The following is a 1149096-nucleotide window of genomic DNA, read 5'->3' on the forward strand; positions in this document are numbered from 1 at the left end:
CGTATAAGACGCAGGACGGCAAGTGATCCCGGTAGGGGCGGAGCAGGCCCGAGGGAAGATTAAAAAATGTACATAAGCCCAAATAGATTCTACGCTGTTGTAGGAAGGGAAGGTTCAGGAAGCGGAGGCGAAAGGGAGGGATAGTCCACGCGAAGAAAAAATTTCTTAAAGAAGAGGGAACGGGTTAATGTACGTTGCACCTTTTCAAGGAGAAAACCATCACAATTACGGGAGGGTGATCCGATCCGGACAAATTGTACCAACTGGTCCTCCAGGTTGGGGGTTGGGTAGGGCTGAAAACCCTACATGGAAAACAACTTGTTACGAAGCCACAACAGGAGCCTCGGACTAGACGGATAATACAACGACGAACCTGGAAACAACGGAATAACGATTTGCGCATTTTCTCATGGAACGGGCGCTCCCCGTACAGAAATGAAGCTGCCAAGCATCTAGCCGATACCCTGCTGATGGGCTGATGTAACATTATTTGGTTTTTCGTCTGCTAGCTCTTATGTCGTTTCCCTGTTCTAAGAACTTTTCCACTTAGGTCACGAATTTTTCCGCGGAAACTTTGCAGTCCTGGTAGTTAGGTATAAACTGCAAATCCATCTAATGAGAAGAAGGAGAAACTTGAGGTTCGGTATGGATAACCGGCGGGAGTCGTCTGACTTGGTAACTGGGTCGGGCTCCCTTAATGGACAGCACGGCGTCGAAACCGCTATTCGTGGGGCGGTTCGAGGTCTAGGCGTCATGAAGACCAGGAGCATTGCTCCGCCTGCTACAGCTGCTTCGCCACAATCTGTGGAGACCACTTCAGCAGGTCCGCGTAGACAGCGGATGAAGTGGACTGAGGAAGTGAACCTCTTCACCATCCGTTCCTACTATGAAATAACGGCGGGGGCGGGTACAACATCTTGCCATCCCTTGTTGCATCAGAGATTCGTCGAGCATTTCCCTCAATTCGCCTACATGACTGTTTAGCGAGTCACAGATCAGTACCACTTTATTACTCGCAGTGACACCATCCCGGCTATTATCAGGGAGCGTATTCGACTTGAGGTCATCGTGGAGACTGGTGACCGAGAGTTGATGGGGGCAGAGGCGGCGGCATCAACAACACCACGCCGCAATGCAGGCAACAGTTTCAGTACTCGCCGAAGCACTCTTCTCCACCTTCCAGCTGAGGTTCGGGACGAATTCCAAAGAGCGTGTATAGAATTCTCAGAAATGGATCCTTTGCATAGACCAAGTAATCCCAGACTATGCGTCTCCAGCAACTCCGAGAATTTTATCTCAAATCAATGACGACAATGCATCTCGACTGTGTGCTGATATGTCGCTGCTGCAACCACGATCACTTGGGTATTGTGGTGCATCTATGGCTGTCAGATTGCACTGTTAGAAGACTCGCTTTCGCGTTATTGGTTTTAGTGACCAAAGAGATCCACCATGGAAAATTCGTCTGGAACGTGGGCGGGACTCACTAAGGCAGAGCATTGCTAGGCTGATTCAAATCAGCACTGGCAATGCCAGCAGACGGGTGAGAGAGGGTTTACAGCAACTACGCCATCCCCAACGAGACACCCGTAGGTGAAATTGTGGACACACTAAAGCAAAAACTTTCTGTCATATGCAGCCGGTTACGACTGTATGGCGAAAGTCACTCCAGACGTATCCAAATGTCAAATGGTTGCAAAGAGCAATTAATTATCGAATCGGTCGTTGTAGGACAAGCAACTAGAAGAAACCTCTTTAGTTGCTATATCAATTATGCCAAGGCTTCGATAGCGTCCCGCATACCTGGCTTATCGATGTCCTACATCTGTATCGCATTGATCCGAAACTAATAAAGTTTTTGGCGATAGTCATGGAAGGGTGGCATACCACCTTGTCAGTGCGTACATCTGAGGGTACTAATACCTCAGAGCCCATCCGTATACGGAGAGGAATCTCCCAGGGGTATTTGCTGAGTCCTCTTTGGTTTTGCATGGCACTGAACCCCTTTTCATGGCTACTGAATGATGCTAGGCGGCATGGTTTTGCAATAAAATATGACCTACGTGCTAAGTGCAAACTGACACATTTGATGGACTTAGATGACACCAAGTTGTATGCTGGTACTGAGTCTGTTGTGAATACTCGAAATGTTCAGCTGTAATATTCGGATGGAGTTTGGATTGGACAAGTGCCATTTGCCAAGGTCATCACGAATAAGATAAGCGCATTGAATGTATACGATATCCCTTCATTGGCTTATGCATTCGGAATATTGCCGTGGACGAAACCCGATTTGGAAAACGTCCAGCGGTGGATACGGACTACTATGTCCAAATTCCGAATGCATCATCCAAGCTCTGCCGTGGAGCGGATGAACCTGCTTCGTGACATCGTAGGTAGAGGTGTGGTTGACGCGGCGGCACAATATCATCGTCAAGTTGACTAGCTGCGCGCTTATTTTTACAGTAAAGAGAAGGCGAGTCCCTTGCATGCGGCTGTCTATAAGGAATACTGCGGACTGACTCCACTTAACTTGAAGGATCGATCTTTCAATTCTTTGAGTGAAGTCAGACCAAGGACGGATCGATGAATGGAAGTCGTAAATTGTCTTTGACAGCCATTTGTCGGACAGATGGCTGTATGCTGGGGAGCTCTTTGCTGAGACGGAGGAGTGGTCGCCACCCGAGCTTATAAAAAGCTCATCATGAAAGAAGGGGTGCAGAACGACCAGTGCAAAATGTGTAGTTCGGCGTTGGAGACGTTGGACCATCTCATTTCTGGATGCACTGTTATGGCACCGGTGTAATACTCCACCAGGCATAATGCTGTATGTAAGATGATCCATCAAAACCTTGCATACAAGCATGGGCTGATCACGGGAACATGTACGGTTTACCGATATGAACCGCAAGCAGTACTTGATAGTTCTGCTAACAGTATGTATTGGCACCGGCAAGTTCTAACTGATCGCCACATTTCGCACAAGCCTGACGTGCTGTTAGTTGATAAGGCGAGTCGCTCCGCGTATATTATTGATGTTGCTATCCCCCATAATATTATAGCAGCATTGAACGGAAATACGTGGAGAAGGAGAAATTTGACGTTTCGGGCCGGTGGTTGTAGTTCCGATAATATTGCCAGCTACAGGTATTGTATCTAAATCCATCACGGCTTCCCTCGATGTCCTGGGACTCTCACAGTCTGGTTCAAACCGGAAGTACACCATTCTGCATACGTGCTCGATGTTGCGGGGAGTTCTCGACGAATTCTCCAATTGGCCTACCACCGGCCACTACCACCAGCGTCCCTTTAGTTTTTAAGTAGCTAGGATCGTCCGAGTCTAAATTCTTGGCACTTAGTGCTAGTATAAGGTGAAATCCGGCACCTGCCGAGATTGTTTTAGAGCACTTCATTCAAGACCGAAACGGTACACTACAGGAATATACGACTCTATAGGGGCCAATGTGGTCAGCATTGCGCCCGCCCGATATTATTACCCTGATTTGACTCAGGTGCTCATTCGTAATTGAGTCGACTGGTATCCGACGTCAAATCACGATACAAATCCCACTGCTACCAGTGAGATTTGAACCGCGACCTTCGGTACGACAGCCTTGTGCTCCAACCACTTAGCTACCCGGACACTAAGTCTTCTTCTCTTTCTTCAACCTTTATCCCATTCACAAGCGGGGCCGGCTCATCGTGATGGGTTTCGCTATTTGGCACTATCGAATGCCTGATCTGGGTGCAATCTCGAGACTTTTAAATCCCCATCCATCGACATTGCGGTAAATTTTAGATTTGAGACGTTCGTTGCTGATTACCCCTTGAAGTGGAATCCACTCTCCCAAGATGGCCCACGAATGCCTCAAGAGCACCTGGCGCAGAATAGTAGAGGATGGGTGCGGGCCATGGACCGTGTACGATGGTGGGTAGAGATAGTTGACGCGTTATGTCCAACTAAGAATAGCAACGATATATACACAACGGCTATCAAATTAACCTATGGGTTAATGATATCATAAATCGGTCGTCTCCAATCGCATTATTCTTCATATTCTACGAAGCAACAACGAAGAATACTAAAGACTTAGTTGTACTTACGGAAATGAAGGTGCTATGATTCACCACTGAATCTCGTGGCCACCAATGGTCCGACTGCAAGCCAATCTCAGGGCGATTGTATTCCACTAGACACTCGACCAGGGCTAGCAGACTGTCCTTCTAATAGAGCCCCCACTGTCTTCACGGAACTAAAACGTAACGTTTTTTTGTTTATTCATTTCATACTTTATTGAATTATTTTCAGTACAATTTTGATAATAGGTTTCTTTTTTATTAAATATATACTAAATAATGCACACAACAATAATAGGTTTTTCTTATTAACATTTATTTTATCATTAAAAAAAGATCTACAAATGATTATAGTTCAATAAACTTTCGAAAAGGGACAAGACACAAGACAGGTATATGGTTCGTCAATAAAAAACTTTTGTAACAAGAAATACTTTGTATATATATAGATATAATAACTTGACAGGGATAAACTTGAAAACAATGAAAACAAAAAAATGAAAATAAAAAATTTGTAAATACGAAAATTATATCATAAACAATAAACATCCACAAATTCCTTATATATTGCTTCTACATTATATGTATCTTTTCGAAGTATGGCAGGAGAACTCAATAGAAAAAGTATTATTTGTACATTTTAGTTTGGAACCCTTAGAGGGCTCGCGTTTTTAATATAACAATTCACATTTTGAAACTTAAGTAATAAATAAGCATTTTGTAATGTAATACGTTGTAAAGTAAAAAAAATGGAAAACATTCAGGAGGAGGGATAATTTTCAATTATCGCAAAGAAGATTATAGTACGTCCTACGTTTATCTATGAAGCAATTAAACTGCTTTCGATTTGCAAAAAGAATGATTAGAAAAAAGTTTCACTTATTCCTCTAAATTAATATGTTATAAAAGAAATCCTTCAAGGGAATCTATAAAATTACCACTATCATGTAGAGATATTTTTCTTTCTGTTCCATATTAGCTAGTGTTTGTTTTTAGATCCTAAATCTAATGATTTTCGTCATCCGTATGCATACGACATGCCCTCTCTCTTCATTTCAGAATGTTGGCAAATTAGAAAAAATGTTTATAAACTACTCATGGAGATGCATTCGATTGTGAGGGATGCGACGTAAGTGTTGATTAGAAATAAAGATTAAGGGGGGTCATCCCGTGTAAAGGCTATTTTTTTCGCTTTTTTTAGAAATTTTTTGTGAAGAACTGGATAAAGATACAACTACAAATTTTTCACCATAGATTTATTAATATCTTGAGCGTGCATAGTAATTTTTCCAGCCCGATCGCATAATTTGTTATTGAAATAGAGACCAAATTAATACACCCATCTCTAAAAAAAGGTGTTTTTCTGCTGCCACGCTAGAGGGCGCTGCAATCATCTTAAAGAAAAAAGTAAACGGCAAACTAGGATTATTAAAAAATATTTAAAGCTACAGTCTGTTACATAAGAGCGTGGTCACTGTTACACGTCGATAAAAAATCAGAGCGTCCTGTTTCTTTTTCTATGACATAGAGGGCACCTCAGTCCTTCATGCTTTTTGTAAAAAGTCAGCTCTCTGTCAAATTTAGTCTTCAATTGAGTGGTTTTTCGAAATGAGTGCTGTTTACGCCTCTCGCTTTGAGGCAATTTTTCTATGTTTGCATGAAAAAGGACCCAAATTAACGCAAACTGGTGCTGCGAAATATATGGGAAAGTCGAAGCAGTTCGTTAGCAAGTGGATAAATCGCTATAAAAAGGTCGGTAACATTGATGATTTTCCTGATCGCGGAAGTGCAAGCAAAGTCTCAAAAAAAGACGAAAAAAAGATTCTCGCATTGCTCTCGGAAGATCCAACTTTGACTTTACGTGGAGCTGCTGTGAAATTGAAAGCAAAAGGTGTTGACATATCTTACGGAACGATTCGCAGGCACTTGCTTGCCAATAAACTGAAATATCGCAGTACTTTGGAAAAACCAATGTTGAGTGCAAAACACGTTGAAAAACGAGTGGAATGGGCGAAGGAAAACTTGGACCGCGATTGGAGCAACTTAATTTTTTCTGATGAATCCTCCTTCTGGGCATTTCCGAGCATCAAACACGCCTGGACAACTTACACCAGTAGGATGCTTCAACGGACTGTTAAACACCCCGTCAACGTCCATGTTTGGGGGTGCTTCTCAAACAAAGGTTTCGGTACTTTGTTCTTATTTACCGAGAATTTAAATGCCGAAAAAATGAATAAAATATATCAAAAGACTTTGTTACCATCTGCTAAGCAATGGTATATCAAGAAAAATGAAAGCTGGTTCCTTCAAGAGGATAACGATCCGAAATATCGGAGTTGAGCGTGTAGCGAGTGGAAGGCGCAAAACGGAGTTGTCACTTTAGATTGGCCATCTCAGTCACCGGATGCAAATCCCATGGAAAATGTGTGGGCTCTGATGAAAATGCAGCTTCACAGATGCAAGCCATGTAATTTAGATCAACTTTCTCGACAAATTTGGAAAATTTGGAGGTCTTTTCCGGTAGAATATGCAGAAAAACTAGCGGAAAGTATGCCCCGACGGTGCCAGGTCATAATTGACAATGCAGGAGATTGGACTTGCTACTGAGGTATTTGCATTGAGTATTGACGACCAAATTATCAATAAATTTGCGAATTTTCGAAAAATCAATTGTTGTTATTATTTAACAGTGACCACGCTCTTATGTAACAGACTGTACATTTTTGGCGCCTTGTTAAATTTTTTTTTGTGAATTATGGCGTTTTTTAAAGGTTTCTTTAATGAATAAAAAAAAAAACTACCGAATGAATCGCAATTATCCTAGTTTACGGAACGTAGAAATATGTTCTGAATAAGTTGTGAAAATTTCAAAGAATTTCGTTGGATAGATTTTGGGCTATGGTGGCAGCCGATTTTCAACGAGCAGTTTCAAGAAAAACGCATTTGAAAAGTAGAATATGATTTTTAGCCATAAAATCTTAACTGGCCATTAATCAGCTATACCTAATCCATAAACCTTAGGTTTCTGCAAGAAACACATGTGCAGCCATGGCTTCAATTCTTTTTCATTTAGCGAAGCCATTCCAACGTCATTCGGACCGATAAATACGCACTTTATTACGGTGATCGACATAAATCTGGCATGTGACTTATCACGTGTTTAACACTATAATTTCCAAACGACTGCGAATATCAAAAAATCACTTTGCCCACTATATCTAGATACAATTGACGTCAGAAAAAAAATTCGATTCCGCGGATCCAACACACGGGATGACCCCCTTAAGTCAAAAATTGAAACAAGACCCATTTTCTAAAGTCGAAATCTTATTTTTTTTTATTTGTAGCTACGACAACAACAGAATTCAATCAAAGTTATCAATGGCTGGTGTTTTATTATAATCGTTCGTGTTAGTGTGTTCTGCCAATTATTTGCTTCTTGAACGGACAAATTTCAATTTCTTGTCAAAGCGGTCTCGGTCTAACTACTTTTCACTTGCGTATCATAACAGGACAAAATACGAACCCCAATCACAAAAGAGGTTAAGTGGAATCTTTTGTCTTGATATAAATAGATACAAATCTTTTACTTCTTTTTTATTACCCTTTCAGTAGTCTGGCAGCTGTTGAAATGATAAGAGAAAAATTTTGATTTTAGATCGATTTGAATATGCGAATCCTGAAATTTTGTCATTTATCTAATTTAGATTTCCGTAGAAATGCTCAAAGATTAATCATCAATCAATTTGGTGGAAACGTTAGGTAGACGATATCGACTTTGTTGTGATTAAACTTGAATTGAGCTTCTGTTAGATGTGGAGCGTGCAAAGACCCATTAAGGCTTGTAGGTGTAAGATAGGACGGATATTGATGGAGTTTAGATTAGTACAAGTTTAGATGCTTTTTTGTTGTTATCTTTTTACGGTGGGTTATTTTGAAAATGATATGTAAACGATAGTGTATATGAATTCGGAATTTTAATGGTTTTTCATCAGATAGATATGTTCAAATTAGGGAATGTTGTTAACTAGAAAAAAATCTGAGCACAAATGCGCAAATCTTCGCAAATCAGTATACTTTCGCTCAGCAGTAAACGTGGGCTTCCACTGAATTTTTAAAGAAGAATAGGGCCGCCAAGAGGCGGTCTTGGTTGGACTATTGTCAGAACATCTCAGAACAGTGAATCCGCGAGGCTCAGTAAGATTCTGTCCAAGTAACAAAAGAACCCATCCTTTCATAAAAAGTCGGAAGGCTCCGGGACGGAATCTTCTAGTGAAACCTTGGAGCTGCTGGTTCCAATGCACTTTCCCGCCAACGAGGACTGCAAGTCAGAACCTTACTTGGAGGCTTTGTGGCCACCCCAGCTGTGCAAGACTATCAAATCGGTAATTACCGAGGATAAGATCGGCTGGGCTGTAAACAGCTTCTCCGCATATAAATCTCAAAACTCAGATGACATAATGCCAGTCATGCTACAGAAGCAGCAGGAAAGAGCTCTGCCGTGGCTTGTTGAGATTTACCGGAGCTGCATCACTTTAGGATACGTACCGCAGTCCTGGAGGCGCGCACGGGTGGTTTTCATACCGAAAGCCGGCAGGCGAGGTCATGAGTCCGCGAAGGACTTTCGACCAATCAGGCTGACCTCTTTCATGCTATCCTGGGCATTCATTTAAGGACGATTATGGAGAGAACACCTTTCTCTAATTCCCAGCATGCCTACCTCAAACGAAAATCCACTGAAACCGCCCTCCACGGGGTAATTGGCACGGTTGAACGGTCGCTGCAGTACAAGCAGTATACCCCAGCTGCAGATATATAGGAAGCTTTTAACAACGTTAGTACCAACGCCATCAAGGAAGACCTGACCGGTATTGAATTGGCGGGATATCTCACGCATTGGATTATATCCATGCTAAGTACCAGGATAATCCAGTCGGATCTGGGACGCAACAACTTGTCCAGAGCTGTGAACAGGGGCACGCCCCAGGGTGGCGCCAGTTAATGGACAAAATTTTACGTACATTGGACAGCAGCGGGGTGAAGGTGCTGGCGTATACCGACGACTTGGTGATATTAGTATCAGGGATGTTTCTGTCCATTATGAGCGACATCATGGAAGGAGCGTTGCGAAAGGTATGCCTGTGGGCCGCAAGATACGGACTCAGCATAAACCCAACCAAAACGCAACTGATGCTATTCACCACCAAGACAAGGATACCTGAATTCCATCTACCACGGCCGAATGAACAAAGATTGGTTCTTTCCCCTAATGTAAATTATCTGGGTGTAATCTTGGATCCAAAGCTAAATTGGACATTAGACATAGAACTGAGGGTTAAGAAGGCCTGTATAGCCTTCTATGCCTGTAAGAGAACCTTTGCGAAGAAATGGAGTCTCCGGCCGAGGATGGTTCTCTGGATGTACACTGCTGTAGTGCGTCCGATCCTCACGTACGGATCTATTGTATGGTGGCAGGCTTTGAAGAAGACATACAATAGAACGAAGCTTAATAGGATTCAGAGAACCGCGTGTGCAGGTGCTACGGGGGCTCTGCAGTCCTGCCCGGCAGATGCTCTCAATGTACTCCTGCATCTCCTCCCCCTAGACCTCCACATCAAATATGTTGCAGCGTGCAGTGCCGTCAGACTACGTGAGTCCGGATGCTGGGCAGCGAAGTCCTACGGCCACAGCAACATTCTAGATGAAATACCTCGAGAAATCTGGGCATCCCCCACGGACTATGTCACACGCAAGCTGAACTTCACGAGAAACTTTTCTGTGGACCTTCCATCCAGGGCAAAGTGGAAAACCGGCGGCGTGTTGCAAGACTATGACACGGTATTCTTTACGGACGGATCAAAGATGGCCAATGGAAGCGGCGCGGGGGTTTTCTCGAATACACACGGTGTATCCAAGTCGTATGGTCTCCCAGGTTTCTCCAGTGTATTCCAGGTGGAAGTACTGGCGATATTGGAAGTCTGTCGATGGCTGGAGCGTGATTCGAGCCCCAAGCGTAACATAGCCATTCTGACCGACAGCCAAGCGGCCATCAAGGCCTTGGACTCAACGACGACATCTTCCCGGTTGGTGGGGCAGTGCAGAGACACGCTCAACCATCTGGGCGGCACGCTCAAGATCACTCTCCTCTGGGTTCCCGGGCATAGGAACATAGAGGGGAATGAGCGGGCTGACGGATTGGCCAGGCAAGGCTCTGCTCTTGGCAGTCCCTCGGGGAATACAGTCGGTGTTCCGCTGGCGGCTGTCGGGGCCCGAGTCTACTCGCACTACCTAACAGCCGCGGGCCTAAGATGGCGAAGGCTTACAAGCTGTGCCAAATCAAGGAGAATTTGGCCCGCTTATAACATAACCCGATCACGAGAGCTCCTGTGCCAGACGCGTGCAAATGCTTTCAAGATTACGGTGGTCTGCACGGGGCACTGGCCCATAGGGGACCATGCCGCTAGGCTCGGCTTATCCTACAACTCGCATTGCCGAAGCTGCGGAGAAGGAAGGGAAACCCTCATGCACTTTCTCTGCGATTGCCCAGCTCTGGCTCGAGTCAGGCTGCGGACACTGGGTAAACCATTCTTCGGGGACCTCAGTGAGATTTCTAGCTGCAGGGTCGGAGAGCTGCTTTCTTTCGTGAATGCTACGGGCTGGCTCTGAAGATCCGAGCCAGCTGGACTCTGCTTCCCTGTTCCTATAACAACAGTCACGGTCTTAGGAGTTTGTGGCATCAAAACGGCGCACCAATGCGCTAATTGGGCTCCTCGGAGCGGCCACTGATACCTACCTACCTACCCCATCCCCAAATTCAAAGGACGAAAGTCCTGGGGGTTTAACGTGAGTACCTGCCGTGAAGGCTTAATCCCACGGTCCTCTTCGGACGCGGATTGATTTTGTGACCACAATCAGAGCCCCGCCATGCAAGCACAGCGGTCCTGGTTTATACTGAGTGCAGGCTCAGCATTCATACCAGTGGATGCGAGGCCTATCTAACACATCTGCCGCAACTAAGGGGTACGGCGCCCGAGTTGTACAGTGCAACTCTACGCTTGAGCCCCGAGGAGCTCTGCCCGCGATGTAGGCATAACCACAACCACCATGAAACTCCCACTAGGGGGCCAACCGCAAATAACCGGGCCGAGAATTCTCCTGGAGCATATGCTCTCAGACCCATCCCGGTTCCCATGGTACCAGATAACCTCCGGTGAAGTTTCGTGGCAGAGCCACTTCAGATGAGTTCCTTGCAGACTCGGGTCTGATCACCCTCCTCGAGTACGTGGGGACGGAACTCCCCAACGGGTTAACTGAAATCAAATTCAAAGGACGAGAAAATTATGAAGATTGGGTGTTCGCGGTCCAAAATTATCTTATTTTGGAGGGAATTGAGGTATGCATCGCAGAAGAAGGAAAGCCCAATGATGCAAAGACGCGAGCGAAGATTATTCTTACAATTGATCCAGGATTATATGTGCATATTAAAGAAAAATCGAGTGCCATGGGATTGTGGAATAAGCTCAAAACAATGTATGCAGATACGGGTTTTACCAGACGAATTGGGCTGCTGCGAAATCTTATTTCAATAAGACGCGAAAATTGCGACTCCATGGCTCAATACATAACATCAATCATTGAAACAAGTCAGCGATTGAATAATACTGGCTTTGAAATCACAGAAGAATGGGTTGGATCGCTACTTTTGACGAGATTACCTGAAAAATTCGCGCCAATGATCATGGCCATTGAACATTCGGGTATAACGATAACGACCGACGCCATTAAAACAAAACTCATAGACATTGATGATCAAAGTGAAATTAGCGCCGGAACACAGCAAAGTGCATTTGCTTCTAAAGATTGGCAGCACGGAAATCACAGTAAACATGACGGTGGCGATAACTCTAATGCCAGTTTGACACAAACGTCAAATACAAGAAGAACAATAAAATGTTACAAGTGCCACAAAACTGGTCATTATAAAAACCAGTGTGATTTACAGAAAAAGAAGCAATCGAATGCATTTTGTGCAATATTTCTCAGTGCAAAGTTCAGTACTACAGATTTCTACATTGACTCCGGTGCCAGTATGCACATAACTGAGAAAAAACAATGGTTGAAACATGTTTCGATGCAGTCTGTTGTCGAAGAGTTTGTTATTGAGGACAAATCAAGAGTTTCTGTGGAATGTTGTGGAGACAGCCAGATTACAACTTTAGTGAACAGTACAGAATATGAGATTCCTATCACTGAAGTATTGTACGTGCCAGGAATTGCTACAAACTTGTTGTCAGTTAGTCAGCTTGTCAAAAAGGGAAACAAAGTAATCTTCAATGATAGTTGCTGTAAGATTTATAATCAGAAGAACGAACTAGTGGCGACGGCAGACTTTGTGGAAGGTGTATATAAACTAAACATCAAGCAGGTGGAGTGTTTGTTTACACCAGTCTCGGAGCGTATTTGGCATCGAAGATTTGCGCATTTAAATAGCACTGATCTTGAAAAAATGGAAGAAGGTGCAGTTAAAAGTATGTCACTCACAGAAAGGTCTCCAGTAAACCAAAAAAACTGTGTAGTTTGTTGTGAGGGGAAGCAGTCACGGTTACCTTTTCCGCATTTAGGTAACAGAAGTGCAGAATTGCTTCACACAGTACATGCCGACATCTGTGGACCCATGAAAGTCAAATCAATTGGTGGGTCAAAGTACTTCTTGTTGCTGATGGATGACTATAGTAGGATGGCTTATGTTTATTTCTTAAAAACAAAAGATCAAGATTGTTTCAAAACATTCTAGACAATGTCGGAGAATCAAACTGGAAAAAGAATCAAGAAAATTAGAACAGACAATGGTCTAGAATTCTGCAACAAACAGTTTGATAAATACTTAGATCAGTATGGCATTATCCATCAAAAGACGAATACATATACACCGCGGCAGAACGGAGGATGTGAAAAGCTCAATCGCACAGTGATTGAAAAAGCCAAGTGTTTGTTGTTCGATGCAGACCTAACCAAAAAGTTTTGGGCAGAAGCAGTTAATACTGCGGTATATCTGAGGAACAGGTCAGTAGCATCAGGATTGAACAATAGTACGCCGTTTGGACAGGACAGAAACCTGATGTCAGTCATCTGCGTATATTCGGAAGTAAAGTGATGGTACACATACCGAAAGAAAGAAGTCTCAAGTGGGACAAGAAAGCGAAGCAGTGCATCTTGGTCGGCTATCCTGATGATGTGAAGGGTTATGGAGTGTACAATCCTAACAACAATTTTATAACAAGTCGCGACATTGTTATGATTGAGGAGGGGACTGAGAAGGAATAAGATGAAGTGGTTTCAGTACTATAAACCAGGAAAGCATCAATTTTGAAGTAAAGAAGGAAATGCCAGAAGCGAGTGCAGAGACATCAGGTGAAATAAAAAAGGGTTCAGTTCGTTCACAGCAACAGTGTGTTATTACAGGAATGTTTTTAACTAGAAAAAAATCTGAGCACAGATGCATAAATCTTTACTCTGTTTACATGATAAGTAGTAATTAATTTTCCTTCGAAAGAAATCAGATTTATGCACAACTTCGCAGTTTTTATCTCAGTATACTTTTGCTCTGCAATAGAAGTGGGCTTCCACCGAATTTTTAAAGAAGAATAAGACAATTTACTATCGAGTTTCATAATAAAAGGGGAAACTTATTCTGATTATGCTTCAGGTTGAAGTTGCATAATTCGGCAAGTCCTCACACGACCTCCTCGTAGTGGCCGCCGGAATAGATCTCACAGGGGATGGACCGAAGCAGCAGCCCGGGAATCGTCCTCCCTGCACTGGAGAAGATGCTAATAGGACCCCAAGCCAAGGTGGAAAAGCATACGCCGAGAGCTGCGAGGCCAATGGGGAGCTTGGTCTTTAGTATGCGAACTCTGAATACCTTGGGCACCTTCAGTTTCAAATAAGACCCTTACCCTGGTGGCCAGGCCAGCCAGAGTGGACATTCTTCCTGGACTACTCGTGGGACCAAGACATGGAATCAATTCTCAAAAAACAAAGGCAAAAACGACGATAGAAGAAGGAGGGGTGATGCTAGGCGCATCAACGGAAGACGAGCTACTGACCAGGAGACAGTAGCCGTCGAGAGCACTATACTCGGTGCCAGCCGTAGCACCGCTGTGCTGAAACCAACCGCAGGGACTTGTTAGCACTGATGAAGGGAACAAGTGGTTCCCGAAATATCGGTTTTTGCAAGAATAAATATCAACACCACCAACAAGTTTTTCATTATTTCAAATAATTAATCGTTGGAAACACCGCATAATTTCACTCAGAGAACCGCAGGGCCCTTCCAAAGCGATGCGGCAGATGAACTAGTGGCTTCCAGCCTGGAATCCACTGCCATCAAGCTGGGTGTAGCGAGTACCAGACATAGTACTTCTAACCCGAAACCCTTAGCGTCGGGGACCCCTCGAAAGTGAAAACCGACAAGAATGTCGGTCGCCGAAAACCGGCTAAAAAGCGAGGTTTAACTGGTGTCCTGCTTAATAGCCAGTACCAGAAGGCCATGCATATTCTCAGCAAGATTGTTGACGAATACAGTAGCAAACGCCTGGCTGACGAGCAGAAGGCCAAGCCCATCGCTCTGAAATGCAATCGATCTCAAGACGAGGTCGAGCAAGATAAGAAGCGGAGCAGAGTGGGCAAGAAGCTCAGACGCAAAGCAACATCCGAAGAAAATTGCGCAGCAATCGTCAGCCGACGGGGCACGAACTGCGAAGCCCTTCAGCGACGTGGCCAGAAGCCACTTACGTGCGGCGCTGGCGGATGGTAATTCTGCCAGCGGCAAACTAGCGCCGGAGGTGTGGACCAGTGTTGAGGCCAGGCTGTCGGATGGTGACGACATTGGACTCACGCAGCATTTTCTCTGGCTTCATAACAATTGTGAGCGTATACTCGATCATTTTGTCGGTTGAATTTTACTTCGATGGTAAAAATTTTGTCATCAGGAAATAGAATTTTGGATATTTTTTACCGGGAAATCGTTGTAGAAAAGCAGCACGCCGAGTTCGCCGTATTTCCTTCAGTTTTGGGGTTAACATATGGCTAACGCACCGCCGGTACGCACCGAGACCGAGATCTTCTCGTAAAATACGACTCATACTTCGAGTTGAAACGCCCATTTCCGGGGACATTCATTTCTGCTTGCGGAGAGGATTGTGACGAACACGGGCGACGTACGGAACGCGGGCGCCCCTCCTGTCGCCTGTCAACAACATGAGCTGTTTCGCGGTATCGAGTTTATGTCCTAAAAACGAATCGTTCGTTTACCGGCAGCTTTTTAACAAACTATGAATGTTTTTCGACGTATGCCCACATTGGTGCAATGCAGTAATCGCGATTTTTTTTCGTAGTTACCGAAATTCATCGCATTGTCGTTCACGAGCTACTGACTTTCGAAATCTAAAACTCTGCCGGAAATGGGGTATAGTTAGGTACTCTCCCTGCGCAGTGTTACCAGTTTTGGCGGTCTAATATTTCTTGCTACACGCTTCGACTGAGAGAATTTATGGCTATACTATGTACAGTACAGATCAGTTACGTGCGCCCTACTTAATCTCGTGTAGGTCCGTTATTTCAATTTGAATTGACAAGTAATTTTTTGTTGTTGTATAAATACAGATGTGAAGAAAGAATTTGCACCATAAGATTGTAGTTTCTTGCAGTGATAAGTTTTTGAAGTGCGTTAATTACAAAAAAAAATGGCAAAAATACGAAATGTAAGTGCCATCGACAAAGGAGAAATAATTCTCCTATTTCATAAAAAATATAGCAGATAGCAAATAGCGGTCGTTGTGGGCGTGACCAGTCCTCTGTAACTGACTTTCAAAAAAATTCCGGGCCATTGGGTCTACTGCCTAGAAACAGGCCCTTCAGGGGTCGTCAGCGACCATTAATAGGTCGCTTACGACACGGGGTGCGACGTCCCCGACGTGCCCAAGTAAGTAATATATCTGCGTCCTAGGTAGTAGCCTCGAGGAAGCTTCTCGAACAGTGAACCGTGAATGACCGGTGTACGTCGGGACACACTGGGAGTCTCCGGAGCCGTCGACAGCACTCTGTCTTTGACGTGTATGGGGTGATGTGAGCATAGCTCTGCCAAGGCGCTAGTTGGGACGTGTATCAGGAGCCACCCCCTTCGGGACCCTGGTCGGGTAGTGTGCATTGAACCGATGTTAGTAGACCGCGTTGCCCTGATTCGTCCGTGAATTCTGGCAGGTCAGATCTCAGGGAACTGGAGTAGGAGCTGTGTCCCCGAGGCCACACCCGTTCCTGACTATTGCGACCCGCACCCCAATGCGTTATTGAGTTTTCCATAGAGAATACACATAAATAAAAAAAATCGACGAAACAACAGGGACGGAGGAAGAGCTGAGTGCGTTTGGGCGCAGCACAAAAATGCGCCGTTCACCGCAGCGATCAACGAAAGAGGCAGCGAGGGCTGACTTGCCCGATGTGACACCGGCGCGCCCAAATAAAAAGAAAGCCTTATCAAGTGGCGCAACTGACCGTGCGGAGATGGCAACTCCAATACCTTGTAGTGCCCCTGTTCCGAAAGAAAGCCCAGTCAGAATTGCAAGTCCTGAACAGACGAATTCGGACACAAACCGAGTGCAAGTGCAGTCGACCGTGGTTGTTAAAGCCGAAGAGGAAAGGCTCATCAGGAAATGCGCAGTAGCGGGGAAGCGTATGAGGTCGGCAACGTTCCTCCAGAGGAACGTTAGCAAAGGCGTCAGAAACGGGTTGATGGAACTATTGGACCGCATCTCCTTGTATAGGCGAACGTGACGAGCAGCGGAAGATGATTGGAGAGCAGAAACAGCCGCACTCCCCGGTGAGAACGCTGCTTGCATCAAACGGACCGCAGATAATCCACTGCAAAACGAACTGGGGAAAAAGCGGAAAGAGGACAACGTGCCTGAAGGAGACTTTATCGGAATAGTTTCCAGGGCTCAAAAAAAGGCGAAGAAGGAAAAAAAAAGAAAAAAACAACTAACTACGCCGCCAGAAACACGTCTGTACAAAGACAAGAAGGCTGCAAACCAAAAGCCAAGAGCAGAAAAGACGGGGAAACAAAGCAGGACTAGATCGCCGACTCTGCTCATTAAGCCGACGGAAGGCAAGACATTTGCGGAAGTCCTTAGTTAAATTCGCTACAGGATGAAACTCGTAGACCACGGGGTAGAAGTGTCTTCCATACGAAAAACGAGGAGTGGCGGAGTTAGTACGTTCTGCGAAGCCATCAAGGGGTTATTGGGGGAGAAGGCTCTTGTTTCCAGCCTAGAGACCATGTGCTCTCTAGAAATCCTGGATCTTGATTGCCTCACAGAAAAGATCGAAGTGGAGGAGGCGATAAAGCGTGAATGTCCAGAGGTAACCAAGCCCCCCCCCCCATAGGTATCACCTCTGTAAATGCTCGAGGCTAAAAACTGGCCGTGCGAATATTTCCCACCAAGTGCAACAGGTGTCTGGACTATGGACACACGTTAGTAGCTTGTAAGGGACCGGACAGGAGGATAGCATGCCAGAGATGCGGCCAAATAGGTCATCAAATGAAGGCCTGCAACGAAAACGAGAGTTGCGTCCTCTGCAGGGATCGTGGTGCGTCGCATACACTGCGGGCTCGGGACGGTGTCCAACGGTGGCATTGGAAAGGGCTAGGATGCGAATGACATGATTCGCATTTTACAAATTAACATGCATTGGAATGCAACCGGTCACCAGTTACTAGCACAGTTCGCTGCGGAAGTAAATGCTGATCTAGTGCTAATTAGCGAGCAATACCGAAAGAAGGACTCGGCCTCATGGCATCTCAACTTATCGGGGACCGCTGCCATTTGGGTTCGGGACGACGTTCGATTTCGTGTTCTTCTCGAAGGCCGAAGGAACAGGGTTGTCTGAGTCCGGTGTTTAGGGGTAACGTTTTTTAGCATTTACCTGACACCGAACGGGCACTTTTGGCGTCGGCTTGATGCTCTGGAGGACGCCGTTTCGAGCACGAAGGGACGAATCCTGATACAATCTCTGAGGCTCGATTTGGGTTGAAGAAGGATATTTGGCCTGCTTGGTCGAGAATTACTTCTCGAGAGGACTGTCCAGCACGGTATGGACGGAGGCTTTACCGAGCATATAGTGAAAGCTCGGCATTGGGGGCTCTGTGTTGGAATGTGATGTACTTACCGCCTCAAAAATGGATACAATTGTTGGTTTTGCGGATGATTTCGCTATGATTGTTACTGCAAAAAACCCAGAATACATGTAGATCTACGCAACGGGAAGAATTAGAGCGGCGGAATCCTAATTGGCACGAGCCAGACAGAATACGATAATTGTTACAGACAAAATCTATCCTGTCTTCAATCTATATTTAACGTTTTTGTATTCCAAGGGATTATCCAAGGTTGACATTTTTCATTCTCATTTTTGCACTCGGAAACATAAAGGAAGAAGCATTTGGAAGGATTTGATTAGAAGGGGAACACAGTTTTCACAAATGAGTGTGTTAGGCTCAAGCTATCGCTCAATTTCGAGACGTCCAACAACATAGAATTCGTAAAAAGACGGGAACTGCTCAAGGTTATACCTAAATGGGTCATGGTTAGAGAATAGAAAAGCCCATCACCTTCTTGGGCGAGGTAATCACGTTTAGCTGACAATCAGATCATATCAACGGAAAGAACATGGATGGACAAGCTTTTATATGGTATAAGCTTGTCACTTGCAGAGTGGAAATAGAGCACGTTTGCATCTTATGGTGGCTAGGCCACAATGAGAATTTCTATAACAATAAAGTCCATGAAGCTACCGTGTCTAACCCCAGCAACATCCAATGCCAAAAATGTCATTCGAACTCACGTTCACAAGGCGGATGAGGAATACAAAAAGACGATTTGCTCCCGTGGGAGATACTTCGATCGAAAGGAGAAGCGCTTCCGATCAGGGAAATGGAAAATGTTTGATGCTACGCGGACGGAAACGTAAGCTATGGCACAAATTTCAGTAAGTTCAGGAAAATTCAAGAAAATTGGAAATTTGGTGTACCCCAAGTCGGAAAAATGGCGAAAAATCGTCGGATTCCTGTGGGAGATACCTGGATCAAAAGGAGAGGCACTTCCGATCAAGGAAATGGAAAATGTTTGATGCTACGCCGACGGAAACGCAAGATCTTACGGAAAATCCAGTGAGTTCGGGCCCAAGGAAAATCCAAGAAAATTGAAAATTTTGCTGGAAAAATGGCGAAAAATCGAAAATCGTCGGATTCCCGTACCTCGATCGGACGCAGATTGTAGATCAATTCTAGGATTTCCTAACTGGAGGACGCGGTCTTTGGATCGATATAGTTGGAGGCGATGCATCCGCGAGGCCAGGGCTCGATTTAGGCTGAAAAAGGATACTTGATCTGTTTGGTCGAGAATTACCTCTCGAGAGGACTGTCCATCACGGGATGGACGGAGGCTTTATGGAGCACATCGTCAAAGCGGGCCTGGTTATGCAATGTGATATACTTACCGCCCCAAAAATGAGTGCAATCGTCAGATGATTTGGCTATGATAGTTACAGCAAAACACCCAGAATATATGCAGATCTACGCGACGGGGAGAGTTAAAGCGGCGAAATCCTACTTGGAACGAGCCAGACTATTATCAAATTTTAACAGGATACGATGATTGTTACAGACAAAATCTATGCCTGTCTTCAATCTATATACAACGTTTTTGTATTTTAAGGTGTTATCCAAGGTTGACATTTTTCATTCTCATTTTTGCAAGGCATACACAGTACAATTAAGCGTGCTAGGCTCAAGCTATCGCTTAATTTCGAAAAGACCATAGAATTTGCAAAAGGACGGGAAATATTCAAGGTTATACGTAAATGGACCACGATTAAAGAATAAAAGAGACCATCAGCTTCTTAGGCGGGGTAATCAAGTTTTAGTTGACAATCAGATCATATCAGGACCAACGGAAAGAACGTGGATATACCATATATTAGGTTGTTGCACATGAAATGGCTGATTTGGCCATCAAGTGAAGTTAGTTGCGATTTTGTTGTATCAAACCAAACCCAAATGGTGCTGTTGGTGTCGGACAATGAAGTGTAAATACTCCTACATTTAATCAAGGAGTCATTTCAGTTTTGACCATCGTTGTGATAACAGTGAATAAAAAGGAAAAAAGGATGGAAAAGAGCCAAGAACGTATACTATATATGAGTTCAAACTCGGTCATAAAGCAGCGGAGGCAGGAGCAGGAACATTAACAGCGCATTTGGAGCTGATATGGTAAACGAACGAACCACACGGCGGTGGCTCGAAAAATTCCGATCAGGCGACGTAAACCTTCAAAGTGAGCCACGTGGACATCCAGGACCATCAATTGACAACGTCGGGCTGCGTTTGCTAGTCGAATCCGACACACGTCAGCCTGTGAGAGACATTGCAGAGAAACTGGGCATACACTATTCGACAGTTTCCCGGCACTTGCAACAACGTAGAAAGGTGAAAAAGCTCGACACTTTGAATGAAAATTTGCAGTTCTTTACTCACCCGCAACAGATGTGATACCTTTTTGCACAGAATATGGTAATGGTGACTGTTTAGTGGTCTACTGCTGGAGTTATCCATTATTCTTTTTTGGCACCTGAACAAACGATGAATACACAGAAATACTGTGCCCAACTCGAGGAAATGCAACAAAAATTGTATATTCAAGGGCTGAGATTTGTCAACAGAGATGGTGTGATGCTCCTTCAAGCAATGCACCACCTCATGTATCCAGAACAATGGTTCAAAAGTTGGACGAATTGCAGTATGAGATTTTGCCTCATCCACCATATTCACCGGACCTTTCGCCAACCGACTATCACTTTTTTAACCATTTGGGTTCATTTTTTGGCGCAAAAACCATTAAGGAATAAAGTGGCCATCGACTGACAACTATTTTGATTAATTAAATAAATTTTTGTAAGCTTTACAGTCGTTTCAAATTTTAGTACCAAATCGGCCAATTCATGTGCAACAACCTAATAAAAGCTTGCCTAGTAGAAAGAGGCTACAATGAGAATTTCTATAATAATAAAGTGCATGAAGCAGCTGTGTCTAGTCCCAGCAACATACAATGTCGAAAATATCATTTGAACTCCAGTTCACGAGGGGGATGAGGAATACAAAAAGACAATTGCTCAGCCGACAACTTCCACATCTTTTATACTTCTACTAAATGCATTTAGGCCAGTACCAGAAGCACGAGATAGCCTATTTCATACATTTGAGTGGGATCTGTCTGTCCCATGATATAGAACAGTTTAAACCAAAAATTATGATAACTGATTGACATATACTCCTGCGAACGAAGCCAATATAACTGAAAGGCCCTTGAAAGTGATTTAAAACGATGAAAAAGCGTTGCTTATAATACCATGATGTCCTTAATGAGTGAGTTGAGTGTAAGTGCATATGTGAATGTGAGAAAGGTAAATGCATAATTTAAAATATATTAACTACATCACTAAGGCAGTGTGAATGCAATTTGTACACCAAAGTTGCGAAAATTAAGTTGTTTTTGTTGATCCTATGCCTTTTTGAACTATAAATAAATCTCAGCGGGGGGGCCAGACAAAGAGAGAGAATTGTCGCAATCAGTTTGCCATGTCGTAATTCACTATCACCATGGATAATCTTACGTAACGCTACATCTTAACAAGATTTCACTTCGTTATATGTATATAATATATGTATATATGGATTTTTTAAATAATTTGTATATATATAAGTATAATTAGTTTCATTTTTTTTGTTACATAAGCGTACAGTTGTAGTATTGAGCATAGCAGATAGACCACTTTGTTGCAAAAGTAATAATTTCCCAATGAAATTGCCACCGTTTTTTTAGAAGCCAATGAGAAATGTCCATTGAGATGGTTTTGTCGCTAACTTTTTGTGTGATTTTAGTATGTTTCCCGTGTGTGTAATAATGTTTTCTATATGCAATAAGTATATGGATTTTGTGTTTTTTATTGAGTAGTACAATAATCCAAGTGGTCTATTTTAAATGCACCCATCAGACTGTACTGCTAGCTTTAAAGTGCACTTTAAAATCTATTTTATATATTTTTCCCTTACACATATACTACTACAAACGACTACTATTTGAGGAGTTTTTCTTTTAAAATAGTTTTAAGTTGTTCTTTTTTTTCAGCGTCGTTTTGATCTAATCAAATACTGTTCTCCTAGTCGTACTAGACGAATTAAGATTGCCGCAACTAATAAGCAGTTGTAAGATAAGCCTTGGACTAGGTTTCTTCTCTTGATATCTTTTCCATTTCAATGTTGAATAGATACTTCTGTTTTTCTACTTTTACCTTCGGCAAGTTCCTTACAGAAATTTTTGGAAGCTGAACTGCCTTTGCCACTTATCTACTTATAGCCCACATTGAAAAAAATGTCCCGACTAGGAAGCCAGTTTTTAAGTAAATCCCAAAAACCCGGCACACGTTTATATTAACATCTTCTACCGCATTTATATCTCTTCCATCTACAAAAAACCCTATGATGTCACTCTACATTGAATATGTGTGTTAATTCGTCCTAAATGTATATGTATGCAGTTGATTGAATGATTTAATCAATATTTTTTCCTCTAATAACTAATTTTCTTTCGCAATTTAAGTGACATCGATTGCTCTGTAGACTTACGAGAACCGCTCGATGATGTTGTCTGCTGGTGTTGATCATGACTACCCAAACTAGTTGAACCTAATTTACGTGATAACGACGAAGTTTTCAGAATTGATGAGGCCGTAGACGATGCTGTCGATGATGAATTTGATGATGTTGTTGTAGTTGCTGTTGTCACAGTAGCAGCACCATTATTATTGTTGTTATTATTGGTATTATTATTAGCAGCCTTACGAAGTAGTTTGGTGTTATACTCATCGCATTTGTCCTTATCTATTCGTGTACTACTAAGCGAACGTTTGCCTCGTTTCACGCTATTGCTATTTACAGGAATACCTGACGGAAGATTACCGTTGTTAGCAGTATTCGAAGGATTTGTTGAGTTCAACTCAAGTGTAATTCCTCCAGTCTTTTCTACTAGTCGATCTTCTATGGCTTTGTTATCATCAATCAGGATCGGGTTGGAATTTGAATCGATTGTGGGAGTTGTTGTGGAAGCTTTATGGTGATAATTTGTTCCCGATGTGGTGGTCGTGTGTGTCGAGGAGCTATCACGGATGGTGGATCGTATGCGCACCTTGGAACGATTTCGTAGTGTCATGTGATGAAGATGGTGTGAAAGACGTGATGATGTTTTTGTATCATCCCCACTGCTGCCTCGAACAATTGGGATTTTACTCTCAGTAATTGATGCCATTACATTGTTATTGTTATTTGCCGAGATCAATGCATTGTTATACATTTTCGTTTGTTTCGATAAACTAGTGGTGATAGCTGTTGAACCGGAGATGTCTTGATTATGTATGGTAGCAGTAGTGCCTGACTGAGATTGGTGTTGGTGCTCAGTCTTACGCAATTGCATTAAACCCATTCTAATCGGTTGTGTATTTTTAAAGAGATCAAGAAATGCATTTGTTATTGTACCATAAAAGTAATTTATGACTAATTGAAAGATATTTAAAATAATGATCAAACCATCAATCAAAAAACATCATGCAATGTCAAAACAAAATCCCAAATTGAAAAAAACTTCTAATAATTTTGTGCATATAAAATAGACCAATTTGAGATTGTAAGGCAAACTATTGAAACTTAATATTAATTTTCTTAAATTGCATATTTACAAATAAACAATGGCGGCTATTGACAAATATGCGTCCGGCAATACATTCCAACGAAAAGTAAAATAAAAGCCTATTTCCGTAGCGAATACCCGGCTAATTGGAATCTCTACTTTCTTTTCTTTTAATATTTTAAAGCGCAATGATGAAAGTTAGCAACTGAAGGAAATGAAAAGGATATAATATTGATGGCAATACTTTACTGAAAGTGGCGAGGAATTTATGATTTCATTGAGATTTGAAATGCATACTTGATTAGTAAACTTTGAATGGAAATGTTTTCCTCTAGATAATGATCGAACAAAGATAACCATACTCTCCTTGTATATTAATAAACGCTAAGAAGGATTCATGCGATATATGAAGTTAATTACAAAAATCGTAGGGCTAAGTTAGCCGTGATAAATAAAAACAAAGCTCGCTGTTGGGAGGCGCTAATCGACAAGTAGGACAGGGATCCGTGGGAACACGAATATAAATTGGTCTTCCGAAAAAACGGATCTTTGCAGAAAACATGTTCACTCAATGAACCGCATTTTACGGACATTGCTTCCTAAGGATCCCATTCAAATTTATGTCAACAGCGTAAATACGTCAAGGATTGCCCACTTTTCACCAAGAAAGTGCTGAAAGAGGCCGTCGTTGGTGCTGGAAGATAGGAAGGTTCGCAGTGAACAACGAAGGCAATCCTAAACTGCCTCCTGTATACCGACCATTCTGTATGATTAACACAGCCGGGAAACTGCTCGGAAAGATGCAAATTTGCTGAGGCGATGCGTACTGTCGGGAATTTAATCCCAAGGCAGTTCAATTTTAGAGCGAGGAGATCCACGGTGGACGCTTATGGAGGTCGTGGGGCCTTGCCTTCAATTCCAAAAAAAATGGCAGATATGCTAGGCATATTAGAAAATTCATCCCATGTATCGGGTTACCTTTTGCGAACAATAATAATAATCGTTCGTGCGACAATGCAATTACTGAAACAATGTGCCGTGATTGGTTTCGTCCCTTTTAAAACAGTAATGTGTCCATGTGAAGGAAGGCCAAACATTTTCAAAGACGTGGAATTGCAGGAATTGCTCGATGAGGATCCGTGCCAAACACAAGGACAGCTTGCTTTGGTATTAAAATTTACTTGCCAAACCACTATCAAGCGATTACAAGCGTTGGGAATGATTCGAAAGGAAGGAACTTGAGTTCCTTATCATTTGACACCGAGGAACCTTGATTGATGTGTGATTTTTTTGCTCGTGAACAACTGCTCTTGCGGAAAAAAGAAAGGGTTTTCTTCATCGCATTGTGTCATTACAGTAACCTAAAGAATAGCAAGTTATGAGGACTGTCCGGTGCTTCTACGTCGTCGGCTCGGCCGAATATAAACGCTGCGAAGGTTGTGCTGTCTATTTGATGGGACTAGTTCGATGTTATTTATTATGAGCGTTGAGATCGAATGAAACCATCACTGGGGAACGATATCGACTTCAATTGATGCGAGTGAACCAAGCACAGCACGAAAAACGAGCACAATACGAACAGCGACACAAAAAAGTGATTCTACTGCATGAGAACGCTCGTCCTCCTGTTGCCAAACCCGATAAAACCTACATAGAGACGCACAAACGGAAGTCCTATCCCACTCGCTAGATTCCCCATGTATTGCGCCATCCGATAGCACATGGTCAGACTGATCAGTAGTTCCGCTCATACGAAAATATCGAAAAATGGTCTGATTCGTGGATAGCCTCAAAAGACTAACACTTTTATCGTAACAATATTCGAGCTTCGCTAGAAAGATGGGAAAACGTTGAAGCTAGCGTTAGGCAATACTTTGAATGATCTGTAATTATTTTTTCGCAATAAAATTAGATTTTTATAAAACTGAGAACTTAGTTGCGCACTTAATAGTTGTCTTGATTAAAAAGAGAATCCCGGCCCTGCTTCCTCATCATCATCAAATCAAAGTAGCAGCGAAGAAGGTTGCAACAGAATTTTCGAGCTTAAGCCAATAATGGCAAACTTTGGGGTGTTATCTTAAGTAGGAGGCGTTTTGTCATGAATGCAACGCAGTTCATTTTACTCTACGGTGCTAATTCGATTGACAGTTGCCACCACCGAAAAAAATTGAATTTAAAAAAAATGAATTAAGAAAAATTAAATTAAGAAAAAAAGATGAGAACACGTGGAAAAATTGCGAGAGAGGCGTCTTCAATGATATAGTCACGCAATTCGTGCTAACGAGAATTCACTTGCCAAGATTGATCTGAACATCGAAGTCGATGGTAAACGATCAAAAGGCGGACCGAAACACCGGTGGCTTGATACGCTGGATGGAGATTTAAAAATCTCGAGATTGCACCCAGATTAGGCATTCGATAGAGCCAAATGGCGAAACTGATCACGACGAGCCGAATCCGCTTGGGAACGGGACAAATGCTGAAGAAAAAGAAGAAGAAAACGGCGGCGAGGATTACTCACTTTTCACCATGAACGCGCTGAAAGGTAGCGAGGATCATGCTGATCAGCAAAGGCTACCCTGAGCTGCGCCCTGGATACTGACCGCTCTGTATGGTTGACACAACTGGGAAACTGCTCAAAAAAGTCATCAGGAGTAGATTTGCTGACGCGATGCGTGCTGCCGGGAATTTAATCCCAAAGCAGTTCGATTTGGGAACGGGAAGTGGATGCTACTGAAGTTACGATTCATCGAGCTGAGGAGCGAAGACATCGATATCTATGAACAGTGATCTCCGTTGCGATTGCGTTCAATTTCGTAAAATTGGCAGATATGCTAGGCACACTAGAAAATTCATTCGATTTCTCGGGACAATCCAATCTGAATTTAGGGTTTGAAGTGTATTAAGTGCTTCATTCAGGATCATAACGGTACCACTAGAAAGCAGTATGATCTGATCTGGCTCAGGTACTCATTCACAGCTGCGTCGACTGGTATTCAACATCCAATCACTATACAAATCTCTCTGCCGCCAATATTCTTCCTTGCTTCATGAGACGCTGGAGGATGGAGATCACGCCCAGTGTAGTACAGGGATCTATCCTAAGTTCGGATCTCTGGAATGCTTTCTACGATAGTCTGCTAAGACTCAACATGAGACACAGCTGCCGTTTCAGCCTTGTGCTGACAAAAAAAAACGAAATAGATATCTTAACTAAAAAGACAATCTCGACCCTGCTTCCTGTGTCGACCAGTGACGTGATTATAGAGTCAAAACGAAAAGTCAAGTACTTTGGATTGACCCTCGACTCGAAGAAATCAATGCAGCAGGAATTTGGGGGATCTTACCTCTAGCATGAGTGAAACGCAGTCCGTTCTACTCTACGGCGCAAAGGTATGAACTCTTGGCAGAAAGGTGAGTCGGAATCGTCCAAGCCGGCGAACTGTGCTTGTGGTCTCCTTTAAAGGCGGCTGCGATTATCCCGGGGGTTACGTCTCTGTGGATTTACGTGGCCCCATGGACTGAATTCCACGATCTTCTTAAGTCACCGATTGATTTTCTGACCCCAATCAGAGCACAAGGGCACCAGTCTATGGCTGCGTTTATTCATCCTGGTGGATGCAAGACCTACCTAAATCTCTACCGAACTTTGGAGTACGGCACCCGGGTTGAAACACAATACCACGTTTAAGGCCCGAAGATTTCTATTCGCTTGAACGTAACCACAACCCCCATGAAACTTCCACTAGGGGTGTCAATCCCAACAACTGAGCTGAATTTACACCCTCCAGGAATCCTCCTGAAACATGTGAATTCAGGGGCTATCCCGCTTTCGCGACCGAAGCCACCTCACATGGGTCTTCGTGCAGCCTCGGGCCTGTTGGCCTTAGAGCATTCGCCTACTGCATCGCGGCCAGCAAACCAAAGTGAGTATAGTGTTTCCTGATGCCACCGCAAAGATATTCTCCTCGGCCACTTGGTTTTGGTTTGGTCGATAGATTTGCTGCCCCGTCTTCCTCACCTAGATATATGACGATCATGGAACCAACTTCGTCGTAGCCAAATATAAAATAGAGGAAGAAATGCAGGAGACAATAATGGCAACATCGAAGAAGATCGCAGCGGTAGCAGCAAAAAGCAACGTTACATGGAAATTTATTCCGGTCGCTATTCTGGCTTTTGGCGGCCTTTGGAAAGCAATAGCTTTGATCTCCGGAGTATTTACCTCACCCGCAGATCAGAACCAAATGGAGTGAGGAAAAGGCAAGTATGAAATATGGTCAGTTGGTCTAATCAGGTAAATGATAACACCCCCTCATTAAAGTGGCCACTGGCACGTATCTGCAATATTAACCCTGGAAATGACGGTGTAGAGTGAGCCTTTACACTTCAGTATCATGGACCCTTCAAGAAGCAAATTGGGACGGTGAAGCTGTGCCCCCTCATCATACTACCCTTCGGTACCATGTCCGCGCAGAAGATAACGACAGACAACTACAGTCTATGAAAACCACAGGTTGGATTCTATGTGAAGGAGCCGGAGCAATCAAGAATTATAGAAAGAAATTTGAGGATAGAGGCTGACCGGTTTGAACAATGATAAAAAAATCGACAGAATAGACAAACGGAACGAATGTGTAAAGAAGCAGCCAAATCTTGTTTACAACTCACAACGATGCTTTCCTGAGGTATCTGCTGCCCAAACATGTGGACATCGTACGAATGATCAATAAAATTCGCAACATCCCGACGGCAAAGATACAAAAGAGGGGGTTCTTGGGCAACGTTTTAACCGCGCTGTAATCGCCCACGCGGTGCGCGTCCCTCCCTTTTTGGCGACATACCGACATAGTCAAGACGGCCTCCTACAGCTTATTAAAAGCAGAGCTGGTTGAGCGCCTGTAAGTGAGTCAGCTAAGCTGGATCACTTGCTGGCAGGTTTGTCGTTGTGCGATCGAACTCTCAGCCAATTGCTTCGCGAAATGAGGCAATTGGGTGGGAGCAAGATCGACGACGACTTGTTAAAATCACTCTGGCTGCGACGACTCCCGGAGGAACTGAAGCGTGAGATAGCCCCTCTTATGGCAAGCATGCCGGAGATGAGAACGACGCTTTACTCTCAGCATTCGGGCGGCAGGTTGCGAGCTCGCTCGCGGACTGCTGCTCGAAAAGGGCGATAGGGTAGAAGGTCGTCAGGAGAGCCTACGGACCGAAGCATTTATTGGTACCATCGTAGATTCAGCGATAAAGCTACCAGATGTACACTCCCGTGTAAATTCGCGCCTGCAACAAAAAACTAGGTGCGCGGGGGGTCCTGGCGACGGCCACCCAGAACACAGCGCCATGTCCCCTAACAATTTATGACCCTCCAGACAGGCGCAGTTATCTGGTTGATACTGGTGCGGAGGTTTTGGTTCTTCCCGTACCCCGGCACCATCGGCTATTCCCGCAACCCTTAAAACTTGCGGCGGCAAATTCCTCGCGCATTAACACCTACGGTTACAGGCAAGTGGACGTGAGTCTTGGCTTGCGTAGAACGTTCCCGTGGCGATTCATCCTGACGGATGTCAGTTTATCCATTTTAGGCGCAGACTTCTTGTGTCACTATGGGTTACTAGTGGACTTGCAGAACAGGTCCCTTATAGACTCCACAACCAATCTTAATTCGTTAGGCCGAATCTCATCTCACGTCAACAACAATCTTTCCGTACCTTTGGAGGACATTACTGACTCTCGTGTTCGAGTACTCCTCCAAAAGTTCAGCCAGATTACTACCGAATGTAGTCTCTCTAAACCAGTGAAGCACAATGTACAGCACCACATTAACACCACTGGTTTCCCTCGTCCTCTCCATCCCCAGAAGCTAGCTATTGCGCGGAAAGAATTCGAGCAACTTATCCAACAGGGTATCTGCAGACCTTCAGACAGCTGTTGGTTTTCCCCACTCCATATGTTCCCTAAGCCAAACGGCGAATGGCGTCCCTGTGGGGATTATAGAAGGCTAAATGCACAGACTGTTCCTGACCGATATCCTATTCCTCTGTCGCATATAGAAAAGTTCAAAGAAAAATTATGAGATTCATAGTTTAATTTTGAAAATGATAGTCATTTCTCGTCAGAGAAGTGGCAAACTGCACATACTTTAGATGAAGTAGTTTTAGTTATTCTTTTGAGATTAATTTTTAATTTTCTTTATATCAATCCGCATTTTATTGATATATATCCGATAAAAATGTAGGTGGCAGGGTTCACTTTTTTTATTTCCAATATTCTTAATAGTGTGAAAGATCAATATTACTGTTAAAAATGAATTAAGTGCAGAATCGCTTGTTCAATATGAACTCATTCATGAAAAAAACCACTAGATGTAAGATGAGTATCGGAATGTACCGTGAGTATGCAAATAAGGGCTATTATCCCTATAGAATTCCGTTATATATGAGTATATTAGGATAAAAATCAAAAATATTTCCGTGCAAACATGTAGATGATCATAATATACAGAAGCAAATTAAGGAGCAGCGGCTATAACAACGAATACTTCATATGCAATATTATTACTCTTGAAATGTTGCTCCATGAGCACAGAAGCAACTTAGGTAAATAACGCAAGCAACTGTACATAACTCACAGCGAGTTCGGACAATAAAGGTAAGTGTGATGCATGTTAGAAATTGAATATTAACAAACTCAAATGAAACTGCAAAATAAACAAGGACATTTTAAAACAAACGCAGGCGGATCGTTTCTGGACATTTTCACTTAACTTCAACATCACTTACCTTTTGTTATAGAGTGCAATACGATTAGCTGTTCTTGTGACGGAATGATTCGATTCAAGAATCGAGTCACCTTTAACAGGCAATGACGTGGCATTTATTGCATTACATATGCTTGTATTATTTCGAAAAGGTTGGGATCTTGCGCGTGTATGTCGTAGGGGACTATCACAATCACTGTAAAAATTTAGTAGATATACATATGTAAGGCATCTTTTTTTATTGTTTTCATCAAAATTAGGATCGTTATTGGGTCTGTTAGAATATGTTTTTATATTGAGCCGCGAATGATTCGATTCGGCGAATCACCAATCAAATGGGTTTCTATATTCAGCGTGAGAATTCTCTGATTGAGACGGACGGAATATGTAATTTACAGGTGGAAAATTAGTGTCTTTTAAATAATTATTGATTTAAGTAAGTATTCAATTGTGTCTTTTGCTTGAAACTGTTCCTTCCAGCTCTTGTGTGGAAACTTAAAAGATTCTGTTCTCGCAAGACAGACAGGGGAAGCTTGGATTTAAATTATGCACTTCGTTCGGATGCACATTTTCATAGCAATGCCTCATTCACGATCACCATCTAAAATATTTTTTTCTATTATGTACCAATACTGTAAGATCGGGTTATGGATGGTATGCCCAGTTTTATCCTACTAAAAGCATCTGTTTAAATTTTTGCACAAAAGTAAAATCCTAGTATTGGTTAAAATTAGTCTTCGTAATATAAAGCGCAAACTAAATTCCCTATCACCTGCGCAGAAATTAGTTACACACGAATTTGTCAAAAGTTTCTAATTGTAAGTGTTCTATGGAAAAATGTGAGAAAACAAAATCACCGCAACCGTGATGAAAACATTATCTAAAAATTGCAATTACATCAGCGATGATATGTATAAAAGCCTCACACAAGGTTGATATTCGCTAAGAAACACTTACATAGTACCAGCTACATTAACCGATCTTGAATGATGATGTCGTCGCATTGCTTTAATTTGATTCAATTTATCGCCTTGTGTTTGTGCACCTTTCCTCTCCGACATTTGTGTCGTTTGTGTATTTTGTGCCGTCCTTAATGCTGCATTCTTAACAACAACTGGAACTGTACTCGTTATTGCTTCAAATAACGTATTCGGCTTAACTTTTATCCGCCTATCAATTTGTAATGATTCAATACTGAGCGGTAATTTTTCAACTATGGCCGAGTCAGGTATTCGTATCACTTGCCTAGTGTCATCTTCATCATCGGTATCATCATTACCATTTTCATTTTCTTCATCATTCAAATTCATTGTGTCCACTTTATGTGAAATGCCTTTGACACGATTTAATATGCCGCCACCGCCACCATCTGGATTATCATTCGATACGTCCTTTTGATTCTTCATTTTACTATAAATTCCAAAGATATGCCTGGTCATGGTGGTGTTTGTGCGCTTCCGATATCGTTCGCCTTCGCTCCACAGCCAGGCTTGTTTGCTAAGATCATTATAAAAAGATTGTAAAATATTATCCATAAAATTAGTACCTGATAGGACAAATAATAATTTCTGAAGACATATATTGAGTTCTTTTCTTCTTACTCTTACAAATATTTGCACTTACTCTTCCATCCATTGTTGTTGGTGTCCAATAACTGATCCTGGACGACATAATCGCAACCACGCAATAGCTTCTAGTGCCGAAAAGTTATAATGTTTCATTATATAGGCACCAATCAAGCTACCAGTTCGGCCAAGACCAGCTGTGGAAATAAAAACAATTAAAGATGAGCTTTCTGAAATTCTAATTTTATGGTAAATGACGTTGAATGAGGTTCTGGAAAATTGTTCAGTTTCCTGCTCAAATTTCCGATTTCTAAAGTAGACGTACTGATCTGATTACATTAAGCTTGGACTTACTAAAGAAATTTGAGTTATCCGAGGGGGATTTCTAAAAAGGACAACGCAATGTATTCATGAAAGTATTGGTAATAGACTGGTAGGAGCCAGGAGGATAGGAGATCTGATCTCAATACAACTTCAAAATGCCATGTGGCGAACATTGCTCAAGAATACTCACTGTAATAGCTTCTGTAGATGTTACAAATATGGGGACGGAATAATCATTGTTATAATCATCCACCGTGCAACAAAAAAGCGTAATAAGAAAAAACGATGGCTTCACTAGCGGAGTGTTTGGTCCGGTTTGGAATTTCAGCCGCAGATTTCAATCTTTTTAAAATTATTAAGCACTTTGTATATCTGCTGTTCAAACACAAGTACCCATGCTGTTGATCGGGATCTTGGAACGGTGGGTAGGAATATACAACGTGCCGTTGATTTGATAGACACACCACAATGGTATTATTCACAAAAAGGAGAAAACCCTTCAACTCTCCGAAGATGTGAAATATCTGGGAGTCACTCTAGATAAAAAACTTCTTTGGAACAAACATGTAGAGGTAAAGATGAAACGAGCTGTCACAGCTTATGGGCTGTGCAGACGGACCTTTGGCTCGACATGGGGGCTCAAGCCTCATGCATGGGGTAATGTGGATATACAATGCCATCATTAGGCCGATGTTCGTATATGCATCCGTAGTGTGGTGGGTTAAGGTGAGACAAAAAGGTTTTCATCGTAGACTAGCCGCACTGCAAAGAACTGTGTATCTGGGTATCACTGGTGCCATGTGCACGACATCCGCATTTTGCAGCCCATGGATATATTTATTCAAAGCACTGCAATAAGAGCAGCTCATAGACTAATTTGATTAGATCTACGAGGAAACAGCGGATGTGGTGCGCAGAGAGCATTGGAAGAGTTACTGGGAGTACTTAATCCAGGTCTTCCGATTCTCCTGTCCCCATAAATCTGTTTGGTAGAAGATATGAAGTTACCCTGAAGTGTAGAAAGAACTGGGAAGTCCCAGAGGAATGCGTGGCGGAATATACGGAAGTCTTCTACACCGATGGCTCAAAAACAAAACAGGATTCTGGAGACGGAGTCTACCTCTCGAATAAAAACGAGAGGTGGGTTTTTCCTTTGGGGTAATATGCAACAGTTTTTCAAGCCGAAGCTTACGCGATTCTAAGGCAAACTGGGTAATTGACGAGCGGTTGAAGGGCAGGCGCACCGCAATCTGCAGTGATACCCAAGATGCATTGAGGGCGTTGAGCAGTCCTTTGATCACCTCGAAAATCCTTCAGGAATGCAGAAACCTTTGAACTCTATCTCTAGATTCAATACGATGGAACTACTCTGAGTACCTGGTCACTGTAGCGTAGAGGGAAATGAAATCTCGGATGCTTTAGCGAAAGAGGGGTGAATCTCACCTATGCCGGGATCGGAACCGACAATTGGGAGTATCAGGAGCATTGCCTAAGTCAGTCTTCAAAGACTGGGAACAAGCTTCCCACAATAACAGGTGGCAGAGGTAAATGCTGCTCGACACACCAAACTTTTCCTGTCAGAACCGAACATGCGTACCCCAAAGTGTATCCTCTCGAAAGTCAGGAAGACTTGCAGGTGTATTGTGGGCATTCTGACAGGCCATACTTCACTAGCTGGGCATATGTTTAGAATAGGAATTAATCAAGATGATATATGTCCCTCCTGTAATGAGGAAGCGGAACCCACGGAGCATTTCCTATATGAATGCCCCGCTTATGGACGTATCAGCTCTTTGGTTCCAATGTTCTTCAGTTGCGACGGATAGCATCACGATACATTAACGAATCCGAAATATTTCGTTAGACGGGGGTGGCGAGTACAATGGGCCAACAGGACCTGAGTGCTCAGAAGCTGTAGCTTCTCCCCAACACATGTTCAGAAACTAGCGCTCAACCATCGCGCTGTCAATTATTATCTGAATTTATAATCATCTATTATGAAATAATCACGAGCTAAATGGAATTCGAAAGCATAATACAATGCCTGTCAAAAAAATGTTCGCACTCAAAACTTTTATGATTCCACCTTTTACGTCAAGACAACAACCTCGCCTAATGATTTATAGTTAAATATTGGTGTTATAAAAGGATTGTCATCTTCAGGTTTAGTTCAGTATCATTGAATCAATGATATGGAGGTGAAACGAGAAACATAGGTCAAATATTTGGGAATTACGCTAGACCAAAAATTACTCTGGAAGACACATGTCGGAAAGCCACGAAGGCTCTGATGACTTGTAGATCCATAGCAGGAAAAAATGGGGTTGCAGCCCGAAGATACTACTTTGGATATTATCTCCAATAGTAAGGCCAATGATTACCTATGCAGCGGTAATCTGGGCAGAAAGAACAGAACTCAGCACACAAGGCAGGGAAATACACAAACTCCAAAGTCTGGCATGCGTGTGTATCAGTGGGGCAATGAGGACATGCCCAACGGCATTCCTGGAATTCCTTCTGGGATTAACCCCTCTCCATCGGCACATACTGATGCAGGCAAGAAGATCAATATTCAGGATGGTCGGTAGTATGAGTGAGGCGAGGAACTGCCTAAATCGAAGGAAGATTGATATTCTTTCTAAGTGGTATCCTGAATTACTGATACCAAGGGATAACATGACAATGATGTTTCACTTGGATAAGAAGTTTGAAGCACGTTGGAGTAACAAGGCAAACTGGGAGAGCGTGGCTGCGACATATGGCTTAAACCAGCAACTGATTACTTGGTACACTGACGGATCCCTCACAGTAGAGGGAGCGGGTGCCGCTGTCATTGTTCCAAGGAAAATGTACTTTGAGCCAATGGGGAGGTACACTACCGTATTCCAGGAAATATAGGCCATATACAAATGTGCTTCCTTTAATCTGGAAACGAACTACAGGGAGCAGAACATAACTATTTTCACCGATAGCCAAGCAGCGATCAAGGCACTTAGGTTTAACCAGGTGAACTCTAAACTGGTGTGGGAATGCCTTGAGAGACCGTACACTGTACACTCGGCTTGTCCAACAAGGTCTGGATACTTTGGGTTCCAAGCCATGCTGGGTTGAAAGGCAACGAGGCAGCCGACGAACTAGCCAAGAAGGGAGCAGGGACGCTTTTACACGGGCCAGAACCCTTCTGGGGAATCGGAAACGGTTTCATGGCTATGACTTTAAGAAATGAAGAGGAACGGTTGAGGGAACTATCCCGGGCGGGCCTACCAGGGATAGAGGAGTCCAGGGTGCGTATTGGGGGATACGAACCCATGCGCACAAAGGATTGCTTAAACCTCGCCAAAAAGAACCTTCGAATCATAGTGGAAATTCTCACTGGTCATTGTCGGCTGAAATATCACCTAGAGAAGCTAGGGATATCTACGGACATTGCCTGCAGGTTTTGTGAGGAGTATGACGAAACCTCCTTACACGTCCTGGGACAGTGTCCGGCACTTGTGCAAAGCAGGTCGAGGCATCTGGGAGAACACTTAATACCAGATGCATAGCTGAAATATCTGGAAGTAGGAAACATACCCAATTTCTTGACGGTTATAGGCCTGCTTGAGATACTATGATCAATAGGTACACTATAACCAGTAAAAGAGGCACACTAGTTCTTTAAGGACACGGTGTGACTTTCCCTTAACAGAATAATAATCAATGAATCAGTGAAACGAGATAGCAATGGTTCGCCAAGCTGTAAAACTAATGAGCGCAACGCTTACGAGGATTTTGAAAAGCTAGTGTCTTGATTGGAGTAGAGGAAGGTGCGTAACACGGAATTATAAGAAGTACCGCAAAAAGTGGAAGGAATCAGAAGGGATGGATACATGGACGCGGCAAAAGCAAGATTTTTGGGATAATAACAGTGAAGACAGCGAAGTGAAAAATTGAGGAGTAAGGAGAATACACGAGTGAGTAACGTGGAGCAATCCAGTAGAGTTTATCGTTTGATTGCTACGGCAGAGAAACAGCTGATTTTCGAGCAAGTATTGCAACGCTCAGGAAAAGTGGTAAAAGTAAAGGAAACAATTAATCCGGAGTAGAACCAAAGAGGAAACTGGGACGATTTAACCGTCAACACTTGCATAGCTAAGGTTTATGCGGCACAACGACAGAATCTTCTGCAAGTGGGAAGAAACGTGTTTAACGATTCGGAAAAGGAAAGCCGTAGAGTCGTACAAATATTGATAATTTTATTACGAGTAACGACGACACGGGGCATCATTTTAGAGCATCATGAAAAAGCAAGCGGTGAAAATTCGGATGTCATCGAAACTATAACGAAGGGCAAACGGCGATTTTATTGGACCAGATGCTTAGGATCAGATTGCATGAGATGATGTGAAATGCATAACTTTGCAAAGAGGCCGAAGAGACGAAGAAGAAAGTACATGCTCCTATGTGAGATTGGAACTGCATTCCGAAGGAGATTTATGTCTAAGGATCAATTGATATTGCTCCAGAGTCTACAGCCCAAGAAGGAAGATAAACGAAAGTCGCAATCGAAATTGGAAGAACTTCGTGGGGAAATTAATGGCGCTGTTAACTAAATTAAGTGAAGTGGATAAATGCCCGACGAAGATGGAATTTGAGTACCTGGAGAAATGACCACGATTCCGAACACCAGGCAAATAGCGATGATTCTTGTTCGGGACGAACAAGTTTAGGCGTTGGGCAGTGTGACGAAAATCACTTTGGAAAATTATGTGTGACGTCAATGTAAATCGTAGTAATGACAATTAGTCACGACACCAAAATTGTATAACAGTAGCGCGAATATTTAGTTACGATAATTGTTAACAGATGATTCTAATGTCGGCAAGAAGATCTTGTCAAAGGCGCAAAATAGTTTTTTAGTAAAATATTTATATGCCTTTCCGGAATGTTTCGCGGGGTATAAAAGGGCCGGAAATGCGCCCACAAAGTCAGACTGGTTCTAGAATTAGAACAGATCGCGTCGGTTATGAATACGCCTCGAATGTACCGATTAAAGGAATTGTTCTATAATTAATTATAAAGTACGGATACGAGCCTACGTAAAGATAGTAACGTAACTAGTGACGAGTGCGAAGAACGTAAGAATTGGTGACAGCGACGGGATTACATAAAGGAAATCGTAACATTTGGTGACAGCGGTAGGATTACGTAAAAGCCAATTCATAACACTATTATCATTAAACTTGAGGGAGTAATTGAAGAGGCATTATATAATGTTACGGTTTTGAAGAAATAATACTTATGACATTCTTCGTTAATAACTTGGAAGGTCACACATTCTGCAGTTTTGTCGAAACTTATAAAAACAATGAAAGGACTAAACATCGACATGATGCCATCGAGTAGGATTTACCAGCTTAAGGACCGCAAATTAAAACGTGAATCCAGTGGGATACATAAAGCGACATGTCTAGATTGTGAGAGAAAAGCAAACTAAAAGAGTGGTCTCGGTACGCTGTGGAGAACACGAGAGAGAAGCGGAACCGGGCAGGAGAAAGAATAAGAAGAGCACAACGCTGAAATTAATAAGAGCAAGGCACATGATTGAAGAGAACATAGAAGTCATCAAGGCATGCGGGAACAGGAGGAAGTTGGATACGCAAGAGTGCTTGGCGATTCTAAGGAAACCAGAAGAGAACAGATTGAATCACGACACGAGTAACGTTCAATCCAAGCTCCTGAAACAGGTGGCAAGTGAGACACCAGGCAAGATTAGTATCACCACGATCTCTAATTTAGTAATCAGTTTGCAATTATAAGATCCCAATACTAAAAGTAATATTTATCAAACAGAATAGGAATTAATATCTTACTTGATCAGGTACTGAAGAAGGGCACAACTTGTGCCCGAAATACTTATATACAAATAAATATTATATCCCGTTTCAGGAAAAAATCAATTTGATTTTATTTTATTTGGATTCTGTTGAGAAATACAGTTATCGTGCGTCTCATTCTTTTGTTTCACATACCGGAGCGCATTGCTTGCGTTCCCAATAATTTTCAGTTTAGTTGATCCGCGACCGTTGCCTACGATAGATGTACATATAAAGAAAAGTCCCTAATAAAGTGCATATATATATAAATCAAAGTGTCCTCTTCTTTTCAATAATCACAACAGGCTATGGGCCCAGGCAAGCAGCCTGCGTAACGTCCGATTATCGAAGTCAGAAAACGATAGAAAGAAAACGGTGGAAAACGTGGTCGCCTCTGTAGTGTACCGGTAAACCCATACGGAAAAATAATCGAACGAAAAATAAAATATGGCGGAATCAACTCTAATAAAGAACATCAAGAAGTTTGATGGCTCGAATTTTCAAGCGTGGAAATTTCGAATGAACTCGATGCCGTCGTGACGGGCGTGCCAGTGATGTCGGCAGACGCAGATTCAGCCAATGGCAAAAAGTGGTGAAAGACAACGCAACGGCCTTGTGCATAGTTTCCTTGTCGATCGAGGATTCCCAGCTCGACTGTATGCTTAATTGCACTACAGCCAAGCAAATGTGGGACAACCTGGTGAGAATTCACGAGCAGAAGCAGTGTCAAACAAGATGCTATTGCTACAAAAGTTTCACGGATATCGCATGGAATCAAATGAGTCTGTAGTACAACATGTCAACCGGGTACAAAACATGGCGTCTCAACTGAAGGATTTGGGAGAAGCGATTTCGGACACGGCCATAATGGCGAAGGTTCTTGGCAGCCTACATAAAAAATACAACGTTCTCCAGACAGTATGGGACCGTGTATCTGAAGAAAGACAAACCCTTGATAATCTATTAGAACGGTTATTGAAGGAAGAAAGAAGACTTGAAAGTGACGATGACATCACTCGAGCGTTAGCCGCCTTTAGTCTGGGCGGGAACAAAAAGAAAAAATTCGCCGCGAATCAAAACAAGAACATGAAGGAAAACCGCGAAAATAGAAATGAGAGTGTCGAGTGTTTCTATTGTAAAAGGAAAGGACACCTTGCTCGCGATTGCCGGAAAAAGAAAAGGGACACAGACAATGCCAATGAAAACCCTCGTAAGTGTACGTTCGTCGCTTCGACAAGAGAACATAAACAGCTGCAAGGGAAATCGGAGACAGTGCCGAATAGTGAGGTCGTAGAAAGACTCATGGCAGTCGACACAAGCGATGTCTGGATTACCGACAGCGGTGCTTCCAGGCATATCACTTACCGATGGGACTGGTACAGTGAGTTCGAATCAAGCAGTGGCGAGTCGATATCGCTCGGGGGCAATGGCGTGTGTGAAGTTACCGGTACTTGCACTGTGCTCATCGATAGACTAGTGAACGGTAAATGGTGTAAAGCTCGAATCGAAAACGTACTCTACGTTCCGAAGATTCGAAAGAACTTGTTTTCAGTTGGCGTGTGCACTGATAAAGGTTTCGATGTCTTGTTCAAAGGAAAACTAGTGACAATTAACCTTGACGGTGAAGCTTTCGATGTCGGTGTGCAACAAGACAATCAGATTTACCGAATGCTATTCAAAGTGAGAAAACCAAGTGTTGCGAGAGAAGCAAATGTGTCAACTGTCAACTTGCGTGTTTGGCACGAACGAATGGGACACGTAAACAATAAAGTTTTGCGCGAAATGGCGCAAAAGGGGTTGATTCGCGGTGTGAAATTAGCGGATATTGACAATTTCTTCTGTGAATCGTGTGCCTTCGGAAAAGCACACAGGCTTTCGTTCAAGAAGAATGAGACAAATCGAAAAACAAAACCTGGACCATTGTGCGGACCATTCTCAACAGAGTCGATCGGTGGTGCAAGATTCTGCATAATCTTCAAGGACGACGCATCAGGATTTCGGTATGTTTATTTCATGAAACACAAATCTGATGTTTTCGACATTTTCCAGAAATACGAAAAGCTTAACAACAACAAATTTGGCAAGCCAATGAAGATTTTACGTACGGACAACGGTCGAGAGTATTGCAACCTTGAAATGAAGCGATATCTCGAGGCTCGTGGTATCGAGATGGTAAACACGGCACCTTACACTCCCCAGCAGAATGGGAAAGCCGAGCATGACAACAGAACAATCATCGAGAGTGCGCGCACGATGATAACGGCAAAGAAACTTCCTCTGTCGCTATGGGCCAAAGCAGTCGGGGCAGCAGTGACCGTGCTCAACCGAGTTCTTGCTACAGGTAAAGCAAAAACACTATACGAGATCTGGTTTGGAAAAACACCAGATGTGTCTCATTTTCGAGTGTTCGGATCGGATGCGTACATGCATATCGACAAACAATTTCGCAAGAAATTAGATCCAAAGGCCACAAAGCTGATCTTAGTTGGATATCAGAACGACTCTATGAATTGCCGTTTGTACAATCCACAGAATAATAAAATATATATATCAAGAGACGTCATATTCAACGAGAAGTCACAACTTGGGTCAGAAATAGGCAAAGAATTCGAATACATCCTTCCAGCGGACGAAAATGAAGATGTGGCAAAACCCGTTGAACAGCAACAGGAGGAAGAGTGCCTGGAAGCTCAAGAAGAATATAAAAATCAACTAGGCAATGACAGACAACTGCGGGACTGTGCAAACATCCATCGACCCATACGGTTTGAGATCGACTTCACTGAATATAATCCGCCAAATACATTCCAGGTGTCCGGATAGCTGAGTGGTTAGAGCGCAAGGCTGTCGTACGGAAGGTCGCGGTTCAAATCTCACTGGTGGCAGTGGAATTTGTATCGTGATTTGACGTCGGATACCAGTCGACTCAGCTGTGAATGAGTACCTGAGTCAAATCAGGGTAATAATCTCGGGCGAGCGCAATGCTGACCACATTGCCTCCTACAGTCTACTGTGGTGTACCGTTACGGTCTTGAATGAAGTGCTCTAACACACTTCAAGGCCCTGATCCAACATGGATTGTTGCGCCAACGATTATTATTATTATTAAATACATTCCAGGAGGCGATGAACAGTGGCGAGGTAGAAAATTGGGCCGAAGCAATTCAGGAAGAGTTAGATGCGCATGAGCAGAACGAGACTTGGTCAACCGTACCAAGGAAAACGGATCGAAAGCCCATAGATTCGAAATGGCTGTTCAAGGTCATACGAGACACGTCAGGCGACGTATACCGATACAAAGCGAGACTTTGTGCACGAGGATTTCAACAAAAACAGGGACTCGACTATACGGAGACTTTCTCGCCAGTCGTGAGATACGACTCGTTGAGAGTTCTATTGGCCATGGTGACTGAACAGGACTTGGAGCTTACACAATTTGATGTGAGAACAGCCTTTCTTCACGGCAAGCTGAAAGAAGAGATCTACAAGAAGAAAAACGTGGTTTCGCGTGTAAACTGAACAAGTCGTTGTACGGCTTAAAACAAGCGCCCAGGTGCTGGAACCAAAAGTTTCGCAAGTTCTTAGATAAATATCAGTTTAGCGAAACGGAAGCCGACAAGTGTATCTTCCGAGGACAAGTAGACGGTGTAGATGTATTTTTTGCGTTTTTTGTAGATGACGGACTCATCGCAGCAAAAACAAGTGAAGCTCTCGAGTCAGCAATAAAATCGTTGAAAAACACGTTCGAAATTACGATCGGAGATGGAAAGGTATTTGTCGGGGTACAAATAGAACGAAATCGAGTAAATAAAACCATGTTCTTGCATCAAGAAGCGTATGTGAAGAAAATTCTCAATGAATTCAAGATGGTTGATGCAAAAGCGGCAAGTATTCGTACTGACCCGCACGCGGGACTAGTTCCAAACGATCGCGACGATGAAAGTCCAAGTACAGTACCGTTTCGAGAAGCAGTGGGCTCATTAATGTTTCTTGCGGTTGTGATGCGGCCAGACATCATATATTCGGTGAATTCAGTTAGTAAATTTCTTAGCAATCACAACGAATCTATCGGTACCTGGTCGGAATAACGAAAGCCGGGATAATGTACAAAAGCGGCGGGAGTAACTCGAAGTTACAGGGGTTTTCAGACTCGGATTTCGCAAGTGACACGGAGACCCGCAGATCTACCACTGGGTATGCGTTTTGTCTATCGAACGGGATTGTGACGTGGTCGTCCCAACGACAAAAGCTAGTCACACTGAACACACTACGGAGGCTGAGTACGTAGCGGCAGCAGCGGATGCTAAAGAGGCAATTTGGCTGAGGAAATTGTTAAACGATCTCGGGTGTCTACCGACAACGTCGACAGTCCTGCGAGTAGACAATCAAAGTGCAATCCGATCAATCAAAAATGCGGAGTTCCACAAGCGAACCAAGCATATAGACATCAATCATCACTACGTTCGCGAAACTGTGGAGAGTAGGGAAATATCGGTAGAATATGTTCCTACTGATCAGCAGCTAGCAGATATATTTACCAAAACACTTCCAAAGACACAGTTCCAACATCTATGTAATGGCTTAGGCATAGGATTCTCGACGCACTCAAACGGCGGGAGTGTTATCGTGCGTCTCATTCTTTTATTTCACGCACCGGAGCGCATTGCTTGCATTCCCAATAATTTTCAGTTTAGTTGATCCGTGACCGTTGCCCACGATAGATGTACATATAAAGAAAAGTTCCTAATAAAGTGCATATATATATACATCAAAGTTTCCTCTTCTTTTCTTTAACTCTATCGCCCCTCTTCTTTTCAATAACCACAACAGATTCTACTAATCAAAGCTAATTGATAAGTATTGTGCCAAACATGGAGCTAGTTTAAAAAAAATAGGCGACGGGATAAGAAATAACCAATGCAACGTAGTTTTTACGTATGTCTGAACTCTTTCTCTCCGTCAAAATTTGTGAAACATCCCTTACACTTTATTACAAGGGGGCGCACCTGATGATTTTCATTTGCTTTTCAGCGCTGCCCCTCCTGTTTGAATAGCTTCCCTAGAATACTCAAATTACCAAGTATATTCACTTCTTACATTTCTAAATTAGAAGGTAGGTCATGTACTCATGTACACTTGTGACACATTAAACTTCAAAACTAAGGGCTCATATTCAACGCCCCCTCATTGTAATATAAATTGAAAATTCTTCGATTATTAACTTACCTTTACAATGCACAGCAATAGCACCATCTGTTGTTTCACATATCATTAGAAATTTCTTTAAAATTATATCACTCGGTGTACTACCATCAATAAAAAATAAATCTTTGTGCTCAAATCCGGCATTCTCAAAACAAGATGCATTATATACTTTGGCATTCAAACGTATTATCGTCGTAACATTATTTTCACGAAAATAATCAAAATATGTTTCAGGCGAATGACATGGATAGCCATTAGCTAATGTTTTAGATTTTTGATGTGGACCACAGAATGCTATAAATTTTTCAGGAACAATCCAATTGAAGTCACCATTCTCGACACGCTTGAAAAATTAATAGATTTCAGTTAGTTGAAGGAAATTGTGAATTAATTGTGGAAAGAGACCGTCCTAAATGAAAAAAAGAAAATGTGATTGAACTACATTGAATCAAAAGTGTCTCATTTTCAACGATTTTCTTTTAAAAACTATTTTTGAGCTATACAACTTCCTTTACCTGAAGTGCTATTAATACTTTTGCGGTCACAACCGATTCCATAGAGAAAGCAATTTTTCTACCTTGAAATTGTGCAACAATTACCTCATAATATTCATATTCCTCAGCGTCGAAATCATCAAAGTTAAAGAACCCGGATTTTAGCGCCTTGTACACTGCATTCAAGCAATCGATCAATGAAATTTTATATACTGATGGTCCATAAGATGCATCACAAAATCGTGTATAGCTTGGAATGTCGCCAGCGACTAAAGGTCTACACGCCTCCTCGGGAGTCTTATTCAAATAGATAATCTGTAAAAGTAATAATATATCTCGTTTTGAAGTTCTATAAGTTTTCAATATTATCTCGACTTACGGCATACGAACCAATCAGATAGGCAGCGTTCAAACGTTTTGCAGGATTCATAGATGTATAATGAACAATTTTCTTATTTGCGTGCCATTTGGAATTTAGTTTACGATTCAATTTTTGACAATACCGATATAACATACAAATATTTAACGGCCCAAAATCATTATAGAAATTTTCATAGACGAAATCATCGTCAATACTGAAGTAATGCGTATTTGCAGTATTTTTTGGTTTGAAGCTCTTCTTAAATGCTACAAAGTATAGGCGATCTGAAATTAATGAGGGAGACAAGTTAGTCGTTTGGTGGTTTATTTAGAAATGTGAATAATAAAGTAAGATAAATGGTAGAAATAATATCTATATCTAAACTAAGATAATTCCATGTAATGCTTATATGTCCGAAAGTTTCTGGAATCTTATAGTGCTTTTAAAACAAGACGACAAGTAACAGAGTCGGAGTTTACCTGGGGCTCATAAGCTACCATATATTTGTCGACAAATTTAACCACTAAAACAGGCTTCGACTTTTCTAATACGACATGTTTAAGGTCTCCTTCCTTGCGCGAGATTTGATAGTGTGAAAATGGAAAAATTTTGATCGCAGCTTTGGTCATCAATGAAATATTGGAAAACGAAACAAAACGAGCTTAAAACGCGTCACATTTGAACCGTGAAGTTGCAGCCCGGCAGAAGCTATTATTATTTCCACAAAAACACACCAAGGCGTAGCTTCATGTGTTTTATTTATTTCCTGAAGCATACCCAAAACTCCCAATACTCAAGATTTACTTTTAAAGTTATACACTCGTGAAACAAGATGCCGGGGCCAAGAGAGTGAAACCCACGATAGATTACATCTTCAACAACATTCTACTTTTGCCTCAGGTATCTATGAGCTCTCGTTTATCCTCGGCACCGCATTTTTGAACGTCGCCTTCAGGCCGAACTTGTCTTAAACGTTGAAAAATACAGATTTCTACATAAGTAGGTGAAATTTCTCGGCCACTTAGTTACCCCTGACGGTAACTTGACTCAGACAAGGTTGTGGCGATTAAGAGTTTTCCACTACCAAGCACGGTATCCAACCTGACCCAGGCAAGGTTGAGGCGATTAAGAGTTTTCCACTACCAACCGCGGTGAAGAACCTGCGAAGGTTCTTGAGCATGTTAAATTTCTATCGTCGTTTGTTGCCCAAGGCCGCTCATCATCAAACGATCCTGATCACCTACTTGTCTGGGCCCAAAACTAAAGACTCCAGCGAGGTTGCGTGGTCTGTTAAAGCAGTCCATTCGTTTGAGCCAGTCAAACAAAAAGCTTGTTGAGGCAACATTGTTGGCATTTCCTCAGCAAGATGCTTCTTTAGCTGTGTTCGTTGATGACTCAGATACTGCAGTAGGCGCCGTTCTGCACCAACGGGTGAATCAAATCTGGCAACCGTTGAGCTTCTTTACAAAACAGCTCAACGCAACTACTACGATCGTGAACTACTCGCCGCGTACCTCGTTATAAAATACTTCCGTTTCTCCCTTAAGGGCAGGCCGTTTACTATGCTCTCGGACCACAAGCCCCTTACATTCGCGCTTAGACAAAATCCCGACAAAACGTCCCCTCGCCAACTTAGGCACTTGAGTTATATCAACCAGTTTACTTCTGATATCCAACATGTGTCTGGTAAAGACAATGTTGTTGCAGACGCTTTGTCTCGAATTTTGGATGTCGCAGTCCCCGCCTCGGTCGATTATACGGTAATCGCCAAGGCAGGAAAAAACGATGCAGAGCTTCAGAGCCTGAAAGTAAATTCCAAATATAAATTCAAGGAGTTTCCTATTTTCGGCTCAAACTCTTACTTACTCTGCGAGACCTCAAATAAGGGATCCAGACCATTCATTACGGCTGATTTTCGTGGGGAAGTATTCCACACGATTCACGATCTTGGGCACCCAGGCATCAGCACGACGAACCGGTGAGTCACCGAAAAATATTTCTGGCCGTTCATGAGCCGTTCAGACAGTGCATCGCGTGCCAGAAGTGCAAGATCAACAAGCACGTTCGAAAAGAAGTATGTGAGTTTCCTCGATCAACCAGACACTTTCACACCATCCGTCTTGACATCATTGGCCCCTCGTGAGATTCGCACGGATTCAAGTATTGCCTCACAATCATCGACAGGTTTACGCGGTGGCCGGAAGCGATACCTTTGTTAGACATTACGGCACAATCATGTGCCGAGGCCCTCTGTCGAGAATGGATTCCGCGCTTTGGTGTTCAAGCCGTCATCATTACGGACCGTGGAATGCATTTCGAATCTACTCTTGTCGCGGAGTTAGGAGTACTGCGGTGAAATTTAAGGAGATGCCCTTTTCATTCCCTACAAAAATTAAGGGAGGTTCGGAAGAAATTCTTGGAAAAAGACAAAATTTATCAGCCCATGTTTGATATAATTTAATTTTAAAAATTATCAAGTTTTAAAAAATTCAAGTGATTTTAAATGCAAACGCAGCCATCATCATTAGTATGAACTCAGTTACAAGACATTGACTTCTAATATGAAGAGGATACACTTCTGTGCGTTGACATTGCTCATGCGGTGCAGCCTCCGTGTTGGGAAGCCGCCGCCCACCTGCAAAGCTCGCTCGTTCTTCTTTCTTGATGAGGTAACTCCTTGTAATGGTACATTACCGAATGACTGTTGCGTGAGAATGGTAAGAATGTTGATAGTCATCATCGCATTGTCCCACAACCGGCTGTGATGGTGACCGCGGGAGTGATCCCCGTTGGTTTCCTTGCTAAGGAGCGTAAAGTTATCTACAGCTGCAGGGTAGAAAACTTAAGAGAGTTAGTCGCTAGTGAAGAACGTCAACGCACCCTTACCGACTGGAAACTCTGTTGGCAAAATAAACCAGGAAACAGATGGACTGCGCGACTCATAGGCAATTCAGATCCGTGGCTGAACCGAACACATGGATAGATCGATTATCCAACTTTTAAGTGGGCATAGAGGTTTTCATTCTTATCTGCACAAAATTGATTGTGTGTTCTGCAATGGAGTGGCAGACGACGCTGAACACACCTTTTTCTCTTGTGAAAGGTGAGACGGTTTTCGTCACAAGCTTTATGCAGACACAGGGGAGCTCTCTCCAAACAACATTATCAGAGAGCTGCCGAGGAGCGCTGGCAGATGGAGTCGTGTAGCGCATTATGTTTGGCCTCTTCTTATTGTGAAGAAGATTGAGCTTGATCGGCGGAGGGACCGGAAGGCAAGGGGTTCCCTCAACTAACAACTCTCTTCCCTCCCGTTGGTGAAAGGAATTCCCTGACTTGAAGGCTCCCACAGCCGGGAGAGCGGGAGAGCTAGCCCGAAGTAATATGTTAAACGATTTCAGGCTAGTTCTCTGATGACATGGAGGTGTTTAGTTGGTAGTCCGACAGCGTTCTGTCGTGGGAGTCCAACACTTTTTTCAGACTGTACAAGTCAAGTGTTTGCTCATCTCTGGTGCGGGACTAATATAGCCATAGGAAGGATACCCAGAACATGAAACCACCATGCAGGACGAGAGAAGAAACAAACTCACGATGCAAAAATTGGTAACCTCAGTACCGGTAGTTTCTGGGAGTGAGGAAGCGTGCCTCGATGGTCGATGACTTGGTTACCGTGGCATTTAATGATACAAATGATTTAGATTTGGAGAAAGAATTGTTCAAATGTAGTACCAGTAAAAAAACCAAGATGAGTAATTCGCAGATCTCCACCAATGCCAAAGACCCTAACAGATAAGATATAGGGAGGTCAATACATGCCAAAGATGAAGAAGCATATAAAAGGGGCAATGCCGCCGGAACTCAGAGAGAAGAGAGCCTCCACTCAGTTTGGGGCAAAAATAGTTGAGCTGTCCAAATGTATTAACGATAAGCACAACGTGCACTAAGCCATAAAAAATATGGTAAGAAGTATGAAGGAGCACTGGAAGTCCCCGTCCCAACCGTGTCACAAGTGGCCGAAGACACCTAACCGTACTTCTATCGAATCACGACTAAATAAAAGAGTACCAGAAAAAGGGAAGTTCTCTAGGGAATCGCCAGCCTTCTCAGAGCAAAAAGGGGATACAGATAATCTCGAAAAGCGGAACTGACAGTTCAGAAGGGAGAAAGCATATGGCCAAAGTGCGAACGTTGGTTAGTGTAGTGAAACCCAAGGGGAAGGAAAACAATTAAAAGAAAAATTCAAGTTGGAGGAAATTGCAGAGTCTATTGTAAGTTTGCGAAAAGCCTATGGGAGTACTCAAGCGCCCACAATACGATTATCAGTGAAGGCAGCGTAGAAGTTATTGGCGGTCAAAAAAAGTTCGGATTGGAGGATAGCTGAGTGGTTAGAGCACAAGGCTGTCGTACGGAAGGTCGCGGTTCAAATCTCGCTGGCGGCAGTGGGATTTGTATCGTGATTTGACGTCGGATACCAGTCGACTCAGCTGTGAATGAGTACCTGAGTCAAATCAGGGTAATAATCTCGGGCGAGCGCAATGCTGACCACATTGCCTCCTAGTGTACCGTTACGGTCTTGAATGAAGTGCTCTAACACACTTCAAGGCCCTGATCCAATATGGATTGTTGTGCCAACGATTATTATTATATTATTATTATTATTGGAGGATTAGTCTGCCATTTAAGAGAACAGTTCTCACTAAAGAGGCACTTTAAATGGCTCATGATAGAACACCTCGGAAAAAATATGCACCATCCGCATTGATCGATATAGAAGGCATGGGAAAAAGGCAATATCGCCAGAAAGTGCATTAGGAAACCTCCTATTGTGCGAACGAAAGGGAGGACAAGATAACCAGCATATTAACAGAAGTGGTAAATACTTAAAATTTAGGAGGGCGGTGACTTCAATGAGAAAATAAGGTTTATTCAAATGAATCTCAATCATTGCAGGGTCGCTCATTGCCACAAAAAGTGAACCTTACAGAAAGTGTTACAGTGACCTATAGGTCACAGATTCGACTGATGGAGCGGCGATATGGGTGTGCGGTCGATAAACCATACAATGTACTGTGAATCAGGCAGTCAGTAGCTTGGTATGGGCGGAAATAGATGGTGTATATTTATACAGCTACTACGCTCCATCAACTAACTGGAGGAAATGCTTGACAATCTTGTTCTCGACCGAAGGGGACGTAGTCAAAAGATGATTGCCAGTGATTTTAACGCTTGGACTTTCGAGTGGGGTAGTAGAGAAATAGATTGCAAAGGCGCAACGAAGGTGATGTAAACCTTTAGGAAACAGGGCTTTGGCTCGATTGTAGATCTGACTTTTGTCAGCCCGGCATTAGGCAAGATTTCAGCGATCGATGCCATAGAAATGGTCGTGGATTTCGCTGTTTATTTCGGCCAACGACAACTGTATTTACGGCACTTGGAATAAACTGAGGTTCCTGATTGCATTCTCTAATACGAGCCGACCGGCGTGGCGAAATAGTACATTGTTTATTAGGACCCCTACTGTATAACCTCATGTACCATGAAATACCTAGCTTTCGCGTACCAGAGGGAACATTGATTTGTTTTGCAGATTTAACGGTTTTCATAGTTAGAAAATATCCCGTGAGGAGCGTTTTCCACCTGGTATCACTTTCGATCACACTCATATTCTGAACAGAAATATACGGAGGTGAAATCATTCCAAAATAAAACATTTAATGTTGGAGGTAATGTCCGACCCCAAGTTGATTTCGAAAGGAATTTGGACTATACACCAAAGAAGACAGTAGAAGCTAATTCATCTCTAGCTCTAAAGTCGCCGGCGTTCTATGTGTGCGAGAGGGGAATTTCAGCATATTGGACAATCGCGATGAGAATGTGCCGTTTCGTATCAAACAACATCTGGTGGGGAAGTGTCTGTCACCGCGGAAATGATCCTCTTGGTCCTACTAATGAATGAAGTGCATTCTATATTTATTCATTTAACGGACAATAAACAGAGTTAACTCCAATTACTTATTGCCCTCAGATGGAGGAGAAAGCATTAATCTTATCGTATGCTAAAAACTACTTAAAGAAAAGAAGTTAAAAGGACCAAGCTGTTGTGCTTGTAACTTCAGCAAACCCTAGGAATTGAGGAATGGAAGTAGATTTCGAGCTCTGCGAAGGGCACGTTGAAAATGTCTGCGTTACGTGTGTTATAAGATGCAGGACGGCACGTGATGTCATTATCTTATCTTATTTCTTATCTTCTTATCTTATTTTCAACAAAAGCCTTGAAGAGAATCATTTTCCCAGCTTGTGGAAAGAGGCTCTCATTATCCCCATTCACAAAAGTGGCGATCGTTCGCTTGCCGAGAATTACCGTCCCATTTCCCTCCTCTCCTCCTGTTCCAAAGTCCTGGAAAGATATGTCAGCGACTGGTTGTCCGCCGACTTTGGTCAACACATAGTGAAAGAACAACACGGCTTCGTTAAACGTAGGTCCACTGCCTCCAACCTGCTTGACTTTACAAACTTTGTCGCCAAATGTCTAAATTCACGGCAAGAAGTGCATACCATTTACACTGACTTCGCGAAAGCCTTCGACACTGTAAATCACAAGATACTTCTATCCAAACTCTCGTCCCTAAACGTTCCCATACCACTTGTTTTATGGCTTGCCTCTTACGTTTCCAACCGATCCTGCCGCGTCTCTTTTGACGGCTGTACTTCCCGCTCCTTCTCCCCCTCTTCTGGCGTCCCACAGGGGTCTATTCTGGGTCCTTTGCTATTTTTATTTTTTATTAACGACCTTCCTCCCCTCCTTACTTGTCCCTGTTTGCTCTATGCAGACGACCTTAAGCTGTTTTCCGCTATATCGTCGCCTATGGACTATGTTTCCCTTCAGAATAACCTGGACACTCTGGTTCGTTGGTGCTCGACTAATGGTTTAGCGTTAAACGTCAGAAAGTGTCACTCTATGTGCTACTCCCTAAAATCCTCACCCACTTCTTTCTCCTACTCGCTTAACGGACATTCCTTATCCTGCTTAAATTCCACTCAAGACCTCGGAGTCACTTTCGACAATAAGCTCCGCTTTGACACCCATTGCCTCGATGTCATCAATCGAGCAGCAAAATTGTCAGGCTTTATTCTTCGCTCCTCCTCTGATTTTGACTCCATCCAACCCTCCTTAGCTCTCTTCAATTCCCTTGTGAGGAATACCCTCGAGTATTGCTCCGTGATCTGGACACCCATTCGTAACTGTGATTGTCTTGCCCTTGAAAATGTACAACGTAAATTCACCCGTTCTCTCTTCTTTAAGAAAAGCTTCCCTCGTGTGGATTACCCCTCCCGCCTCCGCTTTCTAAACCTTCCCTTCCTACAACAGCGTAGATCCTATCTGGATCTATGCACATTCTTTAAACTTTCCTCGGGCCTGATGGACTGCTCCGCCGCTGACGAGATCACCTGCCGTCCTGCGTCTTATAACACACGTAACGCAGATATTTTCAACGTGCCTTTCGCGGAGCTCGAAGTCTATTTTCATTCCCCGATTCCCAGGCTTTGCCGAAATTATAATGCAAAACAGTTTGGTCCTTTTAACTTCCCTACTTTAAATAGTTTTAAACGTAGGATAAGTTTGTTGCTTTCTCCTCCTTCTGAGGACAATAATTAATTGGAATTCTTTCTGTTTGTTGTCCGTTAATTAAATAAATAAATAAATTATAAGCGGAGCAGTCCATTAGTCCATTTTAAAAATGTGCATAAATCCAGATAGTATCTACGCTGTTGTAGGAAGAAGAGGTTGAGAAAGCGGAGGCGGGAGCGGTAATCCACACGAAGGAAGTTTTTCTTAAAGAAGAGGGAACGGGTGAATTTACGTTGCACATACACGCAGTTTTGAAAAAAAACACAGGAAGATCAGGTAAATGGCATAGAACCTGTTGAGTGCTAGGTCACACGTTAATGAAGAGAGGAGGGGAACCCAGTTGATTGCTGCCAGGGCTGAGTTCAGAACTTCGAAGCTCGCCTTACGAAAATTGAACTTGGTAGGGCTTGCGCACGACAGGAGTCGGGATATCTGAGCATCGAACTCGAGAGCAGGACGATGGGCTTCAGGGGCAACGTAAAAGGGGAATGAGGGGATTGGAAAAAGCAACCCACATGAAGGTTCTAGAAAGGTTAAACTGGAGAGCCGCACAAGGGTATATGAAAGTGGCTAAAGGAAGAAAAGGGTGGGTGGAATTATTAGGGAGGGAGAAAAGGCCAAGAGAACGTAGGAAGATTGAAGTCCCCACAGAAGATGAAGGAAGTGAGGGGAACAAAACGATTAGGACTTCTGATAATCTGTCAAAGAAATCCTCGTATAGAAAAGAGGGTTGCGGCAGGGAAAATATACACAGGATTTGATAAAAGGCCATAAGATTGGCAGAATGACTCGTATGGTGACAGAATCGTAGGTGGGGGAGGAGGATAAAAAGATAATTTCGGCACGGAGAGGGAACTGAACAGCTATTATAGAACCTCCGTCGATTGTCTTGCCAAGCGCAGCATAGTCTTTGTCGGGGAGTGTACCTCGGATGAAGGGCGATTTTTAAGTTGGCTTGTGGACGTCTTCGGGCTGGTAAGAGCTTTTATAGATGCACTGGAAGAGTGCGTGACAGATAGAGGCGGAGAATTAGTCGATCCGGGCGTCTCAAAGGCCGAGGTTGCTATGGCGCTCGATGAAGCAGAATTGATGGTGCTTTTAAGGCTGCATGTTGAATCGGCGCTAAAGTCGCGGCCTGAAAACTTGAATTCCAGTTCCTTGCAAATAGCACAGAGTGCCATAAATCGACGAGAAAGTTGAGAGAATAGAATAATCATTTGACCATTCCTTAGAAGACACGGTGGCTATAGGAAGTATTTGCATTGCTTCGGATTGATCGAATCTCACGTGACTTAAACACGCTGGGGTAATCCAGAGCCTTCTCCGTGAAGTGATATTTGACGGTGCTATTCCCCAATTAATGTTTACTAAACAAATATCACACTAATGAAAGAAACAGTTGATGATGACATGATTCAGATAACAACAACTCTATCCTGTTCCTCGAAATGGCTAACATAGTAATAAGCAACTACATTGACGTCACTTGAAGTAAAGTTCCACTAAGGAGCCAGCGGACATGCAAAGCAATTTTTCCGGTTATGCGATTCATCTTTGTTGACTGTTGACTGTCATCCTACCTCAGAAATCTTTTGACCCCCTGAAGCGCTACTATGGAGGGTGAGGGTCTTGGTTGCTTGGCGGATGATGAATCATGCTTTCATGTCTCCTCAATGTCTGACTGTCCAATCAGCAAAGCTATAGTGTTCAAGTTATTTGAAATATTCTACAAAATTTTATCAGATGAAAGCTAATATGATGTAACTCGTCCCCACTGCGTTTAAAACAATTCAAACGGATGATGAAAATTCACGAAAGCCACCTTTATTTATTACGATACGCTCAAAAAAGTCAAAACAAACGAACCTAAATCATTCACAGGGTCTAAACACGAGAAAGCCAATGAAGAGTCGCCATCATGCGATATGCATATTCAAATTTATACACTTTCTGTTATGACATCATTAAAATTCATAATAAAATTCAAATACAGACGCGCATAAAATGCACATCCATTTGTAATACTCACTTCGTTGCATTTCAGAAGCCGAGGCCAATAAATCATTGTTGTCTTCATCCATTTCCTCTGCCGTTTTGAACAATTCTTCTTTATTTATCCGTCGTGAACTGTATTATTGAATAGAAATGGAAAGAATTATTAAATCAAGTACACTTGGCTTTGTACGATGTAATTAGAAACTAATAACAATTGACTAGATGGCAAAATCGTGTAAAAATTATACAAATCAACACACTTTTAACAAGCCAAATGAATAGAGTATAATGAATCTTTACTGATCACATATCGTAGATATTTTCATCTTTTCGCCAATTTGCTAGTGCTACTGCTATTCGCTGTCCATGGTGACATCGTCGCTTAAAGCGTAATGCTATGAAACTTGTTATATTCAACACCTACCACCATTTACCATATTCGATTCGATATTTCACTTCCCAATCATGTAAGCGCTGAGATCAAAATACGTTTTAAGTAACATGGCCATAGTGCTAGCGGGTTGAGTGTATCTAGTTTCAGCTTGAATCAGAGACCACTAGAGGCTTAAAAATTGCGAGCTGCTTGCGATTTGTATAAATTAGTTTGTGACGTTCTGAATTACGAAGCAAGCAATTGACGAATCAACTTAAATGAATCTGATGGGATGCCTTAATCGATGAGCATCATTGATTTCCTACAACTAATACCATATAGTGTCGGCCTTGAATCCAACTGACATTAAATAACGGAAATGCGGACGGCTTTATAGGTCTACTCCCCCAATAACCTTTCTCAATAATGTTCAGCTTTTTCCCTTCTCGAAAAAAGATAAAAAGATATCAACCTAGCCCCCGTTTCTGAACCTCTGACTGAATTGATCTTTTAGAGCTTTTATATTATGCTATATCTTTTTTACGTCGTTTGATGATAGCCAGCCTCTCATTTATAGATAGACGTGTTTCAAGATAGCTTTAAGTTTTCCAGTAAAAGACAGAAACGAGATTAACACGAGCCTCACCGTTTAGGTATTATACAATGTATGTTTATGTTTTGTATGCGGCATCAAACAGGCAAAAGATAGATATGACTAAGTCTAAGTAGGCTTGTATCTAGTGTTTGAAAGAATTAAGTGTAGCAAATTATGTGCATTTGAGCTTCCATTATAAATGTAAAGAATGTAGAATTGAAACGTGATCATTTATAGTCATTTTGCGTTTCTTAAAACGGTTTTTGAAATGAGTTCACTCAACCCACTTGGCTTATGTTTAGTCCTTATTCGGATCAGATATCTTTGTATGTAGGATGACTAAAAGGTATGCAACTTTTTACTGAATTAGTTCTTTAGATGCTTTTGTATATACGATAAATAGCTTGCATATTGGTATCTTCGGATAAGCGAAAATTAGAGATGTCCCCGTAGTATTAAACACTCAACCTACTTGCCTACCTTAGCGCCAAATAAAATTAGAAATAGATAAAATATTCAGATAGTGGCTTTTAAATTTTGTTGAGTGTTTAACTTTGCAATTTTTAATCTTTTCTTATAGAGGAAATCTTAATGGATACCGTGGGAGGCTTCAAGTAATAAGATTCACAGAAACGAGAATGAATAACTGAACGTACTCCGACTAATGTGTAATACTGTTTTGGACAATCAGAAAGTATTTTTATATAAATTTCTGATAATTACTTTAAGTATATGAGAGCTGACTTTTATATTAAAATTTCACCGCAGTGCTAAGTAGTGTTACATTATTCTCGATTTGCTCTCCAGATCGGGCAGCTGGCTTTAAGTATCTTTTGAAACCCACTGGAACAGGCAACTCATCCATTACGAAAAACTGTTTTCAGCAGCTTTCACCATCTATCCCACCTCAGAATAAGCCCCAGTGTTAAATTGGTAACACAGAGATATGTTTAGAAATCCGTGAACACCGGTTACAGGAATTGGACGCGTGGTTGTAATAATTGTTAGCGATCAAAAGTAACTCGTCATGTAACTATACCAAAGGGTAATGCTACAACCTTCCCTCAGAGATCGTCAACGATCCTTCATGGGTCGTTTACGATACGGGGAGTGGCGTCCCCGAGGTGCCCGAGCAAGTAGTTCTGACCCCCTAGCTCCCCGGAGCCGTCGACAACTCCCTGTTGACGTCGATGGGGTGATGTGAGCCTAGCTCTGCCAAGGTGGTAGTTGTGGCGTGTATCAGGAGCCATCCCCTTCGGGACCCTGGTCGGGTAGTGTGTAGACCGCGTTGCCCCGAGCGAGCGCTGATCCGTCCGTGAATTCCGGGATCAGCTAAGCGTAGGTCAAGCCTCAGGGAACTGGGGTAAGGGCTGTATCCCCGAGGGTATACCCGTTCCTGACTATCCTGTGCTCCCTTGCCCACGATGCGCTGGTAAACAACTCAAATGGAGAATAAAAACGAACGAAACGAGGAGATAGTGGAAATGGAGATTGAGCTGGCTACGTTTATTCGCAGCACGAAAATGCGCCGTTCGCCCCAGCGGCCAGCGAAGGACGCAACAAGGGCTGAAATACCCGACGAGACATCGGGACGCGCAGACGGAGAGAAAGACTCGGAAAGTGATGCGGCACCTGCAACACAGATAGGAACCCAGACCATACCGCACAGTGCTGTAATTGGGGAAAGAGGCACAGTGGAAACTGCCGAAACTAATAAAATAGTTTCGAATATAAGCCGAGTGGGAGGACTGTCGATTACTCTGGCGCAAGCGGAAGAGGAAAGACTTATTAAAAAATGCACGGCAGTTGTGAAGCACATGCGATCTTCGACGTTCCTTCAGAAAAACGTCGGTAAAGGCGTGAAAAACGGGCTAATGGAACTGGAAGAGCTCCTGGACAGGATTTCATACTATAGGCGAACATGGAAAGTAAGAGAAAATCCGCAGGAAGCAGAAACAACCGCGCTTCCCGAGGAGAACACCACGAGTACCAAACGGATCGCTGACAGCCTATTGCAGAGCGAACTTGGTAAAAAACGAAAGGAGGAAGGGACATCTGAAGGAGACTTCACTCAGGTACTCTCCAGGGCTGAAAAGAAGAAGGCGAAGAGGATCAAAAGACAACAACACGTCGCGCCATCAGAAAAACCTCTGCCTAAAACTAAGGCGGACACGAAGGACGGAGTGCCAAAAGAAAAGGTGGAGAGACGAAGGAGGACTAGACCGCCAGCTTTGCTTATTAAGCCGACGGAAGACAAGACTTTTGCGGAAGTCCTCAGCGAAATCCGTTACAAAATCAAACCCGAAGACAACGGAGCGGAGATGTCTTCCATACGTAAAACGAAGGGTGGTGGAGTCTTAGTCGAACTAGGCCCGAAGACTATAAATAAAGTCACGTTTTGTGAAGCAGTCAAGGGGCTTCTAGGAGAAAAAGCTTTGGTTTCTTGCCTGGAACCCACGTGTGCTTTAAAAATCCGAGACCTTGACTGTCTCACGGAAAAGAACGAGGCAGAAGAGGCCATCAAACGCGAATGCCCGGAGGTAACCAATGTCCGGATTGGTATCACCTCCGCAAACTCCCGAGGCCAAAAACTCGCTGTGGTGAAAGTTGCCGAGTAATACGCGAGGAAGCTTCTAAACAGCGGGAAAATAAGAATTGGTTGGGTAGTGGGTAGGATACGAATGCGGGCCGCCCCAACCAAATGTTACAGATGTTTGGATTATGGGCACACATCTGCAAACTCTCGGGGACCTGACCCCAGGCCATAAAGCGAACAACTGCAATGAAAAGGAAAGCTGCGTCCTATGCAGGGACCGTGGCGCGACTGATGAGAGCATTGCGCACACTGCGGGATCGGGGCGGTGTCCAGTTTTCAGAGCAGAACTGGAAAGAGCTAGGATACGGTCAACATGATTCGCATCCTACAAATCAATATGCACCGGAGTGCAACCGCTCACGAGTTGCTAGCGCAGTTCGCTGCGGAGACCAAAGCTGATTTAGTACTCATCAGTGAGCAGTACCGAAACAAGGGCCCAGTTTCATGGCACCGCTGCCATCTGGGTTCGGGACGGCACCCTCCTGGGGGTTCTTGCCCAAGGCCGAGGGGACGGCTTTGTCTGGATTCGGTGTTCAGGGATAACGTTTTTTAGTGTCTATCTTACGCCGAATGAGACGATGCCGGACTTTCGTCGGAGGCTTGAGGCTTTGGAGGACGCTATCTTAAGCACGGATGGGCGGATCCTGGTCGGGGGTGACTTCAATGCTAGGGCACTTGAATGGGGCATGCCTCACACAGATTCCAGAGGGAAACGAATTCTGGAAATGGCGGCGAGAACAGGACTGGTAGTTCTTAACACCGGATCCACCCCAATGTTCCGGCGCCCGGACTGCGAAGGAAGCATTCCAGACGTAACCTCCGCATCGGAAACACTGGTGTCGCTGGTGGACGGGTAGCGAGTTCTGGAAAACATTTCGGCAAGTCACCACCAATACATTGCTTTCGAAGTGGTGGACTCAAACTCTCGGTGTGCGTCACCCCAGCGATCTTTCTGTGTATGGAACGTCGCGAAAGTGAACACCGGGAAGTTTGTTGAAACTCTGGGAACAGGTGGGGCCATGCTGAAGGGTACTCCTGGGGGCGGTGGCGCCGCGGCTGACACTGTCGTAAATTCAGTTATGAACCTGATATCGACGGTCTGTGGAGCCTCCATTCCCAGGAAGACATCGAGGCGCGGCAAACCTTCCATGTATTGGTGGACAGTGGAAATCGCAGAGCTCCGGAAGGAGTGTCACAGGCTCCTCCGCTTAACACAACGTCTAGACGACCGGGAGGAGGCATGTACCATAATGATGGAGTACAAATCAGTCAAAAGGAGACTCCGCAGCGCAATAAACAAGAGCAAAGCTCGCTGCTGGCAAGATCTGATCGACGAGGTGAATGGGGATCCGTGGGGACTCGGTTACAAATTTGTAACCCGAAAAATCGGGGCTCAGCGGAAACCCTGTTCACTTAGGGCCGAGCAGATGGACTGCATTGTGAGGGCACTCTTCCCTGCACACCCCGTATGGGATGGTGACGTCGGCGGAGAGCGCAGAGGACTGTCCACTTTTCTCTGTAAAAGAGTTGGAACAGGCAGTCCTCTCTATGAAAAACAAGAAGGCGCCAGGACACGATGGTATTCCAGCAGAGGTGTACAAACTGGTATTCCAACACCGGCCAGACCTACTGCTCGGCGCATTCAACGCTTGCCTGAAAGAGGGCATTTTCCCTGCTTGTTGGAAAGTTGCGAGGCTTGCGCTGATCCCTAAAGGGAAAGGCGATCCCGAACTGCCGTCTTCATACCGCCCACTATGTATGCTTGATACTGCTGGGAAAGTGCTCGAAAAGCTCATCAGAAGTAGACTCGCTGAAGCGATACGCGCTGCCGGAGATTTATCTCCCCGGCAGTTTGGTTTTAGGGCAGGGAGATCGACAATTGATGCTGTCATGCAGGTCGTGGACGCCATTCGACGAGCAGAGGCACATAGCCGCCGAACTCGACGGGTGGTGCTCCTCGTAACGCTTGACGTCAGAAATGCCTTCAATTCCGTAAGATGGAAAGACATTCTAGGCATTACACAATACTTTCAACGTGCCGAACTATCTCTTACGGATTTTGAGGGACTATCTGAGGAACCGCTCCCTGCTCTATGAAACACTAGAGGGTCAAAGGTGGATAGAAGTCACGTCGGGGGTAGCACAGGGATCCATCCTAGGGCCGGACCTCTGGAACGCTACCTATGACAGTCTGCTTAAACTCGACATGCCAGAAGAGTCGCGCCTGGTTGGCTACGCAGATGATGTCGCAGCGTTTGTTGCTGGACGCACTGTCGAACAGGCGCAAAGCAGACTCGGCATATTGATGCGACAGGTAAGCGGATGGATGACTACTCATGGTTTCAACCTTGCACTGGAAAAAACTGAAGTAGTCATCCTGACTAAAAAGAGAATTCCGACCCTGCGTCCCATATCGTTCGGCGAGTCGATAATCGAGTCAAAATCAGCGGGTTGACTCTTGACTCAAAGATGAGTTTTTCTGAGCAAATCCAAGCAGCTGCGAACAAGGCTGCGGCTGGAGTTTCGGCGTTAAGTAGGCTAATGGCAAACATTGGGGGTCCTACGTCTAGTAGGCGACATCTCCTGATGAGCTCAACGCAGTCTGCCCTGCTCTACGGCGCAGAGGTATGGGCTGGCGCTCTTAACAAGGAGGTATATCGTAGACGCTTCGCGTAAGTACAGAGACGGGGAGCTTTACGGGTGGCGTCTGCGTACCGCACAGTCTCTGAACCGGCCGTGATGGTGATCGCGGGAGTTATCCCCGTTGCCCTTCTTGCTAGGGAGCGTCAGGCCATATACAAGCGCAAGGGAGGTGGTTGCTCGCGAAGAACGGCAACACACTCTAGACGAGTGGCAGCTCTCTTGGCAAAATGAAACTAGAGGCAGATGGACTGCGCGGGTCATCGGCAACTTAGGTGCGTGGCTGAATCGGAAGCATGGTGAGACTGACTATTTCCTTACCCAATTTTTAAGTGGGCATGGAAGTTTTCAGTCTTACCTGCACAAGATTGGAAAGGCGCGTTCTCCGGATTGTGTGTTTTGCAATGGAGTTGTGGACGATGTCCACCACACTTTTTTTTCTTGTGGAAGGTGGGATGGGGTTCGTCAGCAGCTCTATTTAAACACAGGGGATCTCTCTCCAGACAACATTGTGGAAGAGATGCTGAGGACTGCTGACAGCTGGAACCGTGTTGCCTATTATTGCCGGTGGAGGAGCCGGATGGCAGGGGGCTCCTTGAACTGACATTTCCCTTCCTCCTCTCCCCTCCCGTTGGTGAAAGGAATTCCCTGATTTGAAGGCTCCGCAAGGCGGGAGAGTTCGGGGGCTGGCCCGAAGTAATGTGACAAACGGTTCCAGGCTAGCTCTCTGACGATGGGGAGGTGTTTAGTTGGACGTACCGAATCGGGAGACCAACACTGTGTGCGTAAACCTACCCTACCCAAAAAAAAAAAAAAATGCTACAACCTGCCCATTGTAGATCGTTTCTCATGTTTCTAGGAGGTACCACCAATCACTGATTAAGAAGCCACAATGGTGGTCAGAGCCTTGCTTGACGTATAGAGCTCCAGATTCGCACCACAACGGGTCACCTCAGATCAAGAAAGAGGGTTTGAATCGAGGTTATTTTAAGATATTAACAACATAACTGGCGCATCCTGCAGTTCATGGTATAGTCGACGGTTTTTGTCGTCAGTTAAAAGTGCAACACGATGTCACAATAGCGGCTGGAGAGAAGCACTACCTGTCGTTCAGACAGTTTGAATTTATAATAAACAGTTTTAGGCAGAGATGTATAGTGTATAGCCAACCACTATGCTTCCCAGGTAAGTTCTTCGACTCACAATCCAACAAGTATACAAGTCTAACTTCGCCAACGAGTTAAGACTGTACTTCTAAACATTATCTATAGGCATTGCAAGTCGACACGATAATAAAAGATTGTATATTCAAGGATCTGGTGACATTGTGGCGCAGCAGGGTTAACAACATTCGAAATTTATTTCGAATGTTGTTAATTCGACTGACAGATGCCACCACTAGTGTTCTCCATTTTGGAGTAGGCCTTGATATCTGATTAGAAAAAAAAAATGGTTCACAACCGTTCACGAGTTTCTAGCGTTTTTCACCATAACTTGCCGCATCCATTTATGCGTAATTTTACAGTTGAATTGTAACAAACCTTATCAATTTGAGAAAACAGAAATATAATTCGAAATACAAGAAAGAAATTTCATTTGTCATTCTTTAGAAGCAAATTCGTGCAGATCTGAAACTCCTTAAATCCAAACTAATTTCGTACATCAGTAGCGAGTATTTGTCAGAAATAAATCAAGTACTCAAGACATTTAAAACATCAAATAATTCATCAACCTGGTGGGGCAAATCCAAGAGAAGTCTGGCAGACTGGTCAAATTTCCTGATCGCTCCTAGGCAGGTCAACAACACCATAGATTCACAGCTGACATCACGATGAGGTCATCTGAATCATCCTGGTTTCCTTGTACTCAATCATTGGCAGGGGCCAGGGGAGTGATGTGGTTGTGCTTATAATCTTCAGCCATTTACTTAGTTTAGGAAGTTGGAATTTCCCTGAAAGTAATTCCGTTTCTGCTGATTGGATCTTGTCCTTAAAAGTTGCTTAATCGCAGGAGCTGTCACTCGGTAGGCAGAGTTCACCCACAACTCTCATATTGTGAACATCACATATCATGAAAAGCAGGCCCGATGTTACTGATACATGGAAATAAATACATTAGGTGAAATATTTGACTTTGAAGATGTTTTCCTTTATTGACTAATAGGATTTCGCGGACCAATTATCCATTTCATCAGTGTTTCATCTTTTTAAAGCTATTCCTGTAATTATGCATATTTCTAGTTTTTCCTAAAAGTTTCACCAGGGTAGAAAAGCTGTTTCCCATGTCCCTGTTTAGTTTTTTTATTGGAGGAAAATTTTCGAAATGTGGAGGAGTCTAGTTTCCTAGCGTCGTTGACTTGCTTCAAACTATTGGTGTTCTCCAACGACAAATGGTATTCTTGCTGTACCGCGGATTTTATGAGTGGGTTATCCCTATTTTTTGGGATTCGAACTCCTTTCCTCCTCCTTTCCTTTTTTCATGCTTGACTGATTGTATGCGAGTTCTTAGTATGTATCGTCTACTGATCGAGGTGACCCGGAATCCACGTTTATGTAGTTGCCTTTTGATGTTCTGCGTCAGACCCGAATAGGTTATTGTTACCCATTGCCTTGGTTCTGTGTTTGGTTCATGGAGGAGTACCAACCATATTAATCACGTCCTCATTGAGAATTGAGCTGCATCTAGCGTCTTTGACGTACACTCATACCACGGTGCAAATTGCGGCAGCGACCTAATGGTCGGTGGAGATAATTCTCGTTAGAGCAAGATATCAATGCCGGATAGCAAATAATGGAAGCAGATATCAAAAAGCTCCAGAATGAAGAAATGGAATCGAAATATGTTACAGCATTAGAAAAACAAATCATGCAAAGGCTGAACCGGTAACAAGATTGCAATAGAATTGAAGGGAACTGGAATCGGCTAGAAGACTTAATCGAGGCGGACAAGAGTACCAGCAGGCAATCAATCAGAAAAATCTTGCATATAAATAATATGAGGAGCGACCAACAATAGGCAAACCAGACAAATACGTAGAACTGACAGATAGACACGCGCTCCGACAAAGTGACAAAATGAATAACTGCAGGATTCTGGCCTAGAACGATATTTTGCAAAAACGTAGCAGGGAATCTTATCCAGGGCATGGAGTCATGTAGTAGGTAAAAGTCAATGAGCACAACATTTCGAGAAACTACTCAGTACTACAACCCAATCCGCACATCGAAGAAGTAAAGGACGTACAAGCACCTATTACACGAAAAAGTCAAGGATGCACTAAGAACGCTGAGAAGGAACAAAGCGCCAGATGTGGATGGAATACCTACAGAGCTACTATAAGCAAGGAGTAGGAGCTTCATGAGCGCATAAATACTATTCGGTCTAAAAAAGCCTGAAACCCTTCTCAAAAAATATTATTGGCGAATACCAAGGAGGATGTCAAGGATGTCAACGTGCCCGAAAAATCAACAGTTGATCAAATATTTTCAGTAAAGCAGATACTGCTGAAGTGCTAGGAATATAACGTTGATCTTCACAAAATTTTCGTTGATATCAAACGGGCATACGACAGTATCGAACGATCGGTGTTGTACGAAATATTGTCTGAATGTTATTTTCCTGCGAAACTAAAGTTACGAAACCAACTAACAAGCTCTTTCGGCACAGACTCCGTATTAAAGCAAGCGATGAGCTGGTCGCAACATTATTCAACATCGCTCTGGAGTAGATAAATCGAAAAAATGCCAGCGGATTTAAATGGTACGCTGCTTTACGAATCATCCCAGATAGTGGTCTATGCGGATGATATAAATATCCTGGTATAATTCTGAGCTTGAAGAAGACTCTGATTACGCTTGACAAATAGCAAAGGAAACAAAAAGAAGACCAAAATCATGACACAAACCAGAAGAAAGGCGCCAATCAGACAAAACGCAACACCAGATATTTACAACTTCAAACAGGTCAACAGTTATATATGTGCACTAAGGCAGACGCCAGACAGCTTTTAGGGATATCGAATTGGTGAACCTCGGCGCAAAACCGGGATGTCTGGAGTTCCTTATTAAGGCAGGCCTGGACCGGATAACGGTTGTTGCGCCGTTGATGATGATGGAGGCACAATTTTCACAAAAGAACAAAATAGACTAAATCAACAGGCGGATCATGTTTGCCAAAAAACCGCTGAAACTTGTACTGATAGTTCTGAAAAATAAAAATGTACCCAGGAAAACAAAGTTCACAATATATGTTATAAAACTTTCATTTGCCCTATTCTGCCCTGTGTAAAAAAATGCTATAAAATCATCATCATAAAAAGATTAGAAATATATTTATTTTTCGCATTTTTTCCGACATCCCAACATCACTGTGACACAGAGGAAAATAAAATCAGAATAGGATTCGATCGTTATCATCATCAATGGCGCAACAACCGGTATCCGGCCTAAGTCTGCCTTAGCAATGAACTCCAGACACCCCGGTTTTGCGCTGAGATTCACCAATTCGACATCCCTAAAAGCGGTCTGGTGTCCTGACTTACGTCATCGTTTCATTTCAGGCAGGGTCTGCCACGTTTTCTTTTTCTACCATAGATATTGCCCTTAAAAGCCTTCCGAGCTGGATTATCCTCATCCATACGGATTAGGTGACCCGCCCACCGCAACTTATTGAGCCGAATTTTATCCACAGCCTGATTCTTCTCTCGAATGCGGCCAAGAGTTCGCAATGTTTCTTGCTTAGAATCTATGTCTCCGAGGAATTCATAAGGACTGGCAAGATCATAGTTTGACACAGTAAGAGCTTTCACCCTTTGATGAGACCTTTCGAGAGCTGAAATAGGCTCTGTTGACAGCCAACAATCGTGTGCGGATTTCATTGTCATAGCTGTTATCGGTTGTGATTTTCAACCTTAGATAGAAGAGTGATCCGGCTGCTTTTATGGGACCTCGAACATTGGTCAGGGTAAACCTAGTCAGTCTTATCAATTTCGTCGGGATGTAGAATTCTCCCATGGCTGTGTACAATTTTACCCTGTCATAGGCGGTCTTACAGTCGATGAAAAGATGGTCCAACTGATGGCCATATTTCAGCAGTTTTTCCATCGCTTGCCGCAGAGAAAATATGATCTGTTGCTCATTTGCGTGGAGTGAAGCCTTTTTGGCAAGGGTCAATGATGTTCTGGGTCTATGGAGCTATCCGACCTAGCAAAATATAGACCTACCAGAACCGGAACCAACAATTGTAATGTCAGTAGCAATGGTTAAGGCTGCCTTCAAAAACATAAATGCAAAGGGGATGTGTAAATTTTTTTTACACCAATTATAGTCATGTGGAATGAAAGGCCTCGATTAGTACTTTTCAATGCCATTCTTAGTTTTGACATTTATTAGAAAGGTGGAGAGTGCGGAGGGTCGAAAGTGATCATTTCTTTAACGGACCCATTCTCAGGAACTACTCAACCGAAAAATTTGAAAAAAAAATCAGGAGACTTCCACTTTGTGGTGCCTAGGCTTCGAAGTACCCTCCAGAGAAGAGACTGCGAACATTAGTGGTATTGATTCTCGCGTCAAAAGCATATGCAAAAGGGTTGCTAAATTTTAGAAAAACTGTTGTATAGTAGGTCAAGAGAAAAAGTGAAAAACAAGCATTAAAACTGATTGGATGTGAGGAAAGTTGTAATTCTGCCTAAATATTCAACAACATCACAGACAGTATCAACAAATGGCGAACTGGTCGACCGCTCGCGAGATCAACCGAAAAAAATATTCTTCCTATGTCATGGCCTGATACTGGATGGCAATGTAAATGCATCCAAATAAAAGGAAATTCTGTGAAATGGTTTGGATCCCACCTTTCAAGTGTTGAGTGGCAAGGTGTAGAATATCATTTTCCAAGACGACTCAGTCCCTATGCATGCGCAGTCTGGAGAATAGTCTCTTCAAAACTGCAGAAGAAAAATCAACAACTTGCAGTATTGAAGCATGTATCATAATGGTATGAAGACTGCATCTGATGCGGTATTTTACGCAATGTCGTCTGTTCAGTCGCTCTCTATGGTTCTGAGTGTTGGCCGACTATGAAAGACAATGAATGGCGTCTTGCGGTAATGGAGACGAAGATGCTACGTTGGACTAGTGGCGTCACACGTTTAGATCACATCCGAAATGAGGATATCCGCGATCGTTATGGGGTTGCACCGATCGTGGAAGTTGCGAGATAGGCGTCTTCGATGGTATGGTCACGCAATTCGTGCAAACGAGCATTCACTTGCGAAGATTGGAAGTCAATGGTAAACGACCAAAAGGCAGACCTAAACAACGGTGGCTTGATACGCTAGATGGGGATTTGGAAGCCTCGAGATTGCACCCAGATCAGGCATTCGATAGAGCCAAATTAAAAAATCGGATCAATTTAGAAACAAATCCTTATTCCTTGGATAAACATTGCTGAAATCCACTTATATTTATTTGTTAAGAAATTATCGGAAATCGCGAATATTCCAATGTTTTTCACTTTCATTTTTCAACCCATTACAAACGTTATTACATAAACCATACACGTTATTAGCAACAAAAAGTGAGTTAACACCCGACATACACTCTGATCATTATTACATGCCAAATATAGCAACACTTTAGGCCTATTAAATAAAACACACACGAGGATATTCTACACTTAGAATAATTGATTTATTGAAAACACCTACGCCAGACATTGTGTCTACTTTTCCTCGCCCTACATGGAAGTTCCCGTACATACTCATACTTGAATGTCAGCATGATAACATGATTTTTATTGGTTTTTAACAATAGACGCTTAAGGTTACCTAATAAATAATGTACGAGACATTTTCCCTTATACTGAAAAGTTTTATCGGAAGCGCTTACCGTACTGAATAGGTTCCATGATAAGATTGGAAGAGTTCCTACCAAAGGGTTCTTATGGAAAGCCCAGCTAGAGAAAATCCATAAACTTGAAATGAGGCTGCATACAAAATACAAACTGTATGGCCTAAAACCTAACGACGTCAATAATAGTATCGATACCAATTGATTCATGTCCCCTTAACTATTCATTGTTTTTCGAATTATAGGTTCATTAGTCGACGTATACTGTCTCGAGTGTGGCTGTATCACTTGTAAAGACCTGAAGGTGGTAAACATGTTTGGCTGGTAAATATTAGATATAATACGATTGATTTCTCTACAAGGCGTAGTTGTATCACTTCTCAACTCTGGGCGAACATAATATCCTTTTATTATCAAGATGTACCCATCCTGTTGGGGAGGATTAAATGACAAGCGCTGAGAGGAAATTGAATGGGAAAAAGAAATCCTCCTTTGTCAATATTATTATTCTATGGTTGTTTGGAAGCAACAATTTCAAATTGAATGAAATGCAAGTTAAGTTTATTTATTACAGCATCTAGTCCCGACCCAGAAATAGCAAGTCTGAATTGAAGAAATGGCTTCATGTCACGAATGAACAATATGCGCGTGGGAACTAGTGAATATATCGTTTGCAATTTTGTAGATGCTAATCGGCAACTACTTAAACTTGTTAGTTTTCAATAGAAACTAGGAGAACAGTCGATATATGTAAAGTGTATTTGCTACTAAATGATAATGAATATGACGGTATTAGGATATAGAAATATATCTTGGAATTTGCTTCTAAATTAAATTCTCCATAGCAAAATTATCTGAGCTTCATTTTTCATAGTGATGCATTATTATGAACACGAGCTCCTCTTGTAATGAGTAGCAACCAATTTCTAGGTACAAGTTCTATAGTTATAAGTCTTCATTTGCAATAAATAATAAATAGAATAAATATGAGATTAAAGCTAACAACCAATTGGCTTTCCTAGATTTACTAATCAAACGTCAAAACGGACAATTTTCTTTTTCTATCTAATCCCGGCCACTTCGTTCCACAGCTACCAGCACAAAGTGGCTGCTTATAGCACTATGATCCACCGCCTCCTAACAATTTCTCTCACAGAGGAAGATACCGGAGCGAAAAATTCTACATCATGGACACAGCAAAGAAGAACGGGTACACCAGCGCCACCATAGACACAATGATTAGGAGACACACACGAAGGTTAGAACGTAGTAATCCCACTACACTATATAGCCAACAATTGCCCTCTACCGCTCAAAAACGATCAAGTGTCATCTTCTCAAATCTGTCCAAACACATGCAAAGGACATTGAAAAGGTTTGAGATACAGCTGGTAGGATCAAGCCGTATCTACCAGCTAAAATCCCAGCTGGCTGGGGAAAAAGACCGAAAAACGGTAGAGGCGATGAGCGGCATTTATAAAATCGCCTGTTCAGATTGTCTGAAGGTGTATATCGGGCAAACAAAAAGATTGGTAACTACCAGATTTAGGGAGCACATGAAGGAGGCAGAGCTGGCTGTCAAGTACTCCCGAAAACCTACTAAATCTATGGTGGAATGCGGCCATAAAATAAGCGCCGAGGATTTGAAGGTTCTAAAGCAGGTAAGGAAAATTAACCAGCTGGATGCCTATGAAAGCTGGTTCATTAGCAAACAACCGGTTGACACTAGGTTGAATTCAGATCTGGGTAATTGCTATTCCCCAACTCTTTAAGAAAACTAAATATACACGAAATAAATCAGTGATTAGTGTTTGTCTTTAGAATTCTTGGCTTGGGGTATATTGATTTAAAAACTTTCGTGTTGATGGATTTATCAAAATTTAGAATAAATCTTTATTATAATGTAATATCGAGACTACACTCTGCTTCCAAACAATGTTTTGATTATGTGACTAAACAAATCGAGAAAGCGGAAGCTTGACGCTTGAGGTATAAAAGGTTTTGTGTTTTCCTTTGTGAGGAGCATACCGCAGTTCTCCATTGACTGATAGCAATGATTCGAGATATTTAAATTGCTCACTGCTGTCAGCTGCAGTAACCTACCCAGAACTGAGCGAATTAAATATCTCGGGTCAATGCTATCAGCCAATGGAGCACTGCGTTATGAAATTATTTCACACATTAATGCGACCTGGATGAAGTGGCATTCCACAACTGGTGTTCTTTGTGATCGACGTATCAGTGAACGTCTCAAATCTAAAATTTACCGCAATGTCGTCCATCTGCCGCTCTCTATAGTTCTGACTGTTGGCCGACTATAAAAGACAATGAACGGCGTCTTGCGGTAATGGAGACGAAGATGTTGCATTGGACTGGTGGCGTGACACGTTTTGGTTACATCCGAAATGAGGATATCCGCGCTCGATATGGGGTTGCATCGATTGTAGAGAAACTCCGAGGAAGGCGTCTTCGATGGTATGGTCACATAACTCGCGTTAACGAGAATTCACTTACTAAGATTGTTCTGAACATCGAATTCAATGGTAAGCGACCAAAAGGCTGGCGGAACAACGGTGGCTTGATACGCTCGATGGGGATTTAAAAGCCTCGCGATTACATCCAGATCAGGCATTTGATAAAATAAAGCCGCAAAACCGATCACGACAAACCGACCCCGCTTGTGAACGGGACAAAGGCTGAAGAAATAGAAGAAGATGTGAGAAGCGATGAGTGCATGACAGCTCCGTGTCGCATAGTTAAAAATTCCATTGCTCTCTAGTTTTTAAAAAGCGATTTAAATAAATCATTTGATTGAAAGCCCTGTATTGATAATAGTCAACCTCATACGTTTCAGACTCTGAGTTAAATATTATTAGCAAATGCAAAGAATTTAACCTACAACAGATACAAACAAGTCGGGAAACCGGAAACTAGACGGTTCAGGTATGAAAGGTTTTGTGTATTTCTTTTATAAAGAGATTTGAGTGTTCATTTATCCCATTAGTATGTAGCACGTAATATATGCATATATTATGTGAAAATATTCACTTTCAAGTGATACTGACATTCAAAGTCTTCAATTTGCACTGAAACGACAGGTTTGATCCATTATAACTTTGTTAGTAATAGTGCGATTTTCACCAAATTTGGTAGGATCATGCTCAATGATGTAAAATTTCGTGATTCTAGGATGAACTTAACCCATTCCATACGGCGAGCGCACTGACGCGTCATGGAGTGCATTTCGAGACACTGAGAGCGCGCTCGTGCGGATCCCCTCCCTTACTCAGCCACGGAGCGCTCATAAACGCGTCCTCCTTTAGTTTCGTTTAAACGTTTGTAGAGTGAACAGGGTTTGACGAAAGCTTTCAGTTTCATCCCAGTGGTTAGAGAAGTTCTTGGGTGACCTTGTGCCGTTGGCCGTTTCGAAATCCGTGCAGCATAATATTTTTTAGAGAAATTTCCGTTTGTGGTAACTTTTAATAGGCTGTTTATTATTTTACTTTTTTCTATAATATTAATTCGTAATTTATATTAATGTAAAATCTTTGCCGTGAATTTTTTAGGCCATGGCTCGGACCAGACGGACGTTTTCTGATGTTAAATTAATTATCAATGATTTTTTAACTATTTTTACTGCTACTAACTTGGCCTAACAATGCCGATCCCGTAGTAAAAAATTTACCGTCGGATAAGAAAGTCCGAACAAAAATGCAGTTCCAGAATGAAGCCACCAAAATGGCTGCCGTGTTGAATGGGTTAAGGGGGTTATCCTGCCAAATACTAAAAATTATAGTAATGTACTATTATTTGAATAGGTATCGGTATGGAAGGTATTTCGGAACCTAGGCATAGTGGCAGCCTCTTGATTTTTTTCAGATTTTTCGGTTGGGTAGTTTCTGAGGATGGGTCCGTTAGAGAAATGATCACTTTTAACCTCCTGCACTCCCCAGCTTTCCAACAAATGTTAAAACTAAAACCGGCTTCGAATAGTACTAACCGAAACCTTTAATTTGAAAACCCACATGACTATATTTGATGGAAAAAAATGTACACCCCCCTTTTGCATGTATGGGGCCTCCCCCCCCCCCCTTAAATTCGACATAAACGTCTGTAACTCACTATATGCGTGAGCGTTGACGGTTCCCACCTTTCCCTTTATGTGTTACACAAAACCTTAAAAACGGCTAGGGAGAAGTAGGTTCTTTATGAATGTAATTTTAATATTTCATTTGAATGTCAATTATGACGTCAGTATCTTATTTGTATGGCTAAGAATGCGGTAAATTCGCTGGAAATTGATAAGTTTGAACTGCTATAACTTTAGTGTCAAAGTTACTAAAGCCTACTATAGTCAAATTTTCGTGAAACTTGACATGTGTATGCAAAAGACTGTTTTCTATGTCGGTGCAAAACTTAAGGGGAGTTTTTCAGTCAAATTCTAAAAGTTGGTACATTATTTAATTTAACGGACAACAGAGTAAACTGCAATTAATTATTGTCCTCAGGAGGAGGAGAAACCAAAAATCTTATCCTACGTTTAAAACTACTTAAAGTAGAGAAGTTAAAAGGATGAAGCTGTTCTGCGTTGTAGTTAATATCGGCAGCCTAGGAATCAGGGAATGAAAGTAGACTTCGAGCTCTGCGAAGGGCACCTTGAAAATGTCTGCGCTACGTGTGTTATAAGACGCAGGACTGCAGGTGATGTCGTCAGCGGAGGAGCAATCCATCAGACCCGAGGAAAGTTTAAAAAATGTGCACACACTGTTGTAGGAAGGGAAGGTTCAGAAAGCGGAGGCGGGAGGTGTAGTCCACACGAGGGAAGCTTTTCTTAAAGAAGAGGGAAAGGGTGAATTTAGGTTGCACATTTTCAAGGGCAAGACAATCACAGTTACGGGAGTGTAACCAGATCACAGAGCAATACTCGAGGGTATTCCTCACGAGGGAATTGAAGAGAGCTAAGGAGGGTTGGATGGATTCAAAATCAGAGGAGGAGTGACATATAAAGCCTGAAAATTTTGCTGCTCGATTGATGACATAGAGGTAATGGGTGTCAAAGCGGAGCTTATTGTCGAAAGTGACACCGAGGTCTTGAGTGGAATTTAAGTAGGATAAGGAATGCCTGTTAAGAGAGTAGGAGAAAGAAGTGGGTGAGGATTTTAGGGAGTAGCAAATAGAGTGACACTTTCTGACGTTTAGCGCTAAACCATTAGTCGAGCACCAACGAACCAGAGTGTCCAGGTTAGATTGAAGGGAAACAGCTTAAGGTCGTCTACATAGAGCAAACAGGGACAAGTAAGGAGGGGAGGAAGGTCGTTAATAAAAAAATAACAGAGGACCCAGAATAGATCCTTGAGAGAGGCCAGAGGAGGGGGAGAAGGACCGGGAAGAACAGCCGTCAAAAGAGACGTGGCAGGATCGGTTGGAAAGGTAAGGGGAGTTTTTCAGTCAATTTCTAAAAGTTGGTAATATACTATTAGTAAGTTTGTATGAACAGATATCGGAATGGGACATATTTGGAGGACTCGATTTCATCTAAGCGCACCACCCTGATTTTTTCGGATTTTTAGGTTTGGTAGTTCCCAAAACTGAGTCCTGTCTTACTTTAATTGCGTACATTTTGACTCCTCACTCGTGCACTTTGCAATTCACGTCAAAACTAATATTCAGATTCAGATTCGAAAAGTACTAATTGAGACCTTTCATTCGATACTCAACTTGACTATATTCGATGAAAAAAATGTTTAAATCCCTCCTTTACATGTATGGGATGCCCCCCTTTGTACTCCATCTAAATTTATGCCACTCGCTCTATGCGTGGGGTTTCAAAGTTCCCATCTGTCCACCAAATTTTGTCCGGATCGCTTTTGCCGTTTTGGAGAAAAGTGCGTGTGACAGACAGACAGACAGACTGTGAATAGATTTTAATAAGGTTTTGGTTTACGCAAAACCTTAAAAAGGATTATCCCCAACAATTAAGTACTTTTTATTTTTGCATGGATTTTTCAAACGACACTCGTAAATTTAAGACCCGACTATCTGGCGACTGTAAAAGGTTGAATCTGCTTGCATTCCACTGCCTCCAAATGGCCAAAGCTCACCAACTGCGCTTAGTCAAGTAGGATCTGTCCCTCTTGCAATAAAATCTGATCACAAGGACTTCTGGGTCTACAAGGGACCGTGCCGTCAGACTTGGCTTACCCTACAATTCACATTGTCAAAGTTGCAAAGAGAAAGGAAAGATGTTCGGACAATTCTTCTCGATTTCCTAGCTCTTAACTAGAGTAAGATTGCGGCACTAGATAAGCAAAGCTTTGGGTACCTAAAAGGGGCTAGCTCTGAAGATCCGAGCCGACTAGATTTTTCTTTGTCCTTCTCCTAGCAGTAACGATCTTAGGAATTTGCGGCCTTAAGGCGCAGCGCAATGCTAGATGGTCTCCTCCAAGTGGTCACTGATACCTACCCGTAAGATCCCAGGACGAGAAAGAGTCGTCGACAGAAATATTCGGAGGGAGCTTACTAGAAATGGAGTAGTCTAAGACGCGCCTATCCAATGAATGTCTCAGGATCATTGTGGGTGCATTCACAGTGTACTGTAGCCTAAACTACCACCTATCAAAACTGAGGATCTCCGAGGACATTACCAGAATGGTATGCAATGTAATCTATTTTCCTAGCGAGGCCATTGTGAGTACCAATTGACACTACATAGCGCAGATTAAGTAGTGGGTGTAGGTTTTCTGGAAGGCCGGGGAAAACTAAAGCACAGTTGCCAGAAACTGCAAAAATCGTTCTCAAATTCGTTAGAATTGGTATTAAGCCAGTCACCATCAACAAACATAACTTTAGATTTATTTCAATTTTTCTTGTGATTTATACATTGGAAATATATCGTACTCAGTGTAGTTTATTAGAATTGTTGCTTAACATGTCAGCTTCCAGCAAATAGAAATTACAATGTATTACGCGCAAACATGCAATCCACGCATATTAATTCGAAACACTTGAAATCCGCCTAATTATGTACATAAAAAAATTCATTCAACTATCTAATAAATAATCATAACCGGATTGATTTGACCATGATCGTGTCAGAATTAGTATCCACTCTGGAGCTTTTTCCTCTGCGTCTCCTCCCACACAATTTCACGGACATTAAAGTGATTATTACATCAACACTTGACTTGCAGCAGCAGCAAACTGTGTAAATTATCATTTGTTAGCGGGCAAATGAGCTATGAATGAAATGCGTCATTGGGTCTAGCAAAACGATAGAGCAATGATTGTACCATTTTCTTGCAGATCCAGACACATTTGATGGCTCTGCTTGGAGTGCATGCCATCAGAATAAAGTTTTCACGAGGGAAATTTATCAGATGCCTCCTCCTAATTTCTAGAGGCACGAAAGCGTATTCTTTCTTCGCTGTTGCGCCATATATAAATATATTAAGGAAAACTCCTCATGGGGTAAACAAAACTATTAAAAGGTCATTTGCAAATGATTTGCAGGTAGTGGGATGACAATAAAGGGCGGAATAGGGCCATAAATTTAGCCTTGGCAATTGCAGATTAATATCCATGCAAAAATAGACACGCAACTTTGAGGAAATATTCTTAGTTTGGTGCTTGGAAATCAGAGGCAAAATAGACTCTCCCAAACGCAAGTTATGTATAACCAGACATCCCGTCCCATCCAATCCAACTTTACGGAACAGGCTGAAGGAAGGGAAGCTAGAGACGTGAACGAAACTGGAGTGATGTCAATTTGTTTGACCGGATCTACACAAATCGGACAGTGCAAACCAGTGACAAGTGGAAAACAGAAGAATGCTTTGCATGATGAGATGAGACCATTTATGAATGAGGATACTGGTACTGCTGCAGCTCCAAATGCGGCAATTCTCTCAGAAATGAAATATGAGGAAATCGGGTCTCCGACGATACTTCTTCTTTTTCTTCAGCCTTTTTCCCGCTCACAAGCGTGGTCGGCTCGTCGTGATCGGTTTCGCCATTTGGCTCTATCGAATGGCTGATCTGGATGCAATCTTGAGGCTTTTAAATCCCCATCCAGCGTATCAAGCCACCGTCCTTTCGGCCTACCTTTTGGTCGTTTACCATCGACTTCGATGTTCAGACCAATCTTGGCAAGTGAATTCTCGTTAGCACGAACTGCGTGACCATACCATCGAAGACGCCTCTCTCGTAATTTTTCCACAATCGGTGCAACCCCATAATGATCGCGGATATCCTCATTTCGGATGTGATCAGAACGTGTCACGCCACTAGTTCAACCCAACATCTTCGTCTCCATTACCGGAAGTCGCCGTTGATGGTCTTTTATAGTCGGCCAACACTCAGAACCATAGAGGGCGACAGGACGGACGACATTGCGGTAAATTTTAGATTTGGGACGTTCGTTGATAAACTGGCTAAAATACGTAAGAACAGGACTTTTACGATACGGCAACGATTCATTAACTTTAGCAATTAAAATTCGGAACAGTTAAAAACTTGTAAACGTTAAGAGGTTAGTTGGGTTTGAAAATTTCAAAAAATAGATTTTTTTGTATCATTGAATAGTAAAATATGTTTAAAATAATCTCCTAAAATTCAAATCGATCCGAGTAAAATTCTAAGAGATAGACCCTTCAGAAATTCCGCCCATCAGGCTGCGTAGTAATTTTTTCGAGCCAATACATGGCGAAAATTTGACCAAAAAAAATGTGTTTTTTGTTCAAAGTCTGTCAAAAATTCAAATTTTACTTTTTTTTCTTCGTAATACTAGCACTAAGTGCCAAGAATTTAGGCTCGGACGATCCTACCTACTTAAAAACTAAAGGGGCGCTGGTGGTAGATCAGTGGGAGAATCCGTAGAGTACTCCCCGCAACATCGAGCACGTATGCAGAATGATGTACTTCTGCATGGTTTGAACTAGACTGTGTGAAAGTCCCAGGACATCAAGGGAAGCCGTGAGGGATTTAGGTACAATACCTGTAGCTGACAATATTATGGGAACTACAACCACCCGCTCGAGATGCCAAATTTCTTTGATTTCCCGAGCCAATTGCTCATAGTTCACCTCCTTCTCCACATATTTCCGTTCAATGTTGCTATTATGGGGGATAGTAACATCAATAATATACGCGGAGCGACCCTTCTTGTCAACTAACAGTACGTCAGGCTTTTTATGTGCACTATGGCGATCAATCAGAACTTGCCGGTACCAATACATGCTGTAAGCAGAACTATCAAATACTGCTTGCGGTTCATATCGGTAAACCGGACATGTTCCCGTGATCAGGTGCTCTGAGGTGGCGGGGAGGAAGACGGGGCGGCAACCCTGTCGGCTGAACCAAAACCAAGTGGCCGAGGAGAACCTCCACGTGGTGGCACCGGGAACCGCTGTATCGCATTGGCTTGCCGGCCGTGATGCAGTAGGCGAATGCTCCAAGGCCTAGCAAGGGCGATCAGACCCGAGTCTGCACGGGGACTCATCTGAAGTGGCTTTGGTCACGAAACCTTACCAGGGGTATACTGGTACCATGGGAACCGAGGTAGCCCCTAGACTCTTATACTTCAGGAGAATTCCTGTCGTATCTGAGTACAGCTCGGTTGGTTGCGGTTGGCCCCCTTGTGGGAGTTTCATGGGGGCTGTGGTTGTGCTCAAGCGAGAAGAGACCTTCGGGCCTCGACGTGGTGTTGCGTATTAACACGGGTGCCGTACTCCATAGTTCGGTAGAGATTTAGGTGATGCTCGCATCGCCGTAGGATCAAGTCTCAAGACAGGTACCTACGTTAAACACCCTGGACTTCACTGTTCCCGTGATCAGCCCATGCTTGTATGCAAGGTTTTGATGGATAACCTTACATACAGCATTATGCCTAGTGATGTATTGCACCGGTGCCATAACAGTACAGCCAGAAATGAGATGGTCCGACGTCTCTAGCGCCGAACCAAACGCTCTGCACTGGTCGTTCTTCACCCTTTTTTTCATGGTGAGCTTTTTATAAGCTCGGGTAGCGACCACGCCGTCCTAAATGGCACACATGATCCCCTCCGACTCAGCAGACAGCTCCCAGCACACAGCCATCGACAAATGGTTGCTAAAGACAATTCACGTGTTTACCGTGTATTGCCTTCGACTTCCATTCATCAATCAGTTCTTGGTCCGACTTTACCCCACTCAGAGGATTGAAAGATCGATCCTTCAAGTTAAGTGGAGTCAGTCCACAGTCTGCCTTACAGACAGTCGCATGCAAGGGACTCGCCTGCTCTTTGCTGTAAAAATAAGCGCGGAGCGAGTCGACTTGGCGATGTTGTTGTGCCGCCACGTCAACCACGCCCCTACCTCCGATGTTACGAAGCAGGTTCATCCGCTCCACGACAGGCTTTGGATGATGCATTCGGAATTTAGACATAGTTGTCCGTATCCGCCACTGGACGTTTTCCAGATCGGTCTTCGTCCACGGCAATATTCCGAATGCATAAGCCAGTGAAGGGATAGCGAATACATTCAACGCGCTTATTTTATTCTTCCCCGAGAGATGCGATTTCAGCACTAGCTTTACACGTCACAAGAATTCGGACAGCAGAGCATCCTTCAGATCACCAACTCGAGTATGGGTTCCTTGCAGAATTCCTAGGGGCTTGTAGAAGTCTGTCTCGGTCATAGTTTCGATGTGGAGGTCACCAATGCTATGTCTGGCATGCGGTTCGTGATGACCTTTGCGGATGGCTTGGATTCGACACTTGTCTAGTCCAAACTCCATCCGAATATCACGGCTGAATATGTCTATTATTCGCAACAGACTTCTAAGATGGTCGTCAGTACCAGCATACAGCTTGATGTCATCTAAGTACATCAAGTGTGTCAGTTCCTAGCTTCATTCGGTTGCCATGAAAGGGGGTTCAGTGCCATACAAAACCCAAGGGGACTCAACGAATCCGCGTATACGGCACCCTCACATGTACGCACTGATGAGGTGGTATGCCACCCTTCCATTACTGTCGCCAAAAACTTTATTAGTTTCGGATCAATGCGATACAGATATAGGGTATCGATTAGCCAGGTATGCGGGACGCTATCAAAAGCCTTGGCATAATCGATATAGCAACTAAAGAGGTTTCTTTGGCCTCTAGTTGCTTGTCCTACAACTACCGAGTCGATAATGAGTTGCTCTTTGTAACCACTTAACCAACTCGGCAGCCCTTCTGCTCCTCGGACAGAATGTTGTTGGTCTCGAGGTGGGCACTAACCCTTCCATTAATAATGGACGCTTTGAATTTGTAGAGGATTGGTAAGCAAGTAATCGGTCTTGTGTCTGCGGGGTCCTTCTTAGGGATAAGGTAGATAATCCCCGCAGTGAGGAAGGGTGGAAATTCCTCCGGCCGACTCATGACCTTATTTATAGTGTGCGCCAACCGACTGTGTACGCTGGTAAATTTCTTATACCAGAAATTCTGCACCCGATCCAGACCTGGGCCCCTCCAGTTCTTCGAGCTGTTTATGGCTCGTCGAATTTCCTTTTCGATAACATCCGCCAAATTCATGCCAGGCGTATTAGCAAGGCGGGTGCCTTTGGCGATGATCCACTCAGCATGCTCTCATTTTTGATGGTGCTGCCAGGTGTTGGGATAGCTTCCTCAGTGAGTAATCTGCAAGACTGCAAAGCTCCTGCACTTTCCTCACTTACCCCCTGAGACGCTACAGTGGCGTACAGTCATTCAGACTGAAGTTATCCATCCCTCCTTTTTTCACAATCGGGTTTGGGACTGGCTTTGGCGGATTGATAATAATTATTATTGCCATACTTGCATTATTTTATGAAGATAACAAAAATGGAAAATTGTTAATTTTGGAAAAAAATGAAAGAACGATACTTCAAAAGATAGAGAATTCTTCCTCTAAGGAAGGGGAAGTTATGTATAACCAGACATCTGGTCCCATTATTTCCCATGAATCAAAATTCTGTTAGATCAGGTAAAATTTCACATGCTGGAAATGCGATCGCAAGCATAATGGACAGGTATAAAGTGCAGCACTAAATAAATACGTCTGGTCATACATAGCAAGGAGTAGTCCCTTTAATTAACTTAAGACGGTCACTATGTCCGCCGGTGTACCGACATTAAGGGGGTAATCCCGTGTGAAGGCCATTTTTTGGCATTTTTTAGAAATTTTTTGTGAAGAACTGGATAGAGATACAAATACGAATTTTTCACCATAGCTTTATTAATATCTTGAACGGGCATGGTAGTTTTTCCAGCCCGATCGCATAGCTCGTTATTAAAATGCAGAGCAATTTATACACCCATCTCCAAAAAAAGATGTTTTTCTGCTCCCACGCTAGACCTAACTACAGTCCGCAAACTAGGATTATTAAAAAATATTAAAAGCTAAATTTTTGGTGGCGTGTTAACTATTTTTTTCCGAATTTTGGTGTTTTTTACCGCTTCTTCAATGAATAAAAAAAAAAACTACTGAATGAATCGCAATCATTCTAGTTTGCGGACCGTATAAATATGTTCTGAACAAGTCGTGAAAATTTCAAAGAATTTCATTGGATAGACTTTTGGCTATGGTGGCAGCCGATTTTCAAAATGCAATTTCGGGAAAAACGCATTTAAAAAGTAGAATGCGATTTTTAGCCATAAAACTTTAACTGACGATTAATCTGCTACACCTGGTCCATAAACTTTAGGTTTCTTGAAGAAACAGATATACAGCCTTGGCTTCAATTCTTGTCCTTTTAGCGAACTGATTCGAACGTCATTCGGACCAATAAATACGAGCGTTATTACGGCGATCGACATAAATCTGGCATGTGACTTATCACGTGTTTAACACTATAATTTCCGAAAGACTCCGAATATCAAAAAATCGCTTTGCCCATATATTTTACACTATATCTAGATACAATCGAGACCAAAAAAAATTCGATTCCGCAAATTCGACACACGGGATGACCCTCTTAAAGTATAAGGCCTACAAATAAGTTCTGTCGGTTTTTTCTTTAAATTTGAAGCTTTATTGTGAACAATTGGTTACACATTCATTGTTCAAAGTATTGCCCATCGCTAGCCACAACCTTCTTCCATCTTTCAGACAATTCATAGATACCATCGCGCCAAAAATTGACCTGCTTGGCCGCTATCCACTCATCGAGCCATTTTTTGAGTTCGTCGTAATTGGAGAAGTGCTGGTCAGCCAAGCCATGCTGCATCGACCGGAACAAATGGTAATCAGAAGGAGCAATGTCTGGAGAGTACAGCGAGTGGGGTAGGACTTCCCATTTCAACGTTTCTAGATATGTTCTAAAGGGCTGTGCAACATGTGGACGAGCATTGTCATGTTGCAAAATAACTTTATCATGCCTTTGCTGGTATTGCGCCCGTTTTTTCTTGAGTTCGCGGCTCAAACGCATCATTTGACGTCGGTAGAGTTTGCCCGTGACCGTTTCGTTCGGTTTTAGCAGCTCCTAGTATGCCACACCCAGCTGGTCCCACCATATACACAGCATGATCTTCTCACCATGAATATTCGCTTTGGCCGTCGATGATGAGGCATGGCCGGGGTATCCCCACGTTGCCCGACGCTTGGGATTATCGTAATGGATCCACTTTTCATCGCCAGTAACTATTCGATGCAGAAAACCCTTCCTTTCTTGTCGTTGGAGCAGATGTTCGCACGTGAAAAAACGGCGTTCGACGTCTCTTGGCTTCAGTTCATACGGAACCCAATTTCCGACCTTTCGGATCATTCCCGCTGCTTTTAAACGGTTGCAAATGGCTTGCTGAGTGACTCCAAGTGTTTTTCCAAGTTCTTCTTCCATTTGCGATGGATCTTGGTCGAGCAATCCCTCTAATTCTTCATCTTCAAAAATTGTTGGCCGTCCGGCGCGCTCTTCGTTTTCCAAGTCAAAATTGCCACTTTTAAACCGTCCAAACCACCTCTGACACGCTCGTTCAGATAGAGCATGGTCACCATAAACTTCCACCAAAATGCGATGACTTTCGGTTGCTTTTTTCTTCATATTGAAATAATGAAATAGAACTCCCCGCAAAAACACATGATTTGGTACAAAATTGGCCATGTTCGTTGATGAAAAAAGTATTGTTGTTTACACTTCAACTAAATAATTTATACTGACGTTTGTGCCTATTGACAGTAGCTTTCCGATGAATGTTTGGAAATGTGGATCAATGGAAGAAAATCTATTGTGAAAACCGACAGAACTTATTTGTAGACCTTATAAGTAAAGTTTTTTTTTATCAAGTTGGAAATTGGTGTACGTTATTTTGTACAGAGTAAAACGCGGAGTTTTCTCTTTTTTTATCCGCTCCGTTACTAAAGTACAAAACTCACACTTCAATTACGGATTGATTCATGATATTCACCCGTGAAACTTATCCCTCATACTTTAAATGAAACGTAACGAGTTATTTCTGTTTACTTTTCATAATAATATGATGATTGAGTCTCTTCCAAGAAGGAAAATGTATTCTTTGTAGTATCCCAAATTTCCATTCTACCGTCTCAAATTTAAATGCATACGCTCCTCCGGGTCTGCAAACGATTCCGAATGGATATCCATACATATATCCTTTGCTAAATATAGTGCTGACATTTGACTAAGAAGACACCCTAGACTCATACTCTCCCTTAGCGCGCAATACCCTTATTTCGGTTTACTACTGGAACTCATTCCGCACCAACTGATGAGGAATATCAACCGTAAAAGTTCCATAGGTGAAGTGTAAAAATCCTCCACCATAACCAACAAGGAATTTGTAGTGAAGTGGGTTACAGCCGCGTCTATTTTTAGTAGTTCCGGTAGACTTCATTGATGTAATGAAGATATGATCAACAACGCGACCTTTGTTCGATTAACACTATGACTTACTCCACACACTCATTCGAATAACAACAGAATATTCGTGGCAGGTAGAAATGATATAATTAACACGCAAAGTATGCAAGGAAAAAAACGACAAGTAGAGTATAATATGTTTATGACTACGCTACACACTACCATCACTACTTCAGGGTTCCATTAGAACAACGTGGAAAGTGTGATTACTGATTACTGGAATGTACACTTCCTTGGTTATTTGTAGCCTCGTTATACTCTGCTTGGCTGTTGTTACGGGTTTCTTATCCTTTTTTACACGAAGCGAACATGCGTGCTTCGGGGCTCAATGTGGAAGAGGAACTTTCCGTTCTATTTTAAACTATTAGGTAACAGTTGAATGGATTGTTATTGTTTTACGCTTGTAGATTCGAAAGCGATATTGTCACATCAGACCCAGAAAGCTAACATATGCAGAGTGAATCATTAGTCGAGCAACTAGTAGGGGTAATTAGCGATTGCGATCAATGGAATCACGTCCACTGCAAGCTCTATAAATAGACATATATTCGGCATTAAGATGTATCTTTCATCGGTACAAAATTGCCACTGCTACATATTTCGTAACCGGTTACTAGGAGGTCTGGGATCTGAAAGAAACTCTTGCTGTAATGTAATAGAAATCCGGTTGCGGTTACAGAAATATTCGTACATAATATAATTTTATTTATAATTATACTCCAAAAAGTTCAAAGCGAACTAATCTTTACAATAACATTTTTTGATGCGTACTCAACAACACAAATCTGCCGAACATTTGAAAACCCAAGGAAAACCTCAAATGTATATTGCAGATCTGATTTGTGATGTTCGAGTACAGTTGATTGCGTTACTGTTTCATTGTAAACTCTTTCATAGGAAATTCTAAAATTCGATTATGTCCAATTTTATTCATGCCTGTAAAATTGGTTCGAATTAAGGAGAAGTAATTCAACTCATTAAACAGAATCGACATGGAAATAATGAGGACATGAGGGCATGAAGCTCACCGATTAGATAATGCAGACATTTGTCACGATCATAAATGCACAGAACTACGTAAAATTATTTTTGCGGACTCTTGACAGTACCCCCCTCAGTATTACGGTCTGTGAAATATGGTCATAGGATAGTATACCAGGTGTACAAGCCTAAATTCGCTGTTTGCCCACAGATGGCGTCAGTGAGCGTATCAAGCTGCTATGAGTACGCCATATTTTTTTCTTAGTAGGACATTTGTCAACAATTATCAGTCCATATCATCAGCAATTTCATACAAAAACATATTTTTCCTCTTCAATAATCATGTCCAGTTTTGTTCCCGGAAAAAAGCATTTGTAGGAAGCTCTACTTTTTTGCTTCAATTTGAAGAAATCAGGCGCATCGAATGCTTGTGGAGGCCCACGGCGACAATGCTCTTTCGGAAACAATGTGCCGAGACTGATTCCGTCGATTCAAAGATGGCGATTTCGCTCTGAGCAACAAGGAGCGTGAAAATCGGCCCAGGAAAGTCAAGGACCACGAATTGGAGGCTCGTTTGAATGAGGATGATACTCAAACGCAGAAAATAATCGCCAAGTAGTTAGGTGTTTCTCAACAAGCTGTTTCCATGCGTCTACATGCAATAGGTAAGATTCAAAAGATCGGAAAATGGGTGCCGCATAAATTGAACGATAGGCAGATGGAGCGGCGCCAAAACACATGCGAAATCTTGCTTGCCAGACACAAAAGAAAGATGTTTTTGTATCGGATTGTGACCGGCGACGAAAAGTGGACTTATTTCGAGAATCCTGAACGAAAAAAAATCGTTGGTTGATACCGACGAAGACGATGCTGTGCGTGTGGTGGGATCAGCGGGGTATTCTCTACTATGAATTGTCGAAACCTGATGGAACTGTCGATGCCCACCGTAGTCACCAACTCATCAAATTGCATCGTGCTCTGAATGAAAAACGGGTGAAATATCAGGAAAGACATGAAAAGCCGATTTTCCTTCAAGATAATGTTCCGTCCCACAAGTCGAAAAAAGTTCAAAACTACTTAGAAAAACTCAACTGGGAGATACTACCCCACCTCGCTTATTCACCAGACCTGGCCCCATCTGACTATCATCTGTTTTCATCAATGGGCCATCCGCTCGCTGAGCAGAACTTCAATTCTTACACCGACTTCCGAAAATGGCTTGTTGATTGGTTTGCCTTGAAAGATCAACAATTTGATTGGGATGGTATCCATAAATTATCCAAGAGATGGAAAAAATGTGTAGATAGCAAGGGCCAGTATTTTGGATTAAGGTTTTTTTTTGGTTGCTATAAAAAAATGTTTTCTTGAAAAAAAAAACAGGATTGATGTTTGTACACCTGGTAGGTTGCAGCAGAAAGTCGCGAATTGGCACTCCCTATGGAGGGCAAAACGGGAAAACGAGTTCTGAACCAACCAATCAACAGTTTTTCTACCGAATCTCCATCTCCTTTTTCACGTGGTGATTGTTGGGAGTTTTTTCAAATAAAAATCTCCAGAAGTAGGATAAAATTGAATCCCCTGCACATAAAAATGTGGCGCGACAGGATCTGCAGCATTCGAAATTTATTTCGAATGTTGCGGATGCGGACGGGTAGATGGCGCGGAACTCTCCACTCGCTTATTTTCGGAACGCACCAGGGGAGTGGAGAATTAGCGGTGGAAAAATGCCGTTGGATGGGACAGTAAGGACCGCATGGAAATAAGCCGGTCTCTTCTGTTTCCAACCGCGGCGGCGTAAACATCACATCATATATAAAGATACATCACCTTGTGAATTTTGAGTATAAAGACTAAAAAGATTATATACATAATTGATTTCATAAGTTAAGTATAATTGTGCTGAAGGAATATATATTCAGGTTAAAGTTTTACATAATTTTGACGTAAAAGCTTAGAAATAAAAGAAAGACTAAAAAAACGTGACAAACTGGAATAATTGATCCTCCAATTGCGGGTTAGTGTTAGGGTGACAACCTTATCAAAAGAAACTGCATCCCATGAGCTCCGCAATGAATTGGACACACAGCGACGGACCTGGCAAAGAAAAATTTTTTTTTGAAATAGTTCTCCGGATAATGAGCAAGTCTCTGCCCTCTCCCACTATAGAGGTAATATTATTGTGCTGAAAGAAATGCGCCGGATAGGGACCGATATCCTGGACAAAAGGACTATATTTTATAGCCGCCATGGGAGTAGGTTTTCTAGTCCATCAAAAAAATGAAATCTGCTGTTATCGATTATGCCTTGCAAGCCAATTTCGAAACATCAGTCGCGAAAACGTTCACACCCCTACAGAGATGACTGCAGCGTCGGCAGTGGGATGAATTCTCGAATTTTTTTCAGGTATTTTTATGTCATACCTGACTTGAAGATTTCAACAACTAAGCTGCGAGGGAGACTTATTTTCAGAGATGATGTCGATCCCTATAGCTTGCTTAAATGTACCAATGACAACGATTTGCTGCCTGTTCAAATAATTCTCAGTATGATGACTCATCGCACTCTTTCTATTGGCATTAATGGGCAGAAAATCGAGGGTGTCGAACAATTTGTATATATTCTGTGGACGATGGCACTGAACTGGATGCCGCAACGTCAAGTCTGCTTCCACTGTTTTGTTCAAAATTTGGAAATGAAATTACTGTATCTCAACACCACCATCAAATTATGGCTCTTCCGAGTCAATATTCTTTCTATGCTGCTATAGGCAGCACATTGAAAATAACCACCGCTGTTAGTGGGAAGCACCAAATAATAACAAATGAAGAATTTCATCGATGTTCAGGGCAGGGCGGAAGCGTTCATCAGAAAGCGGAGATGATAATGGATAGGTTGCACTTTAAGGAATAACGAAAACTCCCTTGTAGGTTATGCTATGAAGTGGAACACCCAAAGGGGGACGCCCTCGAACTGTGTGGCGTAAACAGTGGAGGAGTGTAACCTTCGAATAAAGCGTTTTGCTAACAAACGACAGCGATGGCAGATAGATGAGGTTGACGCGCCATTGCTACCATTGCCTTATTTTTCGATATTTCTTCATGAAAATCTTACACAATATCCTTCGAATGTCATACCTTAATCATCATTGATTTTAATAGATATACTTTAACTGTGTCGTCGATGATGCAAATGCGCAGCATATTTGTTTGCGCAGTAGCAAATGCCATCCTAGAGGTGACAAGTTATTTGATTTTATCACCTCAGCTGGTCTGATGACCGCGAATGTATAGTGCGCCCCTATATTCGTGAGGCCAGGAAGAAGTGAAATAATTGACCTAACAATTCGCACTTCAAAACTGTTAGAGTTGATTAGAGGCTAGATGAAGTCTCACTCTCAGATCACCGTTTCTTACAATTTGGTCTTACTATTGCAGCGGGCTGTAATACAAAGACGGAATCCTAGGAAAACGGATTAGACAAAGTTCAATTCTTGGCGACAAAGTGGGGCTCCCTAGCCGTCTAAGAACTCCTTTGACGATAGAAGATCAACTGGAAACTCTGAATACGCACACTTTCAGAGTGCTTTGAAGAGGCTTGTCCTATTTCCCGAGGCCAACGTGGTAAAACGGTTCCATGGTGGAACCGAGAACTGCAGAGACTCAGGAAATCAACCAGAAGACTTCTAAATTGTGCTTGCAAAAGCAATAAAGATGAAGACTGATTAAATTTCCGGAACTCACAGCGTGAATATAAGAGGCTCGTAAAACGTTCAAAACGAGAGGCTTTTAGAGCATACTATGAGAAACTGGAAGGTGAAAGGGAGACTCCAGGTTGTGCAGAGCCCTTAACAAGGATGAGTCGGGGGTCTGGAGAGACTGGTTGAGCGTCACATTCGCGAGAAGGCGCTAAAGTAACACCCCCTAAATGGAAACCAACATGCTTGCCAACGTGGAAATACCTGTGAGTTTGTTCTTAATACTTTGGTTTCAGGGGGCGCAGGGCATTGGAAGAGTCATTGGGAGAACTGAATCTAGTTTTCGTAATGCCTTCCGATTCTCAGATCCCCATATAATTGCTTGGTAGAAGATATGAGGTTATCTTGAAACGGAAAGAAAACTGGGACGAACCAGAAGAATGCGTGTCAGGATATATTGACGTCTTCTACACCGATGGCTCAAAGGTAGAAAATGGTTATGGACCAGGGGTCTACCTCTCAAATAAAAACGAAAAGTGGGGTTTTCCTTTGGGACAATACACAACGGTCTTTCAGGCTTAAGTATATGCGATCCTAAGGGCGAGAACCTGGATGATTGACGAGTGGTTGAAGGGCAGGCACATCACAATCTGTAGCGATAGTCAAGGTGCATTGAGAGCGTGGAGTAGTACTTTGATCACTTCAAAAATCGTTCAGGAATGTAGAAACCGATTGAATTCCGTTTATGGATTCAATACAGTGGATTTACTCTGGGTAACTGGTCATTGTGGTGTAGAGGGAAATGAAATTTCGGATGCCTTAGCAAAAGAGGCTTCAACTTACCCCATGCCCGGACCGGAACCAGCGATTGGGGTGTCGGTAGCATTAGCTGATGTTGCTATCAAAAACTGGGAACAAGCTTTCCATAATGACAGGTGGCTAAGCCTTAATGCTGCTGGACAGACCAAACTTTTCCTGGCAGAACTAAACAAACGTACGGCAAAGTTTATCCTGTCGAAAAGCAGGAAGACTTGCAGAAATATTGTGGGCATTCTGACTGGCCTTAATTCACTATATGTGTCACAACACACAGCCTAGTTATTACAAAGTGAAGTGATACTTATATACAATGATGTCGTGGGCGTACAGTGAATCCGCACGAAAATGAGTAGGATTAAGTAAGATTTTCATTAAGTGAGATTTTGTCCGGATAGCTAAGTAGCGCACGAGGCTGTCGTACGGAAAGTCGCGGTTCATATCTCGCTGGCGGCAGCGGGATTTGAATCTTGATTTGACGTCGGATACAAGTCGACTCAGCTGTGAATGAGTACCTGTACCAAAGCAGGGTAATAATCTCGGGCGAGCGCATTGCTGGTCAACAGTTGCACCATCTATTCATCGACTTTAAAGCCGCCTATGATAGCATAGGTAAAACTGGTGGCCATGAGAGAACTCGGTATCCCGACGAAACTAATAAGGCTGACTAGGCTGACCCGGACAAATATCCGAGGCCAGATAAAAGCAGCAGGATCACTCTCAAGACCATTCGACATCAACAACGGTCTACGACAAGGGGATACCCTATCATGCATCCTCTTTAACCTGGCCCTCGAAAAAGTGATCCGTGATGCTGATGTAAATGCAAGAGGTGCGATTTTCTTTAAGTCCACCCAACTACTGGCCTATGCTGACGATATCGACATTATGGGAAGAACCACCCTAGACGTACAAACTGCCTTCATCCAGATCGAGCAGGCGGCGCGAGATCTTGGGCTGCACATCAATGAAGGCAAGAGAAAATATATGGTGGCAACATCAGCACCAAGACGAACCAACCAACAACATCAAACTGCACTGGTCAAACAGGAAGAATAAGGATAGGAGAATATAACTTTGAGACCATTGACAATTTCTCCTATCTAGGGTCGAAAATCAAAACCGATAAAAGCTACAATGATGAAATCCGCGCACGGTTGTTGTCAGCCAACAGAGCCTATTTCAGCTTACAAGTCGGGAAACCGGAAGCTTGACGCTTCAGGTAAAAAAAGGTTTTGTGTTTCCCTATGTGAGGAGCATAACGTAGTTCTCCATTGGCTTGTAGCATTGACCCGAGATATTTAAATCGCTCAGTTCTGGGCAGGTTACCACCATTGCCAGAACTCAGCGATTTAAATATCTGGAGGGGCAGATTACTGCCATTGAAAGAACTGAGCGATTTAAATATCTCGAGTCAATGCTACCAGCCAATGGAGAACTGCGTAATAAAATGTTTCAAGCATTAACGCCACCTGGATGAAGTGACATTCCGCAACTGGTGTTCTTTGTGATCGACGTATCAGCGCACGTCCCAAATCTAAAATTTACTGCAATGTCGTCCGTCTGTCGCTCTCTATAGTTTGAGTGTTGACAATAAAGGACAATGAACGGCGTCTTACGGTAATGGGGACGAAAATGTTGCATTGCACTGGTGGCTTGACACTTTTTGATCACATCTGAAATGAGAATATCCGCGATCGATATGGGTTTGCACCGATTGTGGAAAAACTGCAAGAGAGGCGTTTTCGATGGTGTGGTCACGTAATTCACGCTAACGAGAATTCAACAACCAGTATTGATCAGAACATCGAAAGCAATGGTAAGCAACCAAAAACCCGGCCAAAACAATGGTGGCTTGATACGCTGGATGGGGATTTAAAGGTATCGCGATTACATCCTGATCAGGCATTTGATAAAATAAAATGACGAAACCGATCATCACGAGCCACTCCGCTTGTGAACTGAAGGCTGAAGAAAAAGAAAAAGATGTGAGGAGGATTCTATTGGCATCTATTTTTTAGAAAGTAATTTAAATAAATCATTTGATGGAAAGTGTCCGGATAGCTGAGTGGTTAGAGCACAAGGCTGTCGTACGGAAGGTCGCGGTTCAAATCTCGCTGGCGACAGTGGGATTTGTAACGTGATTTGACGTCGGATACCAGTCGACTCAGCTGTGAATGAGTACCTGAGTCAAATCAGGGTAATAATCTCGGGCGAGCGTAATGCTGACCACATTGCCTCCTACAGTGTTCTGTAGTGTACCGTTACGGTCTTGAATGAAGTGCTCTAACACACTTCAAGGCCCTGATCCAATATGGATTGTTGTGCCAGCGATTATTATTATTATTATTATTTGATGGAAAGCACTGTGTTGAAATAGTCAACCTCATACGCTTCACACTCTGAGTTTAATATTATTAGCAAATGCCAACAATTTAACCAACATCAAATATAAACAAGTCGGGAAACCGGAAGCTGGACGCTTCAGGTACGAAAGGTTTTCTGTAATTCTTAGTACGTAGCACGTAATATATCCATATATTATGTGAGAGTATTTACTTTCGGGTGATATTGACATTCATAGCCTTCAATTTTCAAAGAAGCAACAAATTTGAGGTTTTATAACTTTGTTAGTAATAGTGCGATTTCCACCAAACTTGGTAAGATCATGCTCTATATTATAGCCTATATCACTGAAAAATTTCATGGTACTAAGATGAACTTAAGGGGGGTTTCCAACCAATTACAAAAAATTGTAGTAATATACTATTATTAACTTTATTTAAACAGATATCGGCATGGAAGGTATTTCGGAGCCCAGGCACCATAAAGTGGCAGCCTCCTGATTTTTTTCAGATTTTTCGGTTTGGTAGTTTCTGAGAATGGCCCTCTTAAAGAAGTGATCAATTTCAACCCTCCGCGCTCCCCACCTTTCCAACGAATGTCAAAACTAAGATCGGCGTTGAAAAGTACTAATCGGGACCTTTAATTTGATACCCCACATGACTATATTTGATGAAAAAAAATTTTACACCCCCCTTTTGCATGTATGGGGACCCCCCTTAAATTCAACGTAAAAGGATGTAATTCACTGTATGCGTGAGCGTTCACAGTTCCCACCTTTCTACCAAATTTGGTGTCAATCGCTATAACCGTCTCCGAGAAAAATGCGTGTGACGGACAGACAGACAGACAGAACCAACAGGCCAGAAGGAGGAAACCGTACAGCGAATCTAGGAAACTCGACCAGCGTTGCGAAGCCCAAGACCAGCGAAAACGATGGATGGACTAAAGTTACCAACAAAAAAGCGGAACGAAAAGCAAAAGTGCGAACTCGTCCAGATGTAATTGTTATCTCCAGTAAGGGCAATCTGTCCTACGCGGAGATACTCAAAAAGGTCAAAGCGGATTCCGACCTAAAAGATCTGAGCGGAAATGTAAACCGAATCCGAAGAACCCAGAAAGGGGATCTCATGTTCGAGCTGAAAAGATCCAGCTTGGGCAAAACTGATGACTTTCGCACTCAAGTGAAAAACTTACTTGGGGAGAATGCCGCAGTGCGTGCCCAAAAACATGAGATCTTTATATAATGCAAGGATCTCGATGAAGTAACATCGAAAGAAGAAATTTGTACTGCTCTGAAGGAGCAATTCAAGTTGAAAGAACTCACCGAGGAGTCAGTTGTGAGGTTGCGAAAAGCCTATGGTGGTACTCAAACGGCCACAATACGAGTACCAGCGGAGGCAGCACAGATGTTGTTGGCTGCCGGAAAGGTTCGGATTGGATGGGTTGTCTGCCGTTTAAGGGAACAAATTTAACTGAAGAGGTGCTTTAAATGCCTTATGTTTGGGCACTTCGCGAAGGCCTGCACCAGCAGCATTGATCGATCCGATCGATGCAGAAGGTGTGGGAAGAAAGGCCATATTGCCAGAGAGTGCAATAAGGACCCCAAATGCCTATTGTGCGAAGTAAAAGAGGGACAGGATAACCGGCATATTGCCGGAAGTGGTAAATGTCCGGAATTTAAGAAGGCGCTCACTGCAATGAGAAAATGAGGTTTATCCAAATAAACCTCAATCATTGCAGGGTCGCTCAGGATTTACTTGAGCAGGCCACGTTCGAATCTGAGATGGAAATCGCCATCATAAGCGAACCGTATAGACACCGTCACGGTGGCATATGGGTTAAAGATTCGACTGGTGGAGCGGCGATATGGTCTTGCGGTCGACAGGCCATACAATGTACTGCAAGTCAAGCAGGCAGTGGCTTCGTGTGGGCGAAAATAAGTGGTGTATATGTATACAGCTGCTACGCCCCGCCAAGTTTGACACTGTCTTAATTCGAGCAAATGCTTGATAATCTTGTTCTCGACGCGAGGGGACGTAGTCCAAAGGTGATTGCTGGTGATTTCAATGCTTGGGCCCTAGAGTGGAGTAGTAGGGAATCAAATGCTAGGGGGCGCAGTTTATTAGAAGCTTTTGCGCAGATGGACACAGTTTTGGCCAACGAAGGTGCTGTAAACACCTCTACGGAAACAGCCGTCCATCTGGCTCAATGCATTGCCAAAGCGTGTAACGCGTCCATGCCTAGAAGGTGTTCATTCCCCAGTAGAAGACCAAACTACTGGTGGAATGATGAACTGACCGGCCTTCGATCAGCCTGCCACCGAGCCAGAAGAGTGGCTCAGAGGGCGGTAGGTAGAGTCGAACAGGGACAAAAAGAGCGCGCCTATAAGGCAGCCCGCAAAAACCTCAAGGTCGCCATCCAGCGAAGCAAGAAGGAGTGCTTTAAGGAGCTCTGCTCAGAAGCGAACATAAACCCGTGAGGGAATGCCTACAGAATCGTGATGGGACGATTCAGAGGCCGTTCATCTCCGGAGATCACGTGCCCCACCCTCCTGCTAAAAATCATCCAGGGGTTATTCCCCCAGCAAGAGGAGAGCACCGACACATTCCAACCACCTCTGAATGTGACGGCAATTCCGCCAGTCACCAGAGACGAGCTGTTGATATCTGCGGTAGAATAGGAGACAACAAAGCGCCGGGCCTGGACGGAGTACCGAATAAGGCCCTTAAGCTTGCCGTGAAATCCAGACCGGACATGTTCGCTGATTTGTTCGAAGCGTGCATGTCCGAGGGGATATTTCCAATGGCATGGAAGCGGCAGAAGTTGGTACTTCTGCCTAAACCAGGTAAACCTCCAGGTGAACCATCCTCATATCGACCCATATGTCTCCTGGACACGGTGGGGAAAATGCTAGAGTGGGTAATCTATAACAGATTACTCCCGGTTGTCGCGGAGCCAAGGCGGCCTTTCAAATCGGCAGTATGGGTTCCGAAAAGCCAGATCAACCATTGATGCCATCAAATTGGTTACTGGCTTGGCCGAAGATGCAATCCACGGAAAGGGTAGTACCAGCAAATATTGCGTGGTAGTAACCCTGGATGTGAAAAATGCATTCAATTCGGCCAATTGGAATCTAATACGGAAATCTTTAGCGAAGGTTGGTATTCCCGCCTATCTCGCTGCTGTCGTCGATAGTTATTTAACTGAAAGGAGGCTCTGGTATGACATTGATGACGGACACCAGGAGTACGTTGTTTCCGCGGGTGTCCCGCAAGTCTCCGTATTGGACCCACTACTGTGGATCATCATGTACAACGACGTACTTAATCTTCCCTTCCCGAAGGAAACCACAGTGGTGGGTTACGTTGACGACATAGCGCTGGTTGTTGTCGCAAAGCATCTCGAAGATGCTGAGTTATACTCAAGCGAGGCAATCGGTGCTGTTAAAAGTTGGCTAGAGAGCTCTAGTCTGACACTTGCGGAGTAAAAAACGAAAGTGGTCCTTATCACTAAGTGCCGGAAGAGAAATTACGCCTGTATTAGAATCGGGAATCATATCATCACTTCCAAGCCGACCATCAAATACTTGGGGATGGTGATAGAAAGGAAGCTCAGTTATAAGCAACACGTGCAGTATGTTTGCGATAGATTATCCACTGCTAGTATGGCCCTGACGAGGATGATGCTGAACGTGGGAGGGCCACGGCATACCTCTGGGTTGATTATAGCCAAGGTGGTGGCCATAATCATGCTCTATGCGACCCCAGTTTGGAGGAAGGCGTTGCGGATGACAGTTAACACTAACAAAGTGAATGGAGTCTACAGGAGGGCAGCCCTCAGATGATGCAGCATTCGTCATCTCTGGAATGATGCCGATAGACATCTTGTCAGATGAGATGGAGAATATATGCAATACGAAGCTAATCTCTCCCTTATCACAGCCGAAGAAAGCTGAGAGGGAGAGATCCATAAATAGATGGCAAGAGCGGTGGGGACGCTCGGGAAACGGTCGGTGGACTCACAGGCTCATTCCTGTCATCAAAGAGTGGTTGGAGAGACGACACGGTGAGATTAATTATAATCTCACACAGTTTCTCACGGGGCATGGAGGAAATCGCCAATACATGCACAGGTTTAAATTGGAGACCTCACCCGATTGTCAAAATTGCGATGGAGTCCCAGAGGACCCAGAGCATGTATTCTTCCACTGTCCGAGATTTGTGGAAGAAAGGAAGAATCTAGAGGAGACTCTAGGAGAGGGGCTGGTACCAGAAGACCTGGTGCCGAAAATGGTAGCACATCAAGAAAATTGAGATGCGGTCAACTCCATGATCGCATCTATCCAAACCAAACTGCGAAAGGCAGAGAAGAGAAAAGCGCGATCACGTGCGCCGCGCATAGAAGAAAGGTGACTAAGCTAGAATGAGCTGACTCCGCCCCGTGATGTAATACCTTATGGTGGTTCCGCGGGGCAGGGAGGGAGCCGGGGGTGGCTTTAGTGGGTAAAAATCCTACAAGCTGGTGTGTGAAGTTTTCCACCTCCTTAAAAAAAAGACGGACCGTAAACCGATTTTAATAAGTTTTTGTGTTACACAAAACTAGTACTTCACTCGAATGTCACTTATTCTGGTTCATTATGACGTCAGCATCTTATTTGCATGGCCTAATATGCAGCTAATTCGCACAAAGTTGATAAGTTTGAATTGCTATAACTTTGACACTAATAGTCGGATCTCCATGAAACTTGGCATGTGTATGCACGAGGCTGTACTCTATGTTGATGCATAGATGTCGATTTAGTACACCTAGGATGAACTTAAGGGGAGTTTATCAGTCAATTTCTAAAAGTTGGTAATCTATGGGAGGGGGCTGGTGAGGTTCCGAAAATTTCTAAAAGTTGGTAATATACTATTAGTAAGTTTATTTGAGCAGATATCGGAATGGGACATATTTTGAGGCCTAGATTTCATGTAAACGCATCTTCCTGATTTTTTTCGGATTTTTAGGTTGGGTAGTTTCCGAAAATGAATTCTGTCTCACTTTAGGTGCGTACATTTTGACTCCTTACTCGAGACTTTTCATTTGATACAACACGACTATATCCGGCGAACAAAAAATTGAATCCCCCTCTGCATGTATGGGGAGCCCCCCTTTAAACTCCACCTAAGTTTATGCCATTCACTGTATGCGTGGGATTTCATAGTCCTCATCTGTCCACCAAATTTTGTTTGGATCGGTTTAACCGTTTTAGATAAAAGTGCGTGTGATAGACAAAATGAATCGATTTTAATAAGGAAACTTGTTAGCACTGATGAAGGGAACAAGTGGTTCCCGAAATATCGGTATTTGCAAGAATAAATATTCACACCAACGAAAAATAAACACCAAGTTTTTATTATTTCAAGGTTTTGTTTTACGGAAAGCCTTAAAAAAAAGATTTTCTTTTCTAAATTTGACTCCTTAGAATTTCAAAGGGATGCGAACGTATTTGTCAAATCATGCCCCTTTATAGACTTGACATTTTGAAAATATATTGGGATACAAATAGAAAGTTTGGTGCAAAACCTTCTTCTCCTAGCCTAGTTACAGTTTATCGAAATCGTACTCTATTGGAATTCACTGTGATCTAAATATGATATTCAAAATGCAAACGCATTTCCATCTATGATTACTTGCACAGCAAAGTGCTATACACCCTATGCCTGTTTTACATGAAAACCACAAGTCATTCTTACTTAAGGCGCCGGCTTCCGGTTTGTAACTTGTTGCCACCTAATTTTCCTTCATTTCTCTTTTTCGATTGCATTACATTACCAGACAGGAATGCTTGCATATTTCAGTTCTTAATATGCACAATGAAGGTCGACACACAACTAGTGAAAATTCGATTTTGCGGGAAGAGCTTTCCCGTTCCAGCCAAAGTTAAGATGAATAATATTCCATGTGCAAACATAAACTAGTATAAATCCATTTGCAAACAACATCATTGTGCAAATATCGCAGGAATGAGTCTTGTTTACAAAGATCCATTCTCTCCAGCACGAGCTACATTAACGTCACCAAGTCAACATAATTGCATACGTCACATAACACCACCCGCGGCCCGTGTGCGTTTACTATCAAAACTTGAATTTTTTCGGGTGCCACTGTAGTCAACAATTCGCTAGATAAGATATAATCAAAAATTTACCTTTCCACTTCCCGTAGGAGTCAAAGACAACGAGCCTAGAAAAGCTCAAGACACTTTCCCTCACGATCACAGATTGGCGTCTTATTTTCGAATCCTTAACGTGCACTTGTCTGGCTGGCGAACCGATAACGAGCACTCGATGCAAGCGGCAGTGCTAGCAGCAGCAGAAGAGCTTGCAGCGCGTCTCTAATCTTGGCTACGTACTTCGCCGCGGAAATTTTCGCGGCTAATTTGTGCAGGGAGGTCCGCGACTTTCGCAAGAACTCCACCAATGCAAGCAACGCGTAAATGTACAACTGGATCAACTACGTGCAAAGCACCTGAATTACTTCACTACCATCGAGCGGCCAACGAGAAACTCACTGCCAACACCAATTCTTGCAAATCTAATTGAGAATCCCAAAATACCTCCAACACAAAAATCGGTCTCTGTGTTTTGCTACTTTTCTTCTTCTTATATTTGCCGAATCTCGAGCTTTTCCTTATTCGATTTTTTCTTCTGAATGCTCGCGCGTTTTGTTGTTTTCCTATTATTTCTCTTCGATTTTTCACCTTCCCGGACACGATTTTAATCTTTTGAAATTTTTCTCAAATAAACCTTTAAATAAATCACGATGAATTTTTCATTTGAACGTTCCACAATTCAATGTTTTAAATGAGAACGTAAAAAAATACGTAAAATTTTTATGAAAATAATTTATAGAAAATGCCGAGAAGAGATTACGAAAAATCTGACACCCGCGCGCACGGAAAATTTATTTTCTCTGTTGTGGCGTTTTTATTGTATTTGACGGTGACGGATGAAATGAATGGAAATATCGTAGCCGATGGGGCTGCCTGATATTGGGAAAAGTGGTTCGGGTTTGCGGAGGGGAATGTGTGACGAGCGATAAAGGTCTCTGGGCCACTGTTTGATGCGATGCTTGCCACTCGGCACCGAGTGCGAAGTGTCCGCGATGCAGAAGACCGTAGATTTCCCCGCCCATGAAACATCGCATGGGGGTTTGCGCAAAATTCATTGTGGAACTAGTGGAGTGGACGATTTTAAATTTTGCGCAATTGTAAAAAACCGTTAAACTGAAAATAGAAATTATTTTATATTGTTGGGCATTATGTTGCAACGGAACGATTGAATAGAAATTTCTCTTCAATGTTTTGGTTTAATTAGTATTCAAAGTAGGTCTAGTTTCTACTTTAAATGAATAAACTTTGAAAACAACAGATAATCGCAACAATAAAAGACAAAGTTCAGTTGCACTGAAGAAGGGAACAAGTTGTTCCTGAAATATCGATCTATTCCGAATAAAAAACACAAAAAAAAATACTACCAGCGACGGACACGGTGTTGAGTTATAATTTCTAAAAACTTTTTGCTGGAAATACGGCGAACACGCATTGATTATGAAGTTTAGACCCAAAGGTGGCCTGGTCTAACCGGGTTAAAGTTGCATAATTTGGCAAGTTCTCTCGCTAGCGGCTAGAAACCATTTTCGGCCGAGCCAAAAGTGTGTTAGGTCGAGGGTGTCCTCCCTACGCTAGGAAAGATGCTAACAGGTCTCCAAGCCAAGGTGGAGCATCATATAGCTGACCAATGGGGGGTAGGTTTTTAGTATGCGAACTCCGAATACTTTGGGCACCGTCAGTTTCAAATAAGACCCTTACCCTGGTGGCCGAGCTAGCCAGCACAGACATTTTTCCCGGACTACTTCCCTCATTGTGTCTACTATGCTTCCAGGCATTTTATTTTGGAACGTTTGTAGTACCTTCAGGTTTGATTCTTTGACACAGCCCCGGGGTTGGATGCCGTACGTCCATATGGGCCTTAGGATCTGCTTATAAATTAGCAGCTTGTTGTCGATGGTCAGCTGGGAATTCGTCGTCCTCGTCCTTCTTTCTTAGGATGTATCTTTTCCAACGAACGCGGCTAAGAGTTCGCAATTTTTCTTGCTAAGAACCCAAGTTTCCGAGGAATACGTGAGGACTGGCAAGATCATTGTCTTGTACAATAAGAGCTTTGACCCTATGGTGAGACGTTTCGAGCGAAACAGTTTTTGTAAGCTGAAATAGGCTCTGTTGGCTGACAACAACCGTGCGCGGATTTCATCATCGTAGCTGTTATCGGTTTTGATTTTCTACCCTAGATAGGAGAAATTGTCATCGGTCTCAAAGTTGTATTCTCCTATCCTTATTCTTCCTGTTTGACCAGTGCAGTTTGATGTTGTTGGTTTGTTCGTCTTGGTGCTGACGTTACCACCATATATTTTGTCTTGCCTTTATTGATGTGCAGCCCAAGATCTTGCACCGCCTGGTCGATCTGGATGAAGACAGTTTGTGCGTCTTGGATCGTTCTTCCCATGATGTCGATATCGTCAACATAGGCCAGTAGTTGGGTGGACTTAAAGAGGATCGTACCTCTTGCATTTACATCAGCATCACGGATCACTTTCTCGAGGGTCAGGTTAAAGAGGACGCATGATAGGGCATTCCCTTGTCGTAGACCGTTGTTTATGGCCTCGCACATTGGTCAGGGTCAGCCTAGTCAGTCTTATCAATTTCGTCGGAATACCGAATTCTCTCATGACCGTGTGCAGTTTAACCCTGGCTATTCTATCATAGGCGGCTTTAAAGTCGATGAATAGGTGGTGCAACTGGTGTCCATATTCCAACAGTTTTTCCATCGCTTGCCGCAGAGAGAAAATCTGATATGTTGCTGATTTGCGTGGAGTGAAGTCTCTTTGGTATGGGCCAATGATGTTCTGGGCGTATGGGGCTATCCGGCCTAGCAAGATAGCGGAGAATATCTTATAGATGATACTCAAGAACGTGATACCTCTATAATTGCTGCACTGTGTGATATCCCCCCTCGGTTGTCGTTAGCGTCACACGGGGTGTGACATCCCCGAGGTGCCCGAGTAAGTAGTTCTGACCCCCTAGCTGGTAGTATATCTGCGTCCTAGGTAGTAGCCTCGAGAAAACTTCTCGGTGAAGAGCGAACCGCGAATGACCGGTACACGTCAGGAAACACTGAGAGTCTCCGGAGCCGTCGACAACTCTCTGTCGGCGTCGACGGGGTGATGTGAGCGTGCATCAGGAGCCAGTCCCTTCGGGGCCCTGGTCGGGAAGTGTCCATTGAACCAGTGCTAGTAGACCGCGTTGCCCCGATCGAGCGCTGATCCGTCCGTGAATTCCGGGATTAGCTAAGCGTAGGTCAAGCCTCAGGGAAGTACACCCGTTCCTTACTATTGCGGCCCGCTCCCTTGCACACGATGCGCTGGTTACTTTTTAACGGAGAATAAACATACATCAATAAAAAAATCGACGAACCAACAGGAAAGGAGGAAGAGCTGAGTATTTTTGGGCGGAGCACAAAAATGCGTCGTTCACCGCAGCGATCAGCGGAAGAAGCAGCGAAGGCTGACATACCCGATGTGACACCGGGGCGCCCAAATAAAGAGAACGCCTCATCAAGTAGCGCAACTCACCGTGCGAAGATGGCAACTCCAATATCTTATAGTGTCCCTGTTCCGGAAGTAAGCTCAGTCAAAATCGCTAGTCCTGAACAGATTAATTCGGACACAAACTGAGTGGAAGTGCAGGCGACCGTCCTCGCTAGAGCCGAAGAGGAAAGGCTTATAAGGAAAGTGCCCAGCAGTGGTGAAGCGTATGCACTCGGCAACGTTCCTCCAGAAGAACATCAGCAATGGAGTCCAAAACGGGCTGATGGAATTGGAGGAACTATTGAACCGCATCTCCTTCTATAGGTGAACGTGGAGAGCAGCGGAAGATGATTGGAGAACAGAAACAGCCGTACTCCCCGCTGAGAATGCTGCTTCTGTCAAACGGACCGCAGATAGCCCGCTGCAAAGCGAACTGGGGAAGAAGCGGAAAGAGGACGACGTGCCCGAAGGAAACTTTATCGAAGTAGTTTCTAGGGTCCAAAAAAAAGAAGGTGAAGAAGGAAAAAATGAAACAACTGACTCCGCCGCCAGGGACACGTCTGTCCAAAGACAAGGAGGTAGCCAACCAAAAGCCAGGAGCAGAAAACACAAGAATGGTCATCGGCGGATAGTCGCGGAACAAGACAGCTTGCAATGTAGAATGCAAGTTGTTGACCACATAAACCAAAATCTGCGAAACGGTCAAGGGGCTATTGAGGGAGAAGGCTCTTGTTTCCAGCCTAGAGCCCATGTGCTCTCTAGAAATTCGGGATCTTGACTGCCTCACAGAAAAGGTCGAAGTAGAGGAGGCGCTAAAGCGTGAACGTCCAGAGGTAACCAATGTCCGGGTAGGTATCACCTCTGTAAATGCTCGAAGCCAAAAGCTCGCCGTGCTAGAAGTCCCCGAGCAATATGCGAGGAAACTCCTTAGCAGCGGGAGAATCAAAATCGGATGGGTAGTATGCAGGGTGCGAATGCGGATAGTCCCCACCAAGTGCTGCAGGTGTCTGGACTATGGACCCACGTCAGCAGCTTGCAAGGGTCCGGATAGGAGGACAGAATGCCGGAGATGCGGCCAAGTGGGTCATTAAGTGAAGACTTGCAATGAAAGCGAAAGTTGTGTTCTCTGCAGGGATCGTGGCGCGACGGGTAAGAGCGTCGCACACACTGCGGTCTCGGGACGGTGTTAAATTTTCAGGGCGGAATTGGAGAGGGCTAGGGTGCGAGCGGCATGACGTTCGACTTCGTGTTCCGGCCGGGGAACCGGTTTGTCTGGATCCGGTGTTTAGAGATAACGTTTTTTAGAGTTTACCTGACGCTGAACGAGACGATGCCGGACTTTCGGCGCCGGCTTGATGCTATGGAGGACGCCGTTTCGAGCACCGAGGAACGAATCCTGGTAGGTGGTGATTTTAATGCCAGCGCTCTTGAATGGGGCATCCCTCAGTCAGACTCCAGAGGGAAACAGATTCTGCAAATGGCGGCGAGAACCAGGCTCGTAGTTTTAAACACCGGATCCACGTTTCGTTTCGGCTCCCAGGCTGTGAAGATAGCTTTCCTGACATCACTTTTGCGTCAGAATCTCTGGCATCATCGGTGGACGGGTGGCGAGTCCTAGAAGACTTCTCGGCAAGTGATTACCGGTATATCACGTTCGAAGTGGTTCACGCTACTTGCCGACGAGCACCAACGCGACGCTCCCTCTGCCCGTGGAATGTCACGAGGGTGAACATCGGGAAGTTCGTCGAAGCTCTTGGAGCAGGCAGGGCCGCACTGGAGTTCACTCCGGGGAGTGGAAGTGTCGCAGCTGACACCGTCGTTAATTCAGTGATGAACCTGATAACTACGGCGTGTGAGGCCCCAAGCGCGACAAGCCTTCTATTGCCTGGTGGACGGCAGAAATTTTCGACCTACGGAGGGAGTGTCATAAGCTCCGCCGTTTGGCACAACGTTTGCAAGTCAATGAGGCGGCATGCGCTACGAAGGCACAGTATACATTAGCAAAAGGGAGACTCCGCAACGCTATAAATAAAAGCAAAGCTCGCGGCTGGCAGAAGCTTGTCAACGAGGTGAATGAGGACCCGTGGGAACTTGGCTATAAGCTTGTCACCTGGAAAATCGGGGCTTTGCGGAAGCTCTGCAACTGAGCACCGACCAGATGGACACCCTGTACGGGTTGATGTAAATAACGCGGAAACCGTCGAGGATTGCCGAGGATTCTCACTATGAAAAACAAGAAGGCCAGGCCCTGATGGCATCCCGGCGGAAGTTGCTGTTCAACGCTTGCTTGAAGGAGGGCATTTTTCCTTGTTGCTGGAAAGTGGCGAGGCTGGCGTTAATCAGTAAGGGTGAAGGAGACCCCGTCTGCTCGAGAAGCTCATCAGGGGTGGACTCGCTGAAGCGATCCGCGCTGCCGGGGACTTATTCACAAGACAGTTCGGGTTCAGAACAGGGAGCTCTACAGTGGATGCTGTTATAGAGGTCGTAGATGCGGTTCATCGAGCCAAGGCACACGCCCGCTGATCTCATAAGGCTTGATGTCAGAAATGCTCCTTTCATGTGCCAAGCTATCTCTTGCGGATATTGAGGGATTATCTGAAAGACCGCTTCCTGCTCTATGTGACGTTAGAGGGCCAAAGGAGAATGAAAATCACGTCGGGAGTAGTACAGGGATCCATCCTAGGGCCAGACCGCTGGAACGTTTCCTACGATAGTCGCTGAGACTCGATATGCCCGAAGAGTCGCGCCTGGTCGGTTATGCAGATGATGTTGTGGCACTTGTGCCGGACGCACTGTTGAACAGGCGCAAAGCAGACTTGGCATATTGATGTGACGGGTAAGAGGATGGATGATTGTTCATGGTTTCAGCCTTGCGCTGGAAAAAAACCGAAGTAATCATCCTGACCAGAAGGAGAATCCCAGCCCTGCGTCCCATATCGATCGGCGAGTTGACTATAAAGTCTAAACCAGCAGTTAAATACCTTGGTTTAATGCTCGACCGGAAGATGAGCTTCTTCGAGCAAATCAAAGCAGCAGCGGACAGAGCGGCGGCTGGAGTCGCGGCCTTGAGTCGGCTAATCGGGAGGTATGGGCTGATGCCCTTGACAAGGAGGTGCATCGTAAACGCCTTGCTCAAGGGCAGAGGCGGGGAGCTTTGTGAGTGGCGTCTGCTTATCGCACCGTCTCCGAACCGGCTGTGATGGTGATCACGGGAGTGATCCCCGTTGCCCTTCTTGCCAAGGAGCGCCACTCAGCTATCCGGACATGATTTTTATACACATCAATAATCTGGAACTTTCAATTGGAATGTCAAAGAGTTGGCTGGACGACAATAAATAAACGCCCATTTGTCCCCTCAATTGAATCCAATCGAACATCTGTGGGAAATCATTAAAAAAAAACGTTCAGGGAACGTAATTTCACAAAAAAGTGGCCTACACACCGTCAATGAGTAAGAGTGCGTGAGACTTCCAATGGATCTGATTTTTTGGCTTGGCTGGCAAAATAATATGTGACAGACTAACACATCGTTCAATAAGTCCCGGGACTAGCTATGAAAACAGCATTTTATCGGCAAAATTCTTTATTATTCATCAACATAATCTCCTTCAAGCGTTATACAATCATTCCAACGCTTCTCTAACTTTTCAATGCCATGTTTGTAGAACGATTTGTCTTTTGACTCAAAATGAGCCTCAGTAGCAGCGATCACGTCCTCATTTGAGCCAAATCTTTTTCCCTGGAGCATTTTTTTGAGATCCGAAAAGAGCTAGCAGTCGCTGGGGGCCAGATCCGGCGAGTACGGAGGATGAGGAAACAGTTGGAAGCCTAATTCGTTGAATTTGGTCATCGTTTTGATTGACTTCTGGCACGGTGCGTTGTCTTGATGAAAGATGACTTTCTTCTTCTTCATGTGTGGGCGTTTTTTTCGCTATTTCGGCCTTCAAATGATCCAATAACACCATGTAGTAGTCGCTATTGATGGTTTTTCCTTTTTCGAGGTAGTCAATGAAAATTATACCTTTCGCATCCCAGAATACGGACGCCATCACTTCGCCGGCCGACTGTTGTGTTTTTGGACGCTTCGAGCGGCTTTTACCGGTCGTACGCCATTCAGCTGACTGCCGACTTGACTCTGGAGTGAAATGGTGAATCCATGTTTCGTCCACTGTCACATATCGACGCAAAAAATCCTGTTTATTGCGGGTAAACAATGCCAAACAGCTCTCCGAATCATTGATACGTTATTGCTTTTGTTCCATTGTGAGCAAACGCGGCAGTCATTTGGAAAAAACCTTTTTCATAGCCAATTTTTGGTGCAAAATAGTAAATGCATTACCAGTTGATATGTTCACCATCTTAGCTATCTCGCGCACTTTCATTTTGCGGTCACCCATCACGATTTTCAATACTTGCTTGGTGTTTTCGGGAGTTACTTCCTCATTTGGCCGACCCGAACGTTCCGCATCATTTGTATCAGCACGACCGCGTTTCACGTCGAAAACCACCGACAAATGGTTGTTTTCGACGGAGTAGAGTCCGGATAACTTTTTTCAAGCCATTGCTGAGCTTGAACAGTGTTTTTTTCCCATTAGAAAACAATGTTTTATCAACACACGAAACTCGTTTTGGTCCATTTTTTCACGATTGCAAAGGTAGCGTCAGTTTAACCACTATAGCTTTCTTGGTTATGTTTTGAATTACATCAAATTTTGACACATCTTATCTGAAGGTTGGAACTTCTGAACCTTGGTATATAAATGGCATTATTAGCGCCATTTCTACGCTAGTCCCGGGACTTATTGAACGATGTGTTATTGAACTTGTAATTTGCATACTCGTATTTATCCATTTTTCTTCAAGTTGGTATGAAAAAATTCGTATTTTAGCGAGTGAGTAAGCATGTTTTTTTTTCGCTCAAAATATTGACGAAAGCGGCAAGAACGCAAGTGGTTACTTTATGAAAACATTTTCTTCAGAAATTGGTCTTATTCTTGTAGATAAAATATGCTACAAAGTCATATATAAACATATAATATAAAGGTTAAAAAAATATTCGTGTTCAAACGAAAAACACCTCTGAAAACTTTTAGCACGATTATTTTCCGGGCATGGTAACTGCCGACATTTCAGTATTTTCGTTTTATTAAATGTTTGAAATTTAATTAAAAGTTAAAACCAACCCAACGTAACGTACTGTAACGATTCGTTTCGGAACGCAACCATCCAGGACATACTTGCAGCGAACTTCATGCCATTCACGAGAAAGTTTTCGTTCGGGTGTCAAATAGCGTTAAAAAAACAAAACGTCAATGAGAATCTGCGTCCAATGCAGAGAATTCCATTGATTATCATTGAAAAAGTCGTGCTAAAAGCAAGGGCTACTACTTTTCATACACGTTAACCCGTACACCAGAAGTCAAACTCTCGGTTACCCCCGATAAACGCGTAAGGCCGGATAGTGTAGAGGTTAAGTGTCTCACCATTGTCGAAAGCCAAGTGTCACTTTGTGAGTGCCGAAAAAAATTCGCAAAATCTTAAAAAGTAAAGTTTGTGCCGACATTTAAATGCAATGAACGTGCCGCCACAAGTTGGACCTGTTCCAGGCATGGCTGGGATACCACCGCCGTTCGGAATGCCACCCATTGTGCCGCAATTCAATATTCCGCCGCCCGGTTTCGGTGCGCCGCCAGAATTGGCATCCTTTGCCGCCGCCCCGACTTCAGAATGGTCTGAACATAAGGCGCCCGACGGCCGAGTTTACTATTACAATAGTATTACGAAACAGAGTTCCTGGGAGAAACCGGACGAACTGAAAACGCCTGCGGAGAAACTGATGTCGGCATGTCCATGGAAGGAGTATCGCTCGGACACGGGAAAAGTTTATTATCACAATGTAAATACGAAGGAGTCGCGGTGGGAAGCACCGGCGGAGTATTTGGAGATGCAGGCGAAAATCAAGGCGGAAGAGTGAGTTGAAATTGTTAAGTGTGTCGAGATTTTTTGGTAACCTTTTGTGTCTTCCAGGGCAGCGACAGCTGCAAAAGCGGTCGCCGCAATGACATCGTCCTCGATGGCTGGAATGGTGCTGCCTCCATCAATAGCGGCTTCATTGCCTATAATTCCTCCAATGTCTAGTAAATTGAATTCACCGGCGGATTATTCCAATTCACCTGCTCAGAACACGCCAGGAAGTAACGAGAATTCTTCCTCGGCGTTGGACCAAGCGATGGCTGCCACGCTCGCAGCAATAGAAATGCCTGAATCGAAAAATGAAGAGAACGAGAAACGTAAGTCCAGTTGTTTGCAAACTTGCTCAAGGAATGAAGTTTGATTTGTCTTTTCAGCGAAAAAACAGCCGAGCCCCGAGCCCGTTCAAGTGGAGTTCAAGGACAAGAAGGAAGCGATCGAGGCATTTAAGGAGTTTCTCAAAGAAAAAAATATACCGTCGAACTCGACTTGGGACCAGTGCATGAAGATAATTTCCAAGGATCCTCAGTACAACGCATTCAGAAACCTCAACGAGAAGAAACAAGCGTTCAACGCATACAAAACGCAAAAGTTGAAAGACGAACGAGAGGAGTCTCGTCTGCGCGCCAAAAAGGCAAAAGAGGATTTGGAGAAGTTTCTAATGTCGTCCGAGAAAATGAGTTCAACTGTAAAATATTATCGTTGCGAAGAGCTGTTTGGTTCGCTGAAAATATGGTCGTCTGTTCCGGAACAGGATCGTCGCGACATCTACGAGGATTGTGTATTCAACTTGTCGAAACGGGAGAAGGAAGAGGCGCGGCTGCTGAAGAAACGGAACATGAAGGTGTTGGGCGAGCTATTGGAATCGATGACGAGCATCACCCATCAGACGACGTGGTCTGAAGCACAAGTGATGCTGCTCGAGAATTCCTCCTTCAAAAACGACGTAAACCTGCTAGGCATGGACAAAGAGGATGCATTGATTGTTTTCGAGGAGCACATTCGGAGTCTGGAGCGAGAAGACGAGGAGGAAAAGGAACGTGAGAAGAAACGTTTAAAGCGACAGCACAGGAAAAATCGTGATGCATTCTTAGCCTTATTGGATAGTCTGCACGAAGAAGGAAAACTGACATCAATGTCTCTTTGGGTAGAGTTATACCCAGTCATTTCCGCAGATTTAAGGTTTTCAGCGATGCTCGGTCAGTCTGGCTCGACTCCATTAGATTTATTTAAATTTTACGTAGAAGACTTGAAAGCTAGATTCCACGACGAGAAGAAGATCATCAAAGAAATTCTCAAAGAGAAAGGATTCATCGTCACGCCTGGCACAACATTCGAAGATTTCGCCACGGTGGTTTGTGAAGATAAACGATCCGCAACACTCGATGCGGGCAATGTGAAATTAACTTATAATTCCCTTCTCGAAAAAGCCGAAACGGCAGAGAAAGAACGTCTCAAGGAAGAAATGCGACGAGTTCGCAAGTTGGAGAATGAAATCAAATCGGTTTGGTTGGAATCTGGCATAGCAATAACAGAACCGTATGAAACGGCAAAGAAATTAGTAGAACACTTAGAAGCGTATGCAATTTATGAGAAGGATACTCCGGTGGAGAGAATTTGGGAAGATTTTGTTAAGCAAACGGAAGACTCATGCACACATTATCATTCGCGATCGAGAAAATCGAAAAAGAATAAGAAACATAAGAAACGATCACGATCTAGGTCGAAATCGGTAAGTTGGAGAGTTGACATTTTTTCCGGGTAGTGGTGATTAAGTGTATTTTTTTGTAGGACGCTGAGGGAGCATCTGACTTGGAACGCGGAAAAAAGAGAAAATATTCACGATCACGTTCGGTAAGTTGATTTTCTTTCCATTTGGCTTCGCTGTAATTTATCTGGTTGGGAAAGGTAGACGGGATTAAGGCTTTGAGAAGATTTCATTCAGAAAATAATGTACAGAGCATCGATTTCAAAGGGCTACTTCCGAGCGTATCAGGAAAGGAAGTCATGAGTCTGTCTATATGTCTCCTGTTAACTCCTTTGTCGATTATATGGCATGAGTGTGCCGTGATAATACTCCAGCTTCATTATCATCAAACTTATCGCTTCGCAAATGGTACGCTTACAGTAACGGGATAATGCAAACTCAAATATAAATTCCATAGCGAACTTGGAGCAACGAGATCGATAGTTGGCCAACTCTTGGCATGAATATGTTAAGATAAATGCACACGAACAAAGAGAGGGCATCGAACAGAAGAGGAAAAGGGTAGACTTCTTTGAAATTTATTGAAGTTCCATTCCGAGAATTGACAACGATGATGCGCGTCGCGGTGTCGTTGACGCCCTATATATCGCTGCTGTGAGGTAATTACATGCACAGCATTAAGTGTGATGGTAGCTAAACTGAAGTCCCGTTTCACTGAAAAGAAAGAGAGGTCAGAGATTTAGGGCTCTCTGCTGAAATATTCCACAATTGGTAGTCAGGACCATCTGAAGGCCAATCTTTAGTAGCGAAAAAGTCGGGTAAGTTAGCTTCCAACCAAAGTTCTCTTTTTGTGCTGGCGCTGAGTCTTGGCATATCCAGTGCTTTCCTGGTAGCCATCGATTGCCTCTTTTTTCCACTCATTCAGAAAGAATTCGGAATTCTAGGATTTACTGATTTCTGAAGTATGAAGAAAAGTCGAGAATTCCAGGTTGTAACCCAAAAATCTCTACCCGTTTTCGCCGTTCCACCACCGCCGCAAGCAGGGAATATTTTGAATGAATCTACAACCTACAACCAAGTTCACAGAAAATTTACAACCTCAACGGGGTTAATAGTAAATAGAGATTGTGAGGTTAACTCCATCATCGTCTACGGCTGAGTTCACGGACCTTCATTTCAACTTTGTTATTCTAAAGCCAAGTATTCATCATCATCATCAACGGCGCAACAACCGGTATTCGGTCTAGCCCTGCCTTAATAAGGAACTGCAGACATCCCGGTTTTGCGCCGAGGTCCACCAATTCGATATCCCTAAAAGCTGTCTGGCGTCCTGACCTACGCCATCGCTCCATCTTAGGCAGGATCTGCCGCGTCTTCTTTTTCTACCATAGATATTGCCCTTATAGACTTTCCGGGTGGGATCATCCTCCTCCAAAGCCAAGTATTACGGTTGATAAATCGTTCGGGTTTGATGGCCTCGAAAATTTGGTAGACGCTTGGTGGGCTGTGGCAGCCTCGTGAGTAGCATCATTTCACACATTTTTTTTCGCAAAACAGCCACAATTTGATATTCGAGTCGGTGTGTGTGTATCATGCTATATTTTGATGGAATGGTGAATAGACACAACTTTGTTGACAGAGACAGAGAAGGAAAGTGACGAATTCTGATTACAATAGAATGTAGTCGATGTGTCTCTTATTTTTTCTCCTATAAAATAATGAGGGATTGACATTTAATAAGCCAAATAATGACAAGCACAGTTATGAATGCCAATAAAGTCGACGATACGCTCACCACCTCAATTATATGTGCCCTGTAACGTCGGCTACCTTTGATATTTAGCCGTAATAAAAAGACGAGCCTCGCTGAAGAAATTTGATGTTTGAGATGAAATGGTCGTCCAAGATCAGACGGTGACATTCTTAAGGGACATTTTTTAAGGTTTTGTGTAAAATCTGTCTGTCCGTCTGTCATGCGTCCTCTTTAACCTGGCCCTTCGAGAAAGTGATCCGTGATGCTGAGATAAATGCAAAGTCCACCCAACTACTGGCCTATGCTGACGATATCGACATCATTTGAAGAACCACCCGAGACGTACTAATTTCCTTCATCCAGATCGAGCAGACGGCGCGAGATTTTGGGCTGCACATCAATGAAGGCAAGACAAAATATATGGTGGAAACGTCAGCACCGAAGACGAACCAACCAACAACATCAAACCGCACTGGTCAAACAGGAAGAAAAAGAATAGGAGAATATAACTTTGAGACCGTTGATAATTTCTCCTATCTAGGGTCGAAAATCACAACCGATAATAGCTACGATGATGAAATCCGCGCACGGTTTTTGTCAGCCAACAGAGCCTATTTCAGCTTACAAAAACTGTTCCGCTGGAAACGTCTCACCATAGGGTCAAAGCTCTTACTGTCCAAGACAATGATCTTGCCAGTCCTCATGTATTCCTCGGAGACTTGGGTTCTTAGCAAGAAGAATTGCGAACTCTTGGCCACGTTCGAGAGAAGAATCCTCCGAAGAATTTTTGGCCCCCTACATGAAGATGGACGATTCTGTAGCCTACATAACGACAAAATCTATTAGCGATAGCATGACCGTCCGGTTGTGGATAAAATCCGGCTCAATAGGATACGGTCGGCGGGCCATGATCCAGCCTGGAAAGTCTGTAAGGGCAATATCTATGGTAGAAAAAGAAGACGAAGCAGACCCTGCCTAAGATGGAGCGATGGCGTAGGTCAGGACGCCAGACAGCTTTTAGGGATATCGAATTGGTGGACCTCGGCGCAAAACCGGGATGTTTGGAGTTCCTTATTAAGGCAGGCCTAGACCGGATACCGGTTGTTGCGCCGTTGATGATGATGATGATGTCCGTCTGTCACGCGCATTTTTCTCGGAGACGGTTATAGTGATTGACACCAAATTTGATAGAAAGGAGGAAACTGTGAACGCGCACGCATACAATGAGTTGCATCTTTTTACGTCGAATTTAAGGGGGGGCCTCATACGTGTAAAAGGGGGGTGTACATTTTTTCCCACAAAATATAGTCATGTGGGATATCAAATGAAGTACTTTCCGAAGCCGGTCTTAATCTTGACATTTAGTGGAAAGGTGGGCAGTGCGGGGGTGAAAGTGATCATTCTTTAACGGACCCGTTTTCAAAAACTACCCAACCGAAAAATCTGAAAAAAAAATCAACAGGCGGCCACTATATGTTGCCTAGGCTCCGAAATACCCTTGATATCGATATCTATTCAAATGATAATAGTATACTCGTTTTGAGAATGAAGGGGGTCCTAAGTCCGCACCAACTTAATGCAGGACCGGACCAATTGAGGAGCAACTTACTCCTTCTTTTCTGGTCCACGGACCCCTCGCTAGGGCTTGCACCCAAACTTTTTTAAAAAAAGTCAAGCGACGACGGCTTTACGGTTTCTTACGCGCGAGCCGCTACGGTCACGCTGCTCCCAGGGCAGAGGTGAGGCAGCGTCTGACGATTTGCCTCTGCCCTGGTAAGAAACCGTAAAGCCGTCGTCGCTTGATTTTTTTTTATAATAGTATATTTTATTGAAATATTGGCACAGAATCTATTTAAATGAAAGCACAATTGTTCTACTGTTATTAATTTTATTTATTCTTTTCTATTAAGCAAGGAGTGACTAACCAACTTGAAAAAGGTCTATCGAAGACTGTACTTATAGAACGAAAACTAGCAGATATGTAACTATATGTACCACAAGCATTTATCTAACTCATTTTACATGCACACTTGTATAAACAGTAAAAGAATGAGTTCCGGACTTTATCTCTTTTCAAATAAAAAGGTTTATTAGGGTACAGTAATAAAAGTAGAAAAGAATTAGTTTTTGTATGAAATATAAAAGATAATATTTCAACATATTTTACTTAATCTTTAGTAATTGGCTGCAAAACCACTCTTAAGTTCTTCCTAGTACCACTAAATTTGTAGTAATATAGGCTATAACATAAGGCATGATCCTACCAAGTTTGGTGGAAATCGCATTATTACTAACAAATTTATGATAGGTCAAAATTGTCGCTTCTTTGCGATTTTAAAACTTTGAATGTCAATATCACCCGAAAGCGGATATTCTCATAACATATATGCATATATTACGTGCTATGTACTAACGGGGCAAATGCACACTCAGATGTTTTTATGAAAGAAATATATAAAACCTTTTATATCTGACGCCCCCAGCTTCCGGTTTCTCGATTTGTTTAAAATTGAATTTGTATTTTCAATAAAATGAGACACATTTTGTCAATATTGATTATTCTCTGGCCCTATTAATATTTTCGTTCGTAAACAAATCTCAAACTTTAATTGCCTAAACAAATCGTTCTATAAGTTAGTGTACTCGGGCTCTTAGGTCTGTGAAGAAGGGGCTTTCGGCATGTTTGGAACACTGCCTGGCTTTCAAAATAAGATAATTTCTTCCAAATAATATCTATCCCATTTTGAGCCAAGTGCGTACCCCGTAATCCGCCACGTTATTGTGAATGGGAAAACTCCAGTTGAGGTTTCAACAGTCGCGTCATACCTTTTCACCGTCCGTCAAAAGAAGTTAAAACCACAAGTTCGGTCAAAAATGTCATTACGTCCGCGTTTTCATATCATCATAAAGGCATCATTTTGATTGAATATCAACACGGCAAGATACTGTCAGACCCTGCAAAAATTAGAAAGGGCCATTCAGAATAAAAGGAGGGGCGTTCTAACAAAGGAATTCTGCCTGTTGCATGACAATTCCGGGTCTCACTTGGCAAACGCCATCAAGCGACTCCTGGACTCGTTCGGATTGGACCCTTTGGACTCCGCATTACTCTGATTTAGCGCCTTTAGATTAGTTCACTTCACTGAAAGTGGATATGCCTGGAAGAGGACGTCGAATCACGATACAAATCCCACTGCTACCAGACACCCTTGTGCTCTAACCACTCAGCTATCCAGACGCATACTGACATATATTAAATGCGCAGAAAAATTTGTGAACTACTGGGTCCGAAAGTTTGTGCTGTAGAAATGCGAACATTAGTTTACAATTCATTGGTTAACATTTCATCACTCAGTACTCATTGTCTGTAATCTACGCAGATTTAATGGGATCTGGGGGAATTGTGGGAGGTGCGTTTCGATGAATTCATTTGCTAATAAGGGAAAGAATTTCATGAAAATTGTCCGAATGTTTATTAATAGGGCAGATTTATAAAGTCTTCCACAGAAGTGTTTTATTCCTTTTATAGAAATAGTGCAAATTAGTATAAATTCTTGTTTCTAGAATCAGCTCAGAAAAATTCCAGCAACGAAATTATCCGCGAAAAACACTTTACATTATTGAAAGTATTAATTAATTATTAAATTAAGCAAATTTATAGTTTTTCCTGGGATATTCATTATCACCACCACAAGATAAAGTCATTTACATAACTTCCGACCAAAAACTTTCATTGCATATAAAGTAGATCATCCAAAGATCATTTGCAAAAACCACATTGCATTGGTCGTTCTCCACGCGATCTTTTATTATGAGCTTTCTATAAACCCGAATGGCGGTCATGACGTTCTGAATGGCATACATGAAGTTCCGGCAAAGAGCGTCCCGGCACAAAGCTATCTGACAAGTAGAGATCAACAAATAGCTGCCAGATCCAATTCATGTGTTTACCGAGCATTGCCTTCGACTTCCATTTATTGATTTGCTTTTGTTCTGAGTCAAATCCAAGGATTGGAAAATCGATCTTCCAAGTTGAGTGGGGTCAACCGGTAATCTCCCTTACACGGCAGAATTTGGGTCATGCGTTTGGAGTTTGGTCATAATAGTCTGTATCCGGCACTGGACGTTTTCGGTCTTCGTCCTCGGCAATATTTAGATATATATGCCAGTGAAGGGATAGCGAACACATTCAGTGCACTTATTTTCTTCTTCCCCAAGAGATGCGATATCAACACTAGCTTGACACGTCGCAGGAATTCGGATTATATTGTGTTATTATTGTTCAATGGAAGAATATTTATAAGTTTAGAAAGCTTCACGTGATTTTATGTTAAAATGAGAGGAGGGGCACATTTCTGAACTAGCTTGCATAACGTATGCAAATGGGTACCGGAGAGCTTAAACTACACCGAAACCCGGTTATGGGTTCATGTTAATTTGGTGTGGTATATTAGGTGCGTGTTTTTTTCGGCTTTTGAAGAAATTATTAAACTTCTGTGTCTCATTGCCCAGTCCGCTATCTATAAAGCCAATTATTTTTGTTTCCTCTCACGATAATCTAGTAACTAAAACATTCTCTACTTCCAGCGCTCCACCAGTTCCGACAGTATAACCAGCGAAAAACTATCAAAGAAGAAAAAAAAGAAGAAGCATCGACGCACTTCCCGTTCCGCCTCATACGAATCCGAACGACTCTCATCGGCTGATGTTCCACCCAGTCCTGATACCGTATCACAGCACAAGAAAAAGAAAAAAGATAAAAAACGTAAAAATAAAGATGAACATCGAAGACGATCACCATCAGCTAGTCAAGGTAGTGGTGGTTCAGATAAAGCAAATTCAATATCGTCATCGAAAAATGGCGATGATCCGGGTCTAAGTGAAACAGAATTGGAATCCCGTCGAGCTGCACTTTTGGCACAATTGAATGAGCCAATGGAAGATTGACGGTACTATAAGAAACGAAGCGTTAGTTGGAAACGCAGGAGATAATTTTAAGACTTTATTTGTTTTAAATTATAAATAAAGATGAGAAACTATAATGATACGCGAAACCAATATAATAGAATCAAGAAAAAAAGGAATTTTGAAAATTTATCTACTTTTTTCATTAATCCCAACGATATATTCTCCCGGGGAGTGGCAATTTCGCCCGAGCACCGTCTGATCCGTTTGCCTTTCCTTCTATTTGACATGCGGAACGCTCTACCGAGCCGTCCAGTTGTTGCTTTTCTTGTGGTTGCTCCCCAGAGTCCATTTGTTGACTTCCTGGAAGTGGGATTTCGGTGGTAGGTGCTACTTCAGAGCGGGGATCCCGCTTGTAATAGTGGTTGTTAGATAGTTTGGTCGAGGCTAACCCACCTGGCAAGTTTGGGTCCGGTTGTGTCCTTGGGGAAACTGTATCTTCAAATCGATGTCGCTTTATTAGTTCACGACCAGCTAGAAAATTGCGGAAACGTTGCAGGAAGGGGCTTATATCACGATGTGGCATTTTTTGTTTAAACCGTTTTGTTTTAGAATTGCACAATTGTTTATGATAGTTTTTTCATGACATGCTCAACGTCTCACGGCGTAAAATTTTGCGTTCTTATTTGTCGATAGTCTTCTCGGACGCCTGCGTCAGACTTCACTCTTCGGGATATAGGGTTGTTATCTATATATAGTTAAAAAAAGCCCATGGATCCTCTTCCCGCCCAACCGGATTGAGGGGCGACCAACCTAAGGATGGGCTGAAGGCAACATCCAAAGGCCCGCATCATAGCGATGATGCGTTTTAACGCAAAGTGTTTGCGACCATGCGAAAATATATTGCTACATTCCGATTGTCGCAAACACTTCAGGCAATGATGCCGTTGTTCTATACTACAGAGACATGGATCTTAAATGGAAGACAGTACGAATTAAGACTGAGGCAAACTGGGTCAGATTTTTGCTGAGGATGCTGGGAATCCTGAGTCCGCACCAACTTAGTGACGGACCGGACCACTTGGGAATCAACTTACTTCCTCTTTTGTAGTCCACGGACTCCTCTTTTTTTGAGTTAAACCCAAGTTTTCAAAAAAGAATGAATAAGCTGACTGACGGTTTCGTAAAAAAAGAGGAGTCCGTGGACTACAAAAGAGGAAGTAAGTTGCTTCCCAAGTGGTCCGGTCCGTTACAAAGTTGGTGTGGACTCAGGATTCCCAACATCCTCAACAAAAATTTACTTCAGCCTGGTTTAGGTCTGGACTTATGACGGATTTCACTTGAATATAATTCGTACCCATTACATGTTTGCGATTTCCATCTGTCGTTACTCCCAGGGCAGAGGTGGGGCAGTGTCTGATGAGTTGCCTTTGCCCTGGACGAAACCGTCGGTCAGCTTTTTAGGTCAGATTGTTACCGGACAGGACTTTTCGGACTATAGCACATGTTGCAAGGTTAGCCGCTTTTTGCATCTCCATGTATAGCCCCAAGATCGAGCGTTTTCAACGCTTTATGCAAATTTTGCCGGACTAATCCCGTCGCTGAAATTACCAGTGGGATTACTTCGATCTTTTGTAGTCTTCAAATCTGCTTCATATCGTCCGCCGAGGGGCCGTAGTTCCGTATTTTTTCTTGCTGGTTTTCAACAGTGTTCCGGTCCAACGGTGCGGCTAAATCGATTATGAAGCACGCTCGTTCTTCCTTCAGAAGCAGAACTAGATCGGGTCTTTTGTGATTAACACTGTGGTCGGTGGCAATAGTATGATCCCACCAACCGAAGTAGTCATCCTGACTAAAAAGAGAATTCCGACCCTGGGTCCCATATCGTTCGGCGAGTCGATAATCGAGTCAAAATCAGCGGTAAAGTACCTCGGGTTGACTCTTGACTCAAAGATGAGCTTTTCTGAGCAAATCCAAGCAGCAGTGAACAAGGCTGCGGCTGGACTTTCGGCGTTAAGTAGGCTAATGGCAAACATTGGGGTTCCTAAGTCTAGTAGGCGACGTCTCCTGATGAGCTCAACGCAGTCTGTCCTGCTCTACGGCGCTCTTAACAAGGAGATATATCGTAGACGCCTCGCGCAAGTACAGAGACGGGGAGCTTTATGGCGCGCGAACCGGCGTTATCCCCGCTGCCCTTCTTGTTAGGGAGCATCAGGCCATATACAAGCGCAAGGGAGGTGGTTGCTCGCGAAGAACGGCAACACACTCTAGACGAGTGGCAGCTTCCTTGGCAAAAGGAAACTAGAGGCAGATGGACTGCGCGGCTCATCGGCAACTTAGGTGGATGGCTGAATCGGAAGCATGGTGAGACTGACTATTTCCTTACCCAATTTTTAAGTTGGAAGTTTTCAGTCTTACCTGCACAAGATTGGAAAGGCGCGTTCTCCGGATTGTGTGTTTTGCAATGGAGTTGTGGACGATGCCCACCACACTTTTTTTTCTTGTGGAAGGTGGGATGGGGTTCGTCAGCAGCTCTATTTAAACACAGGGGATCTCTCTCCAGACAACATTGTGGAAGAGATGCTGAGGACTGCTGACAGGTGGAACCGTGTTGCCCATTACGTTCGGGCCCTTCTCGTTGCTAAGAAGATAGAACTCGACCGGTGGAGGAGCCGGATGGCAGGGGGCTCCTTGAACTGACAGTTCCCTTCCTCCTCTCCCCTCCCGTTGGTGAAAGGGATTCCCTGATTTAAAGGCTCCGCAAGGCGGGAGAGTTCGGGGGCTGGCCCGAAGTAAGGCTAGCTCTCCGACGATGGGGAGGTGTTTAGTTGGTAGTCCGACGACGTACCGAATCGGGAGTCCAACACTGTGTGCGTAAATGCATTCACCTACCCTACCCCAAAAAAAAAAATAGTATGATCCCACAGCAGTTTGACCCGATCATTTTGCAGAGTATACTTATAATAAGGATGGTAAGTTGCCACTAAATTATACTTCAACGCAAGGTTTTGATGGAGAATCCTGCAGACGGAGCCATGAAAATTAATGTTCTCGGTACTACTCAATATCCTGCATGCAGATGTTATGTGCTGGATGGTCTCCTCTTCACAGTTGCATAACCTACAACTAGATTGAGAAGTCGTGAAGAATGTACCGTTTATAATTTTTTGTTGGGAGCGAAGCATCCTGAATTGAAGTTAGGAATGCTTTGGTCTCATAGAAAAGTACACCCTTAGTCAATCATTTGTTGGAGGCTTCGATGCCAAAGCCTGGCAATAACAAATTTTTAATATGGCCTCCGTGAATGGGTTTCTCTTTCCACATGTCGATCTTCTGTTGACTGAACTAACATTCGGCATGGGATCCCATTCTCTGCTTCTCAAGTTCAAAGGAGATAATTTATTATCTGCCATGACGGTAGCCTGGTGTAATTGGCTAGAGGATTGTTTCTCAAAAAAAAAAAAATCTCAAGAGTGCACTTGATTATAGTGCAATGTTTTCAAATCAAGTACCCTCTTTCCTTCCTGGTGACGTGGGATAGTGATCCACAATTTTTCGGCAGCTCTATTGTGCATGTTGTTGTTTGCAAGAACTACCCTTACCTGTCTATTGACAGATTCTAAATCCGTGTTACTCCACTGTATCACACCGAAAGCATATAGAAGGACGGGAATGGCGAAGATGTTGATCGCCATGATTTTATTTTTTCCGAACAGCTCAGTTGTCAGGACAAGATCCAGACGCCGTTCAAATTCCCCCAGCAACTTTGATTTAATTATTGCCACAGCAGGTGTTATTGCTTACAAATACCGAGGTATTTGTAGATTAACGCTATCAGCCAATGGTGAACTGCGTTATAAAATTGCTTCACGTGTTAGCACAACCTGGCAAGATAGCGTTCTTCGTGATCGACGTATCAACGAACGTCTTAAGTTTACAATGCATCGCAATGTCGTCTGCCCTGTCGATTAGTTTGAACATCGAAGTCAATGGTAAGTGGCCAAAAGACCGACCGAAACAATGGTGCCTTGATACGCTGGATAAGGATTTGAAAGCCTCGCGATTGCATCCACATCAGGCATTTGATAGTCCAAATGGCAAAACCGATCACAACGAGCCGACCCCGCTTGTGAATGGAACGTTATTAATGAGGTCGGTCCATCTGTGAGTTTATCTGACCCTTGAATATTACGATCGCAACGAAGGGCAGTTTAACCATCGAGCAGTTCTCCATTGCCCACTCTAGTTTCGAGCCAAGTTTGAGATATGTGTTGAATATCCCAAACGACGAATGATTCCACCTCTTCGTCATGTGGGTAGATGATTTTGCATGGTGTTCTATTTGCACTAGGATTGTTGTCCTCCGTTAATTTAGTACAAGCAAATAGAGTCGGTGGTTAATCTAGCCTATCTTTAGCAGGATGTTATCAGATGAGGTAACGAAAGCAAGACTCGAGCCATCAGACGTAGACAAAATAGGATAAGCTGCAGCCAACTTTTTCCTTGAAGCCTATTGTACTGTTGACGTAGAGCAAGTCAAAGTTTGATTGATGCAAGGGCTACTGAGACACCACCACATCCAAGCTTAATTAGCATGAAAATATAAGTAAATTTGTCCGCAGTCAACCCTCCACCAGAGTAGGTAAGTAGACATCAGTGGCCGCTCCGAGGAACTCAATTAGCGTAGTGGTGCGCCGTTTTGATGCCTTCTAAGACCGTGACTACTGAGCACCGACCACATGGACCGCATTGTGCGAGCATTGTTCCCCAGACACCCTGTACGGGTTGATGTAAATAGCGCGAAAAGCGTCGTGGATTGCCCCTTTTCACAATGGGAGAACTCGAAGAAGCGGTTCTCACTATGAAAAACAGGGAGGCGCCAGGTCCTGATGGCATCCCGGCGGAAGTTTACAAACTGGTGTTCCGCCAACGGCCAGAATTGCTGCTCGAAGCGTTCAATGCGTGCTTGAAGAAAAGTGGCCAGACTCGCGTTGATCAGTAAGGGTAAAGGAGACCCGGAGTTCCCGACTGCATACCAACCGCTGTGTATGCTTGACATGGCCGGAAAAGTGCTCGAGAAGCTCATCAGGGGTAGACTCGCTGAAGCGATCCGTGCTGCCGGGGACTTATCCGCAAGGCAGTTCGGGTTTAGAACAGGGAAATCTACAGTGGATGCTGTTGTGGAGGTCGTAGATGCGTTTAATCGAGCCGGGGCACACAGCCGCCGATCTCGACGGATAGTGCTCCTTATAACGCTTGATGTCAGAAATGCCTTCAATTCCGTAAGATGGACAGATATGCTAGGCACACTAGAGAACTCCTTTCACGTGCCAAGCTATCTCCTGCGGATATTGAGGGATTATCTGAAAGACCGCTCCCTGTTCTATGAGACGCTAGAGGGCCAAAGGAGGATGGAAATCACGTCGGGAGTAGCACAGGGATCCATCCTAGGACCGGACCTCTGGAACGCTTCCTACGATAGTCTGTTAAGACTCGATATGCCCGAAGAGTCGCGCCTGGTCGGTTATGCAGACGACGTTGCGGCACTTGTTCCCGGACGCACTGTTAAATAGGCGCAAAGCAGACTTGGCATATTGATGCGACGGGTAAGCGGATGGATGACTGCCCACGGTTTCAACCTTGCGCTGGAAAAAACCGAAGTAGTCATCCTGATCAGAAGGAGAATCCCGACCTTGCGTTTCATATCGGTCGGCGAGTTGACTATAGAGTCAAAACCAGCGATTAAATACCTTGGTTTAATGCCCGACTCGAAGATGAGCTTCTTAAAGCAAATCAAAGCAGCCGCGGACAGCGCTGGCAGCTGGAATCGTATTGCGCATAATGTTCGGGCTCTTCTTACTACGAAGAAGATTAAACTCGACCGGCAGAGGGATCGGACGGTAAGGGGTTCCCTGAACTAACAACAACTCTCTTCCTCCCCTCCCCTCCCGTTGGTGAAATGAATTCCCTGACTTGAAGGCTCCCAAAGCTGGGAGAGCGGGAGGGCTAGCCCGAAATAATGTGTCAAACGGTTCCAGGCTAGTTCTCTGATGACAGGGAGGTGTTTAGTTGGTAGTCCGCCAGCGTGCTGTTGCGGGAGTCCAAAACTCTGTGCGTAAACGCATTCACCTACCCTACTCCCAAAAAAAAAAGACCGTGACTGCTCTTATGAGAGCAGGTAGGCAGAGTCCAGCCGGCTCAGATATTCAAAGCCAGCCGTTGCATTCACCAAGGAAAGAAGCTCTCCCATCCTACAGCTAGCAATCTCTCTGAGATCCTCAAAGAATGGTTTACCCAGTGTCCGTAGCCTGGCTCTAGTTAGAGCTGGGCGATCGTGGAGGAAGTGCCTGAGGTTTTCGGCAATGCGAACTGTAGGGTATGCCGAGCCAGGCGACATGGTCCCCTATGGGCCAGTGCCCCGTGCAGACCGCCTTCTCCTCTCACCTCTTGTATGCATTTGCACGCGTCTGGCACAGGAGCTCTCGTGATTGGGTTTTGTTTTAAGCGAGCCAAACCCCCTTGACTTGGCACAGGTGGTAAGTCTTTGCCATCTAAAGCCTGCGACTGCTAAGTAGTGCGAGTAAATTTCTCCCTTGATAGTCGCCAACGAGGTAGCGACTATACCCGCCGAAGGACTGCCAAGAGCGGAGCCTCGCCTGGCCAATCCGTCAACCCGCTCAGTCCCCTGTGTTCCTATGACCGGGAACCCAGAGGAGGGTAACCTTGAGCGTGTCGTCTAGACTGTCCGGCGCGGTTCTGCACTGCCCCACCAGCCTGGAGGACGTCGTCGCTGAGTACAAGGCCTTAATGGCCGCTTGGATGTCGGTCAGAATGACTATGTTACGCTTGGGTTGTTTTTCAATTCCCCCTAACTGAAAAGGTGTAGAAAATCCAGCAGAAGTTTATACCAAGAATCTAAGATATCCCTCAATTCTCAAAAATAAATTATAACACAAATTTTAGCGCGATTTAATATTTTTTTTTTAACTTTATTGTTTCATGAGAATTTCTGTTAAGTTGGTAATAAATAGTACAAGTACGTAGTATTTCAAGGAAAGCGCAATAGCCCTACAAACTCGTCACTTTGAATAAATGCCTTTTTGTTTTGTGTGTGCTGTTTAAATTGCTGCATATCACGTCCGCTGCTTCGAAGCCTCCTTGCTTAGGCCGCCGCCTTTGCCTGTTTCTTCGTTTTCTTCGTGTTCGCCTCAACTTCAATTGGTGCAGGTTTCACAAATGGAATTTCATCACGGTATTTCTCTGGCATGTACATTTTCAAGACTTCAGGTACCTTAACTCCCGTCTCAGTTTGATGTGTTTCAAGGATTGCGCAAATAACTCTGGTCGTTGCACACATAGTGGCGTTAAGCATATGAACATAATCGACATTTGCGTTCATTTTCTTAGTCTGGCCGTACCGGACAAGAAGTCTGCGTGCTTGATAATCTAAACAATTAGAACAGGAAACAAGTTCTCGGAATGCTCCGCTACCAGCAAACCATGCTTCCAGATCAAGTTTTTTGGAAGCGGCGTGGTTTAAGGCCCCAGATACGATATTGACTATTCTGTATGGAATTCCTAATGTTTGGCAGAAATGCTCAGCGTTTGCAATCATCTCGTCCATCATTTCCCAGGATTTGTTGTCATGCGGAGATGTCAGTACGAACTGTTCGACTTTCTCGAATTGATGCACTCGGAAGATACCTCGCGTATCACGACCATGGGATCCGACTTCTTGTCGGAAACACGTAGAGAGACCGGCATATTTGATAGGCAGAGCAGATTCGGCGATCCATTCGTCTCTATGATAGGCGGCGATCGGTTGCTCAGAGGTGGCAATCAAGTATTTCTCATCAACTGTACCATCGTCACCTTTTTCGCTTCCCTTTCCAATCACCTTATACAATTCCTCATCGAACTGGGATAATTGAGCAACTTCTTGCATAACTTCCTTTCGCATAAAGAACGGTGTGTATAGGGGAGTGTAACCTTTTTTGAAAAGCACTTGGAGGGCATATTGAATTAGAGCCTGCTCTAAAAACACAGCTGGCCCTGTTAAGAAATAGCCTCGTCCACCAGAAACGACGGTACCTTTTTCACCGTTCATACCATCAATCATAACTATGAGATCGACATGTGAATACTTCTTGCGAGATTCAATGTCTCCGAATGTTCGTTCGACTTTGTTCTCGTCTTCATCGTTACTAACTGGAACACTGTCGTGGAGGTGATTGCCAACTTCTCGTAAGGCGCTGTTTCGGGATGATTCGGCAATTTGCAGTTTTTTCTCATTCTCGATGATCGCTTCGTCGATTAAGTTGCGGAGTTTCTGTAAGAGATGATTTTGATTAGGTACGGGATTTGATAAGGTTTGAAAAGTTGTTTTTAAGATTTTGTGTAAAACAAAACCTTATTAAAATCGAGGCAATGTCTGTCTGTCTGTCACACGCATTTTTCTCCAAAGCGGCTAAACTGATCCGAATGAAATTTGGTGGACAGATGGGAGCTATGAAATCCCATGCATACAGCGAGTGGCATAAATTTAGGTGGAGTTTAAAGGGGGGCTCCCCATACATGCAAAAGGGGGATTCAAAAAATTTTTCACCGGATATAGTTGTGTAGGGTATCAAATGAAAGGTCTCGATTGGTACTTCCCGAAACTGACATTAGTTTTGGCAACAATTGCAAAGTGCGTGAGTAAGGAGTCGAATTGTATGCATTTGAAGTGAGACAGGACTCATTTTCGGAAACTACCCAACCTAAAAATCCGAAAAAAATCAGGGTGGTGCACCTAGATGAAATCTAGGCCTCAAAATATGTCCCATACCTGCCCTTCGAGATATTTAAATCGCTCAGTTCTGGCAATGGCAGTAACCTGGCCAGAACTGAGCGATTTCAATATCTCGGATCAATGCTTTAAGCCAATGGAGAACTACGTTATGCTCCTCACATAGGGAAACACAAACCCTTTTATACCTGAAGCGTCAAGCTTCCGGTTTCCCGACTTGTTTAACAATTCTTGAAAGATGTGACGACTTTAAGTGTTCACACGTAACCACTTTGTTCAGGAAGTTAGAAATCGCAAAATATTAGGGCAATCTTGTCCATATGGTATGCATCTAAGATGACGCAGATGTTAATCAAATACTAGATTTGCAAAAAAGTGAATGCACTTTTTTTATTCAATGCAAAACGATCCTGGAGTCACGTAGATATCGGATATAACAACTGCAAACATTTCTATCTATTCCTATAAGTCTAAACCCATAATCACAGCAAAGACGATAACACCAAATATAGATATTTTTTATGCAGACCTATCCTAGATAACGGACCAGATTGATCTAATCTTGTTATAAAGAATTCCATCCAGTGATTATGTTACTACCATATCAAATATGTTAGGGCTTAGTGTTCGGAGATTATTGCGAATCAATTTGGACAAGTTTTCATTATTTGCGTGGATGAAAGTGGGCAAAAGCATGAATTTAGGTGGAAATAATATGTATCTAGGCAATAGGAGGATTACTGAATGTAAAAGTGGTTCGTTTACCGTAATGCGCGGATAAGCTGATTAAAGTGTGAGAGGTACGCTTTTTTTCAATTGAATTTATATGTATAACTGCTGACTACTTACAAATGTCTACTTCCTGATGAAGGCATCGAGCTTATAAAAAAAACTGAACATATTCTGTTTGAGGATCCAAGTCCCACTTGATGTCGAACTCGATCAAATGGGGAGCAACTTTCTCCCTATTTTTTTTTGGTCCACGGACCCCCCTTTAGGCTTACTACCCAAACTTAAAAAAAATAGAAAGCGAAGATGTCTCCACGATTTCGTACCAGGGCAGAAGCAACCCGACAGACGCTGTCTCACTTCAACTCTGAGAGCTGCATGACCGAACGGCTCACAGATGTAAAATGCTCCATTATATAATTAGCAAAACATGACATGACTACGAATTATATTGAGCGTAAATTCATCAACACTTTGAGCCACAGCTCGACACAGAGCTGAAATATTTTGTTTTTTTCGGATTGAGTATTTTACATCTGTGGACCGCTTCTGTCACGCTACTCCCAGGGCAGAGATAAGATAGCGTCTGGTGAGTTGCCTTTGTCCTGGTACAAAACCGTGAAGCCGTCCTCGCTTTTTATGTATTGAATATATTCGGATATCATAGCTATCAGTTTACTGTTAGGTTTTAATCGCGAGCGAGCGAAATTTTGGAGTATGTATGTTGCTTGCATGCTTACCAACGTGGAAAGTCCTGTGAGTCTGTTCTTCATTCTTTGTTTTCAAAGATAGAGGATGCAACTCTGAAGTGTGAGTGCGCGATGGGGTTCGGACACTGAAGGGGCTTTTGACTGTGCGCCCTTCCAAAAGTTCTGTGACGCCGCCAGAGAGCATGGTTTTGACGAAAATCTAATAAAGTGGATCTACCCTATGATAACGCAGAGATTGTTGTGTGCTGAAGTGGGTGTCGATCGCTACCTAACAACAGAAGCGACGAAAGGCTGCCCTCAAGGAGGTGTCCGATAGCCACTTCTGTGGAGTATGCTGATCAACTCACTACGATGTTAACTGGAAAATCTGCCAATACACGTTCAAGGTTATGCGGTTGACATGGCTGTTGGTCGATATCTCGGAATGGTGTGTAGAAGTACACAATACGCCGTTGATTTGATTGACAGTTGGTGTCTCAGGCACGGACTTCAAGTAAATCCAAATAAACCCACAATGGTATTATTTACAAAAAGAAGGAAACTGGATGAGTTTTGCCTTCCAGAGATGAGGGGTACAACCCTTCAACTCTCCGAAGAAGTGAAATATCTGGGAGTTATTCTAGGCAAGAAACTTCTTTGGAACAAACATGTAGGGGTAAAGATGATTCGAGCTCTTACAGCTTATGCTGTGTAGGCGGAGCTTTGGCTTGACATGGGGACTTAGGCCTCATCTAGTAATGTGGATATATGTTTCTATCATTAGGCCGATGTTCACTTATGCATCCGTAGTGTGGTGGGTTAAGGTGAAACAACAGAGTTTTCGCTGTAAACTAGCCACACTGCAAAGAACTGTGTGTCTCGGTACCACCGGAGCCATGAGCATTACTCAATTTGCAGCCCTTGAATTTGTTCATTCAGAGCACTGCAATGAGAGCAGCTCATAGTCTAATTCGATTAGATTTATGGAAAAACAATAGTCTATTGGAAGAGTCATTGGGAGAACTGAATCTAGTTTTCCCAATGCCTTCCGATTCTCAGATCCACATACATTTGTTTGGTAGACGATATGATGTTATCTTGAAACGGAGAGAAAACTGGGACGCACCAGAAGAATGCGTGTCAGGATATACTGACATCTTCTACACCGATGACTCAAAGACAGAAATGGTTCTGGAGCAGGAGTCTACCTCTCGAATAAAAACGAGAAGTGGGCTTTTCCTTTGGGACAATGCACAACGGTCTTTCAGGATGAAGTGTATGCGATCCTAAGGGCGGCAACCTGGATAATTGACGACCGGTTGAAGGGCAGACGTATCGCTATCTGTAGCGATAGTCAAGCTGCATTGAGGCCGTTGAGTAGCACTTTGATCACTTAAAAAATTGTTTAGGAATGTAGAAACTGATTGAATTCTGTTTCTAGATTCAATACGGTGGATTTACTCTGGGTACCTGGTCATTGTGGTGTAGAGGGAAATGAAATCTCGGATGCCTTAGCAAAAGAGGCTTTAACTTTCCCCATTCCCGGACCAAAACCAGCATTTTGGGTGTCGGTAGCATGGGCTGATGCTGCTATCAAAAACTGGGAACAAGATTCGCATAATAACAGGTAGTTCGGTGACTCGAGCCTTAATGCTGCTAGACAGACCAAACTTTTCCTGTCAGAACCAAACAAACACTGCAAAGTTTATCCTGTCGAAAAGCAGGAAGACTTGCAGAAGTAATTTGGACATTCTGATTGGCCATATGTTCAGAATACGAATTATCCAAGATTATACGTGTCCATCCTGTAATAAAGAAGTGGAATATACCAAGTGAGTGCCTCGCCTACGGACGCATCGGACATCAGATTTTTGGTGCTGATGTGCTCCAACTTCAGCGGTCTAGTGTGATGAAATGCATTATTATTTCAGTATTCCCGGCGCGGTACCCGACCGGAGAATCACCTAGTCCAGATACAGATATTGTCTGTACTAACAATTGCGTCCAGCTGGGAATTAGATAATATTGTAGTTGGTCACGTTGTTTCTTCGCTCCCAGCCATTACCTAATGTTAGAAATGAATTTATACGTCCTTCCATCTACGTGAACGGGGGTCATGTTTTGCACATTCAATTAATTTTCTTGAATGGTGCAAAACACGCATTTCTTGCGCTACAATGTCGATTGGAGTATGTGCTTGCTACAATAGTTCTTAAAGGGTTGCCGATCGTTAGTACCATTAGGCGGTAAACCGAACCCATAGACTTCCATCTCTGGGGATTTGACACGATTGATGGCTACGGCTGTTGCCTTTTCCACACATTCTGCACTGGTCGTTCTCTACCCGCTTTTTATAAGCTCAGGTGGCGACCACGCCGTCCTGAATGGTACACATGAATCCTTCCGTCTCAGCAAGGAGTTTCCCTGCACACAGCCATCTGTTCGACAAATGGTTGCCAAAGACAATTCACGTGTTCACCGTGCATTGCCTTCGACTTCCATTCATCGATCCGCTCTTGGTCCGACGTCACCCCACTCAGAGGATTAAAAGATCGATCCTTCAAGTCAAGTGGAGTCAGTCCACAGTCTGCCTTACAGACAGCCGCATGCAAGGGACTCGCCTGCTCATTGCTGGAAAAATAAGCACGCAGCGAGTCGACTTGGCGATGATATTGTGCCGCCACTTCAACCACGCCCCTACCTCCGATGTCACGAAGCAGATTCATCCGCTCCACGGCAGAGTTTGGATGATGCATTCGGAATTTGGACATAATTGTCTGTATCCGACGCTGGACGTTTTCCAGATCGGTCTTCGTTCACGCCAATATTCCGAATGCATAAGCCAGTGAAGGGATAGCTTATACATTCAATGCGCTTATCTTATTCTAACCCGAAAGATGCGATTTCAGTACCAGCTTCATACGTCGCAGGAATTCGGACAGCAGAGCATCCTTCAGATCACCAACTCGAGCATGGGTTCCTCGCAGAATTCCTAGGTACTTGTAGCCTGTTTCGGTTATAGCTTGGATGTGGAGGTCATCAATGTTATGTCTGGCATGCGGCTCGGATTCGACAATTGTCTAACTCAAATTCCATTCGAATATCACCGCTGAACATGTCTACTATTCGCAAGATTTCTAAAGTGGTAGTCAGTATCGTCATACAGCTTGATATCATCTAAGTACATCAAGTGTGTTAGTTCGCACTTAGCACGTGGGCCATATTTAATTGCAAAACCATGCCCTCTAGCATCATTCAGTAGGTATGAAAGGGGGTTCAGTGCCATGCAAAACCAAAGGGGACTCAACGAATTCCCCTGGAAGTTGCCCCTCCGTATATGGATAGGTTCTGAGGTATCGGCACCCTCATATGAAGGCACTGATAAGGCAGTATGCCACCCTTCCATGACTGTCGCCAAAAATTTTATTAGTTTCGGATCAATGCGATACAAATGTAGGACATCGATCAGCAAGGTATGCGGGACGCTGTCGAAAGCCATGGCATAATCGATATAGCAACTAAAGAGGTTTCTTTGGCCTCTAGTTGCTTGTCCTACAACTACTCTTTGCAACCCCTTGACCCAACTCGGCAGGCGATCTGCTCCTTGGACAGCATCTTGTTGATCTCGAGGTTCGCAGTGACCTTTTCTCTAATGATGGGCGTTATGAATTCATAGAGGGTTGGTAAGCAAGTAATCGGCCTTGTGTCCCCGGGATCCTGCACTGTGTCCTTCTTAGGGATAAAGTAAGTAATCACCGCAGTGAGGAAGGGTGAAAATTCCTCCGGTCGACTCATGACCTGATTTATGTTGTGTGCCAACCGACCATTTATACTGGTGAACTTTTTGTACCAGAAGTTCTGTACTCGATCTAGACCTGGGCCACTCCAGTTCTTCGAGCTATTTATGGCTTGTCGAACTTCCTCTTTGGTAACATCCGCCAAATTAATGCCAGGCGTAGTGCCACGGCGGGTGCCTTCGACGGTGATCTACTCAGCATGCTGGACGGGTTACCTTCAAAAGTCCACCCCATTACTCTTTCGCTTCCGTCACCGAAAACTGTACTGTCTGGCCGCTCTGCTGGGATTCGTTGAGTGATCTGAAAAAACCCCGCTGGTTCCTCGCGTACGTTACATTCTGGACACGTCTAGAATGATTTTCACCATATAATACGACAGAAAGTTTCTGCTTTAGTGTGTCCAGAATTTCAACTACGGGTGTTTTACTGGGGATGGCATAGTTCCTGTAAGCCCTCTGGACTTTACTCTTCATCCGTCTGTTGGCATTGTCAGTGCTGATTTGGATCAACCTAGCAATGTCCTGCCTTAGTGAGTTCCGCCGATGTTCCAGCCGAATTTTCTATGGTGAATCTCTTCGATCCTTCAAACCAATAACACGAAAGCGAATCTTCTGTCCGTGCAATATGACAGTCGCAATTGCATCATAATACACAAGTGATTGTAGTTGCAGCAGCGATATATCATATCAGAACATAGCCGAGATTCCATTTCATCATTGATTTGAGATAGAATTCTCAGAGTTGCTGGAGATGGTCTATGCAAAGGATCCATTTCCGAGAATTCTATACACGCTCTTTGGAATTCGTCCCGAACCTCAGGAGAGGAGTGCTTCGACGAGGACTGAAAGTGTTGCCTGCAGTGCGGCGTGGTGTTGTTGATGCCACTGCCTCTATCCCCATCGACTCTTGGTCACCAGTTTCCGCGATGACCTCAAATTGAACACACTCTCTGATATGAATTCTCTTTTCTATTTGAAGACTCCCTTTTTCCCTTCTCTTCCTTAGAGACGCAAAACTCTTTTTACAAAGGGACATACTCCAATATCATGGCCTGAGGATATCAACGCAGGGAGGGAACTTCATACATCTGAGGCAGGGGAAATATTGATCAAGGATGTGATCCATCGTGGATCCCCCTTCTCGATGGCGGCACTCAGGTCCGGAGTTTTGTATTTCATTTCCAGATTTAGCTCGTGTGTTGTTCATTTCGATAGATGCACATTTTTTGTGAAATAACATGTGAAGGCTCAAACTGCTCAAAGGATACCGCTCCCCCACATTCCCGAGTCTGGCAAGCACGGTCCACGAATTCAAAATTTGCGGACGGACCTTCACTGTCAATTTCACCACCTATTTTTTTCAGGTTTTTGGAATAGCTCTTCTCTCTTGGTTGTTTGCGATGGATAGTCGACGATGGTCGATAGATCATAGTAATTTCTATTTGTCATTACAAATCGAGGAAGATAAGACAACCAGCTAATGGAGAACTACGTTATGAAGTTGCCTCAGGAAAGCGCAACATGGATGAAGTGGCGTTCCACAACTGGCATTCTTTGTTATCGACATATCAACGAACGTATCAAATCTAAAATTTATCACAACGTCGTCCGCTTTGTCGGTTTCTATGGTTCAGAGTGTTGGCCGACTATAAAGGACAATGCATGGCGCCTTGTGGTAATGGAGACGAAAGTGTTGCATTGGACTAATGGCGTGACATGCCTTGATCGCATCCGAAATGAGGATATTCGCAATCGATATGGGGTTGCATCGGTTGTGGAAAAATGATCATGTGATTCGAGCTAACGAGAATTCACTTGCCAATATTGGTCTAAAAATCGAAGTCGATGGCAAGCGACTAAAAGACCGGCCTTAATTCGTGAACAAGTGGGATCTTTTTTCGGATATGAAACTTAGAGGCTATGGACCGGCTGTCAGGCAGCTTTCTAGGTTTTCAAAAGATAAGGCAGCTGAGGTACATGGCTAGACTGGATATTCGGATCTTAGCTTTGAGGATTGCAACTCTCAACCGTAGCATTTTCTAAATAAAACGTGGAACCCGCCTGGAAGTAATACCATAGCCAAAAAGACAATCGCTTCCATTGGTTTATATTTCCTTAGTTATTTTGCATTTTCGGACGTTGATTTGTAGGTTCCGCTATACATAGCACTCAGTTCAATTCACATAAAAATCAATTCCAAACTGCATATAGCAAAATGTTTAAGCTTTCTCTTTGATTCAATCATTTTTCCTATTGCATCGTCCTCCTTTAAGTGCTAGACTAAAAGCTAGCATCACATTTTCAAGACGCAGCTATTACTTCTGAATTCACGGATTAGGTCAATTCCTTTCACTTCGTTTATAACAACTGCATTCCTGCAAACATTAGCCACTAAGATGAGAGTTGGGAAACACTGAATGTATGATGCAATGTAGACGTAGGTTCGAAAAATGTGAGTCACAAAATCGGATGGCATTTCACCGGGTAATTAAGGTGCCTCGCGGTTTTGTAGACAATTCCTAAGTTGATTTTATATAAGTGCATTTTGCACCACAACTTCATCGGGAAGCTCACTTTCACTTAAATTACTACAAAAAGAAGTTGCCGCTGACCTTAATTTGATTCACAGTAATTCCCTTCAGTGCCTCCGCCGTCAATTTGTCTAAATCTTGTGCCAAAGCTTCGGGAACAGGTTCATCTTCACTTCCCACTGGTTCTTTCTTCTTCATTTTCTCTCCAATTTCCTTGCTGCAGATGTTCTTCAGTTTATTGAAGTTATCAGCGCGATGCCGCCGCTGTCTCCATTCCGTATCCTGAGCAATCACAGCCTCGACGAGTGCCACGTCCTTAAAACGTTTCGTTTGATTTTCGCGAATTTTATCTGGGTCATGCCCTTTATCGCTGCGGAATAGATCCAGATCTAACACCATTTTTAATTCAGTTCTTTGATTAGCACTTGAAACGAATGTTTTAATTCAACGTGGCGATGCACACGCGATGAAGGAAAATGCGGTTAGAAGACGGAGCCACGAACAACCACACGGCACAAATGATATGACAGATTTGTCATTATTGACGGATAGTGCGGCTGATGCAATAAGCGAATTGTGCGTAGAGGGGATGTGGAAAACATAGAATTTTTGAAAGCTAATTGGAATCGGAGGAAGTGTTGTACAGTCATGAAGCGAATTGGAGTGAAGAAATTGCAAAGGGAATTCCCGCGAATACATGGTTTTCTGTACAGAATTTGCAGAAGTATCGTATTTGTTTTGGTTTGTTTTGGTCTTTTCTGACAGATTTCCATAATTTTCTATTACCGCCTATTAACCGCGTTTATCCGAACCTACTTTGGTTTCCTCGACTTTTTTTTTTAACCGGTCTTATTTTCATTAATTAAGGAATTAAGGATTCAATGATGAATTCAATGACTACAACTGTAATTCAGTCAGAAATAATTCGTATTTCTCTATTTAATAAATAACAACCGTTTAAAGCTGAACAAAAATGTTTAATTTTTCTTTCGGGAAAATTCGAACACACTCCAAGGTCTAGATCGAAATGATGCACCAATCATTATTTCCGAGTTATCGCAATCTTGGCAGATGTCGGATTTTAGCCAATACTAGCATTAAGTGCCAAGTACTTCGGCTCGGACGATTCTACCTACTCAAAAGGTAAAGGGGCGTTCCTCCTGGTGGCCGTTGGTAGGTTAGTAGAAGAATCCGTCGAGAACTCCCCGCAACATCGAGCACGTATGCAGAATGGTGTACTTCTGGTTTGAACCAAACTGTGTGAGAGTCCCAGGACATCAAGGGAAGTCGTAAGGGTTTTAGGTACAATACCTGTAGCTGACAATATTATGGGAATTACAACCACTTTCTTGAGACGCCAAATTTCTTTCATTTCCGAAGCCAGTGGTACATAGTTCACCTTTTTTTCCATGTATTTCCGTTCAATGTTGCTATTATGGGGGATAGCAACATCAATAATATACGCGGAGCGACCCGTCTCGTCAACTAACAGCACGTCAGGCTTGTGGTGAGGAAAAACGCGATCTCTATGGTTCTGAGTGTTGGCCAATTATAAAAGACAATGAACGGCGTCTTGCGGTAATGGAAACGAAGATGTTACGTTGGACTAGTGGCGTGACACGTTTTGGTCACATCCGAAATGAGGATATCCGCGATCGGTATGGGGTTGCACCGATCGTAGAAAAGTTACGAGAGAGGCGTCTTCGATGGTATGGTCACGCAATTCGTGCTAACGAGAATTCACTTGCCAAGATTGGTCTGAACATCGAAGTCGATGGTAAACGACCAAAAGGAAGGCCTAAACAACGGTGCCTTGATACGCTGGATGGGGATTTAAATGCTTCGAGATTGGACCCATATCAGGCATTCGCTAGAGCTAAGTAGCGAAACCAATCACGATGAACCGACCCCGCTTGTGAACGGGACAAAGGCTGAAGAAAAAGAAGAAGATACATGCTGAAAGCAGAACTATCAAGTATTGCTTACGGCTCATATCGATAAAGTGGACATGCTTTCATGATCAGCCCATGCTTATATGCAAGGTTTTGATGGGTCCCATTACATACAGCGTTATGCCTGTTCATGTTTTCCACTGGCGCCATAACAGTGCAACCAGAAATGAGATTGCCCAACATCTCTAATGCCGAATCACATCTTCTGCATTGGTGGTCGTTCTCCACCCGCTCTTTCATGATGAACATTTTATAAGCTCGGGTGAGGGCCACGCACTCCTGAATGGCACACATGAATCCCTCCGTCTCATCAAAGAGCCCCAGGCACCCTCACATGAGTGCAGTGATAAGATAGTATGCCACACTTCCATGACTGTCACCAAAAACTTTATAAGTTTGGGATCAATGCGATACAAATGTAGAACATCGACTAGCCAGGTATGCCGGACGCTGTCGAAAGCCTTGGCATGATCGATATAGCAACTAAAGAGGTTTCTTTGGCCTCTAGTTGCTTGTCCTGCAACTACCGAGTCGACAATAACTTGCTCTTTGCAACCCCTTGAACCGACTTATGAATTTGTAGAGGGTTGGTAAGCAAGTAATTGGTCTTGTGTCTGTGATGCCATGCGTCGTGTCCTTTTTAGGGACAAGGTAGGTAATTCTCGCAGTGAGGAAGGGTGGAAATTCCTCCAGCCGACTAATGGCTTGACTTATGTTATGTGCCAACCGACTGTGTATAGTGGCTAATTTTTGATAACAGAAGCTGTTTATGGCTCATCCAACCTCCTCTTCGGTAACATCCGCAAAATTCATGCCAGGCAGTGGCATGGTGGGTGCTTTCGGCGGTGATCCACTCAGTATGCTGGGCGGGTTCCCCCCAAAGTCCACCCCAATATCTTTCCGCTTTCGCTACCGAAAACCGTACTGTACCCTTGTCAGGTATCATATGAAAGGTCTCGGTTAGTACTTTTTCAAGCAATTCAGTTTTGGCGTAAATTGCCAATTTGCGAGTGCCATTTAAAGTGAGACAGGACTCATTTTCGGAAACCACCCAACCCAAAAATTTGAAAAAATTCAGGGCCATACGCCTGTATAAAATCAAGGCCTCAAAATATATCCCATTCCGATATCTGCTCAATATTGCAAAGTTTCGCAAGAATTTGGCTAGTTAATTTTTGTGTAGGGATTGAGGAGTGCTAAGTCCGCATCCACTTGATGTCGGACCGGATCAAATGAAGAGCAATTTACTCCTACTGTTTATGTTCCGCGGACTCCTCTTTTGGGCGGCTACGCTTTTGTACCAGGGCAAAGACAACTCATCAGACGCAGGTGATGTAGGGGGAAGATTGACGTCGGATATATTATAATTCGCACCGTTGCCGTGTTTTGTAAATTATAGAAGGGAGCGTATAAAACCTGGGAGTCGCTTCAGTCACGCTGCTTCCAAGGCAGAGGTGATTCAGCGTCTGATGAGTTGCCTCTGCCCTGGTACGAAACCGTAGCCGTCTTCGTCCCTCTTTTGATTTCTGGCTAGTTAGTTTCAAAGTTATAGCAGTTCACAAGTTATCTTAGGCTATGCAAACAAAATGCTGACGTCATAATTCACAAGAATAATTGTGCAAGTGCAAGTGCAACGAACTCAAAGTTCCTCACATAGGAAAACACAAAACCTTTTATACCTGAAACTTTTTGATTTTGTACACTCTTTCCTTCTTTCTCTCTAACCCCACAAAGTTTACCTTAATTTAGAGGCATTATCCAATTTTAATGGCCTAAGGTACCAAGACAAGGAAGGAACCTCAAAGACCGTGCCCTCGTCGTGGATCTTCCCTCTCGATCGGGGCGCTCGGATCCGGAGTAGTACCACCCCACCCCCGCATTGAGCCGTTATTTTTTTATTTTCAATTTCCAGGTTTAGCTCGCGTGTTGGTCTTTCGGTAGGCTCGAGTGAATTCTCATGTTTCCCATGTGGTCTGGTTAGCATAGAGGCAAGCAAGCGCTTGCTGACGGAACACTTCGGTGGGGCTCTAGTACTTTTAGGATTGACCGTGAAGGGTCAACTTCACCCACACTTTAACTTTTCGGGATAACTCTCCCCTCTCCCTCTTTTTCTCGAGATAATTGCCTCTGGGCGATCATCTGCGGAGATACTAAAAAAAAAGGACAAAGCTTACCATGCTTTAGAAGATCTAGGCCGAAATACCAGGGTGGTTCGAATGAACGAGAAAGGCGACCTCATGTTTGAGCTGACAAATCCGGTGTGGGTAAAAAAAGGGTTAAAAAAGTTCGAATCTGATAGTTTGTCTGCTGTCTGAACAGACCTCACTCAAGAGGTACTTCAAATGCTTCACGCTTGGACACTTCACGAAAGGAGATGTGGGAAGAAAAGGTATATTGCCAAGGAGTGGAGTAGACACCTCAAATTTATATAATGTGAAGAAAAGGAAAGACAGGATAAACAGCATACATTGCCGGGGGCGTCAAATGACCGCAAAATAGAAAAGCTCTCCCACCCTGCAGCTAGAAATCTCTCTTAGGTCCCCAAAGAATGGTTTACCCAGTGTCCGCGGCCTGAATCTAGCCAGAGCTGGACAATCGCAGAGAAAGTGCATGAGGGTTTCCCTTCCTTCTCCGCAGCTTCGGCAATGCGAACTGTAGGGTATGCCGAGCCTAGCGGTATGGCCCCCTATAGGCCAGTGTCATGTGCAGATCGCTGTAATCTTGAATGCATTTGCACGCATCTGTCACAGGAGCTCTTGCGATCGGGCTAGGTTATAAGCGGGCCAAATTCTCCTTGACTTGACACAGCTCGTAAGCCTTCGCCATCTTAGGCTCGCGGCTGCTAGGCAGTGCGAGTAGACTCGGTCCCCGACAGTCACCAGCGGAACACCGAATGTATTCGCCGAAGGACTGCCAAGAGCAGAGCCTTGCCTGGCCAATCCGTCAGCCCGCTCATTCCCCTCTATGTTCCTACGCCCGGGAACCCAGAGGAGAGTGACCTTGAGCGTGCCGGCCAGACGGTTCAGCGCGTCTCTGCACTGCCCCATCAGCCTGGAAGATGTCGTCGTTTAGTACAAGGCCTTGATGGCCGCTTATAACTAAAGTCTACAAAAAACTCGACGGTGGTGTTTGAGCAGATTCGATTCGTGGAGCGACGATTTTGGCGTGCGGACACAGGTATGGACAATGGACTCTGAGTCTGTGGGCCAGCGGGATTGGGCGAAAATAGCCGTGTATAGCTGTTACGCCAGATAAAACATGCTAGACAACCTTATTCTTGACGAAATAGGACGAAGTCTGAAGTTGATTGCTGATGGGTTTAATGCTTGAAATCTCACAGTTAGATATATTATTGGTAAACCTCATATTGGAAAAGGATTGGGTAGACTAACCTAATAAGGCAAGTACCACCTCGTAGAGGACTTTCTCGCATGCTTTGGCAATGCATTGTGTCCATTCCTTAGCAGAAGACCCAACTATTGATGAAATAGTGAATAGGCTACTTTTTGATTGACTCCCCACCAAGCCAGACGTGGGGCTCAGAAGGCGATAGATAGGAATATTCAAACGCCTACAAATAAGGTGGTCAAGGGGTAGTATAGGTCCCAGGGTGAAAGGTGGATTGGTACACACGATAGAGCATAAAACCTGGGAAATGCCTGCTGAACCAACACCAACAGCTCTACTACCAAACCCTATCTCCACCTCCACGTGGTGACCGCTGGCAGCTCTTTTTTACCGAAAAGCTGCAGACGGAGAAGGATGAAGGCGAATTTCCCGCTCCTAAAAACGGGACAAATTGTACCAACTGGTCCTCCAGGTTGTGGGTTGGGTAGGGCTGACAACCCTACATGGAAAAGAACTTGTTACGAAGTCACAACAGGAGCCTTGGACTGGATGGATTCCACAACGATGAAACCGGCAACGACACCAGAATAACGATTTGCACATTTTCTCATGGAACGTGCGCTTCCTGTGCAGAGATGAAGCTGCTGAACAGCTAGCGGATACCCTGTCCCAATATCGGGCTGATGTAACAGCGTTATAGGAGATGCGTTGGACAGGGACCGGTTTCTTGGAGCCGCTACACCATATATTATAGTGGCCATCCAGTAAACCATGTGCTCGAAGTAGGTTTCTTAATCAGCCAAAAAATGAAACCTGCTATGCACTCTGCGCTTGTGAGACAAGTTTAGAAATAAAAGCCTTATTAACGTTCACGTTCACCCTACAGAGGAGACCGCAGAGTCGGAGAAGGATACCTTCTACCAGGCAGTAGAACGAACCCTCGAAACCTGTCCCAGATATGATATCAAAATCATACTGGGGGATTTTAACAGCCAAGTAGGGACGGAGCCCGTATTCAGCCGATACGTTGCCCCCCATAGATTACACCAAAATACAAATGATAATGGACTGCGGATTATTCAATTACCAGAATCACACGAAATGGTTGTTGGAAGTACCTGGTTCGCGCGGAAAGCGGTTCACGAACATACGTGGGCCTCTCCAGACGGGACCACTTTCAACCAAATTGACCACGTGTTGATCAAACGCCGCCACCTCTCAAACTTGATGAATGTTAGAACATATAGGGGGGCCAACATAGACTCGGTTCACTATCTCGTTGGCATGGTGCTCCGAGCTCGAATAACAACACCACCCCGAGTCGCCCCTGATAATCAGGTGAGAGTTAACACTGAAGCCATCCAAAACACAGCCTTCCGCGACATCTATAACAGGGAAATGGATGCCGCATTAACCGCAGTCAACAGAGGATCTGGAGATGAAACATCAACAAATGATCTTCACAACCACCTGAAGAAAGTTATCATTGATACGGCAACAAACATACTTGGCCCCAGCCGCAAAAGGAGTCGGAACGGCTGGTTTGACGATGAATGTAAGCTAGCAACGGAACGGAAGAATGCCGCATACCGAGTAATGTTGCATTCTCAAAGAACGCGGGCACGCGCAGAGACTTATCACGAAATCCGTCGAGCGGAGAAGCGACTTCACAGACGGAAAAAGGAAGCCTGGGAGAACCAACAAGTCTGTGAACTAGAAAAGTACAGGGAGCAACCGCACCAGGCGCGCAAGTTTTACCAACAAGTCAGCAGGATGAAGCCTTATACACCTCGATGCTCATCCTGCCGAGACAAAGAGGGAAATCTGATTTCCGACAGAATGGGCATATTAGAGCGATGAGTTGAGTACTTTGATGAGCTACTGAACAACCAGAACATCGGCGAGTTGGAGGTCCCGCCAACTGAAGACGACGAACAAACATTGCCTCCACCAAGTTTAGGAGAAACAGTCTGTGCAATTCATCGGCTAAAAAATCATAAGTCGCCAGGAGCCGATGGAATTACAGCCGAATTGGTTAAATATGGAGGCGACCAGTGACACCAAGTGGTTCATCAACTTGTGCTCAAAGTATAGGACAGCGAATCAATGCCTGACGACTGGCAAAAAGGCATTATATGTCTTATACATAAAAAGGGAGATATCACACAGCAGCTTATGATAGCATAGCTAGGGCAAAACTGTACACGGCCATGAGAGAATTCGGTATCCCGACGAAATTGCTAAGACTGACTAGGCTGACCCTGAACAATGTGCGGGGCCAGATAAAAGCAGCAGGATCACTCTCAAGACCATTCAACATCAACAACGGTCTACGACAAGGGGATGCCCTATCATGCGTCCTCTTTAACCTGGCCCTCGAGAAAGTGATCCATGATTCCGAGGTAAATGCAAGAGATACGATCCCTTTTAAGTCCACCCAACTACTGGCCTATGCTGACGATATCGACATCATGGGAAGAACCACCCGAGACGTACAAACTGCCTTCATCCAGATCGAGCAGGTGGCAATTGACATGAGTTCTTGTTCTGCACTTCAATGAAGGCAAGACAAAGTATATGGTGGCAACGTTTGCACCGAAAACCAATCAACCAACAACATCAAACCGCACTGGTCAAACAGGAAAAATAAGGATAGGAGAATACAATTTTGAGACCGTTGATAATTCCTCCTATCTAGGGTCGAAAAACACAACCGATAATAGCTACGATGATGAAATCCGCGCACGCAACAGAGCCTATTTCAGCTTACAAAAACTGTTTCACTCGAAACGTCTCACCATAGGGTCAAAACTCTTACTGTACAAGACAATGATTTTGACAGTCCTCATGTATTCCTCAGAAACGCGTTCGAGAGAAGAATCCTCCGAAGAATTTTTGGTCCCCTACATGAGGATGAACGATTCCGTAGCCTACATAACGACGAAATCTACGAGCGATACCGTGACCGTCCGGTTGTGGATAAAATCAGGCTCAATAGGTTACGGTGGGCGGGTCACTTAATTCGTATGGATGAGGATGATCCAGCCCGGAAAGTCTATGAGGGCAGTATCTATGGTAGAAAAAGAAGACGAGGCAGACCCTGCCTAAGATGGAAGCGATGGCGTAGGCCAGGACGCCAGACAGCTTTTAGGGATATCGAATTGGTGGACCTCGGCGCAAAACCGGGATGTCTGGAGTTCCTTATTAAGGCGGGCCTAGATTGGATACAAAGAAGCTAAGCACTGAAGAAAGAAGTTAATAGCTCCCGAAATTAGTACTTATTTGTGAAAATAAAAATTTATTTGTAATCTATGCTTTTAAGATCTAACTTAAGCTGGCTAACCAGCCAAGGAAGGGGCCACTCACCTCAGCAGATTACGTGTTTCACTCTCATGATGAAAATAATCCTGGGGCTACTGTTCAGCAAGAAGGAGGCACCGACACCTTCCAAGGATCTGGATGCAACAACAATTTCGCCAGTCACCAGAGACGAGCTCCTAGAAACTTGCAGTAGAATAAGGGATAACAATGCTCCAGGCCCGGACGGTATACTGAATGAGATCCTTAAGCTCGGCCATTTTGGCTGGTGCTACATTCGCCATCTTAGGAATAATACCCGTTAGCATTTTGGCAAACGAGATGACGAATATATATAATGTAAATTTCATCTCTTCTTTATAGCAGATGGAAAAAGTCAATAAGGAAAGATCTACAGATGGGTAACGGCACTCAAAAAAGGGTCCGTGGACACGCGCGTGATCCTGGCCGTTGAAGAGTCGAGAGATAGCATGGGGAAATCAATTATAATCTCATTCAGTTTCTCGCAGGGCATGGAGGATATCGCTAGCACTTCTGCAGATTTAAATTGGACACTTCCTCTGATCGTACAAATTACGATGGAGGATGTCAATATCTTGTCCTTCGAAGACTCTTCGCTTCGGGCTGATTCCAGTTAACCCGTTGGGGAGTTCCGTCCCCACGTATTCGAGGAGGGCGATCAGACCCGAGTCTGCAATGGACTCATTTGAAGTGGCTTCGGCCATGAAGCCTCACCGGAGGTTATCTGGTACCATGGGAACCGGGACGGCCTTCTGAGAGTATATGCTCCAGGAGAATTCCTGGAGGATGTGTTCTCGACCCGGTTATTTGCGGTTGGCCCCCTAGTGGGGGTTTCATGGTGGTTGCGATTATGTCTACATCGCGGGCAGAGTTCCTCGGAGCTCAAGCGTGGAGTCGCGCTGTACAACTCGGGTGCCGTACCCCTTAGTTGCGGCAGAGGTGTTAGATAGGCCTCACATCCACTGGTATGAATGCTGAGCCTGCACTCAGTATAAACCAGTACCGCTGTGCTTGCATGGCGGGGCTCTGATTGTGGTCCCAAAATCAATCCGTGTCCGAAGAGGACCGTGGGATTATGCCTACATGGCAGGTACTAGCGTTAAACCCCCAGGACTTTCATGTCCTTCGAAGACTATTGCGACGAGTTCTTCTTTGATCTGGACTTAATTTTTTGTCCAAGCCTAGTCGACGTTTACAAGGGTTAGTCTTTGTGAAATTTCTGATTCGATTGACAGGTCCTTGATGTACCTCCCCAGGTAAGTAATTATCCAGACAAATGGTAGAGCGTCAGCTTTGTCTTCAGAGTGGGAATATCAGCGAATGCTTTCGTTCGAAATTTGTCAGGTTTTAGTCCTTTAGTTTTCAGAGACTTTTCAATGGGCCTAGTTTTTTTGACAGAGGTTAAATTAGAGAATAAGAAATTCGTACTATAGTAAAATTATATTTGATCCTTTTTATGAAAAGTGATTTTTTTTTAATTTTTATAAGTTGCACTATTGGATGAGAGCTTATTATTCATCTATATTAGGCTTGTAGTCTGGTAGGAGCTCCCAAATTTTCATTCTCCACCGTTGTCTGCGTTCTTCTGTTTCCTTTTCAATTTTTAAAACCTGAGGTAGTCGACGCCAATGGTCCAATACTTTCCATCTCAAACTCCTTTAAAAAGAATGGAATCATTAGTAGGAGTAGGAGTACTAGAAAAGGTGACTACAAGACAGACTTTCGTCTGAGGACATACGAACCAATTATAGTGTGAAACTGCTTGAATACTCTTTGTAGCTTCGATGAGCTTCTGCAACTTCATCAGTCCCAGCCATTGTTGGAAAATCGCTTCAGTAATCTTCAGTTCATACCAGTCAACCGCCACTAAATATTTGCTTCGCTCCCCATTGTGGTATACCAACCAAGCGCGAAAAGCAAATCGTTTGGTTATTTTCATGTAGAAGTTGTCAGCTAGTTGGATTTTGTGCTCCCAAACCTTACGAACATGAGTTATCCATAGTTGAAAAATTTTCCGTTTGAGTACCGTTCTTCTGTGATTTTCCGCCTTTTTTTGAAATCGCCGTTTCCGCTTGATCAACCGTTTGAAGGCCTCCATGCCTATATTCCGTAAGAGCCAACAGCGTCGATATTCTTGGCACTTTTTATTGTTTTCAATGGCACGAAGACGGGCTCGCTCCTTTTCGAGTTTGGCAAGTTTTTCGAGACGTCGTTTTTCCTTAAGTGCTTCTATGCGTTTTTGTTTGGCTTCTTCGTCTTCAAGGCGCTAGAAATATCGAAAACAAGGATGACCCTCAAATGTTTGCAAAGAGTTTATGAAGAATTACCTTTGCTTCCTCTGCTGCTATTTTTGCCGCCTCCCTCTCTGCTTCTTGCTGTAACCTACGCTGTTTTGCTTGTTCATGTTTAACATTCCTCTCCATTGCTCGTTCCTGCATGTTTACCAGGAATTTAGGCATGATTAGGGCTTTTCCGCGCAATCGAGAAAATTCATCTTCATCCTCTTCATCCCTTAGGTTCGCTACAATTCGCAGGCATTTAGCTTTAGTTCGATTTTTCACTTCGCCTGTTTTTATCACAGTTCTCAGTTCCTGCTTTACTTCTTCCTTCGATTGCTTATGTTCGTCTATGATTTTGTTCAATTTCAGTTCCATGATGAGCCTCTCTTGACGCTCTAACTTTATTTTTTGCAGATCGATGATATCTTGTTGGATTTTAATCCTGCAATGAAAATAGGTATGCCAAAAAGTAGATTCAGAGCTTAAAATAAGTATATCTCTTTGGTGTCGAAGTAGTAAATCATCTGCTTTATTGACATAACCGTTGAAAAAAAAATTAGGAAGGTTGAATTTTCACTGCACCTGGGCAGGTGAAGGGGGGGGGGGGGGGTGGGAGGGGATAAGAAACGCCCAATTCCCCTTATAATTCGGCGAGATAATCGCCTTTCCAATAAGCCTATTAAAGACATTTTTGGGCGCCAATGACTTTATAAGGGGAGAGGGATTGCTACGAGATTTTAGCGCACTTAGAAAAGGAGCATCTCCTCCATGCTTCTGCATACTTTTTTTACACTCTGTTTCTACAAGGGTAGGGCCATTTAAACATTTCAATGATCATATCAAAATACTGTCCTTTCAAAGCATCACAATTTTTAAGGGACGTGACTGCCGTAATTCTTAAAAGGGTTTAAAAGAGTGGTCCTTCTGCTTCCTCTTCCATCCCCTTCCTCCCGCTTCGAGGATGGTGATTAAAACTAAAAAAATCCCGACAACGGAGCTAGAAAGGAGGGATACTCCTCTTCCGGGCAGGGTGGAAAATTCAAAATTCGTCGTGATGATGATAAACCCACTTTGGGGGCCATAAGTTTTTAAGGGTCAGTGGTCGCCACAATTTTTCATCGCGGGAGAAGAGGCGAGAACAGAGAGAACAGAGCACCACTTCAAAGAAACTATTCTACCTTTCCTATAAATGTGGACTTTCCTCGCACAGTGGAAGGTATTAAAAAAAAATTTAAAACAAGGAGAAAAGGATATGTGAAGACCAGGCTGTCGAATCGTAGGACGAGCTATTTACCACGCAGCCAAAATGGGTGAAACCAGTATCAGTTATTGTACGTGTATACCGAAACCATCGTCTTCGTGGACTCCTCAGGAGACCAACATGGAAAAGTGTCCTGGCTGTTGCAGTCCTGCAGTTGAGCGTAACCAACCTCAGGAGGAAATTGATCACACTAGAAAACGGAGAAAGGTTTGCAATATTACGGAAACGAGAAACCTTACCAGAAAGTAAGGCCCTACAGCGAGTTGACAAGGCGTCATGTAAGGATGGTAATTTTACTAGTAGTAAAGTGTGCAGTAAGTATATAGACTAAGGTCCCTGGGACGTTCATCTTATACATCCTCTAAAGTGCAATGAAGTGTTCTAACCTCAGGGGAGACGACATCGACCACGCTCTAATTTACGAGCCCTGGGTTGGAGGAGATAAGACATTAAAAGGGCTCCAGGAAAATAGTAGAAAATATTTAATAGCCAAAAAGATATCGATAATGAGTGGCTGAATCCGTATGGTACCCAGCCACTATCTGCGCTAAATCGAGGAAGATTTGGTTCTCATACGATACAACCTGGGAACTTATGAGCCAACCAGAATGTATGGACTTCGTTTCTTTTTCTTTCCATCCTTAAGAATGTTTTTTCCTTCGATGTGCTGGAGCCTGCTGAGCCAAAACTCAGTCCGACGTTTTTCTGTCCTGGTATATGGTTGCCATAAACCCCTGTGTAGGAGATAACGCGTCAACCATATCTACGAGCCATACCTCGATTTCTAATAATGCGTTTCAACCGTTGTTCTACGTCGCATAGTTTTAGGACGACCCACCCGTCAGCCCCCCGGGATAGTAAATTCCATTGCATGGTGGGACCCCCAATGTTTGCCATTAGTTCGCCTAACGCTGAAACTCCAGCTGCAGCCTTGTTCGCTGCTGCTTTGATTTCCTCAAAAAAGCTTATCTTTGAGTCAAGAGTAAGCCCGAGGTTTTGACTCGATTGACTCTCTAGTGTTTCATAGAGCAGGGAGCGGTTCCTCAGATAGTCCCTCAATATCCGTAAGAGATAGTTCGGCACGTGGAAAGTATTGCCTAGGGTGCCTAGAATGTCTTTCCATCTTACGGAATTAAAGGCTGATGGAGCACCATCCGTCGAGTTCGGTGACTATGCCTCCACTCGTCGAACGGCATCCACGACTTGCATGACAGCATCAACTGTGGACAAACCTCCCAGTGTTCACCTTTGCGACTTCCCATAGAAAGAGCATCGGGGTTGCGCACACCGACAGTTTGTGTCCACCACTTCGAAGGCAATGTATTGATAGTCACTTGCCGAGAAGTCTCGTCCACTAGCGACACCAGTGATTCCGTTGGAATGGATCCGGTGTTTAGAACTACCAGTCCTGTTCTCGCCGCCATTTTCAGAATTCGTTTCCCTCTGGAGTCTGTGTGAGGTATGCCCCTTTCAAGCATTGAAGTCATCCCTGACCAGGATCCTCCCATCTGTGACTAAGATAGCGTCCTCCAAACATCAAGCTTGCATCGAAAGTCCGGCATTGTCTCATTCGGCGTAAGGTAGACACTAAAAAACGTTATCCCTGGGCACCGAATTCAGGCAAAGCCGTCCCCTCCGCCATGGGTAAAAACCCTTAGGAGGGTGCCATGAAACTGAGTCCTTGCTTTGGTACTGCTCATTGATGAGTACTAAATCAACTTTGGTCTCCGCAGTGAACTGCGCCAGCAACTCGTGAGCAGTTGCACTCCGGTGCATATTGATTTGTAGGATGCGGATCATGTTGACCGCGTCCTAGCTCTTTCCAATTCTGATCTGAAGACTGGACACCGCCCCGAGCCCGCAGTGTGCGCAATGTTCTCATCAGTCGCGCCACGATCTCTGCATAGGAGTTCGCAGAGGTGATACCAATCCGGGCATTGGTTAGCTCCCGACATTCGCGTTTGATGGCTTTTTCTATTTCGTTATTTTCTGTGAGGCAGTCAAGGTTTCGGATTTCCAGAGAACACGTGGGTTCCAGGCTGGAAACCAAAGCTTTTTCTCCCAGAAGCCCCTTGACTGCTTCACAGAACGTAACTTTATTTGTTATTGTCTTCGGGCCTAGTTCGACTAGGACTCCACCACCCTTCGTTTTCCGAATGGAAGACACTTCTGCTCCGTGGTGCTCCTTCGTCTCCCCACTTTTTCTTTTGGTGCACCGTCGTTTGTGTCCGCCTTAATCTTAGGCAGAGGTTTTTCTGATGGCGCGACGTGTTGTTGTCGCTTGTTCCTCTTCACCTTCTTCTTTTGAATCCTGGAGAGTACCCGAGTGAAGTCTCCTTCAGATGTTCCTTCCTCCTTTCGTTTTTTCCCCAGTTCGCTCTGCAATGGGCTGTCTGCGATCCGTTTGGTACTCCTAGTGTTCTTGTCGGGAAGCGCTGTTATTTCTGTTTCCTGCGGATTTAGTCTTACTCTTCATGTCCGCCTATAATATGAAATCCTGTCCAGGAGCTCCTCCAGTTCCATTAGCCCGTTTTTCATCCCTTTGCTGACGTTTTTCTGGAGGAATATCGCAGATCGCATACGCTTCACAATTGCCAGGCATTTATTAATAAGCCTTTATTCTTCAGCTTGGCGCCAGTGTAGCCGACAGCCCTCTCACTCTTCTTATATTCGAAACCATTTGGTTAGTTTCGGCAGTTTCCACTGTGCCTCTTTCCACTATTATAGCACTGCGTGATATGGTCTGGGTTCCTGTCTCCTTTGCAGGTGCCGTATCACTTTGCGAGTCCTTTTCTTGGCAGAGCTAGGCTCATATCACTCCATCGACGTCGGCAAAGAGTTGTTGGGGGCTCCGGGGATTCTCAGTGTGTCCCGGCGTGTATCGGTCATTAGCAGTTCGCTCTTCACTGAGAAACTTTCTCGGGGCTACTACCTAGGACGCAGCCTGGGGGTCAGAACTACTTGCTCGGGCACCTCGGGGACGCCACTCCCCGTATTGTAAGCGACCCGTTAAGGATCGTTGACGACCCCTGAGGGTTGTCCTATGAGCAAAGACACGGGGCATCATTTTGACGCATCATGAAGAAGTAAGCAGTGAGAATTTGGATGTCATCGAAACTATAACGAAGGGAAAACAGCAGTTTTATTGGCCTAAATGCTTAGGATGTAATTTGGTAAGATTATGTGAACTACATGGCTTTGAAAAAAAGTTGAACGTACGAAGTCGAAGGAGTGTGCTGATATGTGAGATTAGAACTGCATTCGAACGGGATTTTATGGTTGAAGCAAAGTCGTCCTCATTGAGTGTTCTGTTGGGTCCTTCGAGGATCAAATAATATTAATGCAGGGTTACGGCACAAGAAGAGGAAAACACTAAAGTTGCAATCAAAATTGGAAGTGCCTCGTTGAGGAATTAAGGAATTTAATGAGTTTCTTAATTAAATTAGGCGAAGTTGATAAACGCGGGACGAACATGGAATTGTAGTACCTGGAGAAATGGGGCACGATACAGAAAACCAGGTAGATAGCGATGATTCTTGTTCGGGACGAACAAGTTTAGGCGGTGTGACTGCAATTTAAATCGTAGTAATGACAATTAGCCAGGACACAAAAATTGTATAACAGTGGGACGAATATTTAGATCTTGTCAAAGGCGTGGAGTAGTTTTCTAGCAAAGTCATTGTAGGCCTTTCTGGAATGTTCCGCGGGATATAAAAATGCTGGACGTAGTCTAGTTCTAGAGTTAGAACAGGTTGGTTATGAATATGCCTCGAATTGTACCAGTTGAAAGAATTGTTCTAAAATGCCTAATTTGGTGTAAAATAAACGCTTATATGAAAGTTACAGAACGGGGTTTTGTCTAGTGCTACGCAATCCAGTGATACGAACTACGTAAAGCAACTACGTAAATTAAGAACGTGACAATATTATCCTTGAATCAATGAAAAAAGATGGACTAGAAAGTTCTAAAAAATTACAACTTACTTATTCTGGTATTTCTTGGCCAATATAATCGAGTTTTCCTTAACATCTGGTTTTACAGGGATCGGTTTGTGGGCGGGCCCGAGTTGCTTCTCTCGTCGTATTTTATCCAGGAAAGCGTTGATTTTTTTAAATCGATCATTTTTATTGGTCAGATTTAATTTTTCAATTTTACTAATAGTGGTAGCATGTGTCCACTTCAAGAAGTACTCGCGTAGAATCTTCTCCTTATTTTGCGACTTTGACTGGAATAATTCAGATATTATAGCTTCTTGCTCTTTAGATTCAGTCTCAGAACTTTTTGTTGTAGCTGAATCGTTGCTGTCTAGATTTTCAATCTGAGGATTAAGATTGATTTCCGGTGGGAAGAGTCGTTTTACTTGAAGCAACTCCACGGATGAGGGCAGTTGACTCTCTTGAAGCGGTGCTGATTTTGGTATTTCTTGACTCATCACAGTTGGATCACTCGTTGCATCGGAAGGAGGTTTTTGCAAAGCTTCGAAGGATCTACCAACCATTTCAATTTCTGTTTCCATCCGGACATTCTCGAAGACGCCATCAACAATATCTGATGCAACGGAATCAACGTCGCTGCTAGTATTCGAGGAGCACATCTCAGTCAGTATTTCGTCCCTTGGGGAGTAGTTGATGACTTCCACTGAATCCTCGAAGCGCACGTTTTTCTCATAGACCAGGTGATCCATATGGTCTTCATTTGATACTTGCATTGCTTTCTGGTTCGTTGCAATACTGCCTTCCTCCTCCAATATTTGATTGTTGGTTTTTTGCAAGGCATTTTGAACTGTGGTATAAAAATCGATAGTGTGTTTATTGCACTTTTCTAAGCTCTCCAAGATACTTTCATTGTTCAGATTCACACAGATTTTCGGTCGAGATTCAAACTTTCGTCGGGATCTAGATAGTTCACTTTTGAATTTGTTTAGTTCATTCTCAATATAATGTTCCTCTACTTTTTTGTTATGCGATTTTGTGCTTTGTATAGTGATTTCCTTTGAGGTAATGTTGGTCCTTCGTGTTACATTCGTGCGAACCTGAAAATACAACGTAGCTGAACGTGCATAGAGAAATAAACGGCTAGTTACCATTTCATGTCTTAGGTTCATTACTAAAACTGGATCTAGGACTTTCTTCTTCGAGTTATCTTCACTGAGAGCCTTCAATTGATCCCGTCCAATAAAATCCATCGCAAAGAACTTTTTCACTGTTTCGGTTTTTACACTTAAGGAATTCAAATGCCGCTTTCGTATTCGATCCCATCTTGTATCTTTTGACCGTAATTTGTCGTCGGCATTTGTGTTTTCATTCATGCTTTTCTTTTTTATTGAATTTTACTTTCTAATTATTACTACGACTATTTATGATGTCCTTTCTCTCATTCAAAATGAAATTTGAAAAAACAAATTCCGTTACTATGGTAACTGATATTTGAAAGGACATTTTAATTTCGGAAGTGTGGGGTTGGAGAATATGTCTCTATATTTGTTTCAGTGTCGAAATATAAGTTGTGGTATTTTAAAATTTAGCTAAGAGTAGGTTAACGAAAGCGCCAAATACCACAGTCACCAACAGTAATTGGAAATTGCTCTATTTCTTCACACAGAGAAATTACGTGAAGCATAAAAAGCACCTAATTTGCGAATGTCGATGAACTTATACAAATTTAAGAGATACATTATTATTCTGTTAAGGGAAACCCGCACCGCGTCCTTAAACAATTATTGTGCTCGTTATAGTGTACCTATTAATCATAGTATCTTAAGCAAGCCTATAACTGTCAGGAACTTTAGTATATTCCCTATTTCGGGATCTTTCAACTTTGCATCTGGTATTAAGTGATCTCTCAGATGCCTCGACCTACTTTGCACAAGTGAAGGACGCTGTACCAGGACGTGTATAGAGGTTTCATCACACTCCGCAGAAAACCCTATTTGATATCCTTAGCTTCCTGTGTGGAGTTGCCAAATATCCCATCAGGCGCGCCCCTTCGTGCGGGTAAGGGAATGCTCGGCGAATGTGTCATGGCCATGCACATGCACGCAGCCGGAGATATTATCCGTGGATAAAAATTGGCTATGGGAAGGATACCCAGAAATGAAATCAAACATGGAGGAGCAGAAGAAGAATGAAGTTACGGTGCAGGGCTTCGGAAACCCAGTGCCGGCGGTTTTTGGGAGTGAGCAAGCGGGCTCCCGGCCGTCGATATCCAACGACCGCAGTGCCTCAGTAGTGGGAACCTTGGCTACTGTGGCATCTAATGTTACAAGCGTACGGGAGGCACTTGAACTGGCTCCAGTGATGGACCCGTTCAGAAGGGGCTCGATTTTTCGCAGATCCCCTCCCACACGGGCACAAGCCCCCACGATCGCTACCCCCAGGGGGAAGCGTATAGCGGGAGTCTTCGATGAGGAAGAATCACTGACGCCGATTCACCCGAGCGATGTTTTGGGCAATGATCAGTCTGGAGCTGCCTTTACTGCCCTCGGTAAAAAGATCATGGAGCTGTGTGAGTTTATAAAGGAGCGCAGGAACATTCACCAAAATATAAGGGCCATGATAAGAGGCATCTGTTTGACGTACGGCAAGGCCCAGGATGAACGAGTAGGGAAGTCGCCGATTGGAAAAGTGAACCAGGCAACTGAAGTAACGCCGGTTCAAAACACAAAAGGGGAGAAACCGGGGAAGAGGCCGCGCGAGAAGCTGAATGACTCAACAGGCCAGCAAACCGCGAAAAGAAAAAAGGACTCAACTCCCAAAAAGGCGGAGTTCATGAAAAGTACGTCTGAAGCTACCAGTGAAAATACTGCAGTGGCTACCTCGAGAAAAGGGATCGAACCTTCAAAGGCGGATACGGAAGCTTGGAGGAAGGTTGAACCGCGGAAAAGAAATTATCGGAGGAAGATTAGACCGGAGGTGATTTTCATTTCCAAACGAGGCGAAGGGTCATACGCCGACATTCTCAGGAAAGTGAAGGCAGACCCAAAACTCACCAATTTGGGAGACAACGTCAGCCGTATTAGACGGTCGCAGAAGGGAGATCTTATGTTGGAACTTAAGAAATCCAAGGATGTAACCGCGGACAAATTCTTAAGCCAAATCGGGAAGACTTTAGGGCAGGAAGCCGACATAAGAGCTAGCAGGCCGGAAATCACTATAATCTGCAAAGATATAGATGAAATCACGACGAAGGAGGAGGTTCGCGAAGCGTTGGAGAAACAGTTCGATCTTGCCGGACTACAAGAGTCAGTGGTGAAAACGCTAAGGAAAGCCTATGGGGGAACACAAATCGCCATCATCAGCCTACCAGTGGAAAACGCACTCAAACTGTTAGCAGTAGGGAGAGTGAGAATAGGCTGGGTTATGTGTCGCCTTAGGGAACAGGTGGCGTTAAAACGGTGCTTTAGATGCCTTGGTTTTGGTCACATTGCGAAGTCATGCACTAACCTAAATGACAGGTCAAAGCAATGCAGGAGATGCGGAGTGGAAGGCCACATCAGCAAGGACTGCAGAGCTGACCCAAATTGTCTACTGTGCAAAGGAAAGGAGGGTGTGGACCATCGGCACATTGCGGGCAGCAGCAGGTGCCCGGAATACAGGAGAGCCCTTAGCACAAATCGCAGATGAGGTTGATACAAATCAACCTCAACCACTGCGAGGCGGCACAGGATCTACTCGCGCAAACCATCCGCCAGAAAAACATCGATGTGGCCATACTAAGTGAACCATACCGAAGCCGCGGTGGTAGCGTTTGGGTCAAAGACCAAATGGGCCAAGCAGCGCTGTGGACTTGTGGAGAACAAGCCTTCCAGGAAATAATGGAGTACCCGGAGGAGGGCTTCATCAGAGCGAAGGTGAAGGGCATCCGTATCTACAGCTGCTATGCTCCACCCAGCGCTACACTTGTTTTGGATGCAAGAGGACGTTGGCCGATTATAATAGGAGGCGATTTCAATGCGTTGGCTCTTGAATGGGGCAGCCGGATAACTAATGTGAGGGGACGTGTTCTCCTCGAAGCATTCGCGGAGCTGGACGTGGTACTGGCACTTTCCGGGGAAGGGTCCTGGGGTCTATAGTGGACCTGACATACGTGAGTGCCACTTTAGCCAGTAGAATTGCTTGGCATGTCAGTGAGGACTATACTCACAGCGACCACCAGGCAATCTGCATAGAGATCAAGGGCGGATCGAGCTCGAAAAAGAGTTGGACTTGGCTTGGCTGGACAGTGAAAGCGTTCGAGGGGGACACGTTTTCCGCGGTGCTCAAATCCGACATATCCCTGAATGGTACGGCTGGAGAGAAAGTCACCCAGATCACTCGATGGGTGACGGAAGCATGCGATGCTACTATGCCCAGAAGGCGATTGCTCCCCAGTAAGCAACCCAACTACTGGTGGAACAATGAAATCGCAAGTTTGCGAGCCGCATGTTTTTGGGCAAGGAGGCTTTGCCAGAGGCTCAGGGGAAAACTCGGTGGCGACGGTCGAGAGGATGCACACAAGCAATTGCGTGGCCGCCTAAAGGAAGCCATTCGGAGGAGCAAAAAGAACTGCTTCAAACAGCTGTGCGACCATGCCGACATAAACCCTTGGGGCGAGGCTTACAGAGTGGTGATGAAAAGGCTGCGGAAATTACCCCAGGTGACCTGTCCGCGCCTCCTGAAACAGATTGTTACCACTCTGTTCCCTCACCACGAAAATAGGCAAATTTTTGTCCAGCCAAATGACGGCATAATACCGCCTGTAACTGTGGAGGAGCTGCGGGAAATATGTGGTAGGTTCGGTAACAACAAGGCCCCAGGTTTGGATGGCATCCCCAACCGAGCTTTGAAACTGGCAGTGAAGACTAGGCCCGACCTTTTCGCCAACACCTTCGAGGCGTGCCTAAAGGAAGGAATATTCCCTGCCCAGTGGAAAAAGCAAATGTTGGTGTTGCTTCCGAAGCCTGGCAAGCAACCTGGAAACCCAGCGTCGTATCGTCCTATCTGCATGTTGGATACAATGGGGAAGATGATGGAGAGAGTCATCTACAACAGACTCCTGCCCATCGTCGAAGCCAGCAATGGTTTGTCGGAACGCCAGTTTGGTTTCCGACGCGCTCACTCTACGGTGGACGCAATTGGCATGGTGGTAAACCTGGCAAAATGTGCACTGATTTCTGGCGGCTGCTGTGCCGTGGTGGCGTTGGATGTCAAAAACGCATTCAACTCGGCCAACTGGAATAGAATTAAACGGGCGTTGGCTGACATAGGTGTCCCCGGATACTTAGCGAATTTGGTGGAAAACTACCTCTCAGAGAGGACTCTCTGGTACGGGACGGATGAGGGCCCCAAAGAGTACATTGTCACAGCCGGGGTACCACAGGGATCGGTACTTGGTCCCCTGTTGTGGAATATCATGTATAATGGGGTGCTTGCTCTTCCCGTCCCAGAGGGGACTACGATTGCCGGCTTTGCTGATGACCTAGCTGTGGTTGTTGCAGCAAAACACCCAGAAGATGTGGAGGTTTACGCAACAGAAACAGTGAGAGCGGTAAAGTCCTGGCTAGAAAAGGCCGGGCTGACCTTGGCGGACGCGAAAACGGAAGCGGTCTTAATAACGAAACGCAGGAAAAATAACACTGTAAAAGTGGAGGTCGGTGGACATACGGTCGTATCAAAGCCGGCTATCAAATACCTGGGGGTAATAATTGACACAAAATTGAGTTTTAGGGAGCACCTAGAGTATGCGTGCCAAAAGGCAGCCAGTGGCACTGGCCACGGCACTTGCAAAAATGTTGCCAAATATTGGTGGACCGAAACATTGCCGGAGGTTGGTGCTAGCCGGAGTGGTGCGCTCCATCCTGCTCTACTCGTCGCCTGTGTGGCGGAGGCACTTGCAAACTCTCAGAGACGGAAGCAGGTGAACTCGGTTTACCGGCGGATGGCTTTGAGGGTTTGCAGTGCTTTTAGAACCACATCAGATGAGGCAGTATTAGCGGTGGCAGGCATGATCCCGGTTGACATTCTGGCCAAAGAAATGAGTGTCCTGTACAATGCAAGACATATGGAGGGGCATGCACAGCGTAGAAATGCGGCAAGGTCAGAGTCGCTTGATCTCTGGCAACGCAGACACAGACAATACATGGGAACACATGAGGATTGGCAAGATCATAGTCTTGTACAGTAAGAGCTTTGACCCTATGGTGAGACGTTTCGAGCGGAACAGTCTTTGTAAGCTGAAATAGGCTCTGTTGACTGACAACAACCGTGCGCGGATTTCATCATCGTAGCTGTTATCGGTTATAATTTTCGACCCTAGATAGGAGAAATTATCAACGGTCTCAAAGTTGTATTCTCCTATCCTTATTCTTTCTGTTTGACCAGTGCGGTTTGATGTTGTTTGTTGGTTCGTCTTCGGTGCTGACGTTGCCACCATATATTTTCTCCTGCCTTCATTGACGTGCAACCCCAGATCTCGCGCCGCCTGCTCGATCTGGATAGAGGCAGTTTGTACGTCTCGGGTGGTTCTTCCCATGATGTCAATATCGTCAGCATAGACCAGTAGTTGGGAGGACTTAAAGAGGATCGTACCCCTTGCATTTACCTCAATATCACGGATTACTTTCTGGAGGGCCAGGTTAAAGAGGACGCATGATAGGGCATCCCTTTGTCGTAGACTATTGTTGATGTCAAATGGTCTTGAGAGTGATCCTGCTGCTTTTATCTGGCCTCGCACATTGGTCAGGGTCAACTTAGTCAGTCTTATCAATTTGGTCGGGATACCGAATTCTCCCATAGCCGTGTACAGTTTTACCCTCGAGTCGATGAATAGATGGTGCAACTGGTGTCCATATTCCAACAGTTTTTTCATCGCTTGCCGCAGAGAGAAAATCTGATCCCTTGCTGATTTGCCTGGAGTGAAGCCTCTTTGGTATGGGCCAATGATGTTCTGGGCGTATGGGGCTATCCGGCCTAGCAAGATAGAGGAGAATATCTTATAGATGGTACTCAGCAACGTGATACCTCTATCTCTATCTCCCTTTTTATGTATGAGACAGATAATGCCTCGTTGCCACTCGTCAGGCCTTGATTCCCTGTCCAATACCTTGAGCACAAGGTGGTGTAACTGGTTGCCTCCATATTTAAACAATTTGGCTGTAATTCCATCGGCTCTTGGCGACTTATGATTTTTAAGCCGATGAATTGCACGGACTGTTTCTTCTATACTTGGTGGTGGCAGTATTTGTCCGTCGTCTTCAGTTGGCGGGACCTCCAACTCGCCAATGTTCTGGTTGTTCAGTAGTTCATCAAAGTATTCAACCCATCGCTCCAATATTCCCATTCTGTCGGAAATCAAGTTCCCCTTCTTGCCTGTTTATCTGTTGCAATTATTTAAGCGATGTAACTCGATTGTAGAAACTTCGCGTTACAGTGAAGGAGGAGGAATGTGAAGAAGAAAGAGGAGGTTCTCCTTTGCAACTTCTTAAATAATTTTGGTGCCCTCTCTTAATAGAGCCATGGTGCCTCTAATTGGGACTATTTTCAAAATTTTCAAAATGGGCGAGTTTAATTTTCTATCCCAAGCCGCAGGGGTAAAGGAAAGGTATGACAGGAGTAGAAGGAGATCCTCTCTCTCAAACTCTGCTATAAAATTGCGGCGTTGAAAGATTAAAGCGGAACGATATAAGCCGGATATTCTGAACCGGTCTATGTGAAGTACTCTAACACACTTCAAGGCCTTGATCCAATATGGATTGTTGCGCCAACGATTATTATTATTATTATTCTGAACCTTACCTTATTATTATTCTGAACCAGACCAGTAAGAAGTACCACAGCCTTGTGTTCTAACCACTCAGCTATTCGGACAGTGAATAGGTCACACATTGAAGAGGGGCGAACATTGCATTGCGGACTACACCATGCAGTGAAATTCACTCTTCCAAGATGGCCGCCCCAAGGACATTTGACGTAGAAAAGTCGCGGAGTGCGGGCATCTCGGGAAGACGTGCAGAGATGAAGCGCATTTTAGGTAACCGCGAACAATGAGGCATAGGTGTGGCTGACGCACTATACTGCTCCAAGGGATTATTTTTTTTTACTTTATTGGTTTTGATTATAAGAAATAGGTTGATGGCCAACCTCTCGCTTGCATTATTGCAACTCTTAAGTTTTGTACTAGTCGCATATTATTGAGGCTCCGTCGGTAGTCTTTCTAAAGCTGATACGCAAGTGAAGCTCCAACGGGTGAAGTTAGTATCAGCAAAGTAGTTTCGATTTGTTATGATGCTATATCTACCGGATTCACGATGGACGTGTTGATGATTTCTAACGCGTTAACTTTTTTCATCTGAGATCCTTCCATTTCGCCGATGTGTACTACTAAGCGGTGGTTAACATTAAGCCTAGAGTGGATCAGTTCTTTCTAAGCGGCAGAATTTTTGGCCGATTTATTTGGTTGGCTGCGTAGCCTTTTTATGTAGTTTTTGCTGTATATAGCACATTCTTCCTGGACGGTGCTAATATGGGGTTCACGTTGTATTATTCTATTGTTAACGTAGCGAGATGCCCTAAGTATTGATCTAATTATCTTTGTTTGGATTCGCTGGATTATTGCCAGATTGGACTTTCTGGCTGATCCCCAAAGCTTTATATCATAAGACCAAATTGGCTTCAACAGTGTTTTATATAAAATAATTTTTATGTTTAGGTTCAGTTTAGATCTTCTATTTAATAGCCAATAAAGTTTACTGAATGCAAGTATAGATATAGACTTGGTCCCCTTTCTTGTGGATATGGGTCTTCCAATTTAACTTCCTATTTAGGTCTATTCTTAGGTACCTCATTACTTTCAGTGGTGCTCTTTCAGAGCGGCAATATGGGTTTCGGCGAGCCCGTTCTACGGTCTCATGCAGTAGCAAAGGTCGTGGAATTGGCTCGAAATGCAATGGCCATGTGGGCAAATGCTGTGCTCTGGTAACGCTGGACGTCAAAAATGCTTTTAAATCAGCCAAATGGGGCTGGATTAAGGGCGCTTTGGCCAAACTGGGTGTTCCTAGCTACTTGGCTCGGCTTATTGAGAGTTACTTTTCGGACAGACTTCTCTGGTACGAGACGGATGACGGGCCGAAGGAGTACATTGTGACAGCAGGTGTGCCTCAAGGTTCTGTATTGGACGACCTAGCGGTAGTTGCAATTGCAAAGCATCCCGAGCACGTGAAGCTTTATGCAAATGAAGCCATTCATACCATCAAGTCATGGTTACGAATGGCCAAGCTGGACCTGGCGGACGAAAAGACGGAGGTGGTCCTCATTACCAACCGTAGGAAGAACAACACGTTTACCATCCGGGTTGGTAATCGTGAGGTCGTCTCAAAATCGGTTGTCAAATACCTGGGGGTGATGATCGATGCCAAGCGGAGTTTCAAGGGATTGGATTATGCGCGAGAGAAGGCAGCAAATGCCAGCTAATCCCTTGCAAGGATGATGCCTAACGTGGGAGGGCCGAAGTATAGTCGCAGGCTACTCACCACGGGAGTGGTGAGGTCGATCCTGCTATATGCGGCCCCTGTCTGGGCGGGAGCGTTGAACCACGCTGTCAACCGGAGGAAGATAGGTTCGGCATACCGACCAATTGCGCTAAGGGTGTGCAGCGCATTTAGGACGGCGTCGACGGAGGCAGTGTGTGTCATCGCAGGAATAATCCCTATAGATCTTCTAGCAAGCGAGGCACACTGGCTCTACGAAAAACGAAAGGCAAATCCAGCCGAGGTGAATGCGGATTTCCGAAAAGCCATCAGGAGAGAGTTGTGTGACAAGTGGCAACAACGATGGGATAACTCCGACAAGGGCCGGTGGACCCATACATTGATCCCGTGTATCGAGAAATGGGTCAACCGAAAGCACGGAGAATTGAATTACCACTTGACACAGTTCCTTACGGGACACGGTGGCTATAGGAAGTACTTGCATCGCTTCGAGTTGGACGAGTCTCCCAACTGTCCTGAATGCGGTGCTACACCCGAGGACCCGGAGCACGTTATGTTCATTGTCCCAGATTTCTACAGCAGAAAAGGAGGTCGAACAGCATCTTAGGGGCGAACATCGAGCCCTCGAACCTGGTGGAAGAGATGCTGAAGTCGGAGGAAAACTGGATGGCGGTAAATGAGGCAGTAGCCGTGGTGCAGACAAAACTGCAGGAGTTGGATCGAGCTCGGAAGGCGGTGCGACGGAGATGTGACATGGACGAGCTGGTATAGCGAACCAGAACCCCCCCCCCCCGCGAAGTAATACTTCACGGTGGTCCTGCGGGGTGGTTTTAGTGGGTGCGAATCCTACACGCTGCTGCAACCTGGCGCAGCAGCGTCTTTCTAAGATTTCCACCTCCATCCATAAAAAAAAAGGTACCTCATTACTTTCACCTGCTTTATTGCTGATGCTAATTGGTCTGCAATTGTGCTTCCTTAGAGTAAATGCAATTTGCTTTGTTTTACCCTCGTTGTTCTTGATATTCTGGTGAACCAATCCACATGTTCTTCGAGCTCCCTTACAGTCGTTGTGGGGTTGCAACCAATCCACATGTTCTTGGAGCTCCCTTACAGGCGTTGTGGGGTTGACGTGTGAGTAGAGTAATGCTGTGTCGTCAGCAAAAGTTGTGGTTACAATGTGTTTACTGATGGGTATATCGACGGTGTATAAAAGATAAAGGACCAGTCCTAACACTTTGCTCTGTGATACGGCTGCTGTTATGGGGTGATGCCTACTGACGCTGTCTTTGTACTTAACTTTGAATCGTCTGTTTTCAATGTAGCTATGGGGAATCTGGTGGAAGTTATAAGGAAGGCTTGAGGCTATTTTGCACTTCAGGCCTTGGTGCTTGGTGGCGCTTGAGCTACGTCTAGGAATATACCAAGACATATTTTCTTTTGTTCGAAGGATTTTTTGATTTTGTTTACTATCTTGTATTACATGAGCTGCCAGTGGTCCGTCAGACTGAGCTGCTTGTTTAAGATATCTGGAGCGTTGGCTGATTGAGAAGTAAACCGGACAGACCCTGTAGTTTGCCGTGTGGTTGCCATGGCAGTTGCTCCATTTTTTTTTTTATTTTTTGGATTAATTTTCTCCTTGTTACAAGTGCAGGTTGGGGTTCTCTAATTGCAATAGGTTTTCATGTGTCCGAATTCTTGCTAAATATGGCATTGGAGTGGCGTTGTCCTGCAACCCTTCAGCCGTAATTTTTCAGTGGAGAATATACCGTATTTTGTATATTGGATGAACTTCACACTTAGATGCTTTGCTAGATCTGGGGTCAACTCAACCTTAAACATAGGCAGCGGTACGTTTGCCCTATTGAGAATATTGTGGACTTATTTAATTTCAAAACCTTGTCTTTTCAGATCCTCGGGTATTTCCTGGCGGTCGACGTTATGGTCAATCCCTTTTATTACGTCTCTAATGCAGATATCGATGCACCTCTCTGAAAGACACTGACCAAGAGGAGGAAGTTGTAAGCCTCCTTTTGGTCAGTGGCGGTAAAACAATTAACATTCTCCAATTGGTGTTATACATCACTTCAGTCAGAGTTATTACATTTGCTTGGCAACACAATAAAAAAGTTCAGATTTTCTTATATACTGAATGTGCTCATTCAGGATTTATTTGTGTCTCAAACTTTTACAACTAGTGGTTGTTAAGCAATAAATTAACTAAGTTCCTCTACATGATCGTCGTCTATAATATAATTGATAATAGCTTTTTAAATAAAGCAATAACGTGGTTGTCTTATTCTAAATAATACGATTCCTTTGAAATTTCCATTTCTTTCGGATAAATTACATATTTGTCTGGTTTGCGCTAGGCCATTTAAAGTACAATACGATTCGATTCAACACAGAAAACTCCGCCAATTCATGCAAATTGACTTGCGGTTCCCCGTCTTTCTGCCTTTTTTCCAATCATTGAGTGAAATTCCCTTCGATATGGCGTACACTTGGATGGTGAACTCTGTCGTTGCCAGTGCCGCTATGACTAATGAATAGAGCGATAAAACGAACGATAAACCCATTCTGAAAGTAAATCGGGAAAGAGAAGTAAATCAGTTTTGAGCATAACAAACTCAGAGATAGTGGGTTTTAGCCAAACGATCGCCTGAGAAGATCAGAGATAATTGGACGAAAATAGAACTTTATCACTTACTCGTACTGATCGAAAACCTCGGTGCAATCGTCTGGCAGGAGAACGTGCACTCCAGCTATGCGAAACAGCAAGAACGGGTGGCAAACTGAAGTTAGCGTGAGATTTGACCCCAAGAGCAATGCACAGATTCCAAATAAAAGTCCGAAGAAGTAATACTTATGGTTTGATTTCGAGATGCAGCAGTCAAGCACGAAGCTGTGGTGGTCAAAACCAGTCGTAACCGCCTGACAAACCGCGCAATTGTGCATCTGCCGGTTGGTCAGGCGATCGCTATCGTCTGACTCTTCGTTTTCAATAAGAACTGTAGTCGCTTCCGTGCCATTACTATTCGAGATGTCCTTCTCTGGATCCTGCGGTACGAGAATACTGTCGCGACTCAATCGTTTGACTTTGTAAATGCAATACAGCGATAGAGTCACAAGCAAGAAAAGGAGTCCATTCTCTTCGGGCAATATTTCCAGCAGAGGTACCGTGAACTCGAAAAGGACCAGTAGGTAAACCACTGAAGCCAGGATCCAAACGAAGAACAGCTTTGTGCGTGTGTTCGTCCTGCGAATGCGGACGAAAAAGTATCCGGTCGAGAAGAGGGTGGTCACGTTCAGTATCACCAAAGTATAGAGATTTAGCGCCGACAATCCGAGCACAATGGGGATCGCGAATATCGGCACGATGGCACCCAAGGACACCTGCTTCGCTCCTCCGCGGCATGGAATCCGCAATCGATCTTGAAACGTTAGCAGCATTTCTCGCTTCACGTTATTCGGGACTTGCCGGCAGCAGATGAATCTGAAACAGAACTTGAATGAAAGTAAATCAACAGCTTCAATTCCGTCCCGAGAACTACTTTACACACATCGGCAACAGTGCCCTAGCTGAAGCTATTTAAACAAATTGTTTCGAAATGAGCCAGATTTGCGGCCAGAGAAATGCAATGAGCAGGTGCCGTCCACTTACCTATCACAGGCCTCGTCGAAAGCGACACAATTACAGCAACATCCCAAGATGTGATAACGTTGATTGTGGCGATCGTAGTACTCGCAGCAGCAAAGCGGCGAGAAATCTTCGCTACTCGCATCCAATTGCACCATCCTTGTTTATCGAAATTCGATTTTAATCACATGCAGCAGTGAAAATAAAGAGAGAGAAATTTCCTATTTTAATTGCCGGCTCGGATCGATTCTGAGTCATTTGAACACCATTAGGATGTGATGTGATTTCGCGTTTCCTCTTGATTATTTTCACAATTGGGTTGTGTTTCGTTTTCTAGACAATTTCACGGTTTAATAGATTCTTTCACACATTTAATGATGCGATAATATTCCGGCTGCGGAAGAGCAAAGCTGGGGTGGTGCGAAATGTCACTCCATCACTTTGTTTTGATTCGGCGCGCTGGAGGAATGGCTTTGACAAGTGCTTGGAAGGTGGAAGTGTACAGTAATGTCAACAACTCCGTTTTGTTGTGAAGTAATACATTAGGTGGTGAGTCGCTTCTAAACGTAAATGATATCTGAAAACGCTCCTTTGAACCGAGGCTAACTCAAATTTCTTAGGTTACAATACGTCAGCCTTATAGTTATTCGGATTCATGTGCTATTTTTTTGACCCTAATTGATGTCCGACACTGGCGGTAAGCACTCTTGCTGGTTAGTATACTAGAACATGTGTTCTTGCTCCAACAACAACAATTGTCAAAGAAGAGTTTTGAAATTTATAAACAAAAGTTTTGGATTTTCGCCACATGCTTTTCATCAAGTATCCAGCGTTGTGGCGATTTTATTGTGATAACAAATTCTGTTTTTAGTGGTATGTGATTGTATTCCGTTGCTTGATTGGTGTGGTTTTTATAATAATAATAATAATCGTTGGCGCAACAATCCATGTTGGATCAGGGCCTTGAAGTGTGGTAGAGCACTTCATTCAAGACCGTAACGGTGCACTAGGAGGTAATGTGGACAGCATTGCGCTCGCCCGAGATTATTACCCTGATTTGACTCAGGTAATCATTCACAGCTGAGTCGACTGGTATCCGACGTCAAATCACGATACAAATCCCACTGCCGCCAGCGAGATTTGAACCACGACCTTCCGTACGACAGCCTTGTGCTCTAACCACTCAGCTATCCGGACAGCAATCCTGATCGTCGTGTTGAATTTAACTTTTAAATATCGGTCGTTTTCAGGGAAATGCGTGAGTCTACTTCAATGTGTGTAACATAATATTAACTGCGGTAGACCGTGCCAAATACACAAATTTTGCAAAACCCCAAGTTTCGAGATGTCTGAACTGCGCTGCTGAGAACTGCCGTGGGAACTGTGAGCGCAGAAAGTGGCTACTTTGTGGGGAAAACTCCCACAACGCCAAGGAGAGGGGATGCCCGAAATGGATTGAATATATTAATAATGTAGAGATTTCTTCGATCAAAAACATAACGGTTGAAGAAGCTGCTTGGGAGTCTAACAACTAATATAGCCCTCTGTTCAGCTCAGCTATGGTAGTCTGTTTCCCTCTCTTCCTAGTAAAGGGAGCTCTGGTACCAAGAGCACTACAGTGAATTTCAATAGGGTTTCCAGAGGCTCAGTCAAATTGAGCAATGTCTTCAAAAGTTCGGGCTTTACCCAGGAGAAGCTCCCTGCAATAACACTGCCCAATGTTTTCAAACCAAACACTCTTCTTTTTCTTAAGGCCTTTGTCCCATTCACAAGCGGGGTCGGCTCGTCGTGATCGGCTTCGCCATTTGGCTCTATCGAATGCCTGATCTGGGTGCAATCTCGAGGCTTTCAAATCCCCATCCAGCGTATCAAGCCACCGTTGCTTAGCTCTGCCTTTTGGTCGTTTTCCATCGACTTCGATGTTCAGACCAATCTTGGCAAGTGAATTCTCGTTTGCACGAATTGCGTGACCATACCATCGAAGACGCCTCTCTCGCAACTTTTCCACGATCGGTGCAACCCCATAACGATCGCGGATATCCTCATTTCGGATGTGATCTAAACGTGTGTGACGCCACTAGTCCAACGTAGCATCTTCGTCTCCATTACCGCAAGACGCCGTTCACTGTCTTTTATGGTCGGCCAACACTCAGAACCATAGAGAGCGACTGGACGGACGACATTGCGGTAAATTTTAGATTTGAGACGTTCGTTGATACGTCGATCACAAAGGACACCAGTTGTGGAAGGCCACTTCATCCAGGTTGCGTTAATGCGTGAAGCAATTTCATAACGCAGTTCTCCATTGGCTGATAGCGTTGACCCGAAGTATTTAAATCGCTCAGTTCTGGGCAGATCACTGCCGCTGACAGTGATTGTGCCTGTTTCATGGGGATCGGTCGTCAAAAATTCAGTAGCTTTTTTTACCAACAAATAAAAGGTATCCATCCGTGGTGCCCGTGAGATCCCCTCAACGAAATCAAAATCGAACACGTAAAGAGTTGAACCACTTCATTCTAAATCTATCTAAAGTCAAGCTAAAGAGAACATACACATAGAGGTATCACGTTGCTGAGTACCATCTATAAGATATTCTCCGCTATCTTCCTAGGCCGGATAGCCCCATACGCCCAGAACATCATTGGCCCATACCAAAGAGGCATCACTCCAGGCAAATAAGCAACAGATCAGATTGTCGCGCTCTGCGGCAAGCGATGAAAAATCTGTTGAAATATGGACATCAGTTGCACCATCTCTTCATCGACTTCAAAGTCGCCTATGATAGCATAGCCAGGGTAAAATTGTACACGGCCATGAGAGAATTCTCGGTATCCGGACGAAATTGATAAGACTGATTAGGCTGACCCTGATCAATGTGCAAGGCCAGATAAAAGCAGCAGGATATCTCTCAAGACCATTCGACATCAACAACGGTCTACGACAAGGGGATGCCCTATCATGCGTCCTCTTTAACCTGGCTCTCAAGAAAGTGATCCGTGATGCTGAGGTAATTCCAAGAGGTACGATCCTCTTTAAGTCCACCCAACTACTGGCCTATGCTGACGATATCGACATCATGGGAAGAACGACCCGAGACGTACAAACTGCCTTCATCCAGATCGAGCAGGCGGCGATTGGCGCGAGATCTTGGGCTGCACATAGATGAAGGCAAGACAAAGTATATGGTGGCAACGCCAGCACCGAAAACCAACCAACCAACAACAACAAACCGCACTGCTCAAACGGGAAGAATAAAGATAGGAGACTACAACTTTAAGACCGTTGATAATTTCTCCTATCTAGGGTCGAAAATCATAACCGATAACAGCTACGATGATGAAATCCGCGCACGGTTGTTGTCAGCCAACGGAGCCTATTTCAGCTTACAAAAAGTATTCCGCTCGAAACGTCTCATCATAGGGTCAAAGCTCTTACTGTACAAGACAATGATTTTTTGTAAGGATTACATGAGGACTTGTAATCCTCGGAAACTTGGGTTCTTAGTAAGAAAAATTGCGAACTCTTAGCCACTTTGGGCGGGTTACTTAATCCTTATGGATGAGTATGATCTAGCCCGGAAAGTCTATAAGGGCAATATCTATGGTAGAAAAAGAAGACGAGGCAGACCCTGCCTGAGATGGAGCGATGGTGTAGGTCAGGACGCCAGACAGCTTTTAGGGATATCGAATTGGTGGACCTCGGCACAAAACCGGGATGTCTGCAGTTTTTTATTAAGGCAGCCCTAGACCGGATACCGGTTGTTGCGCCGTTGATGATGATGAAAGGGAACACCGCGAATTAAGTACCAAACTTTCCATTTCGCAAAACAAAACATCACTCATCGATCGTACTTTTTTTCCATTGAACCGGTCTTCACCACCGTAACATTTTTTTGTATAGATAATATTTCGTATTAACCAGCAACAAACGCTAGAAAGGACCGAAGAAATAAACAAATTCTAATTTGCTTTTGTGTCAATGATGTCCAATTTGTTCCGCTTGAACTCTTTCAGAACCGTTACCCTCCCCATTTTATGGTCATGTTTTACAATATGCCGCGTGCGACTGCAGAACTGATATTTGTTTTTCTGCCTCGTTTTATTAGCTCAGATTTTTCTAAATGTTCCTTGACCCGAGTGCTGACTAGCCGTTTAGTTTGCACTACGTATTTACATGGACAATCTTCGCCAGACATCTTGTAGATGCCGCTTTTTTCCTCTCCCTTCTTCGGGTCTTTTTCATCGCCTAATTTGAGTGTGTGGCTCCTGCTTGACTCCTGCTTCGATGCGTTGTTTGGCCAAGATTGGCCGCAAAGCTGGAGACATTTCCGTTGAGTATGTTATGCTGGTTCGTTGTGTGTCCTTCTTCATCTTCTCTTGTTCGAATGAAGTTGTTAGACGATTTCGTTCCTTCGTATCTTGTATCTTTCTAATTAAGCTATGGATTAGAGTTAGCCGAAATCAATTTTTAGTGCCTAACTCTAATCCATAGTTTATGTAACGGTGCTGATGTTGAGCTTCTGTTAAAAACGGCCTTACCAGTTCTATTAATTGATAAAATCTTTTGCTCGGACGGAATTAAGAAAAATTCAAACGATTCATGACTTCAAAGAAGTCAAAAATTGAAAATAATAGTGTATGACCGACCCAAAAAGTAGGTTCCTGATGTTTTCATATAAAAAATTTCAAAGTTTCCGTGCCTAACGAAGAAGAGAAAAATCTAATAAACTTTACCCTATACAATTATGTGCTCCATCATGAAATTGTGGAAAGGACTACCACCAGTTCCACGAAGGACGAAATCCTTATAGCTCCCTGAGCGAACCTATCACTTTCTGAAAGTGAGCTGTGATGTGTGGTTTTCCAGGAGCCAAGCCTCTAGTCTATCAAGATCGTTAATGAGTGGTTATAGCCACACCCTGTACGGTAATAGCCACACGTTGTACGACCGTACTATTAACAAAACGCTACGGATCTAGACTGGGGAATCGAAAAATACCTCCCTCAATCCAAGGTGTCAGCGAACCGTACCTCTTGGATAGTTTGCAGTCGGGGGTAACTGACTATATTCGAAAGGAGCTTCATTGATACTTGACCGCCTCAGTGAATAAGTTTGACCTTACCTTGCTATGGAGGCTAACCCACATACTCGTGGAAATCAAATGGGTACACGTATTGAAATAAAGAAAACTACAACTAAATCGTACACTAACTGGCCAACCAGACGGAGGAACATCTTCGGTGATTACACCCAAAAAGGGAGAAGTTGGGACGGCAAGCAGTGGATGCAAGGTCAACGTTGGTACATTGCGAGGACAACAAAAAACACAGACTACTACTCAAAAAGCAGGGACACGCAAAAGCACGTCTGAGATTAATATATTAGACGTCAGGAAGGAGACAGGCCTCAGTGGCGCAGGTCATAAGAGACCCTTAAGAAGGCCCAGGATAGACCTAACCCATTTTTATTGGAGCCAAGAAAGCAGGGAGCAGTGGATATTAGCCCGCATGAGGGAAATGCTCCTAAAAAATCCAAACTTGAACCCAAAAGGGGAAGAAATCCGCGAAGTGGTAGGGGGATTTGTATCGTGACTGGATATCAGATACCAGTCGACTTAGCTCTGAATGAGTACCTGAGTCAAATCAGAATAATAATCATGGGCGGACCACATTGCCTTCTACAGTGTGCTGTAGACCTGTAGTGTACCGTTACGATGGATTGTCCTGGCAACGATTATTACTTTAACGGGATTTATAATGCGCCATTTGAAATAACTTTATGGCTAAAGATCATCCTAATTTTCCGGAGTTGACCAAGAGCCAAGAACTCTTCGAAAAAAGCTAAAACGTTGGCGAAATTGACCGTAAGGTTTCGTCGACTAAAGTGTCCCATTGATACACGCTTGCATGACTGTGCCAGCCAGACTTGGCAGTGGGCGGTTCTTTTGAACATTTCAGTTCCGCACGTGTCACTACCAAACCGCACTGACAACAAAGGGGCATCCTTCATTTTTGACGGTTTTGGATGCCAAGGGAGGGTGGAAAAGTCCAAGGCCATCTAATGAATATCTGAGGCAGGAGAAGCATCGAGCCGGTATCTTTTCTTATTTTTAGGTTTAGTTTCGCCGGGTTTTGTTGATAGGCTCGCACAAAAGTTGCTTTACTGTATTTCAAATTGCGATGCACTCCCACGCATCGGTGCAAAAGCACTTGAAATTGTGTAAAATGACACGTGAAGAGCTGAAATGTTCAAACTGATGCTTCCAGATTCCCGAGCCTGGCACATAGGCGTTCAAGCGCGTGTGAACGGAACACTTCAATGGAGTGTCAGTATTCATGATGGATTTTTCTAGGCTTGGGTATCTAACAGAATGGATTTGAACAAGATTGTGAGGGGAAACATCCCTTACAGTTGCGGCTAATCGACTCACTCCGCAAAATGGCCCTCGCTTTTAATTACCTAAGCAACCAGATAGTCCCTCACTACCGCAGGTTGCTAAAAACAGCAAACGGTGCAAATCATCTAACATAATATGCAAATTCTACAAAAAACCAAGCATCTCTTGAACATTATGTTAATTACGGTGGTTATCATTGTTTGAACCAAAACTTCAGTATCCGGATTGCATCCTTATATCTTCTCCGTCAACTAATCTTCCTATTTTTCGCACAAAAATCAACAGGAGTCGCAAACGTTGTTTTATTCGGTGATTTCAATCATGGAGTGCCAACCCAAAAGGCTAATGCTAGCAGAGCTCCTTTCTGGAATAGATTTCCAAATCGTAAACAATGGTAAAGCTAAAACCAAAAGACTATTTTTTTTCCTGAAATGTCGAAGTACAAAAAAACATTTTTCTTTTTCTTCCCGAGTATTTATCCCATTCAGAAGCGGGGTCGAGTTATCTTAGTCAGTTTTGCTCGGTCGGCGAGTGAGTTCTCGTCAGCACGAATTACATGCCCATAGCAACGAAGACATTCTCGCAATTCTTCCACGATCGATTGCGGAAGTCCCATTTGTTCCGTTACTGGTCCAAATTGTTTCCATTACGGCGAGGTGCTGGTACGGGATGGTCGTACTTTTTCGCCAGTCAGATGGTGTTCTGCCGTCCTTCATAACTCGTTTGAACAACTCACTGGGTAAGAGTGTAGGGTCTCAGCTCTTCGCTATTCTATGTAAAGGTTGATTTTCACCATCTGAAATCTAAAATGTTGCTCATGCAACTCCTACCGTTCTATTACGTCGTAGGACTTAAAGTTCCTCTCTGATCCTGATTATTGATCATTTCGTTTGGTAAGACTAGGAAATTGTATCGAACTATCTTAACTTTGAACCGAAACCAATCAATTTGTAAATTTCTGCAATAGATTAGCGCTCTCGCGATGGTCGAGTTAGTTGAGGGTCAGCCTCTCGATGTCGCTACTCCGGGTGAATTTGCAATCCAGTTCTCTTGGTAAGTAAGCATTTCTCAAGTTATACTTTCCAGTGTTGGTGTTCTCCTCAATTCTTCTGTAGCCCTTTCGTTTCCTCTGCGAATCTAGGATAATAAGGAAGACATACCTGCTCGGGGTCTTCCGCAATATCATCGCAACTGAGACAATTAAGTGAGCTGTCCAGTTTAAACCTATACAGGTATTTACCCGGTGGGAAACTCCGTAAGATCATAGTTTATTTCGCCATGTATTCTCTGCGACCACATCTTGACCCTGAGAATCAACCTATGCGTCGAATGACCCTTTTTCGCCCGTTTCCATCGTTGTTGCCACTTGCTCAATTATTCCGTTAAGAGGAAGATTCGTGCTGAGGTGGTGCCCCATGCTGATGCGAGCTTTTGTTTCATCACAACGCTTCGAGCTAAGCATCGCCTCTGTTTCTTCTATTGCGAGTGCTGGAGCTACATCTTTCAGCCACCTTTCTTATAGCATTCTAGTTTTGCGAGGCGTTTGGTAAAAAAAATCACCGCTTACCCCTGATATTATAGGTACTGGCTGCCAATCAGCTTCGTGGGACTGCTCTACGTGAACATAGTGGCTCGTCTAGGGACGGGGTGCCCCCATAATTTAAACAAATAGATAAATATTGGTTTGCAAGTGGACCTAATAAAACCTTCGCAGAAGAATGTTCAAGTTTAATTTTAATGTTGATTCCGAAGAGGCAGAGGTTTTGGACGACAAAAAATGTGTTGATCAAGAACCGTAAGTTCACGTCTTTTATTTTGATTTCTAAATTTCTTAAAAATATAACCAACATTTTCGTAGGGAATCCGCCGAATCCGTTGAATGTTACGACTCGGAAATGATCATTGTTGAAGAGAAACACTTCGAAAATTTGGATATTTACAGAGCAACCTGCACAACAGCAGAATATGGGGATTTGGAGATGAGTTATTTATTGGCGGGATGCGTAGGAGAGATTCTTAAAGATAAGGGAACGGACATAAAACAGGCAGAGGAGAAGCACTCAGATTTAATACCAGGAGTATACGAAGGTAAATGAATAAAATCCACTTTTATTTCCGAAGTGTAACGGTATTTACTTCCTCAAATCTTCATACCTACAAAAACAGGAGGCGCGAAAATTTGGGAATGCACGGAAGACTTGCTCCAGTATATGGCAAGAAACCCCGAATCAAACATCTTCCAGGAAAAACGCATTTTAGACATGGGGTGTGGAGCTGGGCTTCTTGGAGTTTACACCCTATTGAAAGGCGGCACAGTTGAATTTCAAGACTATGTACGAAGTCTTTTTATTAATTTTGCATTTTAAATAACAAAACTTTCGCTTATTGCAGAACAAAGACGTCTTGGAAACAATCACAATTCCCAACGTCCTTCTCAATCTTGCTGATTCGAAAGAGGAAATTCAAAGCAATTTAGGGAGGGTTTCATTCTACTCCGGTGATTGGTCCAAGTATGCGGAGCTCACAAAAGACGATGAAAAATTCGACATAATTTTAACATCAGAGACGATCTACAATCCAAATAATTACAAGAAACTTGCGGATGTGTTCAAAAGAAAGTTGAAAAAAGATGGTCAAATATTGTTAGCAGCAAAAATTTATTATTTTGGTGTTGGCGGTGGTTTAAGGACGTTTGAAGAGTATCTTGCGAACGATAAAACCTTCGATTCCAAATCTGTTTCGCAGTCAGCGAGTGATGTTCACAGAGAAATATTGGAAATTAGGTTTAAGGAAAATGTGCAATAATTTTCATATTGACGAGACAATGAATATTATTTTTTTAAGTTTATAATTCGGATTTTTATCTACAAAAACTCCAAACAAGCAAGTAATAAATTGCGAAATATTAGCGATGCTACAACATAAGGTAGGTAGTAGTTATATCAGTGGCCAATTAGTACGGTGTTGTGCCGCTTTGATGCCATAAAACTCCTGCGGGAAAGATAAGGGTAACAGTCCTTTGAGCTCATTGATCCCTCACGCTTCATTACTACAAAATTTATTCTGTTGCGTGGGTCCGCACAGGATTTCAAAATAGACAACACAAAGAATTTGCAACGGCGGACAACCTGAACGCGAGTTAAAATTGAAAAATAAAAAAAATGGCTCGACCGTGGAGCCGTAAGTCTCCGGACCCGAGTGCCGTGATCAAGGGGGGGGGGGCAGGGATGATCCACGACGGATCGCAATCCCGATCATAGTTTCTTCGGCCTCAGATCGTGATTGTGGCGCGGCCCCTGAGGTTCCCTCCCAACCTTGACATCCTCGGGCCATTATTTCAGAGGATGTCCCTAATGAAGTTCTGCGGGGTTAAGGAGTGTGCCTGCGAATGCGGCAAATCATTCCCCTCTGCCAAGATTAATTCGCCCGGATGCATTCAATAATGTGCAATCTGCGGGGAACATTAAGGCAATTGCACATTATGAAATGCATTATTTGAGCAAATTAATTCAGAAAGAGACGAATGAGATTCCGCTTCCGTCGCGAAGCCATATCTTTTGCTCTTGTATGCCGAGAAGGCTATACAGGTCTTCTTAATCCTCAGTTCAATACAATTCAATAATTAATACAATTTAAGGTGCATGATCGCACCCAGAAATTTTAAATTTAGGTGCCGTTGACTTGATAGTAAATAGCATTGCGCGTTTTGGTTGAATTTATGCCAAGTCTGCATCTTGCAACGCGCCTCCGTAATTTCACTGACAACGGAGGAAAACATCCCTGACACCAATATCGCCAAGTCGTCGGCATATACCACCATATTCATCCATTCATCACTGTCGATCAAAGAACCGAAGAGATGGCGTCACCCTGGAGCGTGTCTCAACCAAGTCGCTACCTCCTAGACCAGACGGATACAATCCATTGCTTGAATACACCTCCAATCCTTTCCTGGTTGGAGCTTGATGGCTTTGTTGCTAACGTTGTCGAATGCTCCTTTTATATTAAAAAAGGTAGTTAAGGTAGGCAAGGTATGGCCCATCTGTGTGGATTTGCCTTTAAAATAGGCGTGCTGTGATCTCGAGAGGGACGACTTGGTCCTGGATGCTCAGGACACGTGCTAGAGTTTTCACCACAAAAGAACTGAAGCTGATGAGTTGAAAGTCATTTGCGCACTCATGTAAGGGCCTAGCAGCGGTATGAAATTCGCGGTACAGTTAAGTCCTGGCACTCTTCGGACACGAACTGTGGGATTTCCGTAGGCGACACTAAGATCGAAAGGGGAGCGACCCAGATTTCGGAAATTCAAGAATTTTCACGATACGATGTGGGGAACACGAGATATTGCGAAAAATCGGACGCCGGAGAGGCTGTCTGAATTCTAGGAAAATTGACAATTTTCACGACCCCTGGATCGACAAAATGGTGAATAATGCAAAATTGTCGGATTCCGGTGGCGACACCCCAATCGAAACGGGATGCGAAAAATCAAGCGCCGGAGAGGCTGTCTGAAATTGAATAAATTTTTTTTTCTTGAGGACTTCCTCCCTCTCTTTTCCCCTTTGCTCCCGCAAAACCTTTTTGGGGGCATCCTTTGAAATACTGTTCTGAGGATGTCATGGAGGGGATGGATCTTCAGGGGCCGCGTCTCAATCACGATCTGAGGCAAAAGAAACTATGATCGGGATTGTGATTCGTCGTGGATCATCTCTCTCGATCGCGAGACTCGGGTCCGGAAACTTACGGCTCCACACGCGCGGTAGAGCCTTTTTTTTATTTTTCAGTTTTAGCTCGCGTTTTGTTTTTTTTTTTCGTTAGGCCGTCGCGAATTCCTTCGTTTGTTGTCTATTTTGAAATCCGGTGCGAACCCACGCATCGGTAAAGATACGTTCATTTTGTATTAATGACACGTGAGGGATCAAAGCGCTCAAAGAACCAGCAGCAGAGATGGCAACGAAAAAGCCTAAGCGCTCAACTCTTCGCTTACGTCAATATTGGCGGCGAATAATGCGCAATGATTGATATCGGAGCCACCGTAAGTTACTTGGCCTGCGATGTCGCCCGGAAAATTATTAGCGACGGTCGGTATAAGTGAGAGAGATTACGCATCGATGTCAGGACAGCTGACGGGACTATCCACTCAACAGTAGGCAGAGTGTCGGCTGACATCACGTTTCATGACCGGACGGGATCGATGTCCTTATCCCGTCGTTAACTCAAAATTTTTACCTTGGAGTTGATTTTGCGCGTAAGTTAGGACTCGCACACGACTTATTTGCATCTTCCATATGTTCTATCGAAAATGTCGAGAACGTCAATCAACAGCAGTTGACGACACACCTGCGAGCAAAGCTCGAGGCTGTCATTGGCAGTTTTCCGTCTTTTGAATCGAAGGGCTTAGGACGTACAAGTCTAACGACATACGACGTCGATGTCGGGAATAATAAACCGATGAAACAGAGACACTTCTCAGTCTCTTCCGCCATTGAAAAGCTCATCTACGAAGAGATTGATCGGATGCTGGCTTTGGGAGTCATTGAAATATCGCAAAGCGCCTGGTCTTCGCTAGTCACCCTTGTGATGAAACCTGGAAAAGTGCGACTTTGCCTTGGTGCGCGTTAGGTGAACAGTGTAACCGTGAAGGACGCTTATCCTTTACCTCTCATCGAGGGAATTTTCAGTGGTCTCCCAAAGGCTAGATTCATTACGAGTCTCGATCTGAAGGTTGCGTTCTGGCAAATTCTTCTATATGAGGCGTCCAAGGATATGACTGCCTTCATCGTTCCAGGGCGGCCGCTCAATCAGTTCGTGACCATGCCGTGTGGGCTCTGCAATGCACCTCAAATCATGCAACGACTGATGGACAAGGTCATCCCTGCCCACTTACGTCATCAAGTCTTTGTATATCTTGATGACTTGTTGCTCATTGCAGAGACCTTCGACCAGCACCTGCTGCTTTTAAGCGAAGTGGCTCTCTGTATGAGACGCGCTGGCCTGAGATTGAACATCTGGAAGAGCAAGTTTGTCATGAAGGAAGTTCGATACTTGGGGCACATCATCGGTAATGGGACGGTTTGTACCAATCCCGATAAGGTGCACGCCATCAAAGATTTTTCGCTGTCGAAAACCGTCAAACAACTACGGCGGTTTTTTGGGATGTGGGGGTGGTATCAGCGATTTGTGCCAAATTACGCTTCGCTGACTGCACCGTTGACGGACATGCTTCAGAGGAGGCGTCAGTTTTGCTGGTCTGAGGAAACCAGCTCGGCCTTCGACGCTGTGAAAATGAGTCTCTCTTCGGCTCCAGTCCTGCATAGCCCCGACTTCTCCAAGCCTTTCGCCATACATTGTGACGCAAGCAAACATGGCATAGGAGTCGTGCTGACGCAGAAGACAGGAGGGAGACGAAGTTCCTATAGCATATATGTTGAAGAAGCTGACTCAGCCTCAGCGGAATTACACTGTCACTGAGCAAGAATGTCTGGTAGCGGTGGAAGCAGTGCGCAAATTCCGAGCGTATATTGAAGGCACAATATTCGAAGTGGTAACTGATCACGCTTCGCTCAAATGGCTGATCAACCAGTCCGACCTTCACGGCAGACTGGCCAGATAGGCATTGAAGCTTCAAGGATTCTTTGCTCATCATCAAACACAGGAAGGAATCACAACATCTGGTCCCGGATTCTTTATCTCGAATGTATTCACCAGCGGAGGTGGATGCTTTGGAGAGAAGTAGGAACAACGCAGACGTGGATTTTGATTCACCACATTTTCGGTCTGCGGACTATTTGCAACTGATCGAGCGTATTAGGGAGAATTCCAACAAACTCCCTGATCTGCAGGTATGCGATGGATTGGTATACAAGCGAACTAATCATGCTTCAGGAGATGAGCTGCAGGAACAACAGGCTTGGAAGCTTTGGATTCCGAAGGAGCTGACTACTGAGGAGGTCACCCGTGCCTATGATCATCATTTGAGTGCACATGGGGGGGGGGGGGGGGGGTTGGTAAAACTTTGGGTAGACAGCGGTTGTAGTTTTATTGGCCTAAAACGGTTTTCCAGGTAAAGGACTATATCCGTAATTGTGAAACGTGCAAGATGTCGAAAGCTCCCAAACAAACGCTCCAGCTTCTAATAGGAACAGCGCTCATCTGCGATCGGGTGTTTCAACGCTTGTATATCGATTTGATCGGCCCATACCCCAGATCTTGCCCCGAAAATATAGGAGCAATAGTCGTTCTCGATTCTCTCTAGAAGTTTTCATTTGTGGAGCCGATTAAACGGTTTACCGCGAACGTCCTGACTGAATACTTGGAGAAGAGAAAAATTCATGTGTTTGAAATCCCTGAGTCGATCACGTCTGCTAATGGGGTACAGTTCAAATCCGTGGCTTTCAACGATCTTTTGAACCAGTATTGCATTTACACATTTACACTGCTTTATAATTCCCGCCGACGAACGCCTCGGAGAGAGTAAATCGTTCAGTGTTGGCTGCTATACGCGCTTATATTGATCCTGATCAAAGAGATTGGGATAACAAGCTGTCATCCATCAACTGTGCCTTTCGTTCAGCGAAACACGTGTCGATAGGGATTTCCCCCTATCAGAGCATGATCACTCATGGGACTGCCTACGCCCTTTTAAGACGACTGAACGCCTCGCATGATGCAACCTTGGAGGTCTGTTCTCAGGATAAACTTGTTATTTTGGGACCTTCACGGTCAATTTCGCCAACTTTTTAGGTTTCTGGGGTAGCTCTTGCCTCTAGGTCATTCTCGGTCAACTAGAATGATCGTCTGGTCCTCCTATTTCCCTTAAGTTCATTATAGGAGGTTAGGTGAAGAATGGTCGGCGGACACATAGAGTTATTCCTAATACGAACGATATGAAGTCACAGCAAGGACAACCTGTGATTTGCGGTAATTCTTAAGTGGACATGGTAGGTACAGGAGGCATGTTCATCACCTGGTGTGGTGGTGCAGAACATGGTTCTCTTTCCTGCTCAAGACCGAAAGCTTAAGAAGGAGGTACGGTGTTTCTACCTAAACACAGGCAGGGAGAAAGTCAAGCGAATTTAATATTTAACTAACAAAAATCAGGTACTATCATTTCACTTTCCTTACTATATTATTATTTTGTTAAGGGAAAGTCGAACCGCGTCCTTGAAGAACTATTGTGCCCTTTTTACTGGTTATAGTGTATCTATTAATCATAGTATCTTAAGCAGGCTTATAACCGTTAGAAACTTTAGTATGTTCCCTACTTCCAGATCTTTCAGCTTTGCATCTGGTATTAAGTGTTCTCCCAAACCTACTTTGCACAAGTCCCGGGCGTATATAGATGTTTCGTGATCCTCCTCACAAATCCTGCAGGCAGTGTCCGTAGATATCCCTAGCTTCCCTAGGTGATAGTTCAGCCGACAATGACTAGTGAGAATTCCTACTATGATTCGGAGGTTCTTTTAGTGAAGTTTAAGGTGTCCCGTGTGTCGGATTCGCGGAATCGAATTTTTTTTTTGGCATCTATTGTATCTAGATATAGTGTAGAATATATGGGCAAAGTGATTTTTTGATATTCGGTGTCGTTCGGAAATTATAGTGTTAAACACGTAATAAGTCAGATGCCAGTTTTATGTCGATCCCCGTAACAAAGCTCGTATTTATTGGTCTGAATGATGTTGGAATGACTTCGCTAAAAGGGCAAGAGTTGAAGCCAAGGCTGTACATGTGTTTCTTGAAGAAACCTAAGGTTTGTGGATTAGGTATAGCAGATTAATGGCCAGTTAAGGTATTATGGCAAAAAATCGCATTCTTCATTTTAAATGCGATTTTCTCGAAACTGAATGTTGAAAATCGGCTGCCAACATAGCCCAAAATCTATCCAACGGAATTCTTTGAAATTTTCAGGACTTATTTAGAACATATTTCTACGGTCCGCAAACTAGGATAATTGCGATTCATTCAGTAGTTTTTTTTTTATTCATTGAAGAAAAAACGTCAAAATTGATAAAAAAAAGTTTAATATGGCAGCAAAAATTTAGCTTTTAATATTTTTTAATAATCCTAGTTTGCGGACCGTAGTTAAGTCTGTACGTTAAAATACCGTTTACCTTTTTTCTTAAAGATGATCAGAAATTTTCAAGATCCTTGGGTCGACAAAATGGCGAAAAATGCAAAATCGCCGGATTTCCGTGGGCGATACCTCGATCGAAAGGGTATGCGACCCAGAGTGCGGAAATTCAAGAATTTTCACGATACGATGCGGGGAACGCGAGATATTGCGAAATATGCTGCTTGTACTGCAGCCACCACTCAACCGTGTCAATTACCCCGTGGAGAGCGGTTTCTGTGGATTTTCTTTGAGGTAGGTATGCTGGGACAGACAGCTTTTGGGGATATCGAATTGGGGGACCTCGGCGCAAAACAGAGATGTCTGGAGTTCCTTATTAAGGCAGGCTTAGACCGGTTGTTGCGCCGTTGATGATGATGATGATGACTTATGTATTAAGGATTTGACCGAGGAACGAAGGGATTTGAAAAAAAACTAAGTCAGCAACGTTTCTAGAAGACAGGAACTTCTTTTTCGCAGTCTGTTTTTGACGTAGTTTTTTGTGAATTTCAGTGGTGAACCAGACGGGGTAAGGGAACGTAACAAGGAAGAAGATCAGATAAAATGGTATAGAAAGTGTTGAGTGCTTGGTCACACGTAAATGGAGAGAGCAGGGGGATCCAGTTGATTGACGCCAGGGCTAAGTTCAGACTTCCGAAGTTCGCCTTACGAAAGTTGAACTTGGTAGGCTTGCGAGCGACAGGAGAGTGGAGTTGGGATATCTGAACATCGAACTCGAGAGCAGGATGATGGACGTCAGGGGCATCGTAAGACGGAGCATGAAGGGATTGGGAAAGATAACGTACAGGAAGGTTAGAGAGGACAAGGTCAAGATTGCGATCTAAGTGGTTTCTAGAAAGGTTAAATTGGAGGGCCCCACAGGTGTACATGAAAGTGGATAGAGAAGGCAAGGGTGGGTTGAGTTATTAGGGAGGGAGGGAAGGCCAGGAGAGCATAGGAAGATTAAAGTTACCACAGAGGATGAAAGGAAGTGAGGGAAACAAAACGATTAGGGCCTCTGATAATCTGTCGAAGAAATCCTCGTACAGAGAAGGCGGGCTTAGGCAGGGAAAATATACACACGATATGATAGAGGGACATACGTTTGGCGGAAGGACACGTATGGTAACAGAATCGTAGGAGGAGGAGGAGGAGGAGGAAAAGATGATTTCGGCTCGGAGAGGGGACTTAACAGCTATTAGGGCACCTTCACCAGTTGTCTTGCTAAGCGCAACGCAGTCTCTGCTACACCGAAAGACAGAGTAACCTTCGAGGAGCTCAGAATCTAAAATCATGTCATCCAGCCAGGTTTCAGAAATGCAGATGACATGATGTTGGAATGCTAAGGCAGACAGTTTGAAATCCGACAGCTTACATTTTGATAAAATAGTGTATAGTTATTGGAATCATTCAAGTTCGGCGAGGCAGGCGGGCAGGCCGGAAATTTTCACGAAGCTTAGACCTCTGATAAGGCTTAACGAAGACCCCCTGTGGCCAAAAAGAAGATTGGACGATAGCATCGAAGTCATGGGGATATGTCACTTTGAAGGAAGCTATCACTCGGTCAGGAGAGCCATCTTTCGTCAGCTTCACACAGGAAAGAGGTGACATATTTGAGTTGGTTTTGCTTCTGATATAGGCTAGAATTTCGTCAGGCGTAGTGGGGTACGCTAGCCTTGACACGAACAGCTGTTTCGGTGGCGAGGTGACGTTCAATTGGGGGCCGCTCGGACGATATGGGGTTGGAAAGGCCTGCGGTTTAGCCGTGGCGGGTGTCGATGATACACAGGAGGAAGCGTGCTGTAGTGCTAATGCAGCGACTGTAGGATAAACGCCAGAACTTCGTAGTGCATCCGATGTTGTGTAGGGAACTTGTCCCTCGGATGGAGGATTTTTCAGTAGGTTAGCGGACGTCATCCGGTTGATACCGTCTTTTATGGACACACTGGAATAGTGCGTGACAGATAGAGGCAGAGAATTAGAATAAGTCGCCGGCGAGGTATAAGCAGGGACTTTACCCATTATTCTGTGTCTATTATTGACCAGCAGCTATTGAGTGTTTTTTCCCTGCCATTTCAGTAGTTTATATTATAAGAGGCTCTGCAGTAAGCATTTAGATATTTTACTTTCAAGAGCATCAAATCGTGAGAGGTACCCTTTGAGAGGCTCTTTTCAGTGCTCATTATAACTTAATCAACTGCTCAAGATATTAGAGCAAGAAATCAGATACTTACCTCACTCTCATTTTATTTTTCTCATTATAAAGAAAAACAGCATTTTGATTTTCGTTAAAATAATATATATTTAAACATTTTCGTCTCTCTCTTTATTTCACATTTTTAGAATCATTTTTCAAACAGAAACATATCCTCGAATTATCTATTTAAACTTTTCAAAAGAAAACAAAATAAAATCCAATTTCAATTTGAAGATTGTAATAATCAAAGTTGCCGCAAAAAAAAAAAAATATTTAAAGGATATCTCGAATATACTTTTCTCTAAATAAAAATATTCAAATTTCAAAAATTTTCCATTCCATTTATTGCATTTCTGTCAGAAATTTTCACTTCACTTTCGATGATTCCATACTTCAAATAATTGAGCGAAAAAAAAAAGAAAAAAATTAAATTGAACAGAAATTAGACTTCAAATATTCTCCAAATCAAAAGAAAATAAAAATAGAATAGAAAAACAAAAGAATGTATAACTTTAGAATAAATATCTAAATTTATCTTAGTCTAAGCGTTTAATAATATTGTAGAATGATTTTGGTAATTTCATTGTTTCTTTCTTACTATTTCGTATTTCGCGTATATTCTTGCTTTATTCTGCGTTTAATCTGTAGTTGTGTGTGTACGTTTTGTGGCTCGAATAAATACGAAACAATAAAGAGTGTATGGAGGAAGAATATTAATTTAAATTATAAAACTTTGTAAGGGGGGAGTAGAGCAAATTAATACAGAATAATTCCAATAAAGGCTAATATCAGAGAGGATATAGCTAAAACAAATTAGGCCGAAATTTATCCTAATATTCTTTGGGATAACGAGGCAATATCAAAACCAATTGATCATTTTACTCTCCCTCCATTGAACAATATTCTAAGAACAAGTATTTTGGTATTGGTATTAGCGCAAAAGGGTGATAATATTATGCACATTTGCTCTCCATAACAACATTTAATTGACATTTAAACAAATTCTTTGTTTTTGTAAGCTCCTTAATACGTAGTAATAATAATAGTAATGATAATTACTAGTGGTCAACATTCAGGGTGTATTCCTCCGTTGCATATTAGCATATCAATTTTTTTGCTTAACAAATACTTCTTGTGTGGATCTTTGCATTCTATGTCGTCCTTGAACATTGAAAGTAATTCCCAATGTGGCTGCTCCCGCTTCGGCTTCCTAACTTTTGCATTTCTTAGTTTTCATCTTAGTATGATAATAATTTTATTAATTTTTGGTGTATCTTGAAAGTATCGTGTGTAAGAGTGTCCTTACGTAAGACATTGTTTTAAATTCTACTCGTACATGTGTCGTTATAGTTTTTAATATATATTTTCTCATATTTCAGGTGTGTATGTTTTTGCCTTCTTTTGTATATAAATATTTAAACTACTACAAAGCTAACATGTAAATATATATTTTGTATTTTTGTATTAATATCTTCTATTTACAAAGGATTTTTGATTAGAACTAGTTAATCCTTAAAAACAATAGAATTTAGAAATTGTTTCCTCCTCTTGTCGAGTTCTCCCTTCGTAAAATGGCTCTGGATGCTTTTAGAAAGTTGATGAGTCCTTTCGTTGGGAACATAAAGCATGTGGAGGTGTAATGATGGACAGTGGCGTTGGTTAAAGTGGTTGATGCAAGTGGTGTGGTTGGTGGTGAACTCGTTGCATTTTGCTAATACTACTACAAACACTTAGTGTTACAAGGTTTATGGTATGTAATCCTTAATTAAGTCCCGTAGTCGTAGAATCTCTTTACCGGCTGCAGCCAAGTCACCCTGTAAAGATACCTCACGTTCACGCAATCGTTTGATGTCTCGCTGGCATGTCTGGAAAATTATAGAAAAAAAACCCTAGATTAGTGAAATGCTAAGTAATTTAAATGTTATTTTTTAGTATGAACTCCTTCTCTGAAAACCTTAACTCCTGAGCTTCAGATATGAAAGGTTTGGTGCTTTTTTCGCAAGAAAATTCGAATTGAGCATTTGAGTGTATTTAATGGCAGCAACCTGCCCAGAATTGAGCGATTTAAATATCTCGGATCAATGCTATCAGCCGATGGAGAACTGCGTAATGAAATTTCTTCACGCATTAACGCAACCTGGATGAAGTCTCTATAGTTCTGAGTGTTGGCCGGCTATAAAAGACAATGAACGGCGTCTTGCTGTAATGGGGACTAAGATGTTGTGTTGGACTACTGGCGTGATACGTTTTGTTCACATCCGAAATGAGGATATCCGCGGCCGATATGGGGTTGAACCGATCGTGGAAAAACTGCGAGTGAGGCGTTTTCGATGATGTGGTCACCTAATTCGCGTTAACCAGATTTCACTTACCAATATGGGTCTGAACATCGAAGTCAATGGTAAGCCACCAAAAGGCCGACGGAAAGAACGGTGATTTCATATGCTGGATGGGGATTTAAAAGCCTCGCGATCACATCCAGATCAGGCATTTGATGAAATAAAATGGCGCAATGGCGACCCACCTTTCTACCAAATTTGGTGTCAATCGCTACAACCGCCTCCGAGAAAAATGCGTGTGATGGACAGACAGAAAGACAGTAAACTGATTTTAATAAGGTTTTTGGGAGATATTTTGAGGCCTAGATTTCATCTAAGCGCATCACCCTGATTTTTGCAGATTTTTGGGTTAGGTAGTTTCCTGTCCTGTCTAACTTTAAGTGTGTACATTTTGACTCCTTACTCGCGCACTTTGCAATTCACTTCACTTAATCCGTATGGATGAGGATGATTCAGCCCTTAAAGTGTATAAGGGTAATATCTATGATAGAAAAAGAAGACGAAGCAGACCCTGGCAGAGTTGGAGCGATGGCGTAGGTCAGAACGTCAGACAACTTTTGGTGGAGCTCGGCGCAAAACCGGGATGTCCTTATTAAGACAGGCCTAGACCGGATACCGGTTTTTGCGTCGTTGATGATGTTAGTGATGCTAATGAACTCCATCACACACTAACAGCAGACCTTTTGCGCAGAATTTTGCTCGTACAACTCCCGCGGCTGTCGAAGATATGTGCTCGCCTATGTATAGTCTTCTTGAACAAAAGGGACAACATGTACGAAAGAGTTCCACATATACAGATCTAGCAGCTCTCCTGCGTAGACTCCATTCACAGCTCATCACACGTCTCAACATACACACCAATTTAGTTAAATGCGTTTTGAGTTCGATCAGGTGCGGACGCAAGCACATGTGTTCCGCGATTGTGACTCCCAAGTATGTTACTGTCTTCTGGTATTTGGGAATCACCCAGTTCGCCTTGACAAATGGTGAACGTTGAGACCGCGGCACCGACTTTAAGAGCCCACGCATAAATGATTTGCATGCAGTCAGTACTCAGCTGTACGAGCTCAAGTCGGGTGTTTCTTTCAATAAGAATCAGGAAATATTCTGCCTAAGCAACGTATTCAATCACCGAATTAAACTCATTCAAGAGTTCATCTGGAAATGGACCTGAGATAACCTCCACATGCTTACTGATACCTTGGACGAATGCTTTCCTACAATGAAAGTAGCTCTTCCGTAGAGCTAATTCCTGGATATCCACACTCACGAAGTTTCGAAAACACAGGTGACCAACTTAAGTAATCAAATACGTCTTTGAAATCTAAAAAATTCCACAACAGACAACAAAATTTTTTAACACGCATGAAAGTGTCGTGGGTGGATCTGCTAATTTGGAAACAATACTGCCTGTCCGACACAAAATGGGATGTTTTCACCCGCAGTCACTGAATCGTAATCCTCTACAGGACCTTGCCAAGGGCAAAAGATATGGCCCTGTATGACTGATGATTATTATTATACTTCTTTGGTGACTTCAGGACCACAAAAACCTTGGCAGTTTTCTAAGGGTGGCAGGGGAATATCCCTCCTGAAAACAACAATCATACATTGGACATGATATGGGAAGGACTTTGTACATCGCAAAATAAGCGCGGTCGCTTCTATGTTCCCAAGAAAGTAAACAACCAGCAAAACTTCGTAGTGGTTGACAAATTGGTTAAAATTTAAATTGTCTGAATTTTCGATGGAAAGCTTTAAACGTTGATATCTCCATGATAATAAGGAGTTTGAGTAGAAGGATGTGGATGCATAGGAATATGCACCCGTGCGCATTTGGAGGTGTGCGTGCATGGGCATGTTTAAGCGCAGGTCGGATAAGTGGAAGGAAAACACCCACCCGTGGACAAGAAGAAAGGAGAGAAATATTTACGGTGCAGGGATTCGGAACCCTAGTACCGGCGGCTTTGGGACTGGGCAAGCAGGCTCCCGGCCGTCAATATACCTCGACTGCAGTGCCTTGGTGGGGGGTTACTTGGCCACCATTGCATCGAATACAGCAAGTAGCCAGGAGAAAGATGCATTTAAAAGGAGTACATCAATCCCGAGAAAGCCTGTTTCAAAAACACGGTAAGATACTTTACAAACTGACCATTCAGTGTCTATCCTCCCCACTGGAGTGACTACATCTGGTCGGTAAATGTCGCAGGACTTAGTGTTTGATCCATTTAGGAGAAGCTCGTCGATCCTGCGATCTCCTTCGAAGTCGACGTTGGCGTAGGAAGGAAATCAGGGAAGCCCCCGAAGGGCAAATAAATACGAAAGTACCTTGTGGGATCAAGTAGAGGAGCAGTGCCATAATACCGACGAAACAGCGTTTGCCTTACTCAGAGGAAAAATAATAGAGTTGTCCGAATTCATCAAGGACAAACACAATGTTCATCAGGCCACCAAAAACATGGTCCGCCATTCGTAAACGGTACAATAGTGCTCAGGATTCTTTCGGAAGGCAAACAAAGTGACCAAAATCATGGAAACAGTGGCGAGGCTCTAATCGATTGAAGGGAGGTGAAGCTCTAAAAAGAAACCAAGGAAGCATGGACCAAGGTTGGCTGAAAGAAAAGTGTGACACGTAAAAGAGGATCCCATTCCGAATTGGTTATCATCTCGAAGACAGGCTATATGACATACGACGATATCTTCAGGAAGGTCAAATCTAATCCTGAGCTGATAGACTTTGGAGAAAGCATCAGTCGAACCAGACGCTCCCAAAAAGCAGATTTGATGTGGAACTGGAGAAGTTACCGAGCAAAACGGCGGAATTTCCTCGGCAAGGTGGAGAAGTCCTTAGGGGAAGAAGCACAAGTACGAGCCAGAAAGCTGGAGATTGTAATTCAATGATTGATGGAATCACGACCAAGGAAGATATCCGTAAAGCCTTAGAAAAACAATTCGGGCCACTAGGTTTACAAAATTTCGCAATCAAAGGACTGAGGAAGGCATATGGAGGCACGCAAACGGCAACTATAAGCTTACCAGTTGAAGTAGCGTTCAAACTGTTGGCGGCTGGTAAAGTAAAAATAGGTTGGGTCGTTTGTCGTCTCATTGAGCAGGTGACCCTCAAGTGCTGCTTTGGATTTCTTGAATTTGGCCATATAGCGGCGAACTGCACTGGTGACCGCGATAGGTCAAAAAAATGAAGTGTTCGGATAGCTGAGTCGTTAGAGCTCAAGGCTGTCGTACGGAAGGTGATAATCAAGGTAATAATCTCAGGCGAGCGCAATGCTGACAACATTGCCTCTTACAGTATACTGTAGTATACCGTTACGGTCTTGAATGAAGTGCTCTAACACACTTCAAGGCCCTGATCCAATATGGATTGTTGCGCCAACGATTATTATTATTATAATTGGCAGTCATGTCGTGTTCTGCGAATGATATAAAGGAGCATCTTCAAGTCGTTCCGATCACGCTGCTGGTTATCTGAAGATCAAATTAACTATATGAGATCGACCTAATATGCAAAAAACTTCCGATGAATTTACATCACTACTTACTGAAATCTATTTCCAAATAATGTTGCAGCTTGTCAGTGGAGTCCACGAAGACAGAATCCCTACGCTTTACTGGTGACTGTAGGTTTGAGCCGCGGTGATATCGTTTGATAATCGCGCGAAGATTGCAGTGAAATGTTCGTTTCTATGGTTCGAGTTGTTAGATCTTAACTTTAGCTAACTACCCTTCAGTGGGTTCGGTATGTGCCACGTTTGGCGATAATCGGATACTCAAAAGGGTGTTCGAAAGCAGAACGGACGGACGAAGACTACTAGGCAAATCCAAAAAGGGTGGAGTAGATTCACTCAGAGCGCAACATTACTCAAATTTATTAATCGGAAGATGAGAGTCGGTTGGATGAGTAGCACCCTCAAGGACATAGCTCGAAATGGGCTATGGAGCTTTGATGAAGACCACGAATGAGAGTTTTAGGAGTCTTGTTAACTTGGTAAATAGTTCTGATACAAATTAAATAACGATTTATCTCAGGGAACGTTTTTCAACAGATTTTTCTTTTCTATGTTTTAATAAAAATATTCAAGACGACCCCCCTTAATTTCTAATATCAAAATTCTCCACAAATTAAACAACTTACCACATTCTGTCGCAGCAAATCCAATTTATCGCATTTCAACCTTGTCACTTCTTGCCTTAAATTTTCAATTTGGGCAATTGTCTCACTAGGTGATGTCCCCATTACACTCTGTGAACCATCCAAACATAGGGAGCAGGCTTTTGTTGTTGCCTCGGCCGATGACATTGATTCCAAGCCTGTATCACTATCGATATAAGTAGCGCCGGTATCCAAATGTCCCATTGGATCTAAGTCGACACTATTCAAGCTAGAATCATCGCTAGTTTCCGACATTGTTGCAATTCCATTGTTGTTATTAACATTCTGCATGTTACTTGCAGTGTTATTGTTATTATTGTTGCTGAGCGGACCACGTGATGTGATATCAGGTGATGATGAGGCTGAATCATTAGATGAGGATTTTTTGGATGATGATTTTGACCCGGATCGACTGGCCGTCTAAAAAGTGGGGGAATTAATTAGAAAATGTTTTTTTGGTGGGTGGATAAGATGCAATGAGAAAAGAACCATTTTTCAGGCATATTTTTTTTTAGTTGTTCCCATTCAAGGATTCTGTAAAATGGAATGGAATCTGGGAATCTGGGAAAACTAAACAGCCTACAGTGGAAAAACAGTTCTTATTGCATTGCAAGAGTCAAAATAACATCAATACATACCCCATAAATACTCACATTCACATTAGGAGTTTCAGTGATGCTGGCCTCCTTCTTTTTGCCTGTGGTGATAACATTTAATTTCTCACCGGACCCGCCATTTACCATGCCACTAGTATCGACACTCTGTGACCTCACACGTGCAATCAAAGCCTTCTTGACCGTATCAATGAATCGAGATCCTGCCGTACTGCTTTCGGATTTCGATGTATCTGGGGTGGGGCTTGACGGGCCAGTAGTAGAAATAATATCAGCTCCCAAAAATTCCCGTGTCCTTTCCTTAACTTCCTCTACTAAATTCTGTAGTAGAGACGTTCTGGTTCTAAGTTCTAATTTAGCGAATTTTTCTGCTTTGTAACAAGCATTTTCCGCATTTATCAATTTGGTGAGTATGAACTCCTTGAATTCCGGCCCTTTTCGAAAAACGGCTGGACTAGGGAGTGTTGGACCGAAAAATGGAACATCATCTCGGGCCGTTACGCTAACTTTGTACCTTGTGTTTTCTGTATTTGGTTCTAATGGTTGAACTATGATGAATGCATGCAAAAAGTGGCTCGCAATCATATCCGGCGAGAAGGGAGTGTTCGATTCCTGGAACACAATGGCGACTATATCGTTGCCAATGTGGCGCTTCCTTTGCAATTGTTGCGGGTCGCCTTCTGTGTATGGGAGCATGGTTGATACATGGAACATTATTTCACGCTCCTTGAACACTTCATATATTGCAGTATCGCCAGTGTGTCCGTTTTGGATGTCTAATCCACCTCGGTAGCCTTTGTGGTCTTTGAGTTTAATCCTTTGACCGAGGACATCGAGAAACTCCTCGAAAGCAGGCGATGAGTTATTGTTGCTGAACAGCTCCTCCTCTGCCGTTTGTCCGAATCTTTGGTAAAGTACACCGAATTTGAAATTCGATACAATAACGTGCTCATCGTAGTTTGCAATCAACTGCGATGCTTTGGGGCATAGGACCGGCATGAAATTGTCCACGTTAATCTGTTCGTTTAGAAGTCGCGCCATCCTAATTGGGCTCGGATTTGGTGCTAAGCATGAGACTGGTATGATTTCATGCATTGTTCCTGTTCGTAGCCTCAATAATATCCTATAATGCTCCTGATTTGCTACGTTCTCTGTCTTAATGGACAGGAGGACTGGCCCAAGCTGGTCATCGTAGCCCACCAAATTTGAGTGTTCTCTTCCAACGAAAAATCTCCTGTAACACTTGGCCGTGTCGTCTGTTTCGAACTTAGCTCGCCAAGTGCTTTGTGGTAGGACAGCATTACCTCTGGAATCGAAAGCACATTCATGGTCTGTCCCATCGACCCAATATCCTCCAGTTGTGGGTAAGACAATCATCGGATATGGGGTCGGGTTGGAGAGGACTTCTTGCAGGAGTCTCTGTGATGCAGGTATCGTTGATGCCGTGGATGATTGTGATGAAACAGACGTTTGTGATTGATATTGATGACCATTGGACAGATAGTGATGATGATTGCCACTGCCACCTCCCAAATGGGGTGAATTCGGTGTCGAATTCGATTGCGATTGTGAACTGATTGAATGTCGTAGGGTTGAACGACTGGCCGAATGGTGAAGGGTCCCATTTGGATTCTGTGATGTGATATCATGTGGTGAATGAGGATTTGGTATACGCTCGTCACGGGCATTCTAAAATGAAGAAATTGAGAAAGGATTAGTGATCAGGTGAGTCAGAACCGTGCGAGTAATCAAGTCCATTTGTTGCAAGCATGCAGTTTTGAGTTAAGAACGTGCATCCAAATAGTCGAAATTAGCAAATCAAAGATTGTTGTTAGAATGAAGGCCGCATGGGAAGAATGCTTAATCTAAAGATACTTCAGAAAATCAGATAGGAAAGCAGACAGTTTGTGTGAGAAAAGAAGGGCGGATGGGAGATTCGAATATTCAAATATTCGCGAACTGATTTGCATAAAATTTTTTATTAGTTTTGGTTACTCTAATTTCCCAAAGAACTAAGAACTTTGCCGTTATTTTCTGGATAAAAAAAAACTAGATACCCTTGGGAATCAATGATTTTTCTAGTCTCCTGGGCATAATTTATTCTAGCCGGTGTTTTTGCTACTCAAAGAAAGTGAAAAAAAAAAGATCTTTCCAATCATTAATCACCTCCTATTCCACTTTGTTAGAGTTTATCAACCTATTTAGAAAGAAGGGAAGTTTAGAACCTCAAAAGATGCCGACATCCACAAAAGCATCATATCCGACAGAAGAAATTGTAAAACTTGGAGACGGAAAAATTGTCTATGTGGAAATATCTCTTCCAAATGCTACAAATTAATATCATAATGGAAAAAGAATGTGACTAAACTGGTCATATCTAGGCTTCCGTTTTATCTTTTTGTTCATGTCGTATTTTGAGTAGTATCTTTATGAGACAGAGAATAGATTAAGAAAGACGTGTCATGTTTGTGTCACCGTTTTTTTTTTTTCAATAATGAGACTAAAAGTTGTTTAACGGAGATGAAAATGATTGAGAAAAATCATCCGGGAAAAAAGGGGACCACCGAAGTGAATGGATGAGTCAAAACAGTTTAGTTAGGAGGAATCAAGACGGTGTGTGAACCATTGAGAAGACATAGATTTCCAGGGAGAGACCACCTTGCTTTTGATGGAGACAAGTCTAGTATATCATCAAAGAATACACGGTAATACTTTAATGTGGAGGGACAAATTGATCCCCATGAGCTTATGATTTGAAGTTTTTAGAGGGAGGAAATGATCTGGGCTTTACGGTCAAATTAATAGGTCTTAGGTGGTTAGATAAATAGCGTCAAGTGCCAAAGTCAAAAGAGCCAAAGAGAGCAGGAGAGGGAAGGGGGAAGGGCATTGCGAACCCTTTGGGACCCAGCAGGCTCCCAAGAAGAAAGTTAAGCCGGCGATAATCCCAGGGAAAGTTGGAAATTCCTCGATTGCGGCCTCGGTGTTGGTAAAAGGGGAGGAATCCTATCCTCTGGCGATATCCTTCGATGAGTGAAAGCAGATTTGACAAACTTGGGTAGTAGTGCGAGCCTTGTCAGGGGGACTCAAAAAGGTGATCTGATATTGGAGTCAAATAAATTTAGCATGAGATCAATTGATAGCTTTCGCGGTGTAGTAGAAAATGTGCTGTGTTGGAGATACTAATACGGGTCCATAGGTCGCTTTTATTAGCTTGCCGGTGGAATCAGCGCGGGCAAGGTTAGTATAGGTCGGTTTGTGTGCCGACTTAGGGAGGAAGTATCTCTAAAGAAATGCTCCAGAGGCGTGGATTTTGACTATTGTGCAGGAGCATGCTCCAGTTAGTTCCATGGATCCAGAGGGTGCAAGAAGTTTGGAAAAGGGAGTTACATCATCAAAAATTAGTTTGGGGGAGGGGAGGGGGTGCACATTATATGTTCTACAAGGAGAAAGAGAGAGTGGGCCACCGGTACACAGGTGTCCGGCATATAGGTAAGTAAGATTGGTATGAATCAACATCAGCCACTGACAGGCAACTCAAGATTTGCTCTCAAACCATTCGAATGACGAATGTGGACGTGGCGATAATCTGCGAACCAAAAAGTAACTGCGGTGGTGATACGTGGGTGGAGGCTATGTCTGGACCACCGGGATATGGTCATCGGAAAAACAAACCACACAGGAAACAATAGTATTTTCGAGGACTGGCTCTCTAAGGGCAAAAATCAACGGTATTCATATCTACATCGATGATGTCCCTTCTTGCGGAATAATAGTACAATATGAGGAGTGAATCAATCCCACTTGAAAACTTTGTGGAGCTAAGCATTGAATTGGCCATGCAACCCATCGTCCGAGGCAGCGATTTTGTTCGATCGTCAACATAACATACTTCAGTACCTCGTTGAAGAGAGGGATGGTCTGGCGGTTGAGTTAACATCGCATTCATAGAGCTCCTCTTTCTCAGCATTGAAAACGGAGGCAGCGACTGCCGGAGGTGCAATAGAAGTGGCCAAATTGAAACAGTTGGCTGATCCACTGTTGCTTTTGAGGAGGAGACATTCCTGGAGGGTACGTACCAGTGCCTTAAACTCCTCAGACTATGACTGCTGTGATTGGAACAAGGCGGTAAACTTCAGCCGGCTCAGATCTTTGGGACCAGCTCGTAACATTTAGAAAGGAAAGCAGTTCCTCCACCCTGCAGCTAGAAATCTCCTTGAGGTCCTCGAAGAATGGTTGTGTTCCTGCATCGCTCCACCTGGAGAATATCGCCAGTGAGTACAAAGTGTTAATGGTCGCTTGGCTGTCGTTCAGAATGTTACGCTATCTTATGCGTGGGGCTTGGACTATGACCCAGTCATCGACACAAGCTATCAGTATTGTCAGTACTTCTCTTAGACTGGTGAATCCTATGCGTATCCGAGAAAACCCCCGCACCGACTTCACAGACCATCTTTGATCAGTGAAGAATAATGTATCATAGCCTTGCAATACGTAACCCTAGTTGGAAAGTTCGAATTAAAGTTCTTTGTGAAGTTCAAATTACGTGTTGCGTGGTTTCCGAGGTATTTCATCTGGGATGTTACTATGGTCGAAGAGTTTCGCCGTCCAACATCTGGACTAACGTAATGTGACAGAACTGCAGCATATTTAATATGGAGACTCAGGGGGAAGAGGTGTAAGAGTACATTGAGAGCATCTGTCCGACAGGACTGCAGAGCCTCAGTAGCACCTGCATATGTGGTCCTTTGGATCCTATTAAGCTCCGTGCTGGGATGGGATGAACCACGGCTATGTACCAGTGTATCCAGAGAACCATCCTCAGCCGGAGACCCCATTTTCTTGAAAAAGTCTTCTTGCAGACGTAGAGGGCTATACAGGCCTTCTTAACCCTTAGTTCTATGTTTAACCTTCAATTTTACTTAAACCACAGAAGGAAGGGAGTGGTGCCGGAGAAGCTGTGTCAGTTGAGTTAGAGTGTAACTGAGGCGTGTAACGTACAGTAGAAAATCAAATAACTGGTAGGGTCAACAAATTTCGACGTTAAGACATCTGGTCCGCGAACCAAGAGATTTAGCCAAAGGACAAGGATGAAGTCGGAACATACAATACATCAAGAGCCGGAGAAACAATAGGATGATCTTCGTAGTAGCCTTAAAAAGACCATACTGGGAACCAGAAGTAAATGCGAGAGGGTGTCGTCTCAACTTTCGAGGCTGCCAAGGGGGAACTATGAGAGGTCTGTGGACTTATTGCGGATAGAAGGGTTCCGGGATTGGACGGCATGCCGGACAAAACCCTCAAGTTGGCTGTTTAGATCCAAGGGGCACATTTCAATGTTGCTTGGTAGAAGGAGTGTTTCTCATGAAAGATGTTGGTTCTGTTACCTAAGCTCCAAAAACCATCTAGCGTTCCGCGTTAAGATCGTCCTATTTGTGTTATGAGAAAGATGTTGAAAAGAGTAATATACATACATATAACAGGTTCCTTTCATTCATCTAGCTAGCCGCGGGCCCGTTCGACGATTAGGAATGGTCATGGATTGTGCTCGGGAGGTGTTGGTTTTTGGCATGGTCTGTGCATTGGTGAAGCTAGATATTCAGAATGCCATGGAAAAAAAAATACTGTCGAAATCCTGGTTGGTAATCACGTGGTCGATTATGAGCTACCCGGGGATAATCGTAGATGCCAAGTTGAGCGTCAATGGGCGCTTGGATTATGCACGGGAAAAGGTAACAAAAGTTAGTTCATCTCTGGTAGGGATGGCAAATATCGGAGGCTGCTTATTACAGGAGTGGTGGAAGCCATCTTGTTATATGCGGCTCCTATCGAGGTGGAAGCACTGTGAACCGGAAGAAGGTGAGTTAGGCATACCGGTCAATCGCGCTGAAGGTATCTAATGACAATATGGGATCTGTGATGGTTTAAAGACCATTCTGGGTGGCCAGAAACGTCCAAAAGGTGGTAGGTATCCCAAAAGCCTAAAAAGATGAAGAAATTGACGGTGAAAGTCCGCTCGCACATATAAGGCCAATCGGATTGTTTTGTCTATACACACTTGCTTGCTTCTCTGCTAGCCAGGCTCGGTAATGTAAGGGCTTCCTTTGACTAGTTCGATCCCTCACGTGTTATTTAACAAAACTTCATGTATCCTTTAACCACTGTGTGGGCCGGCACAGGATCTTGAAAAATAAATAAAAACGGAACCTCGCGCGGACCTCCTAGTGAATAAATCAGCACGCGAGCTTAATTGGAAAGCAGAAGTATAAAAAGTGGCGCGATCACACGCGTGGAGCCGTAAAACTCCGGACCCGAGTGTCGCGATCGACAGGGAAAATCCACAACGGATCGTGTTCTCAATCCATGCTTCTCCTGATTCAGATGTGCTATGAGCCCGGCGATTGAGGTTTCCCACCACTAACTCTTACACTAATGAGTGGCATCCTCCAATAGAATGCATGAAAATGCTAAGGGTCTTAAAACCATTACAAATCATATATTGTCTTTACAGGCAGCTTGTGTCATCCCCTTGGATCTTCTTGCCAATGAGGCGAATTGTCCTTATCGGATGGGAAGGGTGAATTCATCCGAAGTGAGCGCGGATTTCTGAAAAGCGACTAGACAGGGGCTGTACAGGAGATGACAGCAACGGTGGTATATTCTGGAAAGGGCTGCTGGACGTATACACTTGACCCGTGTATTGAGAGATGGGTGGAGTCAAAACATGCTCAACTGGATTTATCAACTGGCGCAGTTCCTTACGTGACACGATTGTTGTAGGAATTGCACTTCGAATTGGACGAGTCTCCTGACTATTCCGAGAGCACCGCTAGATCTGAGGATCCAAGAGAGAATTGAAGTTCCAGCACTCAGGCCTTTGTATTATAATACAAATCTGTCCCATTTTAAACAATCAGAAACTTTGTGATGGGGATTTGAGTCTGGGATATGATGTCTTAACTACCTCGGTTATTGCCCTTTTTCAATTGGCAGCTGAAGTCAACGTGGCATACACGCTTGTCTGCTTCTTTATCAACCAAGTTCGGGAATGTGGATGTGATCCTTTAGACAATTCAGGGCCCCAAACGTCATATACGAAGTTAAGTGTCTTACATAGAGCCAGGGTACGTTAGGAGGTAGCACCAGAAGCTGCATACAAGTTTACGGACAGATGCTGCAAATAACGAGGGGAAGGCACCATTATAGATGCCGATATTTTTTCCTGGTAGTGCGTATTCTCGGTTGAAAAAGGATTGATTTTCCCATCAAAGTCTCTTTTTAAGGTCTTGTGTAAAACAAAACCTTATTAAAATCGGTTTACTATCTGCCTGTCTGTCACACGCAATTTTCTCAGAAATTACTGTACTGATTAACACAAAATTTGGTGGGAAGGTGGGAACTGTGAACCCTTACGCATGCGGTGAATTATATTGTGTGTGTATTTTAAGAGAGAGGGGGAGTTCCCATATTCTTAAAAGAGGGACGCAACATTTTTCCCTTCGAATATAGCCATGTGGGGTATCAAATGAAAGGTCTCAATTAGTGCTTTTCGAATCAGTTATCAGGTTTGACGTTGGTTGCAAAGGGGAGGGGGGTGCGCTGGTCCGAAAGGGGACAATTATTTCCAGGACCCATTCTCAGAAACTATCTAAAAGAAAAATCTGAAAAATATTATGGTTGTCGGAGCTACCATATGCTCTAGCAGGATAGGATTTGATAGGAAGCATCATACTGGAAAGTTTGGTGGAAATCGTACTATTATCAACAACGTTATAATAGGCAAAACTAGTTCCATTCGTGTCAAATAATGACTCGCTAAGAGATAAAATGTCAGTACCACGTCAAATTGAAAATTGGGTATATTCAACGTATTTGCACTAACACGAGCTATATATATGGTAAGTGGAATCATCGCGCGTCTTGCAGCCTTGAATCAGTTGAACCATTTGGAGATTTTAAGGATTATTTAGAGTAAGAGGGATTCGATGTTCTTGTTAGTTAATTCTGCCCTTCTTCTGAGCAAATTTAGGAATTCTTCCTTTTGCTTAGGAGGAGTGAATGGTTTAACCGAGGATAGACAGCTTTTTCCCAGACTATAAGGGACTTCTGGTTTGGGGGACGCTTGTATTTGGTCAGTGAACATTGAATTTATTTTTATTATAAAATTTCTTTATTCATTAAAAAAAAATGCAGAATTTAGCCTGTTTTCAGGACCGTATAGAGAACGTCCGAGCCCGGGGGAAAATTATGCCGAAAATTCGGTCACCAAGAGAAAATTATAGGAATCTGGTATTACCTCTCTATTGAATTCTGTATTCTGAGCTGGTGGACCTCGGCGCAAGACCGGGGTGTCTGGAGTTCCTTATTAAGGCAGGCCTAGACCGGATACTGGTTGTTGCGCCATTGATGATGATGATTTCGAGTCTCTGAGAAAACTTAGATCAGAGAGAAATTTCTCTGTTCTTCCGCCTTCCCTCAGGCCTGAATATCTTTTTTGTCACTGTGGGTTATAGAGACTCAGATTAACAGTCTTGTTTAGAGGTTCAGATTATTGAGTAATCTTCTTTAGTTACTAATCCAGACTTCCGAAATGATCATGAAGGCTTAGTACGTTTAGTCTAGATGTTGGATCTTCCAAAGGAGTGGGACCAATTGATTAGCTCGTCACTCCGATTCATAAATCCTATCATTCAATCCCGTAGCTCCAATTCGCATCATATTCGCTATTCAAGATAATCTTGCAGAAGGTGTTTTGAAATCTAAGACCAAATCACTTCAACCATTACACCAATCACGACACATTGTTGTAATCAAGTTCGTGATTTATCTAAAAATAAAATCTGAACCGGTTACATTCATGAATATCGAGTTTTTGCCCAGAGAGACCTGACACTCTTGGGACCATGTTGTAAATGGAAGTACTACGAGTGAATATCCATAATAAAAACTGCCATCTAAGCCCTGCTTATAGCATGAACGTATGTTCGCAATGAACGTGTAATAAATTTCAGATACTTTTTCTTGAATTCTAGCACATATACGTACCAATACCGCCAAACTACCCACACACTCGATGGATATTCAAAATGTAGCTCCAGTTTTCGTCTTACTACAATTTCACGTAGCTGTTGTGCGAGTTTGTAGGAAATACTGTGGGTATGACTCTTAGGGTCGAATATATTCACATATGCTGACTGTTTATTTTTGAAACGGCATTAGCATGCTGGGCAGATTCTGACTACGCGGAATAATGTAGATCAGAAAGAGATCAGTCACTGGCTATTACCTAATCGTGACTCGAAAATCATATTCACGCATGATTTGTATGCTGTGATATGGCTTCGTAAAAGAATCAAGTTTATGGGTTTGACCATTGACATCATCTTGGGTCATAAGGAACTCATTATGGAAATATAGTTCTGATGAGCTGTTATATCTCTGGAGACAAAAAATTGGTATATAAATAAATGATTCGAAATTGATGTGCTGGCTTATGCTAGTTTTTGGTTCACTTGTCGCTTATGCGGATTTCTTAAAATTCCAAACTGTTTTTCGGAATCCTTTGAGACAGGATCACAGAGCTGAGCGGTCTATTTATTATCAATTTATCGCAAACTCCCCCTTAAGTTTATTTTAGAACCTCAAAATTATGTAACAATATAGGTCATGATATGGAAGGTCATACTGGAAAGTTTGGTGGAAATGCTACCGTTATTTACAAAATTATAATGGGTCAAAATTCGCACTTTCGTGTGAAATTACTACACTATAAGTCGTAACATATATTTATATAAAAAATCCACAAAACCTTTCATGACTGTAGCACTAACTACCAACTTGTTCAGCTAAGGCATTTGATTTATTGACTTGGGAATAGTTGCAGTCGGGTTTGACGAGGAAGGCGGGGCAAGAGGGCAAATTCTTCCTAGTTCGGAGGCTCTTTGAGGCTCCATAATAGAGGTTTAAGCTAAGTTAAAACCTTTTTAATAGTATAGAAAAGGACACGAACTAACCGGGTCCGGATGTTCTCTCTACGATCCCGCTCTTGCATGAGTAGTTCGCTAAAGTATTGAAAATAGTATTGGTGGATTGTTCAATGCAGGAGGCTTGAGAATAAAAGGCATATGGCCAAGGAGAAGGTCAGGATCGAAAATGCTACGAAAGAAAGGAGGGAAAGGAGGGTTCACCTAATAGCCACATTGCAGTGAGTGCCAAATATCTGGAACTAAGGTAGGTGTTAATTAGAACGGGAAAAACAAAAATAATTCGACCTCAACTTTTAAAGAGTCGGTCAGGATTGCTTTTTTGAACTACTATCGAAGTGAAGCCTATGGGAACCTTTTAATAATGTATGCATTACAGATTAGACGGAGAAGTAGCAACTTCAGCGTGTGGGGACCAAACCATATGAGATTGCAGTTAAAGTAAACATGTGGATTGATACTAGGCACTTCTAATTCTTACTTTGAACAGTTTAGGAACATAGTTTGGCAACTTACTTTCAAGTGATGATCAGGATTATCCCCACAGACACCACTAGAAAATTTACTTCTAGCTAGAGAGAGCAAGTAGAAAATCTGCATATCCAAAAATAAAGGGAGCGTTAAGTTGGCCAATGAAAGCGATGAACCACCGATGATCTTTTGAAAAGGCGTGTTTAAATAAGGTACGCCACGGCGAAAAAGGAGAGAGAAAGGGGGAGAGGGATAGAGAGGGTGGAGAAGGAAGCAGAGATGGGTGGAGAGAGAGGAGGAGAGGGAGCGAGAGGAGGGTGATAGGGAGGGAGAGAAGGGTGAGAGGGAGAGAGAGACGGAGAAAGGGAGAGAGAGATAGGAGAAATGGGCAGCGAGAGACGGAGAGAGGAGGGAGAGAGAGGTAGGGGAAATGGGTAGAGAGAGGGGGAGTGGGATAGAGAGAGGGGAGTGGAATAGAGAGAGGGGAGTGGGGTAGATAGAGGGAGGAAAGGGCGAGTTTTTTTTTATAGAACCAAACTGCACACTACAACTACACTGAAGTGATGCAGATCCCTCAGTAACACACTTGATTTTGCGGTGGAATAGTGAACTGCATATGCAATGTTTCCTCGGGCCTGTTGCAAGAGTTGAGTAGTAATATCTGTAGTAATTAGAAAAGAGAAGGAAATATGAAGACTTCAGTCGTAGAAGACGAATCTAATAAGGCCTTCGCTGAGTTTTCTGAAGAATTCATTTGGGAATAGTAGAAGCTTATGTTGATGGACGTCTCTCAGCTTCGAAAAATGATCTGCTTTGACCTTTCCAATGTCTCAGATACATCCCACCCTTTAAAATGCTGCTGGGGCTATTCAACTAAAAGAAATTCGGCAAGATGACTGTAACTTAGAATTGTGGTGTGAAAATTAGATTGGAAACAGTTTCCGCTTATGTAGATGGTTGAGATGCCAGAAAGTTGCTGAGGTTCAGGACAGGACGTACTTGACTATTCCGCAAGTCGGGATGAGCCACGCCTCAATCTTTAAAATGTCTTTTTACAAAGATTCGCAATTCTATATGTCAACCTTCATCTTTTAGAAAACGAAGTCTACCCTACAAAGTAGGTACATATTTTTTTCTTCTCAAAACAGTCCAGCTTTCTTATCTTAAAAATGTAAGTGGACAAAAGAATTAATGTCATAGGAGCAGAACAAGCGAGAGAGAGAGAGGGAAAGACAATGATCCCCCCGGTACCGGAACTATCATGGGGCATGGAGAAGAGACTTTACTGAAACAAAGGAACGATAGTTAGACCGGTATAATTTTCAACCCGGGCCCGCATTTCCTTTCGACGCCCCTATCTAATAATCCATCCGGTTGAATCGACCCGAACGAAATTTGATGGATATATGAGAACTATGAAATCCCATGCATACAGTTTAAATTTATGCGGAGTTTAAAGGAGCGCTGCGAAGGGGGGATGTAAATTTTTTTCCACCAAATATAGTCATGTGGGGTATCAAATGAAAAGACTCGATTAGTACTTTTTGAAACTGATATTGGTTTTGTCGTGAATTGTAAATTGCGCGAGTAAGGAGTAAAAATATGCACACTTAAAGATTGACAGAACTCAGGGTAGTGCGCTTATATGAAAATATAGTATCAACTTTTGAATATTTACTGAAAAACTTTCTTAAGTTCATTCCAGAAGTACTAGCAGCATATAAGACAGTATTGCGCATACGTATGTATATCAATTTCGCGCGAATTTACTAGATCTGAAGCCATGCAAATAGCTTTCGGTTTTAGGCTTGTTTTTCCTTTCGTTTGGAATTGAGGGAAGCCTGGGTCCGCCATCCACTTGATGGCAGACTGGACCATTTGGAGAGTGTCTTTCTATCACTTTTCTGGACCATAGACTACTTTTTTTGGAATAAAACCCAAAGTTAAAAAAAATACAGACGACTACGGTTTCAACCAGGTTTAGGCAATGTCTGTTGAGTTGGCTCTAAGCTGGACGAAACCGTAGTCGTCTAGATCATAGTTAAGCAGCATAGAAGAGGATGGTCAGCTAGCGTTTATTTTGTGCTAGTGGTGCACGAAATGTGCTCTGCCGCTGCGATTTACAATCGGACGAGGACGTAGTTCTTGCAACTGTGCGAGACACTCGGACTCGTTACCGTCGTTGCTGTCGCTACTGTCTATGAACCACTCACCAATATCCTCCTTAAAGTTGTTACGTAACCCGAGTAATACCGTGGGAAGCAGGTACACCCAGTTGGTTCTGTCCTTATGACACACTAACGACGCTTTGAAACAACGGTGCTCTATGAGTCCATTAGACTTGGGATTGTACGGCGAGGTGCACGTGCGCTTACATTCAATAAGGTTCACTGATGCTCGGAGAAGCGTGGACTCAGACAGAATTCCCTCCTCAGTGATTATGGTTCCCAGTGTGCCGAAACAAGACAACCACGTTCCGTAGAAAGCTTGTGCTACCGACTCCGTTGACTAGTCCTTGAGTGGGCATACCTCCGGCCAACGTGAAAATCTGTCAGACAATACCGTAAGAAACGGATCAACGAGGTCGACGTGCACCTGCTGAAATCTTTTGCCTTAAAGCGGAAACGGCTAAACATGGTTTCTTGTTCGCCTTCCAATTTTAGGCCGCCGGAGGGCGGTCCCACGAGACAGGTCACCCTGTATCGGCATCCACGATGGTGACTAGCTCGAGGGTTAATGATGATGTACCGTTAATGACCAGCTGCTAAGACCCCGGATCATGGGCTTGTTCGTCCGCTAGGTCCTTCAAACTGAACTCTCCCACCAGTGACACTTTCTCAACCCATGATAAGATGTCCGCTACCGAATTTGCCCGATCGGAACGTGCTTGATTTGCGGTGTAAACTGCGAAATGTAGCTGAGGTGCCCTCGCTTCGATTTGTCTGCTCTACGCGAAAACGAGTTCCTTCCAGCATATGTTAAACATGTTGGATGGCAGACATTGCTAGAAGCTCGCGTTTACTATAGTTACGCTCTGCCTTGGATAATTTCCGCTCCTAGTATGCAAGCAGTAGCCACCCCTCGCCGTGCTTCAGTTTCAAGACTGTTCCAATCACTACATTAGATGCGTCGGCTACTAGGGCTAAGGGCTAGGGCTAGGTTCAAAACAAACCAGCAATGTAGCATTGGCCATGATCTCGCGACAATGGATAGTGTGCTTGTTCTACTAGGTGCAGATTCGCAGCATTCGGGACAAATCTTCGGTAATAGTTGAAAGCCCCCAGGAACCTTCGCAGGTCTTTGAATATGTTGGGTAGGAGGTGATTTCGTAAGATCTGGACACGCGACGTCGATCTTTGTTAATGACGTGCTCCAAGAATTTGACTTTCGGGACTCCAAAAACGCACTTGGTTACGTTACTAATGATCCCGCGGCTGCTAAGTCGCTCAAATAATGCACGCAGGTGCTTTTCGTATTGGTCGGGGTTTTCCGATGAATTATGATTTGACATGCAAAAATCAAGCGTACGAAGCCATCCATGAAACACAGGAAAAATTGCGCGGCATTATGGAGACCAAAATTGGTTACCGTGAATTCATATCGGCCGAACGGGGTAATGACCACCGTCTTAAGATCATCATCTTCGGCAATCGGGATCTGATGTAACGCCTTCATTAGGTCGACTTTGCTAAAACTGCGTTTATCTGTCAAACCTACGGAAATGTCTTCGATTTGTCTCATCGGGTAAAGGTTGAGACGCGGGACTGTCTTGCGGCGACAATAATGAGCACAAGGGCACCATGATTCGTCCTTCTTGCGTACGAGGTGGAGCGAGGTTGCCCATGGGCTGTTGGGCGGTGGACAGTGTCCCATCCTCAAGAGGTATTCAAATTCGGCCTAGCTGCCGCTAGTTTTTCGGACATGAGCCGTCTGGCTCTTTGGACCACTGACGAGTCGAAAGTATCTAAATGGTGCCATACCGGATTGCACCGGGTTGTACATATTGTGCTCAAACAAGTTAGCGTCAGGAACTGCTTGAGAGCAAAAAGCTTCTTTGCCTCTGTATAAAGAATTTTTTTTCCAGCGATTAATCCAATCTTTGGAGAAACCTTGATAGTGAATATTTCTTGTTGATTGATTTTCTCATTCATTTTTATTTTATCTAATTTTAAACTAACAACTTTTATGAAAAAAATCAAAATTCATTTAAATCATGATTTTTATAAAAAATCACTTGGTGTTAATCATTGATTTTAATCATGATTTAAATCAAATGATTTAAATTAATCAACCCTGTCCATCTAAGATTATTGTGCATTTATTCAAAGGTTCTTCTCCTGCTGCTCTGCTTTGCTGATTTTTGACTCTTCCCAGACCAAGAGCTATGACTGAGAGAAGTGGCGAATTCTGTCCAGGTAAGTTGACCCCACAATCGTTCAGAACAAAGGCTGAAGAAAAAGAGGAACGGTTTTTTTCCGAATGAACTATTTTATTATCATAAAATTCATGAATTCTTCATAATAAAATTCTGCCTATTTTTCCAATTTTAAACCAGTTCTTAACAAAATGAAGTAGATTTTCATCAAATTCGGGCCACGTCTATTAACTTGATACCACATCAACTTCTCAAAGAGATGCAATCTTCTGCTCCACATATGTCCATATGTAAAACTCTTCATTTATCTTACCTTCATCTCAACATCAGACGTACTATTAAAAAGGAAATTGAACCATGAAAAGGCAACATCTTCCAGATTACATCCGTACTGATGGTGATGAAGAGAACTCGTTCCGCGACTATTCATAAATCGAACATGTGGTCTGACTAACTTATTACTGGTTTTCGCGTGAGCTATATCGGCTGAATTGGTACTAAATCCACAAACAGCAGTAACCTATTGATTGTAGAATTGTGTCATCAGGTGATGATGAAGATACATATGTTGAATAATAGATACAGGTGAGCGTGTTAAATAGGACTGACATCATTCCAAGTGAGAAATCAATCGCTGATGGTTCATTGTGCAGAGCAAGTCCCAGTGTTCGATTTTGTATTTGATTTGGGGTTGATCGGGGATGGGAGGAGATTTGAAGGGGGTTTACATGTAAAAGGGGTTATGAATAAATTGTTTTCCCATAGCATAGATACTATGACATCAATGCATATGTAATAATGCGCTGGAGTTGGCTTCTACTCTCATATTTATTGCAAATCTCCTCTTTTTTCTATGGCAGAGCGTCAGTACGTTATTATATAATTTGAATTCGAAATGCGACGGTTAGATTCTATCAAATCCATTGGAATAATCACAATTGCAGGCTATTAACTCTGAAACCAGGTCAAGTTCAAAATCAGAGCGCAGAATAGGTAACAATTAGACGAGTGGTGAATGACTCATTGCTTACCTAATAGAACTGGTGCAATCAGATAGTTTCTATGGTTATTATTTCAGCACACAATTCTGAAATCGCCCGCATACAATTAGAGCCAATCAATGAAATTGTTAACTCATTTCCTGATGCTTTTATTATAGCAGTTGAGCTGCGGTCAAATGGCTGGTCCACTCCCACTGAATAGGCCGATTGCATGTAAGAAAATTGCAAAAGTGGAGAGTGAGCTGGCAACGTTTATTCGCAGCATGAAAATGAGCCTCTCGTCCAAGCACTCAGCGAAGGACGCAACAAGGGCTGAAATACCCGACGAGACATCGGGACGCGTAGACGGAGAGAAGGACTCGAAAAGTTATGCGGCACCTGCAACGGAGACGTCCCTCCGGAAAAAAGTCGGCAAAGGGGTCAAAAACGGGCTAATGGAGCTGCAGGAACTCCTGGACAGGATTTCATATTATAGGCGAACATGGAGAGTAAGAGAAAATCTGTGGGAAGCAGAAACAACCTTGTTTCCCGACGAGAACACTAGGAGTACCAAACGGATCGCTGACAGCCTATTGCAGAGCGAACTGGGAAAAAAAAGAAAAGAGGAAGGGACATCTGAAGGAGAGTTCACTCCGGTACTCCCCAGGGCCCAAGAGAAGAAGGCGAAGAGGAACAGGAGACAACAAGACGTCGCGCCATCAGAAAAACCTCTGCTTAAAATTAAGGCGGACACGAGGGACGGAGCACCATAAGAAAAGGTGGGGAGACGAGGGAGGATTTGACCGTCAACTCTGCTTATTAAGCCGACGGAAGGCAAGACGTTTGCGGAAGTCCTCAGTGAAATCCCTTCCAAGATTAAACCCGAAGATAACAGAGTAGAAGTGTCTTCCATTCGTAAAACGAAGGGTGGTGGAGTCCTAGTCGAACTAGGCCCGAAGACAATAAATAAAGTTACGTTCTGTGAATCAGTCAAGGGGCTTCTGGGAGGAAAAGCTTTGGTTTTCAGCTTGGAATCCGTGTGTTCTCTGGAAATCCGACACCTTGACTGCTTCACAGAAAAAAAAAACGAGACAGAAGAGGCCATCAAACGCGAAGATCCGGAGGTAACCTATACTAGGATTGGTGTCACCTCTGTGAACTCTCGAGGCCAAAAACTCGAAGTTGCCGAGCAATCTGCGAGGGGGCTTCTAAACAGCGCGGAAAATAAGAATTGGTTGGGTAGTGGGTAGGATAAGAATCCGGGCCGCTCCAACCAAATACCACAGATGTTTGGGTTATGGGCACACATCTGCAACCTGTCGGGGACCTGACAGAAGGGCAGCATGCCGTAAATGCGGCCAGACATGCCATAAAGTGAACACCTGCAATGAAAAGGAAAGCTGCGTCCTATGCAGGGACCGTGGCGTGACTGATGAGAACGATGCGCACACTGCCGACTCGGGGCGGTGTCCAGTTTTCAGAGCAGAATTAGAAAGAGCTAGGACGCGATCAACATGATTCGCATCCTACAAATGAATATGCACGTTCACGAGTTGCTAGCGCAGTTCGGTGCGGAGACCAAAGTTGATTTAGTACTCATCAGTGAGCAGTACCAAAACAAGGGTCCAGCTTCATGGCACCCTGACATATCAGATACCGCTGACATCTGGGTTCGGGACGGCACCCTCCTTAAGGTTCTTAGCCAAGGCCGAGAGGATAGCTTTGTCTGGATTCAGTGTTCGGGGATAACGTTTTTTAAGTGTCTATCTTACGCCGAATGAGACGATACCGCACTTTCGATAGAGGCTTGATGCTTTGGAGGACGCTATCTTAGGCACAAATCCGCGGATACTGGCCGGGGGCGACTTCAATGCTATGGCACTTGAATGGGGTATGCCTCACACAGGAGCAGCAGTAGGATCACTCTGAAGACCATTCGACATCAACGACCGTCTACGACAAGGGGATGCGCTATCATGCGTCAGCACCGAAAACCAACCAACCAACAACATCAAACCGCACTGGTCAAACGGGAAGAATAAAGATAGGAGACTACAACTTTGAGACCGTTGATAATTTTTCCTATCTAGGGTCGAAAATCACAACCGATAACAGCTACGATGATGAAATCCGCGCACGGTGGTTGGCTGCTAACAGAGCCTATTTCAGCTTATGAAAATTGTTCCGCTCGAAACGACTCACCATAAGGTCAAAGCTCTTACTGTACAAGACAATGATCTTGCCAGTCCTCATGTATTCCTCGGAGACTTGGGTTCTTAGCAAGAAGAATTGCGACCTCTTGGCCGCGTTCGAGAGAAGAATACTCCAAAGAATTTTTGGCTCCCTACTTGAGGATGGACGATTCCGTAGCCTACATAACGACGAAATCAATGAGCGATACCATGATATACCATGATGTGGATAAAATCCGGCTCAAAAGGTTACGGTGGGCGGGTCACTTAATCCGTATGGATGAGGATGATCCAGCCCGGAAAGTCTATAAGGGCAATATCTATGGTAGAAACAGAAGACGAGGCAGACCCTGCCTAAAATGGAGCGATGGCGTAGGTCAGGACGCCAGACAGCTTTTAGGGATATCGAATTGGTGGACCTCGGCGCAAAACCGGGATGTCTGGAGTTCCGGCCTAGACTGGATACCGGTTGTTGCGCCGTTGATGATGATTAGGATGGCTCATACAGACTCCAGAGGGAAATGAATTCTGGATATGACGGGGAGAACAGGACTGGTAGTTCTAAACACCGGATCCATCCCAACGTTTTGGCGCTCGGGCTGCGAGGGAAGCATTCCAGACGCAACCTTCGCGTCGGAATCACTGGTGTCGCTGTTGGATGGGTGGCAAGTTGTGGAAGACTTTTCGGCAAGCGACCATCAATACATTGACTTCGAAGTGATGGACACAAACTGTCGGTGTACGCCACCCTGGCGATCTTTCTGTGCATGGAACCTCGCGAAAGTGAACACCGGCAGGCTTGTCGAAATTCTTGGAACAGGTGGGGCCGCGCTGGAGGAAACTGCTGGGGGCATAGGCGCTGCAGTCGACACAGTTATGAACCTGATAACGACGACCTGCGGAGCCCCCATACCCAGGAGGGAATCGAGACGTGGCAAACTTTCTATGTATTGGTGGACAGTGGAAATTGCAGAGCTCTCGAAGGAGTGTCACAGGCTCCGCTGCTTAACACAAGGTCTAAGCAACCGGGAGGAGGCATGTATCATAACAACGGAGTACAAATCAACCAAAAGGAGACCCCTCAGCGCAATAAACAAGAGCAAATTCCGCTGCTAGCAGGATCTGGTCGGCGAGGTGAATGGTGATCCGTGGGGACTCGGTTACAAACTGGTAACCCGAAAAATCGGTTCTCTGCGGAAACCCTGTTTACTTAAGGCCACTTTTCTCTATAAAAAAGTTGGAACATGCAGTCCTCTCTATGAAAAGCAAGAAGTTGCCAGAACCCGATGGTATTCCAGCAGGGGTATACAAACTGGTATTCCAGCATCGACCAGAACTACTGCTCGGTGCATTCAACGCTTGCCTGAAAGAGGCCACTTTCTCTGCTCGTTGGAAGATTGCGAAGCTTGCGCTGATTGCGGCGATCTTGATATCGCCCACTATGTATGCTTGACACCGCTAGGAAAGTGCTCGGAAAGCTCATCAGAAGTAGACTCGCTGAAGCGATACGCGCGTTTTAGAGAAGGGAGATCCACAGTTGATGCTGTCATGCAAGTCGTGGATGCCGTTCGACGAGCCGTGGCACATGGCCAACGAACTCGACGGGTGGTGTTCATCGTAACGCTTGACGTCAGAAACGCTTTTGATTCCGTACGATGGAAAGACATTCTAGGCACACTAGACAATACTTTCCATGGGCCGAAGTGTCTCTTATGAATATTGAGGGACTATCTGAGGAATCGCTTCCTGCTCTATGAAACACTAAAGGGTCAAAGGAGGATGGAGGTCACGTCGCGATAGCACAGGAATCCATCTTAGGGCCGGACTTCTGGAACGCTACCTATGATAATCTACTTAAACTCGACATGTCAGAAGAAACGTGCCTGGTTGGCTATGCAGATGATATTGCGGTCCTTCTGCTGGACGCACTGTCGAACAGGCGCAAAACAGACTCGGCATATTGATGCGACGAGTAAGCGGATGGACGACTATTCATGGTTTCAACCTTGCATTGGAAAAAACTGAAATAGTCATCTTGACTAAAAAGAGAATTTCGACTCCGCGTCGATAATCGAGTCAAAACCAGCGGTAAAGTACCTTGGGTTGACTCTTTAATTCAAAGATGAGCTTTTTTGAGCAAATCATAGCAGCAGTGAACAAGGCTGCAGCTGGAGTTTCGGCGATAAGTAGGCTAACATTGGGGGCCCTACGTCTAGCAGGCGACGTCTCCTGATGAGCTCAACGCAGTCTGTCCTGCTCTACGGAGCAGAGGTATGGTACTGACGCTTTTGGCAAGGAGGTATATCATAAATGTCTCGCGAAAGTACAGAGACGAGGAGCTTTGCGGGTGGCGTCTGCGTACCTGCCATGATGGTGATCGCGGGAGTGATCCCGTTGCCCTTGTTGCTAAGGAGCGTCAAGCCTCGTGAAGCTCGTGAAGAACGGTAACGCACTCTAGAGGAGTGGCAGCTCTCTTGGCAAAATTAAACTAGAGGCAGATGGACTGCGCTGTTCATCGACAACTTAGGTGCGTGGCTGGTTCGGAAGCATGGGGAAACTGACTATTTCGTTACCCAATTTTTAAGTGGGCATGGATGTTTTCAGTCCTACCTGCACAAGATTGGAAAGGCGCGATCTCTGGATTGTGTGTTTTACAATGGAGTTGTTGATGACGCCCAGCACACGTTTTTTCTTGTGGAAGGTGGGATGGATTTCATCAGCAGCTCTATTTAAACACAGGGGATCCCTCTCCAGACAACATTGTCGAAGAGATGCTGAGGAGTGCTGACAGGTGGAGCCGTGTTGCCCATTACGTTCGGATCCTTCTCGTTGCTAAGAAGGTAGAGCTCGACTGGTGGAGAAACCGGATGGCAGGGGGTTCCTTGAACTGACAGTTCCTTTCTTCCTCTCTTCTCCCGTTGGTGAAAGGAATTCCGTGATTTGAAGGCTCCGCAAGGCGGGAGAGTTCGGGGACTAGCCCGAAGTAATGTGACAAACGGTTCCAGGCTAGCTCTCTGACAATAAGGAGGTGTTTAGTTGGTAGTCCGATTACGTACCGAACCTACCCTACCCAAAAAAATACCTAATGGAACTGGTGCAATCAGATAGTTTCTATGACGTTCGGTATTCGAACCTAATGAATGATTCAATCCATATTGGATTCAAAAGAATCGATGAACTTCTGGGGAAGGATACTCGTTTTACTACTGAAACACTAGAAACATTTTACGACCCAACATAAAGACAATCTATTCCATAAACTATTCAAAAGCACACCCCGAAATAGGTTGTTCCTCACCAGGAATAACCCTTTCAACAACATAAAATTACTGAAATTTTATAGCTTAATAACTTATTACACAACTGCGACAACACAAAAATATCCTTGCATACTTAAGTAGCCACACTTAGCGCAAGGGTAATTTTAAGGGGGACAAGTGGAGCAAGAGAGCAAGCCAACCATCATCAAAAATATGAACTTATTTAGCCAAGGATATTATTTCGAGCTCTTTATGGTCGGGGGAGTTTCATGCTGGAGTCGATTAGAGCCATTTTTTTTTCCAGGTGAAGGTAAACATAAAAAGGGTCACATAGTTGAATGTTTAAGGACTATGAATGGTGTCCGGGAGATGATGGTGAAGGGTTGCGGAAACTTATTGTGAGGAAAGGTAACGAAGCGAACAGTGAGAAGAGCTGGCCTAGTTGGATAGTTCGGACTGGAAGGACATCCTAATTCTGCGTGTTTATGGCTGAGTTGGGGACATTTTTCGGATTATCTGAATGTGTTTCAGTATTAAGAGTAGTTTTATGATGGCAATCGATGTTCTTCAACGATAAGGGCTAATAGATAATCTGTTTTGATATCGGTCATAAAATGGGATTTAGTCTAATATTTTTGCTTTTAAGATTGATCGAAGTCTGTTACTGTTACTTATTATAGATAATTGTATCTTTTCTTCGAAATGACCAGCGCTGTTAAATTTTCATTGGAAACAATCCAATTTTTTATTGAGCTTCAACCTAGGCTTCATAAATCTGGATGCTAACTAAGTAGCCCTAGTGGCCAGTTGGTTTCTAGATAAAAGATTCGAATATGCAAAAATGGCTAATAAAAAATGATTTCTTGGGAATCTTTAAATTTATGCCATTAAACATTCGTTCACTATACCCCGCCTGCGATAAAATATCGAGGAAAGACCATTTCTGGGTCCGCTTCGTATCTCACTACATTCGGATTCTTCGCTAATCAGATTATAACAAGATAGTGATTTTTTGTTATTGTAAAGATACACTTATTCATTCTATAAAGAACTTACCTTCTTAAAAGCGGCTCAAGGCACACACACAATATTTTTTTTTTGTTGTCTTCCATACACTTAGTATCTTTCCCCATTGGAGATACCTTTCTTTGCCACTCAAAGTTTTCCTCTTGCTATTTAACTTTGAAGATTGATGAAAGCCTTCGTGTATAAAGAGACGACTCGAAGGCTCGTTAGGGTCTTTTCTTTAAAGCATGGAAAAAAGAAAATCAGAAAAAGACGAGGTAAAAAGAATATAACAATATTCTCGAGCAGTTCATCAACCTGGGCTTCGAATGGCACTAGCCAAGTGTGTAATGCATGCAGTAACGACAAGTTGGCTACTGTTGCTGTTTTGCATGGGGGTTCCCCCCAAACTTTACGGAAGACTTTACAGAATTGAAAGAAAAAAGATACAACTAAAGTCAGCTTGTGGAAAAAGAGACTTTAATACGCTTTTTATGGCTCTCTGAGTTATGCTGGAGTAATATTGCTTATAAATTACTTGGAAACAAAAAAAGACACAAATGGCAGCATGAGGGCAGGAAAAGCATTAAAATTAGAGCGTACTATGCATAATATCCGGACGTAATAAATTTTTAATTCCATTAGTGTCCGGCGGTGTCGTGTCGTGGCATTAATTAAATGAAAAAAAAACGTTTGAAATGGCATCAACTGAGAGCGAGATAATGTCTGTAAGTCGTCTAAGTAATTTCAGTCATCTTTCATGATGAAAGGCTGGCAACCTAGCGTGTTCTTCAAGCATGCAGCTAAGGTGGTTATGAAGAAGATGGGACCTATGTTAAGGGCTAGAGTTTATTCCCGTCCGTGAAATACAGGATACATATCTCGAGGTATTGCAGTGGAACACCGAGTTTACTGGAACATCCATTGAAAAAGCATCGGAGCTGTCCCAACAGATATACCGAGCATGTGACGCTTCCATACCAAGACGTGCACACTCTCGGAAGCGTAACCCTAACTACTGGTTGAACGCTGAAATAGCGAAGTGTCGTGCGGAATGCTTGATGGCCAGAAGGCGGAGTCAACGCCGAAGAAACATACCAGAGTATGAGCAACTGTACCTCGAATATAAACAGGCACGAAAAAAGTTGCAATGGGCCATCACGAAAAGTAAAAATGATTGCTTCAAGCGACTCTGTGATGGGGCAGACTCAGATCTATGGGGAGGAGCATGCAAGGCCGTTATGTCAGCAATAAAAGGCAAAAGGTCCCCTCCTATTCTGTGCCCTAGATTGTTGTGGGAGATAGTTTCGACATTGTTCCCCCAGCATCCGGAAACAGTCTTCTCAATGAGCGCCGAAAACATACCTCCAGTAATCACAGACGAAGTCTTGGAAGCAGTGACGACGAAGGAAAATACTGAGCACTGGTGACTCATGACATCAAGAACGCGTTCAATTCTGCCAGATGGAACCATATCATCGAAGCGCTCATCGTGGCACAAATACCAAAATACATATTAAATATTATATATATATTATATACGGACGAAGGGTCGAAGATATATGCAATAATGGCAGAAGTTCCGCAGGGGTCTGTTCTCTCTGCTATGGAACTTAATGTATAATGGCGTCTTACGGCTTCCAGTAGCTAAACAAGCCGTTGTCGTCGGATTTGCAGATGACGTTGGAGTGGTCATAACATCCAATCACCCCGACGAAGTACATATATATGTGAACGAGACTATACGGACGATCAAGTCTTGGCTTAAAGACCACGGGCTGGAGTTTGCCGAACACAAAACGGAGTTGGTGCTCTTCACAAAGCGGTGGAAACAGAAAACTGTTGAAATTTGCATCAGGGCGCATGTTGTTAACTCTCAGCCATCGCTGAAGTACCTGGGAGTAATATTCGACTCCAAGCTGAACTTTAAACCCCACCTAAAGGTTACTGGCCAGAAAGCGCCGACAATTAGCTCAACACTGGCAAGGTTGCTTCCAAATGTAGGCGGACCAAAACACAGTCGACGATTACTCTTATCGTGAGTCGTCAGTTCTGTACTTTTATACGCGGCACCAGTATGGTCGTCGGCGATAAAAATCAGAGAAAACCGTAGACAACTTCAAGCTACATATCGACTAAGCGCTTTCCGAACATGTTTCGCCTACCGAACAACACCTTATGAGACAGCATGCGTGATTGCGGGGATGATCCCGGTAGATATTCTAATCGATGAGGCAAGTCGTCTGTATGAAAATCAGGAAGCACGTCTAAACAGGCAAAGTGAGCGTTTGTGATCACTGGCTGCATGGCAAACAGCATGGGACCAGGCGGAGAATGGCCGGTGGACACACAGGCTTATCCCAGACATAAGCATGTGGACTATGCGGAACCACGGTGAGACGAGTTACGATCTGACTCAGCTCTTAACCGGACACGGTGGATACAGGAGTTTTAGGTTTTAGGTTCGGTCTAGATGAATCGCCCGATTGTCCTACGTGTAAAGGTACAGCCGAAAATGCAGAACACATTTTCTTCGCCTGCCCCAGATTTAAAAGTTCAAGGAGAAAGTTTGAAACAGAGCTACATACCCGGTGGGAAATCTGATAAGGTACATGGTGCAATCAAATATAACATAGAACGCGGTAGTTGCAATGGTGAAACGGATCCACCAGCAGGGAAGGGAAGCTACTGCAATTAACACCATGCAAAGCGGTAGCAGCTCGTTTAGAGTGACCAGCTAAGAATTGAATAGTCCCGCGACGCAATACCGAAACGGTGGTCCCGCGGAGAGAGTGTGTAGAAAATATGGGAGGTTTTAGTCGGTAAGAGTTCGGCATGCGTGTCCTAGATTCCAGATGCGTATTATGGATTTCCCCCAGCAAAAAAAAGACAGGCATACAGATAGATAGTAAACCGATTTTAATAAGGTTTTGTGTTTATAGAAAAACCTTGAAAAAGGACGTTGGGCCTTAAAGGTTGCGACCACACTAACAGATCATCGTTATCGGTTCCTAACAATGGGACTCAATTCCCTTCATGATTTTCCGAGAAGCCTGCGCTCCTCCTCTGTTCTAAGGTACATAGTTATCTTCGAATAGTGGATTCCAGTGTATGGCATAACCTTTTCTCAATATGTGACCTATCCACTCGATGCTCTGCAAAATCCTTTCGATCGTTGCAAGCTGGTTGATCGTGGTTTCCGCAACGATATATTGGGATGTCGGCCCATGAAGCTGTAATACTAATCTGTGGTCGCTTTACCAGATTCCGGCCACTGTTCCGGCATCGCACACTTTCTCATATATTCGTAAGCCAAACTTCGCTTCGTTATCTGTAACGGTCTTAAAAGTGCGCTCAGCTGGTGGAAACTGCGCGTTAAACTTCTTCAAATGCCGTGATAAAGTGGAGGGGGCCAAACTCGAATCTAGAATGAAATCGGATGATCACTTTTCACCTAAATTGGCGATTGCTGCCCAAATTGCTTCAGAGTTAACCCGAACAGCAATAACGACCACTGGTGAACACTCAAACTCCATTCCCCGTTGATACAGTTCAGGGCATTCTCGGAACTCTTGAATAGCAAGAGAGATGGCGTGGTGTTAATGTTGCCGGTCCAGAAGGATCCACACTCGAAGTCAGCCATCCTGAATTTTATAGGTCAGTGCCAGGACTATTTCAGCGCAAATACGAAGTGCTATTTTTCAGGATTTTCAAGGTTATCCCCTTCTTACGCTTACTGGAGAAGATCTCAGTACAGTATTTTTACATTTTTTAAGTTAACATCATTTAAGTTCTTTCCTGATGCGCTATCATTTTCATCGTTAATGGCGTAACAACCGGTCTCCAATCTAGGTCTGTCTTAATCAAGAATTCCCAAACATCTCAGTTTGGCATCTGATTTCCGTTATCTCTTTGGAGGAGGGTCTTTTTCTACCATAGATATAGCTCATATAGATGATCCTTGGCAACGAGCAGTTGTGGTACCGCATATAAATTTCTTCATTATGGCCCAAAATTCATTGAAAGTTTTTTTTTTCCAACGCGGCTAAAAGTTCGCAATTCTTCTTGCTAAAAATCCAAGCTTCTGAGGAATAGATGAGGACTGGACTGGATCTGGAGGACTGGCAGGATCATTATTTTATACAGTAGAAGCGTTAACCCCATGGTGAGACATTTCGAGCGGAACAGTGGTGAAATTATTCATAGTTGCGGTAGTTCCTGCTTCTCCGTCCAGCGAAATAAAGAATTCTTTTTCAGTACAGTCAGCCAGTTCTAATAACACCCTTTTGGGACGTGGCTGACAATTTCTTTCGCGCCAGAGATTAAAGCACTTTAGTCAATGATACTAGCAGAAGGGATTACTCCAAATATACTCTGAGGCACTTAGGTGTTAGACGACCATTCATACTAGTTTAATTTTAATTTTGCCTTCCTTTTTCTCCTCTCCTCAAACGAGATTTGTATGAATTTGGAATAAACATTATTGAGGATGTAAGATTTTATTGTGCCTGAATCCATCCATTTTTCTATTCTTCCCAAATGCTCCTGGTCTTCAACACTCATCCGGCCAAAGCGTGCCTTAATAAGGAACGTCAGAAACCCTGATTTTGCGCCGAGGTCCACCAATTCGATATCCTTAAAAGCTTTTTGGCGTCCTGATCTACGCCATCCCTCCATTTCACGCAGGGTCTGCCTCGTTTTCTTTTTCTACCATAGATATTATCGTTAAAGACTTTCCGGGCTAGATCATCCTCATCCATACGGATAAGGTGACTCGCCCACCCCAACCTATTGAGTCGGATTTTATCCACAACCAGACAGGTGTGGTATCACTCATAGATTTCGTCGTTATGTAGGCTACCGAAAAACAGTACATTATCACTTTTAAATCATCGAGACTATTCTCTGTAAAAATTATCCGTTGGTACGGATTTGCCATAGACTTCCACTAGCATTCGATGAGGTTCAACTGTACTTTTGTTCGAATTGAAACAGAAAATCAAAACTTCCCGCAAATGACGTTCATTTGGCATGAGATTCGACATTTTCAACGTAATAAAAGATAAACTTGTCACCCCAAAGGTTTCCAAACAGCATTTAATTGACAGGTGTTAATACTTCACACAGTCAGCTGTCGCCATCAACTATCTACCGCACCTAGAGCCATCCTTTGGGAACGGACTGAATTAAGCTGTACGCTCAATATTTATCGGAAGGATCGGGATCTAGCCTTCGTTGTATTGCAGTTGAAAACAAGTGGCACCTACTGAGAGGGGAATTCAGGAGCTTCAAAATTTCCGCAGAAAAATGACGAAATATTTAACTTATGGAACCCCCCCCCCCCCCCCCCCCCCCCCCCCAAAATACAAACAAAAAATCAAATATTTGTTCAGCTCTAATTTCAATTTGTCTGAATTTGCAGTTAGTTCGCTTTAAATCTGCATATCTTACCCGCTAGTCATTAATTTATTTGACCTAGACAATAAATTTAATAAGCGCCATCAAGAAATGATTTCAGTTCGATTTATTCAGTTTAGTCAACTATCCATTGACCTATTAATTGACGAAAGTCTTTGTTGTGTTAGATATTGCGTTTGTAATATCTAGAAATGATGTAAACGTAGCAGAGGCAGAGTTGAATGTCCTGGTTAAAAGGGGTGATACCATGGCCAAAATTTAAGCTTAAAATGAAGGAGATTTTCAAGGTGGAATTCGTTTAAATATTCTTTGGGTGCTTTGTCTCTCAACAGCGAAGTACTTGTTTCAGATTGTCGGACCAATCAGTGCCTCAGTGCCTATGTGGTTGCGCAAATTTTCCTGGAGTTCCTAGAGACCTCGTTCTGTCAACTGTTGCGGCTTTGCAGCGCTTACAACAAACAAGGGTGGAATTCCTTGAAAACTTCCCAAGGAAAGGAGGTATGATATAATCGACTTTTGGAATAAACATTCAACGTTACTCAAAAATGAGATGGAATAAAGAAAGGAGTCTGGACATTTGTAAAATAGTTACACCGTCCGTCTGTCTGTCTGTCACACCTTATATCTCAAGAACGGTTACTGATAGTGATATGAAATTTGGTAGAAAGATGGGGCTTGTGAATCTCACTACACGTAGTGAGTAACATAGTTACATGTGGAGTTTAAGGGGGGTCCCTAAACATGAAAAACGGGGATGTATATTTTTTTTTCGGGTATCAAATGAAAGGTCTCGATTCTGAAAGCGATATTAGTTTTGACACTAGTTGCAAAGGAGAGGAGTGCTGGGGTCCAAAAAAGGTGAGTTACTTCTAGGACCCATTCTCAGAAAATACTTAATTTAAATATTTGGAATGAAATATGTTGCTCCATGCATATAATATCTGGGCCTCAAAATACTCGCCATACTAAGATATTTATTATAAGTACATTTTTTAGAAGTTGATTAAGAGCCCCCTTAAGTTTATTCTAAAAACAATCAACCGTTGCGATATGAGCTATATTGTACAGCATAATACTACCAAGTTTGGTGGAAATCGCACTGTTACTAGCAAAGTTATAATAGGTCCAAGTCGTCACTTTTGTGCAAATATCTTGCATTCTGAGACTTTGGCCTTCATATCTGAAGCGCTTAGCTTCCGGTTTCTCGACTGGTTTTTTGTGGTCGGGACGTATGACACTAGATGAACCTTTATTTCCGAATATGCGAATATCTGTGGTGAGTGAGTCAATGAGTTTTGGCTTCACTAACTGAAACAACTTCGGCATTGAACCGAAATAAAATAGTTCAGTTGCATCATAGTATTTGGCAAACTTTATTGGTGTAATTTTGAAAGAATATCTTGGCACATGAAGATACCTTGCATGAACGCATCACTAACTTATCATCACTCTTACATCGCAACACCAATCTCTCATCAAAATGCAATAAAATCACGTCGCAACTATGAATCCATTCCTCTATCAAAAAGAATTATGCATTAACTCAAAGGGATGATGTCCAAAGCATTCCAATGTCTTACTCCACTCCCGGGTTCCAATCTTGTTGCCCCACTTTCAAAAATGATTATAAATCACATTTTGAATGTTAAATCGAAAAAGGCAACAAGAGAAAATAGATTCTATGGGATGCATGTGTCCCTAAAGTTTTCATAGTAGTTTCGCTATTTATGCACACTTGAGAAACTTTTCAGACGTACATGCACCCATATGAGATACATTTGCCCAAGAAGATACTTTTTTTGGGGAAAATTGGGGTCAGCTACCGTTGGCTCTTAGGTTGGATCTTTGCACTGTGACTGGACTGAAAGATGAAAAACGTCGAATTTTAGATGGAATTTTCAAGAATGGAAGGATTGCAAATTTGATTAAGTTAGCGTAGGGAAATTTGCCCAGTGGAACTGTGCTGAATTTTTAAAGGGTTGTGTTTATGATATTCTAATTTTAGTGTCTAGAATGAGACAACTACGCCACGCTTGACTGTATCTTGCATTGGAACCCGCTATTCCACCAAAACACAATATTGGACTGACCTGGCCCTACGTGGTCCAGAACAGTCGAGAATGCTCGCGTACTTCTCAAAAATGCATGGTAAGCGTTGAAGAATTTTTACAGAGATCAGAAACGATGACGGGTAGCCCTGGTTGACAGCCCTTATTGGATCTAGAAAATCTTAATAATTATATATCCTTTCAGAGGGTATGACCTCCTTAAAAAAATCTTCAAATGTAGTCGAAACCATCAAATACTGCTATTAGATAAACCTGCTGGTCGATCCTCTGTCGTTCCTTCAGTTAGTACAAGTTGATTTCCGCCTGCCTACAAGCCTCCTCGCCACTGGCATACTCCTGAACTAGTTAGGAAGAGTGCCTGCCGTTCCAGGCGCCTCGTGACTTCCCGTCCTCATCTTGGCCGTCGAGGGACCGTTGTACATACCTCCGTTACTGGGGACCGTACTTGAAGACTGGCCCGATATTTCGCAAGAGTAATTGCCCTACGTCTGGTGCCTACTGGGGCTGACCTACTGCTCCAGGGCACCTTCTTCAACTCGTTTCGTGCCAATTGGGAAGGGGATGATTGTTCATCGTTCGTGCACCTGGACTCCGGAAAGGTTTTTAGGGCTCCCTGCGAGGGGCCAGGTAAATGGTTACCTTTGTAAAAAATACCATGGCAAAGAACGAAGTTATCGTCTTTCAAAGTAGGAGCAAGAGTAAAAAATAATAATGCCGTTTTTCAATTCAGGAGCGCTTTAAAAAAGGCACAACTGTAATTACTAAATAACTACAATTAATGAGCCTTTACATTGGGGACTACACCATCGTGACCCAATATATGCAGGGAGGTATTTCCCTGCAAGGGGCAACCAAAGTATGTCCACGTCTTGGTTTAAGGTTTTACAAAAAAAAAGCTCGAAATAGTCAGAAGTCGATAAGAGAACCCACTATTTCGGATGTAAGTACTTACTCAGGGCAAATACTAACGAAGAAGTTTCCTCAAACAATTCCCTACGCCGCTTAAATGCCAAATTTCTGTTCACATCAAGATTCCGATTTTGGCGGAGTTTTTGACTGCTGTGTGGAACGTAAAGTTCCCACGGAGTCAACAGCCCACTGCCTGTGATGCGGCTAACGTGGCTTTATTTTATTTTTATTTATTTTGATTGTTATACGAAGCAAAATTTGTCGAATTTTTGACATAATGGATGAAATTGGCGGAAAGGAGAAGATATTAAGATTGAGGAGTCAAAGAGATCCGAAGGCGCTTTCCAATATGGTTGGGAGTAGCTCCCCATAGTCAGAATGGATAGCAGCTTCTGAATGGATAACTCAGGATCCTCGAATTATGAAGAAGCCTGGATTTCTTTTTTTGCATTTTTTCCAGGGATGGTCTCTTCTTCAGATAGCTCCTCCCCTGAAAAAACCCCTTCATCAATATCTTGTCAGCAAGAAGCCACATACTCTTTAGGAGCTACAGCGATAGACTTACTGAAAACAACATCGGAAAGTTGGAAAATTCAGTACCAAAACTGTTTGCTATAAACCATCCGAACCAGTCTTTTCTTCAACTTCATCGGATTCGTTATTTTGCGACTCTAATTGACGTTCATCTTCACAGGGTATAGCCCTTTTTGGAATAAAAAAAACAACATATCATAAGTTACACATTTTTCTGATAGATATGCTTTCTCCTTCAACTATTGGCTTGCTTTTCAAAAGGTCGTCTCCTCTTAAGGAGGGCCACCAACCCAGCACGACAAGTTAAAGCATTGCCTTTAATTGAGGTAAAAAAAGTGGTGATCCTTATTACTGTCCGAACTGAAATGATTCTCACTACTATGGCTGAACAAGAGATCCGTGGCAGAAGACCAAAAATCACATATCTGAACAACAGCACCTCAGAACAGAGGGAAGGTAGCAACAGCTGAAGCCCGAATTCACTAGAAAAACCCCGCAATGAAGAAGGCACACTCTTAGGAGACTCACGTCTGATAGGGTAAAATCCCCGCTCTAGGAATACATCTTAAAAAGGGATATGCTTTGAAAAAATACCATGCCAAGCTGCTCCCGAATCAAAGGAGGTCGAGGAAGTCAAAGTTTCTATCTTGATAGCGGAAAATAAACCTAACGAAAAAGAAGTTTAAGCTCCTATTAGAACAAGGAAAGAAAGAGCTGCAAAGCAAGATCAATTCCACAATTAAATGGTCCATAAAAGAGGAACTTAAAGCAAGAAGAAACGTTACCCTCACTTTCGGATGGTTCGGTGGTTAGAGCGAAAAGCTGTGGTAGCGGAAGGTCGCGGTCCAAACCTTACTGGTGGCAGGGTACGGAGTTGAATCGTGACGGGATGTCGAATACCTGACCTTACGATCTTGAATAAAGTGCTCTAATGCGCGGCCTTGATCTAACTAGATTGACGCGCCGACAGTTATTATTAGTATCTGAAAAAGCCAGATCAGAGAGTCAAAACGAAAGAAGGGTCAAGGCTAAAAGCTGAGGACCAAAAGTTAAAGCACTAAAAATAAAATAAAACCAGAGAAAAGGCTCAGTTACGGAGAAGAATTGAAAAGTGTGGATATGAATACATGAAGGCAACGAGAGTGACAAGTCGTAACTGAGGTGGTAGAAGCAGAAGAGCGTAGGGCCGAGCATATGTCAACATGGCTTTTGCAATCCATAAAATTCTCATCAAAACTGAAAGGAGTTAGTTGGAGAATTGAAAGTATACACACCTACGATGATATAAATGCAGTCGATACCTATAAGGACAGTGAGACTCAAAAGGGCCAGATAGGAAAGGCCAACATCTATCCATTCGGTGCGGTAAACTAGAACACAGGAGGAACAGGTATTTCCGTACATCCAAATACTCTCTCTGCATTCAAGTTGGGTAAGTGTAGGACCAGAAAAAAATTCCAGTACAAGATGCAGGCCATGCAAGTCCTGCAAACAAAGGATGCATAGGAGCACAATGGCTGATGGATTTTTGATAGAAGTGGCTGTAGAATGAAAAGCCGACGGAGGAAGATATATGGCCAATTTGACAAAGATACATCAATCACAAAAGTGAGCCACCACATTCTTCCAGTCAAAACGTGGAATTAGGCATTAGATTAGCTAACTGAAAGAGCAGACCTTGATGCGTTAACATTATGATTCCATTAGGTACGGTCACGAGGATATTAGAAGGACCAAATTCTACCAGGACAGAACTTCATGGAGAATTCTGGCAGGAGAGAACTAGATGGTATTTTCCTTCCTAGAATAATCAAAAACAAGGTAATCTTACTATTTAAAGAAATGAGATATGGTTGCCATTGACCCTTTGATGGGGTATACACAACTACGCGTCCTAAGTCCTAAGGTAAAAATATTCTAAGACTAACCCCAGATGTTTCTAGTAGCGTAGAATTTTTGTCCACTTTCCCAAAAAACTATGTTATTGAAAGGTCTAGTCAATTTGGTCCCTGCCGTTTCTACAGGATTATCTCCTTCGTTTCGATGATAGTATCGTTCACAATTATTGCTAATTTATCTTCACTATAAGATGATAGGTCGTTGGTTGACAGGAGATAAAGTTAGGTTCTCAAAATACTGTACTGCAGCAATTCGGCTGTCATTTCTTTTAGATCAGCTTAACCTTTTTCATATTTCACTCCGAAGTTTTCTGGGAGATCACTATAGAATTACTGGCCCTGATGCTAGACTTCATCAAAGGTTTAGTTTATTTGCTCGTAATCTAAAAGCGATAAGATAATCAAAGTGGTTTATTAGGGGTCTAAGTGGTGGACCTATGGTTCCTTCACTATAGAGATATCTAAAATCTACCAAAATTTATTGTGCCATCGCTCACCTCCCCTATTCCAAAAATGTCGCCATTATAATATTATATAATATTAGTCATTTTTATTATTTCCCTTTTCTACCTATTCTTTCGATTCGTTCCCAATAATAAATTCGCCTGCTGGTGCTTTTTCAGGGTAGGTTGCCACTTCTATTATGTTCCTGAGGTCGTTGAGATTTATTCTCAACATTGGGAAATTATCTTCATTTTGGATTGGAATTCGAACGACTTGTAATGATTCACGGCTTGGGCCAACTGCTTGAGATGTCGGGAAAAGATTGGCTTGGTAAATCTCATTTATTTGAGCGTTTTTTGCCCAAGTATTTCCGGAAGAAAAAAAGTGTTCCATGATTTTATTAAAATTTTCATAGTCGCTTGATCGTAAAACTTGTAGTTTTAGTCTTCCCTATCCTTTTGCAGCCTAGTCTTTCACAAAAAGACCCCCTTTTAGTCAAGCCGATATGTTTTCTGAAAGGTGCTCTATGTTTCATTTTTCAGACCTGAATTAGTGCTCTCAGCTCATTGGTTAAGAAATTCAAGGCCCTTTTTGCTTTTAGATTTAAAATTTAGTCAAATTGCTGAAATTTTATTTATTTAGATTTCAGTTCCACCTTAAGATACTTAATGATGCCCATTTTCAATATTTTCCCAAAATAAATACGGAAATTAATGTGAAATCGACCGAGTGGAGTTGGTTGCAATTTTCTGGCCCTCGTCTGCCCGATGAGGGGAATCTATAATTCTAGTTTTCCATAAGTTTAATTACTGTATATCTGCATGGGACTCCGACGAAAGAGAGCATTTCCACAAGGGCCGAATACAATAAAATCCACAGTTTAATGTAATTTTCCTACAAATTTGAAACGTCTGAGAAAATTATTTCCTGTCCTCCGTCTTTTCCGTTCAACAGTGCTATTATGTAGTTTTAATTTTGCATTAGATTCATTCCTCTGAAGTGCAGTTCACCCTAGAATATCTGAAGCAAACGATGATGAAAACTTTATATCTTTCACGTATCCATAGTGTGCTAATGTAATTGCTTCCAGGTCTTCCTGTTAATAGAAAGAAGGAGAGACCAGTGCCTCTATGCGAGCAAGGAGCTAGATATGTGCACAAGCTGGTACGATGGTGCATATTGAATAGAGTGAGCATGATAAATGCAAACATGCTGTACCAGAAAGTGCTGAAAACCGGAAAATTTTCAAGCATAGCAAAGCATATTAGGTTTGGGAGAATCGCGGGCATGTTGCCAATTATTACTAACAAGATTTTTAGGTGAGCTCAACGATGAAAATTCTCCCCTGGGAATGCTATTTGTGCTTGCAATTGACTGGAAGTTGGTAAATATTTTGAAATATGTACGAGTTGGTGTGTAATGTGAACCATAATAGCTTCCGAATTGGAGCAGTAGACGATCTGGCGGTGGATTATGGGTGCAATAAATTTTGATGCTACTCGATTAAATTTAAGGAGCCTTTTATTATCTGCACTGGAGAACGAGGTGATATATCCCTTTGAAATGAACAGAGCCAATTTCCCTTCTTATGAGAATATAGATTCTTAGTATCTAAAACAATATAACTTAAAATTTCTGACCGACAGCACGGAGTCAAATAAGATTCAACTCCACAGAAGTACTCTCTTCCCATCTAAACGACAACCATCCAGAAAAAAATATCTTTACATCGAAATATTCTACTGTGGCACCACATAACACTACAGACCTTCCTTCAGGCTGCGGTCTGATAACCACCAGCGACGAACAGAACTGAAGGCAACCCCAAACAGACGAGAAAAGATACATTTAACCTGCGGCCTCATTTCTAATTAAAACTTCCCTTATCCAAGCTCTACCAGACATAAAACCGCAAAGGGTTCAACTTTCTCTATGTCTTCATCAACTATTCATCTACCCCACATAATTCACGACCTCTTCCCACTTCACTGTACAACTAACATCACTCATAACTATCATCACCACCAAAACAAAAATTTCCAGACTATGATTTCACAAAATGAATCCCATTATGAGGGTTGGGTTGGGAGGACGAAAAAAAGATATACAACAGAGACCTATGGGGTGGCACAATATTTTCCCCATTGGTTTTCATTTGTCAAGGACATTCGTTTGTAGTTTTTTATCCTGAAACTATATAAAACACCAGGAATAAAGGAGGCAAAAATGTAGATACAAATGAGAGCATTCGTCAAGGTTACACACGCAAATGGAACTCATATTTTTCACCATATTTATGTAGGTGCAGATACATCCAATCCCTGTGGTAATATTGCGTGATAATATATTTTTCTACTGATGGGAAAGGATAATGGATATCGCAAAATTATTATCCGACTGAGTAAGTTATTTAATTGATTAATATTGTGATGTAACTTTGCGTTGGACACAAAACTGAATTATATTTAATAGGATATTGGAATTATGCGTTGCGTTTCAATCTATCTTTTTTTTTGAAAGGCGGACAAATTGATATTTGGAAATTTATGAAATAAATTAAGTCACAGGAGGGGATTTATTGTATTATTGGCTAATAAGCAAGGATTGATTCATTATCTGTGGCAATAATTTAATAAGATCTCCAAAATGTATCTATTTTCCCTTAGTAATATCTGTTTACAGAGATAAAGGGAAGTTTTAGTCACAACCCCGCCGTAGCCTGTCCCAAGCCATGGTTGAGAAAGAAGGAGGGAAGAGTAGCTGTAGCCTGAATGACTGAGTTACATCTAAGCGCCTAAGATGGGTTGGGAGTCACGTAATAGTCAGACCTGTACCATAGTTGTATGAACCCTGGCACGTTTCGAACCACCAAGGCCACCCCTAAATAGGGTTCTGCGAGGGGCCGAAAGTCCATCCATATAAAAACTTCTCCATGTCAAGAAACCTGGAACACTTGCCTCAGATTGGATGGATAAACTACAACGACCAAAAAAACTAACAGACTATTCTTTCGGATCCTGGAATGTACGCTCCCTGAGTAAGCCAGGGGCCGTCAAGGTCCACCTTCAACAGGTCGAGATTTACAAATTGAGCATGATTGCAGGCCAGGAAACAAATAGGGTTGGAAGCCAAATAAGTGATATGAATACGCACACAGTTTTCAAAAGTGGGAAACCATCGGGTCATAAGGAGTTTGAAGTTGCCTTTATAGTGAGCAAACAGCTCAAGCTGCCCGTCGTCGACTTCAAACCTATCAACGAAAGGTTGTGTGCGATTTGCATCAGGACTCGTTTTTTTCAACCTCTAGCCCATCAACGTGCACGCCCCGACTGAAGTCAAGGAAGAAGCAATGAAGGACGAGTTTTATGTAGACCTGGGGACTCACTATCACAAGAAACGATGTCCAAATACTGTTTGGGGGGGGGGGGGGATTTTAATGCGAAAATCGGAAACAAAAGCTGGCATCGGGGAACCACTGGAGGAGGTGAGGAATGCAATCATGACGGTCAACGATTAATTGACTTCGTCAGCAGTAGAAATCTTGTAGTAAACTCTACATGCTTCTCGCACCGGAGCATTCACAAACAGACCTGAAAATCACCAGACGCATATATTGTCAACCAAATTGACCACATCCTCATTGGTAAAAGATGGAGGACCAAACTTCAATTGAGACCATCACCTGGTGAAGGCAACATATCGGTGCATGATCTCTTCAGTGCACCAATTGGGAATTAGTCCTACCAAAATCTTCGCGGCTTATAAGCTCCTGAGCGACGCTACGGCACAGGCATATACGGCCGACCTGGAGGGAAAATTATCACCTATGTTTTACAACATCAGCAACACAGATGTTCCCAGGTTCTTGGGAGAATTTAAAGGTACCATCAAGGAACTCGCGGAGATGGTCGTGGGATACAAACTCCGGCGAATGCGAATTGACTGGTTTGACGATGAATGGAAAATATCGCTCGACGTAAACTACGAAGCCTGGAGAAAATTTAACGTGCAACCAGAGCCAAAAAGGAAAAGTATGATGAGCTACGGCAAATTTCATTTCGACGTAAGAAACGGAAATATTTTGACGAGCAGTTCCTGAACATTAATGAAAACCTAGCTAATACAAAAACCAGACGAGCGTATAGACTAGTGAATACAATTAAGAAGGGCTATCAACCCGGGATTACCCTCTGCAAGAACAAAAATGGGCGCCCTATTTTGAAGAGCTTCTGAATCCGACACCTGGACCGTGCGGTCACTGAAATCAAACAAAGCGCCGGTCGCAGGAAGAGATTCCAGTCGAGCTGTTAAAACCAGTGAAACGGATCTACTAAATGCGATACACCAACTACTGCTGCCAATCTGGGAGAACGAGGAGATCCCAGACGATATGCGTAGGAGCATCATCTGCCCCCTCCCCAAAGAGGCAGACAGATTGCGTTACGAAAGCTATAGAGGCATTTCACAAGTCCGTCCGTCCGTCCTATAAACGAAAACTCTGGAGAATAGAATAAGACCAAACGCTGAATGACTCATTGGCGAGTACCAAGGTGATTTCAGGCCGGGTCGATCCACAACCGATCAGCTTTTTACCATTAAGCTAATCCTGCAAAAGTGTAGGGAATATAAAGACCACGTCTACCAAATCTTTGCCGACTTCAAGCAGGCATTCGACAGTATAAATCGTGGAGTATTGCAGGACATAATGCTGCAATTTGGTATACCAGCTAAACTAGAACCGCTGACGAAGATGACTCTCACAGGTCAGGGTCCACAGGCTGACTGATCCTTTTGAAATACGTACTGGTTTGAAATAGGTGACGGACTGGCGTCGACGCTCTTCAACCTAGCACTCGAATACGCTATCCGAACAATCGATACCAACACGCTACCCATTAAGTCGACACAATTGTTAGCGTACGCAGATGACATCAACATCATGTCACGAAAACTGACCGACGTAAAGGAACTTCTGCCTACTTTTGACACTGCTGCCAAAGAAGGACTATGCATCAATGAGGACAAAACAAAGTAATGATGCAATCAAGAAGTAGGATGCCAGTTCATTCGAGCATCAAAGCAGGAGACCTCAACATCGTATTTGCAGACAGCTTTATATATCTGAGTAGCAGCCTGTCAAAGGACGCCAATGAGACTGATGAAGTCAAGCGATGGATGCAGCAGCGAATAAGACTTTCTTCGCGGTCCTTCCCCTAATGATATCGAAGCATGTGCACAGAGACGCGAAGCTCCGCGTATACAAAACCATCATATGACCAATGCTATGTTAGGGATTCGAATCTTGAACCCTAAGCCAAGCCTCCGCAAATTTGCTAGACACATTTGAAAGGAAAGTCCTTTGGGGAATTTTCACAGCAGTTCGCGACCAATGGACGGATGACGCATCCAGTACAACCATGAGTTGTATGAACTGTACGATGACCTATAAGTCTCGAAATTCGTTAAACTACAACGCCTTAAGTGGGCAGGGCATGTCCCATGAATGAATGACGATGGCATGCCTAAAAATGTTATGAACGGACGACGTGTCGATGGAGCGAGACTATGAGGAAGACCAAGAGCACGATATAAATGAACGCTGGGCAACTACTGGGCTTTCAAGATTGGAGGACACAGTCACGTGACCGAGATAACTGAAGGACAACGATTCAGGCGGCCAGGGCCCGACGTCGGGCTGATTATGATGCAGTCACTTTGGCCTTTCCAGAGACGTCCTCACGTTTGGAGGACGCGGTCACATGTCTGAGATAATTGGAGGATAACAATCCAGGAGGCAAGGGCCCGACGTCTGGCTGTAGTGCTACGATGATGACGATGTAGTTACTTTGGTCTTTCCAGAGACGCTCTCACGTTTGAATGGTGTGTCTATTTCACTTGTTACTGGAATTCCGGAAACAGATGGCCTCTAATTTCAGGATGTTGATTTTCAAGCCCAGGAAATCAGCACAACTTTTAATTAATAATTTAAATCTAAGTGATCCTTGTAAGAACTTGAACTTCCTGCAATTATGTAGATTAAAATCGGCAGCGGAAAGGATGTCGCCATAAAAGGATGCCGCAAGAAGATGATAATGGATAAGGAAGGGTAATTGGAACTGATGTCGTGCGTGGGAGACACGCTGACACACGGTTTCGACCCATTTAAAGCTGGAAGGGAGATGCTATGGAGATAGATCTTGAACAATTTTGGACCAAGGATGGAAACTTGAGGTGCGGCTGAATGAACAGGGTAATAGTCAGAGTGCTGGCAACTAATGAACAACGTGCACCTAAAAGGTTGTCCTGAGCAGTAAATATCGATCCGATATTTGAAAGGAAAGAAATGGAATGAAAGCCCTTTGGGTCGCCCAAGAAACTTTCATTGGAAATTGGTATAATGAAAATAGTATCAAGGGAAGTTGCACCACATCCTAAAGAACTCGGTACACTTATTAATTTTAGTAGTCAACCAATTCTACATATAATCGACAATAATTTTAGGATGTGTCCTACTTCTAAGTGTTTTAGTCTTGCGTTTTAAGAGGGGAGAGTACTTGATCCCAGCTGAATCAACCTATTTGCCCCAAAGGCCCAAAGTTGTCCCAGAACATGTATGAAAGTTTAATCTCTTTTGCGACAGGATCTGCTGGCAGCGTCCGCAAAATCCCTAGTTTTCCCAGGTGGTAGTTTAGCTAGCAACGACGCTAGGGATCTTCTTGGTGAGCTTTAAACTACCTTTCTACCGCTTTGGTTCATATTCCTCCACGAGTACCCTGGACTGATCCATTCTGGATAAGTTTGCCCAGTCCTCTTTCTTCCTTACTGTCATAGCCAATCCTCGATTCAACACAAGGGTTCTGGTCCGTTCAGTGACAATTCGGCTTTCTCCCTTCAGCTGTCTTCTAATGCAAGATTACCTGGAGCTCCAAGTATTCTGACCTTATTTTGTGCCCAAAGCGTATTCAGTTGATTAAGGCATTACCAAAGCAGTCTATAGTTCACATGGTTGAATCTAAATGCCGTGAAAGTCGGTTGGCTATCGTTTTGGATCAGAATATTCTGTCTCCCTAGTCTTCCTTTGCAGTTAGTAGTAGGTACCCCTTCTTTTGGCATATATTTCTTCTTCATCTGTTCGAAGTACGCTTTGCTTGAATCATCAATGTACCAAGTAATCAATTGCTGGCTTAATTCGTAGGCGACTACCACGCTCTCCCAATCTGTCCTGCTGCTTCATCGTGTTTCAGATTTCTTATCTTTCTTTATTCCAAGGAAGGCTTAACTCAAGGAGTTCGTCAACTATTATACCTCCCCTTAGCGGGAAAAAAAAGCCTGCCATGTGATCAACTTTGGCTTACCTTCATGACAGTAGAATTGGTACCTGTTGAAACTTTTACTTGCTTGTTTGCTAGCATCCAAAGGGCTAAAGTATCTGCGACTCATTTGCGGATTTGAGAATTCAGTATTTCTACCCGCGATACCTTGTCGAGGGCACTTCTTACCTATTATAACGCGCAATGTATCTCTCATCTGATACAGAGCAATTTCAGTTGATCATCCACAGTTCTTTACAGTTTTCAGTACGATTTACGGTTGAAAAGGTCCTTTCTACCTACTTTGCGAATGGTGACCACTTTGGCCCTCCTTCACACCTTTGGTATCTGTCCAAAGGCTGTACTACAGAATACCGTCCTTACGAGGAAGCCTAGAATGATTTTTAGGTCCTTTTGAGATAGTGGTGAATAGGAATGTATTGCTTCGCAAGCGAGGGAAGTGACGTAAGTGATGACGGAGTGGGCAGAAAAAACAAACAAAGAATGCTCACCACTCGAGTATGGGCGGTCCCAATTGTCGTCCTTTGTTTGTTTTCGGCGTTTTGCCCTCATTAAATACCTTAGAAATAATTGTAAACTCTATCAGGGCCATCTGTATGTTGACTGAGCGTTGGTATTAACTCACGGAAGGAGTCGACAGCACTATCGTCGAAGATCCTGGATTAGAAAGGAGATTGAGATTGAGACCTAGAAGAAAATGCATTTGACCGTTTTATAGATCCTTCTAGGGTGCATAGGGGTGAGCAAGGGTTTTCACAATTTGAATTGATAAAGGCAATGCATGGTGGTCTGACAAGGCTTCTAGAGAAGAAAAATCTGAGAATTCCAATGAATGATTTGAAGAAACTAGAAAATAGTTTAGAAAGGATGCGCTTCTAGGAGACAGCGATATACCTGCATAATTGGCTTGTAAAAAGTGGCTGAAGGAGAATCATTGATATACTATAAGACTTTGTTGTTAGTATTATTGAGGAAGTCATTCCAGCCTCCAAGATTTATGTCAAGTCTAGAATGAAGAAGTTAGTTCCTAAGCCACTGGGTGAATGCTTTCCAGAGACCTCTGGATTTAAGGGTCTTTGCGGCTATAGACTGGAAGGTATTGCCGTCCGAGCTTCTGTCTTCTCCTTCCTGTGTGTTGAGTTGAGCTAAATTGGCTTAAGTGTGAGGTTTGTTTTGCATAGGATAACTGCTGGATTCGGAAGCCATTGAAAAATTATTCGCTGTCAAACAATTAATGTTATTATCCGTCATTTAAACTGCACCATCAGTCGGGACTTTCGGGGTCTCTAGACTAATCTATCCCTGGTCAATTGGCATGGAGTGATGTCCCGGTGAATCTGTGCCTATTTTTGCTTTCCGATTTAAGTATGAGTAGAGATTTACTGCTGACTGTAAGCTCCTCGGGCATCACCATAGCTGACAAATGGGATAGTCCAGGACATCAAAGGAATGAGTTACCCTTGCCTAGCAAATGGTAGTGCGTGGTTTAGCGGTTGAGTAATACGGCGGATTATTTGGTATTTAATCAGGGCATAATTTGAAAATTTTGTGGAACACCGCAAGGTGACCGGCTTGACCGAGAAAGTGGGCCAATCCGTACATTAAGTGCTAAAGACAGACGGGTTCTGGTGCTTTTGCGAGAGTATGGTTTGACCATCATTGCATCGAAATGTATTTTAACCGCAGATTCAGTTGTGTATTTGGGACACCAAATCACCAGGAAAGGATGTAAGCCGATTTTACAAAGAATTAACGCAGCATTAAGGCGCAAGAAGCTTTGTATTGTCAATGGATGAAAATACCTTTTAGGTGTGATTATTTTTTGTCAGTAGTACTTGGAAGACACTCCCCGAGGAGCGAGGCTCCGCTGTATTAACTTCTGGGAATTACCAAGTGAAATACAATTCAATGATAGTGTTTCCAATAAGCTTAATGTGTTTATTATTTATAAGTAACATCAAATATCCTTTTCCAATACAAGAGTTGAGAGCAGACTAACCTTTACTACCGAGTAACTTTTAGAGAGTAACCTTATCTCTTCTCCCGACTCTCTTACTCCAGGTGTGTCTGAAGTGTCCGAAAGTAATCAGCCCCGTCAAAGCACCCTTTCCCAGTGATTGAGTGCAAGGATATTACGGCAATTCATCTGACCATGTCGTGAGCTATGGATTTGTCGCGTTGTTATTATTGGACTACTGGTGGCTTAGAAAATTACTGAAGGCCTGCCTGGCAACCTAACCCCGAAATCTAACCCGCTTGCCGGATTTCATTTGGATTGCCAGTGTAGGCTTTTGACCAGGAGTGTGACTGATTTTTGGGGATGTCTTTCCCGATTCAAGGTGAAGTAACCTCCGATGTCGTAGTCTATAGCGTAAGGAGTCAACCGATATTATTAACAGGCGCGCTGGTTATTGTCGAGGAAGGAATGCTATCAAAATTCAAGATAGCAACGATGATGGTCATTTTGTGCTTGATGCAGTTGATGTTCGAAGCAACACCTCGGTTAAAAGAATGGGTGCAGCGCTTGAGCATTTGCGTAATGGAATTTGGAAACCACTAAGGTTCTTCTCATAAAAATTGCAGCGAGACACAAACTAGATCTAATGCATACGACAGCAAATGCAGGTTGTTTACATAAGCATTGAATTTCTTTAACACTTGATTGATGGTGTCGAAAAAGGTCAAGCACACCGTTTAGATTTTCAACTAGAAATCGAAGATTCCGCCATGACAATTCAGGCAATTAACTTACTTAAACTAATTTTCCGTAAATATCATTTAAGCTGCAAGGACAAGAGATAATATTGCAATAGATGGTCTCCTTCGGGAAGAAAGTGTTGACATACCATCGGCACCGCTACAATACAACTCGAGAGTGACCAGCTCCAAGAAATCGCCTGGTTAGATTCGGCTCATAGTCTGCGTAAATTCTGCCTGGAATGAGGAATGAGATCCGACCCTACATACCAAGGCCGTTGAGGAGGTTTACTCCCACCTACTAATCTGGCCATCGATCGTATCATTGAATGGACCTCCTGCTGCTGCATCCTCCGCAAGAAGAGTAAAACTGCCAGATGTGGCAAACTACCACCTTGAGACAGTAGCAGAGAAAAGGGTTACATCGCACTAGGGATTTGAGATCGTGGCCATACGCACCAGGATACCACCAGGAGAATAACCCTACTTGAAAGCAACCATCATTCATTGTAACAGCGCCAACAAAGTTGACATGCTTTCTTTTCGCTTGGTTTATTCAGCGATCGCAAAGGGGACCTAGGGACGTCGGCGGCTGAATTGGTTTATAGGACTGTATTTCAAATACTTCGGAAAACTTTAAGGGGGTCGGGAGCAAACTCTTCCGGAATTCTGCTGGAGCATATCCTCTCAGAGAGCCATCCCGGTATTCCCATGATATCAGAAACCCTTCGGTGAGGTTTTGTGGGAAGAGTGACCTTAGATAAGTTACTTGCAGACGTGGATCTCCCGCCCATTGACTGTAGTTCTCACTTTAAAACAAGCCAGTTAATGAAGGTCATTAGTATCAAGGGCCGCTGGTTCAAGTTCCAACTTAACATGAACTAACCTCCAGTCGTTGGTTACTTTGTAAATTGTATTCTCTCCAATGTTTTCTGCCAGCAAGTAAATGTAATCTTCGTGGAAATTTAATTACTATTTGAGGCACCTTCGCAGATTTCTTCCTAAAGTCACCTATCGCTTACGAAGGGATACTTTTTCCATGGTTCACTAATTTTTTCCCATGATCCCAAGACTCCAGGCTTATTCGTTCACTAATTATGTGTACAGTCCCATTCAGCACCAACATATTTTGCAATACTCATGGCTATACCATTCCCGGCTACTTCGACTCCATGTTGTGTGTTAATTACTGCCGTCCAAGCTTTCACATCAGGGGTTTTCCCAGTCCCAGAGCTCCAAGGAGTCCTACGTGTAACTCTTCTTCATTACGCTTGCAAATGTAACAATCATTGTTATGGATAAATTATTCTGTGATAAACCCTAAAATGAAGCAACTGGGAAGAGAAAACAGTGCGTTCAGTAGAGCTCCTCCAGATACAGATAGAAGTCTGGTAAGTATACAAACGGAGGTAATATGTTGATGAGTTATTTTCTTCTTGAAAATTTTTTTTACGGTCTAGTGGGTTTTTCTCATGATCATCAGCATTATGAGAGTCATCAACGTCGTCGTTGTCTTGGGCGTTGCAAGAGTAACCTTAAGACAGATGATGGCATGTCACAGGGCTCGAGATAGGGTCCTCTGGTGCTTACAGAACGAGTACAATAATTATGTAATTCGTGCATTGCGAGGTTTTGTCTGTGCGTTAACTCATGCGCAGAGAAAATTAAAAGAAAACATATGCATGCACTATAAGTGATCTTCAGGTTTCTGTGGGTAAATAAAGGAGGGCCGGTCAACATTGTTCAAGGTTGCCTTACCTTGCCCAGGTGTAGGTTGTTGCAGATGAGTGGGTAAAGGGTGAAGTATCGCTTAGCGAAGATAATTGTTGAATTGTTTAATGAATTTGTTTTGATTGTCCAAGATTTTTTGAGGAAAGACGAGTTATTGAAGCATATTTTGGAGTCATTTTTATGGAAAGATGCAAAGGTTCGATAGTAGTCCTGCAGGCAATTATGTGCTTGAAATCTTTTTGAGAAATCATATTAGAATAGAAACATTTTGGATACTTTCGTGTCTACAGGCTTTTAATTTCTATAGAATGATTCCTACTACCATCAGCATCATCAACGGTGCAACAACCGGTATTCGGTCTAGGCCTGCCTTTGTCAGGAACTCTAGGTATCCCCGTTTTGTCTCGAGGTCCATCAATTCGATATCCCTAATAGCTGTCTGGCATCCTGACCTACGCCATCGCTCTATCTCAGGTCGTCCAGTAAGAGCTTTGACACTAATGTGAGACCTCCTACTATCACTGTGATATTATGGGGCCAAATGGGCTCCGAAGGACAGAGCAAAGTTGCTGGATAGCAATGATCGTTGTTTACTTCTGAACGAATTCGATTCGTACCTCGCAGTTGGTAGCCACAGATAACCACCTGTTCTCCTGGTGGTGAACTAACGTGAGCGGCGATGGCTACGTCCTGGCATGACACAAACTGTTGATCTGGCAAACGATTCATAATAGGTTGCACATGAGCTGACACCTGTGACATGTTAATACCTTACAACTCTGGACCGATAGCTGCAGCTGTCACCGTCCCGATGATAACAATGTACACTCAAAACCATGATAGCATTAAGATGACAGTGCAGGCAGAAGGAAGCGTAAAAGCTACGACAGTGCCTACTGAAAAGGTGGAAAGACCCAATGGCCCAGTGGAGAAAGGGACTACTAATGGGAGAGGTAGTAGAACCGTGGAAGGTGATTGTTCTGGCGGCAAAAAAGAAGAAATATCATCGAGTTCGAGGTTGAAAAAAGATCTACGACCAAAGGTGACAAGGTCTGCATCGTATGACACTCCTTTGTCTGGAAAATAGCTTGAAGAACTCAACAAACGGACGGAAACGCAAGTCATCTCACTGGAGAGGATGGACCTCATATAAAAGACAAAAAAGGTAGATGAAGGAAGGCTACTCAGAAAGTATGGGTAGGTCTTGCGAAAAATGAAGGCTGCTACTATCGTCCAACGTAGCAATTCAATGGATCTCAAAAATGACATAATCGAGGAACTCCTAGACTTTATTATAATCCGGCAAAACTCATGGAAGATCGCCGCAGAGGAGCTAAAGAAAGGGGACAAAGCACTGTCAGGGGGTCCTTCTCATCAACCCGAATAAAGGGAAATCTTTTGCGGAAGTTTTTCAAGAAATCCTCAATAGTGCTAAGCTAGGGAATTTTAGGACAGATATCAATCTTTCCGGCGGATTCAAGCCGGCGATATATTTGTCGAACTTGGGTTGAAGATTGACAAGAAGAAAACGTTTTGCGAAACAGTCCAGAGCAATCTAGGTACAAAAGTGGATTCCAGCCTAGAATTTATGTGTCCCCTCCAAATAACTGATCAAGAATACAAACGAAAAACAAGTGGAGGAAATGACAAAAAGGGATCACGTAGATGTGAGCAACCTCAAGTTAGGTTACGTCTGTCAACTCTAGAAAATTGGCCATTGTCACCGCTCTTGAGAAGTTTGAGTGTTCCAGCCCGATTTAGAAGCCAAAAAAATGATGGTGGATGTAGTCATTCATCCGAGAGGACTGTAGACAACGCTTGCCAGAACTCTGGAAGGGATACCGGTTGTCGATGATGATGAGATAGACAATGAATATTTGTTCCTCAAAATGAGAGCTGATCTCTCCTTTTCTCTTAGCTGTTCCTGGCATATTTCTGTCACCGCCAGTCAAGATGCCAAACTTTAGGGTCATCGACCTGACTAGTCTAGACCGTTCACTCAAAGCCTCCCTTCTTTGAGTTCCCGTATACAGAAAAATAGAGAGGAACGAGTGGATCGATGAGGTAGTCAGAGGGATCTGGCACAGTTGGCATTTCGCTGGTTGTGATGGGCTGCGCAATCTAACTTGACTTCACATGAGGTATGCTAAATCGGAAAAGACCTAACTCTCCTACGACAAACTTCAGATGTTGGACCTTACGAGGAAGGATAACAGCAATCTGTAAGGAGCACTAGCCAATAGGAGACCATAAGACCAGACTCAGCACAGCCAGACATCTTAGACTTACAAAGTACCTACCATACAATACAGACTGCTGAAACTATTGTAAGGAAATCGAGGCCTTCCACATTCCCTTTTCGGTTATCCAGGTCTAGCTAGAACAAAGGACACGGATACTAGAAAAACCGTTCCTTAGCGACTGTTATTTTCGGGAAGTCCATGGGATGGTTCTGAGACTCAGAGCCCGCCAGGTTTTACTTCTGGGGAGAGGACTCTTACAACTTCGGGGGCTAGGGGACTCCTACAATTTCGGTAGGAGTAGTAGCATCAAGAGCTGAAGGGAACTGTTGGCCGTTTTTACAATGCATAGGGGGAAGATGGTAGATTGGTTCGTAGTGGACCCTGGACTACATATCCCAATAACGCATTTCCGGAATTTGCTGTTGACATACTGCTTTCACCATCTCCAGTGGTTTGAACTTTGTGCATCATCAAACCTGGGCCTTCGAGTGCATAGCCGAGGTTTGCAAAGAAGCACTTTGTTTGGCAAGTCTAGCGAACCCCGACATAAAGCGAAGACTTGCGACTGTGAAATGAGCCAGGTTTTTGCCTGAATCGTGGTCCGCAGAAAGAGCATGTAGCTCATTTTCGTAGTTAAAAGTGGTGCCAGGTCTTCAGAGATGAGCTGCAAAAAGTGAAGTCAAACAAAATAATATTCATCATGTAGGCAAACATGCATAGGGGTACAGCTTCCCACGATTTGATGGGGTAGATGATGCAAGAAAAAACTTGCTGCTCCTCAGCTAGCAGTTGCGAGGTAGGAGTTTACCATCATGGTATCCTGATATATCAGACACTGCTGCATCTGGGTGAGAAAAATGGTGAGCTTGTGAGGTCGGGCCGTGCTGAGGGGATACCATCGTTTGAGTTCATTGTGCGAAAGTGACTTTCTTTAGCCTTTACTTCACAACGAAGGAATCTATGCCCGCTTTTCGGTATCGGTTCGTTGCCTTAGAGGACGACATTCGAAATATGGAAGGGAAAGTTCTAGTTGGAGGAGATTTTAATGGGGCATGCCTCAATCAGATTCTCGGATCACACAAATTTTGGAGATGGGCGCCAGGAGGGGACTTATGCCCTAAAGCATTCCGATATTCGTTGTGAAGGCACTATCCCAAGCGTTATCTTTGCTATGGAGACCTTAGAGTCAGTGGGGAAATGATGAAGGAGTAGTGGAGGATTTCACGTTATCACCAGCACCTTTTTCTTCAAAGCGATAAACAGCTCCTTCCAATGTTCTGACGTCTGAAAAATTCCCCCGATGTTCCTGGTAGAAAATCGGGGAAATCGACGTTGGTAAACTTGCCGAAGCTCGCTCAAGAGGGGTAAACGAGGCCCGGATGCGAGTGGAAGAACTGCGGCTGAATCGTTAGCGAACTCAACAATGAGCCTTATTACGGCAGTTTGCGATGCATGGGCGACTCCGTCACGGGAAATCGCTTGTGCACTGGTGGATGGCTGAAACTTCAAGTCAATGAAGGTACTGTCTCAGATTTTGGTGGATTGCACAGCACGTACAAGGCCAAGATGAGATAATCCTTAAATACGCAGAACAGAAAAGAGAGAGAAAAAGGAATTCTGCCACGAAATCAGTAGGCAAAAAGCACGCTGCTGTTAGGAGTTAGTCAGTGACGTTCACAAGGATCTATGGAGCCTCAGTATAAATTGCCTACGAAGAAACTCGGTGCCCCTCGGCCACTTTGTCTCACAAAAACAATGAAGAAGAAGAAGAAGAAGAGGGAATTCAGCAGTAACTTCTTTCCTCTCCAACCTCATCCCGAGCTGAAGTTGACAACGAGAGGGGGAGTTCTGGGGGCGTCCTCTCTAAGGAGAGGAGGAGATTTTTCAGTTGCGTCCGCCTATCATCCGTTTCGTAGCCAACAGGCGATAGCAGGAGTGGTTCCGACCACTGAATTTGCTGCAGAGCAAAGATTTGAATACCTCAGAAAAGGTGAAGGAAATAAAGAAGTCGTTGACAGTGAGGAGTCTGTATTCTCAGCGGATGGCACCAATCCTGGGAAAGAAAATCGAGAGGTAGATGAACCACGAATTCAATGAAAGTTGTGCGGTTGAGGTTGACTCTTGGTTAACCTAGCTGCTTAGCGGACGCGGGTATTTTCAGTCTTATCTCAACATGATCGGAAAATGACGGTGGTCCGACTTCACCAAGGATGTGGGGGATGATCCCACACGTTTTTCTGAAGAAGAAGGTGAGAGGACCATCGCCTGTCGGCGGAAGGATACCAAGTGTCCCCGGACACAGTAATTGAGGCCAGGCTGCAAAGCGAGGACAACACATTCTTAACGAAGACGGATAGGAGAGATGGCAGGATAGCTGAGACTTCCTGAACCACGGGGTATGTGCTCCTACACTGAATAGATGTGGTCTTAGATAATGTGTCAAAAGGTTCCGGATAAGGGACCAAGATGCAACAGGGGAAAGCTGGACCTCCCTGAGCCGTTTCTGGTAATATCAGTTTATCTCAGACTGTATTATATTATTGTGGAAATTAAGAAAACAAATGTCCCCTAATAAGGAACTCCTTCATGACTCATATAATCATGGAAGCACCAGGGATTAACAATGTTAATGGATGAACCCACCTTCCGCAGAAGAATTTATTGTTTTTTTATTTCTGTTCTCCGGCAAATCAGCAAAACCATTTATGTTTACATCTGTATATTTAAGGATAAAACCTCTATTATATCCATCTTGATAATAAAAATCAATTTTAACCTTTGAATTAATTAATTCTGAAACTACATAGCGGTCATAAACACCCAAAACAAGTTAATGACCTTCCATTTACACTTCCTTTTACCAAAACATCTAGGAACGTGCCAGGCACAGCTACCCTGTAGCTTACCATGCCGAGGACCTGAATTATTACAGGAGCACACAGTATCCCATTGATCTAAAGCACCAGATAAAAGTATACTAATACCCTGACGCGGAGTCAAATAGCATTTCCACCGGCTCCAATTTCTTCTCGGAGACATTTCCCTTTCCATCTTCAATGATATACCGAAAGCAGTTTTATGTAGAACTGGCACGCAATTCAGGTGCTTGACTCCCCACCTTCTACACATATCCAATTGCTACTCAAAATATCTTCCTGAAAATCCACCCCCAGACATGGCGCCAAAGGTATCACCAACCTGCTATCAGCCCCTTTTACCCTTAAGAGGCGGGGGAGAGAAATTCCTTCGTCGTGTATCTCTCACGGATTTGTGGTTTTCCATTAACGCCATCGCTCGCCAAATTTTATGACGTGATAGATCACAGTCAACAAGCAAGGACCCCGCACATAACTAGTCCAAATCGCGAGGATTCTGGTGGAAATGTTTGAATTTTATGGGGATCACTCCCTTAATTTTCATGAGAAGCCATCAAGATGTTCGGTGGGGTTGGTTCCTTTTAAATTTCGTTTTGTGAAGGAAATATGAGGACAATAAATGGGTCATTGGTAAAATGGTTGATTGAAATGTTATATGTGGGTCTGCCAACGGGAAATGTTTACAATATGAAAGTGGGCTAAATCACGACCACATGGGGGAGAAGGAAGGACATTCATTGAAATGCGTAACCTTCTGGAGGGAAGGCAGGGTGCAACTTTACTTCATCGAGTGGCGAACATTAGTTCGGTCATCTTTTGTGTGGTGTTTTATTCAAGGAGAAATGTAAATTATTTGTTGACACGTTAAGGGTAGAAGGTGACATGTTTGTAGTTATAAAGGAATCTATTGATTCGTGACATGGAAATGCCGATGCGTCAGAACACGCAAACTGTTTGAAGGGCAGCACAGTTTTTGTTTGGCTTTACCTTTGAATAAAGTAAAAAAAGTCCCCTTGGAAGGGTTCCATAATAAAACATAATTGCTGAACAAGGTTCACCTATAAAGCCTCACTGTGCATTGGGACAAACCTTCCATTTATCAAATCACCTAATTAAGTCAAACCAATCTAAAAATGGTAAAACCAAGTTCGAAACTAGAGCACCAAAGTGAGCCAAGGAAGAAAGGTCATCCTATTTGGCTGGAATTCATTCAAAGAAGGAAGAGGACAACGCTCGCCTTTGTGTACATTAAAAAAAGTCATTCACCTGCTTTATATTTGGAGGGCAATAATCGATTTCGTTGAGTCCTTAATCCTAGCGCATAGAGAAGGATCGTCAACATCGGATTAGGTTCCAGTCTGAGTTTTTTTCAAATCAACACTTTAGGTCAATACACTCCATCACAAGAGGGGGTCATGCAATAATTCTTGGATCTAAAGTCACCAGAATTCAAAATATATAATATCTAAGATAAGGTACAATTAAGCTCATGCCCCGGGTTCAAATCTCGGCAACGTTCATGGATGTTGGTGATTGTCCAACCTTCTCCAATCACAGAGATGCGAAAATTATTAAAAATTCTGCGATAAGCTGGCATGCGAAAATAACAAGGGCATCTCACTACTTTTGTCAGCCTACTAAGTATTCACCAAAGTCCTGGAGAACAACCTGAAGCTCTACGTGGAAAACGTCATCGCTGAGTAACAGAGTGACTTCAGAGTTGCATGCTCAGCAATAATACTGAGAAGCTCTGACAGTTCAATGTTGATGCTTACCAAATGTTGGTCAAATTCAGTATGGAAAATATGCTCCAGTTTGGCATCCCAGAAAAACCAGTTCGTCCAATAAACGTAACCATGACCTGCTCACTTCGCAAGTGGAATATTCAAAACAGTCTGAGATACCCATTTTTAACACGGGGGGATATGCTGGGCCTAACTCTCTTTAACTTGGCTTTTGAACACACAGTCGTAAAAATCCCTGTTGACACCAAAGGTACCCTCCTCCCTAACTCAACACAAGTGGTAACAGATGCCAATGACATCTTCATCTTCGGTGCCAAAGAAGGCTCCGTAGAGCCCGATGATGTAGCAAAGGAGTTAGAATTACAGAAAAATTCTCGGAGCAGTTCGAGCTGATGATGAGTGACGAATCTGATGCAGCAGAGGACGGAATGGAAGTCTCTAAGGTGAACAAATGGCGAAAGTTTCAATGCGCTAGCCACCTTCAACGAATGGGTGACCTGAGAACACCTAAAAAGGTATTCAAATTGAAAATCGGTGGTGCCTGACCAGCAGGCAAGCCGAAAAATCGTTGGGGGAACTCAGTCGATGCCGATAGCATTTTATTATCTGGTATAAGGAACTGGCAAATGAGGTCATTGAACCGAGAGGACTGAAGGGATGACTATGGACCTTTTTTCTTCAAGTGGACACTAATAAAGTTTTACTTGGAGGTAGAGAGTTTTCGCAAGAAGAAGTTACTGGAATACTGAAAATTTCAGCAGCCTCAGCCACCGGAGGAAAAAAAGGGTAGCTATTTTTCGTTGTCAAGAACTGGTAAATGTTACATTCCAAGGATGGAAAGAAAACTTGTCATACTCGTTCAAGAAAAAAGGATGATCACAGGCAAAAGACCTCAAAAATTAAATTGAATGTGTCTGGAATGCATCTTTTTTAAAAAATGGGGGCTTTGTTCGGAACTGGTTCCATGGGTTCGCCTAACTGTAGTTCGTCTAATCCATATCTATGGTCCTGTTGTATGGTGGTCTGTTCTAAGAATGGAGTATAATAGGAACAAGCTTAGCAAGGATTTAACGACTGTGTGTGGAGGCACTATCAGAGCTATGCGTTCGTGGTCCTGCATATCCTTTTACTCGACCTCCATATCAAATGCATTGTAGCATTGTTAGGCTTCAGGAATCAGGAATTAGGACAGCGAGTCTTTACGGCTATAGCAACATATGCTACCCACGAGGAATTCGGACATCTCGAACGGACTACACTACACGTAGGCTGGGCTTCAGAGGGACACTACGCGAACACCAACTAGGGTGAACTGAAAAACCGGCCATGGATATAAGGTTATGACACCGTATTTTCCACCGACGGACTAAAAATGGGTTGCGGAATTGGAGATATTTTTTCGAGTACATCAAATATATCTTCAGGGTATGCTAGTGTCTTCCAGGCGGAGATATCGCCGATAAGGAATGCTCGTTGACGGATGAAGTTTGAACTGGCCTAAGTAAAATATATCATAGGTACCGGTATTTTGAGTAACTGTCAAGCTGCCACCAAAATTTTTAGAGCCATCAGTATCACTTTCTAGGCTGGTGAGTCAGTTTAGGAACGACCTAAATGTTTAAGGCCTTAGAGTCAGCGGTGGCATTGTTTAAGCTAGTGAGTCGGTGCAGGGACAAGTGACAAATTGAACAGTTTAGGAGGTTCACTCAAAACCTCTCTTCCATGGGGTCCCCAACACAGAAATGTAGGAATCATGAAGTTGTTTGACGGGTTTGTCAGAAGAGAGTTTGGTCCTTGATTGCCCGCCGGCATTCACCGTGTGCACTTTGCTGGGTGTGGTGGGGAGTGAAAGTCAAAGACGGTTTATCCTTTTGTTACCTTCAATCGATTTCACTAAAATAAATACCATGTTTCAGGAGTCAATCGTTTCCTTCTGTTGTGGGAAGAAGGGAACAACTGATTCCCGAAATATGGGATTTCAAATCGTAGTTAAAGAAGGAAGACTGATCTTCAATTTCAGAAATGGTTAGCGAATCACTGCAAAAATCACCACCCGCTAGGCACGGCATACCCTATAAGTATGTACTGCTGAAGTGATAGTGAGGAAGACGAGGCACTTATGCACTTCCTTTCCGATTGTTCAACTCTATTTGAAGTCAGGCAAAGGACACTAGGAAAACCATTTTCTGGTAGCGGAGGGTTGTTATTTTTCATGAAATCCACGGCTTGGCTCTAAGTGCTAGAGCTCGACAGCTTGGTAGCATCAAAGTAACGATGCAGTCTTCAAATTTGCTGTCAGGATACCACTTTCGCCACCGACGGTGGCCCGGTTGTGCATCAAAAATTCAGCAGAGCCAGATAGGGTCCATGAAGGTACTCCCAATAGTGTGATCTCAAATTTTTGTTTCAGGATTGGGGAGTCCTAGGTCCGTATCCGCTTGATGCCGGACCGGACCAAATGGAGAGCAACTTGCTCCCACTCTTTATGGTCCACGGACTCCTCCTTTTAGGTTTAACACCCAAGGTTCAAAAAATGAAAAGGAGGACGAAGGCGGCTATGGTTTCGTACCAGGGCAGAGGCAACTCATCAGACGCTGCCTCACCTCTGCCCTGGGAGCAGCGTGACTAAAATAGTTTAGTCCGATTATTCTCTGAACTTATTTCCCGCCTAATTTCCGTTTTAGGATTGGGGTAGTCCTGACTCTGACATCCAATTGATGGCCAAGGGGATCAGAGGGAACTTTCTCCTACTTTTTTGGTCTACGTATCTCTCTTTTTATGAAAGCACCCACATTGATACTCCGGTGCTTTGGTCACAAAGAGGCACCAGAGGATATTTGGTACCATGAGAACCGGGAGAGCCCTTCGAGTTCATATATCTTCCTGAGAAATATGTTTTCAGCTTCAGCTTGTGGCAGTTTTATGGGGGTTGTGGCTCAATCCACATCGCGGACAGAGTCCTCTGAGGCTCAAGCGTGGAGTTGGGCTGTATACTTGTTAGTTCCATAAAGGCTTTCAGTAGGACTTGCATCCACCAATATGAATGCTACACTCAGTAAAGTGGTACCGTTGAACTTGTCGCGGCGTGGCTCCATTATGGTCACAAAGGGCTTGCATTTTTGCATACCACCATGACCAAGGTGAAGAAAGAACTCCAATGAATGGGGGCCACATGAAATGATGCAGAAAAACATTTTGAATCGAAATGATACGTGCGACCCATTTTTGAAGCGAATGGCAACTGTTGATAGAATGTGGGTAACATAGATTGTCGTCCAATTGCATTGAGCTGATGTGCGGATTAATGGCTTTGCTGCTTTGCTGTGTACTTGGCCAAGCCCGAATTAAAGCCAAGTGAATCCCCTACTATGGGCTACTCACTTCTGGTTAACCACTAAATTCTGACCTTCAGTGTCAAAAACTAAAAAGAATGGCTGACCATGGCGGATAGGAAAGGTGGTGAAGGTCCTGAGGGGTTAACGCGAATGTCCCTTGCGAAAGCATAATCTCAAGGTCCCCTCCGGAGACTGATGATTAGCACAACGGTACTGGTTTGTACTAAGTGCAGGCTAAGCAGTGATAAGGAAGGCGGTGTGTTCCATTAAGACGTCTCTAGGCTCTACACAGCTTTACGGAGCAAAAGCTCCGGGAGTTTGAATAGGAGGTTGTACCTCACTCGCCACATAGTCCAGACCCTGCATCCGGTGATTATCGCCTTTTCAAGGATTTACAAAATTTTCTAGATAGTGTAGAACTGGCCTCAACAGAGGCTTGCCAAAAAGGGCATCCTTGGGATGAAGTTCCAGCAAGCCGCAGTCAGGTCGAAAAAGGGCTAAACTTGAGGAACGTTTCTAAGCAAAAGAGTAACAAAAAAATTTACTATAAAGTTGACTGGTGGTAAAGTTTCGTTGTGGTTCTCCACTTCGAGCTAATTTCAGCTCCCCACGTACTCGAGGAGGACGATTAGACCCGAGTCTGCAAGGGACTTTTCTGAAGTGGTTCTTGCCACGAAGCCTCACCGGAGGTTACCTGGCATCAAGGGAATTGAGATGGCCCTCTGAGAGCATGTGCTCTGGGAGAATTCTTGGAGGATGTGCTCTTGGCCCGGGGGTAGTGTTGACCTTCGTTCAACACTTAACACCCGATTTGTTCCGTATGTTTTATTGTATCTTTTATAGAACAAAGATAAAATCGATTCAATGATAAATCAGTCAACAATAACATGTTGGGCTGTATAATATTTGCCCGGAATTTTCCTCATAATTGTAAGATACACAAAATCATTCTATCTGATAAAAATGAATCCTTTTTATTACAACTCATATGAAAACCTCATCAATTATACTCCATGTCACAGAATTCATCTCGTGAAACATCCAAATATTAAGCTCATCCCCCCATACTCCCACAAATATCACCAACGAATGAAGATATATGAATGAATTTAATATTTAAAAAGGCAACCTGAAATATGCCGGAATAAAGTTTCACCTTGTAGCCAGCCTAAAGTACATAAATATATTAGTCTCTGGATGTCACTGATTATGATTTATTGATATTATGACATACGCTCGGGAATGTTTAGGGTGGTGGATTAGATACCTACATGGGGACTCTAGCCTTTTACAGTGTCGGAATGTTTGCAGGAAAATGCTTTATTTTCTCTCGATTCTATCGGATCTTTTTTTTCTCTTCTCTTGTTTGTATGCAAACAAATGGTTACGACCTTTGGGGGTGATTTGTGAAGAAATTGATTGTTGCTATTTCGGAGAAGAAATTTTTATTATCTTTTTGGTATACAGGGAATGTTTGTGGAAATAAAAGACCAAAAAAATGACGTCAGTTCACAGATAATTGCCTGTTTATTTGGGATAATAATATGGTGTAGACTTTTGTGTGGGAATTATAGTTTGTAAGTTTGGAAGTTGTTATGGTGACTGGGATAAAAATCGATTAAATCCGACCGGGAATTTGTGATTCTATTCATTTTTAAGGCTCACAGAGAATGAGTATATATTTTTATTTTTATATTAAAAATAAATAGGCAGTTTTTAGCTAAGATCGTTATTTTTTACTATTAAACTAACTGAATTAATATTATCTTTTATTTTTCCATATTATTTTTCAAATTATTTTTTTTTATTATTTTTTATGGGCCCACTCCGCTACCAAAAGGTATAAACAATTTTTTCAATATTTAATTTTATATTTTTTCCTTTTAATTTTGGGTTCAACTTTTTTGATGATATTATTTTCTAATATTTTCATTATTTTTTTTTAATTTGAAATTTATTTCTTTAGTAAAAATATCATTTTCTCCGTAAATATCTATAATTATATTATATCAATTTATATTTTAGGATTATAGTGTCATAAATTGTATATTATATAATAATATAGGAATTATATATTATGGAATATTATACAATTGTAATTATAATATAATTTTTAAATTACTCACTATATCTTGCTATAATATTATATTATAATAATTAATATAATAAACCTTTATATGAAATATCAATTACTTAGAAAAGTCACCTAAATTCGACACTGTTTAGTACCTAGCCTAAAATGGTTCTTTCCAAGAATGGTTTTACTATTATCATTACTAATTTATTAATTACGTTGCATCTGCGTCACGATGAATCCATTCCATTGTAATATTAATTCACAAAAAATGAGAACCTCATAAAAATTCTGCTCATATGGATGACATCCCATTCATCAACAGCTTTGATCTATATTTGGTGCTAGTCAGGGTCCGAAAAACAAACAAGAGAGTGACTGGTGCTACTTTGTTACTCCACCATCTTTACTACAATTGAAAAGATGTGCACGTATAGATTCCCCTGATTAGGTTTAAGTATATAAATTCACTTACAATCCCCATCTTTCTATGGACAACCGTTAGAGCAGGTGTAAATGCACATATTGTCATTTGTATCATTCTCAAAGATAAGTGGTATAGGCTGACCCCTAAGGCATCATCAGGACCTGAAATTCGATATATTATCTGAATATTTTAAATTTCGCTTTACACCTGTTATCTTGGTACTGGATGGCAATATATGAGGGAAGTGTGCTGGTTTTAGACCACCTGGTGTACTCGTATTTTCTGAAGTGTTATAAAAAAAACCAAAAATGGAATGGATAAACGACATTTGAGCCACCTGAGATACTATTCTCAGCAGGTCTTCGGTAGTTTTGATCGTTACACCGGTTTCATGATCCCTACTTGGCTTCCATAATTTTATGATAATTTCTTATTTTTGATATAAATTGTATCTTTTATCTATAATAAATGTTTTTCTGGTAAATAAATATTACATATCTTCAAGAATAGCGAATTTTTTCGTCCATCATGATAAATATCTTCGCTAATGTCTTTGGGTGTATGTTCAGTTGAAAGAATGGAGGCCGGAAAATAGATATCCGGTCAGCATTCGTACTCAATCATGTCAGCTAATTCTTGGAAGTTTAATGAATTTTACTTTCTAAATTTAATAATTGAAAGCAAAAGTTATAGTGAATTCGAGGAATGGAATAGAAGTGATCAAGGGAAGCGGCTGCGTGGAGGAATGATGGTATTATGTATACTGAAGAATTTTTGAGTGAAGATGAATGGACGATGACTATTGAGATAATTAAAGTAGTCAGAATCGCAGGGGGAAAATCCTCGAAATCGCCCAATTCATCTAATTTAGTTAGTCTCTATAACAGCCTTGAAAAACTCGGAGCTCAGAGCGAATCAACCTGTTTACATCTCTCCGCGTGAAAACTGATCAGACTAGGCAGAAGGCGAGGAGCCCAATTAGCGCTGTGGTGCGCCGTTTTGATTCCACAAACACCTAAGACCGTGACTGCTGTTATGAGAGCAGGAGGCAGAGTCTAGCCGGCTCGGATCTTCACAGCTAGCATCCCGTAGCATTCACAAAGGAAAGTAGCTCTCCCACCCTGCAGTTGGGAATCTCTCTGAGGTTCCCAAAGAATGGTTTACCCAGTGTCCTGTAGCCTGACAGGTAGTGCGAGTAGATTCCGCCCCTGACAGCCGCCAGCGAAACACCGACTGTATTCACCGAAGGGCTGCCGAGAGCAGATGCTCACCTGGCCAATTCATCAGCCCGCGCAATCCTCTCTATGTTGCTATGCCCGGGAACCCAGAGGAGGGTGACCTTGAGCGTGACGCCCAGACTGTTTAGAGCGTCTCTACACTGCCCTATCAACCTGGATGATGTTGTCGTTGAATACAAGGCCTTAATGGCCACATGGCTGTCGGCCAAAATGGCTATGTTATGCTTTGGGCTCGAATCTCGCTCCAGCCATCGACAGACTTCCAATGTCGTCAGTACTTTCGTTTGGAATACACTGGCGAAACTTGGGAGACCATACGACTTGGATACATTGTGTGTATTCCAGAAAACCTCCGTGCCGGCTCCACAGGCCATCTTTGATCCATTAGTAAAGCATACCGAGTCACAACCTTGCAATATACCGCCGGTCTTCCACTTTTCTCTGATTGGAATGTTGCGTGCTTGCGTGTGGCGTAGTCCGTAGGGAATGCCCACATTTTCCGAGGTACTTCATCTAGGATGTTATTGTGGCCGTAGGACTTCGCTGCCCAGCATTTGGACTCACGCAGTCGGACGGTACTGCAGGTATAAAAGGCTATACAGGCCTTTTGAGTCCTCAGTTCTATGTTCAATCTCCAATTTAGCTTTGGATACAGGGAGGACGGGCTGTTATTTCGGTCCATCCCCTCGCCAGATCTACTTGCCCCTAACGCATGACCAGCAGATAAGCAAATCCTCGTCAGTTGGATGAGCCTATTCCCAGCCCGACCCTACACACTCTTGGCTCGTCCGAAGACGGTTTTGAGTGGTCACCACGAGGAGGTCTTGTGAGGACTTATTATGCAACTTTAACCTGAAGCATAATCAGACCAGGCCGCCAGACCCCTTGAAAAGGCTTCCGGGCCAGGCGAATGACTCCGCTCTCGACGGCCCTGATGACCAATGGACTAATGATAGAGGTTATATGCCAAATGAATTGCGGACTAACACCGACTTTACGTAGCAGTTTTTTTCTTCTGCGTCGACATGTTAAGATCGGTTTGCCACCTTTTCCGGTCATAGGCTGGGTCTGGGTGGCGCCAAGTAGCTCTCGAATTCTCACCTCAAGTTTACTATCTACGCCAAGTCGAGGAGGATATGGACCGCCTGTAACAAGACACGTTAGATAGAGTTCTTGTGCCAGTCGAGTGCTGATGCATACAAGATTATGGCGGTCTGGATGGGATACTGGTCATGCCGGCAGGCTTGGCACACTCTATAATTCGCATTGTTGCGGAAAAGAGGAAGAAACCTTCGGCTCTGGCTAAAGTCAGGCCACGAACATTAGGTAGACAATCCTTTGAGGACTTCACAATTCTACAGACTGGCTTTAAAAATCTGAGCCTGGATTTTTATTCACCTTGGGCTTCCCACAGCAGTCAGGGTCTTAGAAACTTGTGAGGTCAAAATGGCGCACCCCAATGCTCCTTGGAGCGAACCCTGTTATCTATGTTGCATCCTAACGGCTTGGACATTTAACCTCATGTTAGCTCGCAAATCAGCAAGTATTTAGTCGGTGGCGGATCTAAGCTTCGAAATGAGACCGATGCCAATCGTTTAGGCAGGATTACACGCCGCCCAGACATACCTATTGCAATCTTGTCGAGTTTGGTGCTCTGAAGTGGCGGTGACGAAGACGAGGCAGTAACCCCGTCGTCCGGACCGAAACCAAGTAGCCGAGGAGAACCCTCATTGGAACTGGGACATCCCCTGAATTCACACGCCTCAGGAGAATCCCTGTCTTATCTCATGTGCGTTCAGCTCGGTTTTTGCAGTTGGAGCCTTAGTGGGAGTTTCATGGGGGTTGTGTTTACGTTTAAGCGAACAGAGACCTTCGGCACTCAAACGTGGTGTTGCATTCCAACATGGGTGCCGTACTCCAAAGTTTGGTAGAGATTTAGAAAGGTCTTGCGTCGACCAGTATGAATAAACTGAGCCATGCACTTAGTATAGACTGGTGCCATTGTGCATATCTCAGTGAGGTTTTGATTGTGGTTATAAAATCAATCAATCCGTCTTAAGAAGACTGTGGGATTGAGTCTACGAGACAGGTACTCGCGTTGAATTACCAGGACGTAACTGTACCATGGAAGATGCCGTCCCCACGTACTCGAGGAGGCCGATCAAACCCGATTCTGTTAAGGAAAGTGGTTCTTGGCACGAAACCTCATCAGAGGTTATCTAGTACCATGAGGACTGGGCATATGATGCTTTAGGAGAATTCCTGGAGGATATGCTCTTGTAGGGTCGGTGGACGCATAGGCTCATTCCAAATATTAGGGTGTGGTAACTGCCATGTTACTCAATTCCACGCAGGGCGCAGTGGTTGTTACAAGCAATGTCTATCTCGCTTTGAGCTAGATAATTCGTCGTATTGCCTTGTACACGGTGGCATATTGGAGGATACGAAGCAGAAAGAACCTGAACCAAGCGCTAGGAAGTTGTGCGAACTTGGGGAATATAGTTGCGGAAATGCTGAGGTTGAAAGATAACTGGCTTGGGATTCCCTTCGCAACTGTAAAAATACAGAACACGCTGGTGCAGGGAGTAAGCAGCAAGAAACGTCGAAGGACAAAGAGCACCAGCGCCTACGAGTAAGTCTACCCCACTAAGTAATATCAAAATGGTGGTCCCATAGGGCTGGGGCTACAGTGCTAAGAGCAATGTGGGCCAAGAAGCCATGAGGCAACGACGTTGTGTTAAGTTCTGCTTCAAATCGGGTCAAATGGTGACGGAAACCCATGAACAACTAGACTCAGTTAACAGGTGTTGCTATTGGATAAATGTGTAAGATTCGTTTCCACGGTTTCTCGCTGGCAAGGAATCGGCGGCTGCTGTGTCGTATTTGCGCTGGATATCAAAATTGCATTCAATTTTGCCAAGTGGACCCGAATTGGCTAACATAGGTATTTTTGGATATTTGGGGAGTCTGGTCGAGAATTACTTTTCGAAGAAGAGTCTCCGGTACGAGGCGGATGAGGATCCGAAAGAGAAAGGGAATCGCATTCGTGCCGACCATCTGCAAACAGGGACCCTAAAAACATGGTTGAGAGCACAAAAGCTGGGAGACATAGTCTATGAGAAGTTGAATGGTTTTTCATAATTAGCAGTTTTATCGACTAGTTTAACCGGGTTGACTCCCTTCTGGGTTCCGCTATAACAGGGAGCAAGTTTTGGAATGGCGGTCATCTTTTCGTTGTGACAAACGAGGAACCGTATGCAGGAATCAAAAATATGTTGATCTTATTTAAGAGACCTTGAAGGAATGACGGTTTTGCGGACATAAAGTAGGGTCGACAGTCCCCAGGATCTATAAGAGCGTTATGAAAAGGATGTGGCAACCTTATTAAAGCGTTTTCAGTAAGTATTTTGCATGGTCCCTTTGGGGTTTCAATATAGACCCTTCTATTTATTTTCGATTCAACCAGGAAAGATATGAACTGACCTTCCATACTTGACTGAAAAACCTGTTCCACAAATCCAGGCAGTAGAGTCAACGAAGACCACATATAATTTCGCAAGAGGCTTTCGGGGGTCCTCCATAACGTAGGACGGGTCATCATCGGATATTTCCAAGTAGGTCAGTCAGTGGATATGGAGTACCAGATATTGGGTCTCTAGGTTTATTTTTTACTTCAAATAAAATCTTCATATTTTGGCTTATTATCTACAATTAATCTGGTGCTATTTAGTGGATCAGGGCTCTCTGAGCCATCTAGTTTTGAGCTGTCCACATCACATCCTCTCACTGAAACACCAAGTGAAAATCTTTGTCAACTATTCTATCTCCGGTGAGAGCCAAATGACACACTTTAATTAAAACACAAAATTGTAACAAAATTTCACAACATATAAAGTCATTAACCGAAAGTAATATCTTTGCAAACATTTCCAAACTATCTACCACCGACCATTGAATGCAATAGAATCTGTTTATTTTCCATTCAATCTGAAACGTAAAAGCAAGAAATGAGGAGGTGGTCTGTTTGGTATTAAATCAACAAACGACACAGTGATCTCATGGCGTCATAATACCAATCTTTCTTGTATATATTTTATAAATTTCAAATTACAATTTTATTGGTTTCTTAGTTTCCTTGTGTTGTCTTGATGTGAGTAATGCCGGACAATGTTTTCTTGGGAACATACCATTCCGTATTTGTATTATTGCTATTGTCGTTACCGACATTTCAGATATATACAAAGACTAAAACAGTCAATCGACAAGTTTTCAGGTATAGATAGTACAGTTAGGAAGAGTGTATGAGAAGTATCTATAGATAGAGATCTTGCGGAAAAGTTTTTCCATTCACCTGTAGTTGAACTATGTGATGGTTGCGCTTATGAAATAGTGATATTTGTAGGGTTTGGTTTGGTTCACTGTTGCTATTATGAAGATAAGTTTATCTTAGGAAAATAGTTTTGAAATAACCGGGGTCGGCATTTTATTTAGCAATGAGGGCACAGAAATCTTAGAAGAGTTTCGGAAAAAGCACTATTATTTATTGCTATTTTTTTGGTAAAAATATTATACTTTAATATTCGATGGAGTCTAATAGTATTCCCGCTATTTTTTATATGTAAAAATTAGAAAAAAAGATACAAAACTATTTTAATGGTTTTCAAGTATAATAATAAAATATGGATTCCCAATAAAATATAGAATTTTATGGTGAAATTAACAATTTATATTTTATTTTATTTATTTATTTTAATTTAATTAATTTAATTTTTAATTTTGTTATTTATATTTAATTCATTTATTTTTATAATCAATTCATTTAGATTTAGTTTATTTTAATTATAAATTATAATATAAAAATGGATGATTGTTATATAAAAAAAGTCCAAAAAAGTAGTTGATGAAATTATAATTTATGTGTCTCATACATTTTCTATTATTTATTCCTTTTTTCTAATAAATTCTTGGCAAAGTGGTTTCAAGTTCATTCTTATAAAGTACAAAAAAAATATAATATAAACATAAAATTAGTATAAACCAATCATTTCCTCTCCATTCTCTAACAATTATTATAAAATGATCGATGCTTTAACCTGAACCTATCCGACCCTAAATACTGTATATCTGCCGGCCCCCATGAGCAAGTAATATATTTAGCTACTTACGACTCTGAATATTCATCGCTGAACTTCAGATCGTGTATTACGAAATTACAATTGATACTTCCATTCTATCTATTTTCACAAACTAGACATTCACCTGCCCGACATGTAGTAATTAATTTATTTCTTACACTCTTTTGTTTGAAATTACTGGCCCGAAAATGAATTAAACCTCTTGGCTTGTTTGCAGAACATGATATCTTTTCGAGAAATCTGAATTTTAAAGAGGATTAAATTAGATTATTCTTTTAATTTTTATTTTTGTTTTGTTTTTGCATAAATATTTTTCTCTTTTTTTTCTAGATAATGTTGGTAATTTATAAATAACTATGAAATTGCTTCATGCCACAAAGCAATTCAATTTGATTGTAATATGAAACTATCAACTAAAAATACTTTATGAGCAAATAAGACAGATAGATGCCGAGTAATACACTAAAGATACAATGAATATATATGAATGAAGTAACAAATATAAGCAAATGACAAAATAAATATAAATAAACAATTATTACTCATGGAATTCTTGCCCTGACAAGAATTGAATTGTAATAGAAATTATAAGATAATATACAATTCAAAAGAAATAAAGCCTAAAGAAGAAGATAATATCAATTTATACCACGCAGAATACGTACGAAGTAACTTTTGTTATTTTACAACTATCAAATTAAAACAATATAATAATATGAATAATTGCTTTGAATCTACATGAAATTAATTTCGAAAAGATATCAAACTGGTTGAGAAAACTGCATTTTTTCCATTAAAAGCTGAAAGTTAACAAGCGGACTACTTATTTCCGCTCTAGTTGCACAGTTTCGCATTGTGTTCTACAAATGCTGCTTAATATTATGATTAGTATCAAACGGTAGATACCATTCTATTAGAATTTGTAATTAACGTGTTGCATATTCTTGTTTTTAGTTATAATTAGTTGTTAATTGAGAATTTATTAAATATAAAGGTGCTGGAGAAATTGATCCTCAATTTGGCAGATTTTTTTGAAAACTATTATTACCAAATTATTTATGCAACCAGATATGTATATTTATATAATAAATCAATCTTTCAAATATAAAGTACCATTTTATATGATTTTATATATTTTTTGATTGATCTTGAATCTTGAATCATTGATGAGTCTGAATCACTTAGAAGATTTTTCTGGTTTATGCACTTTTTCTGTATTTCGGGAAGCATTTGTTTCCTTCTTCTTCTTCTCTTCTAAAATTTTTTGTCATAAAAAGCCTTACACTAAAGAAGATAAGATCTTCAGTGGTAGAAGATCCTACACTGAAGAAAGGTAAGATTTCCTGTCTTAGAAGATCTTATCCTAAAAAAATGGAAGAAATGGTTCCCGAAATACTAAAATAATATGATCTTCAATAATTAATGCTAAGTCAGGTTATATTCCGGCAAATTTTGGTACGTTCCTGATATGCCTTATTTATTAACAAGAAAAAGAGACTGTAATTCTACAGTTGTGTATACTCTTTTGTCTTCCTCAGGAAGAGGACAACTGGTTCTCGAAATATCGGTTTATGAGAAAAAAAAATCTCTTTTCGGCATTATGGGAAAGTTAAGTCTTTTTTGGTTTTCCACCCGGCTTTACTCACTATCCAGTGGCAATGGAACGAAAAAAAGTAACAATTCAAGTACTCACAGTAAATATTCATCATAAATTACTTGAACACCTCTTTTTTCACCTTAAGATAATTTACTTTTCCCTCAATCAAATGCCATCCCAAGATGAAATGGTTTTTTTTTGCAGTTTTTAGATTGATTTTCGATTTCAATGAAATTGTTTATTTCAAAGTGAGTAAACATATGCAAGTTGGGAGGTCAGTTAACAAATTGGAAAATTACTAGGCCACTGGGTAAATATTGTGGTTAATTTATATTTACAAATGTGAGGTTTTTGAATTTTTTTTTTGGAATTTGAGATATGAAACCATAGACATTATGATTCGCATTGTAATTTTAATTCCATTTCCAGAAAACGAGAGCTAACGTACAAGTGAAGGTTTAATTCAACGCTTTTGATGAAAAGTGAATGATGATATACTTTTTCAATATTCTTCACTGTGCCCTCGTATTTGTGCATAGTTTCCTCTATATTCGAGGTATCAGAAAGTCCGTGTAGAAAATATGAAAAGCTGAGAAGAGCTGGTTCCCGAAGTACAGTATATGCATAATAAAGCATCATCACTAACAATTCCCTAACAGTGGTGACAGTACGGAGTACTAAATTCTAATTTTTTCAACCATAAGTATGTCTCTAGATTTGACCTCTGCAAGCAGGGCCATAGAGAGAATATGCAGGTACGGAATGGAATGTATCTTGAGGGCTAAATTTTTTCAGATTTTTAGTTTGGGTAGTTTCCGAAAATGAGTCTTCTTTCATATGAAATATGCAACTTTTGACCCCGAACCCGCCGAATCCTAAACCCTCAGTTCAAAATGGATGCGTCTTCCTTTCTAGTTGCATTTTATTCTCTTGATCATGCCTCTGACATTGTGGCTAAACTGGTTTGGGCCCTGGTTGAGGACTTCGAAGGAGCTCCCGTAATGTGGCTGCAGCAACCTCTGGGAGGCGTCCGCCTTAATTAGAACATGCGTGCAGGATTCGAGACATTTGGCCAGGTCGACTACGTTTTTCTCGTGATTACCGGGTGGTGGCTGCTTCACCTTCCACAATGCGTTCTTGAGCAGATGCAACTAACCGGTGGTGTTGTCTCCATGTTCAGGGTCGGTGGGAAGTCTCAGGTTCTCTCCATGCACTAACTCCGCGGAACTTGCAGCAAATTTTTCGCGATTGAGTCCGGAGGCCAAGTAGAACGAGTGGCAGGACATCAGACCAAAACGAGTCACCTTCTGCCATTATAGCAGCTTTGAGGGTCCTTTGCTTTTGGGAGAACTCAAACTACATTCCCTGGTTTCTTGATTATAATTGCCGGTACACCAAAGTGTGGGGTCTACTCTCGACAGAGAGTATAAGTTTCGCAAAAGAATCAATTAAATCGAAACGAGTTGTGTGGAAACCCTTGGTGAACCGAGAGAGCACACTTAACTCTTTGGCACTTGTGGAATACGATGCACTGTCTGGCCCAAGAAATAGTTTTCTTGTTTGTTGGTGGCCAGAAATGTTTTGGGGTGGCTAGCCGATTCGTTGTCCGGATGCTTGGATGCGCTAGATGGTGAACGGCGTCAAATACTTCCTAATGGAAATCACCTGGAATATATGGTACTGGTCTCTTGAAGGCTCGTTGAGCCCAAGATAGGAAATTCGTGAAATGTGAATTTGGGGTTGGTCATAAGGCTTTGAATTCATCCTTTTGCGCCTGCCTCGGCGGTTGCCAGAAAATCAACTGGGGCGAGGATCTTGATCTCTGCAGCACGTGAAAAAGCGTCAGCAACTACGTTATCTTTTCCATATACGTGTTGAATGTGGGAAGTAAACTGGCTGCCGGAGTTGACGAGGGGACGTTTGTTGTTGGGCTTCTGTTTCAAAGCAAAGGCGAGTGAGTGAACACCGTGAAGAAATGTACTGTCCACCATATGGTGGATAGCCTTTGGGGAGCACTCAATCAAACGGGAGTCTTTGGTCTTGGACACAGACAACTGGGCGTGAAGCATAGATTGATGGTGGTCGACCTTGGGCATGAAATGATTGCAGAAGTTTTTATATGGCTCAAGGACTAAGTCGATTAGGTCGCGAAAGTACGGGAGTTTGCAAAATCAGGTATCGTTCTGGAATCATCTTGGCATTGGGTCTCCGTTCGGCATTGGGTTTAGGGCAATGTGGAATAGCGAATACCAAAACAGTCTGAAGATCTGTAAATATCCTGCTTAAGAGCTTTTCGAGTTCTTTTCATGCAACTACGAGCTTCTGTGCGAAAATATGTCGGCAATGTCTTCAAGAACGATAGAAAGAGTACCAAAAACAATAGAAGGAGTATCGGACTTGCAGGATGAGATTCTTTCTGATGATCTAAGGGAAGTTGTGGAGTCAATGCGGGTCTCTTATGTAAATTCACTCCATAGTGGCCCAGAAAGTCTGCGACGTGGTGCATTTCGGATAGTTGTCGCTAGCTGGTTTTTTGATGAGAAATTACTGGGGTTGGTGCATTTCGTGGTCTTTTCAGTGAACCTATGATGGCACCAGCATGTTCCGCTATTTTCCGGAGGTCTTCATGACCTACTATTCGATCCACTTTCGGGAGGCCGATCTAGACAGTGATTTAGTCCTAGAAAGTACTGGGGTAGGTACATTGCATACTATTGTGGGTGAACTTATAGTGGTACCAGGATGCTCCAGTATTTGCCCTGACTGCCAGATTTATTCCTACTTTTCAAACGCAAAGCACTAACTGCTTCTGTGAAACGGTAGTTGTTAAAGCTGTCACCGTCTGTTGCAACTCCTCCACCTAGTTTGACGTGTCACGAGATACTTTATCAACCACGGGTCGTGCGTCGATTTCATGGATTTTGTCTGCGGTGACGACTAATGTGTTCAGAGATCCTGAATCCACGCATGCCACAATGGCCTGTGTGTTATCCGGAAGCCTCTACCACCACAAAAACTGTAGCAGCTCGGCATCGACTTTGTCATCACTCAATTGCTTCGTTTCCCCTAGCTTGGCGCAAGTTCATCTAGCATTAGCTCTGCCAGTAAGTGGTTAAGTTTGGCTGTATCACTTACTGACAGACGCTTTATTTATTACTTCTTTACTCACTTGTGGGAGTAGTACTCGAATAGATCGGAGATAATTGTCTCCTCATTTAGCCCGACCAGCGCGTGATTGAAGCCTGTGGCGTCCTTTGTTACCTCGGCTAAATCGGGTTTTGGGAAGATCATACAATTGAGCTTCGGTTCGCGCAAGGAATTCTGCTGGAAAATTTTCGTCGTCGACGTCCAGCGGCCAATCATTGGTGCCGATTTTATTAAGAGACCGCCCGTTGCAGGGAGACCTCGAAGTCTGAAGCCTAATTGACTGGAGGTAGCGAGAAAGGAGTTTGAGTGCATGGCCAAGATGGGTTATTGCCGTCCGTCGAAGAGCCGTTCGGCCGGTCCCTTGCATTTTGCTCCCATTTGGAGGTCATGTGGAGATTTCCGGAGATTAAACGCGGTAATAGCCCCGGATTGATATCCAATGCGGCACATCCAGGATAACGTCCCCGGACTAAACAAAAAACGCGTTTTGCCCAAGATTGATTTTCACAGAATGTTCTACCAAATACCGCTGAGCCGAATATTCCAAAAACCAACGTGACAAGGCTATTTGGTCTTTACGAGTTTACGGAAATGAAGTTCAATCTACGGAACGCCGCCCAGACCTTTCAGCGCTTCATGGATGAAGTGCTGCAAGGGCTGGATTTTTGTGTATTGTGACTTTTGCTACGTCGGCGATATTCTGGTCGCATCAGAGACCCGGCAGCAACACACCAAATACTTGCGCAAGGTTTTTCAGCCTCTAACTGATTGATCTTGTGGTGAATATATCGAAATGTGTATTCGGAACCAACGAAATCGAGTCCCTGGGCCATACAATTAAGGAACGTGGAACTTTACCACCATGGTCCCGCGTCGAGGCAATCCAGAAGAACAAACGTCTAACCACTGCTAAAGAACTTACAGACGATTTTTGGGAGTCCTTAATTTTTACATGACGTTTTGTTCCCAACATCGTCACGCATCAAGCACCATTGAATAACCTAGTGGGAAACGGGGGACAGAACACCCATTACCGTGGACAACGCAGGCAGATCAGGTGTTCAATACTTGTACAAACAGTTTAGGGAACGCAATATTGCTGGCGCACTTCCAACCGAAAACACCAATTGCATTGGTAACTGGCATATCGGACGTGGCTGTAGGTGCCGTTTTGGAACAACAACGCGGCGACACCTGACTTCTAATAACATTTTTCCAGTGGAAGATTTCAATCTCCGAACGTAAATACAGCACGTTTGACAGAGAGTTGTTGGCCATCTACTGCAGCCTTCGGCACTTCCGTCATTTTCGGAGGGCGAGCACTTTGTCATCAAGACGGATCATAAGCCGTTGATCTATGTATTCAGGCAAAAGACGGATACAAAAACCCGTACGAATCATTCGAAGCGCCCGGCGGAAGATTCCAGCATGTTCACTTGGGCATTCTGGGTCTCCTTCCCCCTTCACGCGAGTACAGGTGTTGTTTGACGATGTTGGACAGCTTCTCCTGTTGGCCGGAAGCCACACCACTGGCAGACCAGTATGAAACACTTTTCGCGACGTGGGTGTCGCGCCTAGAATTATAACTACGGATCAGGGCACTTAGTTTGAATCGTCACTTTTCACTGCCTTAGCCAAAGCACTGGGATGGAAGCGAATTAGAACAACCCCATATCTGAACTGAAGCTGCAACCAGCCTTCCTGGAATACGACGTGGACAATCCGATGTCGCAGTCGGAATAAAGTCAGCCAACAACACGGCCTTTCGAACTAAGGCCCAGCAGCAGGTCATAAACTAGAAACCCCAGTGAAAAAGCCACCTACGATTTCCCAGCCAACAGAAAAGGCACATGCAGTTGCTCGACCATCGGCTAAGTTTCGGCCTACGAAGAAGACGGCCTCATTCGTCTCCAGGGCAACCACACCAGTCTACAGACTAAGTTCTTCATCACCTCTGATTCCAGCTCAAGTAGAGGCAGTACCGACTGCAGTCGCAGAACACTTGCCCCGCACCAGTCACCTGCTATCTTGAGCCCATTCAAACTGCGTCCGCAGCACATCAGACATGTGTACCACCCGCAGAGCAGCGAAAAGTGATATTTCTAATCTCACGTGACTCCATCACTCGAGGGGGAGTTATGTAGCGAGTCAAGCGTACTCCACTTCAGGTGACAAAAACTCTCACTACCAGAGGCGCTTATTCGGTTAGTGACAGAGCAGTCGAATTGGAGCAGCCAACCGAAGGGCGTCGTTATTGCATACTTTATTATAGTTGGAGTTGTAACGGATTTGCGAATATTAAATGGTTTTCCTTTTTATGTTAATCTCAAATCTGTCTATATATTTAACCGGATCCAGTGAACTTTTGTTGGATTGGGACTCAGTTTTATAAAAACCTATGACCACTTACAATCACGCTCCCTTGGTACATAGATATGGAAGACATATCACAAACCCATCAACCAGGTCTTACCATTCAAAATCTCATTTTTGCACCACTGGAAGCAATGATTCCGTATTATATCCCCTTCAGTAAACGATAAAATAATACACAAATCCATCTCATCGCAAAGTCTCATCATCATCCTCCCACTTTATTGTCAAGGTAGAGAGGAAGACCTGACGCTGGAACTTGATACCCATGTCCACAAAGAATTCTCTTGCATTCAGTTCAGTCGAAATGAAAATCCTCCCACTTCGTACTTTACGAAATTGCAGCCTGAAATTGCCTCCCGCAAGAATAACAAAGCAATCACGAATCTTGCACAGAACAGCATCCATTTTGGCTGTCTCTCGACTTGGCGTGGTGAAGCCTTTTGGAAAATTTTCATGGTGCATACAAAGCACAAAAACCTATTCGCTATTATGTCCCTGTAGGGCTTTTTCCTTTCCTTCCGGCCCCCCCCACCATGCCAGCTGGCTCAGAAATTATACTATATAAATTTGCCCAGGGAACATAGGGAGATAGGAAGCTCAAGTCAAGTCAGCCATGGTGGAATTGTTCGTCAAGAAATTGTTTTGTATCTTGTTCATTGCGGGTGGCGGCTTTCTTGGTTCAGTACTTTATATGGTTTATGGGATTTCAATGTTGGTGGTACTACACGATCGATAAAATCTGAGGAAAAGTCTGAATTTGCTGGTTTTCTGATGAAAATGGAGAAGGGCGGCATATTAGATTCGGTTATGGCTTCATATGCTTAATGAAACTTTATATTCGTGCTTCAATCTTGCATTGTGAAGATTGCAAAAGTTCTCCAGGCGATTCGCCTTTCATTTTCCGTATTTTCCGGATGATTGTAATGAATTCATGGCGCTTTGTTGTTTTTCTTCATAAGTTTTGAGTAACAGTTTCAATTTCGGCTTGGTAGCACCACTTTCTTCTATAAAGCATGCATCACTTCTCGTTTCTGCTTCGCAATATTAACAAAGTTCCTGCCATTTTCCGAAGTTCCTTCCATTCAGTCTTAGTTGAATTGTTCTTCTTCTGAGTGAAATTATTCTTGTTGCATTAGGATTCTGCCTCCCCCTTCATAATTACGTACATAGAACCTCATTACCTAAAGTACGTACTATTTTAGTCAACTGAAAATATGGCGAAGCTGGTCGACGTTCAAGGAGAAAGGCGTGATTGTATCAACTTCACATTATTTCCATATCATTTAGTATCTCGAAGGAAAAAAAAGTGTAGGCTTGGCCCTATGCCGTCATTACCATTTTCTCCGACGTTATTGTTCAAAGTGTCGACTCGCCGCAGGTCTAATTGGTCTGCATGTACTGTAGCACTTTTTTTTGGTCCCAGGACAAAATATCCATAGAAATTATACGACATTCTAAACTCCTACTCCTTCCTCCGGCACGAGTTGATTACTGGATAGTCATAGATACATACCCAGTACCCAGTCTACATAATTAACAATAAACGCTCAGCGAAAATAAACGCCTACTCATGGAGGCTCGGTGGCGCCTCTCAATTTTCACCCCAGACGGTCGGATTTGGTAGTACCTCTTGGAGTGAACATTGAAAAATTAAATGTCACCAGGATTGGAAGCATGAATCAAGGTAGAATCCGACTATCTTGGTGGAATCTGTGGAGTCATTTTTACGTAGATTTAAATGTCTTGAGGATTACATACCCTAATCCCTTGTCGACTGGTGGCACCAGGCTGGTAATCGTAATGGACATATGGCGGCTCTGGTACATAGAGTCAAATGGCTGCAGTGTCTACGCATTTTGAATCGTTTTGTTCTTTAATGTTTAGTATCTGCAGATGTTGCGCTTTAAGAGGGATATAGACGTTCATTTTGGAGTTGGTTTCGTTGCGAAAAGTGGTGAGGAAAGATTTCGATTAAGCTTAGGCTAAGAGCGATTAAGTAAGTGCTGGGGCTATTTTGGATGGGATTTGGGCGTCCTCCAACCAACAGGTTGTTAATTTTATTAAGGCAAGTAATGGATTCTTGAAGGTAGCGTCCTTTTACATAAAATGGAAAGAGAAGAGAGGGATAAGCGATTCCAGCTACCCGAATTTTTTGGAATGTGAATCTTGTGCGATAGTATTTTATAGTACATCCAAGCAACATATCACTCTGACTATTATAATGGCTAGGCTTGGAGTTACAGGGCACAATGGAAACATAGTCAAATTTTGAGGCACTAATTGGTTGGACTCTTGAAGCTAAGAATTGAATTTTCTTTGAAAAACACGAGGCATCGTCGAAAGGTATGCGTCATCTCAAATTTTGACAACTCAGCAGACAGTAGCGGGTCGAAAGTGGTCTTCCCAACCAAAATACTCCTTTATCTCCAAGCTACTCCCTCGAACGAAGGAATGGGGCACAACAAGAGTAAAGTTAGCTCGCCTTCATTATTCTCGTAGGGCAAGCTTATAAGGGACAGCGACCCTAACTGCTTGATTTATCCTCACGAATAAGGCTTAATCGGTAATTCTTGATCCCTCCAGTCATGACAGCAAGATGTGTTCATCAAACCAAACAAGAGCAACAATTCATGGATAAATTTCAGAGCAAGAAGACTCCCTCTTCGTTCTATATAACTGGCTAATTCTAAGTCTTCACTATTTGATGGCAACTACATAGGCCTTCCCAAGTAAGAAGAAGACTCAATGAAACCACAACACAGCTTAAATCGGTGCTTATGGGTGATCAGGAGTCTGATATTCAACTGTTCCTAGGCGGGCTGTCTCCTGCTAAATTCAGTGACTATTCATTGTGGAAAGCTGCTAAAAAGATTAATAGACCAACGATCAGAGAGTCCCCGCTAAGAATTACCGCAGGAAATCGGGCTAAAAGTAATGAGGACAAAGTAAAAGGATTCGCAACCCACTTGGAAGAAGTATTCTAACCAATCCATTTACAGATGCCATTTGAACTTCCCAGTTGTCCAGTTACCACCAGGCTAAGCCATCTGCAAACTTCCCTGAAAGATGTTGAAAGCATTATTAAAGAAAAAGTCAACCCTAAACAGGTTCCAGGGTATGATTTAGTTACTTCTTTCATGAAGGCAGAAGATATTGTCCAGCAGTATTTCTAGATGCAAGGAAGCATTCGACAAGGTTTGGTACGTAGTGCTTCTAAACAAAATGAAATGACTACTCACTGGTTGCTTCCGTAATCTATTTACATTGTATTTAACGAAATGCCGATTCGAGGTGAAATACAAAGATACTTTCAGTGAGCAACATTAGATTAGAGCACGACTTCCTCAGGGCAACGTACTCGGTCCTTATGTACACGGCCGATTTGCCTGTTAGCGGGTTAACCATCGCAGCTACCTTCGCTGACAATACCGCATGTAAACCCCAAAAATAGCTTCTTTGCACTTGGAATGGCATCTAAGGGCATCTGGAGGATCAAAGTTAACGAGTCGAAGTAACTTTCACTTTGCGAAAAGCAATTGTCCTCAGGTGAAGATCAACAACATCGCTATACCCCAATCGGATCACGTCAAATACCTGGGGATACACCTCGATAGAAGAGTCACCTGGAAAAGACACATAGAGGCGAAAAATCAACAACTTGAATTTAGGTTCAAAACACATGACTTGTGGTTTCTTCCAGGCTAGAGGCAACCCACCAGATGCTGCCTTACCTCTGCCTCTGATGAGTGGTCTCTGCCCTGGATGAAACCACAAGTCATATGTTTTGCAACTTGGATGCTTACCCAAGGATGAGGGATCCGGGGACCACAACCGAGAAACGTCAAAATTGACACCTCTCATCTAGTCCCTGAATTCTAAACGAAGTTTTTTCAGCCCAATTCCAATGTTGCGCGAACACCAGCTAAGTAAGTTTCTGCAAAGCCAACTTCAACGTTCTCAATTTAGTTTTGGCATCAATCAACTGATATCGCATATTAGGTAACTTAACGCAGGATTAAGAGTTTTGAAAAGTGATATTTTCCACATCTTTTCTTTGAATGGTTATTCATCTCGTTGCTTCTGTCTTTCTTCTGGATTTCTGGAAGGCTCTATATTAGGCCCCTTATCATTTATACCTTCGCCCTTTCCTCACTGTCCATGCTTGCACTAAACAAATACCTTTGACCTGTTTGCTCCTGTTTCGTCCCTATTCAACTGCAACGAATGGCACGATCCAGTTTAGGCACTTTTGTGCGCTGTCACTGAAGTTAGTTAAGTTAAATTCTCCTCAACATCGTTTTCCTACTCTCTTGGTGGACAGATTCTATCATTTCTGAGCTCATTCCCAGGCCTAGATGAAACCTCCGACAACAATCTGCGTTTCAACCCCTACTTCAACGACATCGTCGATCATGCTTCCAAATTGTCTGGTTTTATCCTGCGTTCTTCTTTCGACTCAATTCACCCGCAGACGCCTGCTGATGCCTAGATTAAATTTGCGCCACAGCTGATTTCAATGTATATCCACTTCTTTGGAATTGTTATAGCAAAGGCCTAGTCACCTGCGCCCTGAAGAAGAACTTGGTTGAAAAATAAACTGAAGGTATCACAGGAAAACCAACCTCAAGCTCCAATATTGACAGAATTCCCTAAAAGAACTCTTAGCCTGAAATTATTACTGTAGCAGGTCTTTTGCCTTAACCAAAGAGTACCGCGCTTCTCTACAATTTTTTCTCAACAATTCAGCGGTTTTTGGTAGGTCATGAAGTCACTTTTGTATCACTGTCTGCCTCTGTAGCAAAGCCATCTCCATTGGGCCAAGCAAATGAGACAAAGAGAGCAAGATTTGGGCTAAAGGGAGAGAAAGGGGCCGGTAGCTAAAGAGCCGATTAGAGTTAAGACCCAAAAGCTTCTTACTTTCAATGACATATGCCCGTTTGCCAAAAATAGTCTTTCCTTCATCCGCAGGAAGGAGCTAAACGATAGAATATGCTTGCCAGCTAAATATGCTCATAGCCATGGTAGACCAGCAGTCGCAGATCTGCCAGCTTGGGAGGATGAGGACTAAAAGCAGATCTCTTCGATTAAGCGACGTTGCTTTGCTGAAACATGTTCACGGTATCCTTGGTAAGCATCGATTTATGTCACTTGTCCTAATCTAAATCTTGCGGAAGCCATATTTATAAGGAACCACTTTTTGGAATTAGTTTGGCGCATGTGAAATAAGGGAGATCAATGATTATACTTTTTTCGGATGCACGAAGAATACGAATCTCAGGAAAAATTATAAAAGGAACCATGAATTTAACTCATTGAAATTTCGGAACCTTCTCCCGTGAATCTTCATAATAAATATGCTGTATCAGGCAGTGCTGTCAGATTCCGTAAATCTGGAAGCCAGGGAACAAAGCCTTAAATAAAGTATATCGGGAACTCTTAGCAGTTCAAACGAACTACGCCACCCGAAAGTCTTGCTGCAAGAGGTATTTTGCGGTGGGTTTTCCAACTAAGTCATAGTGGAAGACCAAAGATGTATTGCAGGGTTACGAGGCAGTATTTTTACCGACGAAAAGTGTTCTATGGGAGTCAGGACGAGAGTATTCTTGGATATGAACAGTGTAGTTGGGTCGTGTGGTCTCCCAAGAAAGCCTTATTGCATTCTAAATGCAGGTACTGCGGGTACTGGAGGTCGGTCGAGGGCAAGAGCACCCTCAAACGTAATACGTCCTTCTGATTTCCTGCCAAATCGCCATTACGACCTTGAACTTAATGACATTTTCCTCCAGAGAGGATGGCGCAGTGCTGAGATGCGCTGAACAGTCTGGACGACACGCTTAAAGTTACTCTCGCGCTAGAAGTGACGACATTTTCCAGGCTGGTGGGGCAGGTCAGAAACGTCAAACCCGAGAATTCCTGTTCCAGACCCGTGCAAATGCAAACAAGATATTCCTTCATCTTGCGACTGACTACGTTACGCTTGGGGCTCGGATCATACCTCAGTCATCGACAGAATTCCAGTATCACCAGTATTTTCGTTTGGAATACAATATTACAGATTTGGCAATTTGGCCGATTGGGTCCATGTTTGATCCCAGAAGGTTTTGAGTTGTTCCGGAGCATTTTTAATTCCGCCTACGAGGGTTCGGATATCTGACTGGGGGAACGATTGATGAAGAAACAATCTAAAGGGTGATGCGAAGCGGGTCGTGGGGCACTTGGATGTGTACGAGGAGAACTGATATAAAGCGCTGGTTGAAAAGGAGATTCAGACCCTCATGGATCTTCCGTCAATCACTCAGAAAGACCCCAACACACTTGGCAAAGCACATGATGCCATAAGATCAGTGGCCCAAAATTTAGGAAACGCTGCGTTTAATTGAGAAGTGGGTGTGCCTTTCATCTCCTTTATTCTCACCCGGAAAATGGATGTACCCTCCCTTGAAGGGAATTCGACTCATCTCTGAAGAGCCCCAAACAACCCGTCATCGTAGATGATGCCGACCAATTTTTGAAGAATCGCTACATCATAATGACCCCTGGATGGGATGGGGCGTGTGGGTCGCTGACAGTCATAGGTTCAAATCAAAATACAAAGAAAAGGAAGGAGAACCTCGGTGGAAGGAAAATAGGCCCCAGGGAGATTCCCTTCGCTCCAAAGAATGATGGGGAAGCTAAAAAATCGTTTCAGATCTATATATGTACGGAGGATCATCGGGTTCTCAGATGCCCGAAATTACTAGACACCGATAATAAGGTGGAACTGTTAAGGCATTACAAACTTTGTGCGTTCTGCGCCTCCTATAAGTTTTGGCATGAAACTGAATGCTAGAAGCGTAAGGCGCTGAACTGAGAAATATGCAAGAATCAGGGAAGGGAGGACAATGCTTTCCCGCAAGACAGCACGTCTCATCATGCCGAGAATTCTACCCTAACATCGCATTTGAGCACAATACTTCCCATAACAGTGGTCAAGGTGAAATCGAGAGATGAAGGACGCTCGGTCGCAGTTCGGTGCCAGGTGGACCAGGGAAGCCAAAGTAGCTAACTGAGGATCTGGTTCAGAAACTGAGACTGGCCAAAAGAAAACAAGTATAGTAGTTTCAGGAGTAGGAGGATTATCGATCGGCAAAGTCTCTGCAATTGTGGTTCTGACTCTGCTGTTGGAGGACGGATCAAAGGTTGAGACTAAGGCACTTGTTGTGAAATGAGTAACTAAAGGGGTCTTCCTCGTTCATCGTGGCGAGTTGGTTTGTTTTTTTACAGCAGCTAGTCTTCAGGAACAATAGTGGGCAAACAAGGTACGGATCCCTAGTCGGGCGAACTAAAACAACAGCGGGGGATGGGATGTGATTTGGGAGCTTTCTGTAAACATACTGGTCTGTCAAATGTAAAAAACGGATCAAATTGTCAAATGGTTAGTAAAGTTATTTCAGGATATAGAGAAATAGTTTCAAATCAAATCGAACTGGAATTCAGGTGAATCCTCCCAGACTCTTCAGTTGATTAGGGAGCTCATGACAGACGAAGTATTTTGATGTCAAGGTTTCGTCTCTAAGTATCCCGATTAAAAAGGTGACCGCTCTATAGAGCATTTAGAGGTTCACCAACACTTAATGGCTCACAATGGAAAGGTAAGCTGAAGCAATACATGGAATTAGTCAGAATCAGCATGGAAGAAAACTGCTTCACCTTTAGAAGTAGTCACCTAAGCAGTGAAAAGGACCCTGTTCATCAGCAAAATATTCATGTCTAACTGGAATAGAGTTAACGTCGACCGGTCTGATGCCAAGATTTGGATGGATGGATGGATGAGGTATGTGGATGGCATCTCTACTAGGTTCGGAACACACGACGCCTAAAGCACACTTATCTCTTTTAATGAACTGCTTCCAGCTATTGAATTCATCCTGGAGATGGAAAAGGAAGAGAAACTACCATTCTTAGATCTGCTATTGAGGAACAGAAGACATAAGAAATCTATAAGAAACCAACCGAGACCAAAGTCGCTTCTTTCAATCACATGATCCATCGGATGCTAACCCTCCCTCGAAGGACGTAGTCAAAGAGGCAACTACATTTTGGATGTCACCAGATCAGTTTGATTGCTAAGCGTAAGAGGATGGCAAGCGGCCACCTTACCTAATCCGAATTGGCGGCTTAAAATGGGACCAGTACCGAAATCTAATCAATCCCTTTCGTTGAAGTGAAAGCTGGGGAAACTTTGGACGCTGCTTTCCGTAGCGGGGACATAGAGATAAGGACCTTTCTCGGATCAACCAATGACCTTATTGACCTTGAAATTTGGAAGACAAACACATTGTAATAAAGCGAACCATGAACAGACGAGAAGGAAAGTGGTAACAGGTCTCGGGGAGCACCTCAAGGAGGTAAAGGATTGACAAACTTCTGAAAAGATGAGAGGAGGTGAAGAGGTTTTATGAGATGCGCCATTTTTAGAAGACTCCATTAGACAGGAGACATCTCAAGGAAATCGAATCAAATATTTGGTCCTAATGAGTGCTCAAATCCATTGTTGTGTCCCTTTTCAGAGAAAGAAGGATTTGAGCTCGTCATTTATTTAACCAAGATCATTTTCAAATGTATCTTTTTGCGCTGTTTCCGGAAGTGATAATAGTCTCAACTATTCCATGTACTTTCTTCAATGGATGATAGTCTGAAGCGAGGTAACTTGTCTTATGCTGCAATTTCACTATATTTCAACCGATCAAACATTTAACCATTTATATTCCCCCTTAGGCTTCCTATCTGTTCATGGGCCCATTTCTACCACAATCCTTCCATCATTTAAGTGGGATGCAAGCCGTCGTTCTTTGAAAAACCACCAGCAATTTTTTTTTAATTTTATTTTTAACCATTTACCACATAGTCCGTCTGTTGCCTTCCAAGACTCTTGCATCACCTGCCCATATATCAGACATTTATGATGTATGTTTTCCACCGCCTTGCCGGCATGGGGAGCCTCCAGATTATCGTTTTTATGCATCATATGTCGTCTCTACGCAAATCCGGCTATGGGAGTTGCAACCAACAACGTTTGGACGTCGATGACGAGGTAGTACCATCCCCGAGACCCCGATTCAACTGAGGCTCCTCTGGGACGGTGCAGTCACGTAGATATGATTTGAAATTCATTTGAGAAATATATTGGCCATGAAAGTGAATTATTGAAGTGTCTTCATATTGTTCTGTGGGGGTTGTTGCACGGGTATAGTGACCGATGCACTAGTGTTCGCTTCAGCACCTCGATTAGGGGACAGTTGCTAGATTTCTTATTGAAACATGACACATGATGTCCAATGGACCCACCGGCGATGGATCCTTGGCCGTGCTGCATGGTGTGCAGCTACTTAGATATTCTGGTCTTGCATTTTGATATGTCAAGTGCAGGAACTATTGTCGACAGAATGTATTTTATTGATTAAATCATTTTTCACCTTAGAAAATTCGAATTTCATGGAGTGAGAACTCTTGGGATGGCTGGTGGTAAGCGTGACATGCGGAGATGCTTCTTCCGGGGTTAGATTTTATTGTCCTTTTACTACTACATAATGCAGAGTACCCATACAGAATGCGTATTAGAGAGTGATACCTGCCTACCTTGACTATCAATTATCAACAATCAAACTACCTCGAAGGGCACCCTTCAATCATGCAACACACATGCTATGCCACATATTAAAACTCAACCCCTCAAGGCATTATCTCCGCTTCAGAAGCTCATTTCAAACTTCATGCCCCAAAGGACTCGTCAAAGCAATTGAATTACTGAAGCATGCTTGTGCCACCTACCTCAAAGTAACAGCGTAATTACCGGTCATCAAAGAGAGTTCTCGTATCATAATGATGGTCGCATTTCCAATTTTACCCAGATAAATAGAAACCGACGGTGAGTAAATGAGGGAAACCCTCACCACCAGGTCGGATGACTCATTTCAAGGTGCGACAACCACCAGAGTATCTATGTATCTGGCAGCTGATATGATATCACGTCCATTCGATGAGTAATTCCTTGCATCTTTCAGTCAAACCAAACTTGTTGAAATATTTACAAAAGACCTTAGGCGTGAGGGTGCGGGACGGTGACTTCCATGGGTTGAAAAAAAAAAAAACTGTGACCACATCATTGCCGTGTGGCTACTAGATAACCGCCATTCAGCGCACCTCGTCTCACCTGATATGATACGTGTGTAGTCAGCTCCCAGCCCGTTTAAAAGATGAAAGTTGTTTTGCAACCTCACAAGAAGGCTTGGAACAAATAAATAAATAAATTGCATTGCATTAGGCTCAGGTAATGACTGTTGATGTGGATCGGCTTCTCTGATAGAGGATTTGTCAGGTGTTTTATTGGCACTCGACTCACTCACCTTTTTCTCTCCAATGATTTCGCTAATTGAGGCATTGCCGTGATGATGGTGATGTGATGTGTGCGCGAAAGTTTGGGATGAAGTCATGTTTGCTATTTGATAGTAATTACAACATGAGCCCGTGTTGGCTACAAGTTGACGAGATAACTTGGACATTGATCATTGAATTCAGGAGTAAAAAACGTTTAATTGATCAAAAGTTGTTAGGTAATATCAGAGAAAGGTGGAGAGAAAATAAACCGATTTATGGACATGTTGTTGAAGCTGCCAATTTTGAGTGATTGGTGATTAGTGTTGGATAGGAGTTGTTACAACACATTCATTGAAATTCATATCTTAAGCGGCGTACTATAAGATAATTTCATTCCGCTATGTTTCCTCCTTGTCCATGACTTCCAGTATGCATTGAAGGCTATGATAATGCAGTTTCATATGACAACTTTGATAATACTGCCTTCGGTTCACTCCTTTCTGGAAAACAAGGCATCCAGCTGTTTGTTTCTTACCCCATTTCGCTCTGGTCCATTTCAACTGAGACTGTGGTTCACTTCTAGTATACCTTCCCATTGCACCCAATGATATACAAGCGATAAGCCTACAACAGCGGAACTATCACAAAGACCAACAGAAACATCCATGACACAACCAAGATTCGAACCAAGAATCAACAAGAATCGAGAGAATGATGCTCAACCACCGCAGGTTCCAGCCGTTGAGTATCGGAGCCATCTTCTACGATGGTTGAGTCTGATGAATGCCAGTCTCTCAGTCTCTTCCCCCCTCCAATTGTATCATGGATGGTCGTGTTTGTCATTGTGTTTACCTCGATACGTTAAGCTTACAGCCTGCAGCGCAGTGAGTTTTATGACAATGACACTGAAATAAAGCCTCATTGAAAAGAAAAACAAGTCGAGAAACCGGAAGCTGGACGCTTCAGGTATGAAAGGTTTTGTGTATTTCTTCAGATATCGGTATGGAGAGTACTCCAGAGCCTAGTCACTATATAGTGGCAGCTTTTTGATTTGTTTCAGACTTTTCGCTTGTGTAGTTTCTGAGAATGGGTCCGTTAAAGAAATGATCACTTTCGACCTCCGCACTTCCCACCTTTCCAACAAATGTCAAAGCTAAGACTATCGTTGAAAAGTACTAATCGAGACCTTTCGTTTGATACCCGACATGACTATATTTGGTGAAAAAAAAATGTACACACCCCTTTTGGATATATAAGGGGACCCTCTCTTAGATTCGACCTAGAAGAATGTAACTCACTGTATGCGTGAGCGTTCACAGTTCCCACTTTTTCACCAAATTTGATGACAATTGCTATAACCGCCTCCTAGAAAAATGCGGGCAACACACAGACAGACAGACTCTGTGATGAGGCAGACTCTGATCCATGGGGAGGAGCGTATAAATCGGTTATGTCGGCAACAAAAAGCAAAAGGTCCCCTCCTATTATGTGCCCTAGATTATTGTGGGAGATAGTTTCAACATTGTCCCCCCAACATCCGGAAACAATCTCCACAATGATACCAATGAGCGCCGAAGACATCCCTCTAGTAACCACAGAGGAAGTTTTGGACGCAGTAAAAAGTGTCCGGAATACCGCGACCCCCGGCATTGATAGAATCCCTAACAAGGCGTTGAAACTGGCAATCAGAAGGGCACCAAGCATGTTCGCGCAGGAATTTACAGATTGTCTAAAAGATGGGTCCTTTCCCGCAGAGTAGAAAATACAAAAGCTTGTATTGATCCCGAAGACAGGTAAGCCGATAAGTGAACCAACTTCCTATAGATCTATCTGTCTTCTAAATACAATAGGCAAGGTCCTCGAGCGGGTAATCTATAACCGGCTATATTCATTAATTTATAGTGGCGGCTATTTATCAAATAGGCAGTTTGGCTTCCGGAAGGCCCGGTCAACCCAAAGTGCTTTTCCAGCTAGCCAGAAAAAGCTATGATGAAGGGAAATATTGTGAACTGGTAACTCTTGACATCAAGAACGCGTTCAATTTTGCCAGATGGAAACATATAATCGAAGCACTCATCGCGACACAAACGCCATAATATATAATCTTCGACTACTTCTGACAGCGGCTTTAAATTCTCGATGGATGCAGAAATCGGTGCCACCGGAGTGGATAATTATCCGCGTAGTTCCGATTCCAAAAGGAAACAAAAATCTTACGGACATACCCAATTTCAGACCAATATATCTGATCTATGCGTATAGGTTTGTCAGCCTATGCTAGAGATTAGCGCTCCCCATTAATATCGACAAATCCAGCACCATAAGATTTGTCAAACATCAGAAGGAAGGACTTGGTACCAGGGTAGATCAGATGATCTCACACGACAGCCATATCAAATTCTTTGGCAGAATGATAACCAGCTCTACGGACAGTGTCCGGTATTAAAATTGACCCTACCCCAACAAAAGCTTAACGCTCTGTAGGAGCTTAATCAGTCCCAAGCTGCCACCAGCCCAGGTTACATTAACAAGAAGCTGAACAGTTTAACACCCTCTCAGCTTCGACGTTGTACAGGACTCATTAGTTCAACCCCGACGAATGCCATCTTCGCCATTACGGGCGAATCTCCCCCCAGATACCAAAGAATGATCCCCACTGCAAACAAAGAGCAGGAAAGTTTTTGAGAATACCTATCCAAACCTTGCAGTGGAGAATGGTTACACGCACTGTTTCCTCAAGCCTCTGGAAACATCTTTCATCATATCAAACCGATCGAACACCTACCAAAATCCAAACCACATTGGAACAGAACATTCCATCTAATCCGTCTCAGCTCCAAATTGCAATATTGCCGACTTGTGGATGTTCTCACATATCTTGGCTTCCATCTGCTTTATGTGATGCAGCATGCATACTTGAGGAAGACTAACTAATTTGGACCCCAGCGCACATCGGGATTCCAATTGACGAACTAGCACACTAGGCTGCCAAAAGGGCTAACCTAGCGGGCACACACACAAACCTCCTCCCGTCCTCTCACGACGGACTGACAACAATCACCAAAAGGGTCGTGGACACCTGGAATGAGGAGTATCAATAAACCTCTAGGACAGAAGGAAAGTACTTCGCCAACATCTTCCCACGAATTCCAAATAAGCCTTGGTTTTCCACGCTAGAATTAAAATCTGAAACCACCAAATTGATTAAACCTCCTGTTACCAATTGCACCTTCAACAAGGTCTTCAAATGACCACATAATGTTCCATCGAAATTATCGACTTCGTTGGCGTTATAGGTACAGCCTGTTAACCGGCCTCGCAGCACCGTTCTACGACATCAAGAAAACACCTTGACGCCGCGCGCTACCTCGAATTCAAACCAACAAACGAGACAGCTTCGTGATTTTTTCAGAACTTCGATTTGCGAAGTTTCTTAGAATGGCTTCGTCAAACAAGCACTCACTTTTCAGCTCTTGTACTCCCCCCGTTCAGAACTAATATGAAAGCTGACACCGGCTGAAGGTACTAACCGAGGCTTTTAACTTAATATCCCACATTCGGTGAGGACAAATTGTACAAGGAGGAAGGGGGCATATATGGGGACACTCCCTCCTCTTAAACCTCATGTAGAAAGATATTACACGCTGCAGGCGGGGTCGTTAACAATTCCAACCTACCCACCAAATTTAGTGTCATTCGACACAACAGTCTCTGAGAGAAGTTCATGTTGCAGTCAGACAGATAGGTAGAAGCGTTTGTCCAGTTATATATACTACTGGCCTACGTAGATGATCTCAGCTCCTATCAGGGAGTAGGGTTTGGTCCAATCGTAGATCTGACTTTTGTCAACCCAGCACTGGGCCGTAATATGTCCTGACAAGTTGGCGAGGTCTTCACGTGCAGTGACAACCAGGCAATCATCTTTGCACTCCGGAAGGAGTCACAGGGCAGGAAACCCGTACCCCGAAAGTCAAAATCGAAAAGAATATCAGGATCGTCTACAAAAGCAATGGATGAGCAAACAATTCTGGCGATGTGGTTAGACAAAACAAGGCAAGCATTCAGATAGAATTCGCCATATAACGAAATGCATCGTCAAGCCATATGACGTAACGGTGCTTAGGAGATGCTCGTTCCTAACTAGAAGACCCCCCCCACTGGTGGACTAGTCAATTGCCAACGAAACAGACGAATTGTATAGAGGGAAGTAGGTAGGATCGATCAGAGGCATGCCTATAAGAAAGCCTGCAAGAACCTCAACCTCGCTACTCAGCAGACCAAAATGAGGAGGACATTGACAGCTTTCAGCCACCTTTGAATGTGACGTCAATTCTGATATTCACCACAGACAAACTATTGAAGAACTGCTTTAGAATAGGCGACAGTGAAGTCCCCGGTTTGGATGGCATACCGAATAAGGCCCTGAAGATTGTCGTGAAATCCAAACCAGGCATGTTCGCTGAGTTATTCACAGCATCCGAGGGATCTTCCTTGCTTCCTGGGAACCGCATAAGTTGGTTCTGCTTCCTAAGGCTGTTTCATTCAAGGAAGCCTTTCAGATCGGTAGTAAAGGTTCCGTAAAGTCAAATCAACCCTAGATGTCACCAAATTGGTTAGTAGCTCGGGTAAAAATGTAAATTACGGAAACAGTAGTACTACCAAATATTACGTGACGATGACCCTGAACGTGAGGAATGCATTGAATTCGGCCAATTGGAACCTTATACGTAAGTTTCTGGCCTCCTGGTACTACCACCTATCTCGCTACTCTTGTCGATAGTTACTTGCGAGAACGAGCGGTTTGGTTTAATACCGATAATGGACTCCAGTAGTACGTTGCCTTCGCGCGTGTCCCTCAGGGCTCTGTACTGAATTCACTACTGTGGACCATCATGTACCATGATTTACTTGATCTTCTAGTTCTGGAGGAGACCACGGTGGTGGGTTACGCCGATGACATAGCACTGGTTGTGGTCGCAAAGCATCTCGAAGATACTGAATTGTACTTAAGCGAAGCAATCGGTGCTGTTAAGGACTGGCACCATAAGAGAAACTACGTTCGTACTAGAATGGGGGTCCTATCATCATTTCAAGCCACCAAACACGACACAAAACGAGCAATGGTAGATACACAACCCAATTTTAAGCAGCACATAGAGTATACTTGCGAAAAAGCATCCCCCACGAATATGGTTCAAACAAGAGTAATACTGAATGCCAGACTGGTGACTTCCTCCAGTATGCAGTCCCAGTTTGAAGAACAGCGCTGAATGTTTTATTTAACGCACATAAACTGGGTCTGGTCTACAGAAGATCAGCCTCAAAGGAGCGCTCTACCTTCAGCATCGTCTCAAATGATACGCCATTCGTCGTCTCGGGAATGATGCCGGTTGACATCTTGGCCGACAAGATGACGAACGTATATAACGTAAGGTGCATGTCTTCCTTATTGCATGTGAAGAAAAAACGAAAGGGAGAGATTCATATCAATCTCACCCAGTTCCTCACAGCCCATGGAGAGTACCATCAATATCTTTGCAGGTCTGAATTTGATACCTCACGTGGGTGTTGAAATTGAGATGCGGTCCTGGGGCACCCAACACACGTATTCTTGTCAATGCCTAAGATTCGTGGAAGGAGAAACCTAAAGGAAACTCCAGGGGAAATGTTATCACGAATTTTGTCCGTTGTTGTTAATATGTCAAGGATATTGGCATGCGGTCAACTCCTCCATCGAAGCAATCTAGGATAAACTGCGAAAAGCGGAAAAAGTCAGAAGGGCGCGGGTACGAATTCCACGCATAGAGAAAAAGGAGACCTAGCTAAAGTGAAGTACCTCCGGTCCGTGATGTGATACCCAATGGTGATTCCACGGGGTAGACAGACAGTCGGGGGTGGTTCTAGTGGGTAAAATTCCCATGATCTTTCGTGATGGGGTTTTTTTTTAAGATTTCCACCTCTTTACAAAAATGGCAAACAGACAGACAACGAACTGATTTTAAAAAAGGGTCGAGTTCCTTTACCCATATCGGACCTCCTATGATGAATAGTCTTAAGTTAAAAGGAGGAGGATGATTAATATTTTTTGTGACAAAGGAATCACAAGTATCAAGCGTTCAATTCTGGTTCAATAAAGAGTATAATTAATATCTCAGAAAATGAAAAACCTCCACAATTAGTGCAGACAAACAGTGCTGTTGGTGTCAGTAAACATTCCCAGTTTAGCGTGCAATCACTTTACTGAAAAGTTTTGTTTTCGACGCTTACCACATTTATGGATGTGATGCTTATCGTTCTTACCTGAAATAGAAAAAAAAAACAATATTTTAGTTTTTTTATAAATAAATAAATAAAAATAAATAAAATAAAAATAAATAAATAAATAAAATGTAGAATTGACGAAGGGGTGGCGAATAAAAATTAAATTAGAAATTTACAAAAAAGAGCTTGTCGAAATATCGGTTATTTTGATAGAACTGAATCAGAGGAAACTAACAGGAAATTGAAGCGCTGGCAAGTGAAATGTGATGCCGTAAATGCTTTGTGGAACCAATCAGTGCTCCTCCTCTGTATATAAATAAATCTCACAGGGAATAAAATCAAGAGGGGTGTTGGTGGCAATTGAGCAACCATCTTGCGCGCCATTGTTCCCAAGTTGTTAAAATGCGGCTCAACTCCCCCCAAGACTTTCCGAGACACCCGGAATTCTTCTCTACCATTCTGGGCCAAGTGCTGTTGGGGTGACCCACTCGTCGGATATTTTGGGAGAGTAGGTTCCACTACATGGCGTCAATACTGTCCTTCCCATTCATGCTAAAGGTTCAATTGGTGTCAGGATCAGTTTGCTGGTATTCTATAGTTTGGAGCACCATAAATTTGTGCAGAGAATCCTGGTAGTATTGGACACCACGATTAAAAATGGAACTTCCATCACAATCAAGCCACAGACAGACAGTTGCACTAACTGCTAACATCAGCGAAACGCCTCTCGGTAGTCCTCGATTAACAGCTAAGAACTCCCTTTCGAAATCGTAAAATTGAAGCCCCTCTTTGATACCTGCTGGACTTGTATAGGTTCGGTAAAGTTTGAAGGATTGCTGCTTTACTCGGGGTAATTTAATTCAAAATAACAACAGTCTATCTTTCTCCGCTATCTTCTCCACTGCCAATTGCCCAAATGTTAGTAACTACACTTTCTGAAGGTTTTCGTCCAAAGCGTCCTTATTTCGAAGCTGCCGAAGAACTTAAAGCAAATCCTTCTTGTGAAGTTGTGTTCGACACAATTGATCAAAAATAGCGGCTTCTACAATCTTAAGGGTGCTCGAAACAGCCCGGACCTGTACGTCAACTAGAATCATTGATTCACTTCACCGGAAAACGGACACCTTACCCTGTGATGCTCCACAAAGTTACCAAGCTTTGCCTGCTTTTCAACCACTTCCGACTGTATCGCACTCAACGACGATAAATTTATTCCAAAGATTGACTGCAAACGCTTCCTCAAAAACCTTTGTCAGATGTTGAAAGACTTTCGTCAGATCACAATATGGATACTTCCTCAAACCAGCAGGTTAAGGTTGCCTTGAGGGGCATTGAATCAATTGGCGTTGCGTCAAAAACTCTAAATACTGTGCAGGTCAAGGGTACAAGGAGTTTCAACTGGCTGCCTCCAACTTTTTCTAGTTCTCCCAATTGCTTCTTCAGAGATCAGTCCCGATACTTATAGAATGCATCCTGTATAAACTTGCGCCTGGAATGCGCGGTGTATATTCCGAATATATAGATTGATTCCGTCTATTACTAGAGCGAGAATGATTTCATCTGGGTTCGCAGAGTTGTATACTATTATATTTTGCATGCCAAAGTCCAGTCTCTGAGTTCAGTGCTGTATATGGCTGCAGATGTGATTCGGAATGCTTCCTGGGAAATTCATTAAATACTTTTTCTGTATGTCCTGCTCTGCAAACATAGGTAGCCCAACCGGCGACTACGTATTTTAACAAGGATCCACTTCATCTTCGAGGGGTGGCCTCAAGTCAGTTAGTCCCATCGCAAAAGCCTCTTCATCATGATAGCCGACCTTATGCTTTTCTTCAGAGCTTTCTTCTTTCTTCTCCTTGGTGCCGGTTCCACTTAACAGCTTAATCAGATTTCAGGGCTCAGTTGTGGGGTGCCGTTGTGATTTCTCTATTTTGTCAAATCTGAGGTTCACCATGGTCTTTTATTCTTCTTTGGCGCACTCAGTGGACAGCACTCTCCGAAAGCCTCTCTCGTATCCGTTGTGATCATCTTGGCGATTTCTCAATCCCGGCAATAGATTTGATGCTCTACCCAGGGATCCTTAGTCGACCCCTTAGCGCTACTTTGTACTTCGTTGAATCTGTTTCCCAGGGGTTTGGAAATGGAGCGATTGGAGATGGATCCATACCTATCCCAAATCAATGCGCCTATAATCTGAGACCATAATATCGTTCGATACTCTCCACTATCCGACAAAACACGGTACGTCGGGGATGCTATTGGGGGGGTTGATGACTTGAAGTTAATAATCACCACCCAGGACGCATTAGTCCTTCCGAACGCGGTAACCATCCCCTTAGTTGCTATCCATAATTGTCCTACCCCAGGTCAAGTGCATCTAAAATAAGACTATGGAGTCGAAACTTCATGAATCATCTAGAAATTTTACCAAGGTTGGCCCAGTCTTTGATTTCCTACTTTTGCCGATCATTATCCTTTAAATGAGAAAGTCTATCTTTTACTATTTGCACCGAACAGAATACCCTAGAACTATTCGCGGAAATACTGAACTAAAATTACCAGAACCCTTGCATGTATTTATAGAACCGACCTGCACACAATAGCCTATCCATAATTCATCAGAAATTAGAGTTCATTGCGAAAATCGATTAAACACTTTCCACTTAACTTCAAACTATATTAATCAGCAATAGTCAAGGAGCAATACATCCCCCTCAACCCCATTCTGTCTCTGTACGTAAGGCGAACACTTCAAACTGAATCCCAACAAATCGATATCGAATACGTACCTATCTACCTCGATTTACCGCTTTTCATTGAAGACGCTGATGAGCGATCAGTTTCGCATCCTGATGCTCCTTGCCTCCTTGCCATGTAGTCACATGAATTAAATGTATGCGGTTATAGTCGATACGATGATGGCGGGATAAGTGCTACGTGTCCTCGACAGAATCCTCACTCTTTCCAGGAAGGATGTACAGAAAACAGACAAAGTATAGCACATCTGCATACCAGGCAAATAGGTTTCATATGTGTAAGGACTATTCTTTTCTGCCTGAAAATCTGGCATGAACATTGTAATGAAAAAGTCCTGAGTCAGCAGTTGATTTTTTAAGGGAGGTTTTCAATATGGCACGGAGGGCTGGAAGTAGGTGAAGAAGGATGACTGCTCCTATTTCTAAAATCGCAATATCCCGACATTTTTAGATAATATCGCGATAATAAATTTTGTATTCATATAAGGACTGAATTTTGAATGCACTTGCAATTCTAGTCCGAAGGACGCGCGAGACGGGACCTATTTTCGTCCTTAGCCGTTAGTTTTTCTCCTTTCTATATTTGGACCTGGAAAAATTCCAGATTTCGGAAAGTAAACTACTCTTGTCTTTGTTTGTGTTAGTTTTCTGCTAAATCAAACCTTTCACTTTCTAATATAAGAGGCATCCAGAAAAGGATAAATAGGAACTCCCGATGTTCGCAGTAGGTACGCAGGAGTCAGTATTTAGGAGCTATTGCCCGGCAGTAAAATATATTTAATGCCAAAATTGCATTATCATTAGTTTGCGATGACTATCGACTGCGTCGAAATTTTATTACACTTGGATTGTAATGATTGATGGCTTGACGGGCTGCTTAAGTTGTGGCAGGAGGTTTGGCTTGGTAAATTTCATTGATTTGAGCGTATTCTATAGTGTCATGATTTGTGTTTCCGCGGAGTTTTGATTAAAGATTGGGGGGAGGGGGGCATTTTCATTCAGTATATACTTCATATATTTCCTTGAAATGGACGAGCGTACACGATTGAATTAAATTTTTTGTATAGTTTTACTAGAAGGTTGCTCTTTAGTAAGTCCTTGAAAATTGGTATGACTTCTTAATAACGTAATAGAGTATATGATGTTAATACGACATCTCAGCCTTACGTGCAAGGCGTGTTAGATCACTACATGGAAGACCGACCGACATTGCGCTCACCCATGATTACTATCCTGATTTGACTCTGGTACTCATTCATAGCTGAATCGACTGGTATCCGACAGCCAGCCACCAGCCAGCCGGAGAAACCAACAAGGTTTTTTTTCGGATTTTTAGGATAAGTAGTTTCTGGGAATGAGTTTTTCTAAGTGCCACACTCCTCCCTTTTACAACTGATGTCAGAACTAAGCCCGGCTTCGGAAAGTGCTAATCGGGGTCCTTCGTCCGATGTTCCACATATTAGTATTCGGTAAGGATTTTTATGTCCTCTCCCCTTTTGTATATATGGGGGCCCCCTTAAGCTAAAAATAGAACAATATCATTCACTTGGAAGTTCACAGTTCTAATGCTTCCATTGAATTTTGAGTCAACAGGCGTAACCATTTCTGAGGAAAACATGTGTGATAGACAGACAGACGAACAGTTAGACAATGAGAAGAATTCAATTTTCCTTTTCTTCAGCCTTTATCCTGTTCACAAGTGGAGTCGGCTCGTCGTGATTGGTTTCGCCATTTTATTTTAACAAATGCTTGATCTGGATGCAATTGCGAGGCTTTTAATCCCCATCCAGCGTATCAGTCCATCGTTGTTTTGACCGGTCTTTTGGTCGCTTACCATTGACTTCAATGTTCAGACCAATTTAGACAAGATTTCAATAAAGTTTTAATTATTGTTTTGGGAATTGAGGAAGTCCTGAATCCACTATCCGCTTGATTGCGGACCAGACCATTGGGGGAGCTATTTACTCGCAGTATTTGTGGTCCACGGAGACCCTCGTTTTGGGCTGCTGCCCAACCTTCAAAAAAAGTGATGCTTTGCGGTTTCGTCCACGGTAAAAGTAATCACATGGAAGGGGGGCAATCCCGCTCTGCCACGGCGATGAAAACTGGCGGCGATTCTCCTTAAAAAGTTATCGCGCCTCAAAAGGGGTTTTCTATATCATCATGATGAAGTTTGAGCTTTCAGCGATATTTCCAGAAGCGGAAAGGATAGGAAGGGTACACAGGAGGAAAAGGGAGGTGGTCCCCCTACCCAACCCTGTTGAAAAATTGCGGAAGACCATTCCCCTTTAAATGTTACGGGTTTATTTTCTTGTAAAAACATTAGGGCTTAATTGTGAGACCCAGGAATGGAGGGGGTATGTGGGGCTATGGAGGAAGGGGCGGGGTGTCTTTTTTTAACCCCCTGGTAAAGACATGGTGGTCGTCCTTCCTTAGAAACTTATGGATCCTCAAAAGAGAGGAAGGAAGGGGTATTTTGATATCGTCATGATAAATTCTGCTCTGCCAATCCTCGGAGCGGTAGAGGATAAGGAAGGCATACATGAGGAAAAGGAAAGTTCCCTATTCCTAATCACGTTAAAAACTCCTTGGAATAGTTAAGGCACCTCAAAAAGGGATTATTTTCATATCATTAACAAGCTTATTAGTAGTCATTAACATTACTCAAAACAGGAGGGACATTATAACCCTCAAGGTTAATTAATAAAACACTGAAATGCAGGTCCAGCGTTATGCTGAGGACATTGTTGTAACGTGTTCCGGCCACTTGGATTTTGGACGCTCCAATCTATTCACTAGTCTGTAATAACTTTATCGCCGCCGCCGAATCCAGCTTTGTAATAGAAATCAGGGCGGAATGTCTTCAACTGTTGGCTGATGGACTTGGGAAGTGTACCAAAACGCAAATCTTCCTTACTTTCAAATAGGGAGCCAAGCCTGTGTTCTTCATAATTCGGTCGGTACCATTCGCTGCAGAATAAGCGGTAGCCACCGAACTTAAACGCCTACAGCATTTAGGTATCATTTGCCTTGTTGATTTCTGCCAATCCGCTCCATCAATTGTTGCTGTCTCAAAACACATTGGCAGGACGCGCATTTGCGGTGACTGCTTGACAGGCCTTAAGGACATTCTTGAACCGTTGGCAGAATAATCCATATTGGATCAGGCCCTTGAAATGTGTTAGAGCACTTCTGATTTGACTCAGGTACTTATTCACAGCTGGGTCGACTGGTATCCGACATCCAGTCACGATAACAAACCCCTCTGCCACCAGTGAGATTTGAACCGGGACCTTCCGTTATGACAGCCCAGCGCTCTAAACTCTTGAGCCATCCGGACACGACATTGGTCAGCAAAAAGTCTTCAGTAAGCTCGACCTTTCAACAGTTGATGGGCACCATGCTCTTTGGACTAGATGGGACTTTGGATCACATTGATGATGTAACTGATAGCGGGATTGATTTCAGAAATTACAAGAAGTGGCTCCTCAAAACCCTTCTCGCTTTCAGGACCATAGTCTCAAGCTTTGCATCTGTTCGTCCGCGTGCACTTCGATTCCACTCAGTAGCTAAATCGTCGGTGCAAAAGGATCCCGACAACATCAAGACAATCACGAATTTACCCCGACCAATCAATGTCCATTCAACGCGAGTATTCCTGGCGAATATTCTCCTTTAGGGCTTCGAGAGTTTCGGGCTTGTTGACGTAAACCCGCGACTTCAAAAAGAACCCCATAGAAAAAAATCTGGAATGATTAAATCGGCTGTTCTGGCCGGCCAGTGCAAATCACCAAAATGAGAGATTAAGCAACCCGGAAATGCTTCCTTCAGAATATCGGTTATGGCTTGAGCAGCGTGCGTGGTTGCATCGTCTTGTTGGAACCCCCTTGTTCTCCAGTCGCAATTCAGTCAATTGAGGAAGAAAAAAATCAAAATCAAAAATCGTCCTCCTCTTTGTTGAGATTCAGGGTGGCTTTAGCGTAGGTTAGACGCGTTTGTCGACCAGTTGATGCACTGTTCGCACTTTGTAAGGGAACATCTTCCAATCTTGCGTAGGGATTGCCGCCTAATACCCAAGTGCGTGGTGCGTCTTCTGGCCGATGTTGCGGGCTCCTCTTCGACATCTTCGGCAGCGCTATTCTCAGCAGAACGGCTGCTCCGGGGCCGGCCAACCTTGGGAGTGTCTCGTGTTGTCCCAGTTTCTTCAAGGCGAGTGGCCAAACCTGCGTGGTCCACTTGACAAGATTCTTGAGAAAGATGTGAAGTCTGTTTGACAGAAGGAGTAAAAGCAAGCGCTAAAGCAATTCTGGGAGATGCCGATGTCACACCTGGTTCTCATATTACAATTGCAAAAAAAAATCATGGTTGCAGCGGACGCTTCCAGCTACGGGGTCGTCCAGTCCTGCATGCAACTTTACTCAACAGTGCCCAGAGAGGTTATGTTCAAGTTCAGCGTGAAGCTCTCTTCCCCGATTTTACTGTTTGTTTCTTTTGTTGCTCCCCTTCCGGCAATATTTAAATCAAAAATTGGCATTCCCGTCCATACAGTAAGCCGGTTGCAACAATACCCTCTCATGCTCCTTACCTATGACTTTAGGATTCGCCACGTGAATACCAAAAGCTTCGGCATGCCGATTTCATTTCTCGTCTCATTGCACTATATCCGAAGTTCAGCGTGGACACTATCATTGTTGCTATTCCCGACGACGAAGGCTCGCTATTTTTTCCTTTTCGACACAGCAAAACCGCCTCTCGTCAAATTCACGTAGCGCAACAGTCTCGCGCTTCCAAAGGGCTGGCTGAAAGAAAAGCGCCAAATTAGTGATCCTGAGGTAGCAGCATTCTTCACTCAATAGCACAAGTTGGTAATCATCGAGGGCTCCATTTTTGCTCTCGACCAAACCTTCATCCCTAGGCAGTTTCGCAGGAAAATTCTCGAGGAACTCCATGATGGTTATTCGGGCAGACAACGTACGCAGTTTCACGCCCGACTCTGCTTCGTCAAGCACTGCGAGAAATGTGCAATTATCGCGAAGTCTCCATCCAAGTTTATGGGTCCCAAAAAAGCGGCACCTGGACAGGCAAAACAGGCGAAACCCATCAACCAGTTCGACTAGTTAGTCGTCGTTCACGCTTTCAACCGATAACCCTCAGTCCAAAACATGACAATAGTGAAGGCACTTAAATTTCTGGAGGACTTGCGAACACGCTACGGGATCTGCCCAACCGTAGTCACCGATAACAGCAACGCGGCACAATTTGCATTGTTGGAGTTCGAAGGACACTGTTAGCGGCACCCTTCGTCCACCGTCAAATGGGAAAGCCGAGCTATTCATAGACTTGTTGGAGACGGTAATAAAAAAAGTGGACCAGAAAATTCCTTCAATGCTACCGCAGCATACTGTCATAGGTTATCTCCAGGAAGTCTTCGTACGAGTTCATGGTAAATCCAAAAATGATGACTCGTATTGACATCATGCTGCCCCGACTTTTAATCACATTAAGGAACATGCTAATATAGGAGGATTTCAACTGCCACCCCGGTGCCTAGCGTCTCGAATTCAAGGCTGCCGAAGAAGTCTACTGTCAGCTCCATCAATAGAGAGAAGGCGCTTGCACAGCAAATTCTGTGAACGATAGGTTAGCATTTCCAACTTTGTTTACCAAATTTCTTCGTTGGTCTATATTTCAATCCTACCGAGGCGGCTCACCAAGGTTGCAACCCCAATATCATCAGCGAATCCAACTGTGACAACTTCTTTAGGGAAGGTAACGTGATACATGATTATCCCTAGAAAAAGGCCAAATACGGAGCCTTGCGGGGTGTCGAAAATGTATTTATTTATTTAATTTTAACGGATAGACAGAGGAGGAGCGAAGTATAAAGCCTGACAATTTTGCTGCTCGATTGATGACATCGAGGCAATGGGTGTCAAAGCGGAGCTTATTGTCGAAAATGACTTCCAGGTCTTAAGTTAAATTTATGCAGGATACGGAATGCTCGTTAAGAGAGTAGGAGAAAGAAGTGGGTGAGGATTTTAAGGAGTAGCACATAGAAAGACAGTTTCTGACGTTTAGGGCTAAACCATTAGTCGGGCACCAACGAACCAGAGTGTCCAGGTTAGATTGAAGGGAAACACAGTCCATAGGCGACGATAAAGTGGAAAACAGCTTAAGGTCGTCTGCATAGAGCAAACAGGGATAAGTAAGGAGGGGAGGAAGGTTATTAATAAAAAATAAAAATAACAAAGGACCCAGAATAGATCCCTATGGGACGCCAGAAGAGGGAGAGAAGGAGCGGGAAGTACAGCCGTTAAAAGAGACGCGGCAGGATTGGTTGGAAAGGTAAGAGGCAAGCCATAAAACAAGTGGTATGGGAACGTTTAGGAACGAGAGTTTGGATAGAAGTATCTTGCGATTTACATTGTCGAAGGCTTTCGCGAAGTCAGTGTAAATGGTATGCACTTCTTGCCGTGAATTTAGACATTTGGCGACAAAGTTGGTGAAGTCAGGCAGGTTGGAGGCAGTGTGCCTACGTTCAACGAAACTGTTTGTTACTCTTTCACTATATGTTGGCCAAAGTGGGCGGACAACCAGTCGCTGAGATATCTTTCCAGAATTTTGAAACATGAGAAGAGGAGGGAAATGGGACGGTAATTCTCGGCAAGCGTACGATTGCCACTTTTCTGAATGGGGGTGATGAGAGCTTCTTTCCACAAGCTCGGAAAATGATTCTCATCGAGGCTTCTGTTGAAAATAAGAGATAAGAGAAGGGCGATGGACTTACAAGTTTTGAGCAAAAAGAGGTTTGGAAGACCATCGTAGCCAGGTCTGACATTGGCATCAAGTTTGCCAATGAGGTACTCGACAAGGATAGGGGTAAGAAGGAGAATGGTAGGCGATGCGGAGCAGGCAACATCCATTATGACGAAAAGTAGCGGCAGAGTAAATCACAAGATAGTTGGGTGGAGTTAGCTGAGAACCAAGAGAATTTAATGGACGGAGGGGATAACTGGGCAAGGCAGGGCAGCGGGAGTTGCGAATGTGGGACTAGAAAGATTTCAGGTCTCCGCGCTTTAGTGAGTCTTCCACGCTGGACGAATATTCGTTTCTGGACTTACGTATTAAGGATTTGACCGAGGAACGAAGAGATTTGAAAAAAAACTAAGTCAACATCGTTTCTAGAAGACAGGAATTTTATCCTCGCAGTGATGGGCGTCGTTAGGGATAACGTAAGACGGAGCATGAAGGGATTGGGAAAGACAACGCACAGGAAGGTTAGAGAGGACAAGGTCAAGAGTGCGATCTAAGTGGAAAGTTGTAATACAGAGTATACCTTTAGGTATTCCTTTGAGGAGTTCAGTGACCATCAATTGGAACTCTCTAACTTCACCAACGACGCAATTCTTCTCCGTAGTAGTTATGGCGATAGACCACCCACGAAAACGTCGGGTTTCACAAAATCACGGTATCCCATATCTTTCCTCTGGATAAAGTCGTTCCGTTATATTGAATCCTATTTCGGTTTCATATCCATTTCAGAAACAAAATACTTTGAAACGGTGATGTAAATTCAAATGCTTCCTTTATTCTCATTTTTTCCTTCCAGCAATTCCAGAAACGACGGATGAATTCAGTAGACCTAAAATACAATCTTCTCTCTATTCCACATCGGTTGGTTGGCATGTCTACAACCGAAAAAGCAAGAAAAAAAAAAGATTCAAATTTCAAAAAGTGTGCACTTGGTGACAGGCTGCTTGTACATCCGAGTACTCGGAGGAAAATTATTTTCCACTCTCGCCTCTAACTTTCTAGATCCTTCCCGTGCTCGTATTTCTTGGGCTTGGGTACCTTTCCTACAATGGATACGACAACATTGCTGACAATGTGGTTGGGAAAATACATATCCAAGTATATATGGAAGCGGAAACATGTAGAAGGTTGTTTTTGCCGTCTTCCGTGTTCTCTGCATTTATATCCTTGTGCCGAAGACTAGGACACGATAAAAATGTTGGACGGAAAAGTACTTTTTTCTTGTGGGATTTTTTTTTCACTCTCTCCAGTGCTATCGTGCACACCAGGTGCAATGTAGTATCCGGAAAAATGCTGGATGGAAAAGGATTTTTGCTCGGTACTTAAAAGGAGGACAGATAGGACTCGTGATGCTCTGACTTTGGTTGGATATCAAAGATATGCTGCCGCAAATTGAAAAAAAAATATTGAGAGGAATTTGCAAGTTGTCGGGGGCTATGTGGTCCTTAAATTGCAGACAAATTTAAAGTATCCTAGGTGGAACCTAATTAGTTTGACTAATTGGGGGAGGTACAATCTTTGTAGAAATATTTAAAGGCAATTCAAAGTTTAGCTAGAAAAAGTTCGCAAAAAAATTGACAGGACGTCAAAAAATCTTCAGAAGGACCCTTATCCTCTGGCCTCTAATTTAGGAGATACATTTTTAATCTTTGCATATTAAATTTAAATCCTTTATTAATATTTATTTATTCTTCCAAATATGGCAACAAATCAAGCGCAGCATGGCTCCTCTCCCGCCTTGGTTGAGTCACATCCTTTTTATCCTCCGCAACCATTTTTACGTGAAAAGATTTTGCTAGAAAAAGTCTCGCATAAACCAAGAACATTCTACGTAATTTCACCATCCAGAGTTTTCCCATAAATAATATCTGAAAAGTAGAAAATCCTTTCTTCCTCTGTGATATCCTTGCGCTGTCGTTTTCACAAATATATCATTTTCTCCTTCTTAAGTTCTTCACGTTCCTCTGGTCCGGTCATTTCTCATTGAAGATTTAATCTGTTAAATAAGAAAATACTATCCTAGGAAGTCACTGCGTTATCCTTGCCATTATGTCACTTCCTACACTTTTATGGACTACACTCGTACACTTGCTGCTTTCATGTTTTATGAATTGCAGCACTTGACATGTTGTTCGCATTCACAGGATTTGAATTTTCCCTTTGAGACTGTAAATCCCCCCCTCCTCCCCATCCCTTGTTTCTTGACTCCTGTGATCGCTCTCTAATGAAATATGAGAATTCTGGGAAATGGCTGCTAGGTAGGTGGAAACGTAAGATGATACCGAATTAGATCCTATCAAAGATTTACTAAGAAATCGGATATACAAGGTTAATTGGATGTTAAAGGATATCAAATCAATTTACGAAGGGTTTAGTGTGCTGGGAAGTGAGAAAACGTTTCTGATTGTGTAACAGGAAAATGCTATGTGGGAGAGAATTAGATTAAGGGAAGATTTCTATAAATAGGATTTTGTCGTAGGAAAATCTGGCCTTCCGGATTGATCCTATAAATAAATTTGTCTTGAGTTGAATTAATAAAGGTTGCTGCAGTTAAGCGTTTGGCTTGATTGATATAGGCGATTAATTACGGAAAATTCCGGACCTTAGCTGTCTTCTCCGAGGAACCAATTTATTGTGAATCCTTTGGTGGGAAGGTAGCATTTCGTGGTAAAGTTCGTTGACGTTTATTAGTTTTCACTAATGGATTACTGTCCGAAATTCGGTTGAATTTGACTGATTAAGATACTCCAGGACTAAACTTAAATCATAAAAAGTTTATGAGCCGTTTGAACTACACCCAGTTCCCTGGTCAGTATTGTTGATTGTCGTAAGGAGCATAGGAAAAAAAAATTGACACTGGATGAAAACTATACGTCCCCCCACCCCCCAAAATTGCCTAATCAATCTACTTTTATTAAAGTCTGCCTATTTCGGTCCCTGTCGGCTGAGGCTAAAGAATACCCTCAAAGCCTTCTCTGCTTGTCATAAAAGGCGACTAAAAGGGAAGGGTTACCGAAACGTCAACAACGTCCCGGATAGGGACTGACCACACAGCAACGACATTTGGCTGTCGAAAACGGACCATGATTGGTTTCTGAATTGTGCACACGCTCCTCGATAACGATGACGAGGGCCCTCAAAACGCTCGCTTTCTCCAACTTGAGCGGGAATTCCAGTGACTTAAACTGGACATTCTGGGCCTAATCGAAGTAAACTGGTGAGACTCTGGGGGCTACTCCTCTCTCTCTTGAGGCACTAATGGTAATGTGCTTTTGTACTATGGAAAGCCAAGTGGTGGTTGACACGAATCCGGTGTCGGGTTGTTTTTGACGGACTTCTGACTGCAAGATTTCGGTCCAGGATAAGGAGCATCGCAATTGTACAATGCTACGCACCAAGGGAGACTTCCGATGTACTGAAGAAAGATGCTTTCTACAAGCAATTAAACGCAGTTCCGGAGAAGCTACCTAAAGCTGACATTGTGGTCGTAATGAGTGATCTGAATGCCAAGGTGAGATCTGACAACACCTTACTTGGACATGTGATGGGAAAGCATGGTCTGGGCGACTTCAACGGTACTAGGGGAGGTTCGTGGATTTCTGCAACTTCCACCACCTTGTTATTGGTGGCACATTTTTCGAGCACAGAGCCTGCCATAAGGTCAGTTGGATTTCAACTCACCGGCATCGTACGGCCACTTCTCGCAGGATTGGGGAACTACGACTTTCTTAGTTCAACATCGACCGCTTCGCATGACAGCGAGAGAGCTATCTTGCTGATCGAACGGCAGATATACTGAGTAACGTGCCTGGAAATATCGATGAGCATTGGGCCACCATCAAAAGTGCTCTTTTCTCGAGTGCGACACAGGTCGTCGGTTACGTCTCGAAGGTGCTTTATAAGCTCTAGCTGACTGCGGAATCGCGGAAGCGGATCGAGGAACGGAAGAGGTTGAAGACTCTATTGACCGTTGCGAGTGACGCGCTTGAACTTCTATGCCGAGCGAAATCCCAAGAAGATCAGGGTTGTGTACACCGTGACAAAAGAGTCTTTGCTATTACGCTGATCAGGGAAGCGGAAGATGCCGCAGATTTGTATACCGCATCATGAAAGAGCATGTCATGTCCTCGCAAATCTTCCGATGGTCCTGTGAAGGACGTCTTTGGTCGACTTCTCATCCACGATCATGAACAACTGAAGACGAGGGGTATCTATGTGTTCAGTGCGGTCGCAAAGATAATAGCTAGAATAATCCTGGAACGCTTGATCGACAGAGAGCAGACTGAGTTTCTCCTGTATCGACCGAATCAACACCCTATGGATCATTTTGGAACAGTGCGTGGAATTTAGATCTTCACTGCATCTACTCTTAATCGAGAAAGCTTTAGGTAGCGTGAACAGGGAGCATATCTGGACTTTTATGTGGAGAGGTATTCCGGAAAAACTAATAGCTATTATCAGGGTGACATATGTAACGTGCTGGGGTAAAATCTCGGAGAATTTAGAGCTCCAAAGCGGAGTCCGTCACGATTGTTATCGGTGACGTTTTTCATGCTCTCCTGTCGAGAGGACGTCGAGGAATTCAATGGACAATGACATCTTTCCTTAAACACCTCGACTACGCTGATGACATCTGTTTGCTCTCTCACCGCGTCATGGACCTTGGCCAAATGGCTCTGTATTTGGAAAGAGAGGCATATAGAGTAACCAAGGTTCTCAGTATGAGGGGTCATCGCACTCTCCCTATTTGCATTAATGGGCAGGGCATCGTAAGCGTTGGTCAATTTGAATATCTAGGGAGCGGTGTTTCTGCCGACGGTGGCATCGAACTAGATGTTGGCCGACGCATTAACAGCGCTAGATCGGTTTTCCGTGCTCTGTGAATCGATGAAAGGAAGGGGTTGAAGGGTCAACACTCGCAGCGGGCGTGACGTACACGGACTCCGATACCGAGCGAGCGGTAGTACAGTGTAGTGTACGCCGCGTGAAGAGAGGATTTGCTATTGCACTGGCCAGGGGAGTGGAAAATGTCGCAGATCGCAGTAATTTTAGCATTGTATACTGCACCACGAAAGAACTTGCTTGTGGTCGCAGACTTTCGATGGTCCTGTGAAAGGCATCAACGGTCGACCTCGGTCGACGATGATGAACAAGTGAAGAGGTAGAAAAAATACTTCATCATGGTTCTTCCCCTCTTGTGGATGAAATGGTTAGCCATCGTAACATGCAGATACGGATTGCTCTTTCAAGCAAAAAGAAATCGCTTCTGCCATCAGTGCGCTCAAACGGAGTAAAGCCGTTGGCCTCTCCCCTCGCAGAGTTATTTATCGCTACACCTGCAGCTACTACAGATCTACTGCTTCCCCTCATATGGAAATTTTGGGAATCCGCGACTTTTCCCAGAAAGTGGAAGGAGGGGATAATCGTCAAGTTCCCAAAGAAGGGGACCCACTTTGAGTGTGACAATTGGAGTGGTATCTGTGTGCACCCTGCCGTCGCAAAGATAGTAGCTAAAATAATCCTGGAACGCATCAAAGAACATGTCAAGAGCAGGCTTGTTTCCGCTCGGGATCTCCCTACATTAACCACATCAACACCCTACGGGTCATTTTGGAACAGTCCGCGGACTTAAGATCTTCGCTGCACTTGCTCTTCATTGATTTCGAGAGAGCATCCAATAGCGTGAGCAGGGAGTGTATTTGGAGTGCTTTATGCAGGAGGGGCATTCCAGAGAAACTAATAGCTAGTGTCAGAGCGAAATATAATGTCACGTGTCAGTGTCACGTGCTGCATTGAGGTAAAATCCCGGAAGATTTTCCAGGTCCAAGGGTTGCACCCTGTGACCGATATTATTTCTCCTTGTTATCGGTGACGTTCTTCATGCTCCCTTGTACGCAGGACGTGGCGGAATTCAATGGACGGTGACATATTGACAACAAAGGCCTCGACTACGCTGATGACATCTGTTTGCTCTCACACCGGGTCATGGACCTTGGTTAAATGACTTTGGTTTTTGAAAGAGACGCAAGTAGAGTTGTACTGAAGATAAACATCAACAAAACCAAGGTTTTTAGTCCGACAGGTCATCGCCTCTCTCTTTGTATGTTTATGAAGTGTGGTTTCTGTCGACGGTGGCACCGAACTGGTTGTCAACCGACGCATTCACAGAGCTAGATCAACACGAAGATGAGGCTGAGACCGTTCTGTGATGGTGTTGATTTTTATGTGGGAGTAGCACATGGAGAGTGAACTCCACTGTTACTCAAAAACTCAAAACATTCATCAATACCTGTCTGCGCCGTATGATCGGAGTGAACTGGCATGACTTGTTTCTCAAACGACGAACTTGTTTAGCGCACAGGCATGCCACTCGTAATCATGATTGGAAGACGAAAGTGACAGTGGACAGGTCACAGATTAGGAGGGGCGACAATTGTATTGCGCACTACGCCATGCAATGGAATCCACATTCCCAAGATGGCCAATGAGTGGCTTGTGTGTGTCCTTGGGGCAGAGCAATAAAGGAGGAGTGCGAGCGTTTCAGGAAGTCGACGGGGGAGCTGAAGGGTATTTCAGGTAATCGCGAAGAAGGAATTCGGTTAAGGACACAGAAGGATATTTTTATATGATATCCGAAAACATTGGAGTCTAAAAAGGTAAGAAATACTGCCAAGAGTGAGAAGACGAGTAAGAAGCCCGTAACAACCAACACTGGGATAGTTTTGAGAAGACCAAGTTTTGAATGAAGACGACCGTCTTGTCGTATACGCATAAATGGACATCAGCGCTTCTTTGGACATCTGGCTAAGCAACACAGATTATGCTCCATAAGGACCTAAGTTCATGAGGTATGTGCAGAAGCAAGCGCCACTAACATAGTATATAAACTATGCACGGTATACGCATCTATATTTAAAGAAACGATGAGTAGAAGTAAGAAGATTAATCTTGAAGTAAAAACTTGAAAATATTGGATCTCTTCTGCCGAGATCCTTCTATGTACACCAAAAGCCGTTTGCGGTCATGAAGATCCACAACCTGGTGGTCTCCAGGCACATGAAAAGGTGGACCACATGACGGGTGAATTTATATGGTAAACTCATCTCGAAAGATCGCGGAAACGCATAGCAAGTCTGGAATGTCTTGGTATGGAGGTCCTGCAAATAAAGTAAAATTGGCTTCCACTGCCTCATAACAACCGAGCCTGAGACGTTCCTTTCAGCTCGAATCCAGCCCTTTGGACAAGAAAAATGAAGCCAAGAATAAGAAGGATATAATGGTACGCCAATTTTACTAAATTATTCCGTTGAAATAGGCCACCACTTACGCTGACAATAAGTCAAACCAATTTTAAACAGAACACAGAAAAAACTTGTCAATAGACAAACAGACCACGGGGAAACTAGTTGCCACTATATCTCACAGATTATCTTCAAAAAAGACATTTACCATGTTTGACGCAATCTTAAGAGAGAGACGGAAATGGTAGACTAGGCAACGTCAAGGAGGCTTTTTATCCAATCGCGATCTTCAAAATACAAAGGGGAGAATTCACAGAATCCATGTGGTTTCTTTTTATCCTGTGGTTAGCACAAAACCTTCGTGCTGGCTACGTACGCAGAACTTTTTGGCACCTTCTGTAGACCAGACGTCAAACAACAATTGACGTGCCACCAGTGAGCAAGGTTCGAGGTGGTCATTGAAAGTTTCCCCTCCTTCGAGGTGTAGAACTCAGGGACATATTAGCCTGACGTCACACATCATCGGTATAGGGAGCCATAAAGCGGTCAATCAGAGATACTGTGCAGTCCCTCTCGCCATCGAGAAAAGTCTCTATGCCGAAATTGGCTGGATGCTTACACTGGGATGGATGCGGCTATTGAAGTTGCTACGATGTTCGGACTGACGAAATGGATGAGTGGCGTGTTTTGTCGTAGTTCCAGATCAGGGAGTGGTTTAGAGGAGGGCCTCGTACTGGCTTGTCACAAGAGGAAAGATGAGCGTGACAGGATGTTGGTGATGAGCTCGTTGATTTCGTTTTGAAAATGTTGATCGGGCAGATGAAGATGGTGCATCGGTGCGCTTGGAGGTAGTGGTCTGCTAACGTGTTTGCCTTTTCGGGCCGGGGGATGTTTTGGGGGAGGACGGAACATTGTTCGGAGGTTTTTTCCAAGGCGGAGAAAAGTTTTTCTGCTCTCCATGAATTTGGTTTAATTTTGGCGAGGCGGTTGTGGAGGTGGATGGTGTAATCAGAATCGCCTTTTGGATTGACCTATCTAAGAAGCGGACTTCATCTTGGAGATGTGAAGATTGTCGAGAATATCTGTTTCTAAATATCCTCCTTGGAGATCCTTATAATTGATATCCTCCAGGATATCATTGGTAAGGGAGATAAAATTACGGTAATTGAAAGAACGGGTCGGGATCAGTTCGTTGCATACTGGCTGAATCGCTTCAGTTCATTGACGAACTGTCAGGCCAATGATATTGTTGGCAACTTGACTGGTGAAGGGAAATATGTAATAGAGGATGAAATTTGGAGTTAAGGGCTGCATTTTTACGGCTTCAGTCAGCTTTCTAGCAGTCAGGTGGGATGAGGAGTACAGCTCTGTCGGGGAGTTGGATGTCGACGATTATTGGACGGTTTTAACGAAAGGGAAAAAATTATGATTAGAGATGATAATAATATTACTGCTGATGAAAAAATGGTCGAGGTAGGAGTGGGCTGACAAAGGCTTGGTTGTAGTGGGATATTGTGGTGAGACTGGCGACAATGGAGTTGATAGTAAACTTGTCTATCATAACGTCCATTTGTTGATGTCAGTATACCGACCATGCGTTGAAAATCTAGAGGAATTTTTGGAATTTCCTGGCGGACACGTGGGAGTCAGGATTGGAGGTGGGGTGGAAAATTGCCAGACAGGCTTGAGGTGTGAGCTGGTCTGTACGAGATCGTGCGAACGTCGGGTTTGTTATAGGATGAGTGACCGATCGGGTGTTTTGTGAGGGACCAAAACAAGGGGGTGATCCATATTTGTGTGACTCTTTTTTCACAACAACACGGAAGAAGGCTGGATAGTTGTAGTGGTTGATTGGGTGGATTTCTCTCCAAAATGTGTGCATTTAGGTGCCTGTTCTGGGGTCTTCTAGAACTCGCCTGGACCATGTTCTTGGTCATACTTGACGCAGCGGTAGCTTAGGTGATAGTTTGTTGCCGTATGACCCACTCATTTGTAGTTTCTGCAGTTTCTTCTGCTGGTTTTTATCCGCTCGAAGCGGATGATGATGTGCTATATCGATTTTATGCAGGTGAACTGATACCTAGTGACCCAGGCGTCAAATGTGACAAGCCAGAAGTCGAAGTTTGTGTTATTGGACTTCGCCTACGAATTATGAGGCTTGCAGTTGTTTTGAGAGGAAAGGGTGTAAGTGAAGGACTTGTTTTGGATCTTCATCAGAATTTGATGCAGGTGGTCTCGTCTTCAGTGGCCGAAGCGTCGAATGTGATCAGCCAGAGGTCGAGGTTTGTGTTATTGATCTTCGCCCACGGAAGACGAGTCTGTAGTTTTTTTTTTGAAAGGGAAGGGTGTAGGTGGAGGACTTGTTTTGGGTCTTCACCAGGATTTTATTGCCGGCCGGGTAATCTTCCGTTGATTTAGTCAGGACCTGGTGTGTGTTTCCTGATTTTTTGATCAGGTATCCATTAAGCAGAGCACCAGTTATCTAGAACTTGACTGTTCTGAATGTCTCGTTGTTTCCTACGACAAGGGGTGGTTGATTTTGATGGGGGCAAGGCAGCTCCTGGGAGAACTCCAATTTCAATCATTGGTAGGAGTATAGTGACTGCTTTCGGTTTGGTTCCGCCGAACGTCGGTTTAATAGTCACTTCGAACGAAGTGATGGTCGGTTGGAGCCTTCGGATAAGATCCACCTGTGACTTAATTTTGGCGAGTCTTTTTATGAGGAGCTTGTTTTGCTTTTTGAACGCAACTGCTTTCTGTTTCTCAGATACAGCGGTGCACCCTTCACTGTGACTGAGTCATTTTCTGAAAGTATGTGGGACTTGGACGTGGTAGTAGCGTCGGAGTCGGTTTAATGTCCTCTGCTTCATGCAATGATTGCAGCGGGTTATTCAAGTCTAAAGCACACAATAAAAGTTACATGTTCGAAAACTGATTAAAAAACGAATTCAGACTCTCAATTTGCTTCAAGGACCTCAAAGGCTTTATATTCGCGTTTTCTCAAGCGTTTATTCCCGTTTACATCACAGAAACGAATTCACCCTGTTCAATTTTTACCTCACCCAAGTGCATTCACCTTTCCATATTTCCCACAGAGGCATTTTCAACGTATTAACAACAATTCCACGACAATAGTTTCCCAACTAATATAATAAACGAAACCCCACATATGAACGTGTATATGAATGTTTACATGACCGCCTAGGCGTGCAGGTTCAAATATTTCCTCTGCTTGCTGGCTCCCTGTAGCGAAATAGCTCCCTTTTCATGCTTTTCGGAATCCGCCGAGGCCTTTTGAGGGAACTCATTTGGCTGGAATGAAGTGAGCTTCTAGGTCTACGATAAAAATGTGAAATATCCTTTTTTTTTGTCCACATAGTAGTCCGAACCATAACATGGGATTACCGTGGAGCAGAAACAGAATAATCTCAAGAGGTTACTACTCAACTTTGTTCTCGTCTTTTTTTTCTCATAAACCCTGTGTGCATATAGTAACCTCCCTTATAGCATATCAAAGTATATGTAGCCCCGTGCGACTATCTGCGAAGCGAAAAAAAGAAATGAAACCGAGAAAACTAAATCCACAAAGCCCTGGAAAAAATACTCCAGTGAATTTTGAAAAGCATTCCCCGGAGCTAGTTGAGTGTTAAAATTCATGAACTTTAAGAGATTTTAGTTTTCTGGCCGTGGTACGTTTTCCTTCTCCATTCCTTTGCCTTTGTTCTGTTGGCAAAATGAATTTTTCATTTCGTGGAAAGATTTCTGTCCCTGCCCCCGATTTGTCCTTGCTCACTCATTCCCTTCCTGTTTCCTTTTTCATGGTGATGATGCTGATGAAACTTTTTGACTTGCTCCTACTCCTATATCGGAGCGTGGTCAGCAAGGTGGACGGAGGAATAAATGGATAAAGATTTCAGCGAGAACTTCTTCGGTCAGTGGTCAAAGGGTTGTTAGGAAACGAAAATGTTTTATAACAGCCAACATATAGATACGTACAAAAACGGGGGATGTTAGGAAAGGTTATATGGTGAAATCTACTAAATAAACAGGAAAATACTCAAAAGTACATTATGGGGAATGCGGTGAGGAAGAAACCAAGCTGGATGAGCTGCCAAGGGCAAGCCGGAAGGATAATGGCACGAATGATGCGGTCAGTGACAAAAATAGATAAAATCACTGGAAAACTCTTTTGAGTTTTTCTTTTATTCAGTTTCGGAGAAGATGATGTCATTGAGGACTTTCGGAAATGTTTATACTGAAATCATTAAAATGGTTTGAGAAGGACATGAAAATATAAAATTCTAGTGGAAATGGACCTTTTGAGATGTTGACTTGAAAAAAAGATACGTCTAAAAGTTTTAAAAAAGTTTTGGGGACTCAAAACCATATCAAATATCCGCACGTCCTTTTTTTTTGTCGACTTCACGAACGATTCGAATGGCAGGACACTTCCAAAGCCTCCTGCGGCTATTTATGTTGCTATCTCTTCTAATCGTGGATTTTGGCCACATGAATCTGATGGCACACGGAACTGAACATTAAGTCTAGCAAAGTCTCCAGTCAGACTACTAGACCAGTACTATTACTGGGAAGTCTTTGTTAACATTTCATTATATCTCCTCATTGTCATGGTGATTAGAAGGCAGATGTGACAGTGGATAGGTCACATATTTAGAAAACCAGGTATTTAAATTTTCGCTTATATCATGTGAGGGATGAGTTAAGAGTGAAGTGAAGAGTGATAATTCTACTGCAGACTATGCCATACAACGGAATCTATTACCCAAAATTGACCGACAGTTTCCTCTCGAAGAACATGCTACATGCCTCTGAATTGACTCCAATAACGCAAAACATATCAAAGATATGATGCTACACCTCATCCCTTTATACCAGAAGTGAAATTTGAGCTCCAGGTCCGTGAAATGAGATGATTAATAGGCGTCAACAAGGTTTCGGGAGGAAACCCTTCGGGACAGGCCATTGAAGCTTCCATGACCGCAACAAATATATCGTGCCGCCCACTCTTAGACCTCCTTCTTCTTGCTAAAAACAGAGAAAGTCCAGCAGTGCTACATCCAGATTGCATGGGAAGTTTTGACATAATGCCAAATTTGGTTGTTTGCGATTTCCTTTTTAACGTCTTCTTTGCAACTACATAAGGACTTGAAAGTGATACTAATTATTCACTGTTGTCTACAAACTCTATCATGGATTTGCCCATGTGTGCTGCGTTTGGACCCATAGAAGCCTTAATGTGCCACTCGCTGCTTTCCAGTTTTGGTTCAGGACCATATCTTGAAATCGTCAGTGACTTCTCTGTCCGAAAATGTCCAAACGACCTTCTCTTTGGGCGCCTTTCGTTTTCCACGAAATCATTTTGACCCACGTCTTGAAATTTTGCTCGCCGTGACAGCACAATCCCGCGATCTACTTCAGACACGAATTGATTTGACGGAGGCGCATTGTACCCGAGTTGTACAGTGCAACTCCGTACTTCAGCCCACATGGTGCACTGCCTGTAATATAGGCATAGCCAAAACCATCTTAAAACTCTCACGAGATGACCAACAGCAAATAACCGAGCCGAGAGAATATCCTTTTGGTATTTGGCATAGGCTCTCCCAGGATCATCCTGCTTTCCATGATACCAGATATTCTTCAATAAAACTTCGTGACGATAACCACTCCAGTCCCTTTCACACTTGGGTCTAATCGCCTTCTTCGAGTACGTAGGGACGACACAACCCAACGACTTGACTGGGTTAAAATACAATGAACCACAGTTTTTGGCATATAACTTCTCTGCGCTATCATTCTAATACTCAAGCAACCAAATGTTTGTTAGTAACATTGATAGAAATCCTAACCGCACTTCTTCGCCAATATCCTTTTGGTCGTCCTTGTGTCAACCGTGCATTGGTGCTTTAGGCTTAGGGGGTCTTCCTCATCGTATTTGTAGTGTCAGCAGTAGATTTTTTAAGTTTAACACAAAAGTTGATCCTATCCTTAGACTATCGGTCGTTAAATTTTCAGTCTTGATGCATAGCTAGAGGGCATCTGACTGGAAATACGGTCCTAAAAATATCACTGCCTGCAGATCCTTGGATGATTTTCCAAATCTCATTGCAAGATATCATCATGGTCCCCAAAAGTAGAGAGTAGGGAATACAGAATCTTTGTTCTTCTCCTTCAACCTTTGCTCCGTTTAGAAGCGAGGTTGGCTCGTTTGATCGGTTGTGCCATTTTGTTTTGTCAAACACCTAATCTGGATAACATAGACTGTTCGTTGACAATTACTTTTCCGAGGTATCTTCGTTCTAAATTTTAGGTAGCTGGTAGGTGCTGGAAGATTTCACCCTTTTTCTACTATTGGCAGTAAATGTCCAAATCTACCATCCGAATTTTATTGTGATAGACCCCAACTACCCCCAACCCCTTACCTTAGAGAATAGTCAAAATACTGCTTCCATTCCATTGCAAGAATCTCTGCGAGTTTGTACTAAGTAGATTACCTACCTAGACCTAGATCTAAAGCTTACTCCGGTATCATCATGACAGAGCCAGACGCTCGGCGCTTTAATCAGAGGGACTCATCAGTGCTAACAATGGCGCCAACATGAGAAACATTTATTCAGTCGACCGAGTTTAAGTAGTATCTGGTGCAGTATTGAGATTTGACGTTGTCATTTAGTGTGGATGTCGCCGCTTGACTATTGAAATGGATTCGAACCTTGAATTCTAATCTCCAATACAGATTGGATTGGAATAACTAAAGCGACTAGGCGAAGAGCAGACTATTTTCTGACACCTGTACGATCCCCATATAGATCGGGTAGCGGCAACTGAAGCAGGGTCTGCTACGTCGTCTTCCTCCTCTATATCCTCCCCTAGATTCTCCGGGCTACATCATCCTCACCAATATGGATTAAGTGACCCGCCCACCGTAACCTATTCAGTGGGATTTTCCCTCAATCAGACGGTCATGGTATCGCTCATAGTTCTTGCCGTTAACGGAATCTCCTCTTTCCTGTCACTCGATTTCATGTCCATCCGTTTTGTCATAAAACTATCTGGTTTCCCACCCAAAACTATGGATTTGAGATCCCATTTTTGCAAGCGAAAAGCGAGTTTTCCGAAATTATTGTACAGGTCGCAATAGGGACTGAAGACCATACACATGGGAGACATTCATAACTAAAAAAAACCATGCATGGCAGAAAGTGGCTTGTGGATTAATCAAGTGCGTTATATTCTGCACAAACACGGTGAATTTTGTCATTTCTTTAGATTTTTGGGATAGCTCCGCCATCTAAGTTAACTTTAGTTGGCTTGGATGGTCTTCTGGCCTTCACGAAATCTACTAAGTCATTATGGGTTCTAACACATCGCTCTTAGGGAAAAGAAATTGGAACACCCCGTTGTCAGACCGAGATGGCTGGAAGTATCAATTGCGGCATGCCAAAGTCCAATGCGGAGTGTGGTACTAAGAAGAAGGACGAGAGAACGACCATTCAGTTTTCACTGAAACCTCGCCCTTCAGAGAAGACTTGACAGTTGATGGTCTGACACAACAAAACAGTTTGATTTTCCAGGCCCTCATTATATATACTCTTCGCCGCAAAATAAAACAAAATTGCCTTTTCCTATGGGGATGGGTCGAAGGATTAGTTTCCTGTCACCGTAAAAATTTAACTTTGTTCTGTTTTCTTGTTATCAGTAACCTTATTTCAATTTTACGGAGAAAAGCACTGAGTAGATTACCTCAATTGCTCCTCTTTAACCTACGCATGGGATGATTACTTAAAAACCTCGACTCCATCCGGGTGAAACCTACATCTGAAAGAAATAGCGAACCGTAAAAAGACGAGCCATCTTCTCTTCCGAACAGGACAAAAGCGGATCAAGTCACCACTTATCGGCTAGCTTTTGAATTGTTTCCGCCGACTTGACTGTTCAGACTAGCTAGCGAGTTATCATCAGTGTGGATGACGTAATCATACACCACGAAAAGGCCCTCCTGTAGGAAGGAGAAAACGATCCCATTTTTTCCAGAGTGGCAACGGGTATCTTCGCCCTGATAATGCTTCAGTGCATTTGGTTGACCTTATGAGCTGGTTAGCTCGGTATTATTTTCAAGATCGCCCAATATAAAAGTATCATCAGCGCATAAGGTACCATGGTTTTTCTGAAGGGTCGGTATGGTATTACCAGTGATTCGAAGAGGAAGGGTAGGTCCTAGCACACTTAACTGCAGGAACCCTGTCTGGATTCGTCTCAGGACAGAATAAGCACTTCCTTCTTTACTTTAGTGTTACGTTCCAATATGTATGACTTCAAGATTGTTGAGTATTGTTTAGGAAGACCGGTCACCCACTCACGCCGACCCATGCTCAAAAGTCATTCATGAAAAATGACCTTCTGGGGGGTTGGGTGATCTGATGAATCTCGCATAAACTCTCAGCGATTTCCTTGATCAAGGACATGAAGGAAGCCAAGTTCGGCCTGGGAACGAAGATTTCTCATAGCAAGGTTGGTTATACATTAACGAAGGTAGACTGCGTCTGAGGGGGGGGGGGGCAAATGTCTCACCTCATCGCTTTTTAATAGAAGCGAGACGCAAGCTTAGCCTCAGTCACCTTTACAGGTTGCAGTAACTCAACAGTGCGGAAATTGAGGTGGTGATCCTGACAACGCACCTCTGCAGATCCTTCAAGAGATGCCAGAAAAATAACCGCATGACGCGATAGTTTTGTGAAGCGTCTTGTTTTCAAATACCAAGATGTTTTCCGTAAAATGAACGAGGCTCTGAATAGATGATCAAACTTCAGGAGAGGATTGCTGAGAAAGGTAATAACCACCGTATTTGGCGTTAATAACGAGGTCTACGATGACATCGATATCCTCTGGTGTCATACAATGGTGCAGATGATGGACAAACGATCACAATCTGCTAATTAAGCAAGCGGAAAGAGTACTCACAAGTTAAGGGAGTTTAATTGGATCAGTGAACGACATGGGTAAATGCCTAAGCCTATTGAAAACTTGGCAGCTGCGTTATATGTTCACAAGAGTATTCTGGACTTTTTGAAAGCAGAGCTACTGGTCAGCATTATCAACGACGTGCTAATAAAGCTGGGACCCTTCTATGATATACCTCAGTTTACGCAAGACCGAATATCCTTATGAAACGAAAATGAGCAGCTGTAATCTACAGAATTTTAGGATGCTGAGCTCAAGTCATGCTAGCTGCAAAAGGATATTTTCCAGTGCTCCCCTAAACCCATCAAAGTTATAGATCTGATTCCAAATTTTGTCGTAAATGCAACATGTGGCCGACCAAACAAACGAAAATGTTGTGCAGACCTAGTGATAACCAACATGACGTCATGGACGGAGAATATGATCCCGAATAGCTAGTTATATGTCATCATCAAAGCAATTACGGCTTCAGCGACCTAGGGCGGTGAAACTGTCGAGGTATGGTCGGAAAAAGTCATCGTAAGGATAATTATTTTATACAAGTCGATGGTATGACACTTGGAGTGGCAGTTCCAGTATCTGGAAGAATTCTCGAGGGATTTGCGAAGGGATTCCAGCCTGTCGACTGGCTAAGTAATCAGAATAAAAGCTCTGCTTCATGATTTTCGATTGCCGCTAGGATCGGCCAATCAGCCCTTTGCCTGTCAATGTGGATACGGTCATTCCAGCTACTAGGCATTATGTCTCTAATACGACGACTGTTATAATAGTGATCATGGCATTTTTGATAGTTATCGGTAGGTACTGGATCATACTGAGACAGGACAAGAAACATGGTAGGGTCAACGGCTGGAAGACGTGGATTTTTGACAAATCTTTCGTACCATATTTTGTCGAAAAGCTGACTGGCGTTGTCTAACAATATTACTGGGTAGTCTTTCGTCCCTTCTAAAAATTTCTCAATTATGGTAGTAGATTTATCAACCTGGTGCCAATTGTGGAATGCTGATTCCAGGATATAAAGTGGAGCCGATCATCGTCATCAACGGCGCCAAAACCGGTGTCCGGTCTAGGTCTGCCTTAGTAAGGAACTCTAGACACCCAGTTCCATCAATTGGATATCTTTAAAAGCTGTCTAGCGTCCTGACCTATGCCATCGCTCCATCTCAGGCAGGGACTGCCTTGTCTTTTTTCTCTGGAGCTGATATCCTTACTGTTCATTCGGGAGCTTACCTGACACTGCTATATCACGATGGTAATGCAGAATCGTGCAACTAACCAGCAACTCACTTTTGAGTATTCTAGAGTCGAGTCAGGTTTCAGTTATGTAGATGACCTGCAGTTTGGTCCTAAGGTTCCTCAAATTTTCAAAAAAAGTGCATTGCCAAGGTTGATGGTTCCGGAATATTTTGATACGATTCTGGTGGCTAAAACTTTTAATGAAGGATAATGAGAGACCAAAACGACGGAAGATGCAATCCTTCCATAGGGGTGGGTATGTATTTTTGAACCTGGTTATAGCTTGGCGAAAATTTATGTCCTTTAAAGCTGATAATTGGTATTAGTCAGAGTAGGCAGCAAATACCACAGTCTATGTTGGCATACCCCGAAATTTCTTCAGTTGGGGGATGAACCCAGACGGTAGAGGCTCTCCACGAACTTCTGTGCTTGGCTTTGTGCTTGCCCCGCTACTGTAGGTTTATCACTTGCGGGATGGCAATGAAACTGACATAAAGCCTCATTGAAAATGAAATGTCGAGAAAAGTAATGATAATAGGAAATAGAGGACTATGTGTATGCCATATGCTCCACAAAGGGTTGAACAGAAGAATTATTAATGCCAAAAGTAGATCAAATACTATTTGAGCCACCGTATTCGCCATACTTCGACTTTTCGGATTGAGTTATGTTCTTGGGATTAAAATTGCTTTTTTGGCTGCTTCCATGTTGATTAGATTCAAACCTAAAGCAAAAATTGTGGAGGAAGCTGAAGGGCATACTGAAAAGCACCTATAAGAAGCCGGGGACTGGGAAACTCTAGAAGGAGTTGGACCAAATAAGGACTAGTTTTTTTCCAATAAACTCTTTCTTCACTCCTTCGAAACTAAGTGAGAAATAAATATGGGTACGCCTGATTGCTTGCTTCATTCCTCAGTTTTTCGTCTGCCATCACTAATGAATCCTTTTCCAATAAAGCCTTATAGCTGGTTATATATACACGAATATTATGGATATTTCTCTCTCTCTTCCAATAGGACAGAGCCATGTTGGATAGAACTTCACGTATAAGAGCCAATAACGAACTTTACCAGTTAATCTCAAAGTAAACGCACAACAGATGGGACCAATCGAACGAGCTAATTTTGAATAAATATTGCAGCAATTTTCCGGACAACCGTTGCTTGTGGGCTTTCCATTGACGTTCTACCACTGATATTTATATCCCCAACATATCTACAATTCATATTGAAATGAGAGAATTGTTGGAATAATATCTACTTCAATATTCCCACATTCATCTGCACCAAAAGCAAATAGCTCCTTCACCAAACGTCGTTATATCGAAGCAGCAGCTTTCAAAAAGAACAAATACCGATAACATGTCTATTGAATAAGAGATTCAACTAGTTGAATATTTTAAGTCTCCCCAGCACGGGGACCTCTTTGCAAGCTGTTCAAATACCACATACCCTGCGTGTGTACCTTCCTGAACAATGGACGGTGTGGAGAGTGGAGAGGGTGGAGAGAGTGTTGCAATTGATTTTTTCGTATTCCCAAGTCACTTATCGACATATCAAAGCTATAAGATACAAATATCACCCGAGCTACATAGTTAGATTGATTCGGGGCTCTATTAATCGACACAAAGGGCACCCAAGTGATATGGAGTAACATAGCAGCTGGTCTAATACTCAACGTTGTGTTGTTTGATGTACTTCTTCAAGTTGTTTTGAATTTTTCAATCATAATTACATAACCCGTTTGATGTGGAGCAATCTAAATATCTGAATGTATGTATATGCATCTACGCATGCAAACTCAATTACTGATTTCGAAATCTATTTGGATTCAATAAAATCTAGCCCTGAATCGTATAAAAAGCTTCTGCATCATTAAATATTAGGACGATTTCCTATGATTGGACTGAAAATGTTCAGCTCAAGGCTACCCGTATATGTAGTTAATTAAAGAGCACTTGTGTCCAGACTACCCATTTCAAATTAAAAATTAATTATATAAATTGAATTTTGAGCAAACCCTGAATTATTGGGAAGAAGGAAGCCTTTTAGGAATTTAAATTTAAGAAATTCTTACATTACAAAATGCAATTAGTGATTTGATTGGAATATGTGATTTTTAAAAATGATGCGAGATGATAAACGTAAATTATAGCATTTATCTACCTATTTATCTATGAGTTACGAGTCAAACCCTTCCTCCAAGCATTCAGGCCCCAACAGGTCCCTTGTATTATTCCCTAGTGCTCTCTCGTACCCTCTTCTTTCAAAGGAGACTCCCAAGGGCCGAAAATGGTTAAATTTTCCATTGAAGAGAACCCTACCCTACCTTACGTTTTCGTAATTATGCGTTCTATTATTGCTATAATAAATAAGAAGAAGAATTGCGAACTCTTGGCTGCGTTCGAGAGGAGAATCCTCCGAAGAATTTTTGGCCCCTTACATGAGGATGGACGATTTCGTAGCCTACATAACGACGAAATCTATGAACGATACCATGACCGTCAGGTTGTGGATAAAATCCTGCTCAATAGGTTACGGTGGGCGGGTCACTTAATCCATATAGATGAGGATGATCTAGCCCGGAAAGTCTATAAGGGCAATATCTATGGTAGAAAAAGAAGACAAGGCAGACCCTGCCTAAAATGGAGCGATGGCGTAGGTCAGGACGCCAGATAGCTTTTAGGGATATCGAATTGGTGGACCTCGGCGCAAAACCGGGATGTCTGGAGTTCCTTATTAAGGCAGGCCTAGACCGGATACCGGTTGTTGCGCCGTTGATGATGATAATAATAATAAATACGCGAGCATAATGCCATAATATACTGATTTTATCGTCATATCTATTTTAAACCCATCTGTTTACGATTACTGGTCAAAGATTTCAAATTTTCACAAAAGATACTGAACTCATATAACCGAGACATAACTAGGTGTGATTTGTAACTAACTAGGTGTGTAATCCATATATAAATAGATACTAAAAACTGGAATCCAACAGTTTTCATTAGGGCCCAATTGGCTAATTATGAAAGATTGTAATTGTATCCAATGATTCATAGATACACTATGGAAGCAAATAATCATAATGAGCTGGTAGACCTTGGCTCAGATCAGGCAGATGGCAGGATGACTTATAGTGTCCACTTATGCTTTAGATTTTCAACAAATTATCTAGTGATGTTCGTCATCAATGAATAATTTCAATTTGATGATGGAACCATGTTGTCTATGGCTAATGTCATTGTTTTGAATTCGCTGGAAAACCAACTTGAATTTCTGCAATGACGTAAGTCATTTTTTGGAATAATACAATGTGAAGATACTGAGGGCAATGAAATGGATAGATAATAAAGAGAATAGGAAGATAAGAAGGTTTAGACACTACTTTTCTGCAAATCTATCTTTTTTCTATCGGAAAGGGGACAACAAACTAGGACTCATGTAAGGTCCACATGCTAAGAAAAAAGAGCTTCTTAGTAAGGTTTATGCTATGCTCATCTCCAAAGAACGCCGAAGGACAATTTGGGAACGTTGGAAGGAATAGTACGAAGGTCACCCCCAACAACCTAGTGCCAGAAGAAACAAGAAATCAACAAAACCATGAGGTGATTCCAGGTAAAGGAGGTTCGAGTCAAGGAGCAGCCTTGCGACTTCACAAAAATTAGGGACAAACAGACACAGGTATTGGCCTTATAAGCAACGGCAGATTCCAAGACATAGCAGCAGCCAAGGATCCTTCCGAAATGCCCGACAACAGCTATGGAATTTCATTTGCAAATATTTGTGGATCAAGTGATCTAGCAAGTCGAAACTATCCTGCAGGGACGGATGGCATACATTTTTCGTGGCATGGATTCCTCATTGGTCAGAGCCGGATAGAAACTATTCCTGAACTCGAGGGGCTTTACCTCAACGCACCCTACCCATCCTGGATATCGATAAGTTCGGTGGGGACGGAGCGTCTAATAATGTAATAATAATTAAAGCAAGCTCAAAAATCATGTGGGACACATTATATATAAGTATGGCACCGTTTGGTTCGCAGGTGTAGCAACCGACGCACCCTAATAGAGAAGCAGATCCAGACGTTGAAGGTCTCCCGCATTCTTTCAGAGAGAGGGCGGAACTCTAGGCTTTAGATTGGAGAAATCCGGGGTCCACGCCTATGGATTTATTCCGTTAATTCCCTTTATTCTGTGCTGTCCCCACCTACTCGAGGAGGGCGATCAAACCCGAGTCTGCAAGGGACTCATCTGAAGTAGCTGCTGGCACGAAGCCGCATCTGGTACCATGGGAATCGAGATGGCTCTCTGACGACATATGTTCCAGGAAAATTCCTGGAGGTTGTACGACCCGGCTCGGTTATTTGAATTTGGCCTCCTTGTGAGAGTGGTTGTAGTTGCGCTAATATCGCGTTCTTGGTGGACTCAACAGTGGAGTTGCGCACTGCAACTCGGGCGCCGTGCCCCTTAGTTGCGGCAGAGGTGTTCGATAGGCCTCGCATCCACTGGTAAGAATGCGGAGCCTGCTATCAGTATAAATCAGTACCGCTGTGCCAGTCATGGAGGGGGTTCTGATTATGGTTTCCAAATTAATTCGTGTCCGAAGAGGATTGTGGGATTACGTCTACACGGCAGGCATTCGTGTTAAATCCCCAGGATTTTCAACTCATTCCTCCTAACGAGGATAATGGATACGCCGACTTGAAAAACTTGAGTTTATCGTTGGAGAATCCGAAACAACAATCAACAAGATTGATTAATTTTTGGTAAACTAATACGTACTTAGGACTCCTCTCCCCTGATATGCGAAAAAATGAGATAAAGAAAGGGATAATATTTCTCGCTAATGTAGATAGGAAGAAAGTGAGAAAGTGGGCAAAATTTGTCCTATGCATGAGGAAGCATACTACTGGACAGTGCACCAAACTTACAAAGAGTAACAGCAAAGAAAAGGGGCGGGGGTTCATGCAGCAAACGTCAGAGCCTCAGATGTGAAATGTTAGTAAAACATTATTTAACATTCGACATATTCAGCAAGCATCTTCGTGTGGTAGAATGTCTAAACAATAAATTATGGTAAGTAGGCCACTGTCATGTTGCATTACGGATGGGATTCTGGTCTTTACGAATGCAAGACGACGAACCAAACGAACTGGATAAAGGCTAATGAGTGGCTCAGGTAAGTTTTTTTTAAATCCAGAATTTACAGGAAACAGGACACGCACTACTTTGATGTCTATGGAATACGTCCGCCAACACTGAAAGCTGAATCAACCCCAAAGAGCATTCCAGAAACCAAAACGAATCGACAGAGAGTCGATTTTTTGTGATCTGATTGGACCAGTCTAGTCCGAATTGCTCTTGCCCCTTATATCCTCATGGTGAGCCTTTCATCGCCGCAATTGGGGGGGGGGAGGCCTTTTTTTGGGTTTGTGGAAGGCCCTTTTTTCAGTGGCCTTGAGTTGCCACCAAACAGGTGGTCCAGGGTAGGCACCAATTTCTTGTTTTTGTTATTTTTCTGATATTTTGTTAAAGATGGGCAAGTGCTCCACAGGTCGAAGCTCACTAGCGACTATGGACTGAAGAAGGATAATCTTGTAGATGAAATTTGACATGAATTTTACTCTCTCGATCGCAGCTCTGAGTCCTTAAGTTGTCTAGGTCCACATTCACGGTCAGTTATGTTTATTACCTTCAGGTTCACGTTCACGTTCACGTTTATTCAAATTTCCAGATTCGGATGCTGTACCAGATCACCAGATTAAGGACATGTGAAGTGTCGAAAATGACTCCCAACATTCCTGAGCCTGATTAGCACAGAAGCAGGCAAGCACGTGTTGGTGGTATACTTCAGTGAAGCTGCCCTCAGGCGCTGGTAGATATGCATCGGCAACTTGGGCCACTTTTCTTTTGGATTTTTAGAACAACTCTGCTCTCACGATTGCCTGTGGTCATTCTAACCACTCGAATATTGACGTATTGATCACACGTATTTTTGACCAAAAGTATATTGAATAAATTACCTCAACAAAACGTGAATAGCTAGTGGATGCATGTGAGGTCGTAGAGAGAAAATCCGGGCCAGGGTTGAAATTATGCGTAAAAGCGGGGCCCGGGGCGAAAACTATATAATTCTGGGGTGAAAATCCTGCGGGCCCCTATTATTCCCTTTCTCATTTAAAGTTTCTATTCCGGGCCCCCGAGGAACCTCTAGGCCTTTCTGGGGAATCTCCACTTGACCTTGATCAATGTGAAGGTCTCGGTGGCTTAAATCCACCTGCTTGGAGTGATATCCGGATTAAATGTAAGTATTTCAAAAATGTGCAAGTGGCATCATAGCTACCCCCATTCTCTTCTTTCTTGATAACCATCCGCTCGGATATTGTCGTACAAAATACTGTCGGGCTGATAGGAATCACACCGTTTCCTTCTCCTTCCTCTCTATTATTCCCATCGATTCCAAATCTCAGACGTCAATGTCTCTAGTCCTTTCAATACTGCATTGAAACAGCAATTAGACACTTTTATGCACATGAATCAAAGGCTCAGATGTTTTATGTTCCTCTCATAGTAACCCAAGCGCTCAAAATGAGTGTCACGCAGGCGAATATCAAACGGAGTTTCAGGGCAATGGTCCACCAATCCTGATGTGTTCTTATTTAATAGGTCGACCTAACGCAGAAAATATGACAATCACAGCACTGTGGCGGAAGCATTTGAGAGAAGCTTATTCGAATGTGACCATCAATTAGCAATGATCTCTTGAACGCAGCGCCAAATCGGGGTCAGAAAAAAAATTATTTGTGTTCTAACATTTCTAATGGTTATGGGTAAGTGATGTAAATAATATCAAACAAGTGTAATATCATATTATCACTACCAAAGGCAATCTAAACATGACAAGATCACTTAACATCTCCGCATCAACAAAGTGAATTGTAATGTCCCTCGTGATGTGATATCACACTACTAAACGTCACCAAACATCACCAAAATGTCCAGTATTGATTGTGAATCCATTAGTGTTTTATTGAGACTTACTATCTTGGCTGACTTTGATGTGAAAAAATGATTTCGGATTTTTGTGTGATAACTTTGATCGCTGGGGAACTCTGCGCCAAGAGGCCTACCGGCATGTTATCCAAATAGCCCGATTTTAAGGAGGGGATGGATGGTCAACACCACACTCCATTGGTAGTATTTGGGAGAAAAAGCTTTCTTATTTTTTCTACATATCCTCCCCAGCCTCTCGGCCCTGGGGGACAGCTAGAATTTCGCTCACTACATAGCTGCATCCAGTGGTAAAATGTTGGTATCAAACCTTATAGTAGAACATTAAAAAAATTCTGAATTTGAAATGGAAAATTCTGATTTTGGAATGCAAAATCTCGAATTTGAAATGGAAAATTCTGATTTTGGAATGGAAAATTCTGAATTTGAAGTGGGAAGTTCTGAAATTGACTTGAAAAAATCTGAAATCAATTTGAAAAAATCTGGAATTATTTGGAAAATTGATTTGGACAGTTCTGAATTGGACTTGCAAAACCTATATTACCGAGTGCTTTCCTTAGTTTGTCTTCAGTATATTTTGCAATCTCCTCTCAAAAAGTAGTTAAAATTTACAGATTGCAAAACGGAGTAAGGAAGGAAACGCCTATGTAGCTTCTGAAATATGAGTATCTGCATATCTGCGAGAGACCTAGAATCTGGAAAAGCTGGTTGTTGTTCTATTAGGTTTTCTGATTGTTAGAGGATAGCATTGATTCATACCAACTTAATATCGTCAAATTTACTTCTTTTCTGAATAGTATCTTTTTCTCTACCTATTCAAAGAATATTCTTTCCCACAATTGTACATATCTTTCTTTCTGACAAATCACATTCTAATTAAATAACATAAATTCAAATTCTATAATTTTTACAACTCTCTTCCTGCGGAGCGGTAAAAAGATAATTAACATTTCCGCGATTTTTTCCGCTGTATATTATTTGTTAAACCATAACAAAGTAAGTTAGATAACGTTCTAATGAATGAGAACTCGAAAATTTATTCTGTTGTCCCATTCGATTTTCTGGGATTGTGTTTTGCTTTCAAAAAAAAAAAAAGACATAAAACTATTGGACGTCTATCCGAAACTTTTATATACTAAGTGACTCTACGCGTGCAAACGAACCTCAATCTAAAACAATAAAGAAAGAAAGATAAGAAACTTTCCCATGGCTTTTAAGTTGGTTTATTTTATGAATCTAAACAAAACATGAATTCGTTCTTCAATTTCCATATAATTGTCTTTATGCGCTATGTGCTATGCACGATTTATTTCTGTTGACGTTCTTTTTTATTGAGATTTAACTGTGAATAAGCTTGATTTATTCAGTACATATTTTACGGGATTTAAAGAATAATCATTGAATTAGTTACCCCTGAGACGGATTATTAAAAAAATATCTGAAATACAATTTGTATGGTATCTAAAAGTCTGGTCTCCATAAATATATAAGCCTTTGTGGTGTGGCCTTAATAAGTTTTATTATTGTACCCGATATAAAAGTAAAAGGATGTAGAGAGCAAACGAAATCCTAAACAGATTCTTGCGAAAAATCCGCAGGCGACCCAAAAGAACCATGGAACACAGAGGGAAGTCTTGAAAGGTGTATGCCACTATATTTACGGGGGGCGCAGTTTTCAGTTAATTTTCAGAAGAAGTCCGGGGCACGGAAAAGATACCGTGACAATCATTCAGGGGTGTAGAAGTCAGCCCAGCCGAAGTCATTCGAGGGGATTGTATCGAAATGCTCATTATTCTGGAGGCTGTAAGTGACCTATCAGAATACAGATAAAGAGTGGCGTTCACAGGAGCAATTTAAGAGGATCTGACTTTGAGAGCGGCTGCGAAAGCCGTTAAAAAGGAGATGGTTAAGGCTTTCTAGAATGCCCCTAGATTTATGAGTGAGCAGTTTCGATAAATATAATCTTTAGAGGAAATAAAAGTTCAACAGATTTGGGAGCCAGCGAACTTTAAAACTTGAAAAAATGAGTCATATGAGATCCTTAGTGGCAATGAAATGTTAGTTTATTCTATATGATGGAAAGTAACTTGACGAATCCATATCACCCTGGCGAAGAGAATATACTATGTATATATTGCCATAAACCCGCCCCCCCCCCCTTGCTAAAGCTATACCTACATACCATTGCTGTTTGGTCCTTCTAATGTGCTTCAACTCCTTCCACGATTTTCCGAGAACCTTGCACTCATCCGTTACTGTTCTGCGACCACGCAACTCCCGGGCTTGTCACATATCCTGGAAAGTTGGGTTGCAATGTATGACATCACCACTGTTTCTCACTAGGTGAAATATAAACTGACCAGAATGACATATAACGCTATTGGCTCAGATCAGAATACCCCGAAGATATGACGCATACTAGAACTGATAAGAGCTTGGAGCGGCGAATAAAATTTGGAAGCACTTTCCATTTTGCATTTCTATATAGTAAAACAGAGAGAACTTTAGTGCGGAACAACCTCCATTTGGTGTTGGTGTAAAGATAGTTGCATTTCCAAATTTTGGACTATGAAGTGAAGACAGATTTAGCGCTGATAACACGTCGAGCGACATCAAGTTCGTTGTCACTGGCAGAAACAACGCTTCCTAACTATACAATTTATTTGAGTCTGATGAACTGATTCAGAACCTTAGTTTTGAGGCTGTTCCGACTATCCTTGTTTCCTTTTCCAAATCCAGAGCCATTTGGCCAAGACCCATGATGAGAGGGCAAACATATAACATCAGCGTAGTCGAGAGTGTTTGAGGAAACATCTAATATTGAACCACATTGTTAGTGGTCCTTCTGGTATGCTACTGCAATCAATTCGGGAAATCATTCGATACAGACACTGTTTCAAACATCCACCGTTTTCTGTGAAAAGCTGTTGGTACCACATCAAACTATTTTCATGAGCTTTTGCGTGCACCAACCCTCTCAGATTTTTTTTTGCAGGTGACCCCGACTAGGCGAATTCTTGTGTTTTGGGCATCCTTCCATTCATTTTGCCTGGCACAGCAAACAAACACTCGTAATTAGCACTGTTTCATCTGCTTTTGTCTCTGCGAGTTTGCACGAACCTTAAACATATGAGCCAGAAAGCAGCACTTTTGCAAGTGTCACGGTGACAAAGACTATTTTTGGGCAAGCAGACTCTTCGTTTACTTCCCAAAGCTTAATTTGGGGTTTATCATCACTCTCAGGTATTTGATAGCTGGCTTGGCGTTTTCTCGACCATTTGTGATCGATGCCGTTTTCGTTTCCTTTCAACTAGAGTCATTTCGGCCATTTCCAGCTGGGGCTTAACTGTTCCCCGCTATTTCCGTGGCTTTTAACCTCTGGCTTTGTGGCCGCCGATAATCGTAGCCTGTTTTGCCGAAGAAAAAATAGCGAGAATTTACCAAGATTCTTGCCAAGTTGTGTGGAGTGGGTAAGCCAAAACCCATTTGGTACTCCAACAGGTCATTGTGGCTACAGTGAGAAGCAATAATCAGTAGAGGACTCTCTCTACCATTTTTCGTATTGTATCTTACCAGATGGAGGGATATGACGCTAAGTTCCCAAGTGGGTTTGGAGAGCAACATCAAATTTTGCCTTTCCGCTGTAATGAGAAGATGCAATGACACCAATTTCTTTGGGAACGCGCAATGCTCTTTATCTTTGCAGCTTTTACGTCTTCATCGTGTAAGCCTTACCTCAGAAGTTTACATTGGCATCCTTACATAACTCCGCGTTCGAGAGAAGAATCCTACGGAGAATTTTTGGCCCCCTACCTGAGGATGGACAATTCCGTAGCCTACATAACGATGAAATCTATGAGCGATACCATGATCGTCAGGTTGTAGATGAAATCCGACTCAATAGGTTACGGTGGCCGGGTCACTTAACCCGTATGGATGAGGATGATCCAGCCCGGAAAGTCTATAAGGGCAATATATATGGTAGAAAAAGATGGAACGATGGCGTAGGTCAGGATGCCAGACAGCTTTTAGGGATATCGAATTGCTGGACCTCGGCGCAAAACCGGGATGTCTAGAGTTCCTTATTAAGGCAGGCCTAGACCGGACACCGGTTGTTGCGCCGTTGATGATGATGATGATCCTCACATAAATGTTCGAAATAATTTCTTTTGATTCCTCTGACAGGCAAGTGAATCCTTTTAAGCGCGAATTGCGTGACCATACCATCGAAGACACCTTTCTCGCAATTTTCCCAGGATCGGGGCAACCCTATAACGATCGCGGATATCCTTATTTCGGATGTGATCAAAACGTGTCACGTCGCTAGTACAACGCATCATCTTCGTCTCCATTATCGCAAGACGCCGTTCATTGTCTTTTATGGTCGGCCAACACTCAGAACTATAGAGGGCGACAGGATGGATGACATTGCAGTGGTTCAATGAATACGCTCACTGGCTTCTCGCCGACTGGTCTTATCTGCGTTAACAGCGAGCATGAAAACCCGACCTGTCGGATTGCTGCGTCCTGGACACGCTATGAATACCGTTTGAAAGGATGTGATTTTGAAATCTGTGTTAACTTCCAAAACCATCACACGATAAATGAAATTTACCGAATTTCGTTCCTGCGAATTCGCAAAAATCTTCAATGAGCAATCCTCCAAAGTATATATATATAAGTAAGTCGCAGGCAGCAGTACCCATCGTTTGGTGTCAATCATTACCCCCGAAGCACCAAACACCCCCTTGGAGATGCCGGTATTTTCATCACCTTCCAGTTCCAGTTCAAACCACGGTTAAGTCACCGCAAAGCTGCCACTCGTATCCTTTTTTTAGAAGAATAGCGCGAGCACTCGCTAGAACCTATTGCATTTATTGCCTAGCTCACTGTCAGGTTTATTGTAGCACCGATACCCATACTGGAGTTCAAATAGGTTATTGCTGTTATCGCCGATTGAAAGCAGTTTGTAGTAGATGATTCTCTCCATCATTTTCTCCCATGTATACAACCAGACCGGGTTCCCAAGTGGCTTATTATGCTCGGAAAGTAACACCAAGTTTTGCTTTTCCCACTAGACAGAGGATATTTCTTCTTTTAGGCATGCCTCGAAAGTATTGGCGATTGTGAAGGAATTAGTCTTTACTGCCAGCTTCAAAGTTTTGTTGGGAATACCGTCCAAGCCTGAAGTCTTAGTCTTACCGATCCTTCAAACTATTTTTCACAGTTCTCCTCGGTAATTGGAGGTATCATTCACTCGTTTGATTGTTTGTCTTACCGTCTCCTTGTTGTAAGAGAACAGAGTGGTAAGAATTTCCTTCAAAGAGCAGGGGGCAATCTGGAGACCGTTTCTACCGATACAATCGAGGCCAGCGGAAAATATTTTCTTTCTGAAAGGCTACGGTATCCATCAGTACGTTATGGTTATCTATTGCCACTTCATTTATATGTAGGTTTGCTGGTGGTCAGTATAAAAATAGTGGACGCTAACATGCCGAACGACGTTCCAAAAAAATTGGCCGATTCATCCACTGATTTGGACTATTTTTTTGAGAGACTATGCCAAATCAAAGGATTATACCAAAACCCTTAGTAAATTTTCAGGCAATATACCGGGCACCATACTCATCCGTGCCATTACCACCTGTTATGCCGCATACACCCATCAAATGTGAACAGATCTGTGTGGAAAAGGAACCGGGGTGACCAAATTTACTAAGCGTCTTTGCCCCCCCCCCCCCCAATTGCAGGGTATTTTCCAAACATTCATGAATTGTTTTCAAATCAGAAATGTCGCAAATTATGAGGCCAATTGGAGCGGAATGGTCCCTTCAGTCAATTAGGGTGAAAAAGCAGACTAATTCCACTAAGTTTCATGGTTGTCAAATTATTTTGAACATAGTGAAATGGGTCCTGTCAAAATCAATGTTCGAAAAGGCAACTGACGGATTCGTCCAGAACAGAGGTAACTAATCGGGAGCTACTTCCCTGCTTCCCTGGGCCTTTTTTTGAAAAAGTGGTGTCCATTGACTCAAAAAAGTGGGAGACAGTTGACACCTAATTGGTCCAATCTGTCATTAAATGGATGTAGATTCAGCAGTCCTCATTTTTCAAACTGAAAGATGCCGATAAATCTCACTTCACATACATATATCAATTAATTGCTCAATGATTTCGTATGATCGGTAACTTGTTGGATATTCAATATTTCTGTAAATATGGAACTTTGACGTCACTAATCCAAATAAGACTTTCACAACAAATTTTTAATAAAGAAAGTTGTAAAAACTATATAGAAAGTAAATAAAAAATCTTTCCCTAAATTCTCCGTAATGACCTCTGAAAGTGCTTCAAAATGAGGAATAGAAATCTACAAAAACTTACAAAAAAAAGATACATCATCAACTTAATAACTTCCTATTTAATTCAGATAAATATAAATTTCGCAATATTGTCTTTGATTGATATATGGAGCACTCGAAAACTGAAGCTAATTCCGTCGAATCTGTTAGTTAAACATTTCACTACGAGGGATTATGTCAAATGTATTTTAAAATAAGCCGCTTACATGACAATCATTTAATCCTTCCGTTCACACATGTACGTATCTATGTCTGTATATGCTTAAGCCATTTCTTGAATAGCTACTATCGGAGGATTTTCGCATAAGATACGAATACAAAGATTGTGGATAGAAAATAATTTTTGATATGAAAGTTTCGAAATTCTTTAAGATACTTGAATCTTTGTAAGTTGGTGATATCGATGTGATATCTTAGTATGTTTGTCTTTTATTTTCTAAGCCGGACTAACAAGAATTTGAAAAAAACTAAAAATCAAAAAAAGTTTCGTACCAGGACAGAGGCAACTCATCAGACGCTTCCTCACTTCTGCTCTGGGAACAGTGTGATCTGAATGGTTCGCAGATGTTATACGCTCCCTTTTATAATACGCAAAACATAACAAGGGTGCGAATTATATCCAAGGTAAATTCGCCGACAATTCGGACCAAAGCTTGGCCGGAGCTTATCTGAACGGTGAACTTTTACGAGTATTGAATAGGTATGTAGATTGTAAATTTGATTAAAAGCTACTGAATCATTTCTATCTAATTTCTACAACAACAATAAAGAATTATAGTTTCCGAACTGAAAACTTACAGTAAAAATAGCGTAACTGTTTGGCCCAATAACGTAATGAATCTATTAAACCTGAACAATATGCACAATTAGTACTTTCATGCACCAAATAAAGGCAACGAAGAACCAGTAAAGAAACTGTAAGTCTTCTCTCAATTGGCCTAATTTGTATCAATGAGCATCTCATCTTAAAAATTCCAAACAGATATTCAAGATACTTCTCATCAATGTAACAAAGTTATTGCACTTTCATTTCTCTATCAAGTTTTACCATAAAACTTGAAACTCACGCAAAGTCACTAATTCCACTGAGCAGAGCGCACTTGGCAGTTCCATCATTAAAGCGCTTGTGAAAAGTAATGAACTTAATTAAAAATTATTCGGGCTGAAAAGTAAATCAATTTGTTCCATGAAAAAGAATATTTCAGATTTTTTTTTTCCCGATATTTTCAGCATGAGGTCGACAGACAGACAAAAGCGACCAGGGAACCATAGCAAACAGTTCAACTGGAAGCCTCAAAAAGCCATTGCAATATGATCCGAGTTCTACTGTCGGAATATTCCATATCATTGACCTTCCCTCTTGCCATGTGAAAATAAATACGGAAAGGCACCGAAATATTATAAAATTATATGATTTTTGATTGCATGCTACGATGTTGACTTTTATAGATAGTTCATATGGTTACGGAGCTCAGTATTTATATTGGACAAGTGGGAAGAGAGAGCTATTCTTTGGAGGCAATCGCTCCTTGGATAGCTCCAAAAGTTCCGGTCGATATATAGATTTAGGGGTTGAATTACTGCTAGATTTTGGGGGTATAATAGGGTGGATAAGTTCACTGGACATTCTATTGATTGAGTAAGTACAATAAGTTGAAGAGAGAGTGGAAATCCTGAAGTAGGAGAGGGACTGTAATCTGTAGAACGAAACTCCCCCTGTCTAGCGAAGAGCAGCCATCGTCGATTCACTTTGATTATTATTTGGTTATGCTGTCTCCATTGTCTTCAAAAAAGACCTTCGGAATTTTATTTTTATCCCACATTGATGAGTCAGTGCAAACTCCTTTACGCTGAAGACAGATGCACTGTGGTGGGACAACCTCGTTTTTATAGAAGCACTTGATGACTCCAATATGCCTTGTACCTACACAACAAATCTCATTTCCTTCGGAAGATAAAATGAAACCTCCCAACTCCCGCGATCCTTGACATGCTAGGACCAAAGGATAACGCCCCTCAGTGGCAATGGCAACAGAACCTACTGCGGTAGACAAAGCAACGCGAAACTACCAGCCGATAACACCCCAACCATCTCCAAGGTAAAGTTGATACCAATTTGTTGCGAAATGACAAAGCTGTAGTTCATACCAATTGGAGCGCTCTTTCAAGCAAATTGCATATTCTCAGAAGTGTCAAAGAATCCCCTAACCGTAGCTGGGCTCATCTAAGATGAACGTCAGACATATCTTAAAGATATTGCTGAAAATCAACCAGAACTCCCCCCCCCCCTTTTCACCGAATCAGATAATAAAAAAGCTCCAAAGTATGCTTAGGAAGGTCCAGCTAGGAGACAAGGAACCTCTACAATGGTTACCTAAGGGAAAAGCCTAGCTGGCAACAATGTTACGGAGGATCTCCTGAGGTAAAACATCTGGTTATGCTTCCAGTCCATGCACAATCTATTTTTCGAATTTCCAAGCACAAAAACATAGAGAATGTGATATTCCGTAAGCTCCCAAGCAAGTGAACGCAATCAGCCTGGAAGCAGCGCTTGCTATTCAATATCGATCAACAGAGATAAAAAATGTCTCACCAACGTAACAATATCGCTCAATACCAACTTAAACACGCTTAAACCGACCCGGTTTTACGTCAAGAATCGCAGCTCCTGTCCTCGCTTCCTTGTGTTCAGTGGGCCTAGGGAGGAGTGTCAGAAAGGAAGGCAACGCCAATCTGCACCTAGGGGGGAAGAACAGCACGAATTCTCATGGCCATTTGCTCTGGGAAACGTTGAGCCACGTATCTCTGGTGCTGGCTATTTGTCATTCCTTGGTTTGGTTCCAAAATTTAGAGCAAGCGCAGCTGATCGATGAGATCACCGCCTTTTTGGTGTTTAGATAACTTAAGGAAGCATCAACACCCTCACTTCCAAGATCAAACCACCGTAAAATAACCGTGGCAGCAGACAGGCGTAAATGCTGGTTGAGAGGTACTTTTATCTATTCATAAAAGGTGAGGGTCCACTTTTGACCCCCGGAGGGTCACCAGCTTTCTCAAAGCCACTCTAGTTCATCGGACAAAAATCCAAGGTGAACTAATCCTTGGGGCGGGGTGTTAAAACAATCATTCCGCCTATTCACCACTGAATACGCCAGCTAACTGCACCTGGCGAAGTCAATTTTAGGGAAGTTTCCGTAACAGGTGACTTTCAAGGCTCTAGTGCCCAAATCGTCCCAGACAAACCCCCAACACCACGGGTTATCGACTTGTTACCGCAACTGCATCGGCCTACTCAGGACGTATTTTCAAATATCTCCCCAATTAGAGGAAGACATTAGGAAGACATAGTGGCCACGACACTATTCGGATCTTTTGAGTTTGTAGGCATAGCCTCCTTGAACATCTGGATTTTGGCTGTGTTCATTTAGACGTTCTCCTCATTGCATCTTCCAAGATAGAGGAACATTTGCAATATATTGAATGTCACATAAGATCAATTGCGAAGAGCCCTTTGCTCAAACTGAAAAAATAATGGTCATAGTCAGCTTCCCCAGGTTGGTCACTGGCTAGAACCTCAGGCGATTTCTGGGAACTACCAATTATTCTCGTTACCTCATTCCCCAAGCAAGTTGTACTCAAAAGCCTCATCAAAGGCTCAAAGGCATCAAAGAGAAAAAGGCAGAAATCGTTTGGGAGCCTAAACTCACCGTATCTTCTGAGACGTGTAAAAAAAGTTCTAGTTGATGCGACCTAAGCCATAGTCATTCTCCACGCAGATTCCAAACCCCCAAGCCGACAGCACTCGAAGGCTCACTCGAATAGATCGTTGACAAGGCAAAAGCAGACCAGGTTTCTTTTCAAAAAGTTGTTCTCGCTAACAGAGGAGCGCGTACGAGAGGCAATACCTTACCAATTTCGCAGCAATGACGTACTTCTCACATATATCCTGGAGTCAAGAATTTACCATCAGGATCGACCACAAACAATTAGTTAAAGCTCTGCCTTAGCGACCAGAAAAAGTTTCGTCACGTCTAGTCAATATGAAGGTGTCAGAGTGCTAATCGCGACCGTCTAGTTGTGGACAAAATCTGGTTCAACAGGGTGCGGTGGGCGAATCACCTAACCAATATGAGTGAGAATAATCCCCCCGTAAAGTCTATAAGGGCGAAAAGAAGAAAAGACAGACGAGGTGACGGAAAGAGTAAAATCTGGCTCACCCTGATTTTTTGAGCCTCTGGAATTCACAAAAGATGCTAATTCGTTTAGCCTACAGTTAAAGGATTCCTTAAAGTGGTCAATGAACCATTTATCCATGGTCTGCTGCCTGGCTCTAGATGGAACCAACGAAGCACATGAAGGTCTCCCCTTCGTTACCGTAGCATCGGCAGTGTATATTAGAAGGTATGACAAGTCTCCGGCCATGGTTCCCTATTGGTCAGTGCTTCGTGCAAATTACTCGCAAGCTCCCTTTTTGGAATTTGGTCGTAGAAGAACTAAATCTTCCTCGATTTAACATGCACCATTCGAAGTTAACAACTGACAAATAGATTCCACTCCTCATCATACCAGTTGGACCCAGATTGTGCAGTCATCGAGCAGAACCCTTTCTGGTCAACTAGTTGGTCCAGTTGTTCCTCAGGAACCCAAAGGAGAGAGTCTTTGAGATTGTTCTTTCTGCCTCACTAGCTCAGAGCAAGTACCGCTGACTCTAAAGGTTTGTTGGCAGCTTGGCTATTTCGCTTAGGAGTCAGATCACACATGGTTTAGAAGTCGGATGACACACGGCCAGTGCCTCCGCCTGAAAGAATATACGATTCAGAATTGTTGTGTTCATCTGAGGAAATTCTAGCTCCTGTTCTACAGCCAAAGCTCCGCTGTCAGGACCTTGAAAGACATCGTCGTTCTTCTATTTTGCATTGAGTGGAAATTCTGCAACAAAGCATCTGATGAAACTCAGCCTACGTGTGGCGTAGCAGTTGGATATGCCAAAAACCTACTTGGTAGCAGCTCCCTCATGCTGCTATGGAAATCGGATAGAAGGTGTTTCGGGAATACGTTGGGGGGCATCCTTTGAGCAAGATCGGACAGTACCAACAGTGATCGTAAACACGGTTCTTTCGATTCTGCCAAACTTGGTCTTTTTTAAACTCTCTGTTCAGCCCAGCATAGGAAGATATCCCAAGTTTCTTAGCCCACCTGTTTAGTCTTTAATTTGACTTCGCATCGAAGGTCATACCAAGATACTTTACCTTGGTGCAGAATGGCAGTACTCTTCCATTCACTCCCGGAAGATGGAACTCGTGTTTCATCCTTTTAATGGTAACTAGCTTCCAGTTAGTTTTCGTTCAACGAAGCATAGGGTCCCTTTAATAGCGCTAACGGTGAGAGACATCTCTGATATCACATTCATTCGCAAGTTTCCTGAAGGTTTAATGCATGAATATTAGTTAGAGTACTGGAGAGGCAGCGACGCTCTGGAGGGTTCCTCGACTCATAGTTCTGGTTAAGTGACTACTTCCCTGAGCTGGGTCCTGAAAATAAATATTATCCACTTTTCAAGATGCCTTTCTAAAACCTTCCGTACGGCTTTGGCGTGAATATTCTCTCTATGTCCAAGAGTTGAGAGTCAAATCATCACACGGGGCACAATCAAAATAGCACCGGACCACAGGCGTTTTTGATAATTCCCAACTACCCTCACACCGATGACACATGACGGGGGTCTCCAATGCATCATTTCAGATTGGAAAACCTGATGATGTGACCCCGGAGTCTTTTTTTTTATTTAGAGGCTACGTTGAAGTCAAGGCTAAGCCAGTTTGGGAAGGAGATCCTGGACGAGGAACAGCGATTGTTCACTCTCAAAAACGCCCCAGTGATGGAACGGCCTTCAGACCCTATTTCGCTGACGTCATCTCCGCCTCCCTTGATACGCTCAACCAGTTCGTTAACATGGTGTTCCGCGACAAAATTACCCATGTCCTAAACTATTGGGGTTTGAGGAGGGATCTTTGTCCATCGATAAGTTTCCAGAGTTGAAACCTTGACATATTTAACTCTGCAGGGGAATTTCTCTCTTTTGTTGAAGCATGTTTATATGGTCTTTACAGAGGAGGCGGCGGACTTCTATTGGGAGTTTCACCAATCCAACTCGGAGTTCCACGGCCGAATCTACGGAATGCTCTCCGAAATCAATTGCTGGACCGACTACCAGATATTGATCGCTGCGAATTCGGGGACAAATAAAATATGAACTCTTCGGGCACTTCTATAAGGATGTTTTATGTCTAGGCTCCAGCAACTATCTCAGAATGCGGAATTGGTTGAGACTTTGCGTCACAGTTTGCGACAAGAAATTATGAGTTCAAAGGTCTTCCTCATAGTCTCGAGCATGACAAGTAAAGGGGCAAGCAAGCGGTGCAGCTTCAATATTTGTGGGCGGACTTTCACGGTAGATTTCATCAAATTTTTAGGTTTTTTGGATCGCTTTTCCCTTTTAGTCGTCTCTGGTCCATCGATCATTCTATGTTGCCATTATAAATTAGACTACATAAGTCAAATTCTGTACAACCATTGCTTACAGTCTAGCGGCCACGCAACATTATAAATTCAATTGAGTAGTTATCAATAAAAATACAATTGGCTGGTCGCGTAAATACCTTGTTAGCATGTAAAAATTCGTCGGCATACAAGAACCCAACCCAACCGTATTCAAATGCCACAAAGCAGGTTTCATCATTTGCATCTGGTTCCCATTGTCTTATCTTTAGTTTAAGAATACAGTTATTGTTTCACTATTCTTGGCAGATTGTCCAGATGTGACCTCAAGCAGTTAATAGGAGCGACGAAAATACATTCTCAGGAAAACGGACTTATCGAACGCTGGCACAGAACATTCAAGGCTGCGATCACATGTTAAACGCGTATCTCTTGGATGGAGCTATCATTAATAGTCCTGCTTGCTACCAGGATTACGTACCAGGAAGACTGGGAGACGTCACCGTCAGAGATTCATTTTGGTACACCCATGAGAGTGACCGGAAAGTTTTTCAACAGGCAGGGTGTACCAGCGTCCATAGTAAGGTTCTCGGGCAACACTTTCTCTCCCGGCGAAATTTCACACAAAATTTCAAGACATTTTGTTTACACGCGCCTCGAGACACACACGCAAGTCTTTGAAGCAGTGCCCCTACGTTAACTTTGCCGTATAAAGGAACATATGTCAGGTACCTCAATGTCAAGCGTTACACGTTATTAAAGGCGGATGGAGGCCAAAAACTGTCTCAGTCGACCAACTTCATTCTGCCTAACGACGAGATGATGTTTGATAATCAGCAACATTGCTACCAGCCAGTGTCAGAAAAATCATCGTCATTCAAATCAGGCGTTTTCAAAGGGTAGTAGTTGAAGCACCTTGTCTATCACACCCGTTACAAAACATCATCGAAAGCAGATGCTTGAGTCGAGAGCATCTTTACCGTATCGAAGAAGAACAAGACAATTTCCTCCTGTCAGGCAAGTCGAGCGAAGAGCAGTCATTGGAGATTAACTTTGATTGTGATATCATGTGATTGTGTTGTAATTACTGTTTTCAATAAAGGCTTGTGGAAATCTATCCAATATGAAGGAAAAAAAGAATTTCGAGATAGTCGCAAAGAAGTATGAGATCTTCAGAATAGGTTGACCCTAGAATAAGTTCATCTTTACTTATTCAGATATAAGTCAAGTGGATACTTCCAAATGGCGGTGTCAGCATAACGTGCCCCGTTTTTTGGGTTTAAGCCATTCATTTCATCTTCAAAGAAGAATTTTGGTGGCAACCATAGAATTCTGTCTATGACCATAGAAACCACGGTTTCAGCTGAATCATCTCAGAATCCATGCATGCACGTAAAGTAACAAGAGTAATTGAAAAAGTAACGAAAAACCAACTTAACTCTTATAAGTTTTTCCATTTCTTAATTTCTATTCCATATTTCCATACATTTCCGAGTGGTCATTAAAAGAAGGGCCAGGAACCATTAAGCGTGTTAAAAGAACTCCATAAAGTCATTACGGTTACCACGAGTCATTGCATGAGTTGTTTCTACATGAAAAATTGTATTTACTCCAAATTTAGCGTAGAGTCTAGAAAAATCAGCGATTCATGGCTGAATTAAGCTCCAGTAAAAGTATCGGATATGGACTGGTTTTTCTCCATTTTCAGGTGAAAATCCGGCACAGGCTCACAGCCCTGCACTAATTTACTAATTTAGAGAAGAAAATCACATTACCGTTGGTAGTCGACTTGTGGTATTATCCATCAGGGAATTACTGCTGAGTGCGTACACGCGTCTTGCGTTCACATATTGTACCCCGTGAGGTGTTTAACCTTCGGTATGGGCACGTTGGTTGAATGGACGTCACGAATGGGAAATGGGAAATGTGGTTTATTTCAAGAATGAAATTCACTCGAGTTTATTGGTTTGATTTGAAAATCGATAGGAAATTGGATTAGGTTTATGTAAGGTTCGCTTTTTTTTTGGGCAATTTGTGAGAATGGAGTTTCGTAACCCGACGTGGTTGAATTGCTCCAGTTGGCAAATAGCGCGTCGAATGTAATGCTCCGAAAACAACACTTTTTGAACATTGCAAAATTGGCCCTAAATTTATTTGGTTTTAAAGTTGGAATACGAAAGCAGAAGCCTCTGGAACGAAAAATAGGGTAGGGACTGGAAAACAATCAAAAGCGAACTATAACCGACCAAAAGGACTTCAAATTATCGAAGGAATTAAAAAGTTATTCACCGAGATTTCAGCCGTTAAACCTTTGATCAAATAATACCTAAATGCAGTTTCATAGAAGTAACTTCTTGCATACCGCTACCTTGACTACCAGAAGAGGATCTTAGTGCCATAAATCCAAAATGTTATGTCTAGTCCCACTGGAATCAAGAGTCCCTGTAGGGACCCCCAAGACGCCGAACAATGGGAGACCATTTAACTCTCATTTAGGAGCACAGGGTCCGGTCTCTCAACCGGGTTCTGTTTCGCGCAATTGTGGGTGTTTACATCTAGTTTCTGACCCTTGATCTTGGCCCTCTTTCCAGGATTCTTCTATCCGTGGTAGGCGAACTATCTACCTTTCTTTTGTCTTCCGGTTACTACTTTAGACTGGCCTTCGGAATCTATTTTCGATTCAGTTTCAGTTGCACCTGTGATTTTGATGGTTAACGATTCATGTTTTTGATCCCACCATAGCTACTGTTTCTGATTTGCTCTGGGCTAGTGTAGGTCGATCTAAAAATAGCGTAGTCGATGCATATTGGAACAGTGGGATGCACAACATGCTAAATGATGGTAAATTTATCTAATAGAGAAAAATTTAACCTAACATAAATTTGTTAATAATATTAGGATTCGCACCAAACTTTCTAGTATTGTGCTTTTTTGGCATATTTTACTTCTAAATCTTTTACTTATAGGACGAACTTAACAGGGTTCCCAGTAAGTTTCCAAAAAATAATGACCATATCTCGGTTGGGTAGTTTCCGAGAATGGATCCTTGAGTTAAATATACAGCTTTTAACCTCTTCACTACTTTCTTTGCACCTAATGTCAAAAATAACACTTGCTTGGATTCGTTCTTTTTTGGATGGAAAATGACCACATTAGCCGCGTGTGTGAGGCTTCATGGTTCCGATATCTTCATAGAATAGGCCGAACAGTTTCTGAATGAATCACTGGTGGCTGGATTGAAAGCATGGAGAGATCAAGTACATATAGTCTTATCCAGATTCTCACGTGACATCAGTACGTCTACAGATTTTTTGATAAAAACTGCGTAACCGGGAAGGTTGGGGTGTGATCAACTCCATGATAAAAGAGGAGAAGATCAGGAAAGCACAGTCGGAAGAACAAGGAATAGAAAAAAGGATATGTGGTACTTTATGGTGTGGAGAAAGAGAGAGGTGTGTCGGGGCTTGCCTTAGTATGTAATATTTTGCACACTCTGGCCAATCCAGGCGCTTGATTTGCTTTCTAGAAGGTGCGCTGAGAATGAAGCTAGTGATTCTACTAACTTACTTATGTCGTAAGACTCCTAAAATGGCCAGGGTTTTTGTCTGGCACTTTCGGTCTGCAACATGTTCTAATGTAATTAAAAGCGGAGAATTTTCATTTTTGTTGTTGTTCAAGCCGAAAGGTTTTAAATCTTGGCGTGGGGATGTCAAAACAAGCCAAAACAATAGACTTTGAAGGATGAGCTGCTTCTGGGAGAAAGGGACTTTAATTAGTAGATGCTGACTGTTTTGTGGGATGGATAAGTAATTGTGGTCCCAAAATTAACAAAATCCCATCTGAGCTCTTTAAGAAAGGGGGACTGACTATAAAAAGGAATATAGGGATTGTGAAATTAATAGCGGATGCTATAAAATATTGACGAAAATGAGCGAATGGACAGAGAAAGATCAAGGTGGTTTTAAATCCGAACGATCGATAAGGAGCCAGTTGTTGTCGCTGACTTTTGCTAGGTTGATGATGGGGTTGATCATGATGCTATGTGCAAAGTAATCATTAAGTTAGAGATCCTACTAAAACTACCACAGCCTAGGGAAGTTACAATGAATAATAACGAATACCAAGCAAAAATACAGAATGACCTCACACAGAACTTTCTGATTGAACTCGGCACTCGACTACGGAAGGTGGCTTCGTAGGTGCAAAATCCTCACAATTGGTGGCTTCGCAGCCGACTTGGACATCCTCATCCGATCGATATTTTATGCGAAGACATTTCGGAAGAAGGGCTAGTAGCGAAGTGAAACTCACGGACTGCCAATTCAAAACAAAGTACAGGATCTAAACCTAAAACACTGCTTTGACTAGACAGAGTATTACAATGAGTAAGTATGAAATCCTAGGTTACTGGTGGTCACCAAGCATTTTCTTGCAGATCTCCTCATAAAGATATGCCGAAAAAGCCCATAGACGCGATAAATAGGCAATCTCAGTTACTAAAGTACGACTGCACAGTTAAACCTGGATGCATGTCTCGGAAAGGCTTGTCGATATTTTTGAAAGGAAAATTCTCTGAAGGAATTTTGGATCGAGACAAGTCGACCCTCGGTATTGTCCCGCTAAGAAAAACAAAAGAAGATGCCTAGCGGATTAGATACAATCATAAACTGAGCCTCAATTTTTTTCAGGTACCTCTCATACTTCCAAAACCTTAAAGGGCACAATCAAGGCTATCAGGGGCTTATCATGACAACAAATGTATATATCTTACTTGAAGTCAGCAACTTTTAATCAAACGGGAAGATCCGATAGACTTACCTAGAAAGAAGAAGAAAATATTATTAGTAATGCTTTGTTTTGAAGTAAACCATATAAAAAGGACTAAAATGAATTGCGTTTTTCCTTGGCTAGATAAAGACGATCTGACCAAAATTTTTTTGGAAAAAAAATCAGTCTACAGGGGGTGTCAGTCCTTGTAAACAAACCTGAGGATGCGAATCTGACTATAGCTTTCCCCTTCTTTCAAAGGGGGTGGGGTACTGTCAACTAGAGCCTTTTGTGGAGAATCCAAGTATGCTTTAGCTAAATAACCCTTTTGGTACTACAGAGGTCGCGCATGTACGATTTGCCTCCAATCACTACACTAGTAGGTCGCCTCGAAGGGAAACAACGAGCAGCAGACCATATTTTTTTTATTGGAAGGGGCGGAAGGAACTAAAATTCATCGTGGACTTTCAGCACAATATAGGGACTGTCGGGTCACATAAAATGTTTTCCTTTGTGTTCATTGAAAAATAGGTGCGGCCAGCGTGGGAAGTGGAAACGACCTACATCAACACCTCAATTTTCAATGTGATAGTGACATTTCACGATGTCTTGGGGTGCAGTTAATATATAACACTTAACCTATCATAACTTTGTTAGGATTTCTACCAAACTTTTCAATATTGTGCTTTATGTTATTGCCTATACTAATGCGGATTTTTTAGGATGAATTCAGCGAGTATTTTCTAGAAAATTTGGAAAATGTAGCATAGCATTACTATTAACTTTGTTAGAATAGATACCTAGGGGACTAGATGCTATTTGGGAGCATGAACCGACATTTTTCTGATTTTTTGGCTTGGTAGTTTCTAAGAATGGGTCTCGTTCCCAACTCCCATGCTTTATAAAACTAGGACCTACATCGTAAAGTGCACTCTTTGGTCTAATACTTTCAAAGGCTGTATTCCTCTTTCAGCAGATATAAAGACCCTCCTTTAAAATAGACATGACACAATGTCATTGGCTACGTATCTCACATAACTTCGTGTAATAGGCGAAACGTTTTCCGGGAAGAATACGCGTTAAGACAGGGAGGCAAAAAGAGAGACAGTAAACCGATTTGGATAAGGTTCTGTAAAAAACCTTAGGAATCAAGACTCTGACATCGACAGATTCTATTTGTGTTTGCTGTCCCTAGTACCACATATCCTCGTGGTCGTCGATTGTTAAGAGCTGATAGTGCAATGGAGTTGCTATTTTCTTCAGATGATTTGGTCTCTATTGATGGATTGAATGCATTTGTTTTCATCCCCCTTTCTGCCTGTACATTGCTGCAAGATTTCAGGTGATAAATGTAGTATGTATTGGGTTTTCGGTTGCATTTGGTACATGTTCAAGGGCCACATTTCTCAGAGGGCCGCATAGCGCATGGTTACCCTCGCATGAATCGCATTTTTTGTTGGTATCAGCTAGCGATCCTACTGCGGTTAATCCAAGAAGAATAATTGAAATCCTGGGCTTCTTGAATTGATCTGCTTTAAGGTCCAAGATTCCAAACTTTGAAAACCTGTCTTAATAAATGCCAGCAATTGTTGGGACCTTCCTCCGTTTCTGCGACGATTGTTTGAACCAAATGTGGGTAATTCTGCCCAAATTCTTGACAAGAATGACGAAAAGCAATGCAGCCTAATTCGCAGCAGGGACGCTTATATTCTCTAGTCCAAAAGACATTCCTTTGTGATATCGTAAAATGCCTCCAGATTATTGACCGAAGGACTATTGCTAGAGTAACTTGGTTGAGACAAAAATTCGCTAATCAATGCTGATATGTGAAGTCTGGTGCTACCTAAACTGCCTGAAATGGCGCAACAACTTCGTAGCCTCTCCTGATCTTTAGCAACCTTGACGAGCCATTTCCACTCGTTGTTCAGGTGAAATTGAACTCAGCTTAGTCGCTAACCAAATTACTTTTCCTACCACTTCCTGCTGCATGTTCGTGAAAGCCATAAGGTTGTAGCCTTTAGTAGTCGGTACCTCATATGGCTCCCAATTGGGCTTTAACATGAAGGCAATGGTGGTGATCGTCAGTTGAACCTCATAATACGATTTTGACTACTTGTCATCATATATTATATCCAGTAGCCCCCCTAGTTCTTCCATTCCTTGTTTTTGGCCACGGATCGGCTTTACACTGGCTACGTTATCCTCAGATGGTACCCAAGGTTCCTACTCGATCTCCATTTCAGGGATTGGGGAAAACCCACTGGATTTTGCTTTTTGCTTAACTTTATTTGTACGGTACAGTTAGCGTGGTATTCACTAAATAAAAGGGTTGTTTCAAAAATAAGGTTCTTACATTTTTTTCAGACACAAGGAATTTTTTATTTGAAAAAAAAAACGCATATACCATTGGAAACGATGGTCTTTAAACTATTTTTCTAGATGGTCGCCATTTTTTCTACGCATATTTTTTGACACTTTTGCATTCCCGCCTCAAAGAAGTCCGCCGCCAAACCGGTGAGAAAGCTGGAAACGTCATCCTGCAACTCGTCGTCCGGCTCGGGTCATTGACGGTCTGGGTGCTTCTCTAACTTCGGAAACAGAAATCGCTGGGTTCAATGTCAGGGTTGTAAGGGGGATGGGCAATGACTTCGCAGCCAAGGGCTCCACCGCGGATGGCTGCCGGTTCTGGGGGAACTAGAGATTAAGCCGGTATTGCCAGATTTCGCATGGCCTCACGCGCAGCAATGTACAGCATTAGGGACCTTATTTTTGAAACAACCCTCGTAGTTGTTTAATTTTGTTGCAGTAATTCTCGATGAAATAAACGTGCAAATGTTGTAATTTTGGAAGCACGCGAATTTCCTAGTTCGCCTCTTTGAATTTGCTCCATAGTCGTCCAGACACCGCAATCTCTCCTGATAGTATTGGAGTGACTTCTTTGACGCTCCCTCCTTCCCAAAGTTTGCAATCACTTGCTGGATCGCCGTTCCATTAGCTTTTTGTTGCCGAATGAGCTTCCTTCCTTAACATTTGGTGGTCAACCATGTTAGTCATCTCCAAAATGTTTGCTTAGTCCAAACTAACTGATTTATCGTAGCAGAATTACGTTGGGATCACCAAATGTTAAGGAAGGAAGGCGTTTCTTCCTACGCAAATTCGAGGCAGTAGAACTCGGTTCTTGCACCAAGATCTGGTCGGAGGGCTTGAATGTTGACTTCGCAGAATGCGGCAAGATTTTAGTAGACTAAATTTAAATATCGTGGGCTTGGCGAATGTAAAATTTTATTATCAGCAAAAGCAATGTTAATGGCAATTAAGAAGAAAGGGCCTACCTTCACCGGCCATGAAAGGACAAAACAATAGGGGAGGGATGGATGCATCAATCAGCGCTTTGCTAATTTAGGATAAAAGTACTGGTTCAAGTTAAAACCACGCTTGTTATTTATATTAGTGAATGCGAGGCCTTGCTAGCATCCATTCTATTTTTGGGTGCTGGAACTTGAGTGGAAGAAAATGAGGCTCCACGTGGAGTTCTGAAAATTTTCCCCCGCGATTTAAGGTATCAACCACAGCCTGCATGAAAATCCAACAAGTGGGTCGAACGGAAATGATCAGAATCCTTCAAGAAAATCTGTTTTCAGAGGTCGATCCTAGTTTTTATGTTATCAAATCAAACCTCCGGTCGGTTGTCAATTGAGTCTTGTGTGATTCGGTACTGATAGTGACCCATTAGCTATGTGAGGTAGGTCAACCCAATCATTTGAACCAGTCGCACGATTTTTTCGCCTGTGTCATCCATTCCTATTATCTTTTATAGGGTTTAGAGCGGTACCAGGCTGTTTTATTGATTTTTTCTTGCAGGTGACAGCAATCATGACACCCAGGTACTTAATGACCGATTTGGTGACGTTCCCATACCAACTACTTAGATATTGACAACATTGTTTTGCCTCCAGTATATTTCTTCATTTTTGGGGTGCTTCACAACAACAATCACCATCAAGCCACTCAAAAATTCTAACCAATGTATGCGTCATCGGGGAACGCTGGCCTATTACAAACGAAGGACTTTGTCAGTGCACAGGGTTGGCACCTGTATGCGTTAGATTCGGAAGGAAAAAATGGCAGTGGATAGGTCACACATTAAGGAGGGACGATTGCGTATTGCTAGCTATGTTATGCAGTGAAATCTACCCTTCCAAGATGGCTGACGGGTGGGTCGCCTCAAAGTCACTTGGCGCAGGACAGTCGAGAAGGAATGCAGGGATCTCAACAAATCGTGGTGAGAGCTGAAGCTGTTTTAAAGTAACCGTGGACAATGGCAGGTAGGTGTGGTTGACATCCTATATTCCTCAAGGAGTAAATGGCAATCATATACATAAAGCTTGGCATCCCATTGGTGATATTGTCCGTGCTGGTGCCCTTGCAAGCGCTTCTTCTAGCTCGTATATCCCTAAGATGAACTTAAGGAGGTTTTATCAAAAAAATCTTAGAAATGAGTTAATATATAGCCAGGGAAACCTTGTTTGGTGAAATAGTATAAAGAAGCTCTCTAAGTTGTCTCTAAGGTTTTGAAGATGTACTAGATACTGCGTACCTGCTGAAGTCTCATTTTTATGAATACTGATTTATGATAATGCATTTTTCCCCATTTTTCCCAGGAGCAGCGTTTGGTTGGAACAGGTTTTGCTTTGTTTATAAACATACTCCTCTGTGTAGTGTATTGAGATTCGGTTTTCCATTTTGGATGCACTAACAGCTGCAGGATCAGATCGTTGAACCAAGGGGTCGTATATTTTCAAATATACATCGTTGAAACTATTTGAAATCAAAGCCCTAACTGATTCTTTTAAACATTCCTGAACCCATTTCTCATCTAGGATCTATTCAAAACTAATCAAATGGAAATGGCATACCTTCAAATCTACCCCTAAAGCAACATGAGCCCAAACGTATTGTTCGACTCTGTTTTATTCAGATTCAATAAAAAGGGAAGGTGACTGCATACCAGTACCACTCTTGCACTGACAAGGTAGGCACTCCCGTGACTTACTCTATTTATCAGGGTCACATATTTCCATTCAATGAAACGCAAAATCATATCAAAGCGTTTAAGCTATTAACGTTGGAACAAAAAATCAAAGGTACCATTACTTTCACTTTAGCGAACTAATGGCGTAAATATCTTTTTTCTTCTGAGCGCTTTCAGCTTCACTCTTGCTACAATAAACGTATGATACCGAGTATCTGTGCTAGATTTCAGTGTTTTCCTCTTGAGTTTGTGTACTCCGTAGAAAGTGTGCACACATTTGAAACATTACCGGGAAAACGTTACAGAAGCCCAGGCTTTATCGGCATCCAGAGAAGCTGCTAAATATCTTACAAAGAAACGGCTCTTTGTGCATGAGATGCATGTGTTTCAATGGTCATATAGTCGTACCTGAACCTGAAGAGCATATGAGGTGTTGTGAGGACTGAATAGTGAATATGGAATATCTTAAAAGCCTGTAATGTGCCTGCAGTTGATACCTAATGATATGTGACTGGGGCTGAGTCGATGGAAAAAAGCAAGACATAAATTCATTACACATTTTCAATGGACCGTCGTCGTTTAAATGAACCACACCGTGCAAATCTGAATATCCACCAGAAACCCGTTAAACAAGAATTTCATGATTCATATGTGAACCTCGAACAGTGACTGGAAAGGTTTTTTGAACGTGAAGACGGAAAAGTGCTTCTTGAGGGTTCAAGGGTTGTATTATGTGTGAAGTGCTTCGAAGGACTATGAGGATTTGCTTCCAGATTTCGTTATTGAATTTTCTCCGAAAGGGTCTGTTTTGATAGATAGTGCTTCATGTGTGAATTATGGAAGAATCATGGGACTTTTTTGGAGATCCAGGGGCTATAATTGTCTATAGATACATCTTAAAGATACTTTCGGGGTTCACTGACTGAGAGAAAGAGTTCGAGTTGTAATCAATGAGATATCGCGAGAGCAATGCAAAAAGGTAGACCTGAGCCCAATATCAATGATTTAAAGAGTTCCCAATCATGTCTTGCAAGTATCTATGGGGTTGGATTTTTTGAACCTGGAAGACTTTTTTTAATGCGGTAGTGGAGCTGAAATTTTCCTCTCATACTGTGATACCTCGATCGGCCGACTTACTTCTCCACAGCCGGTCAAACCATGCATAAATCCAGAATCGAGTAGGAGGCTGTCAGTCTCCACTAGATTTCATTGGTAACACCTCAAGACCTCGCACGCACTAAACTGTAACGCGCACGTTCACAGCATACGCCAAAGAGCTGGATAATTTACAAAACCAGATTTTCAATTGAGGTTTCAGGGGTTCACTCCACCAACCTGGTCGAGTGGCAACGTTCCAAGAGAGAAATTGCCTCGAATGAGACCGCTTCGAGGTTTTTTTTTTCCGCAAACAATGGACAAGCAAATAACCAAGTAAGTAACAGCAATTGATTGGATGACGAAACATCCCTCTATCTTGAAGCTGACTGGACTCAAGTTTACATAGCAATTAGCTTCTTGGGGCACGTAGAATGACACACTCAAAAGCGTAGGATTTACTTGAATATCATAAATATTTATGATGACCAAATGAACGGCGAAACTGCGAGTCTATTAGCAACTTAAATGTTTTCAGTTGGACATACCAAATCTAAGTTGGGGACGACAATGAATGGCGCTAATAGGTAAGATTTGGGTAAATAGTATGCCGTTGAAGGTTAGCTAGATACACTTATACAAAGTTACCAGATAAGAATAGATACTTTTATCTGGAATTTGAGGATGCACCAGAGGAGGCGGTATGACCAACTGAATGGAGCATTGACCTCTCGGTCTGCAGAAACAATCATGCTTCCTATTTGAGTCCTGGTTTTCAAGCCTTTTCCGATGACAACCAATCAAATTTCATGACCGCAGTGCCTCAGTAATAGGAAACTTGGCGTTTCGTAGGTTTTTTTGGTGAGGTTTAAATAATCCTTTGTTCGTAGGGGTTCGTAACCCCCAATAAGCACCCTGGACTGCAACATCCCTGGTAGGCCCGCTTAGTATAGTTCCCTCAACCGTTTCTCTTCATTTCTTAAATTCATAGCCATGAAACCATTTCCGATTCTACAGAAGGGTTCTGGCCCGTGTAAAGGCGTCCCTGCTCCCTTCTTGGCTAGTTCGTCCGCTGCCTCGTTGCCTCGTCCAACCCAGCATGGCCTGGAACCCAAAGTATCCAGATCTTGTTGGACGAGCCGAGTGTATTCAGTCTCTCAAGGCATTCCCATACCAGTTTAGAGTTGACCTGGTTGGACCTAAGTGCCTTCATCGCTGCTTGGCTATCGGTTCTTTGCGGATTAAAGGAGGCAAATTTGTCTATGGCGTATATTTTTGCTTGGAATATGCTAGTGTACCTGCCCATTGGCTCAAAGTACACTTTTGGGCATGTCCTCATTGCCCCACTGGTACACACGCATGCCGGCCTTTGGAGCTTATGTAATTCCCTGGCTTGTGTGCTGAGTTCGGTTCTTTCTACCCAGATTACCGCTCCATAGGTAATTGGAGTATATATCCAAAGTAGTATCTTCGGGCTGCAACCCCATTTTTTTCCTGCTATGGACCTACAATTCATCAGAGCCTTCGTGGCTTTTAGGTGATCTAGCTTACCACCACCGCGGTGGTTTTGGCTGGTTTGATCCGCAGTCCCACCTTCCTGCACCAGGCACTAGTAACCCTTAGTCCAGTTTGGATTCTTTCACAAAGGGTATCTTCATATTTGCCCTACAGATTAAAACAATGTCGTCCGCGTAACCCTGGACTTGTATTCCAGTATTTGTTAGCACGTCCAGGAGTTCGTCCACTACCATACTCCACATCAGCGGCGATAGTACCCCGCCCTGTGGACAGCCTTGAGTAGTGTCCATGACAATACTTGTCGGTACTTCCATTTGCCTGCTTTCTAGCATTTTGCCCATCCAGAATGTCACGGTGTTTCCCACTCCCTGTGGCTCAGGGCATCTTGTATCTCTGTGTGCGGTGTGTTGTCGCATGCTCCTTCGATATCCAAAAACGTTTTGAGTACAAACAATATTAGGCAAATTGGTCTGAAAGATTTACGGTGAAAAGGATCCTCTTTACCCGCTTTCGGAATAAATACCACTTTTGTCCGTCTCATTGCCCTTGGTATTATATATATCCTAATGTTATGCTTTAGAAGAGACTCTAAGATAATTCCTAGGTCTTTCATTGGTTTAAAAGTTCCCACTGCCCACCTTAGCCTAGCTTCTGAGCATACCTCTTTTGCTAGTTTGCATTTCTCATTTCTTCTCCTTTCATTCGTTGTTGGGGTGTCAGGCAGAATGTTGTCGCCTACCACCGTGAGTAGGACCTCGGGAAATGAGTTCTGAGAAGCAGGTGTACCCTGTCCTCCCCATTCGCATCTTTCTTCTTCAAACAGACAGAGGATATTCCCCCGTCTTTGGCTACAGCCTTGTAAAGTCTGGTTGCTTCTGTGATCTGTTCGATCCCTCCACGGAATAACCTGAAGTTGTTCCGTTTTGCTTCCCTGATCGCGTTGCTATACGCAGTCAGTGCATTTTTGTATCTCTGCCAGTCCCCGATTTGTTTTGCCCGGTTGAAGAGTTGAAGAGTTAAGAATAGATACTTTTATGTAGAATTTGAGGAGTAGAAATCAAACCAAATATGGAGGAGACCCAGTGCCGGCGGCTTTTGGGAGTGGGCAAGTGCAGTGCCTCAGTAGTGGGAAACTTGGCTTCTTTGGCATCTAATGTTACAAGAGATCTTAGTGGAGTGGAAATGATTTCTACACCGGATCCTTTTCGAAAAAGCTCAAAACTTGGGAGGTCACCACTGAAGGCAACTTTACCCCTAGGCAGTTGAGATTCGTCGAGGGACTCGGAAAGGAATTTGGAGAGTCCCCGGACTGACATAACTATCGATGCTGAAACTGAAACAGCGTTCGTTTTTTTGGGGGAACACATAAAAGAACTCTGTAAATTCATTTAAGGGAGGCGGAATATCCACCAAAATATCAGGGCTCTGATATGAGGTATTAAGTTGTCCTATATTAGGGCAGTGGTGGAGAAAGATGCCCAAGCGTCATGCGGCAAAGTCACACGGGAAACGCAGGTGATGCCACCTCAACGTATAATAAGATAGGTGAGAACGCCGGCAAACGGAGTAGGGATGAAATAAGTGAATCCCTTGTTGGCTAACAAGTGGCCAAGAAGTAAAAAGCTTCATCGCCAAAGAAAGGGGGGGGGGGGGGGAGTTGCTCTTCCATTACGGATCCAACTATCACAAAAGGGGAGCAGCCTACAGCTCATAAAACCGAAAAATGAACAAAGGTGGGCGGCACAAGGAGAAAAAGAAGACTCGTTCGGAAGTAATCATTATTTCCAAGAAAGGTGATAGTATGTCCTACGTCGGTATTCTTCGGAAAGTCAAAGCCGATCTAGAACTGACAGGCTTGGGTGGCAGTGTGAGAAGTAACAGGCAAACGGAAAAAACAAATCCAGCGAGAAGACCAGGTGAAAAAGTGCTAGATAAGCAAGCAGACGTCAAAGCCCGAAAGCAACAGATAGTAATCGAGTACCAAGACCTAGACGAGGTCACATCGCGAGAGGATATCTGTGCTGCGCCAAGGGAACAATTCAACCTAAGTGAAATAGAAGAAAGTACCATCAAAAGGATGAAGAAGGCATATGGAGATACACAGACCGCTATTATTAGCTTGCCGGTGGAATCAGGGATCAAACTGTATCTCCCAGGAGATGCTTTAGATGCCTCGATTTCGGTCACTTTGCACCAGTCAGCACGATAGATCGAGAAGGTGCAGGAAGTATAAAGTTATTAAAGATTGTATTGGAGATTCACGATGCATGTTGTGTAAAGGGAAAAAGGATGTGAACCACTGGCACGTTGCAGGTGGTGACAGGCGTCCGGCACATATGAGGGAGCCAAATCGCAGTGCTAAATGAAGTGCACAAAAATCAACCTCAACCATTGCAAAGACAGCTCAAGACTTGCTTTTGCAAACCATTCGAGAGTCCAATGTGGACGTAGCGGTAATATGTGAACCTTACTGCAATGACGTTAGTCCTATGTGGTTGAAAGACTCATCCGGAAAACGCGGCAATATGGGGATGTGAACGGCAGCCATTCAAAAAACAATGACATTCCCTAGAGCCGGTTTTGTAAGGGCAAAAAATCAACGGCGTCCATATCTACAGCTGTTACGTTCCTCCTAGTGCAACATTGGCGCAATATAAGGAGATGTTAGACGGTCCGGTGTTGGATGTTAGAGACCACAACCTCGAAATCAATGCCGGCGATTTCAACGCGTTGACCTTAGACTGGGAAAGTCGGATGACGAACACCAGGGGCCAAATCTTGTTTGAAACTTTCGCGGAGCTGGACATCGTACTCGCCAACGTTGGATTCGTACCTACCTTCCGAGGCAGAGGGGTAGGCTCAATCGTCGATCTGACTTACCTCGTTAGCGAGAGGGATAATCTGTCATGTGAGTGAAAACTACCCCCACAGTGACCATCAGACCATTTTTTTCAACATCAGAAACGGAAGAGACGACAATCGAATGAGCAACACGAAGTGAAAAAAAAGGATAGCTGGGTGATTCTCAGGAGCTTTTGAAAGGAAGACATTCCTGGTGGCTTTAGAAGGAGGTCACGACTCGAAGGGACCGGTGCTGGAAAAAGTAAGCTCTACAATGCCGTGATGGAAGTTCGACCACAGTAGGAAGTCAAACTACTGGTGGAAACAAAAAATTTCACTGTTGAGTGCATCGTGTCTGCGAGCGAGAAGGCTTTGCCAAACGACAAGAGTGAAGCCAGAACATCGGCAGTCGGGGAAGGAATACCGTGATCTTCGAAGTAGCCCTAAGAAGACTATATGGGAAAGTAAGCGGTTGTGCCTGGAGGCAAATAAGCCAATGTTTCCACAAGACGTCTTCTCAGTCTCCGGGGTGACCGAGGACAAACTATGGAAGACCTGTGAAAGAATTGAAGATAATACAGCTCCGAGATTGGACGGGATTCCGAAGAAAGCCCTGAAGTTAAAAACAATAATCGTTGGTGCAACAATCCATATTGGATCAGGGCCTTGAAGTGTGTTAGAGTACTTCATTCAAGACCGTAACGGTGCACTACAGAATAGCCTGTAGGAGGCAATGTGGTCAGCATTGCGCTCACCCGAAATGATTACCCCAATTTGACTCAGGTACTCATTCACAGCTGATTCGACTGATACCCGACGTCAAATCAAGATACAAATTCCACTGTCACCAGTGAGATTTGAACCGCGACCTTCCGTACGATAGCCTAGTGCTCTAACGACTCAGCTATCCGGAAGCCCTGAAGTTAGTTGCTAAAATTAGGCCTGCATGGTTCAAAAATACATTTGAATCATGAACGGTGGAAGAAATGTTTCCCGCCCAGTGTAAAAGGCGGAGGTTGATTCTGCTACCGAAGCCCCCCAAAAACACCTGGCGCACCCTCTTCATGTCACCCTGTCTGTCTTTGAGACACTATGAGGAAGATGTTAGAAAGGGGGAGATACACCAAGTTGCTTTCGTTTGTCGAGCTATTGGGTGGTCTACCGGAGCGAAAGTATGGGTTTCGCAGAAAGCAGCCCACGGTCGATGCAGTAGTAGCGGTCATGGATTTGGCCCAAGAGGTATCGGCCGCTGGTAAGTACTATGCGATGGTGATGCTAGTTGTTCGGAATGCCTTTAACTCGACCGACTGAGGTTGAATTAAGGTTACCCTGGCTAAACTAGCTGTCCGTCGTTACTTAACTCGGATAGAGACTTCTTGGGAACGAGACGGATGACGAGCCGAAGGAATATGTTGTGACAGCAGATGTTCCAAAGGATTCGTATTGGGTGCACTGCTTTGGAACATCATGTATGACGGAGTGCTCGGACGTCGCGTGCTAAAGGAGGCAACGTTGATTGGTTTTGCAGATGATCTGGCGGTGATAATAGTTGTGAAATACCCCAGGACATAGAACTGTATGTAAGTGAAACCATTTATGTCACCAAATCATGGTTCCAAATCCTGAAACTGGACCTTGCGGAAGATAAAACGGAAGCGGTCCTTATTACCAATCGCAGCATAAACAATACAATCAAAATCGATCATTAGATACCTGGGGGTAATGATCGATGTCAAGTTGGGCTTCCAGGGGCACTTGGACTACGCGTATGGAAAGGCACCAAAGGCTAGCTCATCTCTAGCACCTTATGTTACCTTATATAGGACGACCAAATTCTAGTCGCCGGCTGCTTATCGTATTCTCTACCGGAGAATCCGGCCGAAGTGACTCCGGCCTTCCGAGAAGCTACCAGGAAGGAGCTGTACAGGATGTGGCAGCAACGGTGGGATAATTCCAAAAAAAGCCGCTTGACCCATACTCTGATCACGTGTATTGAGAGATGGGTCGAAAACATGGAGAACTGAATTACCACCTAAGGCAGTTCCTTACGGGACACGGTGGATACAGAAAGTCCTTGCATCACTTCGGACTAGATGACACCCCCAGATTGCCCTAAATGCCCCGCTACACCCGAGGTTCCGCAGTATGTTATGTTGCACTGTCCGAGATTCGCGATTGAAAGAGGAAAGTTAAACGACGCCCTCAATGCAATTATACGATATCCTGCCCCTGAACCCCAGTTCTGAGTAAAGAGATAATTTTTAGTTGGCACTAAAAACCAAAAATCCCGTGTGTATCCTTCTGCAGTGTTCTTTGTAGATACTTCCATCAAAACACTGACGACCTTACTCCAAATTATAATTGCTCTGAAAGCCATTTCACACTTTCGTCCACGCATGCTCTCCATTTCTTTCAATAAAAACGCAACAGAAACAAAACCCTTTCAGTCATGCATTGCAAACGACATCCCTTCAGAGAATGCAGTAAAGCGAAGCATCCTGCGACAAAAATAAATCTTGAGACTTAATTCCAAGATTTTTCCTTCCCCCCGGGGCTCGCTGGGGCTGCTTTTCAAGACCCCTAGGCACTCATGCTTCCATCCGTTCTTCGTTCAATAAAAGTGTGTAGCACGCCGTATGCAGATTTTTATGCTATGTTCATATGAGTACATAGAGGGACATATGAAGGTGTGTTACGTACGTTTAAATATGCCTGAAGTGCTCTCCTCTACGTTGAAGGTTCGTTTGCACTTCAACCAGCCGTTTTTAAGTGTAAGAAAGATTTGTTGATTCATTTTCTTTCCAAGATTTTTTTTTTGTTTTGTTTTGGGAAAAACGTGAGTCAAGTATTGGAACCGAACCGTGAGATGTGAGTATGCATATGGGAAATTAATGTCTGTGCTATATCAGTAAGTTTGGGTTTGATCATATTTATTGGTGGTTTAAGGTGTCATACAACAGCTTTCATTGTGGCCATGAATCGTCCCCGCACACCATTCTATACATAAAAGAAGGCAAAGCTGTTCCAAGCTCCTTGATCCGCTTTAAAGTTAGAATCGCACCTTGAGGGAATGATATGAGATAAATATGTTGGAAAACAACGACTACTTTAATTCCGATCTGAAGTTAGAACTGTTTATCGAGACAGGACTGTTTCGCGGTAAACAGAACCTACAAATAGTTGTGTGAAACCAAAGTTGGACTACTATCATAGGTTCTCAATTCCACATTCCGAACCCTCCCCCCACCCCTCTTAGATGATAGGTACCACCCTAATCAAACGTCTGTACACCTTGTTAGAGGTACCACACACAAGTCTTCCCTTCGACAAGTTCCTTACTTGCTTAGAGGTAACCGCTGAAACCACATCTTGTTTGGTTGATGTTTTCCCCCCTCTATCGCCCCAACCAATTGTTTGACTCGATCGACCTCTCCACTATCAGATTTTTCTGCAGGACTCAACCTCTCCTGGCTGGGAAATCGTCTCTACTCTTTAGAGCCGACTTCAACACGTGACATACTTCCTCGTTTGACGCCCTATGTTACTAATAATGGTTACCAACCCCATACTGGCTGACACGAAACATCTCCCATTATAATCCGTCGGTCATTACTTAAAATGTCACTTTTGCCTTGACAACTTCCTGGGAAGTTGGAGATAGGTATTCTCCGCACTATTCCTTCTTGAAGAACGCAGAAGATCTTGATACTTCAACCAATGGTAGGATCCTCATCTTGTATACCAAAATAACCACATTTACATTGCCTTCTACTCTCCGTAGCCAAACGCTTCGGAGAAAGTAAACCGTTCACTGTTGGCTGGTATATATCAGTCTTGATCGAAGATATTGGAATAACAAGCCGTCATCCATCAACTGTGCATACGTCTCGATAGGGACTTCCCCCTATAACGTCGTTTATGGGCAAAGGATGGTCACCAATGGAAGTCTCTACACCCTCTGACGACGACTGAATGCCTTGCATTATGCAACCCTGGATGTCTGTTCTCAAGTTCTATTCTGAAAGCAGAGGTTTGGAGGCACATCCTCCAAGCAAGACGGAGACAGCAGGGGGTTACAACTTGGAATCCGAGCTCGTGAATTTCAGGTCGGAGATATCGTGTATAAGCGTCTTCAACTTAAGCAGTGCAGCAAAGCGCTACAATGCCAAACTGGATCGTGGGTCGGAAGTTCGTGGAAGCAAAGGTCATCAGTAGGGTCGGAACAGTTCAATAAAAGCTGAAAGACATGTACGGTCGAAATCTGGGCGTCGCTCACGCGAACGACCTCAAAGTCCAACTCAGTACCTGGATCTTTGGTTGCCTTTCCTCGAAAAGGACTCAAATATTCAGCCGCTTACTAGCGATGATTGCCTCACTGATCTTCAGCTGACTTTCCTTGAGCGGGTCTCAGAAACCCAGCCGCCATATAATTGCCGCGGCTTTGAGACATTGGCAACATTTTCTTTGCTCTGTTCAGGGACAATCTGACGGGAGAATGCATTTAATAATATGCAATTTTTTTTTGTTTTCTCCCGTTCTAACACTCCTTAGCCCCACAAAACTCTCACAAAAAAGGGCATCCTCCAAATGGCCGGAAACGAAAATAATAGAATTCGAATCAACATGGATAGCAAAGAGCTCTGTAATGAACTGTCAGTTGAGGCATAATCGAATGATCAATTTGAAATGGCTACTGCCAGGGCAGAGGCAACTCGTCAGATGCTGCCTCATCTCTGCCCTTGGAACAGTGTGACCGAAGCGGATTGCAGATGTTAAATGCTTCTTTATATAATCCGTAGAATACGACAAGATTGGACATAATATTGAGCGTAAATCTGCTCATACTTTAGGCCAAAGCTTGGCCGGAGCTGGAAATATTTTGTTTAAGGATTAAGGATAAGTCCGCAACCACTTGATGTCAAACTGGACCAAATGGAGAGCAAATGGCTCCCACTCTTTTTTGTTTAACTTTCGACTTAGCACTCAAACTTCAAAAAATATTAGGCAAAGACGACTTTACGGTTTCTTACCAGCGCACAGGCAACTCGAGGCAAACGTGAAGGAGCGAGTAGAGGAGTAAGTTACTCCTCATTTGGGCTGGCCCGACATTAAGTGGATGCGGACTTAGGACCTCTCAATCCTTAAAAAAAATCTTAAACGTAGTTCCATCGCAGTCTCCCTTCGACACATCTTATGCGCCACTGACTAGCAAAGTTCAGGAGGATCGGTAGGATCCTTAGAACTTCGGCAACGGGACTTTTACTCAGAAGAACCTAATGAATGGCCTTTGGGCTGGAAAGCAAAAAGGCAAAACAAAAATTAGCTTCGCTACTTGCAAATCTAGCGTGTCCTTGCGCAACAGGATCAACACTGGCTCCCTTGTCGGACAAAAGTTTTCGAAGAGAAAATGAGAAGCAGAGAGAGAATAAGAAAGAGAGAGAAAAAGAGAAAAAAGAAAAAAAGAAAGGGAAAAATAAGGAGAGTAAAGGAATCAGAGAGTAAAAGCGATAGAGGGAGGAGGAGGAAAAAATAGTGTCTGCGGCTTTGCAGCATGTGAATCATTTCGTTTACTTTGTCCTGTGACGAGTTGACGAGAGATTCATTGACAGTAAACAGCATAGTTGCCTTTCCTACTGTTTAGCATCTTTCTGCGCCTCTATTATCCTCCCTTCAAATTCCAGCTTCCTATGCCGACATCATATTACACATTAAACATTTCACGTAATTTAAAAATATTAATTTGCAAATGTCCATTTTGCCTTTCTTTACGAACCCTCCCACATTTTAAACTTCTCGAAGCCCACGGGAATAAAAAAATCCGTTTAAATACATATCATCGATTTTAATATAGAAAGATTATAATATTCCAAAATGATCATTAACGTTTTTTGTTGTTGTTGATTTTACCATGCGTTTCGGTGCATGGTTCGTTCATAAACTTGAGTTTAACTGTTTCGTCCCAGGGCAGAGGCAACTCATCAGATGCTGCCCCACCTCTGCTCTGGAAGCAGCTTGACCGAAAGGGGCAACAGTTGGAAAACGCTCCTTTATAAAATCGAAAAACGCGACAAGGATGCGAATTTCAACTCACTACCAATAGTTTGAGTCTATGCTAGGCGTAAGCTAGATTTTTGTTTGGAATATGAGGGGTCCTAAGTCCACAGCCAGTTGATGTTGGACCGGGCCAAATACTGAGTATGCTGCATATTGGAAATGCCTTTCTAGCGTTTGTTTCTGGATAAAGCGAAATATTAATCATGCAGAGAGAGAGCAGAGAACACCTGAGGCTGCTGGATTTTTGCTGTTGGGTAGGGGCCATTTCTATGAAGGATGGCAAAGGTTGGATGAGTTCTTTTTTGGTGCTTAGCAAAAACCGGGAGCAGTTTTGAAAATCGAGAAAAGGTGTTTCAGCGGTTTTGCGTTCTATTTTGATTTTATTGGTTCTATTTTTGTGAAATACCAGAAAGAAAATCAAAAACTGAGAAGAATTGGAATTGATGAAAGTGAGTGGCCGCTGGAGGATGGCTCATATATACATAAGGGCCATCCTCCATTTTTGGGCCTATGGATGCCGCGGAAGAGTGGAAACGTCAAAAACCGCGCTTCATGAGCATCTGAAGGACCATCGACTTAAGCTGAAATCGATATTGGACCTTCCCTATTATCGCGCCACTCGGGTTCCTACTTTTATAGCTTTACCACTGGAACGGTTCTGGGGATAGCTCTCCCTTTAGGCCGACTCCGGCCAAACAGGTTGGCCCTTTGCGCAGAGAAAGAAAAAGAAAGGGAAAGGGGGTGAAAGAGAGCGAAAGATGCAGATAGAGCCACGGTCCAGAAAATGAAAAACAGCGGGAAGGGGAGAAAGAGAGGGAGGGATAAAGAGAGGAATAGAAGAGAGAGTGAAGTGGCAGTGAGAACAGGGAGGGAAGAGAGGAAGAAAGGGAGAGATAGGAGAAAGAAGGAGAAAGAAAATGAGAAAAAGGGAGGAAGGGAGACAAAGAAAGAAAGCTAGACAAAAAGAGAAACTCGTTTTGCCTAAAGTCTTTCCTAAAATATGTTGAAGTCGGCTATGTTGATATAGTTTTCACCTAATTTGGGACTCGGTTTGACCACAATCTGTCAATTAGCTTGTTGTCAACAGTTAATGTCAAGGGGACCTTCTTATTCGAGTACATTGCAATGTTTTAGAAAGCCTATGGGTCTGTGATAACGAAAGTAAGAGTATTTTGCTAGCATGAAGTGTCCGAAGAAGTAGTTGCAGTTCTGCCTTATTCGAGAATGTCTAAACAGTAGATGATGAGTTCATTGAAGTTACCAAAAAGGGATCCAAACGGCAACTGCAGTTTATCCTGAAGTACATCAAGTTTGAGGTTCAGATCCTTGGAAAGCGTTCGTCGTCCCAAAGCGAAATCTGACTATTATGTGGACGAAAATTCATCTCTCTTGGTCGTAGTTTAGAATGACAATTTTGCGTCTTCCTGGGGCCAGAAAATTGAGCTCTTGTTCATATTCTAAATAACCATTTGGGAATTCATTGCCAATTTCGAATTATAAACCCGTCTATTGTTTGAAAAGATATGTCTGCTTCTGGGAACTACATGGAAGACAAGAAAACTCCAGACTTCCATCAATCCATTCGTTCCTGTAAAACAAAAGCCACATAAAAACCGCCCATAATCCAGTCGCGACATCCTAAAAAACTGAATGGCTTGCATATTAGCAGTTGCCTGGTCTTCCCAAACAAATCCATTTCCGAAATCAATTACTTCACCGCCCGATTCCACTGAATGCAGGCAAATCCAGTAACCAAGCCATTTCAGCGCTCATAAATCACCACCGGATATCACCATCCCTTGACTTTGAAATGTCCGCATAAATTTTTACTACCTATGCGCCAGTGTATCTAAAATCTATTGTCCACAGACCGTGGTATAGCCCATCATCGACCCATTCAGCATTCAACTTGTCCGGATAATGTAGTGTTGAATGCGGATGGTAATGGGCATGGACATATGGTAATGGACGAGTACCTAAGGAGGCACCGGCAACGTAGTAGCCAGGCATGGATATTCATTTCCCTACTTAAGCATGTTTATGGATTAGGATTTAGTAGATACAGATAGTGTACAGGTTAGCCTGGCAGCCTGGCCTATGCTGTAGGCTGGCATATCCAGGGAATCTGACCAGAGGTATTTACATCGGTAGCGCGGATTACTGATGTCACCAGACGACGGTAGCAGCGATTTTCGGGCTTAGGAGAATGTTCTCTGCTGGGAAACGTGTCATGAATAATTCAATGTTGGATATGTTGTGATAAATTTGCAATGGGCAGTCATGCAAAATGTCAGATACATCGCGCTGGGTTGTTATATTTTTGGTGGTGATTTCTATTAATTCTATTGTGATTCGGGAAGTATGCTTGCACGGGATGAAATTCTAATTCAGAGCCGGCATTTAATGCTGTTAACAGCTGGATTGCTCTGAAAGTCGATATATGTATCTCGAAATCGCTCTGTTTAGATAGTTTTTTTTAGTGCATCTCATATGCTTGGCGCCAGACTAGAAGGCACTAAAAAAGTCATTTTCTCGTTTCGTGGAAAATTTTTTATTGCGCCTTGAAAGATACTATATTTCGGATATAAGGTATTTAAATTCTACAGATACTGTTCGGCTTCTCTCCGCGTAGTTCATACACTACCGCTCTGTAACCCTTTTCAGAGACACCGCCGAATGCATGTGACTGTGTCTTCCGGCATGCCCTATCTTGAAAAAAAGTTTGACTGCCTGACGTTTTCATCCAGGACAAAGGCAACTCATCAGACAACAACAACAATTTCCAAAAACAACAATCTTTTATTTGCTAGAAAAGAAGAAAATAAACTTATAACTAACTTAGGGAGGGGATGACGGGCAAGGAAGGCATCGATACGTGGGGTTTGGCAGGACTCGTAAAGGATCTGGTTGGAAATGTATTTGGAGCGGTCTTCGTTTTTAAAAATGTTGGCGCAGTGGCGAAAAATTCTGCGCTCTTTAAGGCGGAGTCGTTCCATTTGGGGTGGGGAGCAATCAGACCAGAAAATGAAGCCGAAAATGAGGAGTGGGGGGATGCTTGTAACAAAACAGCTTAATCCTTTTTGAAGTGGGGATATTGTATTTAAGGATAGGATACAAGGACATGAAGGCACCAGCTGCATGGCCTAGCGCCTTCGTTATATGAGGGACGTGGGAGAGGTGACAATTCATTCTCAGTCCGAGGTAAGTGACTTCTTTTATAGTAGGAATGGGATCGTCGTGGATTATAAGAGACAAAGATCTAATGTCACTCCTCATTTTCAGCGTCATTCTCATGTTTCCATGAAAGACAATGGTCTCACATTTGTCGGGGTTTAAGAAGAGTTTCCAACAGGTGAAAAAATGGTAAAATATAAAGGATTGGGTCATCCGCGTGTTGAAGGATCCGGATAGGACACGTGTGAGGAGTTGGTTTGGGGATGTCTGCGGTGAACAGGGAGAAGGGATTGAACCTTGTGGAATGCTGGGGGGGGGGCAAGTATAGGATGAGGAAAGGTGCTGCAGGATATTCACTAAGGATTTCCGCCCATCTAGAAAGCTAAGAATTAGCTTACTGAGGTGCGGATGGAAATTGAGGATTTCAGAAACCTTATACGTGAGTCCACGAGCGGATCAAAGATGGCCTATGGAGTCGGCGCGGGGGTGTTCTCGAATACACACGGCGTATCCAAGTCGTATGACCTTCCAGGTTTCGCCAGTGTATTCCAGGCGGAAGTACTGGTGATATTGGAAGTCTGTCGATGGCTGGAGCCCCAAGCGTAATATAGCCATTCTGACCGACAGCTAAGCGGCCATCAAGACCTTGTACTCAGCGATGACATCTTCCAGGCTGGTGGGGCAGTGCAGAGACGCGCTGAACTGTCTGGGCGGCACGCTCAAGGTCACTCTCCTCTGGGTTCCCGGCCATAGGAACATAGAGGGGAATGAGCGGGCTGACGGATCGGCCAGACAAGGCCTAAGATGGCGAAGGCTTACAAGCTGTGCCAAGTCAAGGAGAATTTGGCTCGCATATAACATAGCCCGATCACGAGAGCTCCTGTGCCAGACGCGTGCAAATGCATTCGAGATTACGGCGGTCTGCACGGGGCACTGGCCAATAGGGGGCCATACCGCTACGCTCAGCATACCCTACAATTCGCATTGCCGAACCCTCATGCACTTTCTCTGCGATTGCCTAGCTCTAGCTAGAGTCAGGCTGCGGACACTGGGTAAACCATTCTTTGGGGACCTCAGAGAGATTTCTAGCTGCAGGGTGGGAGAGCTGCTTTCTTTCGTGAATGCTAGGGACTGGCTCTGAAGATCTGAACCGGCTGGACTCTGCCTCCCTGCTCGCATAACAACAGTCACGATCTTAGGAGTTTGTGGCATCAAAACGGCGCACCAAAGCACTCTTCGGAGCGGCCACTGATACCTACCTACCTACCACTAAACGCGAGTCCATATTGCCATACGGAGTCAAAGGAGACAGGCTATGGTGGGTGTCCTCCGATTGACACCTAGAAGGATATCAATCTTGAGGACAAGAAGCGCGTGCTCAACCGAATGTTTAGTTCGGTTGGCGAATTGGAACTCAGGTAGAGTGTTGTTGGAAATACAGTGCTCGTCTATGAGGGATTTGATGACCCGCTCAAAAAGTTCGGTGGAGGAAGGTACGATAGAGATAGGCCTGTAGCTATCAAGATTAAGTGGATTAAAGTTCTTTTTTGGGATGGGTACAATGGCCTGCAATTACAGCTTCCACTGAACTTGGGCTGACAAAGTGAATGGGAGAAACATCATCGTGTTCATCGGGATTGATAAGGGGTTGAGCGAAAAGGTTTAGGTTGGTACTGGGGCGGTAGAAAGTAGGTGAGGATTGGAGTTGTTCTATGGATTCGCTCACAACAGTTTCGAAGTGCTCACGAATGTTGAGGGGGCAATGGTGCGCTTGAAGGAAGTGATTGGTTAGAATGTTCACCTTTTCGGGAGTTAAAATATTTTGCGGAAGGATAGTAGTTTTTGGGTGGACTTGCCTAAACGGGGGCAAGTGTTTCTCAGTTCCTTGAAGGTATCAGGGTTCAGTTCTATGTTGGAGAGACGATTGTGGAGGTGGTTGGTGTAAAGAGTTAAAATTCTATCGCAGATTGTTCTGCCGAGGTAAAGGATCTCGTCACGAAGAGGGGAGGATTGCGGAGAGTATCTATTTCTAAATAGCCTTCGCCTTAGGGTATGTTTGTATTTGGTATCCTCAAGGATATCATTTGGGAGAGAAATAAGGTTGCGGTAGTTGGGGGATCGAGAACGTATCAGTTCGTCACATACTTGCTGAACTACTTCAGTGTATTAACGAATTGTCCAATCTGTAGTATCATTGGAAATTGTTTCATTAGAAGGGAGGAGGAGAGCTTCAAGTTTGGATTTAAGTGTACGGTTAATGAGTTTCCAGATCGCCTTCTGGAAGTCAGGGACTAAAGTAGAAGAAGGCTGGGTGGCTCTGTCGGGGAATGAAATATCTAAGACCACGGCGTCGTGGTCACTGATTCCAGGGACTGTTTCTAGGAAGGGATAAGTATTGGGATTGGGTTCGAGGGTTAAACTGCTTCTTATTAGGAAGCGGTCAAGGTAGGAAGGTAATAACCTTTATTAAATGACGGGAGGGCGGGGGTTAAATGGGAGAAGTTGATATTGGGATTAGAGGTGGTTAGGAAATGATGGAGGGTTTCCCCGTTCTTGTTCGACCGTACATCGAATCATGACGGGTGCCTGGCGTTGAGGTCTCCCCCTATAATTATGAACCAGGACTTGTTTGCTCTCGGTTGAGCGGCACAGTAGGATAGGATAAAACGGATGTCATGGGTATCAAAGGATTGATCGGAACAGTAAAGAGCAGCAACGAAGACCAAGGAAGATTGGGTTTCTAAGGAAATAAGGGTAACACCGAAAGTGGCGACAGGCGGTAATCGCTCCATTTATATAATCGCAAACACGACATAAGTGCGAATTATATTGAAGTGAAATCCGTCATATGTTTAGATCTAGACTAGACCGAAGTGAATTCTTTTTGAGGATGCTGGGAGCCTTCAGTCCGTATCCACTTGATACCGAACCGGGACACTTGGGAAGCAACTTACTTCCTCTCATATGATCCACGGGCCCCTCGTTTTGAGTTAAACCCCCAAGAGATGTAGAAGTCACAGTGGTTGAGAGAGTAAACACGAAAGAGAAGTAAGAACAAAGAAGGTCGCTGGAGTGTTGTTGGGAGCTGGCAGTGGAATCAGCAAAGGGAAAGATTGGGTGGGGTAAAACTGTTCTGGGCACTTCAAGAAGTTGTGCAAGAAAGTGAATTCCAACCCATGGGGGTGCGTACAAGGTGGTCCATGTCATCAATTCAGAGCGAGCGCTCACCACCGACTATCAATTCTGTTTTGTTATTAGAGGCTATTGGCACTTTTTCTGCAAGTTCCAGGTGAGGCAAATCTACTATTCTGCAACTAGATTTCGATGACATAACCACAGAGAAAGTTCTTAAGGCTTAGACGATATCCCGAATAAAGCCGTATTAGTGGTCGTCAAAGCAGTTCGAAATTAGCTGGCTCAAATATTTATGTCGTGTGAAAGTAAGGGTCTTCCCCGCACACTGAGCATTTCCAAATATCGATTGACCTAAAACATATCGGACAGCTTGAGGAATTCCACAAAGATCGGTCCTCAGTCCTCTTCTGTACGGTTGAAGGTTTTTGGCATTGAAAATTACATCTGAGTAACTGAGTACTTTGATGAACTACTGAACAACCAGAACATCGGCGAGTTGGAGGTCCAGCCAACTGAAGACGACGGACAAATACTGTCACCACCAAATATAGAAGAAATAGTCCGTGGAATTCATCGACTTAAAAATCATAAGTCGCCAGGAGCCGATGGAATTATAGCCGAACTAGTTAAATTTGGAGGTGACCAATTACACCAAGTGGTTCATCAACTTGTGCTCAAGGTGTGGGATAACGAATCAATGCCTGACGACCGACAACGAGGCATTATCTGTCTCATACATAAAAAGGGAGACATCACACAGTGCAGCAATTATAGAGGTATCACGTTGCTGAGTACCATCTATAAGATATTCTCCGCTCTCTTGCTAGGCCGGATAGTCTCATACGTCCAGAACATCATTGGCCCATACCAAAGAGGCTTCACTCCAGGCAAATCAGCAACAGATTAGATTTTCTCTCTGCGGCAAGCGATGGAAAAACTGTTGGAATATGGACAACAGTTGCATCATCTATTCATCGACTTTAAAGCCGCCTATGACAGTATAGCCAGGGTAAAACTGTACACGGTCATTAGAGAATTCGGTATCCCGACGAAATTGATAAGATTGATTAGGCTGACCCTGACCAATGTGCCAGGCCAGATAAAAGCAGCAGGATCACTCTCAAAACCATTCGACATCAACAACGGTCTACGACAAGGGGATGACCTATCATGTGTCCTCTTTAACCTGGCCCTCGAGAAAGTGATCGGTGATGCTGAGGTAAATGCAAGAGGTTAAATCCTCTTTAACACCCAACTACTGGCCTATGCTGATGATATCGACATCATGGGAGGAATAACCCGAGACGTACAAACTGCCTTCATCCAGATCGAGCAGGTGGCGATTGGCGCGAGATCTTGGGCTGCACATCAATGAAGGCAAGACAAAATATATGGTGGCAACGTCAGCAATAAAAACCAAACGAACCAACCAACAACATCAAACCGCACTGGTCGTATGGGAAGAATGAAAATAAGAGACTACAACTTTGAGACCGTTGATAATTTCTCCTATCTAGGGTTGAAAATCACAACCGATAACAGCTACGATGATGAAGTCCGCGCACGGTTTTTGGCAGCCAACAGAGCCTATTTGTGCTTACAAAAACTGTTCCGCTCGAAACGTGACAATGATCTTGACAGTCCTCCTCTTGCCTTTATTCCTCGGAGACTTGGGTTCTTAGCAAGAAGAATTGCGAACTCTTGGCCGCGTTTGAGAGAAGAATCCTCCGAAAAATTGTTGGCCCCCTACATGAGGATGGACGATTCCGTAGCCTACATAACAACGAAATCTATGAGCGACACCATGACCGTGAGGTTGTGGATAAAATCCGGCTCAATAGGTTGCGGTGGGCGGGTCACTTAATCCGTATCGATGAGAATGATCCAGCCCGGAAAGTCTATAAGGGCAATATCTATGGTAGAAAAAGAAGATGAGGCAAATCCTGCCTGAGATGGAGCGATAGCGTAGGTCAGGACGCCAGACAGCTTCTAGGAATATTGAATTGGTGGACCTCGGCGCAAAACCGGGATGTATGGAGTTTCTTACTAAGGCAGGCCTAGACCGAATACCGGTTGTTGCGCCGTTGATAATGATGATCTTTCAGACATCTCGGTTTACTAAAAGTGAGATCTGCTGCCATTGCGATCAATATACCAAAGAGAATTGCGAAGGAGGCCAATAAATCTTGCGCGGCAGTTACTGTCGATATGATATGAAATAATTGAGACTAGCTGAAGTGGCATTCCCAATTTCTGGGGAGTATCGTTGTAGAATTTCTAGAGAGGCTGGTGTTGCACGCTTCAAAGGATTGATCTAAAGCATATCGGACAACCTAAAGGTCTCTACAAAGATCGCTCCCTGATCCTGTTCTGTAGATAATAATGTGTGACGGCATTTAGAGGCTACAGTTTCCCAATGAGGTGATCGTTTTTGCTTTCACTGATGACATCTGAGTGACTGTCGTGGCATAAGATATTAAGGAGATCACGTTCCGCAGAAACCAGATAATTTAGGAAGATAGATCCTGACTTGAAGACGCTGGTCCCGCGCATAAAGCCGAAAGTTCTAATTCCGAAACGAAGAAAGGATACATTGATGAAGATTAGGATCAACGAACAAACCATATAATGGTAACTAGGGAGGGCTCGTGACAAAGAACTAAGCTTCAAGCCAGATGTTGACAGTATAGTAATAAAAGCATCTGCAGTGAGTGCCTTGCTTGCAAAAATCTTGCCGAGTTTAGATTACCCGAGGCAAAGCCGACTTCTTATCTCGGAAGCTGTCAGCTCGATCTTGTTTGGATCCTGGATTTTTCGAAGAAATCAAATAGGGAAAAAATGAGAGCTCTAATCAGAAAATGATGATAATAAAACAGACAAAACAGCAGATGTAATAGCAAGCATGGTCTCCATAGACCCCTTCTCCCTAAACATGACAAACGAGGGTTGACGCCGGATGCAACGACTGAGACCCATATAGTCGCAAGGAGCATGGACTGATTCTATTCTGAAATAGCAAAAGAGATCGAGGCGATTCGCCAAAGGGATGCTGAACCCATAGAATTATTCCGGATGTTTCAAAGTGGATGTTGGAATCCATAGATTTAGTAGACCAATAATTTTCATCCCAAAAAGCAGCCTCGATAAAGTTATTGGAATTCCAGCAACCGACATTTTTTATCTAAAATAACTAAAACGATGACTATGAATCTAGTTTAGAACCAGAAGGTATCTAAACTATCCGCCACATTACTGCTCTAATTTTCATTATATAATACATCCCCCAAGTATTACGAGCCACTCTGACGTTCACATGCTCGTTAGACCAGTAGAATTCCCTGTCAGACCATAAAAGATATCTAATTCGGCAAGGCCAACTATCATCAGCGTTGCATGCCATAAGCAAATTAGTAACAAAGTTTAGACAAAAATACTCACCAAAATCATCCACAAGGACCTTGAATAATTAATCAAGTAGCCAACGTCGCATATTGTCATTCACTTCCATAACAGACATGCAAAAGTTGTATAATTCCCCAGGAAAAAAAAAGATAATCAAGAAATCGATAACGGCCCCAAATTCATTATCATGGCCAATCCACAGTTATCTGAATCGTGTGCTGAAAGTTAGCTTATAATTTTGTTTGTTATTTTAAGGAAAAAGTCGCAATGAATATTAATTTTCTATTGTTTCTTGTATTATTATATTAATAGACGCACTATCTTCCTTCTGTGCTTAGCAGTGACCTTTAGCTGTCAGATTTTTCGAGATCTCCCAAAGATTGTCTGGTTATCTCAGCGAGACCAAAACTGACCGATAAATCCCTATGATCGGAAAAAAGACGATAATTTCTAAGAAAAAGATAAATCTAAAAAAGGAAAAGCCACTGATCGGTTGATTAGAAGTAATTAAACCCGAAATATCGGATGATTTTGTAAAATTTTCCGTTATCAGTTGAAATTCTCGGATAGATTTGATTTGTTTTTTATCAAATTCATCTTTTCTGCCACATCCATTTTTAACATTTTTGAGTTATCAACGCCATTGAACTTCCTTGAATTCACGAGAGTTCATCGAGTCTCCTCCAGATTTAAAGCCAAATTTAGGCAATAGAAGTTCAAGGCAGGTGAGAACAAAGTCTCCATAACAATAAAAAAATCTTTTTTATAATAATTCCGTTTTATTGTGTGCAAAATTACAATTGGTGGCAAATAAATGGAGAAAAATATACGTAAATGTGGAAAATCAGTGGAGTAGTAATAAAAACAATGGCAGATTGTTGTGGACGATAAGAAAATTGGAATGGTCAGGAGGGGGTTGTGTTTTATCACCAAGCAAAATTAGCGGAAAATAAACCAAAGTATTGTTTCATACGTTTCTAATTGGACTAAATGCGCCGACAAGTTAGTTTTATTGGTGATTTTGATAAGGGTTTGTTTTCGATACATGGCGTAACATTGATTTTTCTGATTACGTTTTTTGTTTCAATTAATTGTTATTAGTTCTGGGTAAATAAAGAAACTTGATTCGGTGCGGTTTGGTTGAGCAAATAGCACTTCTCAAATGTTCGAATTAGGGCCATAGAGGGGTAAATAATCCCGACCCGTGGTGAAAATTATGCGGGCTTTAGCTCCAGCCATTTCGTTGGGTGCCTCTATTCCAGTACCTCGAGAAACTTCAGGGCCTAGCAAGGATCACCTCCTTTCCCCTTTCTCTCCTTAGGCTTGAATAATCTGAAAGTATACCACATATCTCTGTTCGCCCATCATCCTCATCTCTATTATGGTTCCTTAAAAAATTCCAGGCCTCCTTGGTTTAATCTTCGGAGCCTTACCAGATCCGCCCTTCCTCTGAGAAACTGTGGACAAAAGCAGTAAGATAACTGGGAATACCAGTTACCAAGAACGACCCTAGATTTTGGTTCCACATATTTTCGGCCAAGCCACTAGTCATTTTGATGGTTTCAGTAGTAAGGTCGCTACCAACCTGAAAAGCTTCCAAGCCACTAACTACCTATAGCAGCCATTACGCATTACTTCCTCGTATTATACTGGAAATTTCCAGTAGTTATTCTGTAAATACTACGAGTACCATTACTCTAATCTTAAGACGATTGTGGCAAGCAAGTTCCTACCCTTATTGAGGCAATTACTCTGAACGATGGTGAAATCCGTAAGCTTTTTTGTAGCCTTGTTCTTCCCTTTTTCAGAAGTGTTATACTCCGCAATCTGGGCAGTTATTCGGACGAATCAAATGAAGACAATACACTATTTGACTAAAAGTCAGGTTTTCCTTTGGGGAACTTGCATCGTCTCAGCATTAAGCCGCGTTTTGTACTGTAGAAAGGTGTCTCTATGTGGGTACCTCATTCCTTTGGCCATCTTGATAGTCTTCCCATTTTTAGTCTTGCATAGTTTCTAACGACTCCCTCCCTGTGTGACTGCTGTGCTAGTAATCTTCGTCAAAGTGCTAAGAAATGTTACTGCAGCACCAACGTATGTTAGTCCAACGTTTGAACCAGACTTGTCCAACAGTACGAAACTTAACAAGGAACTGAACTTCCTTGAATTTCTGTTCATCATCAACAATCACGCAAGGCGGAAAACAGGCTCTCCGGGTTTGGCACAAGAACGCTGTTGAGGTTTGACCAATTTGGCGGGTGATCCATTCATTTTCGGAAAGGTTACTGTAGGGGTGACATCGTAAGTCGTTTGAAAATGTAAACCCTGAAGGACTATTTAAAATTTGAGATCAAAAAAATTATTTTTTTGTGGTTCAAGTTCCTTCTATTTTACTAAAGTATCCAATTTGGTTAAAGCCTCTACTTTGGGCCTCCGAGAACACTACAGAGCCAGGGAATCACTCCATTCTCGCCCCCTCTCATCATCTATTTTAAATTCTATAATTTTTAGCTAAAAAGTTCAGGACACCCTAGAATTACCAATACAAATATTGTGCCTGAAAGGGTAACTGGTGCCTAGAATAAGACTGGGCAGCTCAGTGAAGCCCAGTTCTTTAAGGGAGAGATTTGGATGAATAGTGTTAAATCCCCTCATATGACTCGGTAGTTTGTGGCTCGAACTGGGGTATATCCCGCAGTGGACACAGCTTCCCGTAGAGAGAGAGAGAGAGAGAATGGGCTGGTAAGGCGAAAAAAATAAGTGGAAACCGACCCTTTCGTTTGCAAAAATCTACGACCAGACCAGGAAAAAATTGCAAAAAATTAGGAAGTTCAGTCTAAACGAATCTGATGGATTCACTTGTTATTTTGATGTCCTTTTATAGGAAGAGCGGATTTTGTGTCGAACGAACAGTACACCGAACGGAGTGAGTTCAGTGGGTCCTAAATTTAGAGACTTTACAAATCCATTGAACTTCCTGAAGGTCCTAGCAAAACCAAGCCATACATCTTTGATACGATTCGCATGAAACTTTTCACATTTTAGTGTCTGCCAACGTAACCTAAATTGAAAAGCTGGTGAACACGCAAAAATATGTTGCAAGTATTCGACGAAAATTGACTAGCTAGGAGTGGACTGAGCATCGAAGATGATGGGAAACGACCAAAAGGCTGAATGAAGCAAATGATGATTTGATGTGCTTGACAGAGACTTGAATATCTTGATTCTAGCCTGACCAAGCCTATAACCGAGAAAAGTATACGAATTCGATCCAGAGAGAGCCGATTTCGGTTTTTGGGCAACAAAGGGCAAAGAAGAAGATGTCACCTTTAATTTGATTACTCTACCTCGCTTAACATGCAGAAATCTGGGGACATTTATGATACTATTAGGCCTGGAAATGCCAGGGTAAGAAGGAAGCCGTAAAACCTTAGAAATTAAAGGAATCAATGTACAAGTTCGTGGTTTCCCTTCTTTCGGTCCTCGAGTATTCCAAATTCGCCAGATATGTGGCTCTACCAGTATGGTCGAACCATTTCTTTTTACACCTTTTAGTTGCGTTTTTGCCGGTCTAATAGATAATTATTGTCGCGGTTTCGGTTGTTTTTGTGTTTCTTAGGTTCTTCGTGGATGACATATCATAATAATATTTTGGATTATGACAGGTAGGGGTGTGCCAGCGCGGTGGTATGTAAGAAAGGTTCAATGACAACTTAACAAGCTTAACTTTTAGGTCCAAGCGAACCTGCGTAGTCACTTCTACTAATTTTCGCATATAAGGTGTAGATAGCACTGTTCTTGGGGTTAACAAACAAAGTAAACTTGGGATAATAGTCTGGTCGCCCGCTAGCGTTTCAACTACATTAAAGAGGTCTAATTTGAGCTTGATACGCTAGATGGAAATTTGAAAGCCTCGAGATTGCACCCAGATCAGGCATTCGATAGAGCCAAATGGGGAAGCCGAGCACGACGAGCCGACCCCACTTGTGAACGGGACAAAGGCTGAAGAAAAAGAAGAAGAAGAATTTGAGGTTTGATCCTTAAACTATGCTGACACTGAGTTCTTTCATAATCGCGAATCAGAACACCATATTTTGAAACTATCATCAAAGTCATGATAACCTAGTTCGATGTTTGGCCTCCAAAATAAGTTTCCACCAATTGAATAGTCTTAATAGTGGCTTGCAATTTGCGTCGATTAAATCCTCCGTTGGCCTCCCCACTGGTCAATAGCTTTGAGTTTAGATTTTCATAATATATTTCAAAATTTCGTGGTCCTATTCATCCCCCGTGTTCCATTCATTGTAGCTTGGATTTGCCAGTTTGATCCTTCTTTGTTTGGTCCCAAATATGCCTGAAGCTTTAATCAGGTCAGGCCGTTTGATTATGCGAATACAAAATTTGTTTAACCTGTTTAATGGGGAAAACCGAAAAGCCCGTGTTTTTGGTAGCTATAATTTACCGCTGAATTTTGTCCTTTCCACCGTTCATTTTGCGAGGAGAGCTTGGGAACATTTTTTAAATTGTATTCCCCAATCGTCATCTTTTGTTTGCTTTTTCTGGTTTGGGTCACGAGTTTAATTTCGTTGTTACTGGTCTTAAATCCTACCTCTTTTGCAGAGGAGTCTAGACTAAAAAAATATTCTTCCACCTAAGATATGGAACGCGCTGACAGCCGGTATTTTACTAATAGCATAATCCAAGGTCAGGATAAAGGTTCATTTCCTTCTCTTAAGCACGAGTTTGTTCAAAAACTTGTTTTAATCAAATTTAGGCCTACATCACCTGCTCCCAGGAATAGGTGAGGCAGTATCTGAAGAGTTGCCTATGCTCTGGACAAAACAGTCAATCGACAGTACTTTTTCCTTGATGCGATATTTCAATTATTGCCTAATGCGAGTGATTACACGATCCGTTTTCCTTCACGGTAATCAGCCCGATTTCATCGGTTTTGGTAGCTCTTTTGGTCTTCAGCAGAACAGGGTCACCTGTATTTCACTGATGATGCGTACTGAAAACTCATCATGGTTGGTGTACTTTGCCTGTTAATCAGCAGAGAAATTGTAGAAAGGGATTGATTCAGATTGTTCAGTGTCAGCAGTTTTGCGTATGTTTAACCTTTATTTCACCTTGCCTGCTGACAGGCTGAGGAGGGGATGCTTGTATCTTTCCCCAAAATTCTAAAACCCATTTCCATTCAAATATTTCAAATTCTAACATAGCAATATTTCGAAATGATCATTAACATTTGGCTTTCAGATAGATTGGCTCATTTTGCATATTGTTATATGCGATCCCAACGTTTGTCCCTGACTGAGGTGAAATGTAAGCAAATGACAGTGGTCCTTCAACTTTGTGTCTTCCTTTGTTTCTTTTACACAGTTTTATCGTGAAATCTTCTGGGTGAAGACGATTCGCGGCAACTCGTGATCGATTCGATGGTGTCTAGGGGCTTGAAACTGAACTGTAGAAAGAAGTTTGCTCTTGAGGGAGTGAGCCTGAGTATCGGATTAGTCCTTTAGTAAAAGAAAGGAAGAAACCTAGTTCAATTCCCTGAGAGAGAATATTTAGAAATAAGTTATATATAAAGGAGAAGGAGAATCTCATTTCAAAATTTATTTATACATTATTTAATTATTTAATCTAATTTATTAGAAAATGTTTGAATTTAACAGTAGAACAGTAGAGGACGAGTGCACGCGTCTCGGGAGATCGGGGGGGATCGGATGGGGGAGCTGAAGCACATTTCAGGTAACCGCGAGCGATGGCGACTAGGTGTGATTGGCGCGCTATATCCCACCAAGGGTTCACCCCTTGGTGGGGTATAGCGCAACCATATATAAACATCCTTTTAATCTTTGATATTATAATTGATACAGGAAGGAACGGAAACTTTTTGAATTCCGTAGAGCTCTCAACGACTAATCAACTTATCGATAAAAGGACTTTTCGGTAAGGGACTGAAGTGTTCAAAGGACAGAAGGACAAGCAAGCCTGTGCCGACGAAACACTTCGATGGCCCTTCAATATCCGCATCAGGACTTTCACGATCGATTTCGCCATTTTTGTTTTAGATTTTTGGAACAACTTTTCCCCATTGGTCGTCTCGGACGACTCAGGATGGTTGTTTGTATGAAGGTTGAGTTGTCATAAACTCATATAGAGAAGTACGCAACGCAGTGGCTCAAGGAGCGCTAAGTATGTATGTATATATGAAAGAAGTAAAACTATGCGACCTTTTAGTGAAAAAACATAGTTTCCTTGGGTTTCATGGTTATTACGCAGGCTGTTGAGCGGATTTAGTTTGTAGAATGTGAAAAGCAGATTGGCAAGAGCTTCAGAAATAGAGAAAACGATATGCTTGTTTCATTCTTTTCTGTCGACTACCGCAATATCGTCCGTCCTGTCGCTCTCTATGGTTCTGAATGTTGGCCGACTATAAAAGACAATGTACAGCGCCTTGCGGTAATGGAGACGAAGATGTTGCGTTGGAGTAGTGGCGTGACAAGTTTTGATCACATCCGAAATGAGAATATTCGCGATCGATATGGTGTTGAACCGATCGTGGAAAAACTGCGAGAGAGGCTTCTTCGATGGTATGACCACGTAACTCGCGAATTCACTTGCCAAGATTGCTCTGAACATCGAAGTCGATGGTAAGCGACATACTAAAACGCGCATTCGCCCAGTGAAACTGGTAGCTGTTAAGTCTTCTAGTATTATCTGGTTTTCTATTATTTCATCATTTTTTCTTGAAACTACTTTCCCAAAACAGCCTGTGATGCATTCATGCATTCCAGATATATCAATCTTTTATCAGTCCTAACTCGTCAATCAATATTACTCAAATATCCAATAATTAAATATTTCCCCATTGAACAGATAATAACCACCTATGTACATACACAAAAGATACCTGTATCTACCGATTTGCAAATGTTATATTCAAGTTCCAGGGGGAAAGATACAAATTGCATAGAAAGATAAAAACACCAGATAAGGAATATCAATAGAGGTAAAAAGAACGTAATATTATATCAATAAACACAGAAAGAACAAACAGGACAATGAATACAAAATTGCAAATATTGGCGGCGTTTTTCACGGCTCGATGATTTTCTCTTTTATCTTTTTTTTCAACATATTATAAATGTTTAGATATATTGTATATGAATGTGTTTGTATGGAGTACGATACTGAGGTGGTATAACAGCAAAGCTGCTTCGTTTCAGTTTGCACCTCGCCTTACTTAAGTAAATATTTGGTGGATATTGCTTTTGCCAGAATATATTGCAGAGTGTATTGCATATTCTTTGATAGTTAAGGGGGGCTTCAGTTATAGAGCTGGAAAAGGTAGATAGACGACGAAAAAAGACGGTTTTCACTTTCGTAGATTTGTTAATCGGAGTTGAAAGATAGAAAAGACACTTTAGAAGGTCGCGGACCAATGAAGGATACAACTGACTCCTTAAATAGGGATCCATGAAACATAAAACATTTTGGTGAAAATAGAAAGAGACTTTTTTTAAATAGTTATCTATGACTTTTTCTACGTTCGACCGAGGTGTATTTTATAGGTAGGCCTATAATCCAAGAATAGATTTCACTCATTCTTCTATCAGCGCTCCCAAGATCATGAAGGATGAGTATCATCAGATTTTAGGTCAGTTCTTTGGAAAATGTAGAGAACAAGTATGAGTACTAATTGAATACCACTGAAAACCATTTTTAAAGCCTGTTGTATGTTGAGAAATTACGTAGATATTTTTAATATAATAAATTTGTTTTTTGTTGTTCATTGATTACCCCCTTAAATGTAACATGAAATTCCAACATATATCTGAGTCTGATAATGCCAGATTTTGAACTTTGATATTATCTTTTTTATTTTATTTCCCATAAATTAATTATCTTAAAGTCAGTTTGTCATTTAATAGTTGTAAATGCTCATGTAAACATATAAGTAATCATCAAGATACATATGTACACATCATAAAATGATTACAATTAATATTGAACAAACAGCTAAGAAAGGAAATTCAAAATGAAAAACTGGTAGTCAGTAACAGAAAATGCTACGGTTTGGATTCATGAGGATCAATTTATGTCTAATTATAGATATCAATAAAAGTATTTATTCATTGCTTTTATGATATCATTAAGACTGCTTCAGTTGAAAGTAAACAGAAAAAGTATTAATTGGTTGGTATGAATGAGGATAAAACTCGAGGGTATTATGAAGTAATCAGTTTTGAGGTATCAATGTTCAATTTCTTTATCTTTTCAGGTGATATTTTTGAATTTGTTGAAAATAAATATATAAAAATAAATAAGTAATAAATGATATAACTATAACTTATTCAATTTGCAATGAAATTATTCACGCTTATTATATTTTTCGGGTCCTTTTTCCCTTCAGAATAAAAGAGAAAATATATTAATTCTCATTATGGAATACTAAGGTCTCTCCTTTGATAGCGAAAAGTTTTTATATTTCTTTTCAAAAAATATACTTATATATATAAGAGGCAACCATTTTTCTGAGTGTTCTGAGTCTCCCTTCTACTCGATGACGGACTGCACTAATTTCGAGAAGTAGTCGACTCCTCTTTTTTAGCCAACAGACCATCCTTTTTTGGCCAAATACCAGCTTTTTACAAAAATTGTTGAGGGTTTCATCGTTAGGGTAGAGGCAACTCCTCAGATGCTGCCCCAGCTGTGCCCTGTGGCCAGACAACTGGTATAGTTGAGGTTGGTTCGAAACATATTAAGGAGTTAGGTGACTCTAGAAATTGATATTCTTTTTATTGATTACTAGACAAAGCTATGAAGGAGTCAAGTTCATCCAGGGCCATGACAGCGTCAGGACAAATTTCTTATCTAGAACTTTTCCAGCTAAAACTGTCTGGACAAAACCATTATGGAGGCAAATCAAGTGAAGGCTATGTTAGGGTCATGCTAGGGACTGGGCTTCTGTTCAGAAATTGATAAGTTTGATAGTACCACAAATGCTCTTAACAGGAACCTGGATTCGAACTCGGAGGGAGAAAGTGAGAGGCTAGAGTTCATCTATCTCCCATCCTGCGCAGTCATTGAATAAAATAAAAATTAAATTGGACATAGAAGGTGGAATATTTTAATGTTTTCACTATTTATAGATTCTTTCTTGTCCAATTAGGTTAAATATTATTTTACCTGATTTTCCAAAAATTAATTATGCTAATTTTAAATGATTGCTTACTTACTAAAGTACTATTCAGTTTATTCAACGTACCTGGAATCAAAAATAGAAAAAAAATTAATTAATTAAATAATTAAATCAGAGTATTTCTTACATTTAATTTAATTTATTTTCAGAATTTGATTTAGAATTTCACAGTTCATTTAAAATAAAATTTCTGAGAGCACTGCAAAGTTTTTTATTTGTTCAGGGCAAACTCTCAAGGCTCTCACCACAGAATAGGGGGGGGGGGGGCAGAGTCCAGCCGGTTCAGGTCTTCAAAACCACTCCGTGATATTCACGAGGAAAAGCAGCTCTCTCCCAGCAGCTAGAGATTTCTCTGAGGTCTCTAAGGGATGGTCAGGTCTGGCTAGGTTTGACAATGCCAGTCAGTGCCTCGTGTATGCCTCGTATTTTTTCAACCTATGGTAGTTCGTCAGCCATGGCGCGTCAATTTCTTGATCCTGGCATCCAGATACGAATCCCGGTTCGTCATGAATGTTGGTTGTCGTTTTTGGGGTTCTTGGATTGGTCATGAATGTTGGTTGTTGTTTTTGTTTATCAGATGCGTAGCATTGAGTGTCATAATAATTTTTGACGGATATTTTTTTTAAAACCACCTCTCGGAATGTTATAATCGTTGAAGAATCAAAAAAGGTTAGGAACTGGAGAACTGGATCGGTTTGATCAGTAAATGCAAAAGTAGCATGAGAAGTTTGGGATTTTTCCGAGCGTTGTCCTCCTTTCAACGCCGTGGTTTTATTCATTCCTGTTACTTTACTTCACTTTTGATGGCTTTGTTAATCTGGCAAGTACCATTATGCTATCTCCCAACAGATATATATTTCTTAGCAATTCCACTTTTTGACAAGCTGAAATTGAACTGAGTGGGAAATGGAATTCAGAAGAATCCAGGTATGCTACTTGTTGTGCAGATCAAGAAGCAAACGAGTATTTAGAATATTAATTTACCGATTACCCTTTAAGCGGTAAGGAATTAGATTAGGTGATGTCTAAAACGACAATGGCTTAATTAGCTGTTGATATTACGAGAAAAACTATTTTTGAAAAATTATGAGTGATGACACTCGCAAATCGAAATATCGAGAATTAGCGAAGACCAGTCTGGTGTGCGCGAATCTACCAATGGAGGATGAGATGTTCATTACATTGTTACGTAAAGGGTTCCGCCAAGAGATTATACCATAAAGCTTTTCTTGTCTGTATAATACAATGGCGAATTTTTGGTCAGAATACTTTATCTCAAATGACAGAACGTCCGAGTTATTAACAAAGTAATGGTATACCCTTCTGAAAGTTCATCTTATAAAAAAGGGTACGAGTATTGCCCTCGGATGAAGTGTCTCTTTAGAAAATAAAGACAGTTTACTGCAAATAGCTGGTGTTCAAAGGGAGCGAGGTTGGACAGGGGGCAGCAACCCTGCCAAAGGAGAACCTTCATGGGGTGGCATTGGGAAACGATGAATTGACATAGACTTGGTGGTCATGGTTACAGTAGGTTGTTTGCTCTGAGGCACATATTGGCTAACAGCAGCCCGGCACAAGGCTATAGGATATGCCGGCTTGTTAGGTAAAAAGACTATTAGGCTATGTTGGGTTTGCGTAGTTGACACAAATCAGGCCATGGTAAAATCATGCTGGATCATGAGCGTGGTAAAAATAAGAAGGAGCTGGAAGCGTGATAATATATAGGGTACGGATATTATTCCTTGAGGGACTCGTTCCATTTATTGAACATAGAAGGAGGGTTTTGATAAAACTTGGACATTGCAACTGTGTAATAACAAATACACAGGTGGTTTTTAAGTATGCCACAACGACCTTTTGTTTTTTTGACTGGAGAATGGTTTAACGTTGAATAGCATTAGCGACTGGCTCTTGGATTGCGTTCCGAATTGAACAAAATCTCTAAAAGAATTGAACGGACGATTGCATCAGCTCAGCAAATGCATACCTCGTAATGAATGAACCACATATGCTTCAGTATGTGTTCAAAGGTCGTGTTAATCTCGGGTTTGGTGCTAAATAAGGCAACGTCCTAGAATCTAGATCTAGTTCGTGAGAAAAATGTCGTCTCTCTGGAGAGGAAGAACAGCCGAAAAATTTGGTATTCTCAGGCACGTGCAGTAGACATCAAGGCATCCTGCTGTAAACAGCTTATCGGGCCACTCCTTATTTCGATCTCAATTTGTTGTTCGATAGCTCTTCATCGTAAATATAAAAACTTCGGCTCAGGGAACGTAAAACCCGTCACTGTTGTTTCAACATCTGACCGTTCCAACTAAATATTCACTAGATCCTTTATGTAGGTGTCTTAATTGCCTGTCATGCTCACAACTTCCTGGTCAAATTTTAGTTACATCCCATTCCTCATACCTCCATCGATTCAATCTCAAAAGAGTCGGTAATTATTCCCATCCCCAATTTCTGAAACTTTACCATTATTAGCACTCATTATAGCTTCTATTTCCCAATCCTCTTCCGGATGTAGCTCATTTTATTCCTCTTCCTTTTTGCTTTCCCATCCCTATCGATTTTTAAAAAATACTGAATGTTGGGTTTTTGCTTATTTTCCTCCATGAGCTGTATTTATTTTTTTCCAACCCAGCCTCTCGATGTCATTACCCCGAGTTCGAATTCCAGTTGTCATAGATGTTTGCGTTTAGTTTTGGGACAACCTACGGTAGCAGGCTTAGTACTTCCACATAGACCGAGAGAGGGGGTGGGCAAACGAGGAGGGGGATTTTTCCCGAGCCTGAGGCTTTCCCGGGGGTCTGAAACATATATTTCAATGAAAAGAGAGCAATTAAGGGAACCTGCATAATTTTTACTTATTCTCGGATAATTTTCTCCTCCGGCCTCGTTTTTGCACAAAAATTTAACCTCCGGTCTGAATTTTCTCTCTACGGTTTTGCTTGCACGGCATTAGGAGGGGGGGGGGGGGGGTGGCCTTTACTTCACAAAAGGAGTGAACAGGAGACATAAATCACAAAAGAGGAGGTTTTCTAGCACTGGCTTTCAGATCATGTACGGATTAGCCCACTGATCACTGTGCACGTTCGAAGAAAATCGTTGAGAAAGTCAACTTATATCTTCCCTTGGTCTACAAACCTGCGTGCGATCGAACCTGATTTTAAACACAGAGAACGCCCCCCCCCCCCCATAGGATTCACGAAGAAAACCAGCTCTCCCACCTTTCAGCTAGAGATCTCTCTGAGGTCCTGAAAGAATGGTTTACCCTAGTGTCCGGGCTCAGTACTGTACCAAATATTATCTAAATTTGCAGCGGAACTGATTAGACTCATCAGAATGACATTGAGTCAGTCAAGTCAGTCGCTTATATAAAGAAGCGAAACCAACTAGCAAAATATTTCGGCACAGACTCCGGATTAAGGCAAGGTGGCAAGGCTTGGCCTCAAAATTCTGGAGTACATAATCTGAAATTTGCAAGAGGACCTAAATGGTACGCTTCTATCACCCAAGATGGCCTACAGAGAGTGACCTATGTGAATGATATAAAAATCCTAGCGCGATCGGAAAACGGCGAGGAGGAGACCCTGAAGCTTGACGAGATAGCGAAGGAAGTTGGCCGAAAAACAAACAAACACACCAAAAGAAAGACGTCAGTTGGAAATTTGATTTGACCGGCCCTGTCTTACTGTAACGAGACGCGAAAGATCAACCAGACTATAACGCAGAAAATTAATGCTGCCTAACCTCGAGTAATCAGGAGACTCTTAGGCCCAGTGAGAGTGGACGGTGATGGCAAATGAGATAGGACACTCAGTTGCATCTATTATACAGCGAAATAGAAGTCGCCGTGGACATTAAGATTCCAAAGCTCTAGGGGTTAGGTCATGTAGAACGTAAGGATATCAGAAGAATTACCAGGTGCCTATTCAAACTCCGAAGCAGATAGGAGGAATCACTAAGTAACGTAGGTTACAACCTGATTGGTTTTCGAAATTGAAGGACGCGGCCCTGCGACCGAAGAAATTGGAAGCGAAAACTTTGGAAGGATAACGACTGACATTGGTCTGCAGTGCCTTAGGAGAAGAAGAAGAAGAGGAATTTTTTAGGCCCCCCCTCCTTAAGTAGTAGTTTTTTTTCTAAGCTGACTGTGCAAAGTACAACGATTGACATTATTTTTATGACCTTCCAATTTGTTTTTAGAAATTTTATTTATTCATCATTCTTACTTGAGTTTCCAAGTGTTGATTGCCAGTTTTCGGAAAAGGCGATGATTTCCTCAATAAGAAGGTCAACCACTTCAAGTACATCATTTACTTTCAATTTCTAGCAGTTGCTTGGCTAATACTCCGAATAGTTTTGTCGGTAAATTTCTGTGAATCCTGGATGAGGATTTAGAAGCCACGACATAAGGCTTCCTGAAATTGGGGGAGATTGACGAAATCTTTAAATCAAGAATTTCTAGTTAGCAGCTGTCATCTATGTGGCCTTTAAGGGGTTCAAAACATGCAACGTGAAGCTTCAGTGCATTGGGAGGCAGGCAGCGAGATGAAGAGTGTGATGAAAAGGAAAATAAGTTTGAAGTGCTTATATTGAAGTTGTATTTAACTTCACTTGGTTTGGCTACTTACTCGTCAAGGGAAAGGCTAAGATTATGCTCCTTTTAATGCGAGACTATGGCTTTTGGTCCTAAGGATTATTCACTCATTAGTAATAAAATTTCTTCAGTGGTACTTTCTCAAAGAGGTCTTGCTTTTGAAATCGGTTACAACTGAGAGAAGAGGTTAAAGTGAGATTAGACTCCCTTCCAGCAGAAGGAAAAAAATTATGACAGTCTCCCATCATCATCTATTTAAATAAAGTTGGCACAGATATTATTAAGTTTTGAAAATTCGGCAGAAAATCCCTTTTAATTTCAACCTAGAAGTTCCAAATTTCGCAATAATGCAAGTCCTAATATAGCGCACGATATTGGAAAGTTTGGTGCAAATTGTATTATCATCGCATTTTTTTCGAATAAATTTAAGCTTAGGGCATCGTAGAATATCAGATTAAAATGTATGGTCTAACATAGTCGACATACAACGTAATAGTATTCGCAATCTCACCAGTTGTAAACCAATAGATAAAATTATTTGAAAAAATGCCCTTCGACCCCAGAAGTCTCCTAAATAAAGCACCCCCTCATGTCAGACGCGCCAAGTTTTCGGTTTCCGACATTTTCCTTTCTACACAGGATTAGCATATCCTGGATATATTTCAGTCTTGTATCTTTTTCTGACATTCTGAATTTCGATTAGGATATCTAATATCTAAGCGAATTTAATTACACACTCGTCTATACGTGCGAAGTATTGTAGAATGAAAATGAATGGGACTGGAAACGAAAATGTGTACTCGGCTGAGTTACAACCATCATCGCAACACACCCAACATTTCCATAATTAAATTGAGCATGGTAAGAAGCTAAAGATACAGAAAAAAGACAAAAATGAACCACTACGTGACAGCGATATGGCGTTACGGAATATACCACGTTCCCATCATACAAAAGCTACCACTATCGGGTCTGAGAAAAAAAAAACAAAGAACATAAAAGCTTACGCAATTATTGTGACTTTGGACTTGTGATCAAATGTCTGAAGTTGCTTTAAAGGAGCATGTTTTATAGGAGGTTGTACAGATACTAGATATGCTGTAAACTAAGGTATACAGAGCTTCGGGTTTTTTTTTTAACCCGCAACTGAATGAGGCTCGAAAACGAAATTACTCTTAGGGAGTGTCTGCATACCAAGTGGATAAAATAATTATAAACTTTTCAATTGTTGGATGGATATTTCGTGTCGAACCTATTCACTGGGATGAAGGCTTTCTGTTAACACATCTGAATGTATTGAGGTTTCTGTTGGAGATTGTCTTCATGCAGAAGTTGCACATTTCAGTCAAGGATTGAGGACGACAGTGAATGGGTTCATTATCTCCAAAATATCTTTCCAAATGATGCTGACTGTTATGAGTTATGGGTTTACGAATTATCCTGGGCTACTTCTATATTCCAGCCCTCGCTACACATCTGTATCTGAAAATTTGAGTAGGGTCATTGTGTTGAGCATGTAGGCCAAGCCGAGCGTCTCTTTCTTAGAATATTCGGGACGAATCATGGATATTTCACCAATTCAGTCTCTAACTACTATTTTCAGACACAGAGACGCAGACGAAATAGGTACTATTCGCGCGTATCTTTTTCAATAATAATTTCAATATCTTTTTCAATAAATTACGGCCCCTTGCTACCACGCATCTATTCTTTTCGTCAGGCAGACCATAACGCTTCACGGCCTGATTGCAAAAGGGTTAAGTTAACTTTATCCAAGAACCTACAGTAAACCTTCTAAAGATATCGTACATAAACAATTACTGTCACCATAAAGTGTCGTCTCCAGAAGCAGTAGCACAAGCATAAAGGAGTTCGAGCCGTAAAAGCCCCAGGTTGCTGACCACAATACTGTCTGAAAATATGCCACTCCATTGTTATTATTCAGGGGCTATTGTTTTCCCACTGTTGCTGGCGGTGAATGTTGCTGCAATGGTCGGCAGCTGTAGCAAATGCGCCAGCCATATATCTACTGTTCACAAGAATAAAAACCGAGTCACAACAGAAGCAACAGCAACAAAGATACGCCTAACATTTTGCTTTGAACTGAGACATTTAAATAGTGTCTCACCTTGAGAATCTACAGATCTGTGGTACCCTGTAGAGTGGCGTGTGACTGAGTGTAGGTTGTGCGTTACAATGCCTCACATGACTATGTTTACATTATGTTTCATGGATGGAAAATAAGTATCTACTTGGAAGAGCTTGCCCTGTTTTAGTTTATCTGAAGAGAATTTAGTGAGGACGCCGTACTTCATGAAAGATACAATAGGACATCTCGTAATGGCATTGTGACACCTACTTAAACTCAGACTAAACAGTGAGACTTAGGTACCAAAAGGACACGGTATAGGATGCCATACGTTAGCATGGAAAATGAAGGAAATAACAGATGAAAGGAATGAAAAGTTGTCGTGTTATGACCTTATTTGATATGAAAAGCTAAGGAGTGGATTGGAAAATATTGAAAAAATTGTGGTCGGAAAGGGATGCAACAAGATTCAACTACAACTCAGGACGAAACATCTGTGATATCATGGGAGAGTCCAAAATTGAGAATAAGCGCCTGCTTCCCAATCCCATCCAGAAAAATAGCTCCACATATTGCTACTGTTTTTCGTGACAACAGCGCTATAAGAAGATCTTTATTGACTTTCGGAACTAGGCAGTTGACAGGTCTTCGAATTAAAGGCTTTTCTTCACCCATCTTTTCTCATCATCCGCTCAACCTGTTTACATGAACCTTGTCGTCAAAGAGCTCCACAAAGTTCCTCCACCGGAGGAATCTAATGTCATCCCCAGCATGTAATTAGTACGATTATGGGTTCTTTCTTGGACTGTTCCCATAGTTCCTAATATTCAAGCCATCCTGATTACAAATCCCGGATATACTTCGTTGGCCGCAGAAGCTGAATAGTCGACAATACTGCTGACAACTGTGAGCAAGTATTTTCCTTTGGTTCCTAATGATCATTGAGGACCACTTTTATAACCTACATTTATTCAGGGTATACCTGTCTAAAAACTGAACTAATTTGGGGAAAAAGGAAGAAAAATGAAATATTTTTCATCTCTGGAAGAGTAACCAAAAACTATGGGTAGATTGCTTAGTCAGATGACAAATCGTTGATATCTTGAAGGTGTCAAACATTTGAATGGGCTTACACTCAGGACTCAGCGGGAACAATATAAATTTTTTCTTTGATCACTCTGCCATTTGTAGGCCAGCATTTAAAGAACTATATTCTTCCAGAAGCCACTTAGAGAGTGTCCTTTTTGGGCCAAAATCCTACTAATGGAATGTTGTCCTGTCCGGCAGCGGGATCAGGTCTGGTGCTTGGTCTACCTGACCTTTCCTGGTATCAATCGTCTCAACAGACTTAGCAGGGAAACGCATTGAATGTTCGTTATTAACAAAAAGGATCAAGCCACTTGCTACTTTATTTTTGGTGAAAGGGGGGGATCTGAGTTGCAAAATGGTATTTAGGTTGGGGGTCTGAGTTCCAGCAAAATTGCTGAAATTTGGAGGAATCTTGGAAAGAAAAACTTTAAACGTTTGTATCTCCGTTAATATTGAGAATTTCGAGGAAAGGAGCGAAATTTGTGATCACTGGTGGTGGGGAAGGATTTTTTAAGGACTTGATCTGCTGATTCTGTTGTTTTGCAAAATTGGCACCCAACGTGGGTCAATTTGTAATAACTCCCTGTGGGATTAATCATTATGATTGACGAAACAGTATTTGACCACTAACGGGGTTGAACAGTTCAGACGATTTGCTAAGGGTCATCGTTGGGTTCTCAATCACCCGGGTATACAGGGAAGCGTCTAGATGGCCTGACAACTAAGAAAATGGCTCCGCTTTCTCAATATTGTTATTAAATTTCATATACATCCTTCGAGGACTTGATCTACTGATTCTGTTGTTTTTCCCAATTGGCGCCCAACGTGGGGTTATTTGTACTAACTTATTGGGAAGAATAATGATTGATTGATCCATCGTTGGGTATACACGGAAGTGTCTAGCTGGCCTGACAGGGTTAATTTGCTTAAAATATGATTGTAGCACAAAACAAAATTCTCTGAACATCACAAAAGTAGTTTTGCTTAAATAAGTATTGGCGTCCAATGTGGGCAATTTGTGATTACCCAGTGAGTTAGAGTGAACTTCATGGTTGACAGTAGTTATGATGGATATGGTTAAAAACAGTTAACTTGGATATGGTTGACCAAAGCCAACTTGTTCATTATGAGCATCTCAGCCCACTGAATTACTAAAACCATGGCGTTCTTCCTTTTTGTAGCCCATTGGATTTCAAGTCTTTAATAACATTCGACGTCTCAAAAAGCACCAAATGATAATATGGTCTGCCACAGATTTTCCGTATTACGATTTCTAAGGGTTTTTTTACCCTAAAATCCATCGTGGTGCAAGTCCTAAATCCAACAGGTCTAAGCTACGTATTTTTGACAATGACATAGGGGAGAGCGAAATAACAAGGATATGAGCTACCTCTTCAAACTGGCTAGCAAATTATATTATGCGGGGATGATACATTAACAAAAAGGTTGTGCCAAATTTTGTTACGGAAGTACGAGTCTCGAAGGTGGAACCCACAATAGTCGGTCCACCCAGGTTGATTCAAATGATATCAAGGGACTGGACCAGCAAGACGAAACGCTAACAGTGTGAGAAATTACGGAGATACTTAGGCTATGGAACCGTCCAAAGATATTTACAACAGCTTGGCGCAGTGTACCGCTTCGATATTTGGGTGCCGCATAAGCTGACCGAGGAGAACTTGGCCAACCGCATGTCCACTTGCAATTCACTTCTGGAGCGTCATGAAAAAGACTCGCTTCTCAAACGAATGATGACTAGTGACGAAAAATGAATCATCTACGACAACGTAATGTGGAACTGATCTTGGGGAACTGCTGGCGAGCCGCCGAATGTCACCCCGAAGGTAGGCTTGCATCCGCTGAATATTGAAAATGTGTCCTAAGGCCGATGTACTCCGGTCCTAAGATGCAACAAAAATCACTGAATTAACCAATGCTAACCTCGATCAAAAACGACGTCGACGATGGTGTTTTCAGGTATACTTTCGTCCTGCAATAGAGTGTCGCCTTTGTGAGATAACAACCGAAATGTAGAGAATACACCTAGCTTGAGTGATGCGGGAGTGTCCCGTGATAGACATATGTCGAAGTGATATTCTCCTAGTCAGGGAGCAAGCACCAAAAGGCATTTCGCTAAGTAACTTTCTACTAATTTCCTAAGGAGGGAAGTTGACGTTCTTTAAAACAAGTATCCTTATCCTGGTGAAGGTCATTTCTTTAGTAGAGATTTTTCCTTTTTCTAAATTGGAACCCATCTAAACCTATTTTAGTTTATCGAATAATAACAAAAAGTATATAAGAAGAGCAAGGTACATTTGCTGACATCCTCTTAGACGACCAAAGTTTCATATTTTCCGAAAGGCAGTTTCGTACTGAAGATTCGGATCCAACTGATAGCAGGGATTAATTTTCCATCCTTGCTTGAGTCGGATGAATTTTTCGCGATCAACTCTGTTTTAGACGCTTTTCTATGGAAGATTGGTAGGAGAATACCGACCCGAAAAAAATCGACCTTTTACTACTTTTTGCACTGCCTGAGTTATGTATTTCCTAAGCAATCCATTGACTATCTAACAGGAAAACAATTCTCCACGTTGACAGTAGACAGTTCCAGGGAAACAACCTGCAATACCACTCGCCAGCAGGAAAATATTCGGGTCCCTAGCTTGGATTTAATTGCATTCATTCCTTTTCAGCCCCCCTTCTAAGACGCGCAGATGTAAAGTATACCACTGACTCAAAACTATCAAAGGATATCTTTTGAAATCCTCTCTACTCCCAATCTTTTAGTGGGAATATCAAATCCTGAGAGAGTCCAATAATTAAAGAGGGAAATTGGTTTGGAGTAAATGTAGTTGGCAGGAGAAGCTTAGTAAATTAGGAAATTTTTGGTAATAATGAGCCCTAATCAGCTACTGGGACACCTTGCAGTGTTTACAACCCCAAAATCAAGTTTAACAATGACGAGTCCTTTAGAAAATGCTACATTGTTTGGACAACATCTGATCAAAGGTACCTTAGAATGGCTAATGGGTATTGAAAAAGTTGCATGAGCCGTCGAAATTTTCAAAGTTTTTACAGTGTAAAAGTGGTCGAGATTCAGTGACTGACAAACAATCTGACCGGCTAGTTGAAGTGATCGGCGCATCAGCGAACGTCTCAAATCTAAAATTTACCACAATGTCGTTCGTCTTGTCGCTCTCTATGGTTCTAGTGTTGGTCAACTATAAAAGACAATGAACGACGCCTTGCGATAATGGAGACGAAGATGTTTCGTTGGACTAGTGGCGTGACATGTTTTGGTCGTGGAATTGCGGAAAAATTGCGAGGGAAGCGCCTTTGATGGTATGGTCATGTAATTCACGCTAACGAGAATTCATTTGCCAAGATTGGTCTGAACAACGACGTCAATGGTAAACTACCAAAGGCCGGCTTGATACGCTGGATGGGGATTTGAATGCCTCGCAATTGCACCCAGATCAGGCATTTGATAGAATCAAATGACGAAACCGATCACGACGAGTCGACCCCGCTTGTGGACGGGACAAAGACCAAAGAAAAAGAAGAAGAACCTTAGATACCTTAAAATATGTGCAATATGAATCCACAAAGACACAATATTGAGAATGTGCACGGATCTAAATGAACGTTATGACCGAGAGGATGTTCACTTCCTAGCTAACACGCAGACAATGTGAGAAGCCATCTATGAGAAAGAAACCTTGAGGATCTAAGATGGGAGATGTGGTACTCCTTCTTTTTCCCCAATTTGTCTCGTAATAGGGCTATTCTGCCCTCCCCTTACACTTTAAATTGTCAGTAACCGTCTACAGTTTGAAGATAATCCAATAGTTATCATATAATGTCCTGAAAACAGAATAAGGAGGTAGGCTTGACAGGGGGTAGTACGCTAAGTTAATTGTTCAGACACTTTTTTCCAGTTTGAGCCACTTTGAGAAAAAATGGTAGGTCTACGTAAGTAACCCTTTACGTATAGGAAGCTCAATTAGGGATGGTTCGAAAATGAGATTCGATACCATGGAACCAATTTTTTTTGTTCTGTTGCATTACTTTATGACTGAAACCCCGAGCGACCACTTCATCAGTTGGATAACTTTTTTAACAACTCATTAGAAGCAGCTTGGCAGGGCCAACCTTCACTTACCTTGAAGTCGGTGTTGAGAATGTTCAAGCTGTACCAGACTCTTTAGCAAGAGATTGAGTTTTTGAATCAGATTTTAGTAGGAACAATCTAACTGACGATTTGTCCAATACCACAAGTATACTCTTCAGGTGCTATCTGTCGACCAGAGTCAGCTGCCAGGTGATTTTCTCTCGATTTATATAATTCATAGGGTACGTCATTCCTACAAACTATGACGATCTCCAGCAGGGTATATGACGAACTGCCTGAGGTAGCTGTTTTCATTCAATATGGCTTCCAGTGGTTGAATGCAGGCTAAGATACCATGACCGTCCGGTTGTGGATAAAATCCGGCTCAATAGGTTACGGTGGGCGGGTCACTTAATCCGTATGGATGAGGATGATCCCACCCGGAAAGTCTATAAGGGCAATATCTATGGTAGAAAAAGAAGACGAGGCAGACCCTGCCTAAGATGGAGCGATGGCGTGGGTCAGGACGACAGACAGCTTTTAGGGATATCGAATTGGTGGACCTCGACGCAAAACCGGGATGTCTGGAGTTCCTTATTAAGGCAGGCCTAGACCGGATACCGGTTGTTGCGCCATTGATGATGATGATGATGATGCCAATTGCTACTTTGCTTTTGGTGATAGGGGAGGGTTTGAGTTGCAAAATTGTATATAGGTTTGGGGTCTGGGTACCTGAAAAATTGCTGGAATTTGGAGGAATCATGAAGAAAAAAAAAATGCTGTTTCACCTAAACAATGCGCCGTCTCACACCTCTATGATTGCCATGGTACGAATTACGGTTTGAACTGCTTGATCACCCTCCTTATTCACCAGATCTAGTCCAAAGCGACTTCTTTTTGTTCCCTTATCTAAAAATTTCGCTTAGAGGACAAAGATTTTAATCAAATGAGGGGGCCATCACCTTCGTAAACAATTTTTTTGCAGAGAAAGACGCTGAGTACTATTTGGACGGGTTAACGAGATGGGAGTATCGCTGGGAGAAGTGTGTAGAGTTACAAGGAGACTATGTAGAAAAAACAGTCTGGCATCATTATTAGGTCGGAAACTTTTCAGACCACTCTCGTATATCGTTCGAGAGTTTTGACAAACGTGGATTTTGCTCTTGTTCTTCAAAATATAGTTTTGGCGCCCAACGTGGGCCAGTTGGAGGAGTTCAAAATGAAATTCATAGTGAACTTGTCAACTATGGTTGACAATACCCAACTTGGATGTTCATCTGTAGCATCTTCAACTTTTTGATTCATTATGAGGATCGGTCCATTTTTTGTAACCGTTAGGTATGAAAGTAAAAAGGGAGCCAAGCAGGCCACGCCTTAATAACAGTTGAATTACAAAAGAGGTAATCCATCGGAGATTTTCCCTCCCTGGATTTTGGCGTCTGTGTTAGGGAGTAATTCGACTCCACGCGGGAAGTGTAACCTTTGATTTTACTTTTCCGCTTCAGCTGTCATATTGTATTGTGACAGTAGCATATTCGCCCTAGCAAGGAAAGCCAACTATGTGACTTTGTTTCAAGATGACGTTAGCGTACATCTCGCTACTTACAGTCGAAAAGCAAGCGCCAATAGTTCACTAAATAGGTTTGCCAAATATGGGAAATTTGAAAAGTTTTTTCTTTTTCAAAACTTGAACAAAGACGCTCCTTTAAAGACAATTTGCTAAACTGGCGATTTAAGCGCTCCTAAAGAGATGTATTTTCAGACCATCAAGTTTTACGCCTTATCCTTAGAAGTATCATTTCCCTAAAAGAAAGAAAGGATGACCGAACAAATTTGGTAAGCTAGCATCATCATCACTAGAAAATTCCACAATGTTTGAGTGACTAGACCAGTTTAAAAGCGGTCGAGATTCAATGACTGATAAATATGCTGGTCGGCTAGTTGAATTTTCAACTCTGTCACTCAAGGCTCGAATGAATGACATTATTCTTTCGCATCGAAGTATCACAGTGGAAATGAATGTGGAAAAAGTTCAAGTTGGCATTGATAGAGTTCATAATATTGTCAGCAACAAGGTTAAGCTGCACAAAATAGGTACAATATTGGTCCCGAGAAAACTGGCTCGGATACACATGCACAGAAGATTGTGAATAAGCACGGAGTCAAAGGAGCGTTATGAACGAGAAGGTGAACACTTCATCAGCAAAATTTTAACTGGTGATAAAACCTATTATGAGCCAGAGGTACAGTACACCAACTCCCCTGTCAAGGAAAAGTTCAAAATCCAAGCATCAGTAGGAAAAGTCATCATCGACGGTGTGGATTTTTGTGATTATCTCAAAGAACGGTGTACAATAAACAGCTAATGGTGCTCGGATGTGCTTTTAAACAAAGTGAAAGAGAAATGACCAATTTCGACCCCCAGTACTCCAGTCAAATGTCCGGCTTCGGAAAATACTAACTGAGACCTTTCGTTTGGTACCCCACATGACAATATTTAGTGAGAAAAAAAAATTCACAGCCCCCTTTTGGATGTATGGAGTCGGTCAACGCGCGAAGTACCCCTTTACCTATAGGAAACCTAATTAGGGACGATTCGAAAAGGTGATTTTATACTACGCAAAAAAGTAGTTCTGATGCTTTAGTTTATAACTGACATCCCGAGCGAATACCTCCCTGATTGGATAAGTTCCTTATCACTTCATTAGAAGCAGCTTGCCAGGACGAGCTGAATCAACCTCTATTTACCAATTACTCTAGCGCCAGAAGTGCCTACAATTAGTGTCCCTTTAGCAATAAATTGATTATTTGAATCAGAACTCAGTAAAAAATATCCTAACTGGCGATTTGCAAAATGCCACAAGTATACTCTTCAGGTGCTTCCTGTTGACCAGGAGCCAGTTGTCAGATGACTTCCACTCGACTTACAAGGTACGTCATTCCTACAAATTAGATCGATCTCCCGAAGCGTATATGACGAACTACCTGAGGTAGCTTTTCCCCTCGATATGGCTTCCAGTGGTTGGCTACAGGCTTGGACTTCAACAAGAACTCTTAGTGTCAGTATGTGGAAGTCTTATTTCGGTGACCAGTCATTAATGGGGTCCATGGTGATTGGCCAGTGATGACTATTTGGCTTACTATTTGATATTCCTTATCTCCGGGTGGGTTCCTTATCTTCGGGTGAGTACAGCTTAAATTGTTCAGGTGCGGCTCATTAGGCTTTCCTTTCGGGGCTGCGAAGGAGCTTACCATACTGAATATTTGAAGAGGCTCGCTGAGAGAGAGGAAAAGGGGTCATTGCTCTGGTAGTCGAGATTTTCTCGAGGGACCCGGGATAGAAATTTGAGTAAAATTAGGTTGATTGTGCTATTTCGAGGGGGGGGGGAACATATATATTAACTTAGGGTCCAATTTTCTGCCTAAGATTTTGCATTTTAGATAAACAAAAAATAACTAGGAATGCAGCTGGAAAGCATTTTCCACATCTACTATACTTGCAACAATGGTGTAGGCGGAAGGTATGCATCTCTTAAGAACATAACTCCCCTAAATCATTTTAAATTTATGTTTTAGGAAAATAAGTTTGCCATTATCAAGACAATAAATCAGAATTTTAACACCAACTCAAAACCAGAATTCAAATTTCAGAAGAATAACGACAAATGACTGCAAAATTACCATCAATCAATGGCCCCACATGGGAAGTGCTTCATTATTATTATCTTTTTTCGGGAAACAATCTACGGCAAAATATCAATTTTCATCTAAAACATCTAAAGTACACAGTTGGCTGAATAATTTGAATAGAATCATTTAATTTTCACGCGATTCCATATATGATGGAAGAAAAAGAAAATTTTCCTTTCGTGCAACAATGGAACAATGAATAATAAAATCATCGAGAAATTAAAATTGGGTCAGATACTCTTTGAATTCAATGATGATGACGGTCGACTGCTATGTATGCACAGCAAGAAAGTTACTAACTTTACATCTAAAGTGAAAAAGATAAATTTTTTGATGAAAACTTAATTAAGTTGTTGAACGAATGCATGGAAGAAACAGCGTAAAGATGGCGAGACCGACGAAAATGGCGATGATCGAGTTGTGAGGAATGTGTGAACAACATGTCGATTTGTATCTTACAATTTATTTAATTTCTTTCAATTCAGTTTAACGCCAATGATTTATCGCTTTTTATTCCACTTGGCTTCTAGTTCTTCCAATGTGTTGAGTGAAAACATGTTACAGATTTTCGTGGATAATGGGACTAAGAAGCTGAGTGAATTCGGAAGATAGATCGAAGAGAAAACGATTAAAAGTAGAAAAAAGATAGATACAAATTACGCGAATTGTGAATGAATCAAATTAATGAGAATGTGATTGAATCGGATCTTATAAAACGACGGTTAATTGTTATGAAGACCAATCTATTGTTGAAAGAATTGGAAAGAGTTATTCCAAAAGTATCTTTTACATAATAACCTACAGCAGTCTAGACGAATGTATAAGGTTTGATGCAATTTTCCCTCAAAGAAAACAGAAAGCGAATGGGAAATATATGTAAATTGTTTGGAATGGATCCTTCAACGTGATCACCATAATGATAATTTCTATTCTTCTTTTGCAATGATGGAAGTTGGAAAGGTGATTGTTAGATGAGCATTCCTTATTGCTGTTATGGCATCAGATTTTGCATTTCAGACCATCAAATGCAGGAAATTGAAATGAGGAGTGATGATGGTGTTCATGACACTCTGCTGTGTAAATATTCGTTAAGGTATGCATTTCGAATGAATATGAAGACCAACTTAAATATTTTTAAATTTTATTATAGCAATTTTTCAATATTCCGAAAACGATCAATAGCCTTGTTGTTGCTGCTTTCACATAGGCCTGCTCATGCTGCATATAATTAAACACATTTCTAACGTTTGTTTCTGCCTAAGGTGAAATGCATCCAATGATGATCGGGACTTTGTTGATGATGATTGAATGATGCGATGCGCTTTATTTTTGTAATGAGGTTGGTTCGAGGCGGCGAAGGAGCCATGTAAATTATGCAACAAATTCGGGGCAGCGTTTGATATTGTCCCAGTTGATGAACAGTTTTGGGTTTGGGCCGAATAATTGGTGGAACATTGTCCAGCTGAGGAACGTTAGCCGGAAGTCAGGTCATTTGTGGAATTTTGTGCCGGTCTGTTGCACTTTGAAAGCTGAGAAAAATTAAAGTAAAAGGAGTGAATCCCCTTTTAAATTGGCTCTCGACAGTGAAGAAATTATCTCCGTGGCATTTTTTGGGGTTGCTATGGAGGCGCTAAAATTTGAAGCCTTTTTGGCGACATTTTTGTATCTGTCATTTTGCTTGAATTCTGAATTATAGATGTGAATTTTAGCTGAATCTTTGCTCTGATAACTCCCTCATTATTTTTTTTTGTTTTATTTCCAGCTTTAGCTCGCTTGTTTGTTTCCGACGGGACAGACGAATCGTCTTAAGGACACGTGAAGTTTTGTAGAATGACAACTGAGGGACGGAAGTGCTCAAAGGACAATCATATTCCACGTTCATTGATCTGCTGATGTTAAGCATGCTTCAGCTTTTCACAGATTTCGACGACTTTCTGATAGCATCTCGGATCTATGTAATTGAAATAACGAGGATCTTCCCCAAAGCACCAGTTGTTAGTAGCCTTTCCTATGTGTAATTATGAATGCGAATTCTTGAGGTTGCCTGAGATGGCGAAGGCTTACAAGCTGTGCCATATCAAGGAAAATTTGGCCCGCTTATAACATAGCCCGATCACGAGAGCTCCTGTGCCAGACGCGTGCAAATGCATTCAAGATTACGGCGGTCTGCACGGGGCACTGGCCCATAGGGGACCATGCCGCTAGGCTCGACTTACCCTACAACTCGCATTGCCGAAGCTGCGGAGAAGGAAGGGAAACCCTCATGCACTTTCTCTGCGATTGCCCGGCTCTGGCTCGAGTCAGGCTGCGGACACTGGGTAAACCATTCTTTGGGGACCTCAGTGAGATTTCTAGTTACAGGGTCGGAGAGCTGCTTTCCTTCGTGAATGCTACGGGCTGGCTCTGAAGATCTGAGCCACCTGGACTCCGCTTCCCTGTTCCTATAACAACAGTCACGGTCTTAGGAGTTTGGGGCATCAAAACGGCGCACCAAAGCGCTAATTGGGCTCCTCGGAGCAGCCACTGATACTTACCCCTACCTGAGGTTGCAATGCCCATTTGGCCAGTCTACCGTCTACCGATTCTTCAATCATTTGAGTGAAGTGTGGTCAGTTATTACTTCGAAAGTTGTGGAACTTCATTTCCCTTCTCTGTCTTTCACATTGTGGTTCAATGGGGAACACCATGGAAGCTCCGATTCGTGGCCCTCCGCGTTCGACAGATTAGACAAGGCTTTCAAGCAATCAAGAAAGATAAAGGAATAGCGGCAAAGTCAGCACCAGAAACAAAAACAAAATCCAATGGGACTGGTCAATTGCAAGCGGTGATGGTTGGAGACTAGAACTTCGACATTGTTTGGTGGAAATCACAACGAAATCCTCGTAGGAATGTTGACAGCCAATAGAATCTATTCCAACCCCCAAAGAAAACTATGTCGTTCGTCTCACAATAGGATTAAAGTTGCTATTGTACAAGACGATGATATTACCGCCTCTTATCCAAGAAAATTGCCAGCTCTTAGCTCCGTTCTTTTCTTCCTTACAAGATCGTGGAATACTTGATTTCAGATAGAGCGATGACCTTGACTAAGGCGCCAGGCAGGCAATGCGCGGATCTCGCTGGAACGCTGGGATATTTAGATTTCCCTTCTAAGGGGGAGCTGGACCAGCTGCAATTCGATGTGCATTAACAGCGATCGAAACGAGTCTACATGATTTTTTTAAGGAAAAGAGTTTATTATCATGGTTCCTGTGCAAGGAAAGCGAGTATTGATTGTCGCTTATCCACAATAGAATACTTGACCTTGGTCTCTTTTCTGAGGTCTCGTAGTATAATGATAAGGTCGAGCCGAAAATGAGGAACTCCTTGAAAGTGTACTTGGAGTTACTCATCAGCCCATCAAGGACTGCGTCGCCTTTTGCGCCTCCGCGATTGCCGGCATATCGATTGCCGATAATACGTGACAAAGCCTCAGGCAACCTCCAGACACGTACTAGATTTCGGAGGTGACCTGACTTATCAAGCTCAGGTGCCTGAGTTGACGAGGAGACGCTTTGTCGAGTTTCTGTTTCAAAGCAAAAGTAAGAGGCTTGTGGTCCTTAAGCACTGTGCCGACCTGCCTTCTAGGGAATAGCGAAAGTATTTTATTGCGAGGTACGCGGCTAATAACTCACGATTGTAAGTATTGCATTTCCGTTGGGCGTGGTTCAACAGTTTCGAGAAGAACTTCAATCAGTCGGGTGCATTTAGTTTTTGGCCTGGACAGATGTTACGATGTTGAGGATCGAGGTAGAAGCTTAGCATGCCCACGATTCTTCTCAGATCCTGAACAGTTTTGAGGAGCGGGAAGTTCCCGATTGCTTGTCCGGTTGGATGTCATCAGGGGTAATAAATATTGTGGCCGAGAAATCCCAGCTGCGGTTGGAGGAATTTGCACTTTTTAACGTTGAGAACCAAACCGGCCTGAAGGAGACGTTGAAAAGTGCTCTCGAGGCGCACCAGAGAACATAATCCATGCAAACGAAACAAAAGTTTAGGTTCCTTAAAACAGAGTGGATGAATCTCTGAAATGATGCGGCGCGAACATGCGCAGTCCAAAAGTCATCCTGGTGAACTTGAAGAGTCCGAAGGGTGTGTGGATGGGCGGCATGGGTTATCGGAATAGTCTGAGCGTTTAGGTGTCTATAATCGCTACAAGGTCTCCATTCACCGTTTGGTTTAGGGACCATGTGAAGTGGTGAAGATCAATAGCTGTCTGAGGGTCTGCATATGCCCTATTTCAGGAGGTCTTCAAACTGTTTCCGCGCAACAGCATCTGTGGTGGTAGTGATAGAATATAGGAGAACCGGTTGTGTTGATGTGGTAGAAGCTAGCTATGCTGCGGTATTTTTGGAGAACTGCACGAACGCTGTGGCCGACAACGTCTTTTAAATTGTCCCTTATGTCATAGGGTCGGTTTTCGTGTCAATGAGGGACCTGCGTTGTAGATCCACTAACAAAACATAGTGACACAAAAAGTCTGCGCCCAAAATAGGAGTGATAAGGTTCCTTATAATTAAATGCCACGAATCCGTGCGCCGAAATCCAGACTCAAATCAGGTCTACTTGCCTGTGACCAATTTCAAACCCTGATGCGGTAATCGATGGTACTTGGATACAGGGAAAATCGAAACCTGCTCAGGGGGTCATAAACCGAAAGCCGACGTGGTGTTGTGCTTCGATTAGCTGTCGTCAGGGCTAGCTACAGGCTTAGTTTATTGTTCGTTGCAAAAACGGAAGGGCTGGTACATTTTGTGACCCTTTCGGCGAATATTCGGTGATAACAGCATATCCCGGTATCTGTCGAGGATCCTGACGACCTACTACCCGTGCGCCTATTTTGGAGAGCAGCAACGGCTTCGGCTAGTTTTGCCACGGTGGTTACCAATGCTGCCATTGACTATTGTAGTTGCGCGAGTTTATCCGGTGTGTCGCTCAACACCTCATCAACCATGCCACCAGTATGTCCAACGAACTAGAGCCCGCACATGCCACAATAGTACGATTGCCCTCCGGAGACCCCCTGGAATCCTTTCACTTTCTTGGCTTGTTCAAAAAGGTGGTATTTTTGCTAGCGTAGCTAGGCAGATATTTTTGGCAATAAAATGGAAGAACCCTTGGTCTAATTTCTGCATCCTTTGGTTCTAAAGCCTTTACACGTTGGTTGGGTTGTATTGTGTGAATGGGGGAGGGGAGATCTGATATTTATACACAGCATAGCAGTCACGAAGGATCGCCAAGGAAGGGTCCTCTCTACAGCCTCGATAAAAGGAATTGTAGGACTGTTTGAATCTAATTTGGTGGCATGGTCTTCTATTGGGTAGTATCCGGTGTAAATCACTCTAATCCTGTACTTCTTTAGCCCATCTGGCGTGATGGAGTTTTGCTGAAGGAAAACCAGAGTTAGCGCAGGGATTGAACCTTCGAAATCTGGAATTAATGCTTGCCAACTAGCGCGAGTACATTCTGATCTTCACAGTCGCCTGGGCGACGCAGGTCTAAAGATTTTTGTAATGAAGTTTTACTGAAGAAAGACCAGACTTAGCAGAGATATTGGGCCTTCGAAATCTGGAGTCACTGGGTGTCAAGTAGTGCGAGCAGATTCTGATCTTCACAGTCACCTGCGCGATGTAAACTGAGTCCACTTTCATGCTTTTATGACCGGGAACCCAGAGGATTTTGAACGTGTCTCTAACCTTGCCTAACCAGCGTCTTTACTGTCTGTCAGAATGACTGTGTTATGCTAGAGGCTTGCCTTATCGTGTAGCGTATTTCACTGGGAATACTTAGAAACCTTTTGGTACTTCGTCTAGAATGCTGGTACGGCTGTGAGGACATAGTTATCCAATACCCATATGTGGAGCACAGTGCTAAGGCATGCCCGGGCGTAGTCTATTTCGTGAGCCTAATCTAAGTGTTAAAACGTAACAGGACAAATGCTCCAGTCAAAGGAATACTGACTTGACTTGGGCTCGTTAACCAAAGTTGGGATAGTTAGGCATGTCAGTAATTTTATACTATTTTCATACTAACCATAAAACATTGGAAATGGTTTAACACTAACTTATTTTTTTATTATTCAGAATAGAGCTATTACACGTGAACTGTATTTCTTATATCATTCCTGATAATGAACTGAGGTCATATTTAAATTTTATACAACCGTTTAGGTAACCGTTTTCAACTTCCTTTTGTATTCAAATTTCTCATAAATAAATATGATGGCAACTTTCTCTCCACAATGCAGATTAATGTATCTAAGGTAACAAATCCATTTCAGAGTTTTAGTTTACGCTATTTTGCGGAAGTAATAGTAAATGACTTTTCCCATTTGCATTTTCTTGTTGACAAACGAATTGTGATAAGTTTAAAAATAGCTCAAATGTGAATGGAAGCTGTGCATCAAAGATAAGAAAAATAGAAATTGGTACTATATATTGGAGTATCTATTTTAGTTTTTTTTATATAAATTATATATGCATATGCATATTTAAATTAATTTTTAATTATATAATATATAAATATTTTAATATTTTCGCTGATAGTACAATGGTTGAACATCAACCTCTCGATAAGTTCGTTCGGAGTTCAAATCCTGGTTCGTCATGAATGTTTGCATCTATCTTTGTGCTTATTCCATCAGTATAGGCTTATCACCCACACATCATTTAGTGATAAATGAATGAATCTAAAGTACCATTTCGTTGTGGATAAAATGATAAAACTATAATAATACAAAACAAAATGCTGAGGAGGTGCCCTGTGATCCACAAAGGGACGGCCAGAAGACATGAAAAATTGTTTTTTTTTTTAATAAATTGTTTATTAACTATTATTTCTACAAAAATAAAACGTGTTAATAATTTTTTCAAAAGGGAATTCCAGAAAATCAGAAACGAGAGGGGAAATCATGAATTGCTACTGAAGACCGATGATAGTGTTCATAATTCATGATAATCATCAAATTGATGTTAATTTTCTCAAAGTTGATTTACGCGTATCCAGATGCAATTGAAAGTGAATACCTAACCTTGTGCTAACGAGGCTGAAGATTGTTTCTTGCCTTGACCGGTGAATCTACTCAAATACCATAAGCGTAATTTTTGTCGAAATTAAATTCAATGAAATTAATATTCGAGATAATCTTAAAGCGTGTCCATATGGATGTATGCATTGGACCCAATGTTCAAATTTCGAAATAGCAGTTTTTCTTGAAATACTAAATGATTTTCTACCCCAAATAAAATGACGTTGATGGACTGATAAATCCTCGGTAAAGTAATCATTTATAACACATTATAAAATAGTAAAAGAGTCCCATATAGCGTAGCGCCTGATAACGACAAAACCCTATGCCTGAGAAAAAAAAATAATATAAACAAATCATAACTGTTCACGGGTCATCTGCTTAGAAAGTATAAAAATAAAAATGTCAGTAATAAAATTTTTTGTTTGGTCTATAATGAAAAAAGATTGCCCGATTTATTGGTCTCTTTTTTTTTGTGAGTGTGATAATCTTAGACACCACATCGTTGGCATGGAAGTCAACAGAGGAATATTACCCAAACATTATTTTCAATTTGAATATTTTTGTATACACAGATATGCATATCGTGTTGAAATCAATATACAAACAACATTTTGGGTCAACATTTGCCTTTGAAATGGCGAGAGTGGAAGAACTGCTCTTAGGAAGCATCACAGAATCTTATAAATGCTAGAAAATGCATATTAGACAGCATAACTTATGATCTGTGATGCAGTGATGGGGGATGCTGTGGTAACGTGGACCCCTTTGTGGCGTGTGTGGTAATATACTTCTAATCAGTGACATAGATAACAAATTATGGAGGCAACCATGTAGCTTCCATAAAAACGGTGGCTTATTCATGTGTATATATGAAGTTACGTTGGAATTTCGCATACGTGCGCTGAAAACATACAAATTGTGCTAATTTCGGAGAATATAGTTCGGAATTTTAGTCTGTGATAGGTCAGTTTTGAAATATTATGCATTGAGTGCAACGATGTTGTTTTGTGTCTGTTTGGAAGTTGGGCTGCAAAGTTGGGAATTGTAGGGAATGAGGAAAGAGTACCGCTTTTATCGCTAAATTATGGTTATTTGGTGATCTGTTTCATTTAAAAGGCAGTGAACGAAATAGGTCAATTGGTGGTACAATGTATAATAGAAAGTGTCAGAAATTCATAATTAACCTGTATAACTTATTTACTTCAAAAGGAAAAAAAAGAGGAGCTTGTATCTGGTAACTCCTTTTTTATTTGACAGTTAACGAATCAGCTGATTATAAATGGTTGACTTCATTGAGATGGGTGTATTGTATCAAAATTATTATATTGTCTGCAGAATCGAATGAAATTTCTGAGAAAAATTAATAAATTTTACAATTTTACTACAATAAAGGCCAAGATTGGTCTGAACATCGAAGTCAATGGTAAACGACCAAAAGGCAGTCCGAAACAACAGTGGCTTGATACGCTGGATAGGGATTTAAAAGCCTCGAGATTGCACCCAGATCAGACATTCGATAGAGCCAAATGGCGAAACCGATCCCGACGAGCCGACCCCGCTTGTGAACGGGAAAAAGGCTAAAGAAGAAGGTAAGAGCTTTATGTGGAGTACGAAAAAAATTACACTGTTTATGGTGGAAGCACAATACCGAACTTACTGAACAACAGAATTCCGGGAATGTTCATTCAAACTTGATAAGAATATGAAAAGAAGGAGGTTTAGCGAGATTCACCGGCGGTATCGAAGTCCACAGTCACTAAGATGGGCAAATTATCCTGGGAATCAATACCATTGAGCAGCATTGACTTTACCTTAAAACTTGTTTCAATAAGTTCTAGCGATATTGGTGGCAAATTGAGTGATCGAAACGATTTCAAAAAAGTATGAATCGGCAGAAAGGGTGATCTCAAGATTCTTATTAGGAATGCTCTTTTTGATTCAGCTGAAACAAAGGTGTGCCTACTTTCCTTCAATATTTTGATCAGACGTCCTGGTATCATTAAGATTTTTTTTTCTAAAGAAAAAGCGCAGAAGAACACTTTCGTCCCACTTATTTTTGCCTACTCAAAGTGAGCTGCCACAATAAACAATATCGGTGGAACAGCCGAATCTGTGACTTAACGTTTGCAAAAAGTTTATCCTTTACGACTCTTAAGTGATCTCCACAAGCAAATAGTGTATAGCTTGAACTAGATTAGTTCTCTCATTGCAGTGAGCGGCTTTCTAAGCACTTGGATTTTCATCTCTTGGCACTATGTTCGTTATAAGTGCCATCTTTTGTGCAACTCAGTAACAATGGTAGAGCATTTACTTGGGGTTTCTATTATGCTTTCTAGTAATGTGTGACTTTCTACCAACTGACTGACGATCGAATGACCGATTCTGTTTTTGGTACTACTCACGAAATGTCCATTCATGAAGCATATAAGTAATCACTTCAATGCAGACTGTTCTTTCAAATTGCAGTGGATTCATCAAATAAATATGTATTTCTCCTTGACTGATTTTATTTTCAACGATCCTTTAATTTCGTCTCCTTTTCGAGAATTTCACAGGGACACGGATTTTCAACCAAGACTTTTTTTACATATCGATGAAGAAGTGGTGACGTAGCACTATCGGTCAACAGGTTTAAACCTTTTCTCCGGAACTCCATTCCTTCCTAATGACGGGAACCATATTTGGTATGGATGAGGGCAAATTGTGCTCCTTATAAATTCAGACAGGTTAATGACTCTTTCTTCTGGTGGAGTCCAATGAGGTTGTTTCGAATCGCAAGCTGGATCGGATCGATCTTTTTTCACTACCGTATCTTTTGAATTTAAGTAGCTTTCGATTAAGGTCTGAATAAGAACCATTCGTGCGCAAATTAAGTGGAAAATTAGCCTAGAAGTGGAGTCGGTTCTTCTTGATCGATTGCGCCATTTTGTTCGGTAATTTGCCTGATTTAAATGGGGTCAAGAGGCTTTCAAATCCCCATCTAACGTATTAAGTTGACGTTGTTTCAGCTGGCCTTTTGGTCATTCCCACCGAATTCGATGTTCAGACCAATCTTAGCAAGTGAGTATTCATTAATGCGAATTGCTTGTTCACACCATCGAAGACGGCTCTCTTGCAATTTCTCTACGATCGATACATACCTATATCGATGTCTTCATTTTTTATGTAATCATGGCCGGTTACGCAATTGGTCCAATGCAAACATCTTTGTCGCCAACACCGTGAGGCGCCGTTCATTGTCTTTTATATTCGGGCAAAACTCAGAACCATAGAGGGCAAGAAGGCGATCGACACGTCATCAGTTGCCTCTGCCACCGTAAAAGCTAGCGAAAGGTTGACTATTTCTTTTTATTGCTTCGTAAACTTAAAATGGCTGTGAATTGAATGTAACGTGAAGAGAACCTTCAACTGTAGCCTGGCTTAGTATTAAAGTACTGTCGGTTTTAAGTTGGATATAATTCGTAACCTTGTCGTCCTTGTGATTATATAAAAAGGAGCGATTTCCATCTGTTGCCACTTTCGGGCACGCTGCTCCCAGGGCAAAGGTGAGGCAGCGTCCAGTTACTTCTGTCCTAGCCGTAGCAGCGAGCGCCATCGCAAATTCTAAATGAACAAACATTTCTAAGCATTGAAATTATTAGCATCATAAGGTGCCTCATAAGAGCACAGCCTGCAACAGTTTGACACATTAGTTCGGGCTAGTTCTCCCATTCTCCCGCCTTAGGGAGCTTTCAAGTGAGGAAATTTCCATTCACCAAAGTGAAGGGAGAGGAAGAAGCGAATTGTTAATTTGAAGAACCCCTGCAAAATAATAACCCAACCCGTGAAAATAATAACCCAAACATAAAGTGCGGTACAGCTCCATTTGTCGGCGCTCCACAGTTCTTCTCTGACAATGTTATCTGGCAAGGGTCTCCCTCTGTTATACTTGCATAATGTCGTTGACGAATCTCATACCACCTTTCACAAGAAAAAAAGATGTGATCTGTGCGCCACCCCGTTGCAGAACACACAGTTAGGGAATCGTCCCTTCCCAATCTTGTGCAGGTAACACAGAAAACTTCCATGCCTTCTTAGAAGCTGGGTAAGGAAATAATTAAGCTCATTTCGTTCGGGTCTGCAATGGATCTAAGTTGCCGATGAGCCGCATTCTCCACCTGCCTCTTTACTCGTTTTCGCAAGCGAGTGTCCACTCATTCAGTGTATGGTGCCGTTTTTCATGACCTTTGAGTCCTCCGTTTGTGGATGGTTTTGCGTTTCTTAGAAAGGGATGCAATGAAGATCACTTCCACGGTTACTTCCGCAGCCGGTTCTGAGATAGCACGCTACCCCCAAACTTGCCCATTTCTATACTTGCATGTTTACGATACATCTCTATGTCAATGGCATCAGTTCAAACCCCGGAACAACAGACTAAAATGGACTATGTTGTAACACAACGTTTGCCATTAGCCGACTTAAGGCCGCAAATCCAACTACGGCTGCTGCTTTGATTAGCTTGAAAAATCTCATCTTCAATGTGACACTGGACGCAGGGTCAGGATTCTCCTTTTATTCAAGATGGCTACTTAAGTTTTTTCCACTTTAGGCCCTCCAACGTCATATAGGGCAGGAAGCGGGCCCCCGTGAATCGATCAGTATCCACAAACGGTAACTTAGCAGTTGGAGTTAACTTTTGAGGGCATATCCGCAATCATACGGAATCGAAGGTATTTTTGGCATCAATCATTACGAGGAGCACTACTCGTCAAGATCAACAATGGGTGCTTCATCTCGATGAACAGCATCTACACCCCCATGACAACAGCATCTGCCATCTTCCAGCGACAAGGATAGCTGATCCTTTCAAGTAAGTATTGAATGCGCTGGGCATTGTGTAAATCCGACCGATGGCGAAAAATAAGTTTATATACAAGCAACACATCTGCCGGGATGCGTCGGATACTACCCGAAAGGACTGTCTCTTTCAGGTATTTCATAGTGAAAACTAAATAATTCTCGACGCCTTCTACGCTTTTGTCATCAATCCGAACAAGGTCCGTAGTATCATTGTGGTGTATGCCTCCTCCCGGTCGTTTAAGCGTTGTGCCAAACGGCGGAGCTTATGGCACTTCCTCCGCAGGGCACTCCTACCGCCTTCCACCACAGAAGACTGGCCTTGACTGGGTGCCTCCTGAGCATGGAAACTCAGAGAGTATCTTTATCAAGTTCATAACTGAATTTATGACAATGCCAGCTGGAGTGCCATCACGCTGCGAAGTGTCCTACAACGCGGCTCTGGCTATTCCATGAGTTTCCACAAGCCTCCGGACGTTTGCCTTCGCGACATTCCAAGCACAAAGAGAGCGCCGGAATGGTGCACGCCGAGAGGTAGCGTTAACCATTTCGAACGTGATGCATTGCTGGTTGTTAACCGTTCCCACCTTTCTACCAAATTTGGTGTCAATCGCTACAACCGTTTCCGAGAAAAATGCGTGTGACAGACAGACAGAATTTTGGAATGTGACGAAAAAATGTACAAGCGTACACAACAGGTCCAATCTGTGCCATAAATGCGGAAAAAAGGCCACATTAAAAAAAGTCTGCAAAGAAAGCCCCACCTGTCTGCTCTGCAGGCAAGCAAATGACATTGACAGCGCCCACATCATAGGTAGCAGCATATGTCTGGTGTTTAGGAAGGCGGTCGACTCAGGACCTGCTTTCCAAGATGATGTTGGAAAACAAAGTAGGCATTGTTATTGTCTACGAGCAGTACAAAAATCTAGACGGTGGAGTTTTTGTTGCGGATAGGAGCGGAAAGCAACGATATGAACATGCGGAAATCGAACTAGAGAAGGAACCACGAAGTTTCTCGAGGGTGGTTTCACTAAAGCAAAATAGGCAAAAAATTCGTTTAAAGCTGCTATGCGGCACCAAGCCTTGCGAGAGAGGAGTTCCATTCTATGGGGGAGAGCCTAGCAATGGATGCAAACGACCAAAGTCCTAAGATAGTAGCTAGCGATTTCAACGCATGGACTGAAGAATGGGGCAGCCGAGAAAAAAACGCAAGAGCATGTGCATTACTCGAAGCTCTTTCTCGTCTAAATCTTGTAGTTGCCCACACTGGATGCATGAACACTTTCCGCAAGAAACAAATGGGGTCCGTGATAGATATAACATATAACATTTGTTAGCGATACTTTAGCTAAGGATCACTAGTGGTACATCAACTTACAATTCCATCCAAGCTTGCGCTCAAGTACTGAGGCGTAATGATTGACGAGATGCTAAACTTCAGATCGCATGTGGAGGGTGGAGCAGCTAAGGCATGTAACATTAGAGTGCTGATTGCGAGAATACTACCAAATATAGGTGGCCCAACGCCAAGCCGAACTCTTGGCCGCGTTCGAGAGAGGAATTTTTGGCCCCCTACATGAGGATGGACGATTCCGTAGCCTAGACAATGACGATAGCTATGAGCGATACCATGACCGTCCGGTTGTGGATAAAATCCGGCTCAATAGGTTACGATGGACGGGTCACTTAATCCGTATGGATGAGGATGATCCCACCCGGAAAGTCTATAACGGCAATATCTATGGTAGGAAAAGAAGACGAGGCAGACCCTGCCTAAGATGGAGCGATGGCGTAGGCTAGGACGCCAGACAGCTTTTAGGGATATCGATTTGGTGGACCTCGGCGCAAAACCGGGATGTCTGGAGTTCCTCATTAAGGCAGGCCTAAACCGGATACCGGTTGTTGCGCCGTTGATGATGATGATGATGAAGGCCGCGCCGCCGACACCTTATTTCGAGGGTGGTCCGATTGAAATTCTAGCGAGAGAAGGACAAGGACTTTACGATCGAGCGTATCTCTCTGGGGAATCTCGCACGAACTGAAACTATAGCGGAATGGCAGGAGAATCGGGGCGAGTCACAAAAAGGCCGCTGGACTCACAGAATCATATGGAATACCCGGAAATGGATCAAGCGACCCCACGACAAAGTAGGCTTCGACATAACTCAGTTTTTAAGTGGACACGGAGGTTATCGAGCATCTCTGTATCGATTTAGGCATAATGATTCGCCATATTGTTCAAAGGATCCGAATATTGCAGAGGACTCCGAACACGTTATATTTCATTGCCCAAGATTCGCAGCCCAGAGGCCCCATTGGAAGCTATAACCGGGAAGTCCTTTATACAAGAAAATATAATGGAACATATGGTGAAATCTAAGGGGATATAGACAGAAGTCGAAAAGATAATTGCAGCCATCGATAAGTAGCTTAGGCAGGAAGAAGTCAGCCAGAATAATGAAGGAGAGAGAGAAACACGAACGTTAAGACGAGCGGAAGATAAATTCTGATCCAGACCCGCGACGTAATACCATATGGCAGTCGTGCGGGGAGAGTGGAAGGAGTAGGAGGTGGTCTTGTAGGTAAGAGTCTCACATAATCGTGTGGCAGGAGCCAGTGGTAGCCTTTGAAACTTTCCACTTTCGATCGGCAAAAAAAAGACAGACAGACAGTAAACCGATGTTAATAAGGTTTTGCTTCACACAAAACCTCAAAAAGAGGGCTCCATGGACAACAAGAGAGTAAATAAGGTGATCCCAAGTGGTCTAGTCCGTCATCAAATGGATGAAAACTCAGGACTCCCTGCATCCTCAACAAAAAATGGGGATGTCACTTTTAATACAGTGAGTACTGATAAGGGGAGCAAAATTGCTGTCGAAATACCGGTATCGGGCGAAAGAGACATTGCCTTCTTGCTAGAAATACCGGGATACTCGTATATAGACTTTGAAGTATTTTTTTGTGATGACTACAAGATAGGTACATCACAACTTTAGACTGAAATCCCAGTGAAAGCTATTAACTCACAACAAGTAGCACAAATTGAAAAGATTCACATTAAAGTCAGACGAGGCAACTTGACTCCTGCTTTTCCGTCGTATTACTTCTGACCTACATTACAGCCAATTCCCGGAACGTCAACAAATCATCATCAAAACGACACTGGAAAAGTGAATCTCCTGCCACTCCTATCTGTCCGGTTCAACTGAGCTTTCTATCTCATATTGCATTCCATAAATCGCATAATTGACCTTTTGAATACGAGAAATATGCCAAGCTTAATTATCAATCCGACACCATGCAATAAAATATCTCTTGAATGCTCTCTCTCTGCTTTTGCAGCCCTCAAATTCCATCCCTCGGGCAGAGCTTCTATCTATCTTTCTGCATGATTTTCACATCTCTCAGATAAATGTAGATATCTGAACCAGAAGTGATATCACGAGAGCGCGTCTTCCTCTCGAACAAGTGCATCTTTTAATGAGTTGCAATCAAGCATGCTTACCCGGTTCTAAGAAGTCAACAAGGGATTCATTAAATTAAATTGTATCCCATTAAAAATTTATTACGGAGGCGAGTAATGAGAAGCCATGTAGATAATAGATGAGAAATTGTTGAATGAAATGGCCATCATAAGATACACATGACAATCATAATTTTCTTGTTTTATTTTGTGTTTTCGCACTAGAAAATGCTACAATTAACGCATGCTTGTGCTAGAAACACTGAAGATTGCCTCTCGTAATTGAGGCCGGCGATTATAAGCATGTTTTTCATAATTATGTGACAATTTACAGGTAAATTAGACTAAGATTGCGGCTTTTGAGCCAGATGAAAATAGAGCCGCATTCAAAATCGGTCACCGCTTGTGATGCAAATTGATGGGCGCTTAACCTCAGCAGTGTCTTAATAAAAAAACATTGCTTATGTATGCAATCTTTAATCTATTTAAACGAGCTATCTTCATATATCCTGGGTTTTGCTTGTCACGATTACGGGGTTTGCTTCGAGTTCTCGAAGCAGATACACATCAGAAGCAGAAGCATCTCGAGGGTCGAGGCTCCTGGACAGTGACGACAATAATAATTGGAGACGTCCAACAAGGTAATTTTGAAAAAAAGAGTAATTAAAGAAACAATTTCCTTTACAATTTCCAATCTGAGTGCAACACCAGATGCGGGCTCCAAGAGGTGCAAGATGATACTCCCGGAGGAGTTATCATCAGAAGATTTCTTCTTCTGATGATAACACTTTCGAAACTGAAGGTCATAAATGCGACCCTCGTCCCTGCGGCCTCGAAGTACTCAATGAGGAAGAGGAAGGCGACGTAGTCAATTTCGTGCAGTGGAAGAAGGGAAGAACAAAAGATAAGGTCAGTGTTAGTAGAGTAAGCGCCTCTCCGGCAAACCCACAGGCACCCTCACCGCCAACTACCCGCCCAAAAAAAGATAAAAATCCGCCTATTACTGGGTACAAAATCAATGTATCTCAATTCCTGTGAATTCTGAAAGAAAAAGGGTTGAAAGCAATCCTAAAGAATACAAGGGCCAGTAGGACCCCCATCTTTGCGCAGAGCATCGAAGATCATGGAGCCATCTTCAACTTATTAAAAAAAAGGGGCTACATGCCACAACTAGAACCCCATTAGCCTTAAGGGCCCAGTCCTTAGTAATTCGCGGTCTCTGCAGAGAGACAAACCCGGCCGACATAATGCGAGAGCTCAATGAAGAGTATCTGCACTTGAAGGTCAAAAGCGTGTGAATTGCTCCATCGCGCACAGGTGTATGAGGCGCGCAAAAACCCATGTGTGAGGGGAGAATACTCAAGACCGCGGCAGAATCACCAACTTGTTGCAATTGCGGCCAGACCGGACATCCCGCCAACTACCGCGGATGCCCGGCATACCGGACATGGTTGCCAGAAGGGAAGCTGGCAGAACAAAAAAAAAAAATTCTGATGACATGAGAGCCAAACAGGCGATTACTCAGATGTCACAAAGCTTGCTCCAGGAATACTTTTCCTAGAAATTAAATTTTGGGTTGCGACTTCACCTCGATTTCCTGGGGCGATTTGGCAAAAAATCGAACTTCGATTGTAGACTCGAAAATCAAAGACTTCCTTCATGAGCATTCATTTACTTTCTCCGCCTCCAACTCATCCTGCAAACCAACGGACCCAAAAATCTTTTTAAGCTTATCACAGCTCACAGCTTTCACAAAAAGCCTTAACGGTAAAAAATCAACCAGGCCAGATGACATAGCAAATATTGTCATCAAAAACTTCTCTAGGGCATCAATAAAGTTCCTTCTTGTCATCTTCAATATCTGCACTACTTGGAAAAGAGGATAGCGGGGGGGGGAAGATAATTGCCATTAAGGAAAAAACTCTCTCTTCTTTCCAACTCGGACAAGTTTTTCGAGAAAGCCAGTGGGGTTAATTCAACACTGCGATCCGAAAAGCATTATTACGAACAACCGGTTTGGATTCCGGCTCAGGCACAGGACTCAAGACATCTCCGTGTGGCGGACAAACAGACAGACAGTATTGTCCTGGCAAGGGTGATGCTGAACGTGGGAGGGCCACGGCATACCTCTAGGTTGCTTATAGCCAGGATGGTGACAACAAACTGTGTGCAGTCTACAGGAGGACAGCTCTGAGGGTATGATCTGGAGTGATGCTCATTGACATCTTGGCAGATGAGATGGCGAACATAAACAATGCGAAGCCAATCTCTCCCTCATCGCAGACGAAGAAGGCTGAGAGGGAGAGATCCATAAATAGATGGCAAGAGCGGTGGGAACGCTTGGCAAAGGGTCGGTGGCTCATTCCTGTCATCAAGGAGTGGTTGGAGAGACGACATGGTGAGATTAATTTTACTCTCATCCAGTTGCTCACGGGGCACGGAGGATATCGCGAATACCTACACGGGTTAATTTAGAGACCTCACCCGACCATCTAAATTGCGATGGAGTCTCATAGGACCCAAAGCGTGTATTCTTCCACTGTCCGAGATTTGTGGAAGAAAGAAGGAATCTAGAGGAGACTCAAGAAGATGTACTGGTACCAGAAAATCTAGTGCCGAAAATGGTCGCACATCAAGAGCATTGGGATGCGGTCAACTCCATGATCGCATGTATCCAAACGAAATTGTGAAAGGCAGAGGAGAGGAGAAAACCGGGGTCCCGTGCACCGCGAAAGGAAGAAAGGTGACTATGCTAGAGTGAACTGACTCCGTCCCGTGATTTAATACCTTATGGTGATTCCGCGGGGCAGGGAGGGAGTCGGGAGTGGTTCTAGCGGGTAAGAATCCCACACGCTGGTGTGTCCAGATTTTAAAGATTTCCATCTCCTTAAAAAAAGCAAATAAGGTTTTGTTCTATACAAAATTGAATTTATTCTTAGCAATAAGTTAGAAATATATAAATTAGGGAACACTCCAATATTTGTGACCAGCACTAGACAGGAAGTACTAGACATAACTCTAGGAAATACTCTAATGAACGGAATTGGAGGGTGTCGAATGAACCCTCTATGTCTGATCACAGGATAATCAATTGAGGGAATTCCGAAATAGAAAGAATAATAAGGAATCCCAGGAAAACGGATTGGGAATCCTACACAACGCACTTGAGCAACAACGTTGTCCACCTTCAAGGAGGTGGTGACATCAGGAGCGAACTGGAATTAGAAACAGTGGTGGAAAACCTCAACACAGTCTTCATTGACGCTTATGAGGCGAGCTGTTCGGCCAAGATAGTTAAGTCATTAAAAGATGTACCATAGTGGAACAGGAGCCTGGCCAGAATGAGAACACAGGAACGAAAACTCTTCAACCGGGCAAAACAAACCGGGGATTGGAAGAGGCACAAAACTGCACTGACTGCATATAGCAACGCGATCAGGGAAGCAAAACGGAACAACTTCAGGGAATTCTGTGAAGGGATCGAACAGATCACAGAAGCAACCAGGCTTTACAAGGCTGTAGCCAAAGACGGGGCAATATCCTCTGTCTGTTTGAAGAAAGAAGATGGGACATTTACCGAGATTGAGGAGGACAGGGTACACCTGCTTCTCAGAACTCATTTCCCGGGGTCCTACCCCACGGTGGCAGGCGGCAACATTCTGCCTGACACCCCAACAACGAATTAAAGGAGAAGAAAGGAGAACTGGAAACTAACAAAAGAGGTATGCTCAGAAGCTAGACTAAGGTGGGCAGCGCGAACTTTTAAAGTACTGAAATCTCTCGGAGTAGATGGCATTTTCCCAGCACTAGACCAGGGAGGCCTAGGAATTATCTTAGAGTCTCTTCTGAGGGTGGTAAGAGGGTGCATAGCACTGGGATACATACCAAGTGCATGGAGAGGGGCAAAAGTTGTCTTTATTCCGAAAGCGAATAAAAAGGATCCTTTTCACCTTAAATCTTTCAGACTAATTTGCCTAAAATCGTTCATACTCAAAACGGTGGGGAAGGTCATAGACAACTATATTAGTTCTAAACCGTAATCCCCTACATCACTGTCAGCACGCTTACCGGGCAGAGCGGTCAACTGAAACTGCTCTGTATCAGCTGACAGAGGTACTACGGGATGCCATAGAAACAAAAGAACTGGCACCGTGCGCGCTTTTAGATATCGAAGGAGCATTCGACCACACATCGCACACAGAGATACACGATGCACTGACCCGCAAACGAGTGGGAAACACCCTGGCATTCTGGATGGGCAAAATGCTAGAAAGCAGGCAAATAGGAGAACCGACAGGTATAAATTCTATTGTCATGTACACTACTCAAGGCTGTCCACAAAAATTACTCTGGATGATACATGTCGGAAACACTTGTCGGAAAGCCACGAGAGCTCTGATGACTTGTAGATCCATAGGAAAAAAATGGGGTTGCAGCCCGAAGATACTACTTTGGATATATACTGCAATAGTAAGGCTAATGATTACCTATGGAGCGGTAATCTGAGCAGAAAGAACCGAACTCAGCACACAAGCCAGGGAATTACACAAGCTCCAAAGGCTGGCTTGCCTGTGTAACAGTGGGGCAATGAGGACATGCCCAACGGCATCCCTGGAGGTCCTTCTGGGATTAACCCCTCTCCATCTGCACATCAGGGGGAGCGGGTGCCGGTGTCATTGGTCCAAGGAAAATGCACTTTGAGCCAATGGGCAGGTAGACTAGCATATTGCAGGCGGAAATATATGCCATAGACAAATGTGCCTCCCTTAATCTGCAAAGGAACTACAGGGGGTAGAGCATAGCTATTTTCACCGATAGCCAAGCAGCGATCAAGACACTTAGGTCCAACCAGGTGAACTCTAAACTGGTATGGGAATGCCTTGAGAGACTGAATACACTCGGCTCGTCCAACAAGGTCTGGATACTTTGGGTTGCAGGCAATGATGGGTTGGACGAGGCAACGAGGCAGCGGACGAATTAACCAAGAAGGGATCAGCGACGCTTTTGCACGGGCCAGAACCCTTCTGTGGAATCGGAAAGGGTTTCATAGCTATGACTCTAAGAAATGAAGAGAAACGGTTGAAGGGACTATACTGGGCGGGCCTACCAAGGAGGGAACAGTCCAGGGTGCTTACTGCGGAATACGAACCCATGCGCACAAAGGATTGTTTAAACCTCACCAAAAAGAACCTCCGAATCATAGTGGGAATTCTTACTGGTCATTGTCGACTGAACTATCACCTAGGGAAGCTAGGGATATCTACGGACACTGCTGGTTATATGCCTGCTTGAGAAACTATGATCAATAGGTACACTATAACCAGTAAAATGGGCGCAATAGTTCTTTCGACTTTCCCTGAACAGAATAATAATAATAGGATGCGGCAAATTCGCGCGAAATTGGTAAGTTTAAACTGTTATAACGTTGGCTGTAATTGCCAGATTTCCATGAAATTTGGTGATGCGTGCTGATGGTAGTCCAAGGATGAATTTAAGCGGGTTTTCAGTAAATTTCTAAAAGTTGGTAATATACTATTAGCAAGTTTATTTGAGCAGATATCGGAATGGGACATTTTTTTTTCGGATTTTTGAGTTGGGTAGTTTCCGAAAAGGGGTCCTGTCTCACTTTAAGTGCGTATATTTTGACTCTTCACTGGCGCACTTTGCAATCCACGCCAAAATTAATATCAGTTTCGGAAAGTACTAACCGAGACTTTTCATTTAATACCCGACACGACCACATCCGGTGAAAAAAAATGTTTACTCTCCTAAAAAAAGTCAAGCGACGACGGCTTTACGGTTTCTTACCAGGGCAGAGGCAAATCGTCAGACGCTGCCTCACCTCTGCCTTGGGAGCAGCGTGACTGTAGGAAAAAAAGGAGCATTCAACATTTGCGAGCCGCTACGGTCACGCTGCTCCTAGGGCAGAGGTGAGGCAGCGTCTGACGATTTGCCTCTGCCCTGGTAAGAAACCGTTGCTCCCCATTTGGTCCGGTCCTGCATTAAGTTGATGCGGACTTAGGACCCCATCATTCTCAAAACGAATATGTTAACTTTCCTTTTTGCATGTATAGGGAGCCCCCCTTTAAACTTCACCTAAATTCCCACCTATCCACCAAATTTAGTTCGGATCGATTTAGTCATTTTGGAGAAAAGTGCGTGTGACAGACAGACAGACAGTGAATCGATTTAAATAAGGTTTTCTTTTACACAAAACCTTAAAAAAGACTAAGATTGCGGCTTTTGAGTCCGAGGAAAATAGAGTCGCATTCAAATTCGGTCACCGCTTATGATGCAAATTGATGAGCGCTTAACCTCAGCAATGTCTTAATCAAAACAGATTGCTTATGTATGCAATTTCCAATCTATTTGAACGAAGTATCTTCATACATATACTGTGTGTTGCTTGTCACGATTACGAGTTTTTACCTGGTTTAGCTGCTGCGCAAGCACCTGAAAGTATCAGCAAACCATTACAAAGCGTAGCAGTTGTATCAGATTTTCTTTTTCAACAAAAGATTTTCTGTGTCAATCTGAGAACAGGTTACGACTCAGCATGTTTTTGGGAAAATTACTTTGTCCATTTACAGGTCTATAGTATGTCATTCGAGATGAGATGAACTCAGCGAAAGATATCTATCTATCTATGTATCTTAAACAAATAATTATGAATAAATTTCAGATTCAATCCAATTCACAACTGATTTTTTTGAAATCATTCTTGACCCAAGGGAAAGATCGCTCAGGGAAATCGATGTCGCCTCCAATTAGGGTCATAATTCATATTAAATGAGCACAGCACTATCGAATTTGTATCTCCCCAAAAAAAAAATTCAGGGAAAAACAAACGGAAAAATTAAAAGTGAAATTCTTTTCTTTTTGACTAGTTTTTTCTACATTTCTATATTTTTATCGTGATCATTGCTCTCCGTTCATCAATGACCGCAACTTTTCCATTTTTAATTGTGCACTTTTGTGCATTTATTTGTTTGGAATTCCGATGAGAGTAAAATTGTGAAACACTTTCCCAAGCCTGTGCCGCGAATGTGTGAAACAAACGCAATTAAATCCAAGCGAGAGGAATAAGAATTTGATAAATCATCGGAATATTAATTGGTTTATGGAGAAATAGATAAATAATTTCCCTCAGATACCGCAATTACGTAGAAGAATGAAGATTGAAGATGGTTTAAGGCGATGGATTGCGGCTTTGATTTATTATGGTGAAAAGTTCAATATCTCCGAATGATGGACTGTAAGCTCAGCTCAGTGGAAAATGAGATAATGTAATTTAAAACCAAATAACTGCGTCTAAAGTTTGTTGAAACTCCAAAATGGTCGTTCATTATCTCCTTCACAGGCGTAAAGACAACAACCTCTTCACCAAGTTTGTCTTCAGAAGAAAAAAAAATTCCATTCATCCTCATCAAAACTTGCGTTAGTAGATATATCTACATCTACCAGTTTTTTGCCAACCATAACTGTTCAATCGCCATCAATTAAAGTCCATGAGGTTGCCAAACAAGTGCATGAAGAGTTAACCTGCTTGCGAAGAAGCTACCGACATTACAGACGCTGTCGTGACTGCTGGTTTGCCGTCATTGAAATCATCAACCAATTCACCACTGCCTACATACATGAAATTAATTTACTATTTTGCATTCAATAAAATTTTCAATTCAGAGCTTCCCGATCAATTCGATTAGGTCGAGCTGTAAAAACCTCTTCAAGTGAGTGCTGAGCTTGATTGAGATTGACTTGTAGAAATGAATCTTGAATATGCCCCCGAGGCAAATCGATTTTCTATATTTTTTTCTGATAGATATCAGGCACAGATACTCGCTTTATAGAAGATATAAAAACACCTCGAAATGGATGAAATACAATCTTTTTATTGAATCCATTGGAATCAACGCTCGGAGCATAGTGCGTCTAGCTTTGGATCCATCAAACGTACGCCGGAGATAGTACGCTCCCAATCTTTTTAGATTCAATCACCATAAAATTCCCTCAGGGGTCGTTAGCGACTTTTAACGGGTCGCTTATGATACGGGGTGTGGTGTCCCCGCGGTGTCGGAGTAAGTAGTTCTGACCCCCTATCTGGCAGTATACCTGCGTCCTAGGTAGTAGCCCCTGTTCCGGAAGTAAGCTGGGTCAGAATCACTAGCCCTGAGCAGATGGATTCGGACACAAATCGAGTGGAAGTAGAGTCGACCGCCCTCGCTAGAGCCGAAGAGGAAAGGCTCATGAGGGCCCAAAAAAGAAGGCACGTCTGTCCAAAAACAAGGAGGCACAGAAAAGACGAGGAAGCGAAGAAGGACTAGACCGTCGGCTCTGCTCATTAAGTCGACGGAAGACAAGACATTTGTGGAAGTCCTTAGTGAATTCCGCTACAGGATGAAACCCAAAGACAATGGAGCAGAGGTGTCTTCCATATGGAAAACCAGGAGTGGCGGAGTTCTCGTCGAACTGGGCCCAAAGACGACTAACAAGAGTACGTTCTGCGAAGCGGTCAAGGGGCTACTGGGGGAGAAGGCTCTTGTTTCCAGCCTAGAGCCCATGTGCTCTCTAGAAATCCGGGATCTTGACTGCCTTACAGAAAAGGTCGAAGTAGAGGAGGCCTTAAAACGTGAATGTCCAGAGGTAACCATGGACCATGGACACACGTCACCAGCTTGCAACTGTCCGGACAGGAGCACAGCATGCCCGAGATGCGACCAAGTGGGTCATCAAGAGCGAGGACCTGCAAGGAAAGCGAGAGTTGCGTTCTCTGGAGGGATCGTGGCGCGTCTGGTGAGAGTGTCGCACAAACTGCGGGCTCGGGACGGTGTCCGATCTTGAGGGCGGAATTGGAGAGGGCTAGGGTGCGAACGGCATGATCAGCATTTTGCAAATTAACATGCACCGGAATGCAATCGCTCACCAGTTGCTACCACACTGTTCGTTGCGGAAGTAAATGCTGATCTAATGCTAATAAGCGAGCAATACCGAAACAAGGACCCGTCCTCATGGAATTTCGACTTACCAGACACCGCTGCCATCTGGGTTCGGGACGACGTTTGAATTCTTGCCGAAGGCCGGGGAACGGGCTTGTCTGGATCCGGTGTTTAGGGATAACATTTTTTAGCGTTTACCTGACGCCGAATGAGATGATGCCGGACTTTTGGTGCCGGCTTGATGCTCTGAAGGACGCCGTTACGAGCACGGAGGGACGAATCCTGGTTGGCGGTGATTTTAATGCCAGGACTCTTGAATGGGGTGCCTCAGTCAGTCTCCAGAGGGAAACGGACTCTGGAAATGGCGGCGAGAACCGGGCTCGTAGTTTTAAACACCGGATCCAAGCCAACATTTCGGTGCCCAGGCTGTGAAGGAAGACTTCTCGGCAAGTGATCATCAGTACATCGCGTTCGAAGTAGTTGACGCTACTTGCCGGCGAGCACCAACGCAACGCGACGCTCCCCCTGCGTGTGGAATGTCGCGAGGGTGAACATCGGGAAGTTCGTCGAAGCTCTTGAAGCAGATAGGGCCGCGCTGGGGGGCACTCCGGGGGGTGGTAGTGCCGCAGCTGACACCGTCGTAAATTCAGTGATGAACCTAATAACGACGGCGTGTGAAACTTCTATGTCCCGGAGGGGCCCCAGGCGCGACAAGCCTTCTATATACTGGTGGACGGTAAAAGTTGCCGACCTACGGAGGGAGTGTCATAAACTCCGCCGTTTGGCACAATATTTGCACACCACCGAGGAGGCATGCACCATGAAGGCACAATTTAAAGAGGAAACTCCGCAGCGCTATAAATAAAAGCAAAGCTCTCGGCTGGCAGAGCCTTGTTAACGAGGTGACTGAGGGCCCTCGAGGCTCTGCGGAAGCTCTGATACTGAGCACCGACCAGATGGACCGCATTGTGCGGGCATTGTTCCCCAGACACCCTGTACAGGTTGATGTAAATAGCACGGAAAGCGTCCAGGATTGCCCACTTTTCACAATGAGAGAGTTCGAAGAAGCGGTTCTCACTATGAAAAGCAGGAAGGCGCCAGGTCCTGATGGCATCCCGGCACTAGAAAACTCCTTTCACGTGCTAAGCTATCTCTGGCGGATATTGAGGGATTATCTGAAAGACCGCTCCCTGCTCTATGAGACGCTAAAGGGCCAAAGGAGGATGGAAATCACGTCGGGAGTAGCACAAGTATCCATCCTAGGGAAGGACCTCTGAAACCCTTCCTACGATAGTCTGCTGACACTCGATATGCCCGAAGAGTTGCGTCTGGTCGGTTATGCAGACGACGTTGCGGCACTTATTTCCGGACGCACTGTTGAACGGGCGCAAAGGAGACTTGGCATATTGATGCGACGGGTAAGCGGATGGATGACTGCTCACGGTTTCAACCTTGCGCTGGAAAAAACCGAAGTAGTTATTCTGACCAGAAGGAGAATCCCGACCCTGAGTCTCACATCGATTCGCGAGTTGACTATAGAGTCAAAACCAGCGGTTAAATACCTTGGTTTAATGCTGGACTCGAAGATGAGCTTCTTCGAGCAAATCAAAGCAGCAGCGAACAGGGCTGCAGCTGGAGTCGCGACCTTGAGTCGGCTAATGGCGAATGTCGGGGGCCCTATATCAACTAGGAGACGGCTCCTTATGAGAGCAACGCAGTCGGTTCTTCTCTATGGTGCGGAGGTATGGGCTGACGCCCTTGACAAGGAGGTGCATCGTAAACGCCTCGCTCAAGTGCAGAGGTGAGGGAGCTTTGCGAGTGGCGTTTGCTAATCCCACCGTCTCCGAACTGGCTGTGATGGTGATCGCGGTAGTGATCCCCGTTGCCCTCCTTGCCAAGGAGCGCAAAGTTATCTACCGCCCTAAGGCCGAGAGCTTAAGAGAGGTGGTTGCCCGTGAAACCAAGGTGCAGATGGACTGCGCGGCTCATCGACAAATTAGATCCGTGGTTGAACAGAACGCACGGTGAGATTGATTACTTCCTTACCCAACTTCTAAGTGGGCATGGAGGTTTTCAGTCTCACCTGCACAGGATTGGGAAGGCACGATCTCCTGATTGTGTGTTCTGCAATGGAGTGGCGGACGACACTTAACATACCTTTTTCTCTTGCGAGAGGTGGGACGGCTTTCATCAGCAGCTTTATGCAGACACAGGGGAGCTCTCTCCAGATAACATTGTCAGAGAGATGCTGAAAAGCGCTGGCAGCTGGAATCGTATTGCGCATTATGTTCGGACTCTTCTTATTGCGAAGAAGATTGAACTCGACCGGCGGAGGGATCGGACGGTAAGGGGTTCCCTGAACTAACAACAACTCCCTTCCTCCTCTCGCCTCCCGTTGGTGAAAGGAATTCCCTAACTTGAAGGTTTCCAAAGCCGGGCGAGTGGGAGGGCTAGCATGAAGTAATGTGTCAAACCGTTCCAGGCTAGTTCTCTGATGACAGGGAGGTGTTTAGTTGGTAGTCCGTCAGCGTCCTGTTGCGGGAGTCCAATACTCTGTGCGTAAACGCATTCACCTACCCTACTCCCAAAAAAAAAACCAGAAAATTTTAGATTTCCTAAGGACAAATTTTTCTGTCCTAAATTTGGATTTGTTGATTTGTTTTTCACCCAGTCCCAATATTCGACTTTTTTCGAGGTCTAACGCTCTGTAATGGATATCTTTCCGGCTAAAGCTACTTCTACAATAACAAACGCACATTCAAATCATTGGCAAAATCTCAACTCATTTGTATAAATATTTAAATGTAAAATATCTAACATGTAAACACCGTATTTGAGTACACTAGCAACTAACAACAACAAAACGAATCTTTTTTGTGGCATTGAAATCTTTGAACCATTGAAAAACGTACTAATTAGGTGAAAAGATTCATGTCGTTCATATTCTGACTTAGCTTAAGTTTTTCCGTTAAAAACTTTACGTGGTACCTGCAGGGGTTTTCATCATAGTTTTTCAAGAGATTAAAGATATTCAGGCCAAACTTTCTATGGATGACGCCCGAGAATTTATCTTATTTTCATCATTGTTACATTACAATTTCGAAAGCATGACTATCTGGGAGTGTTAATGGTATGAATAGATCGATAAATCAATTATTGATCGTTTGGCACGCTCTGATATTATGAATGAGATATGTACGGTAATTTCGATCTGGTAGTGTAAGCTATCCACATCTATAATAGCTTATTAAATATATTCAAGGAAAAAAAATCATAACGTATGTGATCTAAATTGCTAATCACACCTGACAACGCTATAATCCGCATACATTTGAATGAAATGTGTTATAGTAAAAATTTGGACCAAATATCTTCGACAAGATACCCCATTCATTATTTAGATATTTTTAGATTCGTAGGCACAAATTAGTGGTAGGTCCATAAGATATTGGGGAAGCGGGGCTAAGAAGGAGGGCTATTAGTGGTACACTGCATACTTTTATGCAAAGTCTGCGAAAATGATCATGGTACATATATATTGCTCCATGCGCGTTGTACCTTTTACATTCATAAATTAGGCAAAAATATTTTCTCATCTAATGTTCCTCAATAGAGGTGGTGGGAGGTTGAAAGTCATTGGCAGCCATATTTGGTTTCGGATTTTCGACATTTGCTGTCAACTGTCATCAGTAGTATTTGTCATTTAATTAGTAACAAGTTCTCGCTGCTAAAATGTTTGGGAATTATCCAAATTGTCTATCAAAATTCCAAGAAGGAAGGCAGATGCGGTTGCCACAACTAAATCAACCAATCAATCGCGGCAACTCGAACTAGCCGATAAACGTGCAATCTCCTTACGACCAACATTGTTGTTCCCATTTCCGAGCATGAGCTTTTTGGAAAATGTTTGATTGATCTAAACCATTTACTCAAGGGCAGTGAAACGAATAAAAGTTTTAAGTACAACGGTGGAGTGTTATAAATATAGACTTTCTGAGATAAGTGGAAATATTATATTTGCAAGTATATCACAGAACAAGTAGGGAAATCGGAAGCTCGACGCTTCAGGTATATTTCTTTTATGAAAACATTTGAGTGGACATTTGTCCAATTAGTACCTTGGACGTAATGTACATGAGAAAATCCATTTTTGCGTGATACTGACATTCAAGGCATAGAAACGACAATTTTGACCTATTATAACTTTGTTAGTAATACTGAGATTTCCATCAAACTTGGTAGGACCATGCTCTATATTGCCGCAACTTTTTATGATTGTAGGATGAGTTTAAGGGGGGTTTTGCAGTTAATTGCTAACCCTACTACAATTTATGTCAAAATTAATGGCAGTTTCAGAATGTACTCATCGAGGACTTTCATTTGATATTATACATGATTGTATACAGTGAAAAAAATATACATCTCCCTTTGCCCTCCTTTAAACTGAACGTAAATTTATGTAACTCATGGCATGCATGAGATTTCATGGTTCCTATCTGTCCACTAAATTTCGTTTGAATCGGTGTAGCCATTTTGGAGAAAAGTTTGTGTGACAGACAGACAGATAGGCAGACAGTGGATAGATTTTAATGTGATTTAACTTTGCACAAAACCTTAAAAATTGAGTGAAATTCGTTCCTAGTGAGCAAGGCCCGTTCACATACTGCATTTCACACAGCTCCTGGCAGATGCACTCTGGTTTACCACCTGCAGCTCTGCTATCAACTGCTACTCTCACCTCCACGGGGTAACCGTCGGGCAATGCACCTGCAGCTAACCAGAGGGGGTGTTTTTCGGCGCAATGATCTCACTATCCCTGGCTGTAGGTGTGAAAAGCTATGAGAAGACCACCTTGAAAATAGACGTAAGGAGCGCAACCTACACGCACACGGCATTGGAATGCGATTTGGATTGTTGATTTTTGGCTGACGTTTGCAACATTCTGTTACCTGAGTAGGTAAGGAGAAATCTTACTGTATTGGCATTCAAGCTAATGTTGGGAACGCCTCCGTCCCGTTAAAACCTTGGCAGGCTTCAGAGAACGCACAATGTTTCGCCACCATTAGGTTGGTGGTGTAGGTTCAGATGAACTATACATGATTAGCACTGATCCGGCTCTGAGCGCAACACCCCTTAGTACTTGCGCCAACCCTTGCATGGCCTCCCTGCTTGCATAGATAACCATGGGATCACTTAGTGACTACACACCTGAACATTGATAACCGCTTTGAGGGAGGACCCAATTAGTATGGATACAAATAACACAAATAATACCGGAAGAAACAGTAACGGTGAACTGAAATTGGCGAACGAGAAAAATGCCTTTGAAAGGGGTTTTAAAATTCCAAGATCATTAAGTGCAAGTTCACAACGGAGCGTCAGCGAATGCGAACCCCAAACGCCACTGAAAGTGAAAATGGAAGTGGAGTTAGTCACGGAAAGGAGCAATTTCCAGAAGCTTGGTAAGCAAATTAGAAAATTGACTGAGATGCTAGAGGACGGAAAAAGGCGTTCCATTCATCAACCAATGAGGGATGCAATTGAGAGTAATAAAGCTCTCTATAAATTGCACGCAGCATGAAAATCGACTCCAAATTGGAGGAGATGGGCAAAATGGTGTCCAAAATTAGAAGGACTCAAAACGGGGATGTATTGCTTAAACTTAGTGAAACAGGAGAAAAATCGGCTGTGTTCAGAAGGACCATCGGAAAAGCTCTGAGTGTACAAGCAGAGGTTAGAATCCTAACCCATCGTATTACCATCGAATGTAAAGACATCGATGAAGTTACTACCAAGGAGGACATATTCGCGGTGATTTGTTCTCAGTTCGAAATCGGGGAAGCAGTTACCTTAGAGATGGTATCTTTGCGAAAACCGTGCGGCGGCATACAAACTGCGACACTTTTGTTCCTGCAGAAACTGTGAAGAAGCTTTTGGAAAAAGGAAAAATAAAAGTAGGTTGGGTTGTCTGTCTGTTGATCTCTTGGGAGAAACTATAGTAGACGAAAGAGTCGACGTGGTTCTAAACATGACAAGAGCAAACTGGCCGCTACATGGGCATGCGTGGAGGAAGTATTCCTAGAAATCGAAGAGCAATTAGAGGGTTTCGTCCGGGCTAAAATAGATGGCATCAACTTTTCCAGCTGCTATGCAAGACCTAGTTGGACAATAGAAGAATTCAAGACAAGGGTCGAAAATGTGGCGACAGACGTAAACACTAGGGGTCCAGTAGTTATCGGCGGTGACTTCAACGCCTAGACAACAGAGTGGGGTAGTAAGCATACTAACGTCGGAGGTTGTAGGCTACTAGAAACGTTTCAGTCTTTGGAACTAGGGATTCCAAATAACGATGAAGCAAACACATATCGTAAAGCCGGCTTGGGTTCAATCATCCACATCGCTTCCACTAGTTTTTCCCTTCTGCCTAAGATGAGGTGGTGGGTTAGCGACGAATTCACCCACAGAGATCATCGGGCGTAAGTGTTTGAAATCAAAGAACACAGAATGGCACAGAATCTCAAATTGACAGCTCCAAAATGGAACAATTGCCTCGTCGGTAAAGAGTTTGACTTCCGTCAATATTAACCAAGGATAAGCGGAAAAACTGACCAAATAGCTAATTCAGTCTGTTGTCAACGCGTGCTATGCTGTAATGCCGAGAAGAGTTCCTAGTAGAAGAAGCTTCCTATGCCACTGGAGGAGTGATGAAATAAAAACGCTCGAAGAATCGCCCAACGTTTGAGGATAAGATTGATCTTCCAGAAGTTGCCCCCCACATTCAAACAATCGAGGTACGATTTACAGAAAGCGATCAAACAAATCAAAAACAGAAACTTTAAAAACCTCTGTAACGAAGTTTACGCAAACCTATGAGGCACAGCCTATAGAGTGATGATGTCTAAAATAAAGGGGAAGAAATCACCGGAAGTAACTTGTCTGACAATACTGAGGACACTGTTCCTGTTCAGATTGAACACAATCTGCGAAGCAATCGGTGTATCTGGTTTAGAGACCATACCCTGTATCACCGAAGATGAATTGCTTCAGGTATGCAAAAAAAACAAAACAAAGGAAGAGAAAACACCGCGACTTAATGGTATTTCCAATAAAGCAGTGAAAGCTGCTGCCCAAGTAAGACCAGATATGTTTATACAAGCAATGCAAAAATGCCTCGACGAAAGGATGCTCCCTAGAAAATGGAAACAGAAGCGTCTGGTTTTGTGACCGAAAGGAAGCAACCAACCTGGCGGTCCATCATCATAATGCCCACCATGCCTTCTAGATACGATGGGGAAGATACTGAAGGAAATAATTGTCCAACAGATTGCGGACTGCAGTTGAGCATGAAAGGGCCCTTTCCGATAAGCAGTTTGGATTCAGGATCGTGGCCAATAACACAGAAGGTGAGAGATGGCGAATGGGAGTCAGAAGAAAGAAGCAAGGAGACGGTTAAATACTTAGGTGTGATGCTCGACAATAGACTCAAATTTGAAGTGAAATCAAGAGAAACCTATGACACTCGTACAGATTATGTGCCATCAAAATGATTCGTGGCTTTCGACCAATATCAGATGACGCGGCATTAGTTATAATTGGGCGGTTATTTCCGGTAGACATCTTTGCTGAAGAAATGTCACGAATCTACATCGGGAGAACGACAGCCTAAGAAGTTGTGATCACAAACGAGAAAAGGTCATCATCAATGGGCAGATGGCAGAGCCGATAGGATATCTCAACGAAAGGTAAAATATCGCCCCATTCGACAAAGCAAACGTCCTTGAGAACCACTTTTTCAAAGCACAGCTTTAAGGCCGAAGTTATCGCATCCCTTAAATTCATAACACCACATCATCATCAACTACTCCCAAACTATCAGCCAAACTGATCTATTGCAGCTGCTCCCAACCAGACTTCCTACTTCAATTGCGTCAATCAATTTCGTGAGGTCCAAAAAGGTCGCAAATTCAATTAAGCAGAGTAAAACCAAGAGGTCGACTTCGCTTGACAACATCCCAACCATCAACCTGAAGAAATACCCTGCAACCATTAGTCCTATCTTGTCGTCTCTCATTAATCATTATTTGTTGACCTCCCCCCCCCCTCTCAACTATCAAAAAAGAAAAATCTTCTTCTTGATAGTTAGAGACCAAAAGAAAACTTTCGATTCCGTATAAGTTGGAGAACATTCTTGGCTTTCACCCGCACCTGTATCAGCTGATCCTAGATTGGCGGCTACCCCAGGTGAAAGTTTAGCAAAGTTTGTCCTCGACATATAGCTAGCAGGGTAGTAACCTGCAAATTTTAAAAACGCCTTGCGGCTACGACCTCTCGTTATCAAAAACGGATTACGATTGCTCCTTGACAACAATATTGAGAGCCCTGAGAATGCTCACTTCCTCCGCCTCGAATTCCGGAATTCCAACGATTATAAGCTGGACATTTTGGGTATAAGCGAAGTAAGGTGGTGGGACTCTGGAGATTATTCCTCTTCCTGTTGCGACACTAATAGAAATGTGATTTTGTACTCTGGGAAGTCAATGACAGCAGACGCGAATCCGGTGTTGGGTTGTCTCTGACAGACTTCTGACAGCAAGATTCCGATCCAGGTTAAGAAGCGTCACAATTGTACAATACTATGTACCAACGGAAACTTCTGATATAGTGGATGAAGATGTATTCTATGAACAATTACACGTAGTTGTGATGGTGATGGGTGTTCTGAATATCAAGGTCGGTCCTTGCTCAAACATGTGATAGGAAAACCAGATGTTAGCAACCGTAATGATAATGCTGAAAGATTTGTGGATTTCTACAACTTTCACCGCCTCGTAATTGGTAGCACATTGTTCGGGCACAGAACCTGTCATAAGGTCAGTTGGGTTTCAACTGACCATCACCGTAGAAGCCATCAGATTGACCATTTCACGATCAGCAGTAGATTTAGGGGTTGTCTCCTGGAAAATTGGAGAGCTAGGATTTGGAATGGCCCTTTTAACTGATGCGAAGCCGCTTTCATCGATACCCTCTTACCGCTCGTTCCCTGTGTAGTTGTCCACCAACGGTGGCGAAGGCTAGATTTTACGATTGGGTTCCAAAAACTACTCATCCTCTTTCTGGGTTTCAAAAAAGAGTCACTGCGAAATTTCCAGACAGAGTCATTTCTCATCTCTCGGAGCTCGCTTAGCGGATATTTTGTCACATCACCGAAGGCTTATTTTGTCATGGTCGGTTGGACACTCTTTTAACTTTGAAGCAGTTTTTATTAGATGGTATTGTGCAGACGGTCTGTCGTGTCTTGGCGTATGTCACTAGTCTTATCAATACAACTATGAGGGAAACAGATTACCTGGAAAACATGTTATCTCTTCAACCACAAGATCCTTCTGTTTAGATAACTTGTGTGGCTATTCTGGCCAAAATTGCTAAATTCGTGATTGAGAGTTGTTTGCTCATATTTACCACAAAAACTCCAAAATCGAATGCACACACCAATGGAATGTATTGAACCTAAATAAACATCATCCCAAAATTTCGACTATCAAAACTGTCTAGACGCCCTTAAACCGCCATTAGCAAGATACTAGCCCCATAAAACTACATCTCATTGTACAACAACCAAAAAGATACAAAAAATTTTCAAATATCTAACTCGAGCATTTCGTACATAGTAAAGATTAACTGTTCTATTATATATGGAAATGAGGACGGTCGAAATCTTATCAACACCAACCGCCAACACATTGCCGAAATTCATTAACAAACCGAGTAAACAAGCAAACTGTGCCTTCTAAATATTCTCTGATCTAGGTAGACGCACTATCGAGCACTGTCAGCATAACTGGGGATTATCACTTTCGTAAACAGACCAGGATTCCGCCATTCGAGTGACATGAAAGTGAGGAAAATTTCGACAAAGACATGTTAATGCTAATTCGGCCCGTTATGATTCTTATCAACGGTCTTTTGTGAATGTTACTTGCGAGTTACGGAGATTTTTTCACGCATTTCCTAACCATTCCATTTGGCAGTTGAACGATCTTATCTGACTCCTCAGATCACTGACTCTACGAAAAGATTGTTTAAAACGGCACTCAACACCTCACGTTTTAATCATTATTAAATTTTGGGACCATCCGGTTTCACAATACAAGAAAAGTCAATAGAAGAGCGCTCATAAAAAATTGTGGTCCCAAATCGTTGATTGCCAGCACTGACAGACCCCTGGCAGGAAATCTATATCAACAATCTTTGCTAAACAAATTAGCACTCCATGTCACCCACCATCATAAATTTTCAGTTTCAATAACATTAAATCAGAAAACATTGAAAACCAATTTGCACCAATAGCCCCCAATCCGAGTCATGCCAGTCAGTCTTGGACTGTTGCACAAGAATCTGATGGATCACAGCCGCTTTTGATTGATGACCGAGCTGAAACCTCGTTGTCACCAAAAAGACCCAAAGAAATGTATCTTCCCCCTCGATGCTTGGAAGCAGGAAATCAATTGGAAATTAATTAAACACTTGAGTGAATCGAATCGATAGTGGTTGAAAGGCGACTGACCAATTAACGTCCCATGGCAATTGCGATAATTAATGACGGAGCTGCGGCAGACCTTCCAATATCAGAGTGGATGATGTAAATTGCACTTTATGACGATGGTTTCCGGAGAGAAATGGGTTCGCAACAAAGCAATCTTGGATTTGCATATAACCTATTTCGGAGATCTCGGTTCATCATCACGCTCGTGGTCAAGGCCATGTGAAAAAAATATCACATTAATAAACATTATTTCACCTAAATCTAAATATCTCATCGTCAATCTGTCCCCATTTGTAAATCGGAGCTGATCAAGCGTCAGATAAATATCTTTTGGCAAATCTATTGCCATAGGGAATACATTACAGATACTTTTCAAACAAAATTTATGAATACAAATAAGAATAAAGTTGAGAAAGATTTTGAGAGTATCTGCGGCCGCTTAAGCCATCTTTTTCTGGAAGCATTTCTCGATAGCTCAGATAGGTTAAGCCGGTTAGGTATCTAATTCACTTTTATTAAAAAAAAATCGTTTTGACAAATAACAAAGCCTTAACGGGATGAAGAGAAAAGTTTATTACTAAAAATCAGGTATTATATGCCGTCAGGTGAGAATTATGGAAATTGGATGATCATTTTTGGTATAGCTTTTACGACCTGAAGATAATGTCGATTGGGTGACGAGTATCTGGGCAGCCTTTCCCTGGTTATAATGTCCGTACACAAGTTCACTTAAGCGGAAAGATCTGTGTTGTAAATTGGAGCAAACTGATACAGACGAGCTAGCTTGGCTTGGTATCCCCACCCTATGGTTCCGGGAGGAAGGGAACTTCAAGCTCTTCCACTCTGATCGTTGGTTAAACTCCTCATCCGTTCTAGGGTTCAGAATAATCGGCATCATTTAGGTACTCTTTTTAACTTGGCAGCCATTTTCACTTGTTTGTTCCTTTGGACTAAAGTTTGGGATCTAGCATTTTCCATTAGCAGTACCTCCAATTTTTGGCTCTGATCAGCGAAAGTACGTTTTCAGCCAAAAAATCATGACCCAACAATTTTTTTCTCAAAAGTAAGGAATTTTCCCAAGTTTTACTTGAATAAACCTCAGGAACTGTAGTTCTAGTGCCAAATTTTATTATTATCTTCACGTAGTGACCATTTGATGCAAGCGCTCTGGGTACTTCACGTATAAGGATATTTCCATTCAAGGCGGCCTGGTTTGTGCTCAGCTAGTAGGTGGTGTAGTTAGCCAATCTCCACAAAGCTTTGTCGTATTCTATCCTATATTGTGAATCTTTTCCAATTATCAATTAAATTGAAAAGATGAAAATAATTTCTGTGTCCCCCATCTTAGAACGTATAATCCCTAGAACGCTTAACCTCGGCGAAAACCAGTAAAGTTCGCCTAGTTAAAGGTTTCTTAGTGATTTTTAATGGAATCTAATACAGTACAATCCCGATAATTCGTACAGTGAAGGGACTGAGGATTTAGTACGAAATATCTAGATGACCAATGCAAAATAACGAACATTAACGTTGGGGAACGGCAAATTTGTACAATTTGCAATTGCTCGTCCTTGATTTTGCATTGAGGTAAAGTTTCTAGATTTTACCTTAATGCAGCACGTAACAGCTCAGATAGAAGCTATTAGTCTTTCCGGAATTCCTTTTCTGCTTAGATTATTCCAGATACACCTCTTATTGACGATGATGAAAGCCCTCTGGAAATCAACAAGAAGCTGGCGAAGTGATGATCTAAATATCATAATGATCCTCAGAGTATTGATGTAGTCAGTATATGAAAATCCAGAACGGAAACCAGCTTACTCTTTATCGATCAAGCTTTCGAGTCTTTTAATTATTACTCCATCTTCTCCATTTATCGCCTTTAAAACTGAGGTCTCCTTTGGGACCTTGATGATCACCGCCTTGTTCTATTTCCTGGATACTACCTTTCTCATTCCCGAACGACAGAAGGAGTACAAAAGCGGTCCATATTGAGTTTGAGGAGTTGGACAATTCTGTCTCAGTAGCTAAATTGCAATACAATATGCAAATCAGGGCAAGCAAGTGTAAAATTATGATCTCTTTTGAAGCCAATGTTAATATCTCCCTTGTTGACCGATCAGGGAGTTTGGTGGAATTCTCCGTAATATACGCTGCCGATAGCATGGAGAATGTAAGTCCAGTTCTGCGTTGTTCCCTTTCCTTTCCAAAGCATTCACTTCAGTTAGCTAATACAGACATGACTGCTTCTAACTTATTCGAATCCGAATGAACGCGGACTTCTTTGTAACGAAATTACTCCTCCGTACGTCCCATGTCAAACAAGGTTGCCTCTTAAAGAAACCCACTTCACTGAACAACCCCAAATGTTTGTCAAACCTCATTATCATGAGTATCCCGCCATCTAGACTAACAAAAACTTGACGCTGGAGGTGTGTAAGGATGATATCATCCATCAAATGTCGCTTGGTATGGAGCACATTATAGGACTTAAGCGTAGTCACGTGCTGATAGTCGTTTTGGAATGGTGAAGATAGCTTTATCGGCCAATGTCCCGTCCAAAAAAACCCGCTAGGAAGCATTGCCAGGCGATTGAAAATTTTCCAAACCATACGCAACGGATAAGCTTCCTTCACGGTGATGTTGTCCACCTAGCATGTGTTAAGGCAGACACCAGGTTTCACTACTAGGCTAACCCGCGAAAATCAGGCCCTTTTGCAGGAGAGTCTGCCATGTACGTTTGATCAGCGACAATGGCGTGTGTTTCTAAATCCGTACGCTTTAATCCATCAGTATCGAAAGACGCTACTAATGAGAGCCTCGAGCGTTGCTCGCCGATGGGACGTAAACTAATGTTTGTTGGTGTCTGTGGCATTTTATATTGACGGTGCTCAATATTCAACTAAGTTCGGTGCTAGACCGAACTTTGACACAAAATTGGCTCAAGGGCACCAGGTATGCGTTAAAAACAAGTGAAGGATGAAAGCCATTGTCACAGTTCTATGATGAAACGTGATGTCAGTTGATATTTGGTCTATTGTCGAGTGGTTTGCCCAACCAGCTGTTCTGAGATCGGTCCCCTCTTCCATTTAAATCGACCGTCTTGGTTCCGATATCAATCAGGGTACGTAGACGAAGACGTTCCTATCCTAAACGGTTTAGGAATGATGGACACTGTTCTGTCCTTTGAGCTCGTCCCAATTAGTTTTTTTGGATCGCCACTGCAACGAGGACATCGCGGCTTAAATACAATCGGTGTTCCATTAAGGTGCTGTAGAACAGGCGTCATAAATATATATGTCTTCTTATTCTACAATTTCAAACATATCGTGACAACGTCAGCACCAAAAACCAACCAACCAACAACATCAAACCGCATTGGTCAGAAGAAGAGAAGAATAAAGATAGGAGACTACAACTTTGAGACCGATAATAGCTACCACGGTGGGCGGGTCACTTAATCCGTGTGGATGAGGATTTTCCAACCCAAAAAATCTATTAGGGCAATATTTATGGTAGAAAAACAAGACGCAGACCCTGCTTGAGATGGAGCGATGGCGTAGGTCAGGACACCAGAAAGCTTTTAGTGAAATCGAATTGGTGGACTTCGGCGCGAAACCGGGATGCCTGGAGTTCCTTATTAAGGTAGGCCTAGACCGGATACCGGTTGTTGCGCTGTTAATAACGATGAAGATGATTCTATAATTTCAGCATGTTTGGTTAGTAAAAGCTTTCGGGTTCTGATCTGGCAGCGGTTCCTCCGATCTTTCCGAAGCAAATGTGTTCAACCCTTGACGGAATGGATGACCTGAACCAGCTTAATCCCAAGTACAATCTTCGTTGAGAGATGAGGAGATGTCGATAACAAACCATCTCGTTTAGAGTTAACTAATTCTGGTTTCCTTGGAGTATGTCCCAATCGTTCAACATAATGTGGCATATCATCGTGTTACTCATTGACCGTTTCATTGCGTCATTAAACCAGCTATCTGAGCAGGTCCCAGAGGCCCAGAACTTAATGCTGGTTTTGGTACAGCATTCGCAAAGCTAGGTGGTGAATGGGTAGCGCTTTGTGTAGAATTGACTTATGTCGTCCAAATACTGCGGCCTGTTGTCTTATTGTATGTCCTGCCAAAATTTATTTATGTGAAAGGACTCACTCTGATGGTGAGGCTAAGAAGATACTATCCCAGTAGATGCATTCGATCGACCGTTTTCCGAGATTTATTATTACCCAGGTGGTTACAGTGCTGCTTGTAAGGAATGCCAAGTTAGTGAACCGATTACGCGATAATTTGTCAATGCCAATTGGTAGCTTTCCCTGCCAACAGCATGCGTACAAGCTACACTACCAATTCCAAACTCCTTCACAGGGCGATCGCTTCTATTTGAAACAAAGTTTGCTGGAATTGATCCCGGTTGCTCTACAAACTTGGCTCCTGTCTGTCGAGAATGCAACTCTCGTTCGTAGCAGATGCGATATTATTGACGAAAAATTGTGCTTGGAAGTCTGGGAAGAAGGATTGTCCCTTTCAACGTAATAACTAGCGATGGTTGACGGAGATAATTTTCCAGGATTGCTCGCCTGGTCTCTGAGTGTTTCAGGCAAAAATGTTTCAACGTCTGAGTGGTCTTGGTGAAGAGAAAAGGGTCGTTGAGTCTACTGCAAATAACCTCCAGCTTTTGTATCATGAGCCATTTCTTAGTCTTTTTTCAATGTTCGAACAGTGTCCTATTCTGTTACAAACTTTTTTTAGGGTATGACCGCATATTTCGTATGGGAACCATCAGGGAAAGGGGCGTTTAAAGATTGTGCTCACTCTGCTGTCTGGAGATACCAAGGGACTGACAGCTCGGAAAGGCTCTTCCTACTCTTATGGAAACCAGGGCTAGCAAGTGTAAAATGATGATCCCTTTTGAAGCCAATGCAAATATCTCTTTTGCTGTTACAAAAGTTTCTGTTGAGAGAAGGAGCGTTCACCAGAGTCCCATTATTCTACTTCGGTTAAGCCCAGCATGTCCAGTGCGTACCTTAGGATTTCGGCTCCAGTTGGAGAAAACGAGCAATCTGAGGGATTTCACTAATGTTGTCAAGGAGCTTATGCACATTTGAGAGTCTAAACTTTGCCTGTTAATGAAAGAAAAGGTTGTCAAAGGAAAATCAGATCACTTCTGAGTCAAAATTGAAGTTTTCATTCCACAAATATAAATTGCGATTTGCAGGTTGCTAGTCAATTAATTGCTCTCCTTTCTGATCCCCTCTGAAGATAAGTGAAGAATACCTTGAGCGAATTTTTAGTCCTTAATTAGCAAGAGACTTACTGCCTCAACCGGGTGGTTTACTAGTCTCCCGTAAGAGTGGTATGAGTGGCCCACCGGTGTTATACGGCCAATCAAATTATATTGACTCTTCCGCTATTTTACAGCATTCCAGAATAGACATACGATTCATACCTTTTTAACACCAAGGTCGGGCGAGAGGCGACTCATCGAGAAGCAACTGCAATATATAGCCTACATGAGGCCATAACAACAACGGCTGGCACCTCTTGGATTTCGATAATAGCAAAATAGGCTCCATGTAGCGTCATGAATGTAGGGTCATTCCGTGGATAACCAGTTTGCAATGACGCAGGATGGCAAGCCGTTAAGGCCGCCTTCCATCTTCAGTTAAACTGAAGAGCCTGCAGTGCACCCGGCCGCCATTTGGACTGAAAGCAAACAAAGTGGCATCCATTCTCAGTTAAGACGGAAGAGCCCGCAGTACACCCGGCCGCCAGTTGAACCGAAAGCAAGCCAGTGGTATCACCATTTCAAATCTGGGCGTGGAAGACCTTGGGACGAAAACTTAAGATATTTTTAGGTGTGAACATTTGTAAAAAAATAATCACTTACAGTCTAAACAAACAACAGCCGATTGGCTGAATCATTTTTTATTCGATCTCTGACCACCTGAACAGTCCAAACTTACAGGCTAGCCCCGTCCCATACCCGTTCCGGCCGCCAGTGAACTGCGGAATCTTCAGGCGTAACTAGTAGGCCGAACTGATCGTGGATGGCTGTCCTTGGAGAGGATGATTTCGATGTCGATTAACAAAACCTTGCAGGCGAAAAAGAGCGGATCTCTGGGACTTGATATAAGTAAATTGAAAAGTAGGCGGATAATAGCAGCTTACTGTAACAGACTACAGTAATTCAAGAGAACATCACTAGTCGAACTCGAGATCGAAGGAACGTCGTGTGTATGAAAACATCAGCATGACATTCGTTGTCAAGCCAAATAAAAGCGAGAGAGGTTAATTTTAAAATCTCTGAGCCGTCGGTCATCTCGTTGACCATAGCGACCGAACACCTTGGGAAATACATGGTAAAGAAAAAATGAAACCGTAGAGAGATGCTTGAAAATATATGATGAATTGAATGGACTAAAGACAAGCGAACCCTCCCACGACGTCGTAAACCTTCCGCTCAAGCCGTGGATCATCACAGAGACTAGAAGCAACAATGGCGAAATTCAAAAAAATATCCATGAATGTGCTGTCCCCTGAAAAGGATGTACCACCATACATTCCCCCCCCCCCCCCCTCACTCTACAATAAAGCCAGTCATCTCCAGTGTATGGTAGGTGAGAAAAGCATCGGATTTTCCGTAAATATTCTGGAGACACCCCAGGAAACGAGATAGGTATGGGTCATTTTTCTCAAGATCACCCCACCGGTTTTGCCCAATCTAATATCCGCACAAACTATGCATAAAATTTCAAAAATTTGTCATAGATTAATCTCTGCCCCAAAATTCACATTTTTTTTGGATTTATGTTAACTGGATAAGCAGCTTCCCGGAGTGCCAAAGAATAGTCAGTTCAATGTTTGTAAATTTCTTTTAATTTTATGAAGATAAAGTTGTAAGCGATATCGCTTCGCTAGCTGTGTATGGGTATAACAGAATGAGCGGAACTAGGTCTCTTATCAATTAATTCATATTTTTTCTATTCACAGCTTTAGATAATGATTCATGCCCCCAGTTCCATTCCCAATTATGGAGTTTCCGCACATCCAAGAATTACCGAAACAAAATTTTGCATATGACTATTTTCTTTTCGGTTATTTCATCGGTATTAAGTTTTCATCAACGGGGTTGAATGGTTCTGTCGGGAGAGGGGGGAAGCGGGCGTTATTCCTCTGGACTTCGAGTTTACCAGGGGTCAGAAATGGAGACCTTAACTAAGTTAGACAGATTTTGGATTTTTTGGGGGAGAGGTCGCATGCCAGGTTCAGATTTTCTCCCCTCCTCTAGGGTCTAGTCAGGTGTCAGAGACTTAAATGTCATCAAGGATATGAGGTCCTTTTTGAATGCAACGATCTGTTACAAGCCAACTTTCTATAAAATTGGGTCAAAAGGGCAAGGCGATCTGCGATAACACTAAATTTTTCGACTAATTTTCTCCCGTCAATCAGCTCCATCATTTCAGACCATGTCTGCCACTGAAGACCATTTATTCTCCGGAATAAAACCAATTAATCAAATCAAACTTCAACAACTTCCAATGCAGTCAATTTCATAGACCTTCAATAACTTTGATATGCATACATATCAATATGCATGCATTGTCCTCAAGTAAACATCGAAACTTTACTTTTCGGCCCGTCAAACACATGATTCTGAATTAATGGGGGCTCGAATGATTTCGATAGCACATACATATATAGCATAATACCCGGGAATTCAATATAATAGTGTCGATAATAGTTGACATTTCGAGCTTTACTAGAAGCACTATACACATCACAGACAGCCCCATGGGCTCATGTTAATGCCCTTCAGTAATATGTGCAAGACATTTCATTATGTCAGAGGCTGGGGCTATAAATTACAATAAATCGACGATAAATGTCTCTCCCTAAAACTCAAGCATGGCTGGCAGGCAGTTTGGTAATGTCATGATAGATGAATTGGCAGATCAAATACATCCAGTTAAAGTTGAAAATTTTGTGATAAAAGTGATCCATGCATTTTTTTTATCGTTTCGAGGTATTTAAAGTTGAATTTAGAAGAATTTGTAAAGCTTAGAGAAGGGAGAAGTTGGGTAACGAGAGGAGGGGGAATGCTACTAGGAGAACTAGGTCAAATTTGTCAGTTCTCCGATTCTTAAAACATTTTGAAATACTCCGTTTTCAAGCGAATGTAGCGAGTACCTCTGGAGATTGGCAGGTAGTAGTGATTAGGGTTGGGTGGTCTTTCTATTACGGTCATATTCTGTCACAGTTTTTATACCCCCATGAAGTTCGTCTATTTGATTTGCCTCCGTTAAGTTACATTTCCCACTCGGACGTAATTCCTTTGTTTCGCAACAGTTAAACCACTGAACTCCATCGGAACCAAAGTCATTCAATATAAAAAGCCCGGTCACTGGTTCGCTCACCAACTTCTTCAGCTTCTTTGTTACCTCTATTCTTCAGTCCTTCGACTGAAGTGATAGCTAATTTTCCCCCCCTCCCCCCCCCCCCATCATGCTTAGAAGCCTGCTGGTCAACAATACTCCGATAGGGCTTCAAAGAATCTGTTTCAGATCTGTGTCTACCAGTGGACTCAGGGTTACCAGGATTCCATCATGATTAGGCACTCTTCAGAAACATAGATCTAGATCTCTTTGGAAGCACTGGAATCGGATGGCCAACCCAGACCCAAGAAAGGGGAATGGCCCACCATTTGGGTACACGTCCCAGAACTGGTCAAATTATCAATGATTTGGGAAACGTGTCCCGCCCTAGCAATGTCTAATGTGCCCGCCATCACGTCTGCAGCAGTTGGCACTTATCGTTTGCCAGGGAAATCGTTCCTTCGGACCCCTTCACTAAACAATTTTCCCAACCTTCTAACTGACAGTTCCAACCTTTGTACCGAATTTGGTGACAATATGTAGGTGTCACCGTTTCTGAGAAGAGTGCGTGTGACAGAAAGATGGACCGACAGACCGACAGTAAATCGTTCTTTTCTTACTCAGTTTGTAAAATGACAATTTGGTTCACCTCTTCACTGAGAAAGTATTTTCCCTCTTTCAGGATCACTTTCAGCTAGGTAGCCTCGAAATTCCTACTAGCCTAAATCTAGAAAAAGGGATGAACTTTATTTGGGCAGAAGAACTCTTGAATGAACTAATTAACACCAAACTTTCTTGTTGCCTCTTACTTTCTTTTGAGCAGAAATTTCTACGTACGAATTTGTCCATAATCCTGACAACTTTACTCACTTTCCCTGTCCTTCTCCCTCCTCAGAATAACTTTTATTGATTATGATGATGCGGCGCAGGTTGGTCTTCTTTAGTCCTCTCGACTTTCAAAGGGTATACCAACAAGGTCGTAGCCTTCCTTAACAGACGGGTTTTGTCAGGCTTCATCAACATCAACGGCGCGAAAATCAGAATCCGCTTCAAACTGCAACTGCCAATATCAAGGCCTACTAATTTACTATACCCAGTAATTGCCTGGTCCCGCGGAATACATACGCGGAATTTACCATAGATCAGACTCTCCACCCACGTGATGACCAGTCTACTGTTGCTGATTGAGCTAGATTTGACCCATTACCAAACAGAGCCAATCAATCCCCACGAATCTGAGGTTTTAAAAAAAGGGCCAGCGGGAAAAGTAACCGCTACATCATACCGCAAAAAGGACTTCGTTTCTTTAAATTTTAGCATCGAATCTAAAGATAACTGAAGATGTCGGTGAATGCTCCTCAATAATAAGGTCAAATTCAGTCTCCAGTGAAACCGTCATTAAGCAAGGGAGAAAAGGTAGCAGCTTCATTGAAAAGCCTTCTTTCTACTAAAGTTTGGCCTAAAGCCACCAGAATTCTATGTAGAAAACATTAGCTATGCTCCCATGGAAAGTGGGGAGAAATGATTGCTCAAGCTGGAAGGATGGATCTAGCTAATGTTGAAGAGGTACTCCAGGACCAGGAAATAGATCCGTTCAGGGGAAGTTTATCACTCTCACTATCTCCTTCAATATCAAAGACGACAAAAGAGAAAACTCATGGGAACTCAGCAAATGATAAAGGTGGAGAAGTCTGTAAGAGCAAAGGAAATCTATCGTATGCGGAGAAAGGTAAAAGCTGACCCTGACCTAAGAGACCTAGGCCGCGCAGAACTTGTTGGAGGGGGAGAAGGTTCGGATTCGATGGGTTATTTGTCGTCAAAGGGAGCAAATGCTTCAAATGTTTGATGTTTGAACACATATTGTCAAAGAGGGCAATAGAGGCATTTTTGTATGAACGAAAAAAGGGAAGTCGCACCGCGTCCTTAAAGAACTATTGTACCCCTTTTACTGGTTATAGTTCACCTATTAATTATTGTAGGTCAAGCAAGCCTATAACGGTTAGGAATTTTAGTATATTCCCTACTTCTAAATCTTTCAATTTTACATCTGTGCCGGACACTGTCCCAGAACGTGTATTGAGGTTTCATCAAACTCCGCACAGAACCAGAATACAAAAGTAAGGCAGTGTCCGTAGTGTCGCAACTTCCCTAGGTGATAATTTAGCCAGCAGTTACCAGTGAGAATTCCCGCTATGATTCGGAGGTTTTCCTTGGTGAGGTTTAAGCAATCCTTTGTGCGCTTGGGTTCGAATTACCCCAACATGTACAATGGGCTGCTCCACTATAGTTCCCTTAACCATTCCTCTTCATTTTTTAATGTCATACCCATGAATCCGTTTCCGATTCCACAGAAAGGTTCTGGCCCGTGTAAAGGCATCCCTGCTCCCTTCTAGGTTAGTTCGTCCACTGCCTCATTGCCTTCCAACCCAATGTGGCCTGAAATCCAGAGTATTCAGACCTTGTTGAGCGAACCAAGTGTATTCAAAGGGACGGGATAACCGGCATATTGCCAGAAGCGGTGAATGCCCGGAATTTAGGAAGGCGTTAGTTGCAATGAAAAAATAAGGTTAATACAAATAAACTTCAATCATTGCAGGAGGATTTGCTTGCGCAGACCACTTACGAGTCCCCGATGGAAACTACCATCATAAGTGAATCATACAGAAACTTTGACAGTAGTGTATGGGTCACAGATTCGATTGGCAGAGCGGCGATATCGGCGTGCGGTCGTCAAGGCATACAATATATCATGGATCAGGCGGCTGGTGGGTTTTATGGGCAAAAATAAGCGCTATATTCAAACACAGCTGCTATCCGCCAGAGAACCTAATACTGTTTGAATTTGAAGTGCTGTTAGACGATCTTGTTCTCGACACAAGAGGACGAAGTCCAAAGATAATAGCTGCAAAGAAACTGAGGCAAGGGGGCGGTACTCATTAGAAGCATTTGCCCAGTTGGGTATAGTTCTGGCCAACGAAGATAATGTAAACACCTATTGGAACGAGGTGTCCGGTTCAATGGTAGATCTGACTTTTGTCACCTCTGCGCAAATTAGCGAGGACTTTAAGTACAACTACCATGAACTAGGGAGGAAGCCACAGGGCAGGAGACCCACACGACGGAAACCGAATTTCAAAAGAACGACATGGTATGCAGAAGCAATGGATGAACAAATATTCATAGAGGTGTGACTAGACCAGCCTAGCAAGGCAGGCACCTTTACGGATAGAGCTTTTCATGTCAAACAACGCATTCTTAGACCATGTGACGTATCGATGCCTAGAAGATGCTCATTCCCCATTAAAAGGCCGAATTACTGGTGGAATAGTGACTTCTCAGCGAACCTGAGGAACGGATCAGAGGATCGATCAAGGGCAAAAGGAGCATGCTTATGGGGAAGGCCGCTAGAACTTAAAGCTCGCCATCCAGTGGAAGAGCAAAAGAGAATGGTTGAAAGAGCTCTGTTTGAAGAGTAGAACTTATAAAATCGTCACGGATAATTTAGAGGTCGTTTAAAAGCAAGCAAAAGGGGGTACTGACTCCTTCCAACGGCCACTAAATGTGACGTCGATTTTGGCATCAGAGACAAGCTGCTAGACATCTGCGGTCGAATTGCTGACAGCAAAGCCCCGGGTCAGGACGGCATACAACGAATATGGCCCTCAAGTTTGCCGTGAAATATAGACCTGGTATGTTCGTGGAGTTGATCGGAGCATGTATGCCCGAAAGGATCTTTCCCGCTGGGACTGCTGCCTAACGTTGGTAACCCTCCAGGTGAACTATCCTCCTATAGACCCTATGGTGACACTAGACACTATGGTGAAAATATTGGATCGGGTAATTTATAATAGATTACTCCCGGTCGCCGCTATCATTGGAGAATAGTAGCTTGCAGATCGTAGCAGTGCAGGATAAACTGCGAAAAGAGGAAGAAGTCAGGAAAGCGTGGTTACGAACGCTGCGGATAGAAGAAAGGGGACCTAGCTAGAGAGCTAATTCCGCCCCGTGATGTAATATCTAATGGTGGTTCCGCAGAGCAGGAGGAGTCAGTCAAAGTCTTAGGCGGATTTTCCTTAAAAAAAATATTGAAAGCCCCCAGGAATTCTTTTCACTAAAAGATTTGTTTTTTTAAGGACACTAAATGCAGAGAATTGAGAATTGCCCTTAGAAGGTAAAGAAAGCAAAAAACTTAGCATGCACTTGAAGCTTTAGTAGGCGGAAAATGTCCAACGGACCAAGCTGTAATGTATTATACCACCGATATGCCTTTGGAATTGAGGTGTGGAAATTAAGCTTAAACTTCCGAAGGAGGACTTCTGCCTTACGTGTGCTATATGAAGCCGTGCCGCCTATGAGGCGGAGGAGTCCATCAGGTAGAAAAGTGAAAGAAAGTATATATACCGAGTAAGGTTCTACATAACTTTAGGTAGCGGAGATTAAAGGAGTCGAGATGGATAGGACAGCCTATACGAGGACGTTCTTTTTAAAGGAAAGAGTCCTTTTCGAAGGCAAGACAATCACATTTGCGGGAAGGGGATCGGATCACGGAATAATAAGCAAAGCTTCTTTGAAAGAGCGGGCCGAAGAGTGTTAAGGATGGTTGGAGAGAAAAGCCAGATAATCCATGTAATAAGCCGCCAGACATTCTGGAAAGCGATTGCTGACAGCAAGACAGTATCTGTTGAAGTAGAACTTATCACTGAGCGCTTGGATGGAGTTCTGGTATGATAAAGGTTAACTGCCAAGAAAGTAGGAAAGCAGAGCCGGAGAGGATTTCAAAGAAAACGGCGCTTGCCGAAGTTTAGTCCTAACTCACCTATCAGGCACCAGTAAACTAATGTGTCAAAGTTTGACTGTATGGATACATAGTCAATGGAGGAAGCTGTAGAAGAAAAGACCTTAAAGTGATCGGTGTAAAGCAAGCAAGCATCGGTGAGGAAAGGCCGTTGATGAAGAATAAAAATGGTAGTTGACTCAGAATGGATCCGTGTGGTACGCCAGAAAAGGGAGCAAAGGAACAAAAAACTCATTGCAGGGATGCTTAGAGTATGAGTACCAAGTAAATATCAATGGAGCAAGTTTGGTCAAATGTATTGTTTGGTTAACGAAGTCAAAGGTGATTTACAGAAATATTCAACCTAAAAAGGATATCGCTGTTGAAAAAGTCAGATAAGAGGCGGAACTTCCCAGTTGGAGATCATCAGGGACAGGCAGTCTTGTGACCCAAATTTGGCAGACTATGCGGAAAAACTTTGGCCTTCATCAAAAGAATGCAGGCAAACAAAATTTGATCCACAAGATCATAGGACTTGCCAACGAGTTACCGAGGTAAATCTAGAGGAATTAGAAGGGATGTATTAGTTTCAGAGAGGCGATATCAACTGAAGACCAAAGTCACATTATCTAAAGATTTGGCCTTATTTTCTTCAGGTCCACTTAGGATTCATGGTCTATTCCGGTGTATATGTGGTGCATGTTTTGACAAGGTAGGGGGGGGGGCTCATATCTGGTTTGCGAACCACTATCTGAAGTGGCTCTCTGGAGTTTCTCTGGTACCAAGATAGCCTGCAAATGCCTTCTGTAAGATTTGCTTGAAATGTGATTATTTTGTAGGTCCTTATCGCGTGCCGAATTTCATAAGGGTTTTCTGCGATGAGTTGCGGTTTCAGGCTTACAAAGTATACCCCCAACCTTGTAAGGGTTAGTGTGCATGCTGGGCTTTCATTCAGCGTAGACTGGCTCTTCATTGGTATACCTCAGCAGGACCTTGATTCTCTGTGACTCGTAAGAACGGCGGCATTGTACCTAACCAATAGGGGCTCCACTTAGCCATTTGGAATTTTACATCTCCTAATGACTGGGTCTCGTTTTTGCACTTGAATGTGGGTGTTTCAACGGCATCTAATGTGATATTACTCAAATTGTTTTTATCGATCATTTAAAACTGGAATAAGGCCAAGGTAGTAAGATATAGTTTCCGAGAAGTAGAGCTGATCAGAACAACTGCTTTGTGTAAATAGGGACTGGACCAGATCAAGTAAAGAGCCCCCATGTGATTCACCATTTCTAGCTCTGTAGAAGCATGAGTCGTTGTATAAGCATTTGACTCCCCAGAAAGCCTTGTCCTTCGATTTTATAGTCCCAGCAGAACTGTCCATAAAAACAGCATCAACTATTAATCACCCAATACAGTCGCTAGTGTAATTCACTTTCCATCCAGCTATACGTCTTAATTTTGACGGGGTACTGAGGCGATATTGATTTTAAGTACATGCATTCAAGTTTAATTCAACTCAAGGTAATCACGAATCAAACGCTACATTCTCTTCCCTTAGTGTGCGTTGAGTCTTGATTTTTTTTAAGGAGACCCCATACATACTCTACGTGTAAGAAATAATCGATTTGCTAGCGTTCTAGCGTAGATTGGTGTGTTTAACCCGGAAAATTTATATCCGATTAATCAAAAAGTTTACGTATCTTCAACAAGCACATGGTTGGCTGTTAAATGCCTGGAAATAATCTTTTGTTTATGTTCAATGATTTGTATATTATTCAGAATGTTTTATTGATATAAACTTTTACTTTTTCTCTAAATAAGTTATGAAGACGTGAACGGAGATTTTTCATGCTGGAAATTCTATTTTTAGACTAAAAGATCTATTTGTATTCGATTGTTTATTGATAGGAATATTTGGTCCACAGGAATGAGGAATTTTTACCAAGAGCAAGCTATTTTTGTGGTTTTTCAGATATATTTATTGTAGATTCCTCTGGATATTTATTAGAGGCATATTTTTGGAAAATAATTGCTTAAATTTATTTAAAAGTTAATTTTCTTGGCTGGAAATGGATACTTTGTTTATATTTCCGATCCATCTATATTTGATCAGTATTTTTTGAGAACCTAACCGAACTGCAGCCCGCTGGACTTACTGTTCACTTGAGATCTCCTTCATTCGTCATAGCTAACCGAGCACGAGAACCTACCTACGTGCCATCATTCGTGGTTACCTAAAATGCCCTTCAGCTTCCCCACGATTTTCCGAGACGCCTGCACTTCTTCTCTACTGTTCTGTGCCAAGTGCCTTTGGGACGACCCACCTGTCGTCCATCTTGGGAGAGTGGATTGTCGCTCTTCTTAATGTGTAACCTATTAACTGCCACTTTCGTTTTCCGATCACAAAGCGTACGAGTGCCAGGCCTGTGGGCCGACCAAGTTCTTCGTTTGTGATAGCAACATGACAGCAAACTCCGATGATACGACGCAGATAGGTTTTCTCCTTGCCTCACCTTCCAAATACAGAGCCATTTGCCCAAGGTCCATGACCTGGTGAGAGAGCAAGCAGATATCATCAGCGTAGTCGAGGTGTAGAAATATACTAGGTAAGTGATAATAATAAAGATTCTTCAGACGTATCCAAAGTTCGTTCTGGTTGGACATTATTTTGCTACGGCACTTTGGCTCTTCAAGAAAGAATTTCATGGCGTAGTTCACTACACACTGGCTCAGAACACTAATTCGAGACACTTGAATTGCTCAGTTTTGGCAGGTCCGGAATCGTCAGTGACAATGATCGTACCTGGTAGATTAAGGCCTGTCGTCAGAAGCTGTTTTTTTCCAAATCTATCCCTGCAGAATAAATGCTCTGATAGGATTCAAATCTTTCAAGATCCGGGCGATTTCCTCATTTTGGCCACTGGAGACGATTAGTTGCCGACTTCCAAATGTTTGCAAAGACAGGTAAATGTGTTTGTCGCTGAATCGCTAAGATTGGGCCTACCAATCAACATAACCAATTCCCAATCTATATCCTTCAAGAGAAGGAGGTAACACTCCCACTCATTAAAATTAATAATCTTACCCTTGCCTATGTCAAATCCATGACCTTTTTAACCAGGGAGATAACAAGGACGGGTTCGGTCAGAGACCACTTGAAATCGATAATTTCTAAAATCGTAAGGACAGACAGGTTGATTAATGGCTCAACTGATTTTCCTGGGGTCTTACATACAGTAAGGTCATCAATCTCTATAGATCTGGGGTAAGACCCATTATAGAATATACCACTGCGTCCACTATGAATCCGCCAAAATATTTTGAAAATAAACTCAACTCAATATCTGCTTGTATACTGAGAAGATACTTGGGGCCGACCAAAACCACCCGATTGCACTAGATTTTCGCTTAGACCAAACGAGCCGTCTCTCCGTTTCAGAAGGTCACTCCTGGCAGCAAAAGAACCCCCCTACTCGATCTGTAAGTCGTTCCACAGCTTGTTTGACACTGTGATTTCAACTGATCTTCCCGCAACCTCCAATGAGATTCAGGTTATCCTGTCGTATGATTTGGCGCCCCCTTGTGGTAGAGCCCAAGTGCGTATGGCAGGGCGATAAAAGGTCTCAAATCAACGGGTTTTCTGGTCATGACGTGTGATGCTGTGTTCATGCGTAGTGGGTCTGCCTGCGCAGTGGTTGGTCTCAGGTTTTTCCCTGGATATCAGTTCGGTTTTAGCGGTTGAATTTTTGTCGTAGTTCAGGCCATCAAGGTGACTTTCAGGATGGATGAGAAGAAGGTTGCTATCGTTATAGACTCTCTCCATACTTGTAAATTACCCAAACAAACTACGCCATCACATCACCTAGTACGCAAAATGCATGCCCTTGCTTCTGACCCCCTTTTTAAGTCGGGGTGGGGCACCCAATAAATTAACTCGCCCATGTAGGAGCTCATAAGACTCTGGGCTCTTGTCCCACAAATTTACTAGAACCCTCCCCTGTAGATGTTCTGAAGGAAATTCAGGAACACACCTATAGAAAGTGTGAGGATGATTTTTTGGCGATATCACGTCACAAGGGACCATTTTTCTCGAAGGTTCACGCTGCTTCACCCATAATTCAATCCGAGGCTACGTATACGCTTATAGCTTCCGAAGAAAAATTACTTAATCGTCCTCATACCAATCACACATATAAAACGTGCGTCAAGTTACTACCGGCTTTCTAATCTGGGCTGGGGGTCTTCCGGGTGGAGGATGCAGACAACCTTTTATTTTATTCGAAGGAATACTGAATTCTGGTTTTCTGGACCTCAACCATCCTCGATTCTAAATCTAAAGGGTGTACATTACTGAGGCTTAACTAGATTCGATTTGTGTTTTGAAATTGTTGGCGCACTTTCTTTCCCATTTGGCTTAGTCACAGGAATCCGGGGTCAAACACAAACATATATTATCGCGAGGGTCAAGGTTCGAGTTCGACACAGGAGATGTAGAGGTTTGGTTTATAAGGATTATTGAACTATTTTGGCCCTCGCATCGTCTTCGACCCAAACATGCCTTGGAAAAGTATTTAGACAATTTAAAAACTTCTGTTTCAATGCTTTTTTGGGTCTTCGAAGACGCTCATGTTTCACCATGTTACCTGTCCTTGTAGCGGCAAAAAATGCGTCCAATCTTCTAACTTTTTGACTTATGGACAATACCAAGGAATCAAAATTAGTCTGTCCCGATTTTTCGGTGTATGACACAAGCTCCCTTGTGATCTTCAATAACTGAATGTTTCTCTACTATTGAAGAATCAATTATATGCCTTTTACTGACATCTTGGTGCTTAGATACACAAGACTTGGTGTTTCTTTTTCAGTTTGCCGAATGTAAAGTGAAGACACTTTTAGAGTAGCTTTGTGTTGTTGACTCCCCAAGTTACTGATGATCGTGGCCCAAACACTAGGTACGGTTCTTATCCCACACTTTCCCGAAATATGGCAACTTCTCCCAACCATTTAGACGATTATAAGGGGTCAGTTTTGGTTAGCCAGATAACGCTCTACGAAGAGTCATTTAGCTAACACTTCCGGGTTTGCTTTCGGTCAAAACTAGGAAAATGGGAAATGGAAAACAGAAGAAATCTACTGCTGAACAATCCACTTGCTTGAAAAGTATCCCTAGAGGAAGATTAGGCCTTTATGGGCCGACTAATTGCTTTTAATGGAATGCTTGTAAAGTCTTTCCATTTCAAGGCTCACCATTGGATTCTCTAAGTCCACTTTGGTGTCCTTAAACTTATCTAAAATTTCACTATTGGTGAGGATAATCCAGGTTGATAGAAAAACGACGTGGTAGACCCTGCCTTAGATGGAGCGATGATGTAGGCCAGTACGCCAGGCATCTTTTAAGGATATTGAATTGGTAGACTTCGGGAGTGATGGGGGATGCCAAAGAAAGCATAAGTAGGGTTCTTTTTGGTATTTTTTCGGCCCTATAAAACACTGAAGTCAGAAGTGAGTCATATTCGATAAAGCAGAGAGTTCAATTCAAAACATCTCAACCATTAGGGGCGGAAATTGGAGAAGAGAAGAAGAATTGCTGTAAAAATCGAAGGCTGAATTTGTCAATTTGAAACATCCTTTCAATAAATGCTACTCTGACATTGTTCATCATATTCACATCGGAATTGGTCAATATGGCAAGGTGGGATGATGACCTTATGGGCTTATAGCATGATTTTTGACCATCCAGAAAGGCAGTCATTGCTAATTGTTCTACATGAGTCTCCGTTTCTAGGAGCCCTACTAGCATGGAAAGATGTGCCAATTCTGGAGAGCTTGCAGGCGATATCGAGGATAAGAGGACATTTTCTCTCCTGTTATTATCTCTGTGGAGAATGTTAACATCCTCTTCGTACCTTCACGGCACAATCGATCACTGGTCTAGGAACTACCTTGTCTACTGACAAAGAGTCGACCTCGATTCTTGTGCTCGAGTCTTTTCCCTTTTTTTCTTGAATATAGGTTTATCGCCAGCTATATTACCAAAACTGAGACTGAGGCACATTTCCAGCAAAAAGGAATACTATAAAGAAAAATACATACCGAGTGCACTACAATCCGCATTGAGCCCAAAAACACAGAGGAGTTCCGAAAGGAAACATCGACAGGTTCGATATACCTCCCTCATTTCGAACTCTGCTGTGTGCATTGCAGTAGTAGGTGTTCCAACCGAATAAGTGGGTCATAAGTGCTCTTCTAAACAAATGACTTCTTTTACGAGAATCTCTGAAAAAGGGTTTCCATGTCCAGGTTCATCAGCCATGACTGACCACTAACTTTAGGACAAAATAACCTATATCTACCTTATAATTAGTCTTCATCTTATTTAGTAGAAGAGATAGTTTGTTATGGGAGAAGGACTAACCAAATCAAATCAAAAAAGAACAAATTTAGCGTGAAAATGAACAATTAATAAACAGCGCCCAACGTGGGCCATTAAAAACTTGGAGTTCATCTAAGAAATGTTTCAAAATGTCATTATTCATGAATGGGTTGTAATGACTAGGGGATGTTGGTTCGGCTAGAAAATTCATTGGGAGGTTCCAATTTTACCTGCTCTGTAAATCCTTTTATTATCATCTTGAAGAGATTTATGAAAAGGCGCCCAACGTGGGATGAATATGAACATATTAAGGCACGCAACATGGGGCTCAAGTAGGTTAGGTTAAACAAAAGTAGGTGTTATTTTGGTATCAATTTTCTTTTCCTTTTAAGGGGCATAGATGGGGTAAGTCTTTCGAGGCTTTACTCAGAGCGGACGACCCTTAGTAGATTTTCGCCAATTTGAGAGCAAAGTTCTAGCGACGTATCTTTTCTGCCCGGCGCAGTAAATTTTTTCCGTATTCGTAGTTAATTTTTCTGTCGCTTCCTTTATAACAAGTCAGCACAGCCCATCAAGGAGGGACCTTTTATAGGTTATATCAAGGGTCAGACATAAGAGGATTAGAAGGCAACCCAAAGCCACGCTTCTTGATATCCAATTTTGAGTTTCAGCCTTGCTTTCAAGGCTGACAAAAATCTACTCGAGGGTTGTCTTTTATCCTTCCTATCTAATGGGTTGATGATATATAATGTACTTGGTTCTAACTGGGTAATTTTATGGACAGAGGGTCGACCTCGATTATCAGGACCGAGTCTGGATTCTTTTTTTCCTCCAATATAGGATTATTGCCAGCTAAACAACCAAAACTGGGGCTGAGGCACGAAACTATAAAAAGCGCACTGGAATCCACACTGAACCCAAAACACATTCTCCTAAAAGCCTCTAAATTAATCCCTACCGACATTTATTACCCAATTAGCAGCAATAAAGAAGCTTCAAACCAGGAAGCATATGAAGTCATTCAAACGTCTTTGCCTAGTCAAAAACCAGCACCTCGACATGTTATGTCACTCATCTTGCGCTCAAATGTTTTCATATGAAAAGCTATTAAAAACCTTGTCCAACCCCGTCATCCATCTCTTAAATAATTGCTCCAAACGCACATTCAAAAAGGTCAATTGAAAATTCAATGAACGCATTACGCTAACCATCCAACACCGGTCGATCCAGTGTCATTTTTTCCTATGCGAGTTGGCCGTTAAGCTTGGACATTGTTATTTAGCGACAACTTTCACTGTAAACAGAACCAGTTTCAGATACATTTTCCCAGTTTAAGTACGGCTACGGTGAGGTTTTGCGCCCAATCGTTACGAACATTCCTTTTTCGGAACGTAAGCAAAACGATGGAAGTTAATTAAGAATGAATATGTTTAATGTGCCCTAAATGGCAAATAAGGATTTTACCAATGCTCGTATGTGTGTCTATGCGCTGATTATGGAGGTTTGCGTCTAGTAAGCAAGCTGTTTTCCAGTAGTGACATAAGATGCAAAGATTATCTCACTAGCGGGAGACAACGATATTGGCTAGATGCGATTTCGATTAGTTAGCTCTGGGTGAATGGTTTGAATGAGCTCAGTTCTTGGTCAACCTGTTTCTTTCTTGAGGCTATGAGTGAACCTGCTCGTTACCCTATGGGCGGCCAACCAGCTTTTTGCTCTGTGTTGTACATACAGGCCTTGAAAGTCGACGAGATCAAGCCTTCCCATGTCCATGTTTTAAAGATATCCAAGAAAAATTTGCAATTATCCGGTAGAAGATACTTTGGAGGCCCTATTTGTAACACTGGGTGATACCACCTGGTAGGGTGTTATGATTTGGGCTTCAGCTGAAGTTCGAGGTGGCAAACAGAATTCGTCACAAAAGGATGACTCTAAGCGAATTAATTAAGGTATCTTTTGCCAATTTTTGTGCATTGCATGGGTCGCTATAGGAGTTTGCAAAAGAGTCCAAAAATATTTTAAAAAGGGTGCGACTAATTTAAAAAAAATCTTGTATATTAACGTAATTGCATAGCTACCTCAGAACGATTATTGTTATTATTGTTGTTGTTTGAATTTCCAATCGATGCCCGCGATCCGGGCAGATCGCGCCAACGCAAGACCCCCATAACGGCTTGACGCACCCACCGGCGCTCCGCTCCTTCACTGGTATATGCCACCTTCTCCTGCAATTCGAATAATCCAAAATCAAGGGATCTCCTCCTTTCGTCTAGGCAGCTTCACACAGTACCTTTCCCCCAAGGCCGTACTATCACCAAAACTATCTTTCTTTTCACGCAACCCAATTCCTGTAGCTAAATGTCCGCGTTAGATTTTTTTTTTCGACGCAAAAATTTACGTGTTTACCGGACTCTTATTGTTTTGACTGAGACATGAAGTATCTTTTTTTATTGCAAATATCTTTAGAGTGAGGAAACTGGTTTGCCCAAATGGAATTTTCGCGTGTACATGAATATTAGCAAGGTTGTTTCTCGGCATGCAATTTTGAGACCTTTAACGACGCAAAAAGCGACCCGCGAGGTAGGATCGGTTGCGAGTTGAGCGGTGAGTAAATGAATGGGTCAATATAGTCGGCGGTTAACGACTATACCTTTGAAGCCATTGGGAAGGAGCGATCCATTGATCGACGTTGAGGAACGCGATCAGGTTCTGGTGGAGCCAAATTTAAATGATTGGCAAACTTTCTACTGTTTTTATCTTATTTTATGTCTTCACAATTTTTTTCTGGCCTTAATTATTCACATTTAATGCTGGCGACACTTCACTCTCTGACCTCAAAATGCTAACAATTTGGTTATTTTTCACATTTCTAGATAGTTTTTATCCACATCAACTGATTTTTACATTTTGCAAAAATTTCACTCTCTATTCTCCCCTTTTTTGTTACATTTATAATCACTGCACGAACCTTAAATGTCGCGAAAATTCAAATTTTTTTAAATATCAATCATTTAAAAAAACAATCTTCACGATATTTCCCTATTTTTATTTCACCAACAATTCAACAAAATCATAGAACAGGACAACACAACACCTGGAACCATTGAGCGTTCTATCATTAATGCACATCACTGTGGTCAGCGATTACAGGAAGATTCTGTTGAGAAACACCGAACAGTGCGACACAGACGAAACACGCCGAACTGCGAACGGCACGAGACCTGTCTGGCAAATGTTTAGGTTCAAAATCGGCGACTGGCAGAGTGCCGTGTTGCTAGCGCCATAATTTCCCCACTCGACGCCGGTCGATGACGTCACGAAGCATGTCTGCAAAGCATTTGAGCGCAATCAGAGAATATGAGCAGACTCTGCAGAAGGTTGAGAGTGCAACTGGAGGAGGGGAAGTGTTGTGAGTGCATTTATTCCGGTGCAAAATGCATTCCGAAGCAGAAATACGAAGCGTGCGCAGAATGTTGCTGGGAGTGTTGTTGCCGGCATCGTGAAATGGGGAAATGTTGCGGTGTTCGTGGGAATTTTGCTTGATTGACAGTTATGGTGGTGATGGAGTTTGTTTTGGTCAGCGAATGTTGGGGGCTGGAGGGAATCAAGGGTTGACCTGGGACTGTAGCGCCATAGGAGAAAAATTGCTGCATGGAAATATAGAGAGATGCGTGAAGTATGGTAATTATGATTTATTATTGTCTTGGAGGGAGCTAAAACAAATTGTCAGAAACCGAAAAACGATGGAGCCCTTTATTCTATATTGGGGTCAATGGAAGTTGTTTTACATTCAAAATATTTTATGGGAATTCATAGATTGTTGGTGCTCATAAATATATTTTTTGATTTAAAAAAATGCCCTAACAGTTTCGAGTTGGTTTGAAAACGTCATAGACCTAACTCTCTGAGATCAATGACGAAAATTGTCGACGTCACAAGAACAAGAAACAAAATAATCCACCAAACATTGCTGAATTGAAGGATATAATCGCCCGACCTGTGAGGATCCTCATTCCCCCGATGGGGCCCATGAGATGACGATCTCCGCATTCCCTGTGTTCACCTTATGTACTTTGAAGAGCTTCCAAGTGATTGCTAGTTCCGTGGCTTGCAAGGAGGCACTAAATTCCGTTGATTTGAAGTTTATTACAATTGGCGCCCAATGTGGGGCAGGTTAGGAATACATAAAATGGACAAATAGGGGCAAACCAATTCTTCAAATTTTACTTTCCCTGTGATTTACAAATATAAGTATGTAGAGGTTGTATTGACTTCTATGGCAGGGGTAACCAAAGTGACCATTCGATGGGTTGCTCTGCATTTTGGAATATAAGATAAAAATTAACGAAAGCTGAAGTACGAAGCAAAAATTTGAACATCTCCGTTTGAAATTAGAGATAAAGTGGGGCCGAACTATTGAGGATGAAAAAGGAAAGGCTAAGCCAACTACGTCCACTTTTCATTAACAGTCCAAAGTCAGTTGTCCCTTCATCTCGGCGAAAAAAAAATAAATGTAATAATTGCCAAGTTTCCAAACAAAAAAAAGTTTCCTTTTAACAGTCAGGGAGGTGTTGGGAACCAAAAAATAGGCAGGGAAAGATAGGGGAGGACACTTTTCCGAATCACGGACGATAATGCAGCAGGAGTTCATAATTTCAGACATCTCTGGAAGGGCAATAATGTACGAGATTTAGAGTGTCAAAACGAAACAAAAATCACAAGTTTTCTGAAGCATTCCACCGTAGAAGGCAAAAGGGAACGCTACAGGACGAAATAGGAATAAGACGGAGGAATAGTTACTTTAAAGGAAACATCCGAATGATGGGTCCCACTTTCGACTTGAAGATGACCGTTTCCCTTCACGGAGTCATAATACGGTTCAGCCAAAACTATGATGAGGGGTGACTAAATCAAGGCGTTGAATGGTAAGGACCTTAAACTATAATATATTTTAGTGGCTCCCATCTAGATAATTGCCCTATTTTTGGATGTAGCTATGAAGCACTACGAAATTTCAACTCAATTGTGAGGCGGGTTTGGGTTTTAAGGATTTTTGACTTCGAGAATATCCATTTAAAGGCTTTTAGTTGGATACCAAGGACTAAAGGCAGTATCAAATCCGAGTCCTTTTTCACCGCGCATTTAGGGTCGTTGTCGGTAGTACCAAGAAAAGGAAGCCTTGGTGCTGATAATTTAAATGACCAAATTCAACGACTCTATTGCAGCACTCCATAGTCATAAGTCGACCGCTTTTCGGAGGTCGGCCATTTTGCGGAACACGATGATGTTAACCAATGATGACTGAGAATGAAACGGATTTGTCTTAACCTTCTAAGTAGGGAACAAATTTTCCAAGGAGTATTATTCGAATTGGTTATGGAGTCAATACCTAAATCGAACAAATCGAGTCATTCTTACATTGCCGATGTATTTGAGGCTACACTAACTTGTGCCTTTCCAGCAAATCCAGGGCAAGATCAAACTCAGACTAAAGCCTATAAGTCACTCCTTGATGGATAAATAGGCGGTCATCGATTATATTTTCTTTGGATCAGCTCCTTCACAAGAATCTGCTAAGGAGAGTTCGAAGGCAGATTGACTGAAGCCCATCTGTGCAGACTACGCCACTACTTGGTACTACGAGTACTACCGTGCAATCTGTGGAACCTTATAGTATCCGGCATTTCGCTCAAGGGTATGGTGATAAAATTATCATGAGATCACCAATCGTTCTCAGAAGAGGTACAATAAGCTTCGAGTCTAAAAGAAAAATCGTGTGAATGGGGGAATCTTACAATAAACTTCCATAAGGCTAGTCTCCTGGCGGTTACCGAAAAGATATAAGCTAAAAGTTGGATGAATTAAAGGTGCTTTTGCTTTTTGATGAGCAGTTTTGATTATCAAGTGACGCCAAATGTCCGGCAGAGATATTGGATATGTCGGTGAATTAAAACAAATATCCCAAAAAGGTCGTAGGTAAGACATAAGTATTGACACTTCACATTCTATTCCAAATAAACCAAGTTGTGGGGAAGTCTGTGCTAACTTATGCCTATAGTACCTAAACGGAAACAGAGGCAAGCTGGGAAGAAACTATAGGACCGGCTACTTTTGGATTACGGGTGCCACGAAGAGCATACCCAGATTTGCCTTGGAAATTTTGGAACAATTGCCACCATTGGGACCTCATATCAAAAGGAGATTTGAGGCTCGCAGCGTGCAGTCGCTAGCTGAAAGGTATGTGAACAACGGTAGCATATGAGCTTAGGAAAATCCTTAAAAAAGTCACAAACCCAGTCTTGGGAATGAGCAGCGATTTTACGTAACTGAAGCACTGGTCTGATTTCAGAGTTGAGAGAATAATGGTAAGCAGGTCTGGAGCCAGTAGAATAATAGCCATCTATGGCACTAAGGGCTGTAATATACAGATGGATCTGAGACAGAAGACGATGCTGAAGGTGAGATACATGGATCGATTTCACAACTTGTAGGTCAGCATACCATGGTTTTTCAGCCGCCCCTGTACTCGTATATCATAAACTTGTGTGCCAGGAAGGATTTACAGAGGACGTACAAAGGTGCTGAAATTTACACTTTGCCTAACAGTCATAACCTCAGAAAAAACGCACTTGTTGGGGAAAACCAGCAAAACATGAAAACCCCAGCGATCGAGCGAGAAACTTGATAACTGTGAAACAGATGCAGTCCAGATCCAGATGACAATGAAAGGCAGAATTAACTTGCAAGAAAGGGGTTTCAATACGCACTTCTGGAAACGGAGCCTGTATTAGCAAAGCCGTAACTTCGAAAACCATGCGAGAGCTCAAGCAACTAGCCCATCGACGTCGAGATTAAGGTAGATTAAAATAGTCGAAATCTTGAAATTAACAGGTCTAATAACTGATCGATGTCCTCGACGGAAGTATTTGCATTCGACAGGGATCTGTAGTGAAGACCCAAAATGCCGACTATGAAATGAAGAGGACAAGACATCTTTCTACATCATATTGGACTCTCCCGCCCTATTATATTTTTGCTTATTCTACCCTATTTGAATTCCAGCCAGTTGGCTGAGGATATGAAAATATGAGGCTATGGAAGATTCAACTAGTCCCAATTGCCACTTCAAAGGGAAAGCATTTAACTCCAACGTCTTTCAAAATATAAGACTGGATTCAGATGAAGGTGATAGTAAAGATCACATCCAGGGTTTGATGAGAAAACTTCAAACCCTGAGGAAATACCTCTCTCTTCATTCCCTTCTCCACGAGTCTGAACACGGATATTGATAAACCGAGAATGAGCCTGAATTTTCAAGAAACTGTTGGCTTCCAATGATAATGAATTAAAGGGGCCAACACAGTGACTATTTGCTAATATTCTTTCTGTTGTTATTTGAAGCACTAATCGCGACTGTTACTCAAAAGCTTTAAGCCTTCGTTAATACTTGTCTACGCCATGTCATCGGTGGAACAAGGTGGAAATAGCAGTGCATAGGTCAGACTTTAACAAGGAATAACAATTCCATGGTTGAGAATAGTAGAGGAGTGAAGGCTTCTCGAGAAGACCTAGAGGGAGATGAAGCACATTCCTGCGAATTGCCAGCAATTGTACATAGATATGGTGGATGCATTCTGCCCCATTTCGGGGATATTGGCCACCATACGTAATAGCATCATTTAATCCGTATAGATGAGGATAACCCAGCCTGGAGAGTCTATAAAGGCAATATCTATGGTAGAAAAAGAAGAAAAGACAGGCCCTGCCTAAGATAGATGGTGTAGGTCAGGACACCAGACAGCTTTTAGGGATATCAAATTCTACGAGTTGCTCCCAATCATGGAATATAATAAAGAGGAAAGTATGAACACCATCTTTTTGATTTGAAATTAGAGTGAGGATAAGGACAAACCATTGAGGACCGAGATGCATAGTCTGAGTTATTCGCCCCCGTTTTTCTTTCATCCCGACAGAGAAAAGGGTTATACTAGTTGCCGAGTTATTGGTAGAAGATTTAAATTTTCAAAACGGCACAGAAACTGTCTGTGGTATTCTACCGCAAGAAAAGGAAAGAAAGTCTACTCAAGAGGGTGGAATAGGAATGAGGCAGAGAAACATTTACTTCAGAGGGAAAAGGCAAATTAAACAAATCAACAATAAAATTTGATGCTACAATTGGCCAAAAACAAGTAACAAGTAGAGAGGTTACGGCACGGGGCTCCGAAAATACATCATCAACGGTCTTTGAGTGTTGATACTCAATAATCGTAGTGTCAGATTATGAAGAAATTTCGTATTAGAACCTAATTTTGTGCCACATTTGTTTCGGGGGATTTATCTGCCCGTAAGACCACCATCAAGACTCGGAAAAAACACATTCTCGCGTTCATTCCGCGAAAGCAAACAAACGGATAACAAAGGGGTGGCTTGATAAAAGCATTAAGTTGGCCTATATTAAGGCAAGAGAGGAGAGAAATGTCTAATCGGCCAGCCCTAGCTTGTCCTGTGTATAAAGTATTGGAGAAGCATAATCTCTAAGCACTCAGATCGTAGCGGTCCATCGTACTCGAAGCTTATTCTATAATAAGGGAATAAAGTGCCCAAATGATAGCTTCATAAGTAACATGGGTACCTTGTCAATACATAACGGCCGAAAATTATACGAATCTGGGCGAAAATTATACGGGACCCCATATTATCCCTTTTTTCACTTAAATTTTTATTTCGGGCCTTTTTACTACCCTCTCATCGGCTGGTGCTCAGAGATGGCGGCGAGGAAGGCGGGGCAGAAACCCCGTCGGCCAAATTAAAACTAAGTGGCTGAGGAGAATCTACTTGTGGTGGCACCGGGGAACGCTGGATTCACTTTGGTTTGCTGACCGTGATGCAGTACGCGAATGTTACAAGGTCTATCAGGACAATCAGATTCAAGTCTGGTCTGCACAAGGACTGAAATGACTTCGGTCACGAGACCTTACCAGGGGTATACTGGTACCATGGAAACCGGGATAGCCCCTGGAGAATGTGAATTCATCTCGGCTATTGCGGCTGGCCCCCTACTGGAAGCTTCATGGGAGTTGTGACTACATTCAAGCGAACAGAGACCTTTGAGTCTCAAACTGGGTGTTGGGTTTCAACAAGGGTGCCGTATTCCAAAGTTCGAGATAGAATTAGGTAGGTAATAGGTGATAAACTGAGCCATGCCCTCATTATAGGCTTGTACTGTTGTGCTTGTCTCAGCGGGGCTCTGATTGTGGTCACAAAATCAATGCGTATCTTAAGAAGACCACGGGGTTAAGTCCACCGGACAGGCGCTCACTTAAATCCACAGAGACATAGCCCTCTCAGCAGGCTTGCAGGATATATGTATATTCCATCAGTTTTCTGATATCGAGAAAAAATAGATACAATTCTTACCTAGAGATAGATTTATGTTGCCAATATATAAAAACCCACATACCTGAAAATAAAGAAGAATTTCATAAATTTTATTAGATTTTGATAAATAATGATTTTGATTGGCTTATGTATAGAAAATCTCTCAATTACTCACACATATTTGCAATATTACATTTAAAGTGTGAGAAAAAATCTTGAGCTCAGGATGGGTACCTTGAAGATTGTATAAAAAATAAGGACGCACACGCCGCATACATACTCTCCACCTGACTTTCGTGGACCGCAAATTCTTTTTCTCACGTAAGAAGTGGACTCCAGCTAACATGTACCTGTTTCACCCAAATTGAGCTAACAAAAATCGGAAAACTTAGGGACACAGTGAAGTCGCTGAAAATTTATGCTGATGATAAGATTTCCCGCTGCAAACGAGGAACAGTACACTGCAGCACCCAAAGAGCCGACAAAAGTACCAACTGACTTCTCCGTTTCCAGTCTATAATAATCCGCGGTCTCGACAGAAAAAATGGTCCTGAAGAAATTAGGTTATAACTCACCTCAGCGCATCCTTTTCTGGAAGTTCGCTCGGTTGCAAATGTTGTTCTCAGGGAGGACAATCTCTCGCTCTGTATCAAATCTAAATTTTAGTCTTAAAGAGACATTTCTGGATCCTCCCAAGGCGTTAAAGAAATTTCGAAGGTGAAGTAAATCCTCCACTACAAGATTATTTGAAAAATGAAACAAATGCCAACAACTGCCAAAATTGCGGGCATCCCTTCAAAATTGGTCAATAGTGCCTTGATGGGACATGCACATGATCAAGTCCCATGGCGGAAGTTGTGAATTGCTGAAACTGCGGCTAAACTGAATACGTTGCAAGTTATCGCGGATATAAATCTTATAAAGAAATGGAAACCAAAAGGAAAGCTGTTAAATCCCGACAACTGAGGAATCTTCGGTGAAATGGTGGCTTGATTGTTACATAGCTTGGTCAGCATAGGTGTATCATAAGTCTCTTCCTAAAACAGCGGTTCAATCGAACCACAAACAGGCAGCCTATGGATTCCAAAGTAGGTGGAAACTCAGCCTTTGGCGCCCAACAAGGAGGAGCGATAATTTGTGCTGTCCGAAGTGGCTTTGATATTGACTAAGTCGCCCTTGAGCAAGACAATTGAATGCAATTTTAAAACAGGGCAACTGGGCCATTCCTTGAAAGTCTTGGTCAATCTTCAGTTAGAATTAAAATACCTCCTTTGTGCGCCAATACCACATTCAAACCAATGGATTCCCGAAATTTTCTGAGTCTACCACAACTCACCGTTTTGACCAACACCCTTAGTACTTCTCTTGAGGCAAAGAACAATTGCATATTCCTCCAGGAGAAAATCTAATTACTTAGGTCCTAGAAGTATACGTAAGATAGCTAAACGCTCGCAAATCAAATTCGGTAGCACAACAGCGAACTGATCACAAACTAATGAATGCTTGGGAGTTACACTTCACGAAGTCTTGCTATCAGTAAAGCAGGTCCTACTAACTGTGTGCCACACTGATCTAGTTGTATCACTTCCCAATTCGCAGTGTATAGGTCATGTGCGCGCTTGGGGACGATGCAAGAACCCTTAAGAATACGATGAAGGGTGAAGCTCAATTCGAACCATGAAGCAAAGAAAGCATCCGAAGCAGACAAAATGTCCTTGAAGGTCAACTGGAGGGGAGGAAGAAGAAAAAAATGTCAATGCAGGCCAAGCTCTTAACGCAAGCATAAAAAGAAGAAAGCTTTTCCAATTGTGGCACCAATTTCTCGAAGCTTCCTCGATCGCTGAAACACAATTGTTTAAAGACGAACCAACAAATACGGGGGGTGATAGAAACTCAATTTTCGCCGAGTCCACATTTGAAAACACCAATTTATGTTTACTCAGTAAAGTGCCACACTACAAGGACTCCCCCGTCACTTCGGACTTAGTCCACAATTACCCGCGACCTTAACAGGGAAACCGATCCTTAAGAAATTACGCGGAGCTCACCTCAGAAATGAAGAAATTCCAAGCTATTGAAAGTCGATGAGTTCGCAAGTAATTCTCTACTTTACGATATCATGTTACAAATGAAAGTCAGACAAATTTGGTGCAGAAACCTCAAAGGGACTTTTCACAAAAAAGGAATCAAAGTCATTGCGGAATAAAAAGTTTTGCTTTAGTAAATTAATTCCCTGAACACAATTATTCAGCAAATAGTGGCGAACTTCTGCAAAAACGAATCAATCCAGAAATTTGTAGATAAAAAACCTGGACCTGATATGTTTCTGTATACAGACATACTGACGGGTAAACCCAAGTCGCGGAACTTCTTTTTTACTGGGAATCGGGAATCTCAGACTCAGGACTACCCTTAAGAAGGGAGTCAGAGGGTTCACGAGATGTTAGAAACAAAACAAATTACGTGGATGAAAATCCGAGAAATACAATGATCCAATGACACTGGAAGATCGCATATCCTTGGGGAATCCTTTGAGACTCAGCTCAGTACCATCCGCCTCGAAACGATCCGGCCTTAATTGTGACTGTTGAGGCAAGAGTTAAAAAAATTTCTTCTCCGAAGGCTCCAATAAGTTAGAGAAATTTCGGCCATAAAAACCGCAATGAAACCAGTAGATTCTGTGTCTTCTACAACTTACCGCCTTGACACACAAAATAAATGGTAGAAAATCAGGCAGACCTGATACTCTTTAGCTGTTTTGGAAAACTGGATTAATAATGTTTATTTTTCAGCCATCTTGAACGTAGAAAAAATCGTGGTGAACTGAAAGAAAGACATCTCCGCCGAACCACTAAATTTCAGGCCCATTTTTCTACTTTCCAACCTGGGAAGACGTTTTAAGAGAACTTGACCAACTGAACTTATTCAGCACTTTAACCTCAAAAGCAACATTTCCAATCATCAGTTCGGGTTCCTCATAAACATGGAACGCAACTAACACTGAGGTACCTTTTCGTCACTGTAGTCTCTAGACTGAACTTCAAGAATGAATCGACTGTAGCAGGCGCAATAGATGTAGAAAAGACCTTTGAAGTTGTATAGAAAAACGGACTTATATACAAACTTATCGAAAATTACTTCCAATTCAGAACGTCAGAATTCCGATCAGTTTCTTCGAAGATAAGATCCCTTATGTCAAGGTGGGAAATGAATCTTCTATCTCGTGCCAGTAAGATTAAGAAAACCACAAGGATCTATTTCAAGACCTACCTTATGCAACATGTTCAAGTTTGTCGTTCTTACTTCTGAGACCGGCAACGACAGTATCCAACATGGTGATGACATACTTGCCTTCGCGTCAAGCCTTCGTTTCAACAACGTCGCCCAAGTAACAGAGAGATACTTGGCACTTCTCTGCAGACTAAAACACAATTGTATGCCTTCAAGAGAAAATCTGGATACTTAGGTTCTGGAAGCATCAATAGTACACCTAACTAGTCAAAAATAAAAATCATAAACATAGCAGTGAGCAGGTCACAAACTCTCAAATACTTGGGAATCCATTTCTTAAGCTTCTCAAGTTTAATCTTGGAAGTTGTTAACACTAACCAACCGCGTGCCGTGGAAATCTTAGAAAGACGCTGCTGCGCCAGGCTGCACCAGTGTGTGGGATTCACACCCACTAAAACCCCCCCCCCCCACTCTTCCGCCCCTCCCCGCGGGACCACCGTGAAGTATTACTTGGCGGGGGAGGCTCTGCTTGCCTACACCAGCTCGTTCATGTCGCGTCTCTGTCGCGCCGCCTTCCGAGCTCGATCCAACTCCAGGAGTTTTGTCTGCACCACGACTACTGCCTCATTTACCGTCATCCAGTTTTTCTCCGACTTCAGCATCTCTTCCACCAGGTTGGAGGACTCGATGTCCGCCCCCAAGATGCTGTTCAACTTCCTTTTCTGTTGCAGAAACCTGGGACAACGGAACATAACGTGCTCCGGGTCCTCGGGTGTAGTACCGCACTCAGGACAGTTGGGAGACTCGTCCAACTCGAAGCGATGCAAGTACTTCCTATAGCTACCGTGACCCATAAGGAACTGTGTCAGGTGGTAATTCAATTCTCCGTGCTTTCGGTCGACCCATTCCTCGATACACGGGATCATTGTATGGGTCCCCTGGCGCTTGCCGGAGTTATTCCACCGTTGTTGCCACTTTCCACACAATTCTCTCTTGATGGCTTTTCGAAAATCTGCATTCACCTTGGCTGGATTTGCCTTCCATTTTTCATAGAGCCAGTGTGCGTTGCTCGCCAGAAGATCTACAGGCATCATTCCCGCGATGACACACGCTGCCACCGTCGACGCCGTCCTAAATGGGCTTAGTGCAATTGGCCGGTATGCCGAACTTATCTTCCTCCGGTTTACAGCGTGGTTCAACGCTCCCGCCCAGACACGGGCCGCGTATAGCAGGATCGACTTCACCACTCCCGCGATGAGTAGCCTGCGACTATACTTCGGCCCTCCCACGTTAGGCATTTGCTGCCTTCTCCCGCGTATAATCCAAGTGTCCCTTGAAACTCAGTTTGACATCGATCATCACTCCCAGATATTTGACAATTGATTTTGAGACGAACTCACGATGACCAACCCGGATATTAACCTGTTGTTCTTTCTGCTGTTGGTAATGAGAACCCCCCCCCCCCCCCACCGTCTTTTCGTCCGCCAGGTCTACCTTCGGCATTCGTAACCATGACTTGATGGTATGAATGGCTTTATTTGCATAATGCTCCACATCCTCGGGATGCTTTGCAATTACAACTACCGCCAGGTCGTCTGCAAAACCAATCAGCGTTGCTTCCTCGGGCACGCGTAGGCCAAGCACTCCGGCGTACATTATGTTCCACAGCAGTGGCCCCTATACAGAACCTTGAGGCACACCTGCTGTTACAATGTACTTCTTCGACCCGTCGTCCGTCTCGTACCAGAGAAGTCTTTCTGAAGGGTAACTCTCGATTAGCCGAGCCAAGTAACTAGGGACACCCAGTTTGGCCAAAGCGCCTTTAATCCAGCCCCAGGTGGCCCCAGGAGTTAAAAGCATTTTTGACGTCCAGCGTCACTAGAGCAAAGCATTTGTCCATGGCCATTGCATTTCGAGCCAATTTCACGACCTTTGCTACTGCATCGACCGTAGAACGGGCTCGCCGAAACCCATATTGCCGCTCTGAAAGACCACCCGCAAGCTCGATGAACGGGAGCAGCCTGTTGTATATCACCCTCTCTAACATCTTCCCCATGGTGTCTCAGAGACAAATAGGGCGATATAAAGAGGGCACCCTGGGTGGTTTTTGGGGCTTCGGTAGCAACACCAGCTTCTGCCTCTTCCACTGGGCGGGAAATACTCCTTCCGCCACGCACGATTCGAATGTGCTTGCGAACCACCTTGGTCTGGCCTTGATCGCCACCTTCAGAGCCTTGTTCGGAATTCCATCCAATCCCGGGGCCTTGTTATCCCCAGTACGTCCGCAGAGTTCCCGAAGTTCCCCTTCGGTAACACCCGGGATCGAGAAGACGTCCTGCTGAGCTGCCAGTTGGGGTTTACTTTCATTCTGCTCCTGCTATGGGAAAACAGTTGTAATTACTTGCAACATGGCATGTGGGCATGTCACTTGAGTTGATTTTTGCCGGCGGATCTTGTTCATTACAACTTGGTAGGCTGTATCCCACGGATTCGTATTAGCCTCCATGGAGAGCTTCTGGTAGCATTACCGCTTGCTTCTTCGTATGGCCTTCTTAAGGTTGCTTCGCAGATCCCTAGATTCCTCCTCACGCTCCTGGTGCTCCGGCCTTCCCCTTGACCTGTGGGAAAATCTCCTCGCCCGGAGACAAGAGGATCTCAAGGCAGTGATCTCCTTGTTCCACCAGCAGTTTGGCCTCTTGCCGTGGTGCAAATGTCGTCGTGGCATCGTAGCGTCGCATGCTTCGGTTACACGCTGAGGTAGCTGTGTGACCCTTTCCACCGGATCATTTGCTCCCTCCAATGCCGCCAGCAATGTCTCCTCCTCGAAAGCTCCGATAGACCAACCAACCGCTTTAGCCTTTCTATCTCCAGAGCGTCGTTGATTGCTTCCTCGGTTTTTGATGCTGACGAAGATGGCCTGGTGGTCACTGTGGGTGTGGTGCTCACTCACTTGCCTTACTGATGTAGTTGTATTCATTCTAGTCAAACTCTGGAACCGGCAGAGTGCAGGTCATGTGTAGCATAGGGAAAGCTCAAAAATCCTCAAGAACACGTTAAAGGATAAAGCTTAAGGTAGAGGGACCATGAAAAATCTGTAAGGAGACAAAATGCGACTAGAGGGGGTCGGTGTTAAGATCTGGAAACTGGAGAACTTGGTCAGCTAACCGAGATTTTTGGAGGCAATATTATCTGGACGACAGAGCTCGCTTTGGACTGTTATGCCGTTGATGATGATGATACTGGAAGGTAGAGGTATTCGTCATCTCGGATACTTTAATGCCCAAATTAATTCCCAATCGGGTAAGACTCTATTGATACAAAGTCCATGATGTAAGGCTCTTATGCTTTCAACTAAGTAAACAAAGATTTGCGGCTGTTATGAACCCTTGAGATCACTAGATAGTATGTTAAACTCTTAAATTTATGACCTATCCAATCGCAAAGGGTGATTCATCGTAAGTGTCATAAAACAACTTACAAACACCATACCCCATATGAACATCTTTCAATAGAGGCGCCAGTCCTTATTGCTGTTTATCATAATTTCAAAAGGCACTTATATCATTATCATGTCCATAAAGAAATGAAATTCATCACCATTCGCCCATTCTCTTGAAATCTTCTAGTGCAGTTCCATGTTCTATCGCTCAAGACAGTGAAGCAACAACATCCACGGAAAGCTAACTAAATCAATGGCACGCCACTAAAAAAGACACGTCCCCCTTCCTCGACCCATCTTGTCCTCAGACTCACTATACTCCCACAATACACTACTCAAGAGTTTGTTGACACAACGCGAACTCCTCCTCCTCATTCACTAATTAGATCTTTTCCTAACGCTGTTTCGTTGTTGCGATAACAATCACGAACCAACCAACAACATGACTCCCAAGCGCCATCATCGTCCATAAATTGTGTCAAATAAAAATTGCAGACAACAATATTATTCCCTTCATTATTAATTTATTTTTAATAAGATCCTTTAAGGAGGATAGAATGTGAGCGGCGTTCTTCTTGGCGCATTCCGTGTCAATAAAAAAATGAGTCAGTGCATATACAAACCAGGACATCATGGGATACACTGAGGAACGCTAACAAGGACTGTCAAGGGATTTTATGTTGTGTATGAATGCTTGATGGAAAATATAGAACAATAGAGTGGAGCTGAGAAAAAACAACCCCAGGAAGAGAATGGAAACGAGGCTGATGAGATCATTAATGGAGGTCACTTGTTCCCTGAACGGTGCTAATTTTGATGAATTTGAACGTAATTTGGTAATAAATTTTCGAGTGAAACTGAAAATAGATGATATCAAATGTGGACCTGAAATTTATGGGGATATATTACTCATGGAGGCAGACCATAATTCTAACGCATAATGGAGATTGGAGTGTGTTTTAATTATGGTGAATAATTAGTTCGTTTTCCCTATTTCCAATATCCGGGAAAATTAATGGTCCTTATTCGGATTAGATACTTTATCACGCAGTATCGGGGTTAGTTTAGATACAAATCGTTGAAATGATTAAGAAGCGTAGATGACAGTGGATACATCACACAAGAAGGACCTTCACTTCACAGGAAAGGAGTAAATGGTAGCACCTTACCTCCTACTTCGATAGTCAATAGTTCAAACGCTTGAGACTCCAAAGAAATCTTCAGAGAAAATCCAGTCTCTGCAGCTTAACAAGGGAGGATACGATTGAAAAAGTAAGTCATTCGGGAGAGCAAATCCGAGAAAGCCAAAAAGATCTCTCTATAAACTTTTCGAAACCTAAGGAGTTAACCTTACACGAGTAAGTTCTGGTATTGAAAAGTGAACTGGTTCCTTACGGCATTTTTAGCAGCGATCAACATTAAGCCATAATAAACCTTGATTATAGCAGATTCAACCTTTAATGTAGCTGGTCTGATCGATTATCTTCAAGGAGTCGATATCTACACCAATATGAATGCGGATGGTCTTATCAGAACTCAACTCGGTTCACCTAGGTTGGATATTTTTTAGCGAAGCTTCAAGCTTGACTGGAAAACTTAGTACCTTGCTATGTTTCTCTGGGGGCCTAGGATTCGTGAGGAGGTGCACGCTAGCTTGCAACAAAATCTGGAACGGAACTTGCGAAGAAGATTTCCTATTAACACATCTAGGGGATGCTGATGGACTATAGTTTGTTCAAACACTACGATGTGGAAAATAGGTTAAGGCAACCAAAATTGAAGGCTTTAGCCCAACTTTTTCAAATGGAGTAGAAGCTCGACATAAATTCATCCTAGACGATGGAGTACAATTGATTTCTACAGGAATACTTGACCTTGGGGCACATGACCCAAGTTGGATAATATCCAGCAGCGCGAATGTATTCTATTTACTCCATCTAGGCAAAAATTCAACTTGATTTTACGCAAATTCCTCCACAGAAAGGAATCGAACATGGAAAAGAAGTTCAGGAGGATCAATATTCCCGAAAAACAGCGGCAATTTGATCGAATTCTTTGGCAAAACGATTCTATACAGCAAATAAAGGAATTACTACTGAACAAAACTTACATATGAGACAGCATGTGTTTCCAAACTTTCCGATAATTATTACGGCTAGATAGTCTGTAAATTGACATCAAGTCCTGCTGCACAAAGCATCTTCCATTTTAGCCCGGCGCTCCCTTCTTACAACGTAAGGAACCGCTATCTTACCTTGACCATTTCGTGATCAACAACAAGTAACATTAGCGTAAATACGAACCCAAGGACGTTTTCAATCCTAGCAGCCGTTCCTGGCATCATTGGCAAAGATGCCTTTCTCCTTGATATGCATCTGCCTTTGACAGCACCTGATTTCGGAAACGCTAATTGGCGGCTCATTGATAAATCCTTAAAATACAAGCTATCCCAATTCCCCTGCCTCAAAACAACCGTGTTTCAAACGATGTCATTGGTAGCATAGTTTGTCAGTACACTGAAGCAATTCAGGACGAAATCGTACCAACCCTGTGCCTCAATTACCGAAACCTCATCTCCTTTCCGGACGAAATCCTCCAAGATATATACAACAAAAAAACCTTATGGCGGATGTTATTTAGATATAGATATTCTCTGCGGTATTCCTTCCTGAAATGCGAGATCCACGACCTCGACACTTCTATCCGTAATAGAATCCACATCCTGTATACTAACTATTTCCACAACCGCTTGTCTAATATAGAACTGGACCCAATTACGTACGGGAAACTCCGTAAAATCTCTCCGCAACTGGGCAAGGCAGCCAGTCCGAACAACATCCTATCCCAAAACATTTTTCCTCCCAAAAAGGCAAACATTCTTGCGAACCTCTTCCCCAAAGCCGAAGTCATAGCACAAATAGGCCCCCCTCCTTAAATCCATACCATCATATCCCAAACAACCAACCAATCTGGTCTATTCAAGTACGTACTTCTACCAACCAGGCTTACTGGCTCTATCGCACTAATTTGCATTGTCAAGCCCAAATCCGACGCAAAGCTCATGAAGAAGAGTAAAAACAAAAAGTCCACTGGGCTTGGCCAAATGCCAACCATTATCCCTAAAAAATGTTCTGATACCATTAGTCCCTTCCTCTCCTCTGTAACTAATCCTATCCCTAAGAAAAAACGAAAATCCTCTTCTTCCCGATAGTTACAGGCCTACCTTCATTTTTTCAACCTCCGCCAAAATCTTCGAGCACTGTGATGGGAACAATACTATCCCAAATTTCCATTTCGCCAATTGAACAGGTCATTCAGTTGAATACGCCCTCTTAAACCTTAAACAGACATATTACTCGGGATTCATCGCAAGACAGCTACCGTAGCCGCTTTTAGCGTACCAGACGGTCGGCAATCCCAAGTAAAAGTTCAGCAGCAAGCTCTCCTCACCTTATTTCAGCCTTGTTCAAATCCTACAAGGATCCGTCCTTTCTGCAACCTTTTTTCATTTTTGACAGCAGATGTTCCCAGGCCCGTTCCTTACCGCAATCCCATCAAGATTCTGGAATCTACCGATGACCTTATAGTTTATATCTGCACTAACGATATAATATGCGAGCAAGAGGTCTAGATTCAAATTTAGATGAGCTTTACCGAAAAGTGTCAAACGATTGTCTTCCGCGGAAATAAGATGAGGATGACTCCAAAAATGTCTTCTGACCCCAAGAATGCTGCCCTCACCTTTGATCGTATTTGGATTTAACTTCTGGGCGGATATCTTCGCCACTGTACCGGCATATTTAAAAAGGACGATGGTATAAGGTATACATCCAACGAGATCCTCTACAATTCCACCCAAACGCCGCACATAGAAGCCGTGATGGCCAAATAAGCGGTGAAATTTCTAAAAAGGTGTCAGTCACACCTCAACCCTCTAGGTGCCGAGATTGGGATTGGGTTCGACGACGAATATTTCTTCCATAAAAACTAAATCCCGTAGCTCCTTACTTCGCAAACCTAAGGCTCAAAGGCTTCAGAGCTTACTGAGCCTTTTTGTACCGATCCCGCCTAACAGTTGTTTCAGACATCTGAGCTTGGTGGAGGAGTTCCCTTGCGGGAATCGTTTTTTGCAATTCTGAGTTTCACCATGGTATTTACTCTTTTTTTTTTGTAGTAGTTCTAATTATTTGGGTTCCTCCCTCAATTACGCAAACAGATTTGAGACGCCTTCCCCGGGGTCGCAACTCGGGCTCTAGTTTGAATGTCGTCCAATTTGTCTGACATCGTTTGACACTTGCCAATCATTAGCAAGAGTCACCATGCCGGGGGATGCCACTATGATATCCATGACCTCTCTCTTCATTGCATTCAAGAAAGTGGGTTCGTTACCCAAGTTGAGGATCTGCAGTTCGGTTCCTGTCAAATATTCTAAGTCTGGATATTCTTGTGTTGATGTTACAACATTTTCCTTTTGTTTCCATGTTTATACTCTTGGCGTGCTGGAAAACTCTTATGAATGTTCCCTTAGAAACCCAGTTGCCGTCATAGGGTTCGTTCGCCCTGTCGTCTTCTATAGTCCTGAGTCCGGGCCGACTGTCATAGATAATGAACGGAGCGCCGCGGTAACGGAGATGAAGATTCTGCATTAGATTACTGGTATAATAAATTTTCATCATAAACGAAATGAGAACATCCGCGATCGATATGGAGTCGCATACATCGTGGTAAGGATGCGAGAGAGGTATCTTTGAGAACTGACTATTTAAGATAGGACGAAGCATCGAAGTCGAAAACGAAAAACGACAAGAACTTCGACCGAAACAACGAGGACTTGATAGGCTGGAAGGTGATTTGAAAGACTCTCGACTCCTCCTGGACCTAAGACCGAGAAAAATTTTGCATTCCACCAAGACGACCCAACTTCGTTACTAAACGTGACCAAGACTTCAAGAAGTCAAAAAGACCATACATTTGCGACTACAATTATGTAGAAAAGATGAATTTCCCCCGGGGTCCCCGGGAGTTGCGAGGGTCCAGAAGAGACACAGAATTAGATAGATAGCTTGGTGATATAGAGGAATCCCTTTTGATTCTGGAACCAGATTTTCTTCGACAGCCCTGCTCATGCATTACTTCGAGGAGGCATGCGAAGGATATTTATCAGTCCATCCGTTCGATGCAGAAACTGGGGGAAAAAGAAGATATAGACGAGAAATCCGGCACGACCTCAAATTAATGCTGTGCCAACAAAGGAAGGCTTACGTAACTGCTATTAGCGCCAAGTACTAAAGTCTGCGGTAGGTGTTAACTAAAACGGAAAATTATTTTAATTTGACGTCGACCTTTGAAGAGTCCGTCAAGATTTGAATTTTGACCACGTGAATCCTACAGGAATCTTTGCAGGAATTACGAACTAGGCTGGGAAAGCCGTGTCATGAAAGTATGACAGCGCAACTACGGCCATCCAAGTCTTATTTTAACTGAGTTCAAGAACATTTTTCAACAAGTGACATATAAGACATATTTTCCAGTACCGTTTTTTTTTCGGGAATCAGTCGTTCTCTTTCTCAGCATTTAATTCCTTCTAGAAAGCACTTTAAACTATCATCACCAACGACGCATCAACCGGTATCCAGTCTAAGACTACCTTATTCAGGAACTCCAAATACCCCGGGTTTTGCACCGGGATCCACGAATTCCATATCCCTAAATATTGTTTAGCGTCCTAGACAATGCCTTCGCTACATCGGAGGGAGGGGTCAGCCTCACTTTCTTCTTCTTTGTCAAGCGGAATAGTGAACCGATTAACCTTCGGGACTTCAGGACTATAAAGAAGTCTAAAGAAACTTTAAGTTACTTGTGCAGCGAAGTGAGAGAAACAGTCTATTCAGAGACGAATAAGTGTGGGTCTCCAGAGGGCTGCAATTGTTTCAATCAAAAGCCATAAGCCATCACATGCACTCATTTTATCATTATCCAGAGGTTGTTTCCTCACGAAGGGAGAGATCGTGCCTGTCATAAGAGACTTAGAGAAGAATAAAAGTAAAATTTCTTAGAAGAATAGTAGTAATCAGAAAAGTGGTACTGAAAATTTGCAATAGGTTATGCGGAAACAAAACTTTGGGTCTAGAAGGCAAACCTGTTAAGGCCTTCAGGTTCTCCCTTAAAACAAGGCGGGACACGTTTACCAAGTTGGATGTTCCATCCAATTTTCGCTATTCCCAGAATTATGGGAGTGTTAGAAGCTTATGTTAGTATCTAAAGCTGTCAAACCTTCAAGTGGGGCATCCTCTTTTCGTGCCATAAATTTTTTAAGTGCTGAGGGAGGGAGTGTTGAAATGGGTGATAACTGCCCTGAGTGGTTGTGGTTTGGTAGGGTCTCAGATTGGTAATCTGATTTCTGTGAAGCCATCTAAATGTAAAGCTAGTTAAGCTCGGTTAAAAATGTCCGGACTGAAGAATGCAGACTTTTCCGCTGGGGTAGAATTTTTCTCTCGGAACCGGAGTAGAAATTTCAACAACAAACAAACAATAGACCCCGGGTTATTCCGCAAAATTTTACCCCGGCCCAAATTTTATTTCTACAGTCCTAGAGGAATGCATAAAATTTGGTCAACTGGAAGTAAATCGAGAGGTTCCTAGCGATGACTGATATTTGTAGTTATCTTCTTGCTGTTATCGACTGCGGCGCCTACTGTTGTTACCATCACGATCTCCAGAAAGCCATGGTAGTGGTGATAGTTACAAAACATAGTAAGGATATCCAGTTGTACTCACATGAAGACAAACTCTTGGGACAGGAAACGGAAACAATGCTCATCACCTTCTAAGCATTCATGTATAAATGATCATTTCAATGCCTCCTCAAAATTTCTACCACAAAATCGCTATTCAATCAATTATCTAAAAGTCAAGTTATCAAAATGATCACTACTCTCTTTCTTGGTTTTCCCTATAAATTGCATCGTCTGGTCATATACCTACCAATGATGTGCCAGCATATGCATTTTTGCCTAGCGGATTAGCTCAAGCAATTGCAAAATAATTGCTTATTCACATATTGCTGCAAAACATTTGAATGATTGCGTTTCTAATTATTTTTGGAGTGGATGCGATTGAAACTTCCTCATGAAAAGTACCGCTGACGTTGTTTTTGGTCTCTGGCGGGAGACTCGTAGAAAAAATCAAAAGGGGATTTAGTTTTGAGCAAGCCAAAGTTTATATCTAGAGGGTTTTCATCTCAAGGATTGGGGAAAGCTCTTGGTGAAAAGGGAATTCGTTTGCGTGGCAAAAAGGCTTACTTGAGTACCGCAGATTGAAAAATTGACAGACTTATGTTCATCTAAATTGTGGTAACTCCCTACCCAGTGATCCCATTACTGTCGTCAAACGTTAAGAGAAATCTAACAATCGTCTCAAAGTTTAATACACATATACATAATCGCCGTAAAAAGAAATAACGTCCTGGTGGATTAAGATGAAAAGATCAACCTCTTTCTCAGGTCTGGTTTGTTATTCTCCAAACTGACCATATAATTAAGGAAGTTTTTTCATCAAATTTTAAATCCTACAAAAACTAGGCTAGTTAATTCCCCGAAGTTGATGCCAACTTTTTGCTGAGATCTTTATATAAAAGCTGTGTCGGTCCCGATTGATTGAGTTCAACATTGATCGTGAAATCATAGATGCAACAAAAACCAATCATTTTTGCATACAATCGAAAATCGGATACTGATTTGCTTAATTTATGAACAGGAAAGGAAAAGAAAGAAATCATGTTAACTGGGTGTAAATGTAACAAACGAGAGTGTAAAAAAAACCCGCTGTTTTCAACACCAGCACTGCACATGTAAAAAGGTCACTTTTCTTATATCACTGAATACATATGGATTCGTAATCAATTCGATATAAGTTGCATGCAAAGTGTGTTATGCACTTTGAATGCTAAATCATATTTTATGGTATTTTGTACGCCTTTTGGCACTAAATTAAAAACAAAACGCTAATTAGGTAACAATTTGAATTGTAGGTTTTGAGTTTTGAAGAAAAATTTGAATGTTACGGTTATGATGGTTTTATGTGTGTTATTCAATGTAAAATAAGAATAAGCAAACAAATGTTGAGAAGACTTGTTATGATCCTGACTGTTAAACTGGTGCAATATATGGTTCTCATAAGCCCAACTACCCTCTGATATTTGCACTTTCTCGGCACGTAATTTTTTTATATCTATTGTAATTAGGACTGTCATGCTATTCACCCGCCACTCCCAGCATACAATTACATGTATTTTTTCCTAAACATTTCTCCTTAGGAAACATGGAAACATGTATGTGATCGATCTTGTGAAATTGCGGACGAGGTTTGCACTTGCCTAATAATAAGTGCTGTTCGTTGCTCAGCGAGTCAAGTGTAACTAGTATTTTTGGAGAAGAAGGGACGAGGATTTGCAGTGCAGCAAAGATCGGCCAGTCAAAAAGTGTTCTGATTTGTTCGAATTTTTTCTTTTTTTTCAAACTACAGGCTGAGTGCAAGTGGTATTGTCAAAAAAAATACCGATTGAAATCGATTATTTTTATTCTAGGATAAGGTTTTCATTACTTTTTAATGCTAATAGGCATTCGTTCTTTTTTTGCCGTGCATTTAATTGCCTCGGAATGACCGAATGCCTATTGCAATAAAATAAAATTCCAATGAATTTCATAATTCGAGAATCCGTTTTCCTCTTTCTTCCTGACTCTTTTTGAAACTCATATAGAAGGGATATTTTCAATTTCAATGGCCAGAAGATGACAAGGTAAGGAGAGGATCACTATCAGAGACAGGAGGCACATCGGTTGTGGAAGTAACCCCTCGCGTCTCGTTTTGGTATGTTTTTGTTTCCAATTTCAGCTCGGCGTATCTTTCTGATAGTTTATTGCGATATTTCTTGTTTCGTATCTCAGGAAGAACGTGAAAATTTGAAATTAGCGCGTATATGGACTGAGGGCCTACCGCATACCCGATATCCTAGCCAGTGCAGAGGTTTGCAAAGCCACGTTGACGAAATCCTTAAGTGCACTTAGGTGTCAACCGACCCGTATGGTTTACTTTAAGTTTTGGGATATACTGCTCTCATGGTTGGCCATGGTTAGTTTTGATGGTCATTCTGGCGATTTTCTACTTGAGACTCCGAAAGCCTAGTTAGTCAATACTGAGAACTTTTTGGACCGAGCTGGTATTTCATATTGAAATATATCACAATATGAAATACCAGCTATCATCGTCCCGAGAAATGCTCAATATTGACTACTCGGGTTAGCTAGCACTTATGTTCCCCCGGCACTTAAACGATGTGATAAACATGGACGTTTGGAGAGGCGATCAAATGACTATCCCAAGTTAATTATTATGAACTCAAGCCAGGGCTATAAATAGTTCTCGCGAGAGAAGGGTAAAAAGGGTAAATTTCCCCCGGCCTGGAGTTTATGCGAGAGCGTATGGCGACCCGCACCTTGAAATTAGCTAAAAAGCTAGGAGGGCCTACATAATTTTCACCCCGTGCATCGATTTTGCCTCTACGCCCTGGCACCCTGGAAAAGTAGCAAATGCTGACTATCTCGCTCCACCCGTCGCATAATGCAGCTGCATAGAAAGCTGCTAAATAGTATTGGTCACATGACCTTACTGGCATTACATGCTAGATAAAGCGGGACCAATTCAGGGACTAATAGAGCCTTAGATTTACTTGCATATCAAGAAGTCCACGAAACGTTTGGAAAAATAAATTCAGAAAACAATCAAGCGAGCAATTCGTAGCAAGCCATCGTAGATTCCTGGCCACTGAGAGAATTATCTTCCAGCTTCCTAATCTATTACACCTAGAAAAGAGAACCTGGGTCCCCGACTGACTATTCTCATCTGTGCCTGGAGGGCGATTTAGACAACAGTTGGCTAACCTTAGCTCTGATTCTTGTGATAGCGTAGCAGAAGAGATGCTGGTAGATCCTGAAAACGTAACCGTGGCCAGTATATGTTTTATTCTGGGGGCACCCAATATCTTCAAACGGCAAAGCAGACGTTGCTCGGGATAAGGACATTGGCTAGCAGGATCTTCGAGTAAGCCGGGGGAAGTACCTCGCCGCTCTCCACTCTAGTTGAACTTATAAATGGCGCGAAACCACTGTGTTGCGATGACCTCATTTGTTTAACATACTTCTGTGCGACTTAACCATATTACTTGCCATAACACGAAAACTAGAGGACTACATATAATATGTTTCTTTCCAAGCCCATCGCTTAAATTTGTATGATGATAGAAAAGCATTGCATATGTACGCCGTTCCTCATTCGCATACACAAGAGAATCACCTACACGCCATTTACACATTGGCACACCAACACATGATCGCTGCAATTGCAGTTACTGCAACTTCGCTACTTACACTCGTACGGAAATATTGGGAATCCGAGGCCTTTCCCCGAAAGTGGAAGAAGGAGATGATCGTTAAGATTCCAAAGAAGGGCACCCATTTTGAGTGTGTCAATTGGAGGGGTATCTGCGTGTTTTCTACCGTCACAAAAATAATGACCAAATGATAAGAGATTACATTTTCGTCTGCTACTTGTAGTCTAGCCTGAAATTGATAGACAAGGGGTAGCTTCCTCCAAACTACAATTTTTGGTTTTAATTTTACCCGGGGTGAGGGAGGAAGCTACCTCTTGTCTATCAATTTTATGCTAAATGATCCTGGAACGCATCAAAGAATATCTCGACAGAGCAACGAGGTTTTTGCTTCGGATCCTCTTGCATTGGCCACATCAGCAGCATATCTTACCTTAGCTTAGATCTTCGCATCACCTGCTCTTCATGGATTTCGAGAAAGTTCTCGAAAACGTGAACAGGGAGTGCATTTGGCGTGCTTTACGCAGGACGGACATTCAACAAAAACTAATAGTTATTATCAGAGCGACATATGGTGGCACAAAATGTCACGTGCTACATCGAAGTAAAATCTCAAGAAAATTTGAGGTCCAATGCGGAGTCCGTCAGGGTTGCATCTTGTCAACGATATTATTTCCTCTTGTCGGTTACGTTCTTCATGTTGCCTTGCTAGGAGAACGAGGAGGAGGAAGCACCAACAAAATCAAGGTTCTCAGTCTGACGAGTCATCTCACTCTCTCTACCTGCACTAATGGAAAGAGCGTGATTTATGCCAAAGGTGGCACCACAATAGATGTTGCATGAGGCAATAACAGCGATAGATCTGCATTCGCGTTGTTATCTTCACACCAAGATCAAGCTGTGTTGCTACATGGGAGTAGCACGTGGAATCAACGGCTCCAAGCCTTCACCAATACCTATCTACGTCATATCATTGGATTACACTGGCGTGATATTATTACAAACGAAGAACTTGGTCGACGTACTGGCACCCGTATGCGATGTGATCGGAAGCCGGAAGTGGCAGTGGATAGGTCACATATTAAGGAGGGGTGACAATTTCATTGTTGGATACGCCGTGCAGTGGAATCCGCTTTCCCAAGATGGCCGATGAGTGGGTCTCCCTAAGAACACTTGGCGCAGAACAGGACGAGAGCTGAAGAGCATTTCAGGTAATCGTGAACGATGGCGCGTAGTGTGGTTGACGTCCTATAACCCACCAAAGGGCAAATGACAACCACAAATGTGCCTAACTGGCATATACGCGATTACATTCCGGGTAGTTTAGAAGCTCGATTTTATTCTCCTGTATGTACATGGAACAAATTCTTGAGAAAAAAGAGTTGGAGAATCTCAAACGGGCGTTTAACTCGATTCTTCGGCTGTACCAACACGGGTGACAAGTAAAGTGTAATAGCTGACTGACACCGGCAAACGGAGCAACAATATAAGATGGTATCATATCAGCGAGGAAGTTCCGATGCTTCCATTGGTGGTTCGGTAGGCAGCTCATAGCATTTACCAAATATAGCAGCTCCTCCAAAATGCACTTAGAAATCTTTTCGATGTCCCCAAAGAATTCTAGAGTGTGCCGAGTTTGACGGCATGGCCCTCTATAGACCAGTGATTCTGCAAGCCACTGCAGTTCTGTACGGGCTGGCATGGGTCCGGCCCAACAGCTCTCGCGATCGGGTCTTGTCATAGGAGGTCTAAATTCTCTTCAGCGCAGTTGGAGAGTTTGTTAGTTTAGCTGTTAAGTAGTAGTAGGAGTCGATTCCACTTTTGACGGTTACCGTTGGTACTTTGGACCATACTTTCTTGGCTGAAGGCTTAAGGCGTGCCAATCTGAAGACATATGCGATCGATACTGATACTAACAGTCCTATTCAACAGAGAAATACTCCACACAATTATCAAAAAACTCCTCTAAGTAGAAATTGAAAAAATACCTGCATTAGGAAGCATCGAGGGATCACCAGGCGTCCGGCCTTCGTCAGGTATCTTATTACTGAAGTCCGAGGAAGTGCTGTTGTACCCTGACGCACGTTAGGTGAACATCATTCAGGTTCATTACAAGAGAGGGAGGGGGCTTTAACTGTATAGCTCAGATCATTCTAAGGCATGAAGGCTCGTTTCACCTTGAAGAATACTACTAAGTTCTGCGCTTGGGGTGGTCTTCACGGAATTTTATTTTCAAAACTTAGGAAATGAGGAAAACGTTAATCAAGAGAAAAAAAAAATTAAGATTTATATAGAAAAGAACGTGAAATTGGAAGGCTGGTTTCAGAAAATAATTCTGTGCCAAATTATTATAAGACGAATAAAAATTTTTGTTCCTAAAATGGATGGTTGGGAGGACCTTTTAAAGACTTTCATTTTCGGAACAAGGACAATTAGATATTAGATACATTTTGATAATCTACAAGTCCAAGAGAATATGAAGCTGATTGTGTAGCAAAATGAAACCTATCGACCTACCACTAACCTTCTCCAGAAGAGCCCGACAAGTGTTCCACATCATCACTTCACCCTGCATACATGAGTACCCTAGCATCAACCAAACATGACGAAGAATTATCTTGTGGCAGAGATACACATAGAGTGGGCAGAAAAGTCTAAACCGACTACAAGGGCAGCACAAAAAACACAGAAAATGCAACTGAAATAATCATTTGGACGTGACCATAAATAAAAATTGAAAGCTTCGAGTAGGAGCGAAAGTACAGACCAAAGGAGACAAAGAGCCATTATAAATATCTGATAATCCTTGAATTCTGGACTCTTCTATCCCAAGAAAAATCGTTTTTCCTATACGTGTCTTTATTGAAGATGATTCAAAGATAGAAATTGAATTCCATTTCTAAAGTGGAATTGAATGGGCTCTCAGGTGGAAAAATGGATAGTTTGAAGTTGTCTAGGATATATATTTCCAACTTGTGGGGATGTAGAGAGAAGGATCTATTGAAACTCTTTTTTGGGAGAATATTTATGAATAAAGAATTTGGTATCGGATTCTCATAAGAGAATTGCATATTTTCTCAATTGTTTTCGAAGCTTAAATTCAGTATCATAACAAGCTCAACGATATTTTTTGAAGTTCCAATCCGATTTTAATGTTTCTAGTTCGGATAATCTGATTTACCATCTGGTGGCAAAAGGCCCAAAAACTAGAAAGGCTACTGATCCGAGGCTGACACCAGCATAAAGGAAGGTCTATCCTGACACTGCCTTGAGGGGCCTTGCTATCAACCCAGTTTCTAAAGTTGCACTCCTCCATGAGTCAACGACTGCTGTGGCAAATTCTGTAGTGGCGGATAAGTTTTCTGTCAACCCCCCAAAAATTACCACAGTTATTACCACTAACCCCTCCGAAATCTCTGTACTTATCTCTTGCCTGAATACTGACAAAGTTTTCTGTCAGGAAATTGTCCCTCCACCTTCGGAACCTACTTATCTCTTGCCTGAACACTGACAAAGTTTTCTGTCAGGAAATTGTCCCTCCACCTTCGGACCCTGTACCAGTGCAAACTCAAAAAGTGGTTCCAAAAGTTTGGTGAACTGAACTCCTACTAATAAGGCGGAAATGCCGCTCTTGTATGATATCGTAAAGCAGAGGAAAAGTTATCCGGTCCTAGTGGAAAAAATTAAGATTGCAAACTACTCTTCTTAGCCTAAATTCACTGCAGTTATATCCTGAAATCAAATTGCTTCATATTCAGAACGTGGTCGACTCTCTACAGACCAATCGGAGGACTGTGAAAGTCAAGGATCCTGTTAGTCCCAATGGGCCAGTACGGGATGATATTTTGACTTCCGTGGACTTCACAGCCTTTATACCTTTCAGATGTGTCTACAGATATGGGGTGATCAGATGTGTCTCCTCTGTTATGACATGCAGAAGATTGTAAACGCTGAATCTTTTAATGCTGAGAGACTAACTCGTGGAAGCAGTTAGCCGGGTGGCGATAGAGTGCCATCTACTATTGTGAGGGTAACCTTTCTGGAAAATGATTTACCTGATCATATCTATCTACACAAAAGTTGAGGTCTACTACTTCAAACTAAGGGTGTCGTAATGTTTTCAGTGTGGTAGGCGCCCTAACCACCAGATGTCTTAATTGTGCTGCGGTAAATTACTCAGGGACCTATGAGGTAAAAAAAATGTCTATTGTTTGGGGAGGTCTCTCATAACGCTAGGGAAGGAGGTGACCTAAATGGGTGAAATATATAAAAAATGCAGAAATTCCTTCAATTAGAAACATAACTGTTACAGAAGCTTCTCGGGAGTCAAACGATTATTATGGCCCACTGCAAGGTTCGGATAGCTATGATAGGTTTTTCCCCTCTCTTTTCAGTAAAGAAAGCTCCAGTACCAAAACCACTTTTCTGGACTCTAATAGGGTTGTCAGAGGTTCAGCCAAGTATAATAATGTTGTGAAGAAGAGAAATCCGGGCTTGATCCAGCAGAAGGCCCCAGCAAAACACGGTCCAATGTTTTCAAACCAATGCCAATCTTACTTCAGTCATCTCCCTCCCAGTATCTCTAGCAGGGAGTTCAACACGGCTTTCGGTAGGCTAGTCACTTTTTGCGAGAAAGATAACAATGTACTTACCACTGCGGATGTTAATGCTAGATCCAAAAATCTGGGTGACTACCTCAATAATGGCAAAAGGATGAGATTGGAGGCTGTTGTCCTCAGCTCCTTATTTAATTTTCTTAATAATGGGAGGCCTGCTTTTTACAACCCCCCGTAATCAGTCGGGCTTAGTTCTAGACATAGCTCTTGCCAATTTTGCTAGTCAATGTTGGCAGTGAAATCCGATGGATAAAATATCTCATAGTCATCACACTCTCATTTTCATCTCTAAGCACGTGCTAACTGTTTCTCCCAAATCTAAGATTGATTCTAATAGGCTAAAGACGCAGATTAATAACTTAGAACCTCTAGCAGTTATTGCTGAATTTACTACCACTTTGAAAACGGAAATTGCTTATGCAACTAAACCTTGCAATAACCACATGGGCCAGCTGAAGGCATGGTGGGCCTTGGAGCTTAAATTGTACTTTGAAAGGAAACAAATCGCGTATAGACGATTCAGGGCTAGATCTAGCGCCGCAAATTTTCTCCTATTTGAGGAGGCCAAACGTCTGTGTAAGATGGTTATTGCTGACGCGAAGCGGAAGCTTTGGCGTGAAATTTGCTCTGACTTAGTGCTGCTAAGCGCTTCCGAAAATCTTTGAAGGGTTGTCGTGGTTACCTCAGCAACAAGTCCCCATGTTGGGACTCTAAGGAAAACCTTGAATATCTTGATTTTCTGGCTGGGTAGTATAGCCGCCCTTCGTCACCTCTTCCGGATATCCTTAGATATACCACTGTATCCCAGTCCTTTTCTCGAGAAGAGCTGACGGCCCTGGTACGGATAATATCACATAGCAACATGGTTGGCGCCGGAAACATTCTGTGCACTGCTACGGGGGCTTAACCTCATCTGGTGCAGGTTGAGTCCTCAGAGGACTGGTCTATTATCCAGCTATTCAGGACCCAGAACTTTTGACCAGGTACCACCTTATTGCTCTCATTAATGTGCTTGCCAAACTGCTTAACTCCATGATCAAGTTTCGCATCAATAATTTCATTGATGAATACAAAGTCCTGCCTGCTAATTGCTATGCTTATTCGGCAGGCAAATCTACTTCTGCTTGCATCAATGATATCCTTTTACACATTTCGATAGCAAAAGGTAAAGGCCAGCAGGTGTTCCAGCACGGATGTGAAGATCGCCTATGAGAAGGTTGATCTGGCTACCCTTAGCGACCTAATGTCACATTGCCGCTTCCTTGCTGAGATGGTTTTATGGATGTCAAGGATAACGTTTAATCGACGCCTACGGCTGGACAGCGTTCTTGTTGGAAATGGCATTCCCCAAGGATGCGTTTTATGTCCAATTTTGTATAATATCTGTACAATATTCCTGCATAATAAATGCTGACAGCATTGAAATATTCCAATATGCGCACGATTTCCTCATTTGGGCCACTGGAGATGATTGGGTGTTGACTCCCAAATGTTTGCAAAGGCAAGTAAATGTGTTTGTTGATGAATTCCGAAGATTGGGCCTACCAATCAACATAACCAAATCCCAATCTATGTATATCCTTCAAGAGAAGTAGGGTAACACCCCTGCTCATTAAAATTAATAATCTTGCCCTTGCCTATGTCATATCCATCACCTTTTTAGGTAGGGAGATAACGAGGACCAGTTCGGTCAGAGACCACTTGAACTTCGTTATTGCTAAAACTGCAAAGGCAGGCAGGTTGCTAATTCAACTGGTTTTTCTCTCGGGGTCTCACAGCCCGTAAGGCCATCAATCTCTATAATACCTGTTATAGAGTATGCCACTACGTTCGTTATGAATCTGAAACAAGCTCAGCTCAATATCTGCTTGAATACTGAGAAGATGCTTGGGGCTGACCAGAACCAACTCATTGAACCAGGTTTTTGCTTTGGCCAACTAGCCACCTCTCCATTTCAGAAGGCTCCTCCTGGCAGCGAAAGAACTTCTTAAATTAAAGGAAAGAAATACCAAAACTTATCATTTGGTATTCAGAACCCGCATGCTGAAAATGGCCTCTTCTTGGTCTATAAGTCGTTCCACAGCTTGTTTGACACTGCGATTCCCAGTATTATTGTCGCAACTTCTAATAACATTCAGGCTACCCTGACGTATGATTTGGGGGCCACCTGTGGCAGAGTCCTGGTGGACCCTGGAGGGAATCAAATCAAGGGATTTTCTGGTCCTGGCGTCTGACACTGCCTTCATGGTGGGTCTGCCTGTGCGGTGGTCGGTCCGGATGGGATGGAAGTCTCACGTTTTGTCTTGGATGTCAGTTCGGTTTTGACGATCAAAAAAACAACAACTAATCTAATTTACCTGAAACGGTATCGGTGTTGTATTTGTCATATTGCCTCCTTTCGTCCAACATTTCTCAGTACAAAATCTTTAAATGGAATCAAATGCTCCGAAAGAAGGAACAAATGGTTCCTGAAATACTGGATTTCAGAAAATTCAGTAAAAATTTAGTTTGCAACGGAAACCGTTTTTCTATCAAAGGGTAGTATAGGTCCCAGGGCGAAACGTGGATTGGTACCCACGATGGAGCATAAAACCTGGGAAACGCCTGCTAAAACAACGCCAACAGCTCTACTACCAAATCCTATCTCCATCTCTACGTGGTGATCGCTGGGAGCTCTTTCTTAACGAAAAGCTGCAGACGGAGAAGGATGAAGGCGAGTCTCCCGCGCCTAAAAACTTATTCCTCAGAGACTTGGGTTCTTAGCAAGAAAAATTGCGAACTCTTGGCCGCGTTCGAGAGAAGAATCCTCCGAAGAATTTTTTGGCCTCTACGTGAGGATGGACGATTCCGTAGCCTACATAACGACGAAATCTATGAGCAATACCATGACCGTCCGGTTGTGGATAAAATCCGGCTCAATAGGTTACGGTGGGCGGGTCACTTAATCCGTATGGATGAGGAAGATACAGCCCGGAAAGTCTATAAGGGCAATATCTATGGTAAAAAGACGAGGCAGACCCTGCTTAAGATGGAGCTATGGCGTAGGTCAGGACGCCAGACAGCTATTAGGGATATCGAATTGGTGGACCTCGGGGGGTCTGGAGTTCCTTATTAAGGTAGGCTTAGACCGGATATTAGTTGTTGCGCCGTTGATGATGATTTTGTCCATTGATTCAAATATCATATAGTGCAGGATTTTCGTAACACCGAGCAGTATTTCTCAAAGTGCAGACAAAGCTGTCAACTCAATGTCATACCAAGAATACCCAGTTAATAACATCTTGAAACAAATAGACAATGCCCCTTCGAGGTAATCTTACAAAACCAATTACATGGGAAATCATATTAAAAAAATTCAAATTCATAAATCCATTACAATCTCAAATAATTCAAGGGAAAATAATCAAATACTTCATTTGGCCACAATCATCTCAATTGAAATTAACCTAAAAAAATTGCCAAATTTCGCAATTTCTCCATTAAGCTTTTACGTGATCTACAGTTAAGGTAAATTGCGTAGACACCCTCATTATTCTGTCATTACGCCCAATCTGCATTGTTTGAAAATTCCCTTTCCCTGGGTATATTTTCAGCTAACACAAAGCTGGGAAACTCAATGGAAATTGTCGGTAAAAATTGAATTAAATGAGACCCAAAAGGGCAGTGCACGATCTCTGAGATCTCTGAGAATATTTTGTTACTTTTACGCAACTGACAAAGCATTTCCATGGCTTACAGTGTTAATGGCCGTTGATCTGTTTTTTGAAAATTCAAATTTGAAGTGGCAAGTGTGGTTGAGTCATTGATAAGGTGAGCTTGATAGGAATCGGTAGATTTTGAATTGAGTGAACAAATTATGTGATGTTTGGAGAAAGGTTGCGCAACTGGTTGCTGATATATCGTAAATCTTGTAAGCACGGATTTCCGCTCATAAGAGATTGTAATATTGATCATAATCAAATTCCGGTTATGTTATGCTAATATTATGTGACAGAGTTATTGAAGCACATCAAGTTTTTTGGAGTTGATTCCTTTCACATCGCGTGTCCCACATAAAAGATATATTCGCGATAGATAGAATTGACCAAATGGAAGAACTGCGCTTTAGGTGATCTAGAACTATCAACTTATAGAAGTCTTAGTAGTCTAGACGTCGAAGACTCGGATATATCAAAAAATATAGGCCACATTAATATGTTTAAACTGCGAAAGCATTTTTAAAAAGATAATTTTTTTATACGCAGTTATTACCGTTTTAATAAAAGCAAAATCTTTTAATCCTCTGTGCCGGATGAAAACTTCACTAGTATAGATACATATGCATAGTATATGAAAATGATAGGGTTAGTAGAACAAACAGCCTCTGCAACCGTGTAAAAGAACGCATTGTCAAACAAAAACTGACAAAAAGTCCAAAAATATTGGGCCACTTCGATGTCATAATGATAGGGTTTAATTTTGGATCCCGCCCTTGGAGGGGCTAAGGAGGGTATGGGAAACCGGAGATCCTCCCCTCTAATCTCGTCGTGAGCATTTTGATATGGTCATGGTAAAATTTAGTTTGTCAACCCCATCTTGGAAGGCGACGGGGTAAGCCTGAGCATGAAAGAGGGAACGGAACGCCCTAACTCTCTCTCTCGCCAACCCACTTACAAATTTCGGCGGTTATTGCTTTATCAACAAGCTTATTAATAGTATGGTAATAGCACCTTTCTGGAGCGCCGTAACTATTCAAAAAGGGACGTCCACTTCGAATTCTTAGAGCAGGACTAAGGACTAGTAAGCTTGATCACGACGATGTCAAAACACCCATTCCTCGCCTCTCAGTGGCACGGGGGATAATCACTGCAATTTTTCAACATCTCCTTACGTCTTCCAAAGGTCGAGTCGTAACGGCGGAAAGGGATGGGCGATGATCAAAACACCATCCTGAGTGGCCGATCAGGACCAATAGGAAAGAGCTATCTCAAAAGCCTAAAAAGATGGCGAAGTGACCGTGAAATATTGAAGCTCCATAGAAGTGCTCCGTTGACACGTGCTTGCATGCAGGCTCGGAAATGTGGGGGGGGGAGGTTCCTTTAAACACTTCGATCCTTCACGTGTCATTACATCAAGAATTCACGTGTCTTTCGGAAATGTGGAGGGGGCTGGGGTTCTTTGAACACTTCGATCCTTCACTTGTCATTATATACAAAATTTACGTGTTCGTGGAGCCGTCAAAATGCAGACCCGGCTGCCGCGATCGAAAGGGAAGATCTACAACGCATCCTCAACTGACGTTCCTCTGCCATAGATGTGCGATGATGCGCGGTTTTTGTGGTTATCTACGCCTTGGCATCCTCAGGCCATTCTATTGGGGAATGCTCCTGATTTAGTGACAGGTCCTCGAAATTCCGTTGAAATGCTCGTTGCGTTGAGTTTCATTTTTTTTATTATTCGCTAATAGATTTTTGATTATTTACTGATTTTCTTTAATTTCTCCTATCCTTTGGGTTATTTTTATTATTTTCGTTAGATAGTTTCAGTTTTTCCATTTTTAGTTGTTACTAATGGCGCCCAACGTGGTGCTCAACATTTCCTAGGTTCACGGAAAAAAATTCCCTAGGTGCACGGTTCAACATTTCCTTTGGTTTCAACAAATAAACCAGAGGAAGATAGGCTATTTCGACTCCCAATTTCGATTTAGTGTGTCAGATAGAGAAACAATAGTGGTCAATATTGCTCCCGGCTAGGCTCCACGCACTTAACACACTTTACTTCATCTTTCAAATTCTAGGTTTCACGCCGTTTTTCCCCAGAAGCAAGTGTTCCTTCGCCTCAATTTCACTTTCCACTGATAGAGTAGAGCTTCCTCTCCTATCCTCGGTAGTATACCTCAACAGGTGGTCGTTTCTTGCAGAAGTCTCTGTATTTACAGACCTTTGCGAATATATGTTGAAAGGTATCGCCGTCCAAACTTCTGAGGAGTATCTTTCCTTAGCTTTACATGAATCGGCAATCTTTTCGCTCATTGAATTGAAATATTGAATATTTTCTCTTCTTCCGGCTTGGGTAAGATAAATCTTTGGTGAAATCTGGATGCAGTAGGCTAATTTTTGGGCTTTCCCGTCCTCAGTGATCCATCCTCACTTTGTTCTCAAATGCCAAACGAAGAAGATTGAATTCTCCCGTTCCCTTTTGTTTGGTTTGGTTACCTTATACTCTATGACGGGAAGCAACTGGATGGATGTGTCTGCGTTGACACACATAGGATGCAAGCAAGTTTTGAGGTTGGGATGGCATTTTGATCATCCATGAGTTATGCCGGAAGTCGGAAAAGAGTTGAACATTATTAGGGGGAGAGGAGTCTTCAATTCTCTTGAAATTCTCGTTGCGGATGTTTTTTTTATTATTTGCTGATTGATTTTTGATTATTTACTAACTTACTTTAATTTTTTAAGATTGCGCCGCAATTGTTTTTTCCCTACATGCTCTTCTTATCCCCTCCTCTCCCTCCAGAGGCAGGGTCGAAAATTAAAACTCTATCAAGATGATATTAAATCCGCTTAGGGGCGCACTAGGCTTTTAATGAGGAAAGGGGGAGACCGCCACAAGTTTTCTAGAGCCGGGTGCTCCCTTCGGATTTCTTTGAAAAAACTGAACCCTTAAAGTTTTGATAAAAACCGTCGATATTCATGGTTCCGAACAATATAAACGAGGACAAAGCCATCGAGCTTTAAAGGGAAACCGAAGGGTTGATTTGTTTGTTTATGGGTCATACCTGGGGCTTTCCACCATATTGCCGTAATTGTTGTCAATTTCCATGTTATTGAGTCGATACTAAAGCAATGAGCGAATAAAAAGGGGTGAGATGAAATTTTAGTCCCCATACGCGTTTAATTTGGGGATGAATGACACGTTTCTGAAGTTCGAGAAATGGTCGGAAGTCAGTGCGACATTCTTGAACCTTCAAAATATAAGAAAGAACCCTTATAACATGAAAGCTTTTAGAGAATGAACGGTGTCTGACCGCTAACGAAATTACTTTTTGTGTGGGTATAATTCATGGGAGTGCGCATTCGGATATCAGATATGAGGTAGAATTTTGAAATTCTTCTAATTTCTGGGAAATTCCTTTGAGGACCTATTACCCTACCAATGGGGAAATTTTTAATTTAAACCTGGCCGTATCGACTTCACTAATATTGGACGTTCGAATCGGCCAAAAACTGTGTCCAACCAAAGTTAACGAAATAGCAGAAGTTATGGAGATGCCCAAAGAACGTGTTTGTCAAATATGTAATCAAGACATGAAAAGAATGACCATGCGTTGAGTGCTAGGCTTCCTCTCTTTAGCGCAGGGACTGTTTGAATGAACTGTTTGAACTGTTGAATGTTTGAATGAACAGTTCCAAGGCTTCTTTGGCGCAATTCAGATGTCGAATAATTACCATAGATAAAAGCAGAGAATAAAGTATATTAACAGAAAAGTTTTGTATTGTTACTCCTTTCATCGGGCCTGCACTTTCATTTGCCTATTTTCTTCACATTGTTTAGTTATAGAAATTGCTGTCGTGTTATTGCTACACTTAAACATCTAGATGTACAGTTTTAATATTGTTAGCGTAAAATTATTTTTGCATGAGCGGCAACAACAACAAGCTTGCCTTGCTTGACGTCCACGGCCAAACGACAATTTTCTGGCAATTTTATTTTCACTATCACTTGGGAAATTTTCTAGTTGTCGCGGGTGTTGACATTCGTCAAATTTCCAATTTGTTGTTTGTTTCACTCCGTGCTTGACAATAATCTACTCTGATGTTTATTTTGAACATCCCCAACTTCAGAAGAATATGTCAATATGTCAAAGACAAGCCCAAAACTATTGGAGGAGTTTTCTATAGAACCCCTTTGACAGAGTCGCTCATTAATTGGAAAATATATTGCTAGGGTTGATATAGTTGAAAGTGAACTTGCTTGGATGTAGTATTTTGGATAATGGTAATGTTAGCACATTGAGATCAATAATAATAAAGAAAGAGATTCGAGGCAAACAGTTTTGGAAGGTAACCTGCCTTGAACATTTTGCATAACATTAAATTAATTTTTAACGCTTGTTTCTGGTTAAGGCGAAATATTTTGTATGCGAATGGAAATGCTGGGATGTGGCGAGGTTGTTATTTTGTAGATCCCGATGGAAGACGGCTCAAACCGGTGCTTTGTCCGAGTAGTTGCAATTGGGTTTTGGAATGGAATGGAATTTGAATACGTGCTTTTGCTAAGAGAATTAGTTAAACTCCTGAATAAAAGGATATTGAAGTTTATTCCCTTGTTTAAGTGAATTGATGGTTTTCCGCATTCAAGGTGCTCACCAGAGAATATATCTGTAATGCAAATGAGCGCTGAGAACTTTTCCGTAAGTTTCATGAAGTTCCAGTTAAAACGAGTATTTGTCTTAAAAGCTAGTTAGTTCTGACTGAGGCTTAATTTTTAGGGGCTTGGAAAATTATTGTGAAAAAAAAACAAACGGATCCGGAATGTCGTTTTGAGAGAATAAATCGGGAAAACAGAGACACAGATTGAACTTATGACTACAATGGCAAGCAAAAGTAATCATACTGATGGATGCAAGAGCTACCCAAGTCTCTATCGAACTAAGGAGTATAGCACGCGAGTTGTAAGCGCAACTCCACGTTCGAAAGCCGAAAGTCTCTTATCCGCTTGAACATAACCACAACCCAAATAAAACTCCCACTGGGGGATCAACCACTAATAACCGGGTCGAGAAGACATGCCCATGGAATTCCCCTGAGGCATATGAAGTCAGACGGCTCCCCCAGTTCCCGTAGTACTAGATAACCTCTGGTGAGGTTTCATCGCCGAGGTCACTATAGGTGAGTCATCATCCAGACTCCGTTCTGATCGCACAGGTCTTAGAGCATTCACGACCGGCAAGCCACAGTGTGTACAACGTTTCCCGGTCCCATAACGTGAACGTACCTTCTCCGTCGGCACCTTGCACCTTGAATACCGGTATAAGAGCAGTGATAAAAACCAGATTTCGGCCTATGACGGGCAGGTAGGTTGACTTCATCACGAAATTCGTTTAAAGTTTAGTGGACACCGTTTGACGAGGAAATCCTTGTGTAAATTTCTCCGGTAGAAGCCCAAAAGTCATCTAGAAAATGGGGTCATCATAATTCAAACTTGGTCCTTATGTACTGCTCAGTCGTGTAACGTGAATGTTGTAGTGGAACGATTCGATGAGTCGAGTTTATTGAGTTGGTTTTACCAATTGCTATTGCTATCGTTGGAACAGCTTGATGTACAATTTCAACATTGTGGGCATAGAATCATTTTTGAGTAGGCGGTTTCCAGCAACACTTCTATCTTGAAAAGGGAAATTTCTATATACCCAAGCTCACAAATGCAACAGAAGGGTGAAGACTCATAGACCGTGCCTACAGAACAGATAAGGTGGAGAGAGGTATCATATCAAGTAAGGATGCAACCGTTAGAGGTCCCGGCGAATCTGAGCAATTTTTCAATTATTGTTTAGCTCTTTCTTCATAATTGACGACAATTCATTAATTTTGAATACTCTTAATTTCTCCTGAACAATGCAGGAGTGAATGAATATCATAATAATGTCCATGAAAAACCTTAGTAAAAGAGTTCCAGGTAGGGTTTCGTTGATAGAGATATTAGTTGGAAAAATATTATAAGAATTCAAAAAGTTTAAACTGGTATTATGGATGGTGATGATAATGAGGATGGATGGATTCGAGGCGAGACATGGGTAGGTAGGTAGGTATCAGTGGCCGCTCCGAGGAGTCCAATTAGCGCTTTAGTGCGCCGTTTTGTTGCCACAAACTCCTAAGACCGTGACTGTTGTTATGGGAGTAGGCAGGCAGAGTCCAGCCGGCTCGGATCTTCAGAGCCAGCCCGTATCATTCTCGAAGGAAAGCAGCTCTCTCACCCTGCAGCTAGAAATCTCTCAGAGGTCCCCAAAGAATGGTTTACCCAGTGTGCGCAGCCTGACTCTAGCTAGAGCTCGGCAATCGCAAAGAAAGTGCGTGAGGGTTTCCCTTCCTTCTCCGCAGCTTCGGAAATGCGAGTTGTAGGGTATGCAGAGCCCTGCAACATGGTCTCCTATGGGCCAGTGCCCCGTGCAGACCGTCGTAATCTTGAATGCATTTGCACGCGTCTGGCACAGGAGCTCTCGTGATCGAGCTATGTTATAAGCGGGCCAAATTCTCCTTGACTTGGCACAGCTTGTAAGCCTCCGCCATCTCAGGCCCGCAGCTGCTAGGTAGTGCGAGTAGACTCGGCCCCCGACAGCCGCTAGGGGAACACCGACTGTATTCGCCGAGGGACTGCCCAGAGCAGAGCCTTGCCTGGCCAATCCGTCAACCCGCTCATTCCCCTCTATGTTCCTATGCCGGGGCACCCAGAAGAGAGTGACCTTGAGTGTGCCGCCCAGACGGCTAAGCGCGTCTCTGCACTGGCCCACCAGCCGGGAAGATGTCGTCGTTGAGTGCAATGCCTTGATGGCTGCTTGGCTGTCGGTCAGAATGACTATGTTACGCTTGGAGCTCGAATCACGCTCCAGCCATCGACAGACTTCCAATCTCGCCAGTACTTCCGCCTGGAATACACTAGCGAAACCTGGGAGACCATACGACTTGGATACACCGTGTATATTCGAGAAAACCCCCGCGCCGAATCCATAGGCCATCTTTGATCCGTCCGTAAAGAATACTGTGTCATAGTCTTGCAACACGCCGCCGGTCTTCCATTTTGCCCTGGTTGGAAGGTCCACAGCAAGATTTCTCGTGAAGCTCAGCTTGCGTGTGACAAAGTCCGTGGGGGATGCCAAAATTTTCCGAGGTATTTCATCTAGGATGTTGCTGTGGCCGTAGGACTTCGCTGCCCAGCATCGGGACTCACGTAGTCTGACGGCACTGCACGCTGCAACATATTTAATGTGGAGGTTTAGGGGGAGGAGATGCAGGAGTACATTGAGAGCATCTTCTGGGCAGAACTGCAGAGCCCCAGTGGCACACGCACACGCGGTTCTTTGAATCCTATTAAGCTTCGTTCTATTGTATTTTTTCTTCAAAGCCTGCCACCATACAATAGTGCCGTACGTTAGGATCGGACGCATTACCGCAGTATACATCCAGAGAACCATCCTCGGCCGGGGACCCCATTTCTTTACAAAGGTTCTCTTGCAGGCATAGAAAGCTATACAGGCCTTCTTAACCCTCAGTTCTATGTTCAACGTTCTGATTAGGATCCAAGATTACACCCAGATACTTTACATTAGAGGAGAGAACCAATCTTTGTTCATTCAGCCGTGGTAGATGGAATTCAGGTATTCTTGTCTTGGTGGTGAATAGCATCAGTTGCGTTTTGGCAGGGTTTATGCTGAGTCCGCATCTTGCAGCCCACAGGCATACCTTTCGCAACGCTCCTTCCATGATGTCGCTCATAATGGACAGAAACATCCCTAATACTAATATCACCAAGTCGTCGGCATACGCCACCACCTTCACCCCGCTGCTGTCCAATGTACGTAAAATGTTGTCCATTACTATTAACCAGAGCACCGGTGAAATGGCACCACTCTGGGGCATGCCTCTGTTCACAGCTCCGGTCAAGTGGTTGCCTCCTAGATCCGACTGGATTATCCTGGTACTCAGCATGGGTATAATCCAATGCGTGAGATACCCCTCCAATCCAATACCGATCAAGCCTTCCTTGATGGCGTTGGTACTGACGTTGTTAAAAGCTCCCTCTAATCCAAGAAGGCAGCAAGGGTATACTGCTTGTACTGCAGCGACCGCTCAACCATGCCAATTACCTCGTGGGGGGCGAGACATAGTCTGCCAATAGTATCGGGTTTCTAATGTTGTTTTCAAATATGGTTCCTCATATCACCAATCATAATGAGCTTTTCCTTTATCAATTTAATGCTCACTTATAGTTTGTAAAGTCAAGGTTGTTGCTACCAACTACCCCCTCCCCCTTCCCCGTTTAATTATTTATATAGCGATGGTCATTTCTAGAGTCAAAACAAAGATAGAACAAGAGTATCTTTTGATTGATTCAATCTAGTCTTCAGAACGTTTTTGGGGCCACAGAGCTTGTTTTTCACATGCAAACATACAAATTATATATTTGAATGGGATCTTAACGCCTACGTCTAGCAATAAACATTTTGTATCTAATCCCACTTCGCCAGTCCAGTAGATACACTACTTTCATTTGCCTGATAGACTTTGCATTCTGTGCTATAAACTTTGACCAAATTCGCATCTGTCCCCATATAAGAAATTAAATCTTCTCTCCACCACAAAGAATACGTTTATCCGCGAATTCCCTCGATGTTTAGATAAAAAGATGAAAAGTCTAAAAAAAATTCATGATCAAAGAAAATTTCGCTTTCTGCTGGATGCAAACGATTTGTATTTTCCATAACAATTCATAGAATTCATAACAATGGTGGGTATATTTTCTTCCTTTTGTGTTGGACGCGGAATCTGAGCCACCTCGACAACTGTGCGAGCGTATCTAAGTATCTGCTGGCGTATGCAAATTCACACTTTCGTTTATCTTATGAGTAAACCTACAGATATTTTCGGAATTCACGCGGACTCAGGTAAGCGAATCTTTCGCGAGTTTCTGTTTTTGCTATTTTCGGTAGATTGGGAATGAGATCTGGGATAGGAATTAACTTTTGTTCTTTTCAGTTTCACTTTTTTTCTTTTCGAACCATGGAAACCTGTCGCTCGTAATCCACCATGTGACGACCGATTGAGATTTTACCTGGGACAATGCATAATGTCGCGGGCGGAATTGATTTGCAACATTTACTAGAATTCACGAGATTCGCGTGGAAATTTTGTTGTGATTTTTTTCGGCATTGAATGATGGCGTTCTTGACATTTTTCCTAAATGGGAGATGTTGGCATGATTTTAAATTGGTTTGAATTTGAATTTTTCGCTTAACTTCCTCCATGATGTGGGGTTGACCGTTTGGGCAGAGATTAGAAATCAGATCAGACGATAAGCATTTAATATGTGAAAATTTAATCTGAATTGAAGGCGAAATATCTAAATTATGAGCCATGAAGATTGTTTAGAAACTCTCAACATTGTTAGATGGTATTTTCGCGGTCAAATGTTTATTCTAAGAAGTATATTATGTATTTGTATCTAAGTTCACACAGGACGTCTTAATTCATCTAAAGATTTTTGGATTCATTTTATTCACCATTCATTCCAAAACCTTCATCGATAGTGCTCAATGGTTTCATTACTGCTAATAAGGAAGTAGTTTAGGATCTCTGAAGAGCAGACCATATTTTGGTAGAATTGTCCTGCGAACAGTATTACATACCCTGGGAAAAAATAGGTGTAAAGTGAGAGGGAAAACCCTGTAGGGGCCATATTCCCTGCAAGTTGATTTCTATTGGGTCCCTGGGGGTGTGGATATGGTAAACGTGGGCTAGAGATACACCCAGCCTTTGATCTATGCCGAAAATCAATGCGGACAACGCGTGTCTAGGAAGGATAATTAGCAAACAATCCAGATTCAGTGACGGTTAGAATGGCTGTAACGACTAGCTGGGTTGGCTCAACTACGAGATAGATTCTGCTGTTTCGTGGGTGACTTTGGCTCTAGCATTCCAATGGCGCCCAATGTGGGTGCCTTTAGCTCTTGCATTCCAATGGCTCTAAAAATCCAGGAACTACGAAGGTTGTTCAATAAGCCCGTAGAAAAAGATAAATAAATAAAAGTTTTAGGAGTTTTTTTTTATTTTTCAATTAATTTTCCTTCAGCTGAATACACACTTCTAAGTGATTCTCCAACTTTTTTTAAGTGGTCTACAACCACCCAATTTTCCATACAAAATCGAAAATACTGTGCCTTGCGTTATGTCTGCGGTTTAGTCGTCAGTCGAGACTAATTTTTCGAAATAAGACACAGTTTCTTCTTTCAATTGACAATCAAAATGAAACCATGTGACCGATGTAACTGAGACTTTGACAGAAATGACACTTACCAAAGAGATTATTTGCTCTCTGATGTCATCAACGCCATCTCTTGGATTTTTGAAAGAATTATTTAGTCCCTCGTATGCGAAAGTTGGCAGAAAAGAGGTTCGGAACAATGAAATCGACAAAATGATGTTGTTTAGAGCCGAGAATTAAAGAGAATTAGGTAACTCAAAAAAGTCGAAGATTTACGAGAATGTTACAGAAAAACAAATCACTATGGTTAGGAGCCAATTACAAACTAATACAATGCTTCAAGTGCTACGAGTTGGGGCATACTTCATACACGGGGTGCCTAGTAAACCACCAAATTGTTGAGTGTTGCCGAGGTTTAGTCTGTAAATAATTCGCAGATGTTGCAAAATATGAACATTTTGGGGGAAGGTTGGTACGAAAATCTATTTTGTGTGTGCTGTAAATTTAGTCCAAGAAAATATCTTGCGTATTTTGCCGGACAAACAAATTGAGTCGGCCAGTTGCTCATTTCTTATATTTGGAGGAGTTTCCGCTGCTGCCAAAGGAAAGTTCTGGTTGACACCATGGTTGACGAAGTAATCACATCACTATGGTTCTATGTCATGCCTGGTAGAGCCACGAGTATTAGCCGCTGTTGCTAGCATATTAATTAAAAAGGATAAAGCCGAATTAAAGACAGTTGCAACGAAAGCGAGAGTTAGTCGAGTCATACGAGCTTCAGGGCAGAGCAATCATTTAAAATGCTTATTGAGCTGAAGGATAAGATGCCAGTCGTACATTGAACCAGTTGGGTAGACTTCGTTAAGCAGGAGGTGCTTAAATCGCAAATTTTTCAGCAGTTGCCGAATGTAGTTTCAGTAGAGGCCGAATGCCATGGACACCGCCTTACGACAGTAGGGTAGCCCTTGTAAAGAGAAGAAGTGGTATAGCTAAAACATGAGATATGGGTTTCAAATAAAATAGAAAAAGTGTCGCCTCTTGCAGCGGCAAGGTGATTTTTTGGGAGCATTAGATAGAAAATAGAGTCCTCCAGCAAAGTAAGGGAATCGTCTGGGTGCCAATGGAATTTCCTTTGCCGAGATATAGGAAAGCTTCACAGTCTTTCCTTGGGTTAACCGAGTACTTGCGGAAATTTTTATTAAATTATGCTGTAGTTGCCCATCTATTCTCAAACCGTTTAAAGAAAATGACGCCATTTCACACGGAGTCCACGCAATTGAAATGAATACTACAGTTGGAAGCTGCCAGTTCCAATCAACAGAGCAGTGTATGGATGCCTTCGCTTATAGATTTTCGGCTGTATTATTCTAGCGAAGTCAGCAGTTACACCCGATGTACTCGTGGAGCAGTATAACCACCAATGTTGACAAGCATATTCAAAACTACTGGAGGACAAGGCGATCTATTTGGTATTCCAAAAATTCAGGCACATTTCAGGTTAGTCACTGATTTCTTGTCCTAGCAGAGCTCTCCTTAACGGAATGCTCATTCCCACTCGAAACACCTCAAGCAATTCATCTCAGCCATGGGTGTGGATAGGTGGTCATTAATGTGTAGAATTGCCTGCGGATAATCGTCGAAAGATTCGCCCTATTCCCGGAAACAACTGCTCATGGGTCTCTGAATATCTTCATTGGAGGCAGGCTGTCCACATCGTTCTTGCAATTCGTCGCACAATCGATTCCATGGCAGAAGACCAGTCCGTCAACGTCAGTACCATTCTAGCGCCGGTTTCGCTAGCAACATATGTAAATGACAACTCAGAGAGCGGAACCGACCTCCCAGAGTGTCCTTAACCAGCATGGCCACACGGTCCAGTACCGATCGGCACTCCAGTGAATTTGATGCCCCATGCGGACACTATTTTACTGAGTCGGTCGTTCGGGTAATCAGCTCTTATGGAGAATCTGTTCAGGTGATTGAGTGGTCTCCGACTAAAACTCGCTGATGGCAAATGCATTGCTTCAGCTCGAGGCGTGAAAAAATTCCGATATGACTGTGGACCTGTCGAGTCTTCATTTGATACGGTGGCCAGAGAGCGAACCGTATAGTGCCTCAGTGGGAACCTGAGTCCCCGGAACTTCTCTCGTAGCCGCTCGATCTGCTGAGTGAGAGTAGGTGGTCGGCCTTCGTGTTGAATTCACCAGGTGGTTGCTTGTCGGGTGGGAATGAGGGGTGTTTTGTTTTCAGCGCTGGATGGCAGCTCCGCTAAAATGGCCGGAAAAGGCGGCTATGCTTCGCTTTTAATGTTTAAGAGGAGCGGCCATTTGCCTTACAGGAATTTTGGGCATGGCTCCGGCCAGTCTGGACATAGCCTCCTTCTCATCCTCTTCATGTTGCAAGTAGATGGAGGCTTCCGGTGACCAAAAATCAACTCAGCGCTATTAAGGGGGACAGGGTTGGGAAACTCTAAATTTTGTGAGGAATCTGATCGGAACCACAAACCTAAGTCCTAAGCAGGGATGGGGTGATGGCACAGTATATCATTTGTCCAGAAAATAGGTTATTCGGAGTCAGAACATTTATATTTATTGAGAGGCTTGAATAATTCCACAAGTATTATAATGTTACGAACTGAGGTATTTTTCTGTCCGACCTTCTCCCAGGAAGCGTCAATCCTACAATGTATCTAGGGTTCCTATCATTATATTTGAAGCGGCACGGGGCAAAAAATTAGGTTGAGGTGGGCCGCCGTAGAACGACCATGTTATTCCCCCCACAAAGAAAGGTGACATATATGGCGCAGAGCCTTAACGAGGAGATTCGTTTGTAGGATAACGAGGAATGATAGCTGGAAAAATTCCACAAGGCGAGTGATCTTGCCGCTAATAATAGAATAGAATTCGTTCCAGGTAGAAAGCTGGCTAGTGAGTTCTTGGGCCCTTATGAGCTGCTGAAAGTGAAAAGAAATGGGCAACACGATGTTGCCAAAACCAGCGACAATGTAATGCACTTGTATAGAGGAGAGTTGGACCTTTGAGATGGTATAGGTTGGGGGGTCTCAGAGGAGGGAAAATGGCCGGAAAGTGGTGGAATCTTTTGAAACTTTAACCACTCATATCTCCGTTAATATTGAGAATTTCGCGAAAAGGAGCTTAATTCCTGATCACTTGTGTGGGTGAGCTTTCAACCGTTGCAGAGTGTGTTGCCTACGCGAATGATCTCTTCATTCTTGTTGAGGGGAACACTCGGCGTGAGGTCGAACAGCGGGGTACTGTGTACATGCGCATTGTTAAGTCGTGGTCTTTAAAAGTCGGTGTCGCGGTCTCAACGGAAAAAACCGTCGCGATGATGCTGAAAGGCTACCTACGTCGTACGCCGTGTGTAAAACTTAATGGAGTTCCATTGAAATACCAGAAAAAAGTGGCATACTTGGGAGTCACGATCGTGGAATGCATGTGCTTGTGTCCGCACCTGCGCGAGCTTAAGCCTGGCTTGATTAAATTGGTGTGTATGTTGAGGCGTGTTATGAGGTGTGAATGGGGTCTAAGCAGGAGAGCTGCTAGATCCATGTATGTGGGACTCTTTCTTGCATGTTGTACGTGCGGGTCCCCTATGTTCTATGATTTGGCACTGACGGTGCAGAGCAGGCAGCTGCTCTACGCTTGTCAGCGAGTGGCTTTGTAAATGTGTCTTCCTGTGTGTCGTACGGTATCCACCGACGTCATGCAGGTCTTGTTGGGTGTGCCTCCTCTTGATCTGAAGGTAGTTCGGCATGCCACGGCCTACAGGATCAGGGGGGGTGTACCTTTGCTGCAAACGGATTTAGCTAGTGATGTACAGGTGGAGGGGTTAGGACCGCTTGCGATTAAAAGGCTGTTAAATGAGATTGTAACATCTAAGTGGCAGCTTAGATGGGATGAATGTGGGAAAGGTCGGGTCACGTATGAGTACGTTAGAAACGTGCCTGCCAGAGGAAGTTCCGTCGTGGACTTCGGACTCGAGATGGGCTTCCTTCTGGCGGGGCATGGTAGCTTGAATGAGTTCCTCTTCAAGCGCAACCTTGCCTCCGATCAGGGCTGTGTTTTATTTGGGGCAGACTCGGAGGACTGGTTACATATTCTCTGTGTCTGTCCAGCGTGACATCCGCAATCTAGACGACATGGGGATTCACGTGGTGAACGGTATCTTCGATGTTAGCCAGTGCCTTGTTAATAGTGGGACACTTAAATGCGCTAATGAGTTCGCGCGTGCTGCCTTCCGACGAAGGAGGGAGCTCCTCGACACTGCTTCGCCTGCAGTTGATGGGCGAATGGTCTAGTGGCCGCGATGGTCAGCCACCAGTCTTGCGTGTTTGGTGTTAGTGCTGTCTTGTGATGTCCTTTGTGTTGTATTGTACGCAGAGCGGTTATTGCCTGGTGGAAAGGTTTCGATGCGATTCTCCGCTTCGAGCTAATTCTAGTTAACTAGTTGGGGAGTGCCGTCCCCACGTACTCGAGGAGGGCGATCAGACCCGAGTCTGCAAGGGACTCACCTGAAGTGACTCTGGCCACGAAGCCTCACCGGAGGTTATTTGGTACCATGGGAACCGGGAACTTAGGATCGAGATCCCCAAGTGTTGACAGCTATGATCATGAAACCCGCGCCAGATGTCAACCAACAGAGCCTGTTTCAACTTACAAAAATCGTTCAACCTGAAACGTCCCATCATAGAGTCAATGCTTGTACTGTGCAAGATCAGAACATTGTTTGTCCTCTCCTCGGAGACTTGGTTATCTTAGCAGGAATTACTAGCCGCGGATCGGGAGGTTGTGGATAAAATCAAACTCAATAGGCGGGCGGATCACCTAGTCCATATGGATGAGAATGATTCAACCCGAGAGTTTATAGACTCTTGGGTTGGGCAATATCTATGGTAGCAAAATAGGACGGGATAGACCCTACTTCAAATGCAACAATGGTTAAGGCTAGGAGGATACAGCTATTAAGGATATCGAATTGGCGACATCGGGATACCTGGAGGTCCTTACTAGGGCAGGCCTAGACCGGATATCGGTTGTTACCCTGTTGATGATGATGATAAAGATGGTTTGACTTGAAATATATCGCCGTTGAGTCATTTTAAGTCCACGTACCACCAGGCTTCACAAAAAAATTGAAACAATTTAGAAGGGGACAAGGAAGCTATTTAAGTGGTTCATCTTTTCTATAATTTATCCGAGTATTTTCAGTAATTTTAATTGTTTAATTGTATGGATAGGCACGGATACAAACTCATACAAATTAGTTTCATAATAGAGTAACCTCAATGAGGTGCATTTCCTCCTTAGGTTTTTTAGCTCTTCCGCTTTAGAAATTAGCAATTATGCAAGCAATTCACTTTTAAATCTCATTCAGTTTACAAATTGTGAACTTTTTGATAATCTGTACAAGGAAATCCGAAGTCTCTAATTCAATCTTCTCCGCTTCCATGGGAACTTCTGTAAATTACAGACAATTACTTCAAAAGTGCATCTTAAGTCGTCACATCATTTACATGAAATTACAGTTTTCATCGGATGAAGGTGAAACTTTCAGAAGGGAAAAAACGCATTTTGCATTCATCTCATTAGCACCGATTGTACACAGCGAATGCAATTTAGTCGCAAGACTGCAGAAGAAAGGACTAATTAGCAACGGAAACATAATTGAAAGAAAAAAAAGGGAAAAGTTGGAAAATCACTGTGGAGACCCTCGCAGTAATGCAGTCTTGGTAGCAAGTTCCAAAGCGTACCAAATTTCACAGTACGTACTGAGCATCTTAGGGCAAGCGAAAAGATCTTTTTTCTTCCATTTCACGTACTGTTTTACTGTCTTTTCCTTGCTTTTTTCCGAGGCTGGTTTCCGTTCATTCGCGCGGTAGATATCACGTGAAAAATTCACCTTTCCAACTTGTCCCGGGTAGTCTTGTTGTCTTCTCATGATTTGCAGTTAGTTGCATGTTTTTCCTTTAAGAAAATTTATGCGAGAACTTTTCACGTTCCCATCATTATCAGTTTTTGTCCAGATTTCATGTGTGGTAGATGAGTGCATCTTTGCGTTTTCAAACTGCTTTTACAATGTTGAAAACACTGTGATGCTGGCAGAGTGCATTGGTAGACGAGGTGCATGTCTTCTATATGGAAAATATCTCTTTTGTAGATCGCATTTGCTATTGTTCATATGCAACCATTTTCATAATTTTCCTGTTAATTTTCAGAAAGTAGACTGCGTCGAATAAATTTTATGAGTGCCATCATTTACACCAGGTTCTAAAAAGCATTTTAATAGCTTCACTGCTCCAATTGGTTAAGATACCTATGTACGCAGGTAGAAAGGAAAAAAGTATCTGCTTATGGAGAAAATGAGAGCATTTGGAAATTCACTTTAGTTTCTCGTATGTGATCTAAACTTCGCTTATTAGAGCATTTGCTAGATTTGCTTTCTTCTGACTTTTGCAGTGAGGAATGAGTTCTTCATCATATGTTCAATAGGTTCAATTCCTCCCAGTGGAGAGAGACACATACTTGATTCTCTCTCATGCTTCAAGCTTAGCTATCTGCTTTGTCAGCAGTGATGGTTTGCTTCCTTCACCGCAAGCCCTCCTTCACCGCAAAGTATTGAAATACTGCAACGACTTTAATTCTAGTTAGGACCATAAAGAAGGGCTGGTCCTTTTTCTCCTGATTTAAATTCAGGTAATAAGTCGCCTTTCTGTGGTCACCTTATATAGTTCACTATTTGATCTAGATACCTCAACGAAATTTCTGTCTTTATCTCTCGTAGGATCTCAGCGTATGCAAGGTCACTCTTTTTCGCTTCCTGGCCTGATGTGATGGTCGGTTTTTCTTCCACAGTTTTTTCTCGTTTTCCACTTTAATCCACGTGGAAACATTATTGTAATTAAAAAAACAAAGACTAACGGTTTCCTCCAGGGCAGAGGCAATTCTTTACACGCTGCTTCACCTCTGCCCTAGCAGGAGCGTGACCGAAAGTGGCAACAGATGGAAAAAAGCTAGAATTCAAGCATTCAAAAAACAAAAGTGAGGTAGCGTCTGAAGAGCTGCCTCTGCCCTGGACGAAACCGTCAGTCCTTGTTTTGCGAATGCTTGGGTGCCATGCCTCAAACGAGGGGTCCGTGGACCAAAACAAGTGGGAGTTAGTTGCGTTCCATTTCGTTCGGTTCAACATCATGTGGATGTGAACTTAGAATTCCCCACATCCATAACAACTTATTGTAATTGCTTTTTGACGAAATGACAGGTAGTCTTCCGTATGACAGCTCCATTTTCTCCTAGGCAAGTTAACCACTATTCATCAGCTAACACTTCCTCCATAGAGGATTTTAGAAGTGTGGTGATAAATGAGGCCTCCGCAGCTATATATTTGACAACATGGTGTGGAAATATCCCGGAAGAATATTTTCGGGTGTCGTATAATCCTTGTGAGACTGCTCCGAGGCTCACGGTTTTCGTGGAGCCCTGAATGTTTCAAGAGCCTTCGGGGGAAAAGGGGTGATTCCCCCGGAGTTTTGTCGAGAAGCAAAAAATAGAGATTTCAACAAAACCAAATTAATTTGGCAATTTCAAGATGGGGCAGATTTATCTTCGGACCCGGATATTCCACCTAGGATCGTGAGTAGAATCAGTTCCAAGTAAGGCAGAGGATATTATCGAACTGGGATCAATGAAGGCAAAAAACGATTATCTTAGAATAGAAAGAAGGTTTGTTCCTAGGACTTCATCTCCAATACTCTGATACAAGAACCCTGATGATGAGTGAGGAAGGACCACTTTAACCACAGAAATAAGCAGATAAAGAAAAGAATAAGTAGATGGACAAAAATAAGTCTCACGACATAAAGGACAAAATAAGCAAAAATTCGAAAAGGGCTAATGCGAAAATCAACTCTGTTTCTTTCCGAATTCGACACCAGTTGGGGATGAGCTATTTAGGGTGGAATGATACAGCAACTACTATATGCCACCAAAATACTGAGCACCAGCTATCTCTTTTCTCCGCCACGGAAGAACAAATCACTAAGCCAGTCACAATCCCTCTCCTGTCGGACAATTAGAACTTCTTCTTTTTCTTCAGCATTTGTCCCGCTCACAACCGGGGTCAGCTCGTCGTGATCGGTTTTTTTATAGTCGGCCAACACTTAGAACCATAGAGGGCGACAGGACATTCGTCGATACGTCGATCGCAAAGAACACCAGTTGTGGAACGCTACTTCAATTAGACCATTTATAATAATAATAATAATAATCGTTGGCGCAACAATCCATATTGGATCAGGGCCTTGAAGTGTGTTAGAGCACTTCATTCAAGACCGTAACGGTACACTAGGAGGCAATGTGGTCAGCATTGCGCTCGCCCGAGATTATTACCCTGATTTGACTCAGGTACTCTTTCACAGCTGAGTCGACTGGTGTCCGACGTCAGACGTCAGACCATTTATGTTATATATAAATCCATGAAGATCGAGAAATTTGCTAAAAATCGCCTTGATGCACTCAATTAATTGGCAATAGGGTGTGAATTGAAAATGTGGGAAATTTAAATCCACATCTATGTTATCTTCGGTTCTCCCCAAATCATTAATTGTGCCTGATGCATACATGCAGATAAGTCTCAGAACCCCTGAAGGGTTAATGCGCATCTTGCCGATCTATCATGAAGATCGAACTGGTTCATCAGCTATTTGAGTAAACTGAGGTCCTACCACTTTACTAACCTTAAACATTTTTCCTGATAGCCTAATTTTGTTAATCTTGAATGAGTTTCTTTGATATGCATGCTATTGTACGAAGCACGTCCAGGAAGAATGAAGACCTTCATAACTTTTGTAAGGTTAAAAAATATTTTTATTTTTAAAAGAAGTCGGAAAACTGGATGCTCAGTGCTTCAAGTATGAAAGGTTTTGTTTGTTTCTTGTATGAGTATATTTCAGTGCAGAAGTAGCCCATTTGTATGTAGCCCCTAATGTATATGCATTTAGCATGTCAGACTACTCACTTTAGTGAGTGTTGGCCGACCATAAAAGACAATGAACGGCGTCTTGCGGTAATGGAGACAAAGATGCTACGTTGGACTAGTGGCGTCACACTTTTAGATCACATCCGAAATGAGGATATCCGCGATCGTTATGGGGTTGCACCGATCGTGGAAAAGTTGCGAGAGAGGCGTCTTCGATGGTATGGTCACGCAATTCGTACAAACGAGAATTCACTTACAAAGATTGGTCTGAACATCGAAGTCGATGGTAAACGACCAAAAGGCAGACCTAAGCAACGGTGGCTTGATACGCTGGATGGGGATTTGAAAGCCTCGAGATTGCACCCAGATCAGGCATTCGATAGAGCCAAATGGCGAAGCCAATCACGACGAGCCGACCCCGCTTGTGAACGGGACAAAGGCTGAAGAAGAAGAAGAAGGGGGCCTTTTTGACATTTAGGCTTTTGACTTCATGTTCAACCATCATTTGGTAATTTTTTTAAGGTTATGATTCGAAATTCACTCCTGTGACACTGTCGAGCTGCTCAATTTATTATTATACTTCAGTAAGATTCCAGTCGATACAAGATCCAATGAGTTCCTACCGATCATGGATAGAATGGAAAACCCAAACAATTCACATGTCGGTGTCGGTCGATCACGAAGAATAGGATTAGGCGGGGGACTAGCCGGGCAAGTTAAACACTACTCGTCAGCTAATACTTCTTTAACAAACAAACTTAGCCTTCAGAGAGGGTTTTGAAACTGTGGGACTTCAGGAGCGATATTGGGCGACGTGGTGTGGAAATGTTCCGCAAGAGAATTTCCGGTTTTCGTGTAATCAGGGTCCTTATGAGCCTGTTCTGGAAGTCGTTGCTTTGGTCGAGCTCCGAATGACTTCAAAGATGGTGCCGGATTTTCATTCTTTGATCCTGGGCAGAATCAATTACCAGATAAATCAAAGAAAATTATCAAATGGAACCAATAAAGGCAAGAAGCCTTCTCCTTGGGAGTTCACTTCCAATATTTTCATGAAGGAACTCTGAATGATAAAGGGTCACTTCATCCTCAAGAATATGCTTGTAAAGGAAAGTATAAAATAACTGAGAAAAGTAAAAACCACGGCATAAGCAAAAATTCAAAATGGGATGATGCGCAAATCTACCCTACTTCCATCGAAATCCGAAAACCAGATGAAGAAGAGCTATCTTAGGCGCAATGGTATAGCATCGGATAACTATGCCAGGAATGAACGAATATGATTGCTATTTAACCTATGAGGCAAGAAAGGACATTCCTTAAGTTCAGATAGGGAAAAGATTCCAATTTCTATCTTCAAACTCCCATATTTCCGGAGATTGCCTTTTTCAAGTGCATTTACCAATATGATGACTAAGGGGATCCCTGAAGTATTAATGCATATCTATCCATTTAAGTAAAGGGAGGTCCTCCCACTTATGAAACGCTGTATACTGTCTCTATTAACTTTAGATATTTTTGCCTGATATTAGTCTAATTTTGTTGAGTCTTCGATATGTCTGCTATTGTAGAGGCACGCCCAGAAAGTAAGTGTACTCAACTTGTATAGACTTAAAACATATTAAACAATTCGGGAAATCGGAAGCTTGACGCTTCAAGGTATAAAAGGTGTTCTGTTTCCCTTTGTGAGGACCATTGGCTGATAACGTTGACTCGAGATATTTAAATTGCTCAGTGCTGTCAGCTGCGGAAACCTGTCCAGAACTGAGCGAATTAAATATCTCGGGTCAATGCTATCAGCCTAGATTTCATCTAATGGCACCATCCTGATTTTTTTTTTGGGTTTTGGGTTGGGTAGTTTCCGAAAATGAGTGCTGTCCTCACAAGCGCACTTTGCAATTCACGCCAAAACTAATGTTAGTTTTGGCAAGCGCTAATCTAGACTTTTCATTTGATACCCTATACGACTATATCCGGTGAATTTTTTTTTAAATCCCCTCTTTCAATGTATGGGGAGCCCTCCTTTAAACTTTATGTCACTCGCTGTATGCGTGGGATTTCATAGTTCCCATCTATCCATCAAATTTCGTTCGGATCGGTTGAGCGGTTTTGGAGAAAAGTGCGTGTGACAGACAGAGAGACAGACAGTGAATCGATTTTAATAAGGTTTTGTTTTACACGGAACCTTAAAAAACGACATGGTTACATTCATAACTTCAATTGTCCCCTTCGTCATCCATTGGAAGATTCTTCCACCTATGTACACTTTCAAGGAAGTGAATAAGTAGTAGTCTCAAGGCGCTAGGTCAGGAGAATGTGGGAGTAGCCAAAAATGTCCCATCTATACAAGTCTAGAAGCTGGTTCGTGGCATTGGCCGTGTGAGACCTGGCGATGTCGTGCAGCAGGCAGGCTCCATTTGTCAGCCTACCTCAACTTTTATTCTGAATCTCCTTTTTCATTCTTTTGAAGTAAACGCAGGTCACAGTATCTTGTTGCGTTGATAGTCTTCCCCTGAGCTAGATATTCAATCAAAATTGTGCGTTGATGGTCCCAAAACACGAATGCCATGTTTTTTTGCCTGGAATTCTGGTTTTGAATTTTAGCGGAGGATGAAAAGGCGTGACGCTACTGTTGAGACTGTTTTTTGGTTCCAGGCAGCCCAAGTTTCATTTCCACTAACCACAGTGTAGAGAACATCAACTCCTCCAAAGAAACAAAAGACGGCTAACAGTTTCGTCCAGGGCAGAGGCAACTCATCAGATGCTGCCTCACCTCTGCCCTGGGAGCAGCGTGACCCAAAGTGACAACAAATATTATAAAAATCATTGTTAGTCGTCTTTTTTATTTTTTGAATACTTGGGTGGTATGCCTGAAACGAGAGGTCTGTGGACTAAAAATAGTGAGAGTAAGTTGACTTAGGACCTGTCAAATCCCAAAAAAAAACCATCTCCTTCGAAATTGTTTGTTTGTTGCTCCAAAATCCTTTGCACCTCATAGACAGTACCCGAGGGTTTCTGCGATTGTTTCGATCAGTGGAGATCGGGAGATTTGCGGAAGCATCACAGGAAATTCATCAAATGTTGATCGGCGACCATAACGAACCGCACTTTTGATTTTATCCACAATCTAATGAGTCAAAATTAAAGGTCTTCTACCCTTCCGCGCCAAGCATGGAAATACAACCGTTTTTAAACTCGCGAAACCCAATGTGCACACTTGTTGAATTCATGATAATAATAATTTTATAATAATTATTTCCTTCACAAGGAAATAGTAAATGACGACGACGGGGAGACTGGATCGACATTTTTCGTAAAAGATGCTCCTGGATCAAGAGTTTTCAACACACTAACCTCGAATTAGTCTCGGTTTGAAAGCAGGAATTAGACTCTACCTTGCGACTGTGAGAGTGCCATCACACTTACTTTTCTGATGTGCCTCGTAAATTCGTCCCTCATTTACATGAGTAGTGCCTTTATGCCATGGTGACTTGCGTCATATTGGGCGACAAAGAGTTTATAGAGATCAAGACTATGTAAGAGCGAAGCCGAAAAGAGACTGGCTTTCAGAGTGGCGGAGGTTAAAACTGATCACCTATTTGTCAGTCCTACTGTCAAAGCAGTGTGGTTAGGTAGAAATTGCTGATACCACCCACAAGCTCCAAGGAAACATTGTAGCTTTTGAGTCGTTTTTAGTCAAGAGAACTTCGAATTCGCAGGTATTTTGGAAGGATTGCTATAGATAGTCTCGTTACCCATAGTTTTCATCAAGTTTTCCCGCATAATAAACAAACTCCTTCGAATAAAGAATGTCAAGTCAACATGGCTCAACCACTTCGGCCGACAATTAACTTGAAGGTGGGATACTCGTTTCGTTACCTTAAAACACCTGGATTCATTGTAAAATATTGACTAGAGCTAAACTCCGGGAATAGAAATGGCTCCAACTTCCGGAAAAATGACGACTGCATTCTACCGTGTTCGCATCCGAAACTATTCGAATGTGTGCCAGAAAACCATTGAGAACGAAGGTGCTGCTTTAGTTCTCCAAGTTCTGAGTCCTCTGAAGTATTCTACCCATAAGACCACTAGTGACGTATTTATACCGTCTCTCAAGAAAAGGGACTCATCTCTAAAAGGGGCTCGCGGGAAATTCTTTGGATAGACGCGTGAAAGCATAGCACATTAGGTCTACTGTGACCTGGTACTTGGAAAAATGGTTGTACACGTCCCCTATCCAACTTACCTACCTAAGCGATGGGACAGAGAAACCATTTTAAATGCAACTGTTTTAGAAGGATGTACGAGCTCCCTCAAGTAGTGACGAACCATGCATAAGGGAAATAAGGAAAATGGCAGCATTGCTCTCGATCGGTTGAAAAATAAAAGCCTTAAGCCATTTATTCCATGATTGAAGTTCGACTGCTTCAGTTGGTTCGCCCGTTTACAGCACCTTACATTGTCACAAACTCGTTATCGGTTAAGCATTACTGGGAAGTTTCGTTGGTTGTAGGTACTTCGAAACGGAAGGAGAGTGTGGATCACTGCAATTATAAGCAGTAGCAGGTGGTCGGAGAACAGGAGAACCCTAAACGCAAATCATAGATGAAGTTTCACACAAGAACCTTAACTACTGCAATGTGGCGCAGGACTGATTCTCGTCAGCCACCCGCGAAAGAAGCAGCGATGTGGCCATAATTAGTGAATCATATCGGAATTACGGTAGGGATTGTTGGGCCGTCGATCGGAGGACAATGATATGGGGTTGTCAATACCAGACTTTCGTGAGGGAACACCCGGAAGTAGAAGATATCAATACGAAGATGAGTGGAATCCATATATATATATACATCTGCTCTACTGCTTCAAATACTCGCGGAGCTTGATGTTGAACTCACGAATGATGGGAGCTTAGAGCCTTTTTGAGCGAGAGCGGCCTGTGGTCTAAAGTCAACCCGACATACGCAAAGCTAGGGGAGCTGTTTGTTATGTTAGTGAGCATTTTACTGAAATCTGTGAAGAGATAAAGGGGATCAAAATGAGTTCTCGAGATCCTGAAGGGTGGACCAAGGAAAAATTTCTCTAGATTATCCAAGAGAACAAACAAGTAAACAATGTCAGGCCACTGCTTCTCGAAAATCAACCTAACTATTGTTGAAGTGACGAAAATTTTACCGCAGATGCCTTCCTGTAGAAATTGTTCCCTCTATTTGTTCACTATAAAAGGAGCCAAAGACAGTAGCCCAATTCTATTTCCAGCGACCAAGGAATGACTGCGAGAAATATGTGGGAGGGTTGGTGATAATAGGTTTGGATAGCATTCCTTACAGAGCTTTGAAGCCTATGTAGGAATCTGGGGCTGACATATTTGGACAAATTTTCAAAGCGTATCTAAAAGAAAAAACTTTTCCTGAGGAAAGAAAAACCAAAGTTGGTGTTCGTTGCCAAACCCAGTAAGCTTGTCGGAGACCTGTCATCACCTGATCTAATTGTTGGATGCAATGGTTATCATGCACAAGGACAATGGGTTGTTGGGGTATCGGTATGGTTCTAGCACGACCACTTCACTACGACTACAATAAGCATGATAGGAAAGGTAGGGAAGTTTTGGTGGCTGTTTTGAACGGCAAAAACGCATTTAACTTCGCCCATTTGAGCCGAATAAAATGCGCATTGTCGAGAAAAGTGTACTCTTGATATTTGACCGCATTAGTCGGAAATTTCTTCCCGGAGATGATTGTTTGGCGCAGGCCCGATGAGGGCTCGAGAGGACCCAAACTCGGTATTGGACCTTCGATCATGTGAGAGGATCTAAAGGTGGATGACAACTATAAAAACTTATAAGGCTCCGGTTGAGAAGCGCTCGACTGACTCTAGCTGCAAGAAAATGCAATAAAAAACCTCTCACAAAATGAAAGTCGGTGGACATATGACGACCTCCAAACCAGCAAACGAATGCTTGTCGGTGATGATTGACGCCGGGTTAAGCCTTCGGAATAAGCTGACAATTGGCCTTGCAAAAATGTTGCTGAAACACAGTTGGAGATTACAACTAATTGAATTGGTGCAAACCATGTATGGTAGATACGAATCGCCTATGTTGGTAGAGGTCCTTCCTCACTCGTAGAGACCAGAAATGAATAGATAAAAGTAAGTGAGTTCGGATTATCGTCTGAAGGCTCTAAGGTGTTTATCATGGAAGCGCCCTCTCACCACTCCTCTTTGTTCTTGTTATAGACACCGTCACACGGGATATCCAACGTTCAGCGCCCTACACACTGCTTTATACAGATGATGTTTTCCTAGCATCTGATAGCTGATCGCCTCATGCAACACGGTCTCAGATAGAATTTAAACAAAACTGAATTTTTGACGACCGATCCCCATGAAACAGGCACAATCACTGTCAGTGGCAGTGATCTGTCCAGAACTGAGCGATTTAAATACCTCGGGTCAACTCTATCAGCCAATGGAGAACTGCGTTATGAAATTGCTTCACGCATTAACGCAACCTGGATGAAGTGGCGTTCTACAACTGGTGTTTTTGGGATCGACATATCAACGAATGTCTCAAATCTAAAATTTACCGCAATGTCGTCCGTCCAGTCGCTCTCTATGGTTCTAAGTGTTGGCCGACTATAAAAGACAATGAACGGCGTCTTGCGCTAATGGAGACGAAGATGCTACGTTGGACTAGTGGCATCACACGTTTAGATCACATCCGAAATGAGGATATTCGCGATCGTTATGGGGTTGCACCGATCGTGGAAAAGTTACGAGAGAGGCGTCTTCGATGGTATAGTTACGCAATTCGTACCAACGAGAATTCACTTGCCAAGATTGGTCTGAACATCGAAGTCGATGGTAAACGACCAAAAGGCAGACCTAAACAACGGTGGTTTGATACGCTAGATGGGGATTTGAAAGCCTCGAGATTGCACCCGGATCAGGCATTCGATAGAGCCAAATGGCGAAGCCAATCACGACGAGCCGACCCCGCTTGAGAACGGGACAAAGGTTGAAGAAAAAGAAGGCTCTGAGGGTATGCAGCGTTTTTGGAACTACATTAGAATAAACAGTGTTGGTAAATGAGCGTGATGTACTACAATCGTATAAATGTATATGTAGATCGCAGAAATGCGGAAAGGTCAGAACTGTAAAGGATTCTTGGGCGCATTGGTCTACTTGCAACCTTGAGGAATGGTTTGAATGGAGACACTGAGAAGTTAACTATTATATTACTCAGTTCCTCATAGATTACGACGGTTGCTATAGATAGTACCTGGACCGTTTTGGATTAGATGATTCCCCGAATTGTTCTGGATGTAGTGAAATGCAAATTAAAGCAAAGGTTTGCCCGAAGACATCCAACTCGAAGGAGAGTTAAGTTGCAGTTGCTTCCGTAATAACAAAGGCTCAGAACGAGTTGCTGAAGGGAGCAAAGGAAAGAAGAGCTGAAGGAGCTGAAAGCATGATGACCTTAAGACAAAACCACCCCTCAAAGTAATATCTAAATCGTGGCCTCATGGAAACAGGACTGGAAAAACTGGGGGTGATTTTCAGTAAATGCGAATCCAACACCGTCCCAGCTCTTGTGTTTTCGGAAAATTTGGATTTTAGTTCATTTATGTTTTCTTTTTTAGATTTTGGCTGGCACACCATAGATAACATTATAGGGCCTTGTCAGCACCCCATGTTTATCACTGATCTTTACTTTTCTGTCAGCTTTGGTCCAGGAGTATTTTCGCTACACAATTTCATTCAAATCAGTTTATTTTCTGAATATATTTTGAACTGTTATAGCCCCAACCCTGGAAAGAGCAAGTCATTATAATGCGTTTTCCGCGTTTAATACGTCATATACTTGGTTCAACTATTTCCAGTGCGGTTCAACTTCAACGCAAAACCATATTTCCCGCTTAAATTAATGTGCAAAAACATAGATTTTTTCCCATCGCGATAATTATCTCATAGCCGGAAAACCGCTTTTTCTTCCACTCGGTAATGTGCGTAATAAACTGAAGATACATCTTTCGATGTAGCAATAATTTCAAATGGCATGGAAACCGTTGCTGCTATGAAAAATTATGAAAAATCTACACGAATGAGACCAGGTCAAACGAGAGAAGAGGAAAAACTCTGAAAACATTACACACCATGATGATGATGATTACTTCGGAAAATCTCTTAACCGGGAGATTTTCCAAGCAAACGGATGGGGGTTGAAAATTTTCCCTTTGGCTATGTGGTGATTTCTTATTTTCGGCAAATGGTTTTTAGGAACCAGGACACTAAGCTAGTGAAAATTGCTGACAAATGCGGTCTTCGTATTTTATATTTTCCGAAGTAGGAAAAGGGGGAGAGGATTTGCTGCTGTTCGAGTATGATAAAGCCATTTGAAAAACGACGACTATAATCTGAAATTTATGTTTTTTTAACGTTTCCCTCCATATTTATTGGAGATTTTTGCGGTTGTTTGCCATCTGCTGGTTGTTGATTTGAACGTTTTCCATTCGGCATGCAATACGAGGGAATTCCCCAAGCCATGTGGGAAGGTTGTAAGAATTGTTTGTTCACGCTTGTCCCCGATGCCAGTGCATAATTTGCCGCAAACAAATGAGGCGCAGTGCAGTGTGAAGTGGAACGTTGCACCGGTCGTGCAGGATGATGGCAATTTTAAGAGGGGAACTTCAGCAAAGATCCAGGATCTTCCATGTTTCCTCAGAATGTGGGATAAGAAGTTTTCTAAATTCCCTTAAGGATAATAATGCTTTATTGTAACGAGCCATGAAGGAAGACAGCCGGGGACCGACTGAACAATAAGCAGCTCTTTGCATGTGAATCCCCATTCTGTTCACTTCAAAGGACTCCATCTCATAGCAGAATCTACCAGTCAAATCCAACTAACCCCTTTAACAGGAAACATCGATAAAATACAAGGATTTCATACTACTCACCGAACTCGAAAAGGCGGAAAACTTTAAGAACACACAACTATACATTGTGTTCCCCCGGAGTCGGTGAATTGCAGGTTAATAAACCAGAGAAATTACAGGAGTGTTTAAGGAGAGAAAAGTTTGAAGAGCAGAACTGAATACAAAGCATGGAAGACATGCATCGACGAGGCACTACCTCGGTGTTGCACCTCGGAGCGGTGGTAAGAGGTCCTAATTAGTGTTATCGATGCCAAGAACACATCGTACAAGGCACTCAGCTTAATATGCAGCCTGTTTCCTTGCAACCCTCAATCGGCCGAACAGAAACTTTTGTTCCCGGCCTGGAAGGGTTTAGAACGTGAGAACACGACAATGTCGGTGAAGTCGAAACTGCGAATAACGAATTCCAAGGATGGTGTTGAATTTCACTGTGAACAGGAAATTTATATTTTGCTCTCGATGATGTGCATGGGGAGTGCATGACTAGATGCTTCTTAAGTGCAGAATTTATTAGGGGATTTAGGGATGCTGAGGAGACTGTTGGGATTATATTTTATCGCGATTGGAAATTGAATCTTTGAGAAGGAACGTGCGAATCAGTGGGTTATTCAGACGAGACGGATTGCATTTTCCAGTGAAGGATTAGTAATATTTTCTGAATAAGGATTAACTATTTCATAGAAATTTAGCGGGGTTCGGTTGGAGTGATGCGTAAATATCCTTGCTAAAAACCGTCGGTATCACTGTGGTGGATCAGGCGCCTTGCCTGAAACAGTTTCCGCCATGAATTCCTTTAAATTTCAATTAACAGATATTGAGGGTACTTTTATACTTGACTTAAACTTAATCCTGAATACGCCATAGTTGGTCCCAGGCCTGTTTGGAATAAGGACAAGGAAAAAGTCACTATACTCTGAATGACTGTCCAATATTTAGACGTCTGACAAAGTAGGTAGGGAAACACCACTCGGACCAATAGTATTTAAGCTGGGAGTGTGCTGCACTGAGCAAGTGGCTCCCTTGTGAGCTGAAGGTTATAAAATTCACTACTTGTCTCGAATGTCCTTACCCTAGTGGGCTACCATGCCTCAGAATCGAACTGATTTTTGGGCTACAATCATCAGCTTTCGTCAGCGCCTTATGATTGGATTCTGGAATGAACGAGCATCCACCGACGACGGTATTAGAGCTTCTAGGATGCTCTCCTGCTCCACCTTCAGTGAAATTTCCGACTATACCGGCTGGACTTCGTACTTTGGAAAGCCTGACGAAAGTAGGTGTGATTCAAGTGCTATATTAATGCTTATTTCATTCACTAGGCAGGCTTCTATGTCCTGCAAATCGATGTCCAATAGAAAGTTAACTACAAACGATCCAGAATGATGATCATCGCGATAATGCAGCAAGAACGCTTTCTATGACCAACTCAATGCCGTCCACGAGGGAGTTCCTAAAGGAACTATTGCGGTCGAGACGGTTAACCTGAATGTCGAGGTGGACTCTTATAATACTTTTCTCGGAAATGTGTTTGGGAAACACAATCCTGAGGACAGTAAACTACGTATAATTAATCAGATCAACGACATTCTGATCAACATTAAATTTAGGAGTTGTCTTTTAGATGTGCGAAACTAGAGATAACCGCTTGAGCACCCCTTGTCTTTGCTTGCCTATTGTGTCCACATCTACTTGAAGGGGCGAAGAACCGTGGTCCGTTAAGCTCGACTCGGTCTGTTTTCGACACTAGTCTATCGTTCGATAGTGAGGATGGGAGGGATCTTGAACAGTTCGTCAGAGAATATTGACGAATATTGGACCGTCATTAAAAGTGCTCTTTTCCCCGCTACAAGTGAACTTGTTAGCTACATGCCGAAGGAGCACTATAAGATCTGGGGGGAATGCGATGCGTTGAACTCCGATATCGCGGCAAATCTCGGGAAATTCAGCTTAACATGTGGTGCGACAAATGGGACTATATTATTGTTCTGGTTAGGGAGGCAAAAGCTATCACGATTATAATGATTTCGGGAAATAAATCGCTTCACGAAAGATCTAGCAGATGGCCGCAAGTCTTTCAATGGCACAGTCAGGGATATTAACGTTCGGCTTCTTATGCACGATGACGATCAACTCTTCTCTCCTCAAACAGCGAAATTCCACCCCTTGTGGAGGAAATGCTCAGTCAACGTTACATACAAATTCAGATTGCTCTTTCTAACAAAAGTAGAACAACCTCGGCCATCAAGGCACTCACATAAGGTAAGGCCGCCAAACTTGAAGTTCTCTTCGCAGAGATGTTTCTTGAAGCTTCTGCAGCTTTTGCAGGAATACTACTTTCACCCATCCGTAAATAATGAAAATCTCAAACCGTTTCTAGTGAAAGGAAGAAGCGAATAATTGTTAAGATTCCGAGAATCAGCAATAGTCTTGACTGCGATAATTGGAGGGGTATCTGCATATTCTCTGCTGTCGCAAAGGCAACAACCCGTATCTGGTCTAGGCCTGCCATAGTAAGGAACTCAAGACCCCCCGGTTTTGCGTCGAGGTCCACCAAGTCGATATCCCTAAATCTGTTGTTAATAATAGCTAAAATTATGATAGGCTAGACGAAGATTTCCAAGCTTTGCGACTGCACCCAGATCAGAGGCCTTGATAGAGCAAAATGGCGCAGCCGGCCAAACCGAGTTGACCCCGCTTCTGAACGGGATAAAAGTCGAAGAAATAAAAGATACTAAAACGCATCAGAAAACTCCCGGGAAGCTTGGTTGGCAGAGGATAGGTTTCTACTCTGTATCCTCCTGGGCTGACTATATAAATCCCCTGTGGACCATTTTAGAATAGTCTGTAGAGTTCAGTTCTCGTTTCACTTGCTCCTCATCGATTTTGAGAAGGTTTTTACGCAGCGCCTGAGAAAGTACATCTGGCGCAAAGTCACGACATAAAACTTCGGAAGAACTTCAAGTCCAAACCGCAGTCTGATGGAGCTGCATTCTGTCGGCAAATAAGAATGACATCTTTCTTAAAATGCCTCGACTACGATGATTACACTTGTTCACTCTTCTCCATCAACCAACCAACCTTGGCCAAATGGTTTTAGAATTGCAAAGCGCGGCAAGCAGAGTCGGACTGAAGATAAACGTCAATAAAATCAAGATTCAATCAAGCCTCGCCCCCCCCCCCCCCCCGCCCCCTTCTGCATTGAGGGACAGAACATCGAGGACGCTGATGAATTTCTGGCAGCGGTTATGCCCAATTTGAGTCACAACGCTAGGTTCGCCTCGGTTGTTTTGTTTAACATTGAAAATGCAGATACTTCAACACTGACATCAAGTTGAGGTTATTCCATGCGGATGTTCTCTCTGTGCCATTATATGGGAGTAGTATATGGAAAGTGACCACTGTTACTGGAAAGCTGGGGCTATCCTGGTCTAAAACTAATGAAGATTTTCGCTGTCATTTGGGCCAAATTCTCGTGACCATTTGGATTCAATGATGGAAGTAGCGGCAGGTGGGTTATTGGGAAAGAGTGACAGCTACATTGTAGGTAATGGCATACAATGTTTGTCCACTATCCTACGATGCCCGACGTGGGGCTCGTTCCAGAACTATGTGGCACAAAGCAGTCGAAAAGGAATGGAACTATTTTGGAAAATTGTGGAGAGAATTGGAGCACGTTGCCCAGCCGATAGCTTTGTCCCAGATAGGGGTATATGACAGCCATAATGATAGAGTTCCAGGAGCATGTAAGCATAATCGCACGGTCCTCTTCGGAGACGGATTGTTTTCGAGATGACAATCAGGGCCCTGTCGTAACTAGCACCACTGTGCTGCTCTATTTCGAGCCCAAGCTAAGCATTAATATCCATAGAGGGTTATCTAAAGCCTCTGTCGCAACCAAAGTGCATTTATACGGCGCAACTCCAAGTTTAAGCCCACAAGGACCTCCACTCGTGATATGGGCGCAATCACAACTACCGTAAATATCTTACAAGGGGGCCAACCACAAATAACCGAGCTGAGAATATATCCACCAGGAATTCTCCAGGAACATATGTCTTGAGAGGGTCATCTCGGTTCTGATGGTATCAGGCTTCGTTGAAAGAGGCACTTTAGATAAGTTTCTTGAAGACTTGGATCTGATCCTCTTTATTGAGTTCGAGGCGATGGCAGGTAAACCATAAAAATGGGAAATTCTTCCTAAATATTTCTGAGCCTTTGTTTCTTCCTTCAATCTGCCGAATAGGTTTTTATTGTGGTTTCGAAAATTATAGCGGAGGCATTAAAGTTTAACTGTGCGTTCTTGCGTACTAGACAGTATAAGTTCTCTAATTCTATGTAACATTAGCAAATGAGGCGTGACCATTTACGATATCTTGGTGGTGTTGATAACTCCTCAACGTCCTACGTCGTCTAGCGTCTCAAGCTATTGCTGCTTTAATTGGCTATTGGGTCATGTTGCATCGCCTTTGGTGTTCAGATCAATCTAAGTTAACCAACTCACATTGCTGCAGGTAACAGCACGCTTTTTTCGTAAAATCTTCACGATGAATGCTACCCCATATCGCTCGTAGCATCTTTGGCGAAGCAGCGTTCATTGCCTTTGGTGGCCGCCCAGGATTCACAACCGTAGAGGGCAACAGGACTAAGGCCGCTGCACCCACATTCCTGTTACTGTTTACTATCAGTTAAAGGAACAAACGTCTTTAATAACTGGATGAACTCCGTCTTCTGATCTGATATAAGGCTTCGTTTTACGAGTATTCCTTGCGCTATCAACTATATACAGATTAGTCAATCTAGATATGCCAGTTAAGTTAATAAATATGGATATATTTGTGTTGTCCATTGCCAGTCTGTACTAAATTCCTGTCTTGTCGTCTGAAAAAAGTGATTTCTCAGTACCTTTTTTGAGGTATCCTGCATAGTAAGCTACCAAAATAATACCTCCTTCTGGTATCACCGAAAAACCTTTATCAACACAGCTGATGACCAGGATGGATAGGCGAAAACTCTAAATCACAAATCCACCACGGAAATACCATCTTCCTTGCAGATAATGTTTTAAGTAGAAAGGTGTCACATTCAGGTCTTCCTTTTATCAAGTGATTCTTAGTATGCGAACAGGGGGTCCCATGTCCAGGTTCTTTAATCGGGACGCTGTGGTCTGTATAAGATGCGGCTACTAAGATTGGGCTTCCAGGGGGCTATGGTTCTCGTTCCGAAAAGGGAGATTATTCTGTGTGAATCATCCATCGTGAAGCCAGACAACAGGTTGGACGTAAACTTTAGGACCCGCACTGTACAAGGAAATATAGTAGACCTAAAGCTCGCTAAGCACAGTATGTTCTGAAAGGCTTTCTCCTTGTGCTTATGTTTGAACAACCTTTACAAGGGATGAACCTAAAGACTATGCAAATGCTAATCATCTAGACCATGACTGGACTTCAAGTTATGATCCTCAGTATCAACGTGGATGTTTGCTGTCCCCCCAGTGGTCACCGCTTTCTCACGAAAAGGTTAATTTTGAAGTCAGCCAAACCTCAGAAAATCTTAGATAACTTCCACTTAGCTCTGAGATTACAGAATGAAAAAAGAGACTTTCAAACCGTTTAACCTTTTAATAGAGTTCCGAGTCGATTCAATTAATAGACAAAGATGCGTTCAATTATTTCCTCACACTTAATACGCACTTGATTATAGTGTAGACGAGGCAATTACTATGTATCCGAACCGATTCACTTTCTCCCAAGTGTTACTAGCTAGTTACAACCAGCGCTGGTACCTGTACCCTAGTATCATATCACCTCCACTAGATTGGTACAATTTGTTACGCAACTCAGCGCCCATTCTCCATTATCTGCACACGCCTTGCAATCATGCAGATACTTTGTCGATCTATCAAACATTATAAGGTATGAGCCAAGAATGAAAGAAACGCCAGGTAATTTATATAATTGAACTTAACCCAATAAGGGGTACCAACATGATGCGTGGTTTCACATGGACTGGTTGCAGACGTAAGTGACGCCATGGAGATCATTCTTTCCATTTCTTCGGTGAGTTTTTGTTGCTACAATTTGCTATGTACTTGCTGATCATAAGTCACTTAAGTTTTATAGTAAAGTTATCTTTTTGTGCATCTGATCTGGGTAAGTAATTTTAATGGGTCGCCGAAGGGTCTTTGTGGGATTCATTCGATAATGATTGGTTGTTAAAGATACAGTCACGCATGTAAGAGAATATGAATATGGATTAGGTGCAACCATGCTTTTGTTTTGTGATCCGCACACCATATGGTGATTTAAAAAGCAATTCTCGTCAAATTAGGATGTTTGGAATACATGGATATAGTGAAATGCATGTCTTAAAATTAAAATCCGCCAAGGGCCCCAAAAAATATAGACTTTTGTCAAAAATTAGTAGAAGGATCAATTTCAGAGTCAGTGGGACAGGGGAGACGATAACATTATTAAAGTAGTTTCCTTGAAGCTAAAATTGTTTGGTTGTTGTTACCTCCCTGCATTTTAGATTTCTAAAACTTTTTCCAATTGACTGCCTCCTAAACCTAATATCTATCAACCTACTTTTACCCAAGGAAATTTATTTACTTTCTATCTCCTTTAATGCTATTGCTGGCGTTTTGAGCAACTGGATGTATGGTTCAAACATCTGGCATACATAATTCGTGGTTCTTATTTCTGATTCCTTGGATTGCTGTGAAATTGGGGGGTGGAACTATTAAGAAACTATATATGAAATTACCATGCCATGTTTAAGATTCAAGAGACAAATCGCGGTTGACATGCGAATATGAATACCGTTTCAAAAAAGGGAGTTTCCGCAAAAAGTGAGTTATATTTCCATTCCTATGTCATTTCGAATTTTTTCAATGATCAGGATATCACTGATTTGTAGGTAGGTTGGTGGGCTCGATTTTTTCCTGCCGAACAGAACATAGAACGGGAATTCAGCAAGGGATTGCAGTGTAGTGTAGTGTACCTATTGCAGGAGAGATTTTTTATATAAGGCACTAACTAGTTATTCGGTCTGGGTTTCTTGCGGGTCTTTCGATGGCACTGTTTGGTTTTACTTTTGCCCCTTTTTATGGTAAATACAAGTGACTTCGTTGGGATTGCACATAAAGTTCTCGCGCCAATTCGTCAATATTTCGGATTCTTGCATAGACCCATCCACGAGGCTGAAAGCGATCAAATTGAATGTTCATATGATACTGATGTGCTTTTTCCCAGAGGGGACTTTTACCAGCAGAAGTGCAGCATTTTAAGTGGACTTTGTATCATTTAGGTAGGTCTTTTCTACACTTTTTCAGAAATGTAGATATTGCTCTGGAAAATGAGTTGTTTCAACGGCAAATTGAGGGCAATTCTCTGATCTATCAGGAATCCTAGCCAGGCGATACATTAGCTACGTTTTAATGTATAGGATTCCATTGGAAATTGGCGATCAAAGGGTAGTATGAGTTTTAAGGCGAAAGAGTCAATTGCCACCCACGAATCTGGAAAACGACTGCTAAAACAAAAACGACAGCTCTGTTATCAAATTATATCTCCACCCCCCACGCGATTTTTGGAAAAAAAATTTTTAACGAATTTTTCACACGGAGAAGGATGAAGAGGAGTCTCCTACCGAAAAATAGGACAGGCTGTGTCAGCAGATACTCCGGGTGGGAAAGGACTTGTTACAAAGCATGGAAAGAGCCCCAGACTGGGCTGACTACACAAAGATGGACCAGGCACAGAGAACAGACAAATGATTTGCGCATTTTTTCATGGAATGTGCGCTCCCGCGATACCTTGTTCCTAAATAAGGCAGACATCATTGCGATGTAAGGTATACGTTGGACAGGGATCGGTTTCCTGGGAAACCATGTGTTCGGAATAGATTCTCTACTCAAATGTTACTTTTCCTAATCAGTAAAAAAAGAAACTGGTTGTTATCGACCTCTGGACTTGCGAGACAAATTTCGAAAAGCCCCATTAACGTTCATGTTCCTATAGGGGAGACTGCAGAGTCGGAGAAGGATAGCCACTACGAAGCACTGGAATGAGCTATATAGCTCATAGTTTGTATAAAATTATCAACGACAATGAACTGCGGAATATCTAACTGTCAGTGCCACATGAAATGGTTGTTGGAACTGCATAGCTTTCGAGAAAAAGAATCAAGAAATAAATGTGGGTCATCGACAAACTTCCTCCTCAACTACTCTAGAAACGTTATCATTGATACGGCCATAAACATGTTTGGTCCCTGTCCCAAAGAGCAATCAGAATGACTGGGTCGATGATGCATTATATACTGTTAATAAAATAGAAGAATGTTGCATACCGAGCAATCAACCTATCTTAGAGAACGCTGGAAACACGAAAAGATTTACCACAAACTCTGCTGAACAGTGAAGCGACTTTCCAGGCAAAAAAGCCTGGAACTTACAAGTCAATGAATTCATCAAGTAAAGGGACCATCCGCCCTAAGCGTGAGAATTATGTCTAGATGCCGCTGTAGGGGCAATATCTCTGGTACAAAAAAAAAACAGCCCTAGCGTTGGATAAATCGATGGCGTAGACTAGGACACCAAACAGCTGTTAGCGGTATCGAATTGGCGAATAGCCGGGCGAAACCGGGACTTTTATAGATCCTTATTAAATTCGCCTACACCGAACATTGGTCATTGCGCCGTTGATGGCGAAGAATCTGCTTGGCCCTTCTTTTGAAGAAATTAACTTACCGAAGGAACACTGTGTGTGTTAGTTAGTTCCTTCTCTAAAACCCTTTTTGGATATTGCGACGATAACCGCCTTACCAATAAGATTACTAATCACATGAAGATAGTCCCTTTTAGGAGCGCCGTAAATTTTTAAGAAGGTACGACCCCCACTATTTATTGTCGGAGCTAAAGTTTTTTCCAGGCAGTTTTTCCTCTCCCTTAGAAGGGGTGATGGGGTGGGTTCAAGACCATTCTGGGTGACCTGAGTTGACCTAGAGGGTAAAGCTATCGAAAAAACCGAAAAAATCTCTCGTGCATAGCATTTTGCCTTAGCATGAAACAAACGCCGGAAATGCATTTAGTACTATACAGCACGATCACGAGCTGAGCCATTCAATACAGGGGTTTTGTAAGTAAAATCGTTTACGAAAAAAATGATAATTTTTAAATTAATATTTTAAAATAAATGAATTTCGGGATGAGAAGTATGAAATGGGAAGGAGTGTAATGGAGATGTTGGAGGAAGTTAATTAGGAGAAAAAGGAAATATACTGCATACAAGGAAATGAATGTCTCGTCCGTTCGTCACAGGACAAAGTCAACGAAATGATGCGGATGTTGCGAATCCGTGGCCACTACATGGCAGCTGGGTTTCCGTGCTCGAGGAAACCCTTTTGGAGACCAAAATCGATGCAACCAATGTTATTGAGTAGCAGAATATCTGAGACCCGTTAAAAGAGAAAAGGGCAGATTATGACCGTAACGTTATCCAACTCGTATTGAAGCATTCTGACTCGAAGGATCACTTTTGCTTTCACGAGATTCTGGTCCAGTTTGACATTGTACCATCGCACTCCTTAGATTGGAGAATCGCTTATACGCGATGTTCCCGACCTGAAATTCCCGAGTTTGGCATCGCAAGTTATAACCCTTTTCCATTATCTCCCTACGCCTCCGGACTTCTGAGGTGGCAGAAGAACCAATTGAGGGTCGTGGTACTCGGATCTGAAGTTTTACAGCCTCACCCGCTCGGTCAAGCCATTATTTTTTTATTTCCAGTTTTATCCCAGATACGCAAGTCTTCTGATAGATTCGCGCGATATCCTCTTTTGTATATTTTTCAGGTCCCGGTGTGGACGCGCATATTGACGGAAACTGAGGAAATTCAGTGCAGCTTCAATATTTGTGGGGGATCTTTATGGCCAATTTCGACAAATTTTTAAGTGTTTTCTCTCTAGGTCGACTCCGGTCACTCATAAATTTTGACCATCGACCAATCCAATTAAGTCATTGCAACATATCCCCTTTATCCCTTCTCCCTCTTTGATGATGTCAAAATGCCCTCCTCCCTTTTGAGGCCTAATAAATTTTCAAGGAGTAGAGATGGGGGTGTTGATTCTGTAATTTTTCAGGAGAGACAAAAAGAGATGGCAAAGACCTTCCACTTTTCTCTCCATATCTTTCTTAGTCTCTTCGGGGGTACTTCAAAATAGTCCCAATTTGAGGCACTAAAATTATTTATGGGAGGAGGATCGCCAGAATTCTTCAAAAGGCTAAAAAGGAGGGTCCATTCGGATCTGCTCGTCCCACGGGGCAGAGTCGAAAATTGAACATGATGATATAAGAAAACGCTTTTTTTGGGGCTGAAGGGGAAGGACCTTCTCTTCTCTCCTCCATTACGTCGACAGCACCTCGGGAGAAGGGTTTGGCAATCCAAACTTTATCGAATCCTTTAATTAGTTAGGTTTATTTTTTCTACAAAATTTTTCGTTGTTGCAGAAAATCTTTTCCAATCTGAGATTTTTGAGTGAAACTCCGCCAGGAGCCATCACAACCAGGACTGCTTTATAGTGCAGGATTCAACTGGGAGGCATCAACTCGGTTTTTTTTTTTTTTGGAGGTCACACAACATATTTTCTGGTAACCGCAATGAATGTAGCACTTCAAATGCACACCAATGTCTAAGTAGTTCACAAGAGTGTCAAATGACTCCTAGCACCTAACAAAATTACAAAAGTTGCCACCTTCTCTCGCGATATTCAGAGACCACGCATTTTGAATAATGACTTTCACTTAAGCCCACAGCCAACAAGCAAAAATCTAAAATTTTAAAACCACTTAAGCGAAGTCTCTTGCATTTGTCCATTATAAATTAAACACAAAAAACTTTGAAGACAAACACATCTCCATAATAATCCACTCTCTCTCCAGTGCCATTTTCTGAGGTTGTACCCACAGCAAATCTCTTCTGAAGTTCATTAAAAATAAATCTGGAATCTATTTACGACACCATTGTACAGATACACGACACAGAGGCCTTACTTGATTCCGTATCGTAAATGCATTATTATGTTTCCCGGAGATACTTAGATACTTGCACTGCGTAATTTCGCTGAATCTTTTCATTTGGCTTAATTGAAGGAGAGATAAGTAACTTTCTTTGGTTACAGATTTCGCTAGTTTGGTTCTGCTTAAACGATTAATTAACCCTAAAAAAATTGGTGTCCAGGCAAAAGAGATATTGGCGAGGCACGTAAATGGCTAGTACGACACCCATACGACCTCATTTTCATTGTGTTCCAGAATTAAATCAGTTTGTTTCGGTTGCGTTTTAATTAAACTCAATTTAAAACGCATCAACTCAATTTAGATTGATGTAGTGTTTGGTGAAGAAAGGCTTGATGTTGAGATAGCAGTCGATAGGGTGAATTTCGGTTGGGTAAGTATTTGGAGAGGCTGTTCTCAGGCACTTTCGGTTGGATGAGGAAATAAGCTTCGTACGGGTCATTATTCATGAGGCTGTAACGACAACTAGTGGATTTGAGGACATTATCTTTACTGCATCAAAGAGTCAACCGCTCCCTTCATTTTGTTTGATTATTGGAGGGTGGGGGTGGGACTCAGATTTCAATTGCGAGAGGTAGACCCAAATTCTATGGAACTATAATAAATGTTCAATCTTTCAATCATTTATGGCATCTAAGATACAACAAATCCTATATTTATACTTTTTGGGCCTCAGTCCTAAGGGGCCAGAAACTCATGCCACCCTGTAAGATACCAGCATAGCACGAGACACAACAACCGAAAAGTAACAATGCTCTGCGTCCATTTAAGCAACACAATGTTTACGAAATCTTCTGGAACTTATGAAATCTTCTAAGGCCATCCGCAACACGAAACATCTTCTAGCCAAGGAGTTTTCTAACGGATCAGACCCACTCTGAATGGAGTCACTATGAAGCCACTGATTCCCTTCTTTATTGTGTGGCGTCTACGCGGAGTGATTTCATGGATCAAAGTGTGAATAACCGAACAACCAGCATCATAAAATCATTGGAGTCTCTTCTTTAAGTGATTGGAAGGAATTTACGAGATAGCCATGTACAGATGCTGCTCATGTAAGGTTGCGATAACATAAACAAAAATGAAAAGATACAAGTTAGGCAACGTCTTGGGACGTTGTTCAGAAGATGTTCTGAGAAGTGTGAAACTGGTAGATGGAAATGTTGGCTCGTTAATGGGGTTTTGTCAAGGTTTTTGTTTTTTGCATTTTCAATGAGCTCCACAACTGCAAAACTGCACTCTTGCTTGGTATCCTTCCCCCGGATTCAGTAGAAAACCCAGCCATCCACCACAATGGAACAACAAGGGAAAACTCCTACTTTTCCGACCAAATGGTGTAAAAACACTTTCCGGCATCATTGCAGTGCTAAAAATATCTACAGACACCTCGGAGTCATCTCAACTGTTGCTGGGATGCTGGGATGCCGGTACTTAACTTAATGATCGTGCCCAAGCCAGTCGGAATAGTGCGCGAACACCTCGGAGAATTTCTCAAGAATAGAAATATAAAAGTATTCCTTTGGCATTCCCGGCCCTAGTCTCGTGTTCCATAATTGGTAATTGCATACCACGTGATCCTCTCATTCACGATGCGAGGCTAATTTATAGATGCCCCGTGACGGGCTTGATTGATTCCTCAGCTAATCTTGTTTCTGGTTAATTCGGTTCAGACGCGTACGAGTGATTTACTCCAGATGAAATGCATAGGCCAAGAATAGGATTGATTAGCTGTGTAACCTTAGATAGATCTGGTTGAGAGAGTGATGGACAGGTACCGTTCGAGGGCTGACTGCTTTTTTTTACTATTCTACGGAGTGGAGTATGTGCTTCAGGAGTAGAAGGCAATGTGAATTAAGATGATCTCTGTCTTTGCTAATCTAATTTTGGAGGAAGCAACAGAAAAATATTTCAAAAAAGGTAGAATTAAGGCAGTTCAGGGCGACCAGGCGTTCTACAATGCTGGAACTATGTGCAGTGTTGAAAATTTTGCACGACAAGATTATTTAAGCCCCTCGGACACCAACTTGGTGGGATAGCCTGCTCTACTAAGAGTGTCCAACACATGAAAATGGAAGAGGAGAATTTTGACCCTTCAATTGGCAAGGAGTCACAGACTTTGAATTCACCAGTGATTTTGAGCAATCAAGAAGAGGCCGAGGCAGGAATAGTGGAGGTCCTATCAGGTTTATTTTCCTCAACAAAGAAATCTGTGGAAGAAGATCAGTGGAAAGCCTGCATTTAAGGGCTACAGCGCAGTCTGCTAGAAAGGATAGTACAGTAACTCCCTGAACGGCATCTATCCAGCGATGCTAAAGGAGAGCATAAAGTACCTAGATCGACCTTAAAGAAACTCTTGGCAGAAGGTTAAAGTAGTTTTCACACTGAAGCCTGGGAAGGATGACTATTTAAATCCTGAGAATTGGCTTCTTTTAACTTAATACATCCTCCAATTTCTTACATCTGACAGCAGCATTCCACCGTTGCGTTTACTGTATCATCACTTTTTTTCCACGTTTTGCCGACTGGCCTGTTTCGTCAACTTTTCACTATTTTGGTATTCTCTTCACCATAGATTTCACTCCACTTATTGTACCTGATGCGTCACTCATCTCATATGCTTCCATTGTTTTACTTAGGATTTCCTTTCATAGACATCTATTATTTTTTTATTGCTATCTGAGTTAAGATCCTCGCTTCACTCCCAAAGATAGTACAGAAAGGGTATTACAGCAACTCTCTAAAATGAGAGGAACTGGAAACCTGCCTACGTCCGACCTGACGGTGATACTGTTGCCTAACTCTTCCAGAAAACAGGACAAGAAGGCTCGGCAGAAGGAAACTTAAGCCGCAACGAGAGGGGGACTACAGGCTTGCCTGTCAAAATCTTCTTTTCCGCCTTTACTAAGAAAACCGGCGGAAACGGAATCTAGTGATGTGGATGCAATTGGTCTAATTCCAGTATATGGAATTAGATCAGTGTAGCCCGGACACCGTGAACCTGAGAGGGCTCCCAGACGACGACAACGGAACGCACTGCGAAACAATGCGAAGTTTAGTCGGAAGGTGAAGACAAGCTGATGACCCCGGTGGAATTCACCCTGGATGCAGTAAACTTTTTGCGGCAGTTTTCATATTAGGCATAAAGGATAGTCAAACTAACCTGCAGCATGCCAAAGCCTCTTCCATCTACTGACAGAAGACTGGCAAAATTGCAGGACTGTCCTTATATATTTCTGGTACAAGAGCCATGAGTTTGTTCTGGCAAAATCTGTGATATTTGATTAGTAAATGGTACCAGCCTCTATCTCGATGGGAGATCCTGGAGACTGAGACCTTGCGTCCTGATATCATAATTATTAGGGACAACGATGGTGAGACAATTCTGTTTCAAGGACTATGTCTCAGCCAACTTAAAATGGCAAATTAATGGTCAGAAGAGAAATGTCATAGTCGCCTCTGTTTACTTACCCCGTGATTTTTTGTGTCCTCCACAGACGCAAAAACTAAGGTATATGGTGGTGTATGCAGAATCTAGTGGCCTTGAACTCTTAATAGGTTGTGATGCGAACGCATATTTGTTGGGGCAGTAGCAAATGAAAATCCAAGCGAAGGGAAGCTGTTTGATTTTATCACTTCAGCTGGCCTGATGACCATGAACGTAGGGTGCGAACATCCTGTAATAGAAAGACGGAATCCTAGGAAAACCGATTGGACAAAGTTCCATGAACTTCTTGGCAACAAATTCCACCTCCATAAGCAACTAAGGACTCTTTGGTGATAGAAGATCAATTGGAAACTCTGAATCGTACATTGTTAGAGTGGTTTAAAGTGACCTGTTCTGTTTCCCGAAGCCAAAGTGGAACTGAGAAATACAAAGACACAAGAACTCATAACGTGAAAATAAGACACTCGTAAAAAGTGCGAAGCGAGACACTTTTAGGACATGCTGTGAGAAATTGGAAGACAAAAGAAAGACCTCCAGACTATACAGAGTCCCTAAACAGGTTTGCCAAATTGGATTCTCTTAAGAAACCGGATGGAACTTTCACGAGCTCCAGAGTTAATTCTATACAGACACCACCCGAGAGAACAGGTGAAAGAAGTGGGAGGGAGAGAATTGCCGGTTTCTGCAAACCTTTCAAAACAAAGATGCTGCAAAGAGAATTGGGACACTTCGAAAACGGTTGTTAGCAATGGAAGGCGAGAGCTGCTATACTATATTCAAATCCAAAGAACTTGAGGCAAATCCGCTTAACATCATTTTCGCTGAAATGCCTCGCTAGATTGGTCGAGCGCTAAGGCACTACGGTTGCACCCACTAAATGAAAACTAACACGCTTAACATTGTGGAAAAACCTGTGGGCCTGCTCTCCACTTTTTGGTTCCGAAGATAGAAGACGCTGCTCCGAAAGGCGAGTACGTGAGGGGTGCATTCGTGCACAATGAAGGGGCGTTTGAATGTGCTCCTTTCCAAAAGCTTTGTGATGCCGCCGGAGGGTATGGTGTCGATATTTTAATTGAGTGGATTTATGCAATGCTATTACAGAGATTGCTTTTTGGCAAAATTTTGATCGGTACCTGGCAACAGAAGTAGCGACAGGCTGAAAATAAAGAGGGTTCAATTACCCCCATGCCGGGTCTGGAACCAGCAATTGGGGTGTTAGTAGCATTGACCAATGCTGCTATCAAAAACCGGAGCAAGAAATCCCATAATAGCAGATAGCAGAGCCTTAATGCTGCTAGACACACCAAACTTTTCCTGTCAAAACCAAACAAAAATCGGATCTGCTATACCGAATTCCTAGGAGATACCCTTGAAACGCACAGGGAACGATAACAAGTCGGGAAACCGGAAGCTGGACGCTTCAGGTACGAAAGGTTTTGTGTATTTCTTAGTACGTAGCACGTAATATATGCATATATTCTGTGAGAATATCCACTTTCGGATGATATTGACATTCATAGTCTTGAATTTGCAAAGAAGCGACAACTTTGACGTATTATAACTTTGTTAATAATAATGCGATTTCCACCAAACTTGGTAACATCATGCTCTATATTATATCCTATATTGTTGCGAAATTTCGTGGTCCTAGCATGAACTTCAGGGGGTCTTGCAGCGAATTAATGAAAATTATAGTAATATACTATTATTAACTTTATTTGTGCAGATATCAGTGTGGAAGGTCTTTCGGAGCCCAGGCACCATATAGTGGCAGCCTCTTGATTTTTTCCAGATTTTTCGGTTGAGTAGTTTCTGAGAATGGCCCCCGTAAAGGAATGGTCACTTTCAACCTCCGCCCTCCCCACCTTTTCCAACAAATGTCAAAACTAAGACGGTCTGCGAAAAGTACTAACCGAGACCTGTAATTTGATACCCCACATGACTATATTTGATGAAAAAAAAATTTACACCCCCCTTTTGCATGTATGGGGACCCCCCCTTAAATTCGTTATTAAAGGATGTAATTCACTGTATACGTGAGCGTTCACAGTTCCCAGCTTTCCACCAAATTTGGTATCAATCGCTGTAGCCGTCTCCGAGAAAAATGCGTGTGACGGACAGACAGACAGACAGACAGACGGACAGACAGACAGAGAGACAGAAAAGATACAAGCCCCGAAGTACATTGTACGCATTGTGGTCGAGTTTCTCCTTGGGAGAAGACTTTACTGCGACTCGGACGATGGGCTAAAAATATTCCCGACAACTTGTGGAGTGCCACAGGGTTCTGTCCTGGGTCCCTTGCTGTGGCTAGTTATGTACGATGGAGTGTTGACGCTACGCCTACCGGACAACGTGACAACTATTGGCTTCGCCGATGATATCGGAATAACGGTGGTCGCAAAGCACCAAGACGAGATCGAGATCTATGCAAATGAAGCGATATGGGAGATCAATTCCTGGTTGAGAAATGCTGGCCTTTGACTTGCCGAGCATAAAACAGAAGTAGTTCTCATTAGCAAGAGAAGAAAGAACACAACTGTGAAAATCAAAGTTGGCGGAAAAACAATTTACTCCCAACCATCGCTCAAACACTTGGGAGTAATTATTGACAGAAGACTCAACTTCAAAAGACACATTGAGTACGCCGCAACTAAAGCGTCTTCCATCGCTACAACGATCTCGAGGATACTACTGAACATTGGTGGGCCAAGACAAAGTCGACGTCTTCTGCTCTCCAGGGTAGTCAGCTCCGTGCTACTCTACGCAGCTCCAGTTTGGGCAACTGCTCTGAATAACAAAGTGAACTGCCGAAAATTGGGAATGGCGTATCGGTTAAGTGCACTCCGGGTATGCAGTGCATATCGGACAACATCAGGAGAAGCGGCATATGTACTAGCAGGGATGCTCCCCATAGACATCTTGGCGAAGGAAAGTCGGCAACTCTACGACAAAACGTATGCAGCTGGAGAGTCTAGCGCATTTCGACGGCAGCTGGCACGGTGGGAATCTATCGAACGGTGGCAACAGCGATGGGACGAGTCCCAAACTGGTCGTTGGACATACCGCATCATTCCGGATATTCGGAGATGGTTTGAACGAAACCATGGGGAATTAATCTACGAGTTAACACAATTCTTGAGTGGACATGGAGGTTATCGTGCTTATTTACATCGATTTGGTCACGACGAATCACCATGCTGCCCAAGATGTGGTAACGTGGCTGAGAATGCGGAGCATGTCATATTTGATTGCCCCAGGTTCACCGCGCACCGAACAAGAATGGAAGCGGTCGCAGACAGGCGTTTAACACCCGAAAACATTGTGGAGTTTATGCTGGAGTCAACGGATGCCTGGAACCAGGTTGTAAGGGAACTGCAAGCTATTCACCAACAGCCTAGGCAGGAAGAACTACGACGAAAACAAGGAAGGGAGAGAACCATAATGAGCCGCAGTTAAAAGCTGATCCAGTCCCGCGATGCAATACTTGATAGGAGTTCCGTGGGGAGAGTGGAATGAGAAGGAGGTGGTTTTAGTGAGTAGAAGTCTGACATAACTGCGTGGCAGGAGCCAGCAGTAGGTTTTGAACCTTTCCGCCTTCCAACGCCGAAAAAAAAAAAAAAAAGACAGACAGACAGACAGACAGTAAACCGATTGGACTTAACGAAAGCAATACATGGAACCATTAAGTCATATGACTGTATCAGACACAGGCAAATGTCGATGTCAAACAAATGTATCTTTCAGTCAGTCTGCTTCTGTATCAGACAAATGTCTGATTCTGTTTCTGACAAATGTCTGCCTGAGCTGAATGTCTGTTCCTATAGCAGACAAATGTCTAAGTTTGGTTCAGACATCAGACAGTATGTATCAGAAAACAGATGGTTGGTCAAATGACTCACACATGCATTCAACACTGCAAAGTGGACGAAAATCGTAGAGGCTCTAACCAAACTACAGACTTCGAAGTACATTGTACGCATCGTTGTTGCATTCCTTCTTGGAAGAAGATTATATTGTGACTCGGACGATGGACAGAAATTATTCCCTATGACGTGCGGTATACCACAGGGGTCTGTCTTAGGTCCCTTACTGTGGTTAATTATGTACAATGGAGTGCTGACGCTACGCCTTCCTAACGGCGTGATAACTATTGGCTTTGCGGACAATATCGGGGTAACAATAGTGGCAAAACGCTTAGACGAGATCGAAATCTATGCAAATGAAGCGATATGGGAGATTAATTCCTGGTTGAAAAAGCCCGGTCTATCACTTGCTGAACATAAAACGGAACTAGTGCTAATCAGCAAAAAATGGAAAGACAAGACCGTGAAAATTAAAGTTGGTGAAAAAACAATTTACTCCCAAGAGTCGCTTAAATATTTGGGAGTAATGATTGACAAAAGACTCAACTTTAAAAAACACATTGAGTGCGGTGCAACTAAAGCATCTTCCATCGCTGTAACGATCTCGAGGATACTACCGAACATTGGTGGACAAAGTCGACGTCGTCTTATTTCAAGGGCAGTGAGTTCCGTGCTACTCTATGCAGCTCTAGTTTGGGCAACCGTTCTGGAAAACAAATCAAACTGCGGAAAACTAGGAATGGCGTATCGACTAAGTGCACTCCGGGTATGCAGTGCTTATCGAACGACATCTGGAGAAGCAGCATATGTACTGGCAGGAACAATCCCCATAGACATCTTGGCGGATGAAGGTCGGCGTCTCTACGACAAAATGTATGCAATCGGGGAGTTTATTGTACTTCGACGGGAACGAGCACGGCGGGAATCCATCGCAAAATGGCAAAAGAGATGGAACGAGGCACAAATTGGCCGGTGGACATACAGTATCATTCCACACATTCGAAGATGGATTGAAAGGAGCCACGGGGAACTAAGCTACGAGCTAACACAGTTTTTAAGTGGACATGGAGGTTATCGGGCTTATCTACATCGACTTGGACACGACGAGCACCATGCTGCCCAAGATATGGTAACGTGCCTGAGAATGCGGAACATGTTGTATTTGAGTGCCCAAGGTTTACAGCACACCGAACTAGGCTGGAGGCGATCGCAGACAGGCGATTAACACCTGGAAATATAGTGGAGTTTAGGTTGGAATCAACAGAGGCTTGGAATCAAGTGGTAATTGAGCTGAAACAGATTCATCAACGGCTGCGAAGAACTGCGAAGAAAGCAAGAAAGGGAGCGAACAATAATGCGCCGCAGCTAAAAACTGATCCAGCCCCGCGATGCAATGCTTATAGCAGTCCCGCGGGGAGAGTGGAAGAAGAAGGAGGTGGTTTTAGTGACTAGGAGTCTCACATAACTGCATGGCAGGAGCCAGCAGTCGGTTTTGAACCTTTCCACCTTCCAACGATGAAAAAAAAAAAAATGACTCACACAGTACGTGCATGTATACAATTGCAACTTACGAAATACGCATATAAAAATATTTAAGTTTCTAAATGGGGAATAGTCCAGTTGACAGTGCAAGCATATATTTGTGCGCATCTCGAATCACAAATTCGACTTGCAACCCTTTACATGGCTGTTAGCCAGCCAACTCTTCATCATTCGAGCCGAAAGTTGCGTATGTATTGTCGTACATAAGAATCCAATCGTTGTCCAGTTTGTCACGAGAATGAGGCATAGGTCGCATACATTTCGCTAATAAGTTACAATATTCGGTGACAGTTATTTTATTCAGGCCCCCTAAAACTGGGCCAACTGTATTACGTTACGGAATCGGACTGTAAAATACTGAATTCCTCAGCAACTACTCTCTAACTAGATCCTTTTTGTACCACATTAAGGATAGAGGGCTTCAGCTTCTCTGTTTTGTTTTCTAACATTCATGAATCAATAATGAACTAAGAACATTATTTTGAGCATGACAAAAGTGAAAGTGGTTGCTTTATGACAACTATAACTTAAGATATAATTGATCCAAATGAGAAATGTCAGGAAAACTTGAAAGGAGAATTTTTTCCAAGGTTCAGCACAAAATTTAACGAAAGTATAGACCAGAACCGTGGTATCTTTAGACGGTCACGCCGAAGTATATCAGATAATTTTACCACAAGAGAACAAGTCACTAAGTTTCCATCTCACCACAAAATAGCTTTCGCTTTAGTCAAGAAAATCTTCAGTAGATACTTCGTTCAAAGTTTGGTTCGAGCATTAACTAAACCAATTCACTGCTCGCCATCTATAAGAAATATCTAAAACCCACTGGAATACTTTTGCTCCAAAGATAGATAAAATCATTTCCCAATAAATTGTTCATCGACTCGTTCAAACAATTTATCTTTTGTACAGGAAACTTGTGTGTTCGCATTTGACGAATGAAAATGAACAGGAAATGACTTTTTGCTTGTGGGGAAACGGAATATTGGGTGGTTATGGCTTTGTAATTTGTCTGGCTAGTGAGGGTCTAACTAGGAAGGGAAAACTTGGGGTAGCCGGGTAGCACCGGCCGGTTGGGATTTCTTGAAGCGAACAGCAGGAGGTGGAAAGATATTTAATTGAATATGTGATGTAACGAAGGATAATTGAGGTGGGTATAAGAATAGTATATATAGACGTTGAGGATGGCCTATACTCCACAAACAGGAAATAAACATAAAAATAGGGCTTGTCGCTGAAGAAGGGTCCAAATTTGTTTCCTAATTTGGAGGAGGCACTATGCTTACACATGATATGAATATTTGAGGGAACATCTGAGCGCAGATAGTGAAAAAATAGAACGAAATCGTACGAAGAACACTATGTATTTCACATCATTGTCGTTATCAACCAGTGAGAATAGTGGCACCCCCAGTTTATGAGCAAGGGTTAAGGATCCACAGCATTTTCTGATTATTTCTAAACGCGGCCGAAAGAGGTCGACATTTTCAGGCTAGAAGCTTACATATTTTGACATTTTATTACGGACGGAGCGAAGGCAAGGAAAGTATGAAGTTTCATTCTGGCATTTATGGTTTGAAGGATACGAAACTTAATTGATTAGTATTGCTTTTTTCCAAGTGCTACAATTGTCTCTAGTGCAGAAGGTTTCTCGCTAAGTAACTTGGGTGGCAAGCAAGTATTTTATGGTATATAACTTTCAGTATTAATGTTTTGTCTTTGATGAATGAGGTTTTCAAATCTCCATGAATGTGGAAATTTTCAACGTATAAAGGTACTGGAGCGATAGATCCTTTGCCCGGCGTTCAGACTTTCAAAATTCTATCTATAAGTGCAAATATGTGCTATGAGGTCCTTTTGAATTGGTATTGAAGTTTTTTCTCTTAATTTTGAGGTTTTTTTACGGAAGTCCATGATATTTACTTGCAAATTTGGTTCCAATGGAATATATAATGGATATGTTATTGAGTTTGGCATGCAATCCTTGATTCGTGGGAAATGAAATCGTTGTGTTTGACAATGAATCTTCTGTCTGTAAGGCATAATTCTAGCAGTTTGTAGACATTCGCAGGCATTGACAACGTTCATTGATATGCCGAGTCTAGCACTTGATTTAAAGGGCCCATTTATTGTCAGGTGGGTGCTAATATATACTACTATTGATATTTAAGATAGTTTCTTTAACGTCAGTTTAGCAAGCTTTGAGGTATTAATGTGCAGATTTGACAAAGATAACAAAATTGGTGAATGGTCTAAGGATAGGACTAAGTAAGTCCTTGGGGGTAGCTGACTTTGGGGTTACAACAAAGTCACTTAGATACGCTATTTTCGGCGATTTAATGACCAGTAAGCTGGATTATTGGGCTTAAAAATTGAGGGATCCTAACTCCGTAGCCACTTGATGTCGGACCGGACCAAATGGGGAGTAGCTTGCACATACTTTTCTTGGTCCACGGACCCCTCGTTTTGGGCCTAGGACCCAGGCTTAAAAAAAAGCGTAGACGGCTTTATGGTTTCCACCGCTTTATGATACCAGTGTAGAAGCAACTCGTCGAACACTGCCTCACCTCTGCCCTGGGAACAGCGTGAGGAGTCCGTGAACCAAAAAAATGGGAGTAAGTTGGATGCCGTCTTGGGAACTCTCAATCCTTGAACAAAATATTCCAACTTTGGCCCAAAGAATTGACGAATTTAGGTTTAATATAATGTCGTGTTTTGCAAATTATATACTGGCGCCTTTAACATCTACAAACAGCTTCGGCCATGTTGCTCCCAGGGCAAAGGTGCCCCGGCGTCTGACGAGTTGTCTCTACCCTGGTACGAAACGGTAAAGCCGTCTTTGCTTTTAATTTTTTTAGTAAGTTGTAAGTAAGTAAGTATCCAGATGAAATGATGCTGAACTCACTAGAATTTGCTACCATTCCTCTTGCTCTAGGAAACGTAGAACGTCAGCAGGTAGAAGGGTTGCATTATAATCCCGTGCTACTAAGCGTTTCAAAAAAGTTTTTGCACTACCATCTACGAGATAGTGAATTTTGGTGGGCAATATATTGGGGAGACCATAACTGCAACACTTCATTTCCATACATATGTTGATATCACTTTTATGCAGTTCTTAGGCAAGTTACCCACAACATGTCTCTTTACCGTCAGGATGTTTTGTACAGTAAAATTTTGGATAGTCTAATGGTGCTACATTCTAAAGGAAGCGGAAGGGCGGTATCAATTGGTTGGTTTCATTAGACTTTTTCGGAACAAGTTAATGCAACAGTGAAGGCTTTCAATCTACTGGGAGATCACCAGATTTAACAAGGTATTGTAAGGTCTATGGCTTTAACACTGTGTTCCTCATTTTAACTTCTGAGTACTATGCTGTGGAAGGCAATACAATTTTTGACACATGACAAGGAGAAGCTTACTTTCGCTTCTCTAAGATAGGTCCTGAGGGTACCTTATAGTTTTTGTTTAGAATATGAGGGATCATAAGTCCACATCTACTTAATGTCGGATTAGATGATATGGGGAGCAACGTACTTTCACTTATCTTGTTCCACGGACCCCTCTTTCTTAGAGACTCAATACTGTAAAATTACGAACACGACCAACGGTTTTATCCGTGGAATATCAGCTCAGCTAGAAGTTGCTATTCTATTAAAAAAGATAATACCTATCAGGGTGATTATAAACATTAAATACACTGGAATTTCTACTCTTTTTTCAGACGGGATCCCTTTTTTTTCGGAGCGGGATAAAAAATTATGGTAAGGATTTCACTTACCAGAAAAAAAACATTTTGCATGGTCCCTACTTCCTCTAAAACAAGGTTCTGGGTTTTGAGAGTAGTAATTTTGTGACCAATTTGCATAAGGGCAAGGTGTCGATTTTCGAGTATAAGTGTTCTACTGCTGCCAATGTTACTAGTCCATATCGGGAATTTTAATTTAAAAAAAGTTTATTCCAAGTGCATCCATCATTACCTAAGCGCATCGCGTTTTCGGTTATACAATTGCCATAAACCTTTTTGTCTCAAATAGCATGTCAACCGGTTTACATTCCATTACTATTGATTTTTGCGAAGCGCATTAACCCATTTGACCTCCCTCTTTTGCCAAACCCGAAGTAGTAAGTTCTACCGCATAACATATCCAGAAATAGAACTGTGGGTTCTCTGCAGCCCTATCCACTGCGATCTCCGCTTTCTGATCAACACATCTACAGGGATTTGGCCTGCACGCTGACTTGTTTTCAATTGTTCATTGGTAATCTGTTTGGTAGTTTATAGTCTCCGTGGCATTTTCCTTGCCTTGTCCAAGGACAATCTGACGGGAAAATACATTTAATAATATGCAATATTCCTTCGTTTTCTCCGTCCTAACACTTTATCTTTCCCCATTTACTCCCTTCAATTTACTAATTCCCATCCATACATTTCAGTTTTAATTTTGAATTTCAACATTTCTACTTTTAAAATGTTTAATTTTACTTACTTTACAAAAAAAAAACTAACAACTGGTCGTTTTCCCCTAACACCAAAAATTTGTTTACATTTAAACAATACCAAATTTTATTTTATTTTCCAAATAGTGCAAGCCAATATTAAACGGGGAAAATTTACACTCACCTCCTTTACTTGTACCTAATTTTGGGACGTTGTTGTTGTTTCCGCAACGCAATGTTGCAACATAGCGAAGGGATCAACGTATTCTTGGGTGCATGCTCTAGCGGTCCTTTATTTTCAGAACGAGGCATATGAAGTTGTTGTTGTCGCTGAGCCGCCATGAACTTCCAAGTTGAAGGTCATGTTCAAGGAATGAATATTAGCGAGACCGAGACCGGCTGATTGTATGGACAGCTGATGAGTTGGACAGGGCAGTAGAGTTCGTGTTAGTGCTACAAAGGAATAAGACGCGTAAAAACAGCTGGTGCAGGGGAGTCTATTAGAACTGTTTCGTTTGCGTCATTTTGAGTTGGAAGCAGCGACCGCAATTCCGGACAGGAAGGCATCATCAAGTGAGCCAAAAAAGGAAGACAATCAAGTGGTGTGGTGACTAAAGTGGATCGAAGTGCTTCCGTCCTATAATTTGATTTGGTGACCGAGAAATGAAGAAATCTCACCCGGCAATTTGATTTTCGCCTGAATCCCTGTTTGCGGTGAGGAGCATATGGATTTGTGTTATCCAATGCTTTGTTAGAAAACTCATGTGCATGTGAGTTCCTGATAGTATCGCATGTTTGATTACTTAATTAAAAAAAATGTATATTCAAGAATGAACGATGTGCCTCAATGACAAGGGTATTTAACAACCGTATGGGCTGATTGGATTTTTTATTGACGCGGAGTAAAAAAGATTTATCATTTGGTTAGGGCGTAACAGTTTGTAAAGCGTGTGGGTGTGGGTGACCTCAATTTGCCACCATGACGTATTGTATTTCAAACTTTTTTTTTAAAAAAGTTTTGTCCTTTATTCTATTTATGATTTAATAAAAAAGAAATGAATTCGAGCTACAAATTTCTTTAATTTGAGGACTCCCTTCTTCCCTTTTCCTCACTAACTTGACGGTCTTCTTACGAAAGGGGCATCCCCCAATTGAATGGCCTGAGGATGCCAAGGTAGAGAGGGTACCTTCAAGGCCACCCTTCACAATCAATCTGAGGCAGCGGAAATATCGATTGAGGATGCTGTCCGTCGTGGATATTATTTTTCGACCGCGGCGCTCGGACCCGAAGTTTTACGGCCCACGCGCGGAGGCGAGCCGTTATTTTTTTTTAATTTTTATTTTTGTGTTAGCCATTCGTTAGGCTCGCGCGAATTCCCTTTTTGTTTTGTGTCTTTTGTGTTTGGGCAAGTATTTTTGTAAAATGACACGTGAGGGATCGAATTGCTTTAATGATCCCGGACCTGGCTAGCACGGGTCGACGGAGCATTTCGATGGAACTTTATTATTTGCGTCAATTTCGCCATATTTTTAAGCTTTTGGGATAGCTCTTCCCTCTGGGTTTGGGTGGGTATGTTTTTTTCTCAGTATATGATCATGTTCGATGTCAAGTGAATGCCTTCAATTAATATTTTTCGAAACCCGAACATAGGTCCAATAGGTCTCGCTCATAGGACCTATTCAATGGAAAAGCCAGACCTAGGTCAGGATGATTCTCTCATAAAGAAACGAAACCTCGAAATAAATATCATTTTAATATGTACGCAAAGTAAATAATAGCGTTTTACCAACGGTTGATTCCTTCATAAGCTCTGAATTCCTCGTTCTTATCAAAGGATATTTTTTCATTCATGAATATCTATTTTAGATCCCTAAAGTAATCCCCCCCCCCCCCTTCTAAGATGGAGCTATGGCGTAGGTCAGGACGCCAGACAGCTTTTAGGAATATCGAATTGGTGGACCTCGGCGCAAAACCGGGATGTCTGGAGTTGGAGGCCTAGACCGGATACCGGTTGTTACGCCATTCATGATGAAAGTAATCCCCCTCAGAGAATCCTTCAAGCATTTCTAAATTGCCCTTTGACTTTCAGCTTTTCTGGTTATGTAAGCTGCTTAATGGTGAATTAACTTGGTCCCATCATGAATCTCTTCAGTATTGTAAACTGGACAAATTCGTAGGGACGGTGAATACAGTAGCTGAGGCGGAATTACGGTGTGGGTCTTGGAAAACCTTGCGAACAAAAATGGTAGGAGTGGCCGTTTTTTAGTCGGAATTTAGCAATTTCGGAATGCCCAGTTGATTCCAAAAAATTGCATAATATGAGCCAGTGATTATACCAATATCCTCAGCAACTTGTTTGACAGTGATTTCACTCTTCTCCGAAACAATTTATTCACTGCTTCGAAGTTTTCTTCGACTGCTGATGTACGCGCTAGCACGTCCAGAGCGACTTGATTTCGTATAAACAATAAAAAAATTCACGAGCACGCCAAAATAAATCTAAACTTGTTGCTTGCCAAAAAAAGATACAAGCTTAAAATGGCTTATAATCCTAGGAGTGTGCATTGGTCACGGAATTAAAAAAAAAAACCTTTCCTTTTTGAATAAACCTCATATGATGGACTGACCTTAGTGTTATGTCACACGATCAGGTAGGTTCTCATCACTCAGACATTGGTCTCAATCCACCATTTGCTTGAAGTCCATCAGTCCTACCATGAGAGCATCACGGATTGTATTCGAAAATTTAGAAACATTTTCATTTTGGTTCATCAGAACATCACATCACATCACATCACATCACAAACAGCTTGTCAGAATGACATTAATGGTCGATGCTAAATTGATGTGGGCTGGTTATATACTAGACATCTTACACGTCTTATGCTGCAGTCCCCATGGGATTTAAATCGAGTTTTTTTCTGCATACTGGAATGAAGCGGCTTCACTTGCCACTTAGAGGGAGCTACAATGGATTTGCTATATTTAGCGTTTTGAAGTAGTTTGGTAGCCAGTATTATCAGTAATAAATTTTTCAGCTTCTAATTCATTCAGTAAACAACCCTAAGTACCCAATTTCAGGAACTAGTCGTTCCCCTTTTATTGTTCCAATGGTTGACCATTTTACTAAAGAATGGAACAACTGATTCCCGAAGTTCGGTATTCTTTACAAAAACACTTTTCAGGCAAAAAAAAGAAAGCTCTTCTTCATGACTTGAATGGAAATGATGAGGCAATATCCCCGTAGATGTGGAATTACTCCTCAATCCCACCAATTTTGAGAAACAGATACACAAAAGAAATTTCCATTGTTCCAAACTTCGACTATGAAAAAAAAACATCACTCGATCAGTTAAGACCCAAACCTCATCGATTTTCGTTGAATATTATTTGCAAATATATCATGCCAATTAATAAAAAACCCGAAATCAAGACATGGCTGCCATTTGCTGTCACACTGTTCTCACGTTTAGACGCGTCTGACGAGTTGCCTCTGCACTGGACGAAACCGCAGTTCAATTTTCCTGAAAGTATTTTTCAGTAGCTTTGTACTGATGAAGGGGGTAAGTTGCTCCCGAAATATATACTATAAAAAATACTATACTATATAAAATAAAATTGTAATTTGAAGTAAGCTACTGGTCTATCAATTTTAGACTTAACTACAAATAGAAGACAATATCTAACCTCCTGGAAATATCCCCAGCAAAATCATGAAGGGATGGGAAACACGGAAAATCATTCAAAATACGTTACGAAACCTTTTGTTCCCGTGATGTGCTTTCCAATTATTTATTTTTTTCATTCCAAATCCCAGGGTGAGACGCATACCCTTTACATTGTATAGTAAATTAGATGATTTTGCTTCCAACCCCATCCCCCCAGGACAAATTTTGTCCCTTGAAAATCAGGTAAGTATTCAAATAATCAACTGAAATTCAAACTCTCTGAAAACTTTTCAACACTCGCGACCAACTGTGAAAATTATTAGCTAATTGGAAGGGACACAATCCGATTTCGAGCCGTCGCAAATATCTTTTAATTTTCAACAAACCCTTGCTCCTATCCTTCGTCGTCTTCGACAATTTTACACCAAATTTCACTGATTTCATTTCAATGCCTAACTTGGCCAGCGTAGGATTGGGCAAGTGCTTCATGCATACTCTCTCCTTGATTTTGACCCTCGGTTGTTCAAGTACCCAATATACCCTGCCATAATTCCAATATACCCCAATGACTATCATTTTTGGTCTCTAAACATTATGAGAAACGAAAGCTAATGAACTGTTTTACAGGTGGTCGTGGGCGTCGATTTAGGGGTGCTTGCTTTCTGGGTAAACGGTCATGTTTGGCGTAAGGATCCCTCCCATCAGTTATTGAGCCTGTTTTTCATAATTGCAGACACGGGACAGTGTTTGTAATCAAATCATGTCATAGACTTGACGAGAAATACAAACAATCATAAAGTCCAACGAAAATCTTAAAAGTGATGAAATTATGAGAAGGACACGTGGCGACGATAATGATGATGCACATCTGGTGCCAGACAAGAAGGACCTAAGCAATGAAACCCCTTCTTCATCTCGTCCTAATTTTATAGGCGAACGGAGCACAGTTAGTAACAACTCACGGTGACTTCATGGAAGATGAAAAACGATATCATCTTCGTCAAGGAAGAGGCAACATCCTTTCTTGTCATTGTCAATTCAATGTCAATGTCACGGTGCTGCCGTCGCCCCGAGCCCATATTCCTGATTTTTGTCGTCTTGCTTAGCATATACGAGGATAGAGGACCCTTGAGACATGACTCATTTATCGACCGGAGGTGGAGGTGTTTGTTTTACTAACGAAATTTCAACACTTCTTGATGCATGACCGCATATCCTTGGAGCGGTTTTGTTGCCTGGATAAATGGAAAGATGATAGGACGAATGGTAGGCTGTAAAAACACTTGTTGGCTGGGTTTTTTGTCTCTGGGGGTGAGGTGGCATTAATGTGTCTTCGGAGGACCGTTGTCTGCATGTGGTATTGACAAATTTCTTCTGGGGTGAAGCCCCTCAGCGTATGATTGCATTCGTCAGAATCATGACTTATTTTTATGAGGTACCATAAAATATTCCAAATTAAAATGCAAACCCAAGGAAGGATGAGATAAAGCTTATTCTGAGATTGATGAACATTAAGGATTGTCTAGTGCGTAAAAGCAACGTATGATGACTGGGCGTTTGGGATTGTTCTGGGCGGATCACATGCCGGGGAGTGAGATACTGCGTCATCAGTGTTTTGACAAGCTTAAGTTGGCTTTAAAGTAACTCCCACTCAAGGACGATAGCTCGCTTTTAATTGCGGGCACATTTTCTGTTATTCACCCTTAGCTCTCCATTAATGGACTTTTCGTATCTTTTCCAAATAAATCTCGTCCCACTTATTGCTCTCCATTTCCTCTACTGATGTCCTAAAAATGCCTACGCCTGACACACCTAAATACCCTTCAAATCCACCAGTCGAAACTAAAATGAAACGACAACGGGAAGAATACAAGAAAAAATTAAGAATTTTATATCCAACAACAGAACGTGAGGTTCAGATCCTTACATCTAAGCGACATAACATACAAGACAATTTTGTACGTGCACCCCGGGGAGGTGTTTAGTAGGCGTTAAATTGTCTTGAAGCGATAAAGGAGCTGAAGAGCTCTAAAGAGGACAAATAACATCCTTGTCGTTGCAAGATGCCTTGTTTTATCTCCAATGTTGCGTCGTCATCGTCGTCCTTGTTTTTTTACCTGTTCTAAGCTCAAGATTTAAAATTGATTTTAAGACCTTGTCAAGGAACTGGCATATTCATCCACTCAGCGTGGAAGAGGCATGCACGTGCGAATCCAACAAGTTGTTACAAGAGGGTAGAGACTGTGTGGATTCTTAGGTAGTATTTTGCGAGGAACAAGATAAGTTGGCAAATAAATTTCGGGCTATTTGTCAGAGTAGAAGGAAACGATGGAACAGCGGAGGAGCCACGTTGGCAGCCGGTGGATCTAAACAGTTAATTAGTTCCTCTGGATACTAGGCCTATTTTTAGAAATGTAATGAAAAATTCAATAAAATCCCCGGAGTTCTGGGTGTTCGACGTTCAAAATCATGAGAACGTTGAACTTCAAATATTAATGGGAAATCTGAGAGCCTGAGTCGGTACTGGAGCTTGGGTCGGCACTGAAGCGTGAACGTCCTTAATTATTCCCATCCTAACCAAACATCACATGATAATTTGTCTGTTTTAATGTAATTTCCTAATTGAACCACTAAATTATTCAAGTGGGTATCTGATTGCGGCTTAATTATATGCACCCTCATCCCTTTTCTCTATGACCGACGTCCCATAAATTACTAGAGAAATTCTAGGTGATCACTTACCTGTGAAAAATATGCTGGAAGAACACATCTTTGGTCATCGAGGCGTGAACATTGCACTCTTTCTAGAAGTTCAAATAAGTCCTGAGTGGTACCTTTCAGTCGTTCAGGACTTTGTGTTGCACTTGTGCTTATCCTTTGAGGATGTAGCCCCGCAGATTGGGGCGCTTGCATTGACGAGGTCCATGATGAGCTGTGTTGACGCCTGGAAGTAAATAAATTGGATTATTATCGATTTTCTATGGGAACTTTGCGTAGAATGTAGAAAACTGATAAAAGTGTAAAACGAGGCTCTTATGGATGTTTAGGACACGATTGCGTTGGAGATACTTAGATTTGATTTTTTCGGTATAAGAAAATATTGCTTGGTTAGCGACTGAAAAGATGAAGTAGTTTAAGGCTTCATAAGCGGTCACGGTTACATTGGTTGAGCGTCAACCACTCGATGGGTCGGTCGTCACGGATGCTTGTGGTCGTCTTTGTGCTATCCCACTACTGTAGGCTTATTAACTATACAGCATTAAGTGCGATAACTGGGAATATCCTGAAAAAAAAATTATCTTTCTAGATGTTCTTTCCGTCAAGAACATACGAATTTGTCCAGGTGAATCAGGACTAGCAGATTCTGTTTTTTAGATTTTGTAGACTATGCCCCGCTGACCAACCAGAAACCTGAGTCCAAAACTGGACCCGATCATGATGGTTTATCGTAACAAGTGATTTTTTTTTGGGTAGAGTTCGTTAATGTATCTGTCAAAATTCCTCAGCATCTCGCTGGCGATATCGTCGGATACAGGTCCTTTCTACCTCCATAGAATGACAAGCGAATGTCATCTCTCCTTTCACAAGAAAAAAAAGGGATCAACGTCCTCCACCATCCAATCTTGTGCAAGTAAAACCTGCTGCTCCTTATGATACACATCCCAGCTGAGGACATCATTTGCACTTATGGGATGATAGCTCTTGCTAGAGATGCAGCTCCCAAGGTTTACCATTAGCCACCCTTTTGATTTGTTAGAAAAGCCCAACCTCGAGTCAAACGTCAATTCAGGGTACTGACTCGTTGGCTTTGACGCTATTATCATCTCCTCAACAGGAGGCACGATTGAGATTTTCTTTTTAGTCAAGACGATTACTTATATTTTCCGAGCATAAATCTGAAACCATGCGCAGTTATTCGTCTACTTGCCCGTCGTATCATTATGCCAGGATTGCTTTGGGTCTGTTCAACAGTCCATGTGGTAATAAGTGCCGTAATACCATCCGCATCATTGGCCAGGTGCCGCATTTAAGGCTTTTCGAATCTTACCATGCTATCGCAGGGAGCGTTTCAGCGCTAGGAAGGATTCGTGTGCTACCCCCAATTTGACGTCCTTCCTGCTTTGTCCCTCCAGCCTCACAAAGAGCAGGATACGGCTCAGATAATCTTTCAATATCCACAAGAGATAGCTTGGCTCACAGAAAAAACTTTCTAATGTGCCTAACATATCTCCCTATTTTATAGAATTGAACACATTTTTGACATCAAAAGTTACGAGGAGCTCTATCCTTCGAGATCGACGGCTTTACGCCTCAGCTCGTCTCAACTGCATCTATGGCTTCCATGGGAGCATTAAGCATATAGAGTGGTTGGAGTGCAGACGTCAACTCAGGATTTTCTCCCGCCTTGCCGAGTCGGTCTGTGGTCCTCTGCTGGAATATATTCGAGTCCTGGTTCGTTCATATTTTTTTATAGAGAACACTGCGTCTTTCCACTCCTTCATGGTGGCAAGTGAATAATCGTTGGAGACCTTTACGCTGTTGATATTAACTCGAATAGGATGCGCAGGGAATAACACTCAAACAATGCGGTCCACCTCTTTGCTGTTAACTAAGTAGGGTTTCCACAGAGTTATAATTTTGCGGGAGACCATTTTATAATCAAGTCCTCATGGTTTACTTTTTTCTATCGCGCTGCGTAGTCTCTTTTTAAGGGATCATTGTAGCGCAAACCTCTTCCCAGGCGCTGTACCAAACGGGGGAGAATATGACACTTCTTCCGCAAATCGGCAATTTCTGCCGTCCACTAATACATAGAAGGCTTGTCACGGTTGAGTCCCCCCAGGATGTGGAAGCTTGCAGGCTGTCGTTATCAGGTTTACCACTGACTTTACGACAGTGTCAGCTAAAACGCCATCACTCCTCAAAGTCGTCTCCAGCACGACTCTGCCTGTTCCAACAGCTTTGATGAATGTTAGAAAAAAAATGTTAACCTTCGCGACATACTATGAGCAGGGAGAGCAGCGTGCTGGTGCATCCCCAGATATAGCCCCAACCACTTCGAATACGATGTATTGGTGGTCACTTGCCGATAAGTCTTCCAGAAGTCGCCACCTGTTCGCCAACGGCACCAATGATTCCGACGCAAACGCTTCGTCGGGATGGTTCCTTCGTACCCTGGGCGTCGGAAGGTGACGTGGATCCAGTGTTTGAAACTAACGTTTCGTTCTGGACGGTGGACTCAAGTGTCTTGCCATTGAAGTCACCTCCTATCAAGGTCCGCCTCTCTACACCCAAAACGACGTACTCCAGAGGTCTGCGTCGAAAGTCCGGCAATATCTCATTCGGCGATAGATAAACGCTAAGAAACGTTATTACTAAGTACCACATCTAGACAAGGCCACCCCCTCGGCCTTGCATAAGAACCCGCAATCGGGAACAGTCCTGAACCCGGATGACAGCGGCATCGGATAAGGCGAACTGCCACGAAGCTGGATTCTTCTTCCGGTTCCGTTCGCTGATTAGCACTATATCAGCTTTCACCTCCACAGCGAACTGCACAAGTTAATTTTTAGGATGCGGATGATGTTAGCCACTTCCTAGCACTTTTCAATTTCAACCTAAACAGTGAGCACCCACTTCGAACCCGCGGTGTGTCCAACACTCTCACTAAAGGCGCCATGACCCCTGCAGAGCACTCAACCCCCTTTTTCATTTCAAGTCTTTATTTTATGACCTCCTATCTGGGCATTACCTGGGGGCATTCAAGCTTGACGGTCTCCTCTGCTTCCACTTTTTCTGTGAGACAGTCAAGACGTCGAATTTTGACTTAAAACCAGAGTCTTCTCTCCCAAGAGCCTCTTGACTGCCTCGCAGAAGGAACTTTGTCAGTTACTTTCGGGCCTAGGCCGACCTTCGTTTTCCGTGGGAGATATTTCGGCTCCACTGTCTTTCTACTGTTTCCGGCCTTAATCTTATGGCGAATTTCGGTGAGGACTTCCGCACATGTTTTGCCTTTCGTCGGTTTAATGAGCAGAGCCGATAGTATAGAGTTTCTTCGTTTCCTCGTCGTATTCTTTGGCGATCCACCGTTTGTATTCACCTATTCACCTCTTGAAAAGACGATTTTCTAATCGCGTGATACATTGTCTCCTTTGTCCTTCTTTGCGTGAACCCTGTAGACTATTTCGATGAAGTCTTTTTCAATCGCATTTTTTCGTTTCGCTTTTTCACTAATTTATTTGCAAAGGACTGTTTGCGGTCTGTTTGGCGCTTACGGTGTTCTTCGTGGAAGGCTCGGCTGTTTTTGCTTTCCCATATCCTCCGCTGCTGTTCATGCCCCCTGTAGATGGAAATTTGGTCCAGAAATTCTTCTAGTTCCATTAGCCCATTCTTCATACCTCCGATGACTTTCTTTTTGGAGGAAAGTTGAAGAGCCCACCCGCGACAGAGAGAGAGGGAGTTCCTCTTTAGTAATCCACCCGGCATTTAGGACGTTAAGTTGCTCCTGGGTGCGTTCACAAAATAGCTGGGTAGATGGTAACGCAATTATAGGGACCCATTTTAAAGGTCGACAGGGTTTTTGGTGGAAGTCAGAAAAACCAGGTGTTGGGGACATGGTTTCGTCCAAAAGACAGTTTAAATGGTCTTGAATACGCAAAAAGATATTAACTGAGCAGTGAAAAGTGAGACCTTGAATCCTCTTACCCTGGGTGAAATGTTCGGAAGTAATGTGAAGACGCTGACTTTTGACTTGAATCCATGGCCTGATGACGTTCGTAGTCCCAGTTGGGCGCATTCCAGGCCTTTCATAACAAGTGTGCAAAACCCGATTATCCCTTTGTCAGCTGGACTTGACCCAGGTTCTCAACGTATACACTTGGTTTCGGGTGCTTAATGGTAGAGTTGTTTTTGAACGACTTAATCTCTTTTTGAAGCGCGTACTCCTGGAATATGTTTTAGACTCCTGAGAAAACCCCGGACTCGGGGGAATCCTCCCTTTCCCAGCTCTCTCTCGTCAGACCTATAACCTATGCTTCCTCAAAAAGTTCGAAAAAATTCCAGGAGATGCCAAATCTGCCGGGTTCCTGCCCAGATACTGACATCGATCTAACCGTGGGATTTTAGTGCTATAGAGCAGCGTTATGCAGGTTTAGCCATGGAATCAATTGGACTTACAGACTTCGATGTCACCAGTGGAACCGCTGTGTAGTCGTAGCGTTCTTAAATTGTCGCGGCATATGTTACTTCTAAGGAATCGGGATTTCCAATTCATAGACTTGAATGCATTATTACAGTAGGACCATCAACCATAAAAAATATTCAAGGATCGGCCCCTGTAAACAAAATTTCATCACTTTGCAATTGGGTCATCCCAGTTTGGTTGTTGTAGTCACAGTTGTTGGATCATTATCTTCCCTATGAAACATGCATAGCTGCAATCATCCCATTAGGCCGAATAACTTTGCTGTCTGGAAAAGCAATTATCATTTCGTGACCTCAATGTTTGTGATATCCCCTAAGGCTCCCCTCGAAAAAGCAAGCAATCCTTTATCGGATGATCCTTCTCATGGAAGTTTAAGGATGATTTTATCATTCTATCGGAAACAAGAACTGTCATGGTTTGCTGCTCATTTCCGTAATTCGGACCTCCTGTTTTGCAGTACTTTGATAAGGTCGTAGGGTCCGCGCTTCCTTGATCGTATCTACCTCGGTTAAGACATCATCTATGGAGAAGTCTTTTTTAACGTCTCGCCACGCTTCAAGGTGATGCACCTGTTCGTCGTCCAATAATTTATGCAACAAGCGTATAGTGCCATATGGAATCGTTATTACGTGTTTCATAGTTTCGGGGGTAGGTCAGGACGCCAGACAGCTTTTAGAGATATTGGCAGAGTGTCTGTAGTTCCTTACTAAGGCAGGTCTCGACCGGATACCGGTTGTTGCGCCGTTGATGCTGATGATCGATGAAACCCCTGAAGGCCATTTTCAAAGCCCGGTAACACAATGTCATTGTGAATACCAAGCAAATTGTCGGCTCGAGCAGGGGTTTCACTATTGGTATCAACTGGATTTTGGATTGATATCCCACTTGAAACTTAATTTGACTTAATTGGGTTAACGGACACAAGTTTGTTATGCTCAGCAACACTAAAACTAGGACGTTGATTATTAAGTCTTCATATTTTACTGCCACTATCCTGGACCCTTATGGCCGCATTTACTCCGCAGATCTGAACTTCCGCGAATCGTCCCTTCAGACTAAGTAATTGAGTAGATGACTCTGCGATGAAACTCCGTTGCAACTCAGAATCGATCAGAGTTGCCTGTGTTTGAAGCTGCCTAAACTATTTTGTATATTAATGCGAGCAGTCGTTGGTAGAACCGCTTGGTTCTGTGTTTCCGTTAATAATGATTGGGTACTTGGAAGGAATGTCTTAGCACAGGCTACCAATTTCTTTGTCTCGCTTCCGGCTCAAACGTTGTATAGCAGCGAAGGATGCTTCTGGAAACATCCCGGCTACTGCTGCTTGAATGATGCCATGTCCGCTGCTTAGGTAATTGTTCTACGTCCATCTAGTACTCTGAGGCGGCTGGGAGGAAGACGGGACAGCAGCCCTCTCGGCCAGACCAAAAGCAAATGGCCGAGGATAACCTTTGCGTGGTGGCTTCCGGGAAACGCTAGAATTACTATGACTTACTGGTCGTGATACAGTAGGCGAATGCTCCAAGGCTTATATAGAAGATCACATTCAAGCCGACACGGAGGGCCATCTGAAGTTGCTTCGGTCACGAAACCTTATCGGGGGTAAACTGGTACCATGGGAACCGGGATAGCCTTCTGAATTTACATGTCTCAAAAGAATTCCCGGTTCATGTACTTTCAGCTCGGTTGTAGGAGTTGGTCCTCTAGCGGGAGTTTCATGGGGGTTGTGCTTACGTTCAAAAGGACAAGAGACCTTCAGGCCTCAACACCTCTAGTATCCCTAAGAGACTCGTCAGGAACTTTGAAGACGTTTTCAAACTAGGTAACTCTGAGCTTGCACCCAGTGAGGTCTTCCTCAGTTGTTGTGTGATGTGGATGTCCCTGTACTCATCAAAGGAGTGAATAGGAGACATACATGAATAGTTTTGGTAAATATGAATCTTTAAACTGTTTCATGCTCCTAAGCCTCAACTGAGATGAGTTACATAAGGATATTCGGTAGCTTCTCAGATTCTGAACCCTAGAACTATGAATGTCCTTTGAGAAGTTGGAAGTGCATACTTGTTAGGTAGTTGCACATATTCCTATGTATTTGCCCTTTCAATAATTACTTTAAGGTTTACAGTTTAAATTGGATCCTCTGGATAAAGGTTCCAAATGTAATCATCCAACGCAAAGGGATGGACACAACTCCAGCATTAGTCCAAACTCCTTTGTGTCAAAGTCAGTCCTCCAAATGAAACTGTTCAAAATCTAAAGTAGAACGATTTCCTCCTCCTGCACGTAACTGCATAAAGGACATCCAGGTTGGCTCGTTGGCTCATCCATTCAACTGCACAGAGCTCCGGAGCACAAAGCCAAAGACATACAGAAACAGAGAAGCAAATGGCACCCTCTCCAGGAAATCAATAAACATTTTCTATTCATTTGAAAGTGGCAACGCAGGAACAGTTTACGCTTGAAATAAATTATTCACAGACTCGGGATGAAGTCAAGCGAAAGCTAAAAGGATGAGATGGACCAAAGCCTTATACGACGACTAGATAAGATGTATCTCTGTACTTCTATCTGCTCATCTCTCATCTCCAACTCGAAGACAGATGAAATTATCTTTTACTTCTCGTAAATTGATAAATAGCGAAGAGCATGACTTAATTTCATAGAGTTATGTGAGGAGGGCCGAACTTTGTTCTGTTCCATTTAATTTGTGAGGAGAGATCTCGAGGAAAAGTTTTGCTCAAAGGATAATAATGAGAATAGTTGTTATTGGTCAAGTTGTGAAGTTAGTCAGCGAGATGTAATTGAAGATTGAGAGGGAGGCTTTCTTGAGAATTCGCTGAGTAGATACTTTTTCCTGCATTAGTGAGTATGGGGTTGGGTTAGGACTAAGATTCTGGATGCGAATTTTCGGCATTGGGGGATGGGTTTTCAGAGAATTTAATAAAGTGGAGGGTTTTTGACTCTTCGAGGATGAGTTCATCTTATTTCAGCTTTGAAATGAAGCATTTAGTCATAAATAATTTAGGTTGGTCCTTAATGTCAGATGTGGTCCTGCCTTGATGGTTTTTGGCAATTAAATGAGCAATTTTGGGCTCAAGACTTAAAAAGTTCTGATATTATCTTGAGTGATATGTGAAGGAGTCAGAATTTATCTTTAATGCTGTTTCGAGTTGCTAGTGGCACACATGAGGAATAGATGCCTAGAAGCAGCTAAATGAAGTTGCTTGGGATATGGAGGATCCTAAGTCCACATCCATTTTGGATCGGACCAAATGGAAAGCAACTTACTCCCACGTTTTTTGGTCCACGGACCCCTGGTTTGGGGCATAGCATCCAAGTTATCAAAAACAAGGGCTAATGGTTTCGTCCAGGGCAGAGGCAACTCATCAGACGCTGCCTCACCTCTGCCCTGGGAGCAGCGTGACCGAAAGTGGCAACAGGTGGAAAACGCTCCTTATGTGAGCATGATGTTAGCGCAACGGATTTCTCTGTTTTCTCAGCTTGAAGGTTTAACAGGGACCTTTGACATGTTGTACCTAAGGAAGAGAAGGTTTTTTAAGACCGTATAGACATCACTACATTGGCCTGATATTGGCCAAAAGTCAATAAATCTTTTGGGTTAGAGACTCAAAAAAATATTTTGAATTTTTCATTCTCAGGAAAATTACCGAAAAAAAAGTCGAGAGTGGATTCTGCGCTTTCATGTACCAGTCGTAATCATTACGGACCAGGGAATGCAGCTTGAGTCTACTCTTTTCTCGGAGCTAGGCAAGCTGCTAAGTTCCAAGCGGCACAGGAGTACTGCATACCATCCACACTCCAATGGGATGCTGGAACTTTGACACTGAACGCTAAAGGCCACCTTAATGGTTCACGATGATCCCTCGTGACCGCGGTCCTTGCCCTTCGCACAGCCCGCCGAGGGGGGTTCTCTCCACCCTGGGCTGAACATCAGAGCAGGGTTAAGCGACTTAGGCATGCTGCGTCTGGTAGGAGACGCGATTTCGAAGTTGGAGACATGCTCACAGGTCCTCATTCGGGTGGACACTCCTCGAAGGCCGCTACAATCACCATAGGCGGACCTATTTAGAGTTCTAGAGCGAGGGGAATACTCCTTCAAGTTTGACGTTCGAGGCGGCCCAAGTGGGTGTCCTTGTCGAGACCAAAGGCCTTCCATGAGCTAGCGAAGAGTCAAGTTTGTTCAGCAACCCTATTGGGAGGATCACGCGGTCAGTTTGCTCCACTGAATCCGCACGGATTCAGCTGGGGGCAGAGTGATGTGGCGGCACGTCGGAAGCAAGAAGCACAAATGCATCGCCGTGGTAAATTCGCCCCTGTCGACGCCCTAAACTGCCACCAACGCAGCTGACGGCCTGAACGTTTCATCATAGGATAAAAGCGCTTACTGTACAAGAAAGTGGAAAGGAAAGAATCCTTGGAAGAATTTTTGAGATCGTTCTGCTTCAGGTAGTGTGAAAGATTGAAACCGAGGGGAACGTCAACGTAGTTCGGATGAACGTAGTAGGTGCTTTTGATAATACCTCCTTTGAATTTATGATATTAGCCGTTAGTAACTACGGTAAAAAGAATATTCTATGAGAGATTTATGATCATTACTGGAAGGCAGGCAAGAAGAAGGCAAGGAAATTCAACAATGATACTTTCCGCTAGTTCAAAGAAGTCTTTGAAAGTGGCAAGGAAATCTCTGAGGAAAACGAATTTTTCGACACAAGCCGAAGGTGGTTGTGCATATTGCAAGGGGATGTTTACCTGAGAAGGTTTTAAAGAGCTGTCGACACAGGCAAGAGACAAATTCGTGTGACAGTTCAAGGCATGAAAAGGATGCCTACCGCAGACGATGGTTCAGATTGCAACAGTGAGGTGGGATGCCTGGGGTGGCGAGTGGTGTTGTTAACGTGTCTTCCTGTATATCTCACAGTTTGGTCCGACGCCATGCAGGTGTTGTTGGGTATTCGTTCTCTTGACCTAATAGTAGCTCGACGTGCCACGTCCTACAGGATTACGAGGGTCGTACCTTTGTTGTAAAAGGAACTTAGTCAGTGGAGAGTTGGTGGTGGAGTCAGGACCGTTAAATCACAAACCGTGTAACAGTTATGTGGCAGTTTAGATAGGACGAAAGCGAGAAAGGTCAGATCATCGGATCACATATGAGTAGATGAAATGTGTATCTGCCAGAGAAAGTTTGTAGGTTTTAGATGGGTTTCCTCCTCACGGGTAGCCTGACTGAGTTTATCTTCTTGCGGAGCATTGCTTCGACTTGGGTTGTGCTGTGTGTACGGCAGATTCATGGAACTAGTTTCATGATCTTGGTACAGAAATAACAGATTATTTCTGGCTGTGATAGCCGCAATCTAGCCGATATAGGCGTTTTGGTAGTGAAGGGTGTCTTTGATTTCAGCCAGGCTTTGCTAGCAGTGGTATTCTTCGATTTGCTAATGCATAGGTGCGTGCTGCCTTCCGGCGACGGAGCAAGTTCCTCGACGCTATTTCATCTGTAGTATGATGGGCGAACGACCATAGTGGCCGTAGTGGGCAACCACCAGTTCCATGTATTTTATGTTAGGGTTGTCCTGTGATATCTTAAGTGTACTCAGAGCGGTAGTTGGCTGCTGGAAAAGTTTTGTTGCGGATCCTCACATCGAGTTGATTGAGGTTATCCGATATCATGGGAAACAGGATGGTCTTCTGAGAGCACATGCTCCAGCAAAATTCCTGATGTGGTTTCGGAACGGCTATTTGCGGTTGGCCCTGATCTGATCTATCCTGGGACAGGTCCCACGACAGGCCGACCAAGAAAATCCATCCAATGTCGCTAGAAACAACATGATCGCATTAAGTAACAAGCCCCGAAAAAATGTTGGGAAGTCCACTTCAGTCGACACGGCAGGACGGGCCCCGGTCTTGTCGAGAAATGGCCAAGGGTTCTTGACCCATGGACAGCGTCAGGACGTAAGTAAGTTAGTCCGATCAAAACAAATATGTGTCTGCACGCTAAATGTTGACATCCTAACCGGAAAGACCGAGGAGCTCGTAAAAGCCTTTCGGAAAAGGCGTATTGATATCCGCGCTCTGCAAGAAACCCAATGGTCAGGTGCCAAAAGCCGTTTCCTATGAGACCATCGCACCTCAAGATCAACCATTAATTTCCGTCCTGTGAATCCAGCCACCGATAAAACAGCGTGAGGATGGCACTGGCCCGCCCTGCATTTTGTAAGAAGAAAGAACAAAATAACCGAGATTACCAACCATTACGAATAGGGAAGAAACATGGAACCAAATTAAAGACTCGATCCATAGAGCGGTCTTTGCAATCCTCGGGGTCACTAACCAAGTGGTAGCCAGTGGTACCTCAACCGAGATACTTACCTTTGGAATAACGATGTTCAAATGAAGGTCCGTGAGAAGAAACGCCTCTACCACAAGTTTCTCTATGATAAAACGGTCGGCAATTGGCAAATTTATAAGAAAGCCAACTGGGAAGCAAAGAAAGCGATCGCTGTCACCCGAGCGGTCCATTATAGAAATCTTCCCGATAAACTGGACACTCGGGATGGCAAGAGAGATCTATATCGACTTGCCAAAAACCGACACGAACGCACACGGGATATCGAACACTTCTGTTGCGTCAGTGAGAAGAACGGTACCTTGCTTACCGACCGTCGAGCCGCGACGGATAGATGATGAGAATATTTCTAGCAGATTTTGCTCATCCTTCACTTTCACAATCATTGCCGACATTTGGAGCAGTCCCGCCTGTCAGCGCAACTGAAGTCGAGGAGGCAATAAAACGAATGAGATCGGGGGAAGCCGCAGGACCTGACGACGTCACATCTGAGCTCTGGAAAGCGAAGATCTGGGACCCAACACTGTGGCTCAAGTGAATTCTCTAATCGGGTTATTCAGGAAAGAAGAACACCATCTGACTGGCAAGAAAGTACCACAGTTCCAATATGGAAAAAGAAAGGTAGTCCAGCAGAATGTTTAAATTCCGATTCCGTCCGATCCGGTTACTTTCCCATACCATGAACATTTTTGAAAGCATTCTTGACAACCGTGTTCGCGAAATCGTTTAAATAACCGTGGATCAAGCCGGATTTGTCAAGAACGGCAGAACTATTGACGCTATATACGCTGCGCAGTTATTCATGGAGAAACACCGCGGAAAGCATGAATAAAATGGCGTTCCACAACTGGTGTTCTTTGTGATTGACTTATCAACGAATCGCAATGTCGTTCTTTCTGTCGCCCTCTGTGGTTCTGACGGTTGGCCGACTATAAAAGACAATGAATGGCATTTGTCAAGTTGAAAAATTGTTGGTCTTCTTAAATGAGGGATATAATGATGAAGTTACTGTCGGAGGTTGTTCAAAAAGCGCTTCGTTATAGAGATGGATAGGTGATGTACGTATTACCATAAAAGTGAAATCATCTCATTCTTATTACCAAGTGTGATCTAAACATCACCAAACATCATAACATCATGGTATCACTTAACATTACAACATCACTTAACATCGCAATATCACCACTCTTGCCACGGAGCCTCACCATTGAAACTGGAATGGCCGGGATCATATGCCTTAGGTGAATTCCTGAAGGATGTGCTCTTGACCTCGTTATTTGCGGGTGAACCCTTGTGGGAGTTTCATGGTGGTTGTTCTCAAGCGTGGGGTTGCGCTGTACAACGGCACAGGTGTTAGATAAGCTTCCCATCCATTGGTATGAATGCTGAGCCTACGGTGTGGTATTCAAATCAGGACGGTGGGATTATACCTACAGGGCAGGTACTCACATTGAACCAACCGAAACTTTCGGGGGGTACCCCTGAGGGGAAGCGAAGAAGGCGTTATTTCCCACCTGCAATTGCCCAGTAGAAAATAGGCCAATCTGCCTGTAAGGACATGGGCGCGTCTCTGGATTCCAAACATCATCGCGTTGGATGCGGCAAAGAAACTTGTCTTCATTGAGCCTTGAACATAAATGGGTCAGAAGCAAGAGAACTTCCAACGAAGCCTGTTTGTAAACCATATAAAAGGACCTTCGATGAAATACAATTAAATGTGCTTAACCCCTAGATATGTAAGAGCTCCATCCTCTCAATAAAGTACCAATATCCGGCGAATAGTTGCTGCTATCTATGAAGCTAGTTAAGATACAACTCAATCAGTTTCTGTCCGCATTTCGATGACAAATTCCGATCCAATCAAATGACTCACTCAATGTCACTTTGATTGCTGCATCAAATGCACAAATAAGCCGTAAAGAACCATATCTGCTAGTTGAAACCATATCCAGTTCCACTTGCTTCCCTGACAATGCCATCAGCTCATGAAAAGCTCATAACTGTATAAGTGAAATTGAATCCACTACTTTCAGGATGTTTTCTATGGGAAGGATATCTCCTTTGCTCTTATGATTACGTTCGTCGAGCGCATTGAATGAGGGACTTGTTGTTGTGCCATTTGTGGATAAACGGGTAATCATTGCACATTTTGAAAAGTAACGATAAAACCGTCAATCAAATCGCTGAATACGCCCTCACAATTAAAGGGGTTTCTGGTTTCAAAAGATACGGATGTTATGGGATTGGGGAAAGGATTTCCAATGAGTGTGTGGAAATAATTCAAAGCGTTACAATAGTGCGAATAATTTCATTGCTCATGGGGGTTAGTCTGCGGAACAGAAAGTTGAAGCTGAAGAAAAACTTTTCCCATGAATTTGTAAGGAGGCTCCGATGGCTGACTATGCTCAAGTAGTTCCGGCAATATCTCAACCACTTATGAGTGCAGTCAACTTGTCCACATAAAAAATCAATAAACCGAAAATATTTTGAGCATGTTGCTTTCTTCAAAATTTTATTTGATTTGATTCTCAGCCAAATGTCATCGTGTTTTATGGGCCTCCATCCATGCATGACGATCCAATAAAATCATCAATCAAGGGAACATGAAAACCATAAACTTGTATTCGTTTTAAAAATAATTTGTACATGAGGTGAAACCAACTAAATTATCCCATCTAAGACGCCGGGATAAGCAGCGCCGAGGAAAAAAATGAGTCCCTGCAGGGATCCTTACAGTAGCAGTGAAGACCCTTTTCACCTTCTTATATGCATGCAATAATGCACTTGGGAAGTAGTTGCCGATCACCTTTAGCGCTCTTTCTTTCAATAGAAATACTCACAAGCAATGGAGAAGGAAGTACGCTCCTTGATTCCCTGCTGTTACAAGGCTCAAAAGAAAAACCTTTGACAAAAGGTAGAAATTGTAACCTTACCCAAATTCAACCAACTTTATAATGTGGAAAGTACTTAACTCATTCCAATCGCGGAGTCTTCAACCCCTTGGATATTGCCGCTATTTCCGAAAGGGTCAAAACATTCATTACTCATATTACGAGTACTCGAATAGTGTTGAACTCGGCGATATCCTTTTTTTTGAGGCCTCGAAAAAAGACTTTCAATCGAAAACGATATCCCATAATTTGAACTTCTTCGCGACAAGGATCGCGGCTTGAATCGCTGAGTTCGTTACTATTTTAAGATTCGAGCGTTGCATTCACGGATCCTTATGCGTTGGTCCTGGAACCTTATATGATTTTTCCACCGCGGGATGTGAATATGATAGAGATCTAGTCCATTAAAGGAGAGCGTTGAAAAGTGAGAAATTTCTTTGACAAAAAAACGCTTTTCACTTATTCAGTTAGCGGCAGATGGTACCATTTGGGTGCAATTAAGTGTCAGGGAGAAGACGATAAGAAAATTTCCTTATTTCAGTTTTTTTTTTCTCTTGAATTATCTGGTTTGTAGTAGACATAATTTTTCGAGGTGACAGCCGATCTCAAATAAATTAACACCTTGGGAGCAATTAACGGTCATGTTTAGGATTTAGGGGAAAGGGACCAGTGTAAAGGTGAAAGGTCTCTTTGAATAAGATTCTAAAATTTATGTTTGTTCCTCAGGAGCTTAAGAACTGTAGAATGACATAAAAAGGCCAATATAAATGGCTTCCGTTGAGATTGAACAATTTGATACACATATGTAAGTAGCGCGAGCTATAAATGCAGAAAGAAATACGTTCCTAAAATTTTCTTAAGTAGATTTTATCTTTATTTTGAGTTTATACCTTGGTAAATATTTTCTAAGACTTTATCTCACAGTCCCACAGCTGCTGCCGCCAGATAAACAGCATTTGTCGGTGCCTTGAAGTACTTGGATAGATCAGTGCAACGACGGCAGTCTGAACTTGGGTAATTACGTCTTACAAGATATTTGTATAATATCTTGGAAGCTTATTTTATCTCCCGACATAAAATTAAGATTTTATTCCAGCACACCCCGACATACAACTTCATCCACACTCTGGAAAATGTTTCAATTACTTTGATCATATCCGATCATGTCGGCATCTCAATGGAAGCTTAAACAAAAAAAAAGACGAATCTCATTTTCATAACTCTGTCTTGTATCTAAGATACAATACCTTATTCGTCTAACAGCATTTGGACACAAAAAACCGCTTGATCATTCTCTTTGTCAAGCCTATTTTGCATTCGAGCACAAAAGCCACTTGATAAAGCCATTCCCTGACAAAGCAAATCGTTTTAAATTTCCCTCATGCTGGCCATGCATAAAACCCAGCTCGTTGTAATCTTGAGATAATCTGACACTGATTAAAGCTGGCCGTTTAGTAGTAATGGACGAAGCCAGAATCGAAAAAGACAATCAGAAAAACGAGGTTGCATACAAGCGGTCACTGTGTCAGTTAGAAAGGGTTCAGAATTTGCAATGAAGGGAGCGGGTTTCAGATATTTTCTCTGTATCTATCTTGTTTGGCCGTTAAAAAAAAGATATGTTTAGGTGAAGTTGACACATCATTAATAACAATTGCGAATTTCATTTAACCAAGGGGTGAAGTTTCATGAGCAAGGATAGGGGTAATGCGTGATATGGATTAGGTCCACGCCCAAACAATTGGGAGCGTTTATACGAAATTAATGTGGCTCAAATATTTGAAGAGGATAATATTCAGAAAAATAAAGTAATGTGTTTGGAGAATACTGTAAATAAAACACAAAAACGTTGAAGTTAAATATGACCAAGAAGCACATCAAGATTGATTAGGGTCAACCACGAGGGTAGAGCAATCCCAGAACCAAGATGGCAGGAGGAGTAACTCCAGCGCAACTCCCGGCGCAGTCGAAGATATGCAAGACTTTTTCGTCTCTATAAAATTTCAAAGAATGCTGGGGTTCAATCACCTATGTATAGTCTTCTTACTCAAAACGTAAAGCAAGATGGCGTAAGTTGACCGTAGAAGTTGGCCAGTGCCAAAGTGCAGCCAGTCACTGGGGTTTTTCGTCGGTGCGCGCTTGGAAGCCTCTGTACTTTCGTGGCTTGGAAATGTGGGGAAGGAGTTTATTAGGACGTTAAGTCTTCCTCATATCATTGTGTCTTTAATCCGGTGCATTAGAATCACACCAGCATCTGAAGTCCGGGAAGGGAGAAAAACACAAGAAAGGAGGAAAACATGCGCGAAGCTGAAATGGCTTGACTGAGAGCGTGGAGCTAGTTGTTGGGATCGATAGGAGAAGATCCATGAATTTTCCAGCTCCCGGCGTGGGGTCAAAGATTCGTCAAGTTTCCAGGCAATGAACATGCGACTTGCACTTGACTTCATATTCTACATTTTGGGTTACTCCCACTTTCTCCATGAAGCAAATATTCCTAAGCCTCATTCCTATCCCACATCAAAGAATAGGGTTTTCCTATTTTTTCGTTGGCATATTTGAAGAGCTTGGCAGTTTTACTGAGACGTAACGTTTCGTAAGTGATTCCAGAAGTCTCTGGATTTACAGGCTATGCGCTAAAAGTCATGCCCCTCCAAAATTTTGAGGATCCTTCTTTCCCTCCTGTTGGTTAAGTGAAAATCTTTTGTTGAAGTTGTTTGAATTACTTCTTTCTTGTTCTTCAGGATAAAGAAGGATAGACCAGATAAAACTTTAATGTAATGCGGAGTGAATAGCACTAGGCTCTGCCTACTCTGCCGTCAATATTTAATCCCTACGAGTGAGAGTAATGAAGCTAAATTAAATCAAAATTTAGGACTTCTTATGTTTCCCCCGTACATTGTTTTTGATTTCGTTATCATTCACTCAGGTTCGCCACGCTTCTGTTCTACCGTACGGAGTTTGGCTTAACTCCGCGTTCTTGTTAATTTTCACTAATTCTTGGCTGTTCTTGATATTGTGTGCCACCGACCGATGACGCCTTCCTTTCGCTCCCTCGCCGAGCACCTAAGTTTGACTCTTCGGGGCACCGCGGTCACTAAAGATGGCACGAGGCCACGAGGGAATATTTTCTGGGCTGGGTTGATTTTTCCAAGCAGGACACCATACGACGGACGATTCGATGATTTCACAAGTTGAAGACTTGGTTCGAGGGAGATACCTGCTTCCTTATACCCCAATCAAAACATGCATTCAGAGTATCAGACTACCCCTAATTTCAACACTTAAAAATTAAAAATGGAATTTCAAGTTTAACCCTGTCGGCGCGATGGTTGATGGGGTAGATTGTCAGCCTCATAATCTCGCTGCTTCGGATTCGAATCCCAGTCGTTATGGATGTCTGTGTTCGTCTCATGTTTGCCTCGCTACTGTGATCCTATTACTGCCACAGAGTTAAGTATGATGCTAGTGAAACTGAAACACAATCTGACTGCGTGCATGCCCTATACTCCACCAAGGAGTGAACGCACTAAGTTTGAGTCTTAATTTAAATCTGAGCCCTATATAATACCGCAGATTATACTTCAAGGATCCCCACCATATGATGCCGTCACTTCAGGTGAACTACAAGGTGTCCAAAGGGTTTTATAGGTCCCAGGGCGAAACGTGGGTTGGTACCCACGATGGAGCATAAAACCTGGGAAGAGCTGATGTAACAGCGCTGCAAGAGGTTCGTTGGACCAGTTTCCTGCAGAAGAGTCACTAAACCATATATTATAGTGGCCATCCAGTAAACCATGTGCTCGGAATAGGTTTCTCAATCAGCCAAAAAATGAAACTTGCTGTTATCGGCTTTGAAAACATAAGCGAAAGGATATGCATTATGCGCTTGTGAGCCAAATTTGGAAATATAAGCCTCATTAACGTTCACACTCCTACAGAGGAGACTGCAGAGTCGGAGAAAGATATCTTCCGTGGAAGGCAGTAGAACGAACCCTCGAAGCGTGTCCCAGATATGATTTCAAAATCATACATGGGACTTTAACAGCCAAGTGGTGACGGTACCCGTATTCAGGCGACACGTTGGCTCTCATAGCTTACATCAAAATACAAATGGTTGTTGGAAGTACCTTGTTTGCGCGGGAAGTGGTCCATAAAAAAACGTGGGCCTCTCCAGACGGGACCACTTTCAACCAAATTGACCCTGTGCTGATCGAATGCCGCCACCTCTCGGCCTTGATGAATGTGAGAATAAGTAGGGGGGGGGGGGGGCGGCTAATATAGACTCGGATCACTATCTCCTTGGCATGGTGTTCCGAGCTCGAATAACATTCCCTCTGACAATCAGGTGAGAGTTAACACTGAAGCCATCCACAATAAAGCCCTCCGCAACACCCATAAGAGGGAAATGGATGCCGCAATAACCGCATCTCTTGATCGACTTTAAAGCCGCCTATGATAGCGTAGCCAGGGTAAAACTGTACACGGCCATGAGAGAATTCGGTATCCCGACAAAATTGATAAGACTGATTAGGCTGACTCTGACCAATGTGGGAGGCCAGATAAAAGCAGCAGGATCACTCTCAAGACCATTCGACATCAACAACGGATCAACTGGATAGGCCCACGTTTATCGGCTCTACGACAAGGGGATGACCTATCATGCGTCCTCTTTAACCTGGCCCTCGAGAAAGTGATCCATGATGCTGAGGTAAATGCTAGGAGTACGATCCTCTTTAAGTTCACCTAATTACTGGCCTATGCTGACGATATCGACATCATAGGAAGAACGACCCGAGACGTACAAACTGCCTTCATCCAGATCAAGCAGGGGCCAGTTGGCGCGAGGTCTTGGGCTGCACATCAATTAAGGCAAGACAAAGTATATGGTGGAAACATCAGCATCAAAGACTAACTAAGCAACAACATCAAATCGCACTGGTCAAACGGGAAGAAGAAAGATAGGCCAGAACAACTTTGAGATCGTTGATAATTTTTCCTATCTAGGATCGAAAATTCGTATCCTACATAACGACGAAAGCTACAAGTGATACCGTGACCGTCAGGTTGTGGCTAAAATCCGCCTCAGTAGGTTACGGTGGGCGGATCACTTAATCCGTATGGATAAGGATGATTCTATATATTTATAAGGGCAATATCTATGGTAGAAAACGACGACGAAGCAGACCGAGATGGAGCGATGGCGTAGTCCAGGACGTCAGGCAGCTTTGAGGGACCTCGGCGCAAAACCGGGATGTCTGGAGTTTCTTATTAAGGCAGGACTAGACCGGATACCGGTTGTTGTGCCGTTGATGATGATGGTAAAGTAAACTAACCTAGGAGCGGAAGCCTGCCGAAAGCTGTAAGGAGAACTCATTCCATGGCTGAAAGTCTTTTGAAGGTTCGGATTTTTTTTCATAGTTTTTATCGCAGGAACGGATTTTCTCTATGCGTTGTTATGCCGGTCCCAGTTCCAAGCCTTCATTTTTGCATTCAATGTAGGTCATGATCTATTAGATTTTACGTAACCTTTGCGCAAACTATTTCCAGAATAATTTCTTCTAAGTTCCTAAAGTTCGTCAAAGCAAAATTTAAGGTGACCTTCAAGCTAGTGAAGGAGGGGGGCCGACAACCAAGTCCTAAGAAGAAATTTATGCTGGCTTCCCCTCAAGTTTCCAAATCAACCTAATTTTAGTAAAGTCCCTATTCTTCGGTCCGCTGGGAAAACTTCAGGTCTGAAGTAAAACTGTCTTTCTTCGCCTCTCTCAAGGATCCTGGCATCAATTTCACGTGTTAATCGTTGTACCGAGGTTTTAAGAAGCCATGGGTCATTAGTGACAGTATCTTTGGCTGCGTTCGAATCCTAAGTTGGGCTGAGACATCCTTCGTTTGGTGGCTCATTCTTTGCAATGTCTTCTAACAGGGACCTGCAGTTTGGTATTTCAAACTTCCTCCTTTATAGGACGAAACCTACTCTCCTGCTGCGAGTAGCGTCATAGGTAGAAAGTTTGGGCCGGTGAAAACCATTGGTCTCCCTGAAATGTAATAATCAATCTAATTTGGTCAGTCTCCTCTTCCCAGTTTCCGAAAAAAGTCCGAGTCCGTGGGAATCATTCCCGCCTCTTTTGATTTATATTTCCTACAGTTAATAAATGTATGATACTGACTTCACCATTGGCCACATTTGGGTGACCTTATTTGATTGCCTGGTTAACATTTTTTGCTCCTTTCTGAGGACAGTCTAGGTTTCTTAACTCATGCAATGGAAGTGGATTAGAGGCTTAAATATCTCAATTTGTCCATCCAAAGTACTTACTTGCAGGACTAGGTCTGCCATGGGAAGGAGAGGATGATACCTTCCAATCCTAAAGTTTTCATGAGAGCATGAAGGAGTGGCACTGGAGAGACTTTATTGAAATAGAGAACCAAAGGTAGCCCACTACAGACCCGGATTGCTTCTAATCCATTTCGTTGCTTTCGTTGTCCTATTCCATTTGATCATTGAAATACCATTACTGTCCATAGAACAGGACTGAGAGAGGATGCTGTTATAGAATCTAAAGATGACTATCCCAAGAGTGCCACTTCGCCCCAAAGTAAGTAAACTTTAACTTGAAGTGACATTTGCGCCGATTTGTTGAAATACTGTTTAAACTTAAGGGAGAGTAGGGTTGACCTGCGTTGCTAGTCCGCCGAATGTCTGAAGCAAACACCACATGAAACATGTCTAACTTAAGAAAATTTGCCAAATTAGCCATGGGACTTTACAGGATTAAGGAGCTAAACGAAACGGTAACTGTTTGCCAAGGTGTCGCTATATATATTTCAAAACAATAGTGATCAGGGTAATGGAGGATTTGAAACCAGACTGGGGGAGGGGGTTGTTTACTACTATATGAGAAACGCAATTCATATTAGAGCTGAAACCAAATGTTATGTGCCCCTGTACGGTTGACTTAAAAGTGTAACTAGACTCTCGTTGTCTTAACAGTCAATCTAGTAGCCACCGCCGAGAGCCTGTTTTTTTATAATCCTTTAAAAACTATCTGCCAATAAAGCTTCCTACAATAATGACAGTCGTATCTTCTTTACCTATGTAGGAGTTTAGGAATTTCCTTATTGCATACGTCCTTTCAACATTTCCATTGTTCTCTCCCACATATGAATTGTTCTCAACATTATATCTCCACACGTACCACCTTCAGTACAAGCGAAGGTGTATTCAAAACTTGCGTCATGACTGACAGCTTGACATCACCCTCGAAATGAAATGAAAGGGTTACGTCAAATTCAATATCAAAGAACCCTTCCATTAAGATTCCACATTACAAACACGTTGTACAAGAAGCGTTCATATTTTCCAATTAGGTGGTTCTATATCAGGAGGCGCCGCAGGCATTATCCTGTGAAATGTGGTAATGTTAGCATGGACGGTTGAGGGGAAGTAATTGAAACGTAATAGCTACGGACCACCTTTAAATTTGTTCGATGTGTGATTGACATCAATAGGTTCAATTTAGTTGGTTGGTCTTACTAGCAAAGAGTTGGGGAGTGACTGGAAAATGTTAACTTTGGTAGAGTTCAGTGTGTTATCACAAGGATAATTTCATAGTTAAACAAACATGTAGAGAAGGAAGCGGAAGCTTTGTGAACTTTGCTAAATCACAGAGAGAGCTCCTATTCCATATTCATCCAGCTCCAATCCCTCACTCTTTCCAGAGTATCTAAATAAGGAATCTTATTGATATTTACACGAGACTCAAGAGATACCACAACTCCACCCCCAATTGCTCTGACACAGCTCATGGTATTAGATCATAGCTCACGATATCACCGAGCAACAGTTAGAGGAAAATAAATATGTATCAACCAAGATTGGTAATCGATGAAGCTTCCTCGTGGTGGAAGTGGTGTTTAATTTGAATTTTGGTCTATCACTCCTCCCCAGACTTTCTCTATTCACGTATGTTTTCCAAGAAAGCACTTTGAGGCTTCCACTATCCAAGCACCATGAAATCAATTACCCATCACGCTATCTTATCAGGCAGATAATTTCTGCCGTGTAATCACGAAGGGATTCGAATTTCGCAGATAGAATTGGCTGAAGTGCCGAGTACAGTTTATGATCCCATCAATTATAGCACCGTAAATCTCCAATGGAACAAGTGTGAGGGGTATTAAGTGTGCATTTCACCACTCATGATTCGTAAATTACAGGCGGTGACTATGCTAACTTTCCTTTGAATTCAATACGAAGAGAGTTTAACCCAATTTCCCAGAAAGATGTTTGCAAGTTTAGTAGCGAATGTTAATTGCGTAAGGGGTAATTCGATTAACACTACGTCGGTAATGTTATACTGTTAGCATGTTAGCATATCTACCCATCTTGCAGGCCTCCATAATTTTGTACCGGAAAAATAATTCAATATTTAAACCTGATGAAATCTGAATTAATTTGTTATTTGCAATAAATTGATTGGCGAATTACCGCTGCTTACCAAACGATTAGTGCACTCGCTACTATCTCAAGTGTGAAGTTTTCTATCTGCAAAAAATATGTTAAACAAATCTTCATTTCTCCTTTTTATCTTAGAAGGCAAATGTTGAATTCGAAGGCTTGATATTAGCTCGTTCGCCTCTTCCATGATTACCCCATCACATCGTAATTGATTCTCAGCACAAAAATTAATGATGATACAATTCCATCGACTGCCTTACGTCTGCTCATATGTACATATACGAGTATCTATGATAGCCCAAAGATACGAGTTTCCTCACAAAATCCATTTTCTTGCCCAACCAGCCGTCGCCAGTGCAATGGAAATTCGCTTCAACAATTTATTCGCATTGCAAATTGGTGAAGTCGAAGAAGTACAAGAACAAAAAAATAAATAAATGAAAATACTCTTGGGGCCGAAATTTTTCAATGATAATTTTGAGGCGACTGATGAGGTTGGTGGATACGATGATGAGACCGATGGTGATTATTAGAATGCTGAAAAGTATCTGATGGAGGTGTAGGCGTTTTTGATGGAGCAACGACTCAGAATTCCCTTGAGAAATTGCATCACGAACAATCATCTGAATCACGATTTTTCGATACGGAAACAAAGAAATGTACAGAAATTGGAAGATATTTGCAATAGATACTTTGGAGGCTGTGCTTGCTGTGAATTCTTATCTTTTTTGAAGATGATTGTGAGGTAATTGTTATTTGCGGATTGGAGAGAGGGGGGGGGTCGCACTGTTGGCATCTTGGGATATAACCTTGTGTAGGCAATGGTTTGTAGCAAATTTAAATTCTTGATTTTGGTTTAAATTTATTACTTTAATTTATCCACGGTTCACAAATTTGACGTATCAATGACATTTTAAATAATTAAAAAAATTATTTCTCTCCTAAATGCCCCCCGGGGTATCAAGTGAAAGGTCTCGATTAGCACTTTCAGGAGAAAATTTTTTTTTCATATAGATTGCAAAATGAGGGAGTAAGTAGCCAAAATGTGGGAAGTGAGACAGGACTCATTTTCGGAAACTACCAAACACCAAAATCTCACAAAAAATCAGGACAATGCGCTCATATGAAATCTAGTCCTCAAAATACGTCCCATTTCGATATCTGCTGAAACAAACTTAATGATGGTACATTACTAACTTTTTGAAATTGACCGGAAAGCGAAGTTATTGCCGAACTTACGAGCGATCCGTTTTTTGGTGGTCCATCATCAGGCGTGATCTTCAACTTTTTCATAAAAATCTGGTAGACCTCACTGATATTCCACACTCTTCGAAAAACGCCCTTATATTCATACATCAATTTGCCCACATCAGGGAATTGACGGTCGACGTGGAAGAACCACCAGGACCTGCAGACTAGCCATTGTTCACCCCAATTGAAGCATGAGTCTACTTGCATGCGACCTACTCGCTTATAAAGTTCCCTTAAAACCAAGGAGAACGTTAATGTGGAAAGCCAAGTGAAAATGAAAAGAACAGTTGGTTCCCGAAATACAATACCTGCAAGCAATACAATTCCTTTAGCCAAAAGCGGAGCAAATTTCTTTTAACCAAAACGTGGTTCGAAGCTTTCAAAATCTAAGGTTGTCGTCACTAAACTGAGCAGGATGGAGGGGAGCACGGAAAAGCCCAAGGTACCCAAGAGTGTTATTCTGGAATTCCGCGGTACATGGAATGAAATAAGCAGTTATAAGTATCTGAAATAATAAAAAACTTGTTTCTTTTTCGTTGGTGTGGATATTTATACTTGCAAATACCGATATTTCGGGAACCACTTCTTGTTCTTGTTAGCACTGATGAAGGGAACAAGTGGTTCCCGAAATATCGGTATTTGCAAGAATAAATATCCACACCAACGAAAAAGAAACAACAAGTTTTTTATTATTTCAGATAATTAATCGTTGGAAACACCGCATAATTACCCTCAGTTATAAGTAGTTTGACAAATACGCAAAGTGGGGTGCTATGTTCCAATCCAGTGTTTCTAACGTTTTATAAAAAGGTTTCACTACATTCGGCTGAGCGATGTCGTGGAGAAAAATTACTTTCGCATGCTTCTTAATCCATTATTATGGTAGCGATATGCAGTTACAGCTTTGTCTAGTTTAGTAACTCATAATAGACCACACCTTCTTCTTTCTTATGGTACCCCTTCTCCCTGAATATTTTCTTTTTAAATATCTGAATGTTTGAACAAATGCTTGACCATTTTCTGATGCTTCTGTCAATTTTGCATTTGATGTCTTTCTTTTTTTTCTGCGGTCTTTATTTGCTTTTAAGGAGCAGTTTCTAAATAGGAAGAACTTATCTATTTTTTCCTAGCCAAAAAACTGTCTGGAATTTGTTGATGTTACTGGACGACCAGAATGGGGCAAATCACTAACCATGACCAGCAGAGCAGAGCTATCCCAAAGGCCAAAAGGAAAATCACGAAAGTTGAGAGTATAGTACTGTGACACTTAATTGTCCCGTTGATATACACTTTTGTGCTCCTTTGGGACACGTTAGTCCCTCACATCTCATTTACATAAAACTCACGTATTTTCACCCCGGGCCCAGATTTTCTTTTCACGGTCCTGACTTATTGAAAACGTTAAATATGATACTTCCGATAATTCAACTCCTAGAATAGAGTAGAGGTCAATTGTGTTATATCATGGTCAACCCGCCATCATTCTGTGTTCAAGCTACACGGGGTGGAATTACCCCTTGTGAGAATTAGAAACCACTTCGGGACTTTAGTAACCACACCACAGTTCTTCGCTCACAATTTCCCTGTTGGGGTTTCACCCAACAACTTCTCGAGTTTTGAATAGGGCACATAAGCACACTCAGCACCTAAATGTGCCTAACTCCGATGTGGTTCCTTTGAAATAAAAAATGGTTTGTTGAAAAAATGGCTCCAGGACAATGCTTCTCGCTTGTTTCCTGATGCTTGAAGTTTTTTAAATGGTACAGACCATGAAACATGTAACTTTTCCTCTCTACACAATTTTTTGTTTCACAAATATTTCGGGAACTACCCACTTCCTTCTTCAACTTAACTTAGCTACTCCAGGGGGTAGCTTTCGAAACTAACCTGCGCAAACCTAATATGTCAGCAAGTGTTGACAAAAATACCAGGACTAGATGACTTCGGTTATTATAAACAAAAAGGCCCCAAACGGGCTTTGTATTATCCTTCTGAGAGAAAGTTGTATTGGGCGGCAGAACAACGATTTACTGGGATCCAAAGAGCGAAGCGGAAATGCAGGTAAAATAGAGAAGAAGCTAAAACAGATTAATATACGCCCAATCCTAATTCTAATTTTCTCGCTCGATGAGACTGTTGCAGGATATTTACTTTTGATGGTGTACATTGACTGGTTGTATCATTCAGCGGTCGTCCAGCCGAGGCATTTGTAATGACATAATTGGCATTGTCGATGGTCAAGAGGCCATCTTACGTGGACGGAGAACATGAAGAAGGGAGAGCTATCGCAAAAACTTAAAAGGATTAAAAAATTGATAGTGGAAGTTCGCCCGCGAATATTGAAGTTCCATTGAAGTTCTTCGCCGATACGTTCAATGGTCTTTTGACCATCGACAATTCCAGTTATGTCACCCCACGTTGGGCGCCATTTGTAATGGCAGAATTGATCGCGGTGGTCAAAAGGACCAATCCAATCTGATGGCCGGTGGGTATCAAGGTAGGGTGGGTCGTGCCTCACCGTACATCTGAGGCAGGAGTTTTACGGCTTCAATTTTTATTATTTTTGAATTTGTAGTTTAGCGCGCGTAACGATATTTCGAAGGGTCCACGCAAATCCTCGTGTTTGTGATGCCATGCACCGGAAAGGATGCATGAACACATGAAGAATCGAATTGCTCCAAGAGAAAACCCCCACATTCACAAAACCTGGCGAGCACAGTGGCGTGCAAGCATGTATCGACGGAGCACTTCGATGGAGCTTCAATATTTGCAGGCTGACATCCGCGATCTATTTCGCCATCTTTTTACGTTTTTTGGGATAACTTACCTCTTTGGTCTCCGGCCACTTAAGAAGGTCCTTTTCATCACTGCAATCAATTCTGTCATTACACATGTCCCGGTTTGGAAATTGACCACCCAGCGCTTGATGTGCAGGATGAGAAATGGTCAACGAACATACTATAGGTATCTTCTTTAGAAGTCCAGAATAGGAGGATTTGGTTGGACACATTACAAAAATCTTTCTGGACTTTCACATTGTAAACATTCGTTCAGTAATACCATTGGGCAAAACAACAGTGAATACTACAGTGCAACTGCGTCTTCGGGACCCGCTCGAGAAAATATAGCTAAGGTGGATGTGGAAGGGTCTTTTTGACATGGTAAAGCAGCTATTCCTTAACGACCATGGCTGTGTATTTCCGGTCGTTGTTATGACTAACATGATATATTATGGCAACCCCAATATCGTTATCATAGCTGCTATGTGCTGCCTTAGTATATTAAGGTAGCCCACTTTAGTGCGGGTTTACTGGATATTATATAGGACCCTGGTCCTTTAGATGCCGTAGCGCCCCACACCATGATGCTTCCACGGCCGAGTTTAACTACTGGTACAATGTTATCCCCTTCTAAGGCAGTGCCTACTCTTCTCCTCATTAACTTTTTTTCGGCTCATCGCAAAAAATGACTGTTTTTCAAAACTCTTCTGGCTTATAAACGAACTTTTGAGCATATTCAAGTCGGTTTTTAATACGGGAAAGGAGTGGCTTCTTCCTCGGAGGATAGGCCCTGTATCTCTCCTTATGGAGAAAATTTCGGGTTGTTTGAGGATGAACTGTCACTATACCTTTTTTCTTCAAATTCTGTGCCATAGATACTGTAGTTGTCCTCGAATTGTTCCTTCTGTCCCGCAAAATTTGTCTTTTTGTTTGTTCCGACTGGACTAGCAGGTCACTATCTGCCATAAACGAATCCACTTTTTTTTTTTAATTTTTATGACGTAATACACAGTGGACAGTGGAGTTTTTCTATTTTTTCAGCTATTTTCAGTACACTTTTATTATTATTGAAATATTTAACGATTAGCTCTTTTAAGTCCCGAGATAGCTGCTTGTTGTCCATTTTCAGGCCTTTACCGCGCGATACTTGCAAGGACCTAATTGTCGCAGTAGATACTAGGAAGCCCAGTATTTCTAGCCACAATACGAAACATAACGGTATTCTTTTTGAACCCCAATCATGTTACGTGATACGGATATGAAATGATAACTTGAAGTGTCCAAGTTTTTGTTTTGGCCACGATAAATGCTATTTTTTTTTGTTTTTTAGCGATTTTTCTTTGCAACATAAAATAATAAAAATAATTATAACGGTAGAAGACACACATGATACATTATTGTTTTCTCTTTCATAACTCAATTAAAAATATCGACTGGTTTTCAAGATATTTGACTTCAAAGTGTATTATCTTAACTGTCTAACTTTTTAATTGGTTGTCTGTATGCAACAGGTGCACAAGCTTAAATCCGCTGTTTGCTCACAGATGGCATAAGTGAGCGTATCAAGTTGCTATGAGCACGCCATATTTTTTTTTAGTACAACATTTGTCAAGAACTGCCAGTCCATACCATCAGCAATTTCATGCAGAAACATATTTTTTCTCCTCAATAATCATGTCCAGTTTCGTTCCCAGAAAAAAGCATTTGCGGGAAGTTGTAATTTTTTGCTTCAATTTAAAGAAATCAGCCGCTGAATCGCATCGAATGCTTGTGGAGACCTACGGCAATAATTGTCTATCGGAAACAACATGCCGAGACGGTTTCCGTTGATTCAAAGATGGCGATTTGGATCTGAACGACAAGGAGCGTGAAAATCGGCCCAGGAAAGTTAAGGACCACGAATTGGAGGCTTTTTTGGACAAGGACGATACTCAAATGCAGAAAATGCTCGCCAAGCAATTAGGAGTTTCTCATCAAGCCATTTCCATGCGTCTACGTGCAATAGGTAAGGTTCAAAAGATCGGAAATCGGGTGCCGCATGAATTGAACGATAGGCAAATGGAGGGGCGCTAACACACATCTGAAATCTTGCTTGCCAGACACAAAAGAAAGATGTTTTTGCATCGGATTGTGACTGTCGACGAAAAGTGGTTTTATTTCTAGAATCCTAAACGAAAAGAATCGTGGGTTAATGCCGGCCAACCAGCGACATCTTTTGCAAGAAAAAATCGCTTCGGACGGAAGATGATCCTGTGGGTGTGGTCAGATCAGCGGGGTATTATCTACTATGAACTGTTGAAACCTGGTGAAACTGTCGATGCCCATCGTTATCACAACTCATCAAATTACATCGTGCTCTCAATGAAAAACGGCCGGAATATCAGCAAAAACATGAAAAGTTGATTTTCATCCATGATAACGCTCCGTTGCACACGTCGAAAAAAGTTCAAAACTACTTAGAAGCGCTCAACTGGGAGATACTACCCCACCCTGCTTATTCACCAGATCTGGCTGCATCCGACTATCATCTGTTTTCATCGATGGGCCATTCGCTCGCTGAGCAGCACTTCCGCAGACGTCCGAAAATGACTTGATGAGTGGTTTGCCTCGAAAGATCAACAATTTTATTGGCATGGTATCCATAAATTATCCGAGAGATAGAAAAAATGTGTAGATAGCAAGGGCCAGTATCTAGAATAAAGTTTTTTTTTCATTCCTATAAAAAAATGTGCTTTTCTTGAGAAAAAAACCGCGGATTTAAGCCCGCCCTATTTTTCCCACCGATAAACAAGTGGTTGTCAATTTGGTGGCCATAAATTATAAAAAATATAATAAACTCAAGACGAAATTGTAACGGAGTTCTGATGAAAATGTTACATCTTAGATTCCCCAGATGAACCAATTTTCGTCTCCCTTAATATCCAAGCAGGTGTCTCCTTTATTTCTCCCCCACTGTAAATATTTATATTGGCAAATCTAAACAAAACTTGATATTCCATTTTTCCAGCGTCAGCAGACCAACCACGAGGATATCTCACCATCATCACCCCTCAAATGATGCATACACCTTATTTCCTTCCATCACATCCACCGGCAGCATTTATCAAAAGGAAAATAGACGCTTTTCGAAACGTAGGAAAATAAAAATCACAAAAATCACAAACTTCTTAACTACATTTTCTGATTTTTTTCTGATTTTTCCTGCTATTGCTATAAATAGGAAAAAGTTTGTATAAAGAAAACTTTGTTGTAGATAGGAAGAGCATTTTCCATGGTTGCCACACACTTTTCCCATTAACGAGAATAAAAAGGGATATACAATCGCATTGATTCGTTCTACGTCAATCAATTTCTAAATAAACAGTTTCTATACTGAATCAAGCAACTAGAAACGTGTATCTAAAGATGCTTTAATCGAGCCGTTTTGTGAAAAGAACGTTGCCGGAGTGCATGGTGAATTGAGATGGGAAATTGATGGTGCTGATTTAGTTGAATGCTGATTGATTAATGTTGATTTTCTGCTGCGTGGATGATATTCAAAGGGTCATTTTACATCTCAAGCAAACAAATCGAGGAAAACTGATTCCTTCGGAGAGCACACACTGATTTTATCCGATTTCTATCTTTTAGGGTGTTTTTAATGACTTATCATTCGAAGGAGTCGTAGCTCCGGGGGGAGAAATTCGCTTCAGGTTTTCACCCTTAATTGATGCTGCGGGATCTCATATCTTTCAATTCAACTCATTTTTCTCACGGTGTAGTGTGGATATAACACTTCCAAACAAGACACCCTCCTGACTCTAATCATTCAATTAATGTCCATCGTCTTCACCGCATCTCATTAATCTTGTCGTCATTCAGTCTCATCTTGAACCACAAATGTGTGTCCAAGCAACATCCTAATTCTGTTTATTTATGGAATTAAAAAAAATTACTCACCACCGCTCTCAAGAAATTAGGGAACTTTCTCAGTGAACCATAGAAACTGGTTAATGATTACGAACCCCAGGACGTAATTTAAAATACACTACCGCAAGGGAATCTTTACTACTGAATGGCTTCCCGCAAGGCTCTCGTCTCTGCACATTCGTTTTTTTCTAAGATTTGAATTTCACTTCTGTCGCCATTAGCCCGCACAGAAAAACCCAAGACCAAGGGGTAGCTTCCAACGAAGAACAATAGGAGAATGTTCTTCGATCGCCTTTGGCCGGGAGAAATGAAAGGGTGGAATTGAATTTATAGCGAATCTACAAACATAATGGTCCTTATCGCGATGCATATCATTCATTTGAAGAATTTCACGCTTGAAACCAGTTATCGAGCTTATAGGCATATGTGCAACTGTTCTCCTGAGCAAGAATGGAAAGAAGGTTTCCATTAAGAAAGGTGAACGGAAAAATTTCTCACACATTTCTTCGTCTTGAAGAAAGAAATAGTTCGCGGGGCGCGAATATGGGCATAGTTGCATAGTCAGTAATCACCGGTTTCTTCCCGATAAAATCGCGTTTTAATGGCTGGAAGAGGGACATGCGGACACACAACATGCAGCCGCTAATGAATTCTATTTAATTTGAACCCTTTTGTTGAATTTATTTGGCGGGAATTTTGGTTGAGTTTGATTTGATTAAATTAAAGATATTTTTTTGAGCTATTCTCACTGTATTTGAACAGTTCTGCGGAGATGAATGGAAAGAAAACTCTTTTAAAACTCTCCAATCTTCCAGTCCAAAACTCTAGGGAGTCGCTTTTGAAAAGAGCCAGGATTTGTAAGAACTAGATCTGATCGGGAAGTTGTACTATACAATCTGGAGCCAAACTGATAAAGTTTGGAAAAGATCCCCTAAGTAATGTGTATTGCGTCTAGTTCCCATCGCCCTGCATCTGACTGCAGCGGACAGCAGTTGTATCTCTGTGCTTTACAAGTCTACCTGTCGCGGGGACTTAATCCCACGGTCTTCTCAAGACACGGATTGATTTTGTGACCACAATCAGAGCCCCGCTGCGACAAGAACAACGGTGCCAGTCTATACCAAGTGGATGGCTTAGCATTCATACTGGTGGATGCAAGACCTACCTAAATCCTTACCGAACTAAGGAGTACGACTCCCGTGTTGAAACACAACAGTACGTCGTGGCCCGAAGGTCTCTGCTCGTTTGAACGTAACCAACAACCCCATGAAGCTCCCACTAGGGAGTCAACCGCAACATACAATAGGAATTCCCCTGAATCATGTGAATTCAGGGGATATATCGGTTCCCATAGTACCAGCATATCCCTGGTAAGGTGTCTTTACCTATTGCCACTTCAGATGAGTCCCCGTGCAGACTCGTATCTGATCTCCATAATTAGGCCTTGGGGCTATCGCTTACTGCAGCACGGTCGGCAAACCACTGTGAAACAGCATTTCCCGGTACCACCACTATAGAGGTTCTGCTCGGCCAATTGGATTAGTTGCGGCCCCGTTTTTATCAATGCCGCCTATGAACACTAGCCGTGGACAGAAAATGTTTTTTTTTCAGGCTCAAAGAAACCGCCACCAATCTGCACACGTGCCTATCCAGGGAAAACTGTCACCCTTGCTATCTACTGCCAGCTTTTAGGAGCGGAGCTTTATACTGCCACCAGACTGTCACCGGACGTTGTGACTCGTCAACCAAGTTTTAGGCACTCTGTGCAGACCAATTTTCAAAATTAAGTTTCTTTTTCCTTCATAAAAAAATGCTTTTTAGCAATAGATTTTGCAATTCCAGGTAATGAGTACGGAGAAAAGGGGCCCTAAGTGCCGCAAAACCACCAACGATGCCCAGCGTATTAACGACGTTTCCGAGGATGACGTGGGATCGGAATTACCCATGCCATCCGATGACAATGACTTCGAAAAACAGCAACAAATGCCTGCGGAAACCAGCGCGCTCGACGAAATGCGAGCTAAGTACTATGATGTGCGGCAAAATGAGAATCAATGTAATCAAATCGAGCTGCAATCAATGCTGGCGACAGTTTTTCCCGCTTCAAACATGGTACAGCACGCTGCTGGCCTGACCAAACCAATGGAAGTACCAGCTGACTATCCTCCATTGCGCGAGTCACGTCAAGCAGCGACTTTCCGTCCAACGCGCGAGGAGCCCGCAAATGAGCCAAAGGAGAGACTCGAAGGAGAAAATTTGTGCCTTCAGGATATCGAAGAGGAACAACAAGAAGACCCTTTCAACATCGTCTATCGGCGAAAAAAGCCCAAAAAGCAACAGGTGAGTGCTAAAAGTGTATGTGCTCCCCATGTGCCAAATGTCAGTGCCTCGTCTGCCAGTGCCTTGAAGCCCAAAAGGGAGAAAATTCCTCAAATAATAGCTTATAATATTAACGCCCCGCAGCTTCTGAAATCCCTAAAGGGCAAAGGCTTAAAGATGACCCTACAAAACACGAGGGGTGACCGGACCCTAGTTTTTGCAGAGTCCACAGGGGACCATGAGAAAGTTAAAACAATGGAAAGTGATATTCATCGTATAATGGACAGGAAAGTATAAATAATCTCTTCACAGGTTTACATAATGTTGTTATCAATAATCGTTCATCTCGAAAAGGGCCTTTAGCCTACTATCTAAAGCCCGCACCATAGCCTCTCGCCGTAACCCCACAAACCCCACTTCAAACAAGACACTCTCCACAAAGGCCGATACCCAGAAAAATACACCAAAATATTATAGCTCTATAAACCCCATAAAGCACAGCAAAAAGATCGATATCCCCCTACACCTAAAACAACTTCATACTTCTTCAAAAGCACTCGGAAAAAGCACCAAACCAATTTAATAACTACCAAAAAGCACGCCAAAAGGATCGATACCGCCATAAAGGCATCAAATAATACGTGATACTCCCCAAAAACACTTGAAAAAGATCTCTATCTCAGAAACACAACAAAAAACAGCTTGACATCTCCCAAAATGTACACTGAAGCTCCATATCTCAGAAACGTACCAAAACATAGCTTCGTATCATCCACACTCTTATCGCAGAAAAACATCAAAAGCGTTTAATATCCTAAAGACACAAACCATCATCCAAGATACAACCCTCGTCAAAAGCACACACACCCCCACTCAAGGCAGCACTCCGCACCCAAGGCGAAACCCCCCGCCAAAAGCCCCAACCCAAAGGCCTACACCCGAAAGCTCGCGGTGCGAAAGAGACGGAGCAAGCGAGATAGCATGAACGCTTAAAAGCTATATCGTGCTATCTCGCTCTAACACACAGAACCTATTGGGAGAGTGTCCCACTTACTACTACCATGCCAACATTTTTTTCGCCCATTAAAGATCAAGGAATTAGTGGCACCAGAATTCGCTCCATAATCATCCGCGGTCTCCGCAGGCAAACTAACCATGAAGAAATTATGGCCGACCTCACTTCAGAGTAGCCATTTCCGAAAGTTTTGCAACCAAACAAAATAAGGCCATCCACAGGCAGAATCCCTCGCACCCTGGAATTGTAATTCTAAAACTGAGCAGCTGAAGTTGAAGTCAAAATACCTTCTTTTCGGGGGCGATTTCACCTCAACCTGCTGGGGCGACATGTCAGCCAATATAAATGAGGAAACTTTGCTAAAATGGATCCATAACCCTTTTCCGCTCACGAATATTGTGCTGGTTTTGCCAGATACACCGATAAAACCTAGTAGTCAGTCTATCCTCGACTACTTCCTGCTTTCTGACGAAACCAGGCAAAGTTTTCAGGTGAAATCCTGTAAACCATCACCGGGCATGTCCGACAACTTTGCAGTTGAACTCCAGCTTTCCTCATCTTTTCGACTGCAAAAGCGAGTCTTGCCGACTATCAGATCCTTCGCTTACACAGACTGGGACAAATTCAGATCAGACTTATCGCCTTATCTGAACTCGTTATTACTTAACAAGCCGGACCACCCGACGAGATTATCAATTTCGTCTTTAAATATTTACCCATCGCCTCCTTAAAATTTCTTTTAGGAAGTTTTCCATCCACTTGGAAGGTAGCAAAAATCGTTCTGACCCGAAACAAGGGAATCTTCTCCGAGCAAGGCAATTTCAGACCCATTTCTCTGCTTTCCAAACTTTTTGACAGAGTCTGGACAACTGAACTTGTCCAGCATTGTAATCTCAAAAATTCCCAGCCACCAGTTGGGCTTCCGTCATAAACACGGAAGGCAACATGCACTGAGCTACCTTCACGACACTATCGCTTCTAGACTTAATGTCAACCAACCGCCTGTGCATTGGATCTAAGAAAATCCTTTGACCCCGCATGGGCAAAGAGACTCATAGACAAACTAATCGAAAACAACTTCCCAATTCCGATTATCAGAATTGTCATCAGCTTTTTCGAAGATGGGCTGTTTTATGTCAACGTGGGAAATGAATTTTCCGATCTCGTACCAGTAACATCAGGAGTACCGCAAGGATCCATTCCAGGGCCTACCTTATATAACATTTTCACGGCTGACGTTCCTATTCTTGAGACCGGCACTGACATTATCCAATATGTCAATGACACGCGTCAAACCTCCGCCCCAACAAGGTCGCCACCGCAATGTAAATACTTGGTAATTCTCTGCAAATACTTCCGCCGTTGGGTCAGAGACAATCTAGATGCTCAGGTTTTAAGGATATCCGTAAAAATGTTAAAAACTTGAAAATTTAAATCGAAACATGCAGCAATAAGCAATTTACAGACGGTCAAATCCTTGGGAGTTAAGTTAACCCAAAAAGAGGATCCGTGGACCCTAAAGAGTGGAAGCAAGTTGCTCTCCTTTTGGTCCGGTCCGGGATCAAGTGGATGCGGACTTAGGACTCCCCAAACCTCAAACAAAAATTGTTTAGGCCAAGTTTTGGTCCGAACTGCAGGCGGATTCACATTGAATATAATTCGCACCCTTGTCGTGGTTTGCGAATTATAAAAAGGAGTGTATAACATCTGTGCTGCTTTGGTCTCGCTGCTCCCAGGGCAGAGACCAGGCAGCGTCTGATGAGTTACCTCTGCCCTGCAAGTTATATCAAACTAACTAGTTTGCATCCAATAGATTCTCTCATAATGCAAGAAAGGGGTGAGCAATTTCAACAACAATTCGCCAATTCCCTACCCAAATCGCATCCCATCACTTGTGTATTCATGTATGCTAACGGCTTCTGAACATCAAAGGACAATCGATAATGTTTCCCTCTGCTACAGAGACCACCATCCCATCACAATCTCATATTGCAGATCTCATCTATGTTACTATCCAAGGTACCAAGGTGCGTCGAACAATTCATTTCTGTTTACCCTCGACTAATTTTATTACCACAATTTCACTGAGCTGGGAAATCATCCTGCTTTTTTCCCGAAAACATTAAATAACAAAGAAGCAATGGTTTGAGGCGGTCTAGATGAATTTGTTCATTGTTAAATTTAATACTTAATAGATTTATCGTTTCGCCCTATGTATCTTCTTCTATTTCTATTCAAATTATCGCTTTCAAGATACTTTTAACAAGAATAGAGTCACATCAAAGTAACGAAGGAATAAAAAATTTGCATTTCTTTTCAATGAATCTTTTGGGCGTAAACAAAACACCGCAAACTGAGACAAAGTCAGGGAAATGCTTTTTTCGAAAAAGAAATTAGCACACAAAAGACATTTAAGATACCCTTTGTCGTCTTGAATTCATTCATTCAGTTCTACTGCTCGCATTCTGAGAATATTCACGAGAAATTAATATCTTAGAATGTCTTCGATGATTATATCTACAAGAGAATGGTATGCTAATGAGATGCTACCGCATGTTATTGTCAGCTCATTTTGGTTTTGGATAATAAATTATGCACGAAAATGATAGGTTGTGCAGTATATTATCTAAAAGTAGTATCTGTTCAGATTTATTGCGTTGAACAATGGGATATCATATTTATAGATAGTCTGCACACGCAGAGCAGAGCTCTGTATAGGAAGTCGAGGTGGAAAAGCCACTTCACCTGGATTGTCTATGAAAGGCCCAAGGACCATGATTTTCATTTACTCAAGTCTACCCTATTTCTCCTGATTTGAGTTTTTCATCTATCCTTGCACTTCCCACATTTAATAACTCCTTCTCTGATTTGAACTCCAATTTCATATATCCTGGGGGTGCGCGTTATAATTATTTATAATAACATTGACATCCTTTAAAGGAACATACCTTAGGTGCCTCTAGAGGTTTAATTTTATATGAACCCCTCCCCCATATTTCATAGTCGACCTCATTCTCACTAACTTCCCCTTTGATAGTGTTCCTCCACCGAGACCAAACGAGTCCATTTTAGCCAGGACCTTATTATTTTTACTATCTCTGTTTGGTAGACCCCCTCAACCGGAGGGTTTTCTGCTGGAACAGCCCCTAACGAGTCCTTTCCAGGCAGGGCGTTACTATCATCTTTGTTTTGAAAATCTCTACAAGCTCAGGGTATTTTGCTGCGACAACAGATGCGAAGCGTGAGGACTCCGTTAGATGTCATAGGATTTACGAGGAACGACTGATAAGCCTAAGGTAGTTAGCGACGACTTATCATCTCTTTTCAACTCGAAATTTTTTGAAATTATGTCTGAGTAATTTGGACGAAATTTGCAACCGTATTGCGATCGTTGATGAAACTTGGATTCGTCAATATGGTCCGGAGTCCAAACAAGAGTCGATGCAGAGGATCAAAAAGGGAGAAAGGCCTCCAAAGAAGTTCAAAATGGCTTAGTGCTACCATTTTCTAAGACAGTGAGAGAAGTTTAATAACTCATTACTTACCTAAAGGGAATGAATGGCCAGTACTACGCCAATCTACTGGGTCAGGCACGTGAGGCAGTCGTTAAGAAGAGAGATGGCAATTTAGCGCGAGGAGCGTTGTTTGTGCAAGACAATGCGTTCGTTCACACCGCTTAGGTTGGGAGGGCTGCCCTAAAAGTGACGGGATTCACAGAACTTGACCACCCACCCTACAGTGCGGGCCTGGCTCCCAGCGACTTCTTCCTTTTTTTGGAGGAGGACGAAAATTTTCCAACAACAGCGAAACCGTCCGTACAACACCATTTTGAAGAAAAGTCTAGGGAATGTTTTTCCAGTGGCATAAAGGCAGTATATTCACCATGTGAAAAGTGTATTTCACTTGAGGAGGATTACATTGAAAAATAAAAAAAACATAACATGATCCTTTTCTTTCATTAAATACCTTAGGCCACGAATTTATCAGCCGCCCTTCGTAGTACCAAACCTTCTGGTCATCCCCCATGACGAGATTATCGTCTAATCGATACACGACAGTTCTATCAAAGCTCCTAAAATGGGTTCATCGTTCGATCCGCATATTAGAGTTCTCTATGAAAGTTAATTGTCATCCAGCCTCACCAAACAATTAAAACACTTATTTTAGTCAACTTGTCTTTGATTTGTTGCCCGTTTGCGAAGATTATGTTTTCGTCCTCTAAAAGAGACGCGCTGAATTTCTTGTGATCGCAAAGTTTGGGATTGAATTTAAAAAAAAAATCGAATAAAAGTCCAAATACTAGGTTTAGAAAACATGGTTTAAAGGCTCGCCAAACAGAAAGCGAACTGTCCATGTCGCGGTCCGTCGCGGACAGATGGTGACAAACAGCACGCGGACTTCCAAGACGGTAAACCACTTGTCGTTTGACTAGGAAGATGAAACATTTCATAATGCAGAGGTCGTGACGGACAGTCCGCCCTGTCCCGTCTGTTTGGCGACCCCTTTAGGGCTTCTGGGTACCAGAAAATTCTAGTAGAAATTTTTTTCTTAGTGATTCAGGAGTTCCAAGTCCGCACGCCGGACCGAACCAAATGGAGAGCAACTTGCTCCCACTCTTTATGGTTCACGGACTCCTGTTTTGGGTTTTCCAAAAATGAAAAGAAGGACGAAAACGATTAGGGTTTCGTACCAGGGCGGAGACAACTCATCAGACGCTGCCTCGCCTCTGCCCTGGAAGAAGCGTGATCGAAGCAGCTGCCAGGTGTTGTCGCTCCCTTTCAAAACTCGCAAAACGCAACAAGGGTGAGTTTAGTATCCTGGACTGGACTGAATTTCGTAAGTCCATAGTGGCAGTATGACCGCTTTGTAGAGCAGGCGTCTGTAGTCGAGTGCCAGCTTTAGAATTTTTGTTTATTTAGAAACCAATACCTATTTTTTCTTCTCACCTTCATTTGCATTGTCTTCGTCTTGTCTTGCCTTCTACACGTTAGCCGTTAGGCGAGGTGCAAACCCAGATACTTTGCCCCTTTTTTTGAGGGATCGTCACACCATTGATTGAGAGCTTAGCGAAATTTTGCCTTTGAATTTTTGAATTTTCCATTTTCCCAACCATTTTTCTTTTCAAATCGTCTTGGATGTGGTGGATTTGTAATTTTTTTATGCTACCTGAGGATTGGTGTGGATACTTAAAATGGTAGTAACATCCGCAAACGTTATCAGATCAGTTGGTAGATCCGAGGTAAAGATGAGGTAGAATGTCGATCCAAAGACACTACCTTGAGGGACTCCAGCTTGGATGTTGTACTCGCGAGATATGAAGCTTTTGTATTTCACCCTGAATTTGTGCTCCAAGAGAAAATATTCCAAAATTCCATAAAACTGTACTTTAAAGCTCAGACTTTCATGCTGCACTTTGCTGAAGGCTTGTACCACGTCCAAAAGACCGCTGAACAATATTTTCTATCCGCCAGTGAACTCCCTTCTTTCGGAGACGTTCCCGTGGATTTGTTCGATTGTACCATGCTTCTTTCGAAAGTCAAACTGGTTCAGAGGAACTACTATGTACTTTGTTTTTCACTAGATGTGGTGAGGTTTTTGAAAGTAGTTTTTCGAACACCTTTCAGAGGCTGGTAACAGATTTATAGGTCTGTAGCATGCATACTGTGTTTGGTCCTTCCCACTTTCGCAGATCATTATAACTTCTGAAACCTTCCAAGCCTTGGTGAAATAGGCGAGACGTAAAATCGCATTAAATATCTGAATTACGTAAGTGGTTACAATACCAGGAAGTTCCTTCGACATTTTTCCCGTGATTAGGTTATGTCCTGGAGCTTTTTTTGGCTCCATTTGCCTTTAAAGACTCGAGCAACCTGTTTGGCTCTAAATGAAAATTCTCTCTTCGGTGTAGCCATGGATACTTTTGAAAGTTTTGACTGTTGGATCTGAGGTAAGTGGAGGAGGAATACCTTTTTCAGGTGGGTTGCAAATGTCGCCCCTATTTCGGCATTACTTCTTGCCAGTTGGCGTCGGCTGATCTCAGAGGCGATTCGCATTGAGCAGGTATTTTCAGCTTTCTTGTAGCTTTCCACAGGGAAAAATCATTTGATGCAGGGATAAACTTCGGAAGTAACTTTGTAACTCCTCTTCCCGTTGATCCTTAAAGGCTTCATAGAACGATCGACTTGCTCTAGCCAATTGTTTTTTTAGGTCTGGAGACCAACTTCCGCTTTACTTAGATCAGCTGTAGTATACTATGCGGTGTACTATTTTTTGGAAGATTGACGATATATGGGCGTGGGATAGAGAGCCGTTCGTTCACGGTCATTATTTCGTTGAATTTCAACAGCGCTTATATATTTGCAGAAATTCAACCAGTTCTTGGATTTGTTTGTTAGTTTTCTGCTTGTATCGGTTGTTATAGGAAGTGTGTTTACAAGTGTTATAATGACAAGCGAGTGGTTTGAAAATAGCTCATAGCTCGTTCGTTATCAATTTCCGCATGACAACACTGCAACAGCACCAAAGTCAACCAAGCCCAGAATTTTTCATCGATGTGCTGGCCAAAAAGTGGGCTGTCCAAATGAAACAATGTGAAGCCTAGTGTTTCGGGGTGGCACGTTCCACAACTGTCTTCCCTTGGGAGTGATCAGTCTGGATCTCCAATGAGGGTGCTTAGCGTTAAAATCCCTAGCGGCAAGAAAACTGTTCTCCAATGTGTGAAAAGACTTTTCGAATATTTGAGAAGGCACGTGAATTTGGAGGGGAATAGATCGCGGTCATTGTTATCTCGCTGGCCTACTCCAGTAATCGAATTGAAGTTGGTTGGAAGTAATTCTTTCAGTAATCTCCTAGAGGATAATGCTAAATGCGGGATCTGATAAGTATTCCAGTACAGCCGTGGGTTTTTCCTTCCGGATGTTTAGTGTTGTAGAAGCAATGCCAATATGGAGAATGTTTTTGTTAGTGAGATGCGTAGAAAATGTTGGAAGATACTTTCCGGACATCACCCGCAAACAAAAAGGCTAATTGCAAGACCAGCAATCGTGAAAAGCCCTAAGATAATTTTTAGGAGTGATTTTTTGATATTTGTCGCCGTTTCTATATAGATCCCAAATGGTACAAATTGTTGGTGGCGAACCCTAAAATAAGTGTTCGTGTAGTCGCTGTACACACAATCCGAACGACTAGACTAAATATACAGTCTCACAGCTATTGAAACTCTTGGAGGCGCCCTAAATGCGGTCTCTAATGAACCTTCAACTAGTTACCTATAACCTCCCTAGGGCTATTTAAATTACCCGATCGACTTAGGGTACCTCTAATAACTAGCTTCTGCTCGGTGATTAAAAACGATGCGCGCATACCAATACAGCAGCTCGAGGTTGACAGTTTTGAAATTTTGGTTGATCTGGTTTGCTGGAATTATCGGAGTACCGGCATTAATCTTGCTAAAGCAACCTGATTTGCTGAAATCAACTATATTGAGCTTAGTTCCACGTTCCCTAGCTTATTCATAAATGGCGCCCAATGTGAGACTACAATGTTATTCGTCTTAGTGTTTCCAAATTTCGATCACTTTATCTGGGGTTCGAAAATGGTCGCCCTTTCTTGCTCATTGGAGTCGTTTTATTTTGCCCACATTCAAACTTAGGCTGCCTTTTCATGAAACTTCACTCAAACGCGGGCGGATCCTACTATCACTACTCTTCCTTTTCTATAAGAGGTTTGCCTTCATGGTTGACAAAAGTCAACGTAGAATGGTTTTCCAATCAACCCAACAACTTTGGCCCTTGTGGTGGACTGGCTGCAGGTTAAAGAAAGCGAGGGTAGAATCTAAAGAAAGTCAAGATGGTCAATCTAGAGCAAATCTCTCACGTAGCAATCAATAGTAAATAATTTCCTTAGTTCTAGACCTTAACTGCCTTAACAAAGTGTTATGATAAAATTAGCAACCAGGACAGCATCAGATATAATAAATTAAGTATTTTTAGTCGATCACAATTGCTCTTTACAGAGTGCAGTGATATAGATTTTTGAAGAGCGTGAAAATCTGCCCACAAATACTGTAGCTCCCCTATAGTGTCTCGTTGACACGCGGCTGCATGCCACTGTGCTATCCATTCTCGGGAAAGTGAGGAGGAAATCGTTCTTAACAGATGCCTATATCCTAAAAGTAACTACCTCATTCTAGGCAGCATCCTTAACTGCTCATATTTTATGACCTTTGGTCAGGTAATTCCCGAAAAACGGCCTGAGCTTAGTCCAGGAAATCTTTATACTTTTGATGCGGAACAGCCTTAATTTGATGTGGACAAAGGACAAAGCAGCAAGAGCAGATTTAGCGTTGTTAATAAATCAGGCGACATCCAGATCGATGCTGCTGTCGACAGAATCAACAATACCTAAACATAGGAAAAGGAAGAGTGCGAGGACCCGTCAGACTAAGAACCTTGGTTTTGCTGGTGTATATATTGGGTCCGACTTTGTCTTCACTGAGTCCAGAGTTATTTAGCCAAGATCCATGACTCGATGAGACGCCAAGCATATGTCATAAGCATAGTCGAGGTGTTTGAAGGAAGATAGCATAGTCCATTGAATTCCTCCATGTCCTCCAGACAAGACAGCATGAAGATTGTCACCGATAGCAAGAGAAATAATATCGGAAATAAGATGCGACTATGGCGGACTGTGCTGGCCTGGACTTCAATCTCCTCTGAGGTTTTACCTCGATGCAGTACCTGACATTTTACGCCACCACAGGTCGTTCTGGTGATAGCTATTAGTTTCTCCGGGATGGCCCTCCTGCTTAGAACATTTGAGGTAGACTTCCTTTTTGCACCATCTAAAGTTTTCTGAAAATCGATGAAGAGCAGATGAAACAGAGATTTAAACTTCCTCACGTACCATTATTCAGAACTTGAGGTGCCGTTTAACCGGTGCATGGAACCCCATCAAAACCTGAAAAAACAATCTCAGAGAGTATCGTGCGAACTTTGGAGAAAACACAGTCGAAGGTAAAATTGAAAATGGAATAAAAAGAAAATACCGGCTCAGCACGTTGCGTGGAGCCGTAAAATTCGAAACTCCAATACTACGACCAAGTGGGAAGATCCACGACGGATTTCATCCTCAATCAATGCTTTCTCTACCGTAGATATTCAGAAGTCACGGCATTTGGGGTTCTCTAGCTTCCTCGATATCCTTAGACCATACAATTAGAGGAGAAACTTCTTTTTTTATCCGAAGGATCAAATCGAAAGAATCGGAAAAGGAGGATCTTCCATAAGTCTATTGTGTTAAAACCCAACAAACATAGGGCCCCACGTTGGGCGCCATTTGTAACAACTTATGGGTTTGGGAGATAGCTAAAAGGCTGTCAGTATCGGTCGAGATCGGCCAACAGAGCAGAGCTACCCTAAAAACCTAAAAAGTTTACGAAATTATAGGTGGAATTTTGACAAATGACATATCAGGGACTGAAGTGCTCGAAAGAACCACTCCCCCCCCCCCATAAATTCATAAAAGTCCATATTCCCATCAAATAGTACTTCTAATCTCATCAATCTTTTGAAAGTACATGCACCGAAAATACAAGATTGAAATGTCTAGAGAGCAATAATTTAAATTTGTTAATAAAGATAAGATTTCGCCATTCAGAATCAAAGTTAGACATCTGACCTTTAATATCGTATATTCACATCAAAGTCTTATAATATCTGATGACATTTCTATTTTCTTCTGTGGCATTCACCGGCGCTTTACTATCGTTTAAATGTTTTTAATTACCCTCCTAACATCATGTAGAAATGACACATCGTCATCTAACCAAACATCCTTTATCTTCTTCCCAAAGAAAACATCTTCTGGTCGATTTCATTACAAGTAATTAAACTCTTAATGGCCTGCCGTCACCATACTGGCATAAATCCCAAGAAAAAGACCTCTGCTTTCCTTCCAAAGCGGTGGTGTTTTACTGGTAACCTTGACCTTAGCTCCTATACAGGTTTTATTGCTAATAAAATCCGAAAATGGTAATAACATTCTAATCTCACGCATGTCATTTCTTTATAATTTGAATCAAGCTATTGCCATAGTTGTCCCGCGATGACAAAATGACCATGGACTGAAAGAAAGTGGTCCGGGAAATTGGCCCATGTTAAATTGGACGCCTAAGTAGATTCATTGGATACCTGACCGCGCACTGGGGGCGACCTCAATCAAAACCATCAAATTAATGAAAAGATATATCAAACAAACTGTCGTGGCCGCATTGGAGAGAATACCTTAATGACATAATTCGGAGACTCATTATGTCAGAGGCTATTTGAATTTGTTGTTGAGGCAGCTAATGCTATGTGTCGTGCCTTTTCAGAGTTAAATGTGTAGCCGAAGGCTCCCGTGAAGGATGAGGAAGATTGATTACATATATTGGGTTGATTTGGTGAAACAGGAGTAGAGAGTTGGGGGGTACAGAATTTAAGGAAGGTGTCAGTTTTATATCTATGGTTGATCTGAATTTGAAACAAGTATGCAAGTTCGATACGGTAATTTCAATTTCTAGTCTATTTACTCCTAGTATCCTTTCCAGAGTTGACAAAAAATGCACCATACTTGCACTTGAATACTTCAACAAACTCATCGCTGGAGAGCTACGATACTATTGTGGCCCTATGACCCGAAGTAGAGAATGCCAATACAGGGTTCGCTCTTGCCAGGACTATGCAAGCGCTGCACGTTATTTTTTTTAGCTAGGCAATACCTAAGGACAATGCGACACAGGTCTCCCTGGGATTGGGGGTTGGAAATGGGAATCAATCCAATTTGGCAGAGGTCTCTATTCTCTATTCAGGGTCGTAGGAGAGCCTCCCCCGCTCAAAGAGCATTGATGTAAATATATCTCAAAAACGTTGCAAATGATTTTCTTTACAAGGCTTAAACTTAAATAAAAGATATCCTTTTTTGAATAAATCTAGTTGCACTAAAAGAAACAACTGGTTCCCGAAACACTCCAAAACACGCCAAAACAGGATATAGCTTTTTTGACCCACACTGAAACCTTGAAACTATCCCAAATGTCAACGATGATCTTATTACTAATCAATTTGTTCCCAAAACAGGGGGTTGACAATAGCTGTGAGAACTTGGTCATATTTTTTGAATGCAGTGCTTCTCATTTCCGTTCATCAATTTGATATTGGTCCCACTTCGTTTTACTTAAAGGATTAACCTATATATGTACAGAGACCTTCGCACTAACATTAGTTTTCTTCATCCAGAGGGTAGCTTCCTTTTTAATTTGACTGAACAGCAAGCTCCTATCGGTATTTCTACATAGAAATGAAGCGACTGACAAATCTAATTTCTGAATAGGCCTCAAGTGGACTTCCCACAATTGTTCAAATCGTCGGTGTCGTTCAAATCGAAGCGGTGCTTGTTTAATGCAGGGATCGCAACGCATACATGTTTGATTTTAGCCACCAACTGTTATCAAGGTTGGGAGAGAGATCCGTAGGTCAGACACTTGAGCCATGAGGGATTATGTTGGGGATGAAATCCGTTATGGGAGAGAGGGCGGGCCTGTACATCAACCTTACCATTTGTTGAACAATTCCGTCTTTATTTTTGATTCTAGTTGACTCGAAAGTGGGTGTTCATTATAAATAGCATCAACTCTTGATCAAATTGTACATGCATGAGTCTGAAGAAATGTTAACTACTCTTATTTGATGTTTCCTCTAAGGACGTGACTTGTTATTCCTCAATATCGCGACAGGCCAAAATTGTGCTTAGTCAACACTTCCAACCGGGCAAGAAGAGGTTCAAAACAACGATACAGCGTAACATATTTATGGGGCAACAACACTTCACTGGAGACTAGCGTTCCGAAGGAGCTGGATCACCCCAAGCAGCTCAAGACCCTTTCTCGCAGACCATCTATGAAAAGGAAATCGAGGCTGTCATAATCAGCAAGCCTTATCGCAATAATAAGAGCGGTGCCTGGACTACAGATGTAAGTGACAAGGCGGCAATATGGGCGTGCGGAAATCAAGCCATTCAAGAAATGATGGGAGCTTCCAAAAGTGGCATTCGTCGGGGCAAAAATAGCTGGCATCTACATATATAGTTGCTTTGCTTCACCAAGCGCGATGATAACAGAATTCGGAGGAATGCTAGGTAGAAGTCGAAATCCCAAGATCGTAGCAGGCGATTTTACCAGGGACCGTATCCTGCTCGAGACTTTCGCGGAGCTAGGCTTGGTGCTTCCAAATACGAGAAATGTTTCCACTTTTCGTGGGACAGCCTCGGGCTCAATCGAGTCAATCTGACATATGTGTCTATCAAATTGGCAAGGCGAATGGCGTGGTTTGTCAGTGAGCTTTATACTCATAGCGACCACCAAGCAATTTTCCTCCAAATCGAATATGGTTCACGCGTTATATGCGATATGCGTTTCTGCGGAGCTGGAAACCGGGGCTGGTCCGTGAAAGCGTTTGAAGAGGATGCATTCATAGAGATGCTATTTGGAGGCCACAATCCCGGTGGTGCGACTTCAAAAAAGGTGGCTCTTGCTAATAGAGCTCTTAAATTTGATATTAAGACCAAACTCGACTGGTGTATCAACGTATTTGAAACATGCATGGTAGAAGGAGTTTTCCCCGATCGGTGGAAGAGGCCAAAATTAGGTTTGCTCCCGAAGCCGAATAAGCCCTCAGGACATCCATCATCATATCGCCCGATTTTCCTTATCAACACGGTAGGATAGATGCTCGAAAGGGCCAAGGGACGCGTTAGACCTTGTTTTGAAGCTGGCTCGAGACGCGATGTTATCTAGTAAATGCTATGCCGTGGTGAGCTTGGACGTCAAAAATGCTTTCATTTTCGCTAGTTGGGTGTGGATAAAAAAATCCCTGGCTAAAACGGGTGTCCCTAGTTATTTAACTAAACTCCCTTTCGGAGAGGCCACTTTGGTACGATGCAGATGAGGGATCCAAGCAGTACGCTGCCACCGCAGAAGTACCGCAGAACAGTGGTGTACAATGAGGTCCTTGCCCTTCCCGTGCCAAAGGAGACCACGATAATCGGTTTCGTTGATGATCTAGTCGGATCAGTTTGGGAGGAAGCACTAGCATGTGAGAGAAATCGGAGGAGGTTAAACATGACTTGCCGCATAGTGGCGCTAAGGGTGTTATTGCAGAAATGATCCCGATGGCCATTTTGTACGAGAAAAGGGGAACGAATTCACCTGAAAAGGATACATAATACCGAAAGGCGAGAGTCGCTGGAAAAGTGGCAGCAACAGTAGGATGAATCGCAGAGGGGTCGCTGGACACATACTTTGATTTCCCGTCCTGCCAGGACATGGTGATTATAGGAAGTATTTGCACCGATTCAGTCTGGATGATTTTCCCTTTTGTCCTGAATTTGGTTGAAAACCTGAGGACCCGGAGCATTTTATTTTCCACTGTCCATGATTTTACTCAGAGAGGAGGAATCTGGAAGACTCTTTGAAAACTAACATAAGCCTGCAGAACATCGTCGAGGAAATTCTGAAGTCGAAGGGACACTGGTGTACGATGAACTCCCCAATCAAAAGTATACAGGAGGAACTTGAAAAAGCAGAGCGTGCAAAGAGGATGCGAAGAACGGAAGGTTTGGTCGTTTTAAGCGCCGTCCTCTCCGCGGAGTAATAGATTGCGGCGATTCCGCGGAGAAGGAAGAAGAAGAAAGTGGGGGTGGTTTTAGTGGGTGAAAATCCCACACACTCCTGCAACCTGGCGCAGCAGTGCGTTTGTAAGATTTCCACCTCCTTCCATAAAAGAAAAAAATAAAAAAAGACAGACAGACATCGACAGATAGACACCGACTCGATTCTGCACGATTAATTTCGACAACTTTTTAGGTTTTTGAGATAGCTCTTCCTCTAGACCGTCTCAGGATGGTCGTTTGACTACCGCGAAATTCACTTAATTCATTGCAAGATTCCGTTGACGAAGACAGCGCATCACTGCTCGGATTTCAAAATTGGAGGACGCAATCGATGGACCGAGGTGATTGGAAGAAGGACATATTGAAAGCCAAGGCTCCAAATGCGCTGTAGTGCTTCGACGGTGACGACAGCTGTGAAATATCATGCATGATAGAGTGGTTGCCTTCGCGTGCCAGAGGAGGCAATGTTGATTGGTTTTGAAGTGAAGGCGTAAGGAGAGGAATGGCCAGAGATTCGGAGCAGTCTGTAGTTATGAGAGGTGTAGAGGGTAGAGGGCTCGAGGGAGAAAATACTGAAGAGAAGTAGGTGCAGATAAGGTCGCAGGATTGTTGTGGGGAGTTGGCAATGGAGTCAGCGAAAAAGGAAGAGATTGAGTGGGATTACGAGAATTACGAGCGTGAGACCAAAAGGGTTTTAAATTACCGCGGGCAAGGGCGGCTTCGACGCTCAATAAGTACCCTTTATGCGCTTTTCTGATCATTGACTTCACAGTAGAGTGTATAGTCTTAAAGTGAGCAAGGTCGGCGTCATTGTTAGAAGCCCGAAACTTCTTCCGCAGTGTATTTTTTCAGGCGAATGTTAATAAGAATTTTCGTTGTGAACCAAGTTGGAGAACGGACGTAGGCATGGAGGGAAAGAAGGGACATAACAGGAGAGGAGATCGGACAGGATATTGTAAAAGGTGTTTAGAGCTTGATCACACGATGAGTGGCTTAATATATGTACCCAGTTGAAAGATGCTAAAGCCAAATTCAGACCGTCAAAATTGGCTTTGCGGAAGTTGAACTTAGTAGATTTACGCTGGGTTTTAGGTTTTGAACGAGGGAGCTCCGCTTCAAATTCAACCGCGGGGTGGTGAGCATCAGATTTAACATACGGGGATGTTCAAGGAAATAAAGGGAGCTGGTGCTCTGAAAGGTTGGAAAGGAAGAGATCGAGAGTGTGGTGCAAGGAGTTTTTAGTGGCATTGAAATTCAGGACAGAGCAAGTGTTCATAAAAGTAGAAAGTGGAAGGGAAGAATGGGAGAGGTTGTTGGAAGGAATTGGAAGGCTAGGATGATTAGGCCAGTGGAATATGGGGAGGTTAAAATCTCTGCAAAGGAAGAAAAGAAGGGAAGGGAATGTGACAGTAAGGAGTTCAGAAAAACAATTCTTCATACAGAAGGGCAAGCCCAGGGGACATATACACAAGATACAATGAGCGGGAGGAAGTTGGGCGGGAAGACACGAAGAGCAACACAATCAAAAGGAAAGCCAGAGGAAAAGACGAGTTCGGCGGGGAGTGCATCTTTTGTTACAATTAAGACCCCACCTCTGGTGGACTTACGAGATGTATCCCGGTTCCTGTCACAGCGGAAAGTGGAGTACTCTTGGGGGAGCTCGGAGTTTAATATGGCATCGTCCAGCCAGGTTCTGGAGATACAGATGGCATGGTGTTGCTGAGCCAGCTCCCAGCTTGGTTCTTAAAACCCTAACGTTCCGATAAAACAGACGGATAGTAAACATGGATCCAGTTATATAGCTCGGTGAGGTAGGTGGGTTGCCCTGAAATTTACCCGCGAATTGGGACGCTTGATGAATACACCTTCAGGCCAGAAAGAAGGGTTGCCGTGGACGTCAACTTCGTGGGGATAAGTCACCTTGAAAGATGCAATCACCCGGTCGGTGTTGTTGTCTTTTGTCAGGAGATAAACAGCTGTTTAGGTGGGGACGCCACCTTTCGCTTGGGGCCACTGGTATGGGTGGATGAAGTGCTAAGAGATATGACACCGGCGGGAAGTGGAGCTTCGTTGGTGACAGGAACGATGTCAAAGAGTCGAGTAGCTGTGTTCCGATTCGTGACTCGCTGAGGAGGTTGCGGATATTGTCCTGTTGTAGGCACGATGGAGGAAGACAGGATCGGAGGCTCGGTGGATCGAAACTCGTCGCATAGGGGTCGTTGGATCAGGGGTGTAGAGCCTGTGGAAGTAACCCTGATATAGGAAGCAATTGCAGAGGAAATCAACTCAGATTGAGAGGCCTGGTGCATAGATTCCTGAGATGATGTTGAGGCTACACTGTTAAGTACAGTAGGAAGCGCCTTTTCAGAAGTCAAAGTCTTGTCTAATGACGACTTAGTAGATCGTTTCCTTAAGAGAACTGGTGGTTATATGCAGTATTTGCATCGCTTTGGATTAGCGGATGAGCGGCGTCCTCCCATAGAGAGTTATTGACAGAGTAGAGAAATGCTACTTAAACCTCAGAAGTAAGTAAGTTTACTTTGTCCTATGAAGCTTTTCTCCGGTGGTTTCAAGTCTCCCCAATCGGAAAATACCTGGATATATGTTATATACATGAGTATCACTCCCCCCAGAAGACATATCAATACTTCGATTAACCAATCTTGCGAATCACTTGCTCATCATTCATTACCAACCCCTCTCAGTTATACCACGGGACATGAGTGGGTGATATTATGTCTAACGAACGATCAACTATCAGACTAACATTCATTAGCATCAAATTAATTAATTTAATCGTTCACCTGTGCGCGTGGTTATTCGCTACCTAGTGACAAAGTGACGGGACCAAAAAAGGTTTGACAATAAAAAAACAGAAGCTGACAATTATGGAGAAGAGATAACCATATTGGAATTGTAAGATATTGAGACCATTCATTTTAGGCCTTAACCCTTGATGGATTTGGTTAGACTGGACAGGATAGAACACCTGAGCTTATAAGAGTTTATTGAGATTCAGAACGAGTAGAAAGTTTTTCATCCTGAACCGTTTAAAGTGATATACGAGGAGCAAAATATGGTCTTCGATTATGTTGGTGTTCCCAGGTGATTTCTTTATTATCCAATGCATTTTTAATTAGAAGGGAATAGTTCAGGTGGTGGAATCTGATTATTCTCTTCATTTATTCAAGCTTATCTACTAATGCCACCCTCTCTCCCTAACAACGTCAGCGCTAATTTGATGAGTATTTGGTTGGGGTAGGGTTGCTCGTATCTTCTGAATATGGAAGAATTAATATATTCAGCGTGAAAAAGATACATAGCACATGTATGGGAACTTTGCATGCCGATACTAATTATATTAGACGTGATAAGAATAGACGACAATTGAAGCAGATTAAGCCAGTGACACATTTGAGAGCGACTATCAATTTGAAAAAACACATGAGCAGAAAAATTATAGATAAAAGCCAACCATTACCTGACCATTGACCACACATTACATGCGGAAGCGACCATAATCGCATTATATCGCTTCCCCCAAACCAAAGGATTATGCTAATTTCCACGAGGGCGAGTCTCATTCGCGGAAACTCAGAGCGGTTTCAACTGATTGCAACAAAAGGGAGACGAAGGCCACAGACGGGGTATGGTCAGCAATATTCAATTCTGTTCTGTCGTCATGCAGGCTACAGATGGACGAACACCTACACATGATCCGCGAAGCATATGTTCAGAACTAATAACTCTAGCTCATGCTAGCTCAGGCTAGCTCAGGCCACAGGTACCAATCATCACCGGCTGGTCGCACCAGTCTGGTTGCTGGATGAAGGTAGCTGGGGGCGTGAGTCGCTTCACGTGCCTAATGAAGTTGCAATGATATGGCCTAAGTAATCGCATTAATCATTATTCGCACAAGCTAGCAGGGTATCATATCAAAGCATTGAATTGGATTGTGCACGGATTTGATACGTCGTCTTGAAGGCGGCCGCGGGCTGGGTTCATTGAAAACGAATCATGCCGAATGCGAAGTAGAGCGTTGAAATTTGCTAAGAAAAGTGTTGGGAGATGATGAATGGGTCTTGGGTATAAAGATTTTCTTAAGAAAAATTTTGAATTGTTCCATTAGCCTCAATTTAACACTTTTCATTATCTTCTAATGCGTTTTAATATGGGGTAAATGTGGAAGTTCTTGGGAGCTTCCAACTTCTAGATATGCCCGACTGTGCCCTGTTCTTTGATACTTTTGTGGCACCAAATTGATTTTCATCTAATTGGAGCAAAAATGACTCAGCTCTACATCATGTTTGTTATCCGAGTCCAAGTAGAACATTTTATGAAATTTGGGAAGTTGACTTCCTAAATTAGTGTCCTTACAAATGGAGGATTTTAAAATTAAAAAAAAAAAAACTAAAAACAAAAAAAAAATCAAATACATACAGAAACTTCTTTAGATACCTCTTTCGAGCAACAAGAGTATATGACTCTTTATGCCCCCCGCTTAAATACTTCATAACTCAGCAGTTTTCCACGCTTCCCCGTGCTATCCTTCGGTTCTGCGGTCTTCTCAATAATCCTTCTTTGCACCCACACAAATACACTTTTGAAAATTGCTTGAGATAAATCTCAGAACACATTACTTCATCCGAAGAAGCAGGTCCTTTTCATCACTTCACACTGCATCCTTGTGTCATCTGTATTACCCCAGACACCACCGAGCATGTAAGAGAACACAATGTACACCGTTGTCGTAGGATCGCTTCTTATGTTAGACACTCCTGCGCACTATGCACTATCAAGACACTGCCAATGAACATTCTTCCGTTGTAAACAAAACGCACATACTCGAAAGTAAACACGCACTTCCTCCAAATGTTACAAAAATCTGACCCACACCACACTCAACCACGTTCTTTACCGCTCGCTACACTACAGTAGACTAACCAGGCGATACCGTCCTCGGATTGATCCAACTCCGGAGACCAACAGCGCAAAATCTAATGGAACACATCAAACATCACATATCATACATGGCACACGCTGAAAATACCATACCCCGTACAACATGCAACAACAACACCAACTCCAACAACAACTCGATGAAAACAAAACGCATACTAACGTGTGGTATCACCTGAGAAGAGACACCTCGGAAACTCGAACCAGTTTTCCTCGTTGCTACCATGGGGTCCATTCATACGTGTACACCTATGCACACCTCATGAAGGTAAAATCTTGGATGAAGTCGAGTGTAGCAGTAATTTTGCATTGCAGTTTATGTTGCCTTGAGATGTACTTTTAATTATGATCGGGACTGTAATTGTTTCGGGGGGTGTCGTTTGGTGAAAGTGGTATGAACAAGGGTTGTTTTATGTCACCGAACAGAAGATATCGACTGGGAAAAACGGGCTGTTTTCGTTTTCTGATAAATTTTAGAATTTATAATTTTAATTATCATTTGTCACGTGTTCCAAGGATTTGTGGAAAATGCCACCCCCCCACCCCACCTGCCCCAGCCATGTTTCTAACATTCCTCCCCATCTGCTACCTCGTCATAAGTGGAAATCTTCCAACTACTGAAGATGCAGTTCTAAAATTTTAGGTAGAAGTATAAACTGTTAAGGTGATGTGAACATTTTGTTTTCTGAATGGAGGGAGGAAGGATTTTCGTAAGCGTAAGGGGTGGAAAAATTTTTGTCGTAAAATATAGTCGAGTGGGATATCAAACGAACGGGTCTGATTAGTCGATTTCCTAGATGGCCTTATTTTCGGTCTTGGTGGAAGAGGAGGTAATATACACTAAAATAATATTAACTCTACTTTGTACTTTGAGCATGTAGAAATGTCCTTTGACATATGCGAATGAAATTTCACTACGCCCGAGGTCCGCCATGAGCCTCATGTGCGTGCTCGCAAGAAAAAAAAGAAAAAGGAACCGTTTTCTAGAAAGTTCAATTTATTGTAAATATCTGTGTTTGTGTGTGATTTTTGCACATTGCGAAGCTCGGGCTAAAAGAATGTAAGCCGGGCGTACCCTCAGGACGAAGAAGAAATGCTCGAGCTAGATGACGGCAACATTTGCTTGTGTACGCGACGTGAAACTCACTGCACATCTGTTTTCGAGTGTGCGCGGTTCGGCAGGGATACCAAAGCCACTCCCCCCTCTCGAATTTGCCTGATCTGAAGGCAACTCAAGAACAGTATCATCTGGTTGGACATCTCTAATGTTCGGCTCTTGCCTCCTCCTGCTGCTGTGGAAGGGTTTCGGCAGCGACATAACCTGCTACTGCAACCTTGTTGACACGGTGGCTGGTCTGGCGTCGATGTCGGTGATAGACCAACTATAATCTAGCCTCCGAATCACCTTATGTAGTCCTACATATGGAGGAGCTACTGGGGGTTTGACAGCTGCATTTTGATGCAGGAAGATCTTCAATTTAATCTGGTCTGCTGTAGGTCTTGGTTGTAGAGCCCGAAAGTGGCTTCGTAGATGGTCTAGAAAAGAAGCGGGTGAAGTCGGTAAGTCCTCCGAATCGAAAAATCCTCCTGCCACTCTCATGCAGGTTCCCGGCAAGAGTTCCGATGGAGAAGCTTTGATGTCCTCTTTGTATGCAGTTCTGAATCCTAATAGGACGGTTGGCAGAATCTCGGTCCAGGGCGCGCGATGGTCACACATAAGTGCTGCTTGTAGAGTGCGGTGCCGGCGCTCAATCATGCCGCTCCTTTGAGAATGGTAAGGGGTTTTGCGAAATCGTCCAGTGCCCATCAGCTTTGCCACAGATGCAAAAAGTGTCCCCTCAAACTGCTGGGCCTTGGTCGGTTGTAATGGTGAGTGGCGTCCCGAAAAACGCGATCCGGACTAAAATGCTACTGCAGCTGTGTCCGTTGCCATCGTAAATCCATCAATTATCGTTAGACAGCACCTACACTCATTTACTAGCGGCATCGTGATGAGGTCTAAGTAGACGTGGTTCAAATGTGCCCCCGGAACTTCGATGCTGTTAGGCTGATTACGCGTGTGTCTGTGTATCTTGGCTCCTTGGCATGGGATGTATTCGCTTGCCCAGCGTAGCGTATCTTTTCTGCTACCAGGCCATTTGAATTTTTCTTTTAACTGCCGGCATGTTTCTCCGTCGCCTGGGTGCAATCGTCCATGGACGACTTCAAAACCTACTCTCCGCAGTGATGGTGGTATTTAAGGACGAACTTCCCCAGAAGAGACGTCGCAGAGGACTCGAACTCCTTCAGTCTGCAAAGGCTGGATATTGAGCAATGTAGCGTCAAGTCTGCCTCGGACCCTGCTTGAGCTTCGCTGATAGTATTCGATAAGTCTGGTTGCCGCAGTAATCGTGCAGAACACGCAAGAGAGCAACGGCATTTTCTTCACCTAGAATGTGAACGATATTGGTGTTGAACTGACCTATATAACCAAACTGCTGCATCTGCCTTGGAGAAGCTTTACCAGAACCTTGTTGGCACGCCTTGACTAGGGACTTGTGGTCAGTACGTATCACGAAATGTCTACCTTCGACGATGTAGGCCAAGTGCTTGAGGGTCACGAAAATTTGCCAAAAGCTCACGGTCGTATGGGCTATACTTCTGCTCTGTAGGCGACAGCTTCCTCGAAAAAAAAAACCAACTGGATGGCACTTTCCACCTGCTAACTGCTCCAATAAACCGCCGATCGCCGTTGAAGATGCATCAGCAGAGATAATGATATTTGCGTCTGGATGGAGAAAACTCGACGTTGTGGCGTTTGCGAGAACTTTTTTCGATGTTTCAACAGCTTCTATGAGGTGCAGAGTCCAGCCGATCTGCCTTTTATCTCGCTTCTTTGCATTTTGAAGCTCGTCGTTAAGCAGAGCTTGTGTTTGAACTGCGTGTGCGATGTATGCTTTGAAATGATCGACAGCTCCGAGGTAGCATTTGAGGTCCCACAGAGTTTCCGGTCTGGGGTAGGATAGGATGGCTTCAGCTTTCCCCTGCGGAGCCCCCAAGCGGCGTACTCACAGCCGTCATTAGGATATCTTCTTCTGCAGCTGGGATTTGAAAGTATGTTCTTTTCAGACCAATCGTAGGGAAGACCGTTTTTCCAATCCAGTTGCAAAAGTTCTTCATAGATGCGGGGAATTGGATATCTTGCCGGCACTGTCTGCGCGTCGAGATTTCGGAAGGAGGGAACTTTCCAGACTTCGACAAGGCCATGTGCAGGGTACTGGCTACTTGAAGATCTGACGACGCCTAGCTCCTGCAACTATTTGAACTCCGCTTTAGCAGCCTTAGCACCTAGCTTTCTTCAGACCTCGTTTACTAGTCTGAAGAAGACAGGTGATCACTATGTGGTGCTTTACTATGGCTATTGACCCTGTGAAGAGATCTTCGATGCCGACAAAACGCTTATACTACTCCGCGACGAGGGCTTTAATTTTCTTCTGATGTCCTTGTTTGCATCTGCGACAATGCTGAAATTGAAGGGACGACAGCTTGTTTGATTTCCCCAGCTATGGAGCAGGGACTAGTTTTATCGATAAGGCGTCGTCTTTTAAAGTCAGGGAGAAGACCGTAGTGTTAGCGCCTGAAACCTGCACTTTCACATCTGCGAGGACAAACGACCATGGGAATGAGCGAATGTAAGGATGAGTGGTCCGTTTGCGGCTGCAAGTTTACGATCCATATGGAGTTCTTTGTCGATGTGCGCCTTATGCGGTAGGATCGATACGATGGAACCACTGTTGACCAAGAAGCGTACGCCAGAAGATCGATCGTAGATGTGAAGTCGGTTTTCTCTTCAAAGCTTGTTTAGCGATGTTTGACGGCGAGGCTATTGCTTGGTGCCTGGCTATTTTATTATGCCATAGGTAGATCGGATGTTTCTGAGTTTCACAGCTATTCCGAGAGGGACGAAAAAGAGTAGAAGACGATGATCGCTTCATTGCCTTACGGCCAGCAAGACGGACGAAAATGTGTTACAAACGGAAAATGTACCAAACAGTGATGGTATTATCAGAGGATTAGAATGATTGCTAATGACTTGAGCATCTCGCAAACACAAGTTTTCGAGATCGTGACAGAAAACTGGTTGTTTTTGTTGATCTTTGTTTGTCCCCTGGGACCTGCCAGGCTAACCAAATGCATAAACAGGACTAATGACAGATACTTAGTCTATGTTGCGCGAAATGCCCTATCATTCTTGGCCAAAAAAGGCAAAACCACATATTTATTAACGTAGCATGCTGGTCTCAAGCCCAGATAAAGGAGGAGGGTTAGATCCAACGTACTTTTTACTATCTTCAGTAATACAAAAATGAAATGCCAAGATCTGGGAAAGAGATAAATAAAGTATAGTTGGAGTTATTCCACTATACTAAATCCTGTCTGACCTCTTGGTGACAGATCCCGCGACAGGCCGACCAAGAAAATGCATACAATGTTCGTTAGAAACAAGATGATCCGATTGAGTAACAAAACTTGGAAAAAAGCTAGGGCATCCACCTCAGTCGACGCGGCGGGACGGCCCACGGTCCTGTCGAGAAATATGCAAGGGTTCTTGACGCATTGACGGCGCCAGGACATAAGTAAGTTAGTCTGAGCATAACAACTACGTGTCTGCATGTTAAATGTTGGCACTCTAACTGGAAAGATCGAGGAACTCGCAAGAGCCTCTCAGAAAAGGCACATTGATATCTACACTCTGCAAGAAACCCGATGGTCTGGTGTCAAAAGATGTAACATTGAACGCAAACGCGGTAAGAATGGCTGTAAATTTCTCCATTTTGGTAGCTTACACATTCAACACGGTGTTGGCATTGCCATCTCAGGTTTCCGTGATACCATTAAAGAAGTCGAACGATTTGATGACCGATTGATGAAACTCATCAACATATCAACTGATCGCACTATTCACTTCTGCACCGCGCACGCATGATGCCGAGAAAGATGCCTTCTGACATGAATGCCTTCCCAACGCAAACACCTGCAACGTGCTTGCTGATAACTTATATCATCATTGTCGGCCACCTTAATGATCATGTGGGTGAAGAGGCAGATGGTAACAGGTACCACGGGGGAAAAAGGTTTGGAGAGCGCAATGAGGATGGCGACAGTATATCTGATTTTGCGGGTACCCATGAGCTTGAACTTATGAATACATGGTTCATCAAATAATAGTCACATTTTCCGAAATCTGGACCGGCTCCACTTTCGATCAAGCTATCGCCCATGGCAGTCCGACGATTTTGCATTTTTTCCCCAATTTCTCGAGCCGGGGGTTTTGCAATTTGCAAATTTGTTGGGATTTCGGCCAGCCTTTCTGGCTCCGGATATTTCGAATGATCTCTTGTCTCCAACATCGTAGCGTGAAAATTCTTGAATTTCCAAAATCTGGACCGCCTCCCCTTTCAATCAAGCTGTTGCTCACGGGAATCCGACGATTTTGCGTTTTCCGCCGATTTGTCGATCCGGGGGCCGTGGAAATTTTCAATTTTTTGGATTTTCGGCCAGCCTTTCTGGCGCCGGATATTTCGCAATATCTCGCGTTTTCGACATCGTAGCGTGAAAATTCTTGAATTTCCGAAATCTGGACCGCTTCCCCTTTTGATCAAGCTCCCACGGGAATCCGACAATTTTGCATTTTTGGCCAACTTGTCGACCCGGGGGTCGTGGAAATTTTCAATTTTTTGGGATTTCGGCCAACCGTTCTGGCTTCGGATATTTCGCAATATCTCGTGTCCACGACATGGTAGCGTGAAAATTCTTGAAATTCCGAAATCTGGACCGCCTCCCCTTTCGATGAAGCTATCTCCCACGGGAATCCGACGATTTTCATTTTATAGTGGCCGTAGTATTCTCATAAGACGCCGACATTTTACCATCACTGATTGCAAAGCCGACTACCGCAGAGATGGGGGGCTGAGGGAGGCAAAATATACATAGGATATGATAAAGGGGCATACTTTAGGCAGAATGGCTCGTATGGTGATAGAATCGTAGGTGGAGGAGAAGGAGTAGGAAAAGAGGATTTCGGTACAGAGAGGGGACTTAACAACATCTCCACCGATTGTCTTACCAAGCGCAGCGCAGTTTGTGTCACAGCGGAAGAGAGTAACCTTCGAGAAGCTCGGAATAAAAAATGTCATTCAACCAGAAATGATAGAAAATGAAGCTGAGACAGCAACTTTCAAGAAGCTGGGTTCCCTGATAAGGCCTGATGACGACCCCCTGTTGCCAAAAGGAAGATTGGAGGATAGCATCGAAGTCGTGGGGATACGTCAGTTTGAAGGAAGCTATCACTCGATCAGGAGAGCCATCCTTTGTCAGCTTCACACTTGAGAGAGGTGACAAAGTTGAGTTGGCTTAGCTTCTGACACGAACAGTTGTTTCGGCGGCGAGGCAACTTTCAGCTGGGAGCCGCACGTGCGACATAAGATTGAAAAACCTGCGATTCAATGGTGGCAGGCGTCGATGATGCGCAGGAGAAAGCGTGCGATGGTGTTAATGCAGCGGCAGTTTTCTCGACTATTACTTTGACCAGTCTGTTAGTGCGGGTAAACAAGTCTCAGTGTCCTTATACATAATGATACACCCATCGGTATCTTCCTCAGAGAACTTTCTTGGGGACAATTTGTCGGTCCAATGCTCCCATTGCGAACCAATTTGGCAGGGCTTTTTTAAGTTAACTTCTATAACGCCCTTCAGCTCCCTTCCAATCACTTGCTAGACATTTGAACGACTTGCCTTCAAGAAAAATTTTCCGAATTGACTGCCCAGCAGAAGAGCATAATTGCGCTTAGAGCCAATTAACTTCAACCCCAATTTCTCAGATAAATATGTGCCGCTTGATTGTGTGACAATTTTCTTGGTATTTACATTCCACTTAGAGCTGAAATTTCTGGGATCTCTTCATCCAAGATGTGACTCGGTATTAACCGCCACTGGCAACTCGCTGATTGACGTACAGTAAATTGGGGGTACGATTCAGACTTCTGGTAATTCAGAGTGCCGATCACCGCAGATGCCTAAAAGATATTCTCGCAAATTTGGACAAAACTTCGACTATACGGAGCTGTTCCGTTGTTTTACGTTTTATCATCCTCCCTTGTCCTAGTGTCAGCCTATGATATTTTTGCATTACGGGAAGGAAGCTACCCGGGATACGTTTGACGAGTAGAATGGATCGTCCAACATGACAATTGAATTATGGACTTTGGAAAGGCTTTGAGATAGTTGGTTTTACGTCCAAAAATTGACCTCGGGCAAGCTTCTGTTCCGAGCTGAACTCTCACTCTCAAATGACGAGTGCTAGCTGCGAAGCGCCCTTAATAGTTTGAGGAAAGATCTTCATTTAGTCTTTCTGACCATGTTTGGAACACGCTAATAATCACGGCTCGATTATTGTTCACATTTTGCATGGTTTAAGTAACCTCAACTGCCTTAGCGATCAACGATGATCAAGTATAGCCTCAGATCAAATTGTGACTTATCATTGCTTCCCAGACTAAGGCAGATGGAGGGTGTTAGCTGCGGGCTTTTATCCTCATATCGAAGATAATGAGTGCCGCGTTCGTGTTCGCTTCATGACATGCAAAATAGTCAGTAGTCAATCACACTTACCAGGGCAGTGCTCTGCAAGCTCAAGTTCCACCCAGCGCTATCATTGGACTTGATGAATGAAAACATGCAATCGGCAATCTTTTACGGGACGTCCCAGGCACGTTATATCCGATTTCCAATTCATTTTTTGCTGGCTACAGAAGCACCCTACGCAGGTGGTAACTATCTTCCACTCGTCAATCAAACCATTTACCAATACCAGGCTGGTTTTCAATTAGCGCAGAAGTAACAGATTTCGGCGAACCCTGGCATTTTAGCTGAACAAGGAGCAACGTAAAACTTTACTCATTCGACGTACGTATCAAAATCTGCCAGAAGTCTACTCCTATTACTCCTTTACAGGACTTCTAAGAGGATAAATGTGTTCCTTAGTCGGCCAATTGCTTCTTCAACCGACAGACAAATGGGAGATATCGTCCTTATCAAGGAGGACAATTCTGCTTATAGACCCCAGCAGTGTAATTGTTCTATTGCCTTGACTTAGCCTTAGTTTTTTTTAGCTCAACGATTACAATGTGACCTGCCATCCACCTACTAATTATCGAGGATATCTTAATATAATTTAGTCCTAGATCCTAGGACTAGGTTATTGACTCAAGTAGAGGTGGATGTTATCCTGGTCTGATCAAAGGCGCTGAAGAAATCGACACCAGTCATCAATAATATATATTTTCAACCGAAGGATATTAGGTAAAGCAACGGAAAATCTAAGGCTATAAATCGTATATTCTAACTCACTTTTTATCCTTTACTGCTCCTTGTTGCACCCATATTTTCATACTGTCTTAAAACTATCAATACCCTTATTTGTTCACCCCAACCCTTATACCAAACACACCCAACATCACACACACAAATTAAAAGCAAATCACCACTAATGCATTTTCATCCTTTTCACAGTAATACGATCCTTCTCTCATTTTTCCCTTTGACTAGTGTAAATTTAAAGGACGCGCGTTATGAGATGACGAGAAGGCATTCATTTCTAATTTACCTGGAACCTGATTTTTTCCTTTGAGTTCCTCCTTTCCAATTGTGCTCACGTGTCTGTGTTTTCAACTAGGCTCCGTCATTAAACGGAGAAGAAAGAAGTAAACCGAAGAAAGTCCTCAGGATGGTGCTAGACGATGGAGGGTAAGGTGGAATATGGAAAAAGCACTTGTTTCCTGAGTTATTTACCCTTTAGGAGTGCCTCTTCGTGAAAGGAGTTCATCTGAGTGTAGCGTCACGAATGCATACTGAGATCGGTTCTGATTATTATTTTCCGTTTGCGCAACAATTTTCCTTTTTTAATGTGTTTGTATTTATGCATACTCAGGTGCGTGTGTGCTTACTTCAGGAAATTCGATTGTTTTTCAAGGATCACAGGAATTTTGTAACTTTTTGACCTTTTGATTGGTGTGCATTTCAGGACTACCACCATAGCTTGTATTTTCTTTAATGAAAAACTTTGATTCTGATTGTGAAATCGAGAAAATGATGTCGGCCAAGTGACCGTCGTCAGAGCTGATGACCATCCGGCCATTTTTCATCACCCTTGCCAAAACCTCGGGCGACAGGTTCTCGCATTTCTGGCGAATATTCTCCTTGAGTACCTCAAGAGTCTGAGGTTTGTTGACGTAAATCCGTGATTTCAAAAAATCCCATAAAAAGAAGTCGGGAACGGTTACATCGGGGGATCTGGCCTTCCAGAGCTAATCGCGAAAACGAGAGATTAACCGATTCGGAAAAGCTTCCTTCAGAATATCGGTTATTGCAGGAGCACTGTGCGCCGTTGCACTGTCCTGTTGGAATCGCATGTTTTCCAGCCCCAATTCATCCAATTGATGAAGGAAAAATTCGGTAATCACGGCTCTGTAGCGCGCGCCGTTATAGTCGTCGTTTGCCCCGCGGAATCCTCAAAGAAAAATGTCCCGATGACTCCTCCAGGTGTCCAACTTGAAGCAGCTTAGTGCATTCTTGGGTATGTTAGATTTTTAGAGAAGGTTCATACCCAGAGCAGCAGCAGTACAGGCACCACTAAACGGGCTTCACGCAGTCGCTCAGTAGAAGAGTGAGTCTACTCAAGATGAAAGGTGGTACTATTCAACTTGAGATATGCTTTAACATCACTCGCAATGTCTGCATTCTATAATCGTGTTTCCCAGTAAGATGATGAATAATTAATACTCAACGCAGGCCCTGGAACACGGGGGTTGTTAGTGACTCGGGTTGGATGCCTGCAAAATTGTTTTCTGTTATTTAACCTTTCGGAGGAGGCCACGGTGGTGGGTTACCCCGACGATACACTAATTGTGGTGGCAAAGCATCTCGAGGATATTGAGTTGAGTACTCAAGCGAAGAAATCAGTATTGGTAGGGCTTGGTTAGATAGCGCTGGACTGGCACTCGCGGAGGGAAAGACGGAAGCGGTCCTCATCACTAAGTGCCGCAAGAGAAATTACGCCTGCATTAAAATTAGGACCCGTATCATTACTTCCAAGCCGGCCATCAAATACTTGGGGGTGATGATAGACAGGAAACTTAATTTTAAGCAAGACCGACAGCATACTTGAGGTGTGCCTAGCTCTGCCAAGGTGGCAGTTGTGGCGTGTAACAGGAGCCAGCTTCTTTGGGACCCTGGTCGCGTAGTATGCATTGAACTGGTATTAGCAAACCGCGTTGCCCCGAGCGAGCGCTGATCCATCTGTGAGTTCCGGGATCACCTAATCGTAGATTAGGCCTTAGGGACCTGGGATAGGTGCTTTGTCCCCGAGGGTATACCCGTTCCTGACTACTGCGGCCCGCTCCCGTGAAATGAAGAGTAAGCTGGCTGCGTTTATACGCAGCATGAAAATACGCCGCTTATCCCAGTGAATAACGAAGTACGCAACAAGGGCTGAAATACCCGACGAGACATCGCAACGCGCAGACAGAGAGAAGGACTCGCAAAGTGATGCGGCACCTGCAACAGTGACAGGAACCCAGACCTTACCACGCAGTGCTATAGTTGCGGAAAGACGCACAGTGGAAACTGTCGTAACTAACCAAATGGTTTCAAATATAAGTCAGCCAGTCAGGCCATAAAGCGAACACCTGCAATGAAAAGGAAAGCTGCTTCCTATGCAGGGACTGTGGTGCGTCTGATGAGAACGTTGCGCGCACCGCGTGCTCGGGGCGGTGTCCAGTTTTCAGAGCAGAATTGGAAAGAACTAGGACGCAGTCAACATGATTCACATCTTACAAATCAATATGCACCGGAGGGCAACCGCTCACGAGTTACTAACGCAGTCCGCTGCGGAGACCAAACCTGATTTAATACTCATCAGTGAGCAGTACCAAAACAAGGACCCAGTTTCATGGCACTTGACATATTAGGTACTGCTGCCATCTGAGTTCGGGACGACACCCTCCTTAGGATTCTTAGCCATGGCCGAGGAGATGAGTTTGTCTAGATTCGGTGTTCAGGGATAACGTTTTTTAGTGTCCATTTTACGCCGAATGAGACGATGCCGGAGTTTCGACGCAGGCTTGATGCTTTCGAGGGCGCTATCTTAGGCACAGATGAGCGGATTCTGGTCGGGGGTGACTTCAATGCTAGGGCACTTGAATGGGGCATGTCTCACACAGACTTCAGAAGGAAACGAATTCTGGAAATGGCGGCAAGGACAGTGCTGGTAGTTCTAAACACCGGGTCCACCCCAACGTTCCTGTACCCAGGCTGTGAGGGAAGCATTCCAGCCGTAATCTTCGCATCGAAAGCACTGGTGTCGCTGGTAGAGGGGTGGCGAGTTCCAGAAGACTTCTCGACAAGCGACCATCAATACATTGCCTTCGAAGTGGTGGACACAAACTCTCGATGTGCGGCGCCCCGGCGCTCTTTCTGTGCATGGAACGTCACGAAAGTGAACACCGGGAGATTTGTCAAAACTCTTGGAACAGGTGAAGCCGCGTTGGAGGTTATTCCTGGGGGCAGTGCCGCTGCAGCCGACACTGTCGTAAGTTTAGTTATGAACCTGATAACGACGGCTGCGGAGCCTCCATGTCCAAGAGGGCATCGATACGTGACAAACTTTCTATTTATTGGTGGACGGTGGAAATCGCAGAGCTCCGGAAGGAGTTTCACAGGCTCCGACGCTTAACACAACGTCTAAGTGACCGCGAGGAAGCATTTACCATAATGACGGAATACAGATCGGTCGAAAGGAGACTTCGCAGCGCAATAAACAAGAGTAAAGCACGCTGCTGGCAGGATCTGGTCGACGAGGTGAATGGGGACCCGTGGGGACTCGGCTACAAACTGGTAACCCGAAAAATCGGGGCCCTGAAGAAACCCTGCTCACTTAAGGCCGACCAAATGGACCGGATTGCAAGGGCACTATTCCCTGCGCACCCTGTATGGAATTATGACGTCGGCGCAGAGAGCCCAGAGGACTGTTCACTTTTCTCAAAAAAGAGTTGGAACAAGCAGTCCTCTCTATGAAACGCAAGAAGGCGCCAGGACCCGATGGTATTCCAGCAGAGGTATACAAACCGGTATTCCAACATCGGTGCATTCAACGCTTGCCTGAAAGAGGGCATTTTCCCTGCTCGTTGGAAGGTGACGAAACTTGCGTTGATCCACAAAAGGAAAGGCGACTTCGAGTTGCTGTCTTCATACCGCCCACTTTGTAAGCTTGACACTGCTGGAAAAGTGCTCAAAAACCTCATCAGAAGTAGATTTGCTGGAGTGATATGGAGATTTATCTCCCCCGTAGTTTAGTTTTAGAGCAGCCAGATCCATAGTTGATGTTGTCATGCAAGTCGTGGATGTCGTTCGACGAGCGGAGGCACATAGCCGCTGAACTTGACGGGTGGTACTTCTCGTAACGCTTGACGTCAGAAACGCCTTCAATTCCGTAAGATGGAGAGACATTCTAGGCACCCTAGGCAATACTTTCCACGTGCCAAACTATCTCTTATGGATATTGAGGGACTATCTGAGAAACCCTTCTCTCCTCTATGAAACACTAGAGGGTCAGAAGCGGATGGAGGTCACGTCAGGGACCTCTGAAACAGTCTCTATGATAGTCTACTTAAACTCGACATGCCAGAAGAGTCGCGCCTGGTCGGTTATGCAGATGATGTCGCGGAGCTTGGTGCTGGATGCACTGTCGAACAGGCGCAAAGCAGACTCGGCATATTGATGCAACGAGTAAACGGTTTCAACCTTGCACTGGAAAAAAACCGAAGTGGCCATCCTGACTAAAAAGAGAATTCTGATCCTGCGTTCCATATCGTTCGGCGAGTCGATTATCGAGTCAAAACCAGTGGTAAAGTACCTCGGGCTGACTCTTGACTCAAAGATGACCTGTTTTGAGCAAATCAAAGCAGCTGGAGTTTCAGCGTTAAGTAGGCTAATGGCAAACACTGTCCGGCTCTACGGCGCAGAGGTATGGACTAACGATCTTGGCAAGGAGGTATATCGTAAACATCGCGCGCAAGTACAGAGAAGGGGAGCTTTGTTTGCGGGTGGCGTCTGCGTAACGCACTGTCTCTCAACCCGCGGTGATGGTGATCGCGGGAGTGATCTCCGTTGCCCTTCTTACTAAGGAGCATCAAGCCATATGCAAGCGCAAGGGAGATGAGCCGTGAAGAACGACAAGGCACCCTAGACGAGTGACAGCTCTCTTAGCAAAATGAAACTAGAAGCAGATGGACTGCGCAGTTCATCGGCAACTTAGGTCCGTGGCTGAATCGGAAGCATAGTGAGGCTGACTATTTCCTAAACCAGTTCTTAAGTGGCCATGGAGGTTTTCAGTCCTACCTACACAAGATTGGAAAGGCGCGATCTCTGGATTGTGTGTTTTGCAATGGAGTTGTGGACGACGCCGATCACCCTCTTTTTTCTTGTGGAAGGTGGGATGGGGTTCGTTAGCAGCTCCATTTAAACGCAGGAGATCTCTCTCCAGACAACATTGTCGAAGAGATGGTGAGGAGTGCTGGCAGGTGGAGCCGCGTTGTCCATTACGTCCGGGTCCTTCTCGTTGCTAAGAAGATAGAGCTCGACTGGTCGAGGAGCTGGAACTGACAGTTCCCTTCCTCCCCTCTCCTCCCGTTGGTGAAAATGAATTCCCTGATTTGAATGCTCCGCAAGGCGGAACAGTTCGGAAACTAACCCGAAGTAACGCGACAAAAGGTTCTAGGCTAGCTCTTTGATGATGGGGAGGTGTTTAGTTGGTACTCAAACGACGTACCGAACCGGGAGTCCAACACTCTGTGCATAAATGCATTCACGTACCCTACCCTATCAATTCCATGATCGCTGTAATCCAGAAGAAAGGAGACCTAGCTAAATGGGGCTAATTCCGCCCCGTGATGTAATACCTAAAGGGGTTTCCGCGGGAAACGAGGGAGTCGGGGGTGGTTTTAGTGGGTAAAAATGATTGCCCAGAAGCCTTACCAGAGGTTATTTGGTACCATGGGAACCGACATGACCCTTTGAGTGCATATGTTCCAGGGAAATTCCTGGCGATGTATTCCTCGCGCTGTTACTTGACATTGGCATACTCGTGAGAATATCATGGTAGTGTGGTTGTACTCATATCGCGGGCAGAACTCCTTGTGGGCTCATCCTCTCAACAACTTTAGTTTGCGTATTTATTGGACAGTTCATGTAGGTTTTCACGTAATTCCTTTCTTCGCAAGTGATAGACCTGCGGTAGCCGGATAAGCACAGCGACGAATACAAATTTCTATTCAACTCAGAGCACGAGACGAAAAGGCTGATGCGGGCCATCACTCTCTGGCTTTTGTTTAATATCAAGGGGTAGTAAAACGATATATCACTAACCTTAGCTAAATTAGCATTTGATAAATCAACCGAGAAATCTACTTTGTTGCAACATAAGACGAACAAGCAATGAAACGAACTTTATGTCTTCAACCTAATGAATCAAACTCCTGAACAAATTCCGGAAGACTCCGGTGAAATCAGCAAAGTAATTTGGCCCCGTAAAAAAAGCAAAATGAGCATATCTACAACCATTAACCAGCGTTTCTGATAAGCTCCCAGAAAGTAACGAACGTCAATATCTCAAAATGAAATTGCCTCTAATTTAATTTGTTTTCTTCATCTGTACTAACCCAAGTTTTTATCGGATTTTCTTCGGAAACTTTTAATTTAAAAATCCACTCGGTTGCTGGAGTATCTAACGATACGATATAAACTGGATCACGCCAAGTGAAATGTTTGCAGAAAATCAAACTAAGTGTTCTATTCCGCCCCTTCGCCCGGCAATACTCGCCTTCATTCGTCGTCTCTCCGGTGGGTCCTGCTTTGTGTTCGAATCCACATCGTGAAACCTTATGCAACATTGACGATACTCCTTCTCCTTATTAAGTTTTCATGATGTTCGGAGTTGTTCCTTCGAAGAGAGCGAGTATTTCTTGGAAACTTTTAGAAGAAGATTCTACGGATAAGACATGAAAACATAAGCCATAGACATGGGCAAACCCCGTATTGGCGCCGTTGGATAGTAAAACGAGAGAAGTACTGTCTGTGGGTGCAGGAAAACCTTCATAGATTCTCGTCGTCATCGTCAGGACAGACAGAAACGTATCAGATAGAGGATGTGCATATATCTTGGAAACAAGCTCCGTTTTTGCGGTGGCTTATCACCTTGCTGTTGTCAGGTTTCGTACCGAAGCTTAGTTCCTCTTATTTTGTCTCCGCAAGTTCCTGTGAAAATGCTAGGGAAAATTATAGTGCAACCTGCACAGAGTGTCATGGGAATAGTTCGACAAAAGTACAATACTAGTTTCTCAATCTGAGGGGTTAATCTATTTTCTAAGGATTCCGGATGAAACCTATTGTCAAACGGGAAGGTTTTCAAAACATCTATTGAATAGGAAAGACTCAGCCCCAGGACTCGTTTGAGTGTCAGGTATGATTCTGCTTGAGAAATTTCAGTCCACGTTAAATCTGAAGTTGATGCAAGGACCAAAACTTTAGATTCTCTTCTGAGAAACTGAAATCCTTGCAACAAAGACCCCCCCCCATTTTCGAGCTTACGTATTGAATAAACCAAACATTTCCAAGCGCCACTGTACTTCTCATTAAGATGTCCTTGCTCCACTGCTAAACATGCAAAAGGAAGTCATCATGCTATTTGTTTCCTCAAAGTCTGTACTACGTTTTCCTGTACAAGATAAAGGACAACATCGGTAAAGACGAAACTAACAATTGCCAGAATAGGGCGTTCGCTAAGGATATCCTGAAGTCAGAAAGGATGGACGCGTTAGTGAATTGTGAATTATGAACAGGGGAACACTTTTAGTGAGTTTTGAGTTTCATTTTGGTGGCTTTTCAGTAAGTTTCCCAAGTTTTATCGTGGCGAATGGAGATATATGCACGTTGTCTATCTGCGTGACCCAATTTGTGAAATTGATGTGTTGCTAGGAAATATGACAAACGATTATGGTTGGAAAAGTATCCTTGGAAGAGAAGGATTCTTGGGGGAGTGTTGAATACGATACTTATGTTATATAATGGAATGCGATGGGAATTATTGCCAGTGAACATTTTCTTACCAAATTTAAAAGGAGAAAATTGTATGACATGGATTATGTGAGTCCTTTTATATTTTTAGCAAAATTTGACAACCAGAGTTAGGATACTTTTCGCTGAAGTTAAAATAATAATAATAACAAAACTTCGCCGTAGTCGTTCCCAAGCCCAGTTGAGAGAGGAGGAGGGATGGACAGCTTCAGTCTGAACGGCTATACGTTACCGCAGCATCAGAAGAAGGAGAAATCTGAGGTCCGGTACGGATAACCGGCGGGAATCGTCTGACTTGAAGACTGGGTCGGGTTCTCGTAATGAACAGCCGGTTCGACGTCTAGCCGTCAAGACGACCAGGAGGACACCTCCGCCTGCTGCAGCTGTCTTGCCACAATCTGGGGCGACCACTTCAGAAATGGACTAAAGAAATGAACCTCTTCATCATCCGCTCCTACTACAAAATAACGGCAGGGGCTGGAACAGTATCTTACCGCCCCTTGTTGCACCAGACATTCGTCAAGCGTTTCCCGCAATTCGCGCACGTGACTGTGTAGCGAGTCGCAGACCAGTACCGCTTTTTAGCTCGCAGCGACATAATCCCGGCCACCATCAAGAAGCGTGTTCGACTTTAGGTCATCCGGGAAACTGCGATAAGGGCATCAACAACACCACGCCGCACTGTATGCAACAGCTTGAGTACTCGCTGAAGCACTCTTCTCCATCGTCCAGCTGAGGTTTCGGCTGAGGTTCGGGACGAATTCCAAAGAGCGTGTATAGAATTCTCGGATAAGAATCCTTTGCACCGGGCATTCCTAGGTTCTATGCATCCCCAGCAACTCCGGGATTTCTATCTCAAATCAATGATGAGATTGCATCTCGGCTGTGTGCTGAAATTTCGCTGCTACAAATACAATCACTTGTGTATTGTGGTGCGATTGGGGCTATCAGATTGCAAGGTCAGAAGATTCGCTTTCGTGTTATTGGTTTGAGTGACCAAAGAAATTCATCATGACAAATTCGTCTGGAGCGTCGGCAGAACTCACTAAGGCAGAACATTGCTAGACTGATTCAGATTAGCACTGGCAATGCCAATAGACGGGTGAGAAATAAAGTAAGTGCAGAGGGTTTACCGAAATTATGCCATCCCCAGTGAGACACCCGTAGTTGAAATTGTGGACACACTAAAGCAGAAACTTTCAGTCATATGCAGTCGGTTACGACGGTATAGCGAAAGTCATTCCAGGTGTGTTCAGAATACAACATACGCGAGAAACCAGCGGAGATCTCCCAACAAATCCTAACAGAGCGTCCAGACAGTACAGTTTTTGGTGACGGAAGCGAAAGAGTATTGTAGTGGACTTTGGGGTTTACCCACCCAGCATGTCGGGACGGAGGGGTTCATGTGGGCCATTCAGGACGGCGTGGTCGCCACCCGAGCATATAAAAAGCTCATCATGAAAGAAAGGGTGGAGAACGACCAGTGCAGAATGTGTGGTTCGGCGTTAGAGACGTTGGACCATCTCATATCTGGCTGTACTGTTATGCCATTGGTGCAATGCATCACCAGGCATAATGCTGTATGTAAGGTTATATTGGGACCGATAAGTTCTGACTGATCGCCATACTACACATAACAAGCCTGACATACTGTTAGTTGGCAAGACGGGTCGCTCCACGCTCGGGCAATCAAAGAAATTTGGTGTCTCAAGCGGGTGGTTGTATTTCCAATAATATTGTCAGTTACAGGTATTGTACCTAAATCCCTCACGGCTTCCTTTGATGCCCTGGGACTTTCCAACAGTCTGGTTCAAACCATGTAGAAGTGCACCATTCTGCATATGTGCTTGATTTTGCGGGGAGTACTCGACGGATTCCCCCCATTGACCTACCACCGGCCACTACCACCAGCGCCCCTTTAATTTTTAAGTAGGTAGGATCGTCCGAGCCTAAATACTCAGCACTTGCTAGCATTAGGTAAAATCCGGCATCTGCCGAGATTGTGATAACTCGGAATATAATAATAAAAATCCTCTCTTCCTTGTGCGGAATGAGATACGAAAATATCCTTTGCTAAGATCACGTCTTACATTTCTTGTGAAGACATGTATTCTTCCGATGCGATCAACGAAGGCAGATTATAAGGCGCGGTTCCTAACCGAGAAGAGAGAAGAATGCAAACCAGCGGGGTGAAGTGAGTCATCCCAGCCCTGTGTGAGATGCATGATCGAGCAGAGAGGACGAAGTTGCTGGATAACAACGATGCTTGTTATCTCTGAATCAACCAACCAAAGACCTCCTTCCCAGTTGGTAGTCGCTGATAACCACTAGTCAATCTGTTAGGTTAACCACAGTTCACCACTAATGTCAACAGCGATAACGACTATGACCCGGCATGGCATGGGTTTATGATTTGACAAATGATTGGGAATAGGTTGCACATGAACTGATAGTTCTACACCAGAACGACATCGGTAACGACTTTCAGATTAATGATACAGCTTCCCCCGCCCCGATAATAATCTGAACAGAGCTGCAAGGACATTCAGAGTTAACAGACACCATTAAATTGACAGTGCAGGCTTAGTTAAAATGGACCCTTGGCTAGCGCCAAATCTCGACTCAGAAACTCTCATAAGGATTTGTGTCAACCCATGCGTGACTTCTCTGCTTCCACACATAATTATAGGGTTCATTTAAGGCGACTACGCTTTCTAGTTGAGATAGGGGTTACAATGATGACATTAACAAGAATAATAGTAACAACAATTACGACAACACAACCGTCGATAGCCGAAATTTCTAGAAGAAGCACCAATACTTTCACGATCACCACTTTTGGCAGCTAAATTGGGAGATTCCACTATAAATCCCTTTGCAAGAAGCGCAAAATTGGCAATGGCTACTTATTGAAAAAGTAGAAAGGCCCACTGACCCAACATTGATGACTAGCAGTAGACTAGCAGTGAAAAAGGGAGCAACCCCATAGAGGCTAAGAATTCTGGCGACCAAAAAGGAGAGACGTCATCAACTTCGATTTCGAAAGTAGGACCACGCGAAACGATAGTAAATTCTGAGCTGCATGACACCCCTTTGTCGGAAAAAAGGGTACCAAACTCCCCAACCAGACGGAAAGTCGAGAGAAGGGTACAGGAAGAAAGGATACTCAAGAAGTTCAGGGTATTCGTATGGAAAATGAAGTGATATCAGCCTTCATTTTTCATGGGAATACCTTGCACTTCGTGAGTATCCGTCTTGCGAAACATCTCTATGGATGTCAAAAATGGCATAATGGAAAGACTGCTGGATCTTTTCACATACCAGCGAAACTAAAAGATAGCCGAAGAGAAGGTGAGGAAAAACGCAACCCCTAGTTATACAAAACGCAGTACCCTCAGAGGAACAATCGATAAAGGCAGCGAGAGAAAAATAATGTGGATCTGAGGACAAGGACGCAGCAAGAAGAAGAAGAAGACCAAACGGAACCATGGGCGTGGGAAAAATAAGAAAATTCAATTCCCTGGACGAAACCGTCAGTCAATTTTTTGACAAACTTGGATCTTTAACCCGAAACAGAGGAGTTTGTGGACCACAAGAGAGGAAGTAAGTTGCTCCCCAAGTGGCCGTTCCGTCATCAAGTGGAGACGGACTCAGGACTCCCAGCATCCGCAACAACAAATTTACTTCGGCTGGTCTGAATTTACAACGGATTTCACTTCAATATAATACGCACTCATGTCGCGTTTGCGATTATTTACAGTCGCTGCTTTCGGTCACGCTGCTCCCAGGCCATAGGTGAGGCAACGTTTTATAAATTGACTCTGCCCTGGACGAAACCGTCAGTCAACTTTTTTAGCCACAACCTAAGTTGATTAGCGACTGAGTTTGTAGCAAAGTCGAAGTCTTTTACAACGACTTCAAGCCAAACGAAAGGGGATTTTTCGAGGAAATTTTCTGATAAACCAGAAGGGGAATTACATGCTAAATCTATCGAGCAGAGTCGAATTGGCACACTTTCGAACTTAGGTCGAAGAAGAATACGTTTTGCGAGACAGTCCAGAGCATTTTAGCCACGAAATCAATGGTTTTCGCACAATTCCCAAAAAAATATTTCCAATTCTGGCCAAGCTCTGGTCAATAAGGCAGATGGGGCAGACACGATTGACGATGACGATTTGTCTCTGCCCTGCTAAAAAGCATAAAGCCGTCATCGCCTAATATTTTGAATGGTTTCCGCCCTAGAACCCATGTGCACCCTTGAAATAAGGGATCTGGACTGTCTCACTAACAAGGAGGAGATGGCGGAGACGATAAAAAGGGATTACCCAGATGTCAGTAACCTCAAGGTGGGAGTTAAATCTGTCAACTCCAGATGACAAAAAGTGGCGATTGTTCCTGTCCCTGACAAGACAGCGAGTCAACTTTTTCATTGCGGGAAAATAGATATGGATGAATCATTTGCAAGATAAGGCCATTTTAAGTGTTAAGCCTACGGACATATAGCAAGGGCTTGCAAAGGACAGGACAGAAGCACTTTATGTTATAAGTGGGACGAATTCGGGCACAAAGGGAAGACTTACGAATCGACAAAATGCTGTGTTCTTTGTAAGGACCGCGGTCTTCAGAAAGAAGATGCGGCTAATGTTTCCGACTCCGGACGGCAATGGATCTTCGAAAAAGAGTTACAGAGAGCGAAATGCCAAACACCATGCTCCATATCCTGCAAGCAAACATGCATAAGAGTGCAATTGTACATGCCCTGATAGGGCAGATGGGACAAGAAAGAAAAACTGAACTGTTGCTTTTCAGCGAACAGCGTTAAAATATGAGCTCACTATCGTATCATGCCAATATATCTGGCACTGCTGTCATCTAGATAAGAGATACGGTCAACTTGCGACTGTGAGTCCATGGCGGAGTTTCTCGACGCTGCTTCGCCTGCAGTATGATGAGCGAATGGCCATAGCGGCCGTGGTGGATAGCCACCAGTCCTGTGTGTTTTGTGTTAGTGTTGTCTTATGACGTCTTTCGTGTTGTATTGTACGCAGAGCGGCTGTTGACTGGTAGAAAGTTTTCGATGCGGTTCTCCGCTTCGAGCTAATTCCAGATAAACCGTTGGGGAATGCCGTCCCCACATACTCGAGTAGGGCGTTCAGACCTGAGTCTGCAAGGGACTCATCTGAAGTGACTCTGGCCACGAAGGCTCACCGGAGGCTATCTGGTACCATGGGAACCGGGACGGCCATCTGAGAGCATATGCTCCAGGAGAATTCCTGGAGGATGTGCTCTTGATCCGGTTATTTGCGGTTGGCCCCCTTATGGGAGTTTCATGGATTGGAACTCAAGCGGGGAGTTACGCTGTACAACTCGGGTGCCATACTTCTTAGTTACGGCAGAGGCGTTAGATAGGCCTTGTATCCACTGATATGAATGCTGAGCCTGTACTCAGTATAAACCAGTACCGCTGTGTCAGTCATGGCGGGCCTCTGATTATGGTCTCCAAATCAACCCGTGTTCGAAGAGGGCCGTGAGATTATGCCTAGACGGCAAGTACTCATGTTACCCCTAGGATTTTCATGTGGGTCATGGCGAAGAGATGGCTTCGTTTGGGTTCGTTGTGCTAAAAGACTTTTTTCAGCGTTTACCACAATCAATGTTCGCTTTTCGGAATAGGCTCGTCGCCTTAAAGGACGAGATTAAAAATACGTAGTGGAGAGTTCAAGTCGCAGGAAACTTTAAGGTCAGAGCCCTCGAATAAGGCATGTTGCAACCATCTCGAGGCACACAAATTTTGGAGGCTCGATTTTGCTATCATCTGAAGAAAGTTGGCACCTATCTGCATCTACTGTAAGAAAGAGAACGAGACGTTCCAATATTTCATATGCAGCTACCCCAGCTATTTCTGACTTCCTATAAGATGGGGATTCCGCGGCACTGTCTGCTTCAACGAGGAATAGTTGCATACGTTATCTATTTTCGAAGGTTTTTCCGCATAGGCCTATGGTCTACCACATTTACTCAACCTGATTAAAGTTTTTTTTTTTAGAAACGATGATCACTTTCGCAAATTCGAAATTTTGACTGCCACGATTTCTTGTTCCAGTTTCGTATCCAAGGGGTTTTGGCAGAAGTTTGTTCACCACACATCAATGTCAATTTTTATATCATATTATCGCAGGAGTCGTTAATACATTTTTTATATCATTCATTTAACGTTTTGATCTACATATAACTGTATTTGTTTGTTTTTTTTTTATAATCTCCCGTCCAAATGCGTAGCCTGTTTTATCTGTGGACTAATTTCAACATCACATTGCATAAGAGCAATGAATCTTATATCAAATTAGTAGCCTTTTTTATGGTTGGTAATAAAATTATATGGCCAAATATCAGATAGTTTACTTAGCTCCTGAATTTATTTTTTTCTATAAATAATTAAAATGGTTTTATTGGACAAATTTATTTCTGTGATATATTATATCTTATTTTCAAAAAATTTGGAAAATTTGAGCAGTTAATTCGAATCTGATCATGGTTTATAACCCATCAAATGGCTTTGAATATTTTTATTATTTTTTATTTGCCTCCCAATTAATTATGAAATATTAAATTTCCCAGAATGAAGACTGCTTTCCTGTATACGCAGAAAATGACATATAATGAATTTTGGTAAGGCTTGGATTGGTTTCTGGGCGTCCACTGCAAAAAAGACATATCCCCATTTTTTGCACCAAAATGTCAGAATTCCGTAGAGCAATCAAATTGTCCCGGCTAAATCGATTCAGTTCTGTTTAAGATTGTTTACATATTAATCCGGATCTAATAATTTGTCCTTGGATTTAAACAGGTTAAATGAGGTGTTTGGGGTTTTATTAATTTATAAAACCCCAAACACCTCATTTAATGGTAATTTCCATTTCAAGTTATCAAGGAAATGATGGCAACAATCTCAGAGTGCTAATAAACTCTGAGATTGTTTTGACCAATTCGCGAGGTATTTCGTTGAAAGTGAACGTTTCATTTTCAAACAATTTCAATCGAATTGTAGGCTACTACTCAAAAATCGCCATATATGCTATATCGTCAGCTGGTTTATAATAAAGAACAGCAAAAGTAAAGGGTTTTTCCCCGATAATAGATGAAGAGTTAACTCACACTCCATTCATAAGCAACTGAGAATTAATATCCCAACCGTTGACGCATCCACCTTATATCTCTACCAACCACCCAGTTGTCCACAATGACGGCAACAGCATAACATAATAGCGAGCGAAATGAAGTATTGATAAACATTAGTTAATAGTTTGTTATTGGAAGCTAACAATTTAGGGGAGTGATATACTGGCAGAACTACGAATGATTAATTTAAAGGGAAATAATTATTGAAAACCAACTTTTTACAACAATAATTAAGGTTTTATGCATGCGATAAAAGAATTAGAACTATGGGGTAAAGGGAGACCAATAGAATGATATGCCGTAAAGAAGAAGGAATAACTAGAAGCAATTTCTATGTGGCAGAGAAGCAGACCAAATTAAGGTAGGAGATGGTCGCTGTGATGGTGGAAACGCGGTACACAACTGAAAATTTACTCCTCAAAACTTCTGAAACTTTCATGATCTGCGGGTCATAAAATATTGAAAAATATAAAACTGTCAATGACTCGACACTGGCCTCAACGGTCTAGACCAGGATATCGCAAAAATTCTACTCATATAATACCGGAAAATATAAAACTATCGTGTTCTTACGGATGATGTCTCGATCGAAAGAATAAATGGCCCAGACTCAAAATATCCAAGAATTTTGGAACTATACTATCCAAAACGTGAGATATTGGCAGAAATCTACTCTCGAAAAACTTTCAGAAAACTTATAGAAACGAAAAATACAACCCGTGGGCCACAAATTCACGATGTCCTGCGGGCGATACCTTAAGGAAAACATGGAACCACCTAGATTAAACAAAATTTAAAACATTTCAATTCAATTCCAACGCCGTTGGGAACACGAAACATCGTGGGAAATCTCTTTTTGAAAAAATAGTTCGTCTTCTATTACGCTGAGAAATCGGGTGGTCCGGACATTGTGTCAAAAGGAAGTCCCAATATGAACATTTTCTGCTCAAATTATCGTTTTGAAAATAGGAGACTGCAGAAGGTTTGTCGATTCTCCTTGATGATGAAAGGGTTTTCTCTTCTTGATTACTTCATTCGCACACGAGCCTGGTAATACTACGTCTGGTCATCAAAGATTCATAATCCCATCGACTGACATAAAGGCCCCAAAATCAGATGCATACTGTGTCTCCCAACATCCCCAAAGGTCATGTAGTCCAGTTTTTTGTTAAGCGTTCCAAGTGCACTTCACATATCCGAATTTCCGCGGAACGATGATCGCGCAGTCGCTGTTATGGATATCTAGCCCAGAGCTTCCATGGTACGGTAGTGCTGTAGCACTATTTTATGCCTCTTGCCTAAGTAATATGTGGGTGGTGCGCCTTACCGGCTTCAAATTACTTTCCTAAAAGTACTGTTCACGCGCCTCCACACTACGTGAGTTCATGGTGTGAAGTAAATATCACACAAATAGGGTGGTTGAAGCCCAAGTGGGAGGTGCGGATAATACTGGTGATATTAACCGGAAATGGACCGGCTTTATCTGTACATGCTACAGATATCACTGACAAGTCGACTTTATTCAATCCTACCTGCAGCAGATCCTGTAAGAATGAGACGAAATAAGAAATGTGGCGCAAATACACTTAGCTCCGAAGGTACGATTTATGATAACTAACAAAAGTGTAGAGCTGGCAATAGGCGCATGATATTTGATACCTTAGGACAGCCAGGTCTATCAAAATTTCCGTCAACACGTACGACCCTGGGCTAGACAATTTGGAAGATAGGTACACTCCTTCGAAATTCGATCTTTCACACGTCGTTATACAGACAAGCGCATTATTATGTGTTGTTCAAAACCCCTTTGAGAACTTCGCAAACAATTCAAAATTTGAGACCACTTCATTGTTTCGTCCTGTTTGTTGAAGGCTACCCAAACCTCACAACAGCAGGATGAAAGACAAATTGTGTTTGATTAGTCTCTTATTTCTCCTACCATGCGTTTGGTACTGCCTAACTCTGTTACTCCTAACCTCGCCATTTGAGTGAAATGCGCTACATCCGCTATCGGTATTCAGACGTCCCCACAACCAATCATCCTAGAATGTCCTTTCCTTCACATGTTTAGCGTGGTATCTATTGGCTTGTGTGGAAATGCTTGGTCGCTTTTGCCACTGAGATGTTGTTGAGTGGAGTTAGCGACTCCAACCTCAGCAATAACTGCGCTAAAGCTATGGGTCAGCTCTAACTCCCCATTCTTCTTACAATAAGGCAGAAATACTCGTACATGCCAACGAGCTGTATATGTAGTTGGCAAATAACTTCCAGCATATTTTTGGTCGACACTGCCAGCCTTTTCTTCGTAGGTTATGGCTACTCGTCTTTCTTACCTTTTGCAATATGTGTAGTCCTTATCAGAAACAGTTAGTTGTTGGTCTAGATGCTCCTCATCAGCAAACAAAACGTAGATCCGCGAATAACCGCCAGCTTCGTTGCATGGCAGATCTGACTTTTCAGACGCTACCTAACTTTTGATGCACGCAGTATTTGCTCCAATTATATTGATTCATAAACGCAACGATCAGTAAGCCATCTGCTTCTGCGATTAGCTGACCTCTGTCTACACAAATATTTTGTGTCAGTACGTGAACTGATCCTGAGTCCCCTTCTTGATGGTGGACTGCACTACAAGCTATATATGGTAAATACTCCTATTTGAGCGAGTGCTCACCTCATTCTAGTACACTAAAGAGGCTCTGGTATGGTGGCTGCAGTGCAGTATTCTCGAGTCGCTTAACCCTGCTTTGATATCCAGTAGAGGGTCGGCGGGAGGCGTAGAATCTCCCCGTAAACTACCTCCGCTCGCTGGGCTGTGCGGAGGCCGAGGAGGACGAAAGGGAAGGGATTGTCGTGAGCAATTAAGGCGACCTTCAGCGTCCGGTGCCAACGTTCAAGCATACCATTGGCCTGTGGATGGTATGCAGTAGTTCTATGCCGTTTTCAGCCAAGGAGCTTTCCTAACTCCGCGAAAAGAGTAAATTTGAATTGCATTTCCTGGTCCGTGATGATAACGGCTGGAACACCAAAGCGCGGAATCCACTCCCCACAGAGGGCCTCGGCACATGATTGCGCCATAATGTCGGACAGAGGTATTGCTTCAGGCCGCCGAGTAAACCTGTCGATGATTGTGAGACAACACTTGAATCCGTGCGAGTCTCGCAAAAGGATGAGATGGGTGATGTAGAAGCGCTTGGTTGATCGAGGCAATACACGTGCTTGATGACCTTGCACATCGGCCACGTGATGCGCTGTCTGATCCAAAAGTTTACGTCCTTGTTCATGGATGGCCAGAAATATTTATCAGTGACTAACCAGTTCGTCGCCCTGATACCTGGGTGCGCAAGATCGTGAATCGCATGAAATACTTGCCTGCAAAAATCGACCGGAATGAATGGCCAGCGACCCTTATCTTGAGGTCTCGCAAAATAAATAAGATTTTGAACCGAAAATAGGAAACTCCTTGAATTTGTATTTGGAATTTGCCTTCAGGCTCTGAAGCTCTGCGTCGTCTTTTTGTGCTTCAGCGAATGGCGTATAATCAACCGTGGCAGGGACTGTGACCTCCGAGATTCGAGACAAAGCGTCAGCAACCGCGTTGTCTTTTCCAGGGACGTGTTGGATATCAAAAGCAAATTGCCTGATATAACTCAAGTGGCGAAGTTGGCGAAGGGATGCTTTTTCGGGCTTTTGTCTAAGCGCGGATGTAAGGGGTTTGTGGCCCGTGAACACAATGAGCGGCCTGCCTTCAGGGGAGAAAGGGAAGTATTTATTTGCAAGGTACGCGGCGAGTCGTTCATGATCATAGGCGTTCTAATTGCGGTGAGCTGGGTTGACCTGCTTCGAAAAGAAACTCAATGATTGCCAGATTTGATTCATCCGTTGGTGAAGAGCGTCGCCTATCGCTGTATCTGAGGCATCGACGAATACAGCTAGGGGTGCATATGGTTGAGGAAATACCAATAATGTTGCATCAACAAGCTGTTGTTTGACTGTCTTAAATGCCTGGACGCCCTCAGCAAACCAGGCAATCTCGCGGGGGTCGTTAGTTTTGGGCCCAGGCAAGTAGGCGTTCAGGATCGCTTGATGATAAGCGACCCTGGGCAAAAAGTGACGATAGAAATTTAACATGCTCAAGAACCTTCGCAGATCTTTAACCGTAGTTGATAGTGGAAAACTCTTAATCGTCTCAACCTTGCCTGGGTCAGGTTGGATACCGTCAGGGGATACTAGGTGGCCGAGAAATTTCAGCTGCCTCTGCAGAAATCTGAATGTTTCAACGTTCAAGCGATCAAAACATCATCCATGTAGACGAAACAAAAGTTCTAGTTTCGTAAGACAGAGTGGATGAACCTCTGGAAAATCTGCGCAACGTTGCATAAGCAGAAATTCGTCGTAGTGAACTAGAAGAGTTCGAAAGGGGCGCAGATGGCCGTCTTCGGAATGTCTTCGGGAGCGGCAGGGATTTGGTGATATGCCTTGGTTAAATTCAAGGTCGTAAAAGCAGGGCAGTTCGTTAGCGAGCGCGCAAAATCATTGATGAATGGAATGGGATATCGATATGGAACTGTCTGAGCATTCAGATGCCTATAAACTCCGTATAGTCTCCATTCGCCGTTTGGCTTAGGGAGCAAATGAAGTAGAGAGGATCAACAGATATTGGATGATCTGCAGATACCCCGTTTTATCAAGTCTTCAAACTCTTTCTTCGCAACAGCAAGGTTTTCGGCTGAAAGTGGACGCACCTTTGGGAAGACTGGAGAGCAGGTAGTGTTAATGTCGTGCTGCACATCGTGCGTAACGGTACTTTCGGAGAATTGTGCGAATGCGATTGTAGGCAACGTCCACGAAAATTATAGAGAGTGTAATTTTGGCAAGTAGAAGTCTTCCCTGATGTACGTAACGAGGTTGCGGGGTCTATCAATGTTCTGGCCGGTAAATCACGTGACACTCGAAGTCTGCGCCTAACATGGGGATACTAATGTCCGCCGAGATAAAACGCCGCGAAAACGTTCGGCGCAGTCCGAGACTCACGTCCACCTGCGTATAGCCACAGGTGCTGATGGGAGATGAGTTCGCGGCCGCCAGACGTAAATTTTGCGGGAATCGGGTTTTCGGACAGGGTATAGGGAGAACCGACACGTGGTGCCGACCAGGAAGCAACGTCTGCTTAGGGGATCGAAGATTGTAAGGCGACGTAATACTGCGCTTTGGGTAGCCGTCGGCGAGGCACCTAAGAAGCCCTAGTTTTTTGTTGCGCTAAACGAGTTGGGTCTTGGGAAATTTCCGCGACCATGGGACGCGTGTACACCTCGTGTACTTTGTCGACCGTGGCGAACAACACCTCCAGCGATACCGAGCCAGCACAGGCCAAGATGGGGGGAGTCGCTACAGTCAGAGAGACTTTAGCAGCTCGTAGTCGACCTTATCCCCATCCAGCTGCTTCATTTCTCGTAGCAAGTGGCAGGGGGTACGGTCGCCCAGCAAGTGATAAGGCTTTACTTCCTCGCTCACTAGAAGGCGCCGAATTAGCTGCTCCTTCAAGCGGACGTACGAACTCCTCCAATACGTCCATAACGAGTCCAATGTTCTCTTCATCGAGACCCATGAGTGCGTGGTTGAACCTGGTGGCGTCCGCCATGAAGCCCACGAACGCAAATTGCGCCTCCAATTGGCGAAATCATGCAGCCAGTCAGTTGCTTCTCGAAGTTAGTCCCTTTTCCTTATGAGTCATTGCGAAATTTGAATATTCTGTGGAGATTGATTTGGAGATCAACATCGAATCCTTGAACAGGTTACTTCCGACTTCTGATATTCTCTCGCCAACATGAATAAAGTTACCCATTGACGGTTAACAGGGCAAGCTTTTGTGGTGTTTTTCATCTTTCTCTGACTTGGTTGAAAAAAATCAAAAAAATTGTTTGTATTCTGCCTTGCATTCCACCAGTTTCCATAGAACAAGGCGGGGATCCGTCTGAATCAGATTCCCTGTTTCTTTCCATAACACCAATCAGTTTATACCTTTTTTGATTGATTGGGCGACGGAGTGAAAAATCCTTTTTCAGCCAACCATGAGCAACAAAAGTTCTAATACATCCAAGGACTCATAGCTCCATAGATAAAGAGATAACGTCGGTATCATGAAATATACTAAGATATTGCAATTTGGACATTAAAAAGGTTTAGACTTCCAAATGGGAGAAGCATTAAAAATTCAACAATACCAGAACAAATTTAATTGAACCCATCCTCAATTCACCCCAAACTTACGAAGGGTCGTCCTTTCGTTTATTCCAAACATTTTCCGGTTAGCTGAATTCCATCGATAACCACGTTTCATTATTAAGTAATATCTATTAAGATCATTGGCCGGGATTTGCTCAACAGAGCGAATATTCCAGTATCCTTTTACTTTCCTCCTCGCATCCTTGTACATCCATTTGCTGTGTAATTTTGATAATTTCATCAAGCAGTTCCGAAAACATCAGGGAGGATTTTCTTGTCATAGGATCGGCACAATGAAACCCTTTCTCAAGCTTCCTTTTCGTTCATCTACTAACTTTCCATCTTCGTCAATATTGAGGATAATTAAAAGTGGTTTTACTGTAAAGGAGGCACGAAAGCAATTTAAAATCTGAATAATTCATAATTAATTTTGAACGATTCGTCAATGTTGTGTCCTATCTTGGTTCTTCTGGTGCTCCGTTGCGTGACAAATCCTCAACATAAAGACTTCTATCTACAACAAATCTTCGAACCTTGAGATACTTCACGACCGTCTTTTCTAAAATTGCCCAAAAATTCCTTCGTTCAGGACAAGTATTTTGGGGAGAATTCACCGAAGTGAAGGCCGAAAGGTGGGGAAATAATAAAAAACGCGTCGCTCCTGATGAAAGGATTAAGGTAAATTATCCGACGTAATGGTTGACAGGATATGAAAGGTAAATTAAAATTCTCGCAATTGTCTCTTATTAGGAGCTTTGCCTGCTGAATACCAGGCACCCAAGACTTTATTATCAGCGAAAAGGTCGGAATTTTCTTAGGACTTCCGCCACGAAGAGGGAAAGGGAAGGCCACGACAAGGACAATTTGAAATTCTAGAATGACATAAACGATAATAGAACGTAACATTGAAATATTGCTTCCAAGAAAATTACTGCAAGATACTTTAATATCCCACACCGAGGAAAGATACATTTATCTCAATATCGAGGGAAAACTAGTACGTGCTGAGCATGGACCAAATTATCACATTTCACCGGAAATAATCGATCAACCGCTTTCTGGGTTATTTGATAATGCACCGTGAATCCGCCAAATTGAAAATAAATTCTACACCGAAACCGCTAAACTTATATCAACTTTTTTATTAACTGCTATCAACTCACCATAAAATTGATTTCTTTGCACAAAAACTTACCTGCAAAGACCAAAAGAAATTGTTAATTTTATTAAGAATTCAGATAAAAAGCAAACTTGAAAAATAATATTGAATTTCAATGATTTCCTAGGTAAACCTTTCCGTATTCGATTCTCATAATTGGATTGATCTTTCTAATCAAATCCAATCGGGTTTGATAAGTGATCAATAATTTATTCCGCATATAAAATGCTTAATAGATACATTATCGTCATTATATCAAATTTCAGTCGATTGGTTTCACTAGAACTGGCTGGAGAAGTAGGTTTTGAAGATGATGGAAGAATAGATAAATTGAATAAGTTTATACTACGGATGAAAATGAAATTTACTATCAATTAATATCAATTATTCTAGTCTTTCAGATACATATTTTATGGGTTATTGACCACCTGGGTTTGCTCTTCAAATATTGTGGCTGAGGCTGTTGTGGTATGTAGCTGAGGCTATCGCAATTATTTGTAACAAATTTAGATACACCTATAACATATAATGGGTGCTGACCTTGTCCGGAGATATCTTTTACAAGAATATCTGATTTTTGGCGTCGTCACTAACGTAAGGACCAATTGCCATCCCACCCACTAATTTCTATTCTAGAAAGTTATGATAGAAGTAGCCTCGAATCGCGTTCCTATATCTAAAAGCATTTGCTATTTATGGTATCTTTCGTACAAACATGTCCTTTAGTAGGAAGCAGAGTTTCCAGTTAATGGCCTTCGATAATTTTAAGTCCTTGGAGTTAATTGGCTACACGGGACCAATCGACAGGGGTAGGCACGTGGGGGATTATGACTGGATATTACAATTAAAGTTGTTAAAATAGACTGTGTTGATGATATGCAAATAGATATTGTGATCCTGAAATAACTGGGAAAAGATAGTTGTCGTCAGAGTTCAAGACACATAATACATAACTCAGGACATAAAGTGTATATTCTGTTTGCGAAGGACAAGGACAATTTTTGCTGTAATATCCACAAAACGCGCAGGATTAGTACTTCAGGTGGTTCCTCCTAAATTGTAAAGGTCCTGTAGGGATGCGAATACCCTCTACTGGTGCAAAAATCTAATACTATCATATATCATCCACTCTACATAACAGGACTTAGGGGTCGTCAATGATCCTTAACGAGTGGCGAACTGCCGGGGCACACTGGGAGTCCCCGAGCCGTCAACAGTTTCTTGCGACATCAATGGGGTAATGTGAGTCTAGGTCGGCCAAAGTGGTAGTTGTAGAGTGTAGCCAGCCCCTTCGGGAACCGGCGTTAGTAGACCGCGTTAGCCTGAGCAAGCGCTGATACTTCCGTGAGTTCCGGGTTCAGCTAATCGTAGCTCTGGCCTCAGGGAACTAGGGTAGGGCCTTGGCCCCTGAGGGTATACTCGATCTTGACTGTTGCCGCTCCCTTGCACAGGATGCGCTGGTAAAAACTTAAATGGCGAACACAAACAATACAAACGAGGAGATAGTGCGATTGGAAAGTGGAGCTGGCTGCGTTTATATGCAGTACAAAACCCCGTCGATCGCCGCAGCGACCACGAAGGACGCAGCAAGGGATGAAATACCCGATGAAACATCGAGATGTGCAAACAGAGAAAAAGACTCGAAAAGTGATGAGACACCTGCAATTCCGACGGCAACCCAGAGAGTGCCATGCAGTGCTATGATTTTGGAAAGAGGCACAGTAGAAACTACTGAAACTAACCAAAAGATTTCGAATATAAGCCGAGTGGGAGCACTGTCGGGTGTTCTGACGAAAGCTGAAGAGGAAAGGCTTATTAAGAAATGCGCGGCTGTTGAGAAGCACATGCGATTTGCGAGGCATCTAGAAAACCATCGGAAAAGAGGTGAAAAACAAACTGATGTAGCTGGAGGAGCTCCTAGATAGAATTTCATATTATAGGTGGACATGGAGAATACGAGAAAATCCGCGGAAAGCAGAAACAACCGCGCCTCCGGATGAGAACACCGCGAACTAGGAAAAAAACGAAAGAAGGAAGGGGCATCTGAAGGAGACTTCAATCAGGTACTCTCAGGAGCTCAAAAGAAGATGGTGAAGAGGGAAAAGAGACAACACCAGAAAGGCCTCTGTTTAAAATTAAGGCGGACACGAAGAACGGACCAGCAAAAGAAAGGGTTGGCAGACGAAGGAGGGCCACCAGCTGTGCTTATCAAGCCTACGGAAGGGACGACTTTTGCGGAAGTCCTCAGTGAAATCCGTTATAAGGTCAACCCCGAAAATAGCGGAGCAGAAGTGTCTTCCATCCGAAAAACGAAGGGTAGTGGGGTCCTGGTCGAATTAGACCCAAGCACAACAAAAAAAGTTACGTTCTATGAAGCAGTCAAAGGGGTTTAAGAGAGAGAAAGCTTTGGTTTCCAGCCTGGAACCCACACAGCCACACAGAAAAGAACGTAGTAGAAGAGACCATCAGACGCGAATGTCCGGAAGTGACCAATGCCCGGATTGGTATCACCTCCGTGAACTCCCGAGGCTAAAAACTTCCTAGCGTGAAGGTTGTGGAGCAATACGTGAGGAAGCTTGTAAACAGCGGGAAGATTGAATGAAAGAATTGATTGGTTAGTGTGTAAAATACGAATCCGGGCCGTTTCATGGTACCCTGACATATCAGGTATCACTGCCATACGGGTTCGAGATGACACCCTCCTTAGGGTTCTTACCCAAGGCCGTGGGGACGGGTTTGTCTGAATTCAGTGTTCAGGGATAACATTTTTCAGTGTCTCTCCTACGCCGAATGAGACAATGCTGAATTTTCGACGCAGGCTTGTTCCTTTGGAGAACGCTATTTTAGGCACGGATGTACGGATCCTGCTCGGGGATGAATGAAGCATGAAGCATGCCTCACTCAGTCTTCAGGGGAAAACGAATTCTCGAAATGGCGGCGAGAACAGGACTAAACATCGGATCCAATCCACCGTTGCGGCACCCAGGTTGCGAGGGAAACATTCTAGACATAGCCTTCGCGTCAAAGTTACTGGTGTCACTGGTAGACGGGTGGCGAGTTCTGAAAGACTTCTCGGCAAGTGACCATCAATACATTGCCTTCGAAGTGGTGGATACAAACTCTCGGTGTGCGCCACCCCGGCGCTCTTTCTGTGCATGGAACCTTGCGAAAGTGAACACCGGGAGGTTTGTTGAAACTCTTGGAACAAGTGGGGCACGCTGGAAGGTACTCCTGGGGGTGGTGGCGCTGCAGCTGACACTGTCATAAATTCAGTTATAAACCTGCTAACGACAGATTGACCGATATCACGTAGTGCAGCAATTATAGAGGTGTCACTTTGATGAGTAAAATCAATAAGATATTCTCCGCTATCTTGCTAGGTCGGGTAGCCTCATACGCCCAGAACATCATTGGCCCATATCAAAGAGGTTTAACTCCAGGCAAATCAGCAACAGATCAGATTTTCTCTGCGCGGCAAGCGATGGAAAAACTGTTGAAATATAGACATCAGTTGTACGATCTTTTCATCGACTGAAAAAATAATTGGGACTTAGTATAGTGTCTCATTACATGCTCAATTGCTGCTTCTCGTGCCTCGGATTTATTGTGAGACGTGGTCATCGAGGTTTCTTCCCTGCCATAGCATCCTCAAGCCATTCGATTGGAGGATGCCCCTTTCTATCAAGACCCAAGAGTTCGGAGTTTTACAGCTCCATGGTGGTAAGAAAGAGTGCCGACTGGCATCACGTTTCGTGATCGGGCGAAATCAATATCGGTTCTCCTTATCCTGTTGTTAACCCAAAAGTTCGGACTTGCACAAGACTTATTTGCACCTTCAGTATGTTCAATAGACAATGTTAAGAACGCCAACCAACACCAGATGACGGCACACCAGTGAACAAGATTCGATGTTGCAATTGACAATTTATCCGTCTTTCGATTTGAAGGGCTTAGGACGTACAAGCCTAACGACACACGTGTGTGCGTGTCGGGAATAGTAATCCGATTAAGCAGAGTCACTTCTCAATCTGGGAGGGGGGAGGGCTCACTTCCTGAGACGCCCGCACTCCTTATCTACTGTTCAGCGCTAAGTGCTCTTAGTACGAACCACTTCCGCATTCTTGGGAGCGTAGATTTCACTATATGGCGTAGGCAGCAATGCAATGTAATCCCTAATGTGTGACCTATCCGCGGCCATTTGCGCCTTCCAATTATAGTGCCAGGCTTGTGCCCGACCAAGTCCTTCGTTTGTAATAGAATCAGGCCAACGCACAACGATGATCTGACGCAGGCAGGCATTGACGAAGGCTTAGAGCTTTTGATGAAATGGGAGAGAGGGAAGTCTAGGCACCGCATATTTATAGGATTACTCGAGACGTTTGAGATGAATAGAATGTTTTCTGAACTATGGAAATATCAGAGACTGATGCTGATTCTCAAAGCTTTCAAAAACAACTTTCATAAAAAAGTAATGTGGAATGAATTCAATTCGGGCAGTTGGAAGCAGGAATATCTCCCTTCTAGAGGATTCGTGCCGTCAGTTACCTAATTTGACTTATTGACAACTATCTGACAGAAACAAAGATATGGTATGACGCTGGTGATCGGTGAGACTAATACTTGCCTCCATAATGGTATGGCATCACTAGGTCTTGTGTTGGGTCCACCTTCGTGTATCATGTACAATGAGGTCCTTAACATTTTGATTGCTGGACGCCACGACAGTAAGGGTCCTGAATTAAACTAACGTGATGGAATCATTGCTATAAAGCTCGCGAAGGGTAAAACAGAAGCAGTGCTCATCATCATCATGACTTTAAAACCAGTTACTAAATACTTTGGAGTAACTGCAACCTTCCCGGGCCTGTGTCTCGAGTCCGAGAACTGTGATTCCTTCCTAATCTGATGAAAAAGGTCCTGATCCATGGAGTATTATTACTTTTTAATGAAACTAAGAAGATTTTGATTGTCAAATAACCATCCTGAGTGGCCAAGATGACCTAGAGGGAAGAGTTATCCCAAAACCTAAAAAAAATTGGCAAAGTGGACCGTGAAGGTCTGCCCACAAAAACTGAAGCTCCATCAAAGCATTAGGTTGAGATGTTATTGTACGCCTTTCTGCTAGCCAGGCACCGAAATATGGGGTGGTCCTTTGAGTGCTTCGATCCTTCACTTGTCATTATACACGTGTCAAATCAAAAGATCCACGATGCATCACAGCCTCAATCATTGATTCCTCTATCTCAGTTTTTTAATGAGACACGGCTCATGAAGTCCCCTCCCTTCCTCGACATCCTCGGGCCAATATTTGGACGGATGTCCCTAGTGTGTCAGTTTTGTGGGATCAAGGAGAAGGAGAGTGGAAGGGAGGGAACTTCAGGGGCCGCACCTCATTGGGTCCGGAGGTTTACGATTCCACGTGTGCGGTCAAGCCGTTTTTTTGTATTTTCCAACTTTAGCTCGCGTTCTGTTTTAGCTCGTTAGGGCGTCGCGAATTCCCTTGTTTGTTTGGTGATTTTCAAATCCGGTGCGGACCCATGCATCGGCACAAAGACGTTAATTTTGTATAATGACACGTGAGGGATTGAAACACTCAAAGAACTCAAAGGAACCCCTCCTCCACATTCCCGAAACTGGCTGGCACAGAGGCGTGCAAGAACGTGTCAACCGAGTGCTTTGATGGAACTTTCAAGATGGTCATTTGACCACCAAAATCTCCTAAGTTTCATTACAGCTTGCTACTCTGCTATTTCATTACTTTCTACCCCAACATGCCCGGAACCGAGAGTATATAGACTTTCTTGGTCAGATCGAGGGCATTAATTTTTTCAAGGTGCACCCAGTTTACCGGGTCGGATTTGACTGCCGCCTGTATATTTCCACCTCCACCGTTGATTTCGGTTGTAGGTTTGGGCCAAAGCTCCATGACCTTCTCTCGAGTCTTCTGTTACCTCGTCTTTCGGTATCAGCATTTCAGGACATTGGCTGGAAAGAAAGTCGAGCTTCATTTTGCCCAGACAACATTAGGATTCACTCAATCAATGTTAAAAAAAAACCTCTAAGAATGGTGTTTGGCGTATTCTCATGGACCAGCGATACTACCATAAACTGGTCTTTCGATTTTATTTAGCTTCTTGACTCCTGTGGAAAGATTAATTCCGTATACCTAAATTGTCACACGATAGGTAACCATTGGTACCGACCATTCTGGGAAATTTTAAAACGCAATAAGCGTCCTCTTCCGTTTAAAGGACCATTTCGCTATTTGGAGGAAGAACTCCTTATGAATGTATGGATTCGCCACAATCGAAGAAAGAAGTCTGTCAATATGTGAACTTAGCTTTTTCTGTATGAGTCAACCTAGTTCATTCCTAGAGGGATATTTTCCAGGGAACTTCGGTGAGAGACCTGTTTCTGTTATTGCCAATCGAAATATTAGGTTGGGGAAAAAGTAATGTCACTTAAATATATCTTGTGTTGTACTTATCGCATCGGGTCATACTATACGGCGATTTAAATACGACAATCTGGGCTACAAGTGTCTCTTTGACAGCTTTATGATTGTACGTTTCAGTCTCAAGTTATAGCGCGTCAAAGATGGAATCCACCAAGCAAGAAATTCGTCATATTTTACATTTTTACTACCTGAGAGGTAAAAATGCAACAAAGACGGCCAAAAAAATTTGTGAAGTTTATGGGCCCGATACTGTAACGATTCGCACAGCACAGCGTTGGTTCGATCGATTTCGTTCTGGTGTAGTGGATATCGAAGATACACCCCGTACTGGTAGGCCAATCGTCGTAGAAACCGATAAAATCGTCGAAATCATCCAAGTAGACCGGCATGTGAACACTCGCTCGATTGGCCAGGAACTGGGTAAGGACCATAAAACCGTTTGGAACCATTTGCAGAAAATTGGATTCCAAAAAAAGCTGAATGTTTGGGTGCCACACGAGTTGACGGAAAAAAATCTCTTGAACCGAATCAAAGCCTGCGATGCACTGCTGAATCGGAATGAATTCGACCTACTTTTGAAGCGGGTGGTGACTGTTGATCAAAAGTGGATCACGTAAGAAAATCTCAAACGAGAAAGATCGTGGTCAAAGCGCGGCGAGCCGGCCCAAACCATCGCCAAGCCCGGATTAACGGCCAGGAAAGTTTTGCTGTGTGTTTGGTGGGATTGGAAGGGAGTCATCCACTATGAGCTGCTCAACTATGGCCAGACCCTCAATTCGGTCCTCTACTATGAGCAACTCGACCGTTTGAAGGGGGCGATTGACCAGAAGCGGCCAGGATTGGTTAATAGGAATGGTGTTCTGTTCCACCAGGGCAACGCTCGGTTTCACACATCTTTGATGACCCGCCAGAAGCTACGGGAGCTCGGATGGGATGTCCTATCATACCCACCGTATAGTTCGGACCTGGCACCAAATGATTACCATCTCTTCCGATCCATTCAAAACGCTCTTGGTGCCACTAAGTTGGCCACAAAAGAGACTTGCAAATAAGGAGGGAAGTTTTATAAAAGGGGGATAATGGAGTTGCCTTTTAAATGGCAACAAGTTTGCGAACAAAACGGCGCACATTTGACTTAAATCGGATAATTCTAAGTATGTTAAATAAGGCGTTAAAATTCGATCACAAATACGACATTACTTTTTCCCCAACCCAATATTTTTGATTAGACTTGAGAAAAAAAAAATGAAAAGGAAGAACTAACACCAATTTTCTGAGTAACATATGCAGACGATGGTCTTCCCGTTGTCAAGTAATATAATGGTGAATCCTTGCTATGGGCCCCTCAACAAGACCTAAACCATTCAGCATGAAGACGGGAATGAGCAATGAGTGCATATCTCGCCAAAAAGTTGGTATTGGCTGGGGTAGACAGTTATTTATATTTAGTCCCCTTGTGGCAGTTTCGTCCTGACTGGTGTTGATGTCCCAAAACATGAGTGGGAACTCTTCAAAATTTCGCCTTTTTCAAATCGGGTTCTAGCACCTAAAGAGGTCAGAGGTCTTAGATAGGTCTCAGATTTGCAGTTAGGCCTGAACTTGGTATAACCTGGTACCTCCAAATTAGGGACGAGGGGCGCTGATGATGGTCTTTCATGTCCTTTTTTTGGCCCTTTTCTGTGGTGTACTTTTTCTTTGCCTTCCGACCACTTAAAAAGACTTCAAAACCGAAAGGCCAGCGCAAGATATAAATCCTTTAAATGCCTTTATGTCACTGCTCGTGGCACAGGATGAAACGAGCTTAAGTATAATTCAATTACCTTCAAAGGAATACCAAAGATCATTGAATTAAATCTCAAAGGGAGGCACCTTTTTTCCAAAATCCTGCGAAACTACACACATCCTTGGAACGTTATTTGCATAATAGAGAGCATGAATCAAAATACCCATCCAATACCTGAGGAGATAATAAATAATTCACATCAAACACCAAATTTCTCCTTCAATATATGTAATTTCCATTATCTCGGAAACTGAGGGAAGCACATTCATCCTTTTGTCAATCCCTCAAGCTCTCACAAATGAAGCATGAAAACAAATAAAAGGGACGAATAATGTGGAACTAATAAAGCTTGTGCACATGAATACATACACCTATGAACAATTGAGTCCTTTATTGCCTTATCCTCTTGTCAAGGAGTTTCTCGTGCTTCCTTCAAACTCCTTCAAGCGTCCTGAGCCATGTTGTCGTTCAAAGAACTTGTAAGAAGTGAAGGGTACGACACAACAGACCGTGACTTATTACTTTTCATTTCTAATCATAAAGGAAATTAAAGTACAACTTAGGAAGCACACATCGGTTACAAGCAGATACTTTCATGCGTAGATACATCTCTTGAATTCCTCCGTATGGGTATGGTTTCCCTGGGTATCATGAATTGTAGCTCACCAACTTTGTTATCCACCGAAGTGGGCTCATTCCTCATTGATGAGTTCCTCGTAGCGTCTTTATTGGACGCGGTCATTTATTGAATATGTGCAGGTCAGACGTAATGCTCCGCACGTGAGTAATTAGAGAAGATAGGTGTGCGGAAGGAATGTGTTTTCTTCATTCCACATTGTCTTAAGACGGCGGAAAAAGAAAAGTAATTTCGATCGAATGCCACATGTTTCTTAAGTTAATGAGGCGTATCTACTTTAATTTGAAATGAGCCAATTGAAGCGGAATGAAAGATGATAATGTTGATTTGATAAATTATCTTTTTTATTGAAAAATTTCGGGAAAGTTGCATGAAGGAGGCACTGAAACAGGACATGTGCCTATGAGATGAGTAAAAAAAGGATTCAATCCAAATATCAAAAGTCTGAAGTGGGACTTCTAGCTTTGTATTCCGAATAATTTCACCAAGTCAGTTTTCGTTTAGTTTAGCTTACTGGGGGCAGCCGCAGCTCCAAGCACTCAGACCATTGTTGGGCCCCGTTGTACTATCCCCGTAAATCACCTATTCAATGGCTTCCCACCTACGGTGTTCGCACCCTTTAGCGAATCTGAGAACATTCTCCAGAAGCAAAGAGTGTGCAGATTCTTCATTGAAGAAAACCTTGCCAAGGTGTCTTCGTCTGAGATCTGAGGATGCCGGGCAGCTGCATAAAAAGTGCAGGGCCGTCTCCTCCTCCTCTTCACATTGGCTGCACATAGCCGAAACCACTACCCCAATCTTTTGCGTATGGTAGTTTAAGGAGCAGTGTCCCGTTAAAAGCCCTACTAGGGTTTTCATGTCCCACTTCTTAAGGGACAACAAAACTGCCGCTCCCCAGGCTCTTTCACAAGGATTTTCGCTTACCGGCAAGAGTCCAAATTTCTCCACTCGGTTGCGTGAATCCTTGCAATTTCACCCTTCAGAGTGGACTTGACAGTAGATGGTTGGATTCCAAGAGCTGGTTCTGGCCCCACTATTGTGGATCCAGATACTCGGCGAGCCAGTCTGTCAGCCTCCTCATTATCACCGATGTTAGAGTGCCCCGGCACCCTCATCAGGAATGTTTCGTTCAGTCGGCCAAGTTTCAGCAGCACCTGATGACAACTGGACCCCAACTGGCTTGATATGTCATTGGTATTTAGTGCTGATAATGCTGCCCGACTGTCGGAATAGATTTGAATGGTGCGACCCCTCCACTTTTGTCGCAGACATTCTTCTGTTGTCAATGAACTGGCATATATCTCCGCCTGGAATATGGTCGTCATTTTTCCGAGGAGTCGGGCCAGTTCTATGATCGGATTCTCCGAGAACACCCCTGCACCCGATCCATCCTCCATGACTGACCCGTCGGTGAAGATTATTAGGTCTGTAATCTGAAAAGACTCATGGCCATTTGTCGACCATTCTTCTTCTCTTTTGGTGATTACGACAGTGTATGTCTTTTCAAAGACGAATCGGGAAACCGATCGGTCGGCATCAGGGCTACCGGATGTTTTTCAAGGAATTTCAAGATAGACGCATGACCGTGTGATTGGCCGGTTTTCCTTCAATATGCGTCGTTGACTGCTTTCCGTTTCACCTCCAAGTGAATGGGGGGTAAATTTAGGATAGCTTCAAGTGCAGCAGTCGGCGTATTACTCATTGCTCCAGTAATACTTAGGCAACCAAGTCTCTGAATCTGCGTTAGCAGCTTCCTGCTGTTAGCAAAGTTCAGTCTCGGCCACCAGACGATGCATCATCATCAACGGCGCAAACCCGGTATCCGGTCTAGGCCTGCCTTAATAAGGAACTCCAGACATCCCGGTTTTGCGCCGAGGTCCACCAATTCGATATCCCTAAGAGCTGTCTGGCGTCCTGACCTACGCCATCGCTCCATCTCAGGCAGGGTCTGCCTTGTCTTCTTTTTCTACCATAGATATTGCCCTTATAGACTATCCGGGTGGGATCATCCTCATCCATACGGATTAAGTGACCCGCCCACCGTAACCTATTGAGCCGGATTTTATCCACAACCGGACGGTCATGGTATGCCAAAAATTCTTCGGAGGATTCTTCTCTCGAACGCGGCCAAGAGTTCCCAATTTTTCTTGCTAAGAACCCAAGTTTCCGAGGAACACATGAGGACTGGTAAGATCATAGTCTTGTACAGTACAGACGTTTCGAGCGTAAGCTGAAATAGGCTCTGTTGGCTGACAACAACCGTGCGTGGATTTCATCATCGTAGTTGTTATCGGTTGTGATTTTCGACCCTAGATAGGAGAAATTGTCAACGGTCTCAAAGTTGTATTCTCCTATCCTTATTCTTCTTCGTGTTTGACCAGTGCGGTTTGATGTTGTTGGTTCTTCTTCTTCGGTGCTGACGTTGCCATCATATATTTTGTCTTGCCTTCATTGATGTGCAGTCCAAGGTCTCGCGCCGATATCCCCCTGCTCGATCTGGATGAAGGCAGTTTGTACGTCTCGGGTGGTTCTTCCCATGATGTCGATATCGTCAGCATAGGCCAGTAGTTGGGTAGACTTGAAGAGGATCGTACCTCTTGCATTTACCTTAGCATCACGGATCACTTTCTCGAGGGCCAGGTTAAAGAGGACGCATGATAGGGCATCCCCTTGTCGTAGACCGTTGTTGATGTCGGATGGTCTTGAGGGTGATCCTGCTGCTTTTATCTGGCCTCGCAAATTGGTCAGGGTCAGCCTAGTCAGTCTTATTAATTTTGTCGGGATACCAAATTCTCTCATGGCCGTGTACAGTTTTACCCTGGCTATGCTATCATAGGCGGCTTTAAAGTCGATGAACAGATGGTGCAACTGTTTTCCATATTCCAACAGTTTTTTCATCGCTTGCCGCACAGACAAAATCTGATCTGTTGCTGATTTGCCTGGAGTGAAGCCTCTTTGGTATGGGCCAATGATGTTCTGGGCGTATCGGGGTATCCGGCCTAGCAAGATAGTGGAGAATATCTTATAGATGGTACTCAGCAACGTGATACCTCTATAATTGCTGCACTGTGTGATATCTCCCTTTTTATGTATGAGACAGGTAATGCCTCGTTGCCAATCGTCAGGCATTGATTCGCTGTCCCATACCTTGAGCACAAGTTGATGAACCACTTGGTGTAATTGGTCGCCTCCATATTTAACCAATTCGGCTGTAATTCCATCGGCTCCTGGCGACTTATGATTTTTAAGCCGATGAATTGCACGGACTGTTTCTCCTAAACTTGGTGGTGGCAGTATTTGTCCGTCGTCTTCAGTTGGCGGGACCTCCAACTCGCCGATGTTCTGGTTGTTCAGTAGCTCATCAAAGTACTCAACTCATCGCTCTGATATGCCCATTTTGTCGGAAGTCAGATTTCCCTCTTTGTCTCGGCAGGATGACCACCGAGGTGTAAGTTTCATCCTGCTGACTTGTTGGTAAAACATCCTCGCCTGGTGCGGTTGCTCCCTGTACTTTTCTGGCACCCAGACTTGTTGGTTCCCCCAGGCTTCCTTTTTCAGTCTGTGAAGTCGCTTCTCCGCTCGACGGAGTTCGTGATAAGTTTGTGCGCGTGCCCGCGTTCTTTGCGAATGCAACATTACTCGGTATGCGGCATTCTTCCGTTCCGTTGCTAGCTTACATTCATCGTCAAACCAGCCGTTCCGACTTTTTCTGCGGCTGGTGCCAAGTATGTTTGTGGCCGTATCCATGATAACGTTCTTCAGGTGATTGTGAAGATCATTTGTTGATGCTTCATCTCCAGGTCCTCTGTTGACTGCAGTTATTGCGGCATCCATTTCCCTCTTATAGGTGTCGCGGAGGGTTGTGTTGTGGATGGCTTCAGTGTTTACTCTCACCTAATTGTCAGAGGGGATTCTAGGTGGTATTGTTATTCGAGCTCGGAGCACCATGCCAACGAGATAGTGATCCGAGTCTATATTGGCCCCCCTATATCTTCTGACATTCATCATGGCTGAGAGGTGGCGGCGTTCGATCAACACGTCATCAATTTGGTTGAAAGTGGTCCCGTCTGGAGAGGCCCACGTATGTTTGTGGACCGCTTTCCGGGCAAACTAGGTACTTCCAACAACCATTTCGTTTGACCCTGCTAATTGAATAATCCGCAGTCCGTTATCATTTGTTTTTTCGTGTAAGCTATGGGAGCCAACGTATCGTCTGAATACGGGCTCCTTTCCTACTTGACTGTTAAAACCCCCAAGTATGATTTTAATATCATATCTGGAACAGGCTTCGAGGGTTCGTTCGAGCAGATGGTTTACTGGATGATCGCTATAATATATGGTGTAGCGGCTCTTCTCCAGGAAACCGGTCCATGTCCATCGCATCTCTTGTAACGCGGTTACATCAGCCCTATATTGGGACAGGGTATCGGCTAGCTGCTCATCAGCTTTATCTCTGTACAGGGACCGCACGTTCCATGAGAAAATGCGCAAATGTCCAAAGCTCCTTTCGTGGCTCCGTAACATCGGTTTTCCATGTAGGGTTGTCAGCTCTACCCAACCCCCAAACCTGGAGGACCAGTTGGTACAGTTTGTCCCGTTTTTAGGCGCGGGAGACTCGCCTTCATCTTTCTCCGTCTGCAGCTTTTCGTTACGAAAGAGCTCTCAGCGGTCACCACGTGGAGGTAGAGATAGGGTTTGGTAGTAGAGCTGTTGGTGTTGGTTCAGCAGGCATTTCCCAGGTTTTATGCTCCATCGTGGGTACCAATCCACGTTTCGCCCTGGGACCTATACTACCCTTTGACACCAGACGATGCATGCATACATCCAGTATATCCGTTTCGGTCTTACCTATCGCATTCCTACAGCACCAGAGCAATCTATAGAATTTCTAATATTGTTCCTGGATATGATGCTTCCACGTTAACTTGGAATCGAAATGTACTCTTAAGTACTTGACTGTTTGCGCCAGTTGGATTTCCGCCCCTGCTAAGGTGGGTAGCGTATAGCTGCCCCACCTGACGTTCCTAGTGAACATAACTAAACCAGCCTTCCTAGCATTCACCGTGAGTCGATTGCGGAGGCACCAGTTGTGGATTTCATGCAGAGTTGCATTTAAGCGTGTCCGCAAACTTGTCGGTAATTATTACGATTAGGTTGTCCGCAAATGCTTCCGCAAAGACTTTTTGTCCTCCAGGAGCCACAGCAGGGTATCCATTACCAAGAGCCATAACAGTGGAGAGATAACCCCTCCCTGTGGGCAGCCCCTGAGACATCCTACCTCAATAGAGTTCTGTCCGACCGATATCTGAATTTTTCTCCACTCTAGCATGTGAAGGATCCAACTGATTAGCTGCGGTTCGATTCCATGCTGTCTTGCCGCATCACAAATTGCCGCGAATGAGGCATAATTGAAGGCACCTTCGATGTCCAGGCGTATCCTTTTTCTAACATTGCCTTTCCAATTTTTGCCGTAAGTTCATGGAGGGCTGTCTCCGTGGATTTGCCTTTCTGGTAGGCGTGTTGCCTATGGTGAAGTGGCCACTTAGGAATGTGTGTATCCCTTATGAATCGATCTACTAGTCTTTCTAGTCCTTTTAGCAGAAAGGAGGTTAGACTGATCGGTCGGAAGCTTTTTGTGTCTGTGTAGGTGGGTTTCCCTGGTTTGGGAATGAATAACACCTTCACATCATGCCAGCCAATTGGAATATAAGCGTGTGCTAGGCATGCGTGATATATATTCCAAATATGTAGACCCAGGGCATCCATTCCCTCTATTACTAGCGCAGGAATGATGCCATCCGGACCTGCAGACTTATATCTATGGAACGAGTTAAATGCCCATTTTACTCGCTCCAGTGATACTACTTTGCATGCCAGATTCCAGTCTCTCGATTGAGGACTGTATGTACCTGTTGGCCCTGAGATTAGATTTTTGATGCTGCCTGGAAAGTGCCCTTCAAGTAAATAGTTTGCCTTTTCTCCATCTCTTTCTGTGTACCTCCCGTTCGCTAAACGTAAATAACCCAGTTTTTGGCTATGTTCTTTGGCCAGAATCCGCTTCATCTTTGAGGTTGCCTCAAGAGATCTCCATTATGATCGTTTAGTCGATCTTATGCTCTTCTTTAGAGCCTTCTGTGCCTCTTTATGGCGATTCCAGCTAGCGCCTGAATCACACTTCAGAGCATTTGAGCGATTGAGGAGCAACTTTGTCGTTCTCCTCTGTTTTGTTAAATCCGAGTTCTACCATGGTGTTTTACCCTTCTTTGGCATCTTAAGTAGACAGCTTTCTTCAAAAGCTTCTCTCATGCTAGTTGTGATCATCTGGGTTGTCTTCTCAATTCCAGCAATGGATTTGATGCGCTTCCCAGGGATCGTGACTCGGGTGCTCAATTCTATTTTATACATCATCCAATCTGTCTTCCGCGGATTCTGAAATGGAGTGGGTGGAGGTTGATCCATGCCTATTACGAAATCAATGCGTCTGTGATCCGAGAGTGTGATACCGTTTGATACTCTCCACTCTTCGATCAGGGCCGCGATGTCAGGAGATGCCACCGTGATGTCGATGACCTCTCGCCTGGTCACGTTGAAGAAAGTGGGTTCATTACCCAAATTAAGGATCTGCAAGTCGATTCCGGCTAGATACTCCAGTAGTCTAGATCCTCTTGCATTGATTTTCGAATTTCCCCAGCATATGTGGTGAGCGTTGACATCATGCCTCTACTTTTGGCATATTGGATAGCTCTGATGAATGTTCCACTGGGAACGTCTTCTGCGTCATAGGGGAATTATGCAGAGCACCATAGTACCTCTTTATCTCCCTGTCGCCTTTTTATGGTTAGTTTAGCCGATGTTGTGTCGCCATCACATAGGTCGTTTACCAAATTAGCCTGGAATTTTTTTGAGACTACCATGCAGGAGCGAGATCGATCGCTTCCATTGGCATACGACAGGTCAGCATGTTGGAAGTTTAGACCCCTGACTACCCCACCAACAGCCCAGGGTTCTTGTATGAAGTATTAATGATAAATGTCAATCGTTTTCTGACACTTCTAAGGAAACATCATGTCTCCAAGTCAAGCCAAAATCGTTATTCGCGCACCTGACATTATTTCCTCTGCAATCTACTCAGAATTTATTTTAGAAAATTGAGTCGCCATCATATTATATAATTTTATTTAAAAGATTAAATATCTATAAAATAAATTTATAAAAAAGATTCCATTAATTTATTCCGCCGCCATCAAAATGTTATCACTTCTCGGATTTCCCTATTTATTTGGATACTTAAAAACTTCTTTTAATTCGTAGACAGCCTTTCCCCGTAAAAAATAATTGATAACTTTATTATCTGAATTTGCATATTTTTCCATATTGCATCTATCTGTTGGGCTGTTTTTATGAATAATAAAAGTAAATTTTAAACCATTTCAATCGGATTGATGAGATATTTAAGTAAAAGTCTCTCGTTAGCAGGCTAAGAAAAAACCCTAGGAGGATGGGCACTAATTAATCTTTAACATCAATTCAGATACTCTTTGGCGGCGATGGTATCACACATTCAGGTGAAAATGAGGGCAAGAGGGAATTCTTATATAAGAAAGATTAGAGTTACATTGACGGTCGCATAATTGTTTTGGTCAGTTTCGCACCAAATTTATTGCTGTGTATTAACAGCATATTTCCACCTTCAAATTGCAAAAACGGCGTGTATAATGATGTAAGGTAGTCGATTTTGGGAGTATGAAAACAACAAACTACTAATGTGTAAAAAACTCGACCTTTAGGTTTGAGAAAGTGTGTATAACCGAATTTCACTGGTGTTGGGTAAATAAAAAATTATTCCACCGACTGTGTTTTTCTGCCTTTTAAATGATTTAGAGTCTTTTCTATGAATAGATGTGGAGACCTTCGAAAGACGTCAGAAAAATTTTCTACAGTTTTCTGCCCCTAGCCCCCGGGAAGGCTTTGGTCAACACCAGCTCAAGTTCAAATCGCGTCTCCATTCTGATCCTGTTCCGCAGTGTTTGACGAGCCCGGGGACTACATATGTTGAGGAATTTTCCTCTCCCCCATAAACCTCAGACACTGGCACATAATAAACTTCAGGCCCTGGGCCTTGCTCCGATTACGCTTCAGGCTAAGGTTGCATTATTTGGTAAGTCCTCACACGACTCTCCGACACGGTCACTAGGAATTGTCCTACCGGGATCTCTAGTATACGGTCCCTCCTCACTTTCGGTTTCAATAAAACCCTTACCCTCGTTGGCGAATTAACCAAGGTGGGCATTTTTCCCGGATTACCCGTGGGAGTTAATAGATACGCTGAATGGGGATTCAAAAGCCTCGCGATTGCATCCAGACCAGGCATTTGATAGAACCAAATGGCGAAACCGATCACGACGAACCGATCCCGCTTGTGAACGAGACAAAGGCTGAAGGAAAAGAAGAAAGAAGACTCGTGGAACCAAGACGTGGATTCGAATTGGAAAGAAAAACAAAACTTGGTGATGATGGACGAAGAAGAGGCTTTTATGCCAGCCGCATCATCAGAAGACAAGTTGCTGCCATCCAGAAGAGTCTTACTCAAGAGCAGACCCTACAGTAATAATAGCGCTTGGGAACCTAACAGAAGGTGAAATCTGCGTTTGCAAAGGTTCGAACGCCAAGGAACCTGTGCAGACAACGAAGCACCAATGGAACACGCACTTCAGCGATTTGGTCTAGAGTCATTAACGGGTAGCAATGGCGGATGGTAACTTTGGTAACAGCAAGCTGGCGCTGGAAGTATGGCCCACCGTTGAAGGCTGTCGAAATTGGTCATCGGGCACCTACCTTGCAAGGCAGGGATTTTCCCCTGCCAGTTCTCCGAAGGCTTCTTCAGTTCGTGCCCCACCTTAGAATGTATCAAGTTCAAGATTATCCCATATAACCAGGGTGTCACGAGGCTTATTGCTTGCATCTGGTTCCCAAAGCTCAACCAATCATTGCGCCTCCAAAACCCCAACATTCCCCTAGATAACTGGGTGCACAGCTAGCCTTTCATATTCCACATAACTGGATAGCGTTTGGATGCACTGAAAAAGACGAACTACAAAGTATGGTTCAGAAACAGGAACATCCTGCGAAACCGAATGACGACTGGTCGACCTTAGAGGGCAAAATTCAGTCCATTGTTTAGGAATTTCAACTATTGGTCTGTGTTGGACTGAGTGGATAGGTCTACCACGAAATTATCGATTTGGTGGCTATAAGACTCAGGCACCCTCCTCGGCTCCTATTTCCTCTCTAGGCCTTCCCGCGAAGAGTTTCCTTCTCCGTTCACATCACTTCTTTCTGCTATCTTCACTTTGGTGAGAAATATCGGCAATACATGGGGGTACAGACGTGCCAATTTCAGATGTAGGTGATTTTCTCCCAGGGTTTTTCTATTCAGCTTTGATCTAACACGGTTCCGATACTCAGGAAAGTGAAAATAAATAGAACAATGCTGGATTTCTTTTTTCATTCAAATCCAAGCACTGACAAAGGTGACAAGTAGTCACGGAAAGATGCCTATTTGCAACCAATCAAAACTTGTAGTAAAGGAGGTTCTCCATTTTCATTGAATTTTCGATCACAAGAGAGACTGATTGACTGAAGGAGGCAGAAACTACTTTGAATAGTAGTGACTTTGCCACTATATATCAGACCACGCAAAGAACTTGTTTTTGGTCGCAAATTTCTTGATGTTGAAGTTAAAGACAAACGGGCAACTCCTCCTCCACAATGACGGATACCCGAAAAGGGGGAGGAAACATTTCCCCCCCATTGTATAATATTTGGCAAAGTCCTCCCCTTTGTAAATAAAATGGTTAGTCATCGTGCGGATATGGACTACTCCACCAAACAGAAGGGAAACTATCCCGGCAACCAAGCGGGTCAAGACCCTTGAGCTTAACGATATCTATGCGGAATTGTTCATTGAAACTTCTGCTACCTCTGTGGAGCTGCTTTTTTCAGTCATTGGTAAAATCCTAGGAATCTGAGATCTTCCTCAGTGACTGGATGAAGTTAAGTTTATGATGCCGCAGAAGAGCAGCCTTGAGTGCGACGATTGGGGGAGGGGGGGTTTGCCTGCTCTCTGCCGTCGCCAGGCACCGGCAAATATGTTCACTAGGGGACAGAAGTGGAAGTAGATAGATCACACTTTAAGAAAGGACCAAACTAGAATGAAGAACAGCAAAGACTGCTTCTCGAGATGTACGATAAAGCGCATTTCATGGAACTGGCAGCGATGGAAGTTGGGCGTAGTGGGTGCGCTATATTCCATTTGATTGTTTCGTGTTTAGATCATAAAGACATTGCTACCTTGGTCGAATGAAACCGTCTTCAACCTCAAACATAAACATAATAATTCAGCCATCAGGAAAGCCAGAAAGCGGGTCTAGCTTGATTAATGTCAATACATCTAAGGAATCAATGATTCTATGAGGCTCAGAAAGATTCGGCTAGAGAGCGTAGGAATTGCTCTTTTCTTTTTAATCTTGCGGCTGCCAAACCTTCTCGACAAAACGTGTTGCTAGCCCAAATGTATTTGCACGACCAGACTGTCAATAAGAATCCCGCTTGGAAGTTACGCAGCCACAATCGTTTGTTAATATCGAATCGGTGTTCAACGAAGATAAAATAGGCCACCACGCGCAGACACCATAAAGCTCCAGAAAAAGCAAGAAAGGACTGTGCCATGATTTGTAGAGAGGCGCCCGTGGTTTTCATATCACGGGGCATTGTCAATGACGCGAAAGACATTTGGCCAATAAGCTTCACTTCTTTCGTACTAAAGACCCCAATAAAGTACTTATTCCTCCTGGACCTCTCCATTAAGTACGGTATAGCGTGCAGTATTGTCAGACTACGTGCAGCGGATGTTGGTCAGCGAAGCCCTACGGCCACAGTAACTGCTAGACGAAGCACTCCTAAGTTATTACGCCACAAGCAACATAATTTCAAGATGAATTTTGCTAATCGATTCTAGGTTTTGGTTGGCGCTAATGAGGGCCAGGCTGACGACATTAACTAAATAGCTCTGGAGACATTGAGGTCACTGGTTTCAAGGTGGGGGAACTTTTGTCCTTCAAAAACACTACAGGCCTTCTTTGGTCTTCTCGCAGCAACCGCAATTTTTAGAGTCCGTAGCATCAAAAGGGCGCACTGAAGCGGTAATTGGGCCTAGATCTTTATATTAGCGATAATTATTATTATTGATCCCCCCCCCCCCTCCTTGTATTGCATTAACATGGAAATTCTACGTTCCTAGCTAAAAACTCACATCACGTGCACAGTATATGCAGAGGACGTAATGCATAATTAAAATATTTAAACTGTTCTAAGATATGTGCTTCGATATCCAATGATACCCTGCTAGTGAGTATCTATAATAAAACTGCTAATACATCTTTTATTACAAGAAATCGAATAATCACTGTAACATAAGCCTCCTCAAAATAACCCTCTATTGAACACGCTTCGCGGGGTCACGTGAAGCAAATACAAAGCACGCTCCATTCATTGCCACTTTCTACTATCGCCATATTGCACATGTAAGCCTTCGGAGTGCATTACAATTGCAATGCTTTGCATGTACCTGAGGATTACGTGATAAAAAAAAAGAATAAAATAGAAACGCTGGTCCCTATTTGACCAATCCATCAAAATGGTTGCATATTCTATGATATCGTATTTCAGTTTCCGGAGCGTGTAAGAGTGACAACCGTGAAGAGGTGTCAGACAATTGGAACAAAAAAAGGATGTAAAAGGACACTCTGGATATCCGTTAGGGTTATATGTTTTTCGCTCGTGGCTTTGATTGTTTTGTTATTTTTGATTAGGGACTGAATTTGTAATTATTTTTCAGGCCTGAAATTCGTAGTTTTTGCCAATGTTCGTCTAATTATTTACGCATCTGAAGTTCAGATTATTTATCTTTTTCTTGGCAACCGAGGAAAGTTTCAATGCAGTTCTAATACCTGTGAGTTAAGCTTTGTGGATTTCCTAATTGGTATCAACTTTGTTGTCCGTATCAGTACCCCCTAGAATCCTGTCCATATATAGGACCCCCTCAAGGGTCCTCAAATATCCTTATCGGGTCGCTTACGATGCGGGGAGTGGCGTTCCCGAGGTGCCCGAGCAAGTAGTTCTGACCCCCCCCCCCACCCAGCAGGCATAATACCTACGTCTTAGGTAGTAGCCTCGAGAAAGTTACTCGGTGAAGAGCGAACTGCTAATGACCGGTGCACGTCGGGACACACTAGGAGTCCCCGGAGCCGTCAACAACTCCTTGTCGACGTCGATGGGGTGATGTGAAGCCTAGCTCTGTCAAAGTGGTAGTTGTGGCGTGTATCAAGAGCCAGCCCCTTCAGGACCTCGGTCGGGTAGTGTGCATTAAACCGGTATTAGTAGACCGTGTTGGCGCGATCTAGCGTTCATCAGTTCGTGAGTTACGGGATCAGCTAATCGTAGGTCAGGACTCAGGGAACTGGCTGGGGTAGGAGCTTTGTCCCGAGGGTATACCCGTTCCTGACTACTGTGGCCCGCCCCTTGCACACAATGCGATGGTAAACAACTTAAATGGCGAACAAAAACCAATCAAACGAGGAGATAGTGGAAATGGAGAGTGAGCTGGCTGCGTTTATACGCAGCATGAAAATGCGCCGATTGCTCCAGCGCCCAGCGAAGGACGCAACAAGGGTTGAAATACCCGACGAGACATCGGAACGCGCAGATGGAGAGAAGGACTCACAAAGTGGTGCGCCACCTGCAACGGAGAAAGGAACACGGAACTTACCACGCAGTACTATAATTGCGGAAAGAGGCCCAGTGGAAACGGCCGAAACTAGCCAAACCCTTTCGAATATAAGGCAAGTGGGAGGGCTGTCGACTACTCTGGCGCAAGCTGAAGTGGAAAGGCTTATAAAGAAATGGGCGGCAATTGTGAGGCGCATGCGATCTGCGACGTTCCTCCAGAAAAACGTCAGCAAAGGGGTGAAAAACGGGCGAATGGAACTGAAGTAGCTTCTGGACAGGATTTCATATTATAGGCGAATATGGAGAGTAAGAGAAAATTCGCGGGAGCAGAAACAACCGCGCCTCCCGATGAGAACACTACGGGTATCAAACGGATTGTAGACAGTCCATTGCAGAGCGGACTGGGAAAAAAACGAAAGCAGGAATGGACATCAGAAGGAGACTTCACTCAGGTACCCTCCAGGGCTCCGTCAAGAAGAAAGCGAAGAGGAAGAAGAGAAAACAACACATCGCGCCATCAGAAAAACCTCTGCCTAAAATTAAGGCGGACACGAAAAATGGAGTACTAAAAAAAAGGTAGGGAGACGAAGGAGGACCAGGACCGCCAGCTCTGCTTGTTAAGCCGACGGAAGGCAAGACTTTTGTGGAAGTCTGATATCCGCTACAAGATCAAACTCGAAGATAGCAGAGCAGAAGTGTCTTCCGTTCGTAAAACGAAGGGTGATGGAATCCTAGTCGAATTAGGACCGAAGACAATAAATAAAGTTACGTTTGGTTAAGCAGTCAAGGAGCTTCTGGAAGAAAAAGGTTTGGTTTCCAGCCTAGAACCTACGTGTTCTCTGGAAACCCGAGACTGCCTTACAGAAAAGAACGAGCACACTGTGGACTCGCGGTGGTGTTCAGTCTTGAAAATTGGAAAGAGCTAGGACCCGGACAACATGATTCGCATCCTACAAATCAATATGCAGGGCTTACGAGTTACTGGCGCAGTCCACTGCGGAGACCAATGCTGTACCCTCCTTAGGGTTTTTACCCAAGGCCGAGGGGACGGCTTTGTTTGGATTCGGTGTTGAGAGATAATGTTTTTTAATGTCTATCGTATGCAGAATGAGACGATGCCGGACTTTCGACGCAAGCTTGATGCTTTGGAGGACACTATCTTAGGCACGGGTGGGCGGATCCTGGTCGGGAGTGACTTCAATACCAGGGCACTTGAATGGGGCATGCCTTACACAGACTCCAGAGGAAAACGAATTCTGGAAATGGCGGCGAGAACAGGACTGGTAGTTCTAAACACCGGATCCACTCCAACGTTCCGGCGCCCGGGATGCAAGCATTCCAAACGTAACCTTCGCGTAGGAATCATTGGTGTCGCTGGTGGACGGGTGGCGAGTTCTGGAAGACTTCTCGGCAAGTGAATATCAATACATTTTCTTCGAAGTGGTAGACACAAACACTCGGTGTGCACCACCCTGGCGCTCTTTCTGTGCATGGAACAGCTGGGGCCGCACTGGAGGGTACTCCTGGGGGCGGTGGCTCTGCAGCCGACACTGTCGTAAATTCAATTATAAAGCCAATAACGACGGCCTGCGGAGTCTCCATGCCCAAGAAGGCATCGAGACGTGGTAAACATTCTATGTTTTGGTGGACAGTGGAAAACGCAGAGCTCCGGAGGGAGTGTCATAGGCTCCCCCGTTTAACACAATGCCTAAGCGACCGGGGGAGGCATGTACTATAATGGCGGAGTGCAAATCAGCCAAAAGGGCGCAATAAACAAGAGCAAAGCTCGCTGCTGACAGGATCAGGTCGACGAGGTGAATGGGGACCCATGGGCACTCAGCTACAAGCTGGTAACAGGAAAAATCGAATATAAAAGAATTGGAACAGACAGTCCTCTATGAAAAGCAAGAAGGCGCCAGCGCTCGATGTTATTCCGGCAGAGGTATACAAACTGGTATTCCAACACCGGCCAGACATGCTCCTCGGCGCATTCAAAGCTTGCTTGAAAGAGGGCACCTTCCCTGTTCGTTGGAAGGTGGCGAGGCTTGTGCTTAGTTGCCTTTTTCATACCGCCCACTATGTATGCTTGACACAACGGCAGTTTGATTTTAGACCAGGGAGATCCACAGTTGATATTGTCATGCAAGTCGTGGATACCGTTCGACGAGCGGAGGCACATAGCCGCCGAACTCTACGGGTGGTGCTTCTCGTAACACTTGACGTCAGAAACGCCTTTAATTCCGTAAGATGGAAAGACATTCTAGGCACACTAGGCAATACTTTCCACGTGCCGAACTATTTCTCATGGATATTGAGGGACTATCTGAGGAACCTCTCTCTGCTCTATGAAACACTAGAGGGTCAGAGAATGATGGATGTCACGTCGGGGGTAGCACAGAGATCATCCTCTGGAACGCTACCTATGATAGTCTACTTAAACTCGATTTTCCAGAGGAGTCGCACCTGGTCGGTCATACAGATGATGTCGCGGCAAAGTAGTCATCCTGACTTGCGAGACTTCCGACCCTGCATCCCATATCGTTCGGTGAGTCGATAATCGAGTCAAAACCAGCGGTGAAGTACCTCGGGCTGACTCTTGACTCAAAGATAAGCTTTTTTGAGCAAATTAAAGCAGCAGCGAACAAGGCTGCAGCTGGAGTTTCGGCGTTAAGTAAGCTAATCGGAAATATTGGGGGTCCTACATCTAACAGGCGACGTCTCCTAATGAGTTCAACCCAGTCTGTCTTGCTCTATGGCACTGAGGTATGGATTGACGCTCTTGACATCGTAAGCGTCTCGCGCAAGTACAGAGACGGGGAACTTGTGCGGGTGGCGCATGTGAGTCGCACTGTCTTTGATCCGGCCGTAATGGTGATTTCGGGAGTGATCCCCGTTGAACTTCTTGATAAGGAGCATAAAGCCATGTACAAGCGCAAGGGTGAAGAGTCAAGGGAGATGGTTTGCTCGTGAAGAACGACAACGCCCCCTGGATGATTGGCAACTCTCTTGGCAAAATGAAACTAGAGAGGAACTGCGCGGCTCATTTGGAAGCATAGTGAGACTGACTCTTTCTTACCCAGTTCTTAAGTCGGTTTTCAGTTTTATATGAATAAGATTGGAAAGGCACGATCTCCTGATTGTGTGTTTTGCAATGGAGTTGTGGGCGACGCCCATCACACCTTTTTTCTTGTGGAAGGCGGGATGGCATTCGTTGGCAGCTTTATTCAAATACAAGGGATCTCCCTCCAGGGAATATTGTCGAGGAGATACCGAGGGGCGCTATTAGGTCGAGTCGTGTTGCGCATTACCTTTCGGTTATTCTCGTTGCAAAAAAGATAGAAGTCGATCGGTGGAGTAGTCGGTCCTTCTTTCCTCTCTCATTTGGTGAAAGGAACTCTCGGGTTTGAAGGCTCCACAGGCGGGAGAGCGCGGGGGCTAGCCCGAAGTTTCAGGCTAGTTCTCTGATGACAGATAGGTGTTTAGCTTGTAGCCGGACGTATTTAAACACAGGTGATCTCTCTCCAGACAACATTGTCGAAGAGATGCTGAGGAGTGTTAACAGGTGCAGCCGTGTTGCTCATTGCATTCGGGTCCTTCTCGTTGCTAAGAAGATAGCGCTCGACCGGTAGAAGAGTCGGAGGGCAGGGGGTTCCTTGAACTTACTGTTCCCTAGCTCATCTCTCCTCCCGTTGGTGAAAGGAATTCCCTGATTTGAAGGCTCCGCAAGGTGGGAGAGTTCGGGGACAGAGATGCGACAAACGGTTTCAGGCTAGCTCTCTGACGATGGGGAGGTGTCTAGTTGGCAGTCCGACGACGCATCGAATCGGGAGTCCAAAACTCTGTGCGTAAATGCATTCACCTCCCCTACCCCCCAAAAAAAGATTCATTCTTGAAAACAGAGTCATAGCTGAATTACCTAATTTCATTTCTGGACTAACGTAGATGATTCAGATCGCATTACAAACAAATTAAAATCTCTAGAATTTCCATAAAATATCTCACGGATCATAATCGCTCTTTGTTGGACCATTAATGTTAAACCGTGTCATCTGGCACCTTAAACCGCCAGAAACCATTCCAAGTTTATCTTGTGTGAAAAAGGGGCGTACTAATGAAGCGCAGTCTCTACCCAGAGGGAAGTAAAAACGTGACCAGTATCTGTAACGCAAAAGAATTTACCAAATGAGGATTAAATTACCCCAACGACCGTTACAATATCTAATTTCGATTACTTAATAGTTTCATGGACACGGAAAGTGAAAGCCCAACGTGCCGGCTATTGCTATCTAGTATCTAGAAGCGTAACATATCACACGATACTCCAAACATTTCTGTTATATTTTTCTCCTATTTTTTTATTCGTTATGGTCGGGCTTCGAACTTTCCGACTCGGGTTATTAATTACACCATCTTGTTAGCCACTAGCCGTGGATGCATGTCTTAAAAATGGAAAAAAATAAATTGGTTTGCGTTTGCCATTTGACAGACAGACCGATAATTGACTGAAATTGCGATTGGGTCGTGTTTTGGTTCACGTTTAGGACTCAGTCCCTCCTAATGGACTCCAGGTTTTGGTTTATGGGTTTTCTATGGTGCATAAGTTCGGAAATGGCAGTAATAACGCTAACGAGGCAAATAGATGGACAAGTGAACTAGGGAAACTGAAGTTTTCATGAAGGTAATGAATGTCCATCCGTTTTCGGATGATAGTGTTCTCTGGGAATGCGGTTTAGGGAGATGACCCAGCAGTAACGAAGATAGTTACGTAGTTTTTATGTAAGTTTTGCATTTCAAATGGATATTATCGCAGTAAGGGGTATACGGAGCTGGCGATGGGCTCCATAAAAACGAGTGGAGCCGGAAACCAGTTTTGGGAAATCTTTAGGTCCATGTTAGATAAATTAAATTAATTAAATGATAAAAGATGATCCATTGCAAGTTTGATGTGTTGGTGCTTAGCTACGAGCGTACTTTTTAGCAACCCTTTTATTGTTGCCTGAATCCAAGCGTGTATACAAAACGTGACATCAATCTATCAGATTCAAGTGAAAGATTTAATTGTATCTTCTAGGTAGAATCAAATTCAACTTGAATGAGCGAATTAATCACGTAGAAATTCAACGAAGCTGCATTAAGACGTTTCTTTCTGGAGGTGTCGGTTCCGTACCTCGATCAATCACCTTAATACTGCAAATCCTCCAACTGGCTGCCGCAAACTCCTCCTCCATTCACAATTACGGCTACAGGCAGGTGGACTTGAGTCTCGGATTGTGTCGAAGGTTTTCGTAGCGATTGGTTCTGGCTGATATCAGCAACCCATTTTTTTAGAGAACAACACTGACCATTGCATTCGTGCACTCTTCCGAAAATATCGCAACAGCAGTACTCAAAGTCGTTTCTCCCAGCCGGTTAAGCACGATGTGCAGCACCACATCAACACTTCCGACTCCCCGATCTTCTCAAAGGTACGTCCCCTATTACTCCAAAAGCTAGCTGTTGCAAACAAAGAGTTCAATGATCTCATGAAACTGGGTATTTGCAGACCTTCCAATAGCTGTTGGTCGTTTCCACTCCAGATAGTCCCTTAACTAGACGGCGAATGTGGAGATTACAGGCGTCTGAATGCTTAGACAATTCCCGACCCCCATGACTTTGCGCATTCATTGACAAACTGCCGTGTTCTCACGACCTTGGATCTGACCAGGGCGTATCACCAAATCCCTGTAGCCCCCGAAGATATATAGAAAACGGCTATCAGCACACCCTTCGGACTCTTCGGGTTCACTACGATCACATCTGGCTTATGCATCGTTACGACCACATTCCAGAGATTAATTCACTTTGTCCTGCGAAACTTGAACCTCTGTTTCGTATATATGACTGATGTTTTGGTCGCCTCGTTGCCCGAATCTGAGCATTTGGAACATCTCAAGTAAATTTTTTAAATTCTTGAGCCAGGCTCGTTCCAAACGTTGAAAAATACAAATCTCTAAAGAAGCAGGTGAAATTTCTCGGCCACATGATCACGCCTGACCGAATTCAACCAGACCCAAACAAGGTTGAAGCGATCAAAACTTTCCTCTGCCAACCATGGTGAAGGATCTGCCAAGGTGCTTGGGCAAGTTAAACTTCCATCATCGTTCTCTGCCCAAAGCCGCTCATCACCAAGCGATCCTGAACGCTTTCTTGTCTGGGCCCAAAACGAAAAACTCTCGGGAGGTTGCATGATCTACTAAGGCTGCCCAGACGTTTGAAAGCGTCAAACAACAGCTGGTTGATGATACGTTTCTGGCATTACCTCGGGTAGATGAATCCCTGTGCTGTGTTCGTCGATGCTTCAGACACAGCGGTAGTAGCCGTTCTTCACCAACAGGTGAACCAAACCTGGTAACCGTTAAGCTTATTTTCGAACCAACTCAACCCAGCTCAACGCAACTACAGCGCCTACGATCGTGAGCTACTCGCCGCATACCTCTCCATTAAATACTTCCGGTTCTCCCTTGAAGGCAGGCCATTCAATTCAATGAGTCAACGATAGAAATAGTTTAAGATGATTGGATGAATAATAGAAAGATAAAAAATAGAGAACGAAGACCATTAATGAGGAACCAGAATAGGAGAGAACCAAATATAGGATCCTGGGGGGCATGCGCCTATTGAAGGAAACTCTACTTACTCTGCTACTTAGGTAAGACCTTAACTGGAAGAGAACAGATGGCGGAAAGTCATACAAGCAGAGCTTCTTGAGAAGCAGGATATAGTCAACGGACCGGACGGAGAACTTCGAGTGCCTCCTTTAAAACTGTGCTGTTCATTAGCAATGGAATCTCCGAAATAAGCTGGAAAGCTGGCTTTAACGTACTTCTTGAAAATATATTGATGGAAGATCTCGTGGAACCCAAGAATAGTGCTTGTCATATAATTGTTGCTGTTGATTTTTGTTTGTCCTCTGGAACCCGGCATGCTAACAGTTCAAAATAGGGACCAGATACCTTCCACGAAGTGTACCAGCAGAACTAATGCCAGGAACTTAATCTATGTAGCCAGAAACACACTATCGTTCTCGACCAGAATAGGACCATTCTCTATAGCGGTATTCCTGTATTACTTGAAGAAAGTCCCCAGGGGAGGGTTCAACCAATCTGGTAGGACCAGACGCCAGATTCTTACGAGCCTCAACATGGGCGAGTTCGTTTAGTGAGCACGCTTGAGACGGGCACCATAGAATTTTCAGTGACTCAAAAAGCGGGTCAGAAGCAAGGGCATGTATTTTGCTCACTAGGTGATGCGATAGGGCAGTCTGAGTAATTTACAGGTGTGGAGAGAGTCTGTAATGATAACAACTTTTTCCGCACCCATTTAGAAGACTACATTAATGGCCTGAAGAGCGGCAGAAAATTCAGCAGCCACTCTCCACTTTACACTACTCACTCTCAAAGAAAAACGTGAGACATGATCCCTCGGGACCAAATATAGCACAGGCAGGCCAATCCCTCATGAAAGCAGCGTCCAGCGCAAGGACCAGATTTAAGGCCCCCATCGCATTACCCTGCTTCTTTTGAAGGAGATGAATTTGGATTTGTTTAGATTAATCGGTATTACCAATCTAGGGGATGCAGCGACGAACGCATTCATATGAGAAAATCGTCTGCATATTGGAGGGTTTCAATACCATCAGAGCCTTTATTGTGAATGGATGCTGTATAAATATCATTGGAATTAAAACGCAACTTTGGGGAATGCCATTGCCTAATTGAATATAGTCTAGCGCTAGAAGAAAAAGGCCTCTTCGCGAAAGAAAACTGCGCCTGAGAAAGTTTCGGATAGTTCTTCGATTACCGGCCCAACTTTTAAAAAAGAGGAACAATCTCCAGCTCGTAAACCCGAACAATGGACAAAGGTGGGTAGCAAAAAGCAGCAGAAGGAGAAAAGGAAGATTCGTCCGGAAATAATCATCTTTTCCAAGAAAGGAGATATGTCGCCGATATCCTTCGGAAAGTTAAAGCCGATCCGGAACTGACAAGCTTGAGCGACAGTATGAGTCGTAAAAAGCGTAAGGAAAAGAGGATCTGACGTTGAAGCTAAACAAATCTAGGGAGAAGATAGTGGATAGGTTTCGCAATCAGATGGAAAAGGTGATAGATGAGCAAACAGACGTGAAAGCTTGAAAGCAACCGATAGTAATGGAGTGCAAAGACTTAGATGAGGTCATATCATGAGAGGATATCTGTGTTGCGCTAAGGGAACAATTCAAGCTTAGCGAAATAGATGAAAGTCCCATCAAAAGGACGAAGAAGGAATATAGAGGTACACAGACCGCTATTATTAGCTTGCCGGTGGAATCAGGGATTAAACTATTTACTGTGGGTAAGGTAAGAATAGATTGGGTCGTGTACCGACTTAAGGACCCGGTATCTCTTAAGAGATGCCGCGATCTCGATCATTTTGCGGCAGCATATACTAGTGAGTATAGTATAGTAAATCGAGAAGGTGCAGGAAGTGTGGAGAAGAGGGCCACCTTATCAAAGACTGTACGGGCGATTCAAGATGTAGTGAAGAAGGGAGTGGACGACCGGCACGTTGCAGGAGGTGGTAGGTGGCCGGTACATAGGAGGGAGCTGAATCGTGAAGCTAAATGATACAAATCAACCTAAACCATTGGGATGCAGCTCAAGACTTGCTCTCGCTAACCATTCGAGAGTCGAATGTGGACGTGATGGTAATATGCAAACTTTACCGAAATTATGTGGTAGATGAAAGACATGTCGGAAAACGCGGCAATATGAACATGTGGACGGCATTTAAAAAGCAATGGCATACTCAGGAGCCGGCTTTCTAAGGGCAAAAGTCACCGGCGTCCATATCTATAGCTGTTATGCTCCTTAAAGTGCAACATTAGCGCGATATGAGGAGATGCTAGATAGCTTGGCGTTGGATACTATCGACCACAGCCCCAAAATTATTTTCGGCGATATCAACCCGACTGGGGACAGGGGAATTCGAGTAACAAACGCCAGGGGCCAAATCTTGCTTGAAACCTTCGCGAAGCTGGACATCGTACTATCCAACGTTGGATGCGTGCCCACTTTCCGAAGCAGAGGGCTCAATTGTCGATCTGACCTACCTCAGTACTTCGTTGGCGAGAGGGATGGCCAGGCCATCTTTCTCGACATCAAGAAGGGGTGAAGGACACACGACAGACGAGTGAGCAACTGAAGCGGAAAAATCACGATAGGTGGGTGATCCACTGGAGCTTTCGAAGAAGTGACATTCCTGGCGGCTTTAGAAGGAGGTTACGACCAGAAGGGAATGGCGCTGGAAAAAGTGAGTCAGTTATGTCAACGGGTAACTGAGACATATGGTTCTACAATGCCGCGACGGAAGTTTCACCACAGTAGGAAACCAAACTACTGGTGGAACCAAGAAATCGCTCTGTTGAGGGCACCGTGTCTGCGAGCAAAGAGGCTTTGCCAAACCACCAGAGGGAAGCCGGAACATCAGCAGTCGGAGAAGGAATACCACGATTTTCGAAGTTGCCTATACGGGAAAGTAAGTGGAATTGCTACAAGCAGTTGTACCTTAAGGCAAATACCAATGAACGAGATTCGTGGACAAAAATCACCGCAAGTGATGTGCCCATGATTTTTGTTTAAAATAATCGCAATTCTTTTCCCACAACGGAAGAAACTGGACCTTAACAAACGGTGAAATAGGACGTCTTCACAATCCCATGGATTACCGAGGAGGAACTACGGGAGATCTGTGGACGAATTGGAGATAATAATGCTCCGGGATTGGATGGGATTCCAAACAAAACCCTGAAGTTGGCAGCTAAAATTAGGCCTGCAAGTTTCATAAGTACATGCATGGTGGAAGGAGTGCTTCCTGCGCAGTGGAAAAAGTAGAAGTTGGTTCTGCTACTCCAAAAACCACCTGGCGCACCCTCATCATATCGCTCTATCTGTCTTTTGGAGAGGGTGATATACAACAGGCTCCATATTTGGGTCCTTGCTGTGGAACATAATGTACAATGGAGTGCTCGGCCTTTGCGTGCCAAAGAAAGCAACATTGATTAGTTTTGCAGACGACCTGGTAATGGTAGCAGTTGCCAAACATCACCGCTGTATGCAAGCGAAACCATTCATGCAACAAAGCATGGCTTAAAATGGTGAAATTGAACCTGGCGAAGATAATCTGAAGGCGGTCTTATTACCAATACTGCCAAAATTCGTGTTGGTAATTACAAGGTCATTTCAAAATCGACTCAAAATCCCCCGGGTATGTAGGGGTAATGATCGATGCCAAGTTGAGCTTCAAGGGGTACCTGGACTATGCGCGCGAAAACGAAGCAAAGACTAGCTCATCTCTAGCAAGGATGATGCCTCATATGTATGTCAAAATCTGATCTCCGGCTGCTTATCGCAGGGGTGGTGAAATCCATCCTATTATACGCGCTCCTGTATGGGCGTGCGCACTGGACAACACAGTGAACCAAGGAAGGGTAAGTTCGGCATACCGATCAACCGTGCTGAGGGTGTGCAGTGCATATAGGACGGTATCTGGTGAGGCAGTGTGTGTCATCGCGGGGATTATTTCTTCAGATCTTCTAGCGAATGAGGCACATTGTCTCCATCGGAGAAAGAGGGCGAATCCAGCCGAAATGACTGCAGGCTTCCAAAAGGCGACTAGGAAAAAGCTGTACAAGAGATTGCAGCAACAGTGGGATAATTCCGAAAAAGGCTGATCCCGTGTATTGACAGATGGGTCGAGCGCAATTACCACCTAACGCAGTACCTTACGGGCTGCAACTTGGCGCAGCAGCGTCTTTTTAAGATTTCCACCTCCAGCCATAAAAAAAAAATAGTTTGAATTTCGGTATATGTAAATGGTGCCACAATAGCGGTGCCCGCGGGGAACGGGGCTGTACTATTGATTCAATGTGAAGGAATGATTGCGAGGGCGAATTACTAAAAAATGCGTTAACCTTGTCTGTATCTGTCTACTTTTATGTTAGAAAAACGAAATAACTTTTATTCTCAACCAACCAATAATAATGAATATAATATGCAGATATTTATGTAGGCACTCAGATAATCATCGCTGCAGGAAACCCATGGAAAATATCTATGGAAAGTGAAATAGAATAAGAGGCAACTTTGCGTTTAATGATTTAAAATTTTATTGATGGTCACCAGACATGTTTATTGTGGTTGATATGAAGACATTATTCTAGTTTCTAACGACCTATTCAGAGCTACCTGTTGATCAAGGTTCGACTGTCAGATTAATAGTTCTACTATCGCCAATCGTTTGAATTACTAATTGTTCACAAATATGGAGAAGAAACGTTAAAACCCGACCTCCTACACAGAAGCTTTAATAGTTCTCAAGAAGTTCACATGATTTGTTCTCAAAATGTTATTTATGTTTTCAACAAGGTCGCAAATGATAGTTTATTGACTTGATTCGTTTATTTATTGTATCTTGAAGAGAATATCTTTTGTATTTAAAAGATACGGGTAGTGGTCTTAAACGAGAACAACCCTTTACCTATTCCGCTTTACAATAATGAACTGTTTACGTTACTATTGTTCACAAAGAGACGAAATATGCCGACATATTCGGAAAGGACAGAAGAAAGCCTTTCAAATCGTTTATATCCTCCCTTTGTTGTCCCTTCCGTCACTACACTCCAACACGCATCTTCCTTCTGAAGAGAAGGATGTGTGAAAGCATCAATAGCCCGAGGGAGTTGTAAGTTCCGTTTATAAAATTTTAAAGATCGTCATGTGTGCAATCATAACACTTGTCCAATCAAGCGAGAGAAATGTGTGCACCAGTTTGAAGTGATGCTGAAGTAATATGTGTATAAGGACCTTTTGCGCCTGAGGGCTACCGAAATTCGTCAGCCTCGTCAAATTCTCGAAATAGGGACAGAAAAGTTACAACCAATTCACAACATTTGTAACAAAGATTTCTTGTGCAGATTTTTTTTTGGAGAAGTCAAATTTAAGCTACACGTGCCCAATTTTTGTTTCTAGACCTTTTTCACTGCATCATCCATCATTGTGGACGTTATGAGAGGAGAGAGGACACTAAAAGAAGTTTCCAATTGTGGAAAATGTTCAGATTTTCTTTCTAGCCCATTCACCCCTGAGTGCAGACATAATTGATGTGGCATGTGAAGGGGTTGTTTTACACAGTGTTCAAACGATCCAATCATTCATTTCAATTTCATTTTCGAACATGACAACAACATGACGATGCATCCATCGTCATTGCAAGGATGCATTAAAATGCATATCATCCTGATCGATATGTTAAATTTTAAAGCATGCATGGACGAGTGAGTGCAGTTTTGATGAATTGTACTCATTTGTCAGGATCACAGTGCATTGTTACATCACCGCCCTGTTTTATCAAATACTTATGTCGGCCCCGACCCTTTGCACATGCGCTTGCCGCTTGAAAATAGTAAAAAGATATTTTTGAAAAATTGAAAGTGTGTCATGTCTCATTTGTATGATTTTATGCGGTTGTCAAAGTGACAATGATAAGGGTTAGTTTTACAAGTATGTGCAGATGTATGCTTTCTATATTTGAATTCTAAACTTTTGTCGTGGAAGGAGATCCTAACTCTCCTGATGCTTATTAAAAAATTACATTGAAAATCTGGTTTTAACTCCAAATCTTTTATTTTTTCGAAGCAGCAGAATCCAGGAAATTGGGACTTTCTGAGGAAGTTAAATGACAGAATAACATACCCCTGCCCTCATTTAGAGCAGAGACTCATCTGACATTTTCTAAGTCCTGAACATAAAGCACATCCTCCCACATTTGTTTCAACCTTCCTGTTAAGTGAATTGAAAGCAAACCTCAATAGACATGTAACTCCTCAAGGAACAGTGACGGACCCAAAGGCTTCAAGTCCCAGATGACGATATTTCGTAAGTCTGTCCAGCAAAGGGTTGGTTATTTGATAATTCTCAATAAAATGATTGACTTGCACTAAAATAAAAATACGTTGTTTGCAACGATGAAACAAGGGTGGTAAGGCACCCAAAGTACTTGCAGAAATCTTTCTCTGTCTCTCTCTCTTTCTGCGGTGGCACAAAGAATGTGGTGGTTAAGTTAGAAACCAGATAGAGAGTTGGCCTCAAGCGTGCTACTACATACTTATGTAGTAGTAAGTGGACATTCTAAAGGCCTTAGCGAAGTGGGATAGGCAATATGGTTTTGAACCCTAAAAAATTGTTGCTGAAGACAGTTTCCGACTGAACTTGACCGCAGGATTTCAGTCCAATTTCAGAAACTTTGCACCTACTGGCATTTTCAATATAGAGGAGGAGGATGCGCCATCCACGTTCAGTTCAGCCTGTCCATTACGCCTGGAGAGTCCGCAGTTGACCGGTGGCCGTAAAGTGGATTGAATGCAGTTTGTCCGTCAAATTTAAGAATAATCCGGCCAACTGGTCAGACATGTTTGTTTAGGCTGTGAGCGAGAAGTTCATCGGCATCTTTCTTTATTGATCGCGGTGAGGGAGGCAGGTGTACCAGAACAATAGGACTCCCACTCTCGGTCACTGAGTTCGCCAGCGAAGCTGAAATTAACGAAAATAACAATAATTCATATACTGTTATATCATATTTGATCATAAGCCTTAGGATTGCCCAATAAGATACGTTCGCAGCAGGCATCCGCAAGGATGAGCAACTTAAGATGTATATCATCCAAGCAACCATGACCTAAAAAAACCGACTGTTGCACCAAACAGAAGCAAAATTATAGCTGCTAACAAAGCACTCAAGTGGGTAAAGCCATCAGCCTTGACCGTTTCTCAGTGCAATTGTTCTTTGTAGCCACTACAATTCACCTGCTGCCTAAATACACGGCGACTTTATCGTCCATTTAACATGCAGTTTCGAAATCACCATTAATTCTGCCCCCTCAACTTCTTGCTTCATTGAACACCAGCGTAGCCTCAGCTTCTGAAACGCTGCTGACTGGCTCTTCTTATACCTCGCCGGCGGCTGGGACCAACAATACTGGCGCCATACCTAAGTTGCCCCGGTCGACTAATTCTCTGCCGCTATCTGCCACATACTGTTCCACTGCGTCTATAAAAGATCATATCAACCTAACAAGATCCGCTAGTTAACTTAAAAATCGCCCTCCATCCGAGGGACATGTTCCCTACTCAGCATCTGGTGCGCTACGCACTTCTGCCGATTGTCCTACTGTCGCTGCATTAGCGCTACCACACGCCACCTCCTGTGAATCATCGACGCCCACCACCGCTGAATCGCAGGCCTTTCTGACCTCATGCCGCTCGAGTGGGCCCCAACTGAGCATCACCTCGCCGCCGAAACAACTGTTCGTGTCGAGGCTAGCGCACTTCACCACGTCCGAAGAAATTCTGGCCTATATCAGAAGCAAAGCCAACTCAATTTTGTCAACTCTCTCATGTATGAAGCTGACGAAGGGTGGCTCTCCTGACCGAGTGATAGCTTTCTTCAAATGACGTATCGCTACTATTTCGATACTATTGTCCAATCTCCTTTGTTGCCCCAGATGGTGTTCATCAAGCCTTATCAAAGGACTGAGCTACGTGAAAATGTTTGACCCGCCTGCCTGCCCCGCTGAACTTAAATGATTCTGACAACTTTACACTGTTTTATCAAAATGTAAGGGGTCTAAGGACCAAACTCTCGGATTTCAAACTGTCTGCTTTAGCATTCCAACATCACGTCATCTGCATTCCTGGTTGGATGACAGGATTTTAGATTCCGAGCTCCTCGAAGGTTACTCTGTCTTTCGTTGTGACAGAGACTGCGCCGCGCTTGGCAAGACAATCGGCCCAGGTGTCCTAATAGCTGTTAAGTCCCCTCTCCGGGTCGAAATGATCTTTTCCTCCTCCTCCACCACCTACGATTCTGTCACCATACGAGTCATTTCACCAAATGTATGTCCCTTTATCATATCATGTGTATAGACTACCAAGTTCAACTTTCGGCGAACTTCGAAGGTCTGAACTCAGCCCTGCCGGCAATCAACTGGGTTCCCCTCCACTCTCCACTAACGTGTGACCATGCACTCAGCACCTTCTATACCATTTTATGTGATCTTCTTCCCTGTTAGTCCCCGTCCTCTACTCTAATAAGTCCATACGCTCTTACCCTGTCTGGTTCACCACTGAAATCTACAAAAAACTTCGTCTAACAGACACAGCAAGGAAGAAGTTCCTGTCTTCTAGAATCTATGTTGACTTAGTTTTTTTCAAAACTCTGCGTCTCTCGGTCAAATCTCTAATAGCAGAAACGAATATTTGACCTGTGTTGAATACTCACTAAAGCGCGGAAACCTCGAACCTCCTTCCTCTGCATCCCTGGCGAAGGCGGGGAAACAAAGGAGACTAGATCGCGTGCTCTACTTATTAAGCAAATGGAAGTCAAGACTTTCGCGGAAGTCCTCAGCGAAAACCGTTCTAGGTTCAATACCGAAAAAACAGAGCAAAAGCGTCTTCTATTCGGAAAACGAAGGGTGGTGGAGTCCTCGTCGAATTAGGCCAGAAGACATCAATTAAAAGTACGTACTGTGAGACGGTCCAGGGGCCCCAAGGAGAGAAAGCTTTGGTTTGGTTAAAGCCGAGAGGCCATCAAACGCACTCAATATTGGTATGACCTCTATAAACTCCCGAGGCCAAAAACTCTCTGTGGTGGAAGTTGCCAAGCAATACATGAAGAAACTTCTTAGTTTTTGGGCACACGTCTGTAACCTGCCGGGGACCTGATAGGAGAGCAACATGCCACAGATAGGCCAGGGTAGCCATAAGGCGATTATGAGCAACGAAAAGCAGAGTTGCATTCTGCATTCTATGCAGGGATCGTGGGGTGTCTGATGAGAGCGTTGTACACACTGCCAGTCCCGTGCAGTGGTCAGTCTTCAGAGCAGAACGCAATCTACGAACCGGAATGCAACCGCTAATGAATTTTCAGCGCAGTTCGCTCCGCAGATCAAAGTTTATCTAGTGCTCATCAACAAGCAATACCGAAACAAGGACGCAGCTTCATGGTGCCCTAACATATCAGGAACCACTGGTATCTGGGTTCGGGACGACACCCACTTTGGGATTCCGCTTTGCCTGGATTCGGTGTTTAGGAATAAAGTTTTCCAGTGTTAATCTGACACCGAGTGTTCTGGAGAACGCTATCTTGGGTACGGGAGTTGGATCCTGGTCGGGGGTGACTTAATTCGGAAGGCACTTGAATGGGGCATGCCTCACCCCAACTCCAGAGGGAAATGAATTCTCGAAATGGCGGTGAGAACAGGACTCGTAGTTTTAGATATCGCATTTGCTCCTAAGTTCCGGCGATCAGGCTGCGAATAAAGCATTTCCGACGTAAGCTTCGCATCGGAACTACTGTCGCTGGTGGACGGGTGACGAATTTTCGATGACTTTTCGGTAAGTGACCATTAATACATCGCTTTCGAAGTGGTTGACGCAGCTTCTCGGTATGTGCCTCCTCGGCGACTGGAACGCCGCGAAGGTGAACATCGGGAGATTTATCGAAGCCGCGCTGGAGGGCACTCCTGAGGGTGGTGGCGCTGCAGATGACACTGTCGTAAATTCGTAGTTATGAACGTGATAACGACAGCCTGCGGACCGTCCATGTCCAGGAGGGTATCGAGGCGTGGCAAGCTCTTTATACATTGGTGGACAGCGGAAATTGCGGTATTACAAACTCAGCCGCTTCACACAAAGTTTAAATGATCGGGACGAACCCTGTACCGGAATGACAAAGTACAGATAAGCGCAAAGGAGACTTCACAGTGCAATAAACAAAACCAGAGGTCGTTGCAAGCAGGATTTGGTCGACGCGGTGAATCGTGATCCGTGCGATTCGGCTTCAAACTAGCAACCTGAAATATCGGGTTTTGCGGAAACCCTGCTGCCCCATTATACGGGCACTATTCCCTGCGCATCCCATATGAGTTGATGACAGCCGGGTGAAACGTGCCGATGATTACCCAGTTTTTTCTAAAAGAGCTGGAAGAGGCAGTCCTCTCTATGAAAACCAAAAAGGGGACAGGACTCGATGGTATCGCGGCAGAGGTGAACAAACTGGTGCTCTAACATCGACCAGAGCAATTGCTCGGCGCAATCAACGCTTACCTGAAAGAGGGCATTTTTCCTTCTCAATGCACGGTGGCGAGGCTTACGTTAATCAGCAAAGCAAAAGGCGACTGCCGGGAAAGTGCTCGAAAAACTGAACAGAAGTAGACTCGCGAGCGCACTGTCGAACGGGCACAAGGCAGAGTTGGCATATTGATGCGACGAGTTAGTGGACATTACTTACGGTTTCAATCTTGCACTCGAAAAAACCCAAGTAGTCATCCTCAGTAAAAAGAGAAATCCGACCCTGAGTCCCATATCGTTCGGCGATAATCGTCTCAAAACCAACGGTTAAGTAACTTGGACTGACGCTTGATTCAAAGATGAACTTTTTCGAGCAAATCAAAGCAGCAGCGGACAAAGCTGCAGGTGAAGTTTCGACATTGAATCGGATAATGGCAATGGTCTAGTAGGCGCTGTTTTCTGATGAGTATAGCGCAGTCTGTTCTGATCTATGAGGCAGAACGTCCTTGGAAAAGAGGTATATCGTAAGCGCCATGCGCAAGTACAGAGACGGGGAGTTTTGTGGGTTGCATCTGCATACCGCGTTGTCTCTGAACTGGCCGTGATGATTACTAAGAGGCGAAAAGCCATATATAAGTTCGAGGGAGAAGAACTATGGTAGGTCATTGCTCGTAAAGAAAGGCAAAGTATACCAAATAAATGGCAACGCTCTTAGCAAAATGAGAAAGGAGACAGATGGACTGCGCTGCTCATTGGCAACTTAGGTGTGTGGTTGAATCGGAAGCATTGTGAAACTGACTGTTCCCATACTCAACAGGCATGGAGTTTTCCAGGCTTATCTGCACAAGATTAGGAAAGCACGATCTCCTGATTGTGTGTTTTGCAATGAGGTTGTGGATGGCATCCGTCGTACCTTTTTTTTCTCGTGGAAGGTGGGGTGCGATTCGTCAATAATTTTATTTAAACGGGAATTTCTCTTCAGATAACATTCTCAAGGAGACGCCGTTCATTATCTTTTATAGTCGGCCAACACTCAGAACCATAGAGGGCGACAGGATGGACGACGTTGCGGGGATGATGATTGTCGCTAAAAACAATTTCGAGGGCCACCTAGACTACACCTGTGAGGAAACGATAAATACCAGTGCATCGTTAGTTTAAATGATGTCTAACATTGGAGGATGAGGGCCCATAACGTGTAATCTCGTGTAAATTTCTTCGAAAGGCAGCCTAAAGCCGCAGAAAGGAGCAGAGGAAATGCTAACGTCAAAAGGAAATTGAACTCCGTGATAAGCAGGATTCAGGCAGACCTTCCAATTTGTGAAGTAATGCTTTGGGTTGGATCCACAAGCACGAAGCATAGAGTAGGAATGATTTTATTGGGTTGGCATTCCACAGGCTGCTGCAACCTGACATAGAAGTGTCTTCCTACAATTTCCACTTCCAGACATAAACAAGTCGGAATACCGGAAGCTCGCGCTTCGGGTATAAAGGTTTTGTGCTCATCTTATGGAAGAAACTTCAACGCACATTTTTCTGTCCGTATATAGCTACAAATCCAACATAATCCTTCATATTTTTCCAAACTACGAGACATACGTACATATTGCAGCCATAGATATCACGCTCACCCTAAACAAACAAACTGCCTATTACCGAATACTGTACACATATATGCACGTATATAAATTGATCGTACCCATATTTCCGATTTACTTCTTATATCTATTTGAATTAGGCACTACCCGCAAAGTTCATTAGCACGCATATATTATATACCTACATACACACATGTCTGGCTGACAAATAACTAAAAAACTAAAACAAAATAATTCTCTGCGACCCAATTCATAAGAACTCATTTCGTTGTGGTATTGACGAATTGATATGTGATGATGACGTCATGCAGGTTGTAGAGTGCACGAAATTCACGAAAAATTGTAAAGTTTCACCGCCTATAACTTTGTTAGTAATAGTTGGATTTTCTTCAAACTTGACCAAACTGTGCACTATATTCTTCGTTATAGGCATGCCAAATTTTGTACTTCTGGGATGAACATAAGGGGGGGTGCCGGGTAAATTTCTAAAATGTGGAAATATACTATTATTAACTTTATTTGTGTAGATATCAGAACCGGATATATTTTGAGGCCTAGATTTTGTAGAGATCCACCACTGTGATTTTTTTCAGATTTTTCGGTTGGATAGGTCCTGAGAACGAGACCTGTTACACTTTTTGTCGGTCATATTTTGAACCCTCACTCCCCTATGTTTCATTTAATATCAAATATTGAACCAGATTCGAAAAGTACTAATTGAGACCTTTCATTTGATACCCTACATGGCTATATTCTGTGAAAAAAAAATTTGCACCCTCCATTCACATGTACGGGGAGCCCCCCCCTTAAACTTAACACAAGATATAGCGCCACTTACTGCATGTAAAGGGATCACCAGATTACATACTCTCACCAATTTTCGTGACAATCGGTCCAGCCGTTTCCGAATATATCGGGTGTGACAGACAGACAGACAGACAGACAGACAGACAGACAGACAGACAGACAGACCCCGACGAAATCCCTGAAGTGGTAGAAGAGGAAATTTTTGATGCAGCAAGTAAATTCGCTGAAAATAAGACCCCAGGGCCAGATGGAATCCCGAATATCGCCCTGAAAGTGGCAGCCAGGTCAGCACCAGGTATGTTTGCTAAAGTTTTTACGGCATGCCTCAGAGAAGGAGAATTCCCCGAGCAATGGAAGCTGCAAAAGTTGATACTTATTCCGAAGCCAGGTAAACCATTGGGAGACCCCTCCTCATATCGACCGATATGTTTGGTCAATACCATTGGTAAACTATTTGAACGAGTATTATACAACAGACTGCTCGCTGTTGCGGAAAAGGAAGGATGCCTATCCGACAAGCAATTCGGGTTTCGTAAGGGGAGATCAACCATCGATGCAATCAGCATGGTGACTGGCCTGGCTCGCGCTGCAATACAAGATGACAAATGCTGCGCAGTGGTGACCCTCGATGTAAAAAATGCTTTCAACACTGCAAAGTGGACGAAAATCGTAGAGGCTCTAACCAAACTAAAGGTTCCAAAGTACATTGTACGCATCGTTGTTGCATTTCTTCTTGGAAGAAGATTATATTGCGACTCGGACGATGGAGAGAAATTATTCCCAATGACGTGCGGCGTACCACAGGGGTCTGTCTTAGGTCCCTTACTGTGGTTAATTATGTACAACGGGGTGCTGACGCTACGCCTTCCTAACGGCGTGACAACTATTGGTTTTGCGGACGATATCGGGGTAACAATAGTGGCAAAACGCTTAGACGAGATCGAAATCTATGCAAATGAAGCGATATGGGAGATAAATTCCTGGTTGAAAAAGTCCGGTCTATCACTTGCTGAACATAAAACGGAACTAGTGCTAATCAGCAAAAGGAGGAAAGATACGACCGTAAAAATTAAAGTTGGTGGAAAAACAATTTACTCCCAAGAGTCGCTTAAATATTTGGGAGTAATGATTGACAAAAGACTCAACTTTAAAAAACACATTGAGTGCGCTGCAACTAAAGCATCTTCCATCGCTGTAACGATCTCGAGGATACTACCGAACATTGGTGGACCAAGACAAAGTCGACGTCGTCTTATTTCAAGGGTAGTTAGTTCCGTGCTACTCTACGCAGCTCCAGTTTGGGCAACCGTTCTGGAAAACAAATCAAACTGCGGAAAACTAGGAATGGCGTATCGACTAAGTGCACTCCGGGTATGCAGTGCTTATCGAACGACATCAGGAGAAGCAGCATATGTACTGGCAGGGACAATCCCCATAGACATCTTGGCGGATGAAGGTCGGCGTCTCTACGACAATATGTATGCAATCGGTGAGTCTATTGTACTTCGACGGCAACTAGCACGGCGAGAATCCATCGCAAAATGGCAAAAGAGGTGGAACGAGGCACAAACTGGCCGTTGGACCTACCGTATCATTCCACACATTCGAAGATGGATGGAAAGGAATCACGGGGAACTAAGCTACGAACTGACACAGTTTTTAAGTGGACATGGAGGTTATCGGGCTTATCTTTATCGATTTGGACACGACGAGTCACCATGGTGCCCAAGATGTGGTAACGTCGCTGAGAATGCGGAGCATGTTGTGTTTGAGTGCCCAAGGTTCACAGCACAGCGAACTAGGCTGGAGGCGATCGCAGACAGGCGCTTAACACCTGGAAATATAGTGGAGTTTATGTTGGAATCAGCGGAGGCTTGGAATCAAGTGGTAATTGAGCTGAAAATGATTCATGAACAGCTAAGGCATGAAGAACTGCGAAGAAAGCAAGAAAGGGAGCGAACAATAATGCGCCGCAGTTAAGAACTGATCCAGCCCCACGATGCAATGCTTATAGCAGTCCCGTGGGGAGAGTGGAAGAGGAAGGAGGTGGTTTTAGTGAGTAGAAGTCTCACATAACTGTTTGGCAGGAGCCAGCAGTAGGTTTTGAACCTTTCCACCTTCCAACGATGAAAAAAAAAAAAAAAAAAAAAAAAAAAGACAGACAGACAGACAGACAGACGGACAGACGGACAGACAGACACCGTCTCGATTCTAATAAGGTTTTGTTTCACACAAAACCTTAAAAAGGGACGCACAAACAGTCAGTCACAATCAGGCAAAATTGTCCTTCTTCTCTGAGAAAGATACCCCAAAAATTAGATCATTAAGGCCGATTCCTGTAAATAGACCCTCGAGGTTCACTTGGCCCAAGCAAGGTGCATGCCTAATGTACACAGAAAGGTCAAATAAATGGCATCTCATTACGTCCAAGTAAAGGTTAGTAAACAGAGGATGACTCTCAAAAATTACTATTCAATAGGTCAGGTAAAATTCTTGTACCTAACAATTTACTCCTATCTTAAGATTGATTTTTTTTTGGCAACAATATACCGGATTCACGCATATGAGATCATTAACTTCTAGAAACAAGTCAGTAAAAGAAACCGAAGACAAAAATCATCCGAGGCCAAAGTTCTCTACCCGATTATCTCCCTGGCATTATATTATACATCAAATCTATTGATCCAATCATCCACCTCGTTGATTCTATGCAAATAAGTAATCATCAAAGTGAAACCTCGAAGCACACAACTCACAACTTGACCTCACCAGGCACAACACAAACATATCGCGAAAACATATCATTGTCAATTTATCATATGAGCAAGTAGGCATTATGCTATGCCGTCTCCTTTGTATGAAGATATCTTTTCCAGCTCATATGTTCGCATTTTAAGATGCCTCATCATCGGCTTCATCACATTCCCGTTTCACGTATGAGTAGCAACGCTGAAGATACAATCGGTGATATCAGGAATTACATGAACCTCAACACGCGCCAGAAGAATTATTTATTACAAAGGTTTTTGCATGCAACCCAGCTCAGGCGGAAGGAGTCGTACGTTGACGATAAAAGTGAGAATGGTAGCATATACAGGCTTGTGGGGACTCTGGGGTTATTGCGGAACTTCAGATAATCCTATCAGCGAGGTAGAAAATTCACATAATTCTAAAAAGATACTTAGATTTAAGGTACGCAGCGCTCTAAACACGGGGCTGAAAATTAGGTCCCATCTTAGCTTCGAAGTAATTGTCATTTATGTATATGGATACTGACAGGACGATCCCTAAGAAGTGGATAAAAGTCAGAGACATGGCCTCGAAACGTGAACAACCCAGCACTCTCCCAAATAAATTGTCTCAACCTCGTTAGGCACCGTCCTTCATCAATCCCATATTTTCGAGTCTATTATCAGCCAATCAATACCCTCCATGATCAGCACATCAAAAAACGTCGTGTGTATACCTTTTCAAAGTGTTTGCCAAAAAAAACGCTAACGATACTCGTTAGAGTGTTCCTGGGACGTTAAGCACGTTTGGAACAAAGCAGAATAGAATAACGAAAGATGACCCCAGACAATTGGGATTCCCTGCTTGCCTGCGAAATTCACAGAAGAGTCAAAATCAAGTTTTCCAATTACGCCGAATCATCTGAAAATCCACTGGACAGAGACTTGGTATGTCTTGAATATGACGTGAATATCTCAACTCCCCTAGGTCTACCCTCTTCCTTTTCAAGTTCACCGTAAATTTGCGACAAATGAGGAACAGTGTGTCATCTAGGATATGTCACGTATGTTGCTAAATTGCGGATAAATTGTTCTTGGGAAATAAATATCGGAGCCGTCGTCATCAATTTAACATCTATTCTGGAGGACTGCGTCTGCACGATGATTCTGAGGAAGGATTCGCTTGGATTGGGGGATGTCCTTTTGCTGGTTTCGTGTAGGGCTGTAATTCAGAAGAAGTGTATGCTTGGAGGTAACTTTTTCTGACTTCAATTGTTGAATTTAGGGACCAAAACTATGTAATAAATTTCGAATATGAAGTTAAGCAATTACTGGAGAGGTAGGGATTAGGATGGGTGCCCCAACCCTTTGACAATTATAATTCGTTCGAGTTCTATCGAGGAGATGACATGCGTGCGTCCTAGTCAATCTAAATTTAGGTAAGTTCCCAAACAGAACGATCCACTAACCAAACATGCAAATCAGGTGAATGCATTAAACCTACAAAACACAACCCATCATGTCAAAGGATCTCAGTTTACTTTCTCTAATTACGTCCCTTCGTATACAATTCCATCGCACATTCCATCAAATTGTCTGATGTTGGTTGAAAGCATCCATTAAGGATTCTTGTTATCTGCTTTGGCCAATCGATTCCTTCTCCCCGGATCCAACCCGTTTCTTCGAAACAAGATTTATGTACTTCATTTGCCAGTAACTAGGCATCTCTATTCAACCATCCAACTACCTGGGCACTAGTCGTGTCTCGGCCAGAATCAGGACATCCTATCTGCCGTGCCGTGGAAATGATTTCCTCTGAATTAATGAGTTCTCGTTAGGATTGTTATGGAAATTGCGTCGCACTCAGCGACGGTGGTAACTTAATACTTTGAGCGTAATAGCGTGGTATGGAATGTCTGTTACGGGCACCATAGAACAAGGACGAAAAGGAAGTTTCTCTACGAGGTGTAGTGGAACAGGATTGGAGTGCGGGGCTTGCTCGTTGCTTGGCTTGTATATGTGCATGTTTGATGATTATCTTTAGATACGTCAATTGTTATGCTGAAAATTGATGCATGTTGTGAAGGTGACTTCAAACACTTCAATTGTGAAATCGTGTCAAGGAAATTGTCATGGATATTGTTATTTCCGGGCGGTTTCCACATCGGATATGGAAACGGTTAGCACTTTATTTCTTTTATACTCCAGAGAAAAGGAGGTACAATTGGCAGTTGAACGTGTAAATTATTATATGCACGACACCATTGTTAAGCCCTGTCTGCGATTTTGGTTCATGATAACAATTTTGGGTTCATGGGAAAATTTTGACCTTAACCAAGCAAATTGTCACACTGAGTAATATTTGGTGAACTAAATTTTCAGTTGAACGCCCTAAACAACACGTGATATAGAACGTCAAACTCCAGCAGATTAGAAAGAGTTTAACCTACGTATCTGGATACACGAAGTCTGTCCGATTGAAGGATCAACGAGAACATGTCAAGAAATGGCTCCATTTATTCGGGGTGTAAATTCACATCTGATTGTGGCTGATAACGCCCAGGAAATTTATTCGTTAGACGTGTTTCCCAATCAGCTTTCCCAGCACTGCTGCCTTCCTCTTACCATTCCTCTTTTTGTCTCTTTCACTAGCACATTTGTCTCGTTCAGTAGTGAAGCCAATCGCTCCTTCTTTTCCTCTCTATATGGCTTTAAAGCCTTAGTATTAATGTTTGCAGCACTGACAACATAGGTCAAGCTGGAAACAAAAGGTTTGCTATTCTCCTATATAAGAAGTGTCACTTTGAGTTTGTATTTTTGAACCCCTTTGCAACCAACATCCAAACTAAGGCCATCCCTTATCATTCGTGTGCTAGATCATACATGCCGATGACCGACAAACCCGTGGAAGAAAGAGCCCCACAAAGAGTCCCACCTTGGTCCGCTTTGAGTGGATCATCAACAAGGAAACGATCACCCTGCCAACTACCGCAAGTGCCTTAACTTTGTCAAAGTAACGACGAGGAGGAACGCCCTCTATTGAGCCCCGTCAATTCTGGATCAACCCGATCCAACCCAACAAACCTCGCGAAATATCAACATCCTCTTTCATTCCGCCATCAGTTTTTTTTTCAGCGACTCACTCCACAGTGATAAGACATGAGTTCGAGCTATTCCTCGGCGAGTACACCCGGCAAATAGTGCTCCTATGTAAAATCAAGCTACACCACTGTCATAGGCTCGCATTTCCCAATTTTAACCTCTTCCAAGCTGATAGGCACCATCCTTACCAAACCCAAGTATGCCTCAGCAGAGGCACCCTAATATTCGCCTCAGACAAGTTCTTCACCACCCAACTTTTCCTTCCACCTAATTCCCATAAATCCCTGGAGGGAACTATCTCAATCGAAATCATCTCCAGCTTCACCTACGTCGTTTGCATCTATTGTCCTAATCAACTTTTTGTTTCGATCGGCTCTCTGTCATCAGATCCTTCTGCGGAAACTAACCCTAAGCAGCTCGCAAAGCGTGGTCCTTAATTTTTAATAATAATAATCGTTGGCACAACAATCCATATTGGATCAGGACCTTGAAGTGTGTTAAAGCACTTGATACAAGACCGTAACGGTACACTACAGTATACTGAAGGAGGCAATCCGAGAGGCTCATCCGAGATTATTACTCTGATTTGACTCAGGTACCCATTCACAGCTGAGTCGACTGGTGTCCGACATTCAGTCACGATAGAAAATCCCTCTCACTGGTGATTTGAGCCGCGAACTTCCGCTACGGCAGCCCAGCGCTCTAACCACTTGAGCCATCCGGAAACACCCACCATTTTGGGGATGACTTAAATGCCAAACATATCTCCTAACTTAATTCCCATATAAAAATGGTCGCCAGTTCCACCGCTGGTTGGCACCAAACCCCGTTGCATGAAATATCTCCGATTTTAGCCGCCCTATCCCTACTTTTTTTGGGAGGGGAGCAGGGTAGATAAATGCATTTACGTACAGAGTGTTGGCCTCCGGCAACGATACGGCTACCAGCTAAACACCTCCCTATCATCAGAGAACTAGCCTGAAACTTACTTCGAGCTAGCCCCCGCACTCCCCAGCTTTGCGGAGTCTTCAAACCCGGGAATTCCTTTCACCAAATGAGAAGGGAGAGGAGGAAGGGAACTGTCAGTTCAAGGAACCTTCTGCCATCCGACTCCTCCACCAGTCGACCTCTATCTTTTTTGCAATGAGAATAACCCGAAGGTAATACGCAACACGACCACCCCTCAGTATCTACTCGACAATGTTGTCTGGAGATCCCCTGTATTTGAATAGAGCTGCCAACGAATGCTATCCAGCCTTCCACAAGAAAAAAGGTTTGATGGACCTTCTCCAGAGAAATGTCAGTAAATGCGTCAAAAATGGGCTGATGGAACTGGAGGAACTACTGGACCGCATCTCCTTCTACAGGCGAACGTGGAGAGCAGCGGAAGACGATTGGAAAGCAGAAACAGCTGCACTTCCCGCTGAGAACACTGCTAGCGCCAAACCGAACGCAGATAGCCCACTGCAGAGCGAACTGGGGAAGAAGTGGAAAGACGGCGATGTGCTTGAAGGAGACTTTATCAAAGTAGTTTCCAGGACCCAAAAAAAAAGGGGAGGAAGGATTAAAGGAACGAACTGACTTCGCCGCCAGAGATCTGTTTGTCCAAAGACAAACAGGCTACAAACCAGAAACCAGCAGCAGAAAAGATGAAGAAACGAAGGACGATACCGTTGGCTTTACTCATTAAGTCGACGGAAGGCTAGACAATTGCGGAAGTCCTTAGTGGAGTCCGCTACAGGATTACAACGTGGTGGAGTCCTCGTGGAACTGAGCCGGAAGACGACTAGTTCTGGGAAGCGGTCAAGGAGTTATTGAGGAGAAGGCTCTTGTTTCTAGCCTAGAGTCTATGTGCTCTCTAGAAATCCCAGGCTATAAAGCATGAATGTCCAGAGGTATCACCTCTGCGGAGGAAATTCCTTAGCAGCGGGAAAATGAAAATTGGACGGGTAGTATGCAGAGTACGTGCTACAGGTGGCTAGACTATGGACATACGTCAGCAACTTGCGACGGACCGGACAGAAGGCCATATACTGCGGGCTCGTGAGGGTGTCCATGCTTTAAGGCGGAACTGCAAAGGACCAAGCGTCACGAATGGCATAAGCCGCATTTTACAAATTAACATGCACCGGAGTGCAACCGCTCACCAGTTGCAAACGCAGTTCTCAGTAAAGGCGGATCTAGTCCTAATCAGCGAGCAATACCAGAACGGGGACCCGGCTTCATGGCATCTAGGATTATCGGGTACCGGTACCATCTGGATTCGGGACGACGTTCGACTTCGTGTTCTTGGCCAAGGACGAGGGAATGGCTTTGTTTGGATTCGATGTTTAAGGATAACATTTTTTAGCGTTTACCTGATGCAGAATGAGACGATGCCGGACTTTTGCCCCTGGCTTAATGCTCTAGAGAATGTCGTTTCAGGCAAAAAGGGGCAAATGCTAGGGCCCTTGAATGCGGCATGCCTTAGCCAGACTCCAGAGGGAAACGCATTCTCGTAGTTTTAAATACCGGATCCACGACAAAGTTTCGGAACCCAGGCTACGAAGGAAGCATCCCTGACATCACTTTCGCATCGGAATTTTTGGCACCATCGGTGGAGTCCTGGACAACTCCTCAGCAAGTGATCACCAGTACATCGCGTTCGAAGTGGTTGACGGTACTTGCCGGCATGCACTAACCCGGGTTGTATCGTCGCAGCTGACACCTTCCTAAATGCAGTGATAAACCTGATAACAACGGCGTGTTAGGTTTGCATGCTCCGGAGGGGCCCCAGCCGTGACAAGCCTTCTATGTACTGGTGAACGCCAGAAATTGACCACCTACCGAGGGAGTGTCATAAGCTCCGCCGTTTGGCACAACGTTTACACATCAACAAGGAAGCATGCGCTATAGAGGCAAAGTATAGATCAGCAAAAAGGAGACTCCGAAGCGCGATCAATAAAAGTAAAGCTCGCTGCTGGCAGAACCTGGTCAACGAGGTGAATGAGGACGCGTGGAGACTTGGTTATAAGCTTGTCACCCAGAAAATTGGGGCTCTGCGGAAGCGCAGCACATTAAGTATCGACCAAATGGAAAGCATTGTACGGGCAGTATTCACCAGACACCCTGTACGCGTTGATGTTAACAGCGCGGAAAGCGTCGAGGACTGCTCCCTTTTCACAATGAGAGTTTCTCACCATGAAAAAGAAGAAGGCGCAGGTCCTGATGGCATCCCGGCGGAAGTTTACAAACTGCCGTTCTGCCAACGAGGGGCGAGATTTGCTACTTGGGACGTTCAACGCTTGCTTGAAGGAGGGCATTTTTCCTTGTTGGTGGAAAGTGGCCAGACTCGCGTTGACCAGCAAAGGAGAAGGAAACTCGGAGCTGCTGTTTACATATCGAGTGCTGTGTATCCTTGACACGGCCGGGAAAGTGCCCGAAAAGGCTCATCACGAATAGATTCGCTCAAACGATCCGTGCTGCTGAGGACTTATCCCCAAAACAGTTCGGGTTCAGGACAGAGAGTTCCACAGTGGACACTGTTATGGAGGTCATGGGTGTGGTTCATTGAGCTGAGGCACACAGCCGCCGTTCTTGACGGATATTGCTCCTCATAACGCTTGACGTCAGAAATGCCTTCAATTCCGTAAGATGGACAGATACTTTAAGCACATTAGAAAACTCATTCTACGTGCCAAGCTACCTCTTGCGGATATTGAGGATTATTTGAAAGACCGCTCTCTGCTCTATGAGACGCTAGATGGCCAGAGGAGGATGGAAATCAAGTCGGGAGTAGTAGGATCAATTCTAGGGCCGGACCTCTGAAGCGCTTCCTACGATAGTCTGCTGAGACTCGATACGCCTGGTCGAAAAACCGAAGTAGTCATCTTGACCAGAAAGAGAATCCCGAAGTCGCGTTCGATATATCGATCGCGGAGTCAAAACCAGCGTTGGCGTAATACTCGACTCGAAGATGAGGAACTTCCAGCAAATTAAAACAGCGGCGAACAGGGCTGTACCTGGAGTCTCGACTTTGAGTTGGCTAATGGCGAATATTGGGGGCCATATATCTACTAGGAGACGTCTTCTTATGGGAGCAACACTGTCGGGTCTGCTCTATGACGCGGAGGTATAGGCTGATGCCCTGGCGGTGATGGTGATGGGAGTGATTCCCGTTCTCCTTCTTGCCACGCATCCTTACCGAGTAGCAACTTTCTTGGCAAAATGAGCCAAGAGGCAGATGGACTGCGCGGCTCATCGACAATTTAGACCAATTGGTGCACCGAACGCACATAGGATTGATTATTTCCTCACCCAACTTCTAAACGAGCATGAAGGTTTTCAGTGTTACCTGCACAGGATTGGGAAGGCGCGATTTCCGAATTGTGTGTTTTGCAACGGAGTTGCGGACGACGCTAAACACACCTTTTTCTCTTGTGAAAGGTGGGGTGGCTTTCCTCAGCAGCTCAGCAGACACAGGGGTGTTGCGCATGACATTTGGGTTCTTCTTAGTGCGAAGAAGATAGAATCCGACCGAAGAAGGAATCGGATGGCAAGGGATTCCCTGAACTAACAACTCCCTTCCTCCACACGCGTCTCGTTGGTGAAAGGGATTCCCTGATTTGAAGGCTCCCAAAGCCGGGAGAGTGGGAGAGTTAGCCCGAAGTAATGTGTCAAGCGGTTCCTGGCTAGTACTCTGATGACAGGGAGGTGTTTAGTTGGTAATCTGGCAGCGAGTCCAACACTCTTTCCGTAAACGCATTCACCTGCTCTACTCCCAAAAAAATGCATATAGTATAGTCGAGGCGTACGGTCTCCCAAGATTCGCTAGTGCATCCCAGATGTAGGTATTAGCGATACCGGATGTCTGGAGGAATCATCCGATCCATTAAACCGTCAGTTAACTTTTTTTGAAAACTTGGGTGTTTGGCCCAAAAGGATAGGTCCGGTTACCACAAGAGAGGACGTAAGTTGCTTGCCAAGTAGTCCGGTCTGTCATCAAGTGGATGCGGATTCAGGACCATTAAGGTTTTGGTGACATCCTCCAGGTTTTTGGGAGTAGTATAAGGGCACGTTGAACAGACTGAGTGGCAAGTTTAAAGTCAGCCTCCTCTGAGTTGTGAGTCGTAGGAACATAGAGGAAAATGAGCGGAATGACGGAATGCATAGGTTAGGCTCTGCTCTAGACAGTCCTTCGGTGGATGCGGTCGGCATCCCTTTAGGGCCTTTAGGTGTAAATGTGTATAGGATGGCGGTAGTCTTCACAGGGCATTGACGTATAGGGGACCGTGTCGCTCTAGCTAGAGGCAGGCTGTGGTCACAAGATAAATAATTCTTTCGGGGAAGGACCCAGAATCTTCCATGACCATTGGAACAAGTAGGTACCGCAGCACTTTACTTCTTCCTGAGGTACATATATGCGACGTGGATTCGAAACTAAGCTAGTAAATTCGAGGACCTCAGTTTAGGTCCTCAAAATCGGATGAATCTTTTTGTACTTGACACCTAGCTTTTCCTTTGGTGTTCTCCGAACTTTACAAATGAACAGCCAAACGACATTATAACCTGAATTTCTCGATATTATCTTCGCTGGACAATAAGTAATTCAATTAACGAACATTCTCGTGAACTTCGAATTAAATTTCGCGCAATCATTCAATCGTAAATACACCCCAAGACGCCATGTAACCAATTCTGAACAAAAAAAATTCTCGTCACATCTAATGCCATGAAATGCATAATGCACAACATTCCTTGGTGCATAAATTGCAATAAAGTAGCGGACACAGAACAAGTAGCATTTGTCGTTATTTGTATCTTTCCTTCTGTTTGTCTGCCTTGAATAGACGGAGGAAGACATAATGTGCAGTATTTCCATGAATGTCTGTCCAAGATACTTCCGGCGAATGAAGTAAGCGATAAAGATTGTAATGCACACCTTCTGTTCAGGTGAGGTCATTATAGATATTCGAGGGATAATGGGCTCATTGTTGGAGGTATCAAAGCGGAGCATGGTGGGAACGCAGGAGGTTTGCTGATGGACAGAAAACACATAAGTGCCTACTGTTGACATTGATAATCTATTTCGGCCTAATTTTAAGATACATTGCCGTAGGAGAGAATGGAATGCTTTGGACACAGCGTTTACAGCCAGAGCTATTAGCCAGGAATAACTCATGTCCTTCGACCGCTCGCGATATTGATTAGGCAGCCGTGCTCTACTTGAAATCGATTCTGATAGTTATCACGGCCATATGACGCAGATAAGCGCGTATTTACGGAAGGACATTTCATACATCTGCTTAACGTAAATTTATGGAAGTATGGCACGGGACCTTCACGTTATCTGATCAAATAATTTCCAGGTCGTCCTTTTGAAAATCGCAAAGGCCACGGGGTGCCGAACAACCAAAGTCCCATCCGTGCTCATCAACAAGGTCAGTTTTGAATATCGTTTTTTCCTCTATTCAAGTTCATACCTACGGAGCCATGCGCTACGTACCAAAGGACTCTGCAAATTCTACTTTTTTTTGCCTCTACCACTCTAAAAACTTGTCCCTTCCTAATTATCTATCCCACTGTGATCGATATCGATTGACTGTGGGGTGAGAAAGTGGTTTTCAATTATTAGGCCTCGTAGACCCATACCCAGGCATTTTCGAGTCCTGTCTGTTGGCTCTTCCGATTATCCTGGGGTTAAGTCATTATCGTTTCTGCTTTCATCAGTCTCAGCGTCGTCGTTGTTATTATCGTCCTTGCCGGGGAATTTGATAGTATTCAGTGTCTCGATCAATCAATCATTCGATAAAAATTTCCTGAATTGCCTTGGAGGGATGTCTTCATCAAATTTACCGTCGAGTGTCAACAGCTGGATGCCATAATACGACTCGCAACATTAATGGGCTCCTTGGATTTTTTATCGACTAAATCGCAGTCTTTTGGGGAATTCGTTCAACTTGAGATTTCGAGGAAATCGAGATAATTGGAAGGCAATAGAGGAGGGATGCGGGATTTTATGGGCTCTTGAATTTGCATAAAAGCTAATGACAATTATTCGACAAGCGTTGGATTGTGCGTTGCGATTGTGGATTCCAGGATGAATGGTGATTATAGTGGAGAATTCGTTGAGAAATGCGCTTCGGAATTTTGGGGAAAGTTTTTTGAAAGGATATGTGTTTTGTAGACGGGATGGAGCCCATTCTTCGCTTTGTATTTCAAAACGTATAACCTTGAAGCCAGAAAACACCGACCCCTGAATTGAGAGCCTCACCATGGATCCCACTGACCTCGTCGCTCTATGTGGTCCACAAGACCCAATTTCCAACGTATACGACCTCGTCAATGGCGAAATGAAATTTCAACGCCATCACCGACCGCTTTATCGGTCAAGCAATTGAACGAAATTGCTGTCTTTTACTTTCAAACCATGGGAACAATATGCATTCATGTTCCAGAATATGAGGCCATTAAATTGTGTGTTGTACGAATAATGGTCTCAAGGTAAGATTGATCCGGATTCCATAAAAGTCGTCAGATAATAGCTTCGAGTATCTTTACATGTATCTTACGGATGTCCACAAATCGCAACAACCTAACATTGTCGGAAGTGTGTAAAATAAATCTAGGCCTAGGAGGCTGTGGGGCTATTTTGTGGTTACGAAATGCACTTGGTTGTAAGAAACATTGATTCGAGGCTCGCTAAACGGAATCTATACGTATCTGTGGTGTTGGTGGTATTACCGCATAGTTAGCTCTTGCTTCTTGAAGGTAGTCTCGCTGACAACATCAAAGGTTATGTGAGAATGCTTTTAAGTTCACAGTCCATTGTTGGAAACCACATATGGTGTGTCCCTAGGGATTGCGTTTAAACTTAACATAACTTCTTACCTTTGTTTATGACTCAAAGACGGCAACGTTTAATGTGCAAAGTAGGACGCAAATTAGATACAGTTAGTAGTCATAGAAAGTGACTATTGCCAATAAGAAGGAACAGTTCATAACGATTTTACGCAGAAGAAGCCGAAGTGGATTGTGACGATTTATTCGATTTATACTCAGAGGTGGCACCTGAAACTAAGCGGTAGTTAAAACACCAAGCCAAGATGTGACTACCGTGCCGAGGGTTAAATGGTCACAGGGGTTAAAATGACGCCGTGAACGATGAACTCTAGGTATCAGGCGACCCTCATTTTCAATTAGCCTTGCTTCGGTAAAAAGGGGCTCTGCCGTGATCGACTTATTTTCTCTGGTAAAACAAAGGTCATGGCAGCAAACTATGAAGAAATTAAAAACCTGAAATACAAAAGAAAACAGCAGCACTTCCATCATGACGATTCCATCCTGAGCGAAGAGGCAACCCTGAGCTATCCAATGGAGAACCTGTGCCTAGATTCAGATTCTCCACTTATTCAAGTCGGAACCAACCCTTTCGACGAGCCTAAGCAGTCTCCTTCTGTGAGCACTCCTGACCCCGCGCTCCATTCGGCGCCACCTGCTGAGACTAAGGTCTTACCTATGGTACCTAGTCTTCGGGCAGCAAGCAGCCTCCGGGCAAACGGTCTTCGGGCGAAACAATGCCTCCGAACAAAAAGCCTTCGGCCAAACCACCTCCTGGCAAAACACAACCCCCAAATTGTGTCAATGCTGAAGAGAAAGGATCGTATGTGGCATTTGCGGCTAAGGGCAAACCAAAGCGGCAGCGGTCTTCTAACGATCCCAATTCTTCGATTCAAATGACTACCAAGCAGGCTCGGCCAGCAACGGCCAAATCTTCATTTGCAGCCAAAGCTATCGAAGGCACTGGATGGGTCTTGTATGAGGACACCAATTCATCCGGCTATGATACAGAGCAATACGAGCAACTTAGGAGAAAACTCCTCCTAGCTATTAGGACTGCATCCTCGCGAGGGATTATATTACGCTTTGAATGGGTAGGTGTATATCGTCGGATGCATTTCGCCGACGAAAGTGTGAACAAGTGGCTCAGACAGTGCTGCCAGAAGAAGAGCGTAATGGTGCTGAGGAACATCTTGGAGTCCAAAATAATATCAACACCTCCACCTGGATGCTACTAGGTAGCAATACAGGAGGAAGACCCGATAGGCCGCGAACTTTCCTCACTATCTGCATTCCTGTACCGGATATTAAGAAGGTTCGGGAAGAAGCTGGCTACCGGGTTTACTACGAGCTTAGGACCGTCACGTTACAAGTGTCGCCTCCAACCATCGAAGGGAACGTGCAGCGCACGGCTGCAACCATTTCAGCCATAAATGCGGTGCCACATCTCTCAGGTAAATTTGCGGCTTTGTAAAGCTGTAACCGCACTTATTAGTCATCGGATCACTAACTGCAAGACATGTGAATACCTCATACAAGAACCGTGGGTTTTTGATGGGGAAATTAGGGACTTCAACTTCTGACATGCTGACTTGTTGTATGCCAATAGAATTGACAGACCCGGCTCCTACATGGTGGATCCGGTTTCTGCAGCTTTTTGTGAGTCACAGTTACTGATATGTTTATAACGAGATTATGGGGTCCGATAACTACGTTCGGTGTGTTGAACCTCCCGCTTTCAATCACAAATCTCAGACAATGAAGCATAACATGCTCCCAGTCCTCGGGTGTTGCAGTACATTCAGGGCAGTCAAGGGACTCGTCCAATACGAAGCGATGCAATTACTTTTTTATCCAATGTATTCCATAAAGAACTCAATTTTCCGTGTTTTCTCTCAAGCCATCTCTCAATAGGAAGTATCCCAGCGTCGCTGTCATCTCCTGTATAGCTCCTTCTTAACGACTTTTCAGAAGTCTGCAGTCACGTTAGTAATAAGGACCGCCCAGGTTCTGATTTTAGCCGCCAACCTCAGGGTTTTGTTTAGAATTCCGTCCAATTTTGGAGCCTTATTATCCCCAATTCGTTTATATATTTCTTGTAGTTTCTTCCGGGGATTGAGAAGACTTCCTGTTGAACCGTTGGCTGATGTCTACTTTCTTCCTGATGTGGGATAGGAATTGCCATTATTTTGAATAAGAGTCGCGGGCACGTCACTTACAATGATTTTTGCCCACGAATCTTGTCCCTTACAACCTTGTAAGCAGTGCGACAAGGGTTTGTATTTGCTTCAAAGCACAGCTGCTAGTAGCAATTATCTATACTTTCGCGAATAGCCTTTTTAGGACTTCTTCGAAGATCGTAGCATTCTTTCTCTGTCTGCCGATTTTTCGGCTTTCCTCTTGCCCTTTAGTAAAGGTTCCTCACTCGCAAACAAGTTTCTCTTAACAACAAGATTTCCTGGTTTCATCGTTAGTTTCCTTCTGCGGTGGAACCTTTGTTGCGGCATTGAAAATTCGCATGCCTCACTTATCCGCTGACGTAGCTAGCTCATTTTCCAGCGCCGTTCCCTTCGGGTCATGATTTCCTTCTAAAGCCGCCAAGAATGTGTCTTCTACTAAAGCTTCAGTGGACAAGCCAGCTTTCCTGGTTTTTGCATTTCTGTTGTTCAATCCACTGTCGCCTGTCAAGTTGGCCTGGTGGTCACTATATATTGTCCACTCACCCGCCAGACAATCTTTCTCGAAAACGAGGAAGGTGAGCACGCACCCAACGTTAACTAGTACGATGTCCACCTCCGCGAAGGTTTTAAGCAGGATTTTGCCCTGGAGTTCATCACTCGAAATGCAATCTCCGGCGGTAATTTTGGGCTGTGTACCTCCATACGACTTCTTCATGCTCTTTATGTCAGTCTCTTTTACCCCATTAAGGTTGCATTGTTCCGATAGAGCAACACGGATATCTTCTCTTGCTTTCGAGCTTTCATTTCTACTTGTCAATCTAGCACCTTTTCCGCTGTCCTCTCGCTGGATTTGTTATCAACATCAGCTCCCCCATCTTTATACGCCTGTTGCGACTTACATTGCACTCCAGGTGTATCAGTTTTGGATCACCACCGATGTCAAGGGGCAGGTTCATCCGCTTCACGACAGAATTTGGCCTGCGATGTATTTCGGAATATGAACATGATAGTCGGTATCCGTATCCGCTGCTGGACGTTTTCCAGATCGGTCATCGTCCACGGCAATATTCCGAACGCTTATACCAGTAAAGGATTAGCGAATACATTTAGTGTGTTTATTTTATTCTTCACCGAGAAATGCGACTTCAAAATCAGCTTCATACGTCGCAGAAGTTCGGACTACAGACCATCCTTCAAATCACCACCTCGAACAGGGGTGTCTTGTAGGAACTCCTAAGTACTAACGTCATAGCGTGGATGTGCAGGTCACCAATGCTATGCCCTTTTCGAATTGTTTGGATTCGACCATTTTCTAAACCAAATTCTATTCGGATATCACAACTAAACAAGTTCACTCTTCCCAACCAGTTCCTGCGAACTCAAGGAGGGCGTTCAGACCCGAGTCGGCAAGGGACTCATCTGAAGTGACTCTTGCTACGAAACTTTACCGAAGATTATCTGGTACCATGAGAACCGGGTTGGCCTTCTGAGAACATATGCTCCACGAGAATTCCTGGAGGATGTACCCCTGGCTCGCTTATTTGCGTTTCGCTGCCTTTTGGGGGTTTCATAGTGATTGTGGTTGCACCCACATCGCGGGCAGAGCTTCTCGTGGGCTCAAGCGTGAAGTACAACTCGAGACACAACTCGAGAGGTGGACGAACTAGAGTCAATGGTGACGACACTGGCCGACAAAGTCACGAAGCTTACGGCGACCCTGGGTGCTTTGGATTCGGAAGGTAGATCTCGATCACAATCATGGTCGATGTATATTTCCCGAAAAGGCCGTTCGGGTAATCGCACGCCGAGTCCCGACGGTTTGCTGGTACCATCGTAAATTCGGAGCTAAAGCGACTAAACATACTACCAGAAGCAAATTGAACGCGACAAAAAAACTAGGCTCGCTGCGTACCTCGGTAACAGCTACCCGAAACGCAATACCACATCGCCTTACAATTTTCGACCCTGTGAGCAGGCGTTGCTTTCTGGTCGACACAGGCGCTGAGGACATCAGAGCAGGTTTAAGCAACTCCGGCATGATGCGTCTGCTCACAGACGCGATTTCGACACGCGACACCGGAGGTCGAAACCCCCAGGAATCTCGAGAGACGCTCGCAGGTCCTCATTCGGGTGGACGCTCCTCGGAAGCCGCTGCAACCACCATACGAGGACCCCTTTTGAGTCCTGGAGCGGCGGAGGCCCTCCTGCAAGTTCGACGTTCGGAGCGGGCCTAAATGGGTTTCCTTATCTAGGCTAAAGGCCTTCGAGGAACCGGCGGACGCTTTGAAAAAGCACCTGCGAAGCGTCAAGTTTGCCTAGTAGCCCCATTGGCAGGATCACGCGGTCAGATGGCTCCGTTGAATCTGCAGGGTTTCAGCTGGGGCGGAGTGATGTGGTAGCACATCAAATGCACGAACCACGAATGCATTTGGAGAAGCGAATTCACCATTCCGATTCGCCGACACAGCTGACCGGAGGCCGGAGCGCGTTTTTTCCGTTCTCTTCGAGATCAGACCGCCGACTCGTCAAGATGTTATTTGCTAATCAAGTGCCAAATCCAATATGATTTTATAATGTGTTGTTTTGGTAATCATAAAAGGATAAAGAGAATTGTAACTCGACCAATCTAAGGAAATAAAACTTTTATAATAGACTAAAATCGCGTAAAGTAGTTGCACTTGAAATTTTGCATATATAGTTCGAGATCCACTTAAAGCCTCCGATTTACTGTTGTGGATTTTGCAATCCAGTTAATATCCTCCAAGATGAACGGTATTTGCGAATGGGTATTTTCTCAGCGCGTTTGCGGGAAATACCCAAAACCTGATTTATTCCAAGTGCCAAACGACCATGCATGCTAGTGAACTTTAGCACTTTGCCGTACCGTCAGAACCGACTAGATGGTAGGTATGGTAAGTATTAGTGGCCGGTCCGAGGAGGCCAATTAGCGCTGTGGTGCGCAGTTTTGATGCCACAAACTCCTAAGACCGTGACTGCTGTTATGAGAACAGGGAGGTAGAGTCGAGCCAGCCCGTAGTATTCACGAAGGAAAGCAGCTCTCCCGCCCTGCAGCTAGAAATCTCACTGAGGTCCCCAAAGAATGGTTTTCCCAGTGTACGTAGCCTGAATCTAGCTAGAGCTGGACAATCGGAGAGAAAGTGCATGAGGGTTTCCCTTCCTTCTCAATGCGAATTGTAGAGTATGCGGAGCCTGGCGGCATGGTCACCTATGGGCCGGCGCCCCATGAAGACTGCCGTAATCTCGAATGCATTTGCACGCCTCTGGCACAGGAACCCTCGTAATCGGGCTATGTTATAAGCGGGAAAAATTCTCCTTGATTTGGCATAGCTCGTAAGCCTTCGTCATCTAAGGCCCGCGGCTGCTAAGTAGTGCGAGTAAACTCCACCCCTGGCAGCCGCCAGCTAAACACCGACTTATTCACCGAAGCGCTGCCAAGAGCAGAACCTCGCCTGGACAATCTGTCAGTCTGGTCATTCCCCTCTATGTTTCTATGCCCGGGAAACCAGAGGAGGGTGACCTTGATTTTGGAGGATGTCGTCATTGAGTACAAGGCCTTGATAGCCGCTTGGCTGTCAGTCAGAATGGCTCTGTTGCGCTTGGGGTTCGGATCTCGCCCCAGCCATCGACAGACTTCCAATATCGCCAGCACTTCCACTTGGAATTCACTGGTGAAACCTGGGAGACCATACGACTTGGATACACTGTGTGTATTCGAGAAAACCCCCGCACCGACTCCACGGACCATCTTTGATCCATCGGAGTCATAACTTTGCCCTAGTTGGCAAGTCCACAAGTTTCTCGTGAAGTTCAGCTTGCGTGCGGCGTAGTCCGTGGGGAATGCCCAGATTCCTTGAGGTGCTTCGTCTAGGATGTTACTGTGGCCATAGGACTTCGCTGTCCAGCATCCGGACTCACGTAGTTTGACGGCACTGTACGCTGAATCGTATTTAATGTGGAGGTCAAGGGGGAGGAAATGCAGGAGTACATTGGTAGCATCTGCCGGTCAGGACTGCAGAGCACCAGTAGCACTTGCATACAGATTGCATACGACTGGAAGTTCCTTGCTTTAGTGTGTCCAGCATTTCAACTACGGGTGTCCCACTGGGCTTGGCACAGTCCTGGTAAACCCTCTGCACTTTGTTCTTCACTCGTCTGCTGGCATTGCCAGTCCTAATTTGAGTTAGCGTAGCAATGTCTTGCCTTAGGTAATCGCACCGACATAGGCGACTTAAAATGAAGAACTACCTCGGCGTTCGGAGCAGTTATCTTCAAAAAGATTGATTAGGAAGCGAACTTGGCAGTGAGCAGGTCACGTACCAAGCAATTGTGGCGACTCTGCTTCTTTACTGTTTAGTGAAACTCACTTTTCATGCAAGGCTTCCAATTATGAAAACTCAGATCCGTCTAAATTTTCATAAAAGATACATAATTCAAGATTTCTCGACTACACACCACTTTTCGCAAAAAGCGAATGTGTTCCTGACGTTTCCAGCCAAGAACAATCTCAACAATTGTTCATTTCAGATACATTTAGGGGGCGGAATTGTTATGTATCTCGCTTGTAGAGCATTTGCGGAAAATTTGAGTTCTGGCCGTAATTTGCATATGCACATGTAAACTTATCAAAGATTATAAATGCGAACAGATAATGTTCCACATGATAGTCATGGGAGGTGTGATTGCCTCGTCGAGCAGATACTATGCACTCATTTGCATGCGCTCTATACAATGTTGCACTATTGTACTCGTAATCTTTTAATCGGATGATTTATTGAGCTGAAAAATAGATTAAGCAAATATGGTCATTTTAAGGCCTTGTGAAATCGAGTGTTGATGTATGCAAGCTGTTAAGACGTTTATCCGCCATAAATTTCGGCCAGATGTTCGTACGTTTGTGATGACAATAAATTATTCGCGGTAATTTTTCCAATTATCCGGTAATTTGCTTTCAAATCAAAACAGCAGGGAATAAAGCTATTGCCGACTGTGTGGAATTCAGAGCGCACGGTGAATTAGGCATTAATAAGTTGGCGGAAATGGAATCAGATTGGGCCAGGTTAATTTACATAGTACCAAGATTACCGTTTCTCATTCATAGTACTTACTATGCAGAATGTGGAAACATTCTAATTTCGTTATAACTTTCGCCAATTTCATCCAATTTCGAGTCGATTGAAATAAGCCACCAAGACCTACTCGAGAATGATGTAGCAAGAAGTTTCCTTCGCAATGCACTACATTCTGAACTATGGTTACAAAAGATACTTAATCTTTGTGGGGGCACTTACATGGGAAGACTCATATGAAATTTTCATTTCTAAATAAACCACAAGCTCCATGTGAGCCACATATGTTACGCATTAAATAACTTTTCCCGCAAATCAGATTCAAAGACTAATTAAACTTAGAGAAAGTTCAAACGCAGAAAGCTTACCAAATTTCCAGGAATTGTGAATTTTCAGATAATTATGTTTCTCTGATAATCTTTAGGTTGGTGGTCTTTGTACGAAAATATACAATTCTGAAATAACGAAATGTGAGAACTTGAATCCTGCATCAGATATTCAGTCTTGACTTGGCACAAAATCGTGAAAGTAAAAGTACTATAACAAAATGAAATTTTAATTTGTGACGTTGATTTGATTTGGTGGAATATAAATATCTATTCCGGTTTGCGAATAGAAACATCTATCATGAATCATTCCAGTTAAAAAACCGCTTATTCCTATTGAAATTGCTTAGTTTTCAACGGTCTTCAAATTCTTATAGGCTACCCCTATGGCAGTGAGCGCATTACAAGTTCATAAAATACTCAAAGTATCTTTTCTTTTATATCTCTATTTGATCCGCAACTTTGTCATCCTAAAGGCTTGAGAAGATCCCCCAGATGAAGATCTAATGCGATTCGATAAAATTCGCATAAAAAGCATAAACAATAAAGTATTTTACGATAAATGGAGACTCATTCTGGGTGCAAAGAACTAATAAAGAAAGTAACTGGAATTTGATACATGGTATAAAGATAGACGATGACTATCTTCTTATAATAGTAGATATAGGGTCCACCAGTTGAGAACATATCTTCAGATTTGCGGAAAATATAGCCGGCGGTAATTGACATCTGTAGGCATTGAATTTGGAAGTGTTGATAATAAAGATGCTATTCATAGAGAACGCAGAGAGAAACGATTCGGTTCAGCTACCCAGAAGATAGCTGAACCACAAGGACTGCGTTCAAGTTAAACACCACAGCAAAGGTCAGTTCAAGGACCTCCCTACCATCCGGCTCCTCCACCAGTCGAACTCTATCTTCTTTGAAACGAGAAGAGGAGGGGCAGCATGGTTCCATCTGTCAGCGCTCCTTAGCATCTTCTCGACAATGTTCTCTGGATCGAGAACCCCTGTGTTTAAATAGAGCTGCTGACGAATCCTATCCTATCTTCCACAAGAAAAAAGGATGTGCTGGGCGTCGTCCGGAACTGCATTGCAAAACATACAATCAGGAGATCGTGCCTTTCCAATCTTGCGCAGGTAAGACTGAAAACTTACTTATGAACTGAGTAAGGAAATAGTCAGTCTCACCATTCTTCCGATTCAGCCACGTACCTAAGTTGCCAATGAGCCGGGCAGTCCATCTGTCTCTAATTCCATTTTGCCACTCATCTAGGGTGGGTTGCTGTTCTTCAAGAGCAAACAAAAAAGCCCATCTTTCAGTCAAATGTGAATCCAAAGTACTTTACCACGTGTGTTGACTCGATTATCGACTTGCCAAACGATATGGGACGCAGGATCGGAATCCTCTTTTTAGTCAGGATGACTACTTCGATTACGTCGTCGCATCAATATGCCAAGTCTATTTTGAGCTTTTTTCGAAAGTGCGTCCAGCAACAAGCGCCGCGACATCATCTGCATAACCTACCAGGCGCGACTCTTCTGGCATGTCGAGCTTAAGTGGACTATTATAGGTAGCGTTTCAGACGTCCGACCCTAGGATGGATCTCTGAGTTACCCCCGACATGACTTCCATCTTCCTCTGACAATCTAGCGGTTCATGGAGCAGGGAGCGGTTCCTCAGATAGTCCCTCAATAACTGTAAGATATAATTCGGCACGTGGAAAGTATTGTCTAGTGTGCCTGGAAAGTCCTTGCATCTTACGGAATTAAAGGCGTTTCTGACGTCATGTGTTACGAGGAGAACCACCCGTTAAGCTCGGCGGCTATATGCGTCCACTCGACAAACGGCATGCTTGACTTGCATGACAGTATCAACTGTGGGTCTCCCTGCTCTAAAACTGAACTGCCGAGGAGATAAGTCGCCGGCAGCGCGTATCGCTTCAGCGAGTCTACTTATGATGAGTTTTTCGAGCACTTTCCCGGCAATGTCAAGCGTACAAAGTGGGCGATGTGAAGAAGGCAACTCTGGGTCGTCTTTCTCTTTGCGGATCAGCGCAAGCCTCGCCACTTTCCGATGAGAAGGGAAAATGCCCCCTTTCAGGCAGGCGAGCAATAGGTCTGTCCGATGTTCGAATACCAGTTTGTGTACACTTGCTGGAATACCACCGCGTCCTGGTGCCTTCTTGTTTTCCATACTCTTTCACCTCTTTTATAGAGAACAGTGGACAGTCTTCGGCGCTTTTCGCACCTACGTCATTATCCTGTACGGAATGCGCAGGGAATAGTGAACGTACAAAGCGATCCATATGCTTGACCTTAAATGAACAGGGTTTCCGTAGAGCCCGGTTTTTTCGGGTTACCAATTTGTAACTGAGTCTCCATTCACCTCGTCGACCAGATTCTGCCAGCAGCGAGCTTTGCTTCTATTTATTGCACTGCAGAGTCTCCTTTTGGCTGATATGTTCTCTGTCATTATGGTATATGCCTCCTCCCGGTCGTTTAGATGTCGTGTTAAGCGGCAGAGCCTGTGCCACTCCTTATGGAGCTCCGCAATTTCCGCCGTCTACCAATACATTGAAGGTTTGTCACGTCACGATGCCCTCCTGAGCATGGAAGCTCCGCTGGCCGTCGTTATTAGATTCATAACTGAATTCATGACAGTGTTAGCTAAAGTGCCAGATGGCAGCGGTACCTGATATGTCAGGGTACCAAGAAGTTGGGTCCTTGTTTTGATACTGCTCACCGATGAGCACAAAATGAGTTTTGTTCTCGGCAGCGAACTATGCTAGCAACCCGTGAATGGTTGCACTGAGATTCATATTGATTTGCCAGAGAGATGCTTCGACACGGCATAACTGGGGAAAGCTTCCTCAAGCTTCGTTAAACGGTTGTGATATCACATCAGAGTTTTGAAAGTTCCTGCATTTTGAATCATCCGAAATACGCTATTAAAAAGCAGTTTTGAGGAGGCCAGATATCACTCAGTGCTACACAAGCCACACATCGTTACATGTTATGGTGCTGTATTTAGTCATAAGGTAGTAGCACGGACGGATCCAAGACGAAGCACTAAAAAGCTATTGGACAAACCGCTCGGGGATAGAAAGGTACGTCTCCAAAACCTTGTTGCACTAGGAGTACTTGTGGCTTGGGAAGAGAGCTAAGATGGATGGTCCTCAAGATTATCTCTACAGTCACCTGAACCATATCTCTAAATTAGTGACATAATCGACACCGTCAACTTTAAGTGACATTAAGAAAAGTAATTGAATTTGAGATTTCCATAGCGAAAACTAGCAGGTTCGCCCATTCGCGGTCTACTGTAACGACATGCTAATAGGCATCATCACTCAACGCAGTATCACATCGTTAAAACGTCTAGACCTAGGAGTTCTAGGTTTGCGGTTAGCTCAGTTTCCGTGGTTGATCTTAGAAAACCCAGACGCAACCCCTTAAGTCGTACAAATGACACTCAACTTGGTGTCAGATAGTCCTTAGGTTAAAAATTAATTAAACCTCCCAATGTCATTTTGGTGTGTTAGATAGATATATGTACTTCAGTTTCTCAACTTCATTCTCGGATAAGCTCTACTGGCATTTGACCTCGGTGTTCAACTTTGGGTTGTTAGAAGCAAGTGTTCCTAAGTCTCATTCTCACCCTACGCTGTAAGTTAAAATCTCCTCTCTGTCACTTTGATAGTGTACATCAAAATCTTCTCCTTTCTTATGTTCCATTTGAGAGTAATCGCCTTTGTCGGTGGTTCCTTTCCAGAAGTCTCTGAATTTACGGGCTTTTGTGTCTACAAATTGAAGCGTATCTTGGATTGGATTGGAATATTCTCTATTTTATGAATTAAGTGATAAATGTGGATGGTGTGGATGATGGAATACGCAGGCAGTTAGCGTAAGATATACCTATTTCGCCCTTAGTGTCTCATCCTCCCCTTGTTCTCATCCTAAACGAGGAAGACTGAATTCTCGTGATTCCGTTTCTGTTTCAGTTTTAATCTTTCGAATAAATCAAAACCTTGTTCGAATTCGTCGACTGTTTGTCTGCCAGATGAACTTTTCGCAGAAACGGTTACGGTTATATGAAATATTGTGGGGAATTCGGAATTGTGACTTTCTACGGTTGCTGGTAGATCTGCAGAAAAAGGTTCTTATAAACCGCGCAACCTGGCTCAGGTCCTCAGGAAAACTTGCCACTTGCTAAACTGTCAGTCTTTCTATCATTTTTGAAGACGTAGCCGACCCTCGCATTCGCGCCCTCCTTCAAAAATACAGCAGCATAAATACCAAAAGTAGTCTCTCGTAGTCAGCTAAGCATAATGTACAGCACCACATTCGCACCACCGGCTAACCTATGTGCGTCCATTACCACCCAAGAACCTCGCTCGCACTTTCAAAGCAGGATATTTGCAAACCATAAAATAGCTGCTGGTCTTCTCCACTACACACGATCCCAAAGCCCATCGGCGGATGGAGACCATGTGGCGATTACATACGTCTGATTACTCAGACCATTCCAGACCACTGCCCCATACCACTCATCCACGACTTTGCGCACAACCTCGTTAACAGTAGTGTTTTCACGACCTTAGATTTAGGTAAAGGGTACAATCAAATTCCTGTAGCTCCAGAAGACATTCCGAAAACGGCAACATACACACCGTTCCGACTTTTCGAGTTCACACCGATGCTCTTTGGTTCTTACAATACGCCGCAAACTTTTCAGAGCTTCATCCCCTCTGTTCTGCGAAAACATTTTGCATGTCGAAAACTTTTGCTTCGTGTTCTTGGTTCATTTTTTGGTCGGCTCTTCCTCTGAATCTGAGCATTTGCAAAATCTCGAATCCATTTTTCAACGTCTCTTTGAGGCCGCTCTTGTATTTAATGTTGAAAAATGCAAATTCCCTCAACAAAAATGCAAATTCCTTCATCATGCACGTACAAAAAGAAGGAGGCTCATTCTCTCGGTCTACCAAGCTTTTTCAAACGATCCACATCGACATCATTGACCCTTGCGAGATTCTCATGGCTTCAAGCATTACCTAACAATCATCGATAGGTCACGCGGTGGACTGAGGCAATACCTCTGGCGACATTGCCGCACAATCGTGCGCCGAGGCCCTTTGTCGAGAATGGATCCCACACTTTGGAGTTCCGGACGAAGTCATTATTGACCAGATAATGTAGTTCGAATCCACCCTGTTTTTAGAGAAATGCAAGCTCCTAGGCTTCAAACGCCATCAAACAACTGCGTACCAGCCGTAATCTAACGGGATGCTGGAACGCTGGCATAGGACACTGAAGGCCGCTATAATGCACACGATGACTCTTCGTGGTCACAAGGCCTGCCTTTCATTCTACTTACTCTCCGTACAGCCCATCGTAAGGAGTTTGCTGCCAGTTTCGCCAAGCTGGTACACGGGAAGAACTTAAAACTGCCTAGGGATACTGTGCTGGATACTAGGTCAGCCCTTTCCAACACTGGGCTTTGCCGTTTGCTCCGGGACGACGTAGCCAAGCTAAAATCACCACCGCCATCCGGTCATTCTTCGACGAAGGCTAACCCCTTCCAAGGACCTCGATGTCAGCACGTACGTCCTGGTACTTGTGGGTGCTTCCCGGAGATTTCTGCAACGACAGTATCAGCTGGGGGTGGGGTAGTGTGGAGGCACTCCAGTATGTGAGCGGCGTATTCACCGGGGCTCCGCAATAAAGTCGCAGGACAACTCACCATGATTGAGTAACTCGGAACACACCCGCCTGAGCACCTGCTTGCCGGTATCAGGATGAAGGCAGCGAAGCCGGCGTAGCAACCGGGCTCGAATCAGTTGCCATACATCATTTCAGTTGGTTTCCGTACAATTTTCTGCCTAACTGTTTAATCTACATGTCATTAATTGATAATTAAAATAAAAGTTTTATTAAATTGATTTGGTTAGTGAACTATAAGAGCACTTGGCGCTGAACAGGAGGAGTACGACCATCTTCGAGAGTCCTGAGTGGAGCTGAAGGTGCGGTTGACGCGCTATACACTATCAAGGGGTAAATGTATACGTTGATTATTATCCATGACAGAAACGTAGTTACGACCATTCAAATCTGTCAGCACTTAATTGTAGTTCCAGCGAAAAACTCTTGCCCGCTTTCTTCCTGGCTTCAGGGGGCATAGCACTTTGAGTTCCCAACTTACTTTGGCATCCTCTGGACATTATGCAGGTGAGTTGAGTTGAATTTTTAAGTTTCGAGTTAGATCAAAACTAACCGACTATTCTCTTGGAAGCTTCCCTTTATAATACCAGAGCTCCATCATTTTTGAACTCTCTCGTTAGAAGCATACTTGAGCATAACTTTGCCTTCAACATAAATCCACACATTCCCTCTTCTTATAAGGAACTTTCCACATGAGCCTCTCGAGACTCTTTTGATTATTGTATATAATACAGTAATGCAGAACCCCCCGGAAAATTCTTGATCTGAATGCTATGATCAAGAGGGAAAATCCTCATCTTCAATCGTTGTCTCTCCTACCTAAGATCATACTTTGGCATCTCGGGTCATCATCCAGCTCAGTTAGGTTTAAATAATTAGCTTTTGAGTTAGTTTAGCCCCCACGGTTGATCCTAATTAATCAGAATGGTCTTATGACCACAATTCCTCAATTGATACAAATGGCGCCCAACGTGGGGCTGAACATTCATTAGGTTCCATTTAATTGAAACTTTGGAAGATAACTTCCTTCGGTTCCCAACTTCGTTTTGATGTGTCGAATAGAAGTATAGAGGAGAAAGGCTGCACTCTGGTGGCTCCTTTTTGTTTTTATTGGGGTTCTTCTCCTGTACCAATCAGAAGAAAGGACTTTCACAGTCAATTTCAACATTTTCTTAAGCTTTGGCTAGCTCAGTCCTTGTGGCTGATCTTGGTCAAACCAAGTCTTTTTTTGGCCATCTCGCTGTTCCATAAGCCTTTACAGTACTCTTGATAAGACACGATTTCAAATGTCTTCTTTATAAGGGCATCACGATATAAATGATATGCATATGCTCCAATCGTCATGAATTCCTATATTCGTATGTATATCCACATAGTAGAACTCTCTATCTAAAGATACTTCGGATGCACTTGATTGAGCCCATCAATCCCACATCACTACAATTATCGTGATATCCATGAGCAAATTTTCCACAATGTAGAATGTGTAATTCCAGTAGAAGTTCAGTGCACTTTCCACTGCATGTGGTAGCGCAACTACGCTTTTATGAATCCCTTCAATTATTCAAAACGGTTACATGATACTGTAACATCATACCGTAGTAGGCATATTGAAAATTAGCGGAAGAAGCACAATGGACGGACAGCGGACAAGCATCAATAGGAACACTACTGACCAACTGAACAGTCCGGCGGACGGTGCAATGCGTGCAAAAAGCCTCGTACATACCATTCATAACTTGGCAGTACTTGCAGAGTATCTACGACCATTGTACCGCCATTATACGACGAACTTTCCATGGTCTTATGTAATTTAACGTTAAACGTAATAGATCACGCCGCGTTCAGCTACGTAGCTGTTAATTGTAACAACCAAGTCTCCTCCGTGCTGTGAATGCTTGTTTTCCTTGGAAGGCAATCGAAAAAAAAGAGACCATGTTAGCATAGGAGTACATCATTATTTCCTCATCAATCCAAAATATGCTTTCCATGTATTTAGATTGCAACATTTCAGCGAGCACGCTTTTTGTCGTCAAGTATTCAGAGGTTGGTGCTTGATCCCAGATTTAATATTGCCCCATATACCTATACAGGTCCCCAAGGCAGTTCAATATTTTCCGCCAAGGGGCAATATAAAAACTTCCTAAGATCCCATGCCCCATAGCCATGGGATCAGAAAAAGGTCCGCTAAGCCATCTTTTCGGAGATCATGCAGCCTAATCACGACCGACTGCTGCAGGTAATGGTTTACGTGATCTCATCAAAAGTCTTGAGATTTGAACATGAAATCTATTAATCAATAAAATGACCACTGGGTAGCCCAGCACCCCTTCACGACAAATCCCATTCCGAATGACAAACGTACGGACCTTCCATGGAAATTTGCATATAATTACAATGCCTTTCCGCTTCGATCATGCGAATCCAGAAAGGATTTGTTGTTCCATCAGAAAGGGTGCCTTAATCGCAGGGGTTGGACGAGTTCTGTAAGAAACACAAATTCACAAACCAGTCCGAGGAGAGTATCAATTTTCTTCAATCATTAAACAAGCGATTTGCATTGCTCATTTTGGGGTCTTGCCATAATCCTGCACATCTATCCTATTCTTCTGCATCACCTACTTCAAAAGGAGTACATGCAACCTCAGCAAAAGAGCAACAAAACCGGGCGATCGTACGGAATTCGAAATCCAGTAGTTACAAGGGACTTATGAATAAATTAATGCGCACCCATGATCAGCCCAGGCATTCATGAGATATGTTATTATCCTTGCGAAAAAGAAGCAAGAATTGAGGATGTCGGTTTCTTGAAACGCGGATGTCTACATGATCCCAAATGACAAACAGGTTTCTCTGGTGTCGATCACAAACGAAAACATGAAAGATTCTTTTTGGCGAATATAGATACAAAAAAATCTTTTTCCATTGGGATTGCGAATTAAAAAGATAGATGAAAGGAAACGGAACATTATCATATACTTTCATTGATTGTATCTTTTCATGTGCCAAAGGACATCTTTACCATATTAATAGCGTCCGGGAAAAAAAAACTACATGCAAATGGCTCTGCCATCTTTTCCAAGTCATGAAATAAATTCGGGAAATACATTTTTTATTGCCTGAAAATGGCTGGATTTATGTGTTTATCTGTTTTGAAGACCTGCGCCCATTTTCTGATTTTTTTATTGGAATTGGAATGCGATGAATAATCCCATGAATTCGCTGCTGTCGACCGTATGGAGAGTGAAGTGATTAAATTGCAATCCCGAAATAGATATTCAAGGCTCAAAATAGATACGTGAAAAATGTTTTTGATTGGCATTTCTCGATTGGAAGTTAGCGATAATGGATTTGAGGGTAGGCAAAACTGCCTGTTTTGTTGATTGGAAATTGTGGTGGTTCACGTCTGTTTTCGATGCTTATTGATGGCTGAAAACAACGCACAATTGTATTCCATGTTTTCCAGTAATTTAGGTGGAATTACGGATTAGAGAAGTTCCTAGGTAGGAGGTATGGAGCCCTGCCAGACATCTACTCTCGCTACAGATTCCCAGGAAATTTATACGTACTACGAAGTAGAAAAATGATCCCCATTTCCTATCAAAGCATCTTAACTTTCTATAGTATGACTACTGAAGGTCGCCAGGTTTCTTTATGGTTAGGATATTGAAATAGATTTTTATTTGGATCACAATGCAATCGAACCTATTAAAGGTGGAATACAATATCGCCAGAGTGCTCCAATAAAACCGCACACATGAGTAGATATGCTGACCTTAATTTGTCATTACTTTTTTCCCATATGGAGTTCTCAAATCCCCGCATTACCTCAATACTGGAGCACCTAATAATGCAAGAGATAACAATACAGTGGAGACGAAGTCCATATCGCTTTTTGAAAGGTCGCCACGCAGGATAACGTGGGCCCTCGGTGGTTAAAACTCGTCGCAAGTCTCGGACTCTTTGCCTGGAATTACACATAAATGAACTATCTATGTGAGTCCATCAAGAAGAGACGAAATATCCAGCACAATGTCCGAATTTTGACAAATGACCTTAAGTTGTCATATATTATGTCACGGGGGAAGGCAAACCCTCAAGTGTCAAGTGACAAAGTCACAGATAAAACCCTGGTAACATATCTATAAGATAAGGTAGGTGAGAAAGCGGGAAAACGAAGTTGGGGCTATTTTATTGAATCTTTTAGCGAAAAAGAAAAAAAGCCTGCTCGCCAAAGAAAGCAGATTTGTCGAAAATGTCAGTAAAAATTGGTAGCTCCTCCATTGCAACCTTTGCGTAAAGAACGAAAAGACGATCTATCCGGACATAATAATTATTTTCATGAAAGAAGATAAGTTCTGTGTCAATATCCTTCGAAAGATGAAAACGGACGGAATTGACGGACTTAAGTGGTAATCTAAATGCAGCGCATAAGTGAGCAAATGGAGGCTAAAGCCTGAAAAAAAAGATAGCGATAGAATTCAAATTCACTGCTGGAAGATACCTCTATTGCGCTGAAAGGACAATTTAATTTTTGCGGAATAGATCATGGTGCCATAGGAAGGATAAAGCAGGCATATGGGGGTGCACACCCCGTTATTATTAACTTGACAGTTGAATCAACAATTAAGTTAATTACCCTGGGCAAGGCAAAAATAAGTTGCATCGTATGCCGACTTAGGGAGCAGTAGATATATATAGATGCTTCAGATGACTCAATCTCGGATATTTTGTAACAACCCACACCAGCCAATATGATAGATCAAAGAAGTGTAGGAAATGCGGAGGAGGGAGGATAATACTGGACATTCACAACGCATGCTATGCCAAGGAAAGTGCGAACGATTGGCAGTTTCCGGTATCTGGAGCAATATCTACAGTTGTTGCGCTCTTCCAAGAGCCACAATAACATAATATGAAGAGATAGCAGACACTTTAGTGTTGAACGCCAGAGATCATAGTCCTTACAGCGATTCTGCCGCATTGTATCTCACTGAAAACTTCTGCGGAGATGAGCATTATTCTGGCTAACGTTGAATAGAATAGACCCTCGGCGTGTTCGCAAACCCTTCCACAACCTCCTAGAGGTCTCCATGGAAATTGTTCAATATCCCTGAGGATCGAAAGTCCGCAACCGAGTTCACTCAGCAGGAAAATTTTTAATATCATCCAATTTTTTCAGCTCTGTTGGCATTTTGCCCCACCATTTCTTCATATCCTCGCCAGGGTAGTGAACTAGATCTTGGTCTACGCAGCTCCAGTTTGGAGAAAAACATTGCAGCTCGCAGCTAACGCTCATAAACTACAGTAGGGCAGCCCTAAGGGGGTGTTCTGCCTTTAGGGCTGTTTCAGATGATTGACATCTTCGCAGACAAGATGACAAATATATACAATGTGAAAGGGAGAGATAGGTAACTAGATAGAAAGAGCGTTGAGAACCCTCGGAAAAGGGTCGGTGACACACAGGCTTATTCCTGCCATCAAGAAGCGGCTGCATACCTCACCCGATTGTCAAAACTGGGCTGGAATCCCAGTGTACCCAGAGAATGTATTCTTCTATTGTCCAACATTTATGGAAGGAAGAACGTAGACTTGACTCTAGGAGAGGTGCTGGTACCACAATATCTGGTGCGGACGATGCTAGCACGTGATGAGGATTCAAATGCGGACAACTTGCTGATCGCATTTATCCACAGTAAACTGCGAAAGGCAGAGGAAATGAGAAAAACACGGTTACTCGTATTCAGGCCAGTGTTTTTTGAAGATTCCCATCTCCTAAAAAAAGACAGACGAATAGGCTAGCGAAAAGAGGGCCTGTGAAGACTTGCCAGATCTCTCACCAAGCGCGTCCCTTCTTGTGGATAAGATAATGGTTGTCATATGGGTATGAGTACGTACCTGTATGGCATGGGCATGTTTATGTGCAGGTCGGGTAGGCGGGAGAAAAACGCCCACCCCACTGATAAAAATGGCAATGGAAGTATCATCTGGAATAATAAACCAATATGGACGAGGAGAAGGTGTATAAACTTACTACCAGGGGCTCGGAAGCCCAATACCGGCGCTCTTTGCTAGTCGACAAGCAGGCTCCCGGTGGTCGGTATCCCTCGACTGCATTGCCTCGGTGGTGGGCAACTTGACCACCGTGGGATCTAATGCTACAAGCAACTTAGACAAGGCGGTGTTTAAAGCGAGCTCATCGAAAACCATGGTTACCAAAAGCCGCAGTGGCACCAACCCCATCCGAGCGGAAAGGGTTAGAGGAAGCTGCTCAGGGTCGACAGTCGGATCCGTTCCGGAGAAGCTCAACGATTTTCCAACAACCAAATCGAGAAAGAACCTGGGCCAAAGGGTTCCCGTTAATGTCAGAAAAAATGAGAGCCATCAGGGTTCTATAAAACAAATCGCGGGAAGATATGAAAGAATCTAAGCGGAGCCCTAAGATTAGTCGTAGATAGGCAGAGGAAAAAGGGGGCTCGGGAAAAGGAAGACGAACATCCAGGAAATCAACAAGTTTCCAAAAAACAAAAAGACGTATCACCCGCTTTGAAAAACGAGCCTAAAACCTCGGTAAGCGGAGAAATAGTCGCAAAAGGTCCAGGACGGTTGGACTAAGGTTGTACCAAAAAAGCTAAAAAATTAGAAGAGAATGAAGAGCAAAGTCTATGACCTGAAGAGTAAGTCAAGCGGTTGGAAATATGCTCATCCAAGAACGAGGAGAACGTCAGGTTGGTCTGCGAAAGCGATTGACGAGCAAACATTGATAAATGTGTGGTTGGACCAGGACACTATACCAGGAACACCCTCGGAAAGAGCCCTCCATATCACGGAGTGTATCGCGACGGCATGTGCCTCACCGATGCCGAGACGTTATATTTTCCTCAATAGAAGGTCCAACTGCTGGTTGAATAGTGAATTGTCTTATCTCCGGCCGGCGTGTCATCGGGCTAGACAAGCGGTCAATGGAGCAATGGGTAGAATTGACCAAGAGATGAAGCAGCGAGCTTAAAAGGAAGCTCGAAGAAACTTGAAGCTGGCTATACAGCTAAGTAAGAGATACTGCTATAGATCCACGGGAAGCGCCTACAGGATTTTGATGGGAAGATTTAGATTTCAGGTAGCTACGCAAATTACATGCCCCAATTTATTACTGGAAATCGTTTAGTGTTTGTTCCCTAAGGAGAGCGCAAGCGGTTACAGTCTACAGATATCTTTAGATATGGCTGTAATACCTCCAATAACCGGCATATCAAACAAACCCCTTAACCTAGCCGTTGAGTCGAGGCAAGACATATTCGTAGAGTTATTTGAAGCATGCTTGGAGGATGGAATCTTTCCTGAAACATAAAAAAGACGGAGGCTAGTGTTGTTGCCTGAACCTTGTAAGCCTATATGTCTACATGTCTATTCGACACTATAGGGAAAATATTGGAGCAAATAATCTACAACAGGTTGCTCCTGGCTGTAGGGAATCTGGGAAGCTTATCACACCGACAATTCGACTTCCGTACGGCTAGATCAACCACTGGCGCCATAAAATGAAAATGCGATGTATGGAAGGGGTGCCAGTAGTAAGTATTGAGCTGTGATTTCACTTCACATGCAAAATGCGTTCAACTCGGCCAGTTGGAACCTTATAAGGAGGTTATTGGCGGCGATTGGTGTGACCAAATTCTCACCTGCGCTAGTCGATAGCTATTCAACAGATAGAAGGCTCTGGTACGCCACAGACAATGGAACCAAAAAAGCAATCACTGCTTTAAAGAAGTGGCTAAAAGATTCAGGTCTTATACTCACGGAGGATTAAACAGAGGCGGTGCTTATCACGAAATGGCCCAGGGAAATCACTGCTCATATCAGAATGGGGAAGCATATTAGCACTTCAAAACTAGAAATTAAACTTCTTGAAGTCATGATAGACGCGAGGCTGAATTTCAAGCAGCATTTGCAACATGTTTTACCAAGGAGTCCAATGTTACAATGGCCCTGGCAAGGATGAAGCCAAATTTTAGTAGACTGCTTATAGCTAAAGTGGTGACCTCTACACTGCTCTACGCAGTGTAAATTTGGTCAACTGCATTGCGCGGTTTATAGAAAGATCGCCTTAAGAGTGTGCTGTGGTTATAGAACCATCTCCGGATAACACATAGTCGAAATGATGCCGATCGGCATTTTGGCCAATGAGATGATACGCGTCCAACTATGGACCCGATTCTTTCTCTGATCGGCACGTAAAAAACGCCGAGAGGGAAGAATCATTAAGCAGAGCAACAACGGTAGGGACGGGCGGAAAAGGGTCGATGGCCCCACAGATTAATTCCCAACATCAAGATACGGACACAGAGAACGTACAGTGCGATAGTAGAGCATGTTTTCCTCCATTGTGCTAGATTCGCAGAAGAAAGAAAGGGTCTAGAGTAGACATTCGGAGGAACAGTAGCACCGGAAAATATAGTTAGGAAAATGCTTGCATGCCAGGAGAACTGGAATGCAGTAAATGACACGGTAGGGCGAATTCGGTGCAGTTTGCGGCAGGGGCAGAAGAAGCGAGAAAGGCGCGGTTGCGAATGCAATCGATGGGCGAAAGGAGAGGCTAGAGCCATGTCCACCGCGCGATGAAATAGTTTATGGTAGTTCTGCTGGGACTACAGATAAGTGTTCTATCTAGCAATATTCTTAGCAAAATTAAATTGTACCGACCACAAAAAGTGACAGAGGGAATACACCTGAGAAAATTCTCCCATGATAAATCGTAGATATAGGCAAGCCATGCCATGCCGTACGACAGAAACTATCCGAAGTCAAGATATCTTGACGACTACCTCTACAATGGAAAAACCGGTAAGCTCGTACCAAACTATTTTACTTTCCTGATGTACGCATGGTAAGGTAGTATCAGTATCTTTTTCTCACCCATCCGGATTGAAAAAAAAAATTGGATGAACCCGACTCTTGGGTCAAAGCATTAAGCGTCACTTTGTCCTCTTACAAGCACATGTGAGATGTTACTTTGTTATCCGCTTATTGCTTGATGGAGTCTTCTTCTTCTTCTTCAGCCTTTGTCCCGTTCACAAGCGACGTCGGCTCGTCGTGATCGCTTTCGCCGTTTGGCAAGTGAAATCTCGTTAGCACGAATTGCGTGACCATACCATCGCAGACGCTCCATAACGATCGCGGATTTCCTCATTTCATGTGACGCCACTAGTCCAACGTAACATCTTCGTCTCCATTACTGCAAGACGTCGTTCATTGTCTTTTATAGTCGGCCAACACTCAGAACCATAGAGAGCGACAGGACGGACCACATTGCGGTAAATTTTAGATTTGAGACGTTCGTTGATACGTCGATCACAAAGAACACAAGTTGTGGGACGCCACTTGATGGAGACGTTAATCAGCGGGTGACATTTGCCTTTGCGGGATTTCATCCCATGAATTTTAGTATTTTTCTGAAGTATCTTTCTAATTTAGCAGTGAAATGGTTCGCCAAAAAGTAGTATTAATACTATTTGGTAACTGATTGCACTCCAAACTACTGATTTCTTGTTATATCCTATGCATTCGAAAAAAATAAAAAAAAAAAAAACTTTTTTTACGATCTTTTCTAAAATTAGATACATAGGCGGCCGAAAAATTTCAATTTCTAACCTAAACAATTAAACATTCGAACAAATTTTATTTAGTGAAACAAATCCTTTTGATAATTTGTTAAACACAAAAGAAATCTACTCTCAAAGCAAGTCCATGAATTTTTTTACCAGATGAACTTGCAAATTTTACTTTTATTACTGCAGATACAGCGGATTCCTTCCTTCTTTTAATTAAAACAAGAATCGGCTTTGTGTTGACTTAATTGTTAAACAAATTCGTTTTTCAAAATACTTCAAAGCGCTAGGCCGAATAAAAAAATCTTTTTGTAGAGAACACGTAAAAATTCAAGATCAAAAATGAAATCTTGATTTAATTTGGTTGACTTTTGCCGTGATTATAATAATAATAGCTTTGATTAGATCTATCTTATTATTTGTTCCATCTAATAGTCTATTTGTCATAGAAAAGTAATACTGCTAATTTGCCTATTTGATTCCGGAAAAAGAAGATAATTATCTGCTGAAGACCGTGGGGCTACTGATTGGAAAAGTGAAATTAGTATTTAAGATTAAGCAGGTGTTTACAATATGAAGGACATTTTAATGAGGAGACAAATATCTTTATCGGCCAATCATAATCTCATTGGTGTTTGGAGGAGCCAGTAACATTCTGAAGAGTCGATTTTTGTTTTACTAATTAGTATCTACTTGAAAAACTGGAAGAGGGATTTGTAGCTTAAGTTGGCCATCAGACTCATTAGGCCAAATCGGGATAATAATCCTGTGCCATTATGGGCTTGAAATCAAGTGCTATAATATGCTTCAAGGTCCAGATTCAAATTAGACTATTGGACCATGAACCAATCTTCCTATTTTGAAGAAATAGTGTATTAGATTTTATAGATATCATAATCTAATATGAAGCGTGATCCCGAGGGAAGTCAATCATCGTAGCCGAAAGGGTTGAAAATAATTTCACATTATATTTTTTTGAAGGAGGTTAACTCCACTTAGACGAACTTACAGACAAGCAGAGTTATTTTCCCCTAAATTTTAGTCCATTGTTTGACAATTTCAACAAGTGTGAAAAAAGCATATCCAAACAATAGTGCGACAAATTCAAAAATATATTACACTGTCCATTCGGCCATGTAATAACACCACTTACATAAAAAAAAGCTCATTATTTTGTATCTTTCCGGAGAAAATTATTGTGATGAAGTAAGTACGTGTATCTAGGTTTTAACTGTGTGCGGTACGCTATTTCAATGTCAGGGAATTGTCACCGAAAAAAACTCAAAGTAAATGACTGAAAAATTGCTAAACACAAAGTGCAAAGAACAGAGAAGAAGCAAAAAAACAAAACACAATGTAACATAATAACAAAGCAACAGTAGACAACGCCATGGCTACAACGTTACACTTAGTCGACATTTAGTAAAAAACTGTTGAATTTACAACAATAGCAGGCGGTAGTGGCTCAGGAATTTTGTAGGGGAGAGTGGGAAAATTTTGGTAGAGTATCTTGATTTCTAATATCTTTCAGTTCATTAGAAAGGATTGATCAGAGCGGGGAAGATTCCTCGAAAAGGTCGGGCCTAGTCTTCACTGCCAATCTCAAAGATCGGTTGGGGATACCATCCAAACCTGGGATCCTACTACATATTTCCCGCAGCTCCTCCACAGTTATTGGAGGTATTATGCCCTCATTTAGCTGGACAACCATTTGCCTTCCCCTATTTTCGTGATGAGGGAACAGAGTGGTAACAATCTGTTTCAAGAGGCGGGGACAGGTCACCTGAAGTGATCCTCGCAGCCTTTTCATTACCATTCTGTATGCCTCGCCCCAGTTCTTTTTGCTTCTCCGAATGGTTTCTTATAGGCGGCCACGCAATTGCCTGTATGCCCCCTCTTGAGCGTCGCCACAGGGTTTTCCCCTGAGCCTCTGGCAAAGCCTCCTTGCCCGGAAACATGTGACTCGCAAACTTGTTATTTCGTTGTTCCACCAGTAGTTGGGTTGCCTACTGGGGAGCAATCGTCTTCTGGGCATAGTAGCATCGCACGCTTTCGTCACCCATCAGGTGATTTGAGTGGATTTTTCTCTAGCCGTACCATTAAGGGATATGTCGGGTTTGAGCGTGGAACGGAAAACGTGTTCCCCTCGAAAGTTTTCGCCGTCCAGCCAAGCATATCACTCGACATTCTGCGAGAACTCTTTTTCAAGCTCGATCCACCCTTGATTTCTATGCAAATTGCCTGGTGGTCGCTGTGAGTATAGTCCTCACTGACTTGCCAAGCGACTCTGCTAGCTAAAGGGGCACTCACGTATATCAGGTCTACTTTATACTCCAGGCTCTTCCCCGGAAAGTGTACGAAGCCCCAACATTCACCACAACCACGTCTAGCTCCGCGAATGTTTCGACGAGAACACGTCCCCTCACAATAGTTGTCTGGCTGCCCCATTCAAAATCGCACGCATTAAAATGCTATTATGGTCGGCCGACGTCCTCTTGCATCCAAAACAAGAGCGGTAAGCATCTGTTCATACTCGATGAGTATAGCGCTGGGTGGAGAATAGCAGCTGTAGATGTGGACGCCTTTCACCCTCCTCCGCGTGCTCCATTATTTCCTGGAAGGCTTGTTCTCCACAAGTCCACAGCGCTACTTGGCCCGTTTGGTCTTTGACCTAAACGCTACCACAGTGGTTTCGATATGGTTCACTTATTATGGCCACATCGATATTTTTATCGCGAATGGTTTGCGAGAGTAGATCCTGCGCCGCCTCGCAGTGGTTGAGGTTGATTTGTATCAAGCTCATCTGCTTTTTGTGCTAAGAGCTCTCCTGTATTCCGGGCACCTGCTGCTGCCTGCAGTGCGCCGATGATCCACTCCCTCCTTCGCTTTACACAGTAGGCAATTCGGTCAGCTCCGCAGTCCTTGCTGATATAGCCTTCCACTCCGCAACTCCTGCATTGCTTCGACCTGTCATTTGGACTATTGCATGCCTTCGCAATGTGACTGAAGCCAAGGCATCTAAAGCACCGTTTTAACGCCACCTGTTCCCTAAGGCGACACATAACCCGGTCTATTCTCACTCTCCCTGCTGCTAACAGTTGGAGTGCGTTCTCCTGATGATGGCGGTTTGTGTTCCCCTATAGGCGTTCCTTAGCGTTTTCACCGCTCACTCTTGTAGTCCGATAAGATTGAACTGCTTCTCCAACGCTTCGCGAACTTCCTCCTTCCTCGTGATTTCATTTATATCTTTGCAGATTATAGTGATCTCCGGCTTGCTAGCCCTTATGTCGACTTCCTGTCCTAAAGTCTTTCTGATTTGGCTCAGGAATTTGTCCGCGGTTACATCCTTGTATTTCTTAAACACCAACATAGGATCTCCCTTCTGGGACCGTCTAATTCCGCTAACATTGTCCCTATTGTCTCTCATTGGTGAGTTCAGAATCTGCCTTCACTCTCCTGAGAATGTCGGCGTATGACCCTTTGCCTTGTTTGGAAATGATAATCACCTCCGATCTTATCTTCCTCCGATCATTTCTTTTCCGCGGTTCCAGTTTCCTCCAAGCTTCCGCATCCGCCTTTCAAGGTCCGGTATCTTTTCTGAAGGTCGCCGCTGCAATAGTTTCACTGGCAGCTTCAGTCGTAATTTTCATGAACTCCGCCTTTTTGAGAGTTGAGTCCTTTTTTCTTTTCGAGGTTTGCTGGCCTGTTGAGTCGTTCAACTTTTCGAGCAGCCTCTTCCCCGGTTTCTCCCCTTTTGTGTTTTGAACATGTGTTATTTGAGTTACCTGGCTCACTTTTTCAATCGATGACTTTTCTACTTGTTCGTCCTGGGTCTTGCCATACGCCTAACGGATGCCTCGCATCATGGCTCTTATATTTTGGTGAGTGTTCCTACGATCCTTTATAAATTCACACAGCTTCATACTCTTTTTACCCAGGGCAGTAAAGGCAGCTCCAGACTGATCATTGTCTAAAACATCGTTCGCGTGATTCGGCTTGGATGGAGTCAACGAAAAAATTCTGTTAGGATAGCACTCGCTTTCAGTGTTGGAGTCAATCCCAACCGTTGCGAAACTCCCTTAAAAGGACAACTGCAAATAAACAGCATTTGAATGACCTACACAACCTTATCGATCGTCGGTGTTCAAAATCAAATCAGATCATTCAGATTGCGATATGTGCAAGCAGAAGCCATTCCAGCAGCTTTCAAGCGCGGAACTTGGTTATTTAGTCTTTGCGTTTGAACCCTATCCATTGAAGGAAGGGAGGGAACCCCCAGCTCCCACATTCCCGAGCCTGGCTAGCACAGAGGCGTGCAAGAACGTTTCAACCGAGCGCTTTTATGGAGCTTCAATATTTGCGGGCAGACCTTCACGGGGCTTCAGCCAATTTTTTCTAGGTTTTGGGATAGCTCTTCCCTCTAGGTCGTCTTCGGCCACTCAGGATTGTTGCTTGACCACCCTAATCCACGATAGTTCATTATAAATAGCGCCCAACGTGAGGCCCAACATTTTCTAGATTCAGGCCTAATATTTCTCATTTACAGATTTCTTAAATCCGTGGAAGATAGCTTCACAACTTCGTTTTGTGCTGTCGGATCGAGAATCAATAGATTCTCAACATTGCTCCCGACTAGACTCCGTACGTACAATTACAATTCACAACTTTACAGGATAATTTTTCTTTTTTGTTGGAATACGCCTACACCTATTTACCGGAGAAGCGGCGGATTGCCATTGGGAATATCGGCAAGGCAACCTAGACGCTCAATGGCTGGATTTGCGGAAGGCTCTCCGGGACCAATTCCAGGATAGTTTGCCGGACATTGATCTCTGGGAGCGGATCCGAAGCGAGTGTTCGCATCACAACCTATTAAGAGTTCCAGGCCACCTGATTCTGAATATACTACCAGAGCCCATAGTTCCGGCTTCGCCGGCGGACACAAAAATTTTTATTACATTTCTCTTTTTAGCATTAACCTGGTATTGTAAATTGACCGCAGCTACGTCCTGAGAACAGAATTGTCTCAGCATGGTTGCCTCTAACAATTTGAACATCAAAACGCAGGCTCTCGGCCTCACGGATGTATAATCGAAGAAGATCGTAGGCCTCTGTACTGATCCATTACCAGAGATTTTATTGAAACGTTGCCGTGGGTATTATTCCAAAAACCTATAATAGCAGTCCGCAACTTTGCCAGGCTTGTTGCCAGTAGACAGAAAGAGGCTTTTGCTTACTGCAGGTTACTTTGACTAGCCTTTATGCTTGTATACATAAATGCAATCTAAAAATCGCCCTTAACTGCAGAGTCTATTGCGTCTAGTGTGGATCGCACGCTTGACCTCACCTTCCACCGAAAGTTATGCTATATCTGGGTATTGCTGCACTTGGTAGTATAGCTTCGTTTTTTTTCACAGTACCTTTAGCAGGCGTCGACTGGAAGGCTTCCCAGGTTCACGGTGTCCGGGCTGCGTTTTCTCCAGACCAGTTGAATTCACATCACCAGCTTACCTTTCTTTCGCTTTTCCCTGTAGCGGCAGAGGAAAAGGTTCTGACAAGCAAGTCTTTAGTCGCCTCTTTTCTTCAGCTGAAGTTTCCCTCTATCGAGCTTCACGAAGAAATTTTCCAGTGTCAAAAAAATGTATATATAATGACGCCAGGCGACCCTGAAAGTACATTTTACTAATTCACGAGGATTAGAGCTGATAAATCAAAGAGAACGAAAACCGATCGGGTCAGTCGCGTGAAGTTTATGGATGATTTGTGAATTAAGAATTATAACGAATTGAAAGCATTATCACTACAGGAGACTTGGTTTTTCTTGCTCACTTCCTACGAGAGAAAACATGGGCCTATTGCCGAGAATGTTGCGAGCTGAGTATTTCCATTAAGATCCGTTACCATTAATACGAAATGAACGTTTAACGAAGCTCTGCCTTTGGTTCCCGCTGGGGTGTGGGAAGCCATAAACAGTTGTGCAATGCTTGTTGCTATGATAGATACTGCCACGTGCTCGCAGCAACTCGTAGCCATGTGCATGCAACCAAGTGGGTGCACACCACTGCACTGCATCACATACACGGGACTAACACCAGCCGTTATGCACAGAATTTCGATCGCACAACTCCCGTCGCGATCGAACGTGTGCAAGACTTTTTCGTGTCCATAAAATTCCATTCATTTCATTTCATTCTACGTCATGTCACAACCGTCGCATCAGAAGCTTTCCTCTCGCAACTTCTCGACGATATCGATTTATAATGTCCTTATTTTGGAGGCGATTACAGTGACTTAAACTTCCTGCCTGTTGCGATCCTTAAATCATAAAGATAAAACGTTCCCATCATTCTAGAACTGATTTTGCTGTTATAAGGATTTTACGATATTTTCCCACAATGTGCACTAACATAATATCACTGGTGTCATGAAAAGTCGATTCTAAATTTCTACTGAAATCGAGAGTTAAGGTAGATGGAAAGTTCTAGAGAAAAGCAAAAGCTTCAATTTCCCAACTAAGCCCCACTTTACCCTAAATATCTTTTTCTGCATAATAACTCTTTCCGAATACTATCTGTGTGGCTCAAAAATTATGTCAAATTTTCTTTTGAATATGACCTCTTTTCGGAATAATAATCGCATGTAAGTAGATGTAAGCAATTAGAGGTATCTCAAAGACGACTGGGATGAATTATAGAGGGAAAAACTGCGTACAATAGATTCAAATGCCGCAACAAGATCTCGATTAGATCGTGAAACTGGAAACAGACATTTTTTCTTTGTATATTTATCTATGAATAGCTCAAGGTCCCGTCGAAATATTAGTTGTTATTTTCGAGCTGAAACAACCCGACCTGAAATGCAATTTGTTTAGGTTACGTAGATTCAAGCGAAATGTTAATAAGCCAATTGATGGATGCTCAAAATGTTTATGAGTGTTTATATTTTGGTGAGCAGCTGCAGAATTTTTATATAGACTTGACTTTCATCTAAAGACGACCGTAAATTCCAAAAAAAAAAAAAATCTGTAGGAGATAATTCGATTTTTGTAGCTTTTTAAATGACTTCCGGGAGGTCCTCTCATATAGGTTCGTCTTTATGAGTCTTGCTTTAGCGGAATACCAAGTGAATTACGCATTTACGACTGGTTACTTTCTATCCAAAACAGATTAATATATATAATATGTTTGCTTCGAAAAATGGATGACTAAAAACTCGTGACTTCAGGTATAAAGCATCAATATTTGTTGTACATTTTCATTATGGTCTTGACTGCCAGGATAGTCTAGAACTCCATAATGACTTCAGCTGCTACTCGAGACTGCTCAAAAGACTCATCTGCTCGAAGTAGAAATTCGTATCCTTTTCAGGTGATTACAAACCTTACTAGAATTAGAAATCGTTTCACGGTTAATACAGGACTATAACACTAAGTCGATACCCCAGCATAGACTTCAAACCAGAAGCGGCTCTTTGGCATGCCATGTCTCGCTCGAAGAGGTTAAATAAATGTGTGCTACTGATACAAAGTTGCGAACCCAGATGGCATCCTTCATGGATGTCCTAGGTCCTAGGTTAGGTTCATCATTTAGTAGAAGTGGGGGAGATTCGTATTGTTGTGGGAGGAAAGCAGATTGGAGATGGGATTACCATCCTTTCTTCCTTATTATATTATAGCTACTAGAGGCAAACTAAGTGCCTCATAACGGACTTATGTTGACCGGTAAGGAAACTGGACCAATTATATTTACCTAGGACGGTTAATGGGATATGTAATGAAACGGCAAACCGAGGGGATGATCAAATAATCAAACAGAGTTGACAAGCGCGCATGCCGAGGGCATTGGTGCGTGAACCCATTAAGATCAGCCAGCTACTAACAGCACCGAACTACCTTTGGCCACGTGTTTCTATACTGCTTTTCTTGCCAATGTGGGGCCCTCAAAACCCTGGACACCTGGATCCGGGGGATTTCATCCTTGACTGATTGATACATAGATCTATTGGCACTACCGCTCCAATTCTGCTCCTTGTCGTTTCACATCCATTGGAACTTCGCTGTAGCAAAATATCTTCAGGCTTAGGAGGAGGAAATGGTTCTGTGTTTCATATAAGACCGTCTGGTTTCCTCTGAGTTAAAACGAACATACTTTCAAAGGATATTCTTCATCAAGAAATCTGTACGTTCTTTGTCTAAAGAGAACGAGCTTAAAACGAGCTTAAATCGAGCTTCTAGCCAAACCTAACCTCATTTGAGATTTTGTTCCTTTCCACTGCCTGCATCACAGCCTCCCCCCCTCCCTGGTGCCTTCTGACAAGTATTAGGTTATGACAGTAGAAAGCTGCTTTTTTTTGTTGGTCCAGCGTAGGAACAGCTTGACGAAAGTACGAACTCAGCCCCCTCTCAAATCCTACCCAAAAACATTGGTAATTGCAAATATCTTCAAATTTACTAAAACTTACTTAGTTCCCAACAGATTGAATTTCAGTTTTAAGGCATCTAGTGAAGTAGTCACCTTTGTAATGGAACAATTTGTGCGAAATCAATCAATTAACCAAACGATCCACGGAGCTTCTACCTATTAACACGATCAGCCACGAAGCTAGTTCGGTTCATTGGAACTTCTGTTCGACACATGTTATTACCAAATCATCAACATTAACGGCGCAACAACCAGTATCCAATCTAGACCTGTCTTATTAACGAACTCCAGACACCCCGGTTTTGGGTTGAAGTCCACCAATTTAACATCCCTAAAAGTTGTCTTGCGCCATCGCTCCATCTCAGGCAGGGTCTGCCTCCCATTCTTCTCCTACCATAGATATTGCCCTTATAGACTTCCCGGGCTGGATCATTTTCATCCATACGGATTAAGTGACCGGCTCATCGCAACCTATTAAACCAAACCCATACGGTCGCCGTATCGCTCAAGGACTTCGTTGTTATATAGGGTACGAAATTGTCGATCCTCATGTAGAGGGGGCGAATATTCTTCAGAGGATTTTTTTCTCGAAAGCGGCCACAAAAGTTTGCAATCTTCTTACTAACAAACCAAGTCTCCGAGGAATACATGAGGGCTGGCAAGATCGTTGCCCTATACACTAAGACCTTTAATCTTACGTTGAGACGTTCCGAGCGAAACAGTTTTTGTAAGCTCAAATATGGTCTTTTGGCTGCCAACCACCGCCTGCGAATAACGTCGTCGTTGATTTTACACCGCGTTTGTCTTCAAGAACTGTTTCTTCCAAGCTTGATGGTGGCATTTGTCCTTCGTCTTCAGCGGAGAAATCAGATTTCCGCCTGTGTCTCGGTCTCGGCTTTGTCCTGCTGACTTGTTGGTAAAACTTCCGCACCTGGTACGGATGCTCCCTGTACTTTTCGAGTTCACAGGCATGTTGACTCTCGTAGGCTCGATATGTAACATTCTTCCTTTCCATTGTATCCATTTACATTCATCATCCTACCAGTTTTTCCAACTTTTTTTGCGGCTATGATAACGTTCTTCAGGTGATTGTGAAGATCATTGGTTGATGCTTCATGTCCAGGATCTCTGTTGGCTGCAGTCATTACGTCATCAATTTCCCCTTATAGGGGTTACGTAGGGTTGTATTGTGGATGACTGCAATGTCCTTTCTCACCTGATTGTCAGAAGGGATACCAGGCGGCGTTATTATTCGCGCCGGGAGCACTATGCCAACGAGATAGTGATGCGAGTCTACGTTTGTTTGTAGACCGCTTTCCATACAAACCAGGTACTTCCAACAGCGATATCGTGAGACACTACTAATTGAATAATCCAAGTCCATTATTATTGGTACTTTAATGTAAGCTATGGGAGATCCGTCTATTCAAATCTCCAAGTATGACTTCGATATCATCCTTGGGGCAACCTTCGAGGGTTCGTTCTACTGCTTCGTAAAAGGTATCATTTTCCGACTATGCAGTCTCCTGTGTATGGGCGTAAACGTTAATGAGGCCTATATTTGCCTGGCAGGTGCAGAGTGCATAGCCTTCAGTTTATGTTTTCACAGGCGATAACAGCAGGTATCATTTTTTAGCTGACTAAGAAACCTACTCCGAGTACATGGTATACTGGATGGACCCCATAATATACGTTGTAGTGGCTCTCTCCGAGGAGATCGCATCCCGTCAAGCGCATATTTCATAACGCTTTTACATTCATCTTACATTGAGATAGGTGGGCAGCATTTAATCTGTACAGGAAGCGCACGTTAAATGAGAAAATGCACAAACCGTTCTTCCATTTTCGGTTCGTTAGCCAGTCTGAAGCTCCTTTCGCAGTTTCGTAGTAAGTTATTTTTCATGTAGGGTTGTCAGCCCTACCCAACTCCCCCCCTGGAGGACCAGTTGGTATAACTTGTGCCGTTTTTAGGGGCGGGAGACTCGCCTTCATCCTTCTCCGTCTGCAGTTTTTCGTCAGGAAAGAACTCCCAGCGGTCACCATCTCCACCAGCTCTTGTTGTTGGTTCAGCAAACACTTCCCAGGTATTATGCTCCATCGTAGGTGCCAATCCACGTTTCGCACTGGAACGTATACTAGTCTTCCGTCACGTGCGGGATAATACATCGCGAAATGATAAAAAATTTCCCCTTTATCAAATTACTATCGAGCGATACGGGATGTCGATGTAACTCCATTTTCAGGTTACCTTAAAAAAATGCACCTACGCAATTGAACTCCAACCAAATCGAACAAAACTTTGGCACCCTAATTTAAGAATAACATAAGAACGATTTTCCCTAATTTCTTCGAATATTCTCTTCTTCTTTTTACCAGCTAACGAGGCTCTGAAAACGGAGGAGGAGGGGGGATAAGTCCCCGCGGATCCAGAGTTTTTTTTTTCAGAAGTAAGGAGTAGAGGCTTGAATGGAATAAATGGATGATAAGAGGAGGTATAACCCACCGGTTACCCTACCATGCGTCCTCTTCAACCTGGCCCTCGAAAGTAGTTCGCGATGCAGATGTACCTGCGAAAGGCACCATTCTCATCAAGTCCACCCAACTACTGACCTGCGCTAATGATATTGACATTATGGGAAGAACAATCCGAGATGTACAGTCTACCTTCATCCAGATCGAGCAGGCAGCGCGAAACCTCGGGCTGCACATTAATGAAGGCAAGACGAAGTACATGGTGGCAAAGTCAGCGCCAAAAACCAAAGAACCAACAACATCGAATGCACTGGCCAAACGAAAACAAGGAAGATAGGAGACTACAACTTTGAGATTATTGAAAATTTCTCCTATCTGGGGTCGAAAATCACAACCGATAACAGCTATGACGATGAAATCCGCGCACGGTTGTTGGTAGCCAACAGATCTTATTTCAGCTTACAAAAACTGTTTCCCTCGAAACGTCTCACCATAGGGTCAAAGCTCTTACTGTACAAGACTATGATCTTGCAAGACCTTATGTATTCCTCGGAAACTTGGGTTCATAGCAAAATAAAAAATTGCGACCTCTTGGAATCCTCCGAAGAATTTTTGGGCCTCTATATGAGGATGAACGATTCCGTAGCCTATATGACGACGAAATCGATGAGCGGTAGCACGACCGTAAAAAGCATCCTTCTCCACCACTTTCTACGTGCAATTATACGCGGTTTAGTGAATACTTCCGTGATGGGTGATCTGGCAATACCTTGTTCAGAAATGTGATGAGGAAGTACAGTCTTGGCGACCGCAACGGTAATGGTGAGAGGTTCGTGAATCTCAGCAACTTGCATGACCTCGACATCGGTGACACATTGTTCAAGCACAGAGCCTGCCATAAGGTTAGTTGGGTTTCAACTGACCGACGCCGTACGAGCAATCAGATCGACCACTTCGCGATCAGCAGTAGATTTAGGAGTCAACTCCTGGAAATGCATGACAAGAGAGGCACACACATCGGCCTCGAAATGTATCACCATCTGATGGTCGCTTATGTTCGCTTGGGTGTCGCGTCCTCCTCTTCGGTAGCATTGGGGAGCTGCGACTCCCTAAGTTCAACATCGACCGCTTATATGACCTAGCTGTCGCTCGGCAGTGGGAGAGCTATCATATCGGCAGATATACTGAGTAACGCCCCTGAGAATATCGATGAGCATTAAGCCACCATCAAAAATACTCTTTTCTCGGGTGTTATGCACAAGTCCTGGGCCACGCTCCGAAAGAGCCTCATAAGATGTGGCCAACTGCGGAGTCGGGAAAGGGGTTGAAACCTCTACTCACCGATGCATGGAGCGCTCGAACTCCAATACCGACTGAAATCTCGAGAAGTTCAGCATAGTGTACGCTGTGAAATGAAAGAATTTTCTATTGCGCTGGTCAGGGAAGCGGAAGATGTCGCAAATCGCAATGAATTTCAGGAATATATATCGCATCACGAAAGAGCTTGCATGTGATCGCAAATCTTTCGATGGTCCTATGAAGGACGTCAACGTCAACGTCTCATCCACGATTATGAACAACTGAAGAGGTAGAAAGGACACTTCATCACGCTTCTCAAGCATATTACATCCGGTGAAATTCTTTCCCTTGTAGATGTCATCATAGTATTCGGATAGGGACTGTTCCTCCAAGCAGAAGGGAAGTTATTTCGGCCATAAATGCACTCAAACGGAGTAGGGCCGCTAAGCTTGACAATTTCCCCGCAGAGTTATTTATCATTGCATCAGCAGTTACTGCTAATCTGCTGCTTCCATTCACACAGAAATTTTGAGCTTTCGATAGCGTGAACAGGGAGTGTATCTGGAGTGCTTTACGCAGGAGGGCATTTCGGTGAAAGTAATAGCTACTTTGTTGTTTAGGATCTGTGGGATCCTAAGTCCCCATCCACTTGATGGTGGACCGGACTAAATGCTCCCAGGGCAGAGGTGAGGCAGCGTCTGATGAGTTGCCTCTGCCCTAGACGAAACCGTCAGTCAAATTTTTGATTTTTTCGATTCTTAATAGCTACTACCAGAGCGATGGCGCAAAATGTCAAGTACTACATCGAGGCAAATTTGAGCTTCATAGCAGAGCCCGTCAGGGTTGCATCCTGCCACTGATATTATTTCTTCTTGTTATCAGTGACGTTCTTTATGTTGCCTTGTCAGGAGAGCACGGAGGAATTCAATGGATGATGACATCGTTCCTTAAACACCCGACTACGCTGATGGCATCTGTTTGCTCTCTCACCCGGTCATGGACCAAATGGCTCTGGATTTGGAAAGAGAGGCAAGTAGAGTTCGGCTGAATATAAACACCAACAAAACCAAGGTTCTTAGTCTGACGGGTCATCGTACTTTCCCTATCGGCAATAATGAGCAGAACATCGAAGGCGTCGAACAATTTGCATATCTAGGAAACATGGTTTCTGCTGACAGTGGCACCGATTTGGATGTTGCCCGACGCTTTCGCTGTCCTGTCCAAAATCTGGAAATGCACCAAAATCAAGTTGAGACGGTTCTATGCCTGTCTGCGTCATATCATCGGAGTACGCTAGGCCTGACACTATCCCAAACGAAAAATTTGGACGACGTACAAGCCTGCCACTCGTTTGAACTGTGATCGGAAGACGGAAGTGACAATGGACAGACCACACTTTAAGAACGAGCGACAATTGCATTACGGGCTATGCCATGCAATGGAATACCCTCCTCCAAGATGGCCAACGAGTCGGTCGTCTCAAGGGCACCTGGCGCAGAACAGTAAAGGAGGCATGCGAGCGTCTCAGGAAGTCGTGGGGGGAGCTGAAGAGCATTTCAGGTAACTACGAGCGATGGCAGGTAAGTGTGGTTACGGCGGTATACCCCACCACGCACTGAAGGGCAACTATATATGTCGCTTAAGTTATCGATATCCGGGAAGAACAAGTCCCATAAAAAATTAGGATACTTATCCATTCCAAAGCAAGCCCTTTTACTGACGAAATTCTCAGAGTTTCTTATTTAAGATAAGATAATTTCGCTAACTTTCAAATTTGGGAGAGGCAATGCTTTGGTCACTTCGTAAAGCTGATTAGCAAGTCTTCATCTTTCTTAGCGGTATTTGCGAAATTAGATGGTCGAAAATGGCAAGAAATTATCTAATCGCTTTCATCTTTGATTACGCGAGGTTCCGAAGGTTATAAGTGCTCAAAGTTGAAGAACAATCTGCAGACAACCATAAATAGTTCACTAACCATTCTACGACTGAAAGAATTGTTGGACCAACTTGTGTTTTCCCATTACAACAATCTGCAGTTAAAGATCAACTTGAAATTGGTACTTCCTTAACTAGACAACGTATTCCGAGCCCACCTACATCTAAACAGTTACATTAATGCCTTCAACAAGGTTGTTGACCGTTACTGAAGAATTGAAACTTTCTGACAAGGTAGATTCCCGCGTATCTACGACGTCCAGGTCAAATCATCAAAATCACTTTATCACAAATTTGATGTGAAGATCACGAGTCTCCCGTTGCGTGACACCTGAAAACAAGCCATCTATTAGGCACAATGGGAATCCACACTTTGAATTTCCATAATTGCAGCAAATAGCCTGAATTTCGGATGAAATAATTAACACTTATTACAACTAGCGGATGAAAAACGTCAAAAGATGGATAAAAAGTCGTAAATCTGTCCAAGAGAAATGCCAGAGTATCTAATTAACCAGATCACGCTAATCTCTGATTTAATGGTCCTGTATCTGCCCACTCGTGATGAGTGCATGTTGCTGATCCACCCACCCATTGTCTAGGTACAAAACGAAAGATAGTTATTACTGTCAAGATGGTTACGTAGAATGGGAACTATTCTGGCTTCATCTTCTTCGGGGGACTTTCTTCGCTTCCATACTTTGTTCTTCTGTTTTTTAAAGAAATTTTGAAACTTTCTTCGGCGTCATCGTTGTATGTAAACAAAGACGTCGAATGTGGTATTTAACAAGTTATAGGTTATCGACAGTAAGCTCTGGTAAAGTGAAACATGTTTTCAGTTTTTTAGGTCATAATATCCGTAGAATGGAGCAATGATGGATGTGAGTCACTCAGTGTGTGTTCACTTGAAGGAATGTATGTACATATGTGCAGAAGTGCAAAGTAGGTACTCAAGTATGATGAAAGTAAACATAGAAGTCGAAGGAAAATTTATGAGCTCTTGAGATCATCTTCCACGATAACGAGGGGTATTACTTGTACTATTCGCTGTGCACAGTTTTGTGTAGAGAAACCTGGGCTCAGAGGTGGCTTATCTAGATTTTAACGTCATAAATAGATGAGTCGCTCTATCTGTTGATTTGGGTTAGAAGTTTCTCCATACTCAATTATGCCACCTTTCTAAATTTTGTCACAGATCCTTCTGCTCAACTATCCCAGCCTATCGTCAGTCACTAAATTCTCTGGGGCAAGGACAATATTCAGTTTCCCCGAGAATCATCTCAGCCTCGGACAATACTTTTTTCTACCGCAATTTATCTTTTTTCTATTGTGCTTCCACCTACACGTTTTCAACCCTTGCATCCCCTACTATCTATTATAGTTTATTTTGAAATATCCAGCTGGAAGCGAGTTTGAAACTATTCTCAGTACTTCACACGTGCACTACGTTGGCGTCTTTACCGCCTTCGCGATGTTATCACGAAGAAGGTTCCAAACTCATTGAAATGCAATACACGAAGCACGCCAAGTGGAAATAGAACTAAATACAAAGAGGCTGAAGAAAGTTAATAATTGCTACTGTTCAAATGAAGTAATAAGCACTTCGCATTGAAGTATGATAATGTAGCACCAGATTCTCCTGAACAACCATAAGGTTCATGACAGACTTGAATGAGCACTTGAAGATTTGACATGAAGGCAGACTATAGCGGATTCTCATGGAATGGTTCAACTTTGAAAAAAAAACTGGATTCTGGCCTATTTTCACGATAGGATTCGCCAGTTGACATTTTATTCACAAGTTTACCTCCTGAGCGGAGAAAGAGATATCAATAAAGATAGGAGAATACAACTTTAAAGCCGTTGACAACCTCTCCTCTCCTAGGGTCGAAAATCACAACCGATAATAGCTTCGACGACGAACTCTACATGGGGTTGTTGGGCACCAACAAAGCCTCTTGCTTACAAAAACTGTTTTGCTCGGAACGCCTCACCATAGGGTCCCCACTCTTACTGTACAGGACAATGATCTTGTTGTATTCTTTGTTTTCTTGGGTTCTCAGCAAGGTAAATTTCGAACTCGTTCCTACGCAACGCACCAGATCGGCAACATGGCTCATCTTCAAAGGGCCGGCGTCATCAGGAGCGAACTGGAACTAGAAACAGTGGTGGGAAACCTCAGCAAAGTCGTCATCGACGCATTTGAGATCAACTGTCCGGCTAAGACAGTTAAGTCATCAAGGAATGTACCCTAGCCAGAATGAAAACAGAGCTATGAAAACTTTTCAACCAAGCAAAACAAACCCGGGATTAGCCGAGGTACAAAAATGCGTGTAGCAACGAGATCAGGGAAGCAGAATGGAACAGCGTCAGGGAATTCCGTGAAGGGATCGAACAAACCACAGAAGCAACCAGGCTATACAAAGTTATAGCCAAAGACGGGGCGATATCTTCTGTCTGCCTGAAGAAGTAGGATAGGACATTTACCGAGAATAAGGAAGACAGAATATACCTGCTCCTCAGAACTCATTTCTCGAGGTCTGATACCCCAGCAACGAATAAAAAGGGAAGAAAGGAAAACTGGAAACTAGTAACAAAGCTATGCTCGGAAGCTAGGGTAAGATGGGCACTGGGAACTTTTAAAACACTGATACCACCCGGAGTATATGGCATCTTCCCAGCTTTAATCCAGAGAGGTCTAGAAATCATCAACAAAGCCTTTAAGGTGGCTGCAACGACCAATCCCTAGTATTTAGCTGGCACATTTTAAGCCCGCGTGGTGGAGGGAGTGTCTTCTGCACAGTAGAAGAGCCAGAAGTTGGTTCTACTACTGAAGTCCTAAAGATCACATGAAATGCCTTCTTTATATCTCCCTATTTGTCTCTCAAGCACTATGGAGAAAATTTTGGAGAGGGTGATATACAAGAGCTCTGCTCCCGTTCATGGAGCCTATAGGTGGTCTATCACAGTGACAGTATGGCATTTGACGAGCGATTCTAGGGTCAATATGATATAATGGTCTTGCACAATGGTGGCGATAAATATCATGTCATGTGTAATTCACTTTTGCAAAATTGGGTGTCCTTGGCTACTTGCCTCGGGTAATCGAGATTTACCTCTTGGAGAGGCTTCTCCGGTACGAGACGGACAATGGACCGAAAGACTACAATATGTCGAACATCGTATGCAATGGAGTGCATGACCTTCGCGTGTCAAAGAAAGGAATTAATTGGCTTTACAGGCACCCTAGCGGTCATTGTAGTTGCGAAACACCCCGAGGACATGGACAGAAAATGGAGGTGAAACCATTCATACCATCAAATCATAGTTACTAAAGCTTAAACTGGAGTCTCATTACCAATCGCAGGAAAACTAACACTATTAAATCAATTATTAAATACCTGCGGGTGACGATCGATACCAAATCTATTCTAGGGGGGCATTGATCAATGATGTTAGCCGAACGAGGGTGAGTTCGGCGTACCGGAAAATCACGAAGAACAGCATCAGTTGAGACAGTGTGTTTCACCACAGGATCTTCTAGAGAATTAGGCACTCTATCACTGCCAGAGAAGAAGGCCGAATTCATCCCAAAAGACTGTAACCTTCCAAAGAGCCATTAGGAACGAACTTTATAGAAGGTAGCAAAAAAGGTGAGATAAGCCCGAGCAGAATCGTTGGACAAATACACTGACCTTGTGAATTACAACCTGACACAGCTTCATACGGGACATTGTAGTTATAGGAAGCATTCACATCGTTTCGGATTGGGCGAGTACCCCGACTGTCCCAAATGCGCTTCATTGTCCTAGATTCATAGAGGAGAGAAGACACTCACAACGCAGACATCTGATCTTATAACTTTGTAGAGTAAATGCTGAGGTCAAGGGCGAATTGGATTGCAGCAAACGCCGCAATTGGCTATTATCACGTGTTGCATCAAGGTAAACTCTCAGATGAATTCGAAGTCAAAAACAAAGTCCGCTAGAGCCGCATTTTTCTTTTCCTCTTGGATTAGGTCCTCCATGGTGCTTTGGGGCAACTCAACTGCACTGATGAAACCTGCTGATTCATGCATCTTGTTCAGATGGCTCTAGCCAAAGTCTGCAATTACTGTCCGATATTTGGAAGGAATTACTTCGATTCGAGCTCGATACATCGGTCTTCCACAATGTTTAGCCAAAGCACGTCTATCGCGCCGTATAATTCAGGAACATTGAACCGTTTTTCCTCGCTTTGATGGTTTTATCAGCGTCCTTTAAGAGCGTCTCAATTGAATTGAGGTGGAGACATTGCGCGGATGACATCATACAGTAAAGACTATAGTCGCAGAAGGAAGCCTTAGACACTCTTGAAGTTAGCTTCTAGCATCTAACATCTATTCATATAAATTCACTTTACACATATCATGATGACGTCATACAAGTCCTAGAATGCGATAAATTTGCGTGAAATTTAATACTTTGACTTTCGATAACTTTGTTAATATTAGTTGGATTGCACTCCCACACCTACGTTTTACCTAATATCAGAAAGAGGATCAGTTTCGGAAAATACTAATAGAGCCCTTTCATTTGATACCCCACATGACCATATTCTGTGAAAAAAAAATGTACACCCCCTTTCGCATGTATGGGGAACGCCCTCGAAACTCAACACAAAGTGGCGCCAGTCGCAGCATATAAAGGGATACACAGACTAAATTTCGTGGCAATCGGTCCAGCCGCTCGGAGTAAATGGAGTGTGACAGACAGACGGAGAGGCGGATATACAAGCATTCAATTTATTCTATAATAATAAGGCTTTGTTTCACACAAACCCTTAAAAATTAGGGTAAAGGTTGAAATTTCAACCCCACCGCCGGAAGGAATAAGGAATTCATGGAGAAGGAAGCGGAAAAGAGGTTATGAATTGAAAAAGGGGAGGTCCTTTCTCTTAAACCCCTTTGCGGCTGGTACCCCCCCCCCGTGTTTAAAAACGTATGGTACTCCAAATGGGAGGTATTTTGATATTATCATGGTTAAGTTTGATTTGTCAACCCCACCCACAGATAGCAAAGGGAATATGCAAGAGGAAAGAGAAAGTCCCCCCTTTCTAACATCGTTATAGAATTGTGACAGTCATCCCCCGTTCACAGTGAAAGGTTAGTTCAGATGCCATTCAAATCGCAGGGCTATGCCTGATTTACCCTTTCACTCATTACGAAATTTGGAGCATCGCCTCGTGTCTTACCGGTTGAATTTATCAATAGACTAAAGTCACAACCTCCACAAAGAAAAACAAGTCGGGAAACCTGAAGCTGGGCGCTTCAGGTATGAGAGATTTTGTCTGCTTCTTCTGTGAGTATATTTGAGTGTAGAACTATCCCATTTGTACGTAGCCCGTTATATATATGCATTTAAACTGGGCACCATATAGAGGCAGCTTCATGAATTTTTTCAAATTTTTCGGTTGGGTAGTTTCTGAAAATTGGTCCGTTAAAGAAATCATCACTTTCCACCCCTCCCACTCCCCGCATTTTTAACAAATCTCAAAACTAAAACCGGCTTCGAAAGGTACTAATCGAGATCTTTCATTTGGTACCCCACATAACTATATTCGGCGAAAAATTGAAAAGTGAACCGTATAGAAACCGTCACGGTGGCATATGGGTAACAGATTCGACTGATGGAGCGGCGATATGGCGATATGTCGACCGCAAGACAGGCCATACAAGTCAGGCAGCCAGTGGCTTTGTGTGGGCGAAAATAAGTGGTGTACATGTATACAGCTGCTACGCCCCACCAAATTTGACACTGTCTTAATTCGAGGAAATGCTTGATAAACTTGTTCCTGACGCAAGGCGACGAAATCCAAAGGTGATTGCTGGTGATTTCAATGCTTGGGCCCTAGAGTGGAGTAGCAGAGAATCAAATGTTAGGGGGTGCAGTTTATTAGAAGCTTTTGCGCAGATGGACATAGTTTTGGCTAACGAAGGTGCTGTAAACACCTTTCAGAAAGGGGGGTCAGGCTCGGTTGTAGACCTGACCTTTTCAGCCCTGCACTGGCGCGTGATATGTCCTGGTACGTCAGCGAACGCTACACCCACAGCGATCACCAGGCAATCTTCTTTGAGACATGTGTCCAGCCACAGGGCAAAGAGCTATTATGTCCGAAACCGAAAAAGATTTCGGGCTGGTCTGCAAAATCTTCTGATGAGCAGACCTTCATAGAGGTGTGGTTAGATCAACCTGATAAAGCAGGCACCTCTACGGAAAGAGCCGTCTATCTGGTTTAATGCATCGCCAAAGCATGTGACATGTCAATGCCTAGGAGGTGCTCATTCCCCAGTAGAAGACCAAACTACTGGTGGAATGATGGACTGACCGACCTTCGATTAGCCTGCCACCGAGCCAGAAGAGCGGCTCAGAGGGCGATAGGTAGAGTCGATCAGGAGCAAAAAGAGTGCGCCTATAAGGCAGCGCGCAAAAGACTCAAGTTCGCCATCAAGTTCGCGAAGCAAGAGAAAATATTTGAAGAGCTCTGCTCAAAAGCGGACGTAAACCCGTGGGGGAGTGCTTATAGAATCGTTATGGGACGAATCGGAGGCCGCTCCTCTCCGCAGATCACGTGTCCTACTCTCTTGCTGAAAATCATCCAGGGGTTATTCCCCCAGCAAGAGGAGAGCACCAGCATATTCCAACCACCTCTGAATGTGACGGCAATTCCCCCAGTCACCAGAGGCGAACTGCTGGAGATCTGCGGAGTACCGAATAAGACCCATAAGCTTGCCGTGAAATCCAGGCCGGACATGTTCGCTGAGTTGTTCGAAGCGTGCATGTCCGAGGGGATATTTCCAGTGGCATGGAAGCGGCAGAAGTTGTTACTTATGCCTAAACCAGGTAAACCTCCAGGTGAACTATCCTCATATCGACCCATATGTCTCCTGGACACGGTGGGGAAAATGTTAGAGCGGGTAATCTATAATAGATTACTCCCGGTTGCTGAGAGCCAAGGCGGCCTTTCGGATCGGCAGTATGGGTTCCGTAAAGCCAGATCAACCATTGATGCCATCAAATTGGATACTGGCTTGGCCGAAGATGCAATTCACGGAAAGGGTAGTACCAGCAAATATTGCGTGGTAGTAACCCTGGATGTGAAAAATGCATTCAATTCGGCCAATTGGAATCTAATACGGAAATCTTTAGCGAAGGTTGGTATTCCCGCCTATCTCGCTGCTATCGTCGATAGTTATTTAACTGAAAGGAGGCTCTGGTATGACACCGACGACGGACCCCAGGAGTACGTTGCTTCCGCGGGTATCCCGCAGGGCTCCGTATTGGGCCCACTACTGTGGAACATCATGTACAACGATGTACTTAATCTTCCCCTTCCGGAGGAAGCCACAGTGGTGAGTTACGCAAACGACATAGCGCTGATTATTGTCGCAAAACATGTCGAAGATGTTGAGTTATACCCAAGCGAGGCAATCGGTGCTGTTAAAAGTTGGCTAGAGAGCTCTGGTCTGACACTGCCGGAGGAAAAAACGGAAGCGGTCCTCATCACTAAGCATCGAATCGGGAATCATCTCATTACTTCCAAGCCGACCATCAAATACTTGGAGGTGGTGATAGACAGGAAGATCAGCTATAAGCAACACGTGCAGTATGTTTGCGATAAATCATCCACTGCTAGTATGGCCCTGGCGAGGATGATGCCGAACGTGGGGGGCCCGCGGCATACCTCTAGGTTGGTTATAGCCAGGTCGGCGACCCCAGTTTGGAGGGAGGCGTTGCGAATGTTAATTAACACTAACAAACTGAGTGCAATCTACAGAAGGACAGCCCTGACGGTATGCTCTCCCTTCAGGACTGTGTCAGATGATGCGGCATTCGTCATCTCTGGAATGATGCCGATTTACATCTTGGCAGATGAGATATACAATGCGAAGCCAATCTTTTCCTTATTGCAGACGCAGAACGCTGAGAAGCAGAGATCCATAAATAGATGACAAGAGCGGTGGGAACGCCCGGGAAAGGGTCGGTGGACTCACAGGCTCATTCCTGCCATCAAGGAGTGGTTGGAGAGACGACACGGTGGGATTAATTATAATCTCACCCAGTTTCTTACGGGACATGGAGGATATCTCCAATACCTGCACAAGTTTAAATTTGAGATCTCACCCGACCGTCCAAATTGCGATGGAGTCCGAGAGGACCCAGAGCATGTATTCTTCCACTGTCCGAGATTTGTGGTGGAAGGGAGGAATCTAGAGAAGATTCTAGGCAAGGTGCTGGTACCAGAAAATCTGGTGCCGAAAATGGTAGCACATCAAGAAAATTGCAATGCGGTCAACTCCAACAATGCCGATGAGAGGAGAAAAGCGCGGTCGCGTGCGCCGCGTATAGAAGAAAGGTCACTAAGTTAGAATGAGTTGACTCCGCCCCGTGATGTAATACCTTATGGTGGTTCCGCGAGGCAAGGAGGGAGTGGGGGTGGTTTTAGTGGGTAAAAATCCTACACGCTGGTGTGTCCAAACCAGTGTCTTTCGAAGATTTTCACCTCCTGAAAAAAAAGACAGACAGACATTGAACCGATTTGCTTTGCACCAGTTATAGCAGCCTTTCCTACACTTTTCCAGAGAAAAATAATTCACATCGACAGCAGTTAAATGAAGCTTCCCTGAGCAATAAATTATTTCTGTGAGAATGCCTAGTGCCTAAATGGAAACGAATAATACCAAGAAATGTCTAAACGGTGTACACACCCTTATGAAAAAAAAAATCCTGATAAAATCAACATTTTAAAGAGCACGGAATTTGTGTGGAGGATAAAATATCCGGAATCGACTGACACGTCAATGAATCAATTCAGGAAAAATCTAAAAAGAAATCCTTTTTCCAGATACATAAGTATGTACATGCTAGGGGCCGCTGCAGGCATTCGTTTTCTTGATTTAGAAATTGAATTCAGTCATCCTTATCGATTCACTTGAATATACAAATTCTTCCTTGGTAGATTCCGTTTCCCTAATTCGATTTATGAAGCAGGAAAACGGATGTCTGCGACTGGTTTTGAAGGAAATCGGCAGTAACTGTAACAGCCAATTGATGGTTACCATTAGGTGCGATTTTTTTAAAGGTTCAACTACGTATAATGTGTGGCAAGAAGTCACATCTAATCTATTCAAATGCTAACTACCCCTAAAAGGCGAGGGAGATGAAAGATAGACTTACTAAGAGCAAGATTCCATTGTTTGGTATGACTATCCGATGGATTTGCGTCACTGCAACAGCATTGAAGATTCCATGAAGCGTTCTTGTATGCTATATTTACACTATCCACACCCTCGATATTGCCACTTGCTTATGCATTAGAACTCTCTACACGTGCTGTAAATATTTTCCAATTTAAGAGTTGAATATCCGGTCCCTGGTTGAGGTAAACAAACCCCAGTCCATGCACTCCCCTTGCACCCTTCTTTGAACTTTTCTTATAGAACACATTAGAGCAAACGTGGTCGGGTAAAAGTGCATATCTATGGAATTGACCTTATCCTTGCATGTTTGTTCCTAGCCCGGCTCTTTGCAACGTAGCTAATCTGGGATTCATTTTCACTTCATTGTTTGCAACACGGTCCCCGCTGCAGAACAAGATGGGTAAATACAGCAAGCGATTGTTTAGATAAGCAAGCAAACATGAACGGACTACGGAGAAGACCAAGATTGACTGAATTGTGGAATGTTGAGTGAAATCATCATATCCTTGAACCTCATATGCCGAGATGTCATGTCCTCTCCAGATGGAAAAACAAAGGTCAATAGCAGCAAAAAAGGTGGCACAATTCGTCCCGATACAGCCTTTAGAATGGAATCAGAAGCCGGAGTCCATATGTGCGTTTCCAGGAATAATGTCCGGGAGTCACTATCGCTCGTTACGCTACAGAGCAGGAATACCACCCAAAGGTGACACATAGGCGTCAAACGAGGACAAAAACTAGATAAACCAACGAGAATACGACTGGAGAGCAAAAACCACAACACTAAATACCACAGGAGCACCAACAATGAGTTCATTGTCACCGAGGCGATAGTGTGATCAGATTAGAAGCTTCAATGTTTTTCTTTTTCTGCAGCACAACTGGCTTCTAGCCATGCCACCATGAACATGCGAAACGCTACCGGAATTGAAAATTAACCAGAATATATATGTTTTGCTGGTTGTCTTCTAATCAAGTTCTTTTTTGCTTCATTCTTCTATTCCGACTACTCCCTGGCGATGAGCTTGTTAATGAGTAAAGCTAACACTTATTAATTCTGCAGAGAGAGCCAGGTATTCGCTGATATTCCAATTACGATGAATTAACGTAACTGAAATGGTATCCGAGTTGAATCTTAAGTAGGATAATTACACTTGGTCATGGTCTGAAGTGATTTGAGGGAAGACGGCAATGTCAGATGAAGTCCTTCAGGAGAGAGGACGTGGTTGAGCGAAGTCTCATCAAGAAAAGGCTTAGAATAATGTTCTTTCAAGCGAACTTACCTTTGGTTTAACACCTTTTGGGATCGCTAATGAACTAAACGTCAGTTCATAGTAAAATGTCTCTTGAAGTTAATGCTTCAAAAGTTTTCTGTCGACTGGAGAAAATTGTGGTAAATCCACTGTAAAGACAACTTACCTGGAAGAAAAAGATAAAAGAAATTAATTCATATTATTCAAGTCGGGAAACTAGAAACTGGAAAAACTGCAGGTTTTGTGTATCTTATTTGAATTAATGTTTGCCCCATTAGTGAACGCATAGGAGACGCAGCAACCAACTGTCATCTCGCATATAGATGCGTCCCGTATGACCAGCTTCATGGTCCAGGTGAATCCGCCAAAACGGTTGAACAGGCACCTAAGCGCGTTGAGTACGGGGTAACGACCGCCCCGTAAATTACAGGAAATGCACTCGGTTTGTCCAGGTGGTGGCAAGAAGAAACGCACAAAAACGTGCCCCTCCCACCAACCCTCTCTCCAAACTGCCTCCCGCCTCACTGTTCGTCCAATTTCGAATCTCGCCTTAACCCGCTCGTCTGTGTCCTTCGCAGACGCCGCACGAAGTGGAACCTCTCCCCATGCACTTGAGAAATGAGGCAATTGGGTGGGAGCAAGATTGACGATGACTTGATGAAGTCGCTCTGGCTGCGTCGACTCCCGGAGGGCACCCAGGCGGCCCTCGTGTACGTCTCCGGTTCTTTAGAGGCACTGGCAGCTGCGGCCGACAAGGTGCACGAGGTGCACGCGCACCCGACCATAGCGGCCGTTCAGCAGCCGTCGGACAAAGTTGGCGAGCTGTAGCGCAAGATAGCCGCATCAGTAACCAGTATAGCTGAAATGCGGGTTAGCTAGACGCTCAGCATTCGGGCAGCAGGTCGCGAGCTCGCTCGCGGTCTGCTGCTCGAAAAGCGCGATCAGATAGCAGGTCGTCAGGACAGCCTACGGACCGAAGCATTTCGTGATACCATCGTAGACTCGGCGATAAAGCTACCAGAAGTACGCTCCCGTGTAAATTCTCGCCAACCACAAAAGACTAGATCCGTGGGGGGTCCTGGCGACGGCCACCCAGAACACAGTACCACGTTGTCTAACGATTTTTGATCCCCTCAGCAGGCGCAACTACCTCGTAGATACTGGTGCGGAGGTTTCGGTTCTTCTCGCACCCCGGCACCATCGGCTATTTCCGCAACCGTTGAAATTGGTGGCAGCAAATTCCTCCCGAATCAACAACTACGGGTATAGACAAGTGGACGTGAGTCTTGGCAAGCGTAGGACGTTTTCGTGGCAATTCATCCTCGCGGATGTCAGCTTCCCCATACTAGGCGCAGACTTCTTGTGTCACTATGGGTTGCTGGTGGACTTGCAAAACAAGTTTCTTATAGATTCCACGACCAACCTTAAATCGTCGAGCCAAATGGCATCTCACCTAAGTAACAATCTTTCCGTACTTTTAGAAAACATTACCGACTCTCGTGTTCGGGCACTTCGCCAAAAAGTTCAGCCAGATGATTACCGAGTGTAGTCTCACTAAAACAGTGAAGCACAATGTGCAGCACCATATTAACACCACTGGTTTCCCGATCTTTTCGAAGGTGCGTCCTCTACCACCCCAGAAACTGGCCACTGCGCGGAAAGAATTTGAGCAACTTATTCAACAGGTATCTGCAGACCTTCAAACAGCTGTTGGTCTTCCCCACTCCATATGGTCCCTAAGCCGAACGGCGAATGGCGCCCCTATGGGGATTATAGAAGGCTAAATGCACAAATTATTCCAGACCGATATCCTATTCCGCTCATCCACGACTGTGCGCATCCTCTCGCAAATTGCCGCATCTTTTCGACGTTAGATTTAGCCAAGGCATATCACCAAATCCCTGTAGCTCCAGAAGACATACCAAAGACGGAAATATGCACACTCTTCGGACTCTTCGAGTTCACCCGACTTTCGAATTGTGCAATGCGACGCAAACCTTTCAAAGGTTCATTCACTCAGTCCTGCGAAACTTCGATTTCTGTTTCATGCACTTGGATGATGTTTTGGTCGCTTCTTCCACTGAGTCGGAGCATTTAGCCCATCTCGAGTGCATTTTTCAACGTCTCCTTGAGGCCAGGTTAGTCCTAAATGTTGAGAAATGCAAATTCCTTCAAACACAGGTGAGATTCCTCGGCCACTCCATTTCCTCTGAAGGAATACAGCCCGACCCAGACAAGGAGCAAGCAATTATAAGCTTCCCGCGTCCGAAGACAGTGAAGAAGTTGGGAGGTTCTTGGGCATGCTAAACTTCTATCGTCGTCTCCTGCCCAAGGTCACCCAGTCCGTTTTGAAAGCGTACTTATCTGGCGCCAAACAAAGGACACACGAGAGATTGTATGGTCTAAAGTGTCCGCGCGTTTGACAAATCCCGTCAACAGCTGGCTGACGCTACACTCTTGGCATTCCCTCTACAAGATGCACCCCTAGCCAATTTTGTTCGTGCCTCTGACATCGGGAGTTCCGTCCCCACGTACTCGAGGAGCATATGCTCCAGGAGAATTCCTGCGCTCTCGGCCCGGTTATTTGCGGTTGGCCCCCTAGTGGGAGTTTCATGGTGGTTGTGGTTATGCTAACATCGCGGGCAGAGCTCCTCGGAGTTCAAGCGTGGAGTTGCGCTGTACAGCTCGGGTGCCGTACCCTTTAATTGCAGCAGAGGTGTTAGATAGGCCTCGCATCCACTGGTATGAATGGTGAGCCTGCACTCAGTATAAACCAGGACCGCTGTGCTTGCATGGCGGGGCTCTGATTGTGGTCCCAAAATCAATCCGTGTCCGAAGAGGACCGTGGGATTATGCCTACACGGCAGGTACTCACGTCAAACCCCCAGGACTTTCATGCCTCTGACATCGCAGTAGGTGCTGCTCTTCACCAAAAGGTGCATCAGATCTGACAGCCGTTGAGTTTTTTCTCCAAACAGTTGAATCCCACTCAACGGAACTACAGTACTTACGATCGAGAACTGCTCGCCGTGTACTTGAGCATTAAATACTTCCGCTTCTCCCTAGAAGGCAGGTCGTTCACAGTGCTCATGAGATCATGAGCCTCTAATGTATGCTTTGAAACAGAAGCCCGACAAAGCGTCCCCTCGCCAGCTTCGACACCTGAGCTTTATAAGCCAGTTTACGTCAGACATCCAACACGTGTCCGGCAAGGACAACATAGTTGCTGACGCTTTGTCACGTGTCTCCGTGGATAACATTCCCGCCTCACTCGACTTCTCGGCTATCGTCAAGGCGCAGGAGGATGACGCAGTACTTCAGAGCCTTAAATCAAACCCCAAATACAAATTTCGAGAGTTGCCCATCTTCGGCTCGAATCTCTCTCTCTGCTGCGAAGACTCGGAAAAGGGACCCCGGCCATACATTCCGGCCACCTTTCGCATGGAATTGTTCCAAGCGGTTCACGACTTAGCGCATCGGCTAGTCACCGAAAAATACTTCTGGCCCTCCATGAATAAGGACGTCAACTCCTGGGCCAGAGAGTGCATCGCATGCGAGAAGTGTAAAGTCACCAGGCATGTAAGAAAAAAAGTGGGCTCATTCACCCGCACTACCAAGCGATTCCACACCTCACACCTCGACATCGTAGGCCCTTTGCGAGACTCGTACGGTTTCAAATATTGCCTTACAATCATCGACAGGTTTACGCGGTGGCCTGAGGCAATATCTCTGGAGGATATTACGGTGCAATCTTGTGCCGAAGTCTTCCGTCGAGAGTGGATACCTGGCTTTGGCGTCCCTGCAGTAATCATCACTGACCAGGGAATGTAATTTGAGTCCGCCCTTTTCTCGGAGTTAGGCAAACCCCTGGGTTTCAAACGCCAGCGGCGGCCTACGGCATACCACCCGCAATCCAATGCGATGCTAGAACATTAGCACCAGACGCTGAAAGCCGCCATTATAGCACGCGACGATCCGTCCTGGACTCAAGTCTTGCCTCTCGTCCTACTCGGCCTACAAACAACCCGCCGAGAGGAATTTGCTGCTAGCCCTGTGGAGTTGGTATACGGGGAGAACCCAAGGCTTCCAAGTGGTCCGGTCTTCGACAAGAGATCGGGTCTCACAGAGTCGGGATTTCTGCGTCTGCTGAGGGACAATCTTCGACGCTTTGGCCAAAACCACGTCTGCCATCCGACACTCGTCCGCAGCTGTCTGTGCGCCCAAGGAACTGGACAGGTGCACGCATGCCCTGGTCGGGACGGATGCCGTTCGGAAGCCGCTGCAATCTCCATATGAAGGCCCGTACTGTGTTCTCGAGCGGTCAGAGCATTTCTTCCAACTCGAGTTCGGAGAACACAAAAAGACGGTCTCGTTATCTAGGCTGAAGCCCGTGTGCGTTGCAAAGCAACGTCGCGTTCTCTTCGCGGAATGATGGAGAACGTAGTTCCGAGTTCAGTCGCTGAAACCCGTAGGATTCATCTGGGAGCGGAGTGATATGACGCAGCAGGGTTAACAACATTCGAAATTTATTTTGAAGGTTGTTAATGCGAGCGAATATATGACGCCGCCGGCGCTCTCCGTGGTTCTTTAGAACTCGCCACGAGAGGACAAAGCCAACAGTGAAAAAGTTTCGTTAGTTGGAGACAGAGGACCGCATGGAAAACCAACCGGTCTCTTCTGCTCCAACCGTCGTACAGTTTTGACACAGTCGGTGAAGTATTCAAACTGAACATATTATAAAAAAGAAAAATAAGGAAAACACTTTTAGTTACTGCGAATTTTACTATTTTGTGTATCTAAGAAAAGGCTTGAAAGTGGAAAAATGATCTTTTGTGGCAGGAAATAAACGTTTAGATAATCTAATCAGGTTCTTCGGAATTGTGATCTGGAATTAACACCACTCTGTTGTGCCCCCGAGACATCCGTATGGCAACACGGACTCGTTTATAATATTTCCGAAGTTCTCCATTTTCATCCGCAGCTCTGCAAGCTAATTCTAGTTTCCTTGACCGGCGGGAATCCCAAGTCCAATTTCAAGAGCCCCTCTCTTTTCCCTATTCTGAGTCTGACTGGCATTCCGCAGGAATCAGTCCTCTCCGCTACCCTCTGTTCACCGTAGACCTAACCAGAACTCACACCAAAACCCAATCCGAATTCTCCAATACGCGGATAACCTCATCCTTTACACCTCTACCAGAAGCATTCCGGCCGGTGAACCCTGCTGAATTCCTATTTGGACGAGCTTTACCGATACTTCACCCACTGGAAACTCTCCCTAAACCCACAGAAATGCGACACTATCGTATTCTATGGTAACGCAGGGATGACGCCGAAAATAAGGAGTGATATATCAACCCTATCCCTGAAAATCTACAACGCCCCAATCCCAACCGACTAGTGCCTTCAAATCCCTTTACCCAATCTTGAAATACAACAGTCCAACACCTCCGAAAGTCACGTTGTTTTGCTACAAACATCTTATCCGTCCCCTCCTCATTTTCGGCTTCATTTTCTGGTCCGACAGGTCAACTTCCCAAATCGAACGACTTCGACTTAAAGAACGCAGAAACCTACGTCACTGTTCACACACCTATAAAAATAAGACCGCTCCTATCTCTCCAGACCCGAAACATCCTTTTCGACCCGGAAGGTAGAGTTATCCTCTACACCGGCAACTACTCCTCATCCCAATTTGCAAAACCCACCCATCCTGAGCACCAATTCACCGACGAATCGGCTCAATAATTCAGCAAAGTAAAAATCTATGACCCTTTTGCCCCTCTCCAGGTTGGCGATTCAGATGACCCTTTGTGAATCCCAGAAAACAGTGGCCATCACCTCACCGACCGATATGTCAGTCTTCGCCTTTTTCGGAGAACATTTGTCGGGTGAAGTCCACTGTTTGCACTGTTTCTTGGCCTCTGGTGTACCAATGGACGCAGGTTTCGTCGACGGTCATGAAATGATGAAGAAACTCCTTTGGATTGCGCTTAACCAGGATAAAATGCTGCCAGCATAAAGTGCCCGCCTACCGATCCATGGTGCACAGATTTTTGTCTATACCATTTAATATAGAAAGGATTCGAAAAAGAAAAGGCATACATTGTGGACACACCTACAAGAGATGGATTTCAGCCAACTCTAATCCATAGCTTAATTAGGAAGATGTTAGGAACGAAGGAACGAAATGGCCTAACAACTTTGTTCAAGAAGGCATCGAAGTAGTAGGACCAAACAAGACTCACACGCTCAAAACGCAATTAGGCAATTGAAAAGGCCTGAAGAAGGAAGAGGAAAATAGTAGCATCTACGAGAAGTCTTGCGAAGATTGTCCTTGTACATACATAGGGCAAACCAAGCGGCTATACAACACTCGAGTCAAGGAACATTTAAAAGAAGCTGAGCCAATAAAACGGGATAGAAAAACACATATGAATTCTGCAGTCGCCCGGCATATTATAGAACACGACCATAAAATGGAGAGGGTAACGGGGCTGAAAGAGGTCAAGCGCAACAAATTGGATCCTTACGAGAGTTTCTTCATTGGAAAGGAACCTTCGGAGCACGTGGTAGACGAATGCTCTTTCCATTAAACATAGTGAAGTCCGTCGCCCAAGGAAAAGATTCCAGAGGGCGCGCCGGCTAAGTGTTGTCAGTCCTGATGTTGATGCTGATCAACTTAGGCTCGCCTATAGGCAAGGTGTTCCGTCTTATTAAGATTTATTGCGGCAGTCGAAGGAAGTCATTCGTCGCTGAACGTTGTGATGACCTTTACGGAAGGGTCTACCGGATCTGTCATTTGTGAACCTATGCTATGCTACGCCATGTCAGCATAGGATCACAAGTCACACCTTGATGGCGGCTATGTCTTGATAGTGTTTGTGCTCACCCAGCAAGGGTGAACTATTTCCGAGATCCGAGCTTTCGTGGTCTCCTGACGAAGGAGAGGAAATTCATCCTGTTGTGAGATCTGAGAGAACATGACAGGCTCAGGTCTCGGAAATCACCTGGCTTGGTAGATTGGCGAGATGTGCAAAGTTATCTGGTGGGTCACCCCACCTCATGCCCAGTGTCTGTTTGAAAGTTGCTTACGGGGCTTCTTCTCCCAACCCTGGGCAAAGGAGTGACAATTATTGGCTTCGCAGACGACATTGGAGTGATTATCGTGGCACAAGATATTGAGGAGATCGAGGTTCTCACAATTGGGGCAATTTTTGGTCTGACTATCGAAGAGCGTAAAACGCAGGTAGTTTTCATTACCAAGTGAATTAATTGATCGATAAAAATCAGGATCGGTGAACACGTCAAACATTCGTAACCAACACTTAAATACACAGAAGTCATGGTTGACCAAAGACTGTAATTCAAGCCCCATCTAGACAAGTAAGCAACAAAGGTTTCCGGGGTTGGTATATTGTTGGAAAGAACGTTACCGTATGTAGGTGGCCCTGTTGAAATGTAAAAGAGATGGGATGATTCACGCTGGACTCATAGAGTTATTCCAGATGTCTCAAAATGGATCAAATGAAGGCACTGAGAATTTAGCAACGGCATAACCCAATTTCTAAACGGACGCAGAGGATACCGTGCATTCCTTCATCGCTTCAGGCATGACGACTCCCTATATTGCCCGTCATACGAGATGACGTGTGGTAGAAGCCACCGGTAGGTTTTGAACCTTTTCACCTCCCAACGCAAAGAAAAAAGACTGACAGAGAGGCAGGCAGCAACTCGATTTTATTAAGGTTTTGTGTAAAACAAAATAAGGTTTTGTTTATCACAAAACCTTAATAAGGAGATACTGGCAAAAACGAAAAAATTTATGTTGCTAGTTAATTGGCTTAATTTTATGGTTCTTTTATTGGATTCTATATTTGTTAGGCATCACACAAAATTTACGACCCCATTCATTCACTGAAAAAAAGGGTGCCATATTTCTTTCTAGATTATCTCCTCATCACCATTAGAAGATACCACTTCTTTGCTAGAAATTAAACGATTCATTAACTAATTAATCTCCCAGAATATTTAGCTATCCACTGGGTTCTTATACAATCTTAAATCAGGTTTTCAATAAAACTCTCCATATACGGGCCCACGACCCCCACACACGTTTCGTTATCCCATCAACGCTTAGCCCACAAATCCCATATCTGACATTCTAAATGGTTCCAGATTATGCACCCTCAACATCCTCACAAAAACACCTCACCGGTCACCGATTCTAGATCAGTTCCAAGTGCATTCCGATGAAATATTACTAAACTGGGCCCTATTTTATCAAGTCGTTATCATTAATCTTTTCCCTTTATATGTCTAGGTTTTACGAAAGTGCATGAATGGCTGCCTATCAGTCGCCTGTAATTTATCACAATCTTATTTGTTAATGCTTCCACGGAGTCGTCCGTCCATCGAAACGACCATATTCGCCTCGTTCATTGACTTATAACCCAATTATAATTTTTTCATTCATGGCCCACATATGAATTTGGTAATTGGTGGCCTGGCATGAAAAATTAACTGCCATATTGCAAAATTCTATTGAGAAAAAACTTGTATTTGTTTAATTTATGTTAATCTATTACACGCATTCTATTCTGTTTTGCATTAAATTAAATTTTCGCGAAATTAATCATTTTGGTTCTACGGAAGTTGAAAAATGCGAACGAATGGGTGGTAACAGGTTTTGAAAATAGCCAAGATTGTTTGGAAGGGCGTGGAATGAGTCAGTTCGCCGCATGATATCAATCAATCGAATTACTCCAATTTAAAATTAAATCCATGTGGAATAATAGCTCCACATGAAGTCTAGTGGAATTCTCTGTTTCTTTAGCACAGGTGAGATAGTAACCGATGGTCAAATGATAATAAGGATCACAGGGCAACACCGTGATCTGGTATACAGCTAGCGCAAGTCCTGTGAAACGTTTCCTGTATTTTAACATCAACAGTTCTGCTATCGAATCCTACTTCCACCTCCACGTGGTGACCAAACGGAGGAGGGTGAAGGCGAGCTTTTCGAGCCTTAAATCGGAAACAACTATCTAGATCGGTTTCTTGGTAGGGGCTTGAGAGAAGCGTTGGCAACGCTTTCTCGGAAAATATCAAAGTGCCCAGTAACCAAGCCTTGGATTCGACGGAGCAAACGACAACGACTTCGGCAACGTTAAATGGAATACTTTTTTGGATCTTAGAATTTGTGATCCCTTTTTCGAAAGGTCGCACTGCGGAAGCTTCTCTAGGATGTATCCCGTAAAAACATTAAGGTCTTCCCGTTTCAAGAAACGAAATTGCTGGGGAGCGAAGTAAATGATTGCGGACCTTCACCAGCGACAAAGGGCGAGGAAGCGGGGGAACTCGGTGTCGCCTTTGTCATAAACAACACATTAAGGAACCTGGTAACTGATTTCAAACGGATTAATGCTTAATCCGCTTGATGAAGTTTCTCAATTTGTGGTATATCAACTGCCATGCACCAACGGAGGACAAAGATGATGTCATCAAAGACGAATTCTCCACAACGAACAAAGGGTTCCATAGAGGCATAAGATGAGGGCAGAGCCACCACAATAAAACAAAGGATAATCACCGAAGACGCATCGCAAACAGCAAAAATTTAGTCGTAAGCACCACTTGCTTCCTCCATACATAAAATGGGGTGGACATCACCAGACGGACAGACATTCAATTAAATCGACCACGTTCTCGTCGAAGAAAGAGCTGCCTCAAGTATGTTGGACGTAATGACGCTATGAGGACCTTGCCTAGTTAGAGGGAAATACCCTTATTGAATAGCCAGGAGCGGCACTCCTAAAATCAATGTGGTAAAGTTCAAGGACGATACGATCAAAGTGGCTTACATGTCCACAATCAAGGCACATTTTGACGCACTACCTCATGTTGGTCCTGAGAAAAGTAGTAATGAAATGTGGCGAAAAGTAGGCATGGTATTCAGAGTACAGCTAAAAATAACCTGGGGCACGTAAAGCGGAAGAACCGTAACGAATAGTCCGATGATGCCTGCCTGGAAACGATTGCCAAGAAAAACGAAGCTTACCGGCTACTAATCGAAAGACAAACCTAAGCCAAAGAGTATCACGAACTAAGGCGATATGCTAAGAAGATCTGCAGACGAAAGCAACGAAAGTCCCATAACAACAAAAATTTTAACACTTGAAGACAGCTTGAAGAAGAACGACGTACGAGTAGCATTTACCACAGTGAAACAGATGATGATAGGTTTTAAACGGCGAACCAACCTTTGTAGATATCAGAATGTCAATATTATCAGCAACGCGACTCAAATAAAAGCAAGATGAGTTCAAAATTTTCAAGACCTTTGGAACCCAACGACGTCACACTTTCACCTCTTTGTCATTACCGATGACCCAAACTGAGAACAAGTGTCCACACCTCCGACATCTCAGTCGAGCTCCTAAAAAAAGGGGGGATAGGGCTCACCTGCAGAATCTGGATAACGTAATGTACAAAAAGAGTGACTGTCTTCGTTATGAAAACTACACTGGGATCTAACTGGTTTGCACAAGCTACAAGATGCTGGGGAATATAACCGAACGACGACTGAGAGATTATACATATAACATCGTCAATGAATACCAAGGTGGCTTGAAAAGTACTGGGAACATGGCGTCGATGTTGTTCGTTGACTTCTGTCAGGCGTACGATAATGTAAATCATAGTACCTTATACAGAATAATGATTGAGCTAAAAATCTCACAGAAGCTAGTCCGCCTAGTGAAATCCACAATTATTAACAACGAAGGCCAGGTAAAAATCCAAAGCGAACTGACAAAAAGTTTTCCTAAAGTCCAAGGGGATGGTCTTGTGGGATGAAACATTATATTTTTATTTTTATTTAGTTTATTTAAATTATTTAATTAAATTGAGAGGAGTCTCTCCGTTTCCCTGCTCGAACTCCAAATGACACGAAAAAAATTGGCCGCCACGATTCACATTTGCGTGCGTCCGACACGGGAGTTGCTCGTTTCACTATAAAATTCTACACCAGCTGAAACGGGGGGTTTCAGCGAGGAACCAGACGCACGGCTCCCCCAACTTGGCTGCCAACTGGCACCGAGATACTACAATCTTTGTGGCTGCAGAGGCTTTCGGAGAGCAGACAAGTCATTCTAGTATGTGCGGATTCAGGGTCTCTGGATACGTTAGCCTTCAACGCGGACAAAGTTCATGAGGTTGAAGTGCGACCCACGGTTGTGTGTGCTTAGGTCAGGTCGCCCAGCTGCAGCAGATGGTGGCAGCATTAACGCTCACCGTCTTTGAGTTGACAGAGATGGTCGGTGCTTTGTGTTTGGGGAGTAGGACTAGATCAAGGTCTAGATCCGCCTCCCCAAATGGGCGATCGGATAGTAGATCATCGGTTGGTATTATCACAGGTTCGCTGGAAAAAAAAACTAAAAAATGTACCAGCCCCTGCAATTTCTCACCAAACAAATGAGACTTGTCAGGAGCTTTGGCGACCACTACCCGAAAAACAGAACCACGTCAACATATAATCTACGACTCCTGAAGCACGCGCAACTACCTGGTCGATACAGGAGCTGAAGTTTCGATACTTTCCGTATCCCGGCATAATAACTGAATACCGCAATTTTTGAAGCTCGCGGTAGCATACTCTTCGTCGATTCGCATATATGGCCACAGGCAGGTAGACGTTCGTAAAGGGAGGGGACAGCACGTCGGGAAGGCGAGATATCTTGGTGAAAATCACAGAAAATTGAAAATCTCCATCGTGGAAAATCCAACCCCGGAGGGCCTGCTGAAAATCCGAGAAAATTGAAAATCTCCACGAACCCCGGGTCGTGAAAGTGGCCAAAAATTCAAAATCGTCGGATTTCTGTGCGCGATGCCTCGTTCGAAAGGGGAGGCGACCCAAATTCAGTAAATCCAAAAGATTCTACTCTAGCACGTTGGGAACGCGAGATATCTTGGAAAATCGACCAACGCAACGCCTGGTGAAAATAGAGGAAAATTGAAAATCTCCACGAACCACGGGTCGTGAAAATGGCCAAAAATTCAAAATCTTCGGATTTCTTTGGGCGATGCCTCGTTCAAAAAGGGAGACGACCCAGATTCAGGAAATGCAAGAATTTCTGCTCTACGACGTTAGGAAGACAAGATATCGCGGAAAATCCAACGCCGGAGGGCCTGGTGAAAGCCGAAGAAAATTGAAAATCTCCACAAACCCCGGGTCGTGAAAGTGGCCAAAAATTCAACATCGACGGATTTCTGTGGGCGATGCCTCGTTCGAAAGGGGAGGCGACCCAGATTCGGGAAATGCAAGAATTTCTGCTCTACGACGTTAGAAAGACGAGACATCGCGGACAATCCAACGCCGGAGGGCCTGGTGAAAATCGGAGAAAATTGAAAATCTCCACGAACTCCGGGTCGTGAAAGTGACCAAAAGTTCGAAGTCGTCGGATTTCTGTGGGAGATGCCTCGGTCGAAAGGGTCCACCCAGATTCAGGAAATGCATGAATTTCTAGACTACGACGTCGGGAAGTTGAGATATCGCGGAAAATCCACCGTCGGAGAGCCTGGTTTTCTTTAGGCGACGTCTCATTCGAAAGGGGGGACGACCCAGATTCAGGGAATGCTGCTGTGTTAGGAAAGGGTGCAATCTTTCATGAAATTTGGTTTTCTCAATCTCCTCGTTTGGTTTGGGCTCCACGCATGTGGATGAACTATTACTCTTCTTCAGCCTTTATCTCAAAACCCTATGAGCAAAAATACCGGAGATTTACAAATAAAACAATGAAACCACCCAATTTTTGGCAAATTCTATCTTATTTTCATCAAAATATTTCATCTACCCGTTCATGCACCGGGGGTTAAAGAGATGATCCTTAGCTCTCTCGCCTCAACCTGATTTTCCTTCAGCATCGGCACGGCTTTGAAGCGTCACTTGCAAAATTATTGACTTGTTTCTATGTCAAAATCCTAGACAGTCATCATTTGCTTCAGAAATCATGTCCTCAGCAACCGTTTTTCGGTGTTCTTTTTGCACGAAATTCAGGCTTTCTGAGACGAGCCGGGATATGACACATATCTTATGCAAGAATACCACCAGAAGGTGTGGGTGCTCTGGGATGGCGGCGAGTAAGATGGGACAGTAACCCTGCCGACCAGACTAAAACCAAGAGAACCTCCACGTGGTGGCACCGAGAAACGATGTACTCTCTTTGGGTTGCTAGCCATAGTGAAGGTGATCAAGCCCGAGCCTTCACAAATTTGGTTACAAAACCTTACCAGGGGTATACTGGTACCATGGAAACCAGGATCGTCCTCTGAATGTACATGTATCAGAAGAATTCCTGGTTCATGTACTTTCGGGTCAATCGTGGGGGTTGGCTTCCTGGTGGGAGTTTCATGGGGGTTGTGGTTACGTCCGAGCAAACAAATAGGTCTTCTGGCTTGAAACGTATTCTTTAGGTTGGTAGAAATTGGATAGGTCTTGGATTCACCAGTATAAATGCTGTGCTTGAACATAGGTCTTCACATACTACCTGTTTTCATGTTGACATCTTCAACATTGTATCATAATATGTGTCTTTGGCATTAGGACACCACATCATCGGTAACTAGTTTTAAATCCAAGGAAGTTATCGGTTACAGCTGAACTGTAAGATTTTTTCTGCTTGACATTTTCCACCAATTAATGTGGCTGAAAACTGAAGGCACATGTACATATCTGCGTCATATTTATCATACAAGGATGTAACTCGCCGGAGAGCTAGTCATGACAACTAAACTAAAATAGATAGATTCCGAGAAGTTACCGGAAATTTTAAAATCAAAACCAGGAACCGAACAATTCCCCATGGAAAAGCTGAAATTTTCCTGATATTAGGTGGAAGTAGAAACATTTTGTTTCCGGAATAAACAATGAAACACACATTTCCACCACAAATCAGGATAAAGAGTCTTCCTTTCAGTGAAGTCGCATTTTCAATGTTTCTAGGAAATTCTGGGAAAACTAAAACGCCATATTACTACCCGAGATAATAGAATGCCTGTGAAAAACGTATGAACTTAATCTCATCACTTTTAATTGGGACAGCATAGAATATATATGTTATATGTGCGTTTTTCATTATGTCAAACCCAGAATAATCAAGGTCTAAAGAAAACAATGAAACAATAGAAAACTTTCGGCCGTTTTTTTTTCTTTTGCATTCAGAGCATTCAGTGGTAATCGCTGGGAGTTCTTTTTTTCTGAAAAACTGCAGACGGAGAAGGATAAAGGCGAGTCATCTCCGCCTAAAAACGGGACAATATGTACCGACTGGTCCTCCAGGTTAAGGGCTGGGTAGGGCTGACAACCCTACACCGAAAACCGATGTTGCGAAGCCACGAAAGGAGCCTCGGACAGAATGGATTTTACAACGACGAACCCGGCAACGACAACGGATTAACGATTTGCGCATTTTCTCATGGAACGTGCGCTCCCTGTACAAACCGAATGCTGCTGAGCAGCTAGCCGATACCCTTTCACAATATAAGGCTGATGTAACAGCGTTGAAAGAGACGCCATGGACAGGGACCGGTTTCCAGGAGAAAAGCCGCTACACGATATATTACAGCGGTCATCCAGTAAACCATGCGCTCGGGGTAGGTTTCTTAGTCAGCCAAAAAATGGAACCTACTGTTATCGACTTTGAAAATATAAGCGAAAGACTGGGTTTGCCAGGCGAAAGTTTTACCAACAAGTCAGCAGGATGAAGTCTTATACACCCCGATGCTCATCCTGCCGAGACAAAGAGGGAAATCTTATTTCCAACAGAATGGGCATATTGGAGCGATGGGTTGAGTACTTTGATGAGCTACTGAACACCGACGCGTTGGAGGTCCCGCCAACTGAAGACGACAGACAGATACTGTCACCACCAGGTATAGGAGAAACAGTTCGAGCAATTCATCGGCCAAAAAATCATAAGTGGCCAGGAGCTGATGGAATTACAGCCGAATTAGTTAAATATGGAGGCGACCAGTTACACCGTGGTTCATCAACTTGTGCTCAAGGTATGGGACAGCGAATCAATGTCTGACGATTGTCAACGAAGCATTATCTGTCTCATACATAAAAAGGGGGATATCACACAGTGCAGCAATTATAGAGGTATCACATTGCTGAGTACCATCTATAAGATATTCTCCGCTATCTTGCTAGGCCGGATAGCCCCATACGCCCAGAACATCATTGGCCCATACCAAAGAGGCTTCACTCCAGGCAAATCAGCAACAGATCAGATTTTCTCTCTGCGGTAACCGATGGAAAAACTATTGGAATATAGACATCAGTTGCACCATCTGTTCATCGACTTTAAAGCCGCCTATGATAGCATAGCCAGGGTAAAACTGTACACGGCCATGAGAGAATTCGGTATCCCGACGAAATTAATAAGACTGACTAGGCGGACCCTGACCAATGTGCGAGGCCAGATAAACGCAGCAGGATCACTCTTAAGACCATTCGACATCAACAATGGTCTACGATAAGGGGATGCCTTATCATGTGTCCTCTTTAACCTGGCCCTCGAGAAAGTGATCCGTCATGCTGAGGTAAATGCAAGAGGTACGATCCTCTTCAAGTCCATTCAACTACTGGGGCCTATGCTGACGATATCGACATCATGGGAAGAACGATCCGAGACGTACAAACTGCCTTCATCCAGATCGAGCAGGAGGCAATCGGGGCGAGATCTCGGGCTGCATCACAATGAAAGCAAGACAAAATATATGGTGTCAACGTCAGCACCGAAAACCAACCAATCAACAATATCGAACCACACTGGTCAAACAGGAAGAATAAGGATAGGAGAATACAACTTTGGGACCGTTGATAATTTCTCCTGTCTAGGGTCGAAAATCACAACCGATAACAACTACGATGATGAAATCCGGGCACGGTTATTGGCAGCCAAAAGAGCCTTTTTCAGCTTACAAAAATTGTTTCGCTCGAAACATCTCACCGTAGGGTCAAAGCTCTTACTGTACAAGACAATGATCCTGCCAGTCCTCGGAGACTTGGGTTCTTAGCAAAAAGAATTGAGAACTCTTGGCCACGTTCGAGAGAAGAATCCTCCGAAGAATTTTTGGCCCCCTACATGAGGATGGATGATTCCGTAGCCTACATAACGACGAAATCAATGAACGATACCATGACCGTCCGGTTGTAGATAAAATCCGGCTCAATAGGTTACGGTGGGCAGGTCACTTGGTCCGTAAGGATGAGGATGATCCCACCCGAAAAGTCTATAAGGGCAATATCTATGGTAGAAAAAGAAGACGAGCCAGACCCTGCCTAAGATGGAGCGATGGCGTAGGTCAGGACGCCAGACAGCTTTTATAGATATCGAATTGGTGGACCTCGGCGCGAAACCGAGATGTCTAGAGTTCCTTATTAAGGCAGGTCTAGACCGAATACCGATTGTTGCGCCATTGATAATGATGATGATGAAAAAACTGGATGTAGTGTAATTTGCTGAACAATCCGCGAAGAAACCTACTAACACCAAGAAAATTTAAATTGGTTGGGTAGTATGTAGGATACGAGGAGCCTCCACCAAGCTATGTATACTAAAGGAGAAACGGAAGTAAGCATTCCCGACCTAAACTTCAAATTAGAAATACTGGTGTTGGCGATGGAAATGTTTCAACTTCTGGCAGACTTCTCGGCAAGCGCCCGTCATTTCATCCCGCTCAAACTGGTTGACGTTATCTCTCGGTGTGACACCAGCCTGTCATTTTCGCCTCGCGTGGAACATCGCGAAGGCGAACGTTAGGAGAGCCGTCGAAACTCTTTCAATAGGCAGAACCGCGCCCAGGGATGCTTTGGGAAGTTGAGCTATAGCGAATCCTATCGTAAATTCAGTCATCATCCTATTAACGGCAGCCCGCCCGGTGGGCCTTCTGTTTATTGGTGGACGGTGCAATTGCGCCCCGCGATAAATGGTTCGCCCATTAGTAGCACTCGTCGAAGGGATGCGGAATGCCAGAGACTAATATAGTAGGCACTTCGATTTCGATTTGAGATCAGGCAGATCCACTGTGGATGCGGTCATGGACGTTGGGGATATGACTCATTAAACTGAGCCGTATGGGTGCTCTTCCCAGGGCTTCATGTCAGAAATGCCTTCAATTCCGTACGGGGAGCAGATATGTTAGATTATCTCAAGGACCGCTCGCTTCTCTATGAGACCATGGACAGCCAGAGGAGGATGGAGATCATGTCGAGAGTAATACAGTAATACAGGAACCTAGGATCGGATCTCTGAGGATAGTTTACAAAGTTTCGACATACCAGAAGAGTCACACCTGGTCCGTTATGCAGATGATGTTGCATACTTGTTGTCGGACGCACTGTTGAATAGGCGCAAAGCACACCGGGGTCTTAATGCGACGGGTAAGCAGATAAATGCCTGCTTTAGATTCAATTCTGTGCTGGAGGAAACATCGCGGGCATGCACTCAATGGCGATTGGCAAGACGATGATAGAGTCGATCCGAAGGTGAACTCGAAGCAGTACCGGGTAAGGATGTAGTGAAAATTTCGCACGTAAGTCGGCTAATGGCAAACGTTGGGGTTGCACTTCGCACGGGATATTTTTTTTCATGATTGCGAAGCAGTCCGTTCTGCTCTTTGACGCAAAGGCATTGGCTTATGGTCTTATCAAAAAGGTGTATCAAAAACATCTTACTTGGAGATACGAAGGTTTACGGGTAGCGTTTGCCAATCGTCTTGTCTCAAAACCGTGAGTAATAACGATCGTGGGGTTGATCCTAACGAACAAAAAGTCATCAACAAGGACCAGGGAGTTAATTTAATTCTGTTTGCTCGTGAGGAACAGCAAGATTCACTGAATGAGTGGTAATTGTTTTAAGAAAACGAATCAAGGGGCAGATTGACTACGCTGATCATTGGTATGTTACGTGTGTGATTGAATCGAAAACATGGTGGGATTGATTATTTGCCGTAGTTGCATAAGCTTGGGAAGTTACGACATCTCCTGACTTAGTCGTTTATAATAGTTCTTTTAAGGAAGATGGGATGTGATTCGCTAACAACTTTATGCCGACACGAAGGAGCTCTCTTCAGGAAACATTGTGAAAGCGTTAATAGATGGGGCCGTGTTACACGTTACCTTCGAATCTTGCGAAATAGATTGAGCTCAGTTAATGAAGGAACCAGATGGCAGAGGGTTTTTGACAAATTCCCTTCTTCCTCTTCTCTCCTGCAGGCGAAAGCAATTCCCTGGCGAGGATCCCCTAAGACGGGAGAGCGCGAGGACTGGCCCAAAGCAATGTATTGGACGGTTTTACTTTAGTACCCTGATGCCGAGTAGGCAGCTGATAATCCGAGAAATTACCACTGCAGGGATCTAACACTCACAACGCACGCATTCACCACCATTGAGGCATTTATATGGTTTTTAAGGTTTTGTGAAAACATAAAACCTTATTAAAATCGATTCAATGCCAGTCTGTCTGTAATACCCGATTTACTCGAAAACGGCTAAACCAATTATCACGAAATTTGGTAAGAAAGTATGGTTTGTGAATACCTTTACATATGGCGCCATTTTGTGTTGAGTTTTAATGGGACCACATACATGTGAAAGGGGGGTGACATTTTTTTTCTCATCAAATATGGTCATGTCGGGTATCAAATGAAAGGACACCATTGGTACTTTTCGAAAATGGTCTTGTTTAATATTGGGTGAAACGTAGAGGAGTGAAAAATGTGCGTAGAAGTTTCTCACATAAGATGAACACAAAACCTTTATATCTAAAGCGCGTCGTGTGTGCTATCGATATCGGCTACAGCTAAAACTAACATTTTTCTTTTTTACTGGATCGGTTACTTAGCATTTTCTACCTATAAACGTCGCCGAGAACTGAAGGCGCATCTACATCATATTCACAAGGATTTAACTCGCCAGGGAGCTAGTCATAACAACGCAACTAAAACAATTACATAGATTCCGAGAAGTTACTGAAAATTTTAAATTCAAGAGCATGAACTGTAAACATTTCCCAGCCAAAAGCTAAAATTTTCCTGACACTGAATAGCAATAGAATCATTTCATTTCCAGAATAAACAATGAAACACATATTTCCACCACAAATCAGGATAAAAACTCTTCCTTTTAATGAAGTCGTATTTTCAATGTTTCTAGGAAATTTTGGGAAAATGTGGGGTTTTAGCCACATTACTACCGGAGATAATAGATTCTCTGCGAAAAACGTATGAACTTCATCTGAATTGATTCCACTTTTAATTGGGACAGCATAGAATATGTATGTATGTTATGCTCGTGCATTTTTCATTATGTCAGACTCAGAATATTCAATGTCTAAAGAAAACAATGGAACAATAGAAAACTTTCAGCCATGTTTTGAATTTTGTAGATTTTCTCGTCTTTTTTCTTCGGCATGCACAGCACAATATTGTACTTTTTATGGTTATTCGAATTTGTTAATTTATTTGATTGGTGTGTTTCAAACATAGCTTGAATTTTGATTAGAACCGAATCATAGATTTAAGTTTGCAGATACAGGATTGAATCTATGAATGCAGGGAGTTGGGGCTGCATCGCGGTGCGATATTTTTGATCACCCAAAATACAATACAGTGGACCCGGTCTTAGAATCCTAGTTTCATTGGGGTCTAGTATCCTTCCACAACTTTTCGTCAATGGAGTAGAAACCGTAGATAGACCGTAGAAGTTGGGATGGATAGTGTCTGGCCCGCCGGAATCTTCGGTATCAAAGTTTACCTCAACGCATGTCTCTATCAAGGAATGGGAACAGGACTTAAGGGCTTTTTGGGATATGCGCCTAAGTAGAGATGAATCTATTCGCATAGATGACGAAATTTCTGAGGACCTATTCGTAAAGGGTCATTACTGGAAGAATGATGGCCGGTACGTGGCACCGACCCCGTGGCGACAAAGGGTCGTCAGGCTGACACTAGCGCCGAGGTATATTATATCCTGTATTTAAACGTGGTTCGCCAAGAAGCCACTTCGACGAAATTGCGGAATGTCTTCAATGCTTCCAGTCCGACATCAAATGGCGTGAGCCTTAACGAGATGATCCATCCCGGTCCAAAGTTGCAGAGCCATATTTTCAACATTCTCACTAGAATACGCAGGTTTGCGTATGTATACTCTAGTGATATTACTAAGATGTATCGGCAGATACTTTTGGGACCGGAGGATCAGATCAGGCTTAGGATTCTGAGGAACCTGATAGGAGAGTTTTACCTGAAAACGGTGACCTACGGGTTAGACTGTGCACCCTGGCAAGCAATTCGAACGCTTCACCAGGTGGCAGACGACAATGCTCCTGATGAGGAGGTCAACTGGATCATCAAGAACGCGTTCTATATGGATGATCTGTTGTACAGGGCGTCCAGTATAAAAGAAGCTCAAGAGGTCATCCGTCAAATCACAGAAACTCTAGCAGCCCAGAGGTTCTAAAATATATTGACGAAAGTTACCGAATTAATTCATAGGTGGAGGTTGATAAGGCAGATAGGGATCTTAAGATCCTTGGCCAGCACTATAATCCCAGGGATGACTGTTTCCTGTACAGTATCAAGCAAAATTTAAATATTCTCTCATAAACTCATCCGATTTGAGCTTGTGGTCTTTGTTTTTGAACCACCTTTTTGGTCCTTTTCTTTTTTAACCGAAGTTTCTGTACTAGATCTTTGGTTATATAGCTGCTGCGACTGCCTTGATCGATCAAACTCCGAACTGGAACGGCATGTCCTTCTCTTGCCTCTAGCTTAACGACAGCTGTTGGAAGAATGGTTCTCGTCCATGACAATGCTGTCGAATTTTCGGCATGATGAACAGCAGAAGACGGATTATCCCCTTTGCACGGATGCATGGCAGTAAGATGTTGCCTTTTGCATATATCGCATCCTATATGGGGGCTAATACAGCTGATATAGGTCTTATTACTCCACTGCGTGGTCGAACACCAATCCTTTAATTGTCGGCCTCCCCTATAATTTCCTTAATTCATGATGGTCCCGAGCGTAACAATTTTGTCTCATATAGACGAGGAAGGATCTCTGTAGACTCTTTCTCGAAGAAAAACTTGCCCGCATCGGGCCCAACGAATAGGATGCGGAATGGCACCGTTGTCACCAAGTCCCAAGTGTTATTTTTACAATCTAGGGGGGAGGGCTGATCACTGCTACCTGTCTGAATTCCTCTTAATACGCGAGAGGAATTGTATATTTGATCGTAACGAGCTCATTTTAAAGCCATGCATACCCTGGATTAACCTCGAATACTCTTTCTGGCTAGTCTTGTTTCAGCAGGATTACCCCGGGGATCTCCTTATTAACCTGACTTATAAAAGCCGCCACCAAGTTCCTTGGTGGGTCGAATGTTACGTAATTGCTCATGTTTGGCGACCATTTCGCTAATTAATGTTTTAACTCCCAGGGAGAACTCCGACAGTTCCTGCCTTAACACTTCTTTCCCTTGCTGCTCCATTAGCTGATTTATTTGGTTCTACACCTAATGGTACTCTAGGTTCGTGAAGTTTAACGTCAGGGCTGCGATTTTTGTCTGCTGATGTTTAAGAGCTTTCACTTCCTCGCGAATAGCTATGCCCCGATAACTAAGGTGAGCTACTGTCCCCGCGGCTAAGAGACCTGGGGTATATTTGGCACCTGTTTTCAATAAACTCATCATCATCAACGTCGCAACAACCGCTATCCAGTCAGGGCCTGCCTTAATAAGGAACTCCAGACATCCCGGTTTTGCGCCGAGGTCCACCAATTCGATATCCCTAAAAGCTGTCTAGCATCCTGACCTAAACCATCGCTCCATTTTAGGCAGGGTCTGACTCGTTTTCTTTTTCTACCATAGATATTACCCTCATAGACTTTCCGGGTGAGATCATCCTCATCCATACGGATTAAGTGACCCACCCATCGTAACGTATTGAGCCGGATTTTATCCACAACCTATGGAACTTTTAGAGCTGTTGCGACATTATGTTGAAATCACGCGTGAGGTTTACTGAAGTTGCAATAGTGTATTTTAGGTCAAATGCCTTCACCTGCACTAACCCCAATTCCAAAACTCTGGGTTCCAAGACTAGGTCCACTGCCCAGGCATGGCGGGCATAAGTCATATGCATAGCAGAGTGGTCACTTGCGCCAGAGACCACGGCTTCCATCCTACTCCGCTCCGCGTTCGGGAGGGAATGTTAGTTGGAACCTTGTCCGATTCTAATGCATCATCATCTGCCTTCTGCGCTTGAGAGAGCTAAGCTTCCTCTTCTGGAAGAAGGGGAACGAGCTGATGTACGGCCCGATGTATATTGTCCCTACCGGCAGTTTTTAGTTTCGCTTGACGGATGGTGCCCTGTGGGTCTGGAAAAACTTCTAACACTCGCCCGGTCTTCCAATCTAATGGCCTGTGACCACTTTCTTCGATTAGAACAAGTTCACCTAGCCTCAGTTGCCTACCGGAGGCCTTCCATTTATACCGCTTCTGCAGGTACCCCAGGTAGTCAGTCCCGAACTTGACCCAGAAATACCACTGCAGGATGCTGGATCGGAAGCCATTTCATCATGACTATTATCAACCAGCGGATACAATGGCCAGCTGTTTAATATTGCTTCCCATGTACAGACGGTAGGAGTCGGAGAAGTTGCCTGTGTAGAAGACTACTCTACCTTGGGGATCGAAAAGACGGTTCTGTGATTGGAGGGATAGGAGGATCTGGGGAAACAAATGAGTCGGAAGAAGGTTATCTTCAACGATCTCTATCTGCATGTTATTGGAAACAAGAGGATTGAGATGGGATTGATACTTGACCAGGAAGTTGAGGGCATGACGGGTGAGGAAGGCATCGATGCGAGGGGTTTGGCAGGACTCGTAGAGGATCTGGTTGGAAATGTACTTGGAGCGGTTTTCGTTTTTAAAAATATTAGCGCAGTGGCGAAGGATCCTGCGCTCCTTAAGGCAGAGTCGTTTCATTTGGGATGGGGAGCAATCAGACAAGAAAATGAAGCCGAAAATGAGGAGTGGGCGGATAAGCTGTTTATAACAGAACAGCTTAACCCTTTTTGAAGTGGACATATTGTATTTAAGGATAGGGTACAAGGATCTGAAGGCACCAGTTGCAGGGCCTAGTGCCTTCGTTATATGAGGGACGTGGGAGAGGCGGGCGTTCATTGTCACTCCGAGGTAAGTGACTTCCTTCACAGTAGGGATGGGATCGTCGTGGATTGTAAGTGACAAAGATCTAATATCGCTCCACATTTTCGGCGTCATTCACTTATTTCCATGGAAAACAATGGTCTCGCACTTGTCGGGATTTAAGGAGAGTTTCCACCGGGTGAAATAATGGTAAAGTTCGTCTTAATAAGCATTCAGACGCGCTTCACCGCGGGAGATGTCTTTCGTGGTGGTATACAGGATTAGGTCATCCGCGTATTGGAGGATCCGGATAGGACACGAGTGGGTAGTAGGCTTGGGGATGTCTGCGGTAAACAGACAGAAAAGGGTTGCAGAAAGGACTGAATCCTGGGGAATGCCGGCGGGGCAAGTATAGGATGAGAAAAGGTGCTGTTGGATGTTGACTGAGGATTTCCGCCCATTTAGAAAGCTAAGAATTAGCTTACGGAGGTGCGGATGGAAATTGAGGATTTCGGAAAGCTTATACGTGAGTCCATATTGTCATACGGAGTCGAAAGCTTAGATTTTGTGGTCCGTAAATTTGATGCCTTTATTTGAAATGATCCGCACAGATCGGTATCCACATTTTCGAAAACAGCAGATGACCTGATTCGCTCGGGAGGGAGGTCAGGGGAATGAGGTTAACAAGCCACATAATTGCGCAATTTAAAGTGGCTTAGTGGTCTCTTTTGATTCTTTATTTTCCAACGACCAAGAAAGTTGAAAATAGTCGAGACATTACTGGGGTCACAATATCGTTTTCACCTGATAATTGGGGTCGACGCGAAATCGAGTTTGTAATATGGCAACATAGTGTGTTTGCTCGATAGATACGGCATTTTTGGAGCTTTTAATTAGATAATTTCTTGCGGAAGCTTAAATAAATTTAAAACTATGAAGCGTACACCCTCTCCTCACAAAAAAATGCATTACAAACAACACATTTCAATGCAATACAAACTCTACTCATTATTATGGCAAACACGAAATAGAAATCATTATAAAGCCAAGTGGGCCTGGAGTCTATGACACTCCATAGCCATGATCTCTCTCGAAATCGCGTTTCAATTTTAAATAACAAACGAATTTGATTGTTTAATTCCGGTGGCCTCTATAAACAATTACGCGAGAATGACCAGCACTGCCGGCGGTCAGTTTAACCGCTGCGAGGCTCGAAATAATAGTAAAACACTTTTTCCATGCAGCACATAGTGTTAGTTAGTATCTGAGTCTTGAATTGTATCTGAACGAATAATTGGATCGCCATATGCAATCTCAGTGGATTTTCATGATATTTCACAATGGAATTATGTTTATGATTTATTGTTTTGAAAGTGGATATATAGATACAGCTGGTGGTAATCAGATTGGAAACGGAAACAATAAAAATCTAGAAAAAAGTTGACTTTTTGGATATGTCCACATTTTGTACGAATGGTAAAGGTAGAGAGGAAAGATAGTGAAAATGACTTCAAATTTTAAGTTGCCTTGGCGTTTATTCTCGACCTCATAAATGTCGCCATTGCACGCTATCGATTTCAACATCTTTCATTGTTGATATTTAGTATGTAGGGAAGACTGGGGCAAAATGGTGAATTGTCGAAATCTATCATTTGTATCATCTGTCGATCGATAACAGTTACAGAAGTGAAATTTCTACTGTAGAGGGGTTTTGGTACCAAAAATAATTGACGAAAGTTGTAAATCGTTCCCTTGAAAATTGAGGTGTACTTCTGTGATCAAAAAGTAAGGTTAATTTGTTTATAAAATGTAAATTCTTTATCTATTCTTCCAAATCAATTTCATCCCCTTCAAAGTAATCCCCGTCTGACAAAACGCACTTTTGCCAGCACTTTTTCCAGTCCTGGATACAGTGGAAATAGTCTTTTTTCGGTATAGCCTTCAAGACCTTCTTTGATTCGGTTTTTATTTCCTCAATCCTGTCAAAACGGCGTCCCCGCATTGGCTTTTTGAGTTTGCTGAATAGCCACAAGTCGCACGGAGCCACGGTGGTTGCGGAATGATATGAGTCGAGTTTTTGTCAAAAAAGTCCCGAAGAACCAATGGGGTATGACAGGGTGCATTATCGTGATAAAAGAACCAAGAGTTGTTCGCCCATAATTTCGGCCGTTTCAGATGAATAGCTTCACACAAACGATTCATAACGCTCAAATAATATTCTTCGTTGACAGTGTGGCCCGGCGGAAGGAATTCATAGTGCATCTCACCATGATAATCAAAGAAAACTGTTGCCGTGGTCTCTTTGGTCTTCCTTCAACTTTTGCACGATATTCGCTGGATTGGTTGGTGGTTTCACGCTTTTTTCCAGGTGTAACTCGGAGATAATTAAACCTTCTGACAAACAGACGCTTGGCAAAATTACAGACAGTCCTACCAACCTAAGAAGAAAAACGTACTTTCCTTCCTAATGCCCGGGAGTTTTAAATGACAATTTCACCTTACTTTTTGATCATAGTAGTACTAACATGAATATAATGTAATTTTCTAAGAATTTGTACGTATATTGTATGTATTTGCCATCGTAGCCAAAAAAGTGCCATGGGGCAAATTGGTAAATGTTTATTTTCGCAATAATAGCAGAAAAATTGAACAAGTCGGGAAACTGGAAGCTTGACGCTTCAGGTATAAAAGGTTTTGTGTTTCCCTATGTGAGGAGCATAACGCAGTTCTCCATTGGCTGACAGCGTTGACTCGAGATATTTAAATCGCTCAGTACTCTCAGCTTCAGTACCCTGCCCAGAACTGAGCCAATTAAATATCTCGGGTCAATGCTATTAGCCAATGGAGAACGGCGTAATGAAATTGCTTCACGCATTAACACAACCCATTCACGTGAGCGCACTGTGTTGTGGTATTGATAATGCACGAAATTCAGACAAAATGTAAAAGTTTCACCTTCTATAACTTTCTTAATGATGAATTGGATTTCCTGAAGTTATGCCTTCTCTTATCCATTATGCAAATGTCAAATTTTGTACTTCTAGCATGAACTTAAGGGGGTTTCCGGCTAAATTTCTAAAATATGCTAATATACTATTATTAACTGTGGTTGTGCAGATATCGAAACCGGATGTATTTTGAAGTCTAGATTTCGTTTAGATACACCACTCTGATTTTTTCAGATTTGGTTGGATAGGTTCTGAGAACGAGACCCTTTTGCAGTTTTTGAGGGTCATATTTTGAGCCCTCACTCCCCTACCTTTCACCCGATATCAAATATGGGATCGAAAAGTACTAAATGAGCCCTGTAATTTGATACTCCACATGGCCAAAAAAATGTTGCACCCTTCATTCACATGTATGGCGAGCCCCCTTAAACTTAACACAAAATGGCCCCACTTGCTGTAGGGAACAACAGACCACACTCTCTCACCAATTTTCGTGACAATCGGTCCATCGGTTTCCGAATAAATCGGGTGTGACAGACAGACGGACATACATGTTCTATATATTTATATGTACATATATGTACTCTACGATTTCATGTGGGGCAGCATGTGATAGTATCCAAGCCTTCCATCAAATACTTCGGCGTTTTGCTGGATCGTCGATTGATCTGCGGGCGAGAAAGCAACGAAAGTTGTTGCTGCGTTAACTGGGATGATGCCCTATATTAGAGGACCCAAACCACCGAGGAGGCTGATGCTAGCCAAAGTATCTTCGTCCATGCAGTACCGCTTTGGATAAAAGACCTTAATGTTCAGGCGTATAGGAGAAAATTATCTTCAGTACACCATCTGAGTGCGTTAAGAGTCGCTATCGCATTCCGAACAACGTCAGTCAAAGCAGCTTGCGTAGTTGTGGGAATTGCGCCTATTGTTAAGGAGATAGGGGATAAGGAGATCCGAAGACTATACAATTAGAAAGCATTTAACGACCATAATGGCGAAGATCGACGACGAGAAAAAAGAGCGCGCACAATCAGGGTCTGGCAGGAACGTTGGGGTAATTCTCATAAGGTTAGGTGGACGTACAGGCTGATTCCAAACATCCAGCGTTGGGTTACGTGCAGCCATGGAGATATCCATTATCACATCACTCAATTACTAACTGGACATGGTGGATAAGCAGGTATTTGCATCGTTTTGGACATGACGATTGTCCCTTCTATCCTGAGTGTATGAACGAATACGAGGACCCGGAGCACATACTCTTCGTATGCCCGAGATACGCTTACAAGTGGAAATGCTCGAATCCCAAGAAGCGTGAAATGCAGTTAGTGGCACCATAAGCTGTATTCAGGAGGAGCTTCGATTGTTAGACAGCGAAAAGCAAAGAGCAAACAATTTTTATCGTAGGAGTAAGCCGATAGGGCTTTAACCCGCCCCGCGATGTAACGTCTCTAGATAGTTCCGTGGGGCATAGCGGGTGAGGAGAGGTGGTTTTAATGGGTTACAGTCCAAAACTGTGGCTTTCGATGCTCTTCATCTCTATAAACAAAATAATAAAAAAAACAGACAGACGGACAGACATACACCGACACGATTCTAATAAGGTTTTATTTCACAAAAAACCTTAAAAAGGACCCCGTAGACCGTGAAAAACTTGGCCGGGCTGTTCACGCAATTCAGAAAGAGGGATGGTCGGTGTTCAAAGATGGAAAAGAGTTCGACCTTGCTCATATAACTGTGATGAGGTACTGTCAGAGCGTTATACCCCCGGAAGAAGATACAAATTCCGCTTTACCCACTCCTTCCACTAGTACACCACTACAGGATATTTTCGAAGAAACAGAAGCTGGCTCTAATGGCACACTTGCTTAAATCTTCCTATTTTTATTTTTAACTTGCTCTAAGGGATGCGAGACGGCTGGTTTTCAATATGTCAAGAGTTTGCAAATTGCTACTCCTGATTGGAAAAATGATGAAAGGCTGGATTAGAATGGTCCCGGGGCTTTATGAAGCGTCATCCTACGCTAGCCATATGAAAACCGAAACCGAAGAGCCTTCAACAAGCTACAACGTTCAACCGGAAAGTTTTTCAATCATTTGAAAACACTGTACCAGGGCTATCACTTTGAACCTGGAAAAATTTGGAATGTTGACGAGACCGATGTTACGGTGGTCCAAAACAATAACCGAACCATAAAGTCGTAAAGGGCAGAAGCGAGTTGAACGTATTACATCAAGTGAGTGTGGCATCCTGGTCACGATGGCACTGGCAATAAGTCGATGGGTCCAATTTTTGAACGGTGGCCCCCAACGGAACACTTTTTGGAATTTTCGAAGGATTTTCAAAGACGTTGCGGATTAACTAAAGACAACCCAGCTCTTGTCATACTCGACAACCACGAATCGCATGTTTCCATTGGCAATTTGAAATTTTGCATTGGCAATGACAGCTCTCCCACCTTATTGCAGCCATTGGCTCCAACCGGTCGATTGAACAAATTTCGGTCCATTCAAGAAGGCTATCAATTATTCTGTTGATGGATAGATTAATGACAATCCCGAACGCTCCATGTCAATATACGACATTCCCGGAATTGCTGCTGCAGCTACATCATTTCCGGCTTCAGATCAATAGGGATTTGGCCTATTAATGAATATATTTTTGACAATACTGACTTCATGCCTTGTGCAGTAACTGACAGCCACCTCCGGCCCATCCTGATTTGCATCCTGTTAAAGGAACCTCATCTACGGCTTTAAGGAACCAGCAAGGACCGTTTGAAGAAGAGGGATTGAGCAACGAGGTGGAAGAGACACCAGGTCCAACAAGGATTTCGACAGGTTCAATTAATTCAAGCATTGGAGAAGAAACTGACTTTAAAAGGGCTCATGAATCAATTCGTCGTTATCCAAAGGCGGTACCGCTTGCACTATCTAATCGTGGGAGAAGACGACGCACAACGGCCATTTTGACTGATCGGGAGTTTTTTGTAACAGCTTTCATCATTTTTCCATACTTATTGAGCTCAAAAAGTTGTTTTGGAGACTTGCAGACTTTATTTACCATTTTGCCCCACCCATTTACCATTTTACCGCATGGTGGGGCAAAATGGTAAATAACGCTTCGGAAAAAAGGCCACAACATGATTGTTTCGAGAAGTAATCACAAAATATTAATAACAATTATAGAGGACAGTGAATATAATTATATGTATGTGTGAGACAATTTAATACCCCAAAAAGAAATAAATGCTGAAAATTTACCCTTTGCCCTAGTCTCCCCTACCTGTGTATTAATTTGAGAGGTAAATGCAATTCCAACCAATAAAAGGTAAACTACATGAACTAATAGTTTGACGGAGAGTAACCTCACCAACATACATTCACTACAATGATTAGGTCAAGTTTCCAACCCTAACATTTGCTAAACATTTAAAGGTCGAATCAAAAAGATACACCTAACAATCATTCCATTGAATCATTACAGACCCCAATAACGCAGTAATTGAGCATATTTATCTGGAAAATCTGACATTTCCTCTATTAAATTTGAGTCAGTTAATAAGATTTGATAGAAAATCCCACTAAGTGACTATTAAATTAAATTATTTAAATCCCATGGCTACGGGCTATATCTAAAGCAGATTAATATCTAAAGTGTCACTTCAGACACGCGAATATGTCTTTCAAGTGGCTGCTTGTGACTAATAATGCAACGAGCTTGTCAAGACATAATTTTTCCTTGGATAAATAATCTGTAAGGGTCATATGAGTGAACATAGCAGACAGCAGGCACTTATGGAAGGATTATGATCATTTATGCGAAAGATTGCCAATTTCACAGATGAAATTTGATCAATATAAAATTTGAGACTAAGTCAAATGCTGAAATAAGTAGTTTGGGAATTACACGACCTAAGCCAAAGGGTGAGCAAATAAATTTTTTTATCAGTTCAGTTTCCAAAAAAATGAGAACAACAAAGTGTTCAAAGGTTGTATAGTAAGAGACATCATTAAGCAATAAGAAATAACAAACTTCAATATAGATTGTTTCCACTTGGAGTTGAAAATACCGTTTGTAATGAAACCAAAGTGTCTCCAACGTATTATCATAGGATACAGTAACTAGATGTAAAACAAGTCGGGAAACCGGAAGCTTGTCGCTTCAGGTATAAAAGGTTTTGTGTTTCCCTATGTGAGGAGCATAACGTAATTCTACATTGGCTTATAGCATTGACCCGAGATATTGAATTCGCTCAGTTCTGGGCAGGTTACTGCCATTGCCAGGACTGAGCGATTTAAATTTCTCGAAGGGCAGGTTACTGCCATTGCCAGAACTCAGCGATTTAAATATCTCGAGTTAATGCTATCAGCCAATGGAAAACTGAAATTGTTTCACACATTAATGCAACCTGGATGAAGTGGCATTCCCCAACTGGTGTTCTTTGTGATCGACGTATCAGCGCACGTCCCATATCTAAAATTTACTGCAATATCGTCCGTCTGCCGCTCTCTATAGTTCTGAGTGTTGGCCGACTATAAAGGACAATGAACGGCGTCTTGCGGTAATGAGGACGAAGATGTTGCATTGCACTGGTGGCGCGACACGTTTTGATAACGTCTGAAATGAGAATCTCCGTGATCGATATGGGTTTGCACCGATCGTGGGAAAACTGCAAGAGAGGCATTTTCGATGGTGTGGTCACGTAATTCACGCTAACGAGAATTCAACAACCAGTATTGGCCAGAACATCGAAAGCAATGGTAAACAACAAAAAAGCCGGTCAAAACAATGGTGGCTGGATACGCTGGATGGGGATTTAAAGGTCTCGCGATTACATCCTGATTAGGCATTTGATAAAATAAAATGACGAAACCGATCACCACGAGCCGGTCCCGCTTGTGAACGGGACAAAGGCTGAAGAAAAAGAAAAGGATGTGAGGAGCGACGAGTGCACGACAGCTCCATGTGATATAGCTGCAAATTACATTGCCCTCTATTTTCAAGAAAGCGATTTAAATAAATCATTTGATGGAAAGCCCTGTGTTGATAATGGTCAACCTCATACGCTTCACACTCTGAGTTTAACATTATTAGCAAATGCCAACAATTTAACCAACATCAAATATAAACAAGTCGGGAAACCGGAAGCTAGAGGCTTCAGGTATGAAAGGTTTTGTTTATTTCTTTTATAAAGAGATTTGGGTGGGCATTTGTCCCATTAGCATGTAGCACGCAAAATATGCATATATTATGTGAAAATAGCCACTTTCAAGTGATATTGACATTCATAGTCTCGAATTTGCAGAGAAGCGACAGCTTTGACCTAGTATTACTTTGTTAGTAATAGTGCGATTTTCACCAAATTTGGCAGGATCATGCTCTGTGCTGTAGCCTATATTGTTGCTAAATTTTGTGATTCTAGGGTGAACTTAAGGGGAGTTTTCCTGTCAATTACTAAACATTATAGTAATGTACTATTATTAACTTTATTTGAACAGGTATCGGTATGGAGGGTATTTCGGAGCCTAGGTACCGTATAGTGACAGCCCCCTGATTTCTTTCAGATTTTTCGGTTGGGTAGTTTCTGAGAATGGGTTCGTTAAAAAAATGACCACTTTCAACCCCCCGCACCCCCCACCTTTTCAACAAATGTCAAAACTAAGACTAGCTTCGAAAAGTACTAATCAAGACCTTTAATTTGATACCCCACATGACTATATTTGATGAAAAAAAAATTTACACCCTCCCTTTGCATGTATGGGGACCCCCCTTAAATTCGACGTAAAAGGATGTAACTCACTATATGCGTGAGCGTTCACAGTTCCCACCTTTCTACCAAATTTGGTGCCAATCGCTACAACCGTCTCTGAGAAAAATGCGTGTGACGGACAGACAGACAGACAGACAGACAGACAGACGGACAGACAGACAGACAGTAAACCGATTTTAATAAGGTTTTGTTTTACAAACAAAACCTTAAAAAGGGGTAGGGAGAATTAGATTCTTCTTGAATGGAATTTTAATATTTAACTCGAATTTCAATTATTCTCGTTAATTATGACGTCAGCATCTTATTTGTATGGCTTGGGATGCTGTTAATTTGCACGAAATTGATAAGTTTGAACTTCTATAACTTTGACACTAATAGTTGGATTTTCATGGAACTTCGCGTGTGTATGCACGAGACTGTCCTCTATGCGGGTGCAATTTAGTACACCTAGGATGAAGTTAAGGGGAGTTTTTTAGTCTATTTCTAAAAGTTGATAATATACTATTAGTAAATTTTTTGATCAGGTACCGGAATGGGACATCTCTCGAAGATTAGATTTCACATAAGTGTTTTACACAAAATCTTAAAAAGTGCTGCAGATAAATAGATTCTTCATAAATGCAACGTTAATATTCCACGCGAATGTCAATTATTCCGGGTAATTATGACGTCAGCATCTGATTTGCATGGCTTTGGAAGCAGTAAACTCGCGCGACATTGCCAAGTTTGAACTGCTATAACTTTGGCGTTAATAGCCAGATTTCCACGAAATTTAGCACGTATATAGGAAATATTATCCTCTATGCTGGTGCAAAATTCGGAAGTCCTAGGATGAATTTAAGGGGGGTTTTACAGTAAATTTCTAAAAGTTAGTAATATACTATTAGTTAGTTTATTTGAGCAGATATCGGAATGGGGCATATTTTGAGGCCCAGATTTCATCTAAGCGCACCACATTGATTTTTTTCGGATTTTTGGGTTGGGTAGTTTCCGAAAATGAGTCCTGTCTCACTTCAAGTGCGTACATTTTGACTCATTACTCACGCACTTTGCAATTAACGCCAACACTAATATCAGTTTCGGAAAGTACAAACCGAGACCTTTCATTTGATACCCTACATGATTGAATCCGGTAAAAAATTTTTTTCAATCCCCCCTTTAAACTCCACCTAAATTTATGCCACTCGCTGTATGCGTGGGATTTCATAGCTCCCATCTGTCCACCAAATTTCGTTCGAATCGGTTTAGCCGACAGACAGACAGACAGACAGACAGACAGACAGACAGACATTGAATCGATTTTAATAAGGTTTTGTTTTACACAAAACCTTAAAAACGTTGACTAACGTTTCGTCCAGGCCAGAGGTAACTCATCCGACGCTCCCCCACATGCGATTGGGGCAGCGTGACCGAAAGTGGCAACAGGTGGCAATCGGTCCATTTATGGTATATATAATCTCAAATACGGCATGAGTGCGAATTATATTGAAGTGGAATCCGTTGTATATTCAGACCTAAACTAGGCCGAAGTGAATTTTTTGTTGAGGATGCGATGCATGGACTTTTGAGAAACTTGGGTGCCTGACCCGAAAAAGTGGACCACAAGAGAGGCAGTAAGTTCCTTTCTAAGTGGCTCGGTCCGTCCTTAAGTAAATGCTAACTCAGGACTCCCTGCATCCCCAACAAAAAGCTAGATATACTTCTCTTTCTAGAGCACACAATTTTATTAATTATCTTTGCCATAAAGTAACCGATAACCTTCCTCCCCTTTTAACAAGTCATTTCTTTTGCTATTGTATTTATGCTATTGCCGTCATTTGAGCAACTAGATGAGCTAGAGATTCGGTAATCCCATGGATTTTTTATTCTATTTAATTTTAGATATATGATACAACAGACGAAGGGAACTCCAATGACATATTGCAAGTATAAAAAATTAAAAAGGGAGGCAGATAGTCAACGACAGAAAATTGATTTAGAAATCCAATATATGAAAGACAGGTACAAGTAAGTAAGGAAGAACGATGATTTATGAAAAACCAAAATAGGAATGGGCCGACAACCCTCCGCGGCAAGACCCTTTTGCCGCGCAGCCAGTACAACAGCCTCGAACCGGACGGATTCAATGGCAATGACTTCAGCAATGGAATATGGTTTACTCTTTTGGAACTTGGAACGTTCGGATTCTGCAATCCCTATCAAAACAAAATTTTTTAGCCTATAGCCAGTGAACTACCACACACCAACGGAAGAAAAAGACGACGCTGTCAAGGACGAGTTCTACAATACCCTGGAGCAAGTTTATGGCGCACAGCCTTCAGACAACATAAAAATAGTGTTAAGGGACTTTAACGCCCAGGTTGGATGATAGGAATCTCATCAAGGAACATGATGGTAAACTCTACCTGCTGCCCACGTCCCGACATTCACAAAAGGACATGGGCATCGTTAGATGGTCGCACATTCAATCAAGTTGACCATGTTCTTATCGAAAAACGGGCTGCAACCAGCACTACGGATGAAGTGCAGGAAAAAACGGCGAAAATACAACAATGGCAGATTATTAAAACTATAGGCTATAGGCCGCAGGCAAGTCTCTGTAAGGATGACCAAGGAAACATCCTAAGTAACTCCAGCGATATCAAGAAAAGATGAATGGAATACTTTAAGAAACTGCTCAATCTAGTGTAAGCGCCCAGAATGATTTGATGAACCCAGAAGTGATAAACAACAGCCCTGCGCGACCAAAAACTGAACAAGGCACCAGGGTTCAATGGTATCAATGGTATCACTCAGGGAAGGAAATTGCCTGGACAATCTCCTCTATAAATTTATTTTAAAAATTTGGACAAATGAAAATTGCCTGACGATTGGCGGAAAAGCGTAATTTGTCCTATATACGAAAAAGGAGACAAACTCACCTTTGACAATTACAGAAGCATTGTTGCGCTCGTCCTACAAGATTCTGATGAAAAGCATCCAAGCTAAGTTAGAACTATATACAGGCAAATTAATTGGTGAATAACGTGGCCTTCGAAAAGAACGATCGACGATGGACAAAATTTTCACGGTCAAACAACCACTGGCAAAGTGTGGCTTTACAAATCTTCGCAAATAGTGGGATTCGCTAACGAAATAAACATCGTGACACGTTTAATTCTAGGCGCCAAGGAAGTATTTCTACAATTAAATAAAGCAGCGCAAGAAGTCGATCTAAGAATTAACGAAAAGAAAAAAAAAATGCATGGCCCAATCAAGAAGACAAACACCAATAAGATAAGACTTGACAATAGGCGACTTTAATTTTGGAAACATGGCCAACTTTGTGTACCTAGAAGTAAACGTAGTGAAGAATAATAATGAAAAGTTCAACGACAAATAGGTCTGGCCAACAAATCATACTACTTCGTTCTATGGATAAGAAATAGCAAAAGGGTGGATAGGAAAAACAAATTTCGAATTTTACAAAACCATAATGAGACCCGTGCTACTGTATGGCTGTGGAGCGTGGACTCTGAGGCAGGCGCCAGAGAAGTCCATCGACACATTCGAATATAAAGTTCTACGTCAAATACTTGGACCGATAAAACATGGAGCTAACTGGCGAATTAAATACAGTCATGAGTTGCACCTGCTCTATGACAAGCTAGCAGCATCGGTGGTGGTAAAACTACGAAAATTGCAGTGGGCGTGATCGGCGACAAGCGAAAAGCACACTCGAAGGATGCCGCCCAGTGGAAAAGTCACGAAAACGGCGGGAGGACTCAGTGGACGAGGCCAATAAAAAGCCGTTGAAATTTCCCAACTGGAGGACGCTGATCGAGATGGCTGGAGGAAGTCTATCCTGGAGACTAAGAACCGATTTGGCTTGTCGCGCAATTGAGGAAGAAGAAAAGTAATGAGATCAAAAGCTGTCAGTATAGACTGAATGAATATCTTTTCTAACATCCAAAGACCTCGCGACAAAGTTAGTGAACTCTAGCAAATTAGTGTTGTTCCTTCACAATGGAGAGCCAAAACGACACGAGAGGCAGTCTCGAGATTCTTGGAGATCCAGGAAAGGATAGATATTAGGCGGCAATTTTCGGCTAGTGTAATATCAACTTTTTTGAGTAAGGAGATGATACAAGCTTCTTTCCACTTGTCCGGAAGAATGCTCTCAGAAAAACTCTTGGTAAAAATTATAGAAAAGAATGTAAGCCTCAAAAAGAAAATGAAAAGAGGTCTAAAGAGCACAGACACACAGACAATGGGCGGATAATAGACAAACAGACAGTCGACAGGCAAAAAGCAGATAACAAACCGATGGACAGAATGATGCCTTCTTAAGACTCAAATCACGGTAAACTAGATGAAAGGAATAGACAAGAAGAAAATGATTTTTTGGGTCCTTGCAGGAAGGAAGTATCCAAAGCAGTAAATGCAGAAGCTGCAACCAAAAGAGGAACTAAAAAAGGATCGCCGGAGGCATGGAACAAGATTATCGAAAAAAGGTGGCACATTCATTATTAATTATTATTGAATTCAGGAAAGGAGGAAAGGTATAAGTCAATATCCTCCGGAAAACAAAATTTGATCCACAGCTGATGGAGGTTTTTAAAAAAGTTAATCGAATCAGACACTTTCAATGTTGAACTAAAGAATCCTCCTGATAAAACGTGAAAAGTTTCCTCTGTAAGGTGGAGAAGTCTAAAAGAGTGCACTGACGAAGCTAAAACGAAAGAGAAGCCTCCTTGAGGTCCTAAATATTTTCGAATTCAAATTCGAATCGTTGTGATTATATGGTCCTTATATTTCATCGATAAATACCATGCTCGAGCTACAGGCAGATGCTTCAAAGTGCGGAAGCAGGTTTAAATCTCCCGGTGCCAACATACTGGGTAATAATGAAGAAGAAGAAAAAGAAGCTAATGGCGCAAAAAATAGAAAGTAAACTGCGTTGGAAGTCTTCACCATATCTGTCTTAACTGAAGCGGAACCTATGAACATTTTTCGAAGAATTAAAATATCAAATTTTCCCCTTGGATGTTATTGCTAATAGATCCCCGACTACGACTGCTTTCTTAGCGAATTTGAGGCGCACATTGTTGAAGAAGAAGGAAAGAAGAAAGTGTTCGGATAGCTGAGTAATTAGAGCACAAGGATGTCGTACCAAAAATCGCGGTTTAAACCTCATGAATGGCAGTGGAGGTTGTATCGTGATTTGACGTCGAATACCAATTGACTCAGCTGTAAATGAACACCAGAGTCAAATCAGGATAATAATCTTGAGTGAGCGCAATGCTGTCCACATTGTCTCCTACAGAATACTGTATTGTATTGGAACGTACCGGTAATTTGGTGTCAACCGAGCCAATTCTACGACTGACATCATAGACGTTATCTTGAGGTTGTCCCCAGCAAATATCGGATATAAAACACGCGTTCAGTTCAGCGAGGAGAGGATAAATTTGGGGCATATTGGATAAAGGGAATATTCTCAATTATGTAACCTAGTTGAGTGAAAAAGGTCAGCCCATCACTGCAATTGGACTTCTGATTCTCAAATTTGCATTTCCCATTATTGGTACCTATATGTGCCGTAGAATATCGACACATTGAAAGCGGAAGTTAGGAAGAGTTTTCCGCCAGGGTTCCCGTCTCAGATCTATACATAGTCATAGGTTGATTATGTTATAAGAAGAACTGAATAATACCACTTATTCGCACTTTTTTTTTGAGCTTCACAACAAGGTGGACGAAACACTGTGCATTATTCAGGCTAAAGTCTTCCATCGTTATACTTTGTATGTACTGAATTTACTTTCTCTGTAGCCTGATTTCAAATACAGGAATCTTCCTTTCGCGTCAGGCATGGAATGTGCCATAATCAGAACGATCGAAAAAAATTTTTAACCAGCAATTACAGGCCCCTCTAGTATCCCTTTAGCTGATTTCGCTCCGCGTTTCTATTCCGGAATTTCGAAAAAACTCAGCCCTAATAACCCTAATCATTTCGATATTGAATTCCCATTACCTCTTTAACTGAAACTAGTCAGTTTATAACAGATCATCCGGTTCTAAGTCTACCTTGGCATTCTCCCAAGATTTTGCCAGTAAACGACTTAAGTCGGCACCCAATAAATTTTCTGAAAACTTTATAAAACGGTTCCAATAGTGAACTTGCTCTACATTTGTTAGAACAGATCTTACCCCCTTTGAGAATGGGCACAATAATATTATCTAAGCTGCGTACGGGATGCGTGTGTTTTTCCCCTTCAAGTGTTTGCCACTTTTTTACTTTTAATTTTATTTCTGGCTTACCACAATCTAGCATAACGGTAGTTAAGCCGGACAATCCTATTTACTTCAAAATAAAAATAGCGAGGTGTTGGTGGCCGGTATGGTATATAGTAGACTATTGTCAAGCTCTGCTGAGCCCCTAACGCAGCATCGAATACGTATACAGAATGGTGTACTTCTGAGCTAATCTACAGGCTGGCAGAATATTTAGGGAAATCGTCAAGAATTTAGGTATAATACTTCAGTAGATAACGTCATGGCAACTACACCATCCTACCTGCCTTTCTATATACGTAGTGGGAGTCTTCTTTTTCTTCAGGCTTTGTCCCATTCACAAGCGGTTTCGCCATTTGGTTCTATCAAATGCCTAGTCTGAATGCAATCGCGAGGCTTTTAAATCCCCATTCACCGTATCAAGTCACCGTTTTTTTTTGGCCGCCCTTTTGATCACTTATCATCGACTTCGATGTTTAGACCGATCTTGACAAGTGAATTTACGTTAGCGCGAATTTCGTGGCATTACCATCGAAGACGCCTCTCTCGTAGTTTCTCTACGATCGGTACAACCCCATATCGATCGCGGATATCCCCATTTCGGATGTGATCAAAACGTATCACGCCACTAGTCCAAAGCAACATTTTCGTCTTCATTACCACACGATGTCGTTAATTGTCCTTTACAGTCGGCCAACATTCAGAACCATAGAGAGCGACAGGACTGACGACATTGCGGTAAATTAAAAAAATTAGCTAATCATCAACAAATTTTGCGAGAAACCTCCTTGTAATTGCATCTAGTATTCTACTGCACCGATGGGACATCATTCGCCAATAAGAAAAAGGCTTACCACTTAACCCAGGTTAATCACAATCTATATTCATTCCGAAAGAACACACTTGTCTCCTAAGTGAAAGAGGAACTAGGCCGTTGACCTAAAGAGGAGTGTCGATTTAACCTCTTAATCCTATTAATAGATACCCAAGCTATACTCCCAGCGGTTAGCTAATGTGGATCTTGAGATCTCAGCAATATTGCGCATTGCAACCCGGAGAAAAGAGGGTCTGCGTGGGTTCAAAAGACATCCTCCGTCGGTTTATCTTGATATCATTTGCATGTAATCCATCCAGACCTAGCTGAGTTTAGAATAAAACCCAAAAGGCATCATTTGGAACTTTCAAATTTAGGAACCTCAGCAAGCATTGTACTTTTGTAACGGAGAATGTTAATCTTTTATAATGAGTTGAGTGACGGGGACTGTATTTGGCTTACTAAAGCTCTCTCATAAAAAAAGATTTAATCCAAACCAAACATAAAATCTTCCATCATTAATATGCTTTGTTTGCCTCACCTCCAATTTCTACACATTCTACCAGCATTAATCCATCATTTTTTCAATCACTTTCTTTACACACAATGTTTCCTTACCCGATATCAAGCAGACACGTTCCTTCTTTGGTTCTCATACTCAATACACCACAAAAATCATTTATTGATTTTTTATATCTCCGTCATTATCATTTTTCCAATACTTCCTTGGGTTTACTCTATAAATTGATGGATTCAATACACCTCCATATATTATTCAGAAAGAAAACAGCATTGAGTATATCTTTATTTGCTCATGGAGTCAGGCATACTTGCACGTACCAAAGATACAATTCAAATTAACTACGGCTTAGCTCACCCAGGGTCCAGACGGCCGAGGCTCATATCATTTATAATATCACTATCTTACGATATCTGTTGGGATCCCTTAGGAAAAAAATAAACAAATGATACCTCACCTCATTGTTTCTTTTTAGAAAGTCAGAAGCTGGAATAAACAAAAACAAAAGGTACCCAAAGAGCCGTCCAGGAGGATCTGAAGAAGTGATTTTTTCTGGATATCACATAACTCACATTCAAATGTATCTGTTGAACTATGTATGGGAGCTCGTATGCATGGGAGCAGAGGCTTTTCAATCAGATTCTAGCCTTCGGTTCGGCTTTTATTCTGGAATTCTTTCCGGAGAAATTGGCGAACTAGGTGCCTCAGGGGGCTCACAATTATGCTGAAGTAAATGCATTTTTAGATACAAAAATTTTGCCTGAAATTGAAGAAGATATTTCCGACTGCGTCGGATGACCTTAAAGGAAATTTCAGGTGAATGAATATTTTAAATCTTTTCGAAGTAATCTTTTATGTATCTTTGGGAAATAAAAGATTCACACGCTAACCCGAAGAATTGTTTCATATCTTATTCACGAAAAATCAATGCTAAATTGCTAAAAAGATTCGGAAGCGCTGCCGCTAGAAGAGGATGCACATTTTTCTTTAAAGTCTGAATAAAGATACTCCATACTTTTCCCAAGCATTCGGTAATTATCTGGTATAATGAAGCCCCAGCAGATACGGTCTTTATCCCTTGTTGTACTTCGTATGGAACATTTCACTTCAAGCATAATTTTAAGATGTTTTCAGCATCTTCCTAAAAATAACCAAGAACCAATTTATGGGTTTCCTTACTTTTTACAATTCTCCACGTGTCGAAGACATAATCGGCAATAAGCATCAGCATGTAGTATAGATACTTACTTATATATGCCCAGAAAATTATGGAAATTCAAATTTACAATAGCTTTGGGTTCTTTTTGAATTCCATTGGAAATTTTAGCGCCAACGAAAGAAAGTGAAATGCAACGGCCCAGCGGGATGTGTCATAAACAGTCTCGATACGTACAACCCACATATGTAGATCTTTTTGGGAACGATTTAACATATAAAGAAGATTTTAGAGTTCTCCAATTGCGTCATTCCTCGTGGCATACTTTTTCATTTAGAACACCTTCAGTTTTGTGTTTTGGTTGTCTTCACTGAGCAGTTAGCTCTACCGACCTTGTATGGTCTATACGAGTATCTTATTTATTTTTTTTCAATCTTTGGAGAAAGATTTGCATAAATTTATTTGCAAACAGGTCTTTTGAGTCATATACGCAGTCCCACAAGTACGTGAGATACGTAAAAGTGGCGAGCAAGCGTTACAAGAACAATGAGGTATTTCAATTGGTTATCTACCTTAGCGAATGGCCCAAACTGTCACTAAAGATCAAGGAAGATACTTTGAAGGGTGTAACTTTGTAGGGAAAGACGAAGCTATAGTTGATACTTTAGAACGTAGAAAATAGCTTCCTTGCAACCGGAACATCGTTGGAAACGCGCAAAAAATCAAGTGATGTGGTATCACATCGCCTTCCATTACCCTACACGCACCCTAAATACCACCAACATCACATATTACACTCAGTAGATGTTATTACTAAGGACTACGTATCACCAAAGTGATGTTTGTCCCACATTGATCACAGTCGTAGCATAATGTGTTCGGCAGCACTAAGTAAGCATGAACCTTTCATGCAAGAGAAGAAAAAAGCAAAAGATTCATTACTTATCACTTGCATTCTCTGTTGCTTTATTTGCCATTGCCAGAAATTATCACATACAAACTCGAAATCATTTTTCCGGGTTAAACCCAACCAGGGAAACATAAAATTACCAAATCCGTAAGCGATAATTGGTAATCGTACTTGACAACCGCGAGCACCAGTTATGCTAGGAAATACAATGTGATGTATAGAACGATACATTACAGTATTACTCGGTGATATTTAGTGATATCCTGAAAGGTGATATTACATCGACACGGGCATTACAAAGCAGTATTTATTACAAGTTGTCCGGATAGCTGAGTGGTTAGAGCGCAAGGCTGTCGTACGGAAGGTCGCGTCTCTGATCCAACGTGGATTGTTGCGCCAACGATTATTATTATTATTATTTATTACAAGAGTAATATAATCAGCATTTCTCTTTTGGGTGTTGATGTGGTGATATTGTGATGTTAGTTGGTTTTGAAATGATAAGCGCTGTTGTCATGGTAATTGATGTCTAGATAGCACTCAGTGATCGTAATGTGATATCAGTTTTGCAATAATAATTACATCACCTACCCATCCTCAGTCATGTGTCGGATAGTTTATAGATATTGTACCAACTGGTTCATATTAACTTCAAGTGAATACCTTGCATAAACCCGGCTCTTCCGAAGAATCGGTCTTTTTCTTTTGTATAAATCGGTAATTCCGGCAGATATCTTCAAAAAGCCAAAAGGTATTCTCAAGAATTCGAATTAGTCATTAAGAAAATGTACACTTGGTTGGCTTCCTTGTTGTATCGTGAAGTATATCAGGGGATACTTGGCTTTAACAGCTTTCTAGTTCGGCACCCTTTCCTACACATGCCGAGCGGTCTTTTCCTTGATCAATATTATTAGGCTCACGTTATCTGAATATGGTTCATTTTACATTTTGGGAATTGCAAGGTTAGGTTGATAGCAGAATGCCACAGCACTCCCCTGCCAGTGATGCCAGTTGTGAATCAGTGACCTTGTTACAGTTAAATTATTGAAGGCCTGCCTAGTAAATCTAAAATCTAACCTGACTGCCAGATTTCGTTGAGTTTGTCACTTCAGGTTGTTGAACGGGAACTTGAACGATTTTTCGGATGTTTCTCTTGGGAGAGATCCCGAGATCGGGTTCTCTTCGATAACATTGGCCACCGTGCAAGCAGGTTTTAGTCAATCGATGGACACTGTAATAATAGATCCGGCAGAAGAACTTATCCGTTCTACAGGTTACCCCGGGCCCTGGTACGGATGTTGGAGTATTCTCTTTAGACTATCGTTACGGATGGCTTGTTGTTGCCAGATCTATAAATATGCTGTCATGTTGATTCCCATTGACTGCAGGTAACATTTGAAAACGCTGTCGTTGTTGGACTGTAAGTCGAAAAATTCGCCTGGGAGGCGTCATGGCTGACCATACCCTATTTCTACTGCATTTGCGCCGAGGTCTTCCTTGATCGGGGATTGGTGCTACTTCCGGCCAACGTGAGAAACGGTCTGCCATGGTCAGGTAGTAGCGTTACTTTTTCGCAATAAGGCATAACGACAAGATCCAGATGAACGTGATGATAGATGATATTGGCGTAAATTTCCCACTGATGAAGTTAACTGACGGGTCATTTTCGATCGCTGATAATTATTACAACCAAGCGTCCAATTCCTGCAATCGTTTTTGACAGATAGCCAAACATACATCTGTGTTACCAGTTTAACAGTGACGTTTGTTCCTGGGTTAAGTACTGAAAGCTGTTGAAAACAGTTTTTCTAAATGGGCGAGTGATGTACGCTCGGATGGTACCAGTGGATATATCACACCCTACCTTGCAGCTGAAACCCGGAACTTGTTTCCTTGTTGTAGCATTTTGAGCGTCGTCCACGGACTGAGACGCTGCAAGCTGATTATGCAAAGCTTGCAACTTGATTCCAACTCCTCAATGTGCGATAATGCATCCGCGACAACGTTGTCACAACCAGATACGTGCTGGATATCGGTGGTAAACTGCCCAATATAATTCAGATGGTGAAATTGTCGTAGTGAGCACTTGCTCTGTTTGTGGAAGGCGAAGGGTAGTGGCGTGTGATCCGTAAAGATGGTGAACTCCCTTGGATCAACATACCCAAGAATGCTCTAAGCTGGTTCACGTTGGCTGGTTGCGGGTGCGATTAGATCGCTTTGATGCTGATTGGCAAGGAACGTGTCCCTTCCTTTGAGACAAGGTATTCTAAGGAGCAGACCTCGCGCTGACTAAAAACGCAAACGTTTCAACTTTTAGAATAAAGTTCTTAAATGACTGGCGTCGTTTTAAAGGAACTGGTCAAGAGTGAGAGTGTCGACGTTTACGTCCGGAAGAATTCTCGGGTTGTGACCCCTGTTTGACCGTATGTAACTCCGTTCGCAGCTCTGGAAGCTGACTTGATAATAGCTGGACTAGCCACGTTAAACTGGTTTCCGCTGCTGAAGGCGGGGATATTCTTTTCGCGATACTTGACGGAAGTGTGTGGTAGACCTTAACCATTAATGTCGGTTGGAGTTTGTAGTAGCTGACCATTATCCACATAATCGGTTGAGCAGATGGCAGCCGTCCTAACCATAAACTTTTCATCAGCCGCTCTGGAACTGTAGTACCGCCGAGATACTGCAAGCGACGGAGGAACTGGGCGAGTTTCTCGTCACCCATATATTTGTGTTCCATGAGCTGTCTCATTTTCTTCTCCTGGGTGATGCACAACCGCTTTATTAATTCCTCGCGCAAGCGGTAATATGAGCCATATGTCACGGAATCTGTAATAACGTCGCAGACTTCGGTGACATATCGCGGTGGCAGCACCGCTATGACTTGCAAATATTGCTTTTGTGGGTCTTTTATGTTGTAGCTCACAAAGCCTTCCTCCACGATTTTAAAGCACATCTCAGGGTCATATGAGTAACACTCTTGTCTGCAGGCGTGTTACCTATTCTCGGCATTCTCGATGTCACCAATAATGTACCATCAACAAACTGTTGTTTGACAGTTTCAAACGCCACCTCTTCTCAGTAGACCGCGCAACCTCGCGGGAGGCTTTCGTTTTGGGTTCAGACAAGTAGGCGTTGAGGATTGCTCTGTGATGAGCAGCCTTGGGCCGACGATAGAATTTAACATGCCCAAGAACCTTCGCAGATCCTTCATTGTGATTGGCAGGGAAAAGTTTTTTATCGCTTCCACTTTGTCCGGATCTGGTTGAATTCCGTGAGGGGTGATGATGTAGTCGATCTGCTTCTGTAGGAATTTGCATTTTTCACTGTTTAGAATGAGCTCGGACTCAAAGAGACGTTGAAAAATGCGCTCCAGATGGTCCAACGCTCAGATTCGGAAGAAGAACAAACGAAACAAAAGTTTAGGTTTTGTAGGAGGTAGAGTGGATGAATCTCTGGAATGTTTGCGCAAAGTCGCACAAGTCCAATGTCATCCTGGTGACCTCGAAGAGCCCGAAAGGTATGCAGATAATCTTTTTCGATTTGTCTTCGGAAGCAACAGGGATTTGGTGAATTCGCTTTGGACAGATTCAAGGTCGTGAAAACACGGCAGTTTATCAATGAATGCGCAAAGTCATGAATGAGTGGAATAGGTTGTCGGTCGGGAACTCTCTGAGCATTCAGACCCCTGTAATCTCTGCAAGGCCTCCATTCGCCACACCTAAAATGGAGGTAGTAATGTCCGCCAAAATGAATCGCCACGAAAACGTTCGGTCCTATTCGAGACTCACGTCCAGTCTACCGTCCGTGCGGATGGGAAAGGAGTTCGTTGCAGCCAGTCACAAGTTTTGCGGTATTAACGTGTTTGGACGGAATACAGGGTGAACCGACACCTCCGTGCCCGTTTCGACCAGAAAGCAACGCTTGCTCATAGGGTCGAAATATATAAGGCAAAGTGGTGCTGCGCTTTGGGTAGGCCCCACCGAGGCGCTCAGGGAACTTAGTTATTTGTTGTATTGAAATTGCATTTGATGGTCCATTTAGCCGCTTGAGCTCTGAATTTACGGTGGTACCAGCGAATTGTTGGGGACGATGAGGGTCGCTGCGTGTGACAACCTGAGCGCCCTTTTTGGGACGCAGACTTTGACCGTGACTACGATCGAGATCTACCTCCCGAACGCAAAGTATCAACAGCCGCCGATTGGGTAGTAGCTGTCTGGGGTCCCGTCCCAAGCCATCATTCCATCTGAGAAAGGTCTTTTTCAATTTTGGAATTTGACAACTCAATAAAAAAAAAAGCTGGTTTACAGCATCACTGAAGATCTGCCTAGTAACAATCACCAAATCTAACGCATCTCCCAGATTTCATTGAGTTCGTAACTACAGTTTGTTGAACGACAGCTTCACACATTTTCGGGATGTCTCACCCGAGAACGACCATTGTTACGATGATTTTCTGGTACTGCTCCGAAATCGAGATCGCACCGCGGGAACTTAGATTGCGGCACTGTTTCCGGAATGCCTCTTCCTATATGTCCTTGGTTTTTGAAATACGTATAAAACCATATATTTCTTTCTTCCACAGGCTAGGAGATCGCCCGTTTATAATGACTAATTAAAATTGTTGATGGTCAAATAACCATACTGAAGCCCGAAGACGATCATGAGGGGCAAGGTAATCCAAAAACCCAAAAAGTTGGCGAAATTTACCATGAAGTTCCGCCCGAAAATATTGAAGCTCCATTAAAATACTCCGTCGGCACGTACGTGCACGCCTCTGCGCTAGCCAGGCTCGGGAATGTGGAAAGGTCTTTTCAACACTTCGATCCCTCACATGTCATTTCACGGAAATTACGTGTCTTTTGCCGTGCGTGGGATTTGAGAACTCCCTTCTTCTCTTTTCCTCCTTAACATTACAGAACTCTTCTTATTGAGGAACATCCTCCAATATAATGGCCTGAGGTTGTCATGGCAGGGCGCGAACCTCAGAGACCATGCCCCACAAAACATCTGAGGCAGGGGAAACATTAATCGAGGATGGGATCCGTCGTGGATTCTCCCTTTCAATCGTGGCACTCGAGTCTGGATTTGTACCATTTTTTTTCTTTAATTTTATTTTATTTTCTTTCATTTCCAGAATTAGCTCGCATGTTGTTCATTTCGATAGGAGCACGTGAATCACTATGTTTTTGTATTTTCCAGGATCCGATGCGGAGCCACGCATCAGAAAAAACACGTGAATATTGTGAAATTAGACGTTAGAGTTCGATCTCCTGTTCGAAGGACACTCCACATTCCCGAGCCTAGCTATTACAGGGTCGATGGAGCTTGAACATTTTCGGGCGAACCCTCACGGCCAGATTTTTAGGTTTTTAGGATAACTCTCCATTCTTGGTCGTCTCCGGCTATTCAGAATGATCGTTAGCTCATCGACGAATCCAATTTAATCATTACGCCTAATTTTTATATATGGTTGCCTTGCCGGTATATTTTTTCGCAATACAACTTGAACACAACTTGAAGTCCACAGTTTTTGGATCCCACTTAATACCGCAGTGAGTTCCCTTTTGGAAGTACTGTCCCAGCTATAGTTGATACTCTAGAAAGTGGAAAATAGCTTCCTTACAACTGGGACATCGTTGGAAACGCGCAAAAAGTCAAGTGTTGTGATATCACATCGCCTTACATTACCTTACACACACCCTGCATACCACAAACATCACCTAATATGCTCAGTAGACTTTATCACCAACGACCTCTTATCACCAACGTGATGTTTGTCCCACATTGGTCACAGTCGTAGCATAATATGTTCGGCAGCACTAAGCATGAACCTTCCATGCAAGAGAAGAAAAAAGCAAAAGGACTCATTACTTATCACTTGCATTCTCTATTGCTTTGTTCGCCATTGCACAGAAGTTATAACACGCAAATTTGGAACCATTTTTCCTGATCGAACCTAGTCAGGGAAAAATAACAGTAACAGATTAGTAAGCGATAGTTAGCAATCATACTTGACAACCGTGGGCATCAGTTATGCTAGGAAATATGGTGTGATGTATAGGACTATATATTACAGTATTACTCGGTGATGATTAGTGATATCCTGAAAGGTGATACTCCATCGACACGGGCATTACAAAGCATTATTTATTACAAGAGCAATATCATCAGCACTTCTCTTTTGGACGTTGATGCGGTGATATTGTGATGTTAATTGGTTTTGAGATGATAAGCGCTGTTGTGATGTCTAGATAGCACTCAGTGATCGTAATGTGATATCAGTTTTGCAATAATAATTACATCACCTACCCATCCTTAGTCATGCGTCGGATAGTTTATAGATCTTGTATTGACTGGTTCATATTCCCTTCAAGTGAATACCTTGCATAAACCCGCCTTTTCCGAAGACCCGTATTTTTTCTTTTGTATAAATCGGTAATTCCACCAGATATCTTCAAAAAGCCAAGAGGTATTCTGAAGAATTCGAACTAGTCATTAAGAAAATGTACACTTGGATAGGTAGAAAAATCCGTTTTTGAAATTTGTTGTGCTATAATCATTGCTGTCATGAAGTTAGTCTAATTGGTTTCCAATATGGCAAGGGATACTTGTCTTTAACACTTTTCTTGTCCAGCACCCTCTCCTACACATGCTGAGCGGTCTTTTCCTTCATCAATATTATTGGGTTCAGGGAGTTATCTGAATATGGCTCATTTTACATAAACTATTGAATAGGTCATTATGGATACCATGGGCCAAGGACTTTCTGTTTGTCAGACAATTCATTTCTGACTAGTGAAAACATAGAAAGCTTACAAGAAGTAACTGAGCAGGATGACCGAAGCGGCTCGTAGGGAAGGGGTGAAACAGCGTCTGACGATTTGCCTCTGCCGTGGCAAGATACCGTAGAGCCGTCATCGCCTAATATTTTTTGAAGTTTGGGTGCTAAGCCCTAAACGAGAGGTCCATGGACCAAAAAAGAGGGAGTAAGTTTCTCCCCGTTTGGTCCAGTTCGACATCAAGTGGATGCGCACTTAGAACCTCTCTATCCTTTTTTCAACACTACCAAGTTTTGGCTCAAAGTATGGGCGGATTTACGCTCAATATAATGCGCAGTCATATCATGTTTGGCGAATTATATAAAAGAGCATTCAACATCTGCCAGGCGCTTCGGTCACGCTACTCCCAGGACAGAGGTGAGGCAGAATCTGACGAACTGCGTCTGCCCTGGTAGGAAACCGTAAAGGAGTCTTCGTCTAATTTTTTTTTTAAATCCCATAAAACTAATAAATGGTGTCAGTCTGAAGGTAGGCCACCGCACTCTCTTGCTAGTGACTGAGTGCCAGGAAATTACAATGATAACGCTGGCAGTATTGCGACGCCAGCTGTGGATTTTTGGTGTTATTATTGTTGAGCTGTTGGTGGTTTATGAAATTCGCGGAAATTACTAGAGGTTTAATAATAATAATCAGCAAATCAAAGCCGTCTGCCAGACTTCGTTGGGTTCGCTACTACAGTTTGACCCATTTTCAGGATATCTCTACCGATGGCGGGCCTTGTCACAATGGTTTCCTGGTGCTGGTCCGAGATCGAGTGCCCTTCGATGGTGTCGGCCGGAGCACTGTTTACCAAACTCAAAATAGAGGCACTGTTTGTGGGTTCTTTTTGTGTTATGCTTTATTGAATCAGTTGCTGAGACATTGACGCGGATTCATGCACAATAAATTCACATGATTGGTGTGGAATTGATGCTGCCGTTGATTTGGAAAGCCTCTTTCCATATGGCCCTCGGTTTTCGAAGCGTGGATCACAGTATATATGGGCGCCTATGGCAACTCGGTCTTTCGTATTTTGGTCGGACATAAGCAGGTCTGTGGTGTGAAGAGAATGAAACGGGGTCGTTCTAGTTTTCCGAAGTCAAATGACATGCTTTCGTGCATATAAAAGAGGCCAAAATATTTCCAGAGGATGACGTTTTTGGCCCTGGGTTGGCGGCGAGAAACTGCGAGGGTTGAAAATGGAGCAGGGAGGTGTTCTCCATAAGTTCTTAGGTATTCCCCCCAAATGGTGCACAACCGCTTTAATAATTGTTCGCCTAAGCGGTTGTATGCAATCGCCCTGTAATTATGTCGAGGGAATTGAAGTCTGAAAATTTGGATTAGCTTCCGATCGTATCTACACTCGTGACTTTAGCCGAGTTAAGCGTTCTTGGCATCCACCCACGTTGTCACTGTTTTTATGTTTATCCTGAACAAGGTAATTCTCGTTTTAAAGATACATATTTCGACCCGGAGTCAAACCTTTGGACCCACACTAATGTTCGAACGTCCAGGCAGTGAAAGAAGCATTTCCCACGAAAATTTCGCGTCGGAATCGGCGTCGGTGACAAACCATGGAAGACTTCCTCGCGAATTCCCATTAACAGCTTTCGAAATAGTCGACACTATCGCAGGTAATGCCGCGTTAGAGGACAGTTCAAAGCGTGGTGGTGCTGCCTCTATCGTAAGTTCAGCCGAAACTCTGGTAATGACAGCCCAGAGGGGCTTCCATGATCCTGAGGGACCCGACCGTGGCAAGCGTTCTACGTATTGATGGACGGCGAACATTGCTGACCTGCCGAACGAGTGTCACATGCTCCGCCCTTTATTACAATGTTTACACGACCACGGGGAGGCCGTAAAAAAAAGCTTTTCACTTAATGTCGAACAGATGGGCCGCAAGTTGGAAAATGCTCGAATAACACATTAGAAGCGATACGTTCTGCCGTTCTATTGCAGGGAAATACACACATGATGCTGGCATAAAGGTTTTGGATGCCGTTCACGGAGTTGAGGAGTAGTGCCCCTTGAAACGCTCGATATCAGAAATGCCTTCAATTCTGTCCGTTGCAGCGCATGCTAGGCACCCTCGAAAATGAATATCACACTCCGGGCTGATAATTGCGGAGTTTGATGCATTATTTGAGAGACCATTACCTGCTCTATAAGACGCTGAAGGCTCAGAGAAGGATGCAGATTGAGCCGGGAGTGGTACAGGGATTCCTACGATCGTCTGCGAAGATATAAGGGTCGGTAATTTTTATTAATTCATTTTTTTTTGGGAGGTGAGGGGGGAGGGATGGTAGGACTTCCCTGGGGCGTCCAGGACTTTGCCTCGAAACCGTTAGACACATTACCTTAGGCCACGTCTATTCAGTACAGGAGCGAAATCCCGTGGATTCAGGAAGCCTCAGCTACCCTGGCATTTCTCCTATCCATTTCGTTTTTTGTTTCGTCTAAAGAATGTCTTGAATGTAACATGCCACTCGGCTCCACGTGTTCTCGCTCTACAGTATGGCCTCAATTATGGTGTCCGGGGACCCAAGACACACCTCATCGAAAGGTGATAGCGATGACGCTCCCACCTTCCACAGAAGAAAAAGGTGTGACAGGCACCATCCATCACGTCCTTGCAACAAATACAGTCGGGCGATCGTGATTTCTCGATTGTGTGCCGATAAGATGAAGAATATCCATATTCGCTAAGCAGCTGGGTTAGGTAATAGTCAACATCACCGTGCTTTCGATTGAACAACGGCCGCACGCCTTTTATGAGTTGCGCGGTCCATCTACCTCTCGATTCTTTTTCTCAAGATTGCTACCATGTGCAGAGAGTACGGGCCCTCTCTTTGCAAGCGATAGTTTCCAAGTTGATTATAGAGTCAAATTATAGAGTCAAAACCAACGATTACCAAGCTTATTTTGAGGCCCGAAGATTAGTTTTTCGAGTGAACCAAGAGGACAAAGCCGGAGCTGAAGTTTTGGCTGAGTTTGGCTGATGGGTGATGTATGGCGCCAAGGTTTGGACTGATGATTTTGGTAAGGAAGTGTATAGACAGCTCCTTTCACAAGTCCAGAGAGGGGAGTTTTGCAGGTAACATCTGTCTATCGCGCTCTCTCAGAATCGGCTGTGATGGTGACCGCGCGAGTGATCCTTCTTGCTCTCTTTGCTAAGGAATGTAGCTTAGGGATCAGACTCAAGGGAGGTGACTGCTTGTGAAGAGAATGAGAAAAGCAGGGGGCCTGCGCAACTCATCTGCAACTAAGGTCGATGGCAGACCTGAAAGCGTGATGAATTGATTACTTCCTTACACAGCTTCTAAGCAGACATGGAGGTTTTTAATTTCATCTGCACGATTTGCTCACGGTGTGTCCTGCAATGTGATGATGGACTAGGACGATCGCATCTTTTTTTCTTAGGGGAGGTGTGATGAGATGCGTCAGCACCTTTATGCAGATACAGGGGAGCTCTTTCCGGGCAACATTGCCAGAGTGATGTTCAAAGGCGCTGACAGGTAGTGCACCGTAGCCGCCAAAAGGGCCAGACGGCAGGAGCCCCATCCTCTTCTCCCTTCCTTTGGTGCAAAGAATTGCCTGACTTGAAGGCCCCTAAATGCGGGAGAAAAGGAGGGTAATTCAAATAATATAGCGGTTCCAGGCTAGTTTCCCGACGATGGGAGGTGTTTATTTCAACTACTTTTGTAATCGACACCTACTCTATCAAAAGGCTTCAAAAATCGGGCCCACTCACCATCTGAAACGACTAGAAGCGACTGCAGTTAGTCCTTGGATAATGCACAAAATTGAGTAGCACTTTTGTATCTTCTGAAATGTATCCATTTTCATACGGTGAAAATCTTTAAATAATAATCGGAAATTACTCAAACCATTCGATATACAAAACATTTATGTTGATTTATGGTTTCGTAAGTTCACTACAGGTCAACCGAGATTCCCAATTTATCAGTTCCTGTTCTTCCTTCAAAGCTCTTACAAGAACTTCCTTTTCCTCAAGCCTCGGAAACGTAATCCTCTTAGCAACGTAAGATATCAAAGCCATTGCTATCCAAAGCACATAAAATCGACCAAATCGATTCTCTTGCGCCAACAAACTTCCTTTCTCTACCACAAAATAATTGACTTTTCAGGACATTCTGTTCTGAAACGACTCAAAAAGGACATCCTGATATCTGAAAAGAATGATAAATTGCCAAGACTTCCAGTAAATGGATTAACAACAACAGTCCAAAGTAAAAGCCAGTAAGGATGGCCTTCATCGTCACTACATCTGATCGTTACCCACCCAAAACTCAACGTTATTTTATTAAGTTTATCCTGGACAGAGGAATACTAAGCCGATGGCAGTCTGATGAACAAACAATTATCGAGCACGTTCCCGACGCGTTGAAAGTCTTATAAGATAAGGCTATGTGTGTACCTGTTGGATGATCTAAAAATAGGGATACACTTTGTGCCAGGAAGTGGGTGAATATATGTGTCGAGGAGGGTTGGATTCGGAAGGGTACTTCAGAAAATCCCCCTATCAGAACTAGACGACACAAATTTTGAAAGGATTATTGCAAAAGCTGTACCAGCAATTGAAAATGTACCTCACAAATCTCGGTGATCCTCTAGATTTCTCGACCCTTGCCTATAGTGACACTTTCACTTTCCTCCTCAGAATTTTTCAAGAAACACTGTAACTTTCCATTGTCCGCTACAAAAGGAAAAGTATTAACCCTGTCATTGATAACGAACAGGTTAAATCCCCTTACAAAAAAACCCCGGGGCGCATTAAGCTGGAGACAGAGCATCCATTCCAGGCCACTCCACATGCCGAATTCAAGGCAGAAAATATAATTTGCCAGTGAAAAGGGTAAATTGCCAAAGCAATCCCCAAGGATATCGTTTTGCGGAGGAAAATCTTATATTAACGAACTACCAAACTCAAGGCATTGTGAAACTCTTCCTACTTTCTTCTGGGGTTTTTTTTTCGGAGGACATTTTTTTCTTCGTCTGTGCGCAGCCTAAATCTAAATCGACTATCTATTTGGACATTGTACGATAATGTTATTTCACTGTGATAAAAATAACTCATGAACCTAAAGCTCCTTGGGGAGCTGTAGGGGTAGAATCGGGCTGGAGGTGTGCGTGTGTAGACACATTTATAGAAGTATCTCCGCATGTACATACCTTCGCATGGAGGCCTCATGAAACCGAAGCAAACTAAACCTTCCACCTGTTCTCCATGGTCCTGAAATGGAATATTCAAGCGAAATGATGGGAACCCGGAAAGTTAGAAATTGATTATGAGTGAAAAAGATATTATCGTAGAAGTCATAGCTTGTGGGCAGAGAACGAGTCCTTTGCGGTCATCCAGGAGGTGGTCGTCAGTTCCAGTCATTAATATTTATGAGTAGCTGTCCAGTGCTCTGCAGCTGGAAGGGACAGTTCGGAGTGTGAAATTTTGTTTTCATAAAACTGGATATCCTGATGAAATGTAAATGTCCGTCACAGTTCAGATGTGCATGGTTCAGATGGTATGTCAGCCGTATTTGTCTAAGTCACATACATTTGCGGCAGGCACTCTGCCTTGAAGCTTGAAGAGGGTTAAATTACAAAAGAGAGTTCATTTAAAGATAATACTTAAAGTTGAAAGTTTCGACCATGGGTTGAAAGTTTTAATACAAAAATAACAGCATATATTTGAAATGTGGGGTCGAAAACTGTATTGAACTCCCCTCGAACACCGCCTTGTTTTGGTGGGGCTGCCTGAAAGAGTTCGTTAATACACTTCCTGAATGTAAGCAAGAACGTTAAAATCTGTGGAAGGCATTCTCTTGAAAAACCTGTCACTAGTGCCTACGGCCTCCCCCTCTGACACTACCTTGTCGTGGTGGAGGAGCTTGTGATAGTTTACTACTGCACTAAAGGTGTCCACAAACACGTGGGGAAGTCACAGACTTCGAATCCACCCGCGACTTTGAGAAATCAGGCCGTGACCGAGGCACGGATTTTGGAGGCCTTACCTAATTCATGTTCCCCCACGGAGAAATCTGTGCCAGAAAGGCTTTCCACTTCAGTGGGAAACATACGGGAGAGGAAAGCTCGGCAGAAGGACACTCTAGCCGCAAAGGAGAAGGGACTACAGGCTTGCCTGTCAAAACCTTCTCCTCCGCTTGTACCAGGAAAAACGGATCAAAGAGGAGCTGGTAACGTGGACACAACTGGCCTAACGCCGGTATGTGAAAACAGATTCATGCTGCCCGAACTCCGTGAACCTGGGAAGGCTTCCAGCCGACGACAACGGAAGGCACTGCGACAAAAGGCAAAGTTTCTTAAGAATGAGGACATGGACGTTGCCACACCACCAAGTGTAGCGATATTCAGAGAAATCGGACGCAAGAATGTGGAACTTTCGGCGGAGGTGAGGGTAAGCTGGTAACTCCTACATTCGTGAAGTCATTGACCTACCAATTTGCAATCTAACAAAGTTGTTAGATTTGATTAGAAACTGGCGAGTGCTAGATGAAGTCTCACTCACAGCTCACCGTTGCTTAGAATTTAGTCTGACTATTGCAGGCGAACAGCCTGTAATACAAAGACAGAATCCTAGGAAAACGGATTGGACAAGGTTCAATGAACTTCTTGGCGACAGAATTGGGCTCCCTAGACGACTAAGGACTCTTTTAGCGATAGAAGATCAACTAAAAACTCGTCAACACATCACCCACTTTTAGGATGCTTTGAAGCGGCTTGTCCTATTTCCTGAGGCCAACGTGGTAAAACAGTTCCATGGTGAAACAGAGACTCAGGATATCAACCAGACGACTTCTAAATCGTGCTTGCAAAAGCAATAAAGATGAAGACTCGCTAAACTTCCGGAACTCACAGCGTGAATATAGGAGGGTCGTAAACCGTTCGAAACGAGACACTTTTAGCATACTGTGAGGAACTGGAAGGTGAAAGGGAGACTTCCAGGCTGTGCAGAGTCCTTAATAAGGAAGAGTCGGTCAAGTTGGACGTTCTTAGAAAACCGGATGGTACTTGCACGAACTCCAGAGTTGAATCTATACAGACTCTCTTGGAAGTACACCACCTGGGAGAACAGATCAAAGAAGTGAATTGGCGGTTTCTGCAAACCCTTCAACACGAAGGTATTGCAAAGGGGATTGGGACACTGCGTGAGCGGTTGTTACCAATGAAAAAGCGAGAGCTCCTATACTATCATTTGAACACTTCAAAGCACCTGGTATGGATGGCATCTACCCAGCAATGCTAAAGGAGTGTATAGAGCACTTAGAGCAACTTCTAAGAAATATTTTTCGAGGATGTCTTGTTCTGGGCTACGTGCCTTCCTCTTGGCAGAAGGTGAAGGAAGGTAGTCTTTATAACAAAGCCTAGGGAAGATGACTATTCAATTCCAAAGAACTTTAGGCAAATCAGCTTAATATCATTTTCGCTGAAATGTCTGGAGAAACTGGTTGAGCATCACATTCGCGAGAAGGCGCTAAGGTCGCACCCACTAAATGAAAACCAACATGGTTACCAATGTGGAAAGTCCTGTGAGTCTGCTCTTCATTCTTTGGTTTCAAAGGTAGAGGATGCAACTCTGAAGGGTGAGTACGCGATGGTGATGTTCGTGGACATTGAAGGGGCTTTTGACTGTGCGCCCTTCCAAAAGCTCTGTGATGCCGTCAGAGAGCATGGTGTTGACGAAACTGTAATAAAGTGGATCTACGCTATGCTAACGCAGAGATTGCTTTGTGCTGAAGTGGGTATTGATCGCTATCTAACAACGAAAGCGACGAAAGACCACCCTCGAGGAGGTGTACTATCGCCACTTCTGTGGAGTATGCTGACCAACTCACTACTACGCGAACTGCAAAATTTGCCACTACACGCTCAAGCTTATGCGGATGACGTGGCTATGCTGGCCGTTGATCGAGATCTCGGAATGGTGTGTAGAAATACACAGCGCGTCGTTGATTTGATTGACAGTTGGTGTCTCAGGTATGGACTTTCAGTAAATCCATATAAAATCACAATGGTATTATTTACAAAAAGGAGGAAACTGAATGGTCTTTGCCTTCCTTCTAGAGATGAGGGGTGCAACCCTTGAACTCTCCGAAGAAGTGAAATATCTGGGAGTTATTCTAGACAAGAAGCTTCTTTGGAACAAACGTGTAGAGATAAAGATAAAATAAGCTCTCACAGCTTATGGGTTGCGTAGACGTACCTTTGCCTCGACATAAGCACTTAGGCCTCAAGTAGTAATGTGGATATATGTCGCTACCATCAGGCCAATGTTCGCTAATGCATCCTTATGCATAGTGTGGTGGGTTAAGGTGAAACAAAGGAGTTTTCGCCGTAAACGAGCCACTCTGCAGAGAACTGTGTGTCTGGGTATCACCGATGCCATGCGCACCATATTCGGCACAGCTCTGAATGCATAACTCGATTTGCAGCCTTTGGATTTGTTTATTCAGAGCACTTCAATGAGAGCAACTCACGGACTAATTCGACTAGACCTATGGGAAAACAACGGACGCGGGGAGGAGGGGGGCACAGAGTATTGAAAGAGTCATTGGGAGAACTAACCCTAGTTTCCACAATGCCTTCCGCTTCTCAGATCCCCATACATCTGTTTGGTAGAAGATATGATGTTATCTTGAAACAAAAAGAAAACTGGGATGAACCAAAAGAATGCGTGTCAGGATATACTGACGTCTTCTACACCGATGGCTCAAAAACAGAAAATGGTTCTGGAGCGGGAGTTTTCATCTCGAATAAAAACGTGAAGTGGGCTTTTCCTTTGGGACTATACACAATGGTCTTTCAGGCTGAAGTGTATGCGATCCTAAAGGCGGCAACCTGGATGATTGACGAGCGGTTGAAGGGCAAGCGCATCGCGATCTGTAGCGATAGTCAAGCTGCATTGAGAGCATTCAACACGGTGGGTTTACTCTGGGTACCTGGTCTTTGTGGTGTAGAGGGAAATGAAATCTCGGATGCCTTAACAAAAAAGATTTAACATTCCCCATGCCCGGACCAGAACCAGCAATTGGGGTGTCAGTAGCATTGGCTGATGCTGCTATCAAAGTCTGGGAATAAGCTTCCCATAATGGCAGATGGCGAAGCCTTAATGCTGCTGAACAGACCAAACTTTTCCAGTCAGGACCAAACAAACATACTGCCAAGTTTATCCTGTCGAAAAGCGGGAAAACTTGTAGAAGTACTGTGGACATTCTGACTGGCCATAATTCACTAGCTGGGCATATGTTCAGAATAGGAATTATCCAAGATGATACGTGTCCATCCTGTAATGCTTATGTGCATACACATAAACAAATCCGGGATATGTAATGGGAAACGAGTACAATGGACCACTAAAGTCTGAGTGTTCAATGTGCGTCTCCCCCACCTCAAATACACACAGTCCCTATGAAGAAGCAAGCCAGAAACAAAGTAGGAGGCCGTATGCGCAAGCAGTTCTCTAAGGATGGCAAAATGGGGAATAGTTTAGCTTGGACCGAAACCATCAATAATAAAGATTTTCGTGATGAGCTTCTTCATTTGCAGCGCACCAATGAGGCTAAAATAAAGTAGCTCTAGCATCCAAACTTAGTTAATAGTTCCTGTGACCCTCCCAAATTCACGATCAGGGACATCGAGCTGAGTATGACAGAGTGTATCGAAGAGCATATGTTCCTGATCCTCGCGGGAAGGCAGGGAGATCATTCGCATGATTGGTGAACAGAACGCGAACTCCGGAAGGCAAAGCTTACGAATGCCTACATCCATAGGTGTGGAAGGTTTCAGCTCGATGTTCAAACTGGACCAAAAGGTTTAAAATGGCGCTCAGGGATCACCATGTTATAATCCACTTTTTCCTGGAAGGAAGGACTGAAATCAAATCACGACAGCAAACTGTAGAACGTTTTTATTTGGAGAGTGTGGAAGCTCTTCCACGATGGATTGAAAGAAAAAATAGAACATACATCGCCAGAATCACCGTATTGTGAGTTGCACTGGTGAAAGGACTACAGATTAAATCCTACCTGTTAGAAGGATCTCTGATACTTTTAACGAGACAGACGAAAGAGAGTGTAAGTAGAAAACACCGGCCGCGGCATACGCTTTTGTCTAAGGCGACTAGGCGTGGCTAAAGACTACTTTGGCCATAGAACCTCAATTGGAAACAACAGAATGTTTCCATTTTTAAGCCAAAAATTCAGGAAATCAACCAGAAGGCAGTAAGAATAAAAATTGGAACTCCCGGCGTGGATCGTTTAAAGTTCAAAACGATACCTTTTGTAATGACTCCACGATAGTCAAAAGACCACTCAAGTTGGGCGAAATCGGTCTAGAAGGTAAAAAACCTGAAAAGTTGTCCCATCGCGGTCTTACCCATCAGTTAACCAACCCCCCGCCACCCTTAAACACAGTGCGAAATGATGTCGCCCGTTGTATGTAAAAGGAGTCACAGACCACACGTCCTCACCAAATTTCGTGACAATTGGTTCAGCCGTTTCCGAGTAAATCGGACATCTGTCTGTCATGTCCGATTTGAGCCTGTGAGGAGTGGCCAGATCTCCCATTAGGTGTGACCCCGTTTGGAAAATTAGGGCAAGTGTTCATGTACTTTTTTTTCTAACTGTGCATGGACTAGTGTTTGCTTATCTCTGGCGCGCGGACCAAAAATGCTATTGGAAGGATACCCAGAAAATAAAACCAAAATGGAAGACGAAAGAAGGAGGAGCCTTGCGCTTCAGGGGCATGGAACCGCAGTATCGCAGCTTTTGGGAGCCATCAATATCTTTTGACGCAGTGCCTCGGTGGTGGACGACTTGGCCCCCGTGGCATCTAACGTTACAAGTAATTCAGAGTTGGAGAAGGAAGCATTCAAGTGAAGCAAGACCTTGCCAAGAACACCAATTACGAAGGCTAAAAATTATGAGTTCAAAGGAGATCCCGGCCCGACTAAGGCAGATTCGACGCCCACCTCATTTGCCCACGAAAGACGACCACAGGGGGTACTCCGAGACCAAGAAATTGACCCATTCAGGAGAAGGTACTGAATTCTTCGATCTGCATCAATGCCAAGACGGCAAAAAATAAAACGCAGGAAATCAGGTCAAATGCTACGGGGGAAGATGCGTTTAGAAGGAGTTCCGCCAATACCTATAGAAAACAAAGCCTTGAACCGGAGGAACTAGTTTTCAAGCAGCTTGGGACAAAAATAATTGAGCTGTCCGAGTCCATCAAGGACAAGCACAAAGTGCACCAAGCTATTAAGAACATGGTGATAGCGGTTGGGGGTCCCCTATAATAGGTCGCAGGAGGCGGAAAGAGGTCCCAAGGAAAAGCCATTGCCAAGCACATAGAAGAGTTTGCAGTTCGTTCGTTTCTAAGTCTTCCATCGGCAATCCCGGTAGGCGGCAAATCCTCCCAATTATCTGTCATATCTCCCGGCCTACTGCCTAGTAGGAACGAAAGTCGTCACAAGACGAGTTAAGATTGTTCGAGGACCCAATGTCTATCCACTCTTCCTCTGAAGACCAGAGGATACATTTTTATAAAACTGACAGCTCAGTAACCCACCCTCTCCTGCCTATTGTTGCGAGAGGAAACCTATCAGCTTAGCCTTTTGCTCATACCCTCGTCGAGAAACTGTAGACGTATTATATACACTCAGCGGTTTATATTAATCCTTACAAATAGGCTAACGTAGACTGGCAGACTGGTGTCATTATACAACACACTTCAGCCTCGATTATAAATGAATCCTTAGTAATTGATTACGAATCGTCAGAATATTGCTGCTCTTTCGATTTTTCATACTCCAACAGCCTTTTCCCCTCATCTCTAGTTAAAATTGAGAGCTTTAATTTACTCGATAGAAAGAGAGTGGAGAGGGGAAGAGAGGTTGCCTGAAATCGTTGTTTACCTCAAGGCAGTGCTTACCCATGGATCAGAGAGCAAACAGTGCTGATTGGAGCCTTATGTCAGCTATGCATGCCAAAGGAGCTCGCTCTGAGTTATCTATAGGAGAATGTGTTTCAACACTGCAAGCGGATTGGTTTCCGATTGAATATGTGGAAATCTGAGTCTAAATTCGTTGAGACAAAAGTAGTTGACATTGGGATGAATAATGAGAATCCTTGAAGCAATGCGCATCTGGCCAGTCTACTGAAGTTCTGACTGTTGAAACAGTTATTTAAGCGACGCTTAGTCAGTTATCACTTCGAAAGTTGTGCGTGCCTACACCGTTGCCAAACATTCTTGTTCAGTGACAGTGCGGTTTCGCTGAGCCTAGGCAAGTTCTTTCGAAATATATGATTTAAGAAGTTCATCTCCCTTCTCTGTCACAGTAACTTACGCTACAACGGATGGCGAAGGGTTTCGAGAAGTCAAGACTATGCAAGACTGCAGCTAATTTGACAGAATTCGCTGATACCCCATAGCTGTTTGACGATTTTCGGATGTGGAAACGTACTTTCTCGGAATCTCTATAAATCGTCCTAATACCGATGATTTGTCCCAACTTTATCCCGCGTAAGAGGGGCAAATGGGCCACTCTCTCTATGATGAGCAACAAGTCATCCAAACATATGAAAATGTCATGGCGCAAGTGAGCAATCCAGCAGCCAATGTAGTATGATTTTGGTAACGACATGGTTGTCACCCTGGAACTGTGAAGGCAGTTTTATTCTGGTGTGCCTCATCCATTGGAATTTGCCAGAACGCATCGTTCAGATCTAGACTTGAAATAAATTCTAGCCTGCAAGGGACGATTGAAAATGCCCTCGATGAGCGATAAAGGATAAGCGTCCTTCACGGTGACAGTGTTCATCTCACCAGATTTTCCTATCTGAACACAACAAACATACTGCAAAGTTTGTCCTGTCAAAAAGCAGGAAGACCTGCAGAAGTACTGTTGACATTCTGACCGACCCTATTATAGAATATAGGATAGGCATTCTACAAGATTATATGGGTCCATCCTGTAATGGAGAAGTGGACTCCAAGGAGTATTTCCAATGTGCCCCGCCTATCGACGCATCAGACTTCAGATTTTCGGCGCAGATGTGCTCCAGTTGCAGCAAGTATCATCCCATCCGCACATGGTGACATATAAACGAATGTGGGTATTCTGTTAAGAAAGGAGGGTTGAGTACAATCAACCACTACGGCCTGCGTGCTCAGAGGCTACGTCGCGCTGCCGCTGTAAGTCAGACTAAATTTTCCTGAAAACCCGGAAATTTTTTTTTATTTATCAAATATGTGTCGATATTTTGAAGACCAGTTGTCCTCTTCCTCAGGGAATATTAGTTAGTTTAGTTTTAAAAGTCACCAAGAAAGAGGACAACTGGTCCCCGAAATATCGACATATGATAAATACAACCTTATTTTTCAGCTTTCCCGGAAAATTTAGTCCTTCTTTGGTTTTTCTAAAAACAAGCCGATTAAAACGGCATATACAACAGTGGGATTAGAGTTAATCAGCAAATCAGCAGGAACTTCAATCACATGGATCTCCAAGCAATTTGCATGGAAATCAAGAGTTCACACAGAATACCCGGTAGCGTGTCCTAGTAGACGATGAAATCTTTGAAAACGGACATATTTTCGGCGCTAAAGCCCGATATATATCTGGATGATATAGTCAAAGACAAAGCCACCCAAATCACCCCATGGGTGACAGAAGTATGCAATACTACGAGTACTATGCCCAGGAGGCGACCACTCTCCTGTAGGCAACCTAACCAGCGATGAAACAAAGAAATCCCAAATTGGTGAATCGCAATTTTCCGGACAAGGATGCGAGGAGAAAGCCTGGTAGCGTCAATGGACAGTAGACGCCCCAACAACTGTGAGCCACTTAAAAGAGGGAGCAGGAAAAACTGCTTCAAATAGTTGGTGGTCCACTCCGACATAAACATTTGGGTCGGAGCCTGTAAAGTGAAAATTAAAAGGTTGCGAAAGTCACCTCAGGTGACTTGCCCACATCTCTTGAAAGAGATTGTCGTCACTCGTGCTTCCACACCACAAAAACATGGAAAAGCAAACGGTCTAGTTCAACGAGGGCATAATACCTCCAGTAACTGAGAAGGAGCTACGGAAAATATATAGCAGGATCAGTGACAGTAAGGGCTCAGGTTTGAATGACATCCCTAATCAAGGTTTGAAACTGGCAGTGAGGACTAGCCCCAACTTTTATACTAATACCTTCGAGGCGTACCTAAGAGAAGAAATATTCCGTGCTCAGTGAAATACGCAAAAGTTGGTGTTGCTCCCCAAATCCAATAAGCTACCTGGAGAGCCAGCATCAAAACGTCCGATCTCTCTGAAAGAATCATCTACAACAGGCTGCTGCACATTGTTGAAAGTAGCAATGGCTTCTCCGAGCGCCAGGATGGTTTCCGGCGCACCTATTTTAAGGTAGATGCAATAAGCATAGTGGTGAATCTGGCAAAAGACACGTTGGTTTCTGACGGCTTTTGTGCGTGTTAGCATTGGATGTCAAAAATGCAGACAACTCCGCCAACTGAAACCGAATAACAAGTCGGGAGACCGGAAGCTGGACGCTTCAGGTACGAAAAGTTTTGTGTATTTTTTAGTACGTAGCACGTAATATATGCATATATTATGTGAGAATATCCACTTTCGAATGATATTGACATTCATAGTCTTCAATTTGCAAAAAAGCGACAACTTTGACGTATTATAACTTTGTCAATAATAGTGAAATTTCCACAAAACTTAGCGAGATCATGCTCTATGTCATACCCTATATTGTGGTGCTAGGATGAACTTAAGGGGGGGTTTGCAGCCAATTACTAAAAATTATAGTAATATACTATTATTAACTTTATTTGTATAGATATCAGTATGGAAGGTATTTCGGAGCCCAGGCGCCATATAGTAGCAGCGTTCTCATTTTTTTCAGATTTTTCGGTTTGGTAGTTTCTGAGAATGACCCCCTTAAAAGAATGGTCACCCCCGCACTCCCCACCTTTCAAACAAATGTCAAAACTAAGACTGGTTTCGAAAAGTACTAACCGAGACCTTTAATTTGATACCCCACATGACTATATTTGATGAAAAAAAATTTACACCCCACTTTTGCATGCATGGGGACCATCGTAAAAGGATGTAACTCACTGTATGCGTGAGCGTTGTATGCGTGAGCGTTCACAGTTCCCAGGTTTCTACCAAATTTTGTGTCAATCGCTGTAACCGTCTCCGAGGAAAATGCGTGTGACGGACAGACAGACAGCGGGAAAGAAGGCAAAGCGCTCACCGCCGATCACCAACTCTGATTTGCTGCGGGAAATCATTAGCACTCTCTTCCCATACGTTTCAAGTGAGTCGAACATACCCACTGTCCAGGTAGATCCCGGTGAAATTCCCGAGGTAACCACGAAAGAAGTCCTGGAAGCCGCGAAGAAGATTGCCGAAAATAAAGTCCCAGGTTTAGACGGCATTCCGAATAAAGCACTGACAGTGGCCGTCGAGACAGTTCCAAGGTGATTCTCTGAAACATTTACGACGTGCCTCATAGATGGGATTTTCCCGGAAGAGTGGCGGAAACAGAAGCTTGTGCTAATCCCGAAGCCAAATAAACCTTTGGATGATCCTTCGTCTTATAGACCTATATGCCTGCTAAACGGCATCGGAAAACTTTTCGAACGGGTCATCTTCAATAGGCTTGTACCAATCACAGAAAGGGAGGGTGGTCAGACAGGCAGTTCGGATTCGGAAAGGCAAGATCTACTGCCAATGCCATCAGCACGGTGACGGAAATTGCGGAAAAAGCAATGGAGGCGCTCCTAAATATCTGGTGCACATAATCATGGAATTTCTCCGGGAGAGGATATTCTGTTACGATTCGGACGATGGACCTAAGACGTATACAACAACCTGGGGGGTTTCACAAGGATCAGTCCTCGGTCCTCTCCTGTGGATAATAACGTATGACGAAATTTGAAAGTTGCAACTACCCAAAGGAGTGACAATCACTGGCTTCGCAGACGATATCGGAGTAATTATCATAGCACAAGACATTGATGAGATCGAGGTACTCACAAACGAGGCAATTTTTGAAATCAGGTCTTGGCTAGAGAAAGCTGGTCTGACACTCGCGGAGCATAAAACCGAGGTAGTTTCGATTACAAAGCGAAGGAAGCAAACGTCGATAAAAATCAGCATTGGAGAACACATCATACAGTCGCAGCCAACGCTTAAATACTTAGGAGTCATGGTTGACCAAAGACTGAATTTCAAGTCTCATCTTGAAAATTTAGCAACCAAGGCTTCCGGAGTGGCTACATTGTTGGCAAGAATGTTGCCAAATATAGGTGGTCCTAGGCAAAGCCGGCGGCTCCTGATCTCGAGAGTTGTTAGCTCCATCTTGCTTTATGCAGCTCCAGTCTGGGCACCGTCTTTGAAGGTGGAAGCAAACAGAAGAAAAATCGCAGCCCCATACCGATTGAGCGCATTACGTACGTCATGCGCTTACCGTACAACTTCAGATGAAGCAGCTTGTGTGATAGCCGGCATGATCCCCATCGACATCTTGGCGAATGAGGGTCGACGCCTGTATGGCCCATCATATGCAATCGGTGAGTCTTATACCAATCGTCGGCAATTGGCACGAAGTGATTCTATTTTGGAATGGCAGAAAAGGTGGGATGATTCACCTAAAGGACGCTAGACACACAGGATTATTCCAGATGTGTTAAAATGGATCAAGCGAAGGCGCAGTGGGGTTAGTTACCACCTAACCCAATTCCTAAGCGGACACGCAGGGTACCGTGCAGACCTTTATCGCTTCGGGCGTGACGACTCCCCGTATTGCCCGACATGCGTGATGATTCCGGAAGATGCGGAGCATGTTGTTTTTAACTGCCCGCGGTTCGCTGCACACAGGGCGGAGGCGGAAATTGACGCCGAGGTACGGTTGACACCCGAGAATATCGTGGACCACATGCTAGCCTCTGAAACATCTTCGAGGGCGGTGGAAAAATTAATGAAGGCGATCCACAATCTGCTGAGGGGGGAGGAGCTTCGGAGGAAAGTTACAACGACAGAAGCTGCACTTCATAACTGATCCTGCCCCGCGATACCGAAATGGCAGTCCCGCGGGGTGAGCGAAGGAGAAAGAGGTGGTTTTAGTGAGTAAAAGTCTCACATAACCGTGTGGCAGGAGCCAATGGTAGGTTTTGAACCTTTCCACCTTCCAACGTACAAAAAAAAAAGACAGACAGACAGTAAACCGATTTTTAAAAAGGGTCCTTGACTCATACAGGGATTCCCGGGTATTCAGAGAAACTTGTCGAAAATTACCTCTCAGAGAGGACTCTCTGGTATGGAACCTAGGAGGGCCCAAAGAGTATATTGTTGCAGCAGGGTTACCGCAGGTCCCGAAAGTGGATCCCCTGCTATGGAATCTCATGTACTATGGGATGCTTGCTCCTCTTGTCCCAGAAGAGGCTAAGATTATCCCTTTTTTCGGATGACCTCGCTGTATTTGTTACAGCAAAGCACCCAGACGATGTGGACGTCCACGCGTCACTTGTATGGGCGTAGAGGCTTGCAAACTCTCAGAGACGGAAGTAGGTTACTTCGGTTTACTGGCTGATGGCCTTGAGGGTATGCAGCATTTTTAGAACCACATCAGATGAAACAGTACTGGTGGTGGCGACATTCTGACGAATGAGATCAATTATTATCTTCAAAACAAGGCACACTGCCAAATACCCCCACTGATGAGTAATTTATCTGTTTTTCTCATAAACCAAAATTTAAATTGTCTCAAATGGTTTGTTAAGATTTTTAATGGTTTTGCGTTTATTTAGGGGAATGCTCCCAGTCAACATCAATTAAGGCCCACACATCATTCATTCGCCTGCAAAAGACAAACCGAAAGCAGCTAAGACGCTGGTATTCCGTGAATGAAGCCAACGTACGTTAAACGGTCAGCCTTTTCGAGCACTATAAACGGCCATAGTCTGTAAATTAAGTGATCAAGTGTTTTTCGGCACTTGACAGTCTGAAAAATTCGCATGAGTTCCCCATTACCAGATGACGATGAGATTCCACAAAGTCAATGATGATGCTGGACGGATGGGCCCCATTCAACGGTTATTGCTCTTCGAATTCCCAGTTCAAGAAAAAAGTGCTTCAGCGCTAAGACCATTGGAGCAATAATAGTCTCATTGTTGAGCCATGAAATCGTTGAACTGCGCCGATGATGTATTTGGTGGAATATCACCGAAACAGTAATCTCAAATACCGAAAGCTTTAATCGAATCATCTCTTAATTGGGTGAAGTTTTAGCGGTTTGATTACAGATTATCCACCATCAAAAATGGGTCATTATGCCGGCACAATAAACGAATATTGTGGGTAAGCCGATGATTTTTCTTCTCGCCCATCAGTAAATTTTTAATTGGAGGATCAGTTACTTCTGCCAGTAGATTACGGGTTTCTCAAAAAAAAATCAAGATCTTAACTGTACCCCGGTCAGATTTGGGTGAGCTATGATCATCATTAACACGCAAAAATCTTGGGAGATTTTAAAGCCAGATCACCGCCAATCATCAGCTTTCAATTGTAGTTCAATCTTGTACCAATTACTGCCAATTGTATTGTATCTGGAGGCTTGTGAAGCTCTTTCACATCTTCATCAATTGCTTCGAACCTAACGTACTGCATTCAGATCAGTCTCTGTTCATGTACAGATACAAATATGAAGCAGAATTTTCTACATGATCAATTAAGACCTCTGATCTTCCTTGTAACAATGTATAGCCTCTCCCGGAGTAACCGTTAATACGATCGTATGTAACATATGAAATTTTCCACATATTAGTCACATCAATCAGACAGCGCATATCATTGCAGTTGGAAGAAAGTGATTGCCTACTCGCAAATTGTAGGAAATCTACGGGAAGAGCTAAGATCTGGACCAACTCTCGTTGAAAGTTACCGCCGTCTATCAACTTCACGGAAAAGCCAAACTAATCCGCATGCACGTCTGGCACCCATGCCGGAGATATTTATTTGTTGATGTTCGTATCTGTGAAATCGAATGTGTGAAATGTGAATATTAACGAACCAGAGGCCAAACAAATGTAGATATCAGATAAAGGAAAGTACGCTCAAGTGACCAACAGCACAAACATATAAAATCTTTAGTAGAAATGATCAAACATTTTGCGATCACCAGCTGTCAGCCACCTACTTTCTTCTGGCATTCTTAACTTGCCCATCAAGGCAACTGAAACCATCATAGATACGTGTTATCCCCTCCTTCAAAGAATGTCGATCAACCTATTTCAGCAATGGTATATGTCGCGCCATAAGATATGGCCCTTAAAGCAGAACACAATCTTAGAACGGTCCTTCTATAAAATGTATAAATAGCGTTAATTTTTTGGAAGATATATAGTATGAATTGCGGCTATCCAAGCCTACGAGTCCTTCGCAGACCTCCACCAGTTGGTATCATCCCTGCCATGGCCATCCTAACTAAGAACAAGCATCTTTAGATGCTGGCTGTCTAAAGATGCTTACGTGGCTCCTGTCTGGACGGGAGCGTTGAACCACGCTGTCAACCGGAGGAAGATAAGTTAAGAAAAGCCATCAAGAGGGAGTTGTGTGGCAAGTGGCAACAACGATGTGATAACGCCGACAAGGGCCGGTGGACCCATACATTGATCCCGTGTATCGAGAAATGGGTCGACCGAAAGCACGGAGAATTGAATTACGACAGTTCCTTGTGGGACACGGTGGCTATAGGAAGTACTTGCATCGCTTCAAGTTGGACGAGTTTCCCAACTGTCCTGAATGCGGTGCTACATCCGAAGACCCGGAGCCCGTTATGTTCCATTGTCCCAGATTTCTGCTGTGGAAAAGGAGGTTGATTAGCATCTTGGGGGCGGACGTCGAGCCCTCCAACCTGGTGGAGGAGATGCTGAAGTCGGAGGAAAGCTGGATGGCAGTAAATGAAGCAGTAGCCGTGGTGCAGACAAAACTCCTGGAGTTGGATCGAGCTCGGAAGGCGGTGCGACGGAGACGCGAACCAGACGCTCCCCCGCGAAGTAATACTTCACGGTGATCCCGCGGGGAGGGGCGGAATAATGGGGGTAGTTTTAGTGGGTGCGAATCCCACACACTGCTGCAACCTGGCGCAGCAGCGTCTTTCTAAGATTTCCACCTCCATCCATAAAAAAAAAGCTTTTGATAGTCACTGCTGTATCATCGGCCTAACCCATTTTGGTAACATCCTCAGGAATCGGAACATTACAGACATTATTATATATAGTGTCTTACAATATCTGATCCATACAAAGCACTGTGTGAATCTTGTTTCTCCCAGATAGCTGACGAGAACTGCAGCCGGATAGCTGAGTACACTGATAGTCGCCAGAAACCTAAGGTTCTAATTTGCAAAATTGAATGCACTTCCTACCTCCAGAATAAAGACTGCAAAATATTTGCTGGTGCTTCCCTTCCCACGTGTAACATTTAAGGGCACGACAGTAACCAAATGGATGTCATGTGGTTGCCATGTCATGTGGTTGAACTACCAATGCGGAAACCAAACCAAACTGCCGGTCTGTGAAGCCTCCCAAACTGGCAACAACTGATAGCCATCCATGATGGAAAAATGATCCCTCACCGGGAATATCTCAAACAACATTCTCATAACACAAGTAGCCGCAACATTGCTTATCGGAGACTAGCATGCCTAGCATGTCTTCGAACTCAGGCAATAGGAAGGGTGCCTATTTTCGCCCACATAAACCCGGTTGCTGGCTGCTACATGCATTCTTATATGGCATGATTGATGCCCACCCACGGTTGATGCTCCTCCTGTCAGATCAGCAACAAACATATTACATACATAAAGAACTTGTCAAGTAGCTTAAGTCTTCATTATCCAAATGTGAGAGGCCTATGTACCAAATATAGGCACCATCTCATCTGTATCACTGAAACGTAGTTGGATGATAGGATTTTAAGCTCTGAGCTCCTTGAGTGGTTCTCGCATAGCTTCGGGTAAGTCGGGTAGTGGAGGTGCCTTGATTGCGATTAAGTCCCTCTACGAGTCAAATCCATCTTTTCTTCATCTTCTACCCTCAATGATTGTATCACCTTACGTGCTTTTCCTCCCAACACCACTCCCTTTATTATATGTTGCGTATACTTCCCTTGCCTCAGCCCATCCTATGTAGCTTTCCCATTTCAGCGTTCTGCGAACTTCAGTTAAGTGGCTGATAGTTAAGTCTAGGAAGGATTATCTGGACTTGGTCTCACTTCCACTTTCATCAAACCTCTCCTCAGCTGCTCAGGTGCATAACTCCTCTCTCCTCCTCTTCTTCGTCTCTCCCCGTTCTGAATACAGCCTTCTCCGAAACTTTAGCCGTTCCCTCCTTACTTCCTCTTTGGTGGAGTACCTCATTGACAACCTTGATGCCAATGTCGAATCCGACTCCCGTTGCTCTCTCCAACCTTTTCTTGATTAAAACCTCTAAGTTCATTTCCCTTCCACTCTGCATTCTTTGCAATAAGAGCCTCGAGGAGTGTCATTTTCCCAGCCTGTGGAAAGAAGAAGGCCTTATTATTTTTCCCATACAGAAAGGCGGTGACCATTCTCTCGCTGAGAATTGCCGTCCTATTTCGCTTCTCTCGTGCTGCTCCAAAATCCTCGCGAGGTACGTCAATGACTGGTTGACCATTCACTTCGGCCACGTTATATCTAGCTAAGGAGCGTCACGGCTTGGAGCACCAGGCAATCTGCATAGAAATCTAGAGTTCACACAGAATACCGGGGGTGACACATACTCGGCGCACAAGCTCGATATATACATGGACGATCCATTCAGAGAAAAAGTCACCTAAATTACCCAATGGGTGATGGAAGCATACCACACTACAGGCACCATACCCAGAAAGGGGCTGCTCTCCAGAAGGCAACCCAACTACTAATGGAAGGAAGAAATCCCAATTTTCCGGACAAGGATGCTATTAGAAAGCCTGAGAGCGACAATTGAGAGGAGACACACCAACAATTATGGGCCGCTTAAAAGGGGGATCAAGAAGAGAAGGAAGGAAGAAAACTGCTTCAAAGAGTTGAGAGGCCACTCTGACACAAACCCTTGGGGTGGGGCATACAGGGAGGTAATAAAATGGCTGCGAAAATCCTCTCAGGTGACTCGCCCGCCCCTCCTGCAAGAGATTTTTGCTACTCTCTACTCAACGATTGCGTAATTTCTCTAAAAACTGTGGAGGTGCTGTGGGAAATATATAGCAGTGTCGATGGTAACCAGGCCCCAGGTTTGGATGACATCCCTAACCGAGCTTTGAAACTGATAGTGAGGACTAGGCCCGATTTTTTCACTAACACCTTCGAAGCATGCCTAAAAGAAAGATTATTCCGTGTTCAGTGAAACAAGCAAAAGTTGGTGTTGCTTCCCAAATCCTATAAGCCTACAAGCTGTTGCATACAATGAGGAAGATGATGGAAAGAATCATCTACAACAGGCTGCTATACATCTTTGAAAGCAGCAATGACTTGTCGATGCGCCAGGATTATTTTCGGCACGCCCACTCTTTGATGAGTGCAATAAGCATGGTGGTGAATCTAGCAAAAGGCGTGCTCATTTCTGACGGCTGCTGTGACGTGTTGGCATTGGATATCAAAAATGCATTAACTATGCTGACTGAAACCGAACCGGTTCACTGATATTCAGAGGACCTGATTGAAAATTACCTCTGAGGGTGGAATCTCTGGCATGAGGCCCAGGAGTGTACCAAAGAGTACATTGTCACAGCGGAGTAGAGTGGATCCACTGTTGTGGAATCTCATGTACTATGGGGTGCTGTCCTCGTGCGTCCCAGAAAAGGCTTTTGCGGATGATCTGGCTTTATTTGTTATAGAAAAGAGCTCTGAGGATGTGGACCTCCATGCGTCGCTTGTATGAGCGTAGAGGCTTCCAAACCCTCAAATACGGAAGCAAAAAAAAACTTCACGTGTTCTTTGATGTGTTGCATTAGGACCGCAAAGGAATTCAGAATAAGAGAAATGGCGAGAAATTATGAGAACACACTGGTCGGCCACGCACACGGATCGAGAAGTCATGCGAGTTAGAAGGGAAATTATGCCTAAGTTGGGGTGAGCCTGCGTTAGTATCGCACGCTTCACCTTCGGCTATGGACACACTACCTACTATTTGTCCGACAAGTTGTGCACAGTTCAGGGCTATGAATTCGCCTCAACAAACCCCACATGCTTTGTTCACTCTCGCCAAAAACAAGGAGCGAGTAGATGCCCTTGTCCATTACAGACAGTTTACCCAGCTCCACAACACCATTTGTCAGCAAAATATTCAATCGCCTGTTACTCCGCATGTGTCCCTATTAACCAAATCGACGCTAGAAACGTAGAAACGCTGACGAAAAAGCGAGTGCTTGAAAAGTTGGCAGAGGTCGATTTTTCAAGTTACTCGTGCTCCTTACTACAAATGACGAGAATTGGAACCTGCCAGTTCGTCCTACGAGTACACGTGCTATGTCCTGGACTGCTGCTAGAACAATACTCGGTCTTCTGGCAGTGTTAATTGGAAGTGTCATATTTAGATCTCTGGGAACTTATCCAACATAGGAAACAGGTGTGTACTTTCGGAAAACTTCAAAGAGTTTCAAAGAGGGCTGTAGAAAGTCGTGGAGCGCCGGGAGCACCCACATAGAGAATTGGGCCCCATTAACGATGAGACGCCATCCTTCATTCACCAGTGATGATCGTGGATCAGTTAAGACGATTTATATTACCTTAAGAAACACTGGACATGCACCTGAGCTGAAGCTTCTCCACGTCGTTTGGAGCCGTTGCCTCCTGGGACAGACATTGGATCCCCACAGGAATAAAGAGTTGAAAGCAACGAGAATGCGATCCATGTACACCATTTCTGCCCCATCACATCTTACGCCCTTAAGCTCAAAGTACACGTTATTGTTCACCAGAAAAAAATTAAAGAACACGACCGCCAGGGGACGTGTGCCAGAGATCCTAGTTGAAATCTAGTAATTATATCATCTTACAGACCGATCATTGTATTGAAGCGGTCCAACTCTTTAAAATTGACTAACACAAAATTATGTCCAGGCCTTCGATTCTGAGACCGTTGCACGCGATATTGGAAGAGTATCAAGCGGTCAGAGAACAAATCCTTGGGGTATCAGAGGTTATGTCGAAAAAAAATTAATTAATCAATATTGGCGGCGAATAATGTGCAACTGTCGCCCCTATTACTTCGCTGTTACAATATCCGAATATACGGAAATGCCATGAACGAGTCTCAGAACTGATCGATATTGGAAGTATCGTGAGTTGTTCTTTGGAGTTTGCGCGGAAAATAATTAGGGGCCGCAGTGCGTGCAGTACACGTGGGAGGGATTTTGCATCGCTCTTACGAAACCCAACGGGATTGGCCCTATTGTGATCTGACAAAATCGATGTCGTTCCTCCTGATCCCGTAGCTAATTCAAAATTTGTATCATGATGCTAACTTATTTGCGCATTTCGTAGGTTCAATGATGAATGTCGAGAACGTCAACTGATATCAGTTGACAGTCCACCAGCGAGGAGGACTCGAAACTCTCATTTGAGGCACAACAAGGAGTTGTAAAGTGCCTATTCTTCGCCGGTCAAACTTTTGGTGAAACTCCATCATCTGCCTTAATGTTCTTAAGATGAACTATGTCACCCCGAAGAATGGTTATCTTTCATCTCTCATCGAGGGGATTTCCAGTCGTCTCCCGAAGGTTTAATTTATATTAAGTCTAGATTGAACGTTCAGGAGTAGATCCACCTTTACGAATCCAGAGCGACCACTCTATTAGTTCGTGACCATGCCGTTTGGGTCCAGCAATGCATCCCAAATCAGCGATGGATCAGCGGCCATCAAGTATTTGGATATATAGATGATTTGCTGCTCATCACAGAAGCGACCGCTGACAATCGCGTGCATAATACTGTAGCAGCCGTTCCGAAAAATTCAGGGGGACTCATGCCATTTTTAGCCTACAACCAAAATGAATCTGTACTTGGAGAAAATTGTAGATGTGGAGTTTGGACTGAAGATACAGGGTGCGGCAGCATAACTTCCTTTTTTAAAATGCGCGCCACTCAGTTAGTTGATATCATAGCGGAGCGCTAGTGGTCTCGTTCAAGAGGGGATACTGTAAAGTTTTGTCCCGACACGGTTCAGTCGCCATCATGCGTTGGAATAGTGAGGAACGTGCCTTTGCCGTTGAGGTCTACTTTTCAAGCGGATGTTCGGTTATTGCAACACAGCGTGCATTTCGGAATCGCTTTAATTTAACCCCGTTGGCTCCCGTCCCAGACCGCAAATCAATTGTTACATGGGTCACTACATTCAAACAAACTACAAGTGCGACAAAAGGAAGAACTGGAGTCCCTCGGCCCGTTAGATCACCTGAGAACATTGAAGCAATGAGAGCGTCAATGTTGCGATCGCCACGGCGTTCTGCGCGCAAATACGCATCTGCCCTTGGACTATTCGATCGTTCTGTGAGAAGAATTCTTCGTGATGATCTTCATTTTCATCCCTATAAGATGGCGATAGTGCAGGAACTTTCAGAACGTGACTTCAATTCTCGGATGAACGCGTGTGAGCTTCTTCTTGATGTCGTTCCCGAGGGTGCTATTGTTTTTCTATGGGGTTTTCTGAAATCCCATGTTTATGTGAACCGTCCAAGAACCCTACAAGATTTGAAGACCAACATCCAAGAAGAAATTGCCAACATAACACCTGCTATGCTAACAAGAGTCATGACAAACGCCAGAAATCGGTTTACGCAATGTATGGAGAATGGGGAACGTCACCTAACAGATTTGATCTTCAAAACAATGTAAGTAAAAACTTTAGACATATACCTACATTTTCCGATGCATACAATAGTTTTTATTGAGTTTTGAAAAAAGGAAGTTATGCTGCCGTACCCTGTACAACGCCATTTGTCAATACAAGATTCAGCCTGCTAAGGTGGGCCCCTGGCCTGTATCTCACACGTGTTCCTTTAGGCAAATTCGATGTAAAAACGCCAATACAGGAGCGACTGCATGAAGAGTTCCCAAAGCACGACTGTTTCAGTTGCTCTTACAATCTACCGCAAGCAACGAGAGCTAGGAAATTCCTGACAGCTCAGACCACGAGCCTGCTTGACCACCCAGACGCTATTCTTATAAAGCTATTCCTTTTGCAGGTGGAGACTCAATCCACAGACAATTTAGACCTATTATACCAACTGATTTTGCAAAAAGCCTTAGACTGCATCTAGAAATACCATCCGTCTGCTGCCAGCATTAAAGGGAGGGATTTGAAATCAGCTTTCCGAATGTGTTTTTAAGAAGATCCAGTATCACACTTAGTTCTCCAAAAACTTATCTGAGAGAAAACGGGTATTTTCGGAGTACCCACATATAAAAGTCGGACCTATTAACGACGACAAAACGGACCATTCTTCATTCAGCAACGATGACCATGGATGTGTTAAGACGCCTTATATAACGTTAAGAAACATAGGACTGAAGTTCCTCCACGCCGTTTGGAGACGATGGGTAATAAGATTGACATTGAATCCCCACTGGAGTAAAGAATGGAAGCCAAGGAAAAAGCGATCCGTGTACACTATTTCTGCCACAGATTTGGCGCCTCCAACGCCCGATGTACACGATACGTTTTACCAAAAAATTGAAGAACACGACTGGCAGGGGAGGTGTGCCGGAGAGCCTAGCTGAAATCCAACAATTATATAATTATATCTTCCAGGGCAGAGGTGAGACAGCATCTGACGATTTGCCGCTGCCCTGGTAAGAAACCGTAAAGCCGTCATCGCCTAATTTTTAGAAAGTTTGGGTGCTAAGCCCTAAACGAGGGGTCTATGGACCAAAGAAAGAGAGATTAAGTTGCTTCCCCAGGACCCCACAATTCTTGAAAAAAAAAAAATTATATCATCTTACAGACCGATCACTGTATTGAAGTGGTCCAACTCTTCAAAATTGACTAACACAGAATTACTACCACTACCTACCGTTTCAATTAAGTTCTACGATTCTGAGAGCATCAAGCGATCAGTAGAGGTAGTAGAGGTCACGTCAAAAAACAAGCAATCAATATTGGCGGCCAATAATTTGTAACCGTCCCCGCTATCATTTCGCTGTTCTCGCTACCTGTATCTCGATATCATATTTTGCGCTTTCGATCAAAGTTAAAAATGTCAAGAACGTCAGCCAACATCAGTTAACGACTCATCAACAAGGAAGGCTCGAAACCTTCATTAGCAGTTGTTCATCCTTTGGAGCAGAGACTTCAGGGCGGAAAATTCTTGCAACTTGTGTTATCTATGCCGGTGGTACTAAGCCAGTTGAGCAGAAATATTTTTGAGTCTTTTCCGACATCGAGGAGCTACTTTATGCCATGATAGATTAAACGCTGGCTTTGAGAGTCATCAAGGAGTCGAAGAGCGCCTAGTCTTCACTGGTCACATTCTTGGTGCAACTCGGCAAGTATATTTTTGCCTTAATGCGCTTAAAGTGAACACCGTCACGGTAAAGACCGCTTATTCTTTATTTCTCATCCAGGAGATTTTCAGTCATCTCACAAAGGCTACATTTATCACAAATCTAGATCTGGAGGATGCTTTGCACTGGGTGGGTCACTCAAGGATAGGACCATCTTCACGGTTCTAAAGTGACCAATATAACATTCGTATCATCATCATCATCATCAACGGCGCAACAATCGGTATCCGGTCTAGGCCTGCCTTAATAAGGAACTCCAGACATCCCGGTTTTGCGTCGAGGTCCACCAATTCGATATCCCTAAAAGCTGTCTGGCGTCCTGACCTACGCAATCGCTCCATCTTAGGCAGGGTCTGCCTCGTCTTCTTTTTCTACCATAGATATTGCCGTTATAGACTTTCCGGGCGGGATCATCCTCATCCATACGAATTAAGTGACCCGCCCACCGTAACCTATTGAGCCGGATTTTATCCACAACCGGACGGTCATGGTATCGCTCATAGATTTCGTCATTATGTGGGCTACAGAATCGTCCATCCTCATGTAGGGGGCCAAAAATTCTTCGGAGGATTCTTCTCTCGAACGCGGCCAAGAGTTCGCAATTCTTCTTGCTAAGAACCCAAGTCTCCGAGGAATACATGAGGACTGGCAAGATCATTGTCTTGTACAATAAGAGCTTTGACTCTATGGTGAGACGTTTCGAGCGGAACAGTTTTTGTAAGCTGAAATAGGCTCTGCTGGCTGACAACAACCGTGCGCTGATTTCATCATCGTAGCTGTTATCGGTTGTGATTTTCGACCCTAGATAGGAGAAATTGCCTTCCATATGTTCAATCAAAAATGTCGAAAATGTCAAACAACATCATTTAGCAGCTCACCAATTAGCGAAGTTAGAAATCCCGATTGACAGTTTCTATCCATCGAGGCATAAGGCTTAGGACGCAAAAATCTTACAGTACACATTATCGAAGTCGATGGGAATAAGCCAATTTAGTAAAACATTGTGGAATGTTTCCCGCCATCGTGGAAACCCTCTATGACGAGATAGATTGAACACTTGCTTTGGGAGTCCCCAAGGAATCGCAAAGGGCGTGGTCTTCGCCGGTCACCCCTAAAGTGAAAAACCGAGGAGGTCGCAAAGTAGTGGGTCTTCGCCAATCACCCTTGATGTGAAACTCGACAAGAGCCCTTCCTTCGCCTCCTTTGAGCGAATTTTCAATCGTCCCCCGAAGGCTGAATTTGTCACTAGTTTAGACCTGGACGATGCTTCTTACTGAATGGGGCATTCAAGTATAAGGACCGCCTTCACAGTTCCAGGGCGACCTATCTAACAATTCGTAACCATGATACATATTTGGTTTCTGCATATTTAGATGATTTGCTGCGTATCACAGAGCTGACCGCCGACAATCGCGTGCATAATGCTGTAGCAGTCGTTCCGAAATGTTGAGGAGGATTTATGTTATTTTCAGCCCTCAACCAAAATGAATCTGTAATTGGAGAAAATTATGGATGTGGAGTCTGGAGTGCAGATATTTCTGGTTGTGATAGAAGGCACCGAAATATGCAAGCACTCTACACATCTAATTTAGTTTCATTGACCGAATATCAAAAATAGTAGTTCGTAAAATTCGCCAACCACAATTTTAAGTATAAATTTCTTGTTTCTGTCCCTAGGCTTCTGAATTCCCGCTTAGGAATACTCTAAAAAAGCATAATAGCTACAAATATCTGTTTCCTGCTAGATTCTAACAACATAGATATTATCTTCCTCCGACCGATTGTTTTAAAATTATCATTCCACAACTCGTAACCGCACAGAACTCATTAACAACATTCTTCAGAATCTTCAGAATCTTGGTTGGCATCTAGAAGACTCTTGAGCAAGAAATTTCAAACAAACACGATGGTGTCATGAGGACAATAACTTTTTAGAAGTTTAAGTGGAAAGAATTTCGTTGAGGTGTTACTTGTAACCAGTAAAACTCGCAGGCATACTTCCCTTCCTCTCACGTGTCACCACGAGCTTGTCTGTTAGCGGAATGGATAATGCCTCTTATATCCCTGAAATCTCTTTCAAGTCACGGCGCCGAATTTTGTATTCAAGCAATGGACGTGTGGGATAGTCCGTAAACATATTATGCCGTTAGAATTAAAATATTGTTACAAAGTGGAAAGCAACAATGCCAGAAGAAAACTGTGTCATTCTAGCACAATAGATACATATATTCATGGTAGATACTAAGAAGAAGATACTAAGAAGTTTAGAGCAGAAAGAACCCCGTCTTATTAGATAAGACTAACTAAGAACATACATATTTTATGGACACCTCAAAAAGATGACTTGGGCAATCTTTTTTGGGTAAGCTCAACAGAGAAAGTAAGCAGCCATGGAACGAGATTTAAGTATCAGAGCGGTTTATGAAGAGGACGTTTAATATCTGACTCGCAGTTGCTTCATTGTTATTACGGTCCGGAGTGTTGTTTTAGCCATAAAAGCATATTTAAATATTAATATTTCGTTGGGTACAGTCTGGAGATGAGTATCAGCCTTCACACCTCTATGGACCTAAAAAAGATACATCACTTAATCCATATTCATATTCCATATGGTAATCATAGTACGGTGGGTCGTCGTGTACCTTAAAATTTTCAATAGTTAGACATCATAAATTTATTAAAATCATGCTGTAGTTTATTAAATTTAATTTGAATGAAATTTGAATAAAAGATAGAAATCAACCTCGATACAAATATGAAGCCAGTCAACCGAGAAACATTTCGGGTTGGTCTGCAAAAGCTTTGGATGAGCAGACCTTCATAGAGGTGTGATTAGTATAACCTGATAAAGCAGGCGCTTCTATGGAAAGAGCCGTCCATGTGCTTAATACATCACTAAAGCATGTGACGCATCCATACCTAGGAGGTGTTCATTTCCCAGCAGAAGGCCAAAATACTGGTGGGATCAGCCAGCCACCGAGCCAGAAGAGCGGCTCAGAGGGCGGTAGGTATAGTCGATCAGGGGCAAAAAGTGGGTGCCTATAAGGCAGCCGACAAAACCCTCAAGCTCGCCATCCAGCGAACCACGAGGAAATGCTTTAAGGAGTTCTGCTCAGAAGCGGACGTAAATCCGTGGGTGCTTATAGAGTCGTAATGGGGCGATTCAGAGGCCGTTTATCTTCGCAGATCACGTGTCCTACCCTCTTGCTGAAAATCATCCAGGGGCTATTCCCTCACCGACACATTCCAACCACCTCTGAATATGACGCCAATTCCGCCAGTCACCAGAGACGAGCTGCTGAAGTACCGAGCCCTTAAGCTTGCCGTGAAATCCAGACCGGACATGTTCGCTGAGGGGATATTTCTAGCGGCATGGAAGCGGCAGAAATTTGTACTTCTGCCTAAGCCTGGTAAACCTCCAGGTGAACCATCCTCACACAAACCTATATGTCTTTTGGACACTGTGGGGAAAATGTTAGAGCGGGTAATCTATAATAGATTACTCCCAGTTGTTGAGTGAGTCCTAGAGGGTTTTACGTGAGTACCTGTCTCGTGGACTTAATCCCACGATCTTTTTAAGACACGGATTGATTTTGTGACCACAATCAGAGCCCCGCTGCGACAAGCAGAAACGGTACCAGTCTATACCGAGTGCATGCCTCAGCATTTACACTGGTGGATGCAAGACCTACCAAAATCGCTACCGAACTAAGTTGTACGGCACCCGTGTTGAAACACAACACCACACTGAGACCCGAAGGTCTCTGTTCGCTTCAACGCAACCACAACGCCCATGAAGCTACCACTAGAGGCTGAACGCACATACGACAGGAATTCTCCTGAAATATGTGAGTCCAGGGGCTATTCCGGTTCCCATGGTACCAGCATACCACTGGCAATGTTTCGGGACTATTGCCACTTCAGATGAGTCCCCGTGCAGACTCGGGGACTCGGGTCTGATCGCCCTAATTAGGCTTTTGGAGCTTTCGCCTACTGCATCACGGACGACAAGCCAATGCGATACAGCATCTCCCGGTGCCACCACTATGGAGGTTCTCCTCGGCCACTTGGTTTTAGTTCAGCCGACAGTTGTTGAGAGCCAAGGTGGCTTTCAGATCAACAGTATGGGTTCCGTAAAGTCAGATCAACCATTGATGCCATGGTTACTGTCTCGGCCGAAGATGCAATCCACGGAAAGGGTAGTACCAACAAATATTGCGAGGTAGTAACCCTGCACATGAAAAATGCATTCAATTCGGTCAATTTGAATCTAATACGCAAATACCTAGCAAAGGCCAATATTCCCGTCTATTTCGCTGCGATCGTCGATAATTATTTAGCTAAAAAGAGGCTCTGCTATGACACCGATGACGGACCGCAGGAATACGTGGTTTCCGCAGGTGTCCCGCAGGGCTCCGCTTTGGATCCACTACTGTGTAATATCATTTACAACGATGTACTTAATCTTCCCCTTCCGGGGGAAATCACAATGGTGGGTCACGCCGACGACATAGCGTTGGTTGTTGTCGCAATGTATCTCGAAGATGCCGAGTTATACTCAAGCGAGGTAATCAGTACTGTTAAAAGTTAGCTAGAGAGCTCACGTCTGACACTTGCAGAGGAAAAAACAGAAGCGGTCCTCATCACTAAGCGTCGGAAGAGAAATTACGTCTGTATTAGAGTCAGGAATCTTATCATCACTTCCAAACCGACCATCAAATATTTGGGGGTGGTGATAGACAGGAAGCTCAGCTCTAAGCAACACGTGCAGTATGTTTGCGATAAGTCACTCACTGCTAGTATGGCCCTGGCAAGGATGATGCTGAAAGTGGGAGGTCCACGGCATATCTCCAGGTTGCTTTTTGCCAGAGTGGTGACCTTAATCATGCTCTATGTGACCCCAGTTTGGAGGGATGCGTTTCGGATGTCAGTTAATACTAACAAACTGAGTGCAGTCTATAGGATCACAGCCCTGAGGCTTAGCTCTGCCTTCAGGACTGCCTCAGATAATGCAGCATTCGTGATCTCTGGAATGATGCCCATTGACATCTTGGTAGATGAGATGGCCAACATATACAATGCGAAGCCAATCTCTCCATTATCGAAGACGAAAAACACTGAAAGGGAGAGATTCATAAATAGATGGCAGGAGCGGTGGAAACGCTCGGGAAAGGGTCGGTGGGCTCTCAGGCTCATTCCTGTCATCAAGGAGTGGTTGGAAAGACGACACGGTGAGATCTCACCTTACTGAGTTTCTCACGGGGCAAGGAGGATATCGCCAATACCTGCACAGGCTTAAATTGGAAACCCGGAGTCCCAGAGGAGCCAGAGCATGAATTCTTCCACTGTCCGAGATTTGTGGAAAAAAGGAGGAATCTAAAGGAGACCCTAAGAGAGGTGTTGGTCTCAAAAAATCTGGTGTCGAAAATGCTAGCACAACAAGAGAATTGGGATGCGGTCAACTCCATCATCGCATCCATCCAAAATAAACTGCGAAAAGCAGAGGAAAGGAGGAAAGCGGTCACGTGCGCCGCGTATAGAAGAAAGGTGACTAAGCTAGAGTGAGCTAACTCCGCCCCGTGATGTAATACCTTATGGTGTTTCCGCGGGGTAGGGAGGGAGTCGGGGGTGGTTTTTTAGTGAGTAAAAATCCCACACGCTGGTGAGTCCAGACCAGTGTCTTTTGAAGATTTTCACCCCCTCAAAAAAAGGCAGACCGACAGACAGACAAACAGACAGTAAACCGATTTTAATTAGGCTTTGTTTTACACAAAACCTTAAAAAGGAAGCCTAGGAAGACAAAGAGGAGGCCTGATTTCTGATCCTATTGGCATTTTGGAATGATAGGTTGAGTATTTTGGTAAACTGCTGACCAGCAAGAATATCGGCATCGAATTATTCCCCTACTTGTCGTAAAACGCGGAGTCAAAGGGATAGAAATTGGTAGACTGGCAACTTGTAAATTTCGAAACGTAAACCACGCCTCGAATAAAGATTGACCCCTTCTGACTGGGACCTCTAGCTATGGAAAATAGTTTATGGTTGATTTCTAAAATTTACGTACGTTCCTCGCTCCTTACTGTCTCCAACTTTAGCTAGCATTCCGGTAAAACTAAGTACGATAGCGAGACTCTGGGGAGTATTCTTCTCCCTTTTGCACTCTCAGAAGTCCAGTAGTAGGTAGCAGTTGCAATGACTTATGAGATTGGGGGCCACCCCCAAAGACCATCCTTTTTCACAGAAGTTGACCTAGAGGGGAGAGCTACTCCACAAACCTAAAAAGAAGGTGTAATTGTCTATGACGATCCGCCCACAAATATCAAAGCTCCATTGAAGTGTCCTGTCGACACGCGCTTGAAAGCCTCTCCGCTAGTAAGGCTCGTGAATGTGGGGACTACTTTTGGGCACTTCAACCCCTCACATGCTATTTTACAAAATTGCACCGATTTTTAAACCGATGTTTGAGGCCACATCGGAACCTGAAATACAAAACAGAGAGATATCACGTGAACCAAGTAGAAAACACATTAAAAAATAGGTTCGGCGGCGCGAGTGTACCCGAAAAATTTGGAACCTGAGTGCTCCGATCGAGAAGAAGGATCATCGATGGCTTTTGGGACTCCTTTCCTTCTTTAGGGACATCTTTTACTATTATGACTTAAAGTCGCCAAGAACGAGAGGGAACCCCAAAGTTATGGATCTTCCCTCTAAATCGCAGGATTCGGGCTCCTTGTTTTATAGCACCGCGCACGCGATCGAGCCGGTATTGTTTTCCATTTTCACTTTTAGCTCGGGAGCATTTTCCGCTAGGTACCCGCTATATTCCATTTTTACGTTCTTCAAGTTCTAATGCGGTTCTATGCACAAGGGCAGCAAGCGCATGACGACGAGGCACTTCAGTGGAACTCTAGTATTTGGGGACGGACATTGACGGTAAATTCCACGAACTTTTTCAGGTTTCTGAAATACTTTTTCCTATAAGTCGATTGCAACCAACTATGGTGGATGGTCCTTTTGACGGGCACGAATCAGGTGTCGGACGGTTTCTGGCAGCACTCAGTTCGGTTTCGGACAACTTAACTGCAAGGTTCCGATCCAGGTTAAGGAGCATGAGAATTGTGCAGTACTCGGCAGTAACGGAGATTATGAGCAATTATTCGTGGGTCAGGGAAGGCTTCCTAAATGTGACATTGTTTTTCGTTTTAATGCGACAAAATCCTAAGACCTTCGCTGCTGTAGAAGAAAGGGGACCGAATCCACATCTTTAGAGCCAGCCCGTAACATTTACTGGGATAGCAGCTCCCAATCCCACAGCCGGAGATCTCTTTGGGGTCCCTTGTTGTCCACAGCCTGGGCCAGGTAAAGTTGGATAATTGCAAAGGAAACGTCTGAGGATTTAGCCTTCCTCTCTGGCGAGAGGAGTCTGGCGCCCTATAGACCAGTACCCCGTGAAAACGTGAGTGGCCTAAGCATTCTAGCGATCGGGTCTTGTTACAGGAGGGACAATCCTTCCTCGAATTACCGCAGGTAGTGAACTTTTGCCATCTGAAATCAGCGCCTCTTAGGTAGTGCGAGTCGATTTCATCCCTCACAATCGCTAGCGGAACGTAGACTGCGTCTAATAAGGGACTGTCCAGAGCGAAGTCCGAGGCCCGTGGGCCTCTATTTTCCTACGACCGGGAAACGATTGTTTAGCATGAACTTGCGTGTAGGTTAATGCGTTGGGAGTGCCCAGAGTTTCGGAACTACTCCGTCGTCTAGGACATTACCGTGGTCAGATAGCTTACCTGTCTAATATCCGGACTCACGTTGTCTAACAGCACTGTACCCTACAGCGAATTTAATATGGAAATTCGGGGGAAGAAGTGTAAAAGCATATTAAGGGCATCTACCGGGCATGATTGGAGACGTAGAGGATTATACCGTCTTTCTTTCGGTACCATGTTTAGTCGTTAATTTGACTTAGGATCCAAGATTACACCCAGATATTTTTCATTGAAGAAAAATGTCAATCGACATCCCCCACATGCACACGTTTTTTAGCTTACTCTCCTTTATTTCATTATATCGCCATAAGTCAACGAAGAGATAGCACCACCTTCTCTTCACAGCTCTGATCACCTTCCACATCGGATGGGATTCTCCTGGCTCTTAGCTCTTAAGACACCCATCCAATCCTATTTTGGTCAGTATTCTTTCTATATTTATTCACATTTATGCACAAGCGTACAGATTGCCTCATGAAAAGCAGTTTCTGTGGGTTTGCATTTGGGGTAGGCGTATTGAGATTTGGATCAAGGCGACGTCTCCACGATAATCCATGACGCGCTCTATGATCTTCAAACGAAAGAGCTGAGGTTAATTGGCCGGATGCCATCCATGGACTCATGGACGCATCTGTGCGTTTTCAATGTCCAAACGAACGAGGTTCGGTTAATCTATACAAGCCACGGCACAACCCTTTCTTGCTGTTTCTTCCGCATACCTAGCATTATGTCCTCTAGGAGGCATGGGTACTGTCACAAAGATATGGACTAAAATCATTCTGGAATTCACGAAAGCGTGATAGGCAGAAGGCAGGCTCGTTTTCGTTCTAGATCCTTTTTCATCGATCACATTAGCATCCTTCGGATTTCTTTCTTTTGACGACTCTGACAGAAAACGGCCCAAATATAGCCCGATACAAGCATACCAACCAAAGGAAAAAGTCTTGGTTTCAGTCGGAGTGAATATTAGAGCAGAACAATTTTCAGATAGTACCCCTATTGGTTCGGTTTGGATGAGTCGCCAGAGTGTTCTACGTGTAAAGCTCCAGCAAAAAAGGCAGAACACGTTTTTCCCACCTGCCCAAGATTCAAAAGCCCAAGAGGAAGCTTCAAGAATGAGCTGGGATTTTCCTTAATAGTGAAAAATCTGATTAGCTGTATAGCGCAATAGGATGCCGCCTGGAATGTGGTAGTTTCAACAAAAGACGAATACGACAATCGCCAAAAGAAACAGAAACTGGTTGAAGGCATAGAAACGAAGCTATTGCAATTAACACCGCAGAAAGTAGGAGCAGCTAATCCATAAACAGCTAACAACGGAACAGCCCTGCGGAGCAATACCAGAACGATGGTCCCCTGGGGGGAGGGTGGAGCAAACATGGAAGGTCTTAGTCTGTAAGAGTCAGGCATGCGCGTCCTCGATTACACATGTGTATTCATGATGGGTTTCAGGCTGACAGGCAGACATTGAGTCGATTTTACCGAGGTTTTGTCTTCCAGAGAATCTTAAAAGGCTGAGATATGAACATGCTCAAGCGGAACGGCAATATCCTTGAATTTAGGATACAAAATTTGACAAAATTAAAACCCCGTCCTCATATAATGTCTGGGGATCACTAGCAACAGTCGGAAACTGGTAGATCAGAACTTCAGGTTAGAAAGGTTAACTTAATTAACCTTAATTTGAGTAGATGTCGATATAGTGGCAGCTTCATGATTTTTTTCAGATTATTCCGGTGGGTACCTTCTGAAAATGGGTCCGTTAGGGAAATCATCACTTTCGACCCCCCGCATGCCCGGCCTTTCTAACAAATTTTAAATGACTTCGAAAAGTATTAATCGAGACCTTTCATTTGATACCCAACATGACTATTTTCGGTGGAAAAAAATTGCATATACAGGGACTTATGGGGGGTCCATAGAAATATGTAACTATACATGTAGGGGCGTTCACAGTTCCCACCTTCTTGCCAAATTTCGTGTCAATCGGTATAGTCATTTCTGAGAGTACGTGTCACAGATAGACAGACAGAGAGATAGAGTTTGAACCGATTTTAATAAAAATTGTTTTGGAAACATTTTTCGTGGAAATATTTTTCGTCCCTGCAAGACGGACCAGAAAAAATACTTTTTTTTTAAATAAAGACAAATAGGTTGCCAAAAAATTAGCATCTGAATTCATCGCATACATTTCATATTCCAATATTTGCTTATATTCGTTCATGACCATGTAATAAAATTATAATTATTGCACAAACAAACTCACCTATGTCGAGGGAATACGAAACGCGATGCAGTTGAAACAGAGAAATCAAATATCTGAAACAACACATTCTACTCCTAATTAGTGTCAATGAAAATAATTGCGTATCAATATCGCAATAGAGCTGGCAGGTAACCAACTATCCAAACAATTGATTGTATTGAGTGCGTCTCCTTGAATGGAATTTGCTATAAACAAAGGTGGTCGCCTAACACCGTACTACATGCATACTATGGCACCCGGTGGCATGCCGCGGTGCACCTCACATAACTTCTTGCAAATATAAACCAGAGAAGCATGACGGCTTGTTCTACAACCTGAACTACGTAAGAGTATCACCTGATGCCACCTGAATATGGTTTCCATTGGCACTGTCCACTATGCGCTTCGGGAAATTCGGAATGTGCAAATGTGGATTTTCCAAGTTTGTGGTGCAAATATTTCGTTGCTGTGATGTAGAGAACAATTTGAGAGGTGATGTATGTGGCTGTAATGTGTAATTTCACTTTTTTGAAAGTCTTCCTTTACTGTTTCAATTACGAATATGCATGTACGAATATCGGGTTTTGTGCGGTGCAGCTATGGATAATTTGATTTTGCCCAAAGGTATCCAAAGTCAGTTTCGGGCTGATAATTATATATCATTGAGAACAAAATATCGTTTTGCTTCCCATCAAGTTGTCCATAATACCAGCAATAGCACAACAACAAAGGAGGAGGGAAATTAGAAAATTAAGACAAAGGCAATCAGTATAATGCTGTCCTAAGAAAAAAAAGGAGATTAGGCCAACCTAATGTACATATGCTTCACATAACAACGAAGCAAGTCCAAGAGAGGATGCATGTCCCTACAATGGTCAGTGAAAACAGTAAGCACTACAAAGCATCAACTCAGTGAAGCAACAGTTACCTATGCTTACCTCATAAATCGCTCATATTTGGGCAGGTGGCTATTGCTAACAGTACGTGATTCATTGGGATCAGCTATCAGAAATCCTGCTTTATTCAAATTCAGTCACAGACCGAGATCAGCTTGGTTGTAAAACTCTAGAAAAACATCAGAATTGGCTCAAATATTGGCAATACTTGTGTAAGTGGTGAGTAGGCAAATTATTCCGCAGAAATTTGGCCGAAGTATTCTTGTCATCTGCCCACCGTTTGTCGGCTAGTCGATATATACATAGATCTCTGTCGCCGTCCCGAGTGTACGCTTTCCGGTGGGCATTCTTATAAATTTGCGAATGAGAAACTTACGATAGAGGCGTTTCTTCTCACAGACCTTCATTTGGACACAGTTATCTCCCAAGCGAAGTATCTCGTTTGGTGAAAGGTTTACCAAATTTGATGACTCCGCAATCGCTATCCTTTAATTCACGGCCCAGTGGATTTTCCCCATTGTTTCTAAGGTAGTTTGATACGCACAAACCAGCAATCAATGGTCTCAAAGATCGTCCAGCAGCGATGATCTCAGTATGCCGTATGACGGTGCAACCGAAGTCCACTTCTGTGAGAAAAGGCTAAAAACGAATGGCGTCGTCTATAGAAATATGTTGGATAAAGAAGTTCGACATCTTCCAGAAGCCCTCTTCAAAAATATTGACTACTTTTGTTTTCCACTGGACTCGACTCCCACCCATAAAACGAAGAAAGCCTCCGATTGGTTGACCGAGAACGGGCCTGGTTTCAATACAATCGAAAATTGGTAGTCCCAACACCTTGAATCACCCACTCTGTACCGAGTTAGGGATGTTCGGCTAAAAGTGTGGGTAACCCCAATTAATTTTTATTAAGGAGGACTATCGTTCAAAAAAGGTACGGGAATTTCCTTCAAAAAAAAAACTACGTAAATCGAGCGAGGAGTGACCTAAAATCTGAAGAAAGGATGAGAGCAAAACATACTTCGAACTTTTTTAAATGTATTTTTTGTCAACTAAGTTATATTATCTGGAAATTTTGGATATCCTTTTCTTAAAAAAATCTGTGAAACACTGACATTTAATAAACCAGGAAGTACAAGACTGTAACTGTCGACAAAACCGAGAATACGCTTGCCGTATATCGGAACCTTTACCCCCATAGTACTCGTTCCCGTGTCCCATTTGGCCCCTTCGCAACGACAGTATAGTCATCTGCAGGCACGTTGTAGACCTTTGTGTCTATCTTAGGTGATCTGCCTGTGGTGCAAAGAAGGTAAAGAAATGAATCTTGCACTCTATAGAGATGATAGTGAGCTTCATCAGTTAAGCGTCAAATGGCATAATTTATTCAATAGCATCATGGAAGCTCTCTGCGATGGCAATGCCTAATCATACTGGGTTCATAAGTGGCTAAAGTAAAGAAGTTTATAACCACCTTTATCATGCTTACATTCTATGTTGCAGCTGTTGATACCGTGGCATTGAGATTTTTTAGAGACCCCAGAAATTGATGTACCTCTTCCGAAGGGTGTCCTATCAGTGACGTGTCCTCTACATTTTGCGTGCAAACATGGATCCCAGTGGCTCGGATTATTTTGCTATTAGCTGTTACTGTCCTACAGTCTCGGCAGGTCTAAGGCCTACAATGTCGCGGTTTGACACTGTTAACTGGGTTGGTCTATTTCTGTTTTAACGGCTTCCTTGCATATTCTTCGTCGACCTGTCGCGAGACTTGTCGCCAGGAGAGATCAGCTAGAATTTAGCATGGTGGAGGAACTACAATTATCATCTACTTCTCTTTGGTTGATCTCAGCATTTTGTTTTTTTTTTTGCTGAGGATAGTACTCAGTACATTGCCTCAAACCGTCTTCCTTTATGCAGGCTGCTATTATTTACATAACATGGCGAATAACTCCCTTAACTGCCTTAAGGAAAAAGTTAAAATTACTTTATTGGAATACAATCAAAATATTTCAAAAGAACATAATGCTCCCCTACGGTTCGATTAAAGTTGTGAATAATTAGGACCGAATACTCGACATTAAATGAAGGAGGAGGGGAAAGAAAGGGGAACTCTTGTCTCCATTTTGATTCACGAATATTTGACTATTGCAGTACGGATTTCTCTTGGCATTCTGAATGAATCAGCAATAAAAACGGTCTTAACGTTAGACTGAGTGTGAGATAATGTACACCGCCAAAGAAGATAATGGAGCGCATCCAGCACCTCAATTCAACTCAACCTACTGCAGGAATAGCCAATTTGAAGAGTTAGTTGGGGTTTTATCATTTTAATGACTTGAGTGACAACTAGAAGGGCAGAGTTATCCCGAAACCCAACGGAAACCAATCATAAGGCTCAAAATAAGGAAACAACAAATCGGAAAACCGGAAGCTAGACGCTTCAGGTGACGAATCGACGAATTTAAGGGGGGGGATTCAACATAGAATGGTACAACTCACTGCATGCGTGAGCGTTCACAGTTCCCACTTTCGAGAAAAGTGCGTATGACAAACAGACACCATCCGCCACCTCTCGACGAGGTTACCACCAAGAAGGAAATTTGCGAAGCACTCAGTGACCAATTGAAACTAGAAGACGTACAGGAAACGGATCTGAAGAGCCTAAGAAGAGTATACAGACTGTCTAAAAGAAGGATTTTCTCCCGCGGAGTGGAAACTACAAAAATTTCTATTGACCCTGAAGCCAGGTACGCCGATAGGTGGACCAACATCCTACAGACCTATCTGTCTTCTGAATACAATAGGCAAGGCTCTTGAGTGGATAACATACTCAATAATTGAAAGTGGCGGTTATTTAACCGATAGGCTTCTGAAAAGCTCGGTCAGCGGTTGATGTCATCAAAGTGGTTTTTGAACTGACCGAAAAAGCCTTTGACGAAGGAAAATACTACGTACCGGTGGCTCTCGACATCAAAAACACACTCAATTATGCCAGATGGAACCGTATTATCGAAGCGCTCATCGCGGCGCAAACGCCAAATTATATGTTAAGTACTACTTCCGACAGCAGAAGTTACTTTACCATTCAGATGAAGGGTCGAAGACATACGATATAATGGTAGGAGTTCCACAAGGGTCTGTTCTGGACCCTCCGCTATGGAACATAATATATGGTGGTGTCTACGGCTCCCAATACCTAAGCAAGCTGTTGTCGTGGGATTCGCAGATGACGTTGAGGGTGCCATAAAACCCTGACGAAGTAGAAATATATGCGGGTGAGGCTATCGGTACGATCAAGTCTTGGCTTGAAGACCTCGGACTGAAGCTTACTGAACAGAAAACGGAGTTGGTACTTCTTACGAAGCAAAGAAAACGAAAAACCGTTCAGATCTGCATCGACTGGCATACAGTTCACTCCCACCCATCGCTAAAATACCCGGGAGTAACTTTCGACTCAAAGCTTAGTTTTAAACCCTATTTGAAGCTTACTGGGCAAAAAGAAGGAGAGAGTCAACTCGACATTAGCAAGGATGCTTCCAAATATAGGCCGCCCGAAACGCGGCCGACGGTTACGCGAGTCGTCAGTTCTGTTCTTTTATACGCGACATCAGTGTGGGCATCTGCGATAAAAATTGTAGAACATCGCAGACAGTTTCAAGCTGCATATCGGCTAAGTGCCCTCCGCATATCCTCGCCTACCGGACAACATCGTATAAGGCAGCATACTTAATTGCGGGGATGATTCCAGTGGATATCTCAGCCGTCCGAGACGCAGGAAGCGAGCCTTAGCAATGAATGAGCTGAGTGGAGAAAATATGGGAGGTTTTAGTCGGTAAGAGTTCGGCATGCGTGTCTTAGATCCCAGATGCGTATCCTTGATGGATTTCCCCCAGGGGGAAAAAAAATCACAGACAGACCGTAAACCGATTTAAGCAAGGTTTTACACAAAACCTTAAAAAGAGTCGACAGCGCACGTGGAGCTGAACAGCTCATAACCGGAATGCTACATCCAGAGGAATAATCGCGCCCTCAATCGATGTCATTCCTGCCTAAGATATTAATGAAGTATGGCTTTTGGGATACCCTCATTTCCTGGCATAGTGATTGAAGATGTCCTTTAATGTCGCATGATTTTCAAGGCGAGAAAAGTTTAATATCAGTTTTCTTCTCGTTTCATAACGGGAATATAATTTATTTTATGCCTATTAAGGACTATTTTTATATCCGACAAACACTGAGCTCAAGTTTTCCTATTAGCCAAGTTTCGAGAACTGCGAAATTGAAGGACGAGGTCCTAGGATGAATTATTCTAATCCGAATTCGACTCTGTTTTATATACTTTCCTTCTGGCGGTGGTGGTATGCCAGAAGGAAGATGTCAGAAACAGAGCCGAATTCGGCCGTAGCGGCTGTGTTTCAGCTTCACCTAAATAACTGAATTCCCAGCGACATCACCAATTATTGTCCATGTGTACCTCAGAAAACACAGCAGGCTCGAATTACCAGCGACATCAGCAATTATTGCCCATGTGTACCTCAAAAATCGCAGCAGACTCGAATTACAGGACTATTCTTGTCACGAAGAACGCATTTTCGCAACACCAGCACCACTACGAAAACATAATTTTCACGGCGACTATAAGACAAAAGGGACGATAACGTGAACGGACCTCTAAACTAACCTTCAAGAATTCCTTCAAATTCACGCAAAAACTAAAATTTTTCATCGAGCAGTACTCGGACTTCCTTAGATGACTTTTCGCTGCTATAGTGTGGAATGATATGTAAAAAATAGCATGAGAGCAGATATCCTACTATTATGGATGCTTTATTTATTTTGCACTGAGATTGCAGTTAAATTTCAAAATCACTCAATCACACCAGCTCGATAGAATAATTTTTTTCTAATTTCAATTCGTCATAATACACCAAATAAATGTTTTCCCATTGCCTGCATCGATCCGCTAGCCACAATGCATCTAATTGCACGATGGCATGGACATGAACTTTATTACGATGATACTAATTATTAGAAAAAATAGGTCACTGATAGCTTCTGGTTTAGAAAGTATATATAAAATGAGGATTACTAAGTAAGATTTAGGGTTCCCAGGGAGTTAGAGTTTGGTGAATTTTGGGGTAAAAATTCAAAGAAAATGAAACTGGACCCGGAATTATCTTAGCTTGTTTCTTGTTCTAAATACTTTAATACTTACTAAATACTTAATTCAGAGCCAACATCCAAACAATTATTCCGAACTTCAGAGCCCTTTCTCCATTGAAAAGCAAAATTAAGTAATAAAATCGTTGCCCATATCTATGCATAGTGCAGTCTGGCACCAGTCCTTATCTAAATTAGTCCCATTTGGAAAACTTACAATTACGGTATCGAATATGTAACCAAATATGCGGTCAGATTTTGTGTTGCTGCTCACGTATCCATACAAATTGAAAGCATGCATGTATGTCTCGATATTCTGGTGTGGTTTTCGCCACTACAAACTCTAAAGCTGAAAGCAAGATGCCCCAAGGGAAACGCTATTTGTGAATGACACTCTGGCACTTATCGCTGTGACATAGATACCATCTATGCGCTCGTTTATGGGAACTCCTTCAGATGAATAGACTTAAACAGGTGATACCAAAGCCAGTCATGAGTCACAGCCAACACGCCTACAAAGCTCCTATTTCTCGCTTGTCTCAGTGCCTGCTTTCTTCGCTTTTCTTTCACATCCAAAGAGTGGTTTGCACATTGTTTGCCTAATTGCCAGCACCTACCCGATATGTACGTCCGAAATTGTTTATAAGACGTTGAACTTTTGCGTAACCAGCGGTCAACGGTCTGAATTGAGCAAATTAATTGTGCGAATTATATGCACACATATCACATACGAGCGCATACATGTTCTAGTCATAGTTTCAAATCGATGCGCCAGAGTGAATTCGATATTGAGCAAGCGGACTATGTGGGGCAGTGACCACAGTCCGCCCGTAGATTGGACGCATCTTCCTTTCTAGTATGCAAAGTGCATGTGCATTAACTCGTTTACGTTTAAAGCGTACACAAACTCACAAACTCGCCCCCAGATACTAGTGATCCCATAAAGTATCTTAGGTTGATGCTGCATAGACAATTTGAGGCCCCACTGCATGCGTGCCCCAGTTTCATTCAATCCAATTTCGATTTGGCATGCGTTGCGATTCAACGTAATTTTGAGATATGCAAGAACGCAATATTTGCATAAACACTGACACGCTACATGGTCAGATACAAGCGATGTAAGACCACTGAAAGATACTAGATTTAGGTCAAAAGTAGTTAATTTAAGATCCAAGAGAGTCTGGGGAGTGAACTTCGATGCACCACGCAGGCATGATAACATTCTTGCTTGGCATTATATCAAGGCTTAAAGACCATTGCCCTGAGTTTGTGCAGATAATCCGCACCTTCCACCCTATCATTGAACATGATCAACGAATCAACTGATATTTCCTTCATTTCCGCCGTTGAAGATACCATATGCAGAGCAATCTACCAGAATGATCAATTTTCCACTCAGTTTGAAATAATATTTCATTTCATTAAAAGGTGATAAAACTGTTTTAAAATTGTCATCAATACAAAAAAATATATGATGAAAAATATGGTGAATTTTATGGTGTGGATGATGTCAGTATTCCCCTTTAGGAATGAATATGAATGAGGCAAGTGCATATTGCATTGAGAATCTCATTGCTATGCATTGCAACTGCATTACTTGGATATAAATTTTCATTTTTCCATGCCATATTTTCCTATGAAGCGTGGAATTATATTGAATCTACTCGTATGCAGGTCCTGCTGCATTCCGTGGAAATGGAAGTGATAAATGCAAAATCACATATTTTGTCAGAGATTTTATGGAGAGTCAGCGAATATTGAAACATAAATTTCTGTCCAACGAATTTATTAATTATTATGTCTACACATGTATGTTTTTAATTTTCAATAAAATAGCGGAAACTGTACCAACCTTAAATCTGAAATAATGCATTAGTTATCTGGGACAATCGCGATATAGGGGAGGTAGGAAATGACTTATCAAGCGCTATTGTGATGATGAGAAAATTAAGCCAGAGGGATACCTCACCGACGAAGAGTGGCTGGCCAGAGAAGCAAACTGCACTCTAAAAAGAGAACTAACTTACTAGAAAAAAAAAGAAGGAGAGACTTTATTGCACATAAAATTGCCAAGATCAAAAAAGGAAGACATCTACAACCGCTATCATAAATTAACTTGAAAGAGCCCAAGTACCCTCTTGACATTCATGCCAATAAATTCAGAAACTATCTAGCACCTCTGATACCTTGGGGTACCGGTATAGGGTCGAAAACTGTGAAACCCGAACCCCCCAACCCGAGCTCGAAGAGCTGTCCCCCCAATTTAGAGTATCAACAAATTTGCGGAGAGAAAATTCGGGCTCTGGGAGAAATTGTGCAGGCTCTTCTATTATCCCTTTAACTCTATCCATCCCGCCCCAGACACTCCTACATCTGTAAAAAAATACCCACGCTCTCCTTCTATCCTTAGGCCTGGAAAACCTAAAAACACACCCCATACCTCCTGCTGGTAACCGTTGCGCTTATTATCCCCCCTCCCCATTTTTTATTTCTCATGAGACGACTACCCCAGGATCGAAGTTTTTTCAAGGTTCCCCGATTTTCCACATAGTTTTCACCACGAACCCATATTTTTCCTCTACGATCCTGCTGTTATATACCCTCTACTAATCCAAACCCTGAAGGTCCATTTCCATCCAAGTTTAATACGTGATCTAGGTAATTTGATGTAGGTAGGTAGGTAGGTATCAGTGGCCGAGGAGTCCAATTAGCGCTTTGGTGCGTCGTTTTGATGCCACAAGCTCCTAAGACCGTGACTGTTGTTATGGGAGCAGGGAGGCAGAGTCGAGCCGGCTGGGATCTTCAGGACCAGCCCGGAGCATTCACGAAGGAAAACAGCTCTCCAACCCTGCAGCTAGAAATCTCTCTGAGGTCCCCAAAGAATGGTTTACCCAGGTATTGTAGCCTGATTCTAGCCAGATTGATGTAAGCTTTATGAAAACGCCCAAAACAGTATTGTGCCTCTGAGGTTACAAAGCGTGCACACTTCTGTCTGACTCAAAATGACACACCTAACTACTTTCTAGCCAGGAAGAAAGTCATCCATTGCCATGGGATTGGATGGATCAAATCCAACTTCAGAACCACGTTGAAGAATATTGTGGTAGTTTCTAGCTACTCGTACTATTCGTAGGAGGAATGTTCCCTTGTTGTCATTTATTGTCTTATTTTTGAGGATCTATAGAATATGATTCATATTAACAATCAGGTCATGATCTTCTTTCATATAATTCGCAGAACACGACATGATTGACAAATTACACTAAGCGTAAATCCGCCCATACTTTGGGCCAAAGCTTGGTCAGAGCTGAAAATATTTTGATTAAGGATTGACGAGTCCTAAGTCCGCATCCACTTGATGTCGGACCGGACTAAATAAGGAGCAACTTGCTGCTTCTTTTTTTGGTTCATGGACCCCTCATTTAGGGCTTAGCACCCAAACCTCCCGGGCAAAGGCAAATCGTCAGACGCTGCCTCGCTTTAAACAAAATATTTTCAGTTCTGGTCAAGCTTGAGACAGCGTCGGACGATTTGCCTCTGCCCTGGTAAGAAACCGTAAAGCCGTCTTCGCTTAATATTTTTTGAAGTTTGATTGCTAAGCCCTTAACGTGAAACCAAAGAAAAGAAGGGAATAAGTTGCTCCTGCTTTGGTCGGGTCCGACATGAAGTGGATGCGGATTTAGGACTCCTGAATCCTTAAACAAAATATATATTTCTCTTACCGTTTTGATATTTCCTTAACTCTACTTCATTTCGGAATTTTATGCCTAACGAAACTTTCTTAAATCACCGATCAAAGGGAGAAACTATGGACCCCAAATGGAAATTATGAGCCCGCCTTTAAATTCAAAATCAACCCAACCCCCAATTAAAGCCTCTATTCTCAAACTCGACTGAAAAAAATCCAAGTTTGAGGAATCCAACCCCGCCCCTCCACTTGACGGGTCTGCCATCAACTTCACGTGCTCATCATTATGCACAAGTATTTGCGCCTGAGCATTAAGAAAAGCTTCGACAAATCTGCCCGCGTTGATCTTTCCAATATTTCAGATACACACGTTGGAATGCTGTAAATATAATAGTTTTAATTGACCCCGAAATTATTATTAATCATGTTCACTAACTATTTTCCTGCCTAAAATGGTTGTCGTTATATTATTAAGAGTTCTTATGAAGGTCAGGATTAAGTCGACAGTCTCGAAAGTCGAGCTGAGGCATACCTCGTTTGAGGGCTAATTCTTTGGAATTCCTTCTCACAAAAACTATCACTTCATTTCAAACATCATCTTTCAGAAGACTAAACCTACCCCATAATACAGGTGAGGCCATTTTGACAAATAGTTGAGGGGTCTGGCTCTTAAGGTCGCATGTTCCAGAATAGTCAAAAAAAGAGTTAAGCATGGTATTGGATGGTCCATTTCATAAAAGAAAAATTTTCAGTACGGTTCTCTCTCATCACTCACATGTTTACGGAGGGTACACACAAAATGTCACACAAATGTCAAGACCATATCCACCCACCCACCTTTCCCTGGCTGGCCTTCTCCTCGCTCAGTGCATCTTTTTCCAAAGAATCTTTTCGATTTTAAGTTTTATTTTTTCGAAGAGTTGCTCGATTTACTTCTTGGGAACGAAACTGAGTACCAATTTATGGTTCCTACAATGAACTCATCTCAACTTGAAACACATCTGGATGATCCTATTTCACATATTTTTTTGTCTTGAAGACAGTTTAGGGTTTTATCTCAAGAATGCAAGTGGACGAGAGGCCTAATAAACCAGCGGGGCAGGGAGGGGCAGAATATGATTCTCACTATTTCCGGTGAGATGTTGGAGGGATAGGTGGAGTAATAGGTGGGTGCGTATAATTTTAGTTCCGGGCAAGGATTTCTCTTTTATCGTCCTGCAAATATACTACTGAAAATATTTAATAGTTTTTTGTCTGATTACTGCGGTCACTAATATTATCTTCCGAAATTTGTATGGCCGCAACGATCACTACCTTGCTGAGGGAGTACACCCGGAACTGGTTACAACCCTCTGGAGACCCACTCCTTTTTGTTCTTTGTTTTTCTTTTTAGTTAGTCTTACACACTACCATCTGGACAATCATTCGATGCGCCCCGGGCGAAGGTTAGGTGGTCCACTATCCCAACCAATACCTAAGTTTTTTGCTGAACAAAATCCATCTTCTTGACATTGAATCGCTTTTTGTTCTGTAGAAAGCTTTCTCTGTGCGGCATCTCCTTTGGAAGATTGCGGGTCTCTTGCATGATCCTTTTTGAATTTTTAGTTAATGGTGGACGCTATCGGGAGAGTTACCATTAAAATCTGAAGATTTGGTTAGTCCCAGAGCCATGCCCGCTTTTCTCACGCTTCTTCGAATCTAGTACTATGTTCAACAGCGCAAACACACACAATTAATGGCGCCTCCATGAGGTTGTCATCCGCAATCACCAGGAAGAAGAAGGAGAACTTTGTTAAAATAAAACTTGGAGAAACATAGCAGCTACCCACATATATATAATGCGACAACGTAAATATTACAAAACTATCTCATCCAATCCTCTATGGTTTGGCGGCCGGGGCTTTAAGAGTCTAATCTGTGATCTATGTATCATTGCAAAGATTTCTTTAAAGTTGACTAAGGAAGTAGTTGAAATACAAACCCCAGCGAGTCCGCCATAGATTCATGTTGTCATCGATAAATTTCTCATTATCACTAACATCCTTCATGCTGCCTTGTCCGACTATGTATTCTTTCCTCTACAAATGGCTCCACAGAAGAAGGAATGCAGAATTGAACTGAAGATAAACATCAACAAAACCAAGGGTCATAGTCTAATGAGTCATCGCAGTCTTCCTATTTGGGTTAATGGGCAGAACACCGAAGGCATCGACCAGTTTGTATATCTGGAAGCGTTATGTCTGCGGACGGAAGCACCAAACATAATGCTGCATTTGAAAATGCAACTATCTAAACATTAACTTCAAGTTCATGGTTTTTTAGACAGTGTTCCTCTCCGTGTTATTATATGAGAGTAGAACCTCCTGTTACTCAAAAGCTCCAAAATTTTCATCAATTCATGTCTGGGCTAAGCCAGTAGCTGACAGAGAACTTGGAAGGCATATGGGCCAGGTACTTACCTTAATTTCTCCTTCATTCGTATGTGAATTTAATAGGGTTATACTCTGTATTCATAGACGTCGTATACCATATAATCTGTGATTTTTGAACCCTCGCTAAAGTTTTGAGTAAAATAAAACCTTGTCTATCTGCTGGTCTGCCGCGAGCATTTTGCTCGAAAACAATTCGTGAAGGAGGCCTCAGACAATTCATCAGAATTTTGACAAAATTCAACCCATGATAATAATAATCGTTGGCGCAATAATCCATATTGAATCAGGGCATTGAAGTGAGTTAGACAATTTCATTTAAGACTGTAACCGTACACTACAGTACACTGTAGGAGGCATTGTGCTCAGCATTGCCCTGATTTGACTCAGGTATTCATTCACAGCTGAGCAGATTGGTATCTGACGTCTAGTTACGATAGCAAATCCCTTTGCCGCCAGTAAGATTTGAACCGCAACCTTCGGGTAGGACAGCCCAGCGCTCTAACTTAAGCCATCTGGACACTGTCAGTTCAACCCATGGGAATTATAAATAGTTTAAAGTACAAATACCAATTAATTAATGTACCTAGCGCAACTCTGCCGAAGTGTTTCGTTGATAAGCGCTTGTACGCCTTTGTGCCAGCCAGGCTCGGGAATGTTCAGGGGGAGCATTCGTTTGACAGTTCAGCTCTTCTCATGACATTAGCAAAATTACCTACGCATCCTTTAATCCTATGGCTGCGACCGCCTCAGAACCTGATATACAAAAAGGGACGATACTTATTGAAGAGACGGGGTATGTCCTCAAAATAAAATCTACGAGGTACTAGGGCCATCAGGAATGCTTTTATGCGATATCCTTTAACACCAGATAGCCGAGTGGTTAGAGCACAAGACTGTCGTACGGAAGGTCGCGGTTCAAATCTCACTGGTGGCAGTGGGATTTGCATCGTGATTTGACGTCGGATACCAGTCGACTCAGCTGTGAATGAGTACCTGAGTCAAATCAGGGTAATAATCTCGGGCGAGCGCAATGCTGACTACATTTTCTCATACAGTGTACTGTAGTGTACCGTTAAGGTCTTGAATGAAGTACTCTAACACACTTCAAGTCCCTAATCCAATATGGATTGTTGCGCCAAAGATTATTATTAGTATCCTTCAACGCTGGTTTTCTGCGCCGCCTAGTCTGAGCTATATGTAGACGTATCCCTAATTTCAGCGAGACTATGATTGGCAAACATGATCGCAAGGAGTCTGCAAAGTGAGTCCAAAATTGCTTATCAAAAATTCTAGGAGTAGCGCAACATTTTGAAGCCAGTCTACTTCCGTCCAGACAGAGCATCTAGTAGTGCCCCCTCTTCCTATAGCCCATAATGTCAACTTACCACCTAGTGGTTATCATCCGCTTCCTGGAGTGAACCTGGATGGAACAAATTGCTAGATCGACGGGGAGTTGAGGGACGAGGTCGAGTGCTAATTGCCTGGCGTACCAGGAGAATTCTATGGCAAGGGTTTACGCAAATCTGAAACGACGGCAACGTTGATCACACACTTAACAAAGAAGCGTCGTATCATTTTTCTCCCCTACGAACTTTGGCTCTTTTCTTGTCGTACTATTTCTTTTAACTTCATGGTTCCGCCCAATTTTGACACCTGACAAAGAAAATGTGACACTTTACTCAATCAGCATTTTATGCGGTGGAAATTAAGGTTTTGATTCACAGAGTGCTTCACCACCTATAGAGCTGCTATTTTCTGCACTAGAGAGCAAAAAATTCCTGTTGCTCATCAGAGTTGGAAAATCATCATATGTTGGAAAATATCCGCTTTCACAAGAGAGCAAAAGATCCTGTTGCTCATCAGAGTTTCCACTTGCGCTATTGCATGTAAGATTCAGGTAACTCAATTTCGAATTCCAAATAGATTACCTAGAATTCATTGCAATAGTTGAACTTCTTGTTGCTAATTTATCCCACGGAAAAAGTTTGCTGTCTAGCTTCAAAGTCGGAATCTTTGCAGGGAAACCAAAGTACAATTTTTGATTCAAATTCTCCCAGTTATTTTTTGTCAGTTCGGCATGTCCTTTGGCTTAAATTATTATTTGGTTTCATTTACTCGTACCAAGTCAAGGTCACCGCCGAACATCTTTTCTTGCTCAAGCCAAAAGATAAGCTACGAGAGAGGTACCTTTGACGATATGGCCATGTAATTGGGGCTGATGAGAATTCGCTACTTAAGATAACCCTGAGTAACAAGATTGATGGGAAATTCGAAAAAGGCCGGCCGATGGTTTCATCCATTTGAAACAATTTGAGAGCTCCCCGACTTCACCCGGAGCAAGCTTATGACCGAGAAAAGTGGCACATTCGATCAAGCCAAGCTGACTCTGCTACTACACAGGAAAATGCTAACTAGAAGAAGAAATTATATTTCTTTTAGTTCACTCTCAATGACAACCAGAATTCGACTATTTCAAGGGGAAGGTGCAATGTTCCAGTCGATTGAGCGTCAGCCGCTCGATCTGTCCGGGTTCGAATCCCAAAAAACATCATACGAAAAGGAGAAATAGTATTCTCCGTAAATTAAATAGACAACTCATTGGTTTTAGGCAGTTTTAAATTTTAGCCCTGGATTGCAAATTCTTCTTGTGCGATTTAATATAAGAATAAAACACCAATGGAAAAGATAAAATGCATAAGAGACGTATGTATAGTCACCTTGAAAGAAACTGGAATTCCTGGGGACATCAGAAAGGAGAAACCTCAAAGAGATAGATTGACAGCGGGTTTAACTTCTTTGTGTAAATTTCCTGAGTAACACGAGCATTTGTGTTAAGCAGAGCAAACAATCTATAAATATCGTCAATTTAGCAAATTAATTGACGCATGGAAACGCATCGATCACAAAGGTAAGCACGCGTTCTAGGCATTTAGTGGATACGCTCAGTAATTCTCCAGCCCCAAAACAATAGCTATAGTATCAATAACAAAGAAATTCCAATGTAATGGACCAATTATCACCACGCATGAACCGCAAATTAATTTTTTTTTTATTCAGTTTCGCAAAAGAAACCACAAACTCGGTGTACGTACGAAATGCACCCCACGGCTTCCATGGCTTCCACGCCAACCGTTGCAAAATGGCTACTCACATTTCTGCCGGTGTACGATTATTTATTATTACATTTAACGCTAACCAAGTCGAAACCTCAAATTGTGTCTTTTTCACTTAATTACGAGGTCTTGAAAGTATGCACACAACACCGATTGCAATTATAATTATTTGCTGGCATGCTTACGTCTATTATTATTTACGCTCGTTGCACATTAAAATTTAAGTGGTGCACGGCGAACTCTCACTTATTTAAACAATTACAACAGATATTTACCGTGGACTCTTGCAGCCAAAAGATAATCATGGAGTTGGCGGAGGAGAAAATGTTTTATCAGTTGAAAATGCAGAGCAACGGTCGGTTTAGGGTGTATTGTGGTCAGATAACCAGCCACTATCCCATCAAGTTGTGAAACCTTAATCGTATCTTAATTATGAAAGATGCATTTCAGGTCAAGACCATCTGCATCTGAGCAGTTATTTCTGTTTCAAATTAAATAAAAACAAATGGAAATTGTATTTGCTTCAGAAATACACCAAACAACATAGCTCGGAAGTTTTAATGAACCCCAGGTTTGCGCCGATCTGCCAAAAGTTGGTAACTACTGCTGTCGAGTTGCAAATATGGACGTAATGAATATAATTTGACGAAGTATATATTGACAGCACCGTCTACCTATTGTACAATGCCCGCTCTCACAATTACGAATAAATAACAATGGAAAAGATACACAACAAGTGAAAGTTCTGCTCATTTAATAAATTTGCCGAATCAACCTAATGAGCATGTAACCGACGTAGATCCTTTGGAATGCTACAATGATTCATGGAGCCAACATTGTAGTTTATGCGTTAAAAATATTCAATTAATGATTAAATAATGGCACATCGCACGGAACTTCCTGAGTCGACGAAGTTATCGAGCCCAGTTGGAAGTGGTTGATTCCGGTTGTGATTTGCGTCGATTATGTGTAATTTAGATAAAGATTGAGTGAAAATGAAAAGACGTTGGTGGCATTTAAGATATTCTACTGAAAATATTTTGTTATTTGAACTTAGTTTGGAACTCTAGGCAACGAGATCAAGTGGGTGACCTCCAATCTATCTCCTAACACATCCGCAAAGGCAACAGGTATGCAAGGTCGCACGCTCAACACCCTACCTTCGTCACCCCAGCACTGCCCCAATACAACCCACAAAACTGCTGCTAATAAGGTTCTAATAGGACCTCAAGCCAAGGTGGAACAGCTTACGACGAGGGCTGCGTGGCCAATGAGGAGCTTGGTCTTTAGTATGCGAACCCTGAATACCTTAGGCAACTTCAGTTTCAAATAAGACCCTTATCCTGGTGGCCGGGCTAGCCAGGGAGGCCATTCTTCCCGGACTACCCGTGAGACCAAGACATAGACTCAATTATTGAAAAAACAAACAAACCGAGGATAGAAGAAGAGGTGGTGATGCCAGACGCCAGGAGACAGTAGCCGTCGAAGACAGCACACTTGGTGCCAGCCACACCACTGTGCTGCAACTAACCGCAGGGACCTCTCAGAGCAGATGGACTAATGGTTTCGAGCCTGGAATCCACTGGTGTCAAGCGCGGTATGGCGAGTACCAGACATAGTATTCCTAACCCGAAACCCTCGACGCCGGGGGATCCCTCAAAAGTAAAAACCGACAAGAACGTCTTTCCCCGGAAACCAGCTAAGAAGCGAAGGTCCACTGATGTCCTGCTCAATAGCCAATACCAGAAGACCATGCATATTCTCAGCAAGATTGCTTAGAATAAGGAGACCGATACTGTTAACGAGCGGGATGAAAAATACCTCGCTAAATACCAGGCAATTTTTAAGGAATATGGCAACAAACGCCTGGCAGACGAGCAGAAGGCGAAGCCCATCGCTCTCAAACGCAATCGATCTCAAGACCGGGTCGAACGGACGCTAAATAGCTTCTGGAGGAAAGTAGGCAGCAACAGCCAGCCGACAAGTCACGAACAGCGAAACCCTTGAGGTGAGACTTACGTGTCGCGCTGATGGATGGTCATTCCGCTAGCTCGAACTAGCGCCGGAGGTGTGGAGTAGTGTTGAATTTTCGGGGATTGTCATTGAGCATCTCCTGGACGCCAAAGGCAAACACCAATTCTCCAGGGACTTTCACGGTTTGTGGGTCGCGAGGATCAGACTCTCCTGAGAGGGCGTAAAGATCAAAGTCATCAGCTACAATGAGATCCCCAGAAGACCGCTCGCATCTGATTACCGCAGATCCGCATGAATAAGGACAAGCTCGTTCAGTCCTTGCGGATTCCCATGGACGACTGGAAAGTTATCAAGGAGAAGAAACCCCAGACAAACAGTTAACCTTTTCTGTTCCGTATAAACGGAGAGTGCCTGGAGGTACTGTAAAAAGGTAGATTACGAGTATAAAGTGTGATTCGGAATCAGGAACGGAAAGATAAAAGTGTACCGCCCTTTAAAAGCGGACGACGGCCTGCATCCAATCGAGGCCACCAATGAGTCATTGGAGGAGATGAGGATCGATGATCTGCCGGGGACTGAGGAACTCCTTACGCAAGCAGATCATGCTGAGGATAACACAGATAAATCTGCAGCAATCAAAGTGCGCCTCGACTAATTTGCTTGTCTTCTTCCTAGAGGAAAACATCGACATCACAGAGAGCCTTGCGTCGACTGAGACATCAAAAGGCTTTTCTGTGCCCGGACCGGAGTTCCAGCGACCTAGTCGTGGTCAAAGTGGAGCAGGCGGGGGCAGAGAACGTGTATATTTCCTCGGTTTACACGACTCATGACCGATCAGGTCCGCCAGAAGAACTAGAACATTTGACGACCACCATAGTAACAAAGAAGACCAGCCTGTTGATAGGCTGCGACGCCAATGCAGCATTCGCTTTGGAGCGACTCAGAAATCAACGAGAGAGATGAGTCATTCTTTGATTTTGTTATTATCACAAACCTATCGGTGTGTAATAGGGACAATACACCAACCTTCCATTTCTGGGAAGCAACCGCTTGACCAAAGTCGTGAACAGAGGCACGCCCCAGGGTGGATCTGGTTAATAGCGATGGGCGAAATTTTACAAATATTGGATAGTAGTGGGGTGAAGGGGTTTCAGGGATGTTTCCCTCCATTATGAGCGACATCATGGAAGAAGCGTTGCAAAAGGTGTGCCTGTGGGTTGCAAGAGGCGAACTTGGCATAAACTCAACCAAAAGGGAACTGATGCTATTTACCACCAAGCCAAGGGTCCCTGAATTCCAAATAGGTGTAATCCTGGATCTAAAACTAAATTGGAAATTAAACATAGAACTGAGGGTTAAGAAGGCCTGTATAGCGTTCTATGCCTGCAAGAGAACCTTTGCAAAGAAATGGGGTCTCCGGCTGAGGATGGTTCTCTGGATGTCCACCGCCGTGGTGCGTCCAATCCTAACGTACGGCTCCATTGTATGGTGACAGGCTTTAAGCAAAAAGTATAATAGAACGAAGCTTGATAGGATTTAAAAAACCGCTTGTGAGGTGTTATTAGGGTCTGCAGTCCTGTCCTGGAAATGCTCACAATGTACTCCTCCATTTCCCCCTTTAGACTTTTACATTAAATACGTTGTAGCGTGCAGTGCAATCAGACTACGTGAGTTCGAATGCTAGACAGCGATGGTCTACGATCACAGCAACATACTAGACGAAGCACATCGAGAAATTTGGGCATTCCCCACGGAATATGCCACCCGCAAGCTGAACTTGAAGAGAAGCTTTATTGTGGACTTTCCAATTAGGGTAGAGTGGAAGATTTGCATACTAGAAATCTATCGATGGCTGAAGGATGATGCGAGCCCCAAGCGGCGACAGCCAAGCGGCCATTAAGGCCTTATACTCAATGACGACATCCTCCAGGCTGCAGAAATGCGCTGAGCAGTCTGGACGACACGCTCAAGATCACCCTTCTCTGGGTTCCCGGACATAGGAACATAGAGGGGAATGAACGCGCTGACGGATTGGCCAGGCGGGGCTTTGCTCTTTGCAGCCCTTCAGCGGGTTCAGTCTGTGTCTCGTTGGCAACTGTCAAAGGCGGAATCTACTGGACTACCTAGCAGCCACGGGCCTTAGATGGCGAAGGCTTACCAGCTGTGCCAAATCAAGGAGGATTTGACCCGCTTATAACATAACCCGATCACACACAAGAGCTCGCCAGAGGGGTGCAAATGCATACAAATTTACGAAGCAACGGAAAGGGGGGGGGCGGAATCCCTCACATAATTCCTCTGCGTTTGTCCAGTCTAGCTAGAGCGTAGCCTGACTCTAGCTAGAGCTGGACAAACGCAGAGCGTAGCCTGACTCTAGCTAGAGCTGGACAAACGCACTGGGTAAACCATTTTTGGGAGACCCTCAGAGAAATTTCAAGTTGGAGGAGCTGCTTTCCTTCGTGAATGCTACGGGTTGACTCTGAAGATCTGAGTCGGCTGAACTCTGTACCCCTACTCTCATAACAGCAGTCACGGTCTTAGGGAGTCTGTGGCGTCAAAACGGCACACCGCAGCGCTAATTGAACTCCTCGGAGCAGCCGCTGATATCTACCTACCATCACCTTGTCATAGCTTCCTCCTCGTTGACCTATCCTCACCCCCCTTAAAAGCAACAACAAATCATGCCATTCACTATATGATGCGGAGGAAATTGCACAGAGAAAACGAGGTACAAAACCAGTTGAAGAGAGCTGCGGAAAGGGATTCGTGAAAGTAAACGGAATTCCTTTAAAGAACTGTGCAAAGAGTCGGCCTCATCAACACAAGAGGAGTAGCCAACAGAGCGGTGATGGCTAAGTTGAAAGGAAACAGGGCACTGCAGATCAAGAGCTCCGTTTTATTCCGAAGAATAGTGACCGCTCCATTCCCACAGCAAAGCAAATGCACTATTGCAGCCGAAAAGAGCATCCCCAAAGTATATCAAAAGTATAACAGAGCGAAAAGGTGGGGGTCATAAAAACACTTGGGCTGGACAGAATACCAAACGTAGCTTTGGAAAAGCTACACCGGAGTGGTTAATTTCCACTTTTAATATCTGTTTTGCAGAAGGCATCTTCTCGACTGACGAGTAGAAAAGGCAAATGCTAGTGCTGCTACCAAAGGGTAGTAGACCACCTTGTGAGCAATCATCATATCGTCCCATTCATTTACTGGACAGTATGGAAACGTTTTTGGGGGCGCATCATATTATATGCTCTTCCCAATTGTAGAGGAAGTAGGAGACATGTCCACACAACAGTACGATTTGCATGACGGGCGATCAACAGGAGACGCTATCAACGCAGTCGTCAATCTGGCAGACGAAGCAATCGCGAAAATTGCGGTACCAAAACATACTGTGCTATCATCACCCCCTTTCAACTCAATGCACGAATATTCAGCTAATCACCAGGGACTATTTCGTGAATAGAAAGCTCCTCTAGAACATCGACATAGGTCCAGTTGAAAATTCGGTAACCAGCGCAGTACATCAAGGACCAGTGCTGGGCCTACTACTCTGGAACATGATGTATGAGCATGTGCTGCGTATCAAACTTCCGCGAAAAGCTACTCTTATTAACTATGCAGATGACAGTACAGTTGTCGTAGTAGACAAACCCTGTCTGGTCATGTTAAACATCGATTAGGCTGATCAAGGATTGGCTGGATTACCTGGATTCGAGCTGGCGGAAAACAAAACTGAGGATATACTAGTCAGCAGTCGCAAACTGAAGAAATTCGCCGGCTTGGTGTGGGATAGAGTCCAAGTGCTGGATCATCATAATCATCATCAGTCTCAAGAAACGCTTGAGCTATGCGCGCAGGATAGTAGGGAAAATTGTAGTTGGGTTAACTGACATCATGCCCAATATTGAAGGACTCAAACGACCAAGGAGGTTGTCGCTAGCCAGAGTGTGCTCATTCATTTTACTGTACTCAGTAACAATTTGAATAAGGGCCCTTAATGTTCAGGCGTATAGAGGAAAATTGTTTCCAGTATATCATCTGAGTGCGGTAGAGTTCGCTAGCCAATTCCAAACAACGTCAGACGAAGCAGCTTTCGTAGTCGCAGGAATGGCACTCACTGCTATTTTGACTGCAGAGATCCGGCTTTGGATTATGCGCAGCCCTGGAGATGTCCACCATCACTTGATTCAATTTCTGACTGGGCATGGTGGATACCGCAGGTATTTGCATAATTTTGAACATGATGATTCTCTCTTCTGTCCTGAATCTCTAAACGAATATGAAGATCTGGAGCACATACTCTTCGTGTGCCCAAGATTTGGTAATAAGAGGGCAAATCTTGAACTTCTTTTGACGAGGCCTTTGCAACATTAGGGATCTACAAAATATAAAGATTTATCGCTGCAATACTTCCTTCTTAATTTTATTTTCGTCTTCTTAGATAACGATTTCCTGGTTAGAGTATAATCAGAAAACGGTTATGGAAGACATACTCGCACAATATTGAGAAGCTCCAACTCCAAGCCCTAAAAAAGACGTCATGGGTTAGGCGACAGTGATCCCTTGAGTTCATCAAGAATTATGTAGTACATAAGCCACCAATCAACAGAATTCGGGACAGTTCCGAGTCCCTTAAACCGGGATCCATCAAAGAACTCAGGATGTCTTTAGACATGATGGACTGTCTCGCAGCTAGCACCGTTCAACCAAAATCTTAAGGACCGAAGGAAGCACGAAATTCTTGTAAGGGAGAAAGCTGGGGACATGTTCGAGAATTATAGAACCGATAAAAGCAATTGCTTTCATGTACTGTTTTGAATCATGTCTCTTCCACATATCTCTCGCTCTAATGGCAGGTGCATCAAAGGCCATTAGAATTTTGCACAGGGGGCTTAGAAGGAAGCATTGTGGGTCAGGAATCTACAACAACATTATCAAGTGAGACTCAACAATGCATCACTGCCAAAGAGTCGAGGTAAATAGGCACATGCACACAGCTTCCCAAGGAACCACAGTACCAGACCAGAGATCATATCAATGAAGGTTGCCTGTCATTGCCGGGTACAAATATGTGCTATATGCCAGTCATTGACAGATTTTTCGGGGACAACAGCCGTCACTCACAATCAAAAGCGATGATAGAGCGGTGAAAGCGGAATTGGACCAACTCAACATTACAGGGAATAGACTCTCTTATCTTCATTCATACCATAAATCAATTCCATGCGGCCTACAAAGAAGATTTGCAAGCTTAGTTTGCTGAGATACTTTGCATACCAATAGAGTCCTTCGATACTAGTCAATCTGCAATCATACCAAAGGGGTTCATCGAGCAGAGGGGGCGGCGGAGTAATTGGTGATACTCTCTACTAACTCAGGGCTGAACCTGATAGCGACAGCATGTGGAGCTTCCACGTCGGAGGGGCCCCAGCCGTGACAAGCCTTCTATGACCTGGTGGATGGTAGAATTCACCGACCTGCGGAAGGAGTGTCATAATTTCCGCCATTTGGGACAACGTTTACACGCCAACAGTAAAGCATGCGCCAGAAAGGCAGAGTATAGATCAGCAAAAAGAAGACCCCGGCAAAGGCAAAACTTGCGGCTGGCAAAACTATTATAGTTAAAGAGGTAAATGAAGACCAGTGGGGTTATAAACTTGTCACCCTGTATACTAAAAACCAACCAGATGTACCGCATTGCCCGGACATTATGCCCCAGACATCCCGTACGGGTTGATGTCAACAGTGTGGGAAGCGTCGACAATTGCCCCCTTTTCGCAATAAGAGAGAAGAAGCAGTTCTCACCATTAGAAACAGGAAAGCGTCAGGTCCTGATGATATCCCGGCGGCGATTCACAATCTGGTGTCCATCAACGGTCAGATTTGCTGCTCGGGACGTTCAACGCCTGCCTGAAGTAGCGCATTATTCCTTATCGCTGGGAGGAGGCGAGGCTCGCGCTAATCAGCAAAGGAAAAGAAAGCCTGAGCTGCCATTTGCACATAGATCGCTTTGTATGCTTGACGTAGCCGGCAAGGTGCTCGAAAATCTCATTAGGAATAGACTTGCTCAAGCGATCCGCGTTGCTGGGGACTTATCCCCAAGGCAGTACCAGTTCAGAGCAGGGATCTGCGGTGGATGCTTTTAGGCTTTGTCATCGAGCCGAAGCACGCAGCTCCCGATCTCAAGGGATAGTGCTCCTTATAGCGCTTAATGTCAGGAATGGCTTCAATTCCGTAGGATGGCCAGATATATTAGACACTCAAACTCATTCCAAGTGCCAAGTTATCTCTTGCGGGTATTGGGAGTTTATCTGAAAGACCGCTCCCTGCTCTATGAGATGCTAGAGGCCCAGGGAGGGTGGAAATTATGTTGGGAGCAGCACATAGATTCACCCTAGGCCCGGACCTTTGGAACGCTTCCTACGATAGTTAAGGCTCGAGATGCCAGAAGAGTCGGGATAGTTACCTTCGTTTAATGTTCGAAAGCAGCAGCAGATAGGGTTCCACCTGGAGTCTTGGCCTTCAATCGGGTAATGGTGAATGTTGCGGGTCCTGTATCTACTAGAAGACGTCTTCTTATGGAAGCAACGCAGTCCGTTCTCCTCTATGGCATGTAGGTATGTGATGATGCCTTTGACACGGAGGTGCATCGGAGGCGCCTTGCTCAAGTACAAGTGTATTCAAAGCATTGAATACTTGATGGAAATTCAACTTTGTATTAAATTTCAGGTAGTTCTCTGTATCTTTTTGCTCCTTGTCTCTAATGTGGCATTGTGGCAACTACGACAAACACGAGTATTGGGAATTTATTGTCTGTTTGAAATTGTTTTTCTAATGAATGCAATTGATGGATTTTAATTAGAACTGGCGCCAATTGCCTGGTGGGAAAATGAGGAAAGCGTAAAATTATGCCTACATATTGATGATGAAGGGGAGCTTTGTGAATAGCGTCTGCTTATCGCACTGTCTTAGAACCAGTTGTGATGATGATCGTGGTAGAGAGCCCCGTTGCCTTCCTTCCCAAAGAATGGAAGGGCAAAAATTTAAAAGAGGTGGTTGCCCGTGAAGAACCTCAACGCACACTGGCCAAGTGGTAACTATCTTGGCAAAATGAGCCAACAGGCAGATGAACTGCGCAACTCATCGACAATTTATATCCGTGGCTGAACCGATCGCATGCTGAGATGGATTACTTCCTTAACCAACTTCTAACGACGCCGAATACACCTTTTTCTCTTGTGAAAGGTGGGACGGCTTTCATCAGCAGCTTTATGCCGACACAGGTGAGCTCTCTCGGGACAACATTATCAGAGAAATGCTGGGCGGCGCTGGCAGATGGAATCGTCTTGCGCATTATATTGGGACCCTTCATGTTACGAAGAACATTGAGCTTGATCGCCGTAGGGACCGAATGACAAGTGATCCCCTGAACTAATAACTCCCTTCCTCCTCTCCCCTGCCGTTGGTGAAGGAATTCCCAGACTTAAGGATCCCGAAACCGGGGCAGCGGTAGGACTAGCTGGAAGTAATGTGTCAAACGGCTTTAGGCTAATTCTCTGATGACAGGGAGGTGTTTAGTATGTTTAGTTGGTAGTCCGATGGCGCACTGCTGCGGGAGTCCAACACTCTGTGCATAAATGCATTCTCCCACTCTGCTCCCAGGAAAAGGTCATGCCTCGGGGAAACACTGAGAACCGAAGTCCTGTCTTGATGACAGTATAAGTGCTTGGTCAGGGAGTTTGGAACACTTTTACACTTTTAAGTAAAATAACGATTGGTCAATATAAGGTAGGAGAATGCCTGAATACAAGCGAATAAGTTCAATGGTTAAAAGGGTTCTCACAAGACCACGATACTTAGGATCTGTCAGGACGAAATGCTCTAGTGAATTCGTGCTAGCTAATCTGTAATCTGGACGTGTATTAAAGGGATGAATGGTAACAAGATCAACTTATATCTAAAAACAATTAAAGATAAGATTCCGTGGCATATTCATGGCTATCCATTAAGTACATTGCCCACTCGTCAATCCGACTTATAAGATCAACCGCTTCTGCCGAAAAATATACATGAAATTATACTAACCTTCATTTTATATCCTGTTTTGCATTTGAATAAAAGCAAACCCCATTCTTAGTCAAAGAATCTTCAAGAAAAACTGGTCTTGGATTTTAAAGATGAAAGTGAAAGTTCAAACCGTTATACAATTGAAATCTTTTTTAATGGAAACTGGATTTGCAAGGCTGTAATCCATGGAATTATCAAAAAATTTAAAATTAATTCTAACAGTAAAACTAATGAACTCCTTGGAATTAGATTCAGCGCCTCCTCCGCCTATCAAACAATAGATTTCCAACTAGCTCTGTCGACACCACTAATTGCTTAATGAGCACAATTTTATTATGTGTAATTCCAATCCATCTGCTAATTGATCTTAGCCCATCTATTCAGCCTTATCACCACATTACTGTCAACAATATTCAAATTAATCGAAGCAACCGAGCCGCAGATACAAAACATGCGCTTGACCTTAAGAAAGTATCTGTGGCTTATGTAATTCATACGAGTCTAGTTGACAAATTTCAGTTCCCATCTAAGGTTTTCCAGACAATACGTTCGTGGTTTGAGCCATTTATCTCGGCTAATACTTGAAAGATGCGCACAGATGGGTTTGTTTGTGTATTCAAAGCATTGAATGCTTGATGGGAATTCAACTTTGTAGTTTAAATTTCAGATGGTTCTCTGTATCTTTTTGCTCCTTGGCTCTAACGTGGCATTGAAGGCGATTGAAAACATGGCAAACATGGGTATTGGGAATTTATTGTCTGTTTCAAGTTGTTTTTCTAATGAATGGAATCGATGGATTTTAATTAGAACTGGCGCCAAACTGACTGGTGGGAAAATGAAGAAAGCGTGAAATTATAGTTCCATATTGATTAACATTTATCACTGAGTGTTAAAATTTGAAGGTTTTTAAAGATAGATGGAAACAGATAACTTTCTAAAATATTACGATAGCGAGTTGTTTGTTTGACCTTATCAATCATCGTCTTCTTTTCCTTCAGCCTTTGTCCCGTCGGCTCGTCGTGATCGGTTTCGCGATTTGGTTCTGATCTGGGTGCAATCTCGAGGCTTTTAGATCCTCATCCAGCATATCAAGCCACCATTGTTTCGGCCTGCCTTTTGGTCGTTTATCATTGACTTCGATGTTCAGACCAATCTTGGCAAGCCTCTCTCGCAATTTTGCCACGATCGGTGCAACCCCATAACGATCGCGGATATCATCATTTCGGATGTGATCAAAACTTGTCACGCCAATCTTCGTCTCCATTACCGCAAGGCACCGTTCATTATCTTTTATAGTTGGCCAACACTCAGAACCATAGAGCCCAGGTAAAGGAGGACGGTTTGAGGCAACGTACTCTATACTATCCCCGGTAAAACAAAAATAAAATGCTGGATCAGGGAAAGAGATAAATAAGGCATAGTTGGAGTTATTCCACTATACTAAATCCTACCTGATCTCTCTAGGTAACAGGTCCCGCGACAGGTCGACCAAGAAAATCCATACAATGTCGTTACAAACAAGATTGACCTTATCAAACATACTTTAGTTCAATGTCAGGAGAAAGATACCAACTTAGGAACTATTAAAACTACTCAAACTACTAACCCAGAAGGTGATGATCCTCGATGTAGTGCATTCTTTGGTAATCCTGATTTTTGTTGCTGCAACTGACGTTTCTCCGCTTGTTGCGGACTCTGTTGAGACTGATGCTGCTGCGGAGGTGCTTCCTGGCCACGCTGTTGCTTCTGTTCGTTATCAGCTGCATCGCTCGTAACAATTTGCTCCAACATTTGTATTTTCAACATTATGGTGCCTTTTGATGCAATTTTGACAAATTTATCTTACGAAACAATAAGGGATTAATATGATAAGCAAGTCATAGAACTGCTTACACAAGATTTTTTTACTTTATTTTGAAAGGGTGGGATATCTATTGACATAATTTTTTTACAGATATAGCTCAAATTTCTGGAAAATCGTTCACATTTTTGCTGAGAAAATTAGTAAAGGATTGTGGGGTTGATGCACTACACATGTTACACGCACTTTGATTATGTAATAGAAATGTTATATCACTTGATACACTTTATCTTATAGTAAAACGTGGATTCTTTGATGTTGGTTTCCTTTTTCACATCGGTTGTTGGTCGCGCGGAAACCTGTGGAATATTTAAATTAAGTATAATCCAAGAACATCCAAATTTATAGTGTGGATGTGGAATCATGAAGCTTTCATTTGAATTATTTCTGCTAAAATACAGATCTCCGTTGACGTTTATACCAGACTTCTGTTGCTCCAACACGTAAATGTCGTAAATTTAAAATTATTTTCTCTAAACTGTCCTGCAATATTGAAAACACCGGCAAATAGCTGATAGAGCATAACACGAGGAGTAGCAAATGGGACACCAGGCAATGTCCTTCATTCTCACCCAAACTCCTATTTTCTGGGTTAGACCAACTCCCTCGTAGTCAGTCCCAAGCCCGGTTGAGAAAGGAGGAGGGATGGATGGCTTCAATCTGAATGGCTCTACGCCACAGCAGCGCCTAAGGAACTACATGAGAAAAGTGCAACAACTTTGCAGTCACTGAGAAAGCTATCACCACACCTGGCAGTTAGGTATAAAATGAAAATCCAAAAATGAGGAGAGGGAGAAATTTGAGGTTCGGTACGCATAAGCGGCGCGAATCATCTGACTTGGTGGAGTCGGGCTCCCTTATGAACACCACGGCAGCTTTTTCGCCACAATCGAGAGTCAATGAAGGCAGAAGCGGTGGCATCAACGACACCACGCCACACTGCAGGCAAAAGTTTCAGTATTTGCCGAAGCACTCTTCTTCCCCGTTCAGCTGAGGTCTCTGCTGAGGAATTCCAAAAAGCATGTATAGAATTATTGGAAATAGATCCTTTGCATAGACCACCTCCACCAACTTCGAGAATTCTATCTCAAATCAATGATGAGATTGCATCTCCTCTGTGTGCTGATATGCCGCTGCTGCAACTACAATCATTTAGTAGTTCAGTTTCGACTGTCAGATAGGACAGTCACAAGATTTGCTTTCACGTTAGCAATTTCAGTGATCGAAGAGATCCACTATGGAAATTTCGTCTGAAACGTTGCCGTGACTCACTAAGGTAAAACGTTGCTAGACTGACCCAAATCAGCTCTGGCAATGCCAGCAAACGGATGAAAAATAAAGTGCAAAGGGTTTACTAGAACTATGCCCTCCCTCTCAGTTGAAATTCTGCAGACACTAAAGCAATAACTTTGTGTGTGAAGTCAAATGGGACAGCATGGCGAAAGTCATTCCAGACATGTCCAAAATGCAACGTACGCGGCGAATCCGTGGAGTTTTTCAGATCACTCAACGAATCCCAACAGAGGGTCCATACAGTGCAGTTTTCGGTAACCGAAGCGAAAGAACATTGGGGTGGGCTTTCGGGGTCACTCGCCCAGCGTGCTTAGTGGATTACCGCTGATGGCACCCGCCATCCCACTTTGCCGGGCATGCATTTCGTGGATTTTACCAAAGAGGAAGTTCGATGAGTTATAAACAGCTCGAAGAATTAGTGGGGCCCAGGATTGGATCGGGTGCAGAGCTTCTGGTACAAAAAGTTTACCAGTATACATGTTGGTTGGCACATAGCATAAATCAGGTCATGAGCCAACCGGAAGAATTTCCACCTTTCCACACACAATATTTTTTCCGTCCTTTGCGCACAGAGGAAATCTGATCTGTTGCTGATATGCCTGAAGTGAAGCTTCTTTGGTAACGACCGATGATGTTCTGGGCTATCCGACCTAACAAAATGGCGGACGATATCTTATAGGTAGTACTCAGCAAAATGATGTCTCTACAATTGCTGCACTGTGTGGAATCTCCCATTTATATGTAGGGCAGATAATGCCTCTTTGCCAGTCATCAGGCATGACGAGCTTTCCCACACCTTGAGCATAAGTTGATGAACCGCCGAATGTAGTTGGTCGTCTCCATATTTATTCAGTTCGGTTGTAGTTCCATCAGCCTCTGGCGATTTAGGATTTTTAGGCTGATGAATTGTACGGACTGCTCCTTCCATGCTTAATGGTGGCAGTACTTGCCGGTCGTTTTCAGTTAGCGGAACCTCCAATTCGCCGATATTCTGGTTGTTCAGCAGTTCATCAAAATACTGAACTCATCGCTCCCTTACGCCGATTCTCTCGGAAGTCAGATTTCCTTCTTTGTTTTGGCAAGAGGTACATCGAGGCTTCATCCTACTGCCTTGTTGGTAAAACTTCGGCGCCTGGTGCGATTCCTGTATTTCTCGAGTTCACATACTTATTGGTTCTCCCAGATTTCGTTTTTCCTCGCCTCGGTGTCTTTTATTTGTTTACCCTATCTTTCATTCGTACTGTATTTATGCTATTGCTGACTCTATTATGAACTGTATGTGCAGTCAGACATGAAGCAGGCGAATGGGTGGGCCTTTGAAGTTTGAATGATACTTACAAATAGGTATTTGTAAAATTTCAATCTCCAGAAATTCGTGGCTTTGCATAAGTAAAAGGAGTCAACCGACCACAATTGCTACTAAAAATCATTATAATAATTACAACCCTACGAAAAAACGAGACCAGAAAAAGGAAAAAGTAGTATCCCAAAGACAGCAGCTAAGAATAGACTGCAGGAGGACATAATCACAAAGGAAATAAAATTGAGAATATGCCAAACGCTAAGAATACAACATTCATTATTTTGAAAGAGCAGAAAAAGTAACCAACCATCATAGATGACAAGACACATAAGGAACTTACACATTGTGGAAAACTTTCGAATGTAATATTAGAAAGTGTAGAGGTTTATGAATGCCCCTTCCTCCAACCATCATATTTGAGACTTATAAGCCTCTTAAAAAGGTATTGTTTTTTTACACTCAAAATGCTAAAGAAATCGTAAGGCCATCGGTTCCAAATAACAAGGCAGCAAGGATGCAGAGGTTCAAACAATGTTTTACCAGAAATTCTACCCGTAAGCGGTCTAGGCCTGCCTTAATAAGGAACTCCAGCCATCCCGGTTTTACGCCGAGGTCCACCAATTCGATATCCCTAAAAGCTGTCTGGCATCCTGACCTACGCCATCGCTCCATTTCAGACAGGGTCTACCTTGTCTTCTGTTTCTACCATAGATGATATTGCCCTTATAGACTTTCCGGGCTGGATCATCCTCAACCATACGGATTAAGTGACCCGCCCACCGTAACCTATTGAGCCCGGGTTTTATCCACAACATGATGGTCATGGATCTCTAAAAAGCCAAAAATCAGCCGATAATCTAGCAATCGGTTTTATATCGGGTGATTTTGGGCCCCTCCCCTGATTAGCGGATTTGCCGGTTACCAAGCGATCAGTTGCCCTTCAATGAAACACAAACAGTAATTCCATCAATCTTCCTCTTGTCGCTTGCATATATTTCAATCACAAAAACTTCAGGCAGTGGCACGCATTGCAAATTTTCAAAAATGTACATACGTAAAAAATTCTCTCTTGCCTGTATCGTGCCGTTAGGAAAAATGCATCCGATAGCATGAAGTTTAGGAGAACAATAGAATATCAATGACCATTTTCGTTTAAAAATTATATAATGGGATGCTATGAATGGGAAAATCACTAAATGGGATTTTAAGGTTTCTAGGATGTGGGGATAGTGGCGTTTTTGAAAATTTCAGAGTGAAATTAATTTGTGTGGTAGCAGGGGCTTTGCGATATTGACAACATTTTTTTTTTTTGCCTTTTCCAGAGACAATTGTGTAACTAAGCCGGCATGAACTTCTAGATTCAAGGCCGTGTTTATGCAATCAGAAATTAACGGGGCCGAGACCGGCTGTTCGATAGATAACAGAACAGCTGGACCGAGGAATTCGTTTTGGTTGGACCAAGGACTTCAGTTTGATCTTAAAAGTGCATCGATTGGAGAAGTCACTTCGAAGTGAAGTCAGTGCTTTAGTTTCTCCACGTTTTCCTTCATTATCGATGAGAATTCTTAAGTGAATTTTATAGCCTAAAAACTTGGAAAATTAGCAACTGAACGTGGTGCAAGTGGAAAATTTTGCATTTATCAAATGGAAAATTGGAATCGCAAACAGTTGCGACAACTGAAAGGAAATTGATGGATGCGCGAGTGGAGTTTTGGTATGGTCGTGTAAAATGAAGGTATGTACACTCAGTTCAAAAGGAAGAGGGTTTTAGTTTTTTTACTGAGGAAGTGGCGTAGAATTGATTTGTTTTTTGTAGTTCGTGCGTCGAAAACCTTCCAGCACGACGGAGCACTTCGATGGAATTTCAGTATTTGCGGGCAGACATTCATGGTCAAGTTCGCCATCTTTTTAGGTTTTAGGATAGCTCTCCCCTCTTGGTCGTCTCCGGGCACTCCGGATGGTGGTTTGACCACCACCATTGTCATTACAGCTGATTATTTGGTGATGAAATCCAAACGATTTTCTTTCTTTATATGGAGTTGGGATAGGATACAGGGACTTAGACATGATGTATTGAAATAAAAACACTTGCCTGATAGCAGAAAAGATGAAAAGTGACACGCAATTCCTTGAATTTCCCCGATGGTTCGAAACAAAAGAATAGAGAAATAGATGGTAGGCATAGCACAGAAGTGCTGATACTATAAGCAACTGGGTTTTCTAGAGCCATTCGACACAATATAGGTAAGGATCAATAAGGACGCTGGTACTACATCTTATATTACCTAAATTACGATTTGCTGAAGGTAATTTTTTATGGCCAATTTGATAGTACTTGATATAGACGAACTTTTTCTCATATATAGATGTACACAGAGGATTCTCTTGGAAACGATCGTTAGTTTTCAAAAATGTACGCCACTGAAATTCCAGATAGAGCCGCGTCGGATAGCCAAGGCAAACATATCCTGAAACTTCACCAGGAATCTTAGGAAACCCAGTATTATCGAATTAATAGGAGGAGGCTACTGAAAGTCTGTATGCAATATAGCGCCTATTCTGATTTGTATCGCGTTTATGATAAAATTATTCATCGCTAGACGAGGTTTTTAAACAAGTCGGGAAACCGGAAGCTTGACGCTTCAGGTATAAAAGGTTTTGTGTTTCCCTATGTGAGGAACATAACATAGTTCTCCATTGGCTTATAGCATTGACCCGAGATATTTAAATCGCTCAGTTCTGGGCAGGTTACCACCATTGCCAGAACTCAGCGATTTAAATAGATAGATGGAACTTGGCATGTGTATGCACGAGACTGTCCTCTATGTCGGTGCAAAATTTAGTACACCTAGGATGAACTTAAGGGGAGCTTTTTAGTCAATTTCTAAAAATTGATAATATACTATTAGTAAATTTATTTGAGCAGATACCGGAATGGGACATCTCTCGAAGATTAGATTTCACATAAGTGTTTTACACAAAACCTTAAAAAGGGCTGCAGATAAATAGATTCTCCATAAATGCGACTTTAATATTCCACGCGAATGTCAATTATTCCGGGTAATTATGACGTCAGCATCGGATTTGCATGGCTTTGGAAGCAGTAAACTCGCGCGAAATTGCTAAGTTTGAACTGCTATAACTTTGGCGTTAGTTCCATGAAATTTAGCACATGTATACGAAATATTGTCCCCTATGCTGGTATAAAATTCGGAAGTCCTAAGATGAATTTAAGGGGGGTTTTTCAGTAAATTTCTAAAAAGTAGTAATATACTATTAGTAAGTTTATTTGAGGAGATATCGGAATGGGACATATTTTGAGGCCTAGATTTCATCTAGGCGCATCACCTTGATTTTTTCCGGATTTTTAGCTTGGGTAGTTTCCGAAAATGAGTCCTGTCTCACTTCAAATGCGTACATTTTGACTCCTTACTCACGCACTTTGCAACTTATGCGAAAACTAATGTCAGTTCCGGAAAGTACAAATCGAGACCTTTCGTTTGATACCCTACACAACTATATCCGGTAAAAAAATTTTTTGAATCCCCCCTTTGCATGTATGGGGAGCCCCCCTTTAAACTCCACCTAAATTTATGCCAGTCGCTGTATACGTAGGATTTCATAGTTCCCATCTGTCCACCAAATTTCGTTTGGATCGGCTTAGCCGTTTTGGAGAAATATGCGTGTGACAGACAGACAGACAGACAGACATTGAATCGATTTTAATAAGGTTTTGTTTTACACAAAACCTTAAAAAAGAGGCGAAACGAACAACAAAGAAGTAGTACATAAGCCTAAATTTTTTGTTCGCCTCACTGACCGATAATCATTTGGACTTTAAGGACACGAGTCGATTTCAGGGGCGAGCAAGGGGAAGAATAGCAGAAATCCAGAAAGGAGTAGAGGTCTACTTAATAATGAATCTAGTCTTCAACTAAACGACTTGAATTATGAATAACAATAAGTTGAATTGGATTCATAGCCGTTGCACATGTTACCCATTTTACATTCACAGCACGTGACCAGTCACGACTTATCAGTTATTGTCAAAATATTCATTTATAATTGCGCCATTAGATACCTTCGGTCAACTAGACATATCCCGAACTTTTACATACATATGGATTAATATAACAGACGTAACCCTCCAAGCAAATCCCTTGTCCTATTATACGAAACGAGAAGATCCCACACCTTTCTATATTTAGAATTGCCAACAAATATTATGAAGGTATTACAGCAAAAAGTTGTATAACAACACAAAATTGATTTATCATGTCACCTTTCCAAGAACCAACCTTTGCATAACATCTTTCTACAAAAGTTACAAGATGCGAATCAAAATTCAAGATATTTTGATACCAAGAAAAAAAAACCCAAAAAGAAGCATCATCTGCCCCCGTCCTAAAGAGTCTTACCTAGTGACTTGATTTTGTACCGATCGAATTAGATTGTTTGTCATTAGTTCTAAATAGGAATCCAAGTGGGAGGACCCATTTTGTAGTATCCATTCAGGATGAAAATTATAACCATTAGAATATGAAGATGGTGCTGAAGAGAAGAAAACGAAATACTCCAAGCGAACAGAAGTTGTTTAATAAAGCGCAATTGGAATGAGCTTTGAAAATTTAAAAACCTGAACTGATGTCATGGTTAGCCGACAGGTAATGCATTCTGCATTTGAATAATTGATCCAAGTATGGGGGTGTGATTGATTGACTATGAAATCAATGGCAATCATAATTATTAATGAGCAAATGAAATATGAAGTATATGAAGCGTAAAAAAATATTAGCGGAAGGACGCAGCTGTTTTGTGAGCATTTGTAAACATTTCAGGTCTATGAGACCCTGGCTCGAAGATAGTATGCTATTTTATTCATATTTGGGGTCATGGATCTTGTGTCTAGTGAATTGCTTCAAGTTGTATAAATTTTAACATTTGTAGTTTCCAACGGTTTTAGGTCATACAAATCATCGTTGCTTTTTTAATTGCTTCTTTTATTTGAGTGCATGCAGAACTATATGGCACTTTAATCACTCCCTGAATCCGATCCTGGCTGCACAATATTAATTTTTTTATACAAACCCGTCAGTATTAATTTCAGCCCTTATTTTTTTATTATTTACATTGAAATGCTATATATATGCCCATGCTAACGTGCAATTAAATGCATTTGGTCTAAAGATGCTCGACGCAGAGAATGAACGGGGTTGGCGCAACAATCCATATTGGATCAGGGCCTTGAAGTGTGTTAGAGCACTTCATTCAAGACTGTAACAGTACACTACAGGATACCCTATAGGAGACAATGTGGTCAGCATTGCGCTCGCCCGAGATTATTACCTTGATTTGACTCAGGTTCTCATTCACAGCTGAGTTGATTGGTACCCGACATCCAATCACGATAACAAATCCCTCTGCCACCAGTGAGATTTGAACCGCGACCTTCCGCTACGACAGTCCAGCGCTCTCTCCATTTGAGCCATTCGGACACTTGCTTTGGCTATCGAAAACGAACTCCGATTGGTTTCTGGAATGTGCACACGTTGCTTGATAACGGTAGCGAAGGTCCTCAGAATGCTCGCTTTCTCCACCTTGACCGGGAATTCCAGCGATAACTGGACATTCTGGGCCTAAACGAAGTAAGATGGTGGATGGAGAGAGCACTGCGCTCAATCTTGCCACACTAATGACAATGAACTTTTATACTTTGGAAACCCAAGTGGCAGCAGGCGCGAATCATATGTCGAGTTGATTCTGGCGGCTACGGCAAACTTCTAACTGCATAATTTCGGTTCAGGTTAAGAAGCATCACAATTGCACAATGCTACGCACCAACAAAGACTTCAGATATAGTGGAGAAGGCTGCTCTCTACGAGCAATTAAATGCAGCTTCCTGAAGGAGACATTGTGATCGTGGCGGATGATCTAAATGCTAAGTTAGGATGTGACAACACCTTGCTCGGACGTGCGATGAGGAAACAGGACTTTGGCGCCATAACGGTAATGGTGGGAGGTTGGTGGATTCTATCAACTTCCACCGCCTCGTCATTGGAGGCATATTCTTCGAACACAGAGCCTACCATAAGATCAGGTGGGCTTCGACTGACCGACACTGTACAAGCAATCAGATTGACCACTTCACGATCAGCAGTAGATTTAGGAGTTGTCTTCAGGATATATATAACGGGTACCGACGACGGACTCAATAGGGATGACCATCTGATGGTCGCTTACGTTCACTTGCGTGTTGCGTCCGTCACTTCTCGCACGATTGGGGAACTGCGACCCCCTAAATTCATCATCGACCCAGCTATCTCTCGACAATGGGAGAGTTATTTCTCTGTTCGGACGGCGGTAATCCGCCTGATAATATCGATGAGCATTGGGCTGCCATTTAAAATTATTTTCCCCCGCGGGCTACACAAGTGGTCGGAACGAAGGGGCATCATAAGATCTGGTTGACTCCGAAATCGTGGAGGGGAATCGATGAACGGGAGTAGTTGAAGATTTTATTGACTGCTGCGAGTCATGGCGAGCGTGACGCGCTCGAATTCCGATATCGTGTGAAATCCCGAGAAGTTCAGCGTAGTGTATGCCGTAACAAGGGAAAATTTGCTATTGCGCTGGACAGGGAAGCGGAAGATGCCGCAGATCGCAATGATTTCAGAACTATATACCGCATCACGAAAGAGCTTGAATGTGGTTTTCGACGGTCCTGTGACGTCAACGTCCGATTTCCCATCCACGATGATGAACAACTGAAGAGGTGGAAAGAATAGTTCAACACGGTCCTCAACCGTATCACTTCCGCTGAAGTTCCTCATCTTGCGGATGAAATAGCTAGTCACTGCAACATGCGGATACGGACAACAAACCATATTGGGTCAGGGCCTCGAAGTATGTTAGAGCACTTTATTCAAGACAGTAATGGTACACTACAGGCTAACTTGTAGAAGGCAATGTGGTCAGCATTGCTCTCGTCCGGGGTTATTACACTGATTTAACTCAGGTACTCAGTCAAAGCTAAATCAACTGGTATCCGACATCCAGTCACGATAACAAATCCTTCCGCCACCAGTGAGATTTGAACCGCGGCCTCCGCTACGACAGCCCAACCTAACCACTAAAGCCATCCAGACGCCACTAAGCAGGCTTTAATTAGAAGAGAAATCAGATACGGTCTGCTCCTCCAAGCAGAAGAGAAGTCATTTGGGCCATCAATGCACTCAGAGTAAAGGCACTGGGTTTGACGGTCTCCACACAGAGTTATTTACCGCTGCAAATCTGCTGCTTCCACTCCTAAGGAAATCTTGGGAATCCGAGACCTTTCCCAAAGGAGTGGAAAAAGGAGATGATCGTCAAGATCCCAAAGAAGGGGACCCGTTTTTTGTATGACAATTGGAAGGATATCTGCGTACTCCCTACCGTCGCAAAGATAATAGCTAAAATAATCCTGGGACGCATCAAAAAAAATCTTAAAAGCTTGATCGACAGAGAGTAGCATGATTTCCGCTCCGGATCCTCCTGCATTGACCACGTCAATAGCCTACGGATCATTCTAGAACAGTGTACGGAGTTTAGATCTTTGCAGCATCGGCTCTTTATCGGGGAGTGTATCTGAAGTGCTCTGCGCAGGAGGAGAAATCCGAAGAAACCAGTAGCTATGTACCAAGATAAAATCTCAGAGGATTTTGGGGCTCAAAACGTAGTTAAGGTAGGGCTGCATTGTGTTACCGATATTATTTCTTCTCTTTATCGGTGGCGATCTTGCTATTGCTTTGTCCGGGGGACGTGGAAGAGTTCAATTAACAATGACAACTTTCCTCAAACACATCCACTACGCTGATGTTCTCTCACCGGATCATGGACCTTGGCCAAATGGCTTTGGATTTAGAAAGAGAGAGAGACAAGTAGAGTTACACTGAAGATAAACACCAACAAAACCAAAGTTCTAAGTCTGACGGGTCAGTACACTCTCCCTTTGCGTTAATGGGCAGAGCACGGAAAGGGTCGATCACTTTGTATATCTAGGAAGCTACGGTAACATCGAGCTGGATAGAGCTATCGATAGATACGCTTTCGCTACGCTGTCTAAAATCTGGAAATGCAGTAATCTCAAAAGTAAGATCAAGTTGAGACTGTTCTGTGCTAGTGTTCTTGCTATATGGGAGTAGCACATGGACTGTTACTCAAAACCTCCAAGCGTCTGTGTCGTATCCGCGAAGTGCCCTGGCCTGAAACTATCTCAAATGAAAAACTTTGGTGGCATACAGGTCTGCCACACTGTGATCGGAAGACGAAAGATGCAGTGGATAGGTCACACTTTAAGGAGGGGTGACAATTGCATTGCGGGCTACGCCATGCAGTGAAATCCACTCTTCCAAGACGGCCGACGAATGAGTCGCCCCAATGGCACTTGGCACAGAACAGTAGAGGGCAAGTGCGAACATCTGGGGATGCCGTAGAGGGAACTGAAGGACATTTTAGGTAACCGCGAACGATGGCGTGTAGGAGTGGTTGACGCGCTATACCACACCAAGGGGTGTATGGCAACCATATATATAATACGCTTATTGATAAGGCAATTATCGCCACGATTTGCAATTGTGGTTGGAGGAGGGGGGAAATTTCTTTCACTGCCGGTGGAGAGGAGTAGAGTTCTCCTCGTGCAACTCGCTTTACCGTAATAATTACCTTACTAATGAGCTCATTAACGATGTGAATATAGCCTCTTTTAGGGGACATAGCGACTTTTTAAGAAGAGGTAACCGCTGCGATGGTTCCGGGGACTAGCAGGAGGAAACTTTCATTTTTCTCACGAAAAATGCTCCACACTCGAGACCTGATTTAGCAAACCAAAATTGACTATTATGCTATCGTTTGAAAGTGGGGAGCTTTCTGTTCCTCCTGCATAATCTCCCCCTTCGATAGGAGAATTGTAAATTCAGACTTTTGAGACCCCAGAATTTTTTAAGGAGAAGTGACACCGAAACGAATTTTCGTCGGTGTTGTAGAGGTGACCCTCATTTTTCTCCTCCCCTTTCGGAGATAGGGCTAAAAATCTACTTCTCCATGGACTACCAAAGTAGCGGATTTCATAGCTGTTTCTGCTACTTTCATGTTCTATGTTGTAGTTCTTGGCACCACATCATGGAACTTTTTTTTCTGCAGGGCTCTTCCAACAGGTTTTTAAAATATAAACCAAAATATGTATAAAATATACATAACGCGATTTGTAATTCATAGGATTGCATTAGACTATTGACAGGTGTCACAGATACATATATCTAAAGGTATAGAGATCCCCTATTAAAAAAAAAATTTTGCGGGATATCTGACAAGTCCAGCAGTTCCATTTCTCCCAAATATGAGGATGCAAATAAATTATGTTTGTACCCATTTAAAAATCATCCGAATAAATCTTCAAAACTGAGGGTATTGTCTTTGACCAAAAGCCATTCCATTTACATTAAGTGTTTATGTTAAGAGAAAAAGGCCACCAAATAAACAATACCATGACGACCTGAAGAGCTATGCATCCCAACGGCATCCCATCTAGAATGTAAACATCAAAAACCATAAGATTCCCCCGCTCAGAATTAATTTACATTTAAACAAGGTCGATCTGGTGCTCAAAAACGAGAAATGACATAAATCTTTATCTCCTATTTTAGTACCATTTGTATTTCTTAGATTTTTTCTGGACCGTTAGGTAGAGTAGAAATTCTCTTTTCGCTTTCTTAACAACGCACTATGTCAGAGGAAAATTCTAAATTTATAAAGCATAATGGGATTCAAGCGAATCATAATATTATCAAGGAAATATTGCGTCGATTAGATGTGGAAGACAGTAGCTTTTTTTTCGTATCTAAAGTTGAGATTGCGTGACTTGTAGGAATTAATACAATCATTACAGAAGCTACGGCTATTTTTAGATAAAGAGAAGGTAAGGAAGCTGGGACAGAAAGCAAAGGTTGTTCAGAGGGAACTCTACTACTAAATTTTTCATTAGGTGATACTTAGGCATGGAGGTCTTCTGGGAACTGGTAGACATACCCCCCATGTCCTAATGCCAGGACATTTGCTATTGACCATGAGACAGAGCTAAAGGTCAATTGCAGTCACTTTGCGTTAACAATTCATTCTATGTCCACAAACATTATCCCGAATAATCAGCTGTGTAAATACCAAAATACTGCAGCAAGGCACCACCACATGTGTGGCATTATTATCTTTGAATCTCCCAGTCCTCAGCCTCTTCCTCCAATCATTATCCCTGACAAGTAGGACGAAATCACCAAATTACCCAATAATTACTGTTTACAATACGCAGGGGTTGGGTCATGATGTTCGCATTTATAGTGGTAACCAACAAATATAGAAATATAGACTTGTGCGTGCAGCATATACTCTCATACAGTGATAAAGCAACCCCGGCATGGGCCGCTTAATGCAAAATAAACATTCTAATTAGGCAAACAATTCCTCCCGACAACGACCTACATCCGCGCCAAGCAGATGTGGCTGGCACATAGTGTTCCTGAGAGTCTAATGCCCCTAATAAAATTCAAGGCGTTTTATGTACTATGGCTAATTAAATTACGCGTTAATAGAGTGTTACAAAAGGGAGAACTCAACTCGGCGGCAAGTCGAATGGATACCCGTCCAAACTACTTAGGCACCCATCCAAGAAGAAAAGGAACTTCTGTTTTGTTGGATGGAAATTACATGGAAATTTTCGAAGTTAAACTTTTTGCCAGGGAGTCTTCCCACCTAAAATGGAAAGAAGCGCAGGTGATATCGCGATAATCGGGTTTACTTAAACAAGCTTAGAAGCTATTGGAATAAGATTTATTGGGAATGCTGCTGGAATACTGAAAAAGGTCAGGATGAAGAATCTACCCCACAAGATAGACTGACGATTCCAGAACACTTTACTCTTCCACTTCATTTCCAATTATGCAGAACTGCGTGCATAGGAGTCAAATTAGACTGACGTTAGGGTTTTTTGAGCAAGAGCTTCTACGACGTGTCTAGCTACATAAGTATTTTTATCTAATTATTTTCCACTCATACTCATTCCGATACACTATCAAAGCTTCCGTCCAGTCCGAGGCTCCTTTCGTGAGTTCGATTTTCCGCACAGGGTTGTCAGTCCTATCGAACCCCCAACTTGGACCGGGATGTCTGGAATTCCTTACTAAGGTACGCCTAGAACGGATATCAGTTTTTGCGTCGTAAATGATGATGAAGAGAGCTTTCAGCATGACGGTACGGAAACTGAACCGCTGACCCCCCCAAAATTAGGTATTTCTAATTACAAATAAAAAATCCAAACCGTTTCCTTTACTAAATCTTTTTATTTTTTATTATTTAGATAGTTTATGTTCCTTAGCACGGAAGGCAACGGGGATCACTATCACGACCGGTTCTGAGGCATTGCGATAAGCAGACGACACTCGCAAAGCTCTCCATCTCTGTACTTGAGCAAGGCATTCACGATGCACCTCCTTGTGCAGGGCATTAGCCCATACTTCCATGCCATAGAGCAGAAAGAACTGCGTTGCCCCCATAAGAAGACATCTCCTAGTAAATATAGGGCCACCACATTCGCCACTAGCCGACTCTGCTTTAGTTTGTTCGAAGAAGCACATCTTCGAGTGGAGCATTAAACCAAGGTTTTGACTCTATAGTCAACTCGCTGACCGATATGGGACACAGGGTCGGGATTCTCTTTCTGATCAAGATGATTACTTTGGTTCCTTCCAGCGCAAAGCTGAAACTAAAGTAGGAAGCGTTACAGACGTCCGGGCCTAGGATTGATCCCCGTGCTACTCCCGACATGATCTTCATCCTCCTCTGGCCCTCTAGCGCTCGTAGAGCAGGAGCGGTTTTTCAGATAATCCTTCAATATCCGCAAGAAATAGTTGGGCACGTGGAATGAGAATTGAAGGAATTTCTGATATCAAGTGTTATGAGGAGCACTATCCGTCGAGATCCACGGCTGTATGGCTCAGCTCGATGAACCGCATCCACGACCTCCATAATAGCATCCACAGTGGATCGACTCCTGATGAGCCTTTCGAGTACTTTCCCGGTCGTGTCAAGCATACACAACGGTCGGTATACAGACGGAAGCTCCGGGACACCTTTGTTCTTGCTGATCAGCGCGACTCTCGTTATCTTCCAGCGACAAAGGAAATGCCCTCCTTCAAGCAAGCATTGAAGGTTGGTGGTCGTTGGCTTAACACCACTTTGTAAACTTCCGCCATGGCGAGAACCGTAAAAGGGGGCATTCCTCAACGCTTTCCGCGCTCAATTAGAGAAAATATTGGTGTCCTTCGAGTGCAAATCAAATTTTTCAACGTCGTATAAACTTCAATGAAACACAAGGACCATATGTGATTGAATTGATCATGCAAAAAATGCAAGAGAACATGGTCATGTAATTTGCGCTCATGAAAGTTTGCTTGCCAAGATTGGCCTGATCATTGAAGTCGATGGGAAACAATCAAAAGGCCAATCAAAACAATAATGACTTGATACGCCAGATGGTGATTTGAGACTCTCGCCACTGCATGCAGATCAGGCCTTTGACCGAGAAAAACAGAGCAACCGAGACTGAAGAAGAAGAAGAGTCCCCGAATGGCGTGATGACAGTACTTACCGATTTCAACGCAATGGACGAAAAACGCTAGAATTACTGGAGACCATGTCAATGTCTCCATGATACAACTAACGACAAAGGAAGCAATCTCAAAGAGTTCGCTTGCAGTAGAAACACATATATCTCATCGACTTGTGTCCCTCACCACAAGATTCAAAAGAGAACACACCTCAGAGGGGATAACGTTCAGCCAGATGAATCCTGCTTTCATTTAGAAATAAGCTGCATCTAGTACTATTGAGGTGCAATCATCCCGCGAAGCAAATTGCAACAGTGACCCCTATTTCATCATTATCAACGGCTCAACAACCGGTATCCGGCCTAGGTCTGCGTTAATAAGGAACTCCAGACATCCCGGTTTTGCGCCGATGTTCTGGTTGTTCAGTAGCTCATCAAAGTACTCAACCCATCGCTCTAATATCCCCATTCTATCGGGAATCAGATTTCCCTCTTTGTCTCGACAGGATGAACATCGAGGTGTATACGGTTTCATCCTGCTAATTTGTTGGTAAAACTTAAGCCCCTTAAGACCTGTTGGTTCTCCCAGGCTTCCTTTTTCCGTCTGTGAAGTCGCTTCTCCGTTCGACAGAGTTCGTGATAAGTCTCCGCGCGTGCCCGCGTCCTTTGAGAATGCAACATTACTTGGTATGCGGCATTCTTCCGTTCCGTATTACATTCATCGTCAATCGTTCCGACTTTTCTTGCGGCTGGGACCAAGTATCTTTGTGGCCGTAAAAAACGCTAAAACATATTCCAATGGTCCCAGACCATTACACTCTTCCACTTCATTTCCAATTATCCAGAACTGCGTGCATCGGAGTCAAATTAGACTGACGTTAGGGTTCTATGAACAGGAGCTCCTGCGACATGTCTAGCTAAGTATTTTCTCTGGTTAAAAAAAAAACAGCGCAAAAGGACAGATTTCCTCACTTATATCGATGTACCAATATCTTATCAGTCTCATTGCATCACGAGACGGAATTAGCTTCATTTAGTTAGTTCTCCTTACATCTACCTGTGGCAATCGTAACCGCGCCTTCCTCAACTCTTTCACTTCTCGCAGTTTACTTTGGATCGTTGCAATCCTCCTGCCAAGCTATCATTCTCCGGGCAAAATTTTCCGGTGATAGTATTTTACCGAGAATTTCCTCTAAGTCCCTCCTTTCTTGCACGAACCTCGGGTATTGCAAGAATCTTCTGGGAACCCATCGCAGTTCGGGCAATCAGGTGTGGTGTCCAACATAGCCCGTGAGAAACTGGGTAAGATTATAATTGATCTCACCATGTTTTCTCTCCAGCCACTCCGTGATGTTAGGGATTAACTTGTGTGTCCAACGACCTTTATTTGAGTGGTCCATCTAATTATAGGTCTCTTCCTTTCGGCTGTTGTTTTCATTTCCGATAAAGGAAAGATTGACGTCTCATCTGTCAAAATGTCAATCGGCACCATTCCTGAGATGACGAACGCTGCATTGTCCGAGATGGTCCTGGAGGCAGAACACACCTTTAGGGCTGTTCTTCTGTAGACCACACACAGTTTAGGTGCCCTAGGTGAGATGTACATCGTTGATCCCCAAACTGGGACTTGATACAGTAAAATGGAACTCACCATCCTGGCTGCAAGTATGCCGTAGACCCCCTACATTCATGCCAAAGCCATCCTGGTGATATATGCCTTTTCGCAAATGTACTCCACATGCTGCTTAAGATTAAACTTTACATCTATCACCACCCCCAAGTATTTGATTGCTGACTTGAAAGTCATGATACGCCTCCCAATTCTAATATGAGCGAAATTCAATTTTCATGCTTCGTGATAAGGACCACTTCCGTCTTTTCTTCCGCCAGTGCCTGCTTAGCGTTAACCAACCAAATCTTAACAACAGTGGCTGCTTCGTATGAGTGCAAGCATCTTCAAGATGCTTTGCTACCACACCCAGTGCAATGTCTTCGGCGTAGCCCGCCATCATGGCTTCATTCGGAACCGGAAGAATAAGAACATCGTTTTACATGATGTTCTACGGTAGTGGGCCCACTACTGAGTTCCGCGGGACACTCGCGGAAACAACGTTCTCCTGGGGCCTATTATCAGTATTATACCAGAGCGTATGATGTCGCAAGTTCCTGTCTGCAATGGCAGCGAGATAGGTGGGTACACCAATCGTCGCCAGGGACTTCTGTATACGACTTCAATTGGCCGAACTCAGTGCACTTTTCACATCCAGGGTTGCTACCACGCAGTATTTGCTGGTATCACCTCTTCGGTTAATTGCATTTTCGGCCAAGCCAATTTGATGGCATTAATGTTTGATCTGGCTTTATGGAACCCATATTATCGATCTTAGACGCTTCCTTCAATTTCAAAGACTGGGAGCAATCAATTACAAATTATCCGCTAGTAAGCATAGTGTCTAGAAGACATAGGAGGAGGGGTTTACCGGCCTTAGAAAACAGCCCCTTCCATGCTGTAAGGTATATATCCACGGACTTGAACGTTTCGAACAACTCGACGAACATGTCCGGTCTGGATTTTACGGTGAGCTTAAGGGCCCTATTTGGTATTCCGTCCAGGCCCGGAGCTTTGTTGTCACCTATTCTGCTGCAGATGTTCAACAGCTCGTCTGTGGTTACTGCCGAAATTGCTGTCACATCCAGAGCTCTCCGAATGGTGCACCCCTCTCTTGCTGGGGGACTGCATGATTTTCAACAAGAGAGTAGGACACGTGATCTGCGGAGATAACCAGCCTCTGAATCGTCCCATCACAAGTCTGTACGCGTTCCTCCACGGATTTACATTCGCCTCAAAGCAGAGCTCCTTAAAATATACCCTGTAGCTCCGCTAGATAGTCAGCTTCTGATTTTCTTTCCTTGAATGCATGCTCTTTTTGCACCTAAACGACCTTACCTACCATCCCGTAGGCCTTTCGTTTGGTTCGGTGGCAAACTGATCGGAGGCCGGCCAGTAGTTGGAAATGAGGAATGGGCACCTCTTCAGCATAGACGCTTACATGGGACGGAGGTTCATTGTGTGACATGGAGCTTTTTCCGTGGGACCGTCAGCCATAGTAGCTTAATCCAGCCACACTTCCATGAAGGTCTGCCCATCAGTGCTTTTGCGAGCCAACCTGCTGCTCCTCTCGGCTTTGCGTATGTATTTGCCTATCGTGCCTGGTCATCGCTGGGCGTGTAGTCTTCGCTAACATGCCAGGTCAAGCAAAATGTCAATACAGGGCTAAAAAAGGTCAGATCTACGAAAGAACAATATATAAGCGGGCAAAATTCTCTAATGGACTTCGATCCCTTGCGTTATTCTCTCTGCTTCGACATTCCAGGCCCCGCGCATAAAAATCCCTGGTAATCACCTTTAGACTTTGTTCCCTTGCGTCATGAACAAAGTTGTCCAACATGCTCTCAAACGCAGAAAATGTGAGACTAGGTGGCTGCTACCAGCTGTACACGTACACGTCGCTTATTTTTACCTACACAAAGCCACTGGCTCACTGACTTATGGTGCATTATATAGGCTGCCTACCACAAGCCCATATCGCTACTACACCAGTGGAGCCTCTGACCAATACGATTCCGTAACGGTTCTTGTATGGTTGCACTTACCATGACAACTTCCATCTCAGACTCATAGGTGTTCTGCTGAAGTAAATCCTGATTAAGGCTTATTCGAATGAACCCCATTTTTTCATTGCAGTCAACACCTTCCTGAATTCCGGGTATTTACTACTTCTGGCAAAATGTCCTGGATTTATCCCTGCACCGTCGGTGCATGCCTTCGTGATGTGCAAACATGAGGCACTTAAAGCCTCCTTAATGAAATTTACTCTCTCAGCTAATAGCTTCTGCGCTGCCTACACTAGTAGTCGCATTGTCGTCGTTTGAGTACTTCCATGGGCTTTCCTCAGACTCACAATGGTTTCTTCATGCAGTTCCTCCAACTGGAATTGTTTTTCTGTCTGTCACATGTTTTTTACTAAATATAGGATTGTTGGGTAACAAATTAAAGGTCTCAATTAGTAGCCAGTCTTAGTTTTGACATTTTTTGGAAAAGCGGGGAGCGAGGGGGGTCGAAAGTGATGATTTCTTTAATGGACCATTCTCAGAAACTACGCAACCGAAAAATCTGAAAAAAGAATTATACAGTTGCATCCATACAGTGTCCAGGCGTCAAAAAACTTTCCAAAAAGTGAGTAGTATGTACTTGTACTCCTCTCATGTTGTGAGTGCGTTTACGCATCTCGAACTGCGCAACGGTACGCCGTCGGACTATCAACTAAACACCTGGAACCGTTTGTCGCATTACTTCGGGCTAGCCACCGAGCTCTCCCGCCTAACGGAGCGTTTAAATCAAGAAATTCCTTTCACCAACAGAAGGGGAAAGGAGGAAGGGAACTGTTAGTTCAAGGAATATCCTGCCAACCGCCCCCTCCCCCGGTCGGGCTCTTTCTTCTTTGCAACGCGAAAGTAAAGCGAAACACGGCTTCTCCTGTGAGCGCTCCTCACCATCCCCTTGACAATATTGTCTAGAGAAAAATCCCCTGTGTTTAAATAGAACTGCTGATAAATGCCATCCCAACTTCTGCAAACCACATAATCAGGAGACGTGCCTTTTAAATCTTGTACTGGTAACAGAAAATTTCCATGCCCATTTAGGAGCTGGGTAAGGAAAACCCTGTTGGATTGGAGTCGATGAGTTTGTCCCTAGATCTGCAATGTATTCGAAATACGCATATGTAACTTCGAAATGGGCGGGCAGACTCAAGGGACAACATAAGTTAGACACTGCTCGGTTTCAGAAGTTGGAGGATGGGGTTGCTCAACCGAGAAGATTAGAGACGCGAGGCTTTCAAACTATTTATTTAGCCTTTGCCCCGTGGACAAGCGGAGTCGGCTCGTCGTGATCGGTTGCGCCATTTTGTTCTGTCAAAAACCTGATCTGGATGCAGTCGCAAGGCTTTCAAATCCCCACCCAGCGTATCAGGCCACCATTGTTTCGGCAAGCCTTTTGGTCGTTTACCATCGACTTTATGTTCTGACTAATCTTGGCAAATGAATTCTCCTTAGCCCGAATTACGAGACCATATAATCAAAGATGCCTCTCTCGCAATTGTTCCAGGATCGGTACAATCTCACATTGGTGGCGGATATCCTCATTTCAGATGTGATCAAAACGTGTTACACCACTCATCTAATGCAGCATCTTCGTCTCAATTACCGCGAGACGCGTTCATTGTCTTTTAAAGTCGACCAACACTCAAAACCATAGAAGGTCACAGGGCGGAAAATTTTAAATTTGAAATGTTTGAAATGCAATTGAACCCAGTTCACGAGTTCTTCTGGCACTAAGTGTTGTCGTAGAGCATACCAGATGGCATACCACGGCCAAAAGTATTGCTTCAGTAGTTCCGCAGTTCTTGACAAACCTGGGTTGATTCATGGTTACTTGAAGATTGTCTTGAATAACGTAGTCAATAATGCGTTCAAAAATCTTCATAGTATGGGAAAGTAACCGGATCGGACGGTAATTTGAACATTCTGCTGGACTACCTTTCTTCTTCCATATTGGAACTGTGGTACTTTCTTGCCAGTCAGATGGAGTTGTCCCTTCCTCAATAACCCAATTGAAGAACTTACTCACCCACAGTGCTGGATTCCAGCTCTTCGTTTCTAGGGCTCAGATGCTATGTCGTCAGGTCCTATTGCTTTCCCCCATTTCATTTGTTTTATTGTTTCTTCCACTATAGTGGCGTTGACAGGTGAATTTACCCCACATATTGGTAGCGCATGTGCAAGTGGAGGCTGAAAAAATTCCACCGTTGAAATGTGCTGCGGATAGATGACGAGATCTATCCGTCGGGGCTGCCCGATGGAACGGAGGGTTATATAGGCTACGATCCTTCTACATTCGTAATGGTATTGGTTGATCGCGTAAGTGACATAATTTCTTCCTTTTTCTCAGGATATCGAAACCACCCACGGTGGGCCAGTGCGTTCGTCGCCCGGTGGCTTGATTCGCAAGACGGTGTATCAACGGCCGATATTGAGATGCAATAGTTTCATAGGAAACTGCTTTGCTGGAGGTGACGGTGGTAAAATGTCGCCGTGTTATGAGAATATAGTCGATTTGCGTTTTACTGTTCCCGCCATAAAATGTAGAAAGATGTATGTATTCACAAAGTCGTCAGTGTCCGCGAAATCAACTATTAGCTCGTCACTCACATTGCGCGCTACTAAACATCAATTAAACAGAGCGAAAAAAACGTTGGCCGGACTTTGCAATCCCAGCAATAATCCTTAATAAGGGTGTTGTACCAATCAGTTCTTTCTTACCCAAATTACTGAACCACTACTTGCAGATCACACCTATTCCCAAAGAGAGAGAAGGTCCGCCTACCTCCATGCTCTAAACCAGTCAAACATGTAGAGAGAGACTCCGGGCTCGGGATGAAAACTAAGTGAGTGAGTAAGTGGGGTGAAAACTAAGTGATCCTATTATTACCCATTTCCTTTATTGAAATTTCAATTCAGGACCCCCGAGAAGACGGGAAGCCTCCTCTCAAAATGGCTCACACCTTTCCGAAACCGTTTTCCTCTGCCCAATCCTCATTCCACCCCTCTCCCGCTCTTCCAAATACACTCCTCTGTTAACCTTAATCGACAACAGCAATTGTATGTTTTTTAGTCACCTTAGTTGTATCAAGAAACTACGACTACATTTGACAGACCCAGTATGACAAGTTGATCAATTTAATTGGGATCCGGAAAAAAATCAAGGGTGTACTACCATGGACTACCGATGATGGAATACCGGAAATGTTTGCCAAAAGTGTGGGGAAATGAGACTAAAATCTAATGAAAATGAAAATGGCATATTCCAGGAAGGCTTCCAAGTTGCAGCGCACTTCCCCAAACTACATTTTTTTCGGCTGAATACTAACTGATCAGATCATTGCAATAATTCTAATTTTACCATCAGCGATGAATCTTTGCGTCTTCTGAGCATTACCCACATAAATATTTATAAATTCAAATTTCTTCAGTGAATTTTTAGAAAAACAGATAAAGATAGAAAAACCAAAATGAACGGCAAGCGCATCAGTAGAAATTAATGCCTAACGAAAACTGAATGGAGTCATAGTAATAGCTGTAACGTACAATACAGCACACTTTCATCTATAATCCAATTTTAATGAGTCAGTTGATAGCAAACAGACCGCGAGATCGCTTAAGCTGTTCCGCTGATCGTACTGCACTTTGTGTAGCGCAAGTTCAGCTTCTTAGCCTATAAGACCGGTGCGGACCGCTAACGAAGCAGCAGGCGTCAGATACACTTGCATCATCTGTACCAGCACAATATGGCTATGGAAGCGGCAATAAAAAGCAGACTTTAGACATTTTATGAGATCACGAAAAAAGATTCCGATTTTTTTGGCAGCTGTATTTTGAAATATTGACCTAGAGAGACATAGGGATTGCGGAAGCGAACTGTTTAGATTGTTTAGGCCTGGATTTCGTGGTTCGAGGTTGATGGTTTCTTTGTTAACATTAATGAACTCTTTCCCTTCCTATTACTGATATTACTCTAGGCATGAGGCAGTCAGAAATAGCAGGAGTTCAAGCCAATGAATATCCTCCTTGAGGTGTAGTTCCACGTATAGATTATTACCCTTATGGCAAAGTGCATAAGGTCATCACCATTCAGTAACAACAGCTACTGTTGTATCTTTAATTACATACTTCGAATTTCCCAAATCGGAAGTTTGTCGTCTCCTTCTTCAACCTTTGTTCCGTTTAGAAGAGGGGTTGGTTCGGACCGGATACTGTCCTGTCACGTCCCCTGAGATGAACGGCTTTGAATTATATTTAGTCCTTTTCCTTTTCAACGACATTGAATGGTTTTACTTTGTCGTCCTATTGCAGGACCAGTCACCAAGACAGGTCAAACCCTCCTCCTTTATCTGAGCTTGAGAAAAAGTGATTCCCTTATTCGATTTCCCCAGACTTCTTTGATCTTTGTTTAAAGAAAAACCTCCGTACCAGTCACTTACATACTCGTATCATGAAACCTATACCCCATATTTCGAAAATTCTTCTTGTTTTCCAGACTAGGCAGCACCTCTGAATTCCAATCCGAAAGTGACCATCTGGATTAACTGTGGTTAACCCTGAGAGTGGAGCTATACTCACACCTAAAGGAAAGTGGCGAAATTTACCGCGTTAGTTAATACCTAAGTGAAATTCTATTAAAATGCTTCGGCTTTACGAGTGATCAAGCCGTTTTCCTCTGTTATCCTGTTTTTAACTCCATTTCCGTGGTGTTTGCGTAATGAAATACGATGTTCCTTGTTGTATTTCATATTCTGGTGAGGTTCCAAGGCAGCGGAAATTTGACACGCCAAATTTTCGAAAATGACATGTGAGAAACTGAAGTATCCAAAAGGGCCCACCCCCGACCTTCCCTAGCCTTGCCAGAGGCGTTCAAGTACGTATTGCGGCACACCACAGTAGGTCGGCACTTAGGTGCTTGGGGACCTACAGGGACAACTTCGCCCCTTTTCTTTAGGTTTTGAAAAAGCTCTGTTCTGGTGGTTGATCACGGGAAATGTTCAGATGATTACTTTGAGGATACATTACTTTGAAGAGCCGTTGATAACCCTTAACTATTGAAAACAAAATATCTGAAAATTAGAATTAAGACCGAGTATTACCGCTGCCAAGAGGCTTTGCTCAGAAATAACATCAAAGCACTTCATCTATGGAATTTCAACACGTATTATTAGGCCGACCTGTCCGCAGTCCGCAGTTAACTAGAAGCCGGAACCCGGATGGCCTATCAGTTTGCACTGCTCAGGTTGCTGGTGATTGATTGAAAAACGATCCAGGTCCGGCCGGAAAGGAGATCAAGCAAACCGGTACGTGTGCACGTCAATGCGGGCGGCCGACAGTCGCCGCACAGGCGGTTCAGGTAGTGAGTGAGAATTTTATACGCATCTTCATCACTGGTAAACATTTTTTATAAATGCTCAAACAGAGAAAAATTCTCAAATTTTCGTCTCAACGCATCTCACGGCCAGAATTGAACTGACGCTGCAGTGTGGATTGTCATTACGTGGATGGTGTTTTCAATCCAACAGGCGGCCGGATGAACTGCGGACTGTTTCGGTTTAACGCACGGACCTACCAGATTCTGGATAGAGCGCGCAAAAACCCGTGACCATACCATATCAAGGGTATATACCAGGCCATATTTTGGTCATTATTAGAATTGGCAAACGCACCCAAATTGAAAAACCATTATCATAAACTGACAACAGGATCACCAGGAAGTCTAAAAATCTTAGAAAAACACGTTTGTTTTAGTACAGCGTGTCGGATTTGCAACCACTAAAAACCACCCACATTCCACACAGGATCAACACTTAAGTATTACTTCGCCGTTTAGACTTGCGTTCAGACTATCCTGGTTCCAGCTCTCGCAGCTTTCCAAATCTACAACTCCGTTGACAGTTGATTTGTATCTAATCTAATGTAGTTGTAGAGGCAACCACAAAATAGTCAATTTGAGCATCTCCCCAATTATACTTTTCAGGATCAAATTTATCTTCAGTGTCTCCTTCAAGTTTCCTCTTTTGACAAATCCTATTCGCCAGATCTCTTGGTATGTTACTGGTAATTATCTAATCCGTGCCTTAAACTGGATAATATGTGTCTATGCATAAACCGTATTTTTTGCGCCAGTAAGTTGACTGAGATTATGTACACCATTGCCAACACTCTTTATCTCATACGGGCCTAAAAGCCCTGCAGTCCCAAGAGCCATAAGATAAGTCAACCAAACTCACCTGCTAGGATACTAACACCTACAATTAAACAGAGGACAGTATAATGGATCACACCATTCTAAAAGTATGGCCTACATGTCCCCCACAACTTAATTAGCTTGGAGACCATCATGTTCACCGACTTTCTTCTATGACAATATATTTCTCTGTACAGTTCGTGAACCAGGCTGCTTCTGTTTTTCATCAGCATGGGTCAGAAGGCCCCATTTCAGCAGAACTTGGCAGTTCTCACTGCCTCTGTCGCGCAAACCTCAACATTTTCTTGGTCTCCGCTGTAGTGACTATGAACAAGATACCGCAAGGTTCGTTATCCACGACACTCCAAAGTAGAGTGCTCAGTACTGAAACTTGTAGTACCTCCACGGTAACGGTGCGCTCTTTGAAGCCCTTTTCCGAAAACTCTAAACCAAACTCGCTAAATGTCCAGGAATGACTACTTCAGCCAAGGCGCTTTTTATTCCACAACAATTGGTAGAACAGGATGCATTTTTAACATCCAATGAGAACACGGCACAAGAACGGCCAGAATTGAAAGCACCGAAATCCAGATCGTCCATCCAGATCATTGCCGTTGTTGACCATAGACAGCAGTCTATTATAGGTGACTCTCTCTCTATATTGACAATGTGATGCTGGGTCTCCAGGTGGTTTATTGTATTCGGCGAACAACAGCAACTTTTGCTTTCCTCTTAGGTATGCCTGTAGGTCCAGATAGATCAAGTGATTAGAGCCCTGGGTGGTCGTAGCGGCAGGTCGCGATTCAAATTTCACTGGTGACAGAGGGTTTCGTTATCGTTACTGGATATCGGATACCAGTCAACTCAGCTGTGAATAAGTACCTGAGTCAAATCAGTATGTCCTTCTGGTTGTTGCTACCAGATTTCCCTCCGAGCCTCTGGTAAAATCTTTTTATCTGCAAGCATGTCGTCCCTCGGAGTGTTGCGATTGGTGCGATGATGATTCCACAATTAAGTAGCCTACTAAGGAGCAGCCGCTTTTTGAGCATAGCAGCACCATATGCTTCCGTGATATTTTGGGTAACCTGAGTGACTTTTTCTAAAGCCGCACCGTTCAGAGATATATCGGTTTCAAGTACCATGACTCAAGAGGGACTTCAAATAAAAAAGGAAAAACACGAAAGGCCCGGTTGTGAAAAGTGAATTAGCCGGCTCAAGTTAAAATCGAATCTTAGAAGACTATCCTAAAAGCCACATTCATACTACCTCAGTTGGAAGGAGACGAGCATGTACGAGTGTGAGCGGTTTATTAAAATACCTATATATTTGCTTGTCGTTCACCCGTTTGCAGAGTATAATGCTTCAACCATACTTACACGCCATCGCTCGCGGTTACCCGAAATGCGCGTTAGATTTCTCCACAACTTCCCGATACGCTCACACTCGCGCTCTAGTGCTCTGACCCAAATGCCTTTGGCGCGACCCACTCATCAGCCATCTTGGAAGAAGAGACTCCACTGCATGGCGTTCCCTGTTGTCGCGCCTCCTTGAATTGTGACCTATCCACTGCTGCTTCCGTCATCCGACCACAGTGCGCAGGAGTGGTAGACCTATGAGCCGACCAAGTTTTTCGCTTAAGATAGTGTCAGGCCGGCTCATTCCGATGAAACCACGCAAATAGGTATTGACGAAACCTTGGAGCTTTTAGGTAACAGTGGAGTTCACTTTCCATATGCTACTCCCATATAACAATACAGCACAGAACAGTCCCAATTTGATCTTGGTGTTGACATAACCGCATTTCCAGATTTTAGACAGAGCAGCATCAAGTTCGATACCACCGTCCGTAGAAACCACGCTTTCTAAATATATGTACAAATTGATCGACACTTTCATTGCTCTACCCGTTAATGCAGATAGGCAGAGTGCATTAACCGGTCAGACTGAGAACCTTGGTTTTGTTGGTGTTTATCTTCAGTGCAACTCTACTTGTCTTTCTTTCCAAATCCAGAGTCATTTGACGAGATTTTACCTCGGTGCAGCACGGGGCATACTGCGCCATCAACTATTGCAATGATAATACCTACTAGTTTCTCTGGAATGCCCCTCCTTCATAGAGCACTCTAGATATATTCCCTATTCACGTCGTCAAAAGCTTTCTCAAATTCAATGAAGAACAAGTGCATCGAAGATCTAAACTAACCAGCTGCTCTCTGTCGATCAAGCTTTCGAGATATTCATTGATGCGTTCCAGGATTATTTTAGCTATTATCTTTGCAACGACAGGAAGCATGCAGAAAACTTTCCAATTGTCACACTTAAAACGGATGCCCTTCTTTGGAATCTTAACGATCATCCCTTTCCATCCTTTCCACTCTCTGGGAAAGGCTTCGAATTCCCAAGATTTCCGTATGAGTGGAAGTAACCAATCTGCAGTAACCGTCAAGTCAAGCGGTCAGAAATTCTCTTTTGCTTGGAGAAACAGTCCGCATCTTATTCACAAGAAGAGGAACTTCACCGGAGGTAATGCGGTTAAGAACTGTGGTGAAGTGTTCTTTCCAACTCTTCAGCTGGATGGGAAGTCGCCCATTGACGTCCTTCACAGGACCATCGAACCACATACAAGCTCTTTCCTGATGCGGTATACACTTCTGAAATCATTGCGTTCTGTGGCATCTTCCACTTCCCTGACCAGCGCAATAGCAAACTCTCTCTTGTCAAGGAGCAGACTACACTGAACTTCTCAGGTTTTTGCTTGGTATCTGAAATCGAGCGCATCACACCCGCCATTGCCCGCGGCAGTCAGTAGAGCCTTCAACCCTTTTCGTCCATCGTTTTCGCCTCCACGATTCTAGTGTCAGCCAGATCTTATGACTTCCCTTCGGAATGTGGTTGACAACCTATGTAGTATCCAAGAAAAGAGCACCTTTAATGGTGGCCCAATGCGCATCGATATTCTCAGGCGCGTTACTTAGTATGTCGAGCGACAGCTGAATCATACAAGTGGTCGATGTTGAATTTAAGGAGCCGCAGCTCTCCAACCCTGTGAGAAGTGGCGGACGCAACACGCAAGCAAACTTAAGCGATTAGATGGTGATCCCTTTCGAGGCTAATGTTCACGTCACTCTTACCGCAAAGTGGTCGATTTGTTTGCTCGTACGGCGCCGGCCAGTTGAGCTTATGGCGGGCTCTATCCTCGAAAAACAACGAAGATCAAACTGATTGCAAAACAAGGTCAGGATCTGACCACTATGGTGTCATATACGCCCCGCGGTCTTCCACCGGTTATCTCAAAAGTAATTGCTACCGTCATTACCAATCATCTGATCGAAAAAAATCAGGTTCACAGCATTCGAAGGTAAAGGCGAAAGAAATATGGCGAGAACCTTTGGTAAGGTTTGCCACTAGTTGTTAGCTACAATATCAAAGATATGTTCCCCTCTCCTTTTTTATATAACGCTGATTTCCTTCATCACTCACAGAAGGTTCATTGTTAAACAAGGCTTATCGAAGCAGGCATGCCTTAACGGTGCGGTGACCGAGGTGGTAGGGCTGTCAGTTTCACTATCTCATGGGCATTTGTGATTGTCTAATGGGGTTAGTTCAATGCGCCTTCTAAAGACCTGTGTGCTCGAACTACGGTTCCACCTTTTTCCAAAAAAGAAGGCATGCCACAAAGTAGTGCCATTGGTCCGTAGCTATACCGGCTCTGGACAGCAGATGACGCTATTATTTTGAGCACTCACACTTCTCTTCGAAAATACGGCCGCCTTCATTGGCCTGTACCTCTTTAAATTCGAAAAAAAAGTCTTTAGGAGTCAGGTCCGGACGACTGTAGGGTGGTTGGTTATATTCTGTGAATCATGTAGCTTTTAGGGGCGCCCTCACAACCTGAGCGATGTTAACACGCGTCTTGTCTTGCAGAAATAACACTTGCCGCGTCAACTTGCCAGGTCTCTTCTGTACGACTGTTTCCCATGCCTGACCCATTAAATTAGTCTAGTACTATCCGCACATTGTAGTTTTTTTAGGCAAGCAATCAATTAGAAAAAAATCCTTCACTGTCCCGGAAAATGTCCACAATCTTCGACGCCGACTTTTCCATTTTGCATTTTTTTGACAGCTTTCCTTCCTTTTTTGTCCACTGCCTCGGCTCCTTTTTGGATCCCGAATCATATTGGCGAATCCAAGTTTCACCAACAGTCACAATACCGTTCCAAATTTCATACAAATTACTCTGACACAACTCTGAAAAATTTATACAACTCTCCAATCGTCGCTTGTTAAAAAGCGATGTGAGCACTTGCGGTACCGAACATTCGCTAATTTTTCTTATGTGAAAATTTTCGAGCAAAATCTCTCCAACTAGTTCTTTGCTAATCCGCAGTTCTTTCACGATCTTCCATAATCTGCCACAATTTAATTCTTCGATAGGCCACTACTCATTTTTCGACTTTTTGAAAATTTTCTTCGGTCACTACTGTCACTGGGCGACCTGAGCGGAGGTCATTTTCACAGGACTCTCTTCCTTGTTGAAATAGCTGAGCCCATTTTTTATCGCTGCATATGAAGGTACAAAATCCCCAAGAACCGATGGCATCTTCTCTTCTCATTGTTTCGGCTACCTTAGGCCACAAACTTGTCAGCTGCCCCTCGTAATTCCTAACCAAATGATGTTGCCTATCTTTAAGCCCATCTAGACAGTAGCCCTAGTCAATCTCATTGATGTATGGCACCCAGCTAAGCAGCTGAGTACAAGCATCCATCGTTGACCTTTTACAAGAGGTCCAATACCAACTATTCCAGTCGTTTACCAGCACACCATGGGTTGCGATTTCCAATATCGGTGTTATACGAAAAAAGAAGATAAAAATGACTGCGCAAACGAAGAAGCTTCAAAATAGGAACTGCCTCGTTAAGAAAAAATAACCTCCAATTGTACAAACGCGATTATTTCGTTACTACACCTAATAAGCTTCAGGGTCCTGTTGGAACCTCAAATACTATGCTAGCCGAGCCACAATTCTTCTTTTGCTTCAGCCTTTGTTCCGTCCACAAGTGGGGTCAGCTCGTTGCGATTGGTTTCGCCACTTTATTTTATCAAATGCCTGTCATACGGAAGGTCATTTTTCAAATCTCACTAGTGGCAGCGAGATTTATATCGTGATTTGACGTCGAATACCAGTCGACTCAGCTGTGAATATACCTGAGTCAAATCTGGGTAATAATCTCAGGCAAGCGCCTCCTATAGGGTGCTATAATCCTGTAGTGTACCGTTGCGATCTTGAATGAAGTGCTCTAACACACTTCAAGGCCCTGATCCAATTGAATTGTTGCGGCAACGATTATTATTATTATCAAATGCCTGATCTGAATGCAATCGCGAGGCTTTTAAATCCCCATTCAACGTATGAAGCCATCGTTGTTTTGATTGGCCTTTTGGTCGCTTACCACCGACATCGATGTTCAGACCAATCTTGGCAAGTGAATTCTTATTAGCGCGAATTACGTGGCCTACCATCGAAGACGCCTCTCTTTACGATCGATGCATCCCCATATCGGTCGCGGATATCCTCATTTCGGATGTGATCAAAACATGTCACGCCATTAGTCCAACACAACCTCTTCGTCTTCATTGCTGCAAGATGTCGTTCATTGTCTTTTATAGTCGGCTAACACTCAGAACCATAGAGAGGGATAGGACCATTTTTGAACAAGTTGCTCGAGATCATTTTTGCTATCAGACACTAGGAAAACATCATTTGTATAAGGCAGTGTATAGGGCGCTGGACGTTGGATGTCCTGTGTGACTGCGTCCATAACAAGAACAAAGAGGAATGGTGAGAGGACGCTTCCTTGATCAACACAAACCGAGACACGAAGCGCTTTTGATACACCCGCAACACTGCAAGGACAAATTCAGTCAGCAATCCAAGACATTATCGGAACATTTGCTAGAGCGCTGGAAATTTGTCCTTGTAAGGTTTCAAGTTAGCTGAGTTGCTTCTCTAAAGGGAGCAGTTCTATACTCTAATGACTCCAAGTGCGTAGTGAATTTCAACAAACCAAGCTAGAAGGGTACAAGGCCATCGACAAGGAGTCCTAGTGGGAGGAAAAATTCCACACTCCTTTTAGCTTAGCTTTTAAACCAAAAGAAGTTAGAATAAATAAAATTTTTACGTGGATACTTTTCTAGAATTAAAGTTTTGGACTCATTTCATTCTACTACTAACCTTGCTATAGTCAATGAGCAGTATACCCAACAGGTCTCTAATATAATAGAATAAATTCAGAACAGTGTACCGACATCGGCATATAAACCCCCTTTTTAGGAAAATGATTCACAAAATAGTGAAATTTAGAAAAACTATCACAACTGGCTAGCTACCTACATTTAGCGGTTTCTACGGGAAGCAGGTAACCAAATAGTTGAGTGGATCCAAACCAAACTTAATCATTTAAGAAGAAAAAACAAAAAATTGATACTCCCACTCATTAACCCGTAAACTGTTCATTAATTTTCTGAGTTACACTATTCCACTGCACTAGAAACAACTTAACCGGATTGATCCGTAATTCTCTGAACAATTGGTTTTGTTCTTTTCCTTTAACCAGAAAATTCAATGTAAACCTTTCAAAGGAAGGAATTACCGTAAACGAGTTAGTAATTAGGAGAAAAAGTGTGTAAAAGGTTCTATTTTCCGATATTGCTTTCTTCTTTGCTGATGCTATAAGTCGCCTTAATCCTGAAGATTGTAAGGAAAATGAAATTTCATATCCTAGCTAAGTCCGAACAGAAGCCTTATTGGATTCACCTGGAGCCCTACTAGTGACCATGCAGGTGGGTTCGAGCTCGTTGGAAGGGATATTGCATTATTGCATATTATCCTATTGTAATTCACGTACTCATCTTGTACTTAATAGTTTCCATTGATTCTTGTGTATAGTAGCATCAATTAAAGCATTTCTTAAAGTTTTTCAGCAATAAGATGTCCACGGTTATCCTTTCATAGAGACGGGAACTTTCTTCAAACAAATGTATCAATTTCTTAACAAATCTGCAAATATACGCGAAGCTTCATGATTCCACTATCGGAGGGCTAAATTCAGCCACTCTCGCTATAAATCAAAATCAACAAGAATTAACACAAAAGCGCTAACACTTAGCATTCATAATTCACACCTGATTTTCGGTTCAACAGGTCGGCAAGTCACTCATTAAATTTTGTGTAAACAAAAATCACGCCAACGTCGAACGGTATCCAGTGTCGACGGAAACAGCACAACGGAAGCTTCCTGGCAGGTTGTTATAAGCCGTCCAATTTGGGCTGTCCTTCCACTTGACTTAATCAAATCACCAACAAAATAACCCAAAACAAAATCAAATCACTCATCACAAATCACTCGCGGATTTAATCAATTATCAACATTCAGGCGTTCACTTGCTAAGCGGTGGCAAACATCACAATTCAATAACCGCCACTTGGAAGAACACACATTCCACAGTGATAACAGCACTAACAAGGGACCACGACTCTTCGTCCTTTCGCAGGCATTGAAAAACCCAAAAGTCCCGTTCAAAGACGTCGCGACAACCTGAGCACTAGACGACGTGCTGGAGAAGTTCTAACGCGCGCAAACTTCACTCCCACAACGCAAAAACAAGACTGGTTGCCGCTTGGATTCTCCGAATGTGGCTGAAGGCCGCCACGATTCCAGTCGGATCGGAGTTGACTCTAGTCGCGCCGCCAAGAAGACTTGCGATAGCGACAACAACAACAATAAGACTAGTAACAGCACGAAGAGTGCAATGTGGAGCCCCAAATCCAACACCTTCCGATGCCGGTCGCATGTACACGGCCGGGCGCCCCAGCCGAGTGTTTGGATGCTGAGCAGAAATTGAAAACTGTTTCCTCGTTCAAGATGTGTCTGCTTGGAGCTTTGGCCACCTCAGAACGAGCGGGACTCGGAGTGGCCACAACCCCCCACAGGAGGAAGGATTCCAGGACGACAAAACAGTTTGGTTGCTTTATTCCTGTGTCAGGGGCGGCGCACACACAAGTTGAGTCGAAAATTACAGCTATAAATCGGCTAGCATCTAGCAGATCTCTATCTCTTTGAATTGGCTTGAAAATCTAGACTGAATGTAGCTAAAAATATTTTGCAGAAACTGATAAGGCTCTCAGGAAAATCTTGTGGTGAAAAAAAATTATTACCTTCCAATTATTAATGCTAGCAACCATACAATTTCTGGGAAACAGCATGGAAAAAATAAAACATCACTGGAATTTATTGATTTTACTCCTATTTCCACGAACCCATTCAATTAATCATCATAATTTATTTTTAATTAAAACATCTCCGGGATTTACATCCTTCAACCAGGGGAATCCCCTGGCAAAACGTCAGAACACAAGCAATTATGGCAATGCCAACGGTAAGGCAATTACATAATGAATTTGAGCATTCACAATAGAAAATCAGGTAGAGTACAATTATAATCAAAAAAAATTCCACGGTGGTTCCCCTTTTATTTTGACAGGTGAATTTTAGCCGGCTCAGGTTTGTCATCGCAAAAATCCTAGATGCTGAAAAATTTCAAGTCTTAGGAGATACGTACTGACATAACGTACGCCGCCAGCTATTGAAGCAATAACCGGACAAAATATTTTCGTGCTCTCGTTTCAAAGCTAAAGAATTGATGATTTTCGTGTTAAAAATTTTTCGATTCAGATACAGGACACCCCCAGATGGTAGGTAGGTAAGTATCAGTGACCACTCTGAAGAGCCCAATTAGCACTGTAGTGCGCCGTTTTGATGCCAGAAACGCCTATGACCGTGACTGCTGGTAATAGAGTAGGGAGGCAGAGTCCAGCCGGCTAAGAACCTCTGAGTCAGCCCGTAGCATCCACGAAGGAAAGCAGCTCCTCCCACCCTGCAGCTAGAAATCTCTCTAAGGTCCCCAAATAATGGTTTACCCAGTGCCCGTAGCCTGGCTCTAGCTAAAGCTGGACAATCGCAAGGGAAGCAATTCGTATTGTAGGACATGTCGAGCCTGGTGGCATGATTCCCTGTGGGCCAGTGCCCCGTGTAGACCGCTGTAATCTTTTATGCACAGATGGTGAGCCTTCGCGATCTGAGGTCCGCAGCTGCTAAGTAGTGCGAGTAAATAACCCCTTCGATATTCGCCAGCGATACACCGGCTGTACCTGCTGAAGGTCTGCCAAGAGCAGAACCCCACTTGGCAATCTGTCAGCCTGCTCATTCCCCTCATTGTTCCTATGACAAGGAACCCAGGGGATGGTGACCATGAGCGTGTCACGCAAACTATTCAGCGTGTTTCTGCGCAGCCGCACCGGCCTGGGGGATGTCGTTGCTGCGTCCTTAATGGCCGCTTGAGTGTCGGTCAGAATGGCTATGTTACGCTTGCGGCTCGAACCACGCCGCAGTCATCGACAAGCTTCCAGTAACGCCAGTACTTTCGCTTAGAATACCTGGGAGACTATACGACCCAGATACACTGTGTGTAAAATCTGTGTCAAGAAAATCCCCGCACCGCCTCCACGGCCTATCTTTGATTCGTCGGTGAAGAATACTGAACCATAGCCTTACAACACGCCGCCGGTCTTCTTTTCTGCCCTGGTTGGAAAGTCCACGCCAAAGTTTCTCGGGAAGTTCAGCCTGCATGTGGCATAATCCATGGGTAATGCCCAGATTTCCCGAGGTACTTCGCGGGGCTTTGTTATCCAACATCCGGACTCACGTAGTCTCATGGCATATTTAATGTGGAGGACTGGGGCGACGAGATGCAGGAATACATTGAGATGATCTGCTGGGCAGGACTACACGCGGTTCTTTGAATCCTAATAAGCTTCGTTCTATTGTGGTTTTTGCTCAAAGTCTGCCACCATACAATAGAGCCGTACGTTAGTATTGAACGCACCACAGCTGTGTACATCCAGAGAACCATCCTCGGCCGGAGACCGCATTTCTTTGCAAAGGTTCTCTTGTAGGGATAGGATACAGACTTTCTATATTAAATAATAACAATCTATAATAATAACTCCGCCGAAGCCGGTCCCAAGCCCGGTTGTGAAAGGAGGAGAGATAGATAGCCTCAGGTAGGAAATGGCACGGCGTCCAAACCGCTAGTCGTGGGGCGGTTCGAGGTCTAGGCGCCACGACGACCAGAAGCACAGCTCCGCCTGTTGCAGCTGTTTCGCCACAATCTGTGGCGACCACTTTAGCACGTTCGCTTAGGTAGCGGATAAAATGGACTGAAGAAATGAACCTCTTCATTTCTCTCTCATCCGCTCCTACTACAAAATAACGGCGGGGGCCGGTACAATATCTTACCGCCCCTTGTTGCACCAGGGATTCGGCCAGCGTTTCCCGCAATTCGCGCACGTGACTGTGCAACAAGTCGCACATCAGTACCGCTTTATTACTCGCAGCGACATAATCCCGACAATCATCAGGGAACGTGTTCGACTTGAGGTCATCGGGGAAACTGGTAACCAAGAGTCAATGGGAGCAGAAGCGGCGGCATCAACAACACCACGCCGCGTTGTAGGCAACAGTTTCAGTACTCCGAAGCACTCTTCTCCACCGTCCAATTGAGGTTTCCACTGAGGTTCGGGACGAATTCCAAAGAACGTGTATAGAATTCTCGGAAATGGATACTTTGCATAGATCCGGTATGCCTAGGCTCTATGCATCTCCAGCAACTCCAACAATACTATCTCAAATCAATGATGAGATTGCATGTCGACTGTGTGCTGATATGTTGGTGTAGCAACTACAGCCACTTGTGTATCGTGGTGCAGTTGCGCCTGTCAGATTGAACTAACTAAATCCCTCACGACTTCCCTTGGTGTCCTGGGACTCTCACACAGTCTGGTCCAAACCATGCAGAAGTGTACCACTCTGCATACGTGCTTGATGTCGCGGGGAGTTCTCGACGGATTCTCCTACTGACCACCGGCCACCACAAACAGGGCCCGTTTATCTGTTAAGTAAGTTGAATCGTCCGAATCTAAATGCTTGGTACTTAATGCTAGTGTTAGGTAAAATCCGGCTTCTGCCGAGATTCTGACAACTCGGAAATTTTTTTTTAACAATATTTCTCGACGATAAAACGCCTGCTAATTGGCAAATTTATAAGAATGCCAACCGGGAAGCAAAGAAAGCGGTCGCTGTCACCCGAGCGAACCATTTCAAAAATATTTACGATAAACTGGACACTCGGGATGGCGAGAGAGATCTGTATCGACTTGCTAAAAGCCGTGATGAACGCACACAGGATATCGAACACTTCTGTTGTGTTAATGACAAGAACGATACTTTGCTTACCAACCGTCGAGCCGCAACGGATAGATGGCGAGAATACTTCGAGCAGATTTCAACTGAAGAATTTGCTCATCCTCCACTTCCACAATCATTGCCGACATTTGGAGCAGTTCCACCAGTCAGCGCAACTGAAGTCGAGGAGGCAATAAAACAAATGAAATCGGGGAAAGCAACAGGACCTGACGACATCGCATCTGAGCTCTGGAAAGCGAAGAGCTGGGACCCAACACTGTGGCTCAGTGAATTCTTTAACCGGGTTATTCAGGAAGGAAGAACACCATCTGACTGGCAAGAAAGTACAACTGTTCCAATATGGAAAAAGAAAGGTAGCCCAGCAGAATGTTCAAATTATCGTCCGATCCGGTTACTTTCCCATACCATGAAGATTTTTGAACGCATTCTTGACAACCGTATTCGCGAAATCGTTGAAATAACCGTGAATCAAGCCGGATTTGTCAAGAACTGCGGAACTACTGACGCAATATACGCTGCGCGGTTATTCATGGAGAAACACCGTGAGAAGCATCGCCCTCTTTACATTGCCTTTCTGGATCTAGAGAAAGCGTTTGACCGTGTACCACACGAACTCATCTGGTATGCTTTACGACAACACTTCGTGCCAGAAGAACTCGTGCGCTGGGTTCAATTGCTCTACCACGATCCGAAAAGTAAAGTTCGAAGTATGACGTGTGTATCAAAACCGCTTCGTGTCTCTGTTGGAGTTCATCAAGGAAGTGCCCTCTCACCACTCCTCTTTGTCCTTGTTATGGACACCGTCACACGGGATATCCAACGTCCAGCGCCCTACACACTGCTTTATGCAGATGATGTTTTCCTAGCATCTGATAGCAAAAATGATCTGGAGCAACTTGTTCAAAAATGGAATGATCGCCTCATGCAACGCCGCCTCAGATTGAATTTAAACAAAACTGAATTTTTGACGACCGATCCCCATGAAACAGGCACAATCACTGTCAACGGCAGTGATCTGCCCAGAACTGAGCGATTTAAATACCGCGGGTCAACGCTATCAGCCAATGGAGAACTGCGTTATGAAATTACTTCACGCATTAACGCAACCTGGATGAAGTGGCGTTCCACAACTGGTGTCCTTTGTGATCGACGTATCAACGAACGTCTCAAATCTAAAATTTACCGCAATGTCGTCCGTCCAGTCGCTCTCTATGGTTCGGAGTGTTCGCCAACCATAAAAGACAATGAACGGCGTCTTGCGGTAATGGAGACGAAGATGCTACGTTGGACTAGTGGCGTCACACGTTTAGATCACATCCGAAATGAGGATATCCGCGATCATTATGGGGTTGCACCGATCGTGGAAAAGTTGCGAGAGAGGCGTCTTCGATGGTATGGTCACGCAATTCGTGCAAACGAGAATTCACTTGCCAAGATTGGTCTGAACATCGAAGCCGATGGTAAACGACCAAAAGGCAGACCTAAGCAACGGTGGCTTGATACGCTAGATGGGGATTTAAAAGCCTCGAGGTTGCACCCAGATCAGGCATTCGATAGAGCCAAATGGCGAAGCCGATCACGACGAGCCGACCCCGCTTGTGAACGGGACAAAGGCTGAAGAAAAAGAAGAATAAATGATAATTACAGCCAAAGCAAAATAAAGTGTTTTAGCACAATTGGTGACCTGCATAGCCTTCAAGAAACTATTATACAAAAGTAGACGGTTCGGCAACGTGGCTCCTTCAGCTCGGCGCCACAGCAGAGGCCGTTCGTTTCAATTACACGCTGATCGAAAAGGCAGTTGAGGTTGGCTACGATGTCATCAAGGAATGCTTTATAGCCAATTAAAAAAGCAGCTCGTAAAACGCCTTCCAATAAGTGAGGCGCCTAAATTTAATCACTTATTGACAAAGCTAATGTTAGGTGACCCTGCGCCAAGTCAACTGCTGCGTGAAATAAAGGAGAACTAGATAAAGGTCTACATCTGTCTCCCGAAATGGGCGATGGAGACCTTCGGCAAGAACCAGGATATGCTGGTACCATCGTAGATTCGCTGAAAAGACTAAAAAATGTACCAGTCCCTTCAATTTTTCACCAAACAAACTAGACTTGCCGGGAGTTCTGGCGACTGCCACCCGAAATGCACCACCACGTCGCCTGAAAATCTACCATCCTTTGAGCCGGCGCAACTACCTGGTCGATACATACCCCGAAGTGTCGGTTCTTCTGGTATCCTGGCATTATAATTTAATACTGCAATCATTGAAACTCGCGACAGCAAATTCTTTTTCGATCCGCACGTATGGCTGCAGGCAGATAGACTTAAGTTTAGGACTTGGACGAACGTTTCCTTGACGCTTCGTTATCGTGCACATCAGCGCACCCATCTTAGGTGCGGATTTCCTGTGCCACTATGAATTGCTAGTGGATACACATAACAAATCCCTCATTGACCCCACAACTTCCCTTAGGTCATCAGGAGAAACCTCATCCTACTCACTCAGCATTCTTTCCATCGTTTTTAAAGACGTTGTCGACGCACGTTTTCATAAACTTCTTCAAAAATGACGCAACATCGCTACCGAACGTGGTTCCTCTGACCCCTTTAAGCATGATATTCAACACAAGATCAACACTACCGGCTCCTGATTTTTCTCTAAAGTGCGTCCATTAGTACCTCAGGAGCTCGCAGTGCGCGCAGAGAGTTCGAAGAACTTCCTAACGCAGGGTAATTGCAGACCTCCAGACAGTTGCTGGTCTTCTTCACATCACATAGTGCCTAAATCCAATGACGAATGGAGAGCTTGTGACGACTGAAGATATCTAAATGCTCAGACGGTTCCAGACCGATACCCCATCCTAGTCATCCATGATCTTCCGCACTCTATCGCAAGCTCCTGAAGATATTCCGAAAACGACACCTTTCGGACTCTTCGAGTTCACTAGGATCACTTGTAGATTGTGCAGCGCGAAGCAAACCTTTCAGACGTTCATCCACTCTATGTTGCGAAACCTCCACTTCTGATTCTTTTATTTGGTTGATGTTCTGGTGGCATCTTCCTCTGATTCCAAGCATTTAGAGTACCCCGAGTGCATTTTTCAACGTTTCCCTGATGCCGGTCTAGTACTTAACGTTGAAAAGTATAAATTTCTACAATCGTAGGTTAGATTCCTCGGCCACTTGATTACCTCTGAAAGCATTCGACGGGACCCAGTCAAGGTACAAGCCATTCTGAGCTTCCCGGTTCCGAAAACTGTTAAGGATCTCAGAAGGTTCTTGGGAATGTTAAACTTCTATCGGCGTATCTTGCCCAAGGCCGGCCACCATTAAACGATCTTTAACGCCTTCTTGTCTCCCGTCTGATTGTGTGGTTCCCAGAGGCTGTCAAGGCGGTTGAGACGACCAAGCAACACCTGACGTGACGCTATTGATACAACTGTCGGCGAGGAAAAAATCATTGTCTTCGAGTTTGAAGTGCTGTGAAAACTGGCTGCATTCGATTCAACTTGCGTTGTTCTGTCAGCTGTTTCTGGAATTCGCGTGCTCGTCGATTATGGTACTGAGGATCCTCAGAATGCTCGCTTTCTCCAACTACAGCGAAAATTCAATCGATATAAAGTGGACATTTTAGGCTTAAGCGAAGTAAGATGGAAGATGGTGGGATTCTGAAGAGTACTCCTCTCCCTTTTGCCACACTAATGTGTTCTTGTACTATCGAAAGCGAGTGGTAGCAGACCAGAATGTTATTTGTGAAATCACCGGAAGATGCGCTCTCTTGGCGGGGGAGTTGGTCTCTGGTAGACTTCTGACTGCAAGATTTCGGTCCAGGTTAAGGAGTATCACAATTTTACAGTGGTATTCACCAAAAGGGACTTCCAATATAGTGGAGAGAGATACTTTCTACGAGCAACTACACGCAGTTCAGGAAAAGTTTCTTATGATCGTGATGGGTGATCTGAATGCCTAGGGGTCTGCTCGGACATGTGATGGTGAGAGGTTTGTGGATTTCAACAGCTTCCACCGCCTCTTTTATGAGGGCGCATTGTTCAGTTGGATGTCAATACCCTATCCTGCAAGAGCAATCAGATCAACTAGTTTGCGATCAACAGTAGATTTAAGACTTTTCTCCTGGATGTGCATAACAAGAGAGGCACCATCTGATAATCGCTTATATACGCTTGCGTGATGCACCCGTCACTTTTCGCAATTTTCCCATCGACCGCATTTATGATCTACCTGAAACTTGACAGTGGGAGGGCTATCTTGCTGCAAATACGCAGAGCAACCTGCTGAGCAAAACGGTGAGCATTGAGCTGACATCAAAAATGCTTTCTCGGCGTCGTCGATCACATCCCTAAGGCGCGTCACAAGATCTGGCTCCCTGTCGAATCGTGGAAACGGATCGTTGAACTGTAGAGGTTGAAGGCTCTATTGAGTGCTGAGAATGATGGCGGACACGAACCGATTGAACCCCAACACCTCCTCAACACAATTGGGCTATTGTTTTCCGTGTCAGTCAATTCTCCCAAGATCTCCGTACAAATCTCGCAGAATGCCTTCTAATTGCCGTTCATCGACAGGAAGCATCATCTTCTATCAAAGAGGACCTCCATTAAAATAGATTCACACGCTTCACGCCTTATGATCTTTGTTCATGTTCTGTTATTCTCACCAAGGATTACTGAACTTTATTCGTCCGGTAAAACACAATAATTAATCTTTCTTCTATGGCTCTTCAGAGCGAACTTATTCCTTGACCTCCTGAAGTCTTGTACCGCTTGGAACTTAAACATTTTAATGTTGAGGAGGCCACCAGTCCTCCTTCAGATAGACAAGTGTTGGAGAACTGGCTTCACCTGAAACGGATACATACTTTTGGTGTTGAATCTAAAAGTAAAGATAAATTTTATGACAGGTTTCGTAATTGTGCTAGGGTTAAAAAGCGCTTCAATTTCCAGCCCAGAATAGTGTTTACCATATTGAAAGACCACTTCTTCGATGTTCACGACATGGACATCTTTCAGATACTTAATTGCGTCGATTTTCAGGTTAAAGATTGCCTATCCTTCCTGTGTAATGAGTTTGCTCCTACCCGCTTTTTGGGGTTCATTGTAATTGTACTGACGATCTCCTTTTATTGTACTCCCTTTTGAAAAATTTAAAACTACGAATATTCCATTTAAGATAAGGAATCTACTACGCCACTGATTCCAGCTCATTATCAGACCAAACTCCATTTCCACTTCAATCCAGTCTCAACAGCTCCAAGCACTTGGAGAGCTCCTCCATTCATTCATATCCAGCATCCAGTTGACGACTGACGAGAATCCATGGGAGAGTGAGGAATCAGGCAAGCAGGAAAAGCAACAGTACCGCAAGCTGGCAATTCGATTGCATCTTTCCATTTAGAAAAGCTCCAGCATCGTCTTCCACACTTCAGATACTTCCCATTTCCCGGCATCCGTGGGGCCTGCGGGGCCTGTGGGGATACCAGCCAGTGGGCTAATGAGATGGGAAATGGGAGTCTAGCTGCCAGTCTGGCGTGGAATTGTGTCGGTTGCCGATTGCTCGGGATAACTCCAACAAGTTCTTATGAGCATGTCAGGTGTCCACCACTCACCCACCCCGGCCCCATACACAATTAGTCTGGACTTGGTGGAGAGATGAAATGGATTACGATGCATGAGACTGTGAATTTTGATTGCCATACAGTGGGGGCTAGAAATGATTAGACAAGCGGAAAAGTGTAGTTTGCAAAATTGTGAAAAAATAGAAATTCAGTCGTCCTTTTAATGGAACTTTTAGTTTCTTGCTATAGGTATGTCAATTGTAATTTTCTCTGAGGAAGAATACAAAAGATTCCTGAAATTTAAGATTAAGATAAGTCAGTCAAGTGTTCAATTGCAGATTGTTATTCATCAAAAACAAAATGCAAAGCGTTGAGAATGCAAGTCGCTTAATAGTTGCGTTTCAGCTTCCTTAATATTTGGCAGTGTAAACACAAAACGTCAGGTGTCATCAGTATTCCAAAAACCTCGGCATTATCCTGAATGCCTGTCCCAAGTATGATATCAAATTCATACTTGGAGATTTCAACAGTCAAGTAGGGACGGAGCCCGTATTCAAGCGATAAGTCGGCTCCCATAGCCTACATAGGGATACCAATGATAACGGACTGCGGATTATTCAGTTAGCAGTATCACACGAAATGGTCGTTGGAAGTACCTGATTTGCGCGGAAAGCAGTCCACAAATGTACATGGGCCTTTCCAGACGGGACCACTTTTAACCAAATTGACCACGTGTTGATTGAACGCCGTCAACTCTCTGGCTTGATGAATGTCAGAACATATAGGGGGGGGGGCAATATAGCCTCGGATCACTATCTCGTTGACATAGTGCTCCGAGCCTGGGAAAACCAACAAGTTTGTGAACTAGAAAAGTACAGGGAGCAACCGCAGCAGGCGCGGAAGTTTTACCAAGTCAGCAGGATGAAGCCTTATACACCTCGATGCTGATCCTGCCGAGACAAAAAGGGAAATCTGATTTCCAACAGAATGGGCACATTGAAGCGATGGGTTGAGAACTTTGATGAACTATTCAACAACCAGAGCATCGGCGAGTTGGAGGACCCGCCAACTGAAGACGACGGACAAGTACTGCCACCACCAAGTTTAGGAGAAATAGTCCGTGCAATTCATCGGGTTAAAAATCATAAGTCGGCGGGAGCGGATTGAATTACAGCCGAATTGGTTAAATATGGAGGCGACCAATTACACCAAGTGATTCATTAATTGGTTCTCAAGGTGTGGGACAGCTAATCAATGTCTGACGATTGGCAAAGAGGCATTATCTGTTTCATACATAAAAAGGGAGATATCACACAGGGAGATATCACGTTGCTGAGTACCATTTATAAGATATTCTCCGCTATCTTGCTAGGCCGTATAGCCCCATACGCTTAGAACATCATTGGCCCATACCAAAGAGGCTTCACTCCAGGCAAATCAGCAACAGATCAGATTTTCTCTCTGCGACAAGCAATGGAAAAACTGTTGGAATATGGACAACAGTTGCAACATCTATTTATCGACTTTAAAGCCGCCTATGATAGCATACCCAGGGTAAAACTGTACACGGCCTTGAGAGAATTCGGTATCCCGACGAAACTAATAAGACTGAGTAGGCTGACCCTGAACAATGTGCGAGGCCAGATAGAAGCAGCAGGATCACTCTCAAGATCATTCGACATCAACAACGGTCTAAGACAAGGGGATGCGCTATCATGTGTCCTCTTTAACCTGGCCCTCGAGAAAGTGATCCGAGATGCTGAGTTAAATGCGAGGAGTACGATCCTCTTTAAGTCCACCTAACTACTGGCCTATGCTGGCGATATCGATATCATGGGAAGAACGATCCAAGATATACAAACTGCCTTCATCCAGATTGAGCAGACGTGCGAGATCTTGGGCTGCACATCAATGAAGGCAAGACAAAATATATGGTAGCAAAGTCAGCACCGAAGACGAACCAACCAACAACATCAAACCGTACTGGTCTACTTCAGCTTACAAAAACTGTTCCGCCCGAAACGTCTCACCATAGAGTCAAAGCTCTTACTGTACAACGCGGAAACTTGGGTTCTTAGCAAGAAAAATTGCAAACTATTGGCGCGTTCGAGACAAGAATTCTCCGAAGAATTTTTGGCCCCCCAAATAAGGATGGACGAAATCTATAAGCGATACAATGACATCAGGTTGTGGATAAAATCCGTCACAATAGGTTACGGTGGGCGGGTCACTTAATCCGTATGAATGAGGATGAGCCAGCCTGGCAATATCTATGGTAGAAAAAGAAAACGAGGCAGACCCTGTCTGAGATGGAGCGATGGTGTAGGTCAGGACGCCAGACAACTTTTAGAGATATCAAATTGGTGGACCTCGGCACAAAACTGCGATGTCTGGAGTTCCTTATTAAGGCAGGTCTAGACCGGATACCGGTTGTTGCGCCGTTGATTATGATGATGATCCTGAATAAACCTTATAACTTTTTATTCCGCTGAAATGCTAAAAAACGACATAGTAAGGGTTCTATAAAATAAGCTGTCAAAATATCTTTGCGCAGTGCCTAAGGTAATCACAGAACTGCGTCGTAGTTAAAAATCTGAAGTGTATATTCAGCCGGACAAGCTTCCCTATATCTGACATACTACTAATGAAGATACCCCTTGTACTTTTCTTGAGCCTTTGTTCCGTTTTATAGAGATCGCCCGTATTTAGCCGCGGCAACTACTGATGGCTAGACTGTTATTCCGGGACTATCCCTTCCAACAAATATTCAATTAGTCACGCGCCAAATATTCTAGATTCATTTCCTAGATAATAGCCTCCGCCAGTTTAATGAAATGAATTAAACGCCAACCTAATGCATCCCGACATCTATTATCCGACGAAGGCAATCATATTAGATGAGTCTTTTCCTTCTTCTTCAGCCTCTGATCAGTTGCGCTATTTTGCTCTGCTAAAGGCACAGGGTTGGGTCTTGGTGGCAGATCCTTTTCATAGTATTCATTGCCCTGCTTTCCAAATTCACGACATAGATGTTGAAATCGTCAGTAATAATCTTCAGTTTGTGCTGTTTGGCGTCTCTCCCCGGTCAGTCTCACATGCTACACTTCTCTGACATTGTTATGTTTGGTGCGATGAACCAGCTGGAAATGTAGAAGCGATTGATCTTAAGCCTGATAAAATCGCTTCCGCAATGCTCCATAACTTGCTGCAGAGCTCGATTTCCACAATCCCACACTACAGACTCTCAATTTACGTCCTTCTCTCAAACGTCCGGATGGACATCGGGACATCAATCCCCTGTTGACAGACCTCCTATGATAGTCTGCCTGTTCATCTGTCCATTTGTCTATCTAATGTGTGATTGTGATTGATCCAAAAACAGTTATACCCTTTGATACGAAATTAGGTGGAAACGTCGGAGCAGTGAACCCCCAACCATGCTGCTAATACCATCATAACACACTGAGTTTCAGGGAGGGGGGTGATCTCAATACATGTAAAAGGGAGGTGTACATTTTCAATGATTCGTGCGAAACAAAACCTTATTATGTTTTGTCTGTCAATCCCACCCATTTTTTGAAAAACCGCTACTCCAGAAAGCTGGAAAGCTGAGAACTGTGAATCCCTTTGCATGCAGTGAGTAGCATCGGTTTACGTGGAATTTAAGGGACGGACGGAGAGAGCTACATGCAAAATGGTGGTGCACAATTTTTTTTACTGAATATAGTCATGTGGGGTATTAAATGAAGGTGTCAATTAGTACTTTCCAGCATACGACGAGAAAGTTAGTTTTTTACGGTACCAGGCTTCGGAAACCCAGTACCGGCGGTTTTTGGGAGTGGACAAGCGGGCTCTCGACCGTCGATATCCAGCGACTGCAGTGCCTCAGTAGTGGGCAATTTGGTTACTTTGGTATCTAATGCTGCAAGAGATCTTTGTGGGAAGGAAATGAGATCTACGCCGGATCCTTTTCGCAAAAACTCAAAACTTGGGAGGTTACGGCTGAGGGCGACATTACCCCTGGGGCGGGGGACGGAACGGACTCGGAACAGAATTTGGAAAGTCCCCGCACTGACATAGTTGTCGATGCTGTAAAAGATGATCGTGGAAGGCAGCAATCTACAACAGCATTTATTTCATTGGAGGTACGCATCAATGAACTCTGTGAGTTCATTAAGGATAGGCGGAATATCCACCAAAATAACAGGGCTCTGACATGTGGCATTAAATTTTCCTATATTAGGGCGATGGAGAAGAAAAACCCCCAATCGTCATGTGGCAAAGTCACGCAGCACGCCCAGGTGACGCCTCCTCAACATAAGGTAGGTGAAAACGCGGGCAAACGGAGTAGGGATGGAATGAGTGATTCCCTTGGTGTCCAACAAGCGGCGAAGAAGAAAATAGCCTCTTCGCCGAAGAAGACTGGGCCGGAGAAAGTTTCGGGTAATTCCTCGATTTCGGCTCAACTTTGAAAAGAAGGGGGGAGCCTACAACCCGTAAGCCCGAAGAATGGATAAAGGTGGGTGGCAAAAGGCGATATCCTTAGGAAAGTCAAAACCGATACGGAATTGACAGACTTGGGCGGCAGTGTGAGTGGTATCAGGCGTACGCAAGAGGGGGATCTGATGCTGGAGCTATACAAATCTAGCGAGAAGACAGTGGATAGTTTTCGTCGTTAAGTGGAAAAGGTACTAGGTGAGCAACCAGACCTGAAAACTCGAAAGCAACCCATAGTAATCGAGAGGATATCTGCGCTGCGCTAAGGGAACAATTCAACCTTAGCAAAATAGAAGAAAGTGCCATGATAAGGATGAAGAAGGCATATGGAGGTACACAATCCGCTATTATTAGCTTGTCGGTGGAATCAGGGATTAAATTGATTACTGCGGGCAAGGCAAGAATAGGTTGAGCCGTGTGCCGACTTAGGGAGCCCGTATCTCTTAAAAGATGCTTCAGGTTCCTCGACTTCGGTCACTTTGCGGCAGCATGCAACAATGAGCATGATAGGGTGAGAAGGTGCAGGAGTTGTGGAGAAGAGGGCCGCCTTATCAAAGACTGCACGGAAGATCCACGATGCATTTTGTGCAAAGGGAAAAAGGGAGTGGGCGACTGGCACGTTGCAGGTGGTGGCACGTGTCATATAGGAGAGAACTGAATCGTAGGGTCAAATGAGGTTCATACAAATCAACCCCAACCACTCCCAGGCAACTCAAGACCTGCTCTCGCAAACCATTCAAGAGTCGAATGTGGCTATGACGATATATGAGCCTTACTGAAAATATGTTGGTGCTACGTGGGTGAAAGACTCATCGGAAAACTAGGCGATATGGGCATGCGGACGGCAAATTATTCAAGAAATAATGATATATCTAAGAACCAGCTTTGTAAGTGCAAAAGTCAACGGCGTCCATATCTACAGCGGTTATGCTCCTTCAAGTGTAACATTAGTGCAATATGATGAGATGCTAGGTAGCTTCGTGTTGGATGCTAGGACCACAGCCCCAAAATCATTGCCGGCGATTTCAACGCGTGGGTCTTAGACTGGGGAATTTGAGTAACAAACACGAGGAGCCAAATCTTGCTTGATACCTTCGTGGAGCTGGACATTGTACTGGCCAACGTTGGATGCGTCCCCATCTTCCGAGGCAGAGGGCTAGGGTCAATCGTCGATCTAACCTACCTCAGTAGCTCGTTGGCGAAAGGGATGGTCTGGCGGGTAAGTGAACACTACACCCACAGTGACCACCGAGCCATCTTTCTGGACATCATGAACGGAGGGGGCGACAGTCGAGTGAGCTGTAGAAACGGTAAAACTAGGATAGCTGGGTGGTCCATTGGAGCTTTCGAGCAAGAGACATTCCTGGTGGCTTTAGAAGAAGGTTACGACCCGAAGGCAACAGAGCTGGAAAAAGTGAGCCAGATAACTCAACAGGTAGCTGAGGCATGCCACTCTACAATGTCGCGACGGAAGTTTCACCACAGTAGGAAACCAAACTACTGGTGGAACCAGAAAATTGCGCTGTTGAGAGCATCGTATCTGCGAGCGAGGAGGCTTTGCTTAAGGACCAGAGGGAAGCCAGAACATCGACAGTCGGTGAAGGAATACCGCCATGTTAGAAGTAGCCTTAAGAAGGCTATACGGGAAAGTAAGTGGAATTGCTACAAGCAATTGCGCCTTGAGGCAAATTCGAACCCGTGGGGCGCTGCTTACAAGGTTGTAATGTACAAGATTCGTGGACAAAAATCACGCCAAGTGACATGCCCGCGAATCTTGTTCAAAATAATCGCAATTTTTTCCCACAACAGGAAGAAAGTGGACCTTAACCAATGGTGCAACTGGACCTCTTCACAATCCCAGGGGTTACCGAGGAGGAAGGGCGAGATATCTGTGGACCTTATTGGCGATAATAAGGCTCCAGGATTGGATGGGATTCCGAAGAAAGCCGTGAAGTTGGCAGTAAAAATTAGGCCCACATGGCTCATAAGCACATTTGAATCGTGCATGGTGGAAGGAGTGTTTCCAGCGCAGGGGAAGAGGCAGAAGTGAGTTCTGCTACCGAAGTCCCAAAAAACCACCCGGCGCATGCTATTCACACCGCCCTCTCTGTCTTTTAGCCACTATGGGGAAGATGTTGGAGATGGTGATATACAACATGCTGCTTTCGTTCGTCGAGCTAGTACGGGTAGTACGGGTAGTACGGGTTGCGCAGAGCGCGGTCCACAGTCGACGATGCCATTGCAACGGTCGTAGACCTGACCCGGGAGGCATCAGCCACTGGTAAGGACTGCGTAGTGGTAACGCTGGATGTCAGGAATGCCTTTAACTCAGCCAACTGCAGTTGGATTAAGGGCACCCTGGCTAAACTGGATGTACCTGCTTACTTAGCTCGGATAATCGAGAGTTACCTCTCGGAGAGACTTTTTTGGTACGAGACGGTCGACGAGCCGAAAGAATATGTTGTGACAGCAGGTGTGCCCTAAGGTTCTGTACAGTACCAACGGCAGGAAAAACAACACTGTCAAAATCTGGGTTGATAATCACGAGGTCGTTCCAAAATCAATCATTAGATACCTGGATGTAATGATCAACGCCAAGTTGAGCTTCAAAGGCTAGCTCATCTCCAGCGAGGATGGTGCCTAATATTGGAGGGCCAAAATCTAGTCGCCGGCTGCTTATCGTACGGGTGGTGAAATCCATCCTGCTATACGCGGCTCCTGTATGGATGTGGGCGCAGAATAACACCGTGAATCAGGGAAGGGTAAGTTCGGAACCGGCCAATCGTGATGAGATTGTGAAGTGCATATAGAGCGGTATCTGGTGAGGCAGTGTCTCTTAACATGGGGATGATTCCCTTGGATCTTCTAGCGAATAAGACACACTGTCTCTATCGAAGGAGGAGGGCGAATCCGGCCGAAGTGACTGCGAGCTCCCAAAGGCCACTAGGGAGGAGATGGCAGCAACGCTGGGATAATTCTGAAAAACGCCGCTGGACGGATACAGTGATCCTGTGTGTTGAGAGATGGGTCGAGCGCAAAAGTGGAGAATTGAACTACCAACTAATGCAATTCCTTACGGGACACGGTGGATATAGGAAGTACTTGCATTGCTTCAAATTGGATGAGTCCTCAGACTGTCCCAAATGCGTCATAAATGGATAAAATATTCTTATACCAGAAATACACAAAACCATTCATACCTGAAGCGTTGAGCTTCTAGGTTTCGACTTCCGTTTCACTGAATATAGGCATGTGTACCAAACGAAAAATCTCGCTAAGGACCTTGCGGTGCAGGTTTTCGAAAGATATACTAAAAAGGTAGGAGAGTGGATGATGAAACAATACAGTACAGTGAGGGAATTTACCATTTAATTAGAATGCGCGATTAATCTGTCCATTAAAGTAGCACCAGCACTGTATCCCGCCCAATGAATATAAAAAAACCCCTGAACCGTTCACTAACTAGAGCTTCATTCATCCAAACATTTGCTCGGAATGTACAAGACCACGGGGAATATCTGTGCTAGCATCGGAATGGTGACTGTCTGGCAATCGAATCATCCCAGAGGCAAAGCCATTCCAGCCGATACGAGCCCCGTTTCAGCGAAACTTAACCATCACATATGACCAACTCGTCATTGCACTAGTCATAGCCATCTAGCCAAGAACTAACTCTTCGCTCCTAGTCTCAGATTGTTGAATAATTGCAACAATATGGTCTCAAGCTTCGGAACTATCTCTGAAATCCATGGGTCGAGATGCAAAAGAACCAACACGGAGCCGTAGGGGTGTGCACAAGGACGCAAGAGCAAATACACTTGTATGTTCGCAAACATGCACTTCAAAGAGTTCTTGGTACTTGCAATCCGATGCGAAGTGCACATAAAAACATTCTAAACACATTTCTGCATGCTAGATGATGCCAATTATTGTAAACGGGATGGGGTTGCCAGTACCTTGTGTGTATCAGACAGTTCTAGACGAACTAGAAGTCAATCCAGTCTTTGACGTTGAAGGCATCTTACTGGTAAACTCTCTTTACTATGAGGTGGTTGCTTCGTAGGCTGTTCGACCTCTTTGCGAAACAAGATACTGTCTAGCCAACAGGACCTCTTCTCTAATACCCTGTGCAGACCAACCTTTAACGAGGAATCCTACCATGAAATCAGCTAGGATTACATTACCCTGGAATATAATGAAACATCTTGATTGACCGCTTGGTTTAGGGGGTTGATTCCATTAGCCCAAACGTCCTTCCATTGTACTGGTACTCGTGGTATACCTTGGTGAAGAACTACCAAAAGGACTAACTCGATAGAAGAACCTCCGATTAAAAAAGTTTGAGGGAAGTTTAAGGACCAAATTTCCATCTCTATGAAATTCGGTGATTACAACAACCCCCAACTACGGCAATACTACATTAGTGCAGGTTAAACGACACCAGACTAGTCATAGAAGTACGAGGAGGAGTAGGCTCATGATGTTGAACTCTCCCATTAAAAGTGCTCTAACGCTTTTCTCCCAGCTTCACGCGTATATGTGTTGGACGATGATGATTGAATGATGTTTACCTTTTCATGGCAAATTGAAACGCGACGCCACGGAAGTCAGAAAATTGACGCTTACAGGGCTGGTGGAGACGATGGGCTGAACGACACTACCGGCAAGGATTCGAAGGGATTCCAGTTAAAATATTATTACATTTCAATACGACGAGTGGAGCGTGGAGGATTTTTTGTTTCATAGTTTCCCTGTAACCAACTTGTGTATGTCCGGATTGAATGCGAGTAATGTAGACAGTAATTGGTACTACTGTGCGAAGTTACCTTGAGTCTCAAGTGCGGAAAAAATGATCCTTTGTTCAGGGAAATCCGATGAAAGGATTCAAAAAGATTTTTACCGAGCTTTGAGTGGGAATTATGGAATGCAATGAATACGGAGACTGCAGCAAAAGGTGGGACCGACGCTGCATTAGTAAAGGACTAGAAACGCTTTAATAATACAAAAATAAATTTTATTTAATTCAATTATATTTAAGAAAAAGAAAATTTAATCAAAAGGAAAAAGGAAAAGAAAAATGTTCTATACATTTGTAGGGTAATTTTGCCAAAAATGCATATCCCTTTTTCCCCTTTTCTTTAGATTTTTATCTGTACGGTAGCTGCTTTGACGTCTGAATCGGTTTCGTCACTTTTTTCCGTCATAAACCTGATTCCAGCTATCGAACCGTCTTGAAGCGTTCGTTTAGGGTCTCAAACCATTCTTGTTTCGGGCAGCCTTTGTGATGTTTTCCAACGACTGGGATTTTGAGACCAGTTGTACCTGCCAAATTGCCATCAGCGAAACTTCTGGATAATGGGCACGGTGCCATGTCGATCACACATACCTAGTTCCTGACATGTTCCTTGTGAGTCACACTTTCATTGTCTTCACATGTCAAAGTGATGAAGAAAACCAGCAGTGAGAAAACTTCTTCTTTTTGCACAAGCGACATATAAGGAAGGAGTGAAGTTAACAAAGTGAAGGAGTAATGTTAACACAGCATAAACTGGTCACCAAAAACTCAGCTCCCATCGATCACTTCGTCCCATGGAAGCGATGAAGATGGAAGAATTCGTGTTTTTTTTCCTGTCCACACCATTCTACCCCTTAGTTGCGGCAGAGGTGTTAGATAGGCCTCGCATCCACTGGTATGAATGCTGAGCCTGCACTCAGTATAAACCAGGACCGCTGTGCTTGCATGGCGGGGCTCTGATTGTAGTCCCAAAATCAATCCGTGTCCGAAGAGGACCGTGGGATTAAGCCTTCACGGCAGGTACTCACGTTAAACCCCCAGGACTTTCGTGTCCACCCCATCCGACCTGACGCTCTTGATGTGAGGGAGAGGTACTGAGGAATGCGCACCCTTCACTGTAAAGGAACTGGATGAATAAAAAACACCAGATTCGGATGGTATTCAAAGTGAAGTGCTAAAACTTGTATGCAAGTATAAGCGAGATTTATTGCCCTACGCATTGAAGGCATGTTGTGGGGGTTTTTCCCTTCTGCTCGAAAGTTGCGAGGCTTTTGCTGATACGCAGGGCCAAATGCGAGTTGAGTATGTTAGACACAGCGGGGAAGCTACTTGAGAACTTCAGCAAGTCAAGACTAATTGAAGCAATAAGTTCTGCGGGATACTACTGATCAACACGATATGGCCTTAGAGCAGCGCGGTCCAGAATTGAGGCCATTAAAGAAGAAGGATAAGCGGTACAATTGGCAGACGCACACAGTCGCACTTTCGGCGAGTGGTGCTCCTTGAGACTGTAGACTTAAGGAACGCTTTCAATTCTGTGAGATGATGCAATATGCTTGGGGCGCTGTAAAAATGTTTCCATTCTCCAGGCTACATTTTACAGATATTGAGGGACTATTTAAAGGACCGTGCCTTGCTTTACGAGACCCGTGAAGGACAGTGCCAAATGGAGGTCACAATGGGTGCAGCTCAGGGATCTATCCATGGTCTGGGCCTTAAGAAGGCATTATTCTTAAGGCCCAGAGCTGCTGTCGATGAGTAGAATGAAAAGAACCCTGCTAAATACCTGGCGATTGTTGAGAAATACAACAGCAAACGCCTGGCAGGCAAACAGAAGGCGAAGCCCAATACTCCCAAAGAAAATCGATTTCAAGACGAGGGCGAACAAGAACACAAGTGGAGCAGAGCGGGCAAGAGCTCGGAAGTTAAGCAACCTCTGGAGAAAAGTAAGCAGCAACAGCCAGCCGATGAGCCACGAACACGAAACCCTTCAGCGACGTGGTAGGAGCCACACACGATAATTTTGCTAGCGCCGGAGATGCGGACCAGTTGTTGGCCAAGTTGTCGGAGATGGACACCATTGGCGCACACACGGGATCCATCCCCTGCTTTGTTTCGTATTCATGTTCGTGGTTTCCACATTCCACGTCCACGAGGATCTATTCTCCAGGGACTTTCTCAGTTCGAGCGTCGCTAAGATTAGCTTCACTTGGGAGGGCGTAAAGCTCAAAGTCATTCCTTACGACGAGACGCTCAGGAGACCGATCGCCCGCATCTGGTTCCAGAAGATCCGCAGGGATAAGGGCAAGCTCGTCCAATGACTGCGTCTTCAGACATGGATGATTGGGTAGTTATCTAAGGGTAGGAACGCCAGACAAACACACGACCTTTTCTGCTCCGTATAAACGGAAAGTGCCTGAAGGCATTGGAAAAGGTAGACTATAAAGTGCGGTTCCGAGTTAGGAACGGAAAGGTGAAAGGTTTCCGCTCTGCAAAACCGGACGAAGGCCTGAATGCAATCGAGCTCGCCAACGTGCTGTTGGTGGAAAACAGGAGCGACGGTCCGAAGGGGACTGAAGAACCCCCACGGAAGCAGATCATGCTGAGGATAATGCGGATAAACCTGCAGCAACCGAAGTGCGTCTCGGCTAATCTGCTCGTCTTTCTCCTAGAGGTGGACATTGACATCGCACTAGTACAGGAGCGTTGAGCAACCGAACCATCAAAGGGCTCCAAAGCAGATATTATAATTTATTCCACTGCACAGGAGACGCTGATCAGGACAGATCTTGAGCATATATGCTCGCGAAGAAGAGTCTGCACGCTTTCCAGTGTCAGGACCTGAGTTCTAGCGATCTAGTCGTGGTCAAACTGGAGCAGGCGGTTGCAGAGAACGTATATATTTCCTCGGCTTACGTGGTTTACGACTGATAAGCCCCACAAGAAGAACTGTTGATATGCTGCGACACCAATGCAACGCATACGCTTTGGGGCAGCTCGAAAATCAACGAGAGAATCGAGTCATTTTCTGATATTATTATTAATACAAATCTATCGATGTGTAACAGGGGCAGTACACCAACCTTCTATTTCTCCAGCTCGGAGAACTCTGGCGGTTGGGAGGAGTTCTTTGATATCACCCAACCAACCGACAATGGGATTCTTAGGGTGAAGAACTGGATTGTGTCTGACCAGAGATCTTTCTAAGATCATAGTAGGAAATTTTCCAGTCTAGATTTGAAACCCTTCAGAGATGCCAGGAGGATCAATCGGAGGAAGTTTGGTTAAGTTCTCAGGAACAAACTCTCCCGTGAGCGAATTGGGAAGATGGGCATGACAGACGAATTGGAGTCAAAGGTTGGGGCTCTGTAAAAGGCATTCGAAATCGCTTTTAAAGTCTCATGTCTCGCCAAATACAGCAAGAAGACACTGCCCCGTGGCGGAATGAAGATCTCTCCAACCTCAATAAGCTGACCAAGGAAGTCTTCAAAATCTGCTCCAGGTATAAATATTGGCTGCCATACAATGACTGCCTGAAAAAGTTTCAGTCGGCCATCAAGACCGCCAAGAGGCGATTGGACTATTGTCAGAATATTAAAAACACCACCGAATCCGTAAGATTCTGTCCAGGGAACATAGGAGCCCATCCTACTCGTGAAACCTTGGAACTGCTGGTTCAGACGCCTTTCCCACCAGCGAGGAGGACTATGATTTAGAGCCTTGCTTAAAGGGTTCGCGGCCACCCCATCTGTGCGAGGCTATCAAATCGGTAATTACTGAGGTTAAGATCTGCTGGGCTGTAAACAGTTTCTGTGCATATAAATCTCCGCGTCCAGATGGCATAATGCCAGTTATACTACAGAAGCAGCAGGTAAGAGTTGTGCCGTGGTTTGTCGGGATTTACCGGAGTTGTATCTCCTCAGGATACGTACCAGATGCGCTAGAGTCATTTTCATACCGGAAGCGCCCATGAATTCGCAAAGGACTTTCGTCCAATGAGCCTCACCTTCTTTTTAGTGAAGACCCTAGAGCGCGTCCTAGACATCCACTTAAATACGATTATGGAGAGAATGGCTTTCTCTAAGTCCGAGCATGTCTACCTCAAAGGCAATCCACAGAAACTACTCTCCACGAGGTAATTGGCACTGTTGAGCGGTCACTGCAGTAGAAGCAGTATACCCTAGCTGCCTTCTTGGATGTAGAGGGAGCATTCAACAGGGTTAGTACCAATGCCATCAAGAAAGCCTAGACCAGTATTAAATTGGAGGGGTACCTTACGCATTGGATTATATCCAAGCTGAAAACCAAGATAATTCAGTCGGATTTGAAAGGCAACCACTTGATCCCAGCTATGAACAGAGGCACACGCCTCTCCGGTACTCTGGTTAATAATGATAGACGAAATTTTGCGTATACCGACGACTTGGGGATATTAGTGTCAGGGATGTTTCCCTCCATTATCAGTGACATCAGGGAAAAAACGTTGCCAAAGGTGTGTCTGTTGGTCGCTAGATGCGGACTCGGCATAGACCCAACCAAAACAGAAGGGATGCTATTCATCACCAAGCCAAGGGTACCTGAATTTCACCTACCGCGGTTGAATGAACAAAGATTGGTTCTTTCCTCTAATGTAAAGTATATGGATGTAATCCTGGATCCAAAGCTAAATTGGAGATTGAACTTAAAACTGAAGGTCAAGAAGGCCTGTATAGCCTTCTATGCCTGCAATTTGCAAAGAAATGGGATCTCCGGCCGAGAATGGTTCTCTGGATGTAGACAGCTGTGGTGCATCCCATCCTAAGTTAAGGCCGGATTGGATGATGGCAGGCTTTGCGCAAAAAATACAATAGAACGAAGTTTAATAGGATTCGAAGAACTGCGTGTCCAGGTGCTACTGGGGCTCTGCAGTCTTGCCTGGCAGATGCTCTCAATGTACTCCACCCCTTAGACCTCCACATTAAGTACATTATAGCGTGCAGTGCCGTCAGACTATGTGAGTCCGGATGGTGGACAGCGTAGGGCTTCGCGATAGTAGCATCCTAGACGAAGTCCCCGCGGACTACGCCACTCGCAAGCTGAACTTCACGAGAAATTTTACTGTGGACTTTCGAATCAGGACAGAGTGGAAGACCGGCGGCGTGTTGCAAGGTTATGACACAGCATTCTTCACCGATGGATCAAAGATGGTCTGTAGAATTGATACGGGAGTTATTTTGAATGCACATAGTGTATCCGAGTCGTATTGTCTCAGGTTTCGTCCATGTCTTCCAAGTGAAAGTACTGGTGATATTGGAAGCCTGTTGATGGCAGGGGCATAAGCCGAATCCGAACCGTGACATAGCTATTCTGACCGACAGCCAAACGGCCATTAGGGGCTTGTGCTATGCAGTCACATCCTCCAGGCTGATGGGGCAGTGCAAAAACGCGCTGAACAGTGTGGGCGGCACGTTCAAGGACATCCTCTTCTGGGTTCCCGATCATTGGAACATAGAGGGGAATGAATGGGCTGGCGGATTAGCTAGGCATGGCTCCGCTCTTGGCAGTCCTTCGGCATGTACATCTGATATCTCGCTGGTAACTGTCACTATTTCACACCCGCGGACCTCAGATGGCGAAGGCTCACCACATGTGCCAAGTCAAAGAGGATTTGGATCGCTTATAGCAAAACCCGTTCACAAGAGCTCCTGTGCTAGACCACGCCGCTAGAGTCGTCATACTTTACAATTCGCATTGCCGAAGCTGCGAAGAAGAGAGAGAACCTTCAGGCACTTCCTTGGCGATTGCCCAGCTCTAGCAAGAGTCAGGATATGGACACTGGGTAAACCATTTTTTGGGGCCTCTGGTTTCTTGGTGCAGAGTGGGAGAGCTGTTTTTTTTTGTGAATGGACTGACTTTGAAGATCAAGGGCTTAGGAGTTTGTGGTATGAAAACGGTGCACCACAGCGCTAATTGGGCTCCTCCCTCAAGAGCGTTTACCTTCAATAGCATTGATTTCTCCGCATATCGCACATTGACGGAGACATCACTGTTTAAATTTGTTCACCCTATTTACATATCGATTGTATCTGAAAACGATTACCAAATTCAGAATGATGGAAATTATCTGAATGCTTGTCTGGTGGTAGTTATCCTTGAAAACTTTTCAGTCACAACGTCTCTAACAATGCACATCTCCATGGTATATGTTATTATAGTCGTCCTGTCGTCGGGGTCCTTTCCAACTGAAATTCTCTACAACTTTTGCTTGGAAACTGCAAAAGCACAACATTATGATTTTCCATTTGATCCCTTTTCACCGGCGATTGAACACACGTGAAGTGAATACAGTTCAAGGAAAATTTGAGGAAAAGTGAAAAATTTGTTTTTTGCGAGCGGTAACGGGTTGACTTTGGCAATAAAATTGTACAGGAATTCCTTCCACTGATGGTGCATGACTATCTTTTGCTAAGCACAGATAACCGCTACAATTCAAAGATAAAGATCTAACTCTCCCTGGGTTTTCCTCCACCGCGTCCTCGATTATCATAAGATGATTGATGTCACTCCATAATTCCACATCCTAATATTTTGAAAATAACAACTCGGTAAGCCACAGGACAACATTCTCGTCCTATCCATTGGACTTTCAGTGAACGCATCGCAAAGCACCACTCCCGAATGCCTGTTCCATTTCAATGCACATCAGGTCCTGAAAGTTTACTCTACCAGATTTTCTGGTAACTGTCGTTTCGGGTCATTTCACATTTTGAATGATAAAACAGATTTCTTTTCGGTAACTTCAAAATAGGGGAATTGTTTTGAAGTTTGGGTAGTATCTGTATCTGTTCCATGTGCAGGGCCAGTGGGTTTGAAAATGATTTCACGAAACATGCGAACAATAGAACGCATCCGCCAACAACAATGAATGCAGTCGACCACAAAGTCAAGGTGTAATTCATCCCTTGGCATATTGACTGGACGCAGGACTCGGCTGCAATCAGGACCAGGACCTGATGTGTATTTTCCAGCGAACGGTTCAACACGCGTAATTTACACTGAACTGTGAAGACATTTTTCATTACAGCTAAAAGGATCAGAAAGGGTTGATAGCAGTGAACGGATTATATATTACATGAAATTACAGATGATGTTGTTTTATTCCGACCCTTTTGTTGGGCTTCCCGTTCAATTCGATCCAGGCTTTTGTCTTTTTTTTCGGAAAAAGTGATTGGGTTTCAAAGGAAAACACAGGACCGGGAGGAAACCAATAAGTTTGCCGAAATGCGACTCGTGGCCATGTTATTATCAAAACAAATTTCGTGGCTTTGTTTGGATTGGAAATGAGTTTTCCTGATTCCCTCCCTTGATAAAATTAACATGATTTAAATTCTTATCTTTGATCCCCGTTGCTCATGAAATTGGCTTTGGGACTATTTGGATACTGGGATTGGATCGAATATTTCCGAATCAGTTGATTATGAAATTATTACAGATGCCTTAAGATTTACCCCCGCAAGGATATGGAATTTTGTGGGGAACCTTTCCTGCATAATTTTTTGGATAGTCTCTCTTCAAAACCCACACAAAAGATACTGAACCTAACCCACACAGATTTATAGTGAACAATTAAATTCACACAACAAAGAATAATTTGAGAGACGACGACACTACCCAGAATAATTTTCAGGTCAAATAGTGAACTTTGAGTTCATCCCAGCAGAAAAACAAGAATAGTTAAATAATAATTATTAAAGCACTTCAACCCTCTATTCTATGCAGACATGCCTGAAAATAAAATTCCAGTCCTTGAGGCAAATTAAATAAAAATTAGAATGGAAGCTCCTCCTTTATTCAGTCGTTTCATTCATTGTTATGCAATGAAAATGACCGGTTTTGCTCCATTAAAAAATCTACTTTGAATGCAGATACTTTATCTACCGGCATATTTTTGTGAATCTCTCGGAAGGGATTTTGCATAAAATTCTGAAGAATGATAGTAGCGACAGTTGCAAAATTTTATCTGCGGGCAAATATTTTGACCCCGATCATATCTACAATGGTCAACAAGTATTGTAGGGTTGGTATAGAGACGGAGATTAATTGTAGGGTGGATGTGCAAGTTTGAAACTGAATCGATCCTGATAGCTCGGGGTAATGTTGTTGGGTCAGCAAATAACGTCTAACAAAACCTAAAGATGCGATAGTGAAAGGAAGAGGAAGTTTCTCGAAGTGTAGAGCTCCACAAAGGGAGCAGAAGCCAAATCGGTAACTTCTTGGTAAACCAGTTTTCGCAGTTTAACAAATATTGCATTACTCATAACCGACACAGAAGCGGAGGTCAATGCATACCCGCGACATCGGTCCATCACTCCAGAACAAGAAGAACGCATGAGGAATGCAACAGCCGATGCCATCAAAGAAAATAACTTTGAGAAGACCACGAACACCAGCGACATACAGAACAGGAAAATAACCAAAGAGCTCAAAGAAGCCTGTTTACTACATCAAAGCCAACAAAGGAAATGCACTATTTATGTTAGATTAAGAGGGCTGGATTAAGGACAAACCTAAGATTGACCCTTGCAGAAAATTCAGGACCGATTCTCTACCACAACTCGTAAAACAGGCTGACAGAGTCAAACCCGTCAATCAATTTTAAGAAATAAGTACTTCTTAGAATCAAAGGAGTTGCAGTGATTCATAAATCAGGTAAGGAGATGAGGGAAGCCGTTTTCGGGGAAATGTCTCTCGCGCATCAAGTAGTCAAGTAGTTAGCGAAGGGATTCCAAAACATAGATGAGCAGTTTGAGACTAGATCGATGAAGAATTCAAACGAGTCCTCCAGGGCTCCTAAGTTGGTTGAGGAACTTGAGGAACACAAAGTCTTGGTAACCTTTTTCTTTGAGGTTTTTTCCCCAGTGCCCAGCCAAACGATTTTCGAGGTGATCAAAGGACTGCTCAATGCCCTCAGTGCAGCTTGACTGTCACTGCAGATTGCGATGCGCCTGTCCTTCAACCGCTCGTCAATCACCCAGTTTGCCACCCTTAGGATCGCATAAACTTCGGCTTGAAAAACCGTGGGATATTGTCCCAAAGGAAAAGCCCACTTCTCGTTTTTATTCGAGAGGTAGACTCCGGCTCCAGAACCCTCTTCTGTTTTTGAGCCATCGGTGTATATCCCGCCACGCATTCCTCTGGGTCTTCCCAGTCCTCTCTACGCTTCAGGGTAACTACATATCTTCTACCAAACAGATGTATGGGGACACGAGAATCGGAAGGCATGGTAAGAACTGGATTTAGTCCTCCCAATAACTCTTCCAATGCTCTGTGCCCCCCACATCCGTTGTTTTCCCATAGATCTAATCAAATTAGCCTATGAGCTGCTCTCATTGCAGTGCTTTGAATAAATATATCCAGGGGCTGCAAATTGAGTAGTGCATTCAGAGCTGCGCCGGATGTCGTGCTCATGGCACCAGTGATACCCAGACAAACAGTTCTTTGCAGTGCGTCTAGTTTACGGTGAAAACCTTTTTGTCTCACCTTAACCCACCACACTACGGATGCATATACGAACATCGGCCTAATGATGGCAACATATATCCACATTACCACATGAGGCCTGAGACCCATGTCGAGGCAAAGGTCCGTCTGCACAGCCCATAAGCTGTGAGAGTTCGTTTCATCTTTACCTCTACATGTTTGTTCCAAAGAAGATTTTTATCTAGAGTGACCCCCAGATATTTCACTTCTTCGGAGAGTTGAAAGGTAGTACCCCTCATCTCAGGGAGACAAAGTCCATCCAGTTTTCTCCTTTTTGTGAATAAAACCATTGTGGTTTTATTTGGATTAACTGACAAACCATGTCTAAGGCACCAGCTGTCTATCAAATCAACGGCACGTTGTATATTCCTACACACCGTTCCAAGATCCCGATCAACAGCAAGTACAGCCACGTCATCAGCATAAGCTTGAGCGTGTATTGGCAAATTTTGCAGTTAGCATAGCAGTGAGTCGATCAGCATACTCCACAGAAGCGGCGAAAGCACACCTCCTTGGGGGCAGCCCTTTGTTGCTTCCGTAGTCAGATAGCGATCGACCCCTACCTCAGCGCACAACAACCTTTGCATTAGCATAGCATGGATCCACTTAATTAAAGCATCATCAACACCATGCGCTCTGGCGGCATCACAAAGTTTTTGAAAAGGCGCACAGTCAAAAGCCCCTTCAATGTCCACGAACACCCCCATCGCGTACTCACCATTCAAAGTGGCATCCTCTATCTTTGTGACCAAAGAATGAAGAGCAGACTCACAGGACTTTCCAGGTTGGTAAGCATGTTGGTTTTCACTAAGTGGGTGTGACCTAAGTGCGTTTCCACGAATGTGATGCTCCACCAGTCTCTCCAAACCTTTCAGCAAGAATGAAGTCAAGCTGATTTGTCTGAAGTTCTTTGGATTAGAATAGTCATCTTTCCCAGGTTTCGGTATGAAAACTACTTTAACCTGTTGCCAAGAAGAAGGCACGTAGCCCAGAGCAAGACATCCTCGAAAAATATTTCTTAGGGGTCGCTCTAAATGCTCCATACCCTCCTTTAGCATTGCCGGATAGATGTCATCCATGCCAGGTGCTTTGAAATGTTCAAAGGACAGTATGGCAGCTCTCACCTTTTCATGGGTAACAACCGCTTTCGCAGTGTTGCAGTTCCCCTTGCAACACTTGCGTGTTGCAAGAACCGTCAACTCTCCCCCTACCACTTCTCTCACCATTTCTCCCGGGTGGTGTACTTCCAGGAGGGTCTGTACTGAGTCCAGTCTGGAGCTCGTGAAAGTACCGTCGGGTTTTCTAAGAGAATCCAACTTGGCCGACTCATCCTTTTTGAGGACTCTGCACAGCCTTGAAGTCTCTCTTTCGCCTTCCAGTTCCTCACAGTACGCTCTAAAGGAGTCTCGTTTCGAGCACCTCACGAGCCTCTTATATTCACGTTGTGAGTTCCTGAAATTTAACCAGTCTTCGTTCTTGTTACTTTTGCAAGCACGATTTAGAAGTCGCCTGGTTGATTTCCTGAGTTTTTGCAGTTCTCGGTTCCACCAAGGAACCGTTTTACCGCTTTGGCCTCGGGAAATAGGACAAGCCTCTTCATAGCACTCTAAAAGTGTGCCGTTCAGAGTTTTCAATTCATCTTCCAGCACCAAAGGAGTCCTTAGTCGCCTAGGGAACTGTACTTTATTGCTAAGAAGTTCATTGAACTTTGCCCAATCCGTTTTCCTAGGGTTCCGTCTTTGTACTGTAGACTATTCGCCCGCAATAGTCAGATTGAATTCTAGATATCGGTGATCTGACAGTGAGACCTCGTCTAGCACTCGCCAGTCTGTAATCAACTCTAACAATTTTGGGATACAGATTGTTAGGTCAATTACTTCGCTTCTTCTCGGTCCCACGAACGTAGGGGCGCACTCTACGTTTGCAGTCATAAGACCAGCAACATACAAAAGAGGAAGATAACCAAAGAGCTCAGAAAAAAGCCTGTTTACTACATGAAAGCCAATAAAGGTAATGCACTAATTATGTTGAACTAAGAGAGCCGGATAAAAGCCAAACCCAAAAATCACTCTTACAAAACAGGACGGATCCTCTAGGACAACTCGTAAAACAGGTGAGTCAAAGAAAACGTCAATAACTTTTAGGAAATGACAAACTGAAAGTGTGAAACCCAGTGCCTCTTAGAATCAAAGGGGCCGCCGAGATTCATAAACCAGGTAAGAAAGTTGGTTTGGGGAACTGAAGGAACATGAAGGCTTAATATCCTTTACCTTCAAAGCGAGTGTCCGAGTCAAAAAAGCAACAGCTTCAGTAGACGTTTGGCTACAACACCAACAAAATTATCCTCGATGGAAAGATAGAGGCATCAGAATCTGCATGTAGGAAAACTACTGCACTTTTTGCTCCCTCCTCCAACTTGTTGCTGTTGTTGGTGTTGTAAGTTTTAGTTGTCCCCCGACGTCCCAGTCGGCTAACAAAGAGAGAGCTAAGTTTTCTGGTCGGGTCCACGGTGATCGTAGGCGAGGATGAGAATTGGCCAGGCCTTCGGCATTTGTATGCCAACTGTCACTTGGTCTTTGGGCACTGGACCTTGTGCTACCAGATTCGTTGTAGGTTAAATAACCCACGTATGTTTCAATACAGGATTATAGTACCCTAAAGGAGGCAATATGGTCAGCATTGCGCTCGCCCGAGATTATTGCCCTGATTTGACTCCGGTACCCACCCACAGCTGAGTCCTCTGGTATCCGACTTCAAATCACGATACAAATCCCACTGCCTCCAGTGAGATTTGAACCGCGACCTTTCTTATGACAGCCTTGTGCTCTAACTACTCAGCTCAGACACCGTCCATGTATGACTGCCAAAATTTGAGGCTGTGTTAAAGACCACCCTGGTGACCTTCTTGAGGCTGGACAGACCTGCCGCTTCGGAAAGTTTGTTCTTGATAATCTGACGAAACTTTTCCCATTTGGTCGTCCTTGGGGACCTTTCAAAGAATAACTCACTCCTTTTGCTGATTTGCTAGTTACCGTAAAACGTATGCCTTACATTGGTGTTGCAGCCTATCAACGGGTTGGCCTTTTTTGCTGCGATGGTGGACGTCAAATGTTGCAGTTCTTTTGGTGGGACTGATCGGTCATGAGCCATGTAAGCCGGGGAAATATATACATTTCACGCTTCCGCCATCCCCAGTTTGGCGACGATTAGGCCGCTGGAATTCAAATCCGGACATAGAAAAGCGTGTCCCGATCAATGTTTTTTGTGCTATGTAATAAATTATAATATTAGCTTTGGAGCCCTTAGATGGTTCGGCGTCCTCTAATCCTAGGCTCCTGTATTCATTCGACGTCGATGTCTTCGTCTAGCAGGAAGATCAGCAGATTAGCTGAGGCACACTTCAAGTGCTGTCTATTTGTTTGTGCTACCCTCAGCGTGATCTGCATGTGTTGGGGATTTCACAGCCCCCGTCTCCTCCAGCAACTCGACGGTGAAGACGACTGGATCCAGGTTGGCGTCCGGTTTCGTGGAGTGGAACACTTTCAACTTTGCGTTCCTGACTCCAAACCAAACTTTGTAATCTGCTTTTTCCAGTGCCTCCAGCCACTCTCCATTTATACAGAGCAGAAGAGACTGCCGGTTCCTCTTTCTTGATAATCACCCAGTAATCCATGACCAACACCTGCCAGCACAATTGTGTCGAAGCCTGTCCGAACAGGCAGGGCTTGGGATATTTCCATTTTCTCACAAGAGTCATTCCTTGAAATAAAATTTGAGAGCGCATAGTCCTAAAGCTTGATTCTTGATTCTATTAGGAAGCTGGTCAACTCCTCAACCTGGAGTTGGTTTCCTTTTTTTAAAAAAGCTCTCAGGGAGTTGAAAGACTCTTTCCAAGTGAATTAGTTCCTAGCCACACTTTGCCTCCTACACTAAAAAACAAGGTGGTCTATTGTTTAGTGCTCGCCACACTTTAGATAATTGACATTGTTGATTTTGCCAAGCTTCCGAAGAACAGGTTTGGCGTAGAAATGGTTTTATGTCTTGCTTCTCCAGAAGAGTGCAGGTTTTTGGATGTATTTGATTTTGCTATCTCCTTTTTTTATTTTTTCGTTGCCATTTGCGTGGCCATCTTTTTCTCATTCAGTTCAGCAGAGAGAACCGTCATGGCTTGCATCCTGTAGCCAGCTTTGATTCGAGGGTGGTCAGAGACTACCACACAGCTGCATCAGTTCCATATAGGGCAAAACCCTTGTTCCTGCGTTCTATTATTGCATTTTGAATTTTAACTACCCAACCGTTTCCGTTCACATTGCTTCCCTGCCTTGACCTACTCCTGACCAGCAGGTTTCCCATTCTTCTTTCCTCCTCATAGTTCTCGAATTTACTGAAGCCTTGCTGGAAATTCTTATAGTTTACCAATAGACTATTTTTAGCCATGGGATTGCCAATGACCAAACTGTAGAAGGAGTGAGCAAGTCTTTTGAGCCTTATCAGCTCCTTAGAGGGCAATAGTGCCTCTTTGAACCTATGGGGGATTCGCCAGCCAGAGCATGAGCCTCATGATGCGGTGAAGACTTAGTTAAACCTAAGCATCTTTTCAACTGAGACGCCATAATCGTGGCTATTCTGTAGTCCTGGTATTTGAGCATCAAGAGCGTCGAGGCAGCAGCATTATCAATGGTCTCACAATAGTCCAAAACAGTTTTACAACTCTCTCAGGTTTTAATCCCCATGAGAAACCTGTTTCGTCTTTATGATTGTATTATTGATGTGATCTTCCAGGGATAGGCATTTCGTAATTGTCCTGCCCAAAAATGTTATCTCCAGTACCTGTTTTAGAGGGGACTACTGCGGAAAAATTTTACATGGTTTGTCATTACTTCTCCTAAACGCAGTAACGCTAGACTTATCTCTGTTCACTGGAAGCTACTTCAACAGACTGCTAATATCTCTGATCCGAATATATAATTCTCCTTGAAGATGAAAAAGGGAGGGCAACTAGCGTTCTTAGATGCCTTATTGAGGAGAAAACATATGGCATTAAACCTGAAGATCTACAGGCAACCGAAAAATGAAAATAAGTAATCCCCAGTTTTTAGGATCGCGCTCATCACCACAAAGCCCCGCCCTTCTACCACAAGATCCACAAGACGCTAACCCTTCTCATATCTTGGGAAGGCGTACTGAAAGAGACCAAGCGCAAAAGACACCAGACTGAACGGATACACTAACTCTCCGCGACAAGCATTCACTAATCTCACTTCAAATCAGTAGCCCAATAGACGAATAGATTTGAAATTCAACGAGAGTTTCCAGTTACTGAGGAATAGCTGCGTAAAATATGTGCGACAATGACGCCTGAGTCCGACCTTTTCGTCAATAATTAAATAAAGAAGAAGTATTCCCTGAACAATGGAAAAAACGAAAGTTGCTGTTCCTTCCCAAACCCAATAAGCCACCTGGAGAAGCAGCATCACATCGCCTGATCTGCTGTTAGATACAATGGAGAGAGTCACCTACGGCAGACGCCATCGTATCCATCTCCACAAGTAACAATAGCCTATCATAACGTCATTATGGGTTTCGACGCGCCTCTACAATGGATGCAATACGCATAGTTGCTGGTGGCATAGGTGCTTCTAGATATTTGTGATTCTCTCTCAGAAGTAAATCTTTGGTACGCGACGGGTAAGGGTCGAATTACATCCTTACAGCGTAATACAAAGCTCGGTACTAATTCCTCTGCTGAGGAATGCATTCCGTCCTGGAGGAGGTTATTCAAAAACCGAACTGCCGTGGGGATAAGTCTACTTCTGATGAGCCTTTCGAGCACTTTTCCAGTAGTGTCAAACATACAAAGTGGGCGGTATGAAGACGGTAACTCAGAATCGCTTTTCCCTTTGCTAATCAGACAAGGGAAAATGTCTTCTTTCAGGCAAGTGTTGAATGCGTGCAGCAGTAGGCCTGGCCGAGGTTGGAATACTAGTTTTTATACCTCTGCTAGAATACCATCGGGTCCTGGCGCCTTTTTGTTTTTCAAAGAGAAGACTGCCAGTTTACAAAGAAAAGTGGACAGTCCTCGGCGCTCCTCACGCTATCGCCATCATCCCGTACGGGGTGCGCAGGGAATAGTGCCCGTGCAATGCGGTCCATCTGCTCGGTCTTAAATGAACAGGGTTTCCACCGAGCCCCGATTTTTCGGGTTACCAGTTTGTCAGCGTGTTCCTATGGATCCCCATTCACATCGTTGACCAGATCCTGCCAATAGCGGGCTTTGGTCGTGTTTATTGTACTGCGGAGTCTCCTTTTGATTGATATGTAATCCGTCATTATGGTACATGCGTCCTTCCGGTTGTTTAGACGTTGTGTTAAACAGCGGAGTCTGTGACACTCTTTCCGAAGCTCTGCAATTTCCACCGTCCACCAATACATACAAGATTTGCCACGCCTCGATGCTCTCCTGGGCATGAAGGTTCCGCAGGCCGTCGTTATCAGGGTCATCACTGAATTTATGACAGTTTCAGCTGAAGCGCCACCACTCCCAGGAGTGCCCTCCCGCTCGGCCCCACTTGCTCCAAGAGTTTCGACAAACCTCCCGGTGTTCACTTTCGCAACGTTCCATTCACAGAAAGAGAGCCACAGTTGCGCACATCACTTCGAAAGCAAAGTATTGGTGGCCGGTTGTTGCAAAGTCTTCAAGAACTCGCCACCTGTCCAACAGCGACACCAATGATTCCGAGCCGAATGTTACCATCGGAATGCTTCCCTCGCAGCCTGGCCGCCGGAACGTTGGGGTGGATCCGGTGTTTAGTTCTACCAGTCTTGCTCTCGCCGCCATTTCGAGAATTCGTTTGCCTCTGGAGTCTGAGTGAGGCATGCCCTATTCAAATGCCCTGGCATTGAAGTCACCCCCGACCAGGATCCGCACATTCGTGCCCAAGATAGTGTGCCAATGAAGAGCGTTAAATCAGTTTTGGTCTCCGCAGCGAACTGTGCTAGCAACTCGTGAGCGGTTGCACTCCGGCACATATTGATTTGTAGGATGCAATCATGTTGACCGCATGCAAGCTCTTTCCAGTTTTACTCTCAACACTGGACACCGCCCCGAACCCGCAGTGTGCACAATGTTTTCATCAGATGCGTCACGGTCCCTGCATGGGACCCACCTTTCCTTTTCGTTCCAGGTATTTGCTTTATGACCTGACTTACCGCATTTGCGGTATGTTGTCCCTCTGTCTGGTCCCCGACAGGTTGCATACGTGTGTCCATAATCCAAACATCTAAAACATTTGGTTGAGGCGGCCCGGATTCGTATCCTACATACTACCAAGCAATTCTGATTTTCCCGCTGTTCAGAAGCTTCCTCGGGTACTGCTCGGCAGCTTTTACCACACCGAGTTTTTTGGCCTCGCAGAGGTAATACCAATCTGGACATTGGTTACCTCCGGACATTCACGTTCGATGGCCTCTTCTACCTCGTTCCATTCTGTGAGGTAGGCAAGGTCTCAGATTTCCAGAGAATACGTGGTTCCCAGGCGGGAAGCTAAAGCTTTCTCTCCTTGAAGTCCCTTGGATGCTTCGCAGAACGTAACTTTATTTGTTGTCCTTGCGCCTAGTTCGACTAGGCGCTTCGTTTTACGAATGGAAGACACTTCAGCTCCTTTATCTTCGGGTTTGATCTTGCAACGCGTTTCACTAAGGACTTCCGCAAGAGTCTTGCCTTCCTTCGGCTTAATAAGCAGAGCTGGTGGCCTAGTCGGCCTTCGTCTCCTTACCTTTTCTTTTGGTGCTCTGTTCTTCGTGTTTTTCTGATGACGGAGCGTGTTGTTGTCTGTAGTTCCTCTTCGCCTCCTTCTTTTGAGCCCTGGAGAGTACCTGAATATCGTTGGGTGAGTTGGAGCACATTCCCTCCTCACAGAGGAGTTTATGGAAATCAAACTTTTGCTGGAGTACAAAATCAACTGCGCATTTGTTACGAAGACAAAATATCGATACTTTCACTGAAACTGGACTTTCTTTTGCATCCTTTAACCATCGAATACTGAAAAAAAGCAACTATATTTAAATCAAATTAAATCGAGGATACCAAAGAGGTAGACTCAAGATTTTCTGCAATACAGCTTGGTACAATGGTAAATGCGACCATTATTCCTACACAAGATATGCAGGCTGTTCAGAATGAGGGTAGAAATTTGATTGAATTCTACTTCAACCGGAATAAATTGGGTCCACTCTAGAGGGTTGCAAAATTTAATTCAAAGTCAAACTCATTACAATAAATTCATGTTCCTCGACAAGATACACTACACGGGGGATGTAAAATTCACCGGTTGGATGGGTGTGCTTTAATTTTTAGTTGAAGATCTAACGTTTAAAGTATAAAGATACTTTGGAAATTAAAAGTACAATTAAAGCCGTGATGGTAGCTTTTGGTATGAAGAATTTGGTAAAATGGACAAGGCAACCATCCTATTTTGCAGCCTTCATTTCGCTGAAAAATATTCATCTCCGCACTCCAACAAGCATTTCGAGTAGCGAACTGATTTGCATGTTTCAAGTGCCGAGGGCGCATTATACATTGTCAATCCTTTCACAATAAGCAAATAAACATCCGTAGTCATCCTCTCAGGTCCTTTTTTACTTCTCCTCCTCCGATAAATGAACTCCGTGTTCATTAACGATATGACTGCATCGCATCACACAAAATTCTGATTTGCATAAACATTTTTTAGGGGAGATGGCAATAAAATTCACCTTCAAAGGCTGCAGGGAATGTCCTTTGTTCAATTTACTCTGTGCGATGGTGTGTAATATAAAACGCTTGGAAGCGACTTCATCATTCCCCGTGAAGCGATGCAACGTGTAATTGTTCGTCAAAGCAACTTACAGATCCAACATTTTTTGTGCCCACCCCAGCCCTTGGCTCGTTGTTGATTGCGAATGCAGGGTAAGAGTCCTTGTTTGTTGTGCGCCACCCTAACTTCTGTAAATGCCTAGAAAACATATTTTTTTTCGATTGAAAAGGGGAAAATATTTTAATTTTGTCGCATTGTTCATTGGAAATGCAACAAACAACTGGATGAGTGCTTCGATGGCCCTCGAAACTGTCGCCGTAAGTGATTTATTACAAACGCATTAGCAGATGTCCAGTGGCAGGAACCATTGAAGTCGGTTGGGATTCAGAACGGGTTAAAGTTTAAATCTGGTGTGAATAACGTTTAAATGAGATTAAAGTGTTAAGCATCGAATACTGTTTTAAGCCGATATAGATTAAAGCTATAGAACCCGAAGGACCGTCTTAATCTGAAAAGGTATGAAAGCGAGCAGGGACCTGCACGATACCGCGAAATGGAGAATCATCCGATTAGCCTATTATTGGTAAAAGGATTGACTCGCGATTTTTCACCGGATTGTCCGAATGTACAACTAAATCAAAGGATCAATGGTGAACGCGGTAATCATCATCCGTGCGGGTCACAAATCAAAAACGAATTTCGACAAACCAATCTGTTGGATAAGTAGGTCCTGCCGCGGGACCCGCTGCTAATAGTGCAGCTACAGGGAATTCTGAGCGAAACCAAATGACGTTGGCAAACCTAGAGTCAATCACTTCAAGAATCCTCTCACATGAGTGTCCTAGCATCGTGAACGCGATACTTAACCCTAGTGCTGACCTAGATGGGGACGTTGAACAAACTGAACTCTCAGACATGGCAGGGTCCCGGACGTGATCAAAAGCCTCCGAGACTTTTCCGGGAACCTAGGAGAATTTTTCTCTTGAAAAAAAAAGTAAAAGTGTAGAGAGAATCCTGAAATTGTATAATCACCTCCTTGAAACCAGCTCCCACCCAAGCGACAACCAAGACCAGTGTCAATGAGTGTAGATTGTGGCGTGTCAGCAGCTACCGCTCAACTCACTAGACCGCGCGGTCATGCCCGGAAACCGAGTGGTTACGAATGTACCGCTTATCTGAAGATGGGCCAACTCGAATGGAGAAGAAGCGGGAGTCAGCCCAGCCTTTCGTTAGCCGCGAGCGAGCACAAAGCTCACACATCCTAAAAAGGAAAGAGGAATGGAATGTAAAGTTTCATTTACACCACGCGCAGAGGATAAAATCCCTCCAGCCGAGCAGAATTTTGACATCCATGAGGCCGACGAACTAACCCAGCTTTAAGTCAATGTAAACGGTCTTAAAAACACAACATTGGTGACCCCGACGTGATGCGTGCAGAGCAAGTTGGAGTTTCCTGACAAGACACTAGCGCAAACCAAAAACCCTTCCTGCAGGTGGCAGAAGCTGACAAGGAACGCTACAACAAAGAAATCAACGAGTACCTCCAGGAGATTCTGGACAAGCCGGAAGACCATCACGAGTGCTGCTACCTGTACAAACGTCCTCGACAGTCAGCTGTTAATTTTCCATCCCAAAAAGGACGACTTCTTATTAGAATTTTTTTTGTGAGATATTTTATGTGCATGGCCCGCCCATTAGACCCGCAGGTTACAGCACTGGCTGTGCGTGTTCCCCAATTCTGGCGACGGAACTCGGAATTATGATTCGTGCACTTGGAGGCACAATTTCAAATGTCGGGAATTATGGCAGACGCTACACGGTTTAACTACGCAGTGGTGGACTTAGATGAGGAGATCATCGTCCTCGTCTCCGACATAGTCAAAGATGCTTCGTATATTCAACTCAAGAACGAATTGATCACACCCCTGTCAGTAAGTGAGTCAACAAAACTCACTTGCTGGCAGGCTTAACTTTGGGCGATCGAACCCCCAGTCAATTGCTTCGTGAAATGAGGCAATTAGGCGGGAGCAAGATCAACAACGACTTGCTAAAATCAATCTGGTTGCGGCGTATTCCGGAGGGCACCCAGGCGGTCCTCGCATGCGTTATAGGCTCTTTGGAGGCTCTGGGTGCCGCCGCTGACAAAGTGCACGAGGTGCACGCGTGTCCTACATTATTTGCCATAGAGCAGCCCACCGAGGAATTGACTTCATTAAAACGCGAAATGGTCGCTCTTGTTGCAAGCATGGCCGAAATGAGAGCAAAGTGGAACGCTAAACGTGCAGGTGGAAGATCGAGAGCTCGTTTACCGTCCACCGCCCGAAAAGGGCGATCGGGTAGTCGATCGTCTGAACAACCTATGGATCGAAGCATATATTGGTACCATCGTAGATTCGGGGATAAAGGTTCAAAATTTAAACTACCGTGTAACTTCGCAACCTCTACAAAAAACTAAGTCCGCGGGGGGTCCTAGCAACGGCCACCCAGAACGCAGCGCCATGTTGCCTCACGACAGACGCGGCTACCTTGTGGATACTGGCGAGGAGGTTACGGTTCTTCCCGTTCCCCGGCACCATCGATTGATACCATAAAATTTGAAAATTGTAGCAGCGAACTCCTCACAAATAAATACCCACGGGTACAGGCAAGTGGACGTGAGTCTTGGCCTGCGTAGAACGTTTTCGTGGCGGTTCTTGCTAGCGGATGTCGGCTTTCCCATTTTAGGCGCAGACTTCTTGCGTCACTATGGGTTACTATGGACCCGCAGAACAGGTCACTTGTAGACCCCACAATCAACCGCATTTTGTCAGGGAGAATCTCGACCCGCCTAAGTATCAGCCTTTCCGTACTCTTGGAGGACATTACCAACGCTCATGCTTGGGCCATCCTTCCAAAATATCGATTATCAAAATAGACCGCAATAGGCTGCCGCTTTTAAATGTCCTACAGCCATGCAAGTGCTATATCCTAACAAGGTACAGTGCACCTTCCATACGCAGAGCTCAAGCGAAGATACAGGTACAAAAGGTTACCATAAACGAAGCGGATCTCGAATACGATCAAACGTTCTTTGGTTACATGGAGACGACTCCAAGGCCGATCCTCCGGCTGATCCCCAGAACGACGAGTATGCAGATGTTTCAGATACCATAAATCCCGAGTATCAAGACTTCCATTTTTTAGATTAATCAGCTCTTCGCTTCCCTAATTCGAAAATCGAACGAAAAGCAGGAAATTGCTGAAATCCCTTCTCGATACTGGATCTAACAAAAATTACTTCTAGCCAGGGTGTGTAAAAACCCACATCCCTAACATGAGTTAATTTTTTGTAGGTGGTAACATAAAAATAACACACCATGCGATCGTCAACTTTTTGGGCCCTCCGCACCCAGTTTTCAGTTTTTCATATTACCAAACCTGAGATCATTCCATGGCATTTTAGGAAACGACAGTCTAAAGGAACTAGGCGCAACGACTTATACGGCCAAAAACCATCCTTAATAATCTCCTCATTCCCATAAAGCAATACTCATCTCAGGCCGTGAGTAGTATAAGGTTCCAAACTAACCATTTGTCCCACCAGCAAACCGAAAAATTACATTCAGTATTGAGAAAAGATGAAAATCTATTCTACGAACCGGACGAGAAGCGAAATTCGTACAACCAATGATTCCCCCGTATACTCGAATTCGAACCCGTATCCTATGTCCCTCAAACCCTTCGTCGATCAGGCAATACAAAAACTTCTTGATGATGGCATGATAAGACCATCTAAATCACCATGAAATGCACCTGTTTGGGTAGTGCCAAAAAAAAATGGATGCGTCAGGCGAGAGGAAGTATAGACTGATAGTAGATTACCGAAAATTAAACTCCCTGACCATTCCTGATCATTATCTGATCCCAGAAATCAACGAAATCCGAGCCTACTTTCACTAAACTAATCTCTTCACGGTCATAGATCTTAAAATCGGGTTCCATCAGATTCGATTGAAACAATCTCACATAAGAAAAACGGCATTCTCCGTAAATAATGGGAAATACGAGTTCACTTGCCTCCCCTTTGAACTTATGAATGCCCCGCCACGTTCCAGCGTGCCCTCGATGATATTTTGAGAGAGCACATCGGTATAGATGTCTACTCTGACACAGACGAGGAAACCCACCTGAAGAATCTCGATCTCGTTTTCAGCACCTTCGAAAAAGCAAACCTGAAGGCGTAAGTGACAAATGTGCAGGACTAAAATTCGTATTACAGAGAAGCACTAGACACCTTTGATAATATCAAGAAATCCCTAGTGTCTCGAGATATAATACTCGCATTTCCGAGATTCGATTAGAACTTTGAATTAACCACAGATACTCTTTGCAAAATCTAATTCCTTCTGTATTTACTACGATCACTGTGTTTAGAAATCAAATCTTGCTTAAAACCGTCAGAAAAACAGGATACCAATCAGAGAAACCTTCCTGAAATTACTGAAAACGTGTCTTCCCTCTGGAGTCTGTGTGAGGCATGCCCCATACAAGTGCCCTAGCATTAAAGCCACCCCCGACCAAGATCCGCTCCTCTGTGCCTAAGACAGCGTCCTCCAAAGCATCAAGCCTGCGTCGAAAGTCCGGCATCGTTTCATTCGGCGTAAGATTGACACTAAAAAACGTTATCCCTGAACACCGAATCCAGACAAAGCCGTCCCCTCGACCTTGGGTAAGAACCCTGAGGGGTTTCCGTCCCGAACCCAAATGGCAGCGGTACCTGATACACCAGGGTCCCATGAAACTGGGTCCTTGTTTTGGTGCTACTCACTAATGAGTACTAAATCAGCTTTGGTCTCCGCAACGCATTGCGCTAACAATTGGTGAGCGGTTGCACTCCGGTGCATATTGATTTGCAGGAAGCGAATAATATTGTCCGCGTTCTAACTCTTTCCAATTTTGCTCTGAAAATTCGACATCGGCCCGAGTCCGCAGTGTGCGCAACGTTCTCATCAGTCGCGCCACGGTCCCGACATAGCACAGGTGCTGCAGGTGTTCGCCTTATGTCCTGCCCGGCCGCATTTACAGCATGTTATCCTTCTGTCAGGTCCCGGACAGGTTGCAGATGTATGCCCATAATCCAAACATCTGTAACATTGGGTTGGGGCGGACCGGATGCGTATCCTGCATACTACCCAACCAATTCTTATTTCTTATTTTCCGGGTTTTTAGAAGCTTCCTCTCGTATTACTCGGCAACCTCCACCACAGCGAGTTTCTGGCCCCGGGAGTTCGCAGAAGTGATACCAATCCAGGCATTGGTCACCTCCGGACATTCGCTTTTGATGGCCTCGTCTACCTCGTTCTTTTTTGTGAGGCAGTCAAGGTCTCGAATTTCCAGAGAACACGTGGGTTCCATGCTGTAAACCAAAGCTTTTTCTCGCAGAAGCCCCTTGACTGCCTCACAGAACGTAACTTTAATTATGGTCTTCGGGCGTAGTTCGACTAGAATTCCACCACACTTCGTTTTACGAACGGAATACACTTCTGCTCCGTTATCTTCGGGTTTAATCTTGTAACGGATTTCACTGAAGACTTCCGCAAAAGTCTTGCCTACCGTCGGCTTAGTAAGCAAAGCTGACGGTCTAGTCCTCCTCCATCTCCCCAACTTTTCTTTTGATGCTCCGTCCTTCGTGTCCGCCATAATTTTAGGCAGAGGTTTTTCGGATGGCGCGACGTGTTGTTGTCTCTTATTCCTCTTCGTCTTCTTCTTTTGAGCCCTGAAGAATACCTGAGTGAAGTCTCTTTCAGATGTTCCTTCCTCCTTCCGTTTTTTTCGCAGTTTGCTCTGCAATGGGCTGTCTGCGATTCGTTTGGAACTCGTAGTATTCTCATCGGGAGGCGCGGTTGTTTCTGCTTCCCACGGATTTTCTCTTACTCTCCATGCCCGCCTATAATATGAAATCCTGTCCAAGAGCTCCTCCGGTTCTATTAGCCCGTTTTTCACCCCCTTGGTGACGTTTCTCTGGAGGAACGTCGCAGATCGCATGCGCTTCATAACTGCTGCGCATTTCTTAATAAGCCTTTCCTCTTCAGCTTGCGCCAGAGTAGTAGACAGCCCTCCCACTCGGCTTATATTCGAAATCATTTGGTTAGTTTCGGCAGTTTCCACTGCGCCTTTTTCCGCAATTATAGCACTGCGTGGTAAGGTCCGGGTCCCTGTTTCCGCTGCAGGTGCCGTATCACTTTGTGAGTCCTTCTCTCCGCCTGCGCGTCCCGATGTGTCGTCGGGTATTTCAGCCTTTGTTAGGCCCTTCGCTGGGCGCTGGGGCAAGCGGCTCATTTTCGTGCTGCCAATAAACGCAGCCAGCTCACTTTCCACTTCCACTATCTCCTCGTTTGATTTGTTTCTGTTCGCCATTTAAGTTGTTTATCAGCGCATCTTGTGCAAGGGAATGGGCCCCAGTAGTCAGGAACGGGTGTACCCTCGAGGACAAAGCCTCTCCTCGAGTTTCCTGAAGTCCAACCTACGATTGGCTGATCCCGGAATTCACGGACGGATCAGCGCTCGTTCGAGGCGACGGGGTCTACTAATATTGGTTCATTGCACACTACCCGACCAGGGTCCCAAAGGGGCTGGCTCCTGATACACGCCACAACTACTACCTTGGCAGAGTTAAGCTCACATCACCCCATCGTCGGCTCCGGGGACTCCCAGTGTGTCCCGGCATGTATTGGTGATTAACACCTCGGGGACGCCATTCCCCGTATCGTAAGCGACCCGTTAAAGATCGTTGACGACCCCTGAGGGAGAGGTGTGTACCTTAGGTATATTATACAGGTACCTGGTTGCGTTAAATTATTGTTGATTTTAGTGTTAAAAACACACCTTCGACTTGATTGGTATTTATTGATTATATGGTATGCACCTGCGTGCACGCAAAACGTGGGAAAAGCGCGGACCCAGATAAACACTTCATCACTGAAATTACGTAGCTGTTCCTTCTAGCATTAAAAGCAAATTAAGAAGTAAATAACGAAAACCCTAATTCTAAGTTCGCGATGATGAACCATCATCTGTAACATTATCTAGATACGAATCAAAGCCGAGATATGCGTCTATGTTGGGCTTCTTAATCAACTACTGCCCATCTACCTCCATAGCCTTGTTTTAGTCGTACTTAACGCAATTATCATTAAAATTGCTTTAAGGCGAATTAACCCAAACACCTATGCTTGCTACTCGTACAAGAAACTTTCGCTATTAAATTCGTATCTAAACATTTCAGAACCGTTATGGAATGTGGGTTAATCGAGGTAACAACCGCGCAAGACTGTCGGTAGTCAATCAGTCTGGCAGTCAGTCAGTTGCCTTGCAAAAAACGTTCACTTTTAGTATCAATCAATTAAGAAGTGCAATAGTCCATAAACGCATATCTCAATGCAATTTTCATGCATCTGAGAAGTGGAATTTGATTTTTCTAGATGCACTTTTTAAGTGTTATTTTCCAATGGAACGCCATAATTACATTTCAAGTTATTCAACCTGATACGATCGTAAACTTTGAATCATTTAGCGAACCGGGTGGTGTTAAGGTCTCACAGTTGGAATGTACAAAGGTAGATACTTTGCAGAATGGCAAAAAAGATGGTCAATTGATTATCGCATAAAGTCGCCGCTTGTCTTTTTCAATTCAAAGCGGTCCATGTGGAACCACGTAGAATCCGTACTATAAAATTCCAATTAAGTGTCTACTAAATAGGTAACCGATGCTGATTTTTTTTAAAATGTGTCGGTTTATTGCCTTCTTTTAGTATCGGTTTCTTTTTGCATACATGATTACGCAGCTTTTATGCAACATGTTCTACAGTACATGCTTTCGTTGTTAACTCACCCAGAATTTCCATCCAAATTCGTTTTCATGGGATCTTTAAATCTTTAGTCCAAGTGACCAAAAGAGACGATTAATACAACAAGAAATTGGGGAATTAAGATTGACCTAATTTAATCAAGAACAAGAACCTATATTCTACTTGATTAAGATCCTTCCTAAGAAGTGAACCTCAGGTTAGAAATCGGGGCAACGGACGGACCCTATAACACTTGTGGAGTTTGAGCGGCGTCATAAAGGTCTAAGTAGGACATATACTCATACCTTATATTATTGCCGTTTTGAAGGGTTTGTGGAAAACATAACCTTCCTAAAAACAGTTGTTCACTGTCACTGCTTCTCAATGAAGCTGGTCCCTCCCATAGAAATACGGGCACGACGGCGGGAAGGAAAAGGACGTATACGCAAGCTGCAGCCTCAGTTCTGGCTGCTGCCGTCGGAGTTTCTTCCATGGACGGCAAAATGTCAGAGAGACAATTTACCATCCTCCTGGAGCCTGGAACGAAGCCAAGATTTAACAATGAAGGTTATCGCGATGGGCTTCACCATTTGGAGTGCACTGACGAGGCTGCCTTAAAATGGCTCCAACAGGCAATCCCGGCTTTGAGTTCCGGCGGTTGGCCCAAGTTCACTATTGTGGACACTGAGCTAACTAGGACAGAACATGTCGCATGTTCGTTACCGGGCCCTCAAAAGGAAGGCAGAGGACATTATCCGCATGCTGGGTGAACAGAACCCGGGCATGGATTTTGGACACTGGAGGGTAAAGTTCATGAATGGTAGGAAGGACAAATTTACAAACGTGGAGGGTTTCAACTTTGTATTCCAACTGGAACAAAAGAGTCTGAATGTGCTCAGGGGAAGTCACCATATGGTGCTCCACTTTTTCCTAGATATCTCCATTTTGGGAGCGAAGAAAAATGATGATCTTCGACTCACATAATATAAAGCAAATTGCAGCATCTTCGGTGCGCTCTTCCACAATGGAGCTGCGCGCGGAGGATAGTGTATACAGAGGCGAAACCTCCGTATGTGGGTTCGCACTGGTGAAGGGACAACAGAGTGAATCCTACCCACTAGTAACTTCTCCTACACCTTCCAAGGTACAGGCGGAAGAAACGGAAGCTAGAGACGTGAACGGAACTGACTTGATGCCAGTTCGAGTGATCGAATCTATGCAAACCGGACACCGCAAACCAGTCAAGGTGCTTAGGCAAACAGACGAATGCTCTGCGAGATGAGATGAGATTTTTCATGGATGAGGACATAGAAACTGCGGTACCTCCAAGTGCGACTTTTCTCAGAGAAATCAAACACGAAGGGATCGAGTCTCTGGCTGTACTGTGTGGGGGAAACCCCGTCATACGCGGACTGATGCATAAGCTTCTCACTGTCTTCCATAACACATTAGACACATTAGAGTTTATGCCGAAAAACATAAAGATTGATCAAATCAACCTGCAGCATGCCAAAGCCTCCTCCTATCTCTTGACAGCGAGACTGACAAAGTTGCAGGATTTCTCCTACAAGAGCCGTGCGTTCGTTTTAAAAGAATCTGTGGCATTGGATCAGTAAAGTGAGCTTGGATCTTTTTCGATGAGAGATCCATAAGACCGAGAGCTTTTGTCCTGATGGCAAGATGGTTAGAGACAATCATGCTAAGACAGTTCTGTTCCCAGGACTTAGTTCATCATCAACGGCGCAACAACCGGTATCCGGTCTAGGCCTGCCTTAATAAGGAACTCCAGAAATTCTGGTTTTCCGCCGAGGTCCACCAATTCGATATCCCTAAAAGCTGTCTGGCGTCCTGACCTATGCCATCTCTCCATCTCAGGCAGGGTCTGCCTCGTCTTCTTTTTTTACCATAGATATACAGATTAAGTGACCCGCCCACCGTAACCTATTGAGTCGGATTTTACCCACAACCGGACGGTCATGGTATCGCTCATGAATTCGTCGTTATTTAGGCTACGGAATCGTCCATCCTCATGTAGGGGGGCCAAACAATTTTCGGAGGATTCTTTCCTCGTCCCTGTTATCGGTTGTCACTTTCGACCCTAGATAGAGGAAATTATCAACGGTCTCAAAGTTGTATTCTCCTATCTTTATTTTTCTCGTTTGACCAGTGCCGTTTGATGTTGTTGGTTGGTTGGTTTTTGGCACTCACGTTGTCACCATATATTTTGTGTTGCCTTCAATGATGTGCAGCCCAAGATCTCGCGCCGCCTGCTCGATCTAGATGTTTGTACGTCTCGGGTCGTTCTTCCCATGATAACGTTATCGTCAGCAATGGCCAGTAGTTGGGTGAACTTAAAGAGAATCGTACCTCTTGCATTTACTTCAGCATCACAGATCACTTTCTCAAGGGCCAGGTTGAAAAGGACGCATCCCCTTGTCGTTGACCGTTGTTGATGTCGAATTGTCTTGAGAGTGATCCTGCCGCTTTTATCTGGCCTGGCACATTGGTCAGGGTCAGCATAGTCAGTCTTATCAATTTCGTTCAGGGGATACCGAATTCTCTCATGGCCGTGTACAGTTTTACTCTGGCTATGCTATCATAGGCGGCCCTAAAGTCGATGAAGAGATGGTGAAACTGATGTCCATATTCCAACAGCTTTTCTAACGCTTGTCGCAGAAAGAAAATCTGATCTGTTGCTGATTTGCCTGGAGTGAACCCTCTTTGGTATGCGCCAATGATGTTCTTGGAGTATGGGGCTATCCGGCCTAGCAAGATAGCGGAGAATATCTTATAGATGGTACTCAGCAACGTGCTACCTTTATAATTGCTGCACTGCGTGATATCCCCCTTTTTATGTTTGAGGCAGATAATACCTCGTTGCCAGTCGTCAGGCATTGATTCGCTGTGCCATACTTTGAGCATCAGTTGATGTAGCACTTGGTGGTTGTAATTCCATCGGATCCTGGCAACTTATGATTTTTAAGCCGATGAATTGCACGGACTGTGTCTTCTATACTTGGTGGTGGCAGTATTTGTCCGTCGTTTTCAGTTGGCGAGACATCCAACTCGCCGATATTCTGATTGTTCAGTAGCTCATCAAAGTACTCAACCCATCGCTCTAATATGCCCATTCTGTCGGAAATCAGATTTCCCTCTTTGTCTCGGCAGGATGAGCATCGAGGTGAATAAGGCTTCATCCTGCTGACTTGTTGGTAAAACTTCCGCGCCTGGTGCGGTTGCTCCCTGTACTTTTCCAGTTCACAGACCTGTTGGTTCACCCAGGCTTCCTTTTTCCGACTGTGAAGTCGCTTCTCCGCTCGCCGGAGTTCGTGATAAGTCTCCGCGCGTGCCCGCGTCTTTTGAGAATGCAACATTACTCGGTATTCCGCATTCTTGCGTTCCGTAGCTAGCTTACATTCATCGTCAAACCAGCCATGCTGACCCTTTTTCCGGCTTGGGTTAAGCATGTTTTCTGCCGTATTTATGATAACGTTCTTCAGGTGATTGTGAAGATCATTTGTTGATGCTTCATCTCCAGGATCTCTGTTGACTGCGGTTATTGCGGCATCCATTTCCCTCTTATAGGTGTTGCGGAGGGCTGTACTGTCGATGGGTTCAGTGCTAACTCTCACCTGATTGTCAGAGGGAATTCTGAGTGGCGTTGTTATTCGAGCTCGGAAAACCATGCCAACGAGATAGTGGTCCGTCTATGTAGGAGCATGAACGTTTATGAGGATTATATTTCTAAACTTGCCTCGCAAACGCAAAGTGCATAGCTGTTCGCTTATGTTTTCAAAGCCAATAACATCAGATTTCATTTTTTAGCTGACTAAGAAACCTACTCTGAGCGCATGGTTTACTGGATGGCCACTATAATATATGGTGTAGCGACTCTTCTCCAGGAAACCGGTCCCAGTCCAATGCATGTCCTGTAACGCTGTTACATCAGCCCTATATTGGGACAGGGTATCGACTAGCTGCTGAGCAGCTTCATCTCTGTACAGTGAGCGCACGTTCCATGAGAAAATGCGCAAATCGTTAATCCATTGTCGTTGCCGGGTTCGTCAGTATGTAATTCGTCTAGTCCGAGGCTTCTGATGTGGCTTCGTAACAAGTTGTTTTCCGTATAGGGTTGTCAACCCTACCCAATCCCAACCTGGAGGACGAGTTGGTACAATTTGTCCCGTTTTTAGTCGCGGGAGGCTGGCCTTCATCCTTCTCCGGCTGCAGCTTTTCGTTAAGAAAGAGCTCCCAGCGGTTACCAGGTGAAGGTGGAGATAGGGTTTGGTAGTAGAGCTGTTGGTGTTGTTTCAGCAGGCGTTTCCCAGGTTTTATGTTCCATCGTGGATAGCAATCCACGTTTCGCCCTGGGACCTATTGTACGCTTTGACCGCTAGGTTTTCCAGATCCCCAAAATGTACAAATTAAAATAGGTCATGTCCAACGCATGGACGATACCAGAATACTAAACAGGTTTTTGAAAAGTAAAGCGAAGGATGAAAACTAGAAGTCTAAGATGCGCAGGACAGATTTAGTCGATGAAGGAAGGAAGCCCTTTGGCGACCAAAGTTCTTCATCGATTCATCATCAGGAACAATGCATATCTAGTGCTAGTCTGTCACGTCTAGTGCTAGTCTGTCACGTACACGACTGTATGTCAGAAATAGAAACGATGCGGTTTATATTTATTTAGAATACCGTTTTCCATTGAAAAAGCACACCACACCCAAGTAATGGATTTTCTTTCACGAAAAAGATGTTAAGTTCATAACAGTGTTCTTTTCCGTTCTTTTCTTGCCTTTCATGGCTCAATAAGAATAAGTAAAATATATTTCGGAAGTTTATTGAAAATGCTACAAATACTGGTATTATCGATGGTTCAGTCCTCAGTAGGAAACCAGATTTGTTTGTATGAATTATTATTATTTAGATAGATGTCTAGAATCTAGATATCCAGTGGCTACAGACTTATATGCATATTATATTTGCTGAATGGAGAAAAACACGATCAAAGATTCTTTTTACATCTACAAATTTTACAGAAGGACTACAGTAGCTGTTGGGTAAACTTAAGATTAAATACGTATCTAAAATTACGATTAAAAGTTTGGCATCTCTCGTATACAGCGTTTTACATACTTTTCTATTGGGATGATGAGCATAGTACGGAAAGATGGACTTTAAGCTGTAATTAATCTCAGATAGATCTGTGTGGAAACTGGATTAGGTACGCACTTCCGAATCATTTCATAGAAATTGATGTACTCGCAAATTATCTGAGTTTTCCCGTTGCAACCCGTTTATTATTTGGTTGCATGATTATTTCGTTTCAACTTTTAAATTTATCTTTTCTATATTGACTAATTAGTTCCTCCCTTTCCACACAAGCAGTAATTACTGGCAATCTGTCCGAAATTATTGAATTATTAGAGGCTGCCTAATGTGGTTAGGTTTGAGGGAGGTGAAGAAGCAGAGCCAAATCAAGTAAGCAATCTGTTTTCTATGGTAGCTCTGTTTTCGTATATGAGTATATGCCTACCATGAGAAAGAAGTATGGAGAGGAGAAATGTATTGGCTAGACTTCTTAATTTGTTATACAACTTGAGAACGTCTGACAGTTAGCTCTCATTAATTTAATAGACCATTGTCTAGTTTCTCAGTTTCCCAACAATCCTATTGAAGAATGAACTGACTGACTGGTACTCATACAAATTTCCCAATCTTTTTTTTTGTACTTTTATTATCAATAAAGTAAATATTGTTCAATTTATTAAGAACTTGGGAACTGTACTAAGCCTATTACTTGAGACTTTTGTATTCATGTAAAAGTTGAAGTTATCCTGGCAACTAGCAACACGTCTGCTTTATTGTGTCGCATTGTGATCAACTACAACTTGCCGATAACAACAGATACCATATACTGAATTATCTAGTACTGTTTTAAGCGCATTTCGATTTGTAGGATATCTTCTCATAATGAACTCATACTTGAATGCAGCCTTCAAACCTGGCATTACTTTGCTCTTTCATAACAACTTTCCTCTAAGCACGAATGGCAAGTACTCTGCCCAGAATGACGCACATAAGTTACTCAGTAATACAAAGCCATTTCTTGGAAAATTGGACATTTACGAATGGCTTCAAAGAAAAGTTGTGTATCTATCGCGCTTCACCTTTAACTTTTATATCAATCCGATGCTAGTCCTTCAAAAGTTTGAAAGATATATATTCCAAGTATATAGATCCCCTCCCTCCATGTTGGGGGTTGGGGAGGGCTGACAACCCTATACGCAAAACTGCGTATAGGGTTGTCAGCCTGATGTAACAGCGTTACAGGAGATGCGTTGGACAGGGACCGGTTTCCTGGAGAAGAGTCGCTACACCATATATTATAGTGGCCATCCAGTAAACCATTTGCTCGGAGTAGGTTTCTTAGTCAGCCAAAAAATGAAACCTGCTGTTATCGGCTTTGAAAACATAAGCGAACGGCTATGCATTCTGCGCTTGCGAGGCAAGTTTAGAAATATAAGCCCACGCCCCTACAGAGGAGACTGCAGAGTCGGAGAAGGATACCTTCTACGAGGCAGTAGAACGAACCCTCGAAGTCTGTTCCAGATATATATATATATATATATATATAGATATATATAAGTAGGGAAGGAGCCCGTATTCACGCGATACGTTGGCTCCATAGCTTACGTCAAAATACAAATCATAGTGGACTGCGAATTATTCAATTAGCAGTGTCACATGAAACGGTTGTTGGAAGTACCTGGTTTGCGCGGAAAATGATTCACAAACAAACGTGGGCCTCTCCAGACACTTTCAACCAAATTGACCACGTGTTGATTGAACGCCGTTCCCTTTCTGTCTTAATGAATGTCAGAATATACAGGGAGGCCAATATAGGCTCGATTCTCTGTCTCGTTGGCATGGTGCTCCGAGCTCGAATAACGACACCACCCAGAATCCCCTCTGACAATTAGGTAAAAGTTAACACTGAAGCCATCCACAACAGAGCCCACCTATAAGAGGGAAATGGTTGCCAGAATAACCGCCGTCAACATCAACAAATGATCTTCACAATCACCTGAACAACGTTATCATAAATACGACAGCAAACATACTCGACCCCAGCCGCAAAAAGGGTCGGAACTGCTGGTTGGAAGAATGCTGCATACCGAGTAATATTGCATTCTCAAAAGATTGGGGCTCGCGCGGGGAGTTATCATGATCTCCGGCGAGGGGAGAAGTGACTTCACAGACGGAAAAAGGAAGCCAGGTCTGCGAACTAGAAAAGCACAGGGAGCAACCGCAACAGTCGCGCAAGTTTTACCAACAAGTCAGCAGGATGAAGCCTTATACACCTCGATTTTCATCTTGCCGAGACAAAGAGAGAAACCTGATTTCCGACAGAATAGGTATATTGGAGCGATGGGTTGAGTACTTTGATGAACTAATGGACAACCAGAACATCGGCGAGTTAGGGTCCCGCCAACTGAAGACGACGGACAAATACTGCCACCACCAAGTATAAGAGAAACAGTCCATGTAATTCATCGGCTTAAAAATTATAAGTTGCCAGGATCCGATGGAATTCCAGCCGAATTAGTAGAATATGGAGACGGTTCATCAACTTGTGCTCAAGGTATCGGACAGCGAATCAATGCCTAACGACTGGCAAAGAGGCATTACCTGCTTCATACAAAAAAAGGAGATATTGTGTGTGTGCAGCAATTATAGAGGTATCACATTGCTGAGTACTACCTATGAGATATTCTCCGCTATCTTGCTAGGCCGGATAGTAACAAACGCCCAGAACATCATTGGCCCATACCAAAGAAGGCTTCACTCCAGGAGTATGGAATATGGACACCAGTTACACCATCTTTTCATCGATTTTGAAGCCGCCTATGAAAGTATAAGCATAAGGTAAATCTTTACACGATCATGAGAGCCTGATAAAAACTGCATTATCACTCAAAGGGATACCCTATCATGCGTCCTCTTTAACTTGCCCCTGAAAAAAGTGATCCGCGATGTTAATGTGAATGCGAGAGGCATCACCCTCTTCAAGTCTACCGAACTACTGGCCTATGCTGACAATATTGACATAATAGCAAGAATTCGAGATGACCAATCTACCTTCATTTAGAAGGAGTGGGCGGAGCGAGATTTTCTACTTGGCATTAATGACGAATCACGTAGTGGCAACGTCAACACCGAAAAAAAAAGAAACAACAAGGGGGGGGGGAGCGTTCCAGTCAATTTCTCAAAAAATTTCCAAAAAGCATTTATGGCAAACTTCGCTTGGGAAAGTCTCTTTTTAGGCTTTCGTTCACGCTACTCCCAGGGCAGAGATAAGGCAGTGTCTGATGAGTTGCCTCTGCCCTAAAAGAAACTATTAGTCGTCTTCGGCTTTCCTGATCCCTTGAGTGCTTAGCCTAAAAGGGAGGGGGGGGGGGCAAGTTTTTACCTAGCTTGGATTTGGACTATGCAGGTTTCATGTTGAATTTAATTTGCACCCACGTCGTATTTTTTATTATATAAAAAGGAGCTACTATCACCAGTAACCACTTTCAATCACCGTGCTCCTAGGGCAAAAATAATGTGGTGTCTAATGCGTTGTCTCTGCCCTGGACAAAAACCTTGTATGTGTGTATATATGTGAGTATGAGATGGGAGAGAGGCAAAGCCTCTGAGCACCCAGTGTTTAGCATCATTAAGGCTTTGTCATCTGTCATTATGGGAAGCTTGTTCCCAGCATTAACCAATGCTACTAAAACCCCAAAAGCAGGCTCCGGTCTCGACATGGGGAAAATTGAACCCATCTACACGACAATGACCGGGCACCCAGAGTAGTTCCACCATATTGAATTCGATCTAGAAACAGAGTTTAATCGATTTCTACGTTGACATGACTATCGCTACAGATTGCGATGCGGCTGCCTTTCAACCGATCGTCAATCATCAAGGTTGTCACCCTTAGGATCGCATACACTTCAGCCTGAAAGACCGTTGTATATTGTCCAAGAGGGAAAAGCCCACTTCTCATTTTTATTCGACAGGTGGACTCCTGATCCAGAACCCTGTTCTGTTTTTGAGCCATCGGTGTAGAAGACGTCAGTATATCCTTACATGCATTCCTCTAGGACTCACCCAGTTCTCTCTGCGCTTCAGGGTAACTTCATATCTTCTACCAAACAATCGTATGGGGACACGAGAATCGGAAGGCATTGTAAGACCTGGATTCAGTACTCCCAGTAACTCTTCCAATGTTCTGTGTCCCCCTCTTCCGTTGTTTCCCTATAGATCTAATCGAAATAGTCTATGAGCTGTTCAATAAATATATCCAGGGGTTGCAAATTGAGTAATACATTTAGAGCTGCACCAGATGTCGTGCTCATGGCACTGGTGATACCCAGACACACAGTTCTTTGCAGTGCAGCTAGTTTACGGAGGAAACCTTTTTGTCTCACCGTAACCCACCACACTACGAATGCATAAGCGAACATCGGCCTAATGATAGCAACGTATATCCATATTACCGCTTGAGGCCTGAGTCCCCATGTCGAAGTTAAGGTCCGTCTGCACAGCCCATAAGCTGTAAGAGCTCGTTTCATCTTTACCTCTTCATGTTTGTTCCAAAGAAGTTTTTTATCTAGAGTGACTCCCATATATTTGACTTCTTCGAAGAATTGAATTTATTTATTTCTTTATTTATTTAATTAACGGACAACAAACAGAGAGAATTCCAATTAATTATTGTCCTCAGGAGGAGGAGAAAGCAAAAAACTTATCCTACGTTTAAAACTACTTAAAGTATTGAAGTTAAAAGGACCAAGCTGTTTTGCATTATAATTTCGGCAAAGCCTGGGAATCGGGGAATGAAAATAGACTTCGAGCTCCACGAAGGGCACGTTGAAAATATCTGCGTTACGTGTGTTATAAGACGCAGGACGGCAGGTGATCTCGTCAGCGGCGGAGCAGTCCATCAGGCTCGAGGAAAGTTTAAAGAATGTGCATAGATCCAGATAGGATCTACGCTGTTGTAGGAAGGGAAGGTTTAGAAAGCGGAGGCGCGAGGGGTAATCCACATGAGGGAAGCTTTTCTTAAAGAAGAGAGAACGGGTGAATTTACGTTGCACATTTTCAAGGGCAAGACAATCACAGTTACGAGTGGGTGACCAGATGACGGAGCAATACTCGAGGGTATTCCTCACGCGGGAATTGGAGAGAGCTAAGGAGGGTTAGATGGAGTCAAAATCAGAGGAGGAGCGAAGAATAAAGCCTGACAATTTTGCTGCTCGATTGATGACATCGAGGCAATGGGTGTCAAAGCGGAGCTTATTGTCGAAAGTCACTCCGAGGTCTTGAGTGGAATTTAAGCAGGATAAGGAATGTCCGTTAAGCGAGTAGGAGAAAGAAGTGGATGAGGATTTTAGGGAGTAGCACATAGAGTGCCACTTTCTGACATTTAGCGCTAAACCATTTGTCGAGCACCAACGAACCAGAGTGTCCAGGTTATTCTGAAGGGAAACACAGTCCATAGGCGACGATACAGCTTAACGTCGTCTGCATAGAGCAAACAGGGACAAGTAAGGAGGGGAGGAAGGTCGTTAATAAAAAATAAAAATAGCAAAGGACCCAAAATAGACCCCTGTGGGACGCCAGAAGAGGGGGAGAAGGAGCGGGCAGTACAGCCGTCAAAAGAGACGCGGCAGGATCGGTTGGAAAGGTAAGAGGCAAGCCATAAAACAAGTGGCATGGGAACGTTTAGGGACGAGAGTTTGGATAGAAGTATCTTGTGATTTACAGTGTCGAAGGCTTTCGCGAAGTCAGTGTAAATAGTATGCACTTCTTGCCGTGAATTTAGACATTTGGCGACAAAGTTGGTAAAGTCAAGCAGGTTGGAGGCAGTGGACCTACGTTTAACGAAGCCGTGTTGTTCTTTCACTATGTGTTGGCCAAAGTGGGCGGACAACCAGTCGCTGACATATCTTTCCAGGATTTTGGAACAGGAGGGAAATGGGACGGTAATTCTCGGCAAGCGAACGATCGCCACTTTTGTGAATGGGGATATTGAGAGCCTCTTTCCACAAGCTGGGAAAATGATTCTCTTCAAGGCTTTTGTTGAAAATAAGAGATAGGGGAAGGGAGATGGACTTACCAGTTTTGATCAAAAAGAGGTTTGGAAGACCATCGTAGCCAGGTCCGACCTTGGCATCAAGTTCGCCAATGAGGTATTCGACAAGAATAGGAGTAAGAAGGGGAATGGTAGGCGATGCGGGGCAGGCTACATCTACTATCGGGAGGGATTCGGAGGAAGGAGGAGGAACATAGACTGACGAAAAGTAGCGGCAGAGTAAATCACAAGATCGTTGGGGGAGTTAGCTGAGAAGCCAGAGAATTTAATGGACGGAGGGGATAACTGGGCGGGGCAGCGGGAGTTGCGAATGTGAGACCAGAAAGGTTTCAGATTTCCGCGCTTTAGTGAGTCTTCCACGCTGGACAAATATTCGTGTCTGGACTTACGGATTAAAGATTTGACCGAGGAACGAAGGGATTTGAGAAAAACTAAGTCAGCAACGCTTCTAGAAGACAGGAACTTCTTTCTCGCAGTCTGTTTTTGACGTAGTTTTTTGTGAATTTCAGTGGTGAACCAGACGGGGTAAGAGCGTAAGCACTTAGGAGAGGAGGGAACGTAACAAGGAAGAAGATCAGATAAAATGGTATAGAAAGTGTTGAGTGCTTGGTCACATGTAAATGGAGAGAGCAGGAGGACCCAGTTGATTGACGCCAGGGCTGAGTTCAGACCTTCGAAGTTCGCCTTACGAAAGTTGAACATGGTAGACTTGTGAGCGACAGGAGAGTGGAGTCGGGATATCTGAACATCGAGTACCCCTTATCTCCGGAAGACAAAGCCCATCCAGTTTTCTACTTTTTGTAAATAATACCATTGTGGTTTTATTTGGATTTACTGAAAGACCATGTCTAAGGCACTAACTGTCTATCAGATCAACGGCACGTTGTATATTTCTGCACACCGTTCCAAGAGAATCCAACTTGGCCGACTCACCCTTTTAAGGGCTCTGTACAGTTTGAAGTCTCTCTTTCGCCTTCCAATTCCTCACAGTACGCTCTAAAGGAGTCTCGTTTCGAAAACCTAACGAGCCTCTTATATTCACACTGTGAGTTCCTGAAATTTAACCAGTCTTCGTTCTTATTACTTTTGCAAGCCCGGTTCAGAATTCTCCTGGTTGATTTCCTGAGTTTTTGCAGTTCCCGGTTCCACCAAGGAACCGTTTTACCGCTTTGGCGTCGGAAAATAGGGCAAGTCTCTTCATAGGACTCTAAAAGGGTGCAGTTCAGAGTTTCTGATTCGTCATCAGCGCCAAAGGAGTGCTGAGATGCCTAGAGAGCTGTACTTTATTGCCAAGAATTGTCCCTCTGATATTTTGCCAATCTTGGAGAAAACTCCAACGGCAGCAGCCAGAACTGAGGCTGCAGTTTGCTCATACCTCCTCTTTCTTCCCGTCTTTGTGTCCGTATTCGTATGAAAGGGACCAGCTTTATGGAGATCTGCCTCGCTGATTTGATCACCTTCCGGCACAGCGGTCCTAATCCCCACGGGACGCGTGGATGTAAGCCTTGGTGCGGAGCACAATAAAGCTTTGCCCGCAACAGATGTGTTGGTCTTATGCTTCTTGCGCTCATTACCGCTGACAGAAGAGTCTTGTGCGTCCCGTATAGATCTCACCGAGGTTACCAGTTTATCCCCACCTTCGGCTGAAGATTTCGCTTCCTTGCGTCCAATTTCTCTGGACGTTACCGCGCCTAGATGTTTCATCTTCCTCCGCATTGCCCTCTCCTGCCGCCGGCTTGGGGCCTTTCAAGGTCCATGGTGTCCGGGCCGCTTGGATCCATTTCCACATACAGGCGTTAAACCAGTAGCATCCACGTCACCAGCTTTCCTTTCTTCTGCTCTTTCCGGCAAGGGTGAAGGAAAAGGTTCTGACAGGCAGGATTCAGCCTGTAGCCTCATTATCGCGGGTGGATTCAAAGTCTGTGACCTCTTTCCACTTAGGGAGTTTAAATCCTTCGTTTTCATGTTCATGTTTTCGACACCCTTAGTGTAGTAGTAGACTACTGCAGGCTCCCCCACCACGACAAGATGGTGTCCGAGGGGAGTTGATGATGACGATATGTATTCTAAGAAACCGGTTATGGCAGTTTGCCAGAATATCATCCCCATTTTTAGGTTGGTCATACAGAGAACAAATTTTTTAATACTTCTCGTGCCATCAAGTTCAATTATCCATTTTAACTATTCAACTGCACCCAAGTTATCATTTATTTATTCCTCAAAATATCCACATGTTTACACCATACAGTTTTATTCCTTCGTCCTTTTTAAACTGAATATTTCATTTGTACAACACATCGATGTACGAAAATGTGAAAAAAACACGATACAGAATTTACTTTCGCCCTTTTGCCTTACTTATTGTCAAAACTCATCAATATCAGAGCGTTAGGAAAAAGGAGCAAAAACTTCAATGTGTTTTTATTTCTTCCGGTTTATATAGCAAATAACCCCTTCATTCAGTTCTACAATAGGAAGTGTATCACTTTACCCTCAAACTCTTTCCCTAGCATGACGAATTCATTACTCATTGTCACTCAATTTCATGCCCTTTCCACAGTACAGCTGGCCCATTCGATATGATCCAGGGAGCAAGGGATGAGACAAAACGTAAATCAACATTCCATTATGGTTTCGATGCATGAACCACCCTATCTTTAGGGTGTGTCGAGTGAATCCTTTAGATTCTTGTTATTTTCAATACTTTTAGACTGTTTTCGTATGAAATCAGTTATGTTGAAAGGGAAGCAACAGAACGTCAACAGGAAGCCAATACCACTTCCGTTCCAAAAACCTCTTCCCTTGACTGCTGACATCTTACTCCAAAGAAATGAATAAATTATTTGATTTCAATCGAAAATTATAGCCAGTCATTATAATCAATTGCTCATTAATATCTGCAGCGATTGTCTACCGCCTGGACCAGTTTTACTCCGTATCTTATTTCTTGCCAAGATAAAAATCACCCGCAATTCCATACGCGGCCATACAAGAACATGTTTCAATTCGAACAATTTATGTAAACGAGCATGAATTTCCGCGCGTTCATAAGGAATCGGAGTAACCCTCCAGGTATCCAACGATTGACACCTATCCGGCTGATCAGATACGGCCACTTGCTTCGTTCAAAAAGTGGGTGCACAGGGAATGATCTTGGAAGCAAGAATTTCCGAGTCCAGATCGGTTTAGTGACCTCCTGTTAGTTACTAGAGCGGAATGAGATCAGATTTCAGTCATCCATCAAAAGCGATATTATCGACAAGTGAGAAGTTGTCGTTTTTCCACTCCTTTTAGGTGGCGTATTCGATCATAAATTGAAATATCTTAATTGTACGTATCTGAACTGCTTCGAGCGGTGGTTCGGTCATTTCCAGTAGGAATACTGTATCTATACGTATAAAGGTCGGATAACGACTATTTCCGCCCTTCTAATGTCTAGAGCGTTAAGAAATGAGTCGTTGTGAACCAGAGACCAGTCGCAATGGTTGGAAATGCGTAGAGGTTCCCGGACTAGTTCATATCAGTACCAAAATTTGAGGAAAGATATTGTGCTCTTTTTATTTGTTATAGTGTACCTATCAATCACAGTATCTCAACAAGTCTATAACCTTTAGAACTTTTAGTATATTCCCTACTTCCAGATCTTCTAACTTTGCATCTGGTATTAAGCGTTCTCCCAGATGCCTCGACCTACTTTAGGCAAGTGCCAGACACTGTCCCAGGACGTGTATAGAAATTTCCTCACACTCCTCACAAAACCTGCAGGCAGTGTCCGTAGATATCCCTAGCTTCCCAAGGTGATAGTTTAGCCGACAGTGACCAGTGAGAATTCCCAGTATGATTCGGAGGTTCTTTTTGGGAGGTTTAAACAATCCTTTGTGCGCATGGGTTCGTATCCTTCAAATAAGCACCCTAGATTGCTGCATTCCTGATAGGCCTGACCAGTATAGTTTCCTCAACCTTTTCTCCTAATGTCATAGAGACAGTTGAAACAGTTTCCGATTCCACAGAAGGCTTCTGGCCCGTGTAGAAGCGTCCCTGCTCCCTTCTTGGCTAGTTCATCCGCTTCCTCGTTGCCTTCCAACCTAGCATGGCCTGGAACCCAGAGTATCCAGACCTTGTTCGACGAGCCGAGTGTATTCAGTCTCTCTCTCCATACCAGTTTAGAGTTCACCTGGTTGGACCTAAGTACCTTGATCGTTGCTTGACTGTCGGTGAAAATAGCAATGTTTTGCCCCTTTTAGTTCCTTTGGAGATTGAAGGAGGCACATCTGTCTATGGCGTATATTTCCGCCTGGAATATGCTAGTGTACCTACCCATTGGCTCCAAGTACATTTTCCTTGGACCAATGACACCGGTATCCGCTCCCTCTGCTGTGAGAGATCCGTTAGTGTACCTAGTAATCAGTTGCTGGTTGAAGCCGTACGTCCCAGCCACGCTCTCCCAGTTTGCCTTGTTACTCCAACGTGTTTCAAACTTCTTATCAAAATGAAACCTCGTTGTCATGTTATCCCTAGGTATCAGTAATTCCGGATACCGCCTAGAAAGAATATCAACATTCCTTCAGTTTAGGAAGCTATCCTGAATATTGCCCCCCCCCCCCTTGTCTGCATTAATCCCAGAAGGACTTTCAGGGATGCCGTTGGACATGTCCTCATTGCCCCACTGATACACACGCAAGCCAGTCTTTGGAGTTTGTGTAATTCCCTGGCTTGTGTGCTGAGTTCGGCTCTTTCTGCTCAGATTACCGCTCCATAGGTAATCATTGGCCTTACTATGCAAGGCTGTCGTACGGAAGGTCGCGGTTGAAATCTCACTGGTGGCAGTGGAATTTGTATCGTGATTTGGCGTCGGATACCAGTCGGCTCAGCTGTGAATGAGTACCTGAGTCAAATCAGGGTAATAATTTCGGGCGAGCGCAATGCTGACCATATTGCCTCCTAGTACACTAGGCCGTTACGGTCTTGAATGAAGTGCTCTAACACACTTCAAGGCCCTGATCCAACATGGATTGTTGCGCCGACGATTATTATTATTACTACTGCAGTATATATCCAAAGTAGATCCAAAGATATACAACAGGCTGCTCCCGTTCATCGAGCTTGCGGGTGGTCTTTCGGAGCGGCAATATGGGTTTCGGCGAGCCCGTTCTACGGTTGATGCAGTAGCAAAGGTCGTGAAATTGGCTCGAAATGCAATGGCCATGGGCAAATGCTGTGCTCTGGTGACGCTAGACGTTACAAATGCTTTTAACTCAGCCAACTGGGGCTGGATTAAGGGCGCTTTGGCCAAACTGGGTGTTCCTAGCTACTTGGCTCGGCTCATCGAGAGTTACCTTTCGGACAGACTTCTCTGGTATGAGACGGACGACGGTCCGAAGGAGTACATTGTGACAGCGGGTGTGCCTCAAAGTTCTGTATTGGGACCGCTGCTGTGGAACATAATTTACGACGGAGTGCTTGGCCTTCGCGTGCCGGAGGAGACAACGCTGATTGGTTTTACAGACGACTTGGCGGTAGTCGCAATTGCAAAGCATCCCGAGGACGTGGAGCTTTATGCAAATGAAGCCATTCATACCATCAAGTCATGGTTACGAATGGCTAAGCTGGACCTGGCGGACGAAAAGACGGAGGCGGTCCTCATTACCAACAGTAGGAAGAACAACACGGTTACCATCCGGGTTGGTAATCGTGAGGTCGTCTCAAAATCGGTTGTCAAATACCTGGGGGGGATGATCGATGCCAAGCTGAGTTTCAAGGGACACTTGGATTATGCGCGAGAGAAGGCAGCAAATGCCAGCTCATCCCTTGCAAGGATGATGCCTAACGTGGGAGGGCCGAAGTATAGTCGCAGGCTACTCATCGCAGGAGTGGTGAGGTCGATCCTGTTATATGCGGCCCCTGTCTGGGCGGGAGCGTTGAACCACGCTGTCAACCGGAGGAAAATAAGTTCGGCATACCGGCCAATTGCGCTAAGGGTGTGCAGCGCATTTAGGACAGCGTCGACGGAGGCAGTGTGTGTCATCGCAGGAATGATCCCTATAGATCTTCTAGCGAGCGAGGCACATTGGCTCTACGAAAAACGGAAGGCAAATTCAGCCGAGGTGAATGCGGATTTCCGAAAAGCCATCAGGAGAGAGTTGTGTGGCAGGTGGCAACAACGATGGGATAACTCCGACAAGGGCCGGTGGACCCATACATTGATCCCGTGTATCGAGAAATGGGTCAACCGAAAGCACGGAGAATTGAATTACCACCTGATACAGTTCCTTACGGGACACAGTGGCTATAGGAAGTACTTGCATTGCTTCGAGTTGGACGAGTCTCCCAACTGTTCTGAATGCGGTGCTACAACCTTATGGCTCTCAGGTGATCAAGTTTACGTCTCCTAGTGAATGGTACTATGGTGGTTTTGGCTGGATTGATCCGCAGTCCCACCTTCCTGCACCAAGCACTAATAACCCTTAGTCCAATTTGGATTCTATCTCATATGGTATCTTCATATTTGCCCCTACAAATTAAAAAAATGTCGTCCGCGTAACCCTGAACCGGTATTCCAGTATTTGTTAGCATGTCCAGGAGTTCGTCCAATACTAGTTCTCCACATAAGCGGCCATAGTACCCCACCCTGTGAACAACCTTGAGTAGTGTTCATGACAATAGAATTTGTATCTGTCGTTACTTCTATTTGTCTACTTTCTAGCATTTTGCCCATCCAGAAAGCCAGGGTGTTTCCCACTCCATTGCGGCTCAGCGCATCTTGTATCTCTTTGTGCGATGTGTTAGTGAGTGCTTCTTCGATATCTAAAAACGCACAGAGTGCTATTTCTTTTGTTTCTACGGCATCCCGTAGTATATCCACCAGCTGATACAGAGCAGTTTCAGTTGACCGTCCTGCCCGGTGAGCGTATTGGCAGTGATGTAGGGATTACGCTTTAGAACGTCTATGACCTTCTCCACCATTTTGAGTACGAACAATGTTAGACAAATTCGTCTGAGAGATTTAGGGTGAAAAGGATCCTTTTACCTGCTTTCGGAATAAAGACCACTTTTGCCAATCTCCATGCCCTTGGTATATATCCCAGTGCTATGCTCCCCCTTACCACCTTCAGAAAAAACTCTAAGACGGTTCCTAGGCCTCTCTGGATTAGTGCTGGGAAAATGCCATCTACTCCGGGTGATTTCAGTGGTTTAAAAGTTCCCACTGCCCACCTTACTCTAGTTTCTGAACAAACCTATTTTGCTAGTTTCCAGTTCTCCTTTCTTCTCCTTTTATTCATTGCTGGGGTGTCAAGCAGAATATTTTCGCCTGCTACCGTGGGGTAGGACCCCGGGAAATGAGTTCTGAGAAGCAGATGTACCCTGTCCTCCTCATTCTCGGTAAATGTATCATCTTCCTCCTTCAAACAGACAGAGGATATTGCCCCGTCTTTGACTACAGCCTTGTAAAGCCTGGTTGCTTCTGTGATCTGTTCGATCCCTTCACAGAGTTCCCTGAAGCTGTTCCGTTTTGCTTCGCTGACCGCGTTGCTATATGGAGTCAGTGCACTTTTGTACCTCTGCCAGTCCCTGGTTTGTTTTGCCCGGTTGTAGAGTTTTCGTGCCTCTGTTCTCATTCTGGCCAGGTTCCTATTCCACCATGGTACATCCCTTGATGACTTAACTGTCTTAGTCGGACAGCTGGCCTCATAAGAGTCAGTGACGACTGTGTTGAGGTTTTCCTCCACTGTTTCTAGTTCCATTTCGCTCCTTATATCACCGCCCCTTGAAGGTGGGCAATGTTGTTGCTCAAGTGCGTTGCATAGGATTCCCAATCCGTTCTCCTGGGATTCCTTATTATTCGTTTTATATTGGAGTTACCCTCAATGTCGAATCTGATTATTCTGTGACCAGACATAGAGGATTCTTCCGACACCCTTCAATTCCTGACCATCCCGTTCATTAGAGTATTTCCTAGAGTTATGTCCAACACTTCTTATTTAATGAGTACAATACACAGAAAATAAATTCCTTATTACATATTGTCCTCAGAGGGAGGAGCAAGTGAATGCACGTTTGAAACCAGAGAAGGATATAGAGTCAAAGGACCCAAGCTGTAGGGCATTGTAGGACCGGCATAGCCTCGCGATCGGAGAGTGGAAGTAAATCTCGAGCTCCGCGAAGGGTACATCAAAAATGTCCGCACTACGTGTGTTATGAGACGAGGTGATACGGAAAGTAAATCCGAGTTGGCAGAGCAGTCCATCAGACAATTGCAGAGTTTGAAAAGAGTACACATATCAAGGAAGATACGGTGTTGCTGTAGGGAGGGGAAATTGAGGATGCGGAGTCGTGACGGATAATCAACCCGTGGAAGGTTCTTTTTGTAAAAGAGGGCCCGGGTGAATTTGCGTTGTACAACTTCAAGAGCGCGGAATGGGGACCAGACTATACAATATTCAAGGATGTTTCTGACAAGGGAATTGAAGAGTGTTAAGGAGGGCTGGATTTAGGTAAAGTCGGAAGAGGAACATAGGTTAAAACCAGACATGATGTTGTCAACGAAGTGGTAATTGAAACGACGTTTGTCCCCGAATATTACACCCAAGTCTTTGAAGGAGGTCAGTAGTGAAAGGGGTTGTCCAGTGAAAGAATAGGAAAAGGATGCTGGAGAGGGTTTAAGGGAATAGTACATCCAGTGGCATTTGTTGACATTCAGTGTTAGCTTGTTGACCGAACACCAACGGACTAAATTATCAAGGTTGGACTGTAAGAGAGCACAGTCTAACGGAGAGGAAACAGAGGCAAACGATCTAAGGTCATCGGCGTAAAGCAAATACGGGTAGGTAAGGATGGAGGCGAGGTCATAGTCTAGTGCTCGTCACAAATATTGGAGTGTTATTGCTCAGAATAAATTCAAGAAGGTACCCATCTCTTCGATTGGTGTCGCTGCTCTCCAGAATTCGTGATGGGCGTTGGCATCGCAACCGAGGAGAAGTGGTAACGCCCTCTTCTTGCAGTACTCCACCAGTTTAGCGGCTCGTTCGAGTGGAATCAAGATGTCGTCTCCTGGGAAGTATCCGGATGCTACGACTGCCCCGCGAGTGCTCCTCCCGGCGTCCAATGAGACTTGAATAGCCACAAAGTCTCCGTTCAGGAACTTTGAAAGCCATTTTTGTCTTAAATTACGTTTAAGAATTATGCAAGCTCTTGGTTTTTCACAAGCGGAGTCCCAAATTACCTGCTTGCTTCCTCCTTGCAGACCACGAATCTGCCCCCGGTACACCCAGAGCTCCTGAGCCAGCACTATTCCAATGTTCTTCTTGAAAGTTGCCATAGCAATCACCGCAGATGAAGATTTCGCATGATGGAGGTTTATCTGGGCTATCTTAGTGCTGGTCATTGGCTCCGTTATTGTTTGGAGCTCTTCTCCACTGTTGGAGTATCGCCCTCCTCCTCTGACATGGCGCTCCCCTGCGCGTCGCTGTTCACCCTGAGCCCTAGAAATCCTAGGTCTAGGTCGTCCTGCTTCTGCTCTTCACTGGGCAATAGGTCTACTTCCCTGGTTAATCCAGTCCTTTCCGCCTCTATGGCTTTCGAGACTTCTTCGGAGGTATCTTTCCTCCGCTTTTCCCTGTGCACATGCCAAACCGATAGTAATATGGCAACTCCGACGTTTGATTGCCTCCAGGAATCGGTCATCTACTCCGATCGTGAAGAGTTTACTCTTTCCCTCCACCTTGCTTCTGAAGACTATCCATAATCACGTATGGAGATTCTCATTCTGAGCAATTAGGAGGCTATTGTCGCGGCTTTTGGGAGAAAAACTGTCACCATGTGTGCTCCTGGTATATCATCCCCAGGACATGTTGACAGTTCTGCTCCTTCCCAGCCTGGCAATTTAGGAATTAGGGTCCTAATCCGCTTTGCAGTGTCTTCCGTCGTGTAGTCCACCACTTGCTCGAAAGTGTATCCCGGTGAACACAAATTTCACAGCCCATTCCTTGCACATCTGCCTGACGAGAAGGTCTTGGATAGTTTCCTGCTCCTCACGTATTTACTCGGGAAATACTAGCATAGCTAATGGTGGGCTTCCTCAGTCCTCCCTTCACGCCTTACCCGTCCGGGTTTCCTCCACCCTTGGGTTCAGGTTTGGATCTCTAAGGAGCATTCCCTTCATGCGAGCTAATCTCTGCTGCTCCCCGCTTTCTCGGCTCCGGTAAAGATGGCTTAGGTCTATCCTGAGCCTTATTAAGGACCTCTTCCGGTTTAAGGCCTTCCTTCAGGTAGCGCAGTCTCCTTCCTGACGTCTGATATATTCATCTCAGTGGTTCTTTTGCTAATCCCTGCTTTTTGAGCAGTGGCGTTTGTTGGTTGTTGTCCACGCAATATACCAATGTTGACCTTGGATCCACTGCTTGACGTCTCAACTTCTCCCTTCTCTCTGGCTCTCAGTATTTCGGGGATGTGACAGACTATCAGATGTAGTGAGTTTCAACTGCTGCTTGGCTTTCTAACTGGTCTCAAATTCATTATATACCTTTTATATGCACAACAACCCCACATAGTAACCAAACATAATCATTATCGAATTAATGCATTCGTAAACCAACTGCAATCAAATCAATGCCACCTTAACATGCATCGACATTGCACACAAAACTCCCTGCATGGGGCTTGTCCAATGAGTGTTAATTTATTACAGGACAATGATTATCTAGTAGAACCACAAGCTCGCCGCTTATATAGATACAGATACATATGTATCTATGAATATTTTAAAATCTGCAATACAAATCACTGGTTCCTGCATTTACGTTTTTCAAATCGCGACATTAAGCTATTTACAACATTTGTAGATACATTTGACTTGGTTTTAGTATTCCTGACTGTTTTCATGTTTTCAGTTGCATTTCGGTTTAAATTCAATCATTATTGATTAGTGAGACAAATTATGCTCGCATAGATTGAATTCACATTAAGTGTCGGTGTGTGGAGCTCCGTATGAACACGCACGTGCTTTGAATCGATAGTTGGCTAGTCATTAATCAAAATGCGCAAATAGTAGAGAAAGCTTTAAGTATTCATTTCGACAAATTGGATAAATGGAGAGACAACAAAATTAATGGATAACAGACAGACGTAGTTTTCCGTTATAATAGCTTTTGCCTTTGTTTCCTGTCACAGTATTAGTAACCAATGATTTTTGGATTGCCAGCAGTTGATATATGCATAATTAATGTCACAATATTGGTGGTAGCAGGGAATTTGGTTATCATAACAAAAATGGTCGTGCATGGTCAAAAATCTCCTAGTGACTTGACAGCCCTCCCTCCCCTTCGTACACCAACCTCTCACTAAGGGTGTCCAAACATGAACATGGCTTGCTTTCCTACTCAATGGAAGGCGAAGCCAGCCAGCGAGAAAAGTACGGAAACTCTGAACTTAGGAGGGGACTACAGGATGAATCTTGCCTGTCACAACCTTATCCTTCACCCTTACCGAGAGAGACGAAGGAAAGGGAAGCTGGTGACATGCGCCCTACTGGTTTAACACCGCTATGTGAATATGGACCCAGCCGGTGGTAGGAGGAGGCACTGCGAAGGAAGATGAAGCACCTTGGCTGTACCACTAGATACGGTTATGTCCAGAGAAGTGGGATGCAAAGAAACGGAATCTTCGACGGAAGGTGGGGATAAACTGATAACCCCGGTGAGCCCCACGCTGAATGCACCAGACTCTTCTGTCAGCAGTAATGCCCGCAAAAAATGTAGGACCAACACATCTGGGTTGGGCAAAGCTCTATTGTGCTCCGCACCAGGGCCTACATTCACGCGTCCTTCGGGAATTAGGACCGGTCTGCGAGAGAGATCTCAACGAAGCTGGTCCCTCCCATATAAATATGGACACAAATACGAGAAGGAAGAAGACGTATGCACAAGCTGCAACCACATTTCTGACCACGTTGGAGTTTCCTCCAAAGGTGGCAAAATGTCAGAGGGACGGTTTACCTTCCTCCGGGAATGCCTGTGGAAAAATGCTGAAGCCTGGAACGAAGCCAAAATTTACCAATCAAGGTTTTCACGATGGACTTCTCCATTTGGAATGCACGGATGGGGCTGCCTTAAAGTGGCTCCAGTCGCTCCCTCGACGATTAAATACCTTGTCGTGGTGCGGAAGCTCATTAAGGAAGATCCTCTAGGAAACGAGAAGTGACACCTGAAGCCAAGCGGTGATCAAAATCCCAAGCGAAGGTGTGACTTCCATGCCGAGGACTGAATGGTCACAGCGGTGAAGTTGTGGCCGTAAACGGTGAACTCTGGATACCAGTCGATCCCCGATTTTAACTAACCTTCCCTTGTCAAAAAGGGGCTCTGCCGAGATCAACTTACTGAGGTCATGGCAGCTAATTATGAGAAAAACAAAAACCTATTAAAAAACTAAAATTAAATCATGATCGTGACGATCCAACCTCGAGTGAAGGGCGAATCTAGACTCAGATTCTCTAGTTACTCAAGTGGGAACCAATCTAATTGGGACCCAGTAATTAACACAGACGAGTAGGTCCTTTCTGTCAGCACTCCTGACCCCGGACTCCAATTGGCGCCACCTGCTGAGGCTAAAGTCTTGCCCATGGGTAAGTACCGGTCAAGGGCAACAAACAGCCTTCGGGCAAACCGCCTCCGGGCAAGTCACAACCCACGGGCTATACCAAGGTTGAGGGGAAAGGATCGTTCGGGGCACCTGCTACCAAGAGAAAACCTAATCGCAGCGGTCCTCGGACGATCCCAACTTTTCAACACAAAAAGCAGCAAAGCAACGGCTAGGCCTTCATTTGTAGCCAAACGATCGAAGCCGATGGATGTATGACGACACAAATCCATCCGGTTACGATACTGAGCAGTGCGAACAGCTTAGGAGGAAGCTCCCTCCTAGCTCTAAGGACTGCAACCTCGCAAAGCATTAACTTCGCTTCGAGTCGGTAGGTGTATACCGTAAAAAGTTGCGGCTGAACTTTGCTGTTGGAAACACGAACGAGTAGCTCAGGCAGTACTGCTCCTCCCTCAACGATGTGTGGGAGGATGCGCGACTAATCCTGAAAAGGGTCTCTGAGCTGCCATCGTTCAAAAAGTGCTTCCTCTGGCTCCCAGAAGAAGAGTTTACTGGTGCTGAGGTCCTGGAACAATTTGAAGTCCAGAATAACCTCAAGACCTCCACTTGGATGCTACTAGATAGCAAAGCAGGGGGAAGAGCCGATAGGCCGTGAACTTTCTTCAATATCGGCGTCCTGAAACTGATATTAAGAAGGTTCGGGAACAAAAGGGGAACCGGTTCTACGGGCTTAGGATCGTCACACTATAAATGTCGGCTCCTAAAAGCATCGAGGGGGACGTGCAGCCCACAGCATCTTCATCTGAACCGTAGATGAGGTACCATATCTGTCAGATAAATTTGCAGCATTGTAAAGTGGCGACTGCGCTCATCGGATCAATAGTTGCAAGACATGTATATGCCTCATACAAGAATCGTGGGTTGTTGGTGGGGAAATTAGGGGGTTAAACTTTCGACATGCTGACTGAATGGAAGAGATAGACCCCGCTTCTGCATGGTGGTTCCAAAAGGCCTCCAAGCTATCTGGGTGGACTACCAATGTGATGGCGACGCCCACATCAGCTAAACTAATCATAAAAAGTCAACAGGGAGATAAAGAGATATTATGGTGCTCTGTATATTTCCTCTGTGATGCAGAAGAAGTTCCCAATGGAACATTCATCATCCAATATGCCAAAAATAAGGCATGAGGGGCAATAGCAGGATGTGATACCAACGCTCACTACATATGCTAGGGAAGTTCTAACGGGAATGCAAGAAGATCGAGACTACTGGAGTATCTGGTGAGAACCGATCTGCAGATCCTTAATTTTGGTAATGAGCCCACTTTCTTCAACATGGTCAGACAAGAGGTAATCGACATCACGGTGGCATCCCCTGACTCAGATCTCAGACGCATTGATTTCGTAATAGGAATAGATCCACCTCCAACCACTCCATTTCGGAATCCACGTGAAACAGAGCGAGCGGCGTACAAAACAGAATTGAGCGTCCGAGTTGCGATCCCTGGAAGACGCATCAAATCCGTTGCTGGAGATGAGAAAGCAATCCAGATGATCACCACCATCTTTCGAAGAGAGCTGTCAACTCATGATGCCAAAGAAGGGTAAAACATAATAGTGGATCTCAGATTTAGCGAAACAGAAGAGAACGACAAGGGTGCTCCTCAACCGAGCCCTAAACTCTAATTAAGCCGCTTGCAGGATTCGGTACAAAGACGCTTAAAAAGGTCGGCCAAACGATCATCATGGAGACACTTTTGCGAAAAGGGCAAACTCTCTAGAGGCAACCTCAAAGCGGATCGTTGTCAAAGAACATAGCCAGCAGGAAGGTTATCTACGTTTACAGAGCGGGAGGTACACAGAAAGCGATGAGGAAACGGCAAACCATTTGCTGGAAGTGCATTTCCCAGGCACCATTTAAAATCTCATCTCGAGGCTGACAGACATATACAGCCCTCAACCAGAAGATTGGACTCTGGCATGGAAAATAGTTTGACGGGAGGGTGTGAAATGGGCATTTAAATCATTCCATAGATACAAGTCTAGAGGTCGGGATGGCACTATTCCTGCTCCAGTAATAGAGAGAATGGATGCCCTGGGCCTACACATTCGGCTTATATTCCAGCCAGCTGGCGTGATGTGAACCTAAGCAGACGCAAAAAGATTCCGACCAGTCAGTCTAACTTCATTTATGGTAAAGGACTGGAGCGACTGGTAGATCGGTCTGTCGGTTCCCTAAGTGGTTACAGACGACAGCCTAGCAGAAAGGCAAATCCACGGAGACAGCACTCCATGAACTAACGGCAAAAATTAAGAAGGCAATGTCCGAAAAAGGATACGTCTTTGGCGCTTTTATGGAGATCGAAGACGCCTTCAATTATGTCTCATTCGCGGCGGTTTGTAACGCGGCAAAACAGCGGAATCGATCCGCTATTAATCATTTGGATCCTTCACATGCTTGAATGCAACACTGCATGTAATCCACAGATGGTGTCTCCATAATGGACCCTCGGTGAACGCTACGAAGGCTGGACTAGTTATGTTCACTAGGAACGTCAGGGCAGCTACACGCTAACCCCTTAGCAGGGGCGAAAATCCAGCTGGTAAAGACAGTCAAATATTAAGGAGTACATCTCAACTCCAAGTTAACGAGGAAGCACCATATCCAGGAACAATACCAAAAATCCTGCAGATTGCTCTGGTAATACAGGACTGCGATAGGTAAGACTTGAAGACTTTCACCAAAACAGATTCACTGGATGTATATATCCATAATAAAACCCATTTTGACAATACACACATATCGTCGGGTGGCCGAGACCGCACTTTGCTAACAGCAGGAAGCTCCTGACGCAGATTCAGAGGCTTGGTTACCCAAGCATTACTGGAACAATGAGTAGTACGCCAACCGTGGCACTTGTAGTTATCCTAAATCTACTCTAAATCCCCCCCCCCCCATTCATTTGGAGGTGAAACGGAAAGCAGCCAACGACTCATGTAGACTCGATACCATTGGAGTGTGGAAAGGCGGCCAATCATACGGTCATGCGTCTATCTGGAAATTCCTTGACCAACATCCGTTAGCTTTGATGCTGGCCGATCATGTGGTTTCCAGATTCGCCTTTGAAAAGACATACACTGTCGTAACTACTAAAGAGAAGAATGGTCGATAAATGGCCATGAGTCTTTGCAGATTACAGACTTAATAATCTTCACCGACGGGTCAGTCATGGAAAACAGATCGGCACAGAGGTGTTTTCGGGAACTCCGAGTATGCAACTGGCTCGACCTCTCGGAAAGTGACGACCATATTCCAGTCGGAGATATATCCCATTTTATTGGCAGCCTAGGTATGTTTGCAGCGAAAATGGAGGGGTCGCATCATTCAAATCTGTTCCGACAGTCGGGCAGCATTATCAGCACAAAACAACAACGACGTATCAAGCCAATTGGTGTGGAGTTGCCATCAGGTGCTGCTGAAACTTGGCCAACTGAAGGAAACATTCCCGATGTGGGTGCCAGGACAGTCAAATTTCGCTGGTAATGAAGAAGCTGACACACAAGGTTCGGAATCCACAATGGTGGGGCCAGAATCAGCTTTTGGCATCGGACCTCTACTGTCAAGTCTACTATGAAGGAGAAAAGGCAAAGATTCACGCAGCCAAATCGATAAATTTTAACTTCTGCCGGAGGCGAAATTGTTTGTGGAGGAACCCGAGGCAGCATTTTTGTTATCCTTTAAGAAGTGGGAGATAAAAACCCTAGTAAGGCTTTTAACGGGGACTGGTAGTCTCGGCCATATGCAGTCAATGCTAGAAGGAAGAAGAGACGACTCTGTACTTCGTATGCAGCTGCCCAGCCTCCATTATTATTATTCTGATAAGGGAAAGTCGCACCGCGTCCTTGAAGAACTATTGTGCCCCTTTTACTGGTTATAGTGTACCTATTGATCATAATATCTCAAGCAGGCCTGTAACCGTTAGGAACTTTAGTATGTTCCCCACTTCCAGATGTTTCAACTTTGCATCTGGTATTAAGTGTTCTCCCAGATGTCTCGACCTACTTTGCACAAGTGCCGGACACTGTTCTAGGACGTGTATAGAGGTTTCGTCCTCCTCCTCACAAAACCTGCAGGCAGTGTCCGTAGATATCCCTAGCTTCCCTAGGTGATATTTTAGCCGACAATGACCAGTGAGAATTCCCACTATGATTCGGAGGTTCTTTTTGGTGAGGTTTAAGCAATCCTTTGTGCGCATGGGTTCGTATCCCCCAATAAGCATCCTGGAATGCTCTATCCCTGGTAGGCCCGCCCAATATAGTTCCCTCAACCGTTTCTCTTCATTTCTTAGATTCATAGCCATGAAACCGTTTCCGATTCCACAGAAAGGTTCTGACCCGTGTAAAGGCGTCCCTACTCTCTTCTTCGCTAGTTCATCTGCTGCCTCATTGCCTTCCAACCCGGCATAGCCTGGAACCCAAAGTATCCAGACCTTGTTGGACGAGCCGAGCGTATTCAGTCTCTCAAACCATTCCCATACCCGTTTAGAGTTCACCTGGTTGGACCTAAGTGCCTTGATCGCTGCTTGGCTATCGGTGAATTCCTTTGCAGATTAAAGGAGGCACATTTGCCTATGGCGTATATTTCCGCCTGGAATATGCTAGTGTACTTGCCCATTGGCTCAAAGTACATTTTCCTTGGACCAATGACCCAGCCCAGCTTCCTTAGACACCAGACGAAGATACCTTGGTAAGGTTTTCTTCAGCGAAGGGTCTGCGCATTCTCTGTCTCGGGAGAATGTTCTCAGATTCGCGAAAGCCTGCGACCACCGTCGGAGAAAGGCCGCTGAATAGGCGATCTCCGGGGATAGTACAATGGGCCTAACAAAAGTCAGAGTGCTTGGAGCTGCGGCTCCCCCCACTAAACTAAACTACACAAACTGCATAACCTGCTCTTAAACGAATTTTAGAAGTAAATATATTATAACCCTTTCAATTATCTTCTTTAGACTAAAAGATACTTGTGTATCTCCTGAAAATTAATTCTATAAAATTTAAATTTTTCAAGTTCCAGAAATGGACTTTTGCTTCTCCTCCCATTATTGGGCGAAATAACGAACATTTTAGCTAAACTAGGAACACTTAATCCACCCTCTTGCCATACCCATCGATTTATCATCACCTACTCATGATGGAAACTCCTTGAAACGATAGAACATTTCGCAAATATTTACCTCGCGATAGAATTTCCACAGTTTGATTAGCAACATTGTCAACATTCGAAAGGTTCGATGTCTTCCTCGTCGATATCACCTCTAGGTAATCTCCTTGAATACACAAGAAATATATTTTTGGAGACGAAATTCCTGATTACGGATTCCCTATCTTCTTGATGGATCTATGGAATCCAGGTCGGTCACGCTGACTAATGTTACACGGATACCTACTTTACTGGAAATTTTGTTGACAAAGTTTTCATTGCAGGAGTGAGAAAAAGGAGAGGAATTTCAGGATTTTATCGGTATCTTTTCGAGATGACTGTGTGGATTATGTTATACATATGTAGGGGTATGGATGTGGGCAATAAAAAAGAGTTCGTGGGTTCCAATGCTATAATTTCGATTCCTACAATATTCGCAGTTGTGAAGTTTTTGCTCCACTCCCTGCGCCGGTAAACTTCTATCAAATATGGGCGACAGTCGCATCAACTACTAAGTTTAGAGATGCTTCAGATAAACTTTCTTCCAGAGTTTCACCCTTCCAAGAAATTATTTTCTGCTGAGAATTTATTGGTCAATGCCTGCTGTTTTTGACCCAATTCAAGTTATGGATTCAGATGGACCTTTCTCAACAATACGGGCTTGTAAATATCAGAGTTTCTGTGTGGGAAATTCATATTGAAATGATAAGGACACCATCGATTGTGTGTTTGCTTGCTTTACTAAGACGATATCAATACGCACGAGACGGAATCCATTCATTTCTATTTTTTCTGTCTGCTCTGAATTCTCTCTTGCTTTGCTTGATTCAAGGAAAACCTGAAGACACAGTTTCCGATTTTTCTCATATTTTACATTTTTCATGGGGAAAACTTCGCAGCGAAAACATACAGAGGCCAGGGCAAGGTCGTCATACAAGCTAAATCATTTGCCGCCACCACCCGCAACAATGTGGTGACGGGCGCCACTGAGGCTGGCTCTGATTGTTTATGAGTTAGGTCGTCTGATAGCTTGTTTGTTACAGGGAGTCGCATTAGTCAGAGAGCTCACAAGCTTGCAGATCTAATTTATGACTTTGTTATCGCCCTGATGGACATTTCCGCGAATATGATGAAGCTAAATCGCCAGCACTCAGCTCATACCACTGAGCATTGAATGGATGCTGGGACTGGGTCACTGGGACCTGATTTTGCTTGATGTAATGCTAATGCTTAATCAGATCGTACAAGACTGAACGATATTATTATTCATTATGTGTGAAAACTACCACATCTGAGAAAATAGCATGGAGGAGATAGTGGAAATGGAGAGTGAGCTGGCTGCGTTTAAACGCAACACGAAAATGCACCGCTCACCTCAGCACTCAGCGAAGGATGCAACAAGGGCTGAAATACCCAACGAGACATCGGGACGCGCAGACGAAGAGGAGAACCCAGAAAGTGATCCGGCACCTGCAACGGAGACGGGAACTCAGACAGTACCACGCAGTGCTACAATTGCTGAAAGGGGCCCAGTAAAAACTGCCGAAACTAACCAAATGGTTTCGAATATAAGCCGAGTGGGAGGGCTGTTCACCACTCTTGCACAAGCTGAAGAGGAAAGGCTTAATAAGAAATGCGTGGACGTTGTGAAGTGCATGCGATCTACAACGTTCCTCCAGAAAAACGTCAGTAAAGGGGTGGAAAACGGACTGAAGAAGCTGGAGGAGCTCCTGGACAGAATTTCATATTATAGGCGGACATGGAGAGTAAGAGAAAATCCGTGGGAAGCAGAAACAACCACGCCTCCCGATGAGAACACTACGAGTACCAAACGGATCGCTGACAGCCCATTGCAGGACGAACTGGGGGAAAAACGAAAGGAGGAAGGGACATCTGAAGGAGACTTCACTCAGGTACTCTCCAGGGCATAAAAGAAGAAGGCGAAGTGGGACAAGAAACAACAACACGCCGCGTCATCAGAAAACCCTCTGGTTGAAATTAAGGCGGACACGAAGAATGAAGCACCAGGACGAAGGAGGACTCGCCAGCTCTCCTAATTAAGCCGACGAAAGGTAAGACTTTTGCAGAAGCCCTCAATGAAATCCGTTACAAGATCAAACCCGTATCATTCGTAAAACGAAGGATGGTGCAGTCCTAGTCGAACTAAGCTGAAGGACAACAAATAAAGTTACGTGCTGTGAAGCAGTCAAGACACTTCTAGGAGAGAAAGTTTTGGTTTCCAGCATGAAACCCCCCTGTTGTTTGGAAATTCGAGACCTTGACTGCCTCGTAGAAAAGAACGGGATTGACGAGGCCATCAAACGAGAACGTCCGAAGATAACCAATGTCCGGATTGGTATCGGTTTTGTGAACTTCCGATGCCAAAAACTCGCTGTGGTAGAAGTTGTCGAGCAACACGCGAGGAAACTTCTAAACAGCGGGAAAATAAGAATTGGTTGGGTAGTGCGTAAGATACGAATGCGGCCAGTCAAGCCAGTAATAAAAAGGAAAGGTGCCTCCTATGCTGGGACCGCGGCGCGTTTGATGAGAACGTTGCTGCGGGCTTGGGGCAGTGTTCAGTCTTCAGAGCAGAATTGGAGAGAGCTAGGATGCACCGGAGTGCAACCGCTCCCGAGTTGCTTGCGCAATTCGCTGTGGAAACCACAGCTGATTTAGTACTCATCAATGGCCAGTACCAAAACAAGGAGTCAGTTTCATGGGACCTTGACATATCAGGTACCGCTGCCATATGGGTTCGGGATGGCACCGTCCTTCGGGTTCTTATCCAAGACCAAGGCTCCTGTTGAGATGGCTTCGTCTGGATTCGGGGTTCAGGGATAAAGTTTTTCAATGTCTATCTTACGCCAAGTGAGACGATGCTGGACTTTCGGCACAGGCTTGATGCTTTGGAGAACGCCATTTTAGGCACAGATGGGCGGATCCTGGTCGGGGCGACTTCAATGCCAGGACACTTAAATGGCTCATGCCTCACACAAACTCCAAAGGGAGGCGAATTCTGGAAATGGCGGCGAAAACAGTCACAGTCACAACGAGTCACAGGTGTCGCCGGTGCACCCGTCCACATTGGCATCGAAGTGGTGGACACAAACACTCGGTGTGCGCCACCCAACGCTCTTTCTGTGCATGGAATGTTGCGAAGGTGAATATCAGGAGGTTTGACGAAACTCTTGGAATAGGTGGGGCCGCACTGAAAGATAGTCCTGGGGGTGATGGCGCTACAGCTGACACTGTCGTAAGTTCAGTTATGAACCTGATAACGACGGCCTTTGGAGCTTCCATGCCCAGGAGGGCATCAAGATGTGGCAAACATTCTATGAATTAGTGGACGGCGAAAATAGCAGAGCTCCGGAAGGAGTATCACAAACTCCGCCGCTTAGCACAACGTCTAAGGCATGTACTATAATAACAGAGTACAGATCAGTCAAAAGGAGACTTCGCAACGCAATAAACAGGAGCAAAGCTCGTTGCTGTCAAGGCCTGGTCGACGAGCTGAATGGGAACCCGTAGGGACTCGGTTACAAACTGGTGACCCGAAAAATCGGGGCTCGGCGGAAACACTGCTCACTTAAGGTCGAGCTGATCCACCGCGTTGCATGGGCACTATTCCGAGAGCACCCTGTATGGAATGATGACGTCGGTGCGGAGAGCGCGAAGGCTGTCCATTTTTCTCTATAAAATAATTGGAACAGGCAGTCCTCTCTATGAAAAGCAAGAAGATTTCAGGGCCCGATGGTATCCCAGCAGAGGTATACAAAACTGGTATTCCAACACCAGCCAGACCTTCTGCTCGGCGCATTCAACGCTTACCTGAAAGAGGGCATTTCACTGCTCGTTGGAAGGTGACGAGGCTTGCGCTGATCAGTAAAGGCAAAAGCGACCCGTAGTTGCCGTCTTCATACCGCCCACTATGTATGCTTGACACTACTGGAAAAGTGCTCGAAAAGCTCATCAGAAGTAGACTCGCTGAAACAATATGCGCTGCCGGAGATTTATTTCCATGGTAATTCGGTTTTATAGCAGGGAGATCCACGGTTGATGCTACCATGCAACTCGTGGATGCCGTTCGACGAACGGAGGCTCATAGTCGCCGAACTCGACGGGTGGTACTCTTCGTAACGCTTGACATCAGAAACGCTTTTAATTCTGTAAAATAGAAAAACATTCAAGGCGCAATAGACACTACTTTCCACGTGTACAACTATCTCTTACGAATATTGAGGGACTATCTGAGAAACCGTCCCTTGCTCGATGAAACGCTAGAGGCTCAGAGGAAGATGGAGGTCACGTCGGGGGTAGCACAGGAATCCATCCTAGGGCCGGACCTCTGGAACGCTACCTATAATAGTCTACTTAAATTCGACATGTTAAAAGAGTCGCGTCTGGTCAGTTATGCAAATGATATCGCGGCGCTTGTTGCTGCAGGCACTGTCGAACAGGCGCAAAGCAGACTCGACATATTGATGCAAGGGTAAGCGGATGAATGAATACTCATGGTTTCAACCTCGCAGTGGAAAAAACTGAAGTAGTCATCCTGACTAAAAAGAGAATTCCGACCCAGCGTCCCATATCTTTCGGCGAGTCGGTAATCGAATCAAAACTAACGGTAAAGTACCTCGGGCTGACTCTTCACTCAGAGATGAGCTTTTTTGAGGAACTCAAAGCAGCAGCAAACAAGGCTGCAGCTGGAGTTTCTGCGTTAAGTAGGCTAACGGCAATATTGGAGGTCCTGCGTCTAGCAGGCGACGTCTCCTGATGAGTTTAACGCAATCTGCCCGGCTCTACGGCGCAGAGGTATAGGTTGCCGCTCTTGACAAGGAGGTATATCGTAAGCGTCTCGCGTAAGTACAGAGACGGGGAGCTTTGCGAGTAGCATCTGCGTATCGCACTGTCTCTGAACCGCCCGGGATAGTGATCGCGGGAGTGATCCCCATTGCATTTGTTGCTAAGGAGCGTGAAGCCATATAGAAGTGTAAGGGAGAAGAGCCAAGGAAGGTGGTTGCTCGTGAAGAACGGCAACGCACACTAGATGAGTGGCAAGTCTCTTGGCATGAGAGGCAGATTGACTGCGCGGCTCATTGGCAACTTAGGTGCGTGGCTGAATCGGAAGTGTGGTGAGACTAAATATTTCTTTACCCAGTTTTCAACTGGATATGGAGATTTTCAGTCTTACCTGGACACTATTGGAAAGGCACGACCTCCGGCTTGTGTGTTTTGCAATGGAGTTGGTGACAACGCCCATCACACTTGTTTTTCTTGTGGAAGGTTGGATGGGATTCGTCAGCAGCTCTATTTAAACACATTGGATCTCTCTCCAGACAACATATCCGAGGAGATGCTGAGGAGTGCTGACAGGTGGAGCCGTGTTGCCTATTACTTTCGGATCCTTCCCGTTGCTAAGAAGATAGAGCTCGACCGGTGGAAGAGCCGGATGGCAGGAGGTTCCTTGAACTAACAGTTTCCTTCCTCCTCTGCCCTCTCGTTGGTGAAAGGAATTCCCTGAATTGAAGTCTCCGCAAGGCGGGAGAGTTCGGGAACTAGCCCGAAATAATGTGACAAACGGTTCCAGGCTAGCTCTCTGACGCTAGGGAGGCGTTTAGTTGTTATTTAGATGAATTCTTTACAATTTAATGAGCATATTGAGATGTCCTCAATACATATTCAAAGAGAATAATGTATGCGGAAATTAATGGTTATTCCTAAAAATTGGACGCGGGTGATTAATTTATATTATCAGGATAAATGTCTCCTGCAAGAACCCCAAACACAGCCAGTACCAAATACAAACTGCATCATCGTTACATTATAAAAATGTCATTGCAATTGCATCCCCTTCCCCATTTTTATCACACAAAACTCCTATAATCCATCAAATGCGTTTACCAAATCGGTTAAGTCCTTTTTCACCACAAAATCATGACTAGTCCGATTTTGATTTTCCTGTTGATTACATTATATTTTTACCAAAAATAGGATAATCACCCAACAATCAACTCCGCTTGGCCCAGGTAGTTTTTGTTTCCCTACTTAACTAGGGTCTTACCCGAATAAAACGTGAAAATAAGGGAAACAATGAAAGGGCATCAAAAATCCGAAAATTGTCATTGGAATTTCTGCTGAGATATTGTCACGCTCAATTGGTTTTTGATGAAATCAAGAGGGTTGTGATTTTCCATTGACTGATGAATTGAATTTGGTCGTATATATTCAACTCTGTAATTGTGATTTAGGGTTGAACTGATGAAAAGTAGAGGAAGTAAAACCATGAAAGGGTGAATGGGTGCAAGGCCAGGGAAGAGGTTGTATTCTCTACCAAAAAATATCTAAATATTTGTTGAATATTCAAAATATAAAAATGACAGTCAATAGAATAATTATGCATTAATCATCGTTTATCTAATCGAGACCTCACGATTGAAGGAAAATTGCGTATCACTTTTCAGTACATCAAACCATTCATTTTGAGGTCATTCCATAATTCGATGATTTTAAGCAACAGAAACATCAAACATACCTTATAGTGGTAGACCCTGCACTCAATATTCAGTTCTGATACGTAGGACAGAAAATTCAAAGGAAAAAAAGAATAAGAGGTAGGCGTGCACTATTTTCACCTCGGATCAGAATTTTCTCTCCCCACCCCTGCCTGGATTGATAGATGCCTATCAAATTGAAGCTGACTTTTGTCAACCACAGTCAAAAAAATAGTCCCAAGATGTCGGACACTTGAAGACGGAGTTCTCAATCCCAGCTATAAACCTATCAATCACAAACCATGGTAAACCCTCAAATGACAATAAGAGAACATTGGCGAGGATTGGCTCCAAAAAATTAAGTAAAAATCGTCCATACTCTGCTACCTATAGAGAAATGCAACCAGTGTCACCATATTCCTTGCAATCAAGCCGTCGTTGCGATGATACATTCCCTTAATCTCATCAATACCGCCAACAGGGCCGTACCGTATGTGAACACCACACCTTCTAGGAATAAAAACTCAACAGAATTCACCCATTCTTGGCGTGGAATCTGAAGGTTTCATCCATCTAATCAACACACAACTTAGCTAAAATTGGTGTCAACCGAGTCTTCCCAGATGATCTAAATGGATCCGAAGGAACCAAAATAATCGACAAGTATCTCCCGATTCTCAGGGCTGACAGAATCTCACGGCACAGCTAGGATACTGTTGCAGAAAAGCAGAGTACTTCTGTGCTAAAATCAAGCAATGTACAAACTGTGTTAGACTAAGTCATACGAAAAAATATCGCAAATCCACACAACGATGCCTCCTATGCGGCTCCACATCAGCTTCCACACCAAATTGGAATATAACTCTGTGCATCCTATGCAATAATAATGAACATATCACACTCAGCGAGGCTTGCCCAGAAAGCTAACCGAAGAAAATGTTATTATAATAGAATGTTGGCCCTCACAAAAACATCGTAATTGCAAGCTAGCGTAAAAGTCCAACAATCCGGCAATAGGTTTGAGCTACATACGACAAGCGATAACTAAACCCATTTACCAAAGCTGCCCATGCAAAAGCCCAATTCCTCTTAAAAGCCTTAACCTGTAGTGAAAAATGGACCATACCATCAGATTTACTGAACAATAACCACACAAATCTGCCCACCAACGTTGACCCACCCTCGTTACCATCACCAAAATACAACCCTACCCCGCCGGGACTTCAAGCAGTTCAGCGATACTTGTGAAAGTATCCTTAAAAAACTGATTAGCAACTTTGTTGCACTTCAATCCATCTGCCTTAATAATAAATAGGCTGACTCAATTCAACTCTGGCAATGCCAGCAGACGCTATAAAGTACAGAGGGTTTACTGGAACTTTGCCATTCCTAGTGAGATACTCGAAGTTGAAATTCTGGATTCTGCAGTCGGTTACGACGGTATGGTGAAAGTCACTCCAGACGTTTCCAGAATGCAACGTGCACGAGGTACCAGCGGAGTTTTTTCAGATCTCTCAACGAATTCTAACAGAGCGTTCAGACAGTACAGTTTTCGGTAACGGAAGCTAGAGAATATTGGGGTGGACTTTGAGGATTACCTGCCTAGCATGCTGAGTGGATCACCACTGAAGACACCCACCATGCCACTATGCCGAGTACGAATTTTCCGGATGTTACCGAAGAGAAGATTCGACGAGCCATAAACAGCTCGAAGAGCTGGAGGGGCCCTAGTCTGGATCGGGTGTAGAACTTCTACTACTAAAAGTTCACCAGTATACATGCAAGTTTGACACACAGCATAAATCAGGTCATGAGTCGGCCGGGGGAATTTCCACCTTTCCTCACTGCGGGGGTTTCCTACCGTACCCCTAGGAAGAACACGGTGGAGGACCCTGCAGACACAAGACCGACTACTTGCTTACCAATCCTCTACAAATTCACAGCGTCCATTGTTAGTGGAAGGATCGAGTCGGTTCAAGGGATTGCAAAGAAAAACTTATTATCGACTCGATAGTTGTAGGACAGGCCACTAGATGCCAAAGAAACTTCTGTAGCTGCTATATCGTTTATGCCAAAACTTGCGACAGCGTACCGCATACCTGGCTAACCGATGTCCTACGTCTGTATCGCATTAATCGCAAACTTGACGACCATCATGGAAAAGTGGCATACCACCTTATCATTGGGTTCTTCTAAGATTGGCACCCCTCCCTTATTTTGTGGATGATGAAAGTTTCTCATGCGTCCAATTCGCGAAAATCATTAACCTCCTTATAAGGGAAGCAAATCTGGCCAAAGCAAAAAGCAGAGCAACAGATGCCCTTAAATCATTGGTAGCCAGGATAAGGACTGATCTTAAGGCAATTACCTTTGGCTATCGAAAACGGACTATAATTGATGATGATGGTGATTGATAAACTGGACATTTTGGACCTACGCAAAATAAGATGGTGGAACTGTGGAGAGTACACCACTCCCTCTTGTGACAATATGCTTTTGTACTCTGGAACGCCCAGTGGTAGCAGACGTGAATCGAGCGTCGAGGTGCTTTTGACCGGTACCGCAAGGTCCGCTCTCTTGATCTGGGAGCCGGTTTCTGACAGACTTTTAACTGCTACATTTCGGTCCAGGTTAAGGAGAGTCCCCAGACTAGCTTAAGTCTTGACAGTAAAAAATCGAGCTAAATTTGTTTATTTATTGTCCTGCGCTCCCCTGTTGAAGTTTTGATAAATAACTTCGGAAAGACTATCCACCCAGTGTGAAGGTAAAATTCGGATGCAGAAACTTAGAGTTCCTCTGGTCTGACAATCAAAATTCCCGCAACTCTACACAGCCCTGCTTCCTTTTTACCAAATTTGCTAGCTCTAGCGCTCACTCAACTCAACTATCTCCCTTATATAGAGAAAAATCTTCGTCCTATAATTCAATCGAGATAATATAAATATAGAAGTGTCGAAAATCAGTTATACCTTGTCCGACTAGATGATTAGCCAAATATAAAATCTTCCTCGCGCAAACCTGAGAAAACCTAACTGAAAATGCCTGTTGGTTGGTTATGCAAACAACAGCTCTAGATTTGTCGAACTTGCACCGTGAAAGATATTAAATTGAACCTGACGTTTAAAATGTACCAGCATACGGTTGCGGCTGAACGTTAGTATACAACCTTCGAAAATTAGGAGCACTTCCTGTTTCAACTAAACCTTCTTTGCCGTGTGAAGACTCTTTTCGAAGCTTATTGATTAGACCAAGCGCTAGGCTCTGGTAGCGAAAGTCGAGGTTAAAATTTTCCTGGTGGTAGAGGTGTTTGTACCCTGATTGGACGTCGGATACCGGTCGACTCAGCTATGAATGAGTACCTGAATCAAATGAGGGTAGTAATCACGGGCGAAAAAAATACTAGCCATATTGCCTCCTATAGTGTACCATAGTCCTATAATGTACCCACACCTGACGACAGTAGAAATGGAAAGGGGGTACGCCCCCGGACCTGAAATTTTCTCAGAGGCCCGGAATATCAATTTCAATGAAAAATGGGACAATTTTCATCCCAGATCCGCATAATTTTCACCTGGAGCTCTGTTTTTCCGCATAATTTTCGTCCGGGGCCCAGATTTTCTTTCTACGGTTTCAATGAAGTCCTACAATATGCTTCAAGGCCTAGATCCAATTGTGGGCTATAATAAGACAGATGGGAAACGGTGGCTTGATACGTTGGATGGGGATTTAAAAGATTGCACCCAGATCAGGCATTCGATAGAGCCAAATGGCGAAACCGATCACGATGAGCCGACCCCGCTTGTATCCCCTTCACAAAGGCTGAAAAAAAAGAAGAAGAAGACATATGGGAACTGGGGACGCTAGCTAGACAAGATCCCCCCGGAGCTAAACATAATTGTGCCAATTGTCATACTTTCAGCACGAATCACGCCCATTTGCACTGTGCATTGGCATGAGCTTGCCTAAAAACATTTACAATTTTGGACAATAGAGTGAAGTTCTTGCACATTCCATTGGCAAATGCTCGACTCCAGAAGAAACAGTTTTCTATACACCTCGCAATGATAGTACAATGACGAGGTTGTAGGCTTTGCAAAAATTAAGATTTACAGCAGCCCAAGTCGACCGAAGTTTTTGCTGCGATTGCGGAGAGCCAATCATCCCGGCCAGATACTTGGCGACTTCATAATGCCTACACGAACAATTGAATCTGCCCCTCAAGATGTTCAGGGAAAGACATGACTGTTATCCCTTTAAGGCAATATGAAGGATGTTGCCGTTCATCTGTTGACGAAATACACCCTAATTTATCTAAGATACGAACGATAACTATCGAGGGGTAACAACTAAAAGTCTGTGTTCCTCGCGTGCAGACCACGCTAGCTAGATACATTCTCTGTTAATGTTACCGAATACTTTCACGGAATCAATGAAAAGCAGTTAAAACAGAGAACTACAGGTACACTCGCGGCATTGTTCCACTTTCTCTACAGCGGATTGATCCTTTGGGTACGTTTGAAGGTCGCTATGGTTGGTCCCATACTACAAAGAGCACTTCGCAACATCAAGAGATGTTCTGGTACCATATCTCAAAAATAGGCAATATTGTAGCTTTTAGTGAATCACTGGTGATCGGTTTTTTTCCTATAGGTTTACCCATTTTTTTCGGATAGGTTTACCCATGAGGAAAACCGATCCAAACCAATAAAGTTTTTTTATATCTTGAAAATGGATGACGTTCCAAGAAATCTCTAGGAACAATTGAATTATTCCTTATTAATAAAATTCAATGGAAAATCGTTAAAAGTTCACTCCCATTAATTCTATATCGAATCAAGTTTCTCTAGAGCCTTCAGAACCACACCGATCATTATTCGGACCTTCCGCCTTTCTTTCGATACTATATTTTTCTCTCAGACTCCTTTGGAGAAAGTCCTTGCATCACTAAACAGTTCACCTTTCACTATTCTTTCCAATGAGTCTCCATGAATTTTCCAATATCATCAGAACAAAAGCCACGTGAACAAAGCCATAATAACATAACAGAATTTTCCCTAGACATGGAGTGGTTCGTATATTTCAGGATAAAGTGATTCTAAAGTCAATATAAGTCTATAAAGTGTAAAACACATGCAGTTCCGTGTCGAGCAAGGCATAAACTTCGATTATCTCTACAAGTGGCTTACTAAGATAGAATAGGAGCTTGCCGTACACTGCTGTCCTGAAAGGCTATTGAGGATGCACTTATTATTAAGCGGTTTCCTCGTTGCCAATATAAACAAACAATTGAAACTTGAAATGGAGTTTCAAAAGGACATCCATCGGGTGAAGAGATTATTGTTGGAAAGGAGAAATTTTGATCACCCAGGAGTGTATACTATACTTTAGATAGGGAATAAGTTAGTAGGTACATGCGATAATTCAAAGCCATTTACTGGTATGTGGGATAAATAATGACAACTTGGTCGATAGCTGGTTAAACGCAAAACAAATAACAGATTCATCCTTGTGGTCCTTGTTATAACTTATTCTCGTCTAGATGCACCACTGCGATTTTTTTCAGATTTTTCGGTTAGATAGCTTCGCAGAACAAGACCTATTACATTTTTTGGAGGTTATATTTTGAGCACTCACTCACTCCCCTACGTTTTCAGCCGAGATCAAATATGGGACCAGTTTCGAAAATTACTAATTGAGCCCTTCCATTTGACACCCCATATGGTCATATTCTGTGAAAAAAAATTTGCACCCTCCTTTCACATGTATGGGGAGCCCCCCTTAAACCTAATACAAAATGGCGCCACTTGCTGTATATAAAAATGGAACCACAGGCTACACGTTCTGCCCAATCGTCGTGTCAATCGGTCTAACCGTTTTCAAATAAATCGGGTGAGATCGCCAAGCAGACAAAGAGACGGAAAGGGCCTGTAAGGAGTTGCCAGTTCCCCCATCAGGGACGACCCCAGGTGGCGAATTGATGTGTAAACATATGTTCATGCACTTTTCTTTTCTAACTGTGCATGGGCTAGTGTTTGCTCATCTCTGGTGCATGGACCAAAGCGGCTATGTGAAGGATATTCAGAAATTAAAACCAACATGAAGTTAATTAAGAAGGAGTAATGTTACGGCGTGAGCAACCGGGCTCTCGGTCGTCGATATCCCTTGGCTTGGTCACCGTGGGATCTAATGTTACAAGTGTCTTAGATTTGGAAAAGGAGGTGTTCAAACAAAGGACAACTCCGCCAAGAACACCAATTGCATAGGAAAGAATGGACTAAAAGGAGATAGCTAGCCAAAAAAGGCGATTTCGACACCCATCGGAACTGATCAAGACGTACTCCAGCAGCAGCAAGTAGATGCATCAGGAGAAGCTCATCAATTTTGTGATATCATCCAATATTAAAGATGGCAAAAGAGGAAGCTCATGGGAGCTTAGCAATTAAAAGTAATGAAGGAGTCTGTAAAAGGAGTAATTTGGCCAAGACTCATCGAGAATGGAGCCCTGACTCAGAAGATTGACCTTTTATGCAGCTCCGAGCTAAAATAGTTGAGCTGTCCAAAGTCATCAAGGACAATCACGTGCACTGACCCATGAATCCAAGAACATGGTGAGAGCCCTCAGGATGCCTTACAGTCGCAGGAAGAAAAAAGAAAACCTTAGGTAATGTCAGCAAAAGGGATCTCATGTTCGAGCTGAAGAAACCCAGCATGGGAAAACCTGGTAGCTTTCGTAATCAAGTTATAAACTCACTTCGTTCCCAATAACATGAGATCAATATACAGTGCAAGGATCTCGATGAGGTAACATCCAGAGAAGAAATCTGTATTGCCTTGAAGCATCAATTCAAGTTGGAGGAATTCAGAGAGGAATCTATCGTCAGCCTAAGAAAAGCCTATGGTGGTACTCAAACGACCACAATGCGACTGCTAGTGGAGGTGATGTATGGATCACAGATTTGACTGGTGGAGCGACGATATGGGCGTGCAGTGGTCAAGCCGTACAATATAGCATGGATCAGGCCGCTAGTAGCTTTGTTTGGATAAAATAACCAGTATATTCATATATAGCTGCTATGCCCCACCAAGCCTCACACTACTTGAGTTTAAAACCTATTAAAGGATCTTGTTCACGACGCAAGGGGACGAGGTCTGAAGGTGATAGCCGGGGACCTTAATGCGTGGGCTATCGAGTGGGGCAGCAAAGAAACTAACGCAAGGGGGCGGTGCTTATTAGATGCATTCGCCCACTTGAATGAAGTTCTGTCCAATGATGGTGATGTAAATACTTACAGGGAAAGGGGTTCTGGTTCAATTGTAGATCTGGAGCTTGTCAGCTCTGCACTGGCACGTGATATGTCCTGGCAAGTTAGCGACGACATCACTTACAGCGACCACCAGACAATCACCTTTGAACTAAAGACCGAGCACAGGGCACCTCGGAACTGGAAATCCAAAACTACACCAGTATGATCTGCAAAAGCGAGGGACGAAGAAATATTCGTACTCCACAGAAAGAGCTCCCCATGCCATAAGAGGCATCTCTAGAGCATGTCATGCGACGATGCCTAAAAGATGCTCATTCTTCACTAGAAGAAGCAATTATTGGTGGAATAGTGAACTTGCCAGCCTTCGACCGATATGCCACCGAGCCGGACGAACGGCGCAGAGGGCAATAGGCAGGATCGATCAAGGGCAAAAGGAGTATGCCTATAGAGAAGCCCACAAGAACCTCAAGCTCGCCATCTAGCATAGTTAGGGGAATGAGGGAATATTTTAAGGAGCTCTGTTCGGAAGCGGACATAAATCCGTGGCGTAGCGCCTATAAAATCGTCACAGGACGATTCAGAGGCCGTTCATCTCCGCAGATCACTTCCCCTATACCCTTGTTGAAAATAATCCAGGGGTTATTTCCCCAGCAACTACTGACATTTTCCAACGCCCCCTGAATGTGACGCCAATTTCACCAGTCACGGGAGACGAGGTACTGGAGATGTTCAGTCGAATAGATGAGAGCAAATCCCCGGGTCTTGATGGGATACGGAATAACGCCCTCAAACTTGCCCGTCAAATGTAGATCTTTCCTGCATCATGATAGCGGCAGAAGCTGGTGCTGCTGCCTAAGGCTGGCAAACCTTCAGGAGAATTGTCCTCCTATAGACCAAGACATATGGGGGAAAATGTTTGAACGGGTAATTTATAATAGATTACTCTCGCCTTTCACATCGGCAGTATGAACTTTATAAAGCCAGATCAACCATTGATGCCATCAAAATGGTTACTGGCTTCGCCGAAAATTCAATTCATGAAAGGGGTTGCACCAGCAAACCTTGCGTGGTGGTGACCCTGGATATGAGGAATGCATTCAACTCGGCCAATTGGAACCTTATACGAAAGGCTCTGGTGACGATTGGTGTTCCCACCTACGTCGCTGCTATTGTCGATAGCTACTCGCAAGAGCGGACACTCTGGTATAATACCGATGATGGACCCAAGGAGTACATTGTCTGCTCGGGTGTCCCACAGGGCTCTGTACTGAGTCTACTACTGCGGAACATCATGTATAATGATGTACTTTGCCTTCCGCTTCCGGAGGAGGCCACGGTGGTGGGTTACACCGAAAACATCATTGGTTTATTCATGAAGCATCTCGAAGATGTTGAGTTGTACTTAAGCGAAGCAATCAGTGTTGTTAAAGCTTGGCTAGATAGCTGACACTCCTGACACTCGCGGAGGAGAAGGCGGAAGCGGTCCTCATCACTAAGCATCACAAGAGAAATTACGCCTGCATTAGAATCGCGAATCGCATCATCACTTCCAAGCCATCCATCAAATACTTGGGAGTGATGACAGACGGAAAACTCAATTTTAAGCAGCATATGGAACATACTTGCGAAAAAGCATCCACCACGGGTATGGCTTTGACAAGGATTATACCGAACCAGTTTGATAAAAAACGCTGCATGTTTTAGACAATGCATATAAACTGAATGTTGTCTACAGAAGAACAGCCTTAAGGGTGTGAATGATGAACGTATATAACATATATAACACCAGGTCCGCCTCTTCTTTATAGCAGGTGAAAAAAGCCGGAAGAAGTGATCCATAAGCAGATATCAACAGCGATGGGATCAATAAAAAAAGGATCGGTGGACTTACAGGATGATCCCTTTCCTTGGAGGGTGGTTGGAGAGAAAGTATGCGGAGATCAATTATAATCTCACTCAGTTTCTCATCGGCCATGGAGGATACCGTCAATACCTGTACAGGTTTAAATTGGACACTTCACATAATTGGCCAAACTGCGAGGGAGTCCCAGAGGACCCAGCGCCCCTAATGTACAAGGTTCGTGGAAATAAGGAGGAACCTAAAGGAAACTCTAGATGAAGTGCTATCACCAGAAAATTTTGTTCGGAGAATGGTAGCTTGCCAGGAGGATTGGGATGTGATCAGTTCCATTATCGCAGCAATCTAGGATAAACTCCGAAAAGCAGAAGAAATGAAGAAGGCGGGGTCATGAACCCCACAGTGAGATGGAAGGAGAAGCTAACTTCGCCGTTAAGTAATACCCCCACGAGGTAGGAGGGAGCCGGGGGTGCTTTTAGTGGGTAAAATTCCCACACTCTGGTGTGTCCAGGCCAAAGTCTTTTGAAGATTTCCATCTTCTCACAAGAATACAGACGGACAGACAGACATCGACTCGATTCTAATAAGATTTTGTTTCACACAAAACCTTAAAAAGCTAAGTATAGTTCGACAACAGCAAATGAAACACACTAATTTGCGTACCATGAAATCGCGGATGCTGCAGGGCAGCTCGATTTCCAACGGCTGGTTTGACGATGAATGTAAGCTAACAACAGAACGGAAGAATCCTGCATACCGAGAAATGTTTCATCCTCAAAGAACGCGGGCACGTGCAGAGACCTACCAAGAACTCTGTCGAGTGGAGAAGCGACTTCACAGACGGAAAAAGCAAGCCTAGGAGAACCAACAGGTCAGTGAACTTAAAAAGTACAGGGAGCAACCACACCAGGTGCGGAAGTTTTACCAACAAGTCGGCAGGATGAAGCCTTATACACTTCGATGCTCATCCTCAAAGAGGGAAGTTGACAAAACTGACTAGGCTGACCCTGACCAATGTGCGATGCCAGATAAAAGCAGCAGGATCAATTTCGGGACCATTTGACATCAACAATGGTCTAAGACAAGAGGATGCCCTATCATGCGTCCTCTTTAGCCTGGAGAAAGTGATTCGTGATGCTGAGGTAAATGCGAGGAGTACGATCCTCTTTAAGTCCACCCAAATACTGGCCTATCCTGACGATATCAACATGATGGGAAGAACGATGAAGCAGCTGATGCGAGATCTTGGGCTGCACATCAATTAACGAGTATCAACGACAGCACCAAAAACCATCGCATTCCCCATAGGAAGAGCAAAATAATTCCGCTAGAAGTGCTCGCTATCATTTCCCTGGAATATGCAATCCGAATATAACTATCACGGAAGCATGTGCGGTTTACCAATCTAAATTACAGGCGGTATTCGACCCCGCTTATGTTAATTAGCAAGAAGGGTTGGCTCAACAGATACTATTGATAATTCTACATTGAGCACAATTACGTGGAGAAGAAGGTACACTATGAGAGACTGGTTCGGAAATCAAAGAAATTTTGACGTTTTGAGAGGGTGGTTATAGGTGTCATAACTTCAGCTATATGTATTATAACTAGATGACTCATGGCTTATCTACGTGTCCTGGGACTTCAACACAGTCAACTTCAAACCATGCCCACCATTCTGCAAACGTGTTCAATATGGCGGGGGTGCTCAGTAGATCTTCCCCATAACCTACCACTCCCACCAAAGTCCCTCTTTTATTCTTTTAAGTAGGTAGGATCATCGTCTGGAACTTACTGTCTGGAACTTTCGACAACTCGGGAAATAAAACAAAATAAAAATAAATTAGGTCGAGGTCCGCTAAAGTCTTCCAATTGCCAAGAACATTGAAAAAGGACTATCCCCAGTCCAGTTACTTTCAGCTTCCCGGTAATTTTCCTTCAATTCATTCCAGGATACTTCAAATATAACCAGCACCATCCTTTGCCGAACTTATCTTAGCTAAAAATCGTCAGGTTGAACCACTTCAAACCTCAAGTCCACCAGGCACATTCTCTTTCCAAATGAACCTTTCCACCAACAACCCAAGATCACCCGAAGGCCTCACAATGGAACTAACTACCCTGATCAGCGGACTGTTCCGGCTCGCGGGAACAACAAACTATTTTCTCTTTATTCAATATAGCCGATTATCCACCGGTCAACTCCAAGAAAGGCTCTGTAAATATTTTCGCACATATCTTCCCATATTATAGACTGAAATGCTTAGCCACAACCGGCAACGAATCGTTAACAACAACGCACTTAATTGCCTACAGGCATGACCATGCGCACAATATTGTGATGCTAGAATAGGATTATGGAATGGGATTTAGGGTCTCGGGAGATTTGAATGTTGGTGAGGTTTGGGTTAATATTTCGAAACTGGGCGCCTTTTAAAATGAATATGGAGTTCGAAAGGTATCTAGGAAAGTGAATAAAGAATGACGAATATTATAGCTTGGTAGAGTTCGGCAACAGCAAATGAAAGAACACAGTAATGTGCGTACCATGAAGCCGCGGATATTTCAGAGCAGCTGGATTCCCAAGACCCACTCGAGAAAAAACAGCTGAAGGCTAACACAGACGGGATATATGGTCGATTTTTAATGATTATCCAACTATGCGTCAGGGTCGACTCCTCATCCTTCGCGATCATTTTTTAGTCCTTTGACGATGTAAACTAGTTGCACTAGTTCAAAAGACCACAATGAGCGGTTGTATTAACATTTTCCTTTTAACCTCACTAGCACTATATTTCATCTACTTTTCTGAAATTCTGAGGTATCTTTGGGATATCTGAACCTAAGGGGGGGCCTTTGGGGAATCCTGCGTGGTTAGGGGTGACGTGAGGACTCAGGAAGCCCGCCATTAGCTATGCTAGTGCGGTCAAGAGCATTCGACTAGCCATACTGCCAAAAATGTTTCCCGAGCAAATACTCACTCGTGAGGAGCAGGAAACCATTGAAGACCTTGTCGTCAGGCAGATGTGCAAGGGTTGGACTTCGAAACTTGTGTCCACTGGAATACGCTTTCGACCAGGTCTTGTACTGGTGGACTCCGCGACGGAAGACACTGCAGAGTGGATTAGGACCATAGTTTCTAAATTGCCAGGCTGGGAAGGAGCAAAACAGTCAACGTGTGCTGGGGATGATATACCAGGAGACTTGTAGGTCCATAGTAGAGAAAAATGGGGTTGCACCCCGAAGATACTACTTTGGATATATACGACAATGGTAAGTCCAATGATTACCTATAAAGCGGTAATCTGAGCAGAAAGAACCGAACTCAGCACACAAACCAGGAAATTACACAAACTCCAAAGACTGGCTTGCATGTGTACCAGTGGAGCAATGAGGACATGCCCAACAGCATCCCTAGAGGTCCTTCTGGAATTAAACCCTCTCCATCTGCACATACAGATGCAGGCAAGGAGGACAATATTCAAGATGGCCGGGAGTATCAATGAGGCGGGGAGCTGCCAAAACCGAAGGAAGATTGATATGCTTTCTAGGCGGTATCCCGAATTACTGGATACTCTGGGTTCCAGGCCATGCCAAGAAGGAAGCAGGAACGCTTTTACACGGGCCAGAACCCTTCTGTGGAATCGGAAACAGTCTCAACTGTCTCTATGGCATTAAGAAATGAAGAGGAACGGCTGAGGGAACTATACTGGGCGGGCCCACCAGGGATGGAGCAGTCCAGGGTGATTATTGGGGGATACGAACCCATGTGCACAAAGGATTGCTTAAACCTTATCAAAAATAACCTCCGAATCATAGTGGGAATTCTCATTGGTCACTGTCGGCTAAACTATTACATAAGGAAGCTAGAGATACCTACGGACATTGCCTGCAGGTTTTGTACGGAGTATGATGAAAACTCTATACACGTCCTGGGACAGTGTCCGGCACTTGGTCGAGGCATCTAGGAGAACACTTAACACCAGATGCAAAGTTGAGGAAGATAAGACCGGACGTGATTATTATTTCCAAACGAGGCGAAGGGTCATACGCTAACATTCTCAGGAAAGTGAAGGCAGACCCCGAACTCACCAATTTGGGAGACAACGTCAGCCGCATTAGACGGTCCCAGAAGGGAGATCTTATGTTGGAGCATAAGAAATCCAAGGTTGTAACCGCGGACAAATTCTTAAGCCAAATCGGGAAGACTTTAGGGCAGGAAGCCAACATAAGAGCTAGCAGGCCACTATAATCTGCAAAGATATAGATGAAATCACGACGAAGGAGGAGGTTCGCGAAGCGTTGGAGAAACAGTTAGATCTTGCCGGACTACAAGAGTCAGTGGTGAAAACGCTAAGGGCCTATGGGGGAACACAAACCGCCATCATCAGCCTACCAGTGAAGAACGCACTCAAACTGTTAGCAGCAGGGAGAGTGAGAATAGGCTGGGTTATGTGTCGCCTTAAAGAGCAGGTGGCGTTAAAACGGTGCTTTAGATGCCTTAGCTTTGGTCACATTGCGAAGGCATGCACTAGCCCAAATGACAGGTCAAAGCAATACAGGAGATGCGGAGTGGAAGGCCATATCAGCAAGAACTGCGGAGCTGAAAGGAAGGTGTGGACCATCGGCACATTGCAGGCAGCAGCAGGTGCCCGGAATACAGGAGAGCCCTTAGCACAAATCGCAGATGAGGTTGATACAAATCAACCTCAACCACTGCGAGGCGGCGCAGGATCTACTCGCGCAAACCATCCGCGAGAAAAACATCGATGTGGCCATACTATGTGAACCATACCGAAACCGCGGTGGTAGCGTTTGGGTCAAAGACCAAACGGGCCAAGCAGCGCTATGGACTTGTGGAGAACAAGCCTTCCAGGAAATAATGGAGCACCCGGAGGAGGGCTTCATCAGAGCGAAGGTGAAGGGCATCCACATCTACAGCTGCTATGCTCCACCCAGCGCTACACTCGTCGAGTATGAGCGGATGCTTGCCGCTCTTGTTTTGGATGCAAGAGGACGTTGGCCGATCATAATAGGAGGCGATTTCAATGCATGGGCTCTTGAATGGGGCAGCCGGATAACTAATGTCAGGGGACGTGTTCTCCTCGAAGCATTCGCGGAGCTAGACGTGGTACTGGCGAATGTTGGGTCTTCGTACACTTTCCGGGGAGGGGCCTGGGGTTTATAGTGGGCCTGACATACGTGAGTGCCACTTTTGCCAGTAGAATCGCTTGGCATGTCAGTGAGGACTATACTCACAGCGACCACCAGGCAATCTGCATAGAGATCAAGGGCGGATCGAGCTCGAAAAATAGTTTTCGCAAAATGCCGGGTGGTATGCTTGGCTGGACAGTGAAAGCTTTCGAGGGGGACACGTTTTCCGCGGTACTCAAATCCGACATATCCCTGAATGGAACGGCTGGAGAGAAAGCCACCCAGATCACTCGATGGGTGACGGAAGCATGCGATGCTACTATACCCAGAAGGCGATTGTTCCTCAGTGGGCAACCCAACTACTGGTGGAACAACGAAATTGCAAGTTTGCGAGCCGCATGTTTTCGGGCAAGGAGGCTTTGCCAGAGGCTCAGGGGAAAACCCGGTGGCAACGGTCGAGAGGAGGCACACAAGCAATTGCGTGGCCGCCTAAAGGAAGCCATTCGGAGGAGCAAAAAGAACTGCTTCAAACAGCTGTGCGACCATGCCGACATAAACCCTTGGGGCGAGGCTTACAGAGTGGTGATGAAAAGGCTGCGGAAATCACCCCAGGTGACCTGTCCGCGCCACCTGAAACAGATTGTTACCACTCTGTTCCCTCACCACGAAAATAGGGGAAGGCAAATTTTTGTCCAGCTAAATGACGGCATAATACCGCCTGTAACTGTGGAGGAGCTGCGGGAAATATGTGGTAGGTTCGGTGACAACAAGGCCCCAGGTTTGGATGGCATCCCCAACCGAGCTTTGAAACTGGCAGTGAAGACTAGGCCCGACCTTTTCGCCAACACCTTCGAGGCGTGCCTAAAAGAAGGAATATTCCCTGCCCAGGGGCGTTGGCTGACATAGGTGTCCCCGGATACTTAGCGAATTTGGTGGAAAACTACCTCTCAAAGAGGAATCTCTGGAATGGGACGGAAGAGGGCCCCAAAGGGTACATTATCACAGCTGAGGTACCACAAGAATCGGTATTTAGTCACCTGTTGTGGAATATCATGTATAATGGGGTGCTTGCTCTTCCCGTCCCAGAGGGGACTACGATTGTCGGCTTTGCTGATGACCTAGCTGTGATTGTTGCAGCAAAACACCCAGAAGATGTGGAGGTTTACACAACGGAAACAGTGAGAGCGGTAAAGTCCTGGCAAGAAAAGGCCGGGCTGACCTTGTGGACGCGAAAACGGAAGCGGTCTTAATAACGAACCGCAGAAAAAATAACACTGTGAAAGTGGAGGTCAGTGGATATACGGTCGTATCAAAGCCGGCTATTAAATACCTGGGGGTAATAATTGACACCAAATTGAGTTTTAGGGAACACCTAGAGTATGCATGCCAAAAGGCAGCCACTGCCACCACGGCACTTGCAAAAATGTTGCCAAATATCGGTGGACCGAAACATTGCCGGAGGTTGGTGCTAGCCGGAGTGGTGCGCTCCATCCTGCTCTACTCGTCGCCTGTGTGGGAGAGGCACTTGCAAACTCTCAGAGACGAAAGCAGGTGAACTCGGTTTACCGGCGGATGGCTTTGAGGGTTTGCAGTGCTTTTAGAACCACATCAGATGAGGCAGTATTGGTGGTGGCAGGCATGATCCCGGTTGACATTCTGGCCAAAGAAATGAGTGTTCTGTACAATGCAAGACGTATGGAGGGGCATGCACAGCGTAGAAATGCGACAAGGTCAGACGCGGGGAGACCAACTAACACATTACCCAGTTCATCACGGGACACGGTGGTTGCTACAGGCAGTATCTGCACCGCTTTGGGTTGGATGATTCTCCGAACTGTCCCAGATGCGATGGCATACCGGAGGATCCAAAGCATATGATGTTTCACTGCCCACGATTTGCGATGGAGAGAAGGAGCTTAAACCAGGTGCTGGGCAGGAGCGGGATCCCGGTGAGCTTGGTTACTGAGATGCTGGAGTCCGAGGAGAAGTGGCTTCCGGTTGGCTCCGCAATCATTCAAATGCAGGAGGAGTTGCTGAAGGAGCAAAGAAGGAGGAAAGCTGCACATAGGAGAAGGATGAGTGCCTAAGGGCAAACCTACCCGGCGAAGTAATACCTTAATGGTGGTCCCGCGGGGCTGGGGCTGAAGAGACCGGGGTGGTTTTTAGTAGGTGTGAATCCCACACGCGCCCGGACGTGTCTTTCTAAGATTTTCCACCTCCGTGTACGCACAAAAAAAAAAAAGATGCAAAGTTGAAAGATCTGGAAGTAGGGAGCATACTAAAGCTCCTGACGGTTATAGGCTTGCTTGAGATACTATGATTAATAGATACACTGTAACCAGTAAAAGGGGTACAATAATTCTTTAAGGACGCGGTGCGACTTTTACATGAAAACTTTCCAGACCTACACTACGCTAGCAGAACAAAATACATCCCAAGCAACTCCACTCAATTTCTTACAACAAAACCCAAGATGACAGCACCTGCAAAAAACTTCAGTCCAAGAACATCAACGAAACTTTGATACGACATGATTGCATCAATTTCACTCTTCATTACATGCGCCTAAACTTTTCAGGTCGCATAAATGATGGACAAGGTATATTTTATTAAATCTCCCGAAAAATATCCTTGGGAACGGTGCCCATGCCCCAGTAACAAGTTTCCATCCAGGTGACTACATGTACATTTGCAAATCCACTCAAGGTGAGGGTAGCGACCAGTATATCACCAGCATAACTCCCTAAACCAGGGGAGAAATGGGAAGTTGATTCGAGAATGGTAGGCTGGTGTCTTCGTTTCCCTCCCCTTCGCTTAGCGACCCGATATCCTTTTATTTATGTCCTCACGATGAAAACCCTGCCGGCATATAGCTCGAAAACCAACTATAATTAAAATGCAAATTAAGTTTATGAACTTTTTTCATCATTTCAATTTTCGGCCGAGGAAAATGAAAAATCTGAACAGCAGTCAGTTTTCCATTTTGGCCGGTCGGACTAAAATATATTTTTATTTTCTTCTTATTTATTTGACAGCAACAAGTGACTGCTTTAGTCAAGGATACTTTCCAATTTCGCTTCTCCTTTTCGGCATTGGTCCAAAGAAGGTGAGGGTGAGAGGCACGAGTGCGGCGATGATTAACCACAGAGTAACCTTTTCCCCGTTTTGATTGGATTCCAAAGATGGGATTAGGGTTCCCAGGCGTTTACATAAAGGATCAAATTTAAATTAAATACGAAATAATACATCTGGTGAGAGGCCGAATTCAAGAATTTGGTATTTAGATGGACGTGCGTCATCGTCCATTTGTTGTTCCCACTATGTTGATCCGATTGTACAAAGCAATTTGAGTGGTTCCCATTTGCATTCATATTTGTGTAGCAGCACCAGAGATCTGGGTGTCCTATTAATATTATTTACAGAGAATCTTCATTAATTTTGAGAAATATAGATACGTGTACATCTGTACGTCGGATAAGATAGATCCGGTCTCCGCATTTTATTGACGTATGAATAAAGATGTTCTGCATACGGCTAGGAGGAGACATTGCGCTGCACCATATGTGGAACCATCTATTTCGTGTCCCATAATCCCATCACTTTTTAAGCTGTGAATTTAACACTTATCTGATGCCTGTTGAAGAGTTTTTTCATCGTATCTACTTTTTATGCCTGCTCAAATTATGAATCATTGGTAGAGGAGAGACGAGTGTTATTTGATTAAAGCCAGATTAAGAAATTTATCTTTTACAATTTATTCAAATTTAATGAGAGGCCTCATCTTTTCCACGAGCAAAAGCAAGGTTCTCAGTCTGACGGGTCATCGCACTCTCCGTATCTGCATTAATTGGCAGAGCATCAAAAGCGTCGATTAAACTTGTATATTAAGTTGTTGCACATGAAATGGCCGATTTGGCAATCAAGTGAAGTTAGTTGCGATTTTGCTGTATCAAACCACCACCAGTTGGCGCTGTTGGTGTCGGATAATGAAGTATAAATACTCCTACATTTAATCAAGGAGTCATTTCAGTTTTGACCATCGTTGTGGTAACAGTGAATAACAAGGAAAAAGGATGGAAAAGAGCTAAGAACGTATAGTTTTTCTGTATGAGTTCAAACTCGGTCATAAAGCAGCGGAGGCGACCAAGAATATTAACAGCGCATTTGGAGCTCATATGGTAAGCGAACGAACCACACGGCGATGGTTCGAAAAATTCCGGTCAGGCGACGTAAACCTTCAAAGTGAACCACGTGGACATCCACGACCACCGATTGACAACAACGAACTGCGTGTGCTAGTCGAATCCGACACAGGTTAGTCTGTGAGAGACATTGCAGAAAAACTAGGTGTACACTATTCGACAGTTTCCCGGCACTTGCAACAACTTGGAAAGGTGAAAAAGCTCGACAAATGGGTTCCGCATGCCCTTACGGAGCAAAACATGGCGTTTAGAATGGAAATTTGCAGTTCTTTACTCTCCCGCAATATAAGCAATCTCTTTTTGCACAGAATAGTGACATGCGACGCAAAGTGGATATGATGTGATAATCTTCGCCGATCACTACAATGGCTAGTTGCTGATGGGCCACCGAAGCATATGGCGAAATCTAGTCTCCATCCGAAGAAGGTAATGGTGACTGTTTGGTGGTCTACAGCTGGAGTTATCCACTATTCTTTCTTGGCACCTGGAGAAACGATAAATGCACAGAAATACTGTGCCCAACTGAAGGAAATGCACCAAAAATTAAGTATTCAACGGCCTAGATTAGTCAACAGAGATGGTTTGATACTCCTTAATGACAATGCACGACCTCATGTATCCAGAACAACGATTCAAAAGTTGAACGAATTGCAGTATGAGACCCTCCCTCATCCACCATATTCAGCGGACCTTTCGCCAACCGATTACCACTTTTTTAAGCATTTGGATTATTTTTTGGCGGAAAAATAATTTAGGAACGAAGAGGCTGTCAAAATTGCCTTCGACAAAATTATCAACATCCGACAATTGGACTTCTACGAAACTGGCATAAATGCTCTTGAATCTCGCTGGGAGAAGTGTTTTGAATCGACTGGAATGTTGATTAAATAAATAAATTTTTGTAAGCTTTACAGTTGTTTCGAATTTTTGTACCAAAACGGCCATTTCATTTGCAACAGCCTAATATAAGAAGCGTGGGGTTCTGCCGGCGGTGGCGCCGAACAAGATGTTGCCCAATGCATTAATAGTACCAGATTCGCTTTCGCTGCCCTGTCTAAAGTCTGGAAATGCAATTATCTCAACACAAAGGTCAAGTTGAGATTGTTCTGTCCTGGTGTTGTTTCTGTGTTGCTACATAGGAGTCGCACATGGAAAGTGATCCTCACTGTTGCACTGCCGCCCTAAGGGCACTTGGCGCAGAACACTAAAGGAGTGGGGGGATCTCGTGGAGGAAACTGAAGCGAGTTTCAGGTAACCGGGAGCGATGGCACCTAGGAGTGGTTGACACGTACTAAGGGATGAAAGTCCTGGGGGTTTAACGTGAGTACCTGCCGCGTAGGCATAATGCTACGGTCCCCTTCGGACACGGATTGATTTTGAGACCACAATCAGGGCCCCGCCATGCAAGCACAGCCGTCCTGGTTTATACTGAATGCAGGCTCAGCATTCATACCAGTGGATGCGACGCCTATCTAACACCTTTGCCGCAACTAAGGGGTACGGCACCCGAGTTGTACAGCGCAACTCCACGCTTGAGCTCCGAGGAGCTCTGCCCGCGATGTAGGCATAACCATAACCACCATGAAACTCCCACTAAGAGGCCAACCGCAAATTACTGGGCCGAGAACACATCCTTCAGGAATTCTCCTGGAGTATATGCTCTCAGAGGGCCATCTCGGTTCCCATGGTACCAGATAACCTCCGGTGAGGCTTCGTGGCAGAGCCACTTCAGATGAGTCCCTTGCAGACTCGGGTCTGATCGTCCTCTTCAAGTACGTGGGGACGGAACTCCCCAACGGGTTAACTGGAATCAACGCACTAAGGGGTGAAGGGTAACCATATATATACATATAACCTCGCGTACCAGGTTAATCCCGACCTGAGTTACAAACGCAGAGCTGCATTCGACCAGGCGCGTGTCATGGGTTGCAGATAATGACATGACCCACCGGGTCAGCTACGAATATCGCAAGGTGACCTTGTAAGTAAGTAGTCGCGAACAAGCAGAACATTTAGTTGATGTCGATGAACGACAAAGACGCGTCAGGCCCATCGGACCCTCAGGTGACCGCCCTCGCTGTGCGCATCCCGCCATTTTGGCGACGGAATCCGGAGCTGTGGTTCATCTATTTGGAGGCGCAATTCCAAATGTCCGGAATCATGACGGACGAGACAAAGTTTAATTACGCGATTGTGGGCCTGGATGAGGAGTCCATCCTCCTGGTGACCGATATAGTAAAATCGGCCTCCTACACATTATTGAAGACTCAGTTGATCAAGCGTCTGTCGGTAAGTGAGTCAACTAAGCTGGATCACTTAATTTGAAAACGTTGTACTATAAATATATCAGGCTACCATTACCCCAGCGAGCTATCGCGGGTGCCCGGCCTACAAGGAAATGATAGCCAGGAAGAAAGCTGCCAAACAAAGAAGAACTAATGAAAGCTCCCGAGCCAAGCACGCAGTGACACAGCTGTCACAAAGCTTGGCCAATCCCAGCGTATCGTACGCGCAAGCTGCCAGAAACTCTCTACCAAGAGTGGCAGAACAACCTGCTCCCATCTCCGCACCAAATGCCTTCCGCGAATTGGTGCAATCTCTCGCGTCGGCCTCCACTAATGAGCAGCGGCAATTCGCCACAATCAAACTCATTATGAACTTATGGAGTTACCTTTAACTCAGCGTCCCTGATCTCACACGCCTAACGTGCCACTGCCCAAGTGTTGATCGACGATCTGAAAGCAGATTTTTACTGCGTTTCAGAAACCAGGCTAAATAACAGGCATAACGTGCAATTCACCGAGTATAATATTATTCGGAATGATAACAACATTGGCGCTGCCCTTTTAGTCAGAAAAGACTATCAGTTTGAGGAAATCATTATAGAAAACCTGCTGACCTCTTCCGCCACAGCGGCAATAATAAGAACCACTGATGGTAGACGGATTTTGGTAGTTTCCGTCTACATCAAATGCATCTCCCTAACTGAGCAACTAGGACAAGACCTTAAGATCTTGGGCACTCTCCAGTTAAAATACAAGTACCTCATTTTCGGTGGCGACTTCAACTCGAGGCACACCTCCTGGGGCGATACGGCAGTCAACAGAAATGGGGAAAATGCTTAAATGAATCCAAGACTCTTACTCGCCAGCCTACGTCGATTTGGTCTTTCCAGATTCTCCGACAAGGCCCAATAGTCAATCAACCATTGACTACTTCCGCCTACCGGAGGAAACTTCTCTAAACTTTGAAGTGATATCTTGCAACACTCTACCAGGCATGTCTGACCATTTCGCAATACAACTCAAACTTTCCTCGTCCTCCCACTCGCTTGAGTGATGACCACCGTAAGGTCCTTCGCCCACATTGACTGGGACAAGTTCAAATCAGATCTTGCACCAAGGCTGAACTTGAAAAAACTCGCAACTGACCGCAATCTATCAGACAGAGATCGAAGAAGCCATCACCTTGGCCACAGATGCCATTAATACTGCTACACGCAGGAACATAAGGCTTATCAAAGTCGACGAGTTACAATATAACTCAGTCCCTCACGATATCATGCTCCACATGAAAGTCAGTCAAATTTGGCGTAGAAAACTCAAACGCACCGTTTCGAACCTCCACCCCAACAGGACAGCCAAATTAGTTGAGACCTACATTGTAGATGTCTTCAGGTTCTACCGTAGTTGGGGAATCAAGATAAACCAGGGGAAAATGCAATCTGTACTTTTAGGAGAAAATCTAGATACTTAAGTTCTAGAGGCATCCACAGGAAAGCTAAACGCTTGAAAATGAGAGTCGGGAACACCGCAGTGAGCAGATCTAGCTCGATCAAATACTTGGGAGTAACACTGCTTGAACTCCTCAAGTTCAAACCTCACCTTCAGCTCGCTATCAGCAAGGCACGCGATGCAGTCAGTGGCATCTACCATCTTCTTCGCAAGCCAGCAGGTCTCAGCACCAAAACCAAACTGACTCTGATAAGGCCCGTTATCTGCTACGGAGCACCAACTTGGATCTTATGCTCCAACAATTTCACCCAATATACGAAATAACGTAATTTTCGAAAAGTACTAATCGAGCCCTTTCATTTGATGCCCTACGTGACCGCGTTTGGTAAAAAAATGATGCTCCCCCTTTCGCATATATGAGGAGTCCCTCTTCAACTCAACACAAAGTGGCGAAAGTGACAGACGGGGACTTGGACTGGATGATTTTTTTGGTCCAGCGTTACCATTAATTTCGCCTTACGAAATCCGAATTGCCAGCCAGAAAGGCTTTCTTCCATTTCTGCAATTGGCAACAACCTATTATATAGCGCTCGTTCAAATAGTTTGTCAATGGTATTGACCAGATATACTGGTCTATGTCCGGATGGCTCAAGTGGTTAGGGCGCTGGGCTGTCGTAGCGGAAGGTCGCTGTTCAAATCTCATTGGTGACACTGGGATTTGTATGGTGATTTGACGTTGGATACCAGTCGGCTCAGCTGTGAATGAGTACCTGAATCAAATCAGGCTAATAATCTCGGGGGAGCGCAATGCTGACCACATTGCCTCTTACAGTGTACTGTAGTCTACCATTACGGTCTTGAATTAAGTGCTCTAACACACGTCAAGGCCCTGATCCAATATGGATTGTTGCGCCAACGATTATTATTATTAATTGCATGGAGAGTACCAGTGATGAGACCTGAACGTGGTGAAGGACCTAGAAAATTTCCTTAAAGCCAAAGGCTAACCCAGCCAGCACTTGGTTTGAAATTAAGCAACCTTTCTCCGGGAAGCAGTGGCTGCATGCATAAATGACAAAGCCCCAAATTTCGACTCCGCCGTCTTAACAGTCAAAAGAAGGCTTTATTCCAAGAAAGAATCCTGGAAAAATATTAAACTAAACTAAAACATGTCCACCTCATTTCTACTTCTACCCCACCCTCCTCTACATTATTTTCAAATTTGAATAAACGATTAAGCACTCCAAGACTTGGTGATATGAATTTTTAGGTTCTGATGCATCCCAAACGGCATTCAATCTCAACAAAAACATTATGTCTCCAATGTGCTGTGGATAGAGGACTGATTTTAAATATGAAGAGTGAATAAATCCATCGTTAGGATCTGGGGCGCCATCATTTTCGGTCTCTGTGGTGAGTGACAGCATCGACTATATTTACTATATATGGACGTGGATAAAGTCCACACTTGAACTTCCAGAGCCCAAACCCCATCCTGTCCGATTCGGAAATGTATGTAATGTTGTGCACTACGAGCAGATTGGATGCATATTAATATTTTTCACACATTCAACAGATGACTTCATTAACGTCATGGATTATGTCCGCTTGATATTCATCCGATTATTCAGAGGTATAAAAAATGTTGAAGCATTAACTCCATTATTGTTTGTGGGTTGCAATTTGTCATTCACTATGTCATTCACCATAAATTTCTGTATCAATTTTGAATTAATTAAAATGGAACTAATTGTTATAAATAGAAGACAACTCAATAAAAGAGAAGGCTCGATTTCATCCAGGTGAGAAGCAACTCATCAGGCTCAAGACTCCCTCAATAAACAAAAAGAAATTACTTGCGTTTGGCCAGCTTAAGGTACCACTAAGGATTATACTTCCGTTGGGGTTATAGCGCAGAAACCTCACCTACGCGCCACCATTCGCGGTTACTTCAAATGAACTTCAGGTCTTCCCAGGACTTTCCGAGACGCCTGCACCCATCTTCCACTATCCTGCGAAAAGTGTTCTTCAGGTAACTTTTCCGTCGACAAACCCAGATTCACGAAATGCAAGAATTTTTACTCTACGAAGTCGGGAACGGCAGATACCACGGCAAATCTACCTCCGCAGGATCCGGTGAAAATCGAAGAAAATTGAAAATTTCCACGAACCCCGGGTCGTGAAAGTGGTCAAAAATTCAAAATCTTTGGATTTCTATGGGGAATGCCTCGTTCGAAAGGGGAGGCGACCCAGATTCAGGAAATGCAAGAATTGCTACCCTACGAGGTCGGGAAGGTGAGATATGGCGAAAAATCCACCGCTGGAGGGCCTGGTGAAAATCAAAGACAATTGAAAATTTCCACGAACCCCGGGTTGTGAAAGTGTCCAAAAATTCAAAAGCTTCGGATTTCTGTGGACGAAGTCTCGTTCAAATGGGGAGATGACCCAGATTGAGGAGATGCAAGGATTTCTGCTCTACGAGGTCGGGAAGGTGAGACATCGGCGAAAATCCACCGCTGGAGGGCCTGGTGAAAATCGAAAAAAATTTAAAATTTCCACAAACCCCGGGTCGTGACAGTGGCCAAAAATTCAAAATCCTCCGATTTCCGTGGGCAATGCCTCGTTCGAAAGGGGGGGGCGACCCAGATTCAGGAAATGCAAGAATTTCTACTCTGCGAGTTCGGGAAGGTGAGATATGGCGGAAAATCCATCGCTGGAGGGCCTTGTGAAAATCGAAAGAAATTGAAAGTGAAAGTGGCCAAAAATTCAAATTCTTCGGATTTCGGTGGGCGATGCCTCGTTCGAAAGGAGAGGCAACCCAGATTCAGGAAACACAAGAATTTTCGCTCTACGAGGTAGGGAAGGTGAGATATCGCGGGAAATTCTCCCCTGGAGGACCTGGTGAAAATCGAAGAAAATTGAAAATTTCCACGAACCCCGGATCGTGAAAGTGGTCAAAGAGTCAATATCTTCGGATTTCTGTGGGCGTGGTCTCATTCGAAAGTGGAGACGTGCCAGATTCGGGGCGTAATGATGTGGTTGCCGATTATTAGAATTCTTCCATTTTTAAGGTTTTGTTTGTAAAATAAAACCGTATTAAAATCGGTTCAATGTCTGTCTGTCTGTCTTTTTTTTTCCCCCGATTGAAGGTGGAAAGCTTCAAAAGCTACCGCAGGCTCCTGCCACACGGTTATGTGGGACTCTTACCCACTAAAACCACCTCCTTTTCCTTCCCCTCTCCCCGCGGGACTCCCATTTGGTATTACGTCGCGGGGCTGGATCAGAATTTATTCTGCACTCAACATTCGTGTTCCTCTCGCGTTCATTCTTTCAAATGACTACCTCCTGCCTAAGCTTCTTTCCAATGGCTGTAATCACTTTTTCAACTTCGGTCCATATCCCCTTGGCTTTCACCATAAGCTCCATGATATTTTCGGGTGTAAAGTGCTCCCCGGTTGTAGCTTCTAATGTAGCCCTTTGGGTTTCGAATCTGGGGCAGTGAAAAAAGACGTGTTTTGCGTCCTCTGGAATGTTTGCACACTGTGGGCAATATGGCGAATCATTACGCCCAAATCGATGCAGATATGCTCGATAGCCTCCGTGTCCGCTCAAGAATTGAGTTAGGTCAAAACCTACTTCGCCGTGAGGTCGCTCGATCCATTTCCGGATATCCCATATGATTTTGTGAGTCCAACGGCCTTTTTCTGACTCGTCCCACTTCTCTTGCCATTCCGCGACAGTTTCAGCTCGTGCGAACTGTCGCCGACGGGCAGGAGATTCTCCGATGAGGTACGTTCGATCGTAAAGTCATTGTATTTCTTTCGCCAGAATCTCAATCGGGACCATTCCTGCTATTACGCAAGCTGCTTCATTGGAAATTGTTCCGTAAGCGCAACATGTTCGGAGTACACTTATGCAATACGCAGCTCCAATCTTTTTCTTATTTAATGTATTTTCCAGTGCATCTGCCCATACTGGGGCTGCATACAGTAGGATCGAACTGACCACCCTTGAAATAAGGAGTCGACGGCTCGGCCTTGGGCCGCCTATATTTGGTAGCATTCTCGCAACCAGCGCTCCGATGTTATATGCCTTGGTTGCTGCACCCTCCACATAATAATAATAATAATAATAATCGTTGGCGCAACAATCCATGTTGGATCAGGGCCTTGAAGTGTGTTAGAGCACTTCATTCAAGACCGTAACGGTACACTAGGAGGCAATGTGGTCAGCATTGCGCTCGCCCGAGATTATTACCCTGATTTGACTCAGGTACTCATTCACAGCTGAGTCGACTGGTATCCGACGTCAAATCACGATACAAATTCCACTGCCACCAATGAGATTTGCAATCCACATGCAATCTGAAATTCAACCTCTGGTCAATCATTACACCTAAATACTTAACTGCAGGCTTGGAATGAATTGTTTGCGTTCCAACTTTGATCTTCATGGAAGTGCACTTTCTCCGCTTGGTAATAAGTACTACTTCCGTCTTATGCTCTGCGAGCTGTAGACCAGCATTCTCTAACCAGGATTTAATTTCATAGACTGCTTCGTTTGCATAGAGCTCGACTTCCTCGAGAAGGCGTGCAACAACCGTCACACCAATATCGTCCGCGAAACCAATGGAGGTCACACCAGTAGGAAGGTCTAGGGTCAGTACTCCGTTATACACAATAATCCACAAGAGTGGCCCTAGGACAGACCCTTGTGGAACTCCGCATGTCGTTTGGTAGGATTTCATTCCTTCATCTGATTCGCAGCACAGAATCCTATCGGTTAGGAAGTCGGCAACGATACGCACCAGGTACTTGGCCACGCCTAAGTTAATTAGGGACTCAAGTGTCTTGCTCCATCTAGCGGAATTGAAGACATTCTTCACATCAAGTGTAATCACTGCACAACATTTGCCCTCGTCAAGTGCGGTCTTAGCTGTGTTACCTACTAGGACAAGTGCATCCGTTGTAGATCTCCCCTTTCGAAAACCGACCTGATTTCTATTTTGACTGCTGCCTTCAGAGCTTTATTGGGAATGCTATCCAAGCCAGGTGCTTTATTTCCAACAATTTTATCGGCAGCTTCGAGGACCTCCTTTTCGCTTACCATGGGTGGTCAAAGGGTAGTATAAGTCCCAGGGCGAAAAGTGGATTGGTACCCACGATGGAGCATAAAACCTGGGAAATGCCTGCTAAACAACACCAACAGCTCTACTACCAAACCCTATCTCCACCTTCACGTGGTGACCACTGGGAGCTCTTTCTTAACGAAAAGCTGCAGACGGAGAAGGATGAAGGCGAGTCTCCCGCGCCTAAAAACGGGACAAATTGTACCAACTGGTCCTCCAGGTTGGGGGTTGGGTAGGGCTGACAACCCTACACGAAAACAACTTGTTACGAAGCCACAACAGGAGCCTCGGACAGGATGGATTTTACAACGACTAACCCGGCAACGACAACGGACTAACGATTTGCGCATTTTCTCATGGAACGTGCGCTCCCTGTACAGAGATAAAGCTGATGAGCAGCTAGCCGATACCCTGTCCCAATATAGGGCTGATATAAAAGCGTTACAGGAGATGCGATGGACAGGGACCGGTTTCCTGGAGAAGAGCCACTACACCATATATTATAGCGGTCATCCAATAAACCATGTGCTGGGAGTAGGTTTCTTAGTCAGCCGAAAAATGAAACCTGCTGTTATCGGCGCAAGGCAAGTTTAGAAATATAAGCCTCATAAACGTTCACGCCCCTACAGAGCAGACTGCAGAGTCGGAGAAGGATACCTTCTACGAGGCAGTAGAACGAACCCTCGAAGTCTGTCCCAGATATGATATCAAAATTATACTTGGGGATTTTAATAGCCAAGTAGGGAGTACGGAGCCCGTATTCAGGCGATACGTTGGCTCCCATAGCTTACACGAAAAAACAAATGATAAGGGACTGTGGATTATTCAATTAGGAGGGTCACACGAAATGGTTGTTGGAAGTACCTGGTTTGCGCGGAAAGCGGTCCATAAACATACGTGGGCCTCTCCAGGCGGGGTCACTTTCAACCAAATTGACCACGTGTTGATCGAACGCCGCCACCTCTCAGCCTTGATGAATGTCAGAACATATAAGGGGGCCAATATAGACTCGGATCACTATCTCGTTGGCATGGTGCTCCGAGCTCGAATAACAATACCACCTAGAATCCCCTCTGACAATCAGGTGAGAGTGAACACTGAAGCCATCCACAACACAACCCTCCGCGACACCTATAAGAGGGAAATGGATGCCGCAATAACCGCAGTCAACAGAGCACCTGGAGATGAAGCATCAACAAATGATCTTCACAATCACCTGAAGAACGTTATCATGCATACGGCCACAAGCATACTTGGTCGCAGCCGCAAAAGGAGTCGGAACGGCTGATTTGACGCTGAATGTAAGCTAGCAACGGAACGGAAGAATGGTGCATACCGAGTAATGTTGCATTCTCAAAGAACGCGGGAACGCACAGAGACTTATCACGAACTCCGTCGAGCGGAGAAGCGACTTCACAGACGGAAAAAGGAATCCTGGGAGAACCAACAAGTCTGTGAACTAGAAAAGTACAGGGAGCAGCCGCACAAGGCGCGGAAGTTTTACCAACAAGTCAGCAGGATGAAGCCTTATACACCTCGATTCTCATCCTGCCGAGACAAAGAGGGAAATCTGATTTCCGACAGAATGGGCATATTGGAGCGATGGGTTGAGTACTTTGATGAGCTACTGAACAACCAGAACATCGGCGAGTTGGAGGTCCCGCCAACTGAAAACGACGGACAAATACTGCCACCACCAAGTTTAGGAGAAACAGTCCGTGCAATTCATCGGCTAAAAAATCGTAAGTCGCCAGGAACCGATGGTATTACAGCTAAATTGGTTAAATATGGAGGCAACCAGTTACACCAAGTGGTTCATCAACATGTGCTTGTGAATCAATGCCTGACGATTGGCAACGAGTCATTATCTGTCTCATACATAAAAAGGGAGATATCACACAGTGCAGCAATTATAGAGATATCACGTTGCTGAGTACCATCTATAAGATATTCTCCACTATCTTGCTAGGCCGGATAGCCCCATACGCCCAGAACATCATTGGCCCATACCAAAGAGGCTTCACTCCAGGCAAATCAGCGACAGATCAGATTTTCTCTGTGCGGCAAGCGATGGAAAAACTGTTGGAATACGGACACCAGTTGCACCATTCTTTCATCGACTTTAAGGCCGCCTATGATAGCATAGCCAGGGTAAAACTGTACACGGACATGAGAGAATTCGGTATCCCGACGAAATTAATAAGACTGACTAGACTAACCCTGACCAATGTACGAGGCCTGACAAAAGCAGCAGGATCGCTCTCAAGACCATTCGACATCAACAACGGTCTACGACAAGGGGATGCCCTACCATGCACCCTCTTTAACCTGGCCTCGAGAAAGTGATCCGTGATGCTGAGGTAAATGCAAGAGGTACGATCCTGTTTAAGTCCACCCAACCACTGGCCTATGCTGACGATATCGACATCATGGGAAGAACCACCCGAGACGTTCAAACTGCCTTCATTTAGATCGAGCAGGCGGTGCGAGATCTTGGGCTGCACATCAATGAAGGCAAGACAAAATATATGGTGGCAACGACAGCACCGAAGACGAATCAACCAACAACATCAAACCGCACTAGTCAAACACCAACACGAAGAAGGATAAGGATAGGAGAATACAACTTTGAGACCGTTGACAATTCCTCCTATCTTGGGTCGAAAATCACAACCGATAACAACTACGATGATGAAATCCGCGCACGGTTGTTGTCAGCCAACAGAGCCTATTTCAGCTAACAAAGACTGTTCCGCTCGAAACGTCTCACCATAGGGTCAAAGCTCTTACTGTACAAGACTATGATCTTGCCAGTCCTCATGTATTCCTCGGAAACTTAGGTTCTTAGCAGGGAACTCTTGGCTGCGTTCGAGAGAAGAATCCTCCGAAGAATTTTTGGCCCCCTATATGAGGATGGACGATTCCGTAGTCTACACAATGACGAAATCTATGAGCGATACCATGACCGTCCGAAGTCTATAAGGGCAATATCTATGGTAGAGAGGAGACGAGGCAGACCCTGCTTAAGATGGAGCGATGGCCTAGGTCAGGACGCCAAATAGCTTTTAGGGATATCGAATTGGTGGACCTCGGCGCAAAACCGCGATGTCTGGAGTTCCTTATTAAGGCAGGCCTAGACCGGATACCGGCTGTTGCGCGGTTGATGATGATGATGAACGATTTCATCCAAGGAGGGAGCAACTCATCATACTCATGACTCCCTCAATAGACAAATGAAATGACTTCCGCTGGCCTGTACGGTTCAAGGTATCACTAAGGCTCATACTTTCCCCAGAATAAAATTATGGAAGCATTTGATGAATAGCCTCTCCTCTAAATATGGTTGCCATTTACCACTTGGTGGGATGTAGAAGGTCAACGACATCTACGAGCAATCGTTCGCGATTACTTCAAAAACACTTCAACTCTCTCCACGACTTTCCGAGACACCTCTACTTCTCCTTTACTGTTCTGCGTGAAAGTGGGCAACAACTCCAAATCGTCGAATTTCTGTGGGCAATGCCTCGTTCGAAAAGGGAGGCGCCCCAGATTCAGGAAATGCTCTACGAGGTCGGGAAGGTGAGATATCTTCCAAAATCCACCGCAGGAGGACCCGGTGAAAATCGAAGAAAATTGAAAATTTCCACGAACCCCGGGTCGTAAAAGTGGCCAAAAATTCAAAATCTTCGGATTTCTATGGGCGATGCCCCGTTCCAAAGGGGAGACGACCCAGATTCAGGAAATGCCTGGTGAAAAGGAAGGCCTGGTGAAAATCGAAGAAAATTGAAAATTTCCACGAACCCCGGGTTTTAAAAATAGGCAAAAATTGAGAATCGTTAAATTTCTGTCTGCGATGTCTTATCCTTAGGGCTGCCCTCCTATGCTTACAGGTGTTCCATGGATTTAAGGTATTACTTCCAAAGAGAGGCTTCATACAGGAACATCGAGCTCAACGCACTTGCAATGAGGAGCTTATAAATGTTCCGGACCCGTCCCACGTCCGTTGACATTCTTGCCAGCGCGATACTCGCAATTGACACCTTGTCACAACCATGCTGCCGGGGTCGTTTAAAATTTAGGGTCGTCCTTGTTATGACTTCCAAATATTTGATTGTAATCTTGGGCGTGATGATGTGATTGCCAATTCTAATGGAAGCTTCCACTTTTTTCTTCCGAAAGTGTCCATCCTGCCGTCTGTAATCAGGCCTCAACGGCACTGATTACCTCACGTGAGTATAGATTAGCATCATCAACTTTGTGACTACCAACAATGACTTATCGTCGTGGTAATACTCGTACATCACCGTTGTCTCCTTCGGAGTCGGAAGATTGAATACAGTATTTTGCCTATATGGGTCTCTAGGAGAATCGCACTCCTGGAGTTTGACCAACTTTGGGCCACAGTACCAGCTTCTGCCGCTTCCATGCTGTAGAAAATATCCCCTCGGACATGCATACTTCGAACAACTCAGCGTTCGGTTTCAATCTAGATTTTGCGGGGTGCTTTATGCCTTATTTGGTATGCTATCCAAGCCTGGAACTTTGTTGTCACCTATTAAGCTGCAGAGCCCAACGGTTTGGACGTGGTCACTGCAGGAACTGCCTTCACATTCAGAGATCTTTAAAAGGTGTCAGCACCCCTTTCTCACTGGGGAATAGCCGCTGCATGTTCCTCAAAATGAGAGTGGGGCACGATATATGTATTTCAGGATGACGTGCCTCTGAGTCTTCAGAAAGTTTAGGCTACAAAAGTTATCAGAATTTTTTTGCACAAGACCTTATGTTTGCCAATCAAAATACAATAATAACTCCCACTGAACTTTTTAACCAATACCCAGAGCACGTTACTGCCACTTTCACCAGTCCTTTTACACGCTCAGTCTCACAAAATAAATACAAAACTCTCAATCCATCCAAATAATTTGAAAATTCAATTAGAGGGACATTACCGAGGTGAAAAGGGTCTATCCCATTGGGGTCCAGTCAATTGTGTAGTTAGCGGTAAGCCGTTGATTACAATTGTCCTCCGGCGGGACTTTAAAGGAACGAATCTGTTGCACAATAGGGAAATTTTCACCTAAATAAACAATGCGCTAAGCCGACACGTATGATGTTTATAATGTTTACTTAGACCTTGTTACATTCCACCATTGCAACTGGACATCGGGCGTAATTTGACAATCCACAAGTCCCTTTTGTCCGGAGGCGTCCGTAAATTATTTCTATGGGTAATGTTCATTGTGGCATGCAGACAACGAGAGTACAATTCAAAGTAATTTCGCCTCGTGTCGGACATTTGAGGGGATGACTCGATGTCTGCATGCTCATGGATGGGTATTGTCTAAGGACATGCGAGGACATGTGCATCCTTTCATTTTCTTTTGTTTCGGTTTCATTGAAGAGACAGGCGGCAAATTTTTTGTGTTCTGGACTTTCCCTCTTTCAAATTATGACGAGATGTCCTTCCTTGAGTGGCTGATTACGAATCTCAAAAAGGATGAACACTTTGCAGTCACAATCCACCGATACGACCTCCCAGCTCAAGTAGCCCTGTGAATATCCTATTCTCCTTTTGAGTTATGTGTGGCCGCTTTGCCTCCAATACTACTCATACTCTGCCCACGGGGATTGTTGGCAAAGTCTGTCAGACGTCGCGACTAATGTATCCATGCATGTCCCTTATCGTCGTCAACGTCTACGTCTGGTACTATAAACTTGAATCCGAGCCCAAAACCATTTTTTCCTCTTAATGCCTAATGTGTCGTCTGTTTCGTCTGTTTCGTCTGTCTGAGGTTGCAATAAATGTCCGGACGGACGCTGGACAATCGCCCGGAGGCTTCAAGTGGATAGTTTTGCAAGCCGAGCACACTTTCAGTCGTATCGGAATGTCCGGAGTTCCAAGTGGAATAATAAAGTTATGTTCATGTAAATGGTCGTAAATTAAGTTCTTAGATCGAAATTGTCATAGCGAATAATGCCAACTCTCCATTGTTGTGTAAATTGCACGTAACGAAAACGTCCTACGAGCGGAAAACCACAGGACCATGGGGAGAGTGCAAAAGTGTGGTCGTCTACGAAGCGATAATGAAATGGAAATTTTGTACTTTACAATGAATTTACAGCGCGTGGAGCTTGGTTTGCATTTTAATGTTCCGCTTCCTCTGCTCTAGGGAGGAAAGCCGGGTGCAGGAAGCAGGCGTTATGCTGCTGCAGAAAGTGTTCGAGCTCTTACACTTCATCTCGTGAATAGTTCCCAAATAAAGTGCATTTTCAAACTTTGCAGACTCCATCCGTTGCGTCTGATCCATTTATACTATGGTTTCGCCGAACCATATTGGGATGCCACTTTGAATTAACAGAACCAGCCACTACCGCATTAATAACCATTTTCACTTAAGCCATTTCCTGAGCATAATCCAGTCTTACTCCTATCACATTGCCTCCCACTACACGATCAAACCAAAGATGTTACTTACTGTTCAGCAACAACCGTCATTTATCCATTCCATGCCCCCGGACCCCGTTTCAAAGTAACCATTACAGTTTTGAACTACGAGTGCAAACTGACAATTTTTGAAAAACTCCAAACGCCGATAACTCGCTTAATACAAAATTCAAGGAAAATGTGCTTGTTCCATGGTCACCATTTCGGCGGGCAAGAAGAGCTAGAAAGCAGGTCCTGGGGTCGAAAAATGGCAAAAATCGGGGACAAATTTGAAAATTTTTCGGAAAACTTCAAACGCAGATAATTTGCTTAATATTGAGAAGGGGTCAAGCATTTTATTGCAGGATAGACTGACGCGGAACTTAGCTCGCTTGAGACAACCTATCTCTCTCTGAGAGTAAGCTGTCTCGCTTCTAAGGTGATGTGCGGCTTTCCAGAGGCCAAGCCTCTCGTCTATCAAGACCGTTCGTGAATGGTGATCCTATCCTGTACGAGATGACCCTACTATTAACAAACCGCTACAGATCTAGACTGGGAGTCGAAAGACACCTTCGCCAATCCAAGGTGTCATGCGAATCTTACCCATTGGATAGTTTGCAGTCGGGGCCTCACTGATACCTGGTCGCCTCAGTGAGTAAGTTTGACCCTGGTGGCTATGGCACGGCGAACTTCCTAACCTCTATACTCGTGGGAATCAAATTAGCACATTTAGAAAAATTATACAAACTGGTCAACCAGGCGGAGGAACATCTCAGAAAAACTCTTTACCAAGAGCCAGGTAATTACACCTAAGAATGGAAAAGTTAGGACGTCAAGCAATAGATCCAAGGTAAACATTGGAATACAGCGAGGATAACAACCAACAAAGACCACTGCTGAAGCAAACTAAAGCATGTCTGACATCAATATATCAGACGTCCGGAAGGAGACAAGTGAGTGGTCTCAGGTGCTAAATGGTGCCTGAGTTATCTTTTTTTTTTGAGGAGGTGGAAATCTTCAAAAGACACTAGTCTGGACACACCAGCGTGTGGGATTTTTACCCACTAAAACCACCCTCCCTCCCTGCCCCGCGGAACCACCATAAGGTATTACATCACGGGGCGGAATCAGCTCATTCTAGCTTAGTCACCTTTCTTCAATACGCGGCGCACGTAACCACGATTTTCTCGTTTCCTCTGCCTCTCGCAATTTATCTTGAATAGATGCGATCATGGAGTTGACAGCATCCCAATTCTCTTGATGTGCTAGTATTTTCGGCACCAGATTTTCTGGTACCAGCACCTCTCCTAGAGTCTCCTCTAGATTCCTCCTTTCTTCCACAAATCTCGGACAGTGGAAGAATACATGCTCTGGGTCCTCTGGGACTCCATCACAATTTGGACAGTCCAATTTAAACCTGTGAAGGTATTGGAGATATCCTCCATGTCCCGTAAGAAACTAGGTGAGATTATAATTAATCTCACGGTGTCGTCTCTCCAACCACTCCTTGATGGCAGGAATTAGCCTGTCAGTCCACCGACCCTTTCCCGAGCGTTCCCACCGCTCTTGCCATCTATTTATGGATCTCTCCCTCTCAGCGTTCTTCGTCTACGATAAGGGAGAGATTGGCTTCGCATGGTATATATTCGCCATCTCATCTGCCAAGATGTCAATCGGCATCATACCAGAGATGACGAATGCTGCATCATCTGAGACAGTCCTGAAGGCAGAGCATAACCTCAGAGCTTTCCTCCTGTAGACTGCATTCAGTTTGCTAGTGTTAACTGACATCCGCAATGCCTCGCTCCAAACTGGGGTCGCATAGAGCATGATTGAGGTCACCACCCTGGCTATAAGCAACCTAGAGGTATACCGTGGCCCTCCCACGTTCGGCATCATCCTCGCCAGGGCCATACTGGCAGTGGATGATTTATCACAAACATACTGTACGTGTTGCTTATAGCTGAGCTTCCTGTCTATCACCACCCCCAAGTATTTGATGGTCGGCTTGGAAGTGATGATATGATTCCCGATTCTAACACAGGCGTAATTTCTCTTCCGGCGGTTCGTGACGAGGACCGCTTCTGTTTTTCCCTCCGCAAGCGTCAAACCAGAGCTCTCCAACCAGCATTTGACAGTACCGATTGCCTCGCTTGAGTATAACTCGGCATCTTCGAGACGCTTTGCGACAACATTCAGTGCTATTTCGTCAGCGTAACCCCCCACCGTGACTTCCTCCGCAAGGGGGAAATTAAGCACATTGTTGTACATGATGTTCCACAGTACTGGGCCCAATACGTCACCCTGCGGGACACCCGCGGAAACAATGTACTCCTGATGTCCGTCATCGGTATAACAGAGTCTCCTTTCAGATAAGTAACTGTCGACGATAGCAGCGAGGAAAGACACCTCAGAGGAGACAACGGGAGGAAAATTTACCTAGGTCCCCGAAGGAATTTCGGATCCCATAGAGTCGGAAAGGACTGGATCAGTTAGGGAAGTAGACCTTCATCGTGTGAAAGCTGCATCTGCGGTAATTGCAAGGACAAGTTCCAATGAGGACATTGACAGATTCGTGATCTGTAAGGAAGAACTTGTGGCTATCCAAGTCTCACTGGAAACCGAAGCAGCACTCGAGGGACAGTCATGACACCGGGCTACTTCCCAGAAGACGACAACCAAGTCGCATCGGAGCTAGTCGCTCAACTGATGAAGTACTCTGAGAAGAGGGCATTACCACATCTCCTCGGATGCCAACGCCTATCACGAAGTCTGGGGAGCAACGACACCAATCGAAGCGATGAATATCGTCTTGAATTTATTGTTAGCAATAAGTCAGAAATATATAGCATAAGAAACACTCCAACATTCGTGACCAGCACATGACAAGAGTTACTAAGCAAAGCCCTAGGAACTACTCTGATGAACGCGCTGGTAGGAAAATGGAGGGAGTTGGATGAGCCCCCTATGTCTAATCACAGAATAATCAGATTCGATAATGAAGGCAACTCCGAAATAAAGAAAATAATAAGGAATCCCAGGAGAATAGACTGGAACTAACGTTCTAATGCGCAATCCCCTGTGTTAAAATGTTACAGAGTATGGTAAGCAAATAGAATTACCAAAAGGTACATATTCTTTTGTCGTGAATACTTCTTAAAGTTGTCCACAGGGCGGGGTAATATCACCGCTTATGTGAAGCAGAGTAGTGGACGAACTCCTGCACGAGCTAACAAATACTAGATAGGCCAATGATTACCTATAGGGCGGTAATCTGGTCAGAAAGAACCGAACTCAACACACAAGCCAGGGAGTTACACAAACTCCAAAGACTAGCTTGCGGGTGGGGCAATGAGAACATGCCCAACGGCATCCCTGAAGGTCTTTCTGAAATTAACCCCTCTCCATCTGCAGGCAAGGAGAGCAATCTTCAGGATGGTCGGGAGTATCAGTGAGGCGGGGAGCTGCCTAAATCGAAGCAAGATCGATATACTTTCTAGGTGTTACCTCAACTTATTGATACCATTGATACCAAGAATCTTGAAGCACGTTGGAGTAACAAGGGAAACTAGAAAAGCGTGGCTATGACATACGGCTTAAGCTAGCAACTTATTACTTGGTACACTGACGGTCCAGCAGAGGAAGCGGGTGCCGGGGTCATTGGTCCTAGAAAGATACACTTGGAGCCAATGGGTAAGCACGCTAGCATATTCTAGGCGGAAATATACGCAATAGGCAGATGTGCCTCCTTTAATCTTCAAAGGAGCTACAGGGGGCAGAACATTGCTCAAAACGACGACCAAGGCACTTAGGTCCAACCAGGTGAACTTTAAACTGGTATGGGAACGCCTTGATAGATTTAATACGCTTGGTTTGCTCAATAAGATCTGGATACTCTGGGTTCCAGTCCATGTTGGACGCAGAACCCTTCTGTGGAATTGGAAACGGGTTCATAACTATGACATTAAAAAAATGAAAAAGAGCGGCTGAGGAAACTATACTGAGCGAATCCACCAGGTATAGAGTAGTCCAGGATGCTTATTGGGGAATACGAACCAAGAAGAACTTTCGAATAATAGTGGGAATTCTCACTAATCACTGCCAACTAAACTATCACCTAAGAAAGCTAGGGATATCTGCGGACACTGCCTGCAGGTTCTGTGCGGAATGTACTAAAACTTCTATGCACGTTCTGGGGACGGTGTCCGGCACTTGTGCAAAGTAAGTTGAGGTACCTGGGTGAACACTTAATACCAAATACGAAGTTGAAAGATTTGGAAGTAGGAAATATACTCAAATTCCTAACGGCTATAGGCTTGCTTGAGATACCATAGTTAATATGTACACTATAACCAGTAAAAGGGGCACAATAATTCTTTAAGGACGCGGTGCGACTTCACCTTAACAGAATAATAAATAATATTGAGAATTATTATCATTTTCCCCATCGTCTGGCTTCCATCTCCTTTGTTGTTAGTTTTCGTTTGATGTGAGCAAAACGTTTCATAGCTTGGACATAAACTATTGCTTAGAAATTGGTGTTTATTTGGCTACAATCGGACCACTGCAGTAGCTAACTCTAAACATTTTGACGCCTCCTGTGAGTGTGCCTACATTTTTTAGCTTTGGTGGAATTGACCAACTTCGATGCAAGGCGACCGATATGATATTTTGGCGCACTTCGCCTCCGGTACCACAGCAGGGCTCAGTTCAGAAAGTATCGCCGCCACATGATCTTCCGCAATGTCTCTGTCGATATATGTGGTGCGTGATATCCATCTCTTCAGGGCATACCGACGACGAGTTGGAGAGTACACGGAACAGGTAACAGAAGTTACAAAGTCACGGAAGAAGCCGCGGACTGGACGGATTTTAGACCGACGTACCCGGCAAAGAAATAGAATAACGATTTGCCCATGTTCCCGTGTGTTCCCTGTACAGATCGAAAGTTGTCCTCATAACGTCCACACCCCTACAGAGGAGACTGCAGAGTCGGAAAAGGATACCTCCTACGAAGCAGTTGAGCGGACCCTCGAAACCTGTCCTGATATCAAAATCATGCTTGGAAATTTTAACAGTCAAGTAGGGACGGAGCCCGTATTCAAGCGATACATCGGCTCCCATAGCATACATAAGGATACCAATGATAACGGGATAACGGACTACGGATTAGTCAGTTAGCAGTGCCACACGAAATGGTTGTGGGAAATACCTGGTTTGCACAAAAAGCGGTCCACAAAAATACATGGGCTTCTGCAGACAGGACCACTTTCAACCAAGTTGACCACGTGTTGATTGAACGCCGCCATCTGTCACCCTTGATGAATGTCAGAACATATAGAGGGGTCAATATAGACTCGGGTCACTATATCATTGACGTAATGCTCCAAGCTCGAATTATAACACCGCCTTAAATACTCTCTGACAATCAGATGAGAGTAAATACTAAAACTATCCACAGCAAAGTCCTCTGTAATACTTATAAGGGGAAAATGGATGTCGCAATAGACGCAGCTGACAGAGTTCATTGAGATGAAGCATCAACAAATGATTTTCACAACGAAGAACGTTATCATTGATATGGCCACCAACAAACTTGGACCTAGTCGCAAAAAGAGTCAAAACAAAAGTCGGAAGAATATAAGCTAGTAACGGAACAGAAGAATGCTGCATACTAAGGAATGCTGCCCTCTCAAAAGAGACGGACACGCGCGGAGGTCTACGAGGTCACGAACTCCGTTGAATGGAGAAGCAGCAGACAAAAAATGGAAGCCTGGGATTAAGCAAGTTTGCGGACTCGAGAAGAACAGGGAACAACCGTACCAGGCGCAGAAGTTTTACCAACAAGTCTTATACGCCTCGATACTCATTCCCGACAGAATAGGCATATTGGAGCGATAAGGTTGGTACTTTGATGAACTGCAAAGCATGGAAGAAACAGTATGAGCAATTCATCGGCTTAAAAACCGTAAGTCGTTAGGAGCCGATGGAATTACAGCCGAATTGATTGAATATGGAGGTGACCTACTTTACCAAGCATTTCATCAACTGATGTTCAAGGTGTGGGACAACGAATGAATGACGACTGGCAACGAAATATTATCTGTCCCATACATAAAACGGGGGATATCATGCAATGCAACAACTATAGAGGTATTTGGTTGCTCAGTACCATCTATAAGATATTCTCCGCTATCTTGCTGGGCCAGATAGCCCCACACGCTCAGAACATCGTCGGCCCATATCAAAGAAGCTTCACTCCGGGCACATCAGCAACAGATCAGATTTTCTCTTCGCAACGAGGGAGAGAAAAACTGTTGAAATATGGACATCAGTTGCACCATCTTTTCATCCACTTCAAGGCCCCCCTATGAGAGCATGGCCAGGATAAAGCTGTACACGGACATGAGAGAATTCGGTATCCCGACGAAATTGATAAGATTGACTAGGCCGACCCTGATCAATGTGTGAGGCCAGATAAAACAGGAGGATCACTCTAGAAACCGTTCAACGTCAACAACGGTCAAAGGCAAAGGGATGCCCTATCATGCGTCCTCTTTAACCGGCTCTGGAAATAGTGATCTGCGATGCAGATATTAATGCAAGAGGTACCATCCTCTTCAAGTCCACCCAATTACTGGCCTACGCGCTAAATAAAAGCAAAGCTCGGGGCTGGCAGAACCTGGTCAACGAGGTGAATGAGGGCCAGTGGGCACTTGACTATAAACTTTTCACCGGAAAAATCGGAGCTCTGCAAGCCCTGCATACTAAGTACCGACCAGATAGACCCCATTGGACGGGCATTATTCCCTAGACATCCTGTATGTGTTGATGTTAATAGTGCGGTGTTGGGCATTTAACGCTTGCTTCAAGGAGGGCACTTTTCCTTGCCCCCGGGAAGTAGCCAGATTCGCGCTGATCAGCAAGGGAAAAGGAAATCGGGAGCTACCGTCTGCATTCCAACCGCTGTGTATACTTGACACGGACGGCAAAGTGCTCGGAAAGCTCATTAGGGGTAGACTCACTGAAGCGATCCGCGTAGCCAGGGACTTATCCACAAGGCAGTTCGGGTTCAGAACACGGAGATCCACACGTGGATGCGTTTCATCGAGCCGAGACACACAGATCTCGACGGGTAATGCTTCTCATGATGCTGGATTTCAGAAATGCGTTCAATTCCGTAAGATGAACAGATATGCACATTAGAAAACTCATTCCACGTGCCAAGCTATCTTTTGCGGATATTGAGGGAATATCTAAAAGACCGCTCCCTGGTCTATGAGACGCTAGAGCATCAGAGGGGGATGAAAATCACGTCGGGAGTAGCAAAGGGATCCATCCTAGGGCCAGACCTCTGGAACGCTTCCTATGATAGTCTGCTGAGACTCGACATGCTCGAAGAATGCAGACAACGTTGCGGCGGTTGTTGCCAAAAGCATTGTTGAATAGGCGCAAAACAGATTTGGCATATTGATGCGACGTTTAAGCGGAAGGATGACTGCTCATGGTTTTAGCCTTGCGCTGGAAAAACCGATGTAGTCATCTTGACCAAGGAGCGTAAAGCTGTCTACCGTCGAAAGAGCGAAAATTTAAGAGAGGTGGTTGGCCGTGAAGAACATCAACGCACTCTTACCGAGTGGCAACTCTCTTGGTAAGAGACAGATGGACTGTGCGGCTCATCGACGATTTAGACCCATTGCTGAGCCGAACACACGGTGAGATTGATTACTTCCTTACTTCTAAGCGGGCATGGCGGTTTTCAATCTTACCTGCACATGATTGAGAAGCTGCGATCTCCTGATTTTGTGTTCTGCAATGGAGTGGCAGACGACGCTGAACACACCTTTTTCTCTTGTTTAAGGTGGGACGGCTTTTGTCAGTAGCTGTATGCAGACACAGGAAAACCCTCTCCAGACAACATTGTCAGATTCTGAAGAGCATTGGCACCTGAAGTCGTGTTGCGCATTATGTTCGGGCTCTTCTCATTGCGAGGAAGATTAAACTCGACCGACGAAGAGACAGGATGGCAAAGGATTCCTTGAACTAACAACTTCCTTCCTCTCCTCCCCTCCTCCGTGGGTGAAAGGGATTCTCAGATCGGGCGCGGAGGGCTACCCGAAGTAATGTGTCAAACGGCTTAGTTGGTAGTCCGACAGCGTACTGTTGCGGGAGTCCAACACTTTGTGCGTAAATGCATTCACCTATCCTACCTCCATGAATGGCTTCAGAAATTTGTAGCTTCAAAAAGGAGCGCCATAAAGCTGAAAACTGGATACACGGTAGAAAGGAAAACAAGCAAGTACTCTGCAAGAGCAAACAACGATTTCTTTCTAAATTTAACGATACTTTATTGATTCAAACGTAAACCAATAAAATGTGTGTATAATAGAATTACCATTTATTATTCTTTCACATTTTTAACGTTTATTGACTTAGTTACTTCGAAACTTAATTAGCTCTCATAATTCAATTTTATTGTATTTGTTAGTTTCAGTAATGTTTAATAAAGTTTGTGTTCAATGTTGTTCTTATTTTTATGAAAACGGGTTCGGAACTCAACACCGCTTCATCCTTTAATCCTCTGTCGTTTGTGGTTAACCCTTTTATCGCTCTCCGTCTCCTCCATGAAGGCTTATTACTACTAAAATGATTTTTCGCGTCCGTTATTCATCCTTCGTTAGCGTTTTTAATAATAATTGAACAAAGTTTCGCTACGTAATAATTGCGAAAAAATCACTTAAAAAATTTGTGATACGTTTTTCAATTTAATATTTAATTGTTTTGTATGTTTTATTGTTTATTAATTAACATATGGTACTGCTAAGAAATTGGCGTTTTATTGTTTCTTCACTTACGTACTACGAGGAAAAATGCTAAAATGGAAAAGGAAAGTCTTGAAATCATTCAAAAGAATAATTATTGGTATACGATCAACTAAAGAAATTGACAATCAATATGTATAACAGTTTCTATGCAATCAACAATTTTTAGACCATTTCAAATATCTAGTATATATGTTATAACTACTTGATTGGTTTGTGTCATGACTACGTGGGTTTGCGTCTCATGGCCGCATCTTCTACTTTTACCGAACCGATTCGCGCGGTCGCCGGTCTAACATCCTTGACGCATTAGCAAGTTTGCAAACCGGAATACCCGCAGCCAAGAGAACAACCCAACGGTTGAATACTCTTCCGGCAGAACGGCTGTCGATGTTGCCACATTCCCGCCGCTCGATGTCGCTCCCGATGTGTCTTGTGAACCGTTTGATGAGTTTTTACGCAATGCTTTGCGTGATTTTTCGTTTGATTTGATCGCTGGTGACGTCATTTTTTCAGTTGGCTTTGTCGGTGAAGGTTACTGGAAGTGAAAATTTCGAGTTTTAAATTTTGTTTACAGTTGAAACGAGTGACACACACACAAAACTGAGGAAATGGCGGAGTCGATAGTGCTATTTTTCGGGTTACGTAACATTTCCACGTTTATTTTGTTGATTTATGAAAGAAAAAAACAAATACAAACAAGTCAGCGGAGATTAAAGAGATTTTGGGAGTTCCGTTTGTTTAACGGAACCAAGGCTTTTATTTATGGTTTGATATTATTGGGAATTGATGGGGTAGTTCCGCAATTCCGCTTCCCCAAACAAAAATATTGCAAAGTTTGCGTAGCGTTGAGACGCGTTCTTAGTTTTCCGATAAATTCTTTGGGAAATCATTTTCACAATCTGCTTCTCTGCTGGTCATCTGTTAGGGGCAAGTAGATCTGGCGGGGGGATGGACTGAAGCAACAGCCAACAGCATCGTCCTCCCTGCACCGGAGAAGGTGCTAATAGGACCCCAAGCCAAGGTGGAACAGCATACGCCGAGGGCTGCGTGGCCAATGGGGAGCTTGGTCTTTAGTATGCGAACTCTGAATACCTTGGGCACCTTCAGTTTCAAATAAGACCCTTACCCTGGTGGCCGGGCCAGCCAGGGTGGACATTCTTCCCGGACTACTCGTGGGACCAAGACATGGACTCAACAAAAAAACTAAAACGACGATAGAAGAGGAGGCGATGATGTCAGGCGCATCATCGGAGGACGAGCTGCTGGCCTCCAGCCAGGAGACAGTGGCCGTCGAGAGCAGTACACTCGGTGCCAGCCGTAGCACCGTTGGGCTGAAACCAACCGCAGGGACCTCCCGGAGCGAGGCGTCAGACGGACTAGTGGCTTCCAGTCTGGAATCCACTGCCGTCAAGCTGGGTGTAGCGAGTACCAGACATAGTACTCCTGACCCGAAGCCCTCAGCGTCGGGGGATCCCTCGAAAGCGAAAACCGACAAGAATGTCGGTCGCCGGAAACCGGCTAAGAAGCGAAGGTCCACGGGTGTCCTGCTCAAGAGCTAGTACCAGAAGGCCATGCATATTCTCGGCAAGATTGCCAAGAATAAGGAGGCCGGTACTGTCGACGAGCGGGATGAAAAAGACCTCGCTAAATACCAGGCGATTTTTTGATGAATACAACAGCAAACGCCGGGCTGACGAGCAGTAGGCGAAGCCCATCGCTCTAAAACGCAATCGATCTCAAGACGAGGTCGAACAAGATAAGAAGCGGAGCAGAGTGGGCAAGAGCGCAAACGCCAAGCAACATACGAAGGAAATTGTACAGCAACCGTCAGCCGGCGGGCCACGTACTGCGAAGCCCTTCAGCGACGTGGCCAGGAGTCACTTACGTGTGACGCTGGCGGATGGCAATTCTGCTAGCGGCAAACTAACGCTGGAAGTGTGGCCCAGTGTTGAGGCTAGGCTGTCGGGCATGGTCTATGAACATCTCATGGAGACCGGAGGCAAACACCCGGGACTCACTCCCCACTTTGATTCATCTCAGGTGGTCCGTAGGTTCCACGAAATAGCTTGCATGGACCAGTTCTCTAAGGACTTTCTCGGTTCGTGTGTCGCTAAGATCAACGACGCCTGGAAGGTCGTTAAGCTCAAGATTATCCCTTTCAACGAGATTCCCAGGAGACCGGTCGCTCGCATCTGATTGCCGAAGATCCGCAAGCTCGTCCATTTCCTGCGCCTTCACAACCCCGGGATTCCCATGGACGACTGGGTTGTTATAAAGGAGGAGGAACCTCAGATAAACAGCCAGCCCGTACTACTCCGCATAAACGAGGAGTGCCTGGAGGCACTGAAAAAGGCTGATTATAAAATGTGGTTCGGAGTCAGGAATGTCAAAGTAAAAGTGTTCCGCTCTGCAAAACCGAACGACGACCTTGACCCAATTGACGCCGCCAACGAGCTGTTGGAGGAGATGACGATCGACGGTCCGACGGGGGCTGACAAACCCCCCACGCAAGCAGGTCATGCTGAGGGTAACGCAGATAAATCTGCAGCACTCGAAGTGCGCCTCGGCTAATCTGGTCGTCTTCCTCTTAGAGGAAGACATCGACATCGCATTAATACAGGAGCCCTGGGTCGGAAGCGACCGAACCATCAAAGGGCTCCAAAGCAAATATTTTAATTTATTCCACAGCACAGGAGACGCTGATCAGGCTAAACCTAGAGCATGTATTCTTGCGAGGAAGAGTCTGCACGCTTTCCTGTGCCCGGACCTGAGTTCCAGTGACCTAGTTGTGGTCAAGCTGGAGCAGGTGGGGGCAGAGAACGTGTATGTATGGCTCACGACCGATTAGCTCCGCCAGAAGAACTACAACTTCTGACGAACACCATAATAGCAAAGAAAGCCAGCCTGCTGATAGGCTGCGACGCAAATGCAGGGCATACGCTTTGGGGCAGCTCCAAAATCAACGAAAGAGGTGAGTCATTCTTTGATTTTATTATTACTTCAAATCTATTGGTGTGTAACAGGGGCAGTACACCAACCTTTCATTTCCCCTGCTCGGAGAACTGTGACGGTTGGGAGGAGGTCCTTGATATCACCCTAATAACCGACAACGGGATTCTTAGGGTGGAGGACTGGACAGTGTCTGACCAGAGATCCTTCTCTGATCACAGTTGGATACTCTTCAGTCTAGATCTCGCCGCAGAGGTCTTCAAGCCCTTTAGAGACCGCAGGAGGATCGACTAGAGAAAGTTTAGTCAAGTAATTAAGAACAAACTCTCCGGTGCGCAAATTGGTAAGATTGGCACGACAGACGAACTGGAGTCAAAGGTCGGGGCTCTGGAAAAGGCATTCGATACCGCCTTTAAAGTCTCGTGGCCTACTAAGTACAGCAAAAAGACCCTGCCACAGTGGTGGAATGAAGATCTCTCTAGCCCCAGGAAGCTGACCAGAGAAATCTTCAACATCTGCTACAGGCAAAAATACTGGACTGCCTGAAGAAGTACAATACCGCCATCAGGGCGGTCTTGGTTGGACTATTGTCAGAACATCGATAGCACCAGTGAATCCGCGTGGCTCAGTAAGATTCTGTCCAAGAAATATAAGAGCCCATCCTTTCCCATCCTCTTTAGCGAAACCCTGGAGCTGCTGGTTCAAACGCACTTTGCCGCCAGCGGGGAGGGATGTGAGTCAGAACCATTCTTGGAGGTATGTGGCCACCCCAGCTGTGCGAGACTATCAAATCGGTAATTACCGGGGATAGGATCGGCTGGGCTATAAAAAGCTCCTCCGCATACAAATCTCCAGGCCCAGATGACATAATGCCAGTCATGCTACAGAAGCAGCAGGAAAGGGTTTTACCGTGGCTTGTTGAGATTTACCGGAGCTGCATCACTTTAGGATACGTACCGCAGTCCTGGAGGCGCGCACGTGGTGTTCATACCGAAAGCGGGCAGGCGCGGTGATGAGTCCGCGAAGAACTTTCGACCAATCAGCCTGACCTCTTTCGCGCTGGAGACCCTAGAGCGCGTCATGGACATTCACTTAAGGACGATTATGGAGAGAACGCCTTTCTTTAAGTCCCAGCATGCCTACCTCAAATGAAAATCCACTGAAACCGCCCTCCACGAGGTGATTGACACGGTTGAGCGGACGATGCAGTACAAACAGTATACCCTAGCTGCCTTCTTGAATATCGAGGGAGCGTTTAACAACATTAGTACCAACGCCATCAAGGAAGCCTTGGCCGGTATTGGATTGGAGGGGTATCTCACGCATTAGATTATATCCATGCTACGTACCAGGATAATCCAGTCGGATCTGGAAGGCAACCACTTGACCAGAGCTGTGAACATAGGCCCGCCCCAGGGTGGCGCCATCTCACCGGTGCTCTGGTTAATAGTAATGGACAAAGTTTTACTTGGTGATATTAGTATCAGGGATGTTTCTGTCCATTATCAGCGACATCATGGAAGGAGCGTTTCGAAAGATGAAGTACCTCGGGAAATCTGGGCATTCCCCGCGGACTATGCCACACGCAAGCTGAACTTCACAAGAAACTTCGCTTGGGACCTTCCAACCAGGGCAAAGTGGAAACCGGCGGCGTGTTGCAAGGTTATGACACAGTATTCTTTAAGGACGGATCGAAGATGGCCTGTGGGGTTAGCGCGGGGGTTTTCTCGAATACACACAGTGTATCCAAGTCGTATGGTCTGGCGGTCGGTGGTACTGGCGATATTGGAAGTCTGTCGATGGCTGGAGCGAGATTCGAGCCCCAAGCGTAACAGAACCATTCTGACCGGCAGCCAAGCGGTCATCAAGGCCTTGTACTCAACGATAACATCTTCCAGGCTGGTGGGGCAGTACAGTGACGCGCTGAACCGTCTGGGTGGCACGCTCAAGGTCACTCTCCTCTGGGTTCCCGGGCATAGGAACATAGAGGGGAATGAGCGGGCTGACAGATTGACCCGGCAAGGCTCTGTTCTTGGCAGTCCTTCGGCGAATACAGTCGGTGTTCCGCTGGCGGCTGTCAGGGGCCGAGTCTACTCGCACTACCTAGCAGCCGCGGGCCTAAGATGGCAAACGTTTACCACCTGGCCCAAGTCAAGGAGGAATGGCCCGCTTATAACATAGCCCGATCACGAGAACTCCTGGGCCAGACGCGTGCAAATGCAAACAAGATTACGGCGGTCTGCACGGAGTCTAGCCCATAGGGGACCATGCCGCTAGGGTCGACATACCCTACAATTCGCATTGACCAAGCTGCGGAGAATTAGGGGAAACCCTCATGCACTTTTTCTGCGATTGCCCAGCTCTGGCGATTGCCACCAATTGCCCAATATCCCTAAAAGTTGTCTGGCGTCCTGATCTACGCCATCGCTCCATCTCAGGCAGACCCTGCCTGAGATGGAGCATCTGTCTTCTTTTTCTACCATAGATATTGCCCTTATAGACTTTCCGGGCTGGATCATCCACATTCATACAAATTAAGTGACCCACCCACCGTAACCTGTTGAGCCGAATTTTACCGTCAGCATACGCCAGTAGTTGGGTGGACTTAAAGAGGATCGTACCTCTTGCATTTACCTCATCATCACGGATCACTTTCTCGAGGGCCAGGTTAAAGAGGACGCATGATAGGGCATCCCCTTCTCGTAGACCATTGGTGATGCCGAATGGTCTTGAGAGTGATCCTGCTGCTTTTATCTGGCTTCGCACATTGGCCAGGGTCAGCCTAGTCAGTCTTATCAATTTCGTCGGGATACCGAATTCTCCCATAGCCGTGTAAAGTTTTACCCTCGCTATGCTATCATAGGCGGCTTCAAAGTTGATGAATAGATGGTGCAACTGGTGTCCATATTCCAACAGTTTTTCCAACGCTTGCTCCAGATAGAAAGTCTGATCTGTTGCTGATTTGCCTGGAGTGAAGCCTCTTTGGTATGGGCCAATGATGTTCTGGGCGTATGGGGCTATCCGGCCTAGCAAGATAGCGGAAAATATCCTATATATGGTACTCAATACATAGACATAGACAGTAGGAGCAAGTGATCCAAGAATACGTCGTGGGATACCATGGCGGAGCACGTTACAGAATTTACGTAAAGGGAAGCAACCACATTTCAGCAGAAACCCATAAATTACCGAAAAGAAGCCAAACTTCCACTGAAAGACATCGAGCATGCAGAAGATTTTCAAGGAGGAAAATACCAGAAAGATCTACTAAAAGGAAGCAGTCAAGAAGAATAAGAAGCAGGAGTCGATACAATTATGGACAACAACGATTTCAAGATCGATCAACGTTGAAAAACTTTGGTTACTACGAAGATTTTGTCATGAAGCGGAGTTTTCTATCAGCGAGGTAGAGAATGCTGAGACATTGGAGAAGATCTTGAAAGGGAAATAGAGAGACTCCTGGAAGAAAGCAATAAAAACGAGATAACCACAATGGAAGAAAATGAAACGTGGGAACACACAACACTGCCAATCAGTGAAAAAGCGATTCCATAAATAGGTTTAACATATAAAGACGAATCCTGATGGAGGTATTGACAAATATAGAGCAAAAGTAGTCACCAAGAGACTCAGTCAACGTCTGCTTTATCCAGATGATGTTTTCTTAGCGTCTAATAGCAAAATGATCTCGAGTCACTTGTCCAAAAATGGAATGATCCCTTCATGTAGCACGGTCTCAGGTTGGATATGAATAAAACAAAATTTTTGACAACCGATTCCCTTGAAACAAGCACGATCACTGTCAGCGGAAGTGGCCTGCCCAGGGCTGAGCGATTTAAATATCTCGGGTCAATGCTATCAGCCAATGGGCAGCTGCGTTGTGAGGTTGCTTCACCCATTAGCGCAACCTGGATTAAGTGACTTTCCATAACTGATATTTTTTGTGATCGGCGCATCAACTAAAGTCTAAAATTTACCGCATCCTGTCGCTCTCTATGGTTCTGAGTGTTGGCCGACTATAAAAGAAAACGAATGGCGTCTTGCAGTAATGGAGACATCTCGGAAATGATGCCATGGTAACGGTCAATAGACTCACAGGCTTATCCCTGCCATCAAAGATTGGTAGGAGAGACGACACGGTGAGATCAATTATAATCTTACCCAGTTTCTCACGGGGTACAGAAGATATCGCCAGTACAGCACGGGTTTAAACTGGACACCTCACTCGACTGTCCAAATTGCGATGGAGTCCCAGAGAGCATGTATTCCTTCACTGTCCAAGATTTGTGGAGAAAATGAGGAATCTAGAGGAAACTTTAGGAGAGCTGTTGATACCAGAGAATCTGGTGCCGAAAATGATAGCACGTCAACAGGGAATGGGATGCGGTCAACTCCATGATCAGGTCAAACCAGAACAAACTGCGAAAGGCAGAGGAGAGGAGAAAAGCGCGATTATGTACACCGCGTAGAGAAGAAAGATAACAAAACCAAAGTGAGCTGACTCCTTCCCGTGATGTAATACCTTATGGTGGTCCTGCGGAGCAAAAAAAAGACAGACGGAGAGAAACACATCGAATCGATTCTAATTCGTTCGCAGTCGAACGTCTTTTCCGAGAACAGAGACACGTGAATACAGTTGTATTGTTAAGGGGGTCATCCCGTGTGAAGGCCGTTTTTTTTTTTTGCTTTTTTTAGAATTTTTTGTGAAAAACTGGAGAGCGTGCATAGTAATTTTTCCAGCCCGATCACATAATTCGTTATTGAAATACAGAGCAATTTTTACACCCATCTCCTCGCTTTTCCGCTGCCACGCTAGAGGACGCGGCGATCATCTTAAAGAAAAAAAAATAAACGGCATTTTAACGGATAGACTTAACTACAGTCCGCAAACTAGGATTATTAAAAAATATTAAAAAGTAAATTTTTGGTGCAGTGTTAAACTTTTTTTTGTGAATTTTGGTGTTTTTTCACGGGTTCTTCAGCGAATAAAAAAAAACTACTGAATGAATCCCAATTATCCTAGTTTGCGGACCGTAGAAATATGTTCTGGATAAGTCGTGAAAATTGCAAAGAATTTGGTTGGATAGATTTTGGGCTATGGTGGTAGCCAATTTTCAACATGCAGTTTCGAGAAAAACGCATTTAAAAAGTAGAATGCGATTTTTAGTCATAAAGCCGTAACTGACCATTAATCTGCTATACCTACTCCATAAACCTCAGGTTTCTTGAAGAAACACATGTACAGCCTGGGCTTCAATTTTTGTCCTTTTAGCGAAGTCATTCGAACATCATTCGGATCGATAAATGCGAGCTTTATTACGGCGATCGACATAAATCTTTTTTCCAAACGACTCCGAATATCAAAAAATCACTTTGCCCATATATTCTACACTATATCTAGATGAATCCGACACACGGGATGACCCCCTTAAGTGAGCTGGGTTTCCGTAGCGCCACGGTTTTTCAGGTTACTAGTTTATAACCGTGCTCCTATGGGTCCCCATTCACCTCGTCGACTAGGTAATGCCAACAGCAAGCTTTTCTTCTATTTATTGTGCTGCGGAGTCTCTTTTTGACTGATCTGTACTTTATCATTGTGCTACATGCCTCCTCCACGGTCATTCAGGCGTAGTGTCAAGCAGCAGAGTTTGTGAGACTAATACATAAAAGGTTTGCCACGTCTAGATTCCCTCCTAGCCGTGGAAGCACCACAGGCTGCCGTTATCAGGTTCATAGCTAAATTTGTGTCAGTGTCAGTAGTAGGGCCACCACTTAGACAGTACACTCCAGCGCGGTTTCACCTGCTCAAAGAGCTTCGGAAAATATCTCGGTGCTCACCTTCGCGACGTACCACGCGCACGAAGAGCACCGGATTGATGCAGACCGGAAGCTAGCGTTAATCACTTCGAACGCGATGTGTTGATGGCCGCTTGTAGATTTGTAGGATACAGATCATCCTCGTTCTTTCCAATTCTGCTCTGAAGGCTAAACAGATCAGAGTACGCTAGCCTGAAACTATTAGAAATGAAATAGTTGGTTCGGAAGGCGGACACATTAAGGAGAGCCGACAACTGCATTGTAGCTTATCATGCAGTGGAATCCTCCCTCCCAACATGTCGGGGAGAATGACCTGTTTCTCTTCGAAGGTGATATGTAGCTCTCCAGAAGCGAAGCCCCTCGTCTACCAAGACCGTTAGTGAGTGCTAATAGCCACACTCTCTACGAGGTGACCCTACTATTAACAAAACGCTACGGATCAAACTGAGGAGTCGAATAATACCTCCCCTTATCCAGGATGACATGCGAACCATGCCCATTGGACAGTTTGCAGTCGGGTATAACTGACTGTATTCGAATAAAGCCTAGCTGATACTTGGTCGCCTCAGCGAATAAGTTTGACTTTACCGTGCTGCTGAGGGCTGTATCAGGGAGGACCTCCAAACCCCCATACTCGTGAGAAATGAGTACACGCTTTTGTGGTGATCTCATCTAGGTTCTTCCACTCCATCAGCATTGAGTCCTGGCTTAATTTTACCTCCGCTGCTCTGCCCAGTGTGGATCGATCTTCTTATAGAGATCGTGAGACTTAACTATCCCCAGGCCTAAGCGCCTTTCTGCGTGTCGTCGTTTCCTGTTCACGTGTTTACCCAAGTCCAGAAGGGAACTTTTTGCCTTAACCTTCCACAAGATTTCCGCATATGTCAACTCACTTGTTTTTTTTATAATCAGTGAATCTGGCGCGATTCCTTTTGCGGTCTTTCTTTTTTCTCTACTTTAGTCCAAGTAGACTCAATGATGCCTTTCTCCAGATGGTTCACTACACTTTCAGTAGGTAAGAATGTTGATTCCGCCGATTGTGTTTTCCCCTTCTTTCGCTTTGGAGTTCGCTCTGGGGATTCTCTATTAGTATCCCTTTGCCGTTTGCGGGGCTCTGGTGACTGACTGTCAGTCACATGCATTTTTCTCAGAAACGGTTTTTGCGATTGACACTAAACTTGATGGAAAAGTAGGAACTGTGAACCCTCACGCATACAGTGAGTTACATCATTTTACGTCGAATTTACGGAAGGGGGGGGGGGGCTGGGGGTAAGACTTTGAATGTCAGTATTTCACGAAAGTGAACATTTTCAGTATATGCATATATTACGTGCCAGTTTCTAATGGGAGAAATGTCCACCCAAATGTTTTTATAAAAGAAATACACAAAACTTTTCATACCTGAAGCATCCAGCTTCCTGCTCCCCGACTTGTTGGATATCTTCTCTAAAGTGGTTTGCCACCAGGAGGTACTTTTTGCCCCACCCGGCTAACACATAAGCTTGTAAAAGTCAACATATTAACCGGATTGAGCCAGGGCTTTAGATGCATCCGGGATTCATTGATAGCAGCAGTTAGACAGGAAACCCCATTGCGAATTCATCTGAAACTGCATGAATCAGCCTTGATAGACAAATTAACATAGGAAGTCAGAAGAGCATAAATCGTTTTCTGTTCCAACTACTTAATTGGAAACAGGATTTGATCAATGTAGGATATGCGAAGGAGCCAGAATGTGCAACTTCATTAGAAACTTGTAAATTATTCAAAATTCCTTTCATCATACCCCGCAGTGGTTGAATAACATTTCCAAGCGATCAAAGTTTAATTTTATCAAAATGTGACACCCACACACGACACTATACGTAGACAAATGAATCCTTAATATATCCAAAGGACGCCTTCTTCCCAGCAGGGCTGAATGTAATTTTCTTAGGAATTCGTAGAAAATCATCAGAAATGCAGAAGAGGATTCGCATCTTAGCACTACTTACGTGTTAAATCTAAACTTCCATTCATTCAAAAGTACGATTAGGGCAATCTCCTGTTTTCGTCCTTATCAAAGAACTTCCAGAACTTCGACTCACTATATCATCGCAGGACTCCATATCTACTGTGGCATGCAACGTAATTACACCATTATGAGCTAAAATGCTCATTTTCGTTAATGAAACTGTTTTGACTTTCTTTGAAACTTTCAAAGACGACGACAAGAAGAAAATCATTATTCATAACTTTTATACGTTATGGCTGGAGTTTAGTGTGTTGGGTCGTGTGGTATAACTCCGTATCAAATGTCCGTAGTTTGTATGCCAGTAAGGCATGGCGGTGGAATTAGAACACCCCATCGTGTATACAGAGCACAGAGGATGGCGAATGGCGAATAATGTTGCAATCACGGAATCACGACCTATATTCCGACGGGCACAATACCCAACCAACAACAAATGTTTGCTGAAACAATTGGCATTTGAATGCCAAATACAATATGCGATAATATGATTTGCAATTCGTTCTGTTGATTCCCTCTGTTTTCTTCAAGTCGTCAGCAATGTGGGTTATTAACGTACAATTTTATCCATTCAGAAGGTATAGTGCCATTGTGACGGGCTTAAGGGGGACTCCTGGCTGCGGAGACCAAAATAAAAACATATAAAAAGCTGAGTAAGTAAAAGGGTCCATCTTCCTTTGTGAAGCTCTGGAACTGGTACATTCAAATAGATTGGCCCAAAGGCTGTTAACTTAGAGGAATGAACCCCGCATCCGCATGATTCCAACTTTCTGTGGCTGGAGCTCACATGTTGCTATGGATATGCCCCATATCAAAAACAACAGACTCTTAAAAAAAAGACCCCCGAATCAGTCATATCCCAACACCTCTAAAATTCCCGACCTATCTGTTGGTCCACCCCTTAAAGCCTAGATTGACTTCTATATAACTTCTAAGACATAGCTTAATTGCTGTCCCGACATTCTGTTGTACTCAGCTTTTGCTGGAACAACTTTTCGGACTATCATTATATTATCGTCTTCCAACTACCATTCCTTATAGTTCGGTTCACACGGGCTCCATTAATTATTCAATGCATATCAAAGGTGTGGTCTTATGTAACCACCGGTAATCAACGATGCTGTAGACCCTGTACACCTACGCACCTTTTTTATTTTTTCATTGATTTGTTACCGTTTAATTCAATCCGTACAACTCCATAAACGTGACTGACAAATTGACCTACATTTGCTTATTATTATTGAATTTATTAGTAGTCGTTGTTCTTTATGGTCTGATAGGGAAGCATAGGAAATGTTGTCGATAGTAAATGCTATTATGATTAGTGCTGATTGTTAGGGAATAGCTCATTGTATTGCGTGCAAGTGATGAGAATAAATTGGATAAATTATGAAAATTGAGGAGAAGTGCGAATAGCCTTCAGCTTTACACTTTACAAGAGATCCTTGCCTAGTGTAAGATCACTAGGCATGTTAAGGTGTATTCCATAGGTCAACAAAGCGCTTTCATACCATACATCTCGACATTGTAGGCTTTTTGTGAGACTCGCACGGCTACAGCTATTACCCCGCTATCATTGGTCCGCTTACGCAGTAACCTGAGGCAACACCTCTAGGGGACATGACACCACAATCGTGTGCTGAGGCCTTCTGTGTAGAGTTGTTTGCGCGCTTTGAAGTTCCAGTTGTGACCAGGGAATGCAGTTCGAATCTGATCCCTAGTGATCTGGTGTACGGGAAGAACTTATGACTCCCCGGGACCTTTTTTTTTAAGGAGGTGGAAATCTTCAAAAGACTCTGGCTTGGGCACGCCATAGTGTGGGATTTTCACCTACTAAAACCACCCCAACTCCCATCCTCCCCCCCTACCCCTTACCGCGTGGAACCACCTTTAAGTATTACATCACGGGGCGAAGTTAGTTTACTTTAGCTAGGTCTCCTTCTGTCTCCCCGCGCCTTCCTCACTTCTTCTGCTTTTCGCGGTTTATCCTGGATTACTGCGATCATGAATGTCAATCGGCATCATTCCCGAGATGGCGAACGCTGCATCGTCTGAGACGTTCCTGAAAGCAGAACACACCCCTAAGGCTGTTCTTCTGTAAACGGTACTCAGTTTATATGCATTGCCTAAAACCCGCAGCGCATTTCCCCAAACTGGGACTGCATACAGCATGATAGAACTCACCACCCTGGCTATGAGCAGCCTGCAAGTATCCCACGGTCCTCCCACGTTTGGCATCATCCTTGCGAGAGCCATACTCGTCGTGGATGCTTTTTTGCAAGTATGCTCTATGTGCTACTTAAAGTTAAGTTTTCCGTCTATAATCACTCCCAAGTATTTGATGGCCGGCTTGGAAGTGTTGATATGATTCCCGATTCTAATGCGGGCGTAATTTCTTTTCCGATGCTTAGTGATGAGGACCGCTTCCGTCTTTTCCTCCGCGAGTGCCAGTCCAGCATTCTCTAACCAACCCTTAACGACACTGATTGCTTCGCTTGAGTACAACTCAGTATTCTCGAAGTGCTTTGCGACCACAGCCAGTGCTATATCATCGGCGTAATCCATCACCGTCGCCTCCTCCGGAACCGGAAGGTTAAGCACATCATTATACATGATGCTCCACAGTAGTGGGCCCAGTACAGAGCCCTGTGGGACACCCGCGGAGTCAACGTATTGCTTGGGTCCACCATCGGTATTATATCAGACCAGACCAGGTATTATACCAGACGCAGTTCGCTCATGCAAGTAGCTATCGATAATAGTAGGGAGGTAGGTGGGAATAACTATCGTCAGCAGAGACTTTCGAATAAGGTTCCAATTAGCGGAGTTAAATGCATTCCTCACATCCAGGGTCACCACCACACAATACTTGCTGGTACAACCCCTTCCGTGAATTGCATTTTCGGCCAAGCCAATAACCATTTTGATGGCATCAATGGTTGATCTCACTTTACGAAATCCATACTGCCTTGGCTCTCGACGACTGGGAGTAATATATTATAAATAATCCGCTCCAACATTTTCCCCATAGTGTCTAGAAAACATATGGGTCTATAGGGGGACGGTTACCCTGAAGGTTTGCTAGCCTTAGGCAGCAGCACCAGCTTCTGCCGCTTCCACGGTGCAGGAAAGATACCCTCGGACATGCACGTTTCGAACAGCTCCGCGAATATATCCGGTCTACATTTGACGGCAAGTTTGAAGGCCTTATTCAATATGCCTTCCAGACCCGAGGCTTTGCTCTCGACTGCAGATCTCCAGCAGCTCCTCCCTGGTGACTGGTGGAATCGACGTCACGTTTAGGGGACGCTGGAAAGTGTCAATATCCTCCTCTTGTTGGGGAAATGACCCCTGGATTATTTTCAACAAGAGCATAAGGCATGTGATCTGCGGAGATGATCGGCCTCTGAATCGCCCTGTCACGATTTTATAGGCGCTACCCCATGAATTTATGTCCGCTTCCAAAGAAAACTCCTTAAAACATTCCCTTTTACTCCGCTGGATGGTGAACTTGAGGTTGTTGCGAGCTTCCCCATAGGGATGCTCCTTTTGCCCTTAATGGATCCGACCTATAGCCCTCTGAGCCGTTCGTCTGGTTCAGCGGCATATCGGTCGAAGGCTGGCAAGTTCACTATTCCACCAATAATTGGGTCTTCTAGTCGGGAATGAGCACGTCCTAGGCTAGGCAGGTCTAGCCACACTTCCATGAATGTTTGTTCATCCACCGCTTTTGCAAACCATCCTGGTGTTCTTTTGGATTTCGGCTTCCGGGGTGCGGGAAGTTCAAAGTGATTCTCTGGTGGTCGCTCTACGTGAAGTCCTCGCTAACTTGCCAGGACATGCCACGCACCAGAACTACATCTAACTGGGCAAATGCTTCTAATAAGCAACGCTCCCTTGCGTCTCTTTTCTGTCCCACTCGATAGCCCACGCATTAAAGTCACCGGCTATCACCTTTAAACCTCATCCCCTTGCGTCGTGAACAAGATCGTCTAACAAGTCTTCAAACTCAGGAAGTGTGAGGCTCGGTGGAGTGTAGCAACTGCATACGAAGATATCGCTTATTTTTGCCCACACAAAGCCACTAGCCGCCTAATGCATGCTACATTGTATGGCTTGACGATCGCATGCCCATATCGCCGCTCCACCAGTCGAATCTGTGACCCATACACCACCGTAGAGATTTCTCTACGGTTCACTAATGATAGCAACCTCCTCGCGGATTCGTAAGTGGTCTGCGCAAGCAAATCTTGTGCGACCCTGCAATGATTAAGGTTTATTTTTATTAACCTCATTTTTTCACAACAGTTAACGACTTCCTAAATTCCGGGCATTTACCACTTCCGGCAATATGCCGGTTATCCCGTCCCTCCTTTCCTTCGCACAAAATGCATTTAGGGTCTTTATTGCACTTCTTGGCAACATGTCCTGTCTCCCCACACCTTCGACATCGATTGGACCAATCGATGCTGCTAGTGCATGCCTTCGCGAAGTGTCCAAACATTAGGCATTTGAAGCACCTCTTTAAAGGACTCCCCGCCACCTACTTCTCGACAAGAGAGACGGTTTTGGAGTGATTGGATTGTTGTACCTGCTAAGGAAGACCATGGTCAAATTGAAGCCGCCTCCGCCATCTTGAAATGAGCAGCCAATGGTTAATACCCATGTGGTCGGAGGCCGCTGCAACCACCATACGAGGACCCCTATAAGATCCTCGAGTGTACAGATTACCCGAATGAAATCCTCTCCAAATTAAAAATCCGATATCAGAGGAGCAATGGAATGAACAATCCACTTACCATTGAAACAGAAATATTTTTCATATCAATATTTTGTCTAATTTACCGAATTTAATGTTTAATTTAATGAATATAATAGATATAATATAACCACAACTTGTGTATGATGCGAAAAGGAATGCCAATCAATCTTATGAACCAACAGACCAAAAATCTCTAACCTTATCTACCGTATTTCCTAGGATCAAAGGGCTTTCTCACGTTCATAACCCATGCGATTGGATGACGAAACAAATTCCAGAGGTATAGAGAAACCGTGTGAGATCAAATTGGTCTAGTATCTAAGCGAACTCTTCCAGACCCACTTGATAGAGGAACTAGAGGAACACTAAGTCTGGATGGTCTTTATCGCCAAGGATCTTTCTCTGAGTATCCCGGTCAAATAATTGACTGCTCTAGTAGAAAATTGGCTACATCAACAACACAGCTGCCCATAGTGGAAACTTCACTTTTAGGAAAATCTTGCTTGCTCCCGATCAACAGCCCAAAAGGAAAATAACATAACAATTAAACCAGATCTTGTCGTCAACAAAAAAATCACTTCGACCTGGTTTAGGTCCGAACTAACGACGGATTTCACTTTAATGTAATTCGCACTCATTTGCGATTATATATAAATGGAGCAATTACCACCTGTGGCTACTTTCAGGCACGATGCTCCCAGAGCAGAGGTGAAGCAGCGTCTGATGAGTGGCCTCTGCCCTGGACGAAACCGTCAGTCAATTTTTTCGTTCTTTTTTGAAAACAGGTTTTTCTGATGGATAGTTTCTGAGAACGAGACCTGTTACACTTTTTGAGGGTCAAATTTTGGAGCCCTCACTCCGCTACATTTCACCCGAAATCAAATATGGGACCAGTATAACCGTAGGTCGCTATAATTGGCTATAATGCGTGAAGAAACACGATACCAATTAGAATAATGACTTCAAGAATATGTATTAAATAATGCTGACATCATCTAGGCTTTCATTTGATACTCCACATGGCCCCATTCTGGGAAAAAAAAAATGTTGCACCCTCCTTTCGTGTGCGTGGGGAGCCCCCCTTAAACTTAACACAAAATTACGCCACTTACTGTATGTAAAGGGATTCATAGACCATACGCTCCAATCAATTTTCGTGATAATCAGTCTAGCCGTTTCCGAATAAATCGGGTGTGACAGACAGACGTCAATCACTGCAAGGCAGCGCAAGACCTTCTCCCGCAGACCATCTATGAGAATGGAATCGCAGTTGCCACAACAAGCGAGCCTTTTCGCAATAATAAGAGGGTTACCGGGACTACAGATGTAACTGACCATGCGGCAATATAGGCGTATCGAGGCTTTGTAACCAGTGGGATTTGAACGGCGACCTCCCGTACAAAAGCATTGTGCTCTAACCACTCAGCTAGCCCGGTCTGGATGCTATTCCAAAAAGAGCTTTGAAACTCGCTGTTAAGACCAGACCCAACTGGTTTATCAATATATTTCAAACATGCATAATAAAAGGAGTTTTCGCCGATCGGTGGAAGCCCAATAAGCAACCAGGACATCCATCATCATACCGCTCGATTTGCCTTATCGACACGGTAGGAAAGATGCTCGAAAGAGCGGTCTACAATAGACTGCTCCCTATCATTGAATATAAGGATGGACTATCGGAGCGGCAGTTTGGATTTCAATAAGCCCACTCAATGATCGACGACGTAGATGTTGTATAATAAATGTTGTGTCGTGGTGGCTTTGGACGTCAAAAATGCGTTCAATTCCGCAAGTTGGGAGTGGATAAAAAGCTCACTGGCTAAAATGAGTGCCCCTAGTTATTTGACTAAGTTCCTCGAAAGTTATCTCTCCGATAGGACACTTTGGTACGCTACGGTGAGGTATCAAAGCAGGACATCGTCACCGCAGGAGTACCACAGCGTTCAGTGTTGGGTCTTCTTCTGTGGAGCGTGAGTGCAATGGGGTCCTTGTCCTTCCCGTGCCAAAAGAAGCCACGATAATCGGTTTCGCAGATGATCTAACCATAGTTGTCTTCGCGGAACAACCTGAAGACGTTGGATTGTACGCCAGCGAAACCATTAACGCCATAAAATCCTGGCTGGAGATGGTTTAGCTTGACGATTGATGATATTCTAGCAAGTGAGGCACGCTGCCTATACGAGAAAAGGTGAACGAATCGACCTAAAAAGGATACAGAATACCGAAAAGCGGCAATGCGGCAGTCGCTGAAAAACTGGCAGCAACGGTGGGATAACTCGCAGAGGGGTCGCTGGACCCATACCTTGATTCCCCGTATTAAGGAGTGAATCCAGCGACGACACGGCAAAATTAACTACCATCTAACGCAATTCCTGTCAGGACATGGTGGTTACAGGAATTATCTGCACCAATTCAGGTTGGATGATTCTCCATTTTGTCCTGAATGTGAATGTGACCTGAAGCATGTTATGCTCCACTGTCCACGATTTTATTCAGACAGCAGGAGCCTGAAAGATCTCTTCCCCGCGAAGTAATGCTTGGCGTCGGTTCCGCGGGGAAGGAAAAAAAAGAAAGTGGAAGTGGTTTTGGTGGGTGAGAATCAAACACACAGCTGCAACCTGATGCAACAATGTTTTTTAAAGATTTCCACCTCCATTCATTAAAAAAAGAGACAGACTGACATCGACTCGATTCTAATAAGGTTACAGAAATTTGACAGCTTCATCAAAATACAAGTCAACAAGTCAACGGTTGCTTAACAGCGCACCCTCGGCGAAGTACCCAAAAATCATGTACAGGTAGCGCTGATGGATGGTCGTTCCCCAAACGCTAAACTATTACCTGCTGTGTAGAGGGGTGTGGAGACCAAATCGCTTGAGACTGCCATTGAGGAACTCCTTGATAGTGTATCGGGCCAGGGAAGATAGCCCATTTTGGACCCCTTTTAGTTGGTCCTTATGCACTACGTTCTGGCATGCTAAAATCAATTTCTCTCGAATTTCTCCCTTTTGCCCACCAAAAAAATCATAGAGCCTGAGAGAGCGCAAAATTAAAATTGATCCAGTAAGCCGAGATTCCTAGGAAACCTATTGCTCGAATCTGTCTATCGACAGTTCGCATTCATAAGGACAAGTTTGCCCATACATGATCATAACTTTGCGATGCATATGGACAACTGGGTGATGTCAAAAGCGGAAGAATCCCAAAAGAATAAATTTTTTCTCCTCATTAAAGCAAAATGTCTGGAGGCGATTGGACCGGTAAAGTCAAAGTTTTTCGACCTCCAACATTAAATGACGACCTAAATCCGCTTACGAAATCTTGGAGGACTTGCTAGTTTTCCTCAAGACTCTGAATTCGAGAAGAGATGACAATAATAGTGCAGCTAATTATTCCGCCAAAATGATATCGGATCTACCTGTTAAAAGACTGCAAATGACTGGCATCCACTTGAAAATGATTCTGGAAAATTACCCCTTTCCAACTCTAAGAAGGCTTGAAAATTATTCTCCCAGGAATACACCTTAGCTACCTTCCTGAACTTAGACCGAGGATTTATTAATATTAGTAAAGCATTTGTTAATATTAGCACCAAAGGCATGGAAGGATACTTTAACTAAAATTGAATTAGAGGAATTGACTTAACATCGAATTGTACCTATGCAGAAAACCAGTTAATCCAATGTGCGCCATTTTGAGGCCAGGGCACCGTATAGAAACAGCTTCACGACTTTTTTCAAATCTTTCGGTTGGATAGTTTCTGAGAATGGGTCGGTTAAAGAAATCATCAGTTTTGACATCCGCACTCACTACCATTCCAAAAAATGTCAAAACTAAGGCTGGCGCCAAAAATTACTAATCGAGACCTTTCATTTGATACCCAGTATGACTATATTCCGTGAAAAAACATTTTACACCTTCCTTTTGCATGTATGAGGAGCCGCTCTCCCCTCCCCCTCGCCTTTAATTCAAGGCAAAAGAAGTAAGTTACTATATGTGTGCGTGTTCACAGCTTCCACCGTGTCACCAAATTTCTTGTAAATCACAATAGGCGTTTCTGAGAAAAGGGCCTGTGGCAGACAGACACGGAATTCCTTTAAAGTCCTACATCAACCCATGGGGAGGAGCCTACAGAACGGTAATGGCTAAGTTCAAAGGAAGCAGGGCTCCACAGATAAAGTGCCCAGTTTTATTGCGAAGAATAGTGACCACTGTATTTCCACAGCAAAGCATTATTACAGTCAAAAGAGAGCATCCCACAAAGAATATCCCAGAATCCCAAGGATATAACAAAGGATAAGCTTACCATTGCCTGCGAAAAAGGAGGGGCTAAAAAAAGCATCCAGGCTGGACGAAATACCGAACGTGACATTGACTGGAGTGATTCATTTCCACTTTTAATGCCTGCTTGGAAGAGGACACCTTCCCGATTCAGTGGAAAAGGCAAATGCTGGTGATGCTACCAAAGAGTGGTAAACCACCTGGAGAGCTGTCGTCGTATCGTCCCGTTTGTCTGCTCAACAGAATAGGAAAGTTGCTGGAACGCATTATATGCAACAGCCTGCTCCCAATTGTAGAGGAAGCGATTGCAGGCACAAGGTGCAGACAGACAGTCAGTGAATCGATTTTAACAAGGTTTTGTTTTTTAAAACCGTAGTTAAAATCGGTTCATGCACTAGAAGAACAGGTGCGGATACACATCAAGTGAATAGGGGAGACAAAACCGGTCAATTCTCAAACAAAAAACTCTCTGTCTAAGTGACAAGGATATAGCAGCAGGACAAAGACGAGGATGAGCACAAACATCCATTACCTAAACCTGGATTCGAACCAAGAGACTGACTCTCAACTAGCTCAATTGTCGCACCATCAAAATACGAAACATTTCAAAAACACTATCTTCAGTGCATAAACTTCAGAATACAACTGCCACTTTTTATTTGAATCTTCACGAATGAAATATGTATCTAATTATCGACACGTTTCCCGCAATGAATATTATCTTTAGTTTGTTTCATTTATCATTATTAATAGGACAACTTAGTTACGTATCATCTCTACTTGGCACTCGTAAACGTAGATAGCTCGTAATAGGCTCAACACCATAATGTCGATTGGAAATCCATAAATCACTTTAGAGAACATCATCAAGAGTTTCGAATGAAATCAGATAACGAGCAAATTTTAGATTGATTACACAATCTGTGTGTATGTGTGATAGCTCATGAATTTCAAACTTTGTGATGTTTAGTTTCGGAAAATGCGATTATCATTAATTTTCCTAATTTTAGATTCACGGTAATAATTGTGTTTAGTAAAAAAAACTTTTATTACGTACACTTTGTATTTTAGATACTAAAACAGTGGTGTTTGATGATGCAGCTTTAATTGCACACTTGATGTAAAATGAAGGCTAACAGCTCAGTATACCACTTTCGATGACATCAATTTAATGGCTGTTGACGCAATTCTTACAACTCGTTCACGTTTCACGAATAATGATGGTGACAAAATGTTCTGACACCAATTCAACGCGATCATATTTTATATGTTTTTATGTTTTCTAGTTTGTTGGCAGTTTCGAGAGTGCATATGTAAGCAGGAGGAACGTAGGCCTCCTCAATACGTTTCAGGTGACATGCATTTTTCAACCGTTATAAAAAGAATCTGAATATTCTTCAGATCCCATATCAGGTTGTTGATGCATTCGTTGAAGGCGGATATAATCTTCTTGACCCAATTATCATTCTACACAACAGTAGGGTAAACAGTGTTACACATGTACAAACAGCTTACATAGTCCAGATGCCGTGTTAATATCTTATATCTTATCATATTTCATAGTGAAAGATGACTCCCACACAATCGCGACTAACTTCTTCCGTAATAAATATATTTTCCCAGATGCTGAATAGACTGCTAATGGTAATTAGGGAGAGTCGACAACATAAACAATTAGCGTGTGTTTGTATAGCGCATTTTATCAAAGTCATTTCACCTTTTAACCGCTTGAGCCAACATCATGAGTGGTCGAGGGAGTATCTATGATAACGAAGCAGGTGCAGATCTGTATTGATGTATGCTATGGAAAAACAACCGTCGAGTGGTTCTTTTATGTGCTTCCCGTACTTGGCAAAGTCATTCAAATGTGGCCTCCGAGATAATGGAAAGGAGGTATTGTGTTATAGATATTCCCTGCATCAATTTCCCACATTTCATCAAAAAAGACACTACTTTTGATCAATAACTGTGTATCTAAGATTCAACTTGAGTGAATAGACTCAGAGCAGAAATATACATATATAACTATCGACCATAGCAAGATACTTTTTGAAAGAAAAATTTTATAAGATTTCCATAAACTCCCATGTGAGACATAGCGTCGGTTGTCGGTTTGTATTGTATTTCAGCTCCCTCCAGCCGACATTATGAAATGTCCCCACGCTAAATATTGGAATCCTCACTGGAAAAATCAAGAAACTCGCAAGAGCCCTTTGGAAAAGGCACATTGATATCTACGCTCTACGAGAAACCCGATGTGACATAGAACGCGAACGCGGTAAAAATGACTATAAACTTCTCTACTTTGGTAGCCCACACACTCAATATGGTGTTGGCAATGCCATCTGTGACGGTTGCCGTCATGTCATTAAAAACGTTGAACGATTTGATGACCAGCTGATGATGCTCGCCATAATATCAGCTGATCGCACTTCTTCACCGCGTATGCACCACAGATAGGTCGACCTGATGCCGAGAGAGATGTCGGCTGATGACTACATCATCATTGCAAACCTTATCTTCCATTTTATAGTGGGAACAGTAAAACACAAATTGACTATATTCTCATAGGACGCCGAAATTTTACAACCGTCAAAGCCGTTCCCTATGAGACCATTGCACCTCAACATCGGCCGTTGATTGCAGTCTTGCGAATTAAACCGCCGATAAAACAACGTGAGGAACGGCCTGGCCCGCCACGTATTAAATGACTGCTAACCATTACGAATGTGGAAGAATCCTGGAACCAAGTTAAAGATATTATCCACAAAGCGACCTATGCAACTCTCATTGCCACCAAGCCAGGAAAACGGTTTATCAACCAAGAAAGCTGGCTTTGAAATGACAATGTTGAAATAAAAGCCCGTGAAAACCAAACCCTTCTACCACAAGTTTCTCGATCATAAAACGCTGGCCCATTTGGCAAATTTACAAGATTGCTAAGTGGGAAGCAAAGAAACTCACTGTCAACCGAGCGGTCCATTATAAAAATTTTTACGATAAACTGGACGCTCAGGATGGCGAAAGACATCTGTGTCGACTTGTCAAAACCAGACAACAACGCACTCAGGATATCCAACACTTCATTGCCGATATTTGGAGCAATTCCACCTGTCAGCACAACTGGTGCACAGAGGTGGCGGGGAGGGCGACGGGGCAGCAACCCTGTCGGCCAAATCAAAACCAAGTGGCCGAGGAGAACCTCCATAGTGGTGGCACCGGGGGACACTATATCACATTGATTTGCCAGCCGTAATGCAGTAGGCGAATGCTCCAAAGGCCTAATTAGGGCGATCAGACCCGAATCTGCACGAGAACTCATCTGAAGTGGCAAAAGGTCACGAAACCTTACCAGGGTTATACTGATATCATGGAAACCGGGATAGCCTCTGAATTCTCATGTTTCAGGATAAATCCTGGAGTATGTGGATTCAGCTCAGTTGTTTGCTGTTTTCCCCCTTGTGGGGGGTCCCTATGGACTTCATCGACTACTTCCTGCCAACAACGTATCTTGCTTTCACTTATTGCACTGTGTAGTTTCCTTTTAACGGAACTGTATTCCCGGTCGATTGTCGCTGTGTTAAACAGCAGACTTTTAGCCAATCCTTCCGCAGCTCCACATTTTCCACCGTCTACCGATATATATATATATACCTGGCGTACCAGGTTTATCCTCACCTGAGTTGCAAACGCAGAGCTGCATGCGACCAGGCGCATGTCATGGGTTGCGGATAATGACATGACCCACCGGATCAGCTGCGAATATCGCAAGTTAATCTTGTAAATAAGTAGCCGCGGACAAGCAGAAAGTTTCCCTTTGTGTTCGTCCTCCCTTACCGATTCTTCCCGTTCAGGGGGAGTAAACCTCCTTAACAAATCCGTAATCCGGGGTGAAGGGATCGACGCGCCTATCGGATGAATTGCAGTGACGTTAGACTGTATTTCAGCGGCTCCCCTCCAAATACCTTCCCTATCTTTGGAGGTAACCATAGGGCATTGCAACATTGGGGCTCTGTTGCAGGGCTGACTGGTTCCCCATTACTCGTGGGAATAAAATTGGGGACTTTTGTTTAAATTCTTTAAATGGGGCCCCAGGGACACGAAGACAGTACCCAACACGGTTAAGGGTCGTTCACCAACATCAGAGCGGCTCTTCGCCTTTGGATGTTTTGGCGGTTATGCCGTCAACCACCAGGGACGGGAGACCTAGGCGTCGTATGGTTTGGACGAACCAACTTAACGAATTTATCGTCCGCGCCTATTACCGTGTCACGGATTTGGAACGGTATCCATCAGGGTACAGACATCGACTACATGACGCGTTCAAAACCCGATTTCCGGAGCTAAGTCATGTTCCGGAACACAACGTCGTCAACCAGTACCGGGTGATAGTGAATAACAACCGAGTTCTCTTACCAACTAGGCAACAAATCTTCCAAGAGGTTTCACTTGAGCTCGGGCTGGAGTCATCAAATTACCGGACTAGTCAAAGGAGTGACACAAGTACTCCACCTGTAAGGCACTCCATGAATCCAGTAGTCAGGAGAAGCTTAGTAACTGGGGATGTCGACCCAATTTATAATGAGGCTTTGACCGCATTCCAGGTCGCATTCACAGAGTATGCTGAGATTCTCCCAGACGCTAGGCCAAAGATCCCAAAACTGAAGTTTACTTCGGCAACTACTAACATCATTGCTGCCGTTGACAGAATTTTGGCTGATCGTTTGGCTAGCGAGATTACTGCTACAGAGGTTCACAGCCTGATCTGCGTTGCAGCTGCCACGGTTATTCGTCTCCATAATCAACATCTTAGGGCGAATAACAGAGGTATGCGCAGAAGGACTTTACCGTTCTGGGTGTTTCCACTCAACAAAAGAGTCGAAAAATTGAGAAAGGAGATTGGTCGTGTGACGCAAGCACTCCTTGGAAATCCATCACCAAGAGTGCACAGATGCGTTGCGAACACCATTGGAAACTACCATCTGTCCAAAGATATGCCAATCGAAGAAATCCTCGAGGTGCTGAAGCAGAAACTTGCGGTATGCTCCAATCGCATCCGTAGGTATCAAAAAAGCTTTCAGCGAAGGACAGACAACACCTTGTTCTTCCAGAACAGGGAGGAAGGGGGGTACTTGATTTAAAAACGTTGCACTACAATCAAGTGCATTCTCTTTGTGAGTTTTTCTATGAGAAACAATCCTCTAGCCAAATACATCAGGCTACCGTCATGGCAGATAATAAATTATCTCCTTTGAACTTGAGAAGCAGAGAATGGGATCCCATGTCGAATGTTACTTCAGTCCAACAGAAGATCGACATGTGGAAAGAGAAACCCATTCACGGAGGTCATATAAAAAATTTGTTGTTGTCAGGCATTGACATCGAAGCCTCCAACAAATGGTTGACAAATGGTGTTCTATGAGACCGAAGCATTCCTAACTTCAATTCAGGATACTTCGCTCCCAACAAAAAATTATAAACGGTACATTCTTCACGACTCCTCAATCACCAACTCCAGTTGTAGGTTATGCAACTGTGAAGAGGAGACCATCCAGCACATAACATCTGCGTGCAGGATGTTGAGCGGTACCGAGTACACCAATCGTCATAACTCCGTCTGCAAGATTCTCCATCAAAACCTTGCGTTGAAGTATAACTTAGTGGCAACCTACCATCCTTACTATAAGTATACTCCGCAGAGAATCTTGGAAAATGATCGGGTCAAACTACTGTGGGATCACACTATTGCCACCGACCACAGTGTTAATCATAACAGACCCGATCTAGTTCTGCTTCTGAAGGAAAAACGAGCGTCCTTAATAATCGATGTAGCCGTACCGTTGGACCGGAACACTGTTGAAAAACAGCACGAAAAAATCCGGAACTACGGCCCATTGGCAGACGATATGAAGCAGACCTGGAGACTACAAAAGATCGAAGTAGTCCCAGTAGTAATTTCAGCGACGGGATTAGTCCCGCAGAACTTACATAAAGCGCTAAAAACGCTCGATCTTAGGGCTGGACTATACATGGAGATGCAAAAAGCGGTTATCCTTGCAACCTGTGCTATAGTCCGAAGAGTCCTGTTCGGTAACAATCTGACCTAATGGGTTTCAGTCTTGATCCGCACTGTCTTCGATATAAGATCCATGTCTCTGTAGTGTAGAACCTCCGCGTCATTGGCTGAAGTGTTTGCGACAATCGGGATATAGTAATATATTTTCGCATGGTCGCACACACTTTGCGTTAAAACGCATCATCGCTGTGATGCGGGCCTTTGGATGTTGCCTTCAGCCCATCCTTAGGTTGGTCGCCCCTCGGTCCGGTTGGGCGGGAAGAGGGTCCGTGGGCTTTTTGAACTATAATAGAAGGTATATAAGGCCTGGAAGGCTCACAGCCCGACTGAAGTTATGACTATGCCAACAGCATCCTCTCCAGCGAGGCTGCACCTGCAGCGAGAGCTTCAACCAGAGCTACCCCGCTCTAACTTCCGCAGGCCGACTGAATTTATGACAATCTTAGCTGCAGCCTCTACATGCCCTCAACTATCTTCCAGCGAGGCTCCTCCAAAGACCGTCCGCATATCTCAAACTGTTCACCCTTGTTGCTTTCCACACGCAAGGAAAACGTCGCGCCAATGTACACGTTGATAAATTTAAACGCGATGTATCTCTTTCTGTCGACATCAGTGGCCCGGCGAAGATCATGTCGGGAATGCTTCTTTCACAACTTACGCAGAAACATTGGCTCGGAGTTGTCCCATTTAAGTGTTCTGGAAGTAAAGCCCCTCCAAACCACCCGTCCAAATCCAAAACAGGGTCCTCCAGAGTAAGAAGCTTGCTTCGGAAATCCGGGATCACTTCGTTTGTTGTTGGATAGGCGCTGAAAATATTATCTCTAAACATGGAAACCAGAAAAAAACATTACCTGGGCCTTGGGTGGAGTCAAAGTTGGACCTCGTTATGAAAGTAGGTGAGAAGGGTGCTTGGAGGGGGGAGGAGGCCCTTGTTTCAATCCACCATAGCGAGTTTTTTGCTTGGATGACATGACATGATATCCAGGTATTGATTGGGCACTACCGGTTGATAACGTCTTTCACTTCCCTTTGTTTCCTATAAGTAGTGAAAAATTGATAGACCAGGGATAGCTTCCTCGAAACTACAATTTTTAGTTTTAAATGTAAATATATATTTCGGGAGCGACTTACCCTCTTCATCAGTACAAAGCTAGTTTAGCTACTCTAACTGGTCTATCAATTTTAGGCTAGACTACAAGAAGCAAACAAAAATCTAATCTCTTAGAAATAGGGGAGCATCAAGGCTATATCAAGAACCCTCTTTCACAGTAGTCCTTTGATCACCTAACCGAACGTATTCGTGCTGGTTGTCTTCGGACCTAATTCGAACTTTATTTCGCCAGTCCCCGCATTATGGTGGATCTCGCTAGGGACTTCCACAAAAGCCTTCCATTCTACCTTGAATTTAGGTGGAGACGGTTTTCCACTGATAGATGTGTCTCCTCGCTCCTCTTCGTCTTTTTGTTATGCTAACTGAATGAAGTCTCCTTTAGGCATGTCTTCCTCTTTTCCCTTTTTCCCGGTTCAGTTGGCGCTACACAACTGCCGCGCATTTCCGAATAAACCTTTCTTCTTTAGCTCTGTCAATGTTAATTGACGGAGGTTCAAATCGGCTTAAGTCCAAGGCTATCTGCTCAGCTTCAAAAACTTCCTCATTGCTTCTTTTGGGCATTTATATCATTTTGGGAGACTTTCTTTGTATTTGGCCGTACATAGCCTTGAGTTTCGCCATGTGTTGCTAGCGATGCATTTTCGTTCTGCGCCCAAACTCAGCAAGCTTGGTAGCGCTCGCACTTCTATCTCTTCGGTTTTGTTTTTTATTGACACCGGATTTATACCAGCGCATTGTGTGCATACCGTAAATTTAGTTCATTGAGACCTGACCTACCATTAGCTGATCCTGGAAATTACGGACGGATCAGTGTTTGTCCGGGGACATACTGCGTGCTACCACTTACATCTTCTTTTTCTTCAGCCTTTGTCCCGTTCACAAGCGGGGTCGGCACGTCGTGATCGGCTTCGCCATTTAGCTCTATCGAATGCCTAATCTGGGTGCTACCACTTACATATACCTGCATAATATCAACTAGCGGGTTAGAGCTGAACTACTCGCTCGGGCACCCTGGGGAGGCTATTCCACATGTCTAGAGTGACTCGTTAGGAATCGTTTGCGATCCCTCGCACGATGCTTAAGAATATCCTAGGTGAAGTTGAAATGCGCCAAGTGAGATTTTCACTACATTTTTCTTCCTGGTTTTGAATTCTTAGAAAGTTAAGAATGAGGGAAACTGAGGAAGGAAACATGGATAGCGCTATCAGATAGGTCATAAAGGTATCCCTGCCTTGATACCAATTTGACGTGTATACCCTATTGGCAAGCGCCTCGTCTCTACACTCTCCCTTGCACTGCGTCCGTGAAATGCGGTTGGTATTCTTGGGCTACTATTCAGCTCCTTAGACGTAGAACTAGATAAGGCTAACGAAACCGTGCTCAACGTTTTAGGCGGTAAGAGTTCTAGGCATGTGCCCTGTTCCTGGGCAGTTTTATCGCACACTTTTTGGTCCTGAAGGTATTTAATGTTCTCGGCGACAACCTCCACAGTTCCTCTTTAGGGTACTCACGACTAGACCCAATTTTCTTTCATTATGTCGCCTACGCCAATTAACGGAACCATGATGGATTTTCTTTCGTTGTTCAGTATTTTTCGGCGGAACTCCCAGTTAGAAAACTTGTTTGCCTCTCTACCAGGGGGAGCGGAATCCTCTTTTTGCGGATTCGTTTCTAAATTCTACGCATGCAAAGTAGCCTCTGGGTCTTGCCTGACTATTTCTCCGTGTTCTTTGGTGAATGCTCAGTAGGTTGAGTTGTTTTACGCATCTGGTTCCAACAAAATATCATTTGGGGACTACCTTGACAATACCTGGTTCGCTTCATACATCCACCCGAAATGCTACTTGAAAGACCCGGAAACTTATGAGCGAAGGAAAACTAACATTGACAATCGCTATGAAAGTCGGATATGTAGTTAGCTTTAACTGGAGCCCTCTCTCCCAAGCCAGCACAGTGACAATACTTCATCATCAATACTTTTTCAATCAATCTAAGCAATATGGGAATCAAAATCCCGTTCTTGTATCAAATTAAGTAAAGTTGTAGTATATACATGTATTATTATATTTGGAAATTTAACTCCCGCAAGTTAATCTTACAAACACAACTTTGCACTAAATACCTGTGGCGCAGCGGGGTTAACAACATTCGGAATAAATTTCGAATGTTGTGTGTTCGATTGACAGTTGTCACCACCGGTGTTCTCCGTGACGGAGTAGGCCATGATTTTTGAAATAATAATTGAATTTAGAAAATTAATTTTGACATGTCAATTAAGAAAAGAGTTGATACAGAGTTGTGTAGTTTCTCGTCAACTTTATGTAATAAAATTATTTAAATTATGAAATTAAATAAAGTTTTTATGATTGACTTCCCTCTGTGGTTTTAACCTAGAAACAACAAGTTTGTAGCCTTTATAAAAGGGCTTTGCGAAACGTGGTACGATCGAAGGCATATTTATCGCTACCAAGCTGTACTCCTGAGGAAACGGTTTGACGAATTGCATTGCATTAAAGACTTGCGGAAAGCTCAAAATCTACTCGAAATACCTATAATAAAGCATGATACGGGGAAATTTGCAGTAATTAAGGTCAAATATTTAACAATAACTGAAGTAAACTAGAACTAATTAATCTCAAAATCCTTCAGGTTTATTTACCGGTCTTCATCTCACCGCAGAAGTTAAGCGTTTTTGAAGATGTTTAGTACTTAGATAGGGGACTGATTGCAAACTTTTAATTTTATTTTTTTAGCTGCTCAGCTTTTTAAACAGATTTGTGTTGAGTAAGGGATCTGGTGCTAATTTTTTCGTTTTGCAACACATACACATGGCTGATTCTATACTTCCATGTCACTAGGTTCTAAGCAAGCCACCATGAATTGACTTATCCATCAAATACCTAATTTGCAATGCGAGCATATTTAATTTGCGTCAAAACTACGTCTAATAATTGTATAATTTCATGCAAACTTGGTGTGTTTTACGTACGGTAAGTGCACATCATTGTCATCAACGAAATTACATACATGACCTGAATTTCCTCTCGGGCAATGGTATGGTATGGCCATCTATCATTGAAGCATCACAACTTCCTGAACGGAGGCTAGTTCATCGCTTTTCTGTCTTTTCCCAGAATATTTTAGTTTGGGTCAGTTTGAATTTTCATATGTGGTTCATGCTAGTGTTTTATGGAAATTTCCTGTTCGTGGTTGAACTAAATCATATTGCATGTGGCATGTTGGAAATATTCACATCACTTTATGTAATGAAGTCCGGGATGAATGGAACGGAAAATATGGGTATAGGTACCTACATAAGTATGTGCATCACCAAAAACGTAATTATGGTTTCTGGCTGGTTCTTACCAAGGATTAGCAAAAAGGAACTCATAGAAAGAAAAAAAATCTCAATAGTTTTAGAGATATCAATTTGCTTTTATCCTTAGCAGTTCAGGTAGTCATCCTTCCGGGTGCAACCTGTCATTCTTCATCTATCTCCATCATATCGCAGGGGGGGGGGGGGGGTTCCGGGTTTCGATTAAAAACAGCCTCCCTAACGAATTTCAGGAAAGAGAGGTGGACGTATTCCGGGCTATCGGGTAGATAACATAAAGCCAAGCAAGTAATAAACTTGTCACACCTGAAGCGTACAGCTTCCGGTCATTCAATACTATTTTTATCCTATTCCCATGGGAGTGCGCCACAAGTTCCATCCCATCCTATAGAATGTAGTTTTCTATCCTTCCCGTGACAATGTATCTTAAGAGCTGTCTCATAGGTGATCGCCTTCCAAAATTCTCTGGATCTTTCTCTCTCTCTCTTTGATTTGATTTGTCATGCATACTCTGCAACGGGGAATAACCCGATTGAAGTTTCTCCGTTTGATAATGTACTGTGTGGAGGGACCAAGTTCTGAGGTTGGAGTGGCGCTTTGCCCATCCGTGAGTTTGTAAGAGAGTTGACAATTTAGAGAAATTGTCAACTGTCACTGATCAGCTCTGCAGGTCGAAGGTATGAGCAAATAGTTTAGCTAAGGGGTGTTCCGCTAAACGGATTGCCTCAGAGCGGGCTGTGATTGTGATATCGGTAATGACCTCCGTCGCCCTCTTTACTAGGGAACTCAAGACTATTTATAAGCGCATGAGAGTGAACTCAGCGGTGAAAGGGTAGTAGAGATACCAGGGCGAAACGTGGATTAGTACCCACGACGGATCTGGGAAACGCTTGCCGAACCAACACCAACAGCTCTACTACCAAACCCTATTTCCACCTCCACGTGGTGATCGCTAGGAGTTCGGAGTTCTTTCTTCATGAAAAATTGCAGATGGAGCAGGATGAAGGCGAGTCTTCCGCGTCTAAAAACGCGACCAAATGTACCAACTGGTCTTCCAGGTTGGTGGTTGGGTACAATAACCCTACACGGAAAACCAGCGTTACGAAGCCACAGAAGGAAACGACGAACCTGCAACGACAACGGATTAACGATTTGCGCATTTTCTCATGGAATGTGCGCTCCCTGTACAGATCGAATACTGCTGAGCAGCTAGGCTATACCCTGCCCCAATATAAGGCTGATGTAAGAGATGCGATGAACAGGGACCGATTTCCTGGAGAAGAGCCGCTACAGCATATATTATAGCAGCCATCCAGTAAACCATGTGTTCGAAGTAGGTTTCTTAGTCAGCCAAAAAATGAAACCCGCTGTTATCGGCTCAGAAAATATAAGCGAAAGGCTATGCACTCAGCGTTTGCGAGGCAAGTTTAGAAATATAAGCCTCATAAACGTTCACGCCCCTGCAGGAGAGACTGCAGAGTCAGAGAAGGATACCTTCTGCGAGGCAGTTGAGCGGACCCTCGAAGCCTGTCCTAAGTATGATATCCAAATCATACTTGGAGATTTCAACAGTCAAGTAGAGACGGAACCCGTATTCAGGCGATACGTCGACTCCCATAGCCTACATAGGGATACCAATGATAACGGACTGCGGATTATTCAGTTAGCAGCATGATGATTATAATGAGAGTGAACTCATGAGAGGTGGTGGGCGGTGGAGAACGACGATATATACTGAAACTGGAGGCGCTTTACTCGCTTAAGATCAATAATGTACGATCCACAAAGTGTATGTTTAGCAATGAAGTAATGGACGCCGTTCATCACACCTTTTCTCTTGCAGAAGGCAACTCGAACACAAAGGAGTTCTCTCCAAAATAAAATTATTAGAGACATGCTGACGAGCGCTGACAGTTGGGCCCTGTAGTGACTGCGGCTGCGTGACGGGAGCGGAATCTCATTCGGCTCTTTCTTAATTAATATGCTGAAACAATGCATTTAATAGTGTGCAATTGCCTTAATGTTCGCCGCAGATTGCACATTATTGAATGCATTCGAGCGAATTGATCTTGACAAGAGGCGAATGATTTGCCGCATCCGCAGGCGCATGCGCATGTTACCGCAAAATTGCCTAGTGAGTGAGAAAGGCTATGTAACGGGAATAGAAGCGGTGCACGAACAAAGAACGAGGAGAGTGTTGCTTGGTGAAGAAGCAGTGCGGAGGAAAACAACGAGGAGTTTGGCTGAGTGAGGAGAAGGTTACTAGAAGTTCATTATGGTCATGAACATTCCTGAGATTAATTTATAATGTGGATTGGAAAGCGTTGCGCGGAAAAATAACCGGGGGTTGGATTTTTGGCGGAGTGGAGAGGACAAAGAAGTTTCTGGGATCGAAGGAAGGAAATAGGAAGTTTTGGGATCGAAGACAAAGAAGTGACGTTTTGCAGAAGAAAGGGTTGAACGCCGGCTTCAAAGAGTGCATGAAGGGTCGTGAGCGTAGTGGAGTGATTTGCCAGTTGCGTTGTGATTCCGTAAGATACTTAAAACTTCACCTCGCCTACTTATAGCGGAGCCGCCAGAACAGTTTGTGGGAATAACTGGTTCTATACGTTATTTTATGGATGAGCGGAACTTTCGCTGAGTGAATTCAGTGATTTTGCAAATGTTTGACGGGGTCCATTCCAGGACTATTCGTGGACTTGCTAGCACTCCCTCCTTGAAGTGAACGGGGTGCAAGTTGAACACTCCCAGAAAACAAACGAAAATCTTGTGTAAATTGAGTTTTCCCACCTACATTTTGACCAGGACGGAATTCCAAACTCAACTTACAAAATCTCTCGTCCTGTCCTGTTGGAGTCATACGCAGATCTGGTTTTTGCAGTACTGTCCTCCCCAGTCATTTCAGTTCCCTGTACTGAGGCTTGGAATTTTGATATCTGGATGAATATTCAGTAAAAGTGTTTCGTATACTTCCTGGCGTCAGGACGACTTCAGTGTGCTGCTGTTCATCTGCATCACATAAAACTAAGGTTACTAGAATAAGAACATAATGTAGAAAGGCGTCCAAGCAATTACTTAAAAATAGAGTAAGCAACTTTGAACAAAGTAAACCAGCATCAATCCGAGCTCGGAGTGACACCTGGGTAAGTCATTGTTTTTTTTTATTTTCTTTTCTATTTCCTTTTTTTTTCTATGATTTTATTTCTTTAAATTTTACATTTTGTTTATTTTTATTTTCATTTTTTCTTTAAATTTTACATTTTGTTTATTTTTATTTTCATTTTTTTTTTTGTAATAATTTTTGTACTAATTAATGAATGCTTGAACAACGAACAATGGTGACTGACTAATCTTATCGTAATTTGAGGACTTCCTCCCTTTCGTTCCTCCTTACTCCCGCGGAATTTCTATAAAGGGACATTCTCAAAGTGAATAACTGGCCTGAGGATGTCGAGGAAGGGTGGGAACCTCAGAGGCCGCGCCTCATACAAGATCTGAGGCGGAAGAGACAGCAATTGAGACGGTGATCCGTCGTGGATCTTCCCCTCCTTGATCGCGGCACTCGGGTCCGGAGACTTACGGCTCCACGCGCGCGGTCGAGCCGTTTTTTTTTTCTCTTTTCTATTTTCCCATTTAGTTCGCGTTCTGGTTTTCATTCGATAGGCCGTCGCGAAATCCTAATTAGTGTCGAGTTAGAATCCGTTGCGGACCCACGCATCGGAATAGACACGTTGGTTTTTAGTAATGAAGCGTGAAGGATTAAAGCGCTCAAAGGAACCCCCCACATTCCCGAGCCTGGCTAGCACAGAGGCGTGCAAGAACGTGTCGACCGAGCACTTTGATAGAGCTTCAATCTTTGTGGGCGGACCTTCACGGTCAATTTAGCCAATTTGTTTAGACTTTTGGGATAGCTCTGCCCTCTAGGTCGTCATCGGCCACTCAGGATGATCGACATGATCTCCTATTCCACTCATAACATTACAGCCCTTGTTGCATATTACGTTCTTGTTCTTGCGAAAAAATGGGCTCCGACCATGGCAAAGCGATCGGATTAGAGAATTCTCTAAACTAACAACTTCTCTTCCTGGGGGATGGGAGCCGTTGGTAGGAGGAATTCCCACCTCTTGACTTAAAGGCTCATTAAACGGAAATTGGAAGGATCAGCTCGAAGTGGTGTATCCAGACTAGTTCTCGGTTCAGTTTGTATTGCGGTGTTAGCTCGACACTGAGTACGTAAACACATTAGCCCATCTTTCTAAAAAAAAGACGCGTATTTAGGGGCCTTGCAAATTCTCAACTAATAAATGGAAATATTCTTATTAATTTTTTTGGTATGGGCCACGTGGAAGTTGTGCTAACATTATCATTGCAACAATTGAATGAACAGTCTCAGGATTGCTAGCGAAAATTATTTTTCTATTGGCAGGCAGAATTTCATGCAATTTTTTGGAGTGTCCATTTCTCACGGCATTAATAGATAAGTTTCCGGAAGTTACATTTCGGTGTTTAACAGCATATCAGAAACAAGCATTTCAAGTGTGGTCTGTAGCGTTAAACTCTTTGTTTGTCTTGTGTTTTAACTAAATGAAAAGATTGTTTTTTTTATTTAGACAACCCCATTGTTTTTATTAGCATATATCAATATTTCGGGAGGCAGTTGCTCCCTTCTTCAGTAATAAAAAAAAAAAATATTATTTTTTAATGCCGAATAGTGAGTTTTTATTCCTCATATACCGGTATTTCGAGGACCAGTTGTCCTCTGCCTCAGTGAGTTTTTGTCTAACAAAAAAAATATGAGGAATAAAAACCTCACTACTCGGCATTAAAAAATAAAATTTGACTTTTTTTTTCATTATAAAATAAGCCGGAAAACCGACCCACCAAACCGAAGAAATAACCCTTCTTCAGTGTTTACAATCTAAGTTAAAGAAGTCTTAAATTGCGCTGTAATTAGTCTGTCAATTTAAATATTATGGATTAAGGGTTAGCCCTGATTTTTCCTAAATTATCCTGACGAGCCACGATCGAGCGTTTTCGAGGTCTGTGTTCATCCTATTTTCCCCACGTAGTCTGAAGATTTCTAGACTTTCTAGGATGTCCAATAAACGTGTTCCACTTACCATGTCCAGCATCTCGAAGTTATCTGTGGTGATGTTATCGTTCCTGCTTACCATATGCTTGGCTACTGACGATTCTGTTTCGCTCGCTGTTCGCCCTTTCTCCAATGCAGTCCGTGTTTCCACTAAGTGTTCTCTGATCCTGATGGCCGCCAGTCTTTTGATTTGTCCAACGTAGACCTGGCCGCATTCCGGACAATTGATTTTGTATATCCTACTCCTCTCATTCTTTTGCAGGCAGCCTTTTGGGAAACCCAGCTTTTATCTTAGCTATTACTTGTGCGGTCAAAGGGTAGTATAGATCCTAGGACGAAACGTGGATTGGTACCCACGATGGAGCATAAAACCTGGGAAACGCCTGCTGAACCAACACCAAAAGCTTTACTACCAAACCCTATTTCCACCTCGACGTGGTGAACGCTGGGAGCTCTTTCTTAAGCAAAAGCTACAGCCGGAGAAGGAGCTAGCCGATACCCTGTCCCAATATAGGGCTGATGAAATAGCGTTACAAGAGGTGCATTGTACAGGGACCGGTTTCTTGGAGAAGAGCAACTATAATACAACATGATGATGTCTTAGTCAGCCAAAAAATGAAACCTGCTATCATCGGCTTTGGTAACATAAGCGCACGGCTATGCGATCCGCGTTTGTGAGGCAAATTTAGAAATATAAGCCTCATTCACGTTCACGTCCTTACAAAGGAGACTACAAGAGAAGAATACCTTCTACGAGGCAGTAGAACGAACCCTCGAAGCCTGAGAGTTAACACTTAAGCCATCCACAACACATCCCACCGCAACACCTATAAGATGGAAATGGATGCCATAATAACTGCGGTCAACAGAGATCCTGGAGATAAAGGATCAACAAATGATCTTGACAACCACCTGAAGCCGCACGAAAAGTCGGAATGGCTGGTTCAACGATGAATGTAAGCTACCAACGGAACGGAAAAATGCTGGATACCGACTAATGTTGCATTCTCAAAGAACACATAAGGAGCAACCGCAACAGGCGCGCAAGTTTTACCAACAAGTCAGCAGGATGAAGCCTTACACACCTCGATGCACATCCTGCCGAGACAAAGAGGGAAATCTGATTTCCGACAGAATGGGCATATTAGAGCGATAGGTTGAGTACTTTGATGAGCTACTGAACAACCAGAACATCGGCGAGTTGGAGGTACCGCCAACTGAAGACGACGGACAAATACTGCCACCACCAAGTTTAGGAGAAACAGTCCGGGCAATTCATCGGCTTCAAAATCATAAGTCGCCAGCAGCCGATAGAATTACAGCCGAATTGGTTAAATATGGAGGGGACCAATTACACCAAATGGTTCATCAACTGATGCTCAAAGTATGAGACAGCGAGTCAATTTCTGACGACTGGCAAAGAGGTATTATCTGTCTCATACATAAAAAGGGGGATATCACACAATGCAGCAATTTTAGAGGTATCACGGTGCTGAGTACCATCTATAAGATATTCTCCTCTATCTTGCTAGACCGGATAGCCTCATATGCCCAGAACATCATTGGCCCATACCAAAGAGACTTCACTCCAGGCAAATCGGCAACAGATCAGATTTTTTCTCTGCGGCAAGCGATAGAAAAACTGTTGGAATATGGACATCAGCTGCACCATTTTTTCATCGACTTTAAAGCTGCCTATGATAGCATTACCAGGGTAAAACTGTACACGGTCATGAGAGAATTCGGTATCTCGACGAAATTGATAAGACTGACTAGGCTAACCCTGACCAACGTGCGAGGCCAGATAAAAGCAGCAGGATCATTCTCAAGACCATTCAACATCAACAACGGAATATAAAGCAAGGGGATGTCCTATCATGCGTGCTCTTCAACCTGGCCCTGGAGAAAGTGATTCGCCGTGCCGATGTAAATGCGAGAGGCACCACCCTCTTCAAGCCCACCCAGCTACTGGCCTATGCTGACGATATCGACATCATGGGAAGAACAAGCCGAGATGTACAGTCTACCTTCATCCAGATCGAGCAGGCAGCGAGAGGTTGGGCTGCACGTTAATGAAGACACGACGAAGTACATGGTGGCAAAGTCAACGCTAAAACCAAAACCAAAAGAACAAACAACATCAAATCGCAATGGTCAATCGAAATCAATGAAGATAGGAGACTACAATTTTGAGACTGTTGAAAATTTCTCTTATCTAGGATCGAAAATCACAACCGATAGCAGCTATGACGATGGAATCCGCGCACGGTTGTTGGTAGCCAACAGAGCCTATTTCAGCTTACAAAAACTGTTTCGCTCGAAACGTCTCAACATAGGGTCAAAGCTCTTACTGTACGTGACTATGATCGTCCTTACGTATTCCCCGGAGACTTGGGTTCTTATAAAAAAAACTGCGAACTCTTGGCCGCGTTCGAGAGAAGAATCCTCCGAAGAATTTTTGGCCCCCTACATGAGGATGGACGATTCCGTAGCCTACACAATGACGAAATCTATGAGCGATACCATGACCGTCCGGTTGTGGATAAAATCCGGCTCAATAGGTTACGGTGGGCGGGTCACTTAATCCGTATGGATGAAGATGATCCCACCCGGAAAGTCTATAAGGGCAATATCTATGGTAGAAAAGGAAGACATGGCAAACCCTGCCTGAGATGGAGCGATGAGATAGGTCACGACGCCTGGCAGCTTTTAGGAATATCGAATTGGTGGACCTCGGCGCAAAATCGGGATGTCTGGATTTCCTTATTAAGGCAGGCCTAGACCGGATACCGGTTGTTGCGCCGTTGATGATGATGATGGAATTAAGGGGGGCATTTTTTGAATCCATGAATGATTAGAGGTTATCGGAATGGTTGGTTTTTCTGTGAATGTCCTCCTCTCCTCCTTCCCCTCCCTGTTTGTTATTTTGACATCCAAAAATGACAGGCTATTGTCCACTTCCGTCTCCATAGTGATCCTTGTGAGGATGTTGTTTAGACTTGCCAACACGAAGATTGCGTCTTGTCTTTTGACCACGGCAAGAACATCATCCACATATCTTTCCCCAAAAGAGGGAACTATTCCCTCCTTTTCCATTTTCAAGTTTAACGTTGATGGTCGAATTTCCAGGATCATGCTCATTAATTGACAACGTTTAGATTTCTAAAAATCATTTTTCATGAAATAGCAGGGAAGGGATGTTTAAGCCAAAGATTTCGGCACCCTGTATGTATTAAAAATGAGAAAAAAATATAAACGGTATCCGGAAAATTTCAGCAACATTTGTCAAAATAAATTTCTTAGAAAAATACCAGTTTATATCCTCATATATGGCATTTTTCAAAACGTTTCCAACTGTCACCAAGTATCAACGTTTCAATTCACTCCACTACACTTTTCTATAATATACGAAAATACGAAAATAAAAGACGGAAATTGGAAAACAAGAGAACAAGAACGACGATAACTGAATTACATTGAATCATTTATGTAGCCTGCATCATCCCATTTCAATTTCAGCTCTTATGAATTGTGACATTATGCCATCCATCTAAACCCACACAGATATGTATATAGATTTCCAATTTTCTCCAGCTTACATGAAGCTTTTCCGAAACAATTTCCCTGTCTAACGGAATGAAAACGTCCAACAATGGTCGACCATTGAATATTGGTACCGAATAAATGGATGCGACAACAAAGATGGTGACGACCCACTTAAATATTTATCGGCTCATTTATTTCACGTGAACCGTGAAATTTTTACATAACATCATCGATTTTTTTTGCCCCCAAAACCAAAGAATAGCTCCATCACTATATTTGCTCAAATAATAATATTGATCCGACCTCAATATTTATTTATTGGAGCTCACCATATTTGTCGGAGACAACAACGAGCTCGTTCGAAAGAAGCTTATGAACTTAACGAGATCTGACAAATAGTATTCTCTAGACAGGCGTAGTTCATTGCCATGACATTCAAGCTATTGTAGTTTTCCTATCAAATACCATCTAATGAACTATCTAAATGGAATGAATCTAGAGCAGGTTGTTACCTTCGTACGATTTCCTGCTTGATTTGTTACTTAAAGCTGAACGTCCATTCTTGATACTGTCAACCCCCATACTCCACCGACTATCTCTGTGTTCCAGACAACTAAATCCCCAAAATCGGGAAGCTATATAGCAGGATCCTGAATAATGTGGAAACAAAAAACTGTCCTTTATTTTTATTCTCCCTGAAAACAATTTATTCGAGTGCTTTACGAATATGTGTGTCAGCAGATTCCGGACGACATCAATCTCGATGGATTTGGATACTGCAGGGACAAGTGGGGACTTAGCCCAACAGCAGACCATGTACGACCATAAGCTCAACTCAGTTCATACAATAGCTCCCTCGTTAACATTAAGTGATACGTTGCCATTGTCCCGGCCGGCGCTGGTCACTTCACATTACATGGAGTGATGATAGTCGTGTGGCTCTAATAAATTCCATCAATCAACCAAGAAAACAGAGCAGGGACTCGATAATCATTTTGCTAGAGTTTATATAGCACTCTCCATGCCAACAATTCATTTGTCATTAGTAACCTCTTCATTCATTCATATCTTTCAAGACACTAGGGGAGAATTTCCTCGGGAGAAGGGTTTCTTACGAAACCAGGAATCTTTTCAAAGTTAACATTAACTGAGTCTTTGACTTGGGCTATATTTAGAACTTGTTAGCCCACCGAGGATTGAAATAATCCCAAAACTTTTTTCAATCCCAGGGAGATTCATAGGCTTCACATTAATTGTGAAAGTATTTACTTTTAGGTAGGAAATACTTGAGAATCACCCCCAAGTTTTTCTGAAGTTTTAATACCTTTTCTAGGAGAGCTGTTCCGTGGTCGACAATCATTAATCAACTTTCGATTCCATTAGGAACGAAGGAGCATACTATATAACTTATCTCATCAACTGCAGATAGACTGATGCGGAATACAATCTCTTGGGAGTCAACCTATCTCTCCGTGAAGTTGGTATGTGGCTCTCCAGGAGCCAAGCCTCTCCTCTACCAAGACCGTAAGGAATGGTGATATTAACATAACACTATAGATCAAGTCAAGACCGAGGAGTCGAAAATCACCTCCCATTATCAAAGGTGTTATTCGAACTGTGCCCATTGGATAGTTTGCATCTCGGAGGTAACTCACTGTATTCAAACCGAGCCTCACTGATACCTGGTCGCCTCAATGAAGAAGTTTGACCTTACCGTGCTACGGGTTGCTATGTCATGGCAGACCTCTTAGCTCCCATACTCATGAGATTCATAGATGTATACCTGTTATAAAGAAAAGTATTAAAAAATTAAACAACAAACAATCCGGACCCCGTACCGCACACAAACTGACTCATCAGGCGGAGTCACGTCCCCGCAACACTAAACGCCAGGTGCCTACACCCAAGAAGGGAGAAGTTAGGAAGTCGAGCATTGGCCCACTGGGAAGACCGCAACCAACAAAGGTCCCCGCTCAAAATGTAGTGACGCATATGCTAAATGGTATCTGCGCTATCTGAACGAACGTTTGAAACTAGAAAACGCGCTTAAGAAGGCGCAGGACAGACCATTTCAACATCAACCCACTGCGAAGACCACTACCAACAAAGGACCCCGTTCAAAACGCAGTGACTGAAGTGCTAAACGGTATCTACGCTATCTGAAGGAACGTCTGAAACCGAAAAAGGCCCTTAAGAAAGCTCAGAGCAGACCAAGTGAAAATTAGCTCACTGCGAAGACCGCAACCAAGAAAAGTCTCCGCTCAAAATGCAGTGACGCAAGTGCCAAATGGTATCTGTGCTATCTGAAGGAACGCCTGAATTCAGAGAAGGCCCTTAAGAAGGCTCAGGACAGACCAAGTCAACATTAGCCCACTATAAAGACCGCAACCAACAAAAGTCCCCGCTCAAAACGTTGTGGCGCAGATAGTAAATGGTATCTGCTATCTGAAGCAAGCCTAAAACCAGAAGAAGCCCTTAAGAAAACTCAGAACAAACCTAAGCCTCCAGCATCAAAGCTAAGGACGATAGGAGCAGTGAAAAATGGAATAAGGAGCTCCCCACCATACACTTTCAACCAGATCACAGCGGACTAGTTTATATCTATAGTTCCCATTTTGCCAGGATGGAAGGGTACGGAACTGTCGGCATGTGGTGGGCATGATGACGTTCTACCTTCGCAAAGCCGCAGCGATTGAGACGGAGAAGCTTCTACTCCTCGTCCATCCCTCAGAACATGGATCTCCACATGCGATTATGGAGGCTTTTTAGAAGCAAGGAGAAAGGCAAGGGCAAACTCCTCACGATCGGAGTAGATGACCGATCCTTGGAGGCAATTAAACTTACTCAATTGCAGATTTGGAAGCATATCTGTGCACAAGCGGTGAGAGAAGCAAATAAAGGACACAGGAGAACGCATAGGGTGAAAACCATACCGAGGACCCCCAAGGGATCACGGAGACGATAGAGGCTGTAGGAGTAGGACCGATCAGGAAAGTGGACCTCATGCCCACAAAAGAGGAGAAGTTGGACGAACTAGTGCCATGTCAGAGGAAGAGGATAATATTCCGACATTGGAGAAAACCTCCAAGCACACAGCCAGTGACCAATACTAAAATAGCCCAGGAATACTTCCAACATGTAAAAGCTGCATCTGCAGCAATTGGAAGGGTAAGTTAAGGAGGCACATCCGCGGTCTGTAAGGAGGAAGCATGTAAGTAATTTGGAATTCCTGTGAAAAAACAAAAACCTGCCTCATTCTCTGTGTGAAACTTAAAATATATGTCATTCAGAGTTTCTAACTAGAATCCTCGTGGTTGCCCAAGTCTCACTGAAAGCCTGGAGAAAACTCGCGTGGCAGTTGTGGGATCAGGATGCTTGCAAGGAAACGACACCCGGATCCTACCGGAATTAATCGTTAGAGGAAGGCGCCACTTCTCCTACCTTCTTGTATTCATCCTTAGCAATAAGTTCGAAATACTTAAAATAGGGAACACGCCAACATTCGTGACCAGCAACAGGCAAGAGGATTTTCTTTTGGGCTGGCGTTACTGAATGCGTTTACGGACTCCCGCCGTCGGAATACCAACTAAACACCTCCCCATCATTAGAGAAATAGTCTGGAACCATTTGACACATTACTTCGAGCTAATCCTCCCTTAAGAGGCCTTCAAGTCAGAGAATACCTTTCGCTGACGGGAGGCAAGAGGAGGAAGTTCAAGGAACCTCTTGCCATCCGGTCGAGCTCAATCTTCTTCACAACAAGAAGAACCCGAGTTTAATACGCAACACGACTCCAGCCAGGGGTCCTCAACATAACGATGTATGGAAAGAACTCCGCTGTGTCTGCATAAAGTTGCTAACGAAACCCATTCCACTTCTTACAGGAGAAAAAGATGGGTTTGGCGTCGTCTGCCACTACATTGATAGGATCAAGAGATCGTGCCTTCACAATCTTGCCAAGATAAGACTAAAAATCTCAATGCTCCATCTCACCATGCTTTCTGTTCAGCAACGGATTTGAATTGCCGATGATGCCTAGTCCGTCCGCTCTTAGCTCGTTTTACCAAGAGAGTTTCATCTTAGCTCGTATTTCCAAGAGATTTTCCACTTAGTAAGTATGCACTGATGTTCCTCACGGACCACCACCTTCTCGTTCTTGTCGCTGTAGATAGCTTTACGTTCCTTAGAAAGAGGGCAATGAGGATCACTCCCGTGATCCCGTGATCACTACGTGCGACAAGCAAACGCCACTCGCAAAGCTTCTCGCCTCTGCACTTGAGCAAGGCGCTTAAGACACACCTCCTTGTCAAAAGGCCACGCCGTAGGGCAGAATGGATTTCGTTGGGCCCATAAAAAGACGTCTCCTGGTGGATATAGGACCACCAACTTTGCTAATAGCGTAAGGATGAAAGCACGAGTAATCATTCATCCACTTCACCATCGCATCAATATGCCAAGTCTGCTTTGCGCCTGTTCAAAAGTGCGACCAGGCGTGACTCTTCTTGCATGTCAAGTCTGAGCTGATTATCGTGAGAAACGTTCCTAAGATCCGACCTTAGAATAAATTTTTGCGCTACTCCCGATGTAATGTCCGGCCTGGTGAAAAATTGGACGATGTTGGACGAGCCCTATTTGTCTGATTGCTGAATAATCAAATTCGCCATTGAGGAAAACTCAGAATTAGATAGAATAATATAATATTCCAGGAGGACAGACTATCATTCCTACATACGACACCTGAGCAACAACATGGCTTGTCTACAGATAAGCGGTGAATCATAAGCGAAATAGAGCTGGTAACAGCGGTGAAAGAGTAATCATTGATGCATATGAGGCCACCAGTCCAGCGAAGATACCTAAGTGATCATGAGCCCTATCCTGGTGAACCAGAAACCTAGCCAGGATGAGAACGGAATTGCGGAAACTCTTCAACTGAGCCAAACCATCCTGGGATTGGCAGAGGCAAAAAAGTGACATAACAACGGGAAAATGGAACAGCTTAAGGGAATTTTTTGAAAGGATAGAACAAACCACAGAATTATCCAAATTATACAAAGCTATAGTCAGGGCAAGAAGGAGTCTCAAGAAAGAAAACATGACATCTACCGAGAATGAGAAGGACAAAGTACATCTACTTCTCAGAACTCATTTCCCGGGGTCCTACCCCAAGGCGAAAGACAACAGCATTCTGTCTAACACCCCAACAAAGCGGAATCTTACACATCAACTTGCAGCGGAGTGCAATCGTTCACTACGGCGGTTCATGGTAACGTGACCTATCAAGTACCACTCTCATCTAGTTCAGAATGAGGTCCAACTGCGGCTTCATTGTAAGTGGCAGGAGATGGCCTTATCTGGATTCATCGATTAGAGATATTTTCTTAACGACCTATCCAAAAACAAATGAGACATACCAGATTTTCGACACACCCTAAAGCTGTCTGGCGTCTTGACCTACGCCATCAGGCAGGGTCTGTCTAATCTCCTTTCTACTATAAATACTACCCTCATAGACTTTTCCGGCTGGTCCATCCTCATCCATACGGATTAAATGACCCGCCCACCGCAACCTATTGAGCCGGATTTTATCCACAACCTGACAGTTATGATATCGCTCATAGATTTCGTCATTATGTAGGCCACGGAATCGTCCATAGTCATGTAGGAGGTCAAAAATTCTTGGGAACAGCTGTGTGATCATGTCGACATAAACCCTTGGGGTGAGACCTACAGAGTGGTAATCAAAAGGCTTCGGAGATTACCTCAGGTGACCTGCCCGCATCTCTTGAAACAGGCAAATGGTTATCCAGCTAAATGAGGACATAATACCTCCAGTAAGTAACTGTGGAGGAGCTGTGGGAAATATGTGGTAGGATCGGAGATAACAAGGCCCCAAGTTTGGATGGTGTCCCCAACCGAGCTTTGAAACTGTCAGTGAAGACTAGGACCGAGTTTTCGCCAACATCTTCCAGGCGTACCTAAAAGAAGAATTATTCCCTGCCCAGTGGAAAAACCAAAAGTTGGTGTTGGTCTGGTGTCTTATCTGCCTGCTGGATACAATAGGGAAGATAATGGAGAGAGTCATCTACAACAGACTCCTACCCATCGTCAAAGTCAGCAATGGTTTGTCTATGGTGGACGCAATTAATAAGGTGGGAAACCTAGCAAAAGTTGGCATGTCAATGTCAAAAATGCATTCAACTCGGACAACTGGAAGAGAATTAAAGGGGACTTGGCTGACATAGATGCCCCCGGGTATTTAGCGAATTTGGTGGAAAACTACCTCTCAAAGAGGAATCTGTGGAATGGGACGGAAGAGGGCCCCAAAGGGTACATTATCACAGCTGAGGTACCACAAGAATCGGTATTTAGTCACCTGTTGTGGAATATCATGTATAATGGGGTGCTTGCTCTTCCCGTCACAGAGGGGACTACGATTGTCCGCTTTGCTGATGACCTAAGTGTGATTGTTACAGCAAAACCCCCAGAAGACATGGAGGCCTACGCGATGGAAGCAGTGAGAGCGGTAAAGTCCTGGCTAGACTTTGACGGACGCGAAAACGAAGGCGATCTTAATAACCAACCGCAGGAAAAATAACACTGTAAAAGTGGAGGTCGTATCAAAGCCGGCTATCAAATACCGAGGGGTAATAATTGACACCAAATTGAACTTTAAGGAGCACCTAGAATTGGCATACCACCACGGCACTTGTAAAAATCTTGCCGAATATTGGTGGACCGAAACACTGCCAGAGGTTGATACTAGCCAGAGTGGTGCGGTTCATCCTGCTCTACTCGTCACCTGTGTGGGCAGAGGCGCTTGCAAACTATCAAAGACGGAAGCAGATGAACTCGGTTTACCAGTTGATGGCTTTGTGGCAGTCCTTTTAGAACCACGTCAGATAAGGCGGTATTGGTGGGTAGCAAGCATTATCCCTGTCGACATTCTGGCTAAAGAAATGAGTGTGCTGTACCATGCAAGACCTATGGAGAGGCACACAGAGCGTAAAAATGCGGCGAGGTCAGATTCGCATGATCTCTGGCAACGCAGATGGGACGAGTCTACGAAGGTGGGCAGAGGCACAGGCCAACATTTGGTTTGGATATGGGGAGACCAACTAACACATTACCCACTTCCTCACAGGACACGGTGGTTGCTATAGACAGTATCTGCACCGCTTTGGGTTGGATGATTTTCCGAATCGTCCTAGATGCAATAACATACCAGAGGATCCAGGGCATGTAATTTTGGACTGCCCAAGATATGCAATGAAGATGAGGAACCTAAACCAAGTGTTGGGCAGGGCGTGAGCCCGGTGAACTTAGTTGCGGAGATGCTGAGGTCCGAGGAGAACTGGCTGACGGTTTAATCCATAATCATGCAAATATAGGAGGAGTTACTGAAGGAACAAAGAAGGAGGACAGCCACAAATAGGAGAAGGACGAGTGCCTAAGGGCAGGGGTAAACCCGCGAAGTAATACCTAAATGGTAGTTTCGCGGGGCTGGGGTTGGAGAGACCGGAGGTGGTTTTTAGTGGGTGCGAAACCCACACGCGCCCGCTGTAGCTCCGGCGACGGAGCTAGGGCGGACAATAGTTCTTTAAGGACACAGTGCGGCGTCCCTTCACAATATTATTATTATGCGGAATGAAGCAATCCCAAAACTTTTTGCAAACCCCGGAAAATTAATAGAATTCACATTAATTGTGAGAATATTTACTTTTAGGTTGGGAAGTCTTCGAAATCATTTCCAAGTTTTTCTGAAGTTTTAATACCTTTTCTGAGAGAGTTGTTCCATGGTCGACAATCATTAATCAACTTTCGACTCCATTAGCAACGAAGGAACCTACTACACAACTTATCTCATTAGTTGCTGGAAATTCTACTATAAATAGCATTTCCTGGGCTTTACCCTGCTGTGCTCCAAGCAGTTCTGGGAAGACACCCGTCACTAACGCCGACATCCTCCACAGGTATTTGCTGACACCACTAGTCGTCGCCCTCATTGTTCAGTGAATCGGTTCAAGTCAACTCCACCTTCCATTTCTTCACAACTCAATCATTAACCATCAGCCATCAATGGTTTATATTTAAACCATCTTCTCAGACCCTCTTTGGTGACTCACCGTCCGACTTCCCAGACAAGTTGAGTACATCTTAAATAGAACACTTTCTATCACATCTATGTGGAGCGAAGATCTAAATAAATATTTTACAAATTCAGTGCAATTCCATCCATCAAGCAGAAAGCGATCCAATAACGAAGAAGTACGTCGCCGTCCTCTCAGTTCTGCATAACTGAGTTGGGGCTGCTCCATTGCTCGGGTGTCATTTTTCCATTAGAATGCATACTCGTGAAATCTCAATCTCCTGCACAATATCACGGATAAGATTTCCGCAAACTTAAAACATTTTCGTTTACGGAAAACAGAATGCTTGTGTTCCAGACAGGAGACTCTCAAGCAAACATAATACCATTGGTCTGCTTTTTGGTAAGCTTACGTAAGCGTATGTATTTTTTATGCTCCAGTTTTGAGTTACATAGATTCCCCATTTGAATGCCACCCCCACCCCCCTCACCGGAGCACATGAGAGTGCTTTGTGTGTTACTTGTCCTCAGAGTCATGTTTTAATAAACCCCAAATGGATTTGTAGCTCGTGGTTACCTTCCCCGCATGACTTCCAGGAAAAGGGAGCACAGCAAAGAATTTCAATTAATGGAAAATCCATTTGTGAAAAATCTCAGAGTTATTTTTATGACACATCTACGCATTAATATCTTAAATAATGGTGCCTTACTGAACGCATTTTTATGTAAATAACTAAATATTACAAAAAGGTGCGTCTTATATAGGTTTGAGTCCTTATCCACGGCTGCGAAAATCGATGGCTACAAGTGAATAGATGTTATAAATGTATCTGCTACTTCAGGATGAGCACGTCTTCAGGTTCGGTACTCGTACATTTCCAGCAAATCCTCCCTCTTAGCTTCAAGAACGCTATTTACCTCATCCACACAAAAGAATGGACCATCTTTATCCTGTTTTTCCGAATAAAAAGGACATGAAACACATTCATTCTACTTTTTGTTTTCTTTTCCTCCCCACGAGAGCCCAATAACTTACTATATTCTGGCAAAGATATACTCGGAGAGAAAGTATTTCAAGTGAATAAACATAAGTCGAATTCCTTCAACATAAAAACGGATTTACTTAATCGTCAGATGGATTTTGTCCTGGAAAAAAATATTCTTCTTTGCATACATAAAAAGTGGAAAGTTCCCTTTGATTTTTTGTAAAAGGTAGGATTAAATCCGATCCGAGAAGAGGAATAAAAGGACACTTTAGTTTTCCAGACGACGACGAAACGAAGGAGTTTCAGTTTCCTGTGATATTTTTGAAAACCTGCAGAACCAGTGGGAGGTGCATAAGAGGGAGATATATCTTATGTTGATTATCAATCGATCCGTGCGGGGGCATAGGACCTTCAAACCAATCGTCAAACCATAAAGTGAGTCAATCGCAAAGGGGTCTTTTATGGACGAAAATAAACACTGTGTCCGCCTACAGTTTCCAACCCTGTTCACCAACCCCTCTTCTGGTCTTGACTTTTGACAGCTTTCCACTGACGCATTGTATGTCCTGGTTTGTTAGTGAGCACCACACCACAGAACAGGAAACCAACATACCAAAATGGAGAAGGACGTCAGAATAGTGTGCACGAACTTTGTATGAGCAAACCTTAAAAGAAGTATGGTCACACCAGCCTACTAGGGCGGACACTTCCATGGAAGGAACTTCAAGGAGCAGCTCATTAAGCCCCTGTCAGTGACTAAAACTGCCAAAATTACTCCAAGCCGACTGTCTGCACCAGTTTAGGAACGGTGGTTCTTAACGTTGCCACCGGTTGTTTCGGCTGAGCCACCTGATTTGACCTGTCACGAGGTACTTTGGAGGACGCTATCTTGGGCACGGATGGGCGAACCTGGTCGGGGTGACTTCAATGCGAGGGCACTTGAATGGAATGCGCCTTACTCAGACTCCAGTGGGAAACGAATTCTCGAAATAGCGTCGAGAACAGGACTGGTAGTTCTAAACACCGGATCCACTTCAACGTTCCGGCGCCCAGGCAGTGAGGGACGCATTCCAGATATAACCTTGGCATTGGAGTCAATGATGTCGCTGGTAGACGCGTGGCGAGTTCTAGAAGACTTCTGAGAGATCTGGTCATCGAGGTGAAACTGGTAACCCAAAAAATCGGGGCTCAGCAAAAACCATGTTCACTTAAGGCCGAGCAGATGGACCGCATTGTACGGGCACTATTCCCTGCGTACCCCGTACGGGTTGATAACGTCGGCGCGAAGAGCGCTGGGACTGCCCACTTTTCTCTAAAAAAACAAGAATGAGAACTGGCAGTTCTCTCTATGAGAAGAAAGCCTCGAAATTGCATCCAGATCAGGCATTTAATAGAGCCAAATGACGAAACCGATCACGACGAGCCGACCCCGCTTGTGAACGGGACAAAGGTTGAAGAAAAAGAGGAAGTTCTCTCTATGAAAAGCAAGAAGGCGTCAGGACGCGATTGTATTCCAGCAGAGGTATACAAACTTGTATTCCAACATCGGCCAGACCTACTGCTCGCCGTATTTAACGCTTGCCTGAAAGAGGGCATTTACCCTTCTCTTTGGAAGGTGTCAGCAAAGGGAAAGGCGACCCTAAGTTGCCGTTTCATACCGCTCACTTTGAATGCTTGACACTGCTGGAAAAGGGCTCGAAAAGCTCATGAGAAGTAGACCCACTGAAGCGATACGAGTTGCCGGAGACTTACCTCCTCGGCAGTTCGGTTTTAGAATAGGGAGATCCACAGCTGCTGCTACCATGCAAGTCGTGGATGTCGTTCGACGAGGGGAGGCACATAGTCGCCAAACTCGACGGGTGGTGCTTCTCGTAACGCTTAATATCAGAAACGCCTATAATTTCATAAGATGGGAAGACATTCTAGGCACACTAGACAATACTTTCCACGTGCCAAACTATCTCTTACGGATATTGAGAGACTATCTGAGGAACCGCTCCCTGCTCTATGAATCGCTAGAGGGTCAGAGGAGGATGGATGTCACGTCGGAGGTTGGGCAGGGATCCATCCTAGAGCCGGACCTCTGGAACGCTTCCTATCAAAGTCTATTTCAACTCGACGTGCCAAAAAAGTCGCGCCTAGTCAGTTATGCAGATGACGCTTGTTGCTAGACGTACTGTCAAACAGGCGCAAAGTAGGCTCGGCATATTAATACAACGGGTAAGCGGATGCATGACTGCTCATGGCTTCAACCTTGCACTTGAGAAAACCGACTAAAAAGAGAATTCCGATCCTGCATCCCTTATCGTTGGGCGAGTCGATAATCGAGTCAAAACCAATGGCAAAGTACCTTGGGCTGACTCCTGACTCAAAGATGAGCTTTTTGGAGCAAATCAAACCAACAGCTGGAGTTTCGGTGTTAAGTAGGCTAATGGAAAATGTTGGGGGTCATACGTGTAGCAGGCGACGTTTCCTGATAAGTTGAACGCAGTCTGTCCTGCTCTACGGTGCAGAGGTATGGGTTGACGGTCTTGGCAAGGAGGTATATCGCGCAAGTACAGAGACTGGAAGCTTTGCGGGTGGTGTCTGCGTACCACACTGTCTCTGAATCAACCGTGATGGTGATCGCGAGAGTGGTCCCCGTTGCTCTTCTTGCTAAGGAACATCAAGCCATATACCAGCGAGAAGGGGAAAAGCCAAGGGAGGTGGTTTCTCGTGAAGAACGGCAACGCATGCTAGATGAGTGGCAACTCTCTTAGCAAAATGAAACCAGAGGCAGATGGACCGCGCGACTCATTTCCAACTTAGGTGCATGTCTGAATCGGAAGCATGGTGAGACTGACTATTTCCTTCCCCAGTTATTAAGTGGGCATGGAGTTTTCAGTCTTACCTGCACAAGATTGGAAAGGCACGATCTATGGATTGTGTGTTTTGCAATGGAGTTGTGGACGACGCCCACCACACTTTTTTTTCTTGTAGAAGGTGGGATGGGATTCGTCAGCAGCTTTTTTTAAACACAGGAAATCTCTCTCTAGACAACATTGTCGAGAAGATGCTGAGGAGCCCCATTACGTTTGGATCCCTCTCGTTGCAAAAAAGATAGAGCTCAATCAGTGGAGGAGCAGCCAGATGGCAGGGGGTGCCTTGAAGTGACAATTCCTTTCCTCTTCTCCCCTCCCGGTCGCCTTAGGCAATATCTCTGAAAAGCATTTCTGCAGAATTTTGTGCCGAGTGTGTCTCTTTGGGAAGTGGATTCAACGGTGTGCAGGCAGTTACAAAGCGACCAGCCACTACTAGTAAGCCAAACAAACGGCTCGAAGAACGGTAGCTTAGGGAACCTACAACCTGAACCAGTAAACGAGGCAGCATATCATTCGAAAGTCGAATGTGAGAGTGGAGGTAATCCGTGAACTTTGCCAAAACTACGGTAGGGCTACGTGGGTGAAAATCTGGAAAAGCGGTGATATGAGCATGCGGACGGCAAGAAATTCAAGACACAATAACACTCCCGCGAGCCGGCTTTGTAAGGGCACAAGTCAACGGCGTCCATATCTGCAGCTGTGACGATTGTCCTATTGCAACATTAACGAGGACATACTTGACGGCTTGGTGTTGGACGCTAGGGACCACAGCCCCAAAATTGACGAACACCAGGGACTCAATTTAGCATAAAACCTTCGCAGGCCTTCAGAGGCAGGGGGCTAGGCTCGATAGTCGATCGGTGAGAGGCATGGTCTGGCGGGTGGGTAAATACTAAACTGACATGGACCTCAGCCAACAGTACAGTTTTTAATCTTCGCGGTGACTGAGAAGGAACTACGAAAGATTTGTGGACGAATTGGGGATAATAAGGTTCCCAGATTGGACGGGATTCCGAACAAAACCCTGAAGTTGCCTTCTAAAATCAGGTCCAGGTGATATACAAAAAGCTGCTTCTGTTCTTCGAACTAGCTGGTGGTCTATCGAAGCGGCAGTATGGGTTTTGGAAAGCAAGTGATGCGCGGTAGTGACGCTGGATGACAGGAATGCCTTTTATTCGGTCAAGTGGGGTTGAATTAAAGGCACTCTGGCTAAACTGGGTGTCCCTGGTTACTTAGTCTGGATAATCAAGAGCTACTTCTCGGTGAGAGGACAGGCCAAAGAATATGTTGTTCCCCAAGGCTCCGTATTGGAGTCCCTGTTAAATGTCTTATGGAGCGCTTCGTTTTCACGCGCCAAACGAGGTAGGATTGATTGCTTGCAGACATTGGTAGCAGTTACGAAACACTCCGAGGACATGAAACTGTAGGGAAGTGCTGATTGAATGTTGCAAATGGTTAAACTGGACCTGGGGGACGATAAGACGGAGGCGGTCCACATTACCAATGACAGGAAAAACAATACTGTCAAAATTGAAAAGTCAAAGTCCATAATTAGATATCTGGGGGTAATGATCGATGCCAAGTTGAGTTCCAAGGGGTACCTACATTATGCGCGAGAAAAGGCAGCAAATGCTACTTCATTTCTAGCAAGAATGATACCCAATATCGGAGGACCAAAATCTAGTCACCGGTTGGTTATCGTAGAGATGGCGAAATCCATCCTGCTATACGCGGCTTCATAGAAGGGTAAGTTCGGCATACCGGTCAATCACGACAGGATAGTATCCGATAAGGCATTGTATCTCATCGCGGGGATGATTGCCTCGGATCTTCTAGCAAATGAAGCACACTCTCTCTATTGGAGAAGGAGGGCTAATCCAGTCGATGTGACTGTGGACTTCCGAAAAGCCACTAAGAAGGAGTTGTGCAGGAAATGACAGACCTCCGCATGGACGGCTTCAGCAGACCACGCAACCTCGCGGGATTCTTCAGTTTTGGACCCAGACAAGTAGGCGGTAAGGATCGCTTGGTGATGAGCGGCATTGGATAGAAGTTTAACATGCCCAAGAGACTTCCGGGATCCTTCATTGTAGTTGGCAGGAGAAAATTCTTAATCGCCTCAACCTTGTCTGGGTCAGGTTATTAAGTGGCCTATAAATTTTACCTGTTTCTGGAAGATTGTGCATTTCTCAATGTTTAGGACAAGCCCGGCCTCAAGGAGACGTTGAAAAATGCACTCGAGATGCTCCAAGTGCTCAGATTCTAAAGAAGAAGCGACCAAAACATCATCCATGTGGACGAAACAAAAGTTCAAATTTCATAATGCAAAGTGGATGAACCTCAGAAAAGTCTGCGCAGCGTTGCACAAGCCAAAGTCATCCTAGTAAACTCGAAGAGTCCCAAAGGTGTGCAGATAGCCGTTTTCGGAATGTCTTGGGAGCGGCAGGAATTTGATGGTACGCCTTGGCTAGTTCCAAGGTCGTAAAAACCCGGCAGTTCGTAAGCAATTGCTCAAAATCATGGAAGAGTGGAATGGGATATCGGTTTAGAATTGTCTGAGCATTCAGACGCCTATAATCTTCACATGGCCGCCATTCGCCGGTTGGCTTAGGGACCAAATGAAGTGAAGAGGACCAACAGCTGTTGGATGGTCTGCAGATACCCTGTGTGCAGATACCAAGTGTGACCGCGCCAACTAGTGTTGTCCTCATCGACTTAAGCCTGTCCACTTCCCGAGTTGTGTCTCGGGAAACTTCAATATTTGCTATATTGAATATAAAGGATTCGAAAAGACTTGATTTGGACCTGCAACAATTGCCTGCTGAAAAGACGAGCAAATGTGATTAGTTTGTACTGCAGCTACACTTTAACGGAAGATGTGCCGCCTCGGTGCTGGATCGAGCAACACTTTAGAAATTCCATCCGTAGCTACAAATCCCTCGGACCGTTTCCTCCAGGATGTTAATCGACAGTATTTCCGAACTTAGTAACACGAGAAAACCCGTCCCGAAATCCTTTGCTAACCAAATGGACGCCAAACCATTGACCGTGCACAAGATGGAATGCGGTGTACTGGATCCAGCTCACAATGTATTACTAACAGAACAACTGGAAATTGCGATCGCTTTAAAAAAAACGCTCGCGAAGCGTCAGATTCGCTCAGTGACCCAATCGGCGGGACCACATAGCCGGTTTGGTACGCTGAACTCGCGCGGGGTTCAGCTGAGGGCGGAGTGATGTCCCGGTACATCGGAGGCGCGAACCTGAACGCCACCGCGAATTCGCCGCATTGAACGGCCGTGGAAATGGCTGACGGGTTGACAGGAAACCGAGGCGAAAAATTTCAAAATGACAAAAAAAACTCTCAATTAGACCGTCGGCACCGCAGGAGTCACGTATCAGAATTCATCGTGAGAAATGAAGAAGTGTAACGTTTAAAAGTAAATAAAATCGAAAAAAAGGAATATAGACTGAGCAGTGCGGGTTGCTTTAGCGACAACTAACTGATATAAAAGCTGTGGTCCATGCCCTCTACAAAACCTTCCATATCTATAGCACCAAAGTTCCCGCCTCCGAGTAACTTTACTTTCCTATCAAAATATAGATGTTTTCTCTGATTCAAAATTACGCACTGTAACCTTGCAAAGTCAATTACCAACTCCATTTATCTGATAGTGTCACATTCAGTAGGCTTCAAGGACAATGGTAATTACGGACACAAGTTCAAAACAAACTTATATGTAACAATGTTACATTCGCACATGGTCACATATGTTCTTTATTTCATTGCAGAATCACTTCCAGACCAGAACCCTTGAGCCCTGCTCCAAGTACCACAATGTTAAACATCCTTCCTCAGCGAAATTCTTGAAAACAACTTTCTGTTCTGATTACGCAACGAAAAAGGAGCTTCCCGCTCATATCCGTACCCAGTATGCACACATAGTATCTGCGTCTTCTCATTTTAGTTACAAACATGTGTTTCCTATTATTAATGCACTCGTATGAGCGGAAATTGGTTCATGGCCACTAAACAACATTTCAAAGAAGGTAACAGATTTTAAATGACACTTTTGTTATTGTCGTTCTCGTCTCAACGGGCTTTTGTCGTGTGCCTTAATTTTAGGTCAATCTATGATGTAAGATGCCTTGCTCGACTATGTGAGAGTATGAGGCCGTCAACATGCATATATCATGCCCTAAAATGGTATCCATAACAATATTAGTCTTCATATTCTGCTAAACCTGATGCTATTCAAGCTCGACAACGTGACGCATGTCGCTCGCAAATTGGATGCAGTTTGTGAATTTTAGATTGCATCGTACTCGAGCCGAATGCATGTGCATCCACATAAGTTGTGCATAGTGAAATTTATGCATATTGAAGGGAAGCTGAATACTGAAACTCGATATGGTGGAGGAAGTATTGGCAAAACATGGCAATTAATTGATTGAATGAAGGCTCTGATGATTTCAATGGGGATCTAGTAATTGAAGAACTTAATTCCAGTTTTGAAACTGCAAACCTCACGTTGGAAAGGCTTCTTGCGAAAAATGCATACGCTTTCTGGAAATGCAGATGGAATTAAATATTCCCTGAATTGAGTCCAGAATTAAGTAAATTTGCACGTTGGGGAAGGTATACGTGCTACTCGGTGGAGAAAACAGAGGAGAGTTCGAGCTCCTTCACTGTCCGTACTAGTTGAGACTATCCCTACCCCCTACCCTGCTGTGAAAGTGGAAAAATTTGAACGACAACTACACTGCTAATGAGTGAAATTGTACATCCCCTAGCCAGGGACTAATTTGTTTAAAAAAAAAACTATACCAGGAAAATGGGTGATTCCCAGTTGTAATGAGTGGTGATGGATGCTATCGTCAAGGGGGTGATAGTTTGGTTTGTGGCCAGCGATTCTTCTGCAATGCGTCAATTCCTGCACTACTGCAGTATCTACTCAATCAATTTTCAACATATATCCTTTTTTCGTTCCAATTATCCTTTCTTTTTTTCTGGACTGGTTGAATGACCCTTAAGTGCAATCTCACAAACCCAATCCCAAACGACGAAAAAATCCCCCAGAAACTAAGTGCAACATTAATGCAAAGAAAAGGGACTAAAAGCTCTGAGGGCTCAGTGCCATCTACCAGCACACGGACATCAAGGACAATATTGTAAAGCGGCGACTGCACTTATCAGTCGTCGGATCAATAGCTGCAATACATTTATATACCTCATACAAGAACCGTGGGTTGTTCGTGGGGCAGTCAGGGGCCTAAACTTCCAACATGCTGACCTATTGTATGCCAATGGAAGCGATCGACCCCGCACCTGCATGGTAGTCTCCAAAGACTTCCAGGCTAACCTGGTTAACGTCCTATGTGATGGCGACACCACATCGGCTAAGCTAACCGTAAAAAGTCAACAGGGAGATAAAGAGATACTATGGTGCTCTGCATATTTTCCTTACGACGCAGAAGACGTTACCAGTGGAACATTCATCAGAGCTATCCAATATGCCAAAAGTAGAGGTCTGGGGGTAGTAGCAGGATGTGATGTCAACGCTCACCACATATGCTGGGGAAGTTCGAACATCAATGCAAAAGGATCGAGACTAGTGGAATATCTAGTAGGAACCGATTTGCAGATCCTAAATGTGGGTAATGAACCCACTTTCTTCAATGTGGTCAGGCGAGAGGTCATCGACATCACGGTGGCATCTCCGGACATCACGGCTCTGATCGGAGAGTGGAGAGTATCAAACGATATCACACTCTCGGATCACAGACGCATTGATTTCGTTATGGGCATGGATCCACCTCCACCCACTCCATTTCGGAATCCGAGGAAGACAGATTGGGTAATGTATCAAACAGAATTGAGCGCCCGAGTCACGATCCCTGGGAAGCGCATCAAATCCATTACTGGAATTGAGAAGACAACCCAGATGATCACAACTAGCATGAGAGATGCCAAAGAAGGGTAAAACACCATGGTGGAACTCGGATTTGGCAAAACAGAGGAGAACGACAAGAATGCTCCTCAATCGTGCTCTGAAGGGTGAATCAAGCACTAGCTGGAATCGCTATAAAGAGGCACAGAAGGCTCTAAAGAAGAGCATAAGATTGGCCAAACGATCATCTTGGAGACGCTTTTGCGAAGAGACTAACTCTCTTGAGGCAACCTCAAAGCTGAAGCGGATTCTGGTCAAAGAACGTAGTCAGAAACTGGGTTATTTACGTTTACAGAATGCATACAGCCCTCAACCGAGAGACTGGAATCTGGCATGCAAAGTAGTATCACTGGAGCCAGTGAAATGGGCATTTAACTCATTCCATAGATACAAGTCTGCAGGTCCGGAAGGCATCATCTCTGCGCTAGTAATAGAAGGAATGGATGCCATGGGTCTACATATTCGGAATATATATCGCGCATGCCTAGCACACGCTTATATTCCAATTAAATGGCGGGATGTGAAGGTGTTGTTCATTCCCAAAGCAGGAAAACCCACCTACACAGACGCAAAAAGCTTTCGACCGATCAGCCTAACGTCCTTTCTGCTAAAAGGACTAGAAAGACTAGTAGATCGGTTCATAAGGGATACACACATTCCTAAATGGCCACTTCACCATAGGCAACACGCCTACCAGAAAGGCAAATCCACGAAGACAGCACTCCATGAACTTACGGCAAAAATTGAAAAGGCGATGTCCGAAAAAGAATACGCCTTAGGGGCATTCATGGACATCGAAAGTGCCTTCAATTATGCCTCATTCGCGGCAATTTGTGATGCGGCAAAACAGCATAGAATCGAACCGCTGCTAATCAGTTATATCCTTCACATGCTAGAGTGGAGAAAAATCCACATATCGGTCGGCCAGAAGTCTATTGAAGCAGGATGTCTGAGGGGCTGCCCACAGGGAGGGGTTCTCTCTCCACTGTTATGGTGGCTCTTGGTGATGGATACCCTGCTGTGGCTCCTGGAGGGCAAAAAAGTCTTCGCGCAAGCATTTGCGGACGACCTAACCGTAATAATTACCGGCAAGTTTGCTGGCACAGTATGTGACCGCTTGAATGCAACTCTGCATGTAATCCACAGCTGGTGCCTCCGCAACGGACTCACGGTGAACGTTAGGAAGACTGGACTAGTTATGTTCACTAGGAACGTCAGGTAGGGTAGCTATACGCTACCCACCTTAGCAGGGGCGGAAATCCAGCTGGCACAAACAGTCAAGTACTAAGGAGTACATTTCAACTCCAAGTTAACGTGGAAGCATCATATCCAGGAACAATATCAGAAATCCTGCAGATTGCTCTGGTGCTGTAGGAATGCGATAGGTAAGACCTGGGGACTTTCACCTAAACGGATATACTGGATGTATACAACCCATTTTGATGTATGCATGCATAGTCTGGTGGCCAAGACTGAACTTTGCTAACAGCAGGAAGCTGCTAACGCTGATTCAGAGACTTGGTTGCCTAAGTATTACTGGAGCAATGAGTACTACGCCGACTGCGGCACTTGAAGCTATCCTAAAGTTACCCCCCATTCACTTGGAGGTGAAACGGAAAGCGGCCAACGACGCATATAGGCTCGATACCATTGGAGCGTGGAAAGGCGGCCAATCCAACGGGCATGCGTCTATATGGAAATTCCTTGAAAAACATCTGGTAGCCCTGATGCGGACCGATCATATGGTTTCCAGATTCGTCTTTGAAAAGACATACACTGTCGTAATCACCGAAAGAGAAGAATGGTCGACAAGTGACCATGAGTCTTTTCAGATGACAGACCTAATAATCTTCACCGACGGGTAAGTCATGGAGGATGGATCGGGTGCAGGGGTGTTCTCGGAGAATCCGATTATAGAACTGGCCCGACCCCTCGGAAAAATGACGACCATATTTCAGGCGGAGATATATGCCATTTCATTGGCAGCAGAAGAATGTCTGCGACAAAAATGGAGGGGTCGCACCATTCGAATCTGTTCCGACAGTCGGGTGGCATTATCAGCACTAAATGGCAACAACATATCAAGCCAGTTGGTATGGAGTTGTCATCAGGTGCTGCTGAAACTTGGCCGACTGAACGAAACATTCCTGATGTGGGTGCCGGGACACTCTAACATCGCCGGCAATGAGGAGGCTGACAGACTAGCTCGCCGAGGGTCTGGATCCACAATGGTGGGGCCAGAACCAGCTCTTGGAATCCGACCATCTACTGTCAAGTTTACTCTGAAGGGTGAAATTTCAAGGATTCACGCAATCGAGTGGAAAAATGTGGACTCTTGCCGGCAAGCGAAAATCCTTGTGAAGGAGCCTAGGGCCACTAGAGCGGCATTTTTGTTGTCTCTTAAGAAGTCGGACATGAAAACCCTAGTAGGGCTTTTGACGGGACACTGCCCCTTAAACTACCATATGGAAAAGATTGGGGTAGTGGTTTCGGCTGTGTGCAGCCAATGTGATGAGGAGGAGGAGACGGCCCTGCACTTTTTATGCAGCTGCCCGGCATTCTCAGATCTCAGACGAAGACACCTTGGCAAGGTTTTCTTCAATGAAGAATCTGCACACTCTCTGCCTCTGGAGAATGTTCCCAGATTCGCTAAAGCCTGTGAACACCGTAGGCGGGAAGCCATTGAATAGGCAACTACGGGGATAGTACAATGGACCTAATAATGGCCTGAGTACTCGGAGCTGCGGCTCCCCCCAGTTAACTAAACTAACTAACTATGCGTGAACTTACTGAGGAACACTCTCAACTAAAAGTCAAAATGGTAATTAATTTTATAACAGGCAAGGACTTCACAAGGAGACTGATACGCTCCCGACGAAATCGCAATCAAGACTATTCACTGTAACCTTCAAACCTTCTTAGAAATTCAATGAGGCATTCAGCGTGAAATAGATACTTCTCCTGAAAGTAAATTTTGACAAACTCAAGCCTTTGCAAGAGGTCCAATGCTATAACTGCCAAAACTTCAGGCACAAACTGTTCCATTCTGCATAGGTAGGTCAAGTGCAATAAAAAAAGTCATGCCCAAACTACCCGCACTACTGCATCTGCGGCCTAGATAGACATCCTATCAACTGTCACGGTTGTCCGGCATACAAGGAAGTGGTTTCAAAGAGAGAAACTGGCAAAGTAAAAAAAAATAATGAAGCTGCTAGGAATACCCTTCCAGAACCAACACCCTACTTGCCCTTAATCCGCAAAACAAGCAATAGACCTTACGAATCAAGAGGAGGACCTCCCTTTGGCCCAAACTTTATACAACTCGGTGCTGTCATTATCGGGAATCTGCAAACATGTTACTCTGTAACGGCACCTATAGCTGTAGCTGTAGCTTCCACCAATATCAAACGGAAATTCCAAACAGAGCGTAAATTTTAGGAGCAGATGTCTTGAGCAATACCCAGTTGAAATCCAAACTTAATTTTCGGTGGCAACTTCAACTTCAGACTTTCCTCTTGGTACGATTCGGTAAAAAAAAAAATAAATCGGATAACCCTGGAAACATGGACCTCCAAGCAACACTCATTAAACCAACTGGTCTCACTCGTCACACCCACAAGATCCTGAATTCATTCCATATTCCAATCTTTACTGCTGTCAGCTGTCAGTCCTCTGTCCTCTGTCACATTGTAAGTTTTACCGGTTTTACCGGAAATGTTCGACCAGTTGAACTCGATCTCAGCACACAATTTAATTGACAAAGAAATCAACGATGCTATAAAATTAACTTCTGATATCATCATCATTGTTACTTGCAAAATCGCAAAGCTCCTTAAACAAATTAGACGCATCCATTTAAAACTTAAACATGCCAAAAAAATTTATTATCGGATATAAATTACTACGGTCCAGGACCTGCCCAGGAACAGCCTGAACCATCTGATAGCATATCTATGTAAAATTGACTTGGTTCAACGCCAGAGGTGTAGAAGGCCTAGGAGGTATACTTGCCTATTCTAACCAAAATTTGATCACTCCCTGGGCTGCGGTTAAAGCCCTCGGGGACACCTAAAATGATTTTCATTTACTAAAATATCGGGACTAAACGAATTACACTTTATAATTGTCCGAATGTCAAACAGCTCTAACCAATTAGGCCATAAATTTGATGAGTGTTTGGGAGAAAGTTACATAGAATTAGTTTATATTCAATAAAACTTGCTGTCCTTGCAAAACGTGCTCTGAAGTAGAGGCGAGGAAGACAGCGCAGCGACCCTGTCGACCAAACCAAAATCGAGTGACCAAGGAGAACCTCCATGTGGTGGGACCGGGAAACGCTGTACTTACTATGGTTTGCTGGCCTTAAGGAAGTAGACTAATGCTCCAAGGCTTAATAAGAGCCATCAGATTCAAGTCTGCACGGGGACGCATCTAATGTGGCTTTAGGTCATGAAACCTTACCAGGGGTATACTGGTACCATGGGAACCGGAATAGCCTTTGAATTCACATGTCTCAGGAAAGTTTCTGGTCCATGTGCGTTCAGCTCAGTTGTTTCAGTTGGCCTGCCTCCTAGTGGGAGTTTCATGGGGGTTGTGGTGTGTGTGGACCAAAACCTTCAGGCCTCAAACGTGGTGTTGCGTTTCAACATGGGTAATTTAGCTAGGATAACAACCAGTTGCCTCACCGGGGCCTTAAGAAGACTGTTGGATTAAGTAAACTCGACACTGTGGGAGCATAACCGTCAACCTTCTACATGGGCTGATTAGGGGGAGCTTCTCGATTCCAAGATAGATTCTGAGCATGAACAAGTGATAAGATCCCTAGAAAAGGGATGGGCTACACAGAAATGAAGAAAGGACGAAGGAATAGGGGCAGCATCAGCATTAGAATCAACAACAACTTCCAATGGCACTGGTTAACTACAAACGTTGATGGCAGGAGACCGGAACTTCGACATTGCCTACCATTTTTCCTATTTAGGGTGGATATCACAACCGATTAAAACTATGATGATGAAATCCACCCAGGATTGTTGACAGTCAACAGAATCTATTCCAACTCCCAAAAAAAACTATGTTATTCGTCTCACAATAGGGTTAGAAGTAGTAGCAGATGTTGAATCCAATCCAGTCTAAATGTGTTTCAGCATATAAATAGCCTTGCGAGTTGGGGCTAAAACCAACACTCAAAACTTTCCCCCATGTCTTTAGGGATAGAAGAGATAGACTTTTGTGGACTAGCAACCTGCCAATTTTTAAACTTCATTGCTACGGAGACGTCAGCAACGCCTCGGATAGGAACTGACCTCAAGCTGAAGGCCTGCGGCCATCAAAAACGGATTATAATTGGTTTTTGAAATGCACGCTCGCACATCGAGAACGGTAGCAAATTCGCACCCGTATAGAAACACAACCCCTCGCCGAGGCTTGATGGTCTCTGTTCGCTTGAACGTAGTCACAACCCCCATGAAATTCTCACTAGAGGGCCAACCGCTGTAACCGGCCTGAACGTTATGAGACAGGAATTGTCCTGAGGCATGTGCATTCAGGGGCCATCCTAGTTCCCTTGGTAACAATATACCCTTGGTAAGTTTTAGCGACCAATTGCCACTTCAAATAAGTCCACGTGCAGACCCGGGTCTGATCGCCTTAATACGTGTTTGAAGCATTCGCCTACTTCATCACGGCCAGCAAACTAAAGTGAGTAGAGCGTCTTCCTCACCGCCACCTCAGAGCGCCTCCGATATATTGTAAAAGAATGCTTTCTATGAGCAATTACACGCAGTTCAAGGGAGGCTTTCTAAATGCAACATTGGGATCGTGATGGGTGATCTGAATGCGAAGGTGAGATCTGACAACACCCTGTCCCTGACAAGCTCGGACATTTGATGGGGAAGCATGGTCTTGGCGACCGTAAAGATAATGGTGGGAGTTTCGTGGGTTTCTGTAAACTTCCACTGTCTCGTCATTGGTGACATATTATTCGAATACAAGCCTGCCATAAGGTCAGTTAGGTTGTAACGATACTGTATGACCAATCAGATCAACCATTTCACCATCAGGAACAAATTTAGGAATTATCCCCTGAAGGTGCGTAACAAAAGAGGCACTGACATCAGCGTCAAGAGGGATCACCATTTGACGGTCGCCTACGTTCGCTTGTATGTTGCGACTGTGATCCCCTAAGTTCAATATCGACCACTTGTATGATCCACCTATCGCTCGATAGTAGAAGAGCTATCTTGCTGATCGGGCTGCAGGTATACTGAGTAACCTGCCTGAGGATAACGATCAACATTGGGCTGCCATTAAAAATGCTCTTTTCTCGGGTGCTACACAGGTCGTTGGTCACGTCCCCAAGGGGAGCCATAAAACCTGGCTATCTGCGCAATCATGGAAGCGGATGTCTATTGACCACTGTGAGCGATGGCGGCCGTGACGCAGATAAACTCTGATACCCAACGAAATCTTGAGAATTTAAGCATAGTGTGCGCCGTGTCAAGACGGAGTATGCTATTACGCTAGTCAAGAAAACCAAAGATGCCGCAAAGCGCAATGATTTCATAAGCTTACACCACATTACGAAAGAGCTTACGTGTGGTCCCAAATCTTCCGATGGTCCTATGAAAAACCTCGATGGTCGACTTCTCCTCCGCGATGATAAACAACTGAAGAGGTAGAAAGAACACTTCACCATAGTTCTTAACCGTATCACATCCGGTGAGGTTCCTCCTCTTTTGGATGAAATGGCTATTCACCGCAGCATGCAAAGACAGACTGTTCCTCCAAGCAAAAACGAAATCATTTCGACCATCAATGGACTCAAACGGATTAAAGCCTTGATGCTTGACGGTCTCCCGGCAGAGTTATTTACCGCTGCACCTGCAGTTACTGTAGATCTTAGGGATCCGAGACCTTTCCTAGAGAGTGGAAGAAGTGGATGATCATTAAGATTGCAGAGAGGATTGAGTGTGCCAACTGGAGAGGTATCTGCGTGCACCCTACTTTCGCAAAAATAGTGGTTAATATAGTTCTAGAATACATCAAAGAATATCTAGAAAGATTGATCGACAGAGAGTAGACTGGTTTCCGCTCCGGAGCTTCCTGCATTGCCAACATCAACACTCTACGGATAATTTTGGAACAATGCGCGGAGTTTAGATCTTCGCTGCACCTGCTCTTCGTTGAGTTCGAGAAAGCTTTCGAAAGTGTGATCAGGAGGAGAGTATTTAGTGCGCTCTACGAAGAAGAGGCATTCCGGACAAACAAACAGCTATTATCAGAGCAACAAATGATGGCGCAAAGTGTCACGTGCTGCACAGAGGTAAAATCTCGAAGAATTTTTAGGTCCAAAGCGGAGTTTTTCAGGGTTGCACCGTGTCACTAATATTATTTCTTCTTGTTATCGATGAGGTTTTTCATGCTAGCTTGTCCGAAAGACGTGGAGGAATTCAATGGGCTATGACATCCTTGCTCAAACACCTGAACTACGCTCATGACATCTGTTTGCTCTCTCACCGGGTCATGGAGGCAGGTAGATTTGGACTAAAGATAAACATCAACGAAACCAAAGTCCGCAGTCTGATGAGTCATCGCAATCTCCCTATCTGCCTGGATGGCGGAGCATCGAAGACGTCGAGCAATTTGTATATTTAGGATGCGTGGTTTCTGCAGACGCCTCAAGCTTTTGTCACGGGGTACACTGGCCTGACAATATCTCGAACAAACAACTTGGTCACAGGCCTAGCCTGATCAGAAGGCGGAAGTAGCTGGTCACACATTCAGGAAGGGCGATAAATGCAAGGGTACTTCGCGCAGGACAGTAAAGAAGTAATACGGGCGTCTCGAGAAGTTCAGGAGCTAAAGCTCATTTCAAGTAACCGCGAGCGATTGCGAGTAGGTGTGGTTAATCTCTGCTTTTATGTCAGCGTGAGAAGTCACTAGTCGGATCTCCCACCAGCAAAAAATTTTCGTAATTTCTTTCTACATTATTTTGAGATTATTATCACAAAGGAAACGCTTAGCCATTATCATCATAAGTACTAGAATACATTCGTGAATTTTATGAATTATTGCTCGGTATGCAGGTTTTCATTGCCCTTCCTTAGACAATTTAAATATTAAAAGGAATTTTAGATAAATTAATTCTTTGATTCGATATGATGACCTTCCCTTTTTGCTATTCCTCCTAATTGCAGGTTCAGTGCTGAAATTTACTGGTATCTGGCCTCCTGGCACCTGGCCTACTCCTCCCCACATCTTCCTTTCTACTGCAGATATTACCCCTATAGACTTACGCGATTACCAACCATTACGAATATGGAAGAATCGTGGAACCGAATTAAAGACACTATCCACAAAGCGGCTTCTGCAACCCTCGGGGTCACTAAGCCAGGTAAGCGACTTTGAAATCACGATGTTCAAACGAAGGTCCGTGAGAAGAAAAGCCTCTACCACAAGTTTCTCGACGATAAAACCGGGAAGCAAAGAAAGCGATCGCTGTCACTCGAGCAGCCCATTACAAAGATCTTTACGGTAAACTGGACGCTCAGGATGGCGAGAAAGATCTTTATCAACTTGCCAAAAGCCGACACGGAGATGCACAAAAGTACCACAGTTCCAGTATGAAAAAACAAAGGTAGCCGAGCAGAATGTTCAAATTACCGTCCGATCCGGTTACTTCCGGTTACCATGAAGATTTTTAAATGCAATCTTGACAGCCATATTTGCAAAATCGATGAATCAAGTGAACCAAGCCGGATATGTCAAAAACTGCGGAACTACTGAATCAATACACGCTGCACGGTTACTCATGGAGAAACACCGTCAGAAGCATCGCCCTCTTTACATTGCATTTCTGGATCTAGAGAAAGCCTTTGACCGTGTACCACACGAATTCATCTGGTATGCTTTACGATAACACTTAGTGCCAGAAGAACTCGTGCGCTGGGTTCAATTGCTCTACCACGATCCGAAAAGTAAAGTTCGAAGGCGGGTGCATCGAAATCGCTTCGTGTCTCTGTTGGTGTTCATCAAGGAAGCGCCCTCTCACCACTCTTCTTTGTTCTTATTATGGACACCGTCACACGGGATGTCCAACGTCCCGCGTCCAACGTCGCTTTATGCAGATGATGTTTTCCTAGCATCTGAGAGCAAAAATTATCTCGAACAACTTGTCCAAAAATGGAATGATCGCCTCATGCAACACGGTCTCAGATTAAATTGAACAAAACTGAATTTTTGACGACCGATCCCCATGAAACAGGCACAATCACTGTCAGCGGCAGTGATCCTCCCCAGAACTGAGCGATTTAAATACCTCGGGTCAACGCTATCAGCCAATGGAGAACTGCGTTATGAAATTGCTTCACGCATTAACGCAACTTAGATGAAGTGGCGTTCTACAACTGGTGTCCTTTGTGATCGACGTATCAACGAACGTCTCAAATCTAAAATTTACCGCAATATCGTCCGTCCAGTCGCTCTCTATGGTTCTGAGACTTGGCCGACCATAAAAGACAATGAACGGCGTCTTGCGGTAATGGAGACGAAGATGCTACGTTGGACTAGTGGCGTCACACGTTTAGATCACATCCGAAATGAGGATATCCGCGATCGTTATGGAGTTTCACCGCTCGTGGAAAAGTTGCGAGAGAGGTGTCTACGATGGTATGGTCACGCAATTCGTTCAAACGAGAATTCACTTGCCAAGATTGGTCTGAACATCGAAGTCGATGGTAAACGACCAAAAGGCAGACCTAAGCAACTGTGGCTTGATACGCTGGATGGGGATTTGAAAGCCTCAAGATTGCACCCAGATCAGGCATTCGATAGAGCCAAATGGCGAAGCCGATCACGACGAGCCGACCCCGCTTGTGAACGGGACAAAGGCTGAAGAAAAAGAAGAAGATAAACTTACTATACTCCAGTCGGTCCCTCCCAAGGATTAATTTCACTACCAAAACTATACAGCATCTATTGGGGATTATTTGAAGAATTTTTACATATGCTAGCAAACCCGGAGTATTAAAATTAATGAGGTAAAACACAAGCCATCATTCTTCGGAGAAAGTCTAAATACACCAGATATCGATCTATCCATAGAAAACAACAGTGAGCAGCTGACAAAGAATGAGATACTGGGGAGTCCATTTCCATCTTCTTCTTTTTCTTCAGCCTTTGTCCCGTTCACAAGCGGGGTCGGCTTGTCGTAATCGATTTCGCCATTTAGCTCTATCGAATGCCTGATCTGGGTGCAATCTGGAGTCCATTTCCATGAATTTCTAAGATTCGATCCTCACCTTGAGCTCACTCTAAGCTAAGTTGACGCTGTATAAAATCATTATATAGCCCAGTCTACAATATGTCACAGAGCCCCATGGATCACTTGCTTTATTCGAAAATCTGAGTGTTTCGACGCCAAACGTTGAAACACTAAACCGGCTTGTCGCACAATTAGAAAACTAAGAAGTGGGGTCACAACGCTTCAATCTGTTAAAGAGATTCTTCAAAAGAGCGGGAGATCCATGTCTATCAATTTATCAGGCAACTCTACCAGCACGGTAAACATCACCCTTCCCCTTCCCAAAACCATATCAAATTGGGAACACCGAACTAGTATCTGCTATCCCTTCCCCCTTTAATACCCCTTTGTTGTACGTAAGTGACGTTTTTCAGCGTTTACCTTACCCCGAACGAATCTATACAAGCCTTTCGGAATAGGCTCCACGCCTTGGAAGACGAGATTAGAAACACTAGTCGGAGGAGACTTAAACCGTAGAACCCTCGAATCGAGCATGCCCCAACCAAATTCTCGAGCACACAGATTTTGGAGTTGGGCACCAGGGCAGGACTCATTGTCCTAAATACCGGTGGTACTTCAACATTTCGACACCCTGGCTGCGAGGGCACTATCCCTGACGTAACTTTTGCTGCGGAGTCGTTAGTGTCAGCAGCCCAGCGATGGAAGGTACTGGAAGATTTCACGGCCAGTGCTCATCTGTACACTTACTTCGAAATAATAAACGGTTCTTCCCAATGTTCTGCCGTCCGCCAAACACCATCGGGGAAAATCGACGTGGCAAAATTTGTTTGCGTCAAGAGTGGTAAATCAGCGACAATACCCAGGCGCAGACAGAAGAACTACGACTGAATCCCTAGTTCATTCAATAATGAGCCTTATTACCGCAGATTGTAATGCATCGGCTCCCAAAAGGAAACTGCGTAATCATTGGCGCAGCTATCCATATTGGATCAGCGCCTTGAAATGTGTTAGAGCACTTCCTTCAAGACCGTAACGGTACACTACAATACACTGTAAGAAGCAATATGGTCAGTATAATACTCGCCCGAGATTATTACCCTGATTTGACTCAGGCACTCATTCACAGCTGAGTCAACTGGTATCCCACATCCAGTCATGATAACAAGTTCTTCTAACACCAATGAGATTTTAACCGCGATACTACGTGTACTGGTGGACCGCTGAAATTGGAAACCTATGAAGGAATTATCTCAGACTTCGGCGGATTGCTCAGCGCCCAAGAGGCTTTGATACTTAAAATCTCAGAGCCAATCAACAAACCCTCGTAAGCAGAGAACCGTGGGGCCTCGGGTATAAGCTAGCTTCCAAAAAACTGGGTACCCATTGGTCGGCCTGTTCCATTGCGGCAGCGAAAATGAAAGAAATCGTGCAGGCCCTTTCTCTTGTCCACCCTATGCGAACTGACGCTGTTAATGAAGGACTGAATACTGAGGATTGCCCACTTTTCACTACAAAAAGCAAATAGAGGAAGCGGTCCTGTCCATGAAGGACAAACAAGTCGGGAAACCGGAAGCTAGACGCTTCAGGTATGAAAGGTTTTGTGTATCTCTTTTATAAAGAGATTTGAGTGCACATTTGTCCCATTAGTATGTAGCACGTAATACATACATATATTATGTGAAAATATCTAATTTCCAAGTGATATTGACATTCAAAGTCTTGAATTTGCACAGAAGCAACAACTTAGACCTATTATAGCTTTGTTAGTAATAGCGCGATTTTCACCAAATTTGGTAGGATCATGCTCTATGTTGTAGCCTACATTATTGCATTTCTGAGTCTAGAGTGAACTTGAGGGGGTTTTCCTTCTAATTACTAAAAATTATAGTAATGTACTATTATTAACTTTATTTGAACAGGTAATCGGTATGGAGGGTATTTTGGGGCCTCGGCACCATATAGTGGCAGCCTCTCGATTTTTTCAGATTTTTCGGTTGAGCAGTTTCTGAAAATGGGTCCGTTAAAGGAATGATAACTTTCAACCCCCCGGACTCCCCACGTTTTCAACAAATGTCAAAACTAAGCCTGGTTCCGAAAAGCACTAATCGAGACCTTTAATTTGATGCCCGACATCACTATATTTGATGGAAAAAAAATGTACACTCCCTTTTGTAAATTCGACGTAAAAGGATGTAACTCACTATATGCGTGAGCTTTCACAGTTCCCACCTTTCTACCAAATTTGGTGTCAATCGCTACAACCGTCTCCGAGAAAAATGCGTGTGACGGGCAGACAGACAGACAGACGGTAAACCGAATTTAATAAGGTTTTGTGTTTACACATCAAGCCAAGATTGACTGCGTTAGTCAGTCGCCGCGAGAGACCACCAACTCACCACCACAATATGGATTTTGAAGACAGGGCTACAGCTAGAATGTTTACGATTTATCGGCTGATGTCCTACGTCGGAGGTCCCTGATTGCTCTCCAAATCGCCGAGCGGAGGCTTATATATCTTAGGAAAAGCGAGGGAGATAAGGAAGCTGTCGCTTGTGAAGAGAGAGCCCGTACTCTCTACGCATAGCAGCCACAGAATCGAGAGGTAGTTGGAACACGCATCTCGGTGCGTGGTTCAATCGTGGCCGTAGTTCAGTCGAAAGCACGGTGAGGTTGCTTAGCCGAAACGGGTGTTTTCAATGTTACCTACACACAGTCTCCCGACCGTATTTATTACAAGGACGTGATGGATGATATCTGCCACACTTTTTTCTTTTGCAGAAAGTGGGTGCGCCATCGCCATCATCACCTTACGATAAAAGGGTGTCTTCGGTCCCCAGACACCATGATCGAGGCTATGGTGCCGAGTGGCAGGGGAAGATAGATAAAAAATATGCTAGGGTAGATGAGGCTCCCTGAATCCACGGGGGTTTGAAGTAATGTATCAAGCGGTTCCTGGTTAGAGTCCTGGACGTTCCATGTGGGTGTTTTAGCCGGTAGTCTACCTGAGACACGAGTCCGGCACTTTGCACTTTAATAAAATCAAGTCTGCGTTTTTTTCCGGAAGGATTTTTTTAAAGGAACAGTGCGTATTTTGGTCCGTTTTTCTTCGCCGTTGATCCCTAAAGTGCTCTATAGTAAGAAGGAGAGGGAGTTCCATTTTGCTTGACAGATTTCTAACGAATTTTAAAGTTAACCAAACTTTGCCCTGAAGAAATCCTTCTTCCACTATCTCGACACCGCGAAAGGAAACAACGAGGAACCGATCATACCACTAGTTTAGAACTGACTTCAATTTTCCGAATTTGAATAAATTCATACCTTGATTCGATATGATGACCTTTCTTTTTCCTCTTCCTCCCAATTGCCGGTTCAGTGGTGAGATCTACCCATTCGGTATCCCAGTTATCTGGCGTCCTGTCCTACGACATCCCCTATCTGAGATATAGTCTGGAACATATTCTTTTCTAATATACATAGCTATAGATATTACCCCTATAAACTTTTCGAGCTAGATGTTCTATTTTCACCCACCGTATTGAGCTGGATTTTATCCATAAATAAACGGTGTGCTATTGCTAATAAATTTCATGGTTATATTGCTGTTATCGGATGTAATTTTCGATCCATCATAAGAAAAGATGAAAAAGGGTTTCTCGTGCAGGCTTATTGAAAAATTTTAAAATTTTTTGAAAAAAAACATTCCCCGAAGTATACCAGATTCAATGAAAGAGGGCACGTATATAATGAGCCACCGGAAGCCAAAGTATTTAAACTTATAAAACTTCAATTTCATCTAGCTAATCTAAACATGCGCGAACGGCCCAAAAAGATATCGATCTCCGGGAGTAAAGCACCGACGCTTGAGTTCGTAACTTGGAGATGATTGGATAGGGTCGGAGAAAAAATTGTCTGGGACCAAAAATTTGATCTGAACTGCTAAACAGTAGATACTGGAAAGAATATATTCCCGGTACTAATCAATTATACCTAAAAGCAGTCCCCAACTATATTTCCAAATCTTATATTAATCGAATCGTCCTTAGGTCCTGAATAAATTGAATAGTTATGCAATATGTGCCAGCATCAGGCGACTCAGGCGGTCAAAGGGTAGTATAGGTCCCGGGGCGAAACGTGGATTGGTACCCACGATGGAGCATAAAACCTGGGAAATGCCTGCTGAACCAACACCAACAGCTCTACTACCAAACCCTATCTCCACCTCCACGTGGTGACCGCTGGGAGCTCTTTCTTGATGAAAAGCTGCAGACGGAGAAGGATGAAGGCGAGTCTCCCGCGCCTAAAAACGGGACAAATTGTACCAACTGGTCCTCCAGGTTGGGGGTTGGGTAGGGCTGACAACCCTACACGGAAAACAACCTCTTACGAAGCCACAACAGGAAAAAACACTTAATCCGTATGGATGAAGATGATCCCACCCGGAAAGTCTATAAGGGCAATATCTATGGTAGGAAAAGAAGACGAGGCAGACTCTGCCTAAGATGGAGCGATGGCGTGGGTCAGGACGCCAGACAGCTTTTAGGGATATCGACTTGGTGGACCTCGGCGCAAAACCGGGATGTCTGGAGTTCCTTATTAAGGCAGGCCTAGACCGGATACCGGTTGTTGCGCCGTTGATGATGATGATGATCAGGCGACTCTTATGCTGAAGCTCATATCTTCAAAATGTACTATAAAAGGACCGATAATCCAGAAAAAGATTGAAAGTTACTAACCCTTCGGTAGTCTGAATTTTCAGAAGCAGTCCCTCATACAAGGGAACATATTAAATCCCAGAACATGGACTTAATAGAATGCATTTCTGAGGTCGTAGAAAAAGGACACTTGATGTGAATCTAAAATATTTTGACAACGGTTCGTGGGTTCGTGCTTGCCTCAATTTTGAAGACATCGTTCCCAATCTTTCATATCTTCTCTGGATATCTGCTGTACTTAAGATAGTTTATTAGAGTTTTATATCTGTCGTCATACCTAAAATATGTCTTCCTCCCCTAAACCACCAGGCTCTTAGTGGCATTCCTTCTACTCCGTCTGAGGAGCTCATGATTAATAGATTGTTTGACTTCCATAAAACTAGAAATGCTTCATAAAGTATCAGTTCCTCGTGTTGCAAGACTGTTTGAATCCAAACAAGTATTCGAAACTACTTGGTCTTCTGAGTGGCATAGTATTTTGTTGACCTAATTCATTTCATTTTACCCAACATTCGTATCAAATGTGATGCCAACTCTTGACGACATGCACCTCTTGTTGCATGTGCTTGCATGGAAACTATGCTATTTTTACTCCACCCTTCCAGCCACATAGTGCACTTCCTATTTTTATTTTATGCACAACCCATTTCCCAATGAGATATTATCATTTGCTAAAAAGAGTCAGTTTACGATGTTGTGTCTAGATGCGAAAAGAACCACAGAATATAATACAGAATACTCCTATTTTCCATCTCATTTTCATTAATCGTAAAAAATTTTTATATGAATCGATTCATTTGAGTGGAAAAGTTAAGTAATAAATGCGTACTCCGGAATATGGTTTTATTTAGAGCTTTGGCCCAGTGCGGCTGTAAAACATCTTTTATTGAAAGATACATTATCAGTAAGTGGTGCAGAACAAATTAAATGATGAATACATAATTGAAAATAATAAAAAATCCACTACTTTATTGGGAAAGTCTCTATTTTCCTCAGCGAATTCAAAGTTCATTTTCAGAGTAGCTCGCGATCTAGACATCTGTTCGCGCAGCCATCTAAGTCCATTACAAACTGCTAAGAAAATAGACGACTTCATAAATCTATCAATTCCAACGAATCATTTCAAATGATTTGTTCATAAAAAAACGTTCAAACAATTAATTAACAGACGATCCGAGAAAGAGTTCAGATAGAGGAAAACTGGGTCAAGTTCTTTGTAGTCATTAAAATCGTTAGAACAAAATAAGTGATGTGATTGCGACACTTCGGCCTTTTGATTGCGCTTATGCCTGTCGCAATGGAAGCTTGATTTTTATTAAACGCGATACATTGTTGGTAGTGATAACTCAAGGGAATTAGTTTAACCCTCAAAATACTGATAAAAATATCAAGACTGTGTATTTGGATAAAATTAAGGCGTTTGTTGATAGTGAAAACTGGGACAGACTAGAAGAACACGTGGCGAGGTATACTGAGGTTTCCCAGATAAAATCGTGCGGTCAGTTTTTATTCGGAAGTATCTTTTATGTTGACTAACTCATACATGCGGCCCTAAAAACGACAACCTGAGGGATGGTCCAGTTAGTCCAGGACAGGAGTATCGGACTCTGTAGCAGTAGCCAAGCAGCTTTGAGGGTGTTGACCCATTCCTTGGTCACCCCAAACAATTATTCAGCAATTGGAGTGTCATTGGCGTTGGCAAATGTTGGCAATATCTAAGAACAGCCGTCCTATGAGCGCAAGTGATGAGAGCAGAAAGAGAGAGAAAGTTAAATACCTTGGTTTAATGCTCGACTCGAAGATGAGCTTCTTCGAGCAAATCAAAGCAGCAGCGGACAGGGCTGCAATTGGAGTCGCGGCCTTGAGTCGGATAATGGCGAATGTCGGGGCCCTATATCAACTAGAAGACGTCCCCTTATGGAAGCAACACAGTCAGTTCTTCTGTATGGTGCGGGGGTATGTGCTGATGCCCTTGACAAGGAGGTGCACCGTAAACGCCTCGCTCAAGTGCAGAGGCAATGAGCTTTGCGAGTGGCGTCTGCTTATCGCACCATCTCCGAACCGGCTTTGATGGTGATCGCGTGAGTGATGCCCGTTGCCTTCCTTGCCAAGGAGCGCAAAGTTATCTACCACCGTAAGGGCCCGTGAAGAACGTCAATCCACCCTTACCGAATGGCAACTTTCTTGGCAAAATGAACCAAGGGGTAGATGGACTGCGCGGCTTATCGACAAATTAGACCCGTGGTTGAACAGAACGCACGGTGAAATTGATTCCTTACCCAACTTCTAAGTGAGCATGGAAGTTTTCACTCTTACCTGCACAGGATTAGGAAGGCGCGATCTCCTGATTGTGTGTTCTGCAATGGACTGGCGGACGACGCTGAACACACCTTTTTCTCTTGCCAGAGGTGGGACGACTTTCGTCAGCAGCTTTATGCAGAGACAGGGAGCTCTCTCCACACAACATTGTCAGAGAGATGCTAAAGAGCGCTGGCAGCTGGAATCGTATTGCGCATTATGTTGGGGCTCCTCTTATTGCGAAGAAGATTGAACTCGCCCGGACGATAAGGGGTTCCCTGAACTAACAATAACTCTCTTCCTCCCCTCCCCTCCCGTTGGTGAAAGGAATTCCCTGACTTGAAGACTCCCAAAGCCGGGAGAGCGGGAGGGCTAGTCAGAAGTAATGTGTCAAACGGTTCTAGGCTAGTTCTCTGATGACAGGGTGTTTAGTTGGTAGTCCGCCAGCGTGCTGTTGCGGGAGTCAAACACTCTGTACATAAACGCATTCACCTACCCTACTCCCAAAACAAAAACCTCTGAGATGGTGACATAATTAATGGTCTTAAGGATTATGTGCAGAAATCTCCGAAAAGTTGGCTCATATCTTACCAAGATATAAATAAACCTAAATGACCTCAGATCTAGTCGTAGGCTGCTTGCAGTCGGGGTGAGCAGTCAATCCTACTATACGTGACTTCCATCTGGGCAGGTGCGTTGACCAGTAGCATGAGCCAAAGCAAAGTTAGTTCGGCATCGGGAGAGACAGTATGTATAGCCAATAGTCCACAGCAAGTGAGGATATTCTCACCACCACAAAACCATGAATGAGAACGGACAGCACCTTATCTATTTTGGAGAGAGTGTCCAATGGATTTTTTAAGCAGGAACCATATTTCTGACACTCAAACTTTCACTAAGCTCTCTGTAGTATCCTACCTCCTTTAAACAATCATAAACGCCCATGATCGTGACCGAAACTTAAACCCAATGTACAAGTTTGAAATCGCAAAGGTGATGCCTTAACTATCTCGGACATCACCCAAACCCTCAGTTCACTTTTCGCGCTAGAACCTCCATTAAATAACTGAAACATCGACTGATGGAAAGCGGTCATATTGGAAAAGAGGGTGGCATTGTAAATGCAAGAGTATTATGTTTTTACAAATGAAATTTCAACACCGGATCACTGTAAACGCAAAAACATGCATAACCTAGGAGAAACATTGATATTCCACTACAATCTTGTTGCAGGAAAGCTTTGGTTCGAACTCTAAACGTTTATAAAAAACTTCATACGAAGTACACAAAAGGGGGAAACCTTTGAATTTGCAATTATACACAATTTATAGCCCTTTTTGTAGAAATGACATGTAATATTTTATATAATCATTTTTGTCCACTGTCCATTGTTCTCTATCCCCTCTGCTTTGTCTGTCCTCTATCCTCTGTGCTGTACCCTGTTTCCTGTTTCCTCTGTCCTCTGTCCTCTGTCCCCTGTCCTCTGCCATCTGTCCTCTGTGCTCTGTCCTCTGTCCCCTGGCATCTTCCATCTGTCCGCTGTGCTCTGTGCTCTGTCCTCTATTAACTGTCCTCTGTCCACTATCCACTGTCCACTTTCGTCTTTCTCCTGTCCTTTCGGTCCTCTTTTTTTTCAGGAGGTGGAAACCTACAAAAGACACTGGTCTGGACACACCAGCGTGTGTGATTTTTACCCACTGAAACCACCCCCTACCATCTCCCTGCCCCGCAGAACCACCATAAGGTATTACATCACGGGGGGAATCAGCTCATTTTAGCTTAGTAACCTTTCTTCTATACGCGGCGCACGTGATCGCGCTCTTCTCCTCTCCTCTGCCTTTCACAGTTTGGTTTGGATAGATGCGATCATGGTGTTGACCGCATCCCAATTCTCTTGATGTGCTATCATTTTCGGCACTAGATTTTCTGGTACCTCTCCTAGAGCCTCCTCTAAATTCCCCCTTTCTTCCACAAATCTCGGACAGTGGAAGAATACATGCTCTGGGTCCACCGGGACTCCATCGCAATTTGGACAGTCGAGTGAGGTGTCTAATTTAAACCTGTGCAGGTATTGGCGATGTCCTCCATGCCCCGTGAGAAACTGGGTGAGATTATAATTAATCTCACCATGTCGTCTCTCCAACCACTCCCCGATAGCAGGAATGAGCCTATGAATCCACCGGCCCTTTCCCGAGCGTTCCCAGCGCTCTTGCCATCTATTTATGGATCTCTCCCTCTCAGCATTCTTCGTCTGCGATAAGGAAGAGATTGGCTTCGCATTGTATATATTCGCCATCTCATCTACCAAGATGTCAATCGGCATCATTCCAGAGATGACGAATTCAGCATCATTTGAGACAGTCCTGAAGGTAGAGCGCACCCTCAGGGCTGTCCTCCGGTAGACTGCAGTCAGTATGTTAGTGTTAACTGACATCTGCAAAGCCTCCGTCCAAACTGGGGTTGCATAGAGCATGATTGAGGTCACCACCCTGGCTATAAGCAACCTAGAGTTATGCCGTAGCCCTCCCACGTTCTGCATCATCCTCGCCAGGGCCATACTAGCAGTGGATGATTTATCGCGAACATACTGTACGTGTTGCTTATAGTTGAGCTTCCTGTCTATTACCACCCCCAAGTATTTGATGGCTGGCTTGGAAGTGATGATATGATTCCCGATTCTAAAACGACGTAATTTCTCTTCCGGCGCTTAGTGATGAGGACCGCTTCTGTTTTTACTTCTGCAAGTGTCAAACCAAAGCTCTCTAGACAACTTTTAACAGCACTGATTGCCTGGCTTGAGTATAACCAGCGCTATGTCGTCAGCGATACCCACCACTGTGGCTTCCTCCGGGAGGGGAAGATTAAAAATATCGCTATACATGATGTTCCACAGTAGTGGGCCCAATACGGAGCCCTAGGGGACATCCGCGGAAACAACACACTCCTGGGGTTCGTCATCGGTGTCATACCAGAGCCTCCTTTCAGTTAAATAACTATCGACGATAGCAGCGAGATAGTCGAGAATACTAACCTTCGTTAGAGATTTCCGTTGTAGATCCCAATTGTCCGAATTGAATGCTTTTTTTCACGTCCAGGGTTACCACCACGCAATATTTGCTGGTACTACCCTTTCCATGGATTGCATTTTCGGCCAAGCCAGTAACCAATTTGATGGCATCAATGGTTGATCTGGCTTTACGGAACCCATACTTGGCTTTCAACAACCGGCAGTAATCTATTATAGATTACCCGCTCTAACATTTTCTCCACAATGTCCAAAAGACATATGGGTCTGTATGAGGATGGTTCACCTGAAGATTTACCGGGCTTAGTCAGAAGTATCAACTTCTGCCGCTTCCACACCACTGGAAATATCTCCCCGGACATGCACGCTTCAAACAACTCAGCGAACATTTCCGGTCGGATTTCACTGCAAGCTTAAGGGCCTTATTTGGTACTCCGTCCAGGCCCGGCGCTTTATTATCTCTTATCCTACCACAGATCTCCAGCAGCTCTTCTCTGGTGACTGGAGGAATTGCCATCACATTCAGAGATGGTTGGAATGTGTTGGTACCCTCTTCTTGCTGGGGGAATAACCCCTGGATGATTTTCAGCAAGAGGGTGGGACACCTGATCTGCGGAGATTAACGGCCTCTGAATCGTCCCATCACGATTCTATAAGCACTCCCCCACGGGTTTACGTCCGCTTCTGAGCAGAGCTCCTTGAAGCATTTCCCCTTGCTTCGCTGGATAGCGAGCTCGAGGGTTTAGCAGGCTGCCCTGTAGGCGCACTCTTTCTGCCCCTGATCGACTCTACCTACCGCCCTCTGAGCCGCTCTTCTGGCTCGGTGGTAGGCTGACCGAAGGCCGGTCAGTTCATCATTCCACCAGCAGTACCGTCCTCTGTCCTCTACCCTCTGTCCTCTGTCGTCTGTAGTTTTTATTCTGTAGTCTTCCCTCTGTTCTTGATCCTCTGTCCTCTATCCTCTGCCCTCTGCTTTCTGCAAAACGGGTCCGGTCTCCTGTGTGACATAGGTCACAATCAAAGAGAATCGAGCTCCAAAAAAAGCCCTCAGAGAACAACCAATAGGTTACCCAGATTGACAGCGAATGTTTTTAGGGTGCCACATGTTCTATGGTGCTAAAAACCGATATATTCCTCACCTGAACGAACACAAAAAAGCTCTTCCGAATTGGCGAAACAATGTGATGCTGCTATTTCCAAAAGATGATTGGTCCCCAGTAGGCAATCCATGGAATAACTGTGAGCTGCATACTTTCAAGCAAATAGCTTTCACCAAATGCTCAGCAAGTGACAACGACAATAAAAAGCATTTAGGCAATCGTGATTTACCCTAGCGAGGTCATCCGTAGAAGCAAAATGAACCCTCTGGATTGGGTTTTCAGATCATTCCAAATGACTTAGTCGCACAACATTATTGGTATTCAGTTGAATTGTCACAAAACTTTTAATGGCAAATAGTTATCCGATCAGTCAGCAAGGAGGAACTGCAAGAATTTGGAAGGATCGGCGAAAATAATGTACCAGCATTTGATAGCATTCCCAACGAAGCTTCGGGGCGTGCTTACAAGAAAGGATATTCTCCTCCAATGGGAAAAGCAAAGGTTGATGTTGCTTCACAAACTGGAGTCCCTAGATCGTCGCGGCACACAACTTACTTGCTGCGCCCCTGCAGATGATGGAGCCAGTCACCTACAGCAGACCGCTGGCTATAGTCGAAAGTGACTACTATCTGTTGGACCACCAATATTGTTTTCTACGTACCCACTCCGCGGTAGATGAATTATAATAAGCATGGTGATAACCTAAAGCACTTCTAAGAGACAGCGTGAGTTCTTACACACGGTTCGGTACTAGGCCCTTCGCTGTGGAATGTATTACAGTGCTCCTGTTTCAACTCACGGAAAACGCCCCGATGGTCGGCTTTATGGATGGCTTAACCGTGGGTGTTACAGCGAAATACTCAAAGAATATGGAGATCTACCCGATGGAGATAAGAAGAGCTATAAAATCGTAAACCTGTATGACCGAAAACGTAAGTGGTTTTGATCACAAACCGTAAAAAGGCACCAAAGAAGTGGAAGTCGTTGGACATACAGGCACCGTAACACTTGCAGGAATGACGGAGGACCAAAGTAGAGGAGAGAGCACTAACCAGTCGGCATAATCCCAGTTAACATAATCGCATGAAGAGTTTAGCCACCCCCCCCCCCCCACGACTGCCCGAGACAGTCGCACTCCTCCTCTACTGGTCTGCGCCAAGTGCCCTTGAGGCAACCCATTCGTCAGCCATCTTAGGAGAGTGGATTCCACTGCATGGCATAGCCCGTAATGCAATTGTCGTCCTTCTTAATGTGTCACATATCCAGCCAATTTATACGACGTAGACATGTATTGACGAAAGCTTGGAGCTTTTGAGCAACTCTACTAACTCTACTAGCTAATCTCATATAGCAGCACAAACAGAATACTAGCACAGAACAATCTCAACTCGATCTTAGATTTTATTATCTTTTCATCGGCAGGAAGCACGCAGATACCCCTCCAATTTTCACTCTAAAAATGGGTGTCCTTTTTTGGAATCTTAACGATCATCCCCTTCTTCCACTCTCTGGAAAAGGTCTCGGACTCCCAAGAATTCCGTACGAGTGGAAGCAGTAGATGTGCAGCAACTGTCGGTGGAGTGGTAGATAACTCTGCGGGGAGACCGTCAAATCCAACGGCTTTTCTCCGTTTGAGTGCGATGATCGCCCAAAAGATTTCTCTTCTGCTTAAAGGAACAGTCCGTAACCACATGTTACGGTGACCAGCCATTTCATCCACAAGTGGAGGAAATTCACCCGTTGTAATACGGTGAAGGACCCTTCCACCTCTTTAATTGTTCATCATCGTGGACGTGAAGTCAATCGTTATCGTCCTTCACATCCACCATCCAAAGATTTACGACCACATGCAAGCTCTTTCGTGATGCTGTATACAATTCTGAAATCAATACGTTCTGCAACAGCTTCTGCTTCCCTGACCAGCGCAATAACAGATTCTCCCTTGTCACGGTGTACACTACGCCGAACTTCTTGGAATTTCACTCGGTATTCGAGGTCGATCGCACCACGCCCGCCATCACTCGCAGCAGTCAGTAGAACCTTCAATCCCTGCTGTTCACCGATCCACTTCCACGATTCCACAGTCAGCCAGATCTTATGACGCTATTTCGGAGCGTGGCCGATGACCTGACAGCACCCGAGAAAAGAGCATTTTTGATGGCAGCCCAACGCGCATCGATATTATCAGGCGTCCCATTATCCCACTGTCAAGCAACAGCTGGGTCGTATCAGCGATCGATCCTGAACTTAGGAGGTCGTGGCTCCCCAACTACGGACGCAACACACAAGCGAACGTAAGCGGCCATCAATTAGTCATCCCTTTCGAAGCCGATGTCGGCACCTCGCTTGGAGTTACACACATCCAAAAGACAACTCCTAAGTCTACTGCTGATCGCGAAGTGATCGATCTGCTCGTACGAGGTCTGTCAGTTGAAATCCAACTGACCTTGCGCCCTGTGCTCGAACAGTTTGCCACCAATAACGAGGCGATGGAAGTTACAGAAATCCACGAAACTTCCACCATTGCCAAGATCGTGCTTCTCCATTACACGTCCGGGCAAGGTGTTGCCAGAGCCCACTTTGACATTCGGATCACCCATCACCATCGCAATGTCACCTTTAGGAAGCTTCTCTTGAACCGCGTTAAATTGCTCATAGAAAGCATCTTTCTCCACCACATTGAAAGTCTCCGTTGGTGCGTATCACCGTACAATTGTGATGCTCCTTAACTGGAGTCGAAATCTAGCAATTAGGAGTCTATTAGAAACCGACTCCCAGGTCAAGAGAGCGCCCTTTGCGGTAGCCGTCAAACTATATACAAGCCGGGCAAAACGCCATAGACAACAGTAGAATCTTCAGGAAAACTTCGGTGAAATCATCAGCGAAATCGATTTTTGTAGCCTCTTTTGGCACAGGAAGGAGAAAACCCCCATTGTGAATCACGGGGGGGGGGGGGGGGGGGCAACACGGAGCTCTGTAGTAATCCTGGCGTGATAGTGTATTGCTTAGGTCCCTCATTCGTATCATACTAAAATCTCCGTTCAAGTAATTTTGTTAAGTAACTAAAGTCGTCCACGCATGCAGTGAATCACATCCTTTTACGTTCAGTTTCAATAGGAGGAGATGCCCATACGTGCACAAAGGGGGTGTCAGGTTTTTTTCTCACCAAATATAGTCATGTGGGGTATCAAATGAAAGGTCTTGATTAGTATTTTCTGAAGCAATTCATAATTCAACTATTACTAACAAAGGTATAATAGGTCGAAGGTGTCACTGTCAGGAGTAATTACTATCTTCCAAGACATAAAATAGGAGTATCAAATTGGAACCATTAAGCACCAAAATGCTCCTACGTTAAAACCCTACAAAAACCTTTCATACCTGAAGCACCCAGCTTCCGTTTTCCGACTTGCTGGTTATTCTTCAAGATAATGAAGGTAGGTACCGAACGCTGACATCTTTTCCCACCCAGTTTCATTCGTTAAAGATACTTATAGAATCCATTATCTGAATCTAATTCATGCTTGATCTGCGGTTTATTTCAATTCAATATTCTGATTATCAAAGTAGACTCTTGTCAAGATGGGGCCGTAAAACACAGCGCTGAAGAAGATATCGACCTTGTTGAGCCCATTATGTCGGCATTCTAATTCGGTTTACTGATGGCTTTCACTAGTTCACCGGATGTCCATTTTCACACCATTGTCTTTATCAGCGGTTTAAGAGCATTGATTGAAAGAGCTGTTTGTGCAGACACATTTAAGTGTTAAAAGAAATTGTTATTGGCCATCATTAGGTTAACTGGAGGTCGCAATGGATTTTAGGGTCAACCAGCAGTTTCTGAAAAAAAAAATTAGGAATAGTCTATCCTTCGATTCCAGTTTCAATCAAGGACTATCGAAGCAATGAATCTACGAAGATGTCACAGCTGAAACCATTGAATTATAAAGAAATCAACCCAGTAAATTATAAAATTTGAAAAAAATGAGTATTCGTAATTCCGTAGTAACCTTTCCTGAAAATCGTATACATATAGGTATATCCCTGTGAACAAATACGCTTGTATATATTCCCAATGGAGGCGGTTCAAGATATGATTAAATCAATAGCACAAGATAGCAAACAAGTGAAAAGGAAATTGGGAATTTCTTTACCTTTTCAACGAAAAATTGGTAGTAAATATTTACAAGCTAAACCCCCCACGATGGCTCATAAATTTAGGACAAGCCGTTCACCATTGAGACATGTATTTCAAAATATTTTATTGATCCAAGTACAATTCGAAAAAGTTTATCATTTCAAGGACATTTGAAATGATTTATTAATTCAAGGATATTTTAGGAAGTAAAAGGGAATCGTACATTTTTGAAGAAAGGATCTTTTGTTTAATATAATACTGGAAGCCAGGAAGACGAGAGTAGCAGAGAAGATTGACTAAAGGATGTCGATTCAAAATTGGGGGGGGGGAGGGCTTACTTACTGATAATTTGTAAGATATGTAACTGCATAATTCCATTAATTCCAATAATTAATTAATCAACCTGCAGACGTTTTACTCCAATTAAATTTCCCTTGCGCTTGGAAGCGTCTGTTCCTCAATGCAACTGGTCGTAAATAGGACAACGAATAAACCGCATTTCCCCATATAGAACACTGAACGAAATGACCTCTATCCTGGTACGAATTTCCATCACTTCAACCGACTATCAACAAAAATGCACTGAAATCGATCGAGTGCGGAAACTATATCCTTACACACCACATCATACCACACCGTACAGAACAGAATGATAAAAAATGAATGATAATTTTTCAAACTCCGCAGAAAACCTTCCGTGCCCCAGTTGAAAACAAAACCGAAAATTTTCAAGTGGATATGTTACGTAAAAGGACATTGCAACGCTTGCCAGCACCAACTCCGTGGCAAGGACGAATCGTCATGGAGCCGTGAAGCACAGATACGAGGACGAAACCCCCCTTCTATGCTGGCAAACATTTCAAGTATCCTAAGCACTATTTAACTCCGCCAAAGATATCATATAAATACTAACCTTCGAAAATGAGTTGCTTTTTTCAGATTTTTTCCTTGATAAGAATTTTATGATATGTTTCCCGTTGACGTCGCCCTTGCGCGTGAAAAGCTGAGATATGAATTATTGCTTTCGATATACCGGATCCACTCACTAAAGTGTTATTGCCACCGCTGCGTATAGGTTTATCCTTCCAAATAGATACTCAGATACTTTAAACTCGAGACTTTATGAATATTTCAGTGATTTTTATCCTGAAGCACTTGAGATCCGCTACCCACAACACGATGCCAGTAGTTACTTCACTTTTCCACTTTCCACTTCTTTTTCCCGAAAAGAACACTGGCGAATGGCCTTTAGGTCGATGATTCCTACCACCCACAAGTTAATAGGGTAGCATATACACGATATAGGGTACTATTGGATAAAAGGTACTCGGTACTGCGTTGCGTACTTTTCACACACCACTCGGAGCAATGGACACAGAATGTGTTGTGTATACTTTGCCTGGTGTGCACTGAGTTGGATGCCAAGAACCGAATGAAGCAGGGCCTGATAGCTGGCCAAGTTGCTGGTCTCGAGTCAACACTAGCGCTCTATATGGTCGGGAGCACTTTTGAGTTTTCCATAGATTTCATTATCTAAAGATGCGGAGCAAGGCAAACTTGTCGTCAGCTGATTGAGTGTAGGAAAGCAACTCGAACGAGACCAACGCACACCGGACTGGAAATGGTTCATAGAGCTTTTCCCCCTTTCTTGGGGAGCTTATTGGTGGAGCTCTATGAGATCTACATGAATGCCGATTGGAAATTGTCCACGTAAAATCAAATTTAAAGATACATTTTCTGACTTTCATGAAAGATACAGTCTGTTACATAAGAGCGTGGTCACTGTTACACGTAGATAAAAAATCAGAGGGTCCTGTTTCTTTTTCTATGACATAGAGGGCACCTCAGTCCTTCATGCTTTTTGTAAAAAGTCAGCTCTCTGTCAAATTTAGTCTTCAATTGAGTGGTTTTTCGAAATGAGTGCTGTTTACGCCTCTCGTTTTGAGGCAATTTTTCTATGTTTGCATGAAAAAGGACCCAAATTAATGCAAACTGCTGCTGCGAAATATATAGGAAAGTCGAAGCAGTTCGTTAGCAAGTGGATAAATCGCTATAAAAAGGTCGGTAACGTTGATGATTTTCCTGATCGCGGAAGTGCAAGCAAAGTCTCAAAAAAAGACGAAAAAAAGATTCTCGCATTGTTCTCGAAAGATCCAAGTTTGACTTTACGTGGAACTGCTGTGAAATTGAAAGCAAAAGGTGTTGACATATCTTACGGAACGATTCGCAAAACACGTTAAAAAACGAGTGGAATGGGCGAAGGAAAACTTGGACCGCGATTGGAGCAACGTCATTTTTTCTGATGAATCCTCCTTCTGGGCATTTCCGAGCATCAAACACGCCTGGACAACCTCGACCAACGGACTGTTAAACACCCCGTCAAAGTCCATGTTTGGAGGTGCTTCTCAAACAAAGGTTTCGGTACTTTGTTCTTATTTACCGAGAATTTAAATGCCGAAAAATGAATAAAATATATCAAAAGGCTTTGTTGCCATCTGCTAAGCAATGGTATATCAAGAAAAATGAAAGCTGGATCCTTCAAGAGGACAACGATCCGAAACATCGGAGTCGAGCGTGTAGCGAGTGGAAGGCGCAAAACCGAGTTGTCACTTTAGATTCGCCATCTCAGTCACCGGATGCAAATCCCATGGAAAATGTGTGGGCTCTGATGAAAATACAACTTCGCAGACGCAAGCCATGTAATTTAGATCAATTTTCTCGACAAATTCGGAAAATTTGAAGGTCTTTTCCGGTAGAATATGCAGAAAAACTAGTGGAAAGTATGCCCCGACGGTGGCAGGCCATAATTGATAATGCAGGAGATTGGACTTGCTACTGAGGTATTTGCATTGACTATTGACGACCAAATTATCAATAAATTTGCGAATTTTCGAAAAATCAATTGTTGTTATTATTTAACAGTGACCAAAATTTATTTAGATTGAACTATCGATCTTCCGTTTGAAAATATTCCTTGATATACTCAACTTCGCCGTTCATGCAAGTTCACTTTCTATTATGACGACGTGATATATGCCTTAGATTGCGATAAATTCACTTACAATATAAAATTTTAATTTTCTATAACTTTGTTAATAATGGTTGTAAGTTTTGCAAACTTTCCAAAATTGTATGCTACATTATTATGTTACTTTTGATCGTACCAAATTTTTTACTTCAAGGATGAACCCAAAGGAGGTTTTCGGATAAAATTTATAAAATATGGTAATATGCCATTGTTAACTTTATTTGAGCGAATATCGGAATGGGGTCTATTTTGAGACCAAGATTTTCTATAGGTACATTAGGATTTTTTTCAGATTTTTCCGTTGGATAGGTTCTGACAACGAGACCTGTTACACTTCTCAGGGCATAGGTTTTAAGCGCTCACTCCCCTATGTTTTACCCAATATCAGAAACAAGTTCGGTTCCAAAATGTGCTAATCGAGCTCTTTTATTTGATACCCCACATGATCAAATTCTGTGAAAAAAATGTTACATCCCCCTTTTCACGTCTGTGGGCAACCCCTCCCCTTAGACTCAATTCAATATGGTGCCACTTACTTACGTATGGAAAGGAATGTACAGAACACATGTTCTCAATTTCGTAGCAATAGCCTTATTTTTTCCCCAATAAATCGGGACGGACATTGAAGCGATTCTAACAAGGTGTTATTTTACACAAAAACTTAATAATGTGGTCTAAACCTACGTGGAGGCTCAACATGAGATATAAATTACATACTATGATCAGAAAGAACCGGTAATTTACAAATACAACAAAAACAACTTAATTTTCAGATAAATTTATTTTTTCTCCTCCAAAACAACATCCATCTGACGCAACGTACATGTGCCAGCTTTTCCATCACTTGTCCATTCACCGCTGGTAGGCCGCCTTAGGGGTGCCCTTTAACTCTCTCGACGCATTCCGTTTTCTTCGACTCGGCTCCGAGGCACGACTCGGCCGATTATTCACTTGTCTCCAAGTCAGGTGCTCAGAGGTGGCGGTGAGGAAAACGGGGCGGGAACCCTGTCGGCCAAACCAAAACCAAGTGGCCGAGGATAACCTTCATAGTGGTGGCACCGGGAGACGCTGTATCGCATTGCCTTGCCGGCTTGATGCAGTAGGCAAATGCTCCAAATGCCTAATCAGGGCAATCAGACCCGAGTCTGCACGGAGATTCATCTGAAGTGCCAATTGGTCACGAAAACTTACCAGAGGTATACTGGTACCATGGGAACCGGGATAGCTCCTGGACTCACATACTTCAGGATAATTCCTGTTGTATGTATAATAAGTACAGCTCGGTTGTTTGCGGTTGGCCCCCTAGTGGGAGCGTCATAGGGGTTGTGGTTGCGTTCAAGAGAACAGAGACCTTTGGGTCTCAGCGTGATGTTGCGTTTCAACACAGTTGCCGTACTCCTTAGTTCTGTAGAGATTTAGGTAGGTCTTGCATCCACCAGTATGAATACTGAGCCAAGCACTTGGTATAGACTGGTACCGTCGTAGCTTGATTCGGAGGGGCTCTGATTGTGGTCACAAAATCAATCCGCGTCTTAAGAAGACCTTGGGATTAAGTCTATACGACAGGTACTCACGTTAAACCCCCAGGACTGACTGTCTCGAAGTCAAACTCATAGACACACCTCTCATCAGCAGTAATTATGCGTTTCATAAAAATCAGGTCATTATTCGTTTCAGAATGCGACGCGGCTTAAGTTCCCCATACATGCAAAAGGGGGCATCAAATATAGTCATGTGGGGTATCAAATTAAAGGTCTCGGTTAGTACTTTTCGAAGCCGGTCTTAGTTTTAACTTTTGTTGAAAAGGTGGGGAGTGCGGAGGGTTGAAAGTGGTCATTTTTTTATCGAACCCATTCTCAGGAACTACCAAACCAAAAAATCTGGAAAAAAATCAGGGTGCTGCCACTATATGGTGCCTAGGCTCCGAAATACCCTCCATATCGATATCTGTTCAAGTAAAGTTAATAATAGTATATTACTATAATTTTTAGTAATCGACAGGAAAACCCCCCTTAAGTTCACCCTAGAATCACAAAATTTTGCAGCAATATAGGCTACAGTATACAGCACGATCCTGCCAAATTTGCTGAAAATCGCACTATTACTAACAAAGTAATACTAGGTCAAATCTGTCGCTCCCCTGCAAATTCAAGACTATGAATGTCAATATCACTTGAAAGTGGCTGTTTTCACATAATATATGCATATTTTACGTGCTACATGCTAATGGGACAAATGCACACCCAAATCTCTTTATAAAAGAAATACACAAAACCTTTCATACCTGAAGCGTCTAGCTTCCGATTTCCCGACTTGTTTTAGATTGCACCATCTTCGAAATGGAAAACGTGGCGACTCAACGCAAGGCATAAATTATTAATACCAAGTAAAGCAGGCAGTCAAAGGGCAGTAGAAGTCCGAGCGGTACCCAGGCAGGAGCTCTACTACCCAATCCTATCGGCATCTGTACATAATGATCGCTAAGAGCGCTACAAGTGGATAAAGATGAGTCTTTTACGCCTAAAATTAGGGCAATCTTTGGCAACTAGTCGTCCAGGTTAAGATTGGAAAAAAGGTAAAGAAATACGACAAACCATTTGCGCATTTCGCCATGAAATGCACTCTCCATCTACAGAATAGAAGCTGCTAAACCGATACGCTTTCCCAATAAGGAGATGATGTCACTAGGTTGCATGAAATGAGGTCCAGACGGTTCTTGGGGAAGAGAGACTATACCAGATTATAAAGGAGCCATCCAGTGCTCAAAGTAGATTTCTTAATGAGCCAAAAAATTTAAAATTTCGACACATCAGCTTCATTATGGTTCACGTTCCCTACAAAGAGAACTGCAAAGTCTGAGAAGTATACCTTCTACGAAGCACTGAAATGGAGCCTCCAAGCTTGCGCAAGTTTGATATGAAAATCATGCCTAAAGAGAATTTAACCGACAAGTAGAAACTAAACCCGTATGCAGACGATACGTTTACTTCCAAAGTTCACCATCCTCAATGAGAGCGCCAGTCGTAGTATTCGGGCAACTGGTATATTCATCATCATCAATAGCCGCTATCCGGTCTAGGCCTACCTTAGTAAAGAACTCCAGACACCCCGGTTTTGCGCCGACGTCCACCAATTCGATATCCCAAAATGCTGTCTGACGTCTTCACCTACGCCATCGCTCCATCTCAGGAAGGGTCTACCTCGTCTTCGTTTTCTACCATCGATATTGCCTTTACAGACTTTATAGGGCCGGATCATCCTCATCCATACGGATTAGGTCGCCCACCGCAACCCGTTGAGTCCGATTTTATCCACAACCTAACGGTCGTGGTATCGCTCATAGATTTCGTCCTTAGGTAGACTACGGAGTCTTCCATCCCCATGTAGGGAGCCAAAAATTCTTCGGAGAGATACCTCGGTAAGTAGTTCTGACCCCTTAGCTGGCAGTATACCTGCGTCCTAGGTAGTGGCCTTGAGAAAGCCTCTCGGTGAAGAGATAACCGCTGATTCGTCCGTGAATTCCGAGATCAGCTCAGCGGAACTGGGGTAGGGGCTGTGTCCCCGAGGGTACACCCGTTCCTGACTATTCCGGCGAGGTCTCTGGCACACAATGCGCTCGTAAATTTTCCATGAAGAACACACAGAAACCAACAAAAAAAACCGACGAAATAGCAAGGAAGTAAGAAGAGCTGAGTGCGCTTGGGCACAGCACAAAAATGCATTGCAGTGATAAACGAAAGAGACAGATAGGGCTGACTTACCCGATGTGACACCGGGACAACCGAATAAAAAGGATGCCTTCCCAAGTGGGGCGACTAACAGTGCGGGGACAGCAACTCCAATACCCTGCAGTGCCCCTGTTTCGAAAAAACCCAATCAGAATCGCTATGGATTTTGACATAAACCGAGTGCAAGTGCAGTCAGCCGTGCTAGCTAGAGCCGAAAAGGAAAGGCTCAGCAGGAAATGCGCTCCAGTGGTCAAGCCTATGCGGTCGGCAACATTCCTTCAGAACAACGTCAGCAAAGGCGTAGAATGGTACTGGAGGAACTATTGGATCGCATCTCCTTCTATAGGGGAATGTCGAAAGCAGCGGAAGATGATTGGAGAGCAGAAACAGCCTCACCCCCCGCCGCTGAGAATGCTGGTGGAAACTGACAGAAGATAGCCCGCTGCAAAGCATACTGGGGAAAAAGCGAAAAGAAGACGACGTGTCTGAAAGAGACTTTGTAAAAGTAACTTCGTAACAATGGCCTGAGTGCTCGGAGCTGCGGCTCCCCCCAGTAAACTAAACTAACTAAATTAACTTCCTGGACCCAAAAGAAGAAGACGAAGAAGGAAAAACGGAAACAACTGACTACACCGGCAGAGACCCGTCTGTCCTAAGGCAAGGAGGCTGCAAACCAAAAGCCAAGGGCAGAAAAGACGAGGAAACAAAGGACAAGACTGTCAGCTCTACTCATTAAGCCGACGGAAGGCAAGATATTCGCGGAAGTCCTTAGTAAAATCCGCTACAGGATGAAACCCGAAGACAACGGAGCAAAGGTGTCTTCCATATGGGAAAAGAGGAGTTGTGGAGTCCTCGTCTAACTGAGCCCGAAGACGTCTAACAAGAGTACGTTCTACAAAGTGGTCAAGGGGTTATTCGGGTGAAAAGCTATTGTTTTTAGCCTAGAGCACATGTGTTCAATCGAAATCCGGGGTCTTGACTTCCTCACAGAAAAGGTCGAAGTGGAGGAGCTAATAAAGCATGAATGTCCAGAGGGATCGGTATCACCTCTGTAAATGCTCGAGGCCAAAACCTCGCCGTGATGGGAGTCCCCTAGTAATATGCGAAGAAACTGCTCTGTAGCCGGAGAATCAAAATTGGATGGGTAGTATGCAGGGTACGAATGGGGACAGTCCCCACCAAGTGCTACAGGTGTCTGGACTATAGACACACGTCAGCAACTTGCAATGGTCCGGACAGGAGGATAACATGCCGGGGATGCGGCCAGCTGGATCATCAAGCGAAGACCTGCAATGAAAACGAGTGTTATGTTTCCTGCAGGAATCGTGGAACATCTGGTAAGAAGGCCGCACACACTGCCGGCTCGGAACGGTGTCCAATCTTCAGGGCAGAACTGGAAAGGTGGACGCGAATGGCATAATCCGCATTTTACAAATTAACATGCACCGGAGTGCAACCGCTCACCAGTTGCTAGTGCAGTTCGCATGCCTCACAATATAGATCAGCACAAAGAAGACTCCACAGCGCTATAAATAAAAGCAAAGCTCGCGGCTGGTAGAACCTTGTCAACGAGGCGAATAAGGACTCGTGGAGACTTGGGAATAAACCTATCACCCGGAAAATTGGGACTCCGCGAAAGCTCTTCATACTAAGTACCGACCAGATGGACCGCATTGTATCAACTCATCAGGAGTAGACTCGCTGAAGCGATCTGCGCTGCCGGGGACTTATCTCCAAGGCAGTTCAAGTTCAGAACAGGAATATCCACAGTGGATGCTATTATGGAGCTCGTAGATGCGGTTCATTGAGCCGAGTCCCACTACCGCCAACTTCAACGGATAATGCTTCTCATAACGCTTGATGTTAGAAATGCCTTCAACTCCGTAAAATGGACAGATAAGCTAGGCACATTAGAAAGCCTCTATCTCTCGACCTGCACTGCGTGATACCTCCCTTTTTATGTACGGGAAAGATAATGCCTCGTTGCCAGTCATCAGGCATTGATTCGCTGTCCCACATCTTGAGCATCAGTTGATGAAACGTTTGTATTGTTGGTTGCCTCCATATTTAACCAACACAACAGCAAATCTCCACTGAGGCACTTAAGGAAAGTTTCATGCCAACTACCACGACGAAAGAAAAATCTGAATAAATTGTCGGAAATTTGGTCGTAGCCTGTGATACCGCTATGCCAGGGCCTATGCCTGGAAGCAAGGAAATATTACCAATGCGCAAATGATGAGCAGGGAATTACACAGAGAAAGGCGAGGTACAAAACCAGTCGGAGAGGGTTGCGGAAGGCGATCCACGAAAGTGAAGAATTGCGCGAAGAGACCAACATCAATCCATGAGGAGGAGCCTATAGAGCTAAGTTGGAAGGAAGCAAGGCCTCGTAGATCAAATGCCCAATTTTATTTCTAAGAATAGTGACCGCTCTAGTTACACAGCAAAGCAAATGCCCTATTGCGGTCGAAAGGGAACATCACCAAAGGATATCCCAAGTATGATAGAGGATGAGCTTACCGTTTGGACGGAATATCCAACATGGCTTTGAAGGGAGTGTTAAGAGCAAAACCGGAGTGGTTCATTTCCACTTTTAATACCAGTTTGAAACAGTTCATCTTCCCGACTTAGTGGAAAAGACAAATGCTGGTGCTGCTACCCAGGTGAGCCATCGTCTTATCGTCCCATTTTTGTATTGGACACTGGAAAGTTGTTGGAACGCATTATATCCAACAGGCTGCTCCGAATTGTTGAGGAGACAGGAGGCACATCACTCAACGATACGGTTTTGGTGCTGGTCTAACAAGGCGTATGCTACGGCTTGACTATGCAGACGACATAGTAGACAAACACCTGGGGAAAGTTGTCTGAGCATGTTACACATCACTTAGGGTGATTATGTATTGCCTGCTATCATATAAGAAAGCATATGATGGTAAGTGAAGAGAAATAGCTTTAGCGGTTTAAAGTCCCACACTTCGATACTTCGATGCTTTTTACTTATATTAAAAAAAAAAACCAAAAACAGACGGACGAACAGACAGACAATAAACCGATTTTAATAGGGTTCTGTTTCGCACAAAACCTTAAAAATATGGTACTGGGTTATGTGTCGACACAACCCGAGCCCTCCAACGCCATCCAGATTGGTGCTCGCGATCGAACGCAACACCTGGGAAATCCCTGCTTAACTTACACGAAGTAGCTACCAAATTCTATATGCATCTCTACGCGACGATCGCTGACAGCTCTTTCTTAACGCAAAACAGCGCAGGGGCATTTCTCAATTACGCAAGTGTTAAGAAAATTAACAACTCACTGAAAAATGTGTCATATATATAGTTTGATGTAGTCATTGGGAGTAATAAGGGAAAGGTCCAATGTTTCAACCCCCAGTGGTAGGGGGGAGATGGAGGGGAAGAAAGGCGGTTCTCAACTCGAACTCCTCCTCATATCATGGTCATATCTGACTTAGCCATACACTTATTGATGATAGCGAAATAGCCCCATTTCGTGGTGCTATAATCTTGCGACGGGGAATGATCGTCACAATTCTTCAACGATGTTTAAAACAAGGGACCTCCTTTTTCCCTTCTACATAAGCTTTTTATTTCCTACCTATACAGAGGTGGGGTTAGCAAATAATAGGACCCAAAAAAGGCATGTGCAGGTGTAATTGGCGGTCTGCAATTCTGAGGCGATATAATTGTTTAAGGAAACGAAGACAACCGTCATGAATTTTCAACAGGGTTAGAGAAATTGACCTTCCTGTGTGTCCTGCATACCCCCCCCCCCCAAATGTGGAGCAGATAGATAAAAGTAGCCGCCGTATGATTCTGGTGTGGTGAAACTATGTGGTTTTGATGCCACAAACTCCTACCACCGACACTTTTGTGAAAATGACAAAGAGGACAAAACTTCTTGCAATACTTCCGCACTGAATACACTTTCAAGGCTTGGCCTATGGCCAAAGGGATAAAACCAAAAGGAGAGCATTCGACCCTGCTAAATTTGTACACCGCTATTAAACTCTGACGAGCATTTGTGGCCCTTAGGTCTTTGCCAATTTTAAGATTGAAGCAATGTTCTCGCAAATCTTTCTTAGTTTGACTTTCACAAATTTAGTCGAACTTTTCCATTTGCTGAGAGGTCAACGTCAAATCTTCAGTGAAATTCAGAAAATCGCGATGATAAACTTCAAGACTGTCTGGGCAGATCTTCCGCCAGAAGTAACGGGACAAGTTAGTGAATTGCTCAATATATACTTTTCCTCCTGGCTATTTTGAACCTAACCTGCCTTACCACCTCTTTTGCGCCCAGGAATGTTTCTATTACGCGTAACGACTTCCAATCTAGAGTACTAAATTTGCCTCCCGGGCCTGACGTCCCGGAGTTTTCCAAGTATAACGTTTCTGTAGCCGCTCTCGAACTTCCTCAAGAATTGGTTTTGTAATTCCTGCACCTGAAACAATCCAGTTTCGTGGCGGGAATGTCCTTCCTCCTCTCCTCACAGAAGACGAGTAGAGACCGCGCTGAATTAAACAAATGCGCCGGCATCAAATTGATTCCACCCTGAACTTCAAAACTAGACCTTAGAGATCACCAAGGGTAGAAGGGTAATACCCTTACACTCTACAGCCAGAAATCTCTTCGAGCTGGGCAATAGCAAAGCAAGTGCATGAGGACATATAAAGAGTCTCCTACAGGCTAATGCCCCCACGCAAGACGCCATAATCTTATACGCGTTCGTTTGTGCGCATCTGGTTCTCAAACTCATGTAGTTTGGTTTTGGTCTAAGAGGGTCAGATCCTCTTTGACGTAGGCAGAGAGTCTTCATCATCTAGAATCAGTGACTGTCAAGTAGTGTTAAGAGATTACGCCCTTCACAGTCCCTTGTGGAGCATCGACTACGCGTACCGGTTGACTGTCAAGCCCCGTCTGGCCAGTCCACCGGTCTCCTCTAAATTCCTTTCACCAAGAACACCAACGAGAGTGACTTTGAGCGTGTCACCCAAATTGTCGCTGCACTACTCCACCAACTTGAAGGATGTCCCCACTGAGTACAATGCCTCAATTGCCGCCTAGCTGGCGAAATACGCTTAGAGTTCGGATCATGCCCCACCCATCGACAGACCTCCAAATCGGCAGTACTTCCGCTTGGAATACACTAGCGTATCCTAAAAAACCGCACGTCTAGTCTCCACTGTTTGTGTCTCAGGAGAATTTGTGAGTTTGACTGCTACGAGTTCTGAGAGGGCGATTTCCTTCTTCCCCTTCAATAACCCCCCCCCCCCTTCCTTGCAGGGATGGGATTGAAAACTCAACCTTCTCTAATAACCACAGTCGGTTTGTAAATCGTTATTATATTTGATGAAACCACTATGTGTGTCAATATCTTTAGAAGGCGGATAACACCAAAGGCAAGGGTTATACAGTACAATATACAGCGAAAATAAACGAACAAACGCAGATTATAAGTGAGCAGCTATGTATCATAAGTCAGAAATGTCCTGGCAATTTCGAGGGGAATCTTAGAGAGGTACAGTCAATTCACATGACTGAAAATAATTTCCTCCATAAGAAATCCAACGATTAGCCAAGTAGATCCTTTTTCCTTTCTCCTTCCTTCCTTTTTTTGCATCTGAAAATGTGTCCTTCCAAAACTTATGGCTTCGATTTAGGGCAAATAGAAGTGACAACAGCAATACCGCATCCAAAACAATTACTGTATACAATGTGCATACAAAATATGATATATAAAAACCTCAGAATGCGTGAAGAACACAATAAACAACCTTCTTCGCCAAATGAACGCTTTGTAGGGCGTGAAGGCCACTCTTTCTTACAAAACAGACATCAACTCCCACATATTCTGAAGCTTTTCTTCTCACAATCCAAAATGTTACACTCCAAAGGGCTACGGACAATCTTCTTCTATTCCAATGAAAATATTCTCCCCAAGATAAAAGCTCCACCCTACGGAATCTGGAATCGTAGCTTTGACATACTTTTACGACACCAGCAAAACTTTTTCATATCTACGCTCGTATCTAATCATTATTGTACCAAACGTTCTGTAACATTTTGTGTATGGGGGGAGGGGGCCATGGATATGATATGTGATAACAGAGCAGAGAGAGAGAAAACCCACATACAAGGTTGACTAGATAATGCGCCCTACAATGAATCCGCTGGCGGCTAGAAAAAACCATGCGGAATATAAACACAACACTGCCTACACGAAAACATACATGTGCAGATACAAGTTGTAGATACTCTGCATAGTGGAAAGATAGTGTAATAGATATGAGCATTTGTTGCGCTCCTATGATATGTATGTCCGAATGTATGGTCCAAAATCATCATCAAGGAAATTCTGCTTCAAGTGAAAGTGTTCTGATTGGGGATGGAAAATTTCCATTTGAAGGATCTACAGAATGTCGAAACTGAAAGTAATAGATGCACTGCACTATGCAAAACGATTCTGAAGAATCTTTTTTCGCAAGAAACAAATCTCTCGATTGCGTCCAATCAACTTCTGAACACTTTTAACAACTAACAAACATCAAACAATCCAAACTTTTTCTCTCAAGTAGTTACGATGCCTCTAGAAGCAGCGCCCTATCTTCCATCTTTTTCAATAATTGATTATATAAGGATTACCCCAACATCGATTTATACCTTCATTACTTAAAGAACAGCCTTCAAATGTGTAGGTTCCGATCTCCTTTCTACCTGAATAATAGCACTACCGCAAAAGCATCAGTGAATAGCTTTTATTTGATAATTGTCTAGGCTATAAACAACGGTGTCAACCCCCTACTCCCCAGAATCCACTGACCCCATACCTTCTAAAAACGTATAAAATTAAATAGAACATTTTAATTAATAAATACTAAAATTCTTGTATATCGTGAGGAATAAACATGAATTCTTCAAAAAGATACGAATTTATTAGTTAATTGTGTAATTGCCATCGATTTCAACAATAATTTTACTACCCTCAACTGGCCGACAGATTCCATGTTCGGAAATATTGCGTGCATTTTCCACAAAAACCGCCATAATGGTTTCATAAATGTTTCTATTCAAATTATTTTGCACGGTTTAGAACAAATGAGACTAAGAAAAGGCAAAGTCCCGAGAGTATAGTGTGAGTCAGAAGATTTTTAAAATTGTGGAGAGTAGTACTAGTGCTGGGATTCTCCCTGACTGGTTCATGCAATTTAATCAATCATTACCAATATAGTCTCTCCAGCTACATTATAAATGTATGTCCCGATATCATTTTAAGGTCGTCATTCCTCTATCACACACTAATTATCGGTGGAGACCGCTACGCCAGACATCCGTTCTGGTTTGATGCACTCTCGAACCAGAACGGGGAACAACTCCACCGTTTCCTCACAACCTCCCATCCCACAATCAACCTAGCCCATTTCAGACCGTCCCTTTTAACCTTCAACAAAGGATACTACCATTCCTACCTTGATTAGTGGTAACCTAACTGTTATTCCCAACCCAAACGCCTTTCCCTTCCTCGAAACAGTCCCTGGCATCAGTGACCGTGATGCCATTATCCTAGACATCAAGCTCCCAGACAGAGTCATTCGCTCCACTCCCACCCTCAGCTCCCAACTTCCAGCGCGCAAACTGCAAAAGCATCAGCCTGGCCCTCAAAGATAAATTTCAACCAATCTTACTCCCATCCAGCAGTACAGTTTCCAATGACATTATCGACCAAACAGTCTGTCAATACACTGAATCAATTCGGCAAGTATGTGAGGAACTCATCCCATCCCGTCCGTTAAACTACCACAACCTCATTACCCTCCCTGATGATATCCTAAACGATATCAAATACAAAAAGACCCTCAGGCGAAGACTATTTACAAATAGATACTCTCCACAATCCTCTCACCTACTTTCCAAAATCCGTGAACTGGACAAATCCATCCACGAAGGAGTGCTGACCCTCTACACCCAATATCCCCACAACCACATATCTCCAACACCGAACTGAACCCTGGTACAAGCAGGGAACTCATGTAAACCTGCCCGCGTTTTGGCACATTTGTCTAAGAAAGCGCGATCCTACCTCAAAAACCCCCCCCCCCCCCCCGCCCCCAGCAAATGGTGAACATCCGTCCTCACCACTTCCTTCAAGCACACCACTACACCCTCCATTTCCGTGAACCACGTTTTGACAACGACGTAAGCGAAAAACATCCCAACTTCTTCTCCTCCGTTCCTTCTATATTTCTCAACCTACCCAAAATCCCTCACTCGCCGACACAAGTCAGCGCGAAAGTATCCTCCCCATCCACCTTGTCAGTCCAGACTCCGTCGTGGCGTCCATTGCCACCTCAAAAAGTAAAAAATCGGTTGGACTATACAGAGTCCCCTCCATCGTGCTTGGATAGTTCCCATCCCGAAAAAGAGCCAGAATCCTTTAAATCTCAATAGCTACAAACCTATCTCAATCCTATCATCCTCCGTCAAGATCTTCGAGCGGACCATAAAAGCAATCATCACTTACTCCCCGACTTCCAATTCACCACCCGACCGAAACAATCGGTTGAGCATGCACTCCTCGTGCTCAAATCGGACATCCTCCTCGTTCTTGACCGGAAGACGCCGACCATGGCCTGTCTTCTCGACATAAAGAAGGCTTTCGACTCCGTATGGCAATGCGGACTCGTTTATAGGCCTTCCGAAGTCCCCCATCTCCATCTGCGCCTCTGCAAGCTAATTCCTAGGTTTCTTGACGAACGAAAATCCCAAGTCCAACTCAAGTAGCACTTTTCTTCTCCCTACTCAAATCCGCCTAGCATCCCTCCACCTCTACCTAGCTACCCTCTTTTCCCTGTTCCCCGCAGACCTACGCAAACCCAATCCGAATCCTCCAATATGCGGATGACCTCATCCTTCACACCCCTACCAGAAACATTCCGGCCGGTGACGCCCGCCCGAATTCCTATTTGGACGAGCTCCCTAAACCCACAGAAATGCGAAACTATCGTATTCTGCGGTAATGCAAAGATGACGTTAAAAATAAGGAGTGACATATCAACCTTATCCCTCAAAATTCACAACATCCCAATCCCACCCGTAAATGAAGTCACTTACCTTGGGGTGACTAGGAATTTCCGCCTATCCCACCTCCCACATATCACGAAGGCAGTATGCCGTGCAACTGGTGCCGTCAAATCCTTTTACCCAATCCTGATATACAACATCCGAACACCTCCGAAAGTCAAGCTGTTTTGTTACAAACAGCTTATCCGTCCCCGCCTCATTTCGGCTTCATTTTCTAGTCCGACAGTTCCCTAACCCTAATCGAACGACTCCAACTCAAAGGGCACAAAATCCTAAAATAAAGACCGATTCTAATACATCTCCAGCCAGATCCCCTACGACACCTGCCAAACGCCCCGCATCGACGCCACTCTAGCCCGTCATGCCCTCAACTTCTTCAATAAATGTCGAACCCATTCTAATCCCCTTATTTCCCAGGCCATGTAAACCGAGGCCGTCGAAGAAAATTTTCCATGAACTCAACTGTTCCCTCAAATCATGTTATCTCTTCAAACCAGAAACCTCTTTTTTGACCTTGACGGTAGAGTAGTCTTCTATACCGGCAACTACTGCTCATCCCAACTTTCAAAACCCATCCATTCCCAGCACCAATCCTAGCTTCCTTTCCCAAACGTCTCCCGCATGTACCCCACTCTAGTTCTTCCCCCGTCCGACAGCCGTGGAAAGCAGATGGTTTTTTCAGGCTAAAAGAAAGTAGACTGCCACCAACCTGCAGGAGCAGAAATTTGTATAGCCGCCAGACTGGCACCGGACGTTGTAACTCGTCCACGAAGTTTTAAACACTCTGTACCGACCAATTTTCAAAATTAAGTTTCCTTTTGTTTCGCAAACTAAAAAAAAACGCCCTATAGGTCGCAAAACTACCAACGATGCCCAGCGCAGTAACGACGTTTCCGAAAATGACGTGGGGCCGAAATTACCCATGCCATCAGATGACAATGACTTTGAAAAACGGCAACAAATACCTCCGTACGCCAGCGTAGTATGATGCCAAATATTTTTACAGCCAACTTTGAGCCCTCCTCCATAAAATAATCAGATACAGCTTCAAAAATGTAGACACCTTTATATATTTAGGTGTCACCTAGAGTATGCATGCCAAAAGGCAGCCAGTGCCACCACGGCACTTGCAAAAATGTTGCCAAATATTGGTGGGCCGAAACATTGCCGGAGGTTGGTGCTAGCCGGAGTGGTGCGCTCAATCCTGCTCTACTCGTCGCCTGTGTGGGCAGAGGCGCTTGCAAACTCTCAGAGACGGAAGCAGGTGAACTCGGTTTACCGGCGGATGGCTTTGAGGGTTTGCAGTGCTTTTAGAACCACATCAGATGAGGCAGTATTGGTGGTGGCAGGCATGATCCCGGTTGACATTCTGGCCAAAGAAATGAGTGTCCTGTACAATGCAAGACATATGGGGGGGCATGCACAGCGTAGAAATGCGGCAAGGTCAGAGTCGCTTGATCTCTGGCAACGCAGATGGGACGAGTCTGCGAAAGGTCGGTGGACGCACAGGCTCATTCCCAACATTAGGGTGTGGCTTGAGCGAAAACATGGGGAGACCAACTACCACATTACCCAGTTCCTCACGGGACATGGTGGTTGCTACAGACAGTATCTGCACCGCTTTGGGTTGGATGATTTTCCGAACTGTCCCAGATGCGATGGCATACCGGAGGATCCAGAGAATGTGATGTTTCACTGCCCACGATATGCGATGAAGAGAAGGAGCTTAAACCAGGTGCTGGGCAGGAGCGGGACCCCGGAGAGCTTAGTTACTGAGATGCTGGAGTCCGAGGAGAAGTGGCTTGCGGTTGGTTCCGCAATCATCCAAATGCAGGAGGAGTTGCTGAAGGAACAAAGAAGGAGGAACGCTGCAAATAGGAGAAGGATGAGTGCCTAAGAGCAAACCTACCCCGCGAAGTAATACCTCAATGGTGGTCCCGCGGGGCTGGGGCTGGAGAGACCGGGGGTGGTTTTTAGTGGGTGTGAATCCCACACGCGCCCGATGTAGTTCCACCGTTCGGGCGGCGGAGCTGCGGCGGACGTGTCTTTCTAAGATTTTCCACCTCCGTGTACGCACAACAAAAAAAAAATATATTTAGGTGTAGAATTGACGAAAGATGAAATTGAAGTGGACGGAATAAACCGACGCATTCAGCTTGCAAACCGAGCCCTCCACCTGATTCTGCCGGTTTTAAAGGGCTACTGCATACACAGGAAGGCAAAGCTGTGCTCTATTATGAATGTGAAACATGAACCCTAATACAGACTTCCGAAAAACTGGTCAATACCTTCGAGGGGGACTCCTGAAGAAAATAATAAGAACTAAACAAAAGGACGATCAGATGCAACCATAAAGAATTTGGCGGCTCTGAAGTTTTATGCCCTAATCGCAAAAAAATCGGAATGGATGGTTCGACGATGAATCTAAGCAAGCAAGGGAACGGAAAACTACTGCATACCGAGTACTGTGCATTCTCAAAAAACGTGCACACGCGCGGAAACTTACCACGTACTACGTCGAACGGAGAATCAACTTCCCAGACAGAAAAAGGAAGCCTGGGAGAACCAACAGGTCTATAAACTCAAAAAGTACAAAGAGCAATCGCACCAGGTGGGGAAATTCCCCCAATAAATCAGCAGGATGAAGCCTTATACACCTCGATGCTCATCCTGCTGAGACAAGGAGGGAAATCTGATTTCCGACAGAATGGGCATATTGGAGCGATGGGTTCAGTACTTTGATGAACTACTGAACAACCAGAACATCGGCGAATTGGAGGTCCCCCCAACTGAAGACGATGGACAAATACTGCCACCACCAAGTATAGAAGAGACAGTCCGTGCAAATCCTCGGCTTAAAAACCATAAGTCGCCAGGAGCCGATGGAATTACAGTCGAATTGGTTAAATATGGAGGTGACCAACTACACCAAGCGGTTCATCAACTTATGCTCAAGCTCTTGGCCAGCAAATCAATGCCTGACGACTGGCAACGATGCATTATCTATCCCATACATAAACAGGGTGATATCGCACAATCCAGCAATTATAGAGGTATGACATTGCTGAGTACCATCTATAAGACATTCTCCACTATCTTAATAAGTCGAATAGTCCCATGCGCCCAGAACTTCATTGGCCCATACTAAGGAAGCTTCACTCCAGGCAAATCAGCAACAGATCAGATTTTCTCTGTTTCTAATATGGACATCAGTTACACCATCCGTATCCCGACGAAGTTGATAAAACTGACTAGGCTAATCCTGACCAATGTTCGAGGAGGTTGATAAAAGCCGCAGGATCACTCTGGAGACCATTCAACATCGACAACGGTCTAAGACAAAGGGATGCCCTATTATGTGCCCTCGAGAAAGTGATCCGTGATGCTGAGGTAAATGCGAGAGGCACCATCCATTTTAAGTTCACCCAACTACTGACCTATACTGACGATATCGACATCACGGGAAAAACGACCTGAAACAGATCGCCGGATCTAGACCGGATACCGGTTGTTGCGTGTGTTGTGATAGTAGGCATGGTCCCTATCGACATCTTAGCGAACGAGGGTCGACGCCTGTATGACCCCACCTATACAATCGGCGAGTTCTGTATCTATCGTGGAAAATTAGCACGAAGTGAAGCTATTTTGGAGTGACAAAAAAGATAATTCACCTAAAGGACGCTGGACTCACAGGATTATCCCAAATATTACAAAAAAAACTCAATTCCTTAACAGACACGATGACTACCGTGCATACCTTTATCGCTTCGCGCGTGATGACTCTCCACATTGTCCGACATGCGTGATGAATATGGAGGATGCGGAGCATGTTGCTTTTAACTACCCGAGATTCGCCGTACACAGGGAGGAGGTGGAAATTGACGCCGGGGGCTGTTGTCATCCAAGAACATCGTGGACCACATGCTAGCCTCTGAAAGAACTTGAAGGGCGATGAAAAAATTATTTGGGTGATCCACAATCTGTTGAGGAAGGAGGAGCTTCGGAGAAAAGTAGTAGTTAACCAGACCAGCCGCAGTTCGCAACTGATCCCGCCCCGTGATGTTAGTGTTGTCAGTTAAAAAAAATTGTCACGTAACCGTATGCTAGGAGCCAGCGGTAGATTCTAAACCTTTCAACCTTCCAACGCCTCAATGTCAATATTAGATACACATAAACATACTAAGATTCATCTTTATAGCAAAGAACAAATGCAAAAAGATATACTGAAACTGCATTCGCGCCTCTTAAACTTTCATCTGACATGTACTGAACTCTTTTTAGAATGGATGGAGTCATATGCAATCATAGCAGTATCACCAGAAATATAATGACCTACTTCAGTGAATAAATCGCTTCCAAAGCACTAAATGTGTACGTTATATTGCCCACAATTTGAAAACGCATTTATTTACATTCCCATTTCTCGTAAGGTACGCGCAATTACATGCTGAGCCCACTAGACACTAAGTGATAGTATTAAATCTGCTATAGCCAACCATGTTTATTGCGACATTATGGCTTCTGGTTTCATTCCTACGGACACCAAACGGACGAAGCAGTGGTTTGTCGTCATTCCCTTCAATTCTCCTCTGTATTCTCCAACTATCTGGACCGCCAGATTAGTCAAGCTAAAAATAAAAGGAATGATCTACTTGTCCTGGGGAAGTCCATCTAAATTACAGATTCTTCTTCGTTTCCTTACAAGATTTCTGTTTGGCTGTTTCTATTTGAAGATACCCCGAGTGAACCAAACACATGCCCGGGACTAGTGCGTTAGAACTTTCCCAAAACGAAATTAATTGAGTAAATGGATTGCACTGCATTTGGAAATATTACACTTTGTATGTGCAACTTAGTATTCGGAATGTGGTCCTGGCGGAGAATCGAAATAGCCAACATGGCGTGCATTAGTACGAGCTGCCCCCAATTGTTAATTGCCGTTTTATCGTTTTCGGCTGCTGCGATACTGCATTTTGAATTCTCAATACGCTTTCGTTAAAATTTATTATTATTGCCGTCATAATCAATATCTGAATGGACTTGAAATGAAGCATTGGTAATTTACTGGTGCACAAGGAATAATTTCTTCTGGATAATGGGATTCAGTTAGTTCACTGAAAATTTTAATTTAATGTTGGTTTGCTTGTAAACTCCTTGGGGACTCAATTAATTTCTCTGCGAACCTATATAGTATCATATTGCAATCATTTACATGTAACATACACATGTACTTGAAAGTCCTGGGGGTTTAACGTGAGTACCTGCCGTGTAGGCATAATCCCACGGTCCTCTTCGGACACGGATTGATTTTAGGACCACAATCAGAGCCCCGCCATGCAAGCACAACGGTCCTGGTTTATACTGAGTGCAGGCTCAGCATTCATACCAGTGGATGCGAGGCCTATTTAACACCTCTGCCGCAACTAAGGGGCTCAACTCCACGCAACTCCACTCATTCGACTGACAAGGATCTCTTTGCCAACTAGTCATGTGTTTGTGGCGCAGCAGGATTGGCAGCATTCGAAATTTATTACGACTGTTGCGAATGCGAGCGGTTAGATGACACCACCGGCGCTCTCCACGCGTTTTAGAACTCGCCACAGGAGTGGAGAGCCAGTGGCGACAAAGTGCCGTCGGCTGAAGGCAGAGGGATCACATGGAGAACAACCGGTTTCTTCTGCCTCCAGCCTCGACTACGGACAGGCGCGTGTTTTGTAGTGATAAAGTGAACTAAACTAATTTGTAGTGCTTTACTTTTTCTCAAAATATCATATTAATTTGTAGTGATTTACTTTTTCCCAAAAATCGTATTAATTTGTAGTGGTTCCAGTCAATATCACAATTTGAATTAGATCAGTATTTTGAAAACTCCAGTGATTCCAAATTTCAAAATTTTGTCGTCTTTATAAGGACTGGATCAGTTCATGTTAAGGATAAGTGGATCTCATGGGGGGATGAGTTGAAGCAATACCCCGGGGATCGACCTCCCTGTACTGGAAAAGATGCTAACAAGTGGAAAAGCGTCTGCCGTAGGCTACGTTGTCAATGGGGAGCGTGGCCTTTAGTATGCGAACTCTCCCACTCTATTACCTTCGAGACCGAGGCGGCAGACGAACTAGCGGTTTCCAGTTTGGAAGCCGCTATTGTCGAGCTGGGTGTAGCAAGTACCAGCCATAGTATTCCTAACCCGTGACCGCCGACGGCTGGGGTCACCATAAAAGAAGACCTGACATCGACGGAAACCAGCAATGAAGCAGAGGTCCAATGCAGTCCTGCTCAAAACCCAGTCCCAGGAGGCCATACATCTTTTGAGCTAGACTGCGAAAAATGAAGAGGCTAGGCTACTGTCGCCAAGCGGGATGAAAATGACCTCGCTAAATACCAGGTGATTGTCGAAGAATATAACAGCAAATGCCTAGGAACCGAGCACAGGGTGGAGGCCAGCGTCTTCAAACGCAATCGATCTCAAGATGAGATCGAACAGTAACACAAGCGAAGCATGATAAGCAAGGGCTCCGATATCAAACAACCTCTGCAAACAGGGAAACAGTAACAACCGGCCGATGAGGCACGAACTGCAAAACCCATCAGTGAGGTGGCCAAAAATCAAATTAAGTGTGGTGCTGGCGGATGATAATTCCGCGCGCGGCAGACCCATCGGACCCGCAAGTGACCGCCATCGCCGTGCGCGTTCCTCCGTTTTGGCGGCGGAACCCGGAGCTGTGGTTCGTGCATTTGGAAACACAGTTTCAGATGTCCGGGATCACAGCGGACGCGACCCGCTTCAATTACGCGGTGGTCGGCCTGGACCATTCTTTTGGTGGCCGATGTGGTGAAGTCCGCTTCGTACGCCCAGTTGAAGAACGAATTGATCAGGCGACTGTCGGTAAGTGAGTCGGCAAAACTAGACCAGTTGCTGGCGGGTTTAACGTTAGGAGATCGAACTCCCAGCCAATTGGGGCGGTCCTCGCTTGTGTCTCCGGTTCCTTGGAGGAACTGGCAGCTGCGGCCGACAAAGTGCATGAAGTGCACGTACGCCCGACCATAGCGGCCGTTCAACTGCCGTCGTACGAGGTGGGCGACTTGAGGCGCGAGATAGCCGCCTTAACAGCCAGTGTGGCCGAGATGCGGGCGACGTTGGACGCTGAGCGTTTGGGCGCCAGATCGCGAGCTCGCTCACGGTCTACCTACGGACAAAGGCATTTGTTGGTACCATCTTAGATTCGCTGATAAAGCGACCAGATGTACACTCCCGTGTAAATTCGCGCCTACCGCAAAAACTAGGCCCGCGGGGGCTCCTGGCGACGGCCACCCCCTCAGCAAGCGCAACTACCTTGTGGATACTGGTGCGGAGGTTTCGGTTCTTCCCGTACCCCGGCATCATCGACTTTTTCCACAACAGCTCAAACTGGCGGCAGCAAGTTCCTCCCGCATCAACACATACGGGTATAGGCAAGTGGACGTGAGTCTTGGCTTGCGTAGGACGTTTCCGTGGCGTTTCATCCTGGCGGATGTCAGCTTCCCCATACTAGGCGCAGACTTCTTGTGTCGCTATGGGTAGCTGGTGGACTTGCAAAATCAGTCGCTTATAGATCCCACGACCAACTTTAATTCGTCGAGCCAAATGGCATCTCACCCAGACAATAATCTTTCCGTTCTCTTAGAAAACATTACTGACTCTCGTGTTCGGACACTTCTCCAAAAGTTCAGCCAGATTACTACCGAGTCTAGTCTCTCCAAACCAGTGAAGCACAATGTCCAGCACCACATTAACACTACTGGATCCCCGATCTTCTCGAAGGTGCGTCCTCTACACCCCAGAAACTGGCTATTGCGCGGAAAGAATTTGAACAACTTGTTCAACAGGGTATCTGCAGGCCCTCAAACAGCTGTTGGTCTTCCCCACTGCATATGGTCCCTAAGCCAAACGGCGAATGGCGCCCCTGTGGGGATTACACAGGGCTAAATGCACAGACTGTTCCTGACCGATATCCAATTCCACTCATCCACGACTTTGCGCATCACCTCGCGAATTGTCGCATCTTTTCGACCTTGGACTTAGTCAAGGCTTATCATCAAATCCCTGTAGCTCCAGAAAACATACCAAAGACGGCAATATGCACACTCTTTGGACTCTTCAAGTTCACCCGGATGACTTTCGGATTGTGCAATGCGGCGCAAACCTTTCAAAGGTTTATTCACTCAGTCCTGCGAAACCCTGATTTCTGTTTCGTATACTTGAATGATGTTTTGGTCGCTTCTTCCACTGAGTCTGAGCACTTAGCCCATCTCGAGTGCATTTTTCAACGTCCCGTTGAGGCCGGTTTAGTCCTAAACGTTGAGAAATGCAAGTTCTTTCAAACACAGGTGAGATTCCTCGGCCACTCCATTTCCCCTAAAAGAATACAGCCCGACCCAGACAAGGTGCAAGCGATAACAAGCTTCCCGCGAAGACAGTGAAGGAGTTGAGGAGGTTCTTGGGCATGCTAAACTTCTATCGTCGTTTCCTGCCCAAAGCCGCCCAACACCAGTCCGTTTTGAAAGCGTACTTAATTGGCCCCAAAACAAAGTACAAACGAAAGATCGTGTGGTCTGAAGGGGCTATCCGCGCGTTTGACAAATCCTGTCAACAACGCTACACTCTTGGCATTTCCTCTGCAAGATGCACCCCTAGCCGTTTTTGTTAATGCCTCTGACATCGCAGTAGGTGCTGCTCTTCACCAAAAGTGGATCAAGTCTGGCAGCCGTTGAGCTTCTTCTCGAAGCAGTTGAACCCCGCTCAACGGAACTACAGTACCTACGATCGTGAACTGCTCGCCGCGTACTTGAGCGTCAAATACTTGCGTTTCTCCCTAGAAGGCAGGCCGTTCATAGTGTTCACGGACCATAAGCCTCTCACGTATGCTTTGAAACAAAAGCCCGACAAAGCATCCCCTCATCAGCTTCGACACCTAAGCTTTATAAGCCAGTTTACGTCAGACATCCAGCACATGTCCGGCAAGGACAACATAGTTGCTGACGCTTTGCCTCGTGTCTCCGAGGTTAACATCCCCGCCTCACTCGATTTCTCGGCTATTGCCAAGGCGCAGGAGGATGACGAAGCACTTCAGAGCCTCAAATCCAACCCCAAATACAAGTTTCGGGAGTTGCCCATTTTCGGCTCAAACCTCTCTCTCTACTGCGAAGACTCGGAAAAGGGACCTCGGCCATACTTTGCGGACGATCTAGCCGTAATAATTACCGACAAGTTTGCGGACACAGTATATGACTGCTTGAATGCCTTGGTGCCTCCACAATGGACTCAAGGTGAACGCTAGGAAGACTGGACAAGTCATGTTCACTAGGAACTTCAGGTTCACTAGGAACTTAGCAGGGGCGGAAATCCAGCTAGCATAAACAGTCAAGTATTTAGGAGTACGTTTCAACTACAAGTGTGTGAAAGCACCATATCCAGGAAAAATATCAGAAATCCTGCAGATTACTCTGGTGTTGTAGGACTACGATAGGTAAGACCTGGGGACTTTCACCGAAACGGATACACTGAATGTATAATAATAAAACCCATTTTGATGTATGCATGCATCGTCTGGTGGCCGACACTGAACTCTGTTAACAGCAAGAAGCTACTAACGCAGATTCAGAGGCTCGGTTGCCCAAGTATTGCTGGAGCAATGAGTACTAAACCAACTGCGGTACTTGAAGCTATCCTAAATCTGCCCCCCATTCTCTTGGAGGTGAAACAGGAAACAGCCAACGACGCATATTTTTTTTTTTTTTTGTCCATACACGGAGGTGGAAAATCTTAGAAAGACACGTCCGCCGCAGCTCCGCCGCCCGAATGGCGGAACTACAGCGGGCGCGTGTGGGATTCACACCCACTAAAAACCACCCCCGGTCTCTCCAGCCCCAGCCCCGCGGGACCACCATTGAGGTATTACCTCGCGGGGTAGGTTTGCTCTTAGGCACTCATCCTTCTCCTATTTGCAGCTTTCCTCCTTCTTTGTTCCTTCAGCAACTCCTCCTGCATTTGGATGATTGCGGAGCCAACCGCAAGCCACTTCTCCTCGGACTCCAGCATCTCAGTAACCAAGCTCTCCGGGGTCCCGCTCTTGCCCAGCACCTGGTTTAAGCTCCTTCTCTCAATCGCAAATCGTGGGCAGTGAAACATCACATGCTCTGGATCCTCCGGTATACCATCGCATCTGGGACAGTTCGGAGAATCATGCAACCCAAAGCGGTGCAGATACTGCCTATAGCAACCACCGTGTCCCGTGAGGAGCTGGGTAATGTGGTAGTTGGTCTCCCCATGTTTTCGCTCAAGCCACACCCTAATGTTGGGAATGAGCCTGTGCGTCCACCGACCTTTCGTAGACTCGTCCCATCTGCGTTGCCAGATATCAAGCTACTCTGACCTTGCCGCATTTCTACGCTGTGCATGCCCCTCCATATCTCTTGCATTGTACAGGACACTCATTTCTTTGGCCAGAATGTCAACCGGGATCATGCCTGCCACCACCAATATTGCCTCATCTGATGTGGTTCTAAAAGCACTGCAAACCCTCAAAGCCATCCGCCGGTAAACCGAGTTCACCTGCTTCCGTCTCTGAGAGTTTGCCAGCGCCTCTGCCCACACAGGTGACGTATAGAGCAGGATGGAGCGCACCACTCCGGCTAGCACCAACTTCCGGCAATGTTTCGGTCCACCAATATTTGGCAACATTTTTGCAAGTGCCGTGGTGGCACTGGCTGCCTTTTGGCATGCATACTCTAGGTGTTCCCTAAAACTCAACTTGGTGTCAATTATTACTCCCAGGTATTTGATAGCCGGCTTTGATACGACCGTATGTCCACCGACCTCCACTTTTACAGTGTTATTTTTCCTGCGTTTCGTTATTAAGACCGCTTCCGTTTTCGCGTCCACAAGGTCAGCCCGGCCTTTTCTAGCCAGAACTTTACCGCTCTTACTGTTTCCGTTGCGTAAACCTCCACATCTTCTGGGTGTTTTGCTGCAACAACCACAGCTAGGTCATCAGCAAAGCCGACAATCGTAGTCCCCTCTGGGACGGGAAGAGCAAGCACCCCATTATACATGATATTCCACAACAGGGGACCAAGTACCGATCCCTGTGGTACCCCGGCTGTGACAATGTACTCTTTGGGGCCCTCATCCGTCCCGTACCAGAGAGTCCTCTCTGATAGGTAGTTTTCCACCAAATTCGCTAAGTATCCGGGGACACCTATGTCACCATTGGAAAGGTGGCCAATCATACAGTCATGCGTCTATCTAGAAATTCCTTGACAAACATCCGGTAGCTCTGATGTCGGCCGAACGTATGGTTTCCAGATTCGTCTTTGAAAAGACATACACTGTAGTAATCACCGAAAGAGAAGAATGGTCGACAAATGCCCATGAGTGTTTTTCAGATTATAGACTTAATAATCTTCACTGACGGGTCATTCATGGAAGGCGGGTCGGGTGCAGGAGTGTTCTCGGGGAATCCAATTAAGGAACTGGCCCGATCTCTCGGAAAAATGATGACCATACTCCAGGCGGAGATATATGCCATTTCATTGGCAGCAGAAGAAGAAAAAGTCTGCGACAAAAATGGAGGGGTCGCGCCGTTCGAATCTGTTCCGACAGTCGGCCAGCATTACCGCACTAGACAGCAGTGACATATCAAACCAGTTGGTGTAGAGTTGTCATCAAATGCTGCTGAAACTTGGCCGACTAAACGAAACATTCTTGATATGGGTTCCAGGGCATTGGTAACGAGGAAGCTGGCAGACTGACTCACCGAGGGTCTGGATTCCCAATGAAAGGGTCAGGACCAGCTTTTGGCATCCGGCGTCCACTGTCAAGTCTACCCTGATAGATGAAATTACAAGGATTCACGCAGCCGAGTGGAGAAATTTGGACTCTTGTCGGGAGGCGAAATCCCTGTGAGAGAATCTGGGGTCACCAGAGCGGCACTTTTGTTGTCTCTTAAGAAGTAAGGCATGAAAACCTTAGTAGGGCTTTCAACGGGACACTGCTAATTAAACTACTATATGGAAAACATTTGGGTAGTGGTTTTGGCTATATGCAGCCAATGTGAGGAGGAGGAGGGGACGGTCTTGCACTTTATATGCAGCTGTCTGGCCTCCTCAGATTTCAGGCGAAGACAGCCAAGGTACGATTTTCTTCAATGAAGAATCTGCACACTCTCTACGTCTGGAGAATGTTCTCAGATTCGCTAAAGCCTGAGAAAACTGTAGGCGGGAAGCCACTTAATAGGTGATTTACGGGAATAGTACAATGGACCTAACAATGGCCTGAGTCCTCAGAGCTGCGGCTCCCCTCAGTAAAGTAAACTAACTCCTGTGAATGGGCTCGTAATTAAACTGAGCACTTTTTCCTTGTACTAAACTAGTTCATCAAGGGACTGGCTCCACAATGATGGGTCTAGCGTCAGCATTTGGCATCAGGCCATACACTGTCAAGTGTGCTCTGAAGAGTGAAATCCCAGGAAGCTGCCCGATTTCCTCAAACTTCACACCATAAAGCTAGGCCACTGGTTAAGACTCCATCAAAATCGCATTATTTTCCTATCCTTACAATATAGCAGTCCCCATTTTCCCACTCCCTATCTATCAGTAAAAACATTTCAAACACAGATTATAGAAAGTAACAAAAACGTGACCAATGATCCCTGATATCAATACCAATCACATACTCCAATCGCGACCATAAACCTTATTTTACGATCTATATCTTCCATCTTGCCCGATAACAAAGCATTGTACACATTTTCCAGAGCTATCAGTGCACGGATAATATGGGTCTATTGCCGGGCCTGGCTATAATAATTAAGTAATCCATTTGATATCATTTGCATTACAAATTTCTCACCTGATTCATGAGAAATTGTTTCATTTTAATTTTATTTCGTGGCGATTACGTGAATACACTACCAGAATTTAAATTTCATATTTTCTCAGTTTACTTGGCGGCTCAAAGCAGTCTTCATTTGAATTTCTTATTTTGTGTGTAAATGTCCCTCTTGGACTGTTTGTACTCTTGTCGTATTTTCGTGGTCACCTGGAGAGGTATCAACCAATCCGCGAAGAGGCGTCTCCAAGCGACCCATTTGCTGAAAATTCAAAGCAACTGACCGCTTGAGCCTGAGTGTTATATGTGATCACCGTGGCTGACATCATACCAAACCTGATGACCCTTCCCTTGCAGCCCAATATAATGCGATACAAGTGATTTGATTTTCGCTTCCATGTCACGTAACCTCATATAGCGGTTTAAGCCCCTCGTATCATCGTCACTATCGAATTAATTAGATGAAATGAATTCTGAACGACGAATAGCATGCAATTTCCATTCTAAATAGCGGAAAACACAATGTGACATATTAGGAGCTAATAAACGATTGCCCTTTGACCTCCAAAAAAGGATCAGGGACAAGCGTGAGAGTCAACCGACGTAGCTTGGGCAGCCAATGTACTATAAATGGTAGCGAAATGGAATGAAAAATGGCCCAAACAAAATAATAATATACATTTTGTGGTTGTTTGTGTCTTCTATCCTTTTTCCATGCTTCTAAGTGAGTTTTGTCACGAAATGTTTGGGTTTTGGTCGTTCTTATTTTCCCTAGACGACATTGACGTGCCTCGTAAATCGGCGAAATGTTTTTCTTAAGCGAAAGGCCTCAGTCCTCGTCGTGTGCAGTACATTCTGTATTTTCTATATTTGATACGGGACTGTTGCAATCGATAGCATTTCAGATGGTTAAGGAATGTAATGAACACATACGAGTACTATAGATTTTCCTAAAGATGTCAGCGTGTGGAAGCATGGTTCTAGCCGGGAAAAGATATTTCGCAGTTGAACGGTTGAAGTGATTTATTGTCCGCTGCCCTTGTAAATTGAAATCTTGATTAAATGTCCACGAGCAACTTTCTGCTAATTGTATGTTTCTCACTCTTACGGTTTCGAGGACGTATTTTTTAATATAGGAAGCTGTTCGAGGAACGCTTCAAAAAACAATGTCTGAAAAACGCATTCTTAGAAAATACTGGGACCGGACTTCTTTCGACATTCAACCAAACTCACGGTTGGATGAGAACAGGATGATATGACAAACAAAATGAAAGATTAGTTTTGATTAATTTTATTGCCCGCACAAAGCAGGATGAGAAGAAAGAAAACAAAACGAAAAAGGGAAAAAAGTAAACAGCGAATTGCGCGTCAAAAATGATGTGATAGACGTCAAGCGGAGATGTATGATAGAAAGAGAACAGCTGTAAATTTACACAGATTGGGTTCAGAAGAATGATGTCCTGGTGAATTGCCGCTTGGAATCCATTTTGACTTTGATGAGAAGCAGGAGATTTGAACAGAAGCACTCAACAATCTACCATAGCAAAAATAAAAAAAATACAAGAAATGCCATAAAATAAAAACTACATTAAATATCGCAAGGACAAAACCTCACTAAAATCGATTGTATGTCCGTTTGTTTGTTTGTCTGTCTGTCTGTCTGTCACGGACACTTTTCTCAGAAACGGCTATACCGATTGACACGAAATTTGGTAAGAAGTTGGGAACTGTGGACCCCCAGACATGTAGTGAGTGATATCCTTCTACGTTAAGATTTAGGAGGGTCCCCATACATGTAAAAGGAGGGTGTAACATTTTTTTTCACCGAATATAGTCATGTGGGATATCAAATGAAAGGTCTCGATTAGTAGTTGAAGTAGTTGAAGCAGGTCTTAGTTTTGAAATTTGTTAAAAAGGTGGTGAGTGGAATGGACCCATTCTCAGAAACTACTCAACCGAAAAATCTGAAAAAATTCATGAAGCTGCCTCTATATGGTGCCCAGGTCTAAAAAAAACTCTCCATATCGATATCTGTTCAAATTAAGTTAATAATAGTATATTACGATATTTTTGGGGAAATTGAATAAAACCACCCTTAAGTTTATCCCAGAGTTATAAAAGTTGGTAGTAGTGTAAAATATAATATGAAGCATATTATCCTCAAGTTACAACAAAGTTACAGTAGCTCAAAGTTGACTTTACCGTGTAAATTTACTGCAACTAAATATCGTTATCACACTAAAGTGGGTAGTCAGACATGCTGAATGGGTGTACATAACGAGCTACGTACAAATGGGATAGTTCTAGACTCAAATATGCTCACAGAAGAAGCAAACAAAACCTTTCATACCTGAAGCGCCCAGCTTCCGGTTTCCCAACTTTTTTTAGCTGGGGGAAATCCATCATGGATACGCATCCGGACTCGCCGGACTCTTACCGACTAAAACGTCCGACATTTTCTCCACACACTCCCCCCGGGACCACTGTTTCGGTATTGCTTCGCGGGGCTGTTCAGTTCTTAGCTGTTCACTCTAAACAAGCTGCTACCGCTTTGCGTGGTGTTAATTGCAGTAGCTACCCTCCTATGTCTTCGCTGTACTTCTGCTGCTTTTAGTTGCTGGTGGATCCGTTTCACCATTGCAACTACCGCGTCTCATGCTGTATTTGATTGCATCATGTACCTTATCAAATTTTCCACCGTTAAACGGGTATTTAGCTCTGTTTCAAGCTATCTCCTTGAGCTTTTAAATCTGGGGCAAGCGAAGAAAACGTGTTCTGCATTTTCGGCTGCACCTTGACACGTAGAACAATCGAGCGATTCATCTAGACCGAACCTATAGAGGTAACTCCGGTTAAGAACTGAGCCAGATCGTAACTCGTCTCATTCTGGTTCCGCATAGTCCACATACATATGGCTGGGATAAGCCTGTGTGTCCACCGGCATTCTCCGCCTGGTTCCATGTTGGTTGCCATGCAGCCTGTAACCGCAAACGCTGACTTTGTAATCACGCATGTTGCCTCATAAGATGTTGTTCGGTTGGCGCAACATGTTCGGGGAGCGCTTAATCGATATGCAGCTTGAAGCTGTCTGCGATTTTCTCCGATTTTTATCGCCGACACCCACACTGCGCGTATAAAAGTACGGAGCTGACGACTCGCAATAAGAGTAATCGTCGACTGTGCTTCGGGCCGCCTACATTTGGAAGCGTCCTTGGCAGTGTTGAGCTGATAGTCGACACTTTCTGCCCAGTATGCTCTAAGTGGCGTTTAAAGCTTAACTTGGAGTCGAATATTAATCCCAGATATTTCAGCAATGGCTGAGAGCTAACAACATGCACCCCGATGCAAATTTCAACAGTTTTATGTTTCCGCCGCTTTGTAAACAGCACCAACTCCGTGGTATTTAAGCCAAGACTTGATCGTCCGTATAGTCTCGTTCCCACATATCTGTACTTCGTCGGGGTGATTGGATGTTATGACCACTCCAACGTTATCTGCGAATCCAACGACAACGGCTTATTTATCTACTGGAAGCCGTAAAACACCCTTATGCATTAAGCTCCATAGCAGACCCCTGCGGAACCCCCGCCGTTATTACATACATCTTCGACCCTTCGTCCGTATCATAAAGTAGCTTCCGCTGTCGGAAGTAATCGAAGATTATATTTAATATGTATTTTGGTGTTTTTGTCGCGATGAGCGCTTCGATGATATAGTTCCATCTGGTATAATTGAATGCGTTCTTGATGTCAAGAGTCACCAGTGCGCAGTATCTTCCTTCGTTGGAGGCTTTTCTGGTTAGTCCAAAAACCAGTTTGGTAGCATCAACTGCTGACCGAGCCTTCCGGAAGCCAAACTGCCTATTCGATAAATAACCTCCACTATCAATTAATGGATATAACTGGTTATAGATTACCAGCTCGAGGACCTTGTCTATTGTATTCAGAAGACAGATAGGTCTATAGGATGTTGGATCACCTATCGGCTTACCTGTCTTCGGGATCAATACAAGCTTTTAAATTTTTCACTCTGCGGGGAAAGACCCTTCTTTTAGGTGCCATTCTCATTGCCAATTCAACGGACACGCCTTGTTGGGGATTCGATCCATGCCGGGGGCTACAGCACTGCGTCCAAGACTTTTTACTGCGTCGTCCTTTTCACTGCGTCCAAGACTTCACATAATAGGATGGGACCTTTTGCCTTTTATTGTTGACATAACGGATTTGTACGCTGTTCCCCATGGATCTGAGTCTGGTTCATCACCGAGTCGCTTGGAGCAATAATTTTTACTCTTTACGATGGCTCATTGCAACTTTTTCGTGCCTGTTTACATTCGAGGTATCATTGTTCATACGCTGGCATGTTTCTTCGGCGTTGACTCCGCCTTCTGGTCTTCAAGCATTCCATACGACATTTCGCTATTTCAGTGTTCCACCAGTAGTTAGGGTTACGCTTCCGAGATGCACGTCTTGGCATGGAAGCGTCACATGCTCGGTATATCTGTTGAGACATCTGCAACGTCTGTCTGTCCGTCTGTCTGCCTGTCTGTCCGTCCTACCCATTTTTCTCGGAGATTGTAGCAGTGATTGACACCAAATTTGGTGGAACTGTGAACGCTCACGCATACAGTAAATTAAATCTTGTTACGTCGAATTTAAGGGGAGGTCCCCATAGGTTCAAAAAGGGGGTGTACATTTTTTTCCACCAAATATGGTCATGTGAGATATCAAATGAAAGGTCTTGGTAAGTGCTTTCTGAAACTCTTAATTTTGACATTTGTTGGAAAGGCGGGGAGTCGAAAGTAAACATTTGTTTAACGGGGTCATTCTCAGAAACTGCCTAACTGAAAAATCTGAAAAAAATCAAGCGACTGCCACTATATGGTGGCTAGGATCCGAAATATCTTCCATACCATAATAATAGTATATTATTATAATTTTCAGTAATTGGCGGCAGAATCCCCTCAAGTGCATCCTAGCACCACAATGTAGGCTATAATATAGAGCTTGGTCTTACCAAGTTTGGAGGAAATTGCATTATTACTAATAAAGTTATAATAGGTCAAAGTTGTCACTTCTTTGGAAATTCAAGATTTTGAATGTCAATATCATCCGGATCCATGGATATTCTCACATAATATATGCGTATATAACGTGTTACGTCCTAATGGGACAATTCACACTCAAATGTCTTTATAAAGGAAATACACAAAACCTTTCATACCTGAAGTGTCCAGCTTCCGGTTTCCCGACTTGTTTTTTGATGATGATGCCAAAGCTCAGGTGATGCCCTTTGATACTATAAGGCTATAGGACAGCTCTGGCGAGGCAGAAGAAAATTAGTGATTGGAGCGGGGGGAAGGAAGAAGATGATGCTCCGCTCCACATTCGTATAATCCGAGTTAAGAAGGATTCTTGGTATTTCACGGTGCGACCCTGACCCTTAGAGTATGGCGGTGGGAAGGGCTACTTAGCCGGGCGTTTGGGAGAGGCTCTACAAGGGCTAACACCCGACATTTCCTGGGAGCAGTAGCCATTATAATAACGATAGAGAAGGGAAAGACATCCAACATTTCGTCTCTGGTCACGGGGCTCCAATTGTTATGTAATGCTCACATCAGAGATGAGTTTAAAAGCTCTTCCTTGAACTTTATCAAGTACAGATAGCGCAGTTATACCTGCACCCGCCCAAAAGTGAAAGTTGTTTGCGAGTCTAGGTCTAACTTGAGTCTGGTAGATCTGCGCTAGGTTGAATGGCGAAAAATATTCTTTGCAAAGATTCAGAAACCCCAAACGTTTCACCGCATTCTTCGCAATGCCGAAGATGTGGTCGCTCCAGCTGAGCTTACTAGGAATGTTAATACCCAGGGTGTTAAGTGGGGGTGAGTTGGGAATATTCCCACCATCGATAAGAATAGATTCTGAGGAGGAGGGAGCAACATAGTTTATTCGAAATGAGACAGCATTAGGTTTTAGAAGCATTTAATTGAAAACGATTTGCTTTGCCACAAGCAATAATAGACGATATGTCCTCATTCAATAACTCAAACATGCGCTCCCGGTTGACACGCAATGTACTACGACGAGAGTCAGCCAGTGAATCTAACGAATATGTGAAGTCAAGGGTGCGTCATCAGTACAGCTGTGGATTGGATTGAGAGTGCTACTTAAGAGGGTGAATGACAGAATAGTACCTTGAGGTACCCCAACACTTTGGATATGAAGTTTTGATTCAACATCGTCCAATAAAACTCGGATGGAACGGCCATTGAGGAAGCTTTCAATCCATTTGACGAACTTGTCATCAAGACCAAATGCGCGAAGTTCGGCTGGGATGGCAGGGTGCCATACTCTGTCTAAAACCTTCGAAATATCAAGGGCAACAATTTTGGCCTCCCTTGATTATGAAGACAATGATTCTATTTTTGCGTGAGAAATATCATCAAGTCGCCGGTCGAGCGCATAAGACGAAATCCGTATTGTTTGTCGTTGATAAGTGTTTCAAAAACTTTTGACAGAATTGAAGTTAAGGCTATTGGTGGGTAGCTAGAGGGATCACAAGTCTCTCCGAGCATGAGCATGAGCAGTTTTCTAAGTCGATGGAAAGATACCGTAAGCGTACGACAGACGAAATAGTTTGCACAGAGGTCTAGCCAGAGAAGAGGCGCAGCTTCTTAGGACTATGGGCGAGATACCATCAGGACCGGCAAAGTTAGATTTCTTTCGAACTTCCCAATGTTATGCCTTATCTCATCCCTTATGCACGTGGCAAATTTTGTAGTTCTAGCATGAACTTGATGGGTGTTTCCGGCAAAATTCGTAAAATATGCTAATAGACTTTTATTAACTTTATTTCTGCAGATATCCGAACGGGATGTATTTGAAGCCTGAATTTCGTTAAGATACACCATTGTAATTTTTCAGATTTTTCGATTGGATAGGTTCTGAGAACGAGACCTGTTACACTTTTTGGGGGTCATATTTTGAGCCTTCACTCCCCTACATTTCATCCGATATGAAATAAGGGACCAGTTTCGAGAAGAACTAATTGAGTCCTTTCATTTAATATACCACATGGCCACATTCTGTAAAAAAAAATGTGCACCCTCCATCCCTCCATTCACCCCTCTGCTGTATGTAAAGGGAAGAAGACATGCTTTCACCAATTTTCATGACAATCGGCTTAGACGTTTCTGAATAAATCTGGTGTGACAGACAGGCAGACGCATAGACAGACGCACAGACAGACATCGACTCGATTCTAATAAGGTTGTGTTTCACACAAAACCTTAAAAATGTACATAAATCCAGATAGGTTGAATGCTACTGTAGGAAGGGGTGGTTCAGAACGCGGGGGAAGTTTTCTTAAAGAAGAGGGAACTTGTGAATTTACGATGGACCTTTTCAAGGGTAAAACAATCACAGTTTCGGGAGGGTGACTAGTTCACGGAGCAATACTCGAAGCTAATTCTCACGAGGAGTTGAAGAGGGTTGGATGGAGTCAAAATCAGAGGATGAGCAGAGTATAAACCATTGGCAGTGCACCAGCGAACTGGAGTGTCTAGGTTTGATTGAATGTAGGCACAGTCTATAGCCGACAATATAATAGAAAACAGTTTGAGGTTGTCGGCATAAAACAGACAGGGACAAGAAGGGTTTGGGGGAAAGTCATTGGTAAAAAATAAAAATAATACAGGGCCCAGAGTAGATCCCTGTGGGCCGCCAGAAAAAGGGGAGAAAGAACGGGATGTGTAGCCATCAAAAGAAACACCGCATTATCGGAATCGCCAGGAAAATTATTCTCTTCGATTCTTTTGTTGAAAATAATGAAGAGGGGAAGGGGGGATGGAATTACCAGTTTTATGCAAAAAGTGGTTTGAAAGACCCTCGTAACCAGCCGCCATAAGCTTGTCAATGAGATACTCGACAGAGAGCAGAATGGTAGGAGATATGGCGCAGACTACATTCACTAGCAAGAGGAAAGAGAAAGGAGGAGAAGGAACATAGAGTGAGGACAAGTAGCGGCAGAATAAATCACAAGATAGTTGGAGGGAAGTTAGCAAAGCAAATTCTCTGATACCTAACGAACTTAGGAGGATTTTGTTCACTAGGTGAACATCCTCTTGTAAGTTCATCTTCGCATTTTGTTGACTTTGTGGGTGTCTGGTTACGATCGTGGCTTTGAGCTTCGACCGAACTAGTCAAAGTTGGGAGGATGGCCGTGCTGTCACCCCATCCCTGGTCTGGAAGGGACTTGGGTCTGTGATTCCGGGCAGATTCCGCACAAAACGTTGAGTTTTCTCGACTATGTCCTTTTATTTCCCTAAAATGCCTTGAGTTGAGTAATCTACTGGGTCGGCGGGTGGTCGTCGACTTTCTTCTTCATGGTAGAATTTTAGGAAAGGGCTGAAATAATGCGAACTTCCACAGAAAATTTTTTTTTGTCGATTCGTTGAATTCTTTATATCGCTACGATATCGTCATGGCTGTTAATAAAGCTTCAGCGAGTACACATCTGGAAGGGGATAAGGAGGTGGTTTCGACTCCACCAGCCGGAGCTGTACCTAAAAGTCCGCCCGACCTCAGAAGGAAAAGTGAGCCCGAGCCGCCTTTGTAGAGGATCCACCATCCAATGCTGACGTAAAAACGCCCCTCTCGGCCAAGACACACCGGACATAACCTACACGCTGACAGATCCTCTGGCTCGTTGAACAGATTGAGCGGTGAACTTAGGTTTCCACTGGAGCACTACACGGCTCTTTAGCGACCGTATCCAATGAGGATTCACCAGGTCTGCGATCGTACCGGGATACCTCTGCTCCTCGTGCTGGAGCATCGCATCTGCCATCTGCGAGTTCGGGTCGAAGACCAACTGCCCATCTGAACAGAGTCTCCAGAGGAGGCCCTTACCCAGACGACCGCGTGGATAAGATACTGCCCGGATGATGGCTGAAATTTTCGGGATCGAGTGGAAATGCTGAGGGAAGATACCTTGGGAGGGCAGCTTTACTCCTTCAGTCGGCATCTCCACTTGTTGTTAGCAGGACCTACCTTAGAATGGTATTGGCTTTGTCAGCGGATGGCTGCTCCTTTGCCCTAGAATCGACTGTGCAACGGACTGCTAGAGCGGTTCATTCAGCCTGCCTCCGATGGAGAAATCCGGCGACTTCCTGAGCAGCCGGTTTGAAAAAAAAGGGCGAGCCTTTCGACGGGTATCTCCAGGCCATTCTACAGCTCGAGGACCGTCTATCCAAGTCCTTTGCCCACGATGAGCTGCTCGAAGTGCTGCGAGGTGGGATGAGCATTCCGCTTAGGCGAGCTCTGCTCAGACAACATCTTAGCATCGTAGCGCAGCTTGGCCAGGCAGCTAGGGAGCTCGAGTTCCTGGATAGGGAGGAGCGATTGATGGGAAAGTTCGGAACGTCTGGGAGTCCGAACATTTCGCTCCATCCATCCTCTCGGCTCGCTCTCAGCCCCATCGTGAGCGAGGTCTCCAGCGATTCAGAATTTACACCTTCGAACGTCGAAGAAGTGGACAACCAGCTGAAGGCTATTTCGCCACCTCCTTTGTGCTGGAATTGCCGTGTGCCTGGCCATCGCTGGGACCTTTGCCGGGCGCCCCAAAGAGTTTTTTACTGCGGATATGGCGCGCCTGACACTTATAAACCTGATTTCACTACGTGTGCATCAAAAAACGGCCAGAAGGAGGGCACACTATCACCAGTGTCTTCCCATCGTCAGGTTGACGGCAGTCCCAGAACATAGGAGAGGCTGGGGCAACTAATTCACCGATTTGTCATGTCCGTAGCCTGTCTGTATCACCAGGGATAGTTCCTTCGCAATGCGACAATTCCAGGTTTGCATTTCATATTTCTATCAATTTTTGGCATTACACGTCTGAATTTACTAAATCCGTAGTGTCTTCCAACGATAACTTTATAAAAATAACCTCAACACCCAACTGAGATTCGTCGATTAGCATTGTAAATAATCATTGCAATCTAAATAAATCAACAATTGATTCTTATACACCCGTTAAACCATCGATTCTTTTCCAGGTGTGTCTGGGAAGGAGACTTATGAACACATACCCAAACATTTGTTCCCGTACCATATTCGCTTGCGGAGGTATCAGGAAGCTCGAGAGTGAATCATGGGCACTTCAGATCTGCATGACATTTACCTGCTCAATCGTTCCACTTTCCGCGTCCGCGCCTACTGCACTGCACGAAAGAGAGCACATGAATTCCCTTCGTCGGGAATGCTGGCGGATAAGCCGATGGGAGACTTACGACCACATGTGCACATCACCCTTTAGGGTAAGAAGGCGCTAGGCTTGGTAGACACCGAACACTTTTTTCCAAAGATTCCTCCACTTTGCGGCCATTTTCCCGCCACCTGGACCCCCAACCTATATAGTGTTTGAAAGTTCTAATTCTCCTCTTCACTAGTGATCACGAATTAAGCTCCTTTTCTCGAAATTCTTAGTATTAACGGAGTCATGAGCGTTTGAAGTTTTTCAAAAGATCCCTCCACTTTGGCTCTAGCCCTCCCTAGGAAGGCCAGTCAGTCCTCCCGTTTAATTAGGGCCCCCCTCCCCTTATATTTAAAGTAGCAGGGGACGAACAATTGGGTTGAGGTGTATGCTGAGATACACATAACTAGCATTCGTGCAAACTATGAAGACATGCTCCTTCCAGTTACACATTGGGCTTTTTGCTGGTGGAGTATTGGTATACCATGAAGCATGGGCCAGAAACCCCCTGTGTGTGTGCTGTGCATCCAGGAAATCCGAAAAGAAAGAAAATCAGGAAAGCATAACAAGACAAGCCAGAAGCTAGAAAAGCAAAAAAAGCTGGGGACAGCGTTAGGACTAGCTTCTTAGAACACACTATATCCAGATATAATTTAAAATTGTCTGCAACGTTCGGGTGCCTATAAGAAATAAAGTAATAAAGTAATACTATAAATAACTTTTTGGTAAAGATAAAATCTCGAGGCCAACCTCCGCCTCCCAGATTAGAAAAAAATCCAAGCAAAAAAGATATAAAAGGAAGCCAAGCGTATATTTTTCGCTGAAACCATGTGACGAACATGGTCATATAGAAGAGATTTAGGGTGTGTAACATGGTATCACACATATCCCGAAATGTGTTGGTTAGTCAAGTCATATTTTGGCCAAAAATTTTTGGTATATTAGTCATCCTAAGAACTGATTGGGGCGTCAAAAACCGACTTTATGAGGGTTTGTTGGGAAGCTTATCAAACTAAACCGGAAAATCAAAGAAAGTTATAATTGACCCTGAAGTATAGCGCCGAGGTTGTAACAGTCAAACCTTAAGGAGAATAGGTTGATGAGGTTTCCAGACCACAACCCCATCTGCGGAAGAAAATTAAACACTTTATCTTACAGAATAATTTAAACGGAGAAGACTGAACATGGGTTTGGCTAAGGAAAAGAAAACGTGAGACCCTCGAAATCTTGGAAAACCCAAACCTGTCGGAAAATATCTGTATATACCATATGTACCATAATTGCATCCCCTTACATAAATCACTTACAATAGAGTGGGCGGAAACCTTTTATTCTTACTCTATAAACTTTTATTTTCTAAATTCAAAGCTGCACATGGCGTTCAAAATTGATAACATATTCCAATGACCGGATCAATCCTACACAAACTTTGATAAAAATCTTAATAGAAGCTCATTTAACAATAGAAAACCAATAAAACACCCATTTCTTTTCCATCTCTTCCTGTAAAAGTAAATCATATTCTCTCCGTTACCAACAGTTTATTGATGTCCAATGAAGATCTTTTAATTCTATAACTCACCGGATCAGTCCATGTGGATCAACTAGGAATCCCGCGGGGCTGTTGGAACGCCACTTCTCAAAATCACTATATGGTTTGGAATTCACACAAAATTTATTACCACAAGATCTACGCGATCCACCAGATACTCGGAACAGTGCATTTTGCCATCTTTTTCGAGCCGTTTGGACCCGAACAATCTTTTCTAGGCAGTCATTATCACTTTCATCATCATCAGATGGCACCAATTGCCTATAAGCCATTTTATATGATTTTTATATGGATAGTAGGAGTACATATAACGGAACAATGAACAATAGATTGTAACGCCCGCCGATTACAACTAAAATCTCAAGGGCTGCAGACTTTCTTCAATGTGGAGTTCTTCTTGTGAATAATGACCGCGGATGTGGTCATACTCAATTCGAGCAAAATAGCAAGAACTATTGTGATAACAATTTTTTATCTTCATGCGGACTTAGTCTGTGTCCGACTGATAAACACACAGAAAATAAGGGGCAAGCTACATACATATATAGCCAGAAACATTCGGAAAATATAGGAATTACCAATTGCATTTCTTAGTATCGTTGGCAATGATGCACATGCACCATTTCCACCGTCACTAAAGAGATAATTACCAGGGGCCAAGCCATTGTTATGATGTGCTTCAGCTCCCTCCAGATCCTCCTGAAAAGCTTCCTCTCCTCCTCAACGGATCTGCGCCACGAAGCTCAAGGATAGTGAATCCCATTCAGTACCGGTGACAAAACGCCATCCTGGCAGATTCCGCTTTCGACTTCAGATTCCTCTGAGATTTTACCTCAATGCAGCACGTGATATTTATGTCGCTCTGACAATAGCTGCCTTTTCGAAATTTATGAAGAGCAGGTGAAGGAGAAATCTGAACCCCGCACACTGCCCCCCCGCCCATGATCCGAAAGGTGTTAATGTGGCCAGGAAAGGAAGATCAACGGCGAAACTTATCTCAAATTCCCACAATTTACATATGATTGGAAATCACAGCTCTGCAGACACAGCAGGAGCTGCAAGGAGCAATTCTGCAAGTAGACCGTCAAACCCAGCGGCCTTGCCCCACTTAAGGGCTTAGATGACAAGCCTAATATGGCGGCCTGATCTGATTCCTGATCCTCACACGACCTCCTAGCGGTGGCCCTTGAAAACTGTCTTCGGACGGACAAAGCATGTGTAGGGCCAGGCTGGGAGTAGGCTCATCCAATTGGCGAGGATCTGCTTGCCTGCCGGTCATATGTTAGGAGCAAGAAGATCTTGGAGGGGGATGAGCCCGGGGATCGTCCCCCCACACTGGAGATGGTGCTAATAGGACCCCCAGCCTAAGTGGAACCCATACGCCGAGGGCTGCGTGGCCAATGGGTAGTATGCGAAATCTAAATACCATGGGCACCTTCAGTTTCAAATAAGACCCTTACCCTGTTGGCCGGGCAACCCAGGATGGACATTCTTCCCGGACTACTCGTGGGATCAAGACATGGACTCAATTTTAAACATAAATAAACCGACGATAGAAGAAGAGGGGGTGATGACAGGCGCATCGTCAGAGGACGAACTGCTAGCATCCAGCCAGGAGACAGTAGCCGTCGAGAGCAGTACACTCGGTGTCAGCCGTAGTACCGCTGTGCTGAAACCAATCGCAGAGACCTCCCGGAGCGAGGTGGCAAACGGATTAGTAGTTTCCACCCTGAAATCCACTGCCGTCAAGCTGAATGTAGCGAGTACCAGACATAGTACTCATAATCCGAAACCCTCGATGACGACGGATCCCTTAAAAATAAAGACCGACAAGAACATCGGTCACTGGAAACCGACTAAGAAGCGAAGGTCCACTGGTGTGTGTCCTGCTCAAGAGCCAGTACCAGAAGGCCATCCATATTCTCAGCAAAATTACTAAAAATAAGGAGTCCGGTACTGTCGACGAGCGGGATGAAAAACACCTCCCTAAATACCAGGCGATAGTTGAGGAATAAAATAACAAACACCTGGCAGACGACCAGAAGGCGAAGCCTATCGCTCTGAAACGCAATCGGCGTCAAGCCGAGGTCGAGCAAGATCACAAGCGGAGCAGAGTGGGCAAGAGCTCGGAAGCTAAGCGCTAGCGATCTGAAGAAAAGTACGCAGCAAAAGCCAGCCGACGAGCTACGAACTGCGAAACCCTTCAACGACGTGGCCAGGAGCACCTTCGTATGGCGCTGACAGATGGTAATTCCGCTAGCGACAAACCAGCGCCGGAGGTGTGGACCAGTGTTGAGGCCAGGCTGTCGGAGATGGTCATTGAGCATCTCCTGGAAGCCGAACGCAAACAAACTTTGCGCTTGCAAGGATCAATTCTCCAGGGACTTTCTCGTTTCGTGCGTCGCTAAGATCAGCGACACCTGAGAGGGCGAAAAGCTCAATGTCATCCCCTCCGACGAGATGCCCAGTAGACCCGTTGCACGCATCTTATCTAGTTTTCGAATATCCGCATGGGTTAGAATAAGCTCTTACAATCCCTGCACCTTTAAAACTCCAGGATTCCCTCGAACGACTGGGTTTTTATCAAGGAGAACAAACAGCCAACTTTTTCTACTCTGTATAAACGGAGAGTGCCTGGAGACACTGGAAAAGGCCACCTTTAAAGTACGGTTCGTAGTTAGGAACACAAAGGTAGAAGTGTTCCACTCTGCAAAATCGGACGACGGCCTAGATCCAATCGACTCCGCCAACGAGCTGTTGGAGGAGATGAGGATGGACGGTCCGACGGGGACTGAGGAGCCCCTCGAACGCAAGCAGATAATACTGAGAGTAACACAGCACTTAAAGTGCGCCTCGGCTAATCTGCTTGTCCTCCTAGAGGAAGACATCGACATCGCACTAACATAGGAGCCTTGGGTCGGAGGCGATCGAGCCATCAAAGAGCTCCAAAGCAAATATTTTAATTTATTCCACAGCACAGGAGACGCTGATCGGGACAGACCTAGATCATGTATCCTCGCGAAGAAGAGTCTGCACGCTTTTCTGTGTCCGGACCTGAGTTCCGGCGACCTACCCGTGGTCAAACTGGAGCAGACGAGAGCAGAGAACGTACATACTTCCTCCGCGTACATGGGTCACAACCAGTCAACTCCGCCAGAAGAACTACAACATTTGACGAACACCATAGTAACAAAGAAGGCCAACCTAATGACAGGCTGCAACGTCAATGCAAGGCATACGCCTTGAGGCAGCTCGGAAATCAACGAGGGAGGTGACGCATTCTTTGATTTTATTATTACTTCAAACCTATCGGTGTGTAACAGGGGCAGTACACCAACCTTCCATTTCCCCAGCTCAGAGAACTATGATATTTGGGAGGAGGTGCTTGATATCACCCTAATAACCGACAATGGGATTTTTTCGGTGGAGACCTGCCGTTGGGGAAAAGGTTTTGGAGCGCGCAATGAGAGTGGCGAGCATCTAGTCGATTTTGCGGACCCTCACGACCTTGGGCTTGTGAATACATGGTTCATCGTATGGTTGTCTCATCTTCCTACATTTTATAGTGAGAACAGTAAAACGCAAATCGACTAGATCCTCATAAGACGCCAAAATTTTATCACCGTCACTAACTGCAAAGCCGTTCCCTATGATATCATCGCACCTCAACATCGGCCACTGATTGCTGTTTTGCGAATCAAGAGGCGAAAAAGAAAGTAGACCGCGTTGCCCCGAGCATGCGCTGATTCGTCCGTGAATTTCAGGATCAGCTAAGCGTAGGTCAGGTCTCAAGGAACTGGAGTAGGGTCTGTGCTTCCGAGGGTACACCCGTTGCTGACTATTCCGGTCCGCTCCCTTGCACATGATGCGCTGGTGAGTTTTCCAAGGAGAATACAGATAAATTAATAAAAAAACTCGACGAAATAACAGCGAGGTAGGAAGAGGTGAGTGCGTTTGGATGCAGCACAAAAATTCGTCGTTCACCGCAGCGATCAGCGAAAGACGTAGCGAAGGTTGACATACTCGATGTGGCACCGGGACACCCAAATAAAGAGGAAACCTTATCAAGTGCTGCGACTGACCGTGCGAAGATGGCAACTCCAATATCTTGTAGTGCCCCTGTTCCGAAAGAAAGCCCAGTCAGAATCGCTAGTTCTGAGCAGATGGATTCCGACACAAACCAAGTGCAAGTGCAGTCGACCGTCCTAGCTAGAGCCAAAGAGGAATGGCTCATCAGCAAATGTGCAGCAGTGGTGAAACATATGCGGTCGGCAACGTTCCTCCAGAGGAGCGTCAGCAAAGGAGTCAAAAACGACCTGATGGAATTGGAGGTCTATGGGACCTCATCTCCTTTTATGGGCGAACATGGAGAACAGCGGAAGACGATTGGACAGCAGAAACAGCTGCACCCCCCGCTGAGAACGCTGCTTGCGTCAAATGAACCGTAGATAGCCCACTGCAAAACGAACTGGGGAAAAAACGGAAAGAGGACGACGTGCCTGAAGGAGGCTTTATCGAAGTAGTCTCCAGGACCCAAAAAAAGAAGGCGAAGAAGGAAAAAAGAAAGCAACTGACTACGCCGACAGTAACACGACTGTCCGAACACAAAGAGGATGCAAACCAAAAGCCAGGAGTAGAAAAGACAAAGAAACGAAGAAGAACTAAAGATGAAACCCGAAGAGAACGGAACAGAGGTACCTACCATACGACAAAAAAGGAGTGTCGGAGTCCTCGTCGAACTGGGCCCAAAGACGACTAGCAACAGTACGTTCTGCGAAGCGATCACGGGGTTATTAGGGGAAGAAGGCTCTTGTTTTCAGCCTAGCGCCTATATGCTCTCTAGAAATCCGGGATCTTGACTCACAGAAAAGGTCGAAGTGGAAGAGGCGATACGGCGTGAATGTCCAGATGTAACCAATGCCCGGGTAGATATCACCTCTGTAAATGCTCGGGGCCAAGAACTCGCTGTGGTGGAAGTCCCCGAGCAATATGCGAGGAAACTCCTTGGCAGCGGAAAAATCTAAATTGGATATCTAAATTGGTAGGAATGCAGATAGTCCTCACCAGTGCTATAGGTGTCTGGACTATGGGCACACATCAGCAGATTGCAAGGGACGGGACAGCAGGCCAGCATGCCGGAGATGCGGCCAAATAGCCCATCAAGCGAAGACCTGCAATGAAAGCAAAAATTACGTTCTCTGCAGGAATCGATCGGTCTGATGAGAGCGTCGCTCACACTGCGCGCTCGGGCCGGTTTCCAATCTTCAGGGCGGAATTGGAAAGAGCTAAGGTGCGAATGGCATGATCCGCATTTTACAAATTAGCATGCACCGTAGTGCAACTGCTCACCAGTTATTAGCACAGTTCCCTGCGGGAGTAAATGCTGATTTAGTGAAAATTAGCGAGCAACACCGAAACACCCGACCCGACCCGGCCTCATGGCATCTCGACTTATCAGGCCATCTGGGTTCGGGACGACGTTCGTGTTCTTGCCGTAGGCCGAGGTAACGGGTTTGTCTGGATCTGGTGTTTAGGGATAACTTGTTTTAGCGTTTACCTGATGCCGAACGAGACAATGCCGGACTTTTGGCGCCGGCTTGATGCTCTGGAGGACGCCGTTTCGAGCACGGAGGGACGAATCCTGGTATCCGGTGATTTTAATGCCAGGGCCCTTGAATGGGCCATGCCTCAGTCTGACTCCAGAGGGAAACAGATTCTGGAAATGGTGGCGAGAACCGGGTTCTTAGTTTTAAATACCGGATGCACGCCAATTTTTCGGCGCCCAAGGTGTGAAGGAAGCATTCCTGACATCACTTTTGTGTCGGAATATCTGGCATCATCGGTGGACGAATTGCGAGTCCTAGAAGACTTCTCGACAAGTGATCACCAGTACATTGCGTTCGAAGTGGCTCGCGCTACTTGCCGGCAAGCACCAACGCGACGTTCCCCCTGCCTGTGGAACGTAGCGACGATGAACATCGGGAAATTCGTCAAAGCTCTTGGAGCAGGCAAAGCCGCGCTGGAGGGCGCTCCGAGGGGTGGTAGCGGCGCAGCAGACACTGTCGTAAATTCAGTGATGAACCTGATAAAGACGGCGTGTGAGGCTTCCATTACTCGGAGGGGCCCCAGCCACGACAAGCCGTACAAGTACAACAGAAATTGCTGACCTACGGAGGGAATGTCATAAGCTCCGCGGTTTGGCACAACGTTTGTACGCAAATGAGGAGTCATGCTCCATAAAGGCACAGTATGAAAAAGCAAAAAGGAGACTCCGTAGCGCTATAAACAAAAGCAAAGCACTGGCAGACTGGCGGAACCTTGTCAACGAGGTGAATGAGGACCCGTGGGGACTTGGCTATAAGCTTGTCACTCGGAAAATCGGGGCTCTGCGGAAGCCCTGCATATTGAGCACCGACCAGATGGACCGCATTGTGCAGGCATTGTTCCCCAGACACCCTGTACGGGTTGATGTAAACAGCGCGGAAAGCGTCGTGGATTGCCCCCTTTTCACAATGGGAGAACTCGAAGAAGCGGTTCTCACTATGAAAAACAGGAAGGCGCCAGGTCCTGATGGCATCCCGGCGGAAGTTTACAAACTGGTGTTCCGCCAACGGCCAGAATTGCTGCTCGAAGCGTTCAACGCGTGCTTGAAGGAGGGCATTTTTCCTTGTCGCTGGAAAGTAACCAGACTCGCGCTGATCAGCAAGGTTAAAAGAGATCCAGAACTCCCGTATGCATACCGACCGTTATGTATGCTTGACACGGCCGAGAAGCTCATCAGTAGTAGACTCGCTCAAGCGATTCGTGCTGTCGGGGACTCATCCAAGGCAGATCGGATTCAGAACAGGGAGATCCACAGTGGATGCTATTATGGAAGTAGTAGATGCAGTTCATCGAGCCGCCGATCTCAACGGATAGCGCTCCTCATAACGCTTGATGTCAGAAATGCCTTCAATTCCGTAAGATGGTCAGATATGCTAGGCACATTGGAAAACTCATTTCACGTGCCAAGCTATCTCTTGCCGATATTGAGGGATTACTTGAAAACTCGCTCCATGCTCTATGAGACACTAAAAGGCCAAAGGAGAATGGAAATCACGTCGGGAGTAGCACAGGGATCCATACTAGGGCCGGACCTCTGGAACGCTTCCCATGTCAGTCTGCTGAGACTCGATATGCCCGAAGAGTTGCGCCTGGTCCGTTATGCAGACGACGTTGCGGCAATTGTTTCCGGACACACTGTTGAAGAGACGCAAAGCAGACTTGGCCTATTGATGCGACGGGTAAACGGATGGATGACTGCTCACGATTTCAGCCTTGCGCTGGAAAAAACCGAAGTAGTCATCTTGACCAGAAGGAGAATTCCAACCCTTCCCCCCATATCGATCGGCTAGTTGACTATAGAGTCAAAACCAGCGGTTAAATACCTTGGCTTAATGCTCGACTCGAAGATGAGTTTCTTCGAGCAAATCAAAGCAGCAGCGGACAGGGTTGCAGCTGGAATCGCGGCCTTGAGTCGGCTAATGGCGAATGTTGATGGCCCTATATCTACTAGGAGACATCTCCTTATGGGAGCAATGCACTCGGTTCTGCTCTATGGTGCGGAGGTATGGGCTGATGCCCTTGACAAGGAAGTGCATCGGAAGTGCCTTGCTCAAGTGCACAGGCGGGGAACTTTACGAGTGGCATCTGCTTATCACACCGTCCCCGAACCTGCCGTGATAGTGATTGCGGGAGTGCCCGTGAAGAACGTCAACGCACCCTTGCCGAGTAACAACTCTCTTGGCAAAATGAGTCAAGGGCCAGGCATCGGATGGGAAGGGATTCCCTGAATTAACAACTCCTTTCCTTCCCTCCCCTCCCATTCTTGAAAGGAATTCCCTGACTTGGTTAGTCCGAAGTAATGTGTCAAACGGTTCCAGGCTAGTTCTCTGATGATAGGGTGGTGTTCAGTCCGACAGCGTACTGCTGCGGGAGTCCAACACTCTGTGCGTAAACGCATTTACCTACGCTACTCCCAAAAAAATCATATCATGGACGGTTTTGCAGTCTATGAAGAAATAGTACAAATCACGGCCATATTCCAGCATAGAGAAAATCTCATCTGTTACTGTAAGAGTCGATGATGTTTTGGGCGTATGTGGCTATCCGAACTAGCAAGATAACGGAGAACATCTTATATATAGATGGTACTCAGCAACGTGATACATCTTTTTTTTTTTGTGCGTACACGGAGGTGGAAAATCTTAGAAAGACACGTCCGCCGCCCGAACGGCGGAACTACAGCGGGCGCGTGTGGGATTCACACCCACTAAAAACCACCCCCGGTCTCTCCAGCCCCAGCCCCGCGGGACCACCATTGAGGTATTACTTCGCGGGGTAGGTTTGCTCTTAGACACTCATCCTTCTCCTATTTGCAGCTTTTGTCCTTCTTTGTTCCTTCAGCAACTCCTCCTGCATTTGGATGATTGCGGAGCCAACCGAAAGCCACTTCTCCTCGGACTCCAGCATCTCAGGAACCAAGCTCTCCGGGGTCCCGCTCCTGCCCAGCACCTGGTTTAAGCTCCTTCTCTCCATCGCAAATCGTGGGCAGTGAAATATCATATCCTCTGGATCCTCCGGTATGCCATCGCATCTGGGACAGTTCGGAGAATCATCCAACCCAAAGCGGTGCAGATACTGCCAGATACCACCGTGTCCCGTGAGGAACTAGGTAATGTGTTAGTTGGTCTCCCCATGTTTTCGCTCAAGCCACACCCTAATGTTGGGAATGAGCCTGTGCGTCCACCGACCTTTCGTAGACTCGTCCCATCTGCGTTGCCAGAGATCAAGCGACTCTGACCTTGCCGCATTTCTACGCTGTGCATGCCTCTCCATATGTTTTGCATTGTACAGGACCCTCATTTCTTTGGCCAGAATGTCAACCGGGATCATGCCTGCCACCACCAATACTGCTCCATCTGATGTGGTTCTAAAAGCACTGCAAACCCTCAAAGCCATCCGCCGGTAAACCGAGTTCATCTGCTTCCGTCTCTGAGAGTTTGCAAGCGCCTCTGCCCACACAGGCGACGAGTAGAGCAGGATGGAGCGCACCACTCCGGCTAGCACCAACCTCCGGCAATGTTTCGGTCCACCAATATTTGCCAACATTTTTGCAAGTGCCATGGTGGCACTGGCTGCCTTTTGGCATGCATACTCTAGGTGCTCCCTAAAACTCAATTTGGTGTCAACTATTACCCCCAGGTATTTGATAGCCGGCTTTGATACAACCGTATGTCCACCGACCTCCACTTTTACAGTGTTATTTTTCCTGCGTTTTGTTATTAAGACCGCTTCCGTTTTCGCGTCCGCCAAGGTCAGCCCGGACTTTTCTAGCCAGGACGTTACCGCGCTCACTGTTTCCGTTGCGTAAACCTCCACATCTTCTGGGTGTTTTGCTGCAACAACCACAGCTAGGTCATCAGCAAAGCCGACAATCGTAGTCCCCTCTGAGACGGGAAGAGCAAGCACCCCACTATACATGATATTCCACAACAGGGGACCAAGTACCGATCCCTGTGGTACCCCGACTGTGACAATGTACTCTTTGGGGCCCTCATTCGTCCCGTACCAGAGAGTCCTCTCTGAGAGGTAGTTTTCCACCAAATTCGCTAAGTATCCGGGGACACCTATGTCAGCCAACGCCCGTTTAATTCTATTCCAGTTGGCCGAGTTGAATGCGTTTTTGACATCCAACGCCACCACGGCACAGCAGCCGCCAGAAATCAGTGCACCTTTTGCCAGGTTTACCACCATGCCAATTGCGTCCACCGTAGAGTGGGCGCGTCGGAAACCAAACTGGCGTTCCGACAAACCATTGCTGGCTTCGACCATGGACAGGAGTCTGTTGTAGATGACTCTCTCCATCATCTTCCCCATTGTATCCAACAGGCAGATAGGACGATAAGACGCTGCGTTTCCAGGTGGCTTGCCAGGCTTCGGAAGCAGCACTAACTTTTGCTTTTTCCACTGGGCAGGGAATATTCCTTCTTTTAGGCACGCCTCGAAGGTGTTGGCGAAAAGTTCGGGCCTAGTCTTCACTGCCAGTTTCAAAGCTCGGTTGGGGATGCCATCCAAACCTGGGGCCTTGTTGTCACCGAACCTACCACATATTTCCCGCAGCTCCTCCAGTCACAGGCGGTATTATGCCATCATTTGGCTGGACAAAAATTTGCCTTCCCCTATTTTCGTGGTGAGGGAACAGAGTGGTAACAATCTGTTTCAGGAGGCTGGGGTGATTTCGGCAGCCTTTTCATCACCACTCTGTAAGCCTCGCCCCAAGGGTTTATGTCCGCATGGTCGCACAGCTGTTTGAAGCAGTTCTTTTTGCTCCTCCGAATGGCTTCCTTTAGGCGGCCACGCAATTGCTTGTGTGCCTCCTCTCGACCGTCGTCACCGGGTTTTTCTCTGAGCCTCTGGTAAAGCCTCCTTGCCCGAAAACATGCGGCTCGCAAACTTGCGATTTCGTTGTTCCACCAGTAGTTGGGTTGCCTACTGGGGAGCAATCGCCTTCTGGGCATAGCAGCATCGCATGCTTCCGTCACCCATCGAGTGATCTGGGTGGCTTTCTCTCCAGCCATACCATTCAGGGATATGTCGGATTTGAGCACCGCGGAAAACGTGTCCCTCTCGAACGCTTTCACTGTCCAGCCAAGCATACCACCCGGCATTCTGCGAAAACTCTTTTTCGAGCTCGATCCCCCCTTGATCTCTATGCAGACTGCCTGGTGGTCGCTGTGAGTATAGTCCTCACTGACATGCCAAGCGATTCTACTGGCTAAAGTGACACTCACGTGTGTGTGACGTGATACATCTATCACGCTGCTCTGCATGAGATCTTCCTTATTATGTTTGGGACACACAATGCCTCGCCAGTCATCATAAACCCTGCACATCAAAATCTTTACTGTTTATATCTAAACCACTATCAAAAAATAAAATCAAATGAAATATTTAAAAAAAAACACCATCGACGCATCCGCCATCTGCATTCGAGTAGTTCAACTCGTCCATTCAATCAATAGAACTAAACCGAACCCCCGTCGATGACGTTTCGCGCTTCGAAGTCATCCCTTTTAGCACATTCGCGGAAAGCTCCCTCGCCAGTCTGCGCCGCGTGCTTTCATTTGATTCACAAGAACCAGTCCGTTCTTGACGTTAGTGTTAAATGTAAGTAGCCGAGTTCCTTCTAATTTAAGGATTAAGTTTTATAAATTTTCATAAATTGAGGACATCAATTAAGTGGTGACAAACGGACGAGGTGACATTTTTCGCAAGTACAAATTTGTGTGAGAAGAATACTGAATAGTTCGATTTTTTTGAGAATCGTTAACGAAAATTACATAACCGTCACTTAACAGTTACATAAAGAGAGTAGAATATATAAATTAGTGCAGTGGCTCCGGGATATGTGCCTGCAACACGGAAAAGTCACGAGAAATTCCGCGAAAGGCATAAAATGTAGTTACAAGTTCGCCAAAAGTAGGTCGGTGTCAACCCGCCGAGCTGAGCTGGAAAGAGCGGTGACGTCGACCCACCACTCACTAAACCAGCACGTGTTTAACCTTTGGAATGGAGACGATTTCATTAAGAACGCGGAGATTTCATGAGATAAGAAAACTGCATAGATACAAAGTAGTCCTGGAAACTTCGAACGAACGGGGTTTCCCGTGACAACTTCTAGAAGAGTTTCGTCTTCGTGGAGAGAATTGTGTGACTTACGTAATTCGTGATTTTCTACGAACTCTAAGCCTTGTCGTCAGGTTGGCATCGCGCCCAATGGCACACACTTGCTAAGCGGGCGGACGCGAACTTTTGGCTGTGCTATTTCGTACAAGGTCTTTGCAATGTGTTCGCCCTCGCGGAGGAGACGATCGATTTTCCCACCTATTTCGAGTTTTCTTTGTGGGAAATGCAATGAGTCGATTGGGACAGATTGCATGTGCATTGTTACCCCTTTTGGGAGCCACGCTTCCAGGCGACCCCTCGATTTCATTGTCGAGTTTGCTCTCTTCTTATCAGATTGAGTTACTCGCAAGGTCCACGGGCCATGCGTTTGCGCATTCACTTCCCATTGAGAGTGTTCTGCCTTTACTAGTTGTAATCCTAGTGCAAAGTGGATTTCAATGGACTTTTCATGGGACGCATGGAATAATGGCATTTCTCGGTAATTTAGGGCTTTGCCGATAAGATAAAAAGCAAACATTGCTTGACTTTGTAGCATTCCAGACATGTGCATGCAATAATCACGACAATAATTGATTATGTAATCACTTATGGCAATCAATCGATTCTAATGTTTTTTTCTTGTAACTTCCCAGGGAAAAATGGTTTAAAAAATGCTAATTGAAGTTCATATATGTCCAGTAATATTTGTGGGGGATATCAGAAAGTAGCAAACAGACAAGGGTTGATTCCGCGCGGAAATAATGGGAATGTGACGTAAGTGTTATAAAATTTTAGGGACGCCTCGTTTACTAGTAGTTGATCACGTTCCTCATTGTCTACGTCGTCGGTTATTGCCATGCCCGTGTCACATTCACGAGTATTAATGGGTCTAAATTACATAATTTGAAACATATGATTGTCTGCCGAGAGAATGGGTAACCTTGATTGTACACTCGAATGTTCTTATCATTTGGTAGCACTTTCAATCGCCTGAAATCACATTAGGTAATACGAGTCTTCTTATTATTTAGCTTGCGAATGATAATTAAAAGGTGAGCGCACGTCTCGTGCTGACTTCACACTTACAATTAAATTAGTGTAGCAAGCGGTGAACGAATGGGTGTTGTAATTTTTAAGAGACAACGGAAATTCTGTCGACTGGTTTCTGGTTGAAATGATCTGGTTCATGCTCGTTTTCTCTTATATTGAAACATAGAATAGTAAACTATACACTTCGATAAGAAGTTTGAAACACGTTGGAGTAAAAAGGCAAACTGGGAGAGCGTGGCTGCGACATACGGCTTAAACCAGCAACTGATTACTTGACACACTGATGGATCCCTCACAGCAGAGGGAGCGGGTGCCGGTGTTATTGGTCCAAGGAAAATGTACTTTGAGCCAATGAGCAGGTACACTAGCATATTCCAGGCGGAAATATACGCCATAGACAAATGTGCCTCCTTTAATTTGCAAAGGAACTATAGGGGGCGGAACATAGCTATTCTCACCGATAGCTATCCAGCGATCAAGGCACTAAGGTCCAACCAAGTGAACTCTAAACTGGTATGAGAATGCCTTGAGGGACTGAATACACTCGGCTCGTCCAACAAAGTCTGGTTACTTTGGGTTCCAGGCCATGCTGGGTGGGAAGGCAACGAGACAGCGGACGAACTAGCCAAGAAGGGAGCAGGGACGCTTTTACACGGGCCAGAACCCTTCTGTGGAATCGGAAACGGTTTCATGGCTATGAATCTAAGAAATGAAGAGGAATGGTTGAGGGAACTATACTGGCCGGGCCTACCAGGGATGGAGCAGTCCAGGGTGCTTATTGGGGGATACGAACCCATACGCACAAAGGATTCTTTAAACCTCACCAAAAATAACCTCCGAATCATAGTGGGAATTCTCATCCGGTGACTGAGATGGCCAATCTAAAGTGACAACTCCGTTTTGCGCCTTCCACTCGCTACACGCTCGACTCCGATGTTTCGGATTGTTGTCCTCTTGAAGGATCCAGCTTTCATTTTTCTTGATATACCATTGCTTAGCAGATGGTAACAAAGCCTTTTGACATATTTTATTCATTTTTTCGGCATTTAAATTCTCGGTAAATAAGAACAAAGTACCGAAACCTTTGTTTGAGAAGCATCCCCAAACATGGACCTTGACGGGGTGTTTAACAGTCCGTTGAAGCATCTTACTGGTGGAGGTTGTCCAGGCGTGTTTCATGCTCGGAAATGCCCAGAAGGAGGATTCATCAGAAAAAATTACGTTGCTCCAATCGCGGTCCAAGTTTTCCTTCGCAGCAGCAGTTTGAGTTAATTTGGGTCCTTTTTCATGCAAACATAGAAAAATTGCCTCAAAGCGAGAGGCGTAAACAGCACTCATTTCGAAAAACCACTCAATTGAAGACTAAATTTGACAGAGAGCTGACTTTTTACAAAAAGCATGAAGGACTGAGGTGCCCTCTATGTCATAGAAAAAGAAACAGGACGCTCTGATTTTTTATCTACGTGTAACAGTGACCACGCTCTTATGTAACAGACTGTAGTTCTTCAAGGACGCGGTGCGACTTTCCCTTAACAGAATAATAATAATGAATGAACTATAGCCTGAACATTCCTAAATTTTATTCAGTCATTAGTGGTGTCTTGAAATAGTTCCAGAGAACCTATTGAATTTAATCTATTCCATTCAGTATGAGCACCACAAGGGCCACCCAGCAGTGAGAACTCCTCTCAAGTAGCCATCTAGGGTGATCCCCAAACAGAAATTGGGCACTGTGTCTATACTAACTTGTTCTATGGTTACATGAGCAGCTTACCCGGTTAAGATCTGCGTACGGATAATTACCAGCCCCGTCAAGGCAAGAACCGACGCCTAACCAGCTGAAAACCGCAGCTCCCCTCTAGTCAACGGCTGGACCGGAACCACAAAACATAACAAAAAAACTTCTTCCCACACATTTCTTTCCAGAATTCTGGAAAATATTTTGCTCGAGAAGAAATACATTTCCCCTTCGTCCTCCCACCCCATCATATTACGCCGATAAATAAAACTACTACTCCCGATGTGGCTGCTTCCGTGAATCCCAACTATTATGCTTTCGCTTTCAGTAGCTATTCACCTAAAAGCTTCTTTACACCTGTTCCCGGTTTAAATTCCAGCCACTTCTATAATTTTGATTTATTATAGGGCCTACAAATAAGTTCTGTCGGTTTTTTCTTTAAATTTGAAGCTTTATTGTGAAAAATTGGTTATACATTCATTGTTCAAAGTATTGCCCATCGCTAGCCACAACTTTCTTCCATTTTTCAGACAATTCATAGATACCATCGCGCCAAAAATTGGCCTGCTTGGCCGCTATCCACTCATCGAGCCATTTTTTGAGTTCGTCGTAATTGGAGAAGTGCTGGTCAGCCAAGCCATGCTGCATCGACCGGAACAAATGCTAATCAGAAGGAGCAATGTCTGGAGAGTACAGCGGGTGGGGTAGGGCTTCCCATTTCAACGTTTCTAGATATGTTTTAACGGGCTGTGCAACATGTGGACGAGCATTGTCATGTTGCAAAATAACTTTATCATGCCTTTGCTGGTATTGCGGCCGTTTTTTCTTGAGTTCGCGGCTCAAACGCATCATTTGACGTCGGAAGAGTTTGCCCGTGACCGTTTCGTTCGGTTTTAGCAGCTCATAGTATACCACACCCAGCTGGTCCCACCATATACACGGCATGATTTTCTCACCATGAATATTCGCTTTGGCCGTCGATGATGAGGCATGGCCGGGGTATCCCCACGTTGCCCGACGCTTGGGATTATCGTAATGGATCCACTTTTCATCGTCAGTAACTATTCGATGCAGAAAACCCTTCCTTTCTTGTCGTTGGAGCAGATGTTCGCACGTGAAAAAACGGCGTTCGACGTCTCTTGGCTTCAGTTCATACGGAACCCAACTTCCGACCTTTCGGATCATTCCCGTTGCTTTTAAACGGTTGGAAATGGCTTGCTGAGTGACTCCAAGTGTTTTTCCAAGTTCTTCTTCCGTTTGCGATGGATCTTGGTCGAGCAATGTCTCTAATTCTTCATCTTCAAAAATTGTTAGCCGTCCGGCGCGCTCTTCGTCTTCCAAGTCAAAATTGCCAATTTTAAACCGTCCAAACCACCTCTGACACGTTCGTTCAGATAGAGCATGGTCACAATAAACTTCCACCAAAATGCGATGATTTTCGGTTGCTTTTTTCTTCATATTGAAATAATGAAGTAGAACTCCCCGCAAAAACACATTATTTGGTACAAAATTGGCCATTTTCGTTGATGAAAAAAGTATTGTTGTTTACACTTCAATTAAATAATTTATACTGACGTTTGTGCCTATTGACAGTGCTTTCCGATGAATGTTTGGAAATGTGGATCAATGGAATAAAAAACAAGCTACGCCATCTATTGTGAAAACCGACAGAACTTATTTGTAGGCCTAATAGAAGATTTCTATCGCATGAGAAGTTGGAAGATAACAGATGAAGATGTTGAGCTGTCAGTGGTATAGCACTCCACGTTAATGATGAGCCAGCAGATGTCCTTCTATTGATCGAGGATTGTTTCCAATGTAGAGAAGTTGCGATAGGAACATCTTCAATGATGCCCTCTTCACAGCCCCTTCGAAATTAAAATCGTCCAATTTCCAACAAAAGTTGTAATTAGTGTATGCAAGGTCTGTGGTGCGACGCAGAATTTCCAAAGTCAACTCCTGGAGTTTTGCCACGGTCAGTATTGTCCGGCAAGAAGGTGACAGCAAGATATCACATAATTTCGCCTAGTCGTTTTTATCTGAAGACAAAAACTCACTGGGGAAGAGGACAACTGGTCCTCGAAATACCGGTATATGAGGAATAAAAACCTCACTATTCGGCAATAAAAAATAAAATTTGCCTTTTTTCTTTTTCATTATAAAATAAGCCGGAAAAACAACACACACAACCGAAGAAAAAAATATTTTTATAGTTCATTTTCATTAACGCACTGCGACGAACGTCTGTGATTATCGTACATAATCCATTCTTTGTCACATGTTGCAATCATCATCATCAATGACGCAACAATTGGTATCCAAACATCCCGGTTTTATGCCAAGGCCCACCAATTCGATATCCCTAAAAGCTGTCGACCTGGCCTACGCCTTCGCTCTATCTCAGCCAGGGTCTGCCTCGTCTTCTTTTTCTACCATAGATATTGCCCTTATAGATTTTTCGGGCATCCTCATCCGTACGGATTAAATGATCCCCCCACCGCAACCTACGTTACGGAATCGTCCATCCTCGTGTAGGGGGGCAAAAAATTCTTGAAAGGATTCTTCTCTCGAACGCGGCCAAGAGTTCGCAATTCTTCTTGCTAAGAACCCAAGTCTCCGAGGAATACATGAGAACTGGCAAGATCATAGTCTTGTACAGTAAGAGCGTTGACCCTATGGTGAGACGTTTCGAGCGGAAAAGTTTTTGCAAGCTGAAATAAGCTCTATTGGCTGCCAACAACTGTGCGCGGATTTCATTGTCATAGCTGTTATCGGTTATTTTCAACCCTAGATAGGAGAAATTATCAACGGTCTGAAAGTTGTAGTCATGCATCAAGGTAAAATCTTAGAAGAAATTGGGGTGCAAAGCGGAGCTCGCTTCCATCGAGATTATTTCTTGCCATCGGTGACGTTCTTCGTGGTGTCTTGTCTGAAGGACATGGAAGACTTCGATGAACGACGACATGTTTCCTCAACTACGCTGATGACATCCGTAAACTCTCCCATTAGATTATAGACCTTGGCCGATTGGGACAAGTAGAGTAGGACTCAAGAACACCAACAAAACACAATTTCTTAGTCTGACGGGTCACCGTACTCTCCCTAATTGCAGGAATGAGTAGAGCATCAAAAGCGTCAATCGATTGTATATCTAGGAAGCATCGTTTTATGCTACAGATTGTACCCATGTCTAATATCTGAAAAGGCTCAACACCAAGAACATGGAAAGCGACCTCCACTGTTACTCCAAAGTTTCAAACCTTCATCAACATTTGTTTGCGGAGGACGCTGGCCTGGTACTATTTTGAAGAAAAATTTTGGTTGCCCCCCAGGGCAATTACTCGTGGAGTAGTTGTTCAGAAGGCGGAAATGTATAAGTCACACATTAACGAGGGACGACAATTCCGCTTCCGCCATACAGTGGAACTTCCTCTTTCAATCCGCTTACGAATGGGTCCCGGGGAGCGCTTTTCAGCGAACCGTATACGATGGCGTGTAGGCATAATTGAGACGCTACACTCCAGTAAGAGGTGAATGACAACCATATATTGATGCGAATCAGAAGAAGTTGTCTCTTGTTTCTGCGCATCGGTCACTTGTCCAAGTTTTTCATCATGCCGATTTCCACCAGGAGGGGCGAGATTGTTTTCTTAGAAACGCCGAACAGTAGTTCCAAGTTCAAACGGGGTTTTTCGGGTTTATCATGAAGCTGGAGAATAAAGTTGTGCTTCATGTGATTGCATGTGAAGTTCTTATTATTTACACAAGCAGCAGTTCTATTCAAAGAATATGGTGGGAAAGAGAGCTGAAGTTTTGAGGGAAAAGGTTTAAGGCCATAATAGCGATTGTATACCAAGCTTGCGGTTAAATCTACTTTTTTGCTGGTCTTCGAGGTCTGGGTCCTAATCCATTCAATCGCCGCTGCGCGTTCTCATACTAACTGGCACATTTTCCACTTCCAGCAAATCTGTCTCGCAAAGATGCTCGCCCTAATGACCGCCTGGCCCGGGAATAATCATCTGTCTTCTACGGAATATGGACTGCTCCTCCAAACACACACGTTATCTTTGCCGTCAAATCGAATAAAGCCAAAGATCTCCCTCCAGGTACTTCTACTTATTCGGAAGTTCTAAGGACCTTAGGTCTTTGCCAGAGAATGGAAGAAGGGATGATTATTAAGATTCTTAAAATTTCAAACTGGCTGGAATGCGACAACTGCAAGAGAATTTGTATGCTTCTACTATCGCAAAAATTGTAGCTCAAATAATCATTTTTGTTTTTTCGCCTTCTCTCGAGTCATGCGTCCTGGCGAAATAGCTCTATATTTGGAAAAGGAAGCCAGCATAGTCGGATTGAAAGCAAACCAACAAACCCAAAGCTCTCACCTTGCTTGCATTAGAGGGCAAAATATCGAAGGCATCGAGAAATCTGTATTAGCAGGAATCGATTCTGCCGATAACGGAACCGAATTTGGTGTGGCTTGGTGTATTAACAGCGCAAAATTCGCCTTCGCTGGAAGTGTAACATTGTAACAATGTTTTCTCTGTATGCTGTGTGGGAGTAGCATATGGAAAGTGGTCACCGTTGCTACTCAAAAACTTCAAGCTTTCAACAATTCATGTCAGGGTACTCTAGCCTAACCATATACCTGTGGAAGTGTTAATGTGAAGGCAGAAGTAGCAGTGGCTAGCTCACATTCTGAAAAAAAGCATTAACTTCAATGTGGGTTAAATTGCGCAACGGAACTCACTATCCCAGGGTAGGCAGCTAGTGAATCGCTCCAGAACTATGTATATGATTATGTCGGGTTGGTTAACCGCGACTTTCCGCGGTATTTAGGCACAGATAGATTTTGAGACTACAATCAGAACCTCGTTGTGACAAACCTAACGGTACCATTTTTAACTAAGCTATACCAAGCTCAGCAGTCATGTTGATGTATGCAAGATCTACCCAAAGTCTCTACCGAATTACGGAGTATAGCATCTGAGTTGTGAGCGCAACTCCAAGCTTAAGACCCGAAAGTCCACTGTGCGCGATGTGGACGTAACCATAACCCACACGAAACTCCCACTAGGGCGTAAACCCCAATAACCGCGCCGAGAGCATATGCTTCAGAAATTTTCCTGAGACACATGAACTTGGATGGCTATCCGGGTTCTCATGGTGCCAGATAATTTCTGGGGACACCACTTCAGATTGATCCCCGTGCAGACACAGGTCGGATCGCCAAAGACCTTGGAGCCTTTGCCTACTGCATCACGACGAGAAAGCCAATGTAGATACTGCGCTTCTTGGCGCCATTACGTAGTTTTGATTCAGTCGACAGAGTTGCTATCCTATTTACCTCAAGCAGAATATGGGACAAGGGTACGAGTTTCTGAGAAAGTCGTAGGGAAGCTGAACAATATTGTCAGGAATCGAGTGCATCACAGAGGTTCAAGGCAACCATATATTGACCCGTACGTGGGTATAACAGTTTCTAAACTGATTCCTGAACAAGAAGGACATGCAGAAAGAAAATGCAAGCCTCTCTCAAATTCACTGAGTTCAATCCTGGCAATTAATTACTGCATTAGGTGGGCAATTATTGCCTCGATTTGATTGCGGAGTTGGGGAAGAGAACCACCTCCTTTTCCACCAACCCCAGGGGTTTGAAAATTCCATTTTTTACTTATGTTCGATCCGGTTCCCCGTGTTAATCCTTTTCAGCACTGAAAGCAAGCCAAGGCGATCAGTAAAAAAAACCCAAAAAAAGTGAGAATTTTACTATCCAATTAGTCACTTTTTTACAGAACTAACAAATAAAATCTCACCTTTATTCGACCATATCCCAGCCTCTTAGGCCATAAAAACAGCATTGCGTAATTTACGAGTGTGGGCATGTTGAATAATGGTTATTATATCACCTTGCTGTTATCGTCAACTGTTTCGTCACTAATTATCTTTCACTCTTTATCTCACATAAGCGGTTCTTGCGACGAAGGTCAATAACGTTTTAAAATTTACAGCCCCATGCACTTGCATTTATTTTTAACCCCTTTCTGTTTTCTGTTTACAGATTAACTACAATCCTAGTAAAATAAATAAATCCAAACTACAAAATGGGAGTTCCAGCTGGTGATGTTGAAAAGGGCAAGAAGATTTTCGTTCAACGGTGCGCCCAATGCCACACCGTAGAAGCCGGTGGCAAACATAAGGTCGGTCCCAATCTAAACGGTCTCATTGGACGTAAAACAGGCCAAGCCGCTGGTTTCGCCTACACAGATGCCAACAAAGCGAAAGGCATTACATGGAATGAAGACACTCTCTTTGAGTATTTGGAAAATCCCAAGAAATACATCCCTGGAACAAAGATGATCTTTGCCGGCCTGAAAAAACCACAAGAACGCGCCGATCTCATCGCTTACCTCAAGGCTGCTACTAAGTAAAGTGGGTGGTAGAGTAACATCTAAATTAAATTAGCGTAAACGAATGATGTGAAAGTAAATTAAAATGAAAGCAAAACCAACTGCCCCGCAACATTTAAATTATTAAACGAACTTGGTCAATAAATTCGAACCTACCATTTATAGGAAATTTTACAAATATTATGAAAACATAGTTTAACTCCAATTACACTTTGAATTACTTGTGTGTTACCAATAACGACAGTGGACAATGTTAAAGTTATCAGGGCATAATGAGGCACCGGAAACGTATGTAGTAGTATTATAAATTATAAACGTCTCCTGTTAAGTTCAATAACGGGTAAATAACGAAAAGTGGATCCGTTTGAGTTTGTGACTAGCGAAAATATCATGTGAACACACACAAACAAACCATTACATTTATTTTATTTATCTTATTTTTAAGATAATTATAACAGAGAAAAGGAGAAATAAATGTACGACAGACATCTAACCTTGTGTCGTTTTTATTTTGGCAAAGACTTGGAAATTATTTTTAGCGTGTCCCAATTAAAATGGTTGCAGTCAACAAATGGGTGATCATTGAACTTTTTAGAATGACAAAAGAATTATTTTAGACGTTGTATATTCTATAGAAAGAATTATAATTTACTCTGTTCAAAACGCATTCAAAGATATAATCGGCGAGAATTCGTTCCAATAAGATTGGCTAAATGAGGTTGATACAAATCAACCTCAACCATTGTGAGGCAGCTCAAGACTAGCTCTCGCAAACCATTCGGGAGTCGAATGTGGACGTGGTGGTAATATGTGAACCTTACCGAAGTCGCGTTTGTGCTACGTGGGTGAAAGACTTACCAGGAAACGCGGCGATATGGGCGTGTAGACGACGAACCATTCAAGTAACAATGGTATTCCCAGGAACCGGCTTTGTAAGGACAAAAGTCAACGGCGTCAATATCTACAGCTGTTATGCTCTTCCAAGTGCAACATTAGCGTAATGTGAGCAGATGCTAGACTGCTTGGTGTTGAATGCTAGGGACCACAGTCCCAAAAACATTGCCGGCTATTTCATCGCGTGGGCTTTAGACTGGAGAAGTCGAGTAACAAACATCAGGGGCCAAAGATTGCTTGAAACTTTTGTGGAGCTAGATATCGTACTAGGCAACGCTGGATGCATGCCCGCCTTCCGAGGCAGAGGAGTAGACTCAATTGTCGATCTAACCTATCTCAGTACCTCATTGGCGAGAGGGATGGTCTGGCGGATAAGTGAACACTACACCCACAGTGACCACCAGGCCATCTTTCTCGACATAAGGAAAGGAGGGGGCAACAGTCGAGTGAGCAACAGAAGCGGAAAAACTAAGATAGCTGGGTGGTCCATTGGAGCCTTTGAGGAAGAGACATTCTTAGCGGCTTTAGAAGGAGGTTACGACTCGAAGGGAAAGGCGCTGGAAAAAGTGAACGAGTTATGTCAACGAGTAACTGAAGCATGCGACTCTACAATACCGCGACGGAAGTTTCACCACAGTTGGAAGCCAAACTACTGGTGGAACCAAGAAATCGCGTTGTTGAGATGCTCTGTGTCTGCGAGCGAGGAGGCGTTGCCAAAGGACAAGAGGGAAGCGAGAAGATCGGCAGTTGGGGAACGAATACCGCGATTTTCGGAGTAGCCTTACGGGAAATTAAGCGACATTGCTACAAGCAATTGTGCCTTCAGGCAAATACAAACCCGTGGGGTGCTGCTTACAAGGTTGTAATGAACAAGATTCGTTGACAAAAATCACCCCAAGTAGCGTGCCCACGACTCTGGTTCAAAATAATCAGGAGAGGGGGATCTGTGGACGAATTGGGGATAATAAGGTTCCGGAATTGGATGGGATTCCGAAGAAAGCCCTAAAGTTGGCAGCTAAAATTAGGCCCGCATGGTTTATGAGTACATTTTAATCGTGTATGGTGGAACTTTAGGTACGGGTGTTGAGAGTTATTCCAAGGTGTTTAGTGGATTAGACGGAGGGAATGGGGGATGTCCCGATTTTAATAACGAGGATGCGGGTGCCGGTTAGCCTCTTGCGGGTAAAAGTGGCTCTACCGCGGAAAACGATTGCTTAACATTTGCTGGGGTTGAGGAGTAGTTTCCAGGAATGGAGGAATTTGTTGAGGGTTAGGATCGTGGTATTGATGCGGTTTTGGGCGGATTGTATACTTCGGGAAGAGGTATACAGGATCAAGTTGTCAGCATATTGAATGGTTTTGACAGCTTGGGACGAATTGGTAAGGTGCTGGAGTGGGATATCGGCGGTGTATATGGAAAATACGATTGTTGACAGAAATGATCCTTGATGGATACCAGCAGGAGGACTGTATGCGTCGTATAGGGTTTCATCGATGCAGACTAGGAATTGGCGGTCGGAAAACTAATTCAGAATAAGCGTGCATGGTAGTGGGTGAAATTTAAATGTGTGGGACAGTTTGAAAATGAGAACTTCGTGCCAGAGAGCGTCGAAGGCTTTCTGGATATGAAGGACGCAAACAGTGGTGGGGATGTTATTGTTTAATTGGGAGAGGATGTCAGTTTTGAGAACTAGTAGGGCGTATGAGATCCCGTGGCCATACCTGTTGGCAAACTGGAACAGGGGAATAATGGCGTGGTCGGTGGTGTGTTGGAGCATGATGTCGTGAATGATGTGTTCGGAAATTATCGATGTGGAGTTGAGGAGGGAGATAGGGCGGTAGCTACCCGGTTGTTGCTTCTTTAGGATGGGAACGCTGTGGGATTCTTTCCATGGAGTGGGAAAATGTGTTGATAGGAGGCATAGGTTGAAGAGTTGGGACAGAAAAGGGCTTAGGGTTTAGGGAGCAAATTCGCGCTTTGAGGAAATTGAACTGGGAAGCGTATCTGCCTCGGTGGAGTTGGTGTCATAGGGTGGTTTTTTGCGTGATGAGGTCAAGGACGTGAGGTGGGAGGGTGTTCAGGCCCTGGTAGTTTAGTGGTGTAAGAGGGATGGTTTCATTGCAGGCTCTTTGCGTTATTTCCGTCAACTTTTGCGCGGCGGAGTCGATTTCAGCAGGAGATGGATCGGACGGGAGGCAGATAGCCGATAGTTTGTCGGCTAGGTTTTAATTGAGGCGTTGCCAGTCGATGGTCGCGTACTTCGAAAAGAGTTTAGGTTGGGATTTGAGGAGGCAATCAGTGATGTTGAAGTAAAGAACAACTCCGTCATGGTTGCTCAGACATAGGATGGTGGGTAGGTCTTCGGGGGAGGTAGGAGAGCTATGGTGAATGAGGAGGTGGTTACTTACCAGGAATAGGTCCTTGAAGGACTGGACATTTTGCCTGTGGAAGGTGGGTTGGTTGGTGGGGAAAAGGATGAACTAGAGAGGTCGGAAGTGCTGTGAGTGCCAGTTGCAACCTATTGCCATTGGCGTTTATGGCGGTGTTGTTCCATGTATTGTGTAGCACGAGGGAGAAATGTTTATGTTGGGTAATTAGATGGGATTTGAGGTGCTGCGCTAGGTTGGAGCTGTCTGCAAGATTAAAGGTTTGATCCGGGGAGTAGAGGCTACCTAGGAATATGACGGAGGAAGGGGTGGTGATGGAGACGACGGTTAATTCAATGGATGGGGCAATAATGGCTGGGATGAAGACTAGGTGGTATAGTTTGGGATGTACAGCTTATGTCTCGGGTTGAGTTTGGATTCGGTAAGAAGGAGTAGGTTAGGTTTGTGAACGGAAAGGAAGTTGGCCAGTTCGTGGCGTTTTTACGCTTTGTGCATAATGATATGCCTATCGACAATATTTAAATCAATTCTTGGCACTACATTATCTACAGTAGTTTTGTACTAGATTCAAGGCTTCTCTAACAGCTGTTGATGTGAAACAAATGTCAACGCTAATTGTGTTTTTGTTTTTCGCCTCAGAATCGCTCCACTGATCCTTTCGTATTAAGATGACCGACGACGTTAAGAGATACTTTACAAATCTTCTGCAGAAGTATATTAAATTGGTGTCCTTCCCAATGTTTCACTTCTAAATAATTTTCATTGAAGGGTCAGCGGTTTATTCTGTATTCTAGTCACAGACCGTGATGGAGTTCCTCTGATTAGAATAGATAACAAAACAATTGAGGATATAGACCTGCCACCGTCATTGTTTTCTACATTTGCATTGGCAACCGATCAAGCAGGCAAACTAGGACTTGGGAAGAATAAAACTATTATTTCTATGTATTCAAATTATCAGGTAGGTTGAACAATAGCATGTGAGTCATTGCGGAGGTTCTCCGAGGGCTGATTTATGATTTTAAAGGCGCAGAAATTCCGTTTTTAGATATTTGCTTGGAATTCGGGACCAATTTCCTCAAAGATTTACGAAGCACCGTCTTCTTAATTGCACAATAATATGAACGTTCACAGTAACGCTTGTCCAAAATGGAACCCAACTTGGGGCTAATTATTCATTAAGTTCCACGACAGTGAACCTGGGGAAGGTGACCATTCAGGCACCAAAGTTGGTTTTTGGCTGATAGAGATTTTGGGTAATACGTCTTTTCCCTCAAAGCAAGTGTTCCTGGGCCTCACTCCTATCCCACATTGTAGAGTGGATTTTTTCGTTAGTATACTTCAAGAGCTCGACATTTTTTCTTCATCTTGGGAGTCATCTCGCAGGTCATTGTATTAAATAAGTCTTTTGATTTACGGGCCTTTTTTTGTGTAGGGAAGTGAAATACATTTACGCACAGTCTCAGACAAACTACCGCCTTAAACGCCCCCCTTGCATTTGGGACAATAACCCAAAATCCTTCGAAACTTTACCTTACCTTACCTTGCCTTAGAACTGTTCCCCCCGATAGCTGCCATGCGCTGAGAGTGCGGGCTATCTTTTCACAAGCGATGGCTTCCTTATTTTCCTCCTCCGCTGAGCAGCATGGAGAACGATCGGAATACATTTTCTATCATCATTACTTATGGCTTCGCGATAGTGAGACGGTACTTGCGCTGGGCGATTACGGTACATTTCCTAACTAAAGGAGTCAGCCCATATTTCGGAACCGCAAAGAAAAGCGACTGACCCGCTCTCATCAGCAAACTATGCGTAATGGATAACGGACCTCCAATATTGGACATCAGCCAGCAATTCGCAAACAATCTAGCTGCAGCCCTCCAAAGCTCATTTTCATGTTTATTATGATGCCGAGATATTTCATCGCCGATCTCACGAAGATCATGGCTTCACCAACCTGGATAGGGGAGCTAGGGAGAACCCATTCCCAGCCATCCATCTGTTGACTCGCCGGATCGTCACCTCCAGTGTGCGCTGAGCTTGTTCAACTGTGCCTGTGGCAATCAATGCCCCAACATCATGAGTGTATGCGCTCAGATGCGATTCATGAGGCTTCAATCCCCTTGGGACTTCCCGACACGCCTGCACTCCTTAGTTACTATTCTGCGACTCTCTATTGTTCCACTCAAAACCAGTGACCTTTGGAATCTTATCGATTATCCGCTTTTTCCACTTAGATTCCTAAGAGTTCCGTACGAGTTGAAGTAAAAAATCTGCAGCAATTGAACGTGTGGCCATTAATAACTCTGCGAGGAGACAGTCAAGCCCAGTGGTTTTACTCCATTCGAGTTTTTTGAGCGTATAGGGCTTTGTATGTCCGACCTAGCAAAATTGCGTAGAATATCTTATAAATGGTACTCAGCAAAGTAATACCTCTATAATTGCTGTACTGCGGGATATCTCCCTTTTTATGTATGGGACAGATAATGTCTCGCTTCCAGTTGTCAGGCATTGATTCGCTGTCTCACACCTTGAGCATAAGTTGAGGAAACGCTTGTTGTTATTGATTGCCTCCACATTTAACCAATTCGGCTGTAATTCCTTCGGCTCCTGGCGAATTTTTAAGCTACTGAATTGCACGGACTGTTTCTTCTATACTTGGTGGTGGAAGTCTTTGTCCGTCGTTTTCAGTTGGCGGGAACTCGCCAATATTCTAGTTGTTCAGCAGTTCATCAAAGTACTCAACCCATCCCTCCAATATGCCCATTCTGTCGAAAATCAGATTTTTCTCTTTGTCTCGGGAGGATGAACATCGAGGTGCATAAGGCTTCATCCTGCCGATTTTGTTGGTAAAACTTCCGAGCCTGGTGCGGTTGCTCCCTGTAATTTCGAGTTCACAGAACTGTTGGTTCTCCGAGGGTTGCTGTTTCCGACTGTGAAGTCGCTTCTCCGCTCGCCGGAGTCCGTCATAAGCCTCCGCGCGTTCTTTGAGAATCCAACATTACTCGGTATGCGGCGTCCTTCTGTTACGTTGCTATCTTACATTCATTGTCGAACCAGCCGTTCCAACTCCCTTTGCGACTGGAGCCAAGTATGTTTGCGGCCTTATTTATGATATCGTTCTTCAGATGATTGTGAAGATCATTTGTTGATGCTTCCTCTCCAGGACCTCTGTTGACTGCGGTTATTCCGGTACCCATTTTCCTCTTATAGGTGTTGCGGAAGGCTGTGTTGTGGAAGGCTTCAGTGTTAACTCTCCCTTGATTATCAGAGGGGATTTTGGGCGATGTTGTTATTCGAGCTCGGAGTACCATGCCAACGAGATAGTGATCAGAGTCTATATTGGCCCCCCTATATGTTCTCACATTCATCAAGATTGAGAGGTGGCGGCGTTCGATCAACACGTGGTCCATTTGGTTGAAAGTGGTTCCGTCTGGGAAGGCCTACGAACGTGTGTGGGCCGCTTTCCGTGCAAACCAGGTACTTCCAACAACCATTTCGTGTGACCCTGCTAATTGAATAGTCCGCAGTCCGTTATCATTTGTTTTTTCGTGTAAGCTATGGGAGCCAACGTATCGCCTGAATACGGGCTCCGTCCCTACTTGGCTGCTAAAATCTCCAAGTATGTTTTTGATATCAAATCTGGGACAGGCTCCGAGGGTTCGTTCTACTGCCTCGTAGAAGGTATCCTTCTGGTACCCTGCAATCTCTTCTGTAGGGGTGTGAACTTTAATGAGGCTTATATTTCTAAATTTGTCTCGCAAGCGCAGAGTACATAACCGTTTGCTTATGTTTTCAAAGCCGATAACAGCAGATTTCATTTTTTGGCTGACTAAGAAACCTACTCCGAGCACATGATTTACTGGATGGCCGCTATAATATATGGTATAGCGGCTCTTTTCCAAGAAACCGATCCCTGTCCATCGCATCTCTTGCAACGCTGCTACATCAGCCTTATATTGGGACAGGGTATCGGCTAGCTGCTCGGCAGTCTGTACCGGATTCTTCGTTGTGAAATCCATCCTGTCCGAGGCTCCTTCCTTGGCTTCGTAACACCGGTTTTCCGTGTAGGGTTGTCAGCCCTACCCAACCCCCAACCTTGGTACATTTTGTTCCGTTTTTAGGCGCGGGAGACTCGCCTTCATCCTTCTCCGTCTGCAGTTTTTAATGAAGAAAGAACTCCCAGCGATCACCTCGTGGAGATAGGGTTTGGTAGTAGAGTTGTTGGTGTTGGTTCAGCAGATGTTTCGCAGGCTTTATGCTCCATCGTGGGTACCAATCCACGTTTCGCCCTGGGACTTATACTATCCTTTGACCGCTCTAGATATAGGAAGAAAAAGGGTTCATCGTTTAATGGTCGCTTACTCGTTGCGCCCGTATCTTCCCTCAGGGGTAAAGAGCTTCGACACCCAGGCAGATTTAACAACGACCACTTACATAATCCAGCTGTCTTTCACCAGTGGAAGAGCTCTTTTTTGTTGATAGGAGGGCATAAGTTCCAAATGCTTTGCCTGAAAATATTGATATTGATGAGCATTGGACCGCCATTGAGAACACTTTTTATTTTTAGCGCTACTCAGTTTATCCGCCAAGTTCTGAAGGTGCATCAAAAGACCTGGCTATTAATTGATGGATATGGTGGCGAACGTAATGCCTTCGAGCGTAGTTTACCCCATAGAAAAAGGAAATTAATTATTGCGTCGATCATGAAAGCAAAAGCTGCAGCAAACAAAAAAGATTTCAGAACCGTATACCAGATTACGATAGAATTTGCAGATGGTCGTAAATCGTTCTGTGGTTTTGTGAGAGACGTGAACGGTCAACTCCTGATCCGCGTTCACAAGCAGCTGAAGTTTACCATGGTTCTCAACCCTGTATCCGGTGAAGTTTCACCTCTCGTGTATGAATTCGCTAGTCACCGTAATATGCGGATAAGGACTGCTCCAAATAGAAATGGAATCACCTCTGCTATCAACACGCTCAAGTCTAGTAGAGCGCTGGGTTAAAGGGTCTCCCCTCCCCTCTGCAGATATATATCGATATATATCTAAGAAGCATTACTTCTGCTGACATCGGCACTGGATTTGATGTCGTTCAAAATATTAACATTTACAAAGAGTGACCACTCCTATTGCTGGTTATCCCATGCAATTCATCTCCCATCCCAAGACAGTGCAGAATTTGTTCGATCCAGAAACACATGGCGCACAATAGTGGAGGAGGCGTTGATGTGGTCGACACGCTACGCCCGATTTAAGGGTAAATGATATATACATTTTGACCTTTGATTCCCAACCCTGTAGATCCTTCTTTTAATAATTTCGGCAATGTTCCATCTACCGAGACAGTTTTTTTTAAGTTCTAGAAAATAACATTGGCTCTATAGGGATGGGGGGGACAATGGAACTGTACGATCTTTGCTACTTCTATATGCGGAGATTACGTCGTTGTACTCATCAGCTTCTCAAATTATTGGATCCATCTGGTTTTAATCTACCGCATATAAGTTTACTCTACTCCCACTAAAATTCCTCGCTACGTGTTCATATCCTTCCGCCGCCTGGATTCCATTAGAACATTTCGAACTGTTCTACTCGTAGGTTTAGATTAAATAGTATCTTCTTCTCTCAAACTCCCTGAGACTCTTGAGAAAATATTATCGCAATCAAAGCAACCCCTCGCTCTTATTTGGGCAAACGGGACATTTCAAAAGGGAGGACGAATACTTCGAAAATCCCCGGTCGAATATAGAAATTAAAATGATCGAAAAAAGTGGTAACTGAAATACTGTAGACTTGGGTTCGGATCAAGATCAAAATCCAAATGAAGATATTGGTTCTTTCTATTTTCCGGATCTGAGTGAATGCATGGTTACATATATTGGGTTGGCGAAAAAGAAATGAAGTATTTTGTCAATAGATGGTGACACTTAAACATATCTTGTGTTGTACTTATCGCATCGGGTCATACTATACGGCGATTTGAAGACGACAATCTTTGCTACAAGTGTCTCTTTGACAGTGTCGTGATCGTACATTTCAGTCTCAAGTTATAGCGCGTCAAAGGTGGAATCCACCAAGCAAAAAATTCGTCATATTTCACGTTTTTACTACCTGAGACGTAAAAATGCAACGAAGGCGGCCGAAAAAATTTGTGCAGTTTATGGGCCCGATACTGTAACGATTCGCACAGCACAGCGTTGGTTCGATCAATATCATTCTGGTGTAGCGAATGCCGAAAATACACCCCGTACTGGCAGGCCCAATCGTCGTAGAAACCGATAAAATCGTCGAAATCATCCAAGTAGACCGGCTTGTGAGCATTCGCTCGATTGGCCAGGAACTGGGTATAGACCATAAAAACGTTTGGAACCATTTGCAGAGGATTGGATTCCAAAAAAGCTGGATGTTTGGGTGCCATACGATTTGACGGAAAAAAATCTCTTGGACCGAATCAACGCCTGCGATGCACTGCTGAAACGGAACCAATTCGACCCATTTTTGAACCGGGTGGTGACTGGTGATGAAAAGTGGATCACATACGACAACCTCAAGTGAAAAAGAAGCGCGGCGAGCCGGGCCAAACCATTGCCAAGCCCGGATTGACGGCCAGAGAGGTTTTGCTGTTTGTTTGGTGGGATTGGAAGAAAATCATCCACTATAAACTGGCCAACTATGGCTAGACCCTCAATTTCGTCCTCTACTGTGAGCAACTCGACCGTTGAAGCAGGCGATTGAGCAGAAGCGGCCAGAATTGGTGAACAGAACTGGCGTTGTGTTGCAGCAGGACAATGCTCGGCCTCACACATCTTTGATGACCCACCAGAAGCTACGGGAGCTCGGGTGGGATGTCCCATCGCACCCACCGTATAGTTCGGACCTGGCACCAAGTGATTACCACCTCTTCCGGTCCAGGCAAAACGCTCTGGGTGCTACTAATAGGCCTGCGAAAACTGGCTGTCTGAGTTTTTTGTAAATAAGGAGAGGGGGTTCTATAAGGGGGGGGGGAGGGGGATAATGAAGTTGCCTTCTAAATGGCAACAAGTTTGCGAACAAAACGGCGTATATTTGACTTAAATCGGATAATTCTAAGTCAAATTTTTGGTTGAATTTATCTGTAGTCAATCAGTTTGATTTGCACTGTGCTGCTCATCAAATATTCCTCATAACGTACTTGTTTTCTGTTTCTTTCTAGATCGTACAAATGAACAAATTACCTCTGATTGTTACTTTCGTTGGAACCGAAAATTGTAACACTGGACATATTCTAGCTTTGGAAAAGTCAATCGATGGATATTTAGATGAAATCAAGTTGGCCGTCACTGAATCGTAAACACTAATAGAATGTTACACGCAACATTTTTTGCTTACATTATTTTAAACATTTGCAATTTAGAATTGGAATAAAACATACTAAGAATTACGGTTTTATCTTTATATTTTTAATACGGATGAATTCTCTGAGGATGCATCATGCCCAGCGTACTTTGCGAATGTGATATCATTCCCAGGCCCGTTGCAGATGGTGGCGGAGGTGGTGGTAGCCCAATTCCAACACCCAAAGTCGACGGACCCAAGCTCCCACTCAAACTTCCACCAATCGCTGTAGGTGCAACTGGAGCTGGAACCGTTGGTGGCTGCAATGTGGGTTGCATTAACAAGCCGCCACCGTGCGTTCGAAAGTGTGCGCTTAAATTACTAGAAGTTGCGAAAACCTTATAGCACTCCGGACATTTGAAATTCTCCGATGATCGATCATTCAAGTGGATTTTTTTCTTATGCGCCACCATGTCCCTATTGCGACTAAACGCCTTGCCACACACGTCGCAGACGTGGTTTTTTATGCCAGTATGAGTCACCATGTGTTTTGCTAAATCTCCGGAACTGTAGAATGCTTTATTGCAAACAGGACAAATTTGATCGCGAACACCTGTGTGAATTTTTTGATGTGCGTGGAAGTTTCCTAATGTTGAGAATTGTTTGCTACAAATTTCACATTGAAATGGCCGCTCGCCAGTGTGTGTGCGGGTATGGACGAGAAGATTATATTTTTGAGCAAAGCGTCGTGGACAATAATTGCAGGCGTAGGGACGTTCACCAGTGTGGGTTCTAAAGCAAATAAATAATCAAATATTAGTAATAGGATAGAGAAAAACTCTTTAGCTACCTTATATGCATTTGAAGCTGCGCAGTACATTTGAAGGTCTTATTGCAATGATAGCACGTTTGAGATACTTTAGGGGCAGGTTTTGGACCTCGTTTCTTGTGTTCTTCGGGCAGCTTTCGTTTGTATCGGCTTCTCCGCTTACTTTAAATATAGAGTAGAATTAATACCGAAAATATCACTAATGGCTTACCCACGCAAAATATATTTTTTAACCAAAATTCACCTTTTCTTCAGTTTAACTTTCTTATCGTCTTCATCTTCATCGTCGTCATCATCGAAAATTTTCTTCGATGGTTCGCTTAAATAAGGATCTGTCATGGTCTCGGCATCGCAATATCTGTAATTACTCAATTTTACTTACTTTCTCAATGTGAATATTTGTAAGAATAAGTTAAGGGTCTATTTACGCAGCAAATTTCATGAGTTAAAAAAGCTGCCGAGACAACATTTGCATTAGTTCATAGCCTTTCTCTTCATACTAACCAGAGTATTAGAAATAATGCATAACAAGTTACTGATTATTGGTTAGATGATCGAACAACTGATTTACAAAGTAAAACTAGAACTATTAGCAACCTAACTTACCCAAATCCCCGATCCAATACCCCAAGATACTGCCTGAGTCGAATATCGGAATTTTCACATTCTTGCTTAAAATGATATGCAGCTCCCAAGCGATAAATGCAATTATTACAAATAACTGATGGCAATCCATCCATTTTATAAATCTACAACTGACAACATTAGAACCATTCTGGGCTTTTACCGAAAAAGGTTCACCTACCCTGACTTTTGACACTAGCATTAGCATTGTAGAAGGCATCATAGCAAACTCAGTGCTGAAAATTGAAGTCACAGCGCCTTCTTCCAAGCACACTCTGCATATTTTATGAATATTGTAATCCATTTTATCAGAAAAACTAGTGGAGTAGAATATTTTCAGTCAGTAAACTGAAGAATTCTTGAAAATCACTCGCTATTCACAAAGTTAACGAAAAAGCACGCAATAGGATAAAGACACAAACAAAAACAAATGTTTGACATTTTCTGATAAGAAAGCTCTAGTACAAAAAATTCCGCAGATGCGTATTTACTATCGCCAGAAGGGGGATCCCGGGTTTGAAATGAAACATTATATGTTAAAGCGTAGCTGGCTGGAATTATTATTTATTCATTTATTTATTTCAAAGAGGACATTATATGAAGAGAATTCAGTTAAATACCATCCCCAAAAGTATAGCAAGAAGGAAAGTCAATGGGCTAAGCTGCATTGGGTACAACACCGACAAAGACTCGAAATGAGGTTGTGAAAATAAAATTCGAGCTCTGCGAAAAACACTCCGAAATTTTTCACGTTATAGGTGCAACAAGCTAGAGAGTTTAAAAAAAGCATGCGTATCAGGGAAGTAAGTTTCTGTATAGTTTAAGGTAAGCATAGGGAGGATGAAGTCATCATCATCATCCACAGCGCAACAACCAGTATCCGCTCTAGGCCTGACTTAATAAGGAACTCCATAACACCAATTCGATATCCCTACAAACTGTCTGGCGTCCTGGCCTACGCCATCGCTCCATCTTAGGCAGGATCTGCCTCGTCCTCTTTTTCTACCATAGATATTGCCCTTATAGACTTTTCGGGTGGGATCATCCTCATCCATACGGATTAAGTGACCCGCCCACCATAACCTATTGAGCCGGATTTTATCCACAACCTGACGGTCATGGTATCGCTCATAGATTTCGTCATTGTGTAGGCTACGGAATCGTCCATCCTCATGTAGGGGGCCAAAAATTCTTCGGAGGATTCTTCTCTCAAACGCGGCCAAGAGTTCGCATTTTTTTTTTTGCTAAGAACCCAAGTCTTCGAGGAATACATGAGCACTGACAAGATCATTGTCTTGTATAGTAAGAGCTTTGACCCTATGGTGAGACGTTTCGAGCGGAACAGTTTTTGTAAGCTGAAATAGGCTCTGTTGGCTGACAACAACCGTGCGCGGATTTCATCGTCAAAGCTGTTATCGGTAGTAATTTTCGACCCTAGATAGGAGAAATTATCAGCAGTCTCAAAGTTGTAGTCTCCTATCTTTATTCTTCCCGTTTGACCAGTGCGGTTTGATGTTGTTGGTTGGTTGGTTTTTGGTGCTGACACTGCCACCATATACTTTGTCCTGCCTTCGTTGATGTCCAGCCCAAGATCTCGTGCCGCCTGCTCGATCTGGATAAAGGCAGTTTGTAATTCTCGGGTCGTTCTTCCCATGATGTCGATATCGTCAGCATAGGCCAGTTGTTGGGTGGACTTAAAGAGGATCGTACCTCTTGCATATACCTCAGCATCAAGGATCACTTTCTCGAGAGCCGGGTTAAAGAGGACGCATGATAGTGCATCTCCTTGTCGTAGACCGTTGTTGATGTCTTATGGTCTTGAGAGTGATCCTGCTGCTTTTATCTGGCCTCGTACATGCGGAGAACCTCGCACACGCGGAGAACATCTTATAGATGGTATTCAGCAACATGATACCTCTATAGTTGCTGCACTGTGTGATATCTCCCTTTTTATGTATAAGGCAGATAATGCCTCGTTGCCAATCGTCAGGCATTGATTCGCTGGCCCATACCTTGAGCGCAAGTTGATGAACCACTTTGTGTAACTGGTCGCCTCCATATTTAACCAATTCGGTGGTAAATCCATCGGCTCTTGGCGACTTATGATTTTTTAGCCGATGAATTGCACAGTTTCTTCTATACTTGGCGGTGGCAGTATTCGTCCGTCTTCTTCAGTTGGCGGGACCTCCAACTCGCCGATGTCCTGGTTGTTCAGTAGCTCATGAAAGTACTCAACCCATCGCTCCAATATGCCGATTCTGTCGGAAATGAGATTTGCCTCTTTGTCTCGGGAGGATGAGCTTCGAGGTGTGCTGACTTTGTTGGTAAAACTTCCGCACCTGGTGCGGCTGCTCCCTGTACTTTTCGAGTTCACAGATCTGTTGGTTCTCCCAGGCTTCTTTTTTCTGTCTGTTAAGTCGTTTCTCTGCTTGCCGCAGTTCGTGATAAGCCTCTGCGCGTGCCCGCGTTCTTTGAGAATGCAACATTACTCGATATGTAGCATTCTTCCGTTCCGTAGCTAGCTTACATTCATCGTCAAACCAGCCGTTCCGACTCTTTTTGCGCCTGGGACCAAGTATGTTTGTGGCCGTATTTATGATAACGTTCTTCAGGTGATTGCGAAAATCATTTGTTGATGCTTCATCTCCAGAATCGCTGTTGACTGCGGTTATTGCGGCATCCATTTCCCTCTTATAGATGTTGCGGAGGTCTATGTTGTGGATGGCTTCAGTGTTAACTCTCACGGGGATTCTGGGTGGTGTTGTTATTCGAGCTCGGAGCACCATGCCAACGAGATAGTGATCCGAGTTTATATTGGCCCCCTATATGTTCTGACATTCATCAAGGCTAAGAGGTGGCGGCGTTTGATCAACACGTGGTGCCGTCTGGAGAGGCTTACGTATGTTTGTGGACCGCTTTCCGCGCAAACCAGGTACTACCAAAAACCATTTCGTGTGACACTGCTAATTGAATGATCCGCAGTCCGTTATCATTTGAATTTTGGTGTAAGCTATGGGATCCAACGTATCGCCTGAATACGGGCTCCTTCCCTACTTGGCTGTTAAAATCCCCAAGTATGATTTTGATATCATATCTGGGACAGACTTCGAGGGTTCCTTCTACTGCCTCGTAGAAGGTATCCTTCTCCGACTCTGCAGTCTCCTCTGTAGGAGCGTCAACGTTAATGAGGCTTATATTTCTAAATTTACCTCGCAAGCGCAGAGTGCATAGCCGTTCGCTTATGTTTTCAAAGCCGATAACAGCAGGTTTCATTTTTTGGCTGACTAAGAAACCTACTCCGAGCACATGGTTTACTGGATGGCCGCTATAATATATGGTGTAGTGACTCTTCACCAGGAAACCGGTCCCTGTCCAACGCATCTCCTGTAACGCTGTTACATCAACCTTATATTGCGACAGGGTATCGACTAGCTGCTCAGCAGCTTCTTCTCTGTACAGGGAGCGCACGTTCCATGAGAAAATGTACAAATCGTTATTCCGTTGTCGTTACCCGGTTCGTTGTAGTGTTATCCGTCCAGTCCGAGGCTCCTGTTGTGGCTTCGTAACAAGTTGTTTTCCATGGTGGGCAATCAGCCCTACCCAACCTCCAACCTGGAAGACCAGTTGGTACAATTTGTCCCGTTTTTAGGCGCGGGAAACTCGCCTTCATCCTTCACCGTCTGCAGTTTTTCATGAAGAAAGAGAGCTCTCAGCGGTCACCACGTGGAGGTGGAGATAGGGTGTGGTATTATAGAGTGCTGTTGGTGTTGGTTCAGCAGGCGTTTCCCAGGTTTTATGCTCCATCGTGGGTACCAATCCACGTTTCGCCCTGGGACCTATACGACCCTTTGACCACCACGAGGGAAAGTCGTTGATGAAAAATGAAGTTAATAGTGGACCCAGAATGGATTATGCTTGTATACTAGAGGAAGGAGAAAGGGAACGGAAAATTTAAAAACAACAGTCAATGTTCCGAATAAGATACTCGACTAGACAAGGGTTAGGGAGAGATGCACAAGATGGTTAGAAATAAGAATTATACGGAGAGAAAAGAAAGGAAACTATAAAATAAGTAAGAAGATAATTAATGTGACAACAGAGGAGCCTGCAAGCTTGGTGGAAGTTGGAGAGACCTGGAGGGGGTAGTAGATGTTACAGAGGTAAGACTAAAAAGGCCTGAAATTTCCTTAAGCCAATGGTGCCTCGACACTGGTCAGATACTCAGTCCTGGATTTAGTTATTAATAGCTACTGAAGTTCGCCGAGCTAGCGAAATCGACGTGCTTTCCGGAAGACATTTATTTTTCTTTGCTGCAAATTTCACATAAATCAGAGTGGTGAAACAGATTGCGCGCAGGGAGGTAGCTGAGAAAAGTGCAAAAATTTCGCTGTCTTGCAGATTACTCACTGTGGAAGCTATTACCATACCTAGCAGTTAGGTATAACATGCAAATCAAGAATAAGAAAAAGGAGAAATCGAAGGTCCGGTACGGATAATCGGCAGGAGTCATATCTTACCGGCCCCTGTAGCAACAGAAATTCATCGAGCGTTTTCGACAACACGCGAACGTGACTATGCAGCGAATCGTGGACCAGTACCGCTTTATTACCCACAGTGACATAATCCGGGCCGTCATCAGGGAGCGTGTTCGATTTGAGGTCATCACGGAAACTGGTGGCCAAGAGTCGATGGGGGCAGAAGCGGTGACATCAACAACACCATGCCGCACTACAGGCAACAGTTTCAGTACTCGCACTCTTCTTTACCGTCCAGCTGAAGTCTCCGCTAAAGTTCGGAGCGAATTCTAAATAGTGTGTGTAGAATTCTCGAAAATGGATACCTTAGATAGACCAGATATCCCCATCTCCAGCAACTCCGAGAATTCTTTCTCAAATCAATGATGAGATTGTGTTTAGAATTTGTGCTGATATGTCGCCGCAACCACAATCACTTGTTTGTTGTGGTGCAGTTAAAGTTGTCAGATTACACGGCCAGATGCTTCGCTTTCACGTTATTGGTTTGAGTGAAAAAAATTAAAAATTCGTCTGGGACATCGGCGAGACTCATTACCGCATGACGTGGCTAGGCTGACTAAATTCAGCACTGGCAATTACAGCAGACGAGTGATGAATAAAGTCCAGGAGGTTTAGCCGTATTATTCCCAACGAAACACCCATAGTTGAAATTCTGAACACAGTAAAGCAGAAACTTTCTGTTGTATGCAGTCGGCTACGACAGTATGACGAAAGAGAAGGGCTTCTGAGTTCAGTCAAGAGCAGCTCACTATCGACCTAGTAGTTGTAGGATAGGAAGTAGAAGCCAAAGAAATCTTTTTAGTTGCTATATCGATTACGACAGTTACGATAGGGTGGCATACCACCTTATTAATGCGTTCATTTGGAGGTACCGAGACCATCCGCATACGCTTCTTTCAAGGTGATTCATTGGTTCGGTATAGCAATAAACCGCCCCACGGCTACTGAATGATGCTAGGGGCATGGTTTCGCAATAAAATATAGCCTACGCGCTGAGTGCGAGCTGACACACTCGATGTACTTAGATGACAGAAAACTGTGTGTTGCCACTGAAGAGTATTTTATGAGTTTGTTGCGAATAGTAGACAAGTTTAGCCGTGATATTCGGATGGAATTAGGATTAGACAAGTGCCGAATCCAAGCCATACACAAACGTCATCAAGAACCCCATGCCGAACATATTCAACCTATAACCGAGGCAGACTTTTACAAGTTATAATTTTGAATAAATTTAAAATCAACAATAGCAAAAAACATGAATTTTTTACCGCATCCGCCATATATTTTATAATTCCTTTATCTTCTCGAGATTAAAATTGCCGCTCCAAGATACTTCAACAAAGGAGGAGTTAGAAGCTATACTAAAGAGTATCTGCAGATAATCGAACGTTTTTATTGTTTGACAGAGTTTTCCGCCTCAAAAACGGTTTCGCGCTTTTTTTCGCACTTTCGCACGTTGGACTTTTTAAGGTTTTGTGTGAAACAAAACCTTATTAAAATCGATTCAATGTGTATCTGTCCGGCTGTCTGTCACACAAGATTTATTCGGAAACGGCTGACCCGATTGTCTCGAAGTTTGGTGAAATCATGTGGTCTGTGTGTCTCTTTACTCACGGGTGGATATTCATGATCAATTCCTCCATTTCTTTAGGTTTTTGGGATAGCTTTTCTCTCTCGGTCGTCCCCGTCCACTTAGGATGGTTTTTTGACCATTAAAAATACCTAATTTTGACTCTTTCGATCGAATCGCTGTTCAGACCAATTTTAACTAGTGAGGTCTTGTCAGCCATAACTATGTGACTGAGCTATTGAAGACACCTCTACCACAACTTTTCCATAATAAATTTCCATATCAATCGGGGGTGTCTTCATTTCTGGCGTGATTTTAGCGTGTTATGTCCCTGGTCCAACATAACGTCTTCACTTAATTATTATTACCCTTAATGCTGTGCAAGTTATAGATCCACAGGAGGGGAAAAAAGCACAAAGCCGAATATGAGTCACCCATGATGAACAAGGATTCGAACATGAAGCAATGAGATCAATTCAGCGATCTCATTGTTTTCGTTTCCGTTTCTTTTAATAAAGTGCACTTGCTCAATCATTTAAGCTACTCCCAACAAGATCATAATAAGGGAAGAATGATACATATGACATGTTATGGTGTAGTAGATAGGGATATCGAATTGGTGGAACTCGGCGCAAAGCCGGGATGTCTGGAGTTCTTTATTAAGGCAGGCCTAGACCGGATACCGGTTGTTGCACCGTTGATGATGATGCTAATGAGATATAGAAGACACTTACAAGAACCATATGGGTGAGTTACACCACCATAATAGTTGCTATTATTACTTCTCCTACTGCCTAGCAACAAATCAACTTTTCAATTATTTCAACACAAAAATATATTATAAGAAAAATCTTTTAAATTAGACGTATTACAAAATGTTGACTCACTTGGTATAAAATAGTTAACAAAATAAAATAATTATTCATTGAAAAAACATGGAAAACATACGCAAGATTTTTAGCATGGTATTTGCTGAATAAAAACAATAAGGATATTCTTTCATACACTTTTTAACTTCTCCTTTGTACGCCAATCCTTTTTTAACAGCGGAAACAATGGGTTCAGATGGGTCCTTTAACGAACTGTACTGTAACAAAACTTTTATATTTTCACCATACTCATTGTGAGCTTCAGCACCGGCAAACAGTTGACATGCTAGAGATTGCAAACAGTTTAACGGATCATATTTTAAAATCTTGTCCCAGTCAATATCGAAATTTTTCACAGTTTCCACATTTTCCACATCTTGTTGAACCTCACGTTTCAAACGCAAAAAGGACCGGATTGTACTGATGGGTCGTCGAATTTTATTGTAGTCCTGCGCCAGCAAGTGGAACATGTAAAGGGCTCCTAGGCCCATTGCCGCCAATATTATTAGTCTAGAAAAGGTTCAGATTAAATTAATGTTCATCAGCACAGATTTGGATACACTTACCGGAATCCCATTAAATGAGTCATTAAGGATTCATCAGATCGGAGATTTGACTCTACCAAAACCCAACTCGCGCTCAACTAAGGAAAATCAAACTTAGTTTGGTACGAAACATATTTTGCAAAACTTCCCTCTTATCCGCCAAAGAGCTGGTTTCATGCACTCTAGCCGCGTATGCACATATCCGAATCTGGTCAGTAAATAAATTAAACATTAATTTCCTAAGCCCGACTTGCTTTCCTCCTGCTATTTCTTTAATCCGGAAAATAATATCACATGCTCAATACTTTCACTAGGGTATGACCATCATTGCTATGAATTACGCAAACATGAAACCAGTTCTAATGGTCATGATACTGGTACACAATGGATGCACTGCAAAAGATTTCCCAAATGCACCGCGAAATTGCAACCTTGCGCAATCAAGACCTCTTCGACAGACTGCAAGAAAGTTGCGTGTTTCAATTAGCCATATTGTCGCACTATCGAAAGGAATGCTCAAACCGGAAAAGCTTGACAATTTATGAGAGTCATTATTGTGTATATTTGTTTCCATCTGAACGTACTTTAACGTAATTAAATGGAATTGGAGATATTTAATATTAATTCATTTCACAAAATTTAAAATCGCACAAAAGGAGATTCCAAATGGCGCTTAAAGATATGTAAAAAATGCATATTAGTAAGTGTATTTCATGTAATATACAGGGTGCGGCAGCATAACTTCCTTTTTTCAAAACTCAATAAAAACTATTGTATGCATCGGAAAATATTTATTTATTTTTTATAATGTAGGTACATGTCTAAAGTTTTTATTTACATTGTTTTGAAGATCAAATCTATTAGATGACGTCCCCCATTCTCGATACATTGCGTAAACCGATTTCTGGCGTTTGTCATGACTCTTGTTAGCATAGCAGGTGTTATGTTGACAATTTCTTCTTGGATGTTGGTCTTCAAATCCTCTAATTGAGATAAGGCGCTCTGGAAAGTGTTCCCTCAAAACAACCATCGATGCTCTTGAAGTGTGTGCTGTTGCACCGTCTTGTTAGAACCAAGTGTCCCCCAAATTCAAATTTTCTAGCCGTGGGAAAAAAAAATTCTGTAGCATGTTTACATACCGGTCCGAATTCAATGTCACTGTAGCCTCATTTTCCTCAAAAAACCAGGGACCAATAATTCCAGCTGAGGAAATTGCACACCACACTGTGACTTTGGGTGAATGCAAAGGCTTTTGATGCAATTCTCGAGGGTTGGTGTCAGCCCAGTAGCGCATGTTTTGTTTGTTAACCGACCCACATAAATGAAAATGGGCTTCATCGCTAAAAAAAAACAATAGCACCCTCGGGAACGACATCAAGAAGAAACTCACACGCCTTCATCCGAGAATTGAAGTCACGTTCTGAAAGTTCCTGCACTCTCGCCATCTTATAGGGATGAAAATGAAGATCATCACGAAGAATTCTTCTCACAGAACGATCGGATAGTCCAAGGCAGATGCGTGTTTGCGCGCAGAACCCGTGGCGATCGCAACATTGACGCTCTCCCTGCTTCAATGTTCTCAGGTGATCTAACGGGCCGAGGGACTCCAGTTCTTCCTTTTGTCGCACTTGCAGTTTGTCTGAATGTAGTGACCCATGTAACAATTGATTTGCGATCTGGGACGGGAGCCAACGGGGCTAAATTAAAGCTACTCCGAAATGCACGCTGTGTTGCAATAACCGAACATCCGCTTGAAAAGTAAACCTCAACGGCAAAGGTACGCTCCTCACTATTCCAACGCATGATGGCGACTGAACCGTGTCGGGACAAAACTTTACAGTATCCCATCTTGAACGAGACCACTAGCGCTCCGCTATGACATCAACTAACTGAGTGGCGCGCATTTTAAAAAAGGAAGCTATGTTGCCGCACCCTGTATTATTCATTGCCGATTCATACAAACATAAAATACTTGACTACAGAACCGGGAAATTTATCAGTGTTTGGTCATCACAAATATAGGAAGTAACTATGAAAAAGCGTAGAGAGGACTGGGAAGACCCAGAGGAATGCCAGAGGACACCGATGGCTCAAAAACAGAAGAGGGTTCTGGAGCCGGAGTCTACCTCTCGAATAAAAACGAGAAGTGGGCTTTTCCTTTGGGACAATATGCAACGGTTTTTCAAGCCGAAGTTTATGCGATCCTAAGGGTGGCAAACTGGGTGATTGAGGAGCGGTTGAAGGGCAGGCGCATCGCAATCTGCAGTGACAGTCAAGCTGCACTGAGGGCATTGAGCAGTTCTTTGATCACCTCGAAAATCGTTCAGGAATGCAGAAACCGTTTGAACTCTATGTCTAGATTCAATACGGTGGAACTACTCTGGGTACCTGGTCACTGTGGCATAGAGGGAAATGAAATCTCGGACGCTTTAGCCAAAGAGGGGTTAATCTCCACTATGCCGGGACCGGAGCCAGCAATTGGAGTATCAGTGGCATTGGCTAAATCTGTTTTCAAAAACACACACACACACAACTATGAAAAACAGAAACTTAATCCTAATCTGAGTCTCGCTTGACATGTTGCTTATTTATTCCTTTACAATGATGAACGTTTTGTCAAATTAATCTTATTTCAAGGCGGCAGATATCTGTAAACTACCGAAAATAAGCCAGTTTTCAGGATTTTTCCTTATAGAATTGTTATGTTTTAAATATTTTAAGTAATGTGGTCTTAATAAGTTATATTTAAGTGAAATATTTCATTTCTATTTTACTCTTAAAAGAAACAAAATAGCGGCTTTAGTTTTGCTGATTTTAGGGACGTCTCAAAAAATGTAAACACAAAACCTTAATAAAATTGGTTTACTGTCTGTCTGTCTGCCTTTTTTCTATGGATGGAGGTGGAAACCTTACAAAGACACTGCCACGCCAGGTTGCAGCAGCGTGTGGGATTCTCACCCACTAAAACCACCCCCACTTTCTCCTTTTTTCTTCCCCGCGGGACCCCCGCAAAGCATTACTTCGCGGGGTGGACTGCGCTTTAAACGACCAGGCCTTCCGTTCTTCGCGTCCTCCTTGCGCGCTCCGCTCTTCCAAGCTCCTCTTCTATTCTTTTGATTGCGGAGTTCACCGCACACCAGTTTCCCTCCGACTTCAACATTTCCCCAACGATGTTCTGTGGGCTTAGGTTGGTTTTCAGTTAGTCTTCCAGACTCCTCCTTTCTGAGAAAAATTGTTGTCAGTGGAACATAACATGCTCCGGGTCCTCAGGTGTGCAACAACATTCAGGACACAAGGGAGAATCATCCAGCCTGAATTGGTGCAGGTAGTTCCTGTAACCACCATGTCCTGACAGGAATTGCGTCAGATGGTAGTTAATCTCGCCGTGTCGTAGCTGGATCTACTCCTCAATACGGGGAATCAAAGTGTGGGTTCAGCGACCCCTCTGCGAGTCGTCCCACCGTTTCTGCCACTTCTCCAGCGACTCTCGCCTTGCCGTCTTTCGGTATTCTTCATTGTTTTCAGGAGGATTCATTTTCCTTGTCTCGTACAGGCAGCGTGTCTCACTTGCTAGAATGTTTATCGGGATCATTCCCGCAATAACACACGTTGCCTTAGCGCCACTAAGCGGTAAGTCATATTTACCCTCTTACCATTACTCTCACACGCTAGTGTTTCCCCCCAAACTGGTGCCGCGTATAATAGTGTGGAGCGAATCACTCCGGCCACAAGTAATCTGCGACTATATTTTGGTCCTCCAATGTTAGGATTCATGCGCGCAGGCATAGTCCAGATGTCCCTTGAAATTGATTTTAGCGTCAATCATCACCCCTAGGTATTTGATAACCGGTTTCGAAGTGATGACGTGACCACCAACACGAATATTAACCGTATCCCTCTTCCTACGATTGATAATCAAGACCGCCTCCGTCTTTTGTTCCGCAAGGTCAAGCTGAACCATCTCCAGCCACGCTTTTATGGCGCTAATGGTTTCGTTATCGTATACTTGAAGGTTTTCAGGTTGTTTCGCGATGACACCCACAGCTAGATCATCTCCGAAACCGATTATCGTGGCCTCCTTTGGCACGGGAAGGACAAGGACCGCATTGTACATCACGTTCCACAGGAAAAGACCCAACACTGAGCCCTGTGGTACTCCTGCGGTGACGGTGTACTGCTTGGAGCCTTCATCCGTGTCGTACCAAAGTGTCCTCTCCGAAAGGTAACTGAGCTTAGTCAAATAACTAGGGACACCCGTTTTAGCCAGTGAGCTTTTTATCCACTCCCAGCTTGTGGAATTGAACGCATTTTTTATGTCCAACGTTACCACGGCACAGCATTTTTTAGACGACATCGCATCTCGAGCCAGCTTCAAAACAACATCTACAGCGTCGATCGTTGAGTGGGCTTGACGAAATCCAAATTGTCGCTCCGATAGTCCATCCTTATATTCGATGATAGGGAGCAGTCTGTTGTAGATGACCCTTTCGAGCATCTTTCCTGCCATGTCTATAAGGCAAATCGGTCCGTATGATGATGGGTGTCCTGGGTGCTTATTCGGCTTTGGGAGCAAAACTAGTTTTTGCCTCTTCCACCGGTCGGGGAAAACTCCTTCTATCATGCATGTTTCAAACACGCTGATAAACCAGTCGGGTCTGGTCTTAACAGCAAGTTTAAGGGCTCTATTGGGAACAGCATCCAGGCCGGGTGCTTTGTTATCACCAGCAAAATTTGCGTAAGTTCCTCCTCAGTTACCGCAGATATGGTGTAGACGTTCAATGCTTGCTTGTGTTGTTTACGCTCGCTTTATCCGAGGGGAAGAGCGCCGTCATGATATCGAGCAGAAGATGCGGGCAGGTCAATTGTGGTGTTCGCCCTCCCATCTTCTTCATAATTATCCTGTATGCTGCTCCCCAGGGGCTTTGGTCTGCCTCTGTGCAAAGTTCCTTGAAGCATTCTCGCTTGCTGGTCCGCATAGCCTGCTTAAGCCTACCTCGAAGGTTCACATATACTAGCCGTTTCTCGTCAAAGTCTAGTCTTCCTCTAGATCGTTGGCAGATCCTCCTAGCACGAAAACATGCATCCCGTGACACCGCGATCTCTTCATTCCACCAATAGTTTGAGCGCCTTTTTGCGAGAACTCGTCGCCTCGGCATAGCAGCGTCGCATGCTCTCGTTATGCGTCCCATCATTTACTCTACCTTTTCCGTAGCCGCACCACCGGGATTTTGGCCTCTCAATAGCATCTCTATGAATGCGTCCTCGTTGTGGTACTCACATATGTCAGATCGACCATTGAGCCCGACCCTGTCCCACGAAAAGTGGAAACGTTTCCCGTGTTGGCAAGCACCAAGTCCACCTCCGCGAAAGCGTCGAGCAGGATGCGGCTCCTGGTGTTCGTAGTGCGACTGCCCCAATCCACGGCCCACGCGTTGAAATCACCAGCTTTGATCTTGGGGTTTCGACTTCTTGCATCCGAGACTAGCATATCTAGCATTCCTTCGAATTCTGTTATCGTCGCGTTTGGTGGAGCATAGAAACTATATATATAGATACCAGCTATTTTTGTCCTGACGAATCCAACTTCTCGGATGGCTTGATTTCCACATGCCCATATTGCCGCCTTGTCAGTTACATCTGCAGTCCAGGCATCGCTCTTATTGTTGCGATAAGGCTCGCTGATTATGGCAGCTTCGATTCCCTTCTCATAGATGGTCTGCGAGAGAAGGTCTTGCGCTGCCTCGCAGTGGTTGAGGTTGATTTGTATCAACCTCATTTCTTTACTGCATTCAAGGCTCTCCTAAACACTGGGCATCTGCTACAAACACAAAACCATATGAAAATCGGTTTACTGTCTGTCTGTCTGTCCGTCACACGCATTTTTCTCGGAGACGGTTATAGCGATTGACACCAAATTTGGTACAAAGGTGGGAACTGTGAACGCTCACACATACAGTGAGTTACATCCTTTTACGTTGAATTTAAGGGGGGGGGGGGGTCCCCATACATGCAAAAGGGGGGTGTAGGGGGGGGGGTCCCCATACATGCAAAAGGGGGGTGTAAAATTTTTTCCATCAAATATAGTCATGTGGGGTATCAAATTAAAGGTCTCGGTTAGTACTTTTCAAAGCCGGTCTTAGTTTTGACATTTGTTTGAAAAGTAGGGAGTGCGAGGGGTTGAAAGTGACCACTTCTTTAAGGGGGCCATTATCAGAAACTACCGAACCAAAGAATCTGAAAAAAAATCAGGAGGCTGCCACTATATGGTGCCTGGGCTCCGAAATACCTTCCATATCGATATCTGTTCAAATAAAGTTAATAATAGTATGTTACTATAATTTTTTGTAATTGGCTGGAAACCCCCTTTAAATTCATCCTAGCACCACGAAATTGCTGCTGTGATGTAGGCTATTACAAAGTTTAGTGGAAATCGCACTATTACTAACAAAATTATGATACGTCAAAATTGTTGCTTCTTTGAAAATTGAAGACTATGAATGTCAATATCACCCGAAAGTGGATACTCTCACATAATATATGGATATATTACGTGCTACGTAAATGCACAAAACCTTTCGTACCTGTGGCATCCAGCTTCCGGTTTCGCGACTTGTTTATTAATAAATATGGACGTCAGAATTTCAGACAAAGTTATCCTAACAGGTACCTTAGCAATTAACTTAATCTAATATTAAAACTGGAACTGGAACTAATAATATTTCATTATACGGTTGATTCTAGATAGATCGTTATTGTAGATGTTCTAAGAAAAATTAGGAAGAAACTGAGGAGGAAGAGGATTACGAAATAAAGGGTGTTTATGCTTTGATGGAGGAATGTATTGGGCGTGGAAGTGGGAGCTGTATAGAGAACTACTCTACCTTGTCTGTCGAAAAGACAGTGATCACATTTATAGAAAAGGGTAATTTGTGAGAATTAATTCAAGCCGAGAACTTCCACTTTGATTTTAATCCCCAGACATTCATGGGTAAGGATATGACAGACACCTCTCAAGGAATTTTACCGCATACCCGACGTCGATACGTGGTGTTTTGGAGGTTTCATAGAGGATCTGGTTGAATGTGTACTTCCCATAATCGTCGTTTTTGAATATGCCGGTACAATGTTGGAGAATCTGCTGCTTCTTAAGGCGTAGCCTGTCCATGTGATAAGTGAAAGTGAGTAGAGGTCCGATTAACTAATAACAGCGCAAAATCTTGACTTTTGGTAGAGTGGGTTTATTAAAGCGGAGTGTGGAGTACAGTGACGCCAATATAGAAATCTGCCCCACTGTTGGGATTGGAGACGTATGGATTTTTAAGGACACTGTGCCATCTTCATTTTTCCTTTGAGGACAATTGTTTGGTATTTTTACGCGTACAATATTCTTTGTGGTGGTGCAAATGATGGGGATCTTGATGAGGTGGGTGTGAGAGCAAAAATTTAGGATACACGCTGTGAAAAAGGCTACATAGAGAACTTGACCTTGTAGGATTTCAGCTGGATCCTTCTAGAGAACCAAGAGTTAACTTGAAGACGTGCAGATGGAAATGAAGGACGTTGTTTAGCTTGTAAACGAGTCCCAATTGCCATACAGAGTCAACAGTTTTCCATTTGTCAAGGAGGCAAGCTACTTTAGGTGTCTTGCAATTAATTCCGAGCAGGACATTGATTTTCAGAACTAAGAGGGCATGCTCAATCGAATGACCTATTCGGTTGGCGAACTGGAAATCTGAGATAGAGTTTTTTCTATCGCAATGCTTATGCGATGGGCCAATGGCTCGATCGGTATGTCGGATATTGAGGATGATGGCATAGTGGTCAATGATACCAGGGACAGTTCCAAAAAATGCTACGTTGTTTGGATTCGAAATTACATTGATGCTGTTAGTTATCAGGGCATGGTTGAGATATGAATGGCAACTCCTTACATTGTACGTAGGAATTGCCGGACTTAAATGGCGAGCGTTATGTACAGCGTGCAGCGTAGTCTTCGACCGTTATTATTGATGCAGATGTACAACCACTGTCTGACGTTAAAAGGAGATGCCGTATACGAAATCAGAGGTGGTTTCGAGAGAATTGTATCAGTTGTACTCAAAAAACATCAGCATCACAAGTTTCAACATCATTCCGACTGTACGAGACGTGCTGCGCATTGGCAACGTCAATACGTACGGACTGAAATTGTTAACGATCGGTTTAGGGCTTCACCGCGCGTTGAATTCTACGTACCGACGTCTCCCGTCCAATCATGGAGCCGATCTTCTCAAGCTTCACGGTTTGCTAGTTAGCATGAGAAACCGGTGTGCACTAGATCCGGAGACCAAAAGCTCCTCAAGAGAGATTCTGAATGCTGCCAGCTATTCCGGGATTTTGCCAATCGGAGAAGTTTCATGTTACCACAATCTTTTGCAAAATTTTTTGAATATCCTCAACCCGGCCACGGATA

At 43.6% G+C, this 1149096-nt stretch overlaps 12 protein-coding genes and 2 long non-coding RNA genes across 31 annotated transcripts; 6 read left to right on the forward strand and 8 right to left on the reverse strand.

Annotated features, from left to right (window-relative positions):
* Nucleotides 1-7386: 7386 nt before the first annotated feature.
* Nucleotides 7387-96921, reverse strand: LOC119648401 (probable serine/threonine-protein kinase MARK-A). 6 transcript variants are annotated; one of them, XM_038050147.1, is made up of 10 exons: nucleotides 95553-95766; nucleotides 54091-54188; nucleotides 44453-44718; nucleotides 44179-44388; nucleotides 43601-43922; nucleotides 32254-32392; nucleotides 31588-32127; nucleotides 30653-30826; nucleotides 22814-23667; nucleotides 7387-7700 (listed from the first exon to the last, which is right to left on the reverse strand). In XM_038050147.1, the coding sequence occupies exons 1-10, from the start codon at nucleotides 95648-95650 to the stop codon at nucleotides 7678-7680; spliced, it is 2724 nt and encodes a 907-aa protein (XP_037906075.1). In that variant the 5' UTR covers nucleotides 95651-95766; the 3' UTR covers nucleotides 7387-7677. The 6 variants fall into 6 exon arrangements, with proteins under 6 accessions (XP_037906075.1, XP_037906094.1, XP_037906091.1 ...); XM_038050166.1 differs by lacking the exons at nucleotides 7387-7700; nucleotides 95553-95766 and adding an exon at nucleotides 96416-96921 and having other exon boundaries at nucleotides 20600-23667; XM_038050163.1 differs by lacking the exons at nucleotides 7387-7700; nucleotides 95553-95766 and adding an exon at nucleotides 96008-96141 and having other exon boundaries at nucleotides 20600-23667.
* Nucleotides 95846-96620, forward strand: LOC119648432. The gene is made up of 2 exons (XR_005249045.1): nucleotides 95846-95965; nucleotides 96025-96620. It is a non-coding gene; the product is annotated as an uncharacterized LOC119648432 (long non-coding RNA).
* A 7788-nt stretch (nucleotides 96922-104709) lies between the features above and the next one.
* On the forward strand, nucleotides 104710-113972 carry LOC119661493 (pre-mRNA-processing factor 40 homolog A). Its single transcript, XM_038070858.1, has 5 exons — nucleotides 104710-105414; nucleotides 105472-105734; nucleotides 105792-107146; nucleotides 107206-107268; nucleotides 113463-113972. The coding sequence occupies exons 1-5, from the start codon at nucleotides 105017-105019 to the stop codon at nucleotides 113820-113822; spliced, it is 2439 nt and encodes an 812-aa protein (XP_037926786.1). The 5' UTR covers nucleotides 104710-105016; the 3' UTR covers nucleotides 113823-113972.
* LOC119661495 lies at nucleotides 113865-114475 on the reverse strand. Its single transcript, XM_038070859.1, has 2 exons — nucleotides 114237-114475; nucleotides 113865-114170 (listed from the first exon to the last, which is right to left on the reverse strand). Exons 1-2 carry the CDS (start codon nucleotides 114364-114366, stop codon nucleotides 113986-113988), a joined length of 315 nt encoding a protein of 104 aa, XP_037926787.1. The 5' UTR covers nucleotides 114367-114475; the 3' UTR covers nucleotides 113865-113985.
* Nucleotides 114476-120737: 6262 nt separating this feature from the next.
* On the reverse strand, nucleotides 120738-130858 carry LOC119661712 (serine--tRNA ligase, cytoplasmic). Its single transcript, XM_038071166.1, has 2 exons — nucleotides 130395-130858; nucleotides 120738-122109 (listed from the first exon to the last, which is right to left on the reverse strand). The coding sequence occupies exons 1-2, from the start codon at nucleotides 130710-130712 to the stop codon at nucleotides 120943-120945; spliced, it is 1485 nt and encodes a 494-aa protein (XP_037927094.1). The 5' UTR covers nucleotides 130713-130858; the 3' UTR covers nucleotides 120738-120942.
* Nucleotides 130859-140463: 9605 nt separating this feature from the next.
* LOC119647286 (calponin homology domain-containing protein DDB_G0272472) lies at nucleotides 140464-147801 on the reverse strand. Its single transcript, XM_038048192.1, has 5 exons — nucleotides 147577-147801; nucleotides 146477-147525; nucleotides 141280-141673; nucleotides 140695-141218; nucleotides 140464-140608 (listed from the first exon to the last, which is right to left on the reverse strand). Exons 1-5 carry the CDS (start codon nucleotides 147799-147801, stop codon nucleotides 140464-140466), a joined length of 2337 nt encoding a protein of 778 aa, XP_037904120.1.
* Nucleotides 147802-158088: 10287 nt separating this feature from the next.
* LOC119659684 (palmitoyltransferase ZDHHC23) lies at nucleotides 158089-160000 on the reverse strand. Of its 3 annotated transcripts, XM_038067936.1 has the most exons (4): nucleotides 159859-160000; nucleotides 159617-159751; nucleotides 158663-159448; nucleotides 158089-158532 (listed from the first exon to the last, which is right to left on the reverse strand). In XM_038067936.1, the coding sequence occupies exons 2-4, from the start codon at nucleotides 159748-159750 to the stop codon at nucleotides 158352-158354; spliced, it is 1101 nt and encodes a 366-aa protein (XP_037923864.1). In that variant the 5' UTR covers nucleotide 159751; nucleotides 159859-160000; the 3' UTR covers nucleotides 158089-158351. The 3 variants fall into 3 exon arrangements, with proteins under 3 accessions (XP_037923864.1, XP_037923853.1, XP_037923873.1); XM_038067925.1 differs by lacking the exon at nucleotides 159859-160000 and having other exon boundaries at nucleotides 159617-159797; XM_038067945.1 differs by lacking the exon at nucleotides 159859-160000 and having other exon boundaries at nucleotides 158663-159459.
* Nucleotides 160001-160008: 8 nt separating this feature from the next.
* On the forward strand, nucleotides 160009-168831 carry LOC119659698 (histidine protein methyltransferase 1 homolog). 4 transcript variants are annotated; one of them, XM_038067962.1, is made up of 6 exons: nucleotides 160011-160141; nucleotides 160213-160305; nucleotides 167571-167784; nucleotides 167848-168077; nucleotides 168156-168322; nucleotides 168381-168831. In XM_038067962.1, the coding sequence occupies exons 3-6, from the start codon at nucleotides 167708-167710 to the stop codon at nucleotides 168792-168794; spliced, it is 888 nt and encodes a 295-aa protein (XP_037923890.1). In that variant the 5' UTR covers nucleotides 160011-160141; nucleotides 160213-160305; nucleotides 167571-167707; the 3' UTR covers nucleotides 168795-168831. The 4 variants fall into 4 exon arrangements, with proteins under 4 accessions (XP_037923897.1, XP_037923890.1, XP_037923905.1 ...); XM_038067977.1 differs by having other exon boundaries at nucleotides 160213-160289; XM_038067969.1 differs by lacking the exon at nucleotides 160213-160305 and having other exon boundaries at nucleotides 160009-160141.
* Nucleotides 168832-177380: 8549 nt separating this feature from the next.
* LOC119652409 (rap1 GTPase-activating protein 1) lies at nucleotides 177381-854562 on the reverse strand. 7 transcript variants are annotated; one of them, XM_038056536.1, is made up of 6 exons: nucleotides 854077-854562; nucleotides 821562-822115; nucleotides 523327-523528; nucleotides 184456-186105; nucleotides 183785-184222; nucleotides 177381-179160 (listed from the first exon to the last, which is right to left on the reverse strand). In XM_038056536.1, the coding sequence occupies exons 2-6, from the start codon at nucleotides 821759-821761 to the stop codon at nucleotides 179041-179043; spliced, it is 2610 nt and encodes an 869-aa protein (XP_037912464.1). In that variant the 5' UTR covers nucleotides 821762-822115; nucleotides 854077-854562; the 3' UTR covers nucleotides 177381-179040. The 7 variants fall into 7 exon arrangements, with proteins under 7 accessions (XP_037912464.1, XP_037912455.1, XP_037912478.1 ...); XM_038056527.1 differs by having other exon boundaries at nucleotides 184441-186105; nucleotides 854077-854559; XM_038056550.1 differs by lacking the exons at nucleotides 821562-822115; nucleotides 854077-854562 and adding an exon at nucleotides 574935-575400 and having other exon boundaries at nucleotides 184441-186105.
* A 143030-nt stretch (nucleotides 854563-997592) lies between these two features.
* On the forward strand, nucleotides 997593-999080 carry LOC119661439. The gene is made up of 3 exons (XR_005250583.1): nucleotides 997593-998071; nucleotides 998126-998536; nucleotides 998678-999080. It is a non-coding gene; the product is annotated as an uncharacterized LOC119661439 (long non-coding RNA).
* Nucleotides 999081-1111251: 112171 nt separating this feature from the next.
* LOC119661102 (cytochrome c-2) lies at nucleotides 1111252-1121566 on the forward strand. Of its 2 annotated transcripts, none has more exons than XM_038070291.1 (2): nucleotides 1111252-1111377; nucleotides 1120725-1121566. In XM_038070291.1, the coding sequence occupies exon 2, from the start codon at nucleotides 1120768-1120770 to the stop codon at nucleotides 1121092-1121094; it is 327 nt and encodes a 108-aa protein (XP_037926219.1). In that variant the 5' UTR covers nucleotides 1111252-1111377; nucleotides 1120725-1120767; the 3' UTR covers nucleotides 1121095-1121566. The 2 variants fall into 2 exon arrangements, with proteins under 2 accessions (XP_037926219.1, XP_037926220.1); XM_038070292.1 differs by lacking the exon at nucleotides 1111252-1111377 and adding an exon at nucleotides 1111444-1111468.
* A 3356-nt stretch (nucleotides 1121567-1124922) lies between these two features.
* On the forward strand, nucleotides 1124923-1131778 carry LOC119647008 (ragulator complex protein LAMTOR3 homolog). Its single transcript, XM_038047746.1, has 3 exons — nucleotides 1124923-1125067; nucleotides 1125124-1125316; nucleotides 1131551-1131778. The coding sequence occupies exons 1-3, from the start codon at nucleotides 1125024-1125026 to the stop codon at nucleotides 1131686-1131688; spliced, it is 375 nt and encodes a 124-aa protein (XP_037903674.1). The 5' UTR covers nucleotides 1124923-1125023; the 3' UTR covers nucleotides 1131689-1131778.
* LOC119647007 (zinc finger protein 628) lies at nucleotides 1131776-1133556 on the reverse strand. Its single transcript, XM_038047745.1, has 5 exons — nucleotides 1133307-1133556; nucleotides 1133108-1133250; nucleotides 1132746-1132859; nucleotides 1132523-1132663; nucleotides 1131776-1132464 (listed from the first exon to the last, which is right to left on the reverse strand). Exons 1-5 carry the CDS (start codon nucleotides 1133427-1133429, stop codon nucleotides 1131798-1131800), a joined length of 1188 nt encoding a protein of 395 aa, XP_037903673.1. The 5' UTR covers nucleotides 1133430-1133556; the 3' UTR covers nucleotides 1131776-1131797.
* Nucleotides 1133557-1140107: 6551 nt separating this feature from the next.
* Nucleotides 1140108-1141167, reverse strand: LOC119646148. Its single transcript, XM_038046505.1, has 2 exons — nucleotides 1140666-1141167; nucleotides 1140108-1140609 (listed from the first exon to the last, which is right to left on the reverse strand). The coding sequence occupies exons 1-2, from the start codon at nucleotides 1140686-1140688 to the stop codon at nucleotides 1140153-1140155; spliced, it is 480 nt and encodes a 159-aa protein (XP_037902433.1). The 5' UTR covers nucleotides 1140689-1141167; the 3' UTR covers nucleotides 1140108-1140152.
* Between the last annotated feature and the right edge of the window lie 7929 nt (nucleotides 1141168-1149096).

Source organism: Hermetia illucens, chromosome 1 (assembly GCF_905115235.1).
Source record: "Hermetia illucens chromosome 1, iHerIll2.2.curated.20191125, whole genome shotgun sequence".
NCBI lineage: Eukaryota > Metazoa > Arthropoda > Insecta > Diptera > Stratiomyidae > Hermetia > Hermetia illucens.

Coding starts and splice junctions, on each gene's coding strand:
- LOC119659698 (XM_038067969.1), top strand. CDS start 167,708: ATGTTCAAGTTTAATTTTAATGTTGATTCCGAAGAGGCAGAGGTTTTG. Junction 167,785..167,847: donor AAATGTGTTGATCAAGAACC/GTAAGTTCACGT, acceptor ACATTTTCGTAG/GGAATCCGCCGAATCCGTTG. Junction 168,323..168,380: donor CAGTTGAATTTCAAGACTAT/GTACGAAGTCTT, acceptor CGCTTATTGCAG/AACAAAGACGTCTTGGAAAC.
- LOC119647008 (XM_038047746.1), top strand. CDS start 1,125,024: ATGACCGACGACGTTAAGAGATACTTTACAAATCTTCTGCAGAA. Junction 1,125,068..1,125,123: donor TTTACAAATCTTCTGCAGAA/GTATATTAAATT, acceptor TTTTCATTGAAG/GGTCAGCGGTTTATTCTGTA. Junction 1,125,317..1,131,550: donor CTATGTATTCAAATTATCAG/GTAGGTTGAACA, acceptor GTTTCTTTCTAG/ATCGTACAAATGAACAAATT.
- LOC119652409 (XM_038056527.1), bottom strand. CDS start 821,761: ATGTTGAAAATACAAATGTTGGAGCAAATTGTTACGAGCGATGCAGCT. Junction 523,529..821,561: donor CGAGGATCATCACCTTCTGG/GTTAGTAGTTTG, acceptor ATTTACTTCCAG/GCGTCAACACAGCTCATCAT. Junction 186,106..523,326: donor TTCCAGCATATTTTTCACAG/GTAAGTGATCAC, acceptor TCTTCATTTTAG/AATGCCCGTGACGAGCGTAT.
- LOC119646148 (XM_038046505.1), bottom strand. CDS start 1,140,688: ATGACTCATTTAATGGGATTCCG. Junction 1,140,610..1,140,665: donor ACTCATTTAATGGGATTCCG/GTAAGTGTATCC, acceptor AACCTTTTCTAG/ACTAATAATATTGGCGGCAA.
- LOC119661493 (XM_038070858.1), top strand. CDS start 105,017: ATGAACGTGCCGCCACAAGTTGGACCTGTTCCAGGCATGGCTGGGATA. Junction 105,735..105,791: donor AAATGAAGAGAACGAGAAAC/GTAAGTCCAGTT, acceptor TTGTCTTTTCAG/CGAAAAAACAGCCGAGCCCC. Junction 107,269..113,462: donor AATATTCACGATCACGTTCG/GTAAGTTGATTT, acceptor CTCTACTTCCAG/CGCTCCACCAGTTCCGACAG.
- LOC119659684 (XM_038067936.1), bottom strand. CDS start 159,750: ATGGTGCAATTGGATGCGAGTAGCGAAGATTTCTCGCCGCTTTGCTGC. Junction 159,449..159,616: donor TTCGACGAGGCCTGTGATAG/GTAAGTGGACGG, acceptor GTTCTGTTTCAG/ATTCATCTGCTGCCGGCAAG. Junction 158,533..158,662: donor GAGGTTTTCGATCAGTACGA/GTAAGTGATAAA, acceptor ATTTACTTTCAG/AATGGGTTTATCGTTCGTTT.
- LOC119661495 (XM_038070859.1), bottom strand. CDS start 114,366: ATGCCACATCGTGATATAAGCCCCTTCCTGCAACGTTTCCGCAATTTT. Junction 114,171..114,236: donor ACCGGACCCAAACTTGCCAG/GTGGGTTAGCCT, acceptor GCTCTGAAGTAG/CACCTACCACCGAAATCCCA.
- LOC119661712 (XM_038071166.1), bottom strand. CDS start 130,712: ATGGTGTTAGATCTGGATCTATTCCGCAGCGATAAAGGGCATGACCCA. Junction 122,110..130,394: donor TTACTGTGAATCAAATTAAG/GTCAGCGGCAAC, acceptor CATCTCTTACAG/AAACTCCGCAACTTAATCGA.
- LOC119661102 (XM_038070291.1), top strand. CDS start 1,120,768: ATGGGAGTTCCAGCTGGTGATGTTGAAAAGGGCAAGAAGATTTTCGTT.
- LOC119648401 (XM_038050147.1), bottom strand. CDS start 95,650: ATGCAAGCATTCCTGTCTGGTAATGTAATGCAATCGAAAAAGAGAAAT. Junction 32,128..32,253: donor CAACAACAATGGATGGAAGA/GTAAGTGCAAAT, acceptor TAATGATCTTAG/CAAACAAGCCTGGCTGTGGA. Junction 23,668..30,652: donor ATTGCACTCTATAACAAAAG/GTAAGTGATGTT, acceptor ACAACCGATTAG/AATGGGTTTAATGCAATTGC.
- LOC119647007 (XM_038047745.1), bottom strand. CDS start 1,133,429: ATGGATTACAATATTCATAAAATATGCAGAGTGTGCTTGGAAGAAGGC. Junction 1,132,664..1,132,745: donor AAAGTTAAACTGAAGAAAAG/GTGAATTTTGGT, acceptor CTATATTTAAAG/TAAGCGGAGAAGCCGATACA. Junction 1,132,465..1,132,522: donor CAGCTTCAAATGCATATAAG/GTAGCTAAAGAG, acceptor TATTTGCTTTAG/AACCCACACTGGTGAACGTC.
- LOC119647286 (XM_038048192.1), bottom strand. CDS start 147,801: ATGAATGAAAACACAAATGCCGACGACAAATTACGGTCAAAAGATACA. Junction 147,526..147,576: donor TGAACCTAAGACATGAAATG/GTAACTAGCCGT, acceptor TTGTATTTTCAG/GTTCGCACGAATGTAACACG. Junction 140,609..140,694: donor GCAGTTTCACACTATAATTG/GTTCGTATGTCC, acceptor TTCTTTTTAAAG/GAGTTTGAGATGGAAAGTAT.